Source organism: Oryctolagus cuniculus, chromosome 7, assembly GCF_051225735.1.
Source record: "Oryctolagus cuniculus isolate XC-2025 breed Fujian yellow rabbit chromosome 7, ASM5122573v1, whole genome shotgun sequence".
Taxonomy (NCBI): Eukaryota; Metazoa; Chordata; class Mammalia; order Lagomorpha; family Leporidae; genus Oryctolagus; species Oryctolagus cuniculus.
The window spans coordinates 113,434,527-114,567,500 of record NC_142873.1 but is presented as its reverse complement, the minus strand read 5'-3'; the positions used below and the strand labels follow the sequence as shown (position 1 = coordinate 114,567,500).

Sequence of the window (1,132,974 nt, the reverse complement as noted above, 5' to 3'; positions counted from 1 at the left end):
TTCTGATTGCTTCCCCTCCACACACTTCCAGAGTGTGCAGCAGACTGACAGATGTGTGCAGTGTGTAGTTGTAAGTGGAGGAGCTTGGCTGCTTGTTTAGAAATGAAACTGGACACTCCGAGAAGCTTACGGCCATGTCTGCTTCCCTCTGGGGTCCTCTGGGAATGGCGGTTGCAGGAGCTTGAGCGGGGAGCCCAGGAGGGCTGACAAGGTGCCCTTTCAGCCCTGAGTCAGCAGCAATGGGCTCTTTGGACCCAGGAAGATCCCGATTTCGGGGGCTGAGTCACATGAATAGCTGGAATAGTTGTTTAGATCATAATGAATTCCCAGAACCTTTCCAAGCCGACCAGCAGACACAGGCTCTCTCTACCCTAAGTGCTTTCCAGCTTTGTGACTTAGCAGAACAGAGGAGGCCCAGCTTGGGCTCTCGGAGGGGAACCGGGCCCATGAACCCCCACCCTTCCCATCACAAGCACTGCAGGTGGATCCTGGAACCTTTCATATTTCCAGGAAGATGTGGGGAAAGTCCAGCATCGCGGGGCAGGGGGGAGGGGGAATCCTACCCAGACTGCACAGCTGTTGTGTCAACTGGGCCAGGGGCCCTGGTGCCTCACAGTGGGTGGTTAGGGTATCAGTGGATACTAACTGCCTTGGGAGCCCAGACAAATGATCCTCTGCTGAAATGTCATTAGAGGTCTGTGTACCTTGGATGACACAAGATATGTGAAGTCCAGCATAGAGGAAGCTGTGTGGGAGAGGGGAGAGGCTGGCCTCTGAGGCGCTGTGGGGCTGCTGCTAAGTCTGTAGCCTGCATCTTCTAGTCAGCGAGGCCAGAGCTCAGCATCCCCCAGTGATGCCTGCTCTGAGCTGCACGGATGCTTTCAGTGAATGCCTTGTCTGAAACACTGGCACAGTTCAAAGCGCAGGCTTCAGTGCTTCCTGCCTGACAATACCCAAAGATCTCAGCCTTCTAAGGCTTTGTGATCCTCTGCTTGATGTCGCATCCACTGTGCAATCTCACCCAGACCAGGAGTGGATCTTGTTGCTCCATCGTTCATGCGTAGGCTGCTGTAGGCACGGACATAGTTCTCAAACCTGAACACAAAGCAGAATCACTTGGAAAACCTATTAATACAGATTTCTGAGCCCCACTCCCAGGATTTCTGATTTACTGGGTCTGGCATGGGGCCTGGGAGTTGGTGTTCCTAACAAGTATCGGGAAGCAGGCTGGCTCAGGGATCACACTTTGAGAACCACTGCTCTAGGGCAATGTTCTGCTATGTGTTTTTAGATCAAAGACCTATTTGAAAATCTGTCAAAAGGCCTTGCCACCACTCCTCAGAAAAGCAACACACAAATGCTAAAGCGCGCGCACACACACACACACACACCAGAAAAGCTTGTTTACAGTTCCAGGGCTTACTAGACTTACAGAAATCCATGCATGAACTTCTGGGTTTCACAAAGCCCTCGCGATTCCAGTCCAAACCAGAATTCACACGTGGAGTGAAGATTCATCAGGCATAAGAAAGATTTTATCACTAAGAACAGAGGAATTTCAGAGCAATCTGAATGAGCATCTGCTTGCTAAAACTAGATGCTTTCGAATCCTGGCTCTGCCCTTTGCCAACTATGTCAGCTTCCTCATCCTTAGATGTGGATGAGTGAGGGAACCTACTCACAAACTTTTGTAAAGACTGAATGAGCTCAGCGGTGCAAAGTGGAGAGAAGACAGCCAAGCATGTGGTATACACACAATGCTTTCCCCGATTCGTTAGCTCAACTGAGTTCTATTGATTCAACTTCCTGATATATACGAAGCCCTCTGCTCCCCATCCCAACACTCATTTTCCTAGTCTAGGTTTTAACCATATCTAGTCCACTGTATTTTGATGTCCTTCCAACTGCTCTCTCTATCCTCATTTCTTCCCCTCCCAATACACCTCCACACAGCATCTGGAGTGTCCTTTCCTAAACCCACCCCATCTTAGGATTTCCCTGAATAAAACCTCCCCACAGTGCTTCCAGCACTTAGGAGAAAGGCTGAACTCTTGGCGATGGGGTACGAGAGCTGCCTGATCTAGACTCTGCCCCGTCTTTGTTCGCTGTGTTCCTCTCTCTCTTCTTTTGCAGACAGAGCCAGTCCAGGCTGATTACACATGCACTGTTCTTTCTCGCACACCCTCGCCTTAACACAAAACCCATCTTCCCTAAATGCCCTCAGCTCCCTTTGAGGCAGACTTCTAAGGATATTCTTCAAGACCCAGCAGGAGTGTCTTCTCTGTACTTTCCATAAAGCTCCAGGTTGAACTGATCTCTCCCTTCCCTGTGCCCTGCCATGCCTTGCACAGCGTGTTTCTGCTAATGCTTTAGTGCACCTACACCATGTTCGCGAGTCTGAGGCAGGTACTGCTCATTATTCTCTGAGCAACCACTCTTGTCTGGTCCATTTTCCAGATTTCCTGTGGTGAGGTTTGGGATGCAAATTCAGTTCCATCCATAGATGCACATGACAGAATTTGAAAAGCAGAATCAAAGCAAAGGGTAACTTTTTGCTATTTTGAGTATTTTTCTACTGGTAGGCACAATTGTAGAGACAGGAAGTTTTTCTGCATCATATTCCAGGAACCAGTCAGTAGTTTTATGTTTCAAGAGTCAGTTTTAGGCTGGTGCCGTGGCTCACTAGGTTAATCCTCCGCCTGCGGCGCCAGCACCCCGGGTTCTAGTCCCGGTCGGGGCGCCGGGTTCTGTCCTCGTTGCTCCTCTTCCAGTCTATCTCTTTGCTGTGGCCCGGGTAAGGCAGAGGAGGATGGCCCAAGTGCTTAGGCCCTGCACCCACATGGGAGACCAGGAGGAGGCACCTGGCTCCTGGCATAGTGAGACGGAAGGAAGACCTTTCTCTCTATCTCTCTCTCTGCCTGTCAAAAAAAAAAAAAAAAAAAAAAAAAAAGAGTGTCAGTTTTAGCACCAGGAATACCAGATTCTCAATGCTGAGTTTCTGATTCCTGGATTTCAAATAAGCGATATTTTAGAGTCTAGAATCCAGAACTCAACAGTTGTGTTTTTGTGCTTCCTGATTTCCCACCTTACTGATGGGCAGTTGTAGTAGCTCGCTCATTCACTCTTTGCTCTGGAAGTAATTGCTGGAGCCTACAGCCCACCCCTCCAATACCTGGAATGAGTTCAGAAGTATCAAACCCCTCTAGTAAAATGCTTTCCACTTGCATCCATTTCTTCAACACTGAATGATCATGTGCATCTCACTCACCGTGTTGTGCACCGTTTAGTAGCCTAAGACCATGACTCATTCAACTTGGTATCCTTAGTGTGCAAAACTGTCAAGAGAGGCTTCTGGAAAATGAATCCCTTAATGAAATGGGCAGTCACTAACCTGAGATGGAGAAGGGCTGATGGAGGTCAGGTCATGAATCTCTGTTCTCTGAATGAGCTTTGAGTGCACAGCTGCTCTCACACAACCAATGGGCAGACAGACACCACCAGCAGAACAACACAAAAGAGGGATTGAATGGATGACTAGAGTAGCAGTGCCAGAGTTGAAACAGGGGTGCAGACATTGCTCCTGGGTAAGGTGGTGCTGTCCTCCACTGAAGCCATGGCCCTTGTGAGACCAGTCAAGAGTCCAGGAGAGAATGAGAGGGAAAACCACGCTTGTCCTAAGGGTAGTTCCAGCAGGATTATGACTATGTCCAGGAAATGTGAAGAATGTTGGAAACAGCGAGTATTGCGCAGTGGGCCTGGCATAACCTCAGGGGCCATGCACAATGCTGTTGGAGACCAGAGGGGTTGGCTATGTGGGGTACAGGTGAGTGGAATGAGGAGCACAGGCCACATGCAAAACCAAGAACTGCACAGCGTGAAATCCATGAGCTTTGGAAATCAGAGAGGGTCAAGGTTAAATCCTAGGCCTTTTGCCAATGTCTGTGTGGCTGTGGCCCGAGACAGACTCTTCCAAAGCTGTGATCCCCTATCCCCTTGTGCATGAACTGAGGGTTGTAATCTTGATTCCAAAGAACTGTTGTGAGGACTGAAGAGGAGGACGTGTGAGCTGAAGCTGCCCCACATAGGGCAGACCTATGGTCAACTCTCAGCAAGTCTCCTCTGCGGTCCTCACTCTCTGGATGGGACTTAGACCTCTGTCTGGTGTTCTTTCTATTGTTGACACTTTGCTCTCTAGACTAGTTGGTGTTTTGCTTTCTTTCCCTATGATTGTGTCTGAAAGTAAGGCACTGAGGATTCTGTGAAGGGCGATTTCTGAATGCATTCATTTGTCTGAAAAGCTTGGGGCAGGAAGGAAGATTCTCGGAAGTTTTTTAAGTGCCAAGAGGATGGGCCGTAAAAGGGAGCCATTCCAGGAAGGTTGCTCCTGCCAGCTGGGGCGAGCAGAGAACTTGGCCTTGGTGTCTCTGTGTAATCATGTTGTCCATGCTCATCAGCAGGGCTATTAGCATTTGAGCCCAAGCCAGTCTTTCTGTGGCATCCCACAGGACTTTGGGTTTAATGCAACTTCTCCATCCGCGTGCCCTTTGTCATCTATTGCAGGCTGATTGTTATGAATTACTCTATGAAAGGGACTAGAAGTTTTCTGCTTAGGGAAGGAGATAGATGGCTGTCTCAGATAACTCACCAACATTTTCAATAAAATGTTGTCATCTTTCCCAGGGTAGTGAATACTCAAGAAAGTTCTTTTTTTTTTTTATTTATTTGACCTATAGAGTTAGACAGTGAGAGAGAAAGAGAGAGAAAGGTCTTCCTTCCGTTGGTTCACCCCCCAAATGGCTGCCACGGCCAGCACTGCGCTGATCTGAAGCCAGGAGCCAGGTGTTTCTTCCTGGTCTCCCATGCAGGTGCAGGGCCCCAAGCACCTGGGCCATCCTCCACTGCCCTCCTGGGCCACAGCAGAGAGCTGGACTGGAAGAGGAGCATCCAGGACTAGAACCTGGGGTGCCGGCACCGCAGGCAGAGGATTAACCAAGTGAGCCACAGCGCCAGCCCTCAAGAAAGTTCTAAGCCCCAAAATGCTGGGATTACCAAGCATCCTCCCAATGAATGTGCTACATTTCATATGTTCCAAAACCAGCTAGTGTGGTCATTCAGAATGGGTAGGACTAAGGGGATGAACTTCATAGGTATCGAAGGCATGAAGCAGAAGTATCCCCTGAAAGAATGATAGTGATGACATCGACATGAATTCTAGCACATCAACCACATGGAAACTTGGGTAGAACAAGGGTAGAAATCAGAAGAAAGCTACCATAGCTGGGCATCCATTACATGCTCAGCGTTGTTGCAGGGGCTTCGGAAGCTCCTGCAGCCTGGGCCTGAAACAGTTAAGCTGTCGAGCCTCAAGCTTCGCCAGCCAGTGGGGAAATTTGATGTAACTGCACAGGAAGCATATCCTAGAGTGAATAATTCCTGCCCAGCAGGGGAGCCTTTTTCCAGGTTGAACCCTGTCTGGAAGCTGCTCTTTTCTTGTCAAAGAGCCAGGGCAATAGCTTTCACCCTCCTCTCCCATCTCCCACCCCTGCCATTCCTTCCAACAAGAACACAGCAAGGGCAGCTCCGCTTCCATGGAGACTCTCAAAGCACAGAGCAGAGACCCCGAGAGCCACCGCTGCACTGGTCTCACAGCGGAGGAACACACATCTCCTCTCACAGCGGAGGGACACACATCTCCTCTCACGGCGGAGGGACACACATCTCCTCTCACGGCGGAGGGACACACATCTCCTCTCACAGTGGAGGGACACACATCTCCTCTGACAGCGGAGGGACACACATCTCCTCTGACAGTGGAGGGACACACATCTCCTCTCACAGTGGAGGGACACACATCTCCTCTCACAGCGGAGGGACACACATCTCCTCGTTGCCTTCTCTATGTCGAAGCCCCTGTGGACTGGGGGTGGTCAAGGAAGAGGGGCCTCCAAAGCAGATGCTTCCTTGATTCCTGGTGAGGGGTTGGTAACACAGCATTGGGCTGTGGTATTTGGGGGCGGGGTGTCAACTGAGTTTGTGTATGAAAGCCTCATTTTCAAACTGTACGCATTATGTGTACAGAAGGAAGCAGGGAGAAAATCAGAATTAGGGAGCTATGACTCCTGTTATTATTTTACAAGAATGCCTGGAATTGAAAGGATTCTAATGATTCTTACAGCAAAAATTCTCAAAAGGTAGCCTCTGTTTTAGAACATGGGCTTACCAAGGCTAATTCTCATTGTCTTATGCCACTTGTTTCATTTATTCCTCATAGAAGCATTAGGAGATAGAGTCACTAGGTCCATTTTACAGAAACATGAACTAAGGCTCAGAGATGTTAACTGAATTGAGATAACTTATTAAACAGCAGAGCCAGAATTCAAATCCAAACAAACATTGTTATTTCCAAATGTGTGCCCTATCCATTATGCCTTGTTTCATAATTTGTATTCTGACCTGTGGGATGGCCTTATAGAGAAAAGGAAGCCAGCCCCAGAAGTAAGAGCTGGAGCTACTAATAATCATAGTAAAATGAAGAAACCCAATGAAAATAAAAAGGGCAAAATATTTGAACAGGCATTATAACAGAAATGAAATGTAGATGGCAAATAAACACATAAAGACATGCCCAACGGCACTATTCATTGGGAAAATACAAGTTCCAACCTCACTGAAAGACTTCCATATTCTTGTTAGAATGGCTAACATTAAAAAGACTGGTCATCTCAAGTGTTGGGGAAGATGTGGAACAACTGAGACTGTCAAGCATGGTCATAAGAATATAGAATAAAACAACAGCTTTGGAAGACTGTTCATTTCTTAAAAAGTTAAATGCATGTATATTTATCATAAAACCTAGCCATGACATGCCTAGATATATACAGGGATACTTTAAAGCATTCATGGAAAAATAGAATTAAAAGACAATGTTAAGCTGCCATGAACTTTTTGAAGACTCTGTGTATTTAAATGAAAATGCATGTCCACTTAAAAGTTGTATATGGATGGTCCTCGTACCTATACTTCTGCTGCTGTGTATACTGTTATACATAGGGGCATCCATGCAATATTATAATGGATGTTAGAGGGGCAAATTATTGATACTGTCCATATTATAGAAGGATCTCAAAACAGTTGTGCTGCGTAACCAAAGGCAGACAAAAAGTACATACAATATGATTCCAACTATATGAAATTCTCAGAAGTGCAAATTGGTTTACAATGACACAAAAGAGGTAATAGTTACTTAAGAATGAGGGTGCAAAGGGAAGAGCAATGGATTACAAAGAGACATGAGGAAAACTTGAGTAAGAGTGATGCATATGTTCCTTATGTGATTTGCACTGCTGTTTCCAAGGGTGTGAACGCATGTCAAAACTCATCAATTTGTTCTGGTTGTTGTATGTCAATTGTACATCAAAAAAATCAGCAGAGATCCACTGTTAAGAAGATGCAGCAGCAGGAAATAGGAGGGAAAAATGACACCAAGCTCCATTAAGGTGTAGTCCTTAAAAGAAACAAATGCAATGATTAAGAACCCATCTCATAGATTCAAATCTTAATTCAAACTCAGGTATGGCACTTAACTGCTTATGTAAAATGCAGATAATAATGGGAGCCACCTTACAGAACAGTTGTGACAATTTAATGAGTCATGAACATAAAGCTTTGGCACAATGTCATGATTTAGCAAGTGTTAGCTCTCATTACTGCTAATTTCATCCAAAGTCAACCTTTTCTTAATAGGAGAAAACATAAAAACCCCATTCACCTGACAAATCCAAAGGTGAATAATTTCCAAACTGAGGTTTTCTGAAGAATGGTGGTTCTATCTCTTCAACATAGCTTGCTATGGGCTCCTTAAACATTCTCAGCCCAAGTGCTAAGTAATGCATTCATTACCCAATATACCCCACGGGTCAGGTAAATGAAGGATAACAAGACTTCCTTAGGGAGGGTGAAAGAGGCAACGACATACTAAGGTATCCAAGGAAGGCACCATCTGGATACTGGGGGTCGCTCTCTCCCAAGGATATCTGTTTGCTCCTTGACAGATCATTCTGGTTGCCTGGGGTTCTGTCCACTGGGAGGATTTCCTCTGGCCGGTATTAACCAAGGACAAAATTGAAAAGAGAATTGACGAGGGTTTCCTTGTAGGGAACTGTACTGAGTCCTAGAAATTCATTCCTGTTTGTATCATAAATGTGGACTAAGGAATACCAGAAAGAGTGAACAAACACAGATCTCTACTTGCTAGGCTTGAGTATTTCTGGCAGTACCCCTCTTGTAAGTTGTTAGCTGAACAAACTTGATTGTCTGAGACAGGCAGGGAGGATGCATGAAGAACTTAGTTTGTAGCTAACACAAGAAAACTTATCAAAGTACCATTTTTCTGATGCGGGCCTTACTCTGCGGCATCAGTTTTGTAACATCAAACATGGGGTCTCTACACCTCTCTAAATCTTGGCTTACTGGTCTCCAGTTGGAAGAACAAGAGGCTGAAGAAATGAGGGAAGGCTCATCTTTCCTAGCATGTGATTTCAAGACTCACCAAAGGTACATTTCCAGCTTCACCAGACAGGGTTACAACAGCTGAGTTGTTCGGAAGTAATTCGAGAGCATCATATTTCCCTGATTCTTTTGAATCCTCCCAGCTATCCAATAACCTAGTGGGCGCACTTGCCTTCTTAAGGCACCTGGTTATCTAATACAACAGGTTCCAATTGCTAACTACAGGTAGAAAGACATGAATTCTTCTACCAGAGCTTGTCAGATACTCTATTTTTGCTATCAGTTGGATCAAAATTGATAACTCACTACAAGAAATAGCCACATGCAGCAACATTTTGAAGTTTTTCAACCGAATCACCTAAGGTTGCTATTTTGTGGGCAACACTCTGAGTTCTAGTGGAAACTGGTAATATTATAGCCAATGGATTTTCCACCATTGACCAAAGATTTCTAATAGCCCAGCTGCACATGGTAGAGTCCTCACAACTCTTCACTGTACCCTGACCCGGACTGCTTTATCTTGTGCCCCTGCTGGATGCAGTGTTCCACTCCCAGCACCCATTTCTGTGCTACTCAGAACTCTTTCGACTGGAAATGACAAGCAACCATCTCCAATAAGCCTGAGCAAAGAATGGCTTGTTGAAAGCATATGGAAGATCCCATGTAACTGAAGAGAAAAAGTTTAAAACCCTTGAGAGCGGTGACTTATTCAGCTTCATCCACAGCTTCATGCCCACGCTCTGGGACAGAGGCTGTTCTATGTTAAAGGAAGGAACGATCCAGCTACAGAAAGGTCAGGAATGTCATTTGACCTTGTTGATAGCTGGAACCAGCACTTAATGCTCCAGGAAGAGAGGGGAAATGGAACTTTATAGCAGACACTGTAAGTTGTCTCCTCAGCCTCTGTTTTCTCAGAACCTCCCTGCTCCATGGCATAAAGGGACCGACTCCAGGGAGCCAGGTTTATACTCTAGATCCTTCCCCCCTGGCCAGAGTTAATAGTTCTAGCACCAAGCACAAGATCTAAGTGTGGCCAACCCCATGTGCTCTCCCAGAATCTGTGATTGGGCTTGAGATTCCATCCATTTTTTAGTGTTTGAATTTGTTATATATAAATGTAGATACTGATAGAGGCTTTTTTTTTTTCCAGAGAGAGAGAGAGAGAGAGATCACTGCCAGGCTCAGCAAAGTCCCTGTACTTGGGACCCATGGGACATCCCATCTTCCTACACAATGTGAACACTGAGAATCTTAGAATTCTGGAAGTAAACAGATTTGCCAGTTGTCTTAGCCCTTTTATGCTACTATAACACAATACCTTAGAATGGGTAATTTATAAGCAGCACAAATTTATTGCTGATAGCTCTAGACGTTTGGAAGTGCAAGATCAAGGTGCCAGTAGATTCAACATCTGGAGAGGGCTCACTTCCTGGTCCACAGATGGTGCCTTCCATGTGTTCTCACAAGGCAGAGAGGGCACACTAGTGACCTGAGTCCTGCCCTCCTTTAAAAGGCAATCAACAATATTTGTAAATGAAGAGTCCTCATGATCTAATCCCACCCCCCACAAAAGCTCCACTTCTTATGACCATCACCACGGGTATTGTATTTTAACCTGTGAAGTTTGGAAGTTCACAATCATTCGGACTCTCAAAAAGTAGACAATAAGTAGGTCATAGTTTTTATTGTTCCTTCACCCTTAGGAAGTACTTGGCTTACTTGGGAAGTACTTACTTGCTTAGATAGAAACGGTTTTGGCTGCAAATAACAGAATGTTAACCCATAACTTTAAGAAATAGGGAAGTTTAGTTATTCAGTTTAACTAGGGATATGGAGAGAAGAGATAGCTGCAGTCCCCAACAGGATCACCAAGCACCCAACCACCTTCTACAGACTGGCTATCTATCTTTCCTCTGGTCAGAGAGAACTAGCACAGCTCTAGGTATCCTGATCAGAGTTCAGTGACAGGACTGATGGGGCTGTGCTTGCCTGGTATGTTCCTGGCTCACTACGGGCCTCTATCTGGACAGAGACTGTAAGCAGTTGCAGTATGATGAGAAGAGTCCAGAGGAGGTGAAGTCTAGAACTGGAATCTGAGCCCTTGTTTTTCTGACTCACTGACTCACTGCTTTACATTGGAAGAATCACTCAGGCCTTCTGCATCTCAGTTTCTTCATATCCTCACTAAAGAAAACAGCTCTGCTTGCTGGTTGTAAAATGTCAATGAGATAATATATTTAAACATGACTAAGTTAATGCCTTGGAACTGACAGGTTTCTCTCAGAGATGTTTGAATCTTTTCTTCCTCCTTCTTCTTAGAATCCTGGTTCTTCTAAGGGAGAAAGTATAGGGCTAGCTCAGGAAAAAAAAAAAAAAAAAAAAACCACAAATTTGGGAATCAGGTTTTATTTAAGTCCTGGATCTACCATGAATTAGCCTCTTGACTTTGGTAAATTATTTCACTTTACTCATTCTGCTATTTATTGTGTACTTACTATATGCCAGACACTGTTCTGCCTGCTAAGAATACAGAAATAAACAAGGAAGATACAGTCTCTGCTCTTTAGAGATATGTTCTAATTCATATATTTATAAATAAGGATAATAACACCTTATAGCTTATTGTTGCTGTAAGGATTAAATGAAACAATTCATGAAGGACATTGATGAATAGTAGATACTTAATAATTGCCAATTCTCTTTCATGGACATGGCGAATGTTAGCAAAAGTATTAAGGTAGATGTTAGGAATCTGCTATCAACTAGCTTTGTGATCTCAGCCAAAGACTTTAACCTTCCTGGATGTCAATTTCCTCCTTTATAAAATAATAATGTCCTACTAAACAATTTGTAAGACATTTTTCGTTCAGATGAGATCCCTGTAGTTCTCAAAATTAGTCATTGATCTTGACATATTATGAAAGAGAGGGCATATTAGACAGTGTTATGATCGAGAAACAAATTTACAGCTAACATTCATTAAGGGCTTTTGTTAGGTCCAAGCCTGTACTATATCCCTAGGTTTTTTACTTCAATCACACAGCAACTCTAGGAAGTAGGTATCATTGTCGTTACTTTCTTGCAAGGAAACTGAACCCAACTAGTCTGTGGCAAAGTGGTAATGATATACATGTCTGGCTCTAAAAGCCACTCCCTCCATTGCCATTGGGTGGCTGTTCAGATTTTGTCCTAAGGCCAACAGAACATACTTGGTGACTCCATACATTAATCAGTACATTATGTCGGTACCTCCTGCGTGGTTCATCTGGAGGAAGACAGCCTGTAAGCATGGCCTTGTTCTGTTCCCTAGCTCTTATTCCTGGCCTTGCCGCCATTGTTTCTCCCTGCCCCCATTTCAGTGGTTGGGCTCATGAGATTGATGGAAACCCAAACTTTATTGTTCAGGAACGAGGTTTTTTTTTTTTTCTTTTTTCTTCAAATTGGACATCTGCTGCTTATTTGGCTGTGAGTTTGGCAAGGGTTTCAATTTGTTGTGGTGGTCAGACCTAGAGGAAATAATTAGGTGGTCATGGCAACCAGCATCCCAAGCACTCCATAGTGACACCAACGAGGAAGCATTGAATGGTGTGTCCCTACATCCACTTTGCCATGAACACCCTGGCTTCAGGTCCCTCTGCAGACCTCTGCTCCTTTAGGTCAAAAAGTCTCTCAAGAAGAGAATGTAATCTTTAACCCCAGACTTAAACATACATGTCTTGAGATCCAAAAAGTACCTGAAGAGGGGACCCAGTGACCAAAACTTGTAATTAAGACTACAATGAAGACAGGAGACAAAAATTCATGAGTCAAGTGTCTACTGTGTGGTGGGAACTGTGCTGTGTGCTTTAAGCCACTGGGATGCACTAGTTCCTGAAGGGCCATTGGTTGATGGTCCCTCTCCTATGTTGCCCACCATGCTGGAAATTTGCCTTCAGATGTAGGTCCCATACCATTCCAGCATAGGCTACACATCTTTTTCTTGTCTGTTATTTGAAACCCCTGTTTTCCTCTACAGCGAGCCTGGTATGTCCTAGCCAGTTATACTGCAGTTGGATTTGAGCCCAACTCTTTTTTCCTTCGTGTTATTGAAAAGATGACAGAATCTGCATGATGCTCTCTGATTCCTGGATTGTCTATTTGATCTCTGACTCAGACGCCGGATTGATTGTTACCTTAGAGGTCTTTGAAAATTACTGTTCCCCTGGGCAGGTTTAGAAAAATCTTAAGTGATTTTTCTTTTCTTTTCCACATTCTTGCCATTCACTTAGAATCTCATGAGATTATTATGTGCCCTATGCTTGGTGAAGAGGGGTTATAGGCACTTCATGCCTGGTAGGCTGTGGGAACCAAAAATTCTGATATCACCTAATACAGGAATCAGCAGACCTGCCTTTGGGTGCCCTTTCTGCCACTAACTAGTAGTTTTGGAAAGTCACTCGATGTGTGTGTGTGTGTGTGTGTGTGTGTGTTTCTGTGTGTATGTGAGAAAGAGAGAGAGAGAGAACCTACTAATGAAGGTGTCTTTCAATTCAAGATTTGATAATTCAAGTTTTCCTTCTAGTTAACAAAATTCAATTTCCATTTGAAAGTTAAGATTGTTCAACCTGCTGCTCACTTCAGAATGGAGAGTGTCATCTCTCAGACTGGTGTAAATTCAGACCCTGTGGCCCAGGTTTTTTGATTTTTCTACGTTTTGTTTTCTATGAGTTCTTAGGGGGTATCTTAAGAGTTTTTAGAGCACTGTCTTTCTACCTTCAGATGAGCAGAATGCTGGATGAAGGGCAAAGGGAGCCGGTGATGATGCCAGTGCAGAAAGTAAACAAGTGAAATGATACCTTTAAGGAATTGAAGGCAAGTGTTGGCTGAGTCATGCTGCCCTGTGATTACTATATTTCACTGCACTTTGGCTGCAGTGGATGAGTGGAATGGGGAGGAGGGGCACACAGCCTTTGGGTCTGGCCCTGTTATTTAAGCAGCTGTATAGGATCCTGGGCCAGTTACCAACCCACTCCATGCTTCAGTATCCTTTTCTATTAAATGTGAGTACTGAGACTTTTATGGTTCTTGTGAGGATCACTGATGAGACACCTAAAACACCAGTGCTTTGAACTGGGATATATATATATATATATATATATATATATATATATACAGGCAAATTAAATGATCTCTGTGATTTGCTTCAACATAATGAATGGTGATGACCAATTATTTTCAATAAGGGAGCCAAACAATTTGATCATTTTTGAATATTCTTTTCAATAAACAATGCGGGGTTGGTTAGCTATTAACTAATGAGATGGGATCCCTACCTCACATCACACAGAAAAATTTACTCAAAATGCATCCAACAACTAAGTGTAAGGGCTAACACAACCAAAAATAGAATAAGTCATAGTCATAAATTTTTATGATTTTGAATTAGGCAACTGATTTTTTAAGCATGACTCTACAAATAAAAGCAGTAAATGAAAAACAGGTGACTTGGACTTCATCAGAATTACAAACTTTTGTGCCTCAAAGAATACCACCAAAAATGATAAAACAATCTACAGAATGAGGAAAATATTGACAAGTTATGTATCAGATAAGGGGCTTGTATAAATTATATAAACAGAATTTTTAAATCTCAACAATAAAAATACACTTTAATTTTTAAAATGGGCAAGCATAGGGCAGGAGTTTAGCCTGCCAGTTAAGATGCCTGTGTCTCATGTTAGAGTACCTGGGTTCAACATTAATCCCCAGACCCTGGCTCCAGGCTCCTGTTAATGCAGACCATGGCAGGGAGCAGTGATGGCGCAAGTGATTGGGTTCCTGCCACCTACATGGGAGACTTGGACTGAGCTGCTGACTTTGGCCCCAGCTCATCCCTAACCATTGCAGGCATTTGGAAATTGACTCAGTGGATGAGAGCGCTCTGTGTATCACTCTGCCTCTCAATTTTTTTTAAATGAGCAAATAATCTGAATAGATATTTCTCCAAAAATTATTTACAAAGGATCAATAAGCACATAAAAGTACTCAGCATCCTTAGACACCATGGAAATACAAATAAAAGTCACAAATATATACCATTTCATACCTACTAAGATAGCAATAATAGAAAAAATAGAAGACAGGCACTTGGTGCAGCAGTACAGATGCCACATTGGAGACCCGCACCCCATATTAGAATGCCTGGATTTGAATCCTGGCTCTGCTCCTGATCCCACCTTCCTGCTAGTGTGCATCCTGGAAGGAAATAGGTACTTGGGCTCCTGCTACCCATTTGGAGAAGTGAATTGAATTTCAGGCTCCTGTTCCAGTCCTGGCTGCTGTGTGCTTTTATAGAGAGTGAACCAGTGGAACCTGTCTGTCTCTCCTTGTCTCTTTCTTCCTGTGTCTCTGCCTTTCAAATAAATGAAGATAAGTAAATTTTTTTAAAAAATATATAAAAACATCAAGAATTTGGGAGGATTTGGGGATATTGGAACTCTTGTCAACTACCGACAGGAATGCAAAATAATAACAGCTGCTGTGGAAACCCTTCTGGTAGGTCCTCAAAATATTAAACATAGAGTTATCATATGATGAAGCAATTCCATTTGTAGATATATGCCCAAGAGAAATGAAAACATGTACCTACTTGTGTATGAATGTTCTTGCACACCAATGCTTGTGACAGTCTTACTGACATTGAGAGAAACCCAAATGTCTGTCAGCTGATAAATGGACAAACATAATGCAATTTATCCACACAATGAAATATTATTTGGCAATAAAAAGAAATGAAGTACAGTCTTCAAAATGTTCATGATAGGGGCTGGCACCTGCGATGCTGGCATCCCATATAGGTGCCATGTGAGTCCCAGCTGCTCCACTTATGATACAGCTCCCTGCTAATGTGCTTGAGTAGATGGAAGCAGTGGAGGATTACCCACTCCTGCCCCAACCTAGAATCCACTTGGGAGACCTGGAAGAAGCTCCTGGCTCCTGGCTTTGGCCTGGCCTAGCCCTGGATATTGTGGCCATTTGGAGAGTAAACCAATGGATGGAAGATTTCTCACTCTGTCTCTCTTCTCTCTGTAACTCTGCCTTTCAAATAAATAAATAAATAAATCTTTAAAAAGGGTCATGATAAAACTATGAATATATTTCAAAATCTTTTTGCATTAAAATAAAGTAACCTTTTAAAATTCCATTTTCCATGACTGTTTTGAAGTCTATCTCAATGCTACAACATGGATAAATTTGAAACATATAATGCTAAGAAAGAAGCCAGTCAGAAAGGACACATATTCTGTTCTGATTCCATTTATATCAAGCATCCACAATCAGCAAGTTCATATGGACAAGAATCAGATCAATGACTGCTTTAGACTGAAGGAAGGAACTATTGCAGGGATGATGGATAAAGACATGAGGTTTCTTTTTGGGGTGATGAAGTGTTCTAAAATTATGGTGATAGTTGTGCAACTCTGTGACTATGCTAAAAGCCATTGAATTGTACACTTTAAATAGGTGAGTTGTATGAGTTATGTCTCAATAAAGCTGGGAGAGGTGGGGGAAAGTGGGTGAATGAATGGAGGAAACAAGATGGATTGGCTAGGAATTAACAATGTTGAAGCTGGTTAGTAGGTCCCTATGGAGTTCATTGTACTATTCTCTCCAGTTTGGTATATGTTTGAAATTTTCTATAGTGTAAATAAAGGTAAAAACCACAACAATAGGACATAACAAAGTAGCCATAAACTGCAATCCTGTTACTTATGTATCATGGGACCAAGCACCGAATTGAAGAATTTAAAAACATACCCCCTCAGAACCCATCATACATCATACAGTTGGTTTACCTTACCTGAATTCCTTCTGTTAGACCGGCACTGTTCTTTCTGTCCTGGCCCAGGGAGTTGGGAGAATAGCTAGGCACAGACATGAAGACAGCTCTCAGCTCCTGACTCACCTACATCTTTGTCTGTCCTTGGCTGATCAGTCACCCACTCTTGCCAATATTCCATCCCACAACTTTTATCTTCACCCATCCTTCACACCCACTGCTGTTTACCTAGACCAAGCCCTTGGCAAAGTCCTTCAAGGTAACAGCAAGAGCTGGCATTTTCCACTTCCTCAGGTCACATTGTCCCTCTCTCCCACATCCAGCGTCCATGTCTCCTACATAGTGCCAGCAGATGCTTCTCATGGATGCCCAGAAATGTTCTCTCTCCTTCCACAAAATTTGCAGCTCCTATATAATTGATGGCAAATTCTTAATTTTTCCATCTGGATTCCCATCATCTTATATCATCCTATGAATCCGAACATTTCCACCATCCATGCCATCCATCCATCCATGCCATTATATGCTTCTGACATTCCTGAATACCATCCCCACATTAGCTTGGGTGCCTCCTGAAGGCCCATGTGTCAAAGGCTTGGTCTCAGAGTCTTATGCTAACGGTTACTGGATTACAGCTAATGGTTATTAGAATAAAGGTTGAGATAATACAATTGTGAACCTGTGGGAAGTGATTAGATTGTATGCAGTACAGCCCCAATCAAATACAGTTTTATAGAGAGGCCAGGTGGCTGTGAGGAGGTGGGCACTCCTTGTAGCTCTGCTTCCTCGGCTCACCACATGATCTTTCACTGTGCTTGTCCTGTCATCCTCTGAGCTCATCAGGTGCCAGACCAGTGCCAACCTAGTACTGTGAGCTTCCCCAGCTGTGAGGGGAAATAAACCTCCTTCCTTCATAAGTAACTTCTTTCAGGTATTTTATATATATATATATATATATATATATATATATACACACACACACACACACATATGTATGTATATATAAGATATTATATATATATATATATATATGTAAGCTGACTATAATTCCTAGGTCTGTGGGGAGCCAGAGAATTTGCATTTTTAACAAATTCCCAGGCAATGCAGTTGTTCAGGACCACACTTTAAATAACAGTGTCTGGTGTTGTCCTATGCCTGAATTTCTCCATCCACAAAATGGACATGGGAGTACATTTCATGAGGTTTAAACATAAAAGTACAGATTCAGTGCTTGGCATAGTGCCTGGCTTCGATTATGGCTCAGAATTGGTAGTTATGGTTATTATTATCTTGGGAAAATGTAAATTTTGCAGCTAAAGGCTTGGCTGGTGCAAATTCTAGCTGTAGATTCATTCTTCTGGGGTTTTGGGGCCTGCTGTAGCAGCCTTTCCCAGACATAAGTATCCAAAAAAAAATCTGTTGACTAAGAATATTAAGTAGGTGGCTATGGGAGACAATGACATGAGTGATTTGCTGGGATTATTGAAAATCATCAGAAATACTGCTAGGCTGAGAAGCAGGCCCAAGGAAAGGCAGCCTTCACTTATGGGCCCTCCATTCAAATGGTTTGTAGTGTGTCTCAGCATTATCCAAATGATTAAAGAGGTGAGACTTTGAAAGGGGTGGGGGTGGGAGCAAGACTGGCCAGCTTCAGAAGAGGGAAGGCAATCTGAGATTAGTTATTAAATAAATGAAGTCCAGGAAATGACCCGGTGTCTTGGGAGTGCTCAATCACAGGAGGCAGGAGGCTTCCACCCTTACAGAGTCAAAGAAAATTCACCAAGAAGCACACTACCCCAGGCAAACAATTTCTCTGGGCAAGGACAAATGAAGAAGACTAGGAAACACAGGCTTTTACATTTTTCCATAAATTCTTCTTTTCCAAAAATGTTCCATATTCCTTACTTTTTAACTTCCCCACAGAAATGTCCCTATTGCTATTGTTGGTAGTGCTCAAAACCACAGCCATTTATTGAGTCCTTCTGTGTGCCAGATGCTACTGTGCTAAGCAGGTACCTGCGTGATTTCATTGGATCACTTTAACAATTCTGTGACGTGGTTCCTATTTTTATTCCTTTCGCAGAGAAGGAAACACACTCAGAAATGGAAAGTGGTTTGGGTCATTTAACTAATACAGGTGACTTTGACCAAGACCCAAATGGTGTTGCAGCTTTTTAAAATAATATGAGTCTCGGGCCAGCGCCGCGGCTCAATAGGCTAATCCTCCGCCTAGTGGTGCCAGCACACGGGGTTCTAGTCCCGGTCGGGGCACCGGATTCTGTCCTGGTTGCCCCTCTTCCAGGCCAGCTCTCTGCTGTGGCCTGGGAGTGCAGTGGAGGATGGCCCAAGTCCTTGGGCCCTGCACTCCATGGGAGACCAGGAGAAGCACCTGGCTCCTGCCTTCGGATCAGCGCAGCGCGCCGGCCGCGGCGGCCATTGGAGGGTGAACCAATGGCAAATGAAGACCTTTCTCTCTGTCTCTGTCTCTCTGTCCACTCTGCCTGTCAAAATAAATAAATAAATAAATAAATAAAGAAAGAAAGAAAGAAAGAAAGAAGAGTCTCTTCATTTGCTTTGTTCTGCCCAGGGAGTCAGGGAAGCGTGGATCTTTCTGCTTTACAAATAAGGAGCTAGAGATTCAGGGCATTGAGACATCAGTTTATAACTCAGGGTACTCTCTCTAATGCATCATGTTGCCTTTGGAAATCATGGAAAATCAATGTGAAAGATAGTTTGTCTGATTTTGTGGCAAATATGTATTACCTTTTAATCCTATTTGCCCAGCATCTTGTTGAAGTACCCTCATATTGGTAGTTACTTTCGCATCAGTAAATGAGACACAAGTGTTTCCAAAATCTTTCTTATAGAGTTCTCTTCCCTTTTATTTTCCTTCTCTCATTTCCATGTCCATTTCCTCCCATTCCCATTCACCTCGCCTCGCAGCTCATCCCCTGACTTCCCTGTGTATGTCCATGCAGCCCCAGAGAGCCTGGATGACTCAGTCATAGATCTTTCTTCTTTCTTCTTCTCATTTCCTTTCAATTAATCTTCACTGCCTGTGACTTGCAAAAGGTCAGGTATTATTATCTCCATATTAAAGATGAGGAAATTGAGTCAACAGAAAGGTCAGGAAATGTATCCAAGTCCACAGAATTGGTCCCTGCGATTCTGATGTTAAAGCCTGTGTTCTCTCTAAAGCTTTACGGTGAGTTGGTCAGAGGTCTGAGTTTGGGTACACTTACGTTTTGCCCAAGATCACATTGCTCTTAAACAAATTTCTTATTTTCTCTGGTTGCCATTTCCTCTTGTGAAAAATGGAATTTATGTAAAGATTATGTGATAACATGTGTGAAGTGCTTGCCACCATGTCTACAGTAGAAGACATCAATAAAAGTAGATTATACATATATATTGCATATATATAATTATATGTATATGCATATGCATACACATTCAGGCATATACTGGTACATCTATGTTTATGTATATTTTTATAATCACTACCACTGTATATTAACATTACATAGTGCTTCTGTGTTTTATATGTGCTGTTTGGTTTAGATTCAAAAGTTTTATAATGCAATATATCATATATACATAAAGGTATGTCTTAATGTATTTTTATAAACTGAGCAGATCTTAGTAATGGGCACTCAGATGAAGAAGTAGAACATTACCAGCTCCCCAGGAGTCCCACTGGGCCTCCTTCTGGTCACTGCTCACCCCCGCCAAGCCACTATCCTGGCTTTCAACAGCATAGGCCAGTTAGTGTCTACTCTTGTACTTTCTATGTGAATGTGATTGCGTGGTGTTATACTCTTTAATGTCTGGTTTCTTTCATCAACATTAAGTGAGATTTATCCATTGCCCTGTGCATAGTTGTAATTTATTAGTTCACAATGTTATACAGTAGTCTTTGTATGAATACACTTGAATTTCTCCATTCAGCTCTTTGTGGGTGGGCAGATTTGACTTTCAAAACAGCCAGTGAGCTAGAAAGCAAAGTACTGCTATCTTCACTTGATAGATGAAAAACAGAAAGAAAAAAAAAAAAACAGAGAGGCAATTTTATTTGATAAGCTTCTGGTAAAATGTATCTGGGCCACACCCTGAACTCTTGCCTCCTTACTACTTAACCCCATTTCTCCAATCAACTGCGTTTCCACTAGGAAGGCAGTCTCTCCATCCACACTAAGATAAGCCATGGGAGTATTCTTGATGGTAAGCCATTCTCCAGCTGTTGCTTCAAAAAGTCTGGGAAAATTACCAAGTGATCCTTACAGGTGTTAAATTGTTAAATAAGGAGAGTCCAGGACTGGGATTCTAATTTTGCCTTTTGCCACACTGGCGTAAGTCTCCGGGAAGATGGCCCCAATTGGGTGGGTTCGTTGCCTTCAAGCGGAAGGCAATGAGGGAAAGAGAAGCTCACCTTTGGGACCCTTACCATATTCTGCAACAGGGACAACCAGGATGAATAAATAGCACCCCTGCCTTCAAGGAGTTCAGCCTTTGATGGAGAATATAGAGAAGTGGAGATACTTACAATATAATGGGGGAACTGCCCTGGGAACCTGTGGATGCCCAGAGCGTGAGTGCTGGAGTTGGTCTCCTGGGTGACATCAGGGGAGACTTTTGGGTGGAGGAGATATCTGAGCTGAATTTTGAAGAACACATGAATTAGCTAAAGAGGCTCTGACAGGTGGAAGGTTATGTTCTAGAATAGTGGGTGCCCACTGAAATCTTCTGTGGAGTTTAAAATGTTTATCTTTGGACCCCCTCTGGGGAGATTTCTCATTTAATTAGTTTTGAGGACTACCCAGGTATTAGTATTTATTCAAATTCCCGATTGATCTTAAATCTGCAGCCAGCAATGAGAACCACTGAAGACAGGCAGAGGAGACTGAATGCAGTCAGGTGGCTAAATTGCCTTCTTTTTGGGAAACTATAAGAATTTACTTACTATTGGAAGAAGACAGCTATAAATCAGAAAAAGAGATCAGAAAGGGATATAGATCTAATCAGAAGAAGAAAGACCATTTGTGAGCTCAAAAGGACAACCATTACCCCAAAGATGATGGGACCACATTTAAGGGTCTTAAGTAAGGCTGCACTGGATTTACATTTTTTTTATTGTGGTAAAATATACCTAGCACAAAGTTTACCATTGTAAGTATACAGTTCTGTGGCCTTGAGAACATTCACATTATTGTGGAAGCATCACCACCACCAACCAACATCCAGAACTTTTTAAAAACTGTCTCCAACAGAAACCATACCCAGTAAACATGAATCCCCCATTCTCCCCTCCTTCCAGCTCCTGGCAATCACCATTCTGCTTTCTGTCTCCAAGAATTTGTTCATTTTACATACTTCAGATAAGTGTCATCATATAATATTTCTCCTTTTGTGATTGGCTTATTTCCCTTAGTACAATGCCTTCAATATTCATCCAAGCTGTAGCATGTGTCAGAATTTCTTTCCTTTGTAAAGCTGAATAATATTCCTTTGTGTGGATCCCATACTTGTATATATACCGCATTTTGTTTATCCAGTCCTCCCTCTTTAGATACTCAAGTTGGTTTTACTTTTTTACCTATTGTGAGTAATGCTTCTATAAACATTAGTGTACGAAATCTGTTCAAGTATTGCTTCTGATTCACTTGGATATATGAAGGTATTTTTAACACTTCATGGAAAACTGGATTTAATATATAACTTTATTTTGGTGTACAACATTTTTGAACTCATGCCTCATTATTAAAATTCCACAATATGCAGTTTTCATGATCATTTTGAATCCCTTTTGTATAACTAAAAGTAAAATTGATGTATTATACAGTAATTCTGTTTAATTTTTTGAGAAATTGCCATGTTTTTTCATAGCTCCTGTCCCATTTGATTTTCTCACCAGGAATGCACGTTATTCTAATTTCTTCACGTTCTCACAAAACTTGCTGTTTGTGGCATTTTTGTTTGATTAGTTGATTGATAGGTTGGTTGGTTGATTTTTTTAAGCTATGATAATTGGCGTGAAGTGGTATCTCATTGCAGTTTTGAATTGCCTATATGCTTATTGATCATTTTATATGTCTGTTCAAATCATTTGCTCCTTTTCAAATTGGATTGTGGAGAGGCTGGCACTGTGTTGCAACACATTAAAGCCATGGTCTGCCGCTCTGGCATCCCATATAGGTTCCAGTTCGAGTCCAGGCTGCTCTGTTTCTGATCCAGCTCTCTATAGCTGGGAAAGCATCAGAGGATGGCCCAAGTCCTTGGGCTCCTGCACCCACACGGGAGATCAAGAGGAAGCTCTTGGCTCCTCTCTGGCCATTGCAGCCATTTGGGGAGTGAACCGGTGGATGGAAGACCTCTCTCTGTAACTCTGACTTTGAAATAAATAAAATAAACCTTTAAAAAATAAAATTAAACAGATTGTATTGTTTGATATTTTTGTTACTGAACTGTAGAAGTTCTTTATGTATTCTAAATAACCATCCCCTAAAAATACATTATTTTCAAGTATTTTTCCCATTCCATAGGTTTTCTTTTCACTCTGTTTATAGTGTCCTTTGATACACAAGTTTTTCATTTGGATGAAGCTCAACTGATTTATTTTTTATTTTGTTGCCTACACTCTTGATGCCATATACAAGAAATCAAATCCACTTTCATCAACATTTCTCTTCATATTATTTCTAATTTTTTAATAATTTTAACTCTCATTGATCCATTTTGAGTTAATTTTGCATAAGTTGTAAGGTGAGAGTACAACTTCATTTTCCATCGTGTGTATATCCATTTGTCCCAATACCTCTTGTTGAATATAGACTTTCCTTTCCTCCACTGGATGGTCTTGGCACCCATACAATTTTGTTCTGTGTCAAGGTTGTTTTGGTTTGAGATACTGCATAAATTTTAGGATAAACTTCAATAGAACAATCCAAAAGATTTCTGCTAAAAACATCATTGAGAGTTTGACAGGGATTACATTGAATCTATAGATTGCATTGGGCAGTATTAACATCTTAACAATATTAAGTCTTCCAATCCGTCAACCTGGAATATCTTTCAATTTATTTGTACCTTCCTGACTTTCTTTTAGCAATGTTTTGTGGTTTTCAAGTACAATGATTTTCTCTCCTTGTTTAAATTTATTCTTATTTTATTCTTTTTTGATGTTATTATAAATGGACTTATTTCCTTTTTATTTTTTTAAATATTTATTTATTTGAAAGAGTTACACAGAAAAAAAGGTGAAGGGGAGAAAGAGAGAGAGAGAGGGAGAGAGAGAGAGGGAGAGAGAGAGGGAGAGAGAGAGGGAGAGAGTTCTTATATCCACTGGTTCACTCCCCATTTGGCCTCAACGGCCAGAGCTGCACCAATCTGAAGCCAGGAGCTTCTTTTGGGTCTCCCACAGGGTGCAGGGGCCCAAGGACTCAGGCTATCTTCTACTGCTTTTCCAGGCCATAGCAGAGAGCTGGATCGGAAATGGAGCAGCCAGGACTAGAACGAGCACCTATATGGGATGCTGGCACTGCAGGCAGAGGCTTTACTTACTATGCCACAGTGCCGGCCCCCTTATTTCCTTTTTCTATTGTTAATTGTCAGTGCGTGGAAATTTGCTGATATTTGCGTACTGAGTTTGCATTTAGAGGTTTCATGGTTTTTCATGGAATCTTTAGAATTTTCTACATATAATGACATGTCATCCCAAAACAGATGAAATATGACCTTTGTTATGTTGAGGTAGTTTGCTTCCAGGTGAAGATTTACATTTTTTAAACAATACGTTGGCTAGTAAGTGGAAAAAGGATTGGACAGAAATGAGCTGACAGCACAGAGATCCTTCTGGAAGTTTTCTAGTAGTTAAGGTAGAAGACAATGCAGTCCTGAACTGGGGAAGTATCTGAAAGAAAGGAGAGGAGTGAACAGTTACAGGAAACTTCAAGAAGTTATATCAGTAGGTCTTAGTGGTTGATTTGATGTGCTAGAGGAAAAAGCATCAGAGATGATTTCCTTTCTTCTGGCTTGGGAAACTGGATAAAGGGAACTCTGGAGAAAGATAGTTTCATGATGGATGATGATGAGTTAGTTGAGGATAAAGTATTCAGGGGCAATTAGAAGAAACATATTTAAAGGGAGGGCATGTACTGGAGATGGACATCTTAAAATATTTCTACCTAGGTGGTGGCCAAAATGATATACATGGATCAGTTGAGCAAGGGTTACAAAACACTTGCCTCAAGGGACCAGACAGGTAACAACCACAGTGAATGAGGCCTCAATACCCAGAGGGAGACCCTAGGGCCTGGAGCAGATGAGTATGTGAGCTTTTCCCAGTATTATCAGACAAGCAGAGCAGACTACTGATGTGTATCTTGCCACATCAACCCCCACTGTTGTTTTCCCATTTGAATTTAAAGGAATAGATTCCATCATCTTAATGGAATTTCAGGGAATGTGTCAAACCAATGGGGAAGTAACTGGAGTGAAGAGAGGCCCCTCCCTGCAGTACTTTGGATATCATTCCACTAGGCCCATGTGGTTGTAGTTGCAATTGGCTCTGTTCTTTGCTGTGTTCCTTAGCAGTGTTGCTCAGAGCAGTGGTCTTAGGGAGCTACAGTTAAGAAGCCCGTGGGGGGGGGGGCCCTAATATGGGAAAGCCAAATGATCCTGAGGCCAAACCTGGCTCCTGTTTCAGGGCCTGGAAGCACAGCCCTTAAAAATATCAACATTGTGATTTGCTAAAGTCCTGACTTATCATGCATGGAATATTTGGAAAGAAGGAGTTATTTTTGTTGTTGTTTTTAGCAATAAATAACACAATCTGACTTTTTAGCACTGCAGAGAGGTCTAGGCAGCCAAGATAGGAAGACCCCCCCAGCAGGGTGAATTTCTAAAGCCAGTTTGTGCACGAGCCTGAAGCTCCAGAGGGACTTGAGTCTTAGCTGCCTGAGGCCAGCATCTCTGGTGCTGTTTTTCCGAGGAATGGCAGGCCTTCTAGGGCAGAGGATTGCGACAACTGCCTGGGGTGTTGCAGCTGGCTTTTGACCTGCAGGAATGCATGAATTTAGCAAATCTGTAGTTTTGCCCCCTTGATGGCTGTGTGGAGCAAGTAGGGACTTTTAGGAGGCTTTTTCCAGAGACAGAAATAATCAATTCCATTAAGCAACCAGCAGGCAAAGACAGTCATCCTCAAGGCCTGGCTCAGATATCACCTTCTGCATCCAAACCTTTGCCTGTCTCAATCCTTTGGGGCCCTATGATGTTCACTTCTGCTATGTGCCTGATTGGAACCACACTTGGAGCCTCTCAGAGGCAGGGCGGGTCTGATGCACCTGCTCCAGGGCCATGCAAGGTACCCTGTACTCTCACAGCATTTGGATGAATTAATGCATAGCTTCATTATTTCTCTAACACAATGTTACTTCTTTCCCATGGCCTACTTTCTGAGTAATCTTTTCTTCCCTAGGCATTGTATTAATTTCCTAGAGCTGTCATAACAAAACACAATGAATGAAGTGGCTAGTATTGTCTGGCAGTCCCACAGGCTGGAAGACCAAGATCAAGATGTCCAAAGGTTGGCTCCCTCGGCAGGTGTGAGGAGGAATGCATTCCAGGTCTCCCTCAGAGCTTCTAGCAGTTGACTGGCCATCTTTTGTCTCATTGGCCTCTAGAAGTTTATGGGTAAATGGCAGGGTTCTTGTCTTCGCACAAGAAAGAATTCAGGCATGAGACAGAGAGTAGTGGAAAGCAAAATAGCAAGGTTTATTAGGGTAGGGACATCCGTAAGAACAGATGGGCACCTCTCCAGACAGAACCTGAGAGAGAGCGCCCAGTCGCTCAGACAGGGGGAGAGCAGGGTTACATGATTGAATGGAGAGAGCACACCTGGGCAGGCCAGGCGGGCGGCTCAGCAGCGAGGCAGAGGGCTGAGCGCGCAGTCTGGTTGAGGCTGGGGGGTTTTAAGGGGATGGGTTTTTGTCTTCTCACATCTCCTCCTGAAACAAAGACTGTATGGGTATAAATACTAAAAACTCCTATCTGAGTTTTCCCCTTGAAGTTATCAGACAGGGGGAAGCCTGGCTGGAATTGCCCTGTTAGAGGAAGGATGGGCAGGACCCCCTGGAGGGTCAGGATCCTGAGCAGCATATTTGAAACGCAGATATCAGGCAGAAGGGGCGGGGACACCCACCTGGCAGGTTATCTGGTAGAAGGGGCAGGGCAGGATGAAATACTGGGCTGCCCCCAAAACGTTATTGGGATGACTTTGAGATGCATATGCTGGACCTAAATGTCTCCTTGGGCCTTTGGCACACACACATAAGCTCACATCTGACTTCCTACCTAACAGAAGCATCTCCCAGATCTCTGCCTTCAGGTTTATGGGCCATTCTCCCACACTATGTCTAAGTTTCCCTTTTACCAAGGACTCTGATTATACAAGTAGACTTCAAAAAATTTGTGGAAAAAAGGGAATTAAAAATCAATTTATTTTTGTGCAAAAATATTAGCAATGTGCTTGTAGTTTTTTTAATAATACACATTTTCCAAAATTTTTTGAAGCTCCCCAGTTGGATTTGGGGCCCACCCCACTCCAGTATGACCTCATTTTAACTCATTACAGCTGTACTGACCCTTTTCCCAAGGAAGTTAGGAGTTTGATTTATGGCTTTGGGGAAGAGGGGAAGACACAGTGCCAATCCAGTGTAACAGGAATGTCTTAACCTGGTGATATTCACAGAGCTCTGACCCTTAGCCTGCCTGAGGTCAAAGACTGTGTCTTCTTTTTTTGTCAAGGATGAGGTTTATTCAGAGGAACCCCACTTAAAAAAAAAGTCATTCTTCCTTTCCAACTTCAGTTTTGTCAATTACATTTCAGATCAGAAAATAGAGCAAGTCACTTAAAAATTATAGTAAAATTGGAAGAAAAGTAGAGTAAATAATCCTACAGCCTACTCCTAACTCTAAGACTCTGGGGTTATTCCTGGCATTCAATAGCCCAAGGCTCCTTATCATTCCCAGGAGGTCCTTCTTACTATGATTATGATCATTATTATTATTATTCTCCTTTTTAAGATCTATTTGCTTTATTTGAAAGAGAGAGTCACAGAGAGAGAGGGTGGGGGTGGAGAGAGAAAGAGACAAATCTTCCATCTGCTGGTTCAACCCTAAACTACTGCAACACTTGGGAAAGGGTCAGGCCAATGCCAGGAGCCTGGAATTCCATCCAAGTCTCCTACACGGCTGGCAGGGCCCCAAGCACTGAAGTCATTTTCTTCTTTCTCAAGCACTAGCAGGGAAGTGGTTTGGAAGTGGAGCGGCTGGGACCCAAACCAGTGTTCACATGGAATGCCTGTGTTGTAGGTAACTGAACCTGCTATACAATGCCGGCCCCTACTCTTTTCCTTTCTTTACTTAGCAGCAGACCTGGGCATTTGACTCTGCAACATCTCTCTTTTTTATATTTTTTTTGACAGGCAGAGTGGACAGTGAGAGAGAGAGAGACAGAGAGAAAGGTCTCCCTTTTGCCGTTGGTTCACCCTCCAATGGCTGCCACAGCTGGCGCGCTGCAGACGGTGCATCACGCTGATCCGAAGCCAGGAGCCAGGTGCTTCTCCTGGTCTCCCATGCAGGTGCAGGGCCCAATCACTTGGGCCATCACCACTGCACTCCCAGGCCATAGCAGAGAGCTGGCCTGAAAGAGGGGCAACCGGGACAGAGTCCAGCGCCCTGACTGGGACTAGAACCCGGAGTGCTGATGCCGCAGGCAGAGGATTAGCCTATTGAGCTGTGGCGCTGACCTGCAACATCTCTCTCTCTCTCTCTCTCTCTCTCTCTCTCTTTTTTTTTTTTTTTTTTGCAACATCTCTTTTAACAACTATCTTGTGTCTAACACTGTAGTCCCTCTCCTTTCTTGACACCCTCACTCTGGGAGTCCCATTGCCCACAGTTGCACAACTCAGTTAACAGACAGCTATTGCCATTGTTATCAGTAAATGGAATATCATTTTTATTTAATCATTGGATAATTTTATATACTTTGTCAATCTACAGTTTTTTGCTGTGTTTGAAGCTAAACTCACAATTTAATTTTAAATAACTTGAAGAAGATAGTATCCAAACAGCCTGAAAAGAGCTCACACTCAGTTGCGAAATGATGATCTAGCTTTCTCCAACTCTCTGCTACTTTAAAGAACTACTGGATCTGAGCTGGCGCCACAGCTCAATAGGCTAATCCTCCGCCTAGCGGCGCTGGCACACCGGGTTCTAGTCCTGGTCGGGGTGCCGGATTCTGTCCCAGTTGCCCCTCTTCCACGCCAGCTCTCTGCTGTGGCCAGGGAGTGCAGTGGAGGATGGCCCAGGTGCTTGGGCCCTGCACCCCATGGGAGACCAGGAGAAGCACCTGGCTCCTGGCTTTGGATCAGCGCAGTGTGCCAGCCACAGCGTGCCAGCCATGGCAGCCATTGGAGGGTGAACCAATGGCAAAAGGAAGACCTTTCTCTCTGTCTCTCTCTCTCTCTCTCACTGTCCACTCTGCCTGTCAAAAAAAAAAAAAAAAAAAACTACTGCATCTGTCATTGCCTGGTATTGATGTGATCAAACACATTTGTTTACCTCCATCAGCTACTTCTTTCCTTTCTGCACGTTTCTCTACTCATATATGTATGTCTCTGTAACTGTCATCATTCATATCCATTATGCATCCATGTTTTTTGGTACTCTTTCTTCCTGATATGGCCTTTTTCTGTAATCCCTAACTCACCCACCAAAACCAAACTGAAATGCTGTATTCTCCATGAAGCCCAGCAATACTTCCCAAGCAAAAGTACTCACCCTTTCCTCTGAACTCTCACTGTCCTATGTGGGGACTTTTGTCTGCTACTTAATCACTCTCTACTCACCACTTTTCAACTCCAATTCTAAGTTAGTCAGATTCTCAATCTCAGTTTATTCATCTGTTCAGTGGGAATCAAAATGCCAACATCTAGAGTAGTTATGAGAATTATAACAATAAATGTAAATGTACTAGGATACAGTAGATGCACGATAATCCTAGTTCCTAGTTCTCCATTCCCCATGCCAGGGTTTGTGTTTTTATTCATTTCTGTACCGTATCATTCTCTAGAACAGCACCTGGCACTTGGTTGGATGTTTAATAAGAGGTAAATGCATGGATGAATGGTAAATTGAATGACCTATGATAAAACAGAATACTTGGGTTACTGCTTGTGTCTAAACAATGACAGAGATGAGGTTTTGTTGGCAAAAAAATCCAATTAATAAATAAAGGAAAGCATTTTTTGGACTCTCTCTGCGGTCTTCCTCACCCCCCTCACATACACATATACCTTATCTTTTTATTCACTCTTACCCAGATACTCAGCTGTCCTGTGACTTCTTTATTCAAGCCTGCATTTCTCCATGAACTTGATTTATTCTTTATATTCTCTCTTCTTTCTCTCTCATTGTCCATTAGGATTTACCTGTCCCTGTGCTAATGGCTTACAGTTCCAATTATCACAGAAAAAATATTTGTTTGGTGTGAGGAAGGGCTTATGGTGTGACACCCAGCCATCCTGATAGCCCCTAATGATTCTCCCACTTTGTAGTTTCATGCCCACATTGTATGGCTAATCTATAAAAGAGAAAAGGATGCTTCCATTGTGTTGTGAGGGGGTACTCAATCTGCCTACAGATAGATAGACTCATGCAGAAAACGCCTGAGGTTTCCTGCCAGCAGCGAGCCCCAGCTTGTCACCAATGTATGTTATGATATCACACACTATTATCTTCTCAGTATTTTATTTATTGCCCAAGTCATCCATATTCAGTATGGAAGGGTACTGCATAGGGCATGAACTCCAGGAAGTAGATTGTTAGGGACCATTTTCACAGCAAGTTGCCACATTATTACACTCTTCCTGATGCCAAAGAGCAAGCCGGTTGTTTTGGTTGTTGCTGCAATAATTGTACCTATGAATGATTAGCATGGCTAACATTGATTAATTATGAGAGGGAAAGCAGAAAGAATATGTAGATTTTCCAACTGCAGTCAACCCCTCAGGTGCAGTAGCCCAGGCCAACACTTGATTCAATCTCTTTGCAGACTTTAAGCTTGAACTAGCAGCCAGGTCACTCTCAAATCTCTGGAACACAGAAACTGTCAGAAATACCACACATGTAGTTTTGTTCCAGGCTACTGTGTTAGGAGGGAATTTGCTGCATAGCCATAGATGACTAACAGATTGCTTATGAGCTACTGACCCGAACAAGGAGGAGTAAAATTCCTGGATCCCAGGAAGCATAGGTCCAGTGAGGGAGAGATTGGGGACAGATGAAACCAGCAATGTCTCTCAAGTTTCTGCCAACTACACATATGAGATTCTTTCAACCATGTTGTAAAATTGCATGGCCATTTTCTACAAAAGATGGACATCTGCAAATGCTAACACTCAGAAATTTCACTCATGGGTATGTGACCACTAAAAAATAGATTCATCAAAGACAAAAACAAAAATGTTCTGGGCAGCATTATTGAGATATCTCAATCCAGGAACAACCCAATTGCCCATCAATGCTAGAATAAGTAAGCAAATTCAAGTATATTCACTGAGATCCTGTACAGCAGTGAGAAGGCAAAAACAAGCTACAACTATACAGAACAATATGGATTAATACAATTTTTACAAAGAGCCAGACATAAGAATAACTGTGTGTGTTTCTATTTGTATAAAGTCTAAAAAGGCAATGTCAGCCTGTAGTGTAGGATAGTGATTCTTCCCAGATGGAGAAATGAGGGAGGCTTGCATGTGCTCATCATGTTTCAGTTCTTCATTTCAGTGCTGATAACCTGGGCAGATTCCCCCTTGGAGTTATTAGTGAGCTATACACTTATATTTATACACTTTTCTGTATGCTTGTTATATTTTGGTATACAGTTTACCTGCAAAATACCTTGCAAATTTTACAAAAAGTGTACCTCAGATGTTTCTTTATATTAAGAAGCAAGAATGGGATAAAAAATTCTTAGCTTATTATTAACTTGCTCTGAGCCTCCATTACCTAAAAACAAGTACCACCCATACCTCACACGTTACATAAAGCAAGTATGTATGACATTTTATTTAATTTCAAGAAAATTTTATAAACCAGCTGATACTATACTCACTTAAAAATGTAGAAGCAGAAGTACAGAGAAACTGTCACTCACCAGGAATTACAACCCAGGTCATAGGCTGCACTTGGATACAGATGCCTGGTACCTTTATTTATTTTTTTTGAATAATGTGATTATCATGCTGCAAAGAGACAAGGTATGTCTTATATTCCTTGAGTACATGTGTAAGGTCTGTGCATGTTAGATCTGTATATGTGTATGTATGTGTATGTATGTCTACATGGATATGAGTGTCTGTGTGTGCATGCCTACCTATATACGTGTGAGAGTTCATGAATTGTTATGTGCACCAGGCTTTGTCTGTCCAGTGCCAAGTCCTAGGGGAAACTAAAAAAACAAACATGTGTGAAGATTGGCTGGGGTGATTCCAAATATTTGATTTTTTTGGCACTGTGTAATTGAAATATCTGAATAAACTTTATCTCTGCTTTTCACCCAGTTATTTGTCAGTAAAGAACCAGGCCTCGTGACCCACTGGCAAATTGAGCAGTGTACACTTCCCTGATGTTTTCTTTGCTGCTATTCCTTCTCCTCTACTTAGAAAGTTAAACTTCTGGGGCTGAAACTGTAAAATAGTAGGCAAAGCTTCCACTGCAGCACCACCATCCCATATGGGCACCCGTTCATGTCCCTGCCCCTCCACTTCCAATCCAGCTCTCTGCTATGGCCTGGAAATGCAGCAGAAAATGGCTCAAATGCTTGAGTCCCTGAACCCACATGAAAGACCCAGATGAAGTTCCTGGCTCCTGGCTTCACATCAGCTGAGCTCCAGCCATTGCAGCCATTTAGAGAGTAAATCAGTGGATGGAAGACCTTTCTCTCTATCTCCCTCTATCTGTAATTCTACCTCTAAAATAAATAAAATTCTTAAAAACAACAACAACAAAGAATGTAAAGGCCAGCTCTGTGGCATAGTGGGCTAAGCCTCTGCCTGCAGCACCAGCATCCCATATGGGCACTTGTTCAAGTCCCAGATTGGCTCTTCTTCCAATCCAGCTCTGCTTATAGCCTGGGAAAACAGTGGAAGACGGCCCAAGTACTTGGGCCTCTGAACCCTCGTGGGAGACCTGGAAGAAGCTCCTGGCTCTTGCCTTCAGATTGGTTCAGCTACAGCCATTGTGGCCATTTTGGGGGAGTGAACCAGCAGATGGAAGACCTTTCTCTCTGTCTCGCCCTCTCTCTATCTATAACTCTACCTCAAAGTAAATAATGAATAAATAAAATATTTATTTAAAAAAGTAAAACTCCTAGGGGCAAGTGTTTGGCAGAGAAATTAAGACATTACTTGGCATACTCACATCCCCTCTCAGAGTGCCTGGATTCAGGTGCCGACTCTGCTTCTTATTTCAGCTTCCTGCAGATGCACACCCTGGGAGGCAGCAGGTAATGGCCCAAATAGGTGAGTTCCTGCCACCCACATGGGAGACGTGATTGAGTTCTAGTCTCTTGGCTTTGTCCTGGCCAAGCACCAGCTGTTGCAGACATTTGGGGAGTGAACTAGTACATGGAAAATCTCTGTGTCTATTTCCCTCTGTGTCTTTCTGTCTTTCAAATAAATACAAATTTTAAAAATATTCATAAAACTCCTTCAGTGAAGCTGAATTGCACTCAGTGAGAGACTACATTTTTCATTCTTTCTTCCATTGTGGGAATGCATGGAATCTCTAGGTCATCTCTTTACTTTTTTAAAGATTTATTTATTTATTTGAAAGTCAGAGTTACACAGAGAGAGAAGGAGAGGCAGAGAGAGACAAATAGGTCTTCCATCTGCTGGTTCACTCCCCAGTTGGCTGCAACGGCAGGAGTTGTGCCGATCCGAAGCAGGAGCCAGGAGCCTCTTCCAGGTCTCCCACAAGGGTGCAGGGGCCATCTCTACTGCTATTCCCAGGCCCAGAGCTGGATTGGAAGTGGAACAACCAGGTCTCAAACCGGCACCCATATGGAATGCCGGCACTACAGGCAGCGGCTTTACCCACTACGCCACAGTGCTGGTCCCAAGGTCACCTCTTTAAAAAGTAAATCAGGTTTGGGTGTTTGGCTTAGTAGTTAAAATGCTCACAGCTCATACTGGAGATGCCAGGTTTGATACCCACCTGTGGCTCTTGACTCTGGCTTCCTGCTGATATAGACCCTGGAAGGCATCAGTGATGGCTACAGTTGTCGGATTCCTGACACCTATGTGGCACACCTGGATTGAATTCCCAGTGCCGAGCTTCGGTATTGGCCAGCCCTGGCCATGCAGACATTAGGGCAGTAAACCATACGATGGGAGTGCTCTCTCTCTCTTTCTCCCTCTCCCAAAGAAATAACTTAAAAAACAGTGTTTTGTTGTTGTTGTTGAACCTACTTTTTTGCCTCTTGCAGGCTGAAAATCAAATGAGACAGTAATCCAGCCTCAACCAGAGATAAGACACTTGGAGTGACTCATGGAGCAGAGCTGCACCACTAACCTGACTACTTAATTTGGACTATCAGAGAAAAAATAAACTTCTGTTTCACATAAGCTTAAAAAGTGCCCTATGACAGGCATTTAGCCCGTACCCTCCCTAATGCATGTAGCCTTGTAGGACACATGAACAAACACCTCAGCCAATAAGAGAGCAGAGGATGGATCCCCAAATGAGAGACTGCTCTGCAGTGGGAAGCCCCAGAAGGCCTGATAATGCCTCCTGCATACTTGCTACCCAGTTTTGTGTATACACCTTCTTGTTTGGTCCTTACTACAAGTACAAAAGGACTTCAAAAGTCCTTAGAAAATGGATTTAAAAATAATGCACATGTTCAATGAATTCTTTGGAGCCCCCTTGTATGTAGAGTAGGAATTAAGTTTATTCTTATTTTCCAGAGAAAACAAATCCCAAAGGTTTTGCTCACATTAACAAGAGACTTGGAACAAAAAACTTTCAGCATTCCTGGAATTTCTGGAAAAGAAGCTTCATGACAACTTGAGATTGAAAGAAGTTTTCTGATGGTGACTTTGAACCATTTTTGCCAGGAAAGAAACATGAATCAGAGCCAAGGTCTAGGCCTCAACTATACAAAAATGAAATAATGCAAAAATTTAAGTAACCTTACTTTAATCAGCCTACCTCTCTCTCCCTTGTCAATTTTGTACTTAAGTTAGAAAAACTGAGTACCCTTTGATTATAACCCAGCCTTTCTCATTTAAGTCACTTTAAAAAAAAGACCTGTGATTTTTGTTTGTTTGTTTTTCACATTATTCGACAGAGAGAAAAAGACAGAGAAAAACACCTGTTGGTTCACTCCACAAATGTATTCAACTGCCAGGATTGGCAAAGCTAAAGCCAGAAGTCAGAAATTCAATTTAGGTCTCCACATGGGTAGCAGGGACCCATGTACTTGATCCATTCTGTGCTGCCTTCCAGGGGAAGTTGGAATCAGGAGCACAGTGAGGACTGAAGCCTGGGCTCTCTGATTCAGGACATGGGCATCCCAAGCAAGGTCTCAACAGCACCCTAAGTCACACCCTAATAAAACAGCATGGGTGATCTACAGAACACCAGGGTGCTTGTGGGAGACTCACAACAAACCTCTGAAGTACTTTTATTTTTCCCAGACAGAGAAACCAAGGCTCGCAGAGATTAGGCAACTTGCCCCAGTACCACAGAAACAAAGGGGATCATCTGCATCAAACACTGAGTATCTTGTCTGTCAAGGTTAAAGAGCTTGATAAAATGTTTGCTACCACAGGGTGGGCATCCCTAAGCCAAAAATCTGAAATCCAAAATGTGCTGAAATCTGGACTACTTTGAGTCCCTAAGTGATGTTCAAAAAGTTTTGGATTGGGGAGTATTCAGATTTGGGATTTTTGGGTTAGAGATACTCAACCTATAAAACCTATGCAAATATTCCCAAAGCTGAAAACTCCAGACTCAGAAATACCTCTTTCCCTAAGCATTTGCAATAAGGGATATTCAACCTGTATTTTGAATGGAAAGTAGGGACCTACATTGATGTCTCCTGGCTCTATATCCAATGTCGCACTTGGCTTCTGTCCTGTGTCTTTCCCTGTTGGACCTCCTTGGTAACCTACCCAGTAATGATGGTGGCATCCCTTAGGCGGCCCTGCTTCTGTAGAGGGTGTTGTTCTACATGCTTTCTATTTATTAACTTAGTCCATGCCTTCCAACCAAAGTCCCCCAGGTACACAACTGTAGTTGAAAAAAATAGGGTTGATTGACTCATTGCAATGAGGAGCAGTGCACATTGGAGGGAGTGGGTGGTGGCTCAGTAGAGGTGTCAGAAAGGACTTACAGATGGGGTCAGCTGTGTGGCATAGTGGGTATAGCAACCCATATGGGAGTCTATTAGAGTTCTGGCTGCTCCACTTCCCATCCATCTCCCTGCTAATGGCTTGGAAAAGCAATAGAAGATGGCTCAAGTGCTTGGCTCTTGCACCCACTGGGAGACCAGGAAGAAGCCTCTGGCTCCTGGCTCCTGGCTTCAGCCTGGCCCAGCCCTGGCCCTTGCAGCCTTTTGGGGAGTGAACCAGTGATAGAAGAGCTCTCTCTCTCTCTCTCTCTCTCTCTCTCTCTCTCTGTAACTTTGTCTTTCAAATAAACAAAATAAATATTTTTAAAAATAAATAAAATAAATATTTTTTAACTTTTATTTAATGAATATAAATTTCCCAAAGTACGACTTATGAATTACAATGGCTTCCCCCCCATATCGTCCCTCCCTCCCACAACCTTCCCCTTTCCCACTCCCTCTCCACTTCCATTTACATCCAGATTCATTTTCAATTCTCTTAATATACAGAAGATCAGCTTAGTATACATTAAGTAAAGATTTCAACAGTTTGCTCCCACACAGAAACATAAAGTGAAAAATAATAGATGATTTTTTAAATGATGATGAAATCAGATCATACCTATTGTCATGTTTAATCCCAGTGAGAGTCAAGTTGGGAATTGATAATTTCTTTCTTTCTTTTTTTTTTTTTTTTTTTACAGAAGATCAGTTTAGTATACATTAAGTAAAGATTTCAACAGTTTGCACCCACATAGAAACACAAAGTGAAGTATACTGTTTGAGTACTCGTTACAGCATTAAATCTCAATGCACAGCACATTAAGGACAGAGATCCTACATGAGGAGTAAGTGCACAGTGACTCCTGTTGTTGACTTTACAAATTGACACTCCTGTTTATGGCATCAGTAATCTCCCTATGCTCCAGTCATGAGTTTCCAAGGCTATGGAAGCCCTCTGAGTTCTCCGACTCTTATCAAAATAAATAAAATAAATATTTTTAAAAAGAAAACAAAAGAAAGGACTTATAGGATGTGAGACTGGGTTGGGTGATTTTGGAGAGAGTTCTGCTCTATGTTGGGTGCTGTCAGGAATCAGGAATGATTTTATGACTTGAATTCTAAATGAATGTTATCTAGAAGAAGGGAAGAATAGGAGGCAAGAGACGTAATTAGGAAAGAGGCAGCCATCATTCCTAGCAGCTAGGAGAGGGACATGTTGATATTTCTGCAGTTTGCATGGTGACCTTGTTTTTGTCTGTCTGTGCTTAGAAAGAAATTATGAAAAAATATGTGAGTTTGTATTAATCTCCTTTTTGGATTATTTATGCCCAGCAGGAGAATGCCACAACCTAGCTGGTAGTGCGGGGCCAGCACTTAACAACACAAAGGCCTAATTTGCAGTGCTAAGCTGGTTCATAGAGCTATCTGCAGTCAAGGGCTGCTTTTCTTTTCTCAGTTATTTCATCTCTAAGACAAAACTATGGGTTAGATCCTATTGATATCCCCAAGGAACAGATGAGGAACATGAGATACAGAGGATGAAGGCCAGTTATCAAGGTCTCACAGCCAGCAAATGGAAGAGTTAAGGTTAGAGCTCAGGCAGCGCAGTGTGGCCTCCAAATCTTCCCTAGGAACAAGCAGGGCACTGCATTTCTGCATTCATCCTGAGAGGAACTCCTACTTCATTCTCCTGGGGCCTGGTCCTACCTGTGAGCCCATGGCGGGCACAGTCCCCCATCCCTGGACCCACACCATTGATTCTCCACACACCCGCAGACCTGCTGTCTGGAAAAGAGTGGACATTTTTGACATGGACAGCCTGCCCAGCTGGACCAGAGGCTCATTCCCATCCCAAAGTCCCTGGAAACCTGCTCCGCCTTCTTTGCTGGACACCGCCACAATCACCCTCCATTCCTCCCCAACGACCTCCCCACCCTGGTGAGTGAGGCCTGATTCTGGAGGGGCTGGGCCTAGGACCTGCCCAGCCTCAAGTGCCTGTTGTGACATCCTAAAGGAATCTGATGCAGGCCCCCTGGGCTGTTTCCAGAGAAACAAGCTAGCTGAGTCCCTACTTGATAGATAAGCATCCTCTTAGCGAGTTACTTGACCTCACTGAGGCTCACCAGCTGCAAAACTGGAGTCGATAGTGTCCCTCTCGTGGAGTTGCTCGCAGGGTTGGATGACGTCATATGTACGACATGCAAGACCCACACAAGAGTGGCTGCATTTGGGAGAAAGGTCTTAACACACAAAGGCTCTGTATGTGTTGTTTGTTGTTGTTATTGTTGTTGTTGTTAGGAAATGGGGAAGGGATTAAGCTTCACATTTGTGTTCATACAGCCAGAGTGAACAAGAAAGGGCAAAACAAGTTACAAACTGTCCCATGCAGGGGAAGTGGTCTGTAATATTCATCTTCCCCTTCTCTTATAAGTAGCAAGGCCAGTGCTGTGGTGTTAAGTTTAAGCCTCCACTTTCAGTGTTGGCATCCCATGTGGGCACCAGTTGGAGTCCTGGCTGCTCCACTCCCTATCCAGCTCTCTGCTATGGCCTGGGAAAGCAGTGGAAAATGGTCCAAGTGCTTGGGCCCCTGCACAGGAGACCTGGAAGGAGCTCCTGGCTCCTGACTTCAGATCATCCTAGCTCTAGCCTTTGTAGCCATATGGGGAGTGAACCAGTGGATGGAAGACCTCTCTCTCTTTCTCTTTCTCTCTTTGTAACTCTGCCTCTCAAATGATAACTAAATAAATCTTTTAAAAAATGATACAAGTAGCATCAGAATGGGGATGGATCCTAGTGGTTACAAGCATCGACCCTGCAGTCAGACTTCCATGGCTGAAACCCTTGCCCCATTTAGCGCTAGTTGTGTGACCTCAAGCAAGGGGCTTTTCTCTTCTGTGTGTGATGCAGAATCACACTGTGCTCTGCATGGAGGTTGGGAGCATGCAGGGAGTGGTTGGACCATGACACACTGTCAGCCAAGATGGTTCCCTCTATTGCCCTGGCTCCTTGCTAGGGTGCTTGCAATTTAAAAGGGGTGAAAGGGAAGGGGCAGTGGCATGAAATGCCATCCCAGCAATTTCAGGCTTCAGGGATCTTGAGGGAGGGAGAATATTCCGTGAATACAGACTGTGAGCAGTGCAGTATGGGGCCAGGCCCTGCTGTCATGTGGATCACTGGGGAGATTTAGTCTCTGTAAGACATTGAGTGCAATGGAAAGAGTACTGCATTTAGCAACAGAATATCTGAGTTCTAGGTATGATGCTGCTGCTTTTTGGATTTTTTTTTTTTGACAGATAAGAGTTAGACAGTGAGAGAGAGAGACAGAGAGAAAGGTCCTCCTTCCGCCAATTCACTCCCCAAATGGCTTCCATGGCCGGCGCTGTGCTGATCTGAAGCCAGGAGCCAGGTGCTTCTTCCTGGTCTCCCATGTGGGTGCAGGGCCCAAGCACTTGGGCCATCCTCCACTGCCTTCCCAGGCTACAGCAGAGAGCTGGACTGGAAGAGGAGCAGCCAGGACAGAATCCGGTGCCCATATGGGATGCCAGCGCTGCAGGTGGAGAATTAACCAAGTGAGCCATGGCGCCGGCCCCTGCTTTGTGACTTTGAACAACTCTCCTCACTGCCATCTTTTTCCTCTCTTCCTCCACTTTAACAGAAGCAAGCATCTGTAAACCAAAGGTTAAACATTTTTGCTTTGCTTTAGTTTGGTCTTACAATAACTCTCTCCATTATGTAATGCCACTATTCCCATTTGACAGATGAGGCAATCCAGACTTAGAGGGGATAAGGGGCTGGTCCAAGTACATACAGATAATGAGCATCTGAGCTTTGAAGCAAGGTGGTCAGACTCCTAGAACCTGGGATTTTTACCATGATGCTTCTATTTCATTGCTTGGAACCCTAGAGAATCATTGCCCTCTGCTTTCTTCCAAGTGGCTCTCACATCAGATGGCCAATGGATGTGACCGGTGCTGTACTTTGTTAGCCATGAACTGCATTGTAGTGATGTGATGTCCCACTCACTGTGCCTATAGAGGGTAGCATTGGTCTGGGTGTTTCAGAAAGGCACATTTCAGCTCTAAATGAGAACAGCCCTTCCACACAAGTGCTCCTGAAAGAGCTGAGCTGTCACCCAGTAAAAGTGGCCAGTCACTGAAGAGCCCAGCACAGTGCAGGGGGCAGCACAGGCTCTCCATTCAGTAATGCCCCCTTCCTCTTCCTTTCTTCTGCTCTCCACTGTCTGCACTCGAGATTCAGGGAATTCTGAGGTTTCTGTGAGGTTACCAGAGCCCGACTTGACCTGAGTGTAGTGGAGCCAAGCTGATCACAGCCTCTGGGGCTGGGGTGGACATGTGGGGAAAACATTTTTCCTGAACTCTGGCTCAGACTCATTCAACATCTGTTGAAAACAAGGGAGTTTACCACACAGCTCTCTCACAATCAAGCAGTCAATTAATGTTTGGCTCCCCCAGAGTGACCTTTCTAAAGAAAAATGCCATTTAAAAATGTTTCTCTGCCTCTCTCCATCTTTCTGAGAGGAGATTCTGAGGCCAACCATGGAGAAACTGTCTTTGGTTTCCCCCTTGCATATTGTTGTTCTAATACCCTGGGCCAAAGCATGCAAAATGGACTAGTCGGTGTACCCTGGGGTGACCCTGGTGTACCTGGGTGGAGACAGAGAGGGGCTGAGGCGAAAGGACCGACAGGAACGCAAAGGCTCCTAGGGTTTCCCTGCCAAGGCCTCCCTCTGAGAGGATAGGAGAGCCCTGTTTCCTTGGGAATGGTATGTGGGTGGAGGGTGCTCACAGCGGGGGCGGGGGGGGGGGGATGCTGTGATGCCATGGGGAATTTTCCATCATTGTAAGATCTAGAGCCCGACAACCCAAAGTGCTCTCCACAGGCCAGCGGAACCATCACCTATGAACTTATGATTACTTGACATGCAGAAGCTTAAGCCCCTGCCAAGTAACAGAATAGAAACCTGCACTTCAGGACCCGTGCTGTGGCATACGAGGCTAAGCTTCTGCCTGTGGCACAAGCACCTCATATGGGCTCTGGTTCATGTCCCATCTGCTCTTCTGCTTATCCAGTTCTCTGCCATGGCCTGGGAAAGCAGTGGAAGGTGGTCCAAATGCTTGGGCTCCTGCACCCATGTAGGAGACCCAGAAGAAGCTGGGTCCAGCTGTTGTGGCCATAGGGGAGAGAATCAGCAGATGGAAGATCTCTCTCTCTCTCTCTCTCTGTAACACTACCTCTCAAATAAATAAACAAAATCTTTTAAAAAATTTTTAAAAAATTTAAAAAGCTGCACTTGATTAAGACCCTCAGGCAGTTCTTGGCATTCTCATGTTTAAGAAGCACAGATCTTGATAAGATTGATTCAGAGTTCCTAGCTAGGTTCCATGGAAGTCCAAAGCCCTAGAGCCTGCTGGAAGTCCATATTCCTGCCCAGAATGTCTGTGAACTCGCAGACCTCTTTTTCACCTCAGGTGACTAGAGAACAAGTTTATGGAGTTGTTACTCTTCCTTGCTCAATCATTCTGTTTCACTTGAACCCCAAATGGATACTTAATCCCTTCTTCAGTTTCCACCAGAAAACAACAGACAAAGAGCATTTGTGTTCAGGTCTTTCCCAATTGTGCTAAGTGGAAAGGATAGAGCAAAGCAACCACTTCAATCACTTGGCTACGAACACTAGACTTGTCTGTTCTTTGACCACAAAACAAAGTGGTCCTGGTTCCTCTGCCTCTTCCAGTTTTCTGCTAATGCACAACCTGAGTGGCAGCAGGTGTTGGCTGAAGCATTTGGGCACTGCTACTCCTGTGCCTGGAGTTTCAGGCAACTGTCTTCAAAGCATGGCCCAGACACAGCTGTTGCAGGCATTTGGAGAGTTAACTAGCAGATGGAAGACAAGGAGATAGAGATATTGATGAGAAATCAAACTGAAGTATTGGAAATAAAGAATTCAATATGTCAAATAAAGTGGAACATCTTAACAATAGACTCAGTGAGGCAGAAGAAAGAATATGTGAGCTACAAGACAAATCCTTAGAAATATCTCAGACAAAAGAAAAAAAAATAAAAAAGTTGAAAATAGTGTTCAAGACTTAAGGAATACTATCAAACAACAAAACATGTGTCTTAGGAGTTTCTGAAGGTTTGTAAAGAGAGAATGGAATATGAGACCTCTTCAATGAAATAATAGCAGAAAAATTCCCTAATTAGGAGAACACATAGTACAGGAAACACATAGAACTCCTAACAGACATGATCAGAAAAGATCTTCACCGTGACTCATTATACTCAAAAGCAAAACATAAAGGAAAGACCCAAAAATGTGCAAGAGAGAAACACCAGAATTGCGGCAAAGGATCTCTAATTAGATTGACAACTGACTTCTTATCAGAAGGTCTACAAGCTAGCAGAGAATGGATAGATATAGTTCAAGTACTAAAAGAAAAAAAAAAACTCTTAACCGAAAATACTGTACCCAGTGAAGCTCTCATTTATAATTAAAGTGAAATAAAGGCCTTCTAAAACAAACAGAAATTGAAAGAATTTGTCACCATTCATCCAGCCTTACAGAAGATACTTAAGGATGTGCTACACAGAGAAACAGAGAAAGAAAGTCAGCATCATGAAACAACGTGAAGGCAGAAAACCTCCTAGTAAAAATACAAAGATCCAAAACAAACAATAGGAATATTTCTGGAAAAATTGAAGAACCACACTCTTTCTCATCAATAATAATCTTGAATATAAATGGCCTAAATTCTCTAATTATAATATTCAGACTGGCTAAATGGGTTAAAAAACAAGACCCATCTATTTGCTGCCAACAAGAAACATATTTCATCAATAGATACACACAGACTAAAAGTGAAAGGATGGAAAAAGATATTCCATGCTAATGGAAAGCAAAAATGAGCAGGAGTAGCCATCCTAACCAGCCAAAATAGATTTTAACACAAAAACTGTTAAAAGATACAAAGAAGTGCATTATGTAATAATTAGGAATCAATTCAATAGGAAGATGTGAACATAGTAAAGGTATATGCACCCAATGCTATAGAGTCTGGCTATTTGAAACAAATTTAATGGTTCTAAAGGGAGACACAGGTTCTAATACAATAATAATGGCAGACTTCAAAACCACACTTTTGCCAATGAACAGATCAACTAGACAAAAAAATCAGCAAAGAAACAACAGAGCTAATTTACACTATGGACTAAATGGACTTAATTGATATCTACAGAACATTTCATCCCACAGTTGAAGAATATACATTGTTTTGATCAGTGCATGGACCTTTCTTTATGATAGTCCATAAGCTAAACCATGAAGCAAATCTCTGTAACAAATTTAAAATAATTGAAATCATACAATGAACCTTTTATGACCACAATAGAATGAAGCTGGAAATTAACAACTTGAGAAACTCTAGAAAATATTCAAACACATGGAGACTGATGGCTTGCTTCTGAATGAACAAAACAGAAATTAAAAACTCCTAAAAAATGAATGAAGATGGCAACACATCAACACTTATGGAATACAGCAAAAGAAGTGATAAAAACCTTAGGTAAATTGGGTATAATAGAAACATACTTCGACACAATCAATGTACTATATGACAAACCCACAGGTAACATCATATTGAATGGGTAAAACCTGGAAGCATTTCCACTAAGATCTAGAACCAGACAAGGATTCCCACTCTCATTATAACATAGTTCTAGAAGTTTTTGTCAGAGCAATTAGGTAAAATAAATCAAAGTAATACAGATGGAAAAGGAGGAAGTCAAATTATTGCTGTTTGCAGACTATATGATCCTATACAGAGGGATACCAAGAGATATTGGAATTGATAAGAGAGTTTGGTAAAGTTACAGGTTATAAAATCAGCATAAAAACATCAATAGCCTTTGTATACACAAATAATGACTGAGAAAGAACTTGTAAAATCAATGCCATTCGTTAAAATACTCCATGTCCTCTGGAATTCATATGGAAGCTTCTTTGAGAGAAGCAGAAGGGGTCTTTTGAGTGATTGCTTCATTCATACATTTGTTGACAAGAAGTTATAAAGGATCTACTGTGTACAGGAATTCTTCTAGGTGAACAGTCTGCTCTGCATATGCAAACACTCTTGAGATGAAAGGAACATCTGCAAAGCCTAATGTGGTCATAGATCAGACCACAATCCCAAAACGACTTAACAATAAAGGTGATTTATTTTTAGCACCTTTTCGCTAACTCTAGTCTGTTTCTCAGGTGATTTGGAGTTGAAAGAGAGAGAGAGAAAAGAGGAAAATTAATAATTTTCTTTCAAAATTTAACAACATGCTTACTATAAAAAAAGCAATGTTATAGAATTTATTGTGTTTAAAGATTTATTTATTTATTTATACAAAAGGCAGGGTGACAGAGAGAGAAGAGAGGAGTGAGGGAAAGAGAGACAGAGACAGAGATCTTTCATCCACTGGTTCACTCTCCAAATGGCTGCAACAGCCAGCTTGGGGCCAGGCCAAAGCCAGGAGCCAGGAACCTCATCCCGGACTCCCTCTTCCATGTACGACAGAGGCCCAAGTGATTGGGACATCATCCACTGTTTTCCCAGGTGCATTAGCAAGGAGCTGGATTGGGAGCTGAGCAACCAGGAATCAAACCAATACTCTGCTATGGGATGCCAGCATCACATATGGTGGCTTAATCTGCTAGGCCTAGGATTCATTCTTAAAACACTCTTGTACGGGCTAGCGCTGTGGCGCAGTGGGTTAAAACCCTGGCCTGAAATGCCGGCATCCCATATGGGCACCAGTTCTAGTCCCGGCTGCTCCTCTTCTGATCCAGTTCTCTACTATGACCTGGGAAAGCAGAAGAGGATGGCCCTGCACCTACCTGGGAGACCTGAAAGAAGCTTCTGGCTCCTGGCTTTGGATCGGCGCAGCTCCTGCCATTGCAGCCAATTGGGGGAGTGAATATCGGATGGAAGACCTCTCTCTCTCTCTCTCTCTCTCTCTCTCTCTCTCTGCCTCTCCTCTCTCTCTGTGTAACTCTGAATTTCAAGTAAATAAACAAATCTTTTAAAAAAAATCAATGCGATTCAAAATAGCTACAAAAAAGTTTAGATACCTCAGGATAAATTTAACCAAGGATGTGAAAGATCTCTACATTAAAAATTACAAAACATTAAGCAACAAAATAGAAAAAGACATCACAAAATGGAAAAATCCTCCATGTTCATGGATTGGATTAATATTATCAAAATGCCCATTCTACCCAACACAATTTACAGATTTAATGTGATCCCAATTGAACTATCGAAGACATTATTCCCAGATCTGGAAAATGAACCTAAAATTCATATGGAAACACAAGAGACTCCAGATAGCTAAAGCAATCCAAAACAATAAAAATAAATCTGGAGACATCACAATACCTGATTTCAAGACATATTTTAGGGCTGTTATAATCAAAATAGCTTGGTACTGGCACATTGACCAATGGAAAAGATTAGCAACCCCAGATATTAATCCACATATCTACAACTAATGTTTGACAAATGAGCAAAAACACTCCCTGGATTGATCTTAACACTCAAACAGTGTTGGAGAAATTGAATCTTCACATGAATACAAATCAAAGAAGATACTTACCTTATACTTTACACAAAAATCAGCTCACAATAGAGCAGGAATCTAAATCTAAGATCTGAAACCATCAAGTTACTGGAGGAAATACAGGAGAAACATTGCAAGATATTGACATGGGCAAAGACATCTTGCATAAGACCCCAGCCACACAAGCAATCAAGTAAAAAATAGATAAATGGGGTCATATCAAGCTAAGAAGCTTCTGCACAGAAAATGAATCACTCAACAAAGAGACAACTGATCGAATGAGAGAAAATATTAGCAAAATATACATCTGACAAAGGATTAATATCCAGGATATATCAGGAGTTGAAGAAACTCAACAACAACAAAACAAGTAATCCAATTAATACATGGGCTAAGGATACAAAAAGGCATTTTTCAAAGGATAAAATACAAATGGCCAACAGACATATGAAAAGATGATCACGATCACTAGCCATCAGCTAAATGCAAATAAAAACCACAATAAGGTTTCACCTTACTCCAGTTAGAATGGCTACCATCCAAAAAAATATGCTGGCAAGAATGTAGGGGAAAAGGTACCTTAATGCACTCTTGATGGGAATGCAAACTCATACAATCATTATGGAAAACAGCATAGATTCCTCAAAAATCTGAAAATAGAGCTACCAGATGACCCATCAATTCCACTTCTGGGAATTCATCCAAAGGAAATGAAATCAGCATATGAAAGAGTTATCTATACTCCCAGGTTTTAGAATCTCAACTCACAATAGCTAAGATATGGAATCAACTCAGATGTCCATCATCTGATGACTAGATAAAGAAATTATGGTATATGTACACAATGGAATACTACAAAACCATTGAAAAGAATGAAATCCTGTCTTTCACAACAAAATGGATGCAACTGGAGACCATTATGCTTAGTGAAATGAGCCAGTTCCAAAAAGACAAATATCCTATGTTTTTCCTGATTTGTGGTAACTAATATACAGAGTACCAAAAATGAATATGAGCAAAATTGACATTTTAAAATTTAATTATTGTTTATAGCCCTTGTCTATACTCCTGAACCACAGTGGTTTTTCCTACTTGCTACTTATTAAATTCTGTATTTAGTGGAGAGTGGAGCTTATGATTATAAGGAAAATTGGAAGTATTTCATTGTAAAAATTAAAACAAAAATAAGAAAAGAAGAAGAGAAGGTGGGTGTGAGGGATGGAATGGGGAGGATGGGAAGTATAATTATGCTCTTAAAGCTGTACATATGAAATAAATGAATTTTTCCTTTTATAAATAAAATTTGTTAAATAAAAAGTACACTTTTTTTGAAAAAAAAAGAAGCAAATTCTAAGTGTTACAACTTGAATACATCTTGAATATATGATGTCAGTGAAACAAGCCAGTCACAAAATTATGCATATTATATGGCTCATATGAGGAATATAGAGTAGTGGAAGTCACAGAGATAGAAGGTAGACTGGTGGCCACCAGAGGCCATGGGGAGGTGGAAATGGGGACTAGTGCTTAATGGGTACAGAGTTTCAAATGTGCATGAACAAAAAGTCTAGAGAAAAGAACACTAGTGAATTCTACACTTAGAAATGGTTAAGATGGTAAATTTTATATTGTATGGGGGCGGAGCTAAGATGGCGGAATAGTGAGGGCGCACACCGATAGTCTGGGAAAATTTGGTTTAATAAAAGTGGAGTTACAGTAGCCTCAGAAAAAGGATCAGGAAAAAATTGCAGAGGAAACTCTTCTGGATCTAGTGGCTGTGACTCGGAGGACCTACAGGGAGACCAAGGTCATTCACCACATGGAAGCCAAGCCGCAGGAGCTGCAGGGTCTGTGCGCCACTGCTGGAAGGGGAGTGGATGTGACACAGACGACCAGTGGGGAGAGCAGGGATGCCCAGGGCTCCGAGTCCGCACATCAGCGCTGGAAGGGGAGGTGAGCTCAGTAACCCGAGACATTGGCGGGGAAACGGTGGACAGAATCTAGAGGGAAGCGGGCTTGAGGCAGGAAAGTTCACCAGACTGACTACAGGAGAGAAGGAAAAAAAAAAAAGGTTGGGGGGGTACTGGTACAGATGAATTTCTCTCTCCGCCAACCTTGCAAGGGCGAGCAAGAGAGAAAGAGCAGGCCCCACTCTGGATATACATAACAAAAGGTGAGAGCTAAGAAACTGAGGCGCTACAATTCAGTAGCCTAGGCAATCCAGTGGGAGTCCGCAGGAGAAACTGAGCCCGCACAGACTCTTTGGGAAGAAGCCAGAGATAGGAAGCTAAATACCATCAATTCTGCTCAGCCGTGTGGTATTACTTACCTCCTGAATAAAAAAAATAAAATAAATAAATAAATGAATAAATAAATAAAAAGAGAGAGATTTACCATGCATAACCTGAGGGTGTCACCTTTGCATACCCGTAACCCAGAAGAACCAAGCAGAGCTCTCAGGCCACACCCATCTCAAGCCTCCAAGGCTCCTCCAACAGCAGACAGTCCACTTAACACAGACATAGTATTAAAAAAAAAAACTCACAGTGAGGGAAGAAGAATTAACAATGCCAAGCAACAAACACAAAAATCGAGGGAACAAGATCGATGATGACACTATGACACCTCCAAATAAACAAAACACCCCAAGCCAAGATTATGAAGATGATGAGATAGAAGAAATGCAAGATACGGATTTCAAAACATTTATGATAAGAACATTTAGAAGTTTTCAAAAGCAAATCCTTGAACTACAGAAATCCTTATTGGACAGGATTGAAAATCTCTCTCATGAAAATGAAATTTTAAGGAAGGATCAAAATGAAACACAGAAACTAGTAGAACAGGAAAGTGTGATAGTGAAGAGAAATCAAAATGAAATGAAGAGCTCAATAGATCAAATGACAAACATATTAGAAAGTCTAAAAAACAGAGTCAGTGAAACAGAAGAGAGAATATCAGACTTAGAAGACAGAGCACAGGAAAACAAACAGTCAAACCAAATAAAAGAAGAGGAAATTAGAAATCTAAAAGATATTGTTGGGAATCTACAGGATACTATTAAAAAAAAAAAAACAACATTCGAGTTCTAGGAGTTCCTGAAGCCATGGAGAGAGAGAAAGGATTAGAAGGCCTTTTTAGTGAGATACTAGCAGAGAACTTTCCGGGTTTGGAGAAGGACAGAGACATCCTAGAACAGGAAGCTCATAGAACCCCTAGTAAATATGACCAAAAGAGATCCTCACCACGACACGTTGTAATTAAACTCACCACAGTGAAACATAAAGAAAAGATCCTAAAATGTGCAAGAGAGAAATGTCAGATTACTCTCAGAGGATCTCCAATTAGACTCACAGCAGACTTCTCATCAGAAACACTACAGGCTAGGAGGGAATGGCGAGACATAGCACAGGTGCTAAGAGAGAAAAATGGCCAGCCTAGAATATTATACCCTGCTAAGCTCTCATTTGTGAATGAAGGTGAAATAAAGACCTTTCAGAGCAAACAGAAATTGAAAGACTTCGCCGCCACTCGTCCGGCCCTGCAAACGATACTTAAAGATGTGCTACACTCAGAAACACAGAAACACGGCCATCAATATGAAAGAAGGTAAAGGAAGAAGACCTACCAGTAAAAGAGCATGGGAAACTCAAAGCATATACTAGAAAATATCTCTGGGAAAATGGCAGGGCAAACTCACTATGTATCAATAGTCACATTAAACGTTAATGGACTTAACTCTTCAGTTAAAAGGTACAGACTGGTTGAATGGATTCAGGAACAAAACCCAACTTTTTGCTGCTTACAAGAAACACATCTCTCTAACGAAGATGCATGCAGACTGAAAGTGAAAGGTTGGAAAAAGCTATTCCATGCCAACAGAAACCAAAAAAAGCAGGTGTAGCCATATTAATATCAGACAAAATAAACTTTAATACAAAAACTGTTAAGAGAGACAAAGAGGGGCACTATATAATGATTAAGGGTTCAATTCAACAGGAAGATGTAACTATTATAAATGTATATGCACCTAATTACAGGGCACCGGTCTATTTAAAAGATATGTTAAGGGACATAAAGGGAGATTTAGATTCCAATACAATAGTACTGGGGGACTTCAATACTCCACTCTCAGAAACAGACAGATCATCCGGACAGAAGATCAACAAGGAAACAGCAGATTTAATTGACACTATTGCCCAAATGGATCTAACAGATATCTACAGAACTTTCAATCCTACATCTAAAGACTTTACATTCTTCTCAGCAGTGCATGGAACCTTCTCTAGGATTGATCACATACTAGGCCATAAAGCAAGTCTCAGTAAGTTTAAAAGAATTAGAATCATACCATGCAGCTTCTCAGACCACAGCGGAAGGAAGCTGGAAATTAGCAACTCAGGAAACTCTAGAAAGTATGCAAACACATGGAGACTGAACAACATGCTCCTGAATGAACACTGGGTCATTCAAGAAATCAAAAGAGAAATCAAAAACTTTCTGGAATGTCGCTCCCCCTCTTCGTGGAGGAACGACACTAAACCCTGCCTAGGCTTCATATCCGAGTCACGGCACCATTATGTCACTCCCCCTCTTCGTGGAGGAACGACACAGGACCCTGCGCTGTTCTTTTGTCTGCTCGGCCCTCCCCGGGTTTGCTGCTGGTTCTTCCTGGGTTGGCTACCGTCCCTCCACCTCCGTGGAGGGGCGGTTTCCCCTGCCACTTTCCCCACTTCCGCGGGGGAGCGGCACACCGTCGGCCGGCTCTCTAGGGGGCTGCACAGGTGTTCCTTCAGATGTTCCTGGTGCATGTTGTCTCTCTCCTCCTTTATAGTCCTCTTCCACCAATCCCAACTCTGCTACCCACATGCCGAGTACGCTGCTCTCCTCCAATCAGGAGCAGGTCCTGCTGTTTATTGGTTGAACTGGAGGCAGCTGTGTAGAAGCTGTTTCCTCCTCTCCCAGCGCCATATTGTGGGAGAGCAGATGCATAGAATAAGTCTTAATTCCAGTAACTTAGTCTAGTCCGAGTTGCTCCCAGTTGCTCCCCACACTGGAAGTAAATGAGGATAACAACACAACATATCAAAACTTATGGGATACAGAAAAGCAGTATTGAGAGGCAAGTTTATAGCAATAGGTGCCTATATCAAGAAATTTCCAAGGTACCAAATAAATGAGCTTTCAGTGCATCTCAAGGACCTAGAAAAACTGCAGCAAACCAGACCCAAATCAAGTAGGAGAAGAGAAATAATTAAAATCAGAGAAGAAATTAACAGGATTGAATCCAAAAAAACACTACAAAAAATCAGCCAAGCGAAGAGCTGGTTTTTTGAAAAAATAAACAAAATTGACACCCCATTGGCCCAACTAACTAAAAAAAGAAGAGAAAAGACCCAAATCAATAAAATCAGAGATGAAAAAGGAAACGTAACAACAGACACCACAGAAATAAAAAGAATCATCAGAAATTACTACAATGGCTTGTATGCCAGCAAACAGGAAAATCTATCAGAAATGGATAGATTGCTGGACACATGCAATCTACCTAAATTGAACCATGAAGACATAGAAAACCTAAATAGACCCATAACTGAAACAGAAATTGAAACCGTAATAAAGGCCCTCCCAACAAAGAAAAGCCCAGGACCAGATGGATTCACTGCTGAATTCTACCAGACATTTAAAGAATAACTAATCCCATTTCTTCTCAAACTATTCAGAACAATCGAAAAAGATGTAATCCTCCCGAATTCTTTCTATGAAGCCAGCATCACCTTAATCCGTAAGCCAGAGAATGATGCAGCACTGAAAGAAAATTATAGACCAATATCCCTGATGAACATAGACGCAAAAATCCTCAATAAAATTCTCGCCAGAGCAACCTGCGTGGCCCGAAGACGAGGTGGTGGAGTGGGTAGAGAAGGCGCGAGGTCTGGCTGCAAATACTAGAAGAGCAAGACTTTAAAGAAGAAGATTTTGGCCTATTTCAGATAGCAGGCCAAATATGCCTAGAAGAAGGGCATATAACCCAGCTCTTAGAAATTATTCAAAATGAAAAGAATAAGGTCATCTTTAATACTATGGGCTGGAATCTTGTGGGACCTGTTGTTCGATGCCTTTTATGGAATGATAAAGAAGATGATAAAAGAAAAGATTATTATCAGATGCTTGATTTATTGGTAAAGGTTCAATTGTGAATATTTTTATAGTTATGTAATCCAAAGGAATTATTGTTGGGTTTGCTTGAATTGATCGAAGAACCCTCTGGAAAACAGATATCCCAAATTATTCTTCTTTTACTTCAGCCATTGCAAACAGTGATTCAGAAACTCCCTAACAACAAAGCATATTCCGTTGGATTAGCATTGTCTACCCTTTGGAGTCAACTGTTTCTTCTTCCGGTTCCATACTCAAAAGAACAAATACAGACAGATGACTATGGCCTCTGTCAATGTTGCAAGGCCTTGATAGGGTTAACTAAGCCATTTGTGGAAGAAGTCATTGATGCCAAAGAGAACTCAGTGGAAAATGAAAAGTTAAAGGATGAATTACTGAAATTTTGTTTGAAAAGCTTGAAATGCCCTTTGCTGACAGCACAATTCCTTGAACAATCTGAAGAAGGTGAAAATGATCCTTTAAAGTTTTTTGCAGCTGAAATAATAGGGTTTTTATCAGCAATTGGACACCCTTTCCCCAAAATGATTTTTAATCATGGAAGGAAAAAGAAGACTTGGAATTACCTTGAATTTGAGGAAGAAGAAGATAAACAGTTAGCAGACTCTATGGCTTCACTGGCCTATCTAGTATTTGTACAGGGCATCAGTATTGATCAGCTTCCGATGGTCTTAAGCCCATCGTACCTTTTGCAGTTTAATGTGGGGCATATTGAAGTCTTTTTGCAAAGAACAGAAGAGTCTGTTTTCTCCAAAGGATTGGAATTGCTGGAGAATGGCTTGTTAAGAATAGAGGACAACAGTCTCCTTTATCAGTACTTGGAAATCAAGAGTTTTCTTACTGCACCTCAGGGTTTAGTCAAAGTAATGACACTTTGCCCTATTGAGACATTGAGGAAAAAGGGTTTAGCTATGCTTCAGCTATATATTAACAAGTTGGATTCACAAGGCAAATATACATTATTTAGGTGCTTATTGAATACCAGTAATCATTCGGGTGTGGAGGCCTTTATTATTCAGAATATCAAAAATCGAATTGACATGTCATTTAAGAAAACGCAAAACGATAAATGGTTTACAGGACCACAGCTGATTTCTCTGCTGGATTTGGTGCTCTCCCTCCCAGAGGGTGCTGAAATGGATTTACTGCAAAACTCAGACAGGATTATGGCATCATTAAATTTGTTGAGATATTTGATTATCAAAGATAATGAAAATGACAATCAAACTGGAGTTTGGACAGAACTTGGAAAGATTGAGAATAATTTCTTAAAACCACTCCATACAGGACTTAACATGTCAAAAGCACATTATGAAGCAGAAATTAAAAACAGTCAAGAAAATAGCCAAGCGATACAGAAGTCTAAGGATCTCTGTTCTATAACTGTAGGTGGAGAAAAGATGCCAAATATACCTCCGGAAATGCAGCTGCAGGTCTTACATTCAGCCCTTTTCACATTTGATTTGATTGAAAGTGTACTGGCTCGAGTAGAAGAACTCATTGAAATAAAAACAAAGTCTACCTCTGAAGAAAACACTGGGATAAAGTAAAAGTTCTACTTCCTAAATAAAAACTAAGAAAATAAAAAAAAAATTCTCGCCAATAGATTACAACAACACATTAGAAAAATCATCCACCCAGACCAAGTGGGATTTATCCCTGGTATGCAGGGATGGTTCAACATTCGCAAATCAATCAATGTGATTCACCACATTTACAGACTGCAGAAGAAAAACCATATGATTATCTCAATAGACGCTGAGAAAGCATTCAATAAAATTCAACACCCTTTCATGATGAAAACTCTAAGCAAATTGGGTATAGAAGGAACATTCCTCAATATAATCAAAGCAATTTATGAAAAACCCACAGCCAGCATCCTATTGAATGGGGAAAAGTTGGAAGCATTTCCACTGAGATCTGGCACCAGACAAGGATGCCCACTCTCACCACTGCTATTTAACATAGTTCTGGAAGTTTTAGCCAGAGCCATTAGACAAGAAAAAGAAATTAAAGGAATACGAATTGGGAAAGAAGAAGTCAAACTATCCCTCTTTGCAGATGATATGATTCTTTACTTAGAGGATCCAAAGAACTCTACTAAGTGACTATTAGAACTTATAGAGGAGTTTGGCAAAGTGGCAGGATATAAAATCAATGCACAAAAATAACAGCCTTTGTATACACAAGCAATGCCACGGCTGAGAAAGAACTGCTAAGATGAATCCCATTCACAATAGCTATAAAAACAATCAAATACCTTGGAATAAACTTAACCAAGGACGTTAAAGATCTCTATGATGAGAATTACAAAATCTTAAAGAAATAGAAGAGGATACCAAGAAATGGAAAAATCTTCCATGCTCATGGATTGGAAGAATCAACATCATCAAAATGTCCATTCTCCCAAAAGCAATTTATAGATTCAATGCAATCCCAATCAAGATACCAAAGACATTCTTCTCAGATCTAGAAAAAATGATGCTGAATTTCATATGGATTCATATGGAGGCACAAGAGACCTCGAATAGCTAAAGCAATCTTGTACAACAAAAACAAAGCCAGAGGCATCATAATACCAGATTTCAGGACATACTACAGGGCAGTTGTAATCAAAACAGCATGGTACTGGTACAGAAACTGAGGGATAGACCAATGGAACAGAATTGAAACACCAGAAATCAACCCAAACATCTACAGCCAACTTATATTTGATCAAGTATCTAAAACCAATTCCTGGAGCAAGGACAGTCTATTCAATAAATGGTGCTGGGAAAATTGGATTTCCATGTGCAGAAGCATGAAGCAAGACCCCTACCTTACACCTTACAAAAATCCACTCAACATGGATTAAAGACCTAAATCTATGACCTGACACCATCAAGTTACTAGAGAACATTGGAGAAACCCTTCAAGATATTGGCACAGGCAAAGAATTTCTGGAAAAGACCCGGGAGGCGCAGGCAGTCAAAGCCAAAATCAACTATTGGGATTGCATCAAATTGAGAAGTTTCTGTACTGCAAAAGAAACAGTCAGGAGAGTGAAGAGACAACCGACAGAATGGGAAAAAATATTTGCAAACTATGCAACAGATAAAGGGTTAATAACCAGAATCTACAAAGAGATCAAGAAACTCCACAAAAACAAAACAAACAACCCACTTAACAGACGGGCCAAGGACCTCCATAGACATTTTTCAAAAGAGGAAATCCAAATGGCCAACAGACACATGAAAAAATGTTCAAGGTCACTAGCAATCAGGGAAATGCAAATCAAAACCACAATGAGGTTCCACCTCACCCCGGTTAGAATGGCTCACATATAGAAATCTACCAACAATAGATGCTGTAGAGGATGTGGAGAAAAAGGGACACTAACCCACTGTTGGTGGGAATGCAAACTGGTCAAGCCACTATGGAAGTCAGTCTGGAGATTCCTCAGAAACCTGAAGATAACCCTACCGTTCAACCCAGCCATCCCACTCCTTGGAATTTACCCAAAGGAATTTAAATTGGCAAACAAAAAAGCGGTCTGCACCCTAATGTTTATTGCAGCTCAATTCACAATAGCTAAGACCTGGAACCAACCTAAATGCCCATCAACGGTAGACTGGATAAAGAAATTATGGGATATGTACTCTTTAGAATACTATACCGCAGTAAGAAACAATGAAATCCAGTCATTTGCAACAAAAGGGACAAAATATCATATGTTCTCCCTGATTGGTGACAACTGACTGAACACCAAAAAGGAAACCTCCTGAAGTGAAATGGACACTATCAGAAACAGTGACTTGATCAGCATAGCCCTGACTGTTAATGAACAACTTAATACATTATCCCTCTTAGTAGTTTTTTTTTGTCCTACTTAATACTACTGGTTTAATTCTTTAATTAATACACAGTTATTTTTAAGTGTTGAAATTTAACTGATGTGTGATCCCTGTTAAATATAAGAGTGGGAATAAGAGAGGGAAGAGATGTACAATTTGGGACATGCTCAAGCTGACTTGCCCCAAATGGTAGAGTTAGAAACATACCAGGGAATTCCAATTCAATCCCATCAAGGTGGCATGTACCAATGCCATCTCACTAGTCCAAGTGATCAATTTCTATTCACAATTGATCATAATGAAAGGACTAAGAGTCAAAGGGATCACATAAACAAGTCTAGTGCCTGCTAATACTAACCGATAGAATAAATAAAGGGGAGAGCGATCCAACATGGGAAGCGAGATACACAGCAGACTCATAGAATGGCGGATGTCCTAACCAGCACTCTGGCCTCAGAATCAGCCCTAAAGGCATTTGGAACCGGCTGAAAAGCCCATGAGAGTATTTCAGGCATGGAAAGCCAAGACACTCTGGCAAAAAAAAAAAAAAAGGACCTAAATGAAAGTTCTCTGTGAGTGAGATCCCAGTGGAAAGAACAGGTCTTCAAAGAAGGAGGTACCTTTCTGTGAAGGGAGGAGAGAACTTCCACTTTGACTATGACCTTGTCTAAATATGATAAGTCGGTGAACTCAAAAGGCTTCCATAGCCTTGGAAACTCATGACTGGAGCATAGGGAGATTACTGACTGCATAAACAAGAGTGTCAATTTGTAAAGTCAACAACAGGAGTCACTGTGCACTTACTCCTCATGTAGGATCTCTGTCCTTAATGTGCTGTACATTGAGATTTAATGCTATAACGAGTACTCAAACAGTATTTTTCACTTTGTGTTTCTATGTGGGTGCAAACTTTTGAAATCTTTACTTAATGTATACTAAACTGATCTTCTGTATATAAAGAAAATTGAAAATGAATCTTGATAATAATGGAAGGGGGGAGCGGGAAAGGGGAGGGTTACAGGTGAGAGGGAAGTCACTGGGCGGGGGGAGCCAATGTAATCCATAAGCTGTACTTTGAAAATCTATATTCATTAAATAAAAGCTAAAAAAATTATATTGTATGGGTATTTAACACAGTGTAAAATGAAACATTTTTAACTACAAATCTTTTATTTAAGATATACACACTTCAAACATTTCATATATATGTATTTAGGAACACAGTGATTCCTCCCACCCTTCTTCCTCTTCCTTCTCCTATTCTCATTCTTATTTATAACAAGGCACTATTTTTAAAACTCCTTTGGATAAGGCATATATCCACCTGAGTCTTAGTTTATTTATTCCTATCTTGAGGATAAGTACTATTTTCTCCTCTAACTATGTCACAAAAATATTTTGTAATCCTTATGAGTTGATTTTTTTTTGACATGAAGAGTGGACAATGAGAGAGAGAGACAGAGAGAAAGGTCTTCCTTTTGCCATTGGTTCACCCTCCAATGGTCCCGGCAGCCAGAGTGCTCTGCGGCCGGTGCACTGTGCTGATCCGAAGCCAGGAGCCAGGTGCTTCTCCTGGTCTCCCATGGGGTGCAGGGCCCAAGGACTTGGGTCATCCTCCACTGTACTCCTTGGCCACAGCAGAGAACTGGACTGGAAGAGGAATGACTGGGACAGAATCTGGCACCCCGACCAGGACTAGAACCTGGGGTGCTGGTGCCGCAGGCAGGGGATTAGCCTAGTTAGTCGCAGCACTGGCCTATGAGTTGATATTACTGAATGGGGAAAAATGGCAAAAATCATTTCCTCCCCCAAGTGGAATCCAAATGCTTCATGGTGATGACAGATCACTTTTCCTTGGAGTCTATTCATCTCCCGTCTTTCCTGCCTACCCTTCCAGGGTCCCTCTCCTTGCTTTTCTTCCTCCATCATTGCTTCTAATATTGAGTGTGTCAATGTTCATCCCCTGCTTTCTCTTATGCTTCTATTCTCTCTGTGATTTCAGTAGCTCCCAAGACTTCAAGTACTTTCTGTAGGCACATAAACAACCTATGACTCCTGCCCACATTTCTCCCCTAAGATTCAAACTAGTATATCCTACTGTGCACTGTACTTTTCCTTCATGAACGAGACTCATCACCATCCCTTACAAATCACCTCCTCTAAGGTTCTTATCAAAAATAAGAATTGGGAAACACCTATATTTTGTCCCCCTCCCTTTCCTACTCTCAGCCCTTAAAGGCCTACTATCAAAAAGAAGGTCTCAGTTGAGTAATTTCCCAAAAGGCTCATCTCTGTCTTGCAGATACCACAGGAATCTGTCATGTGTCTTCTGCATTCCACAATTCAGGTAGAAAGTGTAGCTTATATTTCAGACATGCCAAGCGTGTCGTAGAAGGAAACAAAAAGAGATGGCTGAAACTTGCAATGGCTCTTAATATTTCTGATTGGACTTGGCTTAAATCTCTCCCACTTGGGTTCTATTAGCTAAAGCAAGTCCTATTCCAAATCTGGTGTCAGTGCCTTCGTGAAGTGCATTCTTCCTCCAGGGAAACACTGAAAATCACCGGTCAAGAAAGTCACCAAAAAACACCCAAATTCATGATCTGTCGTTGACAGTTGTATTATTAGACATTATTGCACCTGAAGAAAGGCCCCCAATTAGGAGGGTACTCAGACCTTTCCCAAGCTGAATCCAGCAGATGCTGGTCACCTGTAGTGAAGAGGCTGAAGACTCACAGTAACAATGCTGGCCTCATGGAAAAAGAACATTTGGAAAGGAATCCCTCCCCAGCATCCTCAACATTTGAAATGGCTTAGAAAAGTCACTTCATGTGCTGAACCCCTTTTGAAGTGTCTTTCACTTGCTGGTGACCTTTCTATAGGAATCAACAGGATTGCATTCCCAGCAGCACTGATGATACATGGCGAGCCTACTCACCATGCTTGATTGAATCAGGGTGGTCCAATCAGAGTCCCATCTGTGGTCCTGGGGAATCAAAACAGAAAAGAGGCAGAAAGTAAGTCTTTCCTATGCTTGGCAAAATTACATGTGAACTTGGTAATTCTAGGATCCTGCCATTCCTCCAACTCCTTCCTGTGAACAGCTGAGAAAGTCAGTTTGCAGGGACAAAAAGACCAAGACAGCCCATCAGTTAGGAAAGGAGAGAGGAATGAAGCAGCAGCCTTACTTGAATTTCCTCCAGTATTCCTCTGCCCTGGTGTTGTAACTCCTGGGACTTTTCCCTGTAGCTCACCCATGAGCTTGAATTCTAAGTCATCACTGTCAACTTGTGACAAATTTCTCTATTTAACTTATACCAGCTTTAGTTGGTTTCTGTTGCTTGCAACCAAAAGAACTTTGAGCCTCAGTTTGCTTAGCTGAAAAATCAAGATAGTGACATTGAGTCATAGAATTGTTGAAAGGATGAAATGTATGTGAAAAATGCTAAAACAAGTGGGAAGGAACACTGCTGCAAAAGAGACATACTATTGTTGGAGAAAAGTGGCTCAGAGAGGAATTTTGCTCTGAACTTTTGAAAGAGTGGTTAAATTTTTTTTAAAAAGTGAAACTAGTAAGTAACATACCAAAATATGCGAGGCACTATTTTAAGTATTTTATACATGCTAACTTAATTAATCCTCTTATTAACATTATTTTGTATTAGTTTTTTTCTCATCTCCCATTGTGGAGATGAGGAAATTAAGATGTGTGAGGGGTTGATAACTGAGCTCTAAGAGGGTGAAGAATCAAGGTCACATACTACTGGGTGGCAAAGTAACATTGCTGGCATTTATATTTGCTTTCTCATCTTCAATGTGATACAAATGACAGACACTCCAGGGTGGTGTTTTGAGAATGAACTAAAATGTCCCCATAATCTCTTAAATGGTGCATAGTAAAAGCTAATTAAATAATCTCCTTCACAAGAATGCTCATAAATCTATTTCCTTGTCACACTGCAAATGAAGAAAATAAGGAAACTGCATGGAGATGAATTTTAAATAATAAAAGGAAATTATGTTTACACAGCAGGAGGTGCACTCATAAAACTCATTAGCCCAAGTAGAGAATACGCTTGAAAATCTGCAGTGTGCATAATGAACCTTCACCGATGGAAGCCTTGGACAAGCAGCTCTTTAGTCACTAGGCAGTCAGTAGACCCATGCTCTGTAGGTCTGCACAACCAGGTTTTCCCTCTGGCCTGGAGAATGGCCTCAGTTGTGTACCACATGGGAGATAGCAAGGAAACCAAGGATTATTACACAGGACTTGACTTTGGAGGTTCTGAGAGCACTATCTGATCCTACAGCTGGGAGCTCAAAGAGACCAAGCAACTTGCCCTCAGTCCAACACATGTATAAGTGGCAGCACTGGATTTCAAACACAAGTCTTTCCAGTCCCCAGAGATTCAGCTTTTCCTCCTCTGTTCCCTAAGGTATCTTATCGTATTGGGTAGCTATTGCTGCTTCACAAACTGTCCAAAGTCAGTGACTGGAAGTGACAATAAACATGTATTGTCTCACAATTGCTGTGGGTCAAGAATTCAAAGCAGTTTAATTGGGTGGTTCTGGCTCAGGATTTCTCATGAGGCTGAAGCCAAGACAACAGCCAGGTACAAAGTCACCTGAAGGTTTGATTGAGGCTGGAGAGTCTGCTTCCAGTTGGGAGGTGGTGGTGGCAAGGAGAACTAGGTTTCTCTCCAAGTAGGCCTGTCCACAAGCTGTGTAACTGTGCTCAGCATGGAGGCCAGGTTACTCTGAGAGTGGGTAATGCAAGAGAATGAGTGCCAGGTGGGAGCTGTCCTTCCCATGGCCTAGCCTCAGAGGTTACCTAGAATCACTTCTACCAAGTGTATTCATTAGAAGTGAGTGGCGGGAAATTAGGCTTTGCCTTTTAAAGGGAGGAGAATTATGAAGCTATTTTAAGATCAGAACATTGAGCGACATGAGAAAGAATTTGTAGCTTGGTCATGAGTTACCTGGCCTCTGCTTTAAATGACTCAGAAGCTTCCAATTCCTTCCAGGTTAAAGGTCAAAATCTACAGCATGGTCAACATGGAGAGAAATAAGCATGCTCTGCACTCCGTTTGCCTCCAGCCTCAAACCAGATCTTTCTTCATTTTGTGCCACACAACAGAACTGTTCTTCTTTCTTTTAAAAGTCCCCACTGCCTGAAGGCCTCTGTAGAGATGTTCCTGGGACACCTTGGGTTCTCCTCCCACCTCCACTTGCAGTGTTCACCTTCACCGATCCTTAGATCCTGGTGTAAACATCATCTTGTCATCAGACTTAAAAATCACTCAGGCCAGATCAGACTCTGTCAGGGGATGGTATAAATCTTTGTATTTCTTTAATGACACTTCTTCATTTGGAAATCCGTATGGGTGTCACCATGTGAGCACTTTGGATGGTACCGAGAACATAATTTGCACTCAACTAAAACTGAGTTGAATGAATGCCTAGACAATGGTCTTCCCCCAGCTGGAGGTGTGCAGACACAGGTGGAACAACCTCTTTATAAGTGTGTTTCAGGATGGATTACATTAGATCAGGGTTGACTCCGTGGATTTGGGGATTCCTTTATTTCTTGAGAATCTTTGAGATTTTCTGGGTATAGGGGTCTTGGGTCTCCATTCACTGGAGACTCTGGTAACTCACCTATGTCTCCACCTTTCCTGCCTCCCATGATTCACCTTTTGGAGGAGGCTGGAGCAACCTGTCTCTGGCTAACCAGAGACTCACGGCAAGCACAGGGAAAGGCTGTGAGGGAACCTCTGGGAACAGCTGCCTGGAGTTCTATAGCGCCTGCATGATTGGACTTTCTGTGGCTCCTTTAAGAAGCTTTACAAGGTTAAGGTTTGCTCTAAAAATAAACCCATAAGGCTCTTTTCAAAACTTCTAAAACCATATGTCCACAACGGCCATTTTTGAAGGGCCAGTGAGCCTTTAAAAGCTTCAAAAACCACTACTTGGCCAGCCTCCCATAGTAGAGAAAGTTCAATATGTGATGTGTTTAAAAACAGACCTGCTTGTAAGTTTTCTAGAATCTGCACCTGAAACACTCTGCTTCTGTCAAAGGGGTTCAAGATGGAGATCAGCACGTAGGCAGCTTGATAGCCAAGAGGCCCCATTTTCCCACAGCAAACAGCAGCCTCCAAGAACTACAGGATTATAATGAGTTCATTGCCTATTCGGAGATTCGTCCAAGTCTTTCTTGCCTGCTCACCTTCTTCTCCTGTAGGTCTCCTCAAACCATGCCTTGTTGTGGATTGTTGTTATGTGATATGCATGTGCACACACATACACTCACACATACACACACACAGTGTGCCTGTGAAAATCGTCCACCAAGATAGACAGCTTAGCAAATAGCAAGCAGCAAATGAGGTAGAGCATTCATGTGTTAAATTTTTCCCTCCCTTCCTTCCTTCCCTCCTTCTTTCCTTCCTTCTTTCCTTCTTCATTTTTTGTTTCTCTTTCATTTTTTGACAAAATACTAGATAACATCAAGAAGTTCATAGAAAATGGAGTTAAAAGTTGAGCTTATTTTGGTGTGTAAATTTTTTGAAATCCACTTGTAGTTTTTTCATCCTATGCATTTTCCACAAATATTTTTAGTACCTCTGATATGCATTTATTTTAAAAAAAACACACTACAATGGCAAGTTACTTTCTCTGCCAAGCATTAATCTGGCTAACTCCCATGATCACAGTAATCCTATGATGCACAGACACATTTCACATGCTTTCTGATGCATCTTTTCATTAAGCTACGCATCCCTGATTCTTCACCTTGGACTAGAGAAGCTAGAAGAGCACTGATTCTAGACAGAGACTAATGAAATCTATATCCTGGCTTCATCATTGAGAGACTATAGGTTTTCAGGCAAGTTGTCTCATCTCATGGAACTTCCATTTCCTTACCTGCAGAGCAAAGACAGCAAACTACCATGCAGGGCTTTTGCAGGGATACACTGCAATCATTCATGCAAAGGTGTAACCGGAGTACCTAGACTATGGCAGGCATGTAGAAACTTACCTAGTGTGAGAGGGAAATCCTGAGTTTTAAAATCATTTGCCTTGTTTAAGTGTAGAAAGGAATGAACTGAGAGTTCATTTTGAAGATCATGGCACCAGATAAGTTCCTAGGATCCTGAGACACTTGCATATCAACTGGTGTCTCCATGACCACCTAAAGCAGAATTCTCAAACTTTAGCATCTAATAGAGGGTTGTTAAAACAGAATGCTGGGGCGGGCACTGAGGCATAGTGGGTAAAACCACCACCTGCAGTGCCGGCATCCCATATGAGTGTCAGTTCAAGTCCTGGCTGCTCCACTTCCAGTACAACTCTGCTATGGCCTGGAAAGCAGTATAAGATGGCCTAAGTCCTTGGGCTCCTGTACCCTTGTGAGAAGACCCAGAGGAGGCTTCTGGCTCCTGGCTTCAGAATGGTGCAGCTCCAGCTGTTGCAGCCAACTGGGAAGTGAACCAGCAGTTGGAAGACCTGTCTCTCTCTGCTTCTCCTTCTCTCTCTGTATAACTCTTTCAAATAAATAAATAAAAAATTAAAAAAAATAACAGAATGCTGGGACCAGCCTGAGAATCTCTGATTCAGTAGGTCCAGATTGGGCTCAAGAATTAGCTTTTTGGGGCTGGCTTCATGGCACAGTGGGTAGAGCTGCTTCCTGTGGCATCAGCATCCCATTTGGGTGCTGGTTGGTGTCCTGGCTACTCTACTTCTGATCCAGTTCCCTGTCAATGGACTGGGAGGGGTTAGTGGAGGATGGACCAAGTGTTTGGGTCCCTACTACACATGTGGGAGTGTGGATCAGGCTCTTGACTTCAGCTTGGCCCAGCCCTGGCCATTGTGGCCATCTGAATGGTGATCCAGTGGCTGGAAGATCTCTTTCTCTCTGTGTCTCTCCTTTTCTCTGTGGAATGTAACTGCCTTTCAAATAAATAAATAAATAATCTTTGGGGCTAGCGCCATACTGTAGCAGGTAAAACCACCACCTACCAGCATCCCATATGGGCGCCAGTTCGAGTTTCAGTTGCTCTACTTCCTTTCCAGTTCTCTGCTATAGCCTGGGAAAGCAGTAAGTCCTTGGGCCCCTGCACCCACATGGGAAACCCAGAAGAAGCTCCTGGCTCCTGCTTTCGGATCGGCGCAGCTCCAGCCATTGCAGCCAACTGGGGAGTAAACCAGCAGATGGAAGGCCTCTCTCTTTGACTCTCCTTCTCTCTCTGTGTAACTCTGACTTTCAAATAAATAAATAAATCTTTAAAGAAATAAATAATCCTGCTGGCGCCGCGGCTCACTAGGCTAATCCTCCGCTTGTGACACCGGCACACCGGGTTCTAGTCCCAGTCGGGGCGCCGGATTCTGTCCCAGTTGTTCCTTTTCCAGGCCAGCTCTCTGCTGTGGCCTGGGAAGGCAGTGGAGGATGGCCCAAGTCCTTGGACCCTGCACCTGCATGGGAAACCAGGAGGAAGCACCTGGCTCCTGGCTTCAAATCAGCGCAGTGCACCGGCCGTAGCAGCCATTTGGGGAGTGAACCAACGGAAGGAAGTCTTTTCTCTCTGCCTCTCTCTCTCACTAACTCTGCCTGTCAAATAAATAAATAAAAAAGAAAGAAAGAATCCTTAAAAATACATACATACATAAAACAAATAATTTGTGTTTCTTACAAGTGCCCAGGTGAGGTTGATGTGGCTGGAAACTTAGAATTTGTAACAAGTTTACAACTTTCACCAGCACTGCGCACATGCATTTTATAGCTTATCTCATCCTGTGCTCTGTGTGATCCTCCAAGGTCACCGTATTAATCAGGTCTTCCTTAGAGATGAGGGAACTGACATGGGAGGGTCACTGACACTCCCTTTTTGACACTATTTCAGAATAGGGGCTGAGAACCATGTCAGATCACCCCAAAGTCTTTGCTTTTTGTCTCCATTTAGCAAAAGAGTAAACTGAGGCAAAAAGAGGCTCACTCTTCTTAGGTCACATCCACAATTCTCAGAGGTAATTGAATTAGCTTTCAAATTCACCTCTTTAGAACCCCAAACTCAAGTCCTCAACTCCAGCTTCTGTGCCTTGCAGGGTATGTTCAAGGTCGCCATCCATTCCAGCTTGGAGCCTGGGACCTTCCCCTAGTACGTGATTCCCATTCTGTCTTTGTGTCTTCGCCCGACTTTTCTAGGTAATTGCCTCTTTTCTCCAGGCACTGGACAGAGCAGACCTGGTCTTTCTAGGGGATTGAATGACCACAGAAGGAGAATAACTTACAACAGGCTGTTCTTCATTCCTCCTCAGCTGGTGTTTTTCCTTCAGAGCTTGGAAAGAAATGTGGCCTCCACACACTTTAAATTGGACCATCAATTACTGGTGTCTTGAATATGCAGAGCTCATTAGGGCCGTGCTGGCTGCAGGAGAGCACCTGGGCTGAGAAAAGTAAACTCGCTTTGGCTCCTTCAATCCACACTGCCCCCTCCAGAAGCGAGCTCAGCCTGGTGTTGCCAGGTACTAATGCAACCAATTATTTCTGTCCTCAGTTACTAGGTCATAAATCCTGCCCTGGCACAGACTCCTTAGTTTCTAATGGAAGAGAGAGAGTTTGGTATTGGGAACAGCTCTACCTTCCTGCTACGGGGTTGGCGTGAGGCTGTGGGTAGGACTCCCAGACTTGAAGTCAGAGTGTTGCAGGGACCTCAGGACAGCCCTGTTCTTAACCAACTGTGTGTGGCCATCACATCACTCCTCAGCTGTGAAAAGGACCCAGTACTTCTTGAGGCTGGCTTGTGACGCTGTGGTTGAGCAGAGAGGTCAGGCGTCTCGAAGAGGCCACAGAGGATATTGAGGTTTCTCTGATGTCTCTGGCTGGGTTTGCTAAAGTGCCTAATGAGTCCCAGGATCTTTCCTTCTCTGGGCCTTTGCACATGTTGTGACTTTGTTCAAATGTTCTTCTCTCAGTTCTTCTTGGAGCGGATTATTTGCACTCTTCAGTTAACCCTCAAATAGAACCTCTTCAGAGAGGCCTTCCCAAAGAGCTTATGTAAAGCTCGTTTTTGCTGTCTGTGTCCCAGAAACTCTCTGAAACATCACTCTCTTTCTATCTTCCTCAGCATAAAACACAGCTCATACTTAGCTTGTTTGTTCCTTCGATTGGATGATTGCTGTTCAGTGAGTCCACCTGCTACTACCTTAGGTTGTTTTGGTGCAACCTCCCGAAGGAGCATGGGCCTGCACTCCTCTGAGATTGGGAGGCTTACTCTTTAAAAACGATGTCTTCGGAGGGATCAGCATTGAGGCACAGCAGGATATGCTGCAGCCTGTGACGCTGGCATCCCACATGAGTGCCAGTTTGCATCCCAGCTGCTCCACTTCCGATCCAGCTTCCTGCCAATGTGCCTGGGAAAGCAGTGGAGGATGGCCTAAGTGATTGGGCCACAGCCACACAGATGGAGACTCAAATGGAATTCCAGGTTCCTGGGTTCGGCTTGACCCATTCCTCGTCATCGCAGCCATTTGGGGAGTGAACCAGCAAAAGGAAGATCTCTCTCTCTCCCCCTTTGTGTGTGTGTATGTGTGTGTGCATGCAGGTGTGTCTCCCTCTCCTGTGACTATGCCTTTCAAATAGATAAAATAATAAAATAATATTTTTTATTTTTGACGGGTAGAGTTAGACAGTGAGAGAGAGAGAGTTATAGACAGTGAGAGAGAGACAGAGAAAAAGTTCTTCCCTTCAGTTGGTTCACTCCCCTAATGGCCACTATGGCCATCGGTGCTGCACCGATCCGAAGCCAGGAGCCGGTGCTTCCTTCCAGTCTCCCATGCGGGTGCAGGGACCCAAGCACTTGGGCCATCCTCCACTGCCTTCCCGGGCCACAGAAGAGAGCTGGACTGGAAGAGGAGCAACCGGGACTAGTACCTGGTGCTCCAACCGGGACTAGAACCCGGGGTGCTGGCACCGCAGGCAGAGGATTAGCCACGGCGTGAGCCACAGTGCCAGCCATAAAATAATATTAAGAACTATGTCTTCAGGGAGAGCATTTAGTGTGGCATTTAAGACACTTGTCTCCCATATTAGAATATCTAGATTCAATACCCAGCCTTGACTCCTGACTCCAGCTTCCTGTTAATTCAGATTCTAGAAGGCAGCAGTGGTGGCTCAAATAATTGGGTCCCTGCCACCTATCCTCCAGCTGTTGTGTGTATCTGGGGAATGTGCCAGCAAATAAGGCCTTTCTCTCTCCCTCTCTGTCTCTCCTTCTATCTGTCAAATAAATGATATGATATGATGTGATAGGATATAAAAACTCCATCTTGCAACTGCTCATCTGAGCAATTCAGGTTTGTCAAACTAAACAGCCAAAACAAAGTAAGAAACATATTGAGGACTGAAGGTGATGCCTAATCTAAAATATTTGTATTAATTAACCTAGCTCTATCATTTTTATTGATGGTAATTGCATGTTATAAATTTGATCTCTTGTTTTAAAAAAAAGGCAAGGAAAGCAAAATGGAAAAAGATAATTCCTGTTTTGAAGGAAGTTGGTCTAAAGGGAGAGATACACAAAGTAGCAGATAATTTTGGGGCAGTTTAGTAAGTTTGCTGATAAAGGTAATAAAACTTTGTAGAAGCTTGCAAGGTGAAGAAGCACAGAAAGCGAGGGCATGACCAAAGGCAGGGGCAAGAAAAAGGTCCTCATATTCAGAAACGCGTAAGCATCTGCTGGGTGCATGTTGAGTGCTGTGGAGGAGACAACATGGTTGCATGTGTCAACAGACTGTCAGGAGTCAATTAAAAATACCTCTAGTGCCTCCACATCTCCACCCTGGCTTTGGGTATGGCTGCTTACCTGACTGTCTATTTGTCTGTGGTCTGGATCACAGTTCCTGAGTGCCAGTGCCAAGCACAGGGCCTGTCCAGAATCTACACGGGGTTACCATTTATTGAATGAGCTTTGAGTTAAGGGAAAATTCTCAAGGTTCAGGGCACAGGTGAATTGGTGTGGCTGGTGGGGAGGCAGCTGTGAAATTGGAAATAGACAACCAAACTGGGGAGAGACAAAGGGAGCCTGCATATTAATCAATCGATATGTGTAAGTTTCAGGAAGGATGATCCAGCAATTTGGCCAAAACTACCTTAAAATGTGGGAAGAATACTATGGAAGTCAGTCTGGAGATTCCTCAGAAACCTGAAGATAACCCTACCGTTCGACCCAGCCATCCCACTCCTTGGAATTTACCCAAAGGAATTTAAATTGGCAAACAAAAAAGAGGTCTGCACCCTAATGTTTATTGCAGCTCAATTCACAATAGCTAAGACCTGGAACCAACCTAAATGCCCATCAACGATAGACTGGATAAAGAAATTATGGGATATGTACTCTTTAGAATACTATACCGCAGTAAGAAACAACAAAATCCAGTCATTTGCAACAAAATGGAGGAATCTGGAACACATCATGCTGAGTGAAATAAGCCAGTCCCAAAGGGACAAATACCATATGTTCTCCCTGATCGGTGACGACTGACTGAACACCAAGAGGGAAACCTGTTGGAGTGAGGTGGACACTATGGGAAACGGTGGCTTGATCAGCATAGCCCTGACTGTTAATGAACAACTAAATACATTATCCCTCTTAGTAGTTTTTTTTATCTGTTCTACTTAATATGACTGGTTTAGATCTGTAATTGATGCACAGTTATTCTTAAGTGTTGAAAATTAACTGAAATGTGATCCCTGTTGAACATGGTGGTGGGAATGGGAGAGGGAAGAGATGTATAATTTGGGACATGCTCAGGCTGACTTGCCCCAAGTGGTGGAGTTGGAAGCATACCAGGGGATTCCAATTCAATCCCATTGAGGTGGCATGTACCAATGCCATCTCACTGTTCCAGGTGATCAGTTTCAGTTCACAGTTGGTCATGGTGAAGGGACTGGGAGTCAAAGGGAGCACATAGACAAGTCTAGTACCTGCTAACGCTAACTGATGGAGTAAATAAAGGGGAGAGTGATCCAGCATGGGAAGCGAGATACTCAGCAGACTCATAGAATGGCAGATGTCCTAAATAGCACTCTGGCCTCAGAATCAGCCCTAAAGGCATTCGGAGCTGGCTGAAAAGCTCATGAGAGTATTTCAGGCATGGAAAGCCAAGACACTCTGGCAAAAGATCTCTGCGAGTGAGATCCCAGTGGAAAGAACAGGTCATCAAAGAAGGAGGTACCTTTCTCTGAAGGGAGGAGAGAACCTCCACTTTGACTATGACCTTGTCTAAACAAGGTAAGAGTCGGAGAACTCAGAGGGCTTCCATAGCCTTGGAAACTCATGACTGGAGCATAGGGAGATTACTGATGCCATAGACAGGAGTGTCAATTGGTAAAGTCAACAACAGGAGTCACTGTGCACTTACTCCTCATGTAGGATCTCTATCCTTAATGTGCTGTACATTGAGATTTAATGCTATAACGAGTACTCAAACAATATATTTCACTTTGTGTTTCTATGGGGGTGCAAACTGTTGAAATCCTTACTTAATGCATACTAAACTGATCCTCTGTAAAAAAAAAAAAAAAAAAAAGAAATTATCAATTCCCAACTTGACTCTCACTGGGATTAAACATGACAATAGGTCTGCTCTGATTTCATCATCATTTAAAAAAATCATCTATTATTTTTCACTTTATGTTTCTGTGTGGGAGCAAACTGTTGAAATCCATACTTAATGTATACTAAGCTGATCTTCTGTATATTAAGATAATCGAAAATGAATCTTGATGTGAATGGAAGGGGAGAGGGAGTGGGAAAGGGGAGGGTTGTGGGTGGGAGGGACGGTATGGGGGGGAAGCCATTGTAATCCATAAGTCGTACTTTCGAAATTTATATGCATTAAATAAAAGTTTTAAAAAAAAATGTGGGAAGAATAATCTTACCTGTACCATACCACCTGTAAATATAATTAAAGTTTGGTAGCTAATATCCAATAAAGCAAAGTTTTACCTAACTTTTATTTTTATATACTCATATAGCACCATCTAGATTCAGCTGTTTACTTCAATGTAATGGCTTTGCTATTTAATGTCTAATGAAAAAGTCAAAGGATCTTTTGGTAACCAGAATTTGGAATCAAGTAGGTTCAATTTCTGAATGTAGCTTTGTCACTTTCTATGTGACTTCAGACAATTAACCTAACCTCTACAAGCTTTAGGTGTCCTTTCCATTAAATGGGATAAAAACACAAGAGTTATTGTAGCAATTAAATGAAGGATGTTTCATTTACCTACTGCTGCCTACCAAAACACTTCAATATTTATTAACTGAAAACAACACTTAACAATTACCACTCACAGTTCTGTGGGTTGCCTGGGCTCAGCCAGGCAATGCTTGCTTAGAGTGTCGCATACAGCTGCACCCTGACTTTGGGGGAGGCTGGTGTCATCTGAAGACTGGGCATGGATGCACTGGAGATGGTGTACTCTTGTGGCTGGTGACCGCTGTCAGCTGGGGAGCTCAGCTCAGCATCTTGGCTGGAGTACTTAAACACAGCCTGTCCTTGTGGTGTGGACTTTTCATGGTACTGGGGCCAGGCTCCAAGAAGGAGTATCTCCATAGAATCATCCCCTGGAATTTGCAAAGGATGTGGGTTCCAGGAGCTCCCATGGATATCAAAACCCACATATGCTCAAGTCCCTTATATTAAATGGCCAAGTATTTGCATACAACCACCCACATCCTCCCATATACATTAATGCTTCTCTAGACAACTTGTAATACCTGATATGATGCTGATGCTATGTAAATAGTTGTACTCTTTTGCTTAGGGAGTAACAACAAGGAAGAGAGGTCTGTATGTATTCAATATAGATGTGACTTTTTTTCTATTTTTTTAATTTTTTTTAATCTTTTATTTAATGAATATAAATTTCCAAAGTACGACTCATGTGTTACAATGGCTTCCCCCCCATACCGTCCCTCCCACCCACAACCCTCCCCTTTCCCACTCCCTCTCCCCTTCCATTCACATCAAGATTCATTTTCGATTATCTTAATATACAGAAGATCAGCTTAGTATACCTTAAGTAAGTATTTCAACAGTTTGCTCCCACACAGAAACATAAAGTGAAAAATAATAGATGATTTTTTTTAAATGATGATGAAATCAGATCAGACCTATTGTCATGTTTAATCCCAGTGAGAGTCAAGTTGGGAATTGATAATTTCTTTCTTTCTTTTTTTTTTTTTTTTTACAGAAGATCAGTTTAGTGTACATTAAGTAAAGATTTCAGTCGTTTGCACCCCCATAGAAACACAAAGTGAAATATACTGTTTGAGTACTCGTTATAGCATTAAGCCTCAGTGTACAGCACGTTAAGGACAGAGATCCTACATGAGGAGTAAGTGCACAGTGACTCCTGTTGTTGACTTTACCAATTGACACTCCTGTTTATGGCATCAGTAATCTCCCTATGCACCAGTTATGAGTTTCCAAGGCTATGGAAGCCCCTTGAGTTCTCCGACTCTTATCTTGTTTAGACACGGTCATAGTCAAAGTGGAGGTTCTCTCCTCCCTTCAGAGAAAGGCACCTCCCTCTTTGAAGACCTGTTCTTTCCACTGGGATCTCACTCACAGAGATCTTTTTGCCAGAGTGTCTTGGCTTTCCATGCCTGAAATACTCTCATGGGCTTTTCAGCCAGATCCGAGTGCCTTTAGGGCTGATTCTGAGGCCAGAGTGCTATTTAGGACATCCGCCATTCTATGAGTCTGCTGAGTATCTCACTTCCCATGTTGGATCACTCTCCCCTTTATTTATTCTATCGGTTGGTGTTAGCAGATACTAGACTTGTTTATGTGCTCCCTTTGACTCTAGATGTGACTTTTTTTCTTCAAAAGGGTTCCATCTGTGGTTGATTGGACCCACAGACATAGAACCGATAGATAAGGAGGGCTAGTTTTATTACAAAAGACTCAGAAGTAAACTGAAAAGCTTCTTGTGACCTGGCCCTGACAGATTCACATCATTTCTTTTATGTCTGCTGACCGAGTAAGTCACTGACAACAGTCCAGAATCGAGGGGAAGAAGTCAGTGAACTTGACCTCTTGATGAGAGGAGCCATATACACAAACAGAGAAGGACCTGGGGTCAGTTATCCATAGAGAATATCAGCCACAAAGTGCACGGTGTATCACAGACACATGATGCCTATCAGATCACTCCACCAGCACGTGTTCACTTTAACTCATTGCTTCACAAAATCCTTTATATATGTATATGTATATATGGCCAGGGATGTGCAAAATGAGACTTTAAGAGTGATCTAAGAGTGTTCTCACTGATGGGAACACTAGGACTCAAAGCTATGGCTACTATCATTAGTCTGCATCCCAGGACTTCAGTGTCACAGGTTCTTAGTGTTTGCTCACGAAACAAACTGTTCTTCACATCTCTTTGCCGGTTTAAAAATATTTCCACACAATTGAAAGGCGAAGTGAGGCAGTGGAAACTTCCCAGAGGTTGGAATGAATAGATCTATGTTAGAATTCCAGCTCCTCCACTTACTTTACGAGTTTAGGCAAGTTGGTTACCTTCTCTGAGCCTTGATTCCCTGAACACTTTAAAAAGGTGGAATAAAGCCTAGCTTTCCAAGACATTGTGAGTTCTAAGGCTATTAACATCGAGTAGCTGACACAAACCAGATGCTCAGCATTTAGCAGCTATTTTTATTTCTTATTAAGTTTTGCAAAAGTCCTAGGGGGTAAGTATTGGTGCCCCACTTTGCAGACTGGGCAACTGAGCCTCAAAAGCAGTGAGTGGTTTGCCTGCTATCACACAGATATAAAACGGCAGCTCTGAGGCTGACAAATAAGTTTCTGTCCCACAAAGGAAGCTCCTTCCGACAACCCATCATCTTCACATCCCACTGCCTGCATAGCCACCCTGCGACATCTGCTCTGCAAAGCAGGGCGGGGGTTCTGGGTAGCAATAGGGTGCTAAACGAATGACAATTGTGGACTTATTTTTCCACAGGTTGGGGGAAATCTCCAAATATTATAGTCTTCTCCGTAATCCAATACTTTGTCTAGAACTTTAGATTTTCATACTTTCTGTGCTTCTTTGATTTCAGTAGCACTTGAAATAGGAGAGGCAAAGGTGTTCATGACTAGTATATACATGAGAAGATCAAGGCTCGCATTTAGCCAAATGACCGTGACTTCTCTTCATACTCTAGGGAGAGTGTACTCATTGTACTGTTTGCCATTAGGTAGATAGAAAAAGAAAAATTGGATGGAGTCCAGGAGCTTATAGCCCTTTCATCCTCATTAAAATCATGTCCTAACCACCTTCTATAAAGCCAACCATGAACCTCTTCAAAAACAGTGACATCTGGAATGGCATAATAATCGGGATAATTAGAACAAAAATGGTGCAGACACTATGGGGGAAGGGCAAGGAACCAGCTCTTTGATGGATAAACTCTGATGATCCACTCGATTGGACAGAGGGGCTCAGGGAGGGGCTTCCCAGTCCTCTTCCCACTTGCTCATCAACTCCTTTTCATTGTTGACACCAACATCTGCCTCTGAGCTCAAGGTGAGACGACTCATTGGGAAGAGAGCTACCCCAACCTGTGCAAGGCACAGGTTTTGGAAAGGTTATTTGGAGGGAAATGTGCTGTAGAGCCCATGAAACAGTGACTTAAGAGCAAAAGTATTTTTTAAAAGTATTTTTTGTTGTTTTTGACTATTTTGATGGTTTCTTTCCTCTCCATCACTCCCTCCTCTACTACTGAGAAGATAGATATAGATACAGATATAGATATAGATATAGATATAGATATAGATATAGATATAGATATAGATGGGAGTCTTCCTTTCCCTTAGCCTTTCCTCAGAGAAAGATCAAGGCCTTCTACACACTTACAAAAGGTACAAAAGCAGAATTTGGGCCAGGCAAGGAACTCTCTGGCTTGTGCAGTCACCAGGCAGTCAGAAGACTTGATTCAGGAGACTTGGATGTTTTCCCTTGGGCAAATTATTTATGGCCTGGGAACTTCACTTTATTCACCTATAACATGAAGACACTCATCAAAATATGAGAAGATGGGATGAGGTGACTCCACTAGACAGCATTTGAAAAGTGTTCTGGCAAAATGAGCGCAAGGAACACGGCAGGCACACTTGCCTTCAACTTTGGGGCTACCTGTTCTCTCTACCAGCTTACACCTACATATGCCCATGGAATGAGTTTAGTGATCCCCAAAATAAGGTCTCTAAAATGCAGTTAAAAGGGGTAAAGGGAGGGGAGAGCAGGCTTCTAAAATTATAGCAGTGGGCAACATTATCTTCCTTCTAGATCCCAGCTTACATTGAGAAAGAACCTCGTCTTAGAATTCTGGACAGGACCTGACCTTGGGCAAAGGAGCCCATTCTGTAAAGCTCACTCTTGTGACAAGGAGGCCTGGCCAAGGGGTCCCTGAAGAAGAGTGTCATGGGGGAGAACGCTCTCAGGCCCAAGCAGATCTGGATTCATGGCTCTGTTCTGGTGCCTTACTAGTTCTAGAACCTTCTCTTCTCTGAGTCGCAGTTTCTTCATTTAATCTATGAAGCAGGGTTAATTGAAGTTTCTATCTAACAAGGCTGTCCTGAGAATTAAATGAAACTAACTACGTACAAGAATTAACGCTGTGCTGGGCTTCTAGGGAGGATTTAATAAAGGGAAGTTGCTATATTATTAAGGCTATCATCATCATTGTTATTGTTACACTAAAACTGTTTGGATCTCACAAAAAAGGCTCTGTGTCCAAGCTCTCAGTGCTCTTTGAGTCAGTCTCTATAGGGATGTGTTCTGTAGGACCACATTCTCCCCAGGGGCTATACAGTATCCCCAAGTGGGTGCCCATCCCACTTGGCTCTCAGATTGGGAATGGAAACCATGCCCTCCTGTATCCTTTTTCTGGAGCCCTCCATTTTCCCCCTCGCCTGGCCCATATCTGTGAGCTGGAGTTGCTGGGCTCCAGGCTTCCCCAGGCCAGGCAGCCAGGAGGGAGAGGAAACCAGAATAAACATGTTTTGCAAGAGCAGGGCTGATTTAAGTGAAAGCAATTCTAAATAAGGACAACGCAGTCTTAGGGAGCCAGTGCCTTGGCTGGCCGCCTGTGGGCAGCTTCCTGCACGAAGGGCTTTGCCCTGACAAACCAAAGGTCGGGCTGATAAGCTGGGAGTGCCTGCAGCCAGGCTGGCAGGAAGGTCACAACAGGGCCTCTCCAACCAGCACTGGACACCATCATAGACCAAAGGCTGTGCCCATAGGGACAGAGAATCTAAGGCTCCAGTCTGGTCTCCAGCTCCTAGTGACCCAAAGCATCAGATTACCTATCTACTAGAAAGAGTTTGGAAAAGAAGAAGGAAATTTTTCTGGATGCCATGAAAATAAAAAAGGCAATATGTCAAAGCAGTTACAAACTCTCCGGTGGTCTACAAATGTTGGGACCAGCTCTCAACCTCAGCTCCACCCCCTGATAATTCTGTGCCCTGGGCAATTCGAGTCAGTTTCCTGAAACTCAGTTTTCTTATTTTGTGATATTCATACCTGTATTGGGTTCAAATGATCCCAGGGGCCATCAGGGCAGCAGAGCAGAAAACCAGTATTAGTTTCCTGGGACTATTCTAATTAATTACCACAAAACATGGTGCCTCTAAACAATAAATGTTTCTTTTCACAATTCTCCATACAAGAAGTCTAAAATTAGTTTTTGTGGTTCAAAGTCTGATGTCTTTCCAGAGACCCTCTCAGGGAGAACCTATTTCCTGCTCTTTGCAGTTTCTGGAGGTTGCTAGCTTATGTTGACTTGGGCTGCATCACTCCCTGCTCTGCATCCAATGTCACACTACTTTCTCATCTTCTGAGTACAGCAAAATTCCCCCTTCCCACATCCCTCTTGTATAAAGATACTTATGGTTACACATAGGGTCCATCTGGATAAGCCAGGATAATCTCATAGTTACACCTGAATTGAATCACATCTAAAGTCTTTGCTTTATAAAGTATCATTGACAGGTTCCACAATTAGAACCTAATATCTTGGATTTCCATTACTCAGTCTAGTGCACTTACTAACTTCTTGATTATTAAAGAGATGGAGAATCTCAGAAGGCTGCCACCATTAAAACATATCTTGTGTTGAAGCTGAGAATTAGGGAAAATTGAGGAAGGCCAAAAAAAATAATGTTGAAATTCTTCATATTATCAAGATTTGAATGGACCCCTGTCTTAGTTATCTTTTTAACCCAAGCAAGTGATCTAACAGAAACACTCAATACAAGCTTTATAAGTGGATGAATGCATGCATGGAAATATTTGCATAAATTTGCATTTCATTTTGAATATAGCGGAGCAGTTGTGTGTGTAGACTGAAATCAGATGACCAGATGGGAATCCTTATTAGCTATAAAACATTGGGCAAGGTTATTTGAGAGACATCAGTGTTTTCATATATAAAATGGAAATAATTATATGATCTACTACATGGGGCTCAGTACGGAATAAATGACATGATCCATGTAAAGGTATTTACACAGTCCCTGGCATGTGAGAAGCACTTATATAATATATCCATTAGCTATTAACTTTTGAAAGTTTTCAAATTTAATTAATTTAGCATACCATTTGTATATATCAAGAATTGACTACTTTGGTTGTGGGGGAGGAAGGTGGAGATGGTTAGTTTAGGGAGAAAAAGAAGGATTGGAAATATATCTTCAAGATTTACAGTAAAGAATTTTCTTTCCATCTTCAAACCAGATTCTCATGGGGACCATATTTGTGCTCAAGTTCTTCTAGATTTTAATCCTGGTAAACAAAACAAAACAAGCAAAAATGTTCATGACTTGAGGTATCTCTTTCATTTAGGAATTCCTTCAATAAATATTTGCTGAGTACCTACAATGAAAAGTCTTTGTATTCTCCCTTCCTCTGGAGGTGTGGGAATGAGATAAGGACTGGACCAGCCATGGAATGTTCTTAGGTCCCAAAGCTTTTGTCAGGCATGGGGCACTTAGCTATGGATGGAGTTGGGATAGACAAGATTGGCAATTGAAAGAATAATATCTTCATCAAGGAGAAATAGAACAAATACCAAAACCTAGATACCAAAGCCCAAGGGATCAGAAGACCTTAGGAATGAACAGGAGTTGGATGAGAAGAAACATCTGGAACGCATGTTGTTGCTGTGGTCACTTTATGTGCTTAATTCGAGAGCAGGCTTCATTTAAAGGAATTATTTTCAAGCATGTATGCTGTACCAAGTAAATAGCTACGTACACAGTAAATTTAAGATGGGTGATTGCAAACACAGTTTTAGAAGGTGCTACAAAGCAGACAGAAAGCACAATTATCAGCTCCAGGACAAAGAGAGGGCTGAGTTAGGGACAGTATTCTAAAGAAGTGACTGAAAATAAGATATTAGTCTAAAAGGTATTTTAAAACAAGTATGTTGAGATCCTCAAAGAAAGGAATGTACTAAAATGAGCAAGACTATATGTTTATTTATTCTTCATGGATATGTCTCTGTGTTGTGCATGTTTGCTTCAAAAAGTTTGGGGAAAATGGAATGAAAAATTTATTTTATTAAATATTTTTGAAATCTGTGCAAAAAAAAAAAGTGACATGAAATTTCAGTAGGGTTCACATGTTTCCTGTAGACCCTAGCCCTTTCAAAACACACTTTGAAGAATCAAATGTAAGAGACTTCAAGAGATTATCTGGTTTAGACCTCTGCCTTCAGAGGCCTGGTTATCCCCATTTTGTAGATAAGATTCCTGAGGCCCAAAGAAACAGGAAATAGTGGTGGAGAGAAAATGATAACATACATCTTCCTGCTTTTCAGTTCTCTATACTTACATACAGGGCAGATAAGGAAAAAAACACAAATTTTAAATTGTAGTTGCTAGATTCCCTCTATTAGCTATGGTCAGTTGAGAGGAATCAAAAACCCAAATAATAGTTAAAACATATTTCTATATTGTGTATAAAGAAAACTAAAGATTATTGTTTACAATGTTCAAAGTAACACTAACCACAATAGCTAAAATGTGGAAACAACCCAATTGCCCATCAACAGCAGAATGGATAAATAAAATGTTACTATAACCATACCCTGACATATTATTCAGCATTAAAAAAGAATGAAGTACTTACACACAATAAAATGTAGAGGAACTTCAAAAACAAGCTAAGCCAAAGAAATGAGGCAAAATGATCACATATTATGGGATTCCACTTATATGAAATGTCCACAACTGACAAATCCATAGCAACAGAAAGAAACTGGTGGTGGTTCCCGGACTGAGGGAGGGTAATGGGGAGTGACTGCTTAATGGCTATGGTGTTTCCTTTTGGAATGATGAAGATGTCAGGGAACTAGATGGAGGTTGTGGCCACACAAGCAGTCAATACACTAAATGCATTTTCAGACAGTTAATACTTAATTACGTCATATGAATTCTACCTCCACTAAAAAAAAAAAAAAAAACAAGGAACAATGTAGAAGTGGGAAATTCAACACTGGTAGGCAGCTTTGTGAAAACTGTGGACATCCTGCTCCTTCTATCCTGCAGTTCCACCCTACACAGCTTTTAGCAGCCACCTCATGGTCCAAACCTTCTGCTCACACTCCAGTGACAACAGCTGCATTGTGGCCATCAGGAAGGAGAGAAGAACAACAGGGGGTGAGGGAAGACCCTGGAGAGGGACATCCAAATTGAGATATGAAGAATGTGCTAGCCGGTGCCGCGACTCACTAGGCTAATCCTCCGCCTTGCGGCGCCGGCACACCGGGTTCTAGTCCCGGTCGGGGTGCCGGATTCGGTCCCAGTTGCCCCTCTTCCAGGCCAGCTCTCTGCTGTGGCCAGGGAGTGCAGTGGAGGATGGCCCAAGTACTTGGGCCCTGCACCCCACAGGAGACCAGGAGAAGTACCTGGCTCCTGCCATCGGATTGGCGCAGTGCGCCGGTTGCAGCGCGCCTGCCGTGGAGGCCATTGGAGGGTGAACCAACGGCAAAGGAAGACCTTTCTCTCTGTCTCTGTCTCTCACTGTCCACTCTGCCTGTCAAAAAAATAAATAAAAGAAAATGTGCTGGGATCAGCCAAGGGAAGGAGAGATGTGAGCAGCTCTCCTGAGCAAGGGTGCAGGGCAGGGTGGGGTGAGGTGGTGGTGGTGGTGGTGGTGGTGCAGGTCTCAGGTCTCAGGTCTCAGAGGTGGGAGACATCTATGCAGCCTGGTGCCTAGCAAGCAAAGAGAAGCACTTGGGAGAGATGGGCAAAGACTGGATCACCCAGGCCAGCTGAGGCCTTGCCTGGCTCTGTTTCATTTCCTTTTATCACCCAGTTCTCACTCATTTTACCATACCACACTCCTGAGCCTTCAGGAAATCGATTCAGCAAAATAACCAAATGAGAGAAGAGACTAGAGATGGCCTTTGGTATGCTTAAAAGCACACATTTCATCTTCTAGGCGAGGACTTTTTGAAGTTATTTACCTCTCAAAGACAGCTGCCAAGGACCTCATGACTTAGGGGCCCTCTCCTGTCTCCTGACACGTGTTTTACTGCTGCCCTTCCAAGGGTCTTCTCTACTGTCTCCCTCCTTCAGTGACCTCATTCTCAGTGTCAGTGAGAGCCAAGGTAAATCGTGTAGACTTATGGCCAGGGCCAGCTGCTGAGATGTGAACTTGTTATTTGTCTCCCCAGGCCCCAGGGAAGAGCATTTGGTAGAATGAAGAAGAGGTTGTTGCCTTGGGTCACCCATTTCCACTGTTTGGGCCTTGATGGGAGCTGGAATTTTATGTACCAAACAGCACAGCTGGGTACAGCATGCCTTGTCTGTACCTTGTATGCCTGAGGAGAGAAGGCAAGGTCCTGTTGAGCTCAAAGAGGGGCTCCAGGACACAGTGCCACAGTTGTTGTGATGGCCCAGAATGGCAGAGCTGGAGTCCTGGAGAGGTGGAATGACTGCCCCAAGGGCAGACAATGAAGTTTCAAGCACCTTAGCTCAAAGTGTACAGGGATATCATTAAACATCTTCTGAGACTCAAACTGGGAATGCCCTCCAAATGGAAGAATTTTGACCAGAAAACCTGAACTCATAAATTAGAGGAGACAAGCACACAAAGGTCACTAGAAAATGAAGATGTGAACATTGCTGAGTATTGGAGTATGTTCCCAGTACGCTTGCATCTGGGAATAAAAATTCTCCCAATTGATTGTTGATCATGTGCTTGACACTAAGTGCATTCTGTGTTTAAATCTACTTTGTCATTACCCCGGGGCTATAAGGTCATGAGGTTGTCTCCTTTTCCTAGGTGAGAAACTGAGTTCAGAGAAGTAATACAACTGGCCCTGCTATTAAGAGATAGAGCCTACCTAGAAAACCATTTGTATACATGTTTTTAGTCAATGTCCTGTGCTATTTCCCTTTAAACTCTGCTAAGCAGCATTCCCCTGTCCAGGCAGACATGGAATCGTTTTTCACAGTGCTGGAAGAGATTTGGAGAAATTTCCAAGCTCTCATTTGATTACAAACAGAACCAGGGTAGCTGAAGACAAGAGATGCCAGCGTGAGGGCTGGCAATTGACAGGAAGTCGAGGAGAAGCAGAGCCTTGAAGTGATCTGCACAGCTCCTAATACAGGCTGGGTAGTTTCCATCCACCCTTGAAAACGCAGTCTCTCTCTGCAGTCTCTCTGGGGAGAGCTCAACTCTGGTTTTAGTTGGGTTTGGCCTATGGGCGTCATCCTCAGGAGAACTGAGGGCAAGGAAGAGGGTGTGCATTCACTGGTTCCCCCTGTGGGACCCCAGGCCCTCAGTGGCTGGGTCCTCTACCCAAGGTCTTGACACCTAACAAGTAGCTCCGGCTGGGGCCACAGCACAGCTATGTTTGGCCTCTACTATCCCGCGTTTGCTTCTCTTAATTCCACCCATGCCCTTGCTAGTAGTCCCTTCATTAAAGTCTTTTCAGTATTTTGTCCGAGAGTGCTTTCTGTTTCCTGCTGGGACCCAGGGCAACTCAGACAGAGTTTTAGGCCTCAGAGGGATGTCAAAGTCTTGTACTCTTGTGCTTTTCAAACATTTTTCATTTTACCTGCAGAAATGTTATAAGAACTCCAATTATATGGGGCTGGTGCTGTGGCACAGTGGGTTAAAGCCCTGGTCTGAAGCGTCAGCATCCCACATGGGCGCTGGTTCTAGTCCCGGCTGCTCCTCTTCCAATCCAGCTCTCTGCTATGGCCCGGGATAGCAGTAGATGATGGCCCAAGTCCTTGGGCCCCTGCACCCACATGGGAGACCCAGAAGAGGTTCCTGGCTCCTGGCTTTGGATCGGCGCAGCTCTGGCCGTTGCGGCCAACTTGAGAGTTAACCAGCGGATGGAAGATCTCTCTCTCTCTGTCTCTACCTCTCTCTGTAACTCTATCTTTCAAATAAATAAAATCAATCTTAAAAAAAAACTCCAATTATAAAACCATTAAAATTCTGGAAGGCCATGGAACCTCACCTGCTCAGCATCCCACCCCCAAACACACCTCTTCCCCTCCCCCTTCCTCCTCCTTCTCCATGCAACCCAAGGATTTCAGGGCACACATTCTAAAGCCAGGTGACCTCATCCAAACCTCTCACTACATGCGAGGGGAGAAGGCAATTGGCAAAGGCTCTAAAGTGTCTTTTGTTGGCTCGAGTGGGTCCAATTTATGCCCTTGGCCTTCATCAACGGTTTGCCTCAATATCTTCCAGAGTGTAAAGTCCCGTAAATCTTCCCTGAGAGCGGGGACTTGACCGCCAGGCTGTGTTAGACAAACACTGAGAAATGTCATTAAGGCAACAAACAGCCCCACTGGCCCGACAGAGGCCTTTTCTGCCAGGCTCAGGTTACCTAAAATCAATATTTGAACAAGGACAAAACCACATGTTTTCGAAACCAAATTAAAGGGGTCTAATACCAGGCCTGGAGATGTGGTTACAGCAGGCGTATTCCAGCCAGCCCCAGCGCTCTGCCATTGGGCCTGACTGGTTGCCCAGGCTCCCACCCCCTCCCACAGTCACTGGACTTCTTGTCCTGAGTGACCTCATGAAGACAGTTGGCACTAAGGGACAGAATGAGGAAAGAATGGGGACTTCTGCAGAGCCAAGCATGGGACCTGAGCTTACAAAACAAAAGAGGTTATGTTCCTTCATGTGCCTCCAGCATTTGTTCTGGAGCTATACCAGGTCCTCACTGAGATCTGAGAGCTCCAAATTGAGTAAAATGGTAAGACTCTGCTCACAGAGTGGTGTGGGAGGCAGAGGGCCACTGGGCCACTTCAATACAGTAGGACAAGTACCAGGGTTACCGGTATGTCAGGGGGCTTGGGAGACACATGGAAGGAAGACATTTCCGTGTCTGACTTGGGGTCCATCAGAGAAGGCTTCCAACAGCAGATCTGCTGAAGGGCACTCTGTCCAGCCTACCTTTCTGGCCTCGCTGTGTGCCGGGCTCTGGGAAGGGAAGGGGTGGATGAGAGGAAGGAAGGGAAATGTTTTGGAGAGAGTTCTAACTTCCCTCTTGGGGCAAGTGCCTGTCAGCTGTTGTTGAAGGCTCTGAGGGTCTTAGTTATATCTGTGAGCTAGGAAGATTATTCACCTGCTTTTTCCCAGCACCGAGAAGAATAGTTCAACAAACATTTGATGCTGAATTTGAACATCCTCACTTGTCTCAAGATACTTCAGGATCTGAGAGGTCAGACCACTCCACCGTGTGGGAGCTGCCACTTCCTCCTGGTAGAACCAGAACTACAGACAGTTCTTACCTTTAAAAACTTGAACTCCATCCAAAGTGGTGCTTAATTACCACCTGTTCCTCAGTCCTCATCTTGCTTACATAGATCATATGAACACGAGAGTGGGCAAAACACACACCTCATCTTTCCTTCCCTTCTCTGTCCATCAGCTGAGACCTGCAATCCCCACCTACTCATCTGCCAAATTAATCAACCCCTTCCTTCCTAGTGCCACGGTGTTTTTTTTTTTAAACCATGTTTGAGCTTTGTGTTAGGTAGTGGATGTGTCATGGGTCTCCAGAGAAGCAGAACGAACTAGATGTGCATACACACACACACACACCCATACACACACAAACAGGGACTCAAAATGTTTTTGAAAACAGAATTAAAACACACTTATTTTTGTGATTTTCTTTATATCCACACATTGTATTTTCATGAGCAGTTTGAAGACCTTATATATGAACAAATTTGAAAATTAGGTGCACCATAATAAATTTATCTTTTAATTCTACTTTCCATAAGCTTTTTGAAGTACCATCATGTATGTGAATAGACAGATAAGTATATATAGATACAGATAGATAGGTAGACAGCTAAAAAGAGAGATTAGGAGGTACTCACTCGCGTGGTTGCAGAGTCTGGAGACATCCTATGATTTGTAGATTGCAAGCTGGAGACTGAGGACAGCCAATGGTGTGGGTCAAAGGCCTCAAAGGAGCAAAGCCATTGGTGTAAATTCTAGACTCTGTCTGCAGGCCTGAGAAGCAGGAACTTGGAGGGCAGACAATGGACATTCCAGCTCACGCAGTCAGGCGGGAGCAAATTCAACCTTCCTCTACCTTGAGTTCACCCCAGGCTCTCAGTGGATTAGATGATGGCCATGCACACTGGAGCAGGTCACCTGCTTTACTCAGTCCCCCAACTCCATTGCTCATCTCCCCCTGATGCACCCTCCCAGACACATCCGGCAGTGCTGTTTAGTTGAGTGTCCCCTGGCCTGTCAAGCTGGCATTGAAATGAACCCTCATAGGAAGCTTCTGAAGTGGTTCCCAGTGATTCCTTGTACTGGGTTGCTACAGCTGCCATCACAAAGCACTACACACACTGTGCAGCTGAAACCATAGAAATTCATTGTTTTACATTTCTCCAGGGAAGAAGTTTGACACCAGTGTATCCCCAGGGTTTGTTCCTTCTGAGATCTGTGAAGAACTTGTTCCAAGCCTTTCACCTTGGCTTGTGCATGGCTGTCTTAATGTTAATATGGAGTTATTCTTGTATGCCCGAGTCTGCAACTTTCCCCTTTCATAAGGACACAAATCATACTGGATTAAGGCTTAACTTAGTGACCTCATTTCCCTATATTACCTATGTAAAATTCTATTTCCAAATACGGCCACATCCTGAGATATTTAGGGTTAAGACTTCAACATCATTTGAGTGGCAGGGGATTTAATTCAACCTATAATATCTTCCCAGGATGAGTATGTATATACTTGTATGATTCCCTTCCCTTGAGCCTGGGCAAGGCCAACACACCTGGTTCTAGATAACAGAATATGGCAAAAATGATGAGATACCACTTCCAACATTCAGTTGCCAAAGAGTGTGACTTCATCTCCCTAGTTGTCTCTCCTTCATACAAGATGTTTAGTAGTGTGCAAGAACAGTGGAGGCAGTAGGAGTGATCAGAGGGAGAATTTGAACCTTGATACAGGTTTAACCAAGGCTCCACCAACTGAGCAAGGGACTCTGAGCTAATTATAAAACAGTGAGTTCCTCCATCAGGCTAATCTATGCCCCTGCCTTGCACTGAATGAATGATTTGAGGTGTGTGATTCTATGAAAACATTTTTCTGAAGCTCAAGCCAACCCTGGAGGAATCAAGAGCTGAAGGATGCCCACTGACTACACCCCTGGCAGCTGGGCAAGCCCTTTCTTTGGGGATCTATACTGCAGATCCCTGTGTCTATCACAATAGGTGGGCACATAATTCAAGAGAAAGGTGCACAGAGGAGACTTCTAAGGGGAGATGACACTGAATCCTGGAGGAATTAGAGATGAGGTCTAAGAGAAAAGCAGGAATTTCAATGAAGAGAGGACTAGGACAAGAAGAAAAGAAGAACAATAGTGTCATAGTCTGTATTGTGTTACTCTGACAAAATACTTGAGGTTTAGAAGGTTATAAGGAAAAGATGTTTATTCTGGAACAGGTTTGGAGGTCCAAGAGTATGGTTCCAGCATTGCTGGTTGTGAAGGCTTCATGGCAGACAGCATCACCTGGCGGGAGGATGTGCAAGATCAGAAGGGCATGTGGCGAAAGAGGAAACAAGAGACTAAGGAGTGGCCAGGCTCATTCTTCTGTAACAACTGATCTTGTAGGAAAAATCCAGACCTTTGAGATCTAACCCACTCCCACAAGACCAGCAATAATCCCTTATGAGGGTGGAGCCCCAAGACCAGACCATTCTCCTTGACATGAGTTTTGCCAAAGGCAAACTACATTCAAACCACAGCAAAAAAAAAAAAAAAAAAAAAAAACTACAATAACACTTTGCCTTCCTGTATTCCTATCATTGTAATCCTAGCAAGATAAAAAAGCTGTGCCTTTCATATCACTGCTCCCTACTCACTACACTCACTTCTGCCAGGATCTCCTAAGTGCTCCCATCAGGGAATTTTTGTCTTGCCCAAGGCAAGACACTGCAAGGACGTGCCCAGAAAAATGCAACAGGCTGGGCAGACAAGGAAGAGCTAAGATTTCAGATGGGGTCCTTCTGGGTGGACTGGTGCAAGAAATAAAGCCCTAAAATTACTAGGGGATGATTCAATCTGGTGCATAGAACTTATGAAACTATGAGGGTAGCAGGGCATGTAAGAGGACCTGGCACATAGCAGATACTCAGTAATTATTTGTCAGTGAATTGATGTCCACTTTGTGAATTTCTTGACCATGGGGGATAGCACTGACAAGCTGATAAATCTACCAATGTGAAACCCAGGGCCTGGAGATACTACAAGTCTGGGTGAGTGATCTGCACCATATGGAATCCTTCAAATAATTGAATCTCAAACTGTATTTGAGCTCAGGGTCCTGCAGTTCATAGAGTGGCTGCACCTTAGGAATAAGTGGAAGCATGATCAGAACTGCAGTACCAGAGGTCATGGCCAAACTCAGAACATGTCATTTATTTATTACTCCACATATCATGCCTGTCCTCTTTTCATCCATCCAACCACCCATCCACCCTTTTGTGCATTAAATATTCACCTGAATGACAGCATCTGCCATGGTCTGAAAGTTGGTGTACCCCCAGAATTCATATGTTGACTCTTGATCTCCAAAGTGATGGTGTTAGAGCATGATTAAGCATTTAGAGAATGGTTATTAAGCGATGAGGATGGGGTCCTCATGAGTGGGATTAGTGCCTCTATAAAACAGACCTGGGAGAAACCCTTGCTCCTTCTACCATATGATGATACAACAAGTCAACAGTCTGCAACTCAGGAGATGGCCATCACCATGTACTGAACCTTCTAACTCCTTAATCTTGGAATCGCCAGCCTCCAGAACAAAGGGAAACACAATTCTATTGTAGAAAAATAGCAATTTGTGCTATTTTGTCTTCTAACTTCCCTTTTCTTCTACCACAAAGCCTTTGCAGGGAAGAGATTATTAGAGTAAAGACGAAGTTGTCATCAGCACAAAAATACATGGAAGGCTCACCAAGAAAGTTGGTCAGTATCAGGAGGAAAACTGCTGGCTTGGTTTGCTGATGCTGCATCCTGAAGACATGGAAGGCTCTAGAGCTTTACAGATTGACGATTGTCCTTCCAGGTGGAACCAAGATTCTGGGAAAGGGAGGAGGAGGAGGAGGAGAGGGAGTGAGTGTGGAGAACAATGGGAAACACAAAGGAGGAAGGAGACCCCTGAGCGTCTGTATGTGTTAGACCCAGAATTGGGAGATGGCAAGATGGAAAACTGAATGTTTCACCCCATCTCCATGTATAATTAGATTTAAAGAGGAATTTTGCTCTGGTGATGAGTTGTACCCACAAGCCCTTCCAGATACTTTGTTTTTAACTAAGAGCAATTTTTTCTGGGCACTGGAACACCAACATGGATTAAGGTACAGATCCTGTGCTCAGATCACTCAAACCATAAAGGAGGTGGCAAACAAGCAGGAGAGAAGTAGAAGGGGGGCATAGCTGCATTGATAAGCCAGGGCCTCAGCAGACTTGATCTTTCTGCCAGAGGAGGCATTGTGGCCCAAGAGCTGAGTTTTGAAAGATACGTTATAGTTTTCCAGACAATGAAGAGGTAACAAGAGAAAGAGTTGATAGGATGAAGAAGAGAAATAAGCTCATTCCTGGCAGAAGGATGAGCTTATGGAAAGACTCAGGGGCGTGAAGACATTGTGGTGGTTGGGTGTGGTTGGGGAAAATGTGTAAGTGGGAGACAGGTAGAAGATGCAAATTGTGAAAGGATATTGTGTACCAGGCTAAGAGCTTAAACCTCATTCTGAATGCTACAGGGAACCACTTAAATAACATTTCACAGAACTGTGACCCTAAGTCACTGAGATGGAATGACTAAAATTTCTTGGATGACTCCCACAGTTCACCTCTGGGTCCCAGGTGCTGATGTCTGACATGAAATTCATTCAGCCTTTGGCTTCCTTCTCTGCCTGAGGTGTAGAGATTGACTCATGTACCCTGCAGATGGGCTCATTTCCATGGTATTGGGTGATGAGGTGAAGCCTCTATCAGTGGGACCTTCCATGATGTTAGAGGGCTGGGGTCCCTGGACTGGAGTGAGGTGTCAAAGTCTTTTTCACTGTCCTATATCTTTCCTCCTGAGGACATACAAACCCCTGCCCAGTCAGCTAAGCAGGAATCCATTCACTTCTGGAGAGGTTCAAGCTCTCCTAAGACCCCAAGTATTCCTAGAGATGGTAGGGTTGTGAAGAGATCTCAAGCTTTAAGGTCCAGTTGATCCCCATTTGTATCCTGCCCCTGTTGAGAATTGTGAGACCTTGAGTGAGTTAGTGACTTTCAGTCTCAGCTCCCTCAGCTATTAGAGAGAGATGACAAGACCTCTGTCACAGCGTTATTAGAATTATCAATGATGAAAACACTTATCAACCTATGGCACTATAGATGAGTTTTGCCTCTAGAGTTTTTTTTATTGTGGAATCTTACTCTCTTATAGGGCATCCAGGATCCACTTCATTTACTTTCTCTGTAATAGAAGTGAGAAAGTTTTATGGGCAAACATGAGTGCCTTTGGCCAAACCATAACTTTGGCTCATTTCCTCATATAGTACAAAAGTCAAGTACCGTGGATTTATGAAGCTGGAAGGCAAAGAGCTGAGGACTCAAAAGTAGCAAGATCTGTTCCCCCATCTCTGTGCCTTTGGTCAAGTCACCTTTCCAAACACTCAGGTCCTTTTCAGTACTGACATGTCCAGAACGAGCAAGTAAACCATTAGATTCCAGCAAGTCATGTCCATGAGGGGAACAGGAGACTAAGCCCCAAAGGGTATCTGTCTTAATCTGCTCTCTTAGTCCTGTGAGTCCACATGTGGAGTTGCAGCTAAGGCAGAAGAAATTCTTCCACAGGAAAAGAGTTAAAAAGTTCATGCTTCAAGAACGAAACATAAAACATTCTAAGAATATTAGAGAGAACTGTGACATTACCCAAGGGACTCCAAGGCGGAGTAAGCGAGGGAAACAGCTGCACTTGGCCACAAGCTGAGCTCTGTGCAGTCTCCAGCCTAGGTTTCAAAGAGCTGAGAATCTTGCGATGCCAAGGTAGGCCTTCTCTCCTCTTGTTTTTCTCTTGCCTCCTCCATACAGGAAGCCCACTGATCCTGTCTCTAACTTCTTACTAAGTATGAATTAAACAGATCTGGATGCAAAATCCATTTCTTTCACTTAATGTTTGATCTTCACAAGTTAATTCACCTCTTTAAATTTCCACTTCTTTATCTCCAAATAGATACAAAGATACAAATAACTATTTCTCAAGATATTTGAAAAAAACTCAGTGTGATACAGTGCCCTTAACCCATAGCATCCTCAGAAGGCCCATCAAGGACAAGCTGATCTTTTGGGAGAGGAAAGTTGCGGGGTGGGGTGGGGGGCATGGTCCTGCCTTCCACGCATTGCTCAGCCCTCTCCAAATAACCCTGGGCCCCAGTGGATAGATCTAAAATGTGGTTAGCTCTTGTCTTCAACCACAGGCCTGGAGGTCTCTAAGGAGGTGAGAAGAAAGCTGTGGATTTCTCCCAGCAACAATATAAGGGAACAAAGGGAATTCTCTTTTTTTTAAAGATGTATGTATATGTTTGAAAGCTGAGGCTAGGCCAGACCAACCCAGGAGCCAGGGGCGTCATTCATGTCTCCCACACGGGTTGTAGAGACCCAAGCACTTGGGCCATCTTCTGCTGCTTTCTCAGGAACATTATCAGGAAGCCGGATAGGAAGTATAGCAGCAGGGAAATGAACTGGCACTCATATGGGATGCTGGCATCACAGGCCGTGGCTTAACCCACTATGTTACAATACCAGCCCCAAGGAAATGAAGAGAATTTTCAAAAGGCAAAATTTGGCCAAGTTGGCTGGGCCAAAACAGGGCAAAGAAGGCCTGTGGGATAGAGAAAGTTCTGTGGGATTCATTCAACAGCTTTCTCAGTGCATTTCCCGCGTATCAGTAACTGCTTCTGGAGACTGGAGATACAGTAGAGACAAGTCACTGTCCTTGCGTGCTTGGAGCCAATTTTCTACTGGAGGAACAAAAATTAAAAATCAATCACTGGCATCTTTCAGACAGTATTAATTTGCATGGTTCAGATTAGCCAGTTTCAGAATTCTAAAGGGAGGCATCAGGGAAGAAGACTGGCAGTAGGTTACAAGTTGGTGACAGCCTCTAGCAAGTTTGTGCCTTGGTTGGCAGTAGAGTTGGCAACAGAAGCAATTCACTGTCGCTGTAGCTGAATGCACAGGCTCTGATGTCAGACAGTGTGAATATGACACTTTGCTCCACTAATTACAAATTGTGACCTTGGGCACATTGGGGTAGTTAACCCCTTAGAGCTTTAATCTTCTGTATGGTACAAGGCATTAGAACACAATTTACCTCTGGATTTACTATGTGCATTAAGTTACATAATAGATACGGGCATTTAGCAAAGCACCTAACAAATTAACGAACTCAGAACAAATGCCCAATGGAGGCTATGCATTAATTGTATTGCATTATCCAATTCATTAAACGAGGGTGGAGTGTGAAGGTCTTTCTGAGTGATAGTTGAATTCAAGGACTCCATGCCTAGAGCAGGGGACCAGATATGGATTCAGAGTGGAAGACAGCAAAGATCTCCCAGAGTGGGTGCAAAATGGGAAGGGAAATGAAACACCAGTGGTCAATGTTAATTATAGAAATCGGGCACATTTGACAACAAATTAAACAGAAGGAAGACTTCACAGGCACCCGGTGTAGAGAAGGAGAGGGTAGAGGTTTAGGCCAAAGACTAACTAGCAATAATCCATCTTGATTGATTACTTTGTGCTGAGCCCTGTATACATGTTTGACATATTTGATGGCATTTAATATAGGTAGTCTAGCCTTCATTTAACTAATGAAAAAGAAAAAGAAAAAGACTAAGACTTAAAGACAGGGGCCAGTAGATGCCACCTGTGGTCCTGGTATTCCATACCAGTTCAAGTACCAGCTGTTTCACTTCTGATCCAGCTCCCTGCTAATGTGCCTGAGAAAGCAGCAGAAGGTGACCCAAGTCCTTGAGCTCTGCCATTCACATGGGAGACCACAAAGGAGTTGTAAAATCCGGGCTTCAAACTGGCCCAGCTCCTGCTACTGTGGCCATTTGGGAAGTGAACCAGTGGATGGAAGATCTCTTTCTCCCCACTCTCCCTGCACATGCACAGGCTCTCACTCTCTCTCTCCCATTCTTTCTACATACCTCTGCCTTTCAAGTAAATAAATATATCTTTTTAAAAAGGCTCAAAGAGATTGTGACTTACTTAAAGTCAACACACCAGCAGATGGTTTTGAACCTGTATTTGAACCCAGATGTACTCAATGTCAAAGCTCATGTTCTACTTGGAGCGGGGAACTTTTTTCTGTCAAGAGACATTTGGAAATTTAAAACATCATTCATGGGCCATACAAAATTATCAACTTAAATCTAATCTGCTATAGATTTATTGACTTTCAAGTCCCACCTGCCTGCAGTTGACTTGGCAGAGCCAAATCAAATGATTTCAGAGGTCTTATATAGCCTGTGGGCTGGACATTCCCCACCCCCATAAGGTATAAGACCATTGTTTTACCCCAAACCTACTTGACCTCCCTCCATCAGATTGATGACTTTCATTAAGGTGGTAAACATTTATTAAGCAACTGCTTGCCATGGGCTGGTGTGTACTGAACTTCTCAGTCATTCTTGTTAATACAGAGAAGAAGATGGCACAATTGCAAGAGCCTTGCCTTGGGAATCAGACATGTGTAGGTGACTATTTAGGTGACATTGACAAGTTTTAGGCCTGGTTTCCTCAAAACCTACCTCAAAGGACTCCTAGCTCGTACATGTGTGGGAATACTGAATTGCTCTGAAAATGCTGCTGCAGAATGAGTCTAGGTCTCTGAGTCAGAAGACCTGGCTGTAGGTCTTGTACAAGCCATTTACTCGTCAGAGCTTAGTTTCCTCTACTGTGACAAAACCAGAGTTTAGGACTAAAAATCCAAAAAAGGATATTCTGGGATGACAGAATGATATTGAATGGCCTTGAATTAAAACCTCTGAACTCAAGTCCCACCTTTACTGCAAATTGACTCTGTGAGTTTGGGTGATTCACTTACTACCCCCACATCATGCCACATCTTTGGTTTCTTTGTTAACGGAGAATTGATTCATCCAGCCTTCAATAAGTGCCTTAGGCGGTGGGTGTTTCCTCTCCCACATCCCTTGAATCACTGGGACTGGAAATTTGTTAGGTGCCCTCCTCTTGCATCCAGCCCATTTCTTCTCTTCTCTCCAAAACTTCCCCAGCTTGGATGTTCATCAGACACTTGGGCAGAAAAAATGAAAGCCTCGCTCCTGATCAGGGGACCTGTGGAGGCAGCACGACATCCACTAAGTTGTACCACACATATCCCCTTGCTTTATCTACTAAATTCAACCCAACTGGGAACAGATCTTCTGAAACTCCAATTGTTTTCTTCTCCCAGGAAAGCTCACAAGAGGAAGATGGCAGCATGAATTCATCCCCACCACTGCAATTGGCCTCCTAGCTATAACACCAGCTCCCTCTCCTTGCACATTTTACATTCCCCTCATTCTCTAGCATTTCTGCTCATCTGGGTGGTTTACATGGGATGCCAAGGTCAATGCAGTCCTTCATCCATAAGGAGTGTGAACTCTTGTTATCATTTGCATTTACTGTCCAAACTTGACTAGAATGTACCAAAAGATACCCTAGTGAATTCCCTTGGGTGTCAAATCTTTCCCTCTCTACCCGCAATGTGTAATAGTCAATGAACCCTGACTAAATTAGTGATTAATTTCTTTGCCTGGTATTCTTTGGGCATAAAATACCCAAGGGGACTGGAAGGTAATGATAATTTAAAGTTTAATGTGATTCTTGTGGTGTACCTTGGTGGAAGTTTCTTCCTTTGGGATCCAGGACTTCAAAATCCACAGAGTTCAAAGTAGTAGGGATAAAAAGCACAAGTGGATCATTAGAAAGAATGTTAACCAATACATACCTATTTCAGTTCTTTAGTTCTGGGACCCCTGGACTCTACCTATTGGGAACATATCACCATATGTATAATGCTCATTGATTTAACATGTTTTCCACATTTTGGAAGATGGTGCTTATGTTTTCCTTGTTCCAGCTCAAGACTGGCTCTTAACATGGTCCTTCAAAGGGCCATACCATCACTTTATCAGAATCGTTGTTTCTGCACCATACAATACATGATATGACCAATGAATCCTATGATGTGCCACTGCTTTATCATATATTACAAAGTGAGTTTTTTTGTTGAAATCTGATACTGTGCAGAATATCTTGTTGATGAATGAAATACACCATAAATCCTTGAATGGTAGTTTTATCCAAAGACATGTAACTGGCAAAACTAAGGCTATTGTGTTGATTCCAGTCAAAATGAATCATTTTCAGCTTTCCACCAAGTAGTTCATTGGTCTTTCTAAGCTCTTGTGGTATATCAAGATATCAGGATTGGTCTGTGCTGCTCTTTGGTTGGATATTTGAAAATAGCAAAAGCTAGATCAGATGTGAATAGAATCCAATGCTGTTGAACCAGTAGATGAATCAAATAAGTATATGATAAAAGTTACCAACCAGCCTCCTTTAGGTCTTTATTTCCTCTATCATTTCCCGCTTTTTGAAATGGAGTCTTGCTTTAAATTTACTATCTTGGACAGTAGGAGGTTAGTTTCAGAGGCTGACATTTAGCCTTTTCTACTTTGATAGCCTACTCCACAAGCCAAGGATCTAATGCAGGAATTTTGCCAATTACCAATCACATCCATTCCAATTCTACATTCAGGGACCAGGCAAATATGCACCAGATGGGTCTGTGGACCCAGTGGATACAGTGTGAACTGGACATTGGCCAGGATTCCATTTACTTAGTGGTCCCCATATGCCCTATTTTAACAGAGAGGCCTTAATTATGCCTCTTACTCCTGGGTGGAAATTTCAGCCCAGAACATGTGATCAGCTGTCCCTGATAAATCGGCAAAGTCCCTTGTTTCTAGTCTAGGGATGCTCAAATAAAAGCTGTGGGTCCTTTGGAAGAGGAGACCATTACTGAATGCACTTTTTTGGTTTTACTGTTCTCTCATTCAGCCAATTGATTCTGAGTGTGACTATTCACTCAGGTTCAGAAACTGTACATCATTTTGAGTCTATATTGAGCATTGCCAATATTACCTATGCATCCAGCTTACCCCTAGAAACAGCATTCTAACAAGTGTCCCCAAGGCCCTCTGACTTTGCTGTACTGACATTGTTTCTAATGATCAATGCCACCAAGTGGTCCCCATTGTATTGGCATTCTACTGTATCCTTTGCTATCAGAGAGCCGAGCTCTGTGACACCTACTGTTATTATCAGCTCAGATCTATATCAGGCGCACAACCTAGCTTTCAACAATGCTTGTTCTCCCTCCTCATGAGTCCCCATTTCTTTAGTAAGCAGTGTCCTGCAGGATATCCTACAAAATATAATTTTCTGGCAGGTTTTCTTCTTCCATCTTCCAAAGCCAGACTATCAATTGTACTTCACCTAGTATTACTGACCCCTCTTGGAAGTCTGCAGGATCCATCTAGCAGTATGTTAGTATCATTTCCTGGGGTCCTTTCCAAGGTGTTAAATCCTATATAACATCTTAGTAGTCTCATACCAGTAATTGTCCTTTATCTTACTTTGTGTCCTATTCGCCTTGATCTCCCCCTCTTTATTTCTTTTAAGATCATTTTATTTATTTGAAAAGCAGTGTGACAGAGAGAAAGAGGAGACAGAGAGAGAAAGAGCTCCTCCATCTATTGGCTCACACCCCTACCCCAAAAATAGCTTCAATGGCCAGGGCTGCTTTAGGCTTAAACCAAGAGCCTGGAATTCCATCTGGGCCTCCTACATGGGTGGCCCACACACTTGGGCCATCTTCTACTGCATTTCCCCAGATGCATTAGCAGGGGGGTTGGATTGGAAGCTGAGTAGCAGGGACTGGAACTGGTACTCTGAATTGGGATGCTGGTATCAGAGGCAGCAGCTTAGTCCACTATGCCACAACTCAGGCCCAAGATTCATCACTTCAGATCCAGGTCCAAACTTGCCCACCCAGTTCTGCTGGCTTTTATTGCCTGGGTCCTTCAGCTCCTTTAGGGTATAGTTCCTTCCTCTCTTAGTAGACCCAGCCCTTCCTCATCCTGATTTTATGTTGTCTTGACCTAATTACTGGCCTAGTTGCCATGAGAAATGGAGAGGGATGTATTTTGTGGATTGTGAGGCAGTAGATAGTGGTGGAGACTTTATCTTTCAAGGCAGAGGCTTCTACATTAGCTACAAGAGACAGTGGAGAGCAACCTTTAACACAAAGAAGTGTGCCATTCCTAGAGGCCAAGAGGATCAGAAACATATGGGAGTTCAAGGTTTTCACCTAGAATCAACCTAGATGTTCCCATCCCAAGTCTCAGGATCCCACTCCTTCCCAGTCAGGGAACTGACCTTGGTGTAGCCAACTTACTGTGGTAGAGAATTCAATGTTTTCTAGATCTCTGCTACTTTTATGATTAAGTTCTAGACTGAAGCCTTAGTTTCTTTACCCCTTGGTTGCAATAAAAGAGATTCTGTTTATTTGCTACAGAGAAGTGCCTTTGACTTTCACAATTTGCCATTAATTGGTGATTAATCACCCCTAGACTTCACTATTTTTTTCAGTGTATCAATTGCACATAATCATCCCATTCCTTTGTCCTTATAATTAATTACTCTTCTTCTCCAAGCTTCTTGAATGCCTGAGATATTGCAATGGCTAGTTCTACTGGCCTCTCACCCCATTCACCACTAATTGAAGAGTGGACAGTTGTGCTGCTGGGGCATTCTTAGACTATTGGTCCTTCACACACCATCAGGGCTAGGGTCTTCATGGCCAGCCAGGATGCCTATGCACCACTGACACAAGCAGATCAAGGCTTGAGCCCCTACATCAACCAATCAGTGGATGTGAACTGCTTCCAGAAATTATACCTTGATTCAGGCAGCTCCTTCAACTGAGGGCACATCCAGGGAATGGGTGCAGTTTCCAGAAGCTGAGGATATGTATGTCTTGGTCCTGATCTGGTTCACATAACAACATTCACTACAATACTGCACCTTAGCATTAGAGGAATGTGCTCCCTACCATCACTGCAAACATCTGCTCAAATGTCATCTTACCAGCAAGGCCTGTCCTTGGAACTCTCTCTTCCTCTTATTCTGATTCATTTTTCTCTCCAGCACTTAGCTCCATTTGAAACTCATGTTTATTATTTATCTCCTAACATCATTGTACACACCAGACTTCCTGTACTCTATCATCTAGAAGAGGGTCTGGCACACAGCAGATCCCCAACAAACAGATGAAATACTGTGCCAAATATTTGTCAAGTACCTACTGCATCATCTTCACTGGAATTGCTGTTATGCCACATTTTCATGTATGCATGTGCATGTGTTAGTGTGTATCTGCATGTTAGTGTATGTGTATAGACTAAAACCCATTATGAGAAGGAATCTTATACTCAATGCAAAAAATATAAAAGTATAAATAGAAGTCAAGAAGTATTTGTGCATATCTGTCTACGAATAACACTGGAATAAGGAAAGGGGCTTTTTCTTTGCAGAAAGCAGCTGAAATGTGAGCAATTTGGCATAAGGCAATAAGAGCTTAAGGGTAGGCCTTTGACTCAGACAGGTAGGAAGATTTAGGGCTTGCTTTTATTTCTTCCAGCACTAGCATTTAATTGCAGACTTAACAGGGGCTTGGGTCTATAAAAGATTCACCTTGTTTCTCTGAATATATACATTATTTACTGTACAGTCTATAAAATATTTACCCATTTCTCAGCCGGCTGCACTCTGCTCAGCCTTAACTACCTCATTGCTGCTCAAAACTGATCAAGTGGGCGGCTGGCACCTGTCCAGAAATGCACTGAGCAAGCAGCTGGAAGGGGACCATATTTTATGCATTTGTCAGAGTACATAGCAATCAGGGGTGTTGAAAGGCTTCTGAAGGTACTGGGGAGCAAGGGGAGGTCTATAGCCCTGTCCCACCTCTATCCACCACATTTACAATACGATGGTCTCTGCCAGGTACAGTTCATTAGTTCATGCACTTATAAAGCATCTCTTGTGTTCTGTAGGTCTTGGATAGACGAGTGGGACTAATGCAAGTTCTTAATCCTACATTGGTGAAAAGAAACTCAATGCTATAGAATCACAATGAGAAGAGCACCCAGATATTGAGGTATCTCTCCATGCAACTAGTGTGTGTGAAACCCGTGCCTTAATGTGCTAGATTCTGCTTTTGAAATTCTGTTTTATGAGTGTCTACAGCCCTAGAAAGTTACCTAGCCTCTTGCTGCTTCATTTTCCCTGGATATTAATATCCTCAATTTCATAGGATTACTATGGGGGTTACACAGAGGAAGACACCGATGTATAGGAAGCACTCGAAGGTTAGAGATGCAGAGGAAAAGGAGGGACATCCCCAGGACAGCTTTCTGTGGTAGATACATTGTGATCTCTATCTTATAGGTAAGAAACTGAGGTTTAGAGAATTAAGTACTTTGTCACAATTTCCTTATAAGTGCAAGAGCCAGGATTCAAGCTCACATATACCTAATTCCAAAACCTAGACTTGTATAAACTATCTATACACACACTAACATGCACATATTTGCATTAATATATGCACATGTACATATGAAAATATAATGTAATCATAACATGTGCATTATTGTGATGATGTGTAATCATTACATGTGCCATCAAACCCCAGTGACATTATATTTCCTTATAGTTCTGTTTCATTGCAGTCATCAGAAAAGTAATAATTTATTGATTTTATTATTATTTAATTTGCTCTGAGTCCTTCCCTAAATTGCATATGGACAAGAACTGTGTCTTTCAGTATTCCCAATGTCTGAGTTAATGTTTTACACAAATCTCTGTTTACTCTTTCCAACAGTGTTCAGAAGTAAGGAATATTTTTCACCCGTTTCATTGCTAACAAAACCAAGGCTCAAATAAATGAAAGAACTTATCTAAGAACACAGCTGAAAAATCAAAGAACTAGTACCTTCACCCAAATTAGTCTACTTTCAATGCTCATGCCCCTTCTGTTGGGTCACACAGTCACGGAGAAGACAAAGGGCAAGAACAAAAGAACAAAATGCTATGTTTTGTCAGGCATTTATGCTGAGCTTCCTTGTCCATGCTGTGCCTGTCACTCCTCACCACAAATCTGTACTTGAAACAAGGATTTTGCTAGAATTTTTTTTTTTCCGAACTCAAATGCAAGCTGTGCTGGAATGAGTTGGCAAAGATTAAGAGACTGGCACTGAGTGTGAAGTATGTAGAGAAAACTGAGAAGGATGCAAGGAACTTCAGTGTGGCTCTTTTCTCCAGTAGTTACCGGGCAAAGAATAAGGCCATTTCAGGTGAGTCTGGGTGAATGCCAACATCTAGAGCCAAGTTCAGGTTCAAGGAGAGTAAAGGAGGGGTTGCAAGTCCAGCAAGATATTTTGACCTTATCATTTAGACTCTGATGTATTACATATCTCCTGACTATGTGAACACTCTGTTTCAAAAAAGTACACAGGTGCCATTTATTTTTATATATTCTCATGTTCCAGGATTGCTTATTGAATGCTATTGGTAGAAATATTAGACACAAAATAATATTGGTATTGGAAAAAATGACACATAGTGTAATGTGTTATTGAATACAAAATAACAGAAATATCAACTTTTCTTAAGCAAGAGAATATTTTGAAACTGAATTTTGAAACTTTAATTGGTATAAAGTTGAAGTGGTAGAAGCTATGATTAGCTCAATTTGACATGGAAAACAAACATTTTATAATTTACAAAGAAATCATCTAGTCCAATTAATCAAATAAATGGAAAAATCATAAATAGTGAATCGTGCTATATATAAATTTAATCAAAACTGTAAACTGAGGGGTCTGGAGTTGTGGCACCGTGGTTTAGGCTGCCACCTGTGACTCTGGCATCCTATACAAACCCTGGTTCAAGGCCTGACTGCTCCATTTCCTATCTAGTTTCTTGCTGTGTCTGGGAAGGCAGCGGAAAATTGTCCAAGTGCTTGGTCGCCTGCCACCTACATGGGAGAGCCAATGGAGTTCCAGGTTCCTGGCTTCAACCTGGTCCAGCCTCAGTCATTACGGCCATTTGGGGAGTGAAACAGAGAAGATGGAAGACCTCTCTCTCTCTCTCTCTCTCCCTCTCCCTCCCTCCCTCCCTCCCTTTGTCTCTCCTTCTGTCTCTCTGACTCTACCTTTCAAATAAATCTTTCAAAAATGCAAACTGGAACTAGAATAATATTTCCTCCAGAAAATATTTGATTCATCAATGGGAATATAGTTTTAGGGAAACAGCTGTTTCATGACATCATAACTTAACGTCCTTCAGATCAAAAGCTAGGTTTCCAGATATTACCCTAGTCCAGTGCTGTGCTGGGGGCTCTTCTTATCCTTAGGACAACACTCTGCTGTATTATTACAACCCCTTGATTTGTAGATGAGGAAACTGAAATTCAGTAAAGATAAGCAATCTAAGAGGATCAGTGATTCAGCACCAGGGCCAGGATTATTTGTTCATCAAAGCAGAACAGTCTCAGTATGGAGTCATGGTCAACTGGGCCTTCCTTCCTAGAGTTCAGGACATTATGCAAGAATTTACAGGACCATTTATCTTCTTGACTTGTCCAAAAACGTGTTGAGGCAGGCATGGCTGTGCTTGTTTCCTGGTGGAAACACTGGGCCTCCAGGAGAGGAATGAACTAGCCCAAGATATCCACCTGGGTGAAACACCCAAGCTTTTCCTTATCCCCAGGCCACTGTCCTCTTCACTGAAGAGGTGAACCAGATGTCAGTTTTCTCAAAGCAACACATATAAAATAATGCTATTTTACAAAGCAACCAGAGGCAGGAAGCTATGTGCTTTAGAGAGCGGAGAATTATAAAGGATGCAAAGTAATTTATTCATGGCTGATAACACTGGGGGGATTTCTGTTTCCTTCTACCATCTCTCTCCCAAAGTAAAATTAGCCTCTAAGGATATCCAAAGTAAAATACCCTTCAAAGGACAGCTGTCCCTGCACTTGCCATCCAGCATTCAGAGGGTGGCGGCAAATGGGACTAAGTTGGATATTGTAATGTCATAGTGTAGTACAATGCTTTTTATCTTAGCACCAGTTTCCTCATGATACAGATCTTTCCTGTCCAGTCAATAACCTTCTAAACTGGGGGTGCATGAAGGAGAGCCCCAAATACAATTCAGGTCTCTGGGGAAAGAAATGAAAAGTTTCCAGCATGATTTCCATTTCTTTTAGGCCAAATCAGTGAAATTCATGGCCGGCCCTGTGGTGTAGTGTGTTAAGCCTCTGCCTGTGGCACCCATATGAGTGCCGGTTCGAGTCCTGGCTTTTCCACTTCTGTTCCAGCTCCCTGTTAATAGCCTGGGAAAGCAGTGGAATATGGCCCAAGTACTTGAGCTCTTACATCCACATGGGAGACCCAGAGGAAGCTCTTGGCTCCTGGCATCAGATTGGACCAGCTCCAGCTGTTGCGGCCATTTGGGGAGCAAACCAACAGATGGAAGACCTTTCTGTCTGTCCTTCTCTCTGTCTGTAACTCTTCCTCTCAAAGAAATAAATCTAAAAAAAAAGAGGAATAAAAAAAAATCAGTGAAACTCACTGATTTCATTCTTGTTCCTGGCATGACACTTACTTGTTTTCTGATTTAAAAACAATTTCAGTGTCTGAGCAGCTGCCCTTTTTTTTCCCAGAATGGAAGTTTTCTAGGATGATGGACTTTGGGTTTTAAAATCAGGACAATCTCAGGCAAACTTATTTGGTGGGTCAGGTGACTAGTTCACATTGCCTGTGCCTGGGATGCAAAGAGCCTCTGATATGCCCTAGATATCTCAGTGTCTTTGGGCACTTTTACTGTTTCATTCAAATTTGGGATCAGCGTGGCGGCCACTGGAGGGTGAACCAACGGAAAAGGAAGACTTTCTCTCTCTCTCTCTCTTACTGTCCACTCTGCCTGTCAAAAAAAATCTATAATTATTGACTTATTTGTTTGCTTATTATATATATGAAAGGCATAGTAACAGAAAGAGAGAGGGGGAGACAGAGAATGAGTTCTTCCACCTGCTGGCTTACTCCCCAGATGATAGACCACCAGGGCTGGACTGGGCCTAAACTTAGAACCTGGAACTCTTTCCATCTTCCACATTGATAGCAGGTACCCAAGGACTTGGGGTATTTTCCTGTTCCTCCCTGGTGAATTAGCAGGAAGCTGGATGTGAAATGAAGTGGCTGGATCTTGAACTGGTGTTCCAATATGAGACGTCACATTGTAAGTAGTGGCTTAACCTGATGTGCTACAGTATCTGTCCTAGGAGGACTATATATGTTACTTTAATTACTTCAACACCTCTGCTTTATCTTCCTGTCCTTAATGCTTTGCATTATCTAACACACCAATACTTTACTTATTATGTTACCCATTACCATTAAACTTCCATAATGGCCAAACTCTTGGTCCATTTCATACATTGCTGCCTCTTTTGCCAGAAGAGTACCTTGCACTAGATAGATGTTCAGTGAGTATTTGTGGCATTTTTTTAAAATTTATTTGATAGTGGAGTTATAGACAGTGAGATGCATCAAGGATCTAAAACTACTACATGATACCATCAAATTACTAGAGGAAAACAAATTACTTGGGGAAACTCTGAGAAATTGGCATAAGCAAAGACTTCTTGGATAAGACCCCAGAAGCACAGGCAATAAAAGCAAAAATGGGCAAATGGGATTACAACTTCTATTCTTTTTTTTTTTTAATTTGACAGGTAGAGTTATAGACAGTGAGAGAGAGAGAGACAGAGATAAAGGTCTTCTTTCTGTTGGTTCACTCCCCAAATGGCCACTACGGCTGGCATTGTGCCAATCCGAAGCCAGGAGCCAGGTGCTTCTTCCTGGTCTCCCATGTGGGTGCAGGGATCTAAGCACCTGGGCCATCCTCCACTGCACTCCCGGACCACAACAGAGAGTTGGACTGGAAGAGGAGCAATCAGGACTAGAACCCGGCGCCCATGTGGGACGCCAGCACTGCAGGCGGAGGATTAACCAAGTGAGCCATGGTGCCGACCTGAGTATTTGTGGTATTAACATTATTTATATCTACCATGCAAAGAAAAACCCGAATTTAGAGCTCTTTAAAAAATCTTGATTTTGTCTTAAATTCTCCATAGTCTTCTGTACTTTTGCTAAAAAGTGGTGACTACATTGTGAGGTAGGTCTTAGTGTTCTAGAAAGCTGGACACTGAGACTCAAGAAGGTGGAGTCACCAGCTCAAAGCCAGAGAAGAGCTCATCTAGTAGAGGACTGAATCAGAATTCAAACCCTGGGTAGGACAGCTACAAAACCTTCCCTGTGACGTCAGGCCCCCTTGCGATGAGAAAAGTGGCCCAACATTGAGTCAGAATATTTATGAAGAAGATGCTATCGTACACGGGTAAAACTAGAAGAGATCCATGAACAACCCAAGTCAACTAAGAAAGACCTTACTTGGCAAAGAGGACCTCTTGAACATTAACAATTCAATCGATGCTGAATCCAGGAGACTAAAACAACATTATTAGGAGGAGAAAGACATGCCAATGACTTGAGCTTTTAATGAGATATCTACCATATCTAGGAGTAAGCAATTTCCCAGAGTATTATATGATGTGAAAGGAATCATAAGGAGCTCTTTAGTGGCACACAGACATATCCTTTCCCATACACACCTGCTCAAGACTCAGCAAAAGACTGCGTAAATGTCTGGAATATTACATAAAAGCTGTCTGCCCAACCAGTCAAAGCTATTAAAATCCATCTCGCTGAAATGAACCCTGAGAGCAGGTCAAACAAATCTAATTTTTATTGTTCCTTAAGGAGATGGCTGTGTCGGAGACAAAGGAGAGAGGCAGGAGGCCAGTTAGAAAGAAAGAAAAAAAAACAACCCTAAGAGGCCTTAAAAAATTAAATGTTCAAAAGAGCTGTGGCAGGCAAGATAAATGATATATTACAGTGCTGGTTTAAACCTAATTGATGACTAATGTTGTAATGCATCTGAACCTGCACTGATCTATTATCCGTCTGGTCCAGACTTGAAGGGACACTGCAAGGAGAAAAATTGCTAACTGCTTTAACCTGATGGAACTTTAAAAAAAATAACCAGTCCAGTTACTTTAAAAGATAAATGACTGGGTGGTGACCTCCTAATGTATATCAGGGTCTTGCAATGCAAAATCAAATGTTAATTAAATAGAATCCAGCACAGGAATCATGCAGAAAGAGCATGCTTTAGAACTTAAGAGACCATAGGGAATTGTGTTGTTTAGGTTTCTACAAAATATTTCAAAGAAGCTACCAAGGGAAAGTCAATGGTGGCAGACTACATAGTAGTTATTGAAAAATCAAATATACACACAACACCATCTGGAAAACAGCTACATACAGGTTTTATGTGGTAGCATGTGGGTATAGCTAAATCACTGTCGTTGAAGGGCAGGGTCTCTAGAGTTGCTTAAGTTCACTGAAATGATCACTTTTTTTTTTCTTGATCTGCAACAGCCTCAGTAAAACCTTTGGAAGGAAAAATAAGCAAAGAATATAAGAACATGTCAAAAGGATTTAGAAGTCAGTTTGAAAAGGCTTCCAATGGCCAAGTCTAGGATTACATTATCCATAAAACAGTGAAGGTAATAAGTTGCAACAATACTAAAAAAATGAGTTTGCACTGATATAAATGAATGAATGGACAAATGAATGAATGGACAAATGTTAGAGTAGAATTCTGATTAATAAATGTATGAGAAATGAAGAAAATAGAAAATCATTTGGCAATCGCAAAGTGATAATTCTTTCAGGTAATGCTCTTCAATAGGTACTACAATTAGTGAACAAAAAACTGATAAAAAATAAACAGAATTTTTACATAGTCCCTGAGTATCTCTACCCAGAGGACCCCTTGACCAAAGGATCATAGTTAACAACACCAGGAATGGGATGAATGTACATCATGTGCCTCTTGATATAACACACTAAGAAGGGCACAACATCACTTCTGTGATGTTATTGCTAAAAATGCATAGCCTAGATTTAATTATGAAGAAATATCTAACTAATTGAGGGACATTCTGTGAAATAGTTCTCCTCAAAAGAATCAAGGCCATATATAAAGTATCAAGTCACATAATAACTTAAGAAATATTCCATTTTAAAGAACATGAATGGGACATGATTATGAAACATAATCTGTGATGTTGGATTGGATTCTGGGCCAGAAAAAAGAAGACATTTGTGGGCTGATTGAAAAAAAATTGAATCTGAGCTATAGATCAAGTATTAATATTGTAATATTATTTCTTTCATGAATTCAGTAACTATATAATTATATGAAAAACAGGGCTAATGATAGGTAGATATTCTTTGTTCCAATTTCTGAAATTTTTGTAAATATGAAATTATTTCTAAATGTTTTAAAAATTAGTACTAGAAATGCCATTTTTGTGCATTCTTAGAATATCCATATCTAGCTTCATTCTCCTAGGAGAGGCTCTCTTCAGAGATGGTTAAGAGGCACCTTCCTTCCAAGCCAGGATGTCCTTAGTAAATTGGGACAACAAGGAAATGGAAGCAGAAAGACATAAGCTCTCTGACCATGTTCATCAGAGAAAGTCAGACAGGATAACAGGTGTGGGAAATTGCTTAATAGCTGTGCCTGACCAGCTCATGGAGTTGAAGGATGAGGCTACAAGTAGGCCCACAGAGAACAGTTCTTTTCTGACAATGCTTCACAAGAGGGGTTCATCTTAACCATTCTAATCATAATTGATACTTCTTATTTTTCACTAACTCTGAGTTAGTCTTTGTGTCAATATACATTATAGATTATCTCATTTAATCATTACAAAAGCCTGTGAGGGAAGTACTATCTTGTATGATAAGATACGGAAAGGAAGGGGCCAGTGCTGTGGCATAGTGGGTAAAGTTGCCACCTGCAGTGCCGGCATCCCATATGGGTGCCGGTTCAAGTCCCATCTGGTCCATTTCCAATCCAGCTCCCTGCTAATGCTCTTGGAAAAGCAGTGGAAGAAAGTCTAGGTCCTTGGACCTCTGCACCTGTGTGGGAGACCCAGAAGAAGCTCCTGGCTCCTGGCTTCAGACCTGCCCAGCTCTGACCGTTGTGGCCATTTGGGGAATGAACCAACAGATGGATGATCTCTCTCTCTCCCTCTCAAATAAATAATCTTTTTAAAAAAAGATACAGAAAGGAAATACTTATTTTCTAAAATAGGCTTGTTTTGCTAAATGAGAGACTTGGCAATGGGCAGAAATAGTAACTCCAGAGCATGTGTGTATTATTCTTAACTCTGGTGTAATGCACAGCCTCAACAAGAGTGCGGAGCCCACCTACAAGTGATCTTTAAAAAGTTAAACCAGATATGAGCTATAGCTTAGCATGAATATTAAAAGGGGGAAAGAAAAAAAAAAAGGATTTGTGAATCAAGCATACAAGCACACAGGCACGATTGTTGCAAGACCATTTTATCTATGTAGGAGACCAAAGAGTCTAGCAGTTAGGCAGAACTGCCCTGGCTTCACACTAACCAGTAATATGCTAGAGGTTAATCATTCTCACGTGTTCTCCTGAGAATGCAAGGATTTCATGAACATTTCCTTATACAAAAAACAGCACAGGGCCTCTGAAGGACAGAAAGGGGTAGAAAGAAGAAAGTCACCCATTGGGCCTGTTGAGAGCAAGCTGTGCTGAGACTCATGCTAGCAGTAGGTATTCCTCACATTCTCTTTCCCCCTCCTCCTCTATCAGTTTTCTTCTTTTTCTCTCCTCCTGTTCCTTCTCCCTCCTTTATCTTCTTCCTCCTCCTCCCTCTTCCTCCTTCTTCCTTCTTGATTTTACTCACCCTTCTACCCCACTCTTCAACCCTCCCTCCTCCTCCTGCTTCTACTTGTTTGTTCCTTCCAAACTACAGAAACTTAGAAAACGGAAGAATTGATTGTAACTGGAAGTTTTAGGAAGACTCGGAGTAGGATAGCCCCTGAGCAGTCTTAGCAAAGAGCAGGACTTTGATATGCTAGGTGAGAGAAAAGACTTTTCAAGCAAAAGAGGCACTGGAACAGAACAGTCCAGGTGGGAGAGTTTATGGAAATCAGGAGTGTGAAATGTGACAATATAAATACATGGGATGATGCAAGTGAGTAAGCAGCAAGGAGCAGGAGGTAGGCGTGACAGTGACAAAATGAAAAAATGTCTGCTGAAATAGGCTGGGGTTTATTCCGGAGAGGCCATTAATTCCCTCAGGAGGAATCTGCACTTGACCTTCTGGACAAAAAAAAAAAAAAAAAAAAAAGTCCCTTGTGGGAGGGGTAGGTGTCAAATGGGTAGCTTCCTTGTCATCATCCAGGATGGAATCAGTCCAACTGCCAAGGATCAGGCTCGGGAATCTGTGTTTAACTCTCAAGGACAGTCTTGCAAACACTCACACAACCCCATGGAAGCTTGTGGGCACAAGCTGATATGATTGCATTCTTTTTGAAAGCACAAATTCTATGTGCCGTCCTTTAAGATCCCCTTCAATCCAAGCCTTTTACAGTATAAACTGCTTGTCCCTCTGCTTTGTGGAGTCATCAGAGTTTACTCACAGTGACTTACTTTCCAAGACATGTTTTGATGAAAGTGGATGATAGCAGAGCCCAAAGGTAGCAAAATAAGAACAAACACGCATGGAAAGAATCGTTAGCTTCCCTGTCGGTGTGGAAGCTGACAGATGCATGGAGGCGCCGGCCACCTCCCAGGCTGGCTGTGGCCACTCAAGCTTCTGGACCATTGGCTGGAAAGGTCAAAGTCATATTTTATGAAGCTGAGCTAGTTCAAGAAAAACATCTTGTTGAAAAACCTCAAGTACTCTGTAAATAGTTTTCTAGGGTTTCCTTGAAAGGTTTATGAGAGCACCATGGGTTAGCAGTAAGTTACGTGAGTAGAAGGACCAGAATGCACCCTTTCAGGGTTGTGTGCGTGTCTTCTTGTAAATCTGTGCTTAGCCCCTTGGTGAAGAACATGAAGTATGAGGTCAGGGAGACCTGGGTCCAAATCACAGTTCTTCCATTTACTGGCTGTGTACAGAAGCAAGCTACTTAGTTCCTCTGAACCTGTTTCTTTCTGTTACAGGACTTAGTTCCCTGTTATTTTGAGGACTTGTCTTCCCTGGATATCTATACAGCTCACAGCCACATCCCTGTGGGTCTTCCTCAACTGTTCTTCTCAGTAAGGACTTCCCACCCTCTATCTTTAACACCAGAAACACTGCCCCGAGGCCTCAACATGTCTCACCTGCTTCCTGGGCTGCTTTTCTCTCTTAGACTTTGTCACTCTATGGACACTCTAGAACATACTATAGCTCCTGTATGTGTTAGACTTTCTATCTTCTTCACTTTCTGCCTCCAAAGCTAACATTTGAACAATGCAAGGACAGGGATTTTTCCCTATTTTTGATCACTACTATATTCCTTGTATCTGGTCAGCATTTGGAACATAATAAATATTTGTGGTATGAATGGATGGAGGATTAAATGGTCAGTCAGTGGGTAGATACCCACCCCAGAACTTCTATTCAAGATGGGTTGATGAGTTCATGTTTCCACTGTCATTGTGTGCCAAATACACAGCAATAAGAAATAATCCAAAAAAGGAAAACTATTATCTGTGCATATAGTATTTTAAAAAAGATTTTATTTATTTGTTTATTTGAGGTAGAGTTACAGAGAGAGGGAGAGACAGAGAGGAGATCTCCCATCCACTGGTTCACTCCCCAAATGGCCGCAACGGGCAGAGCTGACCTGATCCAAATCCAGGAACCAGGAGATTCTTTCGAGTCTCCCATGCAGGAGCAGGGGCCCAAGCACTTGGGCCATCTTCCACTACTTTCCCAGGCCATAGCAGAGAGCTGTATCCAAGAGTAGCAGCCAGGACATAAACTGGCATCCATATGGGATGTCAGCACTGCAGGGTGGAAGCTTAGCCTATTACACCACAGCGGCAGACCCTATGTAGCATTTTTAAATGAGGGAAAGTTGGGTGGAAGGTATATAGGAATTTTCTGTGCTATCTCTGAAACTTTCTGTAAGGTCAAAATTATTTTAAAAGAAAAGATTTTAAACATGATAGCTGCAAAAAGAAAAAAGAAAACAAGAGAAAGATAATCAGTTCTGTGGCCCATACATAGAACCAAAACACATAGCAGTCACTGTGGGCTACAGGTGCAGCCTAGTAGCTCTTCACCTAGTTGTCAGGACAGCTGGCAGTTGGATTTCTGGATTAATGAAAACCAAATATGGCAGGAGACTAGTATGACTCTCATGCACTAGAACTGAGAGTCTGAGGGCAGCTTTCTCTTGGCCATGGAAGGAGGCTTAAAGATACATCAGCTGTTGCCTTGGGCTGTTGATTAAGTAAAGTCCCAGGAAGGAGCAAAATAGCTGTACAACCAGGACATGGGCTAAGCTATCAGCTAGTGGCCCATTCTTAAGAAGGGTGGAAAAGTGATAATTGAAATGATAGTGGATGAAATTTTCTGAACACAGAAGATAGATCATTGGAGGCAGACTGCACACACTAGAGAGCCAAGCGATGAAAGTAGGACTGTAGCTAGATGAAAAAGTGCATAACGATGTGGAAACAAAGAGTATCTTCAAAGGTACTAGAAAATGGGACAGATTACTTATCACAGAACAACAGTGAGGTGACGGGGCTGGCAGGTAATTTGTTCATAGCAATCTTTGCCAGAAGATAATATACACCTTCAGAATGCTGAGAGGGAAAAGATTCGAATTATACTTCTGTGCCCATAGTACTATCGTCCATGAGCATTTTAGCTTTCTAGGACAGCCATAGCAAAATGTCAAAAATTGTCCGGTTTAAACAGCAGATACTTATCTTCTCACAGTTCTGAAGCTGGAAATCCAAGATTAAGGTGTTAGCAGGTTGCATTTCCTCCTAGGTCTTTCTCCCTTTGGCCTGAAGATGGCCACCTTCCCTATATTCCCTCACATTGTCTTTCCTTTTTTTTTTTTTAGCAGTTCTTTTTTTATTTTCATTTTTTTTAACTTTCATTTAGTAAATATAAATTTCCAAAGTACAGTTTATGGATTACAATGGATTTCCCCCCCATAACTTCCCTCCCACTTGCACCCCTCCCATCTCCCGCTCCCTCTCCCATTCCATTCACATCAAGATTCATTTTCAATTATCTTTATATACAGAAGATCAATTTAGTATATATTAAGTAAAGATTTCAACAGTTTGCACCCACACAGAAACACAAAGTGTAAAATACTGTTTCAGTACTAGTTATAGCATTAATTCACAATGTAAAACACATTAAGGACAGAGATCCTACATGAGAAATAAGTGCACAGTGACTCCTGTTGTTGACTTAACAAATTGACAGTCTTGTTTATGGCATCAGTAATCTCCCTAGGCTCTAGTCATGAGTTGCCAAGGCTATGAAAGTCTTTTGAGTTTGCTGATTTTGATCTTATTCCGACAGGGTCATAGTCAAAGTGGAAGTTCTCTCCTCCCTTCAGAGAAAGGTACCTCCTTATTTGATGGCCCTGTTCTTTCCACTGGGATCTCACTCGCAGAGATCTTTCATTTAGGTTTGGCTTTCCATGCCTAAAATACTCTCGTGGGCTCTTCAGCCAGATCTGAATGGCTTAAGGGCTGATTCTGAGGCCAGAGCACTATTTAGGACATCTGCCATTCTTATGAGTCTGCTGTGTATTACACTTCCCATGTTGGATCGTTCTCTTGCTTTTTGATTCTGTCAGTTATCATTAGCAGACACTAGTCTTGTTTGTGTGATCCCTTTGACTCTTAGACCTATCAGTGTGATCAATTGTGAACTGAAATTGATCACTTGGAATAGTGAGATGGCATTGGTACATGCAACCTTAATGGGATTGTATTAGAATCCCCTGGCACATTTCTTTTTCTTTTTTTTTTTTTTTTTTTTTGACAGGCAGAGTGGACAGTGAGAGAGAGAGACAGAGAGAAAGGTCTTCCTTTTGCCGTTGGTTCACCCTCCAATGGCTGCCGCGGCCAGCGCGCTGCGGCCGGCACACCGCGCTGATCCGATGGCAGGAGCCAGGAGCCAGGTGCTTTTCCTGGTCTCCCATGGGGTGCAGGGCCCAAGCACCTGGGCCATCCTCCACTGCACTCCCTGGCCACAGCAGAGAGCTGGCTTGGAAGAGGGGCAACCGGGACAGAATCCGACGCCCCGACCAGGACTAGAACCCAGTGTGCTGGCGCCGCTAGGCAGAGGATTAGCCTAGTGAGCCGCGGCGCCGGCCCCCTGGCACATTTCTAACTCCACCATTTGGGGCAAGTCAGCTTGAGCATGTCCCAAATTGTACGTCTCCTCCCTCTCTTATTCCCACTCTTATATTTAATAGGGATCACTTTTCAGTTAAATTTAAACACCTAAGAATAATTGTGTATTAATTACAGAGTTCAACCAACAGTACTAGAGCAAATAAAAAAATACTAAAATGGATAAAGTATTACATGGTACATCAACAGTCAGGACAAGGGCTGATCAAGTCACTGTTTCTCATAGTGTCCATTTCACTTCAACAGGTTTCCCCCTTTGGTGCTCAGTTAGTTGTCACTGATCAGGGAGAATATTTGTACCTTTGGGACTGGCTTAATTCACTCAACATAATGTTTTCCAGATTCCTCCTTCTTGTTGCAAATGACCGGATTTCATTGTTTTTGACTGCTGTATAGTATTCTATAGAGTACATGTCCCATAATTTCTTTATCCAGTCTACTGTTGATGGGCATTTGGGTTGGTTCCAGGTCTTAGCTATTATGAATTGAGCTGCAATAAACATTAAGGTGCAGAACACTTTTTTGTTTGCCAATTTAATTTCCTTTGGGTAAATTCCAAGGAGTGGGATGGCTGGGTTGAACGGTAGGGTGATATTCAGGTTTCTGAGGAATCTCCAGACTGACTTCCATAGTGGCTTGACCAGTTTGCATTCCCACCAACAGTGGGTTAGTGTCCCTTTTTCCCCACATCCTCTCCAGCATCTGTTGTTGGTAGTTTTCTGAATGTGAGCCGTTCTAACCGGGGTGAGGTGAAACCTCATTGTGGTTTTGATTTGCATTTCCCTGATTGCTAGTGATCTTGAACATTTTTTCATGTGTCTGTTGGCCATTTGGATTTCCTCTTTTGAAAAATGTCTATTGAGGTCCTTGGCCCATCTCTTAAGTGGGTTGTTTGTTTTGATGTTGTGGAGTTTCTTGATTTCTTTGTAGATTCTGGTTATTAACCCTTTATCTGTTGCATAGTTTGCAAATATTTTTTCCCATTCTGTCGGTTGCCTCTTCACTTTCCTGACTGTTTCTTTTGAAGTACAGAAACTTCTCAATTACACACACACACACACATCCCTGGCTTCTCTGTGTGTGTCCAAATTTTCTCCTCTTATAATGACACCAATAAGATTGCAATAGGGCCCACCTGACAGCCTGATCCCAAAGTCTAACCACATTCTATGATACTAAGGGTTAGGATCCTCAACTATTAATTTGGATTGGGTGTGAGGTTGGGACCATAGTTCAGTCTATAACAAAGAATGAGAGAAATAAAGACATTCTCAGAGTTGCAAAGAACTAGAGCATTTATTACCTTTGGACATTTGCTTTAGGAACTATCAACTGCTCTTCATTGGTAAGGAGAAAAAAGCCCAGAAAATAAAATGGCAGATGTTATAAACCTACCATTGTGATGTCATAATCAATTGTGATGTCATAAACTTTGTTTTGCAATAAAAATTGTGATATGATAAAAAAAAAAAAAGAAATACAGCCAAAAGGTAGTAATGAAATTAATCATAGATGAGTTAAATTCATATTCTAAAAGCTATAGATTATCACATTGGATTTTTGAGACACTCAGCTGTATGTTTCATGAACAAGACATATTTACTACAAAATATTTGGACCGAAGGTTGAAACTAAATGAATGTAACAAATTGTAATATAAAAGATCAAATAAATCCAGTAAGAACAATATTAGTATTAAACTAAAAACAATTGAAGGAGAAAACACCTATAGAAATAAAGATACTAGCTAATAATTAAAAGAAGCTCTTCGGAGAAGATAGAACCATCACAAACCTGAATTTACCTGATATTGCCTAAAAATGCAGAATAAAACCTGAAAGATCAACAATCATGGTAGCAAATTTAAGATTAACTCTCTCAGAGATGAATTAACATGACTGACAAATATACATATGTTCAATCAGTTAACTATGTATATATATACTCTGTGTATATTTATATTCTCTGTGTAATATGTGTATATATTAATATGTAATTAATATATAATTGACGTATACATATGTATATATTCTGTGTGTCATATATGTAAAATATGTATACACATGATACACACATAGCTACATGATACACACATGGCTACATGATATACACATAGGGGTCTTTCAAAAGTTCATAGAAAATATGTGTTATCAAAAATTTATGCATGGATTTCCAAAATCCTTTGAACCAAAATAATTTATCTTTTAATTCCATTCTTCCAGAAACTTTTTGAAATAGTCCAGTATGCATGTGTCTAACACCGAAACTATATGCACTTCCCCTGGTAAATTCTCTCTGCTTTGTTAATCTGGCAAATGAGTCCTTCTTGGGTCTCTTGGGCAGAATTAAGCATAATTCTGGACTCTCTTATCACCATCCATGCACTTCACACAGTACTCATCTCAACATCTTTAAAAATGTACCTCATTATCTCCATAGGACTTTGTTATCAGGTACCAGTGTGTTAACCACCTCTGTAACTCCAATTCCTGGTGTATTGTACATGGTTGGTAATTGCATGTTTAATGAATAAATCTATAGTCCTTGCCCTTAAGAGGCTCATAAGGTACAATTAAAAGCAGCTAACACGTATTGAAAAGATTTAGGTGCTGAGTAGCTTCTCAGAGATTTACAGATATATCTCATTAGTCATTATGGCAAATCCTAGGTAGGTGTTAATATTATCTTCCTTTGCAGATGAGAAAAGTTGAGACCAAGGAGCTTTTGTAATTTGTCTAAAATTCCGGGGAAGACAAATGGCAGAGCCAAGATTTTGGCTCCAAATTTTCTAATCTCAGAGTCTGAGCACTTCACCATCATACTATACTACTCATATTCTGTGTGTGAAAACACAATCATTAATAGAAAACAGTATTTGCCGTGTGCCCATGGAACTACGTACACAATAAATCCCGTGCAATTGTATTAAAAAGATGCAGTGCACAAGTTGTTATCTCAGCAAACTGTAAAATGACTCACACCCTTTTACCTGTGCCTTCTGCCAGTTCTCTGGAAGGATGTGTTGGATGAGAGATAAAGGAAGAAATCAATGGCTGCTTTCTTCAGTTTAGCCCCTCTCTGAATTTGGGGGATTTTTCTAGAACCTTACTTGCCACCATACAATTCTGCAGCCTGAACAGCAATGCCCTATGACTATCAGACCCTTTAGGCTTGTGGCTGTTGGAGTCCTTATAAGGCAGGGGAGAGTTGAGTCATGCTAACAGCCCTTGTAGATGACTATGTGGCTGCTTCTCTCCTCTAAATTATCCTGTTATCCAGAAAGTGCAGCTGCAGGGCAACAGATGGGTTCTGAGTAGAACCCAGAGAAGGAGGCAAAGAAAGCCTTCTTCTCCTCAACACTCGCTATCAAGAAACCATTATGAAATCCTTTGTTTTTCTGAGGTCTGGATCGTTTGAGTTATGAACATATATATACATATACAGACATAGAGATACGCAACTGACAGCTGGTTGCCACTGAAGAAAGAGTGAAAGCACTGCTTCATTTGAGCAGATCTGTATCAGCTTCTCTGAGGCCTGGGAGCCCTCCCACCCCATCCCAGGGTCACTGAGAAACTATTATATAGCTTATATTAGTCTCTGTGTGTGTTTGATGGTACACTTGACCACAGTTTATGAGACAATTCACCACTCAATGATTTCCATCCAAATGTAGAAGCTGGAGACAGTTTAATTTGTGCCAAACTTCAAAGCTGAAGTGATTGAAAACTACAGTTGAGTAATCAAGCAGTTGGCAAGGGGAATGTTGTAAAGCCTTTGACTGCAAAATTTACAGTGTGAATTCCTGGCCAGTAATTGAACATCAATGATCCCTTTTTAAAAAATCATCTCAAAAAGGCCCTTCTGGGTTTCAAGGTAGATCTCTTAAGGCTCATGATTAAAAAGCAAAATAACAGGACTCTATTTATGGTAGATAAAGTCAGAGTTTTAAAATCTATTACCCATTTAATCCCAACAATCACTTTAATAAGGCTTTGTTTTCCTGAAAAAAAAAATAAAAAGAATCCAGAAGAGCAATAATTTATCTGAACAAAACTATGTAGTTGTTAGGAAGCTAGGTTGTTGGGACTAAGATTTTTCTAGTCTAACCTTTCCACTATACTAAAGTGTCTTTCACACTATTCTGTGGTTATTCCTAACCACCTTCAGATGTGAGTCCCTTAGCCAAGCAACTAGCTGTCTGCACTTCACAAGAAAAAAGACGCTTGAGCTGGAAGGGACGTTGGAGACCATCTGGTCCTATCTTCCTGCTTTGAGATGAAGATGAGAGAACCAAAGCCTAGAGACACTGGATGACTTGCAGAGATGAGATGAGTTCAGAATCTAGATCTTATTTTCAATCTCTTTGCCACACCCTGGTGTTGCATCAAAAAAATATGTCACCTCTACACTCTTGAAGTTGTGCTTATTTACTCAACTATATTTACTCAACGGTGCTGTGGAACGATCCGTGGTTTACTCACAGAGAAAACAAAGATGTACAACACAGGAACTCTTAGTCCTTGTGAGATGATGAATAGACAAACAATTCTACTAAGTTGGAGGTTTACACAGATGAAATGGATTAGCAAAGAAGGAGCAATTAATTAGGCCTGAGGAATAGAAGATGACTTCACCAAAAAAATAAGAGAAGTTGACTGGCCAGATACTAGAGAAAGAGGCTTTACATGAAGGGTATTATATTTTTGTTGAAAGGAATTAGGACTGTTTGAAAACACTGAAAAAGTCCTCTGAGTCCTTAGGTAGGGCTAGATCCCAGGAATCCCAGAGGGGAGTGATGGAACAGTGGAAGCAAGGAGTGAGATAAAGGCTCCTTGTGTCATGCCGAGGGATGTGGTCTCGTTCTGCAAGGAGATGAGGAGATAGTAAAACAAAAAAGGCTGCAGATGTAATTCACAGACTGACCCTGTCAGGTGAGTTTCTATCAAACCCAACTTTAGAGGTGTGGAAACTGAGAAACGGACAGAGTAGATGACATGCTCAGGCCACTCAACCTTAGTGTGGGAAAGAGGCACCAGGACTCAGGCATCCGGTTTCCAAGTTCCAAGTTCTTTCCATATATCATCCAGCTGTTTCTCAGAGCAACTGCTTTTGGAAGCCAGAAAGCGAGTTCTGAGGTCACCGCTGAGACACACAGCAGAGGGAGTGCAGGAGACTCCGAGGCTCAGGAACACCAGGCTGCCCGTTGCCTACTTTCTAGAGCCTCTCTTTTTCTCTTGGTCTGTAGAGTTTTGTTTATCTATCCCTGGCTTCTGAAAAGCAAATAGAACAAAGCAACCATACTCCCCTCTGCCCATAGCCCTTGTGCGGCTATGTTGACAGAAAGAACAATAAAATGTTGTAGGAAAAGGGGCTGCTTTCTCCAAGTTCGCCCTTAAAAGAGTAGCACAATCAATGCTGAACACACCCAGATTCTCTCCAGCTCTGTCTCCGTCTCTCTTCTCTCTTTCTCTAGATTATCCTCTAGAAAGAACTCTTTAGATGTCTTCTTAGGAGTCAATATTTCAAGTTTGCCCTTTCTAGATAGTTCTGAGATGCAGATAAAATCTTGTCTATCCTTTCTACTAAAATGGCTGTACTCTGCGTTCCATTTCAGTGATACACTCTCTGCTCTTTGTGGAGACACAAATGAGAGATGGGTGGGTTTGTGGCACGCTGGATTGCACTATCACTTTGGATACTTGTATCTGACATTAGATAGCCTGGTTTGAGTCCTGCCTCCACTTCTCATCCAGTTTCTTGATAATGCACACCCTGGAAAGCAGCAGGTAATTACTCAAATGCTTGGGTCCCTGCCACCCCTGTGGGAGGCCTGGGAGTTCTGGGCTGCTGGCTTTGGCCTGGACCAGTCCTGGCTGTTGCAGGCATCTGGAGAATGAACCAGCAAATCAAAGATCTCTCCCTCTTTCTAAGTTGCTCTGCCTTTCAAATAAATAAATAAATAAATAGGCAAAGACTCCCAGATCAGAAAGACATTTTGATAGAAACTCAGTCCAGATGAATCTATTACATCTAGCATACATTTATACATTTGTGGCCAATTCACTGATAGCTTTGTACCTGGCCCACTCTCAATATCTATTAATTAAATCACCCAAATACTTTATTCCCTCTCTAGTATCTCAAGTAAAACAAAAAGAGAACAATAGAAACTATATACACACATGTTTTAACAGCCATTCATGTATAGTTGAACAAATTTCTAATAATGTAAAAAATACAATTAAGGCCATAATAATTACTATTTTACAAATAAACTCACATCAATTAATTCAGAAGAGAAAATTCAACATGAGAAATTTGTTATATATGCTTGAGAGAGCTAACAATGCAAACAGGGAAATGCAGAAGCAACCCAGGGACCTGCTGTCAAACTACAGGGTATTAGAATGAAGGCAATACTATAACTAGTACTCAAACAGTATTTTTCACTTGATGTTTCTGTGTGGGAGCAAACTGTTGAAATCTTTACTTAATGTATGCTAAACTGATATTCTGTATATAAAGAGAATTGAAAATGAGTCATGATGTGAATGGAAGGGGAGAGGGAGCGGAAAAGAGGAGGGTTGCAGGTGGGAGGGAAGTTATGGGGGGGAAAGCCATTGTAATCCATAAGCTGCACTTTGGAAATTTATATTCATTAAATAAAAGTTAAAAAAAAAAGAGCCAAGAAGCTAGAGCCACATAGAGGGAGTTGAAACTTTTGGGAAGCTACAGCCATAGAAATGCTGCCCAACAAGCAGAGGATTGAGATATGCTTGTTTATTACCTTCTCCCACCTTCCAATCTCTGTCTAGTAGCTTCTATTGGGCAGTCCCAGTGAAGGGACAGGCAGAATGCATGGGAAACATAGTTTGCAGGATTTCACTCCCCAAAATACAAAGAAGATCATGGGACGTGGTGAATGGGTCTGAGATCAAACAGGAAAATGACAGATACAGATATTTATAACATCACTTTGAAGAGAGAGCCACAGTTGACATTCTGGCATATTTACTTTTCATCTTTTTATATACTTTTCATTTGCATAATTGAGGTCATATAAGTTTGGTAAGTTGATGTCCTTCTCTGTTCACTCAGCACTATTTCTTGTGTTTTCCCACATCATTCAAAATTTTTTAAACTTGATTTTTATGGAATGCATTAAAAGTAGTATTGTGCTTTTATGGACATAAACTATAATCTATTTAGCCATTTATTTATAATTGACATAAAATGAATCTATGAAAAAACTTTAAAAAGAAGAATAAAGTTGGAGAACTTGAACAGATTTCAAGACGTACTGTAAAGCAACAGTAATTATGATAGTACAGTTTGGGCAATAAATTAGAAAAATAGAACAGTAAAATAAAACATACACTCCAGAAATAGATCTCTACTTGTAGAATCACATGATTTGTAACCTTATAACTCAGTAACAAAAAGAGAGTTGTGAAAAAATGCTGCAGAATTTTAGCTCTGGCACAGCAAAAAAGGAATCTTGATCTCTACCTTACAACATGCAGAAAAATTGAAGTGGATTAAATGTGATATCTAAAATATTCAAGCTTCTAGAAGAGAATATTGAAGAATATCTTCCTGACTTTGAAATAGAGAAAGGCATATTAAACAGGACAAAAAAAGGAATCTATCTTTAAAAAAATAAAATTGACTTTATTAAGTTTAGGAATTTTTGTTCATCAAAATCAAATAAGTAAGCCATACAGTAGGAGGCATTCTTAGCAATACACATATCCTACAGATATCTCATCTAGAATGTGGAAAGAACTCTTTCCAAAAATCAGTAAGAAAAATACAAGCAGCCCAGTTTTACAAAGGCAAAAATACTTGAGCCAAAGAGACTCAAGTACTGCCCCAAAGAGACTGTTCAAATGGTCAAACACATGGAAAGGTGCTCCATTTCATAATACTTTTATTCATAGAGTAATTTCAAGACAAAATCATAATTAAATACCAATACAAGCTCATCAAAATGGCTAAAACTCATAGGACTGACTATGGCAAGTGTTGTTAAGGTTGTAGAGTAGAACCCTCATCTATTAATGTTGTCATTGTAAATTGGTTCAAGAATTTGAAAAAGTGTTTTATAGTGTCAATGAAAAGTCTGATACAGCAATTCCAATCCTGTTATTTATTAAACAGAACTGAAAACACATATCCATTAAAGACGTGGATAAAATGTTCAGTAATTCATTCAAGATAGCCTCAAACTGGAAACATCTCCAATAATAGGAAGATGGATGAGCAAATTATGACGGATTCATACAATAGTATACTGTAATGGAAAAGAGCAAACTATTTTTTAAATTAACGTTTTTTGTTTTTAACTTTTATTTAATCAATATAAATTTCCAAAGTACAGCTTATGGTTTACAATGGCTCCCCACTCCATAACTTCTCTCCCACCTGCAACGCTCCCATTTCCCGCTCTCTCTCCCCTTCCATTCATATCAAGATTCATTTTCAATTCTCTTTATAGACAGACTATCAGTTTAGTATATATTAAGTAAAGATTTCAACACTTTGCACCCAAATAGAAACACAAAGTGAAAAATACATGTACAATTTGGGACATGCTCAAACTGACTTGCCCCAAACGGTAGAGTTAGAAACATACCAGGGGATTCCAATTCAATCCTATCAAGGTGGCATGTACCAACGCCATCTCACTAGTCCAAGTGATCAATTTCTGTTCACAATTGATCATAATGATAGGATTAAGAGTCAAAGGGATCACATAAACAAAACTAGTGTCTGAAAATACTAACCAATAGAATAACAAAGGGAGAGAACAATCCAACATGAGAAGCGGGATACACAGCAGACTCATAGAATGGTGGATGTCCTAAACAGCACTCTGGCCTCAGAATCAGCCCTTAAGGCATTCGGATCCAGCTGAAAAGCCCATGAGAGTATTTCAGGCATGGAAAGCCAAGACACTCTGTCAAAAAGAAATGGCTTAAATTAACTTATTAATTAAATTAAGTTATTAACTTATTAAATGACTTAAATTAACTTATTAATTAATTAATATGAAGAAAATAGATTTCATGGAGTTCATAGATAGAATTCTAAGAATACACTGACACTCTTTTCCTTCTTTCTCCCTTTCTTTTTCTTTTTTAATTGTTGTGATAACATATTTTTAATTTACTTAATTAATGCGCCACTAAAGAAAGAGTTTAAGAAGTAAAAAGCAGAAAGATTGGCCAGCGCGGCGGCTCACTAGGCTAATCCTCTGCCTTGCGGCGCTGGCACACCAGGTTCTAGTCCTGGTCAGGGTGGTGGATTCTGTCCCGGTTGCCCTCTTCCAGGCCAGCTCTCTGCTGTGGCCAGGGAGTGCAGTGGAGGATGGCCCAAGTGCTTGGGCCCTGCGCTCCATGGGAGACCAGGATAAGTACCTGGCTCCTGCCATCGGATCAGTGCGCTGCGCCTGCCGCAGCACGCCAGCCGAGGCGGCCATTGGAGGGTGAACCAATGGCAAAGGAAGACCTTTCTCTCTGTCTCTCTCTCTCACTGTCCACTCTGCCTGTCAAAAAAAAAAAAAAAAAAAAAAAAAAAAAAGTAGAACGATGACTAAAAACAAACTATTCTCTTTTTTTTGTTGGTTTTTTTTTTTTAATTTTTTTTTTTTTTTGACAGGCAGAGTGGACAGTGAGAGTGCACTGGGCTCTAGTCCTGGTTGCTCCTCTTCCAGTCCAGCTCTCTGCTGTGGCCTGGGAGGGCAGTGGAGAATGGCCCTGGTGCTTGGGCCCTGCACCCACATAGGAGACCAGGAGGAAGCACCTGGCTCCTGGCTTCGGTGCGGTGCAGCGCGCCAGGCACAGTGGCCATTTGGGGGTGAACCGATGAAAGGAAGACCTTTCTCTCTGTCTCTCTCTCTCTCTCACTGTCTAACTCTGCCTGTCAAATAAAAAAAAAAAGAATAGAAGTTGTAATCCCATTTGCCCATTTTTGCTTTTCTTGCCTGTGCTTCTGGGGTCTTATCCAAGAAGTCTTTGCTTATGCCAATTTCTCATAGTTTCCCCAAGTAATTTGTTTTCCTCTAGTAATTTGATGGTATCAGGTAGTAGTTTTAGATCCTTGATCCATTGTGAGCTGATTTTTGCATAGGATGTAAGGTAGAGGTCTTGTTTCATACTTCTGCATACAGAGATCCAATTTTTCCAGCACTGTTTGTTGAAGAGACTCTTTCTCCAGGGAGTGATTTTAGCTCGTTTGTCAAAGATTAGCTGGTTGGAGACATGTGGATTAATTTCTGGGTTTCCATTCTGCTCAGTTTGTCCACATGTCTATTTTTGTACCAGTATCAGGCTGTTTTGATTATAACTGCCTTGTAGTATGTCTTGAAATATGGTATTGTTATGCCTCTGACTTTGTTTTTGTTAAGTTTACTTGAGCTATTCAGGGTCTTTTGTGTTTTCACATGAATTTTAGGTTGTTTTTTCTAAATCTGAAAAGATTGTCCTTGGTATTTTGACTAGGATCGCACTGAATTTATAAACTGCTTTTGTTTAATGGACATTTTGATGATATTAATTCTTCCAATCCATGAACATACAAGATTTTTCCAATTTTGTGTATGTGTTTTATTTTTTTTAATTAATGTTTTTTAATTTCCATGGTAGAGATCTTTCACATCCTTAAATAAACTTATTCCAAGGTATTTAAAATTTTTGTAGCTATTGTGAATGGTACTGACCTTACAAGTTCTTTCTCAGCCATGGCATTGCTTGTGTATACTAATGGTATTGAACTTTGTGTATTGATTTTATAACATTCAACTTTACCAAATTCTCTTATGAGTTCCAATAATCTTTTTATGAGTCTTTTTGGATATATATATATATATATAATCATGTTATCTGCAAACAGGGATGATTTAACTTCCTCCTTTCCAATTTGAATCACTTTGATTTCTTTTTCTTGCCTAATTGCTTTGGTTAAAACTTTCAGAACTATATTGAATAGCAATGGTGAAAGTGGGCATCCTCGTCTGGGGAAATGCTTTTCCCCATTTGATACGATGCTGGCTGTGGGTTTATTATATATTGCCTTGATTGAGTTATATTCCTTCTATAGTCAATTTGCTTAAGGTTTTTATCATGAAAGTATATTACATTTTATCTAATGCTTTTTCTGCATCTATTGAGATAATCATGTGGTCTTTTTTTTTTTTTAATTATATTTATTTATTTATTTTTTTTGACAGGCAGAGTGGACAGTGAGAGAGAGAGAGAGAGAGAAAGGTCTTCCTTTGCCGTTGGTTCACCCTCCAATGGCCGCCGCGGCCAGCGCGCTGCGGCTGGCGCACCGCGCTGATCCAAAGCCAGGAGCCAGGTGCTTCTCCTGGTCTCCCATGGGGTGCAGGGCCCAAGCACTTGGGCCATCCTCCACTGCACTCCCGGGCCACAGCAGAGAGCTGGCCTGGAAGAGGGGCAACCGGGACAGGATCCGGCGCCCAGACCGGGACTAGAACCTGGTGTGCCGGCGCCGCAAGGCGGAGGATTAGCCTAGTGAGCCGCGGCGCCGGCAATCATGTGGTCTTTAAATGTCAAATTGTTAAAGTTATATAACATGTTTACTGATCTGCATTTTTGAACTATCACTGCATATCAGGGATAAATCCCACTTGGTGTAGGTAGATAATCTTTTTTGATGTGTTGTTGGATTTGATTTCATCAATGTTCATCAGGGATATTGGTCTATAGTTCTCTTTCCTTGTTGTATCTTTTTCTGGTTTTTGGAATTAAGGTGATGCTGGCTTTATAGAAGGAGTTTGGGAGTTTAGAATAGTTTAAAAATTGGGGGAGGGGGCTGGCGCTGTGGCATAACAGGTAGGGCTGGAGCCTACAGTGCCAGCATCCCATATGGAAGCTGGTTCAAGTCCTGGTTGCTCCACTTCCAATCCAGCTCTTTGCTATGGCCTGGGAAAGCTGTAGAAGATGGACCAAGTCCTTGGGCCCTGGCACCCATGTGGGAGACCTAGAAGAAGCTCCTGGCCCCTGGCTTCAGATCTGGCCATTGCGGCCATCTAGGGAGTGAACTAGCAGATGGAAGACCCCTCTTTCTCTCTCTCTCTCTTTCTCTCTCTCCTTCTGCCTTTCTGTAACTCTGCCTTTGAAATAAATAAATAAATCTTAAAAAAAGAAGCAAAATTGGGATTCTTTAAAAGTTTGGTAGAGGGCCGGCATTGTGGTGTAGAGGGTTAAACTACCTCCTGCAAAGCTAGTTTCCCATCTGGGTGCTGGTACAGGATCCGGCTGCTCCACTTCTGATCCAGCTCCCTGCTAACATGCCTTGGTAAGCAGTGTAAGATGGTTGGGCCCCTGCACCCATGTAGGGGAACCAAATGAAGCTCTGTGTTCCTGACTTCAAACTGGCACAGCTCAGCTGTTGTGGCCATCTAGGGAGTGAACTAGGAGATGATTCTCATTCTCTCTCTCTCTCTCTCTCTCTCTCCTTCTCTCTGTAACTCTGCCTTTCAAAAATATAAATAAATCTTAAAAATTGTTGGTAGAATTCAGCAGTGAAGCCATCTGGTCCTGGACTTTTCTTTGTTGGGAGGGTCTTTATTACTGATTTAATCTCCATCTTGGTATTGGTTTATTTAGGTTTTCTATGTCTTCATGCCTCAGTTTTGGTAAATTGTGTCCAGAAATCTGTCCATTTCTCTTAGATTTTCCAATTTGTTGGCATAAAGTTGTTTGTAATAATTCCTAATTCTTTTATTTTAGGTGCACCAGTTGTAACATATCATTTTTCATCTCTGATTTTATTAATTTGGCTCGTCTCCCTCTTTTGGTTAGTTGGCACAATGGTTTATCAATTCTGCTTATTTCTTCTGTATTGTAAAGGAAACACTCAACAAAATGAATAGGCAGCCAACAGAATGAGAGAAAATATTTGCAAAATACACATCTGATAAAGCATTAACATCTAGGATATATATAAAGTGCTCAAGGAACTCAACAATGAAACAAACAATCCACTTAAGAAATGGGCAAAGGATGTGAACAGGCAAGTTTTTCAAAGGATGAAATACAAATGGCCAACAGACACATGATAAAATGCTCAGGATCTCTAGACATCAGGGAAATACAAATAACAACTATAACAAGGTTATACCACACCCCAGTAGAAAGGCTATAATCCAAAAATCAAAAAATAATAAATACTGGTGAGGATGTTGAGGAAGAGGTGCCTTAATATACTGTTGGTAGGATTGTAAACAGGCATAACCACTATGGAAAACAGCAAGGAGTTTCCTCAGAATTCTGGAAATAGATCTACCATATGACCTATCCATCCCACTCTTTGGAATTTATCCAAAGGAAATGAAATAACCATAAGAAAGTGTTATTTGTAGCCCCATGTTTATAGCAGCTTAATTTACAATAACTGAGATAGGTAATAAACCCAGATGTACATCAACTGATGACTAGATAAAGAAAATGTGGTATATATACACAATAGAATACTACTCAGTCATTAAAAAGAATGAAATCCTGCCTTTTGCAACAAAATGAATGAAACTGGAGACAACAATGTTTTATGAAATAAGCCAGTCCAGGCCGGTGCCGTGGCTCATAGGCTAATCCTCCACATTGCAGCGCCGGCACACCGGGTTCTAGTTCCAGTTGGGGTGCCGGATTCTGTCCCAGTTGCCCCTCTTTCAGGCCAGCTCTCTGCTATGGCCCGGGAGTGCAGTGGAGGATGGCCCAAGTGCTTGGGCCCTGCACCCGCATGGGAGACCAGGAAAAGCACCTGGCTCCTGGCTTTGGATCAGCGCGATGCGCCAGCCGTGGTGGCCATTGGAGGGTGAACCAACGGCAAAAGGAAGACCTTCCTCTCTGTCTCTCTCTCTCTCACTGTCCACTCTGCATGAAAAAAAAAAAAAAAAGGAAAGAAGCCAGTCCCAAAAAGACAAATGTCATATGTTTTCTCTTATATGTAGTAGTTAATTTAGAATAAAAAAAAAAAAACAGTGTATAAGAATGAAACTGACATCTTATTATTTGAATATTATTCATAGACATTGTCTATATTACTGTGGAACAGAGGTCTTTCTACTTTACTTGTTAAACATTATGGCTAGTGGTTCATTAAGCCTGTGATTATAAAGTAAATTGAAATTATGCAATTGTATGGGCCGGCGCTGTGGCCCAGCAGGTAAAGCTGATGCCTGCAGTGCCAGCATCCGATATGGGCGCTGGCTCCACTTCTGATCCAGCTCTCTGCTATGGCCTGGGAAAGCAGTACAAGATGGCCCAAGTCCTTGGGCCCCTGCACCTGCGTGGGAGACCTGGAAGAAGCTCCTGGCTTCTGGCTTCAGATTGGCTCAGCTCTGGCCATTGTGGCCAATTGGGGATTGAACCAGCGGATGGAAGACCTTTCTCTCTCTCTCTACCTCTACCTTCTCTCTCTGACTTTCCAATAAATAAAATAAACCTTTTAAAAATGAAATTATGCTATTGTAGAAATTAAAGAAAAAAAAGAAAGAAACGATGGAAGGGGAATTGAGAGAGGGAAGGAGGGATGTATGGTTATCTTTGTAGAATTATAATTATAAAATACATGGTATTTGTTCTCTTTATATTAATAAAAATTAAAAAGCAAAGCAAAAATAAAGGTACTAAAATATTGATACATTATATAAATGCAATTCTACATAGACATATTACTTATATCTCAATAAAACTTTAAGATGTTAAAGAGTTGGTAGAAGAAGGGATTCCAGGCAGAATAGCACAAGCAAAGACACAGAGAACTTTTAGTGGAGCTGAAATAGATGAAGGGGCTTCTAAAAGCAGGTGGGAAAACTGAGTTAGAAGAAATTTATTTTGTTGCAAAAATTTTTGAAATCCGTGCATAACATTCCTTTCCAAAAACTTTTTGAAGATGCCCTCATATGCCTTCCCATGAGCCTAGCAATTTCAATATGGGTTCCCACCTAGGATAATACTAATACAAAGTAAGTATTGTCTCTCTGAAGATCAGAGGGTTGAAAACTCTGCACATTGAGAGTGTATGGGATGAGGTGGTCACCACCCTGAGTCATCTCTCACTTGCGTTACCCTTCATCCCTACCCTACTCCTTCTCCACATTCTAGCCAGTAGGACATACTTAATGTTCCTGGTCCTGTCCTACTATCTTGTGTCTTGAACCTTTGCACATGCTCTTCCCTTTGCCTAGCTAGCCATTCTCAATTGTTTTCAGTGGACAATAGACTCTTAGTATTCATCTTGAACATTACTAAGCCCATATGCACTCAATTCATGATGATCAAGAGTCCAGAATTCAGCATGACATTTCAAACCTGGGGAAACCCTAATCAAAGTTTTTGGGTGGTTCCTCATTGACTTTATTTTTTTTTTTGCTGTTTAACTTTTTTTTTTAACTTTTATTTAATGAATATAAATTTCCAAAGTACGACTTATGGATTACAATGGCTTCCCCCCCATACCATCCCTCCCACCCACAACCCTCCCCTTTCCCACTCCCTCTCCCCTTCCATTCACATCAAGATTCATTTTCGATTATCTTAATATACAGAAGATCAGCTTAGTATACATTAAGTAAGGATTTCAACAGTTTGCTCCCACACAGAAACATAAAGTGAAAAATAATAGATGATTTTTTTAAATGATGATGAAATCAGAGCAGACCTATTGTCATGTTTAATCCCAGTGAGAGTCAAGTTGGGAGTTGATAATTTCTTTCTTTTTTTTTTTTTTTTTTTTTACAGAGGATCAGTTTAGTATGCATTAAGTAAAGATTTCAACAGCTTGCACCCCCATAGAAACACAAAGTGAAATATATTGTTTGAGTACTCGTTATAGCATTAAATCTCAATGCACAGCACATTAAGGACAGAGATCCTACATGAGGAGTAAGTGCACAGTGACTCCTGTTGTTGACTTTACCAATTGACACTCCTGTCTATGGCATCAGTAATCTCCCTATACTCCAGTCATGAGTTTCCTAGGCTATGGAACCTCATTGACTTTAAGATCAAGGTTTAGAGGCTCATGGGATAACACAATCTGGTTCTGATCGCCCTTCTGACTTCATCTCTCATGACTTTCTCATTTCCTTGTTCCAAGTTTGAAGTGCACTGAACTCCCAAATCCTAGAACTTGACACACCAGTGTCCCTGTGTCTTTGCATATATTTTCTTCACCAGGAATACTCCCTTCCTTGCAACTCACTCTTCTAACTCACTGAATTCTACTCACACCCAGGTCTCAAATGTCACCTTCTTGGAGGAACTTTTGTGGACCCTAAATTTTATTAGCTACTTCTCCTCTCTAATATGCTTCCATAACCTTCTGGCCTTTCCTTAACATAATACTCATTATGTTTTATGGATTATTTGTTTTATTCACTTTTTATTACTAGACTGGAAGGTCCATGAAGGTGGAAATAGTATTTGTTTTGTTCACCCCTTACCTCCAAAGCCAAATCTACTGCCTCCTACAGGTCTTGTATCCATTATTCATATGGAAGTTATCTAGTGAGTACATGCTAAATGAATGAGAGGTGTGTGGGTGCGCGTGCACATGTGTGTGTGTGTGTGTGTGTATGTTCATGTATATACCGAAAGACACCATGAAAAAATATAGATGTCAGATGTGCAGGTGGATCTTCATTCTCCTTCCCCAGATCCGTTTTTTGTCCTTCTTTGCCATCAAGCTACATCACATTTGCAATCTGGTTTAATGGTAAAACCAGTGGAACACTGGAAAGCCAGGGAGACAGAGAGATGGAGGGGAGAGAGAGAGACAGAGGGGGAGACACACACACACACACAGAGAACGAGAGTGAGAGCGAGAGCGAGAGAGAGAGAGATCTGGGGTGCTTCTTCCCTGCTTTCTCTGTGCTCTGGTGCCTTGGTTCCTGGAGCAGCTATGATCTTTGTGAACTTCTTTCACTCTTGATGAGAGGGTGCTTCTCAACGATGCCAGTTCTAGAAGACTCTAATATGTCATTTTTTCTTTTCTTGCCCCTTTGACTGTAGGGGACATAGTGACTTCTCATCACTATTATTCTCAGGGTGCCTCAACATCTATCATTTGCTGTAACCCTGCCTACATGCTAGTCTGTTACAGTCACTTCATTTAAACAATGCATTGAATTCTGGTTCTGCAGGAAACCTGACAAAACACTCAACCAATGCAAATTGTTTGCCTCCCTTTGCCCAGCCAACCACCCCCAGTTTAGGGTGACTCCCTCAGTTATCCAGCACTTGCTGCTCTGCTTACAAACTTCTCTTCCCACCTGGCAGAGAGAGCCTTGAGGGATCAGAAAAATCTTACTTATCTCCGTATCCCTAGACTCTAAAACCATGCCTAGTATATGCTAAATACTTTGCATTCGCTGGTCCCCTACCTCATCTGTGACAGGGAAGCACTCAGACTGTACTACCTTTAAAATAACCTGCAACTCTGCCTAAGCAAATGAGGCAAGGAATATGTTCTTTTTAGATCCCCACTTTCTGGAAGAGTAACCCAAGAAGTTGCAAATCTTTTCATTCACCTTTTCTTGGTTGATGTTGAGGTTATCTTGTGGGGAGTAGATGTCTGAGGAAACCCATATTGAGCAACTTATGCTGGAGAAAAGATTTACCACAAAATATCACAGTTCAGATAAGATTTAATAGACCAATAAATGGTTGCTTAACGAGGACATTTGGTTACTGTTACATTAAGTTTCCTAAGGGACTTTGGTCTATTCTACCAAAAGGCTACAAAAGGCTATAAAGCACAGGCCTTCCAAATTTGAGAAAAAGAAAATTCAGTCCTTTTTTGAAAAATTACTCTTCTTTAGTGACAGTATGAAAACAAGTCTCAAACGTTTTCTTTCTGGGCACTTCCTTCACGTATTTTGGAGAAAGTTTGGCCTGACTTACAAGGAAACCCCTTAATTGTCCCTTTAAAGTAGAATTGCGTCATTGTGGATAAGACATGGTGTTCAAATAGCTCCCTAGGGGCTGGACTCTTGGAAACTCAGCAGGATTTTAATTGTATGCAGACAATTTGTTTTGGATTGTATGCAGAGCATGAAAATATAACTGCTATAGGATCTAACAACATATAAAGGGATTAAAGTCTAGTGTTTCTCTAGTTCTTTATTTCTTGGCTCCAGCCATCTTTGCAAGTGAAAAACTCACCATCTAAGACTCTTGGGTTTGTTTCATTTTGAGAATCTGAAATGTATCAATTATTAGATCTTAAGCTCCTAGAGGGATAATGTCAGTCTTGCTTACTCCTATCTCACCCATACTTCATTATTGTCCAGATCATCTGTGCCCACTAAATATAATCTATTTTGTAAATTTTAAGGCATGTTTCTTTTGGTAGCTTAACAGCTGTGAAATCAGGATGTCTCATAGAATCAATGGCATGTGATAGATTAATTGGCTTTTCCTTTCATGATGCATATTGCAATCAATGTTATCTTAGATTCAGTGAAATGTGAATTGCTGAGAGCCTACGGTGGACCAGATTCTGTGTCAAGTCCCTTCATGCATTATTCATTACCCCATGTGATAGAAACTCTCTGAGGTAGGGATCATTATCTTCATTTGACAGATAAGGTTCAGAGTTGTACAATCAATTGCCCAGCATCACGATTTCTTTCTGTTTAGAAAAATGGAGTTGACATCAAAACCAAGTCTGATTTCAATGCCTATAATCTTTCCATTAGATTGTACTGTCTCCCAGTGGAAACTTCAGATAAATATATTTTAGAATCATTGTAACTGTATCCACCTTGGTGATCAATTCAAGCAATAAATGCCATCCTGAAGCGCTCTCAGAAGTGGTCAGTGCATATCAGTTAGTGTATTCCTGGTGACACAGTATCAGAAACCCATCTCAAATTAAGTAGAACAAATGCAGAATGCATTGGAAGTATTCACAGAGATCTCACAGCTCTAAGGCTGGGTGAAGATTAGATGTAACTGGGGCTCAGGAATGCTGGGAATTTCATCTCTAACAGGTTGACAATGTTGATAAAACCCTGTCTTGTCTTTCTGCCTCTCTCCATGTACAGCTTCATTCTTCTTTTTTATTATAGGCTCCTGATTTCCAGCAAAACAAAACCATGAGTTTTAACAGCTCTGGAATGCTACATCTTAGACCATAGTCTTATAAGTTAGTACAGTTCTAACTCTAGCTTGAAAATCCCAAGGAATGGACTTATTGATCCAAGTTTCAAGTATCCACCCACCCAGGACCCAGGCAACGGAGGCCTCAGTGGAGTCACACTGCATTGATATGGCCAGTCCCACAGTAATTATTCAAATAGAGCAGGAGAGAAAAAGGGCAAATCTCAAGAACAAGAGAGGAAGACAGAAGTCCCTGAGTGCCTGTTTTACAAAGCCACCAAAAATGTCTGGAAGCCAATCCAGATGATCAGAAAAGAAGGGCAAAAGTATTAGTTGCTGTGTCAGTGGTGGATAACAGGACTGAAAATGGGCCTTGAAGGATTTGAATATGTGGAGATAGGGAAGGGGGTGCTTTCAAGTGGGAAAAGAGAGTAACAAATACATGGTCTCCTTAGAAGCAGGTCATAGAACACAAACACTTAACTACTATGGAAACTTAGTGTCAGTGAGGAAAATACATATAAAGATATGAGAAAAGAGGGGGCTGGCACTGTGTCACAGCAGGTTAGAGCCCTGGCCTGAAGCACCAGCACCCTATATGGGCGTCGGTTCTGGTCCCAGTTGCTTCACTTCCCATTCAGCTCTCTGCTGTGCCTGGGAAAGCAGTAAAAGATGGCCCAAGTCCTTGGGCCCCTGCATCCACATGGGAGACCTGGAAGAAGCTCCTGGCTCCTGGCTTCGGATCGGCGCAGCTCTGGCCGTTGCGGCCATCTGCAGAGTGAACCAGCAGATGGAAGACCTCTCTCTCTGTCTCTGCCTCTCTCTGTGGCTCTGTCTTTCAAATAAATGATAGAATGGATGTTTGAAAAAAAAGATATGAGAAAAGAGACTGGACTTTGAAGGATTAGGGAAGGCTTCCTTGAAAAGGAAGTTTGAGCTATGATCCGAAGGATAAATAGGCAGTAACAGAGTGATGGCGTGGGATGCTGAAGAGCATGATTCCAGGTAGTGCAAAAGTCTGTGCCAAAGTTCCTGTGGCAGGGTCCATGGCAAGAGTGTAGAACTGAAAACATCAGCTATCTCTAATCTCTTTTTGGGTCTCACATAAAGCCCACAGGAGCCCTTTTTGCCAATCTAATCAAATCACTGGGCTTCTGAAAACTCTTCTCTTACTCCCCACCACCCATGGCAGCCCTTCTCAATAGCACTAGGGCACTTGCTGTGCCACAAATAACTTGCCATTTCCTTCAGAAACTGATTTCCCCAATCTGTTGGCTACAATCTCCATTTACTCCAGTGCACCCAACAAAACTAAAACTAGCAATTTTATGCATACCCTGGTGGTTCATTTTATGTGTGAGTTTGATGGGGCTCAGGGATACCTAGAGCGCTGCTAATCCATTATTTCTGAGTGTGGCTATGAGAGTGTTTGTTGGAGAGTGTTGCGTCTGAATCAGTAATGAGTAAAGAAGCTCTGTCTTCACCCATGTGGGCGGGCACTGCACCATCTGCTGAGGGCCAGAATAGAACGAAAAGGCAGAGGAACAGCGAATTCTCTCTCTTTTCTTGAGTGGGGACATACATCTTCCTCTGTCTTCTGACACTGGAGCCTCTGATGCTCAGCCTGCAGCCTCTGGGACCAGTGGGGGCACCCTCGCCACTGGCCCACAGGCCTCTGGAGGTGAGTGGATAGACTGGATTCCGCAGGTGGCCAGCATGCAGGCAGCCTACTGCGGAACTTGTAGATTCCATGGTCACGTGAGCCAACCCCCATAACAGGTCTCCTCACAGGAACTGGCATCGTGGCACAGCAGATTAAGCTACTGCTTGGGAAACCTGCATTCCATATTAGAGTGCTGGTACCTTGGTTTTCTTTTTCTTTCTTTTTCAAGATTAAAAAAAAAAAATCTGCTCTTGACTAAACTCCACCTTACCTTCCCCACAAGTTGAAATCAAATCTTTCTCTGTGAATTGTATCATGGTACTCCAGGCAGTCTTTGCTCATACTCTATTTTGTGGAAGAGAAATATGTAATGCAGTGACCAGGCTTTGTGGCTCAGTGGGTTAAGTTGCATCTATGATGCAGACATTCCATCTGAACACTGGTTCCAGTCCCAGATGCTCTGCTTCCTATCCAGCTCCCTGCTAATGTACCTGGGAAAGTGCCTGGATCTCTGCCACCCATGGGGGAGACCTGACCGAGCACTGACCATTGCAGCCATTTGGGTAATGAACTAGCAGATGGAACATCTTTTTGTCTCTGTCTCTCTCTCACTATCACTTTACCTCTCAAATAAATCTTTCTTGAAAAGCAAAACAATAGATACACACACACACACACACACACACACAGGTGCTTCAGAAAGTTTATGGAAAATGGAATTAAAGGGTAAGTTTTTTTGTGTGTGAGAAGTTTTTCAAATCCATGCATAGTTTTTTTCACAATATACATTTTCCATGAACCTTTTGAAGACTCCTCATCTATTTATACATATGTGAATTTATCTCCTGTTGGTTCTGTCTCTCTGGAGAACCTGTGACAAAAGCTAGGAAGTACTGAAGAGAGTAAAATTCAACTACCCAGCTTAGAAGTCAGGTCTCCTCTTTGTTTTGCTTCCAGACACATCTTCCACTTCCAGGGCACCCTCCCTACATAGGAGAAGCACGTGAAGCTTAATGGTGCCCTGGGACAGTGTAATTAGCCTTCACTCTTCCTCCTACTTGCTTTCAGTCTGATGTGTTCACGTGCCTTCAGGAACGGATTCCTGGTAATGCAAGTGTTTCTTTGCACGCTCCTCTTTCCTGTGCACATAGTCACAGCATATTTCTTTAATGTGTTTCCCCCAGCACTCCACACAATGCTCTTTCAGGCAAGATTACTGTGTACCTTAGTGCCATTACAGCTCTTTCCTCTTTTTGAAATACCCAGATCCAAATCCCTCGGTATCCTGGTGCTGAAGAGTATTCATGACTGTTAAGAAAAGGTAACTAAATGTGATTGCATTTGTGAGAAGGGAACATTAGGAAGTCTTGGGTTGAACAGCTCAGTGGCACATTTGAGTTGCACTGTGGGTTTCTAGGAAGGGTAATTGGTATCCTGAGTTTCTCCAAGCTACTTAACCACACAGCCATTGTCTGAGGGACATCTGTGGGACTAGGAAATGCCCCCAAGGTCACATAGATGAGAATATGTGGAAATGTGGGATCTGAATTTATGATGGAGAAAAGTAAAGAAGGAAATGGGGGTAGGCATTTGACCTAGTGATTAAAACCCCCACATCCCACATGGGAAAACCCAGGTTCAAGTCCCAGCTCCACTCACAATTCTAACATTCCTGCTATTGCTCATCCTGGGAAGCATCAGGTGAGGGCTCAGGAGGTTAGATCCCTGCAACCCACATGGGAGAGACCTGGATTGCATTTCCAGTTCCAGGCTCTGGCCGGTACAGCCTCATCTGTTTTGGACATTTGGGGAGTGAACCAATGGCAAATGGGAAATACCTCTGTGTGTATGTGTGTGTGTGAGTGTGTGTGTGCGCGGGTGACTTTGTCCTTCTGCCTCTGAAATAAACAAATAAACAAAATAAAATAAAATAAAGTAAGGGGGGAGAAAAGAAGGAAACAGAGGCGGCACAGGAATAAAAGGAGGAAGAGGAAGACACTCCCACCCCCAAATCCGGAGGTCTCTCAGATTTCCCTTACCTAGAAACAATTGCTTTTTTTTTCTCTTGGCAGAGTAGACCAGAGTTGAGCTGTCATGGGGTATAAAAATATGCAAAGCCACCTCCAGGTGCCAGTGAGGGGCCGGAATGGCAGCCATGCTGGAGTAAGGAGTGAGCCTCTCTTCCGTGGAGTCCCAGCTGCAGGAAACACAGGCAGCACTCACCACAGGGCTGTGATGAGGCCTTTTGCAGCAACCTTTCCTTCCTCATATCAAACAATAGCTCTTCTCTGTAAGCTGCTCAGAGTTCACTGAAGGAACAGATTCAAAAGTCAGGGGGCTGTGGACACCATTATATAATTATTCTACTGGGATTGTTTCAGCTACAGAGTCAAACTGGCATTTGAATCCCTAGAACCAACACTGTATTAATATTAATAACAATTTTGTTAATCATTGTTGCCATATATCCAGCGTCTTCTATGCATCAGGAAAAGTGCAAAACAGTATGCATAGTCAATGTTCAAACAATGTGTGAGATTATTTTAAGGATGCCTTCTGTGTCCTCTAAATTCACGTCTGCTTCACCAACTCTGGATGCAGTCAAGGTCACATTTTTATTATTCAAAATTAAGATTAGCTTGGCTCTTACTTTTCTCCCTTTGCTTCCTCCCTTTGAATTGCTTCCTTAATCCAAAAGCCCAGTGCTATTTCTAACACCTCTCCAAGGAAGAATAGGAGAGTCTGGTCTGTAGATGAGTGGCTCTATTTTCAGCTCTAATTTCTGACACTATTGCATGGGGTCATCCTCACAGCCAGATCTTTTGTATTTATGGCTCATCCTTACTTCCTGCTCTTGAGATTGATTTGCTGTTTTAGATTCCTTCAAAGCTTAGGAGAATTTTTGAATATACATATAAATCACTTAATTTTTGAAACAGAAAGAGGAAAAGAGAGAGAGAGCGAGAGAGAGAGAGAGAGAGAGCGAGCTCCCATTGCTGGTCCTCAAATGCCCACAACAACTAGGGATGGGCCAGGTCAACACCAGGAGCTGGGAACTAAGTCCAAGTCTCCCACATAAGTAACAAGGACCCAATTAATTGAGTCATCACTGATGCCTCCCAGCGTCTACATTAGCAGGAAGCTAGAGTCAGGAGTTACATCTGGGAATTGACCCTGGTTAGTCCGATGTGGGATTCAGGCAGGCATGTTAACCACAAGGCCAAATGCTTGCTTCCATAAGGGATGTTTTAAAGAAGGCCAATGCAACTAACCCAGTATTATTCTTGGCCAAGTGGGCTCCACACAGGGACCTCCAAATGTCCTCACAGCATACCCACAAGCAGAATCCTAGACCATACAGTTGGCTGAAATGATCCTGCTTTGCAATCATCTTAAAGTTGGTACTGAACCTGGATCTTCAGCTCGGAAAATATCTTTGTGGGAATTAAATTTGGCAATCACAGTGTCCTGTTGCCAGTATTAATCAGCCATGACTATTTGTGGTCATTGGAAAAGGAGTAATGAAGTTTGACATCCAAAAGCAAGTCCTGATCTCAAGACCTTCATGCTCACAGGCTTCTGGATTCCTATGCAAAATTGCCTCTATCCATCTAAGTGATCCTCACTTCACACTGAGGGAGGCAGACTATATAGTCCTGAAAGACTTACTGGCAGAATTGTCTCTGCAGTGGGTGTGTGTGGTGGTGTCAAGGGGTCACTGCCTCAAATGGATGGCTCTTTTCAGATCAAAGAGAGTTGGCCCTACTGGCTTCCAGGTATTATCATAGACAATTTTTAAATGGCAGCTTGTTAAAGGCAATTTTAAATGGCAGTTCCAAAATGGTGGTTTACTTTAAAAATAGTTTAAATCCACTCAGCTGCATTTAGCAATCTGCTTTCTGTCTGGCTTGCTGGTTCCTTCTCATTCTCTTACATGCTATAGGGGAACACAGAATCCCTTGTTTTTCTCTCTTTCTCTTGATGTCTGAATCCTAGTCTTGAGCATCAACTATGCTGGTGACCCTACACATCTCATTCCTTTACCTGAACTCCGTTGGTAACACTTACCTAGAGTCTGGCACTTAGATGGTTCCCAATAAACTAAACAAAAATCTTTGAAAGGCACAGAAAGACAGAGAAAGAAATCTTTCTTCTTCTGAAGAATCTGTCTATTTTTCAAATGTTTGCAACAGCCAAGTCTGGGTGAGACTGAAGTCAGGAGCCAAGAGCCAGGAACTCAATCCAGGTCTCCCACGTTGGTGGCAGGGCCCAAGTACTTTAACTTTAACCTGTTGCCTTCTGGAGTGAACGTGAGTAGGAAGTTGGAATCAAGAGCAGAGCTAGGACTTGACCCAGGCACTCTGATACAGGATGCAGGTGTCTCAACTGGTAGTTTAAAGCACAACCCACAGCACAATTTTAATAAGTAATTTTTTAAAAAATTATTTATTTGAAAGGTAGTATTACAGAGAGTAGGAGAGACAGCTTGAGAAATCGATCTTCCAACCGTTGGGGCCAGCACTGTGACATAGAAGGGAAAACAGGCATCTGTGACAAGAGCATCCCATATGGTGCGAGTTTGAGTCTGGCTACTCCAATTCGAATCCAGCACCCTGCTAATGCACCTGAGAAGGCAATGGAGGAGGGCCCAAGTGCGTGGGCCCCTGCATTCATGTGGGAGACCCAGAAAATGCTCCTGGCTTCATATGGGCCCAGCGCTGGCCATTGTACCCATTTGAGGAGTGACCCAGCAGATGGAAGAGCTCTTTCTCTGTCTCTCCCTCTCTCTCTCTCTCTCTTTTTTTTTTTTTTTGACAGGCAGAGTGGCCAGTGAGAGAGAGAGAGAGAGAGAGAAAGGTCTTCCTTTTGCTGTTGGTTCACCCTCCAATGGTCACTGTGGCCAGTGCGCTCTGCGACCAGCGCACTGTGCTGATCCGAAGCTAGGAGCCAGGTGCTTCTCCTGGTCTCCCATGCAGGTGCAGGGCCCAAGGACTTGGGCCATCCTCCACTGCACTCCTGGGCCATAGCAGAGAGCTGGCCTGGAAGAGGGGCAACAGGGACAGAATCCAGCGCCCCGACCGGGATTAGAACCCGTGTGCCGGCGCTACAGGCAGAAGATTAGCCTATTGAGATGCGGCGCCAGCCCCCCCCCCCCCCTGTAACTCCATTTTTCAAATAAAGTTTTAAAAAAAATCTTCCATCTACTGATTCACTCCAAAATGACTGTCAATGGCTGGGGCTGGGTCAAGTTGAATCGAGGAGCCTAGAAATCCATTTAGGTCTCCCAAACGTGTGCAGGGTCCAAAGATTTGAACGATCTTATGCTGCATTGCCAGACACATTAGCAGGGAGCTGGATTGGAAGTGCAGCAGCTGGGCATCCATATGGGATGCTGGCTTGGCAGGCGGTGGCTTAACCCACTGCCCCAGTAAATAAATTTGTTATCTTGACATACCAATAAATGTCACTTGCACACCTCCCTATCTTACAAACTAAGCCTATCAGAAATTGAGCTTTCCTTCCCAGAGAGGTTGGCTCTCCAAGTGTGCAGTCAGTCAGTTGTGTCACCAGCTGCTCAACGTAACTTCCAGTCTGGGGGTTCATTTTGAACCATCCCTGCATTGCACTTCCTGGTCTGCTCTGGTCTATTTCCCACCTATAAAGTGGGGATTATAATAGTGAGGTTCTTGAGAACCCTAGATGAGTTAATGTGAATTTAAAAGTGTCTGAAAAGTAGCTAACATATACAAGGCAATAAATACCAACTACTATGATTTTTTAATTCAGAAATCAAAAATTAGCACATGTGACTGGACTTAGAACTTGCAGTCACTCTGAAGATATACAATGCAACCTTCACCCAAGATGAGATTTGCCAGTCAAGGAAGGGGACATCACACACACACACACACACACACACACACGAAGAGAGTATTAAAAAGGTCTATTACTGTCCAGGGAGAGCAGAATGGCTTACAAGCAGGTCTGAAAACGGCTTGAGAGAGCAGGCAAAGGACATGTGGTGGTCGGGACTGCGGCTGGTGTGAGGGCTCTGCTGCATGGTTTGAACTTCCTACTGGTACCAAAGGAGGGACCACTGGTCTTTCTTATCAGCTTTCCCAGATGTGAAGAAGAAGGAACACAGAAAGGGTGAGGCTTAAAAGCTGTCAGCAATGTTGAAGAAAGTTTATGGGAGGCCATTGTTTTAGACTGGGCTCCTGCACTTGGCTAAACAGACCAGACCAAACCAGAATGGAGTCACTCATGTTCCATGTACTCAAACAAATCTTTGAGACAAGCCAGTTTTCAAAACACGAAACAAAACAAAAACCTCAAAAGAGTCACAGCTACTGATCAAAAGGGGTCCAGTTGACTTGAGTAAATGCGATAAGCCTTAACCCTTAAGGGACGTAACTGAAAAGACCCATCCTCTTTTCATTGTTTCTCTTTCCTCCGTCATTTTCCATCTATAAAGCTAACAGCTCATTGGAAAATTCACTCGATTTTGGAGAATGAGTTGCTGCCCAATTCTAGAATTGCAAATGAAAGCGAATTAGATCTTTCAACCAAGTTTATTTATTATAATTCTGTCTTTTGGCAGCAAGTATTTTTTTATTAATGGAATTAAACTTTTACAGAGCTAATAAGGCAAACCACAGCCGATTGGCTACCCAATGTTTTTAATTTTTCATTCCTCCCTCTCCTTCTTGTGACCTTGAACGAATGAAGACCCTAATTACTCTTTAACCTCAAGCTGCACAAAATCTCCTGCTGGCTTCTCTACCCCTTTATCTCTTCTCTCTTTTGGGCTTTTTTTGGCCTAACCCTTTGTTACGAAACCAGTATTATAAATGTGAGTTTCCTTCTCATTTTGAAGTTTAAAGCAGCTTCCCATGTGCTGTTTTAAAAACATGGGCCAAAAATTCTTTGACATGCTTTGCAAAGAGAAATGGGTTCTACTTCTCCTCCCCTTGATTCTGTTTCAACCAATGAGATACAACAAAAATGATGCATGTGACTTCCTAGATTAGACCAGTAAGATCACACAGCTCTTCCTAGTTTTCTTAGAAGAAGTAAGCCACAATCCGAGAAGACTGCCTCCTTCCTGGTGATAGATCCCAACGAGTTCCAATTCAGCAGCCAGCATCAACAACTGCCTTGCGAATGAACATTTTGGATACCCAGCCCAGTTAAGCCTTCAAATGACTGTAGCCTCAGCAGACATCTGCAAACAAATGAGGGCCCCTAGCAAAGAGTTCAGAGTAGGCCCTTTCCAAAGTCTGATGCATTACACTGTAAACAAATTAGATGTCTGTTGTTTTACACCACTAATTTTAGGAAACCTTATTATGCAGCAAAATTAATAAAATACTCTCATTTAAGCATTTAAAAATTAGCATCATCAAAGTATAATTTTTAAATATATATATATATATAAAGAAATAAACAGTGAGCACATGCCCAAGATTAATCAAACTCATTAAGAAAGGGATCAACAGATAAAAACAGATTATTTGAAAAAATTATGTGCTATAGCAGTGCTTATAGGCACTGAAGAAAAAATGTTGGAGTAAGAGTATTATATTAAATGCAAAAGTGGTTAATGTCCTATAGGGCAATGATACCTAAACATCTGGAGTTATTTTTCTTCCAAACAAAAATAATTTGTATCCATGTTAGAAAATAATCTACATACCATTTTGTTTCATCATTGAATCTTGGCCTTCAATAATAGCAAATAGTGTGTTAAACAATGGTACAAGAACTAAGACATCCTTGGGTAGGCCAACAGAAGAAGTGTATTCTTTTATGATAATGAAAGAATACACAATTAATATTTGTCTAAATCTTTAATAGTTTTTCTTAATAGTACCTACACTCGATCTCACCTTTCCATAAAGATCTTCTTCAGGTTGAAAACAACCCAGGAACAAATTAATAAAATACTCTCATTTAAGCATTTAAAAATTAGCATCATCAAAGTATAATTTTTAAATATACTTGGTATAAAATCGAGTAGTGGAACATCAGTGTCTGTGACAGACAGTGGGGTTTAAGAAAGGGTTTTGTCTTAACACCTTCAAGCCTTATCATGCTATTGCTCATCTGCTTTGTGTGTAATGGCTATCATTTAGAAAATTCTGTGATTTCCAATATTATGTGGGTTAGAGTGCCAACTGTATATTTTCCATTAGAAATAATGGTCCTCTTAACAATAAGGGAGGTTATTTGGGCGACTGTTTTGTTTATTATATCTTGAGACTCAAAGTCTCCATTTATAGAGAGCAATATTTAAGTTGGAAATACTTGTACAAACAACAAAAACAACAACAACAAAAGCAAAAAAGCAGAACATGCCCTGGACTAGGAGTCCTCTTTCTAAGCTACTTACTTACCAGTTCAATCACTCTGTGATACCTGGTTTCCTGATCTACAAAATGTGGCTAATAACCTTTGAGAGAGGTTTAGAAATGGTACAGCTCTGTTTACAAGAATTAGTACTAATACTTATGTGAGGACATGCGTGGTGGAAAAGGAGAAAATCCATTCAAGCACATTACTGTCAGTGCAGCCCCGCCCACTTGTCTGGAGCCAAACTTTTTTTTTTTTTTTTTTTTGGACAGGCAGAGTTAGACCGTGAGAGAGAGAGAGAGAGACAGAGAGAAAGGTCTTCCTTCCATTGGTGCACCCCCCAAATGGCTGCTACAGCTGGCATGCTGTGCCGATCCTAAGCCAGGAGCCAGGTGCTTCCTCCTGGTCTCCCACGCAGGTGCAGGGTCCAAGCACTTGGGCCATCCTCCACTGCTCTCCTGAGCCACAGCAGAGAGCTGGACTGGAAGAGGAGCAACTAGGACAGAATCTGGCACCCCAACCACCGGGACTAGAACCCAAGGTGCTGGTGCTGCAGGCGGAGGATTAGCCTAGTGAGCCGCGGCGCCGGCCCAAACTTTTTAATGCCTCTAACTGTAAACCATGGAATGGCCCAAGTGAACATGTTATTTTAACATCTACTGGCAGGAGTCACTCAGGAAATCTCCTCTTCCCCCGAGGAGTGACTCATGGAAAGGGCTCAAAAAAACCAAAAGTGAGCTGGGGAAGTTTCCTAAGACTTGAACACATTGCTCAAAAAATGAGCCTACACCAAGGGAGGGAGCACTCACGCAGATTCAGGATTGGCACTGAACTGGATGGAGACCCAGGCTCTGTCACTCTGAGGCCACATGACAGCAGAAAGGTGCTAATCCTCTTTTGAGTTTCCATATCCTTATCCTACAGGTGGAGAGAAGGGTACTCATTTCAAGGAGCTGATGCAATTCAAGATAGGAAAAACCAGATTTCTTTACACAGTAGGTAGTGAAGGAAAAACCCAGGTCCCCACTGACGATGAATACCTGGTGGTATATTCACAAGATAGAACAGACTCAGCAGTGAGAGTAACAACGGCAGCTATCTGCACCAGATCTGCATCTATGTGATGTAATCAATATGTGAGTCCATGTGTATACACACAAATTCACACAGGTACTTTAAAATATTGTTGGAAACATGGAATTAAAAGCAAGGTTTATTTTTGGTGCAAAACAATTTGAAATCCATGCATAATTTTTTGATAACACATTTTCCATGAACTTTCTGAAGATCCCTCATATACATACAGTGTGCATGTGTGATGTGTATATGATTTTGTATAAACAGTACAGTAAAAGAAGAGTATAAACATCGCAAGAGTTAAGGAACTTAGAAAAGTGGTTAACAAGGAGAGGAAAGAAAAAGAATACATGGGAAGAGAGATAAGTGCCAATGTGGCAGTTTTAATGTTTGGTAGCAGGTTCAATGAATACAATCTTTATTTTATTATTTATGCAATGAAAGATGAGAAAATGGAGAGTATATAATGGACTATGGATTATAATTAACTCAATTTTTGCCATAACAACAGAGAACAAAAATTCTGTAACTAATGTTGACTAGTTTATGGGGCTTTTCTTCTCCCAGAAATGTTAAAATAAAAGGGGTGAAGCATTTTCTGGAACCCAGTTCACCTTGGATGTGCAGTCGTTGGTCCCACACATCTTATTTAAGCAAAAGCAGTCATGGAGTTAGGTGTGCTTCGTGGTTTCTGTCTTTGGAAACTGTGCCACTTGTAGTAATCTGCTTCCAGCTTCTATTCCCCACTAACTTGCAAAATATAAGGAAAATGCAGGAAGATATTCAAATAATTAGGGGGGAATATTGTAATGGCAACAAGATAAAGACTTCAGAGCTTACATACAAGGGCTCTCCCAGCCTCACATCCAACTCAGATGTGCCCTTCAGCACAATTTCATCCCAGTCCAGTCAAACTCAAAGTCTGGCTGTTCCCTTATCTGGAACGCCTGTTCTTTTTCTCCTCTTGGAAAATTCCTTTTCTTCTCTCAGAACCACACTCAAATCACTTCCTGTATGTATGAAGTTTTTTTTCTGAACACCCCACAAGAGTTGATTGCTACCTGTCGCTCCCCCTCTTCGTGGAGGAGCAACACAGGACCCTGCGCTGTTCTTTCGTCTGCTCGGCCCTCCCCGGGTTTGCTGCTGGTTCTTCCCGGGTTGGCTACTATCCCTTCCACCTCCGTGGAAGGGCAGTTCCCCCTGGCCGCATTCCCCACTTCCGCAGGGGAGCGGCACACCGCCGGCCGGCTCTCTGGGGGCTGCACGGGTTCCCTTAGATGTTCCCCATAGATGTTCCTGGTGCATGCCGTCTCTCTCCTCCTTTATAGTCCTCCTCCGCCAATCCCAACTCGGCTGCCCACACGCCAAGTACGCTGCTCTCCAATCAGGAGCAAGTCCTACAGTTAATTGGTTGAACTGGAGGCAGCTGTGCGGAAGCTGTTTACTTCTCTCCCAGCGCCATATTGTGGGAGAGCAGATGCATAGAATAAGTCTTAATTCGAGTAACAGTCTAGTCCGGATTGCTCCCCACAGATCCCCCTTTCTTTTTATTTTTTAGCGTTGATACGCGCCTGTCTTCGGTGTCCCGCGGCACACACTCTGCTCTACTTGCTAGAGTTGCCACAGGCTCTTACAAGTCCTATCCATCAGGCAAACCGAATCCGGGTCCTCTCTTCGCCATTGTGAGGAGGTTTTTAGGCGCTGATGCGTGCCTGTGTTCGGTGCCCTGCAGCGCATGCTCTGCTCTGCCTGCAGGGGACTTACAAGCTCTATCAGGCAAACCGAATCCAAGCCTTCTCATTGCCTTATTGTGGGGGAGACTTATCAGTGTTGGTTCGTGCCTATCTTCGGTGACCTGCAGCTCATACTCTGGTCGAGCTGCTTGCTTGGCGCTTACCGCCTTAAATCAGGCAGACCGAATCCAAGCCTCCTAATTGTTGCATTGTGGGGAAGCTTTACTGATGTTAATTCGTGCCTGTCTTCGGTGACCTGCGGCTAGCCGCCCAGGTGCTCATCGCCTCACTAATCGGGCAGACCGAATCCAAGCCTTCTAATTGGCATGTTGAGGGGAGGCCTTATTTTTCTCTATTTCTCTATCTCCGGGCATTCCTACCTCTCCCATTTCACTTCTATCTTCCAGCATTCCCATTTCTCTTTTACTTCACTTCCAAACTTCTGTTTCTCTTATCCCCGCAGCTTCCCGGCACCTCGCCGCTTCAGCCCGCGCGCCTCTCTCATCTGCGCAGCTTCCCGGCTTTGCGCGGCTCCGCTTCGCGCGCTCCGTGGTCTCCACGCTTAACCCTTTCGCGTCTGAACCACGGCCTACGCCAGCGTTCCCTATCTATTCACGCCCCGTGCTCTCTCTGCACGCGGCGGCTTCCGCGAGTAACACAGCGTAGCTTGCGTCTCCACCACTAGCATTCAATCCAAGTTCCCCGGGCTAGCCTGGCGAATTCAACCCAGCGTACGTCTCCGCCCCACGGTTTGGCTTCCCGTCCTTTGCTCCCCGGGCTAATCAGACGGATCCCAACCAGGCTCACGTTTCAGCTTCTAGTTTCAACTTTTCGCCCCCTATTCCCGGGCTAACTTGAGAACCCCAAAGTGGCTTCCGTTTCCGCCTCGGCCTGCCCCCCCGCGGCTTCAATTTCCCTAACATTTTTCTCTACCCAGTATGTTTCCCCAAGCTTTCCTCCAACAATACTCCTCCCTCATTTCTCCTGGCCTCTCCCCACAGTCCGCATCCGAGTCTGTTTGTTCTAGCTTTCACTTTCGCTTTCGCCCTTAGAGATTTCTCCCAGCTTCCCCCCGTAGTCCGTATCCGAGTCTATGCCTAGGCTTTCAATAGCTTCTTCCGGCTCCTTTTTCGTCCGGCTTTTCCCTAGGCTGTTTGCTAGTTTCTCTCTCCGATATTTTCCCTAGTTCTTCCCGTTTCTTCCCTCCTAAGTTTCATATCCGTCCTAAGTTTCCTATCCGAGTCAGGTTTCCTATCCGAGCTAGGTTTCCTATCCGAGCTAGGTTTCCTATCCGAGTTAGGTTTCCTATCCGAGTCACGGCACCATTATGTCGCTCCCCCTCTTCGTGGAGGAACGACACAGGACCCTGCGCTGTTCTTTCGTCTGCTCGGCCCTCCCCGGGTTTGCTGCTGGTTCTTCCCGGGTTGGCTACTATCCCTTCCACCTCCGTGGAAGGGCAGTTCCCCCTGGCCACATTCCCCACTTCCGCAGGGGAGCGGCACACCGCCGGCCGGCTCTCTGGGGCTGCACAGGTGTTCCTTCAGATGTTCCCCTTAGATGTTCCTGGTGCATGCCGTCTCTCTCCTCCTTTATAGTCCTCCTCCGCCAATCCCAACTCGGCTGCCCACACGCCAAGTACGCTGCTCTCCAATCAGGAGCAAGTCCTACAGTTAATTGGTTGAACTGGAGGCAGCTGTGCGGAAGCTGTTTACTTCTCTCCCAGCGCCATATTGTGGGAGAGCAGATGCATAGAATAAGTCTTAATTCGAGTAACAGTCTAGTCCGGATTGCTCCCCACAGCTACCCACCGCCTCCAGGCTGCTCTATTACCTAAAAACACCACCCCTACAGACCTGAGCACACAACCATCGAGGTTATTTCTTCATCATGGCCTCTCACACTCATGAGGAGGCGGCATCCCCACTTCACCTCAGACAACTCTGGCCCCTCACAGCATGTACATAAAAACTGGCATGAGGGATCGGATGAGAGATTAGTATATTAAATGCTGCAAGCCTCTTCTCACTGGCGAATCTCTCATCATTGAGTGGCACACACTGTGAGTACCAAAGAGACCAAACACCTGCTCAGGGAAGGTTCTGGGAGAAGTGAGTTTGGTGTGGAGCCTTGAAAGATCAGACATGCAGAGGGGATAACCTTGCATGCTGGCTCCCTCAATCTCTGGCTGTCCTCTCTCTTGATCTCCCCCAGAAGCCTCTCCTTGAGTCCCAGTGAGGGAGATCACTCTCTTGTGAGTGTTTCACAGGAAACACATGAACACTCACAGACACAATTACGGGTGGCTTGGGAAAAATTTCCAGAGGGAGAAAATTCTAAGGTGTTTTTATGTACCTCCTATTTGGTGAAATACATTCCCTGTCCTGGAAACGTGGGTGAATGGGAAGGAAGGAATGGCAGAGTCATGAACTCGGGCTGCAGGTGAGGTCAGCTGGACAGTGAATGCTGTAGGAGCCCCTATGGAATGACACATTGCACTCTTCACGCTGGAGTGTGCTCATGTGCACATACTATGGGCTACCAAAAAAAGACCACACAGGACGGTGTTAGGACTAAAGAGCAGGATTTGGAATTAGAACAAGACTCAAACCCAGATTTCAGACAACTGGCCAAATATCCTTCCCCGGACAAGTTACCTAACATTTTTTTGATCATTTACTTCACCACTGATTAAATGGAAAAGAAATAATACATATACCTCATAGGATTGTTGTAAGATTGTGATATAAAGCAATCAGTCCATTGGAAATGTTCAATAAACAGTAGCAGTTGCTATTACGAAAACTCCCTGAGTCTGCTTCTTGAAGGAAAATAAAACGATGAGGGGCAGGCAATGTTACCTCAGAAGGGGAAGATGAGGCAGGATTTTGTGAAAATACTTAGAATAGTACTGAGCACAAAGCTCTGTGCTCAGTGAATAGCTGCAGCAAGAAGAAACATAAAAATTCAGACACTGATCTAGGATTTGTTAAACTTTTTTTGGATGGGGGGGAATAATGCTAGCTATGAACTATTTTGCACACACACATACACATACAGAGTCTAAATTATGAATAAAATTCTATTGTCCCTCCGTATTCTATGAAAAATGGGTTCTTTGGCTCTTTAGTTTAAAATAGCTGCTTGAAATGAAGATATAAAGGACAGTAGAGGAAATGGAAATATGGTGAGGGTGAATTCCCTTTCTTTTGTTTTCAGTGACTGAGTCTACTATGCAATTTAAAACTCAGCTAACTAGGACAGAAACAGCCTTAAGTACAAATCACCAAACACCTTTGTGAAGAAATAGGAAACAATGGCAAATATTTAATCTTTCCTTTCTGAAGTGGGACTGGTTTATTCTCTGTTCTTTTTGAACACGATATAGGCTGTATTCTCCTTTTGCCTTTTCCTTTGATTAGAGCTAATGGAATAAGCCTCCCGATGTCCTCATTTTCAATTCTTCAACCTGTCTGGACTTTTGCCTCCAAAGGTTACAATTGCTATGAAGTCATGTAATCCATCATTACTCTCTGGACAGATTTATCAGAGCTTTTTCCCCACTGAGGTCTGGAAGCATGGTGAATCTGACATCCAGGATTGCCCACGGGGGTTGGACATTATATTTACAGTACCCAAACCCAAAGCTAAAAACCAAACAACTCCCCTGAGCCCCAGAATTTTAGATTTAAGTAGAAGTGGGTAATAAGATGTTTCACTTAAATGTACCCGTTAGGGTAGGAAAGTGCCTCGTAAGTAAGGAAATAAGCCTTGTGTAAGTACTGGTCACATGTAGGGACTAAATTTGTGGACTCAGTTTCAATTAATTTGTCTTTTCCCAGAGACTAAGGTTACCCTTTTTCAACACTTTTGGGTTGAATCAAACATTCACATTCATAGAATCACAAACACTGAGGCTTAGAGGAATGTCTAAAAGAATATTTGTGTGCTCATAGCAAGCATCAATAATGATTACAGCACAATTTCTTGTTGAAAGTATAAAAGTAGCCGCTATCAATTAGCTGGAGTTGCCATAGGACTAGAAATCTATTGCCATCTGTTATTCTAAGGACTGCCTCTGTGGAGTATCTTTGTCACCATCTCCAGACTCAAGCCTCTTGTGCAGGGAGCTCCTGGTCGCCTGTTCTGTCTTGCATTGCAGAACTTTCTTATATCCAAGAGTCATCATCTGTCTACCCTTTGGGAGCTGATTTTCTTCCTCGGGGTTACATAAAATATATCTAATCCCTCTTCCACTTGACAGACATTCATCAGAGTTTTTAATTAATCATTTCATTTGTATTTCTTGTGCATTATGTCCTAGGCACTGTGCCAGACATGTGTAGTATCATAATGAGCAAGTTAGATCTCTGTTCTTACATCGCTTGTATCTCGGCAGGGAAGATATTTGGTGATTCCACGGACTAACCACTCCAAATTCCCTAAACACTTAGATGAAGTTGTTCCTTCATCCTGTCCAGTCTCTTTTGAATTTCTTCTCATTCATCTAGGACTTCTCAAAGGGTGGGGCCTAAATAACCAGGAGGAAAGCAGTGAAGAAGAAAGCTTGCCAACTACTATTCTTCTAGATTAAGTACTTTATCCTGTTAGTCTCTGAAGTCCTCATCACTGGATCCTCCAGCTACTCTATGGGATAGGGGGTGAGCTCAATGAGTAAATAAGCTGAAAGAGGTGTAAATTTCATTATGATCTGAGGCTCTCCTGCTGTAGGGATCTTTATTAATTAAGGCTGTGGACTTGCACATTCAAGTCTCAGCTTTAAGCAGTATGACCAGTTTTATGCATGAGCTGTGTAGGTGTATGGTGGACCTCATGCTCAGGTGGATTCTGAACTTGGTTTAATGCTCTACTATCACTTGATATTCTTAATGATTTTTCAACAAGAGGCCTTGCATATTTATTTTCACTGGGTCTCATAAATCATGTAGCAGGTTCTGCAAGCAAGTTACTTAACGTCTCTGTGTTTTAATATCCTCATCTAGGAAACAAGGGTCATAGTGTAATCTACTACACAGTTTCCAGAAAGCCTTGGATGAAGCAATGTGTGCCATGTCTATCTAACCTTGTAAGCCCCACTACCAATATAAGCCAATGGCTGGTTACTAGGAATTTCTGAGACGAATCATTTTGAATGTAGTATGCATGCTGCCAAAGTGAGAACTTCTAAATGTTATGTTCCATTAGTTTCATTTAGTGTATCTCTGTAATTTTGTAAAATTTTTTTCCTTTTATTTGAGAGACAGACTCCCCAAATGTCCACAGTAGCTGGGGTGGGCTATAGTCGATGCTGGGAACTGGGAACACAATTCAGGTTTTTCTCATGGATGGCAGGAATTCAACCACTTGAGGCATCCTAGGGTCTGCATTAAGAAACTGGAGTTACATTTGGAGTCAGGAGCCAGAGCTGAGAATTGAACCCAGACTCCAGTGTGGGGCACAAGCATCCCAACCTCGAGGTGTAATGCCTCTCCCTACACCTTTGTAGCTTTCCTTACTAGATAATACATGTTTGGGAAAGGAGAGTTAATTTTAAAGACAAACAAACACCCAAGCATCTAGTTTCTTTGGTTGCACAAGACAAACTGTTTCTGGCTAATTTATGCAAAAGGGAATTTTTGGAATGATAATGTGGTCTTAAAATAAACAAAAATGTTAATAAGGCTGAAGAGTCAAGCTTGGAAATGAACAGGAACTAAGACGGTCCTTCCAAGGTGGAAGAGTTTGGGCAGGGGAAGAATGCATGAGATTCTGTCATTCATCCTGTTTGTCAAACCACTGAAGATCAAATACCAGGGGCCAGTGCTGCAGTATAGAGGGTAAAGCTGCCACTGCAGTGCTAGCATCCCATATGTGTGTCGGTTTGAGTCCCAGCTGCTCCACTTCTGGTCCAGCTCCCTGCTAACGTGCCTGGGAAAGCAGCGGAAGATGGCCCAAGTCCTTGGGCCCCTGCACTCACATGGGAGACCTGGAAGAAATTCCAGGCTTCTGGCTTCAGATGGGCTCAGCTTCAGCTGTTTGTGGCCATTTGGGGAGTGAACCAGCAGCTGGAAGACCTCTCTTTCTTCCTATGCCTCTGCCTCTCTGTAACTCTGCCTTTCAAATAAATAAATAAATCTTAAAAAAAAAAAAAAGATCAAATTCCAGAGAGGGAGTGTCTAGGACTTGGTTTAACTCACATGCTCACCACTAGGCCAGGGCAGGGCATGGCTTCTGACCTCAGCATTCCCATAGATTGAAGGATTCGGGGTTGACAAAATGCAAAATTAGATGCTGGTGTGTAGGAGAAATAGGTCCAGAAAACCAGAAACAAAACAACAAATTCCCTGTCTGCTCTGCACCTGGCAGCACACTAGCAGCTTTTTTATAGCATTCATTGAGATTATAAACAGTGTGTAGCATGAGATAGGCATTCTGTTGGCACTTGTTAATGAATGATTGAATGAACCATTTAACCCTCACACAATCCTTGGAGGTAGATGGTATTCATTCTATTTTATAAAGGAAGACATTGAGATTCAGAGAACTTAAATAGTTTACTCAAAATCATACCACTCAATTTTGAAACTAGATGTCAACTCTTATCATTTTTATTTTGCTGTGTGCAGAGATCTCCTTCTAAGTTTACTGTGAGATTGGTGGAGAGGCTGTTCACAAAGCCCTTAGCATAGACCCTGTACACAGGAAGGACACCTTATCTATAGTCTTAAAAGAGTATGAAGAAATAGCAAGAAAATACTGGGGGAAGTATGAGATTTCATTGCCACATTTTATTCTGGTTAAGCCACTACTAGATGAACACTAAAAAAAAAAAAGATTTATTTATTTATTTTGAAAGTCAGAGAGAGAGAGAGAGAGAGAGACAATTCCATCCACTTAATTACTTCCCGGGTGATCATAACAGCCAGTGCTGGGCCAAGCTGAAGCCAGGAGCCAGGAGCCAGGAGCCAGGAGCCAGGAGCCAGGAGCTTCATCCGAGTCTCCCACATGGATAGCAGTGGCCCAGGTACTCAGACTTTTTTCTCGTGCTTTTCCTATGCCATTAGCGGGCAGCTGGACTGGAAGTGGAGCAGCTGGGACATGAACTGGCACCCATATGTGATGCCAGTGGCAATTTTACCCACTATGCCACAACGCAGGCCCCTACCAGATGAGCTTTTACTTTATGTATCTTTTATAAATAAAAAGCATTATGAATTAAACTGTGACATGATGCTTTATTATTATTTCAAGTTTTCATTTTATTAATATTGAAAAAAACTTTTAGACTTAGACATATTTTAAATGAAAATCTCTCTCAGACTTACTCTGATATACATTTTAAATCATATATTGGTCTTGTGTATACGTAGAAAGGAAAATATAAGCAGAATATGTATGTTCAGTACTAAGGCCTCTTCACATTCTGACTTGTCACCTCTTTTGAAGTACTTTTCAACCCAGTTACTGAAGCATTTTCTACACAATATTGTCAGTGGAGTCATCAAGAAAATTGGGAGAATGAAGCACTTCCTGAAACAGTACTACATACACCATTAGCTTGGAAATTTTCTGTCAAGCTACTCATATCAATTTGCAAATTCCCATGTTGGTGCTATCTTTTCTGATTTTACTAGAAGTTTCCCAGATAACAGCTGGAACTCACATTTGTTTCTTTCAAGGTCCACAGGTGGTTTAATGACCAAAACATTAATGACTGCAATTGTCCAGCCAATTTGTCCAGGAATCATAACCAAGTGCTTATAGGAAGACAATGCAACTGTGCCATTATTGCAGCCTGGTCACCTGTTGCCACTGGTGGTGGAGGATGCCTGATTTTAGTGGTGTTAACATGGGTATCTGGGGAGTGAACCAGCGGATGTAAGCTCTCTCTGTCTCTCTCTGCCTGTCAAACGAATAAATACATAATTTTTAAAAAAGTGCTCTTAGTCATTTTGCATTGTTAAAACAAAATAACTAATGTTGCATAATGCTCACTAATTTTGATGCCTGGAAAGTCTAAACAGCACAACAGCTGTCATTTGGTGAAGGTACCCTAGCTGTGTAACAACCTGGTAGAGAGGTTGAAAGGGAATTGGCCATGTGCAGAATAGCCAAGCACATGAGGCGACTTCACTTTACAACAACCTGATCTTGTGAGAATGAATGGTTACACAAGAGCTGCATTAATCCCTTCTAAGAGCAGTACCCGATAACCTAATTACCTTCCCTTAGGTCCCACCTCTTAGAGCTTCCACCACCTCAACATTGCTAGGCAGGGGACCAAGCTTCCAGCACAAGAACCTTTGGGGACAAACCTCATCCAAGCCAAAGTATATGAAGATCTTAGGAGACATGAAATACGGCAGCAAGGAAGTTCCAGGAATTACATTCTGTCAGATCTTGTGTTCTATCCTTGTGACTTTAGAAAACTATCAAACATTTAAAGAGACTTTGGGTATATGCTTGTTAAAACCATTCATTCACAGATAAGACAACTGAAGAGCAGAGAACAGTTGCGACTTAGATTATAAAAGGTCACTCTGAGTAAGAGAACTTGACTTGGGTTCTTCTGTCTACTCACTCTTACTCAGTGCTTCCTTTGGGAACAAGGTTATTTCAGAAGAGTGTGAATCATTGACAATAAATATGCTCTTTACTGGCTCTACCTAAAATCTCCACAATGCTCTCTATTTGCTCGCTATTTGTCTTGGGCATCTCCAACTGTTTTAGTCCTTCTTGGCCATTCCATCTCAGATTTATTCTGATTTCCAAAACTATGCTTCAAGTAAAACCATAAAAAACTTTTACCATAAAAAATTAAATGTTGCTCAACATTTAATCATCCAACCTGAACAACGCTGAATGTCCTTCCATTCCGGACTCTTCTGTCCTTTCCATTAGTTTTCCCCTACTCCACTGTTTACACACAGAGAAATGAATAATCACAAATGTATATGATCATATAACACGCACCTGAAAAATACTGAGCATTTTCATTACTCTAGAGTTTTCTCCCCTTCACCGTCTGGCTCCCCTAACCTTTCCCTCTCCACTCCATGAGGCAACCCCAGGTGATTTCTCCCTTCCTCATTAATTAGTTTGCTTTGGGTTGGTTTAGAATTTCTCATAAATGTAATCATGGAATATGTACCCATTTATATCCAACTCCTTTCATTCAACATATTTTTTTCCAAGATTCATTCATGTTGTTTCAGGTGTCAGTACTTCATTACTATATTTTTGTTTATTTTTTACTTTTTAAAAATTTTATCTAAGTTATACAGTTTCATGTATTTCATATATACCGATTTAGGAACATAGTGATACTTCTCCCCCTGCCCTCCCTCCCGCCCAATCTCCAAACCTTCTTCCTTCTCCCTCTCACATTCCCACTCTTAATTTTTACAAAGATCTATTTTCAGTTTACTTAATGATCATATAGTTAGCCCTACACTAAGTAAAAGATTTCAACAAATAGTATGAAGAAGAAAAGAAATAAAAACCAAAACACTGTTCCTCAATGGAACAGACAAGAGCTGTAAACAATCATCGAATCTCACAATGCCTATTTCATTCCAATACATTACATTTCTATTAGTCACCTCAGATCAGGGAAATCATATGATATCTATCTTTTTGGGACTAACTTATTTCACTAGATGTAATAGTTTCCATTTGCATCCATTTTATTCATTTTGTTGCAAAAGACAGGATTTCTTTCTTTTTTAATGAAGCTGAGTTGTACTTCATAGTGTATTTTCTTTTCTTTTTTTTTTTTTTTTTTACAGGCAGAGTGGACAGGGAGAGAGAGAGAGACAGAGAGAAAGGTAAGGTCTTCCTTTTTGCCGTTGGTTCACCCTCCAATGGCCGCCGCGGCCGGCGCGCTGCAGCCGGCGCACCGTGCTGATCCGAAGGCAGGAGCCAGGTGCTTCTCCTGGTCTCCCATGGGGTGCAGGGCCCAAGTACTTGGGCCATCCTCCACTGCACTCCCTGGCCACAGCAGAGAGCTGGCCTGGAAGAGGGGCAGCTGGGACAGAATCCGGTGCCCCGACCGGGACTAGAATCTGGGGTGCTGGCGCCGCAAGGCGGAGGATTAGCCTAGTGAGCCGCGGCGCCGGCCTTCATAGTGTATTTTCAAGACTGATTTACTGGCCGGCGCCGCGGCTCACTAGGCTAATCCTCCGCCTAGCGGCGCCGGCACACCAGGTTCTAGTCCCGGTCAGGGCGCCGGATTCTGTCCCGGTTGCCCCTCTTCCAGGCCAGCCCTCTGCTGTGGCCAGGGAGTGCAGTGGAGGATGGCCCAGGTGCTTGGGCCCTGCACCCCATGGGAGACCAGGAAAAGCACCTGGCTCCTGGCTCCTGCCATCGGATCAGCGCGGTGCGCCGGCTGCAGCGCGCCGGCCGCGGCGGCCATTGGAGGGTGAACCAACGGCAAAGGAAGACCTTTCTCTCTGTCTCTCTCTCTCACTGTCCACTCTGCCTGTCAAAAAAAAAAAAAAAAAAAAAAAGACTGATTTACTGATTTGAAAAGCAGAGTGACAGACCGGGAGGGAGAGACAGACATAGAGAGACTCTTCCAACTACTAGTTCACCCCTCAAATACTTCAACAGCCTGGACTAGGCCAGGCTGAACCCAGGAACCAAGAACTCCATCTAGGTCTTCCACATGGGTGGCAAGGGTCCAAGCACTTGAGCTATCATCTGCTGCCTGGGAGGCATATTAGCAGGAAGCTGGATTACAAGTGTGGGAGAGCCAGGACAGCAATCAGCACTCTGATCTGGAATACAGGTGTAACAAGCTGCTGTTTAACCCGCTGCACCAAAATGCCAAATCATACTTTACTATTTTTTGTAAGTGTGTAGCATTCCACTGTATGACTGAACCACACTTTTTAAATCCACTCTCATGTTAAATAACCTGGATTATGGCCGGCGCCGCGGCTCACTAGGCTAATCCTCCGCCTAGCGGCGCCGGCACACCAGGTTCTAGTCCCGGTTGGGGCGCCAGATTCTGTCCCGGTTGCCCCTCTTCCAGGCCAGCTCTCTGCTGTGGCCAGGGAGTGCAGTGGAGGATGGCCCAGGTGCTTGGGCCCTGCACCCCCATGGGAGACCAGGAAAAGCACCTGGCTCCTGCCTTCGGATCAGCACGGTGCGCCGGCTGCAGCGTGCCGGCCGTGGCGGCCATTGGAGGGTGAACCAACGGCAAAGGAAGACCTTTCTCTCTGTCTCTCTCTCTCACTGTCCACTCTGCCTGTCAAAAAAAAAAAAAAAAAAAAAAAAACAAAAACAAAAACAAAAAAAAAACCTGGATTATTTCCAGTTTAGGGCTATTAAAAATAAAACTTCTATGAATATTCAAGTACAAATATTTTTATGATTGTACAACAATACTTCAAAGAGTTCATGGAAAATGGAAACAAAAGATAAACTCACTTTGATGCAAAATATCATGAAATTCATGCACACGGCCTGTGCTGTGGCTCAATAGGCTAATCCTCTGCCTGAGGCACCAGCACACCGGATTCTAGTCCCAGTCGGGGTGCTGGATTCTGTCCCGGTTGCCCCTCTTCCAGGCCAGCTCTCTGCTGTGGCCCGGGAAGGCAGTGGAGGATGGCCCAAGTGCTTGGGCCCTGCACCCCATGGGAGACCAGGAGAAGCACCTGGCTCCTGCCTTCAAATCAGCGTGGTGTGCCGGCCACAGTGCGCCGGCCATGGTAGCCATTGGAGGGTGAACCAACGGCAAAAGGAAGACCTTTCTCTCTGTCTCTCTCTCTCACTGTCCACTCTGCCTGTCAAAAAAAAAAAAAAAAAAAAAAAAACAAACCCAGAAAGAAAGAAAAGAAATTCATGCACACAATGTGTCTTCTCAAAGATTATGGACAATGTATATTATGAAAAAACTATTTGTGGATTTCAAATGGAAATTCTTCCATTTCTCTTTGGTAAATAGTTAGCAATGAATTTCTGGGTCGTTTTGTAGAGGTATGGCTTCTCAAAACAGTTGTAACATGTTACATTCTTTTTTTGTGTGTGTGTGGGGTTTCCAATATTTTTATTTTTATTTTTTTAACTCTTATTTAATAAATATAAATTTCCAAAGTACAGCTTGTGGATTACAGTGGCTCCCCCCCCATAACTTCCCTCCTACCTGCAACCCTCCCATCTCCCCCTCCCTCTCCCATTCCATTCATATCAAGATTCATTTTCAATTATCTTTATATACAGGAGATCAATTTAGTACATATTAAGTAAAGATTGCAACAGTTTGCACCCACTCAGAAACACAAAGTGTAAAGTACTATTTGAGGACTAGTTATAGCATTAATTCACATTGTACAACACATTAAGGACAGAGATCTTACATGGGGAGTAAGTGCACAGTGACTCGTGTTGTGGACTTAACAATTGACAGTCTTGTTTATGGCATCAGTAATCACCCTAGGTTCTTGTCATGAGTTGCCAAAGCTATGGAAGCCTTTGAGTTTACCAACTCTGATCTTATTTAGACAAGGTCATAGTCAAAGTGGAAGTTCTCTCCTCCCTTCAGAGAAAGGTACCTCCTTCTTTGATGGCCCTGTTCTTTCCATTGGGATCTCACTCACAGAGATCTTTCATTTAGGTTTTTTTTTTTCCAGAGTGTCTTGGCTTTCCATGCCTAAAATACTCTCATGGGCTCTTCAGCCAGATCTGAATTCCTTATGGGCTGATTCTGAGGCCAGAGTGCTGTTTAGGACATCTGCCATTCTATGAGTCTGCTGTGTATCCTGCTTCCCATGTTTGATTGTTCTCTCCTTTTTAATTCTTTCAGTTAGTATTAGCAGACACTAGTCTTGTTTATGTGATCCCTTTGGTTCTTAATCCTATCATTATGATCAATTGTGAACTGAAACTGATCACTTGGACTAGTGAGATGGCATTGGTACATGCCACCTTAATGGGATTGAATTGGAATCTCCTGGCACATTTCTAACTCTACCTTTTGGGGCAAGTGAGAATATCACATCTTTCCAACATTTATTGTTTTTGGTCTAGTTTTAGTCTTTCCAGATACTATAGTGGTATCTCATAGCTTTGAATTGAATTTCTCCGATAATTAATGATATTGAATCCATTCCATGTGTTTATTAATTATACATGTCTTCTGAAAAATTTCTTGCCCATTTTTAAAGTTGGGATGTTCACCTTACTATTACTGAATGGTAGACTCTTCTTACATTTTCTGGATGAAAATCTTTTTTCAGATATATGTTATTTCTTCCCACTCTGGTATGGTTATTCATTTTTATTAACAATATCTTTTGATAAAGAGCTTTTTTAATTTTGAAAATTTACTTTCTATTTATTTGAAAGGCAGAAAGACAGCGAAAGAGAACTTCCATCTGTTGATTCACTCTCCAAATGACTGCAACCATGGGGGCTGGGCTAGGCTGAAATCATGACACTGGAACTCAATCTGGGTCTCCCACATGTGTGGCAAGGACCCAGGTACTTGAGCCATCACCTCCTAAAGTGTGCATTAGCAGGATGTTGGAATCAGAAGCTGAGTCTGTACTTGAATCTAAACATTCTGTGATAGTGTCTCAAGCACCATCTTAACCACTGGGCAAACCCCTAGATAAAGTTTATTTTCACAAACTTTTTAATTTTGTGATTATTTTTTGCTGAGTCTTGTACTATTTGCTTACACACCATCTCCACTAGACTGTGAGCTCCTGAAGGGAAAGTGTGGATATATTTATCTTGGGTCCCTATATTGCACACCTACCCAGAGCTTGGTTTGTAGACTGCCTGTGAGTATAGCACCAAGTTTTTTTCGAGTAGGGGAGGAGGAAATAAAGGTTCCCCCTTTTGTCTAGCATCTCACTGGAAAATCATTTCCTCACCCTTACTTTTCAGTCCTGTTGGTTCAGGTGAGGTTCCCCTCTTTCCAACTTCACTAGGGGTGGGCACTTGACAAAAACGAGGCCAAGTGGACTTTTGTCACTATTTTTGCAAGACATATGAGCTTGTCAGTACCATCTCACTTCCCTCAAGATTCATAAAGATATTGAGATGCTGAGGCCATTGCTGCTATTGCACAGAATGATCCTACAGTGGGGACGAAGTCAGTACAGGAATTGAGATGAAAACTGGAAACTACAAGATCCTTGAAGACATAATTGGAATCTTCAGATTCAGCCTTTCCTGAAGTTCACTTCCCTTTTAAACCACCCAATTACGTGAGCCAGTAGATTGCCTTTACTTGTTTAAGCACGTTTGAATTGTAGTTTTATTTCTTGCAACTCTTAAGAATTCTAATTTAATTCTCAATAATAAACCCTTCTTCTACTTCCAACTATCATTCTCCAAAATGTCAGAGGTCTTTAGTAGGTGAAGGAATTGGGGTATGGAGCAAATTTGTCAATGTCTGAGAGTATATAAACAATAAATCATAGCATGGTTTTACATACTATGTTGCAGTGTTAAAAAATTATAAATTTGGGGCTAGTGTTGTGGTGTAGGGGTAAAGCCACTGCTGTGACACTGGAATCCCATATGGGCCCCTGTTCATCCACCCTCTGCTTCACTTCTGATCTAGTTTCCCGCTAGTGGCTTGGGAAAAGCAGCAGAAGATGGCCCAAATACACGGGCTCCTGTATCGCATGTAAGAGACCCAGATGGAACTCCTGGCTCCTAGCTTTAGCTTGGCCCAGCAGTGACCACTGAAGCCACTGGAGAAGTGAACCAGTAGATGGAAGACCTCTATCTCTTTCTCTCTCTTTGTCTCTCCTTCTCTCTCTGTCATTCTTTCAAATAAATAAATAAATCATTTTTAAAAAATCCTAAATTTTTTATCAAAAAATTGAATAAAGGCTCAGACCATGGAGAAACTTGCCTCTATCAGACCTGAGTGCACCATGCTTCTACTGTTGTATTTCTTCATATTATCATCACATATTTGATTAATGAATAAAGAATGAATCCTTGAAAGGATCAAATTTATTCTATCTCTTTTATTAGTGGAACACTGTCAAATAGATTTTTTAAAGTGAATCAGTGGATGGATGACCTCTCTCCATCCATAAATTTTAAAATTTCAATGCTACTTGGGATGCCCACATCCCACATCAGAGTGCCTGGATTAGAGTCTCAGGTCTGCTCCTGGTTCCAGCTTCCTACTAATGCACCTCTTTAGAAGCAGCAGTTGATTGGGTTCCTGTAACTGGGTTCTTGGCATCTATGTGGAAGACACAGATCATGTTCTTGGCTCCTGGCTTAGGTCTTTCACAACTCTGCTGTTTCTGCATTTGGAGAATGAACCAATAGATACAAGATCTCTTTTTCTCTCTCTGTTTCTCTGCCTTTCAAATAAAATAAATAAAAATATTTTAAAAAGTATATGTGTTTACCTCTCTCTCTCTCTCTCTCTTTCTCTCTCTCTTTCTGTGGTCTATGTGGCTGTGTGCTTAGGTACCAGTGTGTGTTTTTATGTGTGGTACATAAGTGAGTATGGGAGTATATGATATGAATGTCTGTGTGTATATATGTTTATAAGTGCTTGTCTATATATACATATACTTATGTAGTTTGTATTTCTATATGTGACTAAGTTTGTGTCTGTCTATATCTCTGCATGTTATACAGTCATTTGTGTGTGTAGTATATATATAAACATGAATTTGTGTGTCTGTATATGTGTCTGCATATTTGTACAAAAATGTGTGTGCTTGTGCATGTATGTTTTTGGCTATTTATATGACTGTACACATATATATGTGTGTGTATATATATGTATGTATATGTGTGTGTGTGTGTATCTTTTTGTCTGTGCTTGGGGCAGCTACACTATCCTATTCTGTACTCTACCTATTGGGAAGTTGCTATCTCTGGGAGGAGAGGCACAGAGCTTATGCATCAGAGTTGGAATGGACTTCAGACCCTGCTTGCCCTCTCATGTGGTATCTTGGAAAACAGAACAACTTGGTGATAGAAGGGGACATCTGGAAAACCTGGAAGTCCATTCATCCTCTGTGGGACCTTCCCATAAATCCCAGTGTGAAAACTACCAAAACTGGGACTCTGTTGTCTCCAGATGGTATGATTCAGTGGTCTTTCACCTAAAGTCCACAGGCTGCACAGGCTCCAGGGGCCTCCTTCTTTGACTCAGTCTCTTAGGCCTTGAGTGTGCATTCCCAGCAGGCCTTTTCCCATCTCTGTTTTCACAAGCTGAAGCCAGAGTCCTGCCTTGTCACTGTCTCATGGCCTCGGACTCGCTTCTGCCACCTGTTGCCTGGTTGCGCAAAACGTGCGTTCGGGTTTAGGGTTGCATATTATTGACGTGGCTCATCAGACAGTTTGCACTTTTATTAAAGTGACTCATGGCCAAGAGCTGTGGGCTTGTGATTTGGTTGTGGTAGGGGAGAAATAGATGAATGGTGTGGAACTAGTATAGAGGGTTCCAAATGAGATTTTGGAAGTGGGAGTAGGTAAGCAGTTCAAACCTGGAAGAGAAAACTGGTGCTGCAGGTTGAAACCAGTGGGATTATTGGGACTTAGATTCATTCATTCATATCCAGTATGAGCTGCCTACATTAGCTTCTCAGAAGAAACTCTCTTTTCAGCAGTCTGATTTGCAATGTCTTGTGATAGATGATGTTTGACACATTGCTCAACCTTTAGGAGCCTCAGATTTGTCAACTGTGAGGGTTGCTGGGAGGACTAACAGGTTCTGCAGTGAGGGTCTAGAGCACGGGGCTTAGTAAAGGCTACTGCATGCTTGCCTTCCCTTTGGCCTCCCTCTCTCCTCACACCAGTCTTGGAGTGCCCATAGCATTTATCCTTACTTTTAGCATAGTGTCCCACTCTGGCTGAGCACTGAGCAAGTTATCAGTACTCGGAGGACAGTTGTTGAATGAAGAAAGCCAGGCAGATGGTAGAGAGCAAGTAAAAAGTGGCAGGCAGGAAATAAAGTAAGAATATTTTCTCACCTTAAGCAACAAGATAATGGAAGCCAACAAATAACAAGGATGGGTAAACTAATGATATACCTATCAAATATGGCTCTAGGTGATGAGCAGGGTTGGAAGCTTGGCTGGCCCTTCTATCAGTGGTTTCCCTTGATCATCTGTTGGATCTCTAGTGGGCTATTTTCAGTTATGGGCCTCCTGATGTGGCAGTGTGGAGTTGGGAGAGAGAGAATGTATGAGCAATGGCACCTGTTCCTACCAGAAGGTCAAGTTTAAGAGAGGCTTAAAGGAATCTAAATTGAGAAAGAAAGAAACAAAGAAAGGAAGACAGGAGAAAACAAGTTTGATTTGTAATGAGGAGCCCAGTAGGCTGGACAGGGCTGTCACCACCATCATTATATATCATTTATTAACTACCTGCTATTACGGAGCACTGTGTGCTGGTTGCTAAGTTGTAAAGTAGAAGGCAGGGATTTTGCCCCCAAGAGGTTTCAAGCTTAGGAAATGAAATTGGGTAGAAGACAAAGAAATATTGAACATTTACTTTTTATTCATCACGGGAACCATTCTTGAAAGACACTATGTCAATCTTATGATTTGTTTATTGCTTATAGTCTTTGTCTATATTCCCTTGTGGTCTCTCTACTTTTTACTTGTAGAACATTATGGTTAGTGGTAAATTAAGCCTGTGATTAAAAAGCAAATTGAAAGTATGTTATTCCAAAAATTAAAGAAAAAAAAAGAAAGGAAGATGAGAGGTTTCAGGGAGAAATGGAGTGAAGTAAGTAAGGTTATCTTTTTAGAATTGTATCTATGAAATCTGTCCTCTGTATATATTTTTTAAAATGATTTATTTATTTATTGAAAGGCAGAGTTACAAACAGAGAGGGTAAGACAGACAGAGATCTTCCATGGTCCAGTTCACTCCCCAAATGACCGCAACAGCCAAGGCAGACTGAAGCCAGGAGCCAGGAGCTTCCTCCAGATCTCCCACATGGGTGGCAGGGGCTCAAGCACTTAGGCCATCTTCTGCTGCTTTCCCAGGCATATTAGGAGGGAGCTGGATCAGAAGTGGAGCAGCCAGGACATGAGCCAGTACCAATATGGGATGCTGGTGTCACAAGTGGTAGTTTAACCCATTGTGCCATAATGCTGGCCCCTGTTTTTTTATATTGATAAAAAATTTTGAAAAATTTAAAAATATTATGTCAAGAAACAAATATTAATCTCCAAGGAGAAACGAAGGCTCATGGAGGTTAAGTCATTTTTTCCAACTCATTAAACAAGTAGAAGATCTTGGAGGATAACTTAAGTCTGCATGGGCTGCCTGAGGACTATGAGTAAGGATGTCAGGGCAAGCATGTAAAAAAGAACTAACCAACAAGGTATTCCAGGCTCTGTGCCATGTGAGTAATAGTTGATGATTGTTACAGAGATCTAAAAGGAAAGAGACTTAATGAAGACTCATGTAGAAGGGCAAATGTCACAGAGGAACTGGGTCCTGCATCAGATGCTGGTGGCAGAGGGTGCACCCAGCAGAGAAATAAAGGGCGAGGCATTCCAGGTGGAAGGAGACATGGCATGTGCAAAGTGGGAAGCAGGGGAATTCCTCCCTCCTGGATTTTTATCAAGCAGCATGGAGTGGCGGACAGAGCTCAGCTCTCTCCAAACTTACCAGCAGTGATGCCTTAGACCACCATCTAAGTTTCCTAACCCTGTTTCTGTATATGTAAGTGGATGTGATAATAGGCACTTCACAGGGTTTTCAAGGCCAAGGATGATGTAAAGTACTGCATTCCTTAAAATCACCCAACTTAGGCTTCAATATAAATCATGTTCCCTCTGTCACAGCATTTTATTTTCCTTCTTACTTACATATGAATCAATTATATATCTTCATGTTTAGTTCTTTAATGTCTGTTCCTGCCAGTATCACAAGGATGGGGACAATGTCTGTTCATCTCAGCATTGCCCTTCTAGAGTCTAGAAGCATAGATGCTCCATGAATCTTGGTTGAATGAATGAATACATGGTGGGAGTTTGGTGCAGCAGCTTAAGTCATCACTTGGGTTGTCTACATCCCATATTAGAGTGCCTGGTTAGAGTCCTGGCTTCTCTGCTTCTGGCCCAGCTTCTTGCTAATTTACATCCTGGGAGGCAGCAGGTAAGGCTCAAGTACTTAGAACCCTACCACTCGATGGAGTTCCTGGATGTTGGCTTAGATCTGGCTGAACCATGCTGTTTCAGGAATTTGGGCAGTGAACCAGCAAATGGAAGACATCTCTCACTTTCTATCTCTCTCTGCGTTTCAAATAAAATGAAAATAAATAACGATTTAAAAAATAAACGACTGCATAGCTAAACGTATTAATGAATAAATGCATAGTAATATCCACTCCTACGCCATGACTCTAAGACTCTAGGAAAATGTCTCTTGGGTTGTGGGGTTGTGAATACAGGAAATCCTTTAAGATTGCCATTAGAGACTCACAGCGCCTCCACGGGTCACCAGAGGGAACAACAGGTCTCCTTCTTCACTCCCTCCCAGAGCAGGACCCATGGAACCATATCTGAGCAGGAAGGAAATTGCACAGACATCCAGTTCAGCTGGTTCCAGGGTTTCACAACCCAGCTCTCTCTATCTTGCTGAAATCTGACATGCTGCTTCACTGGTGTGACTTGTGGAGTGCTTAGTGGACAATGACACTGCACAATTCCCATGCTGCCTGCCAATAACCGTGAGTGGATATCTAGACTTAGCAATAATGGAGTCATGCCATGCAATAACCCTTCAGGTAGAGCTGGAGAGGAGCAAAAAGGATAGATACATGTACTAATATTTACTAGGCATTTGATGTAGTCTATGACAGAGAAAAGGACAGGGAACAGAGGAGGATATGAGGCCCAGCCTGATGTGAAGCTACGTACATATGACTGGATAGCAGGTATAGCTTTCAACATATGATTACTTAGTTCCCATATAGCCCTGGAAATTGGGGAAATTTGGGTAACACTTTTATTTTTACTTGTTTCTATGAATACAGAGAAACTAAGGCAACTGGGGGTGGTCCAGGTCATAGATCTCGTTTGTGCTGCTCTTAGAGAATGCCTGAAGTTGAGTAACTTAGTTGATTTTTCATAAAACTAGGGAAGTCCAGTTTTAGGGTCCTGGCATTTGATGAGGGCCTTCCTGCTATGTTATTCTGTAGTAGAAAGTGAGACGATAAGAGAAAGGGTGAGAGAGAGAGAATCCTCCCTTTCATAAGGAACCCACCCCTGACCTGAACCCATTTCTGAGATAATAGCATTAATTTACTGAAAAGGGAACCCCTGTGATCTAATCAGCTTTCTTTAGGCCCCCACTTCCCAACACTGCTGCGTGGGGATCTGGGGGGATACACTCAAGCTGCATGAACTCATAGCCCACATTGTGTGACTATCTGTTTGGGGATCTTCTGAATCACACTGTCACTGCCTTTATGTTAACCAACAAGATGAGTGTGCTTGCAATGTCCAGTCCCCTTGCCGTCTGTAATGAGTTTCTAATACGCTTTTAAAGGAATATCACGGAAGAAATCAGGGGCTAGAAAACTAAGGCCCATGGGCCACATGGATCTGTTGCTTATTTTTGTGAATAAAGTTTTATTCTAACAGTCACACTCACTTGATTCCTATTGTCCATGGCTGCTTTTATACTTCAGAGTGTCAATACACACAAAAGACTTCACAGTCTCTTTATTTACTATCTGGTCCTTTATAGAAAACCCCTCTCACTTCCTGGAAAAAAATGAATGGAATGGGGGCTGGTACTGTGATGCCATCATCCCATATGGACACTGGTTTGAGTCTGGGCTTCTCCACTTTGGACCCAGCTTCCTGCCTATGCACCTGGGAAAGCAGTGGATGACAGCAAGTTCTTGGGCACCTGCACTCATGTGGGAGACCCAGAGGAAGGTCCTGGCTCCTGGTTTTAGACTGGCCCAATGGGCCATTGTGGTCATTTGGGGATTGAATCATGAATGGAAGATTTTCTCTCTCTCTCTCTCTCTCTCTCTCTCTCTCTCAACTCTGCCTTTCAAATAAACAAATCTTAAGAGAAAAAAAAAATGAATGGAATGGAAGTAAATGGAAAAACAGATTCATTCATTCATACTAGGTAACACATAATAACTGAAAAAGAGAAATAGAATTAGACTCAGACAAACCCAGTTTAGACTCACCTTGGCAAGTTGGCTGAATGACCTTGAACAAGTTATTTATACTCACTGGGCCTGTGTCTGCTCTATAAGGTTGCCCTAAGAGTTGCATGAGGTCAGATATATATGATGAGGTTTGGCTCTATGTAACAGAAAACTAAAATAAATGTGTCTTACCTAAGGAAACTGTTTCCTTTATTCATGCGGAGGTTTGGAAAAGAGCAGGTGGTTGTGGTCTTGTGCCCTTTGGCATTAGGTACCCAGGGTCTTTCACCTTGTTGCTTTGCTTTGTGTGGCTTTCATTTCTGGGGTCCTTTCAAGATCCAAGATGGCTGTTGGAGCTCCAGTCACTATGCTCTTGTTGCTATGGACAGTATGACAATAAGAGGAAACAAATAAAAAATAAAATGCAAAAAATCCCGGAAACAGAGCCATCCCTGGTGGCCAGGCAGCAAATCCACACTAGTTCAAGTCAAGCTATGGAGAGACTCCCTGCTGTGGCTTGTGAGGCAAGCAACACCTACTATTGGTTTCATTCCTGGGGTATCTGAAAACTATGGCTCACGGGCACTCAGAATCTTACACTAGAAAGCATTTTAACATCTATTCCCTCATTTGCTCTTCACAGGAAATGTAAGATGGACAAGTCTTATTGATGATCCTGTTGTATACTTGATTCACACAACTGTTAAGTAGCAGATCTCAGGTTCACTTCTAGGTCTACAGATATTTGTGGGAAATGAAAGGTGGACAATCCTGATGCAGAAAAGGATCCCAAGCCAGGATCTCTCCCAGCCACGGAGCACAAAGACTGGGTTTCCAGTACCCCCACCTGTAGGACCAAGAGAAGAGGACCTGTTTCCTTTTCGGCCCATAATTCGATGAAGTCACTGCTACTGAGACTCACCTCTCATAACTGGTGTGTCCTGACAGATCAGTTCCTTTTTCTGGACCTCAGTGTCCTTGGAACACAAAAGTCTTGGGCCTCCATGCTAGACAAGCTATCTTTAAATCGGGAGTCCCTTCAGCCCCGGAACCTGCCTTTTTATAAGGGAACCAGCTCAGGTTGGAGCTCACCTTGGTACTGTCCTCTCGCTGCCTGCCTTGCCTCGCTTGCTAGCTCTGATCCAGAACGCTCTAAGCACGTCCCTGGCTCTCTGCATAGACAAAACAGGGATACATAGCTGAGGTCTACTGCAAAGGCAAGGTGTGTGACGGTGAGGATGAAGCGAGCTCCCTGTCCGAGACCCACCACAGTAAACCGCTGGTGGTCAACTGCTCAAAGAAATGGGACGCTATAGAGGCTCAGGAGCACAAAGGAGGCATTCAGCAAGTATCATTAGTGTTCCCACTGGCCCATATCGGTGGTAGCGCTGCGTAAACAGGGGCCGAGCAGAGTTGGACACACACCCCTACCGGGGCTGCCGAGGGTTTCCTGGCTGAGCTCTGGAGATGGATACCCAAAGCGGGGCAGACCTAGCTCTCCAGCTGCCAGGCCAGGTCCCAGCGCAGGACAAGGAGCCCAGGTGGAGCCCCGCTGCCGCCGGCGCCACCCACTGGGCTGCAGGAGCCGGACGCAGCAGGGCGGGCGACGCTGGCCAATGCCGGGCCCGGTTCGAAGGACCAATCGGAGCGCGCTTTACAGGGGCCGCGGCCGGCGGGGGCGGGGACGCGCGCGGGACGGGGCGGGGCGGGACAAGGCCCGCCCAGTCCCGGTGCGGTATGGCTCAGCGCGGAAATGTGCAGGCCCCTCTAGCTAAAATGTAATTTCAGATTGGACAAGTAAGTGACCCTCCTCCCAGTCCCACGTGGGCACCAGGGGCGTTTGCAGGCGCGCAGGCTGTCGGCGCACACGACCAGGAAGAAGGGTCAGCCGCCCCGGGGGCGCACCGGCCGGGGCCTTCAGTCCTTTAAGCCTCACACCAGCCAGGACTTTGTTGAATCCCCTCTATCATCTCCTGGGTGAGGCGTCCGTCTGGCCACTCCAAGGACAGGGCGGTCCGGCCTTCATTGCATACCCCAGCTGCCCTTGAGCCCAGGGTCCTTCCTCTCTGGCCACTATCGCTTGGCTATGTCCAGGTCTTCTCTTAGCCTCCCTGCCCCCTTACCGCCCCTTTTGACGTTCCTCCAAGCATTTTTGGAGCCTGTTAATCCTGAGTGTGGCTACCTAAGGCATTTTAAGGCCAGGGCTGCTTGTAGCTTTCCAGCTGTTGGCGGTTTGTGATAATACTTGAGCTGCGGTTCAGTTGAAATGGGCTAATGCTGTTTGCTCACAGTTCTGGGTAGAAGCCTGGGGGAGGGGAGTCTTGCCATTAAAACATTTTTTGTTTGTTTACTCTTGTTTTATTTGAAAGGCAGAGAATCAGAATTAGAGAGGGAAACATTTATACAGCCTGATCTTCCATCTGCTCCTTCACTCCGCAGATGTCCAAAACTGCCAGTGCTGGGCCAGGTGGAAGCCAGGAGTCCAGAACGCAGTATGGGTCTCCCAAATAAGTGGTGGGGACCCAGCTTCTTGAGCCCCTTCCTGCTGTCGCCCAGGTGCACATTAACAGGAAGCTGGAATCAGGAGTGGAGCTTGGTCTTGAACCCAGACACTGGCAGGGGAGGCAGATACCCCAAGGGGTGTCTTAGCCAAATGCTCACCCCATCTTGCCGTTTTTATTTATTTCACTAATTAAAGATGGGAAAAGATGCACAACGTTGAATTTCCCTGCTCTTTGGCTCTTTTCCACGAAAGCACTTTTTATGTCTTAACACTGTTTTTGTCCCTAAATTAAAGGGTCAGTCATGGCCAACAAACGGAAGACCAGTCCTCTGTGGGTCAAGTTTGAAAATGTGAGATCTGGAGGGGTGAAGTGATGATGCCTTTGCACTGCAAATCAGTAAGAAAGAAGAGAATACTCTCTTAGTCTGTGGCGGTTCTTTGAGTGGTAGCTTTGCTTTGTCTTTGCTTGATTTCCCCCTCTTTCCTAGGATCCACCACGTGTATGTTTTGATTGTTCCTTTCTAAGTTGCTGGCCGGGTCTCCCTCCAGATGACTGCTGATGGTCTCCTGGGAGTCTGGCCTGGCTGGCTCTTGACACCGTGGCTGTTGGAGAAGCTGGCCCAGGAGAGCAGCCTGCTGGGAGGTCCATAGGACTGTTACTGAGGATGGCTGGTTGGGCTCGACCTGCAGGATGAAAAGGGCGTGGAGACTGATTTTGAGAAGGGGGGAGAGATGGAGAGTCCTCATGGTTGGGTTTGGAAGTCAAAATTTGTATTGGGAGGAGGGAATCACCCAAAGGGTGGAGTGGAGAGCTGTGTCTTTCTGGATGAAATCAGGAAGTTTACAGGGAGGTGGCCTGTGTTAATTTGTGCTGTAGGCCTTGTCTTTTCCTGGAATTTGGTTCACATTTCTAACTTTCATTTAGTTGAAATCAGTTTTTAACACAATTTGAGTTATTAAGACTTGCCCTTAAACTCCCAGAGTGAGATTCCCTCCAGGGCATTAAAAAAAGAAAATGCTTACTCTACCAGAATATACTGCAGAGGTCACTTAACCTCTCACCTGCCCACCTTTTTGCAAAGGAGAAGCATGAAATCCACTCAGGTGATGTAAGAGAAGTCATTCAAATCAGTTCTTCATTCATTCATTTTTTTCACTCATCTCAGGGCACACACTCTGTCGTTCTGGCAAGCTTTAGGGAAGTAAAGATAAAGCACACTTGGCCTATGATTTCAAGCTTTCATCCACTTTGCTCCAATTCAGTTTGATGAGGGACATTACCTGATAGTGAAATGAGTGCTTGGGAAAGATATGCATAAGATTCTCAGGAGTTTAGGGAAGGGCAAGTGGCCCAGTAGGGGGTTGGAGACAGATTCTGAGCTCTTAGGAGGCCTGGCTATGAGTGGACTGGAGAAAGGCAAAAGGGACCATGTGAATTGGGAACAGCATGTGCAAAGCCATGCAGGCATGAAGCATGATTGATTAGTGGGCTTGGGCAAGAAAGGGTGAGGTGGGGGATCTGGGGAGAAGGGGTCAGCTGAACCACTTAAGGGAATTTGAAATATGTCTCCAGGGCAATTAGTGACATGCTCAGATTTATGGTTTATAAGTTTATTCTGGCTGCAGGATGGATAAGAGAGTTGGAGTGATGAAGATTGGAGAGAGGTTATTGTAACACAGGTGAGAGATGGGGTAGGGTAATAGATATGGAAATGGAGAGACAAAATGAAAATAGAATGGTTAGGAATTAATTATTGATTGTATGTAGGAGCTGAAGAAATAATGTAGCAGAAAGGTGCCTTTGGGAACCAGAAGTTCTCAATATTTTGTAGTAGCCTTACTGAGGAATAGTCAGCAAACATTAAACTGTGCCTATTAGAGTGTTTAATAAGTTTTCCCATGTGTATGTGTCTTTGAAACAATCATCATAGTCAAGATTAAGTTCATATCTAATGTCTCCAAATACTTTCTGTGCCCATTGTAATCCCTCTCCCCATATCTTCTTAGGTAAAGTGTATATTAAAATCTGTTGTCCATTAAAAAGTAAGCTACCTTTTTCCTATTGCATGTTGAGAGGTCTTTGTATACTTTCATTTTAAGTTCTTTATCATATATATGATATGAAAATATTTCTTACATGTTGATGCTTGTCTTTTTATTTTATTTTTAAATAAAGCTTTTATAATTTGAAAATTGTAATAACAGTACAAATTATTTAAATACTTTCATAGTATGTATAGATAAAATACCTTTCTTTCTTTTTTTTAAACTTTTATTTAATGAATGTAAATTTCCAAAGTACAGCCTATGGACTACAATGGCTTCCCCCCCATAACGTCCCTCCCACCCACAACCCTCCCCTTTCCCACTCCCTCTCCCCTTCCATTCACATCAAGATTCATTTTCGTTTCTCTTTATATGCTTGTCTTTTTATTAACTGCTTTTTGGAAGCAGTTTTTAAGTTTGGTGAAGTATAGTTTGTCAATTTGTAATTTTGGTAAATTTTATAAATTTGTTTTATGGGCATGCTTTTAGAGGTGTATCTAAAATATCTTTGTCTAACTTGAAGTCTCATTTTTTTTTCCTATTTTTGAAGAATTTTTTTGAAATTTATATTAACGCCATGATGTGTTCTAAGTTCATTTTTTGTTTATGTATGGCATGGAATATAGAGTGAAGTTCCTTTTTTTTTTTTTTTTAACATGTGGGTATCCAGGTGTTCCAGCACCGTTTACTGAAAAAAGGCCTATTTTTTCCATTGAATTGCAAATTTGTTATGTATGTGTGGGCTTCTTTCTGCATGCTTTATTTTGTTCAGTATTCTCTATTTTTAATTTTTTTTTATTTATTTGAAAGAGTTATAGAGAAAGGCAGAGACAGAGAGAGAGAGGGAGAAAGCAATCTTCCATTTGCTGGTTCACTCCTCAAATGGCTGCATTGGCCAGAACTGAGCTGTTCTGAAGCCAGGAGTCAGGAGTTTCTTCAGAGTCTCTCTTGGGCACATGGGCCCAAGGATTTGGGCCATCTTCTATTGCTTTCCCAGGCCATAGCAGAGAGCTGGATCAGAAAAGGAGCAGCCCATATAGGATGCTGGCACTTCAGGTGGAGGCTTAGCCCACTACACCACAGCATTGGCCCTGAGTCTTATTCTTTAATCCATTCAGCCATGCTATGTCTTTACATATGAGAATTTAGTACATTTGCATTTAAAGTAATTATTGATATGTGAGAAGTTACTAGTTCCATTTTATTGTTTTCTGACAGTTCTATAGTTTTCTTGTTCCTTTTTCCCTCTTGCTATTTGTGTATATGTGTTTGATTGGCTTTTTGTGTTTCTATTATAGGTTTTTACTTTATTATGGGGCTTATATAAATCATCTTAGGGACAGACATTTGTTACAGCATTAAGACATTGCTTGGGGTGCGCACAGCCCATATTGGAATGTCTGGTCGAGTCCTGGCTGTTCCACTCCTGATCCAGTTGCCTGCTAATGTGCACTCCAGGAGGCAGCAGGTAATGGCTCAAGTACTTGGGTCCCTGCCACTCATACAGCGGACCCAAACTGAGTTCTGGATTTCTGGCTTCACCTATTCCAGTCCCAGCTGTTGCAGGCATTTGGGAAGTGAACCAGTGAATGGAAGATTTCTGTCTTTCTGCTTTCAAATAGAAAATGAAAATAAATATTTAAAAATCTTATATTTATAACAATCTGTTTTAAGCTGATAGCAACTTAACCTCAGTCACATACAAAAACTGTACTTATATTCCTTCCTCTAAATTTTAAGTTTTTGACATCACAATTTACTTCATTATCATGTATCTATTAGTAAATGGTATTTATAGTTATGTCAAGAGCCTTGGCCATTTAATAGCATTTATGTTATAGCTAAAAATGATATATATTGTCAATATTAGTGTATTCTGAGTTTGACTATATTCGTATACTTAATTTTTACCATTGAGCTTTATATTTTTACATGTTTCTATGTTGCTAATTAACATGGCCTTTTTCAGCTTGAAGAACGACTTTTAGATTTTCTTGTTAGGCAGGTCTAGTGGTGATGCACACTCTCAGTTTTTGTCTGTGTGGAAAAAATCCTTATCCCTGCTTCATTTCTGTGTGCTAGATGTTCTTGATGGCCCCTTCCCAACCCTGACCTTTCCAGTATTTGAATACATCATCTCCCTCTCTCCTGGCTGAAAAGTTTCTGCTGAGGAATACACTCATGTCTTAAAGGAGTTTCTTTTGTATGTGATGAGCCTCTCTTCTTTTGCTGTTTCAAAATGTTCTCTCAGACTTTTTGACAGTTTATGTTATCTGGAAGTCTGCTTTGAGTTGGATATGTTTGAGGACTTCAAGGACCATGGAGCTCATGAACTTGGATGTCCAGATCGCTCTTAAAATTTGGGTGGTTTTCAGCCATTTCTTCTTTAAATCATCACCTCTGCCTCTTCTCCTCAGACTCCCATAATTCATCTTTGTTTCTCTTGACGGTATCCCCATAAACTATTTTCTTTTTCTTTTTTTTTCTTTTTTATTTGACAGGTAGAGTTATAAACAGTGAGAGAGAGAGACAGAGAGAAAGGCCTTCCTTCCGTAGGTTCACCCACCAAATGGCCACTACGGCCGAAACTGTACTGGTTTGAAGCCAGGAGCCAAGAGCTTCTTTCCCGTCTCCCATGTGGATGCAGGGGCCCAAGGAGTTGGGCCATCTTCTACTGCTTTCCCAGGCCACAGCAGAGAGCTGGATTGGAAGAGGAGTAGCCGGGACTAGAACCGGCGCCCATATGGGATGCTGGCGCCACAGGTAGAGGATTAACCAAGTGCAAGTGAGCCATGGCGCCGGCCCCAACTGTTTTCTTTTTTTCTTCTGACCAGACTGTTTCAAACAACCTGTCTTCAAATTCAGATTCTTTCTTCAGCTTGATCCAGTCTGCTATTGACATTCTGTATTTCATTTTCATTTCATTTGTTGGATCATTCAGCTACAAAATCTTTTAATTTAAGCTGTATATTAAATGTCTATCTTTGTGGTATTGTTTTCTCTGTTCTTATATTACATTTCTGATTTATTGTGTGTGTCTTTTCTCCTGTATATTACTGATCTCCTTTAAAATCATTTTAAGTCTGTGTCAAGTAAGTCCTAGATCTCCATTTCTTTGAGATCAGATACAAGAAAACTATTGTGTTCCTTTGGTGGTGTGATATGCCCGTGTGTATGTATGTGTGTGTGTGTGTGTGTGTGTGTGTGTTTGTGTTCCTTGAAGCCTTGCATTGCCATATTCTCATTGTAATAATCAGTCACCTACTTTCAGGTTTGCATACTGTGTTTGGGAAACAAACACTTCCGCTTCCAAGGCATTCTGAGGCTCTTTCTGATTTTTTTTTTTTAACAGATGTGCATGCTCTACCCCTTTTTGTTTCTTCTTGGTGGTGAATTCCTAAGATTGTATACCTTCTCTTGACTCTGCAAAACTAATCTGAGTGCTGAGTCCTCTGTTTGTTTCCTTGAGGGCTGAAGTGCTTATTTGTATACTTTTTCCCAGTCCCAAAGATTTGAGCTGGCGACTGTGCACACGTGTGAGACTTCCATAAATACTCAAACCATCTGTGGAAGCTGAGATGTGCAGAGTGCTATGAGCATCTGGGGGGCTATTGGATGGGTCCATGGATGAGACATCCCCAGTGGCTTATGGGAAGGCCACCTGATGGAGTCTACAAAGTGCTTGGTAGGATATGAGGTCCTTGTTGAGGTGTTAGCTCTGATTACTGTGAATCTCTGCCTCTCTTCCTTTATCTCAGCTGGGCCCCTCAGTTGGATGTGTGAGGTGGGAAGGCGATGAGCCCTTTGAAGAGTGTCCTGCACAGCTGGAGAAGCCTGCTGCTCGCTTACTGTGCATCACTTTCCCCTCTGGGAAGAATTGTGGCCTGATGGGTTCTTGCTTAGCACTGATCAATGCTGCGTTAGGGGAGGGATGACACAAGCAAAGTGAAATTCTTTCTTGCCCTCTTCAGTGCTTCAGATGTTTTCCTCACATGATGCACTGGAACTTCTCCACTGGACTCTGAGATGGTATTCTCATCTGTGCATGTGCTATGTTGTTGATGCCACCATTGTTTCTTATTGGGTGAGGTTTTATCGTTTATGTACATCAAGGTGTTCATACTTATTGCCTAGTTTATTTGTGTGGCATCGCTCATAATCTTTATTCTCTTAACATTTTAGTGTCTCTGATACTATTACAATTTCATCTCATACTATTGGCAATTCGCATCTTTTTCCCTTTATTTTCGTGAGCATTCTGATCAAGAATTTCAATTTGATTTATCTTCTCAAAGAGCCATCTTTAAGACTCATTTACTTTCTTTTTCTTTCCTTTTTAAAAAAAGATTTAATTATTTATTTGAAAGGCAGAGTTAGAGAGAGGGAGAGGCAAAAAGAGAAAGAGAGGGAGAGAGATCTTCCATCTAGTGATTCCCTCCTCAAATGGCTACAACTGTTGAGGCTAGTCCAGACCAAAGCTAGGAGTCTGGAACTCCATCTGGTCTCCCACATGGGTGTCAGGGGCCCAAGCACTTGGGCCATCTTCTGCTGGTTTTCCAGGTCCTTATCAGGGAGCTGGATTGGAAGTGGAGGAGCAAGAACAGGAAAGGGGGCCTGGACGTAATGCTGGCGTTGCTGGCAGTGACTTAACCTGTTTGCCCACAATTCTGGCCCCAATACTCACTTATTTTCCCTATAATTTTTGTCTTTAATTTATTTGTTTCTGCCTTAAAATTTATTATTTCCATCCTTCTTATTATTATGGGTTCCTTTTCCTTTTAGTTCTTTTTTAAAAAAGATTTTATTTATTTATTTGAGAGGTAGAGTTACAGAGACAGAGAGGGACAGACAGGCAGAAAGGTCTTTCATCCACTGATTCACTCCCAAAATGGTCGCAATGGCTAGAGCTGGGCGAATCCAAAACCAGGATCCAGGAGCTTCTTCTAGGGCTTCCACATGGGTACAGGGGCTCAAGCACTTGGGACATCCTCCACTGCTTTCCTAAGCCATAGCAGAGAGCTAGAGATTGGAAGAGGAGCAGGTGGTGAAGTAGGCAGGCATACAAGTTAAAATTGATTGGATTTGTGAACTAGAAGACCATGCATATTTTAAGTCATTTTATTATTATAATATATATAGTATATAGGGCATGCGTGTGATATATATATATATGTGTGTGTGTGTGTGTATATATATATATATATATATATATATATATATATATATATGCCTGGTCAATAGAGCTGCCTTCACTATGCCCCTGTGTAGTCTCATGCCCCTACCTGATGCCTTTGCCATGCCCCTGAGTGACCTCATTCCCCTACCTAGCTACACCTGGGTGCCCACCAGCCAATCAGGTTAATTAACCATGCCCCTTTGGAAGTGAGTTAAAAGCCGGGCCACGCTGTGGCCCGGCCAGCTCTTTTTCCCTGGCCTCTTGCCAGGAAGGGGCTTGCTGTAGCCCAGCGCCTGCAGGGTGCATGGCCTTTGGGCCATGTGCCCTAGGCTTCCTGGCCTAGGTGCTCATCCACGTGGCTGGTTCCTGGTGCTCGGTATGAACCCCCATTCACTTCTCTCTCCTAAATAAAGCTCTCACTCTCTTATGCACCTTTCTTACTAAATAAAAGCTTAAAATGTACCATGCTGCCTCATTTATCTGTGCTGGTATTTAGAATTCTTCTCTAAATATTAGGCAAGAACCCTCTTGGGCTTATTAATATTGAGGATTTAGTAAATAAGCCTGTGGTGAAATCGTAAGGCACCCCAAATTCCAGTAGCACATGTGGCACCCTGTATAGCATTTCTAGGGAACTTTAAGGGGCCACATTTCAGGGTAAATTTTAGGGGGTCTTTTCTGATTTCAGTGGGACTAAAACTGGTCCCCATATGGAATGTCAGTGCCACAGGCAGAGGCTTAGCCTACTATACCACAGTGCTGGACCCTTCCTTTTATTTCTTAAGAAAGAAATTGATTTGAGACTTTTCTTCTTTTGTAATTTAGTCATTGGATGCTGTGCTTTTCTTTAGCTATGACTCACTTGCATCCCATAACTCCTGCTATGTTTTCATTTTTGATCATTTAAAATACTTTTAAAATTTTCCTTTTTGATTTATGGATTATTCAGAAGTGTGTTATTCAGTTTCCAGATATTCAAGGATTTCCACATATCCTTCTATTAGTGATATATAATTTAATTCCGTTGTGGCCACAGAACATCCTTTGTAGGACTTGAAACCTTTTAAGTTCTTGAGAGTGGTTTTATGGCTCATAATGTAGTCTGTCTTGGTAGATGTTTCTTGTGTACTTGAAAAGTGGATTCAGCTCTGGTTGAGTAGCGTGCTTTTTAGTTGTCAAGTAGATCATGTTGATTGACTACTATTGCTCATTGTATTTTTGCTAATTTTCTGCATGCTTTCTATTGCTTTCAATTCTTGACAGCATGGTTTTGAAATCTCCTGTGATGATTGTGAATTTATGCCTTTCTCCTTGCAGTTCCATCAGATTTTACCTTATATATTCTCATGCTTTGTTATTAGGTGCATAAATCATAGGACTGTTTGGTTCTCTGGGTGATTCATTCCCTTTATTATTTCATAATTTCTGGTAATATTGCTTGATCTGAAATCTACTTAGTTATTATTCCTGGTAATACTTTTGCTCTAAAACCTACTTAGTGTATATTGATACGTCTACCATAGTTTCCTTTTCATTAATGCAGCATTGCTTATCTTTTTCTCCTTTTACTTTTGACCTATTTGTGTCTTGATATTTAAAGAGGGTTTCTTTTAGGGAGTTTCTGTTTTGACTGGTCCACAAACTAAGGTCTGACAATCACTGTCCTTTTTTTTAATATTATTTATTTATTTGAGAAGTAGAGTTACAGAGAGGGGTAGAGACGGACAGAAAGGTCTTCTATCCGCTGGTTCACTCCCCAAACGACTGCAATGGCCAGAGCTGTGTCTATCCAAAGTCAGGAGCCAGGAGCTTGGAACCCTGTTGTGAGGTGTGAAGAGGGCAGAAACATAATCTGAAGGTGGAGTTCACGGGTGGGGATTTCGGAGGTGATTTGGGTTAGGTAAGGCCGTCAGGCTGGAGCCCCTTGAGTGAATATTGGTAACTGTATAACAAAAGAGGGACAAGAGGGTACTTGCACATGTGCTCCCTGTTGCATGCCATGTGCTTCTGTGTCACCTTGGGATTCTGAGAGGAGATGGTCATCTTCAAGTATGGCTCCCTACCTTGGACCAGAGCCATGAGCCAACATTCACTGTGGTATTGGGTTATTGGCAACAGAAAACACAAATGTTTGTACATCTCCTTTATTGGTTTATTAGGTATTCGTTTTTGAGACATTATTGTAGTGGTTGCTTCTGGTTTATAGTATACATCTTTAACTCGCCAGTCTCCCTTCAAGTTCTGTTTTACCACATCACATACAAGAAATGAACAGCAACATTATGTCCTGTTCTTCCCTCCCAGACTTTGTGTTGCTGTTGCTGTACATTTTACTTATACATATGTTTAAATCCCATAACATATGGTTATTAATTTAGCTTAAAGCAGTCAATTATCATTGTAAGACAAATTAATTTTTAGACAGTCTTTATATTTAACCAATAGTTACTCTTGTGCTCTTTCTTCTATGTTGTAGTTCCAAATTTCCATGTTCTATCATTTCCCCTTCTGCTTTTTTTTATTTATTTGTTTGACAGGTAGAGTTATAGACAGACAGAGAGAGAGAGAGAAGCAGAAAGGTCTTCCTTCCGTTGATTCATTCCCCAAATGGTTACTATGGCCGGCGTGCTGCGCCAATCCAAAGCCAGGAGCCAGGTGCTTCCTCGTGGTCTCCCATGCTGGTGCAGGGGCCCAAGCACTTGGGCCATCCTCCACTGCCCTCCCGGGCCACAGCAGAGAGCTGGACTGGAAGAGGAGCAACTGGGATTAGAACCCAGCGTCAAAATGGGATGATGGTGCCGCAGGCAGAGGATTAACCAAGTAAGCCACGGCGCTGGCCCCTTTGCTTCTGCTTCTTGTAGTGTAGTGCTGGTGGTGAAGTTTTTGTCTTTGTATGGAAAGCATTGATTCTTCTTTGTCTTCTTTTGTCTTCATTTGAGAATCAGAGAAACAGAGGGAGACAGAAGTCTCATTTGCAGGCTTCTTCTTCAAATGTCCAGAGTGGGCAGGTGTAGGTCAGGCTAAAGTTGAAAGCCTGAAATGGAATCAGGTCTCCTATGTGGGTGACAGGAACCCAGTTACTTGAACCATCACATAGCCTTCCAGGGTTTGCATTAGCAGGTAACTAGAGTCAGGAGCCAGAGGGAGGTCTCAAACTCTGAAATGGAATATGCATGTTTTTACTTTTTTAACTTAAAAAAACAGACTTGTTTATTTATTTTGAAGTTCAGAGCTAAAAAGAGAGAGGGAGAGACAGAAAGATCTTGCACCTGCTGATTCAGTCCCCAGATGACCACAATGAAGCCAGAAGCTTCATCAAGGTCTCCAACGTGGGTACAGGGTCCCAAACACTTGGACCATCTTCCACTGCTTGGTGTATGGGGGGACAGATGTCAGTTAGCCCCTGTACTCCACTCACATCTGCCTGGTGACTAGCAGTATGGCCACCACAGAATATGGGTGTTTTAATCTTTTAATCACTAAGAAAAATTATCTACCCTGTGAAAATTTATTTCACCTTTGTGGTTTTTTTTGTTTGTTTGTTTGTGCTGGATATGGAATTCTAGGGGCCTGTGTTATGGCGTAGTGGGTAAAACAGCCACCCACAATGCTGGCATCCCATATAGAATTGTGTCCTGGCTGCTCTGCTTTCTATCCAGCTCCCTGTTAATGGCCTGAGAGAGCAGCAGAAGCCATGGGCTCATGCTACCCACGTGGGAGACCTGGATGAAGATTCTGACATCTCCCTTCAGCCTGGCACAGTGCTGGTCATTGTGGCCATCTGTGGAGTGGAGCAACAGATGGAAGATCTCCCCCTCCCCCTCCGCTTCCACCTCCCCCTCCTCCCCCTCCCTCTCCCTCTCACTCTCCCTTTCCCTCTCCCCCTCTCCCTTCCACCCTTTCTCTTCCACCTCTCCCTCCCCTTCCCCCTTCTCCCTTTCCTCTCTCTCCTTCACCCTCTCCCTCACCCTCTCCTCCTCTCCTTCCTCCTTCTTATCTCTCCCTCTCCCTCTGTAACTCTTTCAAAATAAATAAATAAATCTTGGGAAAAAAAAGAATTTTAGATACAAAGTGTCTTCGAGCTTGAAGACTTTGCTTTTCTGTCTCCTGGCTTGTACTATGTGTTATGAGAAATTTGTTCTCACTCTGTCTTTAAAAAATAATTATTTATTTTCATTTTATTTAAAATGCAAAGTGGGGAGGGAGCCAGAGCTGGGCCAGACTGAAACCAGGAGCCTAGAACTCAATCCAGGTTTCCTGTGGGGTTGCCAGGGACCCAAGTTCTCAAGCCATCACATGATTCCTCTCAGGGTGTGCATTAGCAGGAACCTGGATCAGAAGCGTAGTGGCTAGGATTTGAACCCAGGCAATCTGATACATGATGTGAGTGTCCTAATAGTGATTTAACTGTGCCATGTGCTGATCCCTGTTTCACACTTTTTTTTTGAATAATTTCTCTTCCCCCCTTACCCCGCCTGACATACCTGACTACTTTTAAGATTTTCCCCTTACTATGTTTTCTTTTTTACTATGCTTTTGAACAATGTCATTATGATGTGGGGAGCAACTCGGACTAGACTAAGTTACTGGAATTAAGACTTATTCTATGCATCTGCTCTCCCACAATATGGTGCTGGGAGAGGAGGTAACAGCTTCTACCCAGCTGCCTCTCACCAACTTGACAAGCTGCAGGAGCTGCTCCTGATTGGAGGAGAGCAGCGTACTTGGCGTGTGGGTAGCAGAGTTGGGATTGGTGGAAGAGGACTATAAAGGAGGAGAGAGAGAACATGCACAAGGAACATCTAAGGGGAACATCTATCTGAAGGAACACCTGTGCAGCCCCCGAGAGAGCCGGCCGGCGGTGTGCCGCTCCCCCGCGGAAGTGGGGAAAGTGGCCAGGGGGAACCGCCCTTCCACGGAGGTGGAAGGGTCGGTAGCCAACCCGGGAAGAACCAGCAGCAAACCCGGGAAGGGCCGAGCAGATGAAAGAACAGCGCAGGGTCCTGTGTCGTTCCTCCATGAAGAGGGGGAGCGACATTATGATGTTTCTTAGTTTTCTTCATATTTCTTGTGCTTTCAGGTTCATTGAGATTCTTAAGTATGTGGGTTCAAATTTGGAAAATATTGGGTGATTGTGTCTTCTAGTATTTCTTTTGAATCTATCTTTGTTCTTTCCTTAGGGACTCCCATTTCATATATACTATGCCATGTGAAGTTGTTCAGTAGCTTACTGATGCTCTTTAGTTTTTTAAAGATCTTTTTCCTCTGTCACTTTTTTAATAGTTTATATGACTGTGTCTTGAAGGTAACTAACATATATTGTCTAATATAATCAGCTTTTCCTCTCAGATGTTCTTTATTTCTAGAATTTCAAGGATTTTTTGTATTTTTCATGTCTAAACATATGTTTAATCTTTCCTCTAGACTTTTGACAAATGAATTACAGCTATAATAACTTTTAAATATGTGTGTCCACCATCAGTTTTGTCACTTCTGGTCAGTGTCCTCTGATTTTTCTCATTTTGGATAGCTTTTGTCCTACTTCTTTTCATGTCTTGTAATTTTACTTGAGTGCCAGACACTGTGTATTTTACCTTGTTGGGTTCTGAATATTTTTATATTTCTATAAACAAATTTGTGCTTCGTTCTGGGCATATGTAAGTTACTTGGAAACAATCTTATCCTTTTGACTCTTGCTTTAAACCTTGTTCAGGACCACAAAAGCATTAGTCTAGTATGAATTCTTGTCACTATTGAAGTAAATACCTTTGTGTACTCCACTCACTGCCCTGTGGTTAGGAAGCTTTCTGCTGTGGCTGATTGAATAGGACTGCTATTGTCTCTGTGTAAGCCTCACTGTTTATTCCCTTTTGATGCTTTTATCACTTATATGCATTGCAGTGATTGGTACTCTTTTGGATATCTGAGAAATACCCTTTGTAGTTCTCTCTGTGTGCAGTTCTCTTCTCTCTTTTACTTGGCTACAAGGTCCTAGTTTTTTTGTTCTCCACAAACTAATCTCTGTCTTCTCCACTCAGGGGGACTACTGGGCTTGACCTGTATTCCCTCATCTTGTGCCATGGTCTGTAGACATTTCATAGGCATTAAGCTTGACCAATTGTAGGACTCCCCCCCCCCCCCCTTCTGGGGTTCTTGTACCTTTGCCTGATATCCAATGTCTTGAAAACTTTTGTGTTGTATATTTTCTATTTTCCCATTTGAAGCAGAGGGATGAATGTGATTCCTGTTACTCTACCTTGGCTGGAAGTAGAAGCCTTCAACATGAGATTTTGATGAAAATATAAAGAGGGGATTACTGAGAATGAATGGGAGAGGATTTTGAGGTCTCCAGTAACAATATGAAACTTAGTACTTGAGGCTTGTAAGGGCATGGTGAAGGAAGTGTATCAGAAAGGAAACACTCAAATTAGTGTACTTTTCAGTAAAGGAATTGAAGAATGACATAAGCAGCTTGGATGCCTGGCCAGAGAGCAGTCGTGTTGTTGTATCCCTAGGCCTACAGCAGCAAGGGGAGGAATGGTTGTCAGAACCAATAGGAGAAACCACGTGGAGAAGGCTGCCTTGAATTGTTACTTTAGGAATACAGGTGCAGATAGTATCAAGATAGCCCCCAGGGAAGGAGCCCCCCTGTTACTCTCCTTCCGTTGAAGCATCTGCATGGGCTTTCCATTGCTGAAATCTCTAACTGGAAGAAGAATCTAGGAGATCCAGCTGTAGTCCCCAGGATCCAGAGCAGGCAGAGAAGGTGGAGGATGGATATGTGGTAGAGGAGTGCAGCATCCTGAATCACCTGCATGAGGAACCAGTGCTGACTTCTGGATTCGTGGCTAGAGTGTTACTGTGCGTGGTGGTGCTCCTCACCAAGCTACATTGGGAAGAGCAGATAGTACAATTGCAGAGAAGTAGGTGTGATGTGTTAAGGAAAAGATTTCTTTCCCAGATGAGACATCCTTTTCCCTGGAGGCCCCTAAAATCCCCTTTGAATCATCTTAAATTATTTGGGAAACCACTAGTAAAGTCATTAGTGAAGCAGAGTTCATTCAGCAGAAACAGAGCTTGACCAGGCTGATGCCAGGAGCCTAGAACACCATCCAGGGTTCCCACATTTGATGACAGGGACCCAAGTGCTTGACCTATCACCTGCTGCCTTCCATGGTGCACATTAGCAGGAAGCTGGATCAGAAGCAGAGCAGAGACTTGAACCAAGTACTCTTATATGGAATGTGAACATCCCAAAGGGGAGACTTAGCTACTGTACCAAATACCCATCCTTACTGCTAGAATCTTAAAAAAATTACCACTTGTTTCAGTGAATGAAACATAGAACTGAAATCCTTTGCTGTTGTTTGTTAGCTCTGTGACCTTGGCCAGCTGGCTTCTTTGCTTTTTGGTTTTCTATCTCTAAGTTGTGGACCTCTGCAAAATCAGGCAGGATTGATAAGGCCATGCACTTAGCTGTGGATACAGAATAAATATTCAGACAACATTTATTGACCTTAGGGGAGGGTTGCCTCAGGACATCAGTAAGTTTAAGAGGCATTTGGGTCCTTCTAAAGCACATATTGAACAGATAGTGTGAATTTCTACTGACCTTGGAAGGGTAGGATATTGGAAGACTGTCACCTTGCAGCTCACTGCAGAGACAGTTGTGAAGATACCCTGGCAGCCTTTCTCTTTTCCCCTCAAAGAACAAGTTATTTGCGATGTTAGTTCCAGAGTTGAGTTGCATGGGCCATTGAGATGGCCCAGCGTTATGTTGCACCCAAAGGGCCTCCAGGAAGGTAGAGGGAAAGAAAACACCTAAAAGATTCAGTTGCAGGGCTCATGAGTCATCTTAAAACACGTGAAGGGACAGCTCACCAGAAAGGGCAAAGAGCATGTTTGGGTGACCCAATGGGAAAAACCAGCAGAAGCCATGCGAAGCACAGTTCATCCCAGTACAAGGAAGATCTCTCTTATTGTGAGGACTAAGGCTGCACAGAGAGGGCCATTAAATGCCCTCCAAGCCCCAGTGCATTTCTTTTCCCTAGGTATTAAGGCAGTAAGCAAATCTGTTATTTTTTTTTTCTGGAATCCTGCAGGTGAGGTCTTTATTGATTTTCAAATGTTAGTCTGTCAGGACCACCTAGAGGGTTTTTTGGACAGGACTACTGGTTGGTAGGGCTGGCCTGAGCCTGGGAATTTACATTTCTAACCAGTGATGATACTGATGCTGCTCCTCTGGAAACCAAGCTCTAAGAACCAGTGATGCTCTGTCTATTTTACAAAATGGGCCAAAACAGGATAATACTGTCCCATGGGACTTTTGCCTATGTAGCTAATAATGTATAGTTAGCATCTTTCTTTAGTTCCTTCTCATTTTTGTTCTGTTTTTTTTTTTTTTTTTAATTATTTATTTGAAACACAAAGAAAACTCCCATATGTTGTTTCATTTCCCAAATGACCGCAAAAGCCAAGTCTGGGCTGGGCTAATACTAGGAGTCAGGATCTCAATCCAGGTCTCCCATGTGGATCACTTGAGTCATCACCACTTTCACCACTGCCTTCCCCTTCCCTCCAGGGTGTGTATTAGCAGGAAACTGGAATTGGGAGAGGAGCCAAGACTTCAACACAGACACTCAAATATGGGATGTGGGACATCTTAGCTAACATCTTAATTGCTAGACCAATCTCTGGCACCTCATTGTTTTTAAAAAGCCACTGAAGTATCAATTTCAACAAGCCATATATTAATACATATTTAATTTATTCCTGGGGTTATGTTGTTGTGATCTTGTGTTTATAGAAGAATGTTGTTTTAGACACTTTTTTGCATATCTTTTGGTAAACCATTGTTTGAATTCTTAGACTATTGTGTGAAAGAGTAGATTTAAAAAGTGGACAGATATGGCTATTATTCTAAAAATGGTTGAACCAATTATTCTTCCATGAAAAATATATGAAACTGCCCGTTCATCCACACTGTTGCCAAATGTGGGTGATATCAAAATTTTCAACTTCTGCCAAGTTGTTGAAGTTGTATCTCAGGATTGCTTTGATTTAGCTTGCCTGCATTATTTGTGAGGATCAAGATCCATAGTTATTCCTTGTTGAACTCCCAAGTTGATATTCTTTGTTTTAGAGGAAAAGGGAACAGTAGGAACAAAGGCACTAGACCTTCTTTTGAGGGGTTGCTGGTAGTTTTGTAGAGTTGGAGAATACGGGGAGGGAGGGAGCTAGGGTTGGAAAGAAAGACAGGAGTCAGAGCTTAAAGGTCTTTATGTGTCAAGTAAAGAACTTGGGCTTTGTTTTGGGCAGAGGAAGTTTTGATGGTCTTCAGACTTGAATTGTATCCCATGGTGATTTTGACAGGGCCTTGTTTGTAGAATGGCACACTGTCTTTGTTCCTCAAGTCTAATGTTTAATCTTGAAATAACTCATCCTTTGCATCTTAAAGCCACCTGGCCTGGCCATACTTTATAATCTAGCAAATACAAGGTTAGGCCCAAAACCTCAGCCAGCCTCTGGCTTGACCTTGACTTTGGGAGGGAGTTTTGCAAGACCACATGGAGAATGGATTTTGTGGTTATACCTGATATTGCTCTGAGCCCTTCCTGAATTTGCCTACATCTGATAGCAGTCATTAAGTTTGGTGGGTTCTGTTGTTTTAATTTGAGTGACTTCTGGGAAAGGCTGTGGAGTTCAGCCAATATGCTAATGCTAATGGCCTTGCTTTGAAGATCTGGTTAGTTCTATAGAAAATCATTTCATAGTTAATTTTGTCAGCAAATCAACAACAGCCTCTTGGAGAAGAAAATGACAGGGTGTGTGTGTGTAAGGGGTAGAAATCCATGTATATATTTAAATTGAGAACTCAAAGAGGTCAGGAATTTATGTTTCACAAACAGAAGTCCATGTAAGAATGAATATCTAAATTTCCATGTAATTTTTTAAATTATGGGTTTAGCTTTGAAATTGCCATATCAGGGATTAAAATAAAATGACTTTGCATTTAGCATTAGAACGCTAGTCCCCAAGTTTATGCTCATTCATTTTTCTGTTTCTAGGGTTCTGCTATGAGAGTGAAAGACCATCAGACCCAGAGCAGTGCCTTTAGGGAACTTGGTGTCCATTGGCTTTGTCCACAATAGCTGACTTTGTTGCTGCACTTGTCTGTGTGGACTCCCTCGCATCTTCCTTATTCTCCATATGTGTTTCATGGAAATGGGATCTCTAACTACTGCCCCTAAGAGGAGGAGGACAGTGCTTCAGCCCCAAGCTGCACAGAAGGCTTTCCCACAGTGTGTTTCTACAACTCTCCAATGGAAGAGAGGCCTTAGTAATCTTTGCTTTAAAAAATATTTGGCTGTTGTATACATTAATATTCTTCTCCCAATTAAGTAGGCTGCTCTATTACTATAATACACTACATTGTGCTTATCTGGAGGTACAAGGAAGCAGGGGGCAGAGCACTAGCAGTTGATCTCTATTTCAACAGTAGGGATTACTGTGATTTAAGGTTGTCATTAGAAAAGCATGGAGAAAGCATTTTTTTAAAAAAAGATTTTATTTACATATTTATTTGACAGGTAGAGTTACAGACAGTGAGAGGGAGAGACAGAGAGAGGTCTTCCATCTGCTGGTTCACTCCCCAAATGGCTGCAATGGCTGGAGCTGGGCCCATCTGAAGCCAGGAGTCAAGGGATTCTTCTGGGTCTCCCATGTGGGTGCAGAGGCCCAAGCACTTGGGCCATCTTCCACTGCTTTCCCAGGCCATAGCAGAGAGCTGGATTGGAAGAGGAGCAGCCGGGACTGGTGCCCTTTTAGGGATGCTGGCACTGCAGCAGAGGATTGACCTACTACTCCATAGTTCTGGCCCCAAAATCATTTCTAAAGTCTATCTGACAAGGTTTCATGGGATAAGTAGACTTGGAAGCCCATTCTGACTGTTCCCAGAAGGAAGGCAGCTTGATTAGGATGGAAAGACAGGTCATTTCAGAATGATAGCAAGAGTTTCACTCTATATGAGACAAACAGAAATTTGCATGTGGCCTCTACCCTCTGTGGGCTTTCTGACTGTCACAAGATATTGAACTTTTCAAGCTTTTGTGTTTCTTCATGTGAAAATGGGAGACATAGCATTATACCTTCCCCTCTCCCTTTGTCTGCAAAAGAACTGTCTCGTAGGATGATTGAACAAGGCCGTATAAGCAAGTAAGGAGTAGCTTTGTTGCACCTTAAGAATTGGACAGCTGGGGCCACCACTGTGGCACAGAGGGTTAAAGCCGTGGCCTAAAGCACCAGTATCCCATATGGGCATCAGTTCGAGTCCTGGCTGTTCCACTTCCTATCCAGCTCTCTACTATGGACTGGGAAAGCAGCAGAGATTGGCCCAAATCCTTGGGCCCCTGAACCTATGTTGGAGATCTGGAAGAAGCTCCTGGCTCCTGACTTCTGTAAGGCTCAGCTCTGGCCGTTGTGGCCATTGTGGGAGTGAACCAGTGGATGGATGACCTTTCTTTCTGTCTCTACCTCTTTCTGCTTTCAAGTAAATAAAATAAATCTTAAAAAAGAAAAAAGAGTTGGACAGAAGAGACAGAGGAAATGAGCAGCATTTTACTAAAGATGACGTGGGAGATTCAAAGGTTACTTTGCTCTAAGAGCTATCTGTTGGTGGTGTTTAGGAATGTGATTTGATAATTTGGATTTTTAGATCCTTGACTTCTTTAGCATCTTCACTGTGCATTTGGCCTTAACTGTGGTTGGATGTTGTGTTTTCTTTGTCTGCTATTGTGCTGTTCTTTGTGGTCCTTGGAAAATGGTAGTTTCTGGCCACCATTCAAAACTAGCTCCATTATGGTCCTTGTGGTTATCATATTGCAAGGCAGGCTTAGTGATTTAGTGGTTCTGACTTTTCTAACCTTTTGGAATCCAACTTCAATTTAAAAGGACAGTCAACTTTTCTATTTGTCTTTCTGATTTAATATCATGCCCCCCCTAAACTGTCTCATGTTTGTTATTTTTTTAAAGCTTTATTTATTTATTTATTTATTTGAAAGGCAGAGTTATGGAGAGGCAGAGGCAGAGGCAGAGAGAGAGAGAGAGAGAGAGAGAGGCGTCTTCCATCTGCTGGTTCACTCCCCAGTTGGCCGCAATGGCCGGAGTTGTGCCAATTTGAAGCCAGGAGCCAGGAGCTTCTTTCAGGTCTCCCATGTGGGTCCAGGGCCCAAGGACTTGGGCCATCTTCCACTGCTTTCCAGGCCATAGCAGGGAGCTGGATTGGAAGTGGAGCAGTCAGGACTCGAACTGGGGCCCATATGGGATGCTGGCAGTGCAGGTGGCGGCTTTGCCTGCTATGTCACAGCGCTGGCTCTCATGTTTGTTATTAAAAATGAGCTAATACAGAATATAAACATCCTTGAAAACCAGAAAAATATTGAATTTCTGACCTAGTGCTTCAGAACTGTTGGAACAGTCATGAAAACAGTAAACTTGTGTTCCTGTTAACCAACTATCAGTTCTTAAGAAAGGTGGAGTTGAGATAGGATGCTTGGCTCCTGTTATATGTGTGACCAGGATTCTGGTGGCAGCAGGAAGCTACGTTCCTGCCACATGAAGTTTAACTAGGTACTCTAGGTTTTGCTTGGATTACATAAACTAGGCATTACTTGAGGCATCACCATTTGATTTTCAAAATCCAGATCTTTACATTTATCTTTGTTGAGGCTGCTATAACAAAATAGTATAAACCAGGAGGCTCATACACAACAGAAACGCATTTCTCACAGTTCTGAGTCCTGGGAAATCTGGGATCAAGGTACCAGCAGATTTGCTTTCTCATGAGGGCTACCTTCTGGTTTGCAGACTGCTGCTTTTTCCTTTGTGTCCTCATGTGGTAGAAGGGATGAAAGTCTGTTCAGGGGCTTTTATAAGGTCCTTGATCCTATTTATGAAGGCGCTGCCTTCATAACTTACACCCATTAAAGGCCCAACCTTTTTTTTTTTTTATTTTTTTGACAGGCAGAGTGGACAGTGAGAGAGAGAGACAGAGAGAAAGGTCTTCCTTTGCCGTTGGTTCACCCTCCAATGGCCGCCGCGGCCGGCGCGCTGTGGCTGGCGCACCGCGCTGATCCGATGGCAGGAGCCAGGAGCCAGGTGCTTTTCCTGGTCTCCCATGGGGTGCAGGGCCCAAGCACCTGGGCCATCCTCCACTGCACTCCCTGGCCACAGCAGAGGGCTGGCCTGGAAGAGGGGCAACCGGGACAGAATCCGGCGCCCCGACCGGGACTAGAACCCGGTGTGCCGGCGCCACTAGGCGGAGGATTAGCCTAGTGAGCCGCGGCGCCGGCCAACCTTTTTTTTTTTTTAAGGATTTTTTTTTTAACTTTTATTTAATGAATATAAATTTCCAAAGTACGATTTATGGATTACAATGGCTTCCCCCCAATACCGTCCCTCCCACCCACAACCCTCCCCTTTCCCACTCCCTCTCCCCTTCCATTCACATCAAGATTCATTTTTGATTCTCTTTATATACAGAAGATCAGCTTAGTATACATTAAGTAAGGATTTCAACAGTTTGCTCCCACACAGAAACATAAAGTGAAAAATAATAGATGATTTTTTTTTAAATGATGATGAAATCAGATCAGACCTATTGTCATGTTTAATCCCAGTGAGAGTCAAGTTGGGAATTGATAATTTCTTTTTTTTTTTTTTTTTTACAGAGGATCAGTTTAGTATGCATTAAGTAAAGATTTCAACAGTTTGCACCCCCATAGAAACACAAAGTGAAATATATTGTTTGAGTACTCGTTATAGCATTAAATCTCAATGCACAGCACATTAAGGATAGAGATCCTACATGAGAAGTAAGTGCACAGTGACTCCTGTTGTTGACTTTACCAATTGACACTCCTGTCTATGGCATCAGTAATCTCCCTATGCTCCAGTCATGAGTTTCCAAGGCTATGGAAGCCCTCTGAATTCTCCGATTCTTATCTTGTTTAGACAAGGTCATAGTCAAAGTGGAGGTTCTCTCCTCCCTTCAGAGAAAGGTACCTCCTTCTTTGAAGACCTGTTCTTTCCACTGGGATCTCACTCACAGAGATCTTTTGCCAGAGTGTCTTGGCTTTCCAGCCTGAAATACTCTCATAGGCTTTTCAGCCAGATCGGAATGCCTTTAGGGCTGATTCTGAGGCCAGAGTGCTATTTAGGACATCTGCCATTCTATGAGTCTGCTGAGTATCTCACTTCCCATGTTGGATCACTCTCCCCTTTATTTATTCTATCGGTTAGTGTTAGCAGGTACTAGACTTGTTTATGTGCTCCCTTTGACTCTTAGTCCTTTCATTATGATCAATTGTGAACTGAAATTGATCACTTGGACTAGTGAGATGGCATTGGTACATTCCACCTTGATGGGATTGAATTGGAATCCCCTGGTATGTTTCTAACTCTACCATTTGGGGCAAGTCAGCTTGAGCATGTCCCAAATTATACATTTCTTCCCTCTCTTATTCCCACTCTTCTGTTTAACAGGGATCACATTTCAGTTAATTTTCAACACTTAAGAATAACTGTGTATTAATTACAGAATTAAACCAGTCATATTAAGTAGAACAGACAAAAAAACTACTAAGAGGGATAATGTATTAAGTTGTTCATTAACAGTCAGGGCTATGCTGATCAAGTCACCGTTTCCCATAGTGTCCATTTCACTTCAACAGGTTTCCTTTTTGGTGTTCAGTCAGTTGTCACCGATCAGGGAGAACATATGGTATTTGTCCTTTGGGACTGGCTTATTTCACTCAGCGTGATGTGTTCCAGATTCCTCCATTTTGTTGCCAATGACTGGATTTCGTTGTTTCTTACTGCGGTATAGTATTCTAAAGAGTACATATCCCATAATTTCTTTATCCAGTCTACTGTTGATGGGCATTTAGGTTGGCTCCAGGTCTTAGCTATTGTGAATTGAGCTGCAATAAACATTAGGGTGCAGACTACTTTTTTGTTTGCCAATTTAAATTCCTTTGGGTAAATTCCAAGGAGTGGGATGGCTGGGTCGAATGGTAGGGTTATCTTCAGGTTTCCGAGGAATCTCCAGACTGACTTCCATAGTGGCTTGACCAGTTTGCATTCCCACCAACAGTGGGTTAGTGTCCCTTTTTCCCCACATCCTCGCCAGCATCTGTTGTTGGTAGATTTCTGCATGTGAGCCATTCTAACCAGGGTGAGGTGAAACCTCATTGTGGTTTTGATTTGCATTTCCCTGATTGCTAATGACCTTGAACATTTTTTCATGTGCCTGTTGGCCATTTGGATTTCCTCTTTTGAAAAATATCTATTGAGGTCCTTGGCCCATCTCTTAAGTGGGTTGTTGGTTTTGTTTTTGTGGAGTTTCTTGATCTCTTTGTAGATTCTGGTTATTAACCCTTTATCTGTTGCATAGTTTGCAAATATTTTTTCCCATTCTGTCGGTTGTCTCTTCACTCTCCTGACTGTTTCTTTTGCAGTACAGAAACTTCTCAATTTGATGCAATCCCAATAGTTGATTTTGGCTTTGACTGCCTGTGCCTCCCGGGTCTTTTCCAGAAATTCTTTGCCTGTGCCAATATCTTGAAGGGTTTCTCTAATGTTCTCTAGTAACTTGATGGTGTCAGGTCGTAGATTTAGGTCTTTAATCCATGTTGAGTGGATTTTTGTGTAAGGTGTAAGGTAGGGGTCTTGCTTCATGCTTCTGCACGTGGAAATCCAGTTTTCCCAGCACCATTTATTGAATAGACTGTCCTTGCTCCAGGAATTAGTTTTAGATCCTTGATCAAATATAAGTTGGCTGTAGATGTTTGGGTTGATTTCTGGTGTTTCTATTCTGTTCCATTGGTCTATCCATCTGTTTCTGTACCAGTACCATGCTGTTTTGATGACAACTGCCCTGTAGTATGTCCTGAAATCTGGTATTGTGATGCCTCCGGCTTTGTTTTTGTTGTACAAGATTGCTTTAGCTATTCGAGGTCTCTTGTGCCTCCATATAAATTTCAGCACCATTTTTTCCAGATCTGAGAAGAAGGTCTTCGGTATCTTGATTGGTATTGCATTGAATCTATAAATTGCTTTTGGGAGAATGGACATTTTGATGATATTGATTCTTCCAATCCATGAGCATGGAAGATTTTTCCATTTCTTGGTATCCTCTTCTATTTCTTTCTTTAAGGTTTTGTAATTTTCATCGTAGAGATCTTGAACGTCCTTGGTTAAGTTTATTCCAAGGTATTTGATTGTTTTTGTAGCTATTGTGAATGGGATTGATCTTAGAAGTTCTTCCTCAGCCATGGCATTGTCTGTGTATACAAAGGCTGTTGATTTTTGTGCATTGATTTTATACCCTGCTACTTTGCCAAACTCTTCTATGAGTTCCAATAGTCTCTTAGTAGAGTTCTTTGGGTCCCCTAAATAAAGAATATATGTTTGTTTACTTATTTTTCATTTTAGTGGGAAAGCAGAGAGAGAGGGAATCTCCCAGCATAGCTTCACTCACCAAATGCTTGAAACAGCCAGGGCAGGGGCACGCTGTACTAGAACTAGGAACTCCATCCAGATCTCTCACATGGTGGGAGTGACCCAAGTACTTGAGCCATCATTTGAAGCCTCCCAAGAGGTGCACCAGCAAGAAGCTGGATCAGAAGTAGAGGAACTAAAATTCAAACTCAGGCACTTCAATGTGAAGCTGTGGGCATTCCAAGTCGTGTTTCAACCACTGCACTAAGTGCACACTCCAAGCCCAACCTCTTAATACCATCACCTAGGGGTCAGGTTTCAACACATGACTTTTGAGTGGACATAAACATTCAGACCCTAGCAACATGATATACAATTTCTTTAAAATCACAGATCATAATTTTTTAACTTCCTATTCCTTATATCCTGACATAGGGAAAATATTTAATATTGGTTAATGAGAAATCAAACTGTTAGATAGAGGAGAACACCCAGGTGTAGACAAATATTTTTGAAAATTCCAGATGTCAGGAGATGGTTTGGTGCTGGAAGAAAACTGGTTTGAGGACCACCCTTCATGTGCCTTTCATGATGTGATTTTACATCTAATTTTTTGATTCCTTCTGTTTATAAAGGAATTCTCTGTTTAAAAGCCTTTCTGTGTCCACTATTTTTTTTTAATCTTCATAACAATCCCTTGTAGTGGTTATACAGAATTAATAGGGCTCATTTTATTCCTGGGAAGAGTGAAGAGGCTTGCTAAATATTGACTAGTAGTAGATACATATGTGACAAGACCAAGGTCTCCTGATTTTCTAAACCAATATGATGACCCTTATACCTCACTCAATACCTAGAGGTACCAAGTATTTATTTTTCAGCAATGTTGGGAGAATTGCCCTCATTTCTCCCAATTCCATTCATTCATTAGCTCTTTATTGAGTGCTTACTATATGTGTATATGCTGGGGGCATGGAAGGTTAAGACAGGCCGAGCCCATGTCCTGAAGTGTCAGGACGGAGCTCTGGGGTGGGTGCTGTGGTACAGCAGTTAAGCCATCACTGCTTGGAATGCCTCTGTCCCATATCAGAGTGCCTAGGTTGAGTCCTGCAGCTGCTTCTGATACAGCTTCCTGCTAACGTGCACCCTGGGAGGCAGCAGGTGATAGCTTTATTGCTTGGGTTCCTGCCACTCAGGTGAGAGACTTCCATGGAGTTCTTGGCTTCTGACTTCACTCTTGCACAGCCCTGGCTGTTGCAGGTATTTAGGATGTGAACTAGTAGATGGAAGATCTCTCTGTCTCTCTCTTGCTCTCTCTCTCTCATTTTCTACTGCTTTCCCTTTGAAATAAATACAACTAAAATAAACACAACTTAAGAAAAAGAATACAACAGCTTAAGAAAAGTAGAGAAAGATAGGACTAAAGGACTACATCTCTTTGCAGGATGACTAGTTGAGAGCCTCTGTGCTCAGAAGCAGTGCTGTTCAATGATATGGGCATCGAGTTGGTTCACAGCCTGACAGCTGGTTCCCGGAAGCTGCATATCACAGGTCTCCTGAGTGAAGTCTCTCTGGTTGGGTGACAGTCAACACTCTAGGTGTGCATGGATGACCCTCAGAGTAGAGAAAGGGTTTTGCTGTGGTGCTTGTTTTTGTTTGATATTTGGTTTTTGATCTGGAGCTCCAAGAACTGACATTTTCATGATCTCTACTTTTTCTGCATTATTGGCTTTGCCTGGCCAGCAGTTCTCTGGTGGATATTATTTTTTGGCCAAAGAATAGGTCTACTTTTTCTTTTTTTAAAGGATTTATGTATTTATTTGAAAGGCAGAGGCAGAGAGAGAGAGAAAGAGAGAAGTGTCTTCCATCGCTGGTTCACTCCCCAGATGGCTGCAACGTCTGGAGCTGCACTGATCTGAATCCAGGAACCAGGAAATTCTTCTGGGTCTCCAACGTGGGTGCAGTGGCCCAAGGACTTGGGCCATCTTCCACTGCTTTCCCAGGCCATAGCAGAGAGCTGGATCAGAAGTGGAGCAGCCGGGACTCAATGTGGTCACCCATGTGGGATACCAGCACTGCAGGCTTTACCCACTATGCCAGAGTGCTGGTCCCAACTTTTTCTTTCTTTCTCTCCACCCCAATGAAGGGGGTCTCTTAGTTCCTCATTGTCAGACTCACCCAATCTTCTCCTTACCCCAATTGAGTTTCCGTGTCTTCTCTTCTCCCTCCTGCACACTCCTTCTTTCCCCCTCTCTCTGCACCTTTCCCTTGCCTTCCTCTTTTCCTCCTCTTCAGAGTCTTCTGACCTTGCTCTGAATGCACAGCTACAGTCCATTGTTCAGTATAAAAGGCTTGTCCTGGTCTTCTAGGAGTTTGCTAGGCATGGGTATTGTTCACCGTCTCCTGGCATCTAGGGAATGGTTTCTCTACTTACTCCCCACCCTTCCTCTGATCCCAGGACAGGTCCTGGTCACCCCAGGCTTGCCTGGAAGTGTATTCTTACTCTTTGTACAATCTCCTCTGGGCCATGGCTATGTCGGATGAAATATGTCTTAAGCGGTTGGAGAATCCCAGGAACCATTTTGTTTCTTTAGAATCAGTACTGGCAGCCTGAAAACTTAAGAAAATATCTCCCCTTGAACTGAAAGCCTTGAAAAGAACCTCATCAGGGGGCTATCAGGCATGACCTTTCACTTTTAGGAGAAAGGATGCCTGTAAGTAAGCTGTGCTTTTCCTCTCATGACTATTGCTGGTAGAGAACCCACTGTAATTGCACATTACCTATCTCCCTCCCACCCTCAATTTTCTCATCGTCCTGGAACATGTGACATTAAATGATATTTAATCCCTTTAAAGTGGACAAGCTTACCTGTTGCTCATCATTTTCTTCCCAGGCTCCAAAATCTCTGATTGTAATTTAACTAAGTAGTAAATAAATCACGTGAGGCATGTGTACATGAGCTCCCAGCAAAGTCCAAAGATCAAAGTTGAGAGATGGTATTGTTCCTTCCTAATCCCTGGGACACTGTTTGTGTGGAAACTGTCACCAAATTGATCCTGGAGAAGTAGATTCTTAAGAACTAGGACTGAAGGTAAGGTGAGCTCAGCCACTCTGGAGGGTTGTAGTTGTAGAAAGCCATCTATGGCTGTTGATTATTCAGGGGGAAAGAAAGGGAAAACAGGAAGAGCACAATCCTTGAATGATTGCTTTTCAGCAGAGTATTTCTGGCAGTTACCCACTTTCCATATTGCTGAAACAGTTTTGCAAAGAACAGCCTCTGATTTCCAGGTCCCCTTTCTTCCCTGTGCGCAGCATTGGAGCAGTTTGCACACTTGTTGGAGGATCAGCTTCGAACTCTGTGGTTTCCTGCAGTACATTTCTAATAATATTTATATAGGCTATTATTTTATGAGATGTATAAATATTTATAATACAGAGCAGTCTTTTGATCATAAATAGCGACTAAAAATCGGGCCATCCCATGCTGGGGACTGGGACAGGAGGCTGTTTGGGCCCCTCAAGACGTCTCCCAGGCAGAGAAGTTAGGTGTGTCTCAGGACTTGTGTGCAGCACAGCTTGAATTTCTCCCGAATAATTTTCTTTCTTTTGGCCATCTTTAGTCCATGGCCTTATCTCTCTTAGCCTGGCCACCCTTCACATATCCCTAACAGATGTTTTCTTTTCTGAGTCTTCAACCTGCCTACAAAATTAAATGAAACCAAAGTTCCAACTCTTCACCATTCATAAAGCAGGCTTTGGAATCACCCTGACTTAGCCTCAATCTGAATCCTTCTGCTTCTGTGCTAGGAGACCTTTACCAGCTTTGTCTCTGAGAATTTCAGTTTCCTTAACTGAGAAGAAGTCAGGCCCCTGCTGCTTCCCTCACAGGGAAATCCTAAAGTCGTGTGGACCATGTGAGAACAGACAGAGCACAGCAACTACTACTTCTTTTTTGTTTTGTTTTATTTTAAAGATTTATATATATTTGAAAGGCAGAGTTAGAGAGAGAGAGACAGAGACAGAGAAAGAGAGAGATCTTCCACGTGCTGGTTCACTCCCAAAATGGCTGCAACGGTCAGAACTGGGCTGGTCCAAAGCCAGGAGCCAGGAATTTCTGGGTATCCCATGCAGGTGCAGGGGCCCAAGTTTTTGAGCCATCTTCTGCTGCTTTCCCAGGCACATTAGCAGGGAACTGGATCAGAAGAGTAGCTGGGACTCAAACTGATGCCCTAACCTTGCAGTTGGAGTTTGGAGCTAAGATCTTGGTGCTGTTGTTTACTGTTTGTGCAATTTTTAGCAGATTATCTCCATCCCACTGAGGTATAAAGCATTGATAGGCTTAAGAGCCTGATTGGGTTTCCAAGGATGAGATTAACACATGTGTGGAAATGATTGATGCAATGAGGATCCAAATCCTCTTTACAAAAGAAAAAAAAAAAAAACTCAGGAAAGGGAATAATGTTTCCATATTGTAGTTTCTTTATTTTTTGAGACTTTGAAGTACTGGTTGAATAAGGTTTGGAGTTCAGGACAAAGCAGATAGCGTTTATGGCCCAGGAACAAAGGGCAGAGGGGAGAGCAAGGGAGCAGCGTTGCAGAAAATCCTCTGTGGAGTGTTCATAACTCACAGGTTGAGTTTCAGGGAGGCTGCCCAAGGGCATGAACTTCTCTGCTTTCAGATTCCAGGTGTGGAAATGATCACAAAGAGATCACTTAAAACTGTAACAAAGGGAAAAGAATGAACCTGAAATATTTGATTAGGTTCTCTTTCTTTGAAAAACATGAACTAGAAGGCAATGTATGAATGAGGCTGGAAGGGCTGACTCCCTTTTCCCTGTAGATTTGAGCCTTTTCCTGATGGATGCCTTGGTAGTATGCTATAGAAATGACTGGATGGCTGGAGAGGCAGCCTGGTGTTATAGGGGGATCAGGCTACGAAGATGAACAGCCTGGGTTCTGAGTGAGCCAGTCTCACAGACACAGTAGGCAGGGATCCCTGGCAGAGTCCAGGCCTCTTGGGTAGTTAATACACCAAGGAGGATCAGGGCAGTAGAGCAGTCTGAGAAAGGTTGGGGACTTTGGGTCAAGAGGGAATGGTTTGCTGTCAGTGGTATTATTTACCAATTGTGTGACATACTGGAGCAAATTTTTTGGCTTGTCCAGGACTTAATATCCTCTTCAGGAAAATGGGAGTGATAACAGCTATTATCTTCCAGAAATGTTTGCAGGATTAAAAATGGCATTGAAGCAAGCTGCTTAGCTGAACATCAGATACATAATAAGCATGGTACCTTTTGTTATTTCCCCCGTAATGAGTTTGAAAGATAACTATTTGCTCACTGAGTCACGGGACTTGCTGAATTCCTGCCCTATATAGGCACTGGGCATACAGTTATGACACAGGCAGCATTAGATTGTCTGAGAGTAAAGTTCCACTCCACAGAGGAGGTGGTCACTTTCCTGAAGAATGGAATCTTTCCTGGCCTCAGGAACCAAAAGTAAAGAAAGCCCAGAATGAGCTTTAGAGCAGAAATCTACTCTTTAGATTTTACTGGAAAGGAATCAGAACGTCTGGGTAGTAGGTGGTCAGATGATGTATTACTCCCTGCAGAGGAAGACAAGAGTCAAAAGTGAGGAACCTGAGCATGAACACCTGGCCAGCCCCACAGGGAGTATCTCTTGTCCCTGGGGCTGGCGGGGGTGGTTGCTGGCTGGCCAGGTCTGTGCAAGCAAGAATGTGCGTCTAGATTCTTCATATCCTCACTTCCCGTTAAGAGTTTAGGATACCCTGGAAAAGTTATAGCCAAGGGCGGAGAGCTGTTGTCTTGAAACTAGGATCAAGGTGGGAAGATAGAGAACCTCAAGGAAAGTAAGATGTGTGTGGTTGGTAGAGAGAAGGTGGAGCAGACACCTTGGTCACTCTTGCTCCTATTTGCAGATGAAGAGATTGAGGAAGCTCAGCCCAGCCATGGTCCCTATTTTGTTGCCCGGTGCCTGGCACAATCTGTATTTTTTTGAATCTTGGATGTCACTAACTGCAAAATATATCATTATTTCATGTACCACAAAAAAAGGAAATGCTACTGGTTAACTGTAAGATGCAGTTGCTTGTAAGATTAAGCCTGATTTTAGAGAAGCTAAATATGAAAAAGTATCCTAGGTTTAATAAATTGTGGTTGTAAGCATCCAGTGTTTGTTAATTGGATGAATGAGGTATTCAGAGATCAAAATAAGGCAAAACTCAAGTGCATATAAGTACAAACTTAGAAATGCAAACTATCAAAGCATGAACTTGTTTATCCTTGTTTTCTTTTGATTTGCTGAGTCAGTTGTTCATTCAGTAAACATTTATTGAAAACTGATTTTATGCCAGACACTGTGCCGAATGTTGGGGAGGCAAAAAACGTTACATTTTTTGAGGTTCAGTTCATTAAGGGAGACAGACATAGAAACAAAAAAAAAATTATCGCTCAGAGTGGCAAGTCTTAAAAAGAAGTACGAACATGGTACTGTGTGGCATATATGCAAGGGTTGGAGAGAGGCCAGGAAGTCTCCCTCAAAGAGGTGTTGACTGGGCTGGGTGTTTCCACGGAAGTCTGTGGTCACCAGGCAGATGAGAAGAGGCTGGAGTTAGGGAGGGAAGAGCCAGTGTTGGGAATGGCCTGTGACAGGGCGGGGACCGCACTATGAGGAGTCTGAGGATGTCTGGTGCCAGAGTGAGAACGGCTGTGTTCAACAGGGCCGATGGAAAGAAGTCCAGGGAGGGCCTGGGATGCTGTTTTTTAGGTCCCAGGTCTTTTCACAGCCTGCCAGTGGTGTTCAGGTATCCCAAGAAAGGGCCTGGCAGAGGGATCTATGGCTAAAGGGATGGAGGGTACAGCAAGGATAATCTTGCCTCCAAAAACAGAGCACTCTGTATCTGTTTTATTGAAATTTTCTTGATGCTATGGTTTGAAGGCAAGGTATTGCCATTGAATGGATACAGGAATTACTGTTTGGAAAACTTTGGTTACTGGTCAGCTTGAGCTCCTAAAGGGAAGTGAGCAAGGGAGAGATGAGGCTAGACACTGGTCAGGCCCTGAAAGTCGTTCTCAGAAGTTCACATGAAGGCAGCAAAGGTCATTACTGGAGTTTTCCTCCTTTTCATCTTCGCCTGCTGGTGAGCACAAAGCCAACTGGGGTAGGGGGTGGGGGGGACACAGTGGGGAAATCATGGTGGTTAAATCAGAAGCAATCACTTTTAATGACTTATTTTTTTAAACCAGGATAAATATCCAGGAAGCAGTAACTGAACATTTGCTGGCCCACTTTGCTTTAGGATCCCCAGTGTAGCTTGGCCAAGATGTTTTTTTTTCTGAAGCTGAAGGGCACAGGGTGCTGCTCAGGCTGAAGTCCCATGCTGGGCACTCAGACTGGCTGGCACCCACCTGGGGAGTCGTTGCCTGATCACCAGCCCAGTTGTCTCGGGCAGTTCTTAGTCTCTGGAAGGCCAGTCTGGAAAATGCAAGCCTCTGAAATTTCTGTGTCATGTGGACTAATGTGACCAAGGGGAATTAGAGCAGTCAGGAGGCCAAGGGATTTGAGTTTTCTCTCTTCAGATTTCCTTATAAGTCGTGAGGGGTCTGTTAGGGAAACAAATTGTATAACAGATCCCTGGTTCTGTCTGCCTTGGGACTCCTTCCCAATTCCCGGTCGCTGTGTGATATAACTGCAATATATTTGCCCCTTCTCTAAACCTATCCTGCAAACTTTTAAAGGTAGAAAGGGAAGAACAGGACATTGGGAATTGCACAGATGTGAGTCTTTAGGTTCAGGCTGGTCTCATTTTGATCACTTGTAAAATATAGTTTTAAGTACACTGAGCTTCTAGAGTTATAGTGAGATGTCAAGGGAATGTATGCTGTTTTCACAGTGCTTTGGCACATAATAGGTGTTCAGTGAATACTAAATGGGTGAGTGGGAAGAAAAGTTTTCTTTATAGAACCATGACAACTTTGTTTTTTAAGCTTAATTTATTTTTTTATTTTTAAAAGAAACATAAAATTGTACATATTCTTAAAGTACTACAGGATGATCAATACTTGTATACATTGTGTAATGAATGTTCAATCAGGATAAATATATCTAACTCTTAAAACATTTAACATTTCTCTATGGTGAAAGCATCCTATCAACTAGTTTTCTTTATAAGATTTTTAAAATATATTTGAAAGGCAGAGTTAGAGAGAGAGGGAGAGAGAGGCTTGGAAGAGACAGGGAGAGAGAGAGAGAGAGAGCGCGCGCGAGCTTCCATCCATTGGTTCATTTCCCAAGTGGCTGCATTGGCTACGGCTGGGGCAGGCTGAAGCCAGGATCTTCCAGGTATCCCATGTGAATAGAAGGGCCCCAAATATTTGGACCATCCTCTGCTGCTTTCCCAGGCACATTAGCAGGGACCTAGGTTGAAAGTGGAGTGCCATGACTTGACCAGTTCTCATATGGGATGCTGACCTAGTAGGCATCAACTTAGCCCACTGAATCACAACACTAGCCCCACATCTAGTTTTTATTTTTAATTGAGAAATATACATTAGCATTATATGTAGTCATCTGCCTATACAGGAGAAACCCAGAACTTCTTACTCCTGTCTAACTATGACTTAGTACTGGTTAACCAATTTTCCCCATTCCTTCACTCTCCTTATCTTCCCCAGTCTTTGCTAACCACCATTATGTTTTTAACTTCTATGAGATCACCTTTTTTAAGACTCCAAGTATGAGTGAAATCATGTGATATTTGTCTTCCTGTGCTCAGCTTATTTCACTTAAGTGATGACCCCCAGTTTCAACCATGTTGCTGTGAATGACAAAATTTCATCCTTTTTTGTAACTGAGTAGCAAACTCATTGTATATTTGTATAACGTTTTCTTTGTCCATTCATCAGTGGATGGACAGTTAGGTTTCCATTTCTTGGCTCTTGTGAATAGTGCTGCACTAAGCAGGAAATGCAGATGTCTCTTCAACCAACTGATTTAATTTCTCCTGGATATATATATTCTCCTGGTTGCTGGGTCATATGGTAGCTTCATTTTTAGGTGTTTGAGGAACCTCCATTTTGTTTTCCATAATGGCTGTAATAATTTACATTCTGATCAACAGTATGTGAGAGTTCTCTTTCCTCCACATCTTCCTGGCACTTACTATCTTTTATTTTATTTATTTAATTTTGTAGTATCCACTATAACTGGGTTGAATACTATATCATTGTGGTTTTGATTTGCATTTCTCTGGTGACTAGGGATAGTAAACATTTTTCATGTACCTGTTGTCCATTTGTATGTCTTCTTTTGACAAATGTCTATTTAAATGTGCCCATTTAAAAATTGGATTATTTGGGGGCCGGCGCCATGGCACATCTGCCTGTGGCGGTAGCATCCCATAAGGGCACCAGTTCTAGTCCTGGCTGCTTCAGTTCCAATATAGCTCTCTTCTGTGGCCTGGGAAAGCAGTGGAAGATGGCCCAAGTCCTTGGGCCCCTGCACCCACGTGGGACACCAGGAAAAAGCACCTGGCTCCTGGCTTTGGATCAGCGCAGCTCCAGCCATTGCAGCCATTTGGAGAATGAACCAATGGAAGGAAGACCTTTCTTTCTGTCTCTCTCCCTCACTGTCACTCTACCTCTCAAATAAATAAATAAAATCTTTAAAAAAATTGGATTATTTGAGGATTTATTTATTTAATTGAAAGGCAGAGTGACAGAGACAGAGAGATTGAGAGAGAGAGAATCTCCTGTGGGTTCACTCCACAAGTATCTGCAAAAGCCAGGATTTGGCCAACTAGGATGAGACCAGGAGCCAAGAACTCCATCTAAGTCTTCCATGTGGGTCATTTGTGGTTACATACAAAATTTAGTAGTGTTTTTTCTATTTCTCTGAAAAATGTCATTGGTATTTTGATAGGGATTACATTGAATCTGTAAATCAGTTGGGGAAGTATGAATATTTTAATGATGTTCATTCTTCCAATCCATGCATATGGGATATCTTTCCATTTCTATGTGTTATCTCCATTTTATTTCATGAATGACTTACAGTTTACATTATAGAATTCTTTTTTCATTAATTTATTACTAAAAATTTTAGTTTATTTTTGTAGCTCTTGGAAATCAGATTGCTTTCTCGATTTTTTTTCTTATAATTTGCTATTGATGATAACAGTGCCACTAATTTTTGCACATTGACTTTGTACCCTGCACCTTTGCTGAATTTGTTTATTAGCTAGAATAGCTTTTTGGTGGAGTCTTTGGAGTTTTCTTTATATTAGTTCATGTCATTTTCAAACAGTGACAGTGTGCTTCCTCTTTTTTGATTTTGATGCTGTTTGTTTATTTCTCTTGCCTAATTGCTCTGAATAGGACTTCCAGTACTGTGCTGAATACAGGTGGTAAAAAGAGGCATCCTTGTCTTTTATCAAATTTTAGAAAATATTCAGCTTTCCCCCATTCAGTATGATGTTAATTATTGTCTTTCTTTATATTATCTTTATTATGTTGAGGTATATTCCTTCTATACCTAACTTGGTGATAGTTTTGTTTTTTTAATCATGAAGTGATGTTGAATTTTATCAGATTACTTTTCTGCATCTACTGAAATGATCATTTGACATTTGTTCTTCATTCTGTTGATGTGGTGTATCATGCTTATTGATTACTGTATGTTGACCCATCCATGCATCACTAGGATGAATCTTATTTGATCATGGTGAATAATCTTTTTAATATGCCACTGGATTCAGTTTTCCAGTATTTTTTGAGGACTTTTGCACCTATATTTACCATGGATATTGGCCTGTAGCATGTGTGTGTGTGTGTGTGTGTGTGTGTGTGTGTGTATGTCCCTCCATGTCCTTGTCTGGTTTTGATTCTGAGGTGGCCTAATTGAATGAGTTTTGAATAATTTTCTTCTGTCATTTTGGAAAAATATATGAAGAACTGGTGTCAATTCTTTAAAAGTTTGGTAGAAATCAGCAGTAAAACCTTCTGGTCCTGAGCTTTTCTTTGATGAGAGGCTTGTAATTACTGGTTTAATGTGGCTAGTCATTATTCCTCTGTTCAGAAATCCTATTTCTTCATGATTCAATCATGATAAAGGACAAATGTCCAGGAATTTCTTCTCTTTTTCTAGATTCACAAATTTGTTATCATGTAATTATTAATACGGATCTCTAAAACTCCTCTGTATTTTGTAGTGTCATTTGTAGTGTATGCCTTTATAATTGTTTTTTGACAGGCAGAGTTAGACAGTGAGAGAGAGAAAGAGAGACAGAGAGAAAGGTCTTCCTTTTCTGTTGGTTCACCCCCAAAATGGCCGTAACGGCTGGCGCGCTGCGGCCGGCTCATTGTGCTGATCCGAAGCCAGGATCCAGGTGCTTCCTCCTGGTCTCCCATGCAGGTGCAGGGGCCCAGGCACTTGGGCCATCCTCCACTGCCTTCCCTGGCCACAGCAGAGAGCTGGACTGGAAGAGGAGCAACCGGGACAGAGTCTGGCACTCCAACCAGGTTAGAACCTGTGGTGCCGGCACTGCAGGTGGAGGATTAGCCAAGTGAGCCGTGGCACCAGCCTGCCTTTATAATTAATATTGAATATTCCCTTTTCTTAGTTTAGCTAAGGATTTATCAATATTTTTATCTTTTCAAAGACCAAACTGTTCATTTCACTGAGTTTTTAAATATTTTTGATACTCTGTATTGTTTATTTGTGTTCTGAGTTTTATTATTTCTTTATTAAATTTGTATTTGATTTGTTCTTTTTCTAGTTCATTGAGGTACAGCAATAAGTTGTTTATTTAAGGTCTTTTTTTAAAGATTTATTTATTTATTTGAAAGTCAGAGTTACACAGAAAAAGGAGGAGAGGCAGAGAGAGAGAGAGAGAGAGAGAGGTCTTCCATCTGCTGGTTCACTCCCCAATTGGCTGCAATCGCTGGAGCTGAACTGATCCAAAGCCAGAAGCCATGAGCTTCTTCTGGGTCTCCCATGTGGGTGCAGGGGCCCGAGGACTGAGGCATCTTCTACTGCTTTCCCAGGCTTCCATAAACTTCCTTCTCAGTGGTGTATTTACTGCTTTACCTGTATCCCATAAGTTTTAGTGTGTTGAGTTTCCATTTTCATTTATTTCAATAAATTTTGATATAATTTTATTTTTAACTTATTACTTGCTTTGTGGGTTATTCAGATATAAGTTTTTAATTTCCATATATTTAACTATTTATTATTAATCTGTGTATTTATTTGGTTATATTTTTCTTGCTCTAGTTTTATTTTATTGTTATTATAATGTTCTTTTTATTCTAGTTTTTCATATTATTCTAGTTTAAAGATACTTTTTAAAAATTTTTTTATGATTTGTTTTGCGACCTACCATATCATCTATCCTGGAGAATGTTATGTATGCTGTTGAGAATACATATTCTATTGCTGTTGGATAGAATATTTTGTAGGTATCTGTTAGGTTCAGTTGATACAGGGTGCTATTTAACTCTTTAAATTCTTTACTTATTTTCTGTTTGGCTCATCTGTCCATTCCTGAACACAGGTTTGTAAATCCCTTAAAATTATTTTATTGGGGTGTGTCCTCCTTTTAGTTCTATTAATATTTGTTTTATGTATTTGTGTGCTTCTCTTTCACTAGCATTTCTTTCTTTAAGCTTGAAAATAAATCCCTTTAACTTTCTTCTAAGCCAAGTTTGGTGGTGACATATTATCTTTGCTTTTCCTTGTCTTGGATTGTCTTTATTTCTCCCTTGTAACTGAAACATGACTTTGCTGATTAATATATTCTTGACTGGCAGTTATTCTTTCGGTACTGTGAGAATCTCATTCTAGTCCCCCCCAGACTGTAAGGTTTCTGCTGAGAAATCTGCTGACAGGTGAATTAGGACCCTTTATCTGTTGTTTCTTTTCTCTTGTAGCTTTTGAGAATCCTCTCTTTATTTTTAAGCTTGAAAAGTTTGATTATATTATGTCCAGCGTAGACTTGTTGTATCAATGGTTGAATTTGATTGACAACCTTTCACCTTACTGATCGTGGAAAGTTGTGGCTTTCTCTAGGTTTGGGAAGCTTTTTGCTACTATCTCTTAGAATATGCTTTCTACCTCTTTGTCATTCTCAGGGCCTTCTTGAAACCTAAGTATAATTGCTTAGATATTTACTATTTTCATTCTGTCCCAAAGTTTATGTATGCTCTCTTCTTTTTCTTGATTCTTTTTTTCCCCCAACTGTGTAATTTAAAATAGCCTGTCTTCAAGCTCACTAATTCTTCTATTTGATCTATTCTGATATTGATAGCTTCTATCATGATTTTAATTTCACTTACTATATTTTTCAGTTGAAAGATTTGTTGGAATATTTAAAAATCATCCCTCTGTCAAGTCTCACATGCCCGGCCTATGTGAGGCTACTGGTAATATATATCAATACAGGACCAGCATTGTGGCATAGTAGGTTAAGCCATTGCCTGCTATGCTGGCACCCCATATTGTCACTGGGTCCTGTCCTGGTGGCTCTACTTCTGATATAACTCCCTGCTAATGTGCCTGGGAAAGCAGCAGAAGGTGGCCCAAGTGCTTGGCTCCTGCACCCATGTGAGAGACCTGGAAGAAGCTTCTGGCTCCTGGAGTTGGCCTAGCCCAGCCCTGGTGGTTGAGACCATTTGGGGAGTGAACTAATGGATGAAAGACCTCTCATTTTCTTTCTCCTCCTCTCTCTGTAACTCTTCCTTTAAATGATATGATTAACTTTAAAAACAAAAAAGTTTTCAGTTTCTTGGGGATCAGCCCCTGGTCTGCATCTATGCTCATTCTGTTGGTGATATTATCAGGCTTTATGGTGAAAAAAAATTTACACTGCTACAAATAGAACTGCAGCTCTGGAATTGGTGTACATCCCACCAGGGTGCGTGTGTCTGCCTGATATGGGGCAGTAGGTATAGTCTCTGTCTATAGGCACTGCACTAGGGGTGGAGGCTGTTAGGATCTGATCCACTGTTGGGTTTTATCAGCTCTTCACTGAATCCCAAGACACTTTCCTGTGGTTCCTTGCTATCTGCCCATTTTGGGGGGATGGGTAATGAAGGCAGCTCCTTAGCTACCCAGGCTAGAAATAAGCTATATCACACCTGGGTGTCCTTATCTTCATGCACTATGAAGTCTCAGGAGTACACACTAGGCCAGCTTGGCCCTGGCAGTGAAACACTGAAACAAGTTAATCTCAACACAGTTTGGGTCTGATGCAGGGACTAGTCTAGAGGTTCCATCTGTAGCATTGGCCTCAGGATAGAGGCTTTTGCAGTCTATCGGGTCCTGCATCCCATGACCAAGGCTTGGCTCTGAGGTCCAAGATAAGTTCCTAAGCTCCCTCTCTTGTGCTACTCCCCTGGAGCTTGTCTTGCTCCACTTTCTGCAGGTAGTTAGGAAGAGGTGGCAGAAGCAAGGTCACATGGCTGTAGAGGGACCCGATGGTCAGTCTAGGTATGAGTCTGGGGACAGGGACCATGGGGCTATGTTCAACCCTGAATTTTATCATGGTTGGCCTGGAATTGGGAGTCAAATCTTAAGACTTCACTCTATCTCCCTTTTCCACATGGGAGCTGAAGTGTCTCTCCACAATGTCCTAGTTGGAGCTGGAGTTGGGGGACTGATATGGGCAACTCTTTTCTTCACTGCCTTCTTCAATACAAGATTTCTTATTATTTTTCTAAAATGAGGTACTGTGGTCTCTCACTTGGTATCTGTAGCTCTTGCAAAGATGATTTGGTTTATGATTAACTCGTCAAATTAGTGTTTCTTGGGGCAATCATTGCTGTTGGTGTTTTACTCAACCACCATCCTGCTGCATTGGTCCTATGGCCACTGTCTTGCTGATTCCAGTTTACTGAGAATAAATTAATCTCTATTGCCTCTAGTTTCTAAGTTCTTCTGTCACCTTCTATTTGCCCTTACAGCACTCAGCACAACTTCATTTAAATAATTATGTAATTAAATACCTAATGTCCTTCCAAGAATGGAAACTTGATGTCTGAGGCCATGTCTGTGTTGTTCACCTACTACTGAGCTTAGTGTTGTTAGCACACTGACGGTACTGAAAATTTTTGTTGGATGAATAAATAATAAATGGCTATGAGCTAGAAAGCTGTATTATTTTATTTCTATTTCCAATGTGTTTTTTTTTTTTTTTACTGTCTTTGCAGTCTCACTTGGTTTTCACGTGCTTTCGGCGTCTCTCACAATGTCTGGTGGAGAACAGGAACAAAGGAACTACTATTTGGGTGTGGACGTTGGAACAGGCAGTGTCCGCGCAGCTCTGGTAGACCAGTGTGGCGTTCTCTTGGCTTTTGCAGACCAGCCAATTATGAAGTGGGAGCCTCAATTCAACCACCATGAGCAGTCCTCCGAGGACATCTGGGCTGCATGCTGCATTGTCACAAAGGTATAGACAAAAGTGTGGTGATTTCTCCTTGTTCAAACTCCCGACCTGCGGAGTGTTTGTTGCATGTCTACATGGTGCCAGGGACTGTGCTGGGCTAACTTTATGTACAGAACAGTGCAAGCCATGGGCCTTGCTTTTCAGGAGCTCACTGGCCAGCAGCAGGAATGGACAGTTAAAATATGATGTGTTGAGTGCTGGGAGTGAAATAACTAAGAAAAGAGCTAACTGGAGGGGGTTCTTGGAAGAGAGCGTAAGGGATGCAGAAACTTAAGGTGTGACCAAATGTGGAAGAAATCACTGATTATCATGGCTGATTGCTGTGCCTTTATTATGAAGTAAGTGCTATGTAAGAAATATTAGCAGGCCGGCGCCGCGGCTCACTAGGCTAATCCTCTGACTTGCGGCACTGGCACACCGGGTTCTAGTCCCGGTTGGGGCACCGGATTCTGTCCCGCTTGCCCCTCTTCCAGGCCAGCTCTCTGCTATGGCCCGGGAGTGCAGTGGAGGATGGCCCAAGTGCTTGGGCCCTGCACCCCATGGGAGACCAGGATAAGTACCTGGCTCCTGCCATTGGATCAGCGCAGTGTGCAGGCCACAGCGCGGCGGCCATTGGAGGGTGAACCAACGGCAAAGGAAGACCTTTCTCTCTGTCTCTCTCACTGTCCACTCTGCCTGGCAAAAAAAATAAAAAAGAAAAAAAAATATTAGCATGCATTGTGTAGAGATGAATCTTCATAATGACCCCATTTTATTAAGAAGGGTGGCACAGAAAAGCTAGGTCATTTACCCAAGTTCATGCAGTTGGGAAGTAGCAGAGGCAGGAGTGGAGCTTAAGCAGTGTGACTCCAGAGCAGCATTTCTGTGACACAGGGACCTCTCCTGCCTGCATTTCAGGCAGAGGCAACAGCAGCCTATGCAAAGCACACAGAGTGAAAACGTGGTGTGTTCTAAGAAAGCAAGGAAGTCAGACAGACCAGAGCTCTTCTGTCTGCACCAGGCAGATGTTCATCTTGAGTGGCCTGGGAATGGATATGGCTCACTGGCTTGTGCAAGAAAGTGATGCTGGACACACTTGTTCATATTTGGAGTTTGAGCTGACTGTTGACTTTATATCCTGGTGATCGGGAAGGGCAGAGATCTCTTTGTCCTTTTTTTTTTTTCCCCCCAGAGGGAAAAAGAAAATCCTAGATTCCTCATTTTCCCTGTTCCTAGTTTAGTTCTTTAAATATTTATGAGGTGCTTGGTAATTTGCAGATGGACAATTCACCATGCTGTCTTTATTGATCAGTCTGTTTAAACTTTAATGAGTTCTGAGCTGCTGTTAGTGCCCCTGGAGAAGAAGGTCGAGAAAGGAGTTGGGGGTGGGCAGCACCAGTGCATTATGCAGAAATAAAAGGAATCAAAGAGGCGCATGTCGTCTCTTTTGCCTGTTTAATTTTCCTCTTCTCTCTCTGCTTTTCAGCCCCCACCTTGGTGAGAATCTTCTACTCTTTGCCCTTGGGTCTCCTTTGTTCTTCTAACATATAGCCTTTCTTGCCATTAAGGAAATTGTCAAGAAGAAAATATAATCCCCTGATGAAAAGCTACTTTAAAGGAGGTCTACTCTAAGTACAGCTTGGTTTAATGGTAGATTTTTAATCATCTCCCAGTGGCGGCCAACGTATCATCTGTTTGAGCTCTGTTAGCCGCATAAGTGCTGTGGGCATTCGTCCTTAACGATGCTATTTCACTACAGCAAGCCTGAATAAAGCTCCTGGGTCTGAGGCCATTGCCCTCACGTGGATATGGATACGTGGCCGTGTGCCAGAAGCTGTAGGGTAGGCATGGCCCATCTACTGGGAACATCATTGCTGGTTTGAGGCTTAAAGAAGAAAGCCTTTAAAATATGGGTGTGAGAAAGGTAGCCGTCCATATAGAGCTTACATACAGAGCACTCCATATAGAACCAAACTGCTAGGAGTGATATCCCAATTCTGATATCTTGGAAGCTTCTGATCTTCCCTAAGTTACTTCCTGTTTCTTGCCTCAGTTTCCTCATCTATAAAATGGGAAAGATGAGAGAACCTCCCTCTGTAGGGTTGTTGTGAAGATTAAATGAGTTAACTGTATAAAGTGAACTTCTATTAAGAAGCAGGAGAATATAAGCTGGAGGAATTGTTTAGCCAGCAGGCGTTTGTTGAGTGGCATTCTTGGATTTCATCTGCAAGCATTCAGTGAGCAGCTGCTATGTGCTTTGTGCTCCTTGCTGAGCACTGGCGTGTATCTAGGAGAGGTACACAGCGAGTTCTGTTAGACGCCAAGCAGCTCAGCTGTGTGGTAGAGAAACCAACACAGATGACGGCCATGAAGTACCATTTCATTCTAGCTTGGTACGAACTGTAAGAGGGGTCTTTAAAAAGTTCACGGGAAACCGGGAAACATGCATTCTCTTGTAATCTCTGGCTTTCCTGATCCCCCTGACAAATCACTTTCTACTATAAGATACCCATACTCTGTAATTTATGTGATTTATTGACTAATGTCTATCCTTACCAAAATATAATCTCTAAAAGAGCAAGGATATATCTATCTATATCTATATGCATACTTTTCTATCTATAGCTATACATATGCTTACTTATCAATCTATTTATATATGTAAGTATTTTGGTCTTCATTATTTCCCAGAGGCTTGGAAGAGTCTACCCTAGAAGGGGCTTGATTATACTTGCTAGGAACCAACTGAGTGAGTGAGTGAGTTGTGTAGGCAATAGGGAGTGACAAAGCCTGAGGGAACTGGGTATTTCCTAACTCCATGCACTCCCCAAAGCTGACAAAGGCATTGCTCAAATTAAGATTTCAAAGAATGCAAGTACCATCCACACACAACTCAGCTGCCAGCTGGGTTCTGTCTGTGAGGTTGCAGGCTTTGACCTTTGATCTAAATGGAGTTAAGGATAAAACCAGGTATACCTCTTACCCTCCAGTTCTCAGTTTGGAGGGTTTCTGTGGAACTCAGTATGGCAAAACTCACTGATATAAAACACATGTAAGAATGAACCAGTTTCACAGTAAGAACAAAGCAAGGCACAAACTCTTCCCCAAATATTTTTTTGCTGCCCCACAGCTATAAGTTGACAGTTGTTAGACATGGACCAGGTTACCAGATGAGCTTGCAGAAATTTACTTCTCTGGAAATTCTTGGGGAGAGCAATGTGCTTGCTCTCCAGCCAGGGAGATTCTCTTGATTCCAAGATATTGGGATGAGTTTACTGGACTGCTTTCTTTTTCTACTAATATGAATTAAAAATAAAAAAAAGAATCCTAGGTCACCACGTTAAGCTCTTGGGGACTTCTGGGAAGTGTGACCCTGACAGCCATCTTTCTGGGATGGATTAGATGGGCGGGGGAGGACCTTAGGAAATGAGAGTAGTTCCCAGCTGTGGATAACATTATTATTATTTTTAAAGCTTTTATTTAATGAATACAAATTTCATAGGTACAGCTTTAGGAATATAGTGGTTCTTCCCTGCACTCATCTCTCCTACTCCCACTCTCATCTTCCCTCCTACTCCCTCTCCCATCCCATTCTTCATTAGGATTCATTTTTAATTAACTTTATATACAGAAGACAAACTCTATACTAAGATTTCAGCAGTTTGTACCCACACACTCACACAACATATAAAGTACTGAGATAACATTATTATAAGGCATTCTCTTGTAAAGTTGGGGAAATAATAGTGCTACCTGGCCAAATCAGACTTGTCACAATTATTTCTTGAGTTCCTTATGAAGGTGTCTGTTTTAGACATAGAGACACAGGCTTTTGACTAAAGGCCATGGTTAGAATGTAGCACTGAATGAGTCTTCAGAGGAGATTCATAAAATAGACTGAAGAAAATATGTTTCTTGCTCCTACTAGAGGGTTGCTCCATAATTTTTAGGAAGATTTGAGTACCTCCATTTTTTTTTCTTTTGCTACCCCCTTCACCTACTCTCTTTGTATGTGCTTATGTGACATTCACCTACTCTCTTTGTATGTGCTTACATGACATAGAAAGTGTGCTGTGCTTTGTACATAAAAAATTCCGTGAATGCAGTTAAGGAAGCATTGAGTGGATTTTTCATCATTATTTCCTAAAAAATTTTGTTGGTTCCAAAGTACTTTCATACCCCTTGGATCCTTTGATCCTCACCTGGAAGCTATCTCTCACTCTTCAGGAAACAGGCTCAGAAAAATGATGAGATCAGTACAAGTTTACCTGATTCAGAGCAGAGGAGGTGGTATTGTTACCAGAATGTGGTTCTTTAGGTACTGTATCCCATGCTCATTTCTACTCCAAAGTTGACCTGTGGTTTGGAGTTTTGTTGAATCATCTACATTTTCTCTTCCAATTCCTCTTGTGAGTCTGTGTGAGGTAGACATACCAAGTTAGGCATGCACTGTCTAAGTACAGAGACCAATATGACTGTGTGACAAGTAGAAGTTAGGACTGTTTTAGTAATTGCTTGATTGATTGGTTAATCAATCTTCAAAGAAGATTTAAGGCAGCAAATTTATTCTAATAATAGGAGATGTTGATTATGCACTAAATGCCAGGGGTTGAGGTAATCACAGCTATTTTGCTGAATTCTCGTGATATCATTGGGAAATGAAGGTAAAAGTCATAGGTGTGTAAAACTGAAGAATTTGTTTTCTGATTTCTCAAAATCCAACTAGTATGCCGCAGCCCATGTTTCAATTCAGGCAGTCTGTCTGCCAACCTATTGACCTTAACCACTACCCAGTGATTTCCAAGTCAGGTTAGAAGGATGTCCTAGGCAGAAACAGCCATGCCTGTAAATGCTATAAAAATGTGATCTAGCAAGTCAAGTGTGGAGTTGCAGTGACTGGAACTCTGTGACCTGCCTGTAGTCACACAGCCAGGGTGATAGGACCAGGATTTGAGTCTGTGTCTTTGTGACTCATTTTCATGAGGCCACGCTCCCTTGTCAAGACCTGTTTGGTCCCTACGTTCTTAAAAGTCTGAACTGATCAGTGCAATAGAGGCATCTAGGACATTCACCTGAGGCTATGGGGCAAAGAGATTGCCAGCAGTCACAGACAGGTAACTAGCAATTGTTGTCCCTTAGAGCACATGTCCTCTCTACAGGTGATTCTCTTGGGCAACAGGAAATTCTCTGATTAAAAACGTAGGCAATATGATGTGATAGAACACAGGCATCCCTAATCTGAAAATCCAAAATTCAAAATGCTAATAATTTGTTAAGATGAGTTCCTAAAAGTGGGATTGTGGCCCCAAAAGATATGCCTATTTTTAGTTTTAATAGACATTATAAAATTATTTTCCAAAATTTAATTCAATACTTATCATTAGAATAATATTCAGGTAATTCTACTTTTCCATTTCTTGTCTTAGCTATATTCTGTTAATTTTTTTTACCATTTTTGCCATTATGAAAATTCACATATTTTTATTTGCATTTATTCATGTATTTTGATTGCCATTTAATTTGGAAATTTTTCAATTACTTTTTGACCAATTTTTAAATATTTATTCGTTTCAGAGGCAGAGAGAGAAATAGAGCTCCAATTGTACTGATTGCCTCCCCAAAACCCTGTAATGGCCGTAGTTGGGCCTAGCTGAAGCCAGGAGCTGGGAACCTAATCCAGGTCTCCCACCTGGGTGGCAGAAACCCAATAACCACTTCCTCTATTGTCTATATTAGCAGGAAGCTGGTGTCAGAAGCTGGAGCCAGATGTGAAACCCAAGTACTTCCATATGAGACCTAGGTATCTTAACCTGCATCCTAACCACCAAGCCAGATGCCCACTACTGTTTTTTATTTTTATTTTTTTGTTTTATGAAATGATTTTTGGGGCCTTTTGCTTAATTTCCAATTAGGTTAGTTGTCTGTTTCTCATTCCCTTATAAAATCTTTAGGGAGAACCTGCGCTGTGGGTTGGCAGGTAAAGCTGCCGCCTGCAATGCCGGCATCCCATGTGGGAGCTGGTTCAAGCCCCAGCTGCTCCACTTCAGATCAGCTCTGTGCTATGGCCTGGGAAAGCACTACAAGATGGCCCAAGTCCTTGGGCCCCTGCACCCACGTGGAAGACCTGGAAGAAGCTCCTGGCTTCAGATCGGCCCAGCTCCGACTGTTGGCCATTTGGGTAGTGAACAGTGGATGGAAGACCTGTCTCTCTCTTTCTGCCTCTGCCTCTCTGTGACTCTGCCTTTTAAACAAATTTTAAAAAATAAATCTTTAAGATTTCTTTATGATATTACACTATTATCTGACTTTTGTCAAAAAATTGCTTCTATCCTAGCATTCATTTTCTTCTAGTCATAACTTTCCTTCAAGCTTTTAAAAGCACATGTTGTAATATATACTTTTTGTTTGTTTTTAAAACAGAAAGTTGTACGAGGGATTGATTTAAACCGGATTCGAGGACTTGGATTTGATGCTACGTGTTCTCTGGTTGTTTTGGATAAGCAGTTTCGTCCTTTACCAGTAAACCACGAAGGTAGGACCAGTCCCCTTCTTTTCCTGGTGGTGGGAGACTGGCTGGGGCAGACCTGGCTTTTAGTGTAGAGGGCCCAGGTGGAACACAAGGTCAGACATCTCTTGTATCTGAGGGTGAGAATCAAGTGGATTAGGAAGGTCAGAAATCATGTTCCAGTGGTTAAAGGCTTCAAGAGCAATTGGTATGAATGGGGTGGCATTGGGGGCTAGGTCACAAGAGCCATGGAAAAGAGCTAATGAGGGGAGGACCTGGGGTCACTGTCTTGGAATGACTAGCCCTGAACGATTAAGTGCTTTGGGTGTTTTCTGGGAATGGAGTGCCAGTGCTTGAAGCAGCTTTATTTATTTGAGAAGCGCATATCCCATATTCATTTGAGTGGGCGAGCCAACTCTATTTAAAATAGAACAAGGCAGACAGGACCTTGTGCCACACAGAAACTGGAAACAGACGGCCTTTTTGTTTTCATCAGCCAGGCCAGGGACATTCCCATTTAATACTGTTGTTCTAGAGGACACTTGGGACCACAGTAATGAGCTATTTCAAATATAAAAGAGTGCTTCAGCCTAATCATCAGAGACTTTTTTTTTTAAAGCAGGTGAGCTGCATGCAGAATTTTAGCCAGTAGCACTAGCACTGGGTTGCAAACCCATGAGTCTACACTAGGCAGGCAGGGAACGTAAGTTAGTGACGTGGACCAAGTTTGAGACAAGCAAGAGCTTACATGTGTGGAGATAAGCTTAGATTGATATTTAACTTTATATCACGAGTATAAGACATTAGGGAATGGTGGAGATTATGATGCACTAGAAATTGCATGCTGCATCTAAATAGGGGTGGCTTTATTTGTTTTAAGTCAGCTGTTGCCAGGGTAGCCGTTACAAACATGTTTGGGGCTAGATTCTGTGTAAACACCCTTAGTTACGTACACTGCAGTAAGTAACAGTGCCTGTCTTCCTGTCGGCTGTGGTATTGTAGGGCACACAGGGATACAGGAGCCTTAGAGTCAGGGACTAGATCTCAGTTCCACTATTGCTTGGTTGTGACACCTTAGGTGAGTCACTTAGTCTCTGCATGTCTCAGTTTTTTCTCCTGAAACAACCAGAATAATGAACAGTAGCTTTGTTGTGAAAAGTGAGAGAGGATACCTAAACGCTCAGGTGAAAAAGTCTGTATTAGATTAAAGATCTTTATGATTAGGGGATGTGTTCTACACACTTCTAGTACATACAGTAGTGATTATTGTAACTAATGTGCTGGAAACCTATGCACATGGATGAATGGTTAGGGCACAGTGGTATGGATGCACTTGCACACTCACACACACCATTTCCCCCTTATTGCCACATTTATCAGCACCTACTGTGTGCCAATCCCTGTCACACTAGGTACGAGTGCTTTAAAGATGAGTCTGAATGGTCCTTGCCCTGGGCTCAGTTTGCATTGTTCTGGCCCAGGATGGTCAGGCAGACCCAGGATGGTCAGGCAGAGAACTAAGTGCCTCTTAGACAAGCAAAGTATAGCCCAGCAGCAGCAAGCAGTCTCTAATTACAAGGTGTGGCCGGCCATGAACCTGACTACTGGGGGAGCATATCAGTGCTTCCTTTATTGGATTTATTTAAGTAACGGTTAGATGATTGTTTCCTAGGGATGCTGTAGGAAGAAGACTCATTTTGGGCATAGCTTTTGATGTTCAGAATGAAGTTTCAAGGACTTTACACTGTTTGGTCTACTAATGTACATATTATTGGTTTGTTTTAACACTGGCTGTGAATTGGTATTAACTAGAGATTTAAAAAAAAAAAAAACTATCCTTCATTCTTATCTTTATTCTTATCCCCAAGAGTTGTATTCAGTCGTTTTGGAATGGGGCTACAGCACTGACATTTTAAGTAAGTTTCATTGGTAATTCTAGTATGTGGAGAGTCACTGGGCACAGATGAGTGGACAGTGAAAATATTAGGAACTGAACACTTCAAGTGGAAGAAGAGAGTTCCTGTTCAACCTGCTTGTGTGCATACCCTCTCTGAATGCCGTCTTTTTCCTCATTGTAGATAGAATTGCCTCCTGTTAACAGGCACTCTTACAAAGGTAGTTAAGTTGCAACCCTAATTAGAAGTGTTGAAATAACTTCATTCCAACTAAAAGGCTGAAATGTACCCATTCATCAGCTGCATCAAGCCACAGGTGTCCTTCACCACTTTCTTGCCTTTCAACAGATTATATTAATGCTAGATTCTTTTTTATTGGAATGATTTATCCTGTGTTAGAACATGAAGCTAGAATTTTAAAGGTGATTTAAAGGTTCTCTAAAGATTGGTTCTCCTTGCATGGTATGGCAGTGATCTAGTCATGCTTGGTTCGGAGGAGTAGCTGTGAGCAGGAAGAAGATTGCTGGTAACTTCAGTTGCCATTAATAGCAAACCCACAAGACTGGCAAAAGTGTTATCATCTTTAGAAGTTGACCAAAAAAATTAGCTAAAGCTAATAAATCAAATGCAATAGTGTAGGAGCACTAAGCATCACTCTATCATAAAATAGCATTTTTGTTAGCCTTCTCCTGTTTGATCCTTCTTTCTTTGAAAACCGGAGCAGCCCCTGGTTGGACAGCAGTGTAGTTCTGTGGCCATCCTGGCACCTGTCCCTGTTGTGTCATCACAGCACAAGTATGCTGGGGAGGACGATCATGGGGGGCTGGGGAGTTAGGACTTCTGCTGCCATGCGCAGCAATCTAAGAAGTCAAGGTTTTTGCTGATTCCTAGTAATTTTTCCCCTCAACTATGGCAGGAACACATCCTGTGAGGTGTTCAAAATATTAATTAAGTGAATTCATAGATGAATAAACTGTCCTTAGCTGACTGTATAACTCAAATCCTGCTTGACAAAATTTCCTCCAATTGTCTTAAAATATGACATCTTCCTGGTTCCCTCAGCTGCCACTGGAACATCTTTTCTCACTTTTCTTTCACCTGGCTAACCTGTGGCCATTCATTTTCAGAATTAAGTTAAAGCTTTCTGGCCTTTTGGAATCTCTCTATGCATCCTCAGGTGTAGCTTAGAGCCTTCTCTCTGCTCCTCTCTGTGTTGCCATAGCTGGCGCTCCTGTTCTGGTGGATATCAAACTGTCTATAGACAGTCTATGGTCTACTGTTTCATTCAAACACGTGCTCCTAAGGTGACCCTCCACTGCACATCCTGGCACCTGACGCTGGGCCTGCTATGTAGAGCACACCCACGTAAAGGTGACATGAACTTTCCCTTGGGTCATATACTTGTGTCTTTCTATAAGAACTGGAAAAGGATTAATTCTCAATCTCTAATCAAATAAAATGATTATTTTATTTTCATTTTAGGTACTTTAAAAAGTTCATGGAGGGGCCAGCGCTGTGGCTCACTTGGTTAATCCTCCGCCTGTGGCGCTGGCATCCCATATGGGCACCGGGTTCTAGTCCCAGCTGCTCCTCTTCCAGTCCAGCTCTCTGCTGTGGCCCGGGAGGGCAGTGGAGGGTGGCCCAGGTGCTTGGGTCCCTGCACCTGCATGGGAGACCAGGAGGAGGCACCTGGCTCATGGCTTCGGATCGGCATAGTACTGGCCGTGGCGGCCATTTGGAGAGTGAACCAACGGAAGGAAGACCTTTCTCTCTGTCTCTCTCTCCCTCTGTCTATAACTCTACCTGTTAAATAAATAAATACATAAATGTTCATGGAAAGAGGAATTCCAGCTCGAGTTGATTTTGATATGAACAGTTTTGAGGTCCAGGCGAGGGAGTTAGTGAAGTGATTCTGTACAATTCTCCTTCTGACTTCATCCTGTGAGCTTTTGTATGCGGAGCCTGCAAGAGCTGCTTTTCCTCTCTTCACTATCGTTGGAAGATCAGCAGCGAGTGTTTTTGTCTTGAAGCAGCCATAGATATGTTCTGTAAAATAGTCATGAAACTGTTCTGACTTTGCCCCCCTCAACACACTCACACAGGTGTGCAGGTGTGCACGTACCACATTCTGGTTCGTCTGTGGTTCCGCAAAAGGGCCTGGATGTTAGTGGTTTTCAGAGCTCACCAGGTGCATCCAGTGGGTGACTTGGGCTGAGAACCAGGGCTGCGAGCGATTCTTGTACACAGTGGATCCTCTCTGCTGTTTGCACGAACGTTCTCCGAGATTCCTGTGGAGGCTCTCACGTACTCTGTTTCCTAAGTCTTACTGTTTTGTGTGGAGCTGTACTGAGATCTGAAATCTTCCCAGTCAGTGGCCTGATGTAGGTATTGTCCTAGGATGACTTTTTTCTTTTAAAAAAATCCTTTCCAAAGATCTGAAGAGCACAGAAAATAACAGACTCCTCTGAACCCACTACTGAGGATACACAGAAGAAATTTGCCGTATTTGCAAATTTTTAAAAGATGACTTCTGTTGGTATCTGTGCCCCATCCCTTCCCCTCTGCCTCACAGGCAGCATTTCTGCTGCAGTCGCTACGCATAAGCACACATTCCTCTTGTGTTTTTACCCCATGTGTCTATACCCACAACAACAAACAAAATATAGTGTGTTTTAAAATATCTCCACTGGCATCATTATTCATGTTGACAGGTCCAACTCTGGTTTATTCATTTTACCAATCTATTTGTTCTTGACACAGCTCTGCTTCCCAGGCACACTTCCTGCATTTCCCAGCTGTGAGACACTGGGCACAGCTTCGACCTTGGAGTCTCAGTTTGTCATTGCCAAAGCAGGATAATACCTGGAACAGAAGGTTGTCTTGAGGACTCAGTGAAATGATGTGTGTTAAACATCTCGCACAGGACTTGGGAGGCACACAAACATACATTATAAATGTTTGCTACCAGCAAGATAGGTAGCTGCTGCAGTTAACTTGCCGTTAAATAAAATAAAGCGTGACAATGCCCATTTCACTAAACTGGTTGGTTTCCTTTTGTGTTTCCTCTAATAATCTCTTGGGCATCTTCCTTGCTCTTTTCTGCATCTTGCCAGTGGAGAGATCGGAGGCTGTGAGAGGAATCCTGGTTTGCCCATCAGTATGTGACGAATTCCCGGAAGCTAGGAAGACAGGACGGGTGGGTAGTCAGTTACCCTCTGAGCTATAGGATGGGAGAGGTAGGCTCTCGGAGGTGCTGCTCCTTTTCCAGCTAGTTTTAAGTTCTGCCTTTTATGATTTACTCCTCCTGAGGGCATCCTATCTGATAGGCACTTTCCATAACCTTTGTGCTCACTATCTTGTTTAATGAGTGAAAGATCTCAGGTAACCCTTATATGCAATTAGGTATTATTACCCCCACCTTGGAGATGAAGATAATGAGGCTAAGGAAAATTTCAGGACTTTCTAAATATATCTTTTCTTTAAAGATTTATTTATTTATTATTTGAAAGGCAGAGTTACAGAGAGGCAGAAAGAGGTCTTGCATCTGCTGGTTTACTTCCCAAATGGCCACAACAGCTGGAGCTGGGCCGATCTGAAGCTAGGAGCCAGGAGTTTCCTCTCGGTCTTCCCAGGTGGGTGCAGGGGCCCAAGGACTTGGGTCATCCTGTACTGCTTTCCCAGGCCATAGCAGAGAGCTGGATTGGAAATGGAGCAGCTGGGACGAGAACTGGCACCTGCATGGGATCCTGGAAGTGCAGGTGGCGGCTTTACCCACTATGCCACAGCACTAGCCCCTAAATATGTCTTCATCCTTAACTTAAAGACTCAGTGTTTCCCATAAGGTTTGATTACCTCCAAAGCTTGCATGATTCCCACTCCAACAAATAAACCAACAGAATGAAAAAGAAACACCTCAGTGAACTAATTTTAATTAAACTGACTAGACAAAGTGGACATATGAGCAGATAAACAGCATTGCATAGTTATTAGTAGATTATGCCATCAAAATATTTGTTTAAAGAAGACAGATCTTGAGACAAAGTGTTGTTTTAGTCTATTTCATAGGCTGTTTTCCTGAATGTATGTCCAGAGAAGTTATTGTACAACTGAGGAAATCTAGGGAGCAAGAAGAGAGAGAGAATGAATGAATGACAGTACTCATATGATTAATAGGTCAATTTTGACTGGTTTTAGTGTCAGTTTTTAACCCTGAGGTTATGGTCAAAGAATACATTGCTGGGATGGAAATAAAAGGTTTAGGTACAGAGTACTCATTAACCTTGCTCGTGTCCTTTCACTTTGTTCATTGTTGGTATATGAAATTATAGAAGTTGGCAGCATTTTGCCCTTGGGAATCCATAATGACCCCCCTTGTGTTAGAAGGAAAAGAATGCGTGTTTATCCCCATCTTACTGTGGTTTCTGCCAGGGGATCCCCATCGAAACATCATCATGTGGCTGGACCATCGAGCAGTCAGCCAGGTCCAGAGGATCAACGAGACCAAGCACAGGGTCCTCCAGTATGTCGGGGGAGTGATGTCTGTGGAAATGCAGGCCCCAAAGCTTCTGTGGCTAAAAGAGGTAAGTCCTGGTATTATGGGTCTGCAAGGACCAGGCACCCTGCTGACTTCTGTGATGTTTGACTTTTCCCAGCAACTCTTTGAGAAAGGTTGATCGCATTTTATTGAGTAGATTGTAAATTAAGGCACTTTGTTCTTTTGCTTGTTTATTAGTTATTTTCATTTTGTTTGAAACACAGAGAGACAAAGAGATCTTCCATCTCCTGATTCATTCTCCAGATTACCACACCAACCAGGGCTGGGCCAGGCTGAAGCCAGGAGCTTGGCACTCCATCTGAATCTCTCCCCTGAGGATGGCAGGAACCCAAGTACTTGAGGCATCATTTGCTGCTTCCCAAAGTGTGCATTAGTAGGAAGCTGGAATCAAAAGCATAGTTAGTTCTCAAACCAGGCATCATCTGATATGGGATACTGGGGACCCATGCAACAACTTAACTCCTTAGCCAAATGCCAACCCTACTTTGTTTTTACATGCTTAACTCCTCTGGGGCCCTGTGATAAGCAGAGTGGTACTTCAAAAACTTTGTGGAGGGGCAGATACTTGATGCAGTGGTTGGGAATGTCTGCATGCCATATCAGAGTGCCTAGGTTAGAATTCCAGCCATGCTTTGAGTCCTGCTTCCTACTGATGAGAATCTTGGGAGGCCGTGGTAATGGCTCAAATACTTGGGTACCTGCCAACCCACGTGGAAGACGTGGATTGAGGGATTGAGTTCTGGGCTCCTGGTTTTGGCCTGGCCAAGCCACAGCTTTTGCAGGTATTTGGGGGAATGAACCAGTGGATGGAAGAACTCTCTGTCACTCTGCCTTTCAAATAAATATAAATAAGTATTTTTAAAAGTTTGTGGAGGCCGGTGCCGCAGCTCAATAGGCTAATCTCCGCCTGCGGTGCTGGCACACCAGGTTCTAGTCCCGGTTTGGGCACCGGATTCCATCCCGGTTGCTCCTCTTCCAGTCCAGCTCTCTGCTGTGGCCCGGGAGTGCAGTGGAGGATGGCCCAAGTCCTTGGGCCATGCACCTGCATGGGAGACCAGGAGAAGCACCTGGCTTCTGGCTTCGGATCTGTATGGTGTGCTGGCCGCAGCACACCGGCCGCAGCGGCCATTGTGGGCTGAACCAACGGTAAAGGAAGACCTTTCTCTCTGTCTCTCTCTCACTGTCCACTCTGCCTGTCAAAAAAAAAAAAAAAAAAGGAAAAAAGTTTCTGGAAAAATTAAATTAAAATATAACTTCATTTTGATAAAATTTTTTGAAATCCATGCATGTTTTTCGTAATATGCATTTCCCATGAACATTTTAAAATTATTTACTTTTTGAAAGGTAGAGTTACAGAGAGAGGGAGACACAGAAGGAAAAGTGTCTTCCCTCCATTGGTTCACTCCCAAATGACCGCAACAGCCATGGCTCTGCCAGGTCGAAGTCACGAAACAGGCGCTCCATCCACGTCTCTCAAGTTGGTGGCAGGGGCTCAAACACCTGGGCCATCTTCTGCTGCCACATGTATTAACAGGGAGCTGGATCAGAAGTGGAGCAGCCAAAACTCTAAGCGGCACTCAAATGGGATGCCAGTATCATAGGCAGCAGCTTAACTTGCTACATCACCACGTTGGTACATCCTATGAACACTTTGAAGTATCCTCATATTTTATGGTGTCTTTGAATGCTGACAACTCTATGAAGTACATATTTTGGAGGGGGGGGGGGTCTTTGTTTTACATACAAAAGAGGTAAAGCACATAGAGATCAGTTGGCCCAAAGTGAAACATTAAGTACATGACACGGTCAGGATTTGAACCTAAGACTGCCTGACTCCAAAAGTAGTTCTTTTAATGTCCAGTTCTATGCTCAAGTACAGGGAGGTTAATTACTATTCCAATTAGAAAGTGGCAGAGCCAGGATTTAAATCCAGATCTCCTGACAAAGGCTTTCTTTTCCTCTATGCTTTCAGAGCCCCAAATTATTAATCTTTGACCTTGTTGACATTTGAGGGTATTCCTTTCTCTCTTGCACTTGAGTTTCCAAGTCCTTGAGTGATAGGGTGATCGCTGGTTAAAGCACTTGCAGGTGGTTTCCATTTCCATATGTTAGGACTCCTTTATGAAGTGTGGAGAATGGTGATGTCAGCTTAATGGTTCCCATTAGAGATGGATGTGTGAGAAAGTTCAAGTCCTTTGGGAGCTCCAGGGACTTGAAAATCCCTAGGTGGTCTGGGGAATAGAGAGTCTATCTGGTGAGTAAGACCTACTGTGATTCATTGACTGGCTCTAAGATTTCAGGTGAGCTGAGTCTTTCATTATTTTCAGCTGAATGGAGAGCTGAGGGATGCTGGGAAGGAGCCCCAGCATTGCCACCATGAGGCAGAAAGGGAGTAAGAGGGAAGGGCTGTCGCCATCAAAGTGGAATTGGCTTGCTATCTAGTTTTTACTTGTATATTGAGTTGTATCATAAGTTTTTTTTTTAAATAACAGATTTATTTATTTGAAAGTCAGAGTTAGAGAGAGAGAGATTGAGAGAGATTGAGAGAGAGATTTTCCATCTGTTGGTTCACTTCCCAAGTGACTACTTTGATCAGGGTGGAAGCAGGCCAAAACCAGGAGCCAGGAGCTTCTTCCAGGTCTCTGACATGGATAGTAGGGACCCAAGCACTTGGGCCATCTTCAACTGGTTTTTCCAGGCCATTAGCAAGGAGATGGATTGGAACTGGAGCAGCTGGGATACAAATCTGGGCCCATATAGGATGCTGGTGTTGCAAGCAGCAGTGGCTTTACCACCCACCCTGTACCACAATGCTAGCTCCATGTAGAGCAAGTTTAAATTTGCAGAAAGGCTTTCATGGTTGCTAAGAGTGAAAACAAACTTGCTTAGGAGGCAGAGATTTCCAGACTCTAATACTGACTCTGCTATCAACAGTTGTGTGCTTTGGACAAAGCACTTCTCATCCTAGCCCTCACTTTTTCCATCTTTACAGTGAGAATTTGATTAGATTAGTTTGAAAACCTGATCCTAATATGGGCTGAAACACACACTCTCTCTGTGTTTTATTGACATGGATTGATTTGGTCATAACAGGATCTGACTGGTAGATAGCATGGTTAACAGGTTGAGAGATTGTAGACTTTCCCAAATATGAGATACAGCTAGGTTTTCTTTTTTTTTTTAAATGATTTATTTATTTATTTGAAAGAGTTACACAGAGAGAGAAGGAGAGGAAGAGAGACAGAGAGAGAAGCCTTTCATCCGCTGGTTTACTCCCCCATTGGCCACAATGGCTGGAACTGAGCCAATCTGATGCCAGGAGCCAGGAGCTTCTTCTGTGTCTCCCTCATGGGTGCAACTTGGGCCATCTTCTACTGCTTTCCCAGGCCATAGCAGAGAGCTGGATTGGAAGTGGAGCAGCCAGGTCTCAAACTAGTGCCCATATGGGATGCCAACACTGCAGGCGGCAGCTTTACTTGCTACACCACAGTGTTGGCCCCCGTAGAGCCAGGCTTTCAACCCATATCTGCTGGGATACAAATCCCAGCTCCTTCCATCCTGTCATGTGGTACTAAAATTCTTCATTGAAGCAAGCCACTTTGGGAAGAGCTGGGACAGGCATAGTGGTGTTCTTAATGTGGCTTAAACTAGTTGTGGGAGAAGGATTGGACTGAAGGAAGACTTACACTGATTTAGCAAGGAGGATTGGACAGGTGGTGGCTGGTTCATCATGGCCTTATTGAATACCTGCTGCATGGCCAGCTTGGGCCATATGTCCCAGGAATTCTACAAGTAGGGCCGGTATGAACCTCTCAAGATGCTTGACATCATACGGTTCAGATCAAACTGCACCATAGCCTACAGAAAAATAAGTTCTAGATTACTTGTGACCTTCAAAGATTTTCTTCTTTTAATTGTTTTAAGAAATCAGTTTCCTTTCAGAATTTTCTGAATAAGGTTCTACACTTTGCCTTACTGTGTATTCAACTCCCTGATGGTTGATCACAAATATGCATTGTTTTTATTCTCTTGGTAAGCATACAAGGGAATTCTTTCTAATAATCCCTTTGGATGTAACATAATTGCAAATTCAAAATGAAAGATATTCCTAAAATCAGTTGTACATCATCTTCTTAAAGCCTGACTGGGATGGCTTATGGTTCTTCTCAAACTTTAGTGTGTGAATGAGCCACCTGGAAATCTGCAGATTCTGATTCAGTAGCCCTGGGTTAGGGTCTGCAAACCTGAGGATGTTTGTGTCTAACAATTTGTAGACTTATGAAATCGCTTTTAATTCCAAGTACTCTCCCCCTAGTGCCATGAAATTCATGCAATTCTGGCAAATCAGGAACAGTACTTTGGTTTATTTTTAAAGACTTATTTGAAAGTCCGAGTTACACAGAGATAGAAGCAGAGGCAAAGAGAGAGAGAGAGAGAGAGAGAGGTCTTCCATCTGCTGGTTCACTCAATTGGCCACAATGGCTGGAGCTGTGCCAATCCAAAGGCAGGAGCCAGGAGCTTCCTCTGGGTCTCCCACGTGAGTGCAGACCCAAGGACTTGGACCATCTGCTGCTGCTTTCGCAGGCCATAGCAGAGAGCTGGATCGGAAGTGGAGCAGCCAGGTCTCGAACCAGTGCACATATGGGATGCCAACATTGCAGGCAGTGGCTTAACCCACTATGCCACAGCACCAGACCCAGTACTTTGTTTTTAACGTGACACAGGCAAATTAGATAACTTTGGTAGAGCTGTTCAAGCAGACATTTAAATGAAGATATGAGTCTGTGTCTGAAATCCATTGAGTTGATACTTTTCTACTCTTTATTCATTCCTCAGTTAAGAATTTACCAAATCTTAACCAAGCTCCTGCTGTGAATCAGCAAATGTGGTGGGCACCAGGGATATGACGACAAAAAGGACTCAGCCTTACCCCTGAGAGGCACAGCGTCCCCTGGGGACAGTGGTTGGGGAGCATTGGGCATAGGGTAGGTGGAGGAGAGAGCTATGGTATCAGAAATGTCAGAAGATGTACTAAGCACTGTGATTCAGTAATATGTAAAGTGCTTTGGGAGAAAATAATTTGCTTCCTGGAAGCAAGTTGTATGATGTGAGTGGAAGTTTTGCTTAGTAGAGAGACAGGAAGGATGAGAATTAAAAATAAAAATTTTTTACTTTTCTGTTGAAAGTGCTTTGATGGCTTTGCATTGCTCTTAGGCTAGATTCCAAAATTTGTAGAATGTCCCAGAAGATGGTAGGTGCTGTTGTTTCTACCTCCCCCTCTCACTTTACAGTGTGTGCCCACATATTGCTCATTCTCATCCTTCCCCAAGGTCCACACAGGATTCCTGAAACACACCCTCTTCTCTGCTGCCTGAGTCCTGGTGAGAGCTTGGCAGAATTTGGCCTAATGCTTGTTATCAGATGAGTTAGGTGCTAAGAGGACTTTCATTTTCAAATGGCTAAGAAAGGATCAAAAGGAGAAGAATATTTTGTCACGTGAAAATTACATGAAATTAAAACTTTAGTGATTATAAATCCAATTATGTTGGAATCCATCCACACTCATTTGTTTGTGTATTGCCTGATGGTGACAGAGCTGAGTAGTTGACACAGAAATTAAATGGGCTGCAAGGTGGGAAATATACACTACCTGTACCTCCAGAGAAAAAGTTTTCTGGTCCCTGATCTCTCTTTTTTTAAAAGATTTATTTATTTGTTTGAAAGGCAAGAGTTACAAGGAGGCAGAGAGAGAGAGAAGTAGAGGTCTTCCATCTGCTGGTCCACTCGCCAGATGGCCACAATGGCCAGAACTGTGCCAAACCAAAGCCAGGAGCCAGGAACTTCCTCTGTGTCTCCCACATGGGTGCAGGGGCCTAAGGACTTGGGCCATCTTCTACTGCTTTCCCAGGCCATAGCAGAGAGCTGGATTGGAAGTGAAACAGCTAGAACTCCTAGAACCGGTGTCCATATGGGACGCTGACACTGCAGGTATGGGCTTTACCCGCTATGCCACGGTGCCAGCCCTAGGTCCCTTGTCTTGACAGTGCTGTGCCTTCTGCCCAGAATATTCTTCCCTCATCCACCACTGGTTTTTCCTCATCATTTAGGGCTCAGCTTCACTGAGAAAAGCTTTTCCTGGCCCTCATATAAATCCTGTCATTTTCTCCTCATTTTACTTAATTGTATTATTCATAAATCGTAATGATGTGTCCATTTGTATGACGATTTGTCTGATGCTTGTCCCTTCCAACACTTGTAACCTACAGGAGAATGGAGATCTTATCCATTTGGCTCATTGCTGTGTCCCTATCCCTAACCAAATGGCTGGCACCTGATCAGTGCTCAGTACGTACTTTAAGTTGAGTGTCCCAGTCAGGGCTGTTGTAGGACTCCAAGTGAGAATCAGTGAGACCTGAATCAGGCTTACAGGATGGAGGGGAGATGGGTTCAAGAAGCCTTTTTAAAAATTTTTTATTTTATTTTATTTATTGAAAGGCAGAGTAACATACACACATCACACACACACACACACACATACACACAGAGCAATAAGAGGGGGAGAGAAAGAGAAAGAAAAAGAGAGAAAGAGAGAGAGAGAGAGAGAGAGAGCAAGCAAGCAAGTGAGCCTGAGTCTCCATCTGCTGGTTCACTCCCCAAATGGCCACAACAGTCTGGGTAGGGCCAGGCTGAAGTCAGGAACCAGGAGCTTCCTCTGAATCTCCCACATGGGTGCAAGGGCTTGGGCCATCCTCTGTTGCTCTTAGGCACATTAGCAAGAAACTGAATTGGAAGTAGAGCAGCTGGGACTTGAACTGGCACCCATATGGCATGGCAGCATTGCAGGTGGCAACTTAACCAATTAGACCACAATGCCAGCCCCTCCAGAAATCTATAAGGGACAGTACCCACAGGGCATTGAGCCTGATTGCCTCTGAGGGGCGTCAGGTGGAGGAGCAGCTGTAACCACTCATATCAGGCTCGCTGTTCTTTGTGCTTTGCTCCTTGTCCTCAACCTGGAATCAGATGTGAGGGAACTGAGCAGAATTTGGAGTTCTGACTTCCCAGAAAACAGAAGAGGTGCACTGGACCACCATGACTGGGGCAAAGTCACTGAGGTCTTAGTTCTGCCGTATGGAATTTCAGTCATGTCCTTAACATTTCAGGTTTGTGGGTTTCAGGTTGACGTATGTCTCCTTAATAAGAATTGTCAGATAAAAGGGAAAACGCCATTTGAATTTTTCATAACCCCCAGCAGTCTGGCTTTTCCATTTGGTCTCAATGATTCTGACTCTCATCTTAATGAAGGCCAAATGTAAATTAAGTTCTGTCAGGCCAGAGCGGCTGGAGTCTCCTATCTGTATAAACATGAAACATTGTAGGGTAACAAGGTACAGACTGAGGAAGGTCAAGAAAGTTAACGGGCTGATGCCGGGCCTGACAGCTCAATGTTAATGGGAGATAATTAACGTGGCTTAAAGGGGTTACATAGAGATACTCCAATCTGTCTATTGACTGTTTCCTCTTTTTTTGCCATTGTCAGCACAGCAGAAAACTAATCATTTTATAGTCTGAGATTTTAATTGTTCCTTCCGAGGGACTGGAACCAATGGGCTGGAATGTCTAAGGATTTTGCTATTGGGTTCAGAAAGTACATCTGCCCATCCCATCGCCCCAGTCCATGGCCCTCTGCTTCTGTTTCCCTGATACCATGGTGGGAAATGAGTAAATGATTCTCTGATTGGCTCTAAGGACATCTCTCTTTACTGGTACATGTTGATTCTTTGAAGGAATCAGGGAGTTTGGAAGCCTAGAGAAGGGTTTGGATAATTTCTTGCTAGGTCTGGGAGATTTTGGTGGAGTGTTTCGAAGTTGGAACTGCCAGCAATTAAATGCTGCTAGAGGTCAGGAAAGGCTCATTCTTCTAGTCTTTCTATAAAATAAGGGATTGCCCAACCCATTTCTAATGCTTTGTCTGGCTTTATTTCATTCTTCTTGATGATATAATAACATCTTTCCTCTATCTTGAGATTTATTGTCATCTTTAAACTTCATGAAAGATAAGCAGTATAAATTCTTTCTTTGAAATGCCATCTTTTTTTTAATGGCAATTTGATAACTACTATAGTCTTTCTTGGTTAGTTGATTTGGTTTACAGTTTCAGCTTTGGGTCTAATGGTATTCAGTGGTTTTTAGCATAGAACTAATGTGAGGATACTTCACAATTCATAGTAAGTAGAATTCAAAGGTAAGTTTATTTTGGTGCAAAATTGTTAAAATCCATGCATAGTTTTTTCATAATATGCATTTTCCATGAACTTTTTGAAGCAATTTCATGTAAGATATTAAGGAACTTGGGTGCTATAGCATGATTCAGTAATAATAGCAACAAGTAGGCCAGTGCCGTGGCTCACTTGGCTAATCCTTTGCCTGTGGCACCGGCACCCTGGGCTCTAGTCCTGGTTGGGGCACCAGATTCTGTCCCGGTTGCTCCTCTTCCAGGCCAGCTCTCTGCTGTGGCCCGGGAAGGCAGTGGAGGATGGCCCAAGTGCTTGGGCCCCTGCACCCGCATGGGAGACCAGGAGGAAGTACCTGGCTCTTGGCTTTGGATCAGTGCAGCACACTGGCCGTAGCAACCATTAGGGGAATGAACCAACGGAAAGGAAGACCTTTCTCTCTGTCTCTCTCTCTCACTGTCTAACTCTGCCTGGCAAAAAAAAAAAAAAAAAAAAAAAAAAAAAAAAAGCAACAAGTAGTACAATATTTGAATGCACGAAAGTCTATCTCTACCACTTACCAGTCATGTGCCTCAGACAAGCTGAATCAGCTTCTCTGACCCCTATCGTGGTGAGCCATAGAGAGAGGAGAGTTGTGTCTGCTTTGTAGAATTGTTGTGAATTAGTCAGATATTTGTGAAGTGACTTATACGGTAAATATCCAAATAGTAGTTTAATTTCTACTCCATTTTGTTTATAAGTGTTTTTCTCTATCCATTGTTGTTTCAGTTACATCCTATCACCAACAGAGAGAGTTTTAAATACCAGGGTGTCTTACTTTGTGGAATTGGCCAAACTAAGTACTATGTTTTCCTTGTTTGCCTAATAGTTAAAGACAACATCTAGAAATTACGATCAAGTTGTCTGAGACAAACACAGAAAATAGTTGGGGAATATAAAGCATGGTTCCATCCATTTATTTGTGTCATCCCCGTACTGTGTTATTTCTATGCTGTCAGGCAGCCAGCATTGAACTGCAAAGGAGATAGTCTTACCAAGTGCTTTCTCGTTGTTTCCCCTAAAACTTACCAGTGCCCCCAGCCCTTGAGTTATTTTATTTCTCAAGGATTATTTTATTTACTCTTCCCACCAGTTTTGTAGAATAGATGTCATTTCTCTTTACAGATGAGAAAACTGAAGCTCCTAAAATTAAATAATTTGCTCTGGTCTTAATCATGTAAACAAACACTTATAAACAGCTTGCCAGAACTCTGTCCTACCATCCACCATCCATGGGAGCCTGCGAACTTTGTTTGAAATCTGGAAGCAGTCTCTACTCTCAAGAAACTACAATCTGAGCAGGGGAGAAAGATACATGTTAATTTGACAAGTTTGTGGGAAAATGGAGTTAAAAGATAAATTTGTGTTGGTACAAAAAGCTTCAAATCCTATGCATAGTTTTTTCATATAATTCATCTTTCATGAACTTTTTGAAGACCCCTGCATGGATACACTAAGGGAATAGAGTAAGAAATAGATGGAGACAGAAGCTAAAGTGTATGAAGTGCTTATGCCTAACATTTCCTATGCATTTTACCCATGTTAATTCACCTAATCCTCACAGCTACACTTGAAGCGATTATCATCTTTTATAAAGAGACAGGTACAGAGAGTTTCAGCAACTTGTCCAGAGTCATTTTCCTAATAAGTGGTGAAACTGGGATTGGAACTTTGGCATCTCACATCCAGAGTATGGGTTCAACATTTCACTTTCCTGCCCTACATCCTTTGCATGGACTGATGCAGTGAGGAAATTTGCAGGTGGCATGTCCAGGAGGGTCCGAGAACAACAGGGAGTGGGTTCTTTGTTTCATTTAATAAATGTTGAGTGTCTCCTATGTCTTAGGCAGTATACTGTGCTTTGGGGAAAGAGAGACACAAGGGCCCTGGATAGTCTTCTGGGAAGTTAGAGTCTAGAATAGAGAGGCAGAAAATAGAGAGGCAACTGCATTATATATACAAAATGATTTTTTTAATAATGTTGTGAAGGAAAAACACAGATGACAAGATTTGGCATGGTTAGCAGAGGTCTCTCTCAGGGTTTTGTTTGAACCAAATGATGAGATTTTCAGGAAGGGGGAGCTATAGGTTTCTTGGGAGGAAGATCAGCAAAGAGGTTAGTAGGGCTGGGAGGGTCTGAGCAAGCCAGGAGTTGTGGGAGGCAGGATGGAGAAGTGGGAAGGAGCCAAAGCATGTATTGCCTGGAGGCTAAGGGCAGAAATGTGGATTTTATTCCAAGAGCAGTGGGAAATGGCTGATGGATTTTAAGCATGGGTGTGACATGATCTGTTTTATGACTTCAAAAAAAAAAATTCTGGCATACATGCTGGCTAGATAATAAATATTTGTATAGCAACAACAAAGTTTACCCTGTAATGTTAAAGGCACAATGTTAGCAGACTGAATATGCAGTTTTATAAATGGTAGTTTTAAGAAATTATCAGTGTAAAAAAATATTGGCCAAGTACACAGAAAACAGTAATGGGACCCTGCCCATGGTTGGAATAGTTTGCTACTGTGATAGCACAATGCTCGTGCTTTTATTACTTCTTAGTAATTTTCCATGAAAAAAAAAAATCTGTAGTCATTGCTAACCTTTCTGCTCAACAACACTTTATTATTTAACAAGGGGATTTTTCTTCTTGTTTTCCTAAAAGGCACCATACTAGGATTTCACATTCAAGATTTCAACTAAATGCCTTAGTGACATAGTATTATCATCCCATTATATAGACGAGGACACTGAGCCTCAGAGGACTTAAGCAGCTTTCCTAGAGGTTCATAGCAAGTCAGTGGTAAAGCCAGGATCCTCTCCTCACCTAGTGCAGCTGACCTCCTGCTCCTGGGCTGTAACCCCTGCCCTCACCTGCTATGACTGTACAGTGTGGCAGCCCACAAGCCCAGCCCAGGCCCCAAAAATATTTTGGTTGACCCACTCTGTCTTGAAACAAAACCAATTTTGAATTAGTTTCCAATATCTAAAAACTAAGAAATCTCACGTAAAAAACAAAAAACAAACAAAAAAACCAGATTTTCCTGCTTCTCTAGAGAAAGTAATAAAAGAACCTGGCAATATCAGGCCCACATTTCCATGTGGAAGGAATTGGCTGGAGCAAGGAGGGGCTGCCCTTTGCAGAAAGGGCTGGTGTTCTTCATTTCTCAGCAGGCCCTGCCCAGCTTGCTTCACTCAGTTCCCTTTCCAGCCCTCCCTCCATGGGCATTTGTATTTGAGACCTAGGCTGTGGGAATTTGTTCAAAGAATCCATTACCTTTCCTATAACAAATGCTTAGAGAAATGGAAAGACATTCCAGAAGGTGAATTTCTTGTCAGTGGCTCTAATGCTTCCATGCCCATGTTCTCCCACACCACTGTGTCTTTGCCCAGGTTTTCCCCTTCTGCCTGCAAACTTCTAATAGTTTCTTCTATCACCTGGAAAACACAAACTAATGGCTCAAGACTCCGTATCACTTCCGCCAGGAAGCCTCCGGTGACTGTGTCTAGAGTTGATTAGGATCCTGCTCTCTGTCGCCAGTGGCATCCCTAGTATCTGGGGCACAGGATACCCTTACCATTAATAAGTCAGTAAATATTTTGATGGAGGGAGGGATGACCTTATTAAATTGTCCATCACAATTGATTGCTCTGAGTGTCTGCTCAGCTGTTCCATTCCACTGTTAAAGTCCACTGCATGCACACAGAGTGTAAGCTGATTTACCCTTCCCCAATGTGAGAATTGAGACTTGGAGCTTTACCACTCCTTTCCCCCTACACTCTCCCCTTTGCTACAGTCCTGTTATCTGAGTCACAGCTTTTTGTGTGTGTCAACTGGAGGCTCTAGATACAGGCAGCAACTCCTCTGGGCTGCTCCTTTAGATTTGGACTCCTGTGTTGGCTACCAAGAATCCAAGACTCCAAGCCTTGTCTACTGAACCACAAAGTCTCCCTTTGGAATGTTTAGACCAAGGCTCTATAGGTTCAGACCCAGTTCCTCCCAGCCTCTGAGCAATGCGAACAGTGTAGTCAGCTGATGTTAGAGCATCTGTTGTGGATTTTCTCTCCAGGGTGGTCTGCCCACAAATGGATCTTATAACCAGATCATGTAGTGTTGAGACTGTTGGCCTGCCTTTATCTACCTGGACAGTGAGCTCTTTCTTTGTCATCCTGTACTTCTATATTTGATTTCTGCCATGTATGGGCTGTGCCATTTTATTTTTATACTCCACCAAAGTAATTTTTAAATGTAAATGAAAAAAAAGAAGGAGGAGAAAGAAAAGAAGAGGAGGAAGGGGAGGGGGAGGAGCCGGAGGAGGAGAAGGAGGAGAAAGAGGAGGAGGAAGAAGAACTTGGCCTGATACCATATCTAGTTATAATTCATAAGAACCAGTGATTACAATAATACTCTTTTTTAAAAAAAAGATTTATTTTATTTCTTTGGAAGACAGAGTTACAGAGAGAGGTAGAGACAGAGAGAGAGGCCTTTCCTCCATTGGTTCACTCCCCAGATGGCCTCAACAGTTGGAGCTGCGCTGATCCGACGCCAGGAGCCAGGAGCTTCTTTCAGGTCTCCCACGTGGGTACAGGAGATCAAGGACTTGGACCATCTTCCACTGCTTTCCCAGGCCATAGCAGACAGCTGGATCTGAAGAGGAGCAGCCAGAAATAGAACCAGCACAGCACCCATATGGGACGCTGGCACTTCAGGTCAGGGCTTTAACCTGCTATGCCACAGCGCCGGTCCACATAATACTTTTTGTTTGTATTTTATGTTATGGCTTATGGTAGGCTTTCATATGTATAATTTTCTTCACTTGATCTATGACATGTTCTTTTTTTTAACTTTTATTTAATGAATATAAATTTCCAAAGTACAGCTTATGGATTACAATGGCTCCCCCCACCCCCAATGACTTCCCTCCCACCCGCAACCCTCCCCTTTTCCGCTCTCTCTCCCCTTCCGTTCATATCAAGATTCATTTTCAATTCTCTTTATTCTTTATATACAGAAGATCAGTTTAGCATACATTAAGTAAAGGTTTAAACAGTTTGCACCCACATAGAAACACAAAGTGAAAAATACTGTTTGAGTACTCGTTATATCATTAAATCACAATGTACAGCACATTAAGGGCAGAGATCCTACATGAGGAGTAAGTGCACAGTGACTCCTGTTGTTGACTTTACAAATTGACACTCCTGTTTATGGCATCAGTAATCTCCCTATGCTCCAGTCATGAGTTTCCAAGGCTATGGAAGCCTTTTGAGTTCTCTGACTCTTATCTTATTTAGACAAGGTCATAGTCAAAGTGCAAGTTCTCTCCTCCCTTCAGAGAAAGGTACCTTCTTCTTTGAAGACCTGTTCTTTCCACTGGGATCTCGCTCACGGAGATCTTTCATTTAGGTTTTTTTTTTTTTTTGCCTGAGTGTATGACATGTTCTTGTAAGTAGTTCTTTCTTACTTATTGTGGATGAATGTAAAAAGGCTTGAAGAGATGATTTGTCTACAGATATGAGCATTGGGTCTTTTTTTAAAAGAAGATTTATTTATTTATTTGAAAGACAGAATTACAAAGAGAGGTAGAGAGAGAGAGATCTTCCGTCTGCTTGTTCATTCCCAAAATGGCCACGATGGCTAGGGGTGGGCCAGGCTGAAGCCAGGAGCCAGGAACCAGGAACTTCTTTCAGGTTCTCACATGGGTGCAGAAGCCCAAGCACTTGGGCCATCCTCTGATACTTTCCCAGGTCATTAACAGGGAGCTGGATTAGAGGTTAGGCCGGCACCGTGGCTCAATAGGCTAATCCTCCACCTTGCGGCACCGGCACACTGGGTTATAGTCCCGGTCGGGGCGCCGGATTCTGTCCCGGTTGCCCCTCTTCCAGGCCAGCTCTCTGCTATGGCCAGGGAGTGCAGTGGAGGATGGCCCAGGTGCTTGGGCCCTGCACCCCATGGGAGACCAGGAAAAAGCACCTGGCTCCTGGCTCCTGCCATCGGATCAGCGCGGTGCGCCGGCTGCAGCGGCGGCCATTGGAGGGTGAACCAACGGCAAAGGAAGACCTTTCTCTCTCTGTCTCTCTCTCTCACTGTCCACTCTGCCTGTCAAAAAAAAAAAAAAAAAAAAAAAAAAACCAGGGAGCTGGATTAGAGGTGGAGAAGTCAGGTTATGAACTAGTATCCATACAGGATGCCAGCAGTGTAGGTGGCAGCTTAATTTGCTATGCCCACAAAGCTGGCCCAAGGATTGGGACTTACCTAATGAAGGTTGTTTTGGTACTAAATCATTTATCTATTTGCACCTTGGTTTTGTATACCCCAAAGCAAATAGTCTTTTTTAGAAAGCTTTTATCTAATAAATATAAATTTCATAAGTACAGTTTTTGAAATATAGTTGTTCTTCCCCCCTACCCACCCTCCCATCCCCACTCTCGTCCCACCTCCTACTCCCTCTCCCATCCCATTCTTCATTAAGATTCATTTTTAATTAAGTACAGAAGATCAACTCTGTATTAAGTAAAGATTTAAACACAGACACACAAGGTATAAAGTACTGTTTGAAGACAAGTTTTACTGCTAATTCTCACAGTACAACTCATTAAAGGACAGAGGTCCTACATGAGGAGCAAGTGCATGGTGACTCCTGTTATTGATTTAACAATTGACACTCTTTTTTTTCCTAGGTGCTTTATTTTTTATCAGATTTTCATTTTTTTAAACTTTTTTTAATAAATATAAATTTCAAAAGTACAACTTTTAGATTACAGTGTTTTTCCCCCGTGACCACCCTCCCACCCATAAACCATCCCATCTCCTATTCCCTCTCCCATCCCATTCTTCATTAAGATTCATTTTTAATTATATTTATATACAGAAGATCAACTTAGTATATACAAAGTAAAGATTTCAACAGATTGCATCCACACAGACACATAATGATTACTGTTTGAATACTAGTTTTACCGTTAATTCACATAGTACAACACATTAAGGACAGAGATCCTAAATGGGGAGTAAGTGCACAGTGACTCCTGTTGTTGATTTAACAACTGATACTCTCAAAACACAGTATTTTGCAGTGAAAGCAGACTCAGTACATATTTGCTGAATGAATTTATGTTTCCTGCTATTTGACTGTGGCACTAAAGGCCACATGCCCAACTTGCTTGCTTCCCATTTTACTGACTGCCAGAGATGTCAACTAATTCTGGAAGCTTTTAGTATAACCAAGACAGTGAGAAAAATATTGCTAAGTTAGGCCAGCTATATGCTCATGTGGTATGATCAGTTGTAAATCAAAAATTGAACAAAATTCTTTTCTCACAGTGGCTAAGAGGTCAAACCTAGTGGAAGAAGATACTACCTTTAGAAAACATGCTAGAAATACCAGTGCAGTTAATGTGTGTTGTGATACAGTAATTTGGTTGTCTGTGAACTGTCAGTTTGGAAGTTTGTAGGCTCAGGTACTGATGGAAGCAACAGAGGCAGCAGACCAGAAGTCCCCCAAAGGATGCAAAACTGGGGGTTCTGCTGGAGGGGTAAATGAATCTTATTTCTCTGATAATCTATGCTGGTTTTACTTTTTATTTTTCCTCTTTTTTTAAGATTTATTTATTTATTTGAAAAGCAGGTTGAAGCCAGGAGCCAAGAGCTTCTTCTGGGTCTCCCACGCAGGTGCAGGGGACCAAGGACTTGGGTCTTCTTCTACTGCTTTCTCAGGCCATAGCAGAGCTAGGTCGGAAGTGGAACATCTAGGACTCAAACTGGCACCCATATGGGATGCTGGCACTGCAGGCGGCGGCTTTACCCACTATGCCACAGCGCTGGCCCCTGTTTTTCCCTCTTTAAAATGAGAAGAACTGGGCCAGCACTGTGGCATGGGGGTTAAGCTGCCACCTGCAGTGCTGGTATCCCATATAGGTGATGGTTCAAGATCCCGCTGCTCCACTTCCAATACAGCTCCCTGCCAATTCACCTGGGAAAACAGTGGAAGATGGCCCAAGTGCTTAGGGCCCTGCACCCACACAAGAGACCAAGAACAAGCTTCTGGCTCCTGGCTTCGGCTTGGCCCAGCCCTAGCTGTTGTGGACGTTTGGGGAGTGAACCAGCAGATAGAAGACCTCCCTCTGTCTGTAACTATGCCTTTCAAATAAGTAAATAAATCTTAAAAAAAAATAAAATGAGAAGAACTGGTTGGCTATTGTAGGGATATTTCATTTACTCAGTGAAACAAGTTTTTTCCCGGTAACTACTGCACAGAAAGCACTGAGCCTGATTATGGAGAGGGAAGGAAGAAGCCACATTTGCCCTTTGTTGCTAGGAGCTATCCTGTGCTGGACCAAGAGCAGGACACTGTGAAAGCCATTTCTCCCCAAGTGGTTTATTGTCACAAATTTCAAACGCACAGAATAGTTGAAAGAATTTTGCAGTGAGTCCTGACAATCATCTAGACCCTTTCCTGAATGTTTAATTACTTTGGTTTTTCACTTTCATGTACATCTCTCTGTACCTCTACCCATCTATCAATCCATGTTGTTTTGGGAATAAGTCAAGACTTCACTACGTTTGTGAAAGCAGTTTGAAATATTAAACGCCTTTTACCTTTCTGAGATACTTAATGAATTCTAGTTAAGAAATTGACCCTATTTGATAACCATGGACAGACATGTTTAACACCTGTACTAGACTTTATTAAATATCTATTACATGCTTTTCAGTCCACTAGCTCATTTAATTATTATGAGGACAGTGTTGTTGCTGTCCTCATATGAAGAATTCACTCACTGACTATTAACATCTGGCAATACTAGAATGTAAATTTGGGTTTTCTGTCACTAAGAAATGGATTTAAAAAGGAATGGAACATTTAACTTGTTAGGTTCTGGCCTTTTTCAGGCAGGATATCTCTGCCTCCTCTGCAGATGAGATACCCAGGCAGATAGCCAGTTTTGTTTAAATTTTAAATTTCTGATAATATATTTGTCTGCTCTAATTTCTTTTTTTTTTTTTTAAGATTTATTTTGTTTATTTGAAAGAGTTACAGAGAGAGGTCGAGACAGAGAGAGAGAGAGATCTTCCTTTTGCTGGTTCTCTCCCCCAGTGGCCACAATGGATCAGAGCGGGCTGATCTGAAGCCAAGAGACAGGAGTTTGTTCTGGGTCTCCCACGTGGGAACAGGGGCCCAAGGACTTGAGCCATCCTATGCTGCTTTCTCAGGCATATTAGCAGGGAGCTGAATTGGAAGTGGAGGAGCTGGGACTTGAACCAGTGCCCATGCTGGATGCTGGTGCTGCAAGCTGAGGCTTTAACCTACCAAGCCACAGCACTGGCCCCTCTAATTTCTTTTTTTAAAGTTTTTTAAAAATTATTTATTTGAAAGTCAGAGCTACAGAGAGAGAGAGAGAGCTTCCATCAGGTGGTTTACTGCCAAAATGGCCACAATGGCCAGGTAGAGCCAGGAACTCCTTCCAGTTCTCCCAAGAGGGTGGCAGGGCCCAAGCACTTGAGTTATCATCTGCTGTTTTCCCAGGTGCATAAACATGGGGAGAAGGGAGTGAAAGCTGGATCAGAAGAAAAGCAGCTAGGACATGGGATTCCAGAGTCACAGGCAGCTGCTTAACCCAATGCACTACAATGCCAGCCACAGCCCTAAAGTTTTAAGGTACATATGAACCCTAGAATAAAAATTGATCAAAGTATCCACCGTTTAGGTGTTCAATGTTAGACTCACATTTAAAGAGTCATACCTGAAAGTGGGTGAGATCTGTTTCCAGTATTATACAAGTTCTAACCCATAACCTCTGGTTGGTAACCCACATCTTGTAGTTACCTTGGCATTCCTCTTAAATACGCCTAGAGGAAAGAGTGAATCATGACTGAACTCTACTAGTGTGAGGACCCTGGAAATATTTGTGCAGCTAAGACCTCACTCAGGACGTGACTGAGTGCAGCAAGCCGTGGTACCTCTTCTGGCTGAATGATGAAGTGATTCAGGGAGTTCTGTACAGGCCAGGATCTCTCTGATCCTCCCTGCCTGCAGAGGCTCTGGCTGAAGTAAAACTTGTGAATGATCTTAATGTTGAAAGAAAGTCTGGTCTCAACTCGGTGGCCCCGTCAGTACTCATCCCCTACCCTCTCACAAAGCTACTACAGTTGGCTTTTTGGCTTTGTAATCTCAATGCTCAGTGCCTTCTGACTCCGAAATGCAAAAAGAGGGAGTGTTCATAGAGGTCAGCTGCTCGGTAAGTGGCTCTGTCCCCCAAGCCTCTATTTCTTATCCTGGCTTTGCAGAAGGTCTGAACTGTGGCATCGGTGGACCCTTTCTCCCGGAGAGCCACTTCTATCGGTTATTGGAGCTTACCCAAGCAACACAAGCAAGCAATTAGAAAATAAGAGCAATCACTCTCTTCACCAATTAATTATTCCTAATTTTATAAATGAAAAGAAATTTATTTTTGTATCATAACTTTATTATTACCTCACCACTGATTAGTGAAAATTATTCATCATGGACTAGGTCTCAAGTCCACGGTCTGGCACTTGAGAACAGCTGGTGCTTATGACCCCTGAAGCCCTCCATCAGATCTGGCATTCAGTGAACTTCAGAGAGGAAAGGAGAAGCTGGGCCCAGAGAGAAGCCTATGCAGTTGTCTTGGCACGCGGCTGTGTGGTCTGGCTCTGAGTGGGGTCAGAGACAAGCCCAAGACCTGTGAAAGGGAGTGAATCACTGTGCAAGTATTTATCGAGCACCTCCCATGTCCTGGGAAGCAGCAGCTGGACAGTGGTGAAGGAGCACTGGCCTTAGGAGTTCACATGGCCGGGTTTCCCTCCAGGCCAGCCCTCCAGATTCTCCTACTGTGCATGATCTGGATCGCTCACTTCGCCTGTTGTGGTCCCAGTTTCTTGTCTATAAAATGGGGATGATACGTCAGAAGGTATTTGGTGCATTGTAGAGTGCTGGGGGACTCATGTGTCCAGAGGATGATGGTGATGTTGATGGTGGTAAGTGGATTTTTGGAAAGAAGAGGTCTATTTTTCATATACTTATCTGTAGATGCAGATAAGAAATCCAGGAGTGAAAGGAAGCAAAATTCAGATTGTTCAAGCCATAAGCATTTTTAAGCAAAAAAACTGTTCTTAAATTATTAAAATTATCTTCATATTATTTCAAACATACACACACACACAGAGAGAGAGAGAGAGAGAGAGAGAGAGAGAGAGAAAAGATCTTCCATTTGCTGATTCATTCACCAAGTACCCACCATAGCCAGGGCTGGGTCAGGTCAAAATTGGAGCCCAGAACTTATTCTGAGTCCCCTACGTGGCTGGCAGGGACCCAAGTACTTGAACAATCACCTGCTGCCTCTCAGGGTGCAGGAGTATTATCAGGAAGCTGGATGGAAAGTGGGAGGAGCTGGAACTTAAACCAGGCATGCCCAGTATGGGATGTGGGCATCCCAGGTGGTGACTTAACTTGTGTGCCACACGTCCACCATTGTGATGAATCCTTTTGAATACTGCAGGAGAGAAGAGGTCATGTTTTCTGTTTGATCAAGTAATAGCAGTCTGAGATAGGCCCGCCTTAGGCAGCTAATGAGCGGTAGAGCTGAGATTCTACCTTATGTCTGCCTCACGTCTGCCTCCAGTCTGTCTTTGTATTGCAAGATGGCAGGAGTTTAGGAGAGAGCAAATCCATCCTGAGGTGACCCAAGCAAATGCTTGCATGATCATGAGTGCCTCCTAGGGTGTTATTTTCTTTTTTTATATATTTTTATTTATTTATTTTTTAAATTTAATTGACAGGTAGAGATATAGACAGAGGGAGAGGGACAGAGAGAAAGGTCTTCCTTCTGTTGGTTCACCCCCGAAATGGCCGCTCGGCCAGTGCTGCGCCAATCCAAAGCCAGAAGCCAGGTGCTTCCTCCTGGTCTCCCATGAGGGTGCAGGGGCCCAAACACCTGGGCCATCCTCCACTGCCCTCCCGGACCACAGCAGAGAGCTGGACTGGAAGAGGAGCAACTGGAACTAGAACCTGGCGTCCATATGGGATGCTGGTGTCGCAGGTGGAGGATTAGCCAAGTAAGCCAGGGCACTGGCCCTGGGTGTTATCTTCATCAACAGTCTCAGAAGGGAGGTGTTTTAGGAATCAGCCCTGTCAGAGTTGTTCAAGGTCCTTCATCCCTTCTGCAGATATTTACTGAAAGTTTGTTTTATTCCAGGTATTCTCTTGAATATTGGGAATGTAGCAGTAAGTGAAACAATTGTTGACTTTAAGCTGCTCAGATTCTAGAAGGGAGATGAGCAAGAAAGTCACAGTGGAGTGTAAGTGGAATGGAAATTTGGGTTACTATGGAAATATACACCCATTTAAGGTAGAGGGGTCAGTTGGGGGTTAAAGGTAGTTGGATAGCTACTGGTTGAATTGGAGTTGGGCAGGAAGCACTTGGGATGGGAGAGTATGCATTCCAGGGCAGTATGAGGAAGCAAGGCCTTCATGGGGCTGTACGCAGCGCAGTGAGAGCTTAGCATGTGAGAAAGCAGCTCAGCAAGTCAACCAAAAGCTTCCTGTGAGTCCCTCTTACATAAGCCGTCCTGTTCCTTACGGGACATTGTGGGATGGCTCCAGTCTACCCTAAGCAGAATCAGAGAAGAGCTCGAAGCTGTTTTCTTTCTTCTGACCCTCCCATCTCAAGGACCTGAATCTGAGAACTCCTTGCAAGACAGGCTCTGAGGGTCACGTGGCTGCCATGTCCTCCTCGGGCAGACAGCACACTCTTCCCATCTCAGGACCAGACCAGACAGTGCCCCCCGACAATACAGCTGTGAGTTAACCCCCTTGCTCAGGCGGGTGGGGCTGAATTGCAGACAGGGCCCTCTGCACCTCTCCTTCTGGTGGGCGTATGACTCAGTGATGGTGACATCAGCCATGACTTCATTCATCCCGGGGAAAGGGGCGTGCAGACCGGCAGCAAGACTCTTTTCTTCCCTCCCCTCTCCATGTTTTGTCTGGACAGGGACCTTGTCGTGGTCCTGCTGTTGTTTTCCACATCTCTTTTCATTTTTTTGAAATCTTCATTTTTTTTTATCTCTCTCACTTCTATTTTTTTGTCTTGTCATTTTATTCCCGCTTCACATTTAATCTGTTCTTCCTCTGCACCCCATCCTCCTTTTGTCTCTCTGTCCATCTATTGCTTTTGTCTTTGTCTCATTTCTCCTTTTTGGTTTTCTTTTCCCACCCGTTCATCTTTTCTTCTGCTTCCATAATTCCTTTCTTCTTTTCTTTCCCTCTGCTCTCGCTCCTCCCGCTGAGTGAGAAATGTATCTGTAAACTGGTCCTCCTGACTCCCAGCCCTTCTCCTTCCAGAGCCCCCACCATGCTGCTGCTGCTTTAACTTCCCTAAACTGATTCACAAATCACTGTCTACACAGGAACTGGTGATGGCCCCATTCTCTTACAGCGTGAATGTCTGATACAAACCCACGTGCGTGTCCTGATGCCCCTCAGCTTCTGACTGCCCTGCTCATGGTTCCTTCTCCATGGCCATGCATGTCGAGGATGCTTCTTGCACTTTTGCTCTGACAGTTGCCCTGGTACTACCCTCTCTCACACCTCCCTTAGTCTTTGTCTTCCCCCCACACACAGATGAGACACTATCTCCTAAGTAACCTTTTTCCTATACCTCCTGCCTGAGGAATGTCTAAACAGAATCCTTAGTTTCTCACCCATTAATGTAGGAACTTGAATTGCTGTGTACTTCTTGGACTTCCTCCTCAGTGTTTCCCTTGCACAGATTCTTTGCCCCACCTAGTTGGTCAGTAACCTGACACCAGAGTATTCTTGCCTTTCATGGCCCCTCAGCAAACCTAGAATATATCTAGCCAAAGACAAGGATTAGCAGACAAATTGTTGCATAACCAATACATATTGGCTTATTTCATATTAATTCTAGGGATACAGGTGAACAAATTATAGTTTCTCCTTACAAAAGAGCCAAGAATCTAGTAGGGGAGACAGACAGGCCCATATATAAAATGAGAAGAGCAAGGATTATGGAGGAAACATTTACTGTGGGTATGCCAGGGTAGGTGTATTAATATAGATACCCTCCTTGAATTGAATACAAGTAACAATACTGTGGGTTAAACATTGCTTCAAATGAACAAATTAAGACCCCATTGGTTGGACTTATACAGTAAGTGGGACAATCAGTTTCTGAAATGAGATAAATCAGACTCCAAGGATGGAAGGATGAGGTGGAACTTACATTCTGAATAATAATAAGAGTAGTCACTTAAGAAGTGCCTACTGTATTCCAGAGCTGTTCTAAATAGCTTAACATGTATTTGCTCACTTGATCTCTCAACAACCCTGATAAAGGTATTGTTGTTATTGCGTCAGTAATTATTATAGGAAGAGGAAGTTAAAATAAGGAATAGTTAAGTAGCTTGCTCAAGGCCACATGGCTATCAAGTATTAGAGCTTGAGTAGGTGCCCATGCAGTCTGGCTCTGGAGAAGAGACAACAGACTGTACAATGGCACGTCTGTGTACAGTAGCATGTTGCACACTTAGAACTGCCACTGGGTTAGCCTATTTGGAGACTCAAGTTCAGAAGGGGTGCTGATAGGTCAGGGTGTTGAAAGGTGATGAAAAAGGTGAAGGCTGGGGCTGGTCACTAAAACCTTATAGAGTTCTATCCTCTGTACAAGGATTTTGATAAAAAGGGCAAGAAATGTTCCTAGAAGTCATATTTTCTATGAGGTAGACTGTTATGGATCCATCATAAGGAAGAGCAGGTGAAGTTCTAATCTTATTCTGGCACTAGAGTTGAGCAAGAACATCTAGTTGGGGTCCTTGGAGGTAACAGTGGTGTAACCATGCACCAGGGATATGAAAGAACAAATAAGAATGCAACATGACCAGAGAATCCCCACAAAAATGCCAGTTAGAAGAGTGAAGCACACCCATGCTTTTTGTGAGTTGGGGGCTAAGTAAAGCTTAGGTTGAAGGGCATCTGGGGAAAGAAAGAAGAAGGGGCAACCATGTGAAGCAGCTTGGAACTCATACCAGGGTGTCCTCAGATGTCCCAGAACACTTGACATTTGATGGAGCACTTTTCCCACTGCAGCCCCCTCTTCATTGGTGCTTGGCCGCCATTCAGTGACCCAGGAGTCCAAGCCAGGAAGTGAATGGATCCATTTTCCAATTAAAATGAAACTTCTCCAAGGGACCTACTCACCCTGAGAAGAGAAATTTATCTTCCTGGCAGTCTGGCTTGGCTGGAATGTGTCTGTGCTCTTGAAACAGACTGAAAAAAGCCATTAACTTGAATGAAAAAAGAGAAATGGGGACAGTTCTTATTCACAACCTCATTCATTTATCCATTCATTCCTTATTTCCATTTCCATAAACTCTTATTTAGCCTGTACATCTCTGCTCATTCATTCATTTATTCATTCAGTTAACATTATTCATCATCTATATATCAGATTCAACTCTAGATCCTAGAAGTAGGTTAAAAATGAAACTAAACAAAGCACAGTCCCTGCCTTTAAGGAGCTTTCAGTCTAGTGAGTGAGGTAAACATGGCACAGATGATGGCAAGTACAGTTGATAGGGATAGTCAGAATGTGATGGGCCGCTGGAGTAGCTCACGGAACTGAGGGGCTCACGGGTGATTTTGTGGAGTGGGTAACGCCAGAATTGAGCTCTAGGCGAGTACATATATGTATACACACTCCCTCATGGTTATGTTTTGCTGGAGAATTCCTGACTCACAGAGGTTGACGTGGTGGAGCTCTCTTCATAAATTAACTGAGAGTTTAAATTAGAAAGAGGATTAGATGTAAGGAATTAGAGAAGAAGTAGAGTATGGCTTCTTCAGTAACTGAACTACCTGAAACAGAAAATCATGTAGGAGCAGCACATTTTTTGGGAAAAGAATTATAGACTCTAAGAGGGGCAATGAGACATCCAGGCGACCATGTATCAGAGAAGAGTTTGAATTGAAATCTCCAATTTGGCATTATTCAACTCATAGTTGGTTGGAACACGGGAGTAACTAAGATTTCTGAGGCAGCATATGAGCAGTGAGAAGAGTGCTTGGATGAGGCAAGAATCCTAGGGAGCATCCATATTTAAAGATAAGCTAGAGAAACAGAGCTCATGAACTAGACAGAAGAACAATGATGAGAAGGACATGAAGGGATCCAGAAAAGTGAGATATTAAGGAAGACCTCACTTTTCTACCTGTCCCAGTCTTCAACTTTCTTTCATTTCTAATCCAAGACCCTCTCACCCTTCCAAAGCTTTCTTTTCATATTAGGAGTCTGTCCTTTCCTCTCATAGTCAGTACCACCCACAGGAATTGTGTGATGTAGGTGTTTAAGACTTTGCTCTTCTCTTCCTGGCACTTCTGTGTCTTATTATGGGTTCAACAGCCAGACACTTGGGCTAGCATTGAATTGACCATTAAAGATCCAAAATTCAGTCTGGCTTTCTGTTTTACCTTCATGTGGCCTTGGGACAATCATGATGCCCTATATGGGCTTCAGTTTCTTAATCTTTAAGGTAAGAATTGTAATTTCTTATTTTCTCGTCTTAAAGAAGTATACAAATCAGATGGGATCATGCATGTCAAAGAGCTTTGAAAAATTGGAAGGTTTGTAACAGTAATTAGAGTCATTTTTGTTGACTTAGGCCCTCTACATTACTTCAGTTCTCACAACATCCTTAAGGTAGATGCTAGTAATGTAGCATTTGAGGAAGCAGGGGCTTAGAGAAATTAATTTGCTGAAAGCCACACAGCTGGGAAGTAGTGAGCCCTATAATTGAACTCAGGTTGCCAGACTCCAAGGTTCTTTGGCCCCACATACCACAACCTTGTTTTCCTAATACATGTGGTGGAATCTCAGTTCTAGAGAAAGTCAGCTTTGCAGAAATAGATCCGTTTTCATGAAAATGATCACATTTTTATGGCTGGGAAGTCAGTTCTTGTGCAGATTTGTGTGATTTCCTTTCTGCCCAACACTAGGCCTCCAGGGAAGGTGGAGGAAGGGTTTCTGAACATTAAATCATTTAAGTTATACAATGAAATTATTTCATTTTGCAAGTGAATTCTATGATGGTACCTCCTTCCACAAGGAGGGCAATATGTCTTGTCAATTCAGATTTCCACCCCCCTTGGGTGTCTTTTTCAGCAGTAGCATAGATATTTACTCCATCTGACCTCTAGGCTTCAGTGCGGAGCTCTCCCACGTGCAGCCCTTGTAGCTATAGCAGCCTCAAAGCCCTTTTCCTTCTCTGACCCCTGTCTGAGCTTACTCATTACAGCAGATATATGGCCACACACAAAATATTATGATAAAGTTATGAGGCTGACTCACCAAACCTTGGTATCAGACTCATTACATTATTGTCGTACATCATCTCATTAATTACCTTTTCCTGTGCGTGCATCTTTCTCCAGCTCTGTGTTACAGCTTTCTTTTGAAAGGTCTTGGCTTTAAATTTCTTCATACGCCTCCTGAAGATTTTTTCATTTTTTAAAAATTAGTTAGGCTTGGCTTCTGCATTCCAGACATTTGTCAGTTCAAGGTGGATTTAAGCACTTAATTAGGATACAGCATGGGATGGAGGGATTCCCAGAAAAGTTGACATGTGAGCTGGATTTGAATCCAGGGGTGTAGGGGTTTGATAAGGGGAGAAGATGGGAAACTTAATGCTAGTAGTAGCATCAGCCTAAATAGTGGTATGGGAATATAAAATAGCCAAATACATTTATGGAAGAAAAAGTAATGAGGTGACAGCAGAGTGGAGAGAGGAGAAGTGATAGGAGATGAGCCCAGAAAGTAATCCCAGTAATGATCCTGGTCACATTGGAGTCAGGGTAAGTGTCCTGAGAGCCAGGCTAAGGAGTTAAAGTGTGATTCTAGGCCATGGCAAACTAGCAGACTATTTTAAAGAAAGGAATGCAATGACAAGTCTTTACGTTTTTAGAAAGATGTCTCTAGCAGCACTAACCTCAACTTATCTGCCTGTCTGACTTGAAATAGTTTTAGGGTTTGGTCTTTATCTCAGTGGATGGGGGTTTGAAATACACAGTTGTTTCATTGATTCTGGGAAAAATTTCTGGTTGGGGTTTAGGACCTACTCCATAATGTCAGCTTCATTTTTCTTTGAAGAAGGACATTGAGGATTGAGAGTCTTACTGAAACATCTCTAGACTATCAGCCTGTGTCTTAATTTGGAGGTTTAAACACAGAGTGAAGATAAAGTTATGCTTTTCCTGGGTAGTTGTGCTAGAAAGCAAGATCGTGAGTACTTGCAATGCTCAGGCAGGACCATTATTGAGTGGAGAATTATGAGCTCCATTCCTTGCCTTTAGTTCACGCACAGGGCAGGCAGCCCAGATGCAATCCCTTTGCAATGAGCGCTATAATACCAGGATGCTCCTCCCTTAAGTGGGCATCACTTTTTTTCACGTGGTCCAAGACCTCGATGTCATCGAAGTGGCTGCCTCATTTTCCTCACAGGTTCCCTTGCCTCCTAGAAGCAGCAGAAACCTCATGGCCTTCTCAAACACTGCAGTGGCAAGGCAAAGGCGAAAGTTGTTTTTCTCTGTCCTGGGGCTGGCGGGGCATCTGCCTTGAATCTTGGACATAATTGTTCTACCCGTACCCTCTACTGAGACCTGCAGCTGTGTGAGCTTTGAGCAGTGCCTCCTCCCAAGAAATGCCGTGGTTTTATGAAGTAACTGATGATTAAAAAAATAATAAGGAAAGGAAAAAAAAACCTCTTCCCTTTGGTTGCTTTCAAGCTGGGGGATTGCTTAGCTCAAAGGTTTGTGATTGGAATGCAGAAGCCTTTAGTGCCAAGTCATACACCCCAGATCACTGCTGCTTTTTTTCTTGAAAAGATTAGTTTTTGTTAGTTGCTTGGTAACCAGAGGATAGGAAGATTTAACTCTTTCAGCACAGAGAGCTACTGGTTTGAATTGGATTATGCTGTCACATCATGAGATAGAACTGTGTTGACATGTGGTTAAGGCCTACCTTGTGCTCTAACCACTAAGAGCAGGTGCACAGATGGTGGTGATAGGTATGTAGAATTAAAGTGAGTTGCACAGGAGAAATTGAAATCTCTGAAATGTTTGAAATTGTGTACACAAATGTATTTGGGAAGGCTTTTCTTCATCTTTTGTAAAGAATGGTAGTGCCCCCCAAAATGCCCAGACTCACAGCTCTGATAGAGTGGATGCCACAGGGAGGTGACTGTCATCGTGGAAGAAGAGAATACTCCCTAGAGCGAGAAGCCCTGGTGACTTTGGGCTAAGCCCTTGAGGTCCAGCCATTAGTGCCTACATCCTTAGTGTGACAGGACTATGTATCATCTACACAGCCCTGAACCCCCCTGAGAATCAAATAGGATGGGACACAGGTGGCAGATGCGAGGCCAAGCATTGTGTCCTGGCAGGCCTCATGCTTACAAGAATAGAATCAGTTCAGTAAGATCAAGACCCTTGGCCAGGACTGTACCTGTCAGGTAGAAGGAGGGACAGAGGAATTTTTTCACAGACCTGGAAAAAATCCATCTGCAGGAGCCATGTGCTCTTCAGCATCCCAGCATATGATGACAAAGTACTGTGAGTCATGGAGCCCTATGGAAGAACCTCCTGGGATCCTCCCAGGCAGTCTGTCAGCATCCCCGGGGAAGAGATGAGCTTCCAGAGAAATTCTGTCTCATCTCCATTCTCCCTTCTCTCTGCTGATAAACCTCCAGACTGGGATTTTGTAGAGAAAACAGGGAATTCTGCTGGATTTTCCTTGGAGACAGTGTATGTTTTTAAGGATATCTCATACTTCCTTTTCAAGATATTTTTTATTTATTTGAAAGGCAGAGTGACAGAGACAGAAGGATAAACAGATAGAGGGATTCATCTTCCACCCGATGGTTCACTTCCCAAATGGTGGCAAAGGCCAGAGCTGGTGGAGGCTGAAGCCAGGAGCCAGGATCTCCATCCGGGTCTGCTGTCTTCTCAGGTGCATTAGCAGGAAGCTGGATCCAAAGTGCAGCAGCTGGGATGTGAACCAGTGCCCTGATATGGGATATTGGCATCACAAGGGGAGTTTTCCACTTTGCCATCACATTGGCTTCAGTAAATCTCATACTTCTAACTGCACATAGATCTGGTTCTTCATCATGTGAGGAGGTGGGTTAGGATCCTGGGGTGGATTGAGGAAATCAGAAGAAATGATATTCCCTGGATACCTCTCTCTCCCTACCCTTAATATTATCGTTTTTGGCAAAAAACACTGAGATTTTCTTTGAGACATTCTACTTGGGTTCCATTATCGATATTGGTTATCTTTATGGCCACAGGGTGAAAACTCATTTCCCAGGTCTTCAATGGCCCTGTGAAAGATGGAACAGAAGCAGATAGTTTCTGAGCAGAGGAGGATTTTTCAGCTTTGGCTTGAAGCACTGGGTGTTGCCATAGTGGTTTGGTGGTTGATGTCTGGTGACTGGACTTGGGTTTCTGGGACCCTTGGAAGGAGTCTGCCTCTCCCCCTCTCTCTAACCACCAATCATGGAGACCACAGAACACATGGAAACAGACTGCCAAGACCATCCAAAAGCTTACTGGTAGTTTGACTCGTGTAGTTTCAAAGGTTACCATTTTATAATTGTGACTTGTTAGATGGCATATAGAGATATGAGAAGACTTTAGAAAGTTTGTGGGAAATATATAATATGGAAAAAATGCATAGATTTCAATATTTTTCACCCAAAATGAATTTATCCTGTAATCCTCTTTTCCATGAACTTTTTGAAATACCCTTGTATTACTAGTTCACATATTTGGTCATATTGGTCATATTTATAAACTTTCAGTTTTGCTTTATTTAAAATTAATTTATGGACATGAGAAAGAAGTTTAGTCCGAGTCCTTTTGTACATAGACTCTCTCACTCAAATGATTAAGCATTTAGCTACAACAATAATGGAGACTGGGATTTATAGTTTGCCTTTTATACCTGAACACCTTTGAAGTTGTTTTAATGAGACTACACACTTGAGGAAGTAATTGTTTATCTGCTTTGTTTAGATGTCTAGGTTCATACAGTAATAATAAGGAAGCCATAAGTAGGAAGAACTCACAAAACTTGAGAGTAAGTAGGGAAATCCAGTGGTATGTTTGTACAGTAGATGTACTAGCACTTAGGACTATTGTATTACTCCAAGCAGATAACACATGTGGAAGCCCCTTTTAAACTGTCAAGCACTTCTCACATTAGATAGATTGGAAGGTGAAACTAAGCAGCTTGTCTACTAGTTCAGTAAACATCTATTGCGTGCCTACTATATGTAACCCTGGTACTGGAGTCTGTCTCTTTTGAAGCATCTGCTTTGTTGCCCATAAGTCCCAAAGATACCCTTGAGCTTATATAAATTCCTCATTTGTAGCATCTTCTAGATGAAATAATTGAAACCAGGACATGAAAAGTTGCTTGGCTGGTTTTGCTTTATGAAGTTCTACTCCTCTAGAAGTGCAGAAAAGAGCAAGTTCTGGGTTTCCAAGTTTATCTCACATTCAGTTCCATTCATAAGAAAAGTTAAATGGTGCCATTTGGATCCTCTTTATGAATTCTTGGGCAAAGGAATCTGATGTCCTCATTCAGCTAGGTCATATGTTCACTCCTAGTCCAATCGACTGATAGGGGTGGGGAACCTTTTTTATTCCAAGGTTCACCTGTATGTTTATAACATCATTCACGAGCCATACAAAATTATCAACTTAAAAATTAGCCTGCTCTGGACTTGTTGAATTTCATATTCCACTTATTGTTGCCTTGGTTGGTCAGACAAAATGATTTTGTGGGTCGTATAACGACCACAGGCCAGATGTTCCCCAATACTGGGCAGCTGAAAGTCCACTCAGGAGATGGTCATCATTGTCATCAAGACTGACAAGGTCCTTGACTCCATAGAGTTTGCAGTCTAGAAGGAAAAAAAGAACTTACACAAATCATTGTGGGATGGTATTATAGCCACATGTAAACTTGAGTAGGAGATCCTGGAAACCTTCCCCAGGGAATATGGGTAGGATTAACCAAAGGAAGCAGGGGACATGTGTCCTGGGAGAGAAGAAGGTGGCAGGTGAGGAATGAATGTTCCAGACAGAATTGGCTGGGGAAAGAACATGCCCAGCAGCAAGAGAAGATCTGGCTATTTGGCAATGTGGAAAATTTATAAAACATTTACAACAATGACTTGATTATGTGACTGTTCTCTTTGGCTTAGACTGGACCTTCTTTGAGGGCAGGGACTATCCTTTCTATTGCCTTTGGAACCAGTTGGCATGTGGAGAATTTTATGTAGCAGGGCACATTTAGTTTCATTGGGTAATTTCTTGGTCCATTTTCTCCCTGGCTTCCAGCTGCTCAGTGTTAAAATCTTGGTATATGTCTTGAGGCATATCGTCTCACCATTCCCCAGGACGATGGATTGCGTGCCCTCCCACGGTATGCTTTTTCTCTCCCTCCAGGTTGGCAGAGAGGGATAAAAAGGAAATTATGCTCGTTTTTGAAAAGACCAATAATTGCTACTTTTTCTTTCCTAAGTACTGCTTTTATATTCCCCTTCCTCCCAGTCCAAGTCCCTGAACAGATGTTTTTATGGACATTGTTGGCTATGTTTTTGTTTTGAAAATTTCAAAACATTATTGAAAGAATAGAGGGCTAGAAAAAAACCTGTAATTGATTCTAATATATATTTAATTTGGCAGAACTTGAGAGAGACTTGCTGGGATAAGGCGGGACATTTCTTTGATCTCCCAGACTTCTTATCATGGAAGGCAACAGGTGTCACAGCACGGTATGTTAATTACAAGTTGGATGTTGTTTGTGCTCTTCCATTCTTGGGTGTCTGTATATATATATTGATTTCTTAACTCTCTTTGGACATACCATTTGTACATCTGCATGTGATTTTGCACAGTTAAAACATCTTGAATCTATCTTCCATCTCCACTACACATGCCCAAGTACCATTGTTCCTATGAGGCTTGGAATGTGACTATCCAACATGAAGATCATTTTTTACAACTGGATGTATTTGAAGGAGATGTGAAAAAAAGAAATGGTGAAATGTGACTATTTTTCCAAAGGCACTTTTTACATACTGAATAAAAGGATATGTGTGTGTGTGTGTATGTGTGTATAAGAGAGAGAGATTTTAAAATGTTCATGGAGAACAGAATTGAAAGATACATGTTTTTGTGGTACAAAAATGTTTGAAATCCGTATGTGGAGGGGTCTTCAGAAAATTCATGGAAATGTTATTATGAAACAACTGTACATGGATTTCAAAATTTTTTGTGCAAAAATCTTTTAATTCCATTTTCCATGAATTTTTTTGAAGTTTTCTCTGTGTCTCTCCATATTTTATATATATATATATTTTAAAATATACTTAATTATATGTAATTATATATATAATATATATATATTTATATTTCTAAAGTTAAAACAAGAGATATGTTCAAGGAAACTTATTTTAATTTGATGAGTGCAGTATGAACCCATTTTGTTTTTTATATACATGTATTGGTACCATCCCATACTATAGAAGTATAGATGTTGATATCAACTGCTATTTGTCAGTAAATTATGGATGTTAAACATAAATATGCACTGACGGAAGAAGACTTTCACAAAATACTCATTGGGTGTGAAATTGTGGCTACAATAATTAACAGAATAAGTGTGTGCATTATTATGGGTAGATAGGTAGGACAGAAGATCTCTAAGTATGGCAAGTCTGTTATCATCTTGACCTCAGATTTAATGGGATGGGGAGATGTTCTTAATGCCTGTGAAGAAGATGATCATTTCCTAGAGTTCAGCTAAACCTATGTAAATTAAGGAGACAGGTTTTGTATCTTAAAGTCAGCTTCTTGGTTTGTGTGTGTGTGAGTGTGTACACTCTTCCCCCTGTGCTCTTCCTATTTCATTTTGTTGGGTTTGGGTCTTTTCTTGCAGCAAGTTGATCAGACTGCAATAGTTGTTCACCAGAGGTTACCAGTAGAGATAGTAGAGGACATGTTTCACAAACACATCATTCTTCATGTCAGTTTTCACCTCTGCCCAGTGAAACAATTGTTAGCTAAAGGTCAGGGGGCACTAGGTGGAAGGGGGGGGGTGCCTACATGCACATGCAAATGGTCTTAGCAATCCTTTGGCCTTCCCATCTCTCCTGGAGAGAGGCTTTGGAGGAGTGGTCTAACCTTCACCCTAGACTGTGTAATTAGTCACTGTTAAAGTTATCAGCAATGTGGAGGGCAGTGTGTGGGTGCAGAGCTCATCGTGGACATTTCTCTTCTGGTGTGACGTTATTTGCACAAAGGTATTGAGAGTATCTTTCGCTATTTTTTTTTTTGTGTGTGTGTGTGACTTGTGCTACAGTGAAAGAATATTTTGATCATTTTAGCCAAATGGACCTATCAGTCAAAGTGCTGTTAGTAGTTGTGTGTATAGGAAATATGCCATTAATCTGGAAGCTTTGAGGACCCAAAAATGGAGCTAGAGGTGGAAGACTTGGATTTGCTTCTTTTTTGGATTATTGTTCAACCCAACATTTTGGCTTCCTCCCTGTTTCTTTCTGTTGGCTCTGGATGCTCTACACTCTCATTATCTGATGTCCAATACTGTGTTCAGACACCCAGGATTGGACTTTCTGAAGGTAGCCCTGGCCAAATAGATTAACTGCAGTGGCATGTGTGTATACTGTAAAGTCATAGTGTGAATCCTATGCCTGGCTTCTGCCACACGCTGGTTGGGTCACCTTGGGGAACATTTTCCCCTTCTTTGTGTCTCACTCTCCTTATCTGTAAGATGGGATCATGACACCCACCTGCAAGCTTGTTGTGTGAGTCCTATTAAAGCCAGTTTTCCAAACTAGCCTGCTCATAAGAATTGCCTTAATCATATATTCAAAACACAGATCCCCAGGACTTCTATTGTAAGTCTACTGGAGCAGAATCTCTTTAGCGTCCTGGGGTTCTATTTAACTAATGCCCCAGGTGGTTATGCAGTCTGGGAAGTTTGGTCATTGCCTAACAGGATGGACGTGAAAGTGCTCATGGACTATGGCTTGGAGGTGCTCTACACCTGTGAGGGATGGGAAGTATTTTGGAAACCTAAGGAATTTGGTAAGTTTAAAAGTGAAGGGCTTCTTGTTGACTTCCCAGAACCTGCCTGAGGGCTTTCATCCCTGCCCCTGAGAATCTACAACCTGGGAGAAGCAGAAAATGTAATGCTTACAAGTGATTTCTTGGCTCTGCAGTCATCCTTGATATCATTTATTGGTTATGCCATTCATGACTCACTCTGTTTTCATTAGTGTAAATTAACACCCTCCCCGCCCCAGCTCTCATACCTGTGAGTACCTTCAGAGGCTTCTCTTCCTCTGACGTCCAAGGTGGTCACCCCCTTCCCTGGCCCACTGACAGCATCCATGTCTCTCTGTCTCCTCTGTCTGGTGTTTACTCTATTTTTTCCTGCTTCTCTGTTTCAACCTGCATGATTCCAGGAAACAAAGAGCCCCTCTGAACTTGCTTGATTTTAAATGAGATCATGACAAAACCTCGGGTGTTCCTTGGGTTATTTTCTGGATGGTTGAGGTCACAGAAGAGCTTCTAACACATGGCTGAGTGATTTTTAAAGGAATTAGCTATTTGGTTTAGTTTTGTTTCTCTATCCATTTTGGCAGAGTCTTTACATACATTAAGTTTATGGCATAGTGGAAAGAGGGAAATCCTGGTGGCCAGATGGAGGTGGGCTCAGGGTCTCCATCATGGCCTGACTCAGGAAGCTGGACCAGAGGATTTGCTTCTCTGAGCTTCCTGTCTGCATCTGTAAGCTCTCAAGGTTATGGAGAGAGTGAGGGGCATTGTGGATAAAACAGGTAGCATTTAGTATTGAAACAATAAGGTGTCTGTCCCCTCCTTAAAATAAGGCAGACAGGGTTCTCAATTTGAATGTGCCAATGCCAGAAAAACTCTGGGTAATAGAACAGGAACTTGGCATCCTCTGGGCCAAGCAGAGGTTCAGATTTGGTGTTTATTTGGCTCTTAGATGTGATTGTTTTGGGAGGCTTTGGTGAAATGAATGCCAAAAGTGCCAGAGGGTGTTTTTCTTTCTTTTCTTTTTATTATTCTAGTAGAATCAGGGCTAGCAAGTGATTGGATTTCACCTTGTCTTAAAGCTTTCAAACTTGTTTCTGGCAGTGGCCTTGGGTAAGAAGTCCTCCTGCTGCTTTTTTCCTCCTCTGTTTCCCTCTCCCCTTTCCTCCCTGCCTCCTTTCCTCCCCCTTCTCCCCTTTGGTTTTGCTCTCTGAAATACAGCAGCTACTTTTGTTTATCTGGGTCACTGAGAACATCACTACAGTGCCTATGACTGATTTATAATTCAACTCCATTCTTTTCATGCTATTAGTGAAAATAATTACGACTGTTTTGTCATGAATAATGGTAATTATCATTTGTTGAGTGCCTTTCTTTTGTGTGTGTGAAGCATATTGACAAATGTTAACTCCATTAGTCCTCATAGCCATCCGTTAAAGCAGGTGGTGTTATTACCATTTTGCAAGGCAAGAACTGAAGCGGAATGCTTTAGCAATTTGCCACATTCTAGCACTTGAGTGAGTAACTGTCTAGATTAACATGAGAAATGGTTAGTCAGAAATTTGAATAATAAAATTTTGTATAGTCAGAAAAAAATACAATGGGACTTCAAAAAATTCATGAAAACATGGAATTATTGTTTATTTTGGTATAAGAATTTTTAAATATATGCATTTTTAACATAATGTGCATTTTTCAGGAACTTTTTAAAGATCCCTTGTATTCATATATGTAACTTCTCCCTCCAGAGAGATTTGAGGTGACTGGTAATAGATAAAAATAGATGGAAAACTATGGTAAATTGAGTGAAAATATTAATAGAATGAGTAGAAGTTGAAAGCTTTATAGAAACAATAGAGTGCTGTATAATTACTAATAGATTTGTTTCTAAGCTTCTTAGTGAGCAAAGTAAAGCTGGAACATGGCAAGATTCACTGAGTGAGCAGACTGAAAACCTGACAGCTGTTTAGAAGTAGAATTTTTTCTAACACTGGGGTCTGAGAGAAACTTCTCTAAATTATTTAATTATTTACAAGGATCTTCTATTAGCTTTCTTTCTTTCTTTCTTTTTTTTTTTTTTTTGACAGGCAGAGTGGACAGTGAGAGAGACAGAAAGGTCCTCCTTTGCCGTTGGTTCACCCTCCAATGGCCGCCTGGGACCCGTGCACTGCGCTGATCCGTTGGCAGGAGCCAGGTGCTTCTCCTGGTCTCCCATGGGGTGCAGGACCCAAGCACTTGGGCCATCCTCCACTGCACTCCCTGGCCACAGCAGAGAGCTGGCCTGGAAGAGGGGCAACCGGGACAGAGTCCGGCCCCCTGACTGGGACTAGAACCCGGTGTGCCGGCGCCGCAAGGTGGAGGATTAGCCTATTGAGCCGCGGCGCCGGCCTAGCTTTTAATCATAATTTCAAATAAGGTTTTCACTTAAAAATGGTTTTAGGTTTCCAGAAAAGCTATGGAGAAAGTACAGAGAGTTTCCAAGTGCTTGTCACTCAGTTTTCCCTCTTGCTAATGTCTTATCTCAGTATGGTACATTTGTCACAATTAATGAACTAATAGTCTTATATTAGCATTAGCCAGTTTCTTTACTTTATCCAGATTGTCTGGGTTTTTACCTGACCACTTTTTCTGTCCTGGAATCCCATACAGGACCCCATGGTACATTTAGTCATGTCTGCTGAGGTTCCTCTTGGCTGGGGCTTTGCATGTTCGGGATAATTTTGATCATTTTGAAGAGTGCTAGTCATGTATTTTGCAGGATGCCCCTCTGTTGGAATCTTTCTAACGCTTTTCCATTGTTGAGGTTTGGGAGGATTACCATAGGTACTCTCATTACACCAAGGGTACATACTGTCTGTGTGATTTATCACTATTGCCTAGCAGAGAGATCACTTGTCAGGTGTCTCCACTGTCAAGTTCTCCCCCACCTTGTATATGTGTTGGGAGGAAGTCATATGCACAGCCCACACTTAAAGAGAGCAGAGTTATGTTTCCCACCATGGAAGGTAGAGTATCTGCATATCGTGTCTCAAATTATGTACGGGATATTTGTCTTTTTAAAATTTACTTACGTTTATCACCTTGGACTATTATCAGACTCCCTAGGTGCGAGAGACACTCTTATTTGGTTTAGAGGTCACATGTTGAAATTTCTGAGACGTTTCTATGGCATATGGTAAAATGAGGGAATTTTCCCAAATCAGTTAAATTTTCCCTTTTCTTTCTTTGTATTTTATACTCATTTTCCCTTTCCTCTCCCCTGCACACTGCAATGAACAATTTTATGTAGGTTTTTACTAAATATTCTATCATCTACTTTAAAGAGGTGAATGTATGGTTTTTGAACACTTTTACCTTTCTTTAAATAGCCGTTATTTTCCTGATTTGTTTAGTTCTCTGTTTGGGCTTTCTAAAGGATATTATTATGCTGTTTTTTTTCTCATGGTTTTTTGTTACCTGTGAGATGATCATGGGCTATTGAGATGTTGTCATTTTGTAAATGTAATTTCCAGGATCTCAAAAATGGTACCATTATTTAGATTCTTATTCTACTTTTTTTTTAAACTTTTTTTTAAATTGGAAATCAGCCCTTGTAAAACTTTTTTTACTTAAAATATTTTATTTTTCATATCAATAATATCTGATACTGTTTTTGATATATATGATATTCTGTCTTCCAAGTATAAGTGTGTCAATTTTGCCATGTTCATGGATTTAACCTGGGATTCACTTTTAATTTGCAGTTTGATATTAAATGCAATTAATTTATGTAAATCACTTATTTTTTTACTTATATCAATTGCTAATTATGTTAGTATTATATATGTTAATAAGCTATTTATATTAGTTGCTAATATTACATTGGGGTTTTAGTATTTTCTTAAATATTGGTGACAATTTATTATGTTTCTTTGTTTTAGTATTTTCCCCAAGGTGTTGTTCTTAAAAAGTTATTTTTTTTTCTTTCAAACTTTTATTTAATGAATATAAATTTCCAAAGTACAGCTTATGGATTACAATGGCTTCCCCCCCATAACGTCCCTCCCACCCGCAACCCTCCCCTTTCCCACTCCCTCTCCCCTTCCATTCACATCAAGATTCATTTTCGTTTCTCTTTATATACAGAAGATCAGTTTAGTATACATTAAGTAAAGATTTCAACAGTTTGCTCCCACACAGAAACATAAAGTGATAAATACTGTTTGAGTACTAGTTATAGCATTAAATCTCAATGTACAGCACACTAAGGACAAAGATTATTAAACAAGAGTTAGAAAAATGTTATATTTGACATTTTTTACCTACATTCTTCGGTTATTAGTGTTTTGTTACACTTGTGCTCTTAAGTACCCTGTCTCCTCTCTTTGTCAGTGACACACAAACGTGTTCATTTGCTGAACCCTTTGTAAGTTAATTGCAAATATCATAATATTTCTCTTGTAACCACCTAAAATACCAACATTTTCCTGTATAACCACAGTGCCTTTATCACGTTCAAGACAATGAAGTTAGTCCTCAGCATTTAGATTCCTCAGAGCTGTCCCTATTGCTAAGGGGTCAGAGTGCCGCTTACTCTTCCTTACCGTTGGGGTTCTGACTGAAGAGAACATCTGCAGCGCTGAATGAGGAATGAAAAGCTTCCTCCTTATCATAGCCAGCACGCCTCAGTTTCTTTTTTTATAGAAAGCTTTTATTTAATAAATATAAATTTAGTAAGTACAGCTTTTGGATTGTAGCTGTTCTTACTCCATACCTGCCCTCCCACCCCCAAACCATCCCACCTCCTACTCCCTCTCCCATCCCATTCTTCATTAAGCTTCATTTTTAATTATCTTTATATACAGAAGATCAACTCTGTACTAAGTAAGGATTTCAACAGATTGCACCCACACAGACACACAAATTATAAAGTACTGTTTGAAGACTAGTTTTACCGTTCATTTTCATAGTACAACTCATTAAGGACAGGTTTAGAACCCTGGTACTCTGGATGAAGCACGCAGCTCAGAGTGAGGCTGAACCAGCATCTGCAGGTTCAGGCATTTGTGTGCAGAATGGATGTGGGACAGGTGGGAGGACCAGATTTATCAGCCACATCTCAAGTGCAGTGCCTTGGTCATCAATCTGAATGCAGACCCTGTTCAGTGTGCTTACCACGTGACAGTGGAACACTAAGGGAGTGGCATCTGGGTGTAGGAAGTGACAGCATGAGGCTGATGTTCTAGACATGAGTTAGCACCTTTCCTCTAACACAGTGACCCTAAAACTGTGGCTTAATATGTATCTGTCTCTCAATGATCAGCTGAGTTTCCCTTGCCCTCTTGGAGAACATTAAGTTGGAAGATGGGTGCAAAGTCACTTCTCTGTCCTGTGGTACTACTGTGAGTGGAGAGAGCATTTTGAGCAGAGGTCTTCTTTTCCTGAGGTGAAGGGAGATTCCTTCTGAGTGCCTTCCCACCTCTGACAGCCCACATACCTTCCTCAGGACTTGCTTCCTCAGCTCCTTTCTCATTTGCATAGATGGGAGAGGACTTGAATTGAAAAAAAAAAAAAAAAGACTTTATTTAGATATAATTCATATACTATATGTTCCATCTATTTAAAGTATGTAATTCAATTTTTCTGATATATTTATGTGAGCTTTATTATCTATTTTTGCTAATTGTAACAGTATAGATAGGATAAAATTTGTAATTTTAACCATTTTAAGTATACAATTCAATAGCATTAATTACATTCACAGAGTTGCACAGCTGTCAACATTATCTCCAAAACTTGTTTATCTCCCCAAACAGAAATTTCATATCTCTCAGGGAATAACTCTGTTTTCCCCTCCCCATCCCCTGTTAACCTCTAACCTACTTTCTGGCTGTTGTGAATTCACCTATTCTATAAACCTCATGTAAGTACAATTATACAGTATCAGTCCTGTAGCAGCCAGCTTATTTCACGTAACATGTGTTTTCATGGCTTGTCCCTACCATCATATGTGTCAGAGTTCTCCTTCTTTTTATGGCCTACTCAAAGTCCATTGTGTGTATGGATTGCATTTTGTTGTTCCACTTGTCTGTTGACGGGCCTGTTGATGTACATATGCATTTCTTCTCTCTTGTGACTGTGAATACTGCTACAGTGTACATTGTCTGTTCTAGTCTCTGCTCTCAGTTCTCTTGAGTACATCTCTAGAAGAGGGATTGTTTGCTTTCCCGGTCATCCTGTGTGTGTTTTCTGAGGAACCACAAATTTTTCCAGCAGAGAAGCATTATTTGACATCCCCACTAGCAGTATAGGAGCATACCAGTTTCTACACATCCTTGCCAACGTTTTTTCTTCTTCTCCTTCTAAAAACGTTATAAGCATTGTAGTAAGTATAAAGAGGTATTCTATTGTGGTACAGAGTTGTCTTTTTTTTTTTTTAAACTTTTATTTAATGCATATAATTTTCCAAAGTACGACTTATGGATTACAATGGCTTCTCCCCCATACCGTCCCTCCCACCCACAACCCTCCCCTTTCCCACTCCCTCTCCCCTTCCATTCACATCAAGATTCATTTTCGATTATCTTAATATACAGAAGATCAGCTTAGTATACATTAAGTATGGATTTCAACAGTTTGCTCCCACACAGAAACATAAAGTGAAAAATAATAGATGATTTTTTTAAATGATGACGAAATCAGAGCAGACCTATTGTCATGTTTAATCCCAGTGAGAGTCAAGTTGGGAATTGATAATTTCTTTTTTTTTTTTTTTTTTTACAGAGGATCAGTTTGGTATGCATTAAGTAAGGATTTCAACAGTTTGCACCCCCATAGAAACACAAAGTGAAATATATTGTTTGAGTACTCGTTATAGCATTAAATCTCAATGTACAGCACATTAAGGATAGAGATCCTACATGAGGAGTAAGTGCACAGTGACTCCTGTTGTTGACTTTACCAATTGACACTCCTGTCTATGGCATCAGTAATCTCCCTATGCACCAGTCATGAGTTTCCAAGGCTATGGAAGCCCTCTGAGTTCTCCGACTCTTATCTTGTTTAGACAAGGTCATAGTCAAAGTGGAGGTTCTCTCCTCCCTTCAGAGAAAGGTACCTCCTTCTTTGAAGACCTGTTCTTTCCACTGGGATCTCACTCGCAGAGATCTTTTGCCAGAGTGTCTTGGCTTTCCATGCCTGAAATACTCTCATGAGCTTTTCAGCCAGCTCCGAATGCCTTTAGGGCTGATTCTGAGGCCAGAGTGCTATTTAGGACATCTGCCATTCTATGAGTCTTTTTGAAATCTGTGAAATGAAAGTAAATTTAGGTCATCCTAGAGGTAGCATCTTTTATTTTTTTTGGCCAGACCCTGGTTGAAACACTTTGTTAAGAATTCTCCAGGTAGTGTCATAAAATTAAAAGCTTCTGGGGAAAAAAAAACAAAAACATAACAGTCATTTCTGATTTGATTGGTAGACAGCTCTTTGATTTACATTGTTTTATGGTTCTATTGAAGGGTGATTTCTCAGAACAGTGGTATATCAAGCAGCTCTTCTACTTCTAGGAAGAATGATTCAGTCATTCTCTCTCAACTGCTTATTTTTCAGTGTGTTTAATAGTGCTGAGAAATGACCTGTAAATATGTGATTTTCCTTACCCTTATTTTTGGGAAAGAATATTTTTATTCTATACAAAAGAAATATGATCGTATCTCTTCACTGATGAATAATAAAACTAATAGAAAATTCAAAACAACAGTAACTTAAACACATAAGTTGATTCTTTTCTGTAACTAAATCTGTGTATGTTGAGTCTTGGGCTACCTTGATGGCCCTGCATAGTCAGCAGCAACACTGAGTCTTTTGACATTTTTTTTTCACCATCTTTAGCCCAGACTTCCATTCTTAAAACTGCCTCATGGTCCAGGATGGTTGCTGGAGTCTCCTTTCAATTGCACATTACATTTAGCAGGAAGGAAGGGGGAGGGGGAGGAGGGAGAGGGGAAGGAAGAGGAAGAGGAAGAAGGGGAAGGGGAAGAGAGGTAGCGCATAAAAAGGATTGACTGCACAGCTGAGGCAGCCTTCTGCAAACAGCCTTCTTACGCCATCTATATGACCTGTGTGCTTGCATATCATCCATGAACACTAACACATAACTAACTGGAATAGCGACTGGGCAATGTAGGCTCTCTGCTCGGCACCTTGCCATCCAGATAGAATAGAAGTTGTCTTACCACTAAATAAAAAGGGGAGAATCAAAGTTGGGTAAGTAAAAAGACAATCACAAAATCATAATTTTGCCATAAATTACACTGATAACTATCTTAGATACTAATTTATAATCTTTATATTATAAATGACAAGAAAGAGGATGAAGGTGGTCGTGGTCATAGGGGAGGTGGGATGCCATTTGAAGCAACTGTAGCTCATAATTTCCATCACTTATTTAGTCCTTCACTTATTGCTTGCATGCATATTGACAGAGTACTTACAAGATTTCCCACAGCTAATCCAGCAATAGATACACATTTATTTAGCAATTCAAATCCATGTAACGGTTAAGCCAAACAGTCCTTAGCTCAAAGTTCTTTTCTGCCAGTTATCATCTAGGCAAACATGGGCAATTCATTTAATGACTTTGAATTCTAGTTTCCTCTTATTTACTTGTTTCTTTCTTTATTTATATTTGGAAGGCAGAGAGACAGAAAGCCATAGAGACATAGGCACAGAGCCCTTCCGTCTACTAGTTTACTTCCCAAATGCTCACAACAGCCAGTGAGGGGCCCCGCCAAAGCCAGGAGCCCAGAATTCAATTTGAGTCTCCCATATGGGTGGCAGGATCCAATTACTTGAACCATCACCTGCTGCCTTCCAGGGTGAGCATCAGAAGGAAGCTGGAATCAGAAGCAGACCCAGGACTTGAACCCAGATACTTCTACATGGCATCCTAGCAGTACCAAATGCCTGCACCCCTAGTTTCGTCTTGCTACTGAAAGGAGAAAAAAAATGACACGGGTTGGCTATATGTAGAAAATGAAGCACTGTGGGTAAACCTCATCAGTCTCTGCCACACAACAGCACCCAAGATGTATTAATCCCATCTCCCTTGACATTCAGTTTCAATTTTTTATTTATTTTTAAATTTTAAGGTGAATCCAAATTCAGTTAAACATCTTGTGGGGGTGGGAGGGGGGAAAGGTTGGCCTTTCAGAAACCAAATAAACCTGCTTGATGACCTTTCTCCTTCACCTCCTCCTCCCTGGTTTGGGGGTTTGATCTTGACTTCCTGTGAATGTGATCAGGGTTCGGTGAGTCATAGAGTGTGACATTGAGGGTCTCACAGCTACTGTGGGTGTGAAGACACAGGTGGGTGCTGGGGAGACCTCAGGGCTGCCAGAGTTCAGACTGAAAGTCCAGGGAGGGCAAGAGGATGGAGTCTGTCTGTGATCTGGGGGCAGGGGAGAGTGAGGCGTTACAGCTGCTCATCCTTGCACCGTGAGTGTGAGCCCTGATGCTGCCCTGTTCCATCGCTTCCCTGTCATGTCACTGAGTGTCCTCTCGACACAGGCCAAAGCTGCCTCTTTCCCTCTTTGTCAGCAGTGCAGATCTGGAGAGAGGTGGTTGAGGATCCTTTGTCCTCTGAGGGAGTGGTACAAATGTGTGGCCTCGGGTGACTGATATGCACCCTTCCTTGAGATCTATTGGTCTGAATGTGTTTAGTTTCTATTGAGTTTTCCCCAGCTCTCTGTGGTGTGCATCTAGATGTGAATTTTGTCTGCCTGAAAGGTGATAGCCAGCCTGACTGCGATTTTTCCAACCAAGCAGCAATAGAGCTTTGCCTTGACTTAACAATTTTCTCTGAGACCTTGAGTCTCAGGATTTAATCCCTATTCGCTCTTTCAGTATGGTAAAGTGGCATGATCCTGGAATTTGAGTCCTCATTTTCAGAGATATGATGGTATGTTCTCTTTTGAAAATGTTTTGAAACTGTGCAAGTGGTGAAACATTAGATCCTATTTTTCTGGGTAATATAACCAAAACCCACAAGGGTCTAACTCTGAGGGTGAAGCGTGGGTGGAGGAGCAGCTAGATTTCCGGGGGACAGCCATATCATGCTTTACCTAGAGGGTCTTTTCTTGACCAAGAAGGCCTCCCTCAAGATGACCAGGCATTTCAGTTTTTGTGAGCGCTTCTGTCAGTTTTCTGCCCAGGGTTATCACCTCTGTGAGTGGACTCTTGTGAACTTGTATTTGGACCTTCAGATATGTTGCTCTTGGGTGATTCTGGATGGCCTAAAGGGTACAGTCAACCTGATTAAAGATATCAGCATTCAGTACTCTGAATCCATGATACTGTAAGGGCCTGGACAGCTTGGTGTTGGCCAGGACTTACATCACAGGTTATAAAAGTGGTATGGCCTAGAGCTTAGAAGACTTGTGTCTGCAGCAGACTCGTAGAATGGCAGATGTCTTAAACAGCACTCTGGCCTCAGAATCAGCCCTTAAGGCATGCGGCTCCGGCTGAAAAGCCCATGAGAGTAGTTCAGGCATGGAAAGCCAAGACACTCTGGAAAACAAACAAACAAACAAACAAACAAAACAAAACAAAACCTAAGTGAAAGATCTCTGCCAGTGAGATCCCAGTGGAAAGAACAGGTCATCAAAGAAGGAGGTACCTTTCTCTGAAGGGAGGAGAGAACTTCCACTTTGACTATGACCTTGTCTAAATAAGATAAGAGTCAGAGAACTCAAAAGGCTTCCATAGCCTTGGCAACTCATGACAAGAGCCTAGGGTGATTACTGATGCCATAAACAAGAGTGTCAATTTGTTAAGTCAACAACAGGAGTCACTGTGCACTTACTCCTCATGTAGGATCTCTGTCCTTAATGTGCTGTACATTGAGATTTAATGCTATAACGAGTACTCAAATAGTATTTTTCACTTTGTGTTTCTATGTGGGAGCAAACTGTTGAAATCTTTACTTAATATATGCTAAACTGATCTTCTGTATATAAAGAGAGTTGAAAATGAATCTTGATGTGAATGCAAGGGGAGAGGGAGCGGGAAAGGGGAGAGTTGCGGGTGGGAGGGAAGTTATGGGGCGGGGGGAAGCCATTGTAATCCATGAGCTGTACTTTGGAAATTTATATTCATTAAATAAAAGTTAAAAAAAAAATAAGACTTGTGTCTGGTCCAGTCAGGTAAACTTGCGCCTTGCCATCCAATTTCCTCACCTGCAAAATGAGGTGGTTGAATTGGGTAATGCAGTTAGCCTGTTCCAGACCAAAAGTTCTGAGTCCCTGAGATGTAATAGTATCGACCAAAGTCTCTTTTTAGATTCTCTCCTAAAAGTCATTCCTTTGAAAATGAATTACTAGTTTGACCTCAGCATTCAGCCCCTTGGGATATAATTTAATGTTAAAATGCTGTGCTCTTTTCTTCCCTTCTTTTTTCTTCTATTCTTTAGTACTTCTACTTAGTTTATTATTATTTTTTTAATATACTTTAACTTTTTTCTGTTTTCTTCTTCTCTCTAAATTATTGTCAAGGGCCTTTGAAGAGAAATTTTAAATGTTATTAAGAAATTGCAGTCAGAGAGTCCTTTGTTCCCAAGTCATTTAGTAGATTGCTTTCCCTTTTGTTAAATACAAAAAAATTGTCAACCTGTATTGTTAAAATGTGCCAAAACCTGCATTCACCAATAAAAAGTGTCAGCTCTCATTACTTCCCAGATATTATTCTTTTCAAAAGCTGAACACTCTCCCCAGCCTTTCTAAACAATCTTCAGCTCATTCATCTTCCTGATTTTGTTACATTTTGAACCTCTCTGGGTCTATATAGGGTGGCAGCCTGTCTTTTAAAAATTAATGGGTTCCAAATGCCATTCAAACCCATTTCCGCCCTTAAGCCCCCTCTCCCTTCCCTAGCGTTGCCTGTTCAGAATCCTATGTTCTATATAAATATTGAGCTGGAGATAGTTTCTAAAGAGGTGTTTGGACTTTTAATTAACACTGACAGCCTGTCTGCTTAGGATTTTTCTCTGCTGTCTCCATGGAAAAGTCAGGTAGGTCAGGGCAGAGAGGGGAGGGAGACTGCAGTGGTTGTGTTCCTGGCGGCTGGCCCTAGAGACACCGTGCTCTGAGCCAACCATGAAGTCATTTTGAATTTAAGGAGTCTTGCTAATCCAAGGCAATGTGTCTTAATTTGACAAAGTAAAGGCTGCCCGATAAGCAACCCTAACTACAAGTTCTGTGGAACTGGGGTGTTTATAAGTGTAGATTGCGCTAGAGAAATGTGGTGATGTGGAAGAATGGGCTCGTTTTCTTGTGTTCACTCCCCCCTCACCCCACCCCCCTCCTCTCTCCTTCTCTCTTACTTACTTTGGCCCAATTCAGCCCTGCAGTCTGGCCTCTGCAGTGGCTTGATGTGAAATTTGAGAAACATATGTAGTTTTCTATTTCAGGAAAATGATCTCAGGGATTGAATGTGGTTTTTTGTTGGCTGTTAAGCTCTGATCTTGCCCAGTGTGGTTTTTTGATGATGGGAAAAGAGGCTTCGAAGTGCTTTTTATCAGAATTTCATGTAATAAAACTTAAGGTTTGGTTTCATTATTTCAGCCCCCACTCCTGCCCAGGCCCACGACACAATGTCGTCTGTATTGTGCCAGAAGTGGGAAGGAGTACACATTGTTCATATTACAGTCCCTTCATTGCTGCTTGCACAGAAATATATAAAAATGGCCCCTGTGTCAGTCCTTCACAAAAGCTATTTTAAATGTAGTTTGCTCGAAGACAGAGGGACTGCAAAAAGGAAGAGGGGTGCACCAGGGAGAAATCTGCCATTGTTTTGCCTCAGAAAGACCAGTGTTTTTCTTTGTAGTAGATGGGAATGCCAGCAATGGGCTCACCAAATCTCATTAATCCAGCCTTGTAAGGAGTACTTGAACCAGCATCACTACAGCCTGTCATGGGAGGTATCACAGGGGATCAGGCTAGCGGGTCCAGTGCTACAGGGGTAGGACCGGTCTGGAGGCAGGAGGTACATTCATGGAATTGTAAGTTGAGTCTGCCCCTGTGAGCCCCAGGCATTCTGCTTCTGAGCAGAGTAAGGTGTGGCTCCAGCACTCGAAGAACCTCTCAGCTAGTGATGGGGAGGAGCTCCTTCTCGAAGACAGTAGCATGTTTTTTATTTATTTATTTAAATTTTTTGACAGGCAGAGTGGACAGTGAGAGAGAGAGACAGAGAGAAAGGTCTTCCTTTGCCGTTGGTTCACCCTCCAACGGCCGCCGCGACCGGCGCACTACGGCCTGTGCACCGCGCTGATCCGATGGGAGGAGCCAGGTGCTTCTCCTGGTCTCCCATGGGGTGCAGGGCCCAAGTGCTTGGGCCATCCTCCACTGCACTCCCTGGCCACAGCAGAGAGCTGGCCTGGAAGAGGGGCAAGCGGGACAGAATCCGGCGCCCTGACCAGGACTAGAACCCAGTGTGCCGGCGCCGCAAGGCGGAGGATTAGCCTAGTGAGCCGCGGCGCTGGCTGACAGTAGCATGTTTTTTTCTCATCTTTGTATCCAGTGAATTAATTAGTGAGTGATATGCTGTGATGGAGGTCTCCACAGGATATTTCAGGGGTGCTTAGAGGAACCTGCCTTCCCCTAGACATGGGTGGGATAGGGTGGAGAAGAATGAGAAGCACAGGAAAACTGCTCCAGTAGGAAAGGAGCTGGCATTTTTGGGTGCTGTGCACATTGTCCTACCTGACCCCAATTTTACAGGTGAGGCAACTGAAGGGCAGGGAGGTCAAGGAACACATCCAAGAGAAAGCCTCTGCTAAGCAGCAGCAAGGCTGGGTCCAAACCTAAGCTTTCATGGTCCAAGCCAAGCCGCCCCTTTCTGGCAAAAGAAGGAAAATGGATAAACGAGTTTATCTCTTACTAAGCTCATCTCCATTTCCTTTGTCCTGCAGTGAATCAACTGGCTCCATTAGTAATGAATTGACCTTAACATCTGTCCTTTGTCAAAATGGTTTGGAAAGATTTGAGAGGTTAGCAGGAGTGGTGGGAGGTGGGCTTCCCACGGAGCAAATGCAGCAGAGCTTCAGGGCCCTCACCTGCCTGGGCCTCTGTATGGTGGAGCTGCTGCGAGTTGTAGAATGCTTCAGGTGGGAGGGCTTGCAACTGAAACAACAACAACAAAAAAAGGGACCTATGCCCTCAAAGTTCAAGCTATTTTTTTTAAAAAAAATGTTTACTTTCATTCTCTTGAAAGGCAGAAGAGTAACAGCAGCAACAGCAGCAGAAAGAGAGAGACAGAGAGAGAGAGAGAATGATATTCCATCCAATGGTTCACTCCCAGGTGTACACAGTAGCTAGGGTTGGGCCAGGTGGAAGCCAGGAGTTAGGAACCCCTTCTAGGACTCCAACATGGGTGGCAGGTGCTTAAGCAATTGAGCCATCACCAGCTGCCTCCCGGGATGCATCAGCAGGAGGCTGGATCAGAAGTGGAAAAGCCAGGACTCAATCCAGCATTCTGACTTGGGGTGTGGATATCCCAAATATACTAGGCAGCAGCTTAACCAGCTATGTCACAACACCACTTCCCACACCCCTCACACACACTGAAAGTAAGTTTAAGCATTTTTTCTTAATGTAAATATTCACCCTTGCATCTAATTTTATATTCCTTTGAAAAGTTCCACATAAAAGCTCAAGTGCTACAAAACCTGGACGTGCCCTGGACAATGGTGCAACACCATCCTTCATGGAGGAAGGACAGTGAATTCAAAAGTCAACAGTTGGGTGTGAATAAATGCAACTCTGAGTCTGACTTCTTGTGTGATCTGGAGCAAGTTGCTTTCCATTGCTATACTTCACTTTCTTATGGGTGCTTCATGGGCTTGGTGTGGGGATTCAAAGGGTCCATGTCAGTAAGACTCATAGTACAACTTGCTGATCACTGGATGAACACTGGGATCGAGCTGTTTCCATAGTCATCCATCCTCATCACACACCAACATCTCAGCCACATCAGGGTCTCCCAATCCCAGTGCAAGGCAGGCCTTTTCATGTCTTCTTGCTTTGCAACAACCACCCCCCTTTTTTTCTTCTTGGTCAGCTTTTGCTCAACCTTTGAGACCCAGCTTAAATGCTATATTGTTTGTGAAATCTTCAGACTCCTATGCCAGTTAGACCTCCCCTTGTCATTGTACCTGTAGTTCCTCTAGTAATTCTTTTTTTTTTCTTTTATTTTTTGACAGGCAGAGTGGACAGTGAGAGAGAGAGAGAGAAAGGCCTTCCTTTGCCGTTGGTTCACCCTTCAGTGGCCGCCTCGGCTGGCGCGCTGCGGCCAGCGCACTGCGCTGATCTGATGGCAGGAGCCAGGTACTTATCCTGGTCTCCCATGGGGTGCAGGGCCCAAGCACTTGGGCCATCCTCCACTGCACTCCTTGGCCACAGCAGAGAGCTGGCCTGGAAGAGGGTCAACCGGGACAGAATCCGGTGCCCCGACCAGGACTAGAACCCGGTGTGCCAGCACTGCAAGGTGGAGGATTAGCCTAGTGAGCCGTGGCACCGGCCTCTGTTAATTCTTTTCTTGTGTTGCAGTTATTTTTAGTGCACATTTTTCTTCTTATTAGAAAAGCTAGGAACTGTTTGGAAGAAGAAATTACAGTTTAGCCGTCTTTATAGCCCCCTGTGCAGAGTACTTGAGAAATCTGGGGAGAGGGTTGACTGGAAAGTTATTCTTTCTTTTAAAAAATTATTTATTTATTCAGAAGGTAGAGTTATGGAGAGAAAGGAGGAGAGACAGAGGGAGAGATCTTCCATCCACTCGTTCACTCCTCAAATGGCCACAATGACTCGGGCTATGCCTGGGGGAAGCCAGGAGCCAGGAGCTTCTTTCGGGTCTCATGTGGGTGCAGGGGCCCAAGCACTTGGGCCTTCCTCAGCTACTTTCTCAGGCATATTAGCAGGGAGCTGGATTGGAAGTGGGGCAACTGAGTCTCAAACTGGTGCCCATAGGGGATCCTGACACTGCAGGCAGAGGCTTAACCTGCTGTGCCACAGCACTGCCCCGGAAAGTTATTCTTTACATACTATTCTATTTTAAAAGCTGTATAATTTATTCCAGAAAAACTATATGCTATGATTACTCTGAATCATATATTTCCATTGGCTTATATTCTAATTTAAAAACAAGATTTGAATGTGTGATTAGTCTCCAACTTGAAATGATTTTGTAGGACTTTCTCTTTGTTTTCCTGTTTTCAGCACCCCTGATGTAAGCAGATAATGCGTGTAAACCACAAGTGTATCTGTCTTGCTCTTCCGTAATTTTGTAAGTGCACAGACCACATGTGTCTGGTGCACAGCTCCATCCCTGTGTTGTAATATACGACTTGGCAGAGAAACTGTTCTAGAGGTAGAAGGAAAGGTAGTAATGGTAATGTTCATAGTTTATCCTTACAGAGCACTTAACATAGACTTGACACTGTTATGGGGATTTTAGATATACTAACCCCTTCAACCATTCCAATATCCTTATATTATGAACTGTAATTATACTTATATTCTACTGATGAGAAAACAGACTCAAAGAGGCCAAGAAACTCAACACAGTTAATGATTGGTGGAGCTGGGATTTGAACGCAGGGAGTTTGGCCCTGGAATCCAGGCTGGTTGCTTCTGATTAGTGCTGATTAGCTTAGTCCTTGATCTTAATTGGTTGTTAAAGAAATCCATCCATTGGAGACCTACTTTTCTAAAGAATCCATTTGTTAGGTAAATTGCCCAAGTCACTTGTTCTCAATGTGTGTCTGTTACTTGGAAATATATTGGAGATATAAATTTTCTGTCCTCACCCCAATGGGACTTACTGAATTAGCAACTCTTGGGAATGGGATTGAATAATCTATGTTTTAACAAATCCTCCAGGAAATTTTGGTGTATGGTAGGGTTTGAGAACCACTATAGAAGATTCAACTATTTTCTTGTCTTTTCTTATAAAGAATCATACTTCTTGAGTATCTTACCTTTGTAAACCCCTGATTTTGTGACTTTTATATGAATAGTAAATGGTAGTCTGAGTGAATGCCTTTGCTAAAATTTCTGAGCAGTCTGGGAAGTTCCAAGTGTGTCTGTATGTTGATGATGTTCTTGTTTTTTGTTTTCCCTCTGTTTGGCTTTCAAGATCAGGGAAATTAAAAATACAGTACCTCCTCCATTCAGCCCTGCCATCTCAGGATCCCCTCATGGTGGGTGAAGAGGGTGTCCAGAGATGCAGGGTAACAGAACAAGGAGCAGTAGCTGAACAGTGAATGGGGACACCAAAGTTGAAGGCATCTCACTTCACAGAAGTAGCCAGCCTCTATGGTGTGGGGAGCAAACCGGACTGGACTGAGTTACTGGAATTAAGACTTATTCTATGCATCTGCTCTCCCACAATATGGCGCTGGGAGAGAAGTAAACAGCTTCCGCACAGCTGCCTCCAGTTCAGCTAATAAACTGTAGGACTTGCTCCTGATTGGAGGAGAGCAGCATACTCGGCGTGTGGGCAGCCGAGTTAGGATTGGCGGAGGAGGACTATAAAGGAGGAGAGAGACGGCATGCACCAGGGAACATCTAAGGGGAACATCTAGCTGAAGGAACACCCGTGCAGCCCCCGAGAAAGCCGGCCGGCGGTGTGCTGCTCCCCTGCGGAAGTGGGGAATGTGGCCAGGGGGAACTGCCCTTCCACGGAGGTGGAAGGGATAGTAGCCAACCCGGGAAGAACCAGCAGCAAACCCGGGGAGGGCCGAGCAGACGAAAGAACAGCGCAGGGTCCTGTGTCGTTCCTCCACGAAGAGGGGGAGCGACACTATGGACTCTTAGTTCACATATGGTAGCAAAAAAGAAGACTGGGTTTGGATGTAAGTCTGTAATCCTGATTCAGTCTCTTTCCATATGTGAGTGGAGAGAAGGAGCTCTGCTGAGCTGCACATTCTCTACCTCTGTCAAATGGGAATGATCTTACCTGCTCAATAATGACGTCTTGCCTCAGGTTTGTGGTGTGCATTGAAGTCATGCCAGTTGTTGAGGGAACTACAGAGTTAGCCACTAGCATTTGTATCAGAGAATATTCTAAAGATGAGATTCCAGGGTTTGCAGAGCAAAAAGGAATCCAGCTTACGCCAGAGTGGCTGGTATTCCAAGGAGTGGAATTCTGGGAGGTCCATCTGCAGAGAAAACCAGGCACCGCTTTGAATACTTTATGTCTTAAATCTACATGTTTTCCAAAAGGTATCTAAAAGTGATTTAACAATGTCAGGATCTAGACTTAAGTTTTTTGTGTTAAAGAGGACATTGCTGAAAGTCAAGACCCAGGGACTGTAAAAATATTGATGCAACTGTCAGAGGTGCATGGTATTTGACCTTCTATTAATAAAGACAAATTATTTCATTTCTGTGATATTTGAGTCTGCCAGAACTTTCCTTAATTCCACTGGTATTCCATTCCACAGCTCCCGGGGATGCTGGGACAGGGGACACTGGGGTTGTGTTTCTGATTTATGAGGTGGAATACTCGTCTGATTTACTAAACTGAAAGTTAGAGCAGGTTCAGTTAGCAACATAGTGAAACTTCCTGAATGATAATGGCCACCGAAATAGCTCAAGCATTTGGTGGTCTAGCAGTAAGTCTGGTTGGAAGTTACTCATAGAAGAGAACACAAAGCAGGGGGTAAAATGATTGGTAAGCACAAAGAAATGGAGAGCAGGGCAAACAATAAGCAGACTCTGCTGCAAGTTGGAGGACTTTGAGGGAGGCTTTTCCTTGGACATTTGCAGGAGGCAGGCAGAGAATTTTTCACTGTGGCTGTCGGCTAACACCATCCCACTTCACGGGTTGGTTCCTTTCCACCCGGATTTTAAAGATGGCTCGTGCTCCACAAAAGGGCAGGGCAGTACACCCTTCCTGACTTAAAAGAGGTCTCAGCTTACACAGGGCAGCATTTTTATTTTTTACCCTTGCCTTTGCTCATTCCCAGAGAGCTCTCTGGAATCAGCTCATGTAAGCCTCAGACTTCAAAGGGAGCTCATTCTTGTTTGACAACAGTCATATCCATTTTGCCAACTCTTTGACCTTTGGAATAACATGCACTTAGGTCTGACCTGTCAACTGTCTATAAAAATCCATCGAGATCAAGGACTCAGTATTTTCAAGAGCACATCTAAGGGATAAGGGCCCATCTAATTTTGTTCCTTCAGGACTTGTTCTGGGAGAAACCAGCTGCTGCTTCTAGTCTTGATGAGATGAGACTGCAAAACGGTTGAGTTTGTGGGGTCTCGACTTACATTATGATACTGTACCCTTTATTGCAAGTCTCACATGATGTTTTTAGCCACTCACGTCAGCATTTTTCTCCAGCTGCAGTCAATTTTATCTAATTCTTGTTGATCAGGATCATTTGACTGTAAAAATATAAAAAGAAAAAAAAATAATGTCTCCAAAGACCATTTACTATGGAAAAATAGCGTATGTTGACCTTTCTGCTTATGTCCATTTGAGGGCTTTCAATGGTCAGGGTCAATTCATGTGGAGGTTTGGGGACCACTTGAGTATATTTCAAACAATTCAGATATCTTGCAATTTTGCAGATTGAAAAGGAAAATCTAGAAGTAAATCCTATTTGAATCAACCAGAATCTATTGACTTATTAAGCTTGTAATATTCCTAATATAACTTGTTCATGCCATTGCATTGTAGAAATAAAAAACCCTTTCATGTGTGTAGCCCCCATTTTCTCCAAGAATTCATAGCAGTGTCCTTTCTTATAACCCTTTTATTCTCAAAGTATATATGAGAGGTGTGTGGTTTCAAAATGCATTTAAGTTGTTATGAAAGATAAATGACCATGGCAATGGTGTGGCAATTGTGTTATTGGAAGTACCTAAAACTGAGGGTAGAGGATATCTAGCAAGCTTCCAATAACTATTATCTGTGGGGCATCATTTTGTCTTACTTTGTTCATCTGTGTAGTGGAAGAGATAATAGTAATACCTAGTCCGCAGGGTTATTATGATAATTCATTGTACTAAGATGTGAACATTGACAGTAATGTTGGTACATGAAAAGTTCTTAATAAATGCTATAGTTTGCATTCATTTTAGAATTAAACAAATATGAGTTTAAATGTTCCCTTGCTAGTTGCATAGAGTTGGATAGTTAACATTAAAGATCACCACAGCTAGCAGTTACTATTTTTTTTAAGATTTATTTATTTATTTGAAAGGCAGAGCTACAGAGAGGCAGAGAGGCAGAGAGAGAGAGAGAGAGAGAGAGTGAGTCTTCCATCTGCTGGTTTACTCCCCAGATGGCCACAATGGCTGGAACTGAGCCAATCTGAAGCCAGGGGCCAAAAGCTTCTTCCTGGTCTCCCAAGTGGATGCAAGGGCCCAAGGACTTGGGCCATCTTCCACTGCTTTCCTAGGCCATAGCAGAGAGCTGGATCGAAAGTGGAGCAGCTGGGTCTCACTCTGTCACCCATATGGTATGCCAGCACTGCAGGTGGCGGCTTTACCTACTGTGCCACAGAGCTGGCCCCATCATTTACTTTTAATTTATATACCAAGCATTGTATTAGGCATTTTGTATGCATTATGCATCATTTGCTCCTTGCTATAACTTTCTCAGCTAGGTATGGCTATATCCATTTTACAGATGAGTAAGGTAAGGATTACAGAAGTTAGTAAACATGCCCCCAGTGACAGATTAGTGACAAAGGCTACTCTCTGATGTTCTTTTTCTCAGTTGGTAGTGTAGGTTCTCCTGAGCCATTTTATCATTCGTGATAGGCATGACAATAACTCTTTGTTTGATTGGATGTTGTATACAAACTACCTGTATCTTACAGGGAATTCTTGACATGATAAATTATGCTGTTATTATCTTCAGTTAGAGTTTTCATCCCAAAGAATTTTCATTTTCCTCTTGACATTCATATATTTTAGAGATTGAAAAATGTTCTTAAGAACTGGTTATTGCATTTCTGAAACTTCAGATTCACACATACAATCTAGTACAGTAAACATGTGGGTATTTATGTGTATATTTGCACCTTCCCTTCAGACTATAAGTGTATGGAAACTGGGTGCTATGCAGAGAAAATCATAAACATTTAGAGTTGGACTTGAACATAGAAATATCTTTACCTTAAAGTTTTGCTTTTGTTTTAAAAGTTGTTGAGGAAACTAATCCAGCTAAAACCAAGCATTTAGGAATCAAATATGTTTTGATGGGAGAGTTTAGATAGCATTATATGTACTTTTTGGCATTCAGAAACAACAATCCTTTAGACAGGTGTGTGAGGATGTAGTATTTTCCCATAGAATTACAGCCTATATTTCCTGTGAAACACTTTATAAATTTGAGCCATGGTCCACTGCCCCATTTCTGTAATTACATCTTCTATGTGAATGACCCAAACTCATTTCCTTCATTTATTTCATTATCCATGTAACCTGTAACTCCCTACCATATAAACCACACACTTACCACCCACCTTAAAAAACACTGGTGATTTCTTACTGTGACTTAGGTCCTAAATGTCCATAGCAGACATATCTTCTTACCTGAATAAAAGTCCCAAATCTTCTATTGACTCCAAGTGGCAACTCTTCATGTCTGCGACTTTAAAACAGGACCAAAATATGTTTTGGGAACTTCGTTTTTCTCTGGCACTTTTGTTTTTTGATTTCTTTATGTTTTATTAAGTTTATATCAGGGATGATTTTTCTTTAATATTTTTGTATACCATTGTGTAATTTTCCTTTCTTATAAAATCTGGAGATGGTAAGATTGACATTCTGCTTTCAAATGATCTTTGAATATAAAGCATTCCTAAATAGAATTTTTCTTGAAAGGTTCTTGATGTAAGTAGAACTAAATAACCAAATATTATATTATTATATGTAATTGTTAATCATTATTCTGTTATTAGAATCAAACAGTGCCATCAAAGAATTAGAATATGATCTAATTTTTAATAATACTTTGCTTTATGTTACTAAAGTTTGTATAGCAATTCATGGTCTCAAAAAAGACAGAGTGCTCTTTCCCAACTAGCTAGTGCACTCCTTCTTAGTATTTGGTATGGCTATCAATCAATTATTCTATTAAATTCCTTTGCATTTCTTAAAAATGTAATAGTAATAATTTGAAAATTATGAATAGAATTTTGTTTTCATAGAAATAAATGTACATTTATATTTCAACTAACTGATGAAACTTTGAAATATAAAGTCTGTAAAGAGATTTTTTTGCCCCAAGTTTGATTATAATGATATTAACTATACATCTCAACCCTCTTCATATCCACTGACAGTGTTATAATGATCAGGTATGATGGACACCTTCACTGACACTTTGTCAGTTATCCTACACAGATTGAGCAAATGCCAGAAATGGTGTTGAAATAAGAAATGCCAAAAACTGAGGCCAAAGACAAAACTGATAATGATTTGTAGTGGCTACCATTCACCTGTTAAACTATAGTATATTCCTAATTGAATCCCAGTTTAGAGGTATGGGAAATATTAAAGACTGAGATGTGAAGTAAGCTGCCCCTAGTCACAGGGTTGGTAAGCACTTGTGATGGTCCATACTGTGGATTGAACAGGGTGTGGAAAGGTAACCTGGAACCTTGAGAAGGGTTGGGTGCATTTGTACTTCCATACCATGATAAAAAGTGGTATTACTAGGTTTTGGGATTCATGCCTTTCTTTCCTATGTCTTTCTCTCTACAAAAATAAAGATGCAAGAACAGGAGTTTGTCTATGTTGTTGGTGTTCATGTCCCACCTCTGCTGTCACTCCATTGACAGTGTCACCCAGCCCTGTTGTCTTGCCTGTCATGTAGTAGATGTTCAGCAAAAAATGTGTTGAATGAATTAATTTGTGTAATTTCATCTTTTTTTTTGCAGGAAGATTATAAAGAGTTTGAGATAGAGGTGTGTAGAAGATCTAGGACTTAATAGCTCCTATTGCTTCATGCTTGAAATGAGTGTGGTACTTACTTGCTGAGTGGGAGGCAAGGTGTGGAGGTATGGAGGCATGACAGATACTGGATGCTTTGACCAGGCAGCAGCCCTGTGGTTCAGAGTGGCTGGCCCACCTGGAACGAAAACAAAGTAGTGGGAGGGGGTTGTAGTCTCTAGGAGAGGGCTTATTTAACAAAAAGAAGCAGAGTGCACAGGAGCCCAAAGGAGCAAGGAAAAGCTTTAGTTTCAGCAGAGCTGTAGAGTGCAAGTCAAGTTGAGGAGAAGATGTTCACCTGGCAGAAGAGGTTGAGAATTCTGATTCAGGCAGCAAAGTCAAGTCCAGACTGCCCTGTGTGGCTGAGTATAAGCCCACTGCTTTCTCCTTGCTGTGGTATGAAAAGGGGGCTTATCTTAAAGGTTAATATGAGGGAAGTTAGGAACTAATGCATTTTGACAGTCAAAAAGTAAAACAAAAGTTACCAGAATGATGGATGCTTCTGGAAGAATTTCCTAAATGTTCTTTGAGTTTATGAAGTAGAGTTCTTTTTTTCCCCCCTTCTCTCTATAAATCATTCCAGAGAAGGTACATTTTTCTGCATACTGACTTTGATAAGCTGGGCCATACTCTGTATATATTCAATGCCCAGATTTAGGAAACCCCTCCGTGTCTTCATTCCTCACACATTTATCAAAGTCCTGCTGTATGCCCTGCCATTAGGGCATTTGAGAGGAAAGGAAGGCCTTTAGCTGCTTGCACAGCAGTGTGATTAGCACCAGAAGAGGCATCCAGTAGGTTCCAGATTCTGAACTTGCAAAAGGGGGATTGGTCAGGTCTCTCCAGGCAGTCAGGAAGACCACACTGCATGGGAAATGACTGAAATAGGACTTGAAGGATGAGCAAGTTTACCAGGTGCTCAAGGTGCCACCTGGCAGAAAGGGAGCATGTGTGGAGTGGGCATGAAAGACCACAGTGTATCTGCAGAGCAGTCAGCTTGTTCATTCGACCGGATCATCGTAGGTTCTGTGTCAAGGAGCTTTGACAGAAAAAGACCCGGACTCTTGCATGCCTTACTCAGGCTTTAGATTTGAGGTGTGTTTATGGCATATGCTGTGGAGCCAGCCAGCACGGCGTTAAGCCTTGACCCCACCCAACATTTCATACCTCCAGTATCCCTGGCAGATACTTCAACTTTTCTGTCTCTTAGTTTCTTCATGCCGGATAGTAACGGGACATGCCTCATAGGGTAGTTGTGAGAACTGAATTATAACACAAAGCACTTCCGTGTCTGGCACACCAGTTATAATATTATTAATAATAATTATGTAAGATATGTCATTATGTGATTAAGGATTAATGATAATATCTATAATAATTGTATAAGTAGAATTATTAATTAATTATGCTTACAAAATTATAACCTATTATCAAAAAGTTAAAAAATGGTTTAGTATGTCAACAAACTGGATGCATCTGTAAAAATTTAATAAACATTATTCTGTTCTATAAAGTAAATTATATTTTCTTTATCATTTAAAAAATGCACTTTTTTTCTTTCCAGAACAGTGACTGTCCTAAGAAGCTAGCTCAAAGACTAGAGAGAAATAGAACAATAAGTAAATCAGAATTCTGTCAGATGCTCTTGTAGAGGTATACATGGGCTGGCAAGGAGACACAAATGTTGAACACAGACAGTGGTTTGCAGACAGCGGGACGGCTCACTCTGAATGATACCACAGGGTCAGCCAAGGGAGGTGGAGCATGAGCTGGAGCAGGCACAAAGACTAAGTCCAGTTTAGTATCACAGGTAGCCCAAGGAATGTTGAGAAGCAGGTCTGGAAGCGGCTGGTAGGTGGACTTGATTGACTTAAGTGAGAGTTTAGATGAGGAGGGTGAGAACCCTGTTCTGTAGCATGCAGGTGTCCTGCGAGATCAGTGCCGACGTCCTGCACTAACCAGTCCTTCCATCAGGGTGCCCAGATTGTTGGTGTTGATGACAGTTCTGCCGCAGGTACCACCAGTGAGCTTGCAAGCACATTACACATGCTGGGCTGAGTTCTCTTCGTGCTGTTTTCAGCTGACATAAATATAACACGTGGTGATGAACATATTTACATGACGTGTGGCTGGCGAAATCACAGAAGATCGGAATTTCACATTTGATCCCATTTTAAAGATGCTTGTTAAGCAAAAGGATATAATTCATTTTTCAAACTGCTGAAATGTTATTTTGGCCTGTTGAATCAAAGGCATTCCGCAAGTGTTTTCTTTATTGCATGCCTTAAACTTTAATTAGAATTTAATTATAAGATCTTCAAGGCATGAGTAAGAGGAGCAGATGGAGCAGTGAAAGCAGTTTAGTGAAGGAGGATTAAAGATTAAAAGTTGCTTGTTAGTGGCGTTCAGAATGAGCAGAGAGTGAAATTGTGCCCTTTTTTGCTCTTCTGATACTTTTTCAATCCAGTTTCATTCTTGGTTTGAAGCTGAAGAATCTCATAACTTAGGTTTCTATTTTTTTTTTTTTAATTACCTGAGTAGGTTTGTGCATAGAAAAGGTGTTGGGTAAAACATGAAGAAAAGGTGTTTTATTCCTCCTAGCACCTCATACAGCCATTTGTACATAGGAGGGACTTAAATCATATTTATTGAATTGCACTGAAAGGAACTCACATCTTCTCATTAGTGCAGATCCAGTGAGGATAAAAGAAATATTTGCTAGACATGGGGCAGGAAGGTATGAGTCTGTGAATCCAGGCAAAACTATCCCATGGGAATGTTTATCATCTACCTAGGGAGTTAACTCACACATCCTCTCCCACCTTCAGCCTACCCCAAAGTCCTGCTTCCGCTCCTGGCTAGGGTCTTCAGCAGAATAGGAGGCAGGGACCTGCAGCAGCAGCACTTTGCGACCAGCTCTCATAGTCCATCATGAGAGCTCTGCATCTGCTGGTTCACTCCCCAATGGCTCCAATGGTCAGGACTTGTCTAGGCTGAAGCTAGGAGCTTGAGACTCCATCCTGGGTTCTCACATGGCTGGCAGGGGCCCATGTACTTGGACCATTATTTGCTGCTTTCCTAGGCACATTAATAGGAAGCTGGATTGGAAGCTGAGCAGCTGCTGGCATTGCAAGAGGCAGCTTAATCTACTACACCACAACACCAGCTGCTCAAAATGTTTTTTAAACATCTTGATAGACACTTTATTCTCATTATTTGCAGATCCTGTATTTGCAAATCTGCATGCTCACTAAAATTTATTTGTAATACCCAAACTGATACTTTTGGCACTTCAAGGTCATTTGCAGACAGGCTAAGAAGATTTGATTTGCTTGGTGTGAGTGTTTGCAGATGAGGTCAGACCGGACAGCGCCATGCCTTCTCATTTCAGCTCTCATCCCATAATGGCATCCTCTCTCAGGTCTTTACAGTGCCATGTTTTTCTTCAGCGGGTGACTTCACTGTTTAAGAGGAGCCCCAAGCATAGTGCTAAAGTACTATCTATGACCTTAAGGGCCAAGAAGCCACAAGGTGCCTTACAGATAAAATACTGTGTGTTAAGGAAAGTTCGTCTGGGCATGAGTTACAGTGCTGTTGGCCTTGAGTTCTGTGTTAATGGATCAACAGCATATCTCAAGAGGTGTTTTTCAACAGACACACATGTGAAGCAATGCTGCTTGTTGATTGGTTGATGACATCATAACCAGCAGCCTCATGGAACCTAATGCTACAGAAATTTCTGTCCTCAGAGTTACAGTTCAATCTCCCCTAATTCTGTGTTTCTGAAGACCTTTAGCCTTCACTCCCAAAAATGATTACACTGAATTGTTTCATTCTTTTTTTTAAAGTAATCTATACTGTTAATAAAATTGGGTTCTTAATATCATATTTTAATACATTAGTCCTTTAATACATTAGCCCTTGGTGTCTCTGTGTTTTGCACAACATTGCTTTGACTTAATTATTCACGGGTCCATTTTGTTTCTTGCCTTTATTTTGTTTTTTTTTTAAATCTGTTGCGTTCATGGATTTGTATGTGTCTTCACCAGGTGTTTTAAATTAAGTCTACTTTTTTCTTGCTGTGTCTCTCTTGATCTTTACATTTCTCAACATTGCAGTTTGTGTGTTTAATTTGTATGTTTTCTAAAATTATACATGCATACATTTAGCAATTATGGTTTCATTCAACCCACCATTCTGTAACCTGTCTTTTTAAAAAAAATCTATTTATTTATGAGAGAGAGAGTGTGAGTTTGCATGATTTTCTGTCTGCTGGTTCCCTCTCCAAATGTCTGTATTGGTGACTAGGCCAGACTGAAGCCAGGAACTGGAAACTCAATCCAGGTCTCCATGTGGGTGGCAGGCACCCAATTATTTGAAGCATTCCCTGCTGCCTCCCAAGATGTGCATTAGCAGAAAGCTGGAGTCCAGAGCTTGAGCCACGTATCAAATCCATATAGGGGACACAGGGTCTTAACTGACAGGGTAAGTGCCTACCCCTGTGACTTATATTTTTAACTTATCAGTTGTGTTGGTGTGTGGCCTGTTTGCCATTGAAATCCATTATCTAGCATTACTCTACTGTGTGCTGCATTACAGAGGAGTATCCATGTTCTCCGACATTTTGAGAAGGCAGAGTATTTGTCCTCATCTCTAGCAGTGGCTACAGCCCTTCTACAGCTCTCCCACCTACAGAATAGGCCATCCATGGCTCTAACTATTGCTGGTTGATCTGGGTCTTGGGTGCCACCTATGCCTTCTCCCTTCGTCCTGTCAGCCATGGGTGGGAACAGCTTCTTTCTGTTGCTGATATCTGCATTTCTTCCCTTAAAGCATCTGAATCCAAAGCCAAGGCAAGACCCAAAGATGAGAGAACAGGAACAAGCATAAAATTTGCACAAGTGAGTCTGAGAAAGGGCTGGAAGAGAGAACCAGGGCCCTCCAACATGGAGTGTGGAGCATTGGATGCCTCAGTTCACAGGCACAGGTCCAGCAGCTAAGATGCCCTAGATGCTTGGAAAGCAGCCAGTGCCTCTGAACCTGAGCTGACTCATCCGAGGTGTGATTCCCCTGAACCTGACCAGCTCATCCATTGAGGAGGAAAGAAATCCCTGCTGATGATTGTTCTTACAGGCCCTCCTTCCTTACAATAAAATATATACTAATATTAGATAAGATTAGATTATGCTATATATCATATTGTCATTACATTTTCTTCTCCATGTTAGGCTCTCTCCTCCCACCTGTGTGGTCCCTTATGGACTCTAGAAATGGAAATGCTATGTGCTGGTCAGAGCCTCATGTGTTGCATTTTCTCTATGCTTTGCCTCTGCATCCCCTAAAGTATGGATTAACATAAAGACCTTCAGAGCCAAAAGACATGTTTGAAGAGCCACTGTACCAAGTGCCATTAAATATTTATTACCTGCTACATGTAAATTGTTCATCTTCTTGCTTCACTCTTGGACCAAAATATTTGTAGTCTGTTTTCTGCTAAAGTGTAGATCACAGGAAAGTTGTAATTTATTTGTTTGTTTTACCTTGCTGGGGCATTTTCCTGTCCAAAGAATATGGGGCTTTGTTCTCATAGCAATGCTAGGGAAGTGTTCCCTGACTGAGTATTTCAGTGGGAGGCCATGTGGAATGATGATAATGGGATAAAACTCTGAGTCTATGGCCAGCACAGTGGTCTTTGCCACTTGCAGGCTACATGGGTTTCAAAATCTGATTCTACTTAAGTTTGTTGTGCAGGTCAAACAGGACATTGAATCAACAACACTTAGCACAATTCCTAGCACCCAGTAGGGCTGCCATAAAAGGATGTTTACTCTTTTCTCCTTCTCTTAGGTCTTTGGTTTGGGACTTTCCAACCTATTAATAAGGTATTAATAATAACCAAAAGTGCTCAGTTTAATCTTATTTAATAAAACTGAAATGTTGCTCAGACACCCTTTGCTGTTTTTGGAATGCCTCTGTAAAAGATTTTGATCTTGCTAAAAAATGCAACAGCATTTCAAAGGCTTATTTTAGCCCTTGTTATTCATACCTGAGAATATACAGACGTTTGGATGACTTTGGCACATGCACATGTACACACGTGCTAATGTGTAAATATTTTCTTTCTCCTCTCTTTCCATATGTGTGTGTGTGTGTGTGTGTGTGTGTGTATGCGCACAGAGGTACATATAACTCTTTAAGAAATGTTCTTCTAAGATGTTATTTTCCTAATGTCTGTACTTTGCATCATTTTTTTTTTCCCAGTACTGTTTATCCTCACTCCAGACGTGACCCTTGGAAAGGTGGCAGAAAAAACAAACGGCTGGTGTGTTTTGGGACAGTCTGCATTCCTTTTAACTCTCTGAGACCGGGCTTATGCTTGGGATTTCAAACTATTTGTCCAGGGGCCCAACCACTTTGATTCCTGCTTGAAAATCAGCCTGTTGTTCAAGCTCCTAAGAGCCGCCACAGAGCCTGCTTGAGTTCGCGAACTGCAGATCTATGAAGTGTTTGATTTTATTTATAACCTTAACCAAGCCAGCCTTAACTGGGCTTTTGTTTTCTTATTTCACTTTTATCCTTGTAACCTTAACCTAATTTCTTTTTCAACTATCCATCCTCCTCCATCCCACAATTCCTAATCCTTCTTTTGTCCTCCGATTTTCCTCCAAAGTCAGGGTGCGCCATTTAAATCCAGCCTTTCAGAAGTGTCTAAAGGCTGACACACACACACACATAGAATTATTATTTTTTTTCCTATGTTGCTTGGGAAACTTAAACAAAGGTTTCAGTAGAATTCTAAAACCTCTGATGGATGTAGTGGTGCAGAGGGGAGTGGGGACGGCAGAAAACATCAGAACATTTTCACTTGCCCTTCGTAGGGACTTTGATTTCCTCTGTGAGAGGCCTGGGAGCCTGGCCTCTCCATAGTTTAGACAGGAAAAGACTGAAGGGATAACTGCTTCCAGACCCCGAGCCTCAAGCACTCAGCCATCACGCAGGCTCTCAAGAAAAGGGTCGAGAAGCATGCGGAGGCTTGGAGGGTTTTCACACTGCCCCCGTAGCTCTGGTACCTCTAGCTTGTGCAGGTTCTCCAACAGTGGCCCCCACGCTGGGGGAAATGCTTCCAGACCTTGATAAAAGAGACCTGAGTATTCCTCTATACCAGGTGAAGCAACTGAAGCCCTGGGGGGTGACAGTAATTTAAGGTCTCCCCAGGATTGCAGTGAGTCTGTATGAATGCTTTGGTAGACTATCTCCCTCTTTCCTCCTCGGTCAGCAGGCCCTTCTTTGGAAATTTCCTTCTTGTAATATCTCAGTGAGAGGAAGAAACTAGGAATCACAGAATATCTTAAATATTAAGAAAGTACCGGGGCCAGTGTTGTGGCTTAGTGGTTAAAGCCGCTGCCTGCAGTGCCGGCATCCCATATGGGTGCCGGTTCAAGTCCCGGCTGCTCCACTTCCAATTTCGCTCTCTGCTGTGGCCTGGGAAAGCAGTGGAGGATGGCCCAAGTCCTTGAGCCCCTGCACCCATGTGGGAGACCAGGAGGAAGCTCCTGGCTCCTGGCTACGGATCGGCGCAGCTCCGGCAGTTGTGGCCAATTGGGGAGCGAACCAGTGGATAGAAGACCTCTCTCTCTCTGCCTCTCCTTCTCTCTCTGTGTAACTCTGACTTTCAAGTCAAATAAATAAATCTTTAAAAAGAAAGAATTTACTGCGCTATGTGCATCTGTGTGGTGCACTTAAGAACAGTGTGGTATCATACCCATTTTAGAGAGGAAATCCCTGAGATTTAGAGAGGTGAGCAATTTGCCCAAGGTCCCAGGTGAGAGAAGGAGATCAGAGGAGAACTTGAGCCCAGATCTGACTTCAAAACTTTCACCATGTCAACCACACTATATGTATCAGGATGAAATCCACTGCTGAGGGGCCATGTGGAATCAACATGATAGGTACATGGTGGTGGTGGTCATTGAAAGGTGTTGTGCCTCATGCTGTGTTACAGACCCATTTCTACCATGACAGGGATTTATAGCAGAGTGGGCTGCTTTTTCTTGATCTCCATTTCATCAGAAAAAATATGGTACCACAGTGATGATGGGTATCAGAACCATGTATGTTTATATGTGTGTACCAGGCCTTTCGCATGTTCTTTCAGGGCAACCTCATGACAACCCTGGAACATTTTCTATCATTTATATATTTTCTATAATCTATAGGGTTTATATAATCTCTAGATACATTGGAGGTGGGGAGTGGTTGAGTCATTTGCCTGCCCCATGTTATATGCCACTAGAAAGTAGGGGAATATGGAGTGGGGATTTGCACTTAAAATTCTTAAACCAAAAGTTTACTCCTTCCACTCAGCATATGGGACAGGTTTTCCTGGGGACACATGGAGAGCATAAGTAGTTTTAAGATTAATAGTAGTGCAGGATCAGGGTTGTTAAAGAGGATTGATTTGCATAATTGTTCTCCTTGATAGGTGACAACTAACTGAGCACCAAAAAGGAAACCTGTTAAAGTGAAATGAACACTAGGAGAAACGGTGACTTGATTAGCCCTCACCCTTACTGTTGATGAGCAACTTGATATGTTATCCCTCTTAGTATTTTTTTTGTTTATTCTACTTAATACTTTTGGTTGAATACTGTAATCAATACACAATTCTTCTTAAGTGCTGAAACTTAACTGAAAAGTGATCGCTGTTAAATGTAAGAGTGGGAATAAGAGAGGGAAGAGATGTGCAATTTGGGACATGCTCAAGCTGACTTACCTCAAACCGTAGAGTTAGAAACATACCAGGGGATTCGAATTCAATCCCATCAAGGTGGCATGTACCAATGCCATCTCACTAGTCCCAGTGATCAATTTCTGTTTACAATTGATCATACTGATAGGACTAAGAACCAAAGGAATCACATAAACAAGAATAGTGTCTGCAAATACTAGCTGATAGAATCAAAAAGGGAGAGAAGGATCCAACATGGGAAGTGAGATACACAGCAGACCCATAGAATGGCAGATGTCCTAAACAGCACTCTGGCCTCAGAATCAGCCCTTAAGGCATGCGGATCCGGCTGAAAAGCCCATAAGAGTATTTCAGGCATGGAAAGCCAAGACACTCGGGGGGGGGGGGGTCCTAAATGAAAGATCTCTGCGAGTGAGATCCCAGTGGAAAGAATGGGTCATCAAAGAAGGAGGTACCTTTCTCTGAAGGGAGGAGAGAACTTCCACTTTGACCATGGCCTTGTCTACATATGATCAGAGTCAGTGAACTCAGGGGCTTCCATAGCCTTGGCAACTCATGACAAGAGCCTAGGGTGATTACTGATGCCATAAACAAGAGTGTCAATTTGTTAAGTCAACAACAGGAGTCACTGTGCACTTACTCCTCATGTAGGATCTTTGTCCTTAGTGTGCTGTACATTGAGATTTAATGCTATAACTAGTACTCAAACAGTATTTTTCACTTTATGTTTCTGTGTGGGAGCAAACTGTTGACGTCTTTACTTAATGTATGCTAAACTGATCTTCTGTATATAAACAGAATCGAAAATGAATCTTGATGTGAATGGAAGGGGAGAGGGAGTGGGAAAGGGGAGGGTTGCGGGTGGGAGGGAGGTTATGGGGGGGAAGCCATTGTAATCCATAAGCTGTACTTTGGAAATTTATATTCATTAAATAAAAGTTTGAAAGCAAAAAAAAAAAAGAAAAAAAGAAAGTGATTCCCTTTTTCTTTGTCTTAGAAAACATCTTGTTACATGGAGGAGGGAGTCTTAGGTGCTAGAGTGCCTTTTACAACAGGACTTGGGTTCTGAGGCTTAAACAAGTGATAGAAGCTAGAATAACAAATGTCATTCTTTGATTTTTTTATATTTAAAATTGTTCTCTTACAAAATAATATGACGGATAATGCATATACCTGTGTAAGGTATAAAGAATTATAAAAGAGACACTAATGGATCTGTCATCTGCTGGAAAATTAGATTCATTTCAGGTACTTTCAGAACCTCCTGTGTGTGTCTCTCTCTGTCACAGCTTGTTTCTCTCTTCCCTGCCAATATCTTATATAGTGACTGTTCCATTGTCAAAAACAGGTAATTAGCATTCATGCAATACTGTTACCCAGTCTATAGACATTATTTCAATTTCCCCAAGTGCCCCACTGAAGTCTCCTTTTGGACCAGAGTCTAGGATCACACAATGCATTTTGTCATCCTATATTCTTTGTCTCCTTTGTTCTGTAATGGTTCCTAAGCCTTTATTCATCTTTCTGACTATGACGTTTTTGAAGAGACCAGCCAGGTCTTTTGTGGAATGTCTTTTAGCTTGGTCTTTCTGGCATGTTTTCAGGATGAAGCTGAGGTTATGCGTTCTTGATGGGAAAGCTGTGGAAGTGGTTTGTGCCCTTCACAGTGCATCACAACAGGAGGTGCACACTGTTGATTTATCTCATCACTCACTGATGATGCTCACTTTGCTCTCTTGGTTAAGGTGGTCACCTTCCAGCTTCTCCAATGTTAAGTTCCTGTTTTTTCTCCTTGTAATTAATAATTACTTTATGGGGAGATACTTTAAGTTGATGTCAGTATTATACTTCTTATCAGACTTTTTTGCTGCTAATTTCAGCATTCATTATTAATCCTTGCCTGAAACAATTATTCCTGTGGTTTTGCCAGATGGTGTTTTTCTGTGTTTATAGTTCCTTCTATATTTATTAACTGGAACTCTACTGGAAGTGGCTTTCTTCTTGCATCCCATTTATTTATTTATGCATTCAGGTATTTATTTGGGTAGGTATGCACTTATGAATTCTGATTTCATTCTATGGGGTATATTCCATTACTATCATTGTTTTCTTATGTTTGTAGACCCAGAGGTGACCATTGAGAATACCTTAAAGTTGGCCTCTGTGCACTTCTGACAATTCCTCACCTCTGTTGGAGCACATATATGCTTTCTGGCACCCTGAGCCATCACTTTGTACTTTCCTTGCTTAAGCCCTATAAGCCTACTCTTGCCTTTCTGTATCCTTTTCTCCCAGCCCATGGTGATAAGATTTGCACTGTCTCCAGTGCAGTGATGTGAGTGTGGCTAAGGTCAGGGCTAACACAGTGATCATTTGTAGTTCTTGTAGGACTGTGTGTCATACACCTCCCATGCCCCATGTCAGCCCCAGGTATTCAGAAAAAATGTTTCACCTGCCATTGTGGCAACCAGGTTTGTAGAGGCTCCAAGAGACTCCCCACAATACTGCTGGCAGTGCCCTAACTGTGCATCAGGTTTCCCTGTTGATGTTGCCTTTGAATCTCACCCTGTGACAAGATGTGTGCAACAGGAGAATTAATGCTGTTTCTCTCCAATCATGGATGGTCCTGAGATACCATTCCTGTGGCTTATGGGGTTGGAAGGTCCTGGATGGTCCAATGGGATAGAGAATCGGTCACTCTTAGTGGGGCTGGCTTGATGATGCAACTTCATCTTGCTGTCCATTCTTGTTTCACTCTCTTTTATCCAATTACTTCCCTCCTGCTCCCTAACATTGTGCTAATGCAGTACTGCTACCTAAACCCTCTTGCTCAGAGACTGATTTCTGGGGAACCCAGGTGAATACCTAGTGAATATAATACCCATTCTCTATTATCCCTTAACTTCCACAGTATCCCATGTTCATCCATTCATTCCAATTCATTCATGAATTTAGAACGTAAGGGGTGAGCATTGTGGCTCAGTTGGTTAAGCAGCTGTTTGGGACAACTGCATCCCAAATTTCAGTGCCAGTTCAAGTCCTAACTACTCTGCTTCTGATCCAGATCCCTGCTAATGCACCTGGGAATCAGTGGATGGTGGCTCAAGTGCTTCAGCTCCTGTCACTCATGTGGGAAACTTGGATGGAGTTCCCAGCTCTAGGCTTCAGCCTGGTTCAACTGCACCTATAGCAGCCATTTGGGGATTGAACTTCGAGTGGAAGATTGATCTCTCTCTTTCTTTCTAGACAGCTGTGTCTCACTCTCTCTCTACATTTCCCTTTCCCTCTCCCTCAATAATTCTGCCTTTCAAATAAAAAAAAAATCTTAAATAACTTTATTTATTGAGACTTCTATGTGAGGTATTACATATAAATAGGTAGACAAAGACCTTGATTTCATATAGCTTATTATAGTGGGAGGATGGCTGAAATAACAAACGATAAAAATAGTGAAACTGAATGATAAGAACTCTAAAGAAAATGAAGCATGGAGAAGGGGAAGAAAGTGGGCCAAGGAATAAATGGTATTGAAATGATTACTAAGTACTTTCTCTGGACATGACATTTAAATAGAGAAAGGACCAATGAAGACAAATAAGCTGCTAGAAGGGATCCATTGTGGGAGGAATAAGTGTACAAGCCCTCAAACAGGTGTGTATACCTGACCTGTTTGAAGAACAGCAAGGAGGCCCCTGTGGCTAAACACAGTGTGCAAAGAACTGGATGTGGGAGATGCGGCTCAGAGAGGTAGACAAGGGTGACTCCTTGTATGATCTGATAAGACGGGCTTTTAATCCTGGATTTTTTTTCTAAATGTGAAAGAAGGCCACTGGATAGTTTTGGCAAAAATGACATGATCTATTTTGCATTTTAATGTGCTACCTTTTTGCTGACATGTGGAAAATAGGTTGATGGGAGGTAGGAGAGGAAACAGGTAAGGGGTAATTGCAGTCATCCAGGGGAGAAATGCTATTGGTTTGGGCCACAGCAGAAAAAAATTGGAAGTGTTCAGATTGGGGATGTGTCTTGAAGTTGATGCTGGAAAGGCCATTGAGTTGAGGGTGGAGAGGTGTTAGGCAAAAAGGTGAATCTGTGACCCTCTCATGTGTATCCCTTTGATTTGCATGGACCACACACACTTGTTTCTGACACTGCTTTCTGGGTCTCATCAATAGATTCCCAGGGTCTCTTTATGTGTTATTTTAGTGGGCTTCTGAATTCAGCTGTATGTTCCTCTTACTCTTCCAAGGATTGTACAACAGATGTCACAAATTTACATTCCTATAGTATCCAAGAATAAGCTAATGGCAGGCTTCTTTTTCTTTGGAACTCTGTGGGCCCCAAACAAAACAGTTCTGTATTCCAGATGTACTCCTTAGGCTGTTGGTTTGCAACTACTGCTGAAATAGTCTTTCTAGGTAACTCAGTGTTCATGGCTTAATTTTATTTATATAATTTATGGGCCAATGGTTTCCAGATCTGTGTCTTCAGCCCCTTCTTCAAAATCTAACTGGCCACCAGACATTGCTACATGGTTTTTCCAGTGTATATCTCTAACATATCTCAGGTTCAAACTCCCCACCGATTCACTTCTGCCTTGCCTATTGCATCTTAGTGATTCACCAGCTTATGCCAGGGGTTCAGGTTGAAACCTGGCTTCATCCTCAACATCTGCTTCACTGAAATACTGCATAGTCAGAAGTCCATCCCTAAATCTTATAGTGTTATTCTCCAAGTATCTTTCAAATGTGCCTCCTTCTCTCCTTTTCTAATATAATTCTAATTTGGTCATTCAAAGTAATATAGCTAAGGGCTCATCCTTCTACCTATTTTACAGACAATGAAACGGAGACTTGTAAGAAACTTTCAATTTGTTCAGTCCCTTAGTGGCAAGTGTCAAAATGTTCATTGACCCCGGGTGATGTTATTACAGTGCCTAACTCTTCATCAGTACAAAGTAATAAATTGTTCATGCACGTTGTAGAAGGTTTAAATGAAAAGAGTTTAAGGAGAAGTGGAAATATTCAACTGTGATTACTAGAGTTTTGTATATAGCTGACCTTTTCTAATATTCTGAATTTTCTAAAAGATTTGTTTATTTATTTGAAAGGTAGTGTTAGAGGGATGAAGGGAGGGAAGGAGGAAAGGGGAGAGGGAGGGAGGGAGGGAGGGAAGAAGAAGGGAAGGTGAGAGCAAGAGAAGTGGGGGGGAGAGAGAGAGAGAGAGAGATCTTTCATCCACTGGTTCACTCCCCAAATGGTTGTAATGCTGGGGCTGGGACAGGCTGAAGCCTGGAGCTGGGAACTCTATCCAGGTCTCCCACATACGTGGTAGGGGCCCAAGGAATTGGGCCATCATCTACTGCCTTTTCAGGTGCATTAAAAAGGAACAGGATCAGAAGTGGAGCAACTGGGACTGGAACCACACTTCTGATTAGCTGATTTTACTAAAGTCTGTTTTCAGTTATAATATCCTCTTGATATTAAAATGGCCCTTGCTAAGTACTCAGTCTTTCGATGTTTAGCTCTTCCTTGTTTTAGGTACATTTGCTTCATCTATGAAGTCTGCTGCAACACAGGGGAACTCAGTACAAATGGAAGACAGTCTAATATCATTTACAAATAAGTCCATGTTGATGTTTCTGAAAGTAAACAAAACTGAACCCTGCTGCCTGGGAGCGCTGGGCCTGCTGTCCCAGTGCCATTTTGGACTGTGCTCCGGAGGTCATCTGTTTCTGCTGGCAGCCTTTGTTCAGCTGTCCCCAGCAGACGGGCCTGGCTGAGCTGGCTCCAGGAAGGAGATTCCGCCAGCCTTCCCTTCCCGTGGCATTCCCCGGAGTTGCTGGTTTTTATTTTTATCATGGAAAGCCACTGGCAACTGGGTTGTGACACTGTGACCATAGCTGCTTGACGTCATCTGCTTGCTTCAAAGGGTTGGCTTTTATTTTGGAAAGACAAATTTTAGTGATCCACAAGAGAGCAAGTTTATTCCTCAGTACATGGATTATCTGGGTTCAAACACAACCAGAAGGCTTTGCAAGAAACCCTGGGGAATCTGTCCACCAAAAATGTAATTGTGATGACTGAGATACTGGACTTGGGATTCAGAGCTTCTTGGGTTTGAACTCCAGCTCATTTCTCTGTCTGTTTTCAATCTGTAAAATGGGAATGAAAATGAGGAATAATAAATAACAATAAATAATAAGGAAAGCCTCATAGGTTCATTATGGAGAACAAAGGAAATCATGCCTGAAATTCTTATTTGAGTATTTGGCACATAACAAGCACCCAGTAAATGTTATTTATTCCTATTGTTATAAGAATTACCATTTAATTATCATATGAACTCATGTAACAATTCTTCAATAAGCTCCTGTTGTGTATTCTCTCAGCATGGTGCTCAAGTTAAAAGATCCTTAATCTTTGTTTCAACTACTGTTAAGCCATACTTCACATTCCATCTTGCCTATTTTCTAATTAGTTAATTAAATTCTTTTTGAGTGTTTTCTGCGTTCCAGGGACTGCACTAACCACTGCACATTTAAGAATAATGTTTCGTGAACTCTCACCCCTTTTCATTCTGTTTCAGACCTAAGCTGCATGATTGTGACTCCTCAATGGTGCCATCTCTTCCTGCCTGCCTCTTTGGCACAGGTTGCTCCTCTGACCTGGAATGCTCTCTCTCACTTATCATGCTGGCAGATTGGTGTCCTGAGCTCAAATCACATCTGAAGCCAGCTCCTTTCCCCAGGGGAGTTTTAAGTGCTTTTCCTGTTGTCTGTGTGCTGTGCTTTGAGTGCAGTCTCATTTATAACAGTCACGTGGGTATATGTCTTGTAATTGTTTGCCTGTGTCTCTCCTTACGGATTAGGAGCAGTTTAAGGACAGTGACTGTGTCTGTTTTCCTGTATTCTTAACAAAGTGCTTATAAGGACCTAAAATATGTGCATCAATGTGTTGGTTGGATTAATGGGTGGGTCCATGGGAGAAAGAAGAAAAACAATACGTGAATTAAAGTAACCAAGAGAACCGATGAATAAATGACACACTGACCTGAAGATGGTGAGATGCTGTACCACTAGGGGACAGACAGGAATGTAAACATTTACAGAGTCTTGTGAACCATGTGTAGAGATCCTCAGCATGTAAGTAGTGCTTGGCGGGCGTGAGTTCTGCTCACAGATTTGCAGTGTTCCCGCTACTCCAGGTTCATTTTTTCATCTTGAAACATTTCATTTAAGTACCCAACGTGAAAGTCCAGACTTCCAGCTTCCCAGTTTGGGCAATACTGGACTCTTCTGCATGGAAGTGGGTTCTAGAGCTGAGCTAGGAGGCAGGGGCTGCTGTCACTGTGGGCATCTGCTCTGCAGCTCTCTTCTGCTTTGCTCAGCCTAGTTTCCATCCTGACCCTTGAATGCTCGGGGGTTTCCATCCTGCTGTAGTAATGCTTTGGAACTTCTGCAAGCAGGGAAGTGAAGGAAGGGGCAGCTCAGTGTGGACAGAAGGAACCCGGGAGTTACAGTTAGTAAGTGAAAACCACATGGGATATCAGACAACTGGCAGTAATTCCTGGGACTAAAGAAACTGGCTCAGGCCAGAGAAGCCTAAAGGGATCCAGTCGTGGGGGTTGAGGGGGAAGGGGAGGAGGGGTCTTTTTAAATTTTTTGCTAAAAAGTTTGGATTTCAAAATAGAGTAAATGGAGAATCACAGTAAGGTTTTAAACAGAGAAAGGACATGGGCAGATTTGCATTTTTAAGGTCATTCTGTCCTTGGTAAGATGAAAGAATTTTAAAGGGGACAGGAATAGGTACAGGCAGACCTAATAGAAGTTTATTGCTCTAGTTAAGTGGTTCTGAACTTGGGGCAGCTTTGCCTCTGAGGGGACATTTGGCAAAGTCTAGAGACTTAAAAAATATTTATTTGAAAGTCAGACAGAGAGACAAAGAGTTCCTATCTACTGGTTCACTCCACAGGTGGCCACAGTGGTTGGAGTTGGGCTGGAACTGAAGATAAGAGCTGGAAATTTGATCCAGGCCTTCCTTCCACAAGGGTGGCAGGAACCCAATTATTTGAGTCATCACAGTTGCCTCCCAGAGTCTGCATTAGCAGGAAAGTAGAATCAGGAGCCAGAAGCAGGAATTGAACCCGGACACTCTGCTGTATGTGGATGACTGAACTGCTAGGCTAAATACCTGCTCCTGGAGACCCTTTTTATTGTGGTGAGGCTGCTATTGGCATCTTGCTGGTAGAGGCTAGGGATGCTGCTAAACTCCCCACAGTACTTGTATGTAGGATAGTCTTCTACAACAAATGATCTGTCCCCAAATGTTAGTAGTGATGAGGTTGAGAAACTGTGCTTGGGTCTCTATGGAGAGACAGAGAACACAAGCCTGCTGGTGACAATGAGAGTTCTTAGAAAGGGATAGAGTCAGGGTATTTAGAGATGAAATTAGCTAATCTAACCAGCCAATCATGTGCCTGTGATTTATTGGGAAGAGAGAACAGCAAGACAAAGCTGAACAGGATTAATATAGAAAAAACCAGGCTTTAAATGGTAATTTAAAGGTGTAGGTTATCAACTCTGTTATTCATTTCTACTGATTAAATAGTGAGCACAAGAACATATTTTCACCCTCTTTTTCACCTTTAAGAACAAACTAGTGTATGTAATTTTTTAGCGATCTAGTAAACTCTGAGAGCCTAGGTAGGAAAAAAATATGGAAAGGTCTTTATTTATACTTTGGTGCTTTAATTTGCAAAAATTTTTGCTTTTAGATTTTGAAAAAACTCACAAGGCCAAAGTAAGTTTATTTGATCTCCCAGAAGAGACGTTTCTGATGTGTTTCTCTTTCTAGCAGAAAGAAGGAATTCCCTGATCGTTTATATTTCTTGTAGAAATCCATTGGTGAGTGGGAAAATGTGAGGATAACTCTATCAAAATGTGCTGGTTTTTTTTTTTTTTTTTTTTTTTTTTAATCCACCATGACTATTTTGACATTTGTCCTGATTGGCTAAGAGAAAATGGATCTTGAGATTGATAGCTCTTACCTTTCTGGTGCTAAAATTAATTTACCGTGTTCTGTGAGTGCAGAAAATTCAGCTCTTGAAGACTCAGAGGAGGTCTGGGGTGCACATGCAAAGGAAAGCTGGATTAGAAGTCACCTGGCATACAACTCCATTTAGAAAGAGGTTAAGTCCCATATCTTTGCGACAAGTACTGCTTTATTCAGGATCTTGTTATCCATTCATTCAGGGTATACAGATCAAAACAGGATTCCTAGGAAGGGGATAGAAAGTACATTTAGTCTCTGTTTCTGCACAATGGTGGCTTCTCTGCACTCTCTGGAAACTGCCATTGCAAGAGGTGAGAGAGAGACCATTATTCATCCCACACCCAACTGGACTGTGAGTGTTCTGTTTCGTCAATGTATCAGACAAGGTCTCTGCCAGAAACAAGTGCCATAATCAAATGGGTAATTTGAGAAAAGTGGGCAAGTGTAGAGAAACCACAAAAGATGTTGCAAGACCCAAGACCCCAGGCTACCAAAAGTAGGGCTGCCGCCACCTTTGGACCTCAGGAGCAAGGGGAAGGAATGTTTCCAGGTCCTAGAAAGAGTACTGTGTGGTGCAGAGTCACAGACAAATTACAGTGTCCTCTTGCCTGCTGCTGTCCCCCAGGGCCCCTCAATGGCCAAACCCAGCTGGAGGGTAGAGGCCAGAGTGCCTTTCATGTGCCCTGTATTTCTCATCATCTTGGCTCAAGGTAGGACAGAGAAGGTTAGAGTATGAATCTGCAGAAGCAAATGGGAGATGCCTGGGACACATGGGCATTCTTTCTGTGTGGCTTGTTCTTGTGGTCGAATACTTGTGGAAGGGTGAGTTGGTGGTAGGCTGCACTTTGGAGTCAGGAAGTCTGGAACAGGATCACATCTGTTCTGTTTGGTAACTGAGAAGTCCTCAACCCCACCTTCAGCAAGCACCTGTCTCCTCACTGTGCTAGGGTCTGATGGTTGGGGGAGCTGTGGGAAGATCAGAAAATAAAATACTACAGACAGACTTGGAAAAGGCATGAAGAAGCTACATTAAAACATGGGCAGATACCTCTAGGAAGTTGCTTTTCTATATAAAACAGATAAACTGTTGTGATTTCATAACAAATTATAGTTTTTTCTTCTTCACTATGTTTTTCTGTTTTCCAGATTTCATGCCAGCAGGAAGGAAAGCAGACACATTCACAAGTGCTATTAGGAAGTATGTTCATACTGTCCTTGCCATTACTGTTGTTGGCTAATGATGTGCTGTCTGGGTCACTGAGGTGTGTGAATTAGTAACCCCAGTAGAGCTGGCTTGGCCCTGGGTGCGCTGTAGTGGACCTGAATGTCATTTCTTGTGATGAGGCCATGGGCTTGGGTCTCGTGCATCCCCATGAAGCCTCTGATGGCCCCTCTGGTGCTTATCCTCTGAGCTCCTGCAGCCCCTGTGCTGCACCTGGCACTTACCACGCTCCGTGACAGTTATTTCCATACTAGATATTTTATTTTTTATTCTTTTAAAAGATTTATTTATTCATTTGAAAGAGTTACAGAGAGAGGTAGAGACAGAGAGAAGTCTTCTATCTGCTGGTTCACTCCCCAATTGGCCACAATGGCCAGAGCTGTGCCAATCCAAAGCCAGGAGCCAGGAGCTTCTTCCGGGTCTCCCACACAGGTGCAGGGGCCCGAGGACTTGGGCCATCTTTCATTGCTTTCCCAGGCCATAGCAGAGAGCCGGATTGGAAGAGGAGCAGCTGGGGACTAGAACCAGTGCCCAAATGTGATGCCGGTACTTCAGGCCAGGGCTTTAACCCACTGCGCTACAGTGCCAGCCCCAGGACTATGTTTTATTATCTCTGTGTCATGAGCATTGTTTTAGCTCTCGTCTGTAAATTCCAGCTTTATTCTGCTCCCCAGCTTCCCCTTAATGCCTATAGGGAATTTTCAGGTTCACATCTCGTAGCTTCTGTAATAGAGAACAACTGGCCTATGCTTTCTAATTTCTCAAGTTCCAAAATCCTGGAGAAGAATACTGAGTGGTTTAATCTGGGTCAGATCCATATCTCCTGATTAAATAAACTATTCTTGAAGGGGATGGTTGTTTCAGTCTTGCTCTAGTGCCCACTGCCAGGGGAGTCCATTGTGACCAGCAGGATGGTGTCTATACAGTCATGACAGCTCTTATTTGAATCCAGTGTATGCAGTGGATAGGAGAATGAATCCGTTGGGATGCGCTTAGCTACAGTGACAATACTAAGAAGCTGCAATTTAGAAGAAGCATGTGTCAGGAATGCATTTCTAAGGAAGACAAAGATAGGTTCCTAGGGGATGAACAGGTTTTAGATGTTAGTCTTTGTAGCCTTCTAAGGCTTATCACTATCTAACAATGTAAATAGGTATACAGTATGAGCTCTTAGAATTTTAAGGGGACAGGAACAAAGAAAAGAATGTCTAACAAGCCCTATAGTGGGGGTGATGGTGAAACAAAGGTTGAGAAGCACTGAATTATAAGGACAGTAATAATACCTGTTAGGTAGTTCTTACAATGGGTTAGGGACAGTTTAGAATGCCTTACATATATTAACTCATTAACAACTAACCCATTTTACAGTGGCTTAAAAAAGTAAGCTTGATTCCTTACTCTCACATCTTTAAATAAGAAATCCAAAGGTGGTTTGCTCATGATAAAGCTACAATACCTACACTTTTTTAGGCTTTCCCTTCTTTTGGTAGTTTCCAATGGTTAGAAGATAGTTACTGTTGCTTTCGATACTACATCCAGTTTTGTTGTTGGAAGAATGGGAAAAAATTGGAGACAACAGCATCTCCCTATCTCTTTCTGTCTGTCTGTTGTCTCCCTTTTAAATGAGAAGAGCAAACACTTTCCAGGAACTCTCTCCTCCAATTGGACTTCTGGTTAGGTCTCACTGGACAGAATTTGATTGCATGACCACATTCAACTACAAGATAGGTACGGATGGAAAGTGGAAAAAGGGATTATCATAGTTGGTAAAGATCTACACAATCCAACATAATCCCTACTAGTCATATATGGCAATTTTTAAAAATGTTTTATTGAGATATAATTCATATACTATAAGATTTACATTTTAAGTGTCCAGTCCAATTTTTTTTAAATATATTGCTAGGATTATGCAACCATTACCCACTATCTAATTCCATAACATTTTCATCACTACCAGAAGAAATCTTGATTAGTAGTCACTCCCTATTACCCCTTCCTCTAGCTGTTGGCAGTCTCTAACCTACTTTTTGTCATAAATGGAATTAGATAACCTGTGACCTTTTATGTTTTCCTGGCATAGTTTTTTTCAGAATGTATTAGGACTTTTAAAAATACATTCTTCTCTTTTGAGTGAGTAATTTTCTATTGCATGGATATGCCCCATTTTATTTGTCTATTCATCTGTTGATGGGTGTTTTAGGCTGTTTCAGTATTTAGGAATTATGGATAATGCTGATATGAACATTCATGTACAATTATTGTGTCAATAACATGCTCATTTCTCTTTCAGTTCTCTTGAGTATGTTCCTAGGAGTGGGGTAATTGGGTTGTATGGTTACTCAATGTTTAACTCTTTGAAGAAACGCCAGGGTGTTTTCCAAAGAGGATGCAGGATTTTATACACCTGGGGTAAATGTGTAGAGTTTGCCATTTCTCCACACCTTTGCCAACACTTGTTATTGTCTGTCTTTATCTTTGCTTTTGTTTTTAGTTTAGCCATATTAGTGGGCATGCAGTGGTATTTCATTGTGGTTTTGAAATACTACTGATAAGCTGATTTTTATATTCCTGTTGAGCACTTGTTTATCTTCTTTAGACAAATTTATGTTCAGATCCTTTGTTTACTGTAAAGCTTAATGAATACCTTTTATTTTGGGGTTATAATGATTCTTTACAGTTAAATTACCATTAAATAAAATTTGAAACTCAGTTCCTTGGTCTCACTAGCCACATTTCCAGGGTTCCTTTCTATGAGTGGGTTTTGGCTCCTTTCTTGGACCCTTGCACATAAAGAACATTTCCTTCATTGCAGTAAGTTCTGTGGGACAACTTTGGCTTAGACCATCATGATGGATCACTGGGCACCTGGCTCTCTAAAGAATCTCAGGTTTTGTTAAGCCAAGGAAGAATGGGGGAATGCATATGGGCTGTAACTATATAGCATTTTCCAGAAACAGTAAGTTGTCCTGAAGACAGTAGAGATTGATACGTGTATTTAGAATAATGCGGGGCTTCAAAAATTCTTAAACTAAAAGGAAATAAAAGATAGCTTAAGTTCTGTGAACTTTTTGGAGCCCCCATATACATCTTCTGAAGATGATTTGAGGTTTGTTGAGGAAGCTGGTGAGTGGGAGGGCAGAAGTCTATACCAAGGGTGAGTGAACTTTTCTTAAAAATGGACAGAGAGTAAATATTTTGGTTTTCTGGACAAATCCTATCTGTCTCCACTGCTCATCTTGTCCGTGTAGTGAAAAACAGCTTGAGCTTGTACATGATTGGGTAGACGGGACCATGTTCACCTTGAACTTCTTTTATGAAAACCAATAATGGGCTGGATTTAGCCCATAGGCCATAGTTTCCTAGGTACAGTATGTCAAGAAGCATGGAAGCTTAAAGGTACCTGGAATGGTGAAATAAAAGGAATAATAAGATGTTTGGTTTGATTGGACTTAGGATTTTGGATAAATAGCTATAAAGAAGTCAAATAGAGACTGGAACCAATTTATTTTTGTTAAAGATTATTTTATTTATTTGAAAGACAGAGTTACAGAGGGAGGTAGAGACAGAGAGAGAGGTCTTCCATCCGCTAGTTCACTCCCCAGATGGCTGCAATAGCCGGAGCGGCACTGATCCGAAGCCAGGAGCCAGGAGCTTCTTCCGGGTCTCCCACAAGCCGGGTACAGGGGCCCAAGGACTTGGGCCATCTTACACTGCCTTCCCAGGCCATAGCAGAGAGCCGGATTGGAAGAGGAGCAGCCGGGGACTAGAACCAGTACCCAAATGGGATGCCGGTGCTTCAGGCCAGGGCTTTAACCTGTTGCACCACAGTGCCGGCCCCCACTGAAACCAAATTGTAAAATATCCTGGGTGCATATAAAACTTGCTTGGTTCTGATTTTCCCCCGTTATTTTTTTTTAAGATTTATTTAGTTATTTGAAAGACATGGTTGTTACAGAGGGGTCTTCCATCCGCTGGTTCACTCCCCCAGGTGGTTGCAAAGGCTGGAGTTGCACCAATCCGAAGCCAGGAGCCAGGAGATTTCTCTGGGTCTCTCATGTGAGTGAGAGGACTTGGGCCATCTTCTACTGCTTTCCCAGACCACAGCAGAGAGCTGGACCAAAAGTGGAGCAGCCGGAACTCGAACCTGCATCCGTATGGGATGCCAGCACTGCTGGCAGCAGCTTTAACTGCTACACCACAGTGCGGGCCCCTGTTATTTGTTTTTTAAATATTCTGCAGTTGGCAAGAGGCTATCCAAGTTTTTAAGGGGAAAATTAAAACAATTATATTTGCTTTTTAGATAGCTGTTTGACTCACTGTAAAAAGTGTGTTGGAGGAAGTGAGACTGTAGGTAAAAAAGACCAGGTAAGCTTTTGGACACCCTGAATAAAAGCAGCATTTTAAATTCAGTAATTCTGGTTATTTAAAAATTTATTTTCATTTATTTGAAAGTCAGAGAGACTGAGACAGAAGCACACACAGACATCTTCCATCCCAAACACTCACAAAAGCCGAGGCTGGGCCAGACTGAAGTCAGGAGCCTGGAACTCAATCCAGGTCTCCCACTTAGGTGACCGGGACCAAACCACTTGAGCTATTATCTGTGGCCTCCTAGGATATCGGTTAGAAGGAAGCTGAAATTAGAAGCAGAGCCAGGAATCAAACCCAGCCACTGTGGTATGGGATGCAGTCATCTTAACCACTGTACCAAATGCCTGCCCCACTAAATTTGCTGATAAACATTCCTGTCTCCTAATCACACTGGATAGTAGGCTGTTGACAGTATATCAATAACTGCGACACAAGTTATATCTATGTATCTTGGATTGAATTTAAAAATCTGGTAATTATCATGCTAATTACATCAGTTTGGATACAGACAACCAAGCTGAAAATTCTGCTGAGTAACCTGTTCACCATGGGCTGAGTAAAAGGCAATATTGATTTAAATAAGGCATGAAGAGTGGAGCTCTTTTCTGTCTCCTGGGAATCGCCCTTGGAAACCCAGCCAGTTGGTGCAGAGCATTAACCTGAACATCTGAGAGCCTTGTAAAGAAGTGGCGAGACCCGTGTGTCGGGGGCTCACTGTGCTGCTGGAAGTGTGGATTCAAAGTGGGGGTATGGAGCACGTCTCCACAGCTCGGTTCTGAAAGGCCCTTAAGGGGCAAGAGGAACCTTAACGAACTACTAATTTATTAAGTTAGGTCCAGAGTTAAGCATAACATGGAGATTTGCCCAGGAGTGTCTGCATTAGTGAGAATAAATCATCCACATGGACTTAAAAAACTCACAAATGCAAATTACGCGTCAATTGATTTTTCTTCCAGCATGGCCTCTGAGCACATAGCACATTTTCAAAGCCAGCTTAACAATAATTCTATTGTAAATGCTGCTAAGCTATCAATGAGTTGGTTGTTATGTTTGTAAGCATATTGCTTCAGAATCTTTGGAAGTTTAATTTGAAATGTGTTGTGTGGTGATTTCTGGCAGTCTTCATTCTGTGACCATATATACTCTTCAAGAAAGCATCTTGACTGTTCCCTAATTAAATTCCCACCGTTTCTTATAATTACAGAATTGAAATTTATTAACAAGGAGCCATTTGGAGCCCTTCACAAGGCAGAATTATACTTCATTCCTGGAATGAAAATGAGCAAATATCTCACATGCATAGCGTCTTACCCTTTGGACGTCCTGCTTCCAAATTTTGTGAATACTAGAAAGTATCCACTGAATCAGATTTTAAGTAAATGGACCTATGTGGGATTCCAGTGGGAATCAGAGTATTTCCAAAGATGGGGTAGACAGAGGTGGGGTAGCCAAAGAGACAACCTTTCACAGGGCCTGCTTTAGTGAGGGTCTTGTTCCTGACCTATGTGGGATTCCAGTGGGAATCAGAGTATTTCCAAAGATGGGGTAGACAGAGGTGGGGTAGCCAAAGAGACAACCTTTCACAGGGCCTGCTTTAGTGAGGGTCTTGTTCCTGGAGTGGGTAGATAAGCACTTGAGCAGGACACTGTGAAAACAGAATTCTGCTGGTTTGCCCATAATGCACCAAAAGCAGAGGCTGCACCTTGCTGAGGGTTAGTCTTTGACATTGTTTTAGGGAGATGTGATGAGAGGAGTGAGGAAACCTTACTCATTCCATAAATCCAACACCCTTGGACAAAAGGGACTTACTGGATCCAGGACTTTTGAAATCCACTGAATTTCTAGAATTACTTTTTAAGCTTGTAGGGTTCAGGACCTCCCCAGCTACATTTTTCTAAGGACTTATACTCTGGTATTTCAGTTAAGGAGAACACACTGTGTTTCCATTCTTCTACCTTAAAATGCTTACAATATTGGATTTCTGAGATCTCAGAAGTCCCAAACAGTCCTTTTGAGTTTTTGTTTGTTTCTTTTCGCTCCAATGAGACCAACAGAAATGAATAATCCAAGTAGTAACAAAGATGCCTCAATTCACTCCCAAATTCCTAGCCACCAGCAACCTTTGAACAGAAGTCTTTCCTGGGCTTTTTTGCCAACTGTTCTTCTAGGGCATGGTTCTGATATGCCTCATACTTACTGGACCAGAAAAGCTGTTTTTGCAAAATTCAGTGTTACCCAGCTATCATTAAAATTGTCTTTAAATAAGCCTTCATACAATAGCTAGTAGAGAGAATTCAGAATATTCCCAACACAAAGAAATGATAAACTCTTGAGGTGATTGTATGCTAATTGATCTGATCACTACACATTATATTTATGCATTGAAATATACTATATCCCATGAATATGTACAATTAATTGTGTGTCAATTACAAATAAGCATACATATGTTGAGTTCTCCTTAAGCACTACCATAGCTACATCCTAAACAAAACAAAGCAAAGCAAACAAACAAACAAAAAAAACCAAGGAAGTCTCTGACAAAGAACTAACTGTAGCATAAAAGCTGGTCAGGTGGACTTGTGCCTTTGACCAAAACATTAAAAGTTAAAACAACTCCCCCCCCACCCAGATAGCAAAGAGGGGAAAAGAGAGGTGGGGAGGGACTTACAATGAAAGGAGACTTAGGAGACATGTGGGGCCCTTGTGGTGTATGGCCTTTATTTGAACCCTTGTACAAAAAATAATTGTTAAAAGAAGGAAAGTAAAACATAGGAGAAATATGAGCATGGAATGGATATTGATGACACTAAGAGTTATTCTTTTTGTGATATGGATATTATAGTTATGTTTAAGAGATATTTTGTTAAAGATACACACTGAAATATTTGAAGAAAAATAATACAAGGTCTAGATTTTGTGTAGGAGGAATCAGAGTGTGGCATAGCTGAAACTTACCTCTCTTTCTTTCCTCCTCTCCTTTCCTTCCCTCCCCTCCACTCTCCTCTCCTCTCCCCTCCCTGATCTTTTTTTGGGCTGATAAGGAAAGAAGGTATGTTTTATATCGAGTTGGCAGATGTACTTGGTATTTATTATGTGGCAGAATGAAAGACCAGCACTTTCTGGGGACTTGGGTGGGTATTGCAGACCTCTAGGGGCATGGCTTGATCTTTAAGTAGCCTCAGTCGGCTGAGGTCAAAACAAACTAGACATCCCCCGTCTCCCCTTCAGTCACTGTGATCTGTTTTTTAAAAGCACTTTGCCATCATTAGAACATGAAGGATATGAGTTGAAGTTAAGGACACTTTCTAACTTTTTATTATAGTCTGATGTTTCAAGGTAGGTGTTAAGATCTCACTCTTACTTTGTTTCTGCCTGTGATTTGGAATGGCCTCTTGGCTTTGAGATTGTGCTGTGAGGTTGGTCTGGTTTGATCATTACATGAGCAGAAAGGGTGATTGGGTTATTAGAGCCAAAAGTAGCTCCAGAAATTAAGTCATGGTGGTGAACATTACCCAAGGAGATGTTTTCTTTTATAATTTTAAAGGGTTTTTAGCAAAAAACAAACAAACAAACAAAAGAAACACAAGCAAACAAACAAACTTGGATAACCCCTGGAAGTTCTGGTTCAGTAGGTTTGGGTGAAATTAGAATCTGAAACTCTGTAATCTCATTAGTTTCCTAATGATTCTCCTGATCAAGTAGATTGGAAACCTACTAGATTCAATGACCTCTAAGAGATGGGAGGGATTCTAGCATCTCAGGAACAGTGGGAACTCTATTTCCACACAGTTCTGCCATGGTACGGTAACACTGAAGTTGATTGTTGTGTTATTGTTTTTACTTGCTTTTACTTATGATGACAGGCTTGTGATCAAGGCTTTGCATATCACAGTTATGTATAAACGCTTGGCAAATATGAAAAGAAAGCCAGGAAATGGAGAGACAACCGATACTTCTTGAGTGCCTGCTATTATAGTAAATTTGACTTGTACTTTATATTTTCCTCTTTGAGTTCTGGGAAGCAATGATCATCATCCAGGTTTGCACGTACTAAATTTAAAGCCCACAGAAGTTCAGAATTTTTATCTAAAGTCACGTAGTAAACATGGCAGAAGGGGTGTTTGAATCCAGATTTATCTGTCTGTTGCGCTTGCAGCCTTTTTGAACACTGCAGCCCGCTTCTGAGTCCTTGCCTGGCTCCAGAGGATTGAGTAACAGGAGGGGAGTCTGTTTAGAGATCAGGAAACCAGACCAGTGGGGCAGTCTGCCAGAACTTCCTTTACTGGGCTGTACCAGCGAGTTTGTTTTTCTCTGTCCAGTCCTGGGTAAAGGCCCCAGGGAAACTGCTTGGCAGAGGCTCATGGCAGCTGAGGGATGGAAGCCTCTTCTCATGGTTTGCCTATATCTGAATTTTTTGTTTGTTTGTTTTACTTTGGCACCTGTAACAGGTCTGAGAATGTTGGGCTTTTGTGAGATGTGAACGCCATTCAGCACACTGGCTTTCCCTGACAGGTTGAAGATCGAAATGTCAGAAGGAAAGAAAAAAATGTTCCCCAGTGGATTCTGGGCACTCCCTGACCCTCACCTGGTCTACTGCAGCCGCTCGCGTGTTCGCCTTCCTTCCTGTGGCCTGACTTCTGCTCTCCAAGTCACTTTTCTCAGACGCCTCCTACAGATAGAGGGAATCTTCAAAAAGTTCATGGAAAATGCTTACTATGAAAGAAACTCTTCGTAGACTTCAAAAAGTTTTTCACCCAAATAAACCTATCTGCTAATTCCATTTTCCCACAGACTTCTTGAAGTATCCTCCTACAGGTCTTTTTATGTTCCCTCAGAGCTAAATCCCTTCAGGGACTTCTCATTCCTTGAGGAACAACTCTAAGACCTTTCCCAGTCTTCCCTTATTGTCCCAGCTGCATCTCCCACCCTTTGCCCTGCATCAGACAAACCAGGCCACCTTGACTCACTAAATACGTCCCAGTGCCTTGTACTTTCATGCCTCTATTCCAGCCACCTGGAGTTTTTTTTCCTCCTTTGATGCACCTGACAAACTTCTATACATCCTTTAAAATTCTCCTACACTGTGAAGCCTTCCTTGCCCTGCACAGCCCTCACCACCTTGCCCTACCTGTACAGGTGCATGTTTGCGTGCCTCCCTCACTAGATGCTAGGCTCCGGGGAGGGAAGAAAATGTGTGAATGTTTTCAATTTGTTGACATGGAGCCTCACAATCCATGTGGAATAACTGAAAGGAGATTTAAATGAAAAGACAAGTAAAGATGGTTCGCACCATAGGCCAGGACCTTAAAAGACATGAACAGTCCATGTTCTGAGGTTTGTGAGAGCCTTCAATGTGTTCAGCACTATGCCATGGGAAACAGAGGGGTGACTATGGTGTTGTCCTTGAGAGCCTTCCAGCCCATTTTAGAAGCAGAATTAATTTATATAAAGAATAAAAAAGAACCCTGAGAAAATATATAACTTGCTTCTAACTTACTGATGCCAGGTGGCCTGTAATGTTCCCGTGTGCATGTTGACTGCCCCCTTGTACTGTGAGCTTGCTGGGGACAGGGACTTAGCCCTGATTCCTCACACATGGAATAGCCACCAGAACACAGTAAGTGTCTGACTACATGCTCATCCAGTGGGGAAATTAATAGTGGACAAGGTCAGAGAAATGGATGACTAATGGGGGCTCAGTGGTCAGGACAGCTTCACATGTAAACTGGCTCTGCAGAATCACTAAAGACATGGCTGTGGGCTTTCACCTTAAGTCACAGTCTTAGAAAGGCCTCTCCTGTATTGGGAGAGATATGGGTTTTAAACCAAAGCAACCTACATTCAAATTTTTTTTCTTATCAGCTATAGGGCCTTAAGATCCGTGAGTTTCAGTTTCCTCACACACAAAGTAAGACGATATTACTTTCCTTAGGGTATGCTTGTGAACAATAAAAATGGTATCATAGGTAAAGCATGTAACATATATCAGGCTTTGCAATAAGTGGTAAGCACAAACATATATAGGTGTAGTGTGCCCCAAAACCTGGGACATATGGATTCTTTGGATGAGGTAATTAAATTTGATTAACATTGTATGGTGCCCAGACAAGTAGATTATAATAGATTCCAGAGTGTTTTTAAAGATTTATTTGTTTATTTGAAAGTCAGAGTTACAGAGGAGAGACAGAGGCAGGGACGGAAAGAGAGAGAGAGGGAGGGAGAGAGAGAGAGAGAGAGAGAATCTCCTTCATCCACTGGCTCACTCCCCAAACGACCTCAATGCCCAGGAGCCAGAGTTTCAACCATGTCTTTCACATGGGGACAGGTGCCCAAGGACTTGGACCATTCTCTGGTGCTTTCCCAGGCACATTAGCAGGGAGCTGGATCGGAAGTGGAGCAGCAGGGACTTGACCTTACGCCCATATGGGATGCCAGTGCTGTGACAGCTTTACCCGCTATGCCACAGCGTCAGCCCCCAGAATTTCTGTTTTCATGGAGATTTCTCTTACGTATGTGTTCTTTTTTTAAAAAAAAGTATTTATTTGAGAGAGAGAGAGAAAGAGCATAAGGGTTCCCAACCTTTAGTTCACTCCTGAAATATCTGTGATAGCTGGGAGCCAAGAATGTAATCCAGGTTTCCTATGACAGTTGCAGGAACTTAATAATGTGAGCCATAACCTGCTGCCTTCCAGGATGTGCATTTAGCAGGAAGCTGCAATCAGGAGCTGAAGCTGGGTATGGAACCCAAGAACTCTGGTACAGGACGTGAGCACCTTAAACCTGTTCTAAAGGTCCGCTCACTGTTTTGTTTTGTTTTTTAACAATGGAACATTGGTGGTGGGTATGTGCCTCTGACTTACTTTCTACGTGGATGCCCTGTCTCCTAACACTACAGTTCTGAAGGGAGGCCTTCTCTGATAGGAGAAATGTAAGCAGTAGAGAAGGGCAATGGAAAGCTTTCTGTTTACATGGAAACATGAGGGCTACGCTTGCAGTGGCAGACGGCATGCACCTGACTACCCCCTGCACACGTGTGCATGTGACAGCAGACATTGGTGTTAGTGTGCTCGCCATGGCCATGATTCTGGCCTCTCCCTGATTCTTCCAACTCTCTCCCCCTGTTGACCAGACGCCTCCTTTTCTTTTGGGTTTGTTGATCAGGCAAAGATCTTTCCTATGCCAGGTTCTCAGAACTAACCATTCTCTTTAACTGAAATTCTTTTCCTCTGTGTCTCAATTTTTCAGAAAAATATGCTGGCTTCTCTAGGAGTTGTATTGGAGCATAATAACAGAATTGAGTTAATGGTGTTTATTTTACATAATTCCAAGGAATAAGATTTTTAAGAGTGTTTGCAATTCTTACTTTTTTTAACCCATGAAATTTAATACATTCCAAGTAAAAAAAAAAAATGGGAACCTGTTATGAAGTATTCCCTGGTACTTTTCAATGCTATTTCCTTCTGTCCTGAATTCTTAGAGTTCCCACCTCCTGCGTGGAGATGAAGCATATTTAAATTCTACCTTCACCAGCACTGTGGTGTAGTGGGTAAAGCTGCCGCCTGCAGTGCTGGCATCCCATACGGGCACCCATTCAAATCCAGGCGGCTCCACTAATGATCCAGCTTTCTGCTATGGGCTGGGAAAACAGTGGAAGATGGCTCAAGTCCTTGGGCCCCTGCACCCAAGTGGGAGACCTGGAAGAGGCTCCTGGTTCCCGGCTTCAGATTGGCACAGCTCCACTGTTGCGGCCAGTTGGGGAGTGAACCAGTGGATGGAAGACCTCTCTTTCTCTCCCTCTCCCTCCGTCTCCTTCTTCCTCTCTGTAACTCTGACTTTCAAATAAATAAATAAATAAATATTTAAAAAATAAATAAATCCCACCTCCACCTCCACCTTGCTAGAGCTTTAACACCAACACATATGGGTAGTTTCCCTGGCTAGTCAGCAGCTTCCAGTTCTGCTAATTTCTATTTTTCTTTCTACTAACCCAGAAGGGATGGCCCCACCTGGGGTTGAGATTCCTCCCACTCCCCAGCAGGGGATGGGCAGGGATAGAGGAGGTACAGTGAGCGGCCAGGTGGGCCTGGAGGGTATCCAGGGTGGGGAGAGGAGGTAGCAGAGGGCAAGGAGGAGGCATGTTGTTGCAGAGAGTCAAGAAGGGCAAATGAAATTGCTGACTGCTGTCTGAAATAGCAATGTGACACTAAAGTCTCAATAACTCAGGACTGGAACACAGCACAGCGTGTTTTAATATCCAAGCGTAGTGGTACATTCCTAGTTCCCATCCGCTGGTCTCAGAAAATAGCTTCCGAGAGACCTCACATGGGCTTCCCCCTTATTAACGTGTGTGCATCTTCATGGCACTTACTACTTTCTGGAAGTGTGTGGTTTGCTTGTTTTTTTGACTCCCCCCCAAAATAATCTAAGCTCGCTTGAGGGACCTGTCTGATGGCCACCAGTACCTAGAGTTCCAATAAGACTTTGTGGAATGAATGGCCAGGGATGGTTATGGCCTTGGATGAAACCTGAGGTCCTTAAGTCTGGCCAGGCAATGCTTATATAGGCTTGATTATTCCTAGCATGATTATTATTTTGTTTCTGAACATTTGTTGATTCCAGGCATGTTGTATAATGGAGGGAAGTCAAAATCTTGCAACAGATGGTGCCACCTGCAAGAGAATAAGTCTATTTTTTTTTACTCTCCTTTCCTCTCCCTGTCACAGATATGAATAAACAACAAAAAATTGTTTTTGATTCTCCCTTGGAGGGAGGCACATTTAACTTCTGAGTCAGGCAAGGAGTCTCCAGCCACAGGACAGCTGGGAACTCAGGTCCATGGAGGGCCCGCAGGATGGAGGTGAGGAGAAGGCGCCTCCCTGTCTGCCAACAGCAGCTGGGGCCTGTGTGACTTCCCTCCCCACAAAGCTCCAGTTGGAACCAGTGCAGCCTGGGATTCTGCCCACCAGACAGAAGCAGATGGCCTCAGGCCGCCTCTGATCTCTTGGTGGCACCAGCTGCATAGCTCCTGCCTGACTCATGACCCAGTGAGACAGGACACGGTGAAGGTGAGGGTTAGTTACCTCGTGTTCCCCTCCTCAGCCGCAGTGACTCACTTCGCTGTAGCTTGAATTTCATGTGAGAGTCCTCGGATGGGGAAAACTTCTGCTCACACGCCTGGGAACCAGACCTGGCCAAGAACATCTGTACATTGCCACGCACGTGCTTTCGTTTTCTCTCTTCTTTCGTCACCTGCCACCCTGAGGGGCCCGTCAGAGTGAGATTACAAGTAATTGCCTTTGTGCAGCAGCCCCTGTGTACAGCCCGGAGGAGGCTGTCAAAGTACCTGTCATCATTTCCCTGGGGAGGAGGCCTTTGGCAGGTGGAGAGGCAAGGTGAGAAAGGGAAGCAGCACTGAGAAAGGGGAGAGGCGTGCTGGGTTCTGGATGGTCACCTATCTGACAGGGACCCTGGATAAGTCGCTGGGCCTCAGTGGCCTTCTGCTTTCTTGTCTCTAACATGAGATGGGGGGACTGTATTGGGGACAGCAGACAGCTCACCTGCCAGTCCAATTCCTATGCATTGGAAATGGCTGTTTGGAGCATGGGGATGACAGGGAAGCCAGTCCCAGCTAGTAGAGAAAGAACAATACTGTCCATGTTTGCCAAGTACCTGGATAGTCATAGAGGGGACAGCGGCACACATGCCAGAGTCAGGCTTGATGGAAATTTCTACATCTGTTATTTTCTGCTTCCATGAGTCCCACAGGTGATTCGACAGGGAACATATAGCATTTCTAGTTGTAGTACTTTCTCAGGGATTTATTCATGATGGTGAAGGATGCACACACAACTAGGCTTTCACTGAATAACTGAACCCTCGTCCTTAAAGATAGGGAAGCCAGGATCATGATGATTAAATGGCTTGTCCAATGCACCCAGCTACTCAGTGGCAGGGCTGGGATTGAGCCCCAGGTTTTTCCGGCCTCCAGAGCCCAAGTGCTGAACTGCCACCCTGTATTGCTTTTCCATTGGGGAGCACCTCTAATTCAATGCCAGAGAGTATGGTACTGCTTCCGCGTACACAGACATCAGAGAGGTGCTCCAGAGATCCATGAACTGCTCTTTTTCCAACTTTCTTTGAGCTTACGAAGTACTTTCAAAATAATATGAGCATATCCTGAGTGCTAATGACACACAGGGTGCTATGCAGAACGCTTTCTCCACATTAGTTCAATTAACACTTAAAAGCTGACTCTGCTTTTTGGGTGAGACACCTGAGATTTGTTAGGCTATTGGCCCCACATCACATGGTTGGGGTTTGAGCTAAGGTCTGCCCACTTCTTGAGCCTACAATGGTGTGTTTTGATACTACAGAGTCCAGTGTGGGCCAGTTGGCACCATTAGAGATACGCTTGCATGTGAAAGGTGGGGTGAGAACCCCTCTCACTTCTGTCCCCGTGTGCTCCAGAACTTGGTGAACACCTTAGCCCTTAGTCACCTGAGTGAGAAGGGGAACCCCTGCTGCTCCTCCTGTGCACCTCTCTCTGGTGGGAGCTGAGGGGTATTCTGTCCAGGAGTGCTCAGCAAGAGGCAGGCCCCAGTGCAATTGATCCCATCGAAAAGTCCCAGACAACTTTCTTCCCTGTCCCCAAAACTGAAATTGCAAGATAATCAAATATATAAAGAGGAAAGAGAAGTGACATGCTGAACTGATGACCTAGAAAAGTAACTTCCTCGGTAGCCTGGATAAAATGAATTTCAATGATTCTGATTTTTTTAGCATAGAAATTTATGTTAGAAGTAATTAATATACATGTAGACATCTATGTGAATATAGAGATCTACAGAGGGTAAGTAGAGTATCTCTATATACTTCCTGGTTCTCTTGATTTTTTTTAAGTTTTGATCTTTCTAAATCTTTCTGATTAACTCAATTCATTTGGTGTTATTGCTTTCCCTTTTATGAAAACTATTAATTCTGGGGATTTGATCAAAGCAGACTTGAAAATACAGCCCTCAAACTGCAAATATCAGAAATCAGGAATTTGCATTTTCTAGACTGAAGTAATTCTCTGGCACAGTTTTCTGTCTTCCTTCTTCTCGCATTTCTATCCAACACGTCTCTCATTCTCCTCCAGGTTCCCTCCCTCCCAGTTCATTTCCAGCACACATGCGTGTGCACTCACGGATCTATAGGCATGTACCTGTATGCCCATGCACACTTATGCACTGCTCACTCCACGCTAACAGATAACAAAGGCCAACATTGACTTGACTGGGTCTCAGGCCTGTCCAGTTTAAATCTAAGCTGCCTGGGAGATCTGCTGTAATAAGTGAGTGACAACAGGTGCAGATTTCGTTACACCCTTCTGAACTCTGCCCATAGTTTTTTTCTTTGATTCTTTTCACCCAACACCCTTTCCTGAATTGTGTCCAATACATTTTATCACTGTGTGATCCTGTTTCAGAGCTGAAGGGGGATTTTTCTCTTTTCTTGGCTGAATGGTGCCTAAGTCAGAAAAGCACTTCCTGCCCTTCCTCACTCTTTCAGAAGCAATGAGGAATAAAACCCAAGCCATGAGCTGCTGGGTCCTACATCTTCAGTCTTGCACATGAAGAGCTAACCTTTTGGTCCCATTTTAGAAAAGCCAAGAATTAACTCGCAAAGGATTAGCCATAGTTGGGGAGAAAGTAATTACTTGGCTTCTTCTGCCCTGTGATAACTGGAGCCACTGGCAAATCTTTCACGGTGGTGTCAACGCCTTCTGCTATTTTAAACAAAATGTTGTTCCAAAGGCCTTGAAATCTATGTCTGAATGTTCTCTGTGGTCCATTTTGGTATAAACTACCCTGATTGTTAGGGCTGGATTCATTTCAAGGGCTTTTTGGGTACAGAGTTCCAAGACAATGAGACATTGTGTATCATGTTTGAAGACATAAATGGGTTCTACAGGTATCAGATATGTTCATGGGGACTACAACTTAAGGCTCAGCCAGACTAGCATTTCTTCAGGGACAGGCTGTGGTCTGAACAGGAAATTTTTTTTTCTTATAAGGTCCCATCGTCTTTTAGATATTCTTATCCCCCCCCCCCCTTTTTTTTTTGACAGGCAGAGTGGACAGAGAGAGAGAGACAGAGAGAAAGGTCTTCCTTTACCATTGGTTCATCCCCCAGTGGCCGCTGTGGCCGGCGCGCTGCAGCCGGTGCACCATGCTGATCCGAAGCCAGGAGTCAGGTGCTTCTCCTGGTCTCCCATACGGGTGCAGGGCCCAAGCACTTGGGCCATCCTCCACTGCACTTCTGGGCCACAGCATAGAGCTGGCCTGGAAGAGGGGCAACCGGGACAGAATCCGGCGCCCTGACCGGGACTAGAACCCGGTGTGCCAGCCCACAGGTGGAGGATTAGCCTATTGAGTTGTGGTGCTGGCCTGGATATTCTTATACTTTGAAACTTTGCCAAACTGCCTCTATTCCCCAGTACGTAAACTTTATTTTAATTCACACATCATAATTGATTGTGATATTTTAATACATGGACACAACAGATAATGACCCAATCAGGGTAATTAGCATTTCCATTTCCTTATACACTTATCGCTTTTATGTGCTTAGTGCTTTCAAACTCTTCTCTTCTAGTTCTTCATGAAGTGTGAAGCAGGTTATTCTAATGTACAGCCACTCTATTTTGCTGTGGAACACCAGAGCTCCTGCTTCCTATCTGAATGTATTTAGGTACTTGTTAACCAAGCTCCCCCTAACTTTCCTCCTCACCCCCACCCTGCCCACATTTCTAGCATGGAATAATATGAACCTCTACTACTCATAGCCTCTAAAAATCACTATTCTTCTCTTCTTTGACAGCAACACTTGTGAGTGACAACCCGCAGTACCTGTCTTTCTGTACCTAGCTTATTTCACTTAACACAGTTAATACAATGTCCTCCTTATGTATTTATGTATGTATGTATGTATGTATTTATTTGAAAGGCAGAGTTAAAGAAAGAAAGAGAGAGATTGGGATGTGTGTGGAAGAGAGAGGGCAGGGGAAGAGAGAGAGAGAGAGAGAGAGAGAGAGAGAGAGATCTTCCACCTACTAGTTCGCTCTCCAAATGGCCACAATGGTGAGGGCTGAGCCAGGCTGGAGCCAGGAGCCAGAAGTTTCTTACAGGTATCTCAAGTGGGTGCAGGGGCCCAAAGACTTGGACCCCCTTTCTGCTGCTTCCATAGGCCATTAGCAGGCAGCTGGACTGGAAGTGGAACAGCTGGGACATGAACTGGTGTGCATACAAGATGCAGGCATCGCAGGTAACGGCTTAACTTACCACACAATGCCAGCCCCTCTTTTTCTTTATCTCTCTATCTCATGGACACTTTGACTGCGTGTCTTTGCTACTGCCAATCATACTGTAGTGTGGGAGGGCAAACATCTCTTTGATAAAATAATTTCATTTCTTTTGGATACATACCCAGCAGTGGAACTGCTGCATCATGCAGCTTTTTATTTTTAGTTTTTTTTTTTTTTTTATGGAACTTCCATACTACTTTCCATAATGGCTGTATTAATTTACATTCCCACCAGCAGTGTGTAAGAGTACCTTTATTCAGCATCCTTGCCAACATTTTCTCTTTTGAAAATAGTCTTTCTGACTGAGGTGGGATAGTGTCTTATTGTGATTTTGATTTGCATTTCTCTGATGGCTAGTGACATTGAACTTTTTTTTTTTTCATATAGTGTTAGCCATTTGTAATCAAATAGCATCTTGTGAGAAATACTTATTCACATCATTTGCTCATTTTTTTATTATTTTAAAGGTCTGTTTAAGTGATGCGGGGGGAGAGGAGGGAGAGAGGCAGGGAGTAAGAGAAAGAAGGAGAGAGAGAGAGGGAGAGAGATATCTTCCATTTACTGGTTTATTCCCTGAATAGCCATGACAGTCAGGGCTGGATCAATCTAAAGCCAGGAGACAGTAACTTCATCCTTGTCTTCCATTTAGGTGGCAGGGACCCAAGTACTGGGGCCACCACCCAGTGCCTTCCCACATGCATTACCAGGAAGCTGAAGTAGAAGTGGAGTAGCTGGGACTCAAACTAGCACCTGGATATGGGATGCCAGAGTTTCAAGTGACAGCTTAACCTGCTATTCCACCACACCAGCCCCACTTGCTTACTTTTACTTGTATTATTTTATTGTTCAGGCTTTTGAGTTTCTTATATATTCTGGATAGTAACAATCCCTCCTCAGATAGATTGGAAGTATGTCTCTCCCTTTCTGTGGGCTGTCTCTTCATCCTCCTGATTGCTTCCTTTGCTTAGCAGCAGCTCCCTGGTTTATTATACTACCATCTATTTTTGTTCTTGTTGCCTCTGCATTGTGAAGAATATCCAAAAAATCATTGCCTATACTGATGTCTCTTTTTAAAAAAAAAAAAAAAGAAAAGAAAAAGAAAAAGAGAGAAAGATTTACAGAGAGAGAGGGAGGGAGAGATCGTCCCTTCACTGGTTAATTTTTTCCCAAATGGCTGCAACAGCTTAACTCAAGCTGAAGCTAGGAGCCTGGAACTACATGCAGGTCTCTCACAGGAGCCCAAGTACTTGGGCCATCTTCTGCTGCTTTCCTGGGCACATTAACAGCAAGCTGAATTGGAAGTGGAACAGCTGGGACTTGAATATGGGGTGCCAGTTGTGGCTTAACCTGCTGTGCCTTAATACCATCAAAGTGTTTCCTCCATGTTTCATTCTAGTAGTTTTATAGTGTCAGGTTTTACATTTGAGTATTTGATCCATTTGGAATTGATTTTTATATATGGTGAAAGAGATCTAGTTTTACACTGCTACATTTGAATATCCAGTTTTCCCATCACTCCCAGAGGTTATCCTTCCTTTGATGTATGTTTTTATTATCTTCTTTTAGAAAATTAGTTTACTGAGGTAAATGGATTTATTTGTGAGATCTCTGCTCTATTGCATTGGTCCATGTCTCTGTTTATGACGATAACTTGCTGTTTTGGTTATTATAGTTTTACAGTATATTTTGAAGTCAAGTGTGTTAATGCCTAATTTTGTTCTTTTTGCTCAGAACTGCTTTGGCTTTACAGGACCCTTTTGTGTTTCCATAAAAATTTTAAGAGCATTTTTTCTAGTTCTGTGAAAATTGCTGCTTTTTGAGAAGTATGGCCTTGAGTTTATAGGTTCCTCTGGGTAATAGGGACATTTGGGGAATATTAATTCTTCTAATCCATGAATGTGGGATGTCTTTTCATTTTGTGTAGGTGTCTTGTTCAATTTCTTTCATCTATATTTAGTAATTTTCATTGTAGAGTTCATTTTTTCTGGTTAAAACTACTAATAGTTTTTCTCTTTGGTAGCTATTGTGAATGGTATTCTTTTTTTTAACTTTTATTTAATGAATATAAATTTCCAAAGTACAGCTTATGGATTACAATGGCTTCCCCCCCATAACCTCCCTCCCACCCGCAACCCTCCCCTTTCCCATTCCCTCTCCCCTTCCATTCACATCAAGATTCATTTTCGATTCTCTTTATATACAGAAGATCAGTTTAGCATACATTAAGTAAAGATTTCAACAGTTTGCTCCCATACAGAAACATAAAGTGAAAAATACGTTTGAGTACTAGTTACAGCGTGAAATCTCAATGTACAGCACACTAAGGACAAAGATCCTACATGAGGAGTAAGTGCACAGTGACTCCTGTTGTTGACTTAACAAATTGACACTCTTGTTTATGGCCTCAGTAATCACCCTAGGCTCTTGTCATGAGCTGCCAAGGCTATGGAAGCCCCCTGAGTTCACCGACTCTGATCATATGTAGACAAGGCCATGGTCAAAGTGGAAGTTCTCTCCTCCCTTCCGAGAAAGGTACCTCCTTCTTTGATGACCCGTTCTTTCCACTGGGATCTCACTCACAGAGATCTTTCATTTAGGTGTTTTTTTTTCTTTTCTTTTCTTCTTTTTTTTTTTTTTCCAGAGTGTCTTAGCTTTCCATGCCTGAAATACTCTCATGGGCTTTTCAGCCGGATCCGCATGCCTTAAGGGCTGATTCTGAGGCCAGAGTGCTGTTTAGGACATCTGCCATTCTATGGGTCTGCTGTGTATCTCACTTCCCATGTTGGATCGTTCTCTCCTTTTTTTATTCTATCAGCTAGTATTTGCAGACACTATTCTTGTTTATATGATCCCTTTGGTTCTTAGTCCTATCATTGTGATCAATTGTGAACAGAAATTGATCACTGGGACTAGTGAGATGGCATTGGTACATGACACTTTGATGGGATTGAATTGGAATCTTTTTTGATTTTTATCTCAGAAAGATATTCATGTATGATAATGCTACTGGGTTTTGCATGTTGATTTTGAGTCCTGCAACTTTATTGAATTGGTTTATTAGTTCTTATATTTTTTAATGGAATCTTTTTTCTATGGATAAAATCATGGCATCTGCAAATAGGAATAATTTGAATTCCTCTTTTCCTATGTCAGTGCTCTTTATTTCTTTTCTTGGCCTATTGCTCTAGCTAGGACTTGGGATACTGTGTTTAACAAAGGTGATGAAAAAGTGGACATTGTCTTGTTTTCAATCTTTGAGGAAATAATTTCAGCTTTTCCCTATTCACTATAAGGATGGCTGTGGTATTGCTATTCATAGCCTTTTTTATTTTTAGGTACATATCCCTCTGTTGATATGACATATTAAATTCATTGATTTACATATATTGAACCACCTTTGCATCCCTGGGATAAATCTCACTTGATCGTGTATAATCTTTTTGATGTGCTGTGGGATTCAGTTTGCTATTATTTTGTTGAGAAGTTTTACATCAATTTTCATCAGAAATATTGGCCAGTAGTTTTCTTTTTTGGTCGTGTCCTTTTCTGGTTTGGATAACAAGGTAATGTTGGCCTGGTAGAGTAAGTTTTGAAGAACTCCATCCCTTTCAATTTTGGGAATAATTTGAGAATAATTGGTGGTAGCTTTTTTTTTCCCCAAAAAGTTTGGTAGAATTCATGAATGAAGCCATCTGGTCCTGTGCTTTTCTTTGTTAAGAGACTTTTTTATTACTGACCTGATTTCATTAGTCTGTTCAGGCTTTCTATGTCTTTGTGATTTAATTTTGATACTTATGTGTCCAGATATCTTCTATTTCTTCTAGGTTTTCCATTTTGTTGGCTTATCATTTTCATTTTTGTGGCATTAGTTTTATTGTAATGACTCTCTTTTTCATCTCTGATTTTATTTGTTTGGGTCTTGTCTCTTTTATTCTAGGTTACTCTGGCTAAAATTTGTTGATTTGATTTATCATTTAAAGAACCCAACTCTTTATGTAATTTCTTCTTTGTATGTTTTTTGTCTCCAACTTTATTTCTGCTCTGATCTTTGTTAATTCTTTCCTCCTACTAATTTCAGGTTTATTTTGTTCCTTCTTTTCTAGTTCCTTGAGTTGCATTGTTAGATTATTTATTTGAAATATTTCTACTTTTTTGAGGTATGGACTTATTGCTATACACTTCCCTCTTAATACTTAGCGCTTTTCTGTAGTCCATGGATGTGGGTGTGTTGTGTTTCCATTTTCACTTGCTTCATGAAATTTTAAAACTTTGCTTTGTATTTCTTTGCTGAGCCATTGTTCATTGAGGAGAATGTTGTTTAGTTTCCATGTATTTATGCAATTTCTAAAGTTCTCCTTGTTTATTTCTAGTTTTATTCCATCGTGGTTAGAGAAGATACATGATATTATTTTGATTTTTTAAAAATTTGTTCAGAATTATTTTGTGGTCTAACATATGGTCTGTCCTGGGTGTATTCCATATGTTGATGAGAAAAATGTGTATTCTGTAGCTGTGGGATGAATTGTTCTATAAATGTCTGTTTAGATACATTCAGCCTATAGTATGCTTAACTCTGATGTTTCTTTGTTGATATTTTTGTGTAGATGACCTATCCATTGATGAAAATGATAAAGACTCCAATTATTGTATTAGAGTGTATCTTTTCCTTTAGATCTGATAACATTTGTTGTATGTAACTGGAAACTCTGACATTGGACATGTGTATATTTATAATTGTTATGTCTTCATGTTAAATTGATTTCTTAATCATTATATAGTAGTCTTCTTTCACGCTTTTTAGTTTTTGACTTAAAGTCTATTTTGAGTGATATAAATATACCTACTCCTGTTTGCTGTGGTTTCTGTTTCTGTGAAGTGTCTTTTAACATCCTTTCACTTTCAGTTTGTGTGTGTCATATCATTGGGTCATGCTTGTTTTACCAGTTTGACCATTCAAAAATCTTTTAATTGGGGACTTTAATTCATTTTACATTCAAGGTTATTGATATTTAGAAACTTGCTCCTGTTGTTTTGTTAATTTTTCTAATTGTTTTGTGTATTTGATGTTTTCCTTAATTTTCTTTGTGGTTTGAAGATTTGAAGATTATTATATTGATAAGGTCTGACTCTTTTCTATTTTTTATATGTGCTGTACTAGTAGGTTTTCTACTTTCATATGCTTTCATGTTAGTCGTTATCTGCCTTGTACTTTTAGATGTCAGGCTTCCTTAAGTGTTTAAGTGTTTTTTCTTAAGTTTTTTTTGTTTTGTTTTGTTTTTTTTTTTGTAAAACCAGCCTGCTGAATTCCCTTGGTTTTCACTTGTCTTTGAAAGACTTTGTTTTCCTTTCATATCTAAAAGGAAGCTTTGCTGAGCATAATGTTCTTGGTTGGTGTTTTTTTTTTTTTTTCTTTCTGTATGAAATCCTTTTTTTTTCCTTATGACCTGTAAGCTCTCTGTTAAGAAATCTGCTCTTACACAACTGGTGGGTCCCTCCAATGTGATTTGAGACTTCTCCCTTCCTGTTTTTAGAATTACCTTTCTGTGGCCAGCTCCGCAGCTCACTTGGCTAATCCTCTGCCTGCGGCACCTGCACTCCAGGTTCTAGTCCTGGTTGGGGTGCCGGTTCTGTCCTGGTTGCTCCTCTTCTAGTCCAGCTCTCTGCTGTGGCCTGGGAAGGCAGTGGAGGATGGCCCAAGTGCTTGAGCCTTGCACCCGCATGGGAGACCAGGAGAAGCACCTGGCTGCGGCTTCAGATCAGCGCAGTGTGCTGGCTGTAACAGCCATTTGGGGTGTGAACCAACGGAAGGAAGACCTTTCACTCTGTCTCTCTCTCTCACTGTCTAACTCTGCCTGTCAAAAAAAAAAGAAAAAAGAAAAAGAAAAAAAAGAATTATCTTTCTGTATTGAAAACTTGATATTTTGACTTTAATGTGCCTTCAAGAGCACCATTTTTGATCAAATACATTTAGGGTCCTTTGAGACTCCTCTTTCTGTATGTCCATATCTTTCCTATGAGTTGAGAAGTTTTCAGCTATAATTTGAATATATTTTTCTGTGCCTTTGTCCTTCTGTAACATCTACAATTCAAATATTTGTTTGCTTAATAGTGTCTCATAAGTTGCATGGGTTTTCTTATTTATTTATTATCTTTTTGACTAGATTATTTCAAAGGTGTTTTTTTCAGGTTCAGAAATTCCATCTTCTGTTTGATCTAGTCTGTTATTAAAGCTGTCAACTCTAATTTTTTCTTCAACTTATCGAGTTCTTCAGATTCAAGTTTTGGTTTGTTCTTTGAAATGATCTCTGTCTCTATAGTAGGATTTCCCATTTAGATCATGAATTGTGTTCCTAATTTCACCAAATTATTTGTTTGTGTCCTTTGTGTCTCATTGAATTTCTTTAGACTCATCTGAGTTCTTCAGGGGTATTTTTTTCTTTTTGGTCAATTTCCTTTTGTTTGTGGTCTGTTATTATAATTACTGTATTCTCTTAGGGAAAATATGTTACCTTGCTTTTTCATACTTCTAATGGCCCTACCTTGATGTGTATCACCAGGTAGATTCATCACCTCTGCCAGTTTTATAGGGTGTTTTTCATATTGAATGATTTTTTTCTGAAAATGTGTCTAGAGTGTTGGTTTGGTGTGCCATGTAGGCTTTGGTTCCATTTGGGCACAGTAGAGTATTCTTCATATAGCTTTTTCAACTGTAATTGATGGATTTGTGCATGAAGCAATGGATGTAGGTAGATTGTTAGTCTCCACAGTTCCCATGACAGTAGGATCACTTTAGTGGCGTGGAAAAGTGCCTCTGTGGGGTCTCTGGGGGTTTGACATGTTCAGGGTTGGCTGTTCACTTTCTTCCCAGGGCTGGGAATGAGACCATCCCACTGGATTTCAGGGCTAGAGGAGGTGTGGGCTGCCCAAGTGTAGGCAAAGCTGCCTGCCTACTACCTGGAGCCTCAGGGTCCAAGCCACACAAGGTAGGATTCTTGCGTTGGAGAGTGGGCAGGCAGTGTCTGCTTCAGAGTCTCTGTAGGCTGAGCCATGTCAGGTGTCTGTGGCTTTAGTGAGGAGTTCTGGGGACCTCCTGGTTACCCTTACGCCACAGTGAGAAGTCCTTCTTGGTCCAATTGGTCTCCACTCTATAGGCACTATACCTTATATAGTTTCCTTCTTTATAAGACCATCATCATCTCCATGCTCTGTATCATCTTTGCCACATCTCTACTGTACTTCACAAGTCTGTCTCAGACATTCCATTGGAATGATCTTTGTTTTTGTTTGTTCGTTTGTTTGTTTTTTGATTTTGGTCCTTTTTTATAGCAGGAAGTACAGAAGGCACCTGCAGTCAGCCATCTTGTGATGTCATTCTGATTTTTTTTTCTTTTTTAATATTAGTCTATAGTAAGCATGGGAATGAGCTGGTGGACTACTTCCATTTGTTATTAGAGATTGACCTCAATACAGTTGGTCAACCCAATACCATCAAAGTATAAAATGCCATACAGTCGCAAGATTTCTCAAGCACTGCTCTCCACTGATGGCTTCCCAATCTGAATGTCAGTTTGAACCTTTGTCTTATTAATTTTCAGTGTGAACCTGATATTACTGAACTATTTGAAATGTTTTAAGAGATAGTCCTAAGTCCCTAGTGTAGCGTTTATGGGCCTGTGTGATGTAAGTATTCTCTGACTCCCCTGTCTCACTTCTTGCTGCTCTTTTTTTTTTTTAAGATTTATTTGAAAGACAGAGTTACAGAGAGAGGTAGAGACACAGAGAGAGGTCTTCCATATGCTGGTTCACTCCCAAGATGACCACAACGGCCAGAGCTGCACCGATCCGAAGCTAGGAGCCAGGAACTTCTTCCGGGTCTCCCACATTGGTGCAGGGACCCAAGGACTTGGGCCATCTTCTGCTGCTTTCCCAGGCCATAACAGAGAGCTGGATCAGAAGAGGAGCAGCTGGAACTAGAACTGGTGCCCTTATGAGATGCCAGCGCTTCAGGCCAGGGCTTTAACCTGCTGTGCTACAGCCCTGGCCCCATCTGCTGCTCTTCTGGTAGAAATGACCAATCAGCATGAATTCCTTAATTCTCTTTCAGCCTTGTGATTGTTGTTTTTAAAGAGTTACTTATTTGTTAGAAAGGCAGAGTTATAGAATAAGAGCAAGAGGGAGATACAGAAAGAGAGCTATAGAGGTCTTCCATCTGCCGGTTTACTCCCTAAATGGTCACAATAGCCAGGGCTGGGCCAAACTGAAACCAGGAACCAGGAGTCTCATCTGGGTCTCTCACATGGGTGGCAGGGGCCCAAACATTTGACCCATCTTCTGTTGCCTTTTCAGGTGTATTTGTGGGGAACTGAATCAGAAGTGAAGTAGCTGGGACTTGAACTGGCACCCATATGGGATGCTGGTATTACAGGTTCTGGTTTCAGATGCTATGTCACAAGGCCGGCCCCAGCCTTGTAATTTTAAATATGCTGTTGTCTCTACTAGTAATCACTTTTCTTAATTGTCTTGCACCTTCTGTACTATTAGGGCATAGTGCTTGCTGTGGCTTAAATAAGATGGTTTATTTCTTTGAAAGTCTAGAATAGATAATTTCCAGACCCTTCTGCCTTGTGCTGGGCTTATCACGATGCCCTTCCCTGCATGATCCAGGATGGCTTTTGGCCATAGCTTTCTTCCAGGCTGTGAGATGGAGCATGAGTTAAAAAGAGATGTCCTTTTCTCTTAAGGCCTGTGACTTAATAAGCATATATTTGGTCTCTGTTCCAGCTTCCTCACACAAGACTCTAAAGCTCTTGTAATTTCCTGAATGATAGGGGTGCTATGAGCAGCTTTTGTTCTAACAAGTTGACTCCTGCTGGGATTCTGGATAGCTTCAGGATGATGGTAGTCCCCTGAAAAACCAAGCCATGATTAGAAGCTTGAACATTTAGCCCTTCCACCCCTCTCGGCCCTCCACCGGCCCTCCACCGCCATCTTCTAGGGAGAGGAGAAGGAACAGGAGATTGAGATAATAATTGGTCATGCCTTTGTGATGGAGCTTCTATAAAAATCCCTAAAGGGCAGCGTTTGGAGAGCTTCTAGGTTGGGGAATGACCTGAGGTGCTAGGAGCTTGGCAGCCCAGAGAGGGCCTGGATGGCAGCTTCATGCTCCTTTCATACCCCTCATCCTGTGTGCCTCATCAGCTGGCTGTTCGTTTGTGTCCTCTATCATAAACCAGTGCATGTAAGGTAAGTGTTTCCCTGAGTGCTATGAGAGGTTCCAGCAAACTTCTGAATCTGAGGAGGGGGCTGGGGAACCTCTGGTTTGTACATCAGTCAGAAGTACTGAAGGCCTAGATTTCTCTTCGCAAATGAGGAAGGGAATGAGCTCTTAGCCTGTCCTTATTCCAGGTAGTTAGTTCAGAAATGAGTTGTAGAGCATTTGGTTGGTGCCTGCAGAATTAGAGAATCGATTGGAGTGGACAAGTCTGCAGAAAATTGGTGTTGAAAATGGTAGGGGCCTTTAGGAGCACATTCTGAGAGTTGTCCATCTGCTTCTCAGGCCTTCGCACCTTCTGCCTCTCCAATTCTCTCCCTCTGCTGTGATAGTAGCAAGGATTGCAGTGGTGGCAGGAGTCGCAGCAGTGGGTATCTCTACAAGTTCTCACCTTTTCAGGAAGAGGAGAGCAGGTTGAGCAGCCCTAATCCACAAGTCCCATTTCTGAAATGCCCCAAACCTGAAACTTTTTTAGCACGGACATGATGCTCAAGCAGTTTCAGATTTTTTTTAAAAAAGATTTATGTATTTATTTGAAAGGCAGAGATACAACCAGGAGCCAGGAGCCTCTTCTGGGTCTCCCACGTGGATGCAGGGGCCCAAGGACTTGGACCATCTTCCACTGCTTTCCCAAGCACATCAGCAAGGATCTGGATCAGAAATGAAGCATCTGGTCCCAAACCAGCGCCAATGTGGGATGCCAGTGCTGCAGGCAGAGGCTTTACCTTCTGTACCACAGTGCTGGCCCCAAGCAGTTTCAGATTTTGGAACATTTCAGATTTTGGATTTTCAGATTAGGGATTTTCAACCTGTAAAGTCTATGGAAGCATTCCACAATCTGGAAAAATATAAAATCTAAAACACTCTGATAAAGATTATTCAGCCTGTAGTAGGAGTAGGAGTTGGGCAGGGTCAGGATCATAATTTCTCTGTCACAGTTTCAGAATAAATTCAGAGAAATTCTAAGTGGCCTGCCTGTCACAGAGCAAGCAATGCAAAGCAGGGTTCAAACCCAGAGATGTCTAACTCCAGAGCAATCACTAGGCGGTTGTTCCTTTCGGTTGACACACAGAATGACAATCTTTTCTTTACATGACTGTCTCTCCCCTGGATTCTGATCTCCAGGAGGAAAAAAAAAATGACTCACCCATTTCACCCCTGTGTCTGTAGAGTTTAATACAAGGTGGGGCAGATAGTCAATAATCAGTGGATATTTTAGACATTTAGATCAGGGTTTCTTAACTGTGGCACTATGGACATGTTGGGCCAAATAGCTGTTGTGTGGCTGTTCTCTTGTGCACTGTAGGCTGTTTAGCACCATTCCTGGCCTCTACCCTCAAGGTGCCAGCAGTGCTAACATCTGCCCATCAGTCACAAAAACTGGAAATGTCTCCAGATTTTACCAGCTGTCTCCTGGGACACAAAATCCTCCTGATTAAGAACCACGAATTTAATAAAAGGCGAAGCAGCGTCAAGAAGCATTCAGATCCAAAAAGGGTATTTTTCAAGGGTTGGTGAGGCTGCTAGGTCTCTCAGGGATGATAATGGTTTTCCAGGCTGTGCTGTGTCTGGCTTGAGCCACTCACAGGTTGCCTGTGCAGCGGCTGTGGTGAACTCAGTGTGCCAAGCTTTCCTGGGGAATACCAGGGAGGGACCCTCTGGAAGCAGCTCTCACTGGGTCATGCAGCCTGGCTGTCTGGCCTGGTACCACCTGGCGAAAATCTCATCGCCTGAACCAAAAGTATGCTTCTGCAAATTTCCTGGCAGAGCAGGGGCTGTGTTCTGTTCCCTGATCCCTCTTCTTTATTTGCAGATGTTTTTCTGATGACACAGTTTGCCCAGTGAGAACTCTGGTGGAATTCTAAGTCTCTCATTTTCCGCCAAGTCCATTGTCATGATTTTCCCACCGTTGAAGCCAGTCTAGGTTACGTTCCCCACATGCTGGTCAGTGTCTGGGTATTACTTTTAACTTCATTATTTTAGAGTTGTACAGCATGTTGCAAGGAGAAAGCTTCAGAGGTTTTCCACAAATGGTGTTAACCCTTCCCTGCTTAAAATGGTGCTGTTGGTAACAAGAAGCATGCATTCAAGATCCACTATTATTAGCCATGTCATTTTGGAAAATCTGTTTAGTTTCTGTGACACTTGAGTTGTGTGTGTGTGTGTGTGTGTGTGTGTGTCCTACTAAACAGAGTAACACATTTGTCCTTTCTGCTATAAGAGCGGACTAGGGTAATATGTGCAAAGTGTTTAGATTCCATGGAGTGATACGTCATCAATAAACCTTTTATATCCTCTACGTCTATCTTTCTCCCCCACTATCCAGGACCTGGAAGGTATTCAATAAATACTGGGAATCTTCAGACAATTTATGAAAAATGTATATTATGTATGAACTGTGTATGAATTTCAAAATTAATTGTACCAAAATAAACTTATCTTTTATTCCAATTTTTCCATGAACTTCTTGAAGTCCCTTGGTATATAATGAATGGCAGTACAGAGGAACTGGAAGTCAAACCCAGGGGTTCATTGCTGCAGTGGGGGTTGGAAAGAAGGGAATGAGGGGTTACTGTGTGTGGCTTATGCACCATTTGTATTTGTGCCATTTAAGGACTCACATGAGGACTACTAAGGCTACAAACCTGAATGCACACACACATAGGACATGCCTAGTACTCTGGCAGATATGAGACAGGATAGGATGGGGAAGGCCGCAGTAGAAGAGGGGGAGTGCACAGTGCAGGGATCTGGGCTTCTGTCAGGATACCACAGACTTGCACACAGCAGCTCTGGAGGTTGGGAAGCTCAAGATCCAGATGCTGGCAGACGCAGGTAAGGGCCCTGTCCTGGTGCACACACAGCTGTGTTCCACTGGGTCCCCACACAGCAGGAAGAGCAAATGAGCTTCCCAAGTTCCTTTCATAAGGATCCTATTCCCGATCTAGTACCTCCCAAAGACTCTACCTTCTGCTTCCATCACCTTGGAGGTTAGGTTTCCACCTAAGAATTTTCAGTGGCATAAACGGTCTATATCATCAACCTGAAGACATTCCAGTCACCTATTCGGATGTCCCTGCATCAGTCAAACACTCTATGTCTTTGGGTCAATTTAAATCTTCAGACAACAATTCACAGCTCATAATGTACTGAATACCTGGGATAAACACTGGCACAGGTGCTGGGCAGGTAAGAATGAAGAGTTCAGCATCCAATAGCAACAATGGGCAGGAAAGGAATGGTGAAACAATGAGAATAGGTAAGATGCTTTGAGTGTTTAGCCCAGCGCTGTTCTACATTCTCTGTGGATGACCACTTGTACTGAATCCTCACAAAAGCCCAGTGTGAAGAAGGGGATGTTAGGGTCCTTGCTCTTAGGTGAGGACAGTAGGACACAAAAAGGTTGAGTATCTTCCCCAGGGTTATAAAGCCAGCAGCTATCTAATAATAAAATGGAATATGTTCTATGTTGATATAAAGAAGCACGGATGCCACTTTGAGCTCTCACTATTTCACCCTTGCCCCCCCCCCCAATCCTTACTAAGTGATCTTGAAATGTACCTCCAACCATGGTACTCTCCAGCCTTCCCATAGTTCCAACAGCAATGTCCCAGTGCCAGGGAGGCCCTGAGCCATCTGGACACTGCACACCCTACCATGCTTGCTGCCTCCTCATGCTTTGTGCTCAGATTCACTTTGCAGACAGACAAGCCCTTTGCTCCCTGCAGATCTCTGTGCCACCTCTCCCCTCTGTGTCTCTCCTCAACTACAATGTCACCTCTTCAGAGGCCTCCTCTGCGCATCCTGCCCAAGGTTGCCTCGCAGTGTTCTCTGTTCCTCATCACTTGCTGCTTTCCTTCCGAGCACACCTATTTGCTTGTTGTCAAGTGTGTTGCCTGACACTTCCACTAGAATGCAAGCTCCAGGAGTGCAAGGACTGTGTCTTGCTCCCTGCTGCATCCCATGACTGGGTCAGGATTGGCACAAGGTAGATGCCCAAGGGAGAAATGTTGGTTGCCTGAGGGAGGCAGTACGTGGGAAGAGACCAGCTTCCCACAGAGCTTTGACTGGTGTGCTGTCACCTGGGTAAGCAGTGAGAGCTGGAACCTGAACCCAACATGACAGCGTCTGATTCAGGTCCATCCACTGCCTCCCTGGTGCTCTCAGGTTGGGGTTGGCGCGGAGCATGAGTTATAAGCCTCGATGTCTGGCCCCTGTGACTCTTCTGGCCTCCCTGCACACCCTGACCAGGCAGCCACCTTGGCGGTCCCATCCCTCAGTCACCCTGCATTCTGTCTGCTTCCAGCTCTTTGTCGGGCTCTGTCCCCACAGCTGGAACTCTCGGGCCTCCTGTTTCATGTGGCAGTCTCTTCATTATCCTTCAACTTTCAGCCCAAACAACACTCCCCCAGAAGTTTCCCCTAAGCTCCTGGACTAGATTCACCGCCCCTTCAAATGCCCAGCGTTGCACGCATCACACGTCTGCTATTACTTCCGTGACTTACTGTCCAGTTTGTAGTTCTGCCTGTGCCTCTGAAAACAGAAGCAAGCTCACCTTGCTTCTCTCTCAATACCTAGGAGCTCCCCTGGGCCTTCCAGTTACAAGAGCTAAGTAAACGTTGATTAAGGAAGTCATTGGGTGAATAAATGAGTTCAGCAGTGAAGGAAAATCCCTAAATCTACCTCTGGGCCACTCTCCTTCTCTGAGAAACTTCACCCAGGTTGGGATTTCTCTGGAAGAGGCAGTCACCTGCTCACTGTAGATCCCTGCCTTTGTCTGGAAACAGAGAAGTTGAATGGCAGGGATCCGAAGAGCCTCATGATTGTCTTGTCACAACACAGGAAAGGGAAGCACTGGGCTTTTACTGTTATAAATAGGACTAAAATTAGCCCTTTGGGGGAGATCTTTGTTTACCACTGCCTAAGGGCACCGTCCTTGGAAAAGGTCAGAAGAAACTGCACAGGAGCAGGTGTTTATAAGTTCTGTTCAAACTCTCCCACAGCTCTCCACCCGCCCTCCTTTCCCCAATCCATCGTTAATTAGGGCTGGAGAAAAACCTCAGACATTGGTTTCCATCTTTGGAGAAGTATCTGGGATCCAGGAGGTCACTTTGCTGTCTTCCATCTGCCATACCCCAGACTCTTGCCGAGTCCTTACGAGTTTACCTCCTTTACCTCCTTGACAGTTTTTCTTCTTCCTCACATCTCTCGGGATAGGGGACTGAGGGGCTTTCTATTTTCATTTGTGTGGAGATGTCTGCCTTGATTACCAGGTAGGATATTGTCCTAGGCTGGTGGTTGCAAGCCAGTTCCAGACACTTTTAACAGAAGGGAAAAGTGGGGGAGGGGGGTTAAGATAAACTCACTTTTGCCCCAAAGGCAACAATAACACCACCCAGCCCATAGGAGAGCTCTACCCAGGCCAGAGACTGTGCTAAGCACACAATCTGTACCATTGTAGACTGGTCCATTCTCAGGCATGGTAAAATCCAGAATATAGCCAATAGCTCACCTTCAGGTCTTCTGAGCCTTTCCCAAGAGTAGGACAGGCACATAAACCCTTGGTTTTTGGCTAATAAAAGTGTTTGAGATGTGGAACTTTATTGGTTTCTAATATCATGAACACTACTATCGAAGATAATTCCCCTTCCATATATGCCTTTACAGGAATTTACAAAATGTTCCCCAACAATTATTTGTTGAAAAATCTGAAAGAGAAATTGATGGTGCTAATGTTACTGAACAGCTTTTTTCATGGAAACTTTGATTTGTAGTTTATCTAATTCTGTTTTGATCCAAAAATCAGATGTGTCACAGATGCCGACCAGGGTGCTAGGCTGATGTTGTTCCTCCCTTTGATCTTTGTGTTTGGCTCATTGGTTGGGACACTGCCCTTTCTTTCTCCTCCCTTCCTCCTCACTGGATAATTCTTTGGGTCTTCACTTAGCTGCCACCACCCCCAACAATCCTCTCCTGACTGTTCAGAGAAAATTCAGCTCCTCTTACTGTATGGTTTCATGGTGCCCTGTGCTTCACACACCCATGATGGTTGTGCATATTATATAATTATGTGTTAAGTACTGGCCTCTCCTGTTTCACCCTGAGTTCATGAAAGGAACTCTTGTCTTATTTCCTTCTGTGACTGCACAGAATAGGTGTTCAGAGTGACTATCACCAAGGCCCACATATAGTGACTTCTTTGTCATCTAATACTTTTGTTTACTTTTATTTCTTCTTGTGGAAAGCTTCAGATGTCCCTAACAGCACAGAGTATAACGAAATCTCAAAAATATCTTATAAATAGTGGGCAGAAAACACAGTTTTCCCTGCATCCAACTTCCTAAGCAATGGATTTAATGATGGTAGTGATTGTTTTTGAGTAAAAGTTAGGGAAATACTTAATATGTGCTAACATTGACATTATTATAAATTGTCAAAATGTGTCTGAAGGGGCTGGCCATGCAGCATAGCGGATAAAGCCACCACCTGCAGTGCTGGCATCCCATATGGGTGACAATTCAAATCCCGGCTGCTTCACTTACAATCCAGTTCTCTGCTATTGCTTGGGAAAGCAATGGAACATGGCCCAAGTCCTTGGGTCCCTGAACCTGCATGAAAGACCTGGAAGAAGATCCTGGCTCCTGACTTCATATCAGCCCAGCTCTGGCCATTGTGGGCATTTGGAGAGTGAACCAGTGGATGGAAGACTTTTCTCTCTCTCTCTTCCACTGCCTCTCTGTAACTCTGCTTTTCAAATAAATAAAATCTTTTAAAAATGTATCTGAAGATTCTGTCTGGATACACAGGTGTGCATGTCACTGATTGCTCTAACTGATATGGGGGTAAAATTTAAAATGGTCTGGTTTGGAGTTTTTCTGTAAATGCCACTAAAAGCAGGAGTATTTATGATCCCGTCTCAATCTGGAGAGGTATTAGGACCCCCCCCCCAAAAAAAAAAAAAAAAAAAAAAACACTGTTCTGAGGAAATCTGAGGCAATTTTTAGACTGTCAAGAGAATCGTGGAATGATGTAAAATCCACCCTTCCGACAAAGCAACTGCTGTATTCAGGAAAAAATTGGGGGGATTTCAGGAGATTTTTATGTGTAGATGTTCCATAAGATTTAATATGTGTATTTCAGAGAAGGCTGTAGCATTTTTGTTTGTGTATATGAGCGTATGTACATGTGATTGGTTAATCTTTGCCAGTTAAAATGAAGAAATATGACTACTAGTCATAGTAGCTGTTGTTTGTTGATGGTCTGTGTGGGTTAGTTGCTGGAGGTCTTTTGACTATGGTATATTCATTGCTCACAACAGGGTTGTAAGTTCAGTGTTGTTACCCTTAGTAGATGTGAGAACATGGAGGGGTTGAGAGAGTTGTCCAAGACTAATCTTATAGCATGTGGCAAGGCTGGACTTGGCATCTAAGTCTGCTTGTTTCCAAAGTGTTTGTCCTCTCCATCCCCCACTGCACAGCATCCTAAAACCTTCTTTCTGTTTACTCAAGAGATAAGCAGCAGTTGATTCACATCCTCCTTTATTTCATTATCCAGACCAAAGTGCTTCCCAAGTTCTGTAGAAATAGCCAGCTCCAAGGTTTAGGCCTGTGAATAGATTTTTGAACTTTTTCATGGCTAACTTTGGTGTTTCTCTAATTCCTATTGAGAAAACCTTTCAGAATCAGATTTCTATTATGACAATGTTTTTAAAATACTGTGTTCAAAGTGCCAAATCCATGCCATTAACTTCACTTCTATCCAATCAGAGCCTATATGGGCCCTTTATGGATGCATCACAGTGTGTGCCAAAAGTTTTGTAGGTGTTTCACAACTATCAGTTAATTGCCTAAATTATAATTTTGAATATTAGGAATTCTGTTTTACAAATACTGCAATTTGGAAGTGGACATTTAACCTAATGTAAACTTGCCTAGTTTCCATATCACAGCACCTGTATTTGATTCCTGGCTGTGTTTGCAGTTCCAGCTTCCTGCTATTGCAGAGGCTGGGAGGCAGCAGGTGTTGGCTCTGGTAATTAGGTCCCTATCACCTACGTTGGAGACCTGGCTTGAATTCCCAGCTGTCAGCTTTAGATTGGCCTGACTTTGGTTGTTGTGGCCACTGGGACGGTGAATCAGTGGATAGGAACATTCATTCACTCCTTCCCCCCCTCCCTCTTAGATATAAAGAAAAATAGCACATTTTTCTATGATTTATTCCAGTTGTGGTATAAAGATATTTGGAAATGAATTTGTTTTGACTCAGTATTAATAGATTTGCTTCATATTTATAGACTTAAACACTATTACTTCCATGACCCAAAACAACTTTCAAGTTTTCTTACTACCTCAATTTACCTAGCTTTGTTCAGATTCAATGAGATTCTTCCTGTTCCCAGGCATGATTCACATATCCGTACTTTGGTGTCTTTGTTTATAACATTTGCCATCTTGTGAATTTTTAATACCTACTTCATAATCCAGTTCCTCTCTCCATTTTTCCCTAGCACTTGACAGCCAAACTGGGTATTATCTTTTTAGTCTTTGTTACTCCATGACAATATGTATCTCATGACTGTTTCTCATTATATCTCACATCTGTTCCAGGAATTGATGGGTTCATTCTCTCCTCCACTGGACTGAGGACTGGAACCTGCTCCTGACACCTTACACAGAATTTATACTTCACAGCCACTCAATAGGTTTTATTATGTTGAAATTTAAAAGGAAGCTTGCATGTTTTTATTTAAATATGAATAAGGCACTCCTGTCTTCATGAATTTGATATTCTCTGAAACATTATTATTCAATATTATTCTTTTGTTGAGTTTGAAGAGATTGGCTTTACCATAAATGAAATGAATCACAGGATCTTTGAAGCAGAATAATAACACTAGTAGAAACACTAGAAATCATCAGTATAATCCACCTCCCCTCTTCCAGCCCCACGATGGGGATCTCCTTTCTTCAAGGAAGCCTGTCAGCTTCTCTCATACCAAGTCATCATGTCCTCCAGCACTGCAGGTTGAGCAGCTTTCTCTCAGTTAATCTAAACCCTCCCTTACTGAAATTTATGCTCATTGCCATCTTTGAAATGAAAAACAGCTGCCTTCTACTGAAAATATTTCTCTTCCTAAAGATGGTTATTCCATCATTGCATATCCTCCCCTTCCTCAGGCATAATTCTGCCTTCCATCTGACATTCCTTTTCATTTTCTATTTCCAAACCATTGAACACTGTTCTCTGAACATATTGGTCTTTTGCCTTAAAAAAAAAAAAACAGTCTGGGTATGATTAGAAAGTGATTGTTGATTTCAGGTGTACTTAGAAATATGTTTCATACCATGAAAATCAGTTGATCCAGCCAGGCTGGTGGGTAACTAGAATCCTATGAGCGCAAGTGATATATAGTGGTGTCTTTTTAAGCTTGCCCTCAACCATTGCCATCTTGGTTTCTGCAGTTGCTTAATTTATAAGACATGATTTATTTGTTATAAACTGCTTTGCAAGGTTCAAAAGAAACAGAAATAATGCACAAGGGAAATAGAGTGAATTTAGGCCATGTATTTTTCTCCCCCTAGATCTGGTTTATAAATAAGTTTTGAGAGTGCTCTCAATTAGAAAAACACATGGTAATTCTAAAGGAGATAAAAAAAGGAACATGGTACACTCTCTGTGCACTTTTACCTTCCCATATGGCTTCTCATTTAAGAAACCCCACAATCCCCTTCTTGCTAGTTATTTAAAGAACAACAACCAGGTAGCTTCCTTGCCTCATTTAGTTTAGCAAGAATATTGATTGACACTTGAGCAAAAGCTTCTGTTTCCTTTTTTTTTTTTTTTGGTGATTTTGTTTGTTTTTAATATTAACTCATTTAAAAATTCAAAATGTGAACTGAGTTTCCAGAGTTGAGCTCCAGTGCAATGCTCAAAACAGATTTTCTATGCAAGAATAAAATAGATATTACTGTGTATGACACTGTTAAAGAAGACATCACGATAACTATTATTCAGGAAACATTAAGCATCTACTATTTATCAGCTTTTCTAGAAAGATCAAGATGAAGGCAAAATCTACCATCCTTGCTTCTGGTGTATGGTCTAATCTGGAAGAGGGAGAAAGACGATTAATCAGGCAACTGTAATGTAGTGAGTGCTCTGATAGGGAGCAAAGAGTACATGGTGGAGGAACAAATAAGATTAATTCCCAAAGGAATGGCTATTTGAAGGTGATTAAGATTTGCCAAGTATAAGAAAGGTAAGAATGTTTCAGGTGTGCATGGTCAAGTCTGGATGTAAGTGAGAGATTCACCCTTCAGGAATCTCGAAGTTCCATTTCAGCCAGAGAAGAGGCAACCATGGGTACTGAGTCAACTCTTTTGTAAAATGTTTTAAATTTGTATTCATTTGTTTTCATTTAATTTGGGGGAGAGAGAGAGAGAGAGAGAGAGAGAGAGAGAGAGAGAGAGAGAGAGAGAGAGAGATGCATGAGAGAGAGAGAGAGAGAGAGAGAGAGAGATGCATGAATCCAGGAACCCAGAACTCAATACAGGTCTTCCACATGAGTGGTAGGGACTTTCTTAAGCCATCACCCAGTAGGGTATGCATTAGCAGGAAGCTGGCATTAGAAGCACATACTTGTATGCAGGCACTCCAATTTGATATATGTGCATCCCAAGCAGTATCTTAGGCATGTTTTTAATTTGTCTCAGATATGTGTTTATTGAAGCTCTGAGAGTCTCCATAGAGTTAATGTCTAGTTTTCTATGCTCCCATGAGATTTTATATAAACCCAAGTTAAAGACCTTCTTACATTTCTCTCTCTGTTTCCCGTATATGTCTATGTGTTCTTTAACCCCCTGAGCTACTCACAGGAGGAGATCTAATACTCATCTCCTTACCTGAGCAATGCCAGTCTCAGTGCTGGCAAAATGTGTTTGGGAATTAATGAATCACTCCATAAATGGATAGAGTATTGAGTGGTTTTTGCCTCTAACTATGCAGAGGAGGCACAGTTGAGGACGAACATTGATTGAAAAGTTGAAGATATGAACAGAGTGTGATTTTCTGCTCAATTTAATGCTGAGTTGAGCAAGACAGCGCTGGTTCGCTTATATTATTTCATTTAGTTCAGATCATAATCATGAAATTAGAGCTGAAAACCTATCTTATTTCTCTGTGGAGTTGTTAGCAGTGTCTTAAAGTGAGTTTTCATTTAAAAAGTGATTTCCTGTTTGGTATTTTCCTTCTCAGAAGTAGCTATGAGATGATGCTGGTGAAAACAATAAGAAGGAAAATGGATACTTTTTATTTGGCGTATGCTGTGTACCAAGGACTTTGCTGTGTAATGTACATGAATCAACTCATGAAGTTAAGAGATAAACTACTGGCTGGCACCGCGGCTCACTAGGGTAATCCTCCGCCTTGCGGCGGTGGCACACCGGGTTCTAGTCCTGGTCGGGGCGCCAGATTCTGTCCCGGTTGCCCCTCTTCCAGTCCAGCTCTCTGCTGTGGCCCGGGAGTGCAGTGGAGGATGGCCCGAGTGCTTGGGCCCTGCACCCGCATGGGAGACCAGGAGAAGCACCTGGCTCCTAGCTTCGGATCAGCATGGTGCGCCGGCCACAGCGGCCATTGGAGGGTGAACCAACGGTAAAGGAAGACCTTTCTCTCTGTCTCTCTCTCTCTCACTGTCCACTCTGCCTGTCCAAAAAAAAAAAAAAAAGAAAGAAAAAGAAAGAAAAAGAGATAAACTACTGCTATTACCTCCTTAACCAATGAAGAAAACAAAGAGCATGAAGAATGGCATCACTGCATGCAATCCAAAATCTCTGCTCTGTCCATGCTCAGCAACGTTTTGTAGCAACCATAGGAAGCCCAGGGGAGTCCTTAGCAGGTAAGATATTCTCCTCCCCTTCGCAGGTGTGATTACATTCAAACCGAACACATTGTGCACGCCTGAAATGTGTCCTCCAAAACCTGGGCCCACTCAGTGGACTCTTGGTTCGTATTTCAGGACTCACAGCTCAAGTTATAACCTTAATTGAAGCTTCTTTCCCAGTCCCAGGTGGAATTGCTCTCTTCCTCCTGTGTTTCTGTTACATATCTTATACTTTACCAACATGATTCATCAGTGCCTCACAGGGTGTACTCCTGGAGGCAGTTTGTATAGTTAAGGACATGGGCCCTGAAGCCAATGGTTTGAATTCAAATGCTAAAAAATGCTAGGTTTCCCCTTGTCAGCTGGGAGATCTTAGGGAGCTCTTCTCCCCTGGCTGACTGTTAAACTTTTTTTTTTAAAGATTTTATTTATTTGAGAGGTAGAGTTACAGACAGTGAGAGGTAGAGACAGAGAGAAAGGTCTTCCGTCTGCTGGTTTACTCCCCAAATGGCCGCAATGGCCAGAACTGAGCTGATCTGAAGCCAGGAGCCAGGAGCTTCTTCCAGGTCTCCTGTGTGGGTGCAGGGACCCAAGGACTTGGGCTGTCTTCTGCTGCTTTTCCAGGCCATGGCAGAGAGCTGGATGGGAAGAGGAGCAGCTGGGACTAGAACCAGCGCCCATATGGGATGCTGATGCCACTGGCGGAGGATTAACCTACTGCGCCACAGTGCCGGTCCCTTGACTGTTAATCTGTTGAGGCCAGGGTAATAATTTATACTATTGAAGTCTTTGGTGGCTAAGTCACAAAAATCCCATGCTTTTCCCACTAAACGAAGGCTGACTATATCTTCTCTCTAAGGAGCTGACGTTTTGGTTCTGCCAGTTTCCTGATCTTATTCCTTGAAGGATATTAAGAACCTAGTATTAAGGCTGATTTTTGGTTTGTTTCTTTGTCTTTCCCCCTTTTGCTTCCTGGCTTTTGTTTGAAAAGCCTTAATCTGACTCTCTCTCCTTTGTGTCAAAGATATATTGCTCTGTTAAAAATCTCATGAGGTCCGTATTCTGGTGCTTTGGGTTAAGCTGCCACTTGTGACACTCACACCCCATGAGAGTGCCAGTTCAAGTTCCGGCAGTTCCACTTCTGATCAGCTTCCTGCTAATGCATACTGGGAAGTAGCTAATGATAGCACAAATATTGGAACCCCTGCCACCCATAGCAGAGACCTGTATGGTGTTGCTGAATCCTGGCTTTTGCCTGGTCCAGCCCTACTTGTTGTGCTGTAGTTGGCATTTGGGGAGTGAAACTGTGGATGGAAGATATTCTCTCTCTCTGCCTTTCATGTAGATGAAAAAAATAAAAATAAAAATATCAGCTCTGAGAGTTAAGTAGACAGCTCCCCACATGGGTGCCAAACAGTTGACTTTATTACTGAGAAGGACACAGACGTCAACATGGTGACAGAACAGCAACTGCAGTCACCCGGAGCCTAGTGAGTCCTAACAAAGGGAGAACAAGTTGAATGAAAGAAAACACCTGGAGCAGACATTTGGCTATAGTTGTCATGGTTGTGTTTCATGCCAGAGGGCCTGGGTTTGTTTCCCAGTTCCAACTTCTGACTCCAGCTTCCCACTAACATGCGCTGTGCGAGGCAGCAGTGATGGCCTAAGTAATTGGGTCCCTGCCACCCATGTGGAAAACCTGAATGGCATTCCTGGCTCCTGGCTCCAGCCTGGGAAGTAAACTGTTGAATCTAAATTCTTTCTCTCTGTGTCTGCCTATGTCTCTGCCTCTCAAATAAAAAGTAAATTTTTAAAAATTAAAAAATTTGATATATCCAACACTTTTTCTACCATGGAAAAAATGGTGCCACTTCTAGCCTGAACAAAAATGAATGACTAAGAAGACTGAAGGCATAAGATCAGATTTTTGGGTTTGAAGCATCAGTAGTTGCATGTGGTGTCACTAAGCAAAATCAAGCAAAATATTCTGGGGTGTCTAGTATGAGGTAAATGACTATGTCTTTCTGAAACTCTTAGAACTGTCAATGTCTCCTAATAGGAAAACATAAAGAATATTGTTGAGTGACCACAGAATGCTAAGTTCTGTGCTTGACTATAGCATAGTATAGTTGCTATTACTAAGAATTTGTAATGATAGTCCTATCTAGCTTATCAAGGAACAGCTTGCTTTGTAATTCGTACATGCACATCCTTATGTTGAGGATATTCTGAAGTTCAGGTCATGTTTGATGTTCCAGAGATCAGAAATTAGTCTTTAAGTGGCTGAGTAGCCAAATAGAGTTGAAATGCACTAGGCCAGTTGGGAGGAGATATTTGATCTTCCTCCTTTCTCTTACCCTGCCAGGAATCTAACATTACCTCTTTAAGGCAGAGCAACCTTGAATGATCACCTATTAATAGGGCGTTTCTTTTCCTTGGTTTTCTCCCCTGCTCCCAACTCATTGCTTTAGAATAGTTTTGCTGTCTTTCATGTATTGTTTGTAGCATGAGATCCCAGGTTTACCAGTAGGCACACTTTGGAACAGCTCAGTGCTCAGCTTAACAAATGGCAATTCTGGGATGCCATTAGACTCAAGAATCTTGGGAAATAAGGCTTACATAGACAACATACATTTCCTGGTGATACACAATATATTGTCCTGTAATAGGACAGGCGAAAATGGGTTGACACCAGAAGAGGTATTTTAATATTGGAGCTGGTGCAAAGCCTTCCTTTTCTGAATCAGACTGGAATGGGTATATAAGTCCTCAATCTCTTTTGAGTTATAGTGGGACATAGCTATCTACTGAAAGAAGTCTTGATAGCAATGTATGCATACTAGGCTAGAATGAACCTTGCAAAAAAGCACCAGGCTGTGAGACCCTGAATCCAAGAAGTTTGGAAGAACTAGAGGATAGGCCAGTGATGAGTGTCCAGATGTCCACAGCGAAAAGGCTAGGATCAAGGCTCAGGTCCAAGAAGGCAGGTTAAATCTCAGAGTATTGAGTCAGGAGCTTAGCATTAGTAGAATGACGAAGGAGCTAAGGGAAAAGTATGGAGCACCCTAGTGATAAGGGTGCTGAGCATGTTGCCATCACATAGGGTCTGCCTTTGAAAACTGAAGGAGTGTACAGGTGCCCAAAGGAAACCCTTGAACCTATATCTCTGTCTCCTTAGTGGAAGATTCAAAATAGGGGTATAGATTCTTGCCTTTCTCTTCTTTTTCTTAGAATAACTAATTTTTATTTTTAAATAATATATCAAAAACTATGCCTATGTATGACTCCATGAGAGAAAGAGATAATATCTCTGCCTGGTAATACTAAGAGCTTAATAAGTAATTGTTGGGCATGGGAGAGAAGGAGGCAGAAAGGAAGTGAATGGCAGTTTAATTCTTCATTGAGGGATACATGCAGCTATTGACGGTTGCACAGTGAGTCTCTCTCTGAGACATGTGTTGTACTATACTATCTCTCACTTGCAACCCTTTACACATACAGGTCATCCCACCTGGGACATTCTTCCTTCTCCCTACTGACTCCTGCCTTTGCTCCTCCCACTTGCTCTGTTCCCATGCAGACTAATCCTGCATTTGACCAACATACTCTATCTTCAGCCATCTTACTGCCTTCAGTCTGTGTACTGTGAGCTCTGAATGTCCTGGAGGTAATTTTGCATGTTCTACTCCTACTCATTATGTAGTGACTTTACAGCTGAACTCTCAAAGGCAGACATCATTTCTGCCTTTCAGTGGAGCATCTCACTTTGTCTCTTTGTTCTTTCCCATGGTATGTATCTGCAGAACACCTAAGTTTAACCAGAACTTCATCACAGGAAATCCAAGACAGCTCTTTTTTTTTTTTTTTCCCCCCCTGTAGCTCTCTGTTGCTTGAGCTCTTCTTCATCTGTTTTGATTTTCACATTTTTCCTTCACTAAGAAAGGGAGATAACAGACAAGATAAACACAGATAAATCAAATACTGCTTCAGATTCTCACAATCTTTCCCATGGCCTTTGCAACAGTTTATGAGTGTCTTTTTGTAAGTGGGCCTGAAGAAAAGGCAGTTAACAAGAGTCTGCATTTAATTGATCAGGGTATGGTTTGAATGTCTGCTCTGCTCCTTCTTCTGAGCCTTAGCATCCTTTCCTGATAAATGGGGACAGGAGAAGATCCTCACGAGTCGTTTGTGTGATATTCAGTAAGCTATTCAAAAGTTCTGTGCACATGCAACAGGAACTCATTGAACTGCCACTTGTTTTCTTACCTTCCCTCTTCCATGTCTGCCCCCCTTCCTTTGTTCTTGCCTGTAATTACTCTCATCCTGATCTTTTTAGGGGACAAATCCAAATCCCTGAATTCAGGGGCTTCACCAAGAGCTTGGAATATTTTGGTGGCAAATTCAGGATCCTTTTTTTTTTTGACTCCTAAATCTCTTTCTCTTGGGGGCCTGGGAAAATTCCTTCAACTTGATTACTTATTCAGTTCTTTCATGCTCCCCGTATTGTCATGGCCACATTTGAACCATGTTATCGGCAAGTCTAACTGAAAAGGCAATTTAATATTGCCCTGCGTTGCATCATTGCATATATTATTTCGGTCTGTCATGGACCTGTCAGCAAGTTTTGATGAAGTACAGAGCCAATGGTAACAAGCCTGAAATGTGACAGCTCTTTCACAGAAGCAGCCCGATTGGTGCAGTGGTATTTCTTCAGAAATAAGGCCCCTTTGGTCTCTTTTTGTTGATACAATTAACAGTCCAGTCTGAGTCATTATATCTCCCCATGAGCCATATCTTCAGTGCTGGTAATTCAGCCTGTTGCATGGCACAGGAAAACAAAGCCATCACAGGCCTGTGATGTACCAAAGGCTGCAGCCAGGAATATCTTGGTAATTTATCCCCACTCTTAGCTCTAATTATTCTGTTATTCACTCACTTGTTCGATTGAGACTCTCCAGGTTCTGCCTTCCCGGAGCAGAGAACAAAAGGTTTCCCTTGAAAGTGGGGGCCTGGCAATGTCAATACAGTGAACTGCATATAAATAATGCAGCAGGGCCCGGTTCATTTTTTAGAATCCTGCTGGAGAAATACATGAGAATGATCAGGCCCCTGGAGCTCGGCAGCCATGTGCTTTTGATGTGTGCCTTGCTCTGCGTAAATCACAGCAGTCACAAGTTCTTGTTCTTGCTGAGGCTGCCTCACGGTCTCTGCAGTGTGGCTGAGATCTTGGTGACTCCATTCCCTTGTCTCGCTTGGAGTTTGGAGGCTCCTGCCTGCCTAGGAAAACTGATATGTACATACTGGGCTCTCAGTAAGAAAGTTCTTAATGAATTATTTTAAAAAAATAAAGGTGATAATAATTATACCATCAATATAACTGATTGATCATCAGATATGATGATCTTCCTTTAAATCGTCCCTTTAATCCTCCTAAGGCTAAAAGTGATCTGGTCGGGTGATTCTTTCTGTACCTCTGCTTTCCTAATTTGCCTGGGAAGATTCCCTACAGAAGAACCTTCTGTGTGTGAACCTGGTAGCCAGGGTTCTGGAAGTTGAGTTGGGGAGAGGAGATGGAGGGCTTTCCTGGAAGAAATCAGATTCTTATTTAATCTGTCTTATTAAGTTGCCCCCACCCTTCCATGGGCCTTGTACCCTACTCTGTCTGAGATGGAACCTTAGTCCTCCCTGCCAAGAGGTGGGAGAGTTGGTATTCTGTTTGCTCATAGCGAGGGCACAAGGGGACTTAACTACTTTCTAAACAGGCTTTGAACCATCTTGTTGTTTTCAGCCCCACTTTTATTCCATGTCAGAGGAGCTGGGTGCCACCACTTCCTGCACCTGTCTGGGTCACCATTTCACTTCTGAATTTTTCTCACTACTGTTGGAGCTTTATCTTTGCAGACTCTACCAAAATAGGTACTACTCATCCTGTGTTTCCTGGTTGTCACATTTTTGATGCTGTCATCTTCCTTCTTCTTCGCTTTGGCATTGTGAGTTCTTGCCTTTTTGAAGTGTTCTTACATTGTCAACTTATTGGTTTTTAAAGATTTAGTTATTTGAGAGATAGAGTTACAGACAGAGAGAGGGAGAGACAGAAAGAAAGGTCTTCCATTCATTGGTTCACATCCCCAAATGGCCACAACAGCCAGAGCTGGACCAATCCAAAGCCGGGAACCAAAAGCTCCTTCCAGGTCTCCCATGTGGGTGCACAAGCACTTGGGCCATCTTCCACTGCTTTTCCAAGCAATAGCAAAGAACTGGATCAGAATAGGAGCAGCTATGACACGAACTAGTACCCATATGGGATGCCAGAGCTGCAGGCAGAGGCTTGCCCTACTACACCACAGCACCGGTCCGTTATTGGAGTCTTTAATGGCAGTAGAGGTCAACACATACAAGCAATCAGACATTTTTAACTGGAAGCCTCTTTCTGTTTTCATGGTTTTTGGAAAAGGACAGAAAATCTGTTAGAGATTTGGCATGTTTTTGTACTTGGGAAGTAGGTGATGGGAGGAATGTGATAGGTAAAGTGCATTTTGAAAAGGCTTTCTTTATTTTTTTGAGGTGCATGGGCTTTGCAAGAACCTGGCATTCTGCTTGCTGCTGGCCCTAGGCACTCCATGAATCTAACTTTTATCTTTAGGGCTGCACAGAGAGCAATGACTGCAGATCTAGGTCTTATAAACAGTTAAAAAGTGATTAGCCGCCTCAAAGCTTTTTTTAATTCATTTACTCAATAAACATGCATTGAGCTCTCTCTCAATTTGCCAGGGGAGCCCTGTGCTTAAAGCCTGGGAAAACACATTCCATAGGCAAATCAGCTCCCTGCTATGGCACACTGTGGTGAGAACTGATATATTGAAAATTCCAGAAGGTCAAAAGGAGCATCAAGAAATGAAAACAAATAAAATAAGGGCACTCTTTTCTGATGAGGAGGTAAATCCTCCAGTGCCTCCTGGCTTTCCCCACTCCTACAAAGTCATCCCGAGAAAAGAATAAAATGCAGCAAGCCTAACAATTCCGAACCCCTCCAGTCTACAAAAAGCCTATATTCAATACAGAACTACGGAATTTCAGGCAAATCTATATAAATACAAAGATGACTTTAGGTGGCTATATTGGATGTTATAATCATGAATCCTCAACTTCATGTACCATTTTTGCATTGCATGTTTGCTAATTCAGTGCCACCTTAGCTGAGTTCAAGTTCCTCTCTAAAAATTATGATTTCTTCTTTAACCTGTAAATCTTCTTGGTCAACTGACCCATTTATCATAGTATACCTCTTAATCTCTTGCAACATTTCTAATTCTAAAGTATACTATATATTTTATTAATTTAGACACTTCAGTTCTATTTATTAGTAGTATTTGCATGGCATATCTTTTTCTGTTTACTATTTTTTAAAAATATTTATTTATTTATTTGAAAGATACAGTGAGAGGGGAGAGCCAAAGAAAGAAAAAGAGAGAGAGAGAGAGAGATGTCTTCCACCTGCTGGTTCACTCCCCAAATGGTCACAACTACCAAGGCTGGGCCAGGCTAAAGCCAGGAGTCAGGAAATTCATCTGAGTTTCCCATGGGGGTGTAGAGGCCCAAGCACTTGGGTCATCCTTTGATGCTTTCCCAGATGCATTAATAGGGAGTTGAATTGGAAGTGGAGCAGCCAGGATTCGATCCAGCCCCATATGGGATGCCAATGTAGCAGATGCTGGCTTAACTTGCCACACCACAGTGCTGGCCCCTCTCTTTACTCTTAAATCAACTAATTACATGCCATTTCTATTTAAAATATTTTATAGACAGCATATAGTTAACTTTTTATCCAGTCTTTTGGTCTTTGCCTTTACTTTTAAGTTCTTAGGTTATTTAAATTTAATGGTTGGGTTTTAATCTATCATCTTTTTGCTTTATATTTATTCCTTGTATTCTATATAATTTTTTCTTTTCCTATCTTCTCTAGATTACTTAAACATTTTTAGTATTCCATGTAATCTCTGAAATTAGTTTATTAGGTTTTTTCATTAAGATTTCTTTAAATCTTCATTTCATTTTGATTTCTCTTCACTATCACACTTCCCTCTTTTACGTTCTTACCTGTTCTATCACACTTACCTGTTTCTGCATTTCATTTTGATTCCTCCTTAAGATTTCATTTTCTTGAAGGAGATTTTCTATCCTATTGTTATTATCATAAATTTTTTGAAATCTGTATCTTGCATTTCTTCCATCTCATCATCTTCATAATCTTGGCTTGGGGTGTCTTGTTCATTTGGGGGTGTCATAATGTCTTCCTTGTTCTTGTTTCCTTGGTTTCTGTGTTTGTTGCTTGGCATTGTGGAGATATTCTTTGGATTTTTCTTCCCTTGCTGTGGTGTTTTTTTCTTGTTATACTATGACTGTATTAAGTGGACTGTCTGCTTTTGATGGAGTCTTAGAGGCTTGAGATGGGTGTGGCCTGAGAGCTCTGTTTGGTTCCTCAGGGTTAAGGGTGTGCCAAAGGTGACACTCCCAGGTTAGGCATGGTAAATCTCTCTTTCTTTTCTTTTTTTTTTTTTTTTGATTCAAAAGGGAAGTAATTCTGCACAGCTGAGCGGAATTGGAGGTAGTTAGCAGGCGAATGATATACAGCATGGTACTGGTACAGAAACAGATGGATAGACCAATGGAACAGAATAGAAACACCAGAAATCAATCCAAACATCTCCAGAGAGCTTATATTTGATCAAGGATCCAAAACCAATCCCTGGAGTAAGGACAGTCTATTCAATAAATGGTGCTGGGAAAATTGGATTTCCATGTGCAGAATCATGAAGCAAGACCCCTACCTTTCACCTTACACAAAAATTGACTATGACCCTGTCGGAATAAGATCAAAGTCAGTGAACTCAAAAGGCTTCCATAGCCTTGGCAACTCATGACTAGAGCCTAGGGAGATTACTGATGCCATAAACAAGAGTGTCAAATTGTTAAGTCAACAACAGGAGTCACTGTGTACTTACTTCTCGTGTGGGATCTGTCCTTAATGTGTTGTCCAATGTGAAGTAATGCTATAACTAGTACTGAAACAGTATTTTACACTTTGTGTTTCTGTGTGGGTACAAACTGATTAAATCTTTACTTAATATATACTGAATCGATCTTCTGTATATAAAGAGAATTGAAAATGAATCTTGATGTGAATGGAATGGGAGAGGGAGTGGGAGATGGGATGGGTGCGAGTGGGAGGGAAATTATGGGGGTGGAGCCATTGTAATCCATAAACTGTACTTTGGAAATTTATATTTACTAAATAAAAGTTAAAAAAAAAAAGAAAAAAAATCCACTTCCAAAAAAAAAAAAAAGATTTTTTAAATCTATTTAAGAGACAGAGTTACAGACAGAGAGAGAGGTCTTCCATCTGCTGGTTCACTCCCCAAATTGCAAATCATTGGCTGCAACGACCAGAGCTTAGCTGATCCAAAGCAGGAGCCAGGAGCTTCTTCTGGGTCTCCCACCTGGGTGTGGGGACTTCAGCACTTGGGCCAACTTCCACTGCTATCCCAGGACGTAGCAGAGAGCTCGATGGGAAGAGGTACAGCTGGGACACAAATCAGTATCCATATGGGATGCTGGTACTGCTGGTGGAGGCTTAGCCTAGTGTGCCTCAGTGCCATCCCATGGTTTATTATTTTTGACTCTTTTATTTATGATAAGTCCTCTAGGATTTATGATATGTGTAGATCCATATCTCTATATGATTTGCACTATTGTTGTCATGTTTTATTTGTACATGTTAGAAATCACATAATATTGGGGCCAGCACTATGGCGCAGCGGGTTAACGCCCTGGCCTGAAGTGCCAGCATCCTATATGGGGCCGAATCGAGACCCAGGTGTTCCATTTCTGATCTAACTCTCTGGTATGGCCTGGTAAAGCAGTAGAAGATGGTCCTAGTCCTTGGGCCCCTGCACCCACGTTGGAGACCCAGAAGAACCTCCTGGCTCCTAGCTTAAGATCAGCACAGCTCCAGCCGTTGCAGCCAATTAAGGAGTGAACCATCAGATGGAAGACTTTCTCTCTCTCTCTCTCTCTCTCTCTCTCTGCCTCTCCTCTCTCTGTGTAACTCTTTCAAATAAAATAAATAAATCTTTAAAAAGAAAAGAAATAACATAATATTGTTTTTATCAATTATTTTTAAATATAAAAATTTAAAGCCTAGTATCTTTAAAATTAATTGAAAATTAAAAATTTCCTCTCGAACGTTTTTCAGTTCTTATACTCTTTATTATTTTGTGTGCATTTTTATTTATTATCATTTTCCTCTGCTGTGAAGAATTTTCATTAACATCCTTTATACTGTGGTTTCTTGAAAATGAATTCTTGGGGCTGGCACTGTGGCACAGTGGGTTAATGCCATGGCATGAAGTGCTGGCATCCCATATGGATGCTGGTTTGAGACCTGGCTGCTCCACTTCTGATCCAGCTTTCTGCTATGGCCTGGGAAAGCAGTAGAAGATGCCCCAAATCCTTGGGCTCCTGCACCTGTGTGGGAGACCTGGAAGAAACTCCTGGCTCCTGGCTTCAGATCAGCTCAGTTCTGGCCATTGCAGCCACTTGGAGAGTGAACCAGCGGATGGAAGACTCTCTCTCTCTCTCTCTCTGCCTCTCCTTTCTCTGTGTAACTCTGACTTTCAAATAAATAAATAAATCTTAAAAAAAAAGAAAATGAATTCTCTTAGCCTTTACTTATCTGAAAATAATCTCTATTTCATATTCATTGTTCAAATATTTTTCCAAAAAATTTTCCTGAATATAGAATTTTCAGTTTTTTTCCTTTTAAAATTTTCAGCACTTGAAAGGTGTATTTTCATTGTTTCTACCTTTCATTGCTTCTAGTAAAAAGCTTACTGATGTTTTGTCTGTTTTCCTCTGTAATGTGTCTTTTTTCCTCCCTGATTATTTTTAAGATTCTTTTTTACTAATTTTATTATAATATATTTGATGTGGGTTTCTTTGTGTTGCACTGAACTTATCTCTATGGGTTGATAGCTTTTATCAAATTCAGAAGAAAAAAAAGCCAGTTTTTCTCCTGGTATTTTTGGTTGATGCTGATACTGTCAGTTTCCTGTTTGAGTATTTGCATTTTGTCATCATCCTAGAAGAATGGGAGAAAGCCTAAGAAGACCCACTTTTTGGAAGTCTTTGCCACCAGAGCTTCCAGTCTTCTCAGGTTCACTGATTCCTTGTCTTTGTGCCCTGGACTTTGTGAGGCCCCTTTGTTGCCCTTGGGTCCCTCCCCCTGTTCAGTGGTCTGGTGCCTGCCTGAGTGGTGCTAGGGCTCACTTCATTTGTTTGCTCTGGTTGTGCCTGCTGTCTGAGGTCTCAAATGTCTGTTGTACTTTGTGAGCTGCTTACAGTGAAATCATTCTCTTTTGTCCCATTATGGTCATTAGCAGAAGGTTCTGTTTCTACTTCACTGAGAGAGTTTTTGTCTTGTTGTTGTGTTTCACTTCATCAGATGATTTATATTCTTAGCTATGAGTTGATCTTTTCTCTCTCCTTTCATAAAATACCATGGTAAATTACCTGCATACATCTCTTATTATTAAAACATCCTTGAATGTTGCTCATGATATATTTTTTCACATCAAAAATTAAATTTTGATTGTGTTTTGTTTAGAATTTTTATGCCCACATTCATAATGTGCGAATGGCCTACATTTTTTAAAAATTATTTTTTTAAAAAAATTATAATCAGTTTTTAATAGATTCAATATGGTTTGCATTAAAATTCTAAGAATATAATGATATTTTATCCCTCCCTTTTCCTCTCTCCCTTCCACTCTCCCTCTCTCTTTTGAGATAACATCTTTCAAATTTACATTACAGTAAAAGGGCTTAATGCATCACCAAAGAAGAAATCTACCAAGTAAATAGCAAAAAGACCCCAGTTTACTATATACAATGACTATAAACAATATTCCAATGGAAAAATGACCACCTCACCCATATATAGTAAATTTTAAAGTAATCACAGATCATTAAAACTATAGTAGTATACCATTCTTAACTATTGGTTTGACAAAGATATTAAACAAAGTTTTACCAAACTATATTTGCAGCAATATTGATACACGTAGGCATTTATTTCTTCTGTCTTTGTTTTTAGAGGCAGACAGACAGACAGAGATCCCTCTTCTGCTGATTAATGTCCAGAATGCCCATAGTAGCCAGGGCTAACCAGATGGAATGTGGGAGCCCAGACCTCAATCTGGATCTCCTACATGAATTTCAGACTCAGCTTGAGTATTAGGAGGAAAATAGAATCAAGAACAGAGCCTATACCCAGGCATTTGATGCGGAATACAATTGTCCCAAGTGGTATCTTAACAACTCTGCCATTGCCCATCTTGGTTTTGTTTTTCAAGCTATCCATGATTGGGTTTTTTAATATGTGACTCTAGCCTTATAGAGTGGGGAGCTTTCCTACTTCATCTAGATTCCCAGATTTTTTGGAATGCTCTGTTCCTTGAATGTTTGTTAGAACTTTATTTTTTCTTTTTTTCAGTTTTTTTTTAAGAAAACTTTTATTTAATAACTATACATTTCAAAAGTATAACTTTTGGATTATAGCAGTTGTTTTCCCCCCATATCCACCCTCTCACCCACAAACCATCCCATCTCCTACTCCCTCTCCCATCCCATTCTTCATTAAGATTCATTTTTAATTATCTTTAGATACAGAAGATCAACTGACTATATACTAAGTAAAGATTTCAACAGTTTTCACCCACACAGACACACAAAATATAAAGTACTGTTTGAAGACTATTTTTACCGTTGATTCTCATAGTACAACACATTAAGGATAGAGATCCTACATTGGGAGTAAGTGCACAGTGACTCCTCTTGTTGATTTAACAATTGACACTCTTATTTATGACATCAGTAATCACCCTAGGCTCTTGTCATGAGCTGCCAAGGCTATGGAAGCCTTTTGAGTTCGCTGACTCTGATCTTATTTAGGCAAGGACATAATCAAAGTGGAAGTTCTCTCTTTCCTTCAGAGAAAGGTACCACCTTCTTTGATGGTCCATTTTTCCACTGAGATCTCACTACAGAGATCTTCCATTTAAGTCAATTTTTGCCACAGTGTATTGGCTTTCCGTGCCTGAGAAACTCTCATGGGCTTTTTAGCCAGATCCGAATGCCTTAAGGGCTGATTCTGAGGCCAGAGTTCTGTTTAGGGCATTTGACATTCTATGCGTCTGCTCTGTATCCCGCTTTCCATGTTGGATCGTTCTCTCCTTTTCAATTCTATCAATTATTATTAGGAGACACTGGTCTTATTTATGTGATCTCTTTGACACTTAATCCTAAATTTATGATTGTTAGAACTTTTTTTAAAAAAAAAATCAATTAGATAGGTAGAGTTACAGACAGTGAGAGAGAGAGACAGAGAGAAAGGTCTTCCTTCCATTGGTTCACTCCCCAAATGGCCTCAATGGCCGGCACTGTGCCGATCCGAAGCCAGGAGCCAGGTGCTTCTTCCCGGTCTCCCATATGAGGGTGGCAGGAGCCCAAGTACTCAGGCCATCTCTACTGCCCTCTTGGGCCACAGCAGAGAGCTGGACTGGAAGAGGAGCAACTGGGACTAGAACCCAGCGCCCATAAGGGATGCTGGTGCCACAGGTGGAGGATTAACCTAGTGAGCCAGGGCACTTGCCCCCAGTTGTTAGAACTTTCTCATACAACCATCTGGGCTGGAAGATTTATTTAATGGTTTTTAACAGCTACCTCAGTTTTAATTGTAATATGTTTACTACTCAAAATTTAATGGTATGGTTTTTTTTTTTTTTTAATTTATTTGAAAGAGTTACCTAGAGAGGTAGAGACACAGAGATGGAAGGATCTTACATATGCTGGTTGAATTCCTAGATGGCCGCAATGGCCGGAGCTCCTTCAGGGTTTCCCACATGAGTGCAGGGCCCCAAGGACTTGGGCCATCTTCCACTGCTGTCCCAGGCAATAGCAAAGAGCTAGATCAGAAGAGGAGTGGCCAGGACTAGAAGCGATGCCCATATGGGATGCTGGCAGTTCAGGCCCAGGGCTTTAACCTGCTATGCTGCAGTGCTGGTCTGATATTAAATTTATTATGCTTTTCTAAAATCAATTTAAGTAAGTTCCATTGAAACAAATAGTCTATTCCACCTTAACTGTCAAATTTAATATCATAATGTTGTTCATTTCATTTTTTCTATCGAAGTCTGCTTTCTCTGTAGTCATAGCCCCTATTTTTGTTCACAATATAAGCTAATTATTCCATTTTCTTTCTTGCTCAATTTTGCTGGATTTTTTTCTGTTTCATTTATTTTTTCATAGAACCATGTCTTGGCTCTGTTGATTTCTTGAATTTTAACTTTATATTTTATATCTTTCATCTGCTTTAATATTCACAACTTTTTAATCTTTCAGTTTATTCTCCTATTTCATAATATTTTAATTGCATAGATTATTAATTTTGAAGCACTCTACTTATACAGTGTAAGCTTATAAGAGTTTAAATTTCTCTCTAAATACCAATTAAGTCATATAGTTTGTATTATGAGACATTTTCCTCACTCTTCTCCTATCTGGATATATGTAAGTGAGTATGTTGATTACATTTAGGTCTTTTCATTTCACAATAGTGACAATTACAATAATTACAATTATTTTTATGGTTACATGTTTCCTCAAATTCTGACAATAAAATCTTTAAATGGAATTATCTTTTTTTCAAGTGCTTTCTTCTTTATAGGAACTCTTGTTTTATGTATTTCACACTGCACTGAGAAAAAAATTTGTTTTCTTTATAAATAGCCCAATCCATGGTCATCTGTTGTAGCAACTCAAAACAGAAGAGCACATACCCCTTCTCTAGTCTCTAATTTTGAAGTTTGTACTTACTTAATATTTTCCATTCCAGTCTATTATTGAATTTTTTTCTTATGGCATGCCTGCAGTGTTTCAAGAAAAATCAATATTACAAATTCCTGTTTATATTATTTTCAGCTGTTTAAATTTAAATATGTGTGTATGTATATATATGCATAAATGTATATGTGCAAGCGTGTGTGTGTGTGTGTAGATACATAGATATGTAGGTGAAGGAGAAAGAGAGAGATGGGGGAGGGAGGGGCATAGAAGGGAGGGAGGGGAAGAGAGAGAAGAGAGAAAAAGAGAGATGGAGGTGGGTGTTCAGTATACACCTATTCTAGTCTTCGATTTTACCTGATTTTTAAAGATTTGTTTGTTTGTTTATTTATTTAAAAGGCAGAGTTACAGAGAGAGAGAAGGAGGGAGGGAGAGAGAGAGAAAGAGAGAGAGAGAGAGCACTCTTCAATCTGCTGACCCACTCCTCAAATGGAAGCAGTGGCTGGAGCTGGGCCAGGAGGAAGCTGGGAGCTAGGATCTTGTTCCAAGTCTCCTCTGTGAATGGGCCATCCTCCACTGCTTTCCCAGGCACATTAGCAGAGAGCTGGACCAGAAGTGGAGCAGCCAGGACTGGAACTGTAGCCCACGTAGGATGCCAGCACCACAGAAGAAAACTTTACCAACTGCATCACAGCGCTGGCCCTGATTTCTCATGTAGTTAAATAGCTGCTTGCGTTTAAATTGTCATTGGTTGTGTTCTTTCTCAAGTATTCAGTCTTCAGAGTATATATGGGAAGTTTGCTTTTTTAATCCTTGCAAGTTGAAAATGTTTTCGTGGTTTCCCTGCCAGCTGAATAATATTCTGTCTGGGTATAAGATTCTTGGATCAGGTTTGCTTAATACTCTGTACATTGTTCCAGTGTTTTCTACATTCCAGGGTTGTAGATGAGAATTCCTTAGCTTGCCTGAATCCCTTGCCTTTGTGATAACTTCGTCTTTCTGTTTGGCAGCTTTTATACTTTGCTGTTTACTCTTGGAATTCAAGTATTTCCTGGACTCACTTCCTGGACTTAGTGAAACTTTTAAGTTAGGGATTTAAGTCTTCAGCTTAATATAAGAAAAATGCCTAGTGCTGTCTCTGTTTAATTATATTGTCTCCTTCATCTGTCCTTTTTTTTTTTCTTTTCTGCTTTTTTGCTCCCCAATCCATTCTGGAGTTCCTGTTTTTCTCATATTAGGCTGCTAGCTCTGACCTCCAAGCCTTTTTATCTCTTCTTTTATTTATTTCTCCTGTTGTGTCTTTGCTACTTGTAGCAGATATTTTATTCACTTGGTTGTCCAGAGCAGTAACTTCATTTTCATCAATGCTAGCAATCTTTTTAGTTCTCCTGTGAAACTTTAAAATTTAAATTTTAAATAAGTATGTTTAGTTTCAGAAAGTCTTGTGATTTCTCACTGCTTTCATCATTGGTGTTTTCCCTCAATTTTCTCATCGTTTCTATTCCAGGGAAACCTGCTTCTTGTGTATATTCTATATGATGTCTTTTAGAGAACTCGTCTGCCTATTTAGGTATTGTTTTGTTTTACATACTCACCGCTATCTTGTCCCTGATACAGCTTTTATAGGGTCTGTTTGGCCCTAAGAATATCCAAAAGCAGTGAAAGGTGGCAGTTCTTGCCCTGACATCCTTGCTGGCATGGAACACACTGAGCCACAGTGCATGGCCCTCCTGTTCTTAGAGGCTCCGGGCAAACAGTTCTCTCTGGTTATCCTGGAGGCGACTCAGCCTGCCAGTGTAGCTGCTGGTTTGCTGAGGCCCTACTCTCTAATCTTACAAACCTGCTGGAGAGGGTGTCTGTGGCACAGTGGGCTGGTACGTACCACTTGTCTGATGGTGAAGAGCCGTCCTGGGAGGCAAGTTCCCACCAAATCATCTCAGGGAATGTCAAAAGCCTGGTTGTAATAAAATTTCAGAGAGAGGCAGCTAGCACCTCACCTTTGCCCACTAACGTAACAAAAAAGGACCTATATTTTCTCTGTCTCCTAGAGATATCTAGAGAACTATGACCTCAGATACCTTCTCAATTTTGTCAATTCTGCTGCTTGAGAATATATCCATACAACATGCCATTTTTATTTTTAAAGATTTATCTGTGTATCTGAAAGGCAGCATTTAGACACACACACACACACACACACACACACAGAAATCTTCCATCCATTGGTTTACACCCCAACAGTCAAAGGTAAGCTGATCCGAAGCCAAGAGCTTCTTCTGGGTCTCCCACGTAGGTGCAGGGGCCTAAACACCTGGGCCATCTTCTGCTGCTTTCCCAGGCACATTAGCAGGGAGCTGGGTTGGAAGTGTAGCAATCAGCACATGGGATGCTGGTGTAGCAGGCAGTGACTTAACCCACTATGCCACAATGCCAGCCCCATTGTTTTGTTTTAAAGAGACTCAAGTGAAATGGACTCCATTGCTATTTGAATAGCCTTGATAGATACAGAGTGTCCAGAGGCATTTGTGGCTACAAAACTCCCTGTCTCCTAGAGTCAGTCCTCTTTACTGAAAGCATACTCTCTAGCCATTTATTATTTTAAAAAAAGAATTTTTATTTATTAGAAAAGCAGAGTTATACAGAGAGGAAGAAAAAAAAATATATATATATATAGAGAGAGAGAGAGAAAGAGATCATCTGTCGGCTGTTTAACTTCCCAAATGGCTGCAACAGCCAGGGCAGGGCCTGCCAAAGCCAGGAACTGAGAGCTTCTTCCGGGTCTCCCCACATGGGTGCTCTTGGGCCATCCTCTACTGCTTTCCCAGGTGCATTTTCAGGGAGCTGGATTGGAAGTAGAGCAGTAGGTCTTGAACCAGTGCCCATATGGGATGCCAGGGTCTCAGAGGAAGACTTAACCTGCTATGCAACAATGCCAGCCCTTTTGCCATTTATTCTAGCTTGATGTAAGGACTTAAATATCCCTATCCTTGTCCCTGCTGGGGAAAAATAACCTACCTTAGTTATTCTATGATGTGTTGAGTTGTTAAGATATTGCTGTGTTACAAACGATAGCCAAAGCTCAGTAGTTTAACATGATAGTCATTGAGGGGCAAGTGTTTGGCAAAGCAGTTAAGATGCTGCATCTCATATCAGAAGGCCTCGGCTTGAGTCCCAGCTGAACATCCTACTCGAGCTTCCATCTAATATGTACCTTGGAAGGTAGCAGATGATGGCTCAAGTACTTATGTTCCTGTCACCCACATGGGAGACCCAGATTGAGTCCCTGGTTCTTGGTTTGGCCTCATCCATCCCTGGCTATGGCAGGCCTTTGGAGAATGAAACAGTAGGTGGAAAAAATCTCTTTGTTTCTCTTTCTGTCTGATTTTCAAATAAAAATATATAAATGGGTCTGGTATTGTGCTGCAGTGGATTAAGCTGCTACTTGAGACACCCGCATCCGTTATCAGAGAGTTCTGAATCAAGTCCTAGCTTCTCTGCTTCCGATCAGCTTCCTGCTAATGTATCCTGGGAGGCAGAAGTTGATGACCAAGTATTTGTATCACTTTTGCCCATATGAGAGACCTGGATGGAGTTCCAGGCTTCTGGCCTCACCCTGGCTCAGACCTGGCTATTGATGGTATTTGGGAAATGAGCCAGTAGATGGAAGATTTTGCTCTCTTGCTCTCTGTCCCCGCTCCCTGCTCTATCACTCTTATTCTCAGTTGCTTGACTTTTCAAATAAATAAAATAGTTATTTGTCTTATAAGTAGCTCAGTTAGGCTGTGCTTTGGTGGGTGGTTCTTTCGGTCTCAGCTGCACTTAGTCACTGCAGTCTTGGCTGCCTTTTTAAAATTATTATTTTATCTTGTTTAAGGAGTACAATGTCATGCATTTAATATACACAGATTTGAGAACATGATGCTTCTCCCCCCCTCCCTCCAACCCTTCTTCTTCTTCCTTTCCCATTCTTTTTTTTTACAGAGATCAATTTTTCAGTTAATTTTCATACTCATAAAATCAACCCTACATAAAAGTAGAGAGTTTACCAATTAGTATGAAGAAAAAGAAACAAAACCAAACAGAAAAACTAGAAAAAAAAATGTTCCTTGGCAGTCAAGGCAAAGGCTGTTCAAAATCAACACATTTCAAAGTGTCAGTTTTGCTTCTTTAGATTACATTTTAGGTACACTATTTTAGTTACCACAGATCAGAGAAACCATATGGTATTTGTTGTGACTGGCTTATTTTACTAAGTGTAACGGTTTCCAGTAGCATCCATTTTCTTGCAAATGAAAGGATTTTATTTTATTTTTTTTACCACTGTGTAGTATTCTATAGTGTATATATACCATAATTTCTTTATCCAGTCCTCAGCTGATGGACATCTGAGCTGATTCCATATCTTAGCTATTGTAAATTGAGCTGAGATGAACCTGGGGGTACAGATAACTCTTTCATATGCTGATTTCATTTCCTTTGCATAAATTCCCAGGAGTGGGATGGCTGGGTCATATGGTAGGTCTATATTCAGCTTTCTGAGATATCACCGTATTTTCTTCAAGAGTGGTTGTACCAGTTTACATTCCCACCAACAGTGGATTAAGGTACCCTTCTCCCCACATCCTCTCCAGCGTATGTTATTCATTGATTTCTTTATGAGGGCCATTCTAGTGAGGGTGAGGTGAAACCTCATTGTGGTTTTGATTTGCATTTCCCTGATGGCTAATGATCTTGAGCATTTTTTCATGTGTCTATTGGCCATTTGAATTTCCTCTCTTGAAAAATGTCTGTTCAGGTCCTTTGCCCATTTCTTGACTAGGTTGTTTAGTTTCTTGAACACGTTTTAAATTCTGGAGGTTAATCCTTTGTCAGTTCCATAGTTTGCAAATATTTTCTCCCATTCTGTTGATTGTCTCTTTTCTTTGGTGAGTATTTTGTTTGCAAGGCAGAAATTTCTCAGCTTGGTATAATCCCAGTTGTTAATTTTGACCTATGCTTCTGGAATCTTTTTTAAGAAGTTTTTCCCTATGCCAATGTCTTGTAGGATTTCCCCAATGTACTCTAATAATTTGATGGGATGGTGTCATGTCATAGATTTAGGTCTCTGGTCCATTTTGAGTGGATTTTTGTGTAAGGTATGGGTCTTGTTTCATGTATCTGCATGCAAATATTCAGTTTTCCCAGCACTATTTGTTGAAGAGACTGTCTTGGATCCAGGAGTTGACTTTTGCTCTTTTGTCAAAGATAAGTTGATTGTAGATGTGTGCATTAATTTCTAAGGTTTCTATTCTGTTCCACTGGTTTACATGTCAGTTTTTGTGCCAGTACCAGGCTTTTTTGATTATGACTGCCCTGTAGTATGTCATGAGTTCTGGTATTGTGATGCCTCCAGCTTTGTTTTTATTGTTTAGGATTGATTTAGGTATTCGGGGTCTCTTGTGTTTCCATGTGAATTTTAGCACCATTTTTTCTGTATCTGAGAATGTTGTTGGTATTTTGATTGGGATTTCATTGAATCTATACATTGCTTTCGGTAGTATGGATATTTTGAAGATATTGAGTCTTCCAATCCATGAACATGGAAGATCTTTCCATTTTTTTATGTCTTCTATTTCTTTCTTAATGTTTTCTAATTTTCATCATAGAGATCTTTGACATTCTTGATTAATTTTATTCCAAGGTATTTACAGTTTTTTCTAGCTATTTTGAGTGGGATTGATCTTAGAAGATCAATCTAAGATCAGCTAAGGCATTTCTGTGTTGATTTTATATCCTGTTACTTTACCTAATTCTTTGATGAATTCCAATAGTCTCTTCATGGAATCTTTTGGGTTTCCTTTGTATAGAATCATGTCATAAGCAAATAGGGGTAGTTGAGTTCTTCCTTCCCTATTTGTATCCCTTTGATTTCTTTTTCTTGCCTGATGGATCTGGCTGAAACTTCCAGGACTATATTAAATAGCAAAGTTGAGAGTGGGCCTCCTTGTCTGGTTTCAGATCTTAATTGGAATGCCTGTAATTTTTCTCCATTCTGTAGGGTGCTGGCTGGGAGTTTGTTATAAATTGCTTTAATTATGTTGAGGAATGTTCCTTCTATACCAACTTAGCTTAATGTTTTCATCATGAAAAGGTATTTAATTTTGTCCAAAGCTTTCTCTGCATCTAATGAAATAATCATGTGGTTCTTGTTCTTCAGTTTGTTAATTTGAATGTATCACATTAATTGATTTGCAAATGTTGAACCATCACTTCACACCAAAAATAAATCCCCCTTGGTCCAGGTGAATGCTCTTTCTGATGTGTTGTTGGATTCGACTTGCTAGTATTTTGTTGGGAATTTTTGCATCTATGTTCATCAGGGAAATCTGTATCTAGATCTCTTTCTCTGTTGTATCTGGTTCAGGTTTGGGAATTAAGGTGATGCAGGCTTCATAGAAGGAGTTTTGGAGAATTCCCTCCTTTTTTATTGTCTTGAATAGCTTGAGAATAATTGGGTTTAGTTCATTACATGTCTGGTAGAATTCAGTAGTGAAGCCATTGTGACCTGGGCTTTTCTTTGTTGGAAGGTTCTTCTTACTGATTCCATCTTCATCTTGGTTATTGGTTTGTTTAGGTGTTCTATATCTTCATGATTCAATTTAGGTAGGTAGTATGTGTCCAGGAATATACCATTTCTTCCAGATTTCTTGATTTGTTGGTATACAATTCTTTGTAGTAATTACTAATGATTGTTTTTATTTCTGTGTTATCTGTTATTACATTTTCTTTTTTATCTCTGATTTTGTTGATTTGGGTCTTCTCTCTCTCTCTCTCTCTTTTTTTTTTTTTTTTTTTTTTTGGTCAGTTGGGCCAATGGTGTGTTTATTTTGTTTATTTTTTCAAAATATGAGCTCTTCATTTCATTGATCTCTTGTATTTTTTATTCATTTTTGTTTATTTCTTCCTTAATTTTAATTATTTCTTTCATCCTACTAATTTGAGGTTTGGTTTGTTGTTATTTTTCTAGGTCCTTAAGATGCATTGACAGCTCATTTATTTGATACCTTTCCAGTTTCTTGATGTAGGCTCTAATTGCTATAAACTTCCCTCATCATTGCTTTTGCTGTTTCCCATAAGTTTTGATATTAGGTATGGTCATCTTCATTTGTTTCCAGAAATTTTTTGATTTCTGTTTTGATTTCTTTTATGACCTGCTGTTTGTTTAGGAGTATATTGTGCATTCTCCATGTATTTGCATATGTTCTTGAGATTCTTTAGTTGTTTATTTCAAGCTTCAATCCATTTTGATCAGAGAAGGTTCACAGTATGATTTTAATTTTTTTGAATTTGCTGAGACTTGCTTTTTGTCCTAGTATATGGTCTATTTTAGAGAAAGTTCCATGCACTGCTGAGAAGAATGTGTTTTCTGCCAAAGGAGGGTGAAAAGTTCTGTAGATATCAGTTAGGTCAAATTGGCCCATAGTGTCGATTAGCTCTGTTGTTTCTTTGTTGATTTTCTGTTTGATTGATCTATTCAATTATGAAAGTGGTGTGTTTAAGTCCCCTGTTACTGTCATGTTAGGGTCTATGTCTCCTTTTAAATCTATTAATAGTTATTTTAGATAGCCAGGTGCCCTGTAGTTGGATGCACATACATCTATTATTGTCCTGTCTTCCTGTTGTGTTGATCCCTTAATCATTATATAGTGTCCTTTTTTTTATATTTTGTGCTCGCTTAGGATGCACATACATCTATTATTGTCCTGTCTTCCTGTTGTGTTGATCCCTTAATCATTATATAGTGTCCTTTTTTGTATATTTTAACAGTTTGTGTGTTAAAATCTATTTTGTTTGCTATTAGGATGGCTACACCTTCCCTTTTTCCCCCCAGTTAGCATGGAGTATGTTTTTCCATCCTTTCATTCTGTGTGTAACTTGTTGGTGAAGCTCTTTCTTTTAGGCAGCAAATATATGGATCTTGTTTTTTAATTATTCAGCCAGTCTGTGTCTTTTAACTGGAGAGTTGAGGCCATTTACATTCAGGGTAACTATTAATAAGTAACCACTTGGCCCTGCCATTTTTCTGTGACTGTTCCTATCATTTGCTTTGGATTTCTTTTGTACTGTTACTGGGGGGCTTTCTGCCTTTGTATTCTTTCTTGTTGATGGCTTTCTTTCTGTGTTTCTGTGTATAGCACATCCTTAAATATCTTTTGTAAGGCTAGATTAGTGGTAATACATTCTTTTAATTTCTGTTTGTTATGGAAGGTCTTTATTTCATCTTCATTTATAAATTAGAGCTTTGCAGGGTACAGTATTCTGTGTTGACAGTTTTTTTCTCTTAAGATTTGGATTATATCTTGCCATTATCTTCTAATCTGTAGGGTTTCTGATGGGAAGTCAGCTGTGAGTCTAATTGGAGATCCTCTGAAAGTTATCTGTAGTTTCTCTCATGTACACTTTAGAATGTTTTCTTTATTCTTTACTGTGGAAAGTTTGATTGCTATGTGTTGTGGTGAAGATCTTTTCTGGTCATAACTGTTAGGAGTTCTATGCCCTTCCTGTACTTGGACATTCCTTTCTTTCTCCAAGTTAGGGAGGTTTTCTGTAATTATTTCACTAAGTAAGCTTTCTAGTCCCTTCTCTCTTTCCACACTTTAAGGCACTCCTCTAAGACTCATATTTTGGGTCTTTTTATATTATCCCATGTATCTCCAACACTGTTCTTAAGTTCTATAATTTCTTCCTCATGCTTTTGATCTGATTGTAAAATTTCCAAAGATTTGTCTTCTAGCTCGGATATTCATTGTTCTGCCTCACCAACTCTGTTAAGACTTTCCACTGCATTTTTAATTTGAACTGTTGAATTTGTCATTTCCAGTATTTAATTTTGCTTTATCTTTAAGATCTCAACTTCATGGGAAAATTTTTCATTCATATCATATATAGTTTTCTTTAGTTTGTGAATTTGTTTCTGATTACTATTGAGTAATCCAATGAATAATTTTTTAATTCCATTTACAGCATTTCCTCAATCTCTTTATCTTCATTCTAAAAATGAAATGTTGTAGTGTTCTTTTGGGGGCTCATAGTGTTTTCCTTATTCTTGTTTCTTGTTTATCATTATTTTTCATCATTTGTAGAAAATATTTTTGTCTGAGGGCTTTTATCTTTGATCTGTGCTCCTGTGGCTTAGTGGGGTGTCTACACTTTAAGTGAATACTGAGAGGTGTGTGTGGGTATGGTCAGGAAGCTCTGTTCAGTGCTCCAGGGTTGGGTGAGTATCCAGGGTAACACCCAAGTTGGGCAGTAGCTCTCCTCTGGTTAAGTGGATGGAGAAGAATGGTCATCTCTGTTGTTGTGACCAGCCCTTCTCCCAGCTGAGGAATGCTCCAAGTGTTAGTCCCCAGTGTGCTCAGCTCTTGTCCACATCTTTCATATGAACGCACATATAATCTGTGGAATCTTTCTTGTGAACATGTTTCCCTCTGCTATGAGCTTCTCCAAGCAGGCAAGGAGCTCTAAGAGCGTGCAGAAGCACTCCATGGATGCCTAGAACCTTGCCACAGTCTTCCTCCTCTTTTGCAGTCACAACACTTTCTCAGTCTCAGTTCCCTGAGCTCTCGGAGCCATGGAGTGCCAGTGGGGCCACTCTGCTCTGCTAGCCAGTCCTGTCTGCAAGGAAATTGAAGTGTTCCAAGAGCCACTGTCTGTATATGTTCCAGTCCGCTGGATCGAGTCCTGTCATCCCAACCAGATTTGATGTCAGTGGGAATGTAGGTTTTTCTTTCTGGATAGATCTCTCGTTCATGGGTGCACCAAGTACGCTAGCTTCACGATTGTGCTGGGCTCCTGGAAGAGTCCTGCAGGTGTCATTTCCCTTCCATAGAGGTAGCTCTCTGTCCTTTTCATTGTTTGGTGGTTGCAACTGGCTCAGTGGAGGCCTCTCCCTTGGTTTCTCCTGATTTGCTGTGGTTACCCTCGCTGACTGGGTGATGGGTGATCCCAGTAATTGCTGAGTCCTGCACAGGAATTGGGGCAGCTGCTACCTGCCTGTGTCTAAAAATAGCACCAGCCCTCCCACCGCTGGCTGCAGGTCTCTGTTGTAGTGGGAAAGAAGGAGGGAAGGAGAGAGACATGTCACTTTTTCCGCCCCACTGGGGTAACAATGTAGTGAACTCTAAAAGTTCACTAAACTCTCACTCCTGCTGTATCAGCAGCACTGTGGGCCCATGGAGTCCATTCTCACCTAGTTTGCTGGGGTGAGCACCTTCCTCCCTGGAGCCAAGCTGGGGAGTCTTTTGCTGCATGTCTACTCTTTCAGCATGAGTCTGAACCATTTCTACTGCTTCCTCAGGATCTCCCACTGCAGCTCCCCTGCAGCTTTACCCTGAGGGTTTACTTTCTCCCTTTTTTATAATATTAGTTCTACCTAACTTAAATCAGACCCTCCTGTCACTGTTCTGCCATCTTGGATCCCCCAGCAACCCACCCCCATCCCTCAGGCTGCCTTGTTTTGATCTAAAACAACTTGGAGCTATCTGATCCAGGTTGGGCTCAGCTGTTCACTGCTCTGCTCCACAAATCTCTTATTATCCTCATGAAACAAATGGACTCCCTCTGCCTGATTTTCTCATGGCAGTGCCAGGCAGGGGTGCAAGAGAATAACCAGAAACATTTAAAATTTCTTGCATATACATTCACTCTGCATCATTATTTTGAATATATTTAGTCATATATCAGAATGTAATATCTAGAGGTAAGAAAGGGACCCTGCCTAGGGTATGTGTTATGGAAGGTAACTTGGAGTTTTTAAGGAGGAAGGTGAAGTGCTGTAAAATTACACTGCAGAGGATACGATATTTGGAGGGATAAATGCTTGAGGCCATGAACTCCACCTACCTCAGCTGTTAAGAGCTACAGTGCAGTATTTCTATCTTACCATAGTACAGCAAAAGAGACAGCCATGAGTTTAGCTTGGAGGATCTGGAGAAACTTTCACTGAGAAGCTGACATTGACACTGGACCATAAGGATGACTCAGACTTTACCAAGTGGACAAGAATGGCTTGCAGGAGAGATAATCAATTGAGATAGAAAGGGAAAAGTAAAGTTCTAGACATCTGTGAATATAAAGGGAAATTTAAAGATTGAGGAGTTGCCTTCAATGGCTTGAATCATTGGAAACAATCCTTTTACACTGTCTTTTCCCCTACAGCATTGCTCTTTCCAGTGAGCTATCAGAGCTTCCCAAAAGTACGAATTCCAGACCTTGTGCTAGTGGGAGTTCACCTATTGTATACCCTTCAGAGCATGCTATGTAGGTGGTTTCCTTCTCCATACACTGAAAAACTGATCTTACTTAAATAAGGTGAATAATGTAGCACATATTTACAACATTTCTCCTGGTGCTAGTACCCCTTCAGTATATCCAAGCCACTTAGCACATTTCAATGTCTTCTGCCATCCCTGTCACATCTGAAAAAGACATTAATGATATTTGTTGTCTTTAAAATACCTCTGAGAGGAAGATTGATTGAGGGTGGAAGATGAGATACCCAGCACTAAATGTAGTTACAGAGGGAGGAATAATTGATAGTGTTCTACAACACAGTAGGGTGAATATAGTTTATAATAATTCATCATATATTTTACAAAAAAAAGCTACAAGTAGTTCAAAGGTTTTGAACACAAATAAATGATAAATATTTATGCAGATGGAAATGCTAAATACCCTGATTTGATCATTATACAGTGTATGCATGTATCAAAATTTCACACTGTGCCCAATGGACACATACAATTAAAGAATAAATAGAATTTTTAAAATTTATGTATTTATTTTTATTCATTTCAAACAGTTGGTAAGCAAGTGAGAGTGACCGACAGAGGCCAAGATTCTCTATCCACTGGTTCACTCCCCAAATGCCTGCAACAGCCAGGCCAAAACCAGGAGGCCAGAATTCCCTCTGAGACCCCCACGGGAGCAGGAGGGACCCAAGCTCCTGATCCATTATCCACTGCTTCTAGGGGTGCATTGGCAGGAATAGTAGAATCAGAAGTGGAACTGGGCATCAACCCAGATACTCTAATGTGGGATCTGGGCATCCCAAGTTTTACCTGCTATACTACATGCCCACTCCATAAATAACTTTCTCTGCTACCCCCTCTCAGGAGTCCTCCAAGATACTTCCTCTACCCATCTCCCCCAAGATTATATCAGATTTTCTTGCTAATATTTCTCATTTCTTTCTCTATTTCCTTGAAAACATTTATGATAATTTATTATGGTTTTAGGTTTCATTAATTGATTCCTGTCTCTCCTTTTAAACTTTCAGTTCCTGTGAGACCTGAGAATCAGGCCTTTTGTATACCCATAGTCCCTAGATCCTAGCATACCACCAGGATCATAGTAGCTGAATATTGAATATTGAGTGAATGAATGAGTGAGTGAGTATCTGTAAATGATTGAATGAGATGCACCTATTCTATTGGACCTGTAAAATAGATTTGAGGTTATCTTTAACATTTTATGAGCTCTCCCAGTTTACGATTTACTTGTGATAAGAGTAGGCAAATCATATTCGTTCATTAAGGCTTCCATTGAGTCAATATTCACTGTGGCTTGGTGTATGCCTCAACATGGACCAGGTACTATATGAATGTATTTCAGAAAGTTCTTGGGAAAATGGAATTAGAAGAGAATTTCTTTTGGTGTAAACATTTTTGAAATCCATGTATAGTTTTTTCACAGCATACATTTTTCATGAACATTTTGTAGACCCCTGAGACACAGAGATTAGTATGGCTGGTTTTCCGTTGAGGGAGTTGCTGGTTTAGTGAAGAAGTGAATAGGCAAAGACAGTTACAATAGTAAATATAAGAGTCTGTCTAGGTTGGAACTTGGAAAAAGACTATGGACTGAGCCTGTCCTCCACTGGGACTTCCTGAAAGTAGACCATCTCAGCTGTGTTGCAGAAGCCAATTAGGGGTTAGATACATAAAGGGGAAGGTCATTCCAGGAGGATGAAGCAAATGGCTCAGTGCACAGGGGATAGAGACATCAAGGTCAGCCACAGGAGGCCTCATAGAACTCAATGTTGTAGAATAGAGAAAGTAAGGGTGGGGATGGCAAGAAAGGAGACTGAGGGTGGGAACACTTCTATCATGAAGTATCTTTTAACCCTTGCTAACAACTAGACTTTTCCCTGTTTACTGAGGATAAGTTGAAGGCTTTTAAGCAGGAATGGAAACAATAGATTTTGATTAATAAAGTGTGTTATGAACACAATATTGGGAACAGCATGGAAGACAATTGGACTGTAGGAGAGATACATAAAGAAGCAATTAATTGCACAGCATGATAAGGGCTGTGATAAAAGATAGGCTCCCTGCTCTGGGAAATCAGAAGAGGATTTGCTACCTTAAAAGTGGAGTCAGCCTGGGCAAAAGGTAGAGTTTAAAATGTTATCAGGGTGAAGAAACTGGAAAGTTTTCTAAATAGATGGAGGTGGACAGAGGCACAGAAGTGTGTAAGAACATGACTTTCCTCAAAGAACAGAAAGAAATATTTTTTTAATTGGAGTGTAAAATATTAGGGGTGAATTGATGAGAAGTGAAGCTGCAAAGGAAAACATCTTCCTTCATTCAAACCTTCCCTCTTTAAATATTGCTTTAGACCAGAATGACCATGTTATTCATTATCTATACAAGGTACATATAAAAAAAATTTATTATGGAGAATTTGGATATATAACATTAGACATAATAGTCTAATGACCACCATGAACCTATCACTCATATCCAATGACCAGTAACACAAGCCAACCCTACCCTATCCACAGTGCCATTCATTTCCTTTCATTTTGTTATTTTTGAAGTAAGTCCCAAATATCATATCATCGCCTCTGTAGTATTTCAGTATATATCTAAATTATAAGCTTTAAAAAGTATATAACTAGCTATGTCACATGAAACATTTAATAGACTCAGTTTCATCAAAGTGTGAATAGTATTGCAATTTCTAATTATTTCACATATGTCGTATCACTATAGAAATAAATATTCATGTATGTAGTTCAATTGATCAGAATCTAAGTAAAGAGCTGAAATTCTTTTGAAAATGAAAGAAAGCCCTATCAATAATTAATAGATGTACACTGAGCTTTTGCTCTAAACAGGCATCTAAGTTTATCTTCTTTGATTTATGCTTCTTCCACAATACTATTACAGATGTCTGGGCAGGTACTTGGCAGAATAAATGAAGCCTGTCTTACCCTGTTGGGTCTGCTTCTCTCCTGTTTTTTAGGTCTCTCTGCTCCCTGGTGTGCAAATGGACATACTCAGCAGAGAAAGGCTGGGATGACAGTTTCTGGAAGATGATTGGTTTGGAGGACTTTGTAGCAGACAATTACAGCAAAATAGGTAAGAGAAGAGAAAAATCTGGAGAATGATCATTTGTATGTACATATAAGGATACTGGAGAGTTTTGTTTGTTTTTGCTCCCCCCCCCCCAATGGAATCCAGAAGCTCTGCCTCAGTTCCCAGGAGCAGTGAGTCAGTTACACTGGGTGGACCAAGAATGATACGAACTTGGTGGGGATATGTGCTGTGAGGACCTGCTCTGAAGTACAGAATGGAAATTGGGGTAGACTGGGGAAGTTAATTGCATGGAGCAGCCAGGCACAAAGTCATCATTAGCTGTATGTGCATCATTTCCAGTTAGCACCGGGGAAATAGTTTTGTGAATTAAGATCAAAGAACAAGGCAAGGCTATGAACAGGAAAAAATATAAGTGAAAAGATCAAAATCAGAATATGGGAACAAGACAGAAAATGAAACGTGAGGTGATGATTCCTAAGGCCTTCAAGGTCCCAGACTTCCAGTTTCACGTGACATTGCCTGGATGTTTAAGGCACAGTGACTAGTAGGGTTTTTCTTGTCAAAAGAATTCAGGTTCTAGGTAGATACAATGACAGCTGACCTTTTAAAGTTTAAGGTTTACAAGGTCATTGCAGAGGAAGATGCTTAATTTCCTGTAGTTACTACTTATAATTCTAGTGAGCTATCATCAGGTAAGCGGTTACACCTATTCAGTAGAAATGCTTCTGTATTTTTTCAGTATGCACGCTAGGATATGATAATGATAAGATCAAAAAGTACAATGGATTAAAAAAAGGTAGAAGATTATTCCCCTTTTATGAATTAGAACAGAGGTGAATGCCTATTAGCGCAGCTCTGCCATTCTCACAACATAACCTCTGACTTTGGGTCCACAAGGACTGCTTCAGTTCTCATCAGTTCCCAGCCAGGGAGAGGGAGGATCAATAGGACCAGAGAAATATACACTTTGTTTTAGAGACAGCACAACATGGAAATGGGCAACATCATCTGACCATATCCTATTTGCCAGCAGTTGTTTATAATGCCCTCCAGGACTATAAGTGTTTCTGGGAAAATGTAGTCATTAACTGGGTTAGCTATGTGTCTGTGGTAGGGACTAGCTAAAACTTGAATATTATGTTTTTAGATATTAGTGAACAGCTGGGAGTGCCTGCTACAACTTTGACCACTCATGCTCACTGAGTCCACAGAGTAGCTTATTTTGGTTCAACTTGTCTTTCTCTGGTGGAATCCTCATGACTTCTCTCTTAACATCCAAGAGTATGAGGAAGAAACATGTAGGATCCACGTGGCAGCTACAATCTCTTCAACTACAAAAAGCTAAATCTAAAGAAAAGAACCGCAGTGGGGAATATGCAGAAAAAGCCTGCTGGAATGTCTTTGGCTTAATTGAAACCATCTCAGGGTCTGAGGTGATAGAGAAGGGGTAGGGAGCTTGGAACCAAGGGAAAAGAACAAGAAGAAGAGCATCTACCATTAGTCATCAAGTACATTCCAGGTTCTTTGCTGGGTAATTTACGTACATCATCTTATTTGGCCTTCACAAGCCTACCTGTTTTACTATTTCCATTTTACAGATAGGAAAAATGAGTTTTAGTTTCATGCTCACTATTCTTTTAAAGATTTATTTTTTATTTACTTGAAAGGCAGAATTACAGAGAAAGGAGAAGAGACAGAGAGAGATCTTCCATCTGCTGGTTCACTCCCCAAATGGCCACAATAGCTGGGGCCGGACCAGGCCAAAGCCAGCAGCCTGGAGCTTCTTCTAGGTCTCTCATGTCGAGGCAGGGACCCAAGTATTTGGGCCTTCTTCCAGTGCTTTTCCAGGTGCATTAACGGTGAGCTGTATCAGAAGTGGAATAACTGGGTCTCAAACCGGTGCCCGTATGAGATGCTGGCATACAGGAGGAGACTTTACACACAATGCCACTGGCTTCCTCATGTCCACTATTAAGATGTAAAGTCTGACTCCATATTTTTCTACCAGTAGGTGCTGATTCCTTGGGATATATAGTTGTCCTTTGATAACTATTGAGAACTTGTTCCAGGTTTCTCCTTAGATACCAAATCTGAGGATGAGCAACTCCCTTATATAAAATGGCAGATTGCCTGTACACATCCTCTTATATAATTTAGGTCATCTTTAGATTACTTATAATACTTAGTGCAATATAAATGCTATGTTATACTGTATCACTTATGGAATAATGACAAGAAAACAATTGAACATTATCAGTTCAGTACAGTTTTGCAACTCCCCCCAGATAATTTTAGTCCACAGTTGGTTGAATCCATGGATGTAGATCCCACCGATGCAGAGCTGACTGTACTAGACTAAGAAAGCAACACAGCTCTGTAGCTGGCCTCCAGCAGTATTAGACAGCAAGACAATATTAATACTCAAAGACAGCATGAGCTTGATTAGGACAAATGTCCACCCCTGGACAAAAGTAGGATTCTGGTGGGATCTCAGCCTGATTATTGGGTACAACTCCACAGAGCACCAATATAGTATTAATGCTTTAAGTTATGGGGTGATTGGTTTAAAAATTCTGATATTCAGATGCATAGAGCAAGCAGCTAGGAGAACAGCTGAGGAATAGGACCAAACTTTTACCTACCTAGGTAAGGCCTGAGGAAGTTGCCCTTATATGTCAGGACTCCTACCTCCCCAGCTAGGGGTGCGCGCTGTTCTTCGAGCGCAACAGGAGAACTGTGCTGCCAAAAACAAAAGCAGTATAAACCCAGAGCTCCTGAAAGAAAGCACCTATGTCTACCTTGCTCTGCAGTGTCTTGGCATGGACAGTGTCGATAAATACCTGTTGCCTGAATGTGTGAGGCATGACATGAGCACAAACACAGTGGTTTGAACAGACATAGGTTGATAAGAGTTAAGGAAGTCTGGCAAAGGGATTTCCCAGGAGTCTTTATCTGCTCAGGCTTCCATAGCAAAATAACGTAGAGTGGGTGGTTCAAACAACAGAAATTTATTTCTTACAGTTCTGGAGGCTGGGAAGGCCAAGGTCAAAGTGCCAACACAGTAGATTTCATTCTGAGGTTTCTCCTCTTGGCTTGTATGTGGCTGCTGTTTTGCTACGTGCTCACATGACCTCTTCTTTGACTTGTATGTTGAGGAAAGTGAGAAGGAGCTCTCCATCACCTATGGACACTAATCCTGTCATACCAGAGCCCTACCCTTGTGATCTCTTTGAACCTAAGCTGCCACTTAGAGACTTCAGTCTCTAAATGCAGTCGTATTGGAGGTTAGAGCTTTTATGAATTTTGGGGGTCACAATTCAGCCCATAGTATCCAGGCACAGATGCATTGGTCATTGGAGCTAAACAAGGCCACTATGTTCCAAGTCCCCAGGCTGGTGTTCTGGAGGCTGTGCTGGAGCACCATGCTTTGAGGAAGAGCTATCAGAGCCCAGTGCCAGGGGGAGGGCTTTTTAGCCTATAATAGAGTGTGGACAAGTTGGATGTAACACACTGAACTGGGTGTAGGTGAGTTGTGGTTCTGGCACTAATGTGGATTCAGGTAAGTTTTGTGATATTTTTGTATCTTCGTAGTCTTGCCTATGCAAGAGAATAAATTCTAGCAATTAAAATGAATGGTTTAGGCCGGCGCCACGGCTCACTGGGCTAATCCTCCGCCTTGCAGCGCCGGCACACCGGGTTCTAGTCCCGGTTGGGGCGCCGGATTCTGTCCCGGTTGCCCCTCTTCCAGGCCAACTCTCTGCTGTGGCCAGGAAGTGCAGTGGAGGATGGCCCAGGTGCTTGGGCCCTGCACCCCATGGGAGACCAGGATAAGTACCTGGCTCCTGCCATCGGATCAGCGCAGTGCGCTGGCTGCAGCGCGCTGGCCGCGGCCACCATTGGAGGGTGAACCAACGGCAAAAAGGAAGACCTTTCTCTCTGTCTCTCTCTCTCTCACTGTCCACTCTGCCTGTCAAAAAATAAAAAAATAAAAAAATTTTAAAAAACCTTAAAAAAATGAATGGTTTATCATCTCTCAGACAAGAGACATTGTATTACAATCGTCATCTTTTAAATTTCCAAAACCGTGTCACAGGGTTATTTTTATTTGTCTGTTATACGGCTGATGACACCAAAGTTCAGAAGAAGGAAATGTGCCTCACTAGTGGTTGCAAAATTTTAAATTGACAGAAACAAAATACAAACCCATGTTTGAATGGCTCCAGGCCCTGCTCTAATTCCTTTGTATTCTGACTTCCACCCATGATGCATTGTGTATCCATAGTAGGCAGTGAATAAATACTGATACTCTCTTATTCTATATTCCAAGCACATTTCTGTGTGTGTTGTCATACCTGTTGCATGTAGTTCTCTTAAGTGCTGACAAAAGCACTAGTATCCAGATGAGAATCAGAGAGATGAGTAACCATGTGCAAAAACAATAATTGTTCTTTCCTGAATATTCCTGTGGTGTGTTGGATATAGCTTTGTTATAGTCCATATTGGTTACCTGTTCCTATGTCTTAATTCCACACTAGACTGTGAGCTCTTTGACATAGCATTTTCACTTATTTCCCTTTGTATTTCCAGTGCTAGCACAGCTCTTGCATATTTTTGTAGCTAAATTACTATTTAATAGTAAGCATATAAAGTAATGATTGATATGGCTAGTACTGGGAGATAATCTATTTTTTTGAAAGTCTGTTGTGATATTTACTCATTGAAGGAGCATCTCTGGTGACTGAGTCCAGCTTCAACTCTGATTTTCTGACGGTTTTAACAGTTTTCTGCTCTTTTTTCTTACCTCATCCAAGATACATATTAATTAGCATATTAGCTCTTCTAATAGAGAAATAGCTACAAGAAATACTCATTGAAAGTCCATAATGTTAATCTAGCAGAAAATTTCCAGGGTAACTTTATTCGATTTTGCCCGTTAAGTTAATGGATTTTTAATGGATGTCCTCAGTAGACATATCATTAACCAGAATATTGCTGTACAAGAATTAAAACTTAACCATTTATCAAAATTAATTGTATGATGTTTCCTTTTATTTTAATTTCTGGCTACTTGAGCATAGACTTTCAGTCTGAAACCAAAATAGAAAATATTTACAAGGATATTTACTCTCACTGTGACTTTCCGAAACTCCTCTGGAAGTTACATCCAGACATTCTTTAGCAGTTCTTGGAACTAAGAAAAACGTATCTCGGAAGCCTCCCTGTGAAGTGTTAAACATTTGCAGTGGCCTCATTGCCTGTCAAGATGTGGGCAATACAGCGCAAAACCTTTTAGCAGATTTGAGCATTGAGTATTGTGGACCCAAGCATTAATATAATTACCATAATTCGCTCCATGTGGAGCTTTTAGCCAAGGCTTTACCAGCCTTCCTGGGGCCACGCAGTAAATAAATGCTTTGCCCGAAAACTGAACACCTCAGCAACTGATGGTCTTATGAAGGAGTATTCTTGAAATAAATTATTTATGAAGTGTAAGTTAAGGATCAAATGCAATATTTATATGGTGCATTTCAAGGACAGGGGAAAGAATTTACAATGTTTTAAGTAACTACATGCAAGTTTCCAAAGCTGAAATGTTGCTACCTAATGCCTTCTTTCAAGGAGGTATTTGTATGGTTTGATTTGTGAACATTGTACAAAGTAAAGGAAAAATGATTTGGGCTATCAAAATAGTATAGTTTTTTTATGCAACTGAAACTACTTGAGTTTATTCAATGTTCAGAATTGATGGGAAAAGCCCAAACCCAGCTTTTTTCTTTTTTAATTTTTTTATGGTTGGGGAGTGGATTGAGAGCAGGTAGGGAATTATCTACCCATCATCCAATAAATGATCTGTGTCAGGAAATTTTGGCCTTCAGTTCCTGGTGAATCATTCCCAAGTTACCTATCTAATCTTAAATATCTATCAAAAACAAGCAGGAAGGAAGAGATCAGCAGGGAGAAAGGACCCTTAGGAAGATAAGCAACATCCCACCTGTTCTAATCGATTATCCAGGCTCTTTTCAGCCTGTCCCAGTTGCCTTTTTACTTCCTGGGAAAAGTGTTCCATTGTGTTATTATAGTAGTCCACTTTATGAAAATTCATGTGTACAACATGGCTGAATTATAGGGTGATTATTTGCATTACAGAGAGAGAGCTTTGTTATGTAGAGGGATTCAGTGTGTCAGCTTATAGATCATTCATTATTTGGGATTAGGGAAGTCAGGCAAAGAACAAACATAAAGCCCAAGTAGGCGTTACTGTTAAGGGAGAGGCAGAAATGAAGATAAAGCATGTGTGGGGAAAGGGAGGCCGCCCTTTTAAACTGGTTTTCTCCCCTCATATGCTCATATTTTAGGCATCAGAAACTATGGGTACAGTCACTGGCACGTAGTAGGTACTGATAAAGCATTTACTGAATGACTGAATGTATGTTTGGATGACAGATTTTGTAAGACCCTTTGGGACTTTAGTTATCATTGATACTTAAGGGAGGCTCTAGAAATGATTAAATTAAAAGCTACTGCTAGGTGATGAGAATCAGTAATTTTATATCATATACTCAGTGTTCATGGTGACCATTCATTAATAGACCTCAAGTTGAATGATAGCTGCAACCCAACCTATTCCTCTAGCAAGTCTCTCAGAGAATTTTTCACTGCAGGGAATATTACAGTCTACTTACAGAAAACATCAACTTAGTTTAGGAAGTTTGGGAATTTCATTTTTCCAGAGGATTAAGTAAATCCTGCAGGAACTGAAGCTGAATTTGAGACTTTTTTTCCTGAATGCTTAAAATTTTGGGCAAAGCATCTTGACTAATGACAAGCATGAGCATCTTCAAAAAGTTCAAGGAAAAATGGAGTTAAAAGACAATGCAGGGCCAGGCATCTGATGCAGCTGTTAAGACCCTGCTTGGATTCGTGGCTCTACTTCCAATCTCGCTTCCTACTAATGCACACCTGGGGAGGGCAGCAGGTGATGGATCAAGTAGTTGGCTTCCTGCCACCCACATGGGAGACCCAGATGGAATTTTGGCTTCCTGGCTTCAGCCTGATCCAGCCCTGGCTATTGCTGGCATTTGAGTAGTAAACCAGCAATCAATCAATCAGTCAATCAGTATCTCTCTCTCTCCTCCCCTCCCTTTCAAATAAAATAAATAAAAATTAATGAAATAAAGGTACATTTTCCAAAGACCCTTTGTATGTCTTGGGAACATAAATATGTGAGTCATCACCACTGTTCTCTTTTGAGATCTAACCAGGTGAGAACCAGTCACAGGACAACCTGGGGTATAGCACAGCATTGGCTTTGCTCAGGGTCTGTTGAGCTTGTGTGTAGGCAGGTCTCTCTCCTGCCTGTGCAATCTGTCTGGAATTGCAGCCTGTCTGACACTGATAACTATTCACCGTGAGCCCAGGAATCTGTGACAAAGAGAACTGAAACCTGGCTGTGCTTGCCTGAAGTAAGCTCTACTTGATCTGCTTGGTTAATGACATCAGCAGGCCCTCACCTAAGTACAGGTGGCTCCAGAAGAGGAACACATGCTGAGGCTGCACTGACTCCTTTCAAGACTGTGGCCCCACTTTGTATTTAACATGACCTGTAGATGTTGTATGCTTTCAAGTCTCTCCCATCAGCTAGGTGACCCCTCCTCCCGGGTATGGAATGAGTGAGACCAGAGGCAGGATATGGGAGTGTCACATCAACACTAAGGAAAGGCTCTTGCAGAAACACCTCAGGGTTTCCACCAGTGAGTACCTCATGGTCATTGTTGGGAACCCGACTCAAGAAATGCCATCCATAGTCTTAGGCCACAGGTGCACCATCCTTTTCTGAGTTCATGGGACTTGGCACACCACTGTCTCCCATGCGCTGAGCGAGGCCATCCCTGTGGCTGCTCTGGGCAGGGGTTTTCCTGGTTTTCATCCTGAGCCTTTGCTCTTACCTCATTCTCTTCACGCCTGCTCATTCCTGTCCAAGTGAGGAAGAATTCTCTCTAGTACTTGAAGGCAAGTACATATCTTCTGATATCCTCAAAGGAATATGGCATTGCCTTATTTTGCCCTTTAAAATAAAACTTCTGCCTGATTGACAACTGGAGATCTCCGTGACAGTTACTAACCCATCCAATCACATATCCAGTCATCAAGCCACACTTATCCAGTGCCTGCTGTGTGCCAGGTACTGGATAAGTCCTGGGAAGACAAAATGAGTTGTTCATGACCCATGCCTTTGGGGAATCTCATGACTACTAGGGTAGTGTGAGAAGTTTTGTAGCTCCTGTGAAGATGGGAGGGAGGGTAGGAGGGGAAGAAAGAGAGATAGAGAGAGACTGAGATTGTGTATGCGTGTCCCTATCCCATTTCTTGCCTATAACCACATGCAGTACATATTAGCTCTCCCCGTCTCCCTTGCATAACAGTTTGCTATGGAATATTGATGAGATGAGATGTCAAATGTCATAGGACAGTGTGAGCTGTGAAGTCTGTAGAGATGTTAGCTTTCACAATTTTTAAGTGCCTTTGATACCTTGGAGGATAGGAGCAGTCACCCCCTCAGTGCCCTGTTCCAACACTGTGCACCCATACTTTACATTCCCAGAAGTACCTCTGGGAGATAATGGGACACTCCCTGAAGTGAGGTCAATCTTCAACTTTTCTTCCTGCTATTGGAGAATCAGTGAATACTGGAACTGAAAGGAATCATAAATGTTTTACTCCAACGCCTTTATTTTAGAGATAAAAAACTGAGAATAAGGAATGTGAGGGAAATTTCTTTGATCTTGCAGCATTCTAGTGACAGAGCTGAGACCAGAATCCAGGACTTCTGACCTCCAGTCCTGTGGCTGTTCACACTTCTCCAGGCTACCTCTTCTCTGAGCTTTTAAAGCATCTTTTGGCCATTTAGCCTTCCCAAATAAGGTCATTTGAATGGGCATCCCGCTAGAATTCCACTGAGGGAAAGCCTTCCAGAGATGAATCTACCCAAAATCCATTGCCCAGTCTTCTATCATGCAAATGCAGGAATTGGACTTTTTTGCCCATCTGCCAGGGACGGTTAGTTGAATCTAGGAATACCCTAGTCAAACTCTTAGGTGATCAATGTAAATAAACTGGAATAATAAAATAGGTATTAGCATTAGTTATTTTAAGGGTCAAAAGATTTGCCCCCAGAGTCAGACTGGCCTGACTTCAGTTCTGGCTATCACCTGCAAGCCATGCAAACTCTGCTTATGTAGCTTTTGTTGAGGTAATTGATCTTTCTGAGCCACAATTGATATATTATGAAGACTAATACATATATTATGACAATTGAAGGAAATAATTGTAGGTTGGGCAGTGTGGTACAGTGGGTTAAGCTATCAGCATCCCATATTGGATGGACTCCATTGCTTTCCCAGGCACATTAACAGGGAACTGGGTTGAAAGTAGAGTAGCTGGCCGGCGCCACAGCTCAATAGGCTAATCCTCTGCCTGTGGCTCTGACACCCAGGTTCTAGTCCCGATTGGGGCGCCGGATTCTGTCCTGGTTGCCCTTCTTCCAGGCCAGCTCTCTGCTGTGGCCCAGGAGTGCAGTGGAGGATGGCCCAAGTCCTTGGGCCCTGCACCCACATGGGAGACCAGGAGAAGCACCTGGCTCCTGGCTTCGGATCAACGCAGTGTGCCGGCCGCAACGTGCCAGCCACAGCAGCTATTGGGGGTGAACCAACGGACAAAAAAAAACAGAGTAGCTGGGACTCAGTCTGACTCGCCAGTATGGAAAGCTAGAATCACAAGTGACAGCTTAACCTACTGAGCTACAATGCTAGTCTCTGAACTCAACTTTCTCTCTAGGTGATAGATCATATTTATTGAAGCCAGTACCACTTGAATTATCCCAGGTGATTAGTACCAACTTCTGGATAAGAGGAATGTCACCAAGCAGTATATAATAAAATAAATTAGCTTTCAGTTTCTAAATAAAATCACATCCCATTTTACCTCCTTCAGCGATCATCTTGTTTAGAAGTATAAGTTTTCCTAAATTCTTCAGTTCCATAGGATGGGCAATCTTTAGCTTATTCCTATGAATAGAATGGGCATATATCTCCATAAGCAGATTAAAAAATACATGATATGTTAATAATAATTAAATAGGAAAATCAGTGACTAAATGTTCCTACAATGTTTTACAACTTAAGAATAGCATTTCTTTTCTTGTACTATCATGTTTATTTCTCCCATCAAATACATTGAATAGGTCTTATTTCATTTACATTTGGGGAAACCAAAAGTCACAAGCTTTCAAGTCGGAAAGACCTAGGACCAAACCCCAAATACACCACTTATTGGTTGTATAAGCTTGGACAAATTATTAGAACTCTCTGAGCCTTTGTTTCTTGATCTATTAAGCTGATACAGTAATACCTAAGTTATGGGCTTTTTGATAGAATGAGATGATGTATAAAATTATCTGAGTTCTGCTAAGACCCTAGAAAAGAGCAGGTAAATTAACTAACACAAGAAGACCCAATACCATGTAAAGTATCATAGTGACAAATGGAGCTAGACTGGGTGCCCATGATGCCAAATCCCAGGAACAATCAGAAAGGACTTTTGATTATTATATCCAAAAGTTAGAAAAATAAGAATGGGTCATGGTGTGCAAAGTCAAGGTCTTATTTATCGACTGAGTAGTATTTTATTTCCTTTCTTTGCTCTCATCCATTAACTTAATGCTGGCATTGTGTTACAGTCTTGAGAACAATGGTGTGCCAGAGCCAACAGTGTTCCTGCCTTCCAAGAGCTTGCAGTCTAGAGGAGAGATCATTAATCAGTCCATCAAAAAATTACATAGAGGTGAATAGTACAAAGAACAAATAAAGGGTGCTTTGAAAGTGTACAATTAGGGGCCGGCACTGTGCTGTAGTAAGCTAAGCCTCCTCTTGTGGCACCAGCATCCTATATGGGAACTGGTTCATGTCCTCGCTGTTCCTCTTCTGATCCAGCTCTCTGCTATGGCCTGGGAAAGCAATAGGAGATGGATCAAGAACTTGGACCTCTGCACCCACTTGGGAGACCTGGAAGAAGCTCCTGGCTCCTGGCTTGGATCAGCTTAGCTCCACCCATTGCAACCATTTGGGGAGTGAACCAGTGGATGGAAGACCTATCACTCTGTCTCTCCCTCTGTCTGTAACTATACCTCTCAAAATAAATAAACAAAAATCTTTTTAAAGAAGAGTGTACAATTAGAGGATATGACTTTGTCAGGGTAACTGAGAAGTACTTGAGGCAGTGATTCTTACACTAGGTTGATACTAGTAAGACTGACAAAAAGTAGAAAGAGTGTTCAGAAAGAGGTGACAGCATTTGCAATGGCTATATGGCAGGAGTGAATGTGGGTGGAGCTGCGAGACTTGAAAGAGAACAGGGGATAAGAGGAAACTAAAGTCATTATACAAGAGAACTAGCTTCATTCAGACCAAAAGTGGCTGAAACAAAATGACCTTTTGAAGAGTATTTTGACCATCTCAGTCAATGTTATGTATTCATGACAAGCTAGATACTCCAAACTAAGCAAATTGCAAGATGTAATCATGGAGCCTCTGAGCATAACATTGAATTAGTCCTCAGAAATACAAAATAGTCCTTTATTATTCCATTTTTCCAAGTTTGATTCCTAAAAACCATTGATTTATGTCCTTAATGCTATAAGGGACTTTAGTTGTGGTTATTGAGCATCTAATTGTGAAAGATGTTTATTAGGAAGCATCCCGGTTCAATGTGAGTAAGTCCTGCTAACCTAACCAGAACTTAGGTGTAGCCTTTCTTTGAAACACTTTTCTCAGCAACACTCTTCCTGTGTTGCTGGTTGGTATATAGTCCAAGGCTTACATCTTTTTTTTTTTTTTTTTTTTTTTTTTACAGGCAGAGTGGATAGTGAGAAAGAGAGAGAGACAGAGAGAAAGGTCTTCCTTTTACCGTTGGTTCACCCTCCAATGGCCACTGTGGCCGGCGCACCGCGCTAATCCGAAGCCGGGAGCCAGGTGCTTCTCCTGGTCTCCCTTGTGGGTGCAGGGCCCAAGTACTTAGGCCATCCTCCACTGCACTCCCCAGCCATAGCAGAGAGCTAGACTGGAAGAGGGGCAACCAGGACAGAATCCAGCACCCCAACCAGGACTAGAACCCGGTGTGCCGGTGCTGTAGGCGGAGGATTAGCCTATTGAGCTGTGGCACCGGCCCAGGCTTACATCTTGTCTTTAGCCTATGTATCCCACATAGGCTTTACATTGTTAAAAGCTCTTTATCACTTCTGTGTAGCATCACCACTAACTTTGGTAGATGCATAAGTGGATGTGGGGGATTGATAGCCAACAGAATTCTTTTTTACTTAAGATTTTATTTATTTATTTGAGAGGTAGAGTTACAGACAGTGAGAGAGAGAGAGAGAGAGAGAGGTCTTCCATCTGCTTGTTCACTCCCTAGATGGCTGCAATGGCCGGAGCTGCACCAATCCAAAGCCGGGAGCCAGGAGCCTCTTCCTGGTCCCCAACGTGGGTTCAGAGGCCCAAGGACTTGGGCCATCTTCCATTGCTTTCCCAGACCACAGCAGAGAGTTGGATGGGAAGAGAAGCAGCCGGGACTAGAACCAGAGTCCATATGGTATGCCAGCACCACAGGCGGAGGATTAACCTACTGCGCCACAGCGTCGGCCCCTCAACATGGAATTCTTAATTCATCCAGAAAGCCTAACCAGCCAACATACCACACCTTTGGTCATCTCCATCTCAATAAAAGGAACCACACGTCTCCTTATTTCTCAGGACCCAAAACTGAAAGTCATTCTTGATGCTTCTATTTCTTGTTCATCTTTAGATTTAATCCATCAACAAGTTCTTTCTTCTTTTCTCTAAAAGGGACCCTGAATTAGGCGTGCTTACTACTCTCCACTGTCACCATCCCAGTGCAGAGCACTTGGATCTCTCGTTGTTACAGTGTGCCGACTTCTTAAATGGTTTCCTTGTTTCTGTTTTTCCCGTTGATAATCCATTCTCCACACAGCTACCAGAGTGATATTTTAAAAATGTAAATCAGATCATGTTACTCTCCTTGCTTAAATTCCTCCAGTGACTTCCCATGGCACTTGGGAGGGAAAACATCTAAATTCCTTGCCATGTTTAACAAAGTCCTATGTGATATCTCTGGTTTCGTTACTTACCATGCCCCAACTTATTCACCATCCAACCACAATGACCGTTTTTCTGCCCCTCAGACATTTCCAGTGTACATATCCTTTACATTAACTCTGCCTTGTCTGGCATGGCGCTTCTCAAATCATTCACATGGTTCTCACTTTCTCTTTGTTCAGGTCTCAGCTCAAAAGTCAACAGAGAATGCCTTTCCCTTACCAGAAAGCTAACATTCTTTCCTTATATGCCAGCAATATTTTGTTTCTCTGTTGTGATTTCTTCTAGCATTTATAATTATCTAAAATTAACTTATGTTTTATCTGTTTATTGACAGAAGTATCTGCTTATTAAATATTGTTGGATAAATTATCTAGAATTTTGAAAGTACAATTTATAGTGGAATAAAATGCAACAGATAAAATGTATTCTTAGTGCCACACATTTTTAAGAAATTTCAAAGTATCCTCAAAGGCAAAATATAGATGTTTGGGATAAATGATACGTTCAAAGGAATTCTTATATGGCTGAGAAACTATTTCCAAGACCATAGATAAAGGACTTAATCTCAACACAGTATGGGTCTATGTTGCTATGATACATGCCATTGCATTTTTTTTTTTTTTTTTACAGGCGGAGTTAGACAGTGACAGAGAAAGAGACAGAGAGAAAGGTCTTCCGTTTTTCATTGGTTCACCCCCGAAATGGCCGCCACGGTCGGCGCACTGTGGCCGGCGTGCTGCATGGATCCGAAGCCAGGAGCCAGGTGCTTCTTCCTGGTCTCCCATGCAGGTGCAGGGCCCAAGCACTTGGGCCATCCTCCACTGCCTTCCCGGGCCACAGCAGAGTGCTGGACTGGAAGAGGAGCAACTAGGACAGAATCCAGTGCCACAACCAGGACTGGAACCCGGGGTGCCGGCGCCGCAGGTGGAGGATTAGCCAAGTGAGCCGTGGCACCGGCCCATGCCATTGCATTTAACTTACTCTTCTCCATATTCTCAACATATTAGATAAAGGCATAGAATACCTGCTAAATAAATTTGTAAATGATGCAAAACAGAACCATAGTTTGTATATTGAATAACCGTTCAAAACTTTTTAAAGGATCAATAAATTTGAAGAATAGGCTAAAATTAGCAAGGTACATTTTTTTCAAGGATAAATATATAGGTTTTTTCATTAAAAGTATTTTTATTAATAAAAGGAAAAATGTAACTCTCAGTGGTAAATATGTAAACTTTGTAGTAACCTGGGTTTCCTAGAAAGTATTTGGTTGCTAAGGGGCCATAAACTAAGCAAATATTTGTTGAATACTTATTATGTATCAGTCACTTTTGAATCCTTTACTATTAACTCATTTAGGGGTGGGCACTTGGTTCAGTAGTTAAGGCACCACTTGGGATGCCTGCATCCCATATTGGGGTGCGTGGTTCTAATCCTGCTACCTCTGCTTCTGATCCAGCTTCCTGCTACCATGCCTGGGAGGCAGCAGGTGGTGGCTGCTCTCACATGGGAGACCACATTGGATTCCAGGATCTTGACTTTGGCCTGGGCCACTCTGGCTATTGGAAACATTTGGGGTAGTAAACCAGCAGACAGAAGGCAGGCCTGCCCCCTTCCTCTCCTCCAAATAAAATTTAAAGAAATAAATAAAATTTGGGAGAATAGACATTTTGATGATATTGATTCTTCCAATCCATGAGCATGGAAGATTTTTCCATTTTTTGGTATCCTCTTCGATTTCTTTCTTTAAGGTTTTGTAATTCTGATCGTAGAGATCCTTAATGTCCTTGCTTAAGTTTATTCCAAGGTATTTGATTCTTTTTGTAGCTATTGTGAATGGGATTGATCTTAGAAGTTCTTCCTCAGCCGTGGCATTGCCTGTGTATACAAAGGCTGTTGATTTTTGTGCATTGATTTTATATCCTGCTACTTTGCCAAACTCTTCTATGAGTTCCAATAGTCTCTTAATAGAGTTCTTTGGGTCCCCTAAATAAAGAATCATATCATCTGCAAAGAGGGATATTTTGACTTCTTCCCAATTTGTATCCCTTTAATTTTATTTTATTTTATTTTTTTTTTTTTTTTTTTTGCCTAATAGCTCTGGCTAAAACTTCCAGAACTATATTGAATAGCAGTGGTGAGAGTGGGCATCCCTGTCTGGTACCAGATCTCAGTGGAAATGCTTCCAATTTTTCACCATTCAATATGATGTTGGCCGTGAGTTTTTCATAAATTGCTTTGATTGTATTGAGGAATGTTCCTTCCATACCCAGTTTGCTTAGAGTTTTCATCATGAAAGGGTGTTGTATTTTATCAAATGCTTTCTCTGCATCTATTGAGATAATCATATGATTTTTCTTCTGCAGTCTGTTAATGTGGTGTATCACGTTGATTGTTTTGCACACATTGAACCATCCCTGCATGCCAGGGATAAATCCTACTTGGTCTGGGTGGATGATCTTTCTGATGTGTTGTTGCATTCTATTGGCGAGAATTTTATTGAGGATTTTTGCATCTATGTTCATCAGAGATATTGGTCTGTAATTCTCTTTCAATGCTGCATCTTTTTCTGGCTTAGGAATTAAGGTGATGCTGGCTTCATAGAAAGAATTTGGGAGGATTCCCTCTTTTTCAATTGTTCTGAATAGTTTGAGAAGAATTGGAGTTAGTTCTACTTTAAATGTCTGGTAGAATTCAGCAGTGAATCCATCTGGTCCTGGGCTTTTCTTTGTTGGGAGGGCCGTCATTACTGTTTCAATTTCTGTCTCAGTTATGGGTCTGTTTAGGTTTTCTATGTCTTCCTGGTTCAATTTAGGTAGGTTGCATGTGTCTAGGAAGCAATTTACAGATTCAATGCAATACCAATCAAAATACTGAAGACATTCTTCTCAGACCTTGAAAAAATGATGCTGAAATTCATATGGAGACACAGAAGACCTCGAATAGCTAAAGCAATATTGTGCAACAAAAAGCCAGAGGCATCACAATACCAGATTTCAGGAAATACTACAGGGCAGTTGTTATCAAAACAGCATGGTACTGGTACAGAAACAGATGGATAGACCAATGGAACAGAATAGAAACACCAGAAATTAATCCAAATATCTACCACCAACTTATATTTGATCAAGGATCCAAAACCAATCCCTGGAGCAAGGACAGTCTATTCAATAAATGGTGCTGGGAAAATTGGATTTCCACGTGCAGAACCATGAAGCAAGACCCCTACCTTTCACCTTACACAAAAATTCACTCAACATGGATTAAAGATTTAAATCTATGACCCAACACCATCAAATTATTAGAGAGCATTGGAGAAACTCTGCAAGATATAGGTACTGGCAAACTTCTTGGAAAATACCCCAGAAGCACAGGCAGTCAAAGCCAAAATTAGCCAGCACTACGGCTCACTAGGCTAATCCTCCGCCTTGCGGTGCCGGCACACCGGGTTCTAGTCCCGGTCGGGGTGCCAGATTCTGTCCCGGTTGCCCCTCTTCCAGGCCAGTTCTCTGCTGTGGCCAGGGAGTGCAGTGGTGGATGGCCCAAGTCCTTGGGTCCTGCACCCCATGGGAGACCAGGAGAAGCACCTGGCTCCTGCCATCAGATCAGCGCGGTGCGCCGGCCGCAGCATGTCAGCCATGGCAGCCATTGGTGAACCAACGGCAAAAAGGAAGACCTTTCTCTTTGTCTTTCTCTCTCTCACTGTCCACTCTGCCTGTCAAAAAAAAAAAAAAAAAAAAAGCCAAAATTAACATTTGGGATTGCATCAAATTGAGAAGTTTCTGTACTTCAAAAGAAACAGTCAGGAAAGTGAAGAGGCAACCGACAGAATGGGAAAAAATATTCGCAAACTATGCAACACATAAAGGGTTGATAACCAGAATCTACAAAGAAATCAAGAAACTCCACAACATCAAAGCAAACAACCCACTTAAGAGATGGGCCAAGGACCTCAATAGACATTTTTCAAAAGAGGAAATCCAAATGGCCAACAGACACATGAAAAAATGTTCAAGATCACTAACAATCAGGGAAATGCAAATCAAAACCACAATGAGGTTTCCCTCACCCCGGTGAGAATGGCTCACATTCAGAAATCTACCAACAATAGATGCTGGTGAGGATGTGGGGAAAAAGGGACACTAACCCACTGTTGGTGGGAATGCAAACTGGTCAAGCCACTATGGAAGTCAGTCTGGAGATTGCTCAGAAACCTGAAGATAACCCTACCATACAACCCAGCCATCCCACTCCTTGGAATTTACCCAAAGGAAATTAAATTGGCAAACAAACAAGCTGTCTGCACCTTAATGTTTATTGCAGCTCAATTCATAATAGCTAAGACCTGGAACCAACCCAAATGCCCATCAACTGTAGATTGGATAAAGAAATTATGGGACATGTACTCTATAGAATACTATACAGCAGTCAAAAACATCGAAACCCAGTCATTTGCAACAAGATGGAGGAATTTGGAAAACATCATGCTGAGTGAATTAAGCCAGTCCCAAAGGGACAAATATCATATGTTCTCCCTGATCGGCAACAACTAACTGAGCACCAAAGGGGAAACCTGTTGAAGTGAAATGGACACTATGGGAAACAGTGACTTGATCAGCTCTTGGCCTGACTGTTGATGTACAATGTAATACTTTATCCATTTTAGTATTTTCTCTTTGTTTTGTTCTAGTACTATTGGTTGAACTCTGTGATTAACACACAATTATTCTTAGGTGTTTAAATTTTAACTGAGAAGTGATCCCTGTTGAATATGAGAGTGGGAATGAGAGGGGGAGGAGATGTACAATTTGGGACATGCTCAAGCTGACTTGCCCCAAATGGTGGAGTTAGAATCATGCCAGGTTTCCCAATACAATCCCATCGGGGTGGCATGTACCAATGCCATCTCATTACTCCAAGTGTTCAATTTCAGTTCACAATTGATCACACTGATAGGTCTAAGAGTCAAATGGATCACACAAACAAGACTAGTGTCTGCTAATACTAGCTGAATGAATCAAAAAGGGAGAGAACGATCCATCATGGGAAGCGGGATACACAGTAGACTCATAGAATGGCAGATTCCTAAATAGCACTCTGGCCTCAGAATCAGTCCTTAAGGCATTCAGATCTGGCTGAAGAGCCCATGAGAGTATTTTAGGCATGGAAAGCCAAGACACCTTGGGAAAAAAAATACCTAAATGGACGATCTCTGCAAGTGAGATCCCAGTGGAAAGAACAGGGCCATGAAAGAATTAGGTATCTTTCTCTGAAGGGAGGAGAGAACTTCCACTTCGACTAAGACCCTGTCGGAATAAGATCGAAGTCATTGAACTCAAAAGGCTTCCATAGCCTTGGCAACTCATGACTAGAGCCTAGGGAGATTACTGACGCCATAAACAAGAGTGTCAAATTGTTAAGTCAACAACAGGAGTCACTGTGTACTTACTTCTCATGTGGGATCTGTCCTTAGTGTGTTGTCCAATGTGAAGTAATGCTATAACTAGTACTGAAACAGTATTTTACAGTCTGTGTTTCTGTGTAGGTGCAAACTGATGAAATCTTTACTTAATCTATACTGAATTGATCTTCTGTATATAAAGATAATTGAAAATGAATCTTGATGTGAATGGAATGGGAGAGGGAGCAGGAGATGGGATGGATCTGAATGGGAGGGAAATTATGTGGGGGGAAGCCATTGTAATCCATTAACTGTACTTTGGAAATTTATATTTACTAAATTAAAAAGAAATAAATAAAATTTATGATGAATTTACTTAATTCCCTTGACCAGTCTAGGTAGTTGCTTTTATATGCATTATACTGAGGAGGAAACCAGGACTCAGGGGGTTAATAAATGATCAAGGCCATACAGTAGGTAACATAGAGTTAGGTTGCTCCATAATCTGCATGAAAGAGATAATTTAGGTCCAGTAAATGCAAGAAACAGTTTAATAATCTGGGATTATTTAACCTCAGGAAATTATCTGCCCAAATTAAAAAATATTAGTAAATCATGGAGCTAGATTCTAATCGAGATCTTTCTGACACTGAACCCCTCCTTAGTGATCACTCCAGGGGATTACTTAGGTCACAGAACATAAATGATGCCTTAAAGGACTTGGTTCCCTTTTTCTGAACTAGCAGTGGGATAAGAGACCTGAAGATGTGGCTTTTTGAAGATTAGATTTCACCTCAACTTCTGAGAAATTCTGGGAGAGGATGAGCCAACCTGGTAAAACTGTATGTGTTTTAACTACATTGAAATTCACCATTCATTTTTGGATTTTTCTTTTTGTGAAAGCTATTAACTTGGGACTTGATTCTAGACCCTGGTTAGACATTCGACCTCATGGCATTGTCATCCATTTGGGGGTCATTTAATTCAATGTTCTTGAGGGCAGCCATTCCCAATGGTTGGCCTTCTCTATTGCATTTGACACATTGTAGCTCTTCTTATTAGCTTATTCTGGGCACGTGGCTGGTGGGTGGTGACCCTGCCTTTGACTGCATAGCTCCTCAGCTGTGCCCTTCACCCCACTTCTGTGGAGGTTTGGCTTCAAGCTACCCATGATGTTTTCAGTTTCTCAGCATGTGGGCTAACCTTTCTGAGAATACACATCAGAGGGTTGCTGTGGTCAGGCTGGCAGGTCACCAGTTGACTAATGGCCTTCTTGAAGGGTTGCTGGCAGACACAACATTGCCCTGAACTCTATTGATCCCAGAAGTTTGCCTGCTGCTTGAGACAGCCTTCATGGGCCTGAGGAGGTGGTGAGTCACGTATCCATCACCCCTGCCACCCGTCTGTTCTTGTGGCACAAAGAATGAAGATGATCTGTTTGTGGTATCATAAAACCTAGAAAGACATTAAAAATTCCGTTAAAATTTCATACCCTTTTAGATATTGAGATGTACAATCTATTAGGAGTGGGTAAAAACCTTCCTGCAATGCTTATTCCCCACTGTCTTTACTTTAGAGGCTACTTAAGGGACCAGGTAATGATTTTACAGTGTTTATTAATACTTTATGTTCTGCTTCCCTCCCCCATTCTTTTCTACCCAGGATTGTACATTTATCTCTAACCTGAAAGTGCAGAAACGCCAGGGGATCATTAAGATACAGAGCTTTTGCAATGTCATATGTTACTCTGTTAGGAACATCATATATAGAGATCTGTTGTTGACTCACAGTTACTAAGGGAGGGGGAATTTATTTTTAAAATGCACTTGAAGGTAATGGAAAGAACATGGGTTTTGGAGCCAGAGAGGCATGAGTTTAAAGCCTGGTCCTGCCATTCACAAGCTGTATGACTAGTATCAATCAAATCACTTGACCTCCGTCATTTCAGCCACCTGCTACTTTGGAAAAGTAACGCCTCTATCAGGGCATTACTTTTCCCTGCCAGTGCCATTTGGATATTTATAATATCATTCACAGACCGTACAAAATTACTGACTTAAAAACTAGTCTGCTATAGATTTATTGAATTTCAAGTACTGTCTGAAGTTACCATGGTGTTGCCAGACCAAATCATTTCGCAGGCCTTATGTCACCGACTGCCCCAATATTCCCCACCTAACCTTGTAGTTTCAATTATCTTACCCACGAACTCTTAGTGTGGGCCTCATAGGAAAAATCTTCTCTGATCTGAGAACCCATATTATTCTCAATTTCTCCCAGTTTTATTCCAAATGATTAATTTCACTTTCTCTGTTCCTCATGAGCATCATATTGAGAAATTGGCAAGGTGTCCCTCCTTCCTTTGCTTGAAAACTTAAAGGAATTTCAGATTTATCTGTAGTGCATTTGTAAACCAGTGGTGTACATAGTTATCCCCATCTCAATTAATTTTGTTCCCATCTTTGTTCATTTAATATTCAATACATGTACCTTATTTTATCTTTCCTGTGAATTACAAACTGCCTGAAATTCTAAGATAAGGTAGCACCTCAGGGGAGCCCTTGTGAGCTGTTACCTCCCAAAACGGCCCCACCTCCCAGTGTGGTTGTGTTGGTGATTACGTTTCCAACACAAGAATTTTGGGGGACACATTCGTACTATAGCAGGGACTTTAGTGACATTCACTTTATTATAGTAAGTGGGAGCCAGAAGATAAGGGTTAAAAATATCAAAAGATGAATTGACAATACTTACTAATTGGCTTTATTCTGTGATGCTAGAATTGAACAATAATTTACTTCATAAAATGCAGTAAGTACTCCAATGAATTGAACAGAATTTGGTTTTTAGACAGAAAAGAGCTTGAAGAAAGCATAAACTAAATCAAAAAACAAATTGGCCATTTCAAAGTTAATTTCATTTTAAGGCACAGACAGAACAATGTGAGAGTAATTGATTAGTTAACCTCAGAGTATTTCAGGTTACTTCCCAATTGAGAATTTAAGGATTCAGAATTAAAGAGAGGGAACTTCATTATCATGCCAATTGAAATTAGCTTATTTAGAGACAACAGTCAACTTTCCTAGCGTTAATAGAAAATCAAGTAACAAATCAGTTTATTTGATTTTTAATGAGTGACTCCATTTTGAATGTTAAATTTTTTTAAAAAAAATAATGAGTCAATCAGGGAGAAAAAGAGAGAGAAAGTCTTTCAGTCTCCCACATGTCCAGGCTAGGACAGGTTTAGGCCAAAACCAGGAGTCGGGAACTCCATCCAGGTCTCCCATGTGAATAGCAGGACACAACTTCTTGAGCCATCACTGCTGTCTCCCAGCATCTGCATTAGCAGCAAGTTGGAGTCAGGAGCCAAAGTGAGGTATTGAACCCAGGTTCTCAGGTGTCACAGCTGACTTCTTAACTGCTAAGCTAAACACCTGCTCCCCATTCTGAATTTTAGTCTAGTCTGCTGGGGCCCATTGTATGAGTTTAGTCTAAAATAAATCCTTAAAATTTTGTTTAACAAGAGTAAATAGTAACTACTACAACTAACATTTACTAAGAATTTACTAGACACTGTGACAATTGCTATATTTGGATTATCACATTTCAATAACCCCAACAAGATGTGTAGTAATGTTACCCATTCCCCCTTTTACAGTAGAGAGCAATGAGTCAAAGAAATTAATTATCCTAGGTCACTCAACTGGCTAGTGATTAGTAGACAACACTTCAGAAATTTGGTTGGAAGAGAAAGAAAGAGGAATGGTGCAGTCACTAGAGGAGTAAGTCAATAAGTCAGAGGAGTAAGTAAGTTCTGTTGTTCGTTTGGCTTTTTAAAGATGGAAGAGATTTGCATGAGCATTTCCTATGGCTAATAGGAAGGTTCCATTAGGGAGTGACGATATTAAAGAAAAGGGAAAATCGGACCTACATTGAAAGGGTCCAGAAAGCAGGAGGGATTGGCTTTGGGACACATCTGTTTTAATAGGGTGCACAACTAGGGAGCAACATTCTGACAAATGGAGAGTCAAGGGATGTCCTTCCTCTTGGTGTCTGTTTCCTCTGTGAAATGGGAGGTGAGATGATCACTTGACAAAGGGGTCAAAAATTAGGGGAGTCAGGACTTTTAGAAGAGCAGAAAAAGATTTACAATGGAGGCATAGGGAATTGGGGTTCACGTTGATTAGGAAGACGTGGAGGATTGTCAATGGGTGTTATCTTCTGTACATAAAGATAATTGAAAATGAATCTTGATATGAATGGAATGGGAGAGGGAGCGGGAGATGAGAGGGGTGCGAGTGGGAGGGAAATTATGGGGGGGGAAGCCATTGTAATCCATAAACTGTACTTTGGAAATTTATATTTACTAAATAAAAGTTTAAAAAAAAGAATCCTTCTTGAGGGCTAGTCATGAAACTATTATGAACCTACCCTTCAGTGTGATTTTCTCCAGCAGAAAGCACCGTCCTGGTTACAAGCACAGAGCAAAGAGTTGTCCCTTCATTTTGCTTTGTGAATTTCAAAGAGTTGCACCTCCAAGCCTGCACTGCAAACTTGCTACTGCCTTGTCATTTTTCCTCTGTGTCTAATCAGTTACTAAGGCTGTCACATTTATGCTCCATGTATATCTGTAATCCCTGAGCTCTCTCCACCTTTAAATACTGCCAAGTCTACCTTCCCATAGTCTCTTACCTGAACTGTTCAACAGGCTTCTAACACAGCTCACTGACTGTAAACTCGTCTTCTTAAGCCCACTTAGCACACTGCAGCTGGCAGAATTTTTACCAATGAAAATAAAATCCTGTAGTTTCCCAGCATGAGCTTTCCCAAGTCTTTCTGGTGCTAAAACAAAAACAAAACTCACTGACATGGCCCTCTACATGCCGCACATTGTCCCTGCAGGTCTCTGTCCTCTAATATGTTACCCTTCTTTCAGTTCTGTGCACATAATCCCCTTGTCCTCAATGCAGGACCCATACTTATGGTCTTGGGCAGTTGCCTTAAGTATCAATTCCATGATCTAGGTAGAAGAAAGATACAAACACAAGGCAAAAGTGTGCATGTTGGCTGAATCTGCTTCTGTATGTCAAATGCTGTCGCTGATCTCACCCAGTCACTTCAGCTTACATCTCATTGTCCAGAATTTCATTAATGTAAGGGAGGTTCATTGGTCACACTTCAGGGTCTGAGAAAATGAAAGTGTGTTTTTATAAAAGAAGGGGAAAGGGGCTCATGTTCTGGCACAGTGGGTTAAACATCCCGGAGGAGAGTGTGGTTCAACTTCTGATTACTCTGCTTTGAATCCAGCTTCCAAGTACTTGGGTTCTTGGCACCCATCCATATGGACACCAAATGGGGCTCTTGGTTCCTGGCTTCAACCTGGCCTAGCCCCTGCTGTTGCAGACATTTGAGGAGTGAACCAGTGGATGCAAGATCTCTCTGTCACTCCTTCTCTGTCTTCCACCTTTTTTTTTTAACTTTTATTTAATGAATATAAATTTCCAAAGTACGGCTTATGGATTACAATGGCTTCCCCCCCAATAACGTCCCTCCCACCCGCAACCCTCCCCTTTCCCACTCCCTCTCCCCTTCCATTCACATGAGGATTCATTTTCGATTCTCTTTATATACAGAAGATCAGTTTAGCATACATTAAGTAAAGATTTCAACAGTTTGCTCCCACACAGAAACATAAAGTGAAAAATAATAGATGATTTTTTAAATGATGATGAAATCAGATCAGACCTATTGTCATGTTTAATCCCAGTGAGAGTCAAGTTGGGAATTGCTAATTTCTTCTTTTTTTTTTTTTAACAGAAGATCAGTTTAGTATACATTAAGTAAAGATTTCAACAGTTTGCACCCACATAGAAACACAAAGTGAAATATACTGTTTGAGTACTTGTTATAGCATTAAGTCTCAATGTACAGCACATTAAGGACAGAGATCCTACATGAGGAGTAAGTGCACAGTGACTCCTGTTGTTGACTTTACAAATTGACACTCCTGTTTATGGCATCAGTAATCTCCCTATGCACCAGTCATGAGTTTCCAAGGCTATGGAAGCCCCTTGAGTTCTCCGACTCTTATCTTGGAAGTTCTCTCCTCCCTTCAGAGAAAGGTACCTCCTTCTTTGATGGCCCATACTTTCGGCTGGGATCTCACTCATAGAGATCTTTCATTTAGGTCCTTTTTGTTTTTTTTATTTTTGTTTGTTTTGCCAGAGTGTCTTGGCTTTCCATGCCTGAAATACTCTCATGGGATTTTCAGCCAGATCGGAATGCCTTTAGGGCTGATTCTGAGGCCAGAGTGCTGTTTAGGACATCCACCATTCTATGAGTCTGCTGAGTATCTCACTTCCCATGTTGGATCACTCTCCCCTTTATTTATTATATCGGTTAGTATTAGCAGGTACTAGACTTGTTTATGTGCTCCCTTTGACTCTTAGTCCTTTCATTATGATCAATTGTAAACTGAAATTGATCACTTGGACTAGTGAGATGGCATTGGTACATGCCACCTTGATGGGATTAAATTGGAATCCCCTGGTATGTTTCTAACTCTACCATTTGGGGCAAGTCAGCTTCAGCATGTCCCAAATTGTACATCTCTTCCCTCTCTTATTCCCACTCTTATGTTTAACAGGGATCACATTTCAGTTAAATTTCAACACTTAAGAATAACTGTGGATTAATTACAGAATTAAACCAGTCATATTAAGTAGAACAGACAAAAAAAACTACTAAGTGGGATAATGTATTAACTTGTTCATTAACAGTCAGGGCTATGCTGATCAAGTCACCATTTCTCATAGTGTCGATTTCACTTCAACAGGTTTCCTTTTTGGTGTTCAGTCAGTTGTCACCGATCAGGGAGAACATATGGTATTTGTCCCTTTGGGACTGGCTTATTTCACTCAGCATGATGTGTTCCAGATTCCTCCATTTTGTTGTGAATGACTGGATTTCGTTGTTTCTTGCTGCAGTATAGTATTCTAAAGAGTACATATCCTATAATTTCTTTATCCAGTCTACCGTTGATGGGCATTTAGGTTGGTTCCAGGTCTTGGCTATTGTGAATTGTGCTGCACACAGAAAATGCCATGGCTGAGGAAGAACTTCTAAAATCAGTCCCATTCACAATAGCTACAAAAAGAATCAAATACCTTGGAATAAACTTAACCAAGGACGTTAAAGATCTCTACGATGAAAATTACAAAACCTTAAAGAAAGAAATAGAAGAGGATACCAAGAAATGGAAAAATCTTCCATGCTCATGGATTGGAAGAATCAATATCATCAAAATGTCCATTCTCCCAAAAGCAATTTATAGTTTCAATGCAATACCAATCAAGATACCGAAGACCTTCTTCTCAGATCTGGAAAAAATGGTGCTGAAATTTATATGGAGGCACAAGAGACCTCGAATAGCTAAAGCAATCTTGTACAACAAAAACAAAGCCGGAGGCATCACAATACCAGATTTCAGGACATACTACAGGGCAGTTGTCATCAAAACAGCATGGTACTGGTACAGAAACTGATGGATAGACCAATGGAACAGAATAGAAACACCAGAAATCAACCCAAACATCTACAGCCAACTTATATTTGATCAAGGATCTAAAACCAATTCCTGGAGCAAGGACAGTCTATTCAATAAATGGTGCTGGGAAAACTGGATTTCCACGTGCAGAAGCATGAAGCAAGACCCCTACCTTACACCTTACACAAAAATCCACTCAACATGGATTAAAGACCTAAATCTACGACCTGACACCATCAAGGTATTAGAGAACATTGGAGAAACCCTTCAAGATATTGGCACAGGCAAAGAATTTCTGGAAAAGACCCGGGAGGCACAGGCAGTCAAAGCCAAAATCAACTATTGGGATTGCATCAAATTGAGAAGTTTCTGTACTGCAAAAGAAACAGTCAGGAGAGTGAAGAGACAACCGACAGAATGGGAAAAAATATTTGCAAACTATGCAACAGATAAAGGGTTAATAACCAGAATCTACAAAGAGATCAAGAAACTCCAAAAAAACAAAACAAACAACCCACTTAAGAGATGGGCCAAGGACCTCAATAGACATTTTTCAAAAGAGGAAATCCAAATGGCCAACAGGCACATGAAAAAATGTTCAAGGTCACTAGCAATCAGGGAAATGCAAATCAAAACCACAATGAGGTTTCACCTCACCCCGGTTAGAATGGCTCACATACAGAAATCTACCAACAACAGATGCTGGTAAGGATGTGGGGGAAAAGGGACACTAACCCACTGTTGGTGGGAATGCAAACTGGTCAAGCCACTATGGAAGTCAGTCTGGAGATTCCTCAGAAACCTGAAGATAACCCTACCGTTCGACCCAGCCATCCCACTCCTTGGAATTTACCCAAAGGAATTTAAATTGTCTTCCACCTTTTTAAATAAAGTTTTGAAAATATAGGGTAGAGGGAGGATGAAAACTAAGTTGACAACCTGAAGTTTCTGCCACTGATGGAAGGTGGTTACAAGTGGAGAGTTGGGCAAAGCATATGCTGGTATTAGTAAAAGCATGAGGGGCTCACATTGTCACAATGCAGGTTAAGCCACTGCCTACAATACCAGCATGCTGGATGATCACCGGTTCAAGTCCTGGCTGCTCCACTTTCAATCCAGCTCCCTGCTAATGCTCCAGGGAAAGCATTTGAAGATGACCCAAGTACTTGTGCCCCTGACACCCACATGAGTTCCTGGCTCCTGGCTTCTTCCTGACCTAGGCCCAGCTGATGAAGTCACTAGAAAATTAACTGTCAGAAAATCTCTCTCTGCCTCTCCCTCTCAATAATTTTGCCTCCTTTCCCCTTCCTTTTCCTTCCTTCCTTTCCCTCCCTCCCTCCCTCCCTCCCTCCCTCCCTCCCTCCCTTCCTTCCTTCCTTCCTTCCTTCCTTCCTTCCTTCCTTCCTTCCTCTTGTTCCACTCATTTGTTAAGCACTACGAAGTAACACAGAAAAAGACTATCTGAAAACTTACTATTTGGAATAGCCATAATTTTCTGTTTTAACAGTGTTGTGCAAGATTTCATGCCCATGGTAATCCATAAAATGAACCTTATAACTACAACAATGCATTGTACCAACAGAAAAATTTCATCTCTGCTTAAACACCATAGGTTTCCGTTGGAACATATAATTGGTATTTCTGGCTATGATGCAAGAATCGAATATGCCTGTACTAGAAACAATTCTATAATATATAAGACCTTTATGTCTATGGACCTGAGCTACACACTGCTGTATTTTTTATCAATTTTGAGGGACATTTTTCCTTTATTTAAAAAAATATTTTAAATTTATGAATATAAATGGAACAGATTTCACAGATACAGTTCTAAGAATATAATAATGCTTTTCTCCTTCCCTCCCCCTTCCTTCCTTTCTTCCTTTCTCTCAATATTTTGTGATAATAGACTTTCAATTTACTTTATAATTGCAAGCTAAATAGCGTTCTACAAGAAAAATAAAGATCACTGTTCTACAGAAATATAGAAAAGAGCTATAAATACTAGTCAAATCACAAGATGTCAACTTTGTTCATATACACTAAGTTTGTTAATGCTCTCTATATTAGTTACTACAAATTATATAAAACATATTTATCTTTTTCAGTCTGGCTTGTCTCACTAAGCATAATGGTCTCCAGTTGTGTCCATTTTGTGACAAAAGACAACATTTCATTCTTTTTATGGCTGAGTAGTATCCCCTCATGTATATGTACCACATTTTCTTTATCCAGTCATCAGTTGATTCCCTTAGATCATGTGACTTGGGCTGCCATAAACATGTGGGTGCAGATAACTCTTTCATATTCTGATTCATTTCCTTTGGGTAAATTCCCAGAGTGGGATGCCTGGGTGATATGGTAGAACAATATGCATATTTCTGATGAATCTCCATAATGTCTTCCATAATGCCATTCCATTATGATTGTACTAGTTTATATCCCTACCAATAGTGTATTAAGTTACTTTTCGCTCCACAAGCATTTGTTATTTGTTGATTTTTGAATGATAGCCATTCTAATTGGGATGAGGTAAAACATTGCTATGGTTTTTATTTGCATTTCCCTGATGGCTAGTGATCCTGAGCATTTTTTCATGTATCTGTTGGCCATTTATATTTTGAAAAATGCCTATTCATGTCCTTTGCTATTTCTTAACTGGATTGTTTCTTTTGTTGTTGAGTTTCTTGAGAAAACTTATATATTCTGGGTATTAATTGTTTATCAGTTGTATACTTTGCAAATATTTCCTCTGATTCTGTTGGTTGTGTCTTCCTTTGCTGTGCAGAATCTTCTTACCTTGATATAATCCATTTGTCTATTTTTTGTTCTATTACTTATGCTTCTGGGGTCTCATCCAGGACATCTTTGCCTATGCCAGTAACTTGCAGTGTTTTTTCTAGTAATTTGATCATATCAGGTCATAGATTTAGATCCTTGATCCAATGTGAGTTAATTTTTGTGGATGGTGTAAGATAGGGGTCTTATTTCATACTTCTACATGTGGATATTCAGTTTTCCCCAACAGCATTTGTTGAAGAGATGGTCCTTTGTCCAGGAGTGATTTTTAGCTCCTTTGTCAAAGATTAGTTGGTTATAGATACATGGATTGATTTGTGGCATTTCTATTCTGTTCCATTGGTCCACATGTCTATTTATGTGCCATTACCAGGCTGTTTCAATTATCACTGCCCTGTATATGTTTTGAAATCTGGTACTGTGATGCCTCCAGCTTTGTTCTTATTATTTAACATTGCTTTAGGAACATGGAAGAGGTTTTTTTTTTCCATTTTTTGGTGTCTTCTCCTTCATTGCTTAATGTTTTATAATTTTCATTGTAGAGATCTTTCACACCCTTGATTAAATTTATTTCAATATTTTTTAAATTTTTGTAGCTATTATTAATAGGACTGATCTTACAAGTTCTTTCTCAGCCATAGCATTGTTTGTATATACAGATCCTATTGTGTGTGTGTGTTGATTTTATACCCTACAACTCTGCCAAATTCTTTTATGAGTTCCAATAATCTTCTGGTTCCCCTATAGTTAGGATCATGTTATCTACAAGTGGGGATAATTTAACTTCCTCCTTTCCTTTTTGCATCACTTTGATGAATTGATTTTGCCTAACAGAGCCTACTAAAACTTCCAGAACTGTATTGAATAGTAATGGTGAGAGTGGGCACCCTTGTCTGGTTCCAGATCTTAGTAGAAATGCTTCCAGCTTTTCCCCATTCAATATGATTCTGTTGTGAATTTGTCTATATTGCCTTGATTGTGTTGAGGACTGTTCTATTCCCAGTTTGCTTAAGGTTTTTTATCATGGAAAGGATGTTGTATTTTATCAAAGACTTTCTCTGCATCTACTAAGTTAATCATACTGTTTTTTGTTCTTCAATTTTTTAATGTGAAGTATCCTGTTTATTGGTTTGCATATGTTGAACAATCCTTGGGATAAATCCCACTTGGTCCAGTTGGATGGTCTTTTGATATGTTGTTGGATTCAAGTAGCTAGTATTTTGTTGAGAATTTCTGCATCTAGTTTTATCAGGGATATTAGTTTATAGTTTTCTTTCTTTGTTTTATCTTTTTCTGGTTTTGAAATTAAGGTGATGCTGGTCTCACAGAAGGAGTTTGGAAGGATCTCTTCCATTTCTAATGTTTTGAATATTTTAGTAAGACAAATTTAAATTAGTTCCGCTTGAAAAGCTTGGTAGAATTCAGCAATGAAGTCACCCAGTCCTGGGCTTTTCTTTGTTGGTAGGGTTGTCCATTAGTTCACTCCCCAAATGGCTGATCCGAAGCCAGGAGCCAAGAGCTTCTTCTGGGTCTCCCACATGGGTGCAGGGGCCCAAGGAATTGGGTCATCCTCTGCTTTCTCAGACCATAGCAGAGAGCTGGATGGGAAAAGGAGCAGCTGGGACTAGAACTGGCACCCACAGGGGATGTGAGTGCTGCAGGTAGAGGATTAACCTACTGTGCCACAGAGCTGGCCCCATGAAGTGTGTTTCTTATAGGCACAGTCCGATGGGTTTTGTTTTTTTATCCATTCATCCACTCTTTATCTTTTATTTGGAGAATTTATTCCATTTGCATCCAGGTTATTATTAATAGATAATGACTTGGTTTTGCTATTTTTATGTACATATTCCTTTTCTTTGTTTGAATATCCTTTGTACTATTACTAAGACATTTTCTGCCTTCACATTCTTTCATGATGCTGATTATCTTTGTTTCTGTGTATAGTGCATCCTTAGGTATTTGTTATAAGGCTGTCTGGGTGGTGACAAATTTCTTCAACTTTTGTTTTTCTTGGAAGGTCTTTATTGCACCTTAATTAATAAATGACAGCTTCACTGGATACAGTATTCTGGGATGACATGTTCTTTTTTTTTTTTTTTTTTTAAATTGGACGGCTTCTCTCAGTTCTCTCCTAGCCTGTAGGATTTCTGGTGAGAAATCTACTGTCAGTCTAATTAGAGATCCTTCAAAGTTAATCTGTCATTTCTTGTACATTTTAGAATCTTTTCTTTATGTTTTACTTCTGGAACATTCAACGTAATGTGTCATGATTAAGATCTTCCGTGAGTATGTCTGCTTGGTGTTCTTTGTGCTTCCTGTACTTTCATGTCCATATCTTTCTTGAAATTTTCTGATATTATTTCAGTGAATGCATTTTCTAAGCCATTCTGTCTTTTTCATTCCTTCAGAAACACCTAAGACATGTATATTTGGTTGTTTGGTGGTATCCCATAGATCCTGACACTGTTTTTGTTTTTTTCTATTTTTTTTTTCTGATAGGGGTATTTCAAAAGACTTGTTTTCCAGCTGAGATATTCTTTATTCTGCCTCATTGAACCTGTTGTTAAGACTTTCCACTGTATTTTTTTTTTTTTGACAGGCAGAGTGGACAGTGAGAGAGAGAGACAGACAGAAAGGTCTTCCTTTGTCGTTGGTTCACCCTCCAATGGCCGCCGCAGCCGGCGCGCTGTGGCCGGCGCACTGCGCTGATCCGATGGCAGGAACCAGGTGCTTCTCCTGGTCTCCCATGGGGTGCAGGGCCCAAGCACTTGGGCCATTCTCCACTGCACTTCCTGGCCACAGCAGAGAGCTGGCCTGGAAGAAGGGCAACCGGGACAGAATCCGGCGCCCTGACTGGGACTAGAACCCGGTGTGCTGGCGCTGCAAGGCGGAGGATTAGCCTAGTGAGCCGCGGCGCAGGCTCCACTGTATTTTTTTATTTGGTATGCTAGATTCTTCATTTCAGTTTTTTCTTAATACCTCTACATCACTTCAGACATTTTAAAAAATATTTATTTATTTACTTATTTATTTGAAAGACATAATTACAGAGAAAGGAGAGACAGAGATAGAGAGAGCTTCCATGTGCTAGGTTCTCTCCCAAATAACCACCATGGCCAAAGCTGGGCCTAGCTGAATCCAGGAGCCAGGAGCTTCATTTGGGTCTCCTACATGGGTAGCAGGGCCCAAGCACCTGGGCTATCTTCTGTTGTTTTCCTAGATACTTTAACATAGAGATGAATCAAAGCAGAGAAACTGGGACATGAACCATTGCCCATATGGCCATAACTCAACCCCAGAATTTTTCATCCATGTCATGTATAGATTTATTTAATTCATATAATTGTATCTCTATGTTTTTGAGTAATCTTACCATCATTCTTTTGGATTCCTTTTCAGGTATTTTATCAACCTTCTCATCTTCGCAATCTAATATTGGAGCATTCTCATGTTCCTTTTGGGGCTTCATACTGTCTTCCTTGCTCATGTTTCTTGTGTTTCTACATCTATATTTATGTGTCTGGGGAAATACTTGCTGGTATGTCTTCTGAAGGCTTTGTTCTTTGGAATGTACCTCTATGGCTTAGTGGAATACTGGGGCCCTGGAACTCTGGCCAATATTTGTGGGTGGGGCAAGAGTTTAGAGTAATGGGAGGACATGGTCATAAACTCAGACCATGTAATTACCCAAAGACCAAGCTGCACCCCATGCCTTCCTCAGTTTCCCAGTCTATGTAGATGTCACACAGTCACGGAGTTCCACTGTTGTAGGATGCAGGGCTCCTGCAGTCCCAGGGTGCAGGGGATCAACTCTCTACCTTGCATGCCTCTCCACACAAGGGCTGAGCCTCCCAAACCCACAGCCAACTGCCTGCTCCTCCTTGGCAAGCTGAGTCTGATGCTTTTGTTGTTCCTGTCCTGCTCTCTGCTGTGGCCCAGGAAGGCAGTGGAGGATGGCCCAAGTGCTTGGGCCCTGCACCCCATGGGAGACCAGAAGAAGCACCTGGCTCCTGGCTTCGCATCGGTGTGGCGTGCCAGCCTTAGCGGCCATTTGGGGAGTGAACCAACGGAAGAAAGACCTTTCTCTCTTGTCTCTCTCTCACTGTCTAACTCTGCCTGTCAAAAAAAAATATTGTTGGAGTACTAGTTATAGCATTAATTCACATTGTACAGCACATTAAGGACATAGATCCTACATAAGGAGTAAGTGTACAGTGACTCCTGTTGTTGAATTAGCAAATTGACACCGTTTTTTATGGTGTCAGTAATCACCCTAGACTCTTGTCCTGAGTTGCCAAGGCTATGAAAGCACTTTGAGTTCGCTGACTCAGATCTTATTTAAACGAGGTCATAGTCAAAGTGGAAGTTCTCTCCTCCCTTCAGAGAAAGGTACCTCCTTCTTTGATGGCCCGTTCTTCCCAGTGAGGATCTCACTCACAGAGATCTTTCATTTAGGTGGGTTTTGTTTTGTTTTGTTATGTTTTGTTTTTTTTTTTTGCCACAGTGTCCTGGCTTTCCATGCCTAAAATACTCTCATGGGCTCTTCAGCCAGATCTGAATGCCTTAAGGGTTAATTCTGAGGCCAGAGTGCTATTTAGGGCATCTGCCTTTCTATGAGTCTGCTGTGTATCCTGCTTCCCATGTTGGATCGTTCTCTCTCTCTTTCTTTCTTTCTTTTCTTTTTTTTTTTTTTTTTTTTTTTTGACAGGCAGAGTGGACAGTGAGAGAGATACAGAGAGAGAAAGGTCTTCCTTTTGCCATTGGTTCACCCTCCGATGGCCACTGCGGCCAGAGCACTGCAGCGGGCGTGCTGCGCTGATCTGAAGGCAGGAGCCAGGTGCTTCTCCTGGTCTCCCATAGGGTGCAGGGCCCAAGCACTTGGGCCATCCTCCACTGCACTCCTGGGCCACAGCAGAGAGCTGAACTGGAAGAGGAGCAACTGGGACAGAACTGGTGCCCCATCCAGGACTAGAACCCAGTGTGCCTGCGCCACAGGCGGAAGATTAGCCTATTGAGCCACGGCACCAGCCCTCTCTTTCTTAATTCTATCAGATAGTATTAGCAGACACTAGTCTTGTTTATGTGAGCTCTTTGACTCTTAGACCTATCATTATGATCAATTGTGAACTGAAATTGATCACTTGGACTAGTGAGATGGCATTGGTACATGCCACCTTGATGGGATTGAATTAGAAATGTGCCAGGGGATTCTAATTCAATTTGCTTTTTTTCCTAGATAATGCAGACTTCTTCAAAAATTTTTTAAAAAATAATTCAGAAACTTAGAGAACATCTACTATAATATTACAAGTAAGATTCCTGTATCCCAAGAACATTGAATAATGAAGGCCAGTCTCAACATTTGTTTGGTAGAACTGGAGCTCCAACTGCAATATTATTTCTTAATGGACTTTTATGTGTCTCCCCTTCACTGAACTTCCTCCCTTCCTGAATGTTTAATCTCTTTCTTCAGTAAATATTCTCTTTATTAGAACATAGACATTGGGATCCAAGGGAAGAATTAGAGTGCACATTTCTAATACACATTAAAAACCAAGCAGAGTTAAATGAATCACCAGTGCAGCCTCAGGATTCTGTTCGGCGTATAGCTCACATTGTCTGTATGCATATGTTCCCATAGGCTCTGGGCTCTGCTGTCCGGATGCTGAAACCACCAGCAGTCCAGCTCCAACACTCCATCGTACAATATCAATACTTTAGACATCGTAGTTGCATGCTAAGTAAGACATTGAACTTTAGAGATGTCTGACTTAATAGAGACTTTCTAAGGAGTGTGCTGTGCCAGTTTATCCCAGCACTGTATATTTGAAGAAATATGTATGCCCATGGGAATCTGTGCATGTTCAGATCTACTTCACAGAGAAAAATCTTATAAAAACTGATGGAAAAAGTCTGATTTATAGAATCTACCTCCTGATGTTGTGAGTACTAGTTTAGGTCTTCGCTGACTACTTCTCAGCCAGTGTAATTGATTTATTTCCCTATGCCATCATCAGCCCAGCCATGCAAGTACAGGAAGAACAGAAACTTTCTGATAACCAGATGGTAAGCATGATCTGTCCTCTCTCGGGTATACTAAACTATTCTGAAAATTTAGTTTACAGGGGTACAGATCAAGGGTTATACATCTCCAAACAAATGCATTTGTCAAGTTGATGATCATGTTTACCAAGATCCTTTCATCACTAGCTGAGTCCTCTTTTAATGGCTTTCTGGAATTATTTCAGAAACTAGCCTGATGTTAGAACCTCCTGTGGGCTCTCCAGGCACAAACATAAAAGTTAATCCTGTAGCCTCTGCAATGGCAAACTTCAGCCTGAAGAACAGTTGCATGAATCATGGACAAGTGTTTTGACATTTGAGTAAGTTCTTGCCCCTGCAGGAACTTATTTATGAGGTTTATTATATACATGAAGTTTTTAGATACAAGAATTTTGACTAGTCTCAAAGAGAATTTTAACTTTATATATGTGTGTGTGCCTGTACATATATGTCTATCCGTATATATGTAGTTGAATATATATTTCTATGTGTATATATATCATCTATTTATACAGCCTTAGGATACAATGTCATTTAGTTACTATGAAATGATAAGTATTATTCTGCCCCTTTTACATTCAAGGAAATTAAAGCTCAGAGAGGTGAAATAATATCATAAAGCTAAGGAGTGTAAATTTGGCATATTTAATTGATTAATTTTTGCAAAAGTTGACTTTGAAAAAAATAACTGACTTTTCCTTTCTAGGCCTCCATTTCCTCCTCTATAAACTAAGGGAGTTGAATTATATCAACAGTTCTCAAACTGAAGCATGAATTAGAACCACCTGTAGGCCTTAAAATACTGACTACTGGGCCCTGTTAGAGTTTTCTGAATTAGAAGTGTGGAGGAATGGTCAAGAACTGGCATTTCCCAAAGTTCCCAGGTGATAGGCCCTAACTATACTTTAAGAAATGTTGTAATAAATGATCTCATGTTCCTTCCAGCTTTACAGACTGGAGTGTCAGAAACCATGGCTAGCATCATTAGTTTCTGGCTTTGGTGTGTGATCAAAATACTATGGCTTCATGGAGTGACTTCCCAACTAGTTTGGCCAATTCATGGTTATCCAGAGAAATTCTCAACATAAATGGAGGAAAACCCTGATGAAATTAACTCCTAAACGTGCCAGGGGATTCCAATATAATCCCATTAAGGTGGCATGTACCAATGCCATCTCACTAGTCCAAGTGGTCAATTTCAGTTTACAATTGATCACACTGATAGGTCTAAGAGTCAAAGGGATCACACAAACAAGACTAGTGTCTGCTAATTCTAACTGATAGAATCAAAAAGGGAGAGAATGATCCAACATGGGAAGCGGAATACACAGCAGACTCATAGAATGGCAGATTCCTAAATAGCACTCTGGCCTCAGAATCAGTCCTTAAGGCATTCAGATCTGGCTGAAGAGCCCATGAGAGTATTTTAGGCATGGAAAGCCAAGACACTCTGGGAAAAAAAGAAGACCTAAATGAAAGATCTCTGTGAGATCCCAGTGGAAAGAATGGGGCCATCAAAGAAGGAGGTGCCTTTCTCTGAAGGGAGGAGGGAACTTCCACTTCGACTAAGACCCTGTCGGAATAAGATCGAAGTCATCGAACTCAAAAGGCTTCCATAGCCTTGGCAACTCATGACTAGAGCCTAGGGAGATTACTGACGCCATAAACAAGAGTGTCAAATTGTTAAGTCAACAACAGGAGTCACTGTGTACTTACTTCTCATGTGGGATCTGTCCTTAATGTGTTGTCCAATGTGAAGTAATGCTATAACTAGTACTGAAACAGTATTTTATACTTTGTGTTTCTGTGTGGGTGCAAACTGATGAAATATTTACTTAATATATACTGAATTGATCTTCTGTATATAAAGATAATTGAAAATGAATCTTGATGTGAATGGAATGGGAGAGGGAGCAGGAGATGAGAGGGGTGCAAGTGGGAGGGAAATTATGTGGGGGGAAGCCATTGTAATCCATTAACTGTACTTTGGAAATTTATATTTACTAAATAAAAGTTAAAAAAAGATAAATAACCCAATATGAAGAAAAAAAAAAGAAATTAACTGCTTCATGTATTTCACTCTTTGCTGATCCAATATTTATTGGGCATATTATTAGGCAGGCCTTGTGCTAGGTCTTATAGGCACAGCATGATTAAGATACTCCTGGGCTGCACCTGGGATGTAACCATAGACTATGAAAAAAAAAGATTATGACTTTATGAATTTTGTTATTATTAAAGGCAACCCATGAGAAAAGATAGTCCTCTCAGGATGTTTGGTTGCAACTTTTACCTAAACAGGCTTATTTTCTACTGTGGTTTTAAGTCATGAATGGTCCATTCTCTGGGTCTAGTTTGAGTTCATTCTCTACCTTTTGAGTTATTTCTTTTTTGTGCCAGTTCAGTAAGTGGCAAGTTCTTTGAAATTTTGCCAAACTAAACATTGCCTTTTCTTCCTAGATGAATCTTTGACTTTGTTCAAAATTTGCAGTTTTATTTTTAGTATATAGTAACAGTTTATATCAATGACTAGAGCAGAAACTCCTTCTCCCAAACAATTTATTTACTATTATTCCAACTTCAATGAAATTATAGGTTCGAGGGAGATGAATTCAATCATCTCTACCCTCATCCACATCCCGGCAAGTTGGTTTCTTTAAAGAATAAGAGACGAAGGATACAGGGCTCATGAAGAAAGGATATCCACTGAAAAACAGAAGGAAAGGCAATGAGTACTTATGACAGTTATCATTAGCTGAGTGTGTATTACATGCTAGGAACAGATGCCACACATTGTATACAAATTATCAGGTAAACTTCCCAACAGCCAATGAGATATAGGTACTAATCTTATGAGCACTATTATTATTTCTCTTTTACAAATATGGAAATTTAGGCTCGCAGAGGGTATGTACCTGGCCAATAATCTCATAATTATTTGGTGGAGGAACAAGTATTCAAATCCTCATATGTTCTACCAGTAAATTACATCTGTAGTCATTTCAGTCCATGCATTTTTCATAGGGATGGTGCTGACTCATTTGGATTACTGGTTTTCTGACTCATCTCACCAAACAGGGCCAATCCAATGTATCTTCTGTACTTTTTCTTGCTCACTTTTCTTGCATGGTCTACCTACTCCATCATCTTTCTTTACATGGGCCTTAAAGGACTACCTCCTTGTAGCACATCTCTTTGATGAAGTTGAAATCCGGTAGGCCTGCCAGGGAGTAAAAGTGCATTTGTTCAGAACTGTAATGTTTGTTTAAGGGACTCCCATGCACAGATCTGACTGTGTAGTGAGCCTCATTATATATCCTTGTGATTGGAAAAATGTGTCAGAAAGTAGTGCCTCTGTAGAGAGTTCTACCACCTGCATTATTTTTAAAAATTTGTTCATAAAAATACTTACATTATTGATAATGCATAACTAATATATAGTAAATAATGTGTTTTCAAACCAAATCACCATGACCGTATAAGAATATGGACCTTTATTTTCTGTAAGTCAGTTTGTCTTTTTTTTTGCTTTTGGCTAAAACATTATTCTCTTCAAATGAAAGAGTTACTGGTTTTATTTTTTGGCTCATTAAAAATGGTTCAAAAGTCTTGGCTAGAAAATACCTTTTTAAAAAAATCAATTCTTCAATAATTTAGAGTGAATCATGCCCATATAGTTACATTTCCCTTAAGGGGAATATGCTTTCAAAATAATTAAAGTAGAGGCAGTGTTATAGATCTTGAGAAAATGTGCTTGGAAAATGTCCTTTTATTTGTCATGAATCCCAGAGCTTTGATAAAAATGGGACAGGACCAGAATGGACTTTGCCCCAGCTAGTAGTACAAGACCATCTGATCGACGCTGCCATCCCTTCTGTTAACAAAGCTCAGGCTTGTAGCTGTACATAGGGCTCCTTAGTGAAAGACCACATTTCCTAGCTTCCTTTGTACATGTGTTGTATGTTCCTCTAGATTTTGCTCAATGAAGCAGAAGCATCCTGTGCGATTCCTTAGAGGGGGCAGTATGCATCCTCCTTCCCTCTTCTGGGCTTGAATCTGGTTGTTGGCTGGAGTTCAGATATTTTGGATAAGGAAAAAAATGGCTGTCCCATCCATATCCAAGGAATGTCAGTCAGTGAGGTTTTGCAGGGAGCTACCATACCAGCCTTAGATTTGCTATCTCTCGGAGCCAGCATTGTGATACAGTGGGTCGAGTAGCCACATGCGACACAGCCATGCCATGAGTCTAGATCTCAGTCCCAGTTGTCCCACTTCTGATCCAGCTCCCTGCTAATGTGCCTGAGAAAGTAGCAGAAGATGACACAAGTGCTTGGGCCCCCTGTCATCCTTGTGGGAGACCCAGGTTGAGTTCCAGCCATGGTGGCCATTTGTGGAATAAACCAACAGATGAAAGATCCTCTCTCTCTTCCTCTCTCCTTTTTTCTCCCTCCCTCCACCAACTCTCCTCCACTCTGTCTGTAAGTCTGCTTTTTAAATAAATAAATACATACATAAATAAATAAATAAATATTTTTCCCAAAAAAAAAAGAGATTTTTCTATCTCTGGGTTTCTTTACAAGAAATTTCTTTTTTTTTATTTTTTAAGCTACTCTTGTATAGCTAGACTTAATCAGCACCAATAAAAATGGTGACTCATCAGGTTTGGAGAAACAGCAAGTAAATTAATATAGTACATTTAGCTGTCATTATTGAATGCTTACTATTTGCCAGGAACTGTCCTAAGAACTTTATAATAGCACATATAACTCATTCAACAGTCTTCTAAGAGCTGGTTAGCCTCGTTTTACCGAAGATGAAACAGGGGCATAGACAGGTGAAACAGCTCACTACCAGTCACACAGCCAAGGCAAGAGTAAGGACCAGTCAGTCCAGCTCCTGAACTTTGTCTAAGTCACTGTGAGAAACTGACTTGACAGTGTTCTAAAATCAAAATAAGCTGAACTGAAACCCCATGTTTTCCCTGCATAGGTGACCTTTCCCCTAGACCTGACACCAATTATATGAGTGTCTCCTGGCATGTTACTTTATACCCCTGTACCTTAGATTTCTCACTAACAAGAGGCATATGACAGTACCTGGTCATTGCTTATTATCCACTGGGAAACTGGCACTGTGCCAGCTATGCAGGTGTGTTAGTGACAGCTCGGCACAGACAGAGCCCAGAGACAGATCAAGGAGACAGGGCTTAACACTTAAGAAAAGCCAAGGAGCAACACTATTACCATGTCTAGGAGAGTTCTTGGTGTTTGACAGACAGCAATCAATGAATGCTTCTGAAACCAAAGTAACAATGCATGATTAAGCACCCTCTGAGAAGACGGAAGTAGATGCTGTGAGTCAAAAAGAGAAGAGAGCTTTTTTCTAAAGGACCCAAGGGGACTTAGTACTTGGTTCATGTTGGACAAGTCAGTAAGTGAAGGAGGCTTGTCCACTGGTAAGATTTGAGCAAGTGGTGGGGAAATTAGCCTGTTCTCTCCCTCTTACTCTCTCTGCCCAGGGTTAATTCCTAAACATACACTATGCTCCCCTTCCCTAATTCTTATACAGATACTCTTCGCTCTGCTTGTCACACTTTCCCAGACTCCCTTGCTAAATTCACCTCCTGGTTTCAAAAAATATCTACCTTCTACATGTTACTGAGCAGATTCCATCTTACTTGGATACCCTCCCTGGGGTGGAAACCCATCAAAACAAAGACCTTGGGTCTAAAGTCAATACATATTATAAAAATTCCAGAGTTTATCCTTGACAATCACTCAGGGAGCTAGCTGCACAATGGAAATTGATAATTGTCTCCACCCAGTCTAGCACAGAGCATCATTCCAGAATGTCTTTTTTCTCTGTTTGAGATAGCTGACCTATTTTAGAGTTTTAATTGTATGAAAATAATCCAGGTCACATATACCCTGACAGGTTGTGTACCCCCAGGAGTGTCATGTGGAAAGCCTCCCAAGGTTGTTCAGTGTACACAGAATTGTACACAGTGGGTCTGTTCGGGTCGTATGTGGCAAAAGGAGGTGTTCACACTATGGGAAAACAGGCACAGAAGCTAACCTGGAGAGAGCTGATTTGCCTCCCTTTCTGGGGCTGTGCTCCCTGAGGGCAATGATGAAATAAGTCACCTGCATTTCTGTTGCTTACTTTCTTTCTTCAACTCCATCACTTGCTTCCTGAATCTTGTGTACAGTTGAATTTGTGTGCTCTAGTTGTGCAAGCCACAATTCTCCTTCACTTCCTTTTATAACATGCAGCAGATTTGAATTTTTCATGGATTGTTTGTGATTGAGAGTTTAATGTTCTTGCCAAACGTATACATTCCACACAGCAGAGGCCATGATGTCCGTCTTCATTATCTGCGGTGGCTCACCACCTGCATTGTAGCTTGCACACAGTTTTTCTGAGCAACTCCATCTTAAACATTGTGTGGCTTCCCACTTGCATGCTGGCAGAAAGAGCCACTAAACTTCTGTCCCAGTTCCTCAGTGCTGAGTGCTGTACCTGCTGAGGTACTCAGTTAAGCCTGGGGTGGAGAGAAAACTTGTCTAGGCTGGTGCTACTCTGAAAACACAAAATCCCCAAAACCCATCATTATCCAGATACTTGATCTATCTGGGGGCCTAAGGCCTTTTGGTCCTCTTGGCTCATTTTCACCTCATTAAGCACCCCCCCCACCAATTGCTCTTCTCACCATCCCTGCCAGCACCCCTCAGCTGGCCCCAGAGCTCCTCCCCATCAGGAATCTGTGGCTCTTTCCCAGGTAAACTTCTCTGAAATAAGATCCTCAAGCATGTCACTCGCTTTTGGCTTCTGAAAAGGCTGTCTGATGACAAGGGCATCATCTTCTCAAATTCACTTTTCTAATTTTTTGCTTTATTTTCAAAAGAGTCTACAAGTAAAAACAACTAAGAGAAAACCAGAATGTAAATGAAAGCAGAAACCCAGAAAGTCATCTCATCACTCTAATTCCCCCAAACGCTTCATTCTCTGCCCATAGCACAGCAGAAACCCCACTTTATATGCTGTTGAGTAGCCTGCAGTTTGAAACTAATGTTATTATGTATTTGTATATCCATTTTCCATTATGCTGTTTATAAGCATAATTTTAATAGCAGAGTCCATCAAATGATCTCCTGATACTTCTAAGCCTTCTGTCAAGGTTGGGCACCTCAATGTTTTCAGTTTTTTCTTTTCTAATACATAAATATTGTAATACAAATACACATTAGATACTTCAGGCCATCTCTTCACTTTTATATGTTTTCTACATGTTACAGATTGCTAGAAATGGAATTAATAGATTAAAAAAATACAATCCTGAAAAAAACATTTTGGGTTACATGTGTATCTCAGGAGACTTAAAGATATTTATACCTTTGACTCAATAAATACATTACTGTAACCTATCCCTAAGTTACAACATAAATTTTTGCCGAAGGTACATATGTAATATAACTACAACAATCCCTTTTTTTTTTTTTTTTTTTTTTTTTTTTGTTGCTGCATTTGAAGGAGAGAGCACTCCCATCTGCTTGTTCACCCTCCAGTTGTCATCCATGGCCCAGCTGAGGCCAAAGTCAGGAGCCAGGAACTCAATCCAGGTCTCTCCCATGCAGGGCAGGAACCAAACTCCTTGAGCCATCACCTCTGCTGCCTCCTAAGGCCTCTATCAGTATGAAACTAGAATCAAGAGCCAGAGGTGGGTAGCAACCCCAGACACTTCAAAATGGGATAGGAGTGTCCTAACTGGTGATTTAAACACTAGGCCAAATGCCTGCCCCTAAATTCTTAATTTTTTAAAGAAATATTAAGAACCAAAGAAAAAAAGAAAAAAGTTAGAATTAATAACTCAAAAAATCTAAATGGATATAAGAAGAATGTTAAGTTTTACAAATTTTAATGATGTATATAAATTAATATTTCAATTATGTAAAATACCCGTGCATATATGAGGATACTTCATAAAGTTCAAGAAAAAATATAATTAATAGATATGTTTATTTTGATACTAAAAATTTTTGAGGCGCTAGTTCTGTGGCACGGCAGGTTAAGCTGCTGCTTGTATTGCCAGCTCTTATATTGACGGTATGCCTGTAAAAAGTCTTGATCCTTTATTGCAATAAAGAGAGCTTGCATCTCTGTATGTGGCCTGTTTCCTTCATTTCCTCCAAATTTCTAACTTTTTAGTCTGCTTACTTATTTTTTATGGCTTTTGTATTAGAGACTGTTTTTAAATAATCAGGTGACCTGTGGATAGCTGTTCATTTTTTAAAAATGTATATATTTGAAAGGGAGGGGAAGGAAAAGGGAGAGAGGGATTAAAAGGGAGAGGGAGAGAGAGAGAGAACATGCACCTGTGCAAGAGAGTACCCCTATCTGCTGACTCATTACTGAAATACCCACAGTACTCAGGCACCTGAAACCAGGAGCTAGAAACTCAATCTAGTACTCCCATGTAGGTGGCAGAGGCTCAACTATTTGAGCCATCATCACAGCTTCCCAGGGTCTGCATTAGCATGAAGATGGACTCAGGACCAGAACTGGGGATTGAACCCAGGCACCTCACTGTGATACATGGGCATCTTAACCACTAACCCAAACACCCATCCATGTTTGTTCATTCTTGAGAATGGGGTACTATAAACCATGCATAGGACATATAAACACTGGTCCTCACTGCTGGTGATTGGGCTTGTTTAGTAGGGAAGTTCCCTGATGGTATCTTGGATCTCTTCTTTTCATTTAATTGGAATCTCCAGGGAAAAATCTTCCAACAGCTCAATATCCAGTTGCAGTAACATAAGCCTGGTGTTGGAGTTCCAAAAGCCAGAGAAGAGCCTGAAATGCTCCAGATTCCTTATAAAAACTTTCATTAAGTCTTCCTTTTTCACTTTAACCTTCTTTCTCAACTGTCTGATGTCCACAGTTCAGACACTGTCTCATTATCCCTTTCTTGAGCTTTGCTAGGTTGATGAAAGCAATGGTCAGTATTGACTCTCCTTTTTTGTTTAATAGACTTGCAGATGGTTTTCCTATGTTCAGCCTCCCTCTACCCTCACTTCCACATATACCATATTGCCATTATATTTTTAAACCTCTGAGGGTTCTGCAGGTAAATGGAGTTCCTCATAGCTTTCCTCCCAACCAAATTAGAATTCATATTATTTAGGATTGCTTGATTGGTTACCTTTCTTTCTTTCTTTCTTTCTTTCTTTCTTTCTTTCTTTCTTTCTTTCTTTCTTTCTTTCTTTCTTTCTTATAGTTTATTTGAAAGGCAGAGGCGGGGGAGAGAGAGAAAGAGAGAAAAACAGGTCGAGAGATTTATCTTCCATCTGCTGATTCATTTCCAAATGGCCACAACAGCCAGGCCAATGCAAGGGATCCAGAACTCCATCAGGGTCTCCCACATGTGTGCAGGGGCCCAAGCAACTGGGCCATCTTCCACTGCTTCCTCAGGTGTATTAGCAGGGAGTTGGATTGCAAGTGGAGTAGCTAGGACTTGAACCAGCACCCATATGGAATGCCAGTGTTGCAGGTGGCAGCTTAGCCCATGGGTTCACAACACTGTCTCATCCTTCTACTTTTTAACTTCCAGAATTTTATTGCTGTAACTACCTTTTCTCATATTTTTGGTATTGTATATTAGAAAATACCTTTCTGTCACAGACTTATTAGAGTGGCTACTATTAAAAAAAACTAAAATAAGAAATATTGAGAAGGATGTGGAGAAATTGGAACCCCTGTGCACAGTTGGTGAAATTGTAAATCGGTGCAGCTGCTACAGAAAACTGTGTGATGGTTCCTCAAAAAGTTAAAAATAGAGTTACCATGTGATCCAGTGTTCCATCCCTGGATATGTACCCCAAAGAATTGAAATAAAGGACTAGGGGCCAGTGCTATGGCATAGCAGGTAACGCTGCCGTCTGCAGTGCCAGCATCCTATGTGGGCACCGGTTCCTGTCCCAGTTGCTCTGCTTTGATCCAGCTCACTGCTAATGCACATGAGAAAGCAGCAGAGGATGGCTCAAGTCCTTGGGCCCCTGCACCCAACTTGGAAACCCAGGAGAAGCTCCTGGCTCCTAGCTTTGGCCTGGCCAAGCCCCTTTGGTTGTGGCCATTTGGGAAATGAAACAACAGATGGAAGATCTCTCCCTCCTTGTATCTCTCTGTAACCCTGATTTTCAAATAAATAAAAACAAAATCTTTAAAAAAAAAATAAAAAACAAAAAAGTGAGGTCTGAACGATGCTTATAGCAATGTTCTTCACAATAGCCAAATGATACGAGCAGCCCAGCTACCCTTTGAAGGGAGAATGGATGAACAAATTATGGTTTATACACACACTGGGCTACTCTCCAGCCCTAAACAGGAAGGAAATGCTGTCATATTCTACAACCTAGATGAACTTGAAGACTTTATGCCAAGTGGAATAAGTCCGTCAGAAATGGGTAAACACTGTAAGATTCCACTTAACATGATGTGCCTAGAGTAGTCAGACTGACAGAGACAAAGTGTAGGATGGTGGTTGCCAAGGGATGGGGGAAAGGAGAAAGAAGCATTCAGTGTTTAACGGGTACAGAGATTCAGTTTTGCAGATGAAATGTGTTCTAGTGGTGAACTAGATGCCACTTAAACACACACATAAAAATAGTGAGGATGGTAAATTTCACGTGCTTATGTTTATCACAGTTAAATCTTTGAAGGAAAGAATGAATTCCACTTTTGTTTCAGTCTTTTCATTAGGGAGATAGAGACTAATGTGTTTAATCTGAAACTTAAAATATAAGTCTATTATTAGTTTAGACACAGGAGATTGAGGGGTTTTGTTGTTTTAAGTTAGATGACTTAGCTCATCACAGAGCTAATCCTGGGCAGGCTAGGATTTGATCTAGTTCTGGGAAGAAGGCTGGTACTCTTACCTGCTTTGATAGTGGATCAATTCAGATGATTCTTTCAGTGGCCAGCAAGCAGTCATCAGAGCATCTTGTCTGCCCCTGCAAGGGCTGAATGTGGCAGTGAGCAAGTCAGCGGAGGTCACCTTATACCACCTTACGAGGGAGAGATCCCAGACAGTAAACCAGTACACATGTAAGCAGGACAGTGGCAGACATGGATAAGTGTTATCACGCAAACAAAACACTGGCTGAAATGTGGGTGCGGAAGGATTCTTCCCGGAGGAAGCAGATGAGCTGGCTCTTCAGTCTGGAGGTGGCCACACCAATAGGAACGCGTGAGCAGCATGCTCTTGGCAGAGACCATAGCGTGTGCCAAAGCCCAGGCATGGAAATAAGCTTCACAAATTTGAGGAGATAAAAGAAAACAGTGCTGATTTAGAAAAATGTGGTGAAGAAAGGAAATAACAGAAGATAGGGTAGGAGATTTTTTAAAATGTAGCACCTCATGCCCGTGGAGTAAGGTATCCAGTTTTCAGAAAGCCACTGGGAGGTTTTCAGAGGGGGAATAGTGATTGAACAGCCAGTTGGCATTCCTTTTGCATCTACTACATAAGCAGATAGATGGTAAGTAGATACTTGAAATGCAGTGGTGAATACAGTTGCCCACAAGGAAATTATAGTCTCATGAGGAAGAATGAGCAATGTAACGTATAGGAGCATATCCCACAAGCAATTGTTAGCAAAAATATTTCCACAATTAAATAGATTGGGGATTCATATTTCATGTTTCCTTAGAGAGCGTCCATGCACGAAAGCATATATGATAGTCTCAGAATGGTTGCCGAAACTTGTCAGCTTGGCGTCCCTCACATATATTGGCACACAGAGCTGCCTGCAAATAACACCTTTTAGCGTCTTCTTGAACTCACTGTGTGTGCAATGCTGGGAAACGTGGTAGTGAGGCGCTATGACAGTCACAGTAGGTGCGAGGTGCTGTGGTTGTACCTCAGGAAACCTAGCACAGCTCAGAGTGTGTGGCATAGGCACCCTGGAGAAAGTGACTCCGGCACGGCTCCCTGTGTCTGAGGAGAGGTTAACCACGTGAAGGAGCGTGGAAGGACATCCCGTAGAGGAAGAATAGCCGGACCACAAACACGCATTGCCAAACTGCCACGCCATCAGCCTTGGAAAGCAGACCGATAAGCCTCAAGCAGGAAGAGGGAAATAAACTTTGGCAGTTTGCTTGTTTTGCATCTTAATGGAAATAGTGGTTTCCAAATAGAACCAGAGCAGCGTACAGTTCTTCTGGTGGGGATTTTAGTATGAGCCGCTTGTCTCTGTCAGGTGACGGGCCCCCACCTCTGTTGTCACGGGTGCCCCATGAGTCTCATCAGCCTCCTATCTGACCATTTCTCTGCCTCTGTGTGCACCCACTGGGCAGCCCTGTCTTGTGAAGGCCAGACAGAGCCCCCCGTGGTGTGCTGTTTCCCCCTGTGTCAGTCAGGTCAGCCTTCCTGGAAGTGTGGGTTTCCTGTGGGTACCTACAGCTCTATTGACATTGCTATTTCTGTGTTCACATTGTCACTGAATCCTCACCCACTGCCGCCCCATTTTTCCCTCCACATTCTTCCAGTCTCACTTTGGTCTTTTCAAGGCAGCGTAATTAGAGGATGCCACATTTCCCTGGAAGAGCATATTCTCAGGCACAGCAGGACACAGGGAATGAGAATGCTTCAGCCCAGCTGGAGTCTCCTTGTGCACCACACTTGTGCCACTTAGGGGACGAGAGACTCTTTTTGGGCTAGCTTTTCTTCCTTGCTATTAGATGAATAATAAAAACAGCCCCCACTTAATTTAGATATTACTATACACAAGACATTATACCAAGAATTTTGTATTATTGTTTAATTTTTACAACCTTTTTTTAAAGATTTATTTTTTTATTTACTTGAAAGGCAGAGTTAACAGAGAGAGGAGGAGAGACAGAGAGAAAGATCTTCCATCTGCTGGTTCACTTCCCAAATGGCCACAATGGCCAGGGCTGGGCCAAGCCAAAGGCAGGAGCCAGGAGCTCCCATTTGGGTTCAGGGCCCAGAAACTTGGGGACATTAGCAGGGAGCTGGATTGGAAGTAAAGTGGCCAGGTCTTGAACCACTGTCATTATGGGATGATGGCACTGTAGGCTGAGGCTTAAACTATTATGCCACAACACCAGCCTTGACAACTCTGTCTTTTAGAAACAAGGGAAAGAGGCTGGAAACTAGCTGCCCCAAATCATTCAGCTGGTAGAAAAAGAAGCCATCACTTAAAACTAGGAAATGGTTGTAATGTTCACACAACCGGTATATAACATCATAAAAATATTCTGATCATCAACATTCATTTTCAGGGAATTCTGTGCCTACTCTGCTTATGCAGTGGGGTTAACTGGGAGCATTTAAAAATAAGAATGCTTGGACCCAGCTTCATAACCATTGGATGGGCCCAAGAGTTTCTCTTTTCAGAAACTCTCTAGGGGCCTGTACTTCAGTGGTTCCCACAATGTTGCATGCATCAAAATCACCTGGTAGGGGATTGCTGGGCCACCCCAGAGTTTCTGCTTCAGTGTTCTCAGGTGGGACCTGAGAGTGTGCATTTCTAATGAGTGCCCAGGTGGTTTTCCTGCTACTGCTTGGGAGTCCACTGTGATGCCAGGAACTGAGCAATGAGGGCACAGAACAAAGGTGAAGAACAGGAGAGTGTGCTTAGGAGTGTCCCGCCCTGTCAGCTTTGAGGTTTTATTTTGTTCTCACCAAGCATGTTAATGAAAAAAGAGGAAGGAGTTCCACTGGGGAGGGGTTTAGAGTCAGACTGGTGCTGTCAATCCCCAGCATCACCACTTCTGCAGGCTCTGAGCTTCAGTTCCTCAGCTGAAGAATGGAGATGCCCAGAGGTTCCTCCCAGGCACGTAATCGATAGTTTCCATCTGCATCTTCTCCCTCTCCACTTCACCCAGGGGAGGAATTTACCTGTGAAATCCCAGAGGCTCTACTTTGACTCCTTAGCTCAGGAGACTTTTTAAGCTATGGAAGTTAGCTAGAATATGACTTCAGTTTGTGAATTATTATTTAGGCCTACCGTGGCTGGTAGCTTTTGCATGCTCCTTTTTCCTTCCTGGCAGGAATGTGAGGTAGGAAAACAATGGAAATCCTGGTAGCCATGCTGAGTAGTCTGTGAATTTGTGGGTAGGGGACCTGTGGAAGTCATAGCAGCCTTCCATTGCAGGCTAGGGATTACTACACAAGACCTTACAATGGAAATTGCAAACACAGACTGCAGTTCTCTTGGGAGGAGAGTATAGCACTAATGACTACACCAGGGCTTTGGGATAGCAGTGTTTTGACTCCTTGGCAGGTAGAAAAAGCACGAACCTCATAACAGGAGCATCTAGATCCAAACTTGGATCCTGCCATTTGGTTGTATTGTATCTTGTGCCAAATTACCAAATCTATCCTGTATTTTGATTGTTTTAACTGAGATATGGGGGTGGCCTCTTCTCCCTAATGGGGTGAACATAAGTATAAATGAGGTAAGAGCTACAGAGTACTTTGTACTCTGCTTGGATCACAGTTCATAAGGGGGTACTTAGTACAACTATGTCTCCTTCCTTCATACCATTTTTGCTTCTATGTACCTATGTCTTTATGGGAGAAAAATATTTGTGGGAATTAAGTCCCTTGCAGGATCCTAGGCCTTTTCACCCTCCCCATTCATTCATTTTTACAACATTCCTCCTACGTGCTCATATTCTTATCTTGGGCAAGGAGAAATAGAGAAGTTTAAAAACAATGCAACTTTTTACACTTGGTAAGTGTTGGCGTACATTGGAACCCACTTGTACCAGAATTGGGTACCTGGACTCCTTCCTCACAGTCTCACTGCCTGAGTGAGAAGTTCAAAAAGCACCCACGTAAGAAAGGAGATTCATACTGTTTCACCGTTTATTTTTCCCACCAAGGAACTCTATTGGTGTTTTTGCCTCATTTTTCTAGTTCCCTGAGGGTATGAACTACTGGACCAAAAGATGTCACACACACATTTATCACCTCCACTGAGGAGTGAAGGAAACAGAAGTGCCATTCCAAACTCCTCGAATTCGCCATGAGCCATGTAGGCAAAGATGTTCTTCACCGTATTGTTTAGAATGGGAATAATTAGAAATCACAGTGTTGAATTTTACCTGAGTCTGTGTGCCTGGATAACAGCAAAGATTAAGAAATACTACTCCACACGCTTTGACCTACTGCAAAGAACCATGTGGCTTAGATGGAACACAAGAATGCCCCACCCACTGTTTACCTCAGACAAGGCCAGATACAGACCCTCCAAATTCTCATTCTTTGTCTGGTAAATGATTACCGTAACTACTTGTCCCAGTAGATCAGTTCAAGCAAAATTCTTGTTAGCCACATGCTGGTTAAGATTCTGTCCTTATCCCATGCCCTGAACATTCACCCACCCTCAGCCCAAGTTGACATTTAGCACGTTCTTCAGGATCCTTGCAAGTCAGGGTTCCCCATAGAAACAGAAGCAATAGATGTATATATATAGTTTAGTATAAGGAGTTGATTCATGGGGGCTGGCAAGCCTCAAAACCTTCAGAGTGACCTAGCAAGCTAGAAGGACCCAAAGGAGCAGATGGTTGAGTTCCAGTTGGAATCCTGAGAACCAGGAGAGCTAATGATGCAGTCCTAGCCCAGAGGTCAGCAGATTTGAAATCCAGGAAGGGATTTTGAGTCTGGAGGCAAAGAAATAGCTGGTGCCCCAGTTTGAAGGCCATCAAGCTGAAGGATTTTCTCTTACTCAGGTGATGACCAGTTCTTTTGTTCATTCAGATCTTCAACTGATAGAGTAGATAGGATCCACCCACATTGGAAAAAATAATTGGCTTCATTCAGTCTTGATATAAAAGTGATGATGTTCACTTTTAGAAACACCAAATATCTGGGTACCCTCTGAGCCAACCAAGTTGACACATAGCATGAATCATCACATTCTCTCATCCACTGTCCATTCATTCAGCTCTTTCATCCCATTTTTTCTATAGCCCATTCCTCTAACCTTCTTTACTCTTCTATGTAGGAAAAAAAAAAAAACCGTCTTGGCTAACCCTTGAGACTTGTGCATCTCTTATGGTTAGAATGCTGACCTCAATTCAGTAATCCCTCTCCTCCACTGCAGTTGTCTCTTCCTCTCCCTTCCTACCTTAGAATAATATTTGGAATAAAGTCTCTTCTTCCTAGGTCTGGTCTGTATTTTCACAGAAACAAACCAGGTGGTTCAATATTAAGAGATTGATTAAATATAATGGCACATCCGAATGACAGAATATATTTTCAAAAAGAATGTGCTAGATTCATTGATAAGGAAAGAGATCTAATACCACTGAGTTAAAAATCAAGACTTGAGGCTAGCATTGTGGTGTTGTGGGTGAAGTCATGGCTGGAGATTCTGGCATCCCATATTGGAGTACCAGTTTCTAGTCCCAGCTACTTTGCTTCTGATCTAACTCCCTGCTAACGCACCTGGGAGGCACCAGATGGTGACTCAACTGCTTGAGTTCTCATCATTTTTGTGGCAGACCCGGATGGAGTTCCTGGCTCCTAGCTTCCACCTGGCCCAGCCCTGGCTGTTCTGGCCATTTGTAGAGTGAACCAACAAATGGCAAGATATTCTCTCCTCTCTCCTCTCTCCTCTCTCCTCTCCCCTCTCTCCTCCCCTCCCCTCTCCTCTCTCCTCTCTCTCTCTCCTCCACTCCCCTCTACTCTCTCTCCTCTACTCCACTCCCCTCCCCTCCCCCATTCTCTCTTCTCCCCTCCTCTCCTCTCCCCTTCCCTCCCCTCCCCTCCCCTTCTCTTCTCTTCTCCTCTCCTCTCCTCTCCTCTCCTCCTCTCCTCCTCTCCTTTTCTTCTCTCACTCTCACTCTCACTCTCCCTTCCTCCCTCCCTCAATTACCCTCCCATTCAAAATGAATAACTAAATATTTGAAAAGGAAGACTGAGTATGGCATTTATCCTAGAGGGTAAGGTGCCAGTTAAGACTCCACATCCCATATCAAAATACCTGGGTTCAATACCTGACTCTAACTCCTGACTTACACAGAAACAGACCCTGCTAGACAACAGTGATGGCTCAAGTAATTGGCTTCCTGCCACCAACATGGGAGACCTGGTTTGAATTCCTGGCTCCTGGTTGGGACTGTTATGAGCAGTTGGAGAGGGAGCTAACGGATGGGAGTGATCCCTCTTTGTGTTTCTCTTTCTCTTTCTCTTTCTCTTTCTCTTTCTCTTTCTCTTTCTCTTTCTCTTTCTCTTTCTCTCTCTCTCTCTCTCTCTCTCTCTCTCTCTGCCTCTGCCTCTCAAATGAATTTTTTAACTTTAGTTAAGAAAAACTATAAAACTGTATAATTTTGTTACCCCTTTTATATAAAATTAAATATAAAGATATCAAATATTCTCTAATATTTCATTATTAGTTATCTCTAAGAGGAAGAAAATAAAGGTGATGGCTTTTCTCCTATCATTCTGCGTGGTTTGAATTGTCTGTAATTATGTTGTTTTTTTTGTTTTTTGCCTTTGTAATATGAAGAGAAACCACAGTGCATAATAGCTTCACTATCTCTATGTTTGTTTTTAAAAAAGTCAATTCTTATCACACGAGCTAGGGCATGGCAGGCTGGCCTCTTGGATATCCACCCTTGATCCCCTTCCAGAGGTTGTACCATCCTGTCTTTTCCAGGAAATAGCTCCGAACAGCAGGCCTCTCACAGTTCCTCCACTTCCCCTCTCTGCAACAGGCACCAAAGCCTGTGTGGGACCAGGGCCATCTCCTCTGCCCCTGGTGCTCCCTCTCAGAACTTCTTGTGGCCAGGAGAAAGGACAGGATGACTGGTGACATTTCTGGGCTTGGAGCCAGTCTTCCTTTTTCATTTTGCCTAAGGTTTGTTTAGTTTCCCAGATCCTGTGTCCAAAGAGTGAGACTTTAAAAATGGAGAAATTAGCTTTTTGTGTCATTTATGAAGCTTGAAACTTCCATCTTCTTTCACTTGAACATCTTCTTCAAAATTTATGTGACAAACTCCTCACTGTGTGACTTCCACAGGAACTTTAAGTATCATTAAGTTGTATCATCTGTTCTGGAATCATCCTTGGCTGCATTCCCATGGCAACCTGAGTAATGGCTTCAGGGAGTTTACTCCAATGTTTTGGCCAAATGCCAAGCTGGCAAGTTCTACTCCTATCCCTGGAGGTACTGCAAGCGCTCATGCCCTCCTTCTCCCAGGAGTGAGATCATTGTGGCTAAAAGTGGACACCTTCTGCTTCTTTAGCTTTTGTCTCATTGTAGAAGTCTAAGAGAAAGGGGCCCTTCTCTTAGTTTCCAGTGCTACTGTTCCATCATTCCCCTCACTGAGCCCTTAGGTGGCTGGTCCCTCACTGGAGATTCAGTTCTACATTTGCACCTCTGTTCCTCACCCGCCTAATCTTGGTGTCCCTCAGATGCCAGGGCTTGCGCGTCAGTCATCACCCTGATGTGTTTCCTTCTCTCCTTGGACCTCTGTGGAATTGTAATCTGGTGTTATGTGAAAGTTTCCATTTGGGAAAAAGAACAAGTTTTGGTCCTTGGGAAAAAGCTTGACTACCATAGCCATATTCTGTTTCATTGTATTGTATTTGAGCTACTTGTGGGTTTTGGTGAAATATATGCAAGGAGCATAAGGTTGTATTAGGATAAGTGAACAACAACAAGCTTAGCCCTTTTGCCTTGCTGTGCAATATTTATCTGTAGCCTGGCTATAGAAACACAAGCACCAATACACTGTTAGTGAGGTCTGTATAGTAGCGTCTCCTTGCTCAGTTAAGATCTTTATCTACCCTTCCCCCATTCGTATGTATATATATTTCACTTCAAGGATCTCAAACACAAAGAGCCTAGTCTTTTTGAATATTATCTCTGTACTGTTGAGTTTCTGGACTAAACTCAGCTGAAGAGACACATTGTCGTCTGCTTTCCATATTCTGTCTAGTAAATGGTTGGTTGTCAGGGCAACGGCATAGAAGGTGGAGGGTCATTGATAACCACATAAATTCTTTAGACAAACAGGATCAGAGCAAATTCCAGGGTACACATGAAAGCAGGATTAAAGAGGACAGGTTTCAGACACGGTCCTTCCTTTTTACAAACCTGAAGCCTTCTTGAAGAATCAGTGACAGTTGAGGTTGCTCATAATTTTACTGAAACACCTGAATAAAGGCACTGCCTTAGCTGAATGGTGTAGTTGTCATTCCAGCATCTTAAGTGTGACTTGTAGGTCATCCCTCCTGAGCCCCTGCCTTGTGCTCTTGACAAAAGCCCCAGAGCAGAGGCAGGCTCTGTGGTTCTCCGTGGCGGCTCAGTCTCAGGCACAGAGAAAGCATTGCATACACATCATTGGATTGAATGAACTCACATCTCTAAAGTGGCCCTGGTAGATGTGTTTCTTGATGTAATTCAGCACAGAAAGCAAATTCAGAGAGCTGAGGTGACTTTCTGAGGCCTTTAAGGTAGGGAGAAGTGGGTGCATTGAATGAGAGCCACATTCTTCATGACAGCTCACTGCCTCAACCTCAAAAGGATGAGGAGGCATAGACACTGGAAAAGACAGACCGTGTCTAAGGTAAAATACATTCTTTTCAAAACAATAGCGCAAAAGCTCTTTTGAAACTAAAATTGAGGAAAAAAAGAAATGGTATGTAATGTTGCATTCATTGAGAATAAGCAATTAATCCTGTCCTGCAGGGTGACTTTATGTCTAACTTATTTGCACATGAAAGTATGAGATTGGCTTCATTTCTGTGAAAGTCAGACATCTGGTTGGAAAGTGAAAAATTGGGTCAATTACCTGAATCCTGTTTGGTCTACATGATCGAAAAGCCCCAGATGTCTTCAGATCACCAGATGTTTGGCATTGTGCGGTTAACACCAGACCCTCTGGCTGCCTTTTTCACATGAGAGTTGCTGCTTAGCATGTTCGAGATTCACCCTGTAAGGAGTTGCTTCCATTTAGTAAAGCAGCAGTGTGCACACAGAAGTCTGGCCTGGAGACCAACACTGGCCCCTGATGGTGTTCACTGGGCAGGGGGCAGGGAGGGGAATGGAATAAGCAAAAGAGGTCATCAGAGGGCGTGGACAAGTACTGAATTCTTCTGAGGTTATCTCCTTTTTATCTTTTTAGTGATAAAACATGTTGTTAACTGATCCTGACTCCAGGGTTTGTTTTTAATAAATCAGTGGGACAAAATTTAAAAAAAAAAATCTGAGAAACCTGTGTCTGTCCCCAATTTTTTTAATGTGATTTTGTTCCTATTTTGTGAAAAACAGAACAAAACTGTGAAAGCCACTGCTTTAGAAATTACAGTATCTTTATCACAATGGCAGCTGAAGTATTTTCACGCTCAAGCTTGCCTGAAGTAGGAGAACCCTCTCTATAGCAGATCTGTTTGCCTGGGTCTTAAAAGCAGTGTTCATCTTAATAGCCAAGTGTTTTGCTGACCAAATAATATTTTTTCCTTTTGAAATGAGCATTTGGTCCTTAAAATAACTCCAAAGAGAACACCTTCTGAACTTTAAAACATTTCATTCTGAAGACCAGCCACAGAGACATGACCACAGGGAGACACTTTTTGTGCTAGAAAAATGACTTCCATCACTGTGAATATTTTAACAGCTTTCACAGTTTCTGCAGTTTGCTCTCATGACCCCAAAAGCGTATATCTCCACATGCAGCAACATCAAGAATCTCTCCTCAAGCTTATAAACTCAGCCCCAATGAAACCAGTAACCCCTGTGTGCCAGGCAATACCCTATGTACCAGGAATAGGGAGTTGTAATACTATCTCACATTTATTGAGCATCTGCCTTGTGGCAGACACCTTGCTAACCCACTTCATTTGCTTTCTTTTGCTTGAGTCTCATAACCACTGCACTGGGAGAGAAAATAGCATGATTCTAGTCATTTTTACAGGTGAGGAAGCTGTTTTAGGGAAATTAAATCACAGCCAAGGTCACAGGTCCTGTTTGTCATAAAGCCACATCCTCCCACCCTATCTACATGTGTCCACCCCTATCCTGCAGTGCAGTATGCTGAATTTCCTGCCTCCTGTACATAAAGCATCTACAAAGAGAACTCTGTCCTCAAGGTGGTTATAGTTTAAATTACAAGAACATAACACAAGGGGAAAAGAATTATGTAGATAAGAATGATGTAATTCCCAAATCTGTGCTGTAGGATTGTAGAGGAGAGAGTGATTAATTAGGATCTACCCAGGGAAGGCTTTTTGGAGGTGGCCTCAGGCTAGGTGAGAACAAAATAGGGCATTGGCAATTATCTAGAGAATCAGGTCACTGTGGGTGCCAAGGTGGATGATACCAAGCTAAAAACACCGCTCTTTTTGCTCTGAATAGTTCAGAATGGCCACCCACACTTCTGGAATCTGTTGGGAGTTTTGCCAAGTCTCTTGTTCTCCATGTGACTTATAGCCCTGGCTTAGATGAGCTTCCGGTTTCAGTTGGGGGAGGACAGAGTGACACTGCCTCAGCAGGGAGTGTTGGAGTAAAGGAGAAAGTCAGCTTGAGCAAGGAGCCCCAGGTTTTTTTTTTCCTGCTAATGCATACCTCAGAAGCAGTAGGTGACAAGTTAAATAGCAGGGCCCCTGCCACCCATGTGGGAAAACCAGTGTTCCAGACCCCGGGCTCTGGCCTGGCCCAGCTCCAGCTGTTGTGGGCATTTGGGGGAGTGAACCAGAGAGTAGGAGATTCTCTCTCTCTCTCTCTCTCTCTCTCTCTCTCCCTTTGTATCTCTGTCCCTCTCCCTGCATTTCAAATAAATTTACAAAAATAAGAAACATAACTACTATAACGATGTTCATGGTCTTTGATTTAAGAACAGAGAAGAAGTAATGGGAGAGGAGAGGAAGAATCTGGGAGACAGGGCTTATTGGAATTTTGTGTTTTTTTCCCAGACATGAGCTATGAGGACAGCTTTCTTGAAATGAAGCTGGATTCCTTTTCTATCCATGTCTGTACCTACTGCTGTGATCTTCATGGTATAGGAAGGATAGACTTTGAAGTCAGAATCCTGGGTTGAGATCTTGACTAGGCCTGCATTATGTGGGTGAACTTCAACAAATTATATAACATTTATCTATTGTTAGTTCTACAAATATAAAATAATGGATTTGAATACCACAGAATGTAATTCACAGAATCTAAATCTGTTATTACCAAGTAATCTAACTCTAATACCATAGGTCTGTTTCAAGCATTAAAAGTGATGGCCCATAGAGTTCAGTCATTTGTATCTTACTGAAATAAAAGCTGTACTCATATATGCTCCTCCTCTGCTCACTGACCTACAGTAGTTACTAGTTGCTTGCTATACTGCTACTTGACCAAGACTTATCCAAAGAAGGCAAATTGGAGAGTTCTTTTCCACCAAAAGGTGGTGCCCTCAGCATCTTGCCCCCACCGCCTCTGCTCTGCCTAGTGCAGGGCTTAACCTGCTGGTCAGCATTTCCCAGACATGGACATTAGCTTTGGTACATACCTTTGTCTCTAACCTAAAGAAATGAGAGTAAGGAGACACTGAGATGGTGAAATAGGGAGGGAGCTCGGAAGATAGTTTAAAAAAAGCATAAAGAGAGTGCAATCTCAGGGAAGAGTTAGGAAGAAAATGGCAAAGGAAACTCCATGCAAATGAGAGGGACACTGTGGATCTATGTGGAGGGTGTGGACACACACAACTCAGGACCTCAGCATCCAAGAGTCTCAGTACCAGCTTTGGAAGTAATCGTAAGCAAGTCCATGAACTAAAGAAATCCATACATGACATGAATGAAAATTTTTCACATGAAATTAAGATTTTAAAGAAAAATCATAATGAAATATTGGAAATGAAGAATTCAATGAAAGCATGGTGGAAAGTATTAACAACAGACCAGTGACACAGAGGAAAGAATATTTGAGTTAGAAAACAAATCTATGGAAATTATACAGTCAGACCAAACAAAGATCCTTACTGTGACACAGTGTAGACAAACTCTCCACAGTAACACATAAAGAAAAGATTCTAAAATGTGCCTGAGAGAAATGCCAGATTACTTTCAGAGGATCTTCAATTAGACTCACAGTGGATTTCTCATCATAAACCCTACAGGCTAGGAGAGAATGGTGAAATATATTCCGTCTTAAAAGAAAACTCTCAAATGAGCATACTGAGTTGACAAAGCTCTCATTTATGAATGCAAAGCTCTCATTATGCAAAGCCCTCATTATGAATAAAGGTGAAATAAAGACCTTCCATAAGAAACAAAATTTGAAAGAATTTGTCACCACTCAACCAGCCTTACAAAAGATGCTTAAGAATGTGCTATACATGGATACACAAAACCATGTTCATCACTATCAAAGGTGAAGGCAGAAAATATCCTAGTAAACGCACAAAGGAAATCCAAAGTAAAAAATAGAAAAATTTATGGAGAAATGGCAGGACCAAGTTATTACTTATCAATGGTAACTTTGAATATAAATGGCCTCAACTCTCCAGTTAAAAGATATACTAGCGAAATGGATTAAAAAACAAGACCCATCTATTTGCTGCTTACAGGAAACACACCTCACCAGCAAAGATACATGCAGACTGAAAGTGAAGGATAGAAAAATATATTCAGTGCTAAAGGAAACCAAAAAGAGCTGGTATAGCCATCCTAATATCAGACAGAATAAACTTTAACCCAAAAACTGTTAAAAGATAAAGAAGGGAACTATGTAATGATTAAGGGGTCAATTTAACTGGAAGATGTGACTATCATAAACATATATGCACCTAATTACAGGGCACCTGGCTGTTTAAAAGAAATGTGGGGCCAGTGTTGTGGCATAGCGGGTAAAGCCGCTGCCTGCAAGACCAGTATCCCATATGGGCACCAGTTTGAGTTCTGGCTGCTCCACTTCCGATCCAGCTCTCTGATATGGCCTGGGAAAGCAGTACAAGATGGCCCAAGTCCTTGGTCTCCTGTACCCACGTGTGAGGCCTAGGCTCCTGGCTTTGGATCAGCGAGCTCCGGCTGTTGGGGCCAATTAGGGAGTGAACCAACGGATGGGAGACCTCTCTCTCTCTCTCTCTCTCTCTCTGCTTCTCCTCTCTCTGTATAACTCTGACTTTCAATTAAAATAAATAAATCTTTAAAAAAATAAATAAGGGGCCAGTGCTGTGGCACAGGGGATTAACCCTCTGGCCTGAAGCACTGGCATCCCATATGGGTGCCGGTTCAAGACCCGGCTGCTTCACTTCCCATCCAGCTCTCTGCTATGGCCTGGGAAAGCAGCAGAACATGGCTCAAGTCCTTGGGTCCCTACACCCATGTGGGAGACCCGGAAGAAGCTTCTAGCTCCTAGCTTTGCATTAGTGCCGCTCCATCCATTGTGGCCAATTGGGGAGTGAACCGGCAGAGGGGATACCTTTCTGTCTCTCTGCCTCTCCTCTCTCTGTGTAACTCTGACTTTCAAATAAATAAATAAATAAATATTTTTTAAAATTGTAAATAAATAAATAAAAGAAATGTTAATGGATCTAAAAGGAGACATAGATTCCCATATAATAGTAATGAGGGAGGGGCAGGCACTGTGTCTTAGCCTCTGCCTGCAGTGCTGGCATCCTATCTATATGGGTGCTGCTTCAAGTCCTGGCTGTTCCACTTCTATTCCAGCTCTCTGCTATGGCCTGGGAAAGCAGTAGAAGATGGCCCAAGTCCTTGGGCCCCTGCACCCATATGGGAGACCCAGAAGAAGCTCCTGGCTCCTGGCTCCTGGCTTCGGATTGGTGCAGCTCCAGCCGTTGCGGCCATCTGGGGAGTAAACCAGCAGATGAAAGACCTCTTTGTGCGCTCTCTGCCTCTGCCTCTCTGTAATTCTGCCTTTCAAATAAATAAATCTTTTAAATAAATAGTAATGAGGGACTTCATCACCCTGTTATTGGCAATAGACAGATCAACTGGACAGAAAATGAGCAAAGAAACAACAAAGTTAATTGACACTATAGATGAAATGGACCTAACAGATATCTATAGAACTTTTCAACCTACAGGTGCAGAATACACATTCTTCTCACAAATGCGTGGAACTTTCTCTAGGATGGATCACATGTTAGGCCATAAAGCAAGTCTCAGCAAATTAAAAAAAATTGAAATCATACCATGCATCTTCTCTGACATCAGTGGAATGAAGTTATAAATCAACAACTCAAGAAATTCTAGATCATATACAAACACATGGAGACTGAACAACATGCTCCTGAAAGTACAGAGGGTCATTGAAGAAATCAAAAGAGAAATAAAAACATTCTGGAAACAAATGAAGATGACTATATATTATATCAAAACTTATGTGATATAGCAAAAACAGTGTTAAAAGTTTATAGCAATTGGTGCTTACATCAAGAAATTGGAAAGGCACCAAATAAATGAGCTATCAGTGTATCTCAGGACCTAGAAAAACAACAGCAAACCAAACCCTAAATTAATAGGAGAAAAGAAATAATTAAAATTAGAGAAGAAATAAACAAAATTGAAGCAAAAAATACAAAAGATAAACAAAATGAAGAGCTGATTTTTGAAAAAAAAATAAAATGAAATTGACACACCACTGGCCCAACTAATTAAAAAAAAAGTGGGAAAAGGTATCCATTGTGGTGGGAATGTAACCTGGTACAGCCACTGTGGAAGACAGTATAGAGATAACTCAAATCTGAATATATACATATCATATGACCCAGCCATCCCACTTCTGGGAATATACCCAAATGAAAAGAAATCATCATATGAAAGAGTGATCTGTATCCCCATGTTTATTGCAGCTCTATTCACCATAGCTAAGATACAGAATTAACCCAAATGTCTGTGAACTGAATACTGGATAAAGAAATTATGGGATATGTGCACCGTGGAATACTACACAGCAGTAAAAAAAAAATGAAATCCTGTCATTTGCAGCAAAATGGATGTAACTAGAAAACAATGTACTTAGTGAAATAAGCCAGTAGCAAAAGGACAAATACCATGTGAGTGAAATAAGCCAGTAGCAAAAGGACAAATACCATGTGTTCTCCCTGATCTGTGGTAACTAATGGAACACCTAAAAGGTGAAATTGACACTTTGGGATATGGTGACTTTGAACATCCCTTGCCTCAGGTGTTAAGGAACAGGTTTTTTTTTTATTAATACTATTTGTTAAACTCTTTACGTAGTATAGAGTTAATCTTATGTGTAGAAAGTCAATTGAAAATATATCTTAGTGAGAAATAAGAATGGGAATAGGAGAGGGAGGAGGAAGAAGGGTGGGAGTGTAGGTGAGAGGGCAGGTAGAGTGGGAAGAATCACTATGTTCCTCAGTTTGTATTTATGAAATGCATGAAATCTGTATACCTTAAATAAAATATTTCTGGGTAAAAAAAAAATCATTAAAAAATAAGTACAGTTAAATGAACTGGGCCAGTGCTGTGGTGTAGCAAGTAAAGCCACGACCTGTAGTGCCAACTTCCCATATGTGCACTAGTTTGAGTCTCTGCTGCTACACTTCCAATCCAGCTCTCTGCCATGGCCTGAGAAAGCAGTAGAAAATGGCCCAAATTCTTGAGCCCCTGCACCCACGTGGGAGACCCGGAGGAAGCTTCTGGCTCCTGGCTTCAGCTCCAGCCATTACGGCCATCTGGGGAGTGAACCAGCACATGGAAGACCTCTCTCTCTCTCCTTCTCTCTGCCTCAGCCTCTCTGTAACTCTGCCTTTCAAATGAATAAATAAATCTTTTAAAAAAATAAATTAAGATTACTGAGAACTTCCCTGGGGTGGGGAACATTCAGCCTACAGGTCGTGTAAGGCACATGAAATCATTTGTTCTGGCCCTGCCAAGGCAACCACAGACCAGACTTGAAATCCAATAAATCTATAGAAGGCTAATTCTTAAGTTGATAATATTGAATACTCTGCGAATATTATACATATCCCAGTAGCCCTTGGTATAAAATGGTTCCTTACCCTTCTGCTAGACCTAGCTGGATGTAGGAGATGAAAAGAAATGAGTGCAGAGATAAATAAAATAGTCTTTGAACTATTCTCTGCCTAGTTAGTGATGAAGACAAATACAGAGGGAAAATTAAATCACAATGTAAGGATCAATCAAAATTGGATATAAGTATAAGATACATTTATTTATTAAATACCTACTGTAGATTAGAATACAAAGTCAGAGTTATAAGAATATATTATACTTAGTCCTAACAACAATAAACATAAAATACAATAACTGTAAGATACAGTTCAGAAGAAGGTATTGGATAGGAATAGTGTCTCCTAAAATGTTAGTACCATGAAGGCATGGACCTTATCTTCAATGAGTAATGAGTAATGAGTAATGAAGATACCATGAAGTTTCATGTTCAATCAATAATTTAATAATTTAACATAAACTTCAACTCTAAGTCCAAATGAGATTTTTGGGAGGGAAATGAAGGGAAATGGACAAACTGTTGTTTAAGAAGACATCTTTTCGCCAGCGCTGCGGCTCACTAGGCTAATCCTCCGCCTTGCGGTGCCGGCACACTGGGTTCTAGTCCCGGTCAGGGCCCCGGTTTCTGTCCCAGTTGCCCCTCTTCCAGGCCAGCTCTCTGCTGTGGCCAGGGAGTGCAGTGGAGGACGGCCCAAGTGCTTGGGCCCTGCACCCCATGGGAGACCAGGAGAAGCACCTGGCTCCTGCTATCGGATCAGCGCGGTGCGCCGGCCGCAGGACACCGGCAGTGGCGGCCATTGGAGGGTGAACCAACGGCAAAGGAAGATATTTCTCTCTGTCTCTCTCTCTCACTGTCCACTCTGCCTGTCAAAAAAAAATTTAAAAAAAAGAAAAAAAATGACATCTTTTGTCAGATGGCAGAGTATACCAGCTTTGAAATTCTCACTAGCTTCCCAGAGGGAATAGTTCTGGACATATGTGACTGCAGCTCGTAAGCCTGAATTGCTAGAAAGATTTTTAGTCTTGAATCAGCTATGGCTGCAGATCTAGAAAATTCCCTGAGCTGCCCAACCCCCATGATCAGACATCTCTGTAGAGGAATTTAGGTACTGGGCATGGATCAAGCCCCTCATTCGGGCAGCTCTTTTAAGATGAAACATCACCAGTCACATCTCCTGGCAGCCATAAGCACACAGAGAGTAGAATGTTTTGTTGTATTTCATATAGTGAAGATTTGTGCTTTAATGTCTCACTTAACTTCGGGCTTCATTAGACTCAGGCTAGGTCTTAATCCAAGAAACCCACCTGAGTACATGTTATGCCCATGTGATGCACCAAATTTAGACCCAATACCACATACCGTACCATGTATCCTTTGAAGATTTTTCTGGAAGCGTATGTGCTTACATTTTATATCCTTTTTTAAAATAATCACAAGTGTGATCGTATTCTGAATACTATTCAGGAAAAAGGAACCTCAGCCTAGTGCTTGAGAGTTGTAGATCTTGCTTTGGTTCCCCTACCACCAATCTAGATTGAATGCAGGTTCTGTCTGAAAGAACTCCAGGATCCTCTCTGCTGGCAGGGCTTGGCATCACTTAACACCGTCTCAGTCAATCGGCTTGATATGTTGACCTTGGCGAAACTGAGCTGAGACCCATGCTCCAGTACTGCCTGCCACCCACACACAGGTCTCTCCCTGACTTCCATCAGCCTGGAGGGCAGCTGTCCCCCTGGGTTTCATGGCACTGTTTGTAGAACTACAAAGGAACACTGTACCTTCCTGTTAATTTGACACTCCACCCCCATCTCCCTCTTCCTGGAGAGGATAACAGTTCTGTTGACCATTATAATGCATTTTCTGTCTACTGGCAATCCACACAGTCATTAATTTCTGCTGCTGACATCAGGAAAGAGGATTATGTGTGTGTCTGAAGCTGTTCCCAAAGTGCTCATTAGTCATAGATAATTGAAAAACTGGTAGGGGAAGATTTGGTGTAATAGGAGCCCCCGCCTGTGAAGAGGGATTGCAACCACCAGAAAATTGGTAGACTCCAGCTTTCGACCACTCAGACTGAATATGCCCATCCAAATGGGAATTCCGAGGACTTGGACCCAAGAGCCCTCAGGGCAATTGCTGTTTTACCTCCTGGGGTGAGGGTGTGAGAGACAGAGCCCAGACAGATGGGGAACTTAGGTGTAATGCCACTGGGTCTCCTTCCTGCTTCAGACTAGTGAGCAAGGCTTGGCAAAAGTCCACAGTATTCTCTTTGACTCAATTCTGTTTTGATTTCAGCTTAAGCTAGTTTGTTGTAATCACAAAAGAAATACAAGGTCCTGATATAGAAGCAGCACAAATAGTAAAGTGGAATGCACTCCACTACATCTTCATCCCTCCTGAGAGAAGACTGTGTGTATCTCTCTAGCAGAGTTACACACACACACACACACACAGAGAGAGAGAGAGACAGACAGAGACAGAGACAGAGAGTTTCCATCTGCGGATTCACTCCTCAAATGGCCACACAGACCAGGGCTTGGCCAGACTGAAGCCAGGAGCCTGTAACTTCACCCAGCTCTCCCATGTGGGTGGCAGGAGCCCAAGTACTTAGGCCATCTCCTGCTGCTTCCCCCAGGCACGTAAGCAGGGAGCTGGAACAGCCAGGGCTCAAACAGGTGCCCCTATGGGATACCAGTGTCACAGGTGGCATCTTAACTGCTCCACAACACAGTCCACTCTCTAATATTTTTCTGGAAGCATGTGTGCTTTCACTTTTGTCTCTTAAAAAAATCATGACTGTGGTCATATTCTGAATAGTATTTTATATCTTTCCTTTTTCCTTTAGTTTGTCTTATACTTCCTTTCAAATCTTTGCCCTAATTCATTCTCATTCATTTTAATGATTGTAGGATTCTGCTGAATGGATGTGCCCTGATTAATTTACTCTGACCAGATTGAAGGGAGAAAACACCTATGAAAATGTTGTACAAGAACTGTATGTCCAAAGTAGAACAAGTAGAAATTATAGATTGGAGAAAAAAATCACTCACTCACACACACACAATTTTCTCACTCAGAGAAAAGCTGTTTTCAGTATTACCCTAGGAGTATATTTTTACAGTAGCCCATCTACCTTCTTTTTTGTTGTTCTGTGAATGAAGTCATATCTCAAGGACATTTTGCACCTCACAATTTTCAGTTGGCATGAGTGTTTTAAAGATAAAGACTGTATTCCCATTTTAGCCTTTCTTCACCTTCAGGTTTATCTTAAAAAAATGAAATCTGAGGGGTTGGCATTGTGAGTTAAGCCTCTGCCTGCAATGCTGGAATCACATATGGGTACTGGCTGTGTCCTGGCTGCTCAACTTCTGGTCTGACTTCCTGCTAATGTACCTGGGAAAGCAGCAGAAGATGGTCCAAGTGCTTGGAAACCTACTGCCCACATGAGAAACCTCATTGAAGCTCCTGGTTTCAGTCTGACCCAGCCTTGGCCATGGTAGTCAATTGGGAATTGAACCAGAAGATGGAAGATGGCTCTCTCTCTCTCTCTCTTTCAAATAAATACTTTTTTAAATTTTTTACAGGCAGAGTGGACAGTGAGAGAGAGACAGAGAGAAAGGTCTTCCTTTTGCCGTTGGTTCACCCTCCAATGGCTGCCGTGGCTGGCGCGCTGAGGCCGGTGCACCGTGCTGATCCAATGGCAGGAGCCAGGTGCTTCTCCTGGTCTCCCATGGGGTGCAGGGCCCAAAGACTTGGGCCATCCTCCACTGCACTCCCTGGCCACAGCAGAGAGCTGGCCTGGAAGAGGGGCAACCGGGACAGAATCTGGAGCCCCGACTGGGACTAGAACCCCGTGTGCCGGCGCTGCAAGGCGGAGGATTAGCCTATTGAGCCGGGGCGCCGGCCACAAATAAATACATTTTTTTAAAAAATGAAATCTGAGCAGCAGGAATTTGGCACAGCAGTTAAGATGTCTCTTGGGATACCTACATCCAGTATCTGAATGCCAGGGTTGGAGTTCCAGCTCCTTTCTGCTCTTGATTCCAGATTCCTATTAATGCACAACCTGGGAGGCACAGGTTATGGCTCAAGTACTTGGGTCTCTGCCACCTACATGGGAGGCCTGGATTGAGTCCCTGGCTTCTGACTTTGGCCTGGCTCAACTTGGTGGTTGAGGGCATTTGGGGAGTGAACCAAGGAATGGAGTTGATTTCTCTCTCTCTCTCTCTCTCTCTCTCTCTCTCTCTCTCTTTCTCTCTATCCTCCTCTCTTCCCTCTAATCTCTCTGCCTTTCAAATAAATTAAATCAATAAAAAATTTTACAACAGCGGAGAGAGAGAGAGTGAGAGAGAGAGAGAGATCTGAGTGCCCAATGTGCCCTTGTGGCCATGGCCTTGCTGCCTTCCAGGCCTGCAGTTAACTCTCTGCTGCCCCTCTCTCCTCCATTCCGCCTCAGCTCTCTGCTCCCTTCTGGTGCTCTTTTTGCTAACGTACTTCACATGCTGTCCCTTGAAGCTCCCAACAGTGAACCTACCTCTTGCTAGAATGGCACCACTTCCCAGGAGCCCTCCAGCACTGGAACCAGCAGCCCCCCACCTGTCTTTCTAGAAAGGACTCGAGTCATCTTCACTCAGCCACTCTCCTGAGCCCGGCTGAGCAGTCCCTCCTCAGTTCTCTGGGAACACCATGTGCACTCCCCTCTCTAGCATTGCATCCAGCACACAAGACAAGGGTCCTGGTTTTCCATTGTCTTTGTCTCAAAATGCCAGCGGGAGCTTTGTGAGGTCAGAGGTGCCTCTTTCACTTGCACTCCTGCACCTGGCTTGTGGCACAAGGTGGATGGGGGTCTACAGGGCCCTCATTACTACTGTTGTTACTGAAATGTTTGGGAAAATGTCTGAATGCATGCTGAATGCAGCCTAGAAGAGACTGCCAGTGCTGAGGCAGTGTTGATTACCTCTGGGAAAAGCGCTGCTGTGATTAATTTAATTTTATGGTGAAGGAAAAGTGCAACAAGGATCGTTTGGGGAGAAGTTAAGAGCCACCGCGATTGCCTCTGGCAGCTCCAGTCCCCTCTGCGCATCTCCAGCTGACAGCGCGACTTGCAAGGGGGGATTTCTCAGGGATTCTCACTTATTTCTGTCATCCTCTCTTCTGCCAGCCTGTTTCCTTTTGGACTCTAGCTAAACGATGTTCTTTCCTGCTTGGGGTCCATGTAGACTGTTCTTGGCCACTGTGGTTCCATTTGAATGGGGCATGTTCTTCTTGGTGTGGATTTATTTTCATTCCTAGAACCACCAGGCTGAAGGCTGACTCACTGTCCTCAGTTGCATTTTCTAGAAGCAGAGAGTGAGACAGATTTGGGGGTCTAAGATGTTTAATCAGGATGGTCATCTGTAAAGGAGGAGGGAGTAAGATCGGGCAGCGGATGATGGAATCCTGCAACATCCTGGTCAACCCACCAGAATGTTCTGGAGCCAGTGGTGCCCATCAGAGCTCCCCGCAACCCCTCCACATCAAGTCCTTGGGAAAGTCTTTCGTGAGCAAGGCAGCTCTCTGCAGCTGAGACAGGCCCTGAAGGAACTGACAGCAGGGCACTCAGTTGGGTAGCAAGTCTGTCCGTAACCAGGGAACCTGGGCTGGGACATCCCCCTCTCTTCTGCATCCCTGCATCCAAGACACCATGATGTGTTATTTCTTGCTCCTCACAATCTCTTGGATCTGCCTCTGGTTCAACATCCCAGTTACCAATGCTGTATTGAAGGCCCTGCTTTTTGCCTAACCCTACCCTGACCTCTCCAGTAGTGCTACCAGCGAGAACTTTAAGGAAATACCAATCTGATCACTTGCCTCTTCCATTACCACTTCTTCTGAGATTCCCAGTGTTCTTCCTGGTGAAGTTCAAAACCCAGTACAGATTCCAAGGCCCTGCATCTCCAGCGTCCCCTCTTCTCTCATCTCCACACCTGCCAGTTCCCACCAGAGCCTATGTTCCTGTTCACCCAGCCTTTGTGACATTTCTCACAAGGGTCCCTTCTCCTGTATTTCTTGGTCTTTGTTTCCTCTGCTGAGAAATCCCCCTGTGGTCCTTGAGCATGCAATTGGACCCCAGGCCCCCTGCCTCCAGGCCCAGGACCCTCTCTGGGTTTCACACTGGTCTGCAGCCTCACACTTGGAGCACAGGGGACACAGAATCAAGGCGAGCCCATGTAGTAGTTAAGCTTTGTCTTTGAATTACTGTAGGGAAAACAGCAAGAGTGCCTTACCCTTCCTCTATCTGGTAGCTGTCTTATGAAAATTACTTCCTTTAAGTTTGTGGAGATTGGAGAGGAATGTGGAACAGAGTTTCCATTTTGATCTTCCTATGAAAAATTAACCCTTTTAAAAAATCCATTTAGTCATGTATTTGAAAGTCAAAGTGACACAGAGAGAGGAAGAGAGAGAGAGAAATAGAGAGATCGTCCATCTGCTGGTTCATTTCCTATATGGTCCAACAGCCAAGACTTGTCCAAGCTGAAGTCAGCAGCCAGGAACTCTATCCTGGTCTCTCACATGTGTGGCAGGGACCTCAGTGCTAGGGTCATCATCAACTGCTTCATGAACATTAGTAGGGGCTGAATTGGAAGCAAAGCAGCCAAAACTGGAGCCAGTGCTCTGATAAGGGTTGCTGGTCTCACAAGCAGTGACTTAACCTGCTATTCATTCCCTAAAATTAACCCCTTCAAAAAATCTGAACTTAGTCGGCAATATTTCCAAATGATGCTACCTTTAAAATATTTATTTAAAAAGCAGGGTGGCAGAGAGAGAGAGAGAAAGAGAGAAAGAGAGAAAGAGAGAGAGAGAGAGAGAGAGAGAGAGAGGTCTTCCATCCACTGATTTACTCCCCAAATGGCCACAATGGCCGGAGCTGGGCTGATCCAAAGCCAGGAGCCAGAATCTTCTTCTGGGTCTCCCACATGGGTGTAGGGGCCCAAGTACTTGGGCCATCTTCTGCTGCTTTCCTAGGCCATAGCAGAGAACTGGATTGGAAGTAGAGCATCCGGGACTTGAACCGGCGCCCATATGGGATGACAGCACTGCAGGTGACAGCTTCACCCACTGTGGCACAGCACTGGCCCTGATTCTACCTTTTAAACATATATATTGCTTATTCTAAATGTACTTCTCTTTATCCTCTCATTTATCCAAGAAAGCATTAAAAATATATGTGCCCCAGGTTATCATCAATCAGGATACCCACCCACATCCCACATCAGAGTACTTGAGAGTCCTGGCTCCACTTCCAATACACCTTCCTGCTAATGTGCACCCTGGTTTCATCCTGGCCCAGCTCTGTCTGTTGAGGGCATTTGGAGAGTGAACCAGTGGATGAAATATTCTCTCTCTCTCTTTCTCTCTTTCTCTTTCTCTCTCTCTTTGTTCTCATCTCTCATTCTGTGTGTGTCTGTTTGTCTACCTTTCACATAAGTAAAATAATAATTTAAAAATCTTCTCCAAAAGATAATGTAGTGATTAAAGCACAAATTTTGGTACCAATCAGAATAGAATCCACAACTGTCTGACTGGAGAATTTACCTTTTTTAAAGTCCCTGACATGGAAGGACTCAGCAAATGTTAATGTTGTCTATTCTGTGTTGGGCACTAGACATAGTGATGGAATTGAGATATTGTCCAGAGCCAAAGATGCTGCCTTCTTCTAGAGTTCTGCTGCCCTGAGCATTCAACACAAACTGGAGGTTTTCCTACTCCCTAACCCATCGTGTGAGCATCTTAACCTTCCCCTCTAAATCAGTGCTAGCCCAAAGAAATGTAATATGAGCCACATAAGAAACTTCAAATTTTTCAGTACCACAATAAAGTAAAAAAAAAAAAGTAGGTGAAATTCATTTTAATATATCTTATTTAACTTAATATATACAAAATAGGTTTTCAATATGTAACTGACATAAAATCATTGAGATATTTTACATTCATTTTTCCACACTAGATCTTCAACAGCTAGAGTGGAATTTCCACTTTACACATCTCAATTAAAACTCTAGATTTTTGTTGGGAATACATATTTAGGTTTCTTAATGTTAAAATATTCGATTTGTATACTCAAGTTGTTCCAAATACATAGTTAACTAAATTGTCTCAGTTTTAAATTGAAATTAGATAAAGTTAAATATAATGAAAATCTTAAGTCCTCAGTTATTCTAGCCATATTTCAAGTGCTGATACATTTGCACCTTGTGAGCACTCTATTGGACATTGTAGTTCTAGAAGTTATTGTGATGGCTTCAGTTCTCCTTAGTAAACTTTTTTTTCCAAATTTAGTTATAGTTTGAAACTGATCTCTTCCAAATGGATTGAAGTGATGCGGTGTAGATGCTTTGTTTCCATTTGGAAGAGATATACTAAGGCACTTGCCCTTTGCTGTTGTCTCTGCTTCCACCCTCACCTCTTCTTCAGAAGTCCTGGAACACCTCTGCCCAGCCCTGCAACTCCACTGAACAATTTACAGATTGCTAAAAAAAATTCACATTCCTGGAATCTCAGTGTTCAATGGGACATAAGCATACGTCAACCCCTATCTTTCTGCCCCCTCCCTGCAGTGCATTAATACTTATTGTAGAAGGCTCAGCCCTTGTTAAACACCTGGGAACAGATGGATCATTTCAGTCTCTCCTGATATCCGTTGTTCTCTGTGTCCTTATCTGGTCCTTTTAACCAGACTGGGAGCAGGTTAAGAGGACCTTTTCATCCCCATGGTGCCCACGCAAAGCAAGACAATCAGAAAATTCTTAACTGAAGACCTGACTGACTACAAGAATTCAAGGTCACTTGGAATACCAGGTCACTGTGTTGCACAACTTCAGAGAACATCATTCAAATTGTATCCTATGATTGTGCAAGGAGGAGTCTTGTAAGGATTGCAAGCTTTAGACTTTTTTTTTCCTGAGAAAAGAGGGAAAGAGCTGAGAAAACTTTTAAGAAATTCTTTGTTGATGAAAAAATCCTTCCTTCCCTTATCTTCTAATAGAAAGCAACGGCAGAGTAAACTTTCTCAGCACCCTTAGGAGTCTATGTACATCAGAGAATATGAATGGATTGTGTGTGTGTGTGTGTGTGTGTGTGTGTGTGGTATGCTGGTAGAGCTGCTAAGAAACCCATGTGGAACAGTTTAAGTGTCTTAACATAGCCTTCAAGGGAGGCCACAGTATTTATATTCTTTCTGGAATTTTCCATTAATGGAATCTTTCTTTGGTTCATATGATGCCTTGGAGCCCCTTGCTTTGTAAAGAACCTCAGAGCATGAGCTATTGATACTGAGACTAAGTATATACCCTTATGCCATCAAATGCACACAGAGATTTGCTGCATGGTTTCTATCTTTGTGAAGTTGAATAAATTCGTGGGAGGTGGGAAGGATCCAAGGGGTTCTCACAAAAAAAGTGCCTTAAAAATTTATTTATTTATTTTGAAAGTCAGAGTCACAAAGAAGGACACACAGACACACACATGCACACACATAATCTTAAATCTGCTGGTTCACTCCCCAGGTGGCCATAATGGCTGAGCTGAGCCAGGCCAAAGCCAGGAGCCGGGAGCTTCACCCAAGTCTCCTACATCAGCAGCAGGGACTTAAACCTTGGTCCATCTTCCGCTGCTTTTCACAGGCCATCAGCAGGGAGCTGTATTGGAAGTAGAGCAGCCAGGATATGAACCAGCACAGATATGGGATGCTGGTGTTGCAAGTGGCAGCTTTCCCTGCTAAGCTACAACATCGGCCCCTCTGTGTGTACTTGTGTGTTTTTCAATTCAATGATTATATGTTTATTCTCATATCTACACAGGAAACCAAGTGCTGCCTCCTGGAGCTTCTCTGGGAAATGGACTCACACAGGAGGCAGCAAAAGACCTTGGCCTTCCCGCTGGGATTGCAGTGGCAGCCTCTCTCATTGACGCCCACGCAGGAGGACTAGGTAATCTATGCTAACTAACCACAGCTCTGAGTTCAAATAGAACACTCTCCAGATCCTCCTTTGCTGTTTTTGAAGCGAAAGTCAGGGACTGCTTCTTCAAGATGTAGTAATGAACAGCCTTTTGACTGTTAGGCATTGATAGAACTATAGGAACTTTTCAAATATAAAGTGTATTTATCACTTGATTACTTTCTGCATATATAATGATAGAAACAAATGGACATATTTATTCAAATTTCTGGATGCTTCTTTGATTTACCAAAAATTCAAAAAAGCATGCATTAACTTCCAACTATGATGATGATGGTGTACTTACCTATACTATGGTTTTCCGTGGTGGTCAAAAACCTTATAAGGCTAATAGATAATTTTCCTAATATATTTGGCTTGTGACCTGTATCCTATCACTTGGTTTAGTCTTGATTTCATCTGCTGCATAACTCTTACACCTGGTATTCATATATTCACTTATTTATTTATCAATTACCTACTGAGCACTAACCATGTCCAGACATGAAGCTATAGGACAGTGGATTTAAAACCAAACAAAACCAGTATCTCTTCCCCAAGTTATAATGGGAAAACACACAATGAAATCATTACAGTTAAGTGTGATGATTCTGATCTTTTCTTCATCCCTGTTACAGTTTTATTTATTTATTTTTGGTTGTTTTTACTTTCAGTATCTATCATTTCAGCCATCACTATATATTTTTTCCTAGGCTTTCATTCTAATCATGTTTTGTTTTAAACTGTGGTTCACAATTCATGATATAACTTAGTAGTATGACCATTGAATTTTCAGAACAGAATACAGTGGGCTATAATAGGGTAGAAAACATCAAGCTATGTCTTCCATGGCAAGGTAAGCACTATTTTGTGGGACAGTTTCTGTTTTATGTGTATGCATATGTGTATACATAGGCCATGTTGAAAATGTATTTCTTTCCATGGAACACGCTCAACAAGATTTGAAAGACATTCTGGTTCATAATTCATCCTATAGCCCAGAATTATGTCTTCCATATACTTTGGTTATGCTCCCAGAACTGTGCCTTTACAGCCCCATGTCTTGGCACAGGTGTACATGCCCACAGTGACTGTTCCTTGCCTTAGTCCATTTTATGTTGATATAACAGAATACCTAAGACTGAGCAGTTTATAAAGAGCGGAGATTGATTTCTTGTGGTTCTGGATGCTGGCAGTGTCCGGGCTGAGGCACCGGAATATGGAAAGGGTTCTCTTGCAGCTTCATGTCATGGTAGAACACAGAACGACAAGACAAACCTGAGTGAGATAGAGAAGGAATGGGTTGAACCCATCTTTTTGTTAGGAACCCAGTCTTGTGATAACTAACACACTCTCCTGGTAACAGCATTAATATCTTAACTAGGGCAGACCCTCACAATCCAGTCACCTCTCTAAGGTCCCACTCTTCAATACTTTGGCAATGAGGTTGAATTTCCAATGTATGACTTCTAGCAATACATTCAAACAATAGCAGTCCTCTAGTGCTCCAGCTTGCCAACTTCTTCAAACTTAAAGACCCGTAGCAGAGACTTTCTCTCCTGCATAGACTCCCAGGGAATACCCAGACTTATTTAAAAATTCTCTAACTTGTGCTTCTTTCATCACTTTTATCTATTTGAAGAAAAATCACAATGTGCTATAATTCCTGATATATCCGCTTGCCTTTTCCATTAGATGAGGAACCCCTGGAGGTAGGGAAATTATATTTTTCATCTTGTTTCCCCTGTGCTGAGCCCTGTATCTCATCTTACAGGTCCCTGACAAGTTTATTAAATTATAATAAAGTTATACAAAGGCAAGAGTAAGATGTCATGGCCGTAACCTGTAGAGTGAAAGTTAACCTGTTAACTTGTACAGCAGATTATTAAACCGTATCTTGTTCTTCTACATGGGCTGTGGACTTGCAAAAACAGGATAGTGCTCATTGATCTGTGAAATGTTTGTCCTGTTTGTCTCAGTGCCTGAGAAGTAGCAAGCAACCCATACCACATGTGGGTTGGTTGAACGGTGTAGTTTTGATTACAGGCAATCCTCCAGGGATTTTGCAGGGTGTGTAGTGTGTGCTTCTGATTGGAATGTCTTCACTTGAGTTTTAAGTACAAGCTTGGGGATAGCTTGAGTTCTAGACAGTCAGAGTAGAGTGTCCATGTCCCCTAGCAATTCTGACATTGCACAATGTGTGTCAAGCCAGAGTAGCTCCCCCCCCCCGCCACGTTTGCCTCTTATCCCTGGGATGACAGTCTCAGTAATCCACCCCCAGGCTGGTGACAAGCCTCACAACTGGGGCCACCTCCTGCTGAAAAGAGGGCTGCTTGTTGGGGAACCGCGGGCACTGTGACTTCCTTGTCCATTTCCTGCACCGCCCTAAGGGACAGGCAACAACATACCTTCTCACTTCTGCTCAGCACTCACTGTGCCCCACAGTGAGTGACTGGCAAACGAATTGGTTTTTCCCCTAAAAAGATGCTCAGTGACAGAAGTTGTATCCGTACAGATTTGGCTTAGCTCTTTATTCCCTGTAAAATACAAATGCTCGATAGCTAGAGGGTTCTCCCTGTATTTCCCACAAGTGAGTTTTTTAGGTGGAAAGTTAGAATTAGGACCTTGGATTCTTTAATGGCAGAATGTAAGTGCCAATAGTGATTCCAGGGCATAGGAAGGGGACTCTGTGATTATGAGACAGGAAAATATACTTACATTTTTGACCAATGGTTGTTCTTAAACTTCCTCCTCTTGCTTTCACCTATGGCCAGTTCAGCAGTCCAGCAAGGAGAAGAGTCATGGAGGCAAATGTTTCCTTTCATTTTCCACCCTGCTTCTGCCCCTTTTCAATGTGGAGAACAGAGGCTTGAACATTCTAGAAAGATCATCCACTGGTCCCCCCACCTACTTGTTGAAGATATAATAAGAGTTTGTAGTTCCTGTAAACCTGTCAACTCTTGGTCTAGACTGGAGGTGGGGAATGTCCAGTCCACAGGCTGAATAAGGCCTGTGAAATCGTTTGGTCTGGTCCTGTCAAGGCAACCATGGGTGGGAACTTGAAATTCAGTAAATGTACAAGGGTTTTTTTTTTTTTAGATTTATTTATGTATTTGAAAGAGTTACAGAGGAAAGGTGGGGACAGGAAGAGAGAGAAAATCTATCTTCCATCCGCTGGTTTATTTCCAAAATGGCCATAATGGCCAGGACTGGGTCACGTCAAAGCCCAGAGCCAGAACTCCATCTGGGTGCCCTGAGTCTCCTGTGTGTGTGTGTGTGTGTATGGACCCAACCACTTGGGCCATTTAAGTTGAAAATTTGGTATGGCTGGCAAATGATTTTATAAATATCCAAATATCCAAAAATTATATTATCTAAAAATGTCAGCAAGGAACAAAACAAAGTCCCACTCTGGAGAGAAAATTCTTGTTCTTCTCCCCTGGCCTGCATGTGTGTAGCTTACTGCAGACATGCAGGCCAAGGGAGAAGACAGCTAATTCCCTGAGACATACTGTGATACAGTGATGAGAGCACTCAGTGCAGAATCCAAAGGTCCAGACTTAAATTCCCCTGGTGCATAGTAGCACTTGGTACATAGTAGGCTCACACTAACCAGGCATCTCTCTTTGGTGTTTACTCCAGAAGCACAATGCTTGTGGACATTGTGGACACAGAGAAGGAGCCTTCCCAATGGGAGCTCTGGGGGGTAGCACCCAGAAAGACACTAGGAAGTGTCCGTCAGAACTTCTTCCATGAACCTGCCCTCACTTCCCCCTCCACTCTCTGTACCTGAGTACAGGATTCCCTGCTGTAAGATTCTGTAGAGGTGGAGTTCAGAAGACTAATGAATGGGCCAGGTAAATAGTGTGCTATGAGATTACTGAGTTTCAGGTAAGAACCCAGCTTTGGAGTCAGAACCAGATGTCACTCAGGCCTCTCCCCAACAGCCCACTAGCTGTGTTCACACCAAGTGTTCATCTGGCGCCACCTACCTGGGACCCCAGCTTCTGACCAGCAGGAACCTTCAGCACCCTGCTTTGGGGAGATGGCTCTGGACTCTGATTCCCAAAGAAAGCTTGGAATGTGAGGCTGGAGATCAAAGAGACAAGTATAACTCAGCTTATGCTTTCTCTAACTCTGGAAAAAGAGGAGGATGGACTTTGTGGGAATAAAACTCAAAGATAAAAGAACATTTTGTTCTTAAGGTGCTGGTTAGTAAGTTCCCCAGCAGACGGCCAGAAGATAGGAGTCGCTTTGTTTGCACTTTGTGGGAGGATTCTGGCCGGGGCTCCTGCTGCTGATATTTTTCTAGCTTATAAAAATAGCACTAACTTTGTTCCAGGTCTGTTCTTGGCTCCAGCACCCCAACTGTCCTGAAAGGCAATAACAACCTGATTTCTGACTCAGGCCCTTCTCCTCTAGGTTGCTCTGATCTGCCAGAGAAACTCCTGATAAGCCATCGAATCTGGAATCCAGTGCCCTCTTGGTCTGGGAAACCTTCTCTGCCCCCCCAAACTGAGTTAAACCCCTTTTTCTCTTTGTTCCCACTGTGTCTCATAATAGCAGGTTTTGTGGGTATGATTGTCTCATCTACTAATTTGTACTCATTTAGCACCTTGTCATCTCATCCTCCCAGCCCAGCCACCTGCACGGTGCTTTACACATGGAAGACCCTTAGCAAACACAGACACAAACACAAATGCATACTTAGTGAATAAAGTGAGTAATGACTATTACAGTTAAGAGATAGAGTAATCTCTCATTACAGAGGCTGCGGTCCCCCTCCAGTACACCTGACTCACTTCTCCAGGAGTAAGCCTTTGGTTCCAGCACTCCCTGAACTACTCCTAAATGTCTGGAAGTCTTTGTCCTTTGTGTTCCCAATCACTCCAGCAGGTTTTGGCCAAGAGCAAACTTTGTGCCTAGGTTTAGCATGATTCTTTGATTACCAGCACTGAATTCTTTGCCAGATGTTGAGTTGGCTTAAATTGCTCATTTGGGCCAGATGTTGAATTGGCTGAAATTGCTCATCTGAGTTGTAGAGTCAAACCAAAATGAAGATTTTGAATTTCTTTTCTTTTCTTTTTTTAATGACAGAAGAATTTGTTTAGCTTGTCTTGCAAAAAGACTTCCTAGTTCATGCCTTCCTAGAGCAAAACATAATTTGCTGCAGTGAGCAATAAAACATGCCCATCTTGTGTCTTACCATTATCAGTGCTCTAGCAACAAGAGTAGGTAGGCAGTAATTGTAGATAACTTGATTTGGGGGAAGTATTTTTATGAGTTATTTGTATTAAGTAACATATTTAATCAAGAAAAATAATCAGTAGCAATAATCCCTTGCATTTATAAATTTTAGATTTAGAAGGCACATCTGTGATCACCATAGATTTTACTCCTCATAGCAACATTGTAGGGATATGTATAACTCATTTTGCACAGGGAATAACCGAATCTCAGAATGAGTCATAGAGGCAAGAATAGGCAATTATTTATTACTTGCACTTAGTTCTCAAAGCAAAGTTCATAGTGCTATTGCTTCATTCTATTTGGTGAACGAGACAGTGGAGATTCAGACTAGCCAGCTTGCTGAATGTCACACCATCCAGTCGTAGACACATGATTTAAACCCATGCCATCAGATTCATAGTTCACACTCTTCTTATCACTGTGTTATATGCAACAGCGTGTCTACTCAAATATGACCAAGTCTGTTCTTGAACTTGACCCTAGCAATGTCATCTCAGAAAGCACAAAATCTTGAAAAAAGAGTCTTTCAGCAAATATTTATTGATGACCCACTTAAAGAGTTGATGGAGGTATAAGGTGAATATAAGAGAAAAGAAGACTTCTGGGAATTTCTGGTTTAGTATTGAAAGCAGATGAGTAAATAATCAATTATAATTATTTATGCCAGTGGTGGGAGGCTTTGAAAAAAAACATAAAATGGACCTGAAATTGAGACTTGAAGAATTGTAAAAGGATTCCTAGAGAAAATGATATCTGGTAGTATGATTTCAACATTTCCTCCTGTGTTATTGTTTCTTCATAAAGTGGAATTTATTTATTCATTATACATTTTAGATTTCAATCAGACTTTATTTCTAATAATAAAATAGTCATATTAGTATCATTATAAGAACAGTATTAGAACCATCACTGTTCTCAGTACTACAGCTAATATGATCATTTCTTACTTTCCTTTTTTGTGCCAAGTACCCTGTCTGATACTTCATTCTTTATCTCTTATTTATTGCAATAATCATGTAAGATAGAGATTACTTCCCATTTTATACAAGACAGAATTGAAGGCAGAAGGAGTAATAGTTTCACAATCACATAACTAGTAACATAGCAAGATTTGAACCTGAGACTGATTCCAGAGTTCCATATTCTTTTTCTTTAAACCATTGGTCCTCAGCGGACATTTGGGAGTGGACATCTGGCAATGCCTGGGGACACTGGGGCCAGGGATAGTGGTACAAGCAGATGGTGGTCAGAGGCCACAGATGCTGCTATGATCCTGCCGCAGTGCTTGGGCCAATACCTTACAACAAAGGTGTCAACAGCACCAAACCTGAGAAAACCTGTTCTGTCCTGCAGCACCCTCATTGATTCAGTTTATTTCTCTAGATACCAAAGAGTGCTTTAAAATAAGGATTGTGCTAATAGAGGACGTTACTTGAAAAAGTTCACAGAAAAGTCAAATGTAAAAATAAGTTTATTTTGGTGCAAAACACTTTTTGAAATCCATGCATTTTTTTTTCATAATATGTAATCTCCATGAACTTTTTGAATACCTCATGAATGCACCAAATTAAACTTACCTGTTAATTCCATTACCAGTCAACATAGGTTTTGTGAAATGAGCTCTTCAGTAAAAGTAGTTGTGAGACATGAAAGCAGAAGTGAAGTCTGGTGGGTGGAGAGCCCAGGGTGGTTCCTACCCCATTTGTCTCACTGGGAGGAGTCAAGTCACACTGGACTGTGGTCTTAAGATGCACCGTGTGTCGTCTTTTTCCCTTGTTCCCACTCTTCACTGTTGGGGTCCTCACCTCCCAACCCCACCTAGACAACTCTACTCATCCACCAGCACTTAGTCTAAATGCCCATCAGCTAGGGTAGAATTCACTTGGTTGTTCCTCAGCCAAGCAGTGGCTGTGTATGTATAATTCATAAAATATAGAACAGGGATTTAAAAAATCAAAATTAAGAATTGCTAAATCTGAGTGAGGGCCGGCGCCGTGACTCAATAGGCTAATCCTCCACCTGCGGCACTGGCATCCCAGGTTCTAGTCCCAGTCGGGGCACCAGATTCTGTCCCGGTTGCCCCTCTTCCAGGCCAGCTCTCTGCTGTGGCCCGGGAGTGCAGTGGAGGATGGCCCAAGTCCTTGGGCCCTGCACCCACATGGGAGACCAGGAGAAGCACCTGGCTCCTGGCTTCGGATCAGCACAGTGCGCCCGCCGCAACGCTCTGGCCACAGCAGCCATTGGAGGGTGAACCAACGGAAAAAGGAAGACCTTTCTCTCTGTCTCTCTCTCTCACTGTCCACTCTGTCCAAAAAAAAAAAAAAAAAAAAAAAAAAAAAAAAAATCTGAGTGAGGTAGATTCCCAGACCCTAATCTACTGAGGATTCTGGGGGTGGGGTTTAGAAATCTGATTTTAAGCATGGAAGAGGCTACCTGAGACCCAGAGCAGACAGCTTGGGGGACCGCAGTTGACACCAAGGGAACTGGAGTTAGAAGCAGTAGTGACACACAACTGCCAAGTAAGCAAATCAGCCCAGAGCAGAACTGAACTGCCAAGGAGCCAGGCCCAGGCTCTGGCCTAGAGTGCAGAGGAGGGGCGAGCTTATCCAAAGAGAGAGACAGAGTGAATCCAAAGGGGCAGACGTCTCCAAGAAGTAGAAGGGGATTAGAGCCACAGATAACATTATGCCGGGGAATCTGGAAGGGGAAAGCTGCGCCAGTCCCTGGGGAGATAGAGCAAGGACAACTCCAGCAGTTCCTAGACTGGAATCAGAAGAACAGAGGAGGATTTGGTGATGTGATTTCTAGTTTTAAGTTGAGGATTGGTTTAATGAGAACCATGGCTGCCTAAGACCTCTAAGCTGTCTGAATTATGGCAGCCTCATGGAGGGGTAGGGAGGAAATGTAGGGGATAACCTTAGTTTCTTGTTTCAGACTCTGAGGCTTTCTTGGGGTGCTGTGCTTCTCTGTACCACACGGGACTGGCCTGAGCTGGGGATCAGTCTTTAACCCTGTGGACAAAAAGCTGGATGGGATCCAGGGCCTTGGGGCTACAGGCAGCTTCCCTGCTGTCCTTACTCCTCTCTAAATCTTCTGCCACACGATTCAGTACTATCCAGTTGTGAACCTACCATGAAGTCATAACATTTTTAGTTCGACACATACATTGCTATTTCAGTAATGAGTACTCGCAGGCTTTGCATGTAAACTTTGCTCATGGATTCTCTATATCAAATTCTTCAATTTGCAGATGAGAAAACTGAAACCCAGAAACACGGCAAGTCACCCCAGGTTACTCCAGCAAATTACTGTCAGAGTTGAATTTACAGTGTGTGTATCCTAATTCATTGGCCAGAGCCCCTGCCACCATTATGCCATACCATCTCCAATTTAGGGGGAAAAAATGATTCCTAGCATGTTAATCCATTCTCTCTCTTACATCCCATTAACGGGTACAGTCAGTATGGCAGGTGGCTATTAAATACATACATTAGTTTTTGTATGCCCCACATGAATAAGTCTCTTTGTTTTGTTGTCACAACCTACACTATGCTCCCAGGAGTCTCCCTCAAAGCCGGCAATAATAAGAGCACTTGGCATCCAAGTGCCTTCCTCAAGCTCAGAACAGTTACCTTTGTTTCACCTCTCACTTGTTGAACACCTAACCCATGCCAAGCATTTTGCTAGAGACTTCAAGAGTTGTTGTCAGCTCACAACCACACCATGAGCTACCAATATTTTCTGCATTTAATATACAAGGAAGTTAAGGTTTAATAGCTTCATCAAGGTGACAGATTAATAAAGGATAAACTTTCTCTGACTCCAAGGCTTACTGTTGTTCCCCACTTACTCAGGTTAGCATATTTATCTATGTCTAGGTATGTCGTGCTGCTGCTTATGGTAGCCTGTATTTATAGCAATGCATCTCTAATCCTAAAGCATAAGGTAGAGGTTCTATTTTATATTCTTCAGGGTAGGTATATTTCTAGACCTATTTTATGGATGAGAAAGTTGAGTCCCAAAATGGAGAAGTGATTTTAAAAGAGGATTTTTGAGACTGTACGGTAGTCTGTGTTCTATCCATCTTGGAGTACAAGGTCAGGAGTGTTAAACCAGACTGGCATTAGAACACAAAGCTTTTTATTATTATTATTATTATTTATTTATTTATTTGACAGAGTTAGTGAGAGAGAGTGAGAGAGAGACAGAGAGAAAGCTCTTCCTTCTGTTTGTTCACCCCCCAAATGGCCGCCAGGAGCTAGGTGCTTCCTCCTGGTCTCCCATGTGGGTGCAGGGGCCCAAGCACTTGTACCATCCTCCACTGCCCTCCTGGGCCACAGCAGAGAGCTGGACTGGAAGAGGAGCAACCAGAACCAGAACCCGGCGCCCATATGGGATGCCAGCACCGCAGGCGGAGGATTCACCTAGTGCGCCACAGCACTGGCCCCCACAAAGCTATTTTAAGCTATTGGAAAAAGAGAGTGAAACGTATTAATGTTAATATTAACTGTATTGGTTAATTTTGTTAAGGTTTATGCTGCCCTCATTTATGTAGTGACAACCAGCACCTCAAAAACAAAGAAGGTGTTTTTTTTCCTTCCTTTAAGTATTGAAGTGACATTTCAGGAAGTAAAAAAATTTAACCTAAGGTTAAAAGACCAGGAAGGGTAGATCCGAGGCTTGCACCCAGACCTGCGTGACCTGCCCTGCATTGGTGCAGTCTTTGCACCAAACAACGAACAAGTACTGCTCAGTAATGAGAGCAGAGTGTCTTATCCCGAGGTGACGTCCTATGCCCAGAGCCCCTGGTTCCAAGTAAATCCCTGGCCCTCTCATCAGCTTCAGAACCTTATCTGCTACTCAGAGGGAATTTTGGACCAGAACAGTCTATCTGGTCTCTCACGTATTATTAGTACTTGGCTAAGACAAGCTGTTATTTTCTTTTGTTGAGCTTGGGAACAAAAACAAAACATACACAGAATGACCTAGCCCCAGGTTCTGACACTGCCAACCACCTGTTAGGAGGACTTCCTGCTCCAAGTTCAAAAGGTGGAAAACTGCTGGAAAAGTGTTTTGTTGGGGGCCCAGAGTCTAAGATTGCACTTGCGTCACTGGCTCTGAGAGTAGGATTGAGACCACTGTTTTTCATGGCACAGAAACTCAACACGTGCTGTTCACATCCTTATACTGTCTCCGAACACTCATGTTTACTTTGGGCCTTGCATTTTAGCAGCTGATGGTGGGAAAATATCCATCTCTAGTTGTCAAGCCACAGCTCAGCATAGCATCTGACCTGGTGGCTGCTTCCTTACTGTCTTCCCATAGGCCTGGTTCATTTCCTTGTTTTTAAATTTTCTCTCAACTATGCATTCATACAACTCACTGTAAAGAATAAAGAGGAGAAGCAGTGTTTTAATTTCTTCATATTGGGTATTTTGAGGATGGTCTCAGTGCTCTCTGCAGCCAGAATAAATGGCTGCAGAAACTAAGAAGGAAACTTTCAAAAATTTTTTTTCACTTTATTTTAATAAATATAAATTTCCAAAGTACAGGTTATGGATTACAATGGTTTTTCCCTCCCCATAACTTCCCTCCCACCAGCAACACTCCCATCTCCCACTCCCTCTCCCTTTCCATTCACATCAAGATTCATTTTCAATTATCTTTATATACAGAAGATCAATTTAGTATATATTAAGTAAAGATTTCAACAGTTTGCACCCGCACAGAAACATAAAGTGTAAAATACTGTTTGAGTACTAGTTATAGCATTAATTCACATTGAACAACATATTAAGGACAGAGATCCTACATGGCGAGTAAGTGCACAGTGACTCCTGTTGTTGACTTAACAATTGACACTCTTGTTTATGGTATCAGTAATCACCCTAGGCTCTTGTCATGAGTTGCCAAGGCTATGGAAGCCTTTTGAGTTCACCGACTCTTATCTTATTTAGACAAGGTCATAGTGAAAGTGGAAGTTCTCTCCTCCCTTCAGAGAAAGGTACCTCCTTCTTTGATGGCCCTGATCTTTCCACTGGATCTCACTCACAGAGATCTTTCATTTAGGTGGTTTGTTTTTTTTTTGTTTTGTTTTGTTTTGTTTTGTTGTTGTTGTTGTTGTTGTTTTTTGCCAGAGTGTCTTGGCTTTCCATGCCTATAATACTCTCATGGGCTCTTCAGCCAGATCCAAATGCCTTAAGGGCTGATTCTGAGGCCAGAGTGCTGTTTAGGACATCTGCCATTCTATGAGTCTCCTGTGTATCTCGCTTCCCATGTTGGATCGTTCTCTCCCTTTTTTATTCTGTCGGTTAGTATTTGCAGACACTAGTCTTGTTTATGTGATCCCTTTGACTCTTAGACCTATCATTATGATCAATTGTGAACAGAAATTGATCACTGGGACTAGTGAGATGGCATTGGTACATGCCACTTGATGGGATTGAATTGGAATCCCCTGATATGTTTCTAGCTCTACCGTTTGGGGCAAGTCAGCTTGAGCATGTCCCAAATTGTATATCTCTTCCCTCTCTTATTCCCACCCTTATATTTAATAGGTATCACTTTTCAGTTAAGTTTCAACACTTAAGAATAACTGTGTGTTAATTACAGAGTTCAACCAATAGTATTAAGTAGAACCAAAAAAAATACTAAGAGGGATAAAGTATTAAGTTGTTCATCAACAAAATTTCTAGCATAGAAGAAGCCTACTGGTCTCCTGATGCATCCTTTGGAAGCAGTGCCCCCACTATCTTTCCATGACTTTTATTTGCCCTGTACTGTGTACTGTCAAGGGAGAATTTGATTCTCTGAAGGCAGTGAAAGCTGAAAGATCTTAAAGCAATGCAATCAGAACACATAACTGATTCAAATCCTAGTTCCATTGGCTGGCCAGGTAACCCTTGGGAAGCCACCCAACACTCTATGCCTTGATTTCCCCATTTGTGAAATGGGAACAAAAATAATACCTATCTCCTAGAGTTGTCTGAAGAGTAAGTGAGCTAATATCTGTGAGGCACTTAACACAATGCTGTGTTTAGCTATTTGTGTGAGCTCAACCGATTTACATGGTGAATGATAGCAATGGGCATTTTAGCAAATATTTGATGTATTCTGAGTGTCAGGAATTTTTATTGATGTGTTAGATACAATGATAAAGCCAATTTATGTGTGTATATAGGTATGTGTGTATTGTATGTGTGCAGTAATGTGGATATGCATGGCTAGATATGTGCACACATGAGTGACAGTATTCACATATGATTATGAATTAATGAATGCATGCAGTGATTATACATAGATGTATAGAACATATGTATGTGTTTAGGCATTTGTGTGTATGCATATTTGTTCATGCATGTCCATATGAATGCATGTATGTTCCAGAGGTATGCATGTACCTTATGTGTATGTGTACACTTATGTATGTGTGTTTGATGTGTGTATTAATTTGTGATCTGCCTGCTTATGTATACATGTATGTTCTCTGTATGTATTTTCAGGCGTATGCATATGTGTGGACATATCTGTCTACATGTGTATGTACATTTATGTGAGAGATATGCCTGTATATGTCTGCATCAGATGCTGCTATATTTCATGAAGAGCAGGTTTGTATAAAGTGATGGGAGGTTCAGGAGGTGCTACTGCTACAGAGAGGTCCAGAGGAAAGTTCAGTACAGGATGGGAACTTTAAGAGAATGGACCTTATAAAGTAAGGAATGTTTCTAAGAAACAAGGCAGAGATTAATTCAATCACCAAGTGTATGTTGGCCCATGCTTGCCTCAGAGTCAGTCTGGGCAACAATGTTGCTGGGTTGCAGAGGACCTGGTCCCTTCTCTGGAGGAGCTGAGCAGCTGGTGGAGAAGGGAGACCTGTATGCAGAAACCCCTATAAAGCATACATTGCTCTTCTGAGAGGCGAGTAAAGTGCCATAGGAGCACAGAGAATGGATCAGCTGACTGCCAGGATGAGATAGGAAAGCTCACCTGGGAAGTGAAAACTAGGATAAGCATTTCAGGAATCAGGAAGAGAATGTGTCAACCCTAGACACATGCAAAGACCCGACTAATTCAAGGAGCATTCCCATGTGCCAACCTCACAATCAGGTGTAAGATAGGTGCAGTGAGATCTAGCTGTACTCCACAGCCAAATTGATGGGGTTCAAATCCCAGCATTGCCATTTATTATCAAGTTGCTTAATTGTCCTGTGCTTCAGAGTTCTTTCCTGGAAGTGGGAATGTGAATGGTGTCGCCTCATGCATTTGTGGTACTGATGTCTTCTCCTGACACATTGTGAACACTCGACAAGTACCAGCCATTCTATGTCAGAAGTGTGAATGTAAAAGGCCTTGAATTCTAAGCCAAGGAAGTTGAATGCAAAGGTTAACTTGAATCAGTCCTATCTGTTCAGTTCTCTTCCTCAGCACTGGTTTAATGTGAAAAACATATAGAATGTTCTACATGGAACATGTGCCTTTGGGACTGCAGTTATGATTTTTAGTTCCAATGGATGAGACTTAAAGGCATAATCAGAGCAGTAAAAAATATGCCATCTAGTTTTAGGCCTAGACCAAAATCTCACTTATGTAGACTTAAGCATTAATACTTATATTTCCTTGCCCTGAGGATGATTCAGGAAATAACCCAAGCCCTGCCTGTGCTTAACTGTGCCTTTGCCCTCACATCCATCCAGCCTCCGGCATCCTGGCCAGGTGGAGACTGCGATTCCCCATCTCTGACTCTGTATCCCACGATCATTGTTTCTTGTCCACCGCGACTGCAGGCAGCAACACCAAGTTTCACTCTCCTGATCACTCCTGTCTCTGCCGTCTGTCTTGTTGGAGGACTTTTATCTCTGTTCTTTTCTCTTCACCTCTTTATCTCTTCTCTGTTCTTCCAATCCAAATCCAAAGTGTCCAGTTTGCTCACGACCGCTGTAGTCTGAGCTGGTGAATACGCCTCCAGAGCTCACTAGGATTGCTGTGCCCACACTTCCACACGTTCTCATCATTTTGTTGGTGGCAAAGGGAAACTGTTCTCAAGATTGCCCTCTGTTCCCATTTTAGTTAGAAATTGCTATTTACTGGAGACAGAGAATGAAGAATCCGTATAGGAACAAAATAAGTTATTCAGATGACTTCATTTACCTGTAGTAAATAGAATTCACAATGCAGATACCCCCTAAAAAATATTTTTATTTCAACTTACAGTGACTTTGGGGTTTGTTTTGTCAGTCTGATTTCTATCCTTACTTACTTATTGTAGCAATTTTCATACTTGAGTATAGCCACCCAAGTTACTGATTAAAATGCAGATTACTGGGCTCAGTACCACCAGCACCATAGATTCTGATCAGTGGGTATAACTGGGCCTGAAATTTCAGAATTGTGTCAGCCCCCTCATGACTCTAATGGACTTCTCAGTAGGACCTTTAAAGAGAATGAGAAGGGTGGCCTAAATAGGGACAAGTTGCATATTGAGCCCTCTGCATATAATACAGGAAAAGCAAAATTGAATCCAGCCTAATGGAAAGACTGTATTTCTAAATCTCAGATTCAAAAGCAGAGGATGAGGAGAATGCCACCCAAGAGCTATTTACCTATATAGCACTTAATATGGATGAAGAACTTCCTGGCTATGTATCTTCTCACCATCTCTATTTAAAGAGAAAGAGGAGACTTACTTGGACATACGCAGCTATGGTAGCGGAAAGACAAGGACAGGACATTGGTGGCTCTGACCCCCGTGGTCTCCCTCTTACAATTTGTATCCTTTTGCCCAAGCCAATATTAACCAAGTTATCTGAAGGTGTCATATATATATATATGTGTGTGTGTGTGTATATATATTCATATATGTGTATATGTATATTTGTATATATACATATACATACATATATATACACACACACACACACACACACATATATATATAATCCAGAAGACATGGAAAGTCTTTAAGTGAAATGTTCAGTTCTAGGGAAAGCTAAGGCTTCCCTATTTTGTTTAAAGAGAATGTGCTAGGCTGTTGATCTGTACTATTAATAGGTTCCTGGGCTGAATTTAGCCTGGAGAGTTAAAAGTACACCAGCCTTGTGACTCACCACTGTGAAACCCTATGGGGGGAATCTCTCACCAGTATCAATAATGTGAGTGAAACTTTACACACCTTCTATATCCAGGCCTCTCACTGCTGAAAGTTGTAAAGAAAAACCCACACCCTGGGCTCTGTGAAATATATTAAATATGCAGAAATACTGTTGCTCTTGAAAGGATCATCCACTGTCTGGTTCACTGTGATGTAATGTTATTGCCAGTCGAATGCACATGGCCTGATGATTCTTTCCCCTTGTGGGTATCTCTCCTCATTAAGGGTAATATGCGGACAATAATGTTTAAACATCCAAAGAGACTGTGTTGCCATCTCTCCCATTTAGAGTGTGAGCATCTTGTGGGCAATGGAATCAGGTCTTATTCATCTCTGTAACATTAGATACAAGCACCTAAGCCCAGTAAGTAAATGAATGTGTAAGAATGAATAGGTCTGGGGCCGGTGCTGTGACGCAGTGGGTTAAAGCCCTGGCCAGAAGCACCAGCATCCCATATGGGTGCCAGTTCTAGTCCCGGCTGCTCCTCTTCTGATCCAGCTCTCTGCTATGGCCTGGGAAAGCAGTAGAAGATGGCCCAAGTCCTTGGGCCCCTGCATCCACGTGGGAGACCCAGAAGAGGCTCCTGGCTCCTGGCTTCAGATTGGCACAGCTCCAGCCATTGCAGCCATCTGGGGAGTGAACCAGTGGAAGGAAGACCTCTCTCTGTGTCTCTACCTCTCTCTGTAACTCTGTCTTTCAAATAAATAAAATAAATCTTAAAAAAAAAAGAGAGAGAATAGGTTTGCTTCAATTACATGCTAAGCAATAGACTAGTTACAATGGTGGATGGCGCAATCAAAGAAGTAGCGTGTCATGGGCTAAAAGTTCTATAGGAGTACAGGAGTTTTAATGAGGGAGAAGTCACTTTCAGCTGAAACAGTAAGGCAAAGAAAGGACAAGCACACAGATATTCAGTGAGGGACCTCAGTAGGGCAGAAAAGTGCTGAAGATTCTACATCCACCTAGAAGCCCACAGGGTCGCACAAATACAGATGGGAACCTCCAGATGCCAGCTACTGTGGTCTTTCACAAAAGTGGGAGGAAGAACTGACTGATAGGTGTATTCTCTACTGGAGGCAGAGTGGCTCAGAGAATTCTGCAAGGAGAGAATAGCAGACATGAGGGTACTGAAATGGGGTTGGGAAATGGAGAGCACTGAAATCAGGCTAAAACCTGTATCTCTAAGGAATTCCTGGAAGATGAGACTATAAAGATTAAAATGGGTAGAAATACTTTTACATTTCCTGAGTACTGTTGAAAACTTTGCATTTCCCTTCTGCCATAGGGTTCTGACATGTCTTTTAAGCAATAGTCATTCCAAGCAAGACCTTAATTGTTTCTTTGTTTATCTAAAAGCAGGCAAATAAACAGACAGATGACTCACTCTCCAAATGCCTGCCATGGCCAGGGCTGGACAGGCTAAAACCAGGAGCCAGAACTCAATCCAAGTGTCCCATGTAGATGGCGGAGGCCCAACCACTTGAACATCCATCACCTGCTGGCTCTCAGGGAGTACATTAGCAGGAAGCCAGGATTCAAACCCAGGCACTTTTATATAGAATGCTGGCATCTCAAGTGACATCTTATCTTCTGTGCCAACCCCCATACCCCAGTAGGGCTCTATCTAATTCCATTCTGAAGTTTGGAGAGAAGAAAGAGTGAAGGCGAAGAGGTTGCCTGACATAGGGTGTGGCAGTGAGCCTTGATAGGAGGTGAGGGAATCTGCCAACTTTCTAAAACAAATCTGTGAATTGGACAAGAGTTATTTAACATTCTGCATGCTCTTGAGAGTCATACTGAATTAAATTTATGAAAGTACCTTTCCTCTTTTTTAAAATTTGAAATAGATTTTCTTTCAAACTTTGAAGAAGGTAATAATGACTTGTTAGCTTCAGGGCAGTTAGAGTAAGGTAACTAACCTGTCACTTGTGCCGGTGTTCACATCTATTGTCTTTGGTAGAGAGATCAGTGAGCTCCTCCATTTAAAGCAGAGCTATAAACCCTGAAGTTAAATAAGCCAAACCAAAGACCTCTAAGAGCTCGCTAAGAAAAATACTTGTCACTGAGTCCTAGCACTGTCAGAAAGCTCAAGGACCATTCTTGGGCTGGAACCCACTGCTGTTTTCTTAGGATTAGGTAAAATATGACATAGTTTTGCAGTAAGAAATAATAGCTAACTGTGTAAATTATTCTTTTCTGGGCTGGCATTGTGGTGCACAGGGCAAACCAGCTCCCTGCTAATGTGCTTGAGACAGCAGTGGAAGATTGCCCAAGTACTTGGGGCCCTGCCACCCATGTGGGAAACTCAGGTGGAGTTCTGGGCTCCTTTCTTCCAAGCGGCCCAGCCCCAGCCATTGCAGCCATTTGGGGAGTGAGCCAGCAGATGGAAGACCTCTCTCTGTCTCTGTTTCTCTCTGTCACTCTGCCTTTCCAAAGAATAGATTTTTAAATATTTATTTTATTTATTTGAAAGGCAGAGTGACAAAGAAAGATAGAGAGGAAAGACAGAGAGAGAGATCTTCCACCCGCTAGTTCACTCCCCTATGGCTGTAATGGCATAGGGCCGAAGCTGGGCCAGAGCAAACCCAGGAGTCAGGAGCTTCTTCCAAGTCTCCCAGGTGGGTACAGGGGCCCAAGTACTTGGGCCATCCCGTTTTCCCAGGCACATTGGCAGGGAGCTGGATTGGAAACAGGGCAGTCAGAACTCTAACCAGTGCTCCTGTGGCTTGCTGGCACTACTGATGGTAGCTTAACCCACTATGTCTCAGCACCAGCTTCTTTTTTTTTTTTCTTTTATTTAATGAATATAAATTTCCAAAGTACGACTCATGGGTTACAATGGCTTTCCCCCCCATACCGTCCCTCCCACCCACAACCCTCCCCTTTCCCACTCCCTCTCCCCTTCCATTCACATTAAGATTCATTTTCGATTATCTTAATATACAGAAGATCAGCTTAGTATACCTTAAGTAAGGATTTCAACAGTTTGTTCCCACACAGAAACATAAAGTGAAAAATAATAGATGATTTTTTTTTTAAATGATGATGAAATCAGATCAGACCTATTGTCATGTTTAATCCCAGTGAGAGTCAAGTTGGGAATTGATAATTTCTTTTTTTTTTTTTTTACAGAAGATCAGTTTAGTGTACATTAAGTAAAGATTTCAATCGTTTGCACCCCCATAGAAACACAAAGTGAAATATACTGTTTGAGTACTCGTTATAGCATTAAGCCTCAGTGTACAGCACATTAAGGACAGAGATCCTACATGAGGAGTAAGTGCACAGTGACTCCTGTTGTTGACTTTACAAATTGACACTCCTGTTTATGGCATCAATAATCTCCCTATGCACCAGTCATGAGTTTCCAAGGCTATGGAAGCCCCTTGAGTTCTCCGACTCTTATCTTGTTTAGACAAGGTCATAGTCAAAGTGGAGGTTCTCTCCTCCCTTCAGAGAAAGGCACCTCCCTCTTTGAAGACCTGTTCTTTCCACTGGGATCTCACTCACAGAGATCTTTTTGCCAGAGTGCCTTGGCTTTCCATGCCTGAAATACTCTCATGGGCTTTTCAGCCAGATCCGAGTGCCCTTAGGGCTGATTCTGAGGCCAGAGTCAGCACCAGCTTCTAAAAAATATTCTTTTCTTTTAGTATCAACTGGTAGGTAGCATATCCTCAGTAAGTGCCAGACACTGTGCTATGTACTAGAGATACAGTGGGAACAAATCAAACGTTGCCCTCAAGGAGCTCATATTGTTATTGGAGAATCAAGCGAGTAAATTACCCTAAGGTAGTATGGGACGTGTCTGAGGAAGACACATCTGGAGCACTATGGGAGACTAAACTCATTTTCCTAAGCAGATCAGGAATCATCCCCTGACCTGGCACACAGGCATACACGCGTACAAGCACACACACGCAAAGTAGTGTTGGTTTGACAGTTACAGATGAATAGGGAGCAGAATAGGAATTTATCAGATGGACAAGGTGGACAGATGGAAAGGAATACGGGAAGGAGAAAGGCATACAGAGAGAACATGCACTAAGATACAAATCGTGGAATACCCACTTGGCTTCATAATACTGGGCGCTTCAAGATATTTGTGATCTAGTACATGCCTGTTAAAATAGAGGTACGTGAGAAAAAAATGGGACCCCAAGTGTTTGAGGGCCTCAGATATCACTTTAAAGATTCGGAATTTTTGTCCTTAAGGTAACAGTTTTTAAACAGAGACTTTGGAGGCAGTGAGGTTAATGGATCCAGAGAGGAAAGTGCTGGAGTAAGAGATAGTGACGGCTGGGACCACAGCTGTGCAAGTGGGGATGGAAAAGCAGGGGAAGATTAAACATTCAAACAAAAGGAGGCTGGCGAACAGTGATGGCATCATTTAATGCAAAGGGGTCACTGACTGCCAGGGCAAGAAGTGCTCCAGATACAGCTCTCAGGAGCGAGAATACACAGGCCCATCATAGCAGATAGTGGTTAACAAAAGTAAGCAGAGCCCGGGGGAGTCAGGCCAGCTTGGACATAAATCCCAGCTTTGCCAGGACCAGTTTTATGACTCTCAGTCACCTCTGTAAGCCTAACTTTTTTCATAAGTCAGAAGGTCAAGATGAAGTGTGCTTCTTTCCTTCTACCCATGTGTCTGCTTTTATATGCCAAAGTTTCCCTACTGTTGAAGTATTGTTAATAGATTAAATGCAATCAAAGACATAAAGTATTTAGTTCATTCATTCATTGAGCAGCTATTGAAAAATAAGCAAAGCTGGAGAAAATAAAATGCTGTTGCACATCTCTCTCTCTCTCTCTCTCTCTCTCTCTCTCTCACACACACACACACACACACACACACATACACACACACACACACACCTGGAGCTACTAGGGAAAGGACTTGAGGGGTCAAGATTAAAGAGAAACTACTGGCAGGTTTTTGGCCCAGCAGTTGAGCCTCTGGTTAGAACACCCTTGTCTCACATCCGAGTGCCTGCATTTGAGTCCTGGCTGCAGCTCCTCATTCCAGCTTTATGCTAATGCAGACTCCGGGAGACATCAGGTGATGGTTCATGTAGTTGGATTCCTTCACCCACATGGGAGATCTGGACTGAGTTCCCAACGTCCAACTTTGCTCTCCCACCACTTGTCTACCCCTTGCCATTCATTGCAAGCATTGGGAGACACTTGTATGCTATCTCTCTCTCTCCCCCTTCCTGCCTCCCTCCATCCCTGTTAAATAATAATTTTTTAAAAAAGTTAAAACAAAATGAGAATGAGATGCTAGAAGGTTGAGCTTGACATTACCACCCTTTCACACTCTGAGCCTTTGCTGGTTTGAGAATTGCAGTGCAGAGGCTGAGAAATTGAACCCCAGTTGGAACAGTCTGCAGACTGGAAGGATGAAATTTTGAGAAAGGTTAATCAACACTTGATTATATTTAAGCTAATTGCAGCAAGCAAGATTATATACCTCTGAAAGGAATGTAACATACTCAAAAGTTCAAGTTATACCTAAGAGTTTTGAGATAGAGTGTCTGCATTTGGTAAAAAAAAAAATCTAAGATTCATAATATGACAATTTTAAAAAAATCAAGAGAACAAAACCCACAGAAGATCTAGACACTGGCAGTACTAGTTACAGCCTCTGGATATGTGTGATAAATATTTTCGTGAAATTATAGGGGGACCAGTATTGTGGTACAGTGGGTTAAGCCACCACTTGCAGCACCAGCATCCCATATCAGAGTGCCAGTCCAAGTTCCGGCCACTCTGCTTGTGTTCCAGCTCCCTATAATGTGCCTGGGAAAGCAGCAGATGATGTCCAAGGTATTGGGTCCCTTCCACCCATGTCGGGAACCTGGATGGAGGGCCTGCTTCCTCACTATGCCCGATTCAGCCCTAACTGCTATTTGGATAGTAAGCTAGTAGACCGAAGATATATTCTCTCTCTCTCTCTCCTTCTCTCTCCCTCCCCCACCCTCCCTTCCTCCCTCTCTCTCCAACACTCTGTTTCTCAAACATATAAATAAATAAATCTTTTAAAACAAACATTTTTTAAAAACACAAGAAATTGTAAAAGATGGAGAATTCAATAGGCAGCTGAGTAGTATAAAAATAATCAGACTTCTAGAGCTTAAAATGTAGATTAGGAATTGAATAAACAGGTAACAGATAATATACCTGAAGAGGGAGTTAGTAAACCAGATTATAAGTCAGGGGAAAAAATGTACTTCAGCATGATGCAGAAAACATGGAAAATATTTAAAATTCTCAAAACAGTGTAAGATACATGGTGCATGGTTAAAGAATCTTTAGGAGATGTAGCTGGATTCCTGAGTGAAATGAGAGAGACAATAAAGCAGAAAGTATATTGGAAAGATAATGGCCCCAAGTTTTCCCAAACTAGTAAAAACTAAAGTCAGTTATTTTACCTTTTGAAAAATCAACTAATGCACTTCCATGTTAAAAGGATTAAAAATTGGCCAGCGCCACGGCTCACTAGGCTAACCCTCCCCCTGTGGCGCCAGCAAGCCGGGTTATAGTCCCAGTTGGGGCGCTGGATTCTGTCCTGGTTGCTCCTCTTCCAGTCCGGCTCTCTGCTGTGGCCCGGGAATGCAGTGCAGGATGGCCCAAGTGCTTGGGCCCTGCACCCCCATGAGAGACCAGGAGGAAGCACCTGGCTCCTGGCTTCAGATAGGCGCAGTGCAATGACCGCAGCAAGCCAGCCATAGTGGCCACCTGGTGGGTGAACCAACGGAAAGAGGAAGACCTTTCTCTCTGTCTCTCTCTCTCACTGTCTAACTCTGCCTGTCAAAAAAAAAAAAAAAAAGGATTAAAAATTGTAAGATTGTATTAATAGTTATTTGAAAAATGGCCTTCAGTAAAATTCAATATATATTCATGATTTTAAAAGAATATTGGCATAATGGGAGCAGAAAGGAACTTTCTTATTATGATTAAGAATATCTGCAAAGAAAAAACTTAGTGCAAATATCATATTTAGTGGTGAAATACTGAAAATGTTTTTACTCTCATCACTTTTATTCCACATTTTGTTGTAGGGCTTGGCTGCTGCAAGACATCAAGAAATTAATTTAAAATAAATTAATTTAAAATAAAAGGATTAGAAAGAAGGAAATAAAGTCAAAATCACAGATGACACATTTATACACAAACAGTAAATAAAAAACAATTCACAGATAAACTATTGAACTTAGCAAGCATTTGGTAAGGCTGATACTTTAAAAAGTCACCCCAAGACTAAGTGTTAGTGGCCAGGGCTGTGGCAGAGCATTAAGCCGCCACTTGCAAGGCTGGCATCCCATATTCGAGTGTTGGTTTGAGTCCCAGCTGCTCTGCTTCTGATCCAGATCCTTGTTAATGTTCCTAGGAAGGCAGCAGTTGATGGCCCAAGTAGTTGGGCCCCTGCTGCACATTTCAGAGATCAAGATGGAGTTCCTGGCTCCTACCTTGGGCCCAGCCCAACCGGAGTCACTGTGGCCATTTGGGGAGTGAACCAGTGGATGGAAGGTCTTTCACTCTCTGTCTCTTCTTCTCTCTGTCACTCTGCCTTTCAAATAAATTAATTTAAAAATAAATATTTTTAAAAACTCTAAAGTTTATTTCTATAAACCCTAAACAACCATTTAGAAAATAAAGGTTTTTAAATAGCATGATTTATAATAATATCACTGAAATACAATCATTACAAATTATTACAGTTTTTTGCCAACAAATTATAAAATCTAGAAGGAATGGATAGATTTATAAACACATAAAATTTACCAAAATTAAGGCATGAAGACATAGAAAAACCTAAATACACAGATAACCAAGACAGAGGTTGAATCAGGAGCATAAAATAAGAACCCTATGTTACATCATATACAAAAATTCAAAATGGATCAAGGATCTAAATCTTTGACCTGATACCATCAACTTACTAAAGGAAAACATGGAGTAAACACTGCAGAACATTGGCATAGGCAAAGAGGTCTTGGATAAGAAGCACAGACAATAGAACCAAAAATAGACAAATGGGATTACATCAAGGTGAGAGGCTTCTGCACAGCAATGGAGGCACTCAACAAAGAGGCAGCCAACAGAATGAGAGGAGATATTTGCAAACTATACAGCAGATAAAGGATTTACATCAAAATATATAAAATTGCTCAAGAAACTCAACAACAAAACAAACAATCCAGTTACGAAATGGGGAAAGGACATGAACAGGCATTTTTTCAAAAGATTTTTCAAAACACAAATGGCCAACAGACACATGAGAAAATGCTCAGGATCACTAGTAATCAGGGAAATGCAAATAAAAACCACAGGGAGGTTTTACCTCATCCCAGGGAGAGTTGCTATCATCCAAAAATCAAAAAATAGCAAAAGCTGGTGGAGAGAAAAGGAACCTAATTTCCACTATTGGTGGGAATGTAGACTAGTACAACCATTACAGAAGACATTATGGAGATTGCTCAGAAATCTGCACATTCATCTTCCCTATGACCCAGCCATCCCACTCCTAGGAATTTACCCAAAGGAAATGATATCAGAATATGAAAGAGTTGTCTGTATCCTCATGGTTATAACAGATCAATTCACAATAACTAAGGTATGAAATCAACTCAGATGTCTGTCAACTGATAACTAGATAAAGAAAAAGCAGTATATATGCACAATGAAATACTACTCAGCCATTACAAAAAGAAATCCTGTCTTTTATCACAAAATGGATGCAACTGAAGACCATTATGCTTTGTGAAATAAGCCAGTCCCCAAAAGACAAATGTCATGTTGTCTCTGATATGTGGTAGTTAACATATAATACAAAAAAAGCGTAAGAATGAAACTGACTTCTTATGATTTTATTATTGTTTGTGCCCTGTCTCTACTCCTGTGGAATGGTGGTGTTTATACTTTTTACTTGTTGAACATTATGGCATTATGGTTAAGTGCATTAAGCCGTGATAATATAGTAAACTGTAATTATGTTATTATAAAAATTAAAGGAAATAAAAATAAGAAAGAGGGGAGGAAGGTATGGCTATCTTATTAGAATTTTATCTATAAAATAACATGGAATCTGTTTCCTTTACATTAATCAAAATTAAAATAAATAAATAAATCAAATCCTACGATCTGGCCATCTGGATAGTGATTATATATATATTTATATATTTAAAGATTTATTATTTTATTTGAAAGGCAGATTGAGAGAGAAAGAGAGAGAGAGATCTTCTGTCTTCTAGTTCCCTCTTCAAATGGCTGCAACAGCCAGGGCTAGGCCAGGCTAAGCCAGAAGCATAAGGGTCTGCCATGTGGGTAGCAGGAGCCCAAGTACTTAGGCCATTTTCTGCTGCTTTCCAAAGCACCTTAGCAGGGAGCTGAATCAGAAGTGGAGCATCCAGAACTTGAACCATTACCCTTGTGAGATATTGGCATTGCAGGCAGTTGCTTAACCCAGTGTACCACAACATTAACCCCTGGGTAGTGGTTATCTTTAGGGGACATGATGTTTGGAAAAGGGCATGAAAGAGTTTATTTCGGCCGGTGCTGTGGCTCAACAGGCTAATCCTCCGCCTAGTGGCGCCGGCACACTGGGTTCTAGTCCCGGTCGGGGCGCCGGATTCTGTCCCGGTTGCCCCTCTTCCAGGTCAGCTCTCTGCTATGGCCCAGGAGTGCAGTGGAGGATGACCCAAGTGCTTGGGCCCTGCACCCCATGGGAGGCCAGGTCCTGGCTCCTGCCTTCGGATCAGCGCGGTGCACCGGCTGCAGCGCGCCGGCCGCAGTAGCCATTGGAAGGTGAACCAACAGCAAAGGAAGACCTTTCTCTCTGTCTCTCTCTCACTGTCCACTCTGCCTATCAAAAAATAAATAAATAAATAAAAGAGTTTATTTCATGGTCTAGATAATTGTATTTACTCTGTGAGAATGTCCTGAGATGTATACTTAGAATTTGTAGCCTTTTAATGCCCATTATACTTTATTCATAGAGGTTATAAAGAATATCAAAGTGGAGGCCAGTACTGTGGTGCAGTGGGTTAAGCTACTACCTGCAGCACCAGCATCCCATATGGGCACCAGTTCAAGTCCCATCTGCTGCACCTCTGATCCAGCTCCTTGCTAATGCACCTGGGAAAGCAGAAGAAATATCCCAAGTGCTTGGACCCTGCCATCCACGTGGGAGACCCAGATGAAGCTCCTGGCTCATGGTTTCAGCCTGGCCCATCCCTGGTTGTTGTGGCCATTTGGGAAGTGAACTAGCAGATGGAAGATCTCTCCTCTCCTCTCCTCTCCTCTCCTCTCCTCTCCTCTCCTCTCCTCTCCTCTCCTCTCCTCTCCTCTCCTCTCCTCTCCTCTCCTCTCCTCTCTCTCCCTCCCCTCCCCTCCCCTCCCCTTCCCTTCTCTCTCTCTCTCTCTCTCTGTATGTATGTCTTTCCTATCTCTGTAAATCTGCCTTTCAAAAAACTAAGTAAATAAATCTTAAAAAAAATCAAAGTGGTTAAAAGTTATTGAACACTGGAACTGTTCAGCCTTGGGCTAGGTGCTGGCAATGTAAGCATGAGTGTGACATAGTCTGACCATGAAGAGTGGGTAGGAGAGGCTTGGCTTAGCAGGCAATTAAAGGCATAACATGATAGGAGTAAAGTCAGGATCTGTTAGTGCAGAAGGGAGCACATCCCAACTACACATCCTTATCTGTATTATGCACTAGATGATATCAGTTTCTACTCCCACCTTGCTATATTGGTAACAGTGAGTCTTCAAGAGAGTGAGAAATTATGTTCAAACTCCCCTTTTCCAGTATATGATGCATATTAGTAATAAAGGTAGCAATGCATTTTTTAGTGTCTTAGCAGTGAGCTTTCCTCAAATAGTGTATTAGGATGTATTCCAACCTCCTTTGCCAAAATTGGATAATCAGTTATTAGTTTCTGCATGGAATGTCATCACAGGGAGTTTCCATTGTATATACAAGGGTACCTCAATGGTTTCATGGAAAAATGGAACTTAAAAGATACATTCATTTTGATGTGAAGCTGTTTTGACATTCTTGTATGGTTTGTATAGTTTTTTCATAACACACAGTTTCTATGAACTTTTTGGAAGACCCCCTCATATAACCAGGGTCTCTGAGTGTGTACCACTTCTGCCTTTGGCCACACAGTCTTATAGTAAGATTGGGATGAAGAAGGCATGAATACCCGTGGCTTGCTGAGTTTTGGTTGCAAGGTGGCAGGCAGACAGCAGGAGGTGGGAGGACCTGATGATGAAATGGACCAGCCACCTTCAGGAGACAGTGCCCACAGATAGCATAGCAGGTGCTACTCGGCCAATGCAGAGATGAGGTCTTTGCACGTAGTATGTGCTCTGTCTTGTGTACTCTTTCATTGGTGCTTCTGGCCCATGCTTAAGGAGGCCTGGGAAGTCATGGTCCCTAAGGGCAAGGAAACTGTACTGACTTGGACACAGTCCGGGTTGCCTAGAGGATGGATTGAATGTTATTCTTAGGATCATTTCAAAATTCTTCCTTCTGAAATATAAAAATCAGAAAGAGAAAGAGCAGAGAAAGAGCAAACAATAACATGGATATACACAGTATCAGGACCAGATAACCTGTGCATACAAGAAAGAATGAAAGGAAGGAAGGAAGGGAGGGAGGGAGGAAAAGAAAGAGAGAGAGAGAGAGAGAGGGAGGGAGGAAGGGAGAGAGGGAGGGAGGGGAAAAGGAAAAGGAAAAAAGGAAGAAAAGGAAGGAAGGAAGGAAAAGGAAGGAAGAAAGAAAACATGTGCAGTAATACACGTACCACCACTATAGCATAAAAGTTGAAAAAAGCATGGTTTCAGAAGCCATGTCCCCTGAGTCCCATAGTCTGTGCCAACACCTACTCTCTTTGTGATCATGGCTTAGTTACTTAACCTGCTAGATCTGAGATTTTCATCTGCAAAATGAACATAGTATCAATTGTGAGGATTACATAAGTCAGTGTACACAGAGCACTTGGAAGAGCACCTGGCAAAGGCAAATACTCCAGCAGTACCAGCTGCTGGGATGATAATGAAGATGATATAAAGAAGAGCTAGGCTCTTCTGCACCAGTGAGCCCACGGTCAAAGCTCGGTGGAGATCTCTCTAATTTTAGAATCAGAGAGAGGGCCTCAGTGAAGAAGCCTTCTTGGAGCTATATGGTAGGCGTTAGCTGCCCCTGCCACAAGACCCATTTGTGCCCATCACCAGTTTGCCTCTGCCGAGCCATGTGCCCAAAAGGATGTGGAGCTGCACTTTGGCTCTCTGGCAGATTGTCATGGCTTCTGGCGGATTGTCAGTTCCTGGAGGACGGTGGTTATATTTTTTTGTGTGTTGTTACTCCTGCAGTACTGAGCACAGGGCCCATTGCAGAGGTATGGTCAGCAAACCATATTTTTCTTATTTATGGCACTGAATCCTAGTGAACAGGAAAGGGAGAGGATATGAACTAAGGCATAGCATGTACCAGCACCGTTGTATTGTTGCAGTTCTACTTGTATATCATCATTGCCCTTATACAGGTGAAGTGTCAGAGACTCATTTTCCTGGAGCCAGGGGAGTAGCAGATGTTATCTGGAAGTGTCTTCCTCAAAGTCCTTTCTAGCCAGCTCCCATTACCCATGGATGTAGGACAGGCACAGGACCAGGAAAGCAAAGCCGGGCCAGGCCTGTGTCCTGAGAGGAGCAGGTACAGAGCTGGAACATTCGGCGAGGGCTCCATCTTGATCTCTGCTAAAGCAGAGATGTTGTTTTAACTGCAGATTTTGACAGATGCCCATGTCTTCCTCGTGAGGTTTTCTGTAATCCATTTTTGCTCTCATCTTCCACACTATTTATTTACCTAATCCCTTTATTCCCTCTGAACCAATTTCAGCCACATGTCCTTCATTGTGTTACAAGCCTGGGCCCTTTATCCTGCTCAGGGCTTTTTTGTTTTGTTTTTCCTCTCCAGCTGCTCTGTGCAGCACGGAATGCTCTGATCCCTCTGGCCTGACTCTTATCCGGAGCAGGGTTACCTTACACGCCCACTCTGAGTCTCTTGGGATGGCTGCGGTAGGGGAGAGAGTACTATCGGCATCCAGCTTCAAGATCTCTTTTTGGTTTTGGTCTCCTTCTTGTCTGAAGCTGGGGGCCAGGTTAGGTTAATCAGTCTAGGTGTGGTGGAGCCCTGCAACCGTCCCCAGGGGAAATCCTAGTCTTATAGAAACTTGGCCTGGTTTGGACTCTCTCAGAGTGAATGCCAAGCTTTGAGGAATCTGTCAATGTTCAACTAACCCCAACAAAACTTCTGCAAGTTTTTGATGGAACCGAAACTCATACTAAGGCAGGAGGTGCTGGGCCTGGTATCATGAGTTGGGGAGAGAGAAGAGCTAGCCTGCTTGTCTGAAATTTCAGGCTCTTCTCCTAGTGCACATGTCCTAATGAACCTATCCAGGCCCCCACCCCCCCACCCCTGGGTGCTTCCCTAGAGCCTCCCACTGATGTGCCCTCTGTCTTTGTGTGGATTGTCTGGGATTCTGTTCTTCACTCCACCTTAAGAAGCCCTCAGAGGATTGCATGAGACCAAGGACAGGTGTTGTGGTGCGGTGCATTAAGACGCTGCTTGGGACACACACATCCCAAAGTGGAATGCTGGTTTGAGTCCCAGCTCCCCTACTTCCTGCTTATATGCCTGGGAATGCAGCAGATGATGGGCCAAGTACTTGGGTCCCTGCCACCCAGATGGGAGACCCAGATGCAGTTCCAAGCCTCAGCCTGGACTGCCTCTGGCTGTTGCAGGCATTTTGAGTAAACCAATGAATTAAACATCTTTCTCTCTCTCTCTCTCTCTCTCTCTCTCTCTCTCTCTCTCTCTCCCCTTCCTCCCTCTCTCCCTCCCTCTATCACTCTGTCTTCCAAATAAATAAATAAATCTTTTTAAAGAAATAAGTGATGGGGCCAGCGCTGTGGCGCAGCAGGTTAAAGCCCTGGCCTGGAGCACCGGCATCCCATATCATTCAATTTCCAGCTGCTCCTCTTCTGATCCAGCTCTCTGCTATGGCCTGGGATAGCAGTAGAAGATGGCCCAAGTCCTTGGTCCCCTGCACCCAAATGGGAGACCCAGAAGAAGCTCCTAGCTCCTATTCATCTCTGTGACATTAGATACAAGCACTTGAGCCCAGTAAGTAAATGAATGTGTAAGAATGAATAGGTTTGGGGCCGGTGCTGTGGCGCAGTGGGTTAAAGCCCTGGCCAGAAGCACCAGCATCCCATATGGGTGCCAGTTCTAGTCCCGGCTGCTCCTCTTCTGATCCAGCTCTCTGCTATGGCCTGGGAAAGCAGTAGAAGATGGCCCAAGTCCTTGGGCCCCTGCATGCACGTGGGAGACCCAGAAGAGGCTCCTGGCTCCTGGCTTCAGATTGGCACAGCTCCGGCCATTGCAGCCATCTGGGGAGTGAACCAGTGGAAGGAAGACCTCTCTCTGTGTCTCTACCTCTCTCTGTAACTCTGTCTTTCAAATAAATAAAATAAATCTTTAAAAAAATAAAATAAAATAAATAAATGAGACTATTTGTCTAGGGTCAAGAGAAAGTTGCTGAAGGAAATCTAGCCCTGCTTTCTCCCAGGAGAAATTAGGGCATAATTTATTCAGCAGTTCCTAGGTCCCAGGCACAGGCTACGATAGGGGGAGCAGCTGCTCCAGTGTGCTCAGGACTAAAGGTGTGTCCTGGGACACTGGACTTACCAGTGTGCAGGTGAAGCAAAATAGCTTTTACTCTTAGTTTTAACTGTCTTAGAGGCCTTTATAATAAAGAGAGATTAGTAAGAGAAAAGCTCACAGATTTATTTGTTAAAGTTTCAAGTCTCATAAAGAGCTGAAGACCCAGAGAAACAGTTAAACCTGAGTATTGTATGCTAGGTTTCACGAACAGTGCACAGTTGTGGAGAAATATGGTTGGGCAAAAAGAGTGACAAACTGGGGGAAACAGCAAGGCCTCTTTGTTCAGAGTCTCCACTGACGTTGCCTATTGAGATAGGCGAATGATCCTTTCCTTGTGGTGTAGGGAGGGCACCTCTCACATGAGGGGCTTAGCACCTCTTCGGGAAGCAGGTCAGAAACTCCTCCTTAAGTTTGATTGACCTGCTTCGGGGGGGTTGGGGGGGAAGGTGAGTGTGAATGTCCTGCTTCCATGCTTTCCTGAGATACTCTGCCATGTTTGGGGGTAGCATTCCTGGACCTCCAACAAGTACTGGTGCCAGCATTAATGAGCCTGTGAAGCAGATGCCATCTCCACCTTACAGCTGATAGAGTAGATGCCATCCCTACCTTACAAGGTTGTGCCTCTGAGCCACAGAGACCCAGCAATCACATAGTGAGACGAGAGCCACAGACAGACCTGCCTGACCTCAGACCCAGACTTCACACCAGCCGGCATGAGGTGCCCGTCCTTCCGACTGAATAGCCCAGCAGCCCAGCAGTATCTGGCTCAGTCTCTACCCTGCGCCTTTCTTTTGCTGTCTCCCACACTGAGTTACACCCACAGTGCCTTTCCTTCACCTTCCTCTCCCTGCTGACTGATGTTCTGCAGCCTCACCTTCTGCAGGAGTCGTCCCCTGACACCAAGCTAAGGCAGGGACAGGGGTTCCACACGTCTGTCACACCTGAGCTACTGCTCGTTCCTAGACTGTCTCTTGATTGTCTGCCTATGTATCTTTTCACTCCTGCTAAAACTGGATCTTGTATAATGAAAGGAAACAAATTTCATCTTTGGACTTCTAGTACCTAACACAGTGCCTGACTTAGAGGGGAGATCAGTAAACAGCTGCTGAATTAGTCATTTAATTTATAAAATATCAGAAGGCAACAGTGTGATTTAGAATCACAGTTTTAGATCTATTTGAGGATTTATTCCCTAAGAGATATTTGTGGTATTTGTAGTACTTGGGCCAGTTGTCTTAATTTTGATTTCTTTGTTTTACAAAGTGAGTTAATTTTTGTAGTTAACTTGAACTGTTCAGGTTGGATTTCACCCTGACATTCTACCATGCTTAATGCCTGTGAGCTATAAATGTGTCTTTTCTGAAGTCATAGATGACAGTGTCCAAGTAATCCAGAGGCTTGTGTTGAGGTTAGGAAGAAAGGAATTTCAAAATTAAGCTTGTGCTTTGTCTTTACTGTGGATTTTGCTAGGGTTCTCTAAGTCTCAGATTTCCAAGCTATTACATATTAGCCTACCTTTGAGATTTGATCTTTCAGGGTAGACAGGAGGAACAGAGGAGTGAGACTCAGTTATCTGAGGGCCAATTCTTTGTTCTCTCCACCCCTGCTCTCTGCACAGCCTTTTTTAGTGGTTTATAGTTTATGCCAGTCATGGAACAGCATGGCATGAAGACACAAGTGATGAATGCCATCACTAACTGCATTGCCGTATGAACAGTGCCACATGCAATTGTGGATCTTAGAGATATAAACAGCTTTTGGTTTGCTCGTAACACTGGATTGTGCCTACTACCTGGTACATCATTTTCCTTATTCTCCTGGAAACGCCCCCCCCCCCCATCATTCTGTCATCAGCTATGTACTCAAGGACAGAAAACAGATGTTCCAGCCAATCTAAGTAAACCTAAGGAACTCTGGCAAAGCACATACCAATGGTAAAAGCAAAGTACATGAACTGACATGCCAAGCCCTGTTACTAACACTGAAGACTGTGGGTTGTCAGTGATTACAACAATAGTGGCAAAAAAATATATTGGGTAAACTGTGTCCCGGGCTTTGTCCTACTCATTTTTCTTCACTGTAACCCCTAGAAGTCACCTAGTGTCATCATCCCAATTTTATAGTTTGGGAAACTGAGGCACAGTAAGGTTAAGATTGGACCAATTTGCCAGACTGTAAGCCTAGCTGTCTAATGCCAGAATCCTTGCTCTTAACTACTGTGTTCTAACTGGTTCAAATATCTAGTAAATGTCTTTCTCATTTGGACAAAGACTTTTCCAGCTCTGTGGAAGGTGAGAGGGTGAGGGAGGGACATGATGACAAATGTCTAGTGTGTAAAATTTCCTTGTAGACGTAAAACAGGATTATTTTTTAAAGCCACGTTTCTTTCAAAAGGAAGGTGATCTTTTACCCAACATTAGGGTCACAGATGGCTTTTCAGTTGCTGTGCTGGCCTTCATTTGTCAGGCTCAAAGTTAATCCAGTGGGCTCACTTTAGTAGTATGTGACAATAAATCCTGAAGGAGATCTGAGTTTGATAGTGCTGTCTGGGAATACTTAATTCTTAAGTAAGAACCTCATTCTTAGGTAGTTAAGAAGAAAGGGACAATTTGTGTAGGCTCCATGAGATAGGAAAGAGTAGGGATCAAGTAGATCTGGGTGTGGTAATCCCCCCTCCGCCCCGCCCACCCTGAAACACATACACATATTCCACTCTAGCAGTGAGGGACCTGAGACAAGCTACTGGAAAAGATTTGACCTCGTTTTCCCCGTTTCTCAAACAGTGTGATAATAACTGTATCACAAGATTATTCTGCTAATTGAATAAGATAGTCATTGCAAAGTATAAGGCACAAAGGTATCTCTTAATAATCAAGGATCTTAGAAGCTTTATTCTTCAACAGTGATTCAGTTCTGACAAGGTATGTTCTGAAGCTCCAGTAATTGATTTATTGCCCTTGAGTTGCTACTCAGAACTCTTCTCTAGATTTCACCTTAATTCATAGTTGAGACATAGAGCAATTGTCCCGGACTGAATGTACTAGCATTATCTAGAAAATATCTTGTGCTTTATTAGTGAATGACTTGTGTTGCATGCATTCATTAGTTCAGTCAATGACAGTAACAGTAACAAAAATTAGTGAGCCACTTCCTTGTTAAGTCTTGCCCTGGCCTCAGTCTGCTTATAGTCTAGTCGAAGGAGGCAGCTGTGCAAACAAGTAAATGATGAGTGCAGCAATAGCATTTGCACAGTGTTGGGAGATGGGCCAAGGAAGGAGGCTGGATTGGCACTGCCTGCCTGGGGAACTGAGGGTTGGGGAGAGACATGGTCAGGTAAGGCTTCTGAGGCTTCATGATGCAATCCATGTTCCCAGATAGATTGTGGGACACTGAGGTATAATGTTGACAAACATTTGAGGCTAAGCCCACAGTCTGAGCAAATGCCGTATGCCGTGGGCTAGTAAAGCTGGCTCTGGAATGAGCAATCTAGGCCCTGTGTGGAACCCTCTTGTGCCTGACACTTCAATAGGCTGTAGATGGAGTGGCTCCCATTTATTGAGTGTTGGTGTGTGTGCCCTGTGCCTCTCACTGGGCCAGTGCCACTCACCATGGCCATTTTGTAGGGAAGTATCATTCTCCACATTCTTCAGATATGGAAATTGAAGTTCCATCTCTGAGAGTCCTGGGCATTTGCCTGAGAACATGTAAACTGGAATCATGTCTGAGGAAATAGATCAAATATTAACTGCGATAACAATAGCAGCAGTGATAACTATAATAATAATAAAACAGCAAGCATTTATTTAGTGCTATGCATATTCTAACCTACATCATCTAATATGGTTAATATACTATCCACTAGGGATATGTGCTATATAAATATTTTGCAAAGATTTATGCATTTATTTGAAAGGCTGAGTCACACACACGCACACACACACATACAGAGAGAGAGAGAGAGATCTTCCATCCACTGGTTCACTCACCAAATGACTGCAATGGCCAAGGTTGGAACAGGCTGAAGCCAGAAGTCTGAAACTCCATCCAGATCTGCCACTTGAGTAGTAGGAACCCAAGTACTTGTCCATTTTCTGCTGCTTTCCCAGGTGAGTTAGCAGGGAGCAGCCTGCATGGGAAGAGAAACAGCTGGAACTTGAACTAGTATTCATATGGGAAGCCAGTGTCCCAGGGGGTGGCTTAACTGATTGTACCAAAATGCCAATCTCTGGCTATGTAAATTTTAACCAATTAAAATTGAGCAAAAATAGAGCATTCAGTTCCTCAGTTGTGCTAGCCACATTTCAAGAGCTTATTTGTTGCATGTGACTGATGATTGCTATATTGGACAGTGCACATAGAGAACATGCCCATCCTTAAAGAATGTTCTATTGGATGGCACTTTGTATATCTTAACACATGTGAATCTGCTAATGATCCTATGAGGAAGATACTATTATTAAAATTGTACAGATATAAATATTGAGGCATAAAGATCAAAAAAATTTTTCCAAGGTCATATGGCAAATGATCCCCTATTCTTAAACACTGCAGTCTAATGCCAACCCATATATATTATGTTCTGTATTAAAAGGAATATTAGTCAAAATTATAGAACTGTTGTTTGCTTATATATAGACTAGTGTTGGGTCCTCTGAAGAGAAAATGTCTTTCATACAATTTTTGCCCTTCGATTTTCTTATACCTGGCACCGTCTCTGCATATATGAGGCATGAAATGCCAGATCTGGACCAGTCTGGTAGACTCTAGAGCAAATTAGTCCTGCCACTCAATAGAATTTATCTGTCAATTTATTCCTTCAAATGGCCAAATCTAGAGTCTCAAGTTGATGCAGTGTTAAGCGATGTTCACAACCTTCCTCATCCTTTTTCCTCCTTCTGAGGTGTTTGAGGTTGTTATTTCAGGAGAATATTTGGCAAGATTGCCAACACAGGAGACCAGGAAACTAAAAATCCTAGTTTGTGCCCTACTTCTGCCTCTAAGTAGCTAAACAAACCTGACTAAATTACTTTACCTCCTCAAATTTCAGTTTCTCCAACTGTGAACTGGAAATAAAATACACCTACCCCATGACTTTCTAAAGCCTAAATGAAGGGTAGAGTGTTTGAGGATGCTTTGAAAGCTGTAAAGTACTTTCATATAGCTATAAAGTAGAGATAATTATAACACAAATGCTAGAACTTGGGATGTTTTTCTCTATATAACCCTTTAAAGTTTTCAAAGAAGCTGTGGTTTAATAAATTATAGGATAACGTACTCTTAATAATAACATTTGCAAAGTCTCATTTTTTCTTTTATAGAAATATAGTTGGTACTCAGTAAATGTTTGGATGGAAGGATGTATGGTTCACTGGGTGGGAGAGAGGGAGGGAGACAGCACATAAGACTAAATAAAAGAGCTGTTCATGAAGTTGCAAGTCTTTTTAATTATGTTTCTAAATATACTGCTTTCTTTGACTTATCTGTGCATGTTGAAGGGTGATATTCATTGAACCAGAGCCCCTGAATTTATTCATTGAGTCAGTAATCTTGTTTTCTGCTGCTTACTCTCTTTTTTTCATTCAACAAAAATTTATTGAGCAACTATTCTCAACTGGACATTGCACAAGTTTCATGGAAAACAGCTGAATACGTCACTTTTTTTTCCTGATGCCTGCTTCTTCGGCTGTTAATTTTGCCCCTTAACCATTAGACTGACAGTTGTACAGTTTCATGATGGCCCACAGCAATGCTGAAGGATGCACTTGTCAAAATCTCCTCTTGTGAATTGTTTCCTGATGTGCATGTGTAGCTTATGATTCCTCCATGGATTGTGAAATGTGTTTATTCAGAAAGGAGAAAGCTCCTCCCACATTTTTTTTTTTTTTTTGCTTTTTCCTGCTTGTGTTTTGGCCAGCTTTCTCAAGGATAGCCCCTTCAAGCTCTGTGTGGCCAAGGGGAAAATGGGATGTGTCAGCTCACGCTCCTGTGGCCTCCCAGAGGGCCTCAGCCATGCACTGCTGTGGAATCAGGGGTGGACGTTAGGCAAGTATATAGGAAGATTGGGCAAGACCTGCCTCTGGCTGGTGCTGTTTAAGCATGACTAGTGGCTTTCTACATCTCCTAAGCACTTGAGAATGTAGAACATGGTAGGGACTTGTGTCCAGGCAAGGAGGCACTTTGCCTTGTATGTCGGAAACAGCACTGTGTCTGTTAAATCCTGAGAGAGCCGAGACAGGACCTCCATTTGTGACCTATGTCTCTCACTGTGTAAATGAGGGAACAGGTTCACTCTTAGAGAATTTGTAGCCAAAAAGGAGCTAAAACCAAGGTTTTCTGATGCTTATCCTGTGATTCTTACCATGTTTCATGGTAAACTAACACTTCCAAATATATTTCTATGTATAAGACCATTTTAGCATGATAAAGTGAGGACAGCAGAATGAATATGGGATGTGGAGTCAGAGCAAAATGAAATCCTGATGCTGCTTCTTATATTTGTGTAACTTTGGGCAAGTAACTTGAACATTCTTATTCTTTGCTTTTATGTCCATTGAAGGGAAGAAAGAATATAGCTTTTTATAGCTGTTATGAAGATTAAATGGAAGACTATTTAAAAAGCTTAGCACAGTACTCAGCCTCTCTTGTATGTCTGATAGGTTTGCTAGGAGGAAAGAATACAATTGACTCTTTGAGAAATTGTTCAGATGATGGTAATGGTAGAAAGGGGATGGTGGTTGTGGTGACGGTGATGTGGCTATCACTAATCAAACCTGTAATTCTAAACATTTCCTTGCTATCTGAGCATCCGTTTAATCTTAGTGTTGCCATTTTATAGCAGATCCTACTATCTCCAAATTCCATTATTTTCTTATTTATAGCACACTACTTCTTGGATATATCTGAGATATGTCTCAGCCAAGAAGTAACAACAATGAATCTGCTAACATGATCAGAAACAAAGAAACATGTCCCACAAATTACCTTTCCCCAATTTGCAGGGTTAAATGAGCCTGTGATATCAATTTGGCCTGTGCTTTCTATATTCCTATGTGTCATTCCCAGGATTTCCTTGAACTTACAACTCCGTGGGCCAGCAGTAGTCAGCCCCTTTTCTGTCAAGGATCTCAGGGTCAGGATCTTCAAGACCTCAGTATCTTGAGAGTTACAAAGAAGTACAATGGAGAAAAATCAGTGAGTCCTGGTGATTAAGAAACAGCATTTTGGAGTCTGATTACTCAAATGTGGATCTCACTGTGAGCTGTGCAGCCGTGGCTAAGTGACTTTGCATTTCTAGTTCTAAGCTTCCGTTTCCTTATCTGTACAACGAGGGTAATAATAGCACCGTCACATCAGACTGTTGTGAGAATAAGATGGGACGTGTCTCAGGGAGAAAGCCTACAACAACTCTGTTACCATATGCTCAAATCTGGGAGTTCTTCCTGTCCACAAACCTTTGTGCCCTGAATGGGAAGTTTTATTATTCTGGGCCCATTCAGTAAAACATAAACCATTCTAAAAATTGGGAATTTAATATGGAAAAAATGGTGACCCCAATAATTAGGAAGCTTAGAAGGGCCAGATTCACTGCAAAGTAAGCAAAAAAATCAACATAAGGAAGCTACTTCCACCCCAAGACTTTGGGGCATAGGAAAGAGCTAGTGTTGCTGAAAACCAAGGCAGTAGACACTGGTAGCTGCTGGAGCCAGAACGGCCTTATGCGTAGGGCAGAGATCCTGGAGGGGAAGCGGCCCCTGCTGGAGATAATGCCCCAGACAGAGGAAAGGAGGTGTGCTCTGGTTGCCCCTTCCTGCCAGCCCTAGAATCTCCCAGCAAAGCTGCCCTCCACTATCTTGGGTTCTGGGAATGGTAGTCTATAGGGGCAGCCCCACAGTACTGAGCAGAGCAAGGGATTTGATCTGAAAACAAAGAGGCCCAGGGATTTTACAGGCACAAGTCCCAGACCTCACTTCCCTGGGGGCTGGGCTCTAACTACTGTGATAACCACCGGGAAAGTTTGGAAGAGCTGTACTTCCCCCTGCTGCTGGGCCTCTGAACAATAGCAGAGGTGCACAAGTCGCTGTGCTGCAGAAGGTAGAATTTGGAAAAGGCAATGGAAAAATCCTAGAAAGCTGTTGTAAAATCCTGGAGAATTGTGAGAGTCCTGTCTGTGGCTCCCTGTAGATCCCACTTTTTAGAAAGCTCTGAGATGTTTGGTTGGATGAGACACACCAGTCTGCCTTTTACCTGCTCACTCCTCTGGAATTCAGTGCAGACCAAATTCCTTGGGAAACCTCCCAAAGACTCTACTTCAGGTTAGCTGCCCCTGAGGCCCCTGTTCCCTTTGGGGTTCGCTGTCCCTCCCAGCAGATCATGTATGCCCTGAAAGCAGCGACTTTCTCTAGCCTTCTTTTCTCTAGCAGCCCCAAGCATTCAGACTCTCCCACTTCCTGCCTTGAGCTGCTAGAAACTGTGGTAGCTCCTGGATTGCTAAGCATGTGGGTAGGGCAGTGCCAGCTTCCTGTGGCTTTCACTGTAGACAAGGAGCAGGGAGGATATGACCTTTTAAAACTACCAGTGACATTTTGTACTTGGACGTCCAGTGGTGCATGAGAACATTTAGCAGGAAGATCCCATCTTCCCTCAAGGATCCAGGAATCCCTAAGTCACATCTGAGGAAAAAAAAAATAGTCAGATGTTAGCCTGGCAGAATGGAGAATGGATTCCAGGCAGAGAGAAGACCCAAGTGCAAAAGTGTTGAGGTGGGCCAGCGCCGCGGCTCAATAGGCTAATCCTCCACCTAGTGGCGCCAGCACACTGGGTTCTAGTCCCGGTCGGGGCACCGGATTCTGTCCAGGTTGCCCTTCTTCTAGGCCAGCTCTCTGCTGTGGCCAGGGAGTGCAGTGGAGGATGGCCCAAGTGCTTGGGCCCTGCACCCCATGGGAGACCAGGAGAAGCACCTGGCTCCTGCCTTCGGATTGGCGCTGTGCGCTGTCCGCAGCACACCAGCCGTGGCGACCACTGGAAAGTGAACCAACGGCAAAGGAAGACCTTTCTCTCTGTCTCTCTCTCTCACTATCCACTCTGCCTGTCAAAAAAAAAAAAAAAAAAAAGTGTTGAGGTGGGTAAGAGCACCAAGGACAGGAGAGTGCAAGGAGGGTGGCACTGCATTGAAATGGGTGAGGTCAGCGTGATGCAGCCTTCTCTCCTGCACCCCAGTCTCTCTGGCCTGCCCTGAGCACCTTCCACCTCTCTGTGCACTCTAGTTGTATATCTCTGCATGTTTATGGACATCTAGTGTCATACTGTGTGCCTCGAAGGTGCTTGTGGGGTATTTGAATAAGTAGAAGACAATTCCAGGCTCTCATGGGTATCACGGAATACAGGCTATGTGGGGAAGGTTAGCCTGAATGCCTCCCATCTATGGCCAGCCCTCTGTTCCATATCATTCTTTGAATGGGGTGTTATTCTCTGTCATCCTCTCCTTCACACTTGGGTTTTGGCAACACGTAGCAGTAAGAATGGCAATGTAGAGAGGCTGAAAACATTCAGTTATCAAACAATTCCTGTGCTTTTGCCTGCACTAAAATGGAGGTGTGATGGCTGTGACCTTGGGCAAGTCAGCCTCTGCAAACCTCAGTTTCTCCTCTGGTGTTTCTGCCATTAATGGCGCCCACATGACACCGCCCATGTCTGATGAGACCACATGTATAAATGTACAGCATAGTGCCTGGTACTAGCCGGGCACTGAATGACTGATGGCGACTGCTTTTATTATGACAATGACAGTTGGTACCACCATTCCATCACTGAGTGCTGTACATGGGCCCAAGTAAAGCCAAAGAGAACAGGTTCCCAAATCTTCCCACGCAGGCAGCTGTGCTCTTTTGGTTTCTATTTGAGACAGGCCTACTCATGGGGCTCATCCTCCATGTTTTTTTGGTTTTTTGAAAAAGTGGTGTGTTTGTTTTTAACTTTTCCTCCAATTTTTTTTTTTTTGAGGAATTTTGTTTTGCTCTGCTTTCTCGCAGGAGTGATTGGAGCAGATGTGAAGGGTCATGGCCTCGCCTGTGAGGGACAGCCAGTGACGTCACGGCTGGCCATCATCTGTGGAACGTCTTCTTGTCACATGGGGGTGAGTCAACCGGGCACACAGGCAGGGCCACTGCACGTAGTGGGAGGCAAACCCATGGGAGAACTTGAGCTGCTGGCTCCTTCTTGCCCTCCTCTTCTTCCCTCTTTCCCTTCCAGCCAGAGTTCAGCATTCCCTCCAACAGCCCTGCATCCAGGGGCCCGATTCTTACAGTCTGAAAAAAATCAAGTCGGCCTCTGACGTCATGCTGGCCAGAGAGCCCAGGCAGGAGGGGTGAAGCTGGGCCAAAGATGGCAAAATCTCACTCCCCAAGACTGACCCGCGCCTGATGGGAAGCCGTGTCTTCTCTGGCAAGGCCTGTCTGTTTTCCTTGGCCGTGAGTTCTCCCTCAATCAATATAAATCCATCTCCTGGAGAGTGTCCTGATGATCTATAGAATCAGGCTGCATATCATGACTTCAAAAGAACACTGATAAGCAATTTTCACTCTGTTAATTCTTCTCCATGAATTAGTGGGAAGGCTTTCTCCAAGATTGCAGTTAAAATTTAGTGCCTGCCCTGAAATTTATATCTTCTTTAAATGCATGAGTCTGAAAGCATTCCATTTCGATAAGTACCCATTTCTACCATATTTTTATTTAAAAGTCATTACTCGATTCCACTTAGATGGACGACTCCTTGGATTTTTCCCAAATGAGCAACACGGAGCGGGTGTGGGAGAGGGAGCAGGAAGATGAGTAGAGATTAGCATGGGCAGAATCGCTGCAACTGGGGGGAAGCTCATAGGCAGTGTGAAGCTATTAGACTACAGGGACCACTGAGCCTTTTTTAATGTCATCTTGATTTGTGTAAATTTGGGTACATTGGCTCATTTCTCTGCTCCTGTTTCCAAGCTGTGCTAAACCTTGGGGACAGACGGATGCTATCAGACCTTCTATGGAAGAGACAGAGTTATAACAAGTACTACAGTACTATATGCGGTCCCCAAGTATAGATTCAGGTTGTACTTGTGACACTGAACACCCGGCTCACACCTGGCAGTTCATCTCATAGAGATGCCCTCCAGTCCCACTTCCTCCACTTCCTAAGCATGGGCCTTGGGGCAAGGTGCAGAAGCTCCCTGGGCCAAGTGTGGAAAGTTATAGACCCTGACTCATAGTGTTGGGAAGACTAGGCGAGGTCATAGAAAGTGCCTCACATGTGGGAAGCGCATGAGGTACTATGATGAGCTCTTGATGACCAGGGGTCATTGCATGGGAAAGAGACCATGGCGAACTCTGCCTGGATGTGTCCAGGGTTAGAGAAATCTTCCTAATGTGATATTTGTGCCAGACTTTTGAGAAAAAGCGTTTTCTTTTATTTGTCTCTCCCGGCTCTGGTCAAAGTCTTAAATGGAACTTCTTTAACTAAACCTAACAACCCCGTCATATTTCTTCCCCTTCAGTAGCCCTGTGGGACAGCTTAGCTGTCACTGAAGGCCCTATACGTGTGAAGTGCTGATCAGCCAGCCAGCCTGCATTTCCCCTGGCATGGCCCATCCTCACTCACTTGTCTTCACCGAACACTGATTTAAACCTACTTAAATCACTTCCTATCTTCACAAGGACACATCTAATCTAGCTTCTCCCGTGAAGTTTGATATCAGGAATTTTTCACCACACTCAATTGAGATTTCTTTCTTTAAAAACAAGCAAAAAAATGTTTCTTGTATTTATTTGAAAGGCAGTGTGATAGAGAGAGATGTTCCATCCACTGGGTGGCAGGGGCCCAAGTACCTGGCCAAGAAGAGTAGCTGAGGGGCCGGTGCTGTGGTGCAGCAGGGTAAGCCACTGTCTGCAGCGCCAGCATCCGCTATGGGCACCAATCCAAGTTCCAGCTTCTCCACTTCCTATCCAGCCCCCTGCTAATGAGCCTGGGAAAGCAGCAGAGAATGGCCCAAGTGCTTCAGTCCCTGCACCCACATGGGAGACCTGAAAGAAGCTCCTGGCTCGTGGCTTCAGCCTGGGCCAACTCTGGCTAGTGTAGCCATTTGAGGAGTAAACCAGCAGATGGACAATCTATCTGTCTCCTCTCTCTCTCTCTCTCTCTCTCTCTCTCTGCAGCTCTGACTTTCAATATATATATATATATATATATATATTAAAAAAAAAAAGAGCCGCTGAGTATTGAATGAGTGCCAGCATCACAGGTGATGGATTCTGCTGACCCTCATTTGTGAATTCACCAAGTAGAGGCGAATCTGAAGGAATATGTCTTGGTGATCCCCACTTCTCCTCCGTGAGGATGATACCACCTTTTCCAGCATATCTATTTTATAAAGTAGGGAACTAAGGCAATGAAAAGTCCAGTCATATTCCCAGGCTCAGACAGGTTTCACGTTCTGGGACCGAGGACTGCAATCTAGCTGTGGCTCTCTCCAACATTCCGGCTGCATCTAGTCTCACTGTGCCGTACCTGATTACAATGGGCATGGGCTTCTGAGTCACACAGATGCAGATGGCGACGGCTGCCCCCTCGCTCTTTGGCCTTATGACCTGAAGTGAGCCACCTAAGTTCTCCAAGCCCCCGATTATTCATCCCTCGCACTGGGGGTAATGAGCCAGTCTCACAGAGTTGTTGGGTAGCACACATTATGGATGTGTGTACCTGGCACCCAGCAGATGCTCAGAAATGGTGGGGATTTTTATTAAACGTTCCTAGTGATGTAAACGGTTCCCATGATGCAACTGTTGGGGCTTGCAGGAGTTTGACAGGCAGCTACAGTTGGTTGCAGTAAACGAGGGCCATAAAATGCCAGTTTATTGTGGTCATGTTGTGCTGGAAATAATGTCCCACCCCCACCCCACTTTGTACTTGGGAGTGGGGAGAGTCTCTGGGGCCAAGGGGATTAATCATCAGCTTTCATGTTGTGTGGTGAGGGCGAGACTGTGGTCTCACTGGCAGCGGAACGTGCCTTTGATCTCCCTCAGGTGCTGGGAGCCCCGTGAGCCTGCCACAATAACACCTTTGTGATGTCCAGGAGAGGTGCAGGTCTGCAGGAACACTTCCAGGGAAGCTCAAGGACTCCCTTTGTTGTGGTTCTGGCAAATAAAACCACCAACTGTCAGGAGAAATTCACCAAACAGAACCCAGGGACCAAAGGGGCTGTGGCTTTTTCGAAGAGTGGTTCTCAACATGATCTGAAGGACTCGCTTTCTTCCTGTCTCCTCACTTTGGATGTTTCCAACTCAGGGAGTTAAGAGACTAAATTCCCAGGAACGTCGTATGCTTGATCAGGGCCTCTTTCTAGGTCACCTGAAAAGAATGAATGAACCACGGGTAAACAAATGAGCAAGCCATTGAGTGTTGGTAAATACTTAGCAGCTCCCTACCCACTGGCTCCTGTTACTTCCAGGAATCTGGAGAAAATGCCTGGGGTTCACCATAAGACATACTAATCAAGCCTTTGATATTTTAGAAGATAGAAGTGTGGGCTGCACATTTATCATCTTTGTAGATGATTTAATTAACAAGAGAAAAATGCTTTTCCTTTTTTAAATCCATGAAAGAAGAACTGCTTGTTTATAGTTAATTACTGCCAAATTACCAAAACCCCAGATAATGCATAGCATGGGTTAGCCAGAGGTTGAAAGGTTATAGGGTCAGGAGGCGCTGATCTTTGCCATTGACTCAGCACCCTTCCCTGGAGCTGTCAAGTCGCAGTGTGACTGGGCAATTTGTCCTACAGTTAAGTTGGATGAGGAGAGGACTCGGGTAGGGCTGGAGGTGGGGAGGAGTATGGACAAAGTGAGGCTTGAGCAGAACATCACCTGTTGAGAGTTGAGAAATGCATCTGCATCTGCATCTTCTATTGTTCGGAACTCAATGTGTGCTCAGTCTTTGCTGAATGTAAGCCATAGTGGTTCTCTCGGAGTGGAAGTGGAGCCTTATAAAGTGGGTTTAGGTAAGGTTCTTCATCATTCAGTACTTGATTTCTTCATCTGTTTAAGTGTGGCTAATCGTGCTTCTCTTTAAAGTGTGTTAAGGATTAAGTTAGGTAATCTTTAAAGAACTTGGTACTGTGCCTAGCATGAAATACCTATAATTGTTAATATGAAATACCATTTAATAGAAAGGATCAATTATGGCTAGAATAAATAATACATATGGCAATGGATTAAATGTGGAGATACCAGCACGAATTCATATTTAGCTTAACTTAGCTTAATAGCATATACAGGTGAGTAAACATATATGTATTTCCTAATTCTGTCAGCTGAGAAGGCCTGCAAATGAGAACATACCAGGTACTTTTAGAAGAACACTCAGGGCTGAGATTACAATTATCCAATCAAAACCCCAAAAATGAGGATCATTTGAAGAATGGTTGACTGTAGGGTTGCTCAGGGAATAGACAAGATATGCCTGGAGTATCTTGGAGTGCCAGAAAATAAGGACATGTGTGTAATTGAGGATACGTCAGAGGGAGCCAAATGAGGGGCATTCTAGTGGCCAGAACCAGCACCATTTAAGCAGTAGAGTATTGTGTTATAAACCGAAGTATAACATGACTATCCATGAATCCAGACTGCTGCGAGCGATTGAATACGTGAAGAGAGGAAACAAGTCCCATGTGCAGAAGAAACCCAGGATAGATGGCTTTGCACTGATGTGTGAACTGCACGTGATGCCTTCCTTCAAAGTGTAGGAAAAGAGGAGGAACGAGTGACTTCACACTGGAGAACTATGACAAACTCCACCTCAACCAGGTGGCCAGGGTCAACATTAGCAGTGATAAGTCATGTTGGTGACAAGTACTGTTAATGACACATGGTCTTCTCTTGCTTCTCCTTATTACTCTAGTCTAATCATCATAAAAACATCAGATAATTCCCAATTAAAGGATAGTTCATGGAATACTGAATAGTACTTAATCAAAATTGGGAATGTCATCAAAACACAAGAGAAATCTGAGTAATTGTCTCATCCAAGAGGAGCCTAAGGAGATGTGACAGTGAGATTTGAAGCGATATCATGGATGGGATCTTGGAACAAGGAAAGGACAAAGGTGGAAACTAAGGAAATCTGAATAAATATTGAATTTAGTTCATGATAATATATCAATGTCACTCACTAATCGTGACATATGTGCCTAATTTAAGATACATATAATGGGGAAACTAAATAGGGGTGTGACATATAAGAACTCTCTGTTCTAGCTTTACAATTTTTCTATATTTGAATATTAAAAGTTTTTTTAAAAAAAATTCCTTCCTTCATTTTCCCTTCCCTCCTTCTTTCTTCCTTTCTCTCTCTCTCTCCCTCTCTCCCTCTCTCCCTCTCCCTTTCTCTCTCTCTCTCCCTCTCTCCCTCTCCCTTTCTCTCTCTCTCCCTCTCTCCCTCTCCCTTTCTCTCTCTCTCTCTCTCTCTCTCTCTCCCCCTATCTCTCTCTCTCCCTATCTCTCTCTCTCCCTATCTTTCTCTCTCTCTTTCATAGAATGACGGAGAGAGAAGAGACAGATCTTCCATCGTGGGTCACTCCCCAAAGCAAAGAGCCAGGAATTCCATCTGGGTCTCCTACGTAGATGGCAGGAAGTCAAATATTTGAGTCATCATCTGCTTTTCCCCAGACACATTGTCAGGGAGCTGGATCAGAAGCATAGTAGATGGAACTCCAACCAGCACTCTGACATGAGATGTAGGCATCCCAACTAGTGGCTTAACCCCCTGCTCCACAGTGCCCACACCAAAAGTTAAATAACTTTCAGTTAATTAATTAATTAAGAAAATATTTTCTTGCATTTGCCTAGCTAACTGCTAAGGGTCTTAAGATAAATAAGATAAAACATCCTGCCTGCCAACAAGGAGCTCAGGTGGGTTGAGAAAGACAAAGAAATCAAAAACTCCAGTACAAAAGTGGTAATTACTATGTTAATGCTTGGCTGGAATGTGGGAGGAACATGAAAAAGAAGCCAGCTCATGCCTTCAGTAGGCAAGGAAGTTTTCCTGTAGGAAATTGTATTCACAGTGCTATGACCTCCCTGTCCCCACTGGGACACTGTGCCCGCCAGTCCATTTCAAGTTCTGGGCCCTGTCCTCACACTGCACCTTGTTTCACTTTTCCATTCCCATAGAACCGCACAGCTGATCTCTCCTGAGGCCCACTGGGACAGCAGCACAGGAAGAGAGAAAAACCCTGTGCCTTGCACTGATGACCTTCTGTTAGCAGGCTGTCATCTCTAGGCAAATGGCTTTGTGTCCCTTTAGTAGGTGACATTGATATGGTCATAAAAAGAAAGGTGAAGCAGGAGGGAGGCCCACGTGGTACCAGGAGATTACTGTTTTCACCTCCTGAATGGAAGCGTTGCCCTGCTCAGTCTTCACCTACTAGCACCTGCTATTGTCAGCCCTGTGGTAATCAGCATTTTCGGGAGACTCTCCATTTTGAGACTGGCTCCAGGGCCCTGCAACTGCATATATTGGAAACAAACCATATACTAGCCATTGATTTGGTGAACAGAGGGTTGTGCTGCACTGTGACCAACAAGAGACAGACCAAGTACTCAAGGAGCTCAAGGTAGCTTGTTTCTCCTAATGTTTGGGGCAGGACAGGTCTTATGTTGTGCTAGACTGGATGTGTCTAGCATCCCTGGCCCCAGCCAATAGCACTCCAGCCTGGGTCACTGTGAAGATACGAACAATAATAATAACTACTGCTGGCTGGCACTGCGGCTCAATAGCCTAATCCTCCGCCTGTGGCGCCGGCACACCGGGTTCTAGTCCTCGTTGGGGTGCTGGATTCTGTCCCGGTTGCTCCTCTTCCAGGCCAGCTCTCTGCTGTGGCCCGGGAGTGCAGTGGAGGATGGTCCAAGTCCTTGGGCCCTACAGCCACATGGGAGACCAGGAGAAGCACATGGCACCTGGCTTCGGATCAGCGCAGTGCACCAGCCACAGCACATCGGCTGCAGCAGCCATTGGAGGTTGAACCAATGGTAAAGGAAGACCTTTCTCTCTGTCTCTCTCTCTCTCACTGTCCACACTGCCTGTCAAAAAAATAAAAATAAAAAAACTAAAAAAAAAAAATATATAGCTACTGCCATCTATTGAATGCTGACAGGACCCAGCACCTTGCTGAAACCTTGTGTCATGCAACCAGCTCAGTAATCCTGAGAAGCAAGCACCATTTCTGTCCCCATTTTACAAGTGAGGAAACTTCAGCCAGGAGTGGTGAACGGGCCACGCACTGTGTAGGAAGGGGTTGCTTGTTTATGCCCTCTAGAGGATGCCTGCTCTTCCTCTTCAGTGCCATCACTTCTCTCACGGGCCCAGAGGAGAGAGCCAACACAATTACGATATGGGCAAGTGTTCAACAAACATTTCACCAAAGAAACGATGTGAATGGTAAGCACTATGACATATGTGCAAATCATTAGCCATTAGAGAAAACAAATTAAAACCACAATGAAATATACTAGTCACTTTTTAGGATGGCTAAACTTGTGCCGAAGATGTGGGGAACTGGACTCTCTCACACCTCTGGTGGGAACGTGCATAGAAGATCCACTTTGGAAAACAGGTTAGCATTTTCTTACAAAGTTGATATACACCTACTGTGTGACCCAGCCGTTTCCCACTTACCAAAGCGTATATCCATGTAAACCTCCAACAGAGATCGTCATAGCAACCTTATGTAGTGGTACAAACCTGGGAACAACCCAGTTGTCTATAAACAGTGAATAAACAAGCTCCTGGTATATCATTAAAATGGACTGTTACTAAGCAATAAAAGGAAATGAACTAATATAAGATACAACATAGGGCTTCTCTTTAATAATGCAGTTACATTAAAGCATTTACTAACTCCTTAATGATAGTAAATATAAGACTTCACCAAGCCGGCGCCGCGGCTCACCAGGCTAATCCTCCTCCGCCTTGCGGCTCTGGCACACCAGGTTCTAGTCCTGGTCAGGGCGCCAGATTCTGTCCCAGTTGCCCCTCTTCCAGGCCAGCTCTCTGCTGTTGCCAGGGAGTGCAGTGGAGGATGGCCCAAGTACTTGGGCCCTGCACCCCATGGGAGACCAGGAGAGGCACCTGGCTCCTGCCATCGGATCAGCGCGATGCGCCGGTCGCAGCGCGCCAGCCACGGCGGCCATTGGAGGGTGAACCAATGGCAAAGGAAGACCTTTCTCTCTGTCTCTCTCTCTCACTGTCCACTCTGCCTGTCAAAACAAAACAAAACAAAAGATTTCACCAAGAATCACTTTTTCCTGCATCTACAAAATTATAAAATATGTCACAAGATGTTGACTGGAACAAATATTTTAAAGTTACCTTATATGTGCCAGGAATATTTTCATTTGATGTCATAAAAAATGCATATCCCATATCCATTGCTTCAATATTAAGGATATAGGAACAGACTGACAAACTCTAACCTGAAAATTCGATATAACAATCAAAAGTTTTAAATTTTGGAGCATTTTGAATTTGGGACTTTTGGATTGGGAATGCTCAACTGGTAAAGTCCATACAAATATACCCAAATCCAGAAACCTCTGACATAACAAACATTTCTGGTCCCTAGCATTATAAAGAAAGGACACTCAGCCTGCACTTCACGAACCAAATAATGCCACAAATAATATTTTTAAATATTTAAATAATAATTTAAAATATTTTTAGCCTTTGCACATGGGTGACACTATTCTTTTGTAAAATGAGACTAAGTAAATTTTTAAATAGATTAAAAACATTATGCATAGGAAAGATTCATATCAGCATAAAAATATCTTACACTTATGGGCTTGGTGGATATGACTATGATCTTACTTCCTGATGTCTTAATAAAGTAAAAATAAAACAACAAAAAAGATATAAGTTAATCACAAGATAATCACGCTGAGGCATAGAAGCCAGACATAAAGAATGCCAACTGTATAGTTCCATTATTTAAAGTTTCAGGAAATGCAAAATGATTTGGTTGCCTAGAACGGGTAAAGGGGTACCATGAGGACCAGGGAAGTAGAACTGCCAGAGGGCACAGGAAAGACTTGGCAGTGATGATCATGATTATCCTGATTCGGGTACAGGTTGAGCATCCCTTATTCAAAATTGGAAATGCTTCAAAATCCAAAACTTTGTGGGTGCTGATCTGAAGCCCGGGTGGAAAAGTCCACAAATCAACTGTATAAAATTGTCACCAGGCTATGTGTTGAAGAAGTAGGTGAAACAAATGAAATTTTGTATTTAATCTTGGGTCCCTTCACCAAGACACCTCATCATGTATATGCAGATATTCCAAAATTCCAAAGCATCTGAAATCCCAAGCACTTATGGTTCCCAGCATTTAGATAAGGGATACTCAGCCTGTAATGTCTTCACTGGGTGTGTACTATGTCAAAACTTATCAAATCCAACATATTAGTCAAAGCTAACTGTAGCTCCATAAAGCTTTTTATAAAAAAAAAAAAATACTGGAAAAGATAATAGTATCTGCAGCCACTTAGAATAATGCTTACTATCCTCAAACACTATTCTAAACATATCTATAAAATTTATTTAGTCCTAGTCCTCATTTACAAAATGTATATAGGTGATCGATAAATCTTACTTTTCGTATTTTCCCTTCTGATTCATAGTTCTCTAGCTATACTGATATATTTTATTCTACTCTCTTGAGCCGTAGCACAGATGAATAAACGCTAATGCTTGTGCTTCAGTGGTACCAATGTGTATCCCAGATGAAACTGACGGGCCTGAAGGAGGCGTGTTTCCTGTGGCTCCTGTTGGCCCATCCTGTACAGTTGGGCACTGGGCACTGATGACTGCAGAGTTTTTTGTTTTTTTGTTTTTTTTTTTTTTTTGACAGGCAGAGTGGACAGTGAGAGAGAGAGACAGAGAGAAAGGTCTTCCTTTGCCATTGGTTCACCCTCCAATGGCCACCGCGGCCGGTGCGCTGCGGCCGGTGCACCGCGCTGATCTGAAGCCAGAAGCCAGGTGCTTCTCCTGGTCTCCCATGGGGTGCAGGGCCCAAGCACTTGGGCCATCCTCCACTGCACTCCTGGGCCACAGCAGAGAGCTGGCCTGGAAGAGGGGCAACCTGGACAGAATCCGGTGCCCTGACCAGGACTAACTAGAACCCAGTGTGCCGGCGCCGCAGGCAGAGGATTAGCCTATTGAGCCATGGCGCTGGCCTGATGACTGCAGAGTTCAGTTACTTTCCCTCCCTGAGATGTGTACAAGTGCTTCGATTTTCCCAAGTCTCTTCTTCCCCAGGGCATCCTCATCCAACACCTGTCTCTGCTGAGGAGACCTGACTGGAAGAAGCCCCTTATATCTAAGGTGCTCTCCACTTATTTCCAACCCCACTTTTTGTAAATGAGGACTGAATAACTTTTATAGGTGTACTTAGAACAGTGCCTGCAGTGTGGTAAGCGTTAGATAAGTTATTACAGATACTACTATTGAGTTCCCCACCACCACCACCCTACTAGTATTCTTTCTTTTAAAAACCTTCATTGAGCTGTAATTAGCATTCAGGGAGATCAGGGAGTCCATGTGGCCTCTCCAGGAAGTAAGATTTTCACTGAATGGTTTTAGTTTGGTGTAACTTGGGTGAGGAACCAGGCAAGCTCTTCCATCTCTGCTCTCCCTTCATCAAGGCAGTCCTCTAGAACTCTCTAGTCCCCCACTCCCTATGCTGTGCCCTCAAGGGGAGAATAGAACCTCCTTCTCCTGGGGCTCATCCTGATGTACCTCCCGCTGCTGGGATCTGCTGGCTGATCTCTGTCCTGCTGGGTAGAGACCCAGGGAGCCTGGGGTCCTAGGGTTTGGGGCTCAAACCAGAGAAAAGCCATCTTTCAGACCCTGCCACGTTGTTAGAGCTGCCTAGAATGTCACTCCACAACTTCCTTGGGCTATCTGAGGACAAAATTCCCCCAAAGCAAACTGTGTGACCTGGGTCTGGGTTGGCTGTGTCACCCAGGACCGTGGGGGCACTGGACAGGGTCTGTCTCTTAGAAGAGCAAGGGTTGTGTAGCATCATTGGTTATAGGGAAATGCCAGTAAACACCACAGTGAGAACCATTCCATGCTTAGGGTGGTTAGAGTTGTGGCACGAATGTGGGGGACTGGAACTCAAACCCCATGGGTGGGAGTGGGAAAGAGCACGGCCACTTTGGAAAACTGTTGAGCAGTTCCTTCAAGTGCTACATACCATGTGATCCAGCCTCTCAGTTCCCCCAAAATCCGAGCAAAGCTTTCTGGCCCCAGATTTCTGGAAGGTCACCAGAAACACAGCAGGTAAAATGAGGCCCCTCAGAAGTCAGAAACAAACCTTTTGGCCTGGGCCCAGCTGAGACTGCAGCTTGCCTGGAAGAATGGTAGAAGCTGAGAGGGGCAAAATTGGGTCTCTGTGTCTCAGCCCTCTCCTCCTTAGCTGCAGGGGAAAGACACCACATTCTCTGGGAAGATGAAGTGCGGCAGGGGGTGGGGCGATAGAAAGGAGGGGATATGCTAGAAGACTACTGTAGAAGAGGAAATGTGCAGTAATAACAAGAACAGCTGATGATTACTGCATTTTACCATGGTCTAAGAAATTTGGAGATACGTTTTTTAATGCTCATAGTAATGTTCAACACAGTTTTAAAAGTTACCCTGTCAATTTACAGGCCATGAAATTGAGGCTCAGAGAGACAAACTACTTACGCAAGTACACATAGCTAATAAGTGCTTTAGATAGAACTACAGCGTAGGCTGTCAGATTCCAGAACACGTGCCCTCAACTCTCAGAAGAGCCGCAAGACACATGCATGTTCTGCGGGAATGGTGGCAGAGTGATTACAAGGAAGATGAGAGCGGCAAAGTTGGGGCTGGATCACAGTGCTCCCGTTTTCCCTTCTTCCTGGTCTTCCAAGTCACTGCCTCTGGAGAGCCACGAGCCTAATGATAACAATAAAAATAAACAACCTCACTTGTCGCCTTCATCCCCCAGGAAGAGAGCATTTATGAGACTCATTTAATCATCCGCATTTCCCTGCTGCCCTGTGGTCAACTGAATTTGGCAGCTGACTTCCCAGCTCATGAGGAAGTTTCTGGGTTCATTTGGAAGATCACGAAATGAAAACCACATTGACTTTTTTTTTCTTTTGCTATTTGCCACTCATCTGCTCTGTGGGTGACTGATACTGTGGCTGCCGAGGGTTACCTAGCAGTGCTGGAGAGTGGCTATGCTTTTCCAGAAGTTCAGTGTGCATGAAATGGTGGTGAAGACAGCCCTTGCAGAGCCCTCACTAAGTGTCAGGTGCTGTGCCAAGTGCCTCAGCAAGCGTGAGCTCATTCAGTTCTCCATACATTTAGTTCAGAGGTTTTAGTATTTGGGGCTCATTGTATTTCCCATATTTTTTTCATCCCTTTTTCCCATTCTCTTTTTCTGCTTCTAGTTCCTCTGTTTCATATGTTAATTTAATGTTCCTGTATTTTCCCCAAATACCATCAGAAGTTTGGGGTAGTTTCTATTCTTCCAGTGATCCAAATGGCTAGAGCCCCCAGAGAAATAATATCCAAGAAACCAAAGCCCCCAGAAGAACCCATGAGAAGTTTTTTTTGAGCAATCGATGCTGAAGAAATGAGATTGAAAGTCCATTTCGAATGAATTATCAATGGCTTTCTACCATCAATAGGAAGTTCAAATGGAAAACTTGAGTGAATATTCTGACTATGTTTTTATGGATCTAGGTTATAGTCAATTCAATAAAGAACTGAAGTCTTAAATCCTGAGGAGCTAAAAAAGTTACTGCAATAGTGTCATGTATTTTTTTTAACTTTTTATTGGAAGATAATTCACAAACCATAAAATTCATTTTCTGGCTATGTATTTTTAAAACTCCATACAACTGAGTTTAGTGACACTTGACAAAGAGAAAAATTTAGTGTCCATCTTCTAGGTTACACCATGGGATGTGTTCTTTATTGCATATAGAGTTAACAGAAGGATGTCACAAAAGAGTGCATTTCCTGGGCCGTTGTTTTGCAGTGGGTTAAGCTGCTGCCTATGATGCCATCATCCATATGAGCACTGGTTTGAGCCCTGGCTGCCCCATTTTCAATCCAGCTCTCTGCTAATGTACTTGGGAAAGCAATGAAAGATGGACCAGTCACTTGGGCTTCTGCCGCCCATGAAGGAGACACAGGTGGAGTTCTAGGCTCCTACCTTCAGCCTGACCCAACTCCAGCCACTGTGGCCATTTGGAGGGTGAATTAGCAGATGGAAGATCTGACTCTCAGTCTCTTTCTCTCTCTCTCTCTCTCTCTCTCTCTCTATATATATATATATATATATGTATATATGTGTATATATATGTGTGTATATATATATATATATATATATATGACCCTGCTTTCCAAATAAATAAGTCAGTCTTTAAAAAAAAAAAAGTACATTTCCACCTGCACCTGTAAGGACACCTGTAATAAACTTGTGTAGTACTGGACAAAGAGTAGGTGTCCAGTAAATGGTGGATGGATGCATGGTGCAACAGTCTGAAAAAAAGCAGGCGTCAACCATTAAAGGTTTTAAAGAACAATTCATGCCATGCCAGTTAGATTTCCTCTTTGACTGACAGACTGTGTAGTAAGAGGCAGCTATAGCATGTAAACTCTCCAGTCTTCAGTCACATAGCCCGTTTTTTCTTGATTAACTGACCCTTCCCATAAGACATAGCTTCATTGGTCGGTTTACTTACATGATTCTGTCCATGTAGGAACCAAGCTATTCACTGAATTAGACCTTGAGGCATGTGAAAAGCGAAAAACAGAGGACAGTGCTGTGGCATAGGGAGTTAAGCTGCTGCCTGTAATCCTGGCACCCCATATGGATGCTGGTTTGAGCCCCAGCTGCTCTATTTCTGATCCAACTCCCTGCTATTGCACCTGGGGAAGCAGAGGAGGATGGCCCAAGTGCTTGGACCCCTTTCCCACAAGGGAGACCTGGATGAAGCTCCTGGCTCCTGGCTTCAGCCTGGCCCAGCCCTGGCCATTGCAGCTGTCTGGGGAGTGAGTCAGCAGATGGAAGACCTCTGTGTGTGTGTGTCTTCCTCTCTCTGTAACTATGCCTTTCAAATAAATAAGTAAATCTTTAAAAAAAATTAGAAAAAGAAAAACCAGAAAACTAATTGAAAAATAGCAACAATGCCCAATGGCCCAATTTGCATTTGGACTTTTTGTCTCATTTAGCTATTTGTGAAGCCAGGCAGACTAAGCCATAATTCTCTTGGTTGAGGACACATTTAAATGGAAGATGCTTTTGAATGATTGGTCAGCTGCAGGGCTTCCATTACATCTGCTTCTACCACTGGTCTACATGATAAAAATTGATAGAGTGTTCCTCAGATTTCCATGCCACCCTCACATGAGAATTTACTGTGATCTTGGAAGATAGGGTTAGGGTTCTCTGGAATTGAGGAAGTGGCTCACGAAAAAGAAGAGGAACTCCCAATGACAAAACTCAACTGTTTAAAAATATGTATTTTCTCTTCCATGGTGTACAGAACAGAAATGTGCAAGAACTTGTCTACCCCAATAGACTTACAAGGAAGATGGTATTGAAAACTATATCTGATGGGTTCACTCTCCTGATAAAAATCCCCTGTGAGCTCTCCTGGGTGGAGGACGTCTTGCGTGATCTAGACCCTGTCTGCTTTGGATCTCATTTCCTGCTACTGAACTTTCAAACTATATTTCAGCAGTGCATCCACATATCCTTATCTGAACTCCACAAGGCCAAATACACGTGAGAAGAGAGAATGATTACATTTTAGACAGTTAAAACTATACATATACGACATAGGGGTTTTTATTTTATTTTTAACGATTTATTTATTTATTTACTCGCCGGTGCCGCGGCTCACTAGGCTAAACCTCCGCCTTGCGGCGCCGGCACACCAGGTTCTAGTCCCAGTCGGGGCGCCGGATTCTGTCCCGGTTGCCCCTCTTCCAGGCCAGCTCTCTGCTGTGGCCAGGGAGTGCAGTGGAGGATGGCCCAAGTGCTTGGGCCCTGCACCCCATGGGAGACCAGGAGAAGCACCTAGCTCCTGCCATCGGATCAGCGTGGTGTGCCGGCCGCGGCGGCCATTGGAGGGTGAACCAACGGCAAAGGAAGACCTTTCTCTCTGTCTCTCTCTCACTGTCCACACTGCCTGTCAAAAAAAAAAAAAAAAAAAAAAGTTAGTTCCTTACTACAACAATAACAACAACAACAAAAGATTTATTTATTTACTTGAAAGAGTTACACAGAGAAAGAGAGGGAGAGAGAGAGAGACGAAGAGAGAGAGGAGTCTTCTATCTGCTGGTTCACTCCCCACTTGGCTGCAATGGCTGGAGCTGTGCCAATCTGAAGCCAGGAGCCAGCAGCTTCTTCCGGGTCTCCCACATGTGTGCAAGGGCCCAAGGACTTGGGCTATCTTCTACTGCTTTTCCAGGCCATAGCAGAGACAAAGAGATGGATGGGAATTGGAGCAGCCAGGACTTGAACCTGCACCCATATTGGATGCCAGCACTGCAGGCAGTGGTTTTACCCACTACACCACAGCACTGGCCCAACATAGGCTTAATACTGCCAGTTAGGCCTGAAACATACCTACAGTGAAGCACATTAATATTTCTGTAGCAAAACATGGATATTCACAACAAGTAGGTTGAATAGACTCTACATGCTTGATGTATTCAGATGAGATGCTGTGCTCCAGTGAATCATGAGAAACCGTTTGGAATTTGGAGTGCTGTGGGTGGAGGAAGTACACTGGGCTTGCACTTAACTCTTCTTACAATGAGCCTGGACTCTCCCATTTGGCCTTTGTGCATGCTGTTTCCTCTGTCAGGCATGGCCACTTCGGCCTTCTGTTTGTTGAGTAATATCATCAGCAAAATCTTTACAGTTATAACTCCTACTGTTGAGTATTTATGATGTTATTTCTTACAACCAGTAAACTCTATGGGGTGATTCTTATTGTATCATAACCCCCAGTGTTCAGATAAAGAAACTGAAGCGAGGAAGGGTCACAGAGCCAGAGGGAGAGCTTAGATTGAGTCCCCTGAGCCTGTGCTCTTAGTCACTAAATTATTCTTAGTGTGTGTCTTCCCTAAAGTTCTGGTTGCAGTGTTACCTTCCTAAGACCTCCTTCACTCCCTCCACCTGATTTCATTGATTATGCCTTCTCCAGACCTTCTAAGCTTTTATGCTGATCTCCAGTGCAGCGTTTATCATTCTGTGCCTTCCCCACAAACCTCAACTCCTTGAGTAGTTGGGATAAAATCAACTTCAATGCTCTATCTCTAGGGCCTATGTTAGGTATTCAACACATAATTTATTATCAAGTTAACCCAAAGAGATATGTTAATAGATAACATATAACATACAAGATAGTCAACACCGATCACAAGTGCAAGGATGTAAAAAAATGTAAAAAAGAAAAATATTCAATAAGCAAAACCTTACTCATTTTTATTCATGGCATGTAAAGAAGAATTTGTTGGGTTCAGAAGTTCAAGGTTTAGCAACAAACATGTTTATCCTGAATAATAATGATAACTGGGACATATTAAAAACTAACCATGTGCTTTTTTGGTAGGCAGCCTGTATATAGGATTTCTAATCCTCACAACAAATATGAGACCAATTTTAGAATCCCTGAATAGGCAAAAATCACAGCTATATAAGAAAAAAAGATGTAATAGCCATTTTAAATCAGCATATGGAGTAATACTGATGTGCTCAGATTTTAAAAAGGTTAAACATTATTATAGGGTGTCACATGAAATGTCTCAATAGAGTACATATCCCCATCTAAGAAATGATGGGGTGGAGGTCAGATCAATTACAGGCTAGTACATAGACTTTTGTATCCATTCCTCAAAAATGTTAAGTGATACCAGAAGTACAAGGGTGCTTCAAAAGTTTATGGAAAACTGGAATTAAAAGGTAAGTTTACTTTAGTGTAAAAAATGAAATTCATGAATTTTTTTCATAATAAACATTTTCCATGAACTTTTTTTGAAGACCCCCTCATATATCCCACTGTCTTCCTCAGAGCTGGGTTCAGTTTTGAGCTCTGCTTTTGGAAAAAATTGGTGGAAACTAAAAGGAACCACATAATACACACTGGAACATTTAATAGAAGGTGGTACCCACAAGCAAAGTCAACTAAGATGATCAAGATGACAAAGAGTGGTTCTGACTACTCAAAGAGAAACCTTAGCAGTTGGGTCATTTATTTTCTGATTAATAAACAATTCCTCATACTTTAGAGTTTTAAAATGTCTTATGGAATTTGACATTCAGGATAACCAAGGCACTCATAGCAGGTGTTGTTTGCTTCTTAAAATCAAACTCCAAGAAACTGTGATTTGTCCAACCTCCCATATCTGATGAATGATAGGACCGAGAGTCAGGTACAGGTCTAAGCAAAGCCCCGAGCCATTTCCATTGCATCCTTAGTTGGTTCATCTTCATTTACTCAGATTGCAAGATCCTGCAGCTGGCAAAAGTCTGGTTTATCACAGGAAAGGCTCCTGGATCCATGTCTTTAATTGTCATTTTGACTTTAAGTTCTCCATTGAGTTATAAGCCAGTGCTTCTCAATTAATGCATATAAAAAGGGAACTCCTTAAAAAAAAAAAAAAAAAAAAAACTGCAGTTCCTCAGGCTCACTTGCCCAGGGTCTGATTGAGTAAGTCTTGCTGGGAAGGGAAATGAAGAATGTCCCTCTTCCATGCACCCATGTGATTCTAGGGGAGCACTTCCAGAAACACTGCTTTCAGTTCCTTCAGAGCAGTAGTCCTGTATTTCCATCATGTGTCCTCAATGCCCAGCAGGACACCTTGTATACAGGTAGTCCTTTAGGTTTACACCCAATGAAGACAAAAGTGAAGTAAATCAACACAGGATTCATGTAAAATGAAGAGAATCGAGTTAGAGAGTCAATCCCTTCCAGATTGGGGTCACACAGCACAGGTAGGGGTGTCCCTTGAATCTACAGACTCCAAAGAAGCTCTCTCTAGATAGACTCAGATCCTGACACACTGAGAAGCCATGGCTTGGACAGCATACCTGGTAGAATTTGCTGACAATTAGAGATTTTAGGATTCTTGTTTTGTTGTGAAAAACAGAATGAAGTAAAACAGTGGGAGATTCGTTTGCAGCTCTGTGCCAGCAAACCCAGAAACCAAAGCACAGACACAACAGGGCACAACAGGAAACCACAAAGGCCTAAGATCTTTCAGTGTAAATAGGAAGTCAGTTTCCGTTGGAACCCACAGCTCAGTGTTTTATCCAACTCTGCCCATTCCCTTCTTTAGCCCCAGCACAGAGGAAAGTTAATACCACCTGGGCTATATAGCTTTTTGAAATGATTGTTCTGATTGGGAGTTGGAGCAAGCTTCTCTTGTTTGTGGTGGTAAATAATTTGGGACACAGGTGCAGTTTGGACTTGAAAGCATTAATTGGTCTCCCTGGTTTTCCCTGCAGTGATATTTGAAACTCCCATCTTCCTGCACAAAGTAGTCTTAATCCACACACACTCAGAAAGCACTTTCCATTGACAAACATCTTTCATTACTCCATCTGTGGACCTTTGGGTCCAGGTGCAAATACTGAAATATTTGCAATGCTTAATATGTACTCAGTGTTCATTGGATTGACATCTACAGTCTCATTTGATTGCTCCTACTGCTTTGGGAAATGATAAATAGGACACAGATGATCATCATCATTTTGAGACAGGGAAAATGGAGATAGGGAAAATATGGGAGTAAAGACAAGCGTTTTGAAGCCATGTAGACCTGTTTTCACCTCCAAAGTAGTTAAGCTTTCACACCAGAATGCCTTCTTTTATTCAGTCAATTCTTTTTTAAAATTTTCCCTGGTGATTTATTGTTTTTATTTTTATTTTTTAAATTTTATTTAAGATATACACATTTATTTTATTGCATATATACAGATTCAGGAACATAGTGATACCCTTCTTCCTCCTCCCTCTCCTATTCCCTATCTTATTTTTTACAAAGTTCTATTTTCAGTTAACTTTATATTTTAACCCTACACTAAGTAAAAAGAGTTCAACAAATATTGTGAAAAACAACAACAACAAAAAAAACACTGTTCATCAACAGTCGAGATAAAGCTGTTAAAGATCATTACAACCCAAAGTGTCAATTTCACCCTTATAGATTACCTTTTACGTACTCCATTAGTTACCACAGATCAGGGAGAACGTATAGTGCTTGACTTTTTGGGACTGGCTTATTCCCTAAGCATAATGGTTTCCAGTTGCATCCATTTTATTACAAATGACAGGATTTCATTTTTTTACAACTGTGTAATATTCCATAGTGTATATATATCATAATTTCTTTATCCAGTCTTCAGCTGTTGGATATCAGGTTGATTCCATGTCTTAGCTCTTGTGAACTGAGCTGCAGTAAACATGGGTATACAGATCACTTTTCATATGCTGATTTATTTTCATTTAGGTAAATTCCCAGAAGTGGGATGGCTGGGTCATATGGTAGGTCTATATTCAGATTTCTGAGGTATCTCCATACTGTCTTCCACAGTGTCTGGACCAGTTTACATTTCCACCAACAGTGGATTAGGGTACCTTTTCCCCAACATCCTCAACAAACATTTGTCTTTGTTGATTTATGTATGAAAGCCATTCTAACTGGGGTGAGGTGAAATCTGATGTTGTTTTGATTTGCATTTCCCTAATGGCTAGTGATCCTGAGCACTTTTTCATGTGTCTATAGGCCATTTGAATTTCCTCTTTTGAAAAATGTCTGTTCAGGGCCAATGCTATAGCATAGTGGGTAAAGCTGCCACCTGCAGTGCTGGCATCCCATATGGGCATTGATTCAAAATCTGGCTGCTCCACTTCTGATCTAGCCCTCTGCTATGGCATGGGAAAGCAGTAGAAGATGGCCCAAATTCTTGGGCCCCTGTACCCACATGGGAGATCCAGAAGAAGTTCATGGCTCCTGGCTTCAGATCAGCCAAACTCCAGCTGTTGAGGCCAATTGGAGAGTGAACCAGCAGATGGAAGATCTCTCTCTCTCTCTCTCTGCCTCTGCCTCTTTATAATTCTGCCTTTCAAATAAATAACTAAATCTTAAGAAAAAAAAAAGAAAAATGTCTGTTCAAGGTCTTTGCCCCTATCTTAACTGGATTGTGTTGTTTTTGTTGAATTTCTTGAGCTCTTAATAGATTCTGAAAACTAATCCTTTATCAGTTACATGGTTTGTGAATATTTTCTCCCATTCTGTTGGTTGCCTCTTCATTTTGCTGAGTGTTTCCTTTGCAGTTCAGAACTTCTCAGCTTGGTACAATCCCATTTGTCAATTTAGACTTTGACTGACTGTGCTTCTGGGGTCCTTTCTTTGCCTATATCAATGTCAGTTTCCCCAGTGTTCTCTAGTAATTTGATTGTATCAGATCATAGATTTAGGTCTTTGATCCATTTTGAGTGGATTCTTTTAAGCATCTTCCGTGGGCCAGAGGCTGGAGTAAATATGGTGAGCAGAAGTAGATTTACAGTCTGGTGGAGGAGATTGACAACAAGCAAATTGTCACGGAAACATATTAACTACAGGCCTTGATAAGTTCTCTACTGTCATATTCTGCTGGTGGAAATATATATAGGTACAATCACTTGGAAAACAGTGAAGCATTATGTGATAAGTTTGAATATGCACATCCCCAATACTCCACCAAATCTACTCCTATATAGAAGCCTGTAGGAACTTCTGCACCTGGGCACAGTATGTGTGTCCGGTAACAAGTATAAGTTTATTTATAGCATGATTTTTCATCATAGCCCAAATTTCCATCAGTAATAGAATGAATAACTAAATTGTGTTATAGTCATACTTTGACCTATATATTTAAGATGAAGGAACTACAAGTATATATAACAAATATGAATCAAAAGTTGTAAGTGAAACAAAGCATGAAAAATATATACAGAATTACCTCATTCGTAGAAAATTAGAGTCAGAAGAGGCAATACATTTTAGAAATGCCTATGTATGCACTAAGCTAGAAACACAAAGGAATAATTGCTGCAAATATCAAAATGGGTGAATTCCATGGCTTGGTGTGCTGGTTGTTGAGGGAAAATATGTCTTCACAAGAGACTCTGGGGAACTGGCATTTCCTGGTGAAGGATTTCCCAGTCTTAATATGTCCATGTGTGCCTTATGCACTCTGCTATATGTATGATGTATGAGTGCTATAAAGCAGAGGACCAAGCATGAGAGCTTAAAGTCAGTTGATACAGTCTGGGAAGACTTCTGCAAGGAGTGGTGTTTGAACGGAGAGATTTTGATTAGGTGATTCAGCAGAGTTTGGGGCTGTGCAGGAAGGACACTTGCACATGGTGATGGTGGTAGTAAGTTGTCAGGGAGAGAGTAGGAGGGATATTGGCAGTTTTGGTGTAGTGTAGGAGAGGAGAGATGTAATGGTGAAGGGCAGAGAAGCAAATTGGGGCAGTACATACCGGGCTTGTAAACCTTGTGAAGGATTATGGTCTTTTGTCTTAAAAGAAACTGAAAGGTTTCAGCACAGTGAGTAACATAATTGGATTTACAAAGGATTGAAATAATTGGTATTTTGAGAACAGATTGGAGAGAGACCAGAGCGGATGCTCTGAGACCATATAGAAGGAGAATGTGAGTCCGGGTGAAGGATGATGTCATGGCAGCTTGTCCCAGATCGTGGTGGGGGAGATAGAGGGAAGTGGGATCTATTTGAAAGATGTTTAGAACATGAAATCAGTAGCACTTTTTTGGCATGAAAACTGCTGAGGGTGCAGTGCAATGCACTAAAGGCTTCCTACGTGTCTCACCCAATCTTCCGTGATCGGTAGCTGCCAAGGGAACAGATACCTTGGACAGGCTGGACTTGCAGGAGAGAAACTCTTCTAGTTATACTGTTGGCTGGGTTTTTATGTGAAATATTTTAATTTTTTGTCCCTTGGCTCTTATCAAAGGTCTTCCTTAGGGGTGGTCATTTAGCCTAGCAATTGAGACATTGCTTAAGAGGCCCACGATCCAAATCCAGGCTTGATGATTGTCTGTCTCCTGATCCTAGCTTTCTGCTAATGCAGGCCATGGGAGGCAGTAGTGATGGTTCAAGTGACTGGGTTCCTACCACCTACATGGGAGACCTGCATAGCATTCCTAACTTCCAGTTTTAGCTTTGGCCCAGCCCCAGATATCACAGGCATTTGGGGGAGCAAATCAACAGATGAGAATCATACCCTCTCTACCCACACATCTCAAAAAAGTAAATTAAAAATTTAAAGAAAATGAGAAGGTCTCAAGAAAAACCTATGTGGACACAATGATATTTCTGTTGTAACCCTGCCAACAATAGGTAATTTGAATCTAATCATGAGGAAGTATCATAAATCCAAATTGAGGGGGCTGTGGAAAAACACCCTTCTTCTACTCTTCACAGATATAAAGGTCATAAAAAAGGAAGAATGCTGGACCTTCTCGACATTCATGACAACAGAAGGGTGTGCGTGACACTGAATCAGATCTTAGACTAGCAGAACACTTTTATTTTTTAACTTCTACTAAAAAGGACATTTAGTGGACAATTGATGCAATTTTAATAAGGCTTGTTGATTAGATAATAGAATTGTATTAATGTTTACTTCCTGATAGGGCAATTGTGTTACGGTTATACGAAAGCATATTCTTGTTTTTTTATAAAACACACAGTAATATATTTAGGAGTAAATGGACAATATGTCTGCAACTAACTCTCAAATGGTTAAAAATTTATGTGCATACACACATGGGCTTGTGTCATATGGATGTGAAATATCAACAGGAAGCTTACGCAAAAACACTGGGAGAGGGCCAGCATTGCAGCGCAGTTGGTTAAGCTGCTGCTTATAGCACCATATCCCATATCATACGATGGTTCACATTGGTCCAACCCAGCCTTTGCAGCTATTTGTGGAGTGAACCAGTGGACTGAAGATGTCTATCTCTCTGTCTCTTTGTTTTTCCCCTTCTCTGTCACTCTGCCTTTCAGATAGATAGGTAGGAGGTAGGTAGGTAGGTAGGTAGGTAGTTAGGTAGATAGATAGATAGATAATCAAAAAAAAAACATTGTAAAAGCATGGGTGAAGGTTATAAAGGAATTTGTTGTACTATGTTTGTAACTTCTATCTGAAATAATTTTTAATAAAAAGTTTTAAAAGTATTTTAAAATACACACAGAGATGGATGTTAAACCTGGCACTTAAGACATTGGTAAAGACACCCATGGAGAGGGGCTAGCATTGTGGCACAGAAGGTAAACTGCCGTTTGCAATGTGACGTCCCTTATCAGAATACCTCATATTAGAGCACCAGCCTGAGTCTCAGCTGCTCCTCTTCTGATCCAGCTCCTTGCTTATGTGCCAGGGAGGCAGCAGATGATGGCCCAAGTATTTGGGCCTGTTCCCCCTGTGTGGGAAACACAGATGGCACTCCAGGCTCCTGGCCTTGGCTATTTTGAAAGTGAACCAGCAGATGGCAGATCTCTTTCTCTCTCCCTCCCCATCTCCCTCTGTCACTCGGCCTAAAAAGATACCTATATCATGCATCAGACTACATGGGATTGGCTCTCAGCTCTGTTCCCTGACTCCAGCTTCCTACTGCAGACCCAGGGAGACAGCAGTGATACATCAAGTAATTGATTTCCTACTACACACATGGGAGACCCAGCTTGAGATCTCAGATCCTGGCTTCAGCCAGGCCCAATTCTAGGTATTGTGGGTATTTTTGGAGTGAACAAATGGATGAGAGCTTGCTTGCTGTAGCTCATTGAAATAAATAAAAATGTAAAGAAAGAAGTAGCCATGTGAAAGTCATGCCTTTATTTTCTCTAACCATGCTAATAAGTCAATGCATCTTTCATTGTACCGCACATAAAATCCCACTTGAGAATTTTAGAATTCATAGTTATGAAAAGTGTAATTTCATCTGAACCAATAGGTTTTCTTCTTTCCAGTAATAAAAGCTTTAAAATTGATCATATTTTTCTTCTAACTCCATGAGCCAGGAAGCTATGGTTGCCACTATAACAAATTACCACAAACTTCATGACTTAAAACAAAACACATTTATTCTCTTATGGTTCTGGAGTATGGAGTTCCAAAACCCAAAATCAAGTGTCAGCAGGGCCATGCTCCCTGGAATTTCTAGGAGAGAATCTGTTCCTTGCCTCTTTCAGCTTCTGATTGCTGCCAGCATTCCTTGGCTTGTGGGTGCACCACTCAGTCTTGGCTTCTGTGTTCACATCACCTTCTCCTACCCTACAGTCCTTTCTCACCCTGACTCTCTCATGAGGACAGTTATGACTGCATTTTGGATCCTACCCAATAATCCAGAATTATTCTCTCATCTCAAGATCCTTAAATTGAATCACATTTGCAGGCCCTTTCTTTTCTTTCTTGCCTATATAAGGCTACAAGGACAGGCTAACTAGAGAGCTTTGGTGACCTAGTATGATTTCAGTGGTCATCAAAGGCTTCTGTAAGGCAAGATGTCTGTAACATTCTGGGTAGGAAGAAAGTGTCCCCAGTAGAGGGGACTGTGTTAACTGTATCTACACATGATTTCATCTGCGAAGTTTGTCTCTCTCGCTCCCCTTCTTTATATTTTCTGTTGTTCATAACTTTTGTCTAATTGTGTTTACCAGGGATGTCAGTATTGTGTTCAACAGTGGTAGGGATAAAAAACACTCATCTTGTTCCTTATCTTAAAGGGAATGTATCTAAAATTTCTCCTGTGAGTATGCTATTTGCTGGAGACTTTTGATTTTTGCATATACATGTATGCATACATATATCCTTTAAGGAACTGAAGAAATGATCTTTTGTTAGCATTTGGGATAGGTGGTCAGTAGCCTGTGCTTGAGCAGCCATTAAGGACTCTTAAACAGGATGGCCCCATTCTACAGCCATAGAGTTCTGTCACCATGCTGTGACTCACCATTTTATCCCTTGTATCTGGCACAGTGCCTGGGATTTAGGTATTCAGGATAAATGAATGAACGAATGCATGGAGGATACCTAATAAATATTTGTTGAATGTATGAAGGCTAGCATATTGTATTTTAAAATAAGCCAAAAATGAAGCTACTTTTCATTCCCCTTACTCAATGAACTGAGTTCTTGTGCTGCCATTCATACCTGTTTCCAGCACCTGGCACGGTTGGCTGGTCATCTGACCTGTGGAGGGATAAATGAGTGAGTAAATCGCAGAGCATTCTGCCGCTGGCCATTAGACTTTGCCCCTGAAGATTCTGAACTTTATCTGAACTGAAGCCAGGTGGTTAAAGATGATTTAATCAAGACAAAAGTAAAATACTCTCTTTAATGGAATAATTGCTTATTTCATTTTCTCCTGAAACTTGGCCATTCATCTCATGCCACTATCTCAGTTTATTCATGTTGTCCATTAAGTATTGAAAGTGATTATTCTGAATTAAGACAAAACTACTCACAAAGAATTGCCTTACTCTGGGACTAGAGTGTCCAGAATTCTAGTATTAAATTGGAAAGGGGTTGAGTATAGTGGCAGATTTAAAGTTTACCTGAAAAAAAGACTGTGCTGAGTTCCTAAGAATGTATACAGATTTACTGGTGAATTAGTGAGAGAGGGAGAGAGGTTGGTTATCAGAAAATGATCGGATAAGAATATCTTAGAAGTTTTAAATACTTTATGATGGCTCTATTGTATATCTAATTGTGCATCAAAATAAATTTCATTTAGTAAGTTAGTTATACCCAGTATTAAAATGTTCCATGTCTAGAAATTGATTAGTTTTCCTACTTAGAGCTCTCTGCTTTAAAAACCTTTTTTAACTCTACATTACATACAAAGTAAAGGGTAATTTATTTAGCCCTGACCAGCTGTGTCTCTCCCCTCTCTCACTGTATACACTCTGTTCCAGATATGTGGACCAGGATCTTACAATAGGATTCTTCCTATCTTGGACTATTTGAAGAGGCACCAGGGACCAGACCTCTATGCAGGGCTTGCTAAAAGATTGTAAAACACGTCTTCAAAACCACCCTGAGGATAGAAAATAAAGATGGAAGATGTCAGAGGCACAGAGTAATCAAATGGCTGAGGTTCGCTGTTATATTTGAGTAGTAAAGCAGAAAGTCAAGGCCTCATTGGCAGCAGGGTCTATATCCACTAAGACAAAAAGGGGTATGTGTGTGTATGTGGATGTGTATGTGGATGTGTGTGTGTGTGTGTGTGATAGAGAGAAAGAAAGAGGCAAGTGAGCAAGCTGAAAATATCTTAAGTGGGCCTCCATCCCAAAGGGTCAACTGAAGAAGCGTTGAAATCCCAATGGTGGCATGAACCACCTGAAGCTCAAGACTGACTAGGATCATGAGGGAAAGGTAGCCAGATTCCCACACATTGCTCTGAGGCCGGGGAAGGACACGGCAGTGAATCAGCAGACATGCATTATGAGAGAGAGAGAGAGAGCCAGTGCTGGAAGTGTGCCATGCCCTGAGGACAAATAAAAACCGGATCATGATCATATTGTCTATGAGACCTTTCTTAGTAAGACCATTTTCTTGTGCAGAGGGGCCCAAGTTAGCAGCCAGCTATTTAGCACCATAGAAAGTGGGGAAGAGAGGAGAAAACTACTTTAAGCCTGAAATGAGCAGGGACTGTCAGAGGGATAATTTTCAATTAGAGAAGTGAGTTTCAATTGTTACGATGGCAGGTACACATTGAATGCTTGATGGTGGACTGAGGACATTTTTTTTTTTTTTTTTTGAGAGTATAAGAAGACTATGGATCCACCTGGAACTTCATCCCAGGAATGAGGAAGAACAGCTCATGGAACAAATTTAACAGGGAGTAGAGAAAAGTTGTTTTCTCTCTGTATGCCCAGATCCTTCAACAAACCAGGGCACACAGGCTCCAACCAGTCCCCTTCCTCTCCTTCTCTTTTTCTACTTCATAATATAAGACTACAACATGCTACAGTGACTCCCTTTCTAAAAACATAGGAAGAATCTCTCTTGACCTTGTACTCTACTGTCCTGCTCCCCTACTTACCTGCTCATCTTCCCCACAGAACTGCTGTGGATGTGGGTGCCCTTCTTCCCCTCACACCCTCTCAAGCCTAATCAGTGATGTGTGCAAGTAACTCGAGCATTCGTTTCCGTCATCAGTGAGCTCTGGATGGCCAAATCCAAGGGCAGTCTCATCTTTGCGACCAGTGGGAAGCAGCATGCCCAGCTCAGCCCTCGCAACTTAAAACTCTTCCCTTGCCTTTTGGAACTGCCTCTTGGTTCTTCTTTCTTATCAGTGGTATCACCTAATGCCTTTCCTTTGCACTCATTTCTACTTTTTGGAATCCATAAGCCTCAATTCAAGACCTCTTCCCTTCCTGCCTACCCTCACTTCTTCACTGATACTCATAGCTCTCACACTATAGCTCTATAAAACTCACAGCTCTATAAACTAGGACCCCAAATATGTATCTCCATCCTGATCTCTTCCTGTTATCCTGTTCCTGTTTCCTTACCCATTCAACATCCCTTCTTGCTTCTCTGATGGGCTCTAAAAATTTTACACATTGAAAGCTGACTTCCTAATTCCCCTCACCTCCCTGAAATCTCCCTCTGTCTTTCCCAGAACCATAAAGAACAATTCCCTTCTCACATGTGCCCTGTCCAAAACACCTTGAAAACATTCTTTACCCCTCTGTTTTTATGCTATCCCACTCCAATCCATCAACACATGCTGTCAGTTGTATCAACAAACCACGCTCGGAATCTAGCCACTGTGGACCACCCTGATCCTAGCGACCATGGTCTCTCCCCTGCTTGGTGCAGTGCTGTCCTGACTGCTCTGCCTGTTTTCACCCTTGTCCTTTATATGTCATCATCACAGCAGCTAGAGAGGTCACTTTACAACGATTCAGATGATGTTGTTCCTCTGTTCAAAACGCTTCAACGGTTTCCCGTGGCCTTGGAAGTTAAAGCCAATGTTCTGAAAAAGCACCAAGAAGACCCTACAGCATCTGGCCCTCGTACTCGTCTGTGCTCACTGCCTATTGACACTTCTCATGGTTCTCACTGCTCCAGCTGCACATGCTCTTTTCTGTTCATATAAAATGGCAAGCACACCTGTGCCACAGGGCTTGGGCACTTGCTCCTAGCTCTGCACCACTCCTAACCACATGCTCAATTCCACACTCTCTTCCACTCTCTGCTTTAATGTAATGTCAGCACTAGAATCTACCCAGGCTGCTCTGTATTAAAACAGCACTGCCCTCCCTATCCTGCTTACCCTCTCTATCTTGCTTTATTTTTCAACACATCATTATCACCAGCTGACATATATATCATTTATTTTTATCACTCCATCTCTACCAGACTATATATTCCATGATGGCAGGACTTAGTTTTGTCACAGGTGTATCCTCAGCCTTTGAACAGTGCCTTGAGTATAGTTGACACTTACCAGTAACTATTGAATGAAAGAATGCTTCCTAGTTTGCTCTAGCCTTTCCATATGCTGTCTCTGCAGACCAAAAAAGCTACCCTTGGAGTGGGTTTATGGGGCAGTGGCTTAACACGCCTCTTGGGACCCTCTCATCCCGTATTGGAGTGCTAGATCTGCTGCTGATCAAGCTCCCTGCTCGTGAATCCTAGAAAGCAGCAGATAATGGATCAAGTGTTTGGGCTCCTGCCACCCATGTGGGAGACCCAAATGGAATACAAAGTTCCTAGCTTCAGTCTGGCCCAGTCTTAGTTATTGCAGGTATTTGGGGAGTGAACCAGCAAATGGAAAATCTCTCTCTCTCTCTCTCTCTGTGTGTGTGTGTGTGTGTGTGTGTGTGTTTTGTCTGTCTCTCATTCTGCCTTTCAAATAGATGGAAAAAATAAACTTTTTGTAAAGTAAAAATGAAAGTTCTCCTTTATCCCCCTTTTTTCCTCCCCATCCCCATCTGAACCTCTTAAAATCTCATGTGTCCTTTGACACTCGAATTCCATAGCATGTCCTCTGAGACACTGCCTGACTCAGGTTTAACTTCTCTTTCCCAGGAACTCACTGCTTTCAGTTATATTTCATTCTAATCCAGTTTGTGCTCTGAACCACCCCATCATCCTGCCTGTTAGGCTCATGTCCTTTCTTTCTAAAGTTTCAGTGATGACCGACAACAACCTCAGGCCCTGCCACGTAGTAGAATTGCAAAGGATCTGTCTTTAAACATAAAATAATATGAATCCTAAATTGAGCATTTTCAACCCTGCCACAGGAGTTCTCCCCTCTCCTTCTCTTTCTCCTCATTGCTAATGTGTCCCCTACACATAGGATGTCAGTGTTCTCTTCCATGATCTTTCATTTACTGCCCACCTCTTCCGCTGAGCAGCCTTTCCTGTGACCATACAAGCTGGACACGTTTTCCCTCCCTTGGCCTAACTTACGGTTGAAATGCCCTTGACCAAGTATATTATAAAGCTGAACAACAAGCGTAGTAAACATTTTATCTAATTTATTCTTGGAGGAAATGACACGGGGCTGTGGAACACAAAAAGTCTTTTTTGTATCTTTCCTGAAGTTGTCTGGAAGATGAGGCCACTCGGTCACCTTTGCTTTCTGTCTCCTTGGAAGATTTCCATTAGGTGTTTGGCCAAGAAGACAGTAACTGTTCATGACGAAACTTGGAAAAGTTAAAAAGTTACGGATGAACCAATATTTTTTCATTACATTTTTTCACTTCCTATTCATTTTTGTTCTCTGAGACCATTTGCATGAGAAGGAGTTTCTTTAGGAACCTTGGTTGAGAACATATTTGTTGGCGACATTGGACCTGGAGATAAAATTATCCCACAACTTCTATGGAATGAATTTATTGAGTAGTGGCTGACACATCTTCTTTAAAGGCTACTAGCTTACAGAATACCTTTCTCTATAGCTTTTCTTCAACCTCCCGCCATGATCTCAGGCAAAAAATGGTCTTATGTTTTCGTGTTACTGTAGCACCCTGTTCCTCTGCCTGATGTTGTACTTACAATACTTTATTTCATAAAGATGCATTAATTTTGTGTGACTGCCACTACTATATACAGACTATAGCTCACATATACTATATACAGACTATAGCTCAGTCATCTCCACACATACAGAGCCATGCATGGAATAGACATACAGTCAAAACTGAAGAATATATTGAGCTACAATCTGTCCTGTCATATTGATAGAGTAACTGAACACTTGTTGAGTAACTGCTACATGCCAAGTATTTTGAAATAATTGGTTTTCTTTCCTTTTTTAAGGGAAGGGTTTATTATCAGGTGGGGGAACCCAACAGACCAGAGGGAGAGGGCAAGAGAGCAAGAGAGAGAGTAGGAAGCAGGTCCATAGTCTTGCAGGGGGGTAGGTAAGTGAAATCAATGAATCCCATTAGGTTGGGGGTGGTGCTGATGCTTGTGGGTGGGCCATTTGGTCACCTGACTTCTAGCCAGCCAGGCTAAGCTTAGTACCAAAGTTTACTGTGCAAGGTAGCGATGGGGGCCAGAGCTTAAGATGGCACCCAGGGCTTAAGATGGCACCACAGGTAAAAGCACCATTTCACTAACATTCCCCCTTTTGTTTTTTATAAAGCAAATGTTTTATGGGATTACACTGGCTCCAAAATCTAAGAGGGGTGGAGGGGTGATCATCTGTCTTCTAGAGCTACTTCCTGCTCGCATGGGGCAATGAGTTAAACTCTGCTGGCATAGGGGGATATCTCAAGTCATGATCTCCTGAGTGCGGAGCTGAGTATATCCCTGTAGCAACATTTGGTTGACCACCTGCTTGGTGAAGGCTTTGGTTCATTCCATTATTACCTCCTGTAAAGACTTAAACAGACAAGGTAGTATAAAAGCCAGGGTGAGAATAGCATCCAGTGGTCCTAGGAGTAGCATTAACCAAGTAATGAGAAGATTTCATAGAGGAGAGGAAATGAGGGGGTCTCTGGAACCTTATGAAGACTGTCTGAAGGATGTGGTTTTACCTGGCCTGATTGGTTAACATAATAACAACACTAGGTCAGTCTGTTCTAGAGTACCACACCTGTTAGTGAAGTGAGATGGTTTTCTTTAGTCCTTATAGTGACCCTAGAAAGCATTGTTATCCTTGAATTAAAGGTGTGGAGAGTGCAGAAGTGATTCACCTAATGGATATTTAGTAAATAGCAGTCCTGTCTTTGAACTAAATTCACGTGAAGGCAAACTCTGTGAATTTTCTCTTCTATTAGAGCTTAAATTATCTTTCAGACACCACTTAATTATGTTTAGCTATCAACTCTATAATAATGTGAAAAATATTTCTAACTCTGATCATCTATTTGATGACCTGTCAGAATGACAGACTAAGAAGGAACTTTAAAGATCATCCAATTCAGTACTCTTATTCATAGATAGCAAAATTGCATCCCAGAGAAGAAAATCACCTTATCCAGCTTCCCCCCAGTGGGTTGGAGTCATCTTCTTCCTTTTGTGCATTGTCCCTCCCGAAGTTACTTCTAAACCCTTACGAGTCAAGTAATCCCCTGGGCAGTGGGGCCCATATTGACCTCTGCCCTTTGCTGCGTAATTCCCCTTCACATTCTGTCTCCTCCAACACATAGTAGAGCACACCCTACTCTGGCTTCTTCTCCCTCTGCCTGCAGTCCCATCCCTCACTTGGCCTTCACATCTTAGCTCAGGCACCTAACATCCTCTTCCTGGAAGCTTTCAGTCTCCATTAGGTGAAGTATCTATGTGATCTGATGGTACAAAGCTCCATCACAGTGCATGCTCTCTCTCGTTGGTTGTTACCTGTCATGTCTGCCTTGCTCACATGGCTGGGAATTATGCTTTGTTCATTTCTGTATCAGCAGCCCCTCTTATAGCCCCTGACAAGATTGTCTCTCAGAGAATTTTGAATGAAAAAAAAATCACTCACCTGGATTCAAGTGGGCAAACATCGGAGGACACGGTGATGTTGAATTCTCACCTTGTTTTGCGTTTTGAAGTTTTGTCTAAAGTCGCTCCTATGCTTGAAGATCCAAAGAATCCCACCATTCCATAATTCCAAACATAGGTCCTGGTCTCTAAGGCCCGGGCACTGTCTAGAGTTGCTCCACTAGTACCTGTGGGAAGTTCTGGCATAAAACATGAAGCAGAGCATCTTCATCCTATGCTGATGATTTCTTTGCCTCTGTTTACTTCCACTAAAGGAAAAAAAAAATGCTTTAAAATCCTTTTTATGTATTTGAAAAGTTGAGTAACGGAGAGAAAGATCTTCTATACACTGGTTAATATATGCTCACAGCAGCTTGGGTTGGGCCAGGACAAAGCCAATAGCTCAGAATTCCATCTGGGTCTCCCAGGTGGGTGGCAGGGACACAGCTACTTGGGCCATCATCCAGTGCCTTCCCAGGTACAGCACGTGCACACCCCTGTGCAAGGTGTTGGTGCCAGGCAGTTGCCCTGCTCTGAGTCCAGCTCTCCTTGACCATCTTAATGCACACACCCAGAGCAAGGGGAGCTTCCCCGTTTAGAAATGCCCAAGGGTCATCATCAAAGTGTTGGCATTTGTACCTGGTCTGGTCAAGTGGTTTGAAAGTCAGCAGGCTTGGGACATTCAAAGCATGGAGAAGTTGATCAGGAGGTAGATGTGGGGACGAGTAGATGGACAGAATGAGATGAGATACTGAAAGACATTCTGAAGAAATGTGTTTGAGGCAAAGCCTTTTCTCCTCAGTATGGAATTTCTGACTTAGCAAAAGTGAAGAAACCACACGTAGGGTATGCCGTGAAGCGGAGCTGGAGTGCAGAGGCCTGGCAGGGGCAGGCAGCCTCGGGCTTTGTGTGGAGTATTTACATAGCTCTGCCCACAAGGAGCACTGGGCAACAAGGCAGACAATTAGCATTCCTCATTTGTTCATTTGCAAATCAAAACAAACTGAAATGTGCATTACTTTGGTCCTCTCCTAATCCTAACCACTGCTTAAGGGGACCAGCAGTGGGGTTTGTGGACTGCTAGCTGCAAAATAACCAAAGCATAAAGGGAAATTATTTCCCTATTGCTCTGAGGAAGAAGAAAGCAATCCCCTTCTTTGGGTTGTCTTGAAAGATCCTTCAGGATCTGACCACAGCCTGCCCTTTCACTCACAGATACGACCTGTTCTCTTCATGCTTCCTGCGCCATGGCTCCTGATCTTGAGTGAGTTATGTAACTCCTGAGAGCCTCAGTTCTCTCATCTGCAAAATGGAAAAGATACCCATCCTACAGACCTGTGATGATTGCTCAATGAGAGAGTGCGAATAGAGTCACCAAGAGTTTATTGATCACACATATACGCCAGTCCCATATCTGAGGGTTTCGTGTTATTACTCTATGGTCTGCCTGCCAGGCGAGCCATGATGCCTTCCTCAAGCTGTCATTGTATTATGAGCTTTTGCCTTTGTTGAGTTGTTTCTCAGAGTTTGCCATTTTTGCATTAATTCTCAGACAACCTAACTGTGTTGAAAACTAGGACAAAGGGGCCAACGCTGTGGCACAGCAGGTTAAAGCCCTGGCCTGAGGTGCCGGCATCCCTTATGGGCGCAGGTTCTAGTCTCGGCTGCTCTTCTTGCAATCCAGTTCTCTGCTGTGGCCTGGGAAAGCAGTAGAAGATGGCCCAAGTCCTTGGGCCCCTGAACCCATGTGGGAGACCCAGAGGAAGCTCCTGGCTCCTGGCTTCAGATTGGTGCAACTCCGGCTATTGTGGCCATCTGGGGAGTGAACCAGTGAATGGAAGACATCCCTCTCTGTCTGTACCTCTCTCTGTAATTCTGTCTTTCAAATAAATAAAATAAATCTTTAAAAAAAAAGGAAAACTAGGACAAGGACAATAACTCTCATCTATTTCCCCAATAATAACCACGTGCTCAACTAAATGTTTGCTAAAGGAATGTTGTGAAGAATCGTGATTCTCAGTGGGGGCCCAGACACTTCCTGGCCCTATCCTCCCTTGCCATATTGGGGACCTACTCTGTGTCATTCACCAAGCCAGCTACCTTACATACAAGAGCTTGGCTAATAGCCCTGCAACCCTAGAAGGCAGCAGTTATATAAACTCTTGATAGATGACTGCAGAGTATCAATTAATATAAATGGCTCGAATGTGAAATTCAGGTCTTTTTATCATCAACCCACTAGGGACATACATTGAAGACCTGAGCAATCCTCATGGTCCAGCATGAAAAACAAGACCCAGATTTCTTCAGCTCAGACCTCCTAGAGCTCAAGCCATTCCTTTCCTGTCTGCCAGCCCTTTGGTTGTTTGCATCTTGCCAGGATTAGCCAGACCAGTCTGTACTCTGTACTCAGAAAAAAGTAGCTGAAACATTTCCTGGCTTAAAAACAATAAGAGTACAGAAAGTTAAATAATCACCTCGCTCTTGTTGGTTATTTACCATGTGCAGGCAGTATTCAGGGCTTTCTCCAACGTTGCCTTTAATTTTCCCAAACATCCTGGAAGGTGAATATTCTCATCCGTCTTTTCCACAAGAGGAAGCCAAGATTCAACAGGGACTCTAAATTGGCTGCTTGGAGCTATGGTGAGTCCTAGCCTGGCTGAACCCAAAGGCCTCCCCTAGTGGCACCGTGGGCCTGAGAAAGCAGTTTCCCCACCCCCACACCTCAGTCCCAGCACTCTCTTCATATCCCTCACAGTGAGGTGTGCAAGGGTGTTTCCTCGTACCGGGGCCAATTGCTCAGTCACCACCCTGCGACTCAGGCCAGTGAAGTGGAAAAATAGCTCTTCCTCCTGACTCTGACATCTGTCCCTCAGGTGAGAGCCAAATGCTCAAATTGCCAGGCCAATGGCAAACAAGCCCACATGACACATAGAGAGTATCAACACGCAGAGGGTTCTGCCGGAATTCATCCATCCTGGAAGCCAGGCTGACCCCGGTAGCCAGTTGCATTTGATCTTCTCTCTGCTGCATGATGAGAGGAAGAAAAATGCACTGATCTCCAGAAAAAGGGTTTGTTTTGCTGAAAGTACCCTTGGGCAGTGCCCTTACCCTCCCCATAAACCACAGCACAAGCCAGCTCTCTGGGAGCGGCTGCTTCCATTGACTGACCTGTCTATGCTCTTTTGACTTTCCTTGTTCCCAAGCAGCTGAGAGACACCCAGGTACAGGAGGAAGGAAAGGACCTTTGAAGTCAGACGGATCCAGACCAAATCCCATCCTGATCCTTGGCATCTGTGTGCAGAAGCCAGGCTTTGAACTCCTTTGAGTCACAGCTTCTTCCTCTGCAAACGGGAAGAAATGGCAGGATTATCATGAAGACTATAAATGAGAATGTATAGGAAAGCAGGCAGCATGGAGTAGCTGCTTGGCACATGTGAGCTGCCTTCCCTCCCATTTCCCCCATGTTCATTTGTAATGCTTTTTTATTAAAAAAAAAGAGCAATTATAATTGTCACTGGTTGCTTTGCGAGCTAAATACTTTATAGATTAATAATATGCGTTCTCTACTTGAACACCCTCACAGCACAGCAGCCCTGTCCTACATCATGTCATGGATTTTTACAGGGTTGCTTTTCTCCCTTTTTCTTTTCTACTAAGGAAGTCCAGATGGGTCCCAGATCCATTCTCATACCCTAGATAGCCCATTGCGAGGGTTAGCATCAGGCCTGCTTTGCATCCAGATGATGTATTCATAACAAGAGCTGCCTCCTGGCCCTCGCCCACAGCTGAAGGCCTCATTTCATTTGTTTCTGATTGTCCTCCAGTGTTTACATACCTCGCATATTAGTAGGATCTTTTTTAGAGTACAGGCAGAGGGTGAGCACTCCCAGATCAGCTTTCCCTCCTAGCGCTCTTTCTCCTCTGCAACCGCGTCCCCCCTGACCCAGCCTCTGTGTTACAAACCATTTCTCTTTTATCAGCACACATTTAAGTAGAAAAACAATTTTAAGTGTTTTTTTTTTTCCTTTTCCTTGTACAAGAGGCTCACTTAGCATTCTCTGAGAACTGCTACTGAATATGGAGGAGAGGAAAAAGTTAGCTCTGGATGTGTGATTTGCCTTTTTCTTTCCCTGCCATAGGAAAACCCCATCACCTCCACTGAATTTATCAAGAGACTTATTCCATCCAGGGTCCAGTGGGAGCTGGGCTGACTCCAGACTCAATGTTAAAGAAGGTGCTGTCTGCTTGCTATGTTCTTGCTTCTCCTTATAATGTTTTTCCCATCCAACAAAAATGTTGTCTCAGGAAGGACATAGTTCTTGAGCCAGATCTGGGACTAAGTCCTGGCTCTGCCCTGATTGTAAGCCCTGCAGGGACCCGGCGTGAATTTCTCTGATCCTCAGCTTGCTTTTTCATCAAAAGCAGGCTTGCCTCCCACCTTAGGTGTGGGGATACGTGTGAAAGTGGCCCAGCTGGGGGTGTAAGGGAAAATTCTGAGTACATATCACTTCTGCTGGTTGTAATGGCTCTGGACACACAAGCTTCTGTCCAGGTCTGGCAGGAAGGAGGGCTTCATACACCATGGACGCTCACCTGGGCCATGTATATTCTTCCCTGGAAACACTGGAGGTAGGCAAAGAATGTTGGAGAGCATGTCCTCTGCCCAGCTCTTTTTTTGACCTCCTCTTTTCCAACTATCACTGTTTTCTAATGCTTTCAGTCTCCTTTGTTATCAAAAAGATGTAAGGAATAATCACTCCGGCTGATATCTGATAAATCCTTCTCAGTTTATGATACTTTTGTCAGCAAGTAGAGATTTCCAAGTGTCTGTGGACAGTTCTTAATTCTCTTACCTAGGTAGTTTAGCCTTCTCATCTTCCATTAGGTTAAAAATGGACAGAGTTCTGAAAATCAGTATTCTTTAGAAATCTTTAAGTCTATAGTTGCATGAATGTGTTCTGAATTTCAGCAAGCTAACCTGAAAAGCAGGAGTAAATTAACTGGGGGAACACTTCCAAGAGGCAGTAATTAGAGCAAATATATGGAAATTCATACTTTGTTTTCAAAGATTGATTTTTCAAGACAGTAGACAGGGAGGAAGAGATGGGGCAGTTGGGCAGTAGGAGGCGGGGAGAGGATTTTCTGTCCATTGGTTCACTCACAAGAGCCAGGGCTGGGCCAGGCTGAAGTTAAGTACCATGAACTCTATCCTAGTCTTCCATGTAGATGTCAGGGACTCAAGTACTTAGGCCATCACCTGCTGCCTTCCCAGGGATATTAGCAGGAAGCTGGATCAGAAGCAGAAAAGCCTAGGCTTGAACTGGCTCTTAGATATGGGATCCGATTCCTGCCTCCCAAGCAGTGGCTTAATCCATTGTACCACATCCTACCCTCCTCCCCAACCTGACTTTTATTCAAGGATGCCCTGATGTAAATAAGCCAAAGCATTCTTCATTTTTACCCAATATGCTGCCGAAAAGGTGAAGTTTCCATTGTGCTTATTCCCAAAGATGAGTCCTACAAAGAGAAACTGGCCCATCTGAGTGATTACATTGATTCTTATCTTTTCCTCTCTTCTCTAGAACCAGTGCATCCTCTCTACCCTACATTCAAATTCCAGTCAAAATGGTTTCAATTCTTTAGCATTTAGAATGAAACTCCCATGTGAACTCCAATCCATAGATGAGAAACACACCTTGGCCGGTATGCAGATGATGATATTAATACAGGCTGCAGTTCCCTGGGTCACTGAATGTACCAGGCACTGTACCAAGGCCTGTAATGTGCTATGCCAAATTGAATCTTTACAGTTCTCTGAGAGGTCTCTCATTTGTCCCATTTTTTCCAAAGACCCCAAGAACCAAGAATACACAGCAAATTAAGACAGAACATTAAGCATCAAACCAGAAAATCTAAGTCTATTGTCAGATTTGCACAATGAGTTTTGAGGCCAGACATTGCTTTCAAGAACAAAAGTCTTCACCAGGGAAACCCAGGAACTTATTAAGAGCAGGGCAGGAGACAGTACCTGCAGTTTAGCAGTCAGAACTTAGGAGATGTGTGACAGAGACGCTCTGTGATAGGATGCCATGCAAGTGCAGCAAGGGAAAAGGCTGTGTCATCCCCAGCTGCACCTGCTGAGGAGCCTTGGCTGGAAGACAGCCCCCAGGCATCCTTTTAACTGCACCCTAAAGTCTGTAGGAGGAAGCAGTTTTTCCTTAACAGCCTGTTTAGAATCCACAAAGAACATTGATTGGGTAATAGTAGAAAGCCGCGTAATAATTAGTCCTGTACTCACTCCTGGGGGATTTGACTGGAAAAGAAGATGTAGTTCTAACTTTGAGGGCCCAACTCACCTTGTGACATCGGAGCAGCAGAGCTAAGATCTCATCTGATAAATACTGTGCTGACAAAGCACCTCTCTCCCCTTCATCAGCTCCCTCCCTGCTCCGAACCCTGCCCCACCTGCCCTCCTCCCTTACAGGATCCACTAATCATTAATGGACCACCACGGATTGTTTGGGTTGTGAAAATTATGCTTGATAGGATTTTATGTCTTTAGAGTCACACAGTTGTTGGAACTTCGAAAGTTGAAAACCAGTCTGAGCTCATCAGAACCTGTCAGGCATTTGTGCACAAGACAGCAAGTGTGGCTTCTTGTCTATAGGACAGAGAACATTTAGGGAACATTTTGGAAGACTTCAAAGTTTTCTTGGCTATTCAGTCTCTCTTCTAAAGCAACGTCGGGTATGTTAAGTGTAAAAGTGAGTGGGAAACATATGGATTAAATTTTGTTGAGATCACATATGGGACTCAAAATGATAAAGGATGAGGAATTCAGGGCTTAAGGACTCCAAAATACCTTGCAAATAATTCAGGCCTTTGCAAGCCACATTTGGCTGCCTCCTTCCATCCCAAATGTAGAGACTGTTTGCTTGGGTGACAGACCTGCTCAGTGCCCTCCCGTCTGCTCAAACTGCTAAGCCCCAGGAGATATCTGCAGACAGGTTTCATGTGTGCTTGTTTTTCTCAGACTGAAGTAAAGAGATTGGGTTTCTAGGAAGGCTGAAGTCTGTACTACAGGACTTTTTACCTTTCAGAAATGTCCAAATGGAAAAGAAAAGTTGGCAGTCCTGAGCTTTATTAATCATGTGTCACTTCAGGTTATTGGACATGGTTTATATCCTATTCCTGCTCTTAATATCAATGATGTTTCTGTGCCAATAATGATAATAGGAGTCATTTCCTGCATTTCTGTAGAGTTTTAATTTATAAAGCATATCACTGGCACATACATATTACCTACTGAGTACACATTACATATGTTTTCATAGATGTGTACACATACACATGTAACATGTCTTATGGCAAACAATGATAAAGTACAGAGTATTAAGGGGTGGCGCTGGCAGGAGAACTTACACAGCACTAGGTTCAAAGCCAGAGCTTATAGAAGACTTCCTAGAGGAGATAATATTGAACTAAGTATTAAAAAAAAGCATGTTAAGAACTAGCCATGGGAAGGTATGGGAAGGGCCTTCTGTTCAGAAGGAGAAGAATTTATGAAGACTCAGAGATGAGAAAGAAATCTGCACATGTGGGGAATTTCACAGGGTTCAGCGAGTCTAGGGCCTGGTTTGTGATAGGCTTGGTGCAATGAAAAAATTGTGGGGCAGAGGATTGGGAAATAACCTGTTTTATCAGGCCAGACAAATAGGTAACAGCAAGATCAGAGAGGGTCTCATGTCATGGGAGCTTCTGAAGGATTTCAGTAGAGAAAATGTTGCATGTAGATCTGCATATCAGGAAAAGCACTGTGCTGGTGGTGTGGAGGCTAGTTTCTCTGAGCTGGGATTGAACAAGTGGGGGGCAGAGGACAATATTTGAGGCAGGGAAACCGATTTAACCTGTTTTAATTACTGGTAGAATAATCCAAGGAAGAGAGAATGAAGGACCAGACAATGGGAAACAACAGGAAGGCTTGTGTTTGAAAAAAGAATGTCGACAGATGGCAGCGGCCTGTAGGGAGGTAGACGGAAGAGATGAACAGGCATTGAAGTCAAGTGTTGAAGTCGTGAATGGCACCCTAAGACAGAGACCCAGAACTAGAGTAATTCTGAGTGGAAGAAAGTTCTTTCTTGGAAGTCTTAAGTCCAATGTCCTAAATGGAACTGAAGGGCAAGGCCCGAGTTTGGGATAAGATCTTGGCACTCGGTAGCATAAAAACTGTCATTATTCATATAGGAGTGGATGAGTTGACTCCAGGAGATATAGAGAGTGAGGTGAACATGGGAGAGAATGTAAGAGGGATGAGGAAGAATAGCTTCCCTAAAAGATAGAGCTCTAACAGTGGGTAGAAACTGGCCCTGAAGCCCGATGCCTGGACTCCAAAACTGTTGTTCTCCCAAAAGCAAGCAGAACTAAGTCATCTGTTGTTTAACCTTGTCTGGGATCTTTATGTGTATAAACTGTATAAGCTTTTCACACAACTCTGTGGTTGATGAGATCGTCCCCATTTGCAGATTGGGAAACTGATTCTTGGTCAGAATTGCCCACCCTTGTCTAACTCTAGTGTCTGTGCTCATATTACTCAATAAATCATGTTCACTGCCTTTAAATAAGTCAGGGTCCCTCACAGGAGAGACAGACATGCTGGTCGCTCACAACAGTTCAGTCTGAGAAAGGCAAAAGTAGAGGTGACTACTAAAAGCCCCATTCACAAACAGAATTCCTTGTGCTCTGTTTTGTACAGTAATGATCTGGGGGTTGGCTGGAATGTGTAGAAATGGGTTTTCTCTAGTAAACTGATAGCCCAGTCCATTTGGAGGGAGAGATGAGCCACCACGGAAATACCCAGTCCCACACATGCCTGCGGCTACCCTCTAAATTCCCAACCAGGTTGGAGGCACTCAAAACAAAACCTCCTGTTCTCTCCCAGGACTGCTGGCGCCTGGAGCCTGCCTCCTGCTCCTGCCAGAGGCTTAAGCCAAGCCAGCCTCAGGATGATGGGGTGGGGGGGAAGGCAGAACAAACAGAGTTGGGGTAGCTCCCTGCTCCTGGCCAGTCATCTCTCCCAGAGGGAGGTATGAGCAGGCATCTGGGCTTTGTCACTGCAAGGAAACTCAGCTAACAGGACTAAAGTCTTAGATGAAATGCAGCCAATGGCATCCATTCACGGAGCCAGCTTGCACATGGGCACGGAGAGAGGCTTTGCTTACCCTTTTGTGCCTGCATCCTGGGCCAAAATACAGGCTGGGTATGTTTGAGTCTACAGACTGTCAAGGTAACTCTAAGTCTGAATGCAAATGCCCACTCGCAAGTCCCTTGACACCTGAGTTGTCCTGACGCCCACCCCCAACTCCAGCTCCTACTAGATTGTGAGCTTCAGGAGCACGTGGCTACATCTCTGCATGGCTCTGATGCCCCCCTATCTATAGCTTTTCCATTTTAAAACAGTAGTTGAAAATCAGTGTGTATTCAGTAAATACTTGCTAAATATTTACTCAGCTAGTGCAAGATGTTCTAGATAGTTGCCAGTGTAATAAATCTCATGGAGTTGACAGTCAAAAAAAAAAAAATCCCCTGATAATCTTGACCACAGAATAGTCTAATGAGACAGAAAAGTGGGTACTTAAAGTAATCCCAGGAGACACCCCAAGACCCTCCCATGAGCACCAGGCCAAGTTAGGGCAGAATGTCTATTGAAACAATTTCCTGGATAGTTCTCCTTGACCAGCTGGGTAGTGTGATTCAACTTTATGGAATCTTGGAAAATCCCAAAGACAAAAGAGATATTAAACATCTCTTCTAATCCACTTATTTTGTAGATGAGAGGAGTGAGGAATAGAGAAGGGAATAATTCGGTGGTTTATAACTTGGATCCTGAAATTATTCCTCTTTTATTTACTGGCTGTTTGCTTCTGACACCCTCGGTTGTGGAGTCAATGTAATAACAAGACCTCTCTCATTGGATTATCCTGAGCATTAAATGTGATCCTTTGAGAAAAGGGCCTAGAAGAGTGTGTGGTACATGACTCTTAGCAGTGACTGTTATTCATTATTGTCATCATCAGTTCCATGTTATTGGTTCCTGTTATTACTCGACTTAGAGGGTTACTTAGAGGGTTATTACTCCCAAGCTTTTTCTCACCACAGCTTTTTTTTTTTTTTTTTTTTTTTTTTTTTTTTTTTTTGACAGACAGAGTGGACAGTGAGAGAGACAGAGAGAAAGGTCTTCCTTTGCCATTGGGTCACCCTCCAATGGCCACCACAGCCGGCGCGCTGTGGCCGGCGCACCGCAGAGATCCGATGGCAGGAGCCAGGTGCTTATCCTGGTCTCCCATGGGGTGCAGGGCCCAAGGACTTGGGCCATCCTCCACTGCACTCCCTGGCCACAGCAGAGAGCTGGCCTGGAAGAGGGGCAACCGGGACAGAATCTGGTGCCCCGACCGGAACTAGAACCCAGTGTGCTTGCGCCACTAGGTGGAGGATTAGCCTAGTGAGCCGGGGCACCTGCCACCACAGCTTTTTGAAAATTGAGTTTTTCTGGGTAGTAGGATCTGCTGATACAAACTATCTCATCCTCAAGAGCATGAGACATTTTATTTAATGTAAAATGCAGAATCTCAAACTGAGCTTTCAGGAAATCACAATGCATTACAGCTTTGTGCCACTGAGTCTCGTCTGCTCAGCCATTTCTGCCTTGGATGCACTCCCTGTCCTCATCCTTCAAGGCCTGGCCTCAGTGTAGCCTCTGCTATGCAGTACTCACTTGCTCCCAGGCAGTCAGATGATCCTTCCCTGGAGCTCACGCCACACTTCTCTCCTGCCTTGTTTTGTTGTCATTTTTTATTTCCATCTGTGCCCTATCTGATTAGGAGCTCCCTGAGGAAAGGAGCCATGCCACTGTATTATTATTAATTGCCCTTATTACTCTTGCAGCCTTGTTGTTGATCTCAGAGCTTGGCATATAGAATGCTGCCAAATGTCTTATTTTGTTGGAATTTTTATAGTCTCATTTACACTGCATGTGATTAAAGAGTATACCAAAGGGGCTGGCGCTGTGGCATGGTAAGTTAAACCTCCACCTGTGGCACTGGCAGCCCACATGGGTGCCAGTTCGTGTTCCATCTACTCCTCTTCCAATCCAGCTTTCTGTTAATGGCCTACAAAGGCAGTAAAATATTGTTCAAGTGCTTGGGCCCCTGCACCCATGTTTGAGACCTGGAGGAAGCTCCTGGCTCTTGGCTTTGGATCAACCCAGCTCTAGCTGTTGTAGCCATTTGGAGAGTGAACCAGTGGATGGAAGACCTCTCTCTCTCTCTCTGTCTCTCTATGTCTATAACTCTGCCTCTCAAATAAAGAAATCAATCTTTTATTTTTTTTAAAAAAAAAGAGCATTCCAAAATACCCAAGTGTAATTTAAACAATACTATAAAGGATACCTATTTACCTGTTACCAAATCTATGAAAGAGAATATTTCTAGTATATTTTAAGTGTGAATTTTTAACTACATTATTAAATAAGTAGGAACAGTTTTCTTGTTGAATTCTGCATAGTGTTCAAGCTCTTCCAAGTAATTTTGACCATTGATTTAGGCATGTCCCCTAATAAGCAGTCCTTCTGTTTCACCCTCTAAAAATGTGATGTGTTATTCTATTATGTTTTCTACTTTTGTTATTGACTAAAATAAGCTGCAGAACCAATCTGAATACTTCCTTCATGGCTGAAATTACTTTTGACTGTGGTTGTTCAGCCAGAAATCCTGGCTCTTAAATCACATAAGTAACTCATTTCAAGGACAACCTGATGCTTACTTGATATTTCCCATAGAATGAACTATTTCCTTTTTTTAGAGATTTATTGATTTTATTTGACAAGCAGAGTGAGAGGGGAGAGACAAAGAGAGATCTTCCATCACTCCCCAATGTGGCCACAATGGCTGGGGCTGAACCACACCAAAGCCAAGAGCCTGGAACTCCATGTAGGTCTCTGATGTGCGTGGCAGGGGCCCAAGACTTGGGCTATTTTCTGCTGCTCTCCCCGGTGCATTTGCAGGAAGCTAGATCAGAAGCAGAGTATCCAGAACTCAAATCAGCACTCCAGTATCTGATGCCAGTGCAGCTGAACCTGCCACAACACTGGCCCCAAATGAACTGTCTCTATGTGAAATTTAATCTTCAAAAAGTCCTCTAACGTTCCTATCATTCCTTCCATTTTGTATTTGAGGAAGCCAAGGCTCAGAAAGACTTATTTGTGAAAGATTAGCTGGCTAGAACGTGGCAGAATTAGGAATAAAATCAGGAGGAGTCTTGTCCTGACCCATGTCCTCTCCTGTGCTGCTCACAACCTGATCAGGGAAGACTTACTGAAAGCCATTGGGAATGAAGAATCTCTAATCTATTTGTCATCATGACCAGGAGGTTTTGTTCATTTCTAGGGAGACTATGTTGACTGTAATGGTCCTTGCTTTCTGCCCTTCAAAGACAAATGAAGGACTCCAAGAAGCAGCGATACCCTAGAAACAAGACCACAATCTGGCAGACATAGATACCTACTTGCCAAGTAGAATGTGGAGCCTGACTGCTAGGTGTGTTTGTAACACTGGATGTGTTATTTAACTCTGCCTCAGCTTAGACATCTGTGCAATAAGAATAATGGCAGCATCTTTCCTTGGATTCATTATAAGGATGCAGCAACTTAATACTTGTAATGTGCTTATCAGAAAGCCTTTACCAAGCACCCTGTCACTGTTACTGAGCTGCTGTTGTGGCTGTTGGCAGCATCGTTATTATTGGGAAGTCAGTGTCCTGGATAAACACCTGTCATCGGTGCAATGGCATGGGTCACGGAGGTGCTACCAGGTCAAGACTGCCATCATCACAGAAGGAACTTTCACAAAAATTTGTATTCTCTCTCTCTCTCTCTTTCTCTCTCTCTCTCTCTCTCTCTCTCTCTCTCTCTCTCTCTCTCTCTCTCTCTCCAATTACTGGTTTCTTCCAAGAACAAGGTTCAGGGGTAACTGGAAGCACTCTATTTTCCTGTTTTTCTCGGGGTGTCTGATGACAAGCACATGCCTTGCCAGCTGAGTGAGCACTCGCAGAAGTCAACTTGGAACTTGCTTCCTGGGCACAGCTAGGCAAAGCTGTCACCTGACCTTCCTTATCACCCACACACAATCTTCTAAGGAAGTGCTGCTGTAGTTAACACAGTAGCATCATTAAATCGTGAGACTGGGGCTGAAAGGAAGCCAGTGATGGGTCTCTTTCCCAAGCCAATTACATGTACAGATGGGGCAAGAACATACCATGGGGTTTGAAGTCAACATCTGGCTTGGTTCAAATCCCACCGTGGCTGTTTACTAGCCATGTGGCCATGGACACCTCTGAGTAATCTATCCAATGAGGTTAAGAACTCTGTAAAGAGAGAAAAGGTGCAGGGCACAAAGAGAGATGTTTTCCCTTGGCTTGGTATACGTCTGCCTATCCAAACCCTGCATCCTAAGTGCATATGAATATGGACTACTTATTCTCCCCAAGGAAGCTCTGGGTTGCAACTTAGGGCTTAAGAGTTTCTGGGTTGGCATGTGATAAAACTGTCACTGGGCAAAGCAGAGTGACAGAAATAAGTAATAGTGTATATTTCTTATGCCTTAACATGCTTTATAACTCCTCTCTCTCTCTCTGTCATACACATAAACACCACACACACACATACACACACACAGCCATCTGAATAATTTCTTTGTATGCTTTACTCCTCAATTCACACGTCAATTTCTAAGAGAAACCTCCCCTGCCCAGGCTAGTCTAGGTACACCTGACTCATACACTTTTATAATACCCTTTGCTTTCCTCCGTTCTCTTCTCACAATTTGTTATCACACATTTTTTAGATGATTTGATTGTTGCTTGTCTTATAGTAAACAATTGTCCCAGTGTGGCTGGAACTGAAGGGCTTTCCAGGACACAAGACGTTATATGCTAAGACCAGGAAATTCCTGGTCATAGCCAAGTGACCAGTCACCTAGTCTGTCTTCCTCTCAAGTCAAAACACTCCATGAACACAGGCACCGTGCTCCTCTGTTTACCACCTTCCCCAGTCCTGGCACAGACCTGGACCACAGTAAGAACTCAGGAAACAGCTGTTGAACCAGTAAAGGAAGGAACAAATGTCATCCAAGTAAGCTGACCTACTTCCCTTGCCGAAGCCTATCCTTCCCCCACCGGCCCCAAGATTATTATTTCTCTTTTACACATAAAACTTCCCTCTTTTAAATGTAGCCATGGTTGGATGAAGTTAAAGGTTGACAGTGTTATATAGTTTCATTGCCTTCCTTCCATTTGGGCATTGGGATTTCTATAGATTTGAAGAATCACTAAGTTTAATGAAAAGGAAACAGTAATAATTGGGATTAAGACAATGAAAGAAGGTTGATCTCTGTGCTAAAATGCTAGACTCTCAAGTTCATGAGTTCACTTCCATATCCCTAGGGCCTAGCACACAGTACCAAGAATATAGAGAAAGCTGACTAAATATTTGTTGAATAAATAAATTAATTAGATTGTCTTTCTAGCCCTGAGATAATGGAGTAGACTTTGTGTGCCTGACTCCCTTGCCCCTGCACCTTCTACCAAACCCTCCCAGAAGCGTGACTCAACCTTTGCTATCCCTTCTTGGAGGATGGACGGGGCAGCACAGGGTCCATCCTTGTCTGTCTGGCACATCTCTATACCTTTCCGTGTATTTAAAGGGACTGCTATGATCTGTACAAAATTCCCCTGCAGACTTTGAACCCTGATCAACTCCCTCCCACCCACGCAGTTTTGCTCAAGCTCTTCTCCCCACCTGGAATGCAGGTGCCACATCAACTAGCTACATCCTACGGGTTGTACTTTTATTAATAAAACTCGACTTACGTCCCCTTCTTTAAGAAGCCATCTCTGTGCCATTCCACTTGTCAAAAATAAAATCAGAACAAGTTGGGGAAAAAAATTTAAAGTTTATTGCCATACACAACGTACAGATGGCGAACCATGAGACTTGAAACCGAGTGAGAAGCAGCTAGCCTTCCAGCAGCTGCAGTGCGGTTTATAAAGCATAAAGGAGGAAGTATTTTGACCTTTTTTGTGATTGGCTGCTAGATGGTAACATTTGTTTTTTCAGGGCAAACTTGTTTAAACCGATTTGTCTAGAGCTAATGGGTTTAATTTTACTGAATCATAGAAGGGTGTGAAGCTTACACCTTACTTTCCTTAAGTCATGCTGACAATGGTGCAGTCTACATTTTGTGCCTTGTTTGTGGTTTGCAGTAATGACCTCAGTTTTAGCTACTTGGTTATGGGCAGTTGGCTTTGAGGTACATAGGTAAATGGTGGCCTCCATGTTTATTTTTCTTTGACGCATCATGCTCCTCTACGAAATTCTACATGTTGTCTTTACTGTCCTTTAGACTGCACCATCTTCTATTTATTTTTATAGCTTCATTTCTTAAGAGTAAGAACCCTGGTTCATCTCTTTGTCCCCAGCACCCGAGGAAGATAGAGGGCACACAATTAGGTGGCTCATAAATGTTTGTAAAAGGGAAAAAATACATCCATTATCTACGGCCACAAAAATGCTATGTGACAGACACAAACTTCTAACTATATAAACATTCATTTGCTCAGAAGTCTATTGGTTGATTGGTGGCTTCTGATGATCTGGGCAAGTGAGCTGCCAGTCAGCTTGGGTCTCTCGTGTACCTGGGCCATCACCTGACAGCTGAGCTGACTCTGCCCTGTTGTGCATGTCTTTTCAGCCAACAGACTAGCCTGGGCATGTTCTCAAGTCCTAGGTGGAAGAGCAGAAGAAGAAATTGAAATCTCCAGCCCTCTGGAGGCTTGGGCCCTGGGAAACCATCCCAGTGTCACCCTGCCTCATTCTCTTAGCAAAACAAGTCACAAGGTTGACCCAGAGACAGGGCATAGAGGAATAGACGACCTCTCCATGGGAGGAGCTGCAAAGCCTCAATGCAAATGGTGGAGAATAACGGTGGAGTGGTGAATGGGGATCATGTTTGTGTGCTCTGCCTCAGAGAGGGAGCCAGCAAGGAATGTGTCATCAGGTGTTTCTGTTTGTTTGTTTTTGGTATTTGACCGTTTTTTCCTTGTCGGTTAGAGTCTATCTACATGGATTTGTCAGGAAGATTGTCAAAAAATGTGTCCTTGCCTTCCTCGGACGAGAGTGACTTCCGGAGCATGAAAAGTATTCAGGAAGCAGCTGAATTCCGCACTCATAGGCACATCGGGTGGGAGGAAGGTATGGCTCCTTCTATCCCTGGGGATCCGTGTTTTCTCATACTTTACTCCTTTCCTTTCAGATCAGCAAGGACCCAATTTTTGTACCTGGTGTCTGGGGGCCTTATTTCTCAGCCATGGTGCCTGGATTCTGGCTGAACGAAGGTGGTCAGAGCGTTACTGGGAGATTGGTAAGTTGAAGCTTTCTAGTACAACCATGAGCATTTTTCGTGGTCTCCTGTTTTTGCCACAGTACTATGGGCTCCATCTCTGGAAGGTTTGCATACTCCTAAGGCAGAGTTAACTGCCTCTGTATTTCCAGCCTGACACATGACGCACGTCAGCCTGTTTGCTACGGGCAGACATGTTGCTCCAGGCAGGGACGACCACCCCTTCCTCTCAGCTGATCTTTCCCCACAGCAGTACATTTTTCCAGCAGTGACAGTGATGTTCTGCTTTGTGAAAATGATGGTGTTATTCCCTATTCGAAATCCTTCGGTTATTCCCCATGGCCTTTGAGACATAGTTCAGGTAATTTTCTGGGCCCCTCATACCCATGTGGACTGTCCCCAGCAGTGCCACACATGGCTGATGGAAGCGTGCCCTCCCTCACACCCTTCCCATGGCTCATGTTCTTCCATAAATCTGTCCCCATGCACATGCTCATTTCCCGGTTTGGGGATTCTTTATCATGTCAATCATCTAATCTATCCTTTATGACACAACTCCACCCTTCATCACACTTTAATATTCTTATTGGTTTACTAATCTGTCTTTTCTACAATACTATGAACTCCTTAAAGATAAAGGCCATCTCATGCTTCTCTTTGCATGCAGCTTAATGCCTGGTTCACGGAAGGTGCTTAATAGAAATGTGTTAAATTAATGGGATTGTCTAATAGGGAAGAGAAATGAAGAAACGAACCCTGAAAATAAGTTGAGTACTCGATCAGAGATATGGCATACATGGATGGCACAAAGCCAAGTTAGAGAACACTTTGCAGGGGAGAAGGCATTTGTCCTGAACCTTAAAAAACAAATAGGAACAAACCAGGGCATGAAAGATAGGGATAGTCTTCTAGGCAGAATAGCTTAATTTTTTAAAGATTTATTTATTGTATTTGAAAGGCAGAGTTACAGAAGAGAGGAAGAAAGAGAGAGAAAGAGGTATTTTCTATCTGCTGGTTCACTCCCCAGATGACTACAACAGCCAAGGCTGGGCCAGGCAGAAGCCAGGAGCCAGTATCCTGGAGCTCCATCTGGGTCTTCCACATGGATGCTGGGGCCCAGGCACTGGGACCATCTTCTGCTGCTTTCCCAGGTGCATTAGGAGGGAGCTGGATGAGAAGTGGAGCAGCTGGGACTCTAACTGACAGCCATGTGGGATGCCAGCACAGCAGGTAGCAATGGCTCCCCCTGGGCAGGAGAACTTGCATAGGAACAAAGGTAAGGAAGTGAAAAGTAACAAAGCAGTAGCAAGCATCTGATGTGGCTATTAATCCACTGTTGGAATGCTTACATCCCATACCCAAGTGCCTGAGTGCAAGTCCTGCCTTCACTCCCAATTCCAGCTTTCTGTTAATATGCATTCTGGGAGGCCACAGGTAAAATGACTTAATTAGTTGGGTTCCTGTCACCTACATAGGAGAACTACCTTAAGTTTTCAGTTCCTGGCTTTAACCTGGCCCAGCTCAGCTATCATGAGCATTTGGAGAATGGACCAGCAAAGTGAAGTGCTCTGTCTCTGTTTCTCTCTCTCTCTCTCTAATGAATATTTTAAAATCATAAATCTACTTGAAAGGCATACTGACAGAGAAAGAGAGAGGAACAGAGAGAGACAAAGATTTTTTCATCCACTAGTTTCATCTCTTAACCTACAAAAGCTGGTGATGGGCCAAGCTAAAGCCAGGAGCCATCTGGACCTCCCATGGAGTGGCAGGAACCCAATTACCTGGACCAACATCTGCTACTTATCAGGGACATTATCAGGGAGCTGGATCAGAAGTGAAGGCAGGACTCAATCCCAGGCACTCTGATATGAGATGCAAGTGTCTCACACTGGGGCTTAACCTGCTCTACTATAATGCCTACCCCTCAAATAAGTAAATTAAAATATACATACATGCATATTTAGTTTTCAGTTTTAGAGAGAGAGACACATAGAGATAGATGGAGAGAGATCTTCCATCCATTGGTTCACTTGCCAAATGCCCACAGGAGCTTGGAACTCAATCCAGGTCTCCCACATGGGTGGCAGGGGCCCAGGTGTTGAAGCCATCATCCTCTGCCTCTCCAGATTCACAATAGCAAGAAGCTGGATCAGAAGGGGAGCAGTAGCCAGGACTTGAATCAGCATTTGATGTGAGATGCCAGCATCTCAGGAGGTAGCTTAACACACTGCACCACAGTGTGCATACCAACTATGCTATATTAGTAATAATGATTGCAGATCATTGAGTATTTCATCTACAAAAAGAATTTTTATATATGATTTTTAAAAATAGATTTATTTATTTATTTGAAATAATTACAAAGAGAGAGAAGGAGAGAAATCTTCCATTGACTAGTTCACTCGCCAAATGACCACAATGATCAGGACTGGCCCAGGCCAAACATCGGAGCCCGGAACTCCATATAGGTCTTCCATGTGAGTGACAGGAGCCCAAGTACTTGGGCCATCTCCCACTACTTTCCCATGTGCATTAGTGGAGAACTGAATCACAAGTGAAGTAGCCAGGACTGGAACCAGTGCTGGGATACTGACGTCACAGGTGGCAGCTTAACCCACTGTACCACCATGCTGGTCCTGCATGAATGTCATTCACAATATTCACAGTGACTGGAGTCAGCATGGTATCACCAGGAGTTGAACTGCTACTCGGGCTGCCCATATCCTGTATTTGAGTGTCTGGGATCAAATTCCACCTCTGTTCCAATCAGCTTCCTGCTATTGTGTACATGGGAGGCAGCTGATGATGACTCAAGACACTTGGATCCCAGCCACTCACATGGGAAACCCAAATGGAGTTCTAGGCTCCTGGTTTCTTCCTGGCCCAGTCCTGGCTCTTGTAAGGCATTTGGGGAGTGACACAGTGGATAAAAGATTCTCTCTCTCGGCCAGCGCCACGGCTTAATAGGCTAATCCTCCGCCTGCAGCGCCAGCACACCGGCTTCTAGTCCTGGTTGCCCTCTTCCAGGCCAGCTCTCTGCTGTGGCCCGGGAGTGCAGTGAAGGATGGCCCAAGTCCTTGGGCCCTGCACCTGCATGGGAGACCAGGAGAAGCAGCTGGCTCCTGGCTTTGGATCAGTGCGGTGCATCGGCTGCGGCGGCCATTGGAGGGTGAACCAACAGTAAAGGAAGACCTTTCTCTCTCTCTTTCTCTCTCACTGTCCACTCTGCCTGTCAAAAAATAAATGAATAGAAGATTCTGTCTCTCTCTTATTCTCTCTCTCTCTCTCTCTCACTCTTCCTTTCAAATAGATAAGTAAACATTTTAAAAGATAATCACAGTGCCTGACATTATTTTGAAGACTTATTTCCCAGTCTTAACTCCAAGAACGTTTTGTGTAGTCTAGGTTAACCCTCCAAACTCCTGTGACACAGGTGCACTTACTACCCATAACCTGCTAGTGGGGAACTGAAACTGCAAACAGCTGGAGACCCCGACCCATTGTCAGTCGGCTGCTTTTGGATTCCTTTGCCATTCACTGTTCCCAACTCTTTACTGATTCTGGTTTATTTGTTGTGAGTCCCAGTCTCTGGTCTTACGTGGCCAAATGGGACACAGTAGGAGGAAGTAATATCCCTTTTTGTTCTTTGATACGCACTTTCTCTACTAAGTCACATCTCAAAGTGTCTTCACTGGTAGTGCATTGGCCAGACATGGATGCACTTACAAATCTACCATCTAAAGCAGACAGATGGGAAAGGAAATGGGAAAAAGAAGGAAAATGGTCGCCAAGTGGGGAAAAAGACGAGGAAACTTAAAACAATGTGAACTGTAAATCGGAAAATAGATCATTTTGTCTCATTTTTCCAGTTAAATATAGATCTCCTGTGGCAAAACAAAACCTTTGTTCCAAGCATATGCTTAGATTGATGCTTTAATAAAGAGTCTTCATCTGGTTATCTTCAGGATGAAGGGAAAAAACAGGCCAGGATCACTCCGGCTCTGAAGCCCTCGCAGCCTTGTTTGAGAGTCAGCCTCATTAGTCACCCGTTTCTTATCGTTTTGTCTCACTGATATTTACTTCTTCCTAGAAAGGCACATGCTGCTTCACACGGGTGATTGATGTTAGTTTCTTCACCAAGGGCCCACCAAGGATTGTGTCATGCTTACAATCTACAATCTCCTGGGGTGGGGGAAAAAAAAAAAAAACCTGCTTTTTCCCAGACTTCTTGTGCTGGACACAGACCCCATGCAGTCGCTGCATCCAGACGCTCCAGCTTCTCTCCAGCTGCACTTGGGCCGTTCCTCCCTCCAAAGCTCCTCTCTGTCCTGCTCGAAGTCCTTCTTACTGGCTAGGTGCTGAGTGAGAGAGGCTGAGACAGCTACGCAAGTCGCATGAATGCGAGACTGTGCTACAGTTATTTGAAGGCAGAATTAGAATCTACGTACTTGAGTCACAGGGTTGCAGCACAGCAAGTTCCTGTGTGCCCTTGGACCTTTAGGGTCTATACCTTGCCAGTGCCTCCTGCCGCAGCTGCCTTCTTCCGCATCTCCAAAGCTGCTCCGCCTGAGGGTGCCTCAGGAAGTCCCTTATGGAAGTCGCTTTGCTGTTAAGTGTGTTGGGAACAGACTGCAGCATGCACAGTGCTGTCCAGGCTCTGGAGATAATGATTTTGTTCCTTCCTTCGTTCACTCACCCCACAATGTTAGTGATTTCCTGAGCAATTACCCTGGACTAGACAGGAATGAGGTCACTCCAGTCGTTTATCATCAACTAAGAATTCGGGATACAGTACTGACCATCACAATTTCTCATGGCATTGTACTATCCCTGTAGCCCACTGGAAAGGCGGGAGCTAACACGGAGTACCCAGTAGATACCATGGACTTCTGGCTGCTAACAGTCAGCGTTTCATCTGATCTTCACAGCACGTGTATAGGGCCAGTGTTATGATGTTAACACTACTAGTGAACAAAAAAATAGGCTGCCAACAGTGGGGTAGTTTGATCAAGCTCTTATAGCTGTAACAGGAGAGCCAAAGTGCAAACACAGGTCGGCCAGTAGGGGCTCCAGATCTTTCCAGAACTGGTCCTGACTCTTAGGGAAGAGCATTTCCCAGTTCTCCTTACAATTCTCTTATAGAAGTCCTGAAGAAGCAACTGTTGTCAGTGTGATTTTCACTTAAAGTATCTTGAAGGAAATACAAGTACCAGGCTTTGCAAGACCATGACAGAAAAACACATGTGTGTCAGTGTTGATGGGACCTCTGTATAGACTTAGGTGTGCCCCCAGCATTTCACATAAGCTAATTCAAGTGACTTAAAGGATACAAAGACCAAATCTGCCCTGGATCTTGCCCTGGCTTTCACTGTATTTAGTGTGTACTCACCTGGATTCCTGCAAGCTTCCTAATTGGCTCCTTGCCTCTAATTTCCCCCTCTAGTCATTTTCTTGCACTGCAGTCAAAGTACTCTTTTAAAGCACAGAAATGACCCTTTCACTCTAGATAGCTCTTCAATTGTAAAGTCGAAACTCTTTAGAGTGAAGTTTGTTTATATAGCAATTTTTTTATTTTTAAAAGAGATTTATTTCATTTATTTATTGGAGAGGCAGAATTACAGAGAAAGGGAGAGACAGGGAGAGAGAGATTGTCCATCTGCTGGTTCACTCTCCATTGGCCACAATAGCCTGAGCTGGGCCAATCCAAAGCCAGGAGCCAGAAGCTTCTTGGAGTCTCCCACGTGGGTACATGGGCTCGAGGACTTGGGCCATCCTCTGCTGCTTTCCAGGGCCACTAGCAGGGAGCTGGATCCAAAGTGGAGCAGCTGGGACTCCAGCTCATGCCAACATGGGCTGCCAGCATGCAAGCAGAGGCTTAACCTACTACACCACATTGCTGGCCCCACCAATTTTTATTGAGTGCTAACTGTATTCAAGGTATTGTCCTGAATGAATAACACATCAAATTCTTTCCCCTTCAAAAATATGGACCCTTATGTAGTTTACATTCTCACAGGAAAAAAATAGGTAATATACAATATGTAGATTTCATTTTATGTTCTAAGTTATTAAAATAATAGAAGGGGTGGTTTGTTGAGTTTGGTGGGCGGGGTTGCAATTTTAAATATATCAGTCAGGGTAGTCCTCATGGATGTGACATTTGAGAAGAGAGTGAGGTGGAAAAGGAAGTTAGCCATTTGGAAAACTGGGGAGGAATAGATCAGGCCACTGAACAGCCAGTGCAAAGATCCTGAGGGTGGTGCTTGCCTAGGAAGCTACAGGAATGCAAGGAGGCCAGATGCATGGAGCAGAGTGAGCCCAAATGAGAGTTCTGGGGAATGCTTTCAAGAAGGCAGTGAGGTCACTTTATTGGCCATTGTAAGAATTTTAGCTTTTACTCTGAATATGGGCACAGGAGTGACCAGAGTGACTTAGGTTTCCAAAGGGTCCTTCTGGAGCCAGTGCTGTGGCATAGTAGGCTAAGCCTCCACCTGCGGTGCCAGTGTCCCTGCTGCTCCTCTGATCCTCTTCCAATCCAGCTCTCTGCTGTGGCCTACAGAAGCAGTAGAAGATGGCCCAAGTCCTTGGACCCCTGCACCCACATGGGAAACCCAAAAGAAGCTCCTGGATCCTGGCTCCTGGCTTTGGATCGGCCCAGCTCTGGCCATTGTGGCCATTTGGGGAGTGAACCAGCGAATAGAAGACCTCTCTCTCTGTCTATAACTCTGCCTCTCAAATAAATCAATAAATCATTTAAAATAAACAAATAAAAGGGTTCTTCTGACTGCTGGCTGCTATGTGGAGAATCTACCATTCAGTGGAAATGGAAGCACAGAGACAGGAAAGAGGCAGAGATGAGAATGATGACAGTGGAGGTGGTAAAGGGTGGTCAGACTCTGGATATAACTTGAAGGTAGAGACTGCAGGATCCCCTGATGGATTGGCTGTGGAGTATGCAGAAAAGAGAGAGAGGTGAGTGCTTTAAAAGGATAGCATTGCGGTCAGTGGAGAAAATGTATTAGATGGCAAGGAAGCATCTAATGTTCTAAGAATCCAGAATTATTCCTGGTTTTCTGACTGTGGTAACTGGTTCCTTTCCACAGTTGAAGCTTCGCTATTTGTTTTCATCTCAGTAAAGAGCACTGTTATTTGTCTCTTGATTAAAGCCAAGAAATTAGTATTTTTCCTGATTCCTACATCCCCCTGTCCTCCTACATCCAGTCCATCAGGGAGTCCTCTGGGTTTCACCTCCAAAACCGTCACCAGTGCCTCTATTCTTTACCTATACTCCAAGTGCCATTGACCAAACCACCATTGTCTCTGTCCTTGTTTATGTAATGTGCATCTCTGTACACTACATACAGGTGGGTCTTGCTTTTTCTACCCAGTCTTTATTTTAAGGTTTTATTTAATTTATATAAAGAGATCAGATAAAGTTGCTGACTTCTTGGAGTGTTAGACCCTTTATATTTAGTGTAAAGATAAATGTGATTGGATTGAGATCTTCCATTTTGCTATTTGTCTTTAGTCATTTCTGGTTTGTTTTTTTTTTTCTCTCTCTATCTCCTTTCCTCCTTTCATTTGGATTAATCAAATATCTTCCAATGTTCAGAATTCTATATTAAGTTCTCTTTTGGCTTATTAGACATACTTTGGCATTATTTTAATGGTTATTTTATTTTATTTTATTATTTTTTTTTGACAGGCAGAGTGGACAGTGAAAGAGAGAGACAGAGAGAAAGGTCTTCCTTTTGCCGTTGGATCACCCTCCAATGGCCACCGCGGCCAGAGCACTGTGGCCGGCGCACCGTGCTGATCCGATGGCAGGAACCAGGTGCTTCTCCTGGTCTCCCATGGGGTGCAGGGCCCAAGCCCTTGGGCCATCCTCCACTGCACTCCCGGGCCACAGCAGAGAGCTGGCATGGAAGAGGGGCAACCGGGACAGAATCCGGCGCCCCGACTGGGACTACAACCTGGTGTGCCGGCGCCGCAAGGCGGAGGATTAGCCTAGTGAGCCGTGGCGCCAGCCTTAATGGTTATTTCAATAATTATAATTAATATCCTAAATTTTTCAGTGTGCCTTTGACATATATCATATCACTTCATATAAAATACAAAAAAGCTTTCAACTGAACAGTTCCATTTGCCATCCCTCCCCTTAGTTTTTTATGCTGTGGTTGTCATATGCATAGTATCCCACCTATGCTTTGTACATGACAATGCAGTAGTTGTTTCACTGTTTGCTTTAAACAGTGTATGAATCTACTCAGATGGCCATAACAGAGAACCACAGACTGTGTGGCTTAACCACAGATAGTTAGCTTATTATCATTCTGGAGGCTAGAATTCCATGATCAAGGTAATGGCAAATTCAGATCACGGTGAGGGCTCCCTTCCTGGCTAGTGGACAGCCACCTTCTCACTGTTTCTTCACCTGGTCTTTCCTTGGTGTGTACACATGGAAGGAAAACTCCATGTCCCTGCTTTTCCTTATAAGGACTCCACTTCTATCAGATTATGGCCCCCTATCAATGACCTCATTTAACCTTAATGACTTCCATAAAGGCAGTGTCCCAAATTCAGTCACACTGGGGATTGAGGCTTTGACTTAGGAATTTTGGGTGAATACAGTTCAGTCTATAACAGAGTAATGCATATTTTAAAGAAATTATGAGAAATAAAATCTAATCTTTTATGTTTACCTATATATTGCCCATTGCTTTTTATTTCTCTTATGTTTGAGATGGGTTTCTTTATTTTTTTCTTAAATAGCATTTTTATTTTATTTATGTAAGATTTAATAATTTTTAACACTGCATTGTATTCACTTCATATGGGTATATATATATATATATATATAAACAAACACAAATACCTTTTTTCTTGACAGTAAGGATATTACATATTGTGGGATTCATGACAAGGATCATAAAGTAAGGGAATATTATTGTGCAGAGTGTATAATCCAGTGAAGACAATACTTATAATTACCTATATACCAAATAATACGTCTTAAAATTTAAGCTTCCATCTAGTATTTTTCTCTTCATCTTGAAAAACTTCCTTTAGCATTTCTCGTAGTAGAAATGAAAAAAGATATTCTCTCTTTTTTCAATGTATTTTACATTCTATCCTGCAATGTACTTTTACTCAATATAGAATTCTAGTTGACAATTTTTTAAAGTTCTGTCAGCACCTAAAGTTGTCTATATTTTGTATTGTGAGACCTTGTATGAGATGTCGACTGTCACTTATGTCATGACTCCCCTTTGAGTATGACCTTTTTCACTGGCTGCTTTCAAGATTCCTTCTTGGTCTTTGTCTGCATAATTGCATGCCCAGGTGTGGTGGTCTTTGGAGACATCTTTCTTCATTTTGTGAGTTAATGTCTTTCGCCAAATTGAGTGCATGTTTGGCTTTTAAATATCTCTTCTCTCCCCTTGACTCCTTCCTCCTCCTGTGACTCTAAGTACAGGTATTTAGGGCCTTTGGCTACTGTCTCACAGGCTCCTGAGACAATCAGGGTGGGTTTGTTTTTTCAATATATATTCTCATTCATATTCACATTCTCTCTCTCTCTTTCTGTCTCTCCCTCCTCATTGACTTTTTTTGTGTCATCTTTGGTTGGCTATTGGGTTCACCTGCTGTGTTTACATGTTACCTACTATAATTTACATATTACCTACTGTAATTACATATGTATTTTCATATTTATTTCAGATATTCTATCTGTTGATACTAGAATTTGAGTTTTTAATGCATTTCTTTTACTGTTTCCTGTTTGTTAATTACAAGATTTGTTTCTGTCCCTGAGCATTGGTAATCTTCCTGCTTTAAAATCCTCACATTCTTATTCTAACATCTGTGTCATCTCAGGTTCAGTGTCCATTAAATGGCTTTTATTTATTTTTTTAAAGATTTATTTTATTTATTCAAAAGACAGAGTTACATAAAGAGGTAGAGCCACAGAGAGAGAGAGGTCTTCCAATGCTGGTTCACTCCCCAAATGGCCGCAATGGCCAGAGCTGGGCTAATCCGAAGCCAGGAGCCAAGAGCTTCTAACGGGTCTCCCACATGGGAGCAGGGGCCCAAGGACTTGGGCCATCTTCCACTGCTTTCCCAGGCTATAGCAGAGAGCTGGATCAGAAGTGGAGCAGCCAGGACTTGAATCAGCGCCCATATGGGATGCCGATGCCTCAGGCCAGGGCTTTAACCCGCTGCACCACAGTGCTGGTCCCAGGGCTTTTCTTTTAAACATGGATTGCATTTTGCATGTTGCTCGCTATGTCTAGAAATTTAGTGTCATATCATGGACATTATGATAAGAAACATGGGGTTATCTTTATTCTCTGAAGAATATCGCTTTTTTGGTTTAATTCATTGTTTATTTGGCTCAGCTTAGACTCCAGGTTTTGTCTCTCCTGTGATGAACTGTACTGAAATCTCTGTGGAGGTTTTTTAGTCTTAGCTGGGCAACGCATGATGTTCTGTGCATGTGTAATTCAGAGATTATGTAGCATTTATAAACACAGTGTTGGACTCCCGTTGTATAGCTTTTTCCTTTCTGAGATCTCCTTCCTCCAATTCACTTTCTACCCACTGTGGCTGCCTTGAACCCTAACCTCTCATTTATTAACCAGGAAGAGTATGTATCTCTGAATACATACTTTTTGTCATTGATTGGGGCCTACCCTACGCGAAAGTCTAGAAAGTCAGCACACACAGATAGTACTGTTTTCCTCTTCCGCAGATTTTCTTTTCTCCAGTGTCTTCCTGATTTGAGCTATTCTCCAGCATATTCAGATAATTCTTTCCTTTCTTTTTATCATTTTACTGAAATATAGCATACGTACTGAAAGAGGCACATAAGTGTACAGATAAATGAGATTTTTGTCGCCTGATCACACTTTTTTTAATAAGATTTTGTTTATTTATTTGAGAGGTAGAGTTACAGAGAGAGGGAGAGACAGAAAGACAGGTTTCCATCCACTGGTTCACTCCCCAAATGGCTGCAACAGCTGGAGCAGGGCTGATCTGAAGCCAGGAGCCAGGAGCTTCTTCCGGGTTTCCCACCTGGGTATAGAGGCGCAAGCACTTGAGCCATCTTCTACTGCTTTCCCAAGCCATAGCAGAGAGCTGGATCTGGAAAGGAGCAGCCAGGACCTGAACCAGTGCCCATATGGAATGCTGGCGCTACAGGCAGAGGCCTAGCCCACTATGCCACAGTGCCAGCTGGCCCTAATTACACTTACAATAAACACCCAAATTAACAACAAAACAATACTAGTACCACAAGAGTCCTCACTCTTCCCCTGCTCTCATTTTTTTCTATTTTTTTAACGTGGGAAAGAAGAGTATATTGTTGTCTGTGTAGTATGATTCAGTGAAGCATTGTTTATAACTAAATACCAAATGTTATCACATCCACACAGTTTGTATACTCTTTCTATATTAACTACCACAAATAAGAGAACATATCATGTTTGGCTTTTTGGATCTGGCTTATTTCACTTAGCATAATGATCTCCAATTGCATTCATTTTGTTGCAATTGTCAGTATTTCATGTTACCTGTGGGGGAAATCGGTATGATGTGTGTGATATTCAGCCATTGTAAGAAGTAGAACTCCCGAATGATAGTTTCAAAAACAAATAAAATTACTGATTGAAGCCCTTCTATGTCTTTCCCGTACTTAGAATAACAATTTTACTATGGCCTGCTTGTTTCACCCCTACTTACCACTTTTCAATCCTCATAGTATGCAACCTTGCTCCTAACTAAGGTCTAGTCTCATCAGATTTCTGTCAATTCCTAGGACCTATAAAGCCCTTCCCTCTGTACAATCTTTGTATTTCTTATTCCATTTCCTTGGAAATTATTGGCTCCTATTATTTTTCATGGTTTGGTTTAAATATTGCATTCAGAGAGGCCTTCTCTGACCCTTTGTAAAATCCATGTCCTTATTGTAGTAACCTATTTATTTCTTACAGAGCACTAATCACTATCTCTAATTATGTTTATTTGTTGACTATTTCTTGCAATAGATACCATCTCCAGGTGGACAGAGATTAAGTCTGTATTAATTGCCACTGAAATCCCCTGTACTTACTATGTTTGAAACAGAGTAGGTGTTCAATTAAGAAGTGGTCAGTCAATAAAGAACTTTATCAGCCTATGCTACATATGAATATTGCCACATTCACTTTCCCTTTGTAGGCAGAACTTTGTGACACCAATGACTTTTCATTATCTTTATATCCTTAGTTATTGGAGTGATGCCTAGCACAAAGTAGACATATGTACATTAGTTTAAAAGGAAAATAAACTGATTAACGAATTGTAAAAAAAAAAAAAAATGCACAAAGCTAACAACATCACCAGTGAATGAAACTGACTAAACCAGCCATGCATTGAACCAGAGCAGATCTACTTCTAAGTGAAATTGTTCTTTGTAAACTGGCATTAAAGATGTAAGGAACCACAGTTCATATTTTCTGCTAGGAACTTCAGGACTAATCCTTCACAGCAGCATAGGTTTCACTTCCATCTTTCATCTCGAGGAAAATCAGGCAAAGATCTCTAGCTTACAAAGAGAAAGACAAAGTAAGGAGGGGCAGACATTTGACCTAATGATTCAGACACTGTTTAAGATACTCATGTCCCATACAGGCATGCCTGGGCTCAATACCCAACCCCTCTCCTGACTTACACATCCTGCTGAAGCACACCCTGGAGGCAGTGGTGCTGACTCAAAAAATGGCTTCCTGCCACTTGCAGGAGAGGCTTGGACCATTGTGGCATTTAGTGGTGAACCAATGGAGGGGTTGGGATTTCTCTATCCCTCTTAAATAAAGAATTTTATGAAAGTAAAGTGTTAACCTGAATGACAAAAGTTACATTACAGGTTAATGCAAATTGAAAGGAGGCAGTTGTGAAAAGTGAGCATTTCTCTGAGCCCATTGATTTCTTTTTCAGCAAGACAAAGTGAATGACAGTGTCAAGACTAATAACTAAAGCGGATTTTAATGGGAAAAAAAGCTCATCATGCACTATGATAGCTTCATTTTAATAAAATGACCATTAAGTTTCTTAAATTCAATTCTTGTCTGTGGGCTCTTTGCCAACAGTTTTGTATCTCAGGCACTGCAGTTCTATTTTTAATTTTACAAACACTTAACTAATTGTTGTATTCATCTAGTAAATGTTTTAGAGAGAGAACCAGAGAGGGTCTTCTCCAAGATCATGCTCCGAGACAGGACTGAACTCAGTTCTCAGTGTTGTTTGTGTTACATTCTCTCAGCATATCAAGGGTCAGATACTCAACCACCTACAGGAAACAGTGTAAATGGGCAGAAATGTTGGCAAAGGAATATTCCTCACTTCTTCACAGAAGTTTCTCTTGCAACTCACAGAATTCTAGCCTTGAATTCCTTGTTCCTTCCTTCAACAGGCAGGATGTACACAGAGAAATTTCTCTCCACTACAAGTGAAATATTACTGCAATTGGGATGATAAATGATTGGAGTCTGTGTCCACTGTTGGAGAAAGGCAGGGAGCAGCGAGGCCTTCCACAACAGCTTGCACGCCTGTCTGAAAGGATCAGTCATCACTCACCTCCAGCTGACTCTTAGCATAGGGGAGTTTTGGCAGTCCAATGCTTGACCCTCTTAAATTCTTCAAGAGAAACCAGAATATGGACTTCAAGGGAAATCTCCCAATTTTAAAATGTTGGTTCATTTTAAAAACATTCTGTGTCCCAAATGAAATAGATCTGTGAGCCAGATGCCACATTATATTGCCCAGTTGTGATCTCTGTATAATACTGTATCTATTACATTGCCATTTGCCCGTGTTCTAAATGCAGATTCCATAAAGAAGGACCTAAAAAATCCGCACTATGTATTGTAAGATGATTTTCCCCATCGATCTAGACCTAAAACACCATCCTGAAGAAGACCTGACTCTACTCATCTCAAACTTCTTTTCTATCCTCCCTACTGTTAGAGCTGCCTGCAGAATTAGACTAGCTCTGTCGATATGTTTTTAAAGCATAGCATTCTTGCCATGAAGCTGCTTCTGTCATTAGAAAATAAATAACCCCCAGTGGGTCACTGTGTTCTTCCAAATTATGCTACATGCATTAGCAAATAGAACATAAACAGAGGGCTCAAGCTTGGGATCATGTTTAGGAACAGGCACTGCTAGGCTATTAAAATGACTGCTTAGTTATTTGACAAACTGGCTCACTCTTTATTAAGCAGGTGGGCTTTTACCACCAGAAGCTAAGGAAAATGAAAACTACAGCTGATCACTTGGGATCCTATTCACTGAACCATTTTTACTCCTTTGGTATTATCCCCTTCTCTTTCATAATAGGAGGAGGCTTCAAAACATTCATAGGAAATGAAATTAAAAGATAAAAATTATAAAAATCTCAACTTTATCTTTCAACATGAAGTTCCAAAAAGATCAAGACAGTGTTACAGGCAATGATATCAGCCTTTTAGTCCATCCCTAAAGAACTGAGCATTCTAGAAATTCAAACTTATCAGTACAGTTGTTTTTACATCGTTAACTGAAGGAAAAAAATGATATTTTGGGAATCAATGTTGTTGCATAGTAGATTAAGCCATTGCCTATGATGCCAGCACCCCATATCAGCACCAGTTCAAGTCTTGGCTGCTCCACTTATGATCCCTCTCTCTGCTAATGTACCTGGGAAAGCAGCAGAAAATGTCCCAAGTACTTGAGCCTCTCCACCCACATAGGAGACCTGGTTGAAGCTCTTGGCTCCTGGCTTGAGCCTGGCCCAGCTCTAACATTGCGGTTGTTTGCAGAGTGAAATAGCAGATGGAAGATCTATCTTTCCTTCTCTCTCTGTAACTCTGCCTGTCAAATAAATAAATAAATGTTTTTTTTTTTTAATTTAAGATTAAGAAGCAGTTGCTATTTTTGTGGCATAGTAGGTTAAGTATCTGCCTGTGGCTCCAGCATCGATTTGGGTCCTGGCTGCTCTACTTCCAATCCAGCTCCCTGCTGATGGCCTAAGAAAGCAGTAGAAGAGGGCCAAGTGCTTGAGCTGCTGCATCCAGGCAGGAGACCTGGTAGAAACTCCTGGCTCCTGGCTCAGCTCCAGCCATTACAGCCATTATAGGGAGTGAACCAGCAGATGGAACACCTCTCTCTCTGTCTCTCCCTCTCTCTGTCTGTAACTATGCCTCTCAAGTAAATAAATAAATGTTTAACAACAACACCAAAAAAGATTGGGAAGAAAAAAATTAGTCAGAAGGAGCCAAATCAGGATTATAAGGTAGATACCTGCTATTGTCCTCTTAAGACTCTTGGACTACTTCCCTTTTTTGATAGGAGGAATAAACAGAAATACTATGATAGAGAATAATACCTGGAGAAGTTGCGGTTTTTCTGTGAAAGCTTTGTTTAACTTTTTCTAAACACTCTCCTAGCAAGCAGATGTTATCTCTAGAAAGGCAACATCATAAATGTCCCAAGCATCCCACACAACTGTCACCATGACCTTTACTGATAACTGGTCCACATTTGCTTTGGCTGGACAACTTGTACCACTTGATAACCATTAGTTTGGTTGTGCTTTGTCTTCAAGATCACACTGGTGAAGCCATGTCTCCTGTTCCAATTTATTAGGAAAAAAAAAAATGCCTAAAGATCTCGGTCCCACTTAGTTTAGATTTCCATTGAAAGTTCTGCTCTTGTCTGCAACTGATGTGGGTGTATTAGTTTAGTATACATGGGACAGAAAGCTTGCTCCACTTTAATTTTTCAGTCTGAATTGTATCACTAAACTAGTTGAGATGTCTCTCATGTTGCCTGTTGTTTCTGTAGCTAATTGTCAGTCTTGTTCAATCAGGGCATGAACAAGATTAATTTTTTTCCTCCAAAATTAATGTAAATGATCTGCTACTGCAGGCTTCATCTTGGACATCCATCTCATCCCTTCCTAAAATGAGTCCTCCATTTAAAACCTGGCGATTTCTCTGGGACACTGTTTCTATAAGTTTTTTAATAAAGAATCAATGATTTCACCATTCTTTCACCTAAGCATCCATTTGATACATGTTCATGCTTCGTTTTTAGCTGAATTCATGTTGTTCTGATAGAGGCTCTTTCCAGAGTAATGTCTTATCTTTCTTGCTGCCTCAAACAAGATCCTGTTCAGACATGTTATTACATGTTAAGAGTTACATGAGTATATTCTGGTAGAAAATTTGAAATGCATGCATCATTTTTTCATAATACACATTTTCCACAGGATCTTTGAGGACCCCCTCATAGGTATTATGAACTGAAAGCCACCCAACAGATGCTCATCACAACCTTCCCCACAATGCAAGTTTTATTATTCCCATTTTGTATAAGCAATGAGGCTCTGAGAGGTTAAGTAACTTTTCCAAGATTGCACAGAAGATAAATTTAGACTGAACATTTCTATCTAAGTCTATTTCCAAAGCCCTTGTTATTCCCACTGGGACACTGATTTAAAAATGTAAGTTTTATTATTTTTCAATTATGGTGAAGCCAAAAGGTCAAGAGACAATTACTGTTGGAAAGGGAGTTTGTTCTTCACATTTCCAAGGAGGAGAGGTCACTGCACATAATACAAGGCTACATGGGGTCAGTGGGAAGGCAGAGAGTAAGGGAAAAACATGAGCAAGAGACTTTGTGTGGTGTTCATTGGGAAAAACAAGCAGGGTAGAGTAAGCAGGCTTCGTATTGGTTACTTGGTATAATTTCAGTAGGCTCCAGGGGGTAAGGCTTATGCCTCATTGTCTGATGTCCGGTGCTGGGGCAATTAGAGCACGGGAATAGTAGTCCTGAATGTGAGAGTAGGCCAGAGGAAGGAGGTGATGGGGAGATATGCTGTGGCTAAGACTGCATATGAACTGAAGTATGCTCCGAGGCAAGCTGTTCCCTATCTCCAGGAATTGGCTCGCCCTGGGAAGAACAGTTTCTCCAGGGTCAGCAGGGCCCCTGATGTCAAAGCATCAGAAATATGGAATGTGAAAAGGTGTGGTGAATACAACCCAGTTCCCTTTGTTCAAACCAGAGTTCAAAATCATCTGACTCTGATTTTCCTACATTCTGTAACTGGCCAGTCACTAAATTTGTTTTATCTTCTTCAGAGTGGGTCTCATTCATTCATTCAAGATGCCAGGCAATGTTCCAGGCACTGGGGAGTGGGAAATACTGAACTCTTGCTTTAAAAGAGAGATATATTGTGGGATAAGAGACCTACATATAAATCCAATGACCACTAAAGGACTTACTCAACACTACAGAGAAGCAAGGAAAGGAAATATCTATATCTCGTCCCCCCACTGTCATCCTCCCATCCTTGTCTGCACTCTCTGTTCTGCGTATGCCCCAAAACCTGTTTTCCTTCACTCTTTTTCATTGTGTTCCCCATATCAAAATAATTTCATATGGCCTCCAATCCAACAAAACCGTAAACACTTCTCTGTCTGTCTGCATCCTCTTTCTTCTGTATTTCCATGACCCAATTTGTTCTCTAATTTAATACTCAGTTTCCCTATGACCAGGGTGTGCATAGCACAAATAGATACAGGTGAAAAGTGTCATAAATGCCACCAAGGTGAAAAGTCCATGGTGCTACATAAGCATGCCTTCATCAGAACACATGCATCCCGTGTTTTGTACATTGGTATTTATTGAGCACCTATGATATGCCCACCATGAGGCTAGTCCAGCCCTTACTGTTCATGACCACGTGTGTCTTCCCATCTTCATGCCTCTACCCATCACAACCTCCTTGCTGACATGTCTGACCTGTAGCTCTGAACTTCCTGGTACTGGCTTCTCTGCTCAACATTCACCTTCCTCATCCATATAATCAATCTCAAAGAATTGGCCCTTGCCTATGAGTTACTGTATACTCTATGTATTGTTTGATATTTCCTATGTCTAACTGTATCTCCAAAGCATAGGCAGGTGTCTGATAGATAAGGGATTTGGTAAATACCAAACAGTTGCACTCATGTGTACAGTATCAAAGCTAGGTTCTAAGCTTTCCTTTGGAAGCTCCTTTAAATACCCCTTCTCTGAACTCCTATAGAATTCATATAGAAACTAGAAATTTGATTACAAATCAAGTAATCCCTTTAATTATCCATCACTAATCCCAGTGGGATCATCTTGATGCTCTCTTATTGGATTACAAAACCTTTGAGGCTCCGGAATATGCCTTATCATAGTCACACAAGATAGAAGCTATAGAAAGTGTTCAAAAGCCGAATGATTTTTTTCATTGAAATGACCAATAGCATTGGTACTATTTTGAAACTTTTCTATATGGCTACACCAATGGAATTCAACAACTTACATTATACCTTGAACTTCAATAGACTCATATGATATAGTACTGAAGAGCAAAGGCCTTAGCTACAGAGACACTTCAATTTGAGATCTACATCTGTCACTGACTCTCCTGTGACCTGGAGCACGTTCCCAATCACTTTTGTGACCAATTTCTTAATTTTATTATGAATAAGAGTGCCGTCTTCAAAGGAGGTCTGTAAGCAATAAATGAAATAATGTGTGTAATGTTTAGCATAGTATTGATGAGTCTGTAGATTTTACTATTGTTGGTATTCTAGTAGGCACATTTTACTTTCTTTTTTTAATTTTTTTAAAGATTTTATTTATTTTAGAGGTAGAGTTACAGACAGAGAGAGGGAGAGACAGAGAGAAAAGTCTTCCATCTGTTGGTTCACTCCCCAAGTGGCTACAACAGCCAGAGCTAAGCCAGTCTGAAGCCAGAAACCAGGAGCTTCTTCCAGGACTCCCATTTGAGCTTCTTCCAGAACTTCTACTCGAGTAGGGGTGCAAACTCTTGGGCCATCTTCTACTGCTGTCCCAGACCATAAGCAGAGAGATGAATTGGAAGACGAGCAGCTGGGACTAGAACCGGCACCCATATGGGATGCTGGCGCTGCCGACAGAGGTTTAGCCTACTACACCACAGTGCTGGCATCACACTTTACTTTCTAGCACTTTCCTTTTTCTATTTCATAATGAGGCTGGTTTTTTAAGGTTCAGAGCTGTTTAGTGACTTCCACGAAGTCACAGAGCGAGAACCCAAAGCTTGCCTCTGGATCCCGAGAACAAATTTTCTTCCTCTGTACATCACCCTGGCTCTCAGGAAACATGCTCAGAGCCTGTCCCCATGAGGCCAGAGTAGCCAGTCTATGCAGAGTTTGAATGAAAATAAATCAGTTGGAATGGTTATTTTAGAGTTCTGGACACTGAAATAAACATTCAGAAAATACACAGAGAGGTCCAGGAACTCAGGCACAGTGCTGTGTAATAGCAAGCAGAGAAACAGTTCTGATGCATTTTACATGCCAATTTGTTCAGAGTCACCAGGAGGATTAAGGAGTAAAACTGAGACACAGGATTTCAAATGAGAAGATGGTAATCTACAGAGCCCAGACATGGCTGTCCTTAGAGAGCTGTTCCAGTTTCCCGTGTGACAGCTCTTCCATCAGGAGAGGTGGTCTTGACAGCTCTGGGCACTGCATTTACTGGGACTCCCTCATCATCGTCTTTTCCACTCAGCTTCTCTGTTATTAAGACTCAGTGAGTAATTTAAGGTTTGACATCGCCCTGGGTGACAGCCTGGAATGGGAGGAGAAGATGATAGAATCCAGAGACAGTTAGTGCTTTAACAGCCAGACCCCCTACCAGGTACCTTGAGTCACCCTTTCTCATCACACCTCAGCCTTGAGCCTGATGCTACTTTCTGCTACCAGTTCAGCCTTGGGAGTTTCATTTCCTGCTATTCTTCTCTTTGAACGTCTTTGTTTAATAAATCCCAGAGGCTGGCACTAGATTTGGCACAGCTGGATTTCCAAAAGAGTTGATTTAGCATTTTAATGTTCTTAGATTGTCCATGGACAAAGAATTGAAGGAAACAGACACTTTAATATATCTCTTTTCTGGCTTAAGTATAAATTAGAAAGGTTATAAAATTGACCCATCTTTCTTGTTTTTCAGATAGACCACATGGTGCAAGGTCACGCTGCTTTCCCAGAACTACAAGCCAAGGCCACAGCTAGGTAACTACTCGTCCTGTTACCCTCACAGCTCTGCTTCTGTGACTGCATGCAGGGCACTCACTGTGGGCAATTGCATGTTCTTTGGGTCCCATGAACAGTGAAATGTGGGTAGTACTTGGTTATAAGGTAGTCATTCCGATTACGCAGACATATTTGTGTTCACTTCTAAAACAACATCAGAGAACACAGGGTTTCTCCAAGAACATACCCAATGCCCGTGGGTGATAAGATCTGTTGTAAAAGGACCATGGAGTTTGGAATCAAAATTTGGGCACACATTCCATGTTTACTTATTACTAGATGGATGACTTCGAGCAAGTTTTTCAGCCTCTTTAAACCTGCCTCTTCATCTGTAAATCTGAGGATTATAACTGATCTAGTAGTTTCCGGGGTATGTTAAGTAAAGAAAGGTGAGTCTAAGGAGTGTTTATAATGTGCTCCCTTTCATATAAGAAACAGGATATATAAGAAAATATGTGTGTCTATTCATTTTTGCAAAAGAAATGCAGAAAATTAAATGAGAAATTAATGACATTAGTTACCTATGGAGGATGGGTTGGAACAGGACAAAAAGAATGGGGTAATAAGAATGGGGCAGTAGAAATTTTATACCTTGTTGTACTTTAAGTTCTAGAATCATAGTGACACCTCATGCTTCCTCCCATAAATATGTATACTTACATACACATATACCCAGAATTGGATGTACACAGAAATAAATATAAATATGTACATTCATATGTGAATATACATGCATCTGTTCCCTACTCTTTCTGCTGAGCTGACCTCAAAGCAATGGCACCCTTGGAGCAATCTGCACATCTAATACTGAGGTCTTGGTTTGTAAATACTATTCTCTTATTCTTCAATAAAAGTAATCACAGCTACTTAAAAAGATGGCTGATTCTGTGGCTGAGGCAGGGAAAACACAGGAACATATTTTGGTGCCAGAAAGTAAAAAGTTTACTCAAAGTCCATAGGCCAAGCTTTAATAAACTCTTATTGGTCTAACTGGGAACAATTTTCTCAACAAATTGAATAATGAGCATATAAAGTAATTCAATGAATCTCTATTGATATAAGGAAATACCTGAAGAAATATATAAGTGGAGAAGAACGGATAGTCTTCTTGTCCACTGTAGGGACTATGGACTTACGGTAAAAGAAATAAATAAGAGCAGGAATAGGAGAGAGAGGAGGAAGAGGGGTAGGAGTGTGGGTGGGAAGTCAGGTATGGTGGGAAGAATCACTATGCTCCTAAAGTTGTCTTTATGAAATGCAGTAAGTTTGTGTTCCTTAAATAAAAGCTTTCTGGGAAAAAAAAAAAAAAAAAAAAAAAAAACGAAATGATGGGTGTGAGAAGTAAAAGTAATGGAAGCAGAAACACCACCGTTAGGCAAAGCCACAGTCTTGGCTGTTGCAGGCAGGGATCATCAGTAGATGCTAAAATCAGTATAGGTGTGATGGAAGATAAGACATTTGCAAGCCCAGAAGGTTTCACCACAAGACACTTGTTAATGCAAAAGGAAAAACGGTCACGTTACAGTGGAGAAGTCCGACAGACAGCAGCTACCTGAGCGATCATAGCCAACAGCACCAACAGTAAGAGAACGCAGGCCTTCTTTTTTTGTGCACACAACCTCATTTCTGTGATATTCTTGCCCAAAATCTATAGTCTTAATGTAAACATGAGGAAACATCAGACAAACCCAAACTGAAGGGGATTCTACAAAGTAATCAGCCAGTGTGCTTGAAATAAGATAATGAAGCTTTTTTTTAAAAAAAGATTTATTTATTTATTTATTTGAAAGTTAGAGTTACACAGAGAGAGGAGAAGCAGAGAGAGAGAGAGAGAGGTCTTCCATCTGCTGATTCACTCCCTAATTGGCCACAACAGCCAGAGCTGCACTGATCCGAACCCAGGAGCCAGGAGTTTCTTGCGGGTCTCCCACATGGGTGCAGGGGCCCAAGGATTTGGGCCATACTCCACTGTCTTCCCAGGCCTAAGCAGAGAGCTGGATCAGAAGTGGAGCAGCCGGGTCTCAAACCAGCACCCAAATGGGATGACGGTGCTTCAGCCCAGGGCGTTAACCCTCTACACCACAGTGCCGGTCTGATAATGAAACTTAAATAGTGAAGGATCTGTGCAGATACAACAACTAAAAACAATTTGTGATCATGGTTTAGAACCTGGACCACAAACAGGACCTTAGTGAAGAAAAACTGTTGAGGATTCAAACACTGGTAGACTACTTGATAGTACTAATATTTATATTAACTTCTTAGATGAGTTTTCTACTATTTTTGCAACTTTTTGTGTAAATCTAAAATTATTTTGAAATAAGCACTCATAAAATTATTATAAATCAATAAATTTCAAGATAAGAAAGCTTACTTGCTGGGCTTTTTAAAGAAAGTTAAGGTATTTTACAACAGTCCCAGAGTTTAAGTCCAAGATGAAGTTCATATCATAGACTCTGGAGCCAGGTTGCCTGTGTCTCAGCCACACCCCTTATTTGCTGTATGTCCCTGGGAAGTTTGTTTAACCTCTCTGGGCTTTGGTACCTCACTCTAAAGGGAAACAATTATAAACACCTCATAAGATTGTGGAGAAAATTAAATGAATTAGAATTGTAGCTTGCCTATATATATATATATATATATATGTATATGTGTGTGTGTGTATATATATATATATATATGTATGACAGAGTTACAGAGAGAGGTAAGGACAGAATCAGAGAGTGAGAGAGAGGTCTTCCATCTTCTGGTTCACTTCCCAAATGGCCACAACAGCTGGAGCTGAGCCAAAATGAAGCCAAGGGCCAGGAGTTCCTCTGGGTGTCCCACGTGGGTGCAGGGGACCAAGGACTTGGGCCATCCTCTGCTGCTTTCCCAGGTGCATTAGCAGAGAACTGGATCAGAAATGGAGCAGCCAGGACTAGAACTGGCACCCATATGGGATGCTGGCACTGCAGGCCCAGGCTTCAACCTGCTGCACCACAGCGCCAGCCCCAGTGGCTGGCCATTAGTGTTAATTAATTGCCAAGCCATAGTAAGTGTTCTTAAGTAATGCTGGTAGTGATAGAAATTGTTGTTGTGGTTTTAGCAGGTAGGTGTGTTATATATTCCATTCCACCAAGGTGCTCACTGGGGAGACACCTGCACAGAGCAGCAAGAGAATTTGGACAGTGTGTTGCCAGGGTGTTGAGAAGGAAGATTGATCCTGGCAAGTTGTTGGAGAAAGCTGCACAAGCTTTCCCTTCTAAGTGCTCACTGATTTTGGCACCATTACCATTGAGAGGGATTACACCATGTAATGCATCAATTAGCACTCTGAAGTGGCGACCATATAACCAAGAGGAAGGGCCTCCCGTACTTCAGATCATCAATAAACCTCTTTAAATTGTGCTCAAAGTCTTGTTGGTTACATTCTTACACATTTGTCTCTATGAGGAGATGTAACTTTCATCATATTCTTGAAGGGATTCAGTATTTTTTTTTTTTTTTTTTGGACAGGCAGAGTGGACAGTGAGAGAGAGACAGAGAGAAAGGTCTTCCTTTGCCGTTGGTTCACCCTCCAATGGCCGCCACGGCCAGCGCGCTGCAGCCGGCACACCGCGCTGATCCGAAGGCAGGAGCCAGGTGCTTCTCCTGGTCTCCCATGGGGTGCAGGGCCCAAGCACTTGGGCCATCCTCCACTGCACTCCCTGGCCACAGCAGAGAGCTGGCCTGGAAGAGGGGCAACCGGGACAGAATCCGGTGCCCCGACCGGGACTAGAACCTGGGGTGCTGGCGCCGCAAGGCGGAGGATTTGCCTACTGAGCCGCGATGCCGGCAGGGATTCAGTATTTAAAAACCACTGATCCAAAGACAGGAGTTCAGAGATTGCTATTCCCATCTGAGCACCAGCATTATCAGTATGTGATCTCAATTTCCTTATCAGAACATGGAATTGTAGCAGAAATTTAGCCAGAGATAGTGCTGGGCTTTGTAAATAGAATTAAGATGATAACTCCTCCTCCTCATGTTATTACTGCTGCTGATTGTAGAAGAGGGGGAAGTTTTAAAGATGTTGCTCTAGGATCAAGTAGCAGATGTCATTCAGCCATTTCTTGCCCTCCTTGTGGAAAGTCTAGAGGAATTGCAAGATCATTGGAGGGGCTGGCGCTGTGGCACAGTAGGTTAATCCTCTGCCTACACTGCCAGCATCCCATATGGGCACTGGTTTTAGTCCTAGCTGCTCCTCTTCCCAGCCTCTGCTGATGTGGCCATTTGGGGAGTGAACCAGCAGATGGGAGGCCTCTCTCTCTCTCTCTCTCTCTCTCTCTCTCTCTTTCTCTCTCTGTCTGCAACTCCACCTCTCTCTCTGTCTGCAACTCTACCTCTCAAAACAAATAAATATTTTTTTTAAAAAAGCAAGGGTTTTAATGCTCAACACAAACTTAAGGGATAGTTACACTTCAAATGAAATACTTAGTGAAATAAAATACTTAAATCTTTCAGAACATTCTTTTATAGATGAACCTTACGTGAGTCGTTTTTAACTGAAAATAGAAAAGAAGGAAAGATTCATGGGCTAGCATGCAAACTCAAACAGTGGTGTTGGGTAGACTAGAAACAGACATTTCTAGAATTCAGTCTTGAATTTAAAACTGGATTTAAGTCTCACCTCGTTACTTAACTGCATACTGTCTTCCAATTACTTCCTCGTGTATCATTTCCTCTTTCAAGTTAAGTTTATCCAAAGTATTGCCTGTATCTTGGCCTCTATTTCCTCCGTTTCTACTCCTTTCTTACTCTCTCCAATTTGAATTCTGTTGCCATGGCTCCCTGAAACATTTAATACATTTAGGTCATCATTGACTTTTGTTTTGGTAAATCTGCAGAATGTTTTTCAGTTCCGTTTCCCAAGTTCTGAGCGGCATGTGATGCCAATGATCACTCCTCCCTCCTTTACCTATACTCTCCTATGTCTCTGAGTCCTCCTTCTTAATAACCTGTTCGAGTTCATGATCCTTTTCCAGGTCATTAGCATAAGAATTCTTCACAGTTATATTCCCTGTCCTCTACTCTTCTTTTTTCTATCTCTGCTAAGATGGTCCCAACTACACTCTTGATTTGATTTATTTCTATATTTTGATGACTCTCAAATTTTATCCCCCACTCAGATAATTAGTAGATGTCCAATAAATTTTAGTTATACTTTCCTTCTGTATTACTGCACAAAAGAAAGTGCATCTGTATCTTATCAGATCTCTACAGATGAGAGGAATATTGTAAGAGTAGAGGACGTCAGGTCTTAGAAGGAAATTGCGTATTGGTTGTGAAAGTGAAGTTAGCTGGTTTAGAGGATAAATCCCCTGGAATCAGGAACCATGTGCCAGTTTGCTATGACTCGGGGCTGTCTAAACAGCAGAGCAGGTCACCCCTACCTCAGGGATTAGCAACAGAAAATCCTGTTTGGAACTGTGGAAACAAGTGTTGATAAACAGATTGAGTATTTTATCCTCTTGATGTATCATAATCCTTTTAGGCCCCATCTCTGAAGAGAAATGTTTTGTGGGCTTATAAATTAAATAAACAATACCTACACTGTGTCCCTACGTGTAACTGGCAACGGAGTCTGTCTTTGTATGGGGCCAAATATGCAGCTGTTTTCACTTCATAGCCAGAGATCACCTCATATGATCACATTGATCATAACATCATCTTTTTCTCCTAAAAGCTGCATATTATCGTCTCAGTTCTCTTATTGAATCTTAACTACCAGTGTGTCATAATGAGGGTCTGGTGACAGCAGGGTTTGGAAAAAAGATGTTGCACGATCCACAAGTGCTGGATTCAAGGTTGGCAGCAGTTAAAATCCAGATCCTCTGACTGATCTGTCTCCTGAGTGTCTTACAGGCATTTATGATACAAGAGTGAACAAAGCACAAAAAATCCTTGCTTTCATAGAATCTGTACACACACACACATGCACACACACACACATACAGATACATACATGGCACATGCATGTCATAAAGGAACTTCAGAAAGTTCATGGAAAATTTATTTTTGTGCCAAGCAACTTGGAATTCTTGCATAATGTTTTCATAATAGGCATTTTCCAGGATCTTTTACAAGACTCCTGGTATGGTGCAAAAATCTGTAAATATTCTACAGGAATAGAGAGATCAGTAAAGAGATATAGAATAAGGGATATTGGAATGATGGATGGGAGTTGTTTCAGGTGGGGAAGCTGTCCGTGGTGAGGTGACAGTTGAATAAGACTTTGAGTGAAAGGAAGGAGCATCCCATGATTCTTCGGGGAAGATACCTCCAGATCTAAGGAACCACAAACCCCAAGACCTGGAGCCAGCTTGGTAGGTCAAGAGGCCATGGTGGCTATACCAAAGTGGCAGTGGGAACCACATAAAGGCTGAACATCAGCCAGGGCCAAACCATACAGGTCATTGTAGGTAACTGCAAGGACTCTGGGTTTTATTCTAGGCTTTAGCATTGCAGTAGGGGAAAGAAACACTCAGATTTACCTTTTAAAATAATTGCCTTGACTGCTCTGTGGAGAATAACCTGGAGGCACAATGCAGAAGCAAGAAGAAAGGAAAGATATAGTCCCTGGGCATAGCTGAGCAAACTCATAGTCCACTGGACAAGGAGACTTGTGAACAGAAAAGCCCAGACGAGGCTCAAGTGTGTGGTACAGCTGTGAAGTCATCACTTGGAACACCTGTTTTCCATATCCATGTCCCTAGGTTCGAATCCCATCTCTGTTTCAGATCCAAGATCCTGTTAATGTTCACCCAGAAAGGTCAGCAGATGACAGCTCAAGTACTTGGGTCCCTGCCACTCACATGTGAACTGTGAGACCTGGATTGAGTTCCAGGCCCCTGCCTCAAACCTGTTTGTTCCAGGCATTTAGGGAATAAACCAGTGTGTGATTAATATCTCTCCTCTTCTCTTCTCTTCTCTTCTCTTCTCTCTTCTCTCTTCTCTCTTCTCTCTTCTCTCTTCTCTCTTCTCTCTTCTCTCTTCTCTCTTCTCTCTTCTCTCTTCTCTCTTCTCTCTTCTCTCTTCTCTCTCTCTCTCTCTCTCTCTTTCTCTCTCCCTACCCCTTCCTCTCTTTTTCCTCCTCCCCCACCCTCTTGGATAAATAAGAAAAACCCAGGAAATTAGAAGCCAAAGTAAGAAACTGTTAGCCAAAGGAAAGTGGTTAATCATTCATTGCTGGATCCTAAGCAGAGAAATAATGTAATCAGTGTTACTGGGGAAAATCACTATGGCCAAACCAGAGAGCCAGAACATTGCCATCTGACGCCCAGCTTCAGTGGGCATCATGCCAGGTGAAGAGCTCTGTGTTTTGTCCTGAGGACAATGGGGAGGAGCCACTGAAGGGTGCTGGGTAGGACTGGGAACCATAATCCGAGTAGCACTCTGGGAGAGTCATTAGGGAAGGATGCAGAAAACCTGACTGGCAGTGGCAAGATTTCAAAGAAGGGGAGATAGTGTCACAGGGCAAAACTCTAATCCAGGCATTCGAAAGTGGTCTGAGTAAAGTAGCAGCAGTGGAGCTGGAGAGAAGTTTCCTAATTACAGGGATGATATTTAAAAGGAGTCCCCAGGTCCTGATGAAAGATTAACTTGGAAGTTGGAGAGATGAGACAAAAATGATACCCACTGAAACTCTACTCCCCATCCTCCATGGGTGCTTGCACAACCACTGAAATAATGGTGACCTTGATTTAACCAAGACCAAGAAGACACAAGGAAGAGAAGGTATACCAGGAGAGAGGATGAATATCATATCAGACATTTTTATTGGAGTTGCTTGGGACATCTATGAGGGGCAGCATTGGGTGGGTGGGTACTTGACGTGAACTTCATGAGAGAAAATTGAGCAGGAGATTAGGGCATGTGTTTGAAAGTGCTAGACGGTAACGAGTCATGAAAGCTGGAGGGGATTACCCAACAGTGTATGAATAAGAAATAAAAGGACCAAAGGCAGATCCCTAGGAGACTTCAGATGTCTAAGAAACAAGCAAAGGAAGAAGTCTAGCTAGAGAGGAGTTAGAGAAATCCAGACAGCTTAGTGTTCTGGAAAGGAAGGGAAAGACAACAAATGAAGAAGTGTTCAGGTGGAAAAAATGCAGGAAATGATCCATTAAAGTTGAAACAAAGAGGGTATTACTCCACACAGTGGGACCAGTTTTAGAATGGGGCAGACAGAATGCATATTGCATTGTGTTATGAAGTAAGAAACTGCAGACATAATGTGGAAGCTTTTTTTTTTTTTGCCAAGATTTTCTTTTGCTGCTAGAAGAGGCATGAATATCTTTTGTTTTACCATGTTCTCTGATTTTTTTTTGTTTGCAGGTATGATCACCCTACTTCTGGGCAACCTATGAGTTTAAGAATTAAATGTGTATGTAGAGGGATAGGGGAGGCGCTCTCTTCATTTCAGATTATAAAATCGGGGGGAGGGGAAGTATTCTCCGCCTCTAGGATTAAAAAAAAAATTGAAAAGAGTTTCCTGTGGAAGCAAAGGGGAGGGAACTACTTACCATTCAATCACTTATCATTTTGTAGTGCACTATATTTAATCTGCATAGCATCCCAAAAGGTAGAAAATATTTGCTTCAGTTACAAAAGAGTTGACTAGGCTCAGAGAGGGTTAGTGTACCTGATCACCTAGCTGGTACTCTGTGAAATTACTTAATGACTATTGAAATTATATTTTCTTTTCATACCCCTGGGAACTTGGACAACAAGAATTTCTTCCTCCAAAACAAGACATATTAGCCTGGAGTTCTTGAGAGGATAGGAGAAGCAGCTACTTGGGATCACAGTTAATACTCGCATGTGACTACCCATCTGGAAGATGACAGGCTGCCTTCTGAGAACGAATTGATAAAACATATAAATTAAACAAAGTCCACACCAAAAAACATCCTACACAGTTAAAATTATGTGTACAATGATGTGCATTAGTTATTTTAATGTCTTCCAAGTGCATTTCCTTTTGAGTTATATACTCAGATAGCACACATGTTACCGCGTAATGGAAAAAACATGTAGGGCAATGGCTGCATCCAAAGAATAAACATACAGCTGTGAGGAGGTTAGGAGCCAAAGGGTTAAGCATATGCTGCATTCCCCAGGGATCTCATTAGTGCATGAGTGACCATATATGTAGAGGCTAAATGAGTCTCCCTGTTTGCGAAGACCTGCAGTAAATGAGACAATGATGAATCAATAGTAATTAGGCCAGTAGGTTCTTATTGACCCAGATGTCTGAAACCAAATGCCCTGCTCTGAGATTCCTTGAGAGGCAAAATGGGAAGATTTATACACTTGTGCTTCTTTAAAAAAAAAAAGAAAAAGGCTTTAAGAGTAATGATGAATTCCAAAATTCAGAGTTGCCAGAATTGAGGCAGACTCTTGACTTCTGGAAGAGAAGATGTTCTAGAGACTCTTGCTGTAAATGGGATTCCTGTTGCACCAGCAGCAGCAGAGAACTAGGAGAAAGAAATGCAGGATGTGATCACATTCTCTCCCCAGATATTGTTCTAGCTCGCATTCCATGAAGACCTCAGGGTGGCCTTTCCTAAAGCTGTAATAGAACCATTCTAAAGGAGGGCTTGGCAAATACTTCCTGACCAGAGATACAGCAGCCTAGGGCTTCCAAACCACAGAGAGAAGGATTTAAGCTTGGACAGGTTCTGTGCTTTCACAGCTTTGAGCATCTTCTCTGTAAAGGGATGGTAATGATACTTCCCTCCCAAACAGGGGTGGGGGCCTGGTGCACACTCAGAAGGGCAGCCATTGTGGCTACGGTCGTTGAGCCTTTTCCCAATAAAATCATTCTTCCTTCTATTATGCAAGGCGGAAGATTTTTACAGATAGGAATAAGGTGGTATAGCAAGAAGAAAACACGTAGAGAACAGAAGGGCTGCCCTGGCCTCCATACAGCACAAATGATGGGAATTAATTTGAATATCTCTTAAAGGCCCATGTGCTGAAGACCAGATGCCCAGGATGGTGCTATTGAGGAATGGTGAAAACTTTAATAGGTAAGGCTTAGTAAGAAGACCCTAGGCCATTGGGGTCATTTCCTAGAAAGGTAGTTCTCACATTATTTCTTGAGTTCTCACTCAAGGGTGTAATAAAATCCCAGGTTTGAACCCAGTCCCTCTCTCTGTCTCTTGGTTTGCACATGATGCTTTCTTCACAGACACTCTAGCATCCGCCATGAGGCCCCTCACCAAAATCTGCCTCATGCTGTTTGGATTTTTAGCTTCCAAAACTGTGAACTAAATAAGTCTCTCTTCATAGTAGCTTGTCTCAGGTATTATAGTAATTAAAGGTGATTAATTATACACAGATAAACACATTTACACACACACAGAGCAACTTTATTTTTCTATATTGGAGTTCCAGATAAAATTTGTATTTAATAAAAGAGTTCCACTTGATAAAGGGGAAAAAGAAAAGTTTGAAAGGCACTGCTCTACTTGTTTGTCTTCTTTTGCTTCGTTTTATTATTTGAGAGGCAGAGAGATAGACCTAGAAAATGAGCTCCCATCTGTTGGTTCACTCCCCCAAATGCCTGATATGTCTGTCTCTGGGCCAAGCTGAAATTGGGAGCCAGAGACTCAATCCAGGTATCCCATATGGGTGGCAAGTACCCAAGTACTTGAGCTGCTATCTACTGCCTCCCAGAGTCTGCATTAGCCCAAAGGTAGAATGGGGAGCCAGATCTGGAGCTCAAACCCAGACACTCTACTTTGGAATGTGAACATCCAAACTGGTGTCTTAACTACTAGGCCAAATGCCTTCCCCTTTTTGTTTGTTTTCTTATACTTAGTTTAGGAAACTTTCAGGAAATTTATAGATCCATGGGGATATTTATGGCTTCACAAAACTAGAGCAAGAAATTGCTGAACCTTACTTTTAAAACACTTTCAAAATACAAATCATAAATATGGTCTGAGGTATTTTAGACATTAACCTCCTTGGACATTGATTTCCTATACTTTTTTTCTTCCATTCATCAAGCCATATTTTAACCTTAAAAGCAGTAATTCCAAGGACATCCGTAGAAAATGGCACAAATGCTAATTTCAGATATACCCACTTTCCTTTACAGACTTTTGTTCAGAACTCTAAGAAGATACAACTTTTTTTTAAGATTTTATTTATTTGCTTGAGAGGTAGAGTTACAGAGAGAAAGATCTTCCTTCCGTTGGTTCACTCCCCAAATGGCCACAGCGGCCGGAACTATGCCGATCTGAATTCAGGAGCCAGGTGCTTCTTCCCAGTCTCCCATGTGGGTGCAGGGGCCCAAGGACTTGGGCCATCTTCTACTGCTTTCCCAGGTCATAGCAGAGAGCTGGATTGGAAGAGGAGCAGCCAGGACTAGAACCAGTGCCCATATGGGATGCCAGCGCCGCAGGCAGAGGATTAATCTGTGCCACAGTGCCAGCCCAGAAGGTACCACTTTTAAAGAAGAGGAAGCTAACCAACTTTCATCTTTGTGCCATGCAGTAAGCTTTAACCTAGTTAAATAAATTTTTTTAAAAAATAAAGAAATGGGGGCCAACATTGTGATGCAGCTGATAAAGCTGCCACCTGTGATGCCAACATCCCATATGGGCACCAGTTTTGGGTCCCAGCTGCTCCACTTCAAAACCAGCTCCCTGCTAATGGCCTGAGAAAGTAATGGAAGATGGCCCAAGTGTTTAGGCCCCTGCAACCTATGTGGGAGATCCAGATGAAGTACCTGGCTCCTGGCTTCAGTCCAGCACAGCCCTGGCCATTGTGGCCAATTGGGGATGAACCAGCGAATGGAATATCCTCTCTCTCTCTCTCTCTTTCTCTCTCTCTCTCTCTCTCTGTCTCACCTCCTCCTCTCTGCCCCTCCCCCATAACCCTGAGTTTCAAATAAATAAATAAATCTTTTAAAAAAGAAAATACTTCACTTAGTGGGATACACATTATTATATCTAAGTTATGATTGGGAAAACTTGAAATTCAGAGGGATTAAGTCACTGGCTCATGTTACCCTGCTAGGATAGGCAGAGCAAAGATCAGACTTGGTACTGTGCTGACTCCCAGACCCCATCAGCTTCTCCCTGTCTGTTACCTGAACATATGAGGAAGGAGAGAATTGGTCTGATAGAAACTGAGGCTTACAAAAGGAGAAAGAACTTAAACAATGTCATATCATGGGTTAAGGTTGGAAATCATGTCTGTAACTCCTGACCCTAATTGAATTCACAACATTCAATCACTTTCCTTAACAAACTCCTATCCTAAATCCAGGAACTTATATTCGCCTGCATATATCATTTCATCATTATTACTACAATTAGGCATACTGATTGTAATAAATCCTTTACATATGTATGGTATTGTGGAGGTTACAAAATGCTGCGTCTTTGAGTTATATAATCTCCTTTGATCTTCCCCATTCCCCTATGAGGTAAGTGAACAGAGATTATGCTATCTGTTTTTACAGATGAGAAGGGTCTGGTTCAGGAGGTCTGAGTACCTTTCCCATGGTTGCACACCTACAAAGGGTGACATCATACCTGGACCCACTCTTTGAATTCCAACCCTCCCTTTCCACAGGACATGCCACCTCTTCTTGGTGACAGTACAGTGTGACTCACTCATGTCATAGCTTCTCGGGCTTTGAGGTAGTTTCTTTGCTGAGGCTTTGGGAACCTGGTTACTTTCCCCGGTCTGATATGGAAACACAAATGGTTTCTTTCTGTAGAGCAATCTGCTCCCTGACCCTACTCCCCTTTTAGAAACAAAATTCATTTCTCTTGCAGTTGCCAGAGTGTATATGCATATTTGAACAGTCACCTGGATCTGATTAAGAAGGCTCAGTCTGTGGGTTTCCTCACTGTTGATTTACATGTTTGGCCAGATTTCCATGGCAACCGGTCTCCTTTAGCAGATCTGACACTAAAGGGCATGGTAAGTAACTTGCACGAAGTAAGTCCTTGCATGAAGGTGAAGGCAGACTAGAGGGTTCCAAAGTTTAGAGGAATGAAAAGCAAGGAGAGAGGAGAAGAGGGAAAATAGAACAAAGCAGGCCGACAGCCCACTGGCTTCTTGAAGATGCACTGCTGTTGCAAAGGCCGCCATCGCTGCTCCCGGGGTGACCTGCTGAAAGCTACTGCCTCCCAGGCAACCTTCAGGGCACTAGCAGCGCTGTTTCAGCTACTGCTGCCTCGGTGCTGTGGAGTGGCTGAAAGTTGTGCCTGTGTAATTTTTTGTGTTTATGTTGGTTTTTAAAGTCATGTTTTCCGTCCCCGTCTCCAGGCCGCCCAGTAAACCAGTGGTAATTATTACTGCCCAGGGCCTTGCTTGCCACAGCTACGCATCTGCCTCAGCCCTGAGTCAATGCTGTTCAGAGTCTATGATAATGTGTTTAGGATTTCAGATTAATCTTTGGTTAAAAAAATACAATTAGTAACTTATGTTGGGGGATAAAGTCAGCAATGTTAAATGATCAGCCTGCATCAGGCTGCATTAAATAAAGTTAGTGATGTTTGGGGTCACTTCCCATATGGGGATTCTAGGTCTTCCTGAAGGGGCCAGGCTGAGCTCAGCATTTAACATCAAGGAGACCAGGTAAGACTGTAGGAGGATGGGGGAAGCACGTTAAAGCTAAAGAAGCAGAACTAAGGGACTGGCATTGTGACGTAGTAAAGCCATGACCTGCAGCACCAGTGCATGTCTCAGCTGCCCTGCTTCTGATCCAGCTCCCTGCTAATGACTTGGGTAAAGCAGCGGGAGATGGCCGAAGTGTTTACACCCCTGCCACCCACTGGGAGGCCCAGAAGAAGCTCCTGGCTCCTGGCTTCAGCCTGGCTCATCCCTGGCTGTTGCAATCATCTGGGGGAATGAACCAGAGAATGAAAGATCTCTTTCTTTCTCCATCTCTTCCTCTCTTTCTCTCTTACTCTGAGTTTCAAGTAAATAAGTAAATCTTAAGAAGAAGGAGAATGAGAAGAAGAAGAGCTAAACTTCAGTCTCAAGAGGCTAAGTAAGACCACATATAAGAAAGTAAGGCATGCATGCAGAACCCAGGAGGATGTCAGGAAGTTGAGCATTCCAGTGTGGGGGGAATTACGGCTTCAAGGAATCAGCACAGAGGCTGTGAGCAGTGCAAGTTCACGCACAGGTGGCTGCATGAGAGTAGAACAAGCCTGTTGGCTCCAAGAACCTCAAGACTCAACATACTTTGGTTTTGTGGCTAATTTTAATGAGATTGTTTTAATATTTTTGATGCCAAGAAGAAGACTGGAACTCTATTTTCATTATTTGCTTGACATAATCAACTTTTGCTAATAAAAGGGAGTTATGGTTTAAAAAAAACGAAAAGAAAATTGGACATAGCAAAAGTTATATTTGTCTTGAGTCCAGGAATCATGCTGACAAAACAAATCATGAGTTGGCCTCCTTATTTGACCTGTGGAAGCAGAAGAGAAATATCCAGAGAGGACCATGTGGCAACAGGCTGCAGCTAGGAAGCCGTGCTTTAGAGATAACTAACTCTCTTTGTGTAAACAGAGGGTAGAAGATGAACACATTTTACATGGGTATGAGAGCTTAATGACAGACAAATATCTGAAGCCAAATATAGTTAGATACTGAAAATGTTAGGGAAGTTAAACAGCTAAAATGAAGACACAGCGAGTTTGCATAGCTAAATGATCACAGCTCTGGAGTCAGATAGGCCTAGGAGGTTTCCATGCCAACATCCCCTGTATCCAGCTTCAATAGCCAGCATATCAGGTACCATGTCTCCCAATGCCTTTGTCTGTTTCCAGAAAGGAAACCCAAACTCCAAGAACCAATGAGTTATCAATATAAGTATACATCTAATAAAGCTGACTCAGGTGCAGAATGTTATTCCAAAGGGGTTAACTGAATATTTTTGAGGAATTCCCATCTCGTTAGAATAAGTATGTGCTCACTGAAATGCACTTCTTGCATGGGGATTTGTGCCCAGTTGTACTTAAAGATCCTGCAATGTTTAGTTTTCTAAAAAGTTTTGTTTTATAAATACAACTCATATCACTTCATATTTCTCATTGGCGATTTCCCTTTTTAACTGTCCTTGGGTGAGGCTCACAATGGAATGACTATCACTCCATGAATTTGCCACCCTAATACTGAAAGGAAAAGGTAACCTAGATAAGATAAAAGAAAGGTAATTCTGGGTTTAAGATCCCCCCCAACCTCGTTCTTTTAATCAAATTTTGAATAACATAAAAATAATCTCCCTGAAAGTCTTCTATTATTGTGTTATCCTTTCTTCAAAATATACAACATTATTACTTATTGTTTGCCAGAACCTACAGTAGTATTACATGGGATATCTTTTGCCAGTCCTAAATCTAGCATTTATTCAATAAGTATTCATTGGGTATCTAGTGATACCAAGCACTGCTATAAATATGGTAAGATACAGTAATTCATACACCCATGAAGCATGTTTGAAGAAGAAGGAAGTGTTGGATAAATGTTAATAGCAACTGAAAGTGTCAAGATGATCCCATTATGGCAGGAGCCATATGTAGTTTATTCTTTTAAGCTCCTGAAACATTTCTCTAACCAAATAATAAGTTTTTAACATGTACTTATTGATAGCTTATGGGCAACATGGAGTAAATAAACACATCATTTGTTGCTTTAGAAAAAATAAACATATAAGCATTCTACTGAAACCAAATGGAGTAAATGTCTACTGACTCTTACTATGAGTACATTTGTCTGTCAAACAAATACAGACCCTTTTGTACTTGGTGGTGTCAAAGGACAAAGTACATTCACTGCCTATTGTTCCCTGTTGCAGTCAGGGATGCCAGTCAGAAGAGAAAAGCTTTACTACTGGCCAGCAGGGGACAGGAGAAATGGTTTAAATCTGCCTCCTTGACTAGAGTTTGAGTGGGAACTTGGTGGATTAGGTAGGAGGGAGCTGGTATGTAGAAATGCTGGCAAGGCAAGTGATTGTTGGAGGAGTTTAGAATCAATCAGGCCAACACAGTGTTATCATGTTCAGTGATTTTCCTGAGAAAGCAGGAACTGAAAGGGGCAGTCCAATATCAATAGAAGACATGATTCATTAGACGTAATACCAGCCCTCAGGCATATTACTTACTATCTTTGGAAGCAGGCAGTGTATCTAAATAGGCAATGGGAAGTTGGGTCAAGTTCCAGGTGTCACTCATGGCCAAGGCTGTTTAGATGTAGGGAAGGTAATGCTCAACCTTAGCAGCGGAAAAGTCCTCAGGTAGGAAGTTGGCCCTGAGAGAAGCAGGGAAGAGGATTTGGGAATCATAGAGTGTGTCATGTTCCAGAGGGAAGAGGGAGCATGTCGTATGAATGTCTATGGCCTTGGCTCTTTCATTGACTAACCAATGATGGATTGTACCTAGCATTTAACTAGGGAATAAAGAAAGAAAATGCGTTTCTAGAGACCCTGCTCAGCTGCTTTTCACTTCTTAGTTCCTCTTCCTTCACTTGATTTGTCTCTCTCCTTTGCTCAATTGTCCATTCAGTACATTTTTATTGAGCTCCTCACTATGTGGGGGCCTATGCTCAGCCTATAGAATGAAAAAAAAAAAAAAACACAAAAAATCACCTATCTTAAATTCACATAAAAGTAGGGAACACAGTAACAACTGTATATGTATGAGGATGTCTGTATCTGTGTCACTTAGACAATTATGCAAGCCTAGGAGGTGCCCAATACACATATAACTCTTGCAGTTTTTATTGAGTGGCATTTGGCCAGCAAACCCTGATGCTATCTTCCTCTACTTCACTTGACAATACCAGTAGAGATGCAAACAAAGCATTAACTCATGTCAACTTTGAAACTTAGGATGACATTCAACTAGGAAAACTAGGGTTAACAGTCCCAAGAAGAATTTGGGGAGATTTTTCAGAATCTAGAAGAGTAACAGGGGAAAAATAGTAATAAAATAAATAAAAACATAATATAACTGACAAATATATGGCACATGAACAAAATACACCTACAGTCATGAAAAACTATGAGCTTTTCCACCTTCTGCTCCTTAGCTTACAAACACAAGGTCCTTTGCAGCCAGAAAACAGAACAGCCAGCCCTCTACTCTGCTGCTGCTGGTTAAGTTTTGTCATTAGTTTTGTTGTTTTGGAAGCAGCCAAGGAGATGAATTTCCTAGCTCCTTCTTCCATGACCGGGTGCATGTCTTCCCTTCCATTTCAATACATCTGGAAGCTGCCAGCCCAAGCAGCCTGCTGGACAGGAAGCATGAGTTACGATGAACAGTGATGGCTTGCTTGCCTCCTAAGCTTCCTGAGTAAAACTTATGCTTCTGGTGCAGAGAGAGAAAAAGGTCTGGTAGCTGTGAATTTGGAAAACTGAGTAGAATAGTTTTACACTGTCTGTTCTTGGGTTAAAAAGCCAGGCACTGGTGATCTACCTCAGTCCTACAAAGCTACAGAAAATAAAAACTGCTTCATTCTGATATTGGCATCTAGCTGTAGATCTGAAGAGGCAAACCCAAGTACACCATGAGTCGGGCTAAGACTGGATCATGGGCACCATTTGCTGGGAAATACTGAATATGATGTGTATAGCTCATTAGTTACAGTGAATGTAAATAATGAGTCCCATAGGGAAAACATTGCATACAAAGACAAAGAAATACCATTTTGAACACTGAAGGAAAGGCCTCTTGAAAATTATTTACTACAGAAACTGAAAGAAAATATAAGAGAATGCCTTTGCATATTCAATGATACTTTTTTATAAACAGACCTCTATGAAAAGGACAGACACATTTTAGGAAAAGATGACTTAAGATGAAAGGAAAACTAAATGAGAAAAGGGAAATGATAAAGATCACAAGACAATTAAAAATGCAGTAGCAAAGTTAAAACTTACAGTAAAAGCAATAAGGAATATAATTTTCAATGGAAAAAAGAAAGATCAAGACTGTCCTTGGGGCCAGCATTGTGACACACATATCGGAGTATTGATTCAAGTCCCAGCTGCTCCGCTTCTGATCCAGTTCCCTGCCAGTGTGCATGAAAAAGCAGTGGTTGATGGCCCAAATTCTTGGGACCTTGCCACCCATGTTGGAGACCTGATGGAGTTCCTGGCTCCTGGCTTTGGCCAGGTCCATCCCTGGCTGTTGTCGCCATTTGGAGAGTGAACCAATGAGATGGGAGATTCTCTCTCTCTCTCTCTCTCTCTCTCTCTCTCTCTCTTCTGGGTCTCTGACTTTCAAATAAATAAATCTTTTAAAAAACTTTAAAAACATTTTGAAGATAGGAAACATATCTTATTTACTTTTTCAGTCTCAACAGTGACTAGGTAAGAGACTGGCACCAATTAACTGCCTTATGGCCAGAGACTTCAATCTTAATTTGCTAAATGAGGAACAGACAGTGATCTGCCCAGCGTCACACTGCCAAGAAGTGGCGTTGATTAAATAGAAATAAGAATCCTGACTTTTAAGATGCATAACCTCAGGATGCTGCCTTACCTCCTAACTTGGGACTTTTTAAGGTATATTCAGGGCTGTAGATAAAGGAGTCCCAAGATATCCATCACTCATAGTCTAATACTGAGGCACATTTGTTAGCCTATTCCCTGTTCCTCTGGGCGTCTGACCACCAACCTTGCCAAGCCTCTTCCTAGTTGAACATTACCCCGGCCTTTGGATTTAAACTCTGACCCTGTGTCTTTTTGGTAATGATCTAGTTTCCTTCCCACCCCCACTGACTCAGATTTCAAAACTCTTCCTTTGACCTGGCATTAAAACCTTCCACTTTTGGTGTCTACCTTCTTAAGTAGGAATAGGACATAAGCCAGGAATCTTCCTTTTATGCTCGATAAAATAATTTTACTTTTGTTTTGGCAATAGTTGTGTCCTCATTGTGTGACTAGGCACATATGTAAATAACTCTCCTTTGTATTTGATAAATGAAACTGCACATACGATTATATAAAAGAGGCACAAGCTTGACAAACAACAATCAGTATCAAAATACTTACTACTGGTGAGTGTACATTCCTTCAAAACAAGACAAAAAGAGAAAAGCTTACTTTTAAATTAATGACATGAGGCAGGAATTTGGCGTAGCTGTTAAGACACCCATCAGAAGGCCTGCATCTCACATCAGAGTGCCTGAGTTTGACTCCCAGCTCCAGCTTTTGATTTCAGATTCCTGCCACTATGTACACCCTGGGAAACAGAAGTGATAACTCAAGTGGTTGTGTTCCTGCCACCCATAGGAGTTCCTGGTTTCCACCTGCAGCCCCAGCCTGAACCAGTAGAGGAACATTCTGTCTCTTTCCCTACACCTCTCTGTCTCTGTCTCTTTCTCTCTGCCTCTCAACATTTAAACAAAAACAAAAGAAAAATTAAAAAGTGACATAGTCACCAGAAAAACAGATGAAGCTAAATACCAACAGAAATAGTTGCATGTTTTAGGTATTTTTGCATTATTCTTCTTATCTTGAGTAGTTGATGAAGCAGTAAAGAGAGCCAAGATTTTGAACCCAAACCTATGTTTTCCTTTTGGCTTGACAAGATACTTTTTGACCATTGGCAGGTTAGCACTGTGAGGTCAGTCTGCTCATCAGTAAGCAGGAGCAGCTGAGGTATCTTTTCAGGGTCATTGTTAGAGTAAAAAAGGGGGACAGGTACTGTCATGGTGATGAGCACACAGTACATCTGGATCTGTAGCTCATGTGTGGTGGTCCTCACTTGCATGTTTACAAGATGGCCAGCAGGATTCTAAGTGTACCTTTTGGATACTGAGAGGTCAGCTATGGCCCCTCCACCTTAGCCCCGAAACTGACTGAACTCACCAGCTAACACCAGGCAGAGGACTGAGCAGCCTTCTTCCATTAGAGCAAGCAGGTACCAGGCAGATCTGGAGCCTGGGCTTCTCTGCACTTAAGCCTTCAGTTTTCTCATCAACCCAACAGGAAACTCAAATTTGGTGTATCCTCCAAAATAACTAATGTTACAGAAATTTTGAAAGAATCCTTGCCTTTCTGTTTATATGGCCTGGCTCTATTTGCAGATTCTCATGACCTCTTTGTTTTGGTGGTGGTAGGGTTTGTTTGTTTTTTTATTCTTTTCCTGAAACGCCCATTCCAAGAAGCAGATTACTTCGGAGACCCATCATGCCATGAGAACACCATATTCATGAGCTGAAAGGTGTTTTCTTCACTTCATTTTGGAAGTAGAGCACTCCATGGAATGGAAAGTTATTTTCTGGTTCTTTGAAGAGCTTTGATTTCTAACATCAGGCCACAAGATTCTCAAATTTGGGAAAGGTGGAGTACCACTCGTACAACTCTTCAAACTAAGCACAGGGCAAGCATGCATGTGGGCAACTGGGAGAGATTCAGGAAGGAGCAATTTCAAGGACTTAGCAAGCTCCCAGGAGACAAACCCTAGATAGAGACAGGCTGAACAGACTGATCTGTGAAAGGAGTCAGCAAATCAGGCAAGTGTTGCCAAGGGCTTGGCTGAAGCCAGCTGTTATACCCCTGGGTTCTTCTGATAGAGAGATGGATGATGGAGCTGAAAGCTCATGAGCTAATGGAAGAAGATTTCCAATGATGTATTTATAAGTCTTGAAAACATGGATTCTTAGACATGAGTTTGTTGATGTTTTGGTTGTTACCCAATATTGCTTTTATTCAGCTATTTTCCCATATTGTTTTTGCTTATGAAAAATCAAACCCAGTGACAAAGCTTAGTATTCTTAGTGTCATCTAATTGCTTTTTCTGAGAATGAGTGTCCTCATTGACCTAAGAAAATGAAGCTGGCATTGCCCTATATAACAGCTCCTATGTTTTAAGTACCTGATGTGTCAGGCACCATGTCAGTGCTCCACAGGCACCATTAACATAACCTTGCAAGATAATGTGTTGCTCCATTTTAAAAGGAGAAAAAATGAGGTTTAAGGAGTTTATGTAATTTATGAAGAGGAGAAAAGAGTAGAAATAGAATTAAAAGTCAGTTCAAACTTGGACCAGTGCCATTCTTTTGGGAAAAATAGCCTGATGAGATATTTATGTATTTCTCACTCTTTCTGCTCTATTTTCAATGCACCTGCCATATTCCTCATTTCAGTAAATTTTTAAGTTACACCACAAAGTAAGACATTCCTTTTTTAGTGATTCCTATATACATTGAACATGAGTCTGTCCCCAAGTAGTGTAGCATAATGAAAGGCTGAAGGGTGACTCTAGAAGTTGCTAGGGGGGGTCCAGGAGATAAACAATGGGAAAAAACTAAGACCAAAGGACTAAGGATGGCATCGGAGTTGGCATGCTGACACAACAGTTGCACGGAGTAGCTCTGGGTTCCAGGCACAGGAGCATATCAGAATAACTTAGATGTAGGGCCTCAGAAACAGAAGAATCAAGGGCTTGCAGTACCCAGTGCACTGGATAAAAAACATATAACAAACTTGTGTTGTATGGTGTAGACTTTATCAACAGGATATGGTTGTAAAAAAGAAGGCCAGTCCATCATCTAGCTGTAGTGGATGTATTTCTTGTCTGTTACTGCAGTTATAAATTACCACAAATGTAGTAGCTTAAATTTATTATCTCAGAGTTCTGTAGGTCAGAATTCCAGGCTGGCTCAACTCATTTCCCTGCTCCAGTTTTCACAGTGCCCAAACCAGGGACATTAGGAGGTTCTGAGAATAGTCTGCTTCCAAACTCATTCAGGTTGTTGGCTGCATTCAGTTCCATGCATTTGTTGGACTAAGGTCTTCATTCCTTTTCTGACTATGAATGAAGGGTTCTTCTAAGCTCCTAAAGATTACCCACATCCCATCTCCATCTTCAACGCCAGCAGTGGGGTCCTTCTCCTTTGAACCTTTGATTGTCATTTCAGCTTAAGCCTTGTTTTTCCTTAATAACATACTCAATTCCTTTGATAACTGGGAAGGAAAAAGTTAATTGAATTACTAATACATGTATTAACAATCTCAACTATGTTTGGGTCTATGAACCTGTAATTTATAATATCAATGTTTGGGGGCAAATGTTTGCACAAGTATTGTGTGTTAGGACCTTGAAAAATTGCAAATTGCTGAACCTACACCAAAAGTTCAGTAAATTTGGTGCAGGGTCCCAGAAAAGAGTTAAGAGATGTGCCCAGGTTCATACCCTACTAAATAACAGCAAGATTTAAGTTGAGTCCAGGGTGAAGAGTTCTCATCTGTCTTTATTCTTTATGGAGTAAATTGGGATGTAGAGGTCGGTAATGACTAAGGCTCTGCCAAGGAGTACTGAGAAGTGGGTCCCTCTCTGTGCTCTCCTTGAATATACTGCATCTCCGTACTCCTAGATAGCTATACTTTGAACCTTGTGATTCTGATGCTGACCACCAACTTACCTTCTGCCTGGCTACTCCTCACTGGTCAGCAAGTATAGAGAGTCTCTGGTTCATACTCTGGCCATGGTTATGGAATGTGGAAGGAGATATTTTATTGTCGTTTCCCAAGGAATGAATGAGATTGAGCTCTCATGCAATCCAAAAAAAAGAGAATGAACATTTATTAAGGTAAAGGGAAAGAAAATAAACACTGAGTACGACCTATGTGTGCATTGTTGGTTCTACAAGAACATAAGGGGTATCCAGTTCTTCTAGACTCAGTACAGCTTATTGAAAAATGTAAAAGGCCCTTTGAAAATGACATCCAATTTAATGCTCACAAAAATACTCTGAAATAGTTATTCCTACTTTGCAGATGAAAATATTAAAACTTGGAGAAACTCCAAGACTTACATGGGGCCATGTATCTAGTTAGAAAGAATGTCATGACTTAAACACAGGTGACAAAAAGGGGGGTTGGGGGCAGCACTGTGGCTCACTTGGTTAATCCTCTGCCTTGTGGCACCGGCACCCCATATGACCGCCGGGTTCTAGTCCCGGTTGCTCCTCTTCCACTCCAGCTCCCTGCTGTGGCCCGGGAGGGCAGTGGAGGATGGCCCAAGTGCTTGGGCGCCTGCACCCACATGGGAGACCAGGAAGAAGCACCCGCCTCCTGGCTTCGGATCGGCGCAGCACTGGCCATAGCGGCCATTTGGGGAGTGAACCAATGGAAGGAAGACCTTTCTCTTTGTCTCTCTCTCACTGTCTATAACTCTACCTGTCAAATAACCAAAAAAAAAAAAAAAAAAATAGGTGACATCCTTCAAAGCCCATTATCTTTCCATTCATCTACAATTTTATTCCAAGCTCAAAAATCCCCATATTTACATAAATATCTCATATCCATAATCTTGGCTGTTAAAATGATCTATTGTAATTTTTCACATTTTTTGGCCACCATAAGCAGCTTTTACCCATCTCTAAATATTAATTATAGGTGCTTCATCTTACACTTCTCCTCATTATACAATTGCCAAAATAAATTAAAATGTGAGTACTATTAACATTTCTCCCATTGTGTTTCCTCACACATTGGACTGTTTTGCCCAAACATTCAAAATAGGCACATGTTGGGCTGGCATCATGGTGCAGTGGATTAAACCATTACCCTTGATGCCAGCCTCCCATATTAGAGTGCTTATTTGAGTCCCACATGCTCCAGTTCCTATCCAACTCCTTGCTAATGCACCTGGGGAAGCTGCAAATGATGGCCCAGGTACTTGGGTTCCTGCCATCCACATGGGAGACCAGGATAGACTTCCTGACTCTTGGCTTCCTGCTGGCCCTACCCCAGCCATTACAGCCACTTGAGGAATGAACCGGTGGATCAAAGATATTCTGTCTCTCTCTTTCTCTGTGTGTGTGTGTGTGTTTGCTTCCTCTCTCTGTCATATGCACATACATCTCTGCCTTACACTTACATACATACATACATACTCACATACATACACACATACATATGTCTATCTTTGAAACCTTCCAGTGCAGCTCCCCAAGAGCCTCTTTAGCCTCCCAGGTGATCCCCATGGCAAGTACTCAGTGCCATCTTTTCCTGGCTGCCAGTTAACTTTTGCCAAAGCAGTGCCAAGGTCCCTGATATAAGAGAGAGAATCTCATGGACTAGGTGATCATTTGCCTTTCTGGCATCTCCATCTGTGTACCAGGTAAGATGCCTTAGAAACAGAGACTTCAGACCATGGTGTCTTTGCACATGAGAGAGACATGCTTTACACTCCATCCCATTTCAAGACCCTGCCTCTGGTGTTAGTGGTGATGGAACATTGAAAATAGCTATAGGAGAGCTGTTTCTTCTCTTTTGAAACGGGGTGCCTTGCATATCATGATCTATGTAATAAATGCCTTCTGGAACTTCTTCTCAGGATTAACTTCATCTGTCTTGAAGGATAGCTGTGTTTTATTTATTGAAAACATCATGTACCCTATCACGTGATCCTTTTTGCATAGCTGCTTACAAGTTCACGAGTTAAATTTAGTGCTCAGTTGCATTGATTATTTCATTCTCAGTTTCTGATAAAAATTTTCCTTTCTTTTCTACTCTGTGATTTCTGGGCTGTGGAGTCACTAGGAATTTAGTTAAGGGTTCATGGTATCTTTTTGCTTGAATACTAGTGCTCTTTGGAAGTTCTCATGAATATCTTCTGGAGATTAATGAACTTCCATCCAGTTATAGCGCACTCCTTCTCTCCCATGGTTCATACTAGCTGAGAAAGATTTCAGAACCAGTTATATTAACATTATTACATAAAGAACTGGGTTCCTCATCCATATTGATAGGGGAATACATTTATATGCTGAAGTTCCACCTATCACAGGTAATCCAGTTCTGGTCTTCAGGACCTAACTGTGGATAAAATGACACAGATGATACTGACATGACGCATATGCCATTGATGACTAAAGAGAGTTAACTTCTTGGACTGGTTCTGGGAAAGAAATCCTAAGCCATATCCCAGTGAACTTCCCTAGCAGACACAGAGGTGCTGTTGAGGACAGGCCAGAACAGTGGGTAAGGGGGAGAAGTGATGCAAGAGCCAGCATGAGCACATTCTTGATTGATTGGTGATCTTAATCCAGGACCACTGCCTGCACTGAGCAGGTTGCCCACACAAAGCATTCAGTGAGAGAACTTAGGCCAAGACTGAAATCCTATGTACTCTGTATCTTTTTATAATTCATTGTCCCTGATGGAGTGCCTTCTTCTAATTCATATGATAGTATCATAGGAACTAAAAGGACACATACTTTTACTTCAGAGTCATCTAAGCCACTCCTCTAAAGAGGAAGAGAAAGTGTGGGATGCGGTAGGAGATTGGGAGTGTGCAGTAAGTGACTAAAAGTGTTCTTCCAGTGCCCTTCTCTCTGGGAGCGTGGGGGAAATCCTCCCTCCCCTCTGTGAGGAGCCAGGCAGTAATATTGTTCACTTATAACTGTATACATTGACAGAACAGGAGAGGATACTAGGTGCAAGTGGTGTACAAAAGTAGAAAAGGGGCTTTGAGTTGTCACAGTTCTCACATTCAACAGATAATAACCAAGTGTCTACCATGTGCCAGGCACAGCAGAGGCCTGGAGACACTGCAGTGAATGAGACAAGCAAAGCCCATCAGAACACTGGGCTTCTGCTTTCCACTTGCAGCGTTCCCTTAGGCCAATCCTCTGCTTACCTGTGAAATGCAGCTCTGTGGTACCAGTGTTACTCCTGCTCTGTACTGACTCCAGCATTCTTACTGTATGCTAAGTTCCCCCAGGGAGCTTTATATGAGAGATGTTCCATCTCAATTTTGGCTTGGGAAGAGGCATCCACAGAATTCCTCCCTTGTCTCTCATTCAAACTTTCCATCTTCCAAAAGCCATTGTTTTCTTCCAGTTGCTCAATTATTTTCCAATAAAAACTATGAGCAGGTAGCTCTACTCAGTTTAGGAATCCCCTCATCAACAGACTTAGATATGCAATTCAGAATAGCAGGAGCATAGGATGCCATGTAAGGAAGAGCAAGTATTTAGTAGAAGTCTGGGGAGGTAAGCAGGGAGTAGTCCACAGTCCATTCCTACTGTGAAATAAGGGCAATGAGAGAATTTTTAAAAGGGAGAGACATGATCAGATCTGCATTTGAAAGCAAACACTGTGACTCCATGGTAGAGAACAGCACAGTTTCTAAGAGGACGATTTCTCAGGCACTATATCAGAAAGCAGGAAAGATATAATGGTGACATGGGTTAAGGAAGAGAGTCACAGTGAGGATGAAGAAGGGGAGATGGATTCAAAAAGAATTCGGGAAGAAAAAGATACAGGACGTGGAGACTGAGTAAATGCAGGAAAGGAGGAAGAAGTCAAGAAAGAAGACTCCCAGGTTTCTGGTCTGAGCACCTGAGTGGTGTCTGTGCCCTCCAATAGGCCAGTTCTGATTGAGGGTGGAACCTGGGAGGGTAATCAAAGGGAGCTGGAGAAGGAGAGGGACAGGACCCCAGACAGACCTGTTTTTATGCAACCACATCAGGTTGAGCTTAGGACCATACACACTGCAGGAACCAAGTAAATGCATGCTGTATAGATTAATTTTATCATGTGAAAATCTTAAGTGAACAATAGTAGTTCAGGCTAGGCTTAAAGAAATCATCAACCTTCACTGGAAATGCCACGGAGAACACCTTAATGACTAAGAGATGAAAAGGTGGGACTGTGAACAAGTCTTGATGGCATCCAAACCCAGCATCTTGATCAGCTCTGGAGCCTCTTAGAGACTGGCATATTCTTGCTAAGCATATGGTTCTGATTGACTTTAATGGGATTCCCTTGCAAACCACATATTCTAAATTATCCCCTAGTAGGTATAACATTTATAGGAGACATATTATTTTACCCTGAATACCCCTTGGGTGCTGTTACACTGATTTTTGACAGTAGCAGAATTTAGAATAAGATCATCTTGTACTGGAATGCCACTGTTAACATGTTGATGTCTTGTAAGCCACAGGAAATTAGTATTTGTAAGAAGGAGAATTTCTTTAAAAGAAAAACATTAATTCCATGCTAAGAAATATCAAACACAATCTTTCTCCAGTATTCATTTTGTCTTGTTTCTTTTCAATCCAAGGACAGGCATTTTTTTTGGTGGGGATGGGGGGTGGGGTGGGGAGAGAAGGAATAGTTTTTCCAAGTCTGGAGATTAAATGATTTAGTAGGCATTTCACGTTCAACTCACAAAAAGGGGGATTTGCATATGAACTTGTTTTAGCAAGAAATGCATGTCAATGTGTTTCCTGGGAACTGTCTCAGATATATCTAAGATATGTTCTTTTGGTCACCACCTTCTTCTCTTGTCTTCATCCCTACAGGTCACTGGATTGAAGCTGTCCCAGGACCTCGATGATCTTGCCATTCTCTACCTGGCCACAGTTCAAGCCATTGCTGTAAGCTACACTTTAATCCCATGTTAAAGAGACCTGGGGCTATCAACATACCCTAGGCCTCATGCTCGCCAGAATATCAATCATATGCTTTTGTGACGGAGATTCTTAGTTAAAAGGGAGCTTGCCAGAAAGAGATGCTCATCTGTCTGGAAGGAAATGTTGCTTAAGGACCTCACCTGCTTTACTAAAAACCTCACACACTGAAAGCTAAAAGGAATTCAAGTCATTAATCATCAGTGTTATTTATCTAATTTGTCTTCTAAATTCATATAAATAGAAGCAAGCAAGCAAGCACTTGCCATATATGCTTGCTTAATTAAGAAAGGCCCAAACTTTTGAACTACATGGTATTGTTCACATTACGAAAGGATTCACTGTAGGATTCTTTTAAGTGGCAAGCTTCCTTAGAAAATGAGAGTGCTTGTTTTTCACTAAGTAGCTGCTAAAATAAGAGGTTAGGACTGTTAAGGAAGAACAGGAGAATGAGAACAAAGTCTTAGAAGCTCAAACATTGTCTCAGGAGCCTTTTTGTCTAGAGGTGAATGGGCTACAGGAGGTCTAAACCCTGAAATCATACTCATCAGGTTATATGCCTGCTGTGTTAGAACTTTCTATATGCATTTTAAAGGCATTGGTTGTTTTCAGTGTTTCATAGTAGGTAAGTACACCAAAGCTATTGAACCACAGAATAAGTTTATTTTTCAGTAGTGTACTTATTGTACTTATTATTGTTTGCTAATGCTATATGGACAATGTACAACTGTTTTTATGTTAAAAACATAACCTCATTATGTTAAACAATAGAGCTATATGCCTACTTATCCATATCACTAACAAAGGATTTTGAATGTTCAGATTCATTCCATATGTCATATTTGCACAATACAATATGTATATGAGTAGAGAATCAGCCAAGCTGTTCATCCTTTTAGATCACAGACTGGTTTGGTTATATTTTCCTGAAGCAACTTTCTTGGTGATTTAATAGACTGGCCAGTTCAGTGAAATCAGAGTTGTATGTATGGAAACTTGAACAAAACCAGGTAATTCTGACATCTCTCAAAATGAAAGAGATTCTAGTAAGATGAAAATGGAAAACAAAAGTGTCACATCCATTATAAAGACAGTTATTTAGTGATCCTATTTTTATGGTGATGATGATGATGATGACGATAAATAGTTCAAAGGTGTTCATTATATACCAGGCATAGTGCTGAGTCCTTCACTTACATTATCTGATTCAATGTTATAAAATAGGAATTATAATCCCCATTCCACAGATGGGAAACCTAAACCTCAGGACAGGCATTGTGGTGCACGGGGTTAAGCCATTTGTGATGCCCACATCCTACATCAGAGTGCTGTTCAAGTCCTGGCTCCTCCACTTCTAATCCAGTTTCCTGCTAATGCACCTGGAAGGCAGTGAATAATGGCCCAAGTACTTGGGTTCCTGCCACCTATGTGAGAGATCCAGATCTCAGATGGAATTCCTCGCTCCTGGCTTCAGCCTGGCCTAGCCCCAGCTGTTGTGGGTATTTGGAAAGTGAACTAGCGATGAAAAATCTCTGTCTCTCTGTGTCTGTCACTCTGCCTTTCAAGTAAATAAAAATTTTTAAAAAAAAAAGAAAAATAAAGCCTCACTTCTCATGGCCACATAGCTAGCTATATGTGGCAGAGTTGAACACATGGCTTTCTATAAAACTAGGAACTTTATGATTAATTAATATTAATGTACGAAAGTCACATAGTGGAATGAGTCCCTTGCACTGAAGTGGATAATCCTGGAAAACCAGAGCTTTGTGACATTCACCCTTCTGAAGACATGCCAAGGACATTGGGCATGAAGGACGAGGCCAAACAGGATGAGCCAAGGAGCAGCATCACATGATAGTAATGACCATATCTTTTCATGGGACACTGTGTCTGTGCTAGGCTGCAGAGTGCTTCACCTCTGTGTTGTTTAGAACAGTAAGCCTGTCAGTAGATGAGATTATCCTCATTTTACATATGGAGGGCAGAGCATTTTTGTCAAGGTCAAACAGCTCATGTGCAGAACTTAGAATTGAACCTCTACTGGTCTCAGTCTGAGGCTCTGTTTCTTTTCCACTTGACCATGCTGCATTTTTCTTTGATGTATTCATAAAAGCCAAAATGATGAAATAACCTTCAGCCATCCTCAAAGCAGATTTTGCTTAACACATATTAGAAAATTCATTAATTTCTCCTGGTATGACTCGCACTTTCCTTTCCTGGTAAGAGCACTGCAGCGGAAGTCCAGGAGTGTATAATGCAGGTGAGAGAGTGGAGAAAGACGGCTCTATTGTCCCAAGTACCATACATTGGGAAAATCAATCTTGCATGCATAAATATATGCATACATAAATTAAAGGCTATCATATTTATTCTATTATCTTAATAATATTTATAATACCATGAAGGGAAGGTATTTTCTTTCTTTTTTTAAAAGATTTATTTATTTATTTGAAAGTCAGAGCTACACAGAGAGAGGAGAGGCAGAGAAAGAGGTCTTGCATCCACTGGTTCACTCCCCAGATGCCTGCAACCCCAGAGCTGTGCCAATCAGAAGCCAGGAGCCAGGAGCTTCTTACCTGGTCTCCCACACTGGTGCAAGGGTCCAAGGACTTGGGCCAACTTCTGCTGCTTTCCCAGGCCAGGCCATAGCAGAGTGCTGAATTGGAAGTGGAGCAACTGGGTCTCTAACCGGCTCCCATATGGGATGCCAGTGCCTGAGGCCAGGGTGTTAACCCTCTGTGCCACATTTTCAAGACAGACTTTTCAGTATTACAGAGTCAATTGAATTGTAAGGGATTGTCTGTTTCACAAAAATATCTGAGTGTGCAATGTTTTAGTCCAAAATATGCATTTTAATGCAGCATTCTGATAATAGATATTTTTCCATAATGTTCAACTTGGAAATTTTTTTTTTTTTACTTTTTACATTGGCCCTGTCACTACTCTAGCACATATTTGTTGTCGACAAATTAAAGTGAAGCAAAGTCCTCTCTATGGTAATATTTGCTGTTAGTTTGTTGTAGGAATGGAATGAAATCAAAGAGAGATTGTGATGAAGTTAACTCAGGACTGTTCAGAACCTTCCGTGGAGTAAAGTTCTTTCTTCATCACACTTAATTGAAAGACCTGTCAGCCACTCAGTTTATCCATAGCCTGTTCATCTGCAGTTTGCTTTGCAGAATGGGCCCTTGTAAAGTACTATTTGCATTTGAAGTCTCTTGATTTGCATTTGGTTCTGTACATTCTCAGAGGAATAGCCTAATCTTTATTTAAATTTCTGTGTGAAAACATTTTTTCCAGAAAGGTGAACACAAAATCATTTTTGCACAAAGCCCTTTGGCAGGGCATTTCAGGAGGGTGGAATGCTACAAAGAGTGGAGCCTGGGGCACCAGAAGGGAATGCCCTGTGAAGAACCACCAGGCCCGCAGTGTCACACACTGGAGAGACACAGTCACAGCCTCTCAGAGGGAATGCTCCTTGTTTGGATCCTTCCTTGGCTTTTCCCAGGAAATGTGCTTTGTATTATATCCTAGTTTCAGGCCTGCTGATCATGTGGCCCCAGGTCCTTGGTTTTGAACATATCAGTTTTACATGGCATTTCCATGCATATTGGGAGGCAGTAACCCTCCCTCCCATAGGGACTGCATTACCTCAGGTAAATGATATAACTCCTAAGTAGGGATAATAATAGCAGGTTTTGAGTTTGTGATAAGGTAAGAGATGACATTAATGTTCACAGCAGAGTGTCTGGCATAGAACAAATAACCAAAATGGCTCATTTGTAAGTGCTGTACACGCCTCTGTGAATTAGACATAGACTGCCTTTGGCAACAACCTTGCAAGGTAGATATTTCTGTATTTCACCAAACTGAAGACCATATTTTTAATTTTTTTAGCATATCATCTCATATTATTTCTGATCATCTATAGACTTTTCTACTGAATGAATATAGTATGGTTATTCGCATTCAAAAATGTGAATTGTATCTTAGAAAGACTGGGTACAAAAAATTGGTGAAATGCCTGAATATTATGTTAAGTTTTTGAATTCAGTACTCACGATCTTAGTGATTACAGGACCATGTCTCCAGAGTAGACTAGGACTGCTTGGAATCCATGGGCATCAAGTGATTCTTGGCTGACAGAAGGGCATCTGATGGCTTTATGAAGTTATTTGTAATTCTATTTTCTATGTGACTTTTCTTTCTGGTCAGATCAACAGGTTTTATCGTATTCTCAAGGGAGTTCATGACCCCCAAAAAAGCTTAAGAAAGAACATCTGGGGGCAATCAGCCACAGTCAGTAAGCAGGATCTGGCTTTATACAGTACAACATGTTTTAATTTTTTTAAACACACTACATCTGTGGATTATCTTTGGAGGCCCACGTTTCACCTCCCCGGTATTTTTACCAGATTCAGGAATAGCTTCATCAAACCCTAAGCCCTCTGGGCTAGGACTGCTGTGCCCTTTGCTCCTCAACTGCCCCTGGCCTTCATCCTTGATTGCAAACCAATGGAATTTCACACCCAATCGCCTCCAGATCACCCTGTGACCACTGTCTCCCCCAGAGGTACCTCCATGCACAGGGGCTGTCAGCTCTCTGGTCAGCCTGCCAAAGGAGGCTTCCCTTGTCTTATCTCCACTCCCCTGCCCCAACTCTAGGCATTCTGAACTCCCAAACCCTATTCCTAACCCTGACCAAATTTATGGTCACTCTTGCCCACAGGCTAAACTATTTTGTCTTCTCTCTATGCACTTGGATACCACCTTCCCAGCAACACATCACACTTTCACAGAAAGCTGTACTACTGGCTCACGTCCTCTATCCGACCCACCCCCACCTTCTTCTTGGTGTCCACACCAACCACACAGACATGCTGGCCTCACAGACCCTGTCTTTCTCTTCTATTCTGGCCTTCTCCTCCCTCTACCTAAGCAATCCACTCCCACGTCCACACCTAGGACTGTGCCATCTTCCAGAATTGCTCCGTCTCTGAACATCTCAAAGATCCTCTGTCCACCCGAATATCCTCTACCTCACTTCTCCCCAGAGTCACTTTCTCAGACATCAGCTTGTGGCTGGCTCAGGTCATATTTTTGCTTTTAATCCTTACCCCAAATGAACTATGAGTTTAGAATTTTTTAGTTAGTTTTTTCAACTTTCAAATAAATTAGGATTTCCAGCTATTTTTTTTTTTTTTTTGGACAGCCAGAGTGGACAGTGAGAGAGAGAGACAGAGAGAAAGGTCTTCCTTTGCCATTGGTTCACCCCACAATGGCCGCTGCGGCCAGAGCACTGCACTGATCCGAAGCCAGGAGCCAGGTGCTTCTCCTGGTCTCCCATGTGGGTGCAGGGCCCAAGTACTTGGGCCATTCTCCACTGCATTCCTGGGCCACAGCAGAGAGCTGGCCTGGAAGAGGGGCAACCGGGACAGAATCCGGCGCCCTGACCGGGACTAGAACCCGGTGTGCGGGTGCCACAGGCGGAAGATTAGCCTATTGAGCCGCGGTGCCAGCCAGGATTTCCAGCTATTTGAATAGCCCTGCCAAAACTAAAATATTGTATATTAAGACTCCCCTGAATGACCGTCCTATTCTCACATAGCAATTGTTTCTACTAAATAAACCTAGCAAGACAGGGATGAGGATAATGATCTTTAGGAGGAGACAAGACAAGAACGGCCAGACACCAGGCTGGAATGAAACTACGGCAAAGCCCTGAGTCAGCCAGCCTGTGTGATTTCCACATCCTCTAGATGGGTGACTGCAGAGCTTGAAGACTGACTGGGGGCCGGTGCCGCGGCTCACTAGGCTGATCCTCCGCCTTGCGGCGCCGGCACACCGGGTTCTAGTCCCGGTCGGGGCACCAGATTCTGTCCCGGTTGCCCCTCTTCCAGGCCAGCTCTCTGCTGTGGCCAGGGAGTGCAGTGGAGGATGGCCCAAGTCCTTGGGCCCTGCACCCCATGGGAGACCAGGATATGTACCTGGCTCCTGCCATCGGATCAGCGCGGTGCACCAGCCCCAGTGCTCTGGCCGCGGCGGCCATTGGAGGGTGAACCAATGGCAAAAGGAAGACCTTTCTCTCTGTCTCTCTCTCTCTCACTGTCCACTCTGCCTGTCAAAAAAAAAAAAAAAATGACTGGGAATGAGATCTGACTCCATCAGCTTCCTTGTTAGGAGCTACTTCCTGGTTTCAAGTGATAACAGTGAAAACAAGGGTCATCTTGGCCCCTTGCCAACCTGATGGCTTGTGTCTCTCCTCTTATGTATAATTAGAACCCTCTTCTCCAGTTTCTGCTTCCGAATTTTATCTGAGGGACGGAGGAGACCTTTTCTAAGGACAAAATCGTCAGTTATCCTTTAGTGAGGTGAGATTGACTGAGGTACTGATGAAGGCAGGCATAAAGGATAAAATTGATCAGGTTTGTGAGCTGGAAGACCACGCCTTCACCATGCCCCTGAGTGACCTCATGCCCCTACCTGGCCACCCCTGCGTGTCCACCGGCCAATCAGACTAATTAACCACTCCCTTTTGGAAGTGGATTAAAGGCCTGGGACATGGTAGGCCCAGCCCTTTTCTTTGGCCTTTTGCCATTGTGGGCCCCTGCTGCCCTGCACCTCCAGGGTTCGTGGCCTTTGGGCCACCCGCCCCATGCTTTCTGGCCTGCATACTCCACGTGGCTGGCTCCTGGTACTCGGTATGAATCCAGATTTCCCTCTCTTAGATAGGGCCTTCACTCTCCTATGCATTTTTCCCACTGAATAAATAGCTTAAAACGTATCATATTGCCTCATTCATTTATGCCGGTATTCAGAATTCTTCTCTGAATATTAGGCAAGAACCCACACAGGCTTATTAATATTGGGAATTTATTAATAAGCATGGAGTGATATCATATTGTTACCTGAGAAATGGCGGGGTTCTTGTCTTCGTGCAAGAAAGAATTCAGGTGTGAGACAGAGTAGTGGAAAGTAAAAAGTGGCAAAATTTACTAGGGTAGGGACATCCTCAAGAATGGATGGGCACCTCTCCAGACAGGACCTGAGAATGCCCAGTCGCTTGGACTGGGGTGGGGAAGGAGCGAGGTTACATGGTTGAGTAGAGAGATTACACCTGACCAGGCCAGGCGGGCAGCTCAGCAGAGAGGCAGAGGGTTGAGCATGCCGCCCGGTTGAGGCCAGGGGTTTTTAAGGAGATGGATCTTTGTCTTCACACATCTCCTCCTGAAACAAAGGATCTTATGGCTGTAAATATTAAGAAGCTCCTATCTGAGTTTTCCCTTGAAGGTATCAGACAGGAGGAAGCCTAGCTGGCACCATCCTGGGTTCAGAGGTAGTGTGAGCAGGACCCCCTAGAGAATGGGGATCCAGAGCAGGGTGTTTGAAATGCACATACTGGGCTGCATCTGGGAGATTGTGGAAGATTTGTCAGGCAGAAGGGGCAGAGATCTCTGCCTGGCAGGTTATCAGGTAGAAGGGGGCAGGGCAGGATGCGAATGCAGGGCTGCCCCTGAAACATAATCGGGATGACTTTGAGATGTATGCTGGATATAGATGTCTTCTCTTTAGGCCTGTCATACACACATAAGCTCATATCTAACTTCCTACCTAGCAATATGGCACCCCATATTCCGATATCAGTACCACTGACTCTGTATTTCAGAACTGTGCTGCAGTCACTCCATTCCCAGTGCTTAACAGAATGCCTGAGCCACAATAGAATGAACCACGTTAATCTTAACTGTGTTAACACTGCCAACTATTTCTTCATGGCTGTATAACCACTAAGAGAAACCAATGGTGCAGTGATTAAGAGGGTTTGGGGGTCAGGAGGGCCCAGGCTAGAACCCCACTTTTGGTTTAGTGAACTGTGTGGTCGTGAGCAACATGGTGGGTCTGAGTCTCCTGCAAGTGTGCAAGGCTTGCAGTGCATCTCCTAGCACTCCATGAACACCTAGTGAGTGTCCCCTCTTTCCTGTCATTCTCTTTGCCACCATACTAATGCTTGCTTCTGCTGTTGCCTTCTAGTTTGGGACTCGCTTCATTATAGAGGCCATGGAGGCAGCAGGCCACTCCATCACTACTCTTTTCCTGTGCGGAGGCCTGAGCAAGAATCCTCTTTTTGTGCAAATGCATGCAGACATCACTGGTAAGTCTGGGAAGGAGAAGGTCATTTGAAGTGTGGGAGCTGGTGGGTGTGGCCTATTCCTGGGAAGGATTAAGGCGAGGAGGATATCAGTGGTGTGTCAAGTTATTAAGATAACCCTGCCGTCTTTATGTTCATGATGGGGAAAGTCACTTCTATGTATGTCCAACTGTGGAATAATGGTGAGAAGGGTGGCTGAAGAGTGTGGCAGGGGCTAGAGCTTAATTCAAGCATTCACTCAACAGTTTTGACATCTTCTGATCCAGGCATTGTGGATTATACTGAAGATATAAAGATGAATAGGGCATAGTTATTTCCCCTATGAAGTTCTAGGTCTATTGAGCAAGGCGTGTTGAATCTAGTGTGACAAGAAGAGCAGGTGTTAGGCACAGTAGGTGTTAGGTACACACACGGATTGGGAATACCAATATCCTGTATCAGAGTGCCTGAGTTCAAGTCCTAGCTCCACTCCCGGTTCCAGCTTCCTGCTAACATGCACCCTGGGAGGCAGCAAATTCTAGTTCAGATACTAGGTTCCCTGCCCACCATGTGGGCACCTGAATTGAATTCCTGGCTACCTACTTCTTCCTGGCCTGGACCCAGTGGTTGTAGGCATTTGGAGAGTAAACCAGGGAATAGAAGATCCCCCCCCCAATAAATAAAACAAAGAAATGAATATAATGTAACAGTAGCTCAGTGAGAAGAGCACAGGATATTACTGCAACATAGTAGGTGCACAGTTTTGACCTATGACATCTCAGGAAAAAGAAAGACAAGCTGTCTTGAGGAAAGATACAGAGCTAAGATGCCATGGGAGGCCGGTGCCATGGCTCACTAGGCTAATCCTCCACCTTGTGGCGCCGGCACACAGGGTTCTAGTCCCGGTCAGGGCGCTGGATTCTGTCCCGGTTGCCCCTCTTCCAGGCCAGCTCTCTGCTGTGGCCAGGGAGTGCAGTGGAGGATGGCCCAAGTACTTGGGCCCTGCACCCTATGGGAGACCAGGATAAGTACCTGGCTCCTGCCATCAGATCAGCGTGGTGCGCCGGCCTCAGTGCGCTGGCCGCGGCGGCCATTGGAGGGTGAACCAATGGCAAAGGAAGACCTTTCTCTCTGTCTCTCTCTCTCACTGTCCACTCTGCCTGTCAAAAAAAAAAAAAAAAAAAAAAAAAAAGATGCTATGGGAACTGTGGATCTGTCTGCAGACTGGAAATTTTTTTTTTCATTTTTGAGAGGAGGTGGGTATATAGCTGTTCCATTCTTTGATTCACTCCCCAAATGCCTGCAACAGCAACTTAATCCAGGTCTTTCACATTGTTGGCAAGAACCCAATTATCACTAGTGTCTATCACTAGTGTCTACCACTAGTGTCTGCACTAGTGTGCAAGAGCAGAAAGCTGGACTCAGGAACCAGAGCCAGGTGTTGAACCTTGGTACGCAGATATGGGATGCAGGTGCCCTAATGAGCCTCATAACTGCTAGGCTAAATTCTTGCCCTTGCCAACTGAGAATCTGAACCCTGAGATTCTGTGACTCCTTCTTCCCTCATCAGAACCAGAGATCGTAATACAGTGGAGGAAATCCAGAACAGTGGGCTCAACCCTTTGTGATATAGGGAGACTAGGCAGAACAGAATCCTAGGAGAACTCCCTGGGCCCCAGGGTAGGGGCCTCATGGGCAAGGAGGCTCACTGTACTGGAGATTCTGGCCTGGACTCCTGTCTGCTGCTTCCCTAACCCCTCTTGCTCCTTCCCCACCCCAGAGTTTTCTGGGACCTGGCACTCCCTCCCAGGGTCCATCCCTTAGTAGCCAGATACCAGGATAGGTCAGAGGCAAGTCAATGGGGGAGGATGGGACCTTGTTTATAGCCCCAGCACCAACCTGATATAAGCCCACCTTACCCTGGCCTCCACCCTGGCCCCTTACCACTGATACAGATAGGTCAAAGTCTTGGCTCCTCTATTGCCTCACCCTCTTTCCCTAGGCCTTCCAGGCCATGCACATTTCTATAGACACATGCTTTGTCTCACCAGATGGACATAACTGATTCCTGCACATTGTGGGGTAAAAATAATAATAGTAAGTTGATGAAGGCGCCAGTCAGAGGGCAATATAGAAAACCACACAGTAGATCAGTAAGGATGTGAAGTGCAGGAGTTGCTACCATGAACCCAGTGCCCACCATGTGTCATGAGAGCCACCCTGTATACATTTCATCTGCACCTGCCCCCACAATGAGACAGCAGACATAGGTTCCCCCGTCTCACAGTAACCTGAGGATCTGAGGATCAGAGGCATTCTAAGGTCAACCAGCCAGTGAGGACTCTGCTGCTGAGGCCACGTTCCTGGCTTTCTGCCAGTGGGTAGCCATTTGCTAATGACCCCACTTTCCTGGAATGGCCAAAACTGATGGGAGTCAGTGGCCATCCTGGAGCCCAAAGCAGAAAGACAATAAAAAGGAGCCCAGATTACCTAATCATTTCCCCAGGAGAAAAACCACAAGTGCATTTTCTCTAAAAGTCAACTGCCTGGCTCAGATAAAGTGCAGACTTGGCCTTCTTAGAGCCAGAAAGGCTTCCCTCCTGGATGCGGGAGGAGAGCTTAGGATAGCATGTGATGCATGGAGTAGGGAGACCAGGGCCGCTGAGAGCACAGGGGCTGGGAGCCACTGGGGGCACGGAGCCCGCCTTGACGCGCTCAACCTTTGTGAAAATGGGGCACCTTCCAGGCCTTGTGTCCCGGAGCCACCTCAGAGGCAGTGATGCAGCCCCTTCTCAGAAACTTCTGCTTAGGGAACTGCGCCTCTCCAGGCCTTCAATGAAAAAGCTGTAAATCGTTGTTTGGATTCGGATGGAAACCGGATCCTTTGTATCTAAGGAAGGACCAGTTACAGTTCCAGACAAAGAGACCTTTTCTTAGGCCTGGAATTCCTCAGCCTTTGCAAGCCTGTGACTGATGAGTGATGGCAAAGTGCATCTGCCTTTAAATGCTTAGGGTCCTGCAAAACTCATTAATGCATCAGATAAAATAGTTCACATTCCAGGCCAAGCTGGCCCTCTTCCGTCTCCCTCACCAGGCACTCAGAGAAAAGAACACATTAGCATGTGCCCCTCTGAAAGGCAGGCAGCAGGCACGCAGGGGTGCAGGCAGCTGGTGGAGCTGTGGTGCCTTTGGGGCTCTTAAACTCTGTAATGGCTCTGGTTTTCCTCCAGAGAAAGTTTTAGAGAGGACCATAGCTGCGGTCTGCCATGCTCAGAAACTGAACAACGGAACCTGGAAGGCTCTTTGGAGATAGCGTAGAAGAGCCGGTGAGGCACCAGCCGGGCCCTGGGACTTTGGGCAAGTTGCTTTACCTCTCTGCGCCTCAGGTCCTTCTCCTGGAAGGCAGAAATGTGGCCATCTCCCTCCTGCACTGCCTGTGAACACCCAGCCCTTTGCCCCACTCCCGTGTTTAGGGAAAAGGCGGTTTACTGTTCGGTGAGTGAACCTTTGCCACGTCGAGAGCAATCTGCTCCACACCAGCGGGAAGAGTGGGGCTTTTCTCACTCAGAAAACGGCGTTCACATGAGGAGGAAGAACCTCCTCGTACCCTGGCCATTTAGTTAACTGTGGTTTCCAGACATACTTGGTGTGTGCCGGGTAATTGTAGGTTTCCCCCTGCTGACGCGGGACTAAATGTTCCTTCTAAATGTTGTCTTTTGGCTCTGGCAGTTGCAGCCAGGGTTCTCCCTCTTGTCTGAATTATTTTAGTCATTTGTGCCTTCATGTATTCACTCAAAAGCATTCTCTGAGCACTCCAGCGTGCCAAGCACTGAGGTTGGCATGGGGATGAAATGTCCTGCTGAGACAGTCACCAACAGGATCAGGGACCTGGAGCGCAGAGAGGGGACCAGAGGGCAGGGGTGTAGCTTCACAGCCAGGCAGGGAACAGGTACACACACAGACTGCGGGAAGTGGAGAAAAGTCAAATAAAGGGTCCATTTTCAGGGGTGAGAGCAGAGTGTAGAGAAGCTCAGGTGACCAGGGATGGCCCTGGGGACACTGTGTTTTCACCCTTAGGCTTGTAGGGCTGAGGGCAAGAGGCCGTCCAGTTTGCAGGCTACGTGAAGAGGGCAGCTGGGCAGGAGCTTGGTCAAGGATGTAGCAGAGGGTAAGGGGCCAAGGATGTGGTGCACACAGGCCAGTCCCCCAGGACTCAGAGCAACTGGGGGATGGCATTGTTCCTGGAGACAGGGGAAACAGTGAGTTGGTTCTATGCACAGCAGTAAGAGATGAGAACAGACTTCAAGGAGCAAGCGAACTCTGAGAAGCACAACCACTACTAACTTCGTGCTTTCTCTAAGCCAGGCACCCTTTTGAGTACTCTACCCTCTACCCGTAATAGCACTTTTAGTCCTCACAGCAACCCTACGAGGTCGGAGGAATTTTAACCCTATTGTGCAGATGAGAAAACTGAGGCACAAGGGAGTTAGGTAACTTGCCTAAGATTGCACCGCTATGTCAGGGAGCAGCCAGAATTCAAACGCTGGCAGTGTGGCTGCCAGAGCGCTTTGGGCTGCAACTTAAGACCTGCTGGGGGATTTGCCAGGCTCCCTGTGGGCTCCAGTTCTCAAGGGATGGAGACTGTGCCTCGTCCCTCCCTGGTCGGAATGTGGGACGCCTCAGTGGGATTAGGAAAGGTAGGAGGTGAATAGTGGGAGGAGGTGCTGTCCTCTAACATTCCCAAGCCCACAGCAAGTCTGGGGGGCCACAGTCCCATGCCCATCTGCACCAGCCCTGAGCTTCTTCGAGGCTGGCAGTGCCTTCTCTTGATTGTAGGACACAGCCCCTTTGCATGGCCTGGTATCACCAACCCCATCCCTCCCCAACCTGGCCAGCTTCAAGCTCCAAGTGAAGTGCATGGGCAGCCTCTGTGCTCACCAACAGCATGAATTCTGCTAGCAGCAGCCGCCGCTTCTCCAGGAATTAGCAAAGCCAGCACTGGTGCTAAGCACCATAGATGTGCCCTCACATTGAGCCTCACAACACACCTGTGCAGTCCCAGCCTCACCCCCACTTGACGCATGGGAGAACAGAGCCACAAGAGTTTAAGTGACGTACTGAGCATGCAAGGCTAGTGGAACTAAGAAACAAGCCCAGGCTGAGCTCCCTCCAGAGCCCCCACCCCACCTGATGCTGTTCCCACTGAATCTGAGCCCTGGCCTGCAGCAGGGGGCTGGTATTCCCAAGTGCTCTGGGATGCATGTGGGAATTCTGTTTCCTGCCCTGTTTGTTCTGGGTGCCTGGGGCAGCTGACCCAACCCTGAGGGAAGAAGATGTAAATTCCAAGGGGAAGTCTTCACAAACAAGAGAGGAAAAGAAATCTGATCTCTGGAAAAGTCACTCTTGGGCCTTAAGCAGAGGGAGGTTTTCTACCTCAGTGGAGTTTGCTGCCATCTCCTGATTAGCAAGCAGCTCCATATATACTTGCTTGCCCTGCAAACGCAGGGTTAAGTCGTATCTCCCCTGAAGGCTGTGACCACTGCCCCAGAAATTTGCTCCTTCATCATTTAATTATTTCCCACATGCTAGATCCTGGTCTGCAGGCTAGGCACATACAGCATGGACAAAGCAAAGACCTGGCCCTCAGAGAAGTTAGCTTGTAGCAGGGGAGATGCTAAACTGGATGCAGTGATGAAAGGAGAGGAGGAGACAGGGAAGGGGTAAGGAGTGCGCAAAGTGAGTGGTCACTTTAAATCTGATGGTCAGGGGTGTTTGCACGAAGTCCCGAAGGCGGGAAGGCAGTTACCATGTGGGCTTCTGGGAGGGGGTAGTCCAAGAAGGAAGTGGCAGGGGCAAAGGCCCTGAGGCATGCTCCAGAAGTAGCAAGCAGGCCAGGGCAATGTGGGCTGGAGGGGAGGAGAAGTCCGGGAGTGGAAATGATGCCAGACAAGGGCCACGGTCGGGGCTCTGGCTAATGCTCCCAGAGAGGCTGCAGGAAGCTGAAGATTCCCAGACTCTTGCCACTTCCCTTCCCTTGGTCCACGTCAGAGAACCAACTCCCTACATGGCCTTCATCTCTTTCATCCATCTCTCCTCTGGGACCTGAACAGCAGGACACAGTCTGGTTTATCTCTGTATTCCTGGACACAGCAAAGCACACGACAGGCGATTGCTGAACTGAACTGGGACCAGACTTTAGGTAGCAGCTAGCAACAGCCTGGATACCTGGACACTGAGGTCTCATGAGCTGATACCTGTGGGTTGACTTCTTGGGGCTCTTGACTACTGTACCAGCAGGCAAGGCAACAAAGGCCTTTAGAACCAGGTAATCCAAGGATCAGGGAACTACAAGGGCTGGGGAGGGGGCAGCTGCTGCTGCATTGACGTCAGGTGTTTTTGCCACTGGGATTGTTTTCTGGCTCCCCATGTTACCCTGGGCCCTGCTCCCTAACCAAGGTGTGGCCTTGTCCTGCGCAGGCATGCCTGTGGTCCTGTCACAAGAGGTGGAGTCTGTTCTTGTGGGTGCTGCTATTCTGGGTGCGTGTGCCTCGGGGGATTTCACTTCTGTACAGGTACGTGAGGACCGAGGGGTGGACAGGGGCCCTCCCCTGTCTGAGACCATCTTTCCTCTCGACAGCAGCTCACATCTTGCAAAACACACACAGGATATAATTAAGAAATGATAGGTTCCAGCCAGGGGAGCACAAACGCTTCTAGCCTCAGACACATTTATTGCAGTTTTCATTTGACTTGGCCTCTGTGAATGCTGGTTGTTCTGTTTTTCTGCTGGTTTTCTTGTTTTTCTCCTTGAAAGTAGCTCTTAAATGGTTTCTTTTAAATTGTCCCTTTCCCAGTGTTCTTTGCATTAGTGAAACAGGTAAGGCTTACAATTTAGGTATTTCATATATCCTTCATATTTGCATTTGCTTGATTCAACTCCATCACTTTCCAAAGATCTTTCAGGCTCCTAGCAACAAGAGACCCACGTGAAAACAAATAATAAAATAAAACAAAGTAAAATAAAATAAAGAAAATAAGGAAGAAAGATAAAGGAAGAAGAAATAATTTGGTGGCTATGATTGAGCATATAATTTGGCTCTGAATGTCCTGGAAGCTGAGACCAAAAAAAAAAAAAAAAAAAAAAGTAATAATGCATGATAAGTTGCATAATTCTTCTTTCAAAAAGAAAAAAATACTAGTTTCTATGGAAAAACAAAGCTTTTCCAGCTACCAAATTGCAGAAGACATTGCACTCATGGGCCTTTGTGGAAAGACTTTGAGTGCTAAAATAATACCAAAAAGTAAAAGCTGAGTCCCGTGCAGAAGCTGAGAGCCCAGGCCCTGTAGTTAGCAGCCTGGGCTCCAATCCTGGTTGACTACCTACAAACTCAAATCCTCGCTTACCGTGTCAGGGATCTACCCACTCTGCTCTGCACCTCCATTTACCTGTAATGATCAGTGCTGTCAGTTCTCTCTGTGGGCGGGGCATGTCTGGGTACTTCCTGCCAGGGCTCCACATTTTATAAGTGAAGAGCCGTAGGCATTAAAAAGTTCAACAACTTGCCCTCAGGTGAAATGGCTAGAAAATGCCAAACCTAGAAGTCCAGCTCCCAAATCTCACCTGAGCACCCAGGAGCTATTTTTTCAGCTGAGAATTCAACTGCATAAATGACCTGCCCAGGGTCTCCAGGTTAGGGCTAATGACTGGGTCTTCCAGCACTAGCTCAGAAATTAGAGTGCCATTTATTTTGGCCCCCAGGCACCATATCTTCCTAATACATGTCACAACTCCTGGGCAACAGAGGTACAGAAAGCTGAGAAAACATAAGGGGAACTCTTAGAGATGATCAGAGGTGCCCTCTGCTATTTGCTCTACATTTTGGGAAGTGGTACAGTACACACTACTCAAACTTCAGGCTTTGATACTGTGAAATATATCCTCCAGATAACTAGCTCCACTTAGGAATACTTGTGGACTTTTAGCTGAAGTCGTTAAACAAAGACCATAGAATTGAATTCTCTCCCTTTTTTTGGATTTTCTGGTCCTTTCTCAGAAACATCACTTTGAGATTTTTACTTATCATTGAAATGTCAGGGATTTTTTAAATATTATTTCATTGTATCAGCTTACGAAGATGTTCTCACAACTAGAGATGTTTTGCCCTTACTGGGACAAATTATAACAACTAGAACAAAGCTGTTACCTCATGTTATGGACTGTTTGTGGTCTCCCAAAATTCATATACGGAAGCCTTAATTCCCAATGTGACATCTTCCAATACTTTTGGAGACTTGGGGAGGGGAGGTAGTCAGAGATAGATGCGGTCATGAGAATTAAATCCCCTTGTTTGAGAGTCACTGTGCACTAACTTCCTGTGCAGGACCTCTTTCCTCAAAAAGTTGTATTAAAACTATGTCTAAGTGCTCCCAAAAGATGTATCATTCTTGGGTGCTTCGCTAAAGTTAATTAAATTTCTTAAAAAAAAAAGTGAAATGAATTTCAAGATGCAACGACTTTGAACAGCCCTTGTCTTGACTGTTGAGAGACAGTATTTTTTCGTTTCGTTTTGTTTTGTTTTTACTATGCAAATTGTTAAGCTCTTTACTTAGTATAGAGTTGGTCTCCTGTACAGAAAGTTAATCTAAAATGGATCTTAGTGGAGAATGGGACTGGGAATGGGAGAAGGAGGAGGAGGAGGGGTGGGAGAGTGGGTGGGAGGGTGAGTATGGTGGGAAGAATCACTATATTCCTTAAGTTTACTCATGAAATGCATGAAGTCTGTATTCCTTATAAAATATTTTTTGGCAAGAAAAATAAATTTAAGAATAAATTAAAATTTTTTTTAATAAAAAATAAAACACAAAAAGAAAGGAAAAAAAAGGTCCCCTGAGGGGAGCAACCCGGACTAGACTAAGTTACTGGAATTAAGACTTATTCTATGCATCTGCTCTCCCACAATATGGCGCTGGGAGAGGAGAAAACAGCTTCTACGCAGCTGCCTCTTGCCAACTTGAGTGATGACCTCCAGGAGCTGATCCTGCTCCTGATTGGAGGAGAGCAGCGTACTCGGCATGTGGGCAGCAGAGTTGGGATTGGTGGAAGAGGACTATAAGGGAGGAGAGAGACAGCATGCACCAGGAACATCTAAGGGGAACATCTGAAGGAACACCTGTGCAGCCCCCGAGAGAGCCGGCCGGCGGTGTGCTGTTCCCCTGCGGAAGTGGGGAAAGTGGCCAGGGGGAACCGCCCTTCCACGGAGGTGGAAGGGACGGCAGCCAACCCGGGAAGAACCAGCAGCAAACCCGGGGAGGGCCAAGCAGACGAAAGAACAGCGCAGGGTCCTGTGTCGTTCCTCCATGAAGAGGGGGAGCGACAGTCCCCTTGTTTGGAACACATGGGATCCCTATGTTCAGACTCTCCCTGTCCCTCCTCTCCCTCTCCTCCCTCTCCTCCACCCTCTCCTGCCTCTCCCTCCTCCTTCCCCTCCCCTCCCTCTCCCCCTCCACTTCTTCTTCCTCTCACTCTTCCTCTCTACCACATAAGGACACAGAAAGAATCTGATTCTCTGCAAGCTAAAAGAGGGCCCTCACCAGACTCCTAGGATGCTGGCACCCTGATATCTTACTTTGACCTCTAGAACTGTGAAAAATTAGGTTTCTCCTATTTAAACACGGGGCTGTGATGTTTTATCTGACAGTCACCCTGCCTGCAGGGTAGATTTTTCTTTTGTCCTTGTGTTGTGCATGAAGAAACCAAGGCTTTAAGAGATAGTTAAGTAATTTGCCCAAGGCTGCATGCCTTTGTAAGGGCAATAGCAGAACTAAAAGGAAAGTCTTTCTGGATCTATATTCTATCTTGATTCACTTATTTTTCTAATTTATTCAATTTTTGAAAAATATTCCCTGGCATCTTAAATGTTTAAAAGTGTGTTTTTTGAAAAGAAATGGATGGTTCACAAATCAAGAGATAGTCCCCAGCCGGACAGGGCGGGGCTGTTCCCTTGGACTGAGGCAGGACTCAGGTGTGGGCCTCCACTGATCTTGTCATCAAAACCAGCGTCCCCAGCTCCATGAAGATTTGCTGACAACTTCCTGTGTTTGGGAACTGAACTCAGTTTCCCACTGATGTTTTTACTCTGTGAAATTTGCTATTAATCTGCTGGTACAGAATCTAGGCTTTGGTTGATCAGACATGGGAATTGATGACTTCAGTATCCTCTACGAGGCTCAAAGTATCTTAAAGACAGCTCATTTCTCCGGTCCAACCCTAAGAAGTCTGTGCCTGTATTGTTTTCAGGACACACTGCACTCTGGGGGCAGCTGTGTTGAGTTCTATGCTTGCCTGTATATCCACAGACAATGTCACTTGTTTCCTTTTTAAAATAAATGTCTAAATAAGAATTGTCATTTATGTGGTGCTGTTGAGATAAAGAGCCTTTGAAAGCTCCAGTGACCTCCCAGACAGGATCAACATCATTAGAATAATTTTGTTTGGAAAGGTAAATGCATGTAAACTTGGCTTCATTCACACTGTCCTCCCTCCTCCCCCACCCCAAAGAAGTGGATCTAAGCCTTCGCACCCCAGGCCTAGAGATCAGCTCAAGCTTTCTTTCTGGCAAGGTATGGTGAAACAGGATTGCTTCCTCCCTGATTCATATTTTTCAAGCTGTACAGCAACACAGTCTTTTCTTTCAACTTCAGTATCCTAACTTGGTGTGCAGGATGCCTGCCACTCTATCCTTCAAGAAAGCTAAGTGGTTCCTGCCTGCTATTCAACCACTCCAGCAGGCCGGATAGTTTCCCTTCTCATATAGCATACATCTGATGGTTGAAAGCAGGATTTCACTTCTTACCTAGCCAGAGTCATCTACCTACTTCAGATGAAGGAAAGACAAGTAAGAGTTCAGAGGACCCAGTCTACAGAACCAGGGAAGAAGTTTATGTGCCTAGAGAGACAGATTTTCATCCTGGGCACAGGAATGGGTGGTTTCAGCAGTGGGTAGAACCCTGTACCTTCCTTTGCTGATACCAATAATCAGAATGTATGTACATTCTGCCTAAGTCTATACATATCAATCCTGAGGGAATTGTATCAGGTAGAGGGAGAGGGAAGTAGTTGAAATTTTTCTGGTCACATGTCAATGAGAGACATAGGTCAAGTGCAAGGTCCACTGGTATTGCAAATTATAAACTATGCTGATAATGCCTAGCTTCCATCTCCTATTCTTTTTTTTTAAAGATTTATTTATTTGAAAGTCGGAGTTACATACATAGAGGAGAGGCAGAGAGAGAGAGAGGTCTTCCATCTGATGGTTCACTCCCCAGATGGCCACAACAGCCAGAGCTGCACCGATCCAAAGGCAGGAGCCAGGAGCTTCTTCTGGGTCTCCCACATGGGTGCAGGGGCCCAAGGACTTGGGCCATCTTCTACTGCTTTCCCAGGCCATAGCAGAGAGCTGGATGGGAAGAGGAGCAGCCAAGACTAGAACCAGCACCCATATGGGATGCCGGTGCTTCAGGCCAGGGCATTAACCCGCTGTGCCACAGCCCCAATCTCCTATTCTTTTATCCATTCATTCTCTTTGTCTCTCCCTCTCTTCGCTTGCCTTTTCTGCTCTCCCTTCAGTTAGACATTTAAAGTCATCTTACCGTCCCCTTTTCACATTGGATCTCTCAAGGGGTACTGATACAGCCATGCATCCACACTAAAGAACAGAATGACTAATAATATCCCAGAGGGTTGTCCTTCTCCACAAAGCATGTTTTTCTTTTTGCAGTTTTCAAAACTGTGTCTCTTCATGGAGGATAATCCATGTTCATCTTTCTCGCTGCAACTTAGTCAGTAGTATGGAACCAAAACACAGAAATACTGAGTCCATGGTAGAAGTTCACATACTGGGTTTGGAGTGGACACACAACGAAAGGAATTCTCTTCCCTCCTTGTATTCAGTGGAGTGTGGCATCCATGTAGTCTTGAGCCTGTGACCTTTCCACCTGGCCACTCCCCCACCTCAACATCAGTGCACTACAAATCGACCCTCTCTAATTCTGAATACCCTGGAAAACAAAACTATAATTAGAAGTTGGAAGCATCCCTATAGGCTCCCAGGTCCTAGAAAATTAACAGGAAAAAACTGAATTTATGAACTATCAACTGGCCTGCATTTTCTAAGCACAGACAGCGGAGAGGCTCTAGGAAGAGCAACAACAAATAAAGACGCAGTCTCAAGATGTGGCGGGGGAAAACCCAATCTAACGACAGAGGCAGAAATATAAAATGCCTCTCCACCTTCTGCTTCCCCCCGGCCCCCTGCAGATGTCATTAGCTTTCTATAATTTCTTATCTCAAGAGGCAGGTTTTTTCCCAAGATTATTTATACAAAACAAGCCTTGATTCCAACCATGTTATTTATCTTGAACTGCCTACCTCTCTCCTCCCCCTGCCAAAAAAAGAAAAGGGAAAAAAAAAAAAAAAACAGTGGAGGAAGCATCTGAAGCAAAAACCAGCAAAAGGAGAAGAGATAAGGGCTCAAACTGAAATCAGCAATCATTTTACAGGGAGTACCAGTGTAAGGACAATGAGGCCAATTAATCAAAAACCTTTCTTCTCCCGCTGTGTTGAATGTTACCGCCCCTATAAACCACTGACTCCATGCACTCCCACCATCAGCCTTCCCTGTCACGGTCCAGACAGACTCCTGCGCCTCCCAGACCAGTCCTTGTAAGTAGCCAGTTGAGAGCCCTGATTATTCACCCTTGCTGTAATGTGTGCCCACAAGATAAACTATCTGTTGACCACAGTGGTCCACCCTTAAGGCCAGTCCTTGCAAACAGCCTCATTGCTTAGCTGAGGCCTCTGTTTCTATTTTTTTTCCCTCCCATGAAACTTGCTCCATTTAGAGCCAGATACATTCATCACCATTTCTGTACTTCAAAGCCCGTGATATTGCATACGTCTCCCACTTTACTACATTCTCTGAGAGTCAACTCTGTGTGATTTCTAGTTCTATTTGCATTTCTAACACCATAAACGCGAGTTAGACAATTGGCAAAGGAAAACTGATTGTCATGATCTTAACTTCCGGAGCTTTGGAAAGACTGAAATGTAACGGATGCTCAGAAGTATGGAAGCATCCATTCCTTGGAGCATTCATTCTTGGTTTGCTTGCTTTCTCCTGGTAACCCCCTCCTTATTGGAGTATAGTCAATATTTCACATTCATTGGAGAAAAATAAGAAAATTCAAATGAAAGAAAATATGAAATACTACCCTCAAATTACACATTTGGGGTTATTTAATGAACTGCTTAATATTGTAGTTTCCATTCTTTTTGTTCTTTGTAAACATATTTATAATCATTCTGTACTTTTTTTAAAAAATATTTATTTATTTACCTGAAAGGCAGAGTTACAGAGAGAGTCAGAAAGAGAGAATGAGCGCTTCCATCTGCTGGTTCACTCCCCAAATGACCAGAACAGCTGGGGATCCAAAGCCAGGAGCCAGGAGCTTCTTCTGGGTCTCCCACATGGGTGTAGGGGCCCAAGGACTTGGGAAATCTTCAACTGCTCTCCCAGGTGCATTAGCAGGGAGCTGGATTGCAAGTGGAGCATCTAGGATTCAAACTGGCGCCCATAGAGGATGCCAACACCACAGGCTTTACCTGCTAGGCCACAGTGTTGCTTGGCCACTTGTGTTTTAAAGAAAAAAAAATTTGTAAACATATTTTAAAATTTCATTCCCAATAATTTTTTTAAGTTTAATTTACTGATCTGAAAGAGAGAGAGAGAGGCTCCATCCACTGGTTCACTCTGCAAATGCCAACAATAACTCAGATTGGGCCAGACTGAGCAAGGAGGCAGTAACTCTTGGTCTCCAAATGACTGACAGAAATTCAAATACTTGTGGCATGATCTGCTGCCTCCCAGGCCCATTAGCAGAAGCTGACTCAGAAGTAGAGCCAGGATTCTAACCCAGGCATTCTGATATGGGATGCAGGTGTCCAAAACAATGATTTAACCCACTATACCATATACCCATCCTGTGTTTTATTATTATTATAAAAATGTGTTTATACAATGCATACTGTTTAGCCTTTGTCCCTCACTTGCTAATATATGGTAAACCTTTTTGTAAATTTTTTTATTTATTATTTTTTAAAAGATTTTTTAAGTTTATTTATTAGAGAGACAGAGTTACAGACAGAAAGGGAGAGACGGAGAGATATCTTCCATCCACTGGTTCACTCCCCATATGCCCACAAGGTCCAGGGCAGGGCCAGGCTGAAGCCAGAAATCAGGAGCTTCATCTATGTCTTGCACTGGGCACAGGGGCCCAGGGACTTGGGCCATCCTCCACTGCTTTCCCAGGCCTTTAGCAGGGAGCAAGATCAGAAGTGGAGCAGCTGGAAGTTGAATCAGTGCCCATATGAGATGCCAGCGTCATAGGCAGCAGCTTAACCCATTACTCTACAAAGCTGGCCCCTTTATTCATTATTTCTGCAGGCTACATAATTTTCTACCTTATGGAATGTACTGTGACTTTTTTTTACCAGTTTCCAAGTCTTGAATATTTAGGTTGCCTCCATTTTTTTAAAAGAATGCTAGAAGTAACACCTCTGTGGCTAAATTTTTATACACACCCTAAATTATGCCCATAAAGTTATGTAGGTATTGTTCAGTTAAAAATTCTGTCCAACTCTTAGGATTTTTACACAGTTAGAATTTATGCTCCTACCAAGGATAGTGTAGGAAACTCCAGCATTTCTTGTGTACAGGGGACTCGCTGTGACTTTCAGTTCTTTCTAACTTTCACTTCCAGGCCTCTTGTGGGCCTATTGACTCACATATGGTCTTGATCTTATCAGCATATACCATAGCCTTTTACCCTTTGCTGCTTAAGCATGTGTTTCTGAAGGTAGGAGACACTGGTTTCTAATTAAACAGACTCATTTTTCTGATTGAATTTCTGGAGTATCCTGTGCCACATGTCAGTGTCTTATATGAAGTCAAAAACAAGCTTCAGATGGTAATTATTTAAATAATTAAATTAAGAATGGTATGTTGGTACTAACATTCATTATACTTATTGTCGCACCTTGTTAATAGTATGTTCTTATCTTTCTAAGAATTACCACCCCCACCCCCGACCCCCAAATAATGCCAAATTCAGATTCTGATTAATTAGAAGTATACTGGCTTGCATAAATCAATTGAGCTTGCATAATAACACCATGAATGTAAAGGTCAAAATGCCATCTCAGAATTAGAATTCTGTTTTTCAGAAATTATTTGAATCTAACCTATGACTGTATTCAAAAAGTTCATGGAAAATGAAATTAAAAGATAAGTTTATTTTTATGAAAAAAAATTTTGAAATGAATGTATATGAGAGGACTTCAAAAAGCTCTTGGAAAATGCATATTTTGAAAAATATATGCATTGATTTTGATTTTTTAAGACCTACTCATTTATTTGAAAGGCAGAGATGGGGGCAGGGAGGGAGAGAGAGAAAGAGAGAGAGAGAGAGAGAGAGAGAGATCCACTGGTTCACTCTCCAATGGCTGCAAGAGTCATAGCTGGGTCAGACCAAAGCCAGGAGCCAGGAATTCCATCCTGATCGCCCACATGGGTAGCAGGGGCCCAGGTACTTGGGCCATTTTCTCCTGCCTTTCCAGGTGTATTAGCAGGGATCTGGCTCAGAAGCAGAGCAGCTGGAACTTGAATCAACACTGAGATATGAGATGCTGGCATTGCAAGTGGTGGTTTCTGCTGGGCCACAAGGCCAGCTCCTCAGAATTTTTTGTACCAAAAAATTTAACTTTCAATTCCACTTTTCTGTGAACTTTTTGAAGTACCCTCATATATAACGTTTGGTTCTCCTGTCCCTTAGAAAATGAGATAGGAACAGGGCTTGTGACTTTCAGTCTCTTGTTTGTGGAATTGTTAACCCACTTGTTGACAGTTAACACTGTGCAGATGAGGGTTTGAAGCACAGAGACTGTACAACCTTGATTGACATTCAAGTCCAGGATCTTGTTAATCTATCAAGTGATAACCCAGGGAGTATATACCCATTGCTTGGAAAGGGCACAGATTCCAATATAGCAACTCAGCCACATTTTATATGGTAGGGTTCATAGAAAAGTTCAGCATCACGCATTTGTCATCACTGTTGGGTTGAGTGTTGACCAAAGAGATTAAAACAGGAAGGGTGCTCTGTAGTTTTGAAATTTTTGGATTCTTTGCCTGAGAAAAACTTCATACTCTTGCTTTATTTATTTGCTTTCAATCATAATCTTCTTATTTACTTTTTTATAGAAGGGAACAGTATGAAGCACTTTAATCAGCAGCTTTGCTTCGAAGGCACTTTTAAGACTGTTGTTGTTAACATGAAGATTTGGACTCACAAATACATTGTTCCTAAATATCTTTCTTCCCTTGCAATTTTATTCAGAAACTTAAGAACTAGGTTTTTATAAAAAGAAGCAGTGGCCAAATATCTACAGAATTCTTAGATACTTGGAAGGATTACAGATTTGTATCTCTAAAATAGAGGTTGCCTAACTCTTGAACTTGATTTTGTTCAAGATAGCACTTCACACTGCTATAAATCCCTTTTTCACTAAAGTCTATGAAAGGGTCTAGTTTGCAGCACTGATGAAAATGATCAAGAGGTATATACAGGTGGAAACACGAAATCATCCTCACAGTCACTCAGTGGAGGTATGTGATACTCTGCAGTGACCCATAAGAAAGTACCGCTGATTCAGAAACTTGAGAGATTTGCCTTTTAGAATATGCATTTCAAAAAAATTTGCAGACCTAAACATCTTGTGCTATGTTAAAAATTATAAAAAGGAAACAGCCTATAGTGTTATCATTATAATTTTGCCAGTGAGAAAACAAGGTGAGATTAAGTGACTCACTGAGACAATAACAAGAAAGTGACGGAGCCAAAACCCAAATCCTAGTCCAGGAATCCAAAATCAACAACTATTCACTCTGCTGCAGATGGAAATGGACTCTTCTGCAGCTACGTGTGATTGCTGCTGTGTAAAAGCTGGTGTGAGTAGTAGATGCTGAGAATTTAGATGTGCATTAAAATGTCACTGTATCAGTCAGTATCCTGACAAATAAACAAAAGATGCTTTCCAATTAGGATTATTTTAAATTCTTTTTTAAAATTTTTATTTATGTATGTATGTATTTATTATTTATTTGAAAGGCAGAGAGACAGTCACACAGAGACAGCTCGCATCTGTAACTGCTGGGGCTGGGCCTGGCTGAAGCCAGGAGCCAAGAACTCAGTCCACATCTCCCATGTGGGTGGCAGGGACACAACTACCTGAACCTACTGTGGTGTATATTACCAGAAAACAGAACTGAGACAGAGCTGGGACTGGAATTCAGGTACTTCAATATGGGCTTGCAGCATCTCAGGTATCTTCACTACTAGGTCAAATGTCTACCCCTGGGATAATTTTAGAGAGTTTAAAAGAGAGAGCATTTTTGAAACAGTGGGCAAGGCGTAGAGAAGTCACAAGGGAGAATGTGGTACCCTGGGGTTTGTAATAGTGAAGCCTGAAGAGGCCAGAGCACAGTGCAGTCATGGAAGCCCTTAAAAGAGGATCGTGCAGAGACTGCCCAGGCAGCTGGCTGCAAGTGACCCTGGGAGGAAAGGGCTGTGTGAACCCCATTCTCCTCTCTGTCTGTGATCTGCTGCTGGCCTCCTCTTTGGCTGGATTTAAAATCAAAGGGCAAGGGAACTCGTTGATACAGTCCACACAGGTCAGCCTGTCTGAGCTCAGTGAAGGGTGGGGCAGGATTTCAGGAACACATGAAGTGTCCAACATAGTCTTCTAGGCTGGGCTACTCAGCGGGCCGTGGACCAGGGTCCAGTCTGGCAGTGGCTGGGTTGGCTTTGTGATGAGATAAGGCACTTGCTTCAGAATGTAAATCAATTCTGTCACCACGTGCACTCTTCACATGCCATCTGATTCACAGCAAGATGTTCTCCATGAACGTCAGTGTGCTGGTTTACAGTCTGGGGCAAGCTCTCTTGTCATTACACATGGGCCCCTGGAGTAGCACTGAATTGGACTCCTAACCCTGCTAATAATGAGAAGCATGCTGCAGGTCACCCCAGATGACTCTGTTATTCCTGCTTTCATTTTCCTGCTAATGGGGAGGGGCAAGCTAATATTTTTCAGCACCTACTCAAGCTGGACATGGGTGCTAAGGCACTTTAGATAGCATTTAATTTTTGCAAGTTATTCACTTCTCCTTTATAGATAGGAAACGCACTCAGAATAAGCAATGTGCAAGTGATGGACCTAGCATGAAATCAGATCTGACTCCAAAGTGCATGCCCTTCTCAGTATCTAGGCTTCCCCAAGACCATCCTTAAAGTGATCTGACATTGACACCCAGCAAACAAAATGGGACTGTAATGGGGTGGGATTGCCTTGCTTAGAGACCCATGGCTGTTTACTGTGTTGTTGGTTACAATCAAGTTGTGGTTTATGGAAATAGACACAGCCACACCCACCCCCCACTATCAGATAGTACCATTTATGGGTACCATGTTACTCCACTGTACAGGGCTTTTCTTGTCCAGCCAGCCAGGTCAGAGGGGAAGTAAGTTCGTTTGTTTTTTAAGCGGCTCTTGTCTGTTTGCATTTCTTTTTGAACCTGGGAGGTCGGGGAGAAGATGAGGAGAAAGACTCATGAGAGGGATGTATTTCCTTAGAAGTGTTATTAATTGGCTGGGCAGAACAAGAGAAGGAAATAAAATAGCTACTCCTTACTAAGTAAAGGCATCTTCTTCCCTTACCTCATTAAAAATTAAAGGCACTCCTGGTTTAAGTAGGGCAAATTAGTAATTAAGTGCTATATAATCAACTTGTGTAAACATAATATTGAAGGGGAAGCCAAATTCATCACTCCCCTGGCTTGTTTTTGCCCCATTAATGCACCACCGTTTACTCAAGTGCTTCCTGTGATGCCAGGATGCATTTTTCTGCTCTCCTCTGCTGCTGGAGACAGTCATGGGCTGTAGTAGCTGGGCTGTCAGAGGACAGAGGACTGGCTTGGGACAAGGCACACGTGAACTTGGCCTTGGTTCAGAGGAGGCTGTGGGGATCCCTGTTTCATTCTTTGAAGCACCATTCATCAGGATGGGCCTCCATGTGACAGGAACAATCCTAGATGGTAGTAGGCCAAAGAAACATTAGACCTAATCTCAGTGGCCAAGGAGTTCCCAGCCTAGTGGGGGGAGGGTGGACCCAGTATGAGAAAGTCATGATGAAAATGTCCCGGCAAAGACCGCTGGCTTGGGCTCAAATCTTTGCTCTGCCACTTACCTCCGGTGAGTTACTTCATTGCTCTGTGCTTGAGAGCCCTCATCTGTAAAAGATAAGATCTGGAGATACAATATAATTCTTGTCATAGGGAGTGAACTGTTAGTATGTATAAAGCAACACGGTTTTATTTCCTGTTGGCCATTCTTTGTTTAAATTCTAATTATTACCCAACTGCAGAGCAGGGCACCAGAGAAGGAAGGAGTCTTCCACTCTTGAGGGCTAGGGTGGTCCTCCCAAAGAGGCAATCCTTGAACCAGGTCTTGGAGGATCAGCAGCTGGGGGACTGACCTGGGGGCCACGGGTCCCCAAGTCACTGCTCTTCCTCTCTGCAGTGAAGTGTCTCCTCTGGAAGCAGAGAGAACATGAGGCCCAGCAAACAAATCTCTCACCATTCAGGTCACCATAGTGAGTGCTGGTGATAACTGCTGGAGGCCCAGACATATGGTATTCTGGCAACTGCTTGCCAAGTCTGGTGATCACAGAGAGAGAATAAGTGAGCTGAATCCATGGTGGGCAGAGTGAGAGGAAATCAAATGGGCAGAAGAGAGAAGGAAGCCCTCCATGTCACCTTGTTACACCCGAGGGTGATGGCATTTTCTTGGCATGTTAGCTATGTGAACAAACTCAGTGGGGCATTAATTTCTCTGATACTCAGTTTTGCATTAACTACCCCCACTGAACCACTGCAAAGATTCTATGAATGAAAGAACATTTAGCACAAGGCAGGTTACATGGAAAAGTACTGTGATTATTTTGTGCATTAGTCCTCAAGCAATCCTATGATGTACCTGGCATCATCAGTCTACCATATAAAACAGGAAATTGTGGCACCAAGACATTGAGTAGCTTGTCTAGGTTCACATAGATGGCTAATGGGGGAATGGGGATTTAAACTCAGGTGATTTGGCTGCAGACTCACCTTCCACGTATCCTCCAGACTTCCATGCCCTACACTAGAAATAGGGCAGATGCCACGTGAGGAAATCCAGGCCCCTCACTAGTGAGGAAGAAATTCTTTCTCCCTTCTGCTTGAGGGAATGGTAAGGCTAAGCCTGCAGCTGTGCTAATGCTTTAACAGGTGACGTATGAGGGGCAGGTGGAGCAGGCCAGAGTGACTCACCAGAATCATTGGCCCTGGGATGTGATGGTGACGCAGCTGCTTACATTCATCTTGGAAGTTTTGCTTCAGGAGCAAATAACTTGTTTGCCATTCATTCTCTTTTTCTGTAAAGGATTTAAGGAAGTTCACAATAAATTACCAAGCAGACTATCAGAGTAAAACTCAACATGTGAGAAGCTATTGAGAAAGAAGAAAATATACCAACCATTTATTTTGGGGTGGCAGGGGTTCTAGATTCACATGAGTTCAGGTACAAGCCAAGCCACATAAACATGGAGAGACAAGGGCAAGATGATCTGACTCTGTGCCAGGTTGTATAAAAGTACTATTATTAGTGAGGCCGGCGCCATGGCTCACTTGGTTAATCCTCTGCCTGTGGCACTGGCATCCCATATGGGCGCCGGGTTCTAGTCCCGGTTGCTTCTCTTCCAGTCCAGCTCTCTGCTGTGGCCTGGGAAGGCAGTGGAGGATGACCCAAGTGCTTGGGCCCCTTCACCCGCATGGGAGACCAGGAAGAAGCACCTGGCTCCTGGCTTCGGATCAGTGCAGCACCGGCCATAGCGGCCATTTGGGGAGTGAACCAACGGAAGGAAGACCTTTCTCTTTGTATCTCTCTCACTGTCTATAACTCTACCTGTCAAATAATTTTTTAAAAAAAAAATAATACTATTATTAGCATGGTTTTAGTGCTAAAAGGAATTCCTAAGGATATTGAAACCCAGATTATTTTAAAACTGGATTGACCAAACCTCTATAGTACTGATCTGGTCTCTGGGTTCAATGAGCTTCAGGCCTCCAGCTGGGAGATGTGTTGTCATATGGTGGTTACAGTTCTTCAGGAGAGACCTGGTTCATCCTGGTACCAAAGTCTAAACTTGTCATTTCTTTAAAACCTAACCTAGATAGCGTAATGGTTAAGATTCTGCTTGGGAGTCAAAACCACAATGAGGTTTCACCTCACCCGGGTTAGAATGGCTTATATACAGAAATATATCAACAACAGATGCTGGTGAGGATGTGGGGGAAAAAGGGACACTAATCCACTGTTGGTGGGAATGCAAACTGGTAAAGCCACTATGGAAGTCAGTTTGGAGATTGCTCAGAAGCCTGAATATAACCCTACCATACAACCCAGCCGTCCCACTCCTTGGAATTTACCCAAAGGAAATTAAATTGGCAAATAAAAGAGCTGTCTGCACCTCAGTGTTTATTGCAGCTCAATTCACAATAGCTAAAACATGGAATCCACCTAAATGCCCATTAACAGAAGACTGGGATATGTACTCTATAGAATACTATACAGCAGTAAAAAAAAAAAATGAAATCTGGTCATTTGCAACAAAATGGAGGAATCTGGAACACATCATGCTGAGTGAAATAAGCCAGTCCCAAAAGGACAAATATCATATGTTTTCCCTGATTGGTGACAACTGAGCACCTAAAAGGAAACCTGTTGAAGTGAAATGTACACTATGAGAAACAATGACTTGATCAGCCCTTGTCCTGAATATCAAGGAACAATTTACTATTTTATTCCTTTTAGTATTTTTTCTTCTACTTAATACCATTGGTTGAATTCTTTAATTAACACACAATTATTTCTAGGTGTTTAAATTTAACTGAAAAGTGATCCCTGTTAAATATAAGAGTGGGAAAAAGAGAGGGAGGAGATGTACAGTTTGACACATGCTCACTCGGACTTACCCCTAATGGTAGAGTTAGAAATGTACCGGAGGGCTGGTGCCACGGCTCAATAGGCTAATCCGCTGCCTTGCGGTGCCTGCACACCGGGTTCTAGTCCCTGTCGGGGCTCTGGATTCTGTCCCGGTTTCCCCTCTTTCAGGCCAGTTCTCTGCTGTGGTCAGGGAGTGCAGTGGAGGATGGCCCAAGTCCTTGGGCCCTGCACCCCATGGGAGACCAGGAGAAGCACCTGGCTCCTGCCTTCGGATCAGCGCAGTGTCCCGGCCGCAGTGTGCCGGCCGCGACAGCCATTGGAGGGTGAACCAACGGCAAAGGAAGACCTTTCTCTCTGTCTCTCTCTCTCTCTCACTGTCCACTCTGCCTGTCAAAAAAAAAGAAAAAAGAAATGTACCAGGGGATTCCAATTCAATCCCATCAGGATGGCATGTACCAATGCAATCTCACTAGTCAAAGTGATCAGTTTCAGTTCATAATTGATCATAATGAAAGGATTAAGAGTCAAAGGGATCACATAAACAATACTAGTGTCTGCTCATACTAACTGATAGAATTAAAAAGGAGAGAATAATCCAACATGGGAAGTGGGATACACAGAAGACTCATAGAATAGCAGATATCCTAAATGGCACTCTGGCCTCAGAATCAGCCCTTAAGGCATTAGGTTCTGGCTAAAAAGCCCATGAGAGTATTTCAAGCATAGAAAGCCAAGACATTGTGGCAAAAAAAAAAAAAAAGACCTAAATGAAAGATCTCTGTGAGTGAGATCCCAGTGGAAAGAATAGGCCATCAAAGAAGGAGGTACCTTTCTCTGAAGGGAGGAGAGAACTTCCACTTTGACTATGGCCTTGTCTAAATAAGATCAGAGTTGCTGAACTCAAGAGGCTTCCATAGCCTTGGCAGTTCATAACAAGAGCCTCGGGTGATTACTGACGTCGTAAATAAGAGTGTCAGTTGTTAAATCAACAACAGGAGTCACTGTGCACTTAACTCCCCATGTAGGATCTCTGTCCTTAATGTGTTGTACTATGAGAATTAATGGTATAACTAGTACTTGAACAGTACTTTATACTTTGTGTTTCTGTGTGGGTGCAAACTGTTGAAATCTTTACTTAGTAAATACTAAGTAGATCTTCTGTATATAAAGATAATTGAAAATGAATCTTGATGGAGAATGTGATGGGAGATGGGATGGTTGTGGGTAAGAGGGAGGTTATAGGGGGAAAAGACGCTAAAATTCAAAAGTTGTACTTTGGAAATTTATATTTATTAAATAAAAGTTAAAAAAAAAGATTCTGCTTGGGACACCTGCATCTCACATTGGAGTGACAGGGTCTGGGTCCCTGTTCCTCTCTCCATTCTAGCTTCCTGCTAATGTGTACCCTAGGAGGCAGCAGGTATGGTTCAAGTGGTTGGGTCTCTGGCTCATGAATGCAGCCTGGCTTAGCACCAGCTGTTGCAGACATTTGAGGAAGGAACTAGTAGATGAGAGATCACTTTTTGTCTGTGTGTCTCTTTCTTGCTGTCTGCTTCTCAAATAAATGAATGAATGAATATTAAAAAAAAAAGTAAAACCTGGAAATCCTTACACAGAACTTGTATAGAAGAATCAGAATTCATGATATACTACGTTGTTGAATGCCCAGAGCATGACATTGAAATTTGACTTCAGGTTAAGGATAACCCAGGTTTCTAAATTTCTGGAGATGTCATTTACTCCAAGGGCCGTACAGAGGATACCTGGCTTGGCAGATGGATAGCATATCCCTGAATATTCCTTCCCTAGCCAGGGTCACAAACAAAGCTGTATCACTGGCTTAGGCGTGTCTTAGAGGACCCCAGAATGAGAGCTAGTCAAGAACCTGGCATCAGAGAAGTGCTAAAATGAAGTGCCCAGCAAGTGAGAAGGGCAACAGGTGGTAAAGCCTATCAAGTATCCGTAAACAGCGAGCTACAGAGAGGCCACGGAAGCTGGCATCCTCCTTGCAAATAGACCCTGTTACCTTCAGGGCAGAACACCATGGACTTTATAAACTGCACTGAGGGATGTATTTTTTTTTGTCCATTTAGATAATTGCATGAAACATTTTCACTTATAAGTGGTCTGCTATACTCTAATATTTTTCATCTCTACTTTGTTTTTTAGAACAAATTTAAGGCTCACAGAGTATACAGGGCTTTAAAATAAAATACCCTCCCCATAATTACAAGCAAGTTACATGTCCCACTTATCTGGTCCTCTTTGTTTTGACTACTAGCAGCATGACTTAGAGTATAAGCAATAAAATTGGCCTCTAATCAGCAGGGCAGCCTCTCATATCACCCCCATCTGGGTTCCATCCCGAGTTCAGAATTTACAACTGTGCATTAGGCCAATCACTTCATCTCTCTAAGCCTGTTTCCTCATTTGTAAAAATAGGACTACTACGCATGTTGTGGAGATTACATGAGATAATATGTACAAGACATATTTGGCATAGTTGCTGGTATGAATGGACTAGTAAAGAGAGTCATGCAAGATGACGGTAATGTTTATGATGACTGTCATTGTTAGCCAACTCCATGCTTTATTAGTGCTTCATCTGTGTTACTGAACGACAACTGGGTAGGTCTTTGCCTGACTGCTCTTCGAGAGCCTACTCATCCCTTCCTTGCTCTGCTCTCCCTTTCTTGCCCAGGCACCCTTGCACCTGGTCTCTGGATAAGTTTGGTTAATGGGAGATGCCAAAAGAAGAAATATGTACAGGATGGGCCGAAGTCGGGTCATCTTTTCTCTCACTGTATCTTCTGCACCATTCCACCTCCCAGATTCTCTCTGACAGCCCAGTTCTGGCCAGTCAGTCCTTCTTTGGTTTCATTTGCAGCCTGACAATCTCAGCTCCTGCCTCTGGTCACAGCACTGCCTCCTATCATCCCTTGGTTCCTAAGGAGGGTAGCAATGTCTCCTGTTGCTGATCTAGGCTGCTTTAACATCACCTATCTGGCCTCCCGACTTCTTCTGTCATTTACGAAATCAATTGCTTATATGAAATTATTTCAGTTTAAAGATCTAAAGGGGTTTCACTTGTTCTGATGAAACTCTGATGGATATAGTTGATTTTAAATAGTAAAAGGGGAGTCCTTACAGTGAGTTTATTTCCCTTCTTCTCTCTCTATGGGAATGGGCGAGGCCAACTGGAGAAGGGGCAGCTGGTTATCCTGTAGAGCAGTTCACTTTGACTAAATAAAGACAAGAAATTTTTTTTCAAAAATGTTGGTAGTAAAATGGAATTCAAAGATTGCTTTTAAAAAGAAAGAAATTGACTAAAGCATCATAGTGAATAGTGTCCTTGTGCCCAACCCTGATTAGGCACTGGGGCCACTGGCCCTAAGTGCTCTCCATGGAGGCAAGACTTGACTGCAAGTGATAGCCAAGCATAGTACAAGATTGTACTGAGTCAAAAGAAATAGAAACTCTTCACTTTTGAGCAACAGCTCTGGACCATTCATTATTCTAGTGAGTTGCTGTAGTAGATTTGCGTTTATCCTCATCCCCAAATGAGGAAACGAAGTGTCAAAGAGGCAGGTGGCTTGCCCAGAATTACATCACTATTAAGAAGTGGCATTTGGAGTGTTTGACTGAAGTTCATGTCTCAGAGCCTTCATTTATTTGTATCCATTCCTCAAGGTTTTCTAAGCTTTTTTCCTTTTTCAAAGCTGAGAGTAGGAAAGCTGCATACATAATTCATATTACTCTGGTCTGATAGACATTTCCTCTCTTTTTTTTTTTTTTTTTTTTTTTTTTTGACAGGCAGAGTGGACAGTGAGAGAGAGAGACAGAGAGAAAGGTCTTCCTTTGCCGTTGGTTCACCCTCCAATGGCCGCCGCGGCCGGCGCGCTGCGACCGGCACACCGCGCTGATCCGAAGGCAGCAGCCAGGTACTTATCCTGGTCTCCCATGGGGTGCAGTGGACATTTCCTTACACAAACAATATTCAACCCTTCTTACCAAATTCTCAGAATAGGCAAATGTGAAAAAATATCTTTTTTCCATTTTTACAAATGAAGGAACAGAAAAATTGAAATAACTCCCCCAAGTTCACACTGTTCTATCAAGTTCACACTATTCTATCAAGTTCACACTGTTCTGTCAAGCAGATTTTTCTGTCCTCAAGCATGTGCTCTTTAGACTGGTGACATCCAAGTACAGGAGTCTGTAGTAGAGGGCCACGTGGTTTTAGAAATTAAAATGAATGAAAAAAGAAAAGTAAGTCCAGGCTGCCCTCCTTCAAGGAGCTGACAGGTCAGAAAATAAAATGAAGAACAGAAATACAACTGAAGCAAGCTGAAACCAGAGAGTATTGTTAACATTATCTACTCTGGTTGTGGCCACAAGTGGGAGGGAGAAGTATGGCTTTGGAGAACAACTGGGGTTTGAGATGAGCTTGGGTGAGGGAAATGTTAAGTAGGACAGCCAAAGGAGCAGCAGGAAGAAGGCATTTTAGACAGTGGTGCCACTAAGAGCAGAGAAACAGATGCAGAGAGAAAAGGGATCAGCTTACCTCCTGGAAGGATCCCAGTTCAGCAGAGGAAGAGAGAAGACTGGATATATAAGGACCACAGTTGTTTGGGGTGGGGGTTGTTAGCTACAAACAAGTCAATTAGGAACTTGATCAGGAGAACTGGAAGCATCCTTTGAACAACACCCCCTCATCATTTAACTGTCTAGTGGTTTAAAAAAATGTCTTAGGTAGAAAGTCTCAGCTTTTTAAAAGATCAACAACATAAATGCTTTTGAGATGATAATGCTGTTTCCTCCTTAAGAATAATGGCTTGTGATCACAAAAAGTTTATTAGTTGTCTCCAGCAGTTTTGATGAGTCCCTGAAATAGATGGGTAGCACTTTTTATTTTAAAAAAATGAATTTGTTTATTGGAAAGGTAAAGAGCCAGTCTGACACAGAAGGAGCTCCCATCCAGTGGCCCTGCTGTGGCACAACAGGTTAAGCAGCTGCCTGCAACACCGGCATTCTTTATCTGAGTACCTGTTGGAGTTCTAGCTGCTCTGCTGCTGATCTGCCTTCCCGCTAATGCACTTTGGAAGGCAGCAGAGATGACCTAAATAGTTGGGCCCCTGCCATCCATGAACTCCAGGATGGAGTTCCTGCTTCTGGCTGACCCAGGCCTGGCTGTTGTGGCTTCTGAGGGGAGTGAACCCATGGATGGAAGATCTCTGTGTGTGTGTGTGTGTGTGTGTGTGTGTGTGTATCTCTTTTCTGTTGCTCTTTCAAATATATAAATCTAAAAAAAAAAAAATTCTAATTTGGGACTCTAAAAGGAAAGGGCTCCCATCAGCTTATTCAATTCCCAGACGTCCACAATGGCCATCACTGGGCCAGACCAACACTGGGAGCCCATAATTCAATCAGGGTCTCTCATGTGGGTGGAAAGAACCCGATTACCTGCTGCCTCCTAGGGTCTGCATTAGCAGGAAGCTGGAGTCAAGGGCTGGAGCAAGGAACAGAACCCAGTTACTCTGCTGTGGAACACAAGTATCTTATCTGCTAGGTCACACACCTACCCCAAGGACACTCTTTGAATGCCCCTTGAAAACTATCCTGTTTCACTCAAGAGCATTTTTGTGTAGCATGTTGTAAAAATCTCACATTTGAGAATTTATTTTTTAAAAATGTTTTATTAATATAAAGAGAACAGATTTCGTGTATTTCATAGGTAGGTACAATTCTATGAAGATAACTGTGCTTTCCTCCCTTCCCCTCTGCCTCCTTCAATCTCCTTCCTTCCTTCCTTTCTTCTTTTTCTTTAATTTTTACAAAAGCATAATTTTGATCCACTCTATAATCACAGGCTTAATGTACTACCACTGACTATAATATCCAACAAATAAAAAGTAGAGAGACCACAGTTCCACAAGAGTATAAATGAGGATAAAAACAACAATCAAATCATAAGATGTCCATTTCATTCCTATGCATTATTTTTGTACTCTATCTACAACATAGCAGAGAAAATATACACTTGTCTTTTGGGGACTGACTTATTTCACTCAGAGAAGTCACCTTCTGAGTCAATGTCCCTAACAGATGGGAAGAAAACATCCTACCTTACCCTAGGCCCTAATTCATCTCCTCTCCTCTCCAACAGCCCCTCCCCATCAACTGATGCCTTGGCCTGGAGGAGCCAATGTGTTGGGTAGAATGGCTGGGGGTGAAACTCCTACCAAATTGGCTGTATCTGTTCTACCGCTCAGCATCTCTGAGGCCTGGGGACCTTGTCAAGCCAGACTGGTTTGGATAACTAGATTGCAGCAGTCATCCCCAATCCAGCAAACTGCCTAACCACCACAGGTGGTGGAGGAGAATTTATAGACAGTTCTGATCTGAAGATTTAAGCCAGTGCTTTGACCATTAGGAAACAGGAGGCTTTTCCTGTGAATGTGAATTTCCAGTCTATTGTAGTGTGGTGGGGAGCTGGGACCCTTAACCTTCAAGGGGGTCCTAAAGAAGAAAGCAGAGAGGATTCATTTAGTGTGCTCCAGACCCTGTTGAAGCACTCCCTTGCTACTTACAACCATCCCTAGGGTCCTGATGTTGATTGCACTTTGCAGACGAGAAAGCTGAATCAGAGAGCCAGAGGGCAGATACTTGCCCCAGGTGACACAGGTAGTCATGGGTGAAGCTCAGATATAAACCAGACATCCTGACCTTGTAGCCTGCATACTGTGGAGTGCAGAAAGCCTTCTCTGTGTGGGTTCTTGGTGAACATTCCACACTGCCCTGCCCCTGTGCTTGGTTCCAGCACTGCACTCAGAAGTTTCAGTGTCGGCTTTCCCAATGCATGTGAGCTGCTAGGTCAGGGTCCAGGTCGCACGCGTCCTTAGTTGGAGTAGATGCCAGATACACAGATGTTGTTTCAAACCGGAGGAGGAGCTTTACAGGTTCTCTGTAATCTCCCTGGAGCTAAGAAGGCATCCACTGTGGCTGGTGATGCAGAAAGCCAGCTCCTGGATTCAGTGGACGAGAAGGCCTCAGCGGCTAAGCCTGATGTGTCTCTCTGGAGACAGAGTTCCCTGTGCACACCAGCACTAGCTCTAACTTGCTCCCTGTGAGTCTCACTTGCTCCCCATTGTTAGTGTCTGTATGGTTTCTGAATAACTCAGGGTTTGACTTGGATAAAAGATCAACCTCCTTTTACTTCATTTTCCTTTTTACTTCATTTTCCTAATCTTTAAGCTGCAAGAATCAAGATCTAGTTTTCGGCTGGCGCCACGGCTCACTAGGCTAATCCTCTGCCTGCAGCGCCGGTACTCCAGGTTCTAGTCCCGGTTGGGGTGCCGGATTCTGTCCCGGTTGCTCCTCTTCCAGTCCAGCTCTCTGCTGTGGCCCGGGAAGGCAGTAGAGGATGGCCAAGTCCTTGGGCCCTGCACCCACATGGGAGACTGGGAGGAGGCACCTGGCTCCTGGCTTCAGATTGGTGCAGCATGCCGGCCATGGCGGCCATTTAAGGGGTGAAACAACGGAAGGAAGACCTTTCTCTCTTTCACTGTCTAACTCTGCCTGTCAAAAAAAAAAAAGAGATCCAGTTTTCATACAAGCCTAAAGCAGTGGAATCTATGGGAGCCAACATATAAAGTATGCGGAGGGTGGCCTGGCCTGTGTCTGTGGCTTAGCCATCAGTCTCTCTCCTTCCTCACTGCATGGCGGCTTCAGAGGGTCTGTGGAACACAAGCATGGGACTCTGAATAGTGATACTTAATAATACAATGATAAGATGACCTCAGAATAGCCTAGGCCTTGAGAAAGAGTGGCTGCAGGGCTCTCACCATGTCATCTCTGTGCCTGCATTTCTGTCAGATGCGTGTGTTCCTGGCACTATCAGCTTGACCTGAGAGTGTACAGTGGGCCGCTGGGCCTCATCCCCCTTGCTGAAAACAGACTGTGTGGCGTGGCCTGGGTGGATAAGAAACTCTACCCCACTACTCTTGGAGATTGATTTTCTGTCTGGGGATCTGACCTCTTGCTGCACTGGCAGAGGGGATCAGACTGTTCTGGGAGGAGTCAGTGAGCTGGCGCTCAACAAGGCCTTCTCCTTTCTTTTTCTTTCCTTCTTCTTTTTTTTTTAGCTGTATGTTTCAAAGGGAATTTTTTATTACTTTAGGGGCTTAACACTGTGAATCATTTTTGGGGCTTAGAGCTTTGAGGATTTCATGCCTGACATCAGTCATTTGTGCTAGAAGATCACTGAAGATTTAATTCCATTAATGTCATTGGATTTTTTAAAAAATTCTTTTGGAGTGGCAGATTAGTGCCCTATTTCTTCTATTTTGTCATTTTCACAGGTCCTTTATGTACCAGGGAACTTCAAAAAGTTCATGGAGAAAGAGAAATAAAACATGATTTTATTCCGGTGCAAAAATTTAAATTCATGCATAGTTGTTAAAACAAACATTTCCATGAATCCTTTTTTGAAGACCCTTCATAAATAACTCAAGAGTAAGACTCCCGCTTAAGTTATTTCTGTATCTCCACTATCTAACACGTAGTCCAACACAGAGAGGTACACGGTAAATGTTGTTCATTCAGGTATAGTGATAACAAAATAACCATGGTCCTAGTCCTTATTACATCTCCAGACTGATGGAAGAGACAGAATAAGAAATATATGCTACATCTTAGGTCAAGCTCTATGAAGGAAAATAACAAGTTAAATGGAAGAAGAAATTAGAATAATTGATTGATGAATTAAAGCAAATAACTTCAACTGACAATCCTAAATCTGTTTCATCTCATCTCTTGGTAAATAATAATTGTTGCTATTAGACTGCTATTATCTACTTTTTCCTGAGCATCCAGTAATTCCCTTCTGTGTGTAGCATCTTACTAGCTACATAGTAACTATTTATATAGTTACTGTATCAGATTCTCAAAATAACATCTCCAGTTAAGTCTCATTACCCCTTACTCCAGGTGCAAAAAAAGAAGGCATGGGAAAGAACATTAATTTATTCATGTTCAGAGAGCTAATAAGTGGCAGAGATGAAATGTGAACCAAAGTTGGTTAGACAAAGCCTCCGTTCTGAACAAAAGAAAATGAAATTCTCATGAACTACAAAGATTATCAGCAACAGGGGGTCCTGGTTAGAGAAACACTGCATCATATTATGTGGCAAAAGGTCTACTGTATTAGGTGAGAAGATAAAAAAGAAAAAAAAAACTTTGTTAGAAAGTAGCAGGGAAAAAGGAGAAGATAGTATTCTTGAACTGGTCATCTTATCAACCTTACAACAATAAACCATCACCATGGCAACAAGAAATCTAATTAATGGCAGATGTTGAGTCACTAAAAGCCACACCAACCGAATGCCAAAATGATGTTGTAAACTTCTCTCTGCTGCCACAGCTGGGGTAATCATGCTACGGTCACATTGGAGAGGCCCATCTTTAGAGGGTGGGACAAATTCTAGACTTGGCAGTGGAAGACTTGAGTCTGAGCCTCACATCTGCCCTTTCTGAGTTCTGTTGCACTGAGCAAGTCAGCTTGTCAAAAATGGGCAGTAGTTATCATTAATTTTAATATTACTAAAATAGTAGCTTTCTGAGATTCAATTTCAAGACCTATAAAACAAATAAGTAAGATTTGTTTAAGCATTTTCAAGAGGCTTCAGTAGAATAAGGACTATGTAAATGCTTTATAAAAAATAAAAGTAACTAACAAATATAACATATTGATACCAAGAGATAGGCCAATGTGGTAGAAGGAGCTAGCTTTGCAATTAGATGGATATGGCTGTTGACCATCTGTTCTGGGTGAACATGTTCCCTCAATGCTTAGAGCCCTAGCTTCTCAATCAGTGAAATATCTTTGTATCCACCTATATAAAGTGCTCTACCCATCTTTCAAAACTCCAGTCTTCCTTAGCTCTCTGCACTCACTTGTCCCCTCTGTAGAATGATGATGACTCCTGTACTGCCCTCCTAAGGTAAGGATTAAGTAAGCTAGTATAGAAAGAGCATTGAGAACATGCCTGGTGTAGGCAGTATGCAGTAAATATTGACAGTGGTGGTGATTGTGAGGCAGTGAAAGAGGAAGGAGGAGGTGGAAGAACAGCTGTTAAAATGACACATGTGCCTTGAATGGCGAAAGCTCCACATGAAGGCATTCCCAGCCATCGTCAGAATACTTCTGGTCAGTTCCTGGAGTGGTCGTTGCTCACCTGTCTATCAAAGATGCCATTGTCTGTGTTGCCTTCAAGTCTAAACTGTATGCCTCCCTGGGAGAAGATGCAGTTTTAAGTGGGAAAGGAGATCAGGACAAAGATTGGTGGAGACCATGAGAAAAATGTGTTGAGACCCAGTTCTGCAGCCCAAGATTTCCCAGAGAGTGTCCCTTAGTATATTAAAAGGTATTCTTGGAAATAATCAGTTTGAAAACTACTATGTTCAAGTTAACTAGCAGTCCACATAGCAGGACTTCTATTAAAACCTTAATATATAAACATGCATTGGGAATCACCCAGGTTGGGGAGGCATAAAGAATATAATGTTTTCCAAGTTTACTTGAAGATAATTGGGTTTTCTTTTTTAAAAAAGATTTATTTTTATTTATTTGAAAGACAGAGTTACAGAGAGGTAGAGACAGAGAGAGAGAGATCTTCCATCCACTGGTTCACTCCCCAGTTGCCTGCAACAGCTGGAGCTGTGCCAATCTGAAGCCAGGAGCCAGGAGCTTCCTCCAGGTCTCCCATGTGGGTGCAGGGGCCCAAGCACTTGGGCCATCTTCTACTGCTATCCCAGGCCACAGCAGAGAGCTGGATCAGAAGAGGGGTGGCTGGGACTAGAACTAGCACCCATATGGGATGCCAGCACCTCAGGCCAGGGCTTTAACCCTCTGTGCTACAGCGCCGGCCCCAAAGAGTTTCAAGGAACAAATGTTGAGAAATGATGCCATAAACCCCTGGACAAAACTACCATGCATTAAGAAGAGAAACAGGTTTCAAAACAACTGATCCTCCCTTCAACTCATGTGTCCACCGACGAAGTTGAAAGAGCTCTAATTCTGCTTTGGCAGTGACTATGCGCTGGATGGTGGTGAAACAATGACAAGACAGACCAATCTATTTCCTAACCTCTGTGAGTTCTCATGGGTCTACTGGGGAGGGGGAGCATTTGCCTGGTGGAGCCAGTACCGTGGTGAGAGGATGCAGTGTACAGGTGCCATGGTCCCAGAGGAAGGAGCTTCTGACCCACACATGGATGTAGGTCAAGGGAAATCTCCCAAAGGAAGTAATTTCTTTTTTTAAATTTTTAAAATTTTTTTATTTTTTGACAGGCAGAGTGGACAGTGAGAGAGAGAGAGACAGAGAGAAGGGTCTTCCTTTGCTGTTGGTTGACCTTCCAATGGCCGCTGCAGCCGGCACGCTGCGGCTGGCACGCTGCGGCCAGCACGCTCCGGCCGGCGCACCGCGCTGATCCGATGACAGGAGCCAGGTACTTATCCTGGTCTCTCATGGGGTGCAGGGCCCAAGCACTTGGGCCATCCTCCACTGCACTCCCTGGCCACAGCAGAGAGCTGGCCTGAAAGAGGGGCAACCAGGACAGAATCCAGTGCCCCGGCCGGGACTAGAACCTGGTATGCTGGCGCCGCAAAGCGGAGGATTAGCCTAGTGAGCTGCAGCGCCGGCCAGGAAGTAATTTCTAAGCTGAGACCCAAAGGACGGGTTAGCACTCTGTGACACACGGAGTTTATAGGCTCTTGCCCGGTCTTAGACCTAGTGTACCCTCATAGCAACCTTCTAGAGTAGATGGAATGAGATTGGGAAGAAGCTCCTACAAGTCAGGCACTTGATAGGCATCTCATGAACATATTGCATCTACTGCCCATGTCAGTGAGTAGTCCCCTCTCTTTACAGGTGGGACATGGAGGCTCCCAGAGGAGTGAAGTGACTTGTCCCATGGTTGCACATACAGTTAATGGAAAACCAGGACTTCAGTTTAGATCTGCCCAGGTCCAAAGCCATCTCTCGTTACGCTGTGGTCCCCCATGCTGAGCCAGGATGGTGACTGACCCATGTCAGAGTTTTCAATAGGCTAAAAAATCTGGAAAAGTAGGCAGAATGTCATGAATTCTTCCTTAAGTGACTGTTTATGTATGTTATCCAGAGAAATCTCCTTTCCAGTTGTTCAGTGTAAGAAGTCCTATGGTTTTAAAATGGTGAGAATACTTTTTTGCATTCTTACATGGCAAAATAAAACCTTTCTAACCTGAATCAGTCTCCAAAGTCCTTTTGGAAGTGTTACCATCCATGAAATCTAAAACTTGACAGTTCCATGAATGTAACTTTATAGATCACATCCATGCTAAAGATGAGAAGAATATGAACCAGCCCATGCTGTTTAGTTCAAAAGTGGGTGGATTACTAAACTCCGTGGGCTCCAGCTGTCATTAATGGGATAAAGTAAGATAATCTGGCATTGCCCAAAATGCACACATCATGAATGGCACTCAAGATAATTTTAGCTGGTATGTGGTAGTTAAATATTTATTTTAATGTATGTCAGAAAAAATAGAATATCTAACCTAGGTTTTCATGGACATTCTTGCTTATAATAAGACAACATCTAATAGAAAAATGAAAAAGATTTGTATTCAGAATTTAGAAAACTATTTCATGACTAAGCATTATGCAGAGGGTACCTGGATGTGGAAGCTGTGAAGATGGTACATGGATTCCTACAGCCGGTGAAATACTAGTTTTATCTGTGTGGAAATGCCTCATGCCTAGGAATCTCCAGTACCTGCTCCCTCCCTCCCTGGGCAAGCCCACCCACTGCTAAACCTCACATTATCAGACTCCACCTCTCCTTTTCCTCCCATAGTTCCCTTAGCCTCCTGTCTGCTGACCTCACTCCGCAGCCTTCTGCTGCTCCTCTTTAGGAAAAGTGGCTCTCAAAATCGTCCTGGTGAGAGTCAGTGATTAGCAACGTGTACCTGAGAAACTAGGCAGTATGCACATTGGGAAAAGTGGGAATGAGACTCTTAGAACCAGCAGGGCCCTCAGAGGTCACCTCACCACGCCTTCCTTTTACAGGTGAGGAAGTTGAGATCCAGAGAGGGGAGTGCTCTGTTCATGGCCAGAGAGCTGTTTGAATTCTCAAACTAGGATGAGAATTCAAACAAATATGTAGATGTAAAATGCTATGTGTTTTTTTAAAACAAAAATTCAAAGAAAAATCTGTTTTCCCCCCAAGACTTCCTGCTTTCCAGAAAAGTAGAAAAAAGGACCCCTGAACGATTTCACTTCTCAAAGATTTGGGTATTTATATATTTGAAAGGCAGGGGGATGCAGAGTGAGAGAGGGATCCTCCGACTGCTGATTCACTCCCCACATGGCTGCAACAGCCAGCTTTGGGCCAGGCTACAGCCAGGAGCCAGGGTCTCCATGTGGGTGGCAAGGACCGAAGCACTTGGGCCATCTTACTCTGCCTTCCCAGGTACATTAAGAGGGGACTAGGTCAGAAACAGAGTAACCAGGACTCAAACCAGCACTCTGATGAGAGATTGCAAGCGGCAGCTTAATCTGCTGTACCGCAATGCCGGCCGCATTTCTGAATATTTTGAAAGATCGCACTCTGTACTTTGCCATACAAGAGAAGAGTGTAGATGACTGTTGGAGGAGGCATTTCTGGTTGTTTTCTTTTTCATTTGCTTGTTTTAATTGTGGTCAAAGACACAATGCAAAATATGCTGTCTTAGCCATGTTGAAGTGTGCAATCCAGTGGTATTAAGTTTATTTACACCAATTTGCAGCCAGCGCCACCACCTGTCTCTAGAACACTTTTCATCTGACATAACTGAAACTCCATCCTCTCTGACAACCCTCCCTTGCCTCCTCCCCAGCCCCCAGAAGCCACCCTTCTACTCTCAATGAATTTAACTACTCCAGGTACTTCCCGAAATGGAATCAAACAGTCCTTGTCGGCTTGTGACTGGATCATCTCACTCAGCATAAGGTCACCCGTGTTGCCCCATGGATCAGAATTCCCTCCCTTCCCAGTTGTATACTTAATGTCACAGAGCCTGTTCTCTGTGGTCTGTTGATTATAACCCTCAGCACTGTGGAGGCTTTGGTGTACTGAACATTTGAGACTTCTTTCCAGTGGGGAGCATATTGACAGCAGTAATGGAAGCAGTTTCTGCAAAGCCAGATCCTCCTCTTCCAGCCTTTTGCAAGTAGGTGACATGGGGTAACTAGAATCATGTGCTGTGCCCACTAGCCCACTCCCAATTTCCTTTATAGCCCCTAAGCAGGTCTTCAGTCAGCCACAGAGAAGCAATGGGAGTTGGAGGTTAAAAAAGAGGAGTTTCCATGCAGGCAGTCTTGGACTGCAGTCCCAGCTCTCTAAGTTGCTAAATGCATGATGTGGGACAATGTCAGTGGCCTCTCTGAGCCTCAGTTCTGTCATCTGCAAGTGCACGGAACAATACCTATACCAGAGAAGGTTCCGGCTTTCCTTCCGAGTGCTGAGATGTTTTCGGAACTTTCGGAATTTAAACACAGTTTTGCTTCTTTTTTTTTAAAGAATAATTCTATTACCTGCTCTGCTGGGATGTTTGTTTGGAAACATAATGTGGTGTTACTTGATACCTAGACCTCACTTAGATATCTTGCTACAGTCTGAGGAGAGTTAGGCAACTGCCTAACAGTGGCAAGAAGAGCATGCTAGTTTATTGAGAGGCTTGCATATCAGATATAATATTTTTTCATCAAAATATGAAGTAGAACTCTATTATGGCTCTTGGCTCTTCCCATCGCCTTCACTGTCATCATCATCGTCATCATCTCCTAGGTTAACTGAAACCATCCCCACCCTCCAATTCCCACTCCTATCATTACACACACAGAAAACTCTAGATGCCCCCTCTCCAAATGTTTCTTTAATTCATTGAGAATCAGTCAGAATTTGCTTGCATTTCTTTGGACACTAATCCATTCCCTAAAACCTTAAGAGTCTCCCAGTCTTCCCCAATTCCCTCTTGTCCTGGTGGTGGAAGGTTCCACTCATTGACCTCTCAGCTGTAGCAAGGAAGGGAACCTGGTCATAGAAACTGATGCTCTCTCATGTTGGGCATCTATCTTTGTTGACCACTTGAGAATTTTATTTCCCTCCTTCTGACCCTCCCTTTCTTTATTTTGATAACAGAACAGTTGTCCCCAAAGGGATGAATCCATTACCTTTTTCCAGAGTTGAGTTCATTTTCCATTGCATGTTTCTGTTACAAGAGAAAGCCTTTTAAAAGGGCTGAGCCTACATGGAGCGTGGGTACTTAATTTTTAATATGTGCGTGCCCACAGCCGAGAGAACAGAGAAGCCTTAAATAATAATGAAACCGAATTGTGCATGCCCTATGTTTTATGTGGCACTGATTCCTAAATATACTCTTAGCAGCCAGGTATTATTTAATACATCCCCATTAATCAAGCTGCCAAATCTAAATGAAAACCATGCTTAAATATATTAAATAAAATTATACCATTGGGTAGGATATCAAGCTAACACACACAGCTACATTTTTCCTCCCTAACCAAACCTCACTGTCATATTTTTACCCTGAAAGCTAGTTCTTTTGTACTATCAAGCCAATCTTGATTATAAAACAATTATACCATAAACATTTAGCATTATGTGAGTTTCAGCTGAGTCCATAAATGTAAATGTTTTAGAAATAAAGAGCCACACAGATTTTTTTTTCCTGTATGAGAAATGAGATGTCTTCTCTTCTTGGGGTAAGCCCTTGAATTAAAAAGGAAATTAATAATTGTCTTAGAAATACTAAATTGCTATAGCTTCTGTTATAAATGGTGTCTGCCTTCTGAACTGTTATTGCTGTAGTGTTCTGTACTAAATGTTCTGTTGTTTTTTCTTACCTTTTTTTCTCTTGTGATGGTTCAGGCTTCCGTTTGTTTTGTAATAGTGACACCTAGGGGCAATAAGGAACATTGCATGAGCTGCTAAAATGTTCTCTTTATAAAACCAGTCCCCTTTGCTGAGGACAGAGTGTTTGAGACACCTTGGGGCTCGAGGAAAGAGAAGGCAGAAGGAGCCTGCATGGGATTGGTTGCTACTTCTATCCACTGGATTTCCCTTTTTTTCTTTTTTTAAACATTTATTTATTTGAAAGTTTGCAAGTCAGAGCTACAGAGAGTGAGAACAGAGAGAGGTCTTCCATCCATTGGTTCACTCCCCAAATAGCCACAATAACCAGGGCAGAGAAAAACCAGGAGCCAGGCTCCTCATCCGGGTCTCCCACATGGCTGCAGAGGCTCAAAGACTTGGTCCATCCTCCTCTGCTTTCCCAGGTACATTAGAAGAGAGCTGGATCAGTTGAACAGGCACCGATATGGGATGCCAGCATCACAGGGGGTGGCTTAACCTGCTCCATCACAATGCCAGCCCCACACCAGATTACTGATCTGGAGACAAACAAAAAATGGAGGTGAATAAGAATACTATGGTTTATTTTAAAGATTGATTTATTTATTTGAAAGGCAGAGAGAGAAAAATCTTCCATCCCTTAGTTCACTCCCCAAATGACTGCAACAGCCAGACCTGGGCTAGGTCAAAGCTAGGAGCCTGAAACTACATCTGAGAGTCTCCCACATGGGTGGCAGGGAATCAAGTACTTGGTCCATGACCCACTGCCTCGCTAGTACATTATCAAGAAACTGGGCCAGACATGGGAATAGCTGGGACTCAACCCAAGCACTCTTATTTGGGATGTGGGCCTCCCAAGCTGCGGATTAATCCACTGTGCCACAATGCCTGCCTCAAGAAGACTTTTTTTAAAATATAAAAGCATATTAGCTGAACTTGGAATATCGTATACTGCTCCAGCAGATTTTAAAAATCATTAATATTGCATTTGTCTACCTTGTGCAACTCATTTGCAGCAATTTGCTTCCTGTCCTGACTGTGGTAACAGGCGCTTCCCCAAGAAACTGCAGCAGAGAAATGATGACTGCATGTGACCCTTCAGCTCTGTCTCCTGGTAATTTCTTGCTTCTCCCATCTCCAGCTGTTCTTCTCTTTATTTAAAGTTTCCATCCATTTGTGTCCCGATATAGTTGCATTTCAGACTTTCAGCCTACAGTTTTTCAGAGTTCTTCCATGGTTCTCCATGTGTCCATGTCTTAAAACTTTAAAATCTTTGATGAAAACAATCATAAATGCTCATTCTAAACACATTAAAAATTCTTTTGATTATATAAACACTGATAAGCAATTATTATAAAATGGTTATCATGCTATGCTAAATTCAAAATTGGGGGGGGGGCATGTGTTTAACTTGGTACATTACAGAATTTCCAAGCTTCAGTTTGAAAAGAACAATTAAGTAAAGCAAAGAGCCAGGCATACCATTCTTCCCGACAGGTGTCACCCGTCTGTGAGTGATGATTATGACCATGATGATGATGCTTTATACAAGCCAAACACTCTTCTAATCACTTTCCATGCATTAACTCATTTAACAACTGCAACACCCCGGGACAGGAACTGTCATCCTCATTTTACACGTGATCACAGAAGGCTTGTGTTTTCCAAGACAGCAACTGTAGCAAGGTGGTGCAGGAACTTCTTATAGGTTGTATGCTGTGAAAGAGTGGACATGATGAGTTCTTCCCTGAACTGTTCATGAATCAGTGTCATTGTTCCTAGCCCTGTTAGCCAGCTCTCCCTTGGAAGCTTGTCTGTCTACTTGACTTTTTGATACCTGTTCCTTTTCTCAGCAAGTGTTCCAAGCTACATCTGTTTAAATAGCAATAACTGCCCTCACAATGCTTATCCCCCTGTTGGAAATATTTCAACAAACATGCAGTCACAACAAATAATGTTGATTTCAGTCAGTGAGAAGTGTTATAAATGAAAGAAAGCAATGTAAGGGGACAAAGATGGATGGGACAAACAATATGTGAAGGACTGGCCACGCACACCGAGGAGAGACCCTCCTGAGGAAGGGGTGTTTGACAGAAGGCCCAATGGCAGTGAGATCAGCAGGTGCAAAGGCCCTGCAGTGGGAATGAAAGGAATGTGTTTGAGGAGAAGCAAAAACAGCCACAAGTTTGGCGTATGTTAAGTCCCAAGCTCCCAGGGAATCAGAAAGTGTTGCAAAGAAAATGACCGTTGAGCTAGGACTTGGAAGAGTAAGCAGAGGTGTGTGTGTGTGTGTGTGTGTGTGTGTCTGTGTCTGTGTTTTGGAACTGAGACTGGAGAGCGGGCTGCAGAATTTTAAACCTTGAGAACAAAAGATTGATGAACTCAGGTTTACTCAATTGTGTATTGGTTGAAAACATGAATGAGTGAATGCCCCCCCCACACACACACACATACACACACATTACAAGGGTAGCTCTGAGATGGAGGCATAAAGCAAGAGGCATTTTGTTAATTCACTCTGAAAAATCACGGTTCCAGATTCTACCCTTCATTTCCTAGTAAGCAGACTTGCATGGAGATTCATTATCATTATCAAAAGTTTGCTTGCCAATTAGAATAGTCAGTGATTTATTGGGAGTGCAGCCTAAACATTCCTTAATTCAAAGGGTGACTTTATTGGGAGAACTGGACCTACCCAAAGCCCAGTGGCCCATAGTTTTATTTTTTCTGCACATTGCTTGGCTGACAAATATGGGGTAAACAAATGAGTGGAAAAATAAGTCATGAAATCAAAGTTGTGCTGGAAGAGAAAGAAGCTGATGGTGTGATCTGGATGCCAGAGGCAGTGCCTGACTTGGAAAATAAGGGCCTGGGTTCTGGTCTCTGCTCTACTGCCAACTTGTGGCATGGCAGTGGGCAAGCAGCAGTCCTCAGCCTGGACGGTGCAGCTGTGCAAGGCAGTGGCTGAGGTCCCCAGCAGCTCTGGAGTTCTGTGTTCCAACTATTTCTGCCTGCTTGGGACAAACCAAATGCATACGGGGCCAGGCAGGCAGCTCCCCCACCCCCACAGATGGCAGCCCTGTCCTGGGGTCCTCACTCAGAGACATGGGCTTCTCTGGGCCTAGACCAAAGATACTACACTATTAGGATGAGATCAGACATGTTCAGGGTGGTATGGCTGTGGAGGACATTAAGAAATTAAGACATTGTTCTCTTCTGTCATACCCTAGAAAGGGCTCTGACTGTCCACCACCTATGTTCCTGCAAGGCTTGGCTGAACACTCTCCCGGTGCCCTCCTCCTTACCCTTGTGTGTTTCGCTAGAGTGATCTGAAAAGCTGCCTACTTGTGATGGAATTTTGTCCTGGATTCCACTCAAGGAGCCTCTGGATCTGCCCACTTTTCCTCTCCCCACTCTGGTTTTACAGCCATGCCATAAACATTCAGACCCCAGATCCTCCACTCACCACCAGCTGGGTGGATTTGGTCAGGTTTCTTACCCTCTCTGTGCCTCATGTCATCAGCCGTGAAATGTGGATCCCATTTGTCTGTACCTTGGAGGGTTACGTCTAAGGATGAAGGAGATAGTCCAGGGAAAGCAATTAGAACAGCAGCTGGCACATGATAAATACAAAGAAAGTTACAGTTGCTGTGTTTCTCCCTGTAGCCTTTCACCACTGCCTGCCTTCTTGGGATACCTGCTGCCCAGGTCTCCCACAAGCAGTCGGGATAGAGGCTCCGAGAGTGTGGTCTGTGGGGCAGACACTTTGCTGAGATTACCTCCTTGAATCCCTGCCATAATCCAGCACAGTACTCATCCCTCCCATTCCATGTGCAAGGAACCTGCAGCCTGGAGAAGCCATGTGATATTCCCAGCATCACATAAGTAGTAAATGGAAAAGTTGCAAGTAAAGCTGTGGCCTCTTAGACTCCAAATGCAATGTTCTTTCTACTATACCACCAGCTATTGCAAGGCTGCCATTGTGCAGTTTTGAAAGGAAAAAGAGGAGTCCTTGAAGGGAGTGATGATAATGGGAACCAAACGCTCTGCCACAGCATCTGCTTACAGCTTTGAGAAGGGGCAGAAGGGCTGGGTCTGTGAGCCTAGCTCCCAGCAGTCCTTGCTTCAGCTCATCTGAAAATGATATGTCTTTAAAAGCAAGGAGCCAGAAAAAATAATTCATACTAAAAACAAACTCTGTCATGAGTCATTTGACTTTGCTTTCCCCTGAATACATAGTTTATGCCTTGGGAAAGCTAAGGCTAAAGGAACATCTGATTGTTGCAGGCCAGCAGAGCGATTATTTAAGGGGTTTCACATTCCGTATGTGCCCACTGGACCCCACGGTTTAGATCAAGGCTTGTGCCCATGGGGCCTGACAATTTGTTATTGTTGTCATGGTTGTGTTAGAGTGTGATTGTGCACGTTTTATCAAGATGGCCAGAATCACACTGGTTCACAATTCAGAAGGTCTCTGGCTATGAACCAGCATATGCCGTGGTTATTGTGAGTGAGGCTGTGCACAAGACAGGAACAATTCTGTGTGTTTGCGTGTTGAGGTATGTGAGTGCGAAGAAAGAGAGAAACACCAAGGGAAAGGCAGCTTCCTAAGCTGATCCCAGCCCTCGGTCAGTGTGTCTCTCAATCCAGGGTGAACAGTAGGTCACACAGAGCACCAGGCAAGGGACTCTGGCTCTGGTGCCAGATTGACATTCTTTAAATGACTGAAAAAGACAAGAATACAGTTACACTGTTCAGATACAAACAAGATACTTAGAATGTAGGTGAAAGATGTGAACTTCCCCTCATTCCAGAGATAATCACTGTTACACATTTTGTCCATCCTCTTAACCTTCCTAATAAAATCACAGACAAAATATTACACACACACACACACACACACACACACAATGATGCTGTAGAGATTGCTCAGGTTTTTTCCCATTTGCAAGATATTTTGGAGTACACTAAAACATGTACAGCTGCCCCTGTATACTATATACTAACAGTAGTTCCAGAGTTTTCATCTATCAAAGAAATCTGTCCAACCACTGTCCTGTTGCTAGACATCGAGGTAGACTCCAGTGCTTGGCAGCTACAGCTGGGACGCAAGGGTCATTTGCTGGGATAGTGACTCACATGGAGGAATGCGAATTTCTCTTGGAGAGATACAGAAAAGACACAGAAACATGGAATTTCTGATGGAAGGATGTATGCATTTAAAATGTTAACTGTGGCCAACGTGTCCTGCCAGAGGGCTGTCTCCAATTTGCACTCCTGCCAGTGCTGTCCCAGTGCCTTTACCAACACAGGATATTGCCGGCCATGTAGTGTTTTTGCCAACCTAATGGACCAACAGTGATTGCTCTTTGTTTTTTTCCTTTGCCTTTCTCCGATTACATTTTCTTTTTTTATCCAATCAGCTACTTAAATTTCTGTTTTCTGCTAAGGGCTTGTCAATATGCTGTCTTCCTTTTCCTGTAGGCTTGCTTATATTTTCCTCACTAAATTCAAGGAATTCTTCTTCTACTCTGTATCCGTCTTTTGTCTGTCATATATACGGAAGACTTTCTTATGTCCGTTGTCATCTACCTTTGCTTATAATGTCTTGAATGGGAGTTTTTGATCTTCATATATTCACATCTGTGAATCTCTTTCTTTATATTGTCCAGGTTTCTTGGACACTTTCCCTATACACTGTTTCTGCTCTTGAAGCTATATGTCTCAGGATGGTAATGCTGTAGACTCTCATGTGTCCAAGAGTACAGTGAGGACCGGGGAAGGTAAAATGTTTTACCCAAAGCTTGGACCGGAACATGCCAGGCTAGTAGAAGGGTTTCTCTGTGTGTGCAGATGTTCTTGGTAATTCCATCATTATTTGTGGAGATGTTCTAAAAATGTATCTGGATTGGCCCTGGGCAAGTGAGAGGCAGATGTCAAGAACCCTCTAGCTGCTTCTTCACTTTAGGACTTCACTGCTCTGCGTTTTTAGTTCATTTCTCTGTAAAATGGGATGAATCACAACCTCAGAGGGTTATTGGGAGACTTGATGTCTTCAGCACTTCACACACAGTGTGAACACAATGTGTTTTTACTTTGCCTTTCCTATTTAAAGCCCCCCCCCCCATTTTTTTCAACTCTTCCCCCCACCCAGGACATTAAAATGCAACTAGTCACTTGAAACTGTAGAAGTCAATCTCTTCTGAGGATTTTGTAGCCAAATAGTGGAGGCACAGCTTGCTTAAGAGTCTGAGGCAATTTCCTAATGAGACATCTCAGTGGGCCTAAAAGAAACAAAACACCTACACCATTGCTCAAGGCTGGAAAATTCTCCAGGGTGGCCAGCCCCTTTCAGAGGAGAGGAGCCAGGGCTCTGGGGGCCTGCTCCCATCCATGTGGGTGTGAGAGTTCCTTCTTCCAGAGCATTCCAAGTCACTTGCCTCCTTGAGGCCCTGCCCACGTAGAAGCAATTGCCCCTGCCTCTGAAATCGTTCTCTCTCCTCCTCATTTTGCCTGGAATCCCTCACTTCTTGAATCAACACAGTGCTAGAGGCTGAGAGCCTTGATTTTTGAGCCAGACTTCCTGGCCTGCAAACCCAGCTCTGCTACTGTTCTTGAGAGGCCTAGAGCAAGTTCCTCTTTGTCTCCGTTTCCCCATCTGTAAGATGAAAATACTAAGATAACTTATTTCAGAAAAGTTGATGCTATGAATACTATTTATAAAGTACTTGGCACACAGTATAGTATTCAGGAAGCTACCAATAAATCATGCGTGGTATCTGAATCCCAACTCCTCCTTTCACAGCCAGTTGACTTTGGATGATGTGTTTATTCCAACCCCAACTCTCTCATTTGTAAAATGAGTATGAAAATACCCACTTCATGGGATTGCTGGGAGAGTCAAATGGAATAATATATGTAATTATTATAGGAATTCAGTAAGAAGTGGCTACTCTGGTGGTGATTATAAAAAAAAAAAAAAAGTGAAAGTTCCTGCGGGGAGTGCCTGGTTCTCAAAAGCAAAGAGGCTGGTGATGAAGAGAAAGTTCTAGGGACCAGTATCGTGGTAGAGCGGGTAAAGCCACAGCCTGTGACACCGGCATCCCATATGGGTGCCGGTTTGTGTCCGGCTGATCTACTTCCCATTGAGCAACCTGCTAGTGGCATAGGAAAAGCAGCAGCAGATGGCCTGAGTGCTTGGGTTCCTTGTACCCACTTGGGAAACCTCGAAGAAGCTCTTCGCTCCTGGCTTCAGCCGGGCTCATCCCTGGCGATTGCAGCCATGTTGGGCGTAAAGCCGGGTATATAAGACCTCCCTCTCTCTTTCTGTCTTTCCCTCCCTCTCTGTAACTCTGCCTTCCAAATAAGTAAATAAATATTTTTTTTAAAAAATAAGGGAGATAGAAAAAGTCTAGAGTTTGATACCCTTGGTTAGAATTCAGCCCCACACCCTTGGCCTTGTGTCAGTATAGATAAGCTCTGTAACACTCTTTGCTGAGCTATAAAGTAGAGTGGATGATAGGGCCGACCTTGAGGCTTATCATGGAGAGAAAGTAATAAACCAGGTACATAGACAGCGATTAATGAAATTGACTGTAGCTGTTACCTACCCATCTCTCCTGCCCATCCATGGGAACATTTCTGATTGCAGCCACAATGTCCTCAGGTGGAAGGAACAGAGCACAACCAGAGCCCAGTGCAATCCACTTTTGTGAGCCTGGAGCACATCAAGAAGATCAAGACTGAGGGAGGGAAACTGAGGCAGACTCCTAGTCTTGATAGATTGGGCCAAGGTGATTGGGGCAAAGAGACAAACACAAGTAAAGATGCCCACCAGGACTTCTCTGCATCCTGGCGTCTCATTCTGCTTCTTGAACTAGTCTTGTTGGGTAGACGCTGGGTCAGAGAGTTTAGGTGACTGGCCCAAGGTCACATATCTGCAAGTGGAAGAACTGGGATTTGAGCCAAGGTCTGTCCAACTCCAAATCCTTAATGATACGCTGTTAATAATGGATGTTCTGCCTCTGCTGGGAGTGACTCAGAGGCCAAGCTGGAGGCGGAGGGGGAAGGAGGGATGACTGTTTCTATGAGTGAACAGAGGAGGGCAATAGGTCTGGAGTGGACAGGCCTCATGTAAAAATTTGGACATTTTGGCCTGAAAAACAAGAGAGGGTTTTCAGCTGTATCCTGTGTACTAGGCTAAGGGTAAACCCAAACACAGCCATAAATAGTACTGCACAGAGTCCCTGCCACAACAGCCCACTGTGCTCCTTCTGTCTGCCGACAAATGTTGAAATACTCTGCGTGAATCTGCTGCTGTTTCCCTCAGATCTGTCCCAGCCCACTGGAGTGCGGTGCCTTGGGGGTGATGGGAGAATCAGGCTTCTTCATGTGATCAGTCATCATGGAGGCTCAACCGCAGCCTCACCCAGGAGCTCAGCCTGCCTGGGCCCCTACGGAGCAGGCCTTCCTAAAGTTGTGCTTCCAAGGCGCCCATTCTACCGGATGGGCATGATCCAGCTGGTTACAGAATATATTTTTATAGCTATACTTTCTCTAGCTTAAAAAAGAAATCTAAAGTATCCGAGCTGGAAGGGACTTCAGCAAGTCATCTAGTCTAACGCAGTTACAGCACAGAGATACTTGGTTGCAGAGTGGGAAATGACCGCCCCAAGATTATATGGAGAAACCTGAGACTCAAATCTGGACCTCCTGCTTCTTGGTCCAAAACCTGCCAAATTCTGACCTCTCCAGGGCAGTCACAAAAAGTCTGCTCACCTATCTAAGGGGCAGAACTGGGATGTATTAGAAATAGGAAAGTGGTTCTGCATGCGTTTGTCTCCTTCCCCTGTCGCAGTGTTTCTTCCCACCTGTGAAAACTGACCTGTCCTGAGTGCTCAATTTTCCTTGGAAACAGGCTCTTGGATCTCCAGGGCTATTACCACTCACCTATCCCAGGGTTGTTTTTTTTTCCCCATACTTTGGCAGTGCTGCCTCTGAACAGTGAAAAGGACTCTGGACTGGGGGATAGCAGACTCAGCTCCTATTGAATGAGTGTCCCTACATATGATAGTGGCTCCCCAAGCACTGATGCTCATCTCTTAGGGTGCAGGCGAGCAAGGGGAAAGGGATGAGTATTAACTGATCACCTGGTGCATGCTGGACCCTGTGCTTATATAACCACATTCAATTTTTAAATGCATTTGTGTAAAGGCTGGTAATATTTCAGTTATTTTGAACATCAGTGTTAACTTTGAGTTGGCAGAGGTAACCTAACTAAATACCATTATCTTTGGTACTAAGTGATATACCTTTCAATAAAGTTATTGAAATGCAAAAAAATGCATTTGTGTGAGGGAGGTGGATATGATTATTTTCACTTATAAATAAGGAATCAGAAGTCTGGAAAGGCAATGCAGCCAGAAAATGAGGGAGCTGGGACCCGAACCTATATTTGGTTGAAAAATCCAAATCCAAACTCTCCAGTTCACCAAGCTAGAGAAAGTGAGATTGACTTGCATAAGTGCACCCATCCACCCACCCACACACACATACACAAACACACAGGGGCAGGGTGCTTTCTGATTTTGAAGTGTCGTCCATGAGTGACAGGTGACAAAAGGGACAATTAGCCTTCCAGGGCAGGCCAAGAAGTGGCACCCGGGGGCCAGTGATTGGCCTCTGGAGAAATTTGCCTTCCCACAGAAAGCCTTGGAATCGCAGTCATCATGCAGTCTACTTACACATGAGAGCAGTAGGACTGTTTAGAGGCAAGGACCTGGTGGTTCTCAGATATCATGGAGGCAGAGTTCCGCAGGTAGGGTCAGCCACATAATTCAAAGGACCCCGTGCAAAATGAAAATGTGCAGCCCAAAGCTGCAGTCTTCTGCTGCCTCGATGCCTCAATGCCTGCTGCCTCGATCCATGAGGACCAGTGACTTCCAAGGCCTTGCACAGGCGAGCACCCTTCATGTTGCCAGCCTCACACTGCATGACAGTGATAAGCAGCAGGACTCAGTCCTTGCTTTACCTTAAGACGCTGGGGACTTGTCACCTGGCCTGACCCTCCCACACCTGTCCTCAAATGGGGAGATGGCAAGAGCAATACACTTACCCTACCCCACATAACCCTGTCACCTACCCTGGGGTGCATGCTCAGCCAGGAGACTGTGGGGGTGGGACACCAAAAGACTGAGAGCCACAGCCAGGAACTAGTCCTGGGGAGACAGGTCCCTCACATCCCATTATCCCATCAGCCTTCACCTGCAAAATGCAGACAAAATTATGAAGATTTTCAAAACAGTGATGCATATCTTTAAACTCCAATGTGAGCCCTTCTGGTATAGGGCTCTGTGAATGGCATGACTGATGGCTATATGTAGCTTCTCCCTGCAGGAGGAATAAAGTGTCACTCACTTACCAGTGGGTAATCAAATAATAAGAACTGCTTATTGAGTTGCTAACAAAGCTTGCTGTAGATTACTTAAATGATTGCCCTTTATTGGGAGATCCTGATACTCACTTTTTGTTTTGGTGTGAAAATCTTTTTTTTTTTTTTTTTTTTTGTGTGTGTGTGTGGGTGATGAAATGATGATAAGCAGTTGAGCCATTGCTTTGGTTAAAGTGCTTGAATGGTAAAATAAAAAGCTCACCATTTTTTGCAGATCTCCAAAAGGTTTGGATATTTTAGTGGCCCAAAGTGTGGGGACCCCTGAGTGAGGTCTTCACAGAACACAGCCCTGCCCACTGGGGGATGGAGCCTCCTCCCCAGGAAGCCAGTGTGGGAAAGGCTTGCACCTTGCACAGAGTCAGGCTTGCCATTAATGGGAGCCATTAAGTCTCTGGGGGTGTTTGTCAGAAGCAAGACAGAACAGAAATAGAATCAAAGTTCAGAGTCTGACACTTGCCAGTTTCCTACCATCTCGATTACTATCAAGAACAGGGCTTGATGACAATGATTTCTCCAGTCTCTCAACCATCGACAGCTCCTTGGAAGAGAAGTGGAAGGATGCCAATACATCCAGAAATTCTAGCTGGTGTCCTGTGTCCTGTGTTCTGGTGTAATTACTGATAACAATATCCCCCTTCCTTCTTAAAAAATGTGCAGAATTGGGGCCGGTGTTGTAGTATAGTAGGTAAAGCCACAGCGTGCAATACTGGCATCCTATATGAGAGCCATTTTGTGTCCCAGCTGCTCCACTTCTGATTCGGCTCCCTGCTATTGCCTGCAAAAAGCAATGGAAGCTGGGCTGAATTTTTGGGCTCCTAGCACCCACATGAGAGACCCAGATGAAGCTCCTGGCTCCTGGCTTCAGCCTGGCCCAGTGCTGGCCATTTTGGCCATCTGGGGAATGAATCAGCAGATGGAAGATCTTTCTTTCTGTGTGTCTCTCCTTCTTTCTCTGTAACTCTGCCTTTCAAAATATATAAATAAATCTTTTTAAGGAACCATCTAGGACCCAAGGGTCCTTGGACAGTAAACTATGGCCACTGTCATTAAAGGTCCCTTCATCTCTCCCACAAAGCCTACTTACTGTTTCTATGGCAGCAAACTCACAGTGGCAGTCACATGGCTGTATTTTTGCTGCTGCCAGAGGCCCAGGTTGGGTATCAGCCTGGAGCCTGGAAGGACCCATTCAGTTCTGGGACTTCAAACACCTAGCAGTGGGCAAATCTTTGTGGCATCTACTTCAGGGGCTTTTCCCCTGGTATCATCTATGGGAGCATCAAGTTGAAGGCCAAGGCAAATTCTTTCTTTGATGAAGAAAGACACATGAATACAATGATGTCCTGGACTCTGGGAACGGGCAGATTCATGGTAAGCTTGGGGGATTATAGCCTAAATGATTTTACTCCAGTACATGTGGAATTAAACACAAAATAGACAGCTGATTACTGTATGAGCCACCTGCCCCAAACCAACATGATGATTGGTGTCTTCTCAGCCTCAGAGCCAGAGAGTTTTTCTCTAGAACACACTGAGTGTGAGACTGCATTTGGGGTGAGAGGAGAGAGAAAAACTAGGAGAAGGAGGAGGAAGAAAAGAAAGAAAAAGTCAGATCAGTGGACAGTTTTGAAACATCCAAACTCTATGCCATTTAGGATGGATTTTCTTTTTATGCCACATATTTGACATATGGAAAGAAATCATTGCTAATAAGGCTGCAGAGTCTCAGGAACCCTTCTCCTTGACCCATGCAAAGAGCTGCAAAAATCAACTCTGAGGGCCTTCCAGCAAAGAAGAGCTTGGTGCAAGCTTGAGAGCTTGCAGGGCATTTCGGTGACATTTCTGGATGCCCTTTGTTTCCCCCTTTCAAGAAAAGCCCTTTCTTTCTTTGCCTTCTCACATAACAGCTTGGAATTCTTGTCCCCCCCTGAAATGTATTTGAACTTGCTGGGTTTGTTAAGAGTCAGGGCATGAAGCCTTTTTCCATGGTAGAAAAGTTCTGGCATTCCAAAGCAGAACTAATGTGGGATTTGGGAAGCCTGCCCTCTTTGTGCAGTTAATTAGGGCTCCTCAAAGGTAGTTGATCCATCGGCGTCATAGGAAACTGACGCTTAGGCCAGGGAAGGTGGAGACTGTGTGAGCCCCCGGAGTGGGGTGGGGAATGCAGATCCCACACCTGTTCCCCACTGACTGGACTCAGGATTCCAGGGAAACAAAGTTGTGTGCTTTCAGAGGATGCTTATTGAGACCCCAGCCAATTTAATAAGTTCGTGTGTTGCTAGTGCTTGATTCAAGCCCCAGAACAAGTGACTTCCCTTGGGTCAGTGAAATAAGGTCTTGGTTCTAGTAATTACTATGAAGATGATAAAAATGCGGTGGAGAATTACAGGCTTTGGATGCAGACTCCTGTGCTCCAAGTTTGACTCTGCCACTGTTAGAAGATAGGTGGGTCTATGGTAGGTGTAATGGTAGAGTTGGGCTGCTGCTTGGGATGTCTGTGTCCCATATCTGAGTGCAAGTTCAAGTTCTGGCTGCTGCACTTCCAATCCAGCTCCCTAAAAATAGGCTGGAAAAGCAACAGAAGATGGCTCAAGTGGTCGGACCCCTGTACCCACTTGGGAGACCTGGAAGAAGCTCCTGGCTTATGGCTTCAGCCCTGGCCCAGCCTCTGTCATTGCAGCAATTTGGGGAGTAAACCTGCAGATGGAAGATCTTTCTCTCTCTTTTTCTCTCTCCACTCCCTCTGTATTACCCCCACTCTCTCTAACTCTTTCAAATAAATAAATAAATCTTTAAAAAGAACAGTTTAGGACAGATTGTGCTGGACTTTGAAGGACAGGGAGAAGTGGCTGGGATTTAGAGCAATAATAGTAATAATTATAGTGATACTTGCAGGCAGGGTTACTGAGCCACACACTGCACAGACATCCTCCTTGATGACCTTCCCAACCATTCTGTGAGGCCACTAGGGGGGGACTTCAAAAAGTTCATGGTGGGGTAGGCAGGGTTGTGGTGTAGTGGGTTAAACTGCCACCTGCGAAACTAGGTCCTGAATGAGTGCCAGTTGGAGTCCCAACCACTCCTGATCCAGCTCCTTGCTAAATGCTACTGAGAAAGCAGTGGAAGATGGTCCGCATGCTTGGACTTCTGCCACCTACATGGGACACTTGAGTTGAGTTCCAGGCTCCTGGCTTCAGCTTGGCCCTTGGGAAGTGAACCAGTGAATCAAAGATGTCTTGCCACCCCCGCCCCCACTCTCTCTTTCTGTAACTCTTTTAAATAAACTCAACCCTATTTTAAAAAATAATTCATGGAAAACACATTCTGTGAATAATCTATGCATGAGTTTCAAAAACTAAATTTATACCAAAATAAACTTGACCATTTAACTGTATTTTCCATGAACTTTTTACAGATGAGAACTTTTCTGCAGATGAGAAAAGTGAGACTTGGACTGGATAAATCAAATATTGATGGAGAATTAAAAATATCCCACAATGCATAGATCAACAACATTTCAAGGCTTTTATACCACTACTTTTCTTCTGTGGATACATGAGATTTTATAGTGTACCCACACAATGTAAGTCCTACATGTCAAGTTATTTCTAGTTGTTTTGATACTGTTGTCCATTATCAGTTGTTTATGCCTGAGACAAAGAATACAATGAATTCGAGACCCTATACCACATGGACAAGTCCAATACTTCCCACCATGGACAACAGGGAACTCTAGCTGAGTTTTGAGCAGGTGAAGGAGGAGTTAGTGTGAACCGGAGTGGTCAGCCACCTTTTCAGGGTCTTGTCCCTGGCAGCTTTACAGTACCACCTGTTCCTGGCTTGGTAGCTGCCAGTCCAACCAGACGAGGCTATGCTAACTGGCAACAACAGGATCTTTCAGGCTAGTTACATCATTTCTACCAAATGAAATTGGTTAAGGATTTTTCTTTAAATGTGCTGTAGAATACTACACAGGATGCTACAGCAGTTAAGAGCATGGCTTCTGGAATTGGAAGGATATGGGATCAGTTCTGCCACTTGCTGGCTGTGGCATCCTAGGAAAACTGTTTAACTTTGATCAACCTCAGTTCCTCATTTGTAAAGTTCAGTGAAAAGAAGACCCACTTTATTTGGTAATCAAGAAGATTCAGTGAAATGATATAAGCACGTATCATAGCACCAGACAGTAAGCACTCAATAAATGGTAGTTTTCACCAGCATTGTATTAATTATTATATAAAGTGTATCTCAAGACTTCTGGGAGACATTTCACTCAGACAGTTCTTTGTTCAACAAACATTTATTCAGAGGCTACTCTATATCACATCCTAGCTGGGTGCAAATATGGGCTATGTCATTATGTTTATAAAAAGAAGCAAAACTAGTTAATCATTTGCTATAGGCTAGGCCCCATTCTCAGCATTTTAGAGACGTTATCCCATTTAGTCTTGCTAAGAGCCCTGCAGAGATGCAGACATTATAATTGTCATTATACAGATGAAGAAGCTAAGGCTTAGAGAGGTTAAAGCCCCAAAAGCATGACCAGTGATTGAGTGTGGTATCCACTACCCTTAAATCAACCAAAATATTCTAAGATCACATCCCCACCACTGAGAGAGCCACATTTTGCTCTCATATTCATGCAGTAGAACGCCTTTGCTCATGTGACTTTCTGGTTAAAGGAAAGGTCCCGGGGAAGTGGTTTTGATTCCAACCTTGCTGGCAGATCTCTCTAGCAAGCTTAACGTTCTTGTACCCAAGTTAACATTTCAGGGATGAGCCGAGTGGGCTCCCCTCTGATGACAGGGGACTCCATCATCAGTCAGGATTTCTTTAGCTGTGTGGGACTGTCAATGGAGACAGAGAAGACGATAGGCAAAGGGCTCACATTGAACTCAACGAAGATATGCTTTGCAAGTTATTTTATTATGTTTGATTCTTTAAACAAGTCCCAGTCATGAGCTTTCTTTTTGGATCTATGCCTTAATGCCTCTAACCACTGAAAGCCAAGTATGTCAAGGAAAAAAAAAAGTTCTTCAGTTGGTTGAAGTTTTATTCTGTTTCTGCTTTGGTGGTTTGAAGCTAATTACAGACTGTGGGTTGTGCCTACATGGGCAAAATGAAATGAGAGTTTGAGCAATTACTTTAATAATGAAGAGAGGAAAATCCACTTTTCTTTCCATTATCTAAAGATTTCAAGCATATGTTAAGTTTTTTAAAAAATATATATTGAATTATGTGAAAATTGGCCTCAAGCCTTCATTTTACTTTGCCTGTCTAGAAACAGTCTCAAATTTTGTCTCTGAAGGAGTTGATGTGCCTTAGAATGTCTCCAGTGGACTAGATAGAGGCTCTCATTGGAACAATTGCAGGCTAAGAAGTTTTGTTATTGTTCCAAGAGAATATATGAGCATACTTAGGGAGTGAGGTATGTTATGAAGGATGGCTCTTCATTTGAAAAAAAAAAAAAAAACAAGCTGAGGAATCTGGAATAAAACTCAAGATGAAGAGTTTCCATTCATCTTATTGATTCCTCTGCTGATTTAGTCCTTACCATAACCTGCAGGGTCCACTTGCTCTGACGTCCACTTCCTTTTGCATTTCATCCCTTGCTCTCCTGCCCTGGCCCAAGCTGTTCCAGCTTTCTGGCCTCTTTGCTCTTTGCATGTACTGAGCATACTCTCACCTCAGGGCTTTCACACTTCCAGTTCCCTTGGCTCAGAATTCTTTTCCCACAGATGTCCCCATGGTTCACTTCCTCATTCAATCAGTTTAGGCAACATTGAAATGAGTTTATTTTGGTGAAAAAATTTCTGAAATCCATGTATGATTCTTTCATATTTCACATTTTCCATGAGCTTTTGGAAGCTGCCTCATGAAGGCATGATTTTGAGCACTGTTGCACCTAAATTTATCATTAATAAAATTTTCCATGAACTTCATGAAGTACCCTGTATCATTTTATCAAAGAGATGCCATTATTTCTGGCCACCTATGCAAACTGCCTGCTCCACCCCTACTATTATTCATCCCCCTTACTCAACTTGGTTTTTTCCCCTGGTCAGCCATATCACACATGCCTGTAGGTACACATGCATATATATTATCTTAATAAACTCTACTTTTAAAATAGTTTTTATTTGCAAAAATAGTTGTGAAGAGAATACAGTTACCATAAACCCCACATCCTATTTCTCTTGCTATTATCTCACAGTAGTATGATACCTTTTTATATTAATGAACCAACATTGATACATTATTACTAAAGTAAAAACTTCATTTTGATTTCCTTAGTTTTTACCTAAGGTCCTTTTTCTGTTCCAGGATACCCATTACCTTCATGGTCATGTATTGTTTACTTATGTGTATGCTCAGGGCCAGTGTGGTGGCATAGCAGATAATGCCACCACTTGCAATGCCAGCATCTCATATGGGCACCAGTTTGAGTCCCAGCTGCTCCACTTCTGGTCCAGTTCCCTGCGAATGTGCCTGGGAAAATGGTGGAGAATGGCCCAAGTGCTTGGGCCCCTGCAACCACATGAGAGACCTGGAAGAAGCGCCTGGCTCTTTATTTCAGCCTGGCCCAGCCCTAGCCACTGGGGCCATTTGGGGAGTAAACCAGAAGATGAAAGACCTCTCTATATATATCCCCATCTCTAAAACTCTGCCTTTCAAATAAAATAAAATAAATCTTTAAAAAATGATGGGCATGCTTTGAGCAGTGCATCATTAGGCTGTTTCATCATTGTGCCAGCATAATAGAGAATTCTTACACAAAGATGGCTACAATATCATTAGGCAATGTAATCTCATGGGGCCACCATCATGTATGTGGTCCTTCATTGACCTAAATATTGTTGGCAGCACAGGAATTTAATCATCCTATCTCCTTAAGCTCTTTATTGTTTCTTTGTGTTTTTAAAGGTTTTTATTTATTTGAAAGGCAAACACACACACACACACACACACACACAGAGAGAGAGAGAGAGAGAGAGAGAGAGAGAGAGAAATACAGACTGCCAGACATATCCCAACCACTGGTTTGCTCCCCTAAATGCCTGCAACAGCTAGAGTTGGTCCAGGCCAAAGCCAGGAGCTGAGAATTCCATCCAGGTATCCCATGTGAGTAGCAGGAACCCAAGTACTGGAGGCATCACCACTATCTCCCAGGGCATGCATTAATAGGAATCTAGAATTAGCAATGGAGCTAGAACTTGAACCAGGCACTCGTATAAGGGATGCAGGCACCCTGGGTGGACTTAACTGATATGTCTGTCCCAGTTATTCTGATTTTTGGTGAATCTTGATAGTTTTTGAGGACTTCTGCTCAGATAATTTGTAGAATGTCCTTCAGTTGGGATTCATCTGATGCTTTTCCCATGATTAGGCTGGAGTTTTCATTTTCTGGGAGGAAAACCAGAGAGACAACGTATCATTGTCATCATAGCAAGGATGCTTCCTGTCAGCATTAACTTGTAATTGATGAGGTTGACCTGGCTTTCCTGGATGAAGTAGTGTTTGTTGGATTTGTATTTCTCCATTGTAAAATTATTTTCTTGAGATTGGCACTGTGGTGCAGCAGGTTAAGTTTTCAAATAAATTTTAAAATCTCTAAAAAAATTATTTTCTCTTCCTTTCTATAATGTATTCCTTGGAAGAAATTTACTATGAGCAGTCCAAACTTAAGGAATGGGAAACTGTAATTCACCTTCTTGAAGGCAGAATATCTATAAGAGTTTGGAATACTTTTTCTTGGGAGAGTTGTCTATTCCCATTATTTTAAATTTATCCATTCAATAACTCAACAATATTTATATTTTGGGTTACAAAATCCAAAAATCCAATACTGTTTTATTTTGCTATTCAGTTGTTCCAGGTTTGGCCATTGATAGATCTTCACTTATCTCCTTTGTCTTAACCCCATAATTGTATATTTTGTGTTTTATTTTATTATTACTTTACTATTTTTGAAGCTATAAGATGCTTCAGGCTTTTCTTATATATTTCCTATTCTAGCTGTAGAATTAGCCATTCTCCCAGAAGTCTGATTCTTGTTTCTGGGAAATGATGTTGGAAACCAAGATCTTTTTGGCCATTAAGTGTGCTCATTGTTCTTGGGCTGCTGTTGCTTCTTAGCCCTTCCAGCTAACAGAGTGAAGAAATATAAGAGTACTTCAAAGAGTTCGTGTAAAATGTATAGTATAAAAAAAAGCAAGTATTTTGAAATTTTTGCACCAAAAACACCTTTAAACTCCATTTTCATGAACTTTTGAAGCACCCTCTTTATGTATGTTCAGTAGTTGCTGCTCCTTATAAGAAGAAAATTCCAAGACCCCCAATGGATGCCTGAAACTGACATTAGTACAAAACCCTGCATACACTGTTTTTTCCTATATAAAAATTACTTATGATAAAGTTTAATTTTTAAATGAGGTACAGTAAGATTAACAATAACAAGTAATAATAAAATGGAACAGTTATCCCAATATACCATAATAAAAATTATGGGAATGTGAAGTATTGGGAGCCAGGCAATGAGGTCCTTTCTCACCATTCCTATTCAATAAACATGGAAGTGCAGATATTTTCTTCATATGCTGACCTAATTTCCTTTAGATATATTCTCAGAAGTGGGATAGCTGTATTATATGGTAGGTCAGGTTTTTTTTGAGGAATCTCAATACTGTGTTCCATAGTGGTTGCACTAATCTGCATTCCCACCAACTATCTATTAGGGTTCTCTTTTCTCCACATCCTTGCCAGCATTTGCTAATTTTTGACTCTTGGATAATAGCCATTCTAGCTGGAGTGAGATGACATCTCATTGTGGTTTTTATTTTCATTTCTCTAATGTCTAGTGATACTGAGAATTTATATTTCATGTGTTTGCTCGCCATTTGTGTTTCTTCTTTTGGAAAATGTCTTTATATCCTTTGCCCATTTCTTAACTGGATTGTTTGCTTCACTGTTGCTGAATTTCTTGAGCTCCTTATATGTTCTGTATATTAATCCTTTATCAGATACATAGTTTACAAATATTTTCTCCCATTCTGTTGGGAGTTACCTATTCGTTGTTAACTTTGCAGTGAGAAGTGTCTTGGTTTTATATAATCCTATTTGTCTATTTTTTGCTTTTACTGCCTATGCTTTTGGGATCTTAGTGGATATCTAGTTGTTTAAACATGGTTTGTTAAAAATATTATCCTATAATTGGGGCTGGCATTGTGGTGCAACAGATGAAGCTGTCACCTGTGCAGTAACCCCGGCCATTGCAGTCATTTGGGGAGTAAACCAATAGATGGAAGCTCACTCAATCGCTCTCTCTCTCTCTCTCGCTCTGCCTTTCAAATAAATAACAAAAATCTTTAAAAAATATTATCCTACAACTTTTGAATTGCCTTTGTCAAAGATCAGTTAGCTGTATTTTTGTGGGTCTATTTCTGGGATTTCTTTTGTTTTATTAAGCTCTTTGTGTATTCTTCCATCAATACCATGTTGTCTTAACTATTGGCATTTTATAGTAAATCAAAAAATTGAGAAGCATCATTCTTCTTTGTTCTTCTTTAGTATTGGGTTAACGAAATCAGATATGTTGTCTTTCCAAATAAATTTTCAAATCACTTTATTGCTATTTTCAAAATAGCTTGCTGTGAGTTATGTTAATCAAGTTGGACGAATTTTTCATGTTGACAATATTGGGTTTTCAAAATTCATGAACACAGAATAACTATCCATTTATTTAGACCTTTAGATTTTATTTCTTTCACTAGAGTTTTGTAGTTTTCCACATTCATATCTTGTACATTTTTTTTATTTATATTTAAATATTTTGGTTTTTTTTGTAATGGTATTTTTATTAAGTTTCATTTTTTATTGATGGCAATTGGTAGAAAGCAAATGACTTCTGTAAGGAATCTTGTATCCTGATAGTATATTGTGCTCATCTACTCATTCTAATTTTTTTGTTTATTGATGTTTTGTGATTTTTCTAAATAGATAGTTATGCCAGCAGATTTAAAAAGATAGTTTTAGCTTGTCCTGGCTAATATGTACACCTTTTGTTTCTGTTTTTCATTCTACTGCATTAATGAGGACTTTAAGTAAGATCTTGAATGGGAATGGTGAGAAAGGACATCGTTACCTGGCTCCCAATACTTCAGGGAAAGTGTCCAGTTTTTCATCACTATCTGTGGTGTTAGCTGGAGAGTGCTTTGTTGTTATTTGTTGGTTTTTGATGTTACTTATCAGTTTGAGGAAGTTCTGATATATCCCTAGCTTTCTAAGAATGTATGCTCATGAATGGGTGTTAGATTTTTTTCTTTTTTTCTTTTTTTATTTGGTAAATTAAATTTCCAAAGTACAGTTTTTGGATTACATTGGCTCCCCCCCCCATAATTTTCCTCCCACTTACACCCCTCCCATCTCCTGCTCCCTCTCCCATTCCATTCACATCAAGATTCATTTTCAATTATCTTTATACACAGAAGATCAATTCAGTATATATTAAGTAAAGATTACATCAGTTTGCACCCACACAGAAACACAAAGTGTAAAAATACTGTTTCAGTACTAGTTATAGCATTACTTCACATTGGACAACACATTAAGGACAGATCCCACATGAGAAGTAAGTACACAGTGACTCCTGTTGTTGACTTAACAATTTGACACTCTTGTTTATGGCATCAGTAATCTCCTTAGGCTCTAGTCATAAATTGTCAAGGCTATGGAAGCCTTTTGGGTTCGCCGACTTCGATCTTATTCTGACAGGGTCAGAGTCAAAGTGGAAGTTCTCTCCTCCCTTCAGAGAAAGGTACCTCCTTCTTTGATGACCCGTTCTTTCCACTGGGATCTCACTCCCAGAGATCTTTCATTTAGGTCTTCTTCTTCTTCTTTTTTTTTTTTTCCCAGAGTGTCTTGGCTTTCCATGCCTAAAATACTCTCATGGGCTCTTCAGCTAGATCTAATGCCTTAAGGGCTGATTCTGAGGTCAGAGTGCTGTTTAGGACATCTGCCATTCTATGAGTCTGCTGTGTATCCCGCTTCCCATGATGGACCGTTCTCTCTCTTTTTGATTCTATTAGTTAGTATTAGCAGACACTAGTCTTGTTTGTGTGATCCCTTTGACTCAGACATATCAGTGTGATCAATTGTGAAGTGAAGTTGATCGCTTGGACTAGTGAGATGGCATTGGTACATGTCACCTTGATGGGATTGTATTGGAATCTCCTGGCACATTTCTAACTCCACCATTTGGGGCAAGTCCGATTGAGCATGTCCCAAATTGTACGTCTCCTCCCTCTCTTATTCCCACTCTTATATTTAACAGGGATCACTTTTCAGTTAAAATTTAAACACCTAAGATTAATTGTGTGTTAATTACAGAGTTCAACCAATAGTAGTAGAACAAAAAAATACTAAAATGGATAAAGTATCTTTTAGTGTGATACGATGTTTACTATTTGGCCTGTTATTATGATGAATTACATTGATTTTTGGATGTCGAACCAGCCTCGCATACCTAGACTAAATATACACTTGCAGTGTATAAATGATTGATTAATATTATTTTGAGGCTTATTAAATCTCTATTCATAAAAGACTGCTTTTTTATTTTCCTTTTTTGCAGTGCCTTTGTCTGGATTTGCTATTAGAATAATGCTAGTCTCCTTGACTAACACAGGAAGCTTTTCCTGTGCGTCTGTTTTTCTAGAGGAGATAGTGAAGATGTGGTACCATTTTTTCCTCACATATTTGGCAGCATTCACTAATAAAATCATCTAGGACTATCTAGGACTGCTGCTTTGTTTTTGAAAGTCCATTAATTATTGACAACATTATTATTACATACATTCAGCTCTGTTTAAATGATCTCTTTTTCTCTGTGTGCGATTTTTTTTTTGTCTTTCAAGGAAGCAATCCATTTCAACTCAGTTGGAAATTTATGATCACAGAATTATTCACAGGATTCTTTTATTATCTGATTTCATTAGTGATGACCTCTCTTTAATTTCTGATATTAGTAACTTCTGTGTTCTTTGTATCATCATAAGCCTGGCTAATGGTTTGTCTATTTTATTGATGTTTGAAAAACTAGATTTTTGTTGCATTGATTCTTTCTATCATTTTTCTGTGCTTAAGTTCATTGATTTTCTGCTCTAATTTTTATTTTTTCTGCTTGCCTTAGATTTAAATTGTGACTCTTTTCTAGTTTCTTAAAACAGAGACTTAGATGACTGATTTTCTACTTTTCTTTTCTAATATAACCATTCAATGCTCCACTGATTCTTTGTTTCTTTTCCCCCCTCTGCCTCCTCTTGTTTTCATGATATGATTCCATCTTACATGTCAATTATACTTCTTTTAAAGAAAAAATTTTATGATTGTTCTGAAATTTGTAATATATATGTTTAATCTAAGTCTAGTTTCATATGACATAACAGTGATTAAGTCATGGATTAAGCATATCCATATCCCATATCAGAATGCCTGGCTATCCTGCTTCCTGTCTAGCTAAAGTACACCCTGGGAGGCAGCAGATGGTGGCCCAAGTATTTGGGTTCCCTGCAGCCTATGTGGAGGATCCAGATTCAGTTATGAGCACTTGGCTTTGGCCTGATCCAACACTGGCTGTTCAGACATTTGAGTACATTTGAGGGTACTTTCCTAAAATGTACCTTTACCTCATGCAAGTGGTATGGTGTTGATCTTAAAAACATTTATTTATTTATTTTCATTTTATTTAGAAGACGGGGGTGGGGAAGGAGAGAGGGAGAGGGAAGGGGGAGGGAGAGGGAAGGGGGAGGGAGAGGGAGAGAAGAGAGGTCTTCAATCCACTGGTTCACTCCCCAGATGGCCACAGTGGTTGGAGCTGTGCTGATCTGAAGCCAGGAACCAGGAGCTTCTTCCAGTCTTCCACATGGGTGCAGAGCCTCAAGGACTTGGGCCATCTTCTACTGTTTTCCCAGGCCATAGGCAGAGAGCTGGATTGGAAAGTGAGCAGCCAGGACAGGAACCAGTGTCCACCTGGGATGCCGGCACTGCAGGTGGAGGCTTAGCTTACTATGCTACAGCACTGGCCCCTTAGTCTGGGAAGTTTCTATCTTCAAGTTCACTGATTCTTTCTAGTATACTATTGGGTCCATCAAAGACATTCTTCATTTATATTAGTATTTTTTATATTATTTTCAGGATTTCCTTTTGATTCTTTCTCAGGGTTTCCACCTCTCTGCTTACATTATTCATCTATTTTTACATGTTGTTTACTTTTTCCACGAGAACAGTTAACATATTAATCATAGTTGTTTTAAATTCTCTGGTAATTCTGAAATTTGAATTTGGCTGAGTTTTTTTTGTTTTTTGTTTGTTTGTTTGTTTTGCTTGCTTGTTTGTTTTGTTTTCCCTTATCACATGTCTTTATGGTTTTTATTGAAATCTGAAGATGATTTATCAGGCGGTGAGAACTGAGACAAGAGGTCATTATATGAGATTTTGGGGAGAAATTGGACAGTTTTATGTTTATTGTGGCCGTAGGTTCTAGAGGCTTCAAATGTTTCCATTGTCTTTGTTTTCATCTCACCTGCTGCCATCTGCCTCCCCTAAGAAGTCCTCCTTAGAGTCTTTGTCTTGAGTCTTTGAACTGTAATTCGCTGTTACTGTGCTGGAATCCTGATGGGGAAGGGAAAGCATTCCATAACTTTTTTGACCAAGTTTCAGTCTGTGAGTGGGCCCGAATCCCTGAGACATGACCTTCTTAACTGCCCTTAGCCTCCTCCCCACCTTAAGTGAGACAGGAAGATGATGGGGGCTAGAGTTGGAGAGAAGTCCTTTCCCTGGATGGAATGAGTGATACAATCTTTTCTCCTCAAGGGCAGGCTGCTGTTACGTAAACTCTGAGGTATATTTCACAACCTTTGCTCTTCCCTTCCCTGACCAGAGTGTGGAGGAGATCATCCATGGCTCTTTATAATGAGAACCAGGGAGGGCTGATGGAGGAAAATCCCATAAAAGCACCTCCTGCCCCAGAACTTTCTCACTCTCACCCCAGTCCACACTTAGCCCCAATATTTCAGATTACCACTGCACTCTCCCTTTGGGCTTATGACTCCCCTGGCATCTGCTGCAGGCAAGATCTCAGCTGTGACCCCAGATTCTCCTCCCTCTCCAGATCTGGGGACGGTGGTATGCCATGTAACTTCAGTTCTTTGCTTGATCCTAGAAAAATCAAGCAGCTTTTTAAAAAATATTTTATTTATTTGAAATACAGAGTTAGAGAGGTAGAGAGAGAGAGAGAGAGAGGTCTTCCATTTGCTGGTTCACTCCCCAGATGGCCGCAACAACTGGCACTGCGCCAATCTGAAGCCGGGAACCAGGAGCTTCTTCCCAGTCTCCCATGTGGGTGCAAGGGCCCAAGGACTTGGGCCATCTTCTACTGCTTTTCCAGGCCATAGCAGAAAGCTAGATCGGAAGAGGAGCAGCCGGGACTAGAACCAGCGCCCATATGGGATGCCAGCACTTCAGGCCAGGGCTTTAACCCTCTGTGCCACTGACCCCAAGCAGCTTTTTTTTTTTTTTTTTTTTTTTTTGAAGCTTTCTTCTTCTTGTAAGAATGGGAGAAAAGTCTTCCAAATTCTTAACATGTTAGAGCTATGACTACAGGACTGTCCACATTTCTTTAATGTATTCCTGGCTTGACCTACTAGAATATAAATTTCTGAAAGCAGATCCCAAGTCTGTTTTATTCATGGTTATAGCTTCAATAGTTAGAATAGTACTTGAGGCCGGCACCGCGGCTCAGTAGGCTAATCCTCCACCTAGAGGCGCCGGCACACCGGGTTCTAGTCCCAGTCGGGGCGCCGGATTCTGTCCCGGTTGCCCCTCTTCCAGGCCAGCTCTCTGCTGTGGCCCGGGAAGGCAGTGGAGGATGGCCCAAGTGCTTGGGCCCTGCACCCCATGGGAGACCAGGAGAAGCACCTGGCTCCTGCCTTTGGATCAGCGCTGTGCGCCAGCCACAGCGTGCCAGCCATGGCGGCCATTGGAGGGTGAACCAACGGCAAAGGAAGACCTTTCTCTCTGTCTCTCTCACTCACTGTCCACTCTGCCTGTCCAAATAAAATAAAATAAAATAAAATAAAATAAAAAAATAGAATAGTACTTGATTCAAAATAGGTACTCAATAAATACTTGTTAAATAGACTGAGTAATCCGTGCATATTCATTGCGCACATTGATATACTAGGCATTGTGCTTGGTATGGAGATATAGCCATGAAAATAAACAGCATTTAGAGTTGTTACAATGATGGGGGAATGGTGGACATATACTTAAAACAGAGATAAGAATAAACTGTGGTTATGAGAATAGGGAGGTTTTGTGGAGTTGGTTTTTTTTTTTTTTTTGCAATTTTTATTTCTTTTCATTTTATTTGAAAGGCAGAAAGAGAGAATGAAAGAGAAAGTAGAGATGGAAGTAGACAAAAAGAGATCTTCCATCCCTGGGCTTACTACTCAAATTACTGCAAAAGCCAGGGCTAGGACCGGCAAAAGCCAGGGGCTCAGAACTTAATCCATGTCTCCCACCTGAGCAGCAGGGATGCAAGACAACACCTGTTGACACCCAGGGTTTGAATCAGCAGGAAGCTGGATCTGAAGCAGAGGACCTGGGACTGGAACCAAGCATCCTGCTATGAGATGCGGCAGCCCAAGCAGTGACTTAAGCACTCCCACCCCATTGGGAGGCTTTGAAGCATCGGGGACACCTCAGCAACCTAGGCAAGAGGAAGTAAAGCATTGCCAGGGACGGAAACGGCCACCTGAGTTAATTATGAAAAAGGCATAGCAGCTAGCCAATGTGAAGTCACGTGACCCTGCCGCGAAGACAGCTCGATCCGCCGACGTCCATGTCCAACAGCGAGCAGGGTGCCAACGTCCCACAAGGCTTAGTTCTCCGTACCAGGCGGGCCACCATAAACTCATTTCACACATTAGGGAAGCGCTCCCCAGACACTCTCAGTGACTCCCAGGGCCGAGCGATGGGACAAGTCACTGGGGGCTCAGAGTGTGTCTTCTGTGTGCCACGGAGATGAGCGAAGCAAGGCAGAGTCTGGCGGGGGAGCGGGACGCAGAAGCAGGCCTCTGTGATGTCCGCGCCCCCATTCTTGTTCTTTTTCAGGACTTCAGCCCGAGGAGGAGCCGTGAGATGAAAATCAGGGCCGCTCTGCAAGTGGCCACAAACCACGGAGGGTGGGGGCGGGCGCTTTGTCAAAGAAGGCGGGAAAGAAAAATAAATGTGGGCTTCTGCGCTCAAACCTCAGCGCAGTGAGGCCGACTTTTCCCGGAATACTTGAGGCCGCTTCAAAGGCCCATTGTGGAAGGGCTCCAGATGTGCGGGGAAAACCTCACTGGGGAGCTTCCCAGTGAAGAGGCCTTTTAAGCTGGAACTGAGATGAAGGAAGTTGACGTGATGAGTCCTACCAGGTGGCCCGCTTTCTGAAGGAGCCCAGATTCCATCATAACCTTAAGAAAGTTGAGGGGGGGGAGGGGGAGGTTGGGGTGAGCCTGTTCAGATTCCTTTTGCCAAACAGTGCATCTTCTTAGATTGCGCACAGCAGTGGTCTCTTTCCGCTGCAGGGAGAGGTGGGGGTGGGAGGCATTCTCCCGATGATTTATCTACCTGTAAATTGTCAGTGACAGCCTGGTCCTTCCACCAGCACATCGGGGTCAGGAGGGAGTTCAGGTTTGGAAAAACTGAAGGCACTGAGGGATTCCTACCCGTTCCTGCCACGAAGCCCCTAAGCGTCCTGAGGACCAGGATCTTCTGGACTTTTGCTCTGATCCTCCCTTTCCAAATCCCTTCCTAAGCTGCCTGCCCAGTGCCCTGTCTGTTGTCCTAGGATTGAGGCCATATCTAGACAGAATGAAATCATAGACCACCCCCAGCCTTCAATCCTGGCTCTCCAGTACGCTGTGTCATCTTGGACAAAGTGACGTCAGTCCCACCGAGCCTCAGTTTCCTCATCTGTGAAAGGAGGGTGCTAGCAGTCCCTGCTCCCCACTGTGGCTGTGAGGACGGAACGGACTGCTGAGTTGCTGCACACAAAGCATGCAGCACTGTGCCTGGCAGACTAAGGGCTCAGTCTATTTTCATTCCTTTCCTTCTCCGTCCCCTGTGGAAGGAGGCAGGAGCTGTCCCATCTGGCCTTTAGATTTTACTTCCGTAGCTCTTTAAATCCTCTCCCTACCACGTATATATGCACTTAGCTAAGTATTTTGAGATCACAGTGTATTTAGGGGAAAGTCCTGTTGGCTACAGCTAAAATTAGGCCTCTCTTGTGCTCCTCTGTTTACCACCCCCTTCCTATTTTAACTAATTAGAGCCATTGACACTAAGCAACACTTGAGAGAAGTTGGGAGAACAGCTGGGAGCCAGCAGCTGCTCTCTCTCTCAGCACGCAGTTCCCAGCAAGGGCTGCTCCTGCGTGGGGGGAGCAGGGAGAGGAAGAAGGAGGAATGCCCAGGTCTGTGCAGCCGGGTTTCATCATGGACCCTCCACCTTCTGCTGAGAGTGCGGGAGACAGGGAGCAGTGGAAATAGAGGGGAAGAAGGGAAGAAGAGGGCAGGGGAGAAGGCACGAAGGAGTTCAGCTAGTTGGTCACTCCCAGCTAGACCACTGCAGTATTCTCCCAACCAGCATCCTGCTCCACACTGCTCTCCCCTGGGAACCAGAGAGGCCACAGGAAGAGGTGGTTGTCACCTCCAACACTCTGGCAAAATGGGTTTCCCCTGTTGCATTTAGTTTCAATTCTAGAACCCCTCCCATGGTCCCTGGGTGCCTCGATGTGCCCCTCCCACCCACCTGTACCCTCACCCATTGCCCTTTCTCCTTCTGCTTCACCACGTTTCTGTCCCAGAGCCCAGACGTCTCTTGCTGCTATTCACCACTGCACAGTCCTCCCATCTCCCTTCCAGCCTTGAAACGCTGCTGACCACTCCCTGGATTTCCTATCCAAATGCTGCACACCCTCCTAGTACTTTCGCCAACCCAGGCCACGGACCCCCAGATAAAGGCTTCTGTGCTTCCAGGCAGCCATAATCTGTGTATAAGGAGCCTAGCTACTTCCCACAGTGCCATCCTGGCCTTACCACCCTCAAGACTGAGCCTTGGGGCTCTGTGTCTGGTGTCCAGAAGTTCTTTTAAACTCTCTGGTAGTTCAGAACTTCCACTGCTTTAAAAAGAAAAAAAAAAAATACACCAGCAAGCGCCTTCCCATCTCAGGTGTAAGTGCCAGATCTTGTAGCGCTTACAAGGACAAATGCATTTCTTACTGCATAATCAAGCTTGCAGCCCACATGACTGGCTGATGTAAGCTTTGGCCTGGTCTGTGAAGAATCTTTGCAACACTATTTCTCTGGATTTCTTTTCCTGCTGCTCTTGAGCTCTGAACAGGACAAGGAAAGGGTGTGGTGCTCTCTCTTTGACCCCATGTCCCTGAGTTAAGCTCTGAAGGAAGGAGCTCTCTGCAAACAGCTCTAAGCCAAAATCAGGCCTCACTCTGCCTCTTCCTAAGTGGGCCATAGCCCTGAGCCCAGAAGCCTGACACTTGTTCTTGACATCTTTTTCTCCCTAAAACTCCCTTTTCATTCATCACCAATGCCGGTTCTCTGCCTCCTGAGCCCCACTCTTATCTGGGCACTGGGAGAGACACCCTAGTCTCCTGCGAGGCCTTACACATGACCCTACCAGGCTCACAGATCTGGATTTCTGGTGCCTTTGCAAAGGGGACTGCAAAGGCCCTGTGGTGTGGCCCTCCCTGCCTCTTGGTTCTATCTCACCCGTACCTCCATTCATCTCTCTGCCCACATCCAACTGTTCTTCCCATTCTTCAAGGGTTATTTTTGCCTCCTTCTATGCATTCCTTGCTTCTGCTAAACATGTGCTTCCCCTGTTTTTGTCTGAACATCCATCAAGCCTCAGTTAAGCCATGGCATGAATGAAGTGCACAGGCATATACACGTGCCTACTGCATCTACATACCTTGAGAGCCTCCCCAGCCTGTCAGTGCCCTGAAGCAGTCCCTGGGAGGAGAGGACTGTCTGTCTGATTCTGACATGGACTGCTGTCCAGTGGAGAGAGAAGTGTCTAAGGAGCCAGAGGCCAGGGGCCACCGGTGGTATGCCGTACTTCCTCATGCTTCCAACAAAGAGCATGCAGGGGCAGGCCTCCAACAAGATCCTTTCTTCTTGTGTGCTTGTCTCTGATTGGACAGAGTGTTGCTTGATCAGTTGGTGAAGATAAATTTGTTTTCATCAAATAAACAAGCTAAGCTTTCCTGCCCAAGGCACCAGACAGAGCCTCATTTGTCTGTTCACATCCAAAAAATATCAAAGAATATATCACAGCTATCAAAGAATTGATGTTGTTTTGAAATTCACTCTCCTAGGCACAGAGACTAGGCAGTACAAGACACAAAAGGGTGGGGACATGCTCCCAAAGTGACTTAGGACATTGACACACGCCCTTCACTCTTGCCCACTCCAGCCCACCCCAAGCACTCCCCACACCGGCTTCCCAGCCCCCTTGAGACTCTCTCTTCCGCTTACCAGCCCACTGGGGTTGACTTAGGGCCACTTTGCTCCTTGAGCTGACATCTGGTCCCCAGTGAATCCCCCCCCATTTTCCCCCAGTCCTCCCCAGCTCATGAGTGGGATTGTTGGCTTGGGAATCAGGAGTGCAACGTTTTAGTCCTAGTGTTGACACTGATGGATCTTGTGATCTGCTCTGAGTATTGTCAGATCCCTTCCTGACAGCATTCTCAGTACCATGGCATTTTCACCACTAAATCCACCATGCACAGAGGGAATCAACATTCGTTCATGAGCATTTGGTTTTGCAAACTACCACCCTAGGAATGATTACTTATCCACCCACCATCCCAACAAGGCAGACAGTAATCCTAATATACAGAGAAAGCCAAGGCTTAGCAAAAATAAGGAGCCTGCTCAGGGCCACAGGCCACAGAGCTAAGAGGCAGATGACAAACTCAGCTCTCTGTCTGCAGAGCTCATGCTGCCATACTAAGCTAAGTCCCATGTGTACTGTAAAAATCAAGAGGACATTTTACAAAGCAGAAAGAGAGCCCATGTTCTTCCATCCATTCATTACACAGGAGTTGGGATTCCTTTCTCAGATTACCCCCCACACAAACACCTCTGCTCAGGACTAATAATAAGGAAAGCACACACTGGGGTTCTGTGCTCTGATCTCTGAGAGCCAGAAACCCAATAATAGAGGAAGAGGAGGGGAAAAAAAAAAAAAAAAAACACACACAGAAAAAGCAGGGCACTGTGGAGCTCTGAGGGATGCACAGCTGACCCAACCCATGTGTTTTGCTGTGCGATGAGCAAACCGAGGACCACAGCGGTCACAGGACTTTTCTGAATTCACATCATTTACAAATGGCCCCAGGTTTCCTGGCTCTGGCCACAGAATCACCCAAATCAGATAAGCCCCCTCTGTTCAGAAAGAACATTAATTTTGTACCCATCTTTAGCTAGGCTAAAGGTGATGGGCATGAAGAAAATGTTCTCACGACAACTCCCAGCTGAACACACAAAGAAGTGGGTCTCCAGGGAACAGTATAAGGATTGTCTGAGGGGATCTGTGCTGGTGAGATTACAAAAATCATAATATACGAATAAATGAACATATGGAAGAAATCAGCAAAGCCCTCTCCTCCTTCCCATATGTAAACTCGGCCTTCGCCTAAAGTCATTAAGTAAACACAGATGCAGCCAAACCAGGCACCAGATGGCAAAATAAAAGGTAACGAAAGCGTTCAGTGTTTCTTCAAAGATGAGGAAAAGCCATGATCCAAAATGCCGTGGTTTCCCCAGAATGGCAACTCGGGTTCACCAAAACCCTAACCGAGACCCCAGAGTGACAAAGCAACAAGACGCACAAAAGCCGGAGCAATCACGATTGGGAAGCTGTAGGAAAACCGCGACAACGTGAACGGAATCCAGTGTCAGAAGAAAGGAGCAGTTCTGGGAAATGAGAGGCACGGTTCAATCAAAGGAGACGGACCAGGAGGGAGAGTGACCAGGAAGAGAGCGACAAGAATCAGCTTTTGCTGAGCACTGACATTTGCCAGGAGCTCTGCACCCGTGGTCTCATTTAATCCTCACAACTGCCCATTGGATGGATGGCCAGATGTTCTAAATGAAAAAATTTGATGAATAGGTCAAGAGAGATTAGGCCCGAAGGTCACATCACCAGAATGCCAACCAACCCTTACTGGTGCTTCTGAGCTCCATTCCCAGACTGTAGCTCTCATATCAACTCTTTCATCCTGTAGTCAGGCCATGCAATATCTGAGACAGAAAACATGGTCCCTGAAGGATTCCATTCATCCTGTGATCCCTAAGCATTCATCAGTGGCACATCCCTGAGAATACCCATGGTACCAGACACGCCAGGGGAAACCATGCAACATTCTCCCTGCCCTTCCTGCCCAAACCACTGGACCTAAATCAGAAAGTCACCTGCGGAGGTACTGCCCGGAGGGGAGTGGGAAGCAGAGCAGTGCATGTGAGGACCCGAGACTGCTCTTATTCCACGAAAGACAGCATTTCACACTCCTCCTCCATGAATGAACTTGCACATTTGCAGAGAGCATCAGCAACGGAACTGCTTGAGAGAGTCCTGTGAGTCCACGCTTCTCAGCATGCACGTGTTTGTACACTGGGCACAGAAAATTCCAATAATACTCCAGCTTCAATGAAAAACTTAAATGAACATTAACATGCCCCCGACCCCAATTCAAGCACACCAGTGGACCAGTAGGATGGAAAATGCTTTGCAGTTGGACAGACCTGTCTCCTAACTCTACTTCTAACTACACTTGCCATCTTGGGCAAGCCATGATATACTTTTGAGTTTTACTTTCCTTTCTAAAATGGAGTTATCAAGTATCATGAAGGGCTGGCATGAGAATGTTTTTAGCTTTCCTCGTATCCATCTTCTCTCTTTCCACACAGTCAGTTACACATGGATGTTTTGGTATTTTTTCCTCACTGTTGTTGTCTTAGCAAACCACAATCCATGATGCACCCAGCTGTCTGAACAGTACTAGGAAAAAATCCAACCAACCAACAGCAGTCTTCTATCACTGCATATAAACTATCACCAATCTCTCTTACCCACAGTTTCTAGTTGAGGTTGGCCAACAGGAAGTATGAGCAGGAACCTGAAGGCTAGAATGAGTGGGTTTGTTCCCCCAGCTGTCTCCTTGCTGGGTCGGTGCAGCTGAGCTGCACTCATTTACCTTCCATCTGCTGAAGCCCATAAGCTCTGCAGGGATGGGAACCCCTCCTCCCTCATCTTGCTCCTCCAGGCTAACCCAATAATGGCTCCACACTGTTGCTATTCATCATTCCCAAATCTTTCTTTTAAACAAATATTTTTAAAGCTACTTCAGTGACACAGTGTGAGTGGCCATCAGTTCTCTGAGAGAAACTTGACCAATGCATCGTATCAACTCAATTTCCCTTTTTCTACCAGGACTATTATCAAACCTCCCCAATACCCATACCCATCTTTCCTCTCATATTCAGACAGGGGAGCTCTCAACCACCAACTACCTCAAGGAGAAACCAGAAGTTATTAGAAAGACACCTGCTGTAATGCCCGAATACATCCCCCAAAGCTCATGTGTTGGAAACTTTATCCCTGAGGCAACGGTGTAGAGAGGTAGAGACTTTGCCCTCATGAATGGATTAATGTCATTGTCATGGGAGTGGGTTCCTGATAGGAGGATGAGTTCAGCCTCCTTCCCTCTCTCATGTGCTGGCTCTCTTGCCCTTCCACCATCCATCACTGAATGACGTAGCAAGAAGGCCCCTTACAGACGCAGCCCCTCAATCTTGGAATTCCAGCCTCCAAAACTATGAGCCAAATAAGCTTCCATTGTTTGTAAATTACCCAGTATGAAATATTCTGTTACAGTACCATAAAATGAACTCAGACACCTGCTAGTGAATCTTCCAACTTTGTTAATACCCAGTTGTGCACGGGAGCTGGTTCGTGCACATCCTCCCAGCACCACAGTCAGTACCATACTATCAGAAGCTAGAAATTGGTCATAGTAGAAGCATTTACAGCGCAGAAATTGGTAAAGGCCACAAATTAAGGCATTTTTTTTGTGTGCAGCCAGTGGTTAAACATTTATCAGCAGACAATTGCATATAACCATACACAATTTTTTTCTTCTCCACATTTGTTATAATGGAGGAGATGTCCCACCTATTATCAGAGGCTCTTCCTTCTCCCACTGCCTCTGACAACCCACTCAATCCATGATCCTCTGTTACTTCTCTCTGTTTCGCTGTCCCCTCAGTACTAATTCCTGCTCACCAGCATTTACACATGCTCTTAGGAGGTAGGCATTTAGCCTAGTGGGTAAGATGCCACTTGGGGTGTCCATGACCCACATCATAGTACCTAGGTTCCATCCCCTGGCTGTAGCTCCTGGCTGTAGCCACCTGCTAATGGATGCTTGGGGGCACAAATAATTGGGTTCCTGCTGCCTGCAGGGGAGACCTGGATGGAGCCCCCCAGTGGAGCTATTGTGGGCATTTAGGGTGTGAAACAGCAGATGGGAGCTCTCTTTATATATCTGTCTTTGTCCTTCTGCCTTTTGAAAATATTAAAAGATAAAAACATTTTCTAGACCTGTGTAATCCAGTGTGGTAGTCACTACTCAAAGGTAGTTAAGGAGCCTTTGAGACGTGATTAGTCCAAATCAACGTTTGTAAAATACACACAAGATTTCAAAGAATAAATGTGAATAAGAGAATGTGATATATCTCATTAAGTTTTTTCATGGATTACTTATTGAAATGATAATGTGTGGGCTATAATAAGCTAGATAAAAGATACTAAGACTAAATCTGTCAGTTTCTTTTTATTTTTTTAAGTAGCATCCAGGAAATTTAAAATTGTTTCTGTCACAATATTTCTGTTGGACATCTCATACTCTCATGTTATAAATAAAATCCATTCTTCTCCTTATTCATCCTTCCAGTTACTGCCTCTCACAATCAAAACTGTTTTGAAAGGTGCCTATACTCATTAGCAGGGTTATTCTCACTACGCCTGCCTCTTTATCCAAGCCTCAGATGCCGTCTCCCAGAATCCCAGCAAAATCATACTATCATAGGCTGTTATTGCCAACATAGGGCCTTGGTGAGCCCAAAGGGCTGTTCGATCCTTTCCCGCACCATCCTTGGCAGCATGCTGCAAAGCAGAGCATTTCCTTCATTGCAACACCCTTCCATTGGCACCGTCCCTTCTGGATTTTCCTCCCACTGCTTTGTTATTTCTTTCCAAATTCCTTTGCAGCTCCCCCATCCCTGAACCTGATAGTACATGGCAGACTTCAACAGAATTCTGTCCATTTCATCAAGATTTACGCCAGCAGCTCTGCAGCTGTCTAAAGAATAACTCCACTTAATGGACTCATGAGTATTTCCATTTAAACATGAAAATCCGAGCTCATAATCTCTACCTTTGCTTGGAAAACTGGTGCTGTCTTAATACGTGGCACCATCTGTAAGGGTGCCATATCCGCCTAATCTTTCCTGCCAGTACCTTGAGGACACTTGGAAACCACCTCCTCCCATCCAGGTCAGTCTCGTAGGGTATTATTCTAAACTGTACTTCATATCTCTTTGATTTGAATTTCAATTTCATGGCCAACACTCTAGCCCAAGCCACCCTCATATCTTACCTGGACTGTTCCAAGGACATCTTGTATGGTTTCCTTGTCTCCAGTTCACCATTCTCTAATCTGTTCCCTGCACATCAGCTCAACTGTCTTTTTTTTTTTTAACTTTTATTTAATGAATATAAATTTCTAAAGTACAACTTGTGGATTACAATGGCTTTTTCCCACCCATAACTTCCCTCCCACCCGCAACCCTCCCCTCTCCCGCTCCATCTCCCCTTCCATTCACACCGATTCATTTTCAGTTCTCTTTATATACAGAAGATCAATTTAGTATATATTAAGTAAAGATTTCAACAGTTTGCACCCATACAGAAACACAAAGTGAAAAATACTGTTTGAGTACTAGTTATAGCATTAAATCACAATGTACAGCACATTAAGGATGGAGATCCTACATGAGGAGTAAGTGCACAGTGACTTCTGTTGTTGACTTAACAATTTGACACTCTTGTTTATGGCGTCAGTAATCACCCTAGGCTCTTGTCATGAGTTGCTTAGGCTATGGAAGCCTTTTGAGTTCGCCAACTGTGATCATATTTAGATAAGGTTATAGTCAAAGTGGAAGTTCTCTCCTCCTTTCAGAGAAAGGTACCTCCTTCTTTGATGACCTGTTCTTTCCACTGGGATCTCACTCACAGAGATCTTTCATTTAGGTCATTTTTTTTCCCCAGAGTGTCTTGGCTTTCCATGCCTGAAATACTCTCATGGGCTTTTCAGCCAGATCCGAATGCCTTAAGGGCTGATTCTGAGGCCAGAGTGCTGTTTAGGACATCTGCCATTCTATGAGCACCAGCTCAACTGTCTTTTAGAAGCATGAATTGGGCTGGCGCTGCGGCTCACTAGGCTAATCCTCCCCCTGCAGCGCTGGTACTCCAGGTTCTAGTCCCAGTTGGGGCGCCAGTTCTGTCCCAGTTGCTTCTCTTCCAGTCCAGCTCTCTGCTGTGTCCCAGGAAGGCAGTGGAGGATGGCCCAAGTGCTTGGGACCTCGCGCATGCAAGACCAGGAGGAAGCACCTGGCTCCTGGCTTCGGATCGGTGCAGCACCAGCCATAGCGGCCATTTGGGGAGTGAACCAACGGATAGAAGACCTTTCTCTCTGTCTCTCTCTCTCTCTCATTGTCTAACTCTGGCTGTCAAAAAACAAAACAAAACAAAAAAACATGAATTGTATCACTTTGTATCACTCTTGCTTAAAACTCCCCAATGTCTTCCCCATGACTTTGACATAATGTCAAAAGTCTTTAACATGAATTACAAGGCCATTGAAAGCCTGACTCCAATCTTATTTGGAAGTTTCATCTCTTACCATTCTTTCCCTCCTATCTACTCTAGCCATGTTGGACTTCTTTTAGTCTGTTTGAATGTGCCATATTATCTTGAGTTACAGTATTCAAATACGCATTTCATTCCATCTAGAACCCTCTTAACCAACATTTCCTGGCCAACTCATATCAACCTTCAAGTAGTTATCCAAGCCCCCAGACACACTCCTCTCCCACCTGTGTTTCTCCAATTGCATCTAAGCTCTGTTAGGTCAGCAATCAACACGTTCAGGTTTCCAGGCATATCCACGGTGCTAACATAACGACTGGCACACAGTAGGCACATTAGTCATTTGTTGAGCAATAAAACCACATTATCTGGCTCAAACTTCACATTTTGGAGAAAAGGAGACTGAAATCTAAAGAAAGGAAACAGCTCATTGAAAATAACGCAGCCTACAATGAGACAAAACCAGGACTGGAATCTCTTGTTTTCTAGATTCGTTTTCTTTCTGGTACACCGTGCACTTGTCTATGATGTAACAACCAGGGAAGCAGAGGGAGATGGACTGAGTTCCTTGTCTTTTGATAGTAGAGTAACTCATATTTGTAAACACAGTTGGCCTTGCTGTTTTCGTTGTTTTATGCCAAAGCTGGAAGTCCAACTTAAAAGTAAATTTTATGTTTCCAAACCTTCAAACTCCTACAACTGATATTCCCTTCAGCCCCCTTTCTGCTTGGTCCTCATCTTTCTGCTCATTAAGCAGAGGCATCCGCTGGTGTTGGGTGTGGAGTGATTCCTGCATTCCATGCTCCTTAGCACTCCCCTGCCCAGGCAGCATGTCATATGCAGCAGCAGATTTGGAAGCACTGTCTTTAAATAGTAGCACTCAGACCCCATGTAGTACTGGGATGAAGATGGACATAATATTATTAGAATAAAAACAATTCACATTTTTCAACTGTTTGTGAAATACACTAATTGGCTTGCCTACTTTTTTTTCTCAACAACCCTATGAGTAGTCATTCATTTCTATTTTGCAAATGAGTAAACTGAGGTTAGCAAACAGCCTAACCCATTCAGTTAGCCAGGGAAAGAGGTAAGGTTCCAGTCTAGGCATTCTAGAACCTGTGACCTTAGCCTCCTGACATCTAACAATGAAGAATGTGTTGACCTGACACTTAGGAAATACCAAGAAGTATAACTGAGGATTCAGACATTCAAGATCCTCCTTTGAATTGTTAATTTATTTTCTATTTAATTTTTCACTTTTCATTCTTTGCAACCTGTATTTATTACCATATATATATATATATATATATATATATATATATGAATTTCTGGGTATACAGATAAAATGTCTGGTCTCTATACTCTTATATTCTCATCATCTAGTTGGGGAGCAGCATAAGTAAACAGACATTTATCCTATTATGTGCTAAATGATAGAATAGAGGGAAATCAGCTGGTTCAGGGGAATAAAGAGATAATTCTAAGCCAATTTAAAAGAACACCACAGTGATTTACTGTGGACTATTCCATATCTTTCCCTTCTGCATCATCTCGGCTACCTCTCTATCCCACAGGCTTCCCACTTCTCTTCCAGCCCTTTTCTTGCTTTGGTGTTTTGTGCTATCCTTGGCCTCCCCAATGCCTGGCTTCAAAATCAATTTATTTTCTTTTTTCTTTGAAGATTGGTTTGGAATGAATTCTCATTTATCCAACAGGTTTCTGCATTATAAACTAATCTAAGACCAATCCAAAAGACAAGGCCAGGGTGTCTAGGGCCCACTGACAATATGTCTGTGGTTCAGAAGAATTGGAGATTCAAAAACATGGAACTCTAAAGAGCATGGAGGGATAGATGAATGGATAGATGCCCTGCCTCTCAGATAATCTGATTATTCATTTGCCTAAACACAGAGCAATTGACCTAGTGACAACCCAACAGCCCTTGCAGCTCAGTCATTGTTGACTGTGTTTATACCACCACACATTTTGATCCTTTGCTGCCAGTTATGATTTCTGACTGTGTGCCAGAAATTCTTCCTGGTAAAGAATTAGCTCCAAAGCAGACAATGCAAATCTGTAAGCTGTTCAGGTCCTGCATAGTTTCAAGATTACTTACTTTCCAAATTTTTAGTCTCCCATTGGCCTGCTATAACCTAAGCACTGCCGTTTCCTTAGCATGGTAAGTGAAACATGTCTTGATTAAATGTTTATTGTGGATTAGAGGCACCCATTGAATGATCGGTGATTCTTGTTGAGAATTATGTTTGACATAATAGATAATGTATTCTAAACTAGCTATGGAAGGAACTGGAGCCAAAATGGAAGCATGGGTTGAAATAAAAGGGAGAAATCAAGATTATGGAAATTTCCATTATATGGAAAAGGATATTTGGTAAGAATAATAAAGCAAATGTGAGAATTGAACTGATGGGCAATTGAAGACAATAAGTGACTGTCATTTTACTGGAGTATACAAAGACACAGCAGTTTCAGTATGTGATAAATTTCAGAGTGTGTCTGTGGGAATGAGTTTTGAAGTAAAACAGTGATGAGGGTCTCTGGAATTGGAAATATTTAGAAACTGTAAGACTGGGACATTGGATGTGTCTTATAGAAAATAGATGCTGAACTCTCCCATGGTCTTGACAAATTTCAGATGGACATGGAGACTGTGACCTAGGAAGTTTAGCCTAACTTAACAGAAGCATTGGCTGATGGCAACAGAAGTAATATGCTATAGAGACACATCGTCATGTGTCTATCATTAAGTGGCATCAATCTCAGAGGAACAGCCTTTTTGTTTGTTTGCACAGGGAGAATATTTGCCTGGAAGTGATCATGAGGAGTCATGAGCATATTGATACCCAACCCCTCCCCAGCACACCCACCCCAACATTATTATTACTCTCTACCGATCAACTGGAATAAACTTCATTTTCCAAGAAACTTTATATAAGGTCAGAATTGCCATTTTTATTTCAAAGGGAAAGAGAGAGAGAGGGACACAGGGAGACAAAGAGAGATCAATCTTCCATCTGCTGGTTTATTCCCCAAATGCCTGCTACAGCAAGGGCTGGGGTAGGCCAAAGCTACAACCCCAGAACTCAATTCAGATCAATTCAGATTCAGTGTGTCAAGGACACTTGATCTGTATCATCTGCCACCTCCCAGGGTACACAGGTACACATTAGCAGGAAGTTAGATTGGAAGTGGAGGATCCAGGACTCAAACCAGGCACTCTAACATGGGATACAGACATTTTAAGCACTGTGCCGAGTGCCCACCCCAAGACTCAGAATTTGAACTGGCAGAACTAGAATTTGGATTGTGGACAATATAGTAAGAGTCTTTTTTCTGCAATAAACTGTTAATAAAATAGATTCTACAGTGTAAGTTTCCATCTTTCACTAGGAGTTATAAATAGGTAAACAGATAGAGCGCCAGGCCATTGTAAATATTCACTAAATACTAAGTGCCATTATTGTGTTTGTCATTGAGTTACTGTTATTATTTCTATCATAGACCACTGCTATTCTTTATGCCTTCTCAGTAGAAAATATTCATCAGGATCTTTTCTTTTCCAGTTGATGATATATTAGTATATGAGCATTGGTTTGTACTTTTGAAGTCCATAATCCATCTGATGCTTTTAGCAAAAAGCTTGGTAATTTTTGCCTTTAGAAAACATGTAAGAGGCAAATCAACCTCATGTAAATAGGGTGTATACTGGCTTGTTATTAATATTTGGACCCAACCTCTTAGCATCCAGGCTATGTACTCGAACCCCTCCTCACATAGAGGTGGGCAGCCCTCCTTCTTGTAGGACCACTGTGCCATATTAGACCAGGATTAGGTTTTAAAGACACTGTGTCTTGCTGGGGAAGCACAGTGGGTACGTTGGAGTAGGCCAGGTAAAACCCTAGTATAATACCACTGGGAGTAAGGAATAATGTATCAACTGTGAGTTAATCAAAAAATACATGTGCATGGAACCAACAGATTACAGAGCTGGCAAAGACTTTGGAGATAATGTAATCCAACCCCCTCTGTCTACTGATAAGGAAAGTGAGTCGCAGGGAGGAGGAGGGTCTTGCTCAGGGTCATACAGCTGGCAGTGATTTGGTTTGTTTCAAAAGTTAATATGAACAGCCTTTCTATACATCAATGAATTCACCTTCCTGCCTTGCTAATCACAACATAATGACTGTAATTGAATTTGTCTTTGACAGTGGAGAAAGCAAACTTTTAGGGTTACACGGGGCCCCAAAGTCATTAAGGGAAGATAAATTGTCCTGAGCTAAAGCTGGAGATCTGCCTAGGCCTATGAGCTCCTCACTGAAAGTGCCTGGTCTTATTCATGATTTTAAACAAGTTTCCAATCTTGGCTGGGGCTGTTACTGGCTTAGAAAAATCACTGAGCTTTTCTGAGACTTTTTCCTCATTGTAACTTTAGATGATAAGACCCCAAATGTTTGTTAGCATCCCATAAGGTGAGATGTATATACAGTACTTTGCATAAAATAAGCATTCAATAAATTTATGCTTTCAGCTTGGCATTTAACCCATGCCCGGCTAAAAGCTAGGGACGTATTGATGAAGAATAGGCCGGGGATCCTGCTTTCATGGATCTTAGATTCAAACCGGAGGGGAAGAGGCAAAGGCTACAGAGAGGGAGGTGAACAATGAACAAATAAATTGACCATACAATTTCAGATGATGATGCATGCAATGCAGGGTTATGAAATAAGAAAATGAGATGGGATGGCTGGTGTTTAGGAGACGACTGCTCCAGCCAGAGTGGTCAAGGACAGCCTTTTAGAGAATGTGTTTGAAGAGGTCCAATCATTTGAAAAATTCAGGTAATTAGAGATCTAAGAAAAGAGCATTCCTGAGAGAGGCAAAAAAAAAAAAAAAAACCACAACAAACAAACAAACAAAAAAAACGCGGAGGTGCAAGTTTGGCACATTCCATCAAGCTGACCAATGTGTGTTTCCAGCACAGCCAGCAGAGGGAGCAGGCAGGCATAAGAGAAGACTGGAAATGCTGGCCCAAGTTCCTTGTTGAAGTTTCAGACTGCCCTATGAAATCTGAATTTCATTCAAAAAGCACTGGGCGTCCATTGCAATTTTTAGGAGGGAAAACTTTAATATATTAAGAGATAAATATTTGGAGTTTCTCTATGGTTCCTGGCACACAGCTCCTAAATCTTTGGAATCTCCAGAGTGATAAGTGGTTTTGCATAAACAAATAAGATGACTAATGACTGAGAGCTCCTACATAGTCTCAGGATCAGAGCTGGTCCAACAGAAAGACCAAGGCATGAATAGAGGTCTGAAAATTTCACTTCTTCCTCTTAACTTGCCGGCATGGAAAAGAGCTAGAGATTGGGCTTATCACCAACACCAAACGATTTAACCAAGTATATCTCCATAAGGGGATTTTCCTGAAAATCCTTAAAGGATGGAATTCAGATAGCCTTCTGGCTGGTGCTGGTGAACACATGGAGGTGCCAGGAGGGTAACAAGCCTGGAGATAGCATGGAAGCTCATTGCACCCTTTTCATACCTTGTCTTATGCCCCTCTTCTATTTAGCTGTGGTTGAGTTGTGCCCTTTATCATAAACTGATAATAGTAAGTAAACTTTCCTGAATGTCAAAGCCGTAGCTGGGGATTGCGGGAGTCCCCAGTTTATAGTCACTCATTCAGAAGTACAAGAAGCCCTGGCCTTGCAATTGGCATCTGAATTGGTGGCAGTCCTGTAGGACTGAGTCTTTTTTTTTTTAAACTTTTATTTAATGAATATAAATTTCCAAAGTACGACTTATGGATTACAATGGCTTCCCCCCCATACCGTCCCTCCCACCCACAACCCTCCCCTTTCCCACTCCCTCTCCCCTTCCATTCACATCAAGATTCATTTTCGATTATCTTAATATACAGAAGATCAGCTTAGTATACATTAAGTAAGGATTTCAACAGTTTGCTCCCACACAGAAACATAAAGTGAAAAATAATAGATGATTTTTTTTAATGATGATGAAATCAGATCAGACCTATTGTCATGTTTAATCCCAGTGAGAGTCAAGTTGGGAATTGATAATTTCTTTTTTTTTTTTTTTACAGAAGATCAGTTTAGTATGCATTAGGTAAAGATTTCAACAGCTTGCACCCCCATAGAAACACAAAGTGAAATATATTGTTTGAGTACTCGTTATAGCATTAAATCTCAATGCACAGCACATTAAGGACAGAGTTCCTACATGAGGAGTAAGTGCACAGTGACTCCTGTTGTTGACTTTACCAATTGACACTCTTGTCTATGGCATCAGTAATCTCCCTATGCTCCAGTCATGAGTTTCCAAGGCTATGGAAGCCCTCTGAGTTCTCCGACTCTTATCTTGTTTAGACAAGGTCATAGTCAAAGTGGAGGTTCTCTCCTCCCTTCAGAGAAAGGTACCTCCTTCTTTGAAGACCTGTTCTTTCCACTGGGATCTCACTCACAGAGATCTTTTTGCCAGAATGTCTTGGCTTTCCATGCCTGAAATACTCTCATGGGCTTTTCAGCCAGATCCGAATGCCTTTAGGGTTGATTCTGAGGCCAGAGTGCTATTTAGGACATCTGCCATTCTATGAGTCTGCTGAGTATCTCACTTCCCATGTTGGATCACTCTCCCCTTTATTTATTCTATTGGTTAGTGTTAGCAGGTACTAGACTTGTTTATGTGCTCCCTTTGACTCTTAGTCCTTTCATTATGATCAATTGTGAACTGAAATTGATCACTTGGAATAGTGAGATGGCATTGGTACATGCCACCTTGATGGGATTGAATTGGAATCCCCTGGTATGTTTCTAACTCTACCATTTGGGGCAAGTCAGCTTGAGCATGTCCCAAATTATACATCTCTTCCCCCTCTTATTCCTACTCTTATGTTTAACAGGGATCACATTTCAGTTAATTTTCAACACTTAAGAATAACTGTGTATTAATTACAGAATTAAACCAGTCATATTAAGTAGAACAGACAAAAAAACTACTAAGAGGGATAATGTATTAAGTTGTTCATTAACAGTCAGGGCTATGCTGATCAAGTCACCGTTTCCCATAGTGTCCATTTCACTTCAACAGGTTTCCTTTTTGGTGTTCAGTCAGTTGTCACCGATCAGGGAGTCTTTAAACCTATGGCATCTGACACCAACTCCAGGCAGTTAGTGTTGAAATTGGTGTGTGGAGAGTTACAAAACTCGTTAGTGCAATGGAAAAACCCATACATGTGGTGTCAGAAGTATGTGGGTACAAACATCCCAGAGAAATAAAATCTTATTTATTATTTCATTCATTTATTCATTCAACAAGCATTGATGGCTTGCCTGTCCTGGCCAGGCACTGTCCTTAGTACAGTGAATGAATGAATTGGTAAGATTTCCTGGCCACAGCAAGCTTGCATGCTAGCAGGCTGACAGACGTGTAAGGACTATGGAACATTTGCTGTGTGCTGATGTTGTTCAATGTACTTTCCCTCAGTAACTCAAAAGACCCTCATGACAGTCCTCTGAGAGGCAGGTTGCTGCTATCCACACTTTACGACAGGGAAGTAGGCTTCAATGAAATAGGCATTTGTCTGTGATCATGGAGCTTGGAAGCAGTAGAACCCAATGCCAAAGTCAAGCAGTCTGGTATACTCAGGCGTTTTTAAAAATTTTATTGATTTTATTGGCAGACACATACACATACACACACATATACATATACATACACACACACACACACAGAGAGAGAGAGAGAGAGAGAGAGAGAGAGAGAGAGAGAGAGACTGTCTCTGATTCCTATTTGCTGGTTCACTTCCCAAATGCCCCTGGCTGGGGCTGGGTCAAGCCAAATCCAGGAACCAGGGACACAGTCTTGGGTCTCTCATGTGGGCTGGAGGGACCCAGGTATTTGAACCAGCACCAGCTGCCTCCCACAGTGCACATTAGCAAGAAGCTAGAATCAGGAGCAGAGCCAGAACTGAAACCTAGGCACTCCAATATGGGATGCAGGCATCCCAAGAAGCATGGTAAATTGCTACACAAAACACCCACCCAAGGAGTCTTTATGTCAGTCACTAGGCCTGATTGCTATGAGGAAGCCCAAACAGAAGTCGGGAGACCAGTCTGGAGGTGGTGACTAGAGAATCCAGTAGGAATTTCCATCCACCCTGTGAGTAGATATTATTCCCACTTTATAGATGGGAAAACTGAAGTTTAGCTCATACAGTTCAGATCCAAACCAAAGCCCATTTATCTCTAAGTCTCTGAATCTTTCCACTAACGTCTACACTTCCCACAACAATAGAGTCTCTGCCCCCTCTCCTTTATGATTAAGAAGCTGATTGGAGGTATATTTTAGAGGTAAATTGAAGACTTGGGTATCTAAATTTTTTATTTACATTTAGTAGGCATGTTTATAATGGGAAATTAAGTAAAATCTAAATCTAATGACACAACTATTCAGTGTCTATTCTTTTCCTTTTATAAGTTGAAGTTGAGATAAGGTATGCACAAAGTAAAATACACAAATCCTAAGTGTACAGTTAGATGAGTTTTGATGAATGTGGACACCCATGAAATCAATACTTTAAAGCAAGCAGTGTGTGTGTGTGTGTGTGTGTGCGCGCGCCAGTCTTTGTTACAGTTAGTGATCGAGACTCTCCCACTCTTTCTTTTCTCTCATCCCTTCCTGTTTCTCAGTTGGCATTTTTGTCTGCAGTGCCCAAGGGTCACACAGAACACCAGGTGCAGGTCAAAAGATGACTGTGGCAGAAAGAAAAAAAGAAGCAAAACAAATTAAAGAACAACTAGCTATTTCTTAAGGCTTGTTGGAGAAAAATCACATTGATATACTTTCTGTTTTTCTGTGGTGGGGTCATGTGCCTCAGCCCACACATTAGCATGTGAACTTGTTCCAGTAAGATGAATCAGAGCTCCTCCCGAAGGCAGGCTGGTGTGTTTCAGAGCTGTGTGTCAGCATCTCAGAAGAAAGGTGCAGGGTGCTGTGTTGGTGCATCTCACACACATACCTTCTCACTCTCCTTACCCATGCAGCTCACAAGCAGCAGAACTGGGATTTGAACCCAAGCCCACGAGACTCAAACGTCAGGAGGATGGTACCATCGGGTCTGAGAGCAGGGCTTAGCAACGGCCCAGCGAGTTGCTTATACCCACCCTGGTCAGTTCCTTTACCAACAAAATGGAGAGAGATGACAGTGTCTGAGTCATTAAGTCCTATTCCACGTTGTTGAATAGGTCATGTACATGAAGTGATCAGCCCAATGCCCAGCACCAAGTAAGCACTTTGGAGATGTTGGATTAAACTTATAATGTGGCAATGGCAGTGTTAGTCAACTTTTGAGCCAATGGACGTCATGAGTTTTGGATTGTACACTCATATATCAGTTAAGAAAACAGGACATGCATCCTACTGTGTGGAAACTTATTTATGAAATATGCACATTTCATGAATTTATGTCAATGTATAAACATGTTATTCTGTGCCTGGGGATCGTTTATACTATAAAACATTAAATTTAAGTGGAATAAAACTATTTCAGATGTGTTTGTCTATCACAATGGCTTCATACTAACATTACTGAGATAGAAAGCTATCCTAAATGTCTATGATCAGGTGAGTTTTTCAAGAGTTTTTCCAGTTTCTAAATTATTTTTTAAAGGTTTATTTATTTATTTGAGAGGCAGAGTTACAGACACAGAAAGGAAGCAACAGAGAGAAGTCTTCTATCCACTGGTTCACTTCCCAGCTGGCCACAACAGCTGGAGCTGGGCCCATCCAAAGCCAGGATCCAAGAGTTTCTTCAGGTCTCCCATGTGGGTGCAGGGGCCCAAGGACTTGAGCCATCCTCTGATGCTTTTCCAGGCCATAAGCAGAGAGTTGGATTGGAAGTGGAGCAGCCTGGACTTGAACTAGTGCCCATATAGAATACTGGCATCTCAGGTGGTGACTTAACCTGCTACACCACAGCACTGGTCCCCAGTCCTTTTTTGTTTTTAAGATTTATTTGATTTATTTGAAAGGCAGAGTTACAGAGAGAGTGAGAGATGGCGGGGGGGGGGGGGCAGTAGGGAGGGAGAGAGAGAAAAAGAGATGGAGAGAGAAAAAGAATCTTTAACCTGTTGGTTCACTCCCCAAATGGTCATGACTGCTGAGGTTGGGCCAGGCCAAAGCCAGAAGCCTAGAAATCCATCCTGGTCTCTCACATGATTGACAGGGGCCCAGGCGTTTGGGTCATCTTCCACTGCTTTCCCAGGCACATTAGCAGGGAGCTGGATCAGAAGAGGAACAGCTGGGCCATATGGGATGCTGACACCACAGGGGGAGGCTTAACCTAGTATGCCACAGTGCCAGCCCCTCTAAATGATTTTGTATGTGCTTGTATATCCATATCTCAGTCTTCTTACCAATTTGGACTTTTTCCCTGCCATTACCTTATCTGCTGAGACAGTCACTGTTTTTACCCTGGAAGAGCTAGACTGAGTGGAAGTGCCACCATGTTCTAGTTGACTTCCATCTAAATTGACACTATCACCTGAAATTTATGACTGAGTCTTTTTCAGCCGCTTGCCCATACTGTGCATGTTAAATAAAAATCAAGTAAATCCAAGAAGTCCACTAATCTTAGACATGCAAGTGACAACATATAGCCAACTCTGGGAGCACATCACTTATAAGTGAGTGTCATCCTGCCATCCTCTTGGTGCTGGAGAGCTCCCAGTATTCTCTCCAGAGACCCCATGCATCTTAGGTGACTCACGACTATCTGATATGTGGCTCCACTGACAGATCTCGTGCCAAGCCACATAGTAAGTGCTGGTACACCTTGATTAATTTATTTAGCCTAAAAATTATAGAATGGCACTTCCAATATTTTCTCTCAGAACCTATTGGATTATCTTGAATATTCCCTACAGAGTTCCTATGCTGCTAAACAAACACTGGCTTTGATGATCTGACGTGGCCTCTGTTATCAGAGTTATCATCCTTTCATTCAGCAGCCCAGCAGACATTAACCAAGTACTGTAAGTGCTACAACCATGCTAGGCCTTAGCCCTGCAGTGGTGAGGTTCCTGCCTCTGGGAGGTGAACAGAGCCAGCACCCACCACACCAGGTCCCAATGTACATTCTTCCCTGTAGATGGCGACCCTGGACAGGACACTGCCAATCCTAGCATGCTCTTTGGCAACTATGACTGGGATACCTGGCATTCTTCCCCAGAGTCTAAAGGCCACTGCTGCCCAGGGCGGACGTGAAAGTTCTAGGCCCCAGGCTCCCCATTTTGCCAGCATCAATGTGCCTGCCACTCATGGAATTCACATCTTCCAAGACGATGGAAGAGTCCCATTTCTTCCCTTCGCCCATCTTTCCTGTTAATCACCCCAGCGAGGCCTCACATGCCAGGCCCTAACACATGAGAAGTGGGTGTTTCCTCTGCCCACACAGAGGCCTGGTGATTGCCAATGCTGCTTCAAGAGAAGTGGTGAGCAGTGTGCACTGACTGCTATCTCGGCCTTGACACGCCAAGGCAGGGTCACAGCCCATGAATGTGGCCTTTCATGGCCATGGTACAGGGCCCCTATTTTTTCCTCCAGAAACCCTCCACTTGCTTTCAGAAATGACAATCAAATGTGAACTTTCATGGCTTATTTATAGCTCTGCCTTATAAAGAGAAATACAAGAAGTGATTAAAATGCTATTCTGCAAAATATTTTGTTTTTAAAAAGCTTCCATTGTGTGGGCAAGAAAAGAAAAGTCACTGTATTCATTGTGCTGTCTAGACTCTCAAAGAGGGTAGCGTGCTGCAAATGAACATTGCCCAGCTCCTGCCTGCTGACAAAAAATATGAATTTGGAGGCCAACTTCAAATAAACCCTTTTGAACAGAAATACATTGTGGGGGTAACTATATTTAGCCCATGTCAGCATTTCCATAATAAATTCATATTGTTATGCTGTGGTAATTTCCAGATTTACTGCAGCCAGTGGTTTCATGAGGTTTCAGTTTTATGTTAATTACTTGGAGAAATTGGGAAACTCAGCAGTGCTATTTGTAGGGACGGCATTGAGTCTCTGGGCATTGGCCACCTTGAGTCAGCTACCTGTAATCACCCTGCCTTCCAGGGGGTAAGAAATTAGCCTGGTTCCTTTGGACTACCCAGGAAAGCATGACTTTTCTTAAAAACTATAATGCGGTATATTTGTATTTTCCTTACAATTATAAAATCAACATATAGCACTGTAGAAAATTTAGAAAACACAAAAATCAAGCTGACAAAAAAAAGATCATGAATGTTCTCCAACTTGTAAACATTTAATATATTTCCATATAATATTTATTATGCCTATATAACATGTTTATCAAGTTGAGTAGAAGGAGGTGTTCTGTGTAGTGGTTAAGATTTCACTTGAAATTTCTGCATCCTGTATCAGAGTTCCTGGGTTTGGGCCTCAGCTTCGCTCTTAATTCAGCCTTCCTGCTAATACATAACCTGGGATTAGTTGGGTCTCTGCTACCTGCATGAGAGATCTGGATTGAGTGCCTTGTGCTGACTTTGGCCTGACCCAGCTTAGCTGTTGCAGGCATTTGGGGAGTGGAACAATAGATAGGAATACTGAGTGTGTGTGTGTGTGTGCCTTTCAAATAAATGAACATCTGGGTAAAATAAAAGATTATGTAGCACAAACCCAATTCTTGAGATTGAACAGAAAAAAATTTTTTTTATTCCTACTACCTCCACTCCTTTGAACAGTGGAGCTCACTCTGCCTTCCCTGGTTAAACATCCTGGTAGCTCCTTTACTTAGCACAGTGACTAGTGACTTAGGTAATACAAGTTTTATGGCCTCTTTAAATTGTGAGACATGGCCAAAATGTAGAAATTCAAATATCATCAAGGCCTGTATCAGGTAAAATATAAACATCTCCCAGTGTCTCTCCAGCCAGCATGTGCACAGATGAGAAGAGGCAGCCATGATCAGATTCTTCCGTCTTCCTTCTCTTCCTCTCCAACATCCTCGCTCCTTCTTGTCCCTCTGGGGTCATAGGAAGGAGTAGAGGATGGGTGTGTAGGAGAGCTCTTAGCTGATCAGCTTTCTGCTCTCTTGGCCTACTAAGTGTTGACAATTAGCCCTTGGTCTCATAGGCTCCATCACAACCTCTCACAAGCAATAACCTTGACCGTGCTAAATGTCTCTACTCTAGTTGGTTTCTTACTCTTCTCTCGACTCCCTAGAAACCCAGTAGCTCACCCCCAGGTTCACTAGGTCCCCATATCAGACAGGATCTAAGACAACCCTTGACAGTCCTGTCATGTGTGGGCCACCAAGCGCCCACAGGAAACAGCCATGCCTTTGGGAGTCCCACAGCCTGGCAGTGCCAGCTGACCTCACCGCCACCTCTCCCTTCACTTCTACACCACAGATGTTTGCTCTTCTTCCACACAGTCCATTGTGTACCAGAACCTCAGCGACACACGGCCAGTTCTCAGCTTATCTCAGCAAAGTTCTACTCTCTTGACTCGAATGGGGGAAGCTCCCCTAAAACCTCCCCTGGAAGGAGGCCTGATGTGCAAAAAACCAAAAATCCATCTCTTTTTCTGACCTTCCATGTGCCTGAAAGGTTTAGAAGTTGATTAATGGGTCTTCAACCACCCTTTTTACAAATGTTCCAGGGTGGTCTGTTTCCAGTTCACTTTGGTATCTTATATCTGTCATCTTAAGATTGCAGCTGAAATTCCATTTTAACATTCTGTCACAGGCCTCATCCGTACGTCCATCCATTCTGTAGACATTCCCTGAGTGCATGCAACCTGCCAGATGCTGGGTTTGGCACTGAAAATAATTGCAACAGTCCCTGCCTTACAGGGTCCGCAGGCAAGTGGAGCAGACTGATGTGCTAGCACCAAGGGACGGTGCCATGTTACACATGCTGTGATGGAGAGAAGCCCACATTGCTGGAGTGGGGTGTGCAGGGCCTCAGGCTAGGGGGAGGCAGCAGCAGGGCTGACTCAGGCAAGAGCCTTCTCAGTGGAGTCAGTCCATGGCTGGCCTAAGTTTAACTCTCACATGGGTACTTTTTAAGAGGCAAAATACCCTCCATTTAAACCTTCAAATTCTCTGTTGCTGGCATTTATTTCTCAGTAATTTATTTTTTGAAACAAGCAAAGGTAATGGGAAGAAAGGAAAAAGAGAATCCCTGGTGTCGGCCAGTTGTCCACACATCTGTTACAGAGGGAAGAAAATAACATTTCTGGAGGCCCTTCCTTAATACAAGTTTCCTGGATCCCACCCAGGAAGGCAATCCTGGAAGGCTGGCTGTCTCACATGTGGCCTGAGCCCAACCAAGAGGAACACTCCCTGCCGGCATTTGAGAGTTGGCTGACAGGAGGCAAGGTCCCCCCTGGAAGCATCAGGCAAGGAACAAGCAAGGACAAAATGAGGATGGGTAGCAAAGTTGAGCATGGCAATTGCTGAAACCCTCTCTGCAAGATGTGGGGCTTGCTTTAAGAGAAGCAGAAGTTGGTCTGTAGGGGCAGGTGTCTGGCACAGTGATTAAGATGCAACTTGGGACTCCTGCAGCCCTGGTCAGAATGCCTGGACTTGAGTCCAAAATCTGCTCTTGATTCTAGCTTCCTGCCGATGTGCTTGCTGGGAGGCAGCATGATGGCTCAAGTATATGGGTCCTTAACACCCACACTGGGAGATCCAGGCTGAGTTGTTGCACGCATTTGAGCAATGAGCCACAAGAGAGATCTCTTTCTTTCTCTCTCTCTCTCTCTCTACCTTTCAAATAAATTTTTTAAACTTTTAACAAAAAGGTAGTTTGTGAAGGGAAATGTTTCAACATGTGCTAGGGTAAGCAGAGCTCTTCAAATATGGAGCAGCCACAACTCACTAAGCAGTATTTTCCTCTCTGCCCCTTCACTAAAGGGCTCCAGACAACCCCATTTTAATTTTTGTCTTTTCCCTCTGGCTTTCCAGCCAATGAGATTTCAAATGTCCTTCCTGCTTGCTACTCTTAGTATCTCTCACCTCCCAATCAGCTCTTTCTTCTCTGTGGAAGACTGGGAAACCAGGTAACTCATTCAGAATGTTCATGTTATGCTAGGGAAGAACCAGTAGAGCAAGCTAACAGGAGTGGACATTTGTGTATGTTAGCAGATAAAAAGCTATTGAGTTTCCTAACCCTTGGGTAACTACTGAAAAGAAGTTTATCCACCTCTAGCATAGGACTTACACATCACACTCTGTTTTGAACTTGGTAAATGTCCTTTCCATTCTTTTTTTTTTTTTTTTACTTATTTATTTATTTGAAAGTCAGAGTTACACAGCAAGAGGAGGAGAGACAGAGAGAGAGGTCTTCCATCTGCTGGTTCACTCTCCAATTGGCCACAACTGCTCTAGCTGGGCCAATCCAAAGGCAGGAGCCAAGAGCTTCTTCCAGGTCTCCCATGCAGCTGCAGGGGCCCAAGGACTTGGGCCATCTTCTACTACTTTCCCAGGCCATAGCAGAGAGCTGGATCAGAAGTGGAGGAGCTGGGTCTCGAACTGGCACCCATATGGGATGCTGGCACTGCAGGCGGCAGCTTAACCTGCTATGCCACAGTGTCAACTCCATCCTTTCCATTCTGTGATGAGAAGCCCGTGAATGTTGAGTGCTATGCTTGGCACATAAAAGAGGCTTAAATGTTTTGGTAATATTCTGGATGCTGAGACTCAATAGTAAACAAAGGCCCTGCCCTTGGGCAGCTTGCATTCTGGATGCGGGAGGGAGTGGAGAAGGCAGGAAATTAACTTATAAACCAGCCCAGGGCATGTAAGAGGTCATTAGTGATATGCAAATCTATCAGTCAAGCACAGTAAGGTAGCAAAGGTGGTCAGGGGGATACTGGTATTTGTTTTGAAGAAACCCAGGGGTTCTCACAATCTGTATGTTAGTCATCTTTCTACATTTTTCCCTCCCTCCCTGATATGTTTCTCTAGAGCAACAAGAGTGTCTTATGTAAATCTTAGCTCTAGCACAGCATGTGAGACGTGGTGAGTGGGTCATAAATGTGTGGAGTGAGAAGCTGTCCCCATGTGACCCCAGAGAGGACCACATCTCTAATAGTCTAAGTTCAATGTGTGTTTCTAAGGCAGGGCCATTCTCTGCAGCTTTGTTGTGCTCTTGCTGCCGTCCCCCCTCGTCAGGTCTTTGGGCTCCCAAAGTTTGGGTTTACTGCCTTTCCCTTAACTTTCCCCTGGTCTCCACAGCCTCAGAGGACTGCTAACCCTTATGTGTATATAACAATGGAACCAGCGCAGTCTATGGCTGATCCTGTTGCCCCACACGTGTTCCACATCCACCCAGATGCTACAGTGTGTCATTTGTGTGTGTGCCCCATGGTAACGACTGGAACATCCTGAAGTCACATTCCAGAACTCAGGTCAATTGGACTCAGCCCTGAGTCTCACATCTCTACTCAGCTCTAGAGACTGCTGGGGAAAGTGTTGATGGCAAATTGAAGGGGTCTTAAATATTTTATCCTACAGCACAGATGTAAAGTCAGCTACATCTAGTTATGATCTTTAGTTAAGTAGACTGTGTACTCTGGCTGTGAAGAGGAAAACTAGCTCCCCACATTGGTCTCTGGAGGCCATCACAGAAGTGTTTGGCCTTTACGGTTATTTGTTCACTACGTGGCAATTTATTAGCCCAGGATGTGTGGTCATAGGTGTGACCTTAAACAGTCATCAGATTTTATTCTTAATGTTAAAGAAAAGAAGTTGAAAACAATATGGATCCACTGACTATCTTAAAGGGAAGTGAATTCCAATTAGAATGTTTTTGGCCATGACAAGCCTCACTGTGGTCTTTAAGCTTTCCAACTCAGCTCACTGTGTTATGTTTTCCATTTAATAGGAAGCGATGGCAAGAATGAGCAAAGTTGGGAAAGTCGTGTTCCCGAGACGTGAGGATAAAAAGTAAGTTCTATTTTCACATAACAGGGCTAAGGAATGAGAACATACAAACACATGCAACTGCAGATCTGGAGTAGACTTTGCAAGTCAATCCAGTAGTTTCATTTAATACTGGAAAAAACTAAGTTCCAGAGAGGTAAAGTCACTTTTGCTTCCCTAGAGATTGTAGAACTAGTTAGACCAGACCTGGGGGTAAAATGCAAGCTGAACTTTTGGACCGGTGTTCTTTTTCCCAGGTCATGGCAGCAAATCTTTTCTTCTCTGTTCTAAAATGGGCATCTCTCCTATCACCTGCCAAAAGACTCTGCTCCTTCCTTTACACTCAGCATTATCTGGCATTCAGGACCGCAGAATGAACTTGATCAATGGTTTAATCCCAGGTTAACAAAATATTATTGAGCTCCTGCCATATTCAGGGAATTATGCTGAGCTCCAGGTAGGATGTACAGGAAAAATAAGACACAGTCTGCTTTAAGCATATCATTCATTTCAGAACAAGCAGATAAATTCTATAACGGAAGTCTTACCAGGTGACAAAGTAGCTCAGAAAAGAAAGAGTGACCCTGTAGGAGTGAGGTAAAGATGTTGAGTGGAGGAAAAGTCCAATGGAATTTGGTGGAGTTGGAAGCATACCAGGGGATTCCAATTCAATCCCATCGAGGTGGCATGTACCAATGCCATCTCACTGTTCCAGGTGATAAGTTTCAGTTCACAGTTGGTCATGGTGGAGGGACTGGGAGTCAAAGGGAGCACATAGACAAGTCTAGTACCTGCTAACGCTAACTGATGGAGTAAATAAAGGGGAGAGTGATCCAACATGGGAAGTGAGATACTCAGCAGACTCATAGAATGGCAGATGTCCTAAATAGCACTCTGGCCTCAGAATCAACCCTAAAGGCATTCGGATCTGGCTGAAAAGCTCATGAGAGTATTTCAGGCATGGAAAGCCAAGACACTCTGGCAAAAGATCTCTGTGAGTGAGATCCCAGTGGAAAGAACAGGTCTTCAAAGAAGGAGGTACCTTTCTCTGAAGGGAGGAGAGAACCTCCACTTTGACTATGACCTTGTCTAAACAAGATAAGAGTCGGAGAACTCAGAGGGCTTCCATAGCCTTGGAAACTCATGACTGGAGCATAGGGAGATTACTGATGCCATAGACAGGAGTGTCAATTGGTAAAGTCAACAACAGGAGTCACTGTGCACTTACTCCTCATGTAGGATCTCTATCCTTAATGTGCTGTACATTGAGATTTAATGCTATAACGAGTACTCAAACAATATATTTCACTTTGTGTTTCTATGGGGGTGCAAACTGTTGAAATCCTTACTCAATGCATACTAAACTGATCCTCTGTAAAAAAAAAAAAAAAAAAAAAAAGAAAGAAAGAAATTATCAATTCCCAACTTGACTCTCACTGGGATTAAACATGACAATAGGTCTGCTCTGATTTCATCATCATTTAAAAAAAATCATCTATTATTTTTCACTTTATGTTTCTGTGTGGGAGCAAACTGTTGAAATCCATACTTAATGTATACTAAGCTGATCTTCTGTATATTAAGATAATCGAAAATGAATCTTGATGTGAATGGAAGGGGAGAGGGAGTGGGAAAGGGGAGGGTTGTGGGTGGGAGGGACGGTATGGGGGGGAAGCCATTGTAATCCATAAGTCGTACTTTGGAAATTTATATGCATTAAATAAAAGTTAAAAAGAAATATGTCAAAAAAAAAAAAGAAAAAAAATTATTTATTTGAGCAGCAAAGAGACAAAGGGAGAGGGGGAGAGAGACACAGAGAAAGCTCCTATCTACTGATTCACTCCCTAAATCTCACAACAGTTCCACCTGAGAGCTAAAATTAGGAGCTAGTAGCTCAATCCAGGTCTCCCAAGTAAGTGGCAGGAACCACAAGTGCTTCCCAAGGTCTGCATTAGCAGGAAGCTGGAGTTAGGAGCCAGAGCTGGCTATTAAACCCAAATACTCTAATATGGCACTTGAGTGTTTAATTGCGTCTTCACCACCAGGCCAAACACCAGCCCCTGAGTTGACTATAAATGCTTAAAGTAAATTGCTAGACAGGCCCAGGTAGATAAGAACATTCTTGGGAGAGGAGATAACAAATGCGAAGTTATAAATGTGGAAACAGCATGGTATGTTGAGGTAACCACTCTTAGACTACTCTTAGTTCTGAAGCACAGTGTGCAGTGGGGAATGGCAAGAAGTAAGACGGGCATAGTGTGGAATTGGGAAGGAAGAGGTGAGCTCACAATGAGCTTGGAAACCATGCTCATGAGGTTCAAGCCTCAGCAGACAGGCTGGACAGGGGTGAGACTTGCTTATCAGGAAGGCCAAATGCAGGCACTAGAAAGATACTTCATAGAGGATCAATTAGAGGGCGCTGAGGGTAGACACACGTTGACCAAATGGAAGGCTTTTTCAATAATACAGGTTAGAAGTGGGAAAGAGTGGAAAAGGCCTCCACAAAGTCACCAGTAGTGAGTTTGAAGATGATGGGGCCAGAGTAGAAATGACTTTAAATTTTTAGGGACGTTCCAGGGTACTCCAGAAAGCTCGCAGAAGAATGAAATTAGGAGATAAGTTTATTTCGGTGCAATTTTTTTTTCAAAATCCATGCATAGTTTTTTCACAATATGTATTTTCCATGAACTTTTTGATGTACTCTCATATCTGAGGTTAAGACATAAAAAGAAATTTTACCTCGCTTACAGACAGGCAAAGGTGCTGGTCAGTATTTAACAGATTTGGAAATTCCATAGAAAATGTCATCCAATTTCTTTGCATTTTCTTCTTCTTGTTGCTGTTGTTAATTTTTTTTTTGACAGGCAGAGTGGACAGTGAGAGAGAAAGAGAGACAGAGAGAAAGGTCTTCCTTTTGCCATTGGTTCACCCTCCAATGGCCGCTGCTGCTGGCGCACTGCGGCCGGCACATCTCGCTGATCCGAAGCCAGGAGCCAGGTGCTTCCCCCGGTCTCCCATGGGGTGCAGGGACCCAAGCACTTGGGCCATCCTCCACTGCACTCCCGGGCCACAGCAGAGAGCTGGCCTGGAAGAGGAGCAACCAGGACAGAATCTGGCACCCCGACCAGGACTAGAACCCGGTGTGCCAGCGCCACAAGGCGGAAGATTAGCCTATTGAACCACGGCGCCAGCCTTGTTAATTTTTAAAATTGATAAAAAGGGAACAAATTTTACATATTTCCTATATAGTTTTAAGAGCAGTATACTTCCCACCCTTTCTCCTCCCTCCTTTCTTACTTTTAATTTTTACAATGCATTTTCTTCTTAGTTTCCAAGTGGAATCAGGATGTGGACCCTCTGAATGGAGCCCTCTCTAAATGCAGAGGTCAGAGGGCAGGCCCTTGCCCGAGGGGGCTCAGCACAGGCAAATGGAGAGACCAGAGCTTCCACTGGCACTGGAAGCCCCAGGCTGCCACCCTTCTCTGTACCCTGAGGGGTCCTGGGGTCCTGATGTATCCCTCTTTTTTTTTTTTTTTTTTTTTTTTTTGTAACAAGAAACAGATGATCCTTCTCCATGTCTTCCTGACCCTCCCAAGACTTTTGAGGGAGTCTGTTTTTAGGTTCTTTCTGTAAACCCTACTTGTTCTTTTAGGAAAGAATTCTTGGCTTCTGGCTGGCAGCTGGCAGCTGGCAGCTGTGCATGGTGAAGGAGCAGGCAGACGCAATGCAATACCACCATCTGCAGGTGACCCAGGGGTTTGCAAGTAGAAAGAGGGAGCCAGTTTCCTTCTGAGCTGCTCTCACATCTCACTGCTTCAAATCACATTAACAGTACAGGATGTTTACTTGGGTCTGTGCCATACAAAAGTAGCTGACTAAGTTGGAGAGAATTTGTAAGAGAGTATTTGGCTGATTTAAAAAGTCAGGATTACAGAGAGCCTAATCTAGTGACTTTAGTTCAATAACCAAATTTTTAGGATGATCCCAAACCTTACCCTTATATCAGACAGTGTTTATTTTTGGCTCAAGAAAAGTCAGTTTAAAGTAACTTGAAACATTTTATGCGTGACAATACAAAGGCAGTCCACAGAATGGAAAAAAGTATTTACAAACCATTTGTTTGATAAGGGATTATTATCCAGAATATATAAAGAATGCCTCAATCTCAACAACAAAACAAACAGCCAAATTCAAAAATGAGCAAAGAACATGAATTGAGAATTCTCCAGAGACAATACATAAGTGGTCAATAAGCACTTAAGAAGATAATCAATTTCACTAACCACTAGGGAAATGAAAATCAGTAATTCAAGATACAATCTCATATAAATAAGGATGACTGCTATTAAAGAAAAGAAAGAAAATCACATGTGTTGGCAAGACTGTGAGAGATTGGAACTCTTTGCCCTGTTGGTGAGAATGTAAAATGGTATAGCTGCTTCAGAGAACAGAGTGGCAGTTCCTCAAAAAAAAAAACAAAAACAAAAAAAAAAAAAAAAAAAAACACACATGACCTTGGGTACATCCTCAAAGGAATTGAAAGCAGCTTCTTGGAGAGAAATTTTTATTCCCATGTTCTCAGCCGCATAATTCACAGTAGCTGAAACCATGAGAATAATCCAAGTATTTATTAATGGATGCATGTATAAGCATAATAATAATACATACATACATACAATAGAATATTGTCCAGCCTTAAAAAGGAAGGAAATTCTGTCAACATGAAGTTTAAATATATTATTCTAAATGAAAATAAACTACAAAAAGAGAAATGCTAGTGTGATTCCAGTTATGGAACAAATAAAACCAGTGAGCAAAGTTGCTATAAAGCCATGGACATTAAAGTTGGAAATCTTCAAGTATATGAGAAGAGGTCCTGACCCTAGCTCCTGTCTGGCAGTTTCAAGATTCCAAAATCAGGCAATCTGTCATATAGTGAAAGGATGGCTTAAAATTATATTGTCATGGAGTTATCATTAGGAGGAGAAAATTGACCCTAACATCATGCTATGATTAATAAATTTAGAAGTTTATAGAGTTGAGGTCTAATAGTACCTACATATGAAGGGAATCTAAAAGGTTTGTGGAAAATGGAATTAAAAGAGATTTATTTTGAAGCCAGGGAATTTTGAAATCAACACACAGCATTTTCATAATATGTATTTCTATGACACTTTTGAAGACTCTTCATATGCGCGGATTTCACATTTTTTGGCACTAGATTAAATGTATCTTTTAATCCAATTTTCCGTGAACTCTTTGAATACCTTTGTTTTAAATTATTAATTATGTGAAAGGTACTTAAAGTAAACACAGTTCTAAGTACCTTTCACATATTCCCTTGTTTAATTCATACAACAGCTCTGGTAAGGAAGATCCGGCAGTCATGTCCATTTGCAGATGAAGAAATTTAGGCACAAATAGATTAAATCCATGTCAAACGTCACACAGCTAGTCTTGGTTCACACTGGGATTCAAACTTAGGCTTCAAAGTCCACCTCTTAGCCCTGTGTCTGACCCCAGAACAGCTCTTAAGTAACCAGAGTGTTCAATGTGGAATGTTGAGAGGCAGGCTCCTATTAACATAGCTCTGTGTGAGAAGCTTTGTGTGCACACGTGAAGGCTACTCTTAGAACCTCCCTCCCCAGTTCACAAACTTGCACGGAAGTTCCTTCAAGTGAGGATTCCTTTTCAGAGCACCCTGGAATCTGCCAAGTCATGCTGAGCTGCCTTCCTCAACCCTCATCCCATGCCAGCTCCCCCAGCCAAGCGGAGTCAGGACAAAGCGGCAGCGTCCTTTGTCCAGGCTGCTGTTACCCCCTTCCGGATTGTGATGCCCAAGCAGCTTTGGAGACTCTGCTCTCTGATTCATGACCAATGCCAGGTCTAACAGGTCTCACTGATTCATGACCAATGCCAGGTCTAACAGGTCTCACCTGAAGAGTCAGCGGCAAAGCACTGGTGGAGGTGAGATCCTCAATGAAACACCCAGAAGGCAGGGCACAGCTACCAGAAAGCATTACTCCATTCCTGTGGGGTTTTACTGAAGATAAAGCAGTCTGCAAAGGAAGCCAGGTGCAGAATCTCCTGAAAGGTGGTTCAAATGTTCAGTCTCTTCTGTGGTCAGGCTGTCATTTTACACCCATCATCAAACCTGGGGCCATAATTTAGAAAATACTTATTGAAGATGGAATATGAAATGGTCTTTCATATTGGAAGCCTTTCAGGATGGGAGGCTTCAAAGTCAGACAGTTACTACAAGTTTAAATTACAGGTCTGCGAGGCTATAGCTGTACCACACTGAGTAGGTCTTCTTTCTGAACAAATGTGCCAGTCTCAAAAATGGAGATGACAACACTTCATATAGGTTATAGATAATAGGTAGAAGTAGAAAACAGACTAACCCGCCATCTAGGAAGGCTTAGTATTCAAAGTCTGGGAGGTTTCAGCATAACCATGACAAGTACCTCCCCATTCTTCACAGGGAAGGGGAAGCTATGTGCCACTTGCCTTGAGATCATTCAGCTCTCTGTCATGATTTTCCCTGCAGGTATTATGACAAGAAATATAAAGTATTCCTGAAGCTGGTTGAACACCAGAAGGAGTATGCGGCAGTCATGCATGGGGACTGAACAGGGCTTGCAGCTGTGTCCCTTCATGGAGGACCTCCATCAGTTCATCTTGTTTTCAAGACCCTCTCAATATCAGATCATTATTTCTGTATTGTCTGCAAATAAAGAAAACTGAGACACGTGCAACCAGAACTGCAGTCTTCCATCTCAAAACAGCACGATTTACTTGGTGGTTTCCGCATAGAGCCCTTCCTGGTGCCAGAAGTTTCACACGGGGTCAGGGAGTCGTATATGGTCCAAGACCTTGGAGAGATTGTGCTTGTTAATTGATTCGTTGTTAGCTGTTAAATGAAAATGAAAGCCTTTCATTGCTTAGGGCAGGATTTCTAATGTTTATTCTGTGTCCTTTGTGACATTTTCCCTTCCAATACAGGATCCTATCTAGGGTCAGATATTGCATTTAATTGCACAATCATCATTTTGCAATCATCATATTAAACCTAGGTACAGGCAGGAACCATCAATGCATCCAGGAGGGAATTTTGATGAGTAACAGGATGCATGCATGGTCTTAAAATGTCTCTTCACAGATTGTTTATTAGTTACAAGAGGAAAAAGAATGTTAACTATACAGGGAAGAAATAGGACAAGCTCTTGATTGGGTGATCAAAATTAACTTCAGATGGGCAAATGGACATCATGTGCCTCCAGATGTGATGGCCTGACAAGGGGAGAGCATCGCCCTGGCTGGGAACACAGAGTCTGAATCCAATCATGAGGAAACATCAGACAGACCCCAAATGAAGAGCATGCTATTGTTTTAATGGAATATATTCTTCAAAAATGCCTGTGTCATTAAAGACAAAGAAAGGCTGTGGAAAGTTTCCAGATTAATAGAAACTAAAGAAATATTATGGCTAGATGCCTTTGATCTGGGTACGTTGATACCATACCATACAGACACAAACACCCACGCATTATCTTGGCCCCAAAAGTCACCACTAACGTGGATTTTAGGGCTGTCACAGCCACAAAGAGTTTGGGTGGAGGATACACCAAGACTTCAACAACATAATACAGAAAGTAGAAAGGAAAATAAACAGTACAATTCAGTCAACAAACATCTTTTGCAAGACTTAGGCTGTGCCAGGCATCTTGCTAAGCGCTGGAGTACAGGAATGAATAAAACATGGTCTCCTCCCTCAGGGAGCTCCCATGGGGAGCGATGCAGACACAGAAATCAGTCATAGTACATTGTGATAGGTGCTGCAAGAGAACACACCTGCTGCATGGCGCACATCAACCATAAAGGGAGGAAGAAGGAAGCGGCTGACAGGTGGGATGAAAAACCATGCGGTCTAACAGCTGTGAGCCTTGGCTTGGGATCCCAGGCCTTGCTTTACCTCTTTCTCACCAGCTGTGTGATTTGGAGAGGTCCTTAACCTTGCACAGTCTGTTTCCTCTGTTTTAAATGATGATATTAACAGTATCTAGTTTATGGGATTGTATGAGGGTTAAATGAGACAATACATGTAAAGCACCTAGCTCAGCTGCCTGGACCGTACCTGTCCTGTTACAAGCCTGTCTCCTGGAAGATGCTCAGAATCCTGAGTAGGAGTACCGCACCCAGTTGTGAATGTCAGCTCTGCAACAGCATTCTACAGGATTCAAAGGATACAGAAGTCTGAGGCATGACCCAGGGTGAAGGTGGGTGTGGGTTTGGGTGTCTGATCCAGGAGGCCCAGCAGCAGCAGAAACCCCAGTTCATTCATAGCTGGGTCACAGCCAGAGCTTGAGCTGAATGAGGATTGGGAAGCACCCTAGAGGTATGGCAGGATCAAGACCATGGCCAGACAGGCTTCAGCTGCCGAAACTGAGCAGCGCTGACTCAGAAGGAGCATAGGCCTGGGCCTGCTCATAGAAAGCACTGGGGAGTGCAGTAGCTGTGTGACTTAGGAAAGGCAGAGATAGAAACATGAAAAATGACCAACTATTCGCCAAGTCCTCCCTGTGTGTTCTCTCCTGTCTTCACAACAACACTGTGAGGTTGGCAGCATCAACTTCGCATTCCAGATGAGAAGGCCGAAACTCAGAAAAGAACAATCAGCTCTCCCGGAGTCACTGAGCTGCTAGTGGAGACAGCGTTCAAACCCAGATGTGTCTGAGTGCAAAGCTTGAAGTGTCTTCCTGCTGGCACAGCTGGAGAGGAATCCCGCCCTTTAGTGACAGGCTCCTGTTGAAAATTCTCTCTGGCAACTTTGTATGCACTCCAGACCTGACCTTGAGTTCTCACTGCTTTATACAAAAATGGAAAATACCCATGCATGAGGCAGGCATGGCAACACTGGGATATCTTTGGCATCCCCTCACCTGTGACAGAGAAGAGCTGAAAGGCCTTGGACAAGATCCTTAACCTCTAAGTCTCAGCCTCCCTCTGTCAGGTGGAAAATACTGCTGCCTGCCTCCTCGGGTTGTTGGTAAGGACTTAGTGAAAGCTGTGTAGAAGGCCCATAGAACAATGCCTTTCAAATTATAATAGGCACACAGTACATCTTGCTTCTACATGGTTCTCTTTGTGCCTCCTGGCAAGGTGGTTAATCCCTAAGAAAATCTTTCTGATTCCTACTATAAAAGCCATGTTTTAAGAACAATGTAAATGTCTGTATAGATTTCTATACTCATGTATAGCTCAACAATAAAAGCTGTAATGACTCCAATCCTTACCTTCTTGCACTAGGAAAGAAGGCTTTATTTAATGCACACATGTAAAGTATATTTAGCTTTTATGAATAAGAATTACAGTGTGCAGTGTGGTTTGTGGGATTTTTGTTTTGTTGCCTACTGAAAGCTTTCTTTTCAAGTTGAAGCCAGCCTTGCTTAGTAAATCAGTTTGCCAAGGAACACACTACGGGTTTTTTAATTTTAACCAAAAATACTTCCCATATGTGAAGAGCATAAATGTGGCTTTCACAAGAAACAAAGAGAACAAAAGCAGGGGGCGGGAGGTGGGAAGGAGAGGACAAGGATGCAGAATGGTGTGACATGTCACAGACCCACAGTAATGACAAGACCCAGTGCTAGAGTTAGATGGAATCCAAACAGAGTACTTATTAGGGACGGACTCCTGGGGAGACTCTGGGCAGTTGATCTTTATATTCAGAACACAGTCCAGGTTGTTGCCTGTTGAACTGAAGAGTTTAAGTCTGAAGGAGAGCAGTAAAAATATTGGGAAATATCTCTGGAAACTCCAGACTTTGGGGTGGTACCAGATCAGCAGGTGAGGGTAATGGACTGGAACATTCAGGTTATAACGGTAACTTGATCTGCCATTTCCTCCTGATCTGAACAGAATCACATTAGTCTGGTTTACTTATCTGTTCTCTGGCCACTGGCCTGTGAGCTCTTGGAAGGCACAACTTTCCTTAGGGCCTATGTTTTCTGAATGTAAACAGTTCCTTGCACATAATGGGTGCTCGAGCAATGAATAAATATACAACAGAAGACATTATTCTACAAGAAGAAGACTGAAGGAAGTAAAAATAGCTCAAGGATCTCTCACTTTCTGGTCAAATAATCCATGGTTTGTGTTAATGTGCCTTAAAGTAAGCACCGTCAAAAACTTAATGTGATTTGATGACTAAGGGTAAAAGAAAATCATGCCTTCTGCCTAATGTTGCATTTAGTTTTTATTGCACACACTCATGCATAACCACACAGCTTGATGTTGGACTGTAGCTCAAGCTCAGACATTTTTGCAAACTTTCAGTGTTGTTACAGGCCATTTCCTGCATGATATCTTATGGGAAACCAATTGCACAGTAATCCAGAAATGCCCATTGTTCACCGGGACTGAGTGCACATATTTTCAGGAATCAGAGCATAGTTACAAATAATTACCATCAGGGAATTTAAAATGAAGGGCATTGTCGCTAAACAAGAAGCTAATGACTTAGCAGAGCTGTGTAATGTAATTATACTTAAGATAGGACTTCTGATGAATTACAGAAGAACCTTTGTACTGTCTCATGTCTCCATAAATACACTTAAATGCTGTGGACAGTAATAGGAGGGAGTCTTGAATCTAAAGTGCTTTCCTTTTCTTTTATGATTTCTAGAAAGACTTAAAAATACATAGTGCTTTAAATAAAAGATGTTTCTTCCAGTATTTCTGATTATTTGACAGTTCTTTAAAATTTATAATACCAAGGTAATAAATAATAAAAACAAAGATATCTGCTAACAAATTCACATTTCTCAACTTAGCATTAACTCACCCATTTATTCTGTGGTCAGTTTCTGTTTTACACAGAAAATCATGTAAAATTACACATTAGCAAAAATGTTTCTAAAGATCTGATTTTTTATTTGCTTAAGCCATGCTTTAAGCAAATTCACATTAAAATCTAGAGTAAGCCTGCCTCCATGCTGTATAATTTTGATCCATGTTTGAAATACCACATTTTATTTATTAATGTCAATTACTTATGCAAAATAATGATGCCTTTACATTTTAATGTTTCTCTACAATTTCCATATTGATTAAACATACATCATCTCATCTATTCCTCATAATACATGTGTGAGGTAGTCCTGGCAAAGTGAGATCCAGTTCTACAAATACAAGAAGTATGTCTCCAAAACTTTAAGTAATGGGCCCAAAATTGTGTAGCTGGAGCATAGATGTAGGACCACTCCATTGCTTTTTCTTAAACAAATGCAATTAACTTATTTCTGTAACAGTGGATGATTCGTTAGCTTCCTAATCACTCTCTCTTCCCTGCTTCCTCCTGTTAACATGATGTATAAATATCTAGGAAGCTCTTCTGATACTCATTGGTTGATCAAAGTACTATATTATTTCTACTGGCAAGCAGAATTAAAGCGTGAAAAGGCTTGGGCTGTGGTGTTACTAAGTCCTGCCTTCAAATCACAGCTTCACTACTTATTAATCTACACAGTATGAATTCTTACAAGCCAGTTAACCTGTTAGTCTCTGTTACCTCTCTATAAAGTGAGAGAGAAAAAGATCTGCCTTGCGACTGATGTGACTGTTCAGTTGGAGGAAATGCAAAGTGCCTGGCACAGTGCCTGACATAAAGGGGAAGTGCAACAAACATGGGTTTTCCTCTTCAATCAATCCATTTTGTCTTATAGAATTCCTAGAAGCATTACTTTCAGTCAAGTTGGACAACTCTGTATCCAGCTTGGATAGGAAAACTTTTATGTTTCACCATCAACAACCAGGAATTATTGCACTCTCACCATGTCTAGAGTGCTGGAATAGGCTCTGTAGATGCAGAAAGGGGCCAGCACCAAGTTGAGGAGAGAGAAGACACACACAGAAACTTTGTCTAGGTGCCCATATGCTACAGTGGGTAGGTGCTGCAGGCAGAGAAGAGGCCAAGATTTGTGCAAGGGCTCATCCCAAGATGATGAAAGTCAGTACATGTCCAGCCCTGCCTCAGCCCTGCGAAGCTGCAGGCACTGAAGGTCTTTGGCCTGCACACTCAGCTTTATTCTGGATCACAGTTAACCTAGGCTGAGGCAAGCCAGATACATCCAGTTGAGAGCAGCCCAACCCTTAGTCTTTCTGCCATTACAACCTGGGTACCTGGGGCCTTGGCAAAGCACAGTCTTCACTAAAACACAAATGTGTCTTCTCATTCTTGCTTGACTTCTTGGCGGTGCCACATTAACCTAAGACTAGGCATGAAGGAATATAAATAATGAATCTGCTGCATTGTTCCTAAGCCAGTTGTTAAAGTATATTTCTCACCTTCCATTTCATTCCCCCTGTAAACCTTCTCAGGCCTCACGTCCATATTTTCTAATTTCTACTCACTACTCCATTCGTATTTTGAAACCATTTCCCTAGGTAGAACCTGGCTCTCCTTCAACCAGAAGTTAAATTCTTCTTTCTCCTACTCATAGACTACTCTATGTCTTTCCCATCCCACCTGGTCAGGAAAAATAAATAAATAAATAAATAAATAAATAAATAAAGCAAAGCCCATTTCAGTTAACCCATGCAGGAGTCTTATCTGCCTACACTCAGCAAACAGCTTGAAGGTCAGTGATTTACCTTCCAGTTGCCCTGCAGTGCCAGATGGTCTATAAAAAGCTATTGAGATGGAACTTGATATGTTATATAGCTCTACCCAGCTCTCTTCCTGGGGGCTCAAATCCACTTCCCTGTCATTCATTCTGCAGCCACCGACTAGGGCTGTGCTTCAGTTCAGACAGATTTCCCAGAGAGAATTCCAGGGCCTTCAACCATGCATTCGGACTTCTGCTATGCCAGCCACTGGGATGGGACTGATAGCTACTAAGGATGTTCTCTGAGTCCTCTCTGTCCCATCGCGTGTGACAGTATTTCATTCTCTGACCACTTTGTGGTTGAGGGATCTTGTGACGCTTCCTGCTGAATGAGCTGTGAGAAATGATGAGTGTTGTTTCCGGACCCAGTCTTTGGTTCTCAGTGTGAGAATGCCCTGAGCTTCCTTTTCCCCCACACAACCAGCAGCAGATTGCCAGCTGGGGCCCTTCAGCTCAGCCTGGGCGCAGAGTAAGGGTGACTCGGAGAGCCTCCGCTAACCCACCATGAATGTGGGGCTTGCAAGAGACACAGAACTTTGGTGCTGAAAATACTGAGGTTGTAAGCTTGTTTCTCACCTCAGCATGACCTGTCTGATCCTGATCCATCTCACGCTATTGAATCCACACTAACCCATAGTGAGGCTATCTTTGCCAGAAGCAGAACAGCTGGCTCTGTCTTGCCTGGGGCATAATTGTAGCTAAGTGAATCCTCTGTGCCCAGCCCTGAACAACTCAATCCGGTTTCTTTTCCTTTTCTTTTTTAAATTTATTTTTATATATTTGAGAGACAGAAGGAGAGAAGAGAGCAAAGAGCACACATGCTTCCATCTGCTTATTTACTCTCCAAATTCCCACAATAGCAGAGATCTAAAGCTTGGACCTGGGCGCTGTGAACTCAGTCCAGGTCTCTCAGACAGGAGGCAGGTCCCTAACCAGTTGAGCTATCTCTACTGCCTCCCCGGTCTGCAGTGATTTGTACCTGGTGTCAGCAGTCACAGCTATGATTATTCAGATCCAGGAACTCTGTTATGGTGAGTGGCCATCCTAACTGCTAGACTAAATGCCTGCTCTATTATTTTTATTTTACATTTTAAAAATTTATTTGAGAGGCATAGAGACAAAGAGAGACAGACACAGAAGCATCATCTTTCTTCGACTAGCATGTATTGAGCTCTCCATCTCACAGGAAATCAGAAGGCACCCTCTTATTCCACTAGAGGTTTTCCTAAGAGACTATTTATCAGTGGGAATGGGGTTTAGCTGAACGTGATAAGAACTCATGTGAAAGTGGCTTATATGATAAAATGTTTGTTATTTCTCAGTGTGAAACACAGAGAGGCAGTCATCAGGTCGACTTAGGAATTCAATGGTTCCACCAAACAGCCAAGCCCTGCTTATCCTTCTATTCCCCAGGCCTCAGTGGGCTGGCCTTTGACCTTCAGGTTCCTTACTTCCTGAATGCAAGATGCTACCTCTAGTGGCATTGGATTTTCACACCAGAAGCACAAGAAGACCTTCTCTTTGTGCCTCCTGCCAGATCTCACTGTCCAGGTTACCCATTGCAAGAGCAATAGGACTGGCCTAGGGAACTCCTGGTGCCTTCCTTGGGACTGGGCATGCTGCTGTTCCAATGGAATCGTGGTTCTGTTAGAACAGAAGAGGGGGAATGGTTGATGTGTAGGCAGCCAATAGTATTTGCCAGATTAATAATAGGTTTTCATGGGAAGAAATAGCTATTGCTAATTAAGTCTGTGAAACACTGAATTAAATAGAATTTGTTACTATAAACTATCTTCAAATTATCTTGTAATATACTCATGTGCATTGTGAATCTTCTAGAAAAAAAATTCCATGAAGCATCTCCCAGGCTTATTCCATCACATGAATTTTGTACAGAGTACTATGTTGTACTCTAAGAGAGACACTGTAGTAATTTAGGCCCTAATTAACCAAGAGTTCATAATATCTTCACCTGAATTATATGGGTGTATTCACTTTTATTATCTGTGAATGGGTTTTGTCCTACAAATGAATGTTGCTAATTATCAATATCTAAGCTTGTCATTAAAAATTATCAAAGAATACCTCCATTTGGAAATACATTTAAAGATATTTTAATTACATTAAATTCTATTTTCAGTTTAGTATGTAGTAGCATCAGAAACACCATAGATCAAACTACTTGGATAGCAAGCAAATGTTTACTAAAATTATGATTGTGCATTTCTTTGTCAGTCTTCTTCCTCACTATTCTATATTCCAAGTAGGAAACTCCCTAGCCAAACACAGTGGCTAGCCAAACACTCTCTTTCCCACTCCTGCTCCCTACTCCTTGTGTACTCCTGAAGCACCCAACATATATACATATAGCAAGCAAATACCAAACTATGAGTATAGCTAACAGTAACTATTTTGTGGCACACTGAGTTCCTAATACTAAGCTTTATGAGTTACATTAAAGTTGCACTAATTCAAATTCCAATACTGCTGAGAAATTTTAGTATCATCCTTTTGATGATATACTTCAAACATTTTTAGTTTATTTACCTTAATGATTTTGTAAGAGGTTTATGCATATGCTACAAGATTAAAAAATTGTTACAATTAAAAAGAATTTGAATAACCCTTTGTAAACTTATTTTAATAGCAAACATACATTTATTGCTTGTGCAAATGCACAGTAAGTTTTAAAGTATAATTTCTGAAACATGGCTTAATTACACAGGTGCTATATAGAGCTGGAGAACATATTGTGCTTATATGTATTCAAGTGCAAGCTTCAACCCCTCTCTTCTTACAACAAAAACTTCATAGACTTCCTGCTATTTATAACAGGAACACGTACTTGGCCTTGATATCACCTGCTCGTTTTAGTACAGGGACTTACCAGGAAACTCTAGGAGGTTATAAAATGTACAGGAAATAAATACAATGTTGACTTTGTCATAAAGGTGATTGAGTTGGTAAGAAAATGGTTAAAAAATTTTTATGACTCTAAGTATAAAAAGATAACAATGCATTACTCTTTTATGTCACTCTCCCAACCCTTTTACATTTGCACAAAAGCTTAACTCAGTGTTTTAAAAATTGTTTCTCATACCATACTTTAATCACAATGCTCATCTTCAATTCTCATGTACCAAAAGAATAACCATAAATGACAGGAGTTAATATTACATAATTGCTCACTGTAGGTCTAAGTATATATTCCACTTAATCTTTATTATCAACCTAAATGGTCAATATTTTAATGACCTGTGTCTTATGGGTGAGAAAAAAAATAAAGCACAAAAGGTTAAATAACTTGCACAAGATCATGCAGATGTCTGGCTGAAATTCTAAATCAATACCTTATACTTATTAACAGGAACAGCAGTAATCATCACTTTTTTAGAATAAAAACTGAACTTTGATTGTGTCACTTCATATTCATAGCCCTAAGAGTAATTAATATCTTTTTACTATGGATGAGGAAACTGAAGTTTCAAGACATTAAATAACTTGCTCAAGGTCATATTCCAGAAGTGGCACTAAACCACCTCTTATTCATGTGAAAAAAAAAAAAATCATGGGCTGAGCTGCATGCAGCTGAGGATTTTCAAATCTTAGTGATGGGAAACAGACAATGTCCGTGTGATCTGCATGGTGGTGTTGGCCTGTCACTGGGACAGACAGGAAAAGTGGAGGCCAAATGAAGAAAAAAGCAGAAGAGAAGGGATGAATGGCAATGATATTATACATCATCCCCTCTTGCCCACTGAAATGACTTGGAAAGGCTAAGCACTTACCTCTCGACGACTGTATTCTTAACTCTTTCAACACAGGAAGGACTGCCGGAGAGCAGTGGTCTGCAAGCTTGTTCTGTAAAAAGCCAAACGGTCAATAGTTTTGCCTTTGTTTACCACACAATCTTCGTCACACTGCTCAACTCTGCCATTGCAGCAGGAAAGCAGGTACAGGTAAAATGCCAAGTGAAGAGGTGTAACTGTGGTCCATTGAAACCTGGCTCATTCAGAAAGCAAAGAAACTTGCAGTTGTCATTCAGTCATTCAACAATGATCAATCAAATGGGAATTAGACCAGTAATGACTAACCTTGCACCATTGTGTTTGTTTCCCATATAAGATTACTTCCAAAAGTTCATGGAAGGTTGGGTGAAAAGACTTATTTCAGCACAAAAAAAGAGTGAAACTGATGCATATCAAGGAGTCTTCAACAAATTCATAGAAATGAACAAAACTACACACGGATTTCAAAAATTTTTGCACCAAAATGAACTTATCTTTTAATTCTATTTTTCCCATAAACTTTCTGAAGTGTTCTTGTATACTAAGTCTTCCAACATGCACATTCCATTTCCTTTTTTATAGATGAGAAAGCTGAGATGTGAAACATGGAGAGATATTCTAGTGACATGGTTAATAAGTGATAGAGCCACTAACCAAACCTGCATCCAGGCCCCACTATCCACTACTGTTCTGAAAATGAATGGCACAGCAGAGACCTCTGTAGAGATCATCCCTGCTAATACAACTATAGTTCAATGGGAGAAGATATTTCTAAATTTTCACCTTTCAGTGGTTTTTGTTCTACAGAAGAGTTGCAAACATCATAAAGAGTTCCTGCTTGCCCAATGCTAAAATTTCACTCAGCACCCACTATTTGTCATTACTAAGGAGTTAGCATTGGCTCAACAAGGGGTCATCGTTGCAGTGCAGGAGATCAAGTCACCACCTTTGATGCCGGCATCAGTGAGCACTGGTTCAAGTCCCGGCTGCTCCACTTCCGGTCCAGCTCCCTTGTAATGCACTTGGGAAAGTAGTGTCATGATGGCCCAAGTACTTGGGTCCCTGCCACCCACATGGGAGACATGGATGGAGTTTCTGTCTCCTGGGTTTGGTCTGGCCCAGTACTAGCTGTTGAAGGCATTTAGGAGGGAACCAGCAGATGGACGATCTCTCCGTCTCTTTCTCTCTCTCTTTGTGCTTCAAATAAATAATAAATCTCTGCAAAAAATTGCAACAATTGGTTCCATACTATTCACTAAACTACATACTCTGTAGAATTTCACCCATTTTTCCCACTAAAGTTTTTTCTGTTTCAGGGCCCAATCCAGGATACTATGTTGCATCACATCTTTAGTCTCCATCCATCTATAACAATTTCCCAGACTTTCTTTTTTTTTAAGATTTTATTTATTTGAGAGGTAGAGTTACAGACAGTGAGAGGGAGAGACAGAAGGAAAGGTCTTCCATCCGTTGGTTCACTCCCCAAATGGCCGCAACGGCCAGAGCTGTGCCGTTCTGAAGCCAGCAGCCAGAAGCTTCTTCAGGGTCTCCCACACTGGTGCAGGGGCCCAAGGACTTGAACCATCTTCTACCACTTTCCCAGGCCACAGCAGAGAGCTGGACTGGAAGAGGAGCAGCCAGGACTAGAACCAGCACCCATATGGGACGCCGGCGCCACAGGCAGAGGATTAACCTACTGCACCATGGCACCGACCCCAGAATTTGTTTTGTAGGATGCTTTTGAATTGATTAGGTTTTGTGTAGAAAGTCCCTCGGTTTGCTTTTGTGTAATGTGTTCTCATAATTGGACTGTAGTTATAGATTTTTGAATGAGCAAGATAGAAGTGAAGTGCCCTTCTCAGCACACCACATCAAAGCTACTTGCTGTCAATGTGACTTTCACTTACTGATGTTGACCTTATTCATTTAGTTGATTAAAGCAGTGTATGACAGATTTCTCTGCTGTAAAGTTACTGTTTTTCCCTTTTCATATTCTGTTAGAGTACAAAGTCCAGCCTACACGCCAGGAGATGGGAATAAGTGCTCAGAGAAGGGTGTGACTACATTTATCATTTGAAGTTCTGCAGAAAATATTTGCCCTTTCTCCCTCATCTATTTGTTTTCAATCATTTATATCAGTATGAATTAGTGGAGAGGGATAGAAAACAACTGTAGGTATACCAACCCACATGCACACATATAAGACTTTAAATAAATTAAACTACAAATGGCTTGTTATAAATGCTATGAAGGAAAATATCAGGTTCTGTATAGAATTAACAATTTCCTGTAGATGAGAAAAAGCAGAGATCATGGTGGTCATCTCTACAAAAGGAATGCCTAAGATGAAATCTGAGTGACCAATAATTGGCCTGGTGAAAGGGCAGTAGGAAGAGCATCACCTGGAAAATGAGTTGAAGGTTTGGAAGAAGCCGACCATGGCAAGAGTAGGGTGGTTGAGTGGAATGAATAGCAAAGGGGTAAAGGACAGATCATACAGGGCCCTGAAGGCCAACATGAAGACTGGAGATTGTGACACGCAGGCAATGGGATGCCACTGAAGGGGCTGTAAGATGGGGAGAGATATGCACTCTACTTCACATAGTAATACAGGGCTCTGTGACACGGGAGTGGGATTCCCCACCCCTCTTCAGCGCCCCCTGCTGGCATTCATGGCCAGGAAGCTTTATACCTGACTATGTCACTCCAGCTCACACCACAGTTCTCTTTCTAGTTTTGGATTTCACCAAGACCAGATCTAGAAAACACATTCATATGAAGAATACTTCCTTACCTTCCGTGTGACACCTGTTCTCATGACATTACTGCTACTTCACTCATTTCTCTCTAGGAGCCATGCACACAAGGCCTGATTGAGCTCCAGAATCTACTAAATATTAACTACTGTTTTCCTCAGTAGTTAAGGAGCTCATGACTACATTTTTATAGATATTCAACTGTTTTTCTCATCTGTGAAGTTTTAAAATCTTATTTATTTTTACTTTATTTGAAAGTCAGAGATAGAGACAAACAGACAGAAACAGAGAAAGTTCTTCCATCTACTGGTTCACTCCCCTAATTCCTACAACATCCAGAATTAGGCCAGGAGTCCAGATCTCTATCTGGGTCTCTCTCATAGATGGTAGGGACCCAAGTACTTGAGCTGTCATCTGCTGCCTCCCAGGATATACACTAGCAGGAAGCTGAGTAGGAAGTCGAGGAGCCAGGACTTGAACCAGATTGTCTGAAATGGGATGCAGGTGTTCCAAGTTTAGTGTCTTCACTACGGCACTAAATGTTCATCCCTCAATGTGAATTGTTAATAAATCAATTTCCCCCCACTTCCCCTTCACTACTCACCTTTAGATTATGCTACAATTATGTGACTGTACTCATACATTATTTATAAGCAAGTTGAAGATCTTTTTGAAATTAGGATGGTTATATAGATATATTTTTTTAACTTTTATTTAATGAATATAGATTTCCAAAGTACAGCTTATGGGTTACATTGGCTTCCGCCCCCCCAATGACTTCCCTCCCACCCGCAACCCTCCCCTTTCCTGCTCTCTCTCCACTTCAATTCTTATCAAGATTCATTTTCAATTTTCTTTATATACAGAAGATCAGGTTAGTATACATTAGGTAAAGATTTCAACAGTTTGTACCGACATAGAAACACAAAGTGAAAAATACTGTTTGAGTACTCGTTATAGCATTAAATCTCAATGTACAGCACATTAAGGACAGAGATCCTACATGAGGAGTAAGTGCACAGTGACTCCTGTTGTTGACTTTACCAATTGACACTCTTGTTTATGGCATCAGTAATCTCCCTATGCTCCAGTCATGAGTTTCCAAGGCTATGGAAGCCTTTTGAGTTCACCGACTCTTATCTTATTTAGACAAGGTCATAGTCAAAGTGGAAGTTCTCTCCTCCCTTCAGAGAAAGGTACCTCCTGCTTTGAAGACCTGTTCTTGGCACTGGGATCTCACTCACAGAGATCTTTCATTTAGTTGTTGTTTTTTTTCCCAGAGTGTCTTGGCTTTCCATGCCTGAAATACTCTCATGGGCTTTTCAGCTGGACCCGAATGCCTTTAGGGCTGATTCTGAGGCCAGAGTGCTGTTTAGGACATCTGCCACTCTATGGGTCTGCTGTATATCTCGCTTCCCATGTTGGATTGCTCTCCTCTTTATTCTATCGGTTAGTATTAGCAGGCACTAGACTTGTTTATGTGATCCCTTTGACTCGTAGTCCTTTCATTATGATCAATTGTGAACAGAAATTGATCACTGGGACTAGTGAGATGGCATTGGTACATGCCACCTTGATGGGATTGAATTGGAATCCCCTGGTATGTTTCTAACTCTATCATTTGGGGCAAGTCAGCTTGAATATGTCCCAAATTGTACATCTCTTCCCACTCTTATTCCCACTCTTATATTTAACAGGGATCACATTCCAGTTAAATTTCAACACTTAAGAATAACTGTGTATTAATTACAGAATTAAACCAGTAGTATTAAGTAGAACAGACCAAAAACAAATACTAAGAGGGATAACGTATTAAGTTGTTCATTAACAGTCAGGGCTATGCTGATCAAGTCACCATTTCTCATAGTGTCCATTTCACTTCAACAGGTTTCCTTTTTGGTGCTCAGTCAGTTGTCACGGATCAGGGAGAACATATCATATTTGTTCCTTTGGGACTGGCTTATTTCACTCAGCATGATGTGTTCCAGATTCCTCCATTTTGTTGCAAATGACTGGATTTCATTGTTTTTTACTGCAGTATAGTATTCTAAAGAGTACATATCCCATAATTTCTTTATCCAGTCTACCGTTGATGGGCATTTAGGTTGGTTCCAGGTCTTAGCTATTGTGAATTGAGCTGCAATAAACATTAGGGTGCAGACCGCTTTTTTGTTTGCCAATTTAAATTCCTTTGGGTAAATTCCAAGGAGTGGGATGGCTGGGTTGAACGGTAGGGTTATCTTCAGGTTTCTGAGGACTCTCCAGACTGACTTCCATAGTGGCTTGACCAGTTTGCATTCCCACCAACAGTGGGTTAGTGTCCCTTTTTCCCCATATCCTTGCCAGCATCTGTTGTTGGTAGATTTCTTTATGTGAGCCATTCTAACCAGGGTGAGGTGAAACCACATTGTGGTTTTGATTTGCATTTCCCTGATTGCTAGTGATCTTGAACATTTTTTCATGTGTCTGTTAGCCATTTGGATTTCCTCTTTTGAAAAATGTCTATTGAGGTCCTTGGCCCATCTATATAGATATTTTTAATTAGCACAGAAATCAAGTAGCACAGCCTGCTACTGAGTAACGGGATTTTCTCTGTAGCACCTCTAACAACCTCAGCACGAGGTTACAGTGACATGGGGTTCCTGAGTTTGCTCTGTTTTCCCAAGCCGCTCTAATTACTGCAAAGTCATTAAATGATTATTGATCACTGGACCAAATAAACAAACAGCGGTCTCTTGTTCTTATCAAATAATGAAGCAGTGGTTATTTTAGAACCTTTATATGGTCTAATGCAAAAATCTGAAGGTTTATTAAACATAAAGCACATTAGGAAAGCAATTTGTTAAAAGCCTGGGTTTAAAAAACATGGATCAAATATAACCCTGAAAATGAAAATAGAAGGTTTTATATCATGTACAAAGTATTCTACTAGAATGCAGTAAAGACAAATAATTATCCCCAGAGGAACACTCTCACAACCAGTGCTTAGTTATGGCTTATTTTTCCTTTGCTCTTAATGATAATTGCTCACTCATTCATACAAAGAGATGCTGACAGCTCACTAACAGCATGGTTGCTTTTGTTCCCCATACCCTGTGCTTTCCCTAAGAAAAATCACTTAATTCTTTTCAGGCCCTGAATTTATTTTGATGGTGACTATGTCTACCTAGATTTATGATGTTCTAACTTAAAAAAAAACACACTGATTTCATTTTGATATTTTAGAAATATATTGAGCATCATTTGAAATGTTACTGAATTCTCAGTCCTTCCACCACCCATAAATTGCAGTTTGGAAGTGAAGCTAGAATTACCTTGGGACTTGGAACCCCAAGACTTGATTTTGAAAGGCAGTGCTACCACACAATAGCTATATGTGAACTTGGACAGGTTGACTACTCCTTCCAGGTGGCTGCCTTTTAAATTTGTAGGAGAGAGTCCATGGAAATTACTCTTCTACTCCACTGTGTTATGAATTTCACATAAAATAATGGGCTTTGTACACCACTAAAGATCTGCTGAACATACACAATGTGCCAGGCATCAGACTCATGCCAGAATTACATAGATGTTTGAATAGATGATTATGGTGATAATGATAGTTTCATAGATTTAAAACTGTACATGGTATTTCTTGTATCTGTGTAAGAGAAGAGTATTATAATGAAGTTATATTCCCTCCCATGAAGCCTTTTCAATTTGTGCTTTCCTCATTTGGGGTTTTTGAGAAATTTTATTTATTTATTTTCACTTTCATTTGAAAAGCTATAGCCATGGGTCCAAAACTCAATCTAGGTCTCCCATGTGGGTGGCAGGAACTTCAGTACGTGAGCCATCATCTGCCTCCCAGGGTGTGCATTAGCAGGAAGCTGAATTGAAAGTGGAGACACCAGTTGCCCAAACTAGCACCCCATTATTGGATGCAGGCATCCTAAACACTTGCTGTTTTACTCATTTTGGAAGAATTTTTTTTAAAAAAGCTTCTATTTATTAGAGAGTAAATTTACATAAAAACAGAGGGAGAGACAGAGAGAGAGGTCTTCCACCCACTGGTTCACACCCCAAATGGCCAAAACAGCTGGAGCTGGGCTGATCTGAAGCCAGGAGCCAGGAGCTTCTTCCAAGTCTCCCATGCGGGTGCAGGGGCCCAAACACTTGGGCCATCTTCTACTGCTTTCCCAGGCCATAGCAGAGAGCTGGATGAGCAGAGGGACAGCTAGGACTCGAACTGGCAACCATACAGGATGCTGGTGTCACAGGTTAAGGATTACCACACTTGGCCATAGAGCCAGCCCCAGAAATAATTTTCTTTTTATAACTTTATCAAAGACATATGCTGAATGCTGACATTTAAATAATGTGGCTGAAACTCTGGATTTTCAAACATGATATCACTTATTATTCTACTATTTCTCGTCAGAAACTGGTTGATTTTTCTTAACTGGTGAATTTTGGCAGTCTTACATTTAATTCACAGTGCTGTCTCCGAGTCTTCTATTTTGGACACTCTGTGGGTTGAGACAGACTTTCAGTACAAATCATTACGGGAATCGGCTCTTGAGATTTTCTTTGTCCCTTTTCTTTGAAGAGTCGATTTCAGAATCAGAAGCAGGAATGGCAGTAAGGACTCCCAAGGTAAGAGAAATGTAATTACAGCAGGGGCAGCAACAGATGATGAAAGTCTAGGCTGAGCTTCATCGTTCACCAAATAATTGTTTACCTTCTCCTTTTAAGAAGTGAGGCACACCTGATACTCTCTTCCTGCAGCTTAGGAAGTGAAGAGGAGTTTAGAAAAGTTAGAGAGTTTTCTAATTGGAGAAGCAACACCTGGTAGGGCCTGCAGGTGAGAAAGAGCATGGAGTCTTTAAATTCTCAGCGAGGAGAATGTGTGCTGAGGAGTTCTGTATACGTTTATAACCCACACAACATCTGGTATTACAAAGATGCAAAATGAATCCTTCTGAACCCATGACCATGCACTATTAGATCAGCTGGCCTCTAGAGCTTTTCCAGCACTTGAATAATGGACGATTCATAGTTTCATGGGGGAAACATGAATTGCGATATTTACTCTGTAGCAGGGATGGGGCAGGCCTGGCCCGTGAGCCGTATAAGGCCCATGAAATTTATTTGGTCTGGCTCTGCCAAGGAAACTACAGGCAGGACTCAAAACTCTATAAACCTATAGCAGGCTAATTTTCAAGTTGATAATTTTGTATGGCCTGCTGATGACATGATTATACAAGTGGCCCCTGGCAGAAAAAAATGGTTCCCTGCCCCCTCTAAAGAATGATGTGGAAATAAAACAAGGTGTTATATGGGAAAGCAATTTTTTAAATGTAAAAACATTATTGAATTTTAATTGTTCCTCTTTAAAACAACTGGAGCAGTGGTAAGAACATCAAGAAAGATTCTAGATTGGAAGGGTTCTTGATTTTAATTTCCAATCATGTCAAAGAATAGAACGTTTCTGAAACAGAAATAGCCATATCCGTATCAAAGTCAGGGTCTCATGGACTCAACCTGGGGAGAAAGGAAAGTGCCAGACCATCACCTTGAGCAAAGAATCGGCATGCTTGTGATCAAGCCTGGCAAGCTAGGCCACCTGAATCGCACACAGCAGAGTAACTGGTGAGCATGTTGTTTCAAGAACATTTTAATGATGCCATTCAGCCAGTTTGGGTATTTCCTCAAAAGAATCATTAATCACATGCATATATCTGTGCACACAGAGAGATACATATATTCGAGTGACACTTGTTAAAACTTATTTTGTCGCGGAGGCATTTAGCATTTGGTTCCAGTTCTGCTTCTGATTCCAACTTCCTACTAATGAGCACCCTGGCAGGCAGACAGTGAGGGCTCAAGTATTTGAGTCCCTGCCACCTATGTGGGAGATGCAAATTGGATTCTGGGCTGTTGGCTTTGGCCTGACCTCGTCCCAGTTGTTTCGGGTATTTGGGGAGCAAAAGTGGATAGAAATTTCTCTCTCTCTCTCTCTGCCTTTTAAATAAATAATATTTTAAAAATTATTTTGTACTATGAGATACTATATATGAAAACACTAAATCTACTAGTAATTATAACACTAATATTTATATTATTACAGTGATCTATGCCATTATAATCTTAGGGACAAAACTTCTTTAAAAAAGGCCCTTTGGGAACTTTCGCTAAATGGTCTTGAACAGAATCCAAGTCTTGAATTGCTTCAATGAATGGCACAATATCCTGAATGGTCTTGTCGTGCTGCTTCAGGACATTAGATAATGGAATTACAGCTTTACTACAGCTAACTACATTAATAAGGCCAAATAGCCCTTTCCCTAGGATGATAAAACCAAATAGCACAGCACTTTGCTTCTTTTAAACAGAGAATTGCAGCATCCTTGGAAGAAAGCCATACATTTGAATTTGGAAAAGAAAAATTAATTATTTGAATTGGAAGTGCATTCACATATGGTTAATTTTGCCTTTTACTAACGTACTTGACGGGAAGCAGTCAGAGTGAAATGATGCTCATCACATACAAGGAGCTTGAGTAAAAGGCTTTCAGGATGGCCTCTGTGAAGCATGCAAGTTGATCTCTCCATTGAGTATTTCCATATTAAAGATCTTGTAGTACTCTCAGTTAATTTACTGGTTGTATTATACCAAATATAGCAAATACATTTCCATTTTCCTGCCAATACTAACTGATTGGTAGTGATGGCTTGGACCATTTTATTGAAAAAGACTAATACGGAAAAAATCTAAAGGTCATGGATATGTATATTTGGGGGCGGAGTTGAGGGAATGTCAATCATTGCACAGTGACAGCAAGGACTCTGTAATAGGGAAAATATTAAAAAAGCACATACCCGAGTTATACAATCACTTATTCATTCTTCTCTTCAAAAAGACATGGAGGAAAATACAGGTAATATAGAATGATAAAGGAACTCAGGCCAAAAGGAAAGTCAGATCAAATAGTAAGATAAGGTCTCCACAAACTGCAAGCATGGAGCAGGCATTGTGACACAGCAGGTTAAACCCACCACTTAGGATAACTCTACCCCTTTCAGAGGGCCAGTTTGAGTTCTGTTTACTCCACTTCCAATGAAGTTTCCTGCCGTTCCTTCCTAGGAGACAGAAGAGGATGGCTCAAGTGCTCAGCTCCTGCCACCAATGTGGGAGACCCATGGAATTCTGAGCTCCTAGAGTGAGCTTGGCCCAACTCTGGCTGCTGTGGGCATTTTGGGAGTGAACCAGCAGATCAAGATCTTCTCACTCTCTCCCTTTCATTCTCACTCTGCCTTTCAAGTAGATGAAAATAAATAAACACTAACAAATGTAGGCCACAAAATTCTGCCCACTTAGCAAAGGAGGGTTAAAGATTTCAGTCTGAATTTCAAAAAAGCCAGATTAAAAATGGAAGGCATAATCATCGACAAGAGTCAGACCATGTAAAATACAAGAGAAGACATAGAAGTAAAATGTAAGGCTGACATTTTGTTATGAAATAGAAGTGAATTAGAAGACATGAACTGAAATCCTAGGCCTATCATATATATAGTTGCCATGTGACTTGCTGCAAGTTACTTAACTACATCAGTGCCTTCATTTGCCAAATTTGAATAATAATGTTGCTTCACGTATCACTCTGAAATTAACTGATGAGGTGAGTGTGCTCTTTGGCTCTTTAGTCACCGAGAGCCATTCCCTGCACTTCTTTGCCCTGCTCCATGTCCTGGGAGGTTGAGCCTGCAAACTGTACCACTCAGGCTCCTTTAGCCCCTGGCTTCTTGCTCAGTTCATCTAACAAGAGTACTGTCTGCTCACTGCCTCAACTCCAAGGATCTAAGCATGGTTACTCCCGCTTGTTAGCTCCAGATGGGTAGCTGCCTTCCATAGCACCAGCTATCCCCACACTCCAAGAACACTGTTGCCTTCCATACTCCCACCCCACCCCACTCCTTGAGGACTTAGGCTAGCTATCCTGTGGTGCCTTAGGATCATTTGGGTTCCTCAACCCCATTCATTCCTCTATATACAGTGTCTTCACTCAATGCTTGTCAGAACCCAATGTCAGTGTGCATTCCCTTTCTTGCCAGGGCTATGAGACACCATGAGTATTAACAACAAGGTAGAAGGTGAAAGAAATGGAGTCTCATTTTTGACCCCTACTATAGACCAAACACAGAGCTAGACATTTAATAGTAGATATTCAGTAAATGCTGCTGAGTCTGAATGCAGAGTTATGAGGCGAGTGAGAGATTGCACAAAAATCTGAGCCATCCTTTCCATTCGATGACCTCATTTCCCAAACTGGAATGCAAACAGAAGAGTGATAATCAGGATTAATCAGCTCAGCTAGGCCGAAAAACAACAAAAATGCTAACATTCACAGACTATGTAAAAACATCATTCTAGGTCTGAATACAATTTAAAGAGAAATAGTGCAATGAAGAGCATTATATGGCTTTCTCTGTGCCATTTTTCCCCCTGGGTAAAGGGTGGCGGGGATTGTACATAAACAAAAATGGAATGAATACCTAACTAATTTTGGAGTGACCTACAGTTTTCAAATACTGTGCCATCAGGAAAGGAGCGTTTTGTTTGCCTTTTTTTTTTTTTTTTTCACATACACAAAAATCAAGGTTAAGAGTGACTTAAACAATAGAGGAAGTTCCTAGTGGCTGCCAATTGTATTACTGACTCCCAGCGTGTTTAGTCCAGGCACAATGAAGGGTAGATGGCTATATAGCCAATTTTGTTGTTGTTCCTTGAACTTCCCAAATCATCTCATGTGGTGTGCTTCTTCTATTAAAATACTCCCCAATTTTGTGTACTGTCAGGCAATCTTCGGCAGATCCCCTTTGAGATTTTTCCCCCCTTCTCTTTCGATGCAAGTGTTCTACAGGACAGCAGGGAGGCATTAGGTCCTTTTTGCACAAGTTGTCCCCAAAACCAAACATAAAATAACCAGAGTGCAGGGGAGAATTCAAAAAGTAAAGAGTCATAGAATGTTTTGCTTTTCTTTTCGCTATTTTCATCCTGCTTTGATTTTCCACATGTGTAAATCATTCTGTGACTATAAACTTAATAAATGAAGTAGGAGAACAAAGACCAAAAATGTAACAATGAAATGAAGTTTTAATCACTGAAAATGTTTTGGCACGATCAGCTTCATTATATTTGATATATACTTAAGCTTTTGGTATTTCAAATGGAACTTTTCTTGAAACTGTTCATGTGTCCCAGATGTGACCTAGTTTCCTTCTGGGAGATGAATGCTGAGCCTGGAGCAGGCAATCCAGACAGACATGGTTATTTTAGTAGCTATAAATGCAGGATACTTACAGAAACCAAATATGTAAACCCAGCTGGTGAATGAAAACCTTTATTGAACATGTACTATGCGCTAAGTGATACTCCAGGCTCTAGAAATGCAAACACAAAGAGCAAGTCCTGATCTTGTGGAGCACACAAACCAGTAAAAGAGAAAAACAACAAATCTTTCACAATGTAAAAGAAAGAAATGCTTCATGCATCTAATAATAGCAGCCTAGAAAGACAGAGTAGCATCACATAAAAGGTAGATATTTGTTCTGTCCTAGGAGCCTCAGGAAAGGCTTCACAGGGGAGGCAGAAGCCAGAGGATCCCAAGGGTTAAATTCCAGCTTGGGAGTTCTCTTCAAAAAGTCCTGACCTATTTATGGACATGTGTCCACTTGAATCAATGAGAAAGTAGATGGAAGATGCCTGGCGTTATGCTGTACAAAAAAAATAAGGATTGATGTTTCCTTTCCTCTCCTGTATTTTAGAAAATTATGGTAAGGTTCACAAAGGATAAAACTGACAATTAATTATTTTAAAGTGTACAATCCAGTGGTGTCTAGTCAATCACAATGCTCTGCAACTCTGACCACTCACTGTAAAATGCTTGCTTCATCCTCCTCCTCAAAAAACACTCTGTGCTTACTGAACAGTAACTGGCCTTCCCTCTCACCTCCCAACACCTGATTACCACTAAACTATTGTCTCTATGCCTAATCTAGATATTTCATATAAAAACAAACACACATTATGCAGCCTTTTGGATCTAGCTTCTTAGCATAATATTTTAATAGTTCATCCGTATTGTAATGTGAATCAGCACTTCATTCCCTTTTATGGTCGAATAACATTGCAATGTAGGTGCATAGCACATTTTGTTTGTCTATCCATCTGTTGATGGACACTAGGTTGTTTTCATACTACAAATACGGTGAATAGTGCTGCTGGGAACATTCATATACTCATTTTAAACACCTGTTTTCAATTCTCTTGAATAGATGCATAGGTGTGGAATGGCCAGGTCATGTGGAAATTCTGTTCAACATTCTGAGGAACCATCAACCTGTTTTTCCACTACGGCTACACCATTTTCCATGCCTTCCACCACTATTTGAAGGATCCAATTTCTCCATACCTCAGCAGCACTTCTGATTTTCTGTTTTATTGCTGCTGGATGGTTTTCTTCTCTTTTTACTTTTCTTTTCCCTTTTTCTTGCTGTTCAGTCATCCTTGTGGCTGTGCTATGGTATTTCATCATGGCTTTCATTTATATTCCGCTAATCTTTGATGAAATTGAGCATCTTTTTATGTACCTTTTGGCTACTTTAGAGCTTCCACTCTAGTGTTGAGCAGAGGTGCGAAGCATAGAAACTGAACATCCCGTCTTGTTCTGCTATTAGAGGGAAAGCCTTCCATCTTTAACATTCATTATGTTAGCTGTGGGTTTTCTTTCTTTTTTTTTTTTTTTTCTCACAGATGGAGTTTATCATGTTGACAAAAGTTGCCATCCATTCTTAGTTTTATGAATTTTTTTTCAGGAAAAATTACTGAAATTTGTCAAATGTTTTTTCTGCATCAATTCAGACATTTGTGTAGGGTTTTTTTTTTTCCTTCTTCCTACTAATAGGGTGTATTACATTGATTGTTTTCCATCAGTGAATCACCCTTGAATTCTTAGGATAAATCTATATATCGTGGTATATAATCCTTCTAATATGCAGTTAGATTTGGTTTGGTATTATTTTTGCTGAGTATTTTTGAACCTCTCCTCATAAAGCAACACCTTGCCTTTGTCTGGCTCTGATCTCAGGATAATGCTGTCCTCATAGAATGGATTAGGATGCATTTCCTCCTCATTTAGTTCCTGGAAGAGGACTGACATTCTCAGAACAATTGATAGATTTTATTAGTGACACCAACAAATACTGAACTTTTCTTTGGCGGGGGGCTTTTGATTATTGATTCAATCTGCTTGTTTTAAATGCAGTAAGTTTTTTCTTCTATTAGTGTCTACTCTCATTCCAGTACGACAGAAAAGATACTTCATAAGATTTCAGTCTTAAAACATAGTCAAACTCATTTCATGGCTTAATAACTCTTTTTGAGAAGGAGCCATGTACACTTGAGAGGTATATTCTGCTATTGGTGGGTGGAGTGTGCTACACCTGTCACTTAGGTCTAGTTGTTATTTAGTGCTTTTCAGGTGAACTCTGTCCTTGTTGGTCTTCTCTCTGGTTGTTCTATCCATTATTAAAGGTGGGGTGTACAAGTGCCCTACTATTATAAACTCTGTCCCTCCTCTCATTTCCATCAGGCTTTGATTCATGTATTTATCTTCTTAATGGATTGATTTTTTTATCATTAAGTAATTTCCTTCTTGGTCTGCTGTAACCATTTTATTTTTCTTAAACTGGAAGCTGGCTAAACTTGTTATCTTTTGGTTACCATTGGCATGGAATATCTTTTTCCATTCCTTATCTTCTAATTTAGTTTTATCTTTGTATCTAAATCATCTTTTGTTGACAGCACAAGTTTGATCATGTTTTTAAATCCATTCTGCCAATATTTCCCTTTGCATAGAGCTTTTCATCTCTTTTAATGTGATGACTAACAAGGAAGGAACTCTGTTATTTTGTCATTTGTTCTTTTTACGTCTCATATCTTTGTCATTCCTGAATTCTTCCATTACTGCCTTCTTTTTTGTCAAATATATATTTTTCTCATGTATAGTTCTGATTCCTTTCTCATTCCTACATATTATGAAATTATTTTCTTAGTGGTTGTCTTGATATTACAATTAATGTGATTTTAATGACTGCCATTTAGTTTCAACTGGATAAAAAAATGTGCTGTTATGCAGCTCAGTCTCTCTATTTAGGGTATGATTGTCACATAGTACATCTTTATACTTTGTGTACTCATCAACATAGATTTATAATTGTTATTTTATATATTTTTATGTGAATCACATAAAAAAGGAGTTACAAACCAATAACACATTAATCCTGACTTTCACATTGATCTAGGTAGTTATCTTTACCTCTCCTGCAATTCTCCTTCCTCTCCCTCTTCCCTTTTCATTTGTTCCTTTGTTCTTTTATTCCTTCCTTCCTTGATTCTTATTTATTACAACATCGTTAGGGAAAAGACCCAGTCATGTTTTATTATTATTTTCACTGAGGAAGCTTATAATGCCCTGGGTGATGAAACCTTTCTCTTGTGTTTGACATTGGCACGGTGTGTTTTCAGTTGTCTATTTTGTGTATCTGCCTTTTTGGTACTCATGACCTACAACTCCAACTAAAGAGTAAGCATAGCAAGGGTAGTGTCTCTGCTTTCTATTTCTCCATATTTCTAATGCCAAAAGAAATGTTCTGCTTACAGAAGACACTTTCCATGTCACTGCTGATATTTTCCTAGATACACTGCCTCATGTCTTCAGGCAGGCCAGCTAGAATTCTCTCCACTGACAGAAAACAGGACCAAGAAGAGTTCAGAAACTGAACCAAGATAATAAGGAAGAGGGGAGAAAGACATGTTTTCTTGAGCTTTGTCCCCAACACTGTTTCTCGGGCAGTGTACTTCAGTTATCTCCTATAAGCCTGCAACCAGCTTGCCTGCCACTACCACAAACTGCGGGCAGAAGACTGCACTTGTAATGAATAATCCAACTGAGACAGCATTCGAGTTGAGATGCCTATCTGTTCTTTTTGAATCAACAAATAACTAGGAAATTGTTTCCCACAGACTTCCCGAGCTGTAGATCACCTGAACGGTGTTCTCAGCTGAAGGACAACGCATGCGAGGGAGCTGTGCATGCTGGTCAGAAGCAAGAGCTTCCAGGGGTGCGGGGACAGCAGCATGGATATACTTTTCTCAAAACTCCAAGTGGGTGAGACTTGTCCTCCCAGCCCCTAGCTCTCCTTCCCTGCTAGGCTAAGGGAACAGTGGGAATTATAAAGGCACAGATGAGGATTTTCATCTATGTAAAAGTAAGATTGTAGGGAGGACAAATTTCAGTTGTGTTATGTAACAATGCTTGCAACAGAAGAAATTGAGGTTGGCTTTCTCCCTTCATTCATGGGCCTCACTCAAGTGTCTCTGTTTAGTTTTCATTGTCTCAGCTTCCTTCTTCTTATAAAAAAAAAAAAAAAACAGACTAAATAAGTTCACTCTAAAGTGTAAAGGACTACTAGGTTAAACATTTTAGGGACTTCCCTCTATTAATAGGCACTAAAAATCTAATTTCCATGGAAGAACACTGTAATTAATGAAATGGAACCTGCTTTGTTCACAGAAATCTAGCCCTGCTGAACACTGTTTTCCACAATATGGGACCTGGGCTCTTTGGAGAAACAGGTGATTCTGGGATGGGGTCAGGGAAAGTACAAAGTGAGTCCAGAACACCTTGTACCAGGAAGTACAGAAATAGTCAAGAAACACAGAGGCCAAAACCCACAGAAGCCAGCGTGAAGGGCTTCCTGCTGGCCACACTTGGGACACACTGAGGACTGTAACACAAAAATGGATTATAAGATAGGAAACAGAAATAAAATTATTATTCACATTTAAGAAAATTTAAAGGTAGATGTGGAAAAAAAGACGAAAAATTCATTTTCTACAAAATAATGCCAGCTAATAGATTAGGAAGAAATAATAAAAATAGAAAACTACCCTGTTATCATCACTATAGTGATACTTGATTCTGGCAATAATTATCAATGGATTTTAAAATCATTGAGTGAAATATTGGGAGAAACAATACAGATACCTTCATATTACTTAGTAATTCTAATGATAAAAATATTTTACAATGCAGAAATCTGATAGATACCATTATAATCAAATGATAATAATGAAAAAGTTTAAAACATTGTAAGAATTACTAAAATGTGACAAAGACAAAGTGAACACCATATTGGAAAAACAGTCCTATAAGCAGGCTTAAGGCAGGCCATAAGCCTTCACTTTGTAAAAAAATGCAATAGAAGCAAAGCACAATAAGTGAAGCTGAAGCGCACAGTAAAACAAGGTTTGCCTGTACCAGTGTTCCTGCCAATGTGCTCACAATATTATCTCTCCTCCAAATGGTTAAACAAAATCTGTTCATGAATAAACAATCTGACGTACCTATTGGACTAGAATCTTTTACAACGTTGTTATCAGGTAAAATCAAACACACAGGCTGAACAACAGACCCAGATGGGAGGAAACTGAAGCAACATGACAATAAATATGCTTGATGCTTGATTCCCTGACTTGGGAATCCTAGAAAAAAAGAGAAACAAATAATTGGGAACAATTATGAAAATTGAATAAGATTATAAATGTGTATATGGTAATATTTTATTATTATGACTTTCCAAATGTGGTAATTTCATGTGACAATGTAGGACAATCCTTGTTCTTAGGATATATATGTTACGATATTTATGCATAAAGGGTAATAATAATACTCTTGAATTACACATATGCCTCTATCTATCTACCTATCATCTATCTTTCATCCACCTCCCTACCAAGAATGTAGCAGCTACAACCTAAGAAAGAACTTATGTGATAGAAAAAAAAATACAACCTCATTGGGGCCAGCACTGTGGTGTGGCAGGTAAAGCTGCTGCCTGCAGTGCCGACATCTCATATGGGCGCCAGTTCGAATCCCGACTGCTCCACGTCTGATCCATCTCTCTACTATGACCTAGGAAAGCAGTAGAAGATGGCCCAACTCCTTAGGCCCCTGCACCCACGTGAGAGAGCCAGGAGAAGCCCCTGGCTCCTGGCTTCAGATTGTCCCAGCTCCGCCCCTTGCAGCCATTTGGGGAGTGAACCAGTGGATGGAAGATATCTCTCTCTCTTTCTCTCTCTCTCTCTCTCTCTGCCTCTGCCTTTGCCTCTCTGTAACTCCATCTTTAAAATAAATAAATAAATCTTTCAAAAAATACAACCTTATGAGCAGGCAAGTTATAATCTCAATGGATAACTGAATTATTCTTCAAAAAGTCAGGTGACATTTTTTTTTTTGACAGAGTTAGAGAGACAGAGAGAAAGGTCTTCCTTTTCCGTTGGTTCACTCCCCAAATGGCTGCTACGGCTGGTGCGCTGTGGCTGCAGGGCCTAAGCACTTGGGCCATCCTCTACTGCCTTCCCGGGCCACAGCAGAGAGCTGGACTGGAAGAGGAGCAACTAGGACAGAATCTGGTGCCCCAACAGGGACTAGAACCCCGGGGTGCCAGCGCCTCAGACGGAGGATTAGCCAATTGAGCTGCAGGCGCTGGCCTTTATTTTTAAAAACAAGGTTGAAAGCAACAGTTCAAGCTCATCTTTGTATTTTAAAAAATGCCAAAGGCTACATACACTCAAGGCCCCTTGATCTTTTATTACAATCAATAAACCTGACTCATTAGATTTTCTATCATTTAATAATTTCACTCATCTAGATATGATGGCTTTGTCTGCTTCACAGTGTTGAACAAAAAGTATGTTGATGGCTCAAAGCAGTATTTCAGCAACAAAAGAAAACACAGAAACAGTAATGACTGGGGAAGGGTTACATAGTTATACTTTATTTTGCAACGGCTGTCTTTACAAATGGGCTGCATTCTCCCTTAGGAGGATGCCTCTCTTCACATCTGGAAAGAAATTTCATGAGGTATGGGTACCTTTCTATGCATCAGTTTCCTCATCCCTACAATAAAGATGGGAATATTACCTACCTTCATAGATTATTCAGGGTAAATGGGTAAGAGTCAGTGAAACACTTAGAACAGTCTACATCATCTAAAAAGTACTCCATGAATTTTGTGCGGACGTCTTCCTGATCTCCAGTCAAGCTCACACAACATACTTGTACAGTGTCAAGTCTTGGATGTCAATGAAATGTGCAGCTTCTCTCTTTTCTGGAAGGCTAAGTCCTGCTCCACGTTGTTTCTCATTATTTCTCGGTGTTTTGCTTGGCTTTTAGGAGCTCTGGGAATGATCTCACTAAATAATTTCAAAAATTTCATTAGCTATTACAGAGTTCCAAGGTATTTTCTGAAACTGCTCATATTAATCCACTCTTCATATTCTTCCCTGGCATTTCCACTCTCCTGTTCTTAAAGCCCAACTTGTTATTGCTCTTTTTCTTCCATCCTTAAATGATCTAAGAAATTCCTTCCCTGCAGGATTTTGACATTTTCAAAGATATATATTCCATATAAGTTATATTTAATGGAATATGGCATATGAGCAAGCTTTTTCATCTCCTTAGTAAAAAATCACTTTATTATCTTGTCAACCCTTATACATATGGAGGATTCAGAATATTACAGACATAATAGATTCAAATTTAGTTTTCTCAAGTTCTAATAAAACATAAGCAGTACTTCTAACATAGTGGTGCATCTTCTTTGTAAATTATGCTCCTATTAATTCTGAGAAACCATCTTGTGAACATAGTTTTACTTATTTTCTACATATATAATGTAAATTACAGAAGTTTTACTTTAGAAAGCATTAATTTTTAACACTCTTGAAAACAATAAGAGGTAGCCTGAGTAGTGACAATATAAAGCTGGATTATTCTTGCTTTATAGCGATTAACATCTGTGGTTGAAATGATTAGCCACTATGTGTCACTGTTCAGTCTTTGTTTTAAAAACCTGCTTATATGGATTAGAAAGATTTTTAAATGTAAAAAATAGGTCACTGACTGAGTGAGATGAATGGATCATCTCTTAGCAGAGTGGAAAATGATGACACGTGCTGTGATTCAGTGAGATAAACTGAGATAGAAACTGCAGGATTTATATGCTTAAATGATACTTTAAATTCATTACATTGTGAGTACATTAAATGCTTATTTTTACCTACTGTTTTCTAATTTAAAAAATGTTATGTATACTTTAATATATTTTTCTCATCTGAGTTACTTAGGACACGATAAAATAAATTTGTCCAATTATGTCTGATTTAGAGCTTCATGTTGAGTTTAAAAAGGCTTAATAAAAGAAACAGCTACTTTTACTTTTACTCAATAAATGCCAAAGTAAACCCCCTTTCCTGTAAATTTAAAACATAACCAACAAGATCAGCCTGTTGTTATTCACCTTTTTTGGAGCTGTTGTTTTCCCAGGCACCACAATCTCCAATCCTTTCCAATGTCATTCATTTAATTTCTGGAAATAAACTGCTATATAGAAGTATAAGTATTGTAACAATCCTACCTCACTTTGGAGCTCCCTCAAGTCTAAGAGCCAAGGATGCCGGCATTCTTCCTCTGGGCCTATTTTAACTTTGTGATTATGACACTTTACTGCCACACATAGAATCTCTTTAACACCAGGCTTTGCCATCTGAGCAATGGCACCGTCATCCCATCAAAATGACTGTGGGTGCTACTTCTATGCAGAGGATTCTGTGATGTGCTGCCTGGATACCTCCAGCATTTGACAGCGCTGCCAGCAGACCATCATCAGGCATCAGCCTTCTTTGTGAACTGTCTAGGAGAGCATATCCCCTTCCCAGGACAGCCCAAGTGCAATGATCTGTCCATATGGAGGCACAAATACCATGTTCCCTTCAGCCAAACTCAGGACAACTTGAAAGAGCCATTCCAGCTTCAGAGCTGCAGCTATTAATTAGCATTTCCATCAGGTCCGCACCACAGCCTGCTTCTGCTTCCTTTCCTTCCCTCCTACAGCTGCTATTACAAACAGCACTTCTTAAAAAAATCCCTCTTGCATGAATCTTCATCTCAGACTCTACTGCTTGAAAAACCCAATGTCTACAGGCTGCTTTAACAAAAGTCATTGAAGTTGAGTCTTTCTTGCTTATAATAAAGTTTTAGTAAAATTTACAAATTCCATGCTGTATAAACTTCATTCCACAGTGGCAGAGACTGCTTTTACCTTTAATTTGAACTTGAACTTGGCTTGGGTTTCTCCTTTGAAGTTTTAAAACAATCTCTTTTAGGGTAGTCCAACAGCCTGGTGATAACATCAATTGCAAGCATTGAGCTATACGCATTAAAAAGCAGCTTCAGAAGTGAGATAAAAATCTCTGAAATTTAAGTCTACATAGTCCCAGAGGCAAAATTCTCAGTAACGCCTTTAGTCCCCAAATGAGCATACATTTCCTAACAGTAGTCAGTTCCTGACCAGTGTGAAGAATGGAAGAATACTCCCCAGTATCCACAGTGGGAAGGAGTCTCTGCCCTTTATCATTCTACCATTCATTTCCCCAGCAGTCAGCCCTGAAAGAAAACATGGGTGAAATTTGTTCCTGTCCTTCCTGTCCCATTACCTGAAAGTTCAGATCCATTGGGCATCTAAGTACATTCTGTTCAAGATTTCCCTGTTGACAGAAGACTACATTTCATCCATGGTCTGGGGTTGGTCTTGTTTCCATCCATAAACTTAGTACAGTATTCGATGGAGCTTGCAAAAGTTTTAGGCACTTGTGTCTGTCATGATCTTTGAACTAGGAGGGCTTTTTTGTGTGTGTGTGTGCATATATATTTATTTTTTTAAATTTTTAATTAATTTATTTTTAAGGAATACAAATTTCATATGTACAACTTTAGGAATATAGTTATTTTTCCTACCATTCCTGCCCCTTCTCACCCACACTCCATTAAGATTCATTTTCAATTAACTTTGTACACAGAAGACTAACTCTATATTAAGATTTCAACAATTTGTGCGCGCGCGCACACACACACACACAAACTGAGAACAAACATCATGATTAACTCTCATAATACAACTCCTTGAGGACAGAGGTCCTGCATGGGGAGTTAGTGCACAGTGACTACTACTGTTAATTTAACAATTAACACTAATGTATGATGTCAGTGACCACCTGAGGCTCTTGACATGAGCTGCCTAGGCTATGCAAGCCTTTTGAATCCACAAACTCTGTCAGTATTTAGACAAGGCCATAAGCAAAGTGGAAGTTCTCTCCTTCCTTTAGAGAAAAGCACATCCTAGAAGGTGTTTTTAAAAAATCAACTTTTCCTAGTCTCTCTTGTAAATCTCTTTCCCCCGGGGCCTGAGCATTATTACTACAAAATATTTCCCAGATTCTGAAATTTTCACAGTCGGGAAATGTCTCCTATAGACCTCAATGCTCATCAGGTGTAGTCTGAGTTTGCTAAAGCTCTTTGGATTTTGTGGACCACAAACCACTCTTGGGGATAGCATCCAGAAAACAAAGTTAACCCCTAATAGTGGGTCCCATACTGGTTCCCTCTTTCTGCTGCTGACGTTGAGTTTATGTTGTAGTGTTTTCCTTCCTTTCACCCTCCTGCTCTTACCTGTTCTTCCTTCCTTCCACATTTGAGGACATCTGCTTGTGGGACTATGGAGGAGGCAGATGCACCCAAGCAAAGGCCATTGAGATCCTTTGTGTATGGACCCAATAATTTGCTTCATGAATGGGCACTAGGCTGTTTGGTGCTGACATGGTCATTGCTAGCCCGGCCACTAGATATGGATATCTAGATCCATGTCTGTCCAGACCAGAGTTTTCTAGCTGGAATCCACTAGATTCAGGATATCTCAAAATTAGCAAGAAAAGCTACAGAATCCTTCATTTCCTCATGCTCTCGTATGCAAGTGCTAGGCACAGATTTCCTCTTTATAAGTAGAGTCCAAGGCAGTCCTATTTGAGGAGCCTAGCCAGGGATATTTTCTGTCTCTCTGTCTCTGTCTCTCTTTCTTTAAAAGATTTATTTGAAAGTATATATATATATATACATATATATACACTCTGACTTTCAAATAAGTCTTTCATATATATAGACAAATATATAAACATATTTATACTATATTTATTTATATTTATATTTTGTATTTTAATATTTCATATTTATATTTTATATAAAATTGTATTTATATATTATAAATATATTTCTATTTTAATTTCTATTATAATATATCTATATATATATATATATAGAGAGAGAGAGAGAGAGAGAGAGATCTTCCATCCACTGGTTCACTTACCAGCTACAATGGCCAGGCCGAAGCCAGGAGCCAAGAGCTTCTTCCAGATCTCCCACATGAGTGGCAGGGGTCCAAACACTTGGGTTGCAATCCACTGCTTTTCCCAGCCACATCAGCAGGGAGCTGGATCAGAAGTGGTGCAGCTGGGACACAAATCAGCACCCACGTGGGATGCCAGTGTCGCATGCTGCAGCTTTAACCCACAGGCCTCAGGGATTTTCTCCTCTTACCGTTTATCTACTTACCAACATCTCACCACCTAAAATATCATCCTCAACCTGCCTCATCCTCTACTTAAAAGAAAAAACGTTTGGTTTTGGTTTTATTTTCATATAGGTCTAATTTTTAAAAAGATAATTATCACAAATATTTACTAGTATCAATATATTTTCTTTCATGTTGTTTTTTGTAAACACACACACACACCCCAAAATCACAGACAGAATATATAATAGCTAAAATGTGTTGAGCAATTACTATGTGCTAGATTTGTACTAAACTTAGTATTTTATGTGTATTTAATCGTCACAACAACCCTACAATGTCACTGGTTTTGTTTGTATCTGTAGGCATCTACCTCCTCCTTCCAATGGCAGTTACCCCATGATTTCACCTTGAGTCTGTGGTCTTGGTGGGGAAGCCAGCCTAGATGCTCTACACTTTTCTGGCACAGGGTTTGACACCTATCCCAAGAAATGTAGGGATAGCTTGTTTTCATCCCAACTCTGTAGGGATCGAACTTGACAGAACTGTAGTTATCTTGGTTGTAATCACCAGCCCATCCCTTATGTGACCCTGACAGTCATCCTAAATCCTATGGGATAAAAAAGTCATTAAGATAAACTGTGCTCTTATTTGGCCCCTGTTACCTCTCTTATCTGATGCCTGGAATATTAACACATACATCTTGACAAAGTCCAGGTGTTCTCTGGTTAGCCATGGGCCACCTTCACCTAAAACACACACACACACACACACACAAAACCCTTTCCCTCCTACTTCATGGCATAGAGATCCATTTATTTTGTGGTCACCCAGGGCTTCTTTTGCTTCTGCCCCAAAATCTTAATAAATTAAACTCTGTATAATCATAGTTGTGTTTGCCTCTTTCTTTGGTCTTAAGACATCTTCCACCTTTGGCATATGGATCTCATATGCTGGGAATTCCCAAAACAGACGCTCTCCTTAGAACTGAAACGTTAAACAGAACGATTCAAATAAACTGAGCAATGACTGTATCATACTCATCTAAGAGGTGGTAACTTGAAGACTTCCTCACAGTTGCTGTCACTGAGATTCATGAGCTCTTCTGAGACCTGCCCCCTTCTCATGCTGGGTTCTTTAGATCTTTCTCCAAGAATCAGGAAACTTTCCTATATCTTTCTAGCAACATTTCCTTTTTTAAAAAAAAAAAATGATTACCCAGGTTTAGATTCTTTCATTTAATCAGTAAAGATTTCTAACTAACATAGAAGTATGTGGAAATATACTCACATACTAGCATTATCCTAATTTGCAGGGGCTACACTTAGGGACTGGTGAAATTAAATGACTTGCCCATGCTCACTCAGTCAATAAGAGGTGGTAGTATTGGCTGGCACCTCGGCTCAATAGGCTAATCCTCCGCCTGCGGCGCCGGCACCCCAAGTTCTAGTCCCAGTTGGAGCGCCGGATTCTGTCCCGGTTGTCCCTCTTCCAGTCCAGCTCTCTGCTGTGGCCCGGGAGTGCAGTGGAGGATGGCCCAAGTGCTTGGGCCCTGTACCTGCATGGGAGACCAGGAGAAGCACCTGGCTCCTGGCTTCAGATCAGCGCAGTGCGCTGGCCGCAGTGGCCACTGGGAGGTGGACCAATGGAAAAGGAAGACCTTTCTCTCTGTCTCTCTCTCACTGTCCACTCTGCCTCTCAAAAAAAAAAAAAAAAAAGTGGTAGTATCACACCTGCATAATACTAAAGTTTGTGCTTAATTTTAATCAACTCTGTTCTCAATCTCTCTGTATAGATACGTATAGATGCCTAGTGTGCCTGTGTATTCTTATATTTTTCCACAATTGTGATTCTACCATATTCACAACTTAACATTTTTAGCTATTGGTTCTTTCTGATAATAAAGCACTGTAGAGAATTTCAAAATCACTGTAAAATTTAAAAAATGCATTGTTTCAATATTTAGACATCATTGTCATTACTGCTAATATTTTTAAAAAATTTTTTAATTTTTTTTGACAGGCAGAGTTAGACAGTGAGAGAGAGAGAGACAGAGAGAAAGGTCTTCCTTTACTGTTGGTTCACCCCCTGTGTGGCCGCTACGGCCAGCACGTTGCAGCTGGCGCACTGAGCTGCTCCGAAGCCAAGATCCAGGCGCTTCCTCCTGGTCTCCCATGTGGGTGCAGGGCCCAAGGACCTGGGCCATCCTCCACTGCACTCCTGGGCCACAGCAGAGAGCTGGACTGGAAGAGGAGCAACCGGGACAGAATCCGGCACCCTGACCGGGACTAGAACCTGGGGTGCCGGCGCTGCAGGTGGAGGATTAGCCTAGTGAGCCGCGGCGCCGGCTACTGCTAACATTTTGGTGAATTTTCTTTAGCATTTTTCTTTCTGTGTGTTTATATACAGTATGCACACACACACACATATCATCATGCACACATACAATGGGATCCATATATGTTTACATAAAATATATATACACACATACTTTTCAAGGGTCATAAGAAGTTCATGGAAAATGTACATTATCCTTTTTAAAATTTTATTTAAGTTATACAAGGTCATGTATTTCATATATACAGATTAGGAACATAGTGATATTTCCTACCCTACGCTCCCCCTGCCCACACTCCAACCCTTCTTCATCTTCCTTCTCCCATCCCCACTCTGAATTTTTACAAAGCTCTATTTTCAGTTTACTTAATGATCGTAAAGTTAACTCCACACTAAGTAAAAGAGTTCAACAAGTAGCATGGAAAAAAAAAAAACTGTTCCTCAACAGAAGAGACAAGGACTCTAAATAATCATCGAATCTCAAAATTTCCATTTCACTCCAATACATTACATTTTAGGTACTCTATTAGTTACCTTGGATCAGGGAAAACTTATGATATCTGTCCTTTGGGGATTGGCTTATTTCACCAAGTATGAAGGTTTCCAGCTTTTAATTACTTTTTTCCATAACATTTTTGAAGTATCCTCATATCTATAAACATGTTGGGATCCATGCTTTATGTACAGATTTGTGTCATCACTTTTCTCTCTTAACGTTATTTTTAAGTATTTTCTTGAGTAATTAAACTGATTTAAAAATATTTTAATGCCTATATTTCATTTTATAGATATAGTATTTTTAATCACATCTCTTTCAATCATTTATGAGCTTTTTTTTTCTGTGATAAACAACTCTGAAATCAACAACTTACTGCTACCTGATTGTCTTCTTAGATTCTGTAAGTGAAATTACTGGCTTGTAATTCTGAACATTTTATTTTTTAAAAAAGATTTATTTATTTTTATTTGAAGGTTAGAGTTACAGAGAGAGAGAGAGAGAGAGAGAGAGAGAGAGAGCTGGAGAGAGAGAAGTCTTCCATCCACTGGTTCACTCCGCTGTAAGCCGCAATGGCCAGAGCTGAGCTGATCCAAAGCCAGGAGCCAAGAGCTTTTTCCAGGTCTCCCATGAGGATGCAGGGGTCCAAAGACTTGGACCATCTTCTACTGCTGTCCCAGACCATAGCAGAGAGCTGGATCGGAAGTGGAGCAGCCAAGACTCGAACCAGTGCCCATATAGGATGCCAGCACTGCAGTCCCAGGGCCCTTGTACCCGTGTGGGAGATCCAGAAGAAGCTCCTGGCTCCTGGCTTCAGATCGGCACAGCTCCGGCCATTGCGGCCAACTGGGGAGTAAAACAGAGGATGGAAGACTTCTCTCTCTCTCTCTCCTTCTGCCTTTCCTCTCTCTCTGTTTAACTCTTTCCAATAAATAAATCCTAAAAAAAAAAATGTTCTTGATACATAGTCAAAAATCTTTTCAGAGGGGCATGCTTTTGACATAGTTGTTAACAGCATCTTATATCATAGTACCTGGGTTCAAGTGCTGACTTCACTCCTGATTCCAGCTTCCTGCTATAGCACACCCAGGAGATGGCTCAGGCAGCTGAGTTCAGGATCATCTGTGCAGGTCATCTCCAAACTCCAAACTTCAGCTAGGCCCAGTTCTGCCCACAGCAAACATTTGGAAATGGTCACTCTGCCTCTAGATAAACAAGCATTTTTTTAAAAATTTCAGAACAACTTTGCCAAATTAGAACCCCACAATCATTGTTTAAACATCAGTTCCAGGGGCTGGTGCTGTGGCACAGCGAGTTAAGCCTCCGCCTGTGGCACTGGCATCCCATATGGGCACCAGTTTGAGTCCCAGTTGCTCCACATCAGATCCAGCTCCCCGTTAATGGGAAAGCAGCAGAAGGTGGCCTGAATACTTGGGCCCCTGGACCCATGTGGGAGACTGGTATGAAGCTCCTGGCTTTGGTCTGGCTGAGCCCCAGGCACTGTGGCCATCAGGGGAGTGAACCAGAGGACAGAAGGGTCCCCTCTTTGTTTCTGCCTCTGTCTCTGTCTCTATCTTTCAAATAAATAAATATTTTTTAAAAACCAGTTCCATTTTACTCTACAAACATAGATATCAACTTTCTTATTTATTTATTTTGCTTAAGGAATACAATGTCATTCATTTAATATATACAGATTTGGGAACATGATGCTTCTTCCCCCATCCCTCCTTACCAACCATATTCCCGCCGCCTTCCTCCTTCTTTCCCATTCTTATTTTTCAGAGATCAATTTTCAGCTAATTTTTATACTTATAAGATTAACCTTATACTAAGTAGAGTTCACTGATTAGTGTGAAGAAAAAAAGAACAAAAACATACAAGAAAATCAACTTTTGTTTTTAATTAGAGAGAGAGAGAGAGAGGTAGAGAGAGAGAGAGAGAGAAAGGTCTTCCTTCCATTGGTTCACACCCCAAATGGCCACCATGGTCGTCGTGGTGCACTGATCCGAAGCCAGGAGCCAGGCGCTTCCTCCTGGTCTCCCATGGGGTGCAGGGCCCAAGCACTTGGGCCATCCTCCACTGCACTCCCAAGCCACAGCAGAGAGCTGGCCTGGAAGAGCAGCAACCGCGACGAAATCCGGCGCCCCAACCAGAACTAGAACCTGGGGTGCCAGCGCCGCAGGCGGAGGATTAGCGCCGGCCCAATTTTTTCTTTTTTCTAAATACTTGCTGCAGTTGCCTATGGAAATACACTTCACTCTTCTTAACATTATCTTTTTACTATTTCAGTAATTTATGTTTTGTCCATAACTTTTTCATATTTGTTTGCTTTTTTGCCATTTTTTCTTCTGAACTCCTTGATAAAAGTTGCTCGCGTGATTTTCCCCCTGATCAAGTATCATAAAGAGAACGGGGCGTCCTTCCTCGAGGAATCCAGGTTAACGCAGTTGCTCCCTCCAGTTTCTCAACTATTTAACTTGAACAGTTCTGTCATCTTCAGCTCTCATATGCTTATATCTATGATCATTGTATCTCACATTTACAGAATTGACCACGCGCTATTTACATGATATTTACAATCTATGATTACATTTTAGGTACAGTAATTTTAGGAACATAGAGGTTGAGGTCCTCAGGAGAACGCTTAAGGCAATAAAGTCAAGATTCAGACCGGGTCTTCAATTCTTACATCTTGTAGCCTTCGCTAAATCGCATTATCATCATCCCCGGAGTCCGAAATATAAGGTAACTTCAAACAGGTTAAGAAACTATAAGGTAACTTCAAACAGGTTAAGAAACTCTGGGAACAGAGTCGAGGCAGTCAGTAACACATGCATACCCTGTATTTTTAGAACGAGACATTACGTTTGGGGGCCTTTGAGTCACACATCCATGTCTAAATATACAAACGCAGCAGGATAAACGAGCCAGCTGTGTTTCCACGCAGTGCACGAATTGATGAGTTTATGAATGACTGCAGTGATGGGACCCAACGGCAAGACTAAGAATATTCTAACCCATTTTAATAACCCAAGCCATCTGATTGCCTCCGAGAGCTTCCTATTCTACGCCACCTCCTCCGCTCCCAACCATCTCAGAAAAGACGGATTCTCAGCTGCCAGAGGAAAATGAGTATATTGATATGTTCCACGTTTTTGAAACTGACAGCATTTCGTTTTTCAGTCTGCTTGAAAACGGTCCTTTTTGTCCCATTTAAAGCCAACGTACCGCTGCTCCGGGACCTCGTGCAGACCTCTCCTAGTAGCATTTACGTATGTCCTTGTCCCTGGGAACATTTCTTTGGCGCTCCTTCAAATTAAAACATTCAGCAAGCGCTTGGGAGAAAACCAGCTCTTCCTTCTTCAAGGGTTTTAACACACGGTTAGGATCGACTTCTGAAGACGCTATGGAACCAGAGCGTGGACCTGCACAGGTAGAACCAGGAGCTGTACTACCGGGACTCAACAGGCGGGGAGACACCTGAACCCCGCCGGGACCTGCAGCCCCTACTGCCACCTGGAGTGGTGCGAAGCCTCAGCCCCGCCAACGCCCCGCAGCGCACGCGCGCTCGCCGCCCCCGCAGGCCACCTCAGGCTCGCGCCGCCCCCGCCCTCAGTGCACCTGCCAGGTCACAAACCTCCACACCCCCGCTCTCGCTCCCTCCCGGAGGCTTAGGCTTGTCTCGCGTTGATTGGCCGGAGCCCACGAGGGCCCGTCCAATCAGCAACCCGTCCCGCTCAACCTATTCCCGCTCTTCCCGCCTCCGCCCGCCCCGCCCGCCCCGCCCGGCTACCTACCTTCTTTGTGACTGGTGCGCGCACAGGTCACTCAGTGCGGCGGGGCGAGGTGTGGGGAGCGGGCAGGAGGCAGGCGGAGGGGCGGGGAGGGGAGGGGTGGGCGGGGGCGGGGCCCAGGTGCTGCGCGGCGCGGACAGGGCCCAGACAGGGGAGGGGGCGGACGCGGGCGCGAGGCGGGGGCGGTGAGGAGGGGGTTACGCCGGCGACGTCGGCAGCGTGAGGCTTAGCGCGTGAGCGGCGCCGGCGCGGGGCCTGGCGAGCGAGCTTCCGCGGTGGGTGAGCAGGTCGTCGACGCGGGCTCCTGGAGGAGCGCGGGTAGGCGGGAGCTGTCGCTGTCAGCGGCGGAGTCGACGGCGGCCCGAGCCATGGAGGAGACGCAGCCGCCACCGCAGCCCGAGCTGCCGCTCTGCGACAGCCTCATGATCTGGGTGAGTGAGAAGCGGCGAGGGCCCGGCTCCCGCCAGGTGAGCCCGCGGAGGAGCTGGGGCCACCTGCGCAGCCGCCTCCCGGCGCCCTTGAACGCCGGGGTGCCACCTGCGGGCCGCGGGGCAGGTGTGTGCGCGTGGGGTCTGCGCCGGGGGATGCAGGGGGCGAGCCGGAAGGTGGAGGCTGGGGGCCTAGGGGGAGCGTGGGATCCAGATGGTGTCCTTAACAGCTGTGCAGGAGCCGCGCGCCCATCCCCTCTTCTCCGCCTGCCCCGGCCCGAAGTCCGGACTTTGCGGACCGCTGACTCCCTCGCCCTCCATCTGCTTGATGGCTTCCCGTTAGGGACCTTTTGTGCCTCTTGGGAGTGAAGACCTCTGAGACCTGGCCATGCACCCGCTGCCACCTTGCCCTGATTGGACACAGGTGGCCAGGAGGGGGCTGGCTGTTTCCAATATCGGATGGCTGCTCTTCCAGGACACTAAGACATCCGATTTTGGAGAAGTCGCTTAGAAGAGGTGTCCCCACGGATTTCCTGTGATGAGAAAGCGCTGTGTTGGGAGTGGGAGTCCGTTTTCCCTTTTTCTCATTGCCACTTCTCTATTCCCCCCCGCCCCGCCCCCAAAGGACAGCGTTTTCTGGAAAGAAAAGAAATTGGCGTCTTTGTTTACATTTTTCCTGTCAAGTGTTTTTGTTCACTTCTGCTGGACTTTGGCCAGGCAGCTCTGTCCCCAGATTTTTCGGCATTTCAGTCACAAAGTGACATCTCACCTTCTGGAGTTGCCTAACAGAGAGTTGTTATCCAGGTGTGGTTCTTAACCTGTGTTGGGCAAGGATGGTGCGGGGTGGTCCACAGGTGCTGTGGATGATGCTGGTCCCCAAACCAGTTGTTTCCCTGTGTGCAGGGAGTGTGTGCAGAATGGAATGTAAGCAGACCAGACCAGGAGGTGGCCATGGGGTGATGAGATGCCCCAGTGATCTGCTAATGCTTCTAATTCCAAAGACTGGAACATCTGGGAGGATTCTGAGAGCATATGAAGTCTCTTGAAATAACCGTGATTTAAAGAAACTTTTATACTAAGGAAGGAAACAACTTTTGCTTTAAGTGGAATGCAGAAATCTAGAGTGCCTGAATTAAGCAGTTAGCTAACTTCATCTGTATTTTCGTTTAAAAGTGCCTGAATTAAGCAGTTAGCTAACTTCATCTGTATTTTCGTTTAAAAGAATTATTGGCCTTTAGACGCTTTTTTTAATGCTATCGTGAAACAAGACAGCGTTATTTTTAATGATCTGTTTTGATAAAATAAGTGCCTAATTAAAGGCTGCATTCTAATCTGTTACATTGTTGCTCTGAACGTCTGATGAAGTAAACTTAGTCTTTATGATGTCAGTGACTTACCTGTGTGGATGTGGAGAAGCACAGGGTATTGAATTCTGTTCAGTATGTTTACATGTTGTGTTTTGGTGTCCGTTCTTTCACTGCTTCTTTATTGACTTCTACCTTATGCTAAGCTGTGAGGAAGATACGTCGGTTTTAATAGCAGTGGTAGGCAGAGTTGTGTATAATTAAAATGCAAGGTAAAATTCCTTAAAGCCAGCATAAACGTTATGAACCGAATGACAAGGAATTACAGATACAGGGACAGATGGTAATCTCTAGCCCTCTCTGCGGGCACTGTGCACCGGGGAGAAAATTGACCTTGCAGGCTGCTGCCTCTGCTAGTGCTGCTGTTGACCAACGCAGCCTTTCCCCTAACATGGTCCAGCCTTGTGAGTAAGAATAAGCAGGCAGTGCCTCTCCCATTCCTCTTGGCAGTTTCATAGGTACTGCGATGCTTTTCTCCTCGGACAAACGGCCACCTTGTCTTTGGCACTGGCTTTAAAGAGTCCATCTCTTCTGTCTTTTCTAGAGCGTTGCTCTATCATTTTATTCCCTATCTGTATAGGTAACTTCTTTTACTCCACTGTCTCTGTCCTTTCTACATATATACTTACTCAAATCATCCTCATTTAAAAAAAGAGCAAGTATAAGTCAACAACAGGAGTCAGTGTGCACTTACTCGCCATGTAGGATCTCTGTCCTTAATATGTTGTGCTATGAGAATTAATGGTAAAACTAATCTTCAAACAGTGCTTTATACTTTGTGTATCTGTGTGGGTGCAAACTGTTGAAATCTTTACTTAGTATATACCAAGTTGATCTTATGTATATAAAGATAATTAAAAATGAATCTAAATAAAGAATGGAATGGGAAAGGGAGTAGGAGATGGGATGGTTTGCTGGTGGGAGGGTGGTTATGGGGGGAAAATGCTATAATCCAAAAGTTGTACTTTCAAAATTTATGTTTATTAAAGTTTTCTAAAAAATAAATAAAATAAAAAAAATCATTACATTAAAAAAAAAAAGAACAAGTAGCTACCATTTCATATTAAAACCACAGTGTTTCCCTGCCCCGCCACAGTGAAGTTTCTTGAGTTTTTCATAGTGCTTTGTACTTCCTTAACTCGCGTTCACTCCTGATTCTTTTTCAGAGTCATTCACTTCATTACCAGTTTCCCAAATCCCGTCTAACATATTGTTCTCTTACTGGATGGTTCCTTCATGAAATTCTTGTCTGTGTTGGTTCCCAGGCACCTGTCTCTTGGCTTTACTTCTTTAGATGATTTCCACTGAACATTATGTTTATTTGTTTTTCCATTGCTAACTGCTAAACGTTTGACCTTACCTCACATATCCAACTTTCTCCAAATTCACTTCACGTCGCATTCCTTATGCCCACCATGCTGCACTTACTTATTTTTCCTTGAAAAAGCTAAGCTTTTAAAAATACCCTTGGTATTTTCTAACTTCTCTTCCTTCCACCTAAAATATTTTGCTTTTAGTTCTTCCGGTGGCTACTTGCATCCGACCATTCTGGTCCTGAGTCTGCTGTTGCCTCTGCTGGACTCTGGTTGCTCTTTCTGGAGTAGGGACCTACCTACCTGTTCCTCACCCCATCCCAGCTGCCTTCTGTCAGCCTCCTTCTGTCATGTCTGGAACACTTTACACTTTCTGAGGCTATTCAGTTTGCTGCTTGGATCAGGGCCCTGCCTGACCTATTTTCTACTCTGTCTCTACGATGGAGAACACTAACCAGGATCTCTGATACGGCGATGAATCAGAGTGGAGATACGAAAGACCATTGCTTGGTGTTGACCCTCAGTCTAGTGTTTTACCATTAATATCATATAACTGTAAGTCCTTATAGAAACCTGGGAGTGAATTTTTAACTGACTCACACGATTGATGGATTTCAGCAAGTAGAAATGAGAAGGGAGTGAATTTTCTAAACAGAAGAACCACTGGCTGTACTGATGATCTCCTTTGTCAACTAAAGGGAGGTGATGGGACATGATATATAGTTGTCAGCTTATCCTTGGCCCATTAATATGCTCCCTAACGTATTTTATGTGTTGAAGAGATGTAGGAGATCTAAGATTTCAAATTTTGGGGCCAAATAATGGAGATGAGAAGACAGTTTTGGTTGTAACTCCATTCTTTCAGTACCAGGAGGAAAAGGAGTCAACATTAAAAGAAAGAGAAATTGCCAAGAAATCTTGGTTAGGTAGAGGACTACATCTTTTAGCACTTTTTAAAAAAAGTATTGTATGATTTGGAACTCTTATTAAAATAATTAGTTCTTAGAAATGTTGTACTGGGGGCTGGCGCAGTGGTGTAGTGGGTAAAGCTGCCGCCTACAGTGTTGGCATCCCATATGGGCACTGGTTTGAGTTCCAGCTGCTCTACTTCCAATCCAGCTCTCTACTACGGCCTGGGAAAGCAGTAGATGATGGCCCAAGTGCTTGGGCTCCTGCGCCCACATGAGAGACCCTGAAGAAGCTCCTGGCTTCGGATCGGTGCAGCTCCGGCCATTGTGGTCATTTGGGGAGTGAACTAGCGGATGGAAGACCTCTCTTTCTCTCTTTCTCTGTCTCTGCCTCTCTGTAACCCTGTCTTTCAAATAAATAAATCTTAAAAAAAAAAAAAAATAAAAAGAATGTTGTACTGCTCCTTAGATAATTCGTGGTTAAAGAATAAAAATGTCCATCATTTACAGGACAGGGATTGTATGATGAAATATTTGAAGATAAATTTCTTATAGTGTCTATTTGTTTTTACCTACCTGAAAGAGAGAGAGAAAGAGATCTTCCATTGGCTGTTTTACTCCCCCAAATATCCACAACAGCCAGGTTGGGGCCAGGCCAAAACCCGGAGCCCTGAAGTTCTTCTGGGCCACTCATGTAGGTGTCAGGGGTCTAAACACTTGAGTCACCATCTACTGTCTCCATGGATGCATTAGCAGGAAGCTGAATTAGAAGAAGAGGATCCAGGACTTGATCCCAGGCACTCTGATATGGGATGTAGGCATCCCAAGTGGTGGCCTCATCTATTGCACCACAATACTGACCTCTGTATGAAGATGGATTTAATTCTTCCTGTTAGTTCTGTAACACTGGGAGTGTATTGGTATCTTGGGACTTTGGACATTAAAATTACAGCGTTGGGCCATATATTTTTTAGTCAGTTTCTTGGTTCCTGCATTCTCTGAATTTGATAAGCAGATGAAGGAAAGCATATTAACAAATATATACTCAAATTAAGAAAATTGTTAAAGGCTGAATTTTTTTTTTTTAATTTTTATTTCTTTGAAAGAGAGAGAGAGACATACAGACAGAGAGCTCTGCATCTGCAGTTCACTCCTCAAAAGCCCATAGTGGCTGGGTTTGGGCCAGGCTGAAGCTAGAAGGCCACACTCAATCCGGATCTCCCACATGTGTTGGATGGGCCCATGGTTGTCATCTGCTGCCTCCCAGGGTGCACATTGGCAGCAAGTTGGAATGGGCAGCCTGCAGTCAAAGCTGGGCACTTTTATGTGGGATGTGGGCATCCCAAGTGGCAGCTTTACCTTTGTGGCAAATGAATGCCCCGTCAAATGTTCACTCTAAAGATGTTTCTCCGAAGGTTTTAAAACTCAGTGCTTGTCTCTGAAATGAGGAGCTAGAAAGGAAACTATCTAGAGAAAGTTGAACCAGGATTGAGTTTTTTGTTAGCTATCAGATGTGAAACCCCTTTCTTCCTTGATTCCTGTGACATTTGTAATGAAACAGTTGAGGAACAGCATCTCCCCAATTTTGTATTTTTCCTTATTTGAAAATAAAGAAGAAAGTAGCAGGATAACTTGCAAGATACCTATGTTTAATGATGGACTCCTCAGGAAACCCTGGCTGTCTGGGTCGCTCTCTAAAAAGACTTCTGCTTCTCCACCTCTGGGAAGAGTAGTGGGAAAGAATGTTTGCTTTTGTCCTTCTGATTTGGCCCAGTTCCCTGCACCGGGCTTTTAAAATTTATTCACTGTTCTTGAGTAGAAAGCCTTTCAATTTTGCCAAGCAAAATGACATTCTCTGTTGTCTAATTTGCAGCTGTTTTAAGAACTTCTAAGACGTTGCATTCTCCATGGCTCTGAGGAGGAGACATTGATCTTAACCAGAGCATAGTCAGCAAAGAGGCAACTCCGTATGCATCGTTGTTATTTTGCCTAATACCGTGTGCCTCTAAAATTGTCTTTTTAAAGCCATGAATTTTGAAAAAAAGAAAAGTTGTGACAGTTAAACATAACTTTTAAGTTACACATTAAAGTTAACGTGTGGAAGTGTAGAAAAGTAGGAGACAGTTTATTTTCCTGTTACAGATGCCGTGATCCTGAGGTTTCTCTTCCCTGTACCTCCACCCAGCTGCAGAACCTTTCTTATTTTGTATTTTAATTATTCCTGAATTCATCTTGTTCTCTCAGTCAGCATGGTGCTAACCACCTCTAAGCTGTCTGTTTTTCCAGTGTGAACATCGCAGGAGCGTTCTACCTGGTCTCCCTGTCTCATGCATGAAGCTCCTCTGTCACTGTTCCTCTCCCAAAATAAAGCAAGATATCACTCTCTCCCGTATTACCCTGTAATGATTTTTCATCACCCAGAGCAGCGGTTCCCCCAAATTGATGTGCATAAGAATCACTTGGGGGTTTTCTGATTTGTCTGGAGACTGTTACATGTTTTTTCTCCATGCCACACTTTGAGAAACCCTAGCTAACGAATCTTGTTAGCTAGTGTGCTCACAACTCTGGATCTGACACCGTATGCCAGGCGCTGACCTGATGTGCATGCTATTGCATCAATGCTCCCAACCGACTTGTGAGATAGAAACTGTTCCCCTGTTTCCCATTATACACTGATGCCGTTAAGGATTAAAGTTGTCCAGGCTTATTATGGAACTCCAGCTCCCTGATCCCTGCCTGTACACTTAATACCCTTTACTGTCGCCCCTTCCCCAGACTTTACATTGCAAATCCAAAAACACTGAACTGCATATTCGATAAACATACCATCTCTTCTGATGGGTCTGTGCTTTTGTCACTTTCATGTTTTCTGAAGCTTTCTTCCCCCAGTCCTTTCTTAGAAAGTATGCTGGTCCTCCCTCAAGACCTTCCATCCAGGAATCCACCAAGAAGTGTTTACAAAATGCAAAGTCTAGTTATATTCATTGACTCTCCTTATATTTTCAGAATATTTTGTGCCCATTACATTCACAACACTTACATGAGACTTTCTGTCTAGAAATTGTCTTTTTTGTCTCACCACTCAATTGAAGGTAAAAATCTAGTAATTTTCCTTTGTAATCCCATCTAGTCCATGGTATATAGCATATGTACTATACAGTGTTAGAGTTCAATAAAGTATCTCTGGATTTCAGAAGTAATTTTGGCTACATTTAGTCATTCTTTGGTCTTATATTAGTATAATGGAGACAGATTTGTAGAGTCTTAACCATTAAAGATGAATTATGATGGGAGAGAATTTTACTGGGTTAAGGCAGTTAAGTGCTGAACTAAGGAATTAAAAGTGAATAGGATAAGGCATTTTAGACTTCACTGACCTTTGCTTTTCTACCAAATAATGTGAGTGAAATTTTAACTAGTGAATGTTCTTCTAAATAGAGACAAAATGCAACTGCATTTCCACACCGGGGTTTTTATTATTCTGAAGTTATGAACTGCTTCAAACATGGCCTCCATGTGCTCTAGCTTAGGCATGATTCTTTGAAATGTTTAGTTTTAATTTTTATAAAAATATTTCACAGCCATAGACACATGCTAGTATAGTTTCATTTGTCTGGCAGGATCTGCATTTAAAGGAAACAGAACAGTGTTGGTTGCTTTCCATTTGTTTGTCTGGTAATGCTACCCTGTGGGTATAAAGAAGCATTCAGGGGGCCGGCGCTGTGGCTCACTTGGTTGATCCTCCGCCTGCGGCACTGGTATCCTGTATGGGCGCCGGGTTCTAGTCCTGGTTGGGGCACCGGTACTTGTCCCAGTTGCTCCTCTTCCAGTCCAGCTCTGCTGTGGCCGGGAGGGCAGTGGAGGATGGCCCGGGTGCTTGGGCCCCTGCTCCCGCATGGGAGACCAGGAGGAAGCACCTGGCTTCGGATTGACGCAGTGACGGCCGTGGTGGCCATTTGGGAGTGAACCAGCGGAGGGGAGGACCTTTCTCTCTGTCTCTCTTTCACTGTCTATCAGTCAAATAAATAAATAAATAAATAAATAAATAAATAAATAAATAAATAAAAATTTCTAAAAAAAAAACAAGAAGCATTCAGGTTATTTGCTTTGTGTCATTTCAGCTGCAGACATTCAAGACTGCCTCACCTTGTCAAGATGTGAAACAGCTGACTAATGGAGTTGCCATGGCACAAGTTCTTCACCAAATGTGAGTGCTGGTCTAACTCGGTTTGAAAAGAATTGCAAATCCAATACCAAGGAAGAAAACTTAGACTTGTATCCTAAGGGTTATTGAAACTTTATCCTATTCAGTGGCACTATCCTGACATATGGTACTAAGGCATTCTTGCAACTGAGGAACAAAGAAAGTTTACCACCTCATTATTCCTTGCTTGTTCATAGAAGTGCATTTTAACTGAGCGATTAGGATGCTTATTCAAGAGGTTTCGTATTAATTTGTTGGGGGTATGTTCATAAGATCATAGCAACCGTGAAAAAAAAACCAGGTTAAATGAATGATCCAGTTGCTTATGATGTTCCTCACCCCCGTTGTAATATTGCCATGTGAAGGTGTCAGTGCATGAAATTCTTATCTTAGAGGTTCTTGAAGCATAAAATAACTGGATTTGGAAAAATATTAAATTTTAAAATCTATTTTGGACTAATAGTAGTAATTTGTAAGTCTACCAATAGTGAAGTGGTGAATGAGTGAAATTTGCAGTCACAGATGCTGGGGAACCTTAACTAATAAAGTTCTGTTTTAGTAGACCCACTTTATATAATTATACCAAAAGCTCCTAAATACATTATTTCTAATATTTGCAAAGCATTGTACAAAGATTAGGGTTGTGGTATATTATATGAGTTACATGTTTAGTAGGACAAGCAAGACTAATCTGTATTCAAAATTAATAATTAGATTTATTGTAGCTTACTTTGGGACCAGAATCTCTTTTTAATCTGCTTCATTGTTTTATAGCTAGAGATTGTTTATTTAATCATTTTCTTTGAATATTTGCCATGATTGCCCTTGAAAACTCTGTAGATGGATTAAAAAAATCTGTACCATTCTTAGAAAAACAACTTAAAATTATATTAAAATGCCAGTTACTTGCAATCTTCCAGATAACCTAATTTGAATAGTTGGATTTTTATGAATAAGTGGAGATTAACCCTTCAATCAACAGATTTCACCATTTGCCTCTGGGGTAGGCGGCATGCCTTATGCCTTACTTCCCTGCCTTTTTTTTTTTTTTTTTTTTTTTTTTTTTTTTTTTTTTAAGATTTACTTATATGTTTGAAAGGCACAGTTACAGAGAAATGAGGAGAGACAGAAAGAGGTCTTCCATCTGCAGTTTTACTCCCCAGAAGGCCACAACAGAGCTTCATCCAGATCTCTCAATGAGTGCAGGGGCCCAAGCAACCATTTGGGCCATCTTCCACTGCTTTCCTGGATACATCAGCAGGAACTGGATTGGCAGTGGAATGGCTGGCACTTGTCCTAATGCCATATGGGATGCTGGCGTCATAGGCAGCAGCTTAACCTGTTACACGACAATGCCAGCCCTTCCCCTGCTTTCTTAAAAATCTTTCTTAAATGTTTATTTATACTTTAATTGGTTTTATATTTAATTGGTCAAAGTCAAGCATTTTGAACATGGTCGTTTTTTGATGACTTGGGAAACTTGTCATTGGTTTTTGTCATTAGAGTGTGTACCTTGCCGTCATCTCATTGAGATGTGTTGTAGGTATTGGTGTAGATGCAGCCACGTTATGGTTGATGTGGATGTAAGATGTCATTTCTCTGTGTTTTGGTGGGCTTTAGTAGCCTGTTATTGCTCTCTATCAAAGAGACTTGTTTTCACCCTGATGAGATGCCTGTGACTCTTTTATCTGTACTGAGCACTGTACGTGTTGTTTCAAATACAGTCGGGTGGATTGTAGCTCAGCTCCTTTCTTTTAGCTAACTCATTTTTCTACAATCTGTTGGATTCTGCTGTTGCTGCCTGTCCACTCTCTGCTTTTTTCTGTCCTCTCTTGTCTCTTACTGTCTTCCATTAGCTATTCCATAGGAAAATTAAAATAGGCAGCAAATCATTAAACCTTTTTTCTTCATTAAACAAATGACTGGTTGCTTAAAATTGGGCTCAAGTCTTTCTTTTTTCCTGCATTAGACTGTTTTTACACATTCTTGGGCATTGAAGCCTCCTTACCATCTAAGGACCACTTATATTTTCCTTTTGCTTTTTTTTTTTTTTTAAAGATTTATTTATTTTTAAGGGCAGAGGGACAGACAGAGATAAAGGAAAAGATCTTATCCACTCCCTAAATGGCCACAACTGCCAAGGCTTATCTAGGCCAGTCAGGAGCCTATGACTCTCTCTATACGGGTGTCCCATGTAGGTGGCAGGAGCCCAAGCACTTGGGCCATCCTCCACTACTTTCCCAGGTGCATCAGCAAACTGCTGCATAGAAGTGGAGCATCCAGGACTCGCACCAGCACTCTGACGTTGGATGCCAGCATTGCAAGCAGAAGCTTAACTGCTGTGCCACAAGGCTGGCCCCTACATTCCTTTTCAATACTCTTCCAGTTTTAAAGCTCGTTGGAAATCTGAATCCTGAGTAGTGATACTTAAAAATTTTCCCTTAATTGGATCAGTGCCATCATATACCTGTTAAAAGGATTTACCATAATTCTTTGAATATTTCAAAGTCTTTTTTGTATATTACAGTTTATAAAATATTGCATAGGGCAATGGTGAATCCTGACAAGTCACATAAAAGTTGTTATTTAAGAAGGGAAAAATCTACTTTTTAAGGCACTAGGAAAATGTAACCAATAAGTCTTTCCTTGTTTACTGAAGGCAGATAGGCTTCTAAATAATTAGGGAAAGTGGTGTCCAAACTATCTGACATACACATGAATCACAGAGTTGTTGCTAGGGTTCTACAATTCCTCAATTACCTTGGGATGTATAATATGGAGCTGTCTTTTCAAATGTATGGAGAAGCTGCTGTTATAAAAACAGATGGTGGGTGGGCAACAAGTGGTTCCAGAGCTGTCCTGACAAAAGTACCAGACTTGGGGGCCTGAAACAGCAAAAATTCTCTCACAGGACATTGGCCTGTGCTCCCTCCAGAGCTCCTAGGAAAGGACGCCTCCTTTCCATCTCCTGCTGCTGGTAGCCCGGGCTTTCCATTGTTTGTGCAGTGCAACTCAGATCTGTCTCTGTTCTAATGAGGCCTTCTGGCCTCTGTATTTGTAACTACGTCTCTTCTCTTACATAAGGGCATCAGAGACATTGGGGTAGAGCCATCCAAATTCAGTACGAATTCATTTTACTTTGATTAGATCTGAAGACCCTGTTCCCAAATAAGATCACATTCAAAGAGACCATGGGTTTGGACTTTTGGGGGGATGAGATTCAATCCACAGCAGCTCTAAATAGTGCATGCCACTTCCCCAAAAGACAGCTTGGTCGTTTTAAGCACCAGATAATGTCTATACTTGTTTCTGTTGTTTTGGGCTAGATTTTTTGCTTTTAACAAGGGGAAGAAGAGCGAGACAGAAGATTGAATATTCAGATACCTCAAGCATCATAAGTTTCCTTGTTTATTTGTTGAGCAGATATGTGAATATTTAAAATGATAAACTATGATTATTTAGTATGTGAATATTTACTAAATGTCAGACATAGTTGTGTACCCCACAGATGTCATTTCATTTAATCTCTGTTACTCTATTAGGTAGATGTTATTGTTACCCTTAATTTATACACAGAGACAGAGTTGTAGAGCAGTGATAATGCTTTCAGAAAGTCAAATAATGAGTAAATAGCAAAGCCGGGGACCTATTATCAACTTGGTCTGATTCCAAAGCCACTGCTCTCGGTCAGCTGTCATCATTAAAATCCATATTCTGGGGCTGTTGCTGTGGCATAGCAAGTGGAGCCACCACCTGAAGTGCCGGCATCCCATATGGGTGCTGGTTTGAGTCCCGGCTGCTCCACTTCCCATCCAGCTCTCTGCTGTAGCCTGGGAAAGCAGTAGAAGATGGTCCAAGTGCTTGGGCCCCTGCACCCATTTGGGAGAACCCGAGGAAGTTTCTGACTTCTGGCTTAGGATTTGCACAGCTCCAGCCGTTGCGGCCGGTTGGGGAGTGGACCAGAGGATGAAAGACCTCTCTCTGTCTCTGTCTCTGTCTCTGTCTCTGTCTCTGTCTCTCCTTCTCTCTTTGTAGCTCTGACTTTCAACTAAATAAATAAATCTTTAAAAAAAAAAAATCCATATAGTGAACCCCTCCTGATAGGCTTTTACTTAAGAACATTAATAAAAATTAAAGTCCAGATGTGCATATCCAAAGTACAGATCACAGTTTTATGTGTTTGGCAAAGAAGTATTTTTGATTACTAAGAATAGTCTCAAGGTGTCCATTGAAACAACACAGCTGTGTTGTTTCTAGTAACCAGTAGGTATTAGTTATTCAGGGAATGTAGTTGGTAAAATTGTTAAAAACAAACACCACGGATGGAATTGAAAACATAGTCATGTAGTGTTTTTTAGCTTTATTGGGAAATAATTGGGGAACTGGCATTTTGGTGTAACAGATTAAGTCGCCGCTTGCAGCACTAGTATCTTATAAGGATGCTGGTTTGAGCCGGCGCCGCGGCTCACTAGGCTAATCCTCCGCCTAGCGGCGCCGGCACACCGGGTTCTAGTCCCGGTTGGGGCGCCGGATTCTGTCCCGGTTGCCCCTTTTCCAGGCCAGCTCTCTGCTGTGGCCAGGGAAGTGCAGTGGAGGATGGCCCAGGTGCTTGGGCCCTGCACCCCATGGGAGACCAGGAAAAGCACCTGGCTCCTGGCTCCTGCCATCGGATCAGCGTGGTGCGCCGGCCGCAGCGCGCCGGCCGCGGCGGCCATTGGAGGGTGAACCAATGGCAAAGGAAGACCTTTCTCTCTGTCTCTCTCTCTCACTGTCCACTCTGCCTGTCAAAAAAAAAAAAAAAGAAAAAAAAAAAAAGGATGCTGGTTTGAGTCCCAGCTACTCCACTTGCAGTCCAGCTCCCTGCTGATGCACGCATAAATAAATATTCTAAAAGATAAAAAATTTATTTTAAAAATATAATTGGGCCATATTTATTAGTCCTGTTTCCTCTTCTTGCTTGATATTCTGTGAATGTCATTGACATTCTGAAAAATAGAGGTCAAGTGTCTAGTTCAGGCATGTAGATATGGCAGTACAAAAGAGAAAAGATATGCCCAGAGATTTCTGAATTGAATATCAAGTTTAATAGTGGGAAACATTGACTGTCATCATAATTGTTTGAGAAGGTTGATTCTGTTTATAAGAAAAACAAAAACAGGGCATACATTCTCATCAAGAAGTTATAAAGTATTTCTCAGGGCTAAGGTTGATTTGGGACAGAAAGAAGACAAGGAAAAATGCAAGATAAAAAAAGAGGCATTATCTCAAAAAAACTGGGTGAGGGAATAGATTAGATCCAGTTTCTGAAGGTAATTACACTCATAGTCATATACGTAGTCTTTTATGACCAGAAGACTGGTGTAGAAGTTAGGGTCCTCCAGCAAAAAAGAAACAAACGTGCACACATGCACACGCACACGGAATGGCTCCTGCAGTGTTAGAGGGTAGCAAGTTCAAACCCAGCAGAGCTGAGCAGCCGTGGCTGGAGGGCTGACAGCTCACAGTTGGCCCTGTGTTTGGAAAGGCCTGCAGCTTTGGAGGAGACCCCCACTCTACAGAAGGACTCAGCTTTACTCAGTGTCCTGGTGTAAGTGTGCGTCTTTTCTAAAAATGAGCTTGACAGCAACATCCATAGGTGTGGGACCAAGTATCTGGGTACTGTGGCCTAGCCCTGGTGACACATGGAATTAATCATGTCACCTGACACACTTTTGTTCAGGACTTTCCACTACTTAGTCTGACGTAAAAGGGAGGTCAATTTCCTTTGACAGTTTTGAATCGTTAGTTAAATCAATGCTGTCATTTCTGGTACACAGTTGTTTAGCAGCACATTATTTTTACATCAAGCTAAATGGTTTTGATTATTGTACCCTTTTCTGGGAGAAGTTGAGCACAATCAACTTTAATTTGCTCAAGAGAAAATGGTTGTAAAGTTCAAAATAAATGAATTGGAAATTATGAAGGCATTTTTTAGTTACCTTAACCAGAGTAGTGTCTTCTGTATTAGAACATCTGAGGCGGATGATAGCCTGACAAATCTAGGTGCTGTGTTATCGTTCCAGTTTTATTATTTTAAAATTCAAGATACAATCTTGGAAAAGATCTCCCCCCTCCCACTTTAGTTAGCTTATCTATAAAATAAGACATCCTCTAACACTAATACTCTGCAATTTTATGATTTTTAGCGCATTCTTGAGTGTCATTGTTCCTTTTACTTTATTCATTTAATGGGTGGTTCTCTGTTATTAAAATAAAAAACGATTCATCTTTACATTAATCTTGCTCAATTCCTTACACAGAGCAAGCATGCAAACATATAGGATATAATACATTGATATAATTCACAATATATAGTTAAATATTGTTCCTTGAAACCTTATTGAGGAAACAGACATCTGCACCTCATGTTGGAGCGCCTGGGTTCAAGTCCTGGTTCCGCCCCCATTCCAGCTACTTGTAACGCACATCCTGGAAAGCAGAGGTACTGGTTCAGGTGGTTCAGTATCTGCTGCCCATGTGGAGGACCCAGATTGAGTTTCTGGTTCCTGGCTTTGGTCTGGCTCACCCCCAAATGTTTTTGGCATTTGGTGCATGAACCAATGGATAGGAACTCTTTCATTTTCCCATTAAAAATCCTTATTAATTACACAAAAATTACATCTAGTGATTCTTTTTTTTTTTTTTTGACCTTCAACATCAACAAAAGACTTTACTAGTTAAATCTAAACTTAGCTTTGTAGATTTCCCAGTTAAATTGATTCTACTCAAATAGATTTATTTTGGTCACTCAGGGCAAATTATTTAGCTTCTCCTGTCTTCTATTCCTTGGGTAGTAAGATTGAAGATAATGATCAGTCCTTTGCCAAGGTACTATGATGTTTAAATGAAGTAACATAGAAGAACAGGAAGCACATTGCTTAATATATAGTAGACACTCATTAAAATATTGGTCTTTTTTACCTCCAAGAATTGGAATTTCCACATCTTTTTGCTAGCAGTATGCCAGTATTAAATATTTATATTATATATTATATAAATATTTATGTTTGTATAAATGTTTGTTAAATAGAAGGCATTAATGACTTTATAATTTAATATGAGATATTCCAAGGTAAATCCTTAGTAATCATGAAAAATTCATTAGGTTCATCTAAGTAGTATTTCTTTTACTCCTGTTAAGGATAAGCTATAAAGTATAAAGTGACTTTATTCAGTTTGGTATTTTTCACATATAAAAATGTTTTAATATTTAGCATTTTCATTTTTGTTTTAGTGATGTAGCTTGGTTCAATGAATCTTGGTTAAGCCGAATTAAAGAAGATGTTGGGGACAACTGGAGAATAAAGGTATGCAGAATAATGAGAGAACTTGATCCAAATAGTGGTCCTAAATTTAGCACTAAACTCAGCAAAAATCTTTTTAAAAAATTAATTTACAGGTACATTTTATTGTGTATAGTTTGAGTTTTGACACACCTTTATAGTCTCATGCAACCTGTTCTGTCATAGTTAGATATCAGACACTTCCACTAATTGAAAACCTGCACTTAGGCCCCTTCCAAGTTAATCTTCAACCTGGGCCTAGGCAGCCACAGATGTTTTGTGTCACTGTAAATTTCATTTCTAGAATTTTTTCATAAATGGAACCATACAATATGTACTCTTTGAATTGAGCTTCTTTTACTCAATATGTTTTGAAACACATTCATGTTTCTGTACTAGTAATTTCATCTCTTTTTTTGCTGTATAGTATTTTATTACATTGATGTCACCATTTGTTTAGTTCATCACTGATGATACTATTTGAATTGTTTGATTTTAGCTATTATGAATACAATAGTGATAAAGGTTCAGAGATGAGTCTTTGTGCAGACAGATATTTAATTTCTCTTGGGTGAATTCCTGAGTAGAATTGCTGAGTTGAATATGTTTATCCTTAAAGAAAACCGCCAAACTGATGATCTACTTTCAAGTCAGTTTTGCTGTGCCTTGTAAGCTTTTTGTTTCATATAGGATGTCCAGTTTGTGAGCACTGGCTGTTTTTAACTGTATTGTTATGTTATGATACATTAATGACTGATCTGTTGATTTTTCTCCTCATTTTCATCCACATTTCCTACTATTCTCATGTGTAGTTTCTTTTTTTAATTGGATGCTTGATATGATTTGTATTATGAAGTATTGATTTTTTTTAAGATCCTTTCAAGAGTATTGGACTTTGTTCTTGGAGGCAGTGTGATCCTTTTCAGGCTTGTTTTTGGCTTCCAGAGAAGGCAAATAAATTAGTTTCCTATTGGATTAGATGAGGTACACTACTGAGTTGTGATTTTTGAGGGGTCTTGAGTGAGTGCATATAGCAGTGTCTATTCACTCTGAATAGTGAGAATTTCAAAAGTTTCCATCTCTTTGCGATATTTCAGGTTATAGTTCCCTGGATTGTTTTTTCCTGGACGTAACATTGAGTTCAGAAAAAAACATTTGAGCTTCACCCATGCTGCCTGCAAATTGATATCTAATGAAGGCTTGAAGTTACCGTTACTCAGATTTGGAACTCTTCTTCTCATTGGTGTGCCTTGCAGATTTTATCTGCCTTGGCCTTCCTGAACTTCTGATGTCAATCTCAATCTACTCAACTCACTGAGAACATCGGGCTTTGTCTGATTTCCAGCTCGCTGTGAAAATGGTCATATAGTTGCCTCGAGACAGAAATCCTGGACTAGCACAGGGCTCGTCTTTCTTTTTTCCCTCCCTTTCCGAAAACAGAGTTCTGTGCTTCTTGTTGTCTCAAGCTTGAAAAAAAGGGTTTTTTATATTTAGTCCTATGCTCTAGTTATTAGTGACAGGAGGGTAGATAGGAAAACAGTTAACCTGCTGGTGGCTGGAGATGGACTTGCTGAGACTTAAGTTTTTAATGTGGGCCCTTCAATTCATTGTGGCTCACTTTAAGTTGACTCATCTTAGTTAATCAAACAATAATTAAGTCTCTGGTGTTTAAAGAATGCCATGTGCTTATATTTATAAAACTCTAGAAATTTTTAATCACTTTTATGGGGAAAATTTCTTGTCCTTCACATTGGCATAAGTTTATGAAATAATAACTTAGCTGTTAGAATTGATAAATTGATAAACCACTTCAGTAAAGTTGCAGGTTATGAACTAAACATATAAAACACGGTAGAATTTTTTTATTCCTTAAAATGTCTGTACTACTTAAAGCAATCTATAATACAATAACATTCTTTACAGAATTAGAAAAAGCAATCCTAAAATTCATATGGAATCACAAAAGACTCAGAATAACCAAAGTTTTCTTGAACAAAAAAATCATGCTGGAGGCATCACCATGCCCGACTTCAAAGCATACAACAAAGCTATAGCAATTAAAACAGCATGGTACTGACATAAGAACTGATACATAGATCAATGGAACAGAATAGAGAGCCCAGAAATTCACATACATACAGGCAACTGAGTTTTGACAAAAGTGCAGTGGAGTAAGGATACGCTTTTCAACGAAGGGCACTGGCAAAACTGGATGTTTATATGTAAAAGAATGAAATGACATCCATACCTCTCCCCGTATACAAAAACCAACTCCAGGTGGATCAGAGACTTAAGACCTGAGAATGTGAAGTTGCTGGAAGAAAACGTAGGGGAAATACTCCAAGACATTGGTGTAGGGGACAACTTCTTGGACAAGATCCCCAAAGTAAAGGCAACAAAAGCAAAACCAAACAAATGGGACTTTTATCAAACTCAAGATTTTGCACAGCAAAGGAAGTGATCATTGGAATAAAAGAGACCTCCAACAGAATGGGAAAAAATATTTGCATACTGCCTCTCTGACAAAGCATTAGTATCCTGAAAATATCAGCAACTTGAAAAGATCAACAGCAACAAAAAACAACCAATCCAGTTGGGAAATGGGCAAAGGACTTCAGTGACAGTTCTCGAAAGAAGAGCCACAGTCCTGGCCCCTATTTCTAGTTTTGTAAGATATCTCCACACTATTTTCCACAGTGGCTGCACTAATCTATACTGTGGAATAGTGGGTATAGCTGTTGCTTGCAGTGTCAGCATCCCATATGGGCACCAGTTTGAGACCCAGCTGCTCCACTTCCAGTCCAGCTCTCTGCTATGGCCTGGGAAAGGAGTGGAATATGGCCCAAATCCTTGGGCCCCTGCACCCATGTGGGAGACCCAGAAGAAGCTCCTTAGGAAGTGAACCAGTGGATGGAAGACCTCTCTCTCTCCCTCTCTCTCTCTTTTTTTTTTTAAAGATTTATTTTATTTATTTGAAAGTCAGTTACAGAGAGAGAGGAGAGGCAGAGAGAGAGAGAGGTCTTCCATCCGATGGTTCACTCCCCAGATGGCCGCAACAGCTGGAGCTGCACCGATCTGAAGCCAGGAGCCAGGAGCTTCTTCCGGGTCTCCCACGTGGGTGCAGGGGCCCAAGGACTTGGGCCATCTTCTACTGCTTTCCCAGGCCATAGCAGAGAGCTTGATTGGAAGAGGAGCAGCCGGGATTAGAAACAGTACCCATATGGGATGCCAGCACTTCAGGCCAGGGCTTTAACCCACTGCGTCACAGTGCTGGTCCCCAACCTCTCTCTTTCTCTCTCTGCTTCACCTTCTCTCTGTGTGTAACTCTGACTTTCAAATAAATAAATAAATCTGAAAAGAAAAAAGAAGCTAGGGTCGACACTGTGGCTCAATAGGCTAATCCTCCGCCTGCGGTGCCGGCACACCGGGTTGTAGTCCCGGTCGGGGCACCAGATTCTGTCCTCATTGCCCCTCTTCCAGTCCAGCTCTCTGCTGTGGCCAGGGAGTTCAGTGGAGGATGGCCCAAGTGCTTGGGCCCTGCACCCGCTTGGGAGACCAGGAAAGCACCTGGCTCCTGGCTTCAGATCAGCACGGTGCACCGGCCACAGCGCACCTGCTGCAGCAGCCATTGGAGGGTGAACCAATGGAAAAGGAAGACCTTTCTCTCTGTCTCTCTCTCACTGTCCACTCTGCCTGTCAAAATAAAAAAAAAAAAAAAGCTAGAAATAGACTTGTCATACAATACAGCTATCCCACTATTGGTTATATATGCAAGAGACTTGAATGTATTGTATCAAAGAGATACCTGTACTACCATGTTTATAGCAGCTCTGATCATAATAGCCAAAAATTTGGAACCAATCAAGATGTCCATCATCAGATGAATGAATAAAGAAAATGTGGTATATATACACAATGCAGTATTATTCAGCTATAAAAAAGAATGAAGTTCTGCCATTTGCAGCAAAATGAACGCAACTGGAAGACTTCTTGTTGAGTGAAATAAGCTAGACCCAGGAAGACAAATACCACATATTCTCCCCTATACATGGAAGCTTAAATTTAAAAAACAAAGAAATGCCTGTGTCAGTATCGTTGCAAATATAGTTTTGTAAAACTTTCTTTTATACCTTTGTGAAACCGATGATTTAGAATGTTATACTACTGTAATTTAATAATCTGTGATTACTTTCAAGTTTATTGTATAAGAGTGAACTGGTCATTTTCCCATTCAGTTATTTTTACCCATTGTCTGTATTCTAACTAAGGTCTTTATGCTTTTTGCTTGTTAAACTGCTTAGTGTTAAGCCTTTTGACTGTAATGTAAATTTAAAATATGTTATCTCAAAAACTGAAAAAAGGAGAGGGAAGGAGGTTGGGAGGGACAAAGGGAATCTACAAAGCACATTGAATCTATTAAAAACTATTTTGAGATTAAAATTAAAAAATAAATTAAAGGCCGGCGCCGCAGCTCACTAGGCTAATCCTCCGCCTAGCGGCGCCGGCACACCGGGTTCTAGTCCCGGTCGGGGCGCCGGATTCTGTCCCGGTTGCCCCTCTTCCAGGCCAGCCCTCTGCTGTGGCCAGGGAGTGCAGTGGAGGATGGCCCAGGTGCTTGGGCCCTGCACCCCATGGGAGACCAGGAAAAGCACCTGGCTCCTGGCTCCTGCCATCGGATCAGCGCGGTGCGCCGCCCGCAGCGCGCTGGCCGCGGCGGCCATTGGAGGGTGAACCAACGGCAAAGGAAGACCTTTCTCTCTGTCTCTCTCTCTCACTGTCCACTCTGCCTGTAAAAAAAAAAAAAAAAAAAAAAAAAATAAATTAAAAAATTTAAGAAAACAAAAAAATTTATTTTTTATTCTTTTTTCAACTTTAGGCTAGTAATTTAAAGAAGGTGCTTCAAGGAATTATGAGTTACTACCACGAGGTATGAAAAATAACTGACCTTGTTTAAATATAAAATGTTATGTGATAATATTATTGTCACAGAAAAATGGCTTGACTTTTTCTTGTTAAAATTTTACTGGAATGTGATTCATCATTGGAATACATTATTTTATTGCCAGTTTTAAAACATTTACATTTTATAAAAGTAGGCTTCAAATTTGCTATATTGATTTATAAAATCACATTGCTGTATACTAGTACTCTGTCGATTGGTTATTTTATCAAGAAGAATTGGAGTGATCCTTTGGTATGTATCCATAAGGAGTTGGCCCCAGGACTTCCTATGGATATCAAAATCCTTAGGTGCCCATGTCCATTACACCAAATGGAGTATCATTTGCTTATGTAGAAACTTCAAAAAGTAGAATTTTACAAAGTTTATTTTGGTGCAGAAATTTTTAGAATCCCTACAGTTTTTTTTATATTGCACATTCTTACACATTCTTCATGAACTTTTTGAAGACCCTTTGAATGCCCGAATACTTCTTTGAAGTACCCTCTTACTAGGTGTGTACAATGCTGTCATATACTTTAAATCATCTCTGGATCACCCGCAATATCTAATATAAATGTTTAGGAAGTCATGATAAGAAAGAGTCTATGTGTTCAGAACAGACATGATTTTTAAAATTTTTTAAAGGTTTATTTTATTTATTCAAAAGGTAAAGTTACAGAGAGAGGTAGAGAGAGAGAAGGGTCTTCCATCTGCTAGTTCGGTTCACTCCTCAAGTGGCTGCAACAACTGGGACTGAGCTGGACCAGGCCAAAGCCAGAAGGGACGAGCTTCTTCCAGGTCTCCCACATGGATGTAGGGGCCCAAGGACTTGAACCATCCTCTGCTGCTTTCCCAGGTGCACTAGCAGGGAGCTGGATCAGAAGTGGAGCAGCCAGGACTTGAACCAGCACCCAAAGGGGATACTGACACTGCAGGCAGAGGCTCAGCCTGCTGTACCCAAGTGCCAGCCCTTAGAAATGATTCTTTTAAGAAAACTTTTGATCTGTGGTTGGTTGAGCCCTCAGATCAGAACCTGTGGATGCGGCAGGCCAGCTGTAGTCACATTCCATAGTAGATTACCCAAGAAGTTTGATTTCTTTTTTCTTATTCATTATAATGTATTTCTAGAAAGGTTAGTTGGTATAGGAAAGTTTACTGTTTAATGTGTAGAGGCTTGTGAGTAGGTTTTGTCATTAAAGACTTTCTGTTTCAGTTTTTAAAGTTGTCACATAATTAAACTTGACATTTCATTCAAAAGTTTTTAATAGTCTTAGATATTTTTCAGTTTACTGAATACCTAAAACTCATTTTGAAACCTCTTTAATGCTGAGAATTCTTTGAATACATTAAATAAAAAATGAAAGGGGCCAGGAAAAAATTAATCCACTAAATTTGTTGTTCATTTGTAAAATTACTCAATCATATGGATATCAAAGTAATATCTGCCTGGTTTTTATTTAGTGGAAGGACATAGGTTTTAACATAGTACAAGAGGCCAGGTGCTTCTTAAATTAAGCAGATCTCTTTCTCTGACAAGTGGAATCAAAAGATAATTAATGTAAAGCCCAAAATAAGTAGAAACATGGTTTGGTAGGTTGCCCAAAGATCACTGTTTTTCAGTTATTACTGATTTAGCACTTGTTAATTTATTTGAGTTGTTTCATAAACCTATATTTGTAATTTATTTTCCTTATGATAATTAAATGCAGTGAAATCTTTATAGCCAACATAAATGAAGGCTCTAACTGAGGATTTTATTATTGCAGTTTTTGGGACAGCAGATTTCTGAAGAGCTTATCCCTGACTTAAACCGAATAACTGAGTGTTCCGATTCTGTGGAGCTGGGGAGGTTGCTGCAGCTTATTTTAGGTTGCGCAGTCAACTGTGAAAAGAAGCAAGGTAAGTGTATTTCAGGCTGTTGAGGATTTCCATTTTCCAGAAACAGCCTACATTGATGGATGAGGTAGCATTAAAATATACTATTACAGCTTGGCAGAAAGCTCTCTGAATTGTAAACCAGATCCAAATTCTAGCTTCGGTTTGCCATTAAAAGGATACATATTTTGAATTTTCCATTTATACCTGGACTCTCAGATTCATATTCAGTGGCTAAATGTATTTGAGTCTATTTTACTTCAATTTAATATATCTAGTAATTAGAATTTGGTGGCTAGTCAATACAACTTGTACAGATTTATTTCATGCATCTGTTTCACATGTCAGATGGAACATTAGGTTGATTCAATTATCCATAAATGTTCAGCTGCTAAAGTAAAACCTAGGCTCCTTCAGAGAACATTCTGCTCTTTTCAGAAAAATGCCTAATGTTTCCTCCCTATAAAAAGTCTGACAGTGTAAATAAAATTGCTGCATTATGTTGTTATGTCCAGACCCAGGCTCTGTCACGCTGAATGCAGAGGTCATCTTGGCTTGCATGTCATGAGTAAGCTGGTGGACTGAACAGGCCCAGGTTTCCCTTCCCTCAGGGGATTGTATTGGCCTGGTTTTGGGGAATTTAGATGCTGAAAAAATATAAATATGTACATAGTGCATAATTCAGCCAAACAGATTTTCTTATTACTACCTTTATAAAAGAAAGTTGTGTGCTTTAATTTGCAAAATGCTTCAAGCCAGGATCTTCAAAAACACATTCAACAGCATCTAACTAATGAAGAAAAGATATAAGACAAGATAAATTCAGCAGGAACAAACTCAGGAAGATAATATAAAATACATGAAATCAGTTACATTTCAGCTTGTAAGCAAAGTACAAGGATGGGCATCAGAAAACTGAAGGTTGTCTATCTCTTACTGACCAGCTTTTTCACCCTAGGACAAGCCCATGCTGTCTATAGGCTTTTGTTTCTCACTTGATAATGTCAAAGATACTCGATTTTTTTTTAATATAAAAGTGAGGGACATTTGCTCATGGAAAATTAAAACTTCCATATTTAATCTCAGATTGGGAAATAGTAATTTGTATGTAAATCCAGTAATTTTCTAATTTGGATCCTTTTTTATTTTCTTTAGTATTTTCCTTCTATTTTTATTATGTGTTTTTTTAACTGATCTCTGCTTAATCTTTCAAGTTTATCAGTTTTATTAGTCTTTTTTGTACTACTCACTTTGGCTTTGATTCTATTTTGCTTTCAGTATTTCGTGTTCTTTTATCTCATCTGTTCTGCTTCACATGGATTAATCACCTTTTCTAAACTATAATTGACTAAACTTTTAAGCTATAATTTTCCCTTAAAGTAATGATTTTGTAGCATCCCACAAATTTTGATATATGTAATATTTTCATAATTTAGTTCTAAGCATCACTAAGCAATTTTCATATTTTAAAAAGTTAATTCAATTCTTGGATATATATTTTCAAAAGTGTCTGGGGTTTGATTCCTTGCTCCTGATTGCAGCTTTCTGCTAATAGGCACACTGGGAGGCAGCAGGTGATGGATGGCTCAAGTAGTTGGATCCTGGCCACCCATGTGGGAGACCTGGATTGAATTACGGCCTCAGTCCCACCTCTTGGAGTCATTCAGGGAGTGAACCACTGGATGAGATCTCTTTATGTCTTTTAGTCTACCTTTCAAATAAATTAAAACTTCGTTAGGACCATCTAATTGGATTCATTTTTAGAGGTATATGTGTGAGTTTTCAGGTTTTTGGTGTGAGTAGGTAAGTGGAAAAGTTATAAATAACTTAATTAAAATTTAAAACCAAAACACATGCAGAATATGAAACAGCTTCCACTTTATACTTTGCATTGAGAATTCATTTTGAAATCATTTCAAGATACCTCAATAATCTCAGTCTTCAAAGAATGATTTTGTTTGGTTAACAGTACTTTATTTAGCTCGGTGGAGTAGATCACTTTTATGAAGATTTCAGAAGACTTGCAACCTCCCAATACCAGAAAATTGACTTAGAGGAAATTGTTCCATTGCCTGTGTATTCTCTAGTTAATGCATTTTTTCCCATCACACTTAGTGATCAGTTGCATACCAGAATCTGCCAGGGCCTTTGTCCTGTTCTTGACTTCACAAATTAAAGGAAGCTTTAGAGAACTTTTCAGAAATTTCTTAGAAGAATCATTAAGCCAATAAAAGTATTGAAAAACAATAACTCCTTAGTAGCTTGGAAAACAATTTTAGCCAGACCTACTGGTATAATTGAATTGGTATTAAGTCTGCAGTTACAAGGAGTGTTCCTTCTCATAGAGCCTGCTTTCCTGCTGGAACAGAACCATCTTGGCTCACTGCATGTGAGTGCATGGTGAGACTCAGTGGGTGCAGAGCAGGTGTTCACGGGAGGCTCCTGGAATGAGCTTAGTACGTGATAGAGTGGAACTCTCTGGGTCTAGAGTTACATGCGTAACTACCGTCACGATCTTTTCAAGATTTACCATAATTTCTTCCTGTTTTCTTTCTTATGAGAAAATTAGGTTTCTCCTGTCGGAAGAAATAGTTTAGAAATATTTATATGAATGTTTTCTAGTCTGTTGCTATTCAGTGAATGTACTAGTAGAAAAATAATGTATTTTCATAAAGGCTTACCTGTGGTAAGTTAGTTTTTATATTCTGTTAATTGAATGGTTGTGTTACTATGGGTAAAGAGTAGACTTTTTTCAGATTTGATTTTTTTTGAATCATAGAACACATTCAAAATATAATGACACTAGAAGAGTCTGTTCAACATGTGGTCATGACTGCCATTCAAGAGGTAAGTTAACTCATGTTTACATAAGGATGAGAATCCTAAACCAAATTGTATAAAATATTTCTTTCAAATTTTGTGGATGTTTGTTTTTCTTTGTATACACTTGCCTCTTTTTCAATGGGGATAATTTACCTTTAGCTTGTGGGTCTTCTCAAAATTTTTCCCAAAATATTTCAAAAGGCCCCCAAGCCCAATTTTAGTATATCTCTATTTTAAAAGCCAGTCAGTAATTTGATATTGTCACAATCCTTTAAATAAAGTCAACGACAGGAAAAGCATAATTAACAAACTCTGCATTTTTGTTTTTATTTCTATTCACTTTTCTCCCAATGAGAGCAGTCTTTCCTGAGATTGTGGCTTATATATACTGTATACACTTTCAGAATGTTAGTGTCTGTTCCTTAGGTTTCAGAACCAGGTAATGTGCGTTTAAGCTGGTCTGATTATGTGTGTTGAGCCAGAAGGATTCAGGATGCATGGAGTGCAGTGTTGCTTCTTAATAGCAGGAGAAAAGGCTCAGGTGAAGAGGACTGCAGAGGAGACGGGAAACACAGTTGGGAAGGGAGGTGATTCAGAGGGAGACATCATTCAGGGTTTTGTTAGTCTGTGCTCTGAGCTGGCATTGGTTTGGAATCAAAGAATCACTGTACATGAATAAGTCTGCATTTCATATGCAAAAAATCTGTTTTACAGGGTTCGCTTTTTCACGTAATTCCTATTTTTAAAATAACTTCTCAAAGTAAGAATTTTGTCATTTAAAAGGTTAATTTATGCTGTGTAAGAATCATTTAAAATAAAGTGTTCAGTTTTACTCAGTAATATGTCTTGCAGGACTTGGGTTATAATGTTTCAGTACATAAGTATTTTGAATAGATCTACATGTTTCAAGCCCCGTGTACTCATAATGCCCTCATTAATATGCTTGGACATTGTGTCATTTGGATTAAACCTCTAATACGATTGTTATTTGAATGTTGTGATAAGGATAATCAGGTTAAGGCAAGGAAGAGCTAAATATAAATCATTTCCTTGTCCTTTTAAGTGAATCTATTTTAATTTCATAAACATCACATTATTGCATTTAATTTTGCGATTTTATTTTCCCAGTTGATGAGTAAAGAGATATTGAACTCTTCTACAAATGATACTGTTGGAGAATTAGAGCAGCAGGTGAGTCTTTCAGTATGTGAGGGCAATGTTGAAAACAGTGACCTGGGTTCCTTTGCTGTCAGTAGGCTCACACGGGAGAGGACATACTAGGATAGTTTCTTCTGTGAAAGTCGGTTTGTTCTGCTGTAAGATCTCAGTTGAATGTCATTGTGTGTTCTTTCACAAATGAAGTTAGTGCTGGTCTTGAGTTTTATGTGATCGTGTTTGAAGAGCTGAGTGGCAGTGAACTTCTGGCACTACCGTCTGACACCTATAATACATATTCGGTCCATACTAGATGGCTACACAATTAAGTACTAGACAGTTTTCAAAACCCTACTAAGTTGTTTGTGTGTTTTTTTGTTTTGTTTTTTTTTTTTTTTTGGATAGGCAGAGTGGACAGTGAGAGAGAGAGAGACAGAGAGAGAGGTCTTCCTTTGCTGTTGGTTCACCCTCCAATGGCCACCACGGCCGGCGCACTGCACTGCGCTGATCCGATGGTGGCAGGAGCCAGGTGCTTCTCCTGGTCTCCCATGGGGTGCAGGGCCCAAGCACTTGGGCCATCCTCCACTGCACTCTCTGGCCACAGCAGAGGGCTGGCCTGGAAGAGGGGCAACCGGGACAGAATCCGGTGCCCCGACCGGGACTAGAACCCGGTGTGCCGGCGCCGCAAGGTGGAGGATTAGCCTAGTGAGCCGCGGCGCCGGCCCCTACTAAGTTTTAATTTCTTAGCAAAAGTAAGATGACTTTTGTCACTGTCAACATCCTATGTGCTGATACTGCAGAAACAGCCCTGTACTCAAGGCTCCTTTCTCTGTCCTGTGGCAGGCCTCTTACATTTGGGAGGAAAAGTTTTCTCTGCTCTGGTGACCCACTCTGGGTTGCCAGGGAAGGAGAAGAGGAGAGATAAATACTTTAAGGTGCTTTGCATATTATATTTCCAGACATTTGCTTTTTCATGAATGTCATCCGTTATCTCAAGAACTATTTCAAATTACATATTTTTTCATAACAATTTTGTTAAAATACAAGCTATATTTTAATTAGTTTTGGTGATGAAACTCAACAATGCCTCTTCTAATATGCTTTAAATTATTTCACAAAGGATTATAGGAAATTTTATTTCTGTGGGATTGTAGCTTCAGATGTTGATGAGGCAGTGGATTGTTCACACCTAGACAACAACAAAGACTCATTTGTTAATAGGTGAACTGTAAAAACCGTTTATATTACCAGTGTGTAACTATGTTGTATGAAGAACAGTTGTCTCTATTTGTGTCAAGACATGACTTGAATGAGGACATTTTATATTTCAGCTTAAAAGGGCCTTGGAAGAACTTCAGGAAGCATTAGCAGAAAAAGAAGAGCTGAGGCAAAGATGCCAGGAACTGGATATGCAGGTGTGGGAAAGAAATTTGAACTAAGAAAAATTTCCTCTTTGTATTTACTAAGTGATTTTTTTAAATATTTATTTATTACTTGAAAGAGAGAGAGAGAGAGAGATTGTCCATATACTGGTTCACTTTATCAGATATCCCCAACAGCTAGGGCTAGACCAAGTCAGAAACCAGAGCTCTTATCTGGGTCTCCCTCCTGGGTAGCAGGAATCCAGGCGCTGGGGCCATAATCCACTGCCTTCTTGCACATTAGCAGGAGGCTGAATCAGAAGCAGAGTAGCCAGGACTCAAACTGACGCTGGGATGTTGAGATGTGGGCATCTGCAGCAGCAGCTTAACCTGCTGTGCCACAACACTTGCCTTGATAAGTTTTTTTAATGAATGAAATAAACTGATGGTGTGTTTTAGAGGTTGGTGACCCATTTAAAAGATTTCCTATCGGCTTGTTTCCTCTGTGAGTTGAAACTGAGGATTAGATTATGCCTAAGAGGAGGACACATTAATTTTTTGAAGTTTGATTTGTGCATCCTATTTTAGAGACAGCAGTATTTTTTTCTCCAAATGAAGGCATGCATAACATTTTAAAGGTAGTCTTGCTCTGGGTTGTATATATGTGTTGATTTCTCTTGTTTGACACAAACCTGAACTCAGAATTCCAGATTGGTAAGGATCCTTAGATATGATCCAGTCTGATTGACCAAGCAACTTAAAGAGGGTAGTCGGGGTTAGAAGCCAACACTCTAGACTTCGAAGGTATTTTGATGCTTCTTTTTGTGTACTTGATTTTTAGGTGACTGCACTTCAAGATGAAAAGAATTCGCTGGTTTCTGAGAACGAGATGATGAATGAAAAACTTGACCAGTTAGATGGCTCTTTTGATGATCCAAATACAATGGTTGCAAAAAAGTATTTTCATGCCCAGTTACAACTAGAACAATTACAGGAAGAAAACTTCAGGTAGCATCTTTAGTGTAAATTATAGTTGCATTAAACTAGTACCTTAATATTATGATTTCAACAATTGATTATTAAGCATTGTTAAACATGTTTAGGACACTGATTATTTAATTCCTGTTAGACAGTTGGAATACGTAAATAAAAAACAAAGTAGTTCAAAATAAATTGCTGATGCAGACCAAAACAACACCAGAGACAGCCAAAAGGAGGTCAAAGGAAGCATAGGGAGAACAGGAAGTTCCTCATGGGAAAGGGAAACGCAGTGAAAACTGGGGAAAATGTAAATCTCAAGCTAAGGAGATGCTTTCACTTAAAATTTTTATTTCTTTTAAAATCATTATGATTTTACTTTTTATAAATAATGATTATCCCATGTGCTTAATACTCAGCCTTGCACCATGAGACTCAAGGTAGGCACTCTTAATTGTGCTGTATGTGGTTTTTTTTTTTTTTTTTTTTTTTTTTTTTCCACTTTATTTGGGTATCATTTCAAAGTCACCAAAAAAAGTTGCAAGAATACTATAAGGAACTACTTTATACATTTTGCCCAGTTTCAACAATTAGTTCACAGTAGTCTCCATTTTCATTAGCAACCTATCTGTCATACAGCTATGCATATTTTTCCTGAACCACTGCAGAATACATTGGAGACATGCTTCTTAACCTCTGAAAGCTTCAGTGTCTGTCTCCTAACATCAAGGACATTCTCTTATAAACCACAGCATAGCGATCAAAATTAGGAAACTTGGCACTGGCGCAGTGTTATTATCTACAGACCACATTCACATTCCATGAGTTATCCTAGTGTCTTTTATTGCTATTTTTCCCGATTTGGGATATAATCCAGGATCGTGCATTGTGTTTAATAATGGATTCCTTTCATTAATTAATAAAATTATTTATCTTCACTTTACTTGAAAGGTGGTGGGGAGGGGCAGAGAAAGAGAAAGGCAGAGATTTCCTATCTACTGGTTGACTGCCCAAATGCCTACAGCAGCCAGCACTGTGCCAGGCTGAAGCCAGGAGCCTGGAACTCAATCTGAGTCTCCACATGGGTGGCAGGGCATCAGCTGCCCCTTCCAGTGCATTAACAGGAATCTGGATCGATGCAGAGGAGCCGGGACTCCACCCAGGCTATGAGATGTCGCATCCCAAGCAGCATAAGTGTTGAACCAAATATTCACACCAAATAATGGATTCTTATCGAATGGACTATCAATCCAATTCTGTCATCATTTCTCTTGAAGCCCCAATTATCTGACAGTTGGCCTGTGGGAAGCCCTTAATTGGCCCATGTCCTTTCATCATGTTGTTACCTTTCTTTGAGCTCAACAAAATGTTCCAGACTCACCTCATTCTTTCCCTTTCTCACCTCTGGAATTAGCCATGCTTCCAAGGATCCCTCATTTCTTTTAGTGGAAAATGTTATTTAGAAACGAAGATCAGTGCTCCTGGTTAATTTTTTGTGTCTTTTCTAGGCCACCTTGGTGGACAGGACTAGGATGTACTGTGTTGTCATTTTATTTTTGTTGTTGCTACAAGCTTAGAAGTATTTATCCTTAATTTACCACATTCTACACAGCGTTTTACCACTGTACATACTATATATGATTTTTTTTAACAACTGTCACATGTAGTCAGTATTTTCTCATCTTTTGAAATTAAAATTTCTTACAAGTGAGCAGTATTTCAGAAGTGAGGATAAAAATTCAGAACATTAAGTATACTTAGCACATCTGTTTCAAAACTGAATGTGGAAAAGTATCTTATTCCTTCAGTTTTTCTCTTTTGAATATAGAATTAAAAAAAAAAAAACTTTGATTGGAGCCTTGGTGTGATAGTCACCCCTCTATGCTGTGTAACACTAGGAGCTTACTCCTTCGATCTGACTCTGAATTCATAGCTGTTCTTCAGACTCCCGCGGTTCCCCTCCTCTTCCCAGCCTCTGGTAATCATGATGCTGCATTTAGATTGAGTTTTTTAGTTTCTACGTGTGCAGAAGAGCATGTGGTGTTTATCATTTGTATCTACCTTGTTTCACTTCATATTTTAAATAAAGAATAATTATAACAAAAGATTTCAGTTTTTAAATGGAAATATATAATTGCAATTGAAAAATGATGCCAAAAAAGTTTTAAATAAATAGAGGTATAGGTACGACTATTGGATCAGTAAGTTCTATATCATAAAATTTTTTAAAAACAGAGAAGGAAAAACTTAGAAAATGTATCCTGCTAATAAACTCATGTTCCAGTAGGAAAACGAATGATGGAAATTATACTGTAAATGCTTATTTGTTTTCTTTGCTCAAGGCTTGAAGCAGCAAAGGATGATTATCGTGTTCATTGTGAAGAACTTGAAAAGCAGCTGATTGAGTTTCAGCACAGGAATGATGAGCTGACTAGTCTCGCTGAAGAAACAAGAGCCCTGAAAGATGAAATAGATGTTCTTAGGTATGGCATGTTGAAGCATAGCCACATCACTGCTCAGTTATTACTTAGTCAATTTGAGTATTCCGTGTTTAATTAGTTTTGCTTAGAGTTATTCCTTTGTAACAAACATCGATCAGTTTTAGCCAGGCACCTAGTATTTATCTCTTTTATACAGATTAATTGGAATTACAGTTTGATGAAAATATTAAATTATTGTTAGGACCAGTTTCACATTAGACCTTTAATTCTAAAATGAGAACTTTTTACTCCAGATTTTGTAAACTATTTACTTGTGTATCCATTTGGCTTGACCTCCTATTACCCATTATATTTTGTGAAATTTTTGCATAGGAAATGTATTCTTACAGTCCCTATTTAGCATTAGTTAAGAGGTGTAGAGAAGAATCCTAACATTAATTTCAGAGAAGATTGTTTTGGCAAAATAAAATACATTTAAATTTATCCTATGAAGTGTCACTCAGTGAGCAGACTATCCACATGTTTATATTTGCTGTTAATTTTTCATGACTAGCTTTTTAATTTTTGCAATTTTTTATGTCCTTTTAAAACAAAATCTTTGTAACCATTAATTTAGATCTGCAGGTGAGAGTAAAGTAATTTTATTACTTTGCTTCAACCCAGTTGATAGTTAAGTGCAACAAAATGCTTCCCAGATTTACAAATTGAGTCATATCAGATACTTAGAACAAAACTATGCTAAATGCCATACAAGGCAAAGTCAGCTCAGAATGGTTCCACTGTTTGCACAAAACCATTCTTTTTTATACACTTCAATACATTTTTATATGGTTCATATATGAGACACTTTTGATGGCTATATACTAAAAAAGTTGAACTTTAGCTTGCTTTTAAAAGACCTCGATCAGCTTACAAAGTTTACAATGTCCATTTCTTTGCTCTCTCATGTTCTTTCTGTTTTGTTTCAGTTGTTATAGATAGAAGATTCATTTTGTACCCAGAATAAAATTGTTATGTGCATATTCAGCTTAGTCTTTATTATTTTAGGGCCACCTCAGATAAAGCAAATAAACTAGAGTCAACAGTTGAAATATACCGTCAGAAACTACAAGATCTAACTGACCTTCGCAAGCAGGTGAAAACTTTACAGGAAACAAATATGATGTACATGCATAACACTGTCAGTTTAGAAGAAGAACTGAAGAAGGCTAATGCAGCACGTACTCAATTAGAAACATACAAAAGGCAGGTAAGAAAATGTCTTATTTTTAATAATGTTGAGAGTTCAACTTTGTTTTCCATTACATCTTTTAAGAACTATATAGAACTTAAGCATTGTATATAATAAATTGTGAACTTACTCTGATGTATTCCTCCAATTTATGTATGTACTTTCAAATATTTATTTATTTATTTGAGAGTCAGAGTTACTGACACAGAGGGAGAGACAGAGAGAGAGGTCTTCCATCCGCTGGTTCACTCCCCAAATGGCCATAACAGCCAGAGCTGGGCTGATCTGAAGCCAAGAGCCAGGAGCTTCTTCTGGGTCTCCCACGTGTGTGCAGGGGTCCAAGCACTTGGCCCGTTTTCTGCTGCTTTCCCAGGCCATCAGCAGGAAGTTGGATTGAAAGTGGAGCAGTCAGGACAGGAACTGGTACCCATATGGGATGCTGGCACCACAGGCAGAGGCTTAACCTACTATGCGATAGCACTAGCCCCCCTATCTATAATTGAATTCAAGGATCGATCACTGAGTTTTAGTACTCTTAGTCTAATTTTACCTTTTTATTTCTGAGCTTTTGTTTGTTTTGTTTTGAGATTTTATTGTTTATTAGCACTTCTGGTAACCAGTGATAAATACCAAGAGAATGGTACTGTATCCTAAAGTATTCTGCCTTGCTATTATCAAGCAATCCAAATAAGTATCAAATCAAAGACTGATTTTTAAATTTGGTGACTTAACTATTATTTGAGTACTATATGTATTTATTAAATATTTATTAAACTTTGTTGTCTTTTTATCTACATGCTGTTTTTCACAAATGCCTAGAATAAGACTAATTTTAGTATAGATATTTATTTTCCATTTTCTGATTTACTAAACTTTGAAAGATTGTTAATAGTATTTACTGCTATTTTTACTTTTGTTTTTAATGAAAGGTTCAGGATCTTCATAATAAACTTTCCTCTGAATCCAAAAGGGCAGACACATTAGCATTTGAGATGAAGCGACTTGAAGAAAAACATGAAGCTTTACTTAAGGAAAAAGAAGTAAGCGTGAATATAATTGAAAAGGAATATGTCATTCTTCTTTTGGTTTTTATACTTCCATTTCTCCTCTTAGGGTGGTAGTCATGTTGGTCAGTTCTTTCTTTCTCCAAATTGAGTTTGTTGATAAAAAGGTACTCTTGTAAAAAAAAAAAAAAAAAACTCAATATCATTTCTTTTTTTTAAAATTGGTTGAGACTTGTTTTGTGCCATACTATACACAGTCTATACTGGAGAATGTTCCATGTGCTGGTGGGATGAATGTATATTCTGCAGCTGTTGGATGAAATGTTCTGTTAGATCCATTGATCCAGCATAAAACTTAAGTAACTCTGCTATTTGTTTCCCGACTTTCTCTCTGGATTATCTGTCCATTTTTGAAAAAAATTGAGTATTAAAATTCCCTACTATAATACTGTTGGAAACCATTTCTTTCTTTCTTAAGTCTACTAATATTTGCTTTATGTATTTGGATGTTCTGGTATTGGGTGTGTAAATATTTGTTTACAAGTGCTATTTTTCTTTTGCTTTGAACCCTTTGTCATTATATAATGACCTTCCTTGTATCTTTTTTACTGCTTTGATTTAAAAATTATTTTTTTCCTGCAATATTACTATTCCTATTTTCTTTTGGGTTCCATTTGCACTGAATGTCGTATTCCATCCTCAGTTTTCCATGTATGTGTGTCCTTAGAGGTAAAGCAGCATATAGTTGAGTATTGTTTTTTAATCTACCCTTTTAATTGGAATATTTAATTCATTTACCTTTAAGGTAATTATTGGTTGGAATAGTCTTACTACTGTCATTTTGATTCTTGTTTTCAAGTTTTAGTTCCTCTCTTTTTCCCTCTCATGATTTTTCTTTGTGTTAAATGATTTTCTCAAGTAATGTTTTGCTACCTTGTTATTTTTGGTATCTCTGTTACAGAGAACTTATTTTGCTTGTAATTAGCCACTTAGGAATGTTGGAAACTTAACATTGCATATAAAGATAGGAAAAGAAAGTTAAAAAAAGGTAAAAAATACCAATAAGCAACTGTACACTTTCACCCCATACCTCTCCACATTTTGAATTTTTGATGTGCCATTTTATCTTTTGATATATTGCATGCTTCTTAATATTTTAATATGATTGTTACATCTGTTTTCTCATCTTCACACTAAAATTTGAATAGCTTGTGCATTGTTTTTACAGTATTAGAGCATGCTAAGTTTATCTGTGTCGTTACTCTTATGGATGAGTTTTCTACCTTCTGGTGGTTGCTTTTTATTATTATTTGAAAGAATTAGGGGGAGAGAGATAGAGATCTTCCATCCACTGGTTCACTCCACAAATGGCCACAACAGCCAGAGCAAAGTCGGTCCCAAGCCAGGAGCCAGGAGTTTTTTCCAGGTCACCCACGTGGGTACAGGGGCCCAAAGGTTTGGGCCATCCTTAGCTGTTTCCCAGGTGCATTAGCAGGCAGCTGGATTGGAAGTGGAGAAGCTGGGACTTGAACCTGTGCCAGTATGGGATGGTAGTGTTGCAGTCGGGGATTTAACACATTCTGCCACAGTGCTAGCCCATGATAATTGCTTGATGCTCACTAGCATCTCCTTCTTTCAGCTTGTAGAACTACCTTTAGTGTTTCTTTTAAAATTGCTCTGTTAGCAATAAATACTCCTAGCTTTTGTTTGTCTGGAAATGTCTTTCTGCCTGCCTACCTACATACATACATATCTATCTATCTCAGCTTTGCTAGGTACAGTAGTCTTCACCGGGAATTTTTCCTTAAGTATTGTGAAAGTCTCATCTCACTCCCTTCTGCCTGTAAGGCAGAATTTCAAAAAAAAATTTTAAGAAAATAAACTTATTTTTCAATTTCATTTTTCCACAAGCTTCCTCATGGACAAGTAACTTGTAACCAATTACAAGATGAACCATTACAAGTCAATAATGAAAAAACAACTAACTAAAATTTGAAGAGACTGTTGCAAAGACACACAAAATCCCCACAAAGAACATTGGCTGTTAGGGAAATGCAAACAAACAGCATTTCATGTCTACCGGGACAGCTAAAATTAAAAAGATATGGTCTTCCAGGCCAGCTCTCTGCTGTGGCCAGGGAGTGCAGTGGAGGATGGCCCAAGTCCTTGGGCCCTGCACCCCATGGGAGACCAGGAGAAGTACCTGGCTCCTGCCATTGGATCAGCGCAGTGCGCCGGCCGCAGCGCACCGGCCACGGCGGCCATTGGAGGGTGAACCAATGGCAAAGGAAGACCTTTCTCTCTGTCTCTCTCTCTCACTATCCACTCTGCCTGTCAAAAAAAAAAAAAAAAAGTAAAAAAAAAAAATAAGATATGGATACTAACACACATCAACAAGGATGTGGAGTAAAGGTGAAGCATAGTTACCATATACCAAGCAGTAGCATTCCTACATATATACTTGAGAGAAGCTAAAAACATGTCCTCACAAAAACTTGTAAATGTTCACAGTAGCATTATTCACAATAGCCATAAAGTGCAAACAGCCCTAATGTTTATAAACTGATCAATAACACATGGTGTGGTAATGTTTTTTCAGCAATAAAAATGATGTAGCACCAATGCATGCTGCAACATGGATAAATCTTGAGAGTCGGTGACCCTTAGAGTCACACACAAAATGTCTGATGCCATATTGTAGATAGAGGAGCAAAATCTATAAAGAAAGTAGATTAGTAATGTGGCTTATAGTAATACTCAGTACTGGGCAGTCTCAGTTGACTTTCATCAGTCTTGGTGCATGAATAGCTGTTCACAGTGGTCTCTGTGGGGAAATGGTTCTGGAGCAACCATCCACGTTCCATGCTCACATTTTAGACATTTGTAGAGTTATGCTAATCTTTTTTTTTTCTCTATAGATTTTACTGGTCTACCTAGAATATGTCATCTGACACCTTGCCATGTGACTCTGAGAGCCATCGTCTCTCAAGATTCATCCATGTTACTGCATACATAGGCACTACATCTTTTTTATTGCTGAATAAACATGGTTAGCGTTGTTGAATTTTAGCTGCTGTCATCACTCAAAAGACAAAACCCCAGGGCCCTTAGCAATCACTGTGCGCTGTGTCACTTTTTCCCCTGGCTCACAGTGCACAGTGATTGTTAAGGGCCCTGGGGTTTCGACTTTAGAGTGATGACAGCAGCTAAAACTCAACCATGCTGACGGTAGCATAATTCTACAAATGTATGAAAATCTGAGTGTGGAGGCTGGGCAAGACACTGCAGTAACCATCTCCCCACAGACACCAATGTGAACAGCTATTCATGCACCAAGGGTAATAAAAGTCAAATGAGACAGCCCAGTACTGAGCTCTACTATAATACAAGTCACACTGAAGGAAGCAGAGGCAGAAAGAGAGAAGTCTTCTATCTGCTGGTTCACACCCCAAATGGCCACAACCGCCGGAGTTGCGCCAATCCAAAGCCAGGAGCCAGGAGCTTCATCTGGATCTCCCACATGGGTGCAGGTGCCCAAGGACTTGGGCCATCTTCTACTGCTTTCCCAGGCCATTAGCAGGGAGCTCAATTGGAAGTAGAGTAGCCAGGTCTTGAACTGACGCCCATATGGGATGTTGGCATTGCAGGCAGAGGCTTAAGCTACCACACAACAGCACTGGCCCCTCCATGAATTTTTTGGAGATCCTTAGATAACAGTGTAGAATAATGGCTAAGGAATATATTTATGTATGGTATATGTTTATGTGTCCAGTGCTGCTGCTACTCTGTCTAGATTCAAATTACTCTCTAGGATGTTTTTGTTTCAGCCTATAGTATTCCTTTTAGTATTTCTTTTTTTTTTTAACTTTTATTTAGTAAATATAAATTTCCAAAGTACAGTTTATGGATTACAATGGCTTCCCCCCCATAACGTCCCTCCCACTCGCACCCCTCCATCTCCCGCTCCCTCTCCCATTCCATTCACAACAAGATTCATTTTCAATTATCTTTATATACAGGAGATCGATTCAGTATATATTAAGTAAAGATTTCATCAGTTTGCACCCACACAGAAACACAAAGTTAAAATACTGTTTCAGTACTAGTTATAGCATTACTTCACATTGGACAACACATTAAGGACAGATCCCACATGAGAAGTAAGTACACAGTGACTCCTGTTGTTGACTTAACAATTTGACACTCTTGTTTATGGTGTCAGTAATCACCCTAGGCTCTAGTCATGAGTTGCCAAGGCTATGGAAGCCTTTTGAGTTTGCTGATTTCGATCTTATTCTCTCCTCCCTTCAGAGAAAGGTACCTCCTTCTTTGATGGCCCTGTTCTTTCCACTGGGATCTCACTGGCAGAGATCTTTCATTTAGGTCGTAGGTCGTTGTCTTCTTCCTTTTTTTTTTTTTTTTTTTTTGCCAGAGTGTCTTGGCTTTCCATGCCTAAAATGCTCTCATGGGCTCTTCAGCCATATCTGAATGCCTTAAGGGCTGATTCTGAGGCCAGAGTGCTATTTAGGACATCTGCCATTCTATGAGTCTACTGTGTATCCCGCTTCGCATGTTGGATTGTTCTCTCCCTTTTTAATTCTTTGAGTTAGTATTAGCAGACACTAGTCTTGTTTGTGTGATCCCTTTGACTCTTAGACCTATCAGTGTGATCAATTGTGAACTGAAATTGATCACTTGGACTAGTGAGATGGCATTGTACATGCAACCTTGATGGGATTGTATTGGAATCCCCTGGCACATTTCTAACTCCACCATTTGGGGCAAGTCCGATTGAGCATGTCCCAAATTGTACATCTCCTCATCTCCTCCCTCTCTTATTCCCACTCTTATATTTAACAGGGATCACTTTTCAGTTAAATGTAAACACCTAAGAATCATTGTTTGTTAATTACAGAGTTCAACCAATAGTACTAGAACAAAAAAAAAGCAGTTGAAAAGTTCTGTTTTGTCTGAGGAAAATCTCAATCTATCCTTTGTATTCAAAGGATGTTTTGTTGGGTGTAAAATTCTTGTTCAGTAGTGTGATTCTTTTACCTCTTTATGTCATCCCTCCTTGTCTTAGACTACATTTTTCAATGAGAAGTCAGCTGTTAATCTTTCAGGGTCTCTCTTATGAGAAGAATCACTTTGTCTTTCCACTTTTGAAACTCTGATTTTCCTTGGTTTTCCAGTGGATTCCTTTTGAGTTTATTATATTCTGAGTTTGTTGAACTTCTCAGATAAGAAGATTGTTTTTCACAAGGTTTCAGAAGTTTTTAGCCAATCTGTTATAAAATATCCCTCCCCCAACCTTTTCCTTTTCCTGAGTTTCCCATTATGCATATCTGGGACACCTAATGGTATTCCACGGATCTCTGAGACTCTCTCTTTTTTTTTTTTTTTTTTTTTTTTGGTGGGGATGGGTTCTCATATTGGATTAACTTCAACTGATTTATTTTCAAATTCCTCGATTGTTTTCTTCTTAATTTGCTGTTAAGCCCATCTATAAATTTTTTCATTTTCTATATTATACTTTTCAACTCCAAAATTTCTAGTTAGTTCTGTTTTTCATAATCTCTTTTACACTGTATTTGGTGGGATAGTGTCTTAATTTGTTCCTTTACATGTATTTTGCTTTCTTTGAACACATATATAATAGCTCAATAAAGTCTTTGTCTCATTATACAACAACTGGATCATCTCATTGGCTCTATATACTTATTTCTCCCCCTGTGTTTAGGCTGTCTTATTTTATTGTGTGTTTCATATTTTCCTTAAAAACCTTGCATTCAGTATATTTCATATCTGGAAATAAAATTTCTCCCCATCTCAGTGTTTGTTGTTGCTGTTTGTAGTTTGGTTGTTTTTCAAGTTGACTTCTTAAAAAAAATTACATACATTGTTTGTAATGTACAACAGCTGAAATTTTTGCTCATTTACCTTTATAGTTAGTTCATTATTGTTCTGAGATACCAATAAGTAACTTGAACCAATAATTCTTACAACATTTGCCATATGTTTCAGAGTGTGTGTGTGCACGTGCTGATGTAATTTAAAACTGTCTTTACCTTTACTTCCTGTTCGTTCAGGGCCACAAATTTTTCTGGATCTGAGGCTTTAGGGCTGTCAGGTTTTGGGATATGCACTGGCCTGGCCTCCTACTTTTCCCGGACTCATCAGAGAATTTCAAAATCTCCTGTGGCATGCTGTTCCTCAGATCCTCCTTACACATTTTTGACCAGCATCCGCTTGCTTCATTTGGTGTCAAAGCCTTCAGCAGTGGTGTTGATTAACAATTACTGACAGCTGTTTTTGACAGATGCCTTGAGAACAGAAATTTTTCCTCTGGAGCCAGTGCTAAATGAGATCAAATAATGAAAAGTTTCTGAAAATGGGGCTTCTTCTGGCAGCTACAGAAGGGTCAGACAGAGCTCTTTGAGGATGGGGCTTTGTCAGAGGAGCTGCACATCCACTCTGCCCTTTCCACTGTGTGCTAAAGCTGATGGTTTTCACAGCTACAGTGAGTGGAAGGCTGCTGTGTTCCAGGCTTCTGCAGAGTGGGGGAGGAAAACACTAGAAAGGCGTGTTAAAATAGCAAAAAGCTCATGGTTCTAACTGAGGGTTAGATGCTCCTCAGATTGTTACAGTCTTTGGCTAATTTCCAGGATATTGAAAAACTTGATACTGACAGATTTGCTAGCATTGATATTGTGCTTGAAAGGATGTCTGCATCAGTATTCCCATTTTGAGATATGAATATTAAAGCCAAAGTGATAAATAATTTGCCAAGATAATAAAGCTAGAAAGTGGAAGAAGTGGAATTCAGACCATGGTCTGTTTGCCTCCAAGTCTATGCTTTTTCACTACCTGTTTTTACAGATGCATATTTGTAGTGTGTTACATGATTACATTCATTTGGTTCAAGACTATGTCACAGAGAAATCACAAACCATGTGTTGTGACTTGTGCAAAAGAAAATGAGCCTTTTAAAACTGAACCATTTTTTATTTTAATTAGCAACAATTATCAAAACTATCTTGTTAAGATAAATTATTTTAGCATATAGTACATTGGTTACAGGCAAAATTACTTTGCTGACGTCAACAATTCTTTCTTAGAGACTAATAGAGCAGCGTGATACTTTGAAAGAAACCAATGAAGAGCTTCGATGTTCACAGATGCAACAGGATCACCTAAATCAAACAGGTGAATGTTGAAATGGATGTTAGATTTAGAAAAGTGTTTGTTTATTGAAATGGTTAAAATACTAAATGGTTAAAATACTAAAACACTGATATATTTGTGTTGTTTAGATGCATCTGCTACAAAAAGTTATGAGAATCTTGCGGCTGAGATTATGCCAGTGGAATATAGGTAAATTTGTTTCTATCAACTGATAAACTATACTTTGTATTGGAAATGTCATTTTCTTTTCTTTTTGTAAATTTTCTGGCCTTTAAAAATATTTCATTTTTATGAATCATAAAGCTGAAAATTACTTTATCTTGTCCGCTTAAACTTTGCAAATCAAATTACTGCTACCATAGCAATTTTAAAATTTATGAGAGTAAAATTTCATAAACTTCATGGATAACATAATCCACTTTTTGTAATGTGACCTTCATTGTGTTGAAATTATTTTTTTGTTCCTTATCTTTATGGAAAACTATTTCAATATGTATGGCTTTCAGATCCACAAGAAATAAAAAAAAAACAGGAGTTAAATTGTCAACAATAGCAAGAGAATTAAGCAGAAGTTAAAAAAAAACTGTATAAGTTCCTCTGGGCCCAACTTGTGTTTTGATCTTTTATTGCTGTATTTTCTTATAGACATTGATTAATCTAGTATTTTTGTGCTTTTGTTTTCATTTTTTGTGTCAAGTGTTTTATTATTTCAAACTCTGTTCTTTGAATAGTTCGATATATAATCTATCCTTTTATAAAAAGTGCAGTTTGGTGGTTTTTATAATATTCACAGATTTGTGCAACCACTTTTAGAAAATTTTTGTCACCCTCAAGAGAGACCTGGTACCTGTTAGTAGTTATTCTTCATTCCAGTTTCCCTCCAAATTGCAGCTCTAGGCAACTGATAAGCTGTATTCTGTTTAAATCAGTTTGCCTGTTCTGGACATTTTCTATACATGTACCCATACAGGATGTGACCTTCCATGAATGACTTCTTTCACTTAGCATGATATTTTTAAGGTTGAATTTCAATTTGTTAAATTTTTAATTTATTGTTTGGGTATAGTGATAACTTCAAAATTCCTTATATGCTTGACTAGAAACTTTTTAGTCATTAGTATCCAGTTGTTTTAGGAGGCCCTTTTGGTTCATTTGCCTCTACTCAAAAGTGAAAAGTTATAGAGCTGAAAATTACTGTGTCTCATCTGCTTGAACTTTCTAAATTGTATTGATATAACTACCTCACCAAGGTTAAAATTCATTAGAAGCAAAATTTCACCAACATGCTAAATATAAAACATAGTGATGATTATAACATGACATTTTTTGATAGGTGGTGTACTGTGTTGTTTAAAAATAATAATTACTGTATAAAGTTTATATAACACAGGCAGGTGCTTGATGCAACGGTTAGCATACCACTTGGAATGCCCACATCCCATATTGAAATGATTGGGTTCTAGTCCCAGCTCCACTCCTGATTCCAGCTTTCTGGTAATACATACCCTGGGAGTCACCAGGCAATGGTTCAGATACCTGGGTTCCTGCCACCTACTGAATTGAGTTCCTGGCCTCAGCCTGGCTCAGCCTTGGCAGTTGCATGCAGTTGAGAAATGAACCAATGGAAGGGAGATCTCTTGCTCTCTCTCCCTCCCACTCTCTCTTTGTCCCTTCACCTTTCAAATAAATAAATGCTTATTATAAGTGAATTTTACAAAAATTGCCTTATCTCTGGGAATTTAAGTGTCTCATTTACAGTTATAAAGCAATTAGAAGACAAAAACAATGCAACAAACCTCTGATGAGAAAAAGTGGTAGATATGTAAAATGAGAAGTGTTATTTAACGCTTACTGGGCAATCATCACGCCAAAAATTAATTCAAAAGAGTAGATTCATTTGTACAGTTATTGTACCAGCATTTAGAAGAACAAAAATTGGGATTAATTGAAATGAGTTGCTTTTGGGAGTGGGTTTTTAGAAGGGAGCAGGCAAGAGACTATTACTTTTCTACTTAATATCATTATTTGCATTTAAAAATGTATGTGAATCTTTAATATAAAACTATAAACTTTTATTACTAAAATAAATATATTTAAAAACTTAGACAAGCTGATTTCTTAAATCTATTGCCTTTTTATTGCTTTTATTTATTTTTTTCTTTTTTTTCCCCCAGAAACCTTTTTTTCAAGGAATCCAAACTTCATGCATTTCATAAATACAACTTTAGGAACATAGTGATTGCTTTTATTGCTTTTCATTTGTATATTTTCTAAGAATATGCTGTTTCCTTAGTGAATAGGTTCTAAGTTATCAAAGTAAAAGAATCATGTCTTATATATTTGCATAATAACCATTTAATTATATATAGTATGATCCTACATTGGTTCCTTTAAGCACTAACTACTGTTTCTGAAGCACTATCTTGCAATGTACATAGTTTGTCTTAAACTATTAGAAGTTTGGGTTGTATTTTTAAATAATAGCTCTTGTGTGGACAGAGACTTCCGTTTTATAGAAGAACGTCATGACTTCCATTCTAAAAATTTTAAAACAGATTTTGCATTTCAACCTCAGGGAGGTGTTCATTCGACTGCAGCATGAAAACAAGATGCTTCGCTTGCAGCAGGAGGGAACTGAGAACGAACGTATTGAAGAACTCCAGGAGCAGCTGGAACAGAAGCATCGCAAGATGAATGAATTGGAAACTGAGCAGAGGTGACCTGTGTTCTAGAACAACCAAAACTCTGAATGATTTGATTACCTAGCCACACATCTTGATTCACACAAGTGGAAAATATCATTGTAAACTAATTAGAACCACCTAGAAGTTTGAGGTTTTTATTAGCATTGTTATTATTCTCTCACGAATATAAGTTTCATTTTATGAAAGAGTCAAGTGATTTGCATGACCCACTAATTTTAGCACATTTGATAGCCAGGCTTCTTATTCCTGAACTTAATTTAGATACTTTCACAATTGACAGAGAACTTTATAAATAAATAAATGACAGTTTACCTTTCTAGCTGCTATCTGTTACATAGAAAGGACATGGACTGTGAAGTCAGTGTCCCACTTCTACTTACTGTTTCTGGGCTGGTGGCTTAAATTCATACTCCGTGTCTTCAGCTAATACAGGTTGTTAGGAAGATTGCAGATAATGTGCTTAAAATAACCGACACACTTATCTGGTACAATGAGGTGCTCAGAAGTAAGTATAATAATACTATGCAACATGTATGAGTAGATAGTCTTACTAGGTACTTTATTTGATATTAGCTCAGTAAATCCTCACAATCACTCTATGAAATAATAACTGATTATCTCTTTTTTTCTATGGATAAAGATACTGAGAAATAGAGAGGTTAAGTAACTGATCCAGTTCTAGAGCTAGTATGTTCTGGTTCCTACATTTGAATGCTCTGTCTACTCTTAATCACTGTGCCAGTCTGTGTCTTCTAAATGGCACACCTATGATGGTATTTGGGTTTATTCATCTAAACTTTATTGAGACCACCAGAAATGTGAGATTCTCAGACTTGTGTGTGTCTTTTAACTGTGGATAAAAGAAGAATAACATTTTAACTTTCTGAACAGACTTAAATATCACTATCTTATATAAGTTCAGTGTCAGTTGTTAATATACAAACACTAAATATTTGCTAAATATAATATAGGATATTAGACATGTGAGTAGATAATTTCTGTATATCACAATAACTGCAATAAGGAATATCATGGGAAGGTATGTGTATGTCATATTTGTGTGTGTGTGCAAGTGTGAGTGGGGATACACACACACACATACACTGACGGACTCTTGCTAGTAACTCCTAATGAAAATTTCAAAGAATGAAATTTTTTCAAGTTAAAATTTACACTGATTGCCAGTGCTGGTCTCTTTAAAGAAAAAGTCATGAACATGTGGTTGAGAAATGGTGACCTTCCTGTTCTCCCAGTGCACTGTGAAATCTGAAACAAAGAACAGAAACTTAGTTTCCATTCATTAAAAATACCAATGTAGGAAGATAGAGCTGGTTTTCTAGTTTTTCTGCTACTGAGCCCAGTTCAGAAAGGTTATGTTTTTGCCACTAGATTTTGCCTTAAATTTTAAAATGTGAGTTTAGATGCTTTCAGGAAAAAACAGATTTTTTTTTAAAGTATTTTCTTTTTTTTTTAACTTTTATTTAATGAATATAAATTTCCAAAGTACAGCTTATGAATTACAATGGCTTCCCCCCCATAACGTCCCTCCCACACACAACCCTCCCCTTTCCCACTCCCTCTCCCCTTCCATTCACATCAAGATTCATTTTCGTTTCTCTTTATATACAGATCAGTTTAGCATACATTAAGTAAAGATTTCAACAGTTTGCACCCACACAGAAACATAAAGTGAAAAATACTGTTTGAGTACTAGTTATAGCATTAAATCTCAATGTACAGCACACTAAGGACAAAGATCCTACATGAGGAGTAAGTGCACAGTGACTCCTGTTGTTGACTTAACAAATTGACACTCTTGTTTATGGCGTCAGTAATCACCCTAGGCTCTAGTCATGAGCTACCAAGGCTATGGAAGCCCCCTGAGTTCACTGAGTCTGATCATTTTTAGAGAAGGCCATGGTCAAAGTGGAAGTTCTCTCCTCCCTTCAGAGAAAGGTACCTCCTTCTTTGATGACCCGTTCTTTCCACTGGGATCTCACTCACGGAGTTCTTTCATTTAGGTTTTTTTTTTGTTTTGTTTTGTTTTTTTTTTCCCCCAGAGTGTCTTGGCTTTCCATGCCTGAAATACTCTCATGGGCTTTTCAGCCAGATCCGCATGCCTTAAGGGCTGATTCTGAGGCCAGAGTGCTGTTTAGGACATCTGCCATTCTATGGGTCTGCTGTGTATCTCACTTCCCATGTTGGATCATTCTCTCCCTTTTTTATTCTATCAGCTAGTATTTGCAGACACTATTCTTGTTTATGTGATCCCTTTGGTTCTTAGTCCTATTATTATGATCAATTGTGAACAGAAATTGATCACTGGGACTAGTGAGATGGCATTGGTACATGCCACCTTGATGGGATTGAATTGGAATCCCCTGGTATGTTTCTAACTCTACTGTTTGAGGTAAGTCAGCTTGAGCATGTCCCGAATTGCACATCTCTTCCCTCTCTTATTCCCACTCTTATATTTAACACTGAAACTTAACTGAAAAGTGATCACTGTTAAAGTATTTTCTTAAAAGTAGTCTCTGTACTACAGATTAAACTTAGCCACAGATAATTGTTCTGCATGTATTACCACTACCAAATGCATATTTTTAGTTAAGTTACATGCATGTCTGTATTCATCCTTAACCACATTGAATTCAGTACAAATAAGTAAATCTGACTCATCATCCATAGGCTGAGTAAAGAGCGCATCCGAGAATTGCAGCAGCAAATAGAGGACCTCCAGAAGTCTCTCCAGGAGCAGGGTTCCAAGTCTGAAGGCGAAAGCGTAAGTGACTTAGAAATTAATGATGCTTTTGCTGTGGGTGGATTTTCTTCACTGATGCTCAGAATTAATCTCTTGTTTGGAAGTATTACCTTTATGATTGAGGGTACCCTTAAATACCGTATATATCTGCATAACAGATGCAGTGATTTTGCCAACTTGGAGCCTGTGAATCTATCATATGTTACACAGTGATTTCTCTCTGTCCTATTTTAACAGTAACATCTAAATTCATGGTAATTCTTGATTGAGAGCATGCTACAACTGATGCTGTATTAATCACCTTTTCATTGCTATTATGAAATAGTTGAGGCCACTAAACTTTATAAAGAAAAGTAATTTATTTAGCTCACAGTTTTGGAGACTGAAAATCCAAGCACCATGGTGCAGGCTCCGGCAAGCCAGTGTCCCACTACCCCAAGCTGTATCACCTCTTGGGGAACCGGGATGTCAGAATACATGTAGGACCAGGTTGATACATTGCCCACAGGAAGTCAGAGAGAGGTGGGTGGGGCCAGTGTCAAGCTTCTATTACAGTCCTCCTGTGAGAGCTAATCAAGCTCCCTGAGAACTACCTTCATCCCTCCAAGGGCACACCCTAATTGACCTAAGGACCTCCCACTGTCCCCTTAAATGTCTGTCACGTTCCAGCACTGCCACCCTAGGGACAAAGCTTCCAACACATGAACCTTCTGCAGGGAGAAACAACATCCAAACCATAGCCAAGGCCTTTGCAGTGCTGCTGGGATTCCAATTGCACTGGCCTGAGGAAAGGCCAGAACTGAGGAAGCCTCCGAAGAGGAAAACAGAAAAGGAGATGATTTCTACTGAAGTAGCATTCAAGAAAAGGGCAGAAGCCTTCACGCGGGCTTGGAGCCATCGTCTTTTACTTCTTCCTTCCTCCTGTACTGGCTCATGGCCTTTCCGATTTCTAATGGCAGATAGCTTGAGGACAGAGAAAAGCAGATTTTAAAGATCATCAAATGTAGCTTAACTCAGAATATGCCCAGCAGTTTTTCTGTCGTTTGATCTCTCTCTGTAGAGAGGAAAAGAAGTAATCATGGCAAGAGGGATGTATTTGATTAAAAATCAAAGTTAAGGCTAGATGTATGTTGGAGAGATGCTGATTGATTGCTTGTTACTAAATGTTAGGTGATTATTCCTATGTTGATGGGGGAGGATACTCTGCAGAGTAATAGAGATGAAAAGGAAGATTGAAAGGGTTGCATTTCCTTTCTGTCTTTTATATACTTTATATGATTTTCTCTTTTTTCCCTGGGGGCTTGGAAAATAGAAATCGTCTCATGCATGGCGGCATCTCATATGTGCATATATACGGTATTGTAACCTCTCTAATACAAATATTCTTTTAAGCACATTAAAAGATACTTTTAAAATGGGATCTCTTTGGGGAAGTATGTTTTGCATTACAGTGTTTCAGAGTTCTTTATCTTTTAATTTGTTGATGCCTAAATTTTGTTTTAGATTAAACACTTGAATTCTGCAGCTATTCAGTAGATGCAGAACTATGGCAGTTAAAGTATTGTTTTAGAAGTGACATGTGTTTTTAAATTTTTTTTAACAAAAAACCAGTGGCTTCATTTTGGTGTTAATAAAGTACCTGCATCTATAATGATAAAATTATAAAGGTGACCTTCACTAAATTCATAAATTTATAAAACATTATGAAAATAATGTTAATTATTTCTCTGTTCTTCATCAAAGGCCCAGAATCTTAAAATTTGTATTTTGAATAAATGATTCTTTAGGTATTTCAATGTTTGATACTCCTCAATATATCATATTCAGCTCAATTTTCTGTTTTTTCTTTATATTTTTCTTTATTTCCTATTCTTTTGTTTCCCTTCTGAAATAAAATAACACCTAAAATTTTATGCCTTTAAAAGTATGTTATTAGAAATTTTAAAAGCATTTCATAATTTTACTTTCAAAAGGAAATAAAGAGATTTAGATGTCTGGAAAATTTACCTTTCTCATGATAGTCATCTTACAGCAACTTTTTTTAATTTTATAGTCCAGCAAACTAAAGCAGAAGTTGGAAGCTCATATGTAAGTAATGCTGGTATTTTATTTCAAATATGAGAGGGGAAGGGTTGTAAAAGTTCTAAAGTTAGTCTCCTTTTCTGATTTTTTATAAAAACTCTTACCCTAATGCTTAGTGCATATTTATCACTGCCTTCAAAAAGCAAAAAAAACATTTGGCCTGCCTGCTGGCCATTCCAGAGTCCTAGTATTTTAGTTCTGATACCATTTGCAGTGTTTGACAAAGCAGACAACAAGCATATTCTAGTATTAAACCTATGAAGTATTTGCTTTTATTTCCTTAGGAAGTGTATGTGGCAGGGTAGAAATGTAACATTTTTGGCGTGGCAGCAGCGTTTGTCCTCAAGACAACCCCTACAGTTAGGTAGGGCTTCTTCCCATTCCACAAGAGAGGAAACCAAGGATTGAAAATGACTCGCTCAGAAAGTCCACGACTGTTACGTGGCAGAGACTAGTTTTCATTCTTAGGTCTGTTGACTCCAAGCTCCGTGCTCTTTCCACCACTTAGGGAAAAACTAACAGAGGTCCATGAGGAATTACAGAAGAAACAAGAGCTCATAGAAGATCTTCAGCCAGATATAAATCAAAATGGTAGGTATTTGTGAAAATGTGGGTCAGACTAGATCTAAGGACTTGTCCTGTCTAGTTGAAGGATACAAAAACTGTGCTTATATCCTTGCATAATGCATAGATGCATTTCATGAGTCTTCAAAAAGTTCATGAAAAATCCATATTATGAAAATAACTGTGCATGGATTTTAAAGGTTTTTTTACCAAAATAAACTCATCTTTTTAAGTCCGTTTCCCCACAAACTTTTTGAAGTATTCTCACGTATTGCAAATGAGAGCCATGGTAATTTTAATGCTGACATCATTAATAAATTGTCTAATCTTAAAGCAAAATCATAAATCTAATAAAATGAACTGATTGATATATAGGAGTATCAAACATCAGAAAATGGAATAAAATTGATACTGTGGAAATGCGAATAAAATAAATTTAAATCAGATTAAAATAGACCTCAAACATTATGTAGAAATAATGTCTCATTTTGTATAGTTGTGGTTACATTATAAATACTTTCACTTGTTGAAATATTTGATGATAGAAAGGAGAAAAATAGCTAGGTTATAGATGTTTTGGGTGGGGCTGTGGTGCAGCGGGTAAAGATTATAGATGTTCTAAGGGATAATGTGTGATTGAGGATGCACTGGTCATATTTCAAAAGTTTTAGCTAATAATTCAGTACAAGGAGAAACAAAAGGGTAATCTTTTTAAGTTCTCTTATCAATATGTAGGAAATAAATTTGATAGATAAAAATTTGGGGTATGAGGATAGATAGTAATTTGTCATGTTTCACTTGATTTTACTAATAGTACAAAAGATCAATGAACTTGAAGCTGCTCTTCAGAAGAAAGATGAAGATATGAAAGCAATGGAGGAAAGATATAAAATGTACCTGGAGAAAGCCAGAAACGTGAGTGGCTTGTCTTGGGGAGCAGCGCAGGACTTTGTGGCCCGTGTTCTGATTAGGGTACTACTGTCCCACCTGGGCACTGCTCCTCTCACACCCACCGCTAGTCCCCACATTCTTGGCCGTCTTGCTCTTCCTGTCAGGATCCTGCAGTCTCCACAGCAGCCCCCCTGCTCTGCATCGAGCTCACCAGAGTCAGAGAAGACAAACACATAGCTGCACGTGGGCAGCTTCACCATCGTGACCTCACTAGGGAAAGTGACTGCTGTAATGAGCAGAATCTTTAGCAAAATTAGCCTAGAATGTTCATTGTGGGATCTTACTAAATTTTCTAAAAATAAAATTTGCTAGAATTTTAACATAGAGTATTTTAGCTTTTGAGAAAATTCAGCTTTTTGAACTTGTATGAAATTAGTTTGGCATTTAGTCTAGATTAGACAGCCATACTCAGTTCTAATGTTCACCAGACTAAATTGTGCTTTGTCCTTATTTCATACCTAAATATCTGTAAGTAGTATTTGCCTAAAGTATTTTATTTTCATGCATACCTTACATAAACATTCTCTCTCAGGCAGTATTCTATTTACTGAGTAAAAGAAGGGAATTTTGTGGTAATACTTGAAAATACTGGCAGGATGTCTGCCTCTTTTATATGTAAGTTACATGTAATACTCATATTTACTTATTAAAGTATAAATAGTACTCAGAGCAACAGATGGAGCCTAGGATCTCAAGGCATAACAGCATAGAAGTTGACTTCTGGATCATATTGAGTCAGGTCATGAGTGGGACAGGGACTCCACCTTCTTCCCGGGTTCACCTGATATTGTCCAACAGTAGACTGGGACCAACAATGTAAATCATATAGGCGATAGGTAATGGGTCAGGCCTGGAAACGGGGTCAGTCACTTTAACTCTGATTTCAGTGGCAGGCTTCAGACGAGTGGCCCGTGGCCAATTTCTAGGGAGACGTGGAAGCATAGCTGTGTTTCCAGAAGGAAAGGGAAACTGGCTAACTACCTACAGGCAGTCTCTGCCACAGTTAAGGTTATTCCAGTTACAGAAGTGTAAATGCTTATAGTAGATATTATAAAATACAAGGTTCTTGGAGACTGCTGTTAACATTTTCATATACTTCTTTAAAAGTGAATGTCATATGTTTATTTTCTCTGTGATTGATGTTGATAACACATGCCTGTGTACAAACACACACAATACATATTACATCTTTTAACTAAATCGTTCCTTATGTTATTTGAACATTTAATATTCACTGAGAATAAGCCCTGAGACTACAGAAATGAACTATACACACACTACACTTAGGGAACATTCTTTGCAAAGTGAAATAATGTATATATAATACTGAGTTGTGTGGACAATATCATAATTTATTTCTTGATTATCCTATTTAATGGAAATAATTTATGTCCATTTCCTTTATTATCCATAGAAATATGACTGTGTGTAGCATATTTATACAGAAAGTTTTCCCCTTCTCTTGGTTTATCACTTTAACCTTGCTTCCTAAAAATGGACTTATGAGGTCAGAGGATAAACTCATTTTAATAAGATAATTCAGTATATATTTCTAAATGACGTTTTTAAAAGATTACAACTAATTGGACAATGACAATGAGTGCCTTATTTTCACCGTCCTTGAGTATTATCACTAAAAAGACAGTTTCTTTGATAAATGATTTCTTTCTTTTCCCTTGTATTACTTGGGGCAGAATTTACAATACCAGTCAAATTACTGGTTAAAATGACATATGTTCACATAAGAAATTCAGAAAATAGAAAACAACCACAGCCATTCTTTTTATCATTTGCAGATAACTAATTAGGATTTGTTCTTTGTAATTAAATTATGATTGAGATATGTTGATGTGTTCTCCTTCTGTGGTATGAGCTCCATGAGGGCAAGCTCCCCATTTTGTGAATCACCAAATCCCCATCTGTCACAATCTCCCCTCAGTAAATGGTTTCTGAATGAACCACAATAGTATTTTGGTATATTACCTTTTAGTCTTTTTCCTTTATCTCTGTAAATATCAGTGACTTTTTCCTAACTCTGAGTAATTTAAACCTGTGAAAAGCAGATTTATAATTATGCCATACAGGTGTCCCTGTTATTGGAAATTTACAGTTTTTGCTTGTAATTTATACCTCACATTTCCAAATTGATTTGTTAGCAGAATGCTATCTACATAGTTGAGTTGCAACTGCTCAAACATCTGATTCTGATCAAACATCTCTTTTTACCTAACTTTTAGTATATTACATAACTATAATCAATCATCCTATCCTTTGCAGATAAGATCAACAACAGTGTCTATTATATTGATCTTATGTTGAATTACATTTGACTAGAGGATGATAGTGAAAAAAAAGATTATTGTTAAGAATGTCTTCTCTTTTTTTTTAAGTTTTATTTATTTATTTGACAGAGTTAAGAGAGAGAGGGAGAGACAGATTTTCCATCAACTGGGTCACTCTTCAGATAGCCACAATAGTAAGGGCTGGGCCAGGCCAAAGCCAGGAGTTAGGGGCTTCTTTGGGGTCTCCCATATGGGTGACAGGGACTCAAGCACTTGGATTATCTTTGCTGGTTTTTACCAGGCCATCAGTAGGGAGCCAGATTGGAAGAAGAACAACCAGGACATGTACCAGCATCCACATGAGATGCTGGCATTGCCAGTGGCAGCTTTACCTGCTAGGCCACAATGCCAGCCACAGAATTTTTGTATATATAACTCTTGTATTTTACAACAGTGAGTTCCCCAATAGTCATCAAATTCACGTTGATTACTATTTTTAAATTCGCAATTCAGATAATGTGGAAATGGTTGTTTTAGAACCTCAGTGCTCAAAGTTTTAGCACTGAAAAAGCTAAATAACCCTCCATACTGACTTTTCGTGAAGTAAAATGTGATTGACAGATGTGAATCTTCGCATTCTTGTACTGAACTTTTATATTATTTCTCATCTATATAATAAGCTAGTTTTGTTATTCCAAATAGATTATAAAATAAGGTATAATTATTAAATAAGCTATAGCAACTCCCAGGTTACAGTGGGGATAATTTTCCACTTTACACAGGTTTTGCAAAATATGGTCTTATATTTTCAAGATTTCATAGGATAAAGAGAAAACAATTTGTTTTTCTTTGAACAGGTAATAAAAACTTTAGATCCCAAATTAAATCCAGCATCAGCTGAAATAATGCTACTCAGAAAGCAGTTGGCAGAGAAGGAGAGAAGAATTGAGATTCTAGAGGTAAAGCTACCATGTTTGTTCATCTCTTAAATCTGTGAAATCCTGGTAATTAGCTATTGTGTATTTGACACTATTTACAAGAAATTAGAAATGTCATATTTTTTCCTTTGTATATTTATCTCAAAACATCCTATTAGCCCATAGATTGGTCTCTGCACAGTTTATGCACTCTGTGCTGCACTGTGTGTCTCTCTCTGTGATAGTCATTCATATACGTTTTTCTGACTTGCTAATACTGTTACAATTCTGCTTTCACAATTTTGTGGATATGATTTCATTCAGAAAAAAAAATGGGCTGATTTTTTTATGAAAGGTACTGTTCATGCAGTTAATCTGATTTATCTTCTCCCTGTTCCTCATCTGAACCTAAGTAAACTTAGTTGGAAATTAAGGAAAAGGAAATACAGAACTCCAGTATAACTAAAGCAATCTTGGTCATTAAGCATGTGAGGTTATATTGTTAATGGCTTACTTTCATGAATTTGTTGACTCCCAATTTAAAATGTATTTTGGTGCTAATGGTTATGTCATCCTTGATCTTGGATACGTATGTCAGTATTAAATGCTGTATTCTTAGATTTTGCAATTGAACCTGTCCTGTTTCCTTTGCAAAGTGTTTGACAAAACTGTTTTAATGTGGTGGTGAGATTTAATGCTGTTCTTGAAGTCCTGTGTGCTTCCTCCTGATAACATATCTTCATCATTTTAGAGCTGAGTTCAGTTCTGCTTTCTTCGTAAATCAACTACACTGTTAAATTTCAGAGAAGGATATTCTGTTTCTATAGCTTTTTCTTGGGGTTATTTCTGAACAGAAGGTATGGAATGGTGGAACTATATTTATGTAAAGCCTTGCAGGCTTCAGCACCCTTTTCTCTCTGTCCAGAGTACACACCACCCTGAGGTGCACTTGCTAGTGGTGCTAACCCAGCCACTTCGGGTGTTGTGAAAATCCCTGGAGGGCTCTGTGTATGAAGAAATGGTATTAGTTCTTCAACTTCCAATTCAGACACATCTTCCTCTACAAAACTTTCCCTGCATTCCGTAGACAAGTGTAGTTTCCTATCCACATGAAGCCCATGTACTTTGAACTTGTGAATTCGTAGCTTTGGTCTTCTTTGTGGCACATGTCAGGGTGTCTTAAGAGCCTTATGTTTCTGTATCCTCAGCATTAAATACTACATAAATCAGAGGCCTGGATTGCAACCCTATTGGTGACTTACAAGTTAAAAGTCATCACCTTTCCTCTCTGGTCCCGTCTCCTCCTTTGTAAAATAATGAGACTTGGACTGGATGGCCTCGGACATCTAAGCTGTTCTGACTGTTTACTGCCCAGGGAAGGCAGTAACCATTGTCGATGTTCAAAATGTGCATTCCCAGCAAGAGTGAGGACAACGTGATGTCTCCGAAGGAAAAACACCAGTGAAGTCGCAATTGAAACACAACAAATAGGGGTCCCAGGTTTACACAGCACAGAAATAAAAGAGGAAAAACAGAATGCAAATAGCAGATGCTGTTCCGCCTGCCATCTCTCCTGAGGGGTGCGTACCTGGGGCGATGTGAGCCAGGACAAGGCATGGCTTCCATCTCTCGGGCTTGGCTCCTGTATACTTTATATATTATGGGCATCTTGCTAAGAGGAAATTTGAGTGTTTCAGCATTATAGCATTTTATGTTACCTGCCTATATCTGCACTCAGCAGAATTTTTTAAATGAGCTGTAGTAGAGTACTTGTGGAAGGAATGTCAATCTCTGGTGGCCACAGAGAATCTAGTATTCAGGCCACCAGGAATCTAGAGAGAAAAATGTGTCCAAAGCCACGCAGCATCTTACAGGATCGTCCTGGGTAGTTTTTGCCTACCTCCTCTGTAGCCCTGGTGTTGACTTGTTTGTGGTACAGCTGTTGGCACAGTGTTGTGATGCCTTAGCCGGTTTTGGCGTTTTTCTCTAGGAGTCACTGGTTCTGTGTGAATGTGTGTGTGTGTACATCACTCAGTTCTGCCAGGTAAACTCCTGCTGCAATCACAGATCCTAGGTGTTCCGGAGGTTCTGTGTGTGCATCAGGTCACGGGTTGACGGCTCTGTCCGGAGGTTCTGTGTGTGCATCAGGTCACGGGTTGACGGCTCTGTGTGCCTCACAAAAGCATTCTTCAGATTCTCTCAGCATGGTGAAGAAACGATTCTGTTTTTAGTAACTTGAGCTGACTTCTGGGATTTTAATTGTCCTCTGTCCTTTTCCAGAGTGAATGTAAAGTAGCAAAATTCCGCGATTATGAAGAAAAACTCATTGTTTCTGCATGGTATAACAAGGTGAGTTGAAATTCAGCTAATGATTGGAGCTATGATTTTCACAATGGACCAGGTCATGACACATTTGTGTATATAACTTAAGAGAAAGTTACCCTAACTGTGTGTCCTAGAGATTTTCCTTTCATTGTCAGTCATGATTGATTTTGTGACTCATCAACCTTAAGCTAATACATGTAAAAGCATGGGCATGTTGATAAATATTTTTAAAAATTGCCTTATTTGAGCTAAAACAATTTTTGTTATTTTTTTAATGCAGGGGGTACACTACAATAATTGTCTTATCTATCCTACCAAGGAGCAAATAGCATAAAGTCATTGGCAGTGTCCTTCTTTTGTCATCCAGGTGTATCGGGGGATGTTTCTGCAGAGTAGCAGGTCATAATGTTTGTGGTTCCTTGAGGGGTCGGGGAAGCTTTCTAATTAGTGAGAATGGGTGATAACTTAGCTGCCGTCTCTGACACAGTTTGAGGGAATGTCTGCTTCCAGGCTCCCCGAGCACGCATGCCCATCCTTGGCAGGCCTTGTGCATTGATGCTACCCTCCTTTTTGTCTGTGCCCTTTTCCTCCTCTCTCCATTTGGTACAACCCGGCTTTGTTCATCAGGGCCTTGGGGAAATCACATTGGAGGTATTCTCAGAACTACCTTTGAGTTGGTCATCCAGTGAGATCAGACACTGAGGACTGTTTTGTTTATTCCTCTGCTGTTTCTTGTGCATAATTCAGTTAAGAAATGAGAGTTAAATACTACATCATTCATTTTGCATGTGTCTCTGTTGAGCACCCACTATCTCCCATGTAGTATGCTAGTTGCTAGTAATGCTACATTCAATAAAAATTTTCTTAATGTGGTTTAGTGTGAGGGAGTCATGCCTTCCCTTAAGAGAAATCCAAGAGTTGTGACCCTGAGGTTTAAACCACCACTTGCAAGGCCCACATCCTCTATTGTAGAGCCAAATTGAGTCCCAGCCGCTCTGCTTCTGAACCAGTTTCCTGCTAACACAAGGGGGAAGCCAGTAGCTGATGGTCTGAGTACTTGGCCCCTAGCCACCCATGTAGGAAACCAGGATAGCATTATGGCTCCTGGATTTGGCTTAGCCCAACCTTGGATGTTGTGAGTATTTTGGGAGTAAACCAGCCCATGGAACTTTCTCTCCCTCTCCCTCTCTCTCTCTCTCTCCCTCTCCCTCTTCCTCTATCTCTGTAACTCTTTTATTTATTTAGCTTTTCAAAGTACTAAATAAATAAATCTTAAAAATGAGACAAAACTACAGTAATTTGTCATGTATCAATACATAGGTAAACAATCGTAAATTTAAAGTATACTGCTGGTTCTCAAATGTTAGCGTGTATCAGAGAAGTTTTGTTGAGACACAGTTGCTTTTGCGCCTGTAGAGCTTCTGATTCACTAAGTCTGGGTAGGATCTGAAAATGTGCCTTTTTAGCAAGTTGGTGATGCTATTCTAATCTTGTTAAGCCAGGGGCCATATTTTAAGAATTACTGACCTGTGCTTTCCTGTTGTGCTGTGTCTGTTCATAGATAGTGGATTGACACCCTAAACATAAGAATCTGGTTTGACGTTTCTTTTATAATTCAGTCTAATTCCAACAAATTATTTTAAACTACTGTTTTCTATTATTTCAAGGTTAGTCACTTAAAATAGAGAAATCTTTTTTTTTTGCTTTATTAATAACATTACCATGTGCAGATTAATCCACTTCTGAACCCTTATAATCTTCTATAAAATGAGGACAATCTAGGCTTTACAGGATTATTTTGATCATTAAGTGACTATGTATGTGAAAAGCACTTGGCAAACTTTGTACGTGGCCATGTTATCATATATATATAATTCTGTTTTCCCCCAGAGTCTAGCTTTCCAGAAGCTGGGGATGGAATCCAGACTTGTGAGTGGAAGTGGTGCTTGCAGAGACAGCGGGGCATGTGCACCTGCACGGTCGTTCCTAGCACAGCAGCGACACATCACCAGCACCAGAAGAAACCTCTCTGTTAAAGTTCCTGCTGCAACACCCGATTAAACTGCGCAAGAAAACCAAGCAGAAGTGCCCTTATAATATTTTGTACCTTCCAGCTAACTACCAGATTGAGAAAGGAAGCTTATGATGCTGAATAACAGCTATTTAAAAATCAAAATGCATCAAATTAATTGTGCCAACCAACTTTGAAAACAGTGTAGAATTAGCTGTCTCTCTGGAGGAGTACATTTAAATAACTGGAAGATGTAATCAGGCATACATCTCAGACAAGTATTTGTCTTTTGAGAGTAAATTATTTCAGATTTACTTTGTGTAAACTTAGTATTTTCAGTTGTTAACATTAACTTGATTCATTTTTAATATGTAATCAGTAATGTGTTATTTCAAAATGTATATAGATTTGTAGGTATTTTCTTTTTGGTCCACATAAAATAGTTTTGAGGCAAGCACATGGAGAATTACACAGAAGTGGTTTCTGACTTTACACACGTTTTACTTCTGTTCTTCAGTTCTTCATCGACTGTTTTGTCCTGCCATGGATGATAAAACATCTGTAAGATTAGCTATTAGAATGAATTTTCTGTGGCAAAAGTAACTAATTGGCAGTGGTGCAGACTCTGAAGATGTCATAATTCTGTAGGTGTATATGGTAAAAGCTTCTCAACAGCATGGTTGAAACTTGAAACATTAAGTTTGGGAAGTAAACATTTGTAAGAAGTGACGTAAAACTTTTTTTATTTGAGAGGCAGAGAAAGACAGGAAGAGCTCTCATCCACTGGTTTGCTTCCTAACTGCCTACAATGTCTGTGACTGGGCCAAGCAGAAGCTGAGAGCTGGGCCAGGAAGGAAAGCCAGGTCTCCCACACAGATGGCAAGAACTCAATCCACTCTGCCTCCCAGGGTGTGCATTACTAAAGGAAGCTGAAATGAATGGCAAGCAGAGCGAGGATTCAAACCCTCACACTCTGGTGTGCATGGGACAAAGCATCTTAACCTGTGTCCTAACTGCTAGGCTTAACACTTACCCCACAGTTGACTTTCTGATAGAAGGCAAGATAAACTACTTTGGGTGAAACATCTGCAAACTTTTTATACAATTAGGAGGATTTCAAACATACCACAACGTCACAGTTTTGCTCCTTAAAAAAGATACAGTGATAAAACAACACAGGATAAGTTTGATTGTGTTTCCCAGTTAAGCAGTTTGTCTTGATCTGAGTTTGTGATATGGAGTAATTTCTGCCCAAAGCTCTTAATTTCAAAGATGTTATTTTTAATTTTTGGAGTCCATTTTATAAGTCACAACTTTAGAATTTTAATTAAATTGTGTTAATTCATTCTATCAAATATTGTGTGGTCACAAGCTACATGTGACCATTTAAACTAAATTTAAAAATTCAGGCCCTTGGTGGCACCAGCCATATTTCACACACTCAGTAGCTAAATGTGCCTAATGGCAGCTGTTTTGGACAGCACAAATACAGAGTATATCTATTAATCATTGCACAATGTCTTGTTGAATGCCACCATAGTGAATCTTTTTACATTATTGGGGAAATACTCTGATATTAGACCATAAGAATTAAATATACTCTGTTTCAGATATAAAAATTGAACTGTGACATAACTAGCATCCTATATTCTCTATAGTTGAACACCTTAATGTTGTGACAACTCTGTCTTTCCAGTGCTCTTGAACAATGACCTGCTTATCAGCCGTATCTCCAGGCCAGGGCTCAGCAGACGTTTTGAGAAGGGAAAACTAGGATATATTTTAGACTTTGTGGTCTTACTGAATTGCTGTCTCACGCAGTTAACTCTGCTGTTCTACCATGAAAGCAGCCATGCACAATATGTAAATAAGATGGGTATGGCTGTGTTTCAGTAAAACTTTATTCACACAAACAAGTAGTAAATCAGATTTGACTGGCACTCTGTAGACCTATGATCTGGAATTTGTTCTTAACCTTCTTTGCAAATATGAGTATTGTTCCATTTACAGTGTTACTCATTTAGATACCAGGTTTAGATTCTTGCCCAGTAATTTTTTTTTTTTTAATTTTGAGTTGCTGAAAATATAAGAACTTTTTACAGCATCTGGATCTCTGAGATTTGGGAACATCTGTCAGGAGATTTTGCTTCATCAGGGTTACTTCTGTGACTGACTACCTCTTAGATTTTGATGTTTTTATTGGTGTAATTGTTGGTTTGCATTTTCGCATATTCTTGTAGTGTCTGTTTTCCTGTGACTTTTAGTGAAATGAAAAAGTCTTTGAAAATATTTTAGCATGCTATTAAAATTTTTCTAAATATTATAGCATTTGGGTATATTTTGGTCAAGGAAGATGCCCCTTTGATGTTTCTATTTGCCTTTAATTCAGATTTTACAAGTTCTTCAAGCTCCCTTTTAGTAGAATTTATTGTAAAATATCAATTTCAATAAATTAATGTTTCACAGTTCAAATGCTCATAAAGTTTCAATTATTACACTTTGGAATTTCTAAATAATATGTTTAATTTCTAAATAAGGACATAAGGCTAGAAGATTCTTTTTTCTTAATAGAGAAATTTTCTGACTTTTCTAGTTGATAAGTAGAATTTTAAATATTTGATATGTCAGTATTTATACAGGACCAATGTAATTTAAAGTTCTGTGTTACTGTGATTTATCATACATAAATTCAGGAACTGATCAGAAGTGAGATCTTTTCTACATCTGGTTAATGTGGTGAGATTGACACCCTGTGGGTGGTAAAGCGTTAAGAATATTTTGTTATGAAGCATAGTTTACACACATCTGTGTTGTAAGGGGGGCTTGAATGCATTTATCATAGAAAAGATATTCAGCATTTATCTATTTGCAAAGGAATGGAATGTCCTAGTGATTATAAAGTAGAACCACAGACCAATTTGGAAATGATTTTTAAGTTTGAACATTTGCCAGAAGACGATTCTTTACCTTTTTAAAGATGTGTACATCTAACAGTAATGTTTATCCTGAGATTAACATATTGAGAAATATTTGAAGTTTATTCTATTTTTTCTATAAATAAGGCTGTCAAATTAATGATTTAATAGAGATTAAGAATTAATATCTTATCTAGAAATATTAGTCTTAGTATCCCCTATTAGGAGGTCATCATCTTTGAGAACTGGAGTGTTGATCTGAATGTTAGTTAATACTTCCCCATCCACACCTGCTTCTGTGTGGCGGCGCATCTGTCCCTGTGACAGGGTGGCTTTCAGGATGGAATCCTGTCTGTGCTAGGTTCTCTATATGTATATGTAATGAAAACATTCCTATGTAAAAATTGTGTGCACATGATTGTATGCCTACATTCTTATTGTGAACCTCTACATTGCAAAGAAGTACCTTGGAAATTTGTAAAGCACAAAGCATAAAAGAAAACCGTGTGCAGTTCTTAAACTTGATGTCGCTGAAGTGTCATGTTCAGTTTATAAAAGGTCCTTTCTATTTTCTATGGCAAAGACTTTGACACTTGAAAAATGGAAGCAATACTTGATTATTTTTGTAAGTATTTAGGATATTATTTTAAATAAATGATTGTCCAATAATATAATAGTTGTAACATGTCTTAAGTAAATAAACTTTTTGCTTCTGTGTCTACCGTTTATGATATTTTTTAGTGAGCACAAGTACCCATTTATTTGCTCCTTCAAAGAACTGAAAGTATTGAGAATGGTAAAGAAAAAATAATTGCACTAATGCTTCCAACTATTTGTTTCCTTTTAATTTTTTTGTGAGTGAAAAAATGTATAAAAGAGAGTTGGAATGACATATGCCCAAGGCAACCCTCAGGGACAGGTGAACAGTAAGGAAGAAGGAACTTGCGTCCCTGGAATCATTTAGCTGTGTCGTCTCTTTTAAAAAATATGTGTTGTTTGGGAGATTTCTCTCTTCCTTCATCCTATTTTCCAATATGTACAAGTTTGTCGAGAGGAGTTGTGGAATTGGTTTGTAGAGGACTATGTTCCTAGCATATGTCTTGTAAAGGCTTAGTTCTGTTGCTGTTAATGAATGCTCAATAAATATCTGTTTACCTGTGGCCTGGTAAGGTTAATGTGACAGATGTGCAAGGATGGAGACAAAAGTGAAGCTCTTTCTCACTTTAGATCTCCACTATCTCAAAAGTGATTCTATACATTTAACGTATAAACTATACATAAATGCTGCCCCAACTAACATTGCATTATTCTGGGACTAGTTCACCAAGAGCTAGCCTAGATTCTGTGTCTGCTCTTCGTTCAGTCTGATGGCTGCTATCCACATTGGATATTTAAACTATTTCACACGAGAGTCAAACACACAGAACTCCCACCCACCCTTTTACTCCCCAAATGCCTTGTAATAGCCTGGGTCAAGCAGGTCAAAGCCGGGAACTGGGAACTCAATCCAGGTTTCCCACTTGGCAGCAGGGACCACATTACATGAACCATCGCCTGCTGCTGTCTCAGGCTCGCATTAGAAGGAGCTGAAGTGTGAAGCAGAGCCAGGAATTGAACCCTGATGTTTTGATGTGGGATGTGGGCAACTTAACCACTAGGTGAAACACCGGCCCTCTTAAGTTTTAATTAAGAGTGTATTCCCTTAGTGCAGCCAATTTTGAAATGATCGCTAGGTGCATATGGCTAGTGGCTCCTCTGTTGGAGGATGTGAATATAGAACATTTTTGTCTCAGATTGCTGGACAGCTCTGTTCGGGTCCCCATCTTCATTGAATATATTCCATGTCTCAAGATGCAGGGCACATGAGATCACAGAATGTAGTGAGGCAAAACTTTCAGACATCAGTGGCACACAGTGTCATGGCTAAGATTAGAGCTTTGGCTCCTGTTTCTTTGGTTCACAAGTTTTTGTTGAAAACTTGGCATTTTAAGTGATGAGTGAAAACCGTGGAAATCAGAGCCCTTTGGTCTATTATTATTGCTGTTATTATCAGTGTATCTTTGTTTTTAGATACTTACTCAGACTAATTCTGTAAAAATCTTTTCGTGTAGGTTTGCTGTTTCCATAGTATTCAGATGATTTTAGACAGGTTTCCTCAAACATCTTGGGCCAGTAGTGTCAGCCATGCCTAACAGACTCTGCATGTGTGCTATGTCATGCCTTCAGGTATTTCAGAATTCTACATTGGCCTAACTTCCTGCCTGTGACCATCAGACATGACTCAGGGCTTCTCCTGTTTTCTCCTGAGGATGCACAAAACCTTTGAATGTTCATGACCTAGATTATCCTAGGAATATGTTTGAGTTTGGGAAGCTCCAGTGGACATCTCTTTTCCTTCTAATTCTCTTGTTAGTACCAGCTGGCATTGCTACCTTGGGTTACTGCAGTGTACAATTCTATCTAATATATTTTTTTACACCCAATACCCTAAAGGATGGTTTGCCCAGAGTAAGCTTTGAGTCAGCTCAGATAAAGAGAAGTTCTGAGAATGGGACTTTTCAGGACACTACCATTGAGGTCAAATAGTAACAGTTTTCTAGGGGTGGCAGTCTCTGTGATGCTCCAAACCAATTTTCTCTCCAGTGGCTGCTTGGTACTGGATGTTCACAGCTACTGCAGTTGCCAGATGGCTGCTTTCCAAGGGTACTTCACAGCTGGAGAGAGGGGAACCACAATGGGGCGTCAAAGCAAGGCTAGCTGTTCTTACTGGGAGTCAGCATCTTAGGCAGATGCTCACATTGTTGCAAGACTTTGGTTAATTTTCAGTTCTGGAAATGTTGGTTTTTACTATTTTTGCAGTGTTCCCTGCTCTTCTGAGTGAGTAGATTTTTGGTAGTCCTCATTTTTCCATCAGAAAAGCTCTCTGTACAATTCTAATTCTTGAAAGTAGAAGAAACCTTCATAATCAGTTAGTAAAGCCCATATTTTGTAGAAATAAAAGTAAGACACATGGAGACAGAGGGCTTGCTCATGGCAAGAGAAAATCTACAGCACACTGCAGTGTTAATTCACCTGGCTGCTAACTTCCCCATCCTCCTTCTTCCAAATACTCAACATTTTACTGAGCATGAAACTGTTAGGTGCTGAACCTACGTGAGCAGTACGCAGTCAGCCCTGAGAAGTTCAGTATAATTGGAAGACTACTTGGAAATAAAAAATCAAAACTTTAACTCTCAGGGATTGGGGTGAGTGTGGAGGGTGGGGCTAAGACACTAGCGAAGTCAAGAAAAATGTTTGGGTGGTGACCTTTAACCTTGCTTTTGTAGGAGGATTAAGTGTCTGAATTATAGGGACTGGCACATAGGTTAATCCTATGCCTGCGGCGCCGGCATCCCATATGGCTGCCGGTTCTAGTCCCGGCTGCTCCTCTTCCAATTCAGCTCTCTGCTGTGGCCTGGGAAAGCAGTAGAAGATGACCCAAGTGCACTCACATGGGAGACCAGGAAGAAGCACCTGGCTCCTGGCTTCAGATCGGCATAGCTCCAGCCGTTGCAGCCATTTGGGGAGTGAAACAACGGAAGGAAGGCTCTCTCTGTCTCTACCTCTCACTGTAACTGCCTCTCAAGTAGATAAAATCTTTAAAAAAAAAAAAAGTCTGAATTATAGAAATTTCTTAGAGAAAAAAATAGCTTTTATAGGAACATGAAAATGGTGAAGGATCTGGCTTGTCTAGGGAGCTGGTAGTTCAGTAGTTGAGGCAGTTGGAGATGTGAGCAGATTTCAGGTCACAGAAATGATCACAGGCCCTGCTGAGGAGCAGGCCCATACATACAGCTGTGCAGGCTCAAGCTCCATGATCCAACTCCAGAGGGCACCATTCACCTGGACTACAAGTGAGTGGCATCTTGGGTTTTACAACGTTACAGCCTTGCTAAAGAACTTGTCAGTATCTATGGCAGGCATTTGGCACTGGTTGAGATGCCCAGATCCCACAGTGGAAAGGTTCAAATCTCAGCTCCACTCCTGATTCGAGTTTCCTGCACATGCACACCATGGAAGGTACAGATGATGGCTCAAGTACTTGGGTCCCTGTGGGAGCCCTAGGTTGAGTTTCTATATCCTGGCTGCAGCCTGACTCTGTCCCAGCTATTGGAGGCATGGGAGGGAGTGAACCAGCAGCTAGGTGTCTCCCTCTCTCCCTTCTCTCTTTCTCTCCCTCTCTTTCCCATCCACTTTCCCTCCCTCCATCTCTCTTTCTCTCTCTTTCCTTCTCTAATTAATTAAAATTTTGAAAAAAAAAAAAGGAATTATCCTGCAGTCAATGCAGAGAAGACTGTATTCTAGGAAAGCTCTAATGAAAAGATCAAGTTGCCTGGGGAAAGAAAGATAACAGAAATACAAGTACATTCTCCAGTGGCATGTCAGCACAGCAGCATTACTGCTGTCACTTACGTGACTGTGATATGCATCTGTCTTTGGGCCTCACAACTACCAAGCAGGTGTATCAGAGTCTAGGATAAGTCACGCATAGTAAGACTCCCCAAACCTCTGTGGCTAACACAAAATGGGTTTACTTCTCGCATCCTTTGTCCATCTTGAATCAGCTATGACTCTGCTTCCTGACTTTGTCACTCTGGGCATAGATTGACAGACTCTTATCTGGGCCCTTGCTGGCCTTGCGACAAGAAAAAAGAAACACGTTGAAGTACTAGCTGGCAGCTCTTAGGTACTCAGAAATGACTCATGGAACTCTTGAGGGAACTTTTGCTCTTGGTATTTTGACCAAAGCCAATCACAAGGCCATCTCTGCATTTTCCGAGTGGCTATAGAAAATCTTCCTGCAAGGAGGATTTTGACCAGTCATATCGTCTACCACAGTAGCTGTTATAAATTGTATTTTGCAGATCAGGAAACAAGATCAGGGAAAGTAACCTACTCAAGTCACAAGCCAAAAGTAATAAATGGTAAAACTGGGAATTAAATTGAAGCCAGAGTAGCTACAAAGCTCTGACCTGAAGTCCGTCTGACTTCCCAAGCTACCTCCCTTCAGTCTTTTAATGTAGTTTTATGTGCACAAGAGCCCTGCGATATCTTTGGACCCTTGATGTACTGGAGCAAAGAGAAGCCTCTGTTCTCACCGTAACTGCTGTAACAGGCAAAATCAGCAATTCAGTGCCAGTCCCTGAAAGTGACCCTGTGCATTTGGCTATTTTTGCTTAGTTTCATTTGTTACCTGTTTATAAGATAAAGGAAAATTTCTTAGCCTTACAGAGCAGAAAATTTAGCCCATGTTGAATGCAGAAAAACATAATGTGACCCAGAAAGCACAAAATATCTGTCCAGGGCATCTGTCTGTTCCTGAGAAACCAGTAGGGGGAAAGGGATGGGTGGCCCCATTCCAGAGAGGCAACTGGGAACTGGAACTGAAACAGTGCTCCCCCACTGTGCTCTTGAGGCTTAGAATAGAAGGTAGCATCAGGAGTGAGAAATAGGTCACTGGGATGCGATGGCAAGGACAGAAGTACCAGCTATCTGATTTCTAGTGATAGGTTCCAATGGAGCACCCGTCTCTGTGATACTACCTGTTTTATCCATTAACTGTATTTATTGAACAGTACCATACTGCAGACACAGAACTGAGCAAGGCAGATAATGTTCCTGCCTTCAAGGAGTGCATTGGTTAACTATTGCTGTGTCACAAGGCACCTCAACACTGAGCGGCTTAATGTCTCAGATTGGAAATGTAGTCTGGCTCAGAGATAGTTCTTGTCTGAGCAGGGCTCACTCATTCATGGGCATGAGCTGGACTTGCGTGAATCTAGCTCACTTCAGATGGTCTTGTGCACAGCTCTGGTTGTTGGCCAGCTGTCGGCCCATGGCAATGCGACAGCGCTGATGGGGCCACATTTGTTAACATCCAACAGGGTTACACAGGTGTTACAGTTTGGTTGTGGTTTGTTCCCACCAAGCTTATCTTGAACTTTGGTTGGCAGTGTAGTGGTGAGAAGAAGTGAGGCCTTTAAGAGGAATTAATGTCTTTTTGTGAGATTGGATTAGTTCTCACACGAATGGATTGTCGTGGTGAGAGCAGGCTGTTATAAAGCGGGTCAGCTCCATCGTCCTGTCTCTCTTCTGTACACATCCATTTACTACTCCAGCACGCAATCCCACAAAGCGATGCTCTCCACCATGTTCTAACACAGTGTGGGACCTGCACCAGCTATGGCTGTCTGATACTGAACTTACCTTCCTCCAGAACTAAACAGCTAAATAAATCTTTTTGCTTTATATGTCACCAAGTGTCAGATATTCTGTTAACAGCAACAGAAAATGTATTAAGACAAAGGTTTGTTTAAATGGTGGTAGCCGAGTTCCATAAGAGCAAGCAGAAATACGCAAAGCTCCCTGGGCTCTTGACTCAGAAAAGTCATTTCATGGGGCCAGCATTGTGGCACAGTGGGTTAAGCCACTGCCTATCATGCCTGCATCCCATATGAGCACCAATTCGTGCCCTGGCTGTTCCACTTCTGATACAGCTCACTGCTAGTGCACTTGGGAAAGCAGCAGAAGATCTGATACAGCTCACTGCTAGTGCACTTGGGAAAGCAGCAGAAGATGGGCCAAGTTGTTGGGACTCTGACGGGTGACCCAGATGGAGTTGCAGGTTCCTGGCTTTGGCCTGGCACAGCCCATATACCATTGTGGCCATTTGGGAAGTGAGCCAGCAGATGGAAGATCTCTCTCTCTCTCTCAATCTCTCTCTCTCTCTCTCTCTCTCTCTCTCTCTCTCCCTATCTGTAATTCTGCCTTTCAAATGAATATATATCTTTTAAAAAAAAAATTGAGAGAAATCATTTCATCACATTCTTTTTTTAAAACACAGATCCCTGCACCATCCCAAGGTAAAGGGAGTTGTACATAGATTCTGTCTCTTCACAGATGAGTAGGAGCTGTAACGTTACATTGAGAAGAGTGTAGATAGAAGGAAGGGGATCATTGTGGCCACTTTACAAATGTGTTCTGAGCCAATCTTCAGTTTCATAAAAAAGTACAACTCGGTGATGAGACATCTGTTTCATGCTATGACAGTAACTGGTACTGGACTAGCCTTTCCATCATAAACAACCGGAAAAATGGACAAAGTAAATGAACATAGTTTTCAGATATTGGGAAATGGGAAGTACAGGACTGTAATTTCCAAAAGAAAGAAACACCTGAATTGTGAGCACTGCAACCTCGGGCTTTTCTCTTGCAGGCATTTTCTGTTAACCATTGCAAGAGTTGAGTGGGCAATCAAAACGCGGCAGTCTTGAGAAAATGCAGGCTGGAGTTTGAGGTGATTGACATGGCTGGAATCTGTAGGCTAGAACAGGATAGAGCTGCCCTGAGAAAGGGTTCATAAATTTTCAGGGATACAAATTAAATACTAAACTCCACTATGTAGAGTGAGACTCTGTGAGGCCTAGCGAAAAACATTTACCAGAGATAAAACTAGCTGAACTTTAAGGCTAATGGGAGCCATACCTGTTACAGGGCTGAAATCTCAATTTTGGATGGACTACATTTAACAGCTCAGGTGATCAGTGGAGACCCCAGGAGGGTCATTCTTTAGGAGCCCTGGATTGTAGGCTACTCTAGACCCACCTTTTTAAAGCTTTGAAAAAGGACTTTAAAGGATTAAGGTGTTCTATGGGTAAATTGCCTACCAAAACAAAACAACACTCTTTAAAGTAAGCATAATTGCAACACTCAACAATAAAAATTTTACATAATCAATCCATAATCAAGAAACAAATGAAGAAATGGAAATATGTGACTTTTAACTGGAGGAAAAATAGTTTATAGAAGCAGACATGGAAATGAAAAATCACAGAATTATCAGACAGGCACTTTTAAACTGGTGGTATAAATATATTCAAGGATTTCAAGGAAAGTGTGAAAATGAGAAACATAAGCTATATTTAAAAAGTACCAATTGATACTTCTTAAGCAGAACACAAAATATATTAAAAAATAAATAAGCCAAATGGCAAATTAGACACTACAAAAAGGGGGGGAGGCAATAGATACTACCCAAACTGAAGCATAGAGAGAAAAATGACTGAAAAAAATTAACAGAACCATAGTAACCTGAGGTTAACATCAGGTCATCAAGGTAAACACCAAGACCAGTATACCAAGATACATTATAGACAAATTACCAAGGAGTAATGATAATAAAGAATAAAGTCTGAAAAACAACTAAAGGACAAAAAGATTCAAAATGAATAAAGGATCAAAATGATGAATGACCGGATCTTTCATCCGAAATGATGTAAGGCAGGAAATAATGGAAAGACATATTCAATGTGTTCAAAATTCTCTACTTGTTGAAATTTTCTTTCAAAACTGAAAGCAAAATGAAGACATACTGCAACAAAGGCAGAAGAGGAAGAAGGAGAATGGAAGGAGCAGAAGGATGAGGAAGAGAAGGTGTAGGAGGAGAAGGAAACAATTCCAAGCACGAAGTTCCCACTCGGCACTGGCTTTCAGTGAGGTGAGGTGGAGAGCAGTCAGCATGGAGGACTCTATCACCTGACCCTCCCCTGAAGATTGCTATGTGGTGATGAAAATGATTAAACTTGTTATGGAGCTTATTTGTGTTCGAGAAAGTTTCTTTTGGTCTCTATTCCCTAGAGGTGATACAAGCGTCAATTTATTCCTATGTTTATAATCCTCCATTCTCAATTCTTATCAGGTCTAGACTGTGGAACCAAGAAGATATTACCCTGCATCTCCTGCTTGTTAATCACTGTTAGTCTGACTCATAGATCATGCTCAATAAGTATTTGTTGAGTTGGCTTGAAAATATTATTAATGTGAGGCTTGATTCCACAGTTCCACCCACTGTTTCCAAATAAAAGAAGCAATTCCTGCAGTTTGTTTTTTCTACACTTTGGGAGACACCACCAGCACATATGGGTATTGAGGAAAGTAATACAATTTTTCCAGATAAGAAAATGATAATTTATGAGCCATACTATAGGATGCTTCCATATATCCAAAGCAAATCAGAATAATAAAGGAGGGCAGATTTCACAACAACTATATCTAGAACTTTATTTTCAGTGACTTAATGGTAGAAATACCTGTGCACAAGTGAGATAGATATATCTATTTTTTTATTTAAATATTTATTTGAAAGGCAGTTACAGAGAGACAGAGAGGGAGAGAGAGAGACAGAGAGAAAGGGAGACTCAGAAAGAGATCTTCCATTTCCTGGTTCACTCCTCAAATGGCTACAATGGCTGGAGCTGAGCTGATCTGAAGCCAGGAGCCAGGAGCCTCTTCTGGGTCTCCCGTGTGGGTGCAGGGGGCCAAGTTCTTGGGCCATCTGCTGCTGCTTTCCCAAGTGCATTAGCAGGGAGCTACATCCAAAGTGTAGCAGCTGTGACTTGAATTGGCACTGAACTGGCAGAATTCTAGGAGTCAGAGAATGATGTTGAGCTAAAGAAGAACCACTGTTCCTATCAAGTACATGAACACAGAGGGACCCAGGGAGAGGAAGGTATTTGGGAGTCAAGGAATGTGAGGGGTGGTCCTGAAGCTGGGAGCACATGGTGCAGGGTGAGAAGTTGGCTGCACTCTCTGCCCAACCTACTGGAAACCTTCTAGTTTTGAAACTGGGTTGAGTTGGGGGAGCTACATCAGCTAATTTATGGAATTATGTAAGTTGTATACTTAGTGGGCCACAGATTGTAATGACCACCATAACTTTTCTTAGGAACACATATTAAAGGAACATTTGTCATGCGGAAGTGTCCAGAAAAGTGATGGAGCCTGCCTGAATTTCATTTCCAGGCAAAAAGGAAGTTGTTTACTGGGTGTGTGTGTGTGGGGGGGGTGTCAGTTTGAGGTTGTTCTGGTTCCCTGTTAGGCCCCCTACCATCAATCTGTCACACAGGCAAGATTGCACACTTTATAATTTTGTCATTTACCACCACATAGTGAGGTTTCTACTCTCAAATCTGTGTTTTAGGAGAATAAAATGGAAGACTGGTCAAAGTCTAACTAAACCGTTGAAGAGTCATAAATCAGATGTTCCTAACCCCGCCAGCCCCTTAACTTCCTTTCAATTTTGGTTGCTTAGCAAGAAGTTTGTTCATTGGGCCTGAGTGAGACTAAGAGCAGAAAACCCTGACACCAGCCACAGACTCTGGAATCCCTGTTTTGTCAAAGCAGCTCTCTCAGCTTCCTTGCTGCTTAGTCACCTGGCCAACATCTGCCTCTGGTCTGCAATCAAGCATGGTGTGGTCAGGAGACTTCCTCTCCTGGATTTCCCCCAGTACATGCAGTCCAACTCTGCCAGACCCGAACACACTTCCGTGAGAACCGCAGGTGCCATGTGTGTCTTGCTCCTTCCCCTCTCTAAATCCCTCAACTTCCAGCCCAGCAGTAGCTTTACGCTGCACTGTCTCTTTGCAGGAACATGGTGGAGAAAATATTTGATATGGGATAAGTTTGATAGTTTAAGTTCCTGAGCTGGAACACACATGTCCCTTACTCCACGTTACCATATTCACCTACCTGCCAATCAGATGAAGTACTTCCCCTCACCCGGGACCTGGGGGCGGCACCATGTAACCACTTCTGTTTTCTGAGCTGGGTAAAGAGAAGCACAGTCGCTGTCTCCTCATGGACCCACAGTGAGCAGTGTATGAAAATCCCCTTGACCTTTCCTGGCTCACTCTCCCTAAATGAAGCCCACAAGTACGTGTGTATTTTCCTCACTTTGTAGATAAACACTGTTGCATTGCATATAGTGTTTGTGCCTCTATTTAGAATTCATCTCTCAATAATAGGCAAGAGTCTGAAATAAAAATTTAGGCCCAACTTAGTCCATAACAGATTCACAGCCTGGGTTGTCTTTTGGTAAAACTCGTCATCCCTGATAGCACAGGTCATGTGCTATTGCTTGCACACATGTGCCCAGCATAAGGGAATGGGCTCAAGGGGACCTGGAGCTTTGAAAATGGATGGAGAATAAGAGAAAAAATGCTTATAACAAGATCTTTGTGTAACTAATGCATGGATAGGAAGAAAGTTCATATTCAGAGTTCAACTCTAATGAACTTTAAGAAACTCACACACACATATTTATATGGCCAGAAAATTTGATTACTGTCAACTATCACTACAAGTTTTGGGTTCATTATGGCCATAGCCCACCTGCCATGGTTCAACCTGCATATATTGTCAGTATGAGTCCCCAGGAGTTTTACGTTTATTCCACAAGGGGTGGTCATGTAGCTGCCCATCCAAAATCATGGAGGAGGAATGTAATGCAGAGATGACTTCAACAAATTCCTTAATTTTAAAGATATGAAAACTGAGACATATAATATAAAGTATTCTGGCCAATTTCCCATTGAGTCTTTTGCTTAGGTGATTTGGTTGAAGAAAAATAACAAAGAAATGGACGACAAGATCCTGGATATTCAGGAAGTTCTAGGCTTGATTTGACTGGTTTCATCCAGGCCTGCTTTCTAGAGATGCGGCTTTCCAGAGGGTTACAAAGCAGTGCACAAGGGTGGGGCTCCTTCTTTTACCAAGAAGAAAGGACCAGAACCACTTCTCATCCACTAAAACCTCACCCATTGCTTCCACACAGCATCCCAGTTAGCTTAGGCTAGCTCTAGACAAACATCCTCCTTTCTCTGTCCTTTACTCTGTTAATAGAATTGGCTTTTCTCTGAATCCCAGCCAACAGGGAAAAAAAGCCCTATGGCCTTGTGGCCTGCTTTGTTATTAGCTATTTCAAATACTCAGGTCTAACCACCTTAGAATGATCTTTTCAAATGGCTGGATGCAGCTTACCAAGAGTGTTTTGTTTGTTGCACATGCTCAATGGAGGATTTCTGGCATTTAAGATATTCTTAGAGGTAGAAAATATTTCCATATTTGCTCTCCAAACCTACTTCCCAGGTTTGGTTAATTGAGTTCAAGGCCAAGTAGTGCTCCCTCTTAATCCACAGAGACTGGTTCACCGGTTCAACAGCACTTGCTTTCCCTGTCAGTAAGTGGGAACTAATACTTGCCCTGTTGATTTCCAGATGATTATTCTGAGGCCAAAATAAGATAAAGCATACCAGATGCTACTAAATGGGAGAGCCTCCTGGTTAACCTTGGCTGTATCCAGGGTCCACTTTCTAACATTTATCCCCTCTTTCACAACACCTTGACCTGAAACCAGAAGCAAACATGTCCAAGAAAGGATGTTGGAAGGAGGCACATTACAATCACAAATTGTATGATGCACTTTGTGAATTACAAATCACTTTTTAATTTGATTGTACAAAAACTTTCTTCAAGGAAGGAATAATTATCCTTTTTTTTTATCTTTTGGACAAAAAGGTAAATTATTTAGCACATAAATGCTTTGCCCTGGGCTGATTCAAAGAAGATAGCAGAGCTGTAATTTTGATCCAGTTTCCTCAGAGGCTAATTTCTCTGATATTTCCACAGGCACTTTCTTTTAGTCCCATAACATCTGGGCAGGCCACAGTGGTTTCAGAGCCCACGTCACTTCTCCATCCCGACAACATCAGGCTCGAGGAATGGCACAGATGCGGTGTTTCACGGGGGAAAGGGTGATGCCCATTCTGAAGTTCAGGGTCAGCTTCTCATCGCTTGGAGGTTTGAAGGTAAATTTTTGCATGAGGGAAGTGAAGAAAATAAACAGCTCAGACTTGGCCAACTGTTCTCCAAGGCATGCCCGCTTTCCTGAAAGACAAGAACAGAAGAGTTATCTTGTCAGGTGGCAATGGTGTCCAGCAGAGATTGATGTCCTAACCACATCCTTCAAAACTTGAGCAGAGATAGGGTCTGCGAGACACCTGGGCCTTTCTGTCTAGGGGCTTATTTGCATCTGAGAACCGCCTGGCTTCATTAGAACACCGAATGTGGAAGCCCAAGGTTGCAAAGTCAAATGCAATTCGGGGCCTGGTAGGTGACGCTCTGGAGTAAAGTTGCTGGGGTACAGGACAGCAGAAATGGGAGGCCTGGGCTGGCCTAAAAATTACATTTAAATGCTTTCAAATATGATTTAACAAACAACAATAGCAAAAGCAGACAACAAGATAGTGTGAAAATATTCAGTCCATAAAAGGAAACTGTCCAAAATATAAGCAAGTCAGTAGGAAAGCAGGGATTCTCCTCTGATCATGGGGGGACCTCAGTGACAATGACAGAACTGCTCCAGCTCCCTCCTAGGCTGGTCCTTCTTACACACAGTGTTTCTCCCCACAAAGCTCTCTGCATCTAATGTTGAAACAAAGTCCCTACTTCTAATGCCTTGATGCAGACTTCATCATTTATCAGGCCCTGATCTCTCAACTTGACCTGGCAGCCCCCAGATCACAAGGATGGAGGCAGGCATATAGCATAAAATTGATTAGGTTTGTGATCACCTTCAGCGTTAACATCCTGATACCAGACTCCATTTTGAGAAGCTTTACAGGAGCCCCAGGCTTTGAGCAAACAAAGTAATAACCATCTACCCGAAGACTCAAAAAGACAGGAGCCCTCCTGGCCATCACAGCATCTTTAGAACATGCCAGCCTATTGCTGACCAAGGGAAGCCAAAAACACTGTAGACCAACCAGAGACTTGCACACACCCTGGTCATACACTGCTCAACCACAGATTTGTATGATTCACCACCCTTAATCCTTTGGGTCAGGGTTGGGTGAGGAGAAGGGCTCTGGGAATTTAACAATAGCTGCATAGTACAAAATAAACACCTCCTTTCTTCCACCACCTCATTTCCAGTGATTGGCTTGCTGCTTGTCAGGTAAGCAAACTCAAGTTTTACTTGTGGTTCTACAAGAGTGTAGGGCCCACAGCTCACACACGGTACTGCCCTGGCCACATCCCACTTCCTGGATGGGTGCGTGAATTGGAAGCAGAGGGAAGGAAATCCAACTCAGCTCCTCCCACTTTCCAGCCGTGTGATTGGGGCAAATTAAGTACTATCTCCAGGCATTAGTCTAAATGCTAGTGTGTGTATTAGTGAAGATGTATGTGTTTAAGGAGAGAACTTTATTTTATATATTATGTGGCTATGCTCAACATAAAGGTCAAGAATGTTAGCAAGTATTTGCAGCAATGCTAAGGATTTTATAATGTCATGTGGATAAGGATAAATATTCTTGCTTTATAATAGCTTATGATTAACAATCTGGATAACTCTTAAAACAAAGGGCAGAATAACATAACCTGAAAGAGAACCTGTAAATAACTCTTTATAAATAGATAAATAAATAAAGTTGCTTTCTATATATTAAAATTATTTATGGTCTCACTTTCCAGAATGTGCCCATTATTCTGAAATAATTTCAAATTATTTCAAATGTATAGAAGATTTGCAAAAAATAAAAAAAATAAAAAACTTGCTTCTCTTGGGTTGAGTAAACTATCTACACTGCCCATGAAATCTTTAGTGTGTGTTTCTTACAGACATGGGTGTTCACTCACCTAACCACAACATAACCACCAGCGTTGGGAAATTAACACTTCTAATTCCCCACCATCAAAGCCTCAGATCCCATTCAGGTTTTGCCAGTTATCCTAATGATATCCTTCATTATAAAAGCTTTCATTTCAGATTCAAGCATTGTGTTTAGCTGTCATGTCTTTTTAGTCTTTCTCAGTCTGGATCTAGGTAACTGTCAGCCTTTGGCAATTTAAAAGATTACATATCAGTTATTTCATAAATGTCTTTCATGTTCCCTCAGAATTCAATTCAAGTGGTGAAGGTCTGCATTTTTGGTAGGAACGTCATCTAACTGATGCTGGGTTCTCATTTCATCCTATCAGGTGGTATACAACATTACCGGTGCTCACATGATTAAGGTGATATGTACCAAGTTCTCCCTTGAATAACTATTTTCTGATTCTTCATAACTAAAAATGTTTTGAGGCTATGTTAATAAACCATTCCTCACTTAACTTTCATCCACTAGTTTCCATTGCTATTTCTTTCTTTTTTTTTTATTTGACAGGTAGAGTTAGACAGTGAGAGAGAGAGAGAGAGAGAAGTCTTCCTTCCATTGGTTCACCAACCCCCACCCCCCAATGGCTGCCAGGGCCGGAGCTATGCTGATCCAAAGCCAGGAGTCAGGTGCTTCCTCCTGGTCTCACATGCGGGTGCAGGAGCCCAAGCACTTGGGCCATCCTCCACTGCCTTCCTGGGCCACAGCAGAGAGCTGGACTGGAAGAGGAGCAACTGGGACTAGAACCTGGGGCCCATATGGGATGCCAGCGCCACAGGTGGAGGATTAACCAAGTGAGCCATGGCGCCGGCCCCTCCATTGCTATTTCTTAACCAAATTATTTATGACCAATGGTTGGAAACTGTGATTTTTAAAAATTCCATCATTTATTACCACTCCTCTAAAGGAACACCTGCTTTCCTCATTCATCAATCCACTCATCTGTTTATAGCAGTATGGATTCATGAACTCCTGTTTTTTTTAAAGGATTATAAATCTATCATTACTTGTTTTGGTGCCCAAAATATTCTAGATTTGGCCATTTGATACCTATTCAAGTGGATATTTACTAACTGTCAGCAGAACATGAGGAGTCTTCAAAAAGTTTGTGGAAAATGCATTAAAAACCTATGCACAATTTCATAATACTTTGCATCAAAATAAACTCAAGTTTAATTCCATTTTTTCATGACCATTTTGAAGTCCTTTTTATGATTTGGATTAACATTATACTTTCCCTTCACTAACCCTGCAAGGAGCCATGTTTCCTGAAATCGTGGCTCCTTATAGCAGATAGTTACGTAGAAAAATCAAGATCTGGATCCCAGGATGTTTATTGCTCTTGAATTGTTGCTCCAAGGTCATTTTAACTAATAGAGCTGGAGAATAAATTTATGTCAATATATTATTCAAAGGTGTGCATATACATCCAAATTTATGTCTATATTTATTTCTACATCTACTTATCAATCTAATTATTAAATATGAGTTTACATGGATTGCCTCTGATTCCAATCCAACACCTGCTCTAGGCTTCTACTGCTCCCTTCCTTGAGTGAGTATCCTCCTTACTCTACTGGGGCTACAAGACCTCACACCAGTCCCTATAACCCTCTATTTTATGTGTATTTTTAATAGCTTACTTTCTTCTGAATACATATTCATTGCAAAAAGAAAACAAACACAAAAAATAAAATAAAGGTCATAAAAGATACCTGTAACCTCACAATACAGATAAATCATTGTCAACATCTTGGCATATTTCCTCACTGTCCTTGTGGGAAATCCCCTTGGATACCATAAAAGCTCTTACTCTCTGTAATTAATTCTACATGCATCTTTTGATACTTCATTTTTTCTCATGTAATTAAATATTTTTGGAGATTAGTTTATGTATGCATACCTCCATTTTGTCTTCTACCTATAACATGTTGTTGAGGAAATAAAATTAAATCATTCTTGCAAATGTGTTTAGTAAATGTACTTTACAATTTTGTCATTGCTGTATTATTTTGTACTTGCATGTGTTTAATCCACCTCTGTTCTCCTCATCTTAATCTCTTCACCTATCATAAAACTATTATTAGCAACATGTTAAAACAATACCAAATCAGCTGCTTGGAAAAGCCTACGATTCTTCTTGTAAAAACCATGTATCATGACAACACTGATGTTGACAACAAGATGTTGACAATGGTTTATCTGTATTATGAGCTTACAGGTATCTTTTCCCAGGAAATCAGGAACCAGGTTTAAAGAACTCTCCAATTGGTTTTATCAGTAACCAGCTGTGTGAATGTAAGTAAACCATTTCTTCTCATGGAGCTAAACCTGTCAGATATGTGAAATAATCTCTCTCTCATGTTACATGGCTGTACAAGGATTTCAGTGAGACAGAAGGTATGAATTTTAAAAGCATGAAAAATGAGTAGTATTTCCATTCAAAATATCATCTCAATTAAAAAATTCTTGGACTTTCCTCCTGCTCCTACTAACTGGCTAGCATTACCTAACCAGGATAATGACCTTATTAGTAAAATGAGATAAATGAGTTAGGTTTTTGGCAGTGTTCTTCCCAATCCTATCTCCTGTGATCCAGTGATTTTAATTGGAAAATGAGGAATGAGGTCTTGTCTTTCATTTTGTCACCTGCTAATCTCATGGATCAACTGGGAAGAACTTAAATGAGGAAAAAAAATATGAATTTTTAATTAATAACTTTGCAATCTTACCTGAAAACGCATTTTCAATAATTTCATTACTGGCTATCTTTTCTAAGATAAGGGCAGTTGCTGTCCACATCTAATTATTCCAGGGAGGCTATTTTCAGAAAGTTCTAGACCAACAGTGAGGAGAAGCAACTTTATGCCAAAGGTAGGAGTGTGGCAGAAAAATTAAACAGTTGTGTTGCCATTTTTAACTTGTCTCCTGTTCCATCTGACTAGCTTTCATTCTATCACAACTTCTGTGGGAATCCCCAGACTACTTGCCTCTCCAAATTTCAATCATCTCAGAAAGAGAGATAATGAGACCAAAACAACCCCAACCTCCCATTACCCTTGGATCCACATCATTGCAATATGATTTCATAGCCCTTCCCATCAAACACTGTAGTCATTTTCCCTCCTCTTCAACTGGGGCTTGCCTTGTGGCTTGCAATGCCCAACAGTATGCCAGTTCCCTGCTTGGACATTAAGAAGCCAATGTGCTTCTTATTCTCCTTTGTGAGAATTTATTGCCATTATGTGAACAAGCCAGGCAAGCTAACTAGAGAATGAAAGATACCATGGAAAAAGACCCCTGTGGTCCAACTCAGGTCATCTGAAATCAGACTTTGGCCAACTGACCTCCCAAACGTGTAAGAGAGCCCAGCCAAGATCAGTAGAGCCACACATCTGACTTAGTAGGCTGTGAGCAATAACACATGCTGATTGTTAAGTCATGGAGTTTTGTACCATTCGTTTTGCAGCAACATGCCACCTAATACATATGGTATGAACTCAGGGGAAAAGTGGAGGAACCTTTACATAGGTAATTAAGTTCCACTGTAGTTGTACTAGAGAGAACAGTAGATTAGAAACACAAAAACTTGAGTCTTAGGCCCTGTCCTGCCAATTCCTTGGGCCCATGATCTTGGATAAGAAATAATTCTCTATTGTTTTTGGTTTCTTTATACTAAGAAAGGAGATACCAAACTGTCTCACTATTAAAAACTGGGTTGTATATAAGGATTAAATAAGATAATTTGTTTGTAAATGAAACCTGTAATTAAGAGGGTGTATAACAAGTCTCAACAGCAACGCACCAGTGAGTCACTGTGTGTAGTTCTTTTTATACTATAGCTAATGAAGATGGGAGAATTTTCTTTAACAGAGAGACTCATAAAACAACCATGAGGAACAGGCTTCTGTAACGTGAAGGAAAGATATCCAGGCAACACTTAGCCTGCAGGATCTTTCTTCATTGAAAGCTAAGGACATCTGTAAGGGTTCCTCTAATCCCAGTTGCAGCAACCAAGCGAAGCATTTTTGTGGGATGAATAGAGGGTCACGTGTTTTTCATTTCAGCATTTTGTGGATCTGATGCAGAAGCCAAAACATGAGAATAATTTTAAGAACTGAAGTATGCAGCTGCAATTCTATGTTGTAATACAAATCTTGAAAACACTGCAGAACGGAATACTGGATGGTATCTTGTATCAGCTTTCCTACCAGGAGTGACTTCTGCAATGAGAGCAAATGTGGCATAGAACCAGATGAAGACAGACACAGAGGATACAATCAGAATGAGCTGAGACCTACCCAGGGCAGTGCAACACAATGTGAAAGCACAAGCTTTGGGGTCACCCAGACATGAGGCCAAAATCCAGGTCCTCCCTTTCACAGCTTTAGCAACATCAGCTGCAAAACGATAACCTCAGAAAATCATCCCACGTTTAAAGCTAATGATAGGGAAACTACCATGCATTTCAGTTTGGGTTCTGCATAGCATTTAGTTATTTTCCAGAGACAGAAAGAATAGAAACTGTGGTTTTTGACAAATACTGGGGAGTGGCTTTGCTCTGCCATGTGATTTATGACTTTAGCTTCAATACTTTACTTTTCTTATCTCATTTTCTTTTTTAAAAAATTATTTATTTGAAAGTTAGAGAGAGGGGGAGTGAGAGAGAGAGAAAGAAACAGAGCGAGATATCCTCCATCCACTGGTTCACTCCCCAAAATGCCCAAAATAGCCAGGACTGGTTCAGACTGAAACCAGGAGCCAGAAACTCCATCCGGGTTTCTACTGAGTGGCAGGAATCAAAGTACCTAAGTTATCAAATGCTACCTTCTGGATACATTAGCAGGAAGCTGGATTGGAAGTGGAGTAGCTGGGACTCGATCCCAGGCACTCCAGTATGGGTTGCAGGTGTCCCAACTGGCAGCTTAACCCACTGAACCACAAGGCCTGGATCCAGCTTTCTTATCTCTAAAGTGGTGATAGTATCTCAAATATTGTGAGGTTATACTAGAACATATGTTCCATGAGGTCAGTGCTGTTTTGTTTTCTATTTCCTTCACTGTCATATCTTCAGGGCTAAATACTTAATATATAATAGATGCTCTATAAATACTTATGAACTTAAAGATTTGGGAAATTATTTGATGGAACTCAATACCTGGAACATGCTAAGAAATTTTTTTAAATTGATTTTATAGTATTTGAGCTAAAAATACCCTTTGTAACCAGTAATCAAAAGATGTGAGAAAGTTTTCATCGCATCCTCTTTCTTACCTTTCAAGCAATGCACCCTACAAATGTACCAACTAGGTTTTAAAAAAAATTAAAAAGGCAAAAGGACCTCTACAGGAAGTACTTACAAGTAAGACCCAATGTAGTTAAGATAGTGGTGTTTAGAGTCACTGCCTGATGCCCATATTGGCAAACAGGTAACCTCTTCAACTTGATGCCTCCTCATCACCTTACTATAAGTCAGCTCTATCGTGTGTGTCTGCAGTCCATAACAAGAACTCGGGATATTTAAATACTCTGTAAAGATGGCATGGTCTGCGTCTCTGTTCCCAGTATTCTGGAGCACAGAACAAAGACTGAAATTTACATTAGAGGTAAGGGAAAGCTCAAGAAGTAAGGGCAGGGGGCAAGCACTATGGCATAAAAGGTTAAACTACCACCTGCAGCACTGGCATTCCATATGGATGCCAGTTCCTGTCCCAGCTGTGACACTTCCTATCCAGCTCCCTGCTAATGTGCCTGGGAAAGCAGTGGAAAATGGCACAACTCCTTGGGCTCCTGCACCCACATGGGAGACCCAGAAAAAGCTCTTGGTTCCTGGTTCTTGGCTTCTGGCTTTGATTGGCCCAGCTCTGGCCATTTCAGCCACTTGGGGAGTGAACCAGTGGATGGAAGATCTCTCTCTTTCTCTCTGTCTCTCCCTCTCTAACTCTACCTTTCAAATCAAATAATCAATAAATCTTAAAAAAAAAAAAAAGAAGAAGAGCAGACTAGAGCAATGCAGAGCCTGGGGATCCTCAGATTGCAACAGCAAGATGGAGTCAAGCTGGGTGGTGCAGCTTGGAGACATTCCAACTACAGCAAAGGAACACAAGGAGAGGAGGGAAGGGCTGAGAAAGGAACTCTGGAGTCAAATTCCTATTTATTACAACTTACCAATTGAGAAAGGAATAAAGGCTTCCTTTTTCTTAAATTGTCCATTCTCCAGAAAATGCTCTGGATTGAATGTGTCAGGGGTGGCCCACTCTTCGGGGTCCTTGTGCAGTGCAGTCAAATTGGTCAGGACCACAGTTCCCTAGAGAAGGCAGCAAAGACTCAGGTGAGGCTTGACTCATGCAACAACCTATGCAGAAGGCTCTGGGTTCCCATGCCAGAGCCTGATCACACCCTGATCTCCTGAACATTTCCAAACCCACTCCCCTGAGCCCATCCCATCAGGTGCCTCTTCCTTGTATGGGGCAGGTTACAATGACTTGACTATAATTTCTGGCTGAGAATTTCTCCAGCACAATGTGGATAATCTTGACTGCATCATGGATCATCTCTACAGGGAGAGGTCAGTGTAAGACTTGGGAGGAGACAGATGGGTCAGTCAACACTAGACCAAAATCAATCTAGCTGCTCTGTGAAGCAATGACTATGACAACTCTACAAAAGTAAAGGATGTCTCCTTCCTTCATCAATGTTTCTTCCATTCTCTTCCTTGCATCGATTAGTACACTGTACCCATTTCCACAATGGGTTAAATAAAAGGATTAGGTAACCAAGTAAAAGTAATTCTTGGGCTGGCGCTGCGGCTAACTAGGCTAATCCTCTGCCTTGCGGCGCCGGCACACCGGGTTCTAGTCCCGGTTGGGGCGCCGGATTCTGTCCCGGTTGGCCCTCTTCCAGGCCAGCTCTCTGCTGTGGCCAGGGAGTGCAGTGGAGGATGGCCCAGGTGCTTGGGCCCTGCACCCCATGGGAGACCAGGATAAGTACCTGGCTCCTGCCATCGGATCAGCGCGGTGCGCTGGCCGCAGCACGCTGGCCGCGGCGGCCATTGGAGGGTGAACCAACGGCAAAGGGAGACCTTTCTCTCTATCTCTCTCTCTCACTGTCCACTCTGCCTGTCAAAAAAAAAAAAAGTAATTCTTGTCCATCCAGATACATATTGAGAAACTCAGGAGACACTTAGAGTGAGCCTTTCTCCCTTGTCTTCATGAAACCCATAGCAAGATTGAGTGATGCTATTTTAAATTTCTGTTGATTCCATCATCTGTTCAATGCCTGCCACTGCCACCTTTGTCCAGGCGTCCACCTTCCTTGCCAAGACTCCTATAATCACTTCCTCACTCTCTCCCACATCCTGTTTTACCGATTTCAATCTGCTCCACACCCTGAAAGCAGAATGAACTTCGAACATGAGATAATCATACATGTCTCCACCTACTCTCACTTAAAACTTTACACTGTCAGTAGCTTCCCATTGCTCTTAGGATAAACACCCTTTGTTTCTCCCTGTCTGGCCACTTTCCCCCTCTGCCTATACTCCCACAATATTGGTCTTCTTTTTTAATTTTTATTAATAAAAGAGAAGAGATTTCATGTATTTCATAGATAAGCTTCTAAGAAGTTAAAACATATTTCCCTCCAGTTTCTTAATGCCATATTCCTACTCATTTCAAAGTTTTAAAAATATTTTAAATATTATTTTATTTATTTGAAAGATGAGAGAGAGAGACAGCATAGCAAGGGAGGGAGGGAAGGAGGAAGAGAGAGAGAGAGATCTTGCATTCGCTGGCTTATTCCCCAAATGCCTGCAGCAACCAGGGTTGCGCCAGAAGCCGGAAACTCAGTCAGGATCTTCCACATGGGTGGCAGGGCCTCAATTACCTGAGCCATCACCTACTGCCTCCCAGGATGCACATTAGCATGAACCTAGAATGGAAAATGGAGCCAGGAACTCTAACCAGGCACTGTAATATGGGATTGGAGATCCCAAGAGGTAGATTAACTGCTGTACCACATACCTACGCCTCATTGCCTTTATTAAACACTATTTGCCTTGCAAGGAATGTTCCTCAAGCTCACTGTATCACTGAGCTAACTTTCAATCATCCTTTCATCATCAGCTCAAGCATCACTGCCTTTTGGAAGCCCTTCTTGACCACTTCTGCTCTTCCTCCCCCATCCAGCTGGTCGGCATCTTTATAGAACTCCATGAATTCTTTCCTTTGGACAATTATGGTTTGTAAGAGGCACTCACGTGATTTTTTTGCTCAGGGTTGTTTTTTCAGATCTGAGCATTTCAACTGCCTAGTGAACATGTATTGAATTAATAAATAATAATTGCTATTTTGAGTATTTTCGGTACTATGTGCTAAAGTTAAAGACTCTGCACGCATGATCACATAGATCCTATGAAAGAGGTTTAAGTACACTTTACAGGTGCAAGTGTTTGGCCCAGCAGATAAGACAGATGCCCACACCCTATATCAAGAGTGCTTGGGTTTAATACCCAGTTCTAGCTCCTGAGGCTTCCTGCTGATGTACACCCAGGGAGGCAGCAGGTGATGACTCAAGTAATTGGATTATTCCACCTGCCTGGGTGATCTGGACTGAGTTCCTAACTCCCAATTCCATCCCCTGACTCTTGGCTGGCGCAGGCATTTGGGGAGTAAAGTAGATGAGAGCTTTCTGTTGCTCTGCCTCTCAATTTTTAAAAAAATACACTATCAAAAAAGAAAGGCATCTCTCCACCTGTAAAAATGGAAGCTTTGAGGCTTATATAACATGCCTAGAGTCACACAGTGAGAGCTATGATTTGAAAAAGGTGTATCTGAGGTCAAAGTCATAGCTTCTATTCTATTCCAATATATAGTCAATTAGGATTTTCAATTCTCAGGATGGTTATTAAAGTTGACATTAAAAATATGAAGGAAAAAAGTCTGTTGAGCTAAACTGGTTCCCTGTAGTGAAAGGAGTTGCTAGAAGAATGCAAACAGCACTTGCATACTCAGAGTTCAGCACCCATCCACAAGATTGACAACCAGAAAGGCAATAGACAGTGCAGCACTGCCATTCATGCTCTGCAGACACAGGAACCAAGGAGTGTCCAGTGAGTACGTTCTTTTGATTATACTTCTTGAGATTTTCCCCAGGCAACAGATGTTGGGAGGGACTTAGACAAACTGCCACAGACCCACAGAGGCTGGCCAATGTGATGAGAGTACAAAGGGGAGGGAACTGTAAATGTGCAGTGTGAGGAAGCACTAAGAAGCACAGGAGAGCTGACCCCCAAGAGTGGTGGGATGATGCCAGCACTGTGGCACAGCAGGTTAGGCTGCCTTCTGCAGTGTCAGCATCAGATTTGGGCACTGGTTTGAGTCCTGGCTGCTCTACTTCTGACCCAGCTCCCTGCTTTTAGAAGATGGCCCAAGTCCATGGGTCTCTGCCCCTACAGGGGAGACCCAGAAGAAGCTTCTGCTCCAAGCTTTGGTCTGGCCCAGCCCAGCCACTGCGGTCATTTGGGGAGTGAACCAGCAGATGGAAGATAACTCTCTGTCTCTCCATCTCTTTCTCTGTAATTCTGACTTTCAAATAAGTAAAAAAATAAAAGGTGGAATGCTGTTTGTTAAGATAGGGGATTTAACAGGGAAATCTGAGAAAAACTGTGGGGAGACCCTTTTAAAGTAGAATAAAGCAACTCCTCTGGAGGGAGGATAGCACAGCACAAACAATCTTAACAGATCAGGTTCTGGATTCCAAATTGGGTCACCCGGTAGTTGAGAGACTTTATTCAAACTTAATTTCTTTGAACCTTGACTTCCCAATCTATGGAATGGGAAGAATACAAGATACAAGACATTTTAAGACACCAGGGAGTCAACACCACATATCATTGATTATTGAGTATTTGCTCCCATCTCTCCCTTTCTAATGGTTAACACTGCACGTACTTGGATGGGTTTCCTTGTGAGATAATAAGTTCCCCATCATGGGACTCTAAGTAAAAGCTGGTAAAGACCCTTTATGTTATGTTAGAAATGCCATCATTAATGTAATGTTGGCCTAGGTGGTCTCAAATGTCTTTTCAACATTTTAAATAAGTCCTAGATTATAAAGCAGAATTTTCCAGAGTCAGTCTAGGGTTCCTAGTGTCTCTGTGATGCTCTACCAAGACGACAAAAAAATGTTCTGTGGCAACATCTGACATGGAACTGCTGCCTGCTGTGTGACCACAAATATTCATGACATACTATAGCAGAGTGAGAATGCAGAGAAGTCCCCAAAGAAAGCCAAGACGGTTCAGTCTTTGCCTCAACATCTTTGACTTGGAAATCTCCCTTTCTCCATGACCCATGATACTTTTTTTTTATTTGACAGGTAGAGTTATAGACAGTGAGAGAGAGAGACAGAGAGAAAGGTCTTCCTTCCATTGGCTCACTCCCCAAATGGCCACTACAACCAGCACTGTGCCGATCCAAAGCCAGGAGCCAGGTACTTCTTCCTGGTCTCCCATGTGGGTACAGGGGACCAAGCACTTGGGCCATCCTCCACTGCACTCCCGGGCCACAGCAGAGAGCTGGAATGGAAGAGGAGCAACTGGGACAGAATCCGGCGCCCATAGACCCATGCTACTTTTTAACATCAAGTTAAACTAATAGTCCAAAGACAACACATGGAGGAAACTGGTATTAGATTAGACAAAACACATCTCTTCCCATTTAAGTTATTCCCCAGAACAAGAAAACGCATCAGTTTTCAGGTTCAGGCTCCCACCACATCAATGACAGGCTGGAAGATCTCAGATTGGGAGTGTTTTATTACCTTGGGCAGGTGGTATCCGGCCAAAGTGGTATCAACTGTCACTTCCCTGGGCACATTCAGCGGGAGGATGTTGCCCATTCTCTGCACCTCGTGGATGACAGCATTGGTATAAGGCAGGGACTCTCGGGAGGCCATACTTGGCTGTTGCCACTGGCCAATCACACTGTCAATCTCAGCATGGACCTTTTCTGGAAAGAAGAGGAGATTCAGTTCCTTTTAAACATTATACTTCTTCAAAAGATCTCACCTGTCATGTTTCAATTAGCAACCAGGTTTCAAAGAAATGAGATGGTTCTTAACCCTTCAAAAGGCTTATTTATTAAACTGCCGGGACCAGTGCTGTGAAATATTAAGCTACGTCTCTGCCTGTGGCACAAGTATACCACATGGGTGCAGATTTGAGTCTCAGCTGCTCCTCTTCTGATCCAGCTCTCTGCTTATGGCCTGGGAAAACAGTGGAAGATGGGCCAAGTGCTTGTGACCCTGCACCCACATGGGAGATCAGGAAGAAGCTCCCTCCTGGCTCCTGGCTTCAGATGGGCCCAACTCTGGCCATTGTGGCCATTTAGGGAGAGAACTAGTGGACAGATGACCTTTCTCTCTGTCTCTCCCTCTCTCCCTCTTTCTATCTGTGACTCTACCTCTCAAATAAAAAAATGAAATATTAAAAAAAAAGAAAATTGCCATCTTCTTAACTTTCCTTGAGCTTGGTTAGGTTTGAAATAGAATAACAAGAATCAATATGGCTAAGCTTGTACTAGGATCTTCTCTTAGTGCATCAGGCCACTATAACAAAATATGAAAGACTTGGGGGCTGACAGACCACAGAAATTTACTTCTTGCAGCTCTGGAGCCTGGAAAGCCCAACATCAAGGAGATCTAGTTTTCAGTGAGGACCCAGTTTCTGACTCAAAGATGGCAACTTCTTATTGTGTTCTCACGTGATAAAGGAACGAAGAGGATCCCTGGGGTCTTTTTCTGAAGGGTAATAATCCCAGTCATGAGAGCTAATCAGCTACCAAAGGCCATGCATCCTAAAGCATAAATTGGCAATTATATTTTAAAATATGAATTTTGACGGGGACGTAACCCCTCAGACCACAGCGTACATACACTCACGTTTCTCAAGGAGACATATGAGGGGACTTCAACACATTTATAGACAAATGAAAGTAAAAGACACTGTGGAAGCCACAACAATACAAAAGTTGCACTTTGTAAATTCACATTTATTAAATAATAAAAAAATAAAAATAAAGGATATGCTAAATCAAAAAAAAAAAAAAAAGACACTGTAGATTCCTAAGACCCCCTCATCTAAGAGTAGGAAGAAGTGCTCCTTGGTATAAAACCAGTCTGGTCACAGGCTCTTGCTCCATGACATTACTGCTGTAAGCCACTCAAAGTCTTCGAGCCCAAGTTTCCTCATCTGATCAAATGTAGTGGGAATACATTTACCTTCATCTTAAGGATTATTTAGGATTTACATGAACTAGTTTCGGTGAGTACGTTTGTTTTATATTTTTCTAGAATAAGAGAAATTTTAGCTAGATACCTGGCTGTCCAGCTAGAGACTACATTTCAAGATTTCATGAGGTCTAAGTGTGAGTATGTGACTAAACTGCAGTCAACAGAAACTAAACCGAATGTTTATTCTTGGACAAGCCCTTAAAGGAAGGGTGTCTGTCTCCTTCCTCCTTTCTTCTTTCCACTGCTAGAAAGGCAGCCCTAGTGGTGAGCCAGCTCAGTGCCTGGAAGGGCATCCTTCCATATAAAACAGAGCCTCAAGTCGGAAGCAGTTTAGAACCTTGGAGGCTTTGCAGAGCTCAGCTCAGATTTTTTTTTACTTCAGAGAGAAATAAACCTTTATTATTGCTTTACTGTCTATTTTAAAAACAAAATTTTAGAGAGGATTCCAAGATAGCAGAATAGGGAAGCTTGTACTAGGATCTTGTCTTGGTGAAATTGGGCCACTATAACAAAATATGAAAGACTGGGTGGCTGACAGACCACAGAACATTACTTTTTGCAGGGGTAAGTAGGGGTAAATAGTAAACAGGGGTAAATAGTAAAAAAAGAAAGTGTGGAAAGTACATTTTCAGGGGACAGTTAGAGAGAAAACTGCAGTGGAGATGTTACGGAAGGAAGAGGAACACCATGAATTGATCTGCAAGATGCAGACGTGCAGCATGAACAAGGACATAACACACAACCCCAGCAGATGAGAGCCAGAGAAAGCACCAGCTTTGGAGAGTGAGGTGAAATCAGACTGCTACAGCCCATGCCACTGGTGATACAGCCAAAGGGAGAGCTTGGAGTGAGTCTGGCCTGGAGCCTTAAGGGGGATGAGGTAGCCACTGACCCAGTAAAAAAATAGGGGCACATTTCTCTCTCCCAAATCCCCCACAACAGCAACTGGCTGAGAGAGGGTGGGCACCACTTTTGACATAAGAAGCAGCTGCAGAAGCTCTCAGCACGAGCCCAGAAACTGGCTGGGAAAAGATGCCATCTTCCCAGCACTACCCGAGGCAGCAGCTCAAGTGTGTGCACTTGGCAACCGATGCGGTGAAGGCAACATGTGGCTGGTGGCTCCTGTGCATGCGGGTGATCCAGAGACTCTAGCAGAAGGAACACGCTGCATTCCCCACACTTTGAGGCTGGCTGGGAGGACTGACAGGGGGCTGGGAACTCACACGGGACTGAGAGGTGCCCCCAGCCTCTCAACATATCACAGGCTCTGGGACTCAAACAACCTAGGTGGAGCACCCACAGGTAGCTGGCTCTGGGAGCATCTCTGCCTCTCTGTGTCCAGGCCAGGCTAGTGGGGCAGAGCAGATCCTCTGCACCCCATGACTGTGGAAGCTTTTTGTGCTGAGACGGTGGGAACTCTACGACTGCACAAGAGTTTACAGGATATAGCTGGGTCTCTGGACAATAAATATGAATGGCTCCACAAGATGAGCGCTCTCTGATTGCCTGGGGTGGGTCATTGCAATGCAATCCATGTTCACACTGAGGACTGCACAGATCCTTTGTGCAGTTCATACGGCAATGTGGATGAGTATTGTACCCACTTGTGGGCTAACACTCAGGCATTTATCACCTTGAAAGACAGAAGGCAAGAGTGTGAGCACACCAACAGAGGTGATTATACTCTCCTGTCTGCTAAAAAAAAGATCTGTCAGCCTCAAACTTTAGTGTTACCCTGGATACTTGCCCCACCCAGAAGCACTGACCAGAGCTTCCTGACCACATAGCACATACCTCTGGGTGTTCCTGGAAACAGCAGACAACCCACTAAGTCACAAAGGCATAGTTCAAAGATAAACACCATTCGAAAACAAAACAAAAAAAAAAAAACAACCAATACATGTTTCCAGAAATGCCTAAAAATAATTTAGAAATTTAAAACAAGAATAAGGAAGAAAACATACCCCCCCCCAAAGGAACACAACAACACTTTAATATATGAATGTGAAGATGAAGAGATTGATGAAATACCTGAAGTGGAATTCAAAAAAATTAATCATAGGATTACTCAGAGGTAGAAGCAATGAAAAGCAAATTTGTGAATTAAAGAAATCCATACACGAGTAGAAAAATTCTCACATGAAATTGAGATTTTAAAGAGTAATAAAAATGAAATATTAGAAATTGATAATTCAATATTCAAATTAAAAATACATGGAAAGCCTTAACAACAGACTTGGTGAGTCAGAAGAAATAATATCCAAGCTAGAAGATAAATCTATGGAAATTTTTAAATCAGACCAAAACAATGAAGAAATTAGAAAAATAAAAATAGTGTTGGAGATTTATGAGATATTATCAAATGACCTAACATAAGGGTCTTAAAGATTCCTGAAGGTACGGAAAGAGAGAATGGGTTAGAAGGCATATTTAGTTAAATAGCTAGAGAAAAACTCCCTAAGTTGGAGAAAGAAAGGACATCAAGTATAGGAAGCACACAAAACTCCTAACAGAAATGACCAGAAAAGATTTTCACCACAACAAATTGTAGTCAAACTTTCAACAGTAAAACAAAAAGATTCTAAAATACGTGTGAGAGAAATGCCAAAATGCTTTCAGAGAATCTCCAATTAGACTTATAACTGACTTCTCATCAAACTCTACAGGCTAGGAGAGAATGGAAAGGCATAGTCTAAGTCTTAAAAGAAAAAATTGTCAACCCAGAATACTGTATCCTGCAAAGTCCTCATTTATGAATGAAGGTGAAATAAAGATCTTCCATAAACAGAAATTTTTTAAAGATTTTATTTACTTATTTCAGAGACAGAGTCACAGATAGAGAGAGGGAAAGGTAGAAAGAGAAAGATCTTCCATCTTCTGGTTTACTAGCCATTTGGCTGCAATAGCCAGGTCTGGGCTGATACAAAGCCAGGAGCCAGGAGCTTCTTCCAGGTGTCCCACATGTGTGTAGGGGCCCTAGCATTTGGGCCATCTTCCATTGCTTTCCCAGGCCATTGGCAGAGAGCTGGATTAGAAGAGGAGCAGCTGGGACACGAAGGTGCCTATGTGGGATGCCAGTGCTGTAGGCAGAGGCTTATCCTACTAGCACTTCAATGCCAATTCCAACAAACAAAAATTGAAAGAATTTGTCAACACTTGTCCAGCCTTACCAAAGATGCTTAAGGATGTGCTATACACAGAAGCACAGAAGATAGTCATAATTATGAAAGAATGTGAAGGCAGAAAGTCTCCCAGTAAAAATACAAAAGGAGTCCAAAGCTAACAATAGGAACATTTATGGAAAAAAAGCAGGGCCAAATTGTAACTTATCAACAGTAACCCTGAATGTAAATGGCCTCAACTCTCCAATTAAAAGATATAGGCTGGGTGAGTGGATTAAAAAACAAGGCCCATCTATTTGCTTATTTACAAGAAACACAACAAAAATACACATAGACTGAAAGTGAAAGGATGGAAAAAGATATTTCATGCTAACATAAAGAAGAAATGAACAGGTATAGCCATCCTAATATCAGACAAAATAGACTGTAACACAGAAAATGTTAACAAAGAAGGGCACTGTGTAATGATTAAGGGATCAATTCAACAGGAAGATGTGATTAAAATAAATGTATATGCATCCAATACCAGGGGGCCTTGATATTTAAAACAAATGTTAACGTTCTAAAAGGAGACAAAAACTCCAATATAATAGCAATGGGGGATCTCAACACCCCACTTTCAGCAATGGACAGATCAACTAGATAGAAAATCAGCAAAGAAACAACAGAGCTAATCAAATGGACCTGATATCTATGGAACCTTTCAATCCACAGTTGCAGAAAACACATTCTTTTCACCAATGCATGAAACTTCCTCTAGGACACACCATATGCTAGGCCATAAAGCAAGTCTTACCAAATTAAAAAAAAACCTGAAGCCACACCAAGCATCTTTTCTGACCACAGTGGAATGAAGCTGGAAATTAATAACCCAATAATCTCTAGAACATATGAAAGTACATGGAGACTGAATAACATGCTCCTGAATGAAGAGTGGGTCATAGAAAAAAATCAAGAGAAATAAAAAAAATCCTGAAAATAAATGAAGATGATAATACATCATATCAAAACTTATGGGATACAACAAAAAAAGTGTTAAGAGGGAAATTTATAGCAATTGCCTACATCAAGAAATTGGAAAGGCACCAAGTAAATGAGCTATCAATGTATCTTAAGGACCTAGAAAAACAACAACAAATCAAACCCCAAATTAGTAGGAGGAAAGAAATAATTAAAATTGGAGAGTAAATAAACTGAAACAAAGAGAAAAATATGAGACCAATGAAACAAAGAGCTGGTTTTTGAAAAAATAAACAAAATTGATAAACCATTACCCCAATTAATCAAAAAACAAAAAAGGGAGAAGATCCAGTTCAACAGAACCACAGATGAAAAATAAAATGTAACAGCAGATACCACAGAAATAAAAACAATCATCAGGAAGTACTACAAAAAATTATATGCCAGCCGGCGCCGCGGCTCACTAGGCTAATCCTCCGCCTTGCAGCGCAGGCACACCGGGTTCTAGTCCCGGTCGGGGCACCGGATTCTGTCCCAGTTGCCCCTCTTCCAGGCCAGCTCTCTGCTGTGGCCCGGGAGTGCAGTGGAGGATGGCCCAGGTGCTTGGGCCCTGCACCCCATGGGAGACCAGGAGAAGCACCTGGCTCCTGGCTTTGGATCAGCGCAGTGCGCCGGCCGCAGCGTGCCAGCCACAGTGGCCATTGGAGGGTGAACCAACGGCAAAGGAAGACCTTTCTCTCTGTCCACTCTGCCTGTCAAAAAAAAAAAATTATATGCCAACAAATTAGAAAATCTAGAAGAAATGGATAGACCCCTGTAAACATAAATCTACCAAAATTGAGTCATGAAGATAGAAAACCTAAACAGACCAATAAACACAGAGATTGAATCAATCAAAAATAGCATCCCAACAAAGAAAAGCCCAGGACTGGATGGCTTTGTGGCTGAATTCTACCAGATATTTTAAAAAGAACTAATTCCAATTCTTCTCAACTCTTCAAAAACAACTGAAATGGAGGGAATCCTCCCAAATGCCTTAATGAAACCTGCATCACCCTACTTCTTAAACCAGAAAAAGAAATAACAGAGAAAGAGAACTATAGACCAATATCCCTGATGAACATAGGTGTAAAAATCCTAAACAAAATACTAGCCAATTGACTCCAGCAACACATCAGAATTATTATTCACTCGGACCAAGAGTGATTTATTCCTGGTATGCATAGATGTTTCAACATTTGCAAATCAATCAATGTTATATATAAAATCAAGAAATTGAAGAACAAAAGCTATATGATTATCTAAATATATGCAGAGAAAGCATTTGATAAAATACGACAACCTTTCATGATGAAAACCTTAAGCAAATTAGGTATAGAAGGAACATTCTTCCAACACAATCAAGACACTTTATGACAAACCCACAGTCCACATCTTATTGAATGAGAGAAAGTTGGAAGCATTCTCACCAAGATACTGAACCATACAAGGATGCCCCCTCTCAACACTGCTATTCAATATAGTCCTGGAATTTTTAGGTACAGCCACCAGGCAAGAAAAAGAAATTAAAGGGATACAAATTGGAAAGGAGGAAGTCAAACTCCCTATTTGCAGATCATATGATTCTGTATATAGAGGAACCAAAAGACTAATAAGAGACGATTGGAACTCATAAAAGAGTTTGGTAAAGTGGCAGGATTCAAAATTAACGCAAAAATCAAAAGCCTTTGTATACACAGAAAATGTCATGGCTGAGGAAGAAATTCTAAGACCAATCCCATTCACAATATCTACAAAAATAATTAAATACCTTGGAGTAAATTTAACCAACAAAGTAAAAAAATCCCTACAATGAAAATTACAAACCATTAAAGAAAGAAACAGAAAAATACACAAAAAAATCTAAAACCCTTCCATATTCATGGATTGGAAGAATTAATATCATCAAATGCACATACTACTGAATGTGATTTACAGATTCAATGCGATACCAATCAAAATACCAAAGACATTCTTCTCAAATCTAGAAAAAGCAATGCTAAAATTCATACAGAAACACAAGAGACCCTGAATAGCTAAAGCAACCTTATAAAACAAAAACAAAGCCAGAGGCATCACAATACCAGATTTCAAGATATACTACAGGGCAGTTATAATCAAAACAGCCTAGTCCTGGCAAAAATATAGACATATAGACCAATGGAACAGAATAGAAACTCCAGAAATCAATCTACGTATCTACAACCAACTTATCATTGACAAAGGAGCTAAAATCAGTCCCCGCAACAAGGACAGTCTCTTCCAACAAATGGTGCTATGAAAACTGGTTCTGCACATGCAGAAATATGAAATAAGATGCCTACCTTACACTTTACACAAAATTCAGTCAAAATGGATTAAAGACCTAAATTTATGACCTGATAACAACAAATTACTAGAAAACATTGGGGAAACTCTGCAAGACATTGGCATAGGCAAAGACTTCTCTGAAAAGACCCCAGAAGCACAGGCAACCAAAGGCAAAATTGACAAATGGAATTATAACAAGCTGAAAAGTTTCTGCATTGCAAAAGAAACACTCAGCAAATTAAGAGGCAATTGATAGAATGGGAGAAAATGTTTGCAAACTGATAAAGGGTTAATACCCAGAATCTATAAAGAACTCAAGAAATTGAGCAACAAAACAACACAGTTAAAAAATAGGCAAAGGACTTGAACAGGCATTTTTCAAGAGGAATTTCAAATGGCCTATAACTCTTGGCAAAATGCTCAGGATCACTAGCCATCACAGAAATGCAGATCAAAACCACAGTAAGGTTTCACCTCACCGCAGTTAGAATAGCCCTCATACAGAAATTAACAAACAATAAATGCTTGCAAAGATATGAGGATAAATATACCTTAATCTACCGTTGGTGGGAATATATACTGGTTACAGCCATTGTGGAAGACAGTATGTAGATACCCTAGAAATCTGAAAATAGATATACCATATGACCCAGCAATCCCACTCCTGGGAATTTACTCAAACAAAATGAAATCAGCATATGGAAGAGTTATATGTATTCTCATGCTCATTGTAGCTTAATACACAATAGCTAAGATATGGAATCAACACAGATTTCCATCAACTGATAAAACTGGATAAAAAAATTATGGCATATGTACACTATGGAATACTACCTTACAATAAAAAAAATGAAATCCTATCTTTTACAACAAAATGGATGCAACTGGAAACCATTATATTTAGTGACATAAGCCAGTCCCAAAAAACAGATACTATATCTTTTCTCTGAAATCTGTAACTAATAAAGTAATTAAAATATAATGTATTGGAGTGAAATTGACAATTTGAGATTTGATGATTGCTACAGACCTTGTCTCTACTGTGAATGAACACATTATTTTTCTTCACACTACTTGTTGAACTGTTTACTTAGTGTAGGTATAGAGTAAACTGAAAATAGAACTTTGCAAAAATTAAGAGTGGGAACAGGAGGGGGAGGAGGAAGAAGGGTGGGAACATGGGAGGGAAGAGGGTACAGTGTGCACTATCACTCTGTTCCTAAATCTGTACACATGAAACACATGACATTTGTATACCTTAAATAAAATTGAAAAAAATTAACTGGAGTATTGTACATATTAATGAAAATGTACCATATTAGCCATTTTCAGTAATATTAAGCATATTCATATTGTTATGCAAGCAATCTCCTGAAGTTTTCATCCTGCAAAACTGAAACTCTATATCTCTTAAGCAACGCTCCATTTCTCCCCAACCTTAGCCTCTGTTCTTCCTCTGTTCTTAGTCATTGTTCTTCCTTCTGTTTCTATGAATTAGACTACTTTAGATAAGTCATTTAGTAGATTCATACAGTGTTTATCATAATGCCTTCAAGGTTTATCTATTCTGCAGCCTGTATCAGAATTTCCTTTGTTATTAAGGCTGAATAATAATTTGCATTTTATGTATCAACTCACTGTTGAGGGATTCTTGTGCTGCTTCTATCTCTGGGCTACTGTGATTAAAGCTGCTATAAACATGGGTGTAAACCTCTGTCGTTTTAGTCCATTGTTATTTTGGAGCCAACATTCCAGAAGCCAAATCCATACTCTATCTTAGCAGCTTTTGAACTTTTTACATAAAGTAATCCAGTTAGAAATGCATTTTGCATCATGACCCAGGACACATATAAATACACATACACGGAAAGCGTACATTTTTGCCCCACATATACAAGAAATAAATGTTCATGTACAAACTTATCCCTACACATAAACTGCATTCTGATCTTTTTATCTTGATAAAATAAAGTTGGTCTTGTTCCATTAATTTGATTTTATGCCTCATTAATAAACTGTTACCCACAATTTGAAAAACCATATTACAACACTTTCCATCTCCCACAAGCTCAAATGTTTCCAGAAACTGGAGAAAGAAAATTGACAAGTACAGTCACCATCCTGGTCTAGACTACAGTGGGAAAGCTCTGTACATTCATAAGTCCCTGAGTTACGATGGTTTAACCAGAAACCACACTCTAAATTTTGCTCTTCTCCTAGGCTGCCACAATGCCCCCCTGTGAGACGGCAGTGGGAAGCAGCAAGCACAGCCTCTAGCCAGCCCCACTATCATGTGGGGAATCCACTCATGCTCTGCAGCATACTCACTAAGTGAAGTTTAATAGGTTACATGCGTTTACAGCTTACGTATTTCCAACTTACAATGGGTTATCAGGACGCAACTTCCGTTGGAAGTTGAGGAGCATCTGTAATGCGCAACAGACACAGACACAGTAAGGGATGTGCATGAGGCCTTCTTTGGAGGAAGGAAATCTAATAGTTTCCTAGCTAGAGGGGTGCAGCAACATCTCAGGGAGGTAGTGCTTGAGCAGATTCTTCAGGAAGAGTGAGGAATTTCTCATGCAGAGAAATCGGGGAAGTACATTCTTGGTAGTGGGAAGAGCAGAGGTCATGACAGTGTAGCGTAAACAAGGACTGTGCAAAGAACAAGATGTGTAATTTGCTGAAACCACCAAGGAGGGTGGGTGGTTTGGAGGCCAGACAGGCAGAAAGGAGCACATAGGAGGAGGAGTCTGGGCATTATCCAGGAAGGATTACTTAACAGAGAGGAAAGGCATGACTAGATTTTTATATGACAAACTAACTCTTGGAACTAATCACAGCGTCAACTGACTTCACTGTTTTCCTCCCAAACTCTGAGCTTATTGAGGACAGGGCCTCTCTGTCATGTCTGTACTCCCTGGACTCATCACACAGCAGACTGGCCCTGCCCCCCAGTTCACATCACCTCATGGCTGCCCTACCTCTCCTTCCAGTCTACCACACCACCTCCTGTCCCACGTTTGGGCAGAAGGCATGCTGCTGTCCTGTCCAACCACTCCCCCTGACAGGCTCACCTTGGATTTCTGGATAGAGGGCCATGAAAAGCAGACCCCAGCGCAGTGTCGTGGAAGTTGTCTCTGTGCCAGCAAGGAAGAGGTCCAAGGTGCTGCAGATGAGGTTTTCTTCATTGAAACTTGAAGTAGCACTGCCCGGGTACTAGAAAGGACAGTGGTTATTGGCTTAGTAAGAGCATTTCTCATCACTGCAACACACAAAGTCTTCATTCTGGCACGTGGGGAGTACCTGTAAGGAAAGGGTCCCTGGACAAAGGACTTCCCTTTGGTCTGTTCAGGAGGCAGAGGCTTTTTACTGCAATGTTGTCAGTGCTGTTTTGCTATCAAAGCTAACAAAGATCTGCCAGCACTTCGTGGGATGAAAATCAAGGCCACTATTTCCTTATGCCTGTAATCTGGGAGAAGCTCTTAGCATAGTGGAGACACTGGGATGCAAATAAGACAGACATGGCTTCTAATATCACCACACCACTTACTAGCTGGATGACTTAGGCAAGTTACTTAATCTCTGTGCTTCAGTCCTGTTTCTGTATAAAATAGAGAAGTTATAGTATGCACCCCTCTGCTGATGTTGCAAATCATGTGAGATACAAAAAGCATACAGCACATGCTCCACAAGGATTTGTACAGACGGCAGAAAGCACAAACAGAAGTCCTCTTACATAAAATTCTCACATCTCCTCATCAATCTTTTCTAGTTTAAGCCTCTATGATTGCATCAACAATTCACTATGACACTCTCATTTTATCTCCATCATCCTCTGGATGCTTCTGTTTGTCAACTGTGCTCTTAATGTTAATGATCCCACTCCTATGTATCACATGACAAGTAAACTCTCCTGTGAGGAAAGAGCAGTGTGTCTATGACGTTATGGCAGTAAGGTGAAAAGAGATGAAGGAAATCCACTAGTCTGCCTGGTCCAGGGGGAGGAACCAGCAATCTGATGTGTCAAAGGTGATGACACTGGTTCAGTGATGTTTGCTATGCAGAGAGTTCACCGTGTTGTAGCTCATACATCAATTTTGGTTTTTTTCCTGCTTCACACTATTGTTCAAAAGTAGAAAACATTGGGGCAAGGGAAAAGCCAAAGTTTTGTTCAAGACTTAAGGTGAAACTCTGTGTCTGACTTAGCTTTACTTGTGTTCTGCAAAGGAAGCCAAGACTAGTGGCAGGTAACTGGGCAGAGGCCCAACTAATAATAAAACAGAGCTTCAAGATTCAATTGCTATTTTTCGTTTTGTGTGCAGTTTCTTTAGAGGTAAGTGGAAGGAAGGGAGTAGGAGATGAAAAGGTGGTATCTGGGCTTCAATTCTCAGGGTTTCACACCAAACACCATTAACCCACTTTCTTTATTCCTAATTGTCTCATTGATCTTGAGTTAACACTATCTTACACTTTCTGCCTCCCCTCATTTTACTCCCCCTAATAGGCTGAATAATGACTCATAAAGACGTCCATGTCCTGATCCCGGAATCCATTTATGTGGCCTGACATGGCAAAAGGGAATGTAATTAAGGAGTCAGAGATAGAGATTGTTCTACATTAGCCCAGTGGGCCCAAGAAATCCTAAGAGTTTTCTAACAGGGGACTAAAGGGGTCAAATTCAGAGAGAAAGTTGTAAGGATGCAGGCAGAGATCAGAGGGGAGAGAAGATGCTGCCCCGCTGGCTGCAGGAATGGAAGAAGCGGTCATAAGCCATGGCATATAGACAGCCTCTAGAAGCTGGAGAAGCCCTGGCAATGGCCATTCTCCAGAGCCTCTGAAAGAAGCAGCCCCAGCCTATATATACCTTGCTTTTTGCCCAAACTAATTTTGGACTTCTGATCTTTAGAAGTGTAAGAAAATCAATTTGTGCTATTTTAAACCAAATTGCAGTAACTTAATACAGCAGCAACTGGAAAATAAAATTTTTATTTGCATTTTAGAAACAAAATGCGGGAAATGCAAGGCATTTCCTTACCTATTATGGTTTGAACAGGATTTGTTTCCCTAAATTCATGCAGCAATTTACACCCCAAAGCCTTATGTTAATGGTTAGTGGATGAAGAGTGGAGGCCTGATCTAATTGTGATGTCTAGGAGGAGGGTCCAGTGGAGGTCTTTAAGTCTACTAGGGGCCTGTGCTTGGAAGGTGCTTTTCTTGAGAAGGTTGGTTAATTTTTTTAAAAGATTTATTTATTTGAGTGGTAGAGTTACAAAAAGAGAGAGGGAGAGACAGAGAGAAAGGTTTTTCATCCATTGGTTCAGTCCCCAAATGGCTGCAATGGCCAGAGCTGGGCCAATCTGAAGCCTGAAGCCAGGAGCTTCTTCCGGGTCCCCTACGCGGGTTCAGGGACCCAAACACTTGGGCCAACTTCCACTGTTTTCCCAGGTCATAAGCAGAGAGCTGGGCCAGAAGTGGAGCATCCAGGACATGAATTGGTGCCTATATAGGAGGCCAGCACCACATTTGTGGGCTTAGCTTACTATGCCACAGTGCCAGCCCCTAGAGAGAGGGCTGCTTATTTAATCTGAATTTGGTCTGATTTCTCTCTATGCTCTTTGGGTCATCATGTAGTTCTCCTTCCACATGTATTCCACCATTAGAGTCCAAACTAATGGGGCATCCAAATCTCAGACTGCATACCTGCAAACTAAGCCACAATATACCTTATTCTCTCTGAAGTTGCTCCTCTCAGGGATTTTAGTTAAAGCAATGAAAAAATTGACCAAGGCATTACCTTTGACATTTCCTTGAGGTAAGCATCAATAAAGTCTCTTGTTTCAGCAGGATTCCAATCTTTCTTGTGGTTTTCAAGCATACGAGAGACAAATAATTCCAGTTTTTTCCAGTTGCTGAAGAGAGTTTGGTGAGCTCCAGGAAGGAATTTCATAATCCATGGAAAGATATTGTAGAGCTGATTGAGAAAAACAAACCAACCATGGAGACAACATAGTGCCACTTTCGTACTTTTTAATACCATAGATGCAATCTTCTCTGTGTATATATTTTATTTGCTTACGCTCAAACCTTGGAACCATCCATGACTCCTCTTTTCTCCTCATTCAGCTCCTCATCTCTCTAGCAAAGCACATCAGCCTTCCATTCAAAATATTGCGGGTTTTCAAAACACTCATGGAGAATGTATGTCATGAAAAAACTGCACAGAGGTCAAAATATTTTTGTGGCAACATAATAAATTCATACTACGTAGTTATAACAGGATCTTGCTTGAGGCGCTAAGAATAAGAAATTAGTTTGAACATATCCCCTTTCAGAACAACATTGATCCTGCTAAAATTAGAGCAAGAACAAAAATCTAGTTGGTAGTCATACTTGGGTGGTGGAATGGCAAAATCATTGGTGCTTTGTGAAGTTTAGGGGGACAATGCTCCAAAGAAATCATCAGTTTATAATTAGGTAACTCATTTTAAATAAGGATAAGCCAATGTTGAAGATGAAGTCTGTACTGGTAGACTATCCATGTCTATTTGACTAGAAAAATCAAGTTTGTTCAGGCCATAACAGATGAGGACCAATGATTAAGAGCAGAAACCACAGCAAATACCACAAGACATCTCAACTGGTTCTGCTTTCATAGCTTTGACTGAAAAATAAACTTGACCAAACTTTCTCCTCAATGAATGTTCACACTATTGCTCCCAGATTATCTGCAGGAAAGAGCAGATGGAAACTTTTAAGAAGTAGGATCAAGATCCTGAAGAACTGTAACAGAGATGAAAACAAACTTTACCAGTATGATCCTGAAGAGAAAGCACAATCAAAGCAATGGCTATGAAGAGGTGGAAGTGGTTCAGTCAAAGCAAAAGTCAACAGGTCAAGAGCAAAGGTCATGCCCCAAGCATCCTGTCTGTTGACTTTCTGGATCATTAAAGAATGATAACATCTAGAGAAGGTTACCTAAAGCATTAGCAGAGAAATGCCCAGGAGGGTTTCCCCAGAGAGTCCTTCTCCACATGACAATGCTCCTGCTCATTTGTCTCATCAAACATGGGCAGGCAATTTTTGCAAGTTTTAATGGGAAGTCATTAAGCATTCACCTACAGAATTGGAAGGAGAGCTGGAACTTAAACTCAGAAACTTTGATATTGGATGCAAGTACCACCAAGCCAAAACCCTGTCCCAAAAACTAATTTTAAAACTTTGTACTTCAAGAACCAGTATTGAAGTACAATGTGTTAAGCTGCTGCCTGCAATGCCAGCATTCTATATCAGAGGGCTGGTTCAAGTATCGGCTACTGTATTTCTGATCCAGCTTCCTGCTAATGTGCCTGGAAAGGCAGTAACTTGGGCCCCTGTCACCCATGTGAGAGACCAGGATGGAGTTCCTGGTTTCAGGCTTTGGCCTGGCCCAGACCTGATCATTTAAGCCATTTGGGGAGTGAACCAGCAGATGGAAGATCTCTCTCTCTCTCTCCCTCTCGCTCTCCCTCTCCCTCTCTCTCTTTCTGCTTTTCCCTCTTTTGGTTACTTTGCCTTTCAAATATATAAATAAATCTTTTGTTTTAAAGTCTGCATTTTAGCATCAAAAAACAAAAAGGAAGAACCCATCTGTGTCTGACATTAGCCTCAATATTCTTAACCAGAGTATGGAAAGGTAACCTCCTTACCTGGCACAGCATCGAAGCTTCCAAATACATGACTTCATCGAATAACTTCAACAGCTCCTGAAACTGACCATCGTGGTACTCAAAGCGCTCCCCAAAGGTGATAGAGCAAATGATGTTGGAAACTGCATTGTTGATCTTGAAATGAGCATCAAAAGGCTGTCCTGGAGGTGGAGGAAGGAAGAGACGTATCCTTCAGATTAGCTCATTTCTGTTTTCTACTGGGAGTCTTCTTTGTATGCCATAAGACATACTTGACACAGAACTATAAGACTCAGGTCACAGCACGCTACACATGTGCCACACACAGTAAGTACTCAGTCAGTACCTAGAACATCAAACTGAAGACCAATGTTTACATTCAGTAATGGGTTTAACAATCATCTCTGTGTGCTTAATTCTAGAACTTGAGGGAAGGGCTCTATCTTTGGTGCCTGGCACAGTGCTGGGCATAGGATCATATTTAGATACTTCATAAGTGTCTGTTCAGTGAATGCACAGGTTACAATGTCTGCATCTGTCCCAGGCAATGCTCACCGCCTTCCTTTTCCATTGCCTCAGTGAGGTGTCGGGCTTCCTCCTGAATGCGTTCCTCTAAGCTCTTCTTTCCTAAACCAAAGTTCCTTAGTGTCATCAGGGCAAATCTTCTCTGCTCCTTCCATAGCTGGCCACTGGACATGATCAATCCTGGGAACAAGAAGCCAATATTATGGTATTCTGATTTTATAAAGTAAATATCTGACAAATAATATAGGGATGTTTATCTGACTGACGAAAGGAGGGACATTAAGGCACTTGAAAACTACTCAGAGAAATAATCTCAAAGTAATGAGCACTATAGCTAACATTATCTGATTGTGCGCAATGTCAGGTACTTTAGTACTTTTTATGCACTATGTAATTTAGTACTCATGGAAACTGTATCAGATAGGTACAATTATCCTCCCCATTGTACTGATGCAGAAACTGAGGAACATGATAAAGGATAAAGTAAACTTTCCTAGGTCACACAGTTAATAAACAACTAACCAGGTGTTCTAATTCAAGTGTGGCTGATTCCAAAGTGGATGGTTGAATTATGAGTTACAAAAGTATAGTTACATATTTTTATTATACTAAATATCAGGAGTGCATCATGGAGGAGACAAAGTCCATAGTCTTAAGAAGTCAAAGAAATGGTTTACAGGAGAGGTAGTAACACCGCTATTCCTTGAAAGGTAAAGGAGTGACTCAAGGGAGTAAGAAGAGAATGCTCTATCAGAAAGAACAGCATAGGCAAAGGGGAGAAAAAAAGACTTGGGGTGCTCAGCAGGCCACCATTTGTTTCATATCACAAGCAATGCCACATGCCTTTCCATTTCTTCACTTCCATAGCACTCCTCAGCTCTTGCCTTTTAACACATTATTACAGAATAGTTTAAATTTACCAAACAAAAAGTATGAGGTATACAGTTTCCATATACCTCGCACTCCATTTCTCCTACTAATGTCTCATTAGGATCTTTGTCACAATTAATGAGCCACACCAGATTTCCCTAATTTTTAAATCCAAATTCTTTTTATCTCTCCCACCCTTCCCAGCCTCTAGTAATCAACATTCTGTGTTTAGATTGAGATTTTGGTTTTTTAAATATTAGCTCCTACATGTAAGGGAGAACATTCAGTGTTTGTCTTTCAGGGCCTGGATTATTTAACTCAACATGATATCCTCCAGTTTTGTCCATTTTTCTGCAAATGACATGATCTCATTCTTTTTTATAGATGAATGGCATTCCATTGTGTTTATATACCATATTTTCTTTACCCATTCATTAATCTTCATGAATATTTTGGTTGATTCCATATTTTGGCTATTGTGAATAGTGCTTCTGTAAACATGGTGGAACAGGTACCTCTTTGATACAATGTGTTTATGTCTTTTGGTATATATCCAGTAGTGGGACTGCTGGAACATATTGCAAGTCTATTTTTAATTTTTAAACAAATCTCCATACTATTTTCCACAGTGATTTAATTAGTATACATTCCCACCAACAGTGTTTAAGAGTTCCACTTTCTCCACATCCTTACCAAAATTTGTTACTCTCTTTTTTATAATAGTCAATCTAAAAAGGGTAAGCTGGGTATCTCATTATGGTTTTGATTTTAATTTCCCTGATGTGGAGTGATGTTGAGCATTTTTTCATATATTTGTTGGCAATTCGTGTTTCTTCTTTTGAGAACTGTCTATTCAGGTCATTTGTCTGTTTCTTACCTCTCACCCTATATAAAAATCAACTCAAGATGGATAAAAGACCTCAGCGAAAGACCAGAAACCACGAAATTGCTAAAACAAAATGTAAAGGAAACATTTCAAGACATTGGTGCCAGTGATAACTTCTAAAATAAGAACCCAAAAGTACAGGCAAATAAAGCAAAACCAGGCAAATATAATAATATCTAACTTAGAACCTTCTGCACAGCCAATCTAAAAGAATGAGATAAATTATTTGCAAGTTACTTAACTAACGAAGAATTCTTATCCAGACTATATGAATAACTCGGAACACCTGAGTTCTTTCAATACATGGTTTTGGTGTCCACAATCCCAATGAAATGGATTCTTCGTCATCAAAGCCATGGCTCTGCTTCCACCTCATCTTATTTGGCCTTTCAGAAGCACAAATCACTTCTTTCTTGAAATACCCCTTCCAGCAGTTCTTGAGACATCATACTCTACAGATTTCCTTCCTAATTCTCTGCCAGCAACTTTCTATAGCTTTTTCTGGTTCATCTCTACTATAACATCTTGAAAAGGTAGAATTCTTCAAGATTAGGTATAAAGTCTCTTCTCTTCTCACCCCACACTACATTTCTGGAAAATCTCATCTCAGCTGAAAATTTGAAATAGCATCTATCAATAGTCATCACTGGGGCCGGCGCCAGGGCTCACTTGGTTAATTAATCCTCTGCCTGTGGCGCCGGCATCCCATGTGGGCTCTGGGTTCTAGTCCTGGTTGCTCCTCTTCCAGTCCAGCTCTCTGCTGTGGCCCAGGAAGGCAGTGGAGGATGGCCCAAGTGCTTGGGCCCTGCACCCCATGGGAGACCAGGAGGAAGCACCTGGCTCCTGGCTTCTGATCAGCGCAGTGTGGGCCGTAGCGGCCATTTGGGGAGTGACCCAATGGAAGGAAGACCTTTCTCTCTGTCTCTCTCTCTCTCACTGTCTAGCTCTGTCAAAAAAAACAAAACAAAACAAAACAAAACAAAAAAAAACAGCAAACAAACAAACAAAAAAAGGAGTCATCACCACCCATTTCTGTCCCCAAACTTCAGACAAATATATACATATACCAACTGCTTGACTTTGCTGATGTATAGGTATTTCTTTTCTAATTTTTTTAAGATCCATTTCATTCATTTGAAAGGCAAAACCACAAGAGGGAGATGAGGAGAAAGCAAGAGAGAGAGAGAGAGAGAGAGACTGAGAGAGAGATAGCTTCCATTTGCTTGTTCACTCCTCAAATGACTAACAGCAGAGCTGGGCCAGACTGAGTCCAGGAGCCAGGAATTTCCTCCCAGCCTCCCACATATGTGCAGTAGCCCAAGGACTTACACCATCTTCGACTGCTTTCCCAGGCCATCAGCAGGGAGCTGGACTGGAAGTGGCCAGCTAGGTCTTGAACAGGCATCCAATGAGATGCCAGTGCTGAACATGGTAGTTTTACCCACTTTGTCACAATGCTGAGCCTTGTACTGGCATTTCTTTTTTTTATTTTTATTTTTTTATTTTTTATTTTTTGACAGGCAGAGTGGACAGTGAGAGAGAGAGACAGAGAGAAAGGTCTTCCTTTGCCGTTGGTTCACCCTCCAATGGCCGCCGCGGCGGGCGCGCTGCGGCGGGCGCACCGCGCTGATCCGATGGCAGGAGCCAGGGAGTTATCCTGGTCTCCCATGGGGTTCAGGGCCCAAGCACCTGGGCCATCCTCCACTGCACTCCCTGGCCACAGCAGAGGGCTGGCCTGGAAGAGGGGCAACCGGGACAGAATCCGGCGCCCCGACTGGGACTAGAACCCGGTGTGCCGGCACCGCAAGGTGGAGGATTAGCCTAGTGAGCCGCGGCGCCGGCCTGTACTGGTATTTCTAACTCAATGGCTAATTCATTACGTTTTCCACACAACACCTCACCAATGTAGTCCTGGGATTAAATAAAAGCTAATGTGAGTGAGTGTCCATTCATGGAATAAAGTGAAGAAATAGTCAGACAGGGGGAATCAGATGTGAAAAATAAGAAGGACAATGAATTTGAGGAACTAAAAAGTTTCCAATGTGGTAAGTACAGGAGTTAAAAGAAGATAATGAAATGGAAATAAAGCTTGATCAGGAGTTGTTCATGTAAATCCTTGTTAAGGATGTTGGTTTTTAATCTAATGACAATGGAGGTTCTGAATGGTTTTAAATATAGAAGGAAAATATCATCCTTTCACCACACATTTTTTTTTTAAAGATTTATTTATTTACTTGAAAGTCAGAGTTACACACAGAGAGACAGAGAGGCAGAGAGAAAGAGAGGTCTTCCATCTGCTGGTTCACTCCCCAATTGGCCGTAATGGACGAAGCTGTGCCAAGCCAAAGCCAGGAGCCAGGAGCTTCTTCCGGGTCTCCCACATGGGTGCAGGGGCCCAAGGACTTGGGACATCTTCTACTGCTTTCCCAGGCCATAGCAGAGAGCTGGATCAGAAGTGGGGCAGCTGGTACTCAAACTGGCACCCATATGGGATGATGGCACTGCTGGTGGCAGCTCTACCCACTATGCCACAGTACCAGCCCCTCTCTCTATATTTTTACAATTAATTAATCTTTATTGGTTTGGAAGAGGGCAAAAGAGATCAGAGAGAGATCTTCTATCTGCTGGTCTACCCCTCAGCTTCCTGTAACAGCTGAAGATGGGCCGGTCCAAAGCCAGAAGCCAGGAACTTCATCTGAGTTTCCACATGGGTGGCAGAGACCTGAGTACTTGATCCTTTACCTGCTGCTTTCCCAGATGCATTAGCAGGCAGCAAAGTATCTGGGACTCTAACTGACTGTAAAATGGAATGTGGGCATCCCAAATTGTGGCATAATCCATCATGCCGCAGCACCTGCCTCCCTACTCACTGCTACATCACTCATGCCTGGCACTGTGCTTCACTGTGAATGGATGTAGTATTAATTGATGAACTATTTCAGAGAAGAAGTGGTAAGCATCTAAACATGCTTCTTTGATAGAATAATAGATTTGAGATTTTCACTTTGATTATTAAGTCTTTATTTAATGCTAATTTTAAGTATTCAAGCCAATCTGTTCTAATATCGACAGGAAGGCTTGACCCTTTGTGGCACGGCCATAATGGTAGTGAATAAGGAACCAGAACCAGGAGGAGGCAAAGCAGGAGGAAGCAGATCCACATCCATTGTCTAAGGGAAGAGGTTTGGAATGAGAAAACAAGAAAGAGAAAGGCATTGCCTGCTCCTCTGTTGCAACTAAGTTATATGATGACGTCATCATCAAAGCATCCTGAGAGAGTTTGTGCAAAACATATGGCTCCTCCCATCTTCTCTGATGGTTGACCCTGCCAAATCCTCTTCTGAGCTGCTTTCAGTCAGGAAATGTGGGCATCCAACTTCTTTTCACAGCAGAAATTTGCTAAGAAGGCTGATTTCTGGCAGTATCAGAACATTATAGTCACAGATCGCTTCTCGGCCTTTTGGCTAAAATCAAGTGTAGAACATTATAGTCACAGAGGCCTTTTTAACAGACCATAAGAATATCAAACACCCACGTTACATTGGTCAAAATCTTACCATTTTTCTTGAAGGAACGTTCCCGGATAGGGGGCACAGGGCGGTTAATGAAGTTTTGGTCCATGTGGACAAGGACTTCTTTGATTAAGGGCAATCCAGTTACAATGACAATAGACTTGCCAGCCAAATCCAGGCAAAAGAGGTTCCCATATTTCTTCACAAACTGAAAAATAGTTACACAGTCACAGTTAAATGTGCACATGTCTGTATCCAGGAAGAGATGGGGTGTGAGTGGCTGAAGGGCTCTTAACAAGGGGAGTCTGTATCTGTGTGTGCACCTGGCTGAGTCTGAGGGGAAGGATTCTATCTCCATTTCTTTCTTTTTTTCTTTTTTATTAAATTTATTTTTTATTTAGTAAATATAAATTTCCAAAGTACAGTTAATGGATTACAATGGCTCCCCCCCCATAATTTCCCTCCCACTCACATCCTTCCCATCTCCCGCTCCCTCTCCCATTCCATTCACATCAAGATTCAATTATCTTTATATACAGAAGATCGATTTAGTATATATTAAGAAAAGATTTCATCAGTTTGCACCCACACAGAAACACAAAGTGTAAAAGACTGTTTCAGTACTAGTTACAGCATTATTTCATATTGGACAACACACTAAGGACAGATCCCACATGAGAAGTAAGTACACAGTGACTCCTGTTGTTGACTTAACAATTTGACACTCTTGTTTATGGCGTCAGTAATCTCCCTAGGCTCTAGTCCATGAGTTGCCAAGGCTATGGAAGCCTTTTGAGTTCGCCGACGTCAATCTTATCCTGACAGGGTCATAGTCAAAGTGGAAGTTCTCTCCTCCCTTCAGAGAAAGGTACCTCCTTCTTTGATGGCCCTGTTCTTTCCACTGGGATCTCACTCGCAGAGATCTTTCATTTAGGTCTTCTTTTTTTTTTTTTTTTTTTTTTTCCAGGGTATCTTGGCTTTCCATGCCTAAAATACTCTCATGGGCTCTTCAGCCATATCCGAATGCCTTAAAGGCTGATTCTGAGGCCAGAGTGCTATTTAGGACATCTGCCATTCTATGAGTCTGCTGTGTATCCGCTTCCCATGATGGATCGTTCTCTCCCTTTTTGATTCTATCAGCTAGTATTAGCAGACACTAGTCTTGTTTGTGTGATCCCTTTGACTCTTAGACCTATCAGTGTGATCAATTGTGAACTGAAATTGATCACTTGGACTAGTGAGATGGCATTGGTACATGCCACCTTGATGGGATTGTATTGGGATCCCTTGGCATGATTCTAACTCCACCATTTGGGGCAAGTCCGACTGAGCATGTCCCAAATTGTACATCTCCTCCCTCTCTTATTCCCACTCTTATATTTAACAGGGATTACTTTTTAGTTAAAATTTAAACACCTAAGAATGTGTGTTAATCACAGAGTTCAACCAATAGTACTAGAACAAAACAAAGAGAAAATACTAAAATGGATAAAGTATTACATTGTACATCAACAGTCAGGACAAGAGCTAATCAAGTCACTGTTTCTCATAGTGTCCATTTCACTATCTCCTTTTCTCCTCCTCTCAGCTAAACTCAGATTCAATTCACTTTAAGATTGGAAGTTCCATTATAAAACATTTCATTCCTACATTCAATCAATATGAATAGAGTGTACATCCACCATGTGTTCCTAGAACAAGGCACGAAGATGTAACTGTCATAAAATAAACAAGGTCTTTATCTTTAAGTAGCCTTTAGTCTAGTAAAGGCAGAGAGTACAGCATGTGTGACCTACCTAGGAGCTGAGACATGATTCATATCAGTCTGGTATAGAAAGTGCGGGCTTCTTCGTAAACCGTAATTTCTGTTTGAGTAGAAGATGGTAGAAGACAACGTCCCATTCCTCAACATGTGCTAGTGAATATAAAGTGCACTACAGGGCAGGGTCAGGTATGGAGAAAAGCATTCTATCTCTGAGTTATATGAAATTCTGGCTCAGTAGTTCACTAGGTGTGGGCTTTTAGAATGTTGCTTCACATTTTGAGACTCAGCCCCCTGACTATAAAAGGGAGAAAATTATTTCTCCCTTGAAGGGTTCTGTGAGGCAGAAAGAAAGTGATGATATGAAAGGTACTTTGTTTTCTGGTTCCAGGCACACAGCCACCCAGCGAGTCTCCAGGGGATGAATGAGCTCTGTGTACAAACAGACGTGGATTCTTGCTGGTAGCAACACAGGCCAAGAGCACACTGAGGAGCCAGAGGAAGACGCTCATGTTCACAGCCAGCCATGTTCACGGGCTGCTCAGTGAAGCCCTTCTCGTGTTTTATCTCATTCATCTCACAACCCCTCTGTAGTTGTAAGGACATTCTTGTCTTTCAGAAAAGCAAAATGGGTTACAGCTGAAGTTTTGTAGTCAAGGTGACAAAGCTATTGGGCAGTTGAAGGAATCTGCCAGGTATTATGTAAGACCAGAGGACAAAGACATGAACCTGCGATGGCTCCAGGGCCTCAGTGTTTAGTGGGAATGAGAGGTAGAAGCGAGTGAGGGACTTTGGGGAATTGGGTGAATATGTCCATGCATGGACATGGCACGGCTGTGCCAGTAAGTGCAAATATTGGTTGAATACTGATAGTATATGGCCACTCATCAAAGTCCTTCCCAACTTGCCTTTTGTCTGCCCAGACTGTGTCTAGCTGCAGGCACTAATATGAAACAAGAGGGTCCCATTCTTCCAGGTGTCTGTGGTCCCTCTCTCCCATCTCCACCAGCATGCACTCACTGGTTACTATGTCACTCTGAGTCCCAGTCCTATAGTCCCACCCCTACTCAATCAAAGCATACATAATGGATTCAGTCTCATCCTATCACCTTGCTCCCAGATTAAAGATCAAGCCTGAACTGAATACTTCCTCTGTTCTTCTGGCCCAGAGTCTCCCATTAAATATTCATTTCTAGCATGGTGTGTCCCTGTCTTGCTACAAAGGGCAGAACCAAGTTTCAATCTCAAGCCAGTTTGCCTCTAAAGTACAAGTATTGCTTCCAAGAAATGGCAGTAATGGGTCCATACAGATCAAGCGAATTCTTTGATTTCATCTTGTTGAATGCCTTGGTGAACTTTTTGGGCTTTACAAGAAGGATTTCTGGACTAACTTCAAATATTCAATAAAGAAGTTTTTGGAACAGCTGAAAATCTCAGTTACAATGAATTTTAGCATTCTGTCTCTACCAGCCCTCTATGTATTTTTCTAATTCAACAGAATTGGATCAAGACTTTATGGTTTCATCATTGTATAAACATGGATAAGTCAAATAACCTCCCAGTATTGATTATGGTGATATCTAACAATGCTTAAAATGAACCTCATCACTGTGCCAATAACTTTACAAAGAGTAAATGATCCAGAGGGCAACTGAGAGCTCTTTGTAATGCACAATACACTTCTCAGACATTATGAGAAATGGTGACTTGATCAGCATAGCCCTGACTGCTAATGGACAACTTAATACATTTTCCCTCATAGTATTTTTTTTTTTTGTCTGTTCTACTTAATATGACTGGTTTAATTCTGTAATTATCACACAGTTATTCTTAAGTGTTGAAAATTAACTGAAATGTGATCCCTGTTAAACATAAAAGTGGGAATAAGAGAGGGAAGAGATGTATAATTTGGGGCATGCTCGGGCTGACTTGCCCCAATTGGTAGAGTTGGAAACATACCAGGGGATTCCAATTCAATCCCATCAAGGTGGCATGTGCCAATGCCATCTCACTATTCCAAGTGATCAATTTCAGTTCACAATTGATCATAATGAAAGGACTAAGAGTCAAAGGGAGCACATAAACAAGTCTAGTGTCTGCTAACACTAACCGATAGAATAAATAAAGGGGAGAGTGATCCAACATGGGAAGTGAGATACTCAGTAGACTCATAGAATGGCGGATGTCCTAAATAGCACTCTGGCCTCAGAATCAGCCCTAAAGGCACTCGGATCTGGCTGAAAAGCCCATGAGAGTATTTCAGGCATGGAAGGCCAAGACACTCTGGCAAAAAGATCTCTGTGAGTGAGATCCCAGTGGAAAGAACAGGTCTTCAAAGAGGGAGGTGCCTTTCTCTGAAGGGAGGAGAGAACCTCCACTTTGACTATGACCTTGTCTAAACAAGATAAGAGTCGGAGAACTCAAGGGGCTTCCATAGCCTTGGAAACTCATGACTGGTGCATAGGGAGATTATTGATGCCATAAACAGGAGTGTCAATTGGTAAAGTCAACAACAGGAGTCACTGTGCACTTACTCCTCATGTAGGATCTCTGTCCTTAATGTGCTGTACACTGAGGCTTAATGCTATAACGAGTACTCAAACAGTATATTTCACTTTGTGTTTCTATGGGGGTGCAAACGATTGAAATCTTTACTTAATGTACACTAAACTGATCTTCTGTAAAAAAAAAAAAAAAGAAAAAGAAATTATCAATTCCCAACTTGACTCTCACTGGGATTAAACATGACAATAGGTCTGATCTGATTTCATCATCATTTAAAAAAAAAGTCATCTATTATTTTTCACTTTATGTTTCTGTGTGGGAACAAACTGTTGAAATCCTTACTTAAGGTATACTAAGCTGATCTTCTGTATATTAAGATAATCGAAAATGAATCTTGATGTGAATGGAAGGGGAGAGGGAGTGGGAAAGGGGAGGGTTGTGGGTGGGAGGGACGGTATGGGGGGGAAAGCCATTGTAACCCATGAGTCGTACTTCGGAAATTTATATTCATTAAATAAAAGATAAAAAAAAAAAAAAAGAAGAAAGACAGAGGGTAAGGAAACAAAAAGGACATAAAAATAAAATGGCTCATAAAGCTAAGACAGGCTTAACATCAGAAATGAAAATAGAAAAAGACAAAAGGGTTGAAACATAAACTATAAAAAGGCAAACAAAAGCAACAGGAAGCAGAAAATTTAACATTAGGAATAAAAACTGCAAATGTAGGTGCAGGCAATTGGCCTAATGGTTAAGACACTACTAGGGACACCCACATCCCATATCACATGTCTGGGTTTGAGTCTCAGCTCTGCTCCCAATTCCAGCTTCCTGCTAATCTACATTCTAGGACCTATTAGGTGATGGCTTAAATAGTTGTGTCTCTGCCACCCATGTGGTAGACTGGATTGAGTTGCCAGCTACTGGCTTTGACCTGGCTCAACCTGAACTGTTGTGGGCAATTGGAGAATCAACCAATAGATGAGAGATCTCACACTCCTTCACTTTCTCTCTTTTTCTCCCCCTCAAATAAATAAAATAAAATTAGGGGCCAGTGCTGTGGTGTAGCAGGTGAAGCTGCTGCCTATAGTGCCGTCATCTCATATGGGCAATGGTTCAAGTCCAGGTTGCTCCACTTCCTATCCAGCTCTCTGCTACAGCCTGGGAAAGCAGTAGAAGATGGCCCAAGTCCTTGGGCCCCTGCACCCATGTGGGAGTCTTGGAAGAAGCTCCTGGCTTCAGATCGGCACAGCTCCAGCCATTGTGGCCAGTTGGGGAGTGAACCAGTGCATAGAAGATCTCTCTTTCTCTCTCTGCCTCTCCTTCTCTTTCTGTGTAACTTTGCCTTCCAAATAAATAAATAAATCTTAAAAAATAAAATGAAAAAATATTCCAAATGTAACATTTAGCATTAAAAGTGATGGCAAAATAAGACAGACAAAATAAATGTTTATTATAAAGAAAAATTAGAAGTGAGTTTAATGAAACAAGAGGTTAAATCATGATGATCAAGAGATATTGACAGAAGAGTTTGCACTGCAAGTAAATAAATAAATCTTTAAAAAAAGTTGGGAGTGATTCTATTTATTCTAAATTCTTAAATCTAAGAACCCATAGAATGAAGACAGAAAGGGAGGGTAGGGAAAGACTACCATTCACATTCCCACCAGCAGCAGGGAGGTCTGTTTCCTGGCTTCCCCACACTGAGCTGTGTCTGGGTGACTCATCATGAGCACAGAAAAGGTGCATGCTTCTGTATCCCCTAAGGTCTAACATCTTCTCCTCAATTTGTATTTGCATTTTAAAATATCACTTGTTTCTGTACTTCAAACATTTCTGTATTGGGGTGTTCAGTTTTTATTGATACATAGAATCTTTAATAAAAAATTACAAATGAAATTTTATTTGCATTACATGCAAATCAGGAAAAATATATACCAAGGTCCTGTAGAGGTACTGCTTGGTTTGTGTGTGAATGTGAGGGTGTGAGTGTGTGCGTGCAAGTGTGTTGATGGCAGGTCACACACAAGGAGGAGTAAGATTTTCTTTCTTGCTCTCACTCCATCTCTATCTCACTGTCTTGTTAATCTGTATCATAAATTGTTGTCCCAATGTGTATTTGTTACTTTTATAGTTAAAAAGCATTTCCATCCAATTAGAGAGTCTTCATTTTTTCTGAGTTATAGAATATTTGAAAACCTGGTGTGTGTCATGGATCTGCTCTCCAGTAAAATCCTGTACACGTGAATACATATAACTGTGTATGGTCTAAGAATAATGGTCTCACAGTTAGCTCTTGGGCCATGCTAATTTCTGAGAACAGTCTGCAGTAATCAGATTCAAGCTCAATTCAATAAGATTTTATGAGGTGCTCAAGAGTTGCTAGCCATTTTCTGGCATTGTTATGATCCACACAGAGGCAAGACAAACAGCAGTGGGGGTATGCTGCTTTCCTAGTGTCAAAGTCCCTTTAGAGAGGCCAGCTGTGCAGAAAAACAATTGTAATGTGTAGCATAAGATGACATATGCCATACTGTTGGTAAAAAGTAAAGGAGCTATGGTAAGAGAGGTGAATTTCCACTTCAGATACCAATGAAAAACTTCTAGGAAGAAATATTAATTGAGTCAGATCTTAAATGATGGGCAGGGTGCCAGCAGAAGATACGTCATATAAAGGCCAGGGAATTTTAGGTTGCAGACACAGCATATGCAGGTGCACAGGCAGGAAAATGTGGCTGTTTGGGGATAAGAGGCTACAATCTGACCAGAGTATAGGGCACATTAATTAAAAAGCACTGACCATGTGGTAGGTAGGTCAAGGCTAGGTGCTGGGGGATTCAACAAGTGCTTTACTTCAAGAAGCTCACAACTGGCCAGCGCCGTGGCTCATTTGGCTAACACTCCGCCTATGGTGCCGGCACACCAGGTTCTAGTGCCGGTTGGGGTGCTGGGTACTAGTCCCAGTTGCTCCTCTTACAGTCCAGCTCTCTGCTGTGGTCCAGGAGGGCAGTGGAGGATGGTCCAAGAGCTTGGGCTCCTAAGCATGGGAGACCAGTAGGAAGCACCTGGTTCCTTCCTGGCTTCGGATCGGCACAGTGCCAGGCATAGCAACCCTTAGGGGAGTGAGCCAACGGAAGGAAGACCTTTCTCTCTGTCTCTCTCTCACTATCTATAACTCTACATGTCAAATAAAAAAAAAAAGCTCACTATCAACAACCATATAACATACAGATCAATAATCAACCCTTATGATGACCATCCTGTACAGCAAACTGTCTAATGGGGACAGTTAGGAGCCCCAGGAAGACCAGTGGCTGGCACAGGTTCTTGGAAAATGTATCTCCCCAGTGGACAAGCACAATGCCAGGCAAAGTTGGTAAGGTAACGCGGGCCAGACTGAGAAGAGTCTTAATGCCAGCCACTTGTTTGATTTGCATTCAGAGGTCTGAAGATATGTGAGGGTGCAGAGGTGACAGAAGTGAGTGTTTAAGAAACTGGATACTGGAGGCACAGGTTCTGCTTCGAATTTTCTGTTATTTCTGGCAAACAGTTAAATGTTCTGCGTCTTATTTCCTAGATCTATAAAATGAGGAATATTCCTAGTTATCAGCTTGAGGATTGTTGTGATAAGGAATCATAATACTAAGACTAGTTATAAAATTATTCTTACTGATAGTTCAGTGAGTATATTTTAGAAAGAGAGCACTACAGTTGAGTGTCGTGGTGCAGCTGGTTAAGCTGCCACTTGCAAAGCCCCATCCCATATCAGAGTGCTGGTTAGAGTACTGGCTCCTCCCCTACTGATCCAGCTTCCTGCTAATGCATCCCAAAAGGCAAAAGATGACGAGTCAAGCGCTTGGACCCTGACACCCATGTGGGAGACCAGATGGAGTTCTGGACTACTGGCTTAAGCTTGGCCCATCCCTGGATGTTGGAGGCATTTGGGGGGAGTGAATTAGTGGATGAAAGTCAATATCTCTCTGACTCTCTCTCCTCTCTCTCTCTCCCTCCTTCTCCCTTTCCCTCCCCTTCTCATTCTCTCCCCACCCTTCTTTCCTCCCTTTCTCTCTGTGTCTCTCTGCTGTTCAAGTAGATGAAAATAATATTTAAAAACATTTTCAAAAAGAAAGAAGACTGTAGTAATGATATCAACAAAGGAATGGAGGGGCAGAGACCATAGTGGGTTCACAGAGCACATCAGTACCAGGTCAGATAAATGAAGCCTGGCATACCACTGGCTTTCCCTGAATTTGCTGTAAAAGCTTTTGAAGAAAGGAGAGGAGAAGAAAATACAGAAGTTTCAACTATGTCCTGGGAATTCTGACATTCATTTTATAGTCATTGATATATTTCAGTCTTATCATAATCTTATAAAATATTCCTAGTTTTCAGAAAAAAAGAGGCATGGAGTTTCATCACATAGCTAGTGAGTAGGCATAAGATCTGGGCTCTATTCAACACATTCTGCTGGTCTTACTCTCAACAGAAAAGCTGAAGATATTCTCCTTCTCTTGCTACTGGCGACATGACTTCCTACTCACATTTTCGAGACTCTCTAGATGTGGCCAGTGGGATGTAAACAGTGGTTATGTGTGCATCTTCTGCGTCACATCCTTCAGTGGGAGCTACCTTCTTTCCCCCTTCCCACGGGCCACACACATACATGACGGTGCTGGTGGATGACCAGAACAAGAGATACTAATTAAAAATGAGTTGATAAACAACTGTCTACCAGATGTTCAGGAAAATAAAACGACCAAAGTACAGAGGATATAAAGGTCATTTCACCAAGAAGATATGACAATCTTAGATATATACTATGCACAAAAACAGAATTTCCAAATACATAAAGGAAACACTACCAAAACTGAAGGGAGAAATGGAGAAACACAAATGGAGGTGTCAACATGCCTCTCTGAACAACTGATAGATTCTGCAGATATGAAGCTGGCAAGTTAAGAGCTGACTACCATTGCCCAATAAGATCTGATTGATATATATAGAACATGCCGCTCTCCAACAGTAGAATACACATTTTTTTACAGTATGCACGGCACATTTATCATGGTAGACTACATCTTGCCTCATTACATAGACCTCATGCTTTAAAAGAATTGAAATCACACAGAGCACGTCCTCTGAACATATTGAAACCAAACTAGAACTCATTAATCAAAGGATAAAAGGAAAATGTTCAAATACTTGGAAATTACACATTCCTTAAACAAAGGCACAGGTTTAGGAGCCCAGCTTTAAAATTCTGTGACTAGCGTGCCACTTAGTGTTACCAGTTTGGTGTTTCTCCTGTAGAACGATAAAACCTTGTCCATGTGTTCTTGGGTACACTGGCATGTGTTTATTATTTTTTAAAATTTTAATTATTTAATTTCACTTTATTTGAAAGGTAGAGAGACAGAGAAGGAGAGACGGTTCACATCTCAAATGCCTGCAACAGTCAGGACTGGATGAGGCTGAAGCCAGAGGCCTGGAATTTCATTTGCATCTCCCCTGTTGGTGTCAGAGAGCCAGATACCTGAGCCATCACCTGCTGCCTCCTGGGTGTCAATCAGCAGAAAGCTGAGGAGCCGGGTCTTGAATGGGCACTCTGATATAGTAGGTGCCTGTCTCAAGCCATGTCTCACTGGCTGTGCCTAATGCCTGCTCCATGGCCATGTTCAAAGCACTCTGGGCATTCGTGGGGAAAAGGAAATTAGTGTTTGTCGTGGACTACAAGCCATGTTAATGATGGACATTTTATTTAATGTCATGACCACTTGTCGCAGCGCTGTTTCTCAGCAAGATACCTGTGCTGAGTGGCAAGGACACCAGCTGAGGATTTTTGAGAAGGTGATGTCTGGGAGAACTTTAAAGAATTCAGGGTTATCAGGTGAGGCAGCCTGAGGAGGGCATGATTAGAAAGAGGGGTTAAGAAGTGTCCCCGGTGAGGGACTGAGAACATTTAAGCAGAGGAAGGAGCTCTCTAAGTCATCACTTCAGTGAGGGCTCTGCAGAGGCGGGTGGGGCAGGCTGAAGCTGAGGGGCTCAGGGCGGTGGTGGGAGGCAGCCAGGTGAGATGAGGATTCAGGTAGTGGTGTCACCATTGCACATATAAGAGAAGGCAAGTACAGCATTTTTTTTTAAAGGAAAATAATATAAAAGAGGATAAGATAATCATGGTATAAAAGAGATGTCCCAGTTATGTTTTTTTTTTTTTTTTAATTTTTTTTTTTTTTGACAGGCAGAGTGGACAGTGAGAGAGAGAGACAGAGAGAAAGGTCTTCCTTTTGCCGTTGGTTCACCCTCCAATGGCCGCCGCGGCCGGCGCGCTGCGGCCGGCGCACCGCACCGCACCGATCCGATGGCAGGAGCCAGGAGCCAGGTGCTTTTCCTGGTCTCCCATGGGGTGCAGGGCCCAAGCACCTGGGCCATCCTCCACTGCACTCCCGGGCCACAGCAGAGGGCTGGCCTGGAAGAGGGGCAACCGGGACAGAATCCGGCGCCCCGACCGGGACTAGAACCCGGTGTGCTGGCGCCGCTAGGCGGAGGATTAGCCTAGTGAGCCGCGGCGCCGGCCCCCAGTTATGTTTAACAAGGTAATACAAAATTAAATGAGTCGAGGAACATAACGTGCCTCTAGCACACTTAAACAGTAAAAAATTCCTAACAGCCCACCTGTAGAAAGGTCGGATGGGGTCAGGCCAACGGACAAGTGAGGAAAACGCAGCTGTGGAAGCAGATTTACCAGGTTTTCAACACCGGCCACAGAGCCGCACGACCTCCCGCCCCCAGCCTCCGGAATGTCCGTCATCCTGCAGAGCATGGGCTGGGACAGGACCAGTCGGACACCATCGCCCGCTCCTACCTGCTGAAGCTGCAGGTGCGACTTCTCCATGTCCAAAGTAAAGAGGTTGCCCAGGAAAGGCAGGCGCCAGGGCCCGGGCGGGTAGTTCTTGGGACGTCGCGTTTTGAGGAAGTAGGCAAAGAACAGAAAGGCGACGGCCCCCAGCAGCAGAGTCTTGGGATGGAGCCCTGCCCCGAGGGCGGCCGCTAGAGAGCTCAGCGCCGCGACCATGGCTCGGGCGTCCGGTCACTCTCTGTCTGACGGAACAAGCGACGGTATCCGCCTGTGCCCTCTCCGCGCTCCCGGCTCCGCCCCGACCTCTCTGGCCACGCCCCTTCCCGCCACGCCCGTCCTCCGACGTTCTCACTCGCGTCGCCTCCCAGGCCCGGTCTCGGCGTCCGCCCGCGCAGCGCCGCTCCAGCGCCCCGCCCCCTCGCATAACCCCGCCCCACCCAGCGCCCCGCCCCCAGCAGCTCTGGCAGACGGGCCAGGCGCCGGATTCCTGGGGAGTGCGTTCTGATCCTGGAAAAGACTAAGAGCTAGAACGCAGGGCTTCCTCGGGTGCAGTTGGGTTCTTGGGTTAATTTAAGCATGTGTTTTTCGGTCACCATCTCAGTGACCATCACCGTGCCTGGCAAATGGAAAGGACAGCACCGAATATTTTCGGGGCTTTTACTATGTGCCAGGCAGCACTGCTGCCGCTTTATGTGTTATTTAGTTTTGACAAAGTTATGCAAGAGATGCTTTGTGCAGTACCGCCACCCTGTTGAGGAGACAGGCCAGGTACTAAGTGCGTGGTCTGAAACAGAGCCTCTAACACCCTATATTTGAAAGTGTTTTGAAGATTAAAAAGGATTATTACATCAACACTTTCAGCACTAGCTTTGTCCATGACAGGTGCTCAATTAGCATTTGTTGACAAAATCTCTTACTCCCCATCTCTTTTGGTCCATCCTGTCGTTATAGAAAACCCCAAAAGTGGTTACATTGTCGCATAACCCCCCAAACTGGGTCATCTCGCCCTCTGTGCAGCATGTCAATTAATACTGACACAGAAGTGGTGGAAGAAAGTAGGAGTTTGTTTTGCAATGCACAGAGCAAGGAGTCCCACAGCTATTGTCAAGATTCCAGGACTCCCTAAGGGATTAAGGGCTGTGAATCTTATAAAGTGGGAGAGGGGTGAGCCGTGCAAGAGCAGCTCCTGGGTGGGCCCTTGGTTGGTCCCCAGTGCTTGCAGCCTTCTTTGGATGGCTCAGCAATAGGAGGCTGGTGTGTTCTTCTCCTGAAGGTGCTGTGCTGAGTGCACTCCAACCCTTCTGGGGACTATTTATTGATAGACTGGTTATGACCTGGCTTGATCAGGACTTCAAGTTTCTGCAAAACATCTCAATATAGAGATTAGCAGTAGAACATTGGCCATAGAGTTGACCAAGGACTCCTGCAGGGCCAGCCTTACCTTGAGTGAGTTACTCTTCAGTAAGGAGCTGACTTAATCACACAGTGCAGACACAGGAACTGGAAGCCAAAGGAAAGAGACTGGGGCCTGATAAAGTGTAGCCGCGTGTGCCCACCTTCCATGGAGGACAACCCCTGAAACACCATGAGTGTTGGTCCTCAGGTCCCAACCTTCCATACCATTCTGGGCACTTACCTGTGTCTCGCCATTTGTGTGGTATACAAAACATCAAGATAGTTGTGGAATAATATGGCAGAGATTCATGTACTCAACAAAGAGATATGCATTGTGCTTATGACACCTTATTAAAAAAAGAAAAGAGAATGAAAGTCTTAGCCATCTATCCAAAGTCCAGATAGATGTGAGGGCACTTCAGAAAGTTCATGGAAAAATGAAATTCGAAGGTAAGTTTATTTTAATGTCAAATATTTTAAAATTTATGCATGCAAGGGGCCTTCAAAAGGTTCATGAAAAATCTCTTATGAAAAGACTGCATCCTTCTTCCTGTTTCATTGCTGTTGTGCATCCATAGAATGAGTCTCATATTTACATGTTATTTTAGAAGGATGAATCTATAGCTGTTCTTTTTTCTCTCAGTATCATGTGTTTGAGAACTCTTGATTGATAGGCGTGGCTAGGTAGTATTCAATTTTTATGCCACAGGGTATTTACCTGTTCCTGTATCAGTAGATATCAGCTCTGTTATCTTCATCCTCCCCCCTCTTTCTTTTTGCATCAAACCAATTGTAAAGGGGAATGACTTCCACAATGGCAGGTTGAGGAGCTCCACAAACCCTCTCCCCAATGAAACAACTGCCATTGGCGAAAATTACAAAACACAGTCATGGAAGACTCTGGGGGCGTACAGCAAGCCAAGAACCTTTTATTCAAGAAAAACTGGCAAAACTTCAGTTAAAAACTAAAACAACAGTGAGTTTGTGGCTTTTGAGCCGTTACCCACTCCATCCCCCAGTCCCCAGCTCATTATGACAGAAACTCCATTCTAGGCACACAGTGTAGCCAAGAACAATTTCCCTGGATCCCAGTTGAAGCCACAGTATCTCTTTGAGAGGGAAAGGTGCTCAGCGTTTCCCACGCCCCTCAACCTCTCAACTCCATGCTACAGAAACGTTATTCTAGGCAAGTGTGCCTGAGAAGCCCAAAAATACCCTCCTGCATCTGAGAGTCCACTTGAAGGGCAGGAACATCAACCCAGGCCAATAGGCTAAGAACACAGGGCCACAACAACTGCATCCCAGCTGCTCCCAGAACCAAGGGCCACCCCTACAGTGGGAGAGATTAGCCACAAAGAACAGAGACAATGCCTCAACAATAGAGATTTTTGTGGTAAGCAATTAGGAGGAAGCTAGTAGCTCTAGAACAAGAAGCAGAACTGTAGGCAAGCTAGAAGTTTTCAATCAGGAAAAGAGAAAGCTAAGAACAGCTTTCCCGAGGTCAGACCAGATCTCAAAGAGCAGCCTCCTGAGAAGGAGGGCCAAATTTAATAGAATCAGATTGTGATTCAATTTGTGTCCCAGGGCTTTGTTGAAAACCATAGTGCAGTCATCTGGAAGTTAGTGGAGACTAGAAACTGAGTATAACACAGACAGCTTAATAGAGAACAGAGAAAAGGACAAAGAGAACCCTACTAAAACCAAGGTCATCCTCTTGTGACTGTGTGCACCCCAAGTCTGCGCCCTGGGCAGAGTGACATCAGAGGCTTTACTCTGTGGGGATGTAAGGGACATTAGCTTTCACCAAATTAGGGAAGCCATGCCTTGAGCATGGAGGTGAAGGAAAGTATGGCGGCAATGTCTTATCAGACGGAGAATATTAATAGTAAGGTAGAATTCATGAAAATGACCAATTGGGGTTTTTAGATTTGAAAAGTACAATAACAATTTTTTTTTAAAAAATCCCTAAAGGAACTTAACAGCAGATGTAAACTGGAAGAGGAAAGAATTAGTCAGCTTGGAGATGGCCGGAAAGAGATTATGCAATCTGATAAACAGGATGAGAACTGATGAACACAGCCTCAGACATGTGTGGACACTATTGAGCACACCAACATCTGTGTAATCAGAGCACCAGAGATGACAGGTGGAAAGGAGCAGAAACATATTTGAAGAAATAAAGGCTGTAAACTTTCTGAATTTCTAGAAAAACAACAGGCTACATACCCTTAAAGTTCAAATAATTCAAAATAGGTTCCAAGAAGGTTATTGTGGTATTTGCAGCAGCATGGACCACGCTGGAGGACATTATGCTGGGTGAAATTATTAGGCAGGAAGATAGACATGAGCCTGTGTGTATGTGAGAATAGGAAAAAGAATGCAGATTCTTGTGGTTAACAGGCCTGGATGATGTGAGGGAGGCAGGGATTCAGAGGGACAAGGAGCTGAGGACTCCTGACACCCTAGTATGTGCACCAGCCAGATCCCATCACCTTCCATGCTGATCCGTCATGGATGAAAATTCAACACACTCACTCCTCTTCATGCATCTAAGCCTCACTTTCCATCAGGCAAGAGATGCCTTGTGCACCTTCCCAGAGATCACCTAGTGTACCACAGCCCCTCCCCAAATCCTGCCTCCTTGGGATCTTCAATCAGGCTCTGCCTCAAGCTTCCTCCCCCATCCCTTGAAAAGGATGGCCCTAGCTAAGTGGAAGCAATTCTCTCTCATGAAGTTGCTGGGACTCATGTCTGAGTGTGTACACCCCACTTTCTGCTCACCACTGTCTATGTCTCCTGGTTATAAGACAACAACCTGGACTAGGTCTAGCTGGGTGTCTCTCCAAGTCAGCCAGGGCTTTGGATCCCCACAGTATAATTTGGGCATCTCCATCCACAGAACACAGATGCCTTGAAAGCAGCAGTTGCGTATGAAAAGGCAACATTTTAGGGGAGATCCAGGCCTATGATCTTCCTGTCCAATAACATTTCAAGGGAGGGGGATCCAACCTCCCCCACTCACTGGGAAACATACCAGAGGAGGCCTAGTTCTTGGAGAAAATTTCTGCCTGATAATAGCCTGTAGTAATATCCGTGTGTGTGTGTGTGTGTGTGTGGTGATATTATTGCATTACTGGTTGGGAGTAGAGGTGGGGGAACAGTGTGCAGAACTTGGTCTCATACCCATTAAAACACCAGCCTACACATGGATGGGACATTCAGTTCTTTGCTGAGCTGCCACCTGGCCTGACAGGTGTATTACTCTGTCCATTATGGCCACCTGGGGTGTGAACCAGCAGATAGAAGACCTCTCTCTCTCTCTGCCTCTGCTTCTCTCTCTGTGTAACTCTTTCAAATAAATTAATAAGAAAACTTAAAAAAAAAAAAAACAGTTATAAGATGAGTAAGTTTTCAGCCCTAGTATGCCACTTGGTGACTATAGCTAATAGCAAAGTATCATGTAATTGAAATTTGCCAAGAGAAGATCTTAAGCATTCTTCCACACACAATAGATGGATGTATTATTATCATGATTGTGGTAATCATTTCATAATGTATACCTACATAAAATATGACACTGGACACCTTGAAAATATATATATATATTTGCCTTGAATACATTTATAAAGCTGAAAATATGAACTACTTAAAATAAAAAATACTTACTTGTATATATCCAACAAAGTACATAAATATAAATATGTTTATGAGGAAAATAACAAATTTTCCTGAAAGAAATAAAAAAGGATGTAAACAAAAAGAGAAATATTCCATCTATGGAAAGACAATATTGTCAATGTGCTAGTTCATCTACATTTGCATATACATATATATGTGTGAAATCCCAATACAAATCTTAGCAAGTTACTTTGTAGATATTGAAAAAATGAGTCTAAAGATGGTACAGAAAAGCAAAAGATTCAGAATGGCAAAATATTTATGGAATGCACAGTGCAAAGAGTCAAACCTAGTGTAAACTATGGACTTTTAAAAAATAATAATGAATCAGTACTGAGCCATCAACTTAACAAATATACCTTGCTATTATTGATATTAACAGGAGAAGCTCAGTGGCATGGGAGATAGTGAAGTGCTATATGGGAACTCTCTGTACTTTCCAATCGTGTTTTTTGTAAACTTGTATACTAATTTCCAAATTATACAGAAAGATGAAATAACTAGGATAACAAATATAGTACTGAAGAGCAAAGTGCGGCTGACACCATTCCATAAGGCTCACCATGAGACGGTGTGTTACAAGCAATAGATGATGCACAGATCAGTGGAATATAATAGAAACTGAAGAAATATATGTCCACAAACACAAATCAGCTGATCTTTGACAAAGGAGCAAATGCAATTTCATGGAGAAAGGGTAATCTTTCAACAAGTGCTGCTGGAATGATTAGGCATTCCATGGGAAAAAAAATGAACCTAGACTCAGGTATTACATTTTTAACAAAAATCTCCATCAAAGCAAATCATAGTTCTAAATGTACAACTCAATATAAAACTTCTAGGAAATAACAGGAAAAATTTAAATGATTATGGGTTCAGCAATGGCTTTTTAGATAAAATACAAATATTTTATGGAAGAAAATTGGTAAGTTGGACTTCATTAAAATGAAAAACTTTATAGTTACCAGAAACAGTTGTTTTTAAATAAGGATTTGAGGGGAAGAGAGAGAAAGAGGGAGAGGGAGAGCAAGAGAGAGAGAGAAAGAGAGGGAGAGCTAGCGTGCTTCCATCTGCTGATTCATCTGCAAATGGCTACAATGGCTGGGGCAAAAGCTGGGAGCCAGAATTCAATCCAGGCCTCACACTTAGGCAGCAGGGACTCAATGACCTTAAGCCATCCCTGCTGCTTCCCACGGTGCATATTACCAAGAACTTCACATCAAGAATTGGAGCCAGGATTCAAAACCAGGTTCTCTGATATGATATGGGACATGGGACTAACTGGTGTCTTAATCCAAAAGGGCTCTTTCGAGACTGAAGAGAAATCGGGTGTAATTTGTCTTTCTCACAGTAGATAGTCAAATAATTGTAGTAAAGAACTTCAACTGGCATATGTCCAGGGGAGACTGTTCAGAATGTATAAGAGTCCACATTTTTACTGAAAACCTGGTAGGTATCAGATATTCTAGAACTTTTACCTGAATCTGATTCCATTTTCACAGCCTTGTCTATGAAATGAAACTGTTTTATAAAATTGAATGACTTTATTTTAATGAAAGGGAACTTTTCTATCACCTGCAAAGAAAAGAAAACAAAAACAGTTTTTAAAGGAGTCTGGATTGTGAGTCCATCCTTGTGTACATAATTCAGGGCTCCTGTGTCACTAGTTTACAGAATAGGAATTAGAATATTACCACCAACCTACCTTGTACACTTTCCAGTCCTGACTCCTTCAGGTATAATCATTACCCTGATTTCTAAAACCTTGAGTTGCCTAATATATGATTTTGGAACCAACCTGAGTCCCTTCTGCCCCATTCAGGAAACAAAATTCCAGGCAAAACTTGTTCTTTAATCTAGCGTTCTTCATATCTTTGGTTAAGTACTGATCTCAGCATCTCCAATGTCTGCACTCAGCATCAGCTTTCAGGTAGTTTCTGTAGCCATTGATGGTTCTGCTCAGCTCCTTCACTGCTCACGGAGAGTGTGTGAGCTAAAGTCTGGTATTACTAGTCACCTTTGCACAGGAAATGGCAACTCCAGGCTTGGCTGGACTGCAAGCACACAGCATTTCCTTGAGGATTTAACTCTTTAGTCTGGATAAACTCCACTTCTGAGGAGTATATAATGTTTCACCAGATGTTGTGTTGAGACTTTTCACATTTATTACTTTAAAAGAAAAACTTAGATTGGTTAACTTTAGCAAAATCCACTTGAGCAAGAACAGAGAAGAAAGAAAATGGTTTTGAATGCTCCACCTCATCAGATGTACAAGTTGTATCCCTAGAGAAAAGGCAGTGATACACAGAAACAACCTGATTTGTTACAGTCAACTTTTGCCTTCTATGGCTATGTTTTGGCATTGTTTAGTCTCTGATTGGTTGGAAAGTCAGTCAGCTGTTATGATTGGCTGACAGTTGCTTTGTTACCAGGGTACAATTTGAAGTCAGGTTACACACTAAGCTAGGGTGCAGTTCACTCAATACAGAGCTGCTAAACTTTATTACCCAAGTATGGAGCCAGCTTCAGGTTAAACTTACTTCCATCTAATACATGTTTAATTCTTACAACAAACATGAGAGGCAGATACTGTTAGCTTAATTTTTCAGATTTGGAAAGTATGCCTATGAAATCGCGTGTTCCAGTTCAAAATGCAAGTGAGTCATGAAGTGGAATACCAAAACCCAACTCAGCTCGAAAGCAGAATTAGTAGTGATTTCCTGAATCATAAAGTCAGCAGTGAATTCCTGTTCCCCAGTCACATGTAAATACCCCTGATTTATTTCCAAAGTCTCTGAAATATGTCACCTTTTCTCCTCCCCCGCTTAACATGTCTGAGCGTATCTCCAATTATTTCTAAAGATGTATATTAGCTGCAGGCAGACCTGACCTCACACCTCTGCACTTAAAAAAAAAAAAAAGGAAAAGAAAATGTTTAGTTTTTTTTTTTTATTTATTTATTTTTTTTATTTTTTTGACAGGCAGAGTGGACAGTGAGAGAGAGAGACAGAGAGAAAGGTCTTCCTTTGCCGTTGGTTCACCCTCCAATGGCCGCCGCGGCCGGCGCGCTGCGGCCGGCACACCGCGCTGATCTGATGGCAGGAGCCAGGAGCCAGGTGCTTTTCCTGGTCTCCCATGGGGTGCAGGGCCCAAGCACCTGGGCCATCCTCCACTGCACTCCCTGGCCACAGCAGAGAGCTGGCCTGGAAGAGGGGCAACCGGGACAGAATCCGGCGCCCCGACCGGGACTAGAACCCGGTGTGCCGGCGCCGCTAGGCGGAGGATTAGCCTAGTGAGCCGCGGCGCCGGCAATGTTTAGTTTTTTACCTATAGATATGCTTGCCTGGGATGTCCTCTCTGATCTCTCTGTCCATCTAAAACCTGTCCACTTTCAGGGCCTAATTGACATCCTACCTCTTTTACAACGTTTGTATATTTTTGTGCCTTATTCTATCTTGATGATTTATTTTTTGTCCTTTAACCTCTATATCTGGAATAAATATTGAAATTCTGTTCAAACTCAAGGACCAGGTCAAAGGCCAACACTTCTGGAGCATGAGATCAGATCTTCCCTGGTACAGTGATCACCAGAGTTTGATATCAGAGGGGTTGTCAGCCAGTCAATGAGATAGCAAGCAGATTAAATATTAATTTTTGGAATAACTTGTCAATTATAAAGATTAGGTACAGCAAATAATTAACCACAGACTGATTTATGCTCAGAGTAGCTCATGTTCCCTACTGATTTCTTTTCTTTTTTCCTTTTTTTAAAGATGTACTTATTTATTTATTTGAAAGTCAGAGTTACACAGAGAGAGGACAGGCAGAGAGAGAGAGAGAGAGAGAGAGAGAGAGATTGAGGTCTTCCATCCATTGGTTCACTCTCCAACTGGACGCAATGGCTGGAGCTGCGCTGATCTGAAGCCAGGAGCCAGGAGCTACTTCTGGGTCTCCCAAGCAGGTACAGGGGCCCAAGGACTTGGGCCATCTTCTACTGCTTTCCCAGGCCATAGCAGAGCACTGGATCGGAAGTGGAGCAGCAGGTTCTCTAACCAGTGGCCATATGGGATGCCCGGCGCTTCAGGCCAGGGTGTTAACCCGCTGTGCCACAGTGCTGGCCCCTCTTTTGTTTTTTTTTTTTTTAAATTTTTATTTATTTATGAGGCAGAGTTAAAGACAGAGAGAAAGGTGGTCCATCCTCTGGTTCACTCCCCAGATGGCTGCAACTGCCAGAGCTGAGCTTGACAAAGGAGCTTCTTCCTGGTTTCCCATGTGGATGTACTGGCCCAAACACTTGGGATATTTTCCACCATTTTCTCAGATCATTAGCAGAGAGCTGGATAGGAAAAGGAGTAGCAGGGACACTAACTGTCACCCACATGGGATGCCAGCACTGCAGGCGGAGGCTTAGCCACAGTGCTGGCCCCTTCCTATTGATTTCTAACAAAAAACAGAATATTAGTTCAACCATAAGATAAAAAGAACTTTGCAGGTAGAGAGGTGTCTAGAGTTCAGGAACATTTGTTTACCTGGCTACTATAGTACAGTTTCATTCAATAGATAGTGTATGCCTATTGTGTGGCAAATCCTATACTATCAAAGGAGACACAACAGTGAGCAAAAATAATGTAAGTCCCTATTCTCGTGGAGCTTGTAGTTTAGAAGCTGTGTCCAAAAACACAATGTAAATTCCAAAATCAAGATTTAGTCCTTGCCTACAAGAAACACATCTCATTAACAAAGATACCTGCAGACTGAAAGGGAAAGGATGTGAAAAGATATTTCATGCTAACAGAAACAAAAAGATCTAGGGTAGTGATCCTAACATCAGACAAAATATGCTTTAACACAAAAACTGTTAAAATAGACAAAGAAGGGCACTATGTGATGATTAAGGGATCAATGCAACAGGAACATGTTACTATAATAAATGTATATGCAGCCAATTACAGGGTGCCTGTCTATTTAGAAGAAATGTTCATATATCTAAGGGGAGACAAAGACTCCAATACAATAGCAATGGGGGATTTCAACACTCCACTTTCAACAATGGACAGATCAACTAGAAGGAAAACCAGCAAAGAAACAACAGAGTTAACACTACAGACCAAATGGACCTAACAAATATATAAAGAACTTTTCATCATATAGTTGCAAAATACACATTCTTCTCACCAGTGCATGGAACTTTCTCTAGGCTAGACCACATGTTAGTCAGTAAAGCAAGTCTCAGAAAATTAAAAAAAAAATCAAAATCATACCATACATCTTCTCTGACCACAGTGGAATGAAGCTGGAAATCAACAACTCAAGGATCTCTAGAACACATGCAAACACATGGAGACTGAACCACATGCTCCTGAATGAACAGTGCATCATAGAAGAAATCAAAAGAGGATTTAAAAAATTTCTGGAAATAAATGAAGATGACAATACATCATATCAAAACTTGTGGAATACAGCAAAAGCAGTGTTAAGAGGGAAGTTTGTAGCAATTGGTGTCTACATGAAGAAATTGGAAAGGCATCAAATAAATGAACTATCAGTATAGCTCTGGGACCTAAAAAAGCAACAAAATTGAAACAAAAAGTACAAAAGACCAATGAAATCCGTGAAATGAAGAGGGTTTTTTTTTTTTAAACAAAATTGATACACCATTGGCCAAACCAACCCAAAAAAAGGGAGAACAAAATCAGAGAAGAAAAAGGAAATGTAATAACAGATACCACAGAAGTAAAAAGAATCCTCAGGAGTTACTACAAAGAGCTGTATGTCAACAAATTATGATGCCTAGAAGAAATTGATATATTCCTGGACACATACAACCTACCAAAATTGAACCATGAAGACACAGAAAACCTAAACAGACCAATAAACAAGACAGAGATTGAATTAATCACAAAGACTGTCCCAACAAAGAAAAGCCCAGGACCAGAATGATTCACTGCTGAAGTCTATCAGAAGAAGCACTCATTCCATTTCTTTTCAAGCTATTCAAAACAATTGAAAGGAGGAAATTCTCACAGACTACTCCTATGAATCCAGCATCACCTTAATTCCTAAACCTGAAAAAGGTACAACAGGGAAAGAGAACTGTAGATTGATTTCCCTGATGAACATAGATGCAAAAATCCTTAAAAATACTAGCTAATCGAATCCAACAACACATCAGAAAGATTACCTGGACCAAGTGGGATTTATCTGAAGTATGGTTCAATATTTGCAAATCAATAAATGTGATACATCACATTAAAAAACTGAAGAACACAAACTTTATGATTATCTCAATATATGCAGAAAAAGCATTTGATAAAATACAATATTCTTTTATGATGAAACTTTAAGCAAATTTGGTATAGAGGGAATATTCCTCAACACAATCAAGGCAATTTCTTACAAACCCATGGCCAACATCTTATTGAATAGGGAAAAGTTGTAAGTATTCCCCCTAAAATCTGAAACCAGACAATGATGCCTACTCTCAACATTGCTATTCAATATTTTCCTGGAAATTTTAGCCAGATCAATTAGGAAAGAAAAAGAAATCAAAGGGATACAAATTGGAAAGGAAGAAGTCAAACTATCCCTATTTGCAGATGACATGATTCTACATATAGGGGATCCAAAAGACTCCAATAAGAGACTATTGGAACTCATAAAAGAGTTTGGTAAAGTAGCAGGATATAAAATTAACACACAAAAATCAATAGTCTTTGTACACACAGACCATGCCAGGGCTCAGAAAAAACTTTTAAGATCAATCCCCTTTACAGTATTTGTGGTGGAATGAGAAGGCCATGCCAAGGTGGCCACTGGCAAGCGAGTGTCAGTTACTCAGGAATGGCTTTGAAACCCACCTGGCAACGGAGCCTGTCTGGCAACAGGCTGTGATTGGTTGGGGCATAGACCGTCCCTTGACCAGATTGGCTGGTCTTGGCTATATAAGATGTTGTTCCAACTGTAATAAACGAGTCTGCAGGCTGCTCGCCTCAAGCCTACTTTCACCCGACTCCCGGGGTCTGTGTGGTGACTCCGCGCCTCTTGCCCCCACCACGCTGCTCCTCTCAGAAAGGAATCCACTGCAACATTGTTGAGAAATCAACGGCAACAAGTATTTACAAAAGATCAAATTCCTTGGAATAAATTAAACCAAGGATGTCAAAGATCTCTGCAATAGAAATCATAAAACATTAAAGAAAGAAATAGAAGGACATTAAAAAAGGAAAAATTGTCCATGTTCATGGATCAGAAGAATCAATATAATCAAAATATTCATACTACAGAAAGCAGTTTACAGATTCAATGTGATCCCAATCAAAATACCAATGACATTCTTCTCAGATCTAGAAAAAAACAATGCTAAAATTCATATGGAAACATAGGAGCCCCCCGAATAGCTAAAGCAATTTGATACTACAAAAACAAAACTGGAAGCATCACAATACCAGAATTCAAGACATACTACAGGCAGTTACAATCAAAACAAAAACAGATGTGTGGACCACTAGAACAGAATAGAAATTCAAAAATCAGTCCATGCATCTACAACCAACTTATTTTTGACAAAGAAGCTAAAATCAGTCCCTGGAGAAAGGACAGTACCTTCAACAAATGGGTCTGGGAAAACTGGATCTCTGTGTGCAGAAGTATGAAACCAGAACCTTAACTACACCTTATACAAAAATCCACTCAAAATGGATCAAAGACCTAAATCTACCACATAATAACTTCAAATTATTAGAGAATATTGAGAAAACTCTGCAAGACATTGGCATAGGCAAAGACTTCTTGGAGAAGACCCCAGAAGCTCAAGCAATCAAAGCCACAATTGACAGATGGCATTACATCAAGCCGAGAAACCTCTGCACTGCAAAAGAAACACTCAGCAAAGTGAAGAGGCAACTGGCAGAATGAGAGAAAATGTTGCAAACTATAAAACGGATAATGGGTTAATACTCAGAATCTATAAAGAGGTCAAGAAATTCAACAGCAACAAAGCAAACAATCCAGGTGAGAAACAGGCAAAGGACTTTAACAGGCATTTTTCAAGAAAGGAAATTCAAATGGTCAACAGACACTTGAAAAAATGCTCAGGATCACTAGCCATTAGGGAAATGCAAATCAAAACCACACAGAGTTTTCACCTCATCCCAGTTAAAATGACTCTCATGCTGAAATCAACAAACAAAATATGCTGGTAAGGATGTGGGGAAAAAGAAAACCTAATCCACTATCAGTGGGAAAGTAAACTGGTGCAGCCACTGTGGAAGACTGTATGGAGATACATCAGAAATATGAATATAGACCTACCATGTGATTCAGCATCCCACTTCTGGGAATTTACCCAAACCAAAAAAAATCAGTATATGAAAGAGTTATCTGTACTCCTATGTTCATTGCTGCTCAATTCACAATAGCTAAGATATAGAATCAACCCAGATATTCACCAATTATTGACTGGATAAAGAAATTATGATATATATTTACTCTGGAGTACTACTGAACTGTTAAAAAAAAAAGAATCCTGTAGTTTGCAAGAAAATGGATACAACTGGACACCATTAAACTTAGTGAAATAAACCAGTCCCAAAAAGATGATATCATATGTTTTCCCTTATTGGGGTAACTAGTAACTTAAAATGCAATATATTAGAATAAAATGGACACTTTGAGATTTTATAATTGTTTACAGTCCTTGTCTCTTCTGTTGAGGAACAGAGCTTTTTTTTTTCTTCATTCTATTTGTTGAACTCTTTTACTTAGTGTAGGTCTAACCTTATGATCATTACGTAAACTGAAAGTAGATCTGGGTAAAAATTAAGAGTGGGGATGGGAAAGGGAGGAGGAAGTAGCATTGGAGCACTGGTGAGAGGGAGGGAAGTACCACTATGTTCCTAAATCCATATATGTGAAATACTGAAACTTGTATAACTTAAATAAAATAAAAAGTAATCATGGAAAAAAGATTTGATATCTGAAAACAAAGCAAAATAAAAAAAGGCCGATATAATAAATGAAGGGCTATCACTACTCATCCCATAGACATTCAAAGTAAAATAAAGTATATTATAAATAACTCTATGCCATGCATTTGAGAACTTAGATGAAATGGAACAATGTCTTAGAAAATGCAATCTGCCTAAATTCGCACAAGGAAAAATGGATAATATAGTAATTTAATATCTACTAAATAAATTGAATAAACAATTAGCAACCTACCAAAACAGAAAGTTCCAGGATCACATTGTTTCACTGGTGAATTCTAAATATTTAAGGAAGATACAATACCAAGTTCTCTAAAATCCCTTCCAAATTTTAGAAGCAGAAAGAGTATTTCTAATTCACTGTATAAAGGTAGCATTATCAAAACCAGGTAATAACATTTTGAGGAAGTGTAATCAAAGGCTATCATATTTTTTAAAATAATTTTTTGAAGATTTATTTATTTATTTGAATGGCAGAGTTACAGAGAGGCAAAGGCAGAGAGATGGGAGAGAGAGAGAGAGAGAGAGAGAGAGAGAGAAAGAGAGAAGGAGATGTCTTCCATCCACTGGTTCACTCCCCAAATGGCCGCAACAGCTGGAGCTGCGCCAATCTAAAGCCAGGAGCCAGGAACTTCTTCTAGGTCTCTCATGCAGGTGCAGGTGCCCAAGCACTTGGGCCATCTTCTACTGCTTTCCCAGGCCATAGCAGAGAGCTGGATCAGAAATGGAGCAGCCTGGACTTGAACCGTAGCCCATACAGGATGCTGGTGCTGCAGGTGGTGGTTCTACCTGCTAAGTCTCAGTGCCAGCTCCAAGACTATTATCATTCAAGGATATCAATGCAGACATCTTCTACAAAATATTAGTAAAGCAAATTCAAATAATGTAACAAAAAATTGTATACCACAACTGTGTAGAATTTATTCCAGTATGCAAGGATGGTATAACATTAAAAATCAATTCAATGCTTCACAACAAAAAGCTGAGATAAAATCATATATAATAAGAAATCACATTTATATATTCATTATAAGGAATTGGCTCACATGATTATGGAGACTGGAAAATCCCAGCTTTGGTCATTGGCCATCTGGAAACTCAAGAGAGCCAAAGGTGTAGTCTAGTCCCATTCTGAATGCCTCAAACCCAGGGCGGGTGATGGTGTGGTTCTTGTACGAGACCCAGCAAGAGTTGGGTTTTAATCTGAAGGCAAGACCAACGAATGTTGTCCTCCATCAAGGAAGTCAGGCAGGAGGAAATCTCTCTTAAGTAGAAGAGGACTAGCATTTTGTTTTATTCAGGCCTCTGCTTGATTGGATGAGGCTCACCCCCAAGTGGGATAATACATAAATCTTAAAACAATACATGGAAAACAGAATTAAAAGATAAGCTTTTTTATGCAATTTTGAAATTCATGCATAGAGTGCTCATCAATGAATTCAGGGAAAATGCATGTTGCAAAAATGCTTCACACAGATTTCAAATGTATTTGCACCAAAATTAGATTATTGTTTAACTAAGATTCCCCAAATTTTTGATGCATCCCCATATTTGTAATAGAGATTTTTTCCATAACATGCATTTTTCATGAGGACACCTTGTGAGTGTGGATTTAAAAATTTTCACAGGGCCATCACTGTGACGTAGCAGATAAAAGCTGCTGCCTGCAGTGATGGAATCCAATTTGGGTGCTGGTTTGAGTCCCAGCGGCTCCACTTCCAATTCAGCTTTCTGCTATGGCCTGAGAAAACAGTAGAGGATGGCTCAAATCCTTGGGCTCCTGCACCCGCATGGTAGACCTGGAACAAACTCCTGGCTCCTGGCTTTGGATCTGCCCAGTTCCAGCCATTGTGGCCATCTGGAGAGAAAACCAGCAGATGGAAGATCTCTCTCTCTCTCTGTCTCTCTCTCTCTGCCTCTGCCTCTCTCTGCCTCTGCCTCTCTGTAACTCTGCCATTCAAATAAATAAATAAATCTTTTAAAAAATTTTTTGCAACAAAATAAGCTTATCTTTTAAATCCATTTTCCCACAAACTTCTTGAAGTACTTTCATATAGTGTCGCACACAAACACACATATGTACAAGTATGCATGCATTATTCTCCACAAACAAGCACACATATGTTACCTTACATGTGTACATATATGCTATACACAAATATATTACTATATTCATCTACACATGCACAGCATCAGTTAACACGTGAAAAAATGTTTAGAGGTAACAAAGACAAACAGGGACAGGGAAAAGAGATGGGTGAGGAGAGAAAATGAGCAGACGGTGGGTGGACGTGGTTGCAGGAGTAGCATTGGTATTTGATGCCTGCTTCAAATTGCCCAGGAAAAGGGGAGGAGTTAGAGCACTTGAAGTTCAAGCTTGTGGAAATTGCTGTTGCTGCAACTCTGTTATCTTCCCTAGGTGGGGACCAAGTGCTAAAGCCCTTTAGCTTCTTCCCTCGGTCGATATGAGTGGGGAGATGGTGAAGTACACAGTGTGGTAGATGAGAAATTTTATGCCTTTGTTGCTCAACACCATTTACTGAGCACTTAAGATGGCCCAGACTCTCTTCCAGTTACCAGGGATACAGTGGGAAAGAAGATACAGGCTCCAGCCCTTGTGAAAGGTTTGCTCTTGTTCAAGACACCTGATAATAAGCCAATAAACTAGAAAAAATTTAAAAATCTGATACCCCTACAAACTATGTATAAAAATAAAATACAATTATGTGATAGAAATGATGGCTGGTTTCTGGAGGTTGATGGTCTAGGAGATGGTCTCCATGAGTAAGAACAGAAGCTTACAGATGAATTCTAAGAAGGATTTAGGACTACTGGTATAGCCGAGGGGAAGAGAGAGAGTTACCAGTTAGTGTAAAGATCCTCCGATGGATAGCTTTTTGGTTTAATCGTGTGGCCAGGTCAGGGTAGGTGAAGGAAGGGGACAGTAATGTGGTGTTCAAGAGTTGAGGATAGAGATCAAGAAGAGCAAGCCAGTTGTAAGCCAGGGTGCAGAGTCTGGGTGTTATTCTAAATTTGATTAGAAGCCGTTGAGGTTGTTTAAATGTGATATGATCTGAAGAGTATTCTATTGTCTGGATGTACTAGTATTTATATTTACTCACCTGCTGGAGGACATCCTAGTTACTTTCATGTTTTGGCAGGTAAAGTTGCTATAAAAATTGTCAAGCCAGTTTTTTGTTCCCTGCTAATCATTTAAATTCTTGAGGCGTTTCATCCGGGTCTCCAACATGGGTGACTGGGGCCAAAATATTTGGGCCACAATCTGCTGATTTTCCAGGCCATTAGTGGGAATCTGGACTGGAAGTGGAGCAGCCAGAACATAAACTGGTACCCATATGGGCTGCCTGCCCCTCAGGTGGTGACCTTACCCATTACACCACAACTCTGGCCTCTAGCTTTTGTATCTATTTTGTTCGCTCTTTTATCACCAGTGATTAGCACATAGTAAATGTTCGATAAGAATTTTCTGAGTCATCAGATGCAATAAATAAATAAATGAGAAGCAAATCACCTCTAAGAAATGCAGGAAATAAAGCAGTATGAAAGAGGCATTAAGATTTTCAAATATTCCACTCCACCAGGAGGTCTCTGACCTAAATAAATCTTGCTTTTAAATAAAAGAAAAAATGTCAAATACTTAAAGGGATTATGAAGATATTACATTTCATAAGGTAAAAATAGGGTAGTTAACACATAAAATAACTTTCATATTCACAATGACTGATGCAATTTCTAAATATGAAAGCATAATTTTTTTTAAAATTTTTTTACAGGCAGAGTGGACAGTGAGAGAGAGAGAGACAGAGAGAAAGGTCTTCCTTTTGCCGTTGGTTCACCCTCCAATGGCCGCCGCGCCTGGCGCGCTGCAGCCGGCGCACTGCGCTGATCCGAAGCCAGGAGCCAGGTGCTTTTCCTGGTCTCCCATGCGGGTGTAGGGCCCAGGGACTTGGGCCATCCTCCACTGCCTTCCTGGGCCACAGCAGAGAGCTGGCCTGGAAGAGGGGCAACCGGGACAGAATCCGGTGCCCCAACCGGGACTAGAACCTGGTGTGCAGGCGCTGCAAGGAGGAGGATTAGCCTATTGAGCTACGGAGCTGGCCAGAAAGCATAATCTTGGAAATAATAACACTTACTGCACATGCTTCTTATCAATTACTACCAACTTTTAAAGCCATTACAAAGCATATTTTAGAAAGTAATCTAATCTGAGAATGTGAGTTCAGAAAACTGAGGCATGGAAGTGGTATATGAACACCTGTTCAGGTCCTGGCTGTTCCATTTCCGATCCAGCTCCCTGTTAATGGCCTGGGAAAGCAGTGGAGGGCGGCCCAAATACTTGGGCCCCTGCACTCAAGTGGGTGACCTGGATGGAGCTCCTGGCTCCTGTCTTTGGCCTGGTCTAGCCCTGGTCACCATTTAGGGAGTGAACCAACAGATGGAAGATTTATCTCTCTGTCTCTCTTTCTCTCTCTCTAACTCTGCCTTTCAAATAAATAAATACATCTTTAAACAAGAGTGGAAAAACTTGCCTGAAGCTGTCTATTCATCAAGTGGGGAAGACAGGACTCAGACCCAGGCTGACTGTCTCCCCTGAGTGGTTCTAGCATTCTGGCTACATTACTTTCTTGCTGTCTTCTCTGGTAGGGCCCTCTTTGGGGCGTATTCTTCACATTCATGACATGGGGGGAATGAGGTTAGGTTACATGATGTGCTGAATTTTGTAAAGCAAATGGCACTTACCAGGCCTGCCAGCAGCTGCCCTGCCAAGTCTGTGGAATATAATCTGTAGTGTGAAAAGATTTGAATTGGACCTGGGGAATTCCAAGGACTACTTAGTGATAACACATAAAGCAGTGTTAATCTCTAAAAAAATGCATTCTCCCAAAGACATGACACACAGAAAAGCACCCAAGAAGGCAGTTATTTGAAAAATCAGGTGAAATCTGGTTATCTGGTTAAAGTTCCGAGCCTAACCAGGGAGCTTTTGGGATGCAATGGGTTGAGACCGCCCCCATGTGGTCGTAACATGCAACTACAGAAGCAAGCCCTATCCCTCAGTTGTTGGAAGAAAGCAATTATTTTAGAGCTTCCTCCCCCGCCCCCCATCCTCCACAATCGCTCTGTCCTTAGATCCAAGGTCGTTGATCTGACTTGGCCATGTCAAAAATATTTCTAGAGAACATTCATTGTCTAAACTGACTGCAGCATAATGTGAAAATTCCCTATAAAGCACAGTGCTCCTAACCCTTTGTGATCTAGGGCAAACCTGATTTTTTATCCTAAGATCCTTCTTAATGGCATCTCTCTAGTGCTGGCACGTGCAAACACACTCATTGCTTGGCCTTCTGCATGACTGATATTGTCGTCTGGAGTGCCCTTTGTATCCCCCCCCCCCTTTTTTGACAGGCAGAGTGGACAGTGAGAGAGAGAGACAGAGAGAAAGGTCTACCTTTGCTGTTGGTTCACCCTCCAATGGCCGCCCACCGCGCTGATCCGATGGCAGGAGCCAGGTACTTATCCTGGTCTCCCATGGGGTGCAGGGCCCAAGTACTTGGGCCATCCTCCACTGCACTCCCTGGCCACAGCAGAGAGCTGGCCTGGAAGAGGACAGAATCCGGTGCCCTGACTGGGACTAGAACCCGGTTAGCCTAGTGAGCCACGGAGCCGACCCTGCATCCCTTTCTACAGAATAAATCCCGCTGGCCTTGGAAAACCTGACCAAAGCATTCTGTGTGACCTTTGTGTCCCTGCCATGGGAGACTGGGTTATTTTGGGAGGAATACAGTGCTTCTTTCATCTGTTGCATCCTCAGAACCTAGGACTGTGCACCTCGCTAGAAAACTGGTATTCTTTTCTTCCAAGTATTCTGAATCATGTTTTATTCCAAGAGTTTTGAACCATGGAAAATAGAGCCAGGCATTTAGGCTAGTGGTTAAGATACTCACATTTTATGTTGGTGTACCTGGGTTTGATTCCTGTCTCTGGCTCCTGACTCCAGTTTCCTGCTAATGCAGACCCTAGGTGCAGTGGCGATAGCTTAAGTAATTGGGTTCCTGTTGCTCATGTGGGAGACTCGGACTAAGTTCCTGGTTCCCATCTTTGACTAAACTAGTCCTTGTTATTGCAGGTACTTGGGGAAGGGAATATGGGCTCTCTCTCTCTCTGTATATCATATATACATGATATATATGCAAAGATACATATATAAAAGATCTCTCTCGCTCTCTTTATCCATTTATGTGTGTCTCACCGCTCATGTCTTTCAAATAAATTTTAAAAATTAAAAATTAAGAAAACAACTGGTTCAGAGATTCTTTTTTCCCCACTGTGGCTACTGTAACACCTCCTTAAAAGCTTTCCCCGTCTCTGTTCTTTTTATCCTTCATTCTCCAAACAGTTGTGAGAGTGGTCTATCCAGAAACCAATATTAATAGGCAACCATTTTATATTAAATCTTCTGATGGCTACCCAGCACTTTCTGGGGGGACCTTCAAATATCTTGAGTGTGCACATCTGCTAGTGAAATGTTTTTCAGCATGCACTCCCAACATAGACCTTCTTTGCTGCAGATTTGTAGTCTTCTTTCAAAAATGTACAGGTAGAAAGCCCAGCAGTCCTTGAGCCTCCCCAGATCCTGTCCCTGACCTCCAGAATCAATCGCTTCCTCCTTTGGTGCTTGAATAATGTCTTTACAGTTCCCTCAACTACAATTTTTTGGTACATTGTAGATTTTGGGGTCTGTTTGTATTGATTTCCTGTTCGATTTGAGAGAAGAAGCTGTGTCCCTGACAAATTTCCCAGCTCAGAGTAGAAGTTCAGACACTGTGGAGTGATAAGCGAGCATTAATACTACGTAAGCCTGCAAACATCTCCCACACCGTGCCTTTACGAGCAAACCCCAGTAGCTCCAGCACTACATGGGGCAGCTTCAAGTCTCTGCTCAGGATCTTTTGATCTCTTGAGTTCAGAAGTTCTTTTAAAATTTTTTTCTCTTTTTTTACAAGAGCCTCTTGCTAGGGATTTTTCTTAGTGGTCCCCGAGAGAGGTGGAAGTTTTTTGCTTCACACACTTATCTCCCTCCCATGACTACGTCTATCATTTGTGCACTAAGGGAGAAGGAAGGGACATTCCCCTGGCCTTCTTGGATACCCCATTTTGTTTTTTTAAAAACTCTATTGTTGCAGTCTTGTCATCTGATGTGATTTCACTTTCCGAGGTTGGACCAAAGACCTGAACAGGAGGAGCACAAGACTCTATAACAATTAATGGCTTTTATGTTGGTCTGAATGGTCTGTTGTCAACACAGTACAGCAGCACTCCATCTAAGGACTTAAGAAGCCACAGACTGTGTTTCCCAGAATCCCCTCCCCATGTGCATTAACGCGGGCCCATGAGCAGCAGATTTGGAAGGTGGAAGGGAAAAAACTGTCATTCTGCAGACTCGGTTGCTGCCATAAGCAAAGCTATTTGCTTTGCGGCCTCAGACAGATGTGTTTGGTGGGGGCTTCCCTGAGCTGTTGTTGAGTCATCAATTTCATGGCAAGTTCTTTAGAATCCATTGTTTATTTATCTCTAATGCTTTTTCAAACTACATGTTTGTATGTTCACTACCTACATGGCTTTTGAGGAGCAGAAAAATACCAACTTCCTTATTGTTCCAAGTTTGAAATGAATAGACCTCTGATTTGAACTTCCGTATCATTTCCCTTAAGCCTTGCCACCTTAAAAAATTAATTAAAAGTAATCCGATAACTTAAACAGAACCTTCTCTGAGAGTCTAAATATTTTAGTCAGTGTTCATGGTCCTCGTGTTTCACATACGTCTGAAAGAACCCAGTAAGTAGATTGAGTTTCATTGATCTCTCCATATCTTAGATCATAAAATCTAGTGCACAGTACTTAGTCAACAAATACTAAACGAATGGATATGTGAATCAGCTCCTTCATTTCAGAGGAAAAAAAGAAGACATTCAGAACTCACTGTGAACAGGTAATGCATTGCCATTGATAGTAAGCTCCAAGGGTGTCAGCGCAGCTCTTACTAGTCACCAAAGACCCTCCTGGCTTCTCTCCTGAGCTTGCTTCCTCCACACATCATGTCCAGCTAAATTTCTGCCCTTTCTTAGTATCACAGCTTTGGCTGGATTTTTGGTGTTAGTTTTGAAATTCTTGATCTGGACCCTTGCTGCCCTATCCGAAACACTTTGGATTCAGTCTCTTCCCATGGTTGCCATCTCTGCCATCCAAACCATGGCTTTGACCACTCCATTACTATCTCCATGGGAGCAGGGACGATGTCTGTGTTGCTCACCAGCATCTACCCAAAGCAAAGTTCAAAAAGCATTATACAGCTGGAACTGAACTGAGGCCATGAACCAGGTCTGTCTGGGTCTCTAACGAGACTGTGGTTTAGAGTGACTGACAGAAATGTATGCTCATGTGCTATGGAAATGCCTTTGTGCCATGAAGGAGCAGGAGGGCAGGCTTTCTCAGCAGGCATCTTGTGAGCCAACAAGGCAAGCCATCCCTAAGGAAGCCTGTCTAACATTGCCACATTGAACCCTGTGTCAGAGGGGCCAATGGTGGCCAATTCCTGTGCATACGTGATCTCCTCCTCCTCCTTCTTCTTCTCCTGTCTCTCTCCCCCTCCCCCTCCCCTCCTCCTCCCCTCCCCCTCCCCCTCTCTCGCTCTCACTTCCTGGAGCACTTTTGCTTATTTAACTTCCCTTAATAACCAGCAGATGGCTTCTGTCTGGGCTATCATCAGCTGGTGCTTAACAATGGCGGCTTTAAGAGGAGACATGGGACTTGTTAGGGATGGGGAATCCAGATGCCGACTTGCAGGATGCCAGATGACGTTGTCCAATATTGCCTAATTGGTGTTGGATGCAGCGAGGACAGCTGAGAGGGGTACTGGGAAGAGTCCTTCCTGGAAGGAGGGGGAGACAGCTGCTCAGCCAGTCAGAGAGTCAGACAAAGGCAATGACAATGTGAATCAGGAGCAACTCTAAGACTGAGATGTTACCTAGTACAGTGTATTAGACAGGTAGGTAGTCAACCAGTGCAGTGAATGGAACTCAGATTGAGATGAGTTAGCTAGTATGGTGTATGGAGTTATCTAGTAAGGTGCAGTTATCCAGTATGGGGTATATGATATAATATTATGTATAATATATAACATTATAATAATATTATGCATGGTAAATAAAAACTGGGACCCACCATGTATCCATGTGCTCATCCATATAACAAATGTGTGTGGAAGTCCTGCTGCCCAGCAGGCTGTATCCAGTTTACATAAGCACTTGAGATACAACAGCAAACAAATCATCGCCCCTGTGTTTTTTACTTTTTTATTTATCTACTTATTTTATTTTTCAAGAGTTATTATTAAGAGTAACAATATAAATAATTATAAATATAATAATATAAATTCTTAGTGCTGCTTCGATTGGCAAATCATGGTTGAATATGTTGAAGGGGGGCGGTTTGATGGTTTGATATTTGTATATAACATGGCATTGCATGAAAGGGTTTAAGAGCATTCATTCAATAGAATAAACAAACAAGGGGTTCATTGAGCTTTGGAGGGAGGAATTAGGCAGGCAATATGAAAGTAAGGCATGAAAATAATACAGGAAGACAATGAAACTCAAAGTTTGTGCAGAGAAGGGAGAGAAATAAATAGGAGCACAGAGTTAGAGAAAAATCTAAGAAGATCTTAGAAAAGCTCTACTTTGTTCAACCTGATTACACTTCTACTGTGAAAGTATAAATGATGTAACAGGTCACAGGTGAGGAATGTCAAGCCATTTATGACAGTGAGTAGCTTCCCTTCATGTTGGAGTCCAGGCAAGTTCTCCATGTACGTGCCCACTAAGCCTGTGGTATTTGTCTAATTCAGAATTCTGTTCTGGTGATGAGTGTGGGAAACAGTCAATGGCTATCTCTTGAGCCTCCTTTGTACTAGACATTGTCCCAGACTAGGCTCCATGGCACAAGTGGTTAAATTTTAAAAACATAATAAAAGCAGATGGCCTTCATTCTAGAGGGGACAAATGAAGAAAATAATAAGTATTTTATATTCTTTCAGGCAGTCATAATTGCTATGAATATAAGAGAGTTAAGTAAAGTAAGGGTGGAATTCCCGTGATTGCATACTGGTGGCTTTATAAGTTGAGGGAGAGAAGTACCGGTGTTATGACACAGTGGGTTATAAACTGTGTCTGCAATGCTGGTAATCCCTCATGGGTGCTCGTTCGAGTCCCTGCTGCTCCACTTCTGATCCAGCCCCTTATATTATGCCTGGGAAAACATCAGAGGATGGCCCAAGTCCTTGGGCCTCTGCACCCATGTGGGAGACCTGGAAAAGGCTCCTGGCTCCTGTGTTCAGCCTGGCCCAGCATCGGCCACTGTGGCCATTTGGAGAATGAACCAGGGGATGGAAAATTTCTCTCTCTCCCTCTCTTTCTAACCCTGCCTTTTAAATAAATAAATAAATAATCTTCTTGAACAAATAGAGAAGAGAGATCAAAGGACATGTTTATATGTACTCTGTGTTTCATTAAGAGATGCTCTGTTCCACATCAGGGATTTGCCAGCAAAGCCATCACCAAATGCTGCACACTTGATCTTGACCCAGAACCATGAACCAAAATTAAACTTTGTTCTTTATAATTTACCTAGTTCATGGTCTATGTGCTATGTTATTAACAACTAAAAATAATTATAATTATATGGCCTTAGACTTGGGTAGGATGGGTGAGGAAAAATGCAAGCAAATCCTGAACTCTTGGTAGTAGTTTTGTCCTATGCAGAAGTATGGTCAAAGCAATTCTTAGAACATTTTGAAACTTTATTTTTTTGAGAGTCACAGAGATAGACACAGAGAGAACTCCCATCCACTGGTTCACTCACAGCCTGCAATGGCTGGGATTGGGCTGGAGCCGGAGCCTCCAGCTGAGACTCAATCCAGGTCTCCAACTAGGTGGTGAGGACCAGCTACTTTAGCCATCTCAGGGTCTGCATTAGCAGGAAGTTGGAATCAGGAGCTGGAGCCGGGGTGGGAACCCAGGAACACCAACGTGGGACATGAGATATTCAAACTGGCATCTTAAGCAAGTAGGTCAAAGTTCCATCCAATTTTTTTTAAAGATTTATTTATTTATTTGAAAGTCAGAGTTACACAGAGAGAAGGAGAGGCAGAGAGAGAGAGAGGTCTTCCATCCGCTGGTTCCCCAAGTGGCCGCAAAGGCCAGAGCTGCACCGATCCAAAGCCAGTAGCCAGGAGCCTCTTCCAGGTATCCCATGTGGCTGCAGGGGTCCAAGCACTTGGGCCATCCTACACTGCTTTCCCAGGCCACAGCAGAGAGCTGGATTGGAAGTGGAGAAACTGGGACTCGACCAGTGCCCATATGGGTTGTTGGCACTGCAGGCGGTGGCTTTACTTGCTATGCCACAGCCCCAGTCCCCCATCCAAATTTTTGAAATATTTAAAAAATATTACAGAATCAAGTACCTGAGTAAATATGTTGATGTTCTGGGAACCAAGACTCTCACTATGAAAGAAGAGATAAAAATATGGAATGGGGGAAAATAGGGAAGTATCCTGTAGAGCTGGATTAATATTAGCAGTATCAGCAGTTTGATCCATGATTTCTGATACATAAGAAGAATCTTAAAAATCTTTTTTTGGAATAATAGAATTAAAAGGAAAGTTTATTTTAGTGTTAGCAATTTTTGCAATGCATGCATTTTTTTTACAATATGTCTTTTCCATGGACTTTTTGAAGACTCATCATTTATGGGGACAAGGAAGCGTCATGCTTACAACAGAACTTTAAGTGTCGAGGATGTGAGAGATGATGGATGTGGAAAGCCATCATTTTACAACATCATCCTAACAAAGACAAGTTCAGGCAAGAATCACCAATGGATGCTAAGTCAAAAGGGACACTTTGATGAAGAGCTGGATATTTTCAAGACCTTAAAATATCTGTTTACTGTACACTTCTTATTTGCAAAGGAAAAGATAGTAAGCATACAGTGGAGAGACTGGGCAACTTTTTGACCAGGCAATACAGATAAAAATTACCAATGACGGGTACATCTTATGCCTCTGATTCTGATACCCAGACAATGATACCTGTTGTCTGCTGCATTGCCTGTTTATTCTTCTGGGCTGGAATACATAAACTTAATTTATATATAGGGAATCATAGATAAAATAAATTCTATTTAAAAAGTAGATAAGGGGGATTGGCTGTATTATTTTTTTTTAATTTATTTGACAGATACTTATAGACAGTGAGAGAGACAGAGAGAAAGGTCTTCCTTCTGTTGGTTCATTCCCAAATGGCTGCTACAGCCGGTGCTGTGCTGATCCGAAGCCAGGAGCAAGGTGCTTCTTCCTGGCCTCCCATGCAGGTGCAGGGGCCCAAGCACCTGGGCCATCCTCCACTGCCCTCCCAGGCCACAGCAGAGAGCTGGACTGGAAGAGGAGCAACCAGGACTAGAACCAGGCGCCCACATGGGATGCTGGCGTGGCAGGCGGAGGATTAACCAAGTGAGCCACAGCGTCGGCCCCAGCTGTATTCTTTAAAATACAGATTAAAAAAAAAAAAAAAAAAGCTGGGAAAAGATTCCAGTATAAAGAGAAAAAAAAAAAAGAGAGACACCATTTGGAAAAAAATGCTTTGAAGGGGGTGAGCATTCTGGTATAGCTGGTTAAGCTGATGCTTGAGAAGCCCACATCCTATATCAGAGTACTTGTTTTGAGTCCTGGTTGTTCTGCACTTTGGATCCAGCTCCCTGATAATGTAGGTAGGAGTCAATAGATTATGGCTAGAGTACTCAAGTTCATGCCACCCACAGGGGAGACCCAGAGTTCCTGGCTCCTGACTTTGGCCCTGACTCTTGCAGGCAACAGGTGGAAGATCTCTCCCTTTTTCTCTTTCTGTTTCTTCCTCTCTCTGTCACTCGGACTTTCAAATACATGGATAGATCTTTAATTCTATAAAGGACATCCATTGTGCATCTGTGTGTATCTTTTTCCTAAACACTTTGAGCATAAATTTGCATACATTCTGATCTTATCCAACTTTATTTTCATGTGGTTTAGAAAGCATGTTATACATTTGTATTTATAACATAGATACTTACATGCATTGTCATATAATATGCAGTTATTTACACGCACAAACACAGGGAGGAGAGGTGGAAGCACTCAAATGATAGATAACAAATAGGTCTGAATATTCATAGTAGATAAAGATGGGTAAAGGTTATATGAATTTCCTGTGCATTATTCATATTCTTACAAGTTTTTCTGTGAGTTTGAAATTGTTTTCAAATAAAAAGCACGAAGGAAAAAAAAAAGAAAAAAACAAATATCTGCAGAGCCATTGAGTACCTCAACCCTGGAGATGGTCATGAGAGTGTCTCTTGAATGTCCCATCTGAATTTGAAATTAGCATGTGCTCCTGAATGCAAAAACCTCAGGTGTGTTTTCCCTCTGCTGTTAGAGCTGAACTAATGCACACAAATGCTGTATTTTAGAAAGAGACGACAGGCTGGCGCCGCGGCTCACTTGGCTAATCCTCCGCCTGTGGGGCCGGCACGCCGGGTTCTAGTCCTGGTCAGGGCACTGGATTCTGTCCCAGTTTCTCCTCTTCCAGTCCAGCTCTCTGCTGTGGCCTGGGAGGGCAGTGGAGGATGGCCCAAGTGCTTGGGCCCCTGCACCTGCATGGAGACCAGGAGGAAGCACCTGGCTCCTTCCTGGCTTCGGATCGCTGCAGTGCACCAGCGGTAGCAGCCATTTTGGGGGTGAACCAATGGAAAGGAAGACCTTTCTCTCTCTCTCTCTCTCTCTCTCTCTCTCTCTCTCTCTCTCACTGTCTAACTCTGCCTGTCACAAAACAAACAAACAAACAAACAAAAAAAACGAGAGAGAGAGAGAGGAGGAGTGATTTTTTTTTTTTTGGGTGTTCAAACTTCCATTTGCACTCTTGTCTTTCTATTCCACTTAATTTTAGTAGATGAACAATATGCATTTCCTTGCTTTGGTGTTGAACACCACGTAGGTTTTCTAAATGCTAATTAATTACAACTTTACCTGCTGTTGCAAAGACTGGCAGCTAATACTCATCATATGAATGACAGCTGTTTGTAACTTCTTCCTAACAATAAATAAGAAGGAGCTGGTGTTGTGGTGCAGCGGGTTAAACTGCTGTTTGTGATCCTGGCACCCCCATATCAGAGTGCTGGTTTGAGTCCTGCTTACGCTGCTTCTTATCCAGTTCCCTGCCAATGTGCCTGGAAGACAACATAAGATGGCTCAAGTGCTTGGGCCCTGCCACTTACGTGAACCTCCTGGCTCCTGGCTCCAAGTTGTCCCAGATCAGGCTTCTGTGGCCATTTGGGGAGTGAACCAGCTCTTGGAAGATCTCTTTGTCTCTCTCTCCCTCTGTCTCTATCATTCTGCCTTTCAAATAAATAAAAATAAATAAATCTTTAAGAAGAAGCAAATAAATAAGAAAATAAAAACAACAATAATTTAAATGGAATGTGGTATTTTAAAACATGCTGTGACTTACCTAACTTTCTTCCTTTGAGTGGTGGGATCCCTCTGCCCCCTCCACTTGAATTGCTAGCTGGTAGAAGAATAAAAGGCAGCTGGAGTAGCAGTTGGTGTCTTCTGAAGCTGTCATGAGAGGCAAGCAGCCACCGTGTGGCTCTTAGAACACTTTGTTTCAGCCCTAAGCCAGCAGAGGGCCCGGCACCTTCAGGTCACCAAAGTGACCCAACTGGAGAGGCCACACAGATAAGCAACAAGATTACATGGAAAAAGATGCCTGTCCCCATCATTCCTGCTCCAGCACAATTTGACTAAAACTGCCTGAGGGACCCCAAGTCATAGCTCCCCGCTTGGATGCTTCTAGAGTTTTTGATCTCCGAAGAAATAAAAGGAGAGAAAAGGAAATGGCTGTTTTTGTTCTGAATCTCAGTTTTGGGATGCGTTACTCAACATGACAGTGGAAGAGCAATTCATGGCAGGAAAGAAGATGGAGGCATTAACAGAGAGGAGAATACCGGGGCCTGCAGAAACAAAGTGATAGAAAAGACAAATTAAATTCACAATGCACAAACTTGGAAAAATCTGAAAATTGTATCACTTGGTACTGAAGAAGGTGAGGCATGAGGCTAGAAAAAGATACTGCATTTTCCCTAAGTCTGTGTTAAAATTAGGTTCTTCCTTTGTCCTTTGCAGGTGGGCAAGAAGTCAGATTTGTAGTCTGTGAACATATTGAAGCAGAGTCTCCCACCTTGGCAACACAAGGCATAGTGGAGCAGAAGAGGAAGTCTCTGCATGGAAACTAGGAGGATTTAGTAGAAACCAACAGTGAAATCCTTCATTCTCTTCCAAATTTTCAAGTGCATGCTTCTTAACCATGATGAACAAGTAAGGAAATTCTCATTATGAGAAAAGAACCCTCCCCCCCTCCACCTCCCACATAACACACACACACACTACCCAGACTACAGAACATCTCTTTGCAGGCTAAAAAGACTTCCTGGTTGACAGAGCCCATCATGCGGAGCTGAGCCTCTGTAGACCTGAGAGAAGCCAAGTGGCCAGCTTCTGTGGAGGATGCTGATATCACATGCTAGTCTTCATAATTGAGTTTTTCTGTGCTGCTGTAACTGTTCTAGCTGATGACAATCTTATGCATCTTGAATATTAGCTGCCAGGCTTTGCAACAACACATAAAGTTGCTGTCTCTGTTGAGTCCAATTGCAACGTTCACCCAATTAGCCAGTCAAAGCTGTCTCTCTCCCAAACCAATCATGAGAACTTCCCCTTTCACAGCCTATAAAAATCCTTAGACAATCAGCCCTCTGTGGTTCCATTCTTCAGGGATCACTGCTGGGGACTCTTTCTCTGCTTTCTTTCAATAAACTACTTCTGTTTTATACATTCTTCTTTGTCCATGCTCCTTATTCTCTGTGGATGTGACAGACAAACCCGGCAGAGAAAAAGAATTTTAATAATTGTAGATTCCTGCCACTACATGAGCATCTAACACAATGAATGAAAAAGACCATGCAATGGCACATTAAGTTAAAATTGCAGACCACCAACATCAACACATGACTCCAAAATGCTCCACAAGATGGGAATGAGGTAATACACAAAATATAAAGTAGAATAAAGGCATTGATCTTTGGGAAGCTTGAAACCTAGGGAGGAAACCATGAACCTTACTTGTCATACTGCTCAACAGGATAGGAAGGAGCACAGATATCTGTGCTCCTAATGAGCTATAAATCCCCAAACCCTGGATTTTTTTTTTAAAGATTTTATTTATTAGTTTTAGAGGCAGAGTTACAAACAGATAGAGAGAAACAGAAAGAGAAAGAGAGAGAGAGAGAGAGAGAGAGAGAGAGAGAGAGAGAGAGAGAGAAAGGTCCTCCATCCACTGGTTCACTCCCCAAATGGCTGCAACGGCCTGAGCTGGGTTGATCCGAAGACAGGAACCAGGAGTTTCTTCCAGGTCTCCCATGTAGGAGCAAAGCCCAAGGACTTGGGCCATCTCCTACTGCTTTCCCAAGGCTATAAGCAGAGAGCTAAATCAGAAGAGCAGCCGGGACTTGAACGGGTATCCCGCAGATGGAGGCTTAGCCTACTACACCACAGCGCTGCTCCCAACCCTGAATATTTTTGTCCTTTACTACTAAAAATTGCCTAACATAGCAGTTCTATGAAGGGGGATAACCTTAGAACTGATGATCCAATTTCTCCTAGAAGACCATCAGAACCACTTCCATTCCATCCTACTACCTTGAACACCCGCCACCACAAGAGTAGTGATTCTGCGTCTTCCTGGATCCACATCCCTCTACATTTCTGAATATCCACTGACTTGACAATCCTGTACCTCCACCCAGCACCCCAGTGCTTCCACTCTGCTCTTCGGAGTTCACAATTTATTGTCAACAGAATCTTCCATACCTTAAACGCTAATCTGAATGATTCCTTAACTTCGTAGCTATAACTGAAACCAAACTCTACACTGCAGATATTGCTTCCCCATAGTCATTTTGACTTCAGTCCTGTAGGCTGTGTCTTCTCATGTCCTACACGTCACTGAAACCAGACTTGGATGATGTTGCGTGGCTCCTCGTTGTTGCTTGCTTTCTCCTTTCTGCAGCATCACAATTCTTTGAAGCACTAGTCTGCTCTTCACCCCACAGTGCTGCAGTTCATTGATGAACTTGATATCAAGCTTAATCTCTTTCTGTCCACATCTACTCTTCTCACACTCTCGGCGACTTCTATATTGCAAAGATGTTCCATTTTCCACCCAACACTCTGATAACTTGGGTCTTGGTCTCCCTGCTTTTAGTGATCTTATCTATTCCTTTTAGCTGTACTCCCCATGGTTAGACCCTTGACAGCTATCTCTTTATAAACAATCTCCAAAAAATCTCCATTTTCAGTATCCCATCTTCCTGCTCTGTTTGTATGATTTTTACCTTTAATTTTCACCCCTCTATTGCTCTTACCCGCTTGCCTCTTTCTCACTCAACTTCCTACAACCCATGCTTCCCGTTGTTCTCCTGTGCTCTTCCTGTTCAGCTGTCTCAGCGCCTCAGGTCATTGCTCCTGTGTGTTTGAACTCTCTCATCCACTCTTAGGTTTCCCTCCTAGAGTTTGGCCCCTTCTTCTTTGCATTATTATTTTTTCTCTCTCTATTGAATGATTTAGATAAGTGTGCAAACATGCCTTAATATTATTGAACAAGAAAAAGAATATCATTTTACTCCACGTCTCTCTCCAACTGCTGTTCTCTTGCTATGTTCCTCCTACATGAAAACTCTTCCAAGAAAATTTTATGCTTTCTAGACTCACTGTCTCCAGTTGAATGCAAGATCCTTTAATTCATGGATGTCTTAATATGGCTGCCTCCAAAAGCAACCCTCAAGATAAAGATGTGAGTGCAAACGGTATATTTGGAACATACAGAGAACAATGTCAGGTGATACAGAAAGGGAAACGGTAAGAAAAGAGGCATGATTAGGTCAGCTCTCCTGGGAGATGACTGGAATAAATTTTAGGAAATGGTAAATACAAACAACAAACAACAACAACAAAACCATGCTGTGGGGTTACCTCAGCCCAGAGAAGAGAGAGCTGGGGAAATTGTACAAATCAGCATCTCTGTCATTGGTTGGGCTGCTGCGGGTGCGTGTTCCTTCCACAGCATTTTTCAGATGCAGACATGCAGTGAAAAATACTCTGGGACACAACAAAAGGTCCAGTGCACAAACTATCTCTGATATGCTGAAACCTGAGCCGGCCTTTGATCACCAAAGACTAAAGCATGTTTGGAAGTTAATAGGGGCTTAAAGAATATTTTTGGAATGGGTATTTAGTCAGACTACTAATCAAGGATCAAGCAAGATTTGAAAAATGTGCTAAGATAACTCAATAGGGGAAATAAGAATCTTTTCAACAATTGTCACAGGAACAGCAGGATATCTATAAGCAAAAAGAGAAGTCTGGGCCTCTACTTCGCACTACTCAAAGTGGATCATCTCTCTAAATGTAAATATTAAAAAGTATTCAGCTCTTAGAATAAAACGGGCCGGCGCCGCGGCTCAATAGGCTAATCCTCCACTTTGTGGCGCCGGCACACCGGGTTCTAGTCCCGGTTGGGGCACTGGATTCTGTCCCGGTTGCCCCTCTTCCAGGCCAGCTCTCTGCTGTGGCCAGGGAAGTGCAGTGGAGGATGGCCCAAGTGCTTGGGCCCTGCACCCCATGGGAGACCAGGATAAGTCCCTGGCTCCTGCCATTGGATCAGCGCGGTGTGCCAGCCGCAGCGCACCGGCCACGGCTGCCATTGGAGGGTGAACCAACGACAAAGGAAGACCTTTCTCTCTGTCTCTCTCTCTCACTGTCACTGTCTGCCTGTCAAAAAAAAAAAAAAAAAAGAATAAAACGGGGTGGTACTGTGGCACAGTGTGTTAAAGCCCTGGCCTGCAGCACCTGCATCCCATTTGGGTGTCAGTATGAGTCCTGACTGCTCCACTTCCAATCCAGATCCCTGCTAATGCACTTAGGAAAGCAGCAAAAGATGGTCCAAGTCCTTGGGCCCCTGTACCCATGTGGGAGACCTGGAAGAAGCTCCTGGCTCTTGTTTCCATATTGGCTCAGCTCTGGCCATTGCTGCAACCTGGGAGTGAACCAGCAGATGCAAGACCTCTCTCTCTGTCTTTCAAATAAATAGAATAAATCTTTAAAAAAAGAATAAAACATGGAAGCAATGATTTCTTAGAGACAACATCTAAGACATAAGCCACGAAAGGAGAAATGATAAGTGGGATGTCATCCAGAATAAAACCTTTTTTTTAAAGGATTTTTATCTATTTATTTGAGAGGTAGAGTTACAGACAGTGAGAGGGAGAGACAGAGAGAAATATCTTCCTCCTCAAACTGCTGCAATGGCCGGAGCTGGGCTGATCTGAAGCCAAGAGTCAGGAGCCTCCTCCAGGTCTCCCATGTGGGTGTGGGGGCCCAAATACTTGGACAATCTTCTACTGCTTTCCCAGGCCACATTAGAGAGCTGCATGGGAAGAGGAGCAGCCGGGACTCGAACTGGCACTCATATGGTATGCTCAGAGGATCAACCTACTGTGCCACAGTGCTGGCCTCTAAAAACGTTTCTTAAAAAAGATTTATTCATTTATTTGATGGTCAGAGTTACAGAGAGAGGGAGAGAGAGAGAGAGAGAGAAGGAATGAATCTTCCATCTGTTGGTTCACTCTCCAAATGGTTGCAATGGTGAGGGATGAGACAGGCTGAAGCCAGGAGCCAGGAGCTTCTTCTAGGTCTCTCACATAGGTGGCAGGGACCCAACCACTTTGGGCCATATTCTGCTTCTTTTCCCAAACGATCAGCAGGGAATCAGTTTGGAAATGGAACAAGTGCCCATTTGGGATACTAGCGTCACAGGCAGTGGCTTTACCCACTATGCTGCAATGACCACCCCCTAGAATAAAAACTTTTGCATTTTGTTGACACTGACAAGAAAGTGACAATACATTCTACAGAATGGGAGAAAATATTTGCAAATTACATGCTTGGTAATGGATTCTTATTCATAAAAACATAAATCATCTCATAATACCATAATATAAGGCAAATAACAGTTAAAGTGAAAAAATATTTAAATAGATATTCTTTGAAAGATGTATTATTCACCAAAGAAATATTAAAGATATTCAGCATCATTAGTCATGAGGAAAAGACAAATTAAAACTACAATGAGATATTACTTCATACCCTTTAGACTGACTGTCATACAAATGATATACAAGTCACACAAGTGACAGGTGTTGGGTTGCAGCAGATTGAGAATCCTGCATCCCATGCTGAAGTGCCAGTTTTAGGCCTAGTCACTCTGCTTCTAATCTGGCTTCCTGCTAATGTGCCTGGGGAGGCAGTAGATGATGGCCTAAGTACTTGGGCACCTGCCACCGAAGTGGGAGACCAGGATGCATTTCCTGGATCTGGGCTTTGGCTTGGCCTATACTTGATTGTTTCTGCTATTTGGGGAGTAAACCAGACCGATTGAAGATCTATCTGTGTCTCTCTTTCTCTCTCTGTCACTCTGGCTTTCAAAAAATAAGTAAATCTCAAAGAAAATAGACATACAAGTAAAGTATTGGTAAGAATATGAATAAAATGAAATTCTCTAAAAATTGTTTTTATTTAGATAATGTGAACAAATTTCATTTATACAGATTTAGGAGCATAGTTATACTTCTCACTCTATTCTTTGTCTCTCACCTACGTTCCCACCCTCCCATTTCCCTCCTTTCTTATTCTTTCTTTCAATTTTTATAATGATGTACTTTCAGTTTATCTTTTAATCACAAATATAATTTATGATTATAAGTAAAGATTTCAATAAATAATAATAAGAAAACAAACAAACCAAAAAAACCCCCAAAAAACAAAAAGAACTCTTTCTCAACAGTAGAGACAAGGGCTGTGAAAAGTAATCAAATCTCAAAATGTCAATTTCGCTTATATATATATTACATTTTTTCTGCTCTGTTAGTTACCGCAGATCAGGAAACATATATTTGTCATTTTGGTCTCGCTAATTGCGCTAAGTGTAATGGTGTCTAATTGCATACATTTTGTTGCAAAAGACAAGATTTCATTCTTTTTTATGGCTTAGTATTCTATAGTGTATTATATTGCTAGTGGAAATGAAAAAATTTTGGAAAATAGTATAACAGTTTCTCAAAAATCTCAAACATAAAATTATTATACAACTCAGCAATTCCACTACTAGGTATATACCCACGAAAAGTGAAAACAATGTTCACATGAAGATTCATATGTGGTTATTATAGAAGTATTACAGGCTGACAGAAACTCACATTTTCATAAATTAATTAATGGAACAACAAAAGGTGGTATATTTATAAAATAGAACATACATTGCCTATAAAAGGATATGAAGTGCTGATACATGCTACAAAATGGATAAACCTCAAAAATATTATACTCTCTGAAGAAAACCAGACAAAAAGCCTATGTACTGTATAACTGATTTTACATAAAATTTCCAGAGTATGCAAATTCATAGAGTATGGGATGGGGTTGAGAATGAGTGATCCTTATGTGTATGGCATTATGTGTGTGTGTGTGTAGTGATAAAGTGCTCTAAAATAGATTGTGATGTTGGTTGCATAACTGGAAATGCAAAAAAATTTAGTTATGCACTTTAATAGAGTAAGTTTTATGGAGTGTGATTTATAGCTCAAAAAAGCTGTGTTATAAAGAAAAATGAAAGCAGAATGGAGGCTTCCTAGAAATATATGCTTCCAAAAAATTTATGTCATAAAATCCACCACCAAGGAGATTGCTGAAAGATATGTTGCGTTGAGTCAATGGGATAAACCTAGAGATTTGTAAATCTATGATCTACATGACTCATGATACTGGAACTCTATGGTAAGACAGCAGCAAAGGAAAGCCAGGGTGGCGACCATGCAGCTGGCCTGAGGACAACCACATAAGCCGCAACTGAAGGAGTAGACTTCCAACCGGGTATCCCCAGGGAAAAGAAAGGATTTTATGGTTATATGATATATTTGATCTTGTGAAAAATACTATTTAGTGTTGACTTTTGGAAAGCTGGGGCGGAATTACTTGTAATATTATTTGAACACTAAATGAGCAGAGAAACTCAATTATTCATGTTGGAAAGCCAAAAACTCAAATAAGAAAGGAAACATAATCAGATTTGACTACTAGTTCCAGTGGTGAACAACACGTCCATAGTCACAATTATAATTGAATTGTGACAAAAATTAGTGTTACTGAATTGGCAATAGACAGTGTAACATACTAAGCAAATAGAAGAGTTGGGACTGATACCTAAGAGGGCAAAATCTACCAGAACCCCATATTCCACCATATTTCAGAACCTTGGCTCTACTGTTGGGTATTTTGAAAAACCAACTATTCCATCAATCTCTTAAAAAATCAGTTCTAGCTCTTTGCAACAATACAGTTTCTGAATATTCCTTTGTTTTTCTGAATAAATTAAAAATGGTTCCAGTGGGAGAGAACTGATGAAATATCATCTTTTGTCTTTTTGTTGTTTTAATTCTTTTCTTTTCTTTTCTTTTTCTTTTTTTTTTTTTTTTGACAGGCAGAGTGGACAATGAGAGAGAGAGACAGAGAGAAAGGTCTTCCTTTGCTGTTGGTTCACCCTCCAAAGGCTGCCGCGGCCAGTGCGCTGTGGCGGGCGCACCGCGCTGATCCAATGGCAGGAGCCAGGTACTTATCCTGGTCTCCCATGGGGTGCAGGGCCCAAGCACTTGGGCCATCCTCCACTGCACTCCCTGGCCACAGCAGAGAGCCGGCCTGGAAGAAGGGCAACAAGGACAGAATCCTGCGCCCCGACCAGGACTAGAACCTGGTGTGCCGGCGCCGCAAGGCGGAGGATTAGCCTGTTGACCCGCGGCGCTGGCCTGTTTTAATTCTTTTAAAAAGTGCTCCATTTCATCTATAAATTTTGTTTTTAAACACTTTTATTGAGATCTAATTCACATACAATTCACCCGTTTAAAGTATATATATAATTCAATGATTTAGTATTATATTATTAATGCTTTTAAATTGTGGCAAAACACATATAACATAAAATTTGCTGTTTCAGCAGCTTTTTAGTGTACAATTCTATGGCATTAATTAAACTTAAACTATCACTATTATTTAATTCCAAGTTTATTCATAACCCCAAACAGAAACTCTGTACTCATTAAGCAATGACTCTGTAATCCCTCTTCCCTCAATCCAATTATAAACTAGAATTACTAAATGTTACTTTACTTCCTGTCTTTAAAAATTTGCCTATTCTAAATGTTTTGTAAAAATGGAATCATGTAACATTTGCCATTTTGTATCTGATTATTTCACTTAGCATAATATTTTCAAAGTTCTTTCATGTTATAGTGTGTCTCAGATCTTCATTCCTTTTTGTGGCCCAATAATATTCTGCTGTTTGTATATACCACATTTTGTTCGTGTATTCATCTGTTGATGAACATTTAGGTTGTTTTCATCCTTTGGCTATTGTGATTAATGCTGCTTTGAACACTGGTGCACAAGAATTTATTCAAATTCCTGCTTTCAACAGCAGTACCATCTTAAAATGTAAAATACATGGAATTGGGAATTGAGAGGCCTCAAGTCTAGTTCTGCATGCCTGTGATTTGCTATGAAGTCCTGGACAATCAACTTTCTTCTAGGTTCAATGTTGTTATCTGTAAACAAGATAATTTTAACCATTTTCCTTACAATACTTTTAGATGTTAGGATTTCATCTAAGAATTCACATGGAAAACATCTTGTACATTGTACACTGTTAGTACAAATATATTTTACAAATTCAAATTTATAAGAGTTTATAGAGTGAAATGATGCTCATAATTTGTTATTTTGAGACATAGTAAATAAAAACCAAAGACTGTTTGATGACAATTTATGTCTGCTTTTCAGCACATTGAGAGGATTGCTCAATAAAGGCCATGAACAAAAGTCATTTGAACTGGTTTAAGCAAAATGCATGAACAGATAGTAGGCAGATGAAAGAAACTCCAGAATTGATAGAGAAGAAGGCCTGAAGTTTACACAGCCAGAAAAACACTCAAACTGAACTTTCTGGAATTCCTTTAGCTCTAGACTTACCTCTACCAGGCACTGGCTGTGTAGAGATTGAACACCTGGTTGCTACTACTGCATGCCTGGCACCAGCATCTTTTGCTGCTCACCGTCACCATTCTTTGCTACTTTCTTCCTCACTCCAGAAATGAACCCAAGCAGTGCCTGCTTCCTCACATTTTATGTTGCAAATAAAGATCTTGCAAGGCTCCCACCAATGGGGATAGGATAGGGCACATGAATATATGAGGGATCTCTAAAAATTCATGGGGAATTCACAGTATGAAAAAATGCACGGATTTCAAAATTTCCTCACACCGAAATAAACATATTTAATTATATTTCCATGAACTTCTTTGAGTGCTCTCATATTGGTTTGTACTTTGTGGAAATGGCAGGCATCAGGTATAACATGGAGAATTTCCCAAAGATAAATAATTTATCTGAAGTTCATGGTTTGCCACCAGTTGGACAAATGCCCAATGAAATCTTGATTTATTTCCTCTGGAAAATGAGAACTAATTATTCCATATTATGAAGCTACTTTATAAAAGTTACATTCTGGTTAACATAACAAAATTTGAGTGATTGGTAAAGGTTTTTATTTTGCAGGCAATGGAATGAAATTGAGAGTTTTCAGCAGAGAAATAACATGATCTAGTTTGAAGTTTGAAGCACTAACTCTTTGTATTAATGTGGAAAGATTTATTTTGGGAGGGGCAGGATTGACACATGGAACCAGTTAAGAGACTATTGCAATAATCTAGATGAAAAGTTATGGAAACTTAGGCCAGAATGGTACTTGCAAGATCATGAAAAGATGCTGTATTGGGGGTATATTTCTTAGAATATTTAAAAAAATGATTTCAAAGGCAGAGAGAGAGAGAGAGAAAGAGAGAGAGAGAGAGAGAGAGAGAGAGAGAGAGAGAGAGAGATAGTGATACCATCCATCGTTTCACTCCTTAAACGTCCATAATGGCTGAGCTGGGCTGGCCTAAAGCCGGAGCAGGGAACTAAACGTAGGAATCCAAATGCTTGAGGCATCACTTCCGAAGTCAATAGGCAAAGCCAGAAATCAAACCCAGGCCCTTTAGTGTCTCATGGATGTTTTAACTGACATCGTAAGCACAAGAATAAATGCCCATCCTGAAGTTGTATTTTGAGCAAGCTTATAAAGATTTTCTGATATCATGAGTATGGAGTATATGAAAAATAGAAAAGAGTGATTCTTAGGTTTTGGGTCAGTTGAGTTGTCATTTTCTGAGAGGGCAGATCAAGTCTTGAATGTTGATGGTGGGGAGATAGAATTCATTTTCGGAACTGTTAAGTTTGAAATGCTGGAGTACTTGAAGAGACTGTAGAAAAATAGAATTTAAGAGATAAGTTTATTCTGACACAAACAAATTTTGAAATCTTCACACATAATATGTATACATATATGTATTTTCATGAACTTTAAAAAATTCATTTTATTTATTTGAAAGGCAGAGTTACAGAGTGGGGTAGGAAGAGACAGAGAGAGACTCCTCCTAGCTCTTGAACATCCAGGTGAAGGGCGTTAGATAGCTGTCTTCCAGAGGGAAGGCGAGGCTGGAGGTACAGACTGGGAAACATCAGCTGAGTGGTATACAAAGCCATGGTTCAGAACAAATTGACTAGAGAGACAGAACAAACACAGAGGAACAGAACCCAGAAGGCTGAACCCTGGGTTGCTCCAACTCCATGCCACTAACATAAGAAGAGATTTTGTTTGTGAGACAAGACCTAGGGCATAAGTGATACATTGCGTGGCCATCCACTGCCAGAGTGGTCCAGCTTCTGTCTAGTGACAACATCAACTTCCCCAAACAGCCATTTCCTGTGCCTCTTGCGTGGGTGTCCTAAGCCCAGCCTCATAGTAGAAAGACAGCAGTGAGCTGCAGGGAACCTGGCATAGTGATGTTGGCTCTGAGGGATGCCGGCTCTGAGGATGCATGTGAATTCTGATGATCACGAGGAAATGTGATCTGGGGGTAGTTATTAAACTGTGGAGTCAGGGGTAAGCTTCAATGCCTCTGGCGTGTGGCAGTGTCAATGTATTTACAGTTATGACATTCGGGGCCGACTCTGGGATATGGCAGGTGAGGCCACCACCTGCAGTGCCAGCATTTCATGTGGGTGCTGGTTGGAGTCCTGGCTGCTCCACTTCGGATCTGGTCTAAGAGGACAATGGAAGATGGCCCAGGTCCTTGGGCCCCTGCGCCTGTGTGGGAGACCCAGAAGTAGCTCCTGGGTCCTGGGTCCTAGCTTTAGATTGCCCTGGTTTCGGATCAACCCAGCTCCAGCCGTTGTGGCCGTCTGGGGAGTGAACCAGCAGATGGGAGACCTTTCTCTCTCTCTGCCTTTCAAATAAATAAATCTAAAAAAAAAAGATATTCAAGATCTGAGGCTACTGTCTGACATATCCTGGATCCTTGCTCACCCTGTCATAAGACGGCTCAGGAGTAAGAGAGTACCAGGTGGAAGTAGGCTCAAGCCTGAGTATCTGTCTAATGGTACAGAGGCTCAGCCCAGTCTTCCTATGACATTGACTTGATCTTCCTTACGGCTCTTTCCTCTCTCTCCCTCATCTTTACATCCTTCCAAAGCCCTTTCTGGGCACTCTCATTAATATCCCTTCATGGAGATATTTATGAATGGCTTGCTCTGTCCTGGCTACTTTATAAATATTTATTGCCTCATTCAATTGAGTTATCACAGTAACCCTATCATGTGGATATTTCTTATTCCTGTCATTCCCAATTTAGAGATGAGGATTCGGAGGAACAGGCAGCTCATGTAACTGGTAAGGGGGATAGAAACGGGAGGCTGGCCCCCCTCTGGCTGTTTGTCTCCAAGACAGCTTTCTTTTGTTCTTTTTGGTGTCTTGCATCACTTTACCTATTGCCTTCTCTAATGTATAAGCGCCAACATGAAACAAAACAGCTGCATGGTTGCTGATGAGGACACAGTGAATTTCACCAGGAAACATACAGGTGGGCTGTTCACAAACAACAACCAGCAGGTTTTTTTGTTTCTTTTTTTAGGAGAAACATCTTTGAGAAAAGGTGAATTGCTGTGGAGGAGGATGATGAAGGCTCTCTGACTATCTTCACACACCACGGATTTGCTGAATCCATTTTGCAGGGAAAAAGGTAAAGCAACATAAGGCTTCATTTGTATCACCAAACCAAGTACCTGAGATGGACCTTTGACTTTCTGGGTGGCTGTTTAATCATCGTGAAGTCAGGGTGTTTGTGGCTTAGATAAGTGTTGGCGGTCTGTGGCTTAAAAGCCCAGGTTGTTTAGATGAAGGAAATCTAAGCTCTTCAGGCAAAACTGCTCCCTAAACCAATCATTTTGCTGTTACAATGCATACCCAACTTCCCTTTTTGATCCCCTTGGAATAGGACCTGAGTCTTCATCTCTGAACCAGCCAGCCTTTCGGCAGATGGAGTTCTACAGTTTAGGGTGAGAACTCCAGACACAAAAGCTTACATGAGTTTTAAGAATGAGCTGAGATAACCACGAAAGAAAGCCTGGGCTGGAGGAGCCACAAAGCCAGGAACAAATCTCCAGGCCATGTAATCACAAGGGGTTTATGCAAACCTCTTAAAGGAGGTTTACACAAATATACATCCAATTTCCTCTTTGGAAAGGGCTGTTCCTTTCCAATGAGTCAGTGTTTAACAGAGCTTGGCAAAGCATGAGCCCACCGGCTGCAAGGAGATGGGGTTTTTAAACTCGATCTATTCTTTAAAGGAGAAAATAACCCTTAAGCTGCATTAGCATGGCCTTCCGCAAGCAGCAGGGCTGGGGATTCTGTTATCAAGGCCTTCGATGGCTGCGGTGGCCTCTGCTTGCCTGCACCTGCCTTGTTATCTGCCTCCTGCAGAAGGGGCTTGCTTTTGTGTGCACCGCCTCTGAGCAGGGATCTGTGAACAAGGCTGGGCTTCTTGGGCTCTAATTTTGCATGAGATGGAAAATACACTCAGTGAAGCCTCTGCCTCCGGTGTCTCAGCTGCAGGGCAGGGTTCATTTCACGTTTCTAGCTCCTGAGGGGAAACAGGCATCTCCGGGAGTATGCATGGTGGGGTTATGCTCTAACACCCCATTTACATTTCTAATTCCACTTTGTTGTTTTCATTGACACATGCTAATTGCGATCGTTCAATACATGTGTGCAATGGGTGATGTGTGTGATCAGATCAGGGTGATTAGTGTTCCTGTCTCCTTATCATTACTTTCTGTTGGGAGCCTACACACTCCCCTCTTCTAGTTTCTCACAGAATATATAATAAGTTCTTGCAAACTCACATCACCCCGTTGTGCTATCTTTAAGTACTGAAACACTGGCCTTTTAATAAAGCTGTATGAATTGTTTTATATTTGTTTCTATAAATCTGAAAGCTGAGTCATTTGTGTCTTTTAAAACATATATATTTGAAAGGCTGGGAGAGAGATAGAGATAGAGATAGAGAGAGATAGAGATAGAGATAGAAGGAGAGAAAGAGGGTGAGAGGGGGAGAGAAGGAGATATTTTCTTTCTTTCTTTTTTTTAAAGATTTATTTATTTATTTGAAAGTCAGAGTTACACAGAGAGAGGAGAGAGAGAGGTCTTCCTTCTGCTGGTTCACTCTCCAATTGGCTGCAACGGCTGGAGCTGTGCCAATCTGAAGCCAGGAGCCAGGAGCTTCTTCCAGGTCTCCCACATGGGTGCAGGGGCCCAAGGACTTGGGCCATCTTCTACTACTTTCCCAGGCCATAGCAGAGAGCTGGATTGGAAGTGGAGCAGCTGGTTCTCGAACCGGCGCCTATATGGGATGCCAGCGCTTCAGGCCAGGGCGTTAACCTGCTGCACTACAGTGGCGGCCCCAAGAGATATTTTCCATCCACTGGTTCACTCCCCATGTGACTGCAAGAGTCAGGTCTGGGCCAGGCTGAAACTAGGAGCTTGGAATGCCCCTTGGGTCTCCCATGTGGGTTGCATGGATTTAAGTACTTAAATCTTCTGTTGCCTTCCCAGGTGCATTAGCAAGAAGCTGGATTGGAAGCAGGGTAGCTGGGACTTGAACTAGCACTCCAATATGGGATGACAGAATTGCAAACAGCAGCTTTAACCACTGTGCAACAATGCCTGCCCTCCCCCACACTCTCATTTGTGTCTTGAGATCAAGATCAAAAACTCAACTTTTTTCAAGGCAGGTAAAAGGACAAACTGCGGGACAGTCCAACAGCCTTGGCAGCTCTTCATCCCTTACATTCTCTGTAAATCCCAAGGCTGGGGCATCTTGAAGCTTGTATTGCAAGCATCAATTTTCTCTGCTCTCTTGAATGTGTGGAACATGAACTGACTGTGATCAGGTCACCCTGCGTGGATACCTCTGAATGATGACACTAAAGGAACCAGCTGAATCAGAAATGGCTTGGTAGAAGCCAATATTGTGAAGGCTGGCATTGTGGCATAGCAGGTAAAGCCACAGCCTGTGATGCTGGCATCCCATATAAGCACGTTTGAATCCTGGCTGCTCCACTTATCCAGCCTCTTGCTAATGTGCCTGGGAAGGCCTTGGAGGATGGCTCAAGTGATTGGGTCCTTCTACTCATCTAGAAGACTGGGATCCAGTTCTGTACCCTGGTTTCAGCCTGACTCAGCCTTAGCCATTGTAGCCATCCGGGAGTGAACCAGCAGATGGAAGATCTTTCTCTGTTTATCTTTCTCTCTCTGTAACTCTGACTTTCAAATAAATAAATAAAAATAAATAAATCTTAAAAAAGAAAAACCAATGTTGTATACAGCTCTCAACAGAAAGTTTGTGTTCTTGAATTTTCCTTCCCCCAAAGAGCTTGCTTAACAAAAACACAGGTGATGGGGTTATTTGAGTGGAATCAGTTGAAATATTTGGATTTCTTTTGTAACACGGCCTCTCCCATAGCAGTCTTCCTCCTCCTCCTTGCCTTACTCCTGTGTCTTGCGCCTTTTTCTCTTGCCTTCTCCACTTCACTGCTGTTCCTTCTTGCTCCCAGTTCTCTCCCACACAAAAGCAATTGGACCTTCCTAGCAGAGCCAGCAGTTGGGGGTTGGGTGAGTCCAGGGTCCCAGGAGTGAGAGATGGGGGGCAGGGAAACAGGCTGAGCAGGGCACCTGCTGGCTGGCTGTCACTCCATAGGATTTCTGCTCGGAGAGACCCATCAGAGCCCTGGGGGCACTGCCCCTCCATTTCTCACCATTTTTTTTGGCTGCACAGATAGAGAGAGCAGTTACTGTGGTTCCATGAACAGTGGCACCACCAGCCAGAGGATGGAGCTGCAAGGGTGGTGGGCAGGTGTGAAAGGGGTAGGGGACAGGATCACACACATAACTCAGAGAGAAGATCTCCATGATGGGCATGTGCCTCTGGGCTGCTCCAACGAAGGCTGGGACTAAGTGGCTTGTGCTGTGTTCCTAAACTTTTGAAACCACTGAAGAATTGTAATTGGGGAACGTGGTTACTAAACAAGTCAATGTAGGAGAGAGAAGATGACTGCAACTTCTGAGCTGGATTCTCACACAGAAGCCCCCTTGGTTGTAAGGAAGCTAAATGAAGTCAACAAGAATCTCCTTGTGTGCCTCATTCTCAGCTTGCTGAAGACTGATCTGTTATGAAGTGAGACAACAGTGGAGGCTGTAGGTGCCCAGCAAATATTGGTGAAAGTCTCTTCTCTACAGGTTTTGAAAAAAAAAAAAAAGGTTTATTTATTTATTTATTTATTTGTGTGTGTGTGTGAGAGAGAGACAGAGACAGAGAGAGAAAGAGAGAGAGAGAGATCATCCCTTTGCTAGGTCACTCCCCAAATGCCTGAAACAGCCAAGCCAGCTCTGGTCTAGGCTGAAGCCAGGAGCCAGGAACCCAGTCCCAGTGTGTGACCATGTGTGTGACAAAGAACCAAATACTTGAGCCACCATCTGCTGCTTTCCAGGGTGCACATTTGCAGGGAGCTGGATCACAAGCAGAGACAGGACTCAATCCCAGGCCCTTGGATATGGGAGGTGGGCATTCCCCATGACGGCTTAACTCGCTGCACCACAACACCGAGCCCTTAGTTTTACACCAGCATAAAACCACAGCAGGTCTGTGGCCCAGTCTCTCAGAAATTGGCTAGATGGCTGCAGTTGACCTGGTGAACATTTTATGTTAGAACTGATTGCAAATTAGAACCGAAGGGTGGGACCTTGGACAGCACCTAGCCCAGTGGCCCCCAGGGAATTTTGGGCAGGGACTGAAACTTTCCCAGGTAATATTTGCATAAAGCAGGAGAAAGGGACCAGTGGGACAGTTTCAGCAACCCTCAGCGCCAACTAAAGCAGCTCTCTGAACTTGGATTACTCTGAACTCCACGCTGTTGCTATCCCAGGTGCGGCCTCCCTCGCTCCCATTTCCCTGACTGCCCTCCCCTCCCTAATGTCTGGGCAGAGATGGGAGGGAGCATCTGTCCACTTCAGCTGCTTTGGGCCCAGGTGTCTTCACCTATGCCTTCTCCTGGCGTCTTCAGGAGTCAGGCCAACCCAGTGGCCCCTTAATCACTCATCTCACAGCAACCTGGCAAGACACACACACACACACACACACACACACACACACACACGGCAGGAACACCTCCAAGCCTCCAAGTCACCTCTGGCTTTCTGATACAGCGGCCATTTCCCACAGGTTTCTCCCTGTGCTCACTAGAGGGCGCCGGAGCCCACGTTACTGCGGCGATCTGAGCTTGGAGGCCCGAGACAGGCTCCTGCGGGAAAGTGATCAGAGCCAGTGCTTTCCAGAGGATGCAGTGACTCCTGGGGCTGGAAGGAAAGACTTAACCCCATACAGGCATCCAGCAGCACCGGGGATCCACCCGTCTGCAAGAGACACTGGCCGGCGCCCAGGGCAGTGGCTATGGGGGTCCTGGCCAGCCACTTGGGCGACCTTTGGGTTGGAGAAGCGAAGATGAGGGGTGGCGGGTGCCGGTTGTGCAGTCCTGAAGGGCTTTGGTTTGGAAGAGGCTTATTTTATGGGCCTAGAAACAACATTTATCAGCAGACAGATTTTGGCTCAACATAGGAAGAACTTTGCAGCGGGGTTGAAGCAGGGCTGAGGAGCAAGTTCTGAGCACAAGGTCCAGCCTCCCAGGACCAAGTCTGCTACCTGGCCATGCCGCCTACCCTCTGCTGGCCTCAGCACTCGCGTCTGTAAAGTGGGCCTCATGATGTCTCCCTTACAGGGCTGGTGTGGAGAGTTAGGATCTTGAACAAAGTGCTCGGTGTGGTGCCTGGCTTCTGTTGCTATCAGTATTGTTTAGGGAGCTCAATTTTTAAAAACTCTGGGTAGCAAGCAAATCTTGACTGCGTATTCTGTAAAGCCTGGGCCACCCTCCGTGCATTTTCTCTAATTCCGCAAATAACCCTCCAAGGGAGCGTCACTGCTCTGATTTTACACGGCGGCAAGTGGGGTTCAGAGCCGGCAGGAGGCTTGCCCAGGGTCTCCAGGCTGAGAGACTGCGGCCCTGAAATCCTCCACCGGGTCTCGGGGTCTCCTACGCCGCAGCGCTGCCAGGACACGGGGGTGCGAGGCCCCGGGTCTGGCGGGTGTATCCGTCACACACAGTGACGCACGGGCACATATGTTGTTCTGGCAACGCCGCGGCCCATTTTCCAATGTCGGTGGGAGCAGTGGATGAATAATACAGGCAGAGGGATCAACAGAAGGGGCAAGAGGAGGCCAGAGCCGCATCAATTCCCCTGCCCCCAGCAGGGGCGGCAGAAGGCGCAGCTGGCGGAGCCCCAGCGCAAGCTGCCAGCCAATCGCTTTGCCGCTGGATGCTGCACCGGCTCTGCCTCCCCATTCTTCCCCGGTCTTGACACTTGTGATTATTACCAATCCTGGTGGCGCTGACGCGCGGGAGTGCACTGGTTACCATGGCATGGTTAATAGCGAGAGCAGATGTTTGGCAGGCGAACTCCATGCATTCTAAATACACCGGGCGAGAGTCCGTGGAGGGCATAATGGACTTGCTGACTGCAGTAGGAAGCTGGCCCACGCCCGAGCTGGCCGGGGGCAGCCTCCCGCACACTGTCTCATCACGACTGACCCCCGGAGTAGGCCCCCTGGCCTCTGCCTCCCTTGTTATCAGTTTCCACCTGCTGTCTCCGCCTCTGCCGGGGGTAACACTCGCAGCCTCCCAAACACGCCACACATGATCTGTCTCCTCTCTGGGCCTCAGCACAAGCTGTTTCCTCCATCCAGATTCCTGTTCTTGGTTGTGTGGGCAACCCTCACGCGGTGCCCTGTCCACAGCCCAGACATCAGACTTTGGCAGGTGTCTGCGAGGTCCGATTAGCAGGGCCAAGCTGTTCCTATCCTTTCACAGAACTTACTGCTGTGCGCCAATTGAGTTTCCTGAGTGGAGGAGCCATGATTTTATAACAATTTTGACTGTGATGTTTATGGAACACTACATGAAATCTACCTTCTCTCCCTTATAGCTGCACCACATTCCTTGTAAAACACCCCACAGCTGGACCTAACCTCTGGACCGGATTTTTGCTCCTTGCACACCGAGTACAGTTCTGTGTGCCAAGTCTGTTTGAGGCATACCCCAGCTGGAAACCTGACGTTGTACCTTCATTCATCTCTACCTTTTCAAGTTTTGTGCATCAGTCCAACCCAATCTTCCACCACCACTTCTCAGCCATGTTCTGCTTCTCTAGCACCCCAGCTGCCACTGGACACATAATCCCACAACACCCTTTGCACCTCCCTCAACATCCCTATGACTGAGTTGCAGCCAGACAAGGTGCTTGTGAGCCCAGGCTTTGGTAGCAGGCCCAAGTTCATGTCCTGAGTCTGCCACTCACTGCCTGTTTATCACTCTGGTCATGTGGATGGATCTCTTCCAGCTTCATGTTATCCTTTAGTGAAATGGGGGTAATCATACCCAATCCACAGGTGGCCTTGTGGAGTACCCGAGATGCCGAGAAACTAGATAACTCAGGGCATGGAACACAGACCTCATGGAATAGTTTCCAGTTATTAAGTCACCATTCACATATTTACCTGCTGCTGCCTTCTTTGGGGTTGTGTGCTGTGATATCTCTGTATGCCCTGTAGCACGATCCAAGTTCATGGTTCTCGTCAAGTACAACTGAGTGAAGAAAATGTACCCCTCCTCACTAAGCTCCAACCTCCTTGTCTATAAACTGGGGATATGGGATAATTGGGAGCAGTGAATATTTGAGTAGCTTTTGAACAAGGGAGCTCAAAAACAATTTGAGCCAAATTAAAAGGGCTGGTATAAAGGGAAAAGTACAGGCAATAGGCTGCTCTTTGAAGATGCTGGGGTCAAGGTCAGCTTGCCCTGGACACAGGTGCAGCAGCAGGTACCCTACCCAGAGCTGTGAACCAAGGTGAGGAAGAGAAGGTAGAGAAGTACGTGTGTGTGTGTGTGTGTGTGCGCGCGCGCGTGCATGTTGGGTAGGAGGGGGAGAGGAATGAAGAGATGATTTTCTAGGAACATACCCTGGACATTGGCCAGGAGGGAAAAAAGGAGAGATTTTGATACTTAAATTATTTTCCAACAGTCAAAACAAACAGTAAAGAAACAACCTACTCTGCGGTTACAAATTACAAAAGAGGAGAAAGAAAGTGGCTCCCAGGGGCTCGATGCAGGCCATTGATGAGAGTGGACATCATGAGGTTTGCAGAGCTGAGCCCTGGCTGGAAGGAGCTGATGAGACTGGAGGATGCCCATCATTTTGTGTATGTGCTCATAGCTGGCCCCTCACCCCCATCTTGATGACAATTCTGTGGTTTTGAAAAATTAAAAAAAAATAAACCTCTTTCAAAGGAGTGGCTCATACTTCCCAAATATCAAAGCAGATTTCTTATGTCATATTTTTACTGGCTACAAATTGGCTTCTCTTTTGGAAAATGGGAGGGCATACATGGTCCTTTCCCACCAACCTGATGCTCCCTCGATGCCATGTTTGTGTCTGTGAACCTCGGGTGTTTTCAAGCACAGGCTGGCTGGGGTTTCTTCTCCCTTGCTTCAGTTCCAGTCATGTAAGATTTATGAAGAAGCCTCTGGGTTACTGCCCCTTGCACATGACTTCTCAGGCTCCTTGCCTGACAGCCCCACCCAACCCAATACACCAGAGAGCTAGCTTCTAAACCCAGAATACCAGTAACTCTTGACCATGGAATGCCTCATCTTAATTCTCTACCTTTGACCTTTCATCCAAGGAGTACCAGGCTCAGACTACATCATATTTTGTCTGCTCAGGTGATTTTTCTCCTGTTGTCTGTTGATCCAGTGAATTGCACTGAGTGATTCTTGAATTTTAACCAACTTTGCATTTCCAGAGTATTCCTCACTTGGCATTATATATTTAAGTGTCATTGGATTTGATTTGCTAGTATTTTGCTAAGGGTTTGCTGAGTGTATGTTCATGAGGGATGTCAGTGAGTAGATTTCTTTGTAATGCCTTTGGTTTTGTTTAGATGAAATATGAATTGGGTTATACTCCTTCCTGTTACATATTCCTAAAAAGTTGTGTAGAATTCATATTATTTACCCTTTGAATGTTCGATAGAATTTTCCAGTAGACCCATTATTGTGAGGTTTTTCATATTCTTGGGAGGTCTATATAACACAAGGTCCTTCTTGGATGACTAAGTGTCCTTCTTGGAAAGACTGGGAGGGGCTTTCCACTTAAGGTCCTTGCGAATGAGTAGCCAGAGAGAGGATTGCCCCCTATCCCAACCACATCTGGAGGGCTTCTGCTCTCTGATCACTGCTGGGGTCATCTGATTTATCTGCAGGCTGTGATGTCCCAGAATCTCTGGGCTACAGTGTGGGGCAGTGGAGAGAACTCATGCTATGGAGTCAGCAGGAGCGAACTAAAACCTCCAGCTCTCACGCTTAGCAGTTGTGTGGCCCTGGGCACACATTCTCAAGCCTCCCAGAGCCTTAGCTCCTGCATTTGTAACTAGGATGGTATCTTTTAGCTTGTGGCTGTTGTTAGGATGGAATGAGATAATGCTTGCAAAATGCCCTTCACAGATTTCCTTTTCTTTCTTAAAAAATACTTTTGAAAAGATTGACTTGATAATAATTGTACATATTTAGGGTGTACAGTGTGATATGTCAACTCACATAATTGTCAGATGATTAGATCAGAGTAATTGATATAGTGATTCCCTTAGCCATTTATTGTATTCTTTGAGAATATCCAGAATGCTGTCCTCTTGTGGTGCTGGAATACAGTTAATCATTGTTGGTCAACGTCATCCTACTGTTACCATGGAACACGAGATGTTGTTCTTCCTGCCTAACTGTACCTCTGCACTTTGGCACATAGGCTTTCAGTAAATGCTGGCCTCCTTTCCAACGATATAGGGACACCCAATTTTACTCACACTGTGGGTCCTATCGGGAAAAAGTCTACTTTACCACCTCTGAATCTGGGATAGAATTTTTGGAAGGGTGTCAGAAATGCAGACAGAGGTCTGTGTGTGTGTGTGTGTGTGTGTGTGTATTTTTGCCATCTGTTCAAAAGACATATGATTTACCTTGAAAATGTTCACACTACAGAATTATGCGTGCATGGGAAAAATTTGTTATAATGCTCCAATTCTTCTGCTTCTTTCTAGGTGGAGAGAATGCCCTCTTCAGTTGCTGAGGCTCCAGAAAGTGGTTCCTTAACGGGGAAACACAACAGGCAGCTATTCAAATTCTAACTCCAGCCCAGAACGATGGTTCTTTTTGATTGAAAAGAAAAAGTCATGAGTCAGCTGCTTAGGAAAATGCCTCTCTGATGGTATTAGTGCATAGAGGCAATTCCATCAGCCTGGGAAGCACATTTTCAGGAGACAAGATTGGCAGGGCAGAAAGGACAGAATATTAATAAAGCCCTCAGAGGGGCCAAACTGCTGTTCCAGTTCTGAGCAGCAGAGGGAGCAGTGGTCACCTGAACCCATAGTCAAGAATAGCAATCTCCAGAGATGTAGAGAATGAACTTGGCCCCTTCTTGTTGACTGTTGTAGAGTCCAATAGTTTATTAGAAAAAATATGCTTCTCCACTTCACTGGGAAGAATCAGAGGATGAAGGATGGTCACTTACACTAAAAGCCAGCACTCTGCTTAAAGCTTGTACTGTTCTGTAGGCACTTGTATGTATTAATTAACTCACTGAATTCTCATGATGGCAGTATGAGGTTGGCAAGCATATCGCTGTGCCTATTTCGGTGCTGAGGAAAATGAGGCACAGTGAGGTAAGTTGACTTCACCAAAGTACCACAGCCAGTCATTGGCAGAGCCAGGGCTTGAAGCCAAGTTCTTTTTATAAAGTCTGTATTCTTTTTTTTTTTTTTTTTTTTTGACAGGCAGTGAGAGAGAGACAGAGAGAAAAAGTCTTCCTTTTCCATTGGTTCACCCTCCAGTGGCCGCTGCAGCCGGTGCACCGTGCTGATCCGAAGCCAGGAGCCAGGTGCTTCTCCTGGTCTCCCATAGGGTGCAGGGCCCAAGGACTTGGGCCATCCTCCACTGCACTCCCAGGCCACAGCAGAGAGCTGGACAGGAAGAGGAGTGACCGGGACAGAATCTGGAGCCCCGACCAGGACTAGAACCCCAGGTGCCAGCGCCGCAGGCGGAGGATTAGCCCATTGAGCTGCGGGGCTAAAGTCTGTATTCTTAACTATGAGTAACAACTTGCATTTGTATTTGTGATCCAGTTTGATGTTACAAAACTTCTATGAGATAAGCACATTTTATCACCACTCCCACTAGGGAGAGAATGAGAAGGGAGAGAGAGATAGAGATAGAGATAGGAGAGTGAGAGAGAATGAACTTTGCTAACTTTGGGCCTAAAGTGTTCTAAAGACATTTCAGTGCTAATATTGTAGGATTCTGTGCCTCATATGATTGGTCAATAGCATGGAGAAAGTATCAGTGAGTAGCACTCAGTTCCATTTCTTCTGACTCCAAGTTCTGTGCTTTTACCTCCATAGTTTTTCCTGCATACATCCTTCCTCTAAGTAAGACTCAGAGTGGGTGTGAAGCCTTGTCCCTGTACTGCAGATGCCCTGGACCACCCTGATCTCTCCCCTGCTTGAGCCTTAGCCAGTGGATCCAGAAGCACAGGGTGTAACTGGACCCCGGTGGCCTTGACCTTGGGTCTCTCTAATTCATCTGGGGAATTGCGTTTTTAGGAAGCAAGACAGATGGACAGAAGAAACAGACAATTTGTGCTACTGAATGGGAGAGGTGATGAAAAGTCCTTTTCTCTCTGAGCTTTTCTTTTAGTAAAATTTGAATGGTATACTCTCAAAGGTCTCTTTTAGGACTGACATTCTATAAATCTACAAGTATGGGCACCCTATGCAACCCAAAGGAATGGCTCCAATGCAAACCTCAAAAGTGTTGATGTTTTGGTTGAATGAGTTCATGTGGGTCACTGTTCTGGGACTGTAGGATTTATAGAAGCACCCATGTCCTCACTGGGTGTCAGAAGCACAACCTGTATGAGTTGTGACAACCTCTGATAGTGGGCATGCACACCTGTGTTAGACTCAGTAGACAGATGCTTTAGGTTGATGATGATGTAGTAATGCTGATGATAATAGCATTTTTAAACTCGCTGTTAAATTCTGGGTCCTGTTCTGAGCATTCACATATATTTTTATCTTTATCTTCACAACCATCCTATGAATATGTCATTGCTAACCCCGTTTAATAGAAGGGGAAATGGAAATTTAGTAACTTGATCAGGTCAAAAGATTATAAATAGTGAGACAGAACTGTTCTGCTAGTCTTTCTGGCTTCAGGGTCATACTGTTTGCTTTCTTCAAGGTAGTCTGGGCAGCAAGATTGATTGACCGATCTATCTATCTATCTATCTATCTATCATCTATATCAAAATATTTTTGGTGGCCATATTCTCTTAATGAAGGAAGCATCACTTAGACATATACTCTGACACAAGCATCCTATGTTGCTGCAGGCAGAGAAATGGAAATGTTATCTAATATTTGCATAGAACTTTGTCACTGACAAACTATACTGCCTTCTCTATTCTTACACACTCCCCAAAGGCATGTCTTTCCTGACATTTCATAGTTTACAAGAGACAATATAAGACAAGCTATCAATTTCCAATTGAGGAAACCAAGGCCCAGACAGTTAATGGATTTATCGTTGTCATCAAGAAAGTAAGATGAGGCCGGCGCCGCGGCTCACTAGGCTAATCCTCCTCCTAGCGGTGCCGGCACACCGGGTTCTAGTCCCGGTCGGGGCGCCGGATTCTGTCCCGGTTGCCCCTCTTCCAGGCCAGCCCTCTGCTGTGGCCAGGGAGTGCAGTGGAGGATGGCCCAGGTGCTTGGGCCCTGCACCCCATGGGAGACCAGGAAAAGCACCTGGCTCCTGGCTCCTGCCATCGGATCAGCGCGGTGCGCCGGCCGCAGCGCGCCGGCCGCGGCGGCCATTGGAGGGTGAACCAACGGCAAAGGAAGACCTTTCTCTCTGTCTCTCTCACTGTCCACTCTGCCTGTCAAAAAAAAAAAAAAAAAAAAAAAAAAAAAAGAAAGTAAGATGAGAAGGGGCAGTGTTTCGGTGCAGCAGAATAAACTTCTACTTGCAATGCTGGTATCCCATATAAGAGTACCAGTTTGAGTCCCAGCTGCTCCATTTCCAATCCATTTCCCTGCTAATGTGCCTGAGAAAGTAGCAGATGATGGCTCAAGTACCTGGGAACCTGTCACTGATGTAGGAGACCCTGATGGAGTTTCTGGCTCTTGGCTTTGGTCTTGTCCAGACCTGGCTGTTGCAGCCATTTTGGAGTGAACCATTAGCAGATGACATGACATCTCTCTCTCTCTCTCTCTCTCTCTCTCTCTTCTCTCTCTCTCTCTCTCTCTCACACACACACACAATTTTTCAAATAATAAAAACATCTTTAAAAACCCTGAAATATAATAAGTTGGGGATATAGAAGAGGTTTCAAATGTTTCCATTTATAGTCCACTACTCTTCTCAAGATAAGTCTTTGTGAAGAGGTAGCTGTCTTTCTCTGTGTAGCACCACAACATTGTAAAAACCCCAAAATTGGCCAACCTATTTCATGGGATAGTCTTCTATTATATGACAAGGCTATTGAAAGAAATGAAGTTATAATTTTTTGGCCAATCTACTTTCCATTCTAAAAGCATAATGCTGTTGGGAGTCTTTGGTGTCGTGCAAAGAGCTTGGGATTTGCAATCAGTCCTAGCTTCCCAAATTACAAATGACACAAACTAAAGCAAGTGTTAACCTCTCTGATCCTCACTTCTCCCATCTGTTGGCTGACACAATCATACCTACCTGTTGGGTTGTTATAATTATGATACGATGTGTATATGGTGTGTACAGTTCCTGGAAGACTGCAAGATCACTGTGGGAGTTAAGTAAATGTGATGCTTGTCTCCTTCCTTCTCTCTAGAGTGTACTTTCCAATCCACTTCCTGATCTCTAAAACTGTCTCATAACATAGTAACTAATAACAGTGGAAACTAATCTTTATACTAATGCACAATCCATCTGGGAGAAAGCCATTTCTCCTTAAATCAGGACTAATCAATGGGCCTCACGGCCCAGCTCTGTCCTGCCATGTGCTTGTAGGAACAGATGGAAAATGGTCTGGGCAGATGGAAAAACTCCATTTTCCAACAGGAATTATTTATTTGTGAAGTTTGAACCACTTGGAATGAATATTTTGAATTAGGAGGATGAAATATTGTAAGATGCATAACAGGACCTTGAAATAAAGTAACACACTGCAGTTATTGGTGTCATTGTGAGGCAGGGAGTAGGAATAATAACAGAGGTTTTAGAATATGGTCCAAACACATCAATTATTTACCTGTGGATGTCAATGATTTTTGAAGTTGTTCTTTGGATAGTGTTATTCCCCAGGCCCTTCCAAAAAAAGGCCATTCTCGTGGCAAATTCCTTGTCTTTTGATCAGGTTAATATAGAACACGAACCTTATAAAATACACAGCTACCATTGTGGGACCTGTCTAGTGTGAGACACATAGCTTATATCCAACCCTTATGATAATCCCACACAGGAGGTTATTGAAAGCCTCTTTTGTAGATAGAGAAACTGAAATTCAGGGATGGGAAGTGAGTGACTCACTTGAATCACACAGGTGGTATTGGCAGAGTTTTTCCTGTCTCTGTTCTTGCATCTCTAACTTGCTTCCCAGATGGATTCTGAGTAATGGTCACATCACACTCTTTTGCCCTCTGTATGAGCCTTAGCAAGGCATCAGTTCTCCAAGATCTTATCCTGCTTTTTCTGACTTTGCCTTCTTCCTTTTCATCTGGGATATCATGCATATATGTAACCATAGTTCACAATCCCCAGAATACTGGATGGATTCCTATCTCAGGGATCTTTTCATCTTTCTTGTCCTACTAGAAAGGTAATTTCTGTCACTTTCACCCTCATTCTGGCAAATCGTTTCTTTATCAGGATTCAGCTCAGTTGTCACTACTCTGGGACGCCTTCTTGAACCACAGGCACTTTCCTACTGCCAAGCTGAACCCATGTGTCCCTCTGTTAGGACCAAGCGCTCCTGGTTTTCCTAACTTTTCTCTCAAACAGCATTTACACGCTATGGCACTTGACAGCCTTGATATCTGCCTTTGCTAACAGATTGTGATCCCATCCTGCCCTACTCATCTCTGTGTAACAAGTACCTGGTAAGCACCAAGTGCAGTGAGGCATCTGTTCTCACTAAACCTATAAATAAATGAATGAATAGACTGATGTATCATAATAACAAATGGTCCTTCTGAAGCATCTGAATATTTTTGAGTATTTGTGGTGGCCTCAGGTCAACTGCAGCTAAGTTGTCTATGTAAGAATGAGTCACTAATGCCTCCTTAGGGTTGAAGGTAAGCTATGGTGCTGGCTGAGTGATATTCTTAGAGTGAGCGGCTGGACCAGGAGAGCGGTAGATGGAAGTGGACTTGTATTTTCTGACCCCCTAAGTACCAGGGGAAGAAGCTTCCAACAGACCAATTCCAGTCAGGGATCAGGGATCAGTATTGGAAGGAAATCCCATTGGCCATGGGTATTTTGAAGAGCATTACTGAGGAAGTCTGCCTGAACATATCTTCAGAAATCCATTCAAACTATTTACTGAGGGCTGTCAAGTAGTAAGTACAAATACTTTTTGAGTAAAAAAGAGAAATATGCAGGACTGAGCCCTTTGTTATATTCCAACACAAAGGGCCCCAGAAGAAAGCTATACCCAAGCCATTCCTGGTCCCTCCAGGCAGCCCAAAGCAGGGGCCAACATAGGCTTGGGAGCTGGGAATATTTCTGTTTGAGTCATGGTTTTCCTACTATTTTGTTGAGTTTCACCTCCTTAGACATAAAGCAGAAATAATTGTCTTGTTTGAGGGCTGTGTTGAGTATTGGGCGAGATCACATACCCTGGCCCCACAGCATATCTGAAATATTAACATTTCCTCTCCACTTCCATGAGGTACAGTGAGTCTTGGCCTGAGGCATCAGGAAGTAAGTCCCAACACTCACCATCTGTGGGACCAGAGTTTTTTGCATTCTGCCATTTTCCAGTCTGGCTCTTGGAATGGAAGTGGAACTGCTGCTCTAATAATAATAATAAACAACCAGGATGCAGTAGGACTGGCAGATCTAGCAAGGAATAGTTGTGCTGAAGGAATGCAGACCCTCATCTCAGTCTCCAGCTCACCTTCTTTCTTTACCAAAGTCACAGAACTTCTCTGAGTTTCAGCATTCTCATCTGAAAATAGTCACCATTCTTCTTTGATTCTGCCCTACTCTTGACGATTCTTGTGTCACAAATCAATGCTTCCAGGGAGGGGGTGAATAAGGAGACCTGATCACCCTTCCAGGGGCTGAGTGTAGATTGGACTTCACACTTTGGATGAACTGGACTTTGCTGTTGATCTGAATGAGAAACAGCAGGGGTGGAGTTAGAACCCTCTAGACTTCAATCAACTGGAGAAGGTGTTGGCATGATTACAAATGTGGACATGGCTATAAAAGGACAGAGAAAAATCCATATAATCTAGAGGGAATGTTAACCTAGGTTAAGGTTGGTGAAGATCTGAGAACTTCTTGGATTCTTCATAGCCAAAATATTCTGTCTTTCATCATAACTGATACTGATAGCTTTTCATCTACCTTGAGTGTCTCTAAGATCAGGAAACTACCAACATTAGAAAGCAGCCTACTTCATTGTTCATAATTTCTTATGGACAATGCTTTTTTCTTTTAATCAGGATGAACCAAAGTCCATTGCTCTATAATTTCTCTTGCTCATCCCTGATTCCTGGCCCCCAAAAGGAAAAATTTCTCCTACCTGCCATTTGTTCCTTCACTCTCTGTCCCACGTGATGAACATAGTGCCATGGCTGAGTAAGGATTAAAAGGTGTTGTTAACCAAGGTCGATGCTGGTGGGAGTAGTTGAGAGAGCTGACTTGGGATGGGCTATTTTTTTTTTCCTAGGGGCTGTAGTCCAGGATGTGGGTTATGGATACTTTTATATGATAATTATACGATAAAGGACATATGGTTAGGTCTTGCAGAATAAACAGGAATTCAAGAATTAAACGTGAGAAAGCACATATCATAAGGAGAAAAATTACATGTGTAAAGATGAAATATCATGAACATTAATCATATCTTTAGGAAGAAGTGAGGTACCCACGTGGCTGAACTAAAGATGGGTAAACAGTGGCAAATGAGGCAGGAGGGATGGACGCTGGTGAGACCAAGGAATACAATGAGATATTTATCTCTAAGAAGACATTAGCTAAGGTACTCTTGGTCTTATTTGGTGGGTAAGGGTAGTCATTTAATTAATTTGCAGTTTTGTGACACTTTTTTTTCAATTTATTCAACAATATTATTCAGGGCTCTGAAACTTTGGCAGCACAGAAAGATCTGAGACACGATATAAGCTTTATATGTATTTGAAGAATCAATATGTACTGTAGGTGGCTTGGAAGACTTAAGGTTCTGGAACTTTACCTAGGACAGGATTTCTTGTACAGTCTTGTGTAGAATGCTAGTTTGGAAGTATGACAAAATAATATCTGCAAATAAAAATACCTTGGTTGAATAACTTTGGATTGAACAAGGGTATGAGAATAGTTTTGTATGGGTTTGTTTAGTTGTACTGTGCCTTGAACATTGGAACTCAACAAGGGAGAAGGGTTATTATCAATGGTGTTTCCCAAACTATCTTGAACCTGGAGCGCGTGTCTGGAAGAACATCTCTTGAATTTAGTGTTCCAGGAAATACATTCTGAGAAATAGCTATTTGTATATCAAAGTAAATAAGTTAAATGACCTTTATTTTTAAAAACATGGTGAAATAACACAGAGATAGGGAAAAACGTAGTTCTTTCTTAAAATATCTGACTATGATGGGCCGGCGCTGTGGCTCAGTAGGTTAATCCTCTGCCTGTGGCACTGGCATCCCATATGGGCACCGGTTCTGGTCCCAGCTGCTCTTCTTCCCATCCAGCTCTCTGTTATGGCCTGGGAAGGCATTGGAAGATGGCCCAAATCCTTGGGCCTCTTCACCCACTTGGGAAACCCAGAGGAAGCTCCTGTCTCCTGGCTTCGGACCGGCACAGCTCCGGCCATTGAGGCCATTTGGGGAGTGAAACAGTGGACGAAAGACATTTCTCTCTGTCTCTCTCTCACATTGTCTGTAACTCTACCTCTTCAAATAAATAAATAAAATCTTTAAAAAAATCTGACCATGAAGGAATATATGCCACTGTAGTTTACATTCCCTTGGTGAGAACTTGTAAAAAAGAATCCATCCCTAGATACCAGGAGGGGTTGCAAAAAGAGTCCCTACTGTACAGTTACTTTTCACCTTGAATTCCCCATGGAATTCCCCATGGAAGAGAGAACACAAAATTTGGCCAACAGCTAGCTATTTCTGCCAACCTGGGGAAAGAACTGGAGCCTTCATGACTGAGTTGGAGAAAGCTCAAACTGAAGAGCATACAGATCTTGCTGGGTCTTATCTCCCTTTCCTCTTACCTGACAGGTCTGTCAGTAAGCTCAGTTGAGATTTGTCATGATCGTAGATGATCTCACATGATTGATTGCTTATTTTCCATTCATTGTCAAAGGTTTAGTTTTGTTTATGTGTATTTCATGATGAGATCTGCAATGTTGGTTTTTTATCTGTTTTATGTTGCCTTTACCCTACATTCTAGTCTACTATCAAAGAGATTGTAAGCTTGGGGTAGAAGGAAAAAAGAACATAGAAGTGGCACAGATTGATCTTTAAAGCTGCTATTAGAAGCGATATATTATGGGAAGCGGGATACACAGCAGACTCATAGAATGGCAGATGCCCTAAATAGTAATCTGGCCTCAGAATCAGCCCTTAAGGCATTTGGATCTGGCTAAAAGGTCCATGAGAATTTCTCAGGTATGGAAAGCCAAGACACTGTGGCAAAGAAAAATGTCCTAAATGAAAAATCTCTGTGAGTGAGATCCCAGCGGAAGGAACTGGCCATCAAAGAAGGAAGTACCTTTCTCTGAAGGGAGGAGAGAACTTCCACTTTGATTATGGCTTTGTCTAAAGGTCAGAGTTTGTGAACTCAAGAGGCTCCCATAGCCTTGGCAACTCATGACAAGAGCCTCGGGTGATTACTGACGTCATAAATAAGAGTGTCAATTGTTAAATCAACAACGGGAGTCACTGTGCACTTACTCTCCATGTAGGATCCTTAATATGTTGTACTATGCGAATTAACAGTAAAACTAGTATTCAAGCAGTACTTTATATTTTGGGTTTCTGTGTGGGTGCAAACTGTTAAAATCTTTACTTAGTATATACCAAGTTGATATTCTGTATATAAAGATAATTAAAAATGAATCTTAATGAAGAATGGGATGGGAGAGGGAGTAGGAGATGGGATGGTTTGTGGGTGGGAGGTTGGCTTTGGGGGCAAAACCACTATAATCCAAGAGTTGTAATTTATATTTATTATTTATTAAATTTATATTTATTAAATAAAAAGTTTATGTTTACATTATATTTGTTAAATTTATTTTCATAAATAAATTTATATTTATTAAATAAAAGTTTTTAAAAAAAGAAGTGCTATGTTAGTTCTATCTAACTTCATGGATGGAAGTAAGTTATTGGATACAACAAGGTGGAGTTTATGTTTTTCTGATTGAGGGGCAAGTTGTGAGTCACAGGCCAAGACTGACACCAGTTTAGTAGTAAAGTATTGTCCCTGGGGAGAGGAATTAAATTTTGCACAATAGTTATTTGAAAAAACAATGCAATCTGCCATACAGAGGACCAAAATTTTCAGCTTTGGAGGTTAAAGTACTGGAAAGTCTGTGGAATTTCCCATCAGTTTCAGGCAGGAATCACTCTTTCAGGTATTGACACTCACTCATCATGAATAGAGTATATCTGTGAATCTCAAAGGTCAGATCCCACCCATCTGGAGCTATTCTCAGCACCTCTGCAGTCTTCAATTGTCAATACTGTCAGCAGGGCATCAGTCATGATGAGGGAAGGATCCCACATCCTGGGATGGGATGTAGAGAGAGAAGGAAGGGTACATACAACCTAGGATACTTCTGTATATATGGGAGGGGGCAGCAAATCTTGATAAACTATCATGATTATCTCTAACATGCATATGCTTTTCCCATTCCTGAGAAGGTCACCTTGCTTCTCAACACCCCAGCTGAGCTTAAGTGTCTTCTTTCCCAGGAAGCTCCACTGATCCAGTTAAGTGGAGACATTTATTCTTTCTGTTGTGCATTCATTATGCCAAGGGTAAATCTTATCACACATATATAGGGCACTTACTTATTTACTTGCTATTGTTGCTTAAATTGTATGCCTATATGAAAGACCTGTTGGAATCCAAACCCTCACTATCTCAGAAAGTGATCTCATTTGGAAATAGAATCTTTCCAGAGGTGATCAAGCTAAAATGAAATCATTGTGGTGGGTTCTCTTTCAGTATGGCTGGAGTCCTTATTGAAAAGGGAACTTTAGACACAGATGTAGACAGGTACAAAAGGAGAATGCCACATGAAGATGAAGTCAGATATCAAGGTCTTGTAACTACAAGCTAAGGTGGACAGAAGATCGCTGGGAAACCACAAAAAGCTAAGAACGAAGCATGGAAAAGATTTTCACTTGCAGCCCTCAGAGGGATCCAACCTGGCCAACATCTTGAGTTTGGACTTCTAGCCTCCAGAGTTTGTGGCTATGAATTTCTATTATTTAAGCCACCCAATTTATAGAACTTGTCTTTAGCAGCCATAGCAAGCTAATACACTTGCTTGTAGTCTGTTCCCACAATATTCTTTCATCTTGAACCATGGTCCCAACTTGATTCCATTCTGGAGGAGAAAAAAGACAAGCTCCTCTCTTTCTCTCTCTCTCTCTCTCTCTCCCTGATGCCTAGAGAGAGTCAAAAAGAGATCGAGAGACCAATTTTGGATGAAGAGTTGGAGTCAGAAGGAGAGGAAAACACAAGTAGTGAGCTTCATATCTCCAAAGGTGTCCAAGCCCAGGGAGGCTGCAGGAAACCCTGCTCAGGGTTGGCTCCACAGGAATGTGGAAAACTGTTCTGCCAGTTGGCATTTTCCAGGAATTTTCCTGTTGACCTGTATTTTAGAATGCCAGTGAGACAGAACCTGGCCAGGTTTCTCCCTCATGTAAGTGTAGAAGACTTTGGGAGAAGGGCGTGTGTGTTTTGAGCAGGGGCCAATAACTTTTCACCAGATAAGTCTTGCTCAGCCTTTGTCAGAGCTCAATCTGCTTGTGAATTTGTCTGGAATCCATTTCCAGCAACACCATCTGTTCATGATTGTCCTACCATCTGACCATTTGCCCTCTATCAACTCCCTACTCTGTGTACCCCTACTGCAAGTTGGAGTCCACCCATTGTCCAACCTGGATAAACTGAGTCTGAGGAGGAGGCAGGTCAGGAGAGAGGGGAAGAGGAGGGAGATGATCCAATGCACCGACGTTTTCAGCCAAGATGTTTCTGGGGAGGCCCCATCATGCCTTCCCACAGAACCTGGAGAGACAGCATGTGGCCAAGCCAGAGCCATATTGTGCCCCAGGCAGTCTCATGACTCCACAAATAATATTGATGCCTTTTGTTTGGAAACTCTTTGTGGAGGCTTCCCATTTCCCAACAAACCACGCTAAATGCTGGGCCTCCCCCAAGCCACGTTGCCTTTTGCACAGTCCTGTGGCCAACTGTGCAGGCAGATGAGAGCCCCTGAATGCTAATGAGGGTAACGGCTGGCATTGCTGAAGAGCCCCGGCTCTGGGAACCCCGCCTTTGTTGCTAAGGAGCATTGGAGCCATAGCTGAAAAGCTCTTGCAGGAGGGAGGGTGAGGAGAGGCAGAGAAGAAAGGCAAGCATTTGTTTTCAGAGCTTCACAGTTCTCCGGCCAGCTCCAAAGCTGTCCAATTTCTGATTCCAATTAGAATATCAAATCCCCCGTTATTGTTTCTCTTAATGATCTTGGGAAATTCCTCCGAAGAGTCAGTGAGCACTTAGCAAACTCTTTGGACTGTGCCATCTCCACAGTTGTGCTTCTGGTTGTGTGAACAAACCATGCCAAGTAGTGCTGAAAACACCCTTTATTCCAGTCCCCTGAAGGCGGCAAGGAATCCGGGAGAGCTCGCGGAGCGCACGCAGCGGCTGGGCTTTCATAATGCTCACGCAGGGGCTCCTTCAGCAGTCGCTTTCCAGCTGCCCGCTCGGTGGTGAATCTGGGCTCTGTGTTGCACACCAAGGTGAGCGAGTTTGGCCTCGCTTGGTGTTACCTCCACACTTGCTGGAGAGATGGCCCCCACCCAGGTGATTTGCTCAAACTGGTACAAGTGTGGCACTGAGAGGCTGGGGTATGACTAGGTTCTAGCTCTGGCTTTGTCTATTACTGGCTGCCAGGCTTTAGGCAAGTACATACCCCAAACCTCAGTTTCCCATTAGTATAATGGACATAGAAATGCCAACCTAGTTGGTTTACTATAAGGAACAAGTGCAGGCAGGAATATGAGGAAGAAAAAATATGGAAGACATTTGTCTTTGCCAGCCAGGACCACAAAAGCCATTCTGGAAGGCTTGAAAGCTGTTTGTACCTGGCAAAGGCACTTAATGATTTGACCCATTGACTGGAGCAAAGTGAAATAACTATATTCACAATAAAATAATGTTATTTCCTTTTATGGAATGTGTCTTTGTGCCACTTACAGTGCTGGGTAATTTGCATACACTACTTTATTTAATGTGAAAATGTCTTACTCCTTTCAATCTATAATTTAGTACCCAGTGAAAAACAAGTCCTGGTGTTTTATTATACAATATGATAACTATACATAATGCTAATGTACTGTATATTTCTCTCAAAAATTAGAAGAATTTTGAAAGTTTTTACCATAAAGAAATGTTAACTGTATGAAGACATAGATAGGTTTAGCCTGAATGGACATTAGACAACACATACATGTATCCAAACATCACAGAGTACACCGTAAATAAGTACAATTTTTATGGGTCAGTTAAAAATAAAAAATATTAAAAATAAGAATGATGCTCTTGGGTAGGTAGTGAATTATTCAGGAGTGCTCCCACTTAGCTGGGAGAAGGTCAATGCTGTTGGTGAAAACCTCTGTCATTCTTCTGGGTTTTCCTCTTCTTTCTTTTATAATTTAAAATATTTTAATTTTGTTTAAAAGGTAGAAAGATAGAAACAGATAGAGAAGAATCTTTCATCTGCTGATTCACTCCCCGGTCTGCAACAGCCAGTGCTAGACCAGGCTGACGCCTGAAGCCTAGACCTCAACCCATGTCTCCGATGTTGGTAGCAGGGACTCAAATACGTGAGCCACCACCTGCTACCTCCCATGATGCACATTAGTAGGAAGAAGCCGGAATGGAGAGTGGAGCCAAAACTTGAATTCAAGCACTCTGATTCAGGATTCCAGTGTCCCAAACAGAGTCTTAACAGCTGCACTAAGTGGCTGTTCCTCTCTCTATCTTAAAGGCTGAAGCTTTGGATAGTGGGGAGACCCAGATGGTACTAAGCCTCTCCAGGCCCATTGTACATATCAAACAGCGGGGGAGTTCTGCCTGAGGAAGCTGGTCAAATCAGACACCAGGTTTCCTCCGTGTCAATGACACAACCACAGGGAACATACACAATGCCACTGGCATGAGAACAAAAAGACAGAGATAAGTGAGAAACTTTCCAGAGGCAAGCATGAAGTTCTATCACAGAGGTTGCAATGATTTTCTGAAGTGTGATGACTTCATAGCATTTTCCTCTTTGTATCCAATGGTTTGCCTCAAAGCCAGGCTTCATTTAACCTCTATCATGTTCACCTTGTGTCCTGTATTTAAGCTTTCCCCTGTGACTTAAATTGAATATTCGCTCTTCTAATGTCTACCCGGAGAAAAAACTAATGATGATTTGCTTCAGTAATATGCAAGTCTTCCAATAAACACACATGCACACGTATGCACACACTGACAGATTATCTCCTTATTGCATGAGACTCCTCAGAGGCTTCTTTCAACCACACGACATTCTTGGGAACATTCTTATTAGCCTCTTTGAGCTAGGATTCTGCCAAGTCAGTCTAGTCAGAATCTCCTACCCTCAAGATCTGATAGCCTTTGATATTTAATCAAGCACTCTTTTTTCCTGACACTCCCCCACCCTGGTGATGTCTGCTTTGCCTTCAGAAAGAATCCTGTTAAGTTAGACAGAATGCCCCCTTGCCTGATGCTTCTTCCTTTAACTTTCCATCCAGGGCTTCTCTACCATGCTGCTGTCCCTTAGCTACAAATTATCTTTTCCTTTTTGTAATCAGCATTGAGTCCAATCTCTTTCCCCACTGTAACACTCCATTGTAGCTGTCACTATACCTATTGTGAAAATTATGCCTTAACATTTTCACAAGAGGAAGAATAATGTTTTGCTGAATACACACACATATACACACAACACACGTCTGTGCACACACACACACCTTGGAGTAAAAGAAGTGGGGATTTTTCAGACAAGAGATCAATTGAAAGAAAATCATTGCAACCTCTGTGAAAGATGTTTTCACATCGTTCTATGAGAGTGATATATCTCGAAATTTGTTTTTGCTATAGTAATGATCTCACTTCTTGGTGTCATTTCATAGAGACCATTGTTCAAAGTGGTTTAAAAAAAGCTTTATTTATTTATTTATTTGGCAGAGTATATGAGCGAGTGAGCAAGCAAGCTGGTTAACTTCCCAAATGGCCACAACAACTGGGGCTAGACCAGGCTTAAAGCCAGGAGCCAGGAACTCTATCCTGGTCTCCGTGTGGGTGGCAGAGGCCAAGTTCCTGGGACTTTGTCGCTTTTGCAGGCACATTAGCAAGGAGGTGAATTGAAAGCAGAACATCCAGAACTCAGATATGGTATGCAGAAAATGAAGGAAGCATCTTACCTTACTGTGCCACAACACCAGCCCCTCAAAGTGTTTTTGAGGACTGCCTGATGCTCGGCAGCTAAAGGGAGAGGCATGAGAAAAGGTATATCCCTACCTACTTGTGAGGAGCTGTCCAAATGCCATTGCATTTAATGATCCATTGAAATAAATGTCATCCAAGGGCGTCTCTACTCTGAATTGCTTTTATTTTTGTAGTTCTCGAGTTGCCCAGAAAAATGTCTTTTGAGGCAGACTAGTCAGTCTTTGATGACTGCTATATCTTTTTTTTTTTTTTTTTTTGACAGGCAGAGTGGACAGTGAGAGAGAGAGACAGAGAGAAAGGTCTTCCTTTTTGCAGTTGGTTCACCCTCCAATGGCCACCGCGGCTGGCGCGTTGTGGCCGGCGCACCGTGCTGATCCGATGGCAGGAGCCAGGTGCTTCTCCTGGTCTCCCATGCGGGTGCAGGGCCCAAGCACTTGGGCCATCCTCCACTGCACTCCCTGGCCACAGCAGAGAGCTGGCCTGGAAGAGGGGCAACCGGGACAGAATCCGGCGCCGCAAGGTGGAGGATTAGCCTAGTGAGCCGCAGCGCTGGCCAACTGCTCTATCTTTTTAGAACTCTTGGGTCATTTTAGCTACCTTTTAGGTCAGCTTTGCTAAGATACATATTGTTAGTATGTTTATTTTATTATAATATGGAAATCCTTCCTAGTATGGTACTAAGGGAAGGTCTGACCTATTAACTGAAGAATCATGTATTAAGGTCTACTCTTTGCAGGTACTTATGGCAATTGAAAATTTCTAGTTTTTTGTTTTGTTTTGTTTTTGTTCTGTGGATTTTTTTTTCCAAAAATAATCTGATTAGCAGGGTAGGAAAAAAACATGAAAAATTAGTCATAAGCTTTATTAGAATAAAAAGGATTTTAAGTAATCAGATTCTTGCGACATCAGCAGAGAAAACCCAGTTTTCTCTGATCACTTTGTGCGAAGATCCAAGTCCAAATGAAAGCATCTACAACGGTTGCATCACCTCAGCTTTGACAGCGCCTCCACCACTACTCTCAGCTGAAGAGAAACACATTTCCAAGTTAGATAAGGGAAACATCTGTTCTCACAATATGGGTTTGTTATCATAACTCCTTCAAGTACTGCAAAGCTGGCTCCAATAGCATATTTTCTCCAGAACGGAACCTCTGCAAGGCCTGGTCGATTTTCCGAGGGCTCAGGGACAGGTTGTAAATGAGATTGTAGTTGTGAATGAGGCATTTGGCTCGGTCCTTCTCCAGGACTCCTGTGATTGGTTTGGATACATTTTTAAAGAGAAAGGGAAAGACAAAGACATTTGCATATTAGTTTGAATGACTTCTGGATGGATATTTAGTACTAATATTTTGAAATTTTAAGTTTTTAAAGAATTGAGTTGCATTTAAAAATTTTAATGTCTTGTATATGCATCATAGATTTCAGGAGGAATTTGAGTGCGATTTTGGAGGAGAGACAAGAAAATGGATAAATTCTAAAGCAATCTAAGCTTGTTGTTTTTAACCACACAACTTTTAAAACTGAGTTTTGCAACAAGCGGGATGCATACTAAAAGTAATTTCCACATTATTCTGATTTCTTTCTATCAGTTGAAGTATCCAAAATGTCCCTAAACATGCAAGGTTTAAGCAGTTCATTTTAAAATGCATTTCTGGGGGGATGGGTGTTTGGTTTAGTGGTTAACACACAGGTTGTTAAGATGCTCCTATCTCACTTTAGAGTTCCTGGGTTTGATTCCCAGCTCCAACACCTGATTCCAGATTCCTGCTAATGCAGCCCTTGAGAAGTAGCAGTGATGGCTCAAGTAATTTGGTCTCTGCCACTCACATGGGACATCTGGATTACTATGGCTCCTGTCCTAGCTGTTTTGGGCATTTGAGGAATTACCTGGCAGATGGAAGCTCTCTGTCTCTCAAATAAATAAAGGAATATTTGACAAAGCATTTCTGGAAATATATTTTCTGTGCCTCTCTCCAGTTCACTGTATGATCGCTGTGAATCATGTAACTTCTATTGACTGAACATGTGTACTAGAGCTGGTGTTGTATCATAAGATGTGTTCTGGTACCTGTGTTCTGTATATCCCAGGGCTAATGCCAGAATGTTGTCTCCATTGGTGTTAGGTGAATTCTGATAGTTGCTGAGAGGAATTTAAGTGTAGATCATGGCATCACTAAAGATCAATAGCACATTCTTAAGTCCCTGCTAGTGAACTTATATATGTCAGATACTCTGCTTGGACATATAAAGGACTTAGGGAAGTGATCTGTTACCTCCAGAAGCTTCTTGACCCACTGAGAGTATAAATTGTGCAGAAAATCAACTAGAATGCGACAATAAAACAATAACTTCTGATACTTACATATGAAGTTTACTGTATCCAAGGCCCTTCTCCAAGTAATTTTACCAATACTAACATATGTAATCCAGACAATTAGCCCATTGCACAGAGGAAGGAACTGAGGCCTAAAGGTGCTAAGTCACTTGTCCAAGATCGTCTATTTTTAACCACTATAGTACATTACGGAATGCTGCGGAAGAGATTGCTTCAAATAGGAGTCATACTGGTTCCTAGAGATGTATCTTGAAGTATGAAGAGTCATAATACAGGTTCAATGAAAAGCCTAAAAGCTTAAAATGTCTTTTATACAGATGGAAGAGTCAATGCTTTCAGGTTGAATCTTTTCTAATCTCCTTTACCTGTGGAAACTTTGAGTGATTGTGAAATTCTTAAAGAACCCAGAAGCAATGCCCTATCCAAACTGTAGAATTTCATCACTAGGCCACTGGTGCTGGGCAAGGGTGAACACCTGTCATCTCAGTTTAAGCTAGAAAGAACTGTTCATGTTTACAGGATCAAGATGCTCCCCTCTGAACTACTCTTTCCAGGCTGATGGGGTCTACTCCATTCTACTCCATTCCATTCTGATTTGTTAGCTTTTCCATTCCAGTTCATTTATTGTGTCTTTATTGCCTATCTACTATTTTAAAATGTTGGTACTTTATTCTATATAAACTTCCATCTTTGAGTTGGTCAATTACATCTTTGAAGTTCTCTGGATTGGTTGGCTGCTCTTGGCCCTGACCAGGTTTATTCTCTCTGGACATTTCCCTATGCTTTGCTTCTAGAAATATAAGTCACAAACTTTGCAGTGAGTTTCTGAATGTAAGATCATAGGGAAGTTACTTGAGTTTTTAGCATCAGTTTCCTTAATTGTAAAATAAGGTTAATTAAATTGTATGAAAATAAAAAAATAAGTGCTTGGCCTAGTATCCAGTGCTAGCAAGCACTCACTAATGCTAGTGTTACTATAATTATAAAAATTATATCAAGATGATTTAAAATACATAGTCTTTATTATCAAAATATGTAACATTTAGTTAATATTTTAATTAAGAAAAAAGTAATGTTTATAAACTACATCTAAAAATCATGGTGGTGTTTTCTATCTTCTAAGATTTACATTGGGGCCGGCGCCACTCTCTAGGCTAATCCTCTGCCTTGTGGTGCTGGCACACCAGGTTCTAGTCCCGGTCGGGCTCCGGATTCTGTCCCGGTTGCCCCTCTTCCAGGCCAGCTCTCTGCTATGGCCAGGGAATGCAGTGGAGGATGGCCCAAGTGCTTGGGCCCTGCACCCCATGGGAGACCAGAATAAGTACCTGGCTCCTGCCATCGGATCAGTGCGGTGCGCCGGCTGCAGCGCACCGGCCGCGGCGGCCATTGGAGGGTAAACCAATGGCAAAAGGAAGACCTTTCTTTCTGTCTCTCTCTCTCACTGTCCACTCTGCCTGTCCAAAAAAAAAAAAAAAAAAAAAAAAAGATTTACATTGGTAAAGGATTTCTACTGTCAAATAAAAGTTTAGACTTACATTTAATAGCTGTCATTTTTACTCTGTCATTAGGGATGCCCTAAGAGGCACATATAATAACCCTCACAATCTATGTTAGTGTTGGAAAGGCTATTCTTTCCAAGCTGGAACCAAAATGAAAGAAGTAGTACTAAGAACCTCTTTAATATCCATTTCACTTTTACAATTTCAAACAACTTTTGAATATCCTATCTTATTTGATCTTTTCTCAAATATGGGAGGTATGTTTTATTATGAGTCTCATTGTATAGATGAGGAAACAGGTTGAGAGAATGTATGTCACTGGCTTTCAAGGTTCAGCCACTGGTAACACCTGGACTCGATTCTAAATCTTTTGGTAAGAACCAACCAACCAACCAACCAAACTAACAAACAAAAGGAAAAGGAAAAGAAAAGAAAAGAAACGAAGCAAGATCTCATGTTCTTTCTACTATGTTACAGGGCAGGATGTAGTAGGAAGACAAGTAGAGCTGGGTTTGAATTATGGCTTAACTTCCTACTGGCTATTATTGTATCCCTTTGACACTGACTTTTTCCTCCTTAAATAAGAACACGAATTCCTTCAGCATGTGGTTGATGTAGGAATTTAGTGATGCAGGGTATGTAATGTCCAGACCCAGGAAGAGAACGTCCTTTAAGTCACTCTGCCTCCTTGAACTCTAAAATACTTTCTATCTAGCAGTTAGTTCACTGGGAAAATTCCAAATGTACCATTTGCGCAGACATTTATCCCAACCACACTTCTTTCTTTAGAAAACATGACCTGTTATTCATAGTCATTCCTTATTCTTTCTCCTTAAGGATATTTTCTTGACAACCCTCATTAGAGAATAAGCATGGGAGGTTCCCAGAAACACTGATGTGATGATGGATGGACTGCCTTCATCCTGGATGAAGAACACCCTGGCCCACATATTTCCTTGCACATAATAAAGAACAGTGATTCATCTGTGAGCAAAGTAGGTATCATCTGCTCTGCATCTAGAGTGGGACCTTGGTGGTCTGCTAAATACTGTGGTTAATAAACCAACAAAATGACCTCAGTTAATTTCTTTCCTCATTACAGACATTTGTAGATGTTCCCAGATCTGGCTGACACATTCTTTGGCCACCGAGGAACTAATGAATTTCATAGAAACGGAGAAAACAGGCATAAATAGTGAAGAGACCATGAGAAAAGCATTTCAAGTCTGTCAGAATCTGCCTCCAAAGTCAACAAAACTCCATTTTTCCTCAGAACAGTTCAGCTCCTATGAGAAAGGTCCAGGTCTTTGGGGAGACTCTTAGCAGCTAAATTTATGATCCATCATCCATCATCACGACTCAACATTTGTTTCTTTAGAAATGTCTTCTCTATCTCCTTGGATTTTTGTTTTTAAAGATTTTTTTTATTTGTTTGTCTAGTTTTTAACCCCATTGTCACTCCTATAGTCCTGGTACGTACATTGTTAATGGTTTGGATATTTGTTTGGGTGTCCCCAAGGGCCATACATTAAAGGCTTGGTCCCCAAAGTCCTATGTTAATGGATAATGGATTAGTGTTAATGGTTGATGGATTAAGGGTGGTGGCTTGATCCAAATATGGTGTCTGAGAGAAGGGTCTAGATCTTTAGGGGACATGCCCTTGTAAGATAGGTGTCATGAGAAAGTTGGCTGTATAAGCTGAGTTGGTCCTAGTTTTATCCTCTGCTTCCTGGTTTGCTGTGTGATCTCTACTTTGTATTTGTTCTATCACCATTGCCACATGATCTCGGACTGTGCATCTCCAAAACTATGAGCCAAAATAAGCCTTCTTCCTTCACAAGCAGCTTCTCTCAGGTATTTGTTAGAGTGATAAAATCTGACATACACAGGGGCTGGCATTGTGGTGCAGTGGGTTTAAATGCTGCCTGTGATGCCAGCATCTCATATGAGCTCCAGTTTGAGTCCTACTTCTTCTTCTTCTTCTTTTTTTTTTTTTTACAGGCAAAGTGGACAGTGAGAGAGAGAGACATGGAGAAAGGTCTTCCTTTACCGTTGGTTCACCCTCCAATGGCCACTGCGGCCGGTGCACCACCCTGATCTGAAACCAGGAGCCAGGTGCTTCTCCTGGTCTCCCATGCGGGTGCAGGGCCCAAGCACTTGGGCCATCCTCCACTACACTCCCGGGCCACAGCAGAGAGCTGGATTGGAAGAGGGGCAACTGGGACAGAATCCGGCGCCCTGAGTGGGACTAGAACCCCAGGTGCCGGCACCGCAGGCAGAGGATTAGCCTATTGAGCCAAGGCACCGGCCTGGAGTCCTACTTCTAATCCAGCATCCTGCCAGGAAAGCACAGAAGATAGCCCAAGTGTATGGGTCTCTGCCAACCATGTGGGAAACCCAGATGGAGTTCTAGGTTCTTGGTTTTAGCCTGGCCAAGTTATAGCCACTGGGGCCATTTGGGCATGAAGCAGCAGATAGAAAATCTCTCTCTCTCTGTGTCTCTCTTTTTCTTTGTAACTCTGCTTTTTAAATAAATGAAATTAAATCTTAAAAAAAATCTGACTAATACCAATGCCCAGACCCAGAGTTATTTCAATAACTTATTAGTCTCCTTTTCTCCATATCATTGTTCAGTAAACCATCTCACCTTTCATTATGGTTGGTTGAACATTTAGTGGATATTAGGTAGTGCAGGAAGCTTCATCATAGCCCCTAGGACTCATGCAAGTGTGTCAGCTTTACTACACAATTCTACAAGAACCTCCAGTGCTGTCTTCCTCACTCTCATCTCCTTCTTACCCATTCCCCCTGCCCACCTCTTGCAGGAGATGGTATCAGCCTTGGAATGACCTGCACACCTATACAAAGGCTCCCTCCCTTCACGTCTCAGCTCCATCTCTCTCTATGAAGTCTTCTCTGAGTAGTTCAGCCTACATTACCTGGTTAGCTTCCTTTTATCTCTCCTCTTTCCTTTGATTCTTTAACTCTCATTTGTTCCTGAAATTTTAACACCTTACTATAAACTGCCTTTTATTTATTTATTTTTTCTTTTTATGGGCATTGAAGTATTTCCAGTCTCTGGGTCTTACCTAAAGTAAACTCTTTACCTAAAAGTAAGCTTTTCTGGTTTTCCTCCTGGTCCAGCCCTTAATATGGGGTTGGGCATATACATATATATATATATATATAATTTATTTGACAGATAGAGTTAGAGAGAGAGAGAGACCGAGAGAAAAGTCTTCCTTCTGTTGGTTCACCCCCCAAATGGCCGCTATGGCCGGAGCTACACCGATCCGAAGCCAGGAGCCAGGTGCTTCTTCCTGGTCTCCCATGAGTGTGCAGTGCCCAAGCACTTGGGCCATCCTCCACTGCATTCCTGGGCCACAGCAGAGAGCTGGACTGGAAAAGGAGCAACAGGGACTAGAGCCCGGCATCCATATAGGATGCCAGCACCGCAGGCGGAGGATTAACCAAGTGAACCATGGCGCCGGCCTGTGGGCTTATATTTTTAATAAATGGTTTTCTAATTCAGTCAAATCGATCTTTAACTTAAAGATCTAGGGGTTTGTATCCTCTTTTTGGTATAAGTATTAAGAATCCTGTGGGTATTATATGGTAGTTATATTTCATGTAATTTGGAATTAAGTTGCTTTAAAATAAAAACAAAAAAACACAAAGACAATGAAAAAGCCATTGCAATTTTACGTGATTATTTTTAGGAAGTACTCTGTTCATTAACTCTTCATGAACCACATTAAATAACTAAGTATGACAGTTCTAGTCCAGGTGTTTTTGTGTCTGCCCCTTCTTTTCACTTGCTAGGACTTTGGCCCAGTTTTGAACTTCATTTTCTCAGCTGAACATTGCATTAGCCTCCTTTGTTCTTAATTTCACTTTCTGCACACAGTCATCAAAGATCTTCCTTAAAACACAATTTCTTCTGCTCCCCCTCTGCTTAGAAAGTCCCTGTGCTACTCATTATCCTTGAATTAAATAATTCCATAGTATTATATTTTAAGCCCTTCAGTATACAGCTTTATTAATATTTGCCTTTATCACTTAATATTTTTAAAGATTTATTTATTTATCTGAAATTCAGAGTTACACACACACACACACACACACACACACAGAGAGAGAGGTCTTCCATCCGATGGTTCACTCCCCAATTGGCCACAATGGCCAGAGCTGCACTGATCCGAAGCCAGGAGCCAGGAGCTTCTTCCAGGTCTTCCACACAGGTGCAGGTGCCCAAGGACTTGGGCCATCTTCTACTGCTTTCCCAGGCCGTAGCAGAGATCTGGATTGGAAGTGTAGCAGCCGGGTCTCGAACCCGTGCCCATATGGGATGCCGGCGCTTCAGGCAGGGCATTAACCTGCTGTACCACAGCACCGGCCCTACTTAATATTTTTCTTAATAAAGCCAATGTTCTAATCTGACTGAACTTCTTGCATTGAGCCTCACACAGTATTTCACTTAGCCAACCTTAAACACTTGCTAGAAAGGCTATTTCATTCCTTTGTGTCTAACCTGCACTTTACCTTCAATGATCAACTTAACATGAACTTAGCCTTCCCTAATAACCCCACAAAAAAGGGATCCTCCTTTCACTGAATGCACACATAGCACATTCTAATGGCATTTATCATCTTACATTTTGTGGTCAGTTATTTATTAAACATTCATTCATTCATTTATTTGCTCCTTTCTTGAAAATGTTTAATTGTGCAAGGTACCAGAGATAAGATAAGACTGTGGTCTACTGGTGAGGTGGTAACAAATTCCCAAGTGGTTTATGTATATATACTCATGTATCTTGGATATAGTCATGAATGCTGAAGAATCTAAGAAGCCAGATGTAGGTTGGCTTAGGTATATCTGGGGAATCTCAGAGGAGTAGTGCTTGGATTCAAATGTAAGATATTTAGGTATCAATTACCCAGGTGGACAGAATGGGGAATTGGCGGGGGTGGGTAGATAGAGGAGAAGGAGATAGCTCAGATGGAAGGCTTAGATTTGGAAAGGCAGACACCGAGGGAGCAAGGCATGTGATTCATTATGACTGGGCAGGATTAGTTGAGAGAATAACAGGAGCAAGAGACTGGACAGACACCAGATTTTGCCTTGTTAAGGAGTTTGGAGTTCATGCTGTACATGGGTTGGGGAGGGGGGATGTCTTGAGTATTTTAATCAGGACTGAATTGTGGGCTAGACCTTGGTAATAGAGAGTAGGAAGGACTGAAAATCGACTGCAAGCAACCTAGCAGGGTCTCTTGTCTGATCCATCTTTGTATTTCCAATTGTATTTAGCAAAGTGTCAGGCATGTGGTTTACATAGAAATTATATTACCCAATCAGGAAATGAAAGAAAATGAGGTGTTCACTTTTATTCTAGCACCTGAATAGAAAGAAAGATACATCAGGGCCGGCGATGTGACGTAGAAGGTAAAGCCACTGCCTGCAGCACCGGCATCCCATACGGGCGCTGCTTTACATGCTGGCTGCTCCTCTTCTGCTCCAGCTCTCTGCTATGGCCTGGGAAAGCAGTGGATGATGGCCCAAGTCCTTGGGCCCCTTGCATCCATGTGGGAGACCCAGATGAAGTTCCTGGCTCCTGGCTTCAGGCCAGCCCAGCTCCAGCGGTTGTGCCCATTTGGGGAGTGAATCGGCAGATGGAAGATATCTCTCTCTCTCTCTCCCTCTCTCTTTAACTCTGCCTTTCAAGTAAATAAATAAATAAATCTTCAAACAAACAAACAAGAAAAATATATCAGCTTTCAAATCCATTCTTCACCTGTGTTGCTCAGATCACACAAGTAGAGAGCGTTTTCGAGTTTCCTGAACCTGTCGATCCACGTCTCACATTCCTCAGCCTCATTCTTCATAGCTGGGCTTGTGGAAGGCTGAGAGGTTGGTTGGATCTTCCAAGAGTTCAGAGGATCCTCAGGGGCTGGAATCTCAGCGGGAGGGTTTTCTGGCTGCAACTCCTCTTCTGGAGTTTTCTACCAAAACAACACAAGCATCTCACTGGCAACACATTCACCACCCAGAGCTTCTCCAGACTCTTGGCCAAAGATGAGGCCTCGCAACTAAGAAGATTTATTGTAAGGTCTGGCTTTGGAAAGCAAGGAGGATGAGTTTCAAATCCTCAGTGCCACAGGACCATATCTGCCAAGTTTTGCTGGATACAAACATGTTAAGTGTGTTTGTTGTTAAGAAGAAGGGTGACATCATGACTTTTATTCACTTGTCATTTCTGACTTGCACAAAGCAAAGGATTTTGTAATTGGCTGAGACTTTTTATGATGTTCAACTGTTTTACATTAGTGGGATCTATAGTGAATTGGCTTCCGGCAATGCTTACAACGTTATGGTAGGAACATTTCTAAAACCAGGAGGTTTCAATGAAGAGTGATTAGAACAATTAGTGATATTATCTTAGAAAGTGCAAGTGCTTTTCTAAGATCACACAGAGATTATAGTGGATCCAAGACTACTGGAAGAAGTTATGTCCAGCGCACCTTGGTATCCTAACCCCAAGCCTCGAACATGGTAGAGATGTTTTGAGAATAAAATGGACAAATTGCAGTTGTGCCATGTAAGGCATCTTGCCTCCTACCATGGGGAGAGAGTGAACACCTAACCGTAGGATCTCCAAGCCCTGCTTTTCCAGCAACTGCCCCTCCTGCCAATCCACATGGTTGCAGAGAGAATCACTATGCAAATATTCTATTTGCATAGTTTAGGACTAAATTGTGGAATAATAAATGCCATTTATTTCTACAGGAGCTAGAGAATAAATTGTTGCTGGGATGCAATAAAAATCCTCAAATAAGAGACAAAATAAAAGAGCAAGTGTATTTTTCATAATCTTATTCACAACAGACTTAACACTCATGGAGAAAAGCACTCGCTGTTGTTTCTTATGTGGCAAGAAGCTTGCCAAAATGGATACTATTTTCTAAACTATTTCAACGTGTGAAGTGCATGAAGAGGCCTCTCGTCATTTCAGGATGAATTATGCTCTAATCCGGGCATTTAAAAAATAACAACACAAAAACTCAGGCTGTTTTTCAATTCTCTGTACAATGCCTCCTGGCTGAATGCTGGGAATATTAAAATGCATTGTAACTCTTTGCCAGATTTTGCTATTTTTTAATTTATTTTTAAATCAGAGAGCCTCTTACATTTTAAAATCTGATGTCTGGGGAAAGGTCACACAATTTCTGGAAGCTAGACTTCAGATGTCAAAATAGGGCTCAGAAACACCCTTGATTTTGATGGCCCCAAGCTTTGGAAAGCCATCCATACACTGGCTAGGATTTCAGCTTCTCGGGGCAGGAGGCAAGCACATTATCCAGTGGTATCAAGGAGTATCTCATGGCAGCTAGGACACGACCCACATTCCAGTAGTTCAGTCTCCCCTCTCTGCTGGAGGGGAGCCTTGAAGTCCAAGGCAGTCTGACATCAGGGGTCGAGGGAAAATCAAAACCCACAGGGTAGGGCCCCGTGCAGCATCAGTGAAGAGAAGGCCAAGTGTGGGAAGAACTTTCCCAAGCTCTCTGCACCAGGTGCATACCACATGTTCAGTCCCAGGGACTTCATCCTCCACTGGAGTGGCTGGGGCTTCTTTTTCATACTTCCCTGAGCAAGAAAGAAAACAAATGGAAGATTTTAGTTCTGTCTTTTTGCTTCACACACACACACACACACAGCAGGCAAAGAAAACAGGCTGTGTTGTGTGTTTGACATGGTGTTAGGGGGTAGGGACACACTGATGAATAGGAAGGGCCTGGTTCCCGCCTCGGGGGAAGTCCGACTGGGGAGGTAGATATCCGCAATTATTCAAAAATTATCCTACCAGTATTCTAAATACTACCAAAGAAAAACATGGGGAAGTAGGGACGGTGTAAAGCTGATTTTGGTGCAGGAGATGAAGTGGAGGGGGACCAGTGCTGCCTTTTTGGAGGAAGGGACCCAGACTGGAGCTGAAAGATGAACAGGAGTCCTCCAGACAAAGGAGAGTGTGGATGCCTGGAGCCCAGAGCACCAGGCGACAACAGCGCCTCCCTAGAGAGGCCCAGAATCACAAAGGGCCTCAGAGCTTAGGGAGCGGGCAGGGCTTTTTCCTGCAGCCCTGCTTCTTCCTGGCGGGCACTTGTGCCTCTCTTTCCACACAGATGTGCATCTGAAGCACTAGGCCGGAATCTTTCTCTTCTTCCTTCCTGCTTCTTTCCAAGGTCAGCGGTCTGGTGTGGGGAACATTTGCACAGCATCCCTAACCCAGGGGCTTCTACTGACTGTGCAGGTGTTAACTTGCTGGAGGCTGCTGTCTCCAGGAATAGAGGAGGTTTCTTCCAGATGCAGGAAAAACATGGACCTTCTGTGGCAATGCTCTAACGCTTGCTGTGGGGATCACTGATTTACCACTTAGCACCTGCCATCTGATTTGATAACTTATTTGTGAGTGCACTGCAAAAAGTTTGTGAGAAATGTGATTAAAAATAAGCTTATTTTGGGGACCGGCACTATGGCACAGTGAGCTAAACTGCTGCCTGCAACACCCTCCAGCATCCCCTACTGGAGCGCTGGTTTGAGTCCTGGCTGCTCCACTTCTGACAGCTCCCTGAGAAGGCAGCAGAAGATGACTGAAAAATCTGGGACCCTGCCATGCATGTGGGGAACCAGGACGAAGATTTGGGCTCCTGGCTGCAGCCTGGACCAGCTCTGGCTGTTGGGGCCCCTTGGGGGAGTGAACCAGTGGATGAAACAGTCTCTCTCTCCCCATTCCTCTCTTTTTGACTCTGTCTTTCAAATAAATAAATTAATCTTTTTAAGGTTTATTTGGTGCCACACATTTTTGAAATCCATGCATATGTTTTTATTTTTTTTTTCTATGAATTTTTGAAGATCCCTTGTATGTATAGATTTCTAGATAATTTGGCACCAAAATAAATATCTTTTAATTTTATTTTTCATTATTTTTTTTGAAGTACTTTTGTATTTATTTGGCAAACCTCTGTCATGACCTCACAGCATGGATTTCTGGAAGCATCAGCTTCAGTGTTCTGGACACAATTCAAATATGCCATCTCTCTCTCCATGTGTGTGTGTGTGTGTGTGTGTGTGTGTGTATACACATATAATTTCTGAGCTGGTCTCTCTATGGTTATTAGAATGATTCAATCAATAAATTTAGACAAAATCTAGAGGGAGCTAGTGTAACATAGAGATTTGAGAGCATTTGTATAGGCTGAGGCCAGATGGCATGGGTTTGAATCCTGACACCTATCTTTAATAACTGCATGACCTTGGGTAAGTTACTCTCCTCTGTGTGCCTCAGTTTCCTCTCTGTAAAATGGGGATAATGACACCTATAGAAGATTATCATCATTAAATGAACTAGAAAGTGTCAAGCAAGTATCTAGAGTACAGAAATTGCTCAATAAATGCTAAGTAATAGAGGTATTTATGTAAGGAAGCTTTATAAGTAAATTCACATACCAGATTTAAAAACCTTTTGTTAGACTGTGGCATTGTGCCTATACATTAATAGGATTCTTCTCCTTCAGTTTCTTGATGGAGAAGACAATGTAGTTTCATAACATTCTCTGAAGCCCTAGCAGCCAGCACTAGAGAAGGTACTCAATGCATGATTGTTGAATAAATAAGGGAGCATGTGCCCTTATTGGAATTTGGAAAAAAAAAGTCACTGAACATATATTTCCATTTCTCTAATTCCTTTTCCGATTCTTCTATTTTTAAAGATTATTTATTTATTTCATTGAAAGGGACAGAGAGAGAGAGAGAGGATAGAGAATCTATTACATTTGCTGGTTCATTCCCCAAATGGGTACTACTGCCAGAGCTGGGCCAGGCCAAGGCCAGGAACCAGGATCACCATCCAGGTCTCCCTCATAGGCGGCAGGGACCTAAGTACTTGAAACATCATCTGCTGCCTCATGGGAGCATTTTAGCAGGAAACTAGATCAGAACTGGAACAGCCAAGATATGAGCCAGTGCTGAAATATATAATGTCAGTATTGCAAGGAGTGGCTTAACCTGCTGCACAGCAGTGGTGGCCCCATCCTGTTTTGCCCTTGGAGAGATTTTTCTTTGCATTTAATTTTTAAAATTCTATTTATTTGTTTATTTATTTAAAAGGCAGTGAGACATAAATGGGTAGAGATCTTCCATCTTCTGGGTCACTACTCAAATGCCTACAACAGCTGAGCTGGGCCAGGCCAAGGCCAGGAACCTAGAATACAACCCAGCTCTCCTAGGCTGGTCCAAGGACCCGCATTCTTGAACCATCATTACCTGCTACCTTCCAGGTCCACATAAGCAGGAAGCTGCTGTTGGAAATGGAGCCAGGACTCCAACCCACATACTCTGATATGAGATGCAGTTAGCCCAAATGGCATCTTAACTGCTGCACCAAATGCTCACTCCTTCTTTGTATTTATTCTCCATACATAACCCAAGTACTATAAACTTTCATAAATGCTTAAAGTGGATATTTAAAAAAATATTTATTTATTGAAAGTTACATAGAGAGAGAGAACAGAGATCTTCCATCAGCTGGTTCACTCCCTAGATGCCCACAATGACCATGAGCAAGGAATTCCTTCCATGTCTCCCATGTGGATAGCAGGGGCCTTAACACTTGAACCATCTTCTACCTGCTTTCCCAGGCAATTAATGGAGAGCTGGATCGAAACTAGAGTAGCAGGGACATGAACCAGTGCCCATATGGGATGTCGGCATTGCAGGTGGAGGCTTTACCTGCTATGCCACAATGTTGGCCTCAATATGGGTCTTGATGGCAGCCACTTAGGGTACCCCCTTCAATGCTGATCTTATCTGATACATTGAAAATTTAAGTTGTCATGGAAACCCATCATCACCTGGTGGTTTTGGTCCCTGCTTCTTTTACCCAGTATGTCAAAAAAAAAGCTTTTTGTTTATTTCAGGAGAAAAAAAAAAGGTTCAAATTATTCTTACTCATAAAGCTTACAGTTAAAGGGATTATAGAAGCAATTTACAGCACAAAGGTAAGAAGATAGATTTTAGTGTCAGATCTGAATGCTAATCCCTTTTTTATAAAGATTTATTTATTTGAAAGGCAGATTTACAGAGAAGAGAGAGAGAGCGAGAGCGAGAGAGAGAGAGAGAGAGAGAAAGATGTCTTCCATCTGCTGGTTCAATCCCAAAATGGTTGCAACAGCCATAGCTGGGCTGATCTGAAGCCAGGAGCCAGGAGCTTCTTCTGGGTCTCCCATACAGGTACAGGTGCCCAAGGACTTGGGCCATCTTCTCCTGCTTTCCCAGGCCATAGCAGAGAGCTGGATTGGAGAAGTAGCTGGAATTGAACCGGCACCCATATGGGATGTTGGTGCCACAGAGGCTTAGCCTACTATGCTACAGTGCCAGCCCTAAGAGATTTTACATGTTAATCTTATTATCTGACTCGAACTGGCATATGGGATGCTGGTACTGCAGGTGGTGGGTTTACTTGCTACGCCACAGCACAGGCCCCAAATACTAATCCTAGGTCTTACCTGCACCAACTGCAAATTTTTTTTAAAGATTTATTTATTTATTTGAAAGTCAGAATTACACACAGAGAGAAGGAGAGGCACAGAGAGAGAGAGAGAGAGAGGGAGAGAAGTCTTCCATCCACTGGTTCACTTCCCATTCAGGAGCCAGGAGCCAGGAGCCAGGAGCCAGGAGCTTCCTTCTGGTCTTCCCACTTGGGTGCAGGGGCCCAAGTAATTGGGCCTACTTCCATGCTTTCCCAGGCCATAGCAGAGGGCTGGATCAGAAGTAGAGTAGCCAAGACACGAATCGGCCTCCATATGGGATGCCAGCACTACAGGTGGTGGCTTTACCCGCTATGCCACAGTGCCGGCCCCAACTACAAGTTTTTGGATCACAATCATTTCATTTGTGAAATTACAATAATCTGTATTAATATTGTGGTGGTAAAAATAAAACAGAGGAAAATGCTCAATACAAGGTATTGTTATTTGCTGTTGTGTTATTATTATTAAATGACCTTAAGAAAATTTAGTTCTCCAAGTAAAGAGAACCTAATGTTAATTACAATGCACCAGGCATATTTTTGGCCACTTTTCAGTACATTATGCCTTTTAGAATGAGATCTAGAACCCAGACTTTTTCCCAGTCCTTTTCGTCTCCACTGTGCATTTCAGAAAGTTCCATTAGAAGAAAATACATGCCGGTCCACTCAATCTCTTTTAAGCTTCCCTTTCCCCTTTCTAACATCCAACGTAATATAAAAAGGTAATGGTTTGCGTATGTAAAAACTTTTTGAAAATTCTGAGGCAGAGCTCATTTTTCCTTTTCTAACACAGCAGGGTGGATAAATAATAACCATCTGTCTAGGCTGCCAGTAGAAGATTTGTATTGGAGGCAATAAACCAGGCTGGTTTCTAGAGATTTCCAGGTGTTGGAAGGGGTAGGTTTTACATGGCTTCCAGTAGATTCTTACGGTTCTATAGCCAGTCCTCCTGACTGTCCCAACTAATGACTTGAAATCAGTGATCTTCAGTGCAGGCTGCACATTAGGTCTACCTAGGGAGTTTCCAATGGCATCCCGCCAGACATGCTAAATCAGAATTTCAGGAGGTCAGACTCTAGTTTGGTGCTTTAAAAAAAAGTCCCTAGGTGATTCTAAAGTAGCAAACAACTGATTTAAATCAAGGCTTCTGGCTTCATCAGATTTATAGAATGAAGCATTTGTGAGAAGGAAACTTAGATGTGTTAAAGATTTATAAATAACACCTTCTCCACGTAATTAAATGAATTACAATATGAGGGAGCAATTATTCTCCTTTGACAGATGAAGAAACTGGGGTGATAGAAATTTCAGTTACCTGAGTAAGAAAACAGAGATAGGATTAAGTCTGTGATTCTAATCCATTTATTCACTCAACAAACATTTGTTAAGCACTTACTAATGCCAGACACTGTCCTAGGCACTATGACACAACAATGACCACAGCAGATTCTTTCTTCTCATGAAACGTGCTTTCTATCGCTGAGTGCAAACTAATAGATACAGAGAATCACATTGGGTTAAGCTGCCTTTTGAAATGTCAGCATCCCGTATCCCGTATCGCATTGCCTCTTCAAGTCCTGGTTGCTCCGCTTCTGATCCAGCTCCACGCTAATGTACCTAGGCTAGCACTGGGAGATGATCCAAGCAATTGGGCCCCTGCCACCCATGTGGCAGGCCCAGAAGACATTCCTGGCTCCTGGTTTTGGCCTAGCTTGTTGCAACCAGTTGGGGAGTGAACCAGCAGATGGAAGAACTCTCTTTTCCTCTATTTCTCTATCCACCCCCCTGTCCAAGTCTTTAAAAAATCATGCCAGGTACTGAAAAGTGCTATAAGCCTGATTAAAACTGGTTATGAGGGTGGAAAGTAATGGAAGGTGCTATTTTGGAATGGGAAACAGGGAGTGAGCCATGAGAGCATACAGTGAAAAGTATCTGGGGAAAGAATCTTTGGGGGATATAATTACAGTAAAGGCAAAGACTTGAGGCAGAAATCTCTGATGCTTTTAAGCACTAGCTGAGCAGAGAGCCTGGCTAATGCACAAGGGAAAGGAAAGAGAAGTGCATTAAGTGTTTGCAGAGATAAAAGGCCTCATGGGCCATGCCACACAATTGTAGGATTGTAGTTAATCCCTCCCCTCCCCTCTCCTCCCCTCCCCTCCCTTCTCCCCTCCTCACCTCCTTTCCCCTCCCCTTCTCTCCCCTCCCCTTCCCTCCCCTTCCCTTCCCTTCCTCTCCCCTCCCCTTCCCTCTCCTTCTCCTCCCCCTTCCCTTCTCCTCCCCTTCCCCTCTTTTCCCCTCCCCTCCCTTTCCATCCTTTTTGTTTTCTTCCCTTCCCTTGCCTTCCTGCATCCCAGGATCTGTTCCTTCTTTGGTGGTTCTCTCCTTCATTATCCCCTTCTGGTGATAAAAACGGTATTTTGCTTTGTGGGACCATTCTTCCCCCTTCCCAGGTCTCGGTGGTTTGAGAAGGTTGAGCTCCAGTTCCAACTCTAAACTTTGTCTCTGATTAATTTAAGCCTGTGATGGTGTAGTAATAACAGTCCTGGTTCAGACATGGATGTAAAACTTAATCTGAGCCTTTGTTATGCTTGCTACAGATACAGGTAGTACAATTCACTCTCTCTCTCTCTCTCTCTCTCTTTTTTTTTTTTTTTTTGACAGGCAGAGTGGACAGTGAGAGAGAGTGAGACAGACAGAGAGAAAAGTCTTCCTTTTTGCCGTTGGTTCACCTTCCAATGGCTGCCACGGTCAGTGTGCTGCGGCCAGCGCATCGCGCTGATCTGAAGCCAGGAGCCAGGTGCTTCTCCTGGTCTCCCATGTGGGTGCAGGGCCCAAGGACTTGGGCCATCTTCTACTGCGCTCCTGGGTCATAGCAGAGAGCTGGCCTGGAAGAGGGGCAACCAGTGCAGAATCCAGTGCCCTGACCGGGACTAGAACCCGGTGTGCCAGCGCTGCAAGTCGGAGGATTAACCTATTGAGCCGCGGAGCCGGCCACAATTCACTCTTTCTTGGCAGATCCTACTCTTTTTTATTTATTTATTTTTTAATTTTTGACAGACAGAGTGGACAGTGAGAGAGAGAGACAGAGAGAAAGGTCTTCCTTTTACCGTTGGTTCACCCTCCAATGGCTGCCGCGGCCAGCGCACTGTGGCCAGCGCACCACGCTGATCCGATGGCAGGAGCCAGGAGCCAGGTGCTTTTCCTGGTCTCCCATGGGGTGTAAGGCCCAAGCACTTGGGCCATCCTCCACTGCACTCCCTGGCCACAGCAGAGAGCTGGCCTGGAAGAGGGGCAACCGGGACAGAATCTGGCGCCCCGACCGGGACTAGAACCTGGTGTGCCGGCGCCGTGAGTCGGAGGATTAGCCTAGTGAGCTGTGGCGCTGGCCAGAACCTACTCTTAAAGAAGCTGTGAAAACCTTAGGACCATAACTACCACAGCTAATTTACTATTGCAGAAGGAATGTCTGGAGTCATTGAAGGAAGTTTGGATATAGTTTGTCTCCCAAAGGTTCATGTACTGGAAGGGTGGTCTCCAGGATGACAATGTTGAGGTGGTGGAACCTTTAAGAGGTGGAGTCTCATGAAGGTAATTAGGTCATGGGGGTTCCATCATCATGGATTGATGCTCTCTCAAGGAAGTGGATCATGTCTCCAGGGATTGAATTAGTTCTCTCTAGAGTGGAGTTGTTGTAAACTGAGGTCACCTAATACCTTGGTTCTCTTTTGCATACGGCTTGCTCCCTTTCTGCTTCTCTGCTACCAGGGAGTCCTGACAAAAGCCTACTTCATATTGTTTGGACTTTGCAGCCATGAGAAGCATGAGTCAAATAACCTCTTTTCATTATCTCTTACCCAGAATCACATATTTGTCATATTAATACAGAAGAGACTAATACAGGGGACCACCATGGAGAGTGGGGAGAGTATAGCAATACCAGGTAAAGAAAAACAGATGGCCAGAAAGAAAGCAGATCTTTGGTCGGACATATGAATGGCTAGATGAAACCATGCCCAGAAATCCTTGCAGCTGCCATATTTTTTTACCTAAATAAATCAAAATCCCTTTATTGTATGAGCTGAGTTGTTTTTTTCCTGTCCCTTCAATCTAAATGGTTCTAACTAGTGATTACTGTGGATAGTATTTCCCTTAATAAAAGAGGCCAACTCTCCAGTGACAGGTCATCAGGAAGTGTTTGGAGAAGAGAATAAATGAGCCTCCGAAGCTACCCTTCATTCCCTTTAAATTTTCTTCCATTGGCAGCCATGCTTCAGCTCAGCTCTTTGCTTTCTGCATCTCTTTCTTCCTGTCTCTCAGTCATAGGTACCACACTGTAGAGATTAAAATTGAGGGCCACACTTTACTTTTTTTTTTTTTTTTGACAGGCAGAGTGGACAGTGAGAGAGAGAGACAGAGAGAAAGGTCTTCCTTTGCCGTTGGTTCACCCTCCAATGGCCGCCGCGGCCGGTGCATCGCGCTGATCTGAAGCCAGGAGCCAGGTGCTTCTCCTGGTCTCCCATGGGGTGCAGGGCCCAAGGACTTGGGCCATCCTCCACTGCACTCCCTGGCCATAGCAGAGAGCTGGCCTGGAAGAGGGGCAACCGGGACAGAATCTGGCGCCCTGACCGGGACTAGAACCTGGTGTGCCAGCGCCGCAAAGCGGAGGATTAGCCTAGTGAGCCATGGTGCCGGCCTCATACTTTACTTTTGTGAAATACTACTTTAGACTTTAAACTCTAGCAGTTGGGGGCCAGCGCTGTGGCGCAGTGCGTTAATGCCTTGGCCTGAAGCACCAGCATCCCATATGGGCACCGGTTCTAGTCCCGGTTGCTCCTCTTCCCATCCAGCTCTCTGCTGTGGCCTGGGAAAGCAGAAGATGGCCCAAGACCTTGGGCTCCTGCACCCATGTAGGAGACCTGGAAGGAGCTCCTGACTCCTGGCTTCAGATCGGCGCAGCTCCGGCACTTGCAGCCATCTGGAGAGTGAACCTGCAGATGGGAGACCTCTCTCTTTCTGTCTCTATCTCTTTCTCTAACTCTGTGTTTCAAATAAATAAAATAAAAATTTTTTTAAATAAACTATAGCAGTAATTTGGCAGAGCCTATGCTGTTTTGTATTTGTTTTAATGAGAGTACATACCATCTCTTGGCTCTTTCTTGATTTGAATTCTTTCAATATTTTTGGAAATACCTCAGTAAAAACTCCTTCAAATATTACTTCGTCTCTATTCTCTTTCTCCTATCCTTCTGGGACTTTAATTACATGGATGTGGGATGTTGTCACCACTTCCTCTTATATACTTTTTGTATATTTCATCCTTATTTCTCATCTATATTTCAATCTGAATATTTTCTCTCGAGCCATATTCCAGTTCACTTATTGTCTCTTCAGCTATGTCTAATGTTCTGTTAGATTCATATATTGAGTTTTTAAAATTCAGTTTTTGTGTTTTTTTCACACAAAGCCTATTATATAGGCTCAAATTATTTGCTGAAAGTTTTTCATCTTACCATTCATTTTCTTGAACATATTAATAATGGTTATTTCAAAATGCATGGTAAAATGCATGGTCTGTTTTGCATCATTCTATAGGAATTTTTTAATCTAAGCTAAACATTTTGCATGGATAATTTAGAGATTTTTTAATAAGATGTTGTTTTCTTCCACCAAGATTTTGTCTTCTCCATATTTCTGTCAATTCAACTTGAATTCCCTTCAAATAAATGTTTTTTTGTCCTTTATCTAGCCTTCTAGGTGTTATTGCCAGGTGGTTTAGTCTTCTGCAAGCTAGTCTATCTTGTCATCAGTGAAAGTCATAGGTATTATATATTTTTGCTAAAATCTTATATATATTAAAAAACAAGTTCACAGGATTAAAAGGATTGACCCTTTTAGAGATGAGAAGTCTGAGAAAATGGATAAATAAAATAAGTGCTACATTATGTAAGGTGATTACTTGCAAAAACAAGATTCATCCTATATCTTATTGTTATGCCATATGCCATGGACTCAATTGTATTTCCTCTAATTTATATGTTGAAGCCATAACTACCAGGACATCAGAATGTGACTCTGACAATAGATAAGGCCTTTAAAGAGCTGACTAATTAAAGTGAGGCTGTTAGGGTGGGCACTAATGCAATCTGACAGATGTCCTCATAAGAAAAGGGAATTTGAACAGAGAAACACCAGCAATGCTCACACTGAGAAGAAAGGCCGTGTGAGGATAGAACAGGAATCTGTCCAGCATCAGAGAAGAGGTACTGCTGGAATGGCTTTCAGCATCCTCAGCACCGGCCCTGTGTGAACGTTCAGAAGTCAGATGAACACTCCACAACATCTCTTCAGGAGTCTCAGCATTGCCCCCTGAAAAGATATGCTCCAGCACTCGTCGCTGGTACCTAGGAAACAGTCTTTTCAGTTATAATCTAGTCAAGGCAAGGTCATTTGAGATTTGAGTGGGTCCTAAATCCAATGACTGGTGTCTTTATAAGAGAAAGGAGAGCGGTCTTTGGATACAGGGATACAAGGAAGAAGGTCATGTGAAGATAGAGGCAGGGTGCCCTGGGGTCATTAGAAGCTGGAATAGACAGGGACGGGTTCCTTCCTGGAGCTGTCAGACCCTGTTGATACCTTGATTTCACACTTGGCATCTCTGGAACTGTGAGAAAAGAGATTTCTATTGTTTTAAGCCACCAGGAGAGTGTTAATTTGTTATGTCAGTCCTGTGACAGGGAAACTAGTAGACTAATCTTCTATTTTTCTGCTCTTTCAGGCTTCTGATACTTATGTAACTAATGCCCCATAGTAAATTCCCTCTGGGTGAAATGTTTAGCTCCATCCCCCACCCTCTGTGTGTGTATGTATACCTAGCACTTTTATCCGAAGGATACCAGTAAATGATTGATGGATATAGTACATAGAGAAACTACAAAAGCAGATCAATATCCATGCATATTTTTCAACTCTTATATTTAAAACTTGCTAATTGCCAAATATTTTGCCCAGTTCATCCTTATAACTTTGCTTAATAATATGTCTTAGAAATCCAGCCACATTATTTTACAATTGCATAGCTTTATCAATTTGTCATACTGTATTTTAACTGAATGGTACCTGAAGGATACTTTTGTGATTTCTATCTTCCAAAAAGTAATTACAAAAGTGATGCATTCATCATTTATGTACAACTTGGAGGTTTTTGGTTGAGGTATCAGTAGAATAAACATTAAGCTTCAGGACTCTTAGATTTAAGGGACTGTGCAACTGAAATCTATTGAATAACACCAACTTCTGTTAAGTATGCTGTGTTCATTTTCAAAGGCTGCCATTGAGAATGCCTCATGATGCAATTAAATGGAGAATTACACCTTTTATTATCAGCTGGGCTCAAAGAATAGTTTTTAAGATAAATATTACTCTCATTTTTCCTTTACTGGTGCTCCATTTACATTTTAGGGAGAAATGAGATGAAACCTAACAACCACTCAAGCTAAGCACCATAGTTAACAATAGCTCTGGGAAATGGAAGATCTCAAAGGAACAACAAAATAATGGAACTTACCTGTAGGCAAATCGGACAGTAAATCAGAAGAGGCTCTGCTTAGCAGCTCCACAAATTTCTGCCATCTGCGCAAATAAAGGAAATAATATCGGTGAGCCACATCACTGTCCTGGAAGAAGGTACAGCGAAGCTTGTAGCTTATGTGGGTACTGATATCAACGGAGCTTTGTGATAACTGTGTCATTCACGGATAAATGGAGGAAACAGAGCCATTTAAGGTGCCTTTAGTAGGAAGATCTTTGATAAAGGGAATTAGGTGCCCAGATTACTGCAAGCCTAGTTGGTTGGAGGTCAGGGTCTGTTGTGAGGTTCAAGGTCAGGTCTCAGAAGATATCGTTCAGAAACCAGGGAACTTCAGGATAGTCTGACTGATGTCTCACTGGTTCCTAGTCATGATATTGGTGATCATGTAATACCAGGGCCATTCTGGCCACTGAGAGAACGAATTCACCATTCTCCCACACCATCCCCACTTCTGCTCTTCAAATCTCATACAAATACATCTCACTGGTAGAATTGAACTCATTTCTAGAATGTTTGTGTCAGTGGGGTTTCACAAATGTTCTGTTTGGCCTTCACGAGTATGGGAAAGTATTGCAACACATAAAGGAACATAGAAGGAAGTAGATAAGCATGCTGAGTGCAAGTAGAAAATATTTAATTACATGCAAGCAGAAAATGTACTGAGCAGTATGTCTGTGAGTGACTTTCAGGGAGTCATTTAAAGTTTAAAATACTGTAACAAGCTTTCATAGTGAAAATTATTTATATTTCCTTGCCCAGCATCCACCCTCTATTTATATATAAATACTTGCATAGTTTTCTCTAGGGTAATGTGTCCCTGAAATTCATATACTGAAAACCTCATTCCCAAGATAGTAAGATATGGGGCCTTTAACAAGTGATTAGGTCATGGGCCAGAACTTTCACGAATGAGCTTAGTGTTTTATAAAAGAGGCCCAAGAGAGATCCCACAATACTTCCTCCATGTGTGGACACTGTAAGAAGAAAATTGTCAGGGGCATATGCATTGATTTCACCTTCTCAATCCAAGAATTTTTTTTTAAATATTTATTTATCTATCTGAAAGACAAGATGAGAGAGAGAGGGATCTTTCATCTACTGGTCCACATCAAAAGGCCACTATGGCTGGGGCTGGGCCAGGCTAAAGCCAAGACGCAGAAACAACATCTGGGTTTCCCATGTGGATGGCAGAGACCAAATACTTGAACCATTATTAGATGCTTTCCCAGGCACATTAGCAGGGAGTTGGGTCAGAAGTAGAGAAGCAAAGTCTTGAAACAGAGTTCCAATATGAGATGCAAGAGGTACAAGTAGTGTCTTAAATGATCACAAAACTGGCTCCTCAAGCAAGGAATTATTTTATTCATGTTACTTAACCGTGCTGCTGTGATACTCATTAAACTGCACTATCTTCCTGTATTTTCACCTTCTTGTTCATAGTTCAAATTGTATCCTTTTCACCTTCTATTTAACTGTGAGAAGTCCAGCCTTTCCTTGATAAAGAGGGGATAAACTCTCAAATCCATAAAGAAGGATTCTTTTATCCATTTGATGAATGACTAGTTTTTTGACAAATGGGCTGAAATCACTCCCTGAAGAAAGGATGGTCTCCTCACCAAATAGTGTTGGAAAAATTGGATCTCTGTATGCAGATATATCTATACAAAAATCAACTCAGAATGGGTCAAGATCTAAATCTAAAACCTTAAACCATCAAATTACTAGAGGAAAACATATGGAAACACTGAAAGACATTGGCTTAGGCAAAGATTTCTTGGATAAGATATTAGAAGCATGGGCAATAAAATTTAAATTGAAAAAATGGGATTACATCATATTAAGAAGCTTCTGCACAGAAATGAAACACCCAACCAAGTAAAGAGGCAACTGACAGAATGTGTGGAAGAAAATATTTGCAAGCTATGCATCTTATAAGGGATTAATATCCAAAATATAGTAGGAGCTCAAGAAATTCATCAACAACAAACCAAAAATTCAGTTAAGAAAAGGGCAAAGGACATGAACAGTCACTTTTCAAAGGATGAAATGCAAATGGCCAACAGAAATCTTAAAAAATGCTCTGGATCACCAGCCATTGGAGAAATGCAAATAAAAACCACAATTACAATGGCTTTCATCCAAAAATTAAAAACAAAAAACAAAAAACAAAGGTTGGTAAGTCTGTGGAGAAAAAGGTACCTAATAAACTGTTGGTGGGAATGTAAATTAGTACAACCATTATGAAGGACAGTATGGGGATTCTTCAGAAATCTGAAACTAGATCTACCATCTGACCCAACCATTTCACTCCTGAGAATATACTCAAAGGAAGAAAAATCAGCATATGAAAGACTTATTTGGCCGGTGCCGCGGCTCACTAGGCTAATCCTCCACCTTGTGGTGCCGGCACACCGGGTTCTAGTCCCGGTCGGGGCGCCGGATTCTGTCCCGGTTGCCCCTCTTCCAGGCCAGCTCTCTGCTGTGGCCAGGGAGTGCAGTGGAGGATGGCCCAAGTCCTTGGGCCCTGCACCCCATGGGAGACCAGGATAAGTACCTGGCTCCTGCCATCGGATCAGCGCTGTGTGCCGGCTGCAGCACGCCAGCTGCAGCGGCCACTGGAGGGTGAACCAACGGCAAAGGAAGACCTTTCTCTCTGTCTCTGTCTCTCTCTCTCACTGTCCACTCTGCCTGTCAAAAACAAAAAAAAAAAAAGAGAAAGATTTATCTGTAACCCATGTTTATAGTAGCTCAATTCACAATAGATAAGATAGAGAATCAACGCACATTCCCATAAACTGATGATAGGACAAAGAAAGGGTGGTATATATACATGATGGAATACTACTCAGCCATAAAAAAGAATGAAATCCTGTCTTTTGCAACATAATGGATGCAACTGAAGACCGTTATGCTTAGTGAAATAATCCAGTCTCAAAAAGACAAATATATTTTCTCTGATTTATGGTAGCTAATATATAGAGTACAAAAAAATCCCTGAATGCATAAGTGTGAAATTGACATCTTATGATATGATTGTTGTTTATAATATTATAATCTTTGGAACAGTGGCCTTTCTAACTTTACTTGTTGAGCACTATATTTAGGGGAGCATTAAGCTTGTGATTATAAAGTAAATCAAAAGTATGTTATTGTGGCCGGCGCTGTGGCTCAGTAGGCTAATCCTCCACCTGAGGCGCCGGCACTCCTGGTTCTAGTACTGGTTGGGGTGCAGGATTCTGTCCCGGTTGCTCCTCTTCCAATCAGCTCTCTGCTGTGGCCTGGGAAGGCAGTGGAGGATGGCCCAAGTGTTTGGGCCCTGTACCCACATAGGAGACCAGGAGGAGGCACCTGGCTCCTGGCTTCGGATTGGCTCAGCGCGCTGGCCATAGTGGCCATTTGGGGGGGTGAACCAATGGAAGGAAGACCTTTCTCTCTGTCTCTGTCTCTCTCACTGTCTAACTCTGCCTGTCAAAAAATAAAAAGTATGTTGTAAAAATTAAGAAAAGAAGGAAGGAGGAAGGAGGGAAGGCAATATCACTGTGTTCTTAAAACTGTATCTTTGAAATACATGAAATCTGTCCTCTTTATATTAATAAAAAAAAAAGAAAAGAAAAAGAAAAATCAATCATTTATCCATTTCCAAAGCCAGTGAATTTCAGAACCAAGATTTCCACCTACAATATGTGATTCCAGAGTTCATGCTGCCTTATTCTGGGGATAAGATTGAAGAACTGGTGGAAGACTTGACCTGATAAGAAGTCTGCAAGCCCTGCATTTTTTTTGGATTATACCTGTCCATGATGCTTTTATTAAAAGCTTCCTCACTTTGTATCTATATCCCATATCTTTCTGGGGTCCTGATGGAGACAGCCAGTGCTAATAAACTTCTGAAATCCAAAACCACATTCAGTACCAAATACAATGGTGAAGCCAGCTCTGGATTTCAGACAGTTAGTCCAGAGCCCCTATGCCTAGACAAAAAACTTCTTAGCTTTTTAGAACTTACAGAAGAGGTGTTATAGTGTAGTGAATTAGAGCCAAGACTCTGAATCCAGAGAGCCTGCATCTGACTTTTTGATTTAGACTCTCTGGGACTCTACATGGGTTTCCTCATTTGAAAAATAATAGTACCTGCTTCATGGGTTAGTTGCAAGGGTGAAAAGAGTTAATATTTATAAAGCATTTGGAACATTGCTTGGAATATGATAAGCACCATAAAATGTTTGAATTGATAATAATGACATTATTATTATTATTGGCATCTGGAAGTGAAGAACAAGGTTTAATTTCTATAAAGCAGCCAATGGGCAGATCTCTACCATATCTTTAGTAGCGTACTGCCTAACACCACTTTTCCTATTCCCTTTAAAACATAATTGCTGAATCAAACACCTCATGTTTCCTTTATCTCCTAAAATCCTCTGGTTGTAGCTGGGATTAGCAGAGCCAGTCCTTTTCTATCTAATTGCACTCTCAATAATGGGCCAGATGTGTATGATAAGTCTTACTTGTGGCTATGTCAATTGCTCTACTCTATTCAGGAAGCTTCCAGAGCAGTTCATTATTTATCCCTCTCCCCCAACCCAACTTGGCATGTGTGCATGTGTTTTAAACTGGTCTGAAGCATTTAATTTTGCCAATACAATTTTAGAGTATTAGTTTGCCTCCTGTTCTCTCTTTGCCCTCCTTAATTACCATTTATTACAAAGTCACCCAGAAACATTAAATGCAAATTCTGACTTAGAGGTTTCTGGCCAAGAACAGGGATAATAATTTCCATCCAACACAACCTGAACTCATTTTACATAAGAGTAATTCCGAGTAGAGATTTGAAATCGCAATCAAGTCTTTCTCAAAATCGCCTTACCCTGGGCAGTCATTCACTAATGTCTCTGCTAATTGGTAGGCAAACAGCAAAAACCAAAATCACAATGTTAAAAGAAAGCAACAACAAAAAAAACTTTGTTATAGGGCTCACAAAATTGCTCCTCTTGTCAGCTCTTGCAACATGACAGTTTAAGAAGGGAACACAACTCATTTTATTTGGTTAGATGGGGCTAATCCCACATCACCATAATCCCTCCTGATGTTTTATTGATTCTAAAGGACATTTAATCAGGAAACAGCTCAGCACTAGAATCCTGCTAATTAGCAAGCAGCCACATTCCAAATGGGTTCCCAATTGAACAGCAGATTAATGGACAATATGTACTAAAATAATGATTGTGCATTCAGCTCCTAAAATGTGTGTCTAAATTGCATCTTTAATCTCTTAAGGATATAGGTTTGCATACAAAGCCTTTAACCAAATGGATTTAATTCAACAGAAGCTTTAACCAATGAGTGTCTAAGGATGAAACAGGTTTATCTCTTACAAATGCAATTCTTTGATTCTCATGGTTTTGATGTCCTTGAATATTCAAAGGTCAAAGACAAGGTGAATGAAAAACCTGTGTGCGTCCCTGGTCTGCACAAATCAGTGGATATTTGAGAATATTGATACGATAATAAGTAGCCTATTTTCCATTGTTGTTCTCCATTCTCACTCTTGTTCTTGCATTCTTGATTCCTGAAATCTTACCCAAATTTCTTAAAGATTTATTTTATTTATTTGAAAGGCAAAATGACAGAGACAGAGGAAGTGATTTTCCATTGCTAGTTCACTCCCCAAATGACTGTAACAGCTGGGACTGGGGTCAGGCCAAAGGAGCCTGGAACTCCATCTGGGTCTCCCAAGTGGGTAGCCGGGGCCCAAGTACTCAGGCCATCTTCTTCTGCACTCCCAAAATTATTAACAGGAAGCTGGATTAGAAGTGGAGCAGCTGGATTTGAACTAGTGCTCTGCTATAGGTTGCTGGTGTCACAAGGGGTGGCTTAACTCACACTTATTTAAAAATATTATTTATTTATTTAAGAAACAGATAGGAGGAGAGGGAGAGAGTGAGAGCTCCTATCCCTTGGTGCAGCCCTTAAATGCCTGTGATAGCCGGGGCTGGGAATGAGGCTGAGGCTGGGATTTTGGAGCTCTAACCAGGTCTCCCACATGTCTAGCATGAACCTGGATACTTGAGCCATAATTGCTGCCTCTCAGGGTCGATATTAGCAGGAAGCTGGCATCAGGAGTCAGAGGCAGATACTGAACCCAGACACTCTGATATGGGAAATGGTGTCTTAACTGGTATCTTAATCACCAGGCCAAATGACTGATCTTGAACTCCAAAGCTTGATCAACAAATATCTACTGAGGCTTTAATACATATGAGTTACAATGTGAAGTCTGATGCTTTAAATTGATGGTTTCCTGCAGTTCTCAAAATCAGCTTCTTAGGTTTGCTATTCCCTTCCTAGCTCATCTTTTGCTCTTCTAGGTTAACCACCCCTTTCACTCTCACTCATGTACTCCTAAGATTTGGGAGAAGGCAAAATCCCATGTCAAAAACTGGTTGGTAGAAATTCATGGGATAGACTCAACTTCCTAAGCTTGTTAATTAATTTATTCATTGATCTTACCTATATCATTTCCCCCTTTTCATTTTCTGTATCTCTCTTGTTACCATGTGATATGACATGTATTATAAATTGCTTACTGTTTGCATTACCCACTCGAATGTAAGTTTCATGAGAGAAGGCACTTTAATTTCAATATTCTCAATATCTACAGTAGTGATCAGTTTGGAGTAGGCATTTAATAAATGTTTGTTGAACAAATGAATAAGTGAATTCATAAGATATTTGATGTGCTCTTCCATGTGCTATGCACTGGGCTAGATTTTGGGAATAAAATGTAAAGAAAATAGCCATGATCCTTGCCAGCATGGAGATTGCTGTGTAGATATTAAACCAACAGATCACACAAATAGATGCTTGCAAATAGTGATAAGTGTCAGGAAGTAAAATTATTGGGTAGTATGAGATTACAGTGCAGGGAACTTTTTTTTATGAGATGGATAGAAAAGGCTCCCTCAACATAACCATGAGGTAGGCACGAGGCAAATTCAATGTGTTGGTATATCTGAGAATATTTTGAGATTCTCTTTGTTTCCTAATCCAGTTAGTCATTTATTGAGCACCTACTATGTGGTAAGTACTGCACTAGACACTTTGAGATATATCAATGAATAAACAAAGATCTTGTCTATTCCATGGAACCATGATCTACTGTCCATTAGGGAGAGATAGATAACAACAAGCAACAAAGTATATTAGCAAGTTACTAATTCATTAGAAGTTTATTAGTGTTTAGAAGAAAACAAGCAGATCGTAAGTTAAGGAGAGAAAAGGATGGATAACAATAACTTTAAAAGAGTAGTTATGGGATCAGCGTTGTTGCACAGTGGGTTAAGCTACTGATTGCAATGCCAGCAAGGAGCAGAGGTTCGAATCTCAGCTGCTCCACTTTTGGTTTAACTCCCTGCTAATATACCTGGGAAAGCAGTAGAGGAGAGCCAATGTACTTGGAACCCTGCATCCATGTGGGAGACCTGGAAGAAACTCCTGGCTATTGGCTTCAGAGGAAGAGCTGGGGAGTAAGAACTGAAGGAAGATCTCTTTCTCCGTTTCTCCCTCTTTATCTCTCTCTCTCTCTTTCAGCCCTTCAAATAAATAATATAAATCTTTTTTTTTAAAAAATTTAAGTGTAGACTTCATTGATAAGGAAACAATTGAGTAAAACCTGGAATAAGGTGAGGAAGCTGATACAAGGCTATCTGGGTAGGACATTTCCAAGTAGAGGAGACATTCAGAAGATTGTTGCTAAGGTGGATGTTTGCTGGGTGTGTCTAAAGACAAGGAGAGTAATGTAGCCAGAACAGCATAGGCAAGTATGGTTTTAGATGGAGTCAGGGGAGTGCTGGGCAACTGTTTATAAGGACTTTGATTTCTTTTCCCTGTGAGTGAAAGAAGGTGATCTTTTGAACAGAGCAATGATATGAACTGCTTTAGGTCTTAGACAGCTGCTGAATTAAGGATAAAGTGGGGGTAATGAAAGAAGCCGAATTCATAGAAGAGGCTATTGTAATACTCTAGGAGATTATGATCATGATAACTTAGATGGGCTGTAGTTAAACAACAACCAAGTAGTAAGAAGTGATGAAGTGACTGGAGAGATTCTGAATGTGTTCTGGAAAAAGAGTAGACTTACTACTGGATTAATGATAGATCACATGCTACATGTGTGAAAAAAGAGAAGCCAAGCATTAACGGTACATGTTGTGTTTTTGTGTTATTGAATTTCATTAATGTTTTCTAGTTTTTCTTGTAATTTCCTTTTTGACCATGGGATATTTAAAGTGTGATTCGTTTGGATATTTACAGGATTTATCTTCGTTTTTGGCTTCTAATTTAATTCTGTTGTGATCAGAGAACATACCTTGCATAATTTTACTTCTTTTGAGTTTAATGAGACTTGTTTCATGGCTCAGCAAACAGTTCACCTTTTAAATTTCCATATACACTGAAAAGGAATCTATATTCTGCTGTTGTGTGGAATGTTCCATAATTGCCATTTTGATCAAGTTGGTTGATTGTGGTTCAAGTTTTGTTTATTCTTATTGATTTCCAGAGAACCTTTTCTATTAATTGCTGACAGAAGGGTATTTAATTATCCAAAGGAAATCTTGAATTTATCTATTTCTCTTTTTAGGTTTGTGCTTTTCCTTTTTATAACTTGAAGCTATGTTATACGGGCACAAACATTTACAACTGTTATGTTCTCTTGATGAATTGGCTTTCTGACAATATTTATTACTTCAGAATTTACTTTGCCCCATATGAATGGAAACCATTCCAGCTTTCTTTAGTCTGGTAAATCTTTTCCCAAACTTTTGCTTTTAGCATGTCAATGTACTTATATTTGTAATGGGTTATTGTTGATACATTTAGTTGAGCCTTCCTTTTTCATGAAATTTCAGATCTGCCTTTTAATTACTGCAGTTGGATCTTTTAAATTTAATATAATCATTGATATGAATGGTTTTAAATCTATCATCTTGATGTTTATTTGCCTTTTTGTCATTTCTGTTTTAATCACTTTTTTCCTTGTTTTTGTCTTTTTTAATTGCTTGAGTATTTTTATGCTCCCATTTTACTTCTTTATTAGCATCTTTACTGATTACATTCAAATAAAAATATACTACATTTATAGAATAAGAATCTTACCACAATACACTTTCACCCCTCTAGCTTTGTGGGCTATCGTCAAGCACTGTAATTTTACCTATATTATAAACCTCACAGTGCATTGCTCTTATTTTGACTTCAAACCATTTATTTAAAGTTCTGTTTTATTTACTTGAAAGTCAGAATTGGAACGAAAAAGAGAGGGAGAGAGAGAGAATGAGAGCATAAAGTGAGTGAGTGAGATCGTCCATCTGCTGCCTCACTTCCCAAATGGATGTAACAGCTGTGGCTTGGCCAGGCCAAAGCCAGGAGCCTGGAATCCCATCCAGGCTTTCCACATGGGTGGCAAGAAACCAAGTACTTGGGCGATATTCCACTGCCTTCTCAGGCACATTAGCAGGGAGCTGGCTCAGAAATAGATCAACAGGGACTTGAACTAATGTCCATATGGGATGCCAGAGTTATAGGTGGTGGCCTAACCCATTGTACCACAAAATGCCGGCCTCTGCCTCAAGCTTTTTGAAGAGCATTATTATTAAGGCTCTAATCTAAGTGTCCTAGCTGCTTAGCCTCATCGAAACTTAATTACCTTCCAAGATCATCATCCCTTAATACAATCAAATTGATAGTTAGGTCTTCACTAATGAATTGAGGAGTAAGGAGCACAACCATTCAGTCTGAAACAAAAGTCAGCTTACCTTATTTCATCTTGGTATCCCAGATCTTGACGAGTAAGCAATGTTTCCAGAAGGCTCAAGGTCAGATATAAGCCGTGCTTCCCACATAGAGCCCTGATCTGCAAACAGGGAAAAAAATAAAGCTTCACTAAAATGAAAATAAGATAAAATTTCCCTTCCAATGATCAGAACCTATATGGTTTTGACAAAAATTGATAATCAGTAGTGCATTCTACTTTTGAGATATCACTTAGGACAAAATTGTCCAACTGAATGGTCCTTAGTAGCAAATGTTTATTTAGTTAACACAGAGGAATAGCTTGTTACTCAAAAGCTATTAGACTTTCAAATGCTGATCTTCCATTTTTGTCAGCCATAGGATGGGTGGTCAAGGCCTAAGAATTATCCACACATCATTATGTAGGTAAATTACAGAAGACTTTGTATCATCTACTTTCACTGACAAAACAAGATTCTTGCACTAGTAGGGTCAACATTGCTATCTATCTATCTATATATATATATATTTAAAGATTTTATTTATTTGAGAGGTAGAGTTACAGACAGTGAGAGGGAGAGACAGAGAGAAAGGTCTTCCTTCCATTGGTTTACCCCCAAAATGGCCTTAACGGATGGAGCTGCTCCAATCCGAAGCCAGGAGCCAGGTGTTTCCTCCTGGTCTCCCACGTGGGTGCAGGGGCCCAAGGACCTGGGCCATCTTCCGCTGCTTTCCCAGGCCAGAGCAGAGAACTGGATTGGAAGTGGAGCAGCCGGGACTAGAACCGGCACCCATAAGGGATGCCGGTGCCGCAGGTGGAAGATTAACATACTGTGCCACAGCACCAGCCCCTGCTATCTATATTAGTACATGAGTAAACCAAGACTCAAAGAGGTTAGGTATTTCCTTAATGTTGCATAGCTAATAAATCATGGAACCCAGTATAGAAACAAGATGCTAAATAAATCTTTGCTCAGTGAATGAATGAAGTATCATTGCAGTTTCTCAACTACTTCATATATTCTGAGTCTAGCTGCAAAGCAGTTCAGTTCTTAGGCTAGGGGCTAGTTGATACTTAGAGGCAAATACTGTACACCAAACTTTCAGGAAGGTAGTGCTGTATGGGTGTGTATTTAGAATATTAGCTGAATATATAGACTTTCGTATCAAACAGAGCTCATTTTGAACAACAGATCTATTGCCTGCGATCTGTGTGATTTTGCTTAACCTTTCTTTGCCCAATTATTTTATCTACTAAATGAGACTAGTATATTCTGCTTCCCAGATTCTGTGAAGATTACTTGACAAATTAAGCTCTTAGAATGGTGTCTGGCTCTTAGTAGGTATTTGATTAATACTTGTTGAATTGAAGAAAGGAAGGAAGAGAGAGGAGTGGAAGGAGAGAGAGGGGAAAGAGAAGGGAAGAAAGGGGGAATAGAAGGCAAGAGCGGAAGGAAGAAGGGGAATAGAGAGATAGGATAGGTTATCAGAGAAGAAAGAAAGGAAATGGCTATTGATAAAATATTTTGACAGGAAGTTCAGTATGGTGACTGCATTAAGCATATTTTTTATTCGGATGCTTTCTTATTCTTTCTTATTTAGGGGCTTTTTTTTTTCTTCATGCAGAGTGGAGAGTGAGAGAGAGAGAGACAGAGAGAAAGGTCTTCCTTTTGCCGTTGGTTCACCCTCCAATGGCCGGCGCAGCCGGTGCGCTGCGGCCAGCGCATCGCGCTGATCCAAAGCCAGGAGCCAGGTGCTTCTCCTTGTCTCCCATGCGGGTGCAGGGCCCAAGGACTTGGGCCATCCTCCACTGCACTCCAGGGCCACAGCAGAGAGCTGGCCTGGAAGAGGGGCAACCAGGACTAGAACCCGGTGTGTCGGCGCCACAAGGCGGAGGATTAGCCTATTGAGCCACGGCGCCGGCCTTTAGGGGCTTTTAAAAGCCTGGATAAATTGTCCTTCATAGGGTCAATCAATTTCTAGAAATACTACAGCACTTATCTGAAAGTGAACTTTTCATATGCAAATCAATTTACCCTGAGCTCACACTATGGGACTAGGTACCCAATAACTAGAATTAGGATTAGCCACTATTCCCCAGAGTCCACTGAAGTTATTCAGACTAACCAATCCTAACCCTGTTCTGCCCATTCTTTCTCAAAAAACACTACTACACAAGCTCTGGACCAAATTTCCCTGTGTCTGCACTGTCTCTGGTGCCTCCTTGTGTGGCCCTGCATGGTGTATCAAGATCCCTTCTAGTAATTATGAGAAACATACTATCATTTCAATGGCAATTGTTTCTTGATCTGTATGTGTCACCAACTGAACAACAACAAATCTGGGTTTGAAACTTGCATACATTACTTGCTAGGTGTAGAGGAGTTTTGCAAGGGAAACTTAAGAGGGAAAAAAGAGTGAATTGAAAAATGATAATATGAGTTTCCCAGAAGAATAATGAATTGGGGAAATTCTAGTAGAGTAAAAACTTTTGTAAATAATATGTGAGAGGGTTGCGTAGTTTTTAGAAATAATAGTATCCACTTCACTATCATTTTAGGCTGCTTTTCCAGTAGGGCAGTAATGATCTATTACTTGAGTTTTCTTTAAGACAGCAGCTTACTCTGGGCTGTAACTGTGTTTCATTCATTTTCTTATCACCATTGCCTACCTCAGTATTAAAATGAAAGGATCAATAATTGTTGAATAAATGAGTAGATGTATGAGTAAAGGAGTGAATGAATGAGTTAATTGCCACTGAGGGGTGGAGAGTAGGTGGAAGGAAGTAAAAAACGAAGGTAGAGAGGTAGAAATTGGTCACATTACGCCATTTTACTCCAGAAAGAACTGGATTATTTTCATGAGGAGAGCAAATTGATGTATTTTTAAACATCAATATTGAGAGGGTATTCTAAAAACAGATCACTTACTTCTGGCAAGAGTTAGTTTGCTCTAGGCTAGAATGAGCTGCAGATTAGAAAAAGTACATCTGGGTTCCTAGAAGCAAGTTGACTGACAGCTGCTAAGAACTCACTGCTGACAGTTCTAGAGGAGCAATAGAAGCATCTACAAAAAAGCCTCATAAGTTAGTATCATTCAGCATCATTATTAAAATCTTTTAAAGCCTGGGTATTTATAATGATGACTCCTAGAAGAAAATGCCTAATTTTCTTGGTTACTAAAGAAATATTTCCAATCAAAAGTAAATATCAACATTATTTAAAAAATGACATTGAAGTGGACACTTCCTTCCTCATAATGCTCCTTGAAAGAGCAACACACACTGTCATTATTTCTTCTCTAATTAAATACAGCTTCACATTTTCTGCCATTACTCTTCTTAACTTTGTTTACCAAAGCTACTAGGAACTACCCTGCTTTTAGAATTGTTGAATATTTTTCAGCCGTAACTCTAGCTGGTCTCTGTGCAGCATGCAACAGGGCTGATCATGATTTGTGTCTCCAAATTCCCCTTTTGGCTTTCTTTACAACTCCAGCATTTTCTTTGATTATTTTTAGCTCCCTTAGGATTTTTGTCACCTGTTTACCTTTACCAATGAGTGCCCTCCTCAATCTTATTCTCTTACCACTTTCTGTTATGTCCTTGGGTAATCTTCACTACTCCTATGCTATGCTGAAGAGTCTTATTTCAATATTCATTCAGCTCTAATCTCTCCTCATAGATCAACATGTTCAAAATGAAACTCATCAACCCTTGTTCTACCCATCCTAATCGCTCCTTTATGGATTCCCACGGCATAGAATGGCGTCACTATTCAAAAAGTTGCCAAAGCCAGAACCTGGATTGAAATTCATTCTTTATTTCTTTTAATTCAGGGCCCACATCAAATTAATCTCCAGACTTGCTTTGCTACTCCCTTAATGTCTCCATCGCCCCTGTCAGTACCTTGGTTTAAATCCTCATAATTTCCTGTTTTGATTGTTGGAATAGGTTTCTAAGGTTCTCTCTGTCCTCAGTTTTATAAGTTTCTAACTAATTCTTCAAATTCTTTTAGAATGTTCCTTGTTTTCAAATTTCAAGTGTAATCATGTGTTTCACTTATTTAATATTCTTACTCAAATCTCAGAATAAAATTCACATTCTTTATAAGGACTCTTCATTAAAAGGTCTATATTTTCCATTTTATAGAAGATTTATTTATTTATAAGTCAGAAATTACACAGAGAGAGGGAGAGACAGAGAAAGAGAGAGACAAAGAGATATTGCATCCACTGGTTCACCCCCCAAACGGCCTCAATGACTGGGGCTGGGTCAGGCTGAACCAGGGTTGGGACATGAACCATGTCCCCTTCTTGGGTACAATGACTCAAACATTGGGCCATTCTCTTCTGATTTCCCAGGCCATTAGTAGGGAGCTGGATTGGAAATGGAGCAGGTGGAACTTGAACTAGTGCCCACACGGGATGCTGACTCCACACTGCGGTTGAACCCACTGAGTCACAGCACCGGCCCCTCTTATTTTCCATTCTAAAGTCAACTTGAGGAGGAACTTACCAGCAGTTTCTTGATTTAGTCATGATATTTTAATATCAATGTTGTTTCACATTGCTTTATTTACCTGCAACAACTTTTCTATATCTTTTACTGCCCTTGTTCCCTCTCCACCCCCAACACCATTATTTGTTGCTGAAATTGCTTGTCCTCTATGATTCAGCATTTGCACCATCTCCTCTGGAGATTATTCATACTAGGCTATTTTGGTGTCACTGCTCTGTGTTCAAAGTTCCTGGAGAACTCAGGAATGAAATAATAAAAGCATGTAGTCATCAGTGCCCATCACGATGACTAGAACACACCAACAATTATTAGGTTGACTGTCAGAATAGATTAAACATACCATATTGATTAGAAAGATGCTAATGCATTGCAGGTATGGAATGAGTCAAACTTAGTAGGAATCCTTTTATAGTTTGAAGGTAGAGTGTACAGATACAGAAACAAATAAATGTGGAAAAGGTGCCTAGAAAGCTGCAGAAGAAGGTCTTTCATTCCTGGTTCACTAGGCAAACTAGTGTCTTAGCTGGAGTCTTGCCACAAGAATGAGCTCCATATTCACAAATGCTGGTTAGCTCAGTAACAGGACTCCCTTCTGATGATAAGGAGGAAATTGTAGGAAAATAAAGCAAAGAATAATCAGAGGTAGTGCAATTTGTGTTTTAGCCAAACTCTTCCTGAGAGGAAAGTGTGGGAGCAGTTTGGAGGAGTTTGTGATATGAAGTAGAAAGAGGCTGAGTTGAAGGTGTAAAGATTATGGGTTGTGTATAATGGGGGTAAACTAAGCTTGCACTTTCCTGCACTTGAGGGAAACTAGGGAACTAATGGGCCACACCCCTTTCGGCCATCACCTCCATCCCCCCACCCCCCAAACAACAACAACAAAAACCCTCTAATTCAGACATGGCCTTTCCCAGTCTACTCTGAAGTTCTGTGTCCAGAAGCAAGGAAGATGGGGGCAAGTCTGTTGTTGCTTCCTGTAGCCAATGTCCCTTGGGTCTCAATTTGTCTCACATTCTAGGGAAACAGAATTCTATTTTATATGCTTCCCAGAACTGTGATATACTTTGAGTGAGTTCCAGATGTCTTAAGAGATGCCAAATGGCTCTAAAAAGGTAGATCAGCTTCAAGGAAAATGTGCCCTATTTCCTTGAATCTGGATCTCAAAGTCAAGCCTTCTGGGCCAGCTGTGGGGATAAAGAGCACTTGAAATCTTCCCTAATAGCCAATGTTATATAAGGCCATCCCTTGACCATGGGAAAGATACCCTTTCTTTAGGCTGTTTTGAAGTGAGATTCTCACCAAACTTTTTATTTATTATTAAAAAGAAAGGAAACTAATAATTAACGAGGACCTTGTATGTCAGATAATATGCTAGGCATCTTCACATATTTATTTCATTTCATCCTCACCAAAGATAGATAGATATTTGGCAGGTAGATATTTGGAATCCAGTTTTTCCAGGTGAAATCTGATCCTCAAAAAGATTCAATAAATGTATTTCTAATCCATTCTGTATCATCTGAGAAAATTGAAACATCTCCTGTCTGAACATCTCCTGTGCTGTCTGTGGTTTCTAATCTAGCAAACCATTGTACTTCTTAGACTTAGATCTTCTCATGACCATGGTAAAGGCCGCTAATGACATATGGACTCTCCTGCACACACAGGTGTGAAGTTACCTTAGTGGTGTATTTATTTCTCAATGTAAGCTTTTATAGATGTCTTATAGATCAGATGATTGGTCACAATGGGTAAATGAGATCATGTAAGTAAAGCATTTAGCATAGTCCTTACCACTGAAAACTCAGTGGTAATTATTATTTTACCAGCATCCAAGGTGGCATTGTGATTGGTGTTTGTTTAGCTACAGAAGATCGATGAGTTAATATGTTTTCTGGATCATCTTCCATAAAATGCATCTGTGCTGTTAATTACTGCTAAAAACAGCATGCTAACCTCTGTCAGCAATAAATTACATCAGCTCCTAAAATTTTGTGTTCCTAAGGAATAAGACACCCCATGCTGACTTCACTAGAAGCTGAGAGAGGGCTTGAAAAATGAACATTTGGCCTTGGAAAAATGCTTGCTTTCCATTGTGAAATACTATTTGTGTATTGTCATATATTCTATTATTAACATAAAGCATAGACCAATCTAAATCGTTTTGGACCAACTCTGAATATTAAATAATTCCTTTTCCATTTTGTTTTTCTTCTCTTGGACACAGAAAGCAAACAGTTGTGTAAAGTGATCCAAGGCAGAATCCCGGTTATCATTGTGCCCAATCACTCTAGGCCCAACATGCTGAAGTAACATTATAAAGGTGAACAAATCTGTGATCTGATTTTGGTTACCTTGGGTGGGGGTAGGCAGCCAGAGAAGGAGTGATCTTCTTTTCGAAAACTCAGACTGAGGTTCTCCATGTTGAGTTTACCATTGGCTGTCCTTAGTGCCATCTTCAAAATCTCCACCAGGTCCTGGTTCACCTCTGCCTGTGAGCTGGAGTCTTGAGGTGGAGGACTGGTGGGAAGCGGAGAGCAAGAGCTAAGAAAAGATTGTCCACTCAAAGCAGCTGCAGGCTTTCAGGCCGCGTCTGTCAACTGTAGACACTGTGGAGTCACAGAACCCACTTTGGAGGCCTTCTACCTTGATCACTCGGTCTTGTGGTTGCATGTGGATGTTTGATTGATTAGCTCAAATATGTCCCACTTGAATGAGCTCTACACTTTCCTCTCCAGGAGGCACCAACCAATTTGAACATGACATAGGCCAACATCCTTAAGCCACCTTTCTAGCTCCTTTTTTCCAGGTGGAGAAAAAAAATAAGTGATCGTAATTGTTTACTTGCCTGAATTACTTTTCTTAAACTCAGAAAATCATTGATGCAAAAATCTCCAAACTATCCATGGCCATGAGCAAAGCAAAACAGAACAAACCAAACAAAGCAAGTAACTCCTGCCTGATCCCTGCAACTAGGGAACATGTATAGGAGGACATCCTAAATCAGATGAACTTTATGCATTATCATGGACTTTGGTCTTCATATCTGGGAAATTCTATAATGCTTTACTTACAGTTTGGCATGAAACTCTATGTGATTATTAAGCGGGTTTATCCAACTTTTTACTTTGAGTAATAGGTGAAAAACAACAGGGTGATATAGTATCATAGTCAGTTGTTTTAATTTGATGAAACTAGTTTGAGATGTTTATCATTTAACATTCAGATCTATTGATCCCCCCAAGTACAGTTAGACTATCGGCTCCGTGTGGAAGCTCTTCCTGAGTTCCAGCATCTCCACTTAAATGCCACATTCCCTGAGGGACAGTCTATATCCCCCAAACCCCACCCTTGTACATGTAAACCAGTTTCCTTTCCATGGTGATCTGGAAATCTTTAGCAGCCAACTCTCAAGAAAAGCCTTAATTTGTGGCATTACCAGTTTCCATAGTGTAAATATTCCCACCATGGCTGATTTCCTCTGAGAATGAGGAGTTGGAAGGAGACTGTGCATAATCAACTTTCGTGCCCTGCTCCAGCACAGCCCTGGTAGACACACACTGTTTCATAGCACCTTGTTCTCCTCCTTATTAGACTCCCTCAAATTGCAATCACATCTGTGGTTCTTTAGATACTATTTCAAATCTGACTCCCCTGATAGATCACTCCATGGGGTCAAGACTGTTTTATCCATTACTATTTCCCAGGGCTATTGTATAGTACCTAGAAACAATTAGTTTTAGATGTATATAGCTTATTGTAAAGGTCATATTGTATTTTTTCTGTAACTCATACATAAGCTTTAGCCTAAGATTATACTATTCTGAATTACTTATACTATTCTGAATTACTTATTTGTAATATTTTCCAACAGTTCAGGGAAGGAATAGTGTGTATATGTCTTTCCTTTGGTCAGCATATTCTGTACCTGCTACTCTTTTTTTTTTTTTTTTTTTTTGACAGGCAGAGTTAGACAGTGAGAGAGAGAGACAGAAAGGTCTTCCTTCGTTGGTTCACCCCCAAAACCGGGACTGGAACCCGGGGTACCGGCGCTGCAGGAGGAGGATTAGCTTAGTGAGCCATGGCGCCAGCCATCTGCTACTCTTGCTCAGGGAGTCCCAACACCCAAGACAGAGTCTGCTCTCTCTAGCAGAGCAGAGTGCCCACTGCTTGCTTTACCAGGCTCTCTTCATAGCTAGGGCCCATGACCCTGACTCTGCCAATCAATTATCTCTGTCCCAGATTCAAAGCAGAAGTTTTTCTTCCTCTTTTCTTAGAACACCAGAGCTTGGGGGTAGGAATTCCTGAGGTTTTGGCCCCTGGTTCAGTATACTGAGTAAGGAATGGGCAGGTGTTGTATGGAATCTATTTACTGCAGCTGGTGGGGTTCCTTAGAAAGCCTGGTGCAGGAGTTTCTTTCATCTGGTTCAATTTAGGAGAAGAGAGCTGCTGCCACCCCTGCTACTACCTCTGCTAACACTGGCAATTCAGAAACCTTTTAAAACATCACATAGCTACCCTGTTAGAGGCCCTAGCTACTAGACCATGATGAGGGTATTTCCCTGGGCTGAAGATTGATTAACAAAGAGCCTGGCTCATTACAAGCCATCAGTCCCATATTCCTACAAACACACTCTCTAGATTATAGAAAACAGCATTTTCTCTAATGAGCTCAAAATGATCTCCTCATACATTGCTCTTTTTTATAGAGAAGGTATCCAGGTGTCCCCGGAAGTGAAGTGATGTAAGATCTTTAATTAACTGTAGGTGTCAATTGTATTCATCAAATATGTATCAAGCATCTCCCACAGGCCTGTGTGAGAACCATGCTAGACAGTTGGTCAGACGCCTACATGTCTAATCTTAAATGTCAAATAAATAAGTTAAAATGCAATGATTACTATGAAGGAAAAAAGACTATTGGACTGTATAACCAGGAGTCATAACCTTATCCAGGGGTCAGGGAAGGTCTCCTGTGTAGAGTTCCTAGGACCCACATCTGCCAATGAGTGGCTGGGTATTCTGCTACATGCTCTATCACCTTTCCTGGCAAGCATTTCACAATCTGTATTATATGAGGAATGGTTCCTCATTATTAAGCATTTCTAGGGCTTTATTGCTCTCAGGAGGATAGTTCCTTCCAGGGTGATATTCGGCTATAATATCCGCATGGCAATATTGTTTTCTTTGGACTACGAGCACTCAAGAAAGACTGAGCCTTGCTAACCTTGGAATTCCTTTTGTACAGTAAGTGGGGCTGTAGAGCAGATGGCATTAAAAGGATGTTTGCTGTATGAAGTATCAGTGCTACAAGAGCCACACTGCAGAAGGGACTCAAGTCTAACACTTAGCTGAGGGACATGTTCCCAACTATGTTTATAAAGTGAAGTAATTCCCTCCAATGACATGGCTCTTAGCCACTGTATCACATGATAGAAACTGGAGAGAGACTTCTCTGAGAGATAGCTTAGAAGTATAACAATATTTATACAGCACTTACTAGGCACCAGGTACTTAGCATCTATTAACTCAGTTAATCTTACATATCAATATGATGAAATCTATTCTCATCCCAATTTTACAACTGAAGAATGAAAGAACAGAGAGATTAAGTGAATACTGATGTCACAGAGCCACTACAAGGAAGAGACATGAGTTGAGTCCAGCCTTCTGTCAGAGGCTAGCCTCCTAAGTATCACACTTTGTCAGTTGGTGAACAAGGAGAATATCATAGTTCACGTTGCTTCATATTTAATGATATTCATCACATCTTATTGTTACTTTGAGTCATTTCTTAGTCTTAAGATTATGTGAAGAGATTAGTGATTCCTGTATCTCAAACCTTTCTTTGCTAGTATTTGTAATCCACGAGTTCATGCACTGAACATATTTCTGGAATCACATTTTGTAGATGAGCTCTGTACCCGTATACACAATCATTTCTTGTTCCATAATGAGGTTTTCATTTTCACATGGCAACCTCATAAAAAAAAAACACATGCTTGATGTTAAGAAACATATGCAATGGCTGCAAATAACTTTGCATGCTGGCCTGTGTACAAAAGAGAAAGAAAGAAAACTAAAAACCTGAGCCAAGTGCTGGTGAAGAGCAGTGATTCTGTGCTGGGTGAGGCTTTAGAGTGAATGCCTGTGTGATCTCTGCCAGATCTAGGAGTCTAGAACTGAATGTTCATTGAGCTTCATATGTCAAAACCCTCCTCTCAGTGTGATGATATTCGGAGATGGGGTGTGGGAGGTAATTAGGTCATGAGTGTAGATTCCTCAGGAGTGGGATTAGTGCCGTTAAAGGCAAAATACAGAGCGCTAGCTAGCTCTCTTTCTGCTATGTGAGGACTCAAGGAGAAAATGTATCTTCTACAGCCTGGAAGGGCCCTCACCAGACCTTTTACTTTCAACCTCCAGAACTATGAAAAATAAATTTTGGCTGCAGTCTGTGGTGTGTGACTAGGACCTTTAGGAACCACATGCTCATCCAAAGAGAGAAAAGTACCTTTGCTCGTGTTTGCTGTGGCTCAGAGTTGTCCACCTGTGGTTGTCTGCATCCACTTGATTCGCTGGTGGACCACCGGAAACTGCATCTTTTAAAAACCAGAGTAGTTTTCCATAATTCACCTGGAAGTTGAAAAATAGAGCAGCTTCACTTAATTTACATGTAAGGGAAAGATGCTTGTTTTTTTTTTTTTTTGAAATCTTTACTTAATGTATGCTAAACTGATCTTCTGTATATAAAGAGAATCGAAAATGAATCCTCATGAGAATGGAAGGGGAGAGGGAGTGGGAAAGGGGAGGGTTGCGGGTGGGAGGGACGTTATGGGGGGGAAGCCATTGTAATCCATAAGCCGTACTTCGGAAATTTATATTCATTAAATAAAAGTTAAAAAAAAAGTTTTTAAAACCCCATCTTAAAAACACAGTATCATAATTATTAGTGCTTCATACTAACTATTTCTATTATTCTCTCGTTTGGACAAGTGGGAACAGTGTACTTTCTGGTTGCCTTTGGGTTGGGGCGGGGCATGTGACTAGTCTGAGCGAATGAACTGTGAGCAGAAGTGATGTGTGCTACTTCTGGGTGGAGGATGAAACTACTGACAGGAGACCCTCCAGAGCTCCCGTTTTACCCTCTGCCTTCCTATCAGAAGTATTCTAGAGTGGCTGTTTCATCAGCCTGTGTCCTGGGGCTAAGATAATGGCAGTTCTGAGAAGGGCCTGTTGTGGACGCATTATGGAGATGTAATGTAAATGAAAAATCAGCTTCTGTTGTTCAAGCCACTGTGACTTTGGGCTATTTGCTACTATTGCATAACCTAGTCTCTAACCCCTCTCTTCCCTCACTCTCTCATCTCTAACATATTTATGATACAGAATATATTCTTATATTTAAATGTGTTCTACAGATATGTTCAGTTTTTCAGGGGCCAATAATTTATTAGATTAGGTGAAAAATCTCAAGACCATTTTTTTTTTTTACGTAAGAGAGGACTGAAGGACCATCACAAATTTTCATTACAGGACTGGATGGCACCCTAGGGTCTCTGTTGGGCCAACAACTCTGGGGTGGGAGAGGGGACAACAACAAGGGAGGGAAGCTACATAGGGTCCTGGATATAAACTAGGTCTCTGCCAGAAAATATGAGTGACTGATGATTCATACAGGTTGTACAAATAAACTAACATTGTACTGCTAAATACTTCTCATAAATATACAACTAACTCCATTATGGCAGAAGAGAAAATATACATTTTAGCATCAGGTAAACCTTGGACACCAGTCTTGTAATTTGAATTTATCTCATTACTAAATCACAAGAATTTATCTATGAGGTTGGTGTTGACTTGTTTTATAGACACTGAGGTATCAGAAAATGAAGTAGAATGTGCCCCTTGTCACAGAGCTAACAATGCTGGAATTAGGATTAAAGCCCAGGACAGGACAAGTAGATAGCTTGGTGGTTAATACACTGGATAAGATTTCCACGTCTGGCTTTGATCCCCGGTTCTGGCTCCTGATTCCAGCTTCCTGATAATGCACAACCTGAGGGGCATCAGGTAGTGGCTGAATTAACTGTGTTCCAACCACATAGGAGACCTGGACTTGATTTTTGGCTACTGGATTTGTCCCAGTCCAGCCACAGTCATTGCAGACATTTGACAAGTGAACTTGTGGATGATAGCTCTCTTTCTGCCTCTGACAAGTTAAAAATATTTGATGTCCAGACCATTTTTTAAAGAATCGTTCCATTTATTGCCTTGCTGCTGATACACACTCACTGATTATTTGCTTACTGCTTTTATTTCTTCCTATTTAAGACTATTTTCCTCTGGCTCCTTGATTTTTGTTGTAGTTGGACCATAATATATTCAGTCACAAGTATGAGTTTGGAAAACACTAAGTCTAAAGAACCTATAGGAGAACCTGTGTCCCAGCCTTGCATCTGCCGTTAATACCTTGGGTGTGCTGAGTTCGTGACAACCTCTGGGTCTCAGGTTCCTAAACAGTAAAATGGCAATGGTAGATTGTATTTCAAAGGTACTTCCCACATCCAATTCTTTAAGAAACTGTCCCCAAAATAGGACATCATAGTGAAGTTCTCTATTCTTTCCTTGGGACTTGCAGATTGAGTTGATTTATGAGTGGAATCAAATGGGTCCCTATTTTGAATCTGTAACTATCCTCAGTGTCGAGAGCCAATGATAAAATTTGATAGGTAGAGTTACAGAGAGAGGTCTTCCATTTGCTGGTCACTCCCCAAATGGCTACAGTGGTTGGAGCTCCCACATGGGTATAGGAGCCCAAGCACTTGGGCCATCTTCTGCTGCTTTCCTATGTGCATTAGCAGGGAGCTGGATCAGAAGTGGAGCTGCTGGGATGAGAACTGGTGCCCATATGGGATGCTGGTGCCACAAGTGGCAGCTTAACCCACTACACCACAATGCGGGCCCCCAGGAACACACTTTATAGAACAATTAAACAAAGCTGAGAGACCACATTTATTTTCTCTTCTAGTCTATTCTAATTTTCCACCTAGTAGTATAAATAAGCTTTTTCATCTTAGTCCAAGTCATTTTCAAGAAAGAAACTAACCTCTTAATCCCATTACCATGGTGGGGACCAGCAAAAGCAACAGAAAGAATTCACGCTTAAAATAGAACATGGCCCTACCATTTCATGGGAGCCCCTTCTAGAAAATCTCTGGCAAAGAATCTTGACTGTTGGTAACTGCAGAGGGACTTCATGCCTCAGGAATAGGCAGCTCAGCTGAGACTGGAGAAGAAACCCTGAAGAGGTGGGGTCCAGGGTCTCCAACTCCTTCTGAAGTTTATCTAAGTAGCTGGCGCTCAAACGGTGTGACTTGAGTTCTCTTCTGAGCATGGCAAGAAGAAATGTGTCTTCTTTTGAGATTCCACTTGGCTTCTGGCCAATTTCCTAATGTAACAATGCGGGGAACAAAGAAAAAGCAGCATGGATGTAAAACAAGATGCTAAAGGTCCACACAAGGAAGCAGATGCCATCAGGGCATCCACTTTCAGTACAAGGTGGCTCAGGCAGATGCTCAATCTGGGTCTATTCAAGGGGTTAGCATGCTTCCAATCTGCTCCTTCAGGAGAAGAAAAGAAGCCAATCTTTCCAAAATACGTACCTTGTTAGAAGGCTCTTTCAAGTCCATTGGCTGTCTTTCATGGAGTGCCTATTTGTGCAAGAATTTAGAATAATAGCACATCTTAGAGACACATTGAATCTGGGAGTTTGGTGCTGGGGTAGAGATGAAGGACAATATTAGATCCTGACAGAGTTAACTGGGAATGTAGTGGCCCCTCCCATGCTTAGGAAATTTTGAAAAGAAGGAAGGCAGGAGGAAGATGAGGACTTCAGTTGAGGTATTTAGATTTTGCTGGCTATCTCCCCAAGGATGCTTCCTGGAAAGCTGACTGGACATCTGGATTCTGGTGTCCTTGCTGCCATCCTCAAACTGCCTTTTCAACTGCTCTGCATCAAAATGTCCAGTCAACAGACAGTACCATTTATCCGTAATAGAAAACAACTTAGCAACTATTAGTATACACACCTCAGATTGGTTAGAGCCAGCTACTGCCATCTGTTCCAAGGACAAGTCTTTAAGCTTTCTCCTGGGGAGGCCATGCACATAGGATAGAGACTGGTCTCCAGTTGGCACGGAGCTGCAATGGACATTTTCCCAACTGGGAACCTTAAAGAAACAAAACAGAAGCACGTAGCAGAAGAGGGGAAGGAAGGGAGAAAGGAGAAAGAAGGGAGAATATGAGCAAGCCAACCAATTTCTTTTTTTCTTTTTGACAGGCAGAGTGGACAGTGAGAGAGAGAGAGAGAAACAGAGAGAAAGGTCTTCCTTTTGCCATTGGTTCACCCTCCAATGGCCTCCGCGGCCAGCTTGCTGTGGCCAGTGCATCGAGCTGATCCGATGGCAGGGGCCAGGTGCTTCTCCTGGTCTCCCATGCGGGTGCAGGGCCCAAGCACTTGGGCCATCCTCCACTGCACTCCCTGGCCACAGCAGAGAGCTGGCCTGGAAGAGGGGCAACCAGGACAGAATCTGGCGCCCCGACTGGGACTAGAACCCCGTGTGCCGGCGCCACAAGGCGGAGGATTAGCCTATTGAGCCACGGCGCCACCGGCCAAGCCAACCAATTTCTTTAAAGACATTCCTAGTTCTAAATGAAATTCGGTCCTTGTAAGAAAGCTTGCTTCAACACCAGTTTCAGCATTATACGGTTCACACAAGTTTAACACATGTATTAACAATTAGACACTGTCTCATTTGTGCAAGAAAAGGTGTCTGCAACATAAAAAGGTAGGTAGGCCATAAAATGTAAGCAAATGAAGGAGTTCTTGTTAGTGATAGCTGTATCCCTAGACTGCTTGAGTTCGCATGCCCAGGAAGGGCAGCAAAGATGATCATTAGAATGTAGCAGAAGGGATGGGAAACCCACAGTATTGTACTCTCAGGGCAATATTGTTAAAGGGTACAGTAGAATGAATGCTGGAATTAGGGTCAATGATAAAATCTCATTCCTGCACACCATAGAGTATGGTGTATTTGACATTTAGTTTTTAAAAGCTTTTTGTATTTCGTGATGGTTTGCCATCTTGGAAGGGGGACTCCCTTGGGTGCTGGGGGACACTACCCCTCCTAGAACGAACTCATTCCTAGAGACAGTCAATATTTTGCCTGCAATCATACCTTTCATATACAATACAACAAATCTGAGTACAAATCCCCAAACATTTCTTTGTCTAACTCTCATACACTAAGTCAATATTTCCTCTGCCTGAACCAACCCAGGACTGGGTTCCAGACAACCAGGGTCAGCACCTATGCCCAAAGCCTGTCTGTTTAATCTTGCCTTTCCCACAGAAGCTCCACAAAAAGCTGTGGCTTTGGTGTTTCTCTCATTACTCCCCTCTTCTGCTTCCCATGTGACCCTGCATAGTGTGACATGTCCTGTTCTCTTGGGAAATGTAATTAACTCTTCTTTCAAAGGCAGTGGCTGCCATGTCTGTCACCCTATTACACTCCATTAAAACAAAACCTTGGCTAATGAGTCAAGATTTTTTTTTTAATATCAGGAAACTGAAAGGAGATAGAACCAGAATGATTCTCTGAGACTTAATGTCTGTACTCAATTGATAGTCATGGTGACTGTCTTATCAGTATGCACTGCAACCTATGGACGCTTTGTAGTCATGACATTCTAATGAAAAATCAAGACACTGTCTAGAATATGCAGAGTAGGCAAGAATGACACAGAGTTCTAGAGTGAGCAAAAAATAACAAGAGTTATTTATATGACACATACTTTGTATAAGGCACCATATGGAAGATTTTCTTATGTCATTCAACTTTTTATAATTAAAAAAATTTAAAGATTTATTTGAAAGGCAAAGTTACAGAGATGCAGAGGCAGAGAGAGAGGGAGCGGTCTTCTATCTGCTGTTTCACCACCATCATCTATGGAAAGTAGAAAACACTTTATGATCTCTAAATGCTGAGAAAAATGGATGTCCTGTATTTAAAATATTTATTATTTATAAAACTATTTTCTGTATTTATCTGTTCTATTTGTGTGTGTTTGTTGTTTGTGTTTCTCCTTTGCATAATACGATTTCCATTTGCGCCAGGACTCTTTTATATGCTGTTGACACCCACCATCAGATACAGTGCTGCAAATGCTGGCTGAACAGAGAAAGAGTCACAAGTGGTAGGGAGCTCTTGTTGCAGTGGCTCAAAGCAGCCGCCTGCCGGGCTTTAGTTTTCTCTCTCTACTGATATAAATCACTTCAGGCTATTGGGTCTTTGAAAATATTTATTTACTTACTTGAAAGGTAGAGTGACACACAGAGAGAACAGAGATCTTCCATCAACTGGTTCATTTTCCAGAGATCTCCAACAGACAGGGCTGGGCCAGGCCCACACCACAAGCAAGGAGCTCCTTCTAAGTCTCTCCAGTGACCTAAGAATGAGTCCATCACCTGCTGTGACAGCATGAAGCATCCAGGGCATGCGTCAGTAAGAACCAGAGTGGAAGTGGAGCAGCCTGGACTCATATCAGTGCTTCAATGTGGATGCAGATGTCCCGAGAATCTGCTTGACCCGCTATGCTACAGCACCTGCCTCCAAACTGTCTCACTTTTGATCAGCAGAAACCTCTCTGAGTTAGGTCCTGAGTATTTTCTTAGTACAGTTCTTGTGAATTCTTTTTTTATAACTTTTATTTAATAAATATAAATTTCCAAAGTAAAACTTTTGGATTATAGCCGCTTTTCCCCCCCCTAACCTCCCTCCCACCTGCACCCCTCCCATCTCCCACCCCCTCTCCCATCCCATTCACATCAAGATTCATTTTCAATTTTCTTTATATACAGAAGATCAATTTAGTATATATTAAGTAAAGATTTCAACAGTTTGCATCCACACAGAAACAAAAAGTATAAAGTACTGTTTGAGTACTAGTTATGCCGTTAATTCACATAATACAACACATTAAGGACAAGGTCCTAACATCTTCATTACTGACAGCAAAGTACACATATCAGGGGTAATTCAGCCTTCTGAATTTTACTGAACACAATGCAGCTGCTTGGGTGCTCCGTGTTATGGATCTGTCATTGTTTCTAAGATTTTTCAGTAGACAGAGGTAGGAAATATAGCTTTAAAAGAATTCATACTGATATTTCCGATGAAAATGTAGCATTATAGGGATTTTATGTAGTACCATCAATATTACATTTATATTTCATTTCTTGTATACCAAAATCTTACCTACCAAGATAATATCTCATTTGTTTTTTTTCTCTCTCTCCATACACACACATAAACACAGTATTGATATAATGGTTATTGAAAACAATGTCAAAAGCATTTTCTTTAGAATACATATCCTGTTAGGGACATGGAATGAAGTCCTTATGTTTTAAATTAATTCACAATAGTTTTAGTTGGTTTAACTGCCAATTAATACAAAGCTATATTCTAAGTTAGATTCAGTGATCCCTGCTTCCTGGTTTCATGACCTTATGTAGTCTTTCCCTAAACTCACAGATTTTATTGAGGATTAATCTATGTGACCAATGGAATACTGTACACTAAAATGATGGGACTTGTATGTTACTTTTGAGATTAGGTTATAACAGATACTGCAAATTTGGGTTTGCTTGTACAAGTTCTTGTTCTCTATCTCAAAGACACACTGGAAAATATTTAGGCAAAAGTATTCATTGCAATATTACCTGTTATACGAATACCAACAAACTATATGCAAGCCATATATCAAATGATAAGGGAACAGTTGAGTAAAGTAAGGTAATCCATATACATGTAGTACTACCATACTGTACAAAGAAATGATGAACTAATATGAATGCTACTGTACATCACTGAAAGTGAAGTTTCCTTTCAGAAATGAATGCATGTGTAGTTCTTCTAACTATTGTCAAATTTTTTTTCCAAAGTGGTTATTCCATTCTATATTTTCTACCAGCACAGCAGGATTCCAGCAAAGTAAAGTGTCAATTTCTTGGGTTTTGCCAGTGAGAAATCATATCTCAGGGTATAATTAATTTATATTCAATTACTAACAGCACAGTAACATCTTTTGGTATGTTTGAGGAACATTTACTTTTGTTTTGGTGAACTTCGTTCATCTATTTTGCTCATTTTCTAGTAGCTTACTGTCCTTTTTATTCTTCAGTTTTATACTGAAGATTCCATAGGTTAGGGCTATATTTATCTATGATATAAGCTGCAGTTTCCCTCGTCCCCCGGTCTGTCAAGTGTTTATGTCCATTGTTTACAGTGGATCTGGCCATATGTAGATGTTAAAAATGATCACTCTTTTTCTTTCTGTATATGTATTCTGAGTCATAGTTTCCACTTCTCAGATGATAGAGGAAATCATCCAAGGTTATTTATATAATTTTATATTTTTATACTTAAATCTCTCATCCATTTATAATATATCCTAATATATGTCATAAATACACCTGGTATTTGAAAAGTAAACCCAGTTCAAAAATTTATCTGTGGCTGTCCTATAAACCCAGCATCACTGATTATAAATTTCCAATATCACTTTTATCATACACAAAATTATAATAAGCCATTGAATCAGATTCTGAATTTTTCTTTTTAGTCCCGTTGGTTTTTTTCATTGATTTATATTACAAAACTACACTGTTTTAAGTATAGAGGCTTTCTGTTTTAACATCAGGTAACTGTATCTTACTCATTACTCCAAACCATTTCTCCTCTTTTCTGGATTTTCTTAATTATTCTTGCTCATTTTCTATTCCAAATTAAATGTATGATCAATTTGGCTAGTTTCAGAACAAACCAAAAATCTAATATGATTTATGATTTTTATTGGAATAACCAAGCTTATAAACTTCCTTAAGAAGGGTTGGCATCTTAATGATGTTAACTTTGTATGAGGATGTTGCATTCCTTTTCACTTGTTCAGATCTATTCTTGTGTCTTTGAGGAATTCTCTCTATATATTTTCTCATGAATTTTCAGACTTTTAAAAACTTTATACCTTGGCATTTGGTATTTAGTTAATTTAGTTGTGCATTAATTTTCTAGTGTAAATGATGTCTTCGCTTTGTGTTATTGATGTTACAACTTCAGGTGGCAAATTTTCTTACTGTTCTAGTAATTTCTCCATTAGTTGTTTTGAGATTTTACATTTAAAAAAATATTATTTATTTGAAAGGCAGGGTTACAGAGAGAGAGAGGGAGAGGCAGAGAGAGAAGTCTTCTAATCACTCATTCACTCCCCAGTTGGCCACAATGGCCAGAACTGGGATGATTTGAAGCCAGGAGCCAGGGGCTTCTTTTGGGTCTCCCACATGGGTGCAGAGGCCAGGCACTTGGGCCATCTTCTACTGCTTTCCCAGGCCATTGACAGAGAGCTGGATTGGAGGAGGAGTAGCTGGGACTTGAAATGGTGCCCATATGGGATGCTGGTGCCACAGGCAGAGGCTTAGCCTACTATGCCACTGTGCCGGCCCTAAGAGATTTTACATGTTAATCTTATTATCTGAAGAGATTAAACAGTTTTACCTCTTCTTTTGTAAATATTTTGTCTGTAATTTCTTTCTTTGGCTTAATTGCCTTGGCTGATATCTCCAGTATAAACTAAAAGTCAGTGGAGAGCGTGAATACTCTTGACTTCTTCTAGACTGTAATGGAAAAGCCTCGAGGGTCTCACCATTAAACTAATGGTAGCTTTGGTATATTGGAAACAAAAAAGTCCGGGCCAAAATTCTTTTCAGAGGCCTTATAGACTTTGGAAAGAGAAAGACAAAGAAATATCCTATTTTAATAGTACCATGACATTCACTGTAGTATAATATTTACTATAACAGATTCACATAGATTAGAAAAGAAACTTATCTCAATCTTGGATCAGACACTTCTTGATAGAGCTGATACCGAAGTTGAGGCCCCAATATGATTAGGAGTTGGTTAAACCAAGAGAATTCTACACCAAAGTAACAGCATAGGCAATGGATAGGAGGTGAAAGATAATATAATTTTATTAATGAAAGCGGCCAGAAGGGAGAGAGAAAGAGTCCACTGAGTTGAGCTGGAATAGATAGTAAGTCAAGGAGTTGGAGTTTTATACAAACCCATGGAAATTTGACAACAGGTTTTAAGTGTTTTAAGAAGAGCTACACTTCATCCATGGCTTTGAAATTTCTCCTGGAGGGGTCAGTACTATGGTGTAGTGGTTATAGCTGCTGCCTGCAGCCCTGGCATCCCACAAGGGTGCCAGTTTGAGTGCTGGCTGTTCCACTTCCCATCCAGCTCTCTGCTATGGCCTGGGCTAGCAGTAGCAGATGGCCCAAGTCCTTGGACCCTTGTACCCGCAAGGGAGACCTGGAAGAAGCTCCTGCCTCCTGGCTTTGAACTGACCCAGCTCCGGTGGTTGCAGCCATCTAGGGGGTAAACCAGAAGGTGGAAGATTTCTCTCTGTCTCTCTCCCTGCCCCCTTCTCTGTAACTCTGACTTTCAAATAAATAAATCTTAAAAAAAGAAGAAATTGCTCCTGCAATATATTGACATACATATCCCTGCCACACTAGAGTCTTGATTGGACATATGGTTTATTTTGGCCAATAAGATGTTAATGGAGACACAAAGACTAAAATACATCCGTGTAGCTGAGTCTGCCCTCTTGAAACGTTTCTGTCTTTTATGAGTATAACATAGTGTGACGGGCCCACTGGATTCAGAACAATAAGACACAGACTTGAACCAAATCCACATTTTGGAGCCACCTGAGATAAATAAGAGATGTCTTAGCTCACATCTCTATTTGTGACCATACATGGTTATTATTATAAACCACTGAATATTTTAGTGATTTGTTACACACCAGTTCTTATTACAATAGCTAACTAATACAGGTATGTATAGGAAAGCGACAAGCAAGTTAATGTGAAGACAATTAAAATGTCTCTGGTGAGATAATGGTAGTCTGACTAGGCAATGCAGGGGAAACCAAAGTAAGAGGGCATTTTGAGAGACACAAAGGAGGTAGAGTGTAACGGACTCAGTGATTGGTTCGTTGTAAGTATTAGAAAGAGAGGTAGAAAGCACGCCCAAGTTTCTTCCTGGGACCATCATGTGAGAACCAGACCACCATCAAAGGTTCTGCTTTGAACTTGTTGAATCTGAGCTGTGAGCGCACAACCAACAACCAAGCAGAAATGACCTTGACATATGTCTATTCATCTGTCAGCTAGGGATATCAACATATGCTTCCACCTGCCTCACAGGGATATTGTGAAGAAAGAATAAGAAAAATCACACAAAAGGGCTTTGAAAAGAACATCCTACCAATCAACTGTGATGATGATTAAAATTAAAGAACTAACACTTTCATTTACATGCTGCCAGATGCAAAAGGCACACTCCAATTTTATTTTTGAAACTGTGATACTGTGCCTGTTGCTCATCACACATATTTCTCTTATTTATTTATTTTTTTGAATGAAGACAGAGATGGTGTTTCTGAGTAACAATATAAACTGAAATAGCACGTTCAAAGACTTACCCATAAGGAGTAGAATTTGAAGGAAAAATATCCTAGGGCTGGTGGGCAGTAGAGCCCAGGTCTTTTCTTTTGAGACCTTGGACAAATCATTTAAGATCTTTGGATCTCTCATTCTTCCTTTGTGTAATGAAGATTTGTGCTTGTTGATTTCTAAGACATCTTACTCTTCTCATATACACAGAACCAGGGATTGTCTTTACATTTTCAGCTTTGCTTATCTCCTACTGGTGATATGCTTCAAACTTCATCTGTCATTTGGAAAAGAGCTTCACACTTGCCTGTCTTTACCCAGGCTAGTTAGCTCAGTGTTTATCAGTAACGTCTCTCTTGGAGCCAATTCAGCGGATCCAGATTGCCTGTTAGGTCCCAGGCAGGAGAGCTGATTTTCATCTATGTGTGAGCAATAAGGATCTAGAAGGAGTTCTGATTGGTTTGCTTCTGTAATTGCGCAGGATTCCATTTACCACTTCATGAAGGTGGTAATGAGGGCCTCTGTAACAAGCAACTGTGGCAGCCATCTGGCAGGCCAGCACCACACTCCTGCTCAGCAGACAGAACCAATTAGTCGGTCCTCACGCCTCCCACAAAGCCTTCCTGTGTTTGGTGGCTGTGTGTTAGCCCCACTGAGCTTCCCACAAAAAACTCTGTTGAATTCTGGAAGGGGAGGGGCCAAATCATCTCCCTCTGGTTCCTCAGAGCTAGCAAATAATCCCTATCATGGAGATCCAGGGGCAGTGTACGTTATGACTGACCCATTCTAATGAGGGACAGAGACCATGTCAGGAAAGGGCAGCTGGACATATTAGGATTTCTGTTTATAAGAGAAAACTAGAAATGGCTTCAATGGCCACAAGGCATTGGTAAATGAATCAGGAAACCTCTGTTATCAAGGAACCTTACAGTTTGGTGATTTAAGGATCCAGAGCCGCGACTAGAATTGTGGCTTTGCCCTTTTCAGCCTTATGACCTTGGCAAGGCACTTGATCTCTTTGTTTCTCAAAGAAGCATGAACTAAAGATACTAAGAATTTCTACTTCACTGAGTGTATGGGAATAGTAAATTAGTTAATATATGTAAAGAACTTAGAATAGTCCTGGCACACAGTAAATGTTATCTGTTAGTTCTGAATATAACTCTCATAGAGCCATTAAAGAGATGCATCTGATGAATTTTTTATGCCAGTTTTTGACATGAAGTGAATTGAGCAGTCTAACAAAGACTAGACTAGATATATCAGGATTCTCATTCTATACCTCTGCATGGAAAAAAGAAGGGAAAGAAAGAGACAGGTAGCTAATAATTTTCTTTGGTTTCACTGTTATTTATATTCTCCTCTGTTCCTTAAACTTTCTATAAGATTATGTAATTTTTTATAATTAGATCTGCTAAAAGTTTAAGTAAAAATAAAATACCTGGGCAAATATTTTATCTGTACTTTAACTTTTTGGAGTCTCAGTTTTATCATCTACACTGTGATAGTATAAATAACTGTCACCTCCCTCACAGGATTAATCCCAAAAGCAAATAATAAAATTTATCTGAAAAGAGTCAATAACAAAGCATTTTTACTACTATAAAATTATTACCGAGGTCATCCTTGGGATCAACACCACCAACATATATAAATGCCAGAGTCAAAACCAGGGTAAAAACTCAGAGGTCCTTAGAAATTCATAACAAATTATTTCACCTTTGCAGATTCATCATCTCCTGTTCTAAGCAAGTCCTAAATTCAGGGATGCATCATAGGAAAGCATGCATAGAAAAGAACACATTAGGGGCCGGCGCTGTGGCACAGTGGGTTAACACCCTGGCCTGAAGCGCCGGCATCCCACATAGACGCCGGTTCTAGTCCCAGCTGATCCTCTTCCAATCCAGCTCTCTGCTATGGCCTGGGAAATCAGTAGAAGATGGCCCAAGTGCTTGGGCCCCTGCACCCGTGTGGGAGACCAGGAAGACGCTCCTGGCTCCTGGCTTCAGATTGGCACAGCTCCGGCCATTGAGGCCAATTGAGGAGTGAACCATCGGATGGAAGACCTCTCTCTTTCTGCCTCTCCTCTCTCTGTGTAACTCTGACTTTCAAATAAATAAACAAATAAATCTTTAAAAAATATAAGAACACATTAACTAGAAATTAAGAGGCCAGTTTCTGCCTGGGCTGTATAACTAACGTTTTGAGAAAATCACTTTTATAAATGAACTTTAGTGATTATATCTTGAAGAATATAGCCTGAATCCCATTGGTGGGCTGTAAACCACTCCAAAATTATAACGATTTGTGTGTTCTTATGAGCAAAAGATCAGAGACCCATAGGCATTCATTTTCTCATGTGACTAAAGATGAGCTATTACTTCAGTGATTTAGAAATGACTATTAAAACTATAAACTAAAATAGTTATGTTACAGTTTACTGCACACTCTAATCAGTATTCTACTAAAATATCTGGCTGTCACTTAATGCTGGCAGCCTTGCAAAACTTCTACTCTATGTATCTGTTTAATTGCAATTTCAGCAATTTTTGGAAATGGTGCTTTGTTATCAATGAATCATTAGTTTTGTCCTGATTTAGATCCAGCTTTCAATTGCTGTTATACTTGCTTTTTAATTACAAATTACTAATCATTTAGATTCATCATTATCAAGTCAGCTTGTTATGGATTGCTTGGTTGATTGTTAACAGAATGCAGTGATATATGTTTCTAGCAAGACAATTTTGAGTCTCTCATTTTTTGATATTTAGACATGATTCCTTTGGGTTTGGAAAATATGAATTATCTGACCTGGTAATGTGAAAGCAAACAGTCCCTTCCTCTCTAATATGTTCCAATTTTGCATATACAGTGACACTTATATCTCTTACTGAGTGCCACTGCGTTAACCACAGAGAATACTGACCATCTTAACTAGTGGCCAACAAAGAGGAAAATCTCAAATGACCTTGATAATCATTTTTAGAGTGAAAAAATTGACTTTAATTTCCATCTCATGCAAAATGTATTATTATTTGCACAAGTGTGTATTTGTGTCAACCTGATTTTTATCTATATTTTCTAGTAATACCACGAAAAGCTTTTGTATTCCTTGTTACTCACTTTGCCATCCAGGAATCCGCTGCAGTGTGCCACTGTCTGCAGTTTCTCATTATCCTCTAGGTGTGTACTCTCCTCCACACAATTTGGGTTGGAATTGGTTTGTTGATCAGTGAGATTCCACTGAGCTGCGGGTTCTCTGCTCATCTGCTTCACATTAGCCGTCCTGAGTTTCTGTGGTGTTGCTTGTTCTTTCAAGTTCACATTCTCCTTGCTGGGAAGAAAGAGTTTGACACTTTGTTACTCACAGCCTAGGCTCCTCATGCACTAGGCTGGCATAACAAATGGAAGGTATTAGTCTGGTTGTATAAACAGTGGTCCCTCAAAGTGTTGGAATGCAGATGCAAACACTGGGTATTTATCTATGGATCACTCACCATAGAAAGACCATGTTATGATCTCAGCTTTATCCTTTCCCCTTCCTTCTTTCTCATACTTGTAAAGATAATCTACCCTTTTGCTCCAAACCCATTACTGTAAGTAATGAACAGTGTCAAAATTAAGCCCTAAAGGTGATCTCATTTCATAGTTATAAGTCTAACAAGCATTTTTGAGCTTTGAAATTAGAAGAAGATCCAGAGGTTTTGTAGCTCTAGATCTCCTCCGTGTCTTTCATCAATTGTCTCACCTTGAGACTTCAGTTTCTCTTGTAGCCCTGCATCAACATTATACAGAGGAGAAAGAAATAAAATTTGTAGCAAGTGATTCAAAGAAATAAAAAAAGCAAATAAAAAAGTCCAACATGGTTTAATAACTAAAGAACTGCAAATAAAAACAATAATATCATTATTTAAACACTGAAAACTTTTTTGAAAATAAGAAATTCAAACATTAATGGCCGCAGAAACAGGTATAATCTGTTTTTTTTTTAAAATATTTATTCTATGTACTTGAAATGCAGAGTTACAGAGAGAGAGAGGTCTTACATTTGCTGGTCTATTCCCCAAATGGCCTTCTCAGCCAGGGCTGGGCCAGGCAGGAGAAAGAAGCCAAGAGCCTATTCTGAGTCTCCCACACAGGTGCAGGGGACCAAACACTTGGGTCATCTTATGCTGCTTTCTCTGGCACATTAGCAGGGAGCTGGATCAGAGGTAGAACTGCTGAGACTTGAACTGGCACCCATATGGGATGCCAATGTCACAAGAGGTAACCCTACTGGCTACACCCCAAGCAGGCCCCCAAAACAGGTATAATTCTTTTTTTTTTTTTTTTTTTTTTTGACAGGCAGAGTGGACAGTGAGAGAGAGAGAGAGAAACAGAGAGAAAGGTCTTCCTTTGCCACTGGTTCACCCTCCAATGGCCGCGCGGCCAGCGCGCTGCGGCCGGCGCCTCGCGCTGATCCAAAGCCAGGAGCCAAGTGCTTCTCCCGGTCTCCCTTGTGGGTGCAGGGCCCGAGCACTTGGGCCATCCTCCACTGCACTCCCTGGCCACAGCAGAGAGCTGGCCTGGAAGAGGGGCAACTGGGACAGAATCTGGCGCCCCAACTGGGACTAGAACCTGGTGTACCGGCGCCGCAAGGCGGAGGATTAGCCTAGTGAGCCGTGTAGCCGGCCAACAGGTATAATTCTTACAGTAAGTGATCTGACAAAACATCTTAACAACCAGGAGCTTAAAACTCTTTGATTTTTTTTTGTACTAGATCAAGTTCCACGTGTATTAGGGAAAATATGCAAAAGAAAAAATTTTAAAACTAAATATTTGGTAGTAGGTATGTATTGAATATTTTGTTCTATGTTCATATTATGGAAGGTATAGAGATGTTAAAATAGTTATGAGTAATTTTAATGACAAGTAAATATTAAATTTAAAAAATGAAAATGATTATTTCAATTATGCAAAATATATGTCTATAATGTGCTTACATATTAAAACAAGAAAAAAATTACAGAAATCAACATATCCAGGTGGTAAAATCCAGGGCATTCCATCTCATTCCATCATTATTCTAAATTTTCTACATGAAAACTACTATTTTGTAATCAGAAAATAATAAATTTCAAATAGGTATGCATTGTACCTGGAAGGCATTTTGTAAATTTTGGCGGTTACTTAGCTGAAAGCATTCATTTTAAAATATTTTAATGCAATCTGAGCATGAAACAATTTCTCCCCCCACAATACTTGTTTGTCAGAGTGAGGGAAACTATGGGTGATGGTTTGAATGTGTGCATAGTTTTTACAGTCGTTTTCTTGATAGTGGTAGCACAAGAAGAGACACAGTCGTGGGAAAGAACTTGATGGATACCCACATTTACAGAGGGCAGAAAAGCCTTAAGAGTAGACTAGAAAAAATTTCCAATAAGGTAGGAGAAAAATCTGAACGGTGGGGTCTTGGCAGCAAAGCACAGAGACTGCTTCCAGAGAGGGGCGTGGTCATCAGTAACATGCTGCTGAGAAGAGTTCAAGTTTGAAAATGGTCCACTGGCTTTAGCCATAAGGATGTCATCAGGATCTTGGTGAGGGAAGTTTCAATGGGGTAATGGTGGGAGGTGCTACACTGACATGGGCAGTAGAAAGAAGTGGAACAAAAAACTCTAGACAAGACCCACAAAGCCCATTGTGAAAACATTTGTGTGCAAGGGAAGAGAGAGAAGGTGTGGTGACTGGAATGGAATGTGGAATTTAAAGGGACAAATATCATATGTTCTCCCTGATCGGCGACAACTGAGCACCAAAGGGGAAACTTGTTGAAGTGAAATGGACACTATGAGAAACAGTGACTTGATCAGCTCTTGTCCTGATGGTTGATGTACAATGTAATACTTTATCCATTTTAGTATTTTTTTGTTCTAGTACCATTGGTTGAACTCTGTAATTAACACACAATTATTCTTAGGTGTTTAAATTTTAACTGAAAAGTGAGCCCTGTTAGGAATTTGGAAAACATTATGCTGAGTGAAATAAGCCAATCCCAAAGGGACAAATACCACTTCTTCTCCTTGATAGGTGACAACTAACTGAGCACCATAAAGGAAACCTGTTAAAGTGAAATGAACACTACGAGAAACAGTGACTTGATCAGCCCACACCCTGACTGTTGATGAGCAACTTAATATGTTATCCCTCTTAGTATTTTTTTTGTTTGTTCTACTTAATACTTTTGGTTGAATACTGTAATCAATACACAATTCTTCTTAAGTGCTGAAACTTAACTGAAAAGTGATCCCTGTTAAACATAAGAGTGGGAATAAGAGAGGGAAGAGATGTGCAATTCGGGACATGCTCAAGCTGACTTAACTCAAACGGTAGAGTTAGAAACATACCAGGGGATTCCAGTTCAATCCCATCGAGGTGGCATGTACCAATGCCATCTCACTCGTCCAAGTGATCAATTTCTGTTCACAATTGATCATAATGATAGGACTAAGAACCAAAGGGATCACATAAGCAAGAATAGTGTCTGCAAATACTAGCTGATAGAATAAAAAAGGGAGAGAATGATCCAACATGGGAAGTGAGATACACAGCAGGCCCATAGAATGGCAGATGTCCTAAACAGCACTCTGGCCTCATAATCAGCCCTTAAGGCATGCAGATCTGGCTGAAAAGCCCATGAGAGTATTTCAGGCATGGAAAGTCAAGACACTCTGGGGGGAAAAAAAAAAAAAACCTAAATGAAAGATCTCCGCGAGTGAGATCCCAGTGGAAAGAACAGGTCATCAAAGAAGGAGGTACCTTTCTCTGAAGGGAAGAGAGAACTTCCACTTTGACCATGGCCTTGTCTAAATATGATCAGAGTCAGTGAACTCAGGGGGCTTCCATAGCCTTGGCAGCTCATGACAAGAGCCTAGGGTGATTACTGAGGCCATAAACAAGAGTGTCAAATTGTTAAGTCAACAACAGGAGTCACTGTGCACTTACTCCTCATGTAGGATCTCTGTCCTTAGTGTGCTGTACATTGAGATTTAATGCTATAACTAGTACTCAAACAGTATTTTTCACTTTATGTTTCTGTGTGGGAGCAAACTGTTGAAAGCTTTACTTAATGTATGCTAAACTGATCTTCTGCATATAAAGAGAATCAAAAATGAATCTTGATGTGAATGGAAGGGGAGAGGGAGTGGGAAAGGGGAGGGTTGCGGGTGGGAGGGAAGTTGTGGGGGGGGGGAAGCCATTGTAATCCATAAGCTGTACTTTGGAAATTTATATTCATTAAGTAAAAGTTAAAAAAAAATGGGGATGTTGTTATCATCATGTTTAAAGATGCTGAGGACTATTGTTAAATGCCAGTCTTGAAAAACAAGCTGAGCTGGAGAAGAAGAGACTGTCATTGGTGAAGTAAGATGAAAGCTGGTAGAGTTATTTGAGAGGTAAAGTTACAGAGACAGGGAGAGACAGAGAGTGAGGTCTTTCATTCACTAGTTTACTCCTCAATTGGCCAAAACAGCAGGAGCTGGGCCAATCCAAAGGCAGGAGCAAGGAGCTTCTTCCAGGTCTCGCACTCAGTTGCAGGGGCCCAGACACTTGGACCATCTTCCACTGCTTTCCCAGGTCAGAGCAGAGAGCTGGATCGGAAGAGTAGCGGTGGGGACTTGAACTGGTGCCTATATGGAATACTGACACTACAGGCAGAGGCTTAGCCTACTGTGCCACAGCACCAGCCCCAAGATCATGGATTTTTGTAGCATCAGCCTGAGAGGGTGGATGGTCTTCTTTAGGAGTGTCCTGTAGTACTCATGGAGATGCAAAGGAGGCAGACAGTAGGGCTCACACAGTCTGGGGCTTTGCCTGACAAGTGGAGCCGGAGAACAAAAGTGCCATGTGGGAATATTAGCAGGAGCACGTATATTTGGCAAGTGTTCTTGCATGGGAAGAAGATTTGTATATTCCTTGACTTAAAGAAACTCACACTTCCTTTGATTATCTAAAAATAATATAAACAATAAAGTTAGCAACTGGTATAAACTTAATTCTAGAAGCTTGGATATTGGTTTGTTTTGTGGGAGGTATAGAGTTCAGATGGAAACATGAGAGGGCTTCTGGGACACTGGTACTAAGTAGTTTCTTAATCTGGGTATTTGTTGCGTGGGTGTAGCATGTTTGTGAGAACTTCAGTGAGCGGTAGACTTACAATATGTGCACTTTTATGTAAACTAGATAGTTTTCTATAAAGTATTAAAGTAAATTGGCATAAAATTTGCATAAATCAGATGAAACATACTTAGTTGGCATATAAATAAATGTTAGCTGAGTCAGTACTGTTTGGAGTTTATAAGAAAGAGAAACAATGATGGTTTGCAATGGTTACCAACATAATTGTATTTCTGAACATTTAGCTCCATGACATGCCCTTTGTATACATCAGTTTATTTATTCCTCAGGGCAATCCTATCATCAGGTCCTCATGTTATTTTCATCTTAAGACAAAGAAATCAAAGTTCAGAAAGTTTGTGTGTTTTGTGCAATTCTACATGGCTTTTCAGTAGTGGACTCAGAATTCCAATCTAAGTCTAGTGGATTATATAACCTCAGATTCTACTGCCAGTACAGTCTGGGTAGGATGCAGGGGATTATCCGAGGAGCTCGCAAGCAGGGAGGGCAGGATTGTAAGGTGTCAATGGTCATGGCACAGACAGCCAGTTGCTCTGGATGAAGGCAAGGGCGATGTATGATTTTTCCTTTAATCACCTTCAAAATCCTTTTGTGGGCAGTGTTGGTATAGAATTGCCCAAGAAATGTGGACCATATCTGCCCATCTTTGAAAACAGCCACAGAAGATATAAAACCAAAAATAGTCTGTTAAATCTGTTTCAAGTAAGAACTGTTTCTTTTTTCTTATAAAAAATACATAGCACTTTAAAAATTATGAAAATGACTCTCCAGCTGAGACACGGCATGTGTCTGTGGTTAGCACAAACAATTCGTCAACACACATTTGCCGTCATGTGGTTCACAAACGCACAGTTCTTTCTTCTGGGCTTGTTTGCTCACTACCTACAGGACTGAAAATAGCAGTTTGCCATTTCAAAAGAACAGGGGTGGGGAGAAATGCCATCAATGGTGTTTTGGAATCAAGACACATCCAGTTTCTACATCCTTACTTCTGACCTCAGCTGCTGCTCCCAGAGATGCCATGAGTTCAGTGATATCCAGGCACTAGAGCAATTAGGGAGGATTACTGCATTGCTGAATGATAGCTAAATGAGGAGAAAACTGTCCAATTGTTCCCTCTCTCACACTGGGTTCTTCCTGCAAAACAGCTCCTCTACCACAGCTCAGGGTTAGAAGAAAACATTGCAAGGGTGTCTTAGTAGCATCCTCTGCCCAAAGCAATGGAGGCATCCTCCACTGGCCCCACCTCCCATGCAACGCCTCCTCACCAATTCTCACATTGATTTGGATTCTACCCTGCAGAGAACATAAAATTTCAAATGGAGGACCCAGGGGGCTCAGCAAAAGGTCACCAGATGCCATCTTAAAGGTCTGCCAGCATTGGCAGGGATGCAACACGACCAATTTCCAACTGTGCACCATCTAATAGGCCCCAAACTCTCTGGAGAAGACAGCCCATGCAATGAATGGGAATCTAATTTCAGTAAATGAGGGAATGTTCTTATTTGGAAGTCATAAGCACTCATCAACACAACCAGACTTCTTCTTTTAAAAAGACAATAAAAAGATAAAACAGGAAAGGGAAGGGGAATACAGCTGAAAGTCCCACCAAACTCCACAGGGAAGCTGAAATGTGAAGCCTAATGTTAGTGTGACAAAGTGGAAGGTTTTTTTTTTTCTTTTTTAATTCCATGAAGCCAGAACATGTATTGTTATAGAAAATTGATCTTTAGAAAGATCTTTAATGTATTTAAAGTCAACTCCCAAATCTGTGCCCAAATCAATTTCTTCATTGCAGTTTTGCTAGCTAACATTTTCCATATGCCTAATGTGTTAGTCACTGCACACAAATTCACATAAATTCCTTCATGTTATCATAGTAAACTGCGAAGTTGCTATTATTAAAATTATTATACAGAAGAGAAAATGGGCGATCAAAGGGGATAAGTAGATTTCTCAAAGTCCCCTTGCTAGTAGATACATTTCCAGCTCTGGAAGAAGAGTTGTAGGAGAGTTGTAGGGCTCCAAGCTTATGCTCCTTGCTTTCACATCTATTATATGCGAATTGTCTGTCCTGAAACAAGATTCCAATCTTGTTTCTTCTTCTGAAGTGTTAGTATAGATTTAATGAAAACTAACATATTAAAGGCATTTAATCCATCCTCCAGCCTAGTATCTCTATCAAACAACTAAATGGGCATTCAGGGTTGATTTTGTACCTTTCAGAGACAGGGACTTTATACATTCCCAAAGTAGCTCATGTCTTTCATTGTAACATTGAGTGAAACCCTGACATCAGTGAAAAGAATCAAAGTTTGTTTTTCATGATGTTTGCACTGTACTATTTTACAAAATCAAACTGGTTTCTCAGTTTAGAGTGATTCAGCCCCCCCCCCCCCCCAATAGCAGCTACTTTAATCAGCAATTGTTTCCTGGTGTGATTTACTTTTATGTTACAAAGACTGATATTCCAACATACCTCCTGCCTGTACCCTTTTCTTCACTTACATTCAATTCTACAGCAGTCAATACATTTGCACTACAGAGGTTTTCTTCCCTTTGACTTGTCTTTCAGCTATGTACAAAGTACTTCAAAACTACATGGAAAAATGGAATTAAAAGATGCATTTATTTTGGTGTGAAAAAATTTTGAAAACCTCATCTAGCTTTTTCTTAATCTGCATTTCCCATGAACTTTTTGAAGACTCCATGTATTACTGCAGTCAAAAAACAAAATTAATAGCAATTTAGCTCAAAGATATTAATTGGCATTATTTTGTGCTAGACAACACCTCATAAAATAAATTAGAATAAGTATTCTGATGGGCTGTGTAGAAGAAGTTAGTCCAGGAAAGAGCTGGAAACAGAAGAAATTGTAAAAGAAAACCAGTTTGGTGATCTCAATGTTAAATTTTGTATTGCTGGCGCTGTGGCATAGTGGGTAAAGCTGCTGCCTGCAGTGCTGGCATCCCATCTGGGTGCCAGTTTGATTCCTGGCTGCTCCACTTCTGATCCAGCTCTCTGCAATGGCCTGGGAAAGCAGGAGAAGATGACCCAAGTCCTTGGGCCCCTGCACCCATGTGGGAGACCCAGAAGAAACTCCTGGCTCCTGGCACAGCTCCAGTCATTGTGGCCATCTGAGGAGTGAACCAGTGGAGGGAAGAACTCTCTCTCTCTCTCTCTCTCTCTAATTCCGCCTTTCAAATAAATAAATAAATCTTTAAAAAAATTCCTATCAGCTAAAGAACATATAACATTCAAACAGACTCCAGGTAAACTAGCATAAGAACCCCTCTTTCTAAAACCTCTTTGTGGCTCAACTGTACTTAAAGGGTTTTTGACATTGACACCTGGTCCTCAATTGCTTCTCTCCAAGCAGGCAAGCAGATCACACTAGCAAGGAGGACAGGTCCATCCTGGTGATGAGGGCAAACCAAATTAAGCTACAGGAGGTGTTTTCAGAAAAAGATTTTGATCTCAAGAGGACATATAAAAACTGTCCAGATCAAGATGTAGTTTTTATCAGCTGGCATTGTAGCACAGCTGCCTCCAAAGCAAGCATCCCATATGAGTGCTGGTTCTGGTCCCAATTGCTCCACCTCAGATCCAGTTCCCTGTTAGTGAACTTGGGAAAGCAGCAGAAGATGGCTCAAGTAGTTGGGTAGCTGCTGCCCATGTAGGAGACCTGGATGGAGTTCCAAGTTCCTGGTTTTGGTTGAACCCAACCCTGGCCATTTTGGTCATTTGGGGAGTGAGCCTGCAGATGGAAGATCTCTCTCTCAAGCCAAGACTCTGTGGCAAAAAAATCCTACACAAAGTATCTTTGTGAGACCTCAGTGGAAAGAAGGGGCCATCAAAGAAGGATGTACTTTTCTCTGAAGGGAGGAGAGAATATCCACTTTGCTTATGGCCATGTCCAAATACTGATGGAGTCTATGGTCACAAAAAGCATGGCAAGAGCCTCAGGTGATCACTAATGTCATAAATAAGAGTGTTAATTGTTAAAGAAACAACAGAAGTCACTGTACACTTACTCCCCATGTAGAACCTCTGTCTTTAATGAGTTGTACCATGAGAATTAACTGGAAATCTTGTTCTCAAACTGTACCTTATATGTTGTGTGTATGTGTGGGTACAAACTGTTGAAATCTGTGCTTAACATGGCATTGGTCCTCTGTATATAAAATCAAACCAAAAATGAACCATAATGAGGAAGGGGATGGGAAAGGAAGAGGGAGGTGGGATGGGAGTCGGGGTGGGAGGGTGGGTATGGGGGAAAGAACCACAATATTCTTAGAGCTGTACCTATGAAAAATGCATTCATTAAATAAAAACTTAAAAAAAGAAAAAAGATCTCTCTCTATCCCTGTAACTTTGCTTTTCAAATAAATAAGTAAATCTTTAAAAGCTGATAGAGTCGCTGGTGTCAACCTTAAGCAAAAATAGATACATCTTGGCTGGCGCTGTGGCTCACTAGGCTAATCCTCCGCCTAGCGGTGCCGGCACACTGGGTTCTAGTCCCGGTTGGGGCGCTGGATTCTGTCCCGGTTCCCCCTCTTCCAGGCCAGCTCTCTGCTGTGGCCAGGGAGTGCAGTGGAGGATGGCCCAGGTGCTTGGGCCCTGCACCCCATGGGAGACCAGGAAAAGCACCTGGCTCCTGGCTCCTGCCATCAGATCAGCGCGGTGTGCTGGCTGCAGCGCGCAGGCTGCGGGCGGCCATTGGAGGGTGAACCAATGGCAAAGGAAGACCTTTCTCTCTGTCTCTCTCACTGTCCACTCTGCCTGTTAAAAAAAAAAAAATAGATACATCTCAGAGGTTATGAAGAAAGGGTTCCTATGCATGATTTCCTGAAACCACTATCACAAAAGACTGCCAGAACTGCGGCTATACACAGGGCTATCATTTCAAAAGAGAAAAGTGGACCAAATATGATGCCTTGTATTCTCACAGCACTGCACTGGGGGTTCCAGACCTGAGAAAACCCTGCAATCTCTCGGTGCACAAGAGGCAAGGATTAGTACAAAGAATATGGACTCAAAATTTGGGCATAATGAAATACCCAGTGGTAAACTCTTCAAAGAAAATTAATATTGTCACCCGAGGTTGGCTGACATGCCTGAGAATGGTACAATCACCAACCATATATACATTGAGACAGAGAAATTCACTTTTGTAGAGCCCTCCACAGTACAAACAGAACAAAAGGGAAGTTATTGACTTATTTCCCTGCTCCTGGAGGACTAATACCAAGCCATTATTAAATAACCTAAATGCAACTCTAAAAACTTTATCATCTATAAATATAGCTACCTTGCTCCCACAACCCTCTGGAGGAAGTTATATGTGACTGATTCTAGATTATTGAATGAGTATATTTCAGCAGGCCAAACCTGACTGATGTCCCCTCAGAAACTCCGTATCTGCAATTCTTCATGGATAGAAGTATCTTCACGGGCAAGGGAAATTAAAAGGCTGGAAATGCAATGGTAACTCATCACAAGATTTTGGAAGCAGAAGCGTTGCCACCAGATTCCTTGGCCCAAGAGACTGAACTCAGAATTCTCACCTGTGCCATAAGCCTTGGAAGAGGCAAGATAGTAAATATTTATACTGACTCTAAGTATACTTTTTCTGCATTACATGTCAACAGAGCTACTTGGATAGAAAGGAATGTTGACATCAGGAGAAAAAGACATGAAGCAGGCTCAAGAGATTTTAAGGTTAGCAGAAGCAGCAGCCACCAAAGCAGTATCCCAGATATCAAAAATCAGACGGTAAGCTTTCTCAAGGAAATTAGGTCTGACTGTGCCCCAAAAGTAGCAGCACAAACTAAAAGCCTTTAGTGATGGCACATATTCAAAATTCAGACTGGACCCATTTTAAGTCAGACTATTTCCCAAAGGACTTAAACTGTCCTGGGAGTAGAGTTTGGATTCCTGACTAGTAAATGGCCAACGGATAATTTTGGTGCCTGAGCCCCTGATGAAGATTATAATTAAGTTTATATATTAGAGCACTCACTATGATTGAGATGCACCCCTACAATGGTTCAAAAGTCCATAATTGGCCCAAACATGCAGAAGGCCAAATAGAAAGTCATAAAAATGTGCATGAGCTATGCTAAAAACAATCCTAAGAGAGGCCCACCATATAACAAGGTGGAAATGCAAGTTAGTGGAGAGAGTTCAGGGGAAAGGCTGGCAAGTAGACTCTACTGTAAGACTGGAAAATAGACATTGTAATGTCAAAAGAAGAGGAAACTTCAAATGTCTGTTGGTAGGAACTTTCACTTGTGGGCTGAGGTTTACTCTTGGCACTTGGAGAAGGCATTAGAATTATTAAAATTATGTTGAAGGAAATCATCCCCCAATTTGGACACCCTTCTCTATTCAAAGTGATAATGGGAATGTTTTCATTGCTAGCATTACATAAGTAGTATACAAATATCTAGGAAGTAAATGGAATTTACATGCCTCTTGGAGACCTCTATCAACTGAGAAGACTGAAAGAAGAACTATAGCTAAAAGGTGCCAGGGCAACAACTGGACTTGAGATAAAGATTTGCTGATGGCATTGCTTAGATTCCCAGAATCCCAGTGGCTCCTTGAAACAGGTTCCAATCAAACCCCTATAAATTATGGTATGTGAAACCATTCCTCTGCTCTTGTGCCTAGATGAACAAACTCATTTAAAAATTGAAAGAACTAGACATGACTTTACAAATATATGCATTCCATTCATTTGCTTCAAACTGTATGCTTTAGCCTACTGGCATCCCTCTCCATCATTTAAAACTGGAATACTGGGTACTCCTCAAAACTTGGAAAGAGACCCAGCCTGAGTGCCAACTTTCACTCTTGTGGGTTGGTCATTTAGATGCTGACCAGGGGTTACATGGGACTTGCTCATCTGTTAGATTTGCAAGGGTCAGGTCTTGGAACAATTACACTTATGTGAAGGCAGTATCAGATGCAAATGTAGGCTCACAAGCCCCTGCCTGCTGGACTGAGAGAAAAGAGAACTTCCCAGAGATCAATGATGCTGTGAGACAGGACTCAGACTGAAGTTGAAACTAAAGAACATAAGAGGTGACACAAGACAATTGTTAAGTCAATAGCAGGATTCACTGTGCACTTACTCCCCATGTAGGATCTCTGTCCTTAATGTGTTGTACTACGAAAATTAACAGTAAAACTATTACTCAAACAGTACTTTATACTTTGCATGTCTGTGTGGGTGCAAACTGTTGAAATCTTTACTTAGTATATACTAAGTTGATCTTCTGTAGATAAGGATAATTAAAAATGAATATTAATGAAGAATGGGATGGGAGAGGGAGTAGGAGATGGGATGGTTTGCATGTGGGATGGTGGTTATGGGGAGAAAAACTGCTATAATCCAAAAGTTGTACTTTCGAAATTTATATTTATTAAATAAAAGTTAAAAAAGACTCAAAATGATGGTCCCAATTATGCTAATCTGTGGAATTTTGCAAATTTAATGTTCCTGCCTTAATTATAGGTGGTGGTGGGAAGGTGTAACAGACCTTTTCCTAGATTGGGTCCAGCAAAACACACAGATTACGTAAGTTTCATGCTGGATTTGCAGGATACTGCCTTGACTCAGCACCTCAGGCGTAACCTGGTGGGTGTCCCCCTTACAAGGAAAGATCTGGGCAATGAATCTACAGTCATTGATTCAAGACCTTCAAATCAACAACCCTTCACTAGGGTATGTATCTCAAGATGATATCACTTTAGGACCTACCAGCAATACCCTTGGGTGTCCAGGACATAATAAGTACTTCTTTTTGGTTGAGATTTGTGTTGAAGCTCAAGCAGTAACCATACCCCAGCTGGAGGAGTGATAACTGCATGTTCCTAAGGTGCTACCCAATAATTTCCAAATATGGGTCTAATGGGAATAGAGAACACAATCTATTCTTTTATCTCTCTCTCTTTTTTTTTAAAGATATATTTGTTTATTTGAAATGCAAAGTTATAGGAGGACATAAAAGACTTCTACCAGCTGGTTCACTCAGCAAATGTCCCCAATGCCAGGGCTGGGCCAGGCCAAAGCCAGAACTCAGGAACTCCCTCTGGATCTCCCACATAGGTGGCAGGAACCCAAGTACTTGGGCCATCTTTCCCTGCTTTCCTAGGTGCCTTTGCAGGGACCAGGATGAGAACCAGCACTATATGGCATGCAAACATTGTATGTTGTGATTTAACTTGCTGTGCCCCAAAACTAGCCCTAGAGAACATATTATTAAGAGAACAAATAGCGCCTGAGAAATGGGGTGGATTCCTGTGCATCACTGTCAACACATTTTGGTTCTGCAGGCCCATGGTTTCTGACTGACCAGGAGCACAGGCCAGGAACAGCAGGCAGTTTCCAATGGAAGCCAATGGCTATGTAACATCGGTCAGTCACCTTGGCTTCCCCTGGGATGGAGAGGAAGATGCACTTTGGGTTCAAGGAAGATGGGTAAAGAATATATAAAACGTTGCTAACTTTACAAACCTGCTCCTCCTATGGACCAGCTTCGTCTTCCCTCGAGATGCTTACGTACTCTCCATCTTTGCCAACAGATAGGGCTGGATCATGTGATTTGGCACATTGAAACGCTAACAAATTACACTCAGTGTGCCTTAAGTGACAGTGCCAAATACGGAAGTCTTTCTAGTGAGGAAGGCAGTCTTCCAAAACCAAGTGGCTTTGGAAGTTCTCATGGCCTCCCAAGGGGGAGCTTACGTCCTCATTAAGACAGAATGTTGTGTGTACGTCCCTGACAGCTCTGGGAGCATTTCCCTAGCTCTCCAGGATATGCATATCCAGCTTAATGCTATGTCTGGCCTCACCTTGAGCCTAATCAATGGCTGGGACTGGAAAAACAGCTAATTGGCAAAATCTGCTTATCTTTGTGGTTTGTGTTTTAGGTGTAGGAATATTAGTATGTTGATGCTTTTATTGTTGCTGTGGAATGGTGATGCACCTGCAAGATAAAATTATGCAGAAACTACCTGGGCCAAATCCTAGTGTGATGCAGAGAATCTCTTCAGTTAAACCCGAGACTAGAAATTTTATTGAAAAGAATGCCTACAGCTTCCTCTCCTCCAATCCTGAAAATTCCTGCTATACCCCGTTTCACCCGGAAGTAGCTAGAATGGTTGCCCTACCTATATGTTTTATGATTAAAGAGTTACAAGAAATTGAAACCAAGCTTCTGCTCCTAATGCCTGTGACACAGATGTTATCAGGTCCGAGTTACTCCCCCTCAGATGGCAGTTCATTTGTCTTCACTTTGTTGATTACAAGTCAACTCCTTGCTAAAAATTAGCTCACTAAATTAAGGGAGTAGTACAGGATCAGGTCTGCCTTGCATGACCCTGAATCATGAAGACTCAGAATTCAATGATCACCTCAACAGTTAACATTCTAATGCTAGACTCTATTCTATTCTGAGAGATGTTCACAGTAACTCCAGGCCCTGATCAAAACCAGTCATACCCAATGTAGTTGATGACCCACAAAGAGCAGAGCCAAGTTTGCCAAAGGACAAAAGGACATGGCCCCTCCAATCCCTGATCAATCAAAAGAAGGCCAACAGCACTGTGAACCAACCCGAGAGCCTCACCCAAGCTGATCATGCACTGCTCAGTCTCAACTTTAACCTGTAGGATTCAGCAGCCTAACTTGCTCGGGGCATCTGGGAATTGAATGATAGCTGCCCATCTCTCTACTGAATGCACTGTAAAGTAACTCCCTACTGTCTTCTACCATGCCTTTGTCAGTTATTGACTTGCTACATGTTGGGTGGTAAACTCAGGTTTTTATGGATTCTAAAACAAGATGAATAAGTATTAAAATACACTCTAATAAAGCAGGATTCTTTTAAACAACATCCTGAAAGGTTACTCAGTTTACAGAAAACAAAATAAAACCCAAAATATGACAGTAATATGATGTCCTTGGGTGGATTGCTTCCAATAGCTCTGCAGGTTGTACCTTCTGAATCTTTGAGTCAACTCCATAAGCTTGAAACTTAATATTTTTTTTTGTTCCCGCATTGCATTCTCTCCTATTTTGCTTCTGCAAGCCTAAGCAAAATGATTGTGCCACTGCCTGGCCTCCTCATCAGCTGCAATATAACGTGGGTATTGTACATATCAATACTTAATGTCTCTTCAACAACACTTAAATATCTATGTCCAGGTAGTGTTTCATTGCATGGATATACAGAAGTATACTTAATTAGTCTTATAATGTTGAATATTTACTTTGTTTCCATATTTTATTAATTTAAGTATTGCCGCTAAACTATATATTTTTTGCCCCTAGATTTTCACCATTGTTCTCCACTCTAGGAAGCTGACCAGTGTGTACTCTACCAATAGCTCCTAAGTCCTTTCATTGTGGTTAATTTTACCCAACAGGTAACCCTGCAGGAGGTGTTTCCCTTAGACAGCAGTTCCATGTGTCTCTTGACCAAAGGCCACTACTTTTCCCAATGTGACCAACGCTACAGCATACTTCTTCCATTAATTTCAGTAACATTTCCCTTCTTTTGTTTTTTTTTTTCTTTCTTTTTTTTATTTAGTAAATATAAATTTCCAAATTACAGCTTATGGATTACATTGGCTTCCCCCCACCCATAATTTCCCTCCCACTCCCACCCCTCCCATCTCCCACTCCCTCTCCCATTCCATTCACATCAAGATTCATTGTCAATTATCTTTATATACAGAAGATCGATTCAGTATATATTAAGTAAAGATTTCATCAGTTTGCACCCACACAGAAACACAAAGTTAAAATACTGTTTCAGTACTAGTTATAGCATTACTTCACACTGGACAACATATTAAGGACAGATCCCACATGAGAAGTAAGTACACAGTGACTCCTGTTGTTGACTTAACAATTTGACACTCTTGTTTATGGCGTCAGTAATCTCCCTAGGCTCTAGTCATGAGTTGCCAAGGCTATGGAAGCCTTTTGAGTTTGACATTTCCCTTCTTTTACCTCATCAGAGTCACTGCTGGTATCAGTGTTGAAGTTGATCTCACACAGTTCTTATACTATACCTTGCTGTTCTCTTCATGTCAGCATACATCTTTGTAATTAATGTTTTCATGACTAAAGTATCCTTAAATCATCCTAATTTGGGCCGGCGCCACGGCTCACTAGGCTAATCCTCCGCCTAGTGGCGCCGGCACACCGGGTTCTAGTACCGGTCGGGGCGCCGGATTCTGTCCCGGTTGCCCCTCTTCCAGGCCAGCCCTCTGCTGTGGCCAGGGAGTGCAGTGGAGGATGGCCCAGGTGCTTGGGCCCTGCACCCCATGGGAGACCAGGAAAAGCACCTGGCTCCTGCCATCGGATCAGCGCGGTGCGCCGGCCGCAGCGCGCCGGCCGCAGCGCACTGGCTGCGGCGGCCATTGGAGGGTGAACCAACGGCAAAAGGAAGACCTTTCTCTCTGTCTCTCTCTCTCACTCTCCACTCTGCCTGTCAAAAAAATCAAAAAAAAAAAAATCAAAAAAAAATCAAAAAAAAAAATCATCCTAATTTGAGCAAGGGATCTGCTTCCTATTGGGACCCAGACTTACCCACTCTTGTGTAAATCTTTGAAGCCATTACATCCATTCACAATTATTTCCACAGAATTGAATTACAGATATATGCAAAGTGCATACACTGTCTGTCAAAGCTTTTGGTAAATATATAAGGGTAACTCAAAAAGTTCAAAGAAGAATGGAATTAAAAGATAATTTTTTGTGCAACAAAATTTGAAATCCCTGCAAAAAGTTCCATGAACTTTTTGAAGTCTTCTTGTACTTTAGAAAAGGTAGCATGTGAATATTCTTTTTCTAAACTTTCTAAACCCTGTCAACCCTAATTATTTCCTTTATAAACACATTCCTAATTTGATTTGTGAAAAAGCATATCTCATTGCTGTTTAAAATTATTTTACTATTTCTTTTATTCAACATACGTTGAATCCTACCCTCATACATATGTCTATTATTTATTTTTATTTCTTCTTTTGTCAGTTGCCTGTTTAGGTCAATTGTGAATCTTTGAAATTAGATTGCTCACTTTTTTTTCCCTACTGATTTGTAGGGTTAACTTTATTCTGTCATGGGTGTTGTAAATAGTATTTTGTTTTTCACTTTGGCTTTTTATTAGTTTTTTGAAATATGGAATTTCAAATAGTAAACAATGTTGACTTCACAGTCTCAATTACTGAGCACTGATTTTCTAAATAAAGCATCATTTGGCATTCACTTGTGAATTTCTGAAAATGGCAATTACAGTCTCTGATATCTGCTCTGATATTATTTTTAGTTTTAAGGAGAGTCTGAGTTCATACACATTAAGATATGAAATTTTTATGGTAAGAAAAGCAATAAACGAAAATAAGGTATTATGGTCGATTATTTCTCAAAAATATAATAAGTACAGTATTTGAATTTTTAAACAGAGTTTAACCAGCATTTATTTAGTGACTATAACCAGTCATTGCTACCATCTCTTGTCTCAATGACTGGATTATCTCTCAGAATGATCTTTCTCTTTTCATTCCTATCTATGACTCAGCAACCAGAACCATTCTTTAGAAAGCATAAATATGTTATCCACTGCTCTCAATTCTCCAGTGGATTCCCATCTTTGAACAAATTCAAAGTACCTTCCTTGGCCAAGCAGCTCACAGTCTGAGCCCTACTCGTCTCTGTGGCCTCATATTTTTATGAGGTAAGCGTATGTTAACCTTGTCCATGCAGTTTACTTGGACTGTAGGTGGTCCACTTAGGTGACATTTGTTTGTAGCTGTAGCTGGGAAATCCAAATGTTCAGTAACTGGAGAACTTGGGGCATGTGAGAAGTTGTAGCCGCTGAATCTGGAGCAGATGTTAGAATCTAGTAGAGCCACTCACTGGGATGGAGGCTGGTTCAGTTTTAGGTGCTCCCTGATGGTTAAACGAGGACAATTCTCAGTGGGTAGTTCTTGCTGCATGTCTCCACCCCACTTAGGATCAGAGGACACCTGCTCAGACAGGATTTCTGGGAACACCTGTTCTGACTTGATACACCCTTCTCAATATCCTCAGTTTTCCTCACTGTGCTATTTTCATTCGAATGGTCATGGTTAACCTGTTTTTGGGAACTTACAACTAGAACTTTAGGTACACTACTGTATCCCAAGGCTTGAAACTTAGTAGGCACTTGGTTAATGTTTGTGAAAAGGATGTTGCTAGACTTCCATATACGCATTAATTGCTAATACTATTAATATTAACTCATAAGAATATTAAACAAGTCACAGAGAATTTATAATTATGAAGGGTATTGAGGGATTAAGAAATGACAGAATATGGGCTCCAAAAGAGTCATGTGAGAAAATACCATACTTTTGTTTACCTAAGCATAAATATGTAAATCATTGCAGATATGTATGATCCTTCTCTATCAAAACTTGCAGCCAGCTTCCACTGTGTTTTGCGACACCATACAGCAATGTATTCAGGGGATGAAGGAAGTGGTTTGGGTCCCAAGTCTCAGCATTGGAAAGAACGATGGAGGTCAGCTTTATTCACTGGTAGCTTCTCTACACAAAGGAGTTTCTTGAAGTTGATTTACTTCCTTTTCTGTCTAACAAATCAATCTCCAGATTCTTCAAATGTTCCTCTAGGACATATTTTACACAATGCCCTATGCTGCCCACACTTTCAGTATTCGAGGATCTCTCCTCAAATGTGGTACCCAGAATGAAGCACTGAGTACAGTGGGCCTCTGCATCCCATCCCTCTGCTCATGTTAATCTCAAACACAGACAATGGTCATTTTCCCATTCAATTATTGTCTACAGCCATTGTCTATATTTGCATTAAACTAGGGTTTTTTGTTTTTTACTTGTTAAACTTCTTATTGGGTGAAGTATTAAGTCTTTTTATTGTAATGTAAATTTAAAATATGTTATCTTTTAAAATTAAAAAAGACAAAGGAAGAAGAAAAGAGGGCGGGAGGGAGAAAGGGGGAGAGAGGAAGGGAGGGTGGAAGGCAACATTATTGTTTTCTTAGACTTGTATCTACAAACCATATTGAATCTTTTAAAAAATAATTAAAAATTTTAAAAACTTAACATTGATTCCATGTAACCATGAACATGTATATTTATCTAAAGAAAGACTTTGCATATTTCTCTGATGGTTTGATATTATTTGTTTTATCCCATCGTCCTGCCAAGTTTTCTCAGTATTCAGCAGCTTGCCTGCATGTTTACAATAATCATTTTTCTGTCTCCTTCTGAAAAGTTTATTAAAAACTGTTGAATAAGAGCAGGGTCACAAGTCCTCCACATGTCCAGTAGGTTGGGTTCAGTTATTCAGTCACCACCATGTTAGTATTTGTCTGCCTTAATACCATTCAGCCACAAGTCTCTGTCTTGTTTCAGGACTTTGTGAGAAAAAGGTACCTACTGGTCATTGAAATCAACAATACTATTTGTCTATCATTCTCTTCGTTGGGCTACAGTGACTTTACCAGTGAAGGAAATGGGGCCAGTTTGCAATAATCTGATTCAAGTCAACATTTGTCTACCCTTAGTAATTATCACTTTCATGTTTTGTTTTCATAATTAATATATTTAATTATTTAATCTAAAATTTTATTAAGGTTGCCTCTGGTTTTGTTTTGTTGTTGTTGTTTTTTTAAAGTCATTCTTATCTCCTTTTTGGAAATCAGATTATCTGTTTTTGTCACCTGCTTTTTTCTTTTCCAGGAATATCAAAAATTGTATCTCAGGGTTCCATAGTAGCATCTGCAGGCTATTTTAAAAGCATAAGCATTTAGACTTAGCTTTATTTAAAACAACTAAGTACTGTCTTTATAGATCTTTACTTTTCTGGCAATCACGTTGTTATAATTCATTTAATAGACTTTGAACATGTAAGTGATTTTGTCCTCTGTGCTAAGGATATAGTTGTGCACACGAAATTACAGTAAAATGAGGGAGACACAAATGGACAGGAAGTGGTCACAGAGTAGAATCATCCCTAAGAGTGTAATAGGAGCCCCAGGTATGGCAGGGAATTCTGGGACTGGTGGTGGCAGCACATTATCAGATTTGTATTTTGGAAAGATCCTGCTGGCCTTATTTGAGAATGGAGCTTCTCAATCTGGAATGTGCATTGGAGTGCCTAGGGCAGATTCTGACTCAACATCTCTGAAGGGCATACTGAGATTCTGAGGTTCTGTTTCCAACATGCTCCCAGGTGAGGCTGATGCTGATGGCTCATGGACTACATGCTGAGGAGCAAGGCTGCAGGGAGGGATTAGACAACAGCTTGCCAGTAAAGAGCTGGGTTGCAAGGCTGTTGCAAGAATCTGGGAAGAAGATGACCAAGGTACAAATTGGAGGACACTTACTTCATTCTTTGAAGTTTATAGATTGAGCAACTTTGCAAATTAATATGTATGTTAACAAGATGTTCATATTTTCCTCTCATCTCTCAACAACAATACAGGTTAAATTAAGGAAAGAGGGAAGGAGAGTTGGCTTTCCATCTTAGTTCTTAGTAACTGGTCTGGAGCTTTGGCCTGCATTAGGCTGAGGCCTTAGTTATCTCATCTCATCTGTAAGATGAGAAGTTGGTTGAAATGGATGGAATTGTATGCCTGCCAAGATTCTTGTGTTGAAGTCTTTACCCTCATGCCTCAGAATATGACCTTATTTGGAAATAGTGTTTTTGCAGATGTAGTGAGTTAAGGTGATGTCATATTGGAAAAAGATAGCCCCCTAACCCATTGGACTGGAGTCCTTATAGAAAGGGGATATTTGGGGGCTGGTGTTGTAGTATAGTGGGTAAAGCCACTGCTTACAATGCCTGCATTTCATATGGGGTTTGGATCATCTCCCAACTGCTCCACTTCTGATCTAGCTCTCTGCTAATGGCTTGGGAAAGCAGTGGAAGATGGCTCAAATGCTTGAGTCCCCTGCTAGAGATGTGGACGAAGTTGCTAGTTCCTGGATTTGGCCTGGCCCAGCCCCAGTTGTTGCAGCCATCTGGGGGAGTGTGCCAAAAGGTGGATGATCTCTCATTGTCTCCCTCTCTCTCTGTAACTCTAATTTTTAAATAAATAAATAAATAAATGGGGGGTGGGATTTGGACACGGATAAAGAAACAGGGAGAGAGTAAGGAGAAGTTCAGAGTTTTGATGCCACAAACCAAGGAGCTGCCAGAAGGAAGGAGAGAGACTTGACACGGGCAGAGCCTTCCCTGGCACCTTCACATGTAGGGGCTCTGTGGATACCTTGGATTCAGATTTCTACCCTCCAGACCTGGGAGACAATGAATTCTGTTGTTCTCACCCACTCTGCTTGTTGCACATTATTACAGTGGCCCTAGCAAGCCAATATACTGATGTACATCTTTAGGTGTGACACACTGTTCAACACATGTCCTATAGAAAAATCAGACCAGGGACCAACACTGTGATGCAGCAGCATCAGCCACTGCATGCAGGGATGGCATCTCATATCAGAGCACTGGTTCAAGTCCTGGCTCCTGCACTTCCAATTCAGCTCCCTGCTAATGCACCTGGGAAAGCAGCAGAGGATGGCTCAAGTCCCCCTCTGTCTCATGTCTACTTATGCTCTCTTTACAGATTTCTACTAAGGTGTTTGACTGATTCAACCCAAAGACAATACCAACTTGAGGCCTCACCTTGAGGTTGTAAACACTGTGGGGGAGACAGATTCTAGGACATATAAGATAGTGGTGGATCTCTCCTTATCCCAGTAACATTAGGCCTGCTGAGAACTATTTTTTGTTGAATCATACCAGGATATTTATCAAAGCATGTGAATTAGCTACACTGTGTCATCCTGTTGGATGCATAAAGTTCTTAGAAAGCAGATACAAAGAAAATCGGTGTCATGGATGATACAGACTATTTTAGTTTAGAACTGTGTTTCAATTTATAATTAATTGAGGCAGGTCGTGGTGCAGTAGGTTAAGCTGCCACTTGGAAAGCCTGCAACCCATAATGAATTAAGTGCCAGTTTAAGTCCTGGCTATGTCACTTCTGATCCAACTCCCTGCTAATGTGACTAGGAAGCAGTAGATGCTGGTTTAAGTACTTGAGTCCCTGCCACCCTTGTGGGAGACTTGGTTACAGTTCCTGTCTTGTGGCTTCAGCCTGGTCAAGCCCTAGCTATAGTGACCATTTAGAGACTGCACTAGTGAATATAATATCTTTCTCCCTTCCTCTCTCATTCTCACTCTGCCTTTCTAATAAATGAAGTAAATCTTAAAATAATTTACAATTAATTAGCTGATTTAATGTACTCTTATTTCCTAGCTTTTGAAATTTAAATATAAAGAGGAAGATATGACATCTTCTCACATAAAGTATTTCTTCCTATTAAAAAAAAAAAAAAACAACAAGATCTCCTCTCCATCCTCATATTAATAGCATATTAAGCTTGATACCCCTGGAAAAAAAAAAGTAGTTTTAGTAGTTTTGAATAAAATGAAGCTAAACAAAATACTTAAAGAGGAAATTGAGTTAATAAAGTCTTAATGTAATCTTTCAGGTAGAAGATCTGAACTGGGTATCCAAAATAATCTTATTTACTTTTCATGATAGTGATGGAAATTTGACAGATATTGAAATAATCACTAACCTTATTACAGTCTCTTAGTTTTCTTATCTACAAAGCAGAAAACTTGCCTTCTAGGCATAGGAGATAAAAGGGATGGCAAACACTTCATAGAAAGAGATTTGATTGGTTTGAGTAAGCATTTTGAAGATCATAGTCACTGGAAAGGTACTTTACATACTCTTTTTTCTTATTTAATCTTCCTAACAACCCTGCTAGTTAGGTGTTGTTTTACAACCAATTTATATATATAGAATCTGAGGCCAGGGAGATCAATCCACATTTCCAATGTCAAAGGCCAATATGAAACAGAGCTGATATTCAAACTTACATCTCTCAGCCCTGTAAGGGTCCCAAATGTGAGCCAGACATGGGAACTCTGGGTTCAGGGATTAAGGGTGGAGCAGTAAAACCTATTTGCTTTTTATGGTTTTTTTTAAAGACTTTTATTATTTATTTGAAAGACTAAGTGACAGAAATAGAGAGACAGACAGAATGAGAGAGATCTTCCATCTGCTGGTTCACTTCCCAAATGACTGCTACTGAGATTTCTGGTCAGGCTGAAGCCAGGAGCCCATGCCTCCATCTGGATCTCCTATGTGGGTGGTAGGGGCCCAGACACTTCCTCTTTCACTGCCTTCCCAGATACATGAGCAGAGATCAGCCAGCATGGAATTACAGCCCAGGACCCCCACTTGCCTTTCTGAAGCCGTTGTGGAGCCTGTTCATTGTAATCCTGGTCTTGATGACCTTGACCCAGTAGGCTTCCAGCTACATCCCAAATCTTAATTTCTGAGGACCTGCCAGGTGTCTTTGATGGAAGTCAAGTATAGTCACTATTGCTTTCCATACCTATATTCAATTATGCCCTCATATTTTTGTTTGTGTGTATATTTTTTTATTTGTCAGCGTGTGGATTTTTGAAATAGAGGAAAGACCTGAAGAAATAATCTTAGGAGGGAACAGCCATGATTGACTCACTATCACTTACATAAGAAAGGCAGGTCTAGTAACTTTTCGCCTTTCGTGAATCACCAAAACTCCGCGGAGAAGAGCTGCTCACACCCTTCTGAGACAAGCCTCTAGTGAATTCTAGAGATCTATGTGTCCTCCCTCCAGTGTGACTGCGGTAAGTTTGGAAGGTACTTAACTACCCTCTGAAAGCCCTGCTCAGTGGAAGATCCGATGTTAGCAAGAGTAAGTGAAAACCTTACACGTTATGATATATTGTTCCTCCCACTCCTTTAATTTATAACAAGTTGCCTACCAGCCCTCCTCCTCTACCCCTCTATAATACATTACCACACGTGGCCTATTACCACGCAGATGAGGAGAAGCCGCAGTTCTCCATTAATATTTATAAATGTCACATTGCTCATATTTCCCATCTCTTTGGAAAATCAGCCTGAGTAATTAAGAAGAATGGGGAATTATAAAGAAGAAAAATATCAGGAAAACAGTGCACATGGAAGTTATCAACACTATTTTAATTCATTTGTAGCATCTTAATGACTTAATTTTCCACAAATTGCATTTTTTAAATGTAAATTTCCGGGTTTAAAAAAAAAAAACACAAAACTTCATTATCAGCCAAGCAAAACATATTTCTCAAGCAGTAAACTTACATGTTCGGCTTCTCCGCAAGATATCGAAAATGTTTACCTCCAATGATTTTCACCATGATCTTGGGCATTGCATCTGAGTCCTGAGGATTCTTCCAGTGCAAAGACATGATACTTCTCACAACTTCTTCAAATCTGGCAGGTAGAAAATCAGCAAATTATTTCTTTTGGCTTTTCATGTGGCGACTTGCAGCAGTCTTGTCAACAACAACAAAAACAGTGTTTACAGCACCACGTGCTTGCCAATGAAGGAGTTTGAACACACCATTTTGGTGTATTGACCATGGAAATTAGTCACTTGATAGGGGCTGGCATTGTGTAACGTGTGGCCAGTAAGACATCTTATATGGGCACTTGTTTGTGTCCTGGCTGCTCCATTTCTGATCTAGCTCCCTGCTAATGGCCTGGAAAAAGCAGTGGAAGATGGCCCAAGTGTCTGGGCCTCTGTCACCCACATGGGAGACCCGGCTCCTGGCTTCAGCCTGGACTACCGCTGCTTGTTGCAAACATCTGGGGAGTGAACCAGTGGATGGACAATCTCTCTCTCTTTTTCTCTCTCTGACTCTTTCCAATAAATAAATAAATAAATCTTTTTTTAAAGGCATTTGATCAATAGGAGGTGTAAAAAACTCACTGATCTTTCTGTGGTTTCTAAATAGCAGAAGCTGAAACTACCATGTGAAAGATGCACCATCCTTGTCCTCAAGAATGAGCAGCTGAGATGGAATTCTGGACAGACATTGTTAATGCTTATGTTTTAAGTCTCTCCACATCATTTAGTTATTGCATTACAACTTACTGTTCTTTGTCTTATATTCAGACTATAAATAACTGAATCTGAGTTTTTTTTTTTGGGGGGGGGCAGTTCAGCTACTTATAAGGACTCTTGGGCCGGCGCCGTGGCTCACTTGGTTAATCCTCCCCTGTGGCACGGGCATCCCATATGGGTGCCAGGTTCTATTCCCGGTTGCTCCTCTTCCGGTCCAGCTCTCTGCTGTGGCCCAGGAGGGCAGTGGAGGATGGTGCAGGTGCTTGGGCCCTGCACCCGCGTGGGAGACCAGGAAGAAGCACCTAGCTCCTGGCTTCGGATTGGTGCAGCGCAGGCTGTAGTGGCCATTCAGGGGGCGATGAACCAACAGAAGGAAGACCTTTCTCTCTGTGGCTCTCTCTCACTATCTATATCTCTACCTGTCAAAAAAAAAAAAAAAAAAAAAAAAAAAGGACTCTTGTGCCATGTAAAACTTGAAGATATATATTGTTTTTTCTTGTTAATTGGTTAATCTCAGATCCAGTTAGGGCCCTCAAAGCATGGAGTATGCTACATTATCTCACTATTTGTAATAAAGGTATGAGCAAAACACTTTTAATTACTACTATTCTTGACTCACAGTTGGAGGAATGGGTATAATGTAGAAATGTAACTTACTCAACATCCCAGAACCAATAATGAACAGAGCTGGCTGCCCCACCCAAGAAGTGTGCAAAACAAATCTACTGGGGCATTAGATGATCAAATGCGGTCCTTGTGGGGTCCCCGAGGAGGCTGAGGCATTAATAGGTGATATGAATATTCCATATTCAGAGTGCTCTGATGCTCAGTTTCCCCTTTACAAAACCAGGATGATTTCAGCTAGGCTCTCAGGTGAAGGAGAGCGTAACTCAACAGGGAGACAATGTGTTTGAAGCAGCTCTTCTGGCAGGAAAGAGGGAATGGTTATCACCATCAGTTTCTGCAACAATCCAAGCAATCAGAAATTGAGATTTTGCATGACATAAGCACTGATTGTTTAAATAGGTCCAATGCTAATGGTGACACACAGTTCTCTAAACCTGGCCACAGGCTGAACACTTTTTAATAAGGGCTCTTTTAAGACTGAAAGGCCTTTGGAAATCATCATGATCCGAATCCACAGAGTTGAACACTTGCTCTGTGAGTGACCTCCTGCGAATCTGCAACCTCCAGGAAACTGCCTGGAAACTTCAAGGCCCAGAATTAGTTAAGGTTATGTCCCCTCCCTGCCCAGCAGCTGCATGTCAGCCCTGAGCTCAGTCTTACCGCTAGGGTGGTGTGTCCCGACCGAGGGGTTCACAGGTGTGCAGTCCTTGCCTTGCCCAGGAACCCTAGCGGGGAGACCGGGTGGACAGGCACGGGGCGTGGCGACCCGATCCCAGGAATCTGATGAATCACAGCGCCCTGCTCCAGGGCTCAGGCTGCTCCCCCCTCGTCGCTAAGGACGCAGAGGGCTGTTGCTGGAAGGCTGTAGCTGGGCGGGGACCACCACCTGAGCCAGGAGGCGGGCCCTTCTCTGTCTCAGTCTGGAGAGCGACTGCTGACTGGCAAACAGCCCAGATCTTCACAAATCTGTGCATTCCCAGTAATGCAAATATCAACCAGAGCCTTTCTAGATGCGCATCTTGCTCACCGGGTAGCGGCCTTTCTCTTTAGGCTTCAGTTCCCTTTGTGAGATTCGCACATAGCTGGGGATCTTACCTCGTGGATTTGAATTCAGGCGTCTCCCTGCCATCCCTGAATGGATCGTGGAAATCCCTTTTTTGAGACTCAGTTTTATCATTTGTAAAAAGAAGCAACATGGGCCCAAAAATGAGTTGGTGATGAAATAAGAATAAAATGATAATAATAACTTTGAGTGCCACCCATATACTAGATACCTTATTTAAGCAAGCCATTACCTTGTAAGTTAACAGTTACCAATAAAATAATTTTATTTAAAGACGAAGAAAATGAGACTATGTATGTTACGAAATTACTCAAGGCTGCATAGAGGCAAGGGAGAGGCAAGATTCCAATATAGATCTGTATCGCTTCAATTCCCAGGTGCTTCTGATTCTGCTAAAAGGTGTCAGGAAAATGTGGGTAAAGGTAGTTTGACTACAAAACGGTTTAGTTAATGGCAGTAGCAGCTGTCTTAGCATGCACACCTCCTGCCTCCCACCCTCTAGCTGTTTAGCCATTTCCTGGATGAGCTCCCGGCAGGTGCAGCCAGAGAGGGGCACAGCACTGGACTCCCCTCCAGGGGCTCACCCTGTAGTGGCTGAGACACACCGCGTACCGTGTATTCTATCACATGCAGAGTGCCACTGCAGTAGAGGAGAAAGGGCAGCTCTCTTTCTCTCCTGCAGCCCAGCCTTCCCATTGCTGTGAGATCAGTCTTCCCAAAGCCCAGCTCTCACAGAGTCCCTCCTCTACTCACAAGTCTCCAGGATCTCATCCAGTCCCAAAGAATGTTTCTGCTTTCTGGGGATTCCACATTCTGACCTCACGCTGTATCCCTAGCTGCATCTGCCACTACTTCGAGGCTTGTTCTGCTCCACCCAACTTGGTCTATTTGCCTTTCATTTCCCTGCCTCTGATCCTTTGTCATTCTGTTCCTACCATGCCATTCCAGTTCATCCCTGTGTCAGTCTACTTAGTTATTCCATTTTCTAACTTTTTAACCTAGAAACCTTTTATTTAAGGTATACAAACTTCATGCATTTCATATATATAAGGTTAGAAACAGTGATTCTTCCCACCCTATCCTACCTCCTGCCCACATTCTCACCCTTCTTCTTCCTCCCTCTCCTACTCCCACTCTTATTTTTTACAAAGATCTATTTTCAGTTAACTTTATACACATAAGATTAGTGCTGCACTAAGTAAAGAGTTCAACAAGTAGTATGAAAAAAATAAATAAAACTGTTCCTTAACAGCAGAGACAAGTGTTAGGAAAATGATGCAGTCTTATCTATGGCGCGATCTACACCCTGACACCATCCTAGGCTCTAGCCCCTGCAGCCATTGCTGGAAGCCAGGTGGCCACATGGCCCAACCACCGCTGTCAAGCTCCACCCCCATCCTAATGGGGTCCTCTATTCCTACTTCCCTGCCCGCCCCCTGGAAAAGGGATGTTAGACCCCCTTCCCAGACACGTGCTCTCTTTTTACACATGGCTCTCTCTTGCTCTCTCTTCTCTGTGCTCTCTGCTCTCCTCTTCTTTCCCCCTCTCGTCTCTCTTCTCTCTGCTCTCTCTCTTCTCTCCTCAATAGCTCCTCTCCTCTCTGTCTCTCTCTTACGCTCTCCTTCTCCCTTTTTCCCTTCTTTGCCCTCCGGTCTGCTGGGTTTTCCCCCAATAAACCCTTTCCCTTACTCCGGTGTTTGGTGTGTTTTGTGACAACCTCACAACAAGGGCTGTTCAAAATCATTGGTTCTCAAAGTGTCAATTTCACTTCTATAGATTACCTTTTAGGTGCTCTCTTAGTTACTAAAGATTAGGGAGAACATATGGTATTTGTCTTTTGGGGACTGGCTTATTTCATTAAGTATAATGATTTCCAGGTGTATCCATTTTGCTGTAAACAACAGGATTCATTTTTTTTTACTGTTGTGTAGTATTCCATGGTGTACATAAACCATAATTTCTTTATCTAGTCTTCAGCTGATGGACATCTGGGTTGATTTCTGTGTCTTAGTTATTGTGAATTGAGTTGCAAGTTAGTCATCCTTTAGCTTTATCTCAAATAGTCAAAGGTATACAGTTAGGAATCAGACATCTTGTATTCAAATGGTAGGCCTGTTATCTCACTCCAATCTTAGGCAAGTCACTTCATGTCTTTGTGCCTTACTTTCCTCTTCTGTACAATGAGAATGCGTTTTTGTGGATTAAGTGAGTTACCTAAGTAAAGCAGTTAGAAACATGCCTGACAAATAATGAACAATGTTTGCTATTGTCATTATTTGTCAAGAAGCTGAAGTGGATTTCAGAAGCTGAAAGTGGCTTCTTTATCCTATGTATAATCTGTGGTTTCTCTCTTAGAAAATACATCTTTCTATTTATTTATTTTGCATGTCAAATCTTTCTGGATGATATTTGTGGTTGGTTGCATAATGGCTCCCCCAAGATATTCACATCCTGACCTCCAGAACCTGTGAATGTTATCTGCTATGTCAAAAGGAACTTTGCAGATGTAATTAAGTTAAGACCTAGAGATGGAGAGATTATCCTGTCTTCCTCAGGGCCCCAAAGGTAACAGGAAATGGGGGCGGGGATTTCCCTGCAGAAGAGGCAGTAGAAGGCATGACAATGGAAGAGTGAGGGAGTGAACTGCAGTAGGGGTCATAAGTAGGGAATGCTGATGACTCCAGAAAGACTCTCTAGAAGTGTCCAGAAGGAACCAGCCCTGCTGACCACTTGATTTTAGCCCAGTGAGGCTGATCTTAGACATCTGGCCTACAAAACTGTCAGAGAATAAATGTGTGTTGGAATAAACACGTGTGTGGTAATTTACAGCAGCTATATAGTTTTATAACTTTTTAATTTTTTTTGGAAAAAATTTGTGAAAGTCAAGTGTTCTGTAAACATTTTTTGGCTGAATGAATGCAGAATAAAGGGAAAAGTAAACATCAAGATTTTCTGAAAAATACTCTAATGAACATGCTACTTGCTAGGGTTTTGTCTACTATATCCTATTTCCCATCATTCCTTTCTGTTGATATAACTTTCTTTCCCTTCCTCCCTTCCTCCCTCTCTCTCTCTCTCTCTCTTTCTTTCTTTCTTGCATTTCTTTAGGGGCCGGCGCCATGGCTCACTTGGTTAATCCTCCACTTGTGGTGCCAGAATCCCATATGGCCACAGGGTTCTAGTCCCGGTTGCTCCTCTTCCAGTCCAGCTTTCTGTGTGGCCAGGGAGGGCAGCCCAGGTGCTTAGGCCCCTGCACCCGCATGGGAGACCAGGAGGAGGCACCTGGATCCTGGCTTTGGATTGGCGCAGTGCCAGCCGTGGCTGCCATCTGGGGAGTGAACCAGTAGAGGGAAGACCTTTCTCTTTGTCTCTCTCTTTCTCACTGTCTATAACTCTACCTGTCAAATAAATAAATAAATAAATAAACATACGTTTATTTATTCGATAGGTAGAGTTACAGACTGAGAGAAGGATAGACAAAGAAAGAGGTCTACTATCTGTTGGTTCACTCCTCAAATGTCCACAAAGGCTGGAGCTGGGCCTATCTGAAGCCAGGATCCCGGGGCTTCTTCCAGATTTCCCACATGGGTGCAGGAGCCCAAGCACTTAAACCATTCTCCATTGATTTCCCAGGCCATAAACAGAGAGCTGGATCAGAAATGCAGCAGCCGGGATATGAAACAGTGCAAATATGGGATGCTAATGCCACAGCACCAGCTCCACAGCTTTTTCTTTAGGACCACCCTTTCCCATTCCAGGGAGTCTTTGTGTGTTGTCAATCAAAGTGCTGTTTCTGTTGTGGTATAACTAGGTAACTAGTTTAGGTCTGAGTAAGCTGAAAGTCTCTACAAAATGCCAGTATAATGCCATCTCCTTACTTGTCAATCAAAACGCTCCCTTTCCAGGGATGCACTTGCTGCATTTGGGACCTAAAGGCATGAAACCATGAAAATATGGATATTAAATTCCATCTGGAACTTGTGGAGGTATCATAAAATTCCCAGGTGGTTTCTTGCATGTAGAGGCACCACCCCACCTCATAAAAGAAGCCAAAAATTGAGGGGGACTATGTTAGGAAAATGGCACAGTTTTATCTATGGCGCGATCTGCACCTTGATTTACATCCTATGCCTCGGCTCCGGCTGCCATTGCTGAAAGCCAGGTGGCCACAAGGCCCAACCACTGGTGTCAACCCCACCCCCATCCTAGTGGGATTCCCTGCTCCTGCTTCCCTGCCCACCCTCTGGCAAAGTTTTAAAAGTTCCTGAACACGTGGCTCTCTTGGCTTTTCTCGTCTGCTCTCCTCTCCTCCTCTCGTCTCTCTTCTCTCCTTGCTAGCTCCTCTCCTCTCTCTCTCTCTCTCTCTTATACTTTCCTTCTCTCTTTTTTCCTTCTTCACCTCTTCCCTCCAGCCTGCTGGGTTTCCCCAATAAACCCTTTCCCTTACTCTGGTGTTTGGTGTGCTTTGTGATGGTCTAACAGGCTATCTCTCTTTTCCTCCCTCCCTTTCTCTCTCCCTTTTGCTATGGACCATGGATGGAGGTGCTACTCGGGTACTCCTTCCTGCACTCCTTCTCCACTTGGTTAATCCTTTGGCCCACTCATGACAGATATTTCACCATGTGGGGCAGTCCACACTGATTCATGAATGTATGTTTTCTCCCCTACTGTGAAATAAATCCTGTTCCTATTTGTGTACTTAGATAAATGACTTCACTTGGAATGCTTGGCTTTAAGTGAGGCAAGAACCTAGAGTAAGATTAATACATCCATATCCATCTGACTTCTATCTTAACTTCTTTATGTAACTGATCATACCCCATGGCCTAAATAGGCCAAACGGAGTCCTTATCAATGACCTATGTACAGATAATAGAGAAAAAGGCAATAGTTCCTCTTTGGTTGGTTGTGAGTTTAAGCTGTTAAGGCTTTTGGGAAATATTTGTACTGTACTGACTAACAGAGGGAAGCAGAGATGAAAATAGATCTAGTGGGAGGAAGGAAAAGAAAGCAAAACACCTGGATCCAGCTATGCCTGCAATTTATTTTATACTTCTCAATCACAGAAGGAATGAAATTCCCATTTGCTTAAGATATTTTGAGATGGGTTTAATTAATCTTTACCCAAAGAATCCTAACAAAGAGACTCCTAAACTTCAGGTTTTTAAAGGTAACACATGGGGCATAGTTCGTAGATTGAATGGCATTTAGTTTTTCTTGTAAATTCTGTAATAAGCATTAAAGGAGTACACCGATTTTTATTAAATCAGCTGTGTTACTAAAGACTATCCTTTGAGTTTGTGTTGACTCTATGCAGACTTGGAAACATAAGGACATTGGAAGGAGGCTTTTTATGGAACACCTCTTCTGTCAGTTTGATGTTACTCAAATGAAATTTGTTACATTTTTCAGACTCAAGGGAACCTTGCTTTGCCACTTCCTTACCAAATGACCTTGAATAAGTAATTTAACTCTTATCTGTAAGATAGAGACAGACAATAATTACCCTGAATGATCATTATCTAGATTACATATAATGTGCCTGAAGGCTTTTGACATGTAACAGCTTACAATAAATTATATTATTGTTTATAACAACTGCAGCTGGTATTTAGTGAGTATTTATTATGTGGCAGACATTGGACATGAGCTTTTCATTCAACATTTCATTTAATTTGTAATTCAATCCTATGAAGTAAGAACTGTTAATATCCCCCATTTTAAAGATGAGTAACCTAAAGCTTAGAGAAGATAAATAACTTGCTCAAGGGAAAATGTTGGAAGAGTTAGAACTACAATAAAAAATACAGATGTGTCTGACTTCAGAAGTAGCTTTATAATCTCTACTCCACATTTCTTCTGTGGCTTCTAATCATTGGTATTACAATTATTATTAATGTTAGTCGGTTTTTTTTTTTTTAAATTGGTGTTATTTTAAGGCCACAGTTCCCTTAAAAATGCAGATTCTATGATAGAATTCTTAAGGGGTGGCCTTTTTCTTATCTCATATTTTCTACCTCACACTTTATGAAATGACATAACTAAGAAACATCTCTCCAGTGGTTTATATTAAACAAGGCAAAACAAAAAGCTATGCAATAAATGTCTTCATAAGATTAAATACCGTGGTTAAAACTGCCTTCCTTGGATTTAACAACTTTAGATTATGAGTCACCAGAGAAAGATTCCATAGAAACATCTCCATCCAATAGAGTCAGTTCTTCTCTTTTTTGCTCCCAAAGAAAGATGAATAGCTGTAATAAAGAGACCAGAGAATGCCCCCTCCTAAAACTTCATGATTTTCCATTTACCATCAGAGTAAGGCAGAGAAAAAAATTCTCAACATTTTGTTTTTGCCCATATAAGTCAAAGTAGAATGGGTTTATAAACAGGAAGCAATAAAGAAATACTCCTTTGAACCATTTAATCATAGATCCATAAAAATGAGGCATCTTGCAGTGAAGTCTTTGTCCAAATAGCAAAGAGACAAAAACTAATGTTAATACAAGCTGTATTGCAAAGAATATGGGGTATTACCCTGTTGTTTTTTCTTTCAAGGGACATACAGGAGCCAAGTCCATGATCTTTATGATGAATGGGGAACTTCAGGTAAAAGACATGCAAAGGCAGGTTGGCTGATTTTAGAATAGAGCGCAAACATGGTCAAGTTAGTTTCCTCCTCAAAATGTGCTCATGGCTGCTGAAAAGCCAGACTTAACAGCATGCTGACTGGATGTGGTGACACTGGGTTCTGCAGCAGTCTTCTAGGGCTGCCACAACATTTATCATTTCACAATAGTGGAGACTAGAAATCTGAGATCAGATTTGGGCATGGTTGGCTTCTTCCAAGGGTGGTGAGAGAATCTGTTCTACATTGCTTCCTAGTTTCTGTTGGTTTGCTGGCAATTTTTGGCATTATTGGCTTGTAGATCTCTGTCTTATTGTTCACATCATGTTCTCTCTCTGTCTCTGTCTCTCTGTTTCTCTCTCTGTCCAAATTTCTCCTATTTATAAAAACACAAGTAGTATTGGATTTGGAACCTACCCTACTCCAGGAAGACCTCATCCAAAATAATGACTTCTGCAATTCTTAGATTTGTATGTAAGGTCACTTTGTGGGATACTGAAGGAGAAGTTTACACTGGTAAATGGTATAAACTGCACTAGTGCTAACCCTAGGAAAAGCCAGTTCTCAAGAAATCCAAATATGGAAATGACCACAGATCTCAGGAATAATCAGGGTCTGTGGAGGGAAATTTTCTTTTTCTGCCTCTCTTCTCTGCTCCACTTTGTCTCTCAGTCTCATGTATTCTCTGTAGCACACACAGATGATCTTTGATCCCCCAGACCGCGGAAAAGAAAGTCACAATCCGTAAGTTTGCACCATTTACTTTTTTTTTTTTTTTTTTTTTTGACAGGCAGAGTCAGACAGTGAGAGAGAGAGAGACAGAGAGAAAAGGTCTTCCTTTTTCTGTTGGTTCACCCCCAAAGTGGCCGCTACGGCCAGTGCATTGCGGCTGGTGTGCTGCACTGATCCGAAGCCAGGAGCCAGGTGCTTCCTCCTGGTCTCTCATGTGGGTGCAGGGCCCAAACACTTGGGCCATCCTCCACTGCATTCCAGGGCCATAGCAGAGAGCTGGACTGGAAGAGGAGCAACCAGGACAGAATTTGGCGCCCTGATCGGGACTAGAACCCAGGGTGCCGGTGCCGCAGGTGGAGGATTAGCCTAGTGAGCCGAGATGCCGGCAAGTTTGCACCATTCATTCAAGGGACTAGAGAAACCTGGAATTCTGTAGTCCCATCTGCTAATGAAGAGGACATCTGAACCAGTTATTGCACTGGGAGGACTCATGTACAAAGCTGTTGGTAGGAGCCCTTAGCTGTGGGGAATAGAGGTACCCACAACTTTATCAGATGTAAGAACTTGATGGAGGTCAACCAGGTAGGGGGTTTGAATAACTTGCCTTGTCTTGTGGAAAATAAGTGCAGGGCAATGATTCCAATTCACATTTGACTGAACAAAGAAATGTTTCTGTCCTAGGAGAATTGCTTTAAAAATATATAATATAATGAAGAAGGTCTAGAAAAAAAATCTTGTAATAAAAAGTCCTAGAGAATGATTGCAGAGCAGGGTTCTAAACCAGGAACAAACCATCTGGCCATTTTTGCCATTTGCTCACTGTCTTGTATTATTAGGAACCTTACCTGCTTTTAAGTTTTAACATCTGTGAATAGAATACCAACGCTATATACTGCATGCCCCTCTGCCTATTCTAATGTCAACTATTGAAATCATAACCTCTAAGGTGATGGTATTAGGACCAGGGGGCTCTTGAAGATTATATCAGGTGAGCAGAGCCCTCCTGAGTGGGATGAATGCTCTTAGAGAAGAGGCTCCATAGAGCTTCCTTACCCTCTCTACCATGTGAAGATAGAGAGACGTCCAACCATGAACCGGAAAATAGGTTCTTACTAGACTTTCACCTTGGACTTCCAAGTGTTGCAAACTGAGAAATATTTTTTTTTTTTGCACTTTCCTGGTAGTCTGAGTTTTCCAAATTTTTCTGTTCTATTTTCCTTTGCTCCTGAATTTGAGCATAAAAGTGGTTACAAGGAACCCCTCAGGAGCCTATATAATCTGCTAGTTATAAATTTCCTCTCTCAGATAACCTATCCATTTCTCTTAAATTCTCCTTTTCACAAAGCCTTAGGGAATAGATACAAAGCTGCCCAGTACTTTGCTACTTCCTAACAAGAGTGGTCTCTACTCCAATTTCTGAAATGAAGCTCCTCATTTACATCTGCAGGTTTGTTTGTATGGCCTCCATTGTCTATGTTTGTACCACTGTTCTGCTCATGATCAATTAGCTAATCTTTAAAGACTTTTAGGTCTTCACTACTCTTCTCCTTTTCTGAACCCATTCCAGAATTGCCCATAACACTCTTTATAAGCAACAAAAGCCTTGTCTTTCTTCCCCAAACTCTGCCCATTGCTCGGTTCCAAAGCTGCTTCTGCATTTTCAGGTATTATTATTGCAACAACTCCATTCTAACTACTGATTTTCTGCTGCAGTCTGTACTATTTTGCACTAACAAGAAATGCCTGAGGATGGGTGATTTACAATGTAAATAAGTTTTTTTGTCTTATAATTCTGGTGAGGAATAGTTCAAACAGTATATGCTGGAATCCTGGAGAGCATCTTGGTTGCCTCATAACATGATGGTGAAGCAGAAAGAAAACCAGTTAGTTGCAGAAAGGATCACACACAGGTCAGAAAGGGAGAGAACACGGAGGGACCAAGCTTGCCTTTTCATAACAATCTACTCTGGTGGGAACTAATGTGCTACTAACAGATCTGAGCACTCCCAGTGAGACAGCATTGACCTTTCATTCAGGGAGAGTCCCTTGAACCTAATTTCCTTCCATTGGATCTCCCATCATAAAATCTCCACCATGTTAACACTGCCACACTGCAGCTAATCTTTCAACACGTGAAAACTGGGAAACAAAACATATCCAAATTACAGCAGTGCCCCTTAAAATTTATTGTAGTTTTAGTTGTTTTTAATAATTTTGCAAGAAGTTCACTTACAGTCTTATGGGGGCTCTCCTCTATATGCAATTTGCTTTTCCCTCACTGCTTCCAATACTTTTTGTCTTTCAGGTTTTTTTTTTAAGATTTATTTATTTATTTTAAAGTCGGAGTTACAGAGAGAGAAGAAGAGACAGAGATCTTCTATCTGCTGGTTCACTCCCCAAGTTGTTGCAGTAGCCAGGGCTGAGCCAAGCTGAAGCCAGGAGCCAAGATTTCATCTGGATAGCAGGAGCCCAAGAACTTTGGCCATCATCCACTGATTTTCCCAGGCCATTAGCAAGGAGCTGGATTCGAAGTGGAGCAGCTGGGACTTGAACTGGTGCCCAAATGGGATGCTAGATCGCAAGCAGTGGCTTAACCTATAACCATAATGCTGACCACTGTCCTTCACTTTTGACAGCTTGACTACAATGTGCTATGATGTGGGCCTTTTTTTTTTATTTTTTTTTATTTTTTTTTTTATTTTTTGACAGGCAGAGTGGACAGTGAGAGAGAGAGACAGAGAGAAAGGTCTTCCTTTGCCGTTGGTTCACCCTCCAATGGCCGCCGCGGCCGGCGCGCTGCAGCCGGCGCAGCGCGCTGATCCGATGGCAGGAGCCAGGAGCCAGGTGCTTTTCCTGGTCTCCCATGGGGTGCAGGGCCCAAGCACCTGGGCCATCCTCCACTGCACTCCCTGGCCACAGCAGAGGGCTGGCCTGGAAGAGGGGCAACCGGGACAGAATCCGGCGCCCCGACCGGGACTAGAACCCGGTGTGCCGGCGCCGCTAGGTGGAGGATTAGCCTAGTAAGCCGCGGCGCCGGCCGATGTGGGCCTTTTTGAACTTACTTTATTTGATGTCCTATGGGCTTCCTGGATCTGGATTTCGATTTCCTTCCTCATATTGAGGAAATTATATTATTCTTTCTTTGAATGTGTTTTCTGTTCTTTTCTTTCTCCTCTTTCTAGTACACCAGCAATGTATAAGTCATCTTGCTTGATTGTATTCCGCAAGCATCTTAAGGTATCGTCGCTCTTTCTTTCCCATTTTCTCTTGCCTTTTTTTTTTTTTCTTGTACTTCAAATAGGTTGATTTCCACTGGCCTGTCTCAGGTTCACTCATTCTTCTGCTGGATCTTCTGCTGTATCTACTGAATTTTCCACTTCAGTTGTAGAACTCTTCAGCTCTATCATTTTTCTTCAGTATGTTTATATTTTCAATATCTTTATTGAATTTTTCAGCTTATTTTTTCAAAAATATGTCTTCATTTTATTATTTATTTGAAAGCCAGAGTAATACACACAGAGAGGGAGAGATGGGGAGAGAGATAGGGAGAAAGAAATATCTTCTATGTGCTGATTCGCTTCCCAAATGGCCACTGCAATGGAGGGGCTAGACCAAGCCAAAGCCAGGAGCCATGAACTTAATGGATCTTCCCCAAGGATGACAGGAACCCAGATTCCTGAGCCATCATCTGCTATTTTATCAGGTGCATTTGCAGGGAGCTGGATCAGAAGTGGAGAAGCCTTTTCAAACTGGCATTCCCAGTGCTGTAAGTGGCAGCTTAACCTGCTGCACCACAATGCCAGCCCCTCAGCTTATTCTTACATTTTTGTCTTGAGCTCTGCCATCATCTTTATGTCCATTTTAAAAATCCCCTTTGAGTAAATCACAAAATTCTGCTTCATTTGGGTCAGTGTCTGGAGATTTATCTTGTTTTGTTTGGAATATGTTCTCTCTTTCTTCATTTCCCCTGACTCCCAGTGTTGGTTTCTGTGCATTCATTAAATGGGATAGCTGCCACTCTCCATTTTTAGACTGACCTCACATAAGAGAAGGTTTTCACCAATTTCTTCACCCAGAGATTTTCAGGTACCTCTCAAACTTTGGTGTTCATCCAGGCTGTTTTTGGTGGTCCTCTGGAGCTTAAGGTATGCCAACTCTTGTCAACATGCCGAGAGCAGAATGATAGGAGAGTCTCTAGCTGTAGCTAGAAGGGTTGAGATCTTCCTGTGTCACAGTGAGGCTGGGTGTGGGCATTCTTTCTCCTATTCTTTCTGCAAAAAAACCAGATAGAATCTCTGTGAGATATACCTGTGCTTATGTTCAGACTGTACCTTCTGATCCTGAAGAGACAGCCACATTATGTGGGCCTGTTACATGTCCACCTTTTTGTTTTCTATTGTCTTGGGTCACTTGGGATCGCAAAGTGTCAACAACTTCAGAGCTAGGTTGTGAAGGAGATAGTCTTTCAGGTGGGATTCATGGAAGTTGTGATACTTGGCACATGGCCAAACTCCTCCCAGAAAGAATGAATGGGCCTGGATTTATCACTAGGGTGAGGCAGGGAGAGGTTTCCTGAAGTTCTGAGCTCTGAATCTGAATACCTAAGGACTAATGTCTTTTTGCCTGGTTATTTCTGAGATGCAAGTTCATTAGAAACCAGGCCAGCAATAGTCACTGGGCGTACATGCCCTAAGGCACTTCCAGAAACTGAGAGCCAGGTGTCTCTGCCTCTTTTTTGCATTCCTCTAAGGGAGTGTAGTTCTTACACAGAAGTGTTGGGACCCACATTTAAAACCGCCTCTTTGTTCTGGGATGAAAGGAGACACACATGTCTAACTCTTCCTGTTCCTAAGCTACTAGATTTAGGAGGCAGTCATTCAAGAAGGTGCTTTAAAAATGGAGCTCTTATTATGTGTCCTCACCTCCTTCTGGGAAGAAATAAGAAGCTGTTTTTAGCCCTTACTCAGCTCTGTTCCAGGGGGATGAGGTCTCTGGAGGTGCTTGCATGCCCACATACAAAAGATGCATTTTGTCTTCTGTCCAGTGTGAGCTAGTCCTGCTCCGTTAAGAGAGTTCAGATGCAGCCCTTAGGTCGGTGTTGCAAATGTTGCATTTCTCACAGATCTGAAGGCTGGAAAATCCAAGATCAAGTTGCTACAGGTTCAGTGTCTTTCTGGTCTCTGCTTCTAAGATGGTGCCATGAACATTATGTCCTCACACCCGGAATGGAAGGAAGAGCAAAAGGTGCCTGAGATGGTTCCCTCCAGCCCCTTTAGAAGGCACCAATTCACTCAGGAGGGCAGAGCCTTCATTATTTAACCACTTCCTCCAAAGGCAATGACTCTTGAATCACCACCATGAGGACTGAATTTCAACATGATTTTTGCAGGGAATGCTGTAATTTAAGCAATAGCATGGGGCCATTAGTAATCAATTGAAAGCAACATCACTTCACATTTGTAGTTGAGTTCTTAGTTTATAGAACTGCTTTCAAATATATTAAGTGGTCTGATCCATAACACAATCACGTGGGCAAGCTGAGCACTCTATCTCCAGGAGAGTTTTACAAAAAGATTGAATATGGGGAGGTTTCACAGCCCAGCCTTAGTTTGCATCCAAGTGACTGTCTGTCACTCAAGAAAGCTACCGATCTTCAATGTGCATCGACCTCTTCATCTGTATAATGGGGACAACAATAATAATAGTACCTGCCACATAAGGATCTGGAAACTGTTAAACTAGATAACCTGTGAATTTCCTAGAGTAGCCCATTATAAAGCTCCTTTAAACCCCAGTTACAGATAGAAACACTAAAGCTCAGAGAAGCTAAATAATTTACCCAAGGACAAAACCAGAATCAAAATCCAAGATTTTCAAGCCCTGGGGCAGCACTATTGGCACCATAATATCCTGTCTGTCCATTACTTTTCACTTTCATGATTCATTAGTGTCCTAATTTTAAATCATTCTGAACTTCTTTGTCCTTTAAGCGATTATAAGTTTAACGCCTCTCCCCATGACCACACTAGTCATTCAATAAAGATTACATTTTCTCTATATTAAAAAAAGTTGGGCTCGCAATGTCAGTGAAAATTACTCCTAGGTAGGGGGGGCAGACTAATAATCAACCGTCCTCTTAGTTATGTACTGCAAGTTAATTAGCAGCCAGGTTGCCAGGTAGCCACTGTAGGGGTGTTTTATAAAACTCTCTGGAGGAAGACAGGGGCCTGCATTGTTCAAGCTCCTTCTCAGGGCTGTACCCTGGGAGATGGAGTCCCTTAAAGAGCTTGAACACCCAAACAAAACTGCTGCTTTCCCTCCTGTAGTCTACAGAGACATGGATGGGTCTAATCTACTTTGCTCTCATAGTTGCTGAATTAAAAATCAAACCATGAAGAACCTTAGGTTTAGGGTCCTGCATGTAGGATCCAGAACCCTACTCCAAAGGGAGAAAGTATGTGCTGGAGTTTTCTTTACCCTACTTTTTCCTTTTCTTCTCTTCTCTTTCTTTCTTTCTTTCTTTCTTTCTTTCTTTCTTTCTTTCTTTCTTTCTTTCTTTCTTTCTTTCTTTCTTTCTTTCTTTCTTTCTTTCTTTCTTTCTTGACAGGCAGAGTGGACAGTGAGAGAGAGAGACAGAGAGAAAGGTTTTCCTTTTTTCCGTTGGTTCACCCCCCAATGGCTGCTGCGGCCGTCGCGTTGCGGCTGGTGCACCGCACTGATTCGAAGGCAGGAGCCAGGTGCTTCTCCTGGTCTCCCATGCGGGTGCAGGGCCCAAGGACTTGAGCCATCCTCCACTGCACTCTTGGGCCACAGCAGAGAGCTGGACAGGAAGAGGAGTGACTGGGACAGAACCGGCGCCCCTACCAGGACTAGAACCCGGTGTGCCGGCGCCGCAGGTGGAGGATTAGCCTATTGAGCCACGGCACCCTACTTTTATGGCTCAATACTTGGAGTGGGGTCCATGCTTACAGGTGACTGGGCTTGTTCTGTCCATCTGATGTGGCTATTTTTTCAGTTGCCCAATAGGTAGGAGTCTCTCAATCGATCTCTGGCTTTCTCTAAGAGGGAACTGGTGTCTTGAGAGCTCTTGGTTTGGGTGCACATAGATGCAGGAGCTTCCAATTTCGTTGTTGCTGGCATTACTCTCCCCATCGAACACAGTATTTAATGTGCACTTACCACATATAGGCATTCCTTTATGTGTTCTATTTTTATCAACACATTTGTCTTCCTAATAGGTAAGGAGTATTATTTTCAATGAAGGAAACTGAGGCAAAGAAACATTAAGCACCTCATCCAAGATCAGAGCTATTTAGTTGTGGTGCTGGGATTTAAATAGATGCAGTGTTGCTATGGAGCTTATGCACTATCCATGGTGGGATACCATCCACTGCTGATCTTTGGAAGAGCAACCCATATAAAACACATAAAGCACTTAGCACGGATCCTGGCATGCCCCACATCTTCATTGACTGTGCATGCTGCTGCTGCGTTCTCCTTTTAGTCCTAATCTTCTTCCTACCAGCTCTCAGACCCCAGTTCCATAAATTCCTCCATTTCCTGAATACTTTTGGGTGAAGAGGGATGCCTGCTGTAGTTCCCGATACCGCTTCATGACAAGAAGAGGAGTCTTCAGCATATGCAGGACTTTTCAAAGCTCAACACCCTACCCACTCAGTAAGCATAGCATGGTGAGAATGATGCTGCTCTTTTGGGGAGGGAGTAAGAAAGTGATCGAGAGAAGAAATACTTCCTGATAACATCTCCAAGTTGCCTAACTTGATTTTATGATCAAATGTATTGTGTTCATATCATTGGTATACCTATATCTATCAAAAATTCATTGAGTTTGATTTTAAGACACCGTGGTAAGCTGGTGAGAATTCTATGATGAATCATATTTAAATACTTCTCTCAAGATTATGAGTAGGGGAGATAAAGTGCTTGTAAATAACCATTAGACAGGATATAAAGTAAGAAGAGGTGACAGAAATAAATTTGAAAATTCAAAGTTAAGAGAAACTGCCTTCAAGTGGTGGGATTAGAAAGAATTTCATGTAAGAGTTAGCATATGACTTGGACCTCTAAAAGATAGCAATTGACATATGAAGAGTGAAGAGATAATTTGCTAAACAGAGTGGACAACATAAGTGCTAACACCTCCTGCAAAATAAAAACAATTTGAGATGTGATCAAGGAGGAGTAGCCAGTTTCATTTGGAGAATGGTAGGAGAAAAATTAGGAAGGTAGCTTTGGGCCAGATTGCAGAAGAGACATTGAATATCAGATTAAATGCATCTACTGCTTTTGCTTAGGAGAGAAAGATATGTGAGTTGTTTTACAGAATGATTGAAATGATCTCAACCCACAGTGTTAGCCAGGAGAGGCCAAGTTATCATGTGTTTACAGATAACACCTAAATCTCAGTGGCTAAAGAAAATAAAAGTTTGATGTTCATTCTCACAAATTCTGCAACTGATTTGAACAATTCCTTAGGATAAATTCTCCATGTATTGACTTGACAGTCTGGTATATACAGACACCACAGCTTCTTCTCACCACATAGTTCCATGATGTCTATGGCAAGAGAACATCTATGCCTTAAAACACACATAGTCATGCAGAGACTTCTCATAGCCCCTTGGACATGCTGAGTGACACAGCCATCCCCAACAGAAATAAGTTTTGGGAGGCTGGTGCTGTGGCATAGCAGGTAAAGTTGCTGCCTGCAGTGCTGGCATCCCATATGGGTGCTGGTTAAGTCCCAGCTGCTCCACTTCTGATCCAGCCTGGGAAGGCTGTGGAAGATGACCCAAGTCCTTGGGCCCTTGCTCCCATGTGGAAGACCCGGAAGAAGCTCGTGGTTCCTGGCTTTGGATCAGCACAGCTTCGGCCATTGCAGCCAATTGGGGAGTGAACCAGTGGATGGAAAACCTCTCTCCCTCTGCCTCTCCTTCTCTCTCTGTGTAACTCTGACTTTTTTTTTTTTTTTTTTTTTGACAGGCAGAGTGGACAGTGAGAGAGAGAGAGAGAAAGGTCTTCCTTTTGCCGTTAGTTCACCCTCCAATGGCGGCCGCGGCCAGTGCATCACGCTGATCTGAAGCCAGGAGCCAGGTGCTTCTCCTGGTCTCCCATGCAGGTGCAGGGCCCAAGGACTTGGGCCATCCTCCACTGCACTCCCGGGCCACCGCAGAGAGCTGGCCTGGAAGAGGGGCAACTGGGACAGAACCGGCACCCTGACCGGGATTAGAACCTGGTGTGCCAGCGCCACGGCGGAGGATTAGCCTATTGAGCCGCGGTGCTGGCCCTGATTTTCAATTAAATAAATAAATAAGTCTTTAAAAATAGGTTTTGGGATGTATGCTCTCCCAGTGCCTAGAAGGAGAGAAGTGGATAACGATGAGCCCCATCCATTTTTATGACAACCACACATGCAGGAGATTCACTATGGTTCAGAACAAATTTGTATTTACAAACATAATATAGATATGTAAGATTTCTAATATACTATTTTTAATTTTTATTTATTTATTTGACAGGTAGAGTTATAGACAGTGAGAGAGAGAAAGAGAGTAGAGAGACAGAGAGAAAGGTCTTCCTTCCATTGGTTCACTCCCCAAATGGCTGCTGCGGTCGGCGCTGCATCAATCTGAAGCCAGGAGCCAGGTGCTTCCTCCAGGTATCCCATGTGGGTACAGAGGCCCAAGCACTTGGGCCATCCTCCACTGCCCTCCCAGGCCACAGCAGAGAGCTGGACTGGAAGAGGAGCAGCTGGGACTAGAACCCGGCACCCATATGTGATGCCGGCGCTGCAGGTGGAGGATTAACCAAGTGAGCCACAGCACTGGTCCCTCTAATATACTATTAACAGCAATTTTGCCATCTGTTGCATTTATCACTTTCAAATTAAGGAAATGTGGTTTATTGTTTATGTACCCACAGCACATAAGTAAAGAAAGACACCTGCTTATTGCTGGAACCTGCCTCTTACCATCTCTAGATGGACATGGATTGGTGATACCCACCTACAGCTGACCATCTGACCTGGCTTCTCTGCAAAATGCCATCTAAACATGAAAGTTAACTTCCTTATCAAATGTGATAAGAGGGAAACTCATGCTTAGATAACGAAACACACATGCACAATGTGTGCACACAGTGTCTTGTGTGTCATGTGTTGTTGTATGGCCTTGATATTTCTTTTTTAGGGTAAAATTTAGAGTTAGTATGGTTTAATCTAAACTGTCTGAGCTTTGGAGTCAGAAAGAGATGAGTTAGGATCCTAACTGTTGGGGCTGGTGTTATGGTGTAGTAGGTAAAGCCATTGCCTGCAATGCTGGCATCCCATATGGGAGCTGATTCAAGTCCCAGCTGCCCCACTTCTGATACAGCTCCCTGCTAATGTTCCTGGGAAAGCAACAGAAGACAGACCAAGTGCTTGTGCCCCTGCACCCGTGTGGGAGACTCTGATGAAGCTCCTGGATCCTAGCTTTAGCCTGGCCCAGCCGGTCACTGCAGCCATTTGGGGAGTGAATCAACAGATGGAAGATCTCTCTCTGCCTCTTCCTCTCTCTCTCTCTCTCTCTCTCTCTCTGCCTCTTCTTCTTTGTAACTTTGCCTTTTAAGGAAATAAATCTTAAAAAACAACATTTTAGAATAATTGCTTGGTACTTTAAACCCTTAATTTCTTAACTTTAAAAATGATATCAGCAACTACAGAGTTGCTATATATATCAATGATAATAGCAGAAATTAATTGAGAGCTTGGTACATGCCAAACATTTTACATTTTGTATGTGACTTTCTTTGTTTCTTTCTTTCTGGACAAAGCCAGGAGCTGGGAACTCAAAGTCATTTTCAAAATTTATTTATTCATTTGAAACTCAGAGTTACAGAGATGCAAAGACAGAGGCAGAAAGAGAGAGATCTTCCATCTGCCTTAACAGCCTGAGCTGGACCAATCCCAAACCAGGAGTTTCTTCTGGGTCTCCCATGTGGGTGCACAGGCCCAGGGACTTGGGCAATCCTCTGCTGCTTTCCAGGAAACCTTAGCAGGGAGTGGGATTGGAAGTGGAGCAGCCAGAACTTGAACTGGGATGCCAGCACTGCAGGCAGCTGCTTTACCCACTACCCCACTTCACTAGCCCCATGACTTACTTGCTTTTTCTTTCTCCCCACTCTCTTTTTTCTTCTTTCTTCTCTCTCTCCCCCTCTCCTTTCCCCCTCCCTCCCTCTCCTTTCCTCTGCTTTCCTTTTCACTTTCCCTCTCCCCCATCCTTCTGTCTTTCCTCCCTCCCTCCCTTCCTTTCTTCTCTGCCTGTATCTATCTATCTATCTATCTATCTATCTATCTATCTATCTATCTATTTTTTATTTATTTGTATCATCTATTGCTCTATCAGTTATCTATCTCATCTCTATCATCTGTTCATCATCCATCTGTTACAATCATCAACATGCAATTTGTACTTGTATAGTGAAGTATAATCGATTCAGTTCATATGTAGTGGTAAGGGAATTCCAGTTTAAGTTTAAACTCAAATTTAGATGTATCTGATTAACAGAATGGGAGAGAAAGGCCTCAGGGTATAGATTTGTGTAAGGGATTTTTCCAGAAGTGGAGAAGGGTTGTTGGAGGAGACTAATACACTGGTTTTGTAGGGATGTCCAAGACTGAGGCTGATACAGTGGAGATATTACAGTGTTTATCTGAAATATAGCTACTGTCCATGTACCCAAGTCTATGCATAGCTGAAAAAAGATGATAAAGGAGATGATGTGGAGAGATTCTGAGACACAGGAACTCAAGTAGCACTTGTTTGGTGAACAGGCAGCAAAGCGTTACTCAAAAGAGAAAGCGAGTTTATTTTCCTCTACTTTGGCATGAAGCCCAGTGTGCCCTCAACACTGTGAGAATCATAAAGAATGCAGCTCTGTAGTTGTCTCTTGAGGGTCTGATGCTTTGAGCACTCTGGGCTGCAGCATCCTTGGCAGATGATCAACGCCATCATGGAGAACACCCTCATCTGTGGCTATGGCAAGACAGTGTTATCCTCAAGTGATTTCCTTAATATTCTCATGGGAGAGAGAAAAACAGTGTTGGTGTGTTGAGAATACATGGAATCCCCACTGTGATGCTTTGAAATGTATGGAGGAGTTGTGTTTTTATTATCAGACTTATTGATTCTAACTTAGGGCTTGATATGAAGGAGCTCAGAAAAAAAATGATAAAGAATGAAACAAAGAATAAACAGTTCTCCCAATCCTCAAGTCTGTGTTTCTGAGTGGATGCAGTATTAGCTCTGAGTGGGACATTCTTCATTGTACAGCCCCGTTACAATGATTGACACTGCACAACCCTAATCCCTGAGAACTGGATTCTAGGAGTTTGGTTCCATTCATAGTGACAATTAACACTGGTTGGAACCTGCCAATTTCACATGCTCATTGTGAGAATACTTCTCTCTTGGGCTGGTAGTCATCAGTGGAATGGAACTCAACATTGTTGTGTTGTCTCTGAACCATTGTGTTTATGAGCATACAGAGCCTCTGTAGAGTGGGACCTTTCCTCCTCTTTGCATGCTCAGTACATTGTGACTGGGGTTCTCTTGCTTCATTTGCTTAATGTTATTGTAATTACCAGGAAAGGAGCTCTGCTTGATATTCTAGTGTACTTGCCCTGGGCAATAACTTTCTGCCAACATCAACTCAGTGTCCTATGGGGTCAGTCTTTGCTCCTCAACAACAACTTCTTTGGTCCCTGTTGTCTACAGACTGGAGGCTTCTCTCCATTGGCTTCTACCTGGCAGGAATTTTGGAACAAAGAGACAAAATGTAATTTTTTTTATCATTGACTAGCAGGTGTTAAAGACCAGGACTTTCTGGACTGGTCCGTGGTTCACTTGGTTAATCCTCCGCCTGTGGTGCCGGCACCCTGGGTTCTAGTCCCGGTTGCTCCTCTTCCAGCCCAGCTCTCTGCTGTGGCCTGGAGAGGCAGTGGAGGATGGCCCAAGTGCTTGGGCTCTGCACCTTCATGGGAGACCAAGAGGAAGTACCTGGCTCCTGGCTTCGGATCAGCACAGTCCACCGGCCGTAGCAGCCATTTGGAGAGTGAACCAATGGAAGGAAGACCTTTCTCTCTGTCTCTCTCTCTCTCACTGTCTAACTATGCTTGTCAAAATAAAAAAAAGACCAGGACCTTCTAACAAAAATCATCATTTTGCCAGTGTTGTACAATGGGTTAAGCACTGCCTGCGGTGCCAGCATCCCAAATGGGTGTTGGTTCTTGTCCTGGATGCTCCACTTTTGATCCAGCTCCCTATCAATGGCTTGGGAAAGCAGTGGAAAATGGCTCAATTGCTTGGGCCCCTGCCATACATGTAGGATACCTGGATGAAACTCCTGGCTTCTGGCTTTGGCCTGGCTCAGTCCTGGCTGTTGCAGCCATCTATGGGGGTGAACTAGCAGGTGGAAGCCCCCCCTCTCCCGCCCCGTCTCTATGTCTCTCTCTCTCTCTCTCTGTCTCTTCTGCTCTCTCTCCATAGCACTGACTTGCAAATAGATAGATAAGTCTTATTAAAAAATCTCTTCTACCTCCCACAAATTTGAGCTTGTGTCCTGCCTATGAGGCTAGCTGAGTCGGCAGAGTAAATTCAGCTCAAAGCTTGTGTTGGATCACAGAATAAGTAGCGATTAGAATGTGATGTAGAAAGAAAATTTCCTTCAGCATTGTGTCATTCTCCCTCTGCTAAACACATAGCTCAGTTTATGCTAGGTTTTATGATGAGCATTAACTGCACCTCCCTCTGAGGGGCCTAAGTAAGGGGTAGAAGAGGGCGAAAATTCTTTTCTCCATGATCTGAGGTATAAGGATTACAGAGGAAAAGGATTACCACTTTTAAACTTCATTATAACATCACACCAGTTATTTTCTCATTTTGTCATTATAAAACAGAGTTATAGAGTCTTTGAGAAGTCAGACTCTTGCCTAGGCTACCTAGCTAACAAGTGATAGAGCCTGGATTTGAATTCAGGCTTTCCTCACTCTCAAAGCCATACCCCATCTATATATGATATATAGATATGTGTGTATATAGACACATATTTTTTTCTCTCTCTCCACATATATATATATATACACATACACATACATATATATGTGTCTAATTAAAATATAGAGTTTTTAGTTTTAAATAGTCTTTAGTTAAGGAGTAAGGATTTAGGCACTTGCGTGCTGCAGACTCTTTAATACAGATTGCTGAGTTCAAAATACGTACATTATATTTAACTTGTTACCTTTGCTTCAGATGATGCACTAATTTCCTGGGGCTGCTATGAAATGTACTACAGATCATGTGACTCAAACAATAGGAAGTTATGTTCTAATAGCTCTGAAAACTGGAAAGTCCAAAATCAAGTGTCAGCAGGTTTTTGTTTCTTCAGAGTCCTCTCTCCTTATGCTGCAGATGGCCACTTTCTCACTGTGTTCACATGTGTTCTTTCCTTCGTGTGCTCAGATCTCTTTTTCTTATAAAAACATAGCCAGAATCAATTTGTGTCTACTCCAACAGGCTCATATTAAGTTAATCAACCTTCCTAAGGCTCTGTTTCTAAATACAGTCACATTTTGATGTACTGGGAGTTAGAATTACCACATATACATTTTGGAAGACAGAATTCATCCCATAACAAATGGAATTATGTTGAAACTGTGGAAGTACCACCCAGGAAGTAAATGAGGAAGAATCATCAGAGCTAAAAATTACCTTACAGTATTTCACCAAATATTTTTTTTTAAACTTTTATTTAATGCATATAATTTTCCAAAGTACGACTTATGGATTACAATGGCTTCCCCCCCATACCGTCCCTCCCACCCACAACCCTCCCCTTTCCCACTCCCTCTCCCCTTCCATTCACATCATGATTCATTTTCGATTATCTTAATATACAGAAGATCAGCTTAGTATACATTAAGTATGGATTTCAACAGTTTGCTCCCACACAGAAACATAAAGTGAAAAATAATAGATGATTTTTTTAAATGATTATGAAATCAGAGCAGACCTATTGTCATGTTTAATCCCAGTGAGAGTCAAGTTGGGAATTGATAATTTCTTTTTTTTTTTTCTTTTCTTTTTTTTTTTTTACAGAGGATCAGTTTAGTATGCATTAAGTAAGGATTTCAACAGTTTGCACCCCCATAGAAACACAAAGTGAAATATATTGTTTGAGTACTCGTTAGAGCATTAAATCTCAATGTACAGCACATTAAGGACAGAGATCCTACATGAGGAGTAAGTGCACAGTGACTCCTGTTGTTGACTTTACCAATTGACACTCCTGTCTATGGCATCAGTAATCTCCCTATGCTCCAGTCATGAGTTTCCAAGGCTATGGAAGCCCTCTGAGTTCTCTGACTCTTATCTTGTTTAGACAAGGTCATAGTCAAAGTGGAGGTTCTCTCCTCCCTTCAGAGAAAGGTACCTCCTTCTTTGATGACCTGTTCTTTCCACTGGGATCTCACTCGCAGAGATCTTTTGCCAGAGTGTCTTGGCTTTCCATGCCTGAAATACTCTCATGAGCTTTTCAGCCAGCTCCGAATGCCTTTAGGGCTGATTCTGAGGCCAGAGTGCTATTTAGGACATCTGCCATTCTATGAGTCTGCTGAGTATCTCACTTCCCATGTTGGATCACTCTCCCCTTTATTTACTCCATCGGTTAGCGTTAGCAGGTACTAGACTTGTCTATGTGTTCCCTTTGACTCCCAGTCCCTTCACCATGACCAACTGTGAACTGAAACTGATCACCTGGAACAGTGAGATGGCATTGGTACATGCCACCTCGATGGGATTGAATTGGAATCCCCTGGTATGCTTCCAACTCCACCACTTGGGGCAAGTCAGCCTGAGCATGTCCCAAATTATACATCTCTTCCCTCTCCCATTCCCACCACCATGTTCAACAGGGATCACATTTCAGTTAATTTTCAACACTTAAGAATAACTGTGCATCAATTACAGATCTAAACCAGTCATATTAAGTAGAACAGATAAAAAAAACTACTAAGAGGGATAATGTATTAAGTTGTTCATTAACAGTCAGGGCTATGCTGATCAAGCCACCATTTCCCATAGTGTCCACCTCACTCCAACAGGTTTCCCTCTTGGTGTTCAGTCAGTCGTCACCGATCAGGGAGAACATATGGTATTTGTCCCTTTGGGACTGGCTTATTTCACTCAGCATGATGTGTTCCAGATTCCTCCATTTTGTTGCAAATGACTGGATTTTGTTGTTTCTTACTGCGGTATAGTATTCTAAAGAGTACATATCCCATAATTTCTTTATCCAGTCTATCGTTGATGGGCATTTAGGTTGGTTCCAGGTCTTAGCTATTGTGAATTGAGCTGCAATAAACATTAGGGTGCAGACCGCTTTTTTGTTTGCCAATTTAAATTCCTTTGGGTAAATTCCAAGGAGTGGGATGGCTGGGTCGAACGGTAGGGTTATCTTCAGGTTTCTGAGGAATCTCCAGACTGACTTCCATAGTGGCTTGACCAGCTTGCATTCCCACCAACAGTGGGTTAGTGACCCTTTTTCCCCACATCCTCGCCAGCATCTGTTGTTGGTAGATTTCTGCATGTGAGCCATTCTAACCGGGGTGAGGTGAAACCTCACTGTGGTTTTGATTTGCATTTCCCTGATTGCTAATGACCTTGAACATTTTTTCATGTGCCTGTTGGCCATTTGGATTTCCTCTTTTGAAAAATGTCTATTGAGGTCCTTGGCCCATCTCTTAAGTGGGTTGTTGGTTTTGTTTTTGTGGAGTTTCTTGATCTCTTTGTAGATTCTGGTTATTAACCCTTTATCTGTTTCATAGTTTGCAAATATTTTTTCCCATTCTGTCGGTTGTCTCTTCACTCTCCTGACTGTTTCTTTTGCAGTACAGAAACTTCTCAATTTGATGCAATCCCAATAGTTGATTTTGGCTTTGACTGCCTGTGCCTCCCGGGTCTTTTCCAGAAATTCTTTGCCTGTGCCAATATCTTGAAGGGTTTCTCCAATGTTCTCTAGTAACTTGATGGTGTCAGGTCGTAGATTTAGGTCTTTAATCCATGTTGAGTGGATTTTTGTGTAAGGTAGGGGTCTTGCTTCATGATTCTGCACGTGGAAATCCAATTTTCCCAGCACCATTTATTGAATAGACTGTCCTTGCTCCAGGAATTAGTTTTAGATCCTTGATCAAATATAAGTTGGCTGTATATGTTTGGGTTGGTTTCTGGTGTTTCAATTCTGTTCCATTGGTCTATCCATCTGTTTCTGTACCAGTACCATGCTGTTTTAATTACAACTGTCCTGTAGTATGTCCTGAAGTCTGGTATTGTGATGCCTCCGGCTTTGTTTTTGTTGTACAAGATTGCTTTAGCTATTCGAGGTCTCTTGTGCCTCCATATGAATTTCAGCACCATTTTTTCCAGATCTGAGAAGAAGGTCTTCGGTATCTTGATTGGTATTGCATTGAATCTGTAAATTGCTTTTGGGAGAATGGACATTTTGATGATATTGATTCTTCCAATCCATGAGCATGGAAGATTTTTCCATTTCTTGGTATCCTCTTCTATTTCTTTCTTTAAGGTTTTGTAATTTTCATCGTAGAGATCTTTAACGTCTTTGGTTAAGTTTATTCCAAGGTATTTGATTGTTTTTGTAGCTATTGTGAATGGGATTGATCTTAGAAGTTCTTCCTCAGCCATGGCATTGTCTGTGTATACAAAGGCTGTTGATTTTTGTGCATTGATTTTATACCCTGCTACTTTTCCAAACTCTTCTATGAGTTCCAATAGTCTCTTAGTAGAGTTCTTTGGGTCCCCTAAATACAGAATCATGTCATCTGCAAAGAGGGATAGTTTGAGTTCTTCCTTCCCAATTTGTATCCCTTTAATTACTTTTTCTTGCCTAATAGCTCTGGCTAGAACTTCCAGAACTATATTGAATAGCAGTGGTGAGAGTGGGCATCCCTGTCTGGTTCCAGATTTCAGTGGAAATGCTTCCAACTTTTCCCCATTCAATAGGATGTTGGCTGTGGGTTTTTCATAGATTGCTTTGATTATATTGAGGAATGTTCCTTCCAAACCCAGTTTGCTTAGAGTTTTCATCATGAACGGGTGTTGTATTTTATCAAATGCTTTCTCGGCATCTATTGAGATAATCATATGGTTTTTCTTCTGCAGTCTGTTAATGTGGTGTATCACATTGATTGTCTTGCGCACATTAAACCATCCCTGCATACCAGGGATAAATCCCACTTGGTCTGGGTGGATGATCTTTCTGATGTGTTGTTGCATTCTATTGGCGAGAATTTTATTGAGGATTTTTGCATCTATGTTCATCAGGGATATTGGTCTGTAATTCTCTTTCAGTGCTGCATCTTTCTCTGGCTTAGGAATTAAGGTGATGCTGGCTTCATAGAAAGAATTTGGGAGGACTCCCTCTTCTTCGATTGTTCTGAATAGTTTGAGAAGAATTGGAGTTAGTTCTTCTTTAAACGTCTGGTAGAATTCAGCAGTGAATCCATCTGGTCCTGGGCTTTTCTTTGTTGGGAGGGCCTTTATTACTGTTTCAATTTCTGTCTCAGTTATGGGTCTGTTTAGGTTTTCGATGTCTTCCTGGTTCAATTTAGGCAGGTTGCATGTGTCCAGGAATCTATCCATTTCTGATAGGTTTCCCTGTTTGCTGGCATACAAGTCCTTGTAGTAATTTCTGATGATTCTTTTTATTTCTGTGGTGTCTGTTGTTACATTTCCTTTTTCATCTCTGATTTTATTGATTTGGGTCTTTTCTCTTCTTTTTTTAGTTAGTTGGGCCAATGGGGTGTCAATTTTGTTTATTTTTTCAAAAAACCAGCTCTTCGTTTGGCTGATTTTTTGTAATGTTTTTCTTGATTCAATCCTGTTGATTTCTTCTCTGATTTTAATGATTTCTCTTCTCCTACTAGATTTGGGTCCGATTTGCTGTAGGTTTTCTAGATCCTTGAGGTGAATTGAAAGCTCATCTATTTGGTGTCTTTCCAATTTCTTGATGTAGGCACCTATTGATATAAACTTTCCTCTTAACACTGCTTTTGCTGTGTCCCATAAGTTTTGGTATGTTGTGCTGTTATCCTCATTTACTTCCAGAAAGTTTTTGATTTCTCTTTTGATTTCTTCTATGACCCATTGTTCATTCAGGAGCATGTTGTTCAATCTCCATGTGTTTGTGTATGCTCTAGGGATTCCTGAGTTACTAATTTCCAACTTCATTCCTTTATGGTCTGAGAAGCTGCATGGTATGATTCTAATTCTTTTGAATTTGCTCAGACTTGCTTTATGGCCTAGTATGTGGTCAATCCTAGAGAAGCTTCCATGTACTGCTGAGAAGAATGTAAAATCTTTAGCTGTAGGATTGAAAGTTCTGTATATATCTGTTAGATCCATTTGGGCTATAGTGTCGTTTAAATCTACTGTATCCTTGTTGATCTTCTGACCGGATGATCTATTTCTGAGAGTGGAGTATTGAAGTCCCCCAGTACTACTGTATTGGGGTCTAAGTCTCCCTTTAAGTCCGTTAATAAATCTTTTAGATAAACTGGTGCCCTGTAGTTAGGTGCATATACATTGATAATTGTTATATCTTCCTGTTGAGTTGATCCCTTAATCATGATATAGTGTCCCTCTTTGTCTCTCTTAACAGTTTTTGTGGTAAAGTTTATGTTGTCCGATATTAAGATGGCTACGCCCGCTCTTTTTTCATTTCTGTTGGCATGGTATATCTTTTTCCAGCCTTTCACTTTCAGTCTGTATGGATCTTTGTTGGAAAGATGTGTTTCTTGTAAGCAGCAAATAGATGGGTTTTGTTCCTTAACCCAATCAGCCAATTGGTGTCTTTTAACTGGACAGTTCAGGCCATTCATGTTCAAAGTGACTAATGATAAGTGGTAACTTTGCCCTGCCATTTGCCAAAGATAAGTTCTAATATATGCTTTGAATTCCCTGTGATCTTTTGCTGTGAGGTTTCCTTCCTTGGTTTCCTTCCTTTACCTTCTTTCATATTGATGACCGTGTTTCTGTGTTTCTGTGTGTAACACATCTTTAAGCATCTTTTGCAGGGCTGGACGAGTGGCAACAAATTCTTTCAATTTCTGTTTGCAATGAAAAGTCTTTATTTCACCTTCATTCACAAATGATAGCTTTGCAGGATATAATATTCTGGGCTGGCAGTTGTTCTCTCTTAGTACCTGGGCTATATCTCGCCATTCCCTCCTAGCTTTTAGAGTTTCTGATGAGAAGTCAGCTGTGAGTCTGATTGGAGATCCTCTGAGAGTAATCTGACGTTTCTCTCTTGCACATTTTAGGATCTTTTCTTTATGTTTCACTGTGGAGAGTTTAATTACAACGTGTCGTGGTGAGGATCTCTTTTGGTCGTGTTTATTAGGGGTTCTGTGGGCTTCCTGTACTAGGATTTCTCTGTCCTTCTCCAAACCTGGGAAATTTTCTGCTAATATCTCACTAAAAAGGCCTTCTAATCCTTTCTCCCTCTCCATGCCTTCAGGAACTCCTAGAACCCGAATGTTGGTTTTTTTAATAGTATCCTGAAGATTCCCAACAATATGTTTCAGATTTCTAATTTCCTCTTCTTTTCTTTGGTCTGACTGTATCCTTTCCTGTTCTCTGTCTTCTAAGTCCGATATTCTCTCTTCTGCTTCACCCATTCTGTTTGTAAGGCTCTCTATTGTGTTTTTCATTTGATCTATTGAATTCTTCACTTCAGTCACTATCACAGTTTCCTGTTGTACTAGTTGTTTTGTTTCATTTTGATTCCTCCTTAATATTTCATTTTCACGAGAGAGATTTTCTATCTTGTCCATTAAGGATTTGTGTAGTTCCAGAATTTGTTTTTGAGAACTTCTTAATGTTCTTATCAATTTTTTGAGATCTGCTTCTTGCATTTCTTCTATCTCATCATCTTCATAATCTTGAATTGGGGTGTCTTTTTCATTTGAGGGCGTCATGGTGACTTCCTTGTTTTTATTACCTCGGTTTTTGCGTTTGTTATTTGGCATATTGGAGATATTTGGTTTCTTCACTGTGGTGCTTTTTCTTGTTATACTATGACTCTAGATTAAGTGGACTATCTGTTTTTGATGGAGCCTTAGGGCTTGAGATGGGTGTGGCCTGAGAGCTCTGTTTGGTGTGCCAAAGGTGACACTCCCAGGTTAGGCGTGGTAAATCTCTCTCTCTCTCTTTCTTTTCTTTTTTTTTTTTTTTTGATTCAAAAGGGAAGTAATTCCGCACAGCTGAATGAAGTTGGAGGTAGTTAGCAGGCAAATGATATACCCACAGGAGCCAGAGATCGGAAGCTCTTTCCCAAGATCCCCACAGGGAATCTGTTCGGCCCTCAGAGTGGGCTCAAATTCTCCTTCAGCCTCCCACTGGGTTGCCAAAGTTATGGAATTGTAGCGTCTCTGGAGAGTGCTCACGTGAATTCCGTGAGTTCTCTCCCCCACCGTCTCTTTTTTCACAGTCTCAGTTCAGTAGCACCACAAATTTACTAGCTCCTAATCTCCTGTTAATTCGCCCCGCCCAGAGTCAGGTTTTTCTGCTAGGCTCAGGGCCGGTGCAGACCTGAGGTCGCTCTGCTTATGACGTATGTCCAAGATGGCGCCTGCTCTTTGTCTTGCTCACCCTTGAGAGGTGAGCGGAGAGAGAGAAACCCGTGTCCGTACTAGTCACCCTTTTTTCTCTCTCTCTCTCTCTCTCTCTCTCTCTCTTCCAGTTAGCCTTGTGAACTTCCCCCCCCGGGGGGTCGTTCCCTCTAGTCTCCTCTCTCCGCTTGCCTGCCGGTGTCTCGGGCTATTGAGGTTCGGCTCACCTCGCGTTCCAGCGCTGGTGTGTTGAGTCTGCCGCTGATGTCCCAAACTGTGGGCTCCCACGCTGTCCACGCAGGTCCGCTGTGAGTCACGCATTCCGGAAGAGTTTCTTCTGCTGTTTCCTCCCCTACTCTTCCTTGAACCTGCAGTATCTCCACTTTTATTAAACTATCTCTCCCCAGACTATCAGTGTGCTCCCTTCCTATTCCGCCATCTTGCCGGGAGTCCCTATTTCACCAAATATTTTTTATAGAGAGGAAAATTGAAACCTAGGTAATCAGAATGGATTGCTCATGGGTTCACAGGTAGAATCACTCATTGATATTTTAGGCCTTATCCATACTAGGGCCACATGGATTCTGATTGGAATGGTGTGTATGCCTGTGTGTGTGTGTGTGTGTGTGTGTGTATGTGTGTATGGTGGGAGAAATGTTTGGATGAGGAAGGTAGGGCAAATCAGGCAGGATAGGAAGATGTATTTTGGGGTCATTATTTGCTTTTTATACATAAGACACCCTTCTAGCTTCTGCCTCTTCAAACTCCTGACACAAAACTGCCAATTCTAATCTAGACCACTCGGTGGCAGTAAAAGAGAAATATCTGCAAAGAAAGCAGAAATCCCTTCAGAATTATAATAAGTTTTATAGACCAAGACAACTGCAGTTGTAAAACATTATGGTGTATCAATTGGCATATTTGCTGATCAAATCTTTACAAGGTTCGAATAGGCTCATAAATACTGGGTTCCCAAGTTTGGCCTATTCATGCTTCATGCTTCTGTTTAAGACATTTTGGAGGGATAGAAATCCAGCAAACGGTTGAAATATCAAAGCAATATGCCACTGCCAATTTGTTTTCCTGTGATTGAGGGAAAATATATATGCCTCGATTAGCAGCACTACCCAAACAAGCAAAATCTGCTGCATTCAAAGCTGAGCTCATTTCCCATGCAAAGCACAGCCCAGGCTGGAGTTAACCAACAGCTAAATCGCTTTGCTACTTGATTTTTATAAGTGAGTTCCAATTCCCTTACTATTCCCACAAGAGTCTTATTATGCAGATATGTTTCCGCTTTTTCACAACTTGTTATTGGATGCTGATAAAATCAAGCTTTATGGTAAATGCATAAAATCATAGGGCAGGAGGTAATATCAAAATGTGCCTTTCATATAAATGTTGGTCTTCTGTGGTTGTTGAAGACTGAACTGGTTTATGGCTATCCACATTTAACAATGGGGAACTTGGGGCCTAGCTGTGAAATGACTTGCCCCCAGCGTGGTCTAGGTGGACAAGGAAAACAAATTTCCCTTAAGGAGCCTGATGGGTTCCCTTTAGAGACTTACTCAAGTTTGGCAACCACAGCATGTTGAGTAGCTAATCTCTTTCTTTCTTTCTTTCTTTCTTTCTTTCTTTCTTTCTTTCTTTCTTTCTTTCTTTCTTTCTTTCTTTCTTTCTTTCTTTCTCCCTTCCTTCCTTCCTTCCTTCCTTCCTTCCTTCCTTCCTTCCTTCCTTTCTTTCTTTCTTTCTTTCTTTCTTTCTTTCTTTCTTTCTTTCTTTCTAGATGTGCACATTGATCATTCTAGAAACAAAATATATGGAACTCTTTAGAAAGATTGGCTTTCACTATGAGGTGGCTGGTTATCTGATATCATTAGACAATGATCCAATGTCTTATCAATCAGTCCTCCTGAATTCTGCTTCAGGAAATGCCTTTCATTTTCTTCCACAAAGCTGGTGCATGCATGCTTTTTGCTTTATCTAGAATACTCTACCTTCTGGTTTCACCTTAGATTCTGTTCAGCTGAGTTGCTGGCCCGTTTATGTATTCCCCAAATATCTTCCCCGACTTTCTCCACAGAGGAACAGTCCTTTGTTATAATTGGCTTATCTTTATTTATAGGCAGGGCAGAGATCATGTCTGTTTTGTTAGCAGTTCATTGTATGCAAGGAAATGTTTGAACATAGGAGGTCCTTAAATAATTATTGTACAAAGAATAGTGATACTATCCCTTGCTTTTATATAATGGAACTATTTCTGAAGAAGGAATACTCACTTAAGAATCCAAAATAATTTGGAGAACAAAATGTTTAATGTATATTACAAACTATGTGTTATATATCTGTAGTCATTTAAAATAACTGAAATTTTTAAGAAATATCACTATACTTACATAATGTATATTATAATTATATACAAGGTTTTCTCTGTACCTATATCTCTCCCAAGTATATAGACTCAATTGCTTGTATTGTGCTACTAATAATTACTGATCCCCAGCTGTATATCAGGCAGTATAGTAGGTCTTTTTACATATTGGTGTTATTTTATTTTAATCATTTGCAAGGCAGTGAGACACACACACACAAACACACACACACATAGAGAAAGATCTTTCATCTGTGGATTCACTCCCCAAATGCCCGTAACAGGCAGGGCTGGGTAGGTTGAAACCAGGAGCCAACTTCACTCCAGGTCTCCATGAGGATGGCAGAGATTGCAGTATTGAGCGAATCACTGGCTGCTGCCCAGGCTGCACATTAGCAGGAAGGTGGAACTGAAAGCAGAGTTGTGACTCTAATCTAGGCCCTTTGATGGAGAATGTGTACATTTCAAGCGCTGTTTTAAACATTGTGCTCAATATCCACCCATACTGGCATTATTTAGTCATCAAATGGTATAGCTAAAGCTCAGAAAGTGAAATAACTTGATGTGCAGCCAGAATGCAGAGAAGCCGAATTTACACCCAGGGCCCTTCCTCAGAACTTCACAGTGTTTCCATTCTGCACATGTGCTTAGGGCTCAGAGAGGGGTGTGACTTCCTGAAAGTGAGATGGTGTCAGAGCCCAGTGACAGAATCTGGGGCTTCTGACCTTTGCTTCGCTGAAAGCTCTCCTTTCTGCAGCACATGTTCTACTCTGAAGAATGAGGAAAGAAGGCAAGAATTCATTGTAATGCAGCTGGAGTAATTTGGCAGATCTCAAGAGTTCATGAAGCACAGACTTTCCATTGGTTTTGTTTACATTGAGAAATGCATTCGTTTGGCAACTGCCTGGGACTCATGTGAACAGCTGCTAACTTGTGGTGTTAGCTAGTTCACAGATCCCTCAGTCCTCCTGACTTGAGCTGATGTAGAAATTCAGGATTGGGTAATACAGATTTTAATCTCCATGTGTTTGCATTTAAAAATGTGTTCTCCAGCTCTCTCACATCTTAGTGATTGTCTTCGTAAGCCATCTTAGTATGAATTTGTCAAAGAAATTTGCCACTTCCAATTTGGAGACAAAAACCCAAGTCAGAAAAAGCTAAGCACCAGAATTCATTGAAAAAAACATATTAGGAACCGTTTACAAAAGGGAAGGACTGTATTTGCTCTGAACAAGTACAGCATTTAAAAAAATCAATAAAAGAACAACAACTAATGGCAATAATATCTTCCCTGACTCATAGGGCTCTTTGAGAGTAAAATGATGTAATTGATGGGAAACACTTTGAGAAATAAAAGCACCATGCAGCACATGATATTATGATTTTTATACGAATGTCCTTAAGCACGGCTAGCCTCTGCCTCCCTCAGGAACACACATCATAATTGATAAATCCTTTGTATAACTCCCAGAGTGTGAGAGATATCTGCAGGGCTCCCAGCTCTTGCACTTGTTGTTATGTTCTCTCCACTGAGGAGTTCTGTGATTGTAGCCAAGGACAACTCACAACCTCTCTGGGCCTTTGTTGCAATGACTTGGCAACGTGGATAACATTGTTAATAATAGCTGCCACCTACAGAGCAAGTCGGTGGCCAAGGTACAAACATCTTGGGTTTATTATTTAATTTAATGCTTATGATGGATGTACTAAGTGCCTTATTTTATAGATGAGGAAAATGAGGCACAGAGAAATGTCTGGGAGAAATCACAAAGCTAGAATTTAGAGAGGTGTCTGGAGAGATTCATGCATCTTAACTTCAGGCACACTCTGTGGAAAACACAACGTAGTCATAGGTTAAATTCTTTGGCCTGCTTTCCTCTATTTCTTTGTTTTTTGGAGACTCACTTATCCCTCAGCACCCATACCCAGTGAGCTCAAGGACTGCATCCAGGATGAAAGCCAGGCCGTCAGAATCCCTGTCATGGATGTATACAAAGGTTGAGAGAGGGAAACTTGCTTTTTCCTGCAGGGTTGCTGCTCAGGATGAGGTGGGCCCCAAGAAGACTGTTAACAGCAGAGAAGCATGAAGACAACGAAGTCCCAGAGGCAAGAGATGGGCAGCTCCCAGAGTGCCTCGTCTAGCCTGAGCAGCTGGTGACCTGAGATCTACCCCACTCTTCTAGTTATCAGAGTCAAGGAGTAGCATATCTGAAGTGTATTTGAGTCAGATTTTTCCAATGATTGTAAATTTGTACTCAGTTCTAACAACTTTGTGCCCAGCATTCTTATGAGTGACTCTTTCTGATAAAAATAAAATGAAGAACTTGGAAATCTAGTGACACATTTGATACTCATGTCCTCATGTGCAGTGTCTGCTCCTCCGAAGATCTTGCTTTTTGACACAATATCCTGCTAAATATATAAGGTGGGACTAGACCTAAAAGCTGATGCTAATGAGCTTTGATTATACTATAAACAAAGATCAAGAATCACATTAGGATTATTTCTTGCTTATTTTGTATCGTCCACAGAAGAGTATTCCTGACAAATGTTTTTATAGTTATTAAAGCACATACCTATAAAAACTTTACTCAAATTTGAAATAATATTTTAAAGATTTATTTGTTTTATTTGAAAGACAGAGTTACAGAGAGGTGGAAGAGAGAGAGAGAGAGAGAGAGGTCTTCCATCTTCTGGTTCACTCTCCAGATGGCTGTAATGGCTGGAGCTGAGCCGATTCGAAGCCAGGAGCCAGGAGCCTCTTCTAGGTCTCCCACATGGTTGCAGGGCCTCAAGGACTTGGGCCATCTTCTACAGCTTTCCCAGGCCATAGTAGAGAGCTGGATCAGAAGTGGAGCAGCCGAGTCTTGAACCAGCACCCATATGGGATGCTGGTACTGCAGGCAGTGGCTTTAAGGCTACGCCACAGCGCCAGTCCCGAATTTGAAATATATTTTATACTTTCATGTCTTCCTGATAATAGAACTCTACTCATGATTGTATTTTTACTTGATGACTTAGATCAGAATTTCCTATCATAACAGACAACTCATTTAACCGTGTTCCTGATACATTTGTTTCTCTTTCCTGACAGATCATAAAGTCTATGAAGGTAGGGAGTAAAGTCTCCTAATTGTCATTATCATCATCGTCACTGTTGTCATCCAGAATTGAATTTCTGATTCTTAGCTTGTTACTTGGCATCTAATAGATGTTAACTAAAGGTCTGATTAATAAATACATGTATCAGTAGACCTGAAAAATTGTAAGATAAACCTGAATAATTATTATGTAATTCAATTACTAATGTTTTAGGGGCTCTGAAGTATGCAAGATTGACTCCTCATTTAGCACCAGAGAGCTAAGTTTTTGTTTCAGTCCACCTTTAGGGTTTCTCACTCTCTTCTTTTGTTTTCCTCATTCTGGACATTAATGTCAGCTTATGACTGGGGCTTATTTAGGCAGTTTGTGGACAGGAAAGACAGATATCTCATATCTGACAGATTCTGAGTCTATTCCTTAATATTTGTGCGACTTTGAACACGCCCCTTACCCTTTAACATCTCTGGACATCACTCTCCCCCCTTGCAAGATAGGAATCCAATAAGCTACCCTGTAGATGTGCAATGAAGATGAATCAGGATGAGGACATAAAATCACTCTGTAGGTGAAGAGCAAACATTTTCATATGAATTTCATAACCATGGGAGACTAACTGAATACCAAAGAATTAAAAAGAAGGAGTGGAAGCTCGAGCGATGCCTAGTGAAAACAGCAGACGGAGGTATGAGAGCATCTCGTGAAGGATTTTCTGGATGGGCTCCACAGTCCAGTGGGAGGATCAGCCTGAGGCAATGCCTGCGAATAAGGAGGTCTTTCTGAAAGAAACATGATTTTCTTTGAGAGCAAAGGAATGTTTTGCTTTAGCGAGTAGCTCTCAGCACACAGTAAACATGATTTTGAGCCGCCTTTCATTTGTCTTCACCTGCAAATGTGAACCCTGAAAACATCTCCTGACCCCATTCCAGACTGGTCTGTATGAAGCCAAGGTGTTACAATGTCTTATCTCTTTTATCCCCTCAATGCCATCTTCACTGTTCATCAAAGGTAAAAGAAGATAAATGTTAGGGAAAGAGTTTGGGAAGCAGGAGCTCCTCAGGTGTTGTTATTGATTTAGTCTTCAAAACATCTATCCAAGCAGATAATTAATGAGGATAGCTGTAGGGGGTGGCAGTTAAGAATATGATCAAGAAATCACAACAACACGTTTCAAATGCTTGCTTCAGTGTTTCTGTGAATTTGCACAAAATTATCTAACCTTTTGAGGCCTCATTATACTTACCCATAATTATATAAACACACCTACCTGACATCATTGAAGACAAATTCAGAGCCTGGTGCTCAGGAGTGATTGGACCCCTGTAGCTGTATGTTGTGTGGCTGCAGGTTAAATCAGATGACTGGCAGGACAGAGGTTACCCAAGTTTCTACATCCCTGGCTGTCCTAGCAGTCTTGTCCTATCATTCTTTTCTTTCCACTTTTCAGTCCAACTTGGATCTTCCTTCTTTCTTTCCTTTCCCTTTTATTCCCTCTTCCCCTTTGCTGCCTTTCTGTCCTCACCAAATGTATTTTGAGCACCTACTACACTCCTGTTTCGAGCACTCGCTTTCCGAATATTTTCATGTACATATAGATTTCGCCTGTTTTTCATTTGACAAAGCACATTGCTGTATGTTTATTTGTTTTGTTTTAATTAATTTTTAGTTGCATACAACATATAGTGAAAAGCACAAATCTCACATGATCAATGAATTTTTGCAACATATATACCCCTATATAACAGGCATCCAAATGAAGAACAAAGAACATCTCTTATATCTTTCCAGTGCTGCCTCTGCTTATACAAAGGTAACTGCTTCTCTGAGTTTCAATAGTTTGTGCCCATTCTGAACATTGGTAAATGGACTATATAATACATACTCTTTTTTGTATGGTTCCTTTCATGCAAGTTTGTGAGATTCCTCTGTATGGTTATATTTACCAATAGTTTGACCTTAATTATTGCTTTGTAGTATTTTTAAAAATATATTCTACTATTAAAGGAAATATGGTTTGTTGCTAGTTTGGGGACACTATGATTTTTTGTGCTTGTCTTTTGATCCACAAAGTAGAAACACTACTATGTTGTCTATATAGCCAGGAGTCAAACTGTTGAGTCACAGAGTACGCACACTTTAGCTTTATTAAACACTACCTAAAGTTTTTTTTTTCTTTTAGAGTAGCTCAAACAACTTACTTTCTCCCCAGTAGGAAATGAGATTTCTGTAAGTTTCACTTACTAACAACTGGTATTGTCAGAATCTTTATTCATACCTCTTCTGCCAGGTAAACAGTGGCATTGCTTTTGAGTTTTAGTCTGTACTTCTTTAATGCCTAATGGAGCTAAGCATCTTTTCATATGCTGTGGCCATTTGACTTTCTGCTTTTATGTCTCTTTGGGTTTCAATCTTTTTCTTCTTGATTTGCAGTTTTCATTTTTAAATTCTGGATATTAATTCTTTGTTGTAGATTTTCTAATATGTGGTTCATATGTTCTCCTAGTTAGTGGTTTGACTTCACTCTCTTGGCATATGAGGTATTACTTTTATGTAACCTTATTTATATATTTTCTAGTATGGTACTTATTCTATATTCTGTTTAATAAATCTGTGTTGCTTACCCTAAAGTCATGAAGACATTTTTTTTTCTTCTAGAAGCTTTAATGTTTTATATTTTTCATGTTGTTATTGTATTTCATTAAGAATCAGTTTTGGTTAGCTGATAATAGGAAGAGGTCAAGATTCAGTGTTTTCCATAATAATTTCCAATTGAGTCTGTACTAATTATTATAAAAAATATTATTTCCTAATTCTACTTCAGAAGAATAATTGTCAAAACCAAGTGACACTATAAGTATAGGCATATTTTTAAATTTTTCTCTTCTTTTTGTAGGGTATATTTGTCCGTATACCAATGCGATAATACTTTAATTAATGTAGACTTCAACAGGTCTTGATGTCTCATAAGTAAATCTTTCAATAAAATCAGTCCTCTGTGCTTATGGAGTATACATTCTTGGATTCAGCCAATCACAGAAGGAAAATATTTGGAAATAAAGCTGTGATTGTACTAAGAATGTACAGACCTCTTTTCTTATCACTATTTCATAAAAAATACAGCATAATATCTGTTTACAAAGCACTCCAATAAGGGATGCCAGTGTCACAGGAGGTGGTTTAAGTTGCCACACCACAGTGCTAATGTCATGTTTTATTTTAGTTTTAGCCTTTTGGCTAAGATCAAGTGTAGTAAAAGTAAAAATAGTTGAGGCCAGCCCTGTGGCATAATGGGTAAAACTGCTGCCCATGTGGACTCTGGTTTGATTCCTGGCTGCTCCACTTCCAATTCAGCTGTCTGCTATGGCCTGGGAAAGCAGTAGAAGATGGCCCACGTGCTTGGGTCCCTGTACCACATGGAGGACCTGGCTCTTGGCTTCAGATTGGCCCAGCGTTGGCTGTTGTGGCCATCTGGGGGAGTGAACCAGCAGATGGAAGACCTCTTTCTTTCTCTCTCTGCCTATGCTTTTCAAATAAATAAATAAAATCTTAAAAAAAAGTAAAAAATAGTTGTAGGTTGCGGCCAGGCTGTGACACAGTAGGTTAAGCCTCTGTTCTGCAGCGCCAGCTTCCCATATGGGCACCAGTTCACGTCCCAGCTGCTCCTCTTCTGTTCCGCACCCTGTTTATGGCCTGGGAAAGCAGTAGAAGATGGTCCAATTACTTGGGCCCCTGCACTCATGTGAGATATCAGGAAGAAGTCCCTGGCTCTTGGCTTCAGCCTGGTCCAGCTCCTGCTATTGCAGCCATCTAGGAAGTGAAGCAGAGGATTGAAGATCTTTCTCTGTCTCTCCCTCTGTCTGTAACTCTGTCTCTCAAATAAATCAGTAAATCTTTAAAAAAACAGTTGTGAGTATAGAGGCCTTACATATATTTCACTAAATTTTTCTCTTTAAATATTAATATTTAATGACTTTGATGGTATTATATATGGTAATATTTAAAAATTTTTATTTTCTGTTTCTATATAAAAATGATTTATTCAATTAATCTTGTTAATTTTCCTTTCAGTTTTAATTGCATATTCTTTTAGATGACTGCAGAGTAATGTTGTCTGTGATTAGGGCACTTTAATTTCTGCCACAGCAATTCTGACACTTTGAATTTTTTTCATGTCTTATTTTACCAGCCAAATGAGTACAACATTGAACAGAAATGGTAGTAGTAGGGAGGGAAATGTTCAATATTTCATACTTAAGTATAATATTTGAAATGTCTTTTAAATATTATTTATCTAATTAATAGATTTGGCTCTATTCCAAGCTTGCTAGGCCTTTTCAGAATGAAGTTTTTTTTTTTTTTTTCTCCAATCTCTGCAACAGCCATGACTGGAGGAGCACTGGACTGAGTCATAACCAGGAACCAGGAATTCAATCCTGATTTTCCACTGAAATGGGATGCAAGTATCTTAACCATGAGGCCAAAGCACTCCCCAAGTTATTGAATTTTATTAAATGCTTTACTCTGTTGAAATTATATTATTTCATTCTTTATTGTATTAATTGCTAAAGCAATTGGATTGCACTTTGAACACTAAATCAACCAGGGTTTTTTACTTACAGAACAAATCCTTCTTGGCTTTGATGTATTAAACTTTTTACATAACACTAGATTAGACCTGTCAATATTTTATTTATAACATTGATGTTCTTGAGGGAGATTGCTCTGAGATTTTCTTTCTTTCTTTCTTTTTCTGTGATATTCCAGCCAGGTAATTGTATCAAGGATATGCTATGTGCATAGAGTTTGATCCCCCTTTCCATATGTGGAAAAGCATTGCTGAAGACTGATGATCTTTCCCCCATGAATATATGGCAGAGTTAAACACTTAGGATATTTGATCCTGGAGAATTCATTGGTGGAATGTTTTCTTTTTAAAGATTTAACTTTTTAGATAGATACAGACTAGTAAGGTTTTTTACTTATTCTATCGTCCATTTAGGCAAGTGTTGGTCTTAAAAAGTTCACAAATTTCATTTTGAATTTTTAATTTATTGGCATAAAATTGTTCATATTTTCTCATTGTCTTTTTCAAAAACCAACCCCGAAAGACAAATATCTTATGTTTTCTCTGATATGTGGTAGTTTATACAGAATACAAAAAATGTATAAGAATGAAGCTAAGATCTTATGATTTGATTATGGTTTATAGCATCTGTCTATATTCCTGTGTAACTGTGGTCTTTCTGCTTTTACTTGTTGACCTGAATGGTTAGTGGTGCATTAAGCCTGTGATTACAAAGTAAATTAAAACTATATTATTGCAAAAGTTAAAGGAAAAAAAAGAAAGGATGGGGGATTGAGGCAGGGAGGGAGAAAGGGAAGCACGGTTATCTTAGAACTGTATCTATGAAATTCATGAAATCAATCTGTTTTCTTTGTATTAATAAATTTTTTTAAATGTTATTTTTCATACCTGACATCTCTCTCTATCCTTACTAGGTGTTTATTGTGTTATCTAATGATCTTACTAGGTGTTTATTGTGTTATCTAATGATCACATTTGCTTTTATCTACTTTGTTTACTTTTCATTTTATTACTTTCTGCTTTTTAAAAAAATCTCTGTTAGAATATTATTGTTTTTACAAAATCTACTTTTTGAGTTAATTATTTAGAACATTGAGTTTTGGTCTTTCAAAATGTTCACATTTTCCTCTAAACCTATTTCAGCAGCATCCTGCAAGTTTTGCATGTTATGCTTTTATAATCATTTAATATACAAAATTTTGTAATTTTCATTGTGATTTATTCTTTGACTCAAGGGCCCTGTAGGAATATTTTGCATTGTCTCCAGTTTTAGGGATTTTCTTTTTAAGTGCTTTTTTATAGATTTCAATATAAATGACTATCGTCAGAGGGCACATTCTGTGTGACTTCAATTGTTTGCAAGTTGTTGAGTCCTGTTTTATGGTCTAGCATATGGCTGACTTTGATAAATGTCCAAGCACACTTGAAAGTTTGCATATTTGATTATTGTTAATTTCACTTGTAACATTCTATATTTGACTATTATTTTCAGTGTGCAATGTGTTATTCAAATCTCTCACTCATAATTTTGTCAGAAAATATCAATTACTGAGATACGAATATATGAATATTTTCAAATATTATTTAATATTTAATATTTATTTTCCTTTTAATTATATCAAGTTATGGTTCATATATTGTGAAGCTATGCAATTGGGTTCATATTAATTAATAAGTACAAAACATTTCCTTTATCCTGTGAAATATTCTTTATTTCTATTAATGTGTCTTACCTTTGACCCTAAATTGTCTTGTACTGACATGGCTGCTTTAGTACTTCATAAAATTACTGATGGCATGATAAGTGTTTTTAGCATAAGCACCTTACTGAATCCCTCTGAGACTCTGAAGGCGCCATTGACTCTCTGCCTACAGTTTTATCTTAATTGACTTGTGGAGCAGGCAGGAAATGTGGGAAAGTTAGTGGTCCCCCAGGTATAGCTTACCACTCCTGAGGGTTGATACCCCAGTATGGCCATCTCTCAACTCAGATGACTGTGATATGTATTTCATACCACTTCTCAGCAGTTTGTAGGAAGATTTGATTATGTTTCCTCCAGAATTAAGCTTCATTAACATTTTCTATATTCCTTGTTGAAAAATAAGATTTTCTTATTTTTCAGTCCTCTACATGTTACTGTGGCATCACTTGTGTCAAGATCTGATTCCCTGGGTATCCAGCCTGAAAAACCATCCTTTTACTTATGGTCTTTCTAGGTCTTTCTGTTTAAACAATGTTTCTTTTTTTTTTAAAGATTTTTTTATTTACTTGAAATTCAGAGTTATATATATAGAGAGAAAGAGAGTCAAAAGGGAAAGAGAGGCCTTCCATCCACTGGTTCACTCCACAGTTGGTTGCAATGGCCAGAGCTATGTTGATCTGAAGCCAGGAGCCAGGAGTTTCTTCTGGGTCTCCCACACAGAGGCAGTGGCCCAAGGACTTGCACCATCTTCCACTGCTTTCCCAGGCCATGCAGAGAATTAGATTGGAAGTGGAGCAGCTGGGACTTGAACCAGTACCCATATGGGATGCTGGCATTGCAGGCATTGGCTTTACCCACTATGCCACAGCACTGGCCCCAACAATGTCTCTAATAAGGAGTATATTGCTATGTTTTTGTTTATCCAGTCTGATAATCTTTATCTTTTTTAAATTAAAATTTTTACATATATAAGCGAACAAATTTCATATATTTCATATATATACAGATTTAAGGGGATAATGATACTTGCACCCTGTCCTCTTTCTCACTGATGTTCCCACTCTCTTTGCTCAATCCTTTCTTATTTTTTCCTTTCAATGTTTACAATGACATACTTTCAGTTAATTTTATAATCATGAACTTAACCCTCCATGCAATAAAGTATTCAACAAGTAGTAAGTAGGAAAATCAATGCTCCTCAAGAGTATAGACAAGGGCTATAAATAATAATCAAATCTCAGAATGTCAACTACATTTTTTTGTGCTCTGTATATTAACTACCACAAATCAGGGAAAACATGATATTTGTCTTTTTGGAACTGGCTTAATTCACTAAGCATAATGATTCCCATTTGAATACATTTTGTTGTAAAAGACAGGATTTCATTCTTTTTTATGGTTGAATAGTACTCCATAATGTGTCTGTACCACATTTTCTTTATCTAGTCATCAGTAGATGGATACCTGGGTTGATTCCATATCTTAGCTATTGTGAAATGAACTGCAATAAACATGGAGGTACAGATGTGTTGAGGTGGATTTGTCCTGAGAGGAGGAGCGGGGTGGGGACAAGAGGCACGGAGTCACCACACAGACCCCAGAAGTCAGGTGAAAGCAGGCCAGAGGCGAGCAGCCTGCAGACTCATTTATTTCAGTTGGTACAGCAGCTTAAATAGCCAAGGCAGCCAGTCCGGTCAAGGGGCGGTTTATGCCCTAACCAATCACAGCCTGTTGCGAGGCAGGCTCTGTTGCCATGTGGTTTCCAAAGCTATCCAATCACAGCTTGTTGCCAGGGAGACTCCGTTGCCAGGTGGGTTTCGAAGCCATTCCTGAGTAACTGAAGCTCGCTTGCCAGCGGACATCTTGACATGGCCTTCTCATTCTGCCACACAATTTTCTCTGTGAAAATTCCTAGGAATGGGATGGCTGAGTCATATGGTAGATCTATTTTCAGATCTCATAGGATTCTCCATACTGTCTTCCATAGTGGCTGTAGTAGTTTACATTCCCACCCACGGTACTTTTTCCCCAACATCTTCCTCAGAATTTAATATCTTTTGATATTTTGCATAATAGTTATTTGAACTGGGGTGAGGTGAAACTCATTGTGGATTTTATTTGCGTTTCACTGATGATCCTAGTGATTTTGAGCATTTTTTAATGCATCCATTGGCTATTTGCATTTCATCCTTTGAAAATTATCTGTTCATGTTCTCTGCCCATTTCTTAACGGGATTGTTTGTTTCGTTGTTGGTGAGTTTCTTTCTTCCTTCCTTCCTTCCTTCCCTCCTTTCTTCCTTCCTTCCTTCCTTCCTTCCTTCCTTCCTTCCTTCCTTCCTTCCTTCCTTCCTTCCTTCCTTCCTTCCTTCCTTCCTTCCTTCCTTCCTTCCTTCCTTCCTTCCTTCCTTCCTTCCTTCCTTCCTTCCTTCCTTCCTTCCTTTCTTTCTTTCTTTCTTTCTTTCTTTCTTTCTTTCTTTCTTTCTTTCCAGGCAGAGTTAGTGAGAGAGAGAGAGAGAGAGAGAGAGAGAGGTCTTCTATTTTCCGTTGGTTCACCCCTCAAGTGGCCACTACGGCTGGCGCCAATCTAAAGCCAGGAGCCAAGTGCCTCTTCCTGGTCTCCCATGTGGGTGCAGGGCCCAAGGACCTGGGCCATCCTCCACTGCACTCCTGGGCCACAGCAGAGAGCTGGAATGGAAAAGGAGCAACCGGGGACAGAATCCGGCACCCTGATCGGGACTAGAACCTGGGGTGCTGGCGCCGCAGGCAGAGGATTAGCCTAGTGAGCCACGGCACTGGCCAATGTTGAGTTTCTTGAGCTCTTTATAGATCCTGGATGCTAATCCTCTATCAGTTGTATAGTTTACAAATATTTTCTTTCATTCTTTTGGTTACTTCTTCCTATTGTTGAGTGTTTCCTTTGCAGTGCAGAAACTTCTTAGCTTGATGTAATCCCATTCATTTTTTGCTTTGATTGCCTGTGCTTGTGGTTTTTTTTTTTTAACTTTTATTTAATGAATATAAATTTCCAAAGTACGACTTATGGATTACAATGGCTTCCCCCCAATACCGTCCCTCCCACCCACAACCCTCCCCTTTCCCACTCCCTCTCCCCTTCCATTCACATCAAGATTCATTTTCGATTATCTTAATATACAGAAGATCAGCTTAGTATACATTAAGTAAGGATTTCAACAGTTTGCTCCCACAAAGAAACATAAAGTGAAAAATAATAGATGATTTTTAAATGATGATGAAATCAGATCAGACCTATTGTCATGTTTAATCCCAGTGAGAGTCAAGTTGGGAATTGATAATTTCTTTTTTTTTTATAGAAGATCAGTTTAGTATGCATTAAGTAAAGATTTCAACAGTTTGCACCCCCATAGAAACACAAAGTGAAATATATTGTTTGAGTACTTGTTATAGCATTAAATCTCAATGCACAGCACATTAAGGACAGAGATCCTACATGAGGAGTAAGTGCACAGTGACTCCTGTTGTTGACTTTACCAACTGACACTCCTGTCTATGGCATCAGTAATCTCCCTATGCTCCAGTCATGAGTTTCCAAGGCTATGGAAGCCCTCTGAGTTCTCCGACTCTTATCTTGTTTAGACAAGGTCATAGTCAAAGTGGAGGTTCTCTCCTCCCTTCAGAGAAAGGTACCTCCTTCTTTGATGACCTGTTCTTTCCACTGGGATCTCACTCGCAGAGATCTTTTGCCAGAGTGTCTTGGCTTTCCATGCCTGAAATACTCTCATGGGCTTTTCAGCCAGATCCGAATGCCTTTAGGGCTGATTCTGAGGCCAGAGTGCTATTTAGGACATCTGCCATTCTATGAGTCTGCTGAGTATCTCACTTCCCATGTTGGATCACTCTCCCCTTTATTTACTCCATCGGTTAGCGTTAGCAGGTACTAGACTTGTCTATGTGCTCCCTTTGACTCCCAGTCCCTCCACCATGACCAACTGTGAACTGAAATTGATCACCTGGAACAGTGAGATGGCATTGGTACATGCCACCTTGATGGGATTGAATTGGAATCCCCTGGTATGTTTCTAACTCTACCATTTGGGGCAAGTCAGCTTGAGCATGTCCCAAATTATACATCTCTTCCCTCTCTTATTCCCACTCTTACATTTAACAGGGATCACATTTCAGTTAATTTTCAACACTTAAGAATAACTGTGTATTAATTACAGAATTAAACCAGTCATATTAAGTAGAACAGACAAAAAAACTACTAAGAGGGATAATGTATTAAGTTGTTCATTAACAGTCAGGGCTATGCTGATCAAGTCACCATTTCCCATAGTGTCCATTTCACTTCAACAGGTTTCCTTTTTGGTGTTCAGTCAGTTGTCACCGATCAGGGCGAACATATGGTATTTGTCCCTTTGGGACTGGCTTATTTCACTCAACATGATGTGTTCCAGATTCCTCCATTTTGTTGCAAATGACTGGATTTCGTTGTTTCTTACTGCGGTATAGTATTCTAAAGAGTACATATCCCATAATTTCTTTATCCAGTCTACCGTTGATTGGCATTTAGGTTGGTTCCAGGTCTTCGCTATTGTGAATTGAGCTGCAATAAACATTAGGGTGCAGACCGCTTTTTTGTTTGCCAATTTAAATTCCTTTGGGTAAATTCCAAGGAGTGGGATGGCTGGGTCGAACGGTAGGGTTATCTTCAGGTTTCTGAGGAATCTCCAGACTGACTTCCATAGTGGCTTGACCAGTTTGCATTCCCACCAACAGTGGGTTAGTGACCCTTTTTCCCCACATCCTCGCCAGCATCTGTTGTTGGTAGATTTCTGCATGTGAGCCATTCTAACCGGGGTGAGGTGAAACCTCACTGTGGTTTTGATTTGCATTTCCCTGATTGCTAATGACCTTGAACATTTTTTCATGTGCCTGTTGGCCATTTGGATTTCCTCTTTTGAAAAATGTCTATTGAGGTCCTTGGCCCATCTCTTAAGTGGGTTGTTTTGTTGTTGTGGAGTTTCTTGATCTCTTTGTAGATTCTGGTTATTAACCCTTTATCTGTTTCATAGTTTGCAAATATTTTTTCCCATTCTGTCGGTTGTCTCTTCACTCTCCTGACTGTTTCTTTTGCAGTACAGAAACTTCTCAATTTGATGCAATCCCAATAGTTGATTTTGGCTTTGACTGCCTGTGCCTCCCGGGTCTTTTCCAGAAATTCTTTGCCTGTGCCAATATCTTGAAGGGTTTCTCCAATGTTCTCTAGTAACTTGATGGTGTCAGGTCGTAGATTTAGGTCTTTAATCCATGTTGAGTGGATTTTTGTGTAAGGTGTAAGGTAGGGGTCTTGCTTCATGATTCTGCATGTCGAAATCCAATTTTCCCAGCACCATTTATTGAATAGACTGTCCTTGCTCCAGGAATTAGTTTTAGATCCTTGATCAAATATAAGTTGGCTGTAGATGTTTGGGTTGATTTCTGGTGTTTCAATTCTGTTCCATTGGTCTATCCATCTGTTTCTGTACCAGTACCATGCTGTTTTGATTACAACTGCCCTGTAATATGTCCTGAAATCTGGTATTGTGATGCTTCCAGCTTTGTTTTTGTTGTACAAAATTGCTTTAGCTATTCGAGGTCTCTTGTGCCTCCATATAAATTTCAGCATCATTTTTTCTAGATCTGAGAAGAAGGTCTTCGGTATCTTGATTGGTATTGCACTGAATGTATAAATTGCTTTTGGGAGAGTGGACATTTTGATGATGTTGATTCTTCCAATGCATGAGCATGGAAGATTTTTCCATTTCTTGGTATCCTCTTCTATTTCTTTCTTTAAGGTTTTGTAATTTTCATCGTAGAGATCTTTAACATCCTTGGTTAAGTTTATTCCAAGGTATTTGATTGTTTTTGTAGCTATTGTGAATGGGATTGATCTTAGAAGTTCTTCCTCAGCCATGGCATTGTCTGTGTATACAAAGGCTGTTGATTTTTGTGCATTGATTTTATACCCTGCTACTTTGCCAAGCTCTTCTATGAGTTCCAATAGTCTCTTAGTAGAGTTCTTTGGGTCCCCTAAATACAGAATCATGTCATCTGCAAAGAGGGATAGTTTGAGTTCTTCCTTCCCAATTTGTATCCCTTTAATTTCTTTTTCTTGCCTAATAGCTCTGGCTAGAACCTCCAGAACTATATTGAATAGCAGTGGCGAGAGTGGACATCCCTGTCTGGTACCAGATCTCAGTGGAAATGCTTCCAACTTTTCCCCATTCAATAGGATGTTGGCTGTGGGTTTTTCATAGATTGCTTTGATTGTATTGAGGAATGTTCCTTCCAAACCCAGTTTGCTTAGAGTTTTCATCATGAACGGGTGTTGTATTTTATCAAATGCTTTCTCGGCATCTATTGAGATAATCATATGGTTTTTCTTCTGCAGTCTGTTAATGTGGTGTATCACATTGATTGTCTTGTGCACATTAAACCATCCCTGCATACCAGGGATAAATCCCACTTGGTCTGGGTGGATGATCTTTCTGATGTGTTGTTGCATTCTATTGGCGAGAATTTTATTGAGGATTTTTGCATCTATGTTCATCAGGGATATTGGTCTGTAATTCTCTTTCAGTGCTGCATCTTTTTCTGGCTTAGGAATTAAGGTGATGCTGGCTTCATAGAAAGAATTTGGGAGGATTCCCTCTTCTTCGATGGTTCTGAATAGTTTGAGAAGAATTGGAGTTAGTTCTTCTTTAAATGTCTGGTAGAATTCAGCAGTGAATCCATCTGGTCCTGGGCTTTTCTTTGTTGGGAGGGCCTTTATTACTGTTTCAATTTCTGTCTCAGTTATGGGTCTGTTTAGGTTTTCGATGTCTTCCTGGTTCAATTTAGGTAGGTTGCATGTGTCCAGGAATCTATCCATTTCTGATAGATTTCCCTGTTTGCTGGCATACAAGTCCTTGTAGTAATTTCTGATGATTCTTTTTATTTCTGTGGTGTCTGTTGTTACATTTCCTTTTTCATCTCTGATTTTATTGATTTGGGTCTTTTCTCTTCTTTTTTTAGTTAGTTGGGCCAATGGGGTGTCAATTTTGTTTATTTTTTCAAAAAACCAGCTCCTCGTTTGGCTGATTTTTGTAATGTTTTTCTTGATTCAATCCTGTTGATTTCTTCTCTGATTTTAATGATTTCTCTTCTCCTACTAGATTTGGGTCCGATTTGCTGTAGGTTTTCTAGATCCTTGAGGTGAATTGAAAGCTCATCTATTTGGTGCCTTTCCAATTTCTTGATGTAGGCCCCTATTGATATAAACTTTCCTCTTAACACTGCTTTTGCTGCATCCCATAAGTTTTGGTATGTTGTGCTGTTATCCTCATTTACTTCCAGAAATTTTTTGATTTCTCTTTTGATTTCTTCTATGACCCATTGTTCATTCAGGAGCATGTTGTTCAATCTCCATGTGTTTGCGTATGCTCTAGGGATTCCTGAGTTGCTAATTTCCAACTTCATTCCTTTACGGTCTGAGAAGCTGCATGGTATGATTCTAATTCTTTTGAATTTGCTGAGACTTGCTTTATGTCCTAGTATGTGGTCAATCCTAGAGAAGGTTCCATGTACTGCTGAGAAGAATGTAAAATCTTTAGCTGTAGGATTGAAAGTTCTGTATATATCTGTTAGATCCATTTGGGCTATAGTGTCGTTTAAATCTACTGTATCCTTGTTGATCTTCTGTCCTATTGATCTGTCTATTTCTGAGAGTGGAGTATTGAAGTCCCCCAGTACTATTGTATTGGGGTCTAAGTCTCCCTTTAAGTCCGTTAACAAATCTTTTAGATAAACTGGTGCCCTGTAGTTAGGTGCATATACATTGATAATTGTTATTTCTTCTTGTTGTATTGATCCCTTAATCATTATATAGTGCCCCTCTTTGTCTCTCTTAACAGTTTTTGTGGTAAAGTTTATGTTGTCCGATATTAAGATGGCTACGCCCGCTCTTTTTTCATTTCTGTTGGCATGGTATATCTTTTTCCAGCCTTTCACTTTCAGTCTGTATGGATCTTTGTTGGAAAGATGTGTTTCTTGTAAGCAGCAAATAGATGGGTTTTGTTCCTTAACCCAATCAGCCAATTGGTGTCTTTTAACTGGACAGTTCAGGCCATTCACGTTCAATGTGACTAATGATAAGTGGTAACTTTGCCCTGCCATTTGGTAAAGATAAGTTCTAATATATGTTTTGAACTTCCTGTGATCTTTTGCTGTGAGGTTTCCTTCCTTGGTTTCCTTCCTTTACCTTCTTTCATATTGATGACCGTGTTTCTGTGTTTCTGTGTGTAACACATCTTTAAGCATCTTTTGCAGGGCTGGACGAGTGGCAACAAATTCTTTCAATTTCTGTTTGCTATGAAAAGTCTTTATTTCACCTTCATTCACAAATGATAGCTTTGCAGGATATAATATTCTGGGCTGGCAGTTGTTCTCTCTTAGTACCTGGGCTATATCTCGCCATTCCCTCCTAGCTTGTAGAGTTTCTGATGAGAAGTCAGCTGTGAGTCTGATTGGAGATCCTCTGAGAGTAATCTGACGTTTCTCTCTTGCACATTTTAGGATCTTTTCTTTATGTTTCACTGTGGAGAGTTTAATTACAACGTGTCGTGGTGAGGATCTCTTTTGGTCGTGTTTATTAGGGGTTCTGTGAGCTTCCTGTACTAGGATTTCTCAGTCCTTCTCCAAACCTGGGAAATTTTCTGCTAATATCTCACTAAAAAGGCCTTCTAATCCTTTCTCCCACTCCATGCCTTCAGGAACTCCTAGAACCAGAATGCTGGTTTTTTTTAATAATATCCTGAAGATTCTCAACAATATGTTTTAGATTTCTAATTTCCTCTTCTTTTCTTTGGTCTGACTGTATCCTTTCCTGTTCTCTGTCTTCTAAGTCCAATATTCTCTCTTCTGCTTCACCCATTCTGTTTGTAAGGCTCTCTATTGTGTTTTTCATTTGATCTATTGAATTCTTCACTTCATTATGATTTCTCGTCACTATCACAGTTTCCTGTTGTACTAGTTGTTTTGTTTCATTTTGATTCCTCCTTAATATTTCATTTTCACGAGAGAGATTTTCTATCTTGTCCATTAAGGATTTGTGTAGTTCCAGAATTTGTTTTTGAGAACTTCTTAATGTTCTTATCAATTTTTTGAGATCTGCTTCTTGCATTTCTTCTATCTCATCATCTTCATAATCTTGAATTGGGGTGTCTTTTTCATTTGGGGGCGTCATGGTGACTTCCTTGTTTCTATTATCTCGGTTTTTGCGTTTGTTATTTGGCATATTGGAGATATTTGGTTTCTTCGCTGTGGTGCTTTTTCTTGTTATACTATGACTCTAGATTAAGTGGACTGTCTGTTTTTGATGGAGCCTTAGAGGCTTGAGATGGGTGTGGCCTGAGAGCTCTGTTTGGTGTGCCAAAGGTGACACTCCCAGGTTAGGCGTGATAGATCTCTCTCTCTCTCTTTCTTTCTTTTTTTGATTCAAAAGGGAAGTAATTCTGCACAGCTGAACGAATTTGGAGGTAGTTAGCAGGTAATTGATATACCCACAGGAGCCAGAGATTGGAAGCTCTTTCCCAAGGACCACACAGGGAATCTGTTTGGCCCTCAGAGTGGGCTCAAATTCTCCTTCAGTCTCCCACTGGGTTGCCAAAGTTACGGAATTGTAGCGTCTCTGGAGAGTGCTCACGTGAATTCCGTGAGTTCTCTCCCCCACCGTCTCTTTTTTCACAGTCTCAGTTCAGTAGCACCACAAATTTACTAGGTCTTAATCTCCTGTTAATTCGCCCCGCCCAGAGTCAGGTTTTTCTGCTAGGCTCAGGGCCGGTGCAGACCTGAGGTCGCTCTGCTTATGACGTATGTCCAAGATGGCGCCTGCTCTTTGTCTTGCTCGCCCTTGAGAGGTGAGCGGAGAGAGAGAAACCCGTGTCCGTACCAGTCACCTGTTTTTTTTTTTCTCTCTCTCTCTCTTCCAGTTAGCCTGGTGAACTCCCCCCCTCCCCCCCGGGGGTCGTTCCCTCTAGTCTCCTCTCTCCGCTTGCCTGCCGTTGTCTCAGGCTATTGAGGTTCGGCTCACCTCGCGTTCCAGCGCTGGTGTGTTGAGTCTGCCGCTGGTGTCCCGAACTGTGGGCTCCCACGCTCTCCACACAGGTCCGCTGTGAATCATGCGTTCCGTAAGAGTTTCTTCTGCTGTTTCCTCCCCTACTCTTCCTTGAACCTGCAGTATCTCCACTTTTATTAAACTATCTCTCCCCGGACTATCAGTGTGCTCCCTTCCTATTCCACCATCTTGCCTCCTCTGTCTGTGCTTGTGGGGTTTTTTCCAAGAAGTCTGCCCATGCCAATGTCTTACAGAGGGTCCACGATATTCTTCCCTAGAAATTTGATGGTATCAGGTCATAGATTTAGATTCTTGATAATTTTCAGTTGATTTTTTATAAGGTGTTAGGTTAGGGCCTTGTTTCATATTTCTGCACACATAGATCCAATTTTCCCAGCACTATTTTTTGAAAAAACAGTCCTTTACCCAGGGATGAATTTGGTTCATATATAAAAGATTAGATTGTAGATGTGTGGGTTAATTTCTGGGGTTTCTGTTCTATTACATTTTGTTTAACATTAACATTAAACATTTTGTTTAAACATTTTCCATGTTTAATTTGTGGCAGTACCAGTCTGTTTTGATTATAATAGTCCTGTAGTATGTCTTGAAGTCAGGAATTGTGATGTATCCAGCTTTGTTGTTATATGTTGTTATAGTTTATGTTTGCTTTAGCTATTCTTGGTCTCTTAAGTTTCCATACGCATTTTACCATAATTTTTTCTAGATTTGAGAAGAATTTCATTATTATTTTGATCATGATAGCATTGGATTTGTATGCTTTTGATAATGTGTACATTTTGATAATATTAATTCTTCCAATCAATGAACATTTCTACTTTTGTGTATTTTATTATTTTATTTTGTATTATTATCTATTTCTTTCTTTATTATTTGTTATTTTATATAATTAATATATAATTTAGTATTTTTGTAATTTTATAATTAATGTATTTTATTAATTATTATTATTTATTTATTATTTCTTTTATTTCTTTCTTTAATATTTTGTAATTTTTATTGTAGAAATCTTTTATCTCCTTGGCTAAATTTATTCCAAGTTATTTAAATTTTTTGTAGCTATTGTAAATGGAACTGATCTTACAAGTTCTTTCTTAGTCATAGCATTGTTTGTGTACACCTAGGCTATTGGTTTTTGTGTGTTGATTTTACATCCTGCAACTTTACCAAATTCTCCTGTGTTCAAATAGTAATTTAGTGGAATCTTTTGGTTCCCCTTTATATAGAATAGTGTCATCTGCAAAAGGGATAGTTTTACTTCCTTCTTTCTATTTTGCATCCCTTTGATTTCTTGTTCTTGTTGATTGGCTCTGGCTAAAATTTCCAGGACTATACTGAATAGCAATAGTGAAAGTGGAATCCTTGCTTTGGTTCTGGATCATAGTGGAAATGCTTCCAACTTTTTTCAATATGATGCTGGCTATGAGTTTGTCATATATTGTCTTTTGTTAAGGAATGTTTACTTTTTTTTTTTAACATGGAAGGATGTTGTGTACTATCAAATGCTTTCTCTGCATCTGTTGAGATAATCATATGATTTTTGTTCTTCAGTTTGTTAATGTGATGTATCACATATTGATTTTCGTATGGTGAACAATCCACATATATCAGGGATAAATCCCACTTGGTCTGGGTGAATGATCTTTCTGATGTGTTGTTGAATTCAATTAGCTAGCATTTTGTTGAAGATCTTTGCATCTATGTTCATAAAGAATATCGGTCTATAGGTCTCTTTCTTGTATCTTTTTCTTGTTTGGGAATTAAGGTGATGTTAACCTCATACAAGGAGTTTGGGAGAATTTACTCCCTTTCAATTGTTTTGAACAGTATGAGAAGAATTGAAATCAGTTCTTTAAAAGTCTGGTAGAATTCAACAGTGAAATCATCCAGTCCTGGGCTTTTTTTTTTGTTGGCAGGGTCTTTATTACTGATTCAATCTCCATCTTGGTTATTTTCTGTCTTTGTGACTCAATTTTGGTAGATTCTATATGTCCAGAAATCTATCCATTTCTTCTAGATTTTTAATTTTTTTGGCATATAGCTACTTGTAGTAATTTAATGATTCTTTTTATTTCTGTGGTGTCCACTATTATATCTCTTTTTCATCTCTGATTTTCCCAATTTGGGTGTTCTTCCTTTGTTAGTTGGGCCAATGATGTATTGATTTCATTTTTTTCAAAAAACCAGTTATTTATTTCACTGATATTTTTGTATCTTTTTTGTTTTAATTTTGTTTATTTCTTCTCTAACTTTAAATATTTTTCCTCCTACTAATTTTTGGTTTTGTTTGTTGTTGTTTTTCTAATTTCTTGAGATGAATTGTTAGATTGTTTATTAGATGCTTTTCTAATTTCTTGATGTACTCACCAATTGCTATAAACTTTCTTCTTCACACTGCTTTTGCTGTATGCTATACATTTTGATATTTTGTGTTGTCATCTTCACAGGGAGAGGGAGATGTAAAGACACAGACACAGAGAGACAGATCTTCCATCCACTGGCTCACTCCTTAAATGTCTGCAATGGCCAGCTCTGGGTCAGGCTGAAGCCAAGATTCAGGAGTTTCTTCAGGATCTTCCACATGGGTGCAGGAGCCCAAGGACTTAGGCCATCTTCTGCTGATTTACCAGGTACATTAGCAGGAAGCTGGATCAGAAGTAGAACAGCCAGGTCTTGAATTGGTGCCCATATTGGATGCTGGTGTCACAGGTGTTAGAATAACCAGCAATAACACAATGCTGGCCCCTGTTTCCAGAAATTTTTGATTTCTATTTTGGTTCCTTCTATTACCCCCTGTTCATTCAGGAGTGTATTGTTCAGTCTTCATGTGTCTGCATATTTTCCAGAGTTTCTCAAGTTGTTAATTTCCAGCTTTATTCCTTTGTGGTTCAGAAAAGATACATTATATGATTTCAATTTTTTGAATTTTTTGAGACTTGCTTTATGGCCTAGCATGTGGTCTATCCTAGAGAAAGTATCACACACTGATGAAAAAAAATGTGTATTCTGCGGCTGTGGGATGAAATGTTCTGTAGATATCAATCAATTCCGTTTAATCCATAGTACAGATTATCTCTGTGGTTCTTTGTTGACTTTTTGTTTAGTTGATCCTTACATTGATTAAAGTGGGTGGGGGTGTTGAAGCCCCCTATTGTTAGTGTATTAGAGTCTATGTCTCCTTCCAGATCCATTAACATTTGTTTTAAATAGCCTGGCACCCTAGTATTAGATGCATATATATTTACTAAGGTCACATCTTCCTGTTGAATTGATCCCTGACTCAGTTTATATAGTTGCTGGCACATTTGTGTGTTTAAATTCCTCTACCCTATCTATCATTTTATTATTTCACCTGCATTAACTAGTTATACACTCCATTACCATACCATCCTAGAACCTACAACAAATATCCTTATCTAATTAAAGTTCAGTAAAAATAAGTTCATTTAACATTTCCCTGAAATTGTTAGCATTTTGAATATTTTTATCCTATGTGTTCTTTCCCTGATGTTGTTTGTGTCATGCAAATAATACACATATATTAAATTTCACAAGATATTACTACTGTTTTGTACAGGTTATTCTTATGTTTCCTTTTATATTGCCCTTGATAACTACCTACATTTTTATTTCATTGTTTGTGGTGATTTTTTTGCTGTGTGAAGTACTGTCTTACTGAAGTTTTCTTAGAATGGTTCTATTGATAATAAATTCTAAGGGTTTGTTTGCTTGTATGAGAATATTTTTATTAATTCTTTATTTCACTTTCTTTTCATGCAAGTAATATTGAGGAATAATTTATGCAGATCTAAAAGTATAAATATTAAGTATTCAGTGTGATGGATTTTTACCTTTTCACTTTCCAAGTCAATGTTTTGAATATATGCAGCACAAAAGGAAGCCCCCCATATTCCTTATCTGACAATACCTCTCATTTTCTGTGAATCAGCTTTTTCAGGTTTTGAGCTTCACATAAATGGAACCATACAATATGTACTTTTGTTTCTGTCTTCTTTCTCTTGACTTTAAGACAATGGTATTCATTAATATTTTATGAGTAGTGGTGATTTATTTTGCCTTACTGCCATAGGGTATCCTACTGAATGAACAAGCCACAATAATTTATCTATTCTGTTTTTGATAGATATGGGTTGTTTTTCTCTTTTGACATAAATGAAGGCGTGATTAACATTCTTGTTCATTTTTGGGGAGGGTGTAAGCAATTATTTCTGTTGAACACCAAGAATAAGTTTCCTCTTTCATTAATTTTTTTACTATTTTAGATTAGTTTTAAATTTGAGGGTGGATGGTTATTTATATTCAGTACTTTAGAGATACAGTTATTTAGCTTCAGTATTAATTTTCTATTGAAAATCCAGCCATCAGTTTTTTGGTACTCTGAAGGTTATTTTTTTTCCTTTTTTCTCTAGCTGTTTTTCTAGTTATTTATTTATTTGAAGGCAGAGTTACAGAGAGACAGAGGCAGAGGCAGAGAGAGAGAGAGAGAGGTCTTTCATCTGTTGGTTCACTCCCTAGATGGATGCAATGCTTTGCTAATTAGAAGCTAGGAGCCAGGAGCCTCCTCCGGGTCTCCCACAGAGGTGCAGGGGCCTGCTCAAGGACCTGGGCCATCTTCTACTGCTTTCCCAGGCCATAGCAGAGAGCTGGATCGGAAGTGGAGCAGCTAGGACTTGAATTGGTGCCCATATGGGATGTGGGCACTGCAGGCCCTGGCTTTGCCTGCTATGCCACAGTGCCTGCCCCTCTAGCTGTTTTTAAAATGTTTTCATTTTTGAATTTTAGTAGTTTTACAATGGAATGTCTAGGTGTGATTTTCTTTGTATGTTTCCTTTTCTTTTTTTTAAATTTTATTTAAGTTTTCCAAGTTTTATATATGTCACATATACAGATTTAGGAACATAGTGGGATTTCTCCCCCTCCACCCTCACCTTTTTTTTTTCAACTTTTATTTAATAAATATAAATTTCCAAAGTACAACTTTTGGATTATAACAGCTTTTCCCCCCATAACCTCCCTCCCTCCGCAACCATCCCATCTCCCACTCCCTCTCTCATCCCATTCTTCATCAAGATCATTTTCAATTATCTCTATATTCAGAAGATCAACTAAGTATATACTAAGTAAAGATTTCAACAGTTTGCATCCACACAGATATGCAAAGTATAAAATACTATTTGAGTAGTAGTTTTTTCCTTTTCTTTTAGGATTTACTTTACTTATTTGAAAGGCAGATTTTCAGAGAAAGAGGAGATACAGAGTGACATAGATCTTGCCATCTGCTGGTTCACTCCCCAAATGGCCACAATGACAGGGGCTGGGGCAGGAGGAAGCCAAGAGCCAGGAGCTTCCTCCAGGTCTCCTGCATGGGTGCAGGAACACAAGTACTTGGGCCATCCTCTGCTGCTTTCCCAGGCACATGAGCAGGGAGCTGGATGAGAATGAACACCAACTCCAAATTACATTTTGCTTAACAAAGAAAGGAGGACTAATAGGCATTTGTCACAGAGAGCTAGCTGTCTGTCACATATGGCAGTCCTAGGAGCAATGCATTGTGGTTATCCATCCAGTTTTAATACTGAGAACTGTGTGGTTTGGAGAGTTGAAATACCTAGCACACGATCAGTTAAGTAGTGAAAAAGTCTCTATTTAGACAAATCTCTGATTTCACATTCTGGGTTCTTTCACATGCCCTATAGTCTTCTGAAAGTTTCCCTTCTTACCTCTCCTTCACAACCACTCTCATAAAATGTTCACATCTACGAACTGATGTTAACTACACACTTTCCTCCATACCTTTCCAGGACTTAGCAGCAGCATCAACAGTGGCTACTCAGGGTTAGAATGCTGTTAATCACCTATAGATCTAGGATTGCCTAAAACTCTAATTTGTATGTTCTTGTGTCCATTACTCAATTAGTAATGGACATAAGCCACCTAGGGCCTAAGCATAATAAGGTGTTGCTATGCAAGCTGAAACCACAAGGGATGAATTAGATTTTTCACTTCCATTAGCAAATATGATTTGTGTCCCTTCCCCATTGCCATTCATAATTTTGAATTCCACTCTACTTAAAATATTTCTCCTCAGCTTCAGCTGAATGGTTTTCACAAGAATCTGTCTCTTTAAGAAGTACCCTTAGAGTGATGGATTAGCAGCCCTGACAGAGTTTGCTAAATTGGGAGCACATTAGCCATTTCCATTTCTTTCCACCAGAGTGGAGGTGGGGAGATATGGAGCTGTGCAGTCAGAAGAGGTGAGAGTGGACCGTTCTATGACAAAGCAGCTGGAAGTACCACAATTGCAGCCCTTGAGAGCAGCTCACACCACAGGGTCAGAGGAGCAGCATTTTATGTTTCTTTGTATAATAAACTGAATATTTTTACAAGAAACAAATCTTCCATCTATGATCCTGTTCCCATTAGTGGGTCAAGGCAAGAGCAAACCAGGGAGGCTTAATTTACTTAGGAGACATTCAGTATAAATACTAAATTCCCTTGTGTGATGTTTGTGTTTTGTTAGCTTTCATACGTGCAAACAAAGATGATCTACTCAAAGTTTTGATATGCCCAAAGAGCATCTTTCTTATAAAATGGTGTTTCTTTTAGGCTGGGTGTCAAAAAGATCCAGAAAGTCTACATCAACACAGCATGTATTTTCACTCCGCTAAACTACCATACAATCTGTAATTGCTAATCTCACAAATCTGAACATTTACCTTAACATTTGTAGGCAGCAGATGGTTTCCGTACACTGCCAACCTGTTGTTACCAAAGCATTTTCCAAGAATTGTTTTCTAATCACCGTCACTAGTATAATTAACCTTTCTATGCATTGAATAAACAAAAAAAATGGTCACCAATCTTTAGAAAAACAAAAAGTACTACTCAAGAATTTGCTTCAGAGTGAGCCTGGTGACGTATGTAACACTACACACAGCCAGAAGAAGGTTCTATCTCGGGTGTACTTTCTGGTGGTCACGACTTCATGTCCTCCACTATCTACCCACCACCTCTGGCACTCCATGGCCTGCCTTATCTAGTTCTTTTTTTTTTAATAGTAGCATGTAGTTTATTTTCTGTATTTACATATTTTCCTGTCTAGATTTTTTTTTGTTGTTACGTGCTCCTGTTTATCTGTTTCTATCTGCAGTCATTGGCCTGGCTACTTTCTAAAGTATTTTTAACAGCACAGTAACTAGGCAAAAGGTGTTAGGCTATAAAAGAAAATTAATCTTTGGGACTAGTGCTCCACAGTGCTTGCTTCATGTAGCTTTCTTTTTTTCATAGCTGTGGATTTCCTCTTCTGCCACCATCTTCCTGATTCTTTGACTCGCCTGTTATTGTCTTATTTTTTTGTTTTAGTGTCTTGCTCCTCCCCCGCCCCCATTTCTCCCATGACTGATTGGTCAGAACGGTCACAAGAGCACATAGATTCCACAGGTCAGAGAATAAGCTCCATGTATAGATGGGAAGAAATGCAAAGGACTTGTGATTGTGTTTTAGGAGTGCCATCAGCTCTCAGAAAGTGTAGGAAATGTGATGTTCACCTGGAACCTTGATTGTAAATTCCATTGCCTATATCCTCTGAAGAGTCAATAACAACCCTCATGACTGCTAGGCCAAGAAGGAACACGAGGGAATTGTCAGACAGGAAACTGTGGCAAACAAGAAAGTACAGACTCAGGAGTTCACCTTGTATCCGTGACCAGTTGTGTTGACATGTGGTGGGCCTAGAAATCCACACTGTCACATAAAATCTCTCAATTTTTAACAATTTTCAAATAACAATTTGTAATATCTGCCCTATATCATACAATATGAACTCTTTTTGTTATTCTATCTGGTGAAGAAAGAGGTGATTATCTGTTCCCTTTAAAGCAAGAACTGTAAGTTTTAAGTGCAAGTTGGGAGTCAGAGAGCCTTGGATTCTGCACCTGGTTTTGTCTCTTGCTACCTGTGCCAGATGCTAATCATGCCTTCTGAGCCTGTGTTCTCGATTTGTAGAAGGGAGTAGTAACAATAGGCTGACAGGACTGCTCTGAAAACAAAGTGAGGTGATATGTGTGAGAAGCCTAATGCTGTTCATGAAACACAGCACAGTTGTTATGGTGGGGGAGGTATACTACCACACTAGGGTGTGAAATATTATAGAGAATTTTCACCAGGACACAAGAGACCCGAGCTTCATTCTGGGCTTCACTTCTGGCTGATTCTCTAATTTTATCATTTCAGAGTCTCGATTACCTCATCTAAAGAATTAGAATGGAAATAGCAACCATGCCTATCTCAAAATGCAGACTGGTCAACAAACTCCATGAATGGAATAGATTAAAAACCAGTGTGAATATTTTAGGCATAAGTAAAATACCATCATAGTCAGTTGAGACAGTCTGATTATTGATCAGATATCAGAATCCAAAAAGCAAAGAATAGGGGCCAACGCTGTGAAAAAGAGGGGGTAAGGTGCAACTTTGAATGCCTGCATCTAATATCAGAGTGCCTGGTTTAATCTTGGCTACTCCACTTTCAGTTCAGCTTCCTGCTAATGTGTATCATGGAGGAGTTGCGGAGGAGGGGGAAAGAGGCAGCAGATGACAATTCAAGTACTTAGGTCCCTGCCACCCATTTCCAATATAGCTTCCTGCTAATGACCTGGGAAAAGTAGCAGAAGATGGCTCAAGTACTTGGGTCCCTGCTACCCACATGGGAGACTTGGATGAAGCTCCTGGCTTTGGCATGGCTGAGCCCTCACCATCGAGAGCACCTGGAGAGTGAACAAGCAGATGGAATCTCTCTCTCTTTCTCTGCTCTCCCACTTTCTGTAACTTCGACTTTCAAGCAAGTAAAGAGATATTTAAAAAATATTAAAATAAAAAGGGGATATGATTTTGGCGCAGTAAGTCACCAGCACACACGCTGTATCAGAATGCACGGGTTTCAGTCCCTGATCTGCCCTTGGTTCCAACTTCCTGCTAATACACACACTGGGAGGTAGCAGGTGATGGCTCAAGTAGTTGGATCTCTTACACCTATGTGGGGGACCCAAAGTGAATTCCTGACTCCTGGCTTTGGCCTGGACTAGCACTACCTGTTGTAGGCATTTCAGAAGCGAATAAGTGGATGAGAGATGTCTCTGTGTGTGTGTGTCTCTGCCTTTAGAAGAAAAGAAAATAAAAAGTTTGAAAATGATTTAAAAAAAGAGCTCTATTCAGCTTTGCTTACTTGCAGGTAGAAGAACTTGAAGGACTGTGCTTAAGCTTTGTTGAAAACATGTAATTGACATAAACTAAACCATACCTCCGTACCAATTGAAGTGTGTAATATATATTTTGGTATATGTATATACCTATGAAAAAATTGTCACCAGTAAGATAGTGAAGCATCTATTTCTCCCAACATTTCCGCATGTCCTTGGCTAGAACCTCCAGCAGAGAGTTTAGCAGAATTGTTGAGAAAAGACATTCTTGACTTGTTCCTCACTTTAGGAGAAAGCATTTAGTCTTTTGCCTCTAAGTATGATGTTAGCTTGAGACTTTTGCAGATGTCTTTAATTTGGATGAAAATATTCCATTTTATGCTTAGTTCTTTTAAAAATAAGAGTTAGATGTTCCATATTTCTGATAGAAAAATATTCTGAAACTATTGAGATGATTGATTATATGATTTTTCATGCATACGGGAAATTATTCTAAATATCACTTAACTTTCAGATTCTATGATCTCATGTTGTTTATATACTTGAATCTGTCTTGCCAAAATTCTAGCATTGCCTTTGACAGTATCAATCCAAAGGCTAATAGCTAATGCTGGTGTGAATATATAGTATCTTCAGTAGATGAACACATCCATAATGTTAGATACAGAACCAAGGTTCTTCCCATTATGCCATGCAAACAAAGCACATGGATGTAAACACCTTTTTATTTTATATAAAATCTATTCCTGATTGTGTATCTTTGGTGGGTTTTGGTAAGCACATAGACCCATGCAACTACCCCTAAAATGATATGGAATGGTTCAAATTCCTCTCCCCCCCGCCCACCAAAATTTGCTCATTTCCTTATTTTGTTGCTTGCTAGGAAAGTGGGCTTCTTCTCCTCCTCGCAACTTTTTCTCCATCCATCTAAACAGAAATGCAAGTGCCATTTCTTTATTACCAATGTTTTGCCATTTTAATATTCTCTCTATGGATTCACAAGGCACACAGTCCTTTGGGACTAGCTTCTTTCACCTAGCAAAATGCATTTGCAAGGTGGTGATCTTGTACTCATCTCTTGTATGAATATCTTTGGAGCACATTTTCCTAACAATTGCCTGAAAGGAAAAGAAAATAACCTGTTGGGAATATAGACAGAACCAGACGCAGAGTGGTGAAGCTTTTTTTTTTTTTTTTTTCTGTAGTGCTAGAGTCACACTTTTCATCAATATATGAAGCACAAAACAGACAAACTGTGAACTTCCGGGTTCAACAGGTGCTGATATCTTCAAATGCACGATCATGAGTGACATGGTTAGTAGCAGCTTTAGTCCTTGCTGTTGTTTCCTGCCTATTTTTGCATTCCCAGTGATAACTAATTAAATTATTGTTCAGGGAACTATATTGGAATTAGTTATTTGTATGTGTATTCTGGATAGTAATGAAAGTGAAATAAACAGAGGTGGGATAGGTGGGGTTAGATTGAATGAATGGATTTCCATTTTTGTGCACAATAAGGGAAAATTTTCAGCTCAGGCTTCCCTTGGTCAAATACTTTGGCAGAACAGGCATTATAAAACAACTGAGTCTCAATGGCAGGGAAGAGCACAGACAACAGGAAAGCTGTAATCTCATTCATCTATCCATTTTACTCTGAAAGTTTTTCCTAATCCTTTGAGAAAATTGAAGAGGACATACATATCAAGTTCCCATTGTAGAATATTTTCAATTGTATATATATTATGCTTCTATTAACCATATCACAAATTGTGTATTCTTAGTCCATGAAGTAAATTCAAATCAGTCTATGCTTTGGCTCTCTCAGTATGATCCTTTATTTAAGAATGCTCTGTAGGTGTTTCTAAAGACTGACACGTGTTTCTGTAGAGCAGCCCTCAAAATCACAACCTAAGTCATATCTGACCAGAGCTAGAAATCCTTCAGGGTAGTTTGCATCAGGTGGGGAGGGGTGAGCCTTGGAGTGGGTTGAGAGACTGACATTGACACTGTATAGGGCATCTTGGAAAGTAAAGTTCCCTCCCCCTAGACAGCAGGGAGCACATTACTAGGCAAAATCAGCCCAAACTTACAATAAAAGCTGTCAGGCACTCATTCACAGCAAACGTCAGACTCCAGACACCAACTGTTAATGTGTTAGAAAATGCTGATTAGGGATTACTGAAGCTGCCTATAAACTTTCTATTACCATTATTTAAGAAAGTCAGAAGTGAATTATGTTTTGCTTATAGATTTCAAATGTGTGAAGTAAGACTTTACGAAATGTAGGTGAAAGACTCATTTTTACTGGATGCATTATAAAAGAAGAGACCAGGTATTTAATGAAAAAAGCATCAACTTTAGATCACTACTTAGTCTTATACTAATTTTTAAATTGATTCTTATGATACAAACTATGCAACTAAACTAGGTAAGAGACATGAGGGAAGAATTTTATTTTTGTTTTATTAATTGATGTATTTTAAGCCTCTAGAACAGTATGTATACAACGTGATTTTCTCTAAATTTTGATTGAATTTAAGTCAATAATAAAATAAGATAAACACAGGAATATATAGAGAGATTTTTATACAATTGTTAAGATTGGACAAAAAATTTGACTCTGAAGTTCCCAGAAACTGAAGTGAAAATGAAATTTTAGTTGGTCATATGCTTATATTGTCAAAGAAAGTAAAATATACCATATTAATATGGAAAATTAAACTTTCTATGGATAAACTTTATGCAAAATTCCTAGTATGGAACTTTATAAGAAGCAGAAGTAAGTTTTTAGGATGAGTTTTCACAGCATTTGTTAGGGAAAGTTGAGACTTTAGCATAGCAAAGATATTCATGGATGGAAGCAGACTTTATTCCTTCAATTATTAAGAAGTGAAGAGGCGTCAGGAGAAAGCAGAGAAATATATATACAACTATACAAGTGGGTAAAATTCTATCATGGCTGAAAATTTTTGCTTCCCCAAACTAGAAATGGTTTTCCAACTGTATTTTAAACCCCTTTTCTGGTTGATCTGTCTTAATCATTTACTCTGTCAGAAACATTTCTTAGTAACATTTATGCTTCAGTTATTGTGATAGATACTGAGGATCTATCACAGGATGAATTCCGTGTAGTCATGTGCTTAGGGAGTTCTAAATGTTGTTAAGGGATAAAGCAATTTAAATTTTTTTAGATGATTCACTTCTTGCAAACTATACATCCAACAAGGGTTAATGTACAAATATTTAAGGAACTCAATAAATTTAATAGCAAAACAAAAACAAACCAATAAAAAATGGGCAATAGATTTAAGCAGACATCGTGTTTTTTTTAAATAACAAGAAACATTTACTTCTACAAAAGCAATGTATGATACAGAATCAGAGGGAACAGACTTAAAGATTTACTTATAAAAATATACAGATTCTTCCTGATGAGTATAGGACATTTTAAAAAAGATGACAAAGGATGTTAATCTTTTTTATTATTTTTACATATTCTGGAACCTCACATAATTTTGATAAATAATTCATTTTTTTTTGGACAGGCAGAGTTAGACAGTGAGAGAGAGAGACAGACAGATCTTCCTTCCGTTGTTGCACTCCCCAAATGGCCGCTAGGGCCAGCGCTGCGCTGATCGGAAGCCAGGAGCCAGGTACTTCCTCCTGGTTTCCTATGCAGGTGCAGGGCCCAAGCACTTGGGCCATCCTCCACTGCCCTCCCGGGTCACAGCAGAGAGCTGGACTGGAAGAGGAGCAAGGAACAGAACCGGCACCCCAACCGGGACTAGAACCTGGAGTGCCAGTGCCACAGATGGAGGATTAGCCAAGTGAGCTGCAGTACCGGCTGATAAATAATTATTGCAAAATTATGCAAAAAGTAAAAGAAATGTTTGGTAAACAAATATTCTGTATTTTCCTAAAGATTTTTTACAATATGCAATTCTTAAGGCAGCATCCTCTTTACAAGGAAAGGTAATACTTTTACTCAGCTAGAAATATTCTGTTGCAAAGAATAGGCTAAGAAACCATTAATGTCTTTTGTCTTTCCTGTCTAAACAGACATTTCTTAAAGCAACACTTACAAATGGACATCAGGTAAATGAAAAAATTGCTCAATGTCAGTAAACATCAAGGAAACGTAAATCAAAACCACAATGAGATATCACTTCACTCAAGTTAGATTGGCTATTATCAAAAAGAAAAGATAGCAAATGTTGGTGAGTGTTGGAGAAAAGGGAACACAATATGGAGGGAAAATAGTACAGAGGTTCCTCAAAAATCTGGAAGTTGAGCTACCACATTATGCAGCATTCCCACTTTTGGGTATACAGCCAAAGGAAATGAAATCCATTTGTCAAAGAGACATCTGTACTGCCATGTTTATTTCAGCACTATTCCCAATAACCAAGAGATGGAAACAGCCTACGTGTTCATCCCCTGATGAATAGATGAAGAAAAGGTGGTAAAGATATACAATGAAATATTATTTATCCATAAAAGTATGAAATCTTGTCATTTACAACATAGATGGAACTGGAGGTAATTTAAGTAAAATAAGCAAAGCACAGAAAGAGAAATAAAACATGATCTCATTCATATATGCAGTCTTAAAAAAGTGCATTAAAGTTAACTATACTGGTGATTGCCAGGGGTTGGGGAGGGAAGGGTTGGGAAAGACTGATTGACAGGTACAGTTCATGGCTAGATGTGAGTAAGAAGTTCTGGGGCTCCATTGCACACATGGCGGGGGAGATAGATAATTTTAATTTACTACATATTTCTCTATTTTAGAAAACAAGAAGATAGGATTTTTGGATGTTTCACTACATTACAAAAAAAGAGAGCAGTTTTAATGCTTTACATTTAGTTCTAAAACTCAGTAGTAATTTTTTTTTAACCAGATGGGCAGGAAATTCTTCTGTGTTCCAACCTGGGACTAAAGTGATGCTCAGCTCCATCTTCATCTCTTTAAAAAGAGATTTATTTACTTGAAAGTAAGAGTTACAGAGAGATAGTGATGTACAGAGATTTTCCATCCACTGGTTCATTCCCAGATGGCCACAACAGCCAGGGCTGAGCCAGGCCAAAGTCAGGCGCTTCATCTAGGTCTTCCCCATGGCAGGAGGCCAAACACTTAGGCCATCTTCTATTGCTTTCCCAGGCTATTCACAAGGAGACGGATTGGCAGAGGAACATTCAGGACACAAATTGGAGCCCTTTTGGGATGCTGTCATTGCAGGGCTGGCTTTATTTGCTATACAAAGGTGCTGGCCCCTGTCCATTCCTTTAGTCCACAGTATCCCTGTGCCTTCTGGATCCACGCTCCAGTGAGCTGGGGTGGTTTGAGTCTGTAGAGGGTTCCTGAGAAGTCTCAGCATTTAGACCATGAGAGTTTCTGGAGTTGATGCAAAAGGCAGAAACATATGTTTCTCATTGAAACCTCCGGGTAAGAACACTTCAAAGATTAATACAACCAAGATTTGCTAGTGCATCAGCAAATTGAGGCCTGAAATCATCCAGAACCTGAACACTACTCATTAATGACGAAGCTAATGTGAGAAAGTGCTATTGGGGTAGGGGAAGGGAGGCTGTGACTTACATATGGCCATGGAGGCAGATACGTATTTTTGAGACCAATTTTTCTTAGAATCAACCTATCCAAACGAAGTCATTATAAAGCTAACCAAGGATAACAGCCCTATCAATCAAATCCTTTGCCTTCACAGTTGAGTGAAATCTTTTTCTTTCCTTTGTAACCAAAACTAAGAGGGCAGTTTAATTTCCCAGTTAGAGGCAAAAGTCTTTTTTTTTTTTGACCCTTGCTCTTTTATCTCCACTGTATAGCTCACCCCACTGTAATGCTATGCTTTATTATTCATTTTATTAGTATTGAAAATTATTCCCAGCTGGTGGTAATATAATAATGTAGGTATCAGGCTTTTTATACAAAGAACTAATCGTATTTGAGGAAGACACACAAATGCACTGTAGGGTTTCTGGAGAGGAGGCCAAAATGACCTGTTTCCTGCTATGGTTAAGGAAGTACATGTTTAGCAAAGAATGAGTTTTTTTGGTGGCTTTTGAGGGTGGGTTCAGAGAGGGAGATGGAGGGCTCCATTTTGTAACAGCAGGAGGGATACAAGGCCCATATTAAAAAAAATCGCCTTTTGAGAAATGGAAATTCATACTGATAGCTACAATATATTAATTCTTCAGCTCCTTCTAGGAAGAAATGAAGTCATTGTGGAAGAGATGAATGTGAAGTCATATCCTCAGAGAGGATACCTGCCAAGATAGGTTGATTATGTCTAATGAATTACCCATGGCTCATTGCATTTCACAAAGCCCAAAGTACCCAATAATACACCTGTGAGACAAAGTCAGAACCAGTCACACACTGGGATCCTGCCTATAACAGTCAGAAGACCTGAGAGAAATGTGCGGATTTGCCTACCTAATATTACTCGGAGCATTTAAAGAGTGACAAAAGATAGGCAGATTAAATTTTATGAAGTAACACTATTGTTTCAGGACTTGAGGGCATCTGAAGAACTAGTTAACAAAGGCCTTCATCTTATGCCTGAAGAGTGCGAAACTAAACATGATGTATGACTTGATAAAAGTCATGAAGGTATTTAAAATATGATTGTGTGTATGTTTATGCACATTTATACATAGAAAATTGGCTACACAATTGTACAGGATATTAAAATGTTAATAAAGATATTCTTTGGGTAATAGGAATATATGGAATTTTTAAAATTTGGCCATTTATTTTGCTACCCTACTATGAATAAATGTTTACAACACCTGTTGGAAAAACAAAAAGAAAGTCCTGAAGGTGATTAAGATCAGTAATGGTGCAAGAGACCAGTAACTTCAGTGCACTGCAGCCTTGAATGGTGTCTTAACTATTCTAACTTTAAAAATAAGAGCATGAGTTGGAGGGGGATGGGTCTACATAAAGAATCTAATTTTGTCCCATGGTTAATAGATATTTAGAGTCACACTCAAGGGCTATTAAATTTATTACTTCACTTAATCTACAATGATTCCATAAAGTCAGAAAATTATGGCCATTCTACAGATTCAGAAACTGAGGTCCAAAGAAATTAATTGTTCAAGGTATCAAAGCTAGTGCAACGGGACTGAAATTAGCCCAAGGTTAATTAGGTTCTTGTTGCTAAAAATCATTATTCAACATTTAGGCATATGAATTATGAATTCAAATACTCTTAGTATTGGATTGGGAATTAAAAGTAATAGCTGCCTATCTTTGATTCCAGGCAAGACTTTTCTCTATGGCATTCCTGCTGTATATTAGCTAGTTTCTGCATCAGTATCTCTATTCATGAAGACAGAACTCACTTTTCCACAAGATATTAAACCTCTGTGGGTATGTGGCACAAAATACTTTCTGTACTTGACCAATTTCATGAGTTTACCCTAATGATTTGTATGCCTTTGATCATCCTCTGATTTTCCATTCTAAATGCATTACTCAATCATTCATTTATTAAATAGAAAACATTTACTAAGTATTTGTTATATATCTGGTATGATGTACTGTTCTGTTCTGAGAGTACAGTATGAGAAAAGTAAATGCCATTTCCAATTTCATTGAGTTTGCATTGTTTAAGCAAAGATTTGGGTATAATTTATATTTGAGTATCTGGAATATGGAGTATTAATAACAGAATACACAATTTTTTTAAAAAGAGAGCTCTAAAATGTGGCTTATTCAACTCTATAATAAAATGTTTATGTAGAAGGCCGCTGACATGTTTTAGAGGATCACTTAGAGAAAATGAAATATGGGAAAAATTTTCCTCTGAGAAAGCAATAAAAAAATTTGCTGGGAGCATCTAAATGGCTCCTCAGAGATCTGGCTGAGTTATGGCTGATGACATAAAAGAATTCTTAGCAAGCAGGATTGGATATTTAGCAGCCAACAATCTATGCTAGAGGTAAGATATTCTGTTGTGCAAATATGGACTCCAGCACTTGGTGTGAACAAGTCTTTTGTTCTGATTCTGAAGTAGTAGCTTCTTCGACTGGTTTTTAGAATATTCACCAGGGAAATCATAGATTCTGATAGACATTAGGCAAGCTTGGGGATGGCTGGAAGGAAGGCTACATGCTCACCTCTGCCAGATGGAGCAGGCCTGCTGTATGCCAGGCCTTTTCCCTGGTTATCTCCGTTAATCCTTACAATGGTTCTTGAGAGGAGACCTAGTGCTCCTCTTTCATAGGCGAAATAGACCAAGGAAGGCTCTTGGAGGTTGAATCTTTTATCCAAGTTCACAGCTTATATGCAGAGGAGTGGATTTCCCATCAATGTCAATCTGATTTCCAATTATATGCTTTTTACATTGCATCATATAGTTCTCTTCATGTTTTTGTGAAAGCAGTTGATGGATTCCTTGAACGTCTGAGTTGAGATTCAAGACAAGGCTGTTTAAAGTTGAAGAAGCTTAAGCTTCATGGCCCCTTATTTGCACGAGACCCATTCAGACTTTAGCCCCATAAAACCTATTCTAAAGCCATGTTTAGAAAACAGGTGCTTACTCAACAAATATTGCTTAAGTACCTAATTAATGCCAGACATTGTTCTAGGTGCTGGAGTTACTGCAATAAATGAAGTAGGACAGACAGAGTCATCATCAAGGAGTTAATAACCTAGAGATAATGTGTATTGGCAGGGTCGAGGCAGGAAAGGTATGCCATACTTAAACTGGATGAATTGAATAAAGTTTAATAAAGTTTAATAAAGTGAATGTTTGCAAAGGTTTGGTTTAGTGGGTAGACCACAACGAGCAGTACAGTCTTCTCTTGTTAGTAATAGGAAATCAATAGCTTGATGGGCAAAGGAAGGTGGTGGCTATCAACATCTGGAAACAGCAACGGCTGTGTGCAAAGAACTGCCTAATAGAGGAAGAGACCTTTGGTTGATGGCAACTAAATGACACACAAATCCATAGGGTGGAAGCAGGGCAATAAACACTCAACCTCACTCTGCTCTTGTCTTCTGACTTCTTGCTGCCCTTCCCCATTTACCTAACCAATAGAAGTTTGGGAGTAGGTTGGTTCATTACCATATGCTTCCAGATCAGCTTCCAGATCCTAGGATGCAGGATGGTGAAGAATGGAGCTGAAGGAGAGACAGACGACATCCAACACATCATATTTATTAAGTTCAACCCTGAGGACTCCAGTGAGGGTGTGGTGAGAGTAAAGAGTTACAGGAAGCAGAATGCCAGTTCTAGTATTGCTATTGCCATGGGGAATAATAAGAGCAGTGGCAGAAGCAAGATTTAGTGAAACCGTATCTGTGTTGCAGGCATGAGCTGAGAATTCGCAGCACCTTCAAACAAAGGTCTCTAGAAACTGTCCTTTGCCAACTTTGGAGCACTTTTCAATAATATATGAAGAGTTAAACTGCTTGAGGGACTCTTTCATATGTATCTACATTTTATATATTAGGGTATCCTTTAAAAGAGAAGAAAAAAATCATTTGATAATTATATGTATAAAGAATTCACATCCAACCAGTTATGGTGAAGATTATAAAAGTTTGAGAAGCACTACTTACTGAATTAAAATGTATACTTGTTGGCAAAATGCCTCTATAATCCCTTGATTATTAGAGTAGGCACTTGCTAAAGGTCCATTGGACCTGAGAGGCAGAGTATGAAAGACACAAAGCATCGAAGAGTTCCCATTTCCTTCTTAAAATATCTTCAGCAGAAAGGCTATTCCCAGAGAGGAGAAACAGGGACTTATCCATTTATGAATCTGAAGTGCTTTGCCCTCCTGAGAGACATGTTTCCAATTTCTCAGGCCACTGAGATTTGATATGTAAATGAATTCCTTCAGAGTTCTTTAAAGGTATCCCAAGTAAGTTTGGGACAAGTTCAGAAATTTCAACGAAGTTAACAGCCTTCCACACCCACACATTAGCCATACTTAATATCCAGAAAGTCTTTGTTGGAGAAAATGGAATGCCTAGAAGTAGGAGGAAATCTAGACTCCAAGTTACTCTTTAAAGGACCTTTAAGTTTAACTTGAGCATACAAATTCTTCATTGAAATTCCTCATTTCATAGTTGAGAAATCTGTGACCTAGAAAAGGAAAGTCCTTGTTTAAGTCACACCATGAGTTAGTGGCAGAGCTATGATTGTGTCCTGGCTTTAGCCTTCAGGTCCTTATCATTATATCATCCTGGTTCTCATAGACAGAAAAGGAAGCCACCAGGCTGAAGATCCCTTGCAATTACTCATTCCTTGGGAGAAAGAATGTCAGTAACTTCTCCAGTAACATGGAGGGAAAGCTCAGAATTAAATAATTCAACTAGAAGAAACATGTGGGAGAATGGAAGGCTGCTGGAATGCTTTTGCCTGCATGCAGTAAAAAAGGGAGTTTAACTCAATCAATTTTCTTGGATCTCTCCAGGTTAGCTTCATGGAACATGTAAAGGCTCAATCTTTGTTTTCTGGCACTATACATAATATTACTGAATGCTTATGCTTCAAACATATCTTAGGGAGTTTAATCAACACATTATATTTTATAATACTAGATTAAACATGTTATTCATACACAATGAAATTGTATCTATCCATAAAAGTGAAATCTTGTCATTTATGGCAAAGAAAACAGTGTATTAGGATACCTCCACATTCTCACCAGCATTTGTTATATTTGCGTTTTGGGATGACAGTCATTCTAACTTGGTGAAATGAAACCTCATCGTGGATTTTATTTGCATTTCCCTGATGGTAAGTGATCCTGAGTATTTTTCCATGTCTCTCTTGGCTATTTGTGTTTCTTCCTTTGAAAAATGCCTGATCATAATCTTTGCCCATCTTTTTAAGATTTAAATTTATTTATTTGAAAGGTACAGTTACAGAGAGGGAGGGGGAGAGAAAGAGAGAGAGAGAGAAAGAAAAAGAGAGAGAGAGAATCTTCCATCTGCTGGTTTACTCCCTAAATGGTGGCTAGGGCTGGGCCAAGCTGAAGCCAGGAGCCAGGATCTTCTTCTGGGTCTTCCACATGGTTTCAGGGGCCCAAGTACTTGGGAAATCTTCCACTGCTTTCCTAGGCACATTAGCAGGGAGCTGGATTGGAAGTGGAACAGCCAGGTGTCTAACCTGAGCCCACACAGGATGCTGGCATTGCAAGTGGTGGCTTTACCCGCTACATCACAATGCCAGCCCTGCCTTTGTGAAGGATCTTTCACATCCTTGGCTAAATTTATCCTGACGTATTGAACATTTTTGTAGCTGTTGTGAATGGAAATGATCTTACATGTTCGTTCTCAGAGTATTTTTGTTAGGTAAGAATGCTATAAATTTTTGTGTGTGGATTTTTTATCTTGCAACTTTATTAAATTCTTTTATGATTTCCATTAGGCTCTTAGTGGAGTCTTTTTGTTCCCCTATATAAAGGATCATGCCATCTGCAAACAGGGATAATTTGAGTTCTTTTTGCCAATTTGTATCCTTTTGTTTCTTCTTTCTGGATAATGACTCTGGCTAAATCTTCCCAAACTATATTGAATAATAATGATTGGGCATCTTTGTCTGGTTCCAGATTTTAGTAGAATGCTTCCATCTTTTTCCCATTCAATATGATGTTGACTGTGGGTCTGTCATATATTGCTTTGATTCTGTTATTTTCTGTACATATCAGATTTAAAATTTTTATCATGAAGAGATGCTGTATTCTTTCAAACACTTTCTCTGCATGTATTGAGATAATCATATGATTTTCGTCCTTCATTTTGTTGATGTGATGTATCAGGTTTATTGATTTGCGTATGTTGAGTTATTTCTCAACAGTGGAGAAACCACTTGGTCCAGATGGATGATCGTTTTGATGTGTTATTGTATTTGATTTGCTAGTATTTTGTTGAGGATTTTTGCATCTGTGTTTCTCAGGAATATTGGTCTATAGCTTTCTTTTTGCTGCATTTGTCCCTGGTTTTGGAATTAAGATAATGCTAGCCTCATAGAATGAGTTTGGAAGGATTCACTTCCTTTCACTTGTTTAAAATAATTGAAGAAGAATCTGGATTAGGTTTTTATTTTTATTTTTTATTTTTTTTTTTTGACAGTCAGAGTGGATAGTGAGAGAGAGACAGAGAGAAAGGTCTTCCTTTTACCGTTGGTTCACCCTCTAATGGCTGCCGTGGCTGGCGTGCTGCGGCCAGCGCACTGCGCTGATCTGAAGCCAGGAGCCAGGTGTTTCTCCTGGTCTCCCATGGGGTGCAGGGCCCAAGCACTTGGGCCGTCCTCCACTGCACTCCCTGGCCACAGCAGAGAGCTGGCCTGGAAGAGGGGCAACCGGGACAGAATCCGGCGCCCCAACCGGGACTAGAACCCAGTGTGCCGGCACCACAAGGCAGAGGATTAGCCTATTGAGCCGTGGCTCTGGCCTGGATTAGTTCTTACTTAAAAGTTTGGTAAAATTCAGCAGTGAAGATTCAAGGCTCCAGGATAAAGTAATGCAAAGAAAGGGAAATATTGATTACTCTGATTGGATCACGGCACCTTATATGCATGTATTGAAATTTCAGTTTGTGGTTTATACTTAAGTACAATTACTACTAACAAAAATTGTGTTGGGGGCGGTGTTGTGGTGCAGCAGGTGACATCTCATATCAGAGCTCCAATTCAAGTCCCAGCTGCTCTGCTTCTGGTCCAGTTCCCTTTAATGCACCTGATAAGGCAGCAGAAAATGGCCCAAGTACTTGTACCTCTGCCACTTGTGTGGGAGATTAGGATGGAGCTCCTGGCTCCTGGCTTCAGCCTGGCCCAGCTTTAGTCATTGCAACCATCTGGGGAGTGTACTAATGGATTGAAGATCTCTTTTAATCTGTCTCTCCCAGTCTCTCTGTCGTTCAGCATTTAAAATTTTTAAAATATTTTTATTTTTAAATAAATGAGGAACAAATAAGTGGAATCTGGGTTCTGATAATTGCCAACAATTTCAATCTTTAAAAAATATTTATTTATTTGAAAGATAGAGAGAGAGAGGGAGACCCCCCTACCCCCCTACACGCAGTTTCCATGTTTACTTTCCAAATGACTGTAATAACCAAGACTGACAGTCTGTGTTCAGTTAGTTGTCATTCACAAAGCCAATTTATATTAAACAGGGTTTTTTTTTTTTTTTTTTTTTTTTTGACAGGCAGAGTGGACAGTGAGAGAGAGAGACAGAGAGAAAGGTCTTCCTTTTGCCGTTGGTTCACCCTCCAATGGCCACCGCGCCCGGTGCGCTGCGGCCAGCGCACCGCGCTGATCCGATGGCAGGAGCCAGGAGCCAGGAGCCAGGTGCTTATCCTGGTCTCCCATGGGGTGCAGGGCCCAAGCATCTGGGCCATCCTCCACTGCACTCCCTGGCCGCAGCAGAGGGCTGGCCTGGAAGAGGGGCAACCGGGACAGAATCCGGTGCCCTGACCGGGACTAGAACCTGGTGTGCCGGCGCCGCTAGGCGGAGGATTAGCCTAGTGAGTCGCGGCGCCGGCTTAAACAGGTTGGTTTTTAACACAGGATTCTTGGTGAACTTTCATTATTTTGGGTCTATGCCAATTATCTCATCATTTGCACTTCTGTTGCCTGGTGTACAGAATCATCTAGACTCGTGCTCTGAACTTCAGGCATGATGGATATTAAAGTTCAGGTTTACTTTTCTATGATTCTTAACCATGGACTGAAGCATATAAAATAGGATGGTGGAAAGGAAAAAATCATCAGTTGGGAAATTTGTCCCATTGTAGATAAAATATGAATCCAAGGTAACTGATTTGTGTTTATCTTTTTACACATTTATAAAGAAAACAAATATATTTTGGAAATCTGTGAACACTGGTGTTATACAACACCTTGTGTCCTTCAGCGGTGCTTGAATGAAATTCAATGATGTCCAACTTGTTTAATAAACTAAAAGTGTTGGGTATGGTGTTGTGGTGTAGTGAGTAAGCCTTTGCCTGCTGTGCCGGCACCCCATGTAGGCGCCAGTTCAAATCCTGGCTGCTGTACTTCCAAGCCAGCTCTCTGCTTATGGCCTAGGAATGTAGTAGAAGATGGCCCAATTGCATGGGTCCCTGCACTTGCATGGAAGACCCAGAAGAAGACTTCAAATTGGCCCAGTTCCAGCAGCTTCAGTCATTTGACAGGTGAACCTGCAGATGGAAGACCTTTCTCTATGCCTCTCCCTCTGTCTGTAACTTTATCTCTCAAATAAATAAATAAAATCTTTAAAATAATAAACTAAAAGTGTTTTAAAGACTCATGCTTCAAATACAGATTTATACAATTTTCAATGTTCAAGTTTACTATACTGAAGAGGAGCTATGGATGTACCTCAAAAATTTCACTCAGAAATGGAATTAAAATATAAGTTTATTTAGGTACAAAAATCTTTGAATTACAAACATAGTCCTTATATGTTTTATGTTTTTTGATGAACTTTTTGAATACTCTTATATGAGAAAGATTGGGAAGACCTGTTCAAATATCATGTAATAAATAAATTTATACTTAATACAGTATGAGAACATTGAATAGGTCAAATCAAAAGAAATTAGAAATGATAAATTGAAGAGTGTATCTGATTTTTCTGAGTAGATTGATTAATTGTGTCATTCAATAAATGGTATCTGAATGCTTGCCAAGTTTGATGCATTGTGTCCATTGGTGACTGCAACATGCGGTCCACACTTTACCAGAATATGCAATCAGTGATCTTTAGATTATATGATAGCAACAGACTAGAAGTATACATCCATGAGGGAGCTATCTATTTTTGAGGTCACACTTTTAGGTAAGAATATAACAAACTTAGCATGTGTCCAGAGGCTGCTCAAGAGTTAGTACTCCCTACACAGTCCTCTATCTTTATGTGAAGTGCTGACTTTGTTTTAAAAGTAAAACATTAAAAAGTCCTTAAATAATAACAAATATTTAAGGTTTTGTAGGTTGGTTTTTACTGCCATTGCCGTTCAATTGTGGTAGAAAATTAACTTTTTTAAGGGTAGAATTGCCCAAGACATAATAGGATATTTAATTTTAAAATAATCATGGGGTTGGCCTTGTGGCATAGCTGCTGTCTGCAACTCCAGCATCCCATATGAGTGTTGGTTCCAGTCTTGGATGCTCCGCTTCGAAACCAGCTCCCCACTAATGGGCCGGAAAAAGCAGTGGAAGATGGTGCAAGTATTTCTGTCCTTACCACCCACGTGGGAGACCCAGGTGAAGTTCCTCGCTCCTGGCTTTGGCCTGTCCCAGCCCTGGCTGTTGCTGCCATCTCGAGAGTGAACCAGCAGAAAGGAGACCTTCTCTTTGTCTGTTCCTCCATCTCTCTCTGTCTCTCTCCCACACCCTGCCCAGCAACTCTGACTTTAAAATAAATAAATCTTTTTTTAAAAAAATAATCAGGATATCTAAGCACATTTTTCAGGTTAATCAGAGGAATATTCACAGAATTTCTCCATGGATTTCTTGTTCTATTGATGCATTCTTCTCCATAGAATAATAGTCACTTACAATACCTTACTTAAGAGTCAATTGTTAAGTCTACTACTCTATGTCATGCCCTCTTCATTTTATATGGCTTGTGGACATTTGGTCCCTTTTGAGATTTTGTAAGGAGGATGCTATGGCTTGTGTATGCTGCAGGAGTTTATCTAGTGCAATCAGGCAAGACAAGAGCAATGACAGATGAAAGATATAAGGGAACTAGGCAGATAATTTCATCCCATTTATCTTTCTGTGTGTTTTTCTGAGGTGAAAAATTTCTTTGTAAACCTTTTAAAGAAGTCCTGAAGGCCAAGAAAAATGCATCTGACCACAAGCTGCTGTGTGTCTTCCTCGCCTGTTGAGAAAAGGTGACTAATGTTATTTTATGCATTGTGTTGCTTCTTGAATTTCATTATCTTATTTCTCTTTTGTTCTTCATCTTCATATTTCTAGGCTTGCATCTTTTAAATGAGTCATCATCACTTCAATCCTCATTTCAGTCTCTGCTTTATAGAGACTTGGCTAAATCCAGAAGTGACTCTAGAAATAAGACTTAAAAATTTCAGTGCTCTCTTGTCTAAAAGCAATAAGAGCACAGGGGTTTAACATAACAAACCCTACACTGCAATCACTTAAGGTTTTACTTGTGGATGATTTGGCGAGTATGGTTGGAGGGCAAGACATCAGGAGATCAAGAAGTTGTAGGCTTTAATTGGTCTGAGGACAAGATTATTTATAAAAGAAGTAAAATGGAGTGCCTGCTTTAGATAGCACCATTTAAAAAGTGAAACCCTAAGGAGAGTCAGTTTAAACTTAAGGAATAATCTGAAAACCAGGATTCTTGGTGGTTAATTTTAAGTGTCAGCTTACTGACTAAAGGGATACCTCGATGGCCAGTAGAGCATGATTTCTTATCATGTCTGGGAGGTGCTTCTAGCGAAGACTGGTGTGTGAGTCAGTGGATTGAGTGGAGCAGATCCTTTCTCAGTGTTGGGGATTGGGTCCCATTTGATTGACTCAGTGCCTGAACAGAAGACAAAGGCAGAAGGCAAACCTACTTTATCTCTCTTCTGGAGCTATAACACCCTGCTGCTCTTACTTTTGGACATTAGAATTCCAGGCTTTCTGGCCTTTCTACAGCAGAACTTATATCAATAGGCCTCTGTTTTCACAGGCCTTTTACCTTGAACTGAGAGTTATACCACCACTTTTCCTCATTTTGAGACTGTGGCTGTGCAACAAGCCATGCTACCATCATGGCACAATTTTAGCCTGCATGTAGATTATAATGGATCTTCTTAGTCTTTATAATCACATGAACAAATTCTTCTAAAAATTCCCTCTCAACTCTATCAATATTCTATCCATCATTTCTGTATCATCTATATCTATTATCATCATTAGCATCAACATCATCAGTCAATTATTGGTTATATCTCTCTGGAGAACCCTAATGAAGATTCTATGACAACCTCAAAAGGCAGCCTTATCAGGCTGGTGTCACAGCTCACCAGGCTAATCCTCTGCCTGCGGCGCTGGCACCCCAGGTTCTAGTCCCAGTTGGGGTGCTGGATTCTGTCCCGGTTGCTCCTCATCCAGTCCAGCTCTCTACTGTGGCCCTGGAAGGCAGTGGAGGATAGCCCAAGTGTTTGGGCCCTGCACCCACATGGGAGACCAGGAGGAAGTACCTGGCTCCTGGCTTCAGATTGGCACAGCACGCCGGCTGTAGCGGCCATTTGGAGGGTGAACCAATGGAAGGAAGACCTTTCTCTGTCTCTCTCTCTCTCACTGTCTAACTCTGCCTATCAAAAAAAAAAAAAAAAAAAAAGGCAGCCTTATCTTTTGCAGTTGTAGGGCATGCTAAGATGAAAATCTGACCCAGCAATTGATTATAAGGGTGACTGAGCTAAAAAGACCTATATAATCCCAGTAAGTCTCCCCTACCAAAATCAGGGCCTTTTCAAAAACAAAAAAATTAGAGCAGTGATGCCTGGGTAGTAATAGTTGAATAGACAAATCTGGGAATTTTGAAAATCCAAACTTTCTTAAATCCTTCTGGTCAGTAAAATTAATACCTTCATTTTTTCAAAGAAGAGCAGTTTCCACTTCACTGGATATTGTAATAGTTTCAACAAGATCAGGCTCTTATAAGATGAATCTTTTTATCTCAAGACTCATCTCTTATCTCTTGACTGATTATAAGAGTAAAGTTTTTTTTGAAAGATTTATTTATTTGAAAGTCAGAGTTACACAGAGAGAGGAGAGGCAGAGAGAGAGAGAGAGAGAGAGAGAGAGAGAGAGGTCTTCCATCTGGTGGTTCACTCCCCAATTGGCTGCAATGGCCCTAGCTGTGCCAATCCGAAGCCAGGATCAGGAGCCAGGAGCCAGGAGCCAGGAGCCAGGAGCTTCTTCCGGATCTCCCACACGGGGTGCGGGGGCCCAAGGACTTGGGTCATCCTCTACTGCCTTCCTAGGCCACAGCAGAGAGCTGGATCAGAAGAGGAGCAGCTGGGACTAGAACCAGTGCCCATATGGGATGCCGGCGCTTCAGGCCATGATGTTAACCAGCTGTGCAACAGTGCCAGCCCCCAGAGTAAAGTTTCAATCAAACCTTGATTAAAAAAAAAAAAAAAAAAGAAGAAGCCTAGCTCTGAAAAGAAAACTAGTCTTATGTACAACAGCAAAGATGAGGCATCATTGTCAGAATGTCTAGAATTCCAGGTTTCAAATCTAATGCCAGCAAAGAATAGTCAATTCAGGAAAATGGTATATCTTACCCTTAGGATTTCAGTGATACCCGTGTCATAGCACCAGTGCTTGTTCAATTGGTAGAGTCAGGAGTCAGTACAATGACAAGTATCTAGGTTATACAAGAGCTTAACTACAAAAAATCTCTCTCACCAATGCTATTATAGTCATTATCATTACTAAATGCAAACCCAGAGGCAACAAAGACAAATGCACACTTATTCAGAGATATTAGGTAGCTATCTGGTGGCATAGCACTACATCAAAACCCTTTCATTTTGGAGGAGGAATTCATTTATTATTATTGGAAAAGATACCCCATGAGTTCAACTCCATTCCTATAGAGCCTTACCAGTCACTACCAACAAGAAACTTACAAAAAATATCATCCATTGCTTTAGGTCCTACACAAAATTGCTGCTGATTAAGAGACCCACCCACTTTACAGCAAAGGAGGAGTGATAATGGGCTCATGATTACGAATTTACTTTTCTTACAATGGACCCTATAACCTAGAGTCAGTCTGACAGACACGTAGGAGCCATTGACAACTGAGCTCAGGTGCAGGTGAAGGGTAGCATTTGCGGAAGTGAGATGCTGTTTTTTGAGATGCAGCATATAACTTGAACTGAAGGCACTCTGTCTTGTTTAGCCCAAATACATGATTCTGTGAAACAAGAAGGGAAACTAAGACAGTCCACTCTGACTCTCCTGCCCATTTATCTACTAGCTGAATTTTTTTTTAATATAATTGTTGGTTAGAGAGATGACAAGGAAATTCTAGGGTATACAGATTGTACAGTGTGAAGGACTGGGTTACAGAACCAAGCTCTGTAGTAACAGTCGTTTGTTTGGCTGAAGTGTTAGAAGCTGTTATATTTTAGAACATTACAGGATTCTTCTGTTCTTTCAAATAAGAACACCTGTCTTCTGAATGGCCCCACAAAGACATTTATTGATCTGAGGCCATCTAATTAGTATATGTCTCAATTTTCTCATCTGTAAAATGAATAAAACAACAGTTCCTAAATCATTTTCTTTCCATGAGAGTGAAGCCTATAGAGTACTTTTAGGCCTGTTGTAAACAATATGAAGTACTGATTCAAATATTTATATCCTTATCTATAATATAGAATATAGAATAATATCTACCTGGTACGTAAATGTAATGTAGCTTATACAATGTCCAGCACACAATAGATTGCCTATTTCCTGTTCCCCAGTATGACTGACCATGGCAATCTCCTCATAAGAGATGGAAATGGCCTATGCTAGATACTATGACTTGCACAAGTTGGAACAACAGATGTCTCTGGAAGGCAGCACGATGGAGCTCAGGAGAGGAATATTTGTAAGGGGTGCACCTCACGCTCCTGAGAGTTTGGAGCAAGACTAGAACGTCAGAGGTCTGCCAAGAGTTAGTGACTCATATACAAGAGTTGTAGAACCCCACATCCTGGTCTAGATGCGCGTGAGAAATCTATAGACTGGCAGTGGTGCAAACCTGTCTTAGCTTTGATTAAACGATAAAAAAATTCCAATTATACATTCCAGAGCTGAGTTGGTAGGCTTGATTCCAAGGGATGCATGGAGTTCCTAATAAATCAGAAATTATTTCCATTTAAGTAGAAATCACTAAAAGTTAAATATAGTGCTTATAATTTTAAAACGTACTTTGCTCCCATTGCTTGTTGAGGAGGAATTGTATCATAGTGGAAAGAAAAAGAATTTTGACATCAGGAAAACCTGACTTAATTAAAACTTTGCTATTGGTATACTGAGCCCTCAGTCCCTCTCTTGTTAAATGAGGACGCCTTCCTCTCAATGGGTTATAGGGTGAGATGAAACAAGCATAAGTAAGGTGTCCAGAATTATGGTTTAAAATCATGAAGTCCAAGATCTGCTTCCTGGTTCATACGTACCTCAGTTTCCTTATCTGTAAAATGAATGCAGTAATAGCTTCTAGCTCATCTCCTTTTTAAAAAATCAAACATGTAGAGAGTGTTTAGAATGGATCTTGTCCTGTTTAAAACAAGAAATAGAAGTGAGCTATTATTCTCAGTAACACAGGTGCAGAACATGAAGCAAATGTCTATATTAATAACTTTTTTAAATTTTCAAACTAAACTCTGTCAGGACATGTACATTTACTTGAGTAAACCTACAAGAAACCTAAAGGGTGTTTGTGCATTTGCTTTGAGTAAACCTCTACAAAACAAATCTAAAGGGTGCTGGTGCATCTGCTTTATGGATAGTAGGATGGGGATAAAACATGTGATTCTAGCACACACTGCCTAGTAGGAGAAGCAAATAGGAGAAGGCAGTTTTCTGAAACCTAGATAGGTCAGAAAATTCTTCTAAGGGAGTGGGACATTGAAAATATGATCACCACGGAAAGTCTTCCACATTCCTCATTTCCACTTGGGGAAATACTTTCCATTTATTTAATCATTTACATGTATTCATTTACCAAACATTAACTGAGCATTTGGTATCCACAATAAATGTTAATTGTATTTTATTATTATAATAGTGAAGAAACTGATGAAATTTTCTGGCTTCCTAGACTGACAGTTCAATGGGGGAAAGGCAGGCAATAGAAAAAAACTTTGTTAGATGGTATATTTTAAGCACTAAGGAGAAAAAATAAATAAAAAGGGATAGAAACATAAAAAGGTTTTCTTTATCTACTCCTCAAATTGAAATAGGATTGTTAACAATGTCTACCCAGCAAAGGAGGGGCCGTGGAAGCAAAGACTCAAGGAGGAGCAGGAGTGAGCTAGATGCGTATCTGTCTCTAAGAAAAGCAGATCTGGCTTAAAAGGATTTGGTCCTGTTAAACCATTAATAGCATCTGAATCAGTCTCATCACTGGGACACTCTAGTCAATCTACTGAAGTAGGTATTTAAGGTATAAATTTAAATTTCTGTATTTAAATAATATTTTATATTTTAAATATTATATTTTAATACATATTTATATTTAAATAATATTTATATTTAAATATTAAGGTATAGATTTAAATATAAATATTTAAGGTATATTTATGGTCCTCAGGATGGAAGAGAGGGGGCTCTGGGCGGATGAAATTGAAACTGATCCAGCCATATGAGAGTAGAGCTGGCAACCTTTGCAACTTCAGAGCACTTGGGAGAAATGTGGGGTTCTTACACATTTCTTCAAGAACTAACAAATAAATTTGGGTGGAAGCTCCAAGGTAAAAGGTAGAATACAATAGCCAAAAGGTGGAAGCAGCCCAAATATTCATCAATTGATGAATGGAAACAAAAAATGTAACCTATTCTTACAGTGGGCTATTTATTCAGTCATAAAAAGGAATGGGGCACTGATTCAGGCTACAACACGGATGAACTTTGAACCCATGATGTTAAAGAAGATGCCAGTCATCTTATTCCACTTATATGATCTGTGCAGAATAGGAAAATCCACAGAAATAGAAAGAAGCTTAGTGCTTGATAGAATCTGGGGAAAGCAACATATGAAGATGGGATAAAGAAAAAGTCCTGGAATTAGATCATCATGATGGACAACATTGGGAATTCTACCAAACTGTAAACTGAAAAATGATTAATATAATAAATTTTATTTTAGGTATATTTTTACTCCAGTGAAAAACATGCTAAAGACATGATAACAAAAGCAGACCTGTCTGTAACAAAAACTTAACTTTCCAGCTCACCTGGCTTCTTGAAGTTCAAATCACACACTGAGAAGGAAGACAGACTTAGCAGCAGAAGTGGGCTGCTCACTTTCTCTGCTCCTCCCAAACCACTTCCTATTTCTTATGCCTTTGATACCCCAAAAATGGCACGGTTCTCCCTCTCCTCTCATGAAAAACATGTGTACCCACAAAACCACACCACCCTGGAGCTGCAGTGCAAATGCTGAAAGCCAGAGGAAGTACATTGGTTCACAGCTGCATGTGCTTGGCGTCTTCTGTGGGTACCTATGACCCCTTGCCCAGCCTTGCCAGTTTTATACTTATTGGAATGATTTACAGAGTGTGCAGTTCTAATTTTTCATTTTAAACTCATCTTTCAGGGCTGGCATCATATATGCTTAACAAGTGTGACTATACCATTCCTGGCACCCACTTTTATTTTCCAGCGTGTGGCAGGGATAGATCAAACACCCACATTGATCACTGTCAAGTGGGAATCACCATATATGTTGCAGAGGCAAAGACCCTATACCTTTTTTCAAGAAGCTGGAATGAGAGCAGGCAAGAATGTTGACTTGTCAGAGACTGATAGCAATGAGTCACATGTTCTCCAGCGACAGCATGGGGCTGTGGAGGCACCATAGTCTTGGAGACATATTCAAATCTCTGTTAATATTCTCAGTTAACTATTGGACTATGGGCAAAAAGCTTACTTTCACTGAATTACAATTTTCTCCTCTTAAAAATAGGGAAGGAGAGTGGGCATTGTGGCACAGTGGGTTAAGCCACTGCTGGTGACACCCACATCCCTTACTATGATGCCAGTTCAACTCCCAGCTACTCTGCTTCCAATCCAGTTTGCTATCAATGCACCTGGGAAGCCACAGATGATAGCTCAACTACTTGAGTACCTGCCACTTGTGTTGGAGACCCAGTTGGAATTCCTGGCTCCTGAATTTGGCTTGACCCAGCCCAAGCTGTTACGGCCATTTGGGTAGTGAACCAGCAGATGGAAGATCTCTCTGTCGCTGTCTCTCTCTCTCTCTCTCTCTCTCTCTCTCTCTCTCTCTCTCTTTCTCATAATCTCATGATCTGCCTTTAACATAAATAAATAAGTCCTAAAAGAAAGAAAATGAAGAAGTTGTAAAAAGTAGCTGTTAAATGTGGCTGCCATAATGTCGACCCAAATAACAGTAAGACTGAAATTCTCCAAAGAGTAATAGTATTTATTTGGGGATAGCAGAGCACTGCAATTCAGAGAAGACAGTGAGCTGATGTTTGAAGTGGTGATTCAGCAGTGTAGAGAAGACACAAAACAGCTCTGGTCAAGTTCTGTAGACACTAAGTTCCTTGTATGTTGGCCACAAGGTTTCAGACCTAAGTATTTAGAAAAATCCTCCTGACTTCTGCTCCTTCCAGCGAGGCACTGCAGTGTGTCTGATGAAGAGCTGTGAGGATGGGACACTCCCTCAAGGCCTCCAAGGCCCTCTCCTGGCATTTACCTGCAACAGAACACCAGAAGGTATTTTCTGTTGAGCTTTTTGAGTTGCTGGTATATTCTAGATACGAATCCTTTGTCAGATAAGTGGCTTGCAAATATATTCCCATTTCTATTAGATGCCTCTTCACCCTATTGAGTGTTTCCTTTGCTGTGTGAAAGCTTTTGAGGAAAAGGATCTGAATAAACAAATTTTAAAAGAAGTTCAAATGGCCAACAAATATATTAAAAAAACACACTCAATTTCACTAGACATCAAAATCAATGAGATACCTCATTGTGATTTTTGATTCGCATTTCTCTGAGCTTTTTCTCACATACCTATTGGCCATTTGTAGGTTTTCCTTTGAGAAATGTCTGCTTAAATCTATAGCCAATTTTAATTGGATTATTTCTTTTTGCTATTGAGTAGCTTATTCTATAGTCTGGTTATTAATCTTTTGTTATAAGTACAAGTTGCAAATATTTTCTCCCATTCTGTAAACTGACTCTTCAGCCTGCTGCTTGCTTCCTTTCCATGGAGAAGCTCTTACGTTTGATGGCTTCCCATTTGTGTGTTTTTTTTCTTTTGTTTCCTGTGACTTGGGGATTTGATTTTAAAAATCTGCCCATTGTACTGCCCTGAATCATCACCCTTGTCTTTTTCTTCTAACAGTTTTAATGCTTCAGGTCTTACGATTAGATCTTCAAATTATTATGATTGATTTTTGCAAAGGTTAAGAGGCAGAGAACTAGTTTCCTTTGTTTGCGTGTGAATATCTTGTTCTCCCAGCACCATATATTGAAAAGACTATATATTTTTCCAATGCATGTTCTTAACACCTTTGTCAAAGATCAATTGGCTGCAGATAGGTGGTCTACTTCTAGGGTCTTATTTCGGTTACACTGATCTATGTGTCTGTTTTTAATATAAGTGCCATGCTGTTTTAATTACTATAGCTCTGCAGTACATTTTAAAGTCAAGTAGTGTGAAAGCTTTCTGCTTTGCTCTTTTTGCTCAGGATTGCTTTGGCTGTCTGAAGTCTTTTATGATTCCACACAACTTTTAATAGCGATTCATCTTGTTTTGTGAAAAATGTCATTGGCATTCTGATAGAGACTGCTTGAATATGTAAATCTCTTTGGGGAGGACAGACATCTTAATATTCATTCATTTATTTATTTATTTGAAAGTCAGAGTTACACAGAGAGAGAAGGAGAGGCAGAGAGGGAGGTCTTCCATCCACTGGTTCATTCCCCAATTGGCTGCAAAAGCTGGAGCTGCACCGATCCGAAGCCAGGAGCCAGGAGCTTCTTCTATGTCTCCCATGTGAGTGCAGGGGCCCAAGAACTTGGGCCATCTTCCATGCTTTCCCAGTCCATAGAAGAGAGTTGGATTGGAAGTGGAGCAGCCAGGACTCAAACCAGCAGCCACATGGGATGCCTGCACTGCAGGCGGCTGCTTTACCTGCTATGCTACAGCGCCGGCCCTGAAGATGGGCATCTTGATACTGATGTGTCCAATTCATGTACATGGGATTACCTTCAATTTTTTTTGTGATTTCTTCAATTTATGTTTTTAAAAAGGATTTGTTTTGCTTATTTGAAAGGCAGAGTTATTGGGGGAAGAGAGACAGAGAGGGAGAGAGACAGAGACAGAGAGAGAGAGAGAGAGGTGTCGCTCCCCGTCTTCGTGGAGGAACGACACAGGACCCTGCGCTGTTCTTTTGTCTGCTCGGCCCTTCCCGGGTTTGCTGCTGGTTCTTCCCGGGTTGGCTACCATCCCTTCCACCTCCGTGGAAGGGCGGTTCCCCCTGGCCACTTTCCCCACTTCCGCGGGGGAGCGGCACACCGCCGGCCGGCTCTCTCGGGGGCTGCACAGGTGTTCCTTCAGATAGATGTTCCTGGTGCATGTTGTCTCTCTCCTCCTTTATAGTCCTCTTCCACCAATCCCAACTCTGCTACCCACACGCCGAGTACGCTGCCCTCCTCCAATCAGGAGCAGGTCCTGCTGTTTATTGGTTGAACTGGAGGCAGCTGTGTAGAAGCTGTTTCTCCCTTCTCAGCACCATATTGTGGGAGAGCAGATGCATAGAATAAGTCTTAATTCCAGTAACTTAGTCTAGTCCGAGTTGCTCCCCACAGAGAGGGAGAAAGAGAGAGAGAGAGGTCTTCCATCTGCTGGTTAACTCCCCAAATGGCCGCAATGGTCATAGCTGGGCTGATTGGAAGCCAGGGGCCAGGAGCTTCTTCCAGGTCTCCCACTTTCAGTGTAGAGGTCCAAGGACTTGGACCATCTTCCACTGCTTTCCCCGGTGCATTAGCAGAGAGCTGGATCAGAAGTGGACTTGAACCGCTGCCCATATGGGATGCTGGTGCTGCAGGCGGCAGCTTTGTCTACTACACCACAGCACCAGATCCTATTTTCAAAATTTTATGTATTTTATTTAATTTGAAAAGCAGGGAAACACATACACACACATGCACACACACACACACACACACACGTGCAAGCGGTCTTCCAAGTTGGAGGTACACAAGTACTTGAGCCATCACCTGCTGCCAGGGTGCACATCACTGGTAAACAGAAATCAGAAGTAAAGCCAGGACTCAAATTTGGGATGTGGGAGTCCCAAGTGGCATGTTAACTGATGCACCAAATGATCACCCTGACACTTACTGGTTTGTGTTGTTGAACCAGCCTTGCGTCTGTGGGATGATTACCATACTTATGGTGAATAACACTTTTAAAGTTCTGTTGGGTTTGCTTTGCAATTTACCTGTAGCTTTTTTGTTGTTTATTTGTCCTCCTCTGCTTTCTGTATCAGGTAATGCTGGCCCTATAAAATTAGTTTGGAAGAATTCCACTATCTTCTATTTTTTGTTTTTGACTACCTTAAGGAGAATATGTGTTAATTCTTATTTAAATGTTTGGTAGAGAGCCTGGAATTGTGGCACTGATTCTGGCTCCTGGCTGCCATCTGGCCTAGCCGTAGACAGTGCAATCTAGGGAGTGAATCAGTAGATGGAAGATTCTCTCTCTCTCTGCCTCTCTCTCTCTGTTGCTCTCTCTAAACTCAAACTTTCAAATGAAAAGATATATCCTTTAGAAAAATGTTTGGTAGAATTCAGCAGCGGCACCATCTGGTCCTAGGTTTTTCATTGATCGAAAACTTATTATTGATTCAATCACACTACTCATTGTTGGTCTGTTTAGGTGTTCTGTTTCTTCATGATTTAATATTGTTAAGGGTTATCTATCCAGGAATTTGTCCATTTCTCTAAGTTTTCAAGTTTGTTGCTGCCCAATTCATAATAATATTTAGCAATCTTTGTATTTCTGTAGTTTCAGTTGTAGTGTCTCTCTTTCCATATCTGATTCTATTATTTTGAGTCTTTCCTCTTTTTTTTAGCTAGTCCAAATTTTGTCAATTTTGTTTTTCTTTGAAAGGAACTAGCTCTTCACTTCATAGATTTTTTTTGTATAAGAGCTTTCTTTTCCATTTCATTTTTATGCTTTCTGTTTCATTATTTAATTCCTTCTACTAATTTTTGGTTTGATATGTGTTACTTTTCTAATTCCTTCATATGCAGTAATGTTATTTATTTGAGACCTCTCTGACTTTTTGATATAATCATTGATGCTATAAACGTCACTCTCAGTACTGGTTTTGCTGTATCTCAAAGGCTTTGGTGTGTTGTATTTCCATTTTAGTTAGTTTCCAAACATATACCTTTTAATTTCTTGCTTGATTCATTGGTTCTTCAGGAGTAGGTTGCTTAATTTTGATGTAGTTTCAAAAATTTTTCTTTGTTTATGTCTTGTCATTGCATTATGGTCAGAAAAGATACTTGATATCATCTCTATTTTTAAAAATTTATTGAGACTTATTTAAGACTGACCATATGATATATGCTGGAGAATGATCCATGTGAGAAGAGCGTGTATTCTGAAGCTGTTGCTTGGAATATTCTTAGAAGTCTGTCTGGTATGACTGATCTTGGGCGCAGTTTAATTCTATTGGTTCTTAGTTGATTTTCTGGATGATCCGTCCAATTCCAAAAGCAGGTATTAAGTCCCCTGCAATTATTGTGTTTGAATCTATCTTCTCTTTTAGGTGTATTAATATTTGTTTTAAGTATTTGGGTGCTCTAACACTAGGTGTATATATGTGTTATTTTTAATTGCTAAATGGAGCCATTTCTCATCTCTTTTTACTGCTCTCAATTTAAAATATATTTTATCTGACATAAATATGACTACCTTGTTTTCTTTTGGGCTAAATATGTATAAAATATATTATTTAGTTCTTTAGCTTGATTTTTTTTAAAGATTTATTTATTTGAAAGGAAGTCAGAGTTACAGAGAGAGAGGGAGAAACAAAGAGAGAGATCATCTATCCACTGGTTCACTCTTCAGGTGGCTGCAATGATCAGAGCTGGGCCAGGCCAAAGCCAGGAGCCAGAAGCTTCATTTCGATCCCTCATGTGGGTAGCAGGGGCCCAAACTCTTAGGCCATGTTCTGCTGCTTTATTCAGGCCATTAGTAAGGAGCAAGATTGGAAACAGAGAAACAAGAACCCAAACCAGTGCCTATAATGGATGCTTGCATCATAGGTGGCAACTTAACCTGCTATGCAATAACACTGGTCCCAAATCCTTTAACTTTCAGTCTATATGTATCCTCAGAGATGAAGTGAGTTTCTCATAGGCAGCACATGCTTTCTAATTCATTTGGCTACATTGTGTCTTTTAATTAGAAAATTGAATTCATTTACATTTAGAGGGACTATTGATAGATCAGCCCTTTGTACTGTCATTGTGATACTTATTTGTAATTTCTCCATCTCTTGCATTTTTTTGGTAATTTTTCTCTAGTTGTATGCTCTAATTCCCTATTTATTATTTTTGGTAAGTCTATGTTAGATTTTTATTTTGTGGTTGACAAGAGGCTTCCAAAAAGTTATTATTTTTTTTTTGCAGCGATCTACTTGAAAGGATATCAACAGGACACTGAGTATAAACATAGGAAAAGATAGAAAAAAAGGAGTTAAAGTACAAATAATTGTACACTTGCACTCCATTCTTTCGCACATTTTGAATTTTTGAAGTTCCATTTTATCTCTCTCTTTTAACATACTAATGTATTATTGTTAACTGTTTGGCTTTTTAGTCTTCAGCTGAAGATATGTGTCATTCACACGTCATGTTTACTGTGTTAGAGCATTCAAATTTGACTGTTTAGCTGCTCTTACCAGTGACTTTTCTACCTTCTTTTTTATGATCAGCATCTCTTTCATTTTGGAGAACTCCCTTTAGCATTTCTTGTAATACAGTGTAGTGATGATGAATTCTCTCCATTTTTGTTTGGGACTGTCTTTATGTCTCCCTCAGACCTGAAGGATAGCTTTACTGGGTACAGCGTTTTTGTCTGGCAGTTTATTTTCCCCCAGGTACTGTGAAAGTCTCATCCCAGTATTTCCTGTCTATCACATTGCTGGTAAGTCTGTGGTCGGTTGATTTGGGGCCCCTTTGCTATTTGTTTCTTTTCTCTTGTAGCTCTGAGAATCCTCTCTTTGTTTTTAACCTTGGAGAGCTTGAAAATACATCTCCAGATAGACTTCACTGAAATGAATCCGTTTGGTGATCTCTGATCTTCCTGTACCTGGATAGTTATATCTTTCTCTAGATTTGGGAAGTTTCCTGCTATTATAACCTTGAATCTTCTTTCCAGCCTTTCATCATTCTCAAGTCTCTATTGAATCCTAATGATTCTGGTATTTGCTCTTTTTTATGATGTCCTAAAGTCCTATAAGCTTTCTTGATACCACTTAATTCTTTTTTTCTTTTTTCTTCTCAGACTGTATTTTTTTTTTTTTGTTAGACAGGCAGAGTTAGACAGTGAGAGAGAGAGACAGAGAGAAAAGTCTTCCTTCCGTCCCCAAATGGCTGCAACAGCCAGAGCTGTGCCGATCCGAAGCCAGGAGACAGGTGCTTCTTCTTGGTCTCCCATGCAGGTGCAGGGACCCAAGCACTTGGGCCATCCTTCACTGCACTCCTGGGCCACAGCTGGACTGGAAGAGGAGCAACCAGGACTAGAACCCGGTGCCCATATGGGATGCCAGCTCCGCAGGCGGAGGATTAACCAAGTGAGCTACGGTGCCGGCCCCCTCAGACTGTATTTTATAAGAAATTATCTTTGAGCTCACTGATTCTTTCTTCTGGTTGATCTATTCTGTTGATGCCTTCTATCACATTTTAAATTTCACTTTCTGAAGTGAACTACTTTGTGTAGTATTCAGTGGAAGGATTTCTGTTTTTTTTAAATTACTTCAATCTGCAAATCTCCCTGGTACAGTATTTGCTTCTCTGTGTTCTCTTGAAGCCATTGAATTTTCTTAAAACAACTACTTTCAGTTCTTCATCCAGTATTTGACGATGTCTGATCCTAGTATTTTGTTTGTTAAGTGTGCCCATGGTTCTTGATGCTGGTTGCCATACAACATCGCTTGTATATTGTAGGATTAAATATTTTTTCCAGTCTTTGTAACCTGCTCTCCTTTGTAACTGCCCTTTTAGTAGCTCTGAAGTTGACTTTTCTTCGAATCTCTTGACACTACTGCCACTTTAGCAGTAGGTGGCACCCTAAGTTGAGGTTTGTCGCAGTCCACTTCCCCTTTGATGATGCTGTGAGCTTAGATTTGTACCAAATCTAAAGTTAGTGAACTGTTCATTTTGAACCAGAGAGATGTTAATAACGAGATAGTTCATTCCTATAAGCCTTCGCCCTGGGACTGGGCCAGGCCCTGATACCCAGTCCTGTGGCCACTAATATCATAATAGTAGGTCACACCCAGAGCCCATAGTTCACCCAGACCAAGTACAGGGTTGGGAGTTAGACCAAAGTCCACTCTGTTACGTTCTGTGGACTACTGAGATGAACTCACTGCTTGAAGTCCCTGCAACTATTCAGAATGTCAGAACAATTAGCTGGGGTTCTGGGATGCCACTTGGCCCGGGGGCAGGTCCATAGGCTTTGTCCTCCAGCATTGGCCTGGGATTGGGGACAATTAAAATATATCCAATGTTTAGTTTTACCAGACCAGCCAGCACTGAGTCCCAAACTACAATCCTGTGGAGTCCCTTGGCTACCCAGACTGTTAGTCAGCTATGTTACCTCTGGGTCTCACCATCGTCAGGCCTTGTGCATTCTTGGGAGGTACATGCCAGGACCACATGATATGTGCTAAACCAAGTCCATTCCAATAAGGTGAAGATTCCACATGCCAGGGCAACTCTGAAGGCTCTCTGTGAGCAACCGCTAAGGGTAGAGGCCTTTGGACTTTATCTGGTGCTGGATTTCACACTCACAGCCTGGCTCTGAGCTCAAAGGCAAGGTCCTACGTTGTCTTTCCTGCCATACTACCAAGTTGCTAGAGTCTTGCTCTGCTGCCTTCCAGAGCGTGGAGGGGAGTGGTGGGGAAGGTCCTTTTCCTGTCTCTCTAAGAAGGTTCTAAGATCTCAGTCTGCAGGAATGGGCCTGTGGTCAGGGGCTGTGAAGCTCTGCTGAACACTGGCTTTTATCATGGCAGGCCTGATACTGGATTTCAAGTCTAAGGTCTGGGCTTGAATCACTCTCCCTCTCCCAAGCTGGAGGCAAGGCTTCTGTCTCATCACCATTCTTGATTGTCATATAACACCATCTGCACATAAAAGGATTAGCTATTTTTTTCCAGTCTGTAACCTGTTTTATCTGTGGCTGCCCTTTAAGAAACTATGCAGTCTGCTTATTTTCTTTGAACCTGTGGACCCTCCTGCCTCTTGCTGTGCTCTTTGGAGCTGAGGGAGGGATGACTGCTTCCATAACTTCCTTGTTATACTGAGACTAGGCACTTAGGTCTTTCACTTGGCTTCATAGCTCTTGTGCATGCTTGATTGATATGATGTTTTGATTTCTCTATATGTTATGGAATGATTAAATCAAGCTAATGAACACATCAACCTGATAAGTTTTAAAAAATTCTCTTCCAGTTTATCTTCAAACATTTCTTTTTTATCTTTTGCTCTCTGCTTCACTTTTGGTATTGCAAAGGCCCAAATAAAAATGTATTGAGTAGGTCTCATAGGACTCTCGTATTTCTTATGCTTTTTCTAGCTTTTCCCTCCATACTTTGCTGGATAGGATAATGTCTGATTACTTTAATTCAACCATCCATTGACCTGGATTCTGAGTGTATTACAGTGTAGTGAATGGCACCCTATATCTATTTCATTCTACTTATTTATTTTTATTTATTTATATTTATTTTTAATCATTTTATTTAAGGTATACAAGTTTCATGTATTTCCTATATGTAGATTCAGGTATTTCATACTATTTTTACAGGTGTTGTATTCTTAGATTTTGATTGAGAAGAACTGTGGCTATCAGTTTGCTTGATTTAAAAATATCAGGAGATAGAGTTCTGTTATTTGGAAATTTTCATCTTGTATTTTTAACTTCCCACTCTTGAAGCTTCAACAGCTAGTAATTATCTTGAGGGAAAGTTTGCTGTGAGTTTTCAGCATGTCTTCTGTCTCTAGTGGAATTTTTTCTCCTAAGATTAAAAGTTTTGGGGATGTTACTCTACTCTTTCAAACTTACAAATCACAGCTTCCCATGTGCAGCAAGTACATTGTAGGCAAAACATGTAAACTACTATGAATCTTTCTTTGTCAAATCTGTCATGACTTCCATGTGTGATCATTAAAACCCTCCTTGATTTGTCTTTACACCAATAGAGACATTTCAAGGTCCATGTTTGAGGAATGAAAACATCAGTGATAATCAGTTCACTTTAGAACAAATCTTTTGTTCCTGGAATCCCAGTTTCTTTAGTCTTTGTTGCATTCAGAAGTCTTTAACGATGTACATTTTAAGTGTTTTGGGATCTTTTGATTTTTGTAGGGGAAGTGTTGATCTATTGAAATACTGATACACAGAGATATTTCTTTTTCCTTTATTTATTTATTTTTTAAATTTTATATCCCACAAATAAGAAAGAACATGTGGTATCTGTCTATCTGGGTCTAGTGTATTTCACTCAACATGATGTCCTCCTGTTACATCTGTTTTGCTCCAAATGGAAGAATTTCATCTTTTTTTTTACAGCTGAATAATATTTCATTGGGAATATACGCCACATTTTCTTTATTTGCTCATCTGATAAGGAACACATTGATTGATTTTGTATCTGCATATTGTGAATAGTGCTGCAATAAACATAGTGGAACATGATAGAATGATTTTGTGTGTTTTGGATATTTATATGCAGTAGTAGTAATGCTGGATTATACAGAAATTTTATTTCTAGCTTTCTTTTCTTTCTTTTTTTTTCTTTTAGAAATCTGTATATTGCTTTCCAGAGTTCTGTACAAACTCACATTCCCACCAAAGGTATAAGAGAATTTCCCTTACTCCATATTCTCAACAGCATTTGTTTATACCTGTCTTTTTATAATAGCTGTTCTAACAGGAGTGAGATGATTTATTATCCTGATCTTGACTTCTATTACCCAGATGACTAGTAATACCAGCATTTTTTCAAAGGCTTGTTGTCAATTTGTATTTCTTCTTTTGAGAAATGTCTGTTCAAGTCCTTTGCCCATCTCTTAATTGGATTGGCTGGTTTTTGTTGTGTTGTGGTGGTTTATTTATTTATTTTTTGAGTTTCTGATAAATTTTGGATATTAATCCTCTGTCAGATAAGTAGCTTGAATTATTTTCTTCCATCCTGTTGGATATCTCTTCACTCTCTTGTCTCTTTTGCTATACAGAAGCTTCTGAATTTGATAGACTTTCATTTGTCTAATTTTGCTTTTGTTACCTGTGTTTTTGTGATAGTACCAAAAAAAACATTGCCTATACCAATGTTTTGAAGTGTTTGATAGTTTCAGGTCTTACATTTGGTCATCCAACTTGAGTTGATTTTTTGTATATGGTAAGAGGTAGGAATTTAATTTCATTTTCTACACATATATTTCCTGTTTTCTGGCACCATGTATTAAAAATATTGCACCTACAATGTGTGTTCTTGGCAACTTTGTCAAAAGTCATTTGACTGTGTTTATGTGGATTAATTTCTAGGCTCTCTAATCTGTTCCATTGTTCTGTGTGTCAGTTTTTATACTAGTTTTAAATCCTATGGCTTTATAGTATGCTTTGAAATCAAGGATTGTGATGACATCCATTAGCTTTCTTCTTTTCTTCTTCTCTTCTCTTTTATCTCTTTTGTAACATAGCAACAGAATGCTCTGTATTGAATATCTCCTGTGAAAATGAAGACAATTGTGTACCTTCAATTTCATTCATTTCTATGATTTCATTCAATTTTTTTGGTTTTGTTTTTATGGTCTGGAAGTTTTATTTCTATTTACTATAGCTAATTTATTGTTATTTTCTTTTTTTTATTTTTATTTTTATTTTATTTTTGACAGGCAGAGTGGACAGTGAGAGAGAGAGACAGAGAGAAAGGTCTTCCTTTGCCGTTGGTTCACCCTCCAATGGCTGCCGCAGCTGGCGCGCTGTGGCCAGCGCACCACGCTGATCCGAAGGCAGGAGCCAGGTGCTTCTCCTGGTCTCCCATGGGGTGCAGGGCCCAAGTACTTGGGCCATCCTCCACTGCACTCCTGGCCACAGCAGAGAGCTGGTCTGGAAGAGGGGCAACCGGGACAGAATCCGGCGCCCTGACCAGGACTAGAACCCCTTGTGCCGGCGCCGCAAGGCAGAGGATTAGCCTACTGAGCTGCGGCGCCGGCTGTTATTTTCTTATTATGTGAATTTTATAAAATCTTTATTTTCAAGAGACTATTTTGTAACTATAACTATTATTATTATTGAGACTTACTTTTAGTTTCTTATAAAGCTTCCCATTTTTAGGCCGGTGCCGTGGCTCACTAGGCTAATCCTCCGCCTTGCAGCGCCGGCACAAGGGGTTCTAGTCCCGGTTGGGGCGCCGGATTCTGTCCCGGTTTCCCCTCTTCCAGGCCAGCTCTCTGCTGTGGCCAGGGAGTGCAGTGGAGGATGGCCCAAGTGCTTGGGCCCTGCACCCCATGGGAGACCAGGAGAAGCACCTGGCTCCTGCCTTCGGATCAGCGTGGTGCGCCGACCGCAGCACGCCGGCCGCGGCGGCCATTGGAGGGTGAACCAATGGCAAAGGAAGACCTTTCTCTCTGTCTCTCTCTCTCACTGTCCACTCTGCCTGTCAAAAAATAAAAAATAAAAAAAAAAAGCTTCCCATTTTTGAACATTTACTTTTGTTGTCTTTCTCCTTTGGATGAAAGATATATTTAAGTAGGTTTTTAAAGGATATGTACATGACTAATATATCCCCAGAGACCTTATTATGCTAAATTTCAGCAATATGACTAGAGAAAACAAAAACTCGCAAAATCCTCACAACTTAAATAAGAGGTTTTTATTTTGTAAATTAAAATCAGCACAATTACTATACATATGATGGTGCATAGTAAGAAAAAAATAACATATCATGAGAATTATCTGAGGCTCTGCACATATTGCCTCCTTTTCTCTTCGAAAAAGCCCTTGAAATGGGATTGAATGTTCCTTATTCTAGAGACAGGGAACTACAGCTTAAAGGGCAAAGACATCCAGCCCCTAGCATTATTGACACCAGTGTTATCTACCTCCCATGCCACTTTCACTGCAGTAGACTGCCTCTAAGGGATAAATGTCATAATAGAGGTAAGAATAAAGTATGATAGTGACAGAGTTGAGCAATGGATGGCTTCTTCCTGGCACCTGAGGAAGGGTACTCCAGGGAGAATCACAGAACAGATAATATTTGACAACAGTCTCGAATAACTAATAGAAGTTTTCCAGGTAAGCAACAAGGCAGAAAGCACTCTCAGCCAAGAAGACAACAGGAGCAAAAGGCACGTCCCTTAACAGGATAGACCAAAACTTTCTACACCATGATTATAGATATGAAATAGGTGCTTGATGGCTTATGGGTTTAATCTATTTAGACATTCCCTTTGTTCCCTGTGGTAGACTTGCTATTTGCCTTTTTGATATTCTCTCCTTACTAAGAAAATTGATTTCTTTAGATATAACAAGGTACCTGGCTAACAAAACAAAACAAAACCAAAACTTGTGTTTTCCAGCTTCCCTTGTAATTTATGTATCTAAACAAAAATTGTTGAGGAACATCTGAGAGATCTCCATGAGAGATGGACAGCTGGTTGGTCTGTCCTCTTTTGCCATTAACTCTCATGTTTGAACTCTTGGTAAGAATCATGTATGTATTATTTAGGAGGTTGTTATTTTTATTCCAGGGAACTAGTAGCCAAATATAATTTCTAATTATGCATCTCTCTTTTAGCATCCACTCCAGGAATCTACATGCAGATGACTAAGGTCACTTATAAATAAATATTTATGGCTAGAAAGTACCATTTGGAGCACACACAGAAATGCCGAGAGAATTTCCCAGTCTGGACTCTGTTTCCAAGGTGGGTCTCAAAGACAGTCTTACACCAACCATTTCACCTGGAGGAATTCCAGAAACCTTTCAGGAAGAGAAAGTGGCGGCTGTTGCTGCTGATACTGCTGCAGTTTAGTGGAAACTGAAAGGCCAGTATGATGACCTTTCAAGAAGAACAAATGTTATTAAATAATGGATTTTTTCCCACCTCCTGCAACAGTCAAGAGCAAAAGGATGAAAAGGGAATCCTATTCTTCTATTAATAACTCCTTAGTCAGTCTCATGCTGACAAAGCAGAAAGCAGCTGTAAAATTAGCAATTTTGTCTGCAAATTAGCCCCTTGCAAAGTCGTAAAAAGAAAAAAGGAATTAAGAAGAATTCTATTAATGGAGTCAAGGATGGAAAATCCAAGAGTGATAGAGCATAAATGCCCAGAAAACTGATACTTATTTTAAGGAAGATATTACCTAGGTTTTAAATAACTGCTGATAGCTTTGTATGAGCAAAGTGTTAATTTATAGCCCTTGGATCAGTGGCTTTTCTTAATGGCTCCATGGAGCAAATCTATCAGAACTTGGAAGAGCACAGGGTTTAGATTGATGTTAATAAACTACCCCATCCACCCTTCTCTGAGATATTCATATTGTACTTTAGGAAGGAGGTAAAGTCAGGAGAAAGAGACTCAACTTTGGAAGCATCCAAATTTCGGTTTGTATCCCAGCTTCTATCCATTACCAGACTTGGGGAACTCTTTTCTCCCTTGAATTCTATTTTGTCTTCTATCAAAACTGAGTTGAATTATGCTTCATTGTGTTAACAGCACCATACTTAGTAACATTCAAAGAACATTGCCGCTGGTAGGTTCTCAGCAAATGTTAATTCCCTTCTATTCATTCATTCTTCTTCATGGGGCCAGGAACATCAAACCTCCTTGCCAACCTATCCAATGCGGTTAAACTTAGCTCAGTGAAATTCTCCCCAATAAGAACAATCTCCACAGAATAGCAGAATACACTTTATAATTTATGATTGGCCTTGGGCATTAGGCTCCCATTTACAATTTTATGAAAATAGTAAGTCAATATCTAATGGAAGTGAATAATAAGAAAAAAGTTTAAAACCTGAGACTTTTTTCCCAATAAAAATGCTAGAATTCTCCATAGTCAAAAAGGAACCTACACAGGAGGTGGAATTTTAAATCTGAACAATTTGCCTCATTTGTGGCTTTGGTAGTTTCCACAGTCATGGATATTTAGTACTTCATATGTTCCCAAAAGAAGTGAGGAGTTAGGAAGATTTGGCAAGTCTCAGTCACTTCTATTTATTAGCAAAGTTTTTTTTTTTAATATTTGTTTGTTTATTTGAAAGGGTTATACAGAGAAGGAGAGAACAATTGGTCGCAATGGCCAGAGCAATGCTGATCCGAAGCCAGGAGCCATTAACTTCTTCCAGGTCTCCCACATGGGTGCAGGGACCCAAGCACTTGGGCCATCTTCTACTGCTTTCCCAAGCCATAGAAAAGAGCTGAATTGGGACTCGAACTGATTGGTGCCCATATGAGATGCCAGCACTACATGCAGCGGCTTTACCTGCTACGCCACAGTGCTGGCCACACAAAGGGTATATTTCATATATAAGACACATGTTTTCTCATAACTGAAAAAATGACAAGATATAGACAAAGATCAATGAGCATAAGGGAGAATAGCAAATAAATTGTTAGGAAAGATATGAGCAGCATTTTTTAGAAGAAAAATCTAATGCCTACAATTTTTTCAACTTTTATTTAATAAATATAAATTTCCAAAGTACAACTTTTGAATTATAGCAGCTTTCCCCCTCATAACCTCCCTCCCATCTGCAACCATCCCATCTCCCACTCCTTCTCCCATCCCATTCTTCATCATGATTCATTTTCAATTATCTTTATATACAGAAGTATATACTGAGTAAAGATTTCAGCAGACTGCACCCACACAGACACACAAAGTATAGAGTACTGTTTGAGTAGTAGTTTTACCGTTAATTTGCATAGCACAACACATTAAGGACAGAGATCCTACATGGGGAGTAGGTGCACAGTGACTCTCATTGTTGATTTAACAATTGACACTCTTATTTATTGCATCAGTAATCACCTGAGGCTCTTGTCATGAGCTGCCAAGGCTATGGAAGCCTCTTGAGTGCACCAACTCCGATCTTATTTAGTCATTGCCATAGTCAAAGTGGAAGTTCTCACCTTCCTTCAGAGAAAGGTACCTCCTTCTTTGATGGCCCATTCTTTCTGTTGGGATCTCACTCACAGAGCTCTTTCATTTAGGTCATCTTTGTTTTGCCACAGTGTCTTGCTTTCCATGCCTGTGAAACTCTCATGGGCTTTTTAGCCAGATCCGAATGCCTCAAGGGCTGATTCTGAGGCCAGAGTACTGTTTAAATGCCTACAATTTACAAGATTAGGTAAATGTATAAAATTATACTGGGATACTATCCAGAGTTACTTGCAAATGCAATTATGTAGATCCTGAAACATTTCTCTTCAAACTTATTCAATCTGAAGATCGTAGGATCAGGGCTGATGCTGTAGCATAGTGGGTAAATCCACTGCCTGCGGTGCCGTCATACAGTATGGATGCTAGTTTGAGTAACAGCTGCTCCACTTCTGATCTAGCTCTTTGCTGCATTCCAGGAAAGCATCCCTGTCCCCCACCTGCTGCCCGCCACCACCAGGATCCAAATGCCTGGACCCCTGAACCCGTGTGGGAGACCTGGAAGAAACTCCTGGCTCCTGTCTTTGGATAGGCCCAGTTTCGACAGTTGCAGTCATTTGGGGAGTGAACCATCAGATGGAAGATCTTTCTCTCTCTCTCTGCCTCTGCCTCTCTGTAACTCTGCATTTTAAATAAATAAATAAATCTTAAAAAAAAAAGAAGATAGGATCTGGTATAGGTGGGATCCTTAAAAATGCTGCAAATTCCTTAATAACATTTAATAGAGTAATCTTTCTAGTTGTGTTTGAGCTCTTCAGAACCTCAACAGATTTCCATTGGGGTCCTCTAGTGTGTACAAAAATAGATATACCTTCTTAGGCTGCCGTAACACAATATCATGAACTCGGTGGGTTAAAACAACAGAAATTTATTGTGTCACCATTCTGGAGGCCAGAAGTTTGAAATCAAGGGCTTCTGAAACCTGTAGGGGAAAAAGTATCCTTCCTTGCATCTTGCTTCTCTTGTTTGCCATTTGTCTTTGGCATTTGTTGGCTTGTAGATGCATTCCTCTAAACTTGCCTTCTTCAACTAATGATCATACTCTTCCTTTGTATCTTTTTTCTTTTCTTAGGGAGATACCAGTCATGGTGGATGAAGGGCCCACCCCACTCCAATATGATCTTATTTTGATTAATTATATCTGTAATTATCCTACTTCCAAATAAGGCATATTTCAAGGTACTGGGTGTTAGAACTTCATCATTTATTTTTGGGAGACACAATTTAACTACAATAGGATACAAACATTGTTAACAATTGCTGCTTGCTGTGGAGAGCTAATTCTGTGGTTTCCAGTAGCAGGCTTAGGAGTTACACAAACTTGGTTTTCAATCTCAGCCAACTCACTTATTGGTCAATTGACTTTAGTCAAGTTACTTAAGCCTGTAGTTTTATCTTCAAAAATATAAGACTAAAATTTGGGAAAACTGAATAAATTCACAAGCAGAGTGTATATCAATATATTAGCACAGCCTAGGAATGCAATAAATGTAATTTTTTTCCTTTCCCATTGCAAGGACTTCATTTTCTGATCAACTTACTCATTAACATATTCATTCTTTCAGCTAAAATTTCTATTTAAAATATTTATTTATTTATTTTCATTTACTTGAAAAACACACACATACAGATCTTCCATCCCATCTGCTGGTTTACTCCAAGGAGCCACAACAGTCAACGGTGAGCTATGCTTAAGCCAGGTGTCTGGAACTCTATCCAGTCTCCCACATGGGCAGCAGGAATCCAATTCCTGAACCATCATCCACTCTCTTCCAGGATGATTTAGTGGAAAGCTGGAGTGTAAATAGAGAACTCAGGACTCATGTCAGTGCCCCAGTATGAGACATGGTTGTCCTAAGCCATGGATTAACACCCTACACCACAAAGCCTGTCCTCAACAAACATTTCTTGACCATTTAATACACACCAAGCACTAAGGTATCATTAATAAAACAGCAAACAAGAATGATTCCTTCTCTCATGGATATTACCATCCAACTTTTTTTTTTTTTTTTTGACAGGCAGAGTGGACAGTGGGAGAGAGAGACAGAGAGAAAGGTCTTCCTTTGCCATTGGTTCACCCTCCAATGGCCGCTGCAGCTGGCGCGCTGCGGCCGGCACACCGTACTGATCCGATGGCAGGAGCCAGGTGCTTCTCCTGGTCTCCCATGGGGTGCAGGGCCCAAGTACTTGGGCCATCCTCCACTGCACTCCCTGGCCACAGCAGAGAGCTGGCCTGGAAGAGGGGCAACCGGGACAGAATCCGGCGCCCCGACCGGGACTAGAACCCCTTGTGCCGGCGCCGCAAGGCGGAGGATTAGCCTAGTGAGCCGCGGCGCCGGCCACCATCCAACTTTAACATGGTTTTTAATTAATATTTTCTAGCAAAATGTCAAAAGATTTTCAAGGAAAGAATGCTCCTTTGTTCATAGTTTGACTATAGATGTGTGAAGGAAAAAGAGCTTAATTTATGGCATGTTAACCATATAGAAAATACTATACTGGGCAAGTTATATATTCTTTCACTAAATTCTGAAGCAACGTGGAGAAGTTTTTGATTAAGAAAACTGGGTCTCAGATGATTAAGAAACCTGCCCAAGGGTACTCAGCTAGTAATCACTAGAGTCTTTCTCTTTGCTGCATCTTGAAATCTATGGGCTATTGGTCAGGAACATAAGTATCAAATTAACAATACAGGATACAGAGATAATGAGAAAGAAGAGTGGCTCAATTCTCCTTATGCATTGAATGCCAATCCCTCTCCAAGTAGGCCTTCATGTCCAGTTTCTGCCTGGTGCTTACTTCTTCACATACAGGGGCTAGAGATGCTCAACTAAAGTGTAAAAGCCTACTTTCTTTATGTTGTGTGTATCTGAGGGGTGTTACTGGTGTGTTTTCTCATAGTCACTTGAAATTAGAAGGCTAGAAGATGCAGTTGGTAGCCACATATGGGGATCCATTAGAAGATTTGTTTTCCTTCATTCTGTGTTACAGGAAGTCAAAATGCCTCTGTATTAGCTGAAAGTAATTCCTCCAGCTTACTGCCCTCCCCACTAACTTCCAGTCTTCCCAAGGCCCCACATCAATACCTAATAACCCATAAACACTTGTGCCAGATGGTAGAGCTGTCCATATGGCTCATATTTTCAGAGAAATCCTAGAAGACAAGTGGGTGGAACACTATAATAGCTATAGAGTAGATATCTGTTTCTGAAGTCTTTCTCTTCCTTTTATTTTCTTTGTGGTTCACACATTTTCTTGGACACCAGCATGAATCCTAAAAGTCTTCCAGAATAATATATTTCCTGCTGTTCTTTAAAGTCGGCTAATTTCATGGCTTTTGTAGGTGTTTTATACTGATTTTTAAAAATTTTATATGCAGATTACACTTGCTCTATTTGTCCATATATGGTTGTGAATCAAAAGCTATTCAGTACAGAAAAATTCGATTTCCTACTGACATTGTTGCCATTGAGAGTCTTTGCTGTAGGAACCTCTAGAACAATGAATCTTGAACAAGAGCACTTTTGGCATCCTTGTCCCCACACCCCCACCTGCCGCCCACCACCCCCAAGGAAATGTTTAGCAATGTTTGCAGATAGATTTGATGGGACTAACTAGTGTTTCCATGTTGGCGGGTGATATTGGCTTTTATTGGGTAGATGCAAGGGATGTTGCTACATATCCAGCAATCCTTGGATTCTCACACACAGAAGTAATTATCATCTGAAATATCAATAATACTATGGTTGAGAAAGCCTTACCTAGAAGATTGATTTTCTTTTACAGCCTTCAGACATCACTCTGGGAATTGTATGGTCTAGATTCCAGACTCAGAACAACTTGTTAGTAATTATTTTAACTTGGTCAACCCATTTAATGTGCTTGGATACTATTGATATCTTATATGTAAAATGAAGAAATGGCTTTTGGAAAAGTAACTGTAACAAAATGAACCACTAATTATATTTTGAGGTCAAACAAAAAAGAAAAAAATGGTTAACATTCAAATATACTTACTTGAGCTGTTTATAATAGTGGATATCATAAAAGAGTTGAAGTGTTTAAATCAAGGATAGTTCATTGATTTGATGGGAAATTATGAGAATCCTACAAAAGCAATTCTCACCACATGGAAAATGTATTTTCTATGATATTAAGTAGAACAGTTATGGTATACAAAGTCGTATGCATGGCATGCTACAGGGAAGTTGTTGCTCTGTTCCTTAAGCTACCTTTATCCATTATTCTTTTCTTTTTAAAATGATTTTCATTATTTATTTTCATTTTACTTGAGAGAGAGAGAGAATCTTCTATCTTCAGTTCACTTCCCAAATGTCTGCAATAGCTAGGGCTGGGCCAGGCTGCAGACCTGGGACCTGGAACTCATCCCAGATCTCCCACGAAGGTGGCAGGAATTCAAGTACTTAATCAATTACTGCTGCTTCCCACAGTATGCATTAGCAGGAAACTGGATCAGATGCGGAGGAACCAAGATTCAAACCAGGCATCCCAAGTGGGGTCTTATGGACTGTACCACATGCCAATGTGCATTATTCTTTTTTTTAAAAAAAGATTTTATTCATTTATTTGAGAAGTAGAGTTACAGACAGTGTGAAGGAGAGACAGAGATAAAGGTCTTCCATCTCTTGGTTCACTCTCCAAATGGCTGCAACAGCTGGAGCTGTGCTGATTCGACGAAGCCAGGAGCCAGGAGATTCATCTGGGTCTCCTATGGGGTACAGAGGTCCAAGGACTTGCATCATCTTCTACTGATTTCCCAGGCCGCAGCAGAGAGCTGGAATGGAAGAGGAGCAGCCGGGACTAGAACTAGTGCCCATATGGGATGCCAGCATCACAGGCAGAGGATTAACCTACCATGCCACGGCACCGGCCCCCACATTATTGTTATTACTATAATCATCACAATGTCTAAGACTCACTGTTTCTCATTGTGACAATACTGTATGGAGGATGGCAGGATCATAAATCATCTCTATATCTCCAATGTCTTGTACATGGAAGATACTCAACAAATGTTAGTTGAGTTTGTTGACTTGTGTGAAAGAACAGAAAAACGAAATGCAAAAACTTGTCGCTCCCCGTCTTCGTGGAGGAACGACACAGGACCCTGCGTTGTTCTTTTGTCTGCTCGGCCCTCCCCGGGTTTGCTGCTGGTTCTTCCCGGGTTGGCTGCTGGTCCTTCCCGGGTTGGCTACCGTCCCTTCCACCTCCGTGGAAGGGCGGTTCCCCCTGCCACATTCCCCACTTCCGCGGGGGAGCGGCACACCGCCGGCCGGCTCTCTCGGGGGCTGCACAGGTGTTCCTCTTAGATGTTCCTGGTGCATGTTGTCTCTCTCCTCCTTTATAGTCCTCTTCCACCAATCCCAACTCTGCTACCCACACGCCGAGTACGCTGCTCTCCTCCAATCAGGAGCAGGTCCTACAGTTTATTGGTTGAACTGGAGGCAGCTGCGTAGAAGCTGTTTTCTCCTCTCCCAGCGCCATATTGTGGGAGAGCAGATGCATAGAATAAGTCTTAATTCCAGTAACTCAGTCCAGTCCGGGTTGCTCCCCACAAAAACTCTATCAAAAGGATCATAAAACACAAGCAAATATTAACAATGATTGTATTTTTAAAATTATATTTTATATTTTTCTGTATTTTTATTATGTTCAGAGTATGACCTTTTACCATCATATGATTTTTACCATAGGCGTAAATAAAGAAATATAAATAGAAAGTCTATCTAGAGAGACTTTCAAGAAATACTATTAAGTAAGTGTTTAGAAATAGTAAATGTTTCACACCCTTTTCCCCCCATTCCTCCCCTGGTGTCATTCAGTTGGGTAGAATTAGATACTATTTATTGTTGCTGTCGATTTTAGGTACTAACCCCTGTAAGAGCACTGATGACAACCAATTGAAATTTATAGCTTTCCCTGTCCCACTATTTTGAGTACCTTTGATGCAAAGGCAATTTTTTCTTATTTATCTTGGAATTTTTGACATTGGACACAGAGTCTATTATATAAGTGGTGACCAATATTAATCAATTGACAAAAATTCTCTAGATAGTGTTTATCATATTGTGATTCAGATAAAGGAGCAGGGACTGTAAATGTCTTCTGTACATGTAGCAGATGCTCAATAAATATATTTGATTAAACTACAGATGACACCAAAGCCTGCGTATTCTGCACTAAACCAATTTGCCTTCTTGTAGCACCTGCTGACTATGGATACTTTGGCACAGTAGAGCTGAGCAAATTGAAGTCCCATGCTTTCAGTTTGGAGTTAAAATTTACAACAGCACAGTAGGATTCTGTTTTTTTTTTAACTTAAGGCTTAATAATATGTCTCCCAGATAGATTTTAATATCTTTAAGAATGTCTGAAAATGCTCTTTTCAAATGTAACCTCTCTAGTACAAGGTTGAAATTTCCTGATGTTGATCTAGTGATGTGAAACTTAGGACTTTTTTACCCCAACTTTTTGATTTTCTAAAATTATTTTATTCTCTATTAGACTTTAAATTCACAAGAATGGATGTGTTTCATATGATGACAATGATGTCCTCTATTGTTTTCCAGGAAGTTTGATTAACAAAAGTGCTGAACAAAGAGAGTTTGGAGTAATGGTTAAAACACAGGCTAGCTTTACATCTTAGCCCTGCCACTCAGGTACTCACTACTTGAATGAGAGAGATAAATGCTTCATGCTTTCATTGTCTCATCTGAAGAAGGCCAGCAAAATGGTGCACACCTCATAGAGTTGTTGAGAGTAATAAATGAGACAATGATTGTAAAGATCATAGCACACTATACATGATGTATAATAACCATTCTATCAAGTTACATATTGCTATTACTTGCATCTCAGCTTTGCTAATAATGAGATGTGTAACCTGGGTAAAGTAACCTTAGGGTGTTTCTCTCTCTCTCTCTTTCTCTCTCTAGATTTGTAGTAAATTATTTCAGTTCTCTTCCCTAGATCTGAGAGTTTTGTATCCCTTGATCCTAAGGATTGAAGACATTAGAAGTCTTGTTTGAGGTCTAATTCTGTAGAACTAAAAATGGGTCCCCAGACCATTGTCTAAAGCAGCTTGGAGGCTGGGGCAAGTTATCAGAATGGAGAGTGGTGGTAGGCAGATGGAAGACAATGGAGTGTAGATGGATGGCTAGCGGTCAGAGAATCAGAACCTGACTCAGGTATTTTGTGTGGCAGTACATATCATTTTTCCATGACAGATTCCAACTTTTCCACTCATAATATTAGAAAGAACTATCTAGTATAAATACAAGGAATTTTCTACCTCTGAGTGCATATGATTTTGATTCCTTCATGTCCTGCTGGGCATTTTATTCTGAATTCATTCTTCTCTGCACAGTTTATTCCCCACACCACTAAGTAGATGTTTTTACTTCCTTAATTATTCAATGACTTTAGGTTTTGATACCTGAACTTGTTTTTTCCATTTAATTGATAGTCTATTAACTACTCTTGTATCCCAGCTAAAAATCTAAGAATAATGAAAACATATTGGTCTGATGGCTTTATGGTCTTTTCTGCATCTACTACTGTCAGAATGATCATAATGAAGCTTGTGGGACTAACTGGAGGTTAAGGAAAAACCATCTGGTGCAGAGAAACCAAAGGCAGCAGGAAAATCCTCCACAGGAACCAGAGACATTGGAGAAATAACAGATCAGAAGCCACCTGGAAAGAGATTAATGACACAGAATAAGTCATTAAATCTTTGACTTACTGAGTCTTGCTCTAAAAAGAACAACAGATGAGAATGGAGGCAAATTTAGACTCAATATTAGAATCAAATCTATTTCAAAAGTAATTTTTCAAGCAATGAAACCAAGGTAGTTTCAAGGTTGAGAGCCTCAAGCAGGAGAGCAAAAATTTTAAGTTAATTGATAGAGGGGATTCTTCCTTCTGACGGGAGAAAGGGTTTATCAGCTTTCAAATTCTTTTTGACTTCCAAAAGTTCTATCCATGCTCAGAGGAAGGAGCAGTATCTGTGGAGCAGCTTCATATCAGTGCTACTTGTTATGCTAGTAGTCCTTGGAGGCTCACAAGGACCTAAAAAGAGAGCCTTAACAATTGCATTTTTTAAAAAGATTTTATTTATGTATTTGAAAAGCAGAATTACAATGAGAGAGGGAGAGACAGAGACACAGACAGATCTTCCTTCCACTGGTTCACTACCCAAGTGGCTGCAAGGGCTGGGGCTGGGCCAGGCCAAACCCAGGAGTCCACAACACCATCTGGGTTTCTCATGTGGGTACAAGGATCTAAGTACTTGGACCATCTTCTGCTGCTTTCCCGGGGATCTGGATCAGAAGTAGAACAGCCAGGACTTGAACAAATACCTATGTGGGATATGATGTTGTGTAACCTGTTGTGCTACAACACTAGCCCATATCAGTCACATTTTGCAGATAGAGTGTTTCCCAATATTATAAGTACAACAGAGTTTGATTTCTTATCTGGTGAAGAATTTTTAAGGAACCAGAAATCAGGGGTTCTAACTGTTGGGGCTCAACTAATTTGGGATCCTGAACTTCTCTATAGGGGCCTAAATAAAGAACAGATTGTATTTTCTGCCTAGCCCACAGAAGGGGAAAGGAGGAGGAATAAGTGACTCTACTCCTTGACAAAGAGGAAGGAGGAGGGATGATGGCAGGGAAAGCTTGTCTGGGAGCCTCTGCCACCTGCCGCCAGTCATTTCACTCTTCCTGGAAGTTGAGCGGCAGACCTGATGCCAGGCTGTCAGCCGCAGAAACTGGCAAGGAGAGATCTCATTCAGCAGCTGTTAGACAAAAGAACCTGCCCACAGAGCCTGCCCACAGGTGAAAGGGGTACCAGAGGAGCAAGGAGCTGTGACCAACCTCAGTAGCCAGCACGAGGGAAAAGGAAAGAGGGGACTGAAGTGCATGTTAGGCCTACTTTATGATAGACACTGTCTCCTCTTCTAATTCTTCCCAACATTCCTATTAAGTATTATTTCTTTCATTTTTCAATGAAGATGCTAAGATTATAATAATTTAAGTGAATTGTCTTACATTATGCAGTGGGCCTTGGGATTAAAGCAATATTTTTCTGACTCCAAATTCCATACTTCCTTCCAAACTATGGTTTTCCAAATACTCTTCATTAAGGTTCCCATCTGCATTTTCACCATATCTCCATAGCACTTGCTTTTCTTTCCTTTAATATTTTCTTGTAACTTGACTGTCCTTCTCCTTAAATTTTACTTACATGAATGCATTTTAAAATGAAGACCTATAAATGCTACTATAAATGGAAAAGAAATTTTACATGCCATAAACAGATGGCAATAAAAGATATAAATGAAATTAAAATAGTGCTTTTCAGTTCTTGCTATAGAATCTAGTGTCTGGAAGACTGTGCCTGAGGCATACTTTCTTTGTTAAAATGAAGATTAACAAGTTTTAGAGAAGTACTAAGGCCTAGAGCTCCAAAATGATGTTTCTTCTCCTTGGTATAATCAAAAGGATTGAAAGATCATTGAAACCATTGTTCTACTATTTCGTGCCCCTTCTCTTACCTCTGCCCTTCCCAAACCATGCTCAGAGCCACCAATCTCCATGCCCACATGCTGGGAAACTCCTTGGCTAACAGCAGTTGTAATATGAGCTTCCATTCTGAAATCAAGTAAGTGCTCACCTTACGTATCATTTCCTCAAGTGACACAACACAATTTACTACTCATGCAGTAAAGAAAATCAATGAATTGAGACAGTTGTGCTAACCTCCTAAATGGTCTCTACACCACAAGTTTCCCATCCAATATAACATAATTAAAATCTTGACAATTTCTATTAAGAAACAAGAAATCAGGTCTTGTAGAGACTGTTCATTTTCAGATTCCTTAGCCTGGAATTTATGGATTTTCCAAATTCTATTATGTACCCCTCCCTCAACTTTATACTTAGGTGAAAGTGAACCGAAATGAACCACTCATCATTTTTCTTATTTGTTCTCAAACTGTCCTGCATCTGTAGTACTGATGACTTTTCCCCTACGTCTCGAGAATCTCTGCTCATTCCCGCAGCCCATCTAAATGTGCAGTGGTTATGAGTAGAGACAAACAGGTTTGAAAAGATAAGGGTAGGGCCGGTGCTGTGGCGCAGCGGATGTTAAAGCCCTAGCCTTAAGCATCGGCATTCCATATGGGCACCAGTTCGAGACCCAGCTGCTCCACTTCCAATCTAGCTCTCTGCTGTGGCCTGGGAAAGAAATAGAAGATGACCCAAGTCCTTGAGCCCCTGCACCTGCGTGGGAGACCCTGGCTTAGGATCCGTGCAGCTCCGGCCATTGCGGCCAATTGGGGAGTGAACTATTGGATGGAAGACCTCTGTCTCCCTTTCTTTGCCTCTCCTCTCTCTGTGTTAACTCTGACTTTCAAGTAAAATAAATAAATCTTAAAAAAAAAAAGAAAAGAAAAGATAAGGGTAAGAGAAGCACCATATGCAAAGGCCAAGAAGCTATCGACTAGATGTGGCAACCAGGGAGTTCTTAGAAACGGATGCGGGAATCATTTCAGTTGAAGGTTGTGGATGTTGGTGCACTGAGGAGCAAATGGCAGCTGAGCAACCAGATATAACAAAAACACGTCATTGGCTGTGATAACACATGAAAAATGGACTGTTGGATAGAGGAGAACTCAGAAGAGTTCTGAGGATGTTTTTAAGTAAGAGATGGCAAACAATTTTGGGGGAATGATTTAAGATCTATGCTTCTAGAACGTGGGAGAAAACAGAATTGAGAAGGGACGTGAAAGGATTGGTCTTGTGTGTGAGGAAGGACACCTGGGGAAGCTCACAGTAAAGTGATGACTTTCTATAAATGGAACGGAATTAGCAGAATGAATTTTCAGCATACAGTTGCCATTAAGGGGCTGGACAGTCAGAATCTCCCTGGACTTTTGCTATCTAATATGGGACATTGGAGTCAGACCACTAATACTTACACAGAATCATGAAATCTTTAAGGTTGAAGAAGGTCCAGTTTTCTACCTTACTCTTGGATTCACTCAGAGAGAATGTCTGCTGTCTCAGATTTAGTGGCAAGGGATTAATTTTTGTGTGAAAAAGAAAACACCATTTTCAGAAAGTTTTAAGCATCAGAAAGCTATCTTCTACATAATAGTAATGTCTACCTCACTTTCAAATGGTCCCAGTTTTGCCCTTAAAAATTCTCAGGATTGAATTCTTCTTCAAATAAATGTATATTAATGATGTTTTTTTGTTAAATGAAAGTATTTTTAGATCATTTGACCATTTTTTTCATATGACTTATTTTCAAAAGCTTTCATTTTCTCAGGAATTGTTTATTTTTAGAACTGCCAACATACATTTAAATTGTGATGTCCAAAAATAAAAATATTGTCCTAGGTATGATTTGAGCAGGCAAAAGTATTGACGAGTTCATTTGAGGCACCAGGCTTCATTAAGTTCAGCCAAGTTGCTGATAGAAATTTATTGAGTATCATATGCAGGTAATTTCTTTAGAGTTTTAAATGCATCATCTTGTTTAATCTTCCTAATAACCCTATGAGGTAGGCAGTATTAATATTCCATCTCACAGATTAACTATTGGAAGCCAAGATGGGTTAAGTAATTTCTCAAGGTCACTGAGTTAGCAAGTGTCTGAGAAGGGATTTGAACTCAGGTTAGCTTGACTTCAGAGTTCAAGCTTGTAAGTGCTACATATGACTTTCTGATATTGTTGGTGTGTGTATTTCATTTTCCTTTCATCTTATACTTGTACAAGTAGGTTTCTTGAACCAAATGGCCTGGATGAAATAAGGCATAGAGACTCCTGGTATATAGGAGAAGAATCCCTAAAGTATACTTATTGTTAGCTCCCATTTTACAGATGAGAAAATGGAGGCTTAGATGAACAAATATTTGATAGCTAGCTAATAGGTAATAGGTACAACACTGCTACCTGCAGTGTGACACCAATGAAGCAGCTTGTAAAAACAGTCTGAAACTCATAGGTCAGCTTTATTGCTGCACACTACAGCTTTTTCATCAAGTGAAATTGCTCAGACTCAATCTAGAAGAATACAGTTTATCATCACTGGAACAATAAAAGCCCACACCAGTTTAGGGAAGCAGTGATGTCCCCTTTCAAGACTGGAAAGACAGAAGGCCCATGTGAGGAAAACACAATAATGACGATGTCGAATAGTAGAGGGTCCCTTTAACCTCTCCCCACAAATCTAAAATTGTATATTTTTATTAATGTACCCATTTTGCGAATGTAGCATTCTTTTAAATACGTACTAAAAGTGTAAATCAGAGCGAAGACCATAATTCACTCCAACAGGCTTGTATATTCATCAGGTATTTATGGCACTGCTGTTAGCCAACTCTTCCATCTGCAATGTCTTTAGCCATCATTCATCGGTGCACCTATTAGTGCAGCCCCAGAGCCATCCATAACAAAGGACCCCATCTTTTAGAACTCCAAAGATTTCCCATAAACCCTGTGTTTCACATTGCCTCTAAAGCAGTTTGATATGACGGTGCTGCTGTGGGAAATTGGCCCTGTCTCTCAAGGTTAATAGAAGAAAATTATTTAATTCTGTTGTGCTACCTAGCAAGGAACCATATATTAAAAGCACAAGGGTTTGGGTAATCTACAAATTACTGAGGGAAACAATGGAAGATTTTCCCTCCTCCCTCTCCCTAAACTAAAAACCCACAGCCCAGAAGGAAAATGTTTTATCCTTTCTAAATTGGGTATTGAATATCTGCTATCACCTAAAACCAGTATTTAGAAAAAAACAGCAAAACCAAAATAAAAATTGAAAAAAAAAAAAAAAACCTGAAGACCTGAAGAGGAAAGATTTAGTGGACTCTCTCATTAAATATAGTTGAATATTCCTGGAATCAAATTGTTTACAGTCTGACTCTATTCAAGTAAAGGTTAAATCTAAAATCTAAACCAGAGCTTTATAGAAACAATCATTTCAAAGGAGATGAATGCAGCACTAAGAAAAAAAAAAAACAGCTTTAATTGTCAGTTTGAAGACTAGAATGCTATCTCACTCGTTTCTCTGCTCAAGTCCTTATTATTGAAATAATATGTGGGGAGTTCGTAGTCCAAATTGTTCACTGCTAAAATGTTCCAGAATGTCTCAGAAGGAAATAAAACTACCAGAACTTTCATCCTACTCCAACCATAGACAAAATGACCACAAGGAACTGTAATTCTTCTCAACATGACTGCTCCCTGTTGGCTTGGGAAATGGTTCCATACACATGAACCCACGCTGGAGGCCACTCTAACTGCTCCCATCCTCAGCGCTGGTGCAGAAACACAGGCCTGCAAGTGTTTCCTATCAATTAGACATTCAGAATAGAGAAGGGCTGGCTAAATGCACGGGGGTGAGGAAGTGGCGGGGTTTTATGCCTTATTAATTGGACATTGCTATTTAAACTCTTGAAGACTCCAAATGGCTTTGGCACGTGGTCAGAACCATAAAATAAATGGACTCAAGAAGTGAAAAGGAATACTCTGAGCTAAGCCATTTCCTGCTCCTCCCTAGAATCCTCAACTGTGTCTGGTACCAGATTTTCATGCTCAAATCTCTGCTGAGTGCTCAGCTAACCTTTAACTGTTCCTGCAACTGTAATCGAGACTTTTTTCTTAATTTTTTTTTTTTTTTTTTAGTTTTGGCCTCTTCAAGAAGTGGTGTGTTGAATAAATAACCACCTTGATTTTAAACCACGTAAGCCGTTGTCGAAAGAACTTGACCGGCAAAATAAAGCCTTACTTGATTACTTTTCTTTTTTTCTTTTTTTCTTTTCTTTTTTTTTTTTTTGTGGCTAGTGTGCTGTTCAGTAACAGGGTCTCCTGCTCCTTTCAAATGAGCCTTCCTGTGTGCATGATCCCAAAATGAAGGCTACAGGTGGCACTAAGCGTGTGCGTCCTGTTTAGGGCAAGGAAGGTGGCAGGAGGGGAATCAAGGTGGTCTTCTGAGACAGACATCTTCACGGCACGGACGCCCTCTGGTCAGCATCAGCACTGTGTCCATCAGTTCTCATCCTTAGGTAGCATCTAGCAGACTGCTTCTGTACTGGCTTGGGAGGACAGGCCAAGGGAGCCCTCCTTGGGGGTCAATGCCATGCTGACGAGAGGGTGAAGACATAAGTCAACTAGGACCATTGGGGAAAGTTGGAATAAGTAAACTGTGCCCCAAGGCCCAGGACAGAGGTCCTTCAGAAGACCCTCTGTCGTGGGAAATTGAAGGCAGGGAGAGAGAATTCCTCCTGTGTGGATCACTTACTCTGTACCAGCTGTTCCTTTGCAGTGGCACATATCTATATATATCTATATCTATATAACATAAAAGATTTATTTATTTATTTGTTTATTTTAAAGGCAATTTACAGAGGCAGAGATAGAGAGAGAGAGAGAGAGAGAACAAGAGAGAGAGAGAGAGAGAGAGAGAGAGAGAGGAGTCTTCCATCTGCTGGTTCACTCTAAAGATGGCCACAACAGCCAGAGCTGTGCCCATTCAAAGTCAGGAGCCAGAAGGGCCTTCCAGGTATCCCATGTGGGTGCAGGGGCCCAAGGATTTGAGCCATCTTCTACTGCTTTCACAGGCCATAGCAGAGAGCTGGATAGGAAGTGGAGCCACTGAGACTTGAACTGGTGCCCATATGGGATGCCAGTACTGCGGGTGGAATACCCACTGCACCACAATGCCAGCCCTGGCACATATATTTTAACACGTAATCTTCATAGCTGCACTTTGAGGGCGGTGTGACTGAGCCCATTTTGCAGATGGGGAAATTGAGGCTTAGCAATATTCAAAGACATGTTCAAGGTACATATTATGGATTTTAAAGTTGAAAACCACATCTCTGTGTCCTCAAAGTCCTGGAAGTTTCTGCTAAAGGTACTTGGTATCATTAAGAAATAACATGCCCTCTATCTCTACCAGGGTCTCTTAGTTTCCTGCGGTCTGAATTCAGCAGCTCTCACTTCAGGGCTTCTCAATGGGGTCTGCTTGGGATTTCAGTTCTTAACCTGGACCTCCACTCATTATCCTGATTTTGGTTACCAATAGCGCTTTTTCTTCCAAGTAAAAAACTTGGCATTTGTGTTGGCTCCTGTGAGGAAACATCAAAAGCCTACAATAGGCAGAGATGTGTGCTGTGGACTTTCAAATCCACCTCCATATTCTTTTATTAACTGAAGGTATAGTTCAGTGTCAATACCACAGGTTTTAGATTCATTCACAACTACGTTCAAATCTAAACATCTCTTTTCATTAGATTGGTTACACTAAGTAAGTTTCTTAAGTCCATCAGCCTCAGTGTTGTCTTCCACAAAATGGGTATAGGAACATGTTTCTCCCAAAGTTGTTGTCATAATTATGTGAGATGATGTTTGAAAGAACTAACAGTAGTGCAGAATGCTTAGTGAGCAGTTAAGAAACAGAAGCAATTATTTAGGGTAGATGTTTGAAATTAAATGGCCATGATTTTTATTACAGAGTTCATAGAAGAAGCCAACAGTGCAGAAAGAAATGATACCATATTATCAGAGAACATCCACTCACCTTCTCCCAGGATCTTGAGGTCTTTTTCTATCCCCTGATGGAAATATTCCTTGCACTGCAATTTTTCATGTCTTGCAAGGTTCAATCAATACAATTGATTTAATGATTAATTTATTGTGTTCCTCAGTAAAAGCCTAGCATCGACTTCTTAAAATGGAATCTTACTGCATTTCAGACAAACAAAGCTAATTGGTGGCAATCATTTAAAGGGGAAGAACAAGACATCTTAAATACACAAATAAAATCACACCAATAATGAAAAACAGGGACTTGTATTATTTTCAGCATGAAAAGGTGGAGGGCTGAGTCAGGGTGTTGGTGCTTTCTGATTTGCTTAGCTGGAAAGATCATCTGCCTGGTTATGCTCAAGTGAGCACTGACATTGTCCATGACCTTTGTATCTTGTCTCCTGTATGAGAACATCAGGCTATCTGCTTTTCTGCTCTTATTATTGGAAGTAGTTGCGCTCTTCCTCTTGGCTCATGGTTTGTTTTCATCTCACAGATGATATCCAATGAGGCCTCCAGGCTTTCCTTGGGTTACGGAAGATGCAAAAGTAAATCTATATCCTACTCATATCCTTATATTGTTATTGTAGTCATGCACGTTTTAAATTGTTTCATTTCGGGATCTACTGCTATTTCTTTTTTTCTTTTTCTGTTTCTCCCTCTCTCTCTACCTGTAACTCTGACTCTCAAATAAATCAATCTTTTTAAAAAAGAGGTATTTTAACCCATGAAGTCAATATGAGTTCTATGTGTAGATGCATGTGCACATATTTCTGGTACAAAGATCTATGAATTGATAATACTCTCAAAAACTAAAAAATTCATGTTTAACTGAAATATCAAATACTAAAAATATACTGTATAAGTCTCTACTGTTATACTATTCTTTTCTTATCTTCCTGGTAGATATTCTTGAGATCATCTCAAATGAATAAATCTTTTTTTTAACTTTTATTTAATGAATATAAATTTCTAAAGTACAGCTTATGGATTACAATGGCTTCGCCCCCATAACGTCCCTCCAACCCGCAAACCTCCCCTTTCCCACTCCTTCTCCCCTTCTATTCACATCAAGATTCATTTTCGATTCTCTCTATATACAGAAGATCAGTTTATCAGACATTAAGTAAAGATTTCAACAGTTTGCTCCCACACAGCTAAAGATTTTACATTCTTCTCAGCAGTACATGGAACCTTCTCTAGGATTGACCACATACTAGGACATAAAGCAAGTCTCAGCAAATTCAAAAGAAGTAGAATCATACCATGCAGCTTCTCAGACCATAAAGGAATGAAGTTGGAAATTAGCAACTCAGGAATCCCTAGAGCATATGCAAACACATGGAGATTGAACAACATGCTCCTGAATGAACACTGGGTCATAGAAGAAATTAAAAGAGAAATCAAAAATTTTCTGGAAGTAAATGAGGATAACAGCACAACATACCAAAACTTATGGGACGCAGCAAAAGCAGTGTTAAGAGGAAAGTTTATATCAATAGGGGCCTACATCAAGAAATTGGAAAGGCACCAAATAGATGAGCTTTCAATTCACCTCAAGGATCTAGAAAATCTACAGCAAACCAGACCCAAATCTAGTAGGAGAAGAAAAATAATTAAAATCAGAGAAGAAATCAACAGGATTGAATCCAAAAAAAAAAAAAATTACAAAAAATCAGCCAAATGAGGAGCTGGTTTTTTGAAAAAATAAACAAAATTGACACCCCATTGGCCCAACTAACTAAAAAAAGAAGAGAAAAGACCCAAATCAATAAAATCAGAGATGAAAAAGGAAACGTAACAACAGACACCACAGAAATAAAAAGAATCATCAGAAATTACTGCAAGGACTTATATGCCAGCAAACAGGGAAACCTATCAGAAATGGATAGATTCCTGGACACATGCAACCTACCTAAATTGAACCAGGAAGACATAGAAAACCTAAACAGACCCATAACTGAGACAGAAATTGAAACAGTAATAAAGGTCCTCCCAACAAAGAAAAGCCCAGGACCAGATGGATTCACTGCTGAATTCTACCAGACATTTAAAGAAGAACTGACTCCAATTCTTCTCAAACTATTCAGAACAATCGAAAAAGAGGGAGTCCTCCCAAATTCTTTCTATGAAGCCAGCATCACCTTAATTCCTAAGCCGGAAAAAGATGCAAATTGAAAGAGAATTACAGACCAATATCCCTGATGAACGTAGATGCAAAAATCCTCAATAAAATTCTCGCCAATAGAATGCAACAACACATCAGAAAGATCATTTTGGGATCTACTGCTATTTCTTTTTGCTTCATCTTGTCTGCTACATTGTAAGACAGGTTACCTAACAGAAATTTACTGCATCTTTTTTTTTGTTTTTTGGTTGCCTATAGGTATATTTGGAACAAGTTAATTTATTAGTTTTTAATATCTAATAAATTAATACACATGCAAAAGTTAGGAAAAAAGTCCAATTTTCCCATGCCACAAATTAGCTTTGTGGTTGGTCATTTGCATCAGTGTTTGCCTTCTATAGAGAGCAAAATGGATCCTAGCAGTAGCTACCAAACCTGGTGAGTGGCTCTCTTTCGATAGCCCCGCCCTCACAGTCAGCTTCCTGAGAGTCTGAGGGCTGTGGGGCCTCCAAGCAGAGTCTGTAGGAAAATCTGGGGAGGCGCCTTGGCCACATGGTGTCAGCCTTGCAGCACAGGTGGAAGGACTCTGGAACTGTCTTTGGCAGCAGGAAGTGCTTGGTGCCTTCCTCACAGACCTCGCAGGCAACCAAGGATGAACAAGCATTCATTAAAGGTTTTTTTTTTTTTTTCTTTTCATGTTCTGGAGAGAAGGAATACGTGTGTGTGTGTATGTGTGTGTGTGTGAAGTTTCAGCCAATAGAAAGGACAGTTGCTTTCAAGAATATTTTCTTTCCTGGAGCCCTCTTGGTGAACTTGCCCATCCACCACCTCACTGAGGGGGTCTGGCAAGGCAGAGAGAAAATTTTGGGTTTGGCAATATCCTGGGCTTCAGACCTGAGTTTGTGTCCCAGTATTCATTCCTCCACTCCCACATCCTTACTACCTGGTAATCTCAAACAGTTTAACTTTGTGTGCCTCAGTTTCCTCATCTCTAAACCATCACTGATCATACACGTTGAAATATGTATTATTATATTGAAATAAATATCATATTTATTCATATGAATACCATACTTATATGCTATTGCAATAATATATTGAAACAAATATATATTCTGAAGAAGAGTACTGTGAGAATCAAATTAGGTTGATTTGCAGAACACAAGCCCATAATAGGTGCTCAATAAATGAGACTGGTCATCAATAAATGTGAGCTGGGAACAGCTGCTATCTATTTTTAAACTATTTTAAGTTTAAAATAAATCCTGCACATTTTTCCACTGACAAGAGAAACTCAGAAGAGGGACTCAGAATGTGATAGAGGGACAGAGGGAGAGAAAGAAACAAAGAGCTGTAGTGTGGTCAGAGAGAGAGAAAGAAAAAGAGGGAAGTGTTGGGGGGGTGGCAAAGACAGAGAGAGAGAGGGAGTGCCACAGGTGTGTGTGATGATGCTCAGGTGACATGTATAGGAAGTAAAATGCCCTAATGTATGACATAAGGCAGTAGGCAGTTGCTGAACATGCATTTTAACATCTCTTCCCCTACCTTATCATTCTATGGCCTTCTAGTAAACATTTCTGAGAAACAGCCTCTCCCACACCCAGAGTTCACCAAGCCTAGGCTACTGCTTCATTGCACCAACTCTGACATTCCTGGGGGGAAAATCGGCCTCGTCAAAGGAATGCAGGCCTTGAGGCCAAGTATAAGTAAGTATTCCAACTCCTGGACTTATTAGTTGTTTGAACTTGAGCAATCATTTACCCTTCAGGGTTTTACTTTCATCATTTATAAAAATGGGGATAGTGACAATTATTAGTGATAGCATGAGCAGAAGCATGAAAGACAAAGGAAACGTGAAGTCCCTGGTTATTCTCTCCTGTTCTGCTTTGATGAATGCCATCAGGACTGCTGAATTTGTTGCAGGAAATGCCTCCCTAGACCTGTGGCATCTCCTGGAACTGTCTTGATTCAGAGACATAGAAGAGGAAAAACACAAGTTTTGTGTTAAACACATTGAGTTGAAGCTGTCTGTTGGATAGTTGGGTTATCTTGTTTCCTGGAATTTAGCTTTGAAAGGTGAGTGGATACCTTTGGAAGAACTCTGGGTGGAGATTCAGAAGTCACTTGCACTTGTTGGATTGTACTCAACCAAATAAACTTTTTTCTTGTATTTCTCTAGACAACTGCCCTTTATCAGCTCCATTTGACATGTGCTGTTAGGTTCTATATTCCTTCAAGAACCTTGGGTAAGATGGAGACACTGTTCTTCCACTAGGTTCATCCATTCTTACTGGGGCCCCTTGTGTCATTTCCATGAATCATTGAATATGGAATCCAATTCTGCTACCTAAGCCACAGTTTCCTGCCTTACCAAATTTAGGGCACTGATAGATTAGGAAGACAACACATTCACTTGTTAGATGTGGAAACTGAGACCTAGAAGAGAATCTAAGTGATTTTTCCCATCTATGAGTGGCTCAGAGCTACCACATTAGGTTGATTCCTTATTTATAAGGCAATGTACTATGATCCTGATAGTAAATAAATTACTTAGGTGACCAAGGATTAAAGCACAGTCTTATCACACTTGCTATTTATGGACTAAAAGGAAACTCTTCCATGACATTACTATGGATCATTGTGACATACTTTTGTCATAGGCTACAAAAATCTTGGCCTTCAAATACAGTGTTGAGTTGATAAAGCAACAATTTCCCTAAAGGTAAGAATCAGATAGATTGAAGTTATACAGTTCATCCCATTTGCTAGTCCATCCTGGGCCAATATTTCCCAGTATGATTATGGAATTGAGTTTCTTGGGGATTCAAGTTGGCAGGGATGGGGGAATAAAGTTTTGGAAATATTGAGTAAACTCTGTCTTACACACTTAAAATCCACAGTATATTAGCATATTAAAGGTTAATAAAAGTTCTGGTTTCAGGAAATATTTTCAAAGATAGTATTTTGTTCAACCTCATACTTCCAAATAATAAATAATCATAGACCTTACAACATACATCAGCATTCAAAAGAATAAGTGTTTTGTGAAACATCTTGCACACTTTGAAATTTATGATTTATAAACACTGTTCTGGGTACTTCATTGGAATTCACCTTTAATCTTTGTAACCATTCAATGACATAAATATTATTTATAATCATTTTGTGTCGAGGAGATGGGGCTGAGAAGGTAAAGGAATTTTCCCAGGCTCACACAGTCATTATGTCCTGCTTTTCACTTTCTGTTGTTTATAATTTTTCATGCATCTATGATGTGCCCTTCCTCTGTGTCTTTACTCATAATGTTCTCTATGTCTGGAATTCAAAGGTCATCATTCCTGTCTGGATGTCTTCCATATCCCTTAAGATTTAGGTCAGGAATCATCTAGGCTGGTTAAATGTTCCTCTTATGTGGCCTTGTAGCACCATCTTTACCTCTATCTCAATAGTATCTACTCTACTTTGAAAATGTCTATTTGTATGCCTCCTCTTTCCAATCACTTGAAGATCCTTAAAAGCAAATTCTATGCATGTCTTCATTCTCTATATATCATATTCACAGTGCTTATATTACAAGAAGTACACATTTATTACAATTGTAGTAGAGAATCAATGTCTCTTTGTTGCACTGCACTGAACTGAACTGATCTGAACTGAAGCCAGTTCTCTGTAGCTTCAAAGCCCCAAACGTTTCCAATTATACCACACTGCATCCCACTTCAGTCGTAAATGTCCTATTATGTTTTGGCCCAAATAAGCAATGGACCTATGTTTGCTCCCATGGTGGTTGGTAATCTTTGGGGGAATTATAGGGAGAGAATTTGGGAGGTGAATGAGCACCCAAATTCAAATATATATTACAGAAAGATTGCATTAGTAGTCTACATAAAATCCCTTTGCACAGGGTTGGGAACAAAGAAAGCTCTCAGCAAAGCAGAGTTATTATTGAAACTGTTGCAGTTTTAGCGGATGAGTTCAGCCATCATCAACAGTACTTTTGTTTTCATAATGCCTTGAAGCAAAGATTAGATTCCGACATTTTAGTTGGTGAATACCTTGGCTGGGTAGATACAACCAAAAGCTAAGATTCTGGTATTCAGAGTGGATAAAGGTAAGTCAGAAGCCATTGGTGGGGCATTCTAGTTTAGGAGGGTTTATTTCTCCCAAAATTGTCTACCTATCCGCAGTGGTCTCTATTGTCTGCAATGGGGGTATCATTAGGTCAGATGGAAGAGCTCTGCCTGAAAGTCAAGTCCAATCTCTTTGCCTCTTCCTCTACCATCTACCTATAAGAGGAACAGTATTCTGAAACTTAATTTGTTCCATATTTTTGCAACTTTACAATTATAATTCTTTAGACTTTTAGAATAGACTTAAAGGATTTTACTGTTTGTGTTTCTCTATGGTAATTTTCCTCCTATTGAAGGTTTTGAGGTATGCCTTTCTCTCCTCACCACCTCCCTCCCAATATCTGAGAGGTTTATTATTCATAAATAATCCTTGTATTCAGCATATTGGTTATTCACAACCTCTTCTGCTCTAAAACATTACAAATAGGCTCATGACTTGTTGTCCCTGATGTTATTAAAATAAATCACTTCAGTCCACCTTTTAAGATTTCCCATGAGTCAAGAAAACTAGAACTTTAAATCAGATGAACAAAATTCCTTTTAATCTATCTCAATCACTTTATAGTCATATGAATTATCATTTGCAATTATCTGTACAGGTGGTCAGGTACACGTTGAATTTCTGACATCCCCCACTCAGTGACTATATATTCCTGCTATCAAGAATTCTCTTCTTCCCCAGTGTTTGGAAATTTCTGCTCACCCTTCAAGATCTGAGTCCAGCATTCCTGCTTCTGGAAAGCCACTCTTCCTCTTTTAAGGCAAAGTGCGTGTTGTTTTCACTCTGGGTTTCGCTTTCTGCTGGCCGCTGTGGTTTGGATATTAAGTTTGGGTGGCCCCCAAAGGTTCATGTGTTAAAGGCTTGGTCTCCAAACTATTATGTTAAGGGTATTAAGATGGCAGAAAATTAATCCAATTATGGTGTTAGAGATGAGGACTTTGGTGATTGATTGATTGGGTTACATGGTTAGGGTGGAGTCTGACGATAAATCCTGTTGGATTTTTAAGAGGAGACAAAGACACACAGATTTCTTCTTGCCTTGTGATGCTTCATATCACTTTGGGATTCTGCCAGCAGGAACAGCATCACCAGATGTCTTAAGATCTTGGACTGTGAACCTCCCAACCATGAGCCAAAATAAACCTCCTTTCTTCCTAACTAGCTTATTTTAGGTATGTTATTGTAGTAATGGAAAGCTGAGTAATACATGAGGCCACTGCTCTGTTGCTACAGTTCTTTCTTTAGCTAGAGGGAGAGTTTTGGAGATTTTTGAAAGACCAATTGCTGGAGGAACAAAGAGGCTAAAATAGCTACTGTCTATAGGACACTTTCCTCTGTGGTAGGAATATAACATTTAGACTTGATATTCTTTTTGCAAGGGAGTCATCAAGATGGAGAGAGTCGAATGAAACCAGGTGGGAGCCATGAAGCAATGAATAAGGGAACACTCTTTACTTGACACAGGTTCTAAGCTTAGTTTGATAGTTCTTCCCTAAAGTTTACTTCTGATCCATTTATTCCACATAAGGTCTATTCCAGCTCTCCAGCATAAGCATGGATTAAGACACAAAGCCTGGCAGGCAATAACCAAAACACATGTGGATGGTATTTTATATTGTGTTTTCTCAGGAGTATTAACTGACTCAGAAGGGATTTGGAATCCTGGCTCCATCATAACCATGCATTATAATCCTCATCATATTGAATGCTATTTCTTTCCATGTCATATTTCACTGTTAGACTATGAGTCTTTGTGTCTAGGATGTAAGGAGCACATTTGCTTTTGTTCCTGTCCTGTTTTATGCATGGTAGCTATAGGAGAAGCACAGGGCAGAGAAAGTCTGGTGGCTAACAGTGAGGACTTTGGAGATAGTCAGCTTAAGTTCAAGCCTCATTTGTACCTCTAATGGGGGTATGGTCTTGAATAAATTTATTTAGCCTTTCAGTGCCTCAGTTCAGTCAGGTAAACAGTGAAAATGATAACAGTGCCTTTCCTGCATTGTTCTTAAGATGATTCAGTGAGCTAGTGTGTACAGAAAATGTGTACCTGTCACACAGCGGGCATTGGATAAGTGTTAACTGCAATTATTTTTATTTCTCCAAGGCATACTATTTTATCATCATATCATAGGCACTTAATAAGTATAGACAAATAATTAAATACTAGGTGGAAAGCTTTTCAAGACACTGTGTCAGCTGACTTGAGGCAGAGTGATACTGTAGAGCTGGTATGGATTGGGGGTCTGAATGATGAGTTTGAATTATAGCTCTATCACCCCCTACTTTCATTAATGTAGACAAGTCATTTAATCTGCCTCAGCCTCAATAATATCTTATTTAATTCCAGAGGCAGATGTTATTATCACCATTTATTTTTTTTGTGTCTCTGCACAGTGTCTGGCACCCTGTTCTCTGGGCTGAGAGCTGTTTCCTTGTGAATGAAAGCTTTATGACCGGAGACATTAGAACAGGGAATAATAAGTCCAAATGATAAGGAGATCACAGGACTCCTGAAGACTGTGACTCAATTTTTTGATTTTGTCATTGGTTTTATTAAAAAGTAAGAAGCTAAGAGTTATGTATTTTATTTCAGGTATTTGGGGGCACAATTTAGCAAATGTGTTTATTTCAATGTATTTTTAAAAGGGTAGTTGACCTAATCTATCTGAATTTTGAGGATAATATATTTATTTTAATTTCCATGCTATTCAATATTTTTTACAATCACAAATAGAGGTTATTCTGGGATCAGTTTTGCTGAAGAGACAAAACAGTTAATACTAATTGGGGTCTGAAGTTGGGTGGTGATTGGGTAAGGTTTTTCGACTGTTAGTTTCATGCCAAGTCTTTTAATGAACTTTTATCCTAACGACCACCCTCTTAGGCATTAAGTCCATTTATAGATTAGGAAACTGTCACAAAATCACAAATGTGAAGAAGAGCAGTTCCAGAATTTGAAACCAGAGCCGGTTCTTTCTGGTGTAGCACACTGCTTTATGAAGCAGCAGCAATAATTCTCAGATAGTGCCTGACACATAAGAGGAGCTGAGAATGTATTGTGGTGTATTGATGGACAGATACAACTGAAATTCCAAGAAAAGTCAATAGTCAACTATTTTAATACATCACAAGTATGGCAAAGAGGTTTCAGGACACAGGAAGCATTTCATGCCCCTGGTTCAGTGCCAAGACAGTGAGAGAGGAGAGTGGTACCCAGTTCAACAAGTGCTGTTGAACCCACAGAAATCTGTAAGAAATGGAATAAGCTTTAGAAGCTTCCTTTCCAGCCCCATTTGCTGAGTTGACAAGTTAATTACTCGGCTATCAGGAGATAACTTGGTAGCAGTAACACATGTAACTGTGTAATTATCAGGGGTTCCAGTAGTCGCTGTGTAATTATCAAGTAGTTTTCATGAAACAACATGTGTTTGCTTGTAAATATACAATTAAGTGGTGTTGCCACTGTTAACTATGAAACAAAACCAGCATCTGGCACTTAAGGTACCAGCTGTGGGTCCCTACAATTAAACTTTTCTTTAAATAAGATTAACTTCCCTAAAGGCACCAAGTCACAAAAACCAGGAACAACACATCTTATACCACCACTACTTCTACTCTTTTACCTAAAATGACACTTTTCTATCATACTTTAATAAACCCTGTCTATTATTTCAAGTCATGGTTGAATGCTTGTGCCTTTTCTTGTATTTTGTAGTTTCCCTTAATCAAGATGTTCATTTTGTCTCCCTAAATTCCTGGACCTCTTACAGCTTGATTGGGAATTCTGAGAGTATGCATTCCTCAGTCATGCCAGAGATATTTATGGAGCCCCTGTGTTGCTGGAGGACATGTGTGAGACAATGGAAATATAGTCATCAACAAGAGAGACACAGCCTCTGCCATCATAGGAAGACAACCACACACAAATAGTTACAAGTGTGATAAACCTTTTGAAAGAAATTAGCAACGTCTAGTGCTATGAGTATTAATTGTCTTATTAGTCTAAGTTACTGGAGGATAGTAGCCCGATTCTTATTTCTTCATTTATTTCAATAATTTTTTTATGAAATGCATGTTTTCTGCTATGTGCTGTGTTGTATGCTAGGGATTTTTACCATAAACAAGATAGACTTGATCCTTGCTAGAATAGGCTCTCAAGTTGTCTATCTCAGGACCTGACATGCATCAAGTACTCCACATATTTGTTCCTGCTAATGACATCATCCAACAACCCTATATAATGTATTAATTTGCTTATCTTTAAGTTATCCATCAAAATAGATTAATGCATTATCCTGGGAGGGAGATGAGAGTACTGTTCCCTTAAGGGCTGCCCCTGATGTGAAGAATTACCAGGTAGAAAATTAGGACCATGGAGGGAATAACAAGCACAAAGGCCCTGAGACATGGGTGTGCTTGATTCGTCCAAGTTATAGCAAGGATTCCAGTATGGCTGAAGGAGCATCTGCAAGGGGGAAGACTAGTGAAATAAGAGTAATAAACAGGAGAGGTGGTTCATGGACCACTTACGGTACTGCAGACCACTGAAAGTCTTAGGGTCATAATATCCTCATGCTCTTAAAAGAGTATCTATGAAATACATGAAATTTGTTCCATTTATATAAATAAAAAAGTTTAATGAAACTTTTTTAATGAAACAAGCAATCAAATTTTAAAAAAGCCAAAACAAATACTAGAAGCTACTACTCTATTCCCAACTTTTCCTTATCAAAATTCAGGGTGTTGGGTGGTATTTCAGAGAGGCACATTCAAACACCACTAGAGGGTAGTAAATTGACTGATGTATGAAAGTTTTTGGAATTATCTTCCCCATGATTCATAACTCCACTCCTTTTGATGTTCATTTCAGGATTATTTAGAATCCAGAAGATATATATTCTGAGGATTCCAAGATGGAGGTTAGGGAATGACATAACGACATACTGCACTAGAGTAGGTATAAATAGTAAAAAAAAAAAAGTGTAGGAAGTGCACGCTAAGGGGAGAATAGGAGAGAAGTTGCACTGGAAATCCTACAAGAGGAAGAGGAACACTCTGGACCTGTGTAGAGGGTGCAGATGTCTGGCACAAACACGAACATAACACCAGACTGCAGAGCTGAGAGTGTGAGGGGGCTTGGCAGCAGCTTGGAGGTGGAGGTGAGACTGGACTGTAGCAAACAATGGTGATTTAGCTGGAGGGAGAGTGTGGCATAGGTCTGGACTGGAGCCTCGGTGGCTCCAGCACCTGCAGCCTGGCTGAGAAAAAGAAGATATCATTTTGGGTTTGGGCAGTGGCTTTGGAAGCCTTTGGGTGCATGCACAGCAAATGGCTAAGATAGGATGATGCCTTCTCAACAGTGTTGGCAGCAGTGGCAGGGAGATGGCAACATTCGGCAGTGGCTGTTTTTTAGGCGTGTGATCCAGAAATTCTAATGGAGGGAAAAATCCACAGCCTCTAACTTTGGGCCTGACTGGGAGGTGACTGGGAACCCAGGTAGGACTGTAAAGTGCTTCCAGCCTCCCATGATCAAGAGGCCTAGGAAGAGCTGGCTTGGGAAACATCAACATCTGTTGACTCAAGAGACTGGTGGGATAGAGAGAAAACTCTGCACCCAGCAACAGTGGGAGCCTGTGAGCTGAGTCTGTGGGGACTCAGTAGTTGCATGAGAAGATGTAGGGTGTAGCTGAGTCTCTGGGCAATTGCACTTGTAGCTTCTTGGTTGCCTGGGGCATGTCATGGCAGTGGAAACTTGGCTCACAGTGAGGAATGCAAAGATCATTTGTGTGGTTCATACAGTGGTGTGGATGAATGTTGAACACAGTAGGGGTTAACACCCAGGCATTATTCAGCTTGGAGAGAGGAGGTGAGGGGGTGATCACACTAATAGATGTGACCATTCCCCTCTTTCTGTAAACAAGAGAGCTACCACCCCTAACATGGGTTTTACCCTGGATTCACACCCTACCTTGAAGCACTGAGCAGAGTTCCTTGGCCACACCTACCACACACCTCTTAGTATTCATTGTAAGTGCAGACATTCTACTAAGCCACAGAGGAATAGCTCAAAGATAAAAGCCATCAGGAAAAACAACAACAATTAACTCCATACGTGCTTAAAAGTAAATGCAGAAATTCAAGAAACAAGGATAAGGAAGACACCATGACCTGACCCCACCCAAAGGGACATAACAACGTTTCAATATGAGAATGTGAAGATGAAGAGATTGAGGAAATTTCAGAAATGGAATTCAAGAAATTAGTCATAGCAAAAAAGCAATTAGAAGCAAATCCATGATCTAAAGTAAACCATACATGACATGAATGAAAATTTTTCCCATGAAATTGAAATTTTAAAGAGAAATCAAAATGAAACATTAGAAATGAAGAATTCAATAGATCAAATAAAAAATGTGGTGGAATCTGTAACAGCAGACTTAGTGAGGCAGAAGAAAGAATATCAGAACTAGAAGACAAATCTTTGGAAATCTTTTAGTCAGACCAATAAAAAATAGAAAAAATTAGAAAACTTATAAAATAGTGTAGGAGATTTATGGGATACCATCAAATGACCCAACATATGGGTTTTAGGAGTTCATGAAGGTGTAGAAAAAGAGAATGGACTAGAAGACCTATTTAGCTAATTACAGAAAACTTCCCCAATTTGGAGAAAGAAAGGGATGTCCTAGTAGAGGAAGCATATAGAACTCCTAATAAACATGACTAGAAAAATTATCACCATGACACGTTGTAGTCAAGCTTTCCACAGTAAAACTTCAAGAAAAGATTCTACAATGTGCATCAGAGAAATGCCAGATTACGTTCAGAGATTCTCCAATTAGACTCACAACTGACTTCTCATCTGAAACCCTACAGGCTAGAAGTGAATGGCAAAATACGGTCCAAGTCTTAAAAGAAAAAACTGTCAACTCAGAACACTGTGCCCTGCAAAGCTCTCACTTATGAATGAAGATGAAATAAAGGCCTTTCATAACAAACAGAAATTGAAAGAATTTGTCACTACTTGTCCAGCTTTACAAAATATGCTTAAAGATGTGCTACACACAGAAATACAGAAAGATAGTCATCATTACAAAAGAATCTGAAGGTAGAAGATCCTCCAGTGAAAGCACAAAAGAAATCCATCGTAAACAATATAAATATTTATGGAAAAACGACAGGACTGTTATTAGTTATCAATAGTGACTTTGAATGTAAATACCTCAACTCTCCAGTTTAAAGATATAGACTGGCTAAATGGGTTAAAAAACAAACCCATCTATTTGCTGCCTACAAGAAACACATCTCACCCAGGAAGATGGACCCAGACTGAAAGTGAAAGAATGAAAAAAGATATTCCATGCTAACAGAAATCAAAAAAGAGCTGGTATAGCCATCTGAATAACAGACAAAGTAGACTTTAAAACAAAAACTGTTAAAAGAGGGAAAGAAGAACAGTATGTAATGACAAAATGATCAACTCAACAGGAAGATGTGACTATTGTAAATGTATATGAACCCAACTACAGGGCACCTGGCTATTTAAAAGAAATGCTAAGGGATCTAAAAGGAGACATAGACTCCAACACAATAGTAACAGGTGACTTCAAAATCCTACTTTCCTCAATGGACAGATTAATTGGACAGAAAATCAACAAAAAACCAAAAGAGCTAATTGACACTACGGAACAAATGGACATAACTGATATCTACAGAACTTTTCATCCTACAGTTACACAATACACATTCTTCTCATCAGTGCTTAGAACTTTCTCTAGAATAGATTTATGCTAGGCCATTAAGCAAGTTTCATCAAATTTTAAGAAATCAAAATCAGACCATGCATCTTTACTTACCACAATGGGATGAAGCTGAAATCAGCAACCCAAGAATCTCTAGATCATATGTGAACACATGGAGACTGAATAACATGTTCCTGAATAAACAGTGCATCATAGAAGAAATCAAAAAAGAAAGCAAATATTTCTGGAAACAAATGAAGATGACAATACATCATATCAAAACTTATGGGATACAGCAAAAGCAGTGTTAAGAGGGAAAAGGGAAGTTTATAGCAATCAGTGCCTACACGAAGAAAATGGAAAGGTACCAAATAATTATGCTATCAATGCATCTCAAGTGTCTAGAAAAACAACAACAAACCAAACTCCAAATTAGTAGGAGGAAATAAATAATTAAACTTAGAGAAGAATTTTACAAAATTGAAACAAACAAAAAAATGCAAAAGTTCAGTGAAATGAAGAGGTGGTTTTTTGAAAAAACAAAAAAAATTGATACAGTATTGGCACAACTAACCAAAAAAGAGGGAAAAGACTTAAATCAATAAAATCAGAGATGAAAAAGGAATCATAACAACAGATATCACAGAAATAGAAACAATCATCAGGATTTACTCCAAAGAGCTGTATGCCAACAAATCTAGATACACGGAAGAAATGGATAGATTCCTAGATACACACAATATACCAAAATTGAGTCATGAAGACATAGAAAACTTAAATAGACCAATAATCCAGGCAGAATTTGAACCAGCAATAAACACTCTCCCAGGAACAAAGAAAAGCCCAGGACTAGATGACTTTACTGCTGAATTTTATCAGACACTTAAAGAAGAACTAATTCCAATTCTTCTCAAGCTACTCAAAGCAATTAAAAGGAAGGGAATCCCAAACTACTTTGGAGCCTGCATCACTTTAATTCTGAAACCAGGAAAAGATACAACAGAGAAAGAGAACTATAGACCAATGTTCCTGATGGGCATAGCTGTAAGAATCTTCAATAAAATATTAGCTAATCTAATCCAATAACACTTCAGAAAGATCATTCACATGGACCAAGTGAGATTTACCCTTAGAATGCAGGATGTTTCAACATTTGGAAATCAATAAATGTGATACATCACATTAACAAGCTGAAAAACAAAAATCATTTGTTAACCTTAATAGATGCAGAGAAAACATTTGATAAAATGCAATATACTTTCATGATGAAAACTCTAAGTAAATTGGGTATAAAAAGACATTTCCTCAACACAATGAAGGCAATTTATGATCCATAGCCAGCATCTTATTTAATGAGGAAGAGCTGAAAGCATCCCCTCTAAGATCTTGAACCAGGCATTGATGTCCACTGACAACATTGCTATTTAATATTGTCCTAAGATCTTGAACCAGGCAATGATGTCCACTGACAACATTGCTATTTGATATTGTCCTGGAAGTTTCAGCAAGAGTCATTAGGCAAGAAAAAAAGTCAAAGGGATACAAATTGGAAAGGAGGGGCCAGGGAGTGCAGTGGAGGATGGCCCAAGTACTTGGGCCCTGCACCCCATGGGAGACCAGGATAAGTACCTGGCTCCTGCCATCGGATCAGCATGGTGCGCTGGCCGCAGCACGCCAGCCACGGCGGCCATTGGAGGGTGAACCAACGGCAAAGGAAGACCTTTCTCTCTGTCTCTCTGTCTCTCTCTCTCACTGTCCACTCTGCCTGTCAAAAAAAAAAAAAAAACAAATTGGAAAGGAGGAATTCAGACTATCCCTATTTGCAGATGGCATGATTCTATATATAGGTTATACAAAATACTCCACTGAGAGACTATTAAAATTCATAAAGGAGTTTGGTAAAGTGTCAGGATATAAAATCAACACAGAAAAATCAATAGGCTTTGTATATACAGACAATGCCATGGCTGAGAAAGAACTTTTAAGATGAGTCCCATTCACAATAGCTCCAAAAATAATTAAATACCTTGGAATATATTTAACCAATGATGTTAAAGATATCTATAATGAAAATTAGAAAACACTGAAGAAAGAAATAGAAGAAGACATTCAAAAATTTAAAAATCTTCCATGTTCATGGATTGGAAGAATCAACAACATCAAAATGTCCATACTATCAAAATCAATTTACAGATTCAATGCAATCCCAATCAAGATACCAAAGTCAATATTCACAGACAGAAAAACAGATGTGTCGGTTAATGGAACAGAATCGAAACTCCAGAAATCAATCCACACATCTACAACCAACATATCTTTGACAATGAATGGAGCTAAAAACAATCCCTGTATCAAGGACCATATATTCAAAAATGGTGCTGGGGAAACTGGATCTTTGCATTCAGAAGCATAAAACTAGACCCATATCTTAAACTTTACACAAAAATCCAGTCAAAATAGATTTAAGACCATCTATGACCCAATACCATTGAATTACTAGAGAACATTGGGGACACTCTGCAAGACACTGGCATAGGCAAAGAATTCTTGGAAAAGACCCCAGAAGCACAGAAAATCTAAGCCAGAATTGTCAAATGGGATTACATCAAGCTGAGAAGCTTCTGCACTGCAAAAGAAACAGTCAGTAGAGTAAAGAGGCAACAGACAGGATGGTAGAAAATATTTGCAAACTACACAACTGATAAAGGGTTAACATCCAGAATCTACAAAGACCTCAAGAAATTCAACAACACAAAACAAACAATCCCTTTAAGAAATGGAAAAAGGACTTGAACAGCCATTTTTCAAGAAAGGAAAGTTAAGTGGCCCTGAGACACTTGAAAAAATGTTTAGGATCAGTAGCCATCAGCGAAATGCAAATGAAAATCACAGTGAGGTTTCACCTCACTTTAGTTAGAATGGCTCTCATACAGAAATCAACAAACAACAAATGCTTGTGAGGATGTGAGGAAAAAGGTACCTTAATCCACAGGTAGTGGGAATGAAAACTGGTGTAGCCACTGTGGAAGACAGTATGAAGACACCTCAGGAATCTGAATATAGACCTACTTATGATCCAGCCATCCCACTCCTGAGAATTTACCCAGACCAAAAGAAATCAGCATTGCATCTGAAAGAGTTATCTGTACTCCCATGTTCATTGCAGTACAAGTCACCATACCTGAGATATGGAATGAACCCAGATGTTCATCAACTGTGGAGTGTATAAAGAAATTATGGTATATATACATTATGGAGTAATATTCATCTGTAAAAAATTGACATCCTGTTTTTTTTTTGCAACAGGATGGATGAAACTGGAAACCATTATACTTCGTGAAATGAACCAGTCCCAAAAAGACAGATGTCATATGTTTTCCCTGATCCAAGGTACTAATTGAGTATGTAAAATGTGATGTTTAGGAGTGAAATGGGTATTTTGAGATTTGATGCTTTTTTTACAGCCCTTGTCTCTTCCATTGAGGACAGGTTTTTTTTTCCCCCTTTGTACTATTTGTTAAAATCTTTTACCTAGTGTAATGTTAACTGTATAATCATTAAGTGACCTGAAAATAGATCTTTGTAAAAATTAAGAGTGGGGATGTGAGAGGGAGGAGGAGTCAGGGTTGGAGGTTGGGTGGGAGGGAGGGCAAGGAGGGAAGTATCATTATGTTCCTGAATCTGTATGTATGAAATATATGAGACTTGTATAGCTTAAATAAAATTAAAGGAAAGAAGTTATGTATTCTTTTTTAAGAAGCAACAGACACTTAATAAGCCAGTTATCGCATAACTTTAGGGAGTTGAATTGCTAAGAACTTTGTCTTTTCATTTTATATCTTTATGGCTGATTTAAATATTTCTTTTACAATATATATTATAATATTTGTACATAAATATTTTTAAAAATATCTCTTTTTATAATACTGTCAAAAAGCATTTTAGATAAATGTAACCACATGAATAGCTGCCCATAAGCCACAATAATTTCTTGATACAGATGGAATAGAATTTATCTCAGCCACATTGAATGTCAAACAATGACTAAAAAAGAAAGGGCTTCCATTTTTTCTACCTAGATGTTATTTTAAAATTCATTTTACAATAAAATCCAATACTATAATATAAAAACCAAACAAAAAACCAACCAAGTAAAAAAGAATACATAAAAGTTGGAACCAACTTTGGTGCCCAGTCACAAGCTGTAGTCTTGATTATTTCACTCAACTTAAAACTTCTCAGAGGAATTTCAGAGTTTAATTTTTTAAAAAAATTTTATTTATTTTTTTATTTATTTTGACAGGCAGAGTGGACAGTGAGAGAGAGAGACAGGGAGAAAGGTCTTCCTTTGTTTCTGTTGGTTCATCCCCCAATCCGCACACCGTGCTGATCCAAAGCCAGGAGTGAGCCAGGTGCCTCTCCTGGTCTCCCATGCTGGTGCAGGGCCCAAGGACCTGGGCCATCCTCCACTGTACTTCCGGCCACAGCAGAGAGCTGGACTGGAAGAGGAGCAACCAGGACAGAATTCAGAGCCCCAACCTGGACTAGAACCTGGGGTGCTGGCGCCACAGGCGGAGGATTAGCCTATAGAGCCACGTGCCGGCCACAGAGTTTAGTTTTATTGCATGTATGAGAATCATTATATTCTGTCTCATGCTATTCTAGGATTCTTTGATCTATAGAATCTATGATTGCTTCATCTATCTTCTGAGTTGGATAGATCTCATTTTCTGTGAATGATCAGTTTATACTTGTCTGTAGACCAAAACTGATTTTATTTCATTTTTTGAAAGATTTATTTTATATATTTGAAAGACAAAGTTACACACACACACACACACACAGAGAGAGAGAGAGAGAGAGAGAGATCTTTCATCTGCGAATTCACTTCCCAAATGGCTGCAATGGCTAGAGCTGGGCCGATCAGGCCTATCAGAAGCCAGGAGCCAGGAGCTTCCTCTGGGTCTTCCATGTTGGTTCAGGGGCCAAGGACTTGGGTCATCCTCTACTGCTTTCCCATGCCTTAGCAGAGAGCTGGATTGGAGGTGGAGCAGCCAGGACTTGAACTCATACGGTATGCTGGCACTGCAAGTCCGAGCTTTAACCTGCTGCACCACAGCGCCAGTCCCCCAACCCCCAATTTTAAATTGATGTGTGGTTCTTGTTTTCTCACTTATTCCCAAAATATTTCCCAGTAAGCAGGTAATCTCTTGTCTGAATTAAAGCAGATGGTGATTGATGGGTCTCCACCAATGAGTGAATATGTTTACCTTTCTAACTTCTAAGCCTTGAGGATCTAGCATTCCAATGTTCAGGATTTCGTGAATGAAATCATCATCCATCAATGCAGCAAGCCTCAAAACTTGGCTTCTGTTAGCACTCCATATCCTTGCCCAGTCTGTCAACAACTCCTACTGATCTTTATCATGTAAAATTCCTCCATTCTGTCTGTCTTTATGATTATTTTGATACACTGCACTTGTCATGATTCAAAATTTGTCATGATTCATTGACAAATTTTCCAGAGGTAGTCTAGTTGGTCTCAAAGTTACTTTAACAAACAAAAGAGGTGATTTTATTTGAATGTAACCAGATGGGCAATGACCAGTGTTGTTTGAATATATTTGCCTGTATCTAAAGTAGGTCTAAGAAGTTAAATTTCCTAATAGTACAACTATTTTCACCCTTACTTCTGAGATTTTCCTTGGTTTAATCTTGTATTGCTTTTACTTAGAATTGAAAACAGTTGGAGGATTTTATAGCCTGTTGATTTCTTTTTTTTTTCATTTTTAAACTTTTATTTAATGAATATAAATTTCCAAAGTACAGCTTATGGATTACAATGGTTTCCCCCCATAACTTCGCTCCCACCCACAACCCTCCCCTTTACCACTCCCTCCCCCCTTCTATTGACATCAAGATTCATTTTCAATTCTCTTTAAATATAGAAGATCAGTTTAGCATATATTAAGTAAAGATTTCAACAGTTTGCACCCACACAGAAAAATAAAGTGAAAAATACTGTTTGAGTACTAGTTATAGCATTAAATCACAATGTATAGCACATTAAGGACAGAGATCCTACATGAGGAGTAAGTGCACAGTGACTCCTGTTGTTGACTTAACAAATTGACACTCTTGTTTATGGCATCAGTAATCACCCTAGGCTCTTGTCATGAGTTGCCAAGGCTATGGAAGCCTTTTGAGTTCACCGACTCTGATCATTTTTAGACAAGGTCGTAATCATAGTGGAAGTTCTTTCCTCCCTTCAGAGAAAGGTACCTCCTTCTTTGATGACCCATTCTTTCCACTGGGGTCTCACTCGTGGAGATCTTTCATTTAGGTCATTTTTTCCCCCCAGAGTGTCTTGGCTTTCCATGCCTGATATACTCTCATGGGCTTTTCAGCCGGATCCGCATGCCTTAAGGGCTGATTCTGAGGCCAGAGTGCTGTTTAGGACATCTGCCATTCTATGAGTCTGCTGTGTATCTCGCTTCCCATGTTGGATCGTTCTCTCCCTTTTTTATTCTATCAGTTAGTATTTGCAGACACTTGTCTTGTTTATGTGATCCCTTTGGCTCTTAGTCCTATCATTATGATCAATTGTGAACAGAAATTGATCACTTGGACTAGTGAGATGGCATTGGTACATGCAACCTTAATGGGATTGAATTGCAACCCCTGGTATGTATCTAACTCTACCGTTTGGGGCAAGTCAGCTTGAACATGTCCCGAATTGCACATCTCTTCCCTCTCTTATTCCTACTCTTATATTTAACAGGGATCACTTTTCAGTTAAGCTTCAACACTTAAGAATAACTGTGTATTGATTACAGTATTCAACCAAAAGTATTAAGTAGAACAAACATAAAAAATACTAAGAGGGATAACGTATTAAGTTGTTCAACAACAGTCAGGGCAAGGGCTGATCAAGTCAACGTTTCTCATAGTGACATTTCACTTTAACAGGTTTCCTTTTTTGTGCTCAGTTGTCACTGCTCAGGGAGAACATATGATATTTGTCCCTTTGCGACTGGCTTATTTCACTCAGCATAATGTTTTCCAAATTCCTAACAGGGATCACTTTTCAGTTAAAATTTAAACACATAAGAATAATTGTGTGTTAATTACAGAGTTCAACCAATAGTACTAGAACAAAAAAATACTAAAATGGATAAAATATTAAATTGTACATCAACAGTCAGGCCAAGAGCTGATTAAGTCACTATTTCTCATAGTGTCCATTTCACTTCAACAAGTTTCACCTTTGGTGCTCAGTTACTTGTTGCCAATCAGGGAGAACATATGATATTTGTCCCTTTGGGATTGGCTTAGTTCACTCAGCATGATGTTTTTCAGATTCCTCCATCTTGTTGCAAATGACTGGGTTTCATTGTTTTTGACTGCTGTATAGTATTCTATAGAGTACATGTCCCATAATTTCATTATCCAGTTTATTGTTGATGGGGATTTGGGTTGGTTCCAGGTCTTAGCTATTGTGAATTGAGCTGCAATAAACATTAATGTGCAGACAGCTTGTTTGTTTGCCAATTTCATTTCCTTTGGGTAAATTCCAAGGAGTGTGATGGCTGGGTTGAATGGTAGGGTTATCTTCAGGTTTCTGAGGAATCTCCAGACTGACTTCCATAGTGGCTTAACCAGTTTGCATTCCCACCAACAGTGGGTTAGTGTCCCTTTTTCCCCACATCCTCGCCAGCATCTATTGTTGGTAGATTTCTGTATGTGAGCCATTCTAACCGGGGTGAGGTGAAACCTCATTGTGGTTTTGATTTGCATTTCCCTGATTGCTAATGACCTTGAACATTTTTTCATGTGCCTGTTGGCCATTTGGATTTCCTCTTTTGAAAAATGTCTATTGAGGTCCTTGGCCCATGTCTTAAGTGGGTTGTTTTGTTGTTGTGGAGTTTCTTGATCACTTTGTAGATTCTGATTATTAACCCTTTATCAGTTGAATGGTTTGCAATTATTTTTTCCCATTCTGTTGGTTGCCTCTTCACTTTCCTGACTGTTTCTTTTGAAGTTCAGAAACTTCTCAATTTGATGCAATCCCAAATGTTAATTTTGGCTTTGACTGCCTGTGCTTCTGGGTATTTTCCAAGAAGTCTTTGCCAGTACCTATATCTTGCAGGGTTTTTCCAATGCTCTCTAATAATTTGAGGGTGTCAGATCGTAGATTTAAGTCTTTAATCCATGTTGAGTGGATTTTTGTGTAAGGTGAAAGGTAGGGGTCTTCCTTCATGATTCTGCACATGGAAATCCAATTTTCCCAGCTCCATTTATTGAAGAGACTGTCCTTGCTCCAGGGATTGGTTTTGGATCCTTGATCAAATATAATTTGGCTGTAGATGTGTGGATTGATTTCTGGTGTTTCTGTTCTGTTCCATTGGTCTATCCATCTGTTTCTGTACCAGTACCATGCTGTTTTCATAACAACTGCCCTGTAGTATGTCCTAAAATCTGGTATTGTGATGCCTCCGGCTTTGTTTTTGTTGTACAAGGTTGCTTTAGCTATTCGAAGTCTCTTGTCCCTCCATATGAATTTCAGCATCATTTTTTCCAGATCTGAGAAGAAGGTCTTCGGTATCTTGATTGGTATTGCACTGAATGTATAAATTGCTTTTGGGAGAATGGACATTTTGATGATGTTGATTCTTCCAATCCATGAGCATAGAAGATTTTTCCATTTTTTGGTATCCTCTTCTATTTCTTTCTTTAAGGTTTTGTAATTCTCATCATAGAGATCTTTAACATCCTTGGTTAAGTTTATTCCAAGGTATTTGATTGTTTTTGTAGTTATTGTGAATGGGATTGATCTTAGAAGTTCTTCCTCAGCCGTGGCATTGCCTGTGTATACAAAGGCTGTTGATTTTTGTGCATTGATTTTATATCCTGCTAAGTAGCCAAACTCTTCTATGAGTTCCAATAGTCTCTTAGTAGAGTTCTTTGGGTCCCCTAAATAAAGAATCATATTATCTGCAAAGAGGGATAGTTTGAGTTCTTCCTTCCCAATTTTTATCCCTTTAATTTCTTTTTCTTGCCTAATAGCTCTGATTAGACTTCCAGAACTATATTGAATAGCAGTGGTGAGAGTGGGCATCCCTGTCTGGTACCAGATCTCAGTGGAAACGCTTCCAACTTTTCCCCATTCAATAGGATGTTGGCTGTGAGTTTTTCATAGATTGCTTTGATTGTATTGAGGAATGTTCCTTCCAAACCCAGTTTGCTTAGAATTTTCATCATGAACGGGTGTTGTATTTTATCAAATGCTTTCTCGGCATCTATTGAGATAATCATATGGTTTTTCTTCTGCAGTCTGTTAATGTGGTGTATCACATTGATTGATTTGCGAATGTTGAACCATCCCTGCATACCAGGGATAAATCCCACTTGGTCTAGGTGGATGATTTTTCTGATGTATTGTTGCATTCTATTGGCGAGAATTTTATTGAGGATTTTTGCATCTATGTTCATCAGGGATATTAGTCTGTAATTCTCTTTCAATGCTGCATCTTTTTCCGGCTTAGGAATTAAGGTGATGCTGGCTTCATAGAAAGAATTTGGGAGGATTCCCTCTTTTTCGATTGTTCTGAATAGTTTGAGAATAATTGGAGTTAGTTCTTCTTTAAATGTCTGGTAGAATTCAGCAGTAAATCCACCTGGTCCTGGGCTTTTCTTTGTTGGAAAGGCCTTTATTACTGTTTCAACTTCTGTCTCAGTTATGGTTCTGTTTAGGTTTTCTATGTCTTCCTGGTTCAATTTAGGTAGGTTGCATGTGTCCAGGAATCTATCCATTTCTGATAGGTTTCCCTGTTTGCTGGCATATAAGTCCTTGCAGTAATTTCTGATGATTCTTTTTATTTCTGTGGTGTCTCTTGTTATGTTTCCTTTTTCTTCTCTGATTTTATTGATTTGGGTCTTTTCTCTTCTTTTTTTAGTTGGTTGGGCCAATGGGGTGTCAATTTTGTTTATTTTTTCAAAAAACCAGCTCCTCGTTTGGCTGATTTTTTGTAATTTTTTTTTGGATTCGATCCTATTGATTTCTTCTCTGATTTTAATTATTTTTCTTCTCCTACTAGATTTGGGTCTGGTTTGCTGCAGATTTTCTAGATCCTTGTGATGAATTGAAAGCTCATCTATTTGGTGCCTTTCCAATTTCTTGATGTAGGCCCCTATTGATATAAACTTTCCTCTTAACACTGCTTTTGCTGCGTCCCATAAGTTTTGGTATGTTGTGCTGTTATCCTCATTTACTTCCAGAAAATTTTTGATTTCTCTTTTAATTTCTTCTATGACCCAGTGTTCATTCAGGAGCATGTTGTTCAATCTCCATGTGTTTGCGTATGCTCTAGGGATTCCTGAGTTGCTAATTTCCAACTTCATTCCTTTATGGTCTGAGAAGCTGCATGGTATGATTCTACTTCTTTTGAATTTGCCGAGACTTGCTTTATGTCCTAGTATGTGGTCAGTCCTAGAGAAGGTTCCATGTACTGCTGAGAAGAATGTAAATGCTTTCTGTGTAGGATGAAAAGTTCTATAGATATCTGTTAGATCCATTTGGGCTATAGTGTCATTCAAATCTACTGTCTCCTTGTTGATCTTCTGTCCTGTTGATCTGTATATTTCTGAGAGTGGAGTATTGAAGTCCCCCAGTACTATTGTATTGGGGTCTAAGTTTCCCTTTAAGTCCCTTAACAAATCTTTTAAATAAACCAGTGCCCTGTAATTAGGTGCATATACATTGATAATCATTATATCTTCCTGTTGAATTGATCCCTTAATCATTATATAGTGCCCCTCTTTGTCTCTCCTAACAGTTTTTGTGGAAAAGTTTATGTTGTCCGATATTAAGATTGCTATGCCTGCTCTTTTTTCATTTCTGTTGGTATGGTATATCTTTTTCCAGCCTTTCCAGACTTTCAGTCTCTATGCATCTTTGTTGGAAAGATATGTTTCTTGTAAGCAGCAAATAGATGGGTTTTGTTCCTTAAGCCAATCAGCCAATCAGTGTCTTTTAACTGGACAGTTCAGGCCATTAACGTTCAATGTGACTATTGATAAGTAGTAACTTTGTCCTGCCATTTGCCAAAGATATTTTCTAATATATGTTTTGAACTTCCTGTGATCTTTTTCTGTGAGGTTTCCTTCTTTTACCTTCTTTCATATTGATGACCATGTTTCTGTGTTTCTGTGTGTAACATATCTTTAAGCATCTTTTGCAGGGCTGGACTAGTGGTGACAAATTCTTTCAATTTCTGTTTGCTGTGAAAGGTCTTTATTTCACCTTCATACACAAATGAGAGCTTTGCAGGATATAATATTCTGGGCTGGCAGTTTTTCTCTCTTAGTACCTGGGCTGTATCTCGCCATTACCTCCTAGCTTGTAGGGTTTCTGATGAGAAGTCAGCTGTGAGTCTAATTGGAGATCCTCTGAGAGTAATCTGATGTTTCTCTCTTGCACATTTTAGGATCTTTTCTTTATGTTTCACTGCGGTGAGTTTAAATACAACATGTTGTGATGAGGATCTCTTTTGGTCATGTTTATTAGGTGTTCTATGAGCTTCCTGTACTAGGATGTCTCTGTCCTTCTCCAAACCTGGAAAGTTCTCTGCTAGTATCTCACTAAAAAGGCCTTCTAATCCTTTCTCCCTCTCTGTGCCTTCAGGAACTCCTAGAACCCAAATGTTGGGGTTTTTAATAGTATCCTGAAGATTCCTGACAATATTTTTTAGATTTCTAATTTCCTCTTCTTTTCTTTGGTCTGACTGTATCCTTTCCTGTTCTCTGTCTTCTAGGTCGGATATTCTCTCTTCTGCTTCACCCATTCTGTTTTTAAGGCTCTCTAATGTGTTTGTCATTTGATCTATTGAATTCTTCATTTCATTATGATTTCTCATCACTATCACAGTTTCCTGTTGTACTAGTTGTTTTGTTTCATTTTGATTCCTCCTTAATATTTCATTTTCACGAGAGAGATTTTCTATCTTGTCCATTAAGGATTTCTGTAGTTCAAGAATTTGTTTTTGAGAACTTCTTAATGTTCTTATCAATTTTTTGAGATCTGCTTCTTGCATTACTTCTATCTCATCATCTTCATAATCTTGAATTGGGTGTCTATTTCATTTGGGGGCATCATAGTGTCTTCCTTGTTCTTGTTACCTTGGTTTCTGCGTTTGTTGTTTGGCATATTGGAGATATTCTTTGTTTTCTTCGGTGTGGTATTTTTTCTCATTATACTGTGACTCTAGATTAAGTGGACTGTCTGCTTTTGATGGACCCTTAGAGGTTGTGATGGGTGTTTCCAGAGAGCTCTGTTTGGTTCTTCAGGGTTAAGGGTGTGCCAAAGGTGACTCACCCAGATTGTTCTCTCACTCGCTTGCTCTCTTTTCTTTTCTTTTCTTTTCTTTTCTTTTCTTTTCTTTTCTTTTTCTTTTCTTTTTTTTTTTTTTTTGACTCAGTTGGGAAGTAATTCCACATAGCTGAGTGGAATGTGGAATTGAGGGTAGTTGATGTATGAAATCTGGCCCCTGTGGGTATTCGTCTGCTTACCCCTGGGACCACACAAAAAGTTTATGCAGCCCTCAGTATGGTCTCAAATTTCTCCGCAGTCTCTCACTAGGTTGCCCAGGTTACTGAGTTTATGTACTCAGTGAGTTCTCTCGCACCCCCTCAGATTTTCACAGTCTCAGTTCGTTAGCTCCACACTTTCACTAGGTCTTAACCTCCTGTTATTTCTCTCCACCACTCAGGTTTTTCTGCTTGGCTAATAGCGGGCGCCACTTTACATAAGTAAAATGGTGCCTGCTCTTTGTCTTGCTTGGCTTTGTAAGGTGAGTGGAGAGAGAGGCTAATGTCCGTGCCAGTTCCCCTTATTTATTCGTTTTATTTCTCTCCTCCAGTCAGCCTGGTGAACTTTCCCCAGTGGGGCTTCAGGCCTCGTTCCCTGTAGGCTCTTTCTGCCTTTCCCCACCAATGTCTCAGGTTACTGAGGTTTTTTTTTTCTCACTTCCCCTTCCAGTGCTGGCGTGCAGACTCTGCGGCTCGGCTCCGTGGCTCGGCTTCCACGTGGTGGACGACCTTGCTCTCCCCATAGGTCCTCCGTGTCACATCCACTAGATCTGGAAGAGTTTCCTCTGCAATTTTTTCCTGAGCCTTTTCCTGAGGCTACAGTAACTCCACTTTTATTAAACTATTTTTTCCTGGACTATCGGTGCACACCCTCACTATTCCGCCATCTTGGCTCCCATAGCCTGTTGATTTCTTAAGAGAATAATCAATTTCTCAGTTTGTCAGACATTAAATTGTGAAGTTCTGTCACCATATTTTGGGGCATTTTGATGGCTAAGTGTTTATAAATGAAGAATAGCATCTTTTTATCTGATATTTTATTTTTCGTGTTAATGCAATATTAATACAAAGAGAACAGATTCAATGCAGTTCATAGATACAATTATAAGAATATAATGATATTTTCTTCCTTCATCCTACTGTTCCCTCCTGTCCCACTCTTCTACTCTCACCTTTCCTTCTCCCTCCTTCCCTCCCTCCCTAACTCCCTTCCTTCCTTCCTTTTTATTTCCTTCCTTCCTTCTTTCCTTCTTTAGTTCCTTCCCTCCTTCCTTTCTCTTACCAGCATCTTAAACTGGAACATGAAACTAGGATCCATTAGACACTGCTTTTGGATTTAAAGGTCCTTCTCCAAATTCTGCCCATTTGCCAACGTTTCAAGAATGAGCTCTTGCCTTATATCAAAAACAATTTTACGTAGTGAATTACCATTTTAAAAGCTCAAATTCCATGTAATTTGGATTGATACTTAGGTTAAGAAATGAACAAATTTACTATACTGAGATAAAACTGGTCTGAACTGATGGTACTGGAATATATTCCAAGTCAAATCTTGTTTGAACTCTTAAATATTATATATTATGCTAAGAAAAGAGGTGAGAAGTGGGTGTTCAGTGGTTAAGATACCTGAATTCTACACTGGAGTATGTGGGATCAGATATCATCTCCAGCTCCTAACTCCAGCTTCTTCCCAGTGCGTACATTGGGAGGCAGTGATCATGGCTCAAGTAGTTGGACTCCTGTGTGGAAAGAGTTGCGTTCCTGGCTTCCTGCTTCTGCCTTAATCCTGCCTTTGCCAGTGTAGGCATTTGGGGAATGGGTCAGAAGATGTCAGTGTTCTCTCTACCTTTCAAATAAACAAATATCTTGCAACAGAAAGAAAATGCAGGGCAAGTTTACTTCATCCTATATTAGAGTGCCTGTGAACCAGACCCACCTCCACTCTGATCTAGCTTTTGACCAGTGAGTACCATTGAAGGTAGCAGATGATGGCTCAAGTATTTAGTTCCCTCCAACCACTTGGAGATCCAGATGGAGTTGCCGGCTCCTGGCTTTGGCCTGGTTCAGCCCTGGCTGTTGCTGGTATCTGGGGATTGAGCCAATAGATAGAAGATCTCTCTCCCTGTCTCTCTCTCTCTTTTTCTCTGTTTTTCTACCTTTCAAAAAAATAACAATAAATAAATTTAATTACACGAAAAAGGACATCTGTTCATGTGATTAATTAGCAGTTGCTTTGATTTATGTTTTATTTTGAATGACTTATATGAGGATTCTTTTTATGTACTTCAATCATAATGTCAGTAAAAATGTTGTGAGAATATACCAAGTGTAGTGCAGCATTGTGTTAATGTAGACATAAAGGAAAGATAAAAACCCTTAAATAATTTAATAAACTACATACATGGGTCAGTTTCCATATGCTCCATTTTTAAGTCATTCCTCACCAACTCAGGTGTCTCAATCAAAAGCAACTTGAAGACATTTGGTAAGTTTTTGTAATTGTATGTGGGTTTCTGTAACCAAGAACATGTATGCTGAAATCATACTGCCAGTATTCAAATTCTTCCTCAACTATTCGTAATTTGAGTTCACAAATTGCTTAATCCCCCATTTATTTTTTCATCCTCTGGGAATTCACCTTTTTTCTCACTGATGACTTATGAAAATAACAATAACTGCCTCAAAGTCTTTTTTTTTTGGCTAAGGCTTAAATTAATATACATAAAGCATATAATTGTTTACAAAACTTTAAAATTAAAATATACATTAGTTGGCTCATATTTTCACTGAGACTTGTATGAGCACAGAAAAATTCCTTAATGCCCTTGACTTCCACTTTCCTAATATGCAAAATGGGCCCAATGGAAACGTCTCCACATAGCATTTTGTGAAGACCAAATGTACTAATCTAGGCCTTGATAACCACAAAAATATGCTTTTGTGTATATTAAACATTTAAAAATACATAGCTGGTAAAGCTGTGGCCTGCAGTGTTGCCATCCCATATTGGTGCAGGTTTGAGTCCTGGCTGCCCCATTTCCCATCCAGCTATCTGTCATGGGCTGTAAAGGCAGGAGGAGATAGCCCAGATTCTTGGACTCCTGTACCTACATGGGAGACCCAGAATCTCCTGCCTCCTGGCTTTGAATCAACCCAGCTCCGGATGTTATGGCCATTTAGGGAGTGCACTAGAGAATGGGGGACTTCTCTCTCGGCCACTGCCTCTGTCTCTCTGTAACTCTGCCTTTCAAATAAATAAATAAATAAATGTTAAGAAATTACATAGTGTATGAATGGCAGAGCACTGAAAAAAATGATCAATTAATACTGCATCTTATTCATTGATATTATCAGTGTCATTTGTATTAATTCATTCTATAAAAATTATTAAGTATATTTAGTTGGCGGTTATTATATTATAGCCTAGCAGGGAAGGGAGGTTGTTAGGAGGAACAAAACAATGAGTCTTTCATGGAGATTTGCCATCTGATGTGAGATGTAGGCATTAGTGGAATAGGCAAACAATCCATTATAATTGTGAGATGTATTATAAATCCTACAAAGGCAAGAAACGTGACTATCAGAATCATCAGGCACACTTCTCTCAGGTTACAGATAAAGAAAAACAGGGCCAGAGAATAGAGTCTGGGTGAATTTCTGAGCATTAATTTCCTATCTTCAACTCTATGTGGGATGAAATTGACTAATGGCAACTTATTTGTAGCTTACATATTTGAGTTAAACTCTACTTTTTTTAAAGGTCAAAGTGTGGGATTTAGTAATAGATAAAAAATTCGGATACAAGTTATGGTTTCCAATAATCATGATTTCCAACTGTTAACTACCTTCCACCTACTAAGCACTATATCTCTATCATTTAATTCAGCCCTCACAACAACCTGTGAATAAGTATTACTGCAAAGTAAAATTTGGGCGACTTTGAGAAACTTGCTTCAAAATTATGTGGCCAGACTTGATAATAAAATCCATGTTCTTTCTAACACAGAAAGCTATTTGCACTTGGGGATAATTTAAGATCAAGCCTTAGTCTCAAAATATAAAACCCTATAGTCTTCTAGGTTTCATAATCAGCTTTTCAATTTCTGGCTGACAAAGACTGTATCTACTTAAATGCACATTTTATCATTTTCTCTGGACATGTTACTTGCCTTATTTCCGCTATGTGAAATGCATGCTTCACATTTTGAGACAAAAGGGAAAAAGAAAATCTAAGAGGATCAGGATACCTGAATGAAAAAGAAAAAAAGTAGGATGCAAATACAAGATATTATCGGTGGTCTGAATTTTTTTTTCATTTTTCCAGCCAGTTCAAGTTATTATACAATAAAAAGTAGAAAGTGGGTAAGGGTCCTTCAAAGAGTTCATGAAAAGTGGAATTAAAAGACTTATTTTGGTGAAAAATTTTTGTAAATTTTTTTCTAATACACATTTTCATAAACTCATTGAAGATCCCTTATATGCATGAATTTCAAAAATTTGGCCCCCTAATTAATTTATGTTTTAAATTAATTTTCCATGAATTTTGAAGTACCTTCATGTTTATTGGGAATCCCCAACAAAATTGTTCATTAACTTCATCCTCTTGAGCAAATTGATCTCTTATAATTTTCAGATCCCCAAATTCCAGGAGTCACCCAGTAATGTGAGAGACTATGTGTTAGGGAGAAGGTTGTGTTGGTCACTCATCTTTGTAAACCTCTGAAAAGATCAGAGGAAATCTTTTATGCTGACGAAAACCATAGTTCAGCTGTGTAAAAGGAACAGAGAGGAATAAGACATCCATGTATTCAGTCATGCGTCAGATATTACACTAAGATTTTAAATAGATATTCATCCATCTTGTTTTCCCAATCACTCAAAATATTCCCGTTTTACAGATGAGGAAACTGCAGCACAAGAGAAACTACATGAGCTGTCCAAACACACTGCTTTTCAGTTTGTAAGAGAGCTGCGAATACAATCTAGATTTGATTGACACCATGTCCAGTCTTTTTCCTATTGGGTTACATTCAATAAATACTTTATAAATTAGAAATTAAGGAAGGAAGCAAGGAAAGGAAAGAAGAAATCAAGAAAGAGAGAGAAAGGGGGGTTGAGAGAGGGAGGGAGGAAAGGAAAGCAAATCTGGCCCAAGGGGGAGTTGTATTTTATTCATCCTTGGGTTTGTGGCTGGCTTCATTTTTGCTCTACATTTCATGTTGATCAGCTACCCCGCTAACAAACACAGATTTAAAATGCTCCTAGAATGTCTAACTTCCCAGTACTTCATAGCTAAAGGGACACTAGGGAGGGAGACAGGAGTGGATTTTTCCAAGCTGCACTGCATTGTGCAAACAGCTTTCTTCCACATCCCTCTCTTGAAATATCACTGCCCATTCAGTTTTATGCTATTACAGTAGCAATAAAGCAGCTCTCTGCAAGACACATGGAAAATCCATCATTCTTTACTAGAGTAGAGGACGTTAAAATAGAATGCTAAAATGAAGAGGCATCATTGCAGTAACTGGAAGCCCTGGAGAAAAAATATATGTGTCTGATGTCTTTCATACATAAATATTTAAGGTGATCATGCTAGAATTTAATTAGGACAATGTGGTAGAATTTGATTTCCATGTTCATTAGACTAATTTGTGAGTGGAAAAGGGGAAAAGCAATAATTACTCCAAAACAAACCTAGAAGCAATGTTCACTAAGATTGTTTTAAATAATGAGAGACATTCAGATTTTGTGAGAAGTCCAACATATATGAGAAATATTTTAAGTTGAAATTAAGTAATTAAGAGCTTTACTGATCATAAACACCATTGTTATATATTGTAGGAATGAGTTAATATATGGTTAATCATTTAACAGAAGTAAATCAGTACTTGAGCAGGTACTGTGGCACAGTGGGTTAAGCCGCCACCTGCAACACTGCATCCTATATCTGAATGCTCTTTAGAGTCCCAGCTCTACTTCTAATCTAGCTGCCTCCTAAATTGCCTGGGAAGGCAACAGATGAAGGGCCAAGTACTTGTATACATTTGGTAATGTCCAATCAGAGAAAATATGTTTATCCTTTCAAGAATTTAATATTTCTTTATGGTAAATTCATCCAAAATCCTGTCTTCTAGGTTTTTTCTTTAATAGAGAAATACAGAACACATTATCTATAGTTACTCTACTGTGCACCAGAACCACAAAACTTATTCCACCCTTCCAGCTATAACCTAGTACGTGTAAATGACCTTTCTCTATCCCTCCTTCCCTTTTCCCTCCCAAGCACTCGGTATCCATCATTATATTTTTAACTTGTATGAGCTCACTTATTTTTTAGACTCCACATAAGAGATCGTGTGATATTTATTTTTCTGAGAATAGAGACTTCCATTTCCACCCATGTTGTTGAAAACTGCTGGCAATACCTGCTTTGTCCATGCAGTTAGCCTGACTGCCAGCAGGGGGCGGGACCCCCAGGCACATTTCCCCTACTCCTGCCTTCAGCCAATCAGGTAAACTGCTACTGGGTGTGACCCAGGCCCACCTGGAAAGCTACCCTATCTACATGACCTTCAAGCTGATTAGAGAGGCATACTGTCCTATGGAGTTAGTGCTGCCCTGAATTAGTTATTCCCCTTCTTCCTGCTCTTTAAAAGTATAGATGGCTTCGAATAAGGACAAACATGTTCACCCAAGCCTGTTCCGGCTGCTTCTTGTGGAAGAACACTCTTCCACAAGAGTGCCCCACCCTCCTTGACAGTGCAGCCTTGCAGGACAAGCTGCAGAAAACAAGATTTCATCCTTTTCAAGGCTGAGTAATATCTCATCATGTATAGATACCACATTTGCTTTATCTGTTCAATAATCTGTGCAATAAAGATGAAGTTCAGATGTCTTTTTGAGACATGAATTTTGTATCTCCTGAAGAAATCCTCAGAAGTAGGATTGCTGGATTATACACTAGTTCCATTTTTAGTTTTTTTGAAGAAATTCCATACAGGTTTCCACAATGGTTGTATTAATTTGCACTTCTGCCAATAGCACACAAGGACTTCATTATTTCCACATCCTCTCCAACACTTGTCATCTTTTTTCTCTTTACTAATACTAATCTTGCTGTAGTGAGTTGACATCTCATTGAGGTTTTGATTTGAATTTCTCTGATGATTAGTAAGGCTGAGCATTTAAGGAACATGTTGGCCGTTTGTAAATCTTCCTTTGAGAAGTGTCTGTTTAGATTCATTGGCCATTTTGATTGGGCCATCTTCTGCTGCATTCCCAGTCACATTAGCAGGGAGCTGAATCAGAAGTGGAATGGCTGGGACTCAAACTGGTTCCCATACAGGATGCTGGTGTCACAGGCAGCAGATTTACCTACGATGTCGCAATACTGGTTCTTGAACATTAGACTTTTAGAAAATTTGGTGGACAGGCAACAGGTACCAGACTAAATTCATTAACATCTGTTGAATTGGGTTCTGGATTCAGGGTTATTATTGTTGTTGTTTTAATTTAAAAAAAAAATCCCAGTTAGTTCCTATGTGCAGTCAAATTAGAGTACCATTGTTCGAAGTGTAGGAGAGCTTAATTATATAAAATTTAATTGGCAAAGAGTAATTTTGAAATACTGGATATTATTATTGTGGGTAAAACCTGATTCTGATTTTCAAGAAGGGTTTATCATGTGGAAGAATTATGAGGATAGTAATAGTTCTTATGAGTGCTTTGGAGTTTAGGGGCACGGGAGGAAGACACAGAGAGTATTGCACCTAAATTCTGTCTGCCTGCTGGAATCCTTGGGGTAGCCTTCACCTCTTTACTTTGTTTACAGTTTGTTAAACACTGCACTATGTATTTTAATATGTTAATTAGAACTTTAAACACTACCAGTGTGAAACAAACACTTCACAGATGAAACCTGAGCTCCAGCAGGATGATCACTGACCTGCAGTCACCATAGGATCCATGCCTGTAACCAGACCCCACACGGCAATCCATGGCTAACAACTTTTTAAAATGACCTCCATCTTTAATCTCAAATTCCTCTTACAAATCTGGGCTTCCCCCGTAAAATGAGATTAAAAGTAAATGTTAATAGTAGAGATAAAATGACATATTTTTGATCATAGGCAGGAACTGAGCGTTTTCTTTGTCCCCCTAGAAGAATTTACATAATATCAGCACAACAGTCCTTTCGTAGCTCTGCCCACTGTGTGTCTGAGAAAGAGTAGTTCTGAACAGAATACAGCTTTAATTAAATTGACTTGATTGCTTCTTTAGATATTTGATTGCCCTCAAAGTTTTCCATCATCTCCTCACCATTTGCAATATTGGACATAAAAGTAAAAAAAAAAATTTATTGAACAATAAAAATGCTCTAATAAAATAAAGGTGGTAAATCCTTCCAAGTGGCAGCGTAGAAGGCATTCCATGGAAGCCAAGTGAATGGACCAAAGTCAGGAAATACAGTCCTACTTATAGGATAATATTGAATCTTATTTTAAACAAAGCAAACAGAAAATTCTTGCATATTCTAATATTCATAAGACACACAAAAATGCTATCTGAGTGATGAATGAAGGCCATATCAATTACAAAATAAATATTTTGTACTAAGTATTTCCATTTGTGTGTGTCTTGCCTTAACACTGGACATTCAAAGCCATCTCAAAGCACTTTGATTGAGGGAATGGATGGGAAGCTGATTTAAATTACTGTCTGCAAATACATGTGGTGTAAACTTATCTGTCATAGACAATGGAACTGTTTTAAAAGGGTTTTCAGATGCATCATAGTCTGTATGGTATTTTCCTTTAATAATGCATCTTGAAAAATAAGATGTTTAGCTAAGACTGCTAATTCTTTGAAACTCTAATCATTTAAGCTGTCTAGTCTTGTTCAGGGTAATTATTTCTATCCATTATCCATCATGTTAAG

At 41.6% G+C, this 1,132,974-nt stretch overlaps 4 protein-coding genes, 2 long non-coding RNA genes and 1 pseudogene across 41 annotated transcripts; 4 read left to right on the top strand and 3 right to left on the bottom strand.

Moving 5' to 3' along the window:
- Positions 1 to 51,355: 51,355 nt before the first annotated feature.
- On the top strand, positions 51,356 to 53,177 carry LOC100358961 (glomulin pseudogene; annotated as a pseudogene). The gene has a single exon (XR_016237306.1). The product of XR_016237306.1 is annotated as a glomulin pseudogene (transcript).
- Positions 53,178 to 164,290: 111,113 nt separating this feature from the next.
- Positions 164,291 to 675,492, top strand: FGGY (FGGY carbohydrate kinase domain containing). Of its 31 annotated transcripts, XM_051857704.3 has the most exons (18): positions 164,291 to 164,416; positions 204,067 to 204,305; positions 210,702 to 210,813; positions 217,110 to 217,261; positions 248,286 to 248,374; positions 360,744 to 360,859; positions 432,628 to 432,756; positions 472,926 to 473,029; positions 521,352 to 521,459; positions 541,488 to 541,549; positions 554,389 to 554,536; positions 568,898 to 568,972; positions 577,037 to 577,157; positions 583,611 to 583,705; positions 603,102 to 603,229; positions 616,259 to 616,356; positions 668,697 to 668,758; positions 675,285 to 675,492. In XM_051857704.3, the coding sequence occupies exons 2-17, from the start codon at positions 204,105 to 204,107 to the stop codon at positions 668,747 to 668,749; spliced, it is 1,791 nt and encodes a 596-aa protein (XP_051713664.3). In that variant the 5' UTR covers positions 164,291 to 164,416; positions 204,067 to 204,104; the 3' UTR covers positions 668,750 to 668,758; positions 675,285 to 675,492. The 31 variants fall into 31 exon arrangements, 28 of the variants coding, with proteins under 28 accessions (XP_051713664.3, XP_069934515.1, XP_089193444.1 ...); XR_011390683.2 differs by lacking the exon at positions 603,102 to 603,229; XM_070078414.2 differs by lacking the exon at positions 616,259 to 616,356.
- Positions 507,965 to 508,498, top strand: LOC138850644 (uncharacterized). Its single transcript, XR_016237333.1, has 2 exons — positions 507,965 to 508,059; positions 508,197 to 508,498. It is a non-coding gene; the product is annotated as an uncharacterized LOC138850644 (long non-coding RNA).
- Positions 675,493 to 713,195: 37,703 nt separating the features above from the next.
- LOC149125695 (uncharacterized) lies at positions 713,196 to 715,185 on the bottom strand. 2 transcript variants are annotated; one of them, XR_016237330.1, is made up of 2 exons: positions 715,087 to 715,185; positions 713,196 to 714,714 (listed from the first exon to the last, which is right to left on the bottom strand). It is a non-coding gene; the product is annotated as an uncharacterized LOC149125695 (long non-coding RNA). The 2 variants fall into 2 exon arrangements; XR_016237329.1 differs by lacking the exon at positions 715,087 to 715,185 and adding an exon at positions 714,927 to 715,073.
- Positions 715,186 to 715,215: 30 nt separating this feature from the next.
- Positions 715,216 to 775,847, top strand: HOOK1 (hook microtubule tethering protein 1). Its single transcript, XM_002715582.6, has 22 exons — positions 715,216 to 715,514; positions 723,218 to 723,303; positions 730,574 to 730,646; positions 735,499 to 735,549; positions 737,331 to 737,463; positions 740,219 to 740,286; positions 741,391 to 741,453; positions 742,749 to 742,832; positions 743,620 to 743,786; positions 746,099 to 746,239; positions 747,245 to 747,446; positions 748,358 to 748,468; positions 755,551 to 755,638; positions 755,746 to 755,806; positions 758,193 to 758,333; positions 761,011 to 761,104; positions 763,137 to 763,171; positions 763,674 to 763,756; positions 764,544 to 764,644; positions 767,820 to 767,921; positions 770,160 to 770,228; positions 772,095 to 775,847. The coding sequence occupies exons 1-22, from the start codon at positions 715,452 to 715,454 to the stop codon at positions 772,263 to 772,265; spliced, it is 2,187 nt and encodes a 728-aa protein (XP_002715628.1). The 5' UTR covers positions 715,216 to 715,451; the 3' UTR covers positions 772,266 to 775,847.
- Positions 775,848 to 787,428: 11,581 nt separating this feature from the next.
- On the bottom strand, positions 787,429 to 833,207 carry CYP2J2 (cytochrome P450 family 2 subfamily J member 2). 2 transcript variants are annotated; one of them, NM_001160288.1, is given in 9 exon segments: positions 787,434 to 787,892; positions 795,830 to 795,968; positions 800,483 to 800,670; positions 811,461 to 811,602; positions 814,181 to 814,357; positions 816,072 to 816,232; positions 816,606 to 816,755; positions 821,889 to 822,051; positions 832,970 to 833,205. In NM_001160288.1, coding segments are annotated over 9 exon segments (1,509 nt in total). In that variant the 5' UTR covers positions 833,180 to 833,205; the 3' UTR covers positions 787,434 to 787,713.
- A 66,533-nt stretch (positions 833,208 to 899,740) lies between these two features.
- On the bottom strand, positions 899,741 to 983,556 carry C7H1orf87 (chromosome 7 C1orf87 homolog). Of its 3 annotated transcripts, none has more exons than XM_051856420.3 (12): positions 983,311 to 983,556; positions 981,258 to 981,389; positions 956,920 to 957,130; positions 946,301 to 946,441; positions 945,397 to 945,660; positions 942,724 to 942,845; positions 938,567 to 938,732; positions 931,717 to 931,814; positions 921,878 to 921,942; positions 910,309 to 910,373; positions 908,524 to 908,731; positions 899,741 to 900,143 (listed from the first exon to the last, which is right to left on the bottom strand). In XM_051856420.3, exons 2-12 carry the CDS (start codon positions 981,362 to 981,364, stop codon positions 899,983 to 899,985), a joined length of 1,608 nt encoding a protein of 535 aa, XP_051712380.3. In that variant the 5' UTR covers positions 981,365 to 981,389; positions 983,311 to 983,556; the 3' UTR covers positions 899,741 to 899,982. The 3 variants fall into 3 exon arrangements, with proteins under 3 accessions (XP_051712380.3, XP_089193404.1, XP_089193403.1); XM_089337278.1 differs by having other exon boundaries at positions 981,295 to 981,389; XM_089337277.1 differs by lacking the exon at positions 946,301 to 946,441.
- Positions 983,557 to 1,132,974: the final 149,418 nt, after the last annotated feature.

Excerpts from the sequence above, each read along its gene's own strand:
- HOOK1 (XM_002715582.6), top strand. The coding sequence starts at position 715,452 with ATGGAGGAGACGCAGCCGCCACCGCAGCCCGAGCTGCCGCTCTGCGAC. Across the intron at positions 746,240-747,244 it reads GATGAAATAGATGTTCTTAG|GGCCACCTCAGATAAAGCAA; the intron begins GTATGGCATGTT and ends TTATTATTTTAG. Across the intron at positions 755,807-758,192 it reads ATTATGCCAGTGGAATATAG|GGAGGTGTTCATTCGACTGC; the intron begins GTAAATTTGTTT and ends TTTCAACCTCAG.
- CYP2J2 (XM_089336675.1), bottom strand. The coding sequence starts at position 833,179 with ATGGTCGCGGCGCTGAGCTCTCTAGCGGCCGCCCTCGGGGCAGGGCTC. Across the intron at positions 816,233-816,605 it reads GGCAATGGAAAAGGAAGGCG|GACAGCCTTTTGATGCTCAT; the intron begins GTGAGCATTGCC and ends CTCCACCTCCAG. Across the intron at positions 800,671-811,460 it reads CCTCTATCCAGAAATCCAAG|AAAAGGTCCATGCTGAGATT; the intron begins GTGAGCCTGTCA and ends TCTTCTTTCCAG.
- FGGY (XM_089337318.1), top strand. The coding sequence starts at position 204,105 with ATGTCTGGTGGAGAACAGGAACAAAGGAACTACTATTTGGGTGTGGAC. Across the intron at positions 577,158-583,610 it reads AATGCATGCAGACATCACTG|GCATGCCTGTGGTCCTGTCA; the intron begins GTAAGTCTGGGA and ends TGTCCTGCGCAG. Across the intron at positions 583,706-603,101 it reads GGGATTTCACTTCTGTACAG|GCAGAGTGGACAGTGAGAGA; the intron begins GTACGTGAGGAC and ends TTTTTTTGACAG.
- C7H1orf87 (XM_051856420.3), bottom strand. The coding sequence starts at position 981,364 with ATGTCTTTGCACTGGAAGAATCCTCAGGACTCAGATGCAATGCCCAAG. Across the intron at positions 946,442-956,919 it reads GCGGATTCCTGGATGGCAAA|GTTCCCAGTTGGGAAAATGT; the intron begins GTGAGTAACAAG and ends TGTTTCTTTAAG. Across the intron at positions 908,732-910,308 it reads TCCCTGGGACTGAACATGTG|AAAACTCCAGAAGAGGAGTT; the intron begins GTATGCACCTGG and ends TTGTTTTGGTAG.